This window comes from Ranitomeya variabilis, chromosome 7 (genome assembly GCF_051348905.1).
Source record: "Ranitomeya variabilis isolate aRanVar5 chromosome 7, aRanVar5.hap1, whole genome shotgun sequence".
NCBI lineage: Eukaryota > Metazoa > Chordata > Amphibia > Anura > Dendrobatidae > Ranitomeya > Ranitomeya variabilis.
This window is the reverse complement of record NC_135238.1, coordinates 56517526-57464587: the sequence shown is the minus strand read 5'-3', so window position 1 is coordinate 57464587 and position 947062 is coordinate 56517526. Positions and strand designations below refer to the sequence as shown.

Below are 947062 nucleotides of genomic sequence, written 5' to 3'. Positions count from 1 at the left end.
TAGGCACACAGGGGCTCTCCAAACGCGACATGGTGTCCGCTAATGATTGGAGCTAATTTTTCATTCAAAAGTCAAATGGCGCTCCTTCCCTTCCGAGCCTTCTCGTGTGAACAAACAGTGGTTTGTGACCACTTATGAGGTATCAGTGTACTCAGGAGAAATTGCCCAACACAGTTTAGGATCCATTTTATCCTGTTGCCCATGTGAAAATGAAAAAATTGAGGATAAAATAATTTTTTTGTGAAAAAAAGTACTTTTTCATTTTTACGGATCAATTTGTGAAGCACCTGGGGGTTCAAAGTGCTCACTATGCATCTAGATAAGTTCCTTGGGGGGTCTAGTTTCCAAAATGGGGTCACTTGTGGGGGAGCTCCAATGTTTAGGCACACAGGGGCTTTCCAAACGCGACATGGTGTCCGCTAAAGATTGGAACCAATTTCTCATTGAAAAAGTCAAATAGCGCTCCTTCCCTTCCGAGCCCTGTCGTGCGCCCAAACAGTGGTTCCCCCCGCTGAGGGTATCAGCGTACTCAGGACAAATTGTACAATAACTTTTGGGGTCGAGTTTCTCTTTTTACCTTTGAGAAAATAAAAAAATTGTTGCTAAAAAATCAATTTTGTGACTAAAAAGTTAAATGTTCATTTTTTCCTTCCATGTTGCTTCTGCTGCTGTGAAGCACCTGAAGGGTTAATAAACTTCTTGAATGTGGTTTTGAGTACCTTGAGGGGTGCAGTTTTTAGAATGGTGTCACTTTTGGGTATTTTCAGCCATATAGACCCCTCAAATTGACTTCAAATATGAGGTGGTCCCTAAAAAAAATGGTTTTGTAAATTTCGTTGGTCAAATTTTAACCCTTATAACTTCCTAGCAAAAAAAAATTTTGTTTCCAAAATTGTGCTGATGTAAAGTAGACATGTGGGTAATGTTATTTATTAACTATTTTGTGTCACATAACTCTCTCGTTTATCAGAATAAAAATTAAAAATTTGACAAATTGCAAACTTTTCAAAATTTTCGTCAAATTTCCTTTTTTTTCATGAATAAACACAAAAATTATCGACCTAAATTTACCACTAACATGAAGCCCAATATGTTACGGAAAAACAACCTCAGAACCGCTACGATCCGTTGATGCGTTCCTGAGTTATTACCTCATAAAGGGACACTGGTCAGAATTGCAGAAAAACGGCCAGGTCATTAAGGTCAAAATAGGCTGGGTCATAAAGGGGTTAATTGATTCACAGAGGTTTATAATGCACAGCCGTAAAATTAAAAAATCATATTTTTTCACAAAAATGATATTTTCGCCCCCTTTTTTTAATTTTTCCAAGGGTAAGAGAAGAAATTGGACCCTAAAAGTTGTTGAACAATTTGTCCTGAGTACGCTGATACCCCATATGTGGGGGAGAACCACTGTTTGGGCACACGTCGGGGCTCGGAAGGGAAGTAGTAACGTTTTGGAATGCAGACTTTGATGGAATGGTCTACGGGCTTCATGTTGTTTTTGCCATTTGACTTTTCAATGTAAAATTGACTGGAATTGAGATGGGACGCCATGTTGCGTTTGGAGAGCCACTGATGTGCCTAAACAGTAGAAACCCCCCACACGTGACCCCATAATGGAAACTAGACCCCCCAAGGAACTTATCTATATGTGTTGTGAGAACTTTGAACCCCCAAGTGTTTAACTACAGTTTATAACGCAGAGCCGTGAAAATAAAAACTTTTTTTTCCACAAAAATTATTTTTTAGCCCCCAGTTTTGTATTTTTCCAAAGGTAACAGTTGAAGTTGGACCCCAAAAGTTGTTGTCCAATTTGTCCTGAGTACGCTGATACCCCATATGTTGGGTAAACCCCTGTTTGGGCGCACGGGAGAACTCGGAAGGGAAGGAGCACAGTTTTACTTTTTCAATGCAGAATTGGCTGGAATTTAGATTGCCATGTCGCGTTTGGAGAGCCCCTGATGTGCCTAAACAGTGGAAGCCCCCCAATTATAACTGAAACCCTAATCCAAACACACCCCTAACCCTAATCCCAAGGGTAACCCTAACCACACCCCTAACCCTGACACACCCCTAACCCTAATCCCAACCCTATTCCCAACCGTAAATGTAATCCAAACCCTAACAGTAACTTTAGCCCTAACCCTAACTGTAGCCCTAACCCTAGCCCCAACCCTAACCTTAGCTCCAACCCTAATACTAATGTGAAAATGGAAATAAATACATTTTTTTAATTTTTTAATTTTTCCCTAAGGGGGTGATGAAGGGGGGTTTGATTTACTATTTATAGCGGGTTTTCTAGCGGATTTTTATGATGATTGGCAGCCGTCACACACTAAAAGACGCTTTTTATTGCAAAAAATATTTTTTGTGTTACCACATTATGAGAGCTATAATTTTTCCATATGTTGGTCCACAGAGTCATGTGAGGTCTTGTTATTTGCGGGACGAGTTGAAGTTTTTATTGGTAACATTTTCGGGCACGTGACATTTTTTGATCGCTTTTTATTCCGATTTTTGTGAGGCAGAATGACCAAAAACCAGCTATTCATGAATTTATTTGGGGGGGGGGGGGCGTTTATACCGTTCCGCGTTTGGTAAAATGGATAAAGCAGTCTTATTCTTCGGGTCAGTACGATTACAGCGATAACTCATTTATATCATTTTTTATGTTTTGGCGCTTTTATACGATAAAAACTATTTTATAGAAAAAATAATTATTTTTGCATCGCTTTATTCTGAGGACTATAACTATTTGTTTGCTGATGATGCTGTATGGCGGCTTGTTTTTTGCGGGACAAGATGACATTTTCAGCGGTACCATGGTTATTAATATCCGTCTTTTTGATCGCGTTTTATTCCACTTTTTGTTCGGCGGTATGATAATAAAGCGTTGTTTTTTGCCTTTTTTTATGGTGTTCACTGAAGGGGTTAACTAGTGGGATAGTTTTATAGGACGGTTGTTACAGACGCGGCGATACTAAATATGTGTGCTTTTATTTTTTTTTTATTCAGATAAAGAAATGTATTTATGGGAACAATATATATATATATATTTTTTTTAGGATTTTTTTTTTATTTTTTTACACATCTGATTTTTTTTTTTTTTTTTACACTATAACATTGGCCCGGGGGGGGCGCGTGGCATCATGTTATAGTGTAAGATCGCTGATCTGACACTTTGCCGTGCACTGTGTCAGATCAGCAATCTGACGTGCACTCCTCGAGGCTTCCCGGCGCCTGCTCTGAGCAAGGCGCTGTGAAGCCACCTCGCTGCAGGACCCGGATGCAGCCCCGCGGCCATTTATGATCCGGGCCTGCAGGGAGGAGGAGGTAAGAGACCCTCGGAGCAACGCGATCACATCGCGTTGCTCCGAGGGTCTCAGGGAAGCACGCAGGGAGCCCCCTCCCTGCGCGATGCTTCCCTATACCGCCGGAACACTGCGATCATGTTTGATCACAGTGTGACCGTGACCGCTCCTGGCACATAGTGCCGGATGTCAGCTGCGATAGTCAGCTGACACCCGGCCGCGATCGGCTGCGCTCCCCCCGCACGGCCGATCGCTATGATGTACTATCCCGTCGGTGGGCATACGGGCCCACCCCACCTCGACGGGATAGTACATCTAATGTCAGAAAGGGGTTAATAAATAAACGCGAGTTATATCAAAGAAATTTTACCACTAACATGAAGTGCAATATGTCACAAAAAAGTCTCAGAATCAGTGGGATACGTTGAAGCGTTCTAGAGCTATAACTTCTTAAAGTGACAGTGGTCAGAACTGTAAAAATTGGCCCGGTCATTAAGTACCAGATTGGCTCTGTCAGTAAGGGGTTACAAGGACTCCGTTGTGAAGTTTTTACTTTGTCATCTGAGAGCAGAGACCCCGATTTCAGCGATATATCGCTAATTGGGATGTTTGATACAATACAATACAAGATACAATAGTGATTTTATCTGTATAACCCTACCCATATCACTGATTGGCTGCTTCCTGTGTACACTGTACATAGGCAGAAAGCTGCCAATCAGTGGTGGTGTGGCTATACAGAGCTCATGAATATGGAGGACTACATGGCAGCAGGTTTACTAGTCCTCCAGTGATAAAATCACTGTTTTATCAGCAGGAGATTATCAAAAGTACAGCAAGCAGCCCAGTAAGTGACACATCACTGGGTAAGGATCTCAGATTAGGTGGTATAAACTTAGTGACAGATTCTTTTAAGTCACTAATGAGACAGAATGTTGATACGATTTAGTTTTAAAATGGAAAATAGGCTTCTACATGACAATTGTGAACGTAGTCAAAATCTTTAGATTTGTAGTGATTATCAGACCACTAGGAATTTGACTCTGCTGTCAAAGTAACTGTCAACGGCAGCTGACATTGCAAAGCAAAACTTTCCTTCAGAGCCTTTCACTAACTATAACAAAACAGTCCCAATGACAAAGAAATCCAGTACAGCAGAACACAATTAACTCCCTCAAATATTTTATGCTGCATGCAAAATTAAACATTTTATAAGAGAAGGAAAAGTGTCATGAATAATACATCATGGCAGCTACTTTATGTTGTAGATAAGATAAAATAAAGCATCTTTTATAGCACGAGATAAAACTAAAAAATGTCTGCTATCTGTATCTCTCTCTGGTGAATTTAGGTCTGTATTAAATATTCATGACCTTACCCAAATCTGGCTGTATTTTTGGCCGGTGTAGAGCGCATTTTTGATGATTATATTCTCAGAAATGTAAAGAGAAAAGATTGTTGCTTGTTATATTCATATATTCTCCGCCAGTGCAAAATGACCTAGATTGAAATGTGAGCTACATATTTTGAAGCAAACTAGTCTTGATGCATTAGTGACACTGACATTCTTGGAAGGATTTCTGCCACTGTCTTGTACCAGTCCTGAAGAAAATGAATATAATAGCTCATATCAGCCATAATATTAAAACCACTGACAGGTGAAACGAAAAAGGCCATCAGGCTCTACGCTAGGGACGGGCTGCACCTCAATGGGGAAGGTGCAGCTGTGCTGGGGGAGAAAATGGCTAGCAGGTTGGAGGAGTGTTTAAACTAGGGATTGGGGGGGAGGGTATTCATTTTATAGGAGGGGAAGATAGTGCAGATAGAGACCTGGGCACAAAGAAGGAAGTTGGGGGTGGCGGGCGGTGGCATGGGGGGTGGGGTTAGAACAGTTAGTAATTTAAGAAAGAAGAGAGGTACAGAGAGGAACATCAAGTGCATGTATACTAATGCCAGAAGCCTCGCCAACAAAATGGATGAATTAGAACTAATGTTGTTGGAGCATAATTATGACATGGTGGGGATATCTGAGACGTGGCTGGATGAGAGCCATGACTGGGCTGTTAACTTGCAGGGCTATAGCCTGTTCAGAAATGACCGTACAGATAAGCGAGGGGGTGGGGTGTGTCTGTATGTAAAATCGTCCTTAAAACCCATCCTGCGTGATAATATAGGTGAATTTAATGAAAATGTAGAGTCCCTGTGGGTGGAGATAAGGGGAGGGGGAAAAAATAATAAATTACTGATAGGGGTTTGTTATAAATCTCCAAAAATAATGGAAGCAATGGAGAATTTCCTCGTAAAGCAAATAGATGAAGCTGCGACTCAAGGAGAAGTCATTATTATGGGGGACTTCAACTACCCTGAAATAGATTGGGGAACAGAACCTGCAGTTCCAGTAAAGGTAATCGGTTTTTGACAACTATGAGAGACAATTACCTTTCACAACTGGTTCAGGACCCAACAAGAAGGGGGGCACTGCTAGACCTAATATTAACCAACAGGCCAGACCGCATATCAAATATAAGGGTTGGGGGTCACTTGGGGAATAGTGATCACTAGTGTTGAGCGATACCTTCCGATATCGGAAAGTATCGGTATCGGAAAGTATCGGCCGATACCGTCAAAGTATCGGATCTAATCCGATACCGATACCCGATCCCAATGCAAGTCAATGGGACGAAAATATCGGAATTAAAATAAACCCTTTCTTTCCTTGTAGGTTAATTCTACATGAAGGAAAACAACTAAGAATAATGTAGGATGTATTGGGGGAGGTGGCGGAGACATTAAAGGCACAGAGGTTTAGCCCAAACAAATAGAATAGCAGGTTTTTTTGTTTTTTTTTATGACGTTCGGCGTTAGAAAGATTTTGACTATTTTTTTTTTTTATTTTGTCAGATATTGATGTTTCACTACTTCCACGTCCTTCACCTTCTTTTTTACTTCTCCCACACTTTCTTTTTCATTATCCTCATCATCAGCTTCTTTGACATCAACTATCTTCACCTTATTCATCTTATTCTACCTCTAATTTTTTTTTTTACATTGTTCATATTCTTTTTATTTAACTATTATCTTTTTCATATTCAACTTCTTCATCATATTCTTATTTGTGACAGGCATTCCCGTAGTTGTTATCTATAAAAGTTTGAAGATTACACCTTCCGTTCTGCCTGTCACAAAAGAGTTACATTTGTCCGCGTTCAGTTTGGCCTGCAGCATCAGGCTTTATCCAGGGGCAAAAGAAAAAATCCAGCTCACCATAGTTGTAGTCCCTGGAGGCTCGGAGCACGGAAACACTGTGTCAAGGCGTGAGGAATGCAGGAAATAGAAAAAAATCCAGCTCAACGAGGTGGTGAAAAAGCAAAGTCTTGGTACTTTATTCACTTCATATCAAAAAATAGAGGATAAAACAACAGCACAATATAATTAAAAACACTATCTACGCGTTTCTGGTGACATAGCACCCTTAGTCATGATTAAGGGTGCTTTGTCACCAGAAACGCGTTGATCTTGGTTTTTAATGTGCTGATGTTTTATCCTTACACGCTATTTTGAAGTGAAATAAAGTTATGGATTTTTCACTGCATCGTTGAGCTGGATTTTCTCCTTTCCTATCGGTCAACTATACAACGCACTTTGCACAAGGAGAAGCTGTATGGGAGAGTGATGCGAAAGAAGCCGTTTCTGCAAGCATGACTAAGGGTGCTATGTCACCAGAAACGCGTAGATAGTGTTTTTAATTATATTGTGCTGTTGTTTTATCCTCTATTTTTTGATATGAAGTGAATAAAGTACCAAGACTTTGCTTTTTCACCACCTCGTTGAGCTGGATTTTTTTCTATTTCCTTTATCCAGGGGCACCACGAGGATGAACGGACTCACCCCCATACACTGCTTAGTCTTCTTCTGCTTATAATTTAGATAATATCTTTTGCTCTGATATTTAGTCTTATGCTTAATGTTCTTCTGCTCTTTGTTCTGCAGCCTCTTGTTCTTCTGCTTCTCGGTCTCCCATGTCGTCGTCGTCTCCAGGGTCGTCGTCTCCGGGGTCGTCGTCATCGGGGTCGTCATCATCGGGGTCGTCTTCAGGGTCATCGTCTCCAGGGTCGTCGTCATCTCGGTGGTTGTCGTCTCTGGTGTCGTCATCATCTTAGGGGTGGTCTTCCGGGTCATCGTCTTTAGGGTCTTGAACTTGGAAATGTAGCAGAAGGTACAAGAAGGCTGAGAAAATGCCGAGAAACAGCTGATGGAACTGGAACTCAGATGGCTACCCGAAGGTCCAAGAGCCAATGGAACTACCGTGGACCAGCTGATGTTACTGGAACCCGGTTACTAATCAGGAGGTACCCGTGCCTGAAAGCACTACCAAGGACCACCTGACGTTGGTGGAACTCGGATACCCAGAGGGAGGCACCTAAGCCAAAGGCTCTGCCCGGAACCAGCTGACGGTACTGGAACCAGGATGGGGAGCAGAAGGTACAAGAGAAAAAGACACTGCCGAGAACCAGCTGACGGTACTGGAACCCGGATGGGTAGCCGAAGGTCCAAGAGCCAATGGAACTACCGAGGACCAGCTGACGTTACTGGAACCCGGTTACTAAGCAGGAGGTACCCGTGCCTGAAGGCACTACCAAGGACCACCTGACGTTGGTGGAACTCGGATACCCAGAGGGAGGCACCTAAGCCAAAGGCTCTGCCCGGAACCAGCTGACGGTACTGGAACCAGGATGGGGAGCAGAAGGTACAAGAGAAAAAGACACTGCCGAGAACCAGCTGACGGTACTGGAACCTGGATGGGTAGCCGAAGGTCCAAGAGCCAATGGAACTACCGAGGACCAGCTGACGTTACTGGAACCCGGTTACTAAGCAGGAGGTACCCGTGCCTGAAAGCACTACCAAGGACCACCTGACGTTGGTGGAACTCGGATACCCAGAGGGAGGCACCTAAGCCAAAGGCTCTGCCCGGAACCAGCTGACGGTACTGGAACCAGGATGGGGAGCAGAAGGTACAAGAGAAAAAGACACTGCCGAGAACCAGCTGACGGTACTGGAACCCGGATGGGTAGCCGAAGGTCCAAGAGCCAATGGAACTACCGAGGACCAGCTGACGTTACTGGAACCCGGTTACTAAGCAGGAGGTACCCGTGCCTGAAAGCACTACCAAGGACCACCTGACGTTAGTGGAACTCGGATACCCAGAGGGAGGCACCTAAGCCAAAGGCTCTGCCCGGAACCAGCTGACGGTACTGGAACCAGGATGGGGACCTATTCAAGCTTGTCTTCCTAGAGCCCCAACTGGCGGTGTTAGAGCCCAGGGTCAGCAGAAGGAGGAGCAGGGGGAGGGGAGTGTAGGCCGAAGCCTGCACTGGCGGCAGCTTTGGGTCTGTTGTGCCTGCGTGGCGGTCGCAGGACACGTTGCCGGCTACACAGCAGGGGAACAGCTGGCGGTGCTGAACCCCACTGACACATTGGCGAGGTGTTTGGCTCTGTGCAGCCAGCACTTCCGGACAGCAACTAGCGGTGTTGGAGCCCGGGCTCTGCTGGTGGAGCAGAGTGTAGGCCGAAGCCTAATTGAACCGATTTCAAAGGTAACCTTTAACCCCCCCTCAGGGGTTACAAACTAGAAGAGCCACAGCTTATGCAGCAGTAGTGCCGCACAAGTCAAAGGTTGCTCTTTTAATTTTTCTCCTTGCACACGCCAAATGAAACACGTATAACATTTAGCCCTTTATACAGTCAAACTGTGTTGGAGGCGTGAGTTCCCTTCGTAATGAGACGCAGCACAGCTGACAAAAATGCCACCTTGGTGCTTTGCGCGGCCTCCTGAGCTTCGTTATTTGTTGCACAGGAGTCTGCGCTGTCGTGTTATCCCTTGGCCTTGCGCTGTTAGCGCTGCCCATCTTCTGACATCATTTCATGTCGGCTGTTGCGGTTTGCGATGACCATGAATCCGACCCACGCAGTGTCTTTACATTGTTAAAACACTGCGGGGCTGGGATTCATGGCCTGGCGCAGTACATATGTTCGCCTCTCGCACTCGGGTCCTTACACCCGCTTCAGACTGTGCGGCGTCAGCTGATCCCTTATCGCATGCCACGGCCATGAAGCCGCACAGTCCGAAGAAGGCGGAAGGAGATGAGGGATAGGCGAAGAAATGCAGCGTTCATGCCCGTCAATCACACCCTCGCAGTCAAAATAAATAAGACACCGAGGGGCGTTGTGTGGGGCAAGGCGGCGGCATAGGCGCAGCCAGCCAAACAATGAGGCCAGAAGACGGGCAGCGCTACCAAGGAGCTTGTTGCGTGTCAATACAAAGGAAAATCACACCTGAGGGACGTTTTAATGGTCTCAGAGGACTCATTTTAGACGTGTTCAGTTCCCCATGGGCAAGGAGAATAAGTTTCTGAGCCACCTTGCACACATGCAGCATTACTGCTGTACAAGGTGGCTGTAAAACATAGAAACACCTGGGGGAGGGGGGACAGGTTCCCTTCAATTTCAGTTCTTGTGTCTGCGTGGCTGTTGCAGGACACGTTGCCGGCTACACAGCAGGGGAACAGCTGGCGGTGCTGGACCCCACTGACACATTGGCTGGTGTTTTTCTCTGTGCAGCTAGCAGTACCGGGCCCCAACTGGCAGTGTTAGAGCCCAGGGTCAGCAGGAGGAGGAGCAGGAGGAGGAGCAGGGGGAGGGGAGTGTAGGCCGAAGCCTGCACTGGCGGCAGCTTTGGGTCTGTTGTGCCTGCGTGGCGGTCGCAGGACACGTTGCCGGCTACACAGCAGGGGAACAGCTGGCGGTGCTGAACCCCACTGACACATTGGCGAGGTGTTTGGCTCTGTGCAGCCAGCACTTCCGGACAGCAACTAGCGGTGTTGGAGCCCAGGCTCTGCCGGTGGAGCAGAATGTAGGCCGAAGCCTAATTGAACCGATTTCAAAGGTAACCTTTAACCCCCCCTCAGGGGTTACAAACTAGAAGAGCCACAGCTTATGCAGCAGTAGTGCCGCACAAGTCAAAGGTTGCTCTTTTAATTTTTCTCCTTGCACACGCCGAATGAAACACGTATAACATTTAGCCCTTTATACAGTTAAACTGTGTTGGAGGCGTGAGTTCCCTTCGTAATGAGACGCAGCACAGCTGACAAAAATGCCACCTTGGTGCTTGGCGCGGCCTCCTGAGCATCGTTATTTGCTGCACAGGAGTCTGCGCTGTCGTGTTATCCCTTGGCCTTGCGCTGTTAGCGCTGCCCGTCCTCTGACAACATTTGATGTCGGCCGGTGCGGTTCGCGATGACCATGAATCCCAGCCCCGCAGTGTCTTAACATTGTTAAAACACTGCGGGGCTGGGATTCATGGCCTGGCGCAGTACATATGTTCGCCTCTCGCTTGGGTTCTTACACCTGCTTCAGACTATGCGGCGTCAGCTGATCCCTTATCGCATGCCACGGCCATGAAGCCGCACAGTCCGAAGAAGGCGGAAGGAGATGAGGGATAGGCGAAGAAATGCACCGTTCATGCCCGTCAATCACACCCTCGCAGTCCAAATAAATAAGACACCGAGGGGCGTTGTGTGGGTCAGGGCGGCCGCAGAGGCGCAGGCAGCCAAACAATGATGCCAGAAGACGGGCAGCGCTACCAAGGGGGTTGCAGCGTGTCATTACAAAGGAAAGTCACACCACCGGGACGGTTAAATGGTCACACAGAGGACACATTTCAGACGTGTTTTCAGTTCCACATGTGCGAGGAGAATACGTTTATGAGCCACCTTGCACACATGCAGCATTACCGCTGTATGAGGTGGCTGTAAAACGTACAAACGCCTGGAGGAGGGGGGACAGGTTCCCTTCAATTTCAGTTCTTGTGTCTGCGTGGCTTTTGCAGGACACGATGCCGGCTACACAGCAGGGGAACAGCTGGCGGTGCTGGACCCCACTGACACATTGGCTGGTGTTTTTCTCTGTGCAGCTAGCAGTACCGGGCCCCAACTGGCGGTGTTAGAGCCCAGGGTCAGCAGGAGGAGGAGATGGAGCAGAGTGTAGGCCGAAGCCTGCACTGGCGGCAGCTTTGGGTCTGTTGTGCCTGCGTGGCTGTTGCAGGACACGTTGCCGGCTGCACAGCAGGGGAACAGCTGGCGGTGCTGAACCCCACTGACACATTGGCTGGTGTTTTTCTCTGTGCAGCTAGCAGTACCGGACCCCAACTGGCGGTGTTGGAGCCCGGGCTCTGCAGGGGGAGCAGAGTGTAGGCCGAAGCCTAATTGAACCAATTTCAAAGGTAACCTTTAACCCCCCCTCAGGTGTTACAAAGTAGAAGAGCCACAGCTTATGCAGCAGTAATGCTGCACAAGTCAAAGGTTGCTCTTTTAATTTTGCTCCTTGCACACGCTGAGAGGAACACGTATAACATTTAGGCCCTTACACAGTCAAACTGATTTTGAGGCGTGAGTTCCCTTCGTAAAGAGACGCAGTACAGCTGGCAAAAATGCCACCTTGGTGCTTGGCGCGGCCTCCTGAGCATCGTTATTTGTTGCACAGGAGTCTGCGCTGTCGTGTTATCCCTTGGCCTTGCGCTGTTAGCGCTGCCCATCCTCTGACATCATGTAATGTCGGCCGTTGCGGTTTGCGATGACCATGAATCCCAGCCCCGCAGTGTCTTAACATTGTTAAAACACTGCGGGGCTGGGATTCATGGCCTGGTGCAGTACATATGTTCGCCTCTCGCTTGGGTTCTTACACCCGCTTCAGACTATGCGGCGTCAGCTGATCCCTTATCGCATGCCACGGCCATGAAGCCGCACAGTCCGAAGAAGGTGGAAGGAGATGAGGGACAGGCGAAGAAATGCACCGTTCATGCCCATCAATCACACCCTCGCAGTCCAAATAAATAAGACACCGAGGGGCGTTGTGTGGGGCAAGGCGGCCGCAGAGGCGCAGGCAGCCAAACAATGATGCCAGAAGACGGGCAGCGCTACCAAGGAGCTTGTTGCGTGTCAATACAAAGGAAAATCACACCTGAGGGACGTTTTAATGGTCGCAGAGGACTCATTTTAGACGTGTTCAGTTCAACATGGGCAAGGAGAATAAGTTTCTGAGCCACCTTGCACACATGCAGCATTACTGTCGTACAAGGTGGCTGTAAAACGTAGAAACACCTGGGGGAGGGGGGACAGGTTTCCTTCAATTCCAGTTCTTGTGTCTGCGTGGCTGTTGCAGGACACGTTGCTGGCTGCACAGCAGGGGAACAGCTGGCGGTGCTGAACCCCACTGACACATTGGCTGGTGTTTTTCTCTGTGCAGCTAGCACATCTGGGCCCCAACTGGCAGTGTTAGAGCCCAGGGTCAGCAGGAGGAGGAGAGGGAGCAGAGTGTAGGCCGAAGCCTGCACTGGAGCAAGTTGAAAGGGAAACTTTAACCCCCCCCCCCAGGCGTTTGTAGCTGAAAGAGCCATCGTGTACAGCACTAATGCTGGAAAAGGTAAACTTAGCTCTTTTAATTATGGTCCTTGCACATGCTGAACCTAACACTTATGAAAAGTGTCCCCTCCTACCGTGATACCGTCCGGTAGGTGGAACTTTCCTTTGTGATGTGACGCAGCACAGCCGTCATTCTTACCCCCTTGGCGCCGTGCGCCGCCTCCTCAGCGTTGTTTGAATCAGTCCCGGAGCCTGCGCTGTTAGGTTAGCCCTTGGCCATGCACACATTTTGCGCTGCCCGTCTTCTGACATCATTTGGTGTCAGGCTGGCTGCGCCTGTGCGGCCGCGCTGGCCGAGATCCCGCCTCGTACTGTCTTCTGATTTAATCCCACTGGGGGCCTGAGATCCGTGGCCATGCGCAGTGCATATCCTCGCCTCTCACTCCCCTCCCTACGGCTTCTTCAGACTGTGCGGTGTCACGGCCGTGGCATGCTATTAGGGACCAGCTGACACCGCACAGTTTGAAGAAGCCGTAGGGAGATGAGTGAGAGGTGGAGGTTCAGATATGCACTGCGCATGTCCATGGATCTCAGGCCCCCAGTGGGATGAAATCAGAAGACAGTACGAGGCGGGATCTCTGCCAGCGCGGCCGCACAGGCGCAGCCAGCCTGACACCAAATGATGTCAGAAGACGGGCAGCGCAAAATGTGTGCATGGCCAAGGGCTAACCTAACAGCGCAGGCTCCGGGACTGATTCAAACAACGCTGAGGAGGCGGCGCACGGCGCCAAGGGGGTAAGAATGATGGATGTGCTGCGTCACATCACAAAGGAAAGTTCCACCTACCGGACGGTATCACGGTAGGAGGGGACACTTTTCATAAGTGTTAGGTTCAGCATGTGCAAGGAGCACCACGAAAAGAGGCACTTTTTCCCTTTGCATCATTACTGCTGCACAAGGTGCCTCCTTCAGTAACAAACGCCTGGGGGGGGGGACAGGTTCCCTTAAATTTAACTTGTTGTGCCTGCGTGGCGGTCGCAGTACACGTTGCCGTATACACAGCAGGGGAACAGCTGACGTTACTGAACCCCACTAACACATTGGCGAGGTGTTTGGCTCTGTGCGGACAGCACTTCTGGACGGCAACTAGCGGTGTTGGAGCCCAGGGACAGGTGGAGGAGGAGGAGGTGGAGGAGGTAGGAGGGATTGCCACACACAGCAGGGGAACAGCTGACGTTACTGAACCCCAATAACAGAGGAGGGACTGTTGACTGTGCGTACAGCACTACCAGGCAACAACTAGCGGTGTTGGAGCCCAGGGACAGGTGGAGGTGGAGGAGGTAGGAGGGATTGCCACACACACAGCAGGGGAACAGCTGACGTTACTGAACCCCAATAACAGAGGAGGGACTGTTGACTGTGCGTACAGCACTACCAGGCAACAACTAGCGGTGTTGGAGCCCAGGGACAGGTGGAGGTGGAGGAGGTAGGAGGGATTGCCACACACACAGCAGGGGAACAGCTGACGTTACTGAACCCCAATAACAGAGGAGGGACTGTTGACTGTGCGTACAGCACTACCAGGCAACAACTAGCGGTGTTGGAGCCCAGGGACAGGTGGAGGAGGTGGAGGAGGTAGGAGGGATTGCCACACACACAGCAGGGGAACAGCTGACGTTACTGAACCCCAGTAACAGAGGAGGGACTGTTGACTGTGCGTACAGCACTACCAGGCAACAACTAGCGGTGTTGGAGCCCAGGGACAGGTGGAGGAGGTGGAGGAGGTAGGAGGAGGTAGGAGGGATTGCCACACACACAGCAGGGGAACAGCTGACGTTACTGAACCCCAATAACAGAGGAGGGACTGTTGACTGTGCGTACAGCACTACCAGGCAACAACTAGCGGTGTTGGAGCCCAGGGACAGGAGGAGAAGCAGAGGAACACAATGTAGGCCGAATCCTGATTGGAGAAAGTCGAAAGGGAACCTTTAACCCCCCCCCAAGGCATTTGTAGCTGAAAGAGCCAGCTTGTGCAGCAAAAAAGATGCAAAAGGAAAAGGTGGCTCTTTTCATGATGCTCCTTGCAAACACAGAACTAAACACTTATAAAATGTGTCCCCTGATACCGTGTGACCGTCCCGGAGGTGGGACTTTCCTTCGTAATATGACGCAGCACAGCCGTCATTCCTACCTCCTAGGAATCAAATGCGGGACGGAATCAAACAACGCTGAGGAGCCGGGGAACGGCGCCAAGGAGGTAGGAATGACGGCTGTGCTGCGTCATATTACGAAGGAAAGTCCCACCTCCGGGACGGTTTTACGGTATCAGTGGACACATTTTATAAGTGTTAAGTTCTGCGTGTGCAAGGAGCTAAACAAAAATAGCTACCTTTTCCTTGTGCAGCATTACTGCTGCACAAGGTGGCTCTTTCAGTAACAAACGCCTTGGGGGGGGGGACAGGTTCCCTTACATTTCAGTTGTTGTGTCAGCGTGGCGATCGCAGGACACATTGCCGGCTACACAGCTGGGGATCAGCTGACGTTACTGAAACCCAATAACACTGGGTCGTATGTTTTGACTGTGCAGACGGCACTTCTGAGCCTCAACTGGCGGTGTTGGAGCCCAGGAATTTAAGTTCGGGTGGTAGAAAGATGAACACAACAGGAGACCTGGATACTGTAGACAGTCACCTAATTATTTAATCAGGAAGAGGAGTGGCAAATTCCTGCGAGATCCAGGCCTTGTTCATTTTCAGGAAAGTAAGCCGGTCAACGTTATCGGAGGATAGTCGCATGCGACGGTCAGTTAGTACACCACCTGCAGCACTAAAGACACGTTCCGATAATACACTGGCCGCAGGGCAAGATAGCACCTCCAATGCATACTGGCTTAGCTCTGGCCATGTATCCAGCTTTGAGACCCAAAACTTGAAAGGGGAAGAGCCGTCTGGGAGTACAGCAAGAGGGCAAGACATGTAGTCTGTCACCATCTGACGGAACCGTTGCCTCCTGCTGACTGGAGCCGTCTGTGATGGTGTAGACTTTTGTGGCGGGCACAGAAAACTGTGCCACAGTTGGGCCATACTGGTCTTGCCTTGGGCAGAGGCACTGCTTCTGCTCCCTCTTTGTGCAGAGCCTCCACCACTGCCTGGACGCACTGAGCTGCTTTGGAATGCACTAGCAGCACTTCTCTCACTTGGAATGGAGAAGATGATGGAATTCACCAGTGTGTCTTGGTACTCCCGCATTTTTCGCTCCCGGTTCAACGGTGTGATGAGGCTTTCTACGTTGTCCCGGTAGCGAGGATCGAGGAGGGTGAACACCCAATAATCAGACATGTTGAGAATGTGGGCGATGCGGCGGTCGTTTCTCAGGCACTGCAGCATGTAATCCACCATGTGCTGCAGACTGCCAACTGCCCAAGAAACGCTGTCCCCTGCTGGAGGCGTGATCTCTGCCCGCTCGTCATCACCCCACCCTCGCTGTACACACTGACTACTGGACAATTGTGTAACTCCCTCCTCTGGACGGATGTCTTCCTCCTCCATTGACTCCTCCTCATCCTCCTCACAAACTGTCCCCTGCCTACGCGTTTGTGAGGAACCACGTGGCGCTGACTGTCCAGAAGATGATGGAAATGCTGAATCCTCATCCTCCACCTCTTCCACAACATCATCCCTTAGCGCTTGCAGTGATTTTTCAAGCAGGCAGATAAGGGGGACAGTCATGCTGACTAGTGCATCATCTGCACTCGCCATCCGTGTGGAATAATCAAAGGGACGCAAAACCTGGCAAACGTCATTCATAGTGGCCCACTCTGTGGTTGTGAAGTCTGTACGGCGCTGAGTGCGACTTCTTTGCGCCTGAAGCAGCTGGTACTCCATTACAGCTTGCTGCTGCTCACACAACCGCTCCAACATATGTAACGTGGAATTCAACCTGGTAGGTAGGTCACATATGATGCAATGTTCCGGCAGGCGGTGTCGGCGCTGCAGAGCCGCAATGCGCGCTTTTGCCGTGCTGGAACGCCGCAAGTGAGCACACTCTAGGCGGACCTTGTGCAGCAGTGCATCAAGATCCGGATAGTCCCTCAGAAAACTCTGCACGACCAAATTGAGCACATGTGCCAGACATGGGATGTGAGTGAGGTTGCCGAGGCCCAGAGCTGCCACCAGATTTCGGCCATTATCACACACTACCATGCCTGGCTGGAGATTCGCTGGCACAAACCACACATCGCTCTCCTGCTTGATGGCATTCCAGAGCTCCTGCGCTGTGTGGCTTCGATTCCCCAAAGAAATTAATTTCAAGACGGCCTGTTGACGTTTGGCCACGGCTGTGCTCATGTCGGTCGTAACAGGTACACGTTCATCACGGGTCCATGTGGAGGTGGACTGTGACGGCTCCTGCAGCGATGATTCTGAGGAACTGGTGTAGGAGGAGGAGTCAATGCGTACAGAATGGATTCCTGCAATCCTTGGAGTGGGCAGGACACGTCCTGCGCCACTTGCACGGTCTGTACCCGGCTCAACGACATTAACCCAATGGGCAGTGAGGGAAAGGTATCGCCCCTGTCCATGGTGACTGGTCCACGCATCGGTGGTGAGGTGGACCTTGCTACTGACGGCGTTCAGTAGCGCGTGTTTTATGTGTCCCTCCACATGCTTGTGCAGGGCAGGGACGGCTTGCCTGCTGAAGTAAAAGCGGCTGGGCACATTGTACTGTGGGACTGCCAATGACATCAAGTCACGGAAGCTGTCAGTCTCCACCAGCCTGAATGACAGCATTTCCAGTGACAGAAGTTTGGCAATGCCTGCAGTCAGAGCCTGTGCTCGTGGGTGGTTTGACGAGAAAGGCCGCCTTTTCTCCCATGCCTGTACTACCGATGGCTGTAGACTGGGCTGGGAGTGTGTGGATGACTGGGAAAGTGGTGCTGCGGGTGGAATTACAGCGGGTCTCTGGACAACAGGGCCAGAGGTTCTTCCACGGCGATCCTGGGAGGAAGCCGAACCAGCTGCGTGTGAGCTGGAGGAAGAGGCAACACGAGCTGAAGAGGTGGTAGCTGCCGCTGTTGGTTGGCCTAGCTCTTCAGTGTGTCTTTCTAACAACGCCACGTGCCTGGTCCGCACATGTTTCCACATGTTGGAGGTATTGAGGCTGCTGACATTTCGACCTCTTTTGACTTTGTGATGACACACCTTGCATTTGACATAGCAAATGTCATCTGCAACTGTGTCAAAAAAGGCCCAGGCACTGCAAGTCTTGGGAGCGCCCTTTTTGGCTTTTGGAAGAGACATGCTCCTAACGGGTGCCAAAGCGGAGGCTGCAGGATCCGCAGTCTTCCCCCTCCCTCTCCCTCTTTGGGCCGTACGGGGAATCTCTTCCTCAGAGCTGCTCCCACCACCTTCCTGTCCCTCACGCCAAGATGGGTCAAGGACCTCATCATCTACACTACCCTCTGCCCCCAACTGCTCCTCCTGGGTAGTCTCAGCAGCAGAGCACGCACCAGTAAGTGGCACCTGAGTGTCATCATCAGCGGATGCGGCCTGCGATGTGGTGACCGGAGGCACTGCCCCACCCGCCTCTTCAGACTCAGAGAGAAAAAGCTGTTGGGCATCACTGCACCCTGCCTCTTCTTCCATTTCTCCAATGCTGCTTGGCTGGCCCCGTTTCCAAGCCAAGAGATTCAGAGAACAGAAGTAGAGACGGCTCCTGTCCTGGGCTCTCTGTCTGCCTGGGCAATTTGGCAGGTGGTGAAGAGACAGATGGCTGCTCTCCAGTGCTCTGTGTCTGAGAGGATGTGGCACTAATTGAAGTTGATGCATTAGCTGCCATCCATCCGACAACGGCTTCAATTTGGTCTTCACGCAGCAGCGGTGTACGGCGCTCTGCGACAAAGCTGCACATGAATGACTGTTCCCTTGTGAAAGTGGGTGCTGATGAGTCACCGGTGCCCGCAGCGGGCACAGAATCCCCACGTCCCCTCCCTGCTCCGCGCCCACGCCCACGTGCCTTACTCACTGCCTTCTTCATCTTGGGTGACTGATAAAGATAAGCAGAAAAGTACTAACGGCTTTGTGTGCTTATTCCTGAACAACTCCTCCTAACAGGTATAAGAAACACTAATTTTCTAAAGTGTGGACTAGACTTTAATATGAGCTAATGTGGCCTACAGAAATGTAAAGTGGTGTCACTGGTGTGTTTGGTGAACTTTATTATTTATTTATTTTTTTGGGGCTGAACTGACAACAGAGAGAGCTGCAGTCACACGGAGACCGTGCAGACAGCCGTAAACGGCGCTGCAAGGCCCAAAAACCCTCCTCTATGTTATCCTATGTAGTGTTTTTCCACAAATTAGCTGGAGACGGGTGGAAAGACACTAATAGGAATTTTTTGAAAAAATGTGCAGCAGCCTGCACTACTTAAAACAAAATGAAAATTGATTTTGCGGTATGACGCAGTGAACAACCCTGAGCTGGAGACAACCAGGCTATGGCTGCTCACAGACTACAGGGCGAGCTGCAGTCACACGGAGACCGTGCAGACAGCCGTAAACGGCGCTGCAAGGCCCAAAAACCCTCCTCTACGTTATCCTATGTAGTGTTTTTCCACAAATTAGCTGGAGACGGGTGGAAAGACACTAATAGGAATTTTTTGAAAAAATGTGCAGCAGCCTGCACTACTTAAAACAAAATGAAAATTGATTTTGCGGTATGACGCAGTGAACAACCCTGAGCTGGAGACAACCAGGCTATGGCTGCTCACAGACTACAGGGCGAGCTGCAGTCACACGGAGACCGTGCAGACAGCCGTAAACGGCGCTGCAAGGCCCAAAAACCCTCCTCTACGTTATCCTATGTAGTGTTTTTCCACAAATTAGCTGGAGACGGGTGGAAAGACACTAATAGGATTTTTTGTTAAAAATTAGCAGCAGACTACACTACTTGGAAAAAAAAAAAAAAAAAGAACAGTATGAGGCAATGAACCACCCTCCCTGAACTGAATACAACCAGCTATGGATGGCCTATGTGGCTGCACTCAGACTAGAGAGTGGGCTGCACTCACACACACACACACAGACCTTGCAGATCGCTGTGAAAACAGCGCTACAAGGCAAAAGCAAGGTGAATAGTAGGTGAACACAGCGGTTGCTAAATTAGCCTTTGGAAAGCACAAAGAAGCAAATCGCTATCTCTAAACTGGCCCTCAGTCAGCAAACAGCGTCCTGTCACTAACTGAATTCACAGCAGAGTGATCGCAAAATGGCGCCAGCGACTTTTAAACTGCATCATGACATCATTTCAGCAGCCAATCACAGCCATGCCAGTAGTTTCATGCCCTCCATGCTGAACAGGATGTGCCCACACTTGAAATCATTCTCATTGGCTGAATTTGTGCATTTTGAATCTGGGAACTTCCGATTCCGGTATCCGATACGCGGCAAGTATCGGAATCCCGGTATCGGAATTCCGATACCGCAAGTATCGGAATGCTCAACACTAGTGATCACAAAATAATAAGTTTTCATGTCTCCTTTAATAAGGTGTGTAGTAGAGGGGTTACACGGACACTAAACTTCAGGAGGGCAAATTTCCAACGGACGAGAGAGGATCTTGGTGCAATTAACTGGGACGATATCCTGAGACATAAAAGTACACAAAGAAAATGGGAGACGTTTATTAGCATCCTGGATAGGACTTGTGCACAGTATATACCGTATGGGAATAAACATACTAGAAATAGGAGGAAACCAATATGGCTAAATAGAGCTGTAAGGGGCACAATAAGGGACAAAAAGAAAGCATTTAGAGAATTAAAGGAAGTAGGTAGTGAGGAGGCATTAAATAAATACAGAAAATTAAATAAATTCTGTAAAAAGCAAATCAAGGCAGCAAAGATTGAGACAGAGAGACTCATTGCCAGAGAGAGCAAAAATAATCCCAAAATATTCTTTAACTACATAAATAGTAAGAAACTAAAAAATGATAGTGTTGGCCCCCTTAAAAATAGTCTGGGTGAAATGGTGGATGAGGATGAGGAAAAAGCCAATATGCTAAATGACTTTTTTTCATCAGTATTTACAAAAGAAAATCCCATGGCAGCCAATATGACTAGTGATAATAATTCCCAATTTAATGTTACCTGCTTAACCCAGCAGGAAGTACGGCGGTGTCTAAAAATCACAAAAATTGACAAATCTCCAGGCCCGGATGGGATACACCCCCGAGTACTGCAGGATTTAAGTACATTCATTGATAGACCATTATTTTTAATCTTTAAAGAGTCCATAATAACAGGGTCTGTACCACAGGACTGGCGTATAGCAAATGTGGTGCCAATATTCAAAAAGGGCACAAAAACTGAACTCGGAAATTATAGGCCAGTAAGCTTAACCTCTACTGTGGGTAAAATCCTGGAGGGCATTATAAGGGATGCTATACTGGAGTATCTGAAGAGGAATAACCTCATGACCCAGTATCAGCACGGGTTTACTAGGGACCGTTCATGTCAGACTAATTTGATCAGCTTCTATGAAGAGGTAAGTTCCGGACTGGACCAAGGGAGCCCAGTGGATGTAGTGTATATGGACTTTTCAAAAGCTTTTGATACGGTGCCACACAAAAGGTTGTTACATAAAATGAGAATAATGGGGATAGGGTAAAATATGTGTAAGTGGATTGAGAGCTGGCTCAGGGATAGGAAACAAAGGGTGGTTATTAATGGAGCACACTCGGACTGGGTCGCAGTTAGCAGTGGGGTACCACAGGGGTCAGTATTGGGCCCTTTTCTTTTTAACATATTTATTAATGACCTTGTAGGGGGCATTCAGAGTAGAATTTCAATATTTGCAGATGACACTAAACTCTGCAGGGTAATCAATACAGGGGAGGACAATTTTATATTACAGGATGATTTATGTAAACTAGAAGTTTGGGCTGATAAATGGCAAATGAGCTTTAATGGGGATAAATGTAAGGTCATGCACTTGAGTAGAAGTAATAAAATGTATAACTATGTGCTTAATTCTAAAACTCTGGGCAAAACCGTCAATGAAAAATATCTGGGTGTATGGGTGGATGACAAACTCATATTCAGTGGCCAGTGTCAGGCAGCTGCTACAAAGGCAAATAAAATAATGGGATGCATTAAAAGAGGCATAGATGCTCATGAGGAGAACATAATTTTACCTCTATACAAGTCACTAGTTCGACTACACTTAGAATACTGTGCACAGTTCTGGTCTCCGGTGTATAAGAAAGACATAGCTGAACTAGAGCGGGTGCAGAGAAGAGCGACCAAGGTTATTAGAGGACTGGGGGGTCTGCAATACCAAGATAGGTTATTACACTTGGGGCTATTTAGTTTGGAAAAACGAAGGCTAAGGGGTGATCTTATGTTAATGTATAAATATATGAGGGGACAGTACAAAGACCTTTCTGATGATCTTTTTAATCATAGACCGGTGACAGGGACAAGGGGGCATCCTCTACGTCTGGAGGAAGGAAGGTTTAAGCATAATAACAGACGCGGATTCTTTACTGTAAGAGCAGTGAGACTATGGAACTCTCTGCCATATGAGGTTGTAATGAGTGATTAATTACTTAAATTTAAGAGGGGACTGGATACCTTTCTGGAAAAGTATAATGTTACAGGTTATATATATATTAGATTCCTTGATAGGGCGTTGATCCAGGGAACTAGTCTGATTGCCGTATGTGGGGTCGGGAAGGAATTTTTTTCCCCATGGTGGAGCTTACTCTTACCACATGGGTTTTTTTGCCTTCCCCTGGATCAACATGTTAGGGAATGTTAGGTTAGGCTATGGGTTGAACTAGATGGACTTAAAGTCTTCCTTCAACCTTATTAACTATGTAACTATCTTGTGACAATGGCACCTGTCAAGGGGGAGGGGTGACCATTCAGTTTTTAAAGTTGTAAGCTGTACAAATTGGGAAAAAGGAAGTATCTGATGAACTGACAATAGCCATATTGTAATGGTTAGACAACCGGGTCAGAGCAACTCCAAAATGGCAGGTTTGGCTTAGCAGCGCCACAGCCCTGGATCTGATCTAGCTAAAAAGCTTAATGGGACTCATTATGACAGGAATTAGTTTTTAGGCCCATAGTGAAAAAAAAAAAAAAACAGGCAGGAAGTTGCTGACTACCTGCCTGTTGTACGCGGCAACAGCTTAGAGCAGTCATTGACCACTCCTGCCATCGATTTTGCTGCTTCATGCCCACAGAGCAGCTCTTTTCCTGTTTTCCGTTGACAGGCATGACTACCAGCATCCTGCTGATTTACAGCCGACTCCCTGCAGTTAGGCAGCTAGGAGCCAGCTGTCAATCAGCTTGACATCTGCAGTCACAGCCTGTCAGCAGAGCAGAAGGAAAGAGAAACCACTGCTCTGTCGATATGACATCAACGGAAGCCACAGAGTCACCAGCAGCAGTGGTTTGGACTGCTTTGTGCCAGCAGAGTCAGGCGCCGGGCACAACAGGCAGGTGGTTAGATCTTACGCACATAGGAAAAAAAAAATGAAATAAGGCCAGATAACCTCTTTAACTTGAGCGATAGACAAATGAAAACTGGAACATAATTGAATGTTCTCCTCATTCACTTGCTGCGATCTCAAACAGGTTCAGCATAGCAGAATCTTTGACATCTACAAAACTTGACAATGGTAACAACTGAATTAGGCTACGTTCACATTTGCGGTCAGCGCCGCAGCGTCGGGCGCCGCAGCGGCGCCGCATGCGTCATGCGCCCCTATATTTAACATGGGGGCGCATGGACATGCGGCGCACTTGCGTTTTGCGCCGCATGCGTCGCTGCGGCGCCCGCGTCGGGGCGCAGAGGACGCAGCAAGTTGCATTTTTGCTGCGTCCAAATTCAATGAAAAAAACGACGCATGCGGCGCAAAACGCAGCATTGTGCATGCGTTTTGCTGCGTTTTTGTTTGCGTTGTGCGCTGCGGCGCCGACGCTGCGGCGCACAACGCAAATGTGAACGTAGCCTTAATGATCATTTTCAGATATCATTGTATTTGTGTCATAATAGTTTAGTTTTGCTCATTGTACATTTCAGTTTTTGTTTTGGAAATTCGTCCAAAAGGCGTTTTGAGGATTAAATGTTAAGATAGCTAGTGGTACAGTCCTAAAACATTAATATTATTATAGCGCCATTTGTTCCATGGCTCTTCACGTGTGAAGAGGGGTATACATAAAAAAAAAAAAAAAGAGTAAAGTAATCTTAAACAATACAAGTCACGACTGGTACAGGAGGAGAGAGGACCCTGCCCGCGGGGGCTCACAATCTACAAGAGTTGGGTGAGGATATAGTAGGTGAGTGTAGAGCTGGTCATGCAGCGGCTTGGTTGATCGGTGGCTACTGCAGGTTGTAGGTTTGTCGGAAGAGGTGGGTCTTCAGGTTCTTTTTGAAAGTTTCCAAGGTAAGCGACAGTCTGATATGTTGTGGTAGAGTTCCAGAGTAGGGATGATGTGCGGGAAAAATCTAAAAATCTTGTATGCGATTGTGGGAAGAGGAGGTAAGAGGGGAGTAGAGAACGAGATCTTCCAGTGCAGGGATTTACAGAGGAGAGGTCAGGGAATAGCGGGGGACAGTTGGAATAGTAGAGCAGTAGAGTTTACAATAGATTGGAGGGGTGCGAGAGTGTTAGAGGGGAGGCCACAGAGCAGGAGGTTGCAGTAGTCAAGGCAGGAGATGATGAGAGCATGGACTAGGGTTTTTGCAGATTCTTGGTTGAGGAATGTATGGAAATATTTTTGAGTTGAAGTCGGCAGGAAGTGGAAAGGGCTTGGATACGTGGTTTGAAAGAGAGATCAATGTCAAGGATTACCCCGAGGCAGCGAGCTTGCAGGACTGGGGAGAGTGGGCAGCCATTTACTTTAATGAATAGGTCCGCTGGGGGCGGTCGAGTGGGATGGGGGAAGATGATGAATTCTGTTTTGTCCATATTAAGTTTTAGAAATCTAGCGAAGAAGGATGAAATAGCAGACAGACATTGTGGGATTCTGGTTAGCAGGGAGGTGATATCTGGTCCAGAGATGCATGTCATCAGCATAGAGGTGATACTGAAAGCCGTGAGATTCTATGAGCTGTCCGAGGCCGATGGCTTAAATGGAGCAGAGCAAGGGCCCTAAGACTGAACCTTGCGGGACTCCGGCAGATAAGGGGCGAGGAGAGGATGTGGTGTGCGAGTGAGAGACGCTGAATGTCTAGTCTGTTAGGTATGACGAGATCCAAGATAGAGCCAAGTCTGTGATGCCAAGAGATGAGTCAGTAGTAAAAGGGAATGGTCCACTGTGTCATAGGCAGAGGACAGGTCGAGGAGGACAGAATAGTGTCGCTTGGCCTTGGCTGTTAATAAGTCATTGGTGACCTTAGCTAAGGCAGTTTCAGTGGAGTGGGGCGGCCGGAAGCCAGACTGTAGGCGGTCGAAGGAGCAAGAAGAGAGGTTGGCAGACTGTTCAAGTTGGACGTGTTGTTCTAGTAGTTTTGAGGCAAAGCGGAGAAGTGATATAGGGCAATAGCTAGATACAGAGTATGGGTCAAGAGAGGGATTTTTGAGGATAGGTGTGATTGAGGTATGTTTAAAGCTTGAGGGGAAAACACCAGTTGTTAGTGACAGGTTGACGAGATTGGTCAGGGTTGGGAAAACTGCGGTGAGGTTTGAGATGAAGTGGGAATGGATCGGGTCAAGTGCACAGGTGGTGAGATGTGATCTTGAGAGTAGAGTGGAGAGTCAATCTTCTGTAATGGTGGAGAAGTTGGTTTTTGAGGAGGAGGGCTGGGAAGTTAGGAGGAAGGGCTCTGGGGGTTGCTGACCAAAACAGTCTTTGATGTTATCAATGTTCTCCTTGAAAAATGAGGCAAAGTCTTCAGTTGAGATGAGTGGAGAGGGAGGAGGTGCTGGGGGACAGAGGAGAGAGTTGAAAGTGTTGAATAGCGGTTTAGGGTTGTGAGACAGGGAGGATATACATAGGGACTGTTTGAATACGATGAAGTGCTCCTTGGAGTGGGATCTTTTCAATCATCCGCACTACTAAATGGGGATGAGCAGTGATATTAGACACAGCCTATCACATCAAGACTGATGCTGCTGATTTAAAAAAAAAAAAAAAGAGAAAAAGCATAACAATTTTTTTTCTAATTCCATACAAACTGTTTGATAAAATGGGAACCCGCCGAGAGCTTTAGGATTACCAACATAATTACATTGCTGGGTAGGGTAGTGAAAGACAAGTTCCAACACAACTTCCTAAATGCAAATAGATATATAATCGCTGAGAAAATCAACTTTGAATCCTTATGTAAATGAAGCTGCAAGTGCATCAAGGGTGGAGTGATTACAACTACTGCATCAATCTTCCACATTATTCCGTACATAGCACCACCCTAAGAATTGGGGCTCTAAAAAGCCCCATGTAAATAGAGCGGTGTTCAGTGTCGCTCCATGCTACTTGATTCATTCTTAATAGGACTGCCAGAGAGACTCCTTTTAAATGATATATTTAAGACCAGAATTTTAGGTTTGAAATATTTCTAGGATCAAAGTCGTAAGTTCAATATGTGTGGTGACACACTCATTAGAAGTCAAGCAACAGCACAAAGTTTTACTTTCAGGTACTGTTTAGGATATGCTACCACACCTGAGAGCAGCATAATGTGGGAGAAACGAGTGAGAATATTGCATATATAATCACCTCTTGCATATTTTTAAGACACTTGTCAACTCAGATGTTTACAGGCATCTGGATGGTGGAGATTTTTGGATTCTATGATTTTATTGCTTATATTTAATTGCATACACACATTTACACAAACGTATGCCCGTATTACGATTGAAAGTCCTGGCCCAAATATTTCTAATGATGAAAAGCCGTAACCATCTTTTTTGGAGTAGATATGTCTAAAGGTCTCACCCAAGTGGAGAAGACGACACACAAAGATTCATCTTTATGCATGTCTTATAAAATATTACAAATTAGTAAAATATTGTAATTGTACCAATGGTTGTAAAGTGTAATGTAGCTGTGGCACTTCTACACTCATAAAGGTTCTGCACATAGTGCAAAGCCAGAAAAAAATTATAAGGAAGGTCATCCATACACCCTTTACTGCTGCCATTGTAATGGTACCAATGGTTATAAAGTTTTTCAACATAGTGCCTACTAAATAAAACACACATTTGAGAAATTATATATATATATATATATATATATATATATATATATATATATATACACATCTGGCAAAACTTAAGAGACATCTGCAAAATTTTCAGTTTGTCTGATTTTTTCTCTTTATAGGTATATTTTTGAGTAAAATGTAAATTGTTCTTTTAGTCTATAAACTTCTGACAACATGTCTCCGAAGTTCCAAGCAATAAATGTTATAATTTTTTTTTCTGAAAAGGACAAATGGTCAAAATTAAAAAAAAACAAAAAAAACAGTGCTTTCAGACCTCAAATAATGCAAAGAAAACAAGTTCATAATAACTCAGGAAGAGTTCAGAAATCAGTATTTTGTGGAATAACCATGATTGTTAATCACAGCTTTCATGCGTCCTGGCATGCTTTCCACCAGCCTTTCACACTGCATCTGGCGCTAAAATTTAAGCAGTTCTTCTTTATTTGATGGCTTGTGACTATCCATCATCCTCTTGATTACATTCCAGAGGTTTTCAATGGGGTACAGGTCTGGAGATTGGGCTTCCCATGACAGGGTTTCGATGTGGTGGTCTTTTAATTTTTGCCAGAGCTGTATATATGAAATTATAAAACATTTACATACTTGTTTACATTGGATTTTTTTTTACACAATGTCGTTCCACAATGCCATACATTTTAGTGCATTTTTAAAAACATTTTACGGTAATTTTTATGGATCCTGAGTTTAATTCCACATCTAAAGGAAAAAATAACAATTAAACAAGCAGCACAGTTAGGAACTGGGAGGGGGGTGTAAAATGTGGATTTCTTTTGTTATGTGCGTTCTTTGGAGAGCTGAGTGACACCCCTGTTTCTACTGTAAATGAGAAGAATAAAAAAAAGTTGAGGCGACAACGAAAGGACGAGTTATTTTTACATTTCAAAAGACAATTCTTCCCAGTTACTAATGTGGTAGCCAACTACAAGACAATGGTGTGTATTTAAGAGTGCAGAAATGCTTGTTTATTACAATAGGTTTCCGATAATAGATGCCACGTTAATCTTTCTATAAAACGCATTAAATCCCGCTGCCATTAAAGAGAATGCGGCATCTGTTTCATCATGTCAGTGATTTACCCAGATTAGAACACGATATTCACATGTAAATGAGACCATTTCTGTTTATGCTGTAAATCCGTATATCCCACTGAAGTTTTGTGTCTGTTTTCACGGGCGAACTGTGGAAATTGACTCATTATTATAACATCATAGAACTGTGAATAATATTAAGTGAAAGAATTAACTATATACTGATATTGAATATGTAACACTATGAAGAAATGCTCATTTCACCTGCTTTTTTGGCATTTTGCCTCTGGATTCCAGCATTGTTACTTTCTTTAGGTAAAACACACAATAGTGTTAATGAAAATTTGTAATAACTTTTATTTCAATCTCAGATTTTTATTAAAATGTGAGGGAATACAACAATATACCGTATATATTAGATGACTAGATAGATAATTTCTTAAAGGGAACCTGTCACGTGAAAAAGCGCTATTTTGAACCCACCCGATGCCCACACCTAGAGCCCCAATGCTGGAAGGAGATGAAATATAGTCCTCCTGTCAGTATTCGGCGTTCAGTCATAGAATGTTGCCAGGGTGGGTTCAGTCACTGCTCTGTGTGTAGAGAGCGGTGGCTATAATCACCTCCCTGGCATTAACTGACAGCCAGGTCTAATGGTGAGCTGCTGTCAGTCAGTGCTGGGGCCGTGGTTATAGTTGCTGCTCTTTATACACAGAGCGGTGACTGAACCCATGCCGGCGCCGACCAACGACAAAAACCTAAACGTTACGTGATACGTTTCCACTAACTGGGAAAATGAAGAATTCTGGCATGAAAAGCAAGCTGACAAATATTTGTTTGCAAAAAAAAAATGCCCTCTTTTCAGAAGACCATTCTCCTTCTAAAACATATTCTCACCCCTGAATGCATGTCTACATTCTAGAAACAATGACAGATCACTGCCATAAAGTAGGAAGGGATGATGTCCAAGAGATCTGCTAACTCTTTCATCAGGTTTACCCTTTTTCCGCGAGGCCTCCCAAACATTCTGGGGCAGTTGGCAAGTATGCCAAACATGGTATGAGCACTGATCGCTTTATGAGCCTCTAACGTAGTGTGGTCAACCCTTCTGTCTCTTCCCTTGTATGCCCAGAACAACAGTGATTGCGGCACAAATGGGGTAAAAAGTATGAGATTAAAGGTTCTTCAGTGCTCAATCATTGTTCCACTCATGATAAGCACAATTACAGGTATGGCTACCGCTTACCACTGAACACTCATACAGAAGATCTATAGCCAACATCAATTCCCATAATGGTGCCAGGTTTCTCCAGTGCCTGGTGCTTGTTTTCTCCTACATACTCTTTACATAAAACTTGTTGTGCAATAATACATTTCCTTTAGAGGACTGGGGATCCTGCAAAGGTTCTTACCACTCAGTGGTTGAGAGGATGGGACCAATGATGGTTGGGTCTCTCTTTCCTAAGCAGTTATATACCCTTCTTCTGATATGTACACTTAAACTTGAAACTCTCAGGAAGATTTTATGCCTAAAACTATTGGCATGTATGTACAGGCGCTTTCATGTTGATTAAATCATACCTTGATTGTAGTTTCATCCTAGCCACAAGTGGTTGGGGCACTGCACTTGCAGCTCTCCTGCCCTGTTTCCTTATTTCAAGCCTGACCCCTACCTCCTGTGTCTCACTGATGGGTCAATGAAACAAGAGTGACCTGTCAGTCATAGGAAGCAGCGGGCAGGTGGGGAATAGGGAAGGAGGGCAGGAGAGCTGTAAGTGCAATACCTAAACCAGAAGCAGTTGCACTTCATGAGCAAGCAATTTCAACTCTGGATTTTTCAAACTACAAAACAGATTTTTACAATGAAGGAATGAATTTCTCACAACAGGTTCCCATTAACACGGTAATAAAGAAGACAATAGCTGGGTCTTCATACTGAAAATCCAATATGTTGACCTGCTGTTACGGTAGTGTTACAAAATGGCAGTCCAATATGACTAACAAGATTAATGACTGTTTTTCGCATACATTATATTACCACATGTCAAACAATTTACCTGTTGGTGCAGTAAATTCTAAGAAAACAACCAGACTCCGCATTCATGATCTGCAGGTTTTTGAATCTGTGCATTAGAATAATTAATTGGAAGGGGGTGGTCAAAATAATAACAACATAGAGTTCAATTACTGAGGTTGGTCAATCATTCTGTGAAGAAACAGGTGTGAATCAGCTGGCCCTTGTTTAAGGGTGAAGCCAGGACATGTTGTACATGCATTTCTCCTTGAAAGCCTGAGAAATATGGGTCGTTCGAGATAATGTTCTGAAGAACAGCATACATTGATTATAAGTTTTACCCTCTCCAGTCAACTTTTTAAAGAAGTGCAGACAGTGATAGGCTGTTCAGTTGAAAATGATCTATAATGCTTTAAAATGGAAAGCCAAAACAGAGAAGTGGAAGAAAACGGAAGACTACCATTCAAATGGATGGAAGAATAGCCAGAATGGCAAAGGCTCAGCCAATTATCAGCTCCAGGATGATCAAAGAGACTCTCAAGTTACCTGTGAGGACTGTGACAGTTAGGCTCTGTGCACACAATGCAGATTTTGCTGCGGGTCCGCAGCAGTTTCCCATGAGTTTACAGTACAATGTAAACTTATGGGAAACCGAAAACGCTGTGCCCATGCTGCGGAAAAAAACACGCGGAAACGCACGGTTTACATTCCGCAGCATGTCAATTCTTTGTGCGGAATCCGCAGCGGTTTTACACCTGCTCCATAATAGAAAACCGCAGGTGTAAAACCGCAGTGGAATCCGCACAAAAACAGCGGTAAATCTGCAGTAAATCCGCGATAAATTCACAGGAAAAATGCAGTGTTTTTGCCCTGCGGATTTATCAAATCCGCAGTGGACCATTCTACGTGTGCACATACCCTTATAAGACGCCTGTGTGAAGCTAAACTCTTAGCAAGAAGTTCCTGATAAGTCCCACTGTTATAAAAAAGACATGTACTGAAGCGGATACAATTTGCCAAAGAACATATCAACTGGCCTCAAAAGAAATGGAAAAACGTTTTGTGGACTGATGAAAGTAAAATTGTACTTTTTGTGTTCAAGAGCTGCAGCCAGACGACCCCCAGACTCTGCATTCAAGCCACAGTACACTCTGTAGACAGTGAAGCATGGTGGTGAAAGCATCATGATATGAGTATGTTTCTCGTACTATGGTACTAACCTATTTACCGCATACCAGGGATCATGGACCAGTTTTCATATATTAAAATACTTGAAGAGGTCATGTTGCCTTACACTGAAGAGGATATGCCCTAGAAATGGGTGTTTCAACAAGACAGCGACCCTAAACACACCAGTAAGGACATGTTCACACTTTGCGGTTTTTACCGCGGAACCGCCGCGATTTTGATGCTGCGGGTCCGCAGCAGTTTCCTTAGCATTTCCATTTACATGTAAACCCTATGGAAACCGCAAACCGCTGTGCACATGCTGCGGGAAAAACCGCGCAGAAACGCAGCGGTTTAAAACCGGCAGCATGTCACTTCTTTGTGCAGAATCGCTGCGATTCTGCACCCATAGGAATGCATTGAACCGCTTACTTCCCGCATGGGGCTGTGCCCACGTTGCGGGAAGTAAGCGGATAATGTGCGGGTGGTACCCGGGGTGGAGGAGAGGAGACTCTCCTCCAGGCCCTGGGAACCATATTTGGGTTAAAAAAAAGAATAAAAATAAAAAATCATGTTATACTCACCTCTCAGCGCTGCACGCGGCCGGCTGGTCAGAATCGCTGTGCGAACAGGACCTGCGGTGAAGTCGCGGTCACATGACCGTGACGTCACGAAGGGTCCTTCTCGCACATCATCTTTGGAACCGGACCGCCGGGTGCAGCGCCGAGGAGATCCGGACATCAGAGGGTGAGTATAACCAATTTTTAACATTACTATTGATGCTGCATATTGCTGCATATGCAGCATCAATAGTATAGGCGGAAACCGCGGAACAAACCGCGATAAATCTGCAGGGATAACCGCAGCGGTTTTGCCCTGAAGATTTATCAAATCCGCTGCGGGAGAACCCGCAGAGGTCACCCACAAAGTGTGAACATGGCCTAAGGCTCGTTTCACATTTGCAGATGGAGGTGCTGTGGAGGGTGGTGTATGTCCTCCGTGAAGCTCCGCCCACCGCTACACCTTCTCCAGTCAGCTCTGCCTACGTTGGCATGCGGCATTCATACCCTATCTTTACCATTAGGTACACAGGCTATGCCGATGTGTGCAGATGCCTCCACATGCGTTGTTTTGACGGTGCGGCGACCTTCGCCGAACGCAAGGATTTGCAATTTGGTGCGGTCGCCGCACCGTCAAAACGACGCATGCGGAGGCATCCGCACACATCGGCATGGCCTGCATACCTAATGGTAAAGATAGGGTACGCATGCCGATGTAGGCGGAGCTGACCGGAGGAGGTGCGGCAGTGGGCAGAGCTTCACGGAGGAAGCATGCAGCCCTCCGCAGCACCTCTATCCGCAAATGTGAAGCCAGCCTAAACAAGCAAATCTGATAGAACACTTGTGGGGTGACATAAAAAATGCCGTTTCTGAGGCAAAGCCAACAAATGCCAAAAAATTGTAGAATGTAGTCCGAGCATCCTGGGCTGGAATAACAGGTGACAGGGACCAGAAAGTGGTTGACTCTATGCAACATAGATGTGAAGCAGTTCTAAAAATCTGTGGGTGTACAACTAAATATTAGGTTAGTGATTCACAGGAATGGTAAATCCACAACAAAAAGTACATATCGTGAGTTTGTAAAGACAAATGCAGACACTGCTATTTTTTTTAGAACAGCCCAATGTTCATTTTTTGTTATTTTCTGTAAAGTAGTTAAATTATCTACATTTTTCTTCATGTTTTCAATTAGAAAACAGTGTGTGATGTTCCCAATACTGGAAATAAAATAAAAAGTGTCAAGATTCTGTGATTAACTCATGTTTTTGAACACAATGCTATTATGATGAACACGACTGTACCAGATCAGGACTGAATGAATGTGACAGACAACTGCATCGCTTTCTCCTCCACTACTAACCACCACTGTTTAGCTCATCAGACAATGGGGTTATACAGTTAGGTCCATATATATTTGGACAGAGACAACATTTTTCAAATTTTGATTATAGACATTACCACAATGAATTTTAAACAAAACAATTCAGATGCAGTTGAAATTCAGACTTTCAGCTTTCATTTGAGGGTATCCACATTAAAATTGGATGAAGATTTTAGGAGTTTCAGCTCCTTAACATGTGCCACCCTGTTTTTAAGGGGACCAAAAGTAATTGGACAGATTCAATAATTAAAAATAAAATGTTCATTTTTAGTACTTGGTTGAAAACCCTTTGTTGGCAATGACTGCCGGAAGTCTTGAACTCATGGACATCACCAGTTGCTGTGTTTCCTCCTTTTTGATGTTCTGCCAGACCTTCACTGTGGTGGTTTTCAGTTGCTGTTTGTTTGTGGGCCTTTCTGTCTGAAGTTTAGTCTTTAACAAGTGAAATACATGCTCAATTGGGTTGAGATCAGGTGACTGACTTTTCCCATTCAAGAATATTCCACTTCTTTGCTTTAATAAACTCCTGGGTTGCTTTGGCTTTATGTTTTGGGTCATTGTCCATCTGTAGTATGAAACGACGACCAATCAGTTTGACTGAATTTGGCTGGATCTGAGCACACAGTATGTCTCTGAATACCTCAGAATTCATTCGGCTGCTTCTGTGCTTTGTCACATCATCAATAAACACTAGTGACCCAGTGCCACTGGCAGCCATGCATGCCCAAGCCATCACACTGCCTCCGCCGTGTTTTACAGATGATGTGGTATGCTTTGGATCATGAGCTGTACCACGCCTTCATCATACTTTTCTCTTTCCATCATTCTGGTAGAGGTTGATCTTGGTTTCATCTGTCCAAAGAATGTTTTTCCACAACTGTGCTGGCTTTTTTAGATGTTTTTTAGCAAAGTCCAGTCTAGCCTTTTTATTCCTGATGCTTATGAGTGGCTTGCACCGTGCAGTGAACCCTCTGTATTTACTTTCATGCAGTCTTCTCTTTATGGTAGATTTGGATATTGATACGCCGACCTCCTGGAGAGTGTTGTTCACTTGGTTGGCTGTTGTGAAGGGGTTTCTCTTCACCATGAAGATTATTCTGCGATCATCCACCAGTGTTGTCTTCCATGGGCGCCCAGGTCTTTTTGCATTGATGAGATCACCAGTGCTTTCTTTCTTTCTCAGGATGTACCAAACTGTAGATTTTGCCACTCCTAATATGGTAGCAATTTCTCAGATGGGTTTTTTCTGTTTTCGCAGCTTAAGGATGGCTTGTTTCACCTGCACGGAGAGCTCCTTTGACCACATGTTTACTTCACAGCAAAACCTTCCAAATGCAAGCACCACACCTCAAATCAACTCCAGGCCTTTTATCTGCTTAATTGAGAATTACATAACAAAGGGATTGCCTACACCTATCCATGAAATAGCCTTGGAGTCAATTGTCCAATTACTTTTGGTCCCTTTAAAAACAGGGTGGCACATGTTAAAGAGCTGAAACTCCTAAACCCTTCATCCAATTTTAATGTGGATACCCTCAAATGAAAGCTAAAAGTCTGAGCTTCAACTGCATCTGAACTGTTTTGCTTAACCCCTTCACCCCGAAGCCTGTTTTCACCTAACTGACACGGCCAATTTTTACAATTCTGACCACTGTCACTTTATGAGGTCATAACTCTGAAACGCTTCAACGGATCCTGGTGATTCTGAGATTGTTTTCTCGTGACATATTGTACTTTATGATAGTGGTAAAACTTCTTCAATATGACTTGCATTTATTTGTGAAAAAAACAGAAATTTGTCGAAAATTATGAAAATTTAGCAATTTTCAAATTTTTCGTTTTTATGCCCTTAAATTAGAGAGTTATATCACATAATATAGTTAATAAACAACATTTCCCACATGTCTGCTTTACATCAGCACAATTTTGGAAACATAATTTTTTTTTGTTAGGGAGTTATAAGGGTTAAAAGTTGAAAAGCGATTTCTCATTTTTGCAACAAAACTTGCAAAACCATTTTTTTTACGGACCACCTCACACTTGAAGTGACTTTGAGGGGTCTATATGACAGAAAATGCCCAAAAGTGACACCATTCTAAAAACTGCACCACTCAAGGTACTCAAAACCACATTCAAAAAGTTTATTAACCCTTCAGGTGCTTCACAGAAATTTTTGGAATGTTTAAAAAAAATTGAACATTTAACTTTTTTTTCACAAAATTTTTACTTCAGATCCAATTTGTTTTATTTTACCAAGGGTAACAGGAGAAATTGGACCACAAAAGTCGTTGTACAATTTGTCCTGAGTACGCCGATACCCCACATGTTGGGGTAAACCATTGATTGGGCACATGGCAGAGCTCGGAAGGGAAGGAGCGCCATTTGACTTTTCAATGCAAAATTGGCTGGAATTGAGATCGGAACCCATGTCGTGTTTGGAGAGCCCCTGACGTGCCTAAACAGTGGAAACCCCCACAAGTGACACCATTTTGGAAAGTAGACCCTCTAAGGAACTAATCTAGATGTGTGGTGAGCACTTTGAACCTCCAAGTGCTTCACAGAAGTTTATAATGTAGAGCCGTAAAAAAAAAAATAATATTAATTTTCACAAAAAATGATCTTTTTGCCCCAAATTTTTTATTTTCCCAAGGGTAGCAGGATAAATTGGACCCCAAAAGTTGTTGTGCAATTTGTCCTGAGTACGCTGATACTTCATATATGGGGATAAACCACTGTTTGGGCGCATGGCAGAGCTCGGAAGGGAAGGAGCGCCATTTGACTTTTCAATGCAAAATTGGCTGGAATTGAGATCGGAACCCATGTCGTGTTTGGAGAGCCCCTGACGTGCCTAAACAGTGGAAACCCCCACAAGTGACACCATTTTGGAAAGTAGACCCTCTAAGGAACTAATCTAGATGTGTGGTGAGCACTTTGAACCTCCAAGTGCTTCACAGAAGTTTATAATGTAGGGCCGTAAAAAAAAATTAATATTAATTTTCACAAAAAATGATCTTTTTGCCCCAAATTTTTTATTTTCCCAAGGGTAGCAGGATAAATTGGACCCCAAAAGTTGTTGTGCAATTTGTCCTGAGTACGCTGATACTTCATATATGGGGATAAACCACTGTTTGGGCGCATGGCAGAGCTCGGAAGGGAAGGAGCGCCATTTGACTTTTCAATGCAAAATTGGCTGGAATTGAGATCGGAACCCATGTCGTGTTTGGAGAGCCCCTGAGGTGCCTAAACAGTGGAAACCCCCACAAGTGACACCATTTTGGAAAGAAGACCCCCTAAGGAACTTATCTAGATGTGTGGTGAGCACTTTTAACCCCCAATTGTTTCACTAAAGTTTAGAATGTAGCGCTATGAAAATTAAAAAATAATTTTTTCTTTCCACTAAATGATGTTTTAGCCCGCAATTTTTTTTCCCCAAGGGTAACAGGAGAAATTGGACCACAAAAGTTATTGTTCAATTTGTCCTGAGTACGCTGATACCCCATACATTGGGGGGAACCATTGTTTGGGCGCACGGCAGAGCTCGGAAGGGAAGAAGCGCCGTTTGAAATGCAGACTTAGATGGATTGGTCTGCAGGTGTTATGTTGCATTTGCAGAGCCCCTGATGTACCTAAACAGTAGAAACCCCCCACAAGTGACCCCATATTGGAAACTAGACCCCCCACGGAACTTATCTAGATGTGTTGTGAGAACTTTGAACCAACAAGTGTTTCACTACAGTTTATCACGCAGAGCCGTGAAAATAAAAAAAATTTTTTTCCACGAAAATTATATTTTAGCCCCCACATTTTTATTTTCCCAAGGGTAAGGCTGGTTTCACACTTGCGTTTTTATCTGCATGCGTTTTTTAAAAAAACGCATGTGTTAAAAAACGCATGTAAACGCGGTAAAACGCATGCGTTTTTTAGACGCATTCTTTTTTATAGAAAAACACAGGAAAACGAGAAAAAAAACAAAAAACCCTAACCCTACCCCTAACCTGAAATACGTGGCACTGAAATACGTGGCACTGAAATATCGTGGCACTGAAATACGTGGCACTGAAATATCGTGGCACTGAAATACGTGGCACTGAAATATCGTGGCACTGAAAGACGTGGCACTGAAATATCGTGGCACTGAAATATCGTGGCACTGAAATATCGTGGCACTGAAATATCGTGGCACTGAAATACGTGGCACTGAAATACGTGGCACTATGACTGTCAGAAAATGTTCATTAAACGGTTAGGGGTGAGTTTAGGGGTAGGGTTAGGGTTTGGATCCCTTTATCACCTTGATGGTGGTGGGTGACTTTTCAGTGTGTGTTCTGGTTTTTTTCTATAAAAACGCATGCGTTTTTAACGCAAACAAACGCGTTGAGATCGGACGCCATGTCGCGTTTGGAGAGCCCCTGATGTGCCTAAACAGTGAAAACTCCCCAATTCTAACTGAAACCCTAACCCCAACCCTAACCCCAGCCCTAACCCTAGCCCTAACCCCAACCCTAACCCTAGCCCTAGTCCTAACCCTAGCGCTACTTTCACACTAGCGTTTTTTTGCATATGTCGCAATGCGTCGTTTTGGCGAAAAAACGCATCCTGCAAAGTCATCTGCAGGATGTGTTTTTTCCCCATAGACTAACATTAGTGACATATTGACACACGTCGCAAGCGTCGTGCGACGGTTGCGTCGTGTTGTGGCGGACCGCCGGCAGCAAAAAACGTTACATGTAACTTTTTTTGTGCCGACGGTCCACCATTTCCGACCGCGCATGCGCGGCTGGAACTCCGCCCCCACCTCCCCGCACCTCACAATGGGGCAGCGGATGCGTGGAAAAACAGCATCCGCTGCCCCCGTTGTGCGGAGCTTGCACTGTATGCGTCGGTATGTCGGGCCGACGCAGCGCGACGGCCCCGTACCGACGCTAGTGTGAAAGTAGCCTAACGGGAAAATGGAAATAAATATATTTTTTTAAATTGTATTATTTTTCCCTAACTAAGGGGGTGATGAAGGGGGATTTGATTTACTTTTATAGCGTTTTTTTTAGCGGATTTTTATGATTGGCAGCCATCACACACTAAAAGACGCTTTTTATTGCAAAAAATAGTTTTTGCATCACCACATTTTGAGAGCTAGAATTTTTCCATATTTTGGCCCACAGAGTCATGTGAGATCTTGTTTTTTGCGGGACGAGTTGACGTTTTTATTGGTACCATTTTCGGGCACATGACATTTTTTGATCGCTTTTTATTCCGATTTTTGGGAGGCGGAATGAACAAAAATCAGCAATTCCTGAAATTCTTTTCGGGGGGGCGTTTATACCGTTCCACGTTTGGTAAAAAGGATAAAGCAGTTTTATTCTTCGGGTCAGTACGATTACAGCGATACCTCATTTATGTAATTTTTTTATGTTTTGGCGCTTTTACACAATAAAAACTATTTTATATAAAAAAATAATTGTTTTTGCATCGCTTTATTCTGAGAGCTATAACTTTTTTATTTTTCTGCTGATGATGCTGTATGGCGGCTTTTTTTTGCGGGACAAGATGACGTTTTCAGCGGTACCATGCTTATTTATATCCGTCTTTTTGATCGCTTGTTATTCCACTTTTTGTTTGGCGGTATGAGAATAAAGCGTTGTTTTTTGCCTCGTTTTTTTTTTTTTTTTTACGGTGTTCACTGAAGGGGTTAACTAGTGATATACACTCACTGGCCACTTTATTAGGTACACCTGTCCAACTTCTTGTTAACACTTAATTTCTAATCAGCCAATCACATGGCGGCAACTCAGTGCATTTAGGCATGTAGACATGGTCAAGACAATCTCCTGCAGTTCAAACCGAGCATCAGTATGGGGAAGAAAGGTGATTTGAGTGCCTTTGAACGTGGCATGGTTGTTGGTGCCAGAAGGGCTGGTCTGAGTATTTCAGAAACTGCTGATCTACTGGGATTTTCACGCACGACCATCTCTAGGGTTTACAGAGAATGGTCCGAAAAAGAAAAAAAATCCAGTGAGCGGCAGTTCTGTGGGCGGAAATGCCTTGTTGATGCCAGAGGTCAGAGGAGAATGGGCAGACTGGTTCGAGCTGATAGAAAGGCAACAGTGACTCAAATCGCCACCCATTACAACCAAGGTAGGCCTAAGAGCATCTCTGAATGCACAGTGCGTTGAACTTTGAGGCAGATGGGCTACAGCAGCAGAAGACCACACCGGGTACCACTCCTTTCAGCTAAGAACAGGAAACTGAGGCTACAATTTGTACAAGCTCATCGAAATTGGACAGTAGAAGATTGGAAAAACGTTGCTTGGTCTGATGAGTCTCGATTTCTGCTGCGACATTCGGATAGTAGGGTCAGAATTTGGCGTAAACAACATGAAAGCATGGATCCATCCTGCCTTGTATGGAGCATCTTTGGGATGTGCAGCCGACAAATCTGCGGCAACTGTGTGATGCCATCATGTCAATATGGACCAAAATCTCTGAGGAATGCTTCCAGCACCTTGTTGAATCTATGCCACGAAGAATTGAGGCAGTTCTGAAGGCAAAAGGGGTCCAACCCGTTACTAGCATGGTGTACCTAATAAAGTGGCCGGTGAGTGTAGTTTTATAGGTGGGGTCGTTACGGACGCGGCGATACTAAATATGTGTACTTTTATTGTGTGATTTTTTTTTTATTTAGATAAAGAAATGTATTTATGGGAATTTTTTTTTTTTTTTTTTACACATGTGGAAAAATTTTTTTTTTACTTTTTTACTTTGTCCCAGGGGGGGACATCACAGATCGGTGATCTGACAGTGTGCACAGCACTCTGTCAGATCATCGATCTGACAGGCACATTGCAGAGGCTTGCCGGCGCCTGCTATGAGGACTTCTCAGCAGACGCCGGCAAGCAGGGTCATCTCATGACCCGGAAGGAGTCCCGCGGCCATCTTGGATCCGGGGACTCCTTCCAGGTCACCGGAGCAGCGCGATCTCATCGCGTTGCTCCGGTGGGAGAGCGCAGGGAGCCCCCGTCCCTGCGCGATCCCCCTCTATGCCGCTGTCACTATTGACAGCGGCATCAGAGGGGTTAAATGCCCGTGATCGGCGATAGCGCCGATCATGGGCATTGCTGCGGGGTGTCAGCTGTCATATACAGCTGACACCCGCACCCGATCACCGCGGCGATCAGCGCGAGACCGCGGTGATCAAGCCGCCGTACTAGTACTGCGGCTGTCAGTAATGCAGTGCCGGCAGCGCAGTACTAGTACGTTCATTGTGGTAATGTCTATAGCCAAAATTAGAAAAATGTTGTCTCTGTCCAAATATATATGGTAGTCTTCTTTATTGCGACATACAATTATGCATCTTCACGGCACGGGGGAGTGTGAATAGAAAAGGACGTGTGAGGCGGGACGACGGCCGTTTCGCGCTAGGTAGTTGCGCTTCTACGGGTCTGAATCCGAGTGGAAACCACGCCAGAGAAAAGGGGAAGGAAACTCCTCCTCTCCAGCGTCATCTCCGATCGGACTGAAAAAAAGTGCAGCGTGCAAAGGTGAGTTTAAAATTAATTAAAAACAACATCGGAATAACTTTAAATTCATAGGTTTACATTAGTGCTCAGGCACCAAAGAGGACAGGAGGAAATATAACAAAATACTCATGATTATCAGCATTTTTTCTTTTCCTAGAATAAATACATTTTCTATATAACTATCGCGCTATTTGGCTGTTTAAATGAGACATTATTCTATATGCATACAGACCTGTCTTATAATCGGAGACCGAGTTGAAGAAGAGCAGAGGATACAGATACAAATTCCTCAACTTAACGCATAATACGCAGTGCGGTAATACCCGCATCGCTTATCTCAGTGCTTTTCATCTATAATTTCTTCCATATGGATGTATCGAAGGGGGGCGCGCGGAGTGCTGGGAGCTACACATGAATGACATTACAAAAAAATGGACATATCTGTCCTATCATTAAAGCCAGCGGGCCCGGTCGCTTTAGTTCTCATAATCCACCTGGCTTCTCGCTGCAATAAGATTTTTCCTAAATCACCTCCCTGTACGGATGAAAACACTCTTTCCACCCCTGCAAAGGTAAGAACTGTGGGGTCGCCTTGATGGCAATCTTTTATATGGCTAATTAGCCTTGGTACCCCTTTGCCTGTGGAGATAGATTTGAAATGCTCTCTGAACCGAATATACAATTTCCTGATGGTTTTCCCTACGTAAAAGCGTTTGCAAGGACAGTAAAGTACATAAACGACGTATTCAGTTTTACATGAAATAAAATGGGAAACATGGTGTGAAATCGGTCCAATAACCAAATTCTGACCTGTTTCATGATATTGACAAAACGAACAATGTCCGCACCGAAAATTGCCCTTTAAGGTGGTTTTATCTAGCCAAGTCCCTTTTTTTGTTTTTGTTATTCGATTGCGTACTAAAACATCCCTAATTCGAGTGCTTCTTCTGGTGGATATCAGGGGTCCTGACATGATTTTATTGGCAAGATCTTTATCTCTCTCCAGTATGTGCCAATGTTTACGGATGGTGGAACGTATCTCACCATCCATAGGGCCATACTGGAAACAGAAAGTGAATCTCTGTTGGGAATTATGAGGGGCACTCGCGTTCTTACAGGGTGTGGTATTGATTCGTTCAACTGCAGATTTTAACACCTTTTCGGGGTACCCTCGTTCTTGAAATCTCTGGAGAATCTCTTTAGATTGAACTTGGAAACTATCTGTTGTATTATTCACTCTCTTAGCTCTCAACAGTTGGCTGTAAGGAAGGGATTGTTTTACATGGTTGGGATGGTAGCTGTTAAAATGTAATAACGAATTGGCAGATGTGGGTTTGCGGTAAATAGTAGTGTTAATCTCCCCCTCTATTACCTTTACTGTTACATCTAGGAAATCTATATTCTGATCTCCAAAATTATATGTAAAGGACATGCCCATCATGTTCTCATTGTTGAGATAGCTAACAAATGCTTCAAATTCAGTTTTTGTCCCGTCCCAAACCAATATCACGTCATCTATGTATCTCATATATAATTTGATGTGTTCCAAAAAAATGTTCCTGTGAGAGTATATATAATCTTCTTCAAATACAGCCATAAAAAGATTGGCAAAAGTGCATGCGACCGGGGTCCCCATGGCGGTCCCAGTGGTCTGTCTGTACCAGTTGTCGAGAAACATGAACGCATTGTGCGTGAGTATGAAGTTTAACCCTTCACAAACAAAGTCTATGTATTTAGGACTCTTGTCGGTGGTGCTAAGCACCCTTCTGATAATATCCACACCCAGAGTTTGGGGAATGTTGGTGTACAGACTGACCACGTCGATGGACGCCAGGGAGAACCCCGGTTGCCAAGAAAAATTGTGTATTTGTCTCAAGAACGAATTGGTATCTTTGAGATAAGCTGGAACACTGGTAAGCAAAGGACGTAAAAGCCAATCAATGTACTGGGATAGGGGCTCAGTGAGAGACCCTATCCCAGACACGATTGGCCTGCCAGGAGGGCAAATGGTGGACTTATGAATTTTTGGTAGGTAGTACCAGTGAGGTTTGGTGGGGTGATTATTAAATTAAATTATTAAATCACCCCACCAAACCTCACTGGTACTACCTACCAAAAATTCATAAGTCCACCATTTGCCCTCCTGGCAGGCCAATCGTGTCTGGGATAGGGTCTCTCACTGAGCCCCTATCCCAGTACATTGATTGGCTTTTACGTCCTTTGCTTACCAGTGTTCCAGCTTATCTCAAAGATACCAATTCGTTCTTGAGACAAATACACAATTTTTCTTGGCAACCGGGGTTCTCCCTGGCGTCCATCGACGTGGTCAGTCTGTACACCAACATTCCCCAAACTCTGGGTGTGGATATTATCAGAAGGGTGCTTAGCACCACCGACAAGAGTCCTAAATACATAGACTTTGTTTGTGAAGGGTTAAACTTCATACTCACGCACAATGCGTTCATGTTTCTCGACAACTGGTACAGACAGACCACTGGGACCGCCATGGGGACCCCGGTCGCATGCACTTTTGCCAATCTTTTTATGGCTGTATTTGAAGAAGATTATATATACTCTCACAGGAACATTTTTTTGGAACACATCAAATTATATATGAGATACATAGATGACGTGATATTGGTTTGGGACGGGACAAAAACTGAATTTGAAGCATTTGTTAGCTATCTCAACAATGAGAACATGATGGGCATGTCCTTTACATATAATTTTGGAGATCAGAATATAGATTTCCTAGATGTAACAGTAAAGGTAATAGAGGGGGAGATTAACACTACTATTTACCGCAAACCCACATCTGCCAATTCGTTATTACATTTTAACAGCTACCATCCCAACCATGTAAAACAATCCCTTCCTTACAGCCAACTGTTGAGAGCTAAGAGAGTGAATAATACAACAGATAGTTTCCAAGTTCAATCTAAAGAGATTCTCCAGAGATTTCAAGAACGAGGGTACCCCGAAAAGGTGTTAAAATCTGCAGTTGAACGAATCAATACCACACCCTGTAAGAACGCGAGTGCCCCTCATAATTCCCAACAGAGATTCACTTTCTGTTTCCAGTATGGCCCTATGGATGGTGAGATACGTTCCACCATCCGTAAACATTGGCACATACTGGAGAGAGATAAAGATCTTGCCAATAAAATCATGTCAGGACCCCTGATATCCACCAGAAGAAGCACTCGAATTAGGGATGTTTTAGTACGCAATCGAATAACAAAAACAAAAAAAGGGACTTGGCTAGATAAAACCACCTTAAAGGGCAATTTTCGGTGCGGACATTGTTCGTTTTGTCAATATCATGAAACAGGTCAGAATTTGGTTATTGGACCGATTTCACACCATGTTTCCCATTTTATTTCATGTAAAACTGAATACGTCGTTTATGTACTTTACTGTCCTTGCAAACGCTTTTACGTAGGGAAAACCATCAGGAAATTGTATATTCGGTTCAGAGAGCATTTCAAATCTATCTCCACAGGCAAAGGGGTACCAAGGCTAATTAGCCATATAAAAGATTGCCATCAAGGCGACCCCACAGTTCTTACCTTTGCAGGGGTGGAAAGAGTGTTTTCATCCGCACAGGGAGGTGATTTAGGAAAAATCTTATTGCAGCGAGAAGCCAGGTGGATTATGAGAACTAAAGCGACCGGGCCCGCTGGCTTTAATGATAGGACAGATATGTCCATTTTTTTGTAATGTCATTCATGTGTAGCTCCCAGCACTCCGCGCGCCCCCCTTCGATACATCCATATGGAAGAAATTATAGATGAAAAGCACTGAGATAAGCGATGCGGGTATTACCGCACTGCGTATTATGCGTTAAGTTGAGGAATTTGTATCTGTATCCTCTGCTCTTCTTCAACTCGGTCTCCGATTATAAGACAGGTCTGTATGCATATAGAATAATGTCTCATTTAAACAGCCAAATAGCGCGATAGTTATATAGAAAATGTATTTATTCTAGGAAAAGAAAAAATGCTGATAATCATGAGTATTTTGTTATATTTCCTCCTGTCCTCTTTGGTGCCTGAGCACTAATGTAAACCTATGAATTTAAAGTTATTCCGATGTTGTTTTTAATTAATTTTAAACTCACCTTTGCACGCTGCACTTTTTTTCAGTCCGATCGGAGATGACGCTGGAGAGGAGGAGTTTCCTTCCCCTTTTCTCTGGCGTGGTTTCCACTCGGATTCAGACCCGTAGAAGCGCAACTACCTAGCGCGAAACAGCCGTCGTCCCGCCTCACACGTCCTTTTCTATTCACACTCCCCCGTGCCGTGAAGATGCATAATTGTATGTCGCAATAAAGAAGACTACCGACTAACAGTGAGTGCAGCGTTTTTTCTTATTTTGTACTCAGGACTTGCCACTGTTTTTCTACGCTAGCACCACTGTTTGTAAACGTCTATGGGTATGTAACCTGCAAAGAAACTCCAAAGCTGAGTTGTGCCACTTCACTTTTGTCTATTTATTGTACTGCACCAAATATATATGGACCTAACTGTATAAGACCATGATGAACATTTATAGTAAAGTGTACTGTGTCCAATTCTGTAATATATTCACACCCTTAGGGCTCGTGCAGGCAAACCTATAACTTGGACAAGTGCTATCTGTTGTTTTGATGGATCGCACTCGTCCCCATGTTATTCAATAAGGCAGTGTACATTTTTCCTCCAATAATTGGATTCATGTCTATGGGTGTGTGGAACACATCGGATTGCGCTTGGATAACATCCAAGTGCGGTCCAATTCTCACGGACAGACTGAATGGAGAAGATGGAGACATTTTTTTTTTCTCCATCTTCGGAGAAAATCGAATCACACTCTGATCAGTGTGTGATTAGCATAATGAGACCGATTGTCACGATGGAGAACATATGGTTTTACAATCCTACCTATATTCTTGGGCATTTGCAACAGATTCTGTTTGTATTAAATTATTATTATTATTTTTTTTTTAATAAACACAGAGTCGGTAAAGATTTATTTCAAATTCCATGTATTTCTGCCATTAGTAAATGATAGGCACATTAAACGTTACAATACATCAGTGTTATTTGTACGAGCACCTACATCCTTGAAAGATGTACTTTTGTTAATGTATATGATTCTATTTTTCACTACATGATTTATATACACAAATTCCCAACTCCATAAAACGTCATCTCTGCAGCCTCAACAGAATCCCTGTTACGGGAACACTAAATGGATTTTCCATAGTCATCAGTATCTTAGAACATTACACAGGATGACTTTTGGGACAACTAAAAGTGCAGTAATACTGAAGGATATATAAAAAAAGAATGATAAGGTGGGAAATTATTGCTAATTCTGGAAACATTTAAAGAAACACCCTGTATATAAACTATATGCCATATGAGGTAACATGAGCACAGAAAAAGATGAAGGCTTGATGCTTTAGCAAAGGTGAGGAATGATATTTATTAGTATCCGGCATTAGTGAAAACCGATAAATTCCAAAGTTTCGACCAGTACAACGATCATTTTCAAGGACATCATACAGTATGGCTGGTTTCACACTTGCGTTTTGATCTGCAGCGTTTTAGCGCTAAAAAACGCATGCGTTTTTTCTATATTTAACATTAAAAACGCATGCGTTTTTTAGCATGCGTTTTGACGCGTTTTCGGCAACGCATGCGTTTTTTGACGTGTGCGTTTAGTTGCAGAAATGCAACCTGTAGTAATTTCTAGCGGCGTTTTTTTGCCGCAAAAAAACGCATGTGTTTATTCGCGGCAAAAAATGTATTGCTGTCTATGTAAACGCATGCGTTTTTAAGCACATGCGTTTGCTTGCGTTAAAAACGCATGCATTTCTATAGAAAAACACAAGAAAACCCTAACCCTAAACACAAGAAAAAACAAGAAAACCCTAACCCTAACCACAAGAAAAAACAAGAAAACCCTAACCCTAAACACAAGAAAAAACAAGAAAACCCTAACCCTAGGGTTACTAGGGATCCTAACCCTAACCCTAGGGATCCTAACCCTAGCCCTAGCTATTTCTGTTTATAGTGGGTTTTCTAGTTGATTTTGATGATTGGCAGCTGTCACACACTTCTCAGCATGTGTTTAAAAAACGCAAACGCAGGAAAAACCGTATGTAAACGCGGCAAAATGCGTTTTTTTTCTGAATGCAAAAACGCATGCGTCTAAAAAACGCAGCGTTTGCACGCGTTTACAAGCGTTTTTTCGCCACATGCGTTTTTTTAAAAAACGCTGCAGATCAAAACGCAAGTGTGAAACCAGCCTATGTCTGCCTAAATACAACAAATCATCATGTACCCAGCTCCTTCCTCAAGCAGATATCCATGAAACAGACCACTGCACTAGTCGAAACGTTGTAATGTATCTGTTTTCATTAAAGCCGGATTCTAAGGCCAGGGTCCCACTTGTGAGTTCAATGCGAGAAAGTTGCATCTAGTCCCAGCACCGCTGCCGGCACTTGGAACTGGAGCGTGCGGCTGCATGTATTTCTATGCAGCCACAAACTCTGTTCTCGAGAGTTGGCGGCAGTGCTGGGACTTGATGCGCGAGTTTCTCGCATTGAACTTACAAGTGTGACCCCCGCCTAATAAATATACCGGTACTCACCTTTGCAAAAGCATCAAGTCTTCATCTTTTTCTGTGCTGAGATTACCTCCTATGGTTCAAAGGACCACCGTAAATTCCTACTAAGCACAAAACCTTCAATGCAGTGTTGTGATCCCTTTACCATTTGTGTAACAACTCATGTGTTTCACAAATCCCATTTGTTCGACCATGAAGCTGCCAACACTTCTCTCTCTGGAGAATCTCTGTGTCATACACCACCCCTGTGGTACAGTAGCGGTTTAGCCAAAAGTGATACTTTACTTGACCCATGAGGCTCATTATGCCATGTTCTAGGTCTGTGAGAGGTGAGGCTTTGTGCTATGCAATTAAATTCCATGTAATTTATTTATACAGCTTTTATTTTATATAAAGGCCCCATAAACATTAGATCATTCTGTCAACACCAGTCTCTCCTGACTCCTCATATATAGGAAAACTCAACTCAAGCGCTCCTGTGCTCTCTATGAGACAGTCGCTTCCAGACTCCACATACAATGGCTTATCTCCAAGGAAAACAAAAGAAATAACCATTTGAAATACAAAGTCTCCCCCGATATCATCTGTTGAGCGAGAATCAAGAGGCCCCCACACATTTAAGACTAGTGGTCGATCTTGCCAATATTGGTGGATCAAACTAATTTTAGTCTAATGTGTATGGGGGCCATAAGAATGTATTACGGAGGGTAGTGATGTTCAATATTGTGGTTATAATGTAGTTTCCAGGTAAAGCCTAATGAGTTAAAATAAAACAAAAACACACCAAAACCAATTACAAGTTTAGCTCCGAGACATAGGTATATCAAAAGTATAAAAAAAATAATGAAAGCCATAGATTTATTAGATTTGTGTGATGGAAAAGTAGAGAGGTTGCACGTAGCAGACAACTCTTATTTTTCAGAAACTAATTGAAGGGAATTAATTGAACTGGGCAACTCCTCCACTATCGTTGGTGCGAGTATATATGACCTTTAAGGCATTCATAAGATTGGCCAGCATAAGTTATTTTTTTAAAGAATTTCCAAGAAAAATAACTGAAGAACTCAGAATACAGAGTTCTAAGAAAAGATGCTCCAACATTGTTATTTCAAGAAGAACATAATTATTTTCTAAAACGGATGTTCGTAGAGATGTCACGTCCCCTTTAGGCTGGGGCTACAAGGCAACATGGGCACAACAACAATTCTCAGACAACTAGCAAGACCAAAAATTTTTTTTTGCAAGTTGCTGTTGAACAAATATTCTTCAGCTGCAATTTTTCTGTGGAAAAAAACCCTAAACAGCCAAATAGCGGATAAGCCGCATGCAAGTTGAACTGATCTCGTAAAGCGTGTGCGACTTCTGGGGTATCACAGCTGTGAAAAATCACAATGGAAAACCATACAAAGTAATTAGATGCAATGTTGAAAGATCTCAAAGTCATGTGAAACATGGCACTGTGTAGCCTTAGCCTTAAATAGGAGCTGTTGCAAGGTCAAAAGTGGCCAATACGCCACTGAATATACAGGGTTTTTTTGTTTTTTTTTTAAATCTGTCATACTGTTCCAAAGATATTGGTCTTTCCAGGACATCCCTCATGACAGCACACCAGGAAGTAGTCCTTCTTATCCTCTAGGAACAGGAAACACACTAGAGGTTAAAAGCCCCACCCTCTCCACGTCACCCTCAGTGTTTTTCCTGTCCCTTACAGATGACCTGAAACAAGCTCAGGGGGATCGGAGGGGATCCATTCTTTCCCTTCCTCCCGTGGAGAGGCTCGTTTCTGATACTTCGCTATGTAGGGGTCCCTCAGCCTGGGTCAGAGCGGGTAGTGGCTATTGGCTTTCACTGCTTCCCTCTGCAGCTTCCCCAGGCGCATATCTGCTAATGTGTGCAGTGTGCGTTCCTGGGTGGAACACACTTCTCGATTACAGAGGAAGCAGGATGATTTGGCAGAACGGTGTACATTCCAGGGTGGAACGCACTTGTAGCTTTCAGGGGAAAGGTGCAGAATGATCTTCCAGTGCAGAGAGCGTTCCAAGGTGAAACGCAGGAAATTATGGATGCTGGGGCGTATACCAGAAGACAAGGTAGGACACTATAAAAGCCTACTGTTAACGGGATTACAAAATCTGACCATGGATGTTAATCCTACACGTTCAGAGACACTGTCCGAACAATCTCTGGGCATTGTAAATCCTAATGATGGTCATTGGCCCCATTGTTTTCTTGAGTAAGCTCATTATTCTTTAGCCTTATTTTTCCTATTTTGCTTAACTTTAGGGTAGAGGAGCCCCTATATCAGTGATGGTGAACCGTCTTAGAGAACGAGTGCCCAAACTGCAATCCAAAACCCACTTATTTATCGCAAAGTGCCAACACGGCAATTTAACCTGAATATTGAGGTTTTAGATTAGACAAACAACTTGTACATTAGCGGGCTATACAGTCTATTGCAAAGAGCTTCTAAGTACTGCACTCAAAGCCTAAGATACTAGAAACCGATTGCAGTGGAGGTCTGTTCTTGAGAATGGAGAGGATTTTGAATCAAAAGTAAAATTGCAAAGTTGTTTATTTTTACAACCTCTTTGCAATTGTAGCCCTTTACCATGACGACAATAACCCTTTAAGCTACGGATGTCAAACTCAAATATACAGAGGGCCAAAGTTAAAAGCTAGCACAAAGTCACTGGCCAACTGATATTTGTTAAAAAAAAATGTCTACAATTGAGGAAGTTTTTCCTTATCAAATAAAACTATTAACTTTTGGAATTATAGTGGAATAATACAGTTTAATATGTTATAGAAAAGCATATAGCCCAACCCCAAATTTAAATATATAAAGGATACTGTATAATGGCCCCACATAGTGCTCCAAACTGTATAATGTGCCCACATAGTGCTCCATACTGTATAGTGGCCCCACATGATGCTCCAAACTGTATAGTGGCCCACATGATGCTCCACACTGTATAATGGCCCCACATAGTTCTCCACACTGTATAATGGCCCCACATGATGCTCCATATTGTATAATGGCCACACATGATGCTCCATACTGTACAATGGCCTCACGAAAATAAAAAAGATACTACTCACCTTTGCCCATTCCAACGCTGATCTGGTCTCATCACAATCCTACCTGTGGGCACATGCGCCATCTCCTCAGCAATAGTGCTACCACTCTCCTCAGCCCATGCGTCGCCCCCTACTCAGCACGTGTGTAGACTGATGGGATGGCACGCCCTGATGTGACGGCGTGCGGCCTGATGTGATGGCGTGCAGCATGATGGGACGGCACACGTGCAGAGGAGAGTGGCCGCGGCGCTAGTGATGAGGGAGATGGCGAGCGGGCTGAGGAGAGTGATGGCGATGCTAGTTTTGAGGTGATGGCATGCGTGCCCACCGGGAGGGCTCTGTGTGCCCCCTCTGGCACGCGTGCCATAGGTTCATCACACTACCCTATAGGGTCTGATTCTTCCTTCAGGAAGAAAATCAGATGTGCGACATTTCATGCTAAGTTATCAGAAACACATTAAAAACAGTTGTGTGCTGAGTGTATCATGAAACTATTGAATCATGAATACTATTTCTCATCTGAGGACATTGATGAGCTATTACATATAGTACGGAGCAATAACAGGAGAAGTAGGTGGCTCACTCAGTACAGGATAAGATGTATGGAAAGCTGAAGATTCAAAGGAACAGTCTTTCCAGTTAACAAACATATTAATGTTATGATAATGGAAGAGTAGCAAGATGCTAAAAAAAGGCTAGTCATCCCCAGAGATTTCAAAGCCCGTTTCTCCCCTTTGAACCAGATTGAACCATAACCAAAAATGGCGAAGGGGTTAATGGTAGATGCATCGGTCGAATCAGTAAGATTTGCTGCCAGGAACAATGTCCCTTCTAATTCGGCTCCACGGGCCATCTAGTTAAAAACTTGGTCAGGAGATATCCATTCAAAAAGCAAGCTATGCGCAATTCCCTTTTCGGGGTTACAGGTGTTTGGCCCCATGTTAGACTAGATACTAGAGAGGGCTTCTGACAGCAAAAAGGGGTTTCCAGAAGAAAGGTCAGGGAGATACCCTTCATTTTGAATTTCTCGTCCGTCCCAGAGACAAGAATTTAAAGGGAAAGGTAAATCAGGAAGATGGGAGTTACCCAAAGGGAGGTAAAGGTAGAGATGCACAGGTCCTAGTACAGGGAGCTCTTGATGCAAGGGGAGTTGGTGGGAGGCTTTGATTCTTTCTGGAAGGTTGTCAGGTCATCAAACAAAACCAGATAGAATTTATTCATCTCCCTCCAGAAAAATTTCATTTAACTATCCCTCAATCTCCAACCTCCCTACAAAGGCTTGTAGGGAATATCAGGGATTTGATATCATGTGAAGCGGTTATTCTAGTACCTCATTCAGAGGTTTACCCAGGCCACTACTCACTTCTCTAATGGGAGGTATTGTCCCATTATAAACCTAAAGCCCCTAAACCAGTGGGTCAGGTACAAGAAGTTAAGAATAGAGACCATAAGATCAACTAACCCGTTAAGAGGAAGGGATTTGGTAATGTGCACCTTGGATCTGAAAGATGCATATTACTACGTGGCCATTCATCCTTCTGGTTAGCGGTTCCTGAGGTTTGCGATAGAAAATCAGGGGCATAATTCAGCATTTTCAATTTCAGTGCCTTCCGTTCGGCCTATCCTCAGCTCTTTGGATATTTACAAAGCTAATGACAGAGGTTATAGCCTTTGACGATCTCCTTTTGGTGGCATATACTCCTTGAGAAAGTCACCTGGCAAAACATACGTTAGAGTCTATGGGCACTAGTAATTGGTAACTGAACGTCTTTGTATTAGATTATTTTGCTTTTCTATTATGTCTGTATATGATTATTTCTATCTATATCCACTGGGAGTTACTATGTAATGCTTTAAGGACTGTATCACTATTTTTACTTTGGTCACATGGCCTTATTGTGGAAGTTTAATGTCATCTATTGATTATATCCACTCTCTGTATGTTTTGGTGCGATTTCCCTGTATAAGACTTTTTCATCCCCTAATGTTTTCATTGTGTTTTTTTTTTATATAATATATGGATTTTACTCTTCTGCATTTAATAAAGTTATATATTTTTAATTGAATATTTTGTGTCCATTCACCTTTTTTGAGTAGGAATGATTTGTGTGATAATTTTATTGAATTCTAAGTTGCATCCATCCTGGTGTGGTGATTGGTAAAACACTGAGTGTGAGGTGGAGGAGGCTTTTAACCTCTCGTGTGTTTCCTGTCCCTAGAGGATAAGAAGGACTACGTCCTTTAGTTCTGTCATGATGGACTCCTGGAAATACAGTTACCAGTAGGACTAATTCCTACTTTTTTATTTAGTGCTCTTTTTGTGGACTTTACCAAGGGGTAGTGCTTAGAGGGTAATAATTCAGAGTAGTCTTAAAGACACTCCCCAGAGGATCCTTTGAACCACACCCCCTTAGTTAACGCCATAAACATTAGCACTAAACTAAAACGCCCATATCTTTGGAACTGTATGGCGTCTTGTAACAAAAAGCAGAACCCATAGCTCAAAAGGGCAGCGGGAATAAAGTAAGAGCAAACACTAGACAATTTTCATTTGGCATGTGAAGGAGGACAGTCCCTTCTTTCTGAATAGTAAGGGGCCTAAGGGTAGGACCACAACCGACCATACAATCATGGCTTATTTTAAGCATAAAGTGAAAATCCCAGACAATCCTTTAATCTATAAAGTGATATTAACTATGTTAACAGACGGAATTTGGCCGATGTGAGAAAAAAAATCTGTTACAAATCCAATTACAATAAATGAAATTTGTATGTAAAAAGCTGAGTGTTTTTTTACGACTTGATTTCCCATTAAAAAACACTTTATGGTCCTGTAATTAAAGTGATACTGATTACGGTAATCAGATAATAACAGGTAGGATCACAGCTTAATGTGCCCTGATTTAAGTGTAAGAATACAGGAGAGGAAATTGAGTTCATAACTACCGTATTTTTTTAAAATAAATGGAAAACCACACAAAGTTTACTTTGAAAATGTTGTAAAATTCTCAAACTACTTTTAAAGGAATTACCTTCTGCGTTATAATATACTATGACATCCCCCAAGTTCTATCATGTATACTTTATATGACACATCTTCCAACCAGTGGCTCTCCAGTTACTGCATGCCCAAATCTTTAAATGCTGCCAGGGCATGCTGGGAGTTGTAGTTTTTGCAATAAGTGTCGAGCCACAGGTTGGAGACCATTTTATTTTCTAGTACATAATTACTATAAAGTGTAGGTGGTGATACTGGAAGAATAAGTAAGCTTTGTCTAAGCCACTAAAAGGCACATTTTTCATAGCAGCTATGGTCTACACCATCTTTATAACAGCATGATCTACAGCCATGGCACAACCAAAGTCTGGGCAGACAGAAGATAACTTGTAAAGGTTGGGTATTTCCTGTGACTCACAGTCGGTGAATCCAAGCAGTCTACGTCCTGATAGACTAAGAGTAGTAACGGACTGTATGGCCACAAAGAGAACCTGGCACAGAACTTCTTGTCTTCTAAGTGGTTGTCTGATATAGAACATCCATTGTTGGGGCAAAGGGGGCCTTGCCTTTGCAGCTTTCATAAGTCTGGAAAGAGCAGCCACAAAGAAAGTATTTTACCTTGGAGGACTTGAGTAGGTCCATGTTACCTTTGACGCTATGTAATGATAAAGGGTTGTCTAGCGTCACTCACTTCTCTATCAAGCGGATGATTCATGGTGGTGATGTTTCAACGGCAGAATACGTACCATGCACTTGTCCAATTGCGGGCATTCTGATAGCTTTGTCCTGACCAGTAACACTCATCTCCCAATGCAGATGTAAATGGCACCAAAGAAACCTCTTCAATTTTTACCTGGGGTGGCGCTAGAGAACAGTGGACACTACTTTATATTTAAAGGGGAAAAAAGGAGTGTCGTAATCAGACTTTTTAAAAAAAAGTCTTGCCTCCTGTGATCATGTCCGTGCGTTGTTGTTAACGGCATTGACATTACATGATATCAGTGCTCTAGCTTGTTAATTTTTCATACTTGGTGAGCAATATTCCTATTGTTTTTTTTACAAAACTGTCTTTCCCCATATTGGGAACCATTTTTTTTTTTTACAAACATACTCTCCCATGATAGATTTTCATCATTCGATTACAGTACACCTTGTCCATTTTTATGAGAACTGTATGCCTAAATTTCTTCGTAATTGTGCACTTTTCCATAAGATAGGTCATAAATTTACAATTAATGGGGATCTGACCTCTTGGGGTCCCAATTGGCCATGAAAATGGGGGTCCCAAATGTCCTCTGTTTGAACAGAGTGGTAATGAGCATGTGTGACAACTATCAATGGGAGCGGGGTTCACACATGCTCACAAACCTTTATTCACACAGTGGAGTTTGCACCACCAATTTTCGGGGTCATGGACATGTCAGCAGTGACAGCCCCACAAATTTACATTTATCATCTGTCTTGGGGATAGGTGATAAAGAAAGGGGTCTTATAAACATTGAAGCAAACTCATGCTTCGGAAATGTGGTTGTTCTTGGCAGAAAAGGTTTACATGTGCTCATAGTAATGTGATATGAAGAAAAACACCATTTTGCGCAGAAAATACCAAAATGTTTGGGCACTGAAAGGGTTCTCAGAGTCATCATTCTGAATTATACTAACCAGCAGAGGATGTATATGTCAGACCTTCATTGTTCAACCAAGGATGGCTTATAAACTAAGGATAGGCTATAAAACAAGTCTCGGTGAATCCCTTTAAATAATTTTAATTCAGTTAAGACTCTAATATTAAAGTGATGATGTGGCTTGTTATATATCAATGTACTACATTCTATTTTGTTACACAATGCTACATTTTTATGTTTTTTGGACCCAAGATGGGTCACCCAATACTGGTGTATGGAGATTAATCATACAGCTGATCTTACTGTAGTTGTGATATACTGTATGAACCATAAACCACAATTTTTACATGTTTATTTGCTCAGAGACCCAAGAAATTGATCAATAACACCTATAATTTATTTTTCTTCCATCTTTTATAATTCACTTAGCCACTGGATAGGTGATAACTTACAGATCGGTGGAGGTCCGACTACTGGGACCTCCGCCAATAGACAGAACGCCAAACTGTTGCTCTTTTCTTTCCCTGTGGGACTACTAAGCCCTCTTCATTTTTCGGCAGCTCCATAAAGAATGAGTTATAAAAAAACAACATTATCTTTATATAATAACAATCGTATCACTGATTGGACCCAAGTGGGCAGAATCATGAGACATGGCAGTTATCAAAAAAATTGTGTTAGTGACCCAGGGTTGTGTATATCTATACAAAGTCATCACCAAATAACTTACTATTATCTACTAGGCCAAAATAATAATTCGATACAAACAGCGCTTCGTTGGTGTGCTCCACCATGATGTGTAGACCTAAAAATAAGAAAGTGATTATACTTAGCATGCTACGAGTGACCCTATGACATTAGTCATTATAATGTGCAAGAAGAAAAAGAAACGCCTAGAAGTAATGGTCATCACAGGAGAAAGAATGCGATGACTTCATAAGAAAAGTGCATCTTCTAGGAGCAAAGTCTATACGTTGCGACATGACCTATTGCTGGACACAAGCCGTTTTGCCGAGTTCAGTTTTTTTATTTTCCATCTAGTGTTAGGACTTAGCATGGAATAAAGTGGTCAGAGGTCCCCGCTCTGAGGTTCAGGGTTTCGCGACTCTCTCTGGTGACTGCGAGATAATTTTGTAAATCGAGAAGCCACTTTGGATCGACTGCCTTTGCCGCCTTGTTCTCCATTGCCTTGAATGTCGCTGAAAAACAGAATAAAGCAGATAAATAGATAATAGGTACGAATTACTCACAAAATGACTGCAGTAAATGGAAGAACATATTCCACTATGAACATTAGTGACCTTGGAACACGCTATTCACAGCAATTACCTTAACAGTGTGACTGTCAGCAAAGTATGGAGGTAAATGCAAAATACGTGTAATATTACAAGGCTCCACATTTACTCTGCACACTGATGCAATACATATACTTCTGAATAGCAAATTATGCTCATCTGTAAGTACACACTATTTTGCCAGCTACTCGCAAAAAGCTGAAAAAAACCCCACCTAATTTATCCCAAAATTTCACAATTCCAAGTACTATCCAGACATTATCGGAACTGTCCCCATTGGTGCTCACAATCTAGATTCAATATCAGTATGTCTTTGGAGTGTGGGAGGAAACCGGAGTAACCAGAGGAAACCCACGCAAACACGGGGAGAACATACAAACTCTTGTATTTGCTGGCTTTGGTTAGATTTGAACCCAGGACTCAAGCGCTGAAAAACCGCAGTGCTAAGCACTGAGCCACCGTGCTGCCCTGCATACAATGTACACAGAATAGAGGAGCTCCTGCTCTCCTGTCTCTATGTAGTACACAGGTACAAACATGGAAGACAATAAACAGTTGTACTGAGCGGTGAAGCTCTGAATCCAGCTCTGGTGTGAGGTAAACACCAGGGTCTATGATTTTAGATTGTCCTTGAGCTGCTGTAAAGTCTCAGATACAATGCACACAGAATAGATATGATCCTGCTCTCCTGTCTCTATGTAGCGCACAGTTACAAAGAGTAACATGAGCATGGAGGACAATAAACAGAAGTACTGAGCTGTGAAGCTCTGAATCCAGCTCTGGTGTGAGGAAAACACTTTCTAGAAAACTGCAGCACAGGTTTGTGTGTTTCTCTGCCTCTCTCTTACTGCAGCTTTTCCCTTTCACTATTTGTAGTCTTATGTGGGCAGCGAGTGAACTAATCCCTCATCGAACTGAAATAGTCTCTTTCTCTCAAGATGGATTTTAGCTGATTTCACAGTGAATGATGAGTTTAGGAGGAGGATAAAAATATACTTTTTCTATAATAAGCTATATTACAAGTTTTCTTAATAAAACAACACTGACCATATAAGTTGTAGAAGATGATTCTAAGAAGAATCACATTGGCAAAATGAAATGTCAACAAATACCCCAGAAATCTGTCCTTCTGCTTCTCCCGGCAAATACAGAAAGACCCTAGAACTGGTACAGCACTGTCACTCATCAGATTTTCAAAAAAATCAAAGATGTAGCATCTGGCCACAAGGTACGGACTGGTTCTGAAATTCAGTCCTGGCATTTGAAATCACATAGGCCCATGTTGTCCCCGTCCCCAAGAGCAGATGGGGATATAGTACTAATATTACTCTGGATGGAGGAAAGGAAGATTTACTACAAGACCAATATTTCTAATGATACCTGTGGCCTGCTGGGGTAAGTGACGGAGTCAGCAACTTTGTGCTCCATGACAATTCTTAATAGTATGGGTATCTTGAGAACACCGATTCTGTTAACAACATAGCAGGCAAGGCAGCCCAAGACCACACAGGCACTTCTGGCATCTGCCAGCATTGCCAAATGGCCAGTCCGGCCCTGCTGGCCACCAATGACAATCCACAATGGCCATTTTGTAAATGTTTCAAGGATGGACATTTAGACTGAACTAGATGACATTTAGTAGGGTTGTCATATCTGCCTCGGCAATCAATGGAGTGTGGTGGTTCCGACTTCCCCAACTTCCAGCAATAATTTCTTATCCTTACGGGAAGCTCCTGGCATGACTCATTTTCCCAACAGTAACATGGTGCCCATTTAAATGAATGGTAAATAGTGATGAGCGAGTTTACTCGTTGCTCAGGTTTTCCCGAGCACGCTCGGGTGGTCACCGAGTATTTGTAAGTGCTGGGAGATTTAGTTTTTGTTCACGCAGCTGAATGATTTACAGCTGCTAGCCAGGCTGAGTAAATGTGGGGGTTGCCTGGTTGCTAGGGAATTCCCACATGTATTCAAGCTGTCAAGCAGCCGAAAATCATTCAGCTGAGGCAAGGAAAACTAAATCTCCGAGAACTTACAAATACTCGGAGGACCCCCAAGCGTGCTCGGGAAAACCCGAGGAACTAGTATACTCACTCATCACTAATGGTAAACCATGTAATATATGATGACATGATTATAGGGGATTCAGAAAGGTACTGTCAGACTGAACACTTTTTTTCAATTGAATGCACTATTTAGCAATAAAGAAGCCCAACCAAGAGCCACTCTAGATGTACTTGGTTTATGCATGGAACGAGTTCTACTATTTGAGCTGCTCAAGCATCATGGATAGAATGGCTTGACCAAGCTTAAAGGAAACCGGTCAGCAGAATTTTTTTTTTTACCCCAAACAAATAACGTGTATGTAAAGGTGCTTTAATTCTTATAAAATCGTGACCTTTCTTGTAAAAATTAATTTTGGTGTTTTAGAGAAATCCATAATTTAAATTGTATGCTAAAGAGATGCAAGTGCAGTGAGGTTGATGGCAGGGAAAAGGGAGACAAGCAGGAGAGCTGTAAGTGCAGTGCTACCCCACAGAACTTGCAACTCATTAGCATACAATTTAAAGTATGGATTTCTGAAAAACAGCTAAATGGATTTCTACAAGCAGGGTAAGGATTTACTCAGCACTGAAGCACCTTTACATACATACCCTTAGCTGGGGTTTAAAATCCTTATAACAGGCTCCCTTTAAGTCAAGCCGCCCACTGCACACAGTTAGGAACAACAGTGTAAGAGCCGACCGCAGCTAGAAAAAGCTTTTAGATACATACGTCAGACTGAATAAATATATATTTGGTATCCCGCACTTTACATTTAGTATTTTTTATATTAGTCTAAAGGATATACAACTTTTCTGTGTAAAAGTAGGGGTAAATTACATTGTCTGATGTAGCTTGGAGCAATAGCCTACAAAATGAAGTGAAATCCATGCTGGGGATTTGTGCGAGTAGTACGCAGAGAGTGAACGGCAATAGTGCTTAAGTTAGCGGTCTCCTAATTAAGGAGGCTTCATTAGATGATGAAGTACATTAGCAATACATCCCTGCTGGGCACTTTTAGCTTGTTCTGACTCTGATCCTACATGAATGATTTTGTATATATCTGCTAGAAAACAAGAACATCATTCATTGTGGCAAAAAAATATTCACTTTTAAGTAGAAATATACAAGGGAATATACATATCACCTATAATAATAGATAATACCTTGTATTGTATATACAGTACTTGTGTATTGGCTCATGGAACATAGTGCAAGTAAATGAATGTATATGTATGAGACCGCTAGGGTGCTGTAGTGCATAGGTATAAAAGTAGAAAAACTCCCAATCCTTCAATCAGTGTATTTTAATCTTTGTGGTATTTATTATTCCTAAGTACATGCACTTTCTTTGTGCCATTGTCTGCCAATAATATAATAAAGGCATATTTTATTGTATTTATCACGCATATATTGTCTTATTATATATTTATATATTATTTAAACTCTTATATTGTGGTTTTTTGTTTTAAGTTATAGCAATAGTCTATACAAGTCTTATCAAAGTGGCATAGTGCTTAGATAAATATCAGGGCAAAGGAAGGAATGGGAGTAGTAGTCTGTATGCACCTAATGTTGTGTAACAACATAGAGTTACCCAATAAAGGGGAATAGCACACTCAAAAATCAATCATGACAGTTGGTGTATGGTAACTTTGTACATAGCTACAGGACCAGGAGGATATGCCCACCCCGACGCGCGTTTTTGCTTCTGCCATCCCCTGACAAAGGCCGATCTATTCGTGCAATTTTGATACTCAAGAAGTGTATATTTTTCTTGTATACGTATTTATTGTGTTTTCCAACCTCTTAGTGCAGAAACGCAGCAGATCTGCAAAAAGAATTGACATGGTCCTTTTTTGAATCTCCTGCATTTTCCATGCAGATTTTTCTGCACCATTAACACAGATTTTTTTTTTGCCATTGATTTACATTGTACTGTAAATCACTTGCTGATCTGCAGCGTTTCTGGGGGAAAAAAACGCTGCAGATCTGCAGGAAATCTGCAGCTTGTGCACATACCTTTATATGTACCAGTTCGACTAAACACCCACTTTTTCTTCTGGTTTTTCATCTCCCCCCGTGCACCTAAGTTTTCACTTAAATATATTGGCCTCCTTCTTGGTTCTCTTTTCTCTTGTTTCCATCATTCACCGAAAGGTTATCTCATAGTCTACTATACACATGCACTCATATGATGATATACCTTTCACATGGTTTAATCTTGTTTACCATGTATTCACAATACTAACATATGCATGTGTATTGCTATTTACTTTTGATTTTTTTTTGCTAACATCAGTCCACAGTCTAGTGTAAAAGCTGTTGTCGGTCATTCCACAGTATAGCGTAAGTGTTGCCTCCAGTCACTCCACAGTCTAGTATAACTTCTGTCCCTTTTTTGACCCCTTTTATGATTTGGAATATAAGAGGTAGCCAATACCATTCTTTGTCCATTAACTGATCAATTTATTTTCTTAACCTAAACCACATTTCGAAGGGTTTCAGCTTTCAAATGAATAATTTATACAACCAATGGATGAATTTAACGTCAGGTTATAAACTTTTATTTACATAACATGGATAAGCGACATAACTTCTGTCAGGGAGTGTAGTGTAGTGTTCCCCAACTCCAGTCCTCAAGAGCAACCAGGAGAACATGTTTTCAGGATTTCCTTAGTATTACACAGGTGATTGAATTATCTTCTGTGTAATACTATGGAGATCCTGACGACATGACTTGTTAGTGACTTCTGAGGACTGGTGTTGGGGAATATTGGTCTAGTATAAAGGCCCCGTCTCACATAGCGATTTACCAACGATCACGACCAGCGATACGACCTGGCCGTGATCGTTGGTAAGTCGCTGTGTGGTCGCTGGGGAGCTGTCACACAGACCGCTCTCCAGCGACCAACGATCAGGGGAACGACTTCGGCATCGTTGAAACTGTCTTCAACGATGCCGAAGTCCCCCTGCAGCACCCGGGTAACCAGGGTAAACATCGGGTTACTAAGCGCAGGGCCGCGCTTAGTAACCCGATGTTTACCCTGGTTACCAAAAAAAACAAACAGTACATACTCACCATCTGATGTCCGTCAGGTCCCTTGCCGTCTGCTTCCTGCTCTGACTGAGCCGCCGTACAGCGAGAGCGCAGCGGTGACGTCACTGCTCTGCTCTCACTGTACGGCCGGATCTCAGTCAGAGCAGGAAGCAGACGGCGAGGGACCTGACGGACATCAGATGGCAAGTATGTACTGTTTGTTTTTTTTTACATTTACACTGGTAACCAGGGTAAACATCGGGTTACTAAGCGCGGCCCTGCGCTTAGTAACCCGATGTTTACCCTGGTTACCAGTGAAGACATCGCTGGATCGGTGTCACACACACCGATTCAGCGATGTCAGCGGGACCTCAACGACCAAAAAAAGGTCCAGGCCATTCCGACACGACCAGCGATCTCGCAGCAGGGGCCTGATCGCTGGTACGTGTCACACATAGCGAGATCGCTACTGAGGTCGCTGTTGCGTCACAAAACTTGTGACTCAGCAGCGATCTCGCTAGCGATCTCGCTATGTGAGACGGGGGCTTAAGTGTTGCCACCAATCACTCCACAGTCTAGCTTATCACTCCCCAGTCTTACGTAAGTTCCGCCACCAGTCACTCCACAGTTCAGTGTAAGTGCTGACAACAGTCACTCCACAGTCTTATGTAAGTCTAAACACTTTATTAATAAACAATACTGGTGCAAGTACAAAAAATTAAAATATGGAGATACTAGTGCACAATAAAACTGCCCTGCTGGGTAATACACCCCTAATAAATCCTAAATGTCCCCATTTGTTAACGCCCACTTGGCTAAATACCATATATTTTATTAAAGAGGCCGTTAATAATTCATGAAATTATCCATATACAAGGTGGCTTATACAAGCCTACATATCATTAAGGAAGCAAAAGAATCACCCTCAGTACTGTATATGAAAAACAGAATTAAAAAAGACAGACGATTGCTATTAATACTTCATTATAAAGTGCTCAGTGCAAATACTTAATCAATCATAATTTATATATAAGCAGACATAAATCAGTCCATGCTTGCATCAATATAAACACAATGTAAAAAGTAAAAAGCACATCTGCAAAAGGCATAGCCTCACTTATTAAAGCCGGCAGTGGGAGATCAGCTAAAATAGACATAAGGAAAGGGGTATACGCCTAGGTAAATCCCCCAGGAAGAAGCAGGAACGCGAAACGCGCGTCGGGGACCCATACTGCTCCACTAGGTCGTATACCCCTTTCCTTATGTCTATTTTAGCTGATCTCCCACTGCCGGCTTTAATAAGTGAGGCTATGCCTTTTGCAGATGTGCTTTTTACATTGTGTTTATATTGATGCAAGCATGGACTGATTTATGTCTGCTTATATATACGGTAAATTATGATTGATTAAGTATTTGCACTGAGCACTTTATAATGAAGTATTAATAGCAATCTTCTGTCTTTTTTAATTCTGTTTTTCATATACAGTACTGAGGGTGATTCTTTTGCTTCCTTAATGATATGTAGGCTTGTATAAGCCACCTTGTATATGGATAATTTCATGAATTATTAACGGCCTCTTTAATAAAATATATGGTATTTAGCCAAGTGGGCGTTAACAAATGGGGACATTTAGGATTTATTAGGGGTGTATTACCCAGCAGGGCAGTTTTATTGTGCACTAGTATCTCCATATTTTAATTTTTTGTACTTGCACCAGTATTGTTTATTAATAAAGTGTTTAGATTTTATTTGGCGTTTGCTTCCATTTTCTTCTGATTGGTTCAAATATTGTTGTGGGAAGTGCCACAGATTAAGCCTTGCTATATATAGGTAGTCTTATGTAAGTGCCGCCAACAGTCACTCCACAGTCTAGTGTAAGTGCCGCCAACAGTCACTCCAGTCTTATGTAAGTGCTGCCAACAATCACTCCACAGTCTAGTGTAAGCGCTGCCAACAGTCACTCCACAGTCTAGTGTAAGTGCCGCCAACAGTCACTCCAGTCTTATGTAAGTGCTGCCAACAGTCACTCCACAGTCTAGTGTAAGTGCTGCCAACAGTCACTCCACAGTCTAGTGTAAGTGCTGCCAACAGTCACTCCACAGTCTAGTGTAAGTGCCGCCAACAGTCACTCCACAGTCTAGTGTAAGTGCCGCCAACAGTCACTCCACAGTCTAGTGTAAGTGCTGCCAACAGTCACTCCACAGTCTTGTGTAAGTGCCGCCAACAGTCACTCCACAGTCTAGTGTAAGTGCCGCCAACAGTCACTCCACAGTCTTATGCAAGTGCTGCCAACAGTCACTCCACAGTCTAGTGTAAGTGCTGCCAACAGTCACTCCACAGTCTAGTGTAAGTGCCACCAACAGTCTTTCCACAGTCTAGTGTAAGTGCTGCCAACAGTCACTCCATAATCTAGTGTAAGTGCCACCAACAGTCTTTCCACAGTCTAGTGTAAGTGCTGCCAACAGTCACTCCATAATCTAGTGTAAGTGCCACCAACAGTCTTTCCACAGTCTAGTGTAAGTGCTGCCAACAGTCACTCCACAGTCTTGTGTAAGTGCCGCCAACAGTCACTCCACAGTCTAGTGTAAGTGCTGCCAACAGTCACTCCACAGTCTAGTGTAAGTGCCACCAACAGTCACTCCACAGTCTAGTGTAAGTGCCGCCAACAGTCACTCCACAGTCTAGTGTAAGTGCCGCCACCAGTCTTTCCACAGTCTAGTGTAAGTGCTGCCAACAGTCACTCCATAATCTAGTGTAAGTGCCACCAACAGTCTCTGCATAATCTAGTGTAAGTGCCGCCAACAGTCACTCCATAATCTAGTGTAAGTGCTGCCACGAGTCACTCCAAAGTCTAGCATATCACTCCACATTATAATGCAAGTACAAGAGGTCAGTCTACATTCTAATGTACAATTTGCCACAGGTCAGCCCATGGCTTTCTGATTTTCACTGCAGCTTGTGGATGAGATTTAGTAAATTCTCATCCATAATTCTGCCACTGTAATATACAGCTGATTTTTTATCAGGTATGGCCTCTGTATATATGACCTGTGTGAACATACTGTACACTAATGCACCTCAATGATAAGATAGAAAAACACTGCTACAGGTGAGAGCAGCCATGCTGGAGAGCTGTAATGAACCCCTTTAAATTTTTCACACTTTGTTTCATTCTGTTGTAACCTTAGCCAGATCTGTGTCTTGCCACAATTCTGTCTCTGAGCTCCGTGGCCGGTTCCTTTGACCTCATGATTCTCATTTGGTCTGACATGCACTGTGAGCTGTGAGGTCTTATATAGACAGGTGTATGCCTTTCCATTAATTAAACACAGCTGGACTCCAATGAAGGAGTAGAACCATCTCAAGGAGGATCACAAGGAAATGGACAGAATGTGACAAATATGAGTGTCTGAGCAAAGGGTCTGAATACTTATGACCATGTGATATTTCAGTTTTTCTTTTTAAATAAATTTGCAAAAATTTCTACATTTCTGTTTTTTCTCAGTCAAGATGGGGTGCAGAGTGTACATTAATGAGAAAAAAAAATAACTTTTTTGAATTTACCAAATGGCTGAAATGAAACACAGTGAAAAATTTAAAGGGGTATGAATACTTTCTGTACCCACTGTAGCTTCTTGGATCCTATTGCAAAAAATGATTAATAAAAATATTGCACATAGGATTGGCACAAACTACTCCAATGTAGAGGTAAATTACATAGTAAACATACACAGACAAACAACATGAGAGCAGTATGCTGATATTCTGCATACAGTGTTTTAATACAGTACATGCTCTGCACTTGACATCGGGCATATATGTGGTCAGATGCTTGAATACTGATTATAATAAAGATATCCATTTTCTACAACAAGCTTGACAGAAATTAAAACCTGTCAGTGCAGATATTACCTATGTAAAAATGTCTTGCTCCGCCAGCTGCGTATACATAAATAATGCTGCATCCACTTGAACCGAGATGATTAACCTCTGTCGTCTTCTTCTCGACATGAAAGAGGAGCATTAACCAGTACCACTGGGCTGTTCGCACTCGCCAGGAAAATGCGGAGTCCATGCTGTGAGATGGCCTATTCTTACAGTAATTGTTATTTTGATTTCCAAGAATTTCTGTCCGGATGTACAACTCTGAATACAAATTCTTGTAAATTGATTTTCCTATAATGTGTGTTTTTGTAGTTAATCTTTAGAATACAATTTCCCTCCCTTTCACTGTTGACTTCCCAAGTGGCGTTTCATGTACTTTTTAAGGCTGTGCCTGTATAATTACTTCTATAATTGCAGATATTAGATTTTTTTTCTATCGTGTCTCCGCAGACAGTGCTCATTTTATACAATCTCATGGATGTTAGAAATACTTTGTTGGAAAAATTAAGACTCCGCAACTGAAAAAGTGAGGGACGTGCATGGAAAGATAGAAGGGGACAGGGGAGCAAAACCAGATTTTTACAGTTGATTTTCACAATGTAAGAACAAAGATCTGCCATAGGAGGTCACTGTGGGGGTCTACAAGTGAACACACAGATGTAAGCACAAAACATACCCTAATTTCATAATAATTTAATCTAAGAGGCTAAGTCAATGGAAGAGGGGCAATTTGACACAATTTTACAAATTTTGTCTTGTTTCACATATACTTGTAACTTTCTACTTTGTTGGTTACTTATACCACTACAGGAAAACATCATGTTGTTTATTTAGCACATTACGTGATGTCCATACAGTACTGGTCAAAAGTTTGGACACACCTGTTCATGCAATGTTTTTTCTTTTGTTCTTATTGTAATGTACAACTTGAAGATTTCAACTGAGGGCAATAAAATCACAAAGGAACACAAATGGAAACAAATAGTAAAGAAACACGCATTAAACAAACCAGAATATTAGTTAAATCTTAGATTCCTCAAAGTTATCGCCCTTTTACTCTGATGAAAGTTTTACACACCCATTGTCAACCTCTCAAGCATCTTCATTAGATATCACTGGAGAGGACTTCCAATTATGATATAAGAAGAAGCATTCACAGAAGAAAACACAGAATTGTTTTGCTCCCAACATTCTTTTCTACAATAGCTCGTCAATTTAGAGGACCTAATCTCTTAATCCGACCTCACTGGTGATCCGGCAATCTGAGTTTGTGTCAGAACAAAAACAGCTACAACACAGCTCTGTCTCATCACGAGTTCATTTGTGGAATGACAGGCCTTCAGAAAGTGTTTGTGACAATTCAGTTTGTTTTGTAGACCCAGTGTTGTAACACAGCTCCATAAAGTGCTGGGCCCTATTCCAGAACTGTTCTAAGGGCACAGTCAGATGGCTGTATAACACGGCCGATGACCACATCACAGTGCTCGGACTGGCCGATGGTTCTCCTGACCCGAGCGTGACAGCTGCATAGAAATACATGCTGTTATGCTCTGGTAAGGAGAGGAGATGACCAGTCTGAGCATCGCAATGCGATCATCGTCTGTATCAGGCAGCCGTCTGTCTGTGTCCTAAGACAGAGTATTTCATCATTAACCCCTTAGTGACGAAGCCAAATTTTTGAAATCTGACCAGTGTCACTTTATGTAGTAATAACTCTGGAACGCTTCAACAAATCCCAGTGATTTTGAGACTGTTTTTTCGGGACACATTATACTTTATGATAATGGTAAATTTAGGTCGATATATTTTGTGTTTATTTATAAAAAATATCAGAAATTTGAGAAAAATGTTAAAAAAAAGCAATTTTTAAACTTTGAATGATTATCCCTTTAATCCAGATAGTCATACCACAGCAAAGTATTAATAAATAACATTTCCCTCATGTCTTCTTTACATCAGCACCATTTGTAAAATGTTATTTTATTTTGTTAGCATTTTAGGAGGTTTAAAAATGTAGCAGTGATTATTCATTTTTTTCAAGGAAATTTACAAAAAAATTTTTTTTAGGACTTATCCATATTTGAAGTGCCTTTAGGGGTCTCATATATTGGGAAACCCCCACAAGTTATACAATTTTAAAAACAGCACCCCCTGACATATTGAAAATGGCTGTCAGGTAGTTTAGTAACCTTTCAGGTGCTTTTCAGGAATTAATGCAAAGTGGCATGACAGAAATGATAATGTGTATTTTTACCACCTAAATGCCTCTAACTTCTGAACAGATTACTACAGCCGTCAGACTCTAAGGCTATGTGCACACGTTGCGGTTTTTACCGCGGAAGCGCGTTTCTGCAGCTGCGGGTCCGCAGCAGTTTCCATTGCGTTTACAGTTACATGTAAACCTATGGAAACCGCAATCCGCTGTGCACATGCTGCGGGAAAAACTGCGCAGAAACGCAGCGGTTTACATTCCGCAGCATGTCACTACTTTTGTGCAGAATTGCGGCGATTCTGCACACATAGAAATGCATTGATCCGCTAACTTCCCGCATGGGGCTGTGCCCACGATGCGGGAAGTAAGCGGATCATGTGTGGATGGTACCCGGGGTGGAGGAGAGGAGACTCTCCCTCCAGGCCCTGGGAACCATATTTGTGTAAAAAAAAAGAATTAAAATAAAAAATAATGATATACTCACCTCTCAGCGCTGCACGCGGCCGTCTGGTCTCAGGGTTGCTGTGCGAGCAGGGCCTGCGATGACGTCGCGGTCACATGACCGTGACGTCGCGGTCACATGACCGTGACGTCACGAAGGTCCTTCTCGCACAGCATCTTTGGAACCAGACCGCCGCGTGCAGCGCCGAGGAGATTGAGACGTCAGAGGGTGAGTATAACCATTTTTTTAAATTATTTTTAACATTACTATTGATGCTGCATATTGCTGCATATGCAGCATCAATAGTAGGAGTAAACCTGCAGCGGAAACCGCAAGACAAACTGCGATAAATCTGCAGGGATAACCGCAGCGGTTTTGCCCTACAAATTTATCAAATCCGCTGCGGGAGAACCCGCAGAGGACCCTTCCTACGTGTGCACATAGCCTAAGGGTATGTGCACACGATGCAGATTTAGTGCAGAATTGGTGCAGATCTGCAGCAGATTTTTCTGCAGCAGAAACGCTGCAGAACTGCACTGTGATTTACAGTACAATGTAAATCAATGTGAAAAAAAAAAAAAGCTGTGCAGAAAAATCTGCGCAGAAACGCTGCAGATTTCAAAGAAGTGCATGTTACTTCTTTTGTGCAGTTCTGCAGCGTTTCTGCACCCATCAATTATAGAAATAAAATCTGCACAAAAAACGCACTAAAAATGCACAAAAAACGCATAAAAAACGCAGCTGCGGATTCTGCCAGGAGATGCAGATTTTGTGCAGAAAATTCTGCACCTCTTTTCTTACGTGTGCACATAGCCTAAGGCCGCTATTTGGTCATGAATTGCCATCGCAAACACAAGGACCACACAATCATGATCTGAGAGCACCAATTGGGATAAATAGGAAGCCCCCACACTCTGTTAACCATTTATAATGATGTAGTCACTATTGACAGCAGCATCTAAGGGGTTAAACAGATTTGGACAGCGCAAACACTGACTGTGGCTGATGCAGCCAGTTGTCAGCTATAGTGTACAGCGGACAGATGCTGGATTGTCACCTGTATGGGGAGGCTAGTCTCTTATATCTCAGGTCAGTTAAAAGACGTATTGGCTGTCATTAAGGGGTTAAATCCAAAAAAGCAGGAAAAAATATGACTCTTAAAACTTAGCTTTTATAATATATCAGTAAAAAATAACACTTAACAATATATTAAAATACTCTCCACTAAGAGATCGTTATATTACATACAGTACATATATAAGTAAAAGGAGGGGACTAAGGTAAGGTATAGCTCATATTCTGATTAGTTTCACACATGTCTCTCTACTTCTTATTTTCACATTTGTGGTTTTGCTGTCTTCAGTCTGAATCCACAATATGCACATTCCGATAAGAACGTCTAGTTTTTGCTACCTGTCAATTAGCAAAGGCAGAGAAGAGAGGTGAGTTTTGGCCTCGCTTAGGAGCACCCACTTTTGTATAAGGATTAAAGATTTTTTTTGCCAAATAAGAGTAAAGAAAATAAACAGGCATGATTTTTATAGGGTCTTAGGCACCTATGTAGCCATATGATTGATTTGTTAGTTTAATAGGAACTGGTCATGTCCCCAGATCCTGTCAACATGCAGATATAGGGTTAATCTTCATAGTTCTTCCAATGCTGAAAGTACGGCTACTGGTTGAAAATAAATGTTATTCCTCCCAGGAGCCGCTGTCTTTCAGTCATAGAGGTGTACCCAGAGCACAGTACACCGTGAGCGGTGGCTGAAAGCAGCCACTGTGATTGACAGCCTGCTCTGCAGTGCTTCTGTGCAGAGCAAACTGTTCATGTGCTTGGGTGTACTTACAGCCACCGCTCACAGTATAGTGAACGATGACTGTAGCCGCTCTGTGCTTGGCTCAATGATTGAAAGCCAGCAGCTTCCAGGAGGAAATTAGTTCATTTTCTTCCTGCAGCTGCACTTTCAGTGGGCGGATCACACTGTAACGCTATCAACCTACAGACTGACCCTATATCTGCAGGTTAACATTCGTTCAAAATCAGCCGAACATGTCGATGATGTACAACGATTTCCCAACTCATCCCCAACAGATAACAAGGATCAGGTGTATTGAATATCAACTATGTTATGGACCGGCACCAAAAGTAAAATGAGTAACTTAGGTAAGAGATTGTTTATTACTAAAAAGGCTAGTAAAAAAATAGCTTTCTGAACTGCATTCTCCTCTGAGCTTGTAGATATGACAGCTGCGAAACACAATTCTACAAATGCATCGAGCGACCAATGATCCATGTCACACTCGCTGGGAATCACTCCTGTCCATAGACTGGTATGAGAATATGTTCTCACATCAGCAGCTGTCAGCAAAGAAATACCTAAGGGGGTAGTAACTCTAAGGCTGCTGCAATGATGATTCGGAAGAGATGTTACCAAGAAGGATTACATTACAGATATAGCAGCCGTCTACATAATGCCTTCTCTTAGCCTCTTAAGGCTGAACTTTGGTGAATCTGCAAAAATGTCATAAAAGTGATCCTCTAATATAGTGTTATGTGACAGTGGAAATGATGCGGCTACTATAATGACAGCACAGGTTTAATCTACCCTGTCACTATGTCAAAGAACAGGGATTAAATCAGCACAGTGATACTAATCACAGTGATATAAAATAAATAATGATGTCATAAGACAAAAATAATAACCTTAGATACCTCTGCACAGAGCAACTACAGAGAATGAGGTCACAGTACAAAGGACCATCAAAATGCAGGGACTGCACAGGGAGGATTGACATAATGAAGCCACAATGCACACGCATGTTGCTCGTGCTACTGTGAGCTGACTGCAAGGCCTAAGTGTGGCATCATGGCCTGCAACGTCTCTAGACTTGTCTCACTTTGAACACAATTGTAAAGGTAACTGCCAGCAGGGGTTCTTGATGATTTCCCCAAGTGCATTCAGCGTGGCAGAAGTTTGCTCAGATAACCATTAATAACCTCACTAATAACATGCCAAGGCTGTAAGTGCGGAGATTTCTGCACAAGGCACTCATACTCAATACTGAATAAATTGAGATGGTTTGAACATTTTCTTTCCATCTTTCCATCATTTGCATATCATTAACATGTCTACCGATCCTGTGATTTCTATAGTTCCATGACATTTCCTTTTTGGTGTTACAGTTTCAATGTTGAGGAGTCTACAAGTTCAAAGCACACAGTGATGTCACAGAACAATTAATAAATCAATTTTGTTTAGATATGTCACAAAATAAATTGTAAAGACGCCAATATCTTGGCACAATGATAATAAACACCGTATAATGACACAATGACAGTGCACACAGTGATGTCAGAGCACAGTGATAATAAACACAGTAACATGACATAATGACCACAATGACAGTGCACACAGTGATGTCACAGCTCAGTGACAGTAAACAAGGTAACATGACATAATGACAGTGTACACAGTGATGTCAGCGCATAGTGATAATTAACACCGTATCATCATATAATGACCATTCACACAGTGATGTCACAGCACAGTGATAATAAACACAGTACCATGATACAATGACAGTGCACAGTGATGTTACAGCAGTGATAATAAACACAGTAACATGACATGACAGTGCACATAGTGATGTCAGCGCATAGTGATAATTAACACAGTATCATCATATAATGACCATTCACACAGTGATGTCACAGCACAGTGATAATTAACACAGTACCATGACACAATGGCAGTGCACAGTGATGTCACAGCACAGTGATAATAAACACAGTAACATGACATAATGACAGTGCACACAATGTCAGCGCATAGTGATAATTAACACAGTTACATGACAGAATGACCATTCACACAGTGATAATTAACACAGTATCATCATATAGTGACCATTCACACAGTGACGTAACAGTACAGTGATAATAAGCACAGTGCCATGACACAATTACAGTGCATACAGTGTTGTCACAGCAAAGTGATAATAAGCACAGTACCATAATGACCACAATGACAGTGCACACAGTGATGTCACAGCTCAGGGATAATAATCACATTAACATGACATGACAGTGCACACAGTGATGTCAGCGCATAGAGATAATTAACACAGTATCATCATATAATGACCATTCACACAGTGATGTCACAGCACAGTGATAATAAACACAGTACCATGACACAATTACAGTGCACACAGTGATGTCACAGCATAGTGACAGTATGAAGCAGCTGAAAAGCCACAATTTGCGGAATAGTGTAGTACAGTATGATGCACTGATATTTTTCCTTACAATAAACCGTATGAATCTTCTGGAAGACACTGGTAAACAAGTGATAGAAAAGACAATATCCATCATGATATCCACAATGCTATTTTCCGAATATTAAAGATTAGTTAGAGATCATGGCACAAAAACATTCGTCTAAGACAAAACCTTTAGAAACTGCAAGTGACAATAATTGCACCGAGCAAAATTACAGCCTGGAACACAGAGGATCGAAAGCTAATTGCCAAACACAGGCTGTAATCACATTTAATAAATTGGTCTGGGCAGAAAGAAAAGAAAGTGATTTGGCAAAGAGCTAAAGATAAAGTCTGTGAATCAGAGAGTCATGGCGATAAAATGATGGGGTTGAAAGTCAGTACTGAGAGCACCTGACATAATATAGCGGTGAGGACTGTGAAACACCTGCAAATATGTAAGAACTTCAGTCCATGCTGCGTCTGTATTGAATTAACAAGAAAAGTGTTCTGCCATAGTGAGATCTTGGGATGGATACTTATTTACCGTATATGCCTTCTGTCCCGCCTGTGCTAAAGATGCAGAATGTAGACAGTGTCAGAAGTCAGTCTACTTAATCATATTTTAATAATGTCATCCTGGGAACACTTCAGCAACGAGGATGCATCAAAGATGCGCCCAGAAGGATAATTTTTCTTAAGCCACTGATCTTATGAGCGTAGGTTACACCATTGTGTGTGGCCTTTAATACAATTATTTTGCATATTTTCTTTTCACAAAAGTGCATTTCTTTCTTCAATCCTCCAGAAAAAAGAATTTTCCATTTCCCCTAAAGTACATAGAGTCCCAGATCTCAAAGTAGGTTTACCAGGTGCACATCTCCTGTTAGGCTAGATCCATCTCACCTTCAGGCCCGTTTCACGCATCTGTTAAACACGGAGCATTCTCACATTGCAAGACCCGGCCAAATCACTGGGTTTCCCAACCTGAGCTAACTACATCATATTTGTCCATGAAGCAGGAGACCTGGAGGTCAAGACAGGTCCTCTTATGCGAGAATGGTCCATAGTTCAAAGATGTATGTTATTCTGACCTCTTCGTTCACTGATTCTAGAGGAGGTGGGAAACAGCACCCAGCCTCAAGATCAGAAAAGACTCCTCTGCCTCCTGGTTGCTGGGGTCAGTTCACTCCGCCCTAAAGATTATCTTCACACGGTGGAGCCAGTGGTCTGACCTGTGCTCTCTTCCTGGCTTCTAGCAGGGGCAGCTTCATCTCTGCAGAATGGTAGAAACGCAGGGGCACTATGGCTGGTCAGATCCAACTTCAGATCGGCACAAGTCTCCAAAGCACATGCTACCTGCCGGGTTCCCTGGCACCTTTTTGCTTTGTAGACCTGGCGGAACATCATCATCATTGCAGCAAGACATAAACATGATGTCAGGCCGAATTCTAAGGTTATGCTCACAATGGCGTATATGCTCTCATGTGAGAGAATCAGGCCGATTATGCTAATGACACTGGGCTTGATCCGAGTGGATCACGCCCATCTGGGTGTGATCAGATTCTCTCACATGAGAGAACCACTGCACAGGTGTGGAGAAGATGGAGAACTTAATGTCTCCATCTTCTCCATTGTCTCTGTGAGCATACATCGGACAGCATTTGGTTGACATCTGAGTGCAGTTCGATGTTTCACACACCCCCATAGACATTTATGGGCGTATGTGATCCAAATATTGGGACAACTTGCAGCATGCTGCAATTGTTTTCTTATGCCAAATCGGCATGAGAAAATAATTGCAAATCTGCATCGCCCCATAGTATAACATTGGGCAGAGTGCTATCCGATAAAACATTGCATAAAACTTGGCCGGTGTGATCGAGACCTTATAATCAAAATAGGTGTCATTGATGCCAGTAGGAAGTCAGCTTGCGGGGCCCCAATCTGGCAGGAACAGAATACGGATGTTGCCGCTGGACCAGGCTTCTGAGAATCAATTTGCTCATCTATCTTTTGTTTTTGATACTTTGTTTTATATGCACTTTACGTGTATCAGTTTGAGTTTACTTTTAAACTATTGCCTTTTCTTTTACTATTGAATGGGTTACATAGTTCTCTATGCAGTAAAGGCCCCAATACGCATCATATTCAAATTCTCCTAAAAAAGAGGATCATCTATTGGGGTCTCTCGACACTTTCAGACACATGACGTCGGGTGGAAACCAGAAGTTTGAGTTTGTACTTTTAATTTTTTTTTATATTTCTAGCAGCGGCTTAATCCCTTCTCCCTGTACATAACACATGCATGTTCAATCGAGCATGCTTGTGTATAGGGAGAGATAGCGGTCTATGAGCGTATGGCCGACAGCGATCTCATGTGTATGGCCATATTAACAAGAGATGGCCATACTCACCAGTCTACTCTCTGCCATAGGCTCGGATTACACCACTTACTGTGATGCTTGATATGCGTTATGCTTGTGGCTTAGAAGTGGTGGGATCAGCCTATAAAAAGCTATTCTCCTACCGTATTATGGACTAAATATGGACCATTAATTACCGGCTGAGTATATTTGAATGCTGCAAGCAATGTAAAACCCGTATCCATGTCACATTAGATATATGGTAAGCACAGTTTACGTAGTAGGTCTATTCTGACATGACATACGAGACGCAATGAATATTCTGCTACTTGCCCTAGAGCAGCATTGCTTACAAAGGCCACTACAGGACATAGATCTCCAAAATCAGCATTTCACCAACAGTTTCCTTGCCCCTGTGATGCCTTACTTCTAGATTTGTGAAAATCCTTCAATGATTAAAGATGTGTCATCAAAAACTTCTGCGTTCGATGTTGTCCTACCACCATTGATTCATATTATCTATAAATTCAGCAAATATCAAATGTAGCATCCTTGTAATTAATCTTCATTGCCTACATTGCTGTTATTTTTTACTATTTTTACTGTACAATGCAGCAAAAAAGTCCTGTTGCTAAATGAAAATCATCAGCAAGCTGCTGTTTAATGATATTGCTATAGGTACTGTCTGTCTCCACTTACAGGCATAATTTATATCTCAAATGGGTATTCAGGTGGTGACACTAGATACTGAGCGTGACAGCTGTTAAACTAGTGAGGGTCTAACTGCTCGGTCCCTGATATCTCCAAAATGATTGTCAGGTGTCCCTTGTTTCACCCATCCTAAAAAAAAAACAGTCAAGCAATGTGAAACAGACGATATAAAACCCCCAATCTGGTAAGAAATTGGGGTCCAAGAGGTTGGACAACCACTGATTTAACAGTTATGCCCTATCCAGGGAATAGGTGACTATTTGTTTCAGATGAAATACCCCTTAATCACCTTAATGTTGACAGCCACCAGGTTTATTTGTACATGGACACCCAATAACAGATATTTAAGCATTCAACTGGTTGCTAAACATATTTTAAAAGTTGCCCACAGCCATTTTCCTAACTATATGCTGCCTACAGTGAGACATGGTGGAAGCCGTGTCCTTATGTGGGCCTACATGAGAGCTGCTGGTATAGGGAGCTAAATTTCATTGATGTTATCATTAATTCACAGATGTACTGCTCTTTATTGAAAAAGATGCTACCATCTTTGGTAGATATGCACTTTCCCAACATGACAGTAATACAAATCACACATCTGTTGCATTTCTAAAGAAGAACAGGGTGAAAATGATTCAGAGGCCAAGTGTCTCCAGATCTGAAGCCAACCAAACACGTATTGGGGGGGGGTGTTCTGAAGAGACAAGTCATTATCACTCTCCATTCTGTAATTCTGTATCCAGGCTCTACCAGAGGTTGTCCTTGAAGAATGGAAAAATATAGATGTTTCAATATGTCAGCAACTTGTTCATTTCTTGCATACAAGACTTGGTGAGGTCCTTAAAAATCATTTAGGTTATACAAAATACTAGATGCAGTTGTTTTTGGCAAGGGGTGTACTCATTTTAACATCAATTACTTTTAGTAAAACTGAGGGTTTTGCAATGAAAGTAATATTATTAACCATGCTTTTATGTTATGGGTTAAAAAAAATGTTCAATGCAACTCAGTCTTATCAAAATTTTGGAAATTATTCTTGTGTGCAGTGAGATATTGGTTAAATCTCAATTTTCAGAATGGGTGCGTTCATTTATCCTGTGCACTGTAGCTATATTAACAATGTCTACTCTTCGCTGTTCCAAAAACGTATCTCCAATCTCCCCCTTTGGTCTTCTGTTTACGCTGGCAGCAGTAGTGTCATCCCATAAACCCCATGTAACTGCTTTAGCCAATCACTGATTTCTCTGTCTAAAGCCATATCCAACTGAGTAGAGTGATTGACTGCAGTGGTCAGGTAGGGTATATAGGACATAGCTACCGCAGCCAAGAACAGAGGGGAGGATCGAGGATGCGTTGGGGGAGTATACATCATTTTGGTATAATGTATAGGGCGTCGCTTAGAAGTTGAGCCAATGCATTTGAATCCACAAGAAGGATGGTAAGTAGTGATCAGCCAACGTGCTAGGATAAGGTGTTGTCTGAGCATGCTCGCGTGCTAACCGAGTGTTTTCAACGTGATTGAATAATATGTTCGAGTCCCGCGGTTGCATGTCTCGTTGCTGGTCGACAGAGACACCACATGCAGGCATTGCCTGTTTTTTGGACAATCGCTGCATGTATTGAGCTGTAGAACAGCCGCGAGACCTGCAGCTGCGGGGACTCTAACATATTATTCAATCACGCTGAAGACACTCTGTTAGCACACGACCATGCTCAGACAACACCTTATCCCAGCACATTGGCTCATCACTAATGGTAAGATATGCTGATATTCTTGGGGGTTCCTATGGAATATCTCATTAAATGCAATCTTATGAAACGCAAATAAAATACCTTAGTTGTATTCATTAAAGCTCAGTAAAGCCTCTACTAGAACAGCGGCACAGAAATTAGGTGTAATCGCACAAATACATTACGCATATCTGCGCCACGCAAAACTAAAAGATCAGGCTCTGATGCTTTTTCTTACAAATTTGGTGAAACTAACATTCACAGGTTTCAGTCAAATACAATTATATTAACAAGACCATTGGGTTTCCGCGTGCTGCAGCGTGGTGATTGTAATTGGCCGCCTGCAGGTAAATGCCTCTAGTTTTGTTAAGGAAATCTGACTGCTGCCAAGAAGAATTTTGTGAAGCCTTTGTACAGGGAAGCGAAGCAGATGTCCTTTTTACCAAACAGTTAAGAAATGTGAAAGATGAGAAAAAAATTAAAAAAAAGAGAAACCGCCCGGGTTGTGAACCGTATCCAACGTACATCCATTGGCTAAGAGCGATATCACATAGAAGACATCTTCACACAAATCGTCGTCTTCAGAATTAATATCTAACTAAACAGGAAAATCCAAATCCTGGTAATGTTCAGATGGAGCCAGAGAGTCATTTTACTTGCTATCTTCCAAGGCTTATGGCCCATAATGGAGACCCCATGTCTACATGATAAGATTAAACCTAAGGTATTTTAATCCCCTAAAATGTTGAAAAATCTTATTTCTAATTACTTCACTAATTGTTGGGGCTCATGCACACGATCGTATAAAATTGGACAAGTGCTATTCCGTGGTTTTGACGGACAGAACTCGCACCCATGTCATTCTACGGGGCCATGCAGATGTCCGAATTTTCCTTGGTCCAAGTGGTCAGAGGAAAAAAATTGCAGCATGCATGATTTGCCTGCGAGAATTGGATGGCATTCATGTCTTCGAGTCGGTGAAAAAAATCGGATCTCACTCGGATGACATAATGGAGAAGGTGGAGAAACATTTTTTTTTCTTTCTACCTCGGATCACACTCCGATCAGAGTGTACTTAGCATTATCGGACTGATTTTCTTGGATAGAGAGAAAATGGACATGTGAGCCTAGCCTTAGATTTAGGCATTTTATATCTTGATCAGCCTCTCAAGTAACCAAAAATGACCCTAGTAGTCTCCATGCGACCCCAATCACTTGTATTATGCTGCGATGCCGCACCTACCTTTGGTTGTGCGATCTGTGTTGTGGCCAAAGTCAACGCATAGCCCCAGTCTTGATATGATTTTGTGTAAAGGAAGGCCTTTCACACGAGATGACCACTGGCCACATGCTAATTTCAGTGGGACTAGCAATCGAACGTGCATATGGGTGTCCCCAAACAGCAAAATAATTTTTTTTTCTTAACGAATATAAGCCACTGCCAGCAGCTTTCTCCCCCATTTTTTTTTTGAGAGCACAATCACACTCAACTGCAGGGCTGTATTTTAAGCATCTGCAGCCCTAGACAGTTACCCGTTGGGGCACCCCTACCACCCCTGGCTTTCTGGCATGATATCAGCAAAATTGTATTACTATCCAGGCCTGGCTCATTCTTAATTAGATCATTGAGACCTAAAATGTGTCCTTCTGGTGCAGTTATCATGCATTTTTGCTACAATTTTTGAAAATTCCATAAAAATGGTGCACTTTCGATTGCATGGTTGTCTACTACTTAGATACTGATGACTTAGGATTAGTGACTAATATCAAATTTGGGGGGGGGGGGACACTGATCAGCTGTTTTCACATCGGACAGTAGATGTAAACAGCATGAAAAAAATCTTAGTCATTTTTTGCCTGTTACTTGGCATATCAGCCCTAGTTACAGGGACCAACTGGCCCTCAGCGTTACCGACCACGAAAGAAAGACCCTTCAGTCCTACACACATTTACTCGTGCAGCAACGCACATTGCGGCACCATTTTAAATGGGCCTTTAAAGGTCACTTTCTAAATATTTTTTACAATGTGCTAGAGTGGTACCGATCTCATTTTTAATGTGCCTCCCACTCACAGTACAGTGTTCGGGTCTGGAAAATGGGTGTTTATAAAAGGGCAAGTCAGTAAACTCAATTTATACGATTGTGTGCACAAGAATCAAATTTGGGCAGCATGGGATCACTATAAATTTGCCTGATCTTACATCCCTCCTATACAAGAATAAACTATTCATATGGAGGTGACATCATATATCATAGCTGCATTCAGTCGTCATTAGCTGGAGAGCTTCTATATGGTAGCCTGCATGATTTCTTGTGACTCTTCATCAATTGATCATGTACCCGAGAGACCATGCTATTGGCATAACAAGGCAGTGAAAATAGTACTGATTGCCCTGATTGCCTTTTTGACTAATATATTAGTTCACTAGGAGAGGAGCCTTTATAGCTCAGCTTAATTAAGATGATTGGCTTTGAGTTCCAACACCACCAAGCTTTGGACAGAAGAGACAGTATTTTTGAAAGAGAACAACACCTTCTGTTTTTTTTTTACTAATTCTATATATCCCCTTCAATTCTGCAGGTAGTTTTTCAATTTAAGATAAAAGGGTGCAGACCGAGAGTAGACAAGCGAGTCATTATTACGACGTGTCTTCTAGAACTAATCGAACTCCAGGCATGGCAAGACTGGAACTAGAACAACATCATTAAAATGTACTAAAATGTTAATTCTTGGTAAATGAGCAGTAATAATGACTTCAGAAGAGGAAAAATAAGATTGCCTTGTTTAGAATAATGGAACAGGTGTACGATGACTTTTAGGCTCAGGGTTGGAACGTAATGAGAGATCTTAGCCTTCAATAACTCAAAGGTGCCGCAGCTCTAATTGTAATGGGAAGTGGAGTGCATTATTAGCCAGTCACGTAGTGAACCAAGATCCTCATTCAATGTGAACATCCCTGAGAAGTTTAATATACACTTGGGTCAAAGTCTTACAGAGATAGAAACTTAATGACTGGTTATAATGGAAAAAGATACACCATGTATGAGCAGACGCGAGATAAAACATGTACTTTTCTATACATTTCACTTACTAAGAGACTCACTAATTTAGATGTCTCTGCTCCTAAGAGGATGTATATTACACTTTATGTCTACCCATTTACTGCTTCATTTGCCAGAATTGTTAGTTTCTCTAAGGTCACCATCTCAAAGTCACAATGAAAACTGCATTTGGTTTTCTGCTCTAAGAGGCCAAAAGTATGTGGACACCCAAACATACATGAAGATGTTCAGCTGCAACTATTCAATCTTCATTTTCCTCAGTCACTGCCATCTTAGTCCTCCAGTGAAGCTCCACTAAAAGCTGAGCTTCATAGAAGAACCACAATTTCACTGCATCCTGCAGAATTGCAATATATAGTAAGAGGGATCAAACAATCACAGGTATATTTCTCCTAGAGGGATAAAAAAGTAAAATAATAAAACATAATGTTTTTAAAAATATAGAATAAAAAAATATACAGGGTGGGCCATTTATATGGCTACACCTAAATAAAATGGGAATGGTTGGTGATATCAACTTCCTGTTTGTGGCACATTAGTATATGGGAGGGGGAAACTTTTTAAGATGGGTGGTGACCATGGCGGTCATTTTGAAGTTGGCCATTTTGAATCCATCTTTATTTTTTCCAATGGGAAGAGGGTCATGTGACATATCAAACGTATTGAGAATTTCACAAGAAAAACAATGGTGTGCTTGGTTTTAACATAACTTTATTCTTTCATGAGTTATTTACAAGTTTATGACAACTTATAAAATGTGTTCAAAGTGCTGCCCATTGTGTTGGATTGTCAATGCAACCCTCTTCTTTCGATCTTGACACACTGATAGCAACACCGCAGAAGGAATGCTAGCACAGGCTTCCAGTATCCGTGGTTGCAGATGCTGCACATCGCGTATCTTCACAGCATAGACAATTGCCTTCAGATGACCCCAAAGATAAAAGTCTAAGGGGGTCATATCGGGAGACCTTGGTGGCCACTCAACTGGCCCACGACGACCATCATGATGATGTGTTGCCCTCTTTATGCACTGAAGATGGCACGCTCCCTGAGTTTTTCCAGCAAGATGGTGCACCACCACATAATGAGTGTCAGGTCCGAGCATTCCTACATGAACAGTTTCCTGGAAAGGGGATTGGTCTTCATGGGTCAATGGGCAGCACTTTGAACACATTTTATAAGTGGTCATAAACTTGTAAATAACTCATGAAAGAATAAAGTTACGTTAGAAACCAAGAACAACATTGTTTTTCTTGTGAAATTCTGAATAAGTTTGATGTGTCACATGACCCTCTTCCCATTGGAAAAAATAAAGTTGGATCCAAAATGGCTGACTTCAAAATGGCTGCCATGGTCACTACCCATCTTGAAAAGTTTTCCCCCTCCCATATACTAATGTGCCACAAACAGGAAGTTGATATCACCAACCATTCCCATTTTATTTAGGTGTATCCATATAAATGGCCTTCCCTGTATAACAGTTTGAAAAAAAAACACTTCTCCCATCTTCAAAATAAAGAATGAAATTAATAAAAAAATAAACATATTTGGTATCATTGTGTCCAAAAAAGTCCAAGCAAAACATAAACAAATTTAAACAATACGTTAAATGCCAAAAAAGAAAACAAAATAATTAAAACATCAGAATTACAAATAACCACAATTTCTTCCAAAAATACTATTAAAAAAGTGATCAAAATGCCAAATGTACCTAAAATGTCTGCTCAGAACGCAGAAGAACAAGTCCTAGCACAGCTCTATGGATGGAAAAATTTAAAAAAAATGTACAGGTCTCAGAAAATGACAGCACAGTTTTTTTTTTTTTTTAAAGGATCTAAATTTTTTGTCGACAACTAAAATATTATAAAAACCTTTTAAGTCTGGTATGGATGTAATAGTACTGAACTGGAAAATCATATTGTGAGGTTATTTTTACCAAAATTGAATGCTATAAATACAGAACCTCAAAAACATTGCAGGTTTTTTTTCATACAGGAAAGATATACAGTTTATCTTGGTACCGTGTTAGCCAGTGGATAGAAAGATATTTAGAATTGAGAGTCCTCAGTGGTTGATACCTTTTAATGGCTAACTGAAAAGATGGTAACCAATTGCAAGCTTTCGAGACTACTCAGGTCTCTTCATCAGGCATAGGGTTTTTTTCATAATTTTATACAGCTTTATATTATTTTCCCCATTTTTCAGCTCAATATGTGGTGAAATGAATGGTATCATTCATAACTATAAATGACCCAACAAAACACAAGCCCCCACATAATTAAGTCAAAAGATTTGTCTGCATGAAAACCTACCTGGAAAGGTGTCCCTTAGCTGGACTTACACAGCGGATTTTAAAGTAGATGGGCGAAATGTGCAGCAAACTCTGCATGGAATACAAGGAGTTTGTTTCAGATTTGCTAAGTTGATGCACAAGTGGATATGTTGAATTTTTTAATTTTGTTTTGGTGCACATGGACCTGGCCTTTTGGGAAACACTGTATCTATCCAAGATACATAGCTTTAACAAGGTTGTCCGGGCTTATGATATTGATGACTTACCTCTTAGGCCATGGTCACACAACTGTGTATTCTCTCATCAGAAATAATCGGGTTGATTATCAAATCACACTCTAATCAAACTCTGATCAGAGTGTGATCATGGTGTGATGCAATTCTCTCGAATGAGGAGAAGATGGAGAAAAAAAATTCTCCATCTTCTCCATTGTGTCAGTCTGTGGAAATTTGACTTACGCAGATTTCATCCGGATGCAGTCTTAGGTTTTCCACACACCCATTGACTTACATGGCCAAGTGCGAATATGTGATCAAACTCAGGCATGTGGCCTGAGGAAAAAAAATCAGACACGCGATTGTGCACGGCCCCATAGAATAACATGGAGATGAGTGCTATCCTTAAAAAAGACACATAGCACTCGTTAGATTTTTATGCTCGACTGCCCCTATGATAAGTCATCAATATCAGATCAGTGGGGGTCCAATACCCAGCACTGTCACTGATCAGCTGTACTTAGACAGGATATCACGGTGGCTCAGTGGTTAGCACTGCTGCCTTGAAGTGCTGGGGCCCTGGGTTTAAATCCCACCAAGGACAACATTTGCAAGGAGTTTTTATGTTCTCTCCGTGTTTGCGTGGGTTTCCTATGAGTTTTCTGGATTCTGCCCACACTGCAATGACATACCGATAGAACATATTATTCCAACACTCCGAAGACACTCGGTTAGCACCCAAGCATGCCCGGATATGACCTTTTCCGAGCGTGTTCGCTCATCACTAGTACCTACTCCTGGAACCATGGACTACCATTTTACAAATGTAATATATCAGTAATTTAATATTGCATATAATACTGCCAAGTAAGCATGCCAAATATACAGTGGGGCAAAAAAGTATTTAGCATTCAGCAATAGTGCAAGTTCCACCACTTAAAAAGATGAGAGGCGTCTGTAATTTACATCATAGGTAGACCTCAACTATGGGAGACAAACTGAGAAAAAAAAATCCAGAAAATCACATTGTCTGTTTTTTTAACATTTTATTTGCATATTATGGTGGAAAATAAGTATTTGGTCAGAAACAAACAATCAAGATTTCTGGCTCTCACAGACCTGTAACTTCTTCTTTAAGAGTCTCCTCTTTCCTCCACTCATTACCTGTAGTAATGGCACCTGTTTAAACTTGTTATCAGTATAAAAAGACACCTGTGCACACCCTCAAACAGTCTGACTCCAAACTCCACTATGGTGAAGACCAAAGAGCTGTCAAAGGACACCAGAAACAAAATTGTAGCCCTGCACCAGGCTGGGAAGACTGAATCTGCAATAGCCAACCAACTTGGAGTGAAGAAATCAACAGTGGGAGCAATAATTAGAAAATGGAAGACATTCAAGACCACTGATAATCTCCCTCGATCTGGGGCTCCACGCAAAATCCCACCCTGTGGGGTCAGAATGATCACAAGAACGGTGAGCAAAAATCCCAGAACCACGCGGGGGGACCTAGTGAATGAACTGCAGAGAGCTGGGACCAATGTAACAAGGCCTACCATAAGTAACACACTACGCCACAATGGACTCAGATCCTGCAGTGCCAGACGTGTCCCACTGCTTAAGCCAGTACATGTCCGGGCCCGTCTGAAGTTTGCTAGAGAGCATTTGGATGATCCAGAGGAGTTTTGGGAGAATGTCCTATGGTCTGATGAAACCAAACTGGAACTGTTTGGTAGAAACACAACTTGTCGTGTTTGGAGGAAAAAGAATACTGAGTTGCATCCATCAAACACCATACCTACTGTAAAGCATGGTGGTGGAAACATCATGCTTTGGGGCTGTTTCTCTGCAAAGGGGCCAGGACGACTGATCCGGGTACATGAAAGAATGAATGGGGCCATGTATCATGAGATTTTGAGTGCAAACCTCCTTCCATCAGCAAGGGCATTGAAGATGAAACGTGGCTGGGTCTTTCAACATGACAATGATCCAAAGCACACCGCCAGGGCAACGAAGGAGTGGCTTCGTAAGAAGCATTTCAAGGTCCTGGAGTGGCCTAGCCAGTCTCCAGATCTCAACCCTATAGAAAACCTTTGGAGGGAGTTGAAAGTCCGTGTTGCCAAGCGAAAAGCCAAAAACATCACTGCTCTAGAGGAAATCTGCATGGAGGAATGGGCCAACATACCAACAACAGTGTGTGGCAACCTTGTGAAGACTTACAGAAAACGTTTGACCTCTGTCATTGCCAACAAAGGATATATTACAAAGTATTGAGATGAAATTTTGTTTCTGACCAAATACTTATTTTCCACCATAATATGCAAATAAAATGATAAAAAAAACAGACAATGTGATTTTCTGGATTTTTTTTTCTCAGTTTGTCTCCCATAGTTGAGGTCTACCTATGATGTAAATTACTGACGCCTCTCATCTTTTTAAGTGGTGGAACTTGCACTATTGCTGAATGACTAAATACTTTTTTGCCCCACTGTATTCCAAAAGAAGGAATAAAACAAAACAGTCTTCCCATGTCTTCCAAGAAAAAAAATCACTAATTTTATGTAGTGTACAAAGGCACAAGAGTCAACAAAAAGAAAAATAATATTCTGCTCGCCCCATAATACCCTGTGACCCTCCCAAGACCTTGCTCCAGATACATATAAGCCCGAGGGGAGACACTGCCAATTACGGTTGTAGCCATAGAACATCATGGTTTGTACGGCCGCTTTGCTGTTGTCTGATTATTGAAAAATAAAGGCTGCTCTTTACTTCTCAGCTTCATATCAGACCTTTTCTTTAAGGCAATAATAATAAAAAAAAAAGAATAAGATCGCGGCTGCAAAGGTAATTCAAGTGATCAGACTCCTGCTGAAGGTAACAATGAATGACTGGCCAAGGTTTCTATACAAGACTGGAGATTGCATGTCAGCGTTCCATCCCAAGGATGTAATGACCTAAACCTTGGAACGATTAGAGCGGGGACTGTTTTGGAGAACACATTTCAACTTTGGGTCATATTACTACTTTTCTCAAAGAAAAGAAGAAAAAAAACCCCATACTTCTATATCTATCAGCCAGAAGAGATTTTTCATTACGCTAAATGATGGTGATTGAAATAAAAAAAAAAATAGATGAATCGGAGATAAGAAGGAAGACGAATGAATATATGAATATCAATGTAAAAGCAGCAAAGAGAGTACGGTAGCTTTTATTGAGACTCGTATAATAAAATAATGCCGTGCGTCAGACAAAACTAATCAATGTGGGATGTTATATTGTTTTATGCTCTCAATTTATCCACATTTATGGCACTTTGTGTAAAGCGGAGCTGTCGGCGATGACAATCTAGCGATAATTTGGAATTATAAAGGGCACTGTAAACGTATGAATGTATTTCTATCAAATCTGGCTTCGGCGTCATTGCTCTTATGCTCCTAGAGATATTAGTTTGAATAATAAGATTCGTATAATATATTGGATGCCTTGTTGCCATTCAAAAATGGAAAGATGGGGCAGAGGTTGCACAGGAAATGGTAATATATCTGCATAGAGACTATTTATATGGATATTTATTGGTGCGCTCAGGATTGGGATAGGAAAGCGGCTGGGTATGTCCAGGCTGATTTGCTACTTACGTACAGTTATATAGCAGAACATACGGTATATGACAAGTAGTATATAATTAATGCATGCTCCAGCCACTGGATACACAATTGGTGGAGTATGGTAAATCTTATTAATGAGGTACAAATTGTGCCCTTCAGGTTTCATTAAAAAAAAAAACACATGGAAAAGGCTGTACTGCGACACACAGAATGTCTATGTTGTGTAGAGTCGTGGCCGAAAGTGTTGCACCTTTGAACTTGTTCAAGAAAATGTGCACCATGGACAAAGGAACATCATGATCTCTGGAGATGGACTTTTAACCTTGAGATTATTGAGATTGTTCACCAAGTTTAGTTCTCAAGTCCTCAGACAGTTCTCTTCTCCTTTTTCTGTTCTCCATGCTTAGTGTGGCTCACTCAGACGCACAATGCAAACATTGAGTCAACTACTTCCATTTTTATCTGGTTTCAGGTGCAATTTTCATACTACCCATACCTGTTAGTTGCCACAGGTAAGTTTGAACGAGCATCACATTGTAGAAAAGTTGTTTACCCACAATTTTGTCTGGCACATTTTTGGGGTTTTGTGTGAAATTATGTCTAATTTGCCTTTTTTGTCTCTTGTTTCTTTGTATTGTAAGTGAACATGTGTATAACAAAACATGTGTAACTGCAATAATTTTCTGTGAGAAATACTTCATTTTCTGGAACAATTTCAAGGGTGACTGTATGCGCTGCTATATAGTGTACCATGCAGGGCTGTATTACAGGTATATAAACTCTATTTAGGGCGTAAAACTTCCATTATAAGACAACTGATGGCGCATGCAGCAATCTGATAAAGATTTTGATAAAAGGGGAGCACAAAAGGTGATGATAGTGGGTACAAATTGAAGAGGTTCAGTAGCAGGAGTGAGAGTAGTACCTGTGGAGGAAGTAGATGCTTTAATAATACTGGTCAAAATGAGAAATTAGTAATAGCAGAGGTGGCTCAGGATCGGCACAATCCTGCTGACAGTCGAGAATGGGTGGGAATTTGATTTCTTTGTAACTTGGTGCTGCTGGGAAGGTTTTTAGTGCTGCACTGGGGTATGTGTTTGGCGATGCTGGGGAGATAAGTGCTGTACTATTGTGTTAGGCCCTTTTGGGCACTTCTAGGAGTGCTGCTCAGGGAGATCTATGTCCGGCCCATAGATCTTAACAGCTCATTAAAATGTTAAGAAAAATATGGATTGATCTGGAGTAAGACACTGTATCTCAGATATCAATGTAGCATTTTATGCATCTTCCTATGGCCTACATGCCCTTATAGACGGTTTAGAAGGGCTGATCCTACTGACAGATTCTCTTTAATTGTAGCTTATTATATGGCTTGGAAGTCCATCATCCATGTGAGAGTCACATTAGTGTTTAGCTCCCATTCAGGAGTGCCAGTTATGGCAGTCCCAAAGAATATCCCAGAACAAATTATTGGCATACCGTAGCCCAACCACCTGTTATCCTGGCCAAATTTATGAAACAATTTTCAAGACAATCCTATGTTCTGCATGAAATCCCCAGAGGTAGCCAAGCAACTGATACCCGGACAAATTCCCAACAGTAATGTGTGTAGCAATCTGTTCCTGTATGAGAGCTAGATTGTACCTAGTAAGTGCTGCCACCTTCAAGTCCTACTCCTATGAAAAAGTTGTAGTAGAGACATGACACATATCCAGAAATTCTACAGCAGTGCGCAGACAAAATAATGTTCCTCTAAGTGTCACCTTCACAAAAAACATGTCTTTGCCTCTAATATACCAAATTAAGAAATATTCACCGTCTCCACTTCTCCATCTCCCAATTAAGGAATTGTGCTGCGCGTTTCCATCATTTCCTTTTTATCATTACCGTACTTTATTATCCAATGAAGCCCAAGCAGAGAAATCCTGGCGTCATTTATAATGCAAATTACAAGCTTGGACAATGATGCTATCTCATTATCCATCGCCCCAGGATCTTGGAAGTGTTTTTGGACTGAAACGCACAGTGGGAAAGGAAGCAGCCTTCCTTGGACATGAGCACGCAGACTGCAGGGAGCTATGAGAGTCTCACAGAACCAGACTGCGGCATGGGCTGGAATGGGTAAATTTGGCACCGACTTAATGATGAAATTCACTTCCACCTCTTGCAAACTTACTGCCCACAGATGACTATAAATACAATCTGAAAGCTTCTCGCAGCCCTAATCAGTCTCCACAATGACCACTTTATAGTGTCATTAGCAGCCTGGGATTCAAGTCGTCTTATGAGAAAGAAATGTATTAATGACCCAATAACACCCAAGAAGAAGCCACTTAATATGTACTTAAAGAGAAAGTCTCAAGTAGTTAAGTTTCATTCATTAAATGTAAGTCAGAGGAAAAGAAGCAATGTGTTAGTTCTTTTTAACATTTATAAAAAAAAAACACTTTTCTATAAAAGTGTTCATATTTGGAGACGAACACACAGATTAAGGCACGTCGTGTCTGAGTCCCCCCATTCATGACTTTGGGGCTCAGAATGAGCCCTCGATTTTAATGCGACACATATGAAACTTTGGGCTTCATTTGACCTTCCTCCAAACAGTCATGAAAGGAAATATGAGGGGAATCCATCTTAAAGTGGTTGTCCACTACTCTGACAATTTCTTCTCAATCCCTGTGTTTCTCCCTTGTAAAATTAAAACATTTATAATCACGTACGGCACCTTTCTAGCGGTGTCAGTATTGGCTCTCATGGGGATCGCATAACATTATGTCACGTGATTCCTGCAGTCAATCAGCGTTGGCTTCACTCAACCCGCTTTTGGCCGAATCACATCCATCTAAAGGACGTAAGAAAGCAGCAGCACTGGAGGCAAGTATAAGTATTATGATTTTACAAGGGGGAAACTTTAGGCATTGTAATGTAGCTGTTAGACACATAGTGGATGGAAGATAAACCTGTAAACCCGGAGTAATGATTTAGTACATATAGGACTAAAAGGGGTTAATCGGCCATGGCCAGGATGAATATGAGCAACTGAATGGCTGCTCACCATATCTTTTTTTTTTTACTCAAATAAATTTTTATTAAGAATAACATTACAATTGACATGTTACATTCTTGTTTTCAATACAAAGTTTTCCCCCAAAACGAACCCCCGCAATCCCAACTTATCCCCCCCACCAATAAGACAGCCCACCTTGTTTAAGAGCTCCACACTCAAATCTATAGGATGACTATCCCCTCAGTTAGGACTATAGGTCACGTGTTATGTTTTTACCAATTCAGGGTCTTGATTCGCCCGTTCTCTATAACAAACCTATCCCATGGCAAGCCACGGAGACCACAATTTATCGAACATTTCAATTTTCCCTCTTTTCTGATAAAACCCCTTTTCCAGTGTCAGGCCCTGCTTCACATATTGGAGGAATTCTCTTCTTGAAGGCGGCTCGTCCTTAATCCAATTCCGCGCTATTACCTTCCGGGCCATATACAGCAATCTGGCAATAGCTGTCTTCAGGTTGTTATCCACTCCAATCTCATCCACGCACCCCAACAAGCACACCATCGGGTCCCTAGGCACCGTGCATCTGTATGCTCCTTCCACACGACTCAAAACTACCACCCAAAAAGCAGCCAGTCTCGGACACGTCCACATCATATGAAATATATCAGCATCTCTAGATTTACACCTCGGGCACTCAGAATCATCACGCAAGCCTGCCTTATATAACACCTACGGAGATTTGTAAACTCTGTGTATTACATAAAGCTGTGACAGGCTATACGGTTCGCTCAGAGACAGCCGTGGAACCCACTCCAGCATCGACTCCCAAGTTTCATTCTCCATTAGGCCCAGATCCCTCTCCCACTTAGCTCTCGCCATTATTGGAAACCTTAATAGGAAAGTATGCAGCAAGTCTTTATAAAGAGTGGAAATAACCCCCCCCAGTAGTCCCTTCACCACACACATACTCTAACACTATATCCCTTTGAATTCTGATACCTCTGTCCCTATATCTCCACCCCTGGGTGTGGTTCACTTGGTAAAATGAGAGCTGTTTGTCTCCCACATGGCTGTGTGTATGGAGGTGTACAGATCTTCTGGATTGAGTGCCTTTGCTAAAGGGCTAAGACCCTGGACTCTAAGCCAATCGGTCTAACCAGCACTATTGTATGGACTTGTTGTTTTAGGTTTTATTTTATTCTGGACAAAGGCTGTATCTGAATATCCTGTGTTTTGAGGACAAAAATAAACCAGCCAGACTTTAAATAGAAATGGTTCCTGTGATACCTCAGAATGCTCCCAAATGAGTATCATTGTTAGAGAACTCAGAAGGGGTTGTCCTTGTAGTGGACAACCCATTTAATACATCATCGAATGAAAAACAGCTACTCTTGATGCCAGCACCGACTTACCAACAATAATACTTGACTCCTGATACAGAAATGTCATGCTGTGTAGAATTTATCTACAGAAGAGTCAGACCTGATTTGTCATTCACCAGTGTATAATGGTAAAATGTGCTATCCATAGTTTCCACAAGCCTGAGGATACACCTTAAAAGTTTGTCAAGAACTTTCAAAAAGCTGCCCATATAAAAAAACCTAACTATAATCGCCTATTAAATTTCCTGTATCGCTGATACCCTAATGTGTATCATTTATGTGATTGCTGCAGCCAAATCACTGTCTTTAGTAGTTATGTGTTATACAATAGGCACCACTGCTATGGCTATTGACTGACTGCAACGGTCATGTGAATAATGGAAACTGCAGGGCCAACATGGATCCCCAGTGGTGGATTTATTATTATTATACATTTTTATAGCGCCATTTATTCCATGGTGCTTTACACGTGAAAGGGGCAATTATAGAGAAGTACAATAGGCATGAGCAAAACAAGGCACACACAAGTGCAGAAGGAGAGAGGACCCTGCCCGCCCAGGCTCACAGGATGGATTTCATAAATGAGATGCTATTTATGCATTATCCCCTTTCCATCTCCTAATGCAGTTTTACCTGGTTGTTGCCATGAACCCCAACCCATCAATGCCAGTTGCAACATAACCAAGCAGCAGCACCATAATTTGGTAGTAAAGGAACACAAAACCATAACATACCAATTTATCATTCAATCGATCCATTGTCTTAAAGGGAACCTGTCACCCCCAAAATTGAAGGCGAGCTAAGCCCACCGGCATCAGAGGCTTATCTACAGCATTCTGTAATGCTGTAGATAAGCCCCCTATGTATCCTGAAAGATGAGAAAAAGAGGTTAGATTATACTTACCCAGGGGAGTTCCCGCTGCAGTCCGGGGCCTCCCATCTTCTTATGATGACTTCCTCTTCTTGTCTTCACGCTGCGGCTCCGGCACAGGCGTACTTTGTCTGCCCTGTTGAGGGCAGAGCAAAGTAATATAGTGCGCAGGCGCCGGGAAAGGTCAGAGAGGCCCGTCGCCTGTGTACTGCAGTACTTTGCTCTGCCCTCAACAGGGCAGACAAAGTACGCCTGCGCTGGAGCCGCAGCATGAAGACAAGAAGAGGACATCATAGTAAGAAGATGGGAGGCCCCGGACCGGACAGCGACGCCCATCGGACCGAACCGCCCGCCCAGGTGAGTATAATCTAACCTCTTTTTCTCATCTTTCAGGATACATCGGGGGCTTATCTACAGCATTACAGAATGCTGTAGATAAGCCCCTGATGCCGGTGGGCTTAGCTCACCCTCGATTTTGGGGGTGACAGGTTCCCTTTAAGACAATGGATCAGTTGAATGATAAATTGGTATGTTATGGTTTTGTGTTCCTTTACTACCAAATCATGGTGCTGCTGCTTGGTTATGTTGCAACTGGCATTGATGGGTTGGGGTTCATGGCAACAACCAGGTAAAACTGCATTAGGAGATGGAAAGGGGATAATGCATAAATAGCATCTCATTTATGAAGTCCTCGGATGACCTCCATCCTTAGTGGAGAGTTCCAAAGATAAACATGCAAGAATGGTGGAAAATTAACAGAATATTCTTTGCAGAAAGATATGGCATAGACTTTGAAAGACCTTTCCAATTATTAAATTATATTGCAAAATTCAAATGTTTGCAATACCCAAATCTCTCTGTCTAGATTCACCAAACAGTAAACTACCCCTTAAATTTAACTCCCAAGAATTTGGCTTTTATCTCACTCCTTGTATTAAACGCATTGATTGTCTAATTATCCACAAAAGTGTAATTTTAGATTCTCTATAAATCCATTTAAAGCTGACGGCACAGAGGTGAGGATGTCAGAGCAGTTACTGAAAATTCCGCCTGCTACGAGGCGGGAATGAGAGTCCAAGACAATCTAATGAGCGGCGGATGGGTCCTTGGAGAACAATTGCAAGAAGAGTAATGGAGATGATTGAATGATCGTTGCCTCCAATGCTATAAGTAGAAAGTAAATGGAAACGTTTATGATGCACAGGCACATGATAAAGATTCTTACTTTTATAACATTTTGAATCCCTTTATATGAAAAAAGACTCTCTCAGGGAATAAATATAGTCCAATGCCTGTCCTCAATAAGTCCCCATCGAAGCTTCAAAAAATAGTCTTCTAATTTATATTGAACTGGAGAGCAGGAGATCAAAAGTTTCAACTAAGATGGAAGTGTTAAGTATTAGGAAATTGCACAATTATTGATTTTGCATATCAAGCAGACAGATTAGTCTGCAATTGAATGAAGATGTCCAACTAATATGCAATAAAATTAAATGTCCCAGTGTACATTAGAGAGCGGCTAGGATTGTTCATCCAACAGTCATCTCCCCTGTACACAAGAATTCTCAGCTAATGGCCCCTCTGTGTGAGAGCCGCAGCCATCTCCAGGGAGAACAAAACAATTGGAATTTCAAGTGGCCGATCCATTCTTTCTGCTGACATTATCTGTTACTGGAGAGTCAGGAGGCTTCTATACACTTTAGACTGTTGTCCAATCCCGTCTTTATAGGTGGGTTCACATGACTTTTGCCTAATATGTATACAGGGTGGGGGTCATAAAATACACAACCGATTTAACACATTTGTATGCTATGGGAACGTGATGTCACAGAATAACTTCAATCTATATACAGCTCTGGAAAAAATTAAGAGACCACTGCAAAATTTTCAGTTTGTCTGATTTTTCTTTTTATAGGTATATTTTTGAAAAAACTGTAAATGGTTATTTTATTCTATAAACTGCTGAAAACACGTCTCTGAAGTTCCAAGCAATAAAATTTGTATTTATTTTCTAAAAAAATGAGAAATGGTCAAAATAACAACAAAAAAAAGCATTGCTTGCAGACGAGCGTGTGTGTGAGGGGCAGGTAGTGGAGCATGTGCGTGAGGGGCCAGTAGGGGAGCGTGTGCGCGAGGGGCCGGTAGGGGAGTGTGTGCGCGAGGGCCAAGTAGGGGAGTGTGTGCGCGAGGGGCAAGTAGTGGAGCGTGTGCGCGAGGGGCAAATAGTGGTGCGTGTGCGCGAGGAGCAAATGAGAGAATTGAGGTGCTGCTGCATTATGAGAATGTGTATAAGGCCACATTCACAAGTCTTGCTGGCTATGTGAAAGGGTTATTCTAGCTCCGAAAAATGATTGTGTCAACAAGATCAATATTCAAATTTTAAGTCTCCTTCCAGGTATGTGCACGACCTACAAGTCAGTGGATACATATGTGAGGCAGTGACCCCTGTTACAGCTAGGGGGCGCTGTTTGTGCTCCTCCGAATGCGCATGGAGGCGTATGAAGGCCATAGGTGTGCATGGCAATCGCAGGTGTAGCTGCGATTGCAATGTGAGGCAGTGACTCATGTCATAGGTAGGGGTCGCTGTGTATTCTCCCCAAGTTGTGCATGTGGATGGAGGAAGTCTACAGGTGTGCATGGGAGTCACGGATTTGCGGTACGGGTTTTTCATGTGGCTGAAGGCCACAGGTTTGTGTGTGTTAAAATACCTGCAGTAAGGGGTATGGGTGTGTCAGGTGTGTGAAGAGCACGTCAGTGTCAGTCTGGTGTGTGCTGGTGTGCAGAGAAGAGGCCTGCAGAGCGCTGGCTGAGTGCATGGAGGCACAGGCCAGTGGAGCCAGCACCCAGGGCAGCTGAATAGCCTGGCACCCGCAGCGTGTACAGTTATGCAAGTCATTCATGGTACTGGTCTCAGATGTGGACAGTCCTGTGCCCGGAGGTGGATGTCCTGTGCCCGGAGGTGGATATCCTGTGCCCGAAAGAGATAGATGTGGGCAGTCTTGTGCCCAGAGGTGGATGTCCTGTGCCCGAAGGAGACGGATGTGGACAGTTCTGTGCCCAAGGGTGGATGTCCTGTGCCCGAAAGATTGACTGATGTGGACAGTCCTGTGCCCGGAAGTGGATGTCCTGGGCTGTGTACGGCTGTGTGAGTAAAGAGACTGTGATACAGCGATGCAGGACACCCACGAGAACTAGTCAGAGGAGGGCTGGCATGTGTAGTGTCTGCAACATGTAAAGCTGTGTGTTTGGAGACTTTTATATGGCGTGCGGTCACTCAGGGAAACTGGACAAGGGAAGTCAGGCCTGTTTAGGGACTGCAAGTTTAAAGCCATATGATATGCATTGCTATGAACTGGTGTGAACTGTACACTGATAATATGCACTTAAGTTATATGCATTTGTGTGAATTGGAAACACATTAAAGAGACTTTTGTGTTGGAGCTTTATGGGTCACTGTTACTACAATCTTACAAGTAACAGACCCTGATCAAGCATTATTATATCCAATAGAGTTCCTCAACTCCTTGGAACCACAAGGACTTCCTCTGCATAAACGCTTTAAGGCCTTTTTCACACGTCCGTGTCTCCGGTACGCTGTGACTAGTGATGAGCGAGTGTACTCGTTGCTCGGGTGATCTCTGAGTATTTATGACTGCTCGGACATTTAGTTTTCATCACGGCAGCTGAATGATTTACAGCTACTAGCCAGGCTGAGTACATGTGGGGGGTTGCCTGGTTGCTAGAGAATCCACACATGTATTCAAGCAGTCTAGTAGATGTAAATCATTCAGCTGCCGCGATGAAAACTAAATCTCTGAGCAGTCATAAATACTCGGAAGTCACCCGAGCGTGCTTGGGAAAACCCAAGCAACGAGTACACTTGCTCTTCAGTAGTGGGGACAGTTTTCACACATACCGGAGACACGTACACATGTAGACCCATTCAAATGAATGGGTCTATGCACATGTAAGTGTGATTCCACGAACCGTGTGTCCGTGGGCAAAACACGCTGACGTCCATTTTTTACCGTCAGCACGGACGGCAAAACATCCCGCACATGGAGAACACACATTGATGTTCTCCGTGTGACATGCATCAGCACCGGGGAAGAAGAGCTACAGTAAGCGCTGGTCCCCGGCGGCTGGTGCTGAAGACAGCTCTCAACATTCTCCCCTGCTCTGCAGGAGAGCAGAGGAGAAGGATGAGCATTATATTTAAGTCCGTATGAAAGCAGGTGGGGGCTTTTGGGACTCTTACCCCCATGATCCAGGTGTGTGAGGTGCATGTCAGTGTCAGTCTGGTGTGTGCTGGTGTGCAGAGAAGAGGCCTGCAGAGCGCTGGCTGAGTGCATGGAGGCACAGGCCAGTGGAGCCAGTACCCAGGGCAGCTGAATAGCCTGGCACCCGCAGCGTATACAGTGATGCAAGTCACTGTCGCTAATAACAGTGACAGTAGGTGCGGATGATCGGGGTATTCCACATCCGCCAGCTGCGATCTAAGGAAATAAATGAATGAAAAACCTGATGTAGGTTCCCCCCCTATTTTCTTGAACCAACCAGACAAAACTCACAGCTGGGGGCTGCAACCTCCAACTGTCAGCTTCTGCAAGGTTGGTTATCTAGAGGGGTTCCCCCGCTGTTTTTTAAAATTATTTAATTAAATAATTAAAAAAAAAAAAACAGCGTGGGGTCCCCCCCATTTTTGACAATCAGCTTTGCTAAAGCTCACAGCTGGGGCTGCTATTTTCAGGTTCGTAAGGGGCCATTGATATAGGCCCCCCAGCCTAAAAACAGCAGCCTGCAGCTGCCCAGAAAAGGTGCATCTATTAGATGTGCCTTTTCTGGCGCTTTGCCCAGCTCTTCCCGCTTGCCCTGTAGCAGTGGCAAGTGGGGTAATATTTGTGGGGTTAATGTCACCTTTCAAGTGACATCAAGCCCATGGATTAGTAATGGAGAGGTGTCAATAAGACTCTGTATTACTAATCCTATAGTAATGTATTGTTTGTAAATAAAGACACAGCCAGAATAAAATCCTTTATTTAAAAAAAAATTACAGACTCCTTTAATATTCTAAATTAAACCATACTTACTGCAACACCTAATTCCCCGACACCCTCGACCTTCTGTAATAAAAGTAAAATAAACTGATGTGACATCAGTTTTTCTTTTTTTAATATATTTACAAAAATGACCACATTTCTGGTTTTTTTTCAGTCAAGATGGGGTGCAGAGTGTATATTAATGAGAAAAAAATGAACTTTTTTGAACTTATCAAATGGCTGCAATGAAACAAAGAGTGAAAAATTTAAAGCGGTCTGAATACTTTCCGTACCCACTGTATATAGGGATTCTGCGTGTCTCACTCTTTCACCTGGGTTGATATAATTAGGAACTTGTTCTATAAAAACATATAATGTCTATCCATTAAATCAAGAATTTAATTGAATTATGATGTCACAGAATAACTACCATGCACACAGATAGTCCACTCGCCAATGAGCAGGGAATGATGAAATGAGGTCACAAAATAGCTGCTATGCATGCACACATGGAAGAAGGGTGTTCATAAAGGGTTGCCAACCCATTACACTTAAGCTTATGGATCCTTAATCTTTTTTTCTCACTATGTTTATAATTGTACAGTAAGAGTTACGTTTTAACATTTTTTCATTAGTGCTGGAGCCCAGTTCCTCATGGACCCTTCTTCAATTTTTGACCTGAGTACCACCATGCCCTAGTGTGTTCCTACACTCCCTGCACAACACCATAACCAAACAAGGGTTCATAAGTGAATATGTCGTTTTCACACTGAATTGTCCCTCCTGAAAGATGATCGGACTATCAAATCAGTGTGGTTAGATGATGGCATCATTGAAAAACTATGTTGCACAAAGAATATTTATCAGGTGTTCTATAATTAGATGATGAAGTCATAGAAGGCAGCCATACTTCTTGGATCTCCGTAAACAGGTGGTGGACCACATCACATGTGAACTACTGTTGGACAGTCATGAAAGAGACAAAAAAATGGAGTGTAAAATATCAGCAAACTGGTTGATAAGTGTTCTTATGTTCTCTTTGCTCTACAAGGGTTATGTGGTATCAGTAGACTAATTAAGACTTTGGAATGAGTGTAATCAGGACTTCATAATATTGAAATGTCAGGAAATATTGCGAATTATTAAGTGTCTGCAGAAGTCGATAGCAGAACATGTAGATCAATAAAGACTTCATTAATTGCGAACATTTCATTAATGGGCAAAGTAGTAGGAAAAAATGTCTTGCTGTAAAGCAAAGTACATTCTACGACTAAAGATTAAAAGTGCAAAAATAAAGCATAAAGAATGATGTGAAAATGTCCGTGTGACGTTTTCTTGTCCAGGATGGCGAGATGAGATTCTTGATGTATGGGGCCTGCTCATGCATCATATGGTCAGCCATTCATTTGCATACCTGTCATCTAATGCTAGATTGTCCCTGACTGTTTCTTTATACTGCAGGCACGATCAGAAAGTACAAAAACATCAGAATTTTTTCCAAAGATGTGAAGATATATAATGAGATACATTTTAGTAAAGTATATTAAATACCCCCTATAAGAAATATAAATGTAACCAAGATTTTTCAAGTAGCCAAGGTTATACTGTGCTACGGTGGGCTGCATACCAATGCCATTTACCTGCACATATCTGGCCAGCACATTGACAGATGTCCTTGACAAATACCTCTCGCAGGTCGAAACGTTAGACGCCATCTGTTCATCATCTTTGGTGCCGGATCTGTTAATACTTTTATTTTTTGCAAGCAAGAATGTCCTTATTAATTTGTGTCGGTGCTGAGGTCCTTTATATTTACGCTACTGGATTTCTATCCTTTTCTCAAAGCACGGCCACATTTACAGCTGTGTGTCGGCTTTCGGTTATCTATATTCTAAAATGTTTAATAACATTCATTATAACCCTTACTTAAAGGTCATGCCCTAGATCAGTGCTCCCCAACTCCGGTCCTCAAGAGCCACCAACAGGTCATGTTTTCAGGATTTCCTTAGTATTGCACAGGTACTAATTGCATCACCTGCACAGGCAATAATTCCATCACCTATGCAATACTAAGGAAATCCTGAAAACATGACCTGTTGATGGCTCTTGAGGACCGGAGTTGGGGAACACCGCCCTAGATCATCCCTCAAAATGGACCAAAAATGTAAAAACGTTGTCTAAGTTAATCTGATAGGTAATTTACATATAAAAAATAAATAATAAGGTACTTGTTATTTGTGCTGGTGAATAAGCTCAGTGACCAGCGGAGACGTCATCGAGGTTACTGACGGTCACTGAGGCTGCATTCTCAGATGGGCTAAACTGCGGTGACCTCGGTGAGATCCTCGCTAGCACCGTAAGAAAGTCTCACGATGCAGACTCGAGTTCGCCACAGTTCACCGCCTCTCCATTAGAAATCTGTGGGCTTGATGTCACCTTACAATGCAAAGAAGACATCAACTCCACAAATATGAACCCCACTTGCCACAGGGCAAGTGGGAAGATGCGGGCAAAATGCCCGACTGCGAGCTGCTATTTTTAGGCTATTTTTTTTAGCCCCTCATCAACCTGAGAATACCAGCCCCTAGCCGTCTGCTTTAGCAAGGATGGCTGTCAAAAATGGAGGGGGATCCCATGCTGTTTTTTAAATTAATTATTTAAATAATTCAAAAATATATCATGGGGACCCCTCTATTCTTGAAAGCCAGCCTTGCTGAAGATGACCGCTAAGGGTTGAAACCCCCAGCTGTGAGTTTTACCTGGCTGGTTATCAAAAATACAGGGGAACCCACACAGTTTTTTTTTTCTAATTATTAGTCTTGAACAACTCCTTTAAATCATGTTGAGGAAAAACAAAAATAGAAAACTGAAAAAAAGGGGGAAAAAGGAATTTCTGGGAAAAACATTACACGTTCTGAATAGGTATAATCTTAATCATATGACATATTAAGATGTTTTACACTAGTATTCTGGTGTAGCTAACTTAAAAGCCCAATGATTTTTGTTCTGCTATAAACAATCCAATCACCTGATGAATGAGCATCCATCATTTTGCTAGTTTGTTGGGTGATTGCAGTCATGTTTACACTTACAAACTCTCATATTTATATAAATGAGGATGATACACACTCAGACACACACTCAGAATCTGACACATGAACACACTGTGTGTTAAACACACATATATACATCATTTACACAGAGCACATACGCATATATACAGACAGCATAGAAGTTTATACATAGGGCATACACACATATACACACAGCACATACGTACACATGTACAGTGCCTACAAGTAGTATTGAACCCCCTGCAGATTTAGCAGGTTTAATAAGATGCAAATAAGTTAGAGCCTTCAAACTTCAAACAAGAGCAGGATTTATTAACAGATGCATAAATCTTACAAACCAAAAAGTTTTGTTGCTCAGTTAAATTTTTATAAATTTTAAACATAAAAGTGTGGGTCAATTATTCTTCAACCCCTAGGTTTAATATTTTGTGGAATAACCTTTGTTTGCAATTACAGCTAATAATCGTCTTTTATAAGACCTGATCAGGCCGGCACAGGTCTCTGGAGTTATCTTGGCCCACTCCTCCATGCAGATCTTCTCCAAGTTATCTAGGTTCTTTGGGTGTCTCATGTGGACTTTAATCTTGAGCTCCTTCCACAAGTTTTCAATTGGGTTAAGGTCAGGAGACTGACTAGGCCACTGCAACACCTTGATTTTCTGCCTCTTGAACCAGGCCTTGGTTTTCTTGGCTGTGTGCTTTGGGTCGTTGGCTTGTTGGAAGATGAAATGACGACCCATCTTAAGATCCTTGATGGAGGAGCGGAGGTTCTTGGCCAAAATCTCAAGGTAGGCCGTGCTATCCATCTTTCCATGGATGCTTACCAGATGGCCAGGCCCCTTGGCTGAGAAACAGCCCCACAGCATGATGCTGCCACCACCATGCTTGACTGTAGGGATGGTATTCTTGGGGTCGTATGCAGTGCCATCCAGTCTCCAAACGTCACGTGTGTGGTTGGCACCAAAGATCTCGATCTTGGTCTCATCAGACCAGAGAACCTTGAACCAGTCAGTCTCAGAGTCCTCCAAGTGATCATGAGCAAACTGTAGACGAGCCTTGACATGACGCTTTGAAAGTAAAGGTACCTTACGGGCTCGTCTGGAACGGAGACCATTGCGGTGGAGTACGTTACTTATGGTATTGACTGAAACCAATGTCCCCACTGCCATGAGATCTTCCCGGAGATCCTTCCTTGTTGTCCTTGGGTTAGCCTTGACTCTTCGGACAAGCCTGGCCTCAGCACGGGAGGAAACTTTCAAAGGCTGTCCAGGCCGTGGAAGGCCAACAGTAGTTCCATAAGCCTTCCACTTCCGGATGATGCTCCCAACAGTGGAGACAGGTAGGCCCAACTCCTTGGAAAGGGTTTTGTACCCCTTGCCAGCCTTGTGACCCTCCACGATCTTGTCTCTGATGGCCTTGGAATGCTCCTTTGTCTTTCCCATGTTGACCATGTATGAGTGCTGTTCACAAGTTTGTGGAGGGTCTTAAATAGTCAGAAAAGGCTGGAAAAAAAGATAATTAATCCAAACATGTGAAGCTCATTGTTCTTTGTGCCTGAACTACTTCTTAATACTTTAGGGGAACCAAACAGAATTCTGGTGGGTTGAGGGGTTGAATAATAAATGACCCTCTGAAAAAACTTTTCACAATTTAAAAAAAAAAATAAACAAAGAAATAACATTCTTTTTTGCTGCAGTGCATTTCACACTTCCAGGCTGATCTACAGTCCAAATGTCACAATGCCAAGTTAATTCCAAATGTGTAAACCTGCTAAATCTGCAGGGGGTTGAATACTACTTGTAGGCACTGTATATATACGTACACATGTATATACACAGAGCACATACTAAAGGTGGGTGGGGGGCTCTGGGCAATTGCCCAGTTTTCTGCCCCCAATTTTGACCCTGATCAGCACCAACTGTCATCTCTTATCTCAGTAATGTAAAACGGTCTCTACTGCATAAAGATTTTATCTATGAATTGAGAATTTTGGCAGTGAAAGATGAGTGCAGGAGGAGAAAGAAGGTTTCCCTTATAACATAAATTACAAAATATTGTATTTTTATTAATCAAAAAAACAAACTACAGTTACTTTTTAATGGTGACATGAAACATCTGCAATCTTTGCCTCATGATACATCATGCAGCCATTCATAGTGTAGCCCCAGCCCAATAGCTTTTGCTCTATGACCAAATTGAATCTAAGCAAACATATAGCGTGCTATTTTCTGAGCTGCTGAGCCTGAATATCCTCGTTCTTCTCTCCTGCTTCCTATGTATTGTACACCTTGCACAAACCCTCTTAATCATGTGTCTATTAGTAAAGCACTAGCCATTCTCCCAGGTACAAACACAGCAAGCTCTAACGATGAAGCATTACTGTAGAGGGGAATCGAGGGACTGGCACACAATGTGGCTTCAATCAATAAGACCATACCTGACAACCAACTGCTAGTGGAACATTTTAAGAACTATCCGTTTTTTCTCACATGAAGACGAATGTCATTTCCAGTCTAAGTCATCATGAATTCTCATTTTCAGGTTGAAAGAAAACCAGGACAGTAATGTTATTGAACTTTAACCAATTTTTGTGTTGGGTGAAGTAGGACGATAGATTATTACTCATCTAAAGCCTCGAATTGTTTTTTTCCTCTAATGTGATGACAAACAAAACACAATTTCTTTGAAGCTGCAGTAATGACATGCAGAGAAGACCCTCCGAACATCAGCGGAATACATCTACCACTCGCTGAGCAACATATTCCTTTTAGACACAAACAGCTATTTTTTCTTAAATGTGGATTTTATCACTATGAAACCCCATAAAATTCATGGCTCTTTGTGCCCACCTATGTGGACGTCACCATTAGAGCCGCCTTGTGCCATCTCCATGGGTGGCATTCTGCAATGATGTTTTTTTGCTTGAAATGTTTGATGTTAGACATAACAAAATGAAGATACTGCCTATAATAATCTCCTAGTGATCTGGCTGTTTATTATATTCTATGATACATCAATTTAGGGAACTCAAAATGCAAAAATCAGTATAAAATTATTTATTTTCCAGAAGGAAAAAACACATGGCAGAATCAAGTGCTTGCGCAATGTGTAATTGCGTGCATACTGAAGCAGTTTGTAATTCCCGGCTTCATTGACTGTGTGTGCATGCGCTGGAGCCGCTGCGTGTCACGGCCTATAAATGTTTGTGATTAGTGCACACAATTGTGAGTGCAATGCACATGCGGTGCTTTCCAATTACACACTGCACAAGCGTGGCTCTCCCAATACACACTGCGCAAGCATGGCAACGCAATAAACACTGCGCAAGCGCTGGATTTCCAGTGACGTTGGTGGTTGGTGAAAACCAGGGAACATAATTCAAATTCCGTGGGCGGGGACAACCCTGACTGAACGCAATGAAGCACACCCCTATGACTAAACCAACAGGTAAGATAGAACTATATAAAGTGCTTTTTGATAAGGATTACAGCGGCGATTTTAATGGAAAAAACAAGTTAGTGATCACATTGCATCACTAACAACGCACTGGGGACACTTTGTATGATACAAATTACATGACAGGTTCCCTTTAAAATCCGCAGATTTTCACGAAGGGTTTAATTTATTGCAATATGTGAAATCCGTATCAAATTTGAAATAAAAATTTAAATTCCAAGAATATGTTTTTTTTAATATGAGCCTAAGAACTAACAAGCTGTTAACTACTTGTTTCCTGTGCAGAACATTCCTGCCAGCGATTCAGCGGCTTCCACTGTCGTCATGTCGACAGAGCAGTGGCTTCTCTTCCACTCTGTTCTGTTGATGGGCGTGAGCCGTCATCATGTCGATTGCTTAACTGTGAAAAGTTAGCAACTACCTGCCTGTTAGTTTTTTCAATTTCGCAACAAAAACCTTCAAGCCTCTGTTAAAAAAGTTGACGATGAAGCAGAATTTCACCTTTGAATAGGGCAACGCCCTAAGCATGCCTCCAAATCAACAAAAGGATTGCTTCACCAGAAGGCGATCAAAGTTTTGGAATGGCCCAGACTTGAAACTAACTGAAAATCTGTGGGTTGACCTGAAGAGGTCGCTGTGCTCTGGAGATGCCCTCGCAATCCGACAGATTTCGAGCTACTGCAAGGATGAATTGGCAGAGATTGCCAATTCTAGAGGTGCCATGCTGATAGACTCCTACCCAAAAAGACTGAATGCCATCATAAAGGGTAGTTGAACAAATTATTACTTTAATGGTGTACATATTTATGCAACCACATTTTTGTTCTCAGTTTTTATTTTTCTACCTAAAAGGATTTCAGTTTGTTTTATTGTATGAATTGTACAGATTATAGTTGACATTAAAGGTGGAACATTTTATGAAATTATTCTTCTTGATATGATTTATTTTACATGACATTTTATCAGAGGTGTGCAGACTTTTTTATCCACTCTGTACCATAACAACTACTTCCATGGCTAATGCTGATTCCGCTGGAGGACCTCTTCAGGAGCAGGTTGCCCATTAGTTGAGTGTGCCCCCCGCAACTTGTATCAATGATAACACTTTATCTTTCTGGAAGCAATCTGTTAGGCAGTTACATTTTACTGCATGCAGCGTTGTATCCAAGGGCAATGGCAATAACACAGATGTGCGGTGCAGGCAGCGCTGGATACATCTGCGCACACTAAGCAGTTTTGGGATATCCCCTGGAGCAGTACGAAGAAATCGCTCCATGGGATACATGAATCAATGTATACGTACAGGAGAATGAAGGAGATCTGTAACAACATGCTCAGTAACAACTGCAGGGCGGTGTGTGCGACCTTCTAATTTAAGGGGTTTCAGCCCAAAAAATACATAAATGATCTTCAGAGTGTAAGTTCTAGAATCTTATTGATAGCCGAAAAAGTGTGCAAGTGTGTGCATTTCTGTGCATGGTGCTCATGCATGATACTGAATAAATAGAGATAACAATTTATTCCCATTTTTCCATAATTTGCATATCGTTAAAGACGATCTGTCACTTGCTCAAACAAATTGAGATAAATGCCTTGTAACAACCCGAGCTCCCTCTGACTGTGCTGTTTTTTTCCTTGTCACTGAATTGCAGAGATACTCGCATTTATTTGCCTGTAGAGCAACATGTGAAATCTTTTCTGGTTATGCAGCTGGACGATGCTACAAAGTCTTCTCTGGGTGCATGCACTTTTGCCCCCCTTCCCCGTTGCTCTAATATGCTGTCAATAGCTCAATAGCTGACCTAGCCGTCGCAGATCCTGCAGAGATGTAATTGACAGCAATTGGGAGGGGTGAAAGGGTATGCCCCTAGAGAAGACTATGAAGAAATATCTATTTGTACTACGAGCAGAGATTTCGCATACTGTGCTCCAAAAGCAGCAAATGTGAATATCTCTGTAATGCACATGATGCAGCCCAAAACGGAAAAAAGTGGCAAAATCAGGGGAGCACAGTGATTTTTGCAAGGTATTTAACAATATTATTTTAAGTACCGTATATACTCGAGTATAAGCCGAGACCCCTAATTTTGCCACAAAAAAACTGGGAAAACTTAATGACTCGAGTATAAGCCTAGGGTGGAAAATGCAGCAGCTACCGGTAAATGTCAAAAATAAAAATAGATACCAATGAAAGTAAAATTAATTGAGACATCAGTAGGTTATGTGTTTTTGAATATCCATATTGAATCAGGAGCCCCATATAATGCTTCATAAAGTTTATGATGGGCCCCATAAGATGCTCCATATTAAAATATGCCCCATATAATCCTGCACAAATGCTGATTATAGCCCCATAAGATGCTCCATAGACTATTATGCCCCATATAATGCTCCACAAATGCTGATTATGGCCCCATAAGATGCTCCATAGACTATTATGCCCCATATAATGCTCCACAAATGCTGATTATGGCCCCATAAGATGCTCCATAGAGATATTTGCCCCATAAAATGCTGCACAAATGCTGATTATGGCCCCATAAGATGCTCTATAGACTATTATGCCCCACATAATGCTGCACAAATGCTGATTATGGCCCCATAAGATGCTACATAGAGATATTTGCCCCATATAATGCTGCACAAATGCGGATTATGGCCCCATAAGATGCTCCATAGAGATATTTGCCCCATATAATGCTGCACAAATGCTGATTATGGCCCCATAAGATGCTCCATAGACTATTATGTCCCATATGCTGTTGCTGCGATAAAAAAAAAAAAAAAAACACTGACCTCTCGTTGCTCAAGCCCCCAGCACTTGCGATAGTCACATTTCCCCGTTCCACCGCCGGGCACCACTGTGTCTTCCCCGTTGTCCGCACTAACCACATCATCGCGTCCTCTGACCTGAGCGTCACAGGCAGATGACGTGGAAAACGGCGCCCGGCGGTGGAACGAGGAGAGGTGAATATCTCCGTGCTCCCCTCCCCATTATTTTCACCTGCTCCCGGAGCGGTTCCTGGCAGCTTCTCTGATGGACTCTCCGGGCACAGCAGCTCTTCCAGCTTTGAGCGGTCACTGGTACCGCTCATTACAGTAATGAAAGATTCTTATGTGGTATTTCCTGATGAAGGAGTTCTTTGAAACTCAGAAACGCGTTGAATAAAGACTTTTTAACAATACCTTTGGACTACATGATTCAGCAGCGCAGAATTTGACCACGTTCTCCTACATTGTATTCTAAATATAGATGTAGAAATCCTTAAAATTGCAAAGTTATTATGATGCAGAAAGATATCCGGGCACAGAAGATTGAACCTTGAGGTGACACCCAACAAATTCAAGTTAAGAGTCAACTTTCCGCACCGTGATATCTTTCTTGTGTGATAGTTTCAAATGGCTACATCTGTAAGTTATGCTTTAAAGGCTATTTTTTATTTTTTGGGCCTGACAAGTATTTGGTAGAGGCTTTTCTATTCCCTATTGGTAACCGTTCCTCTGCCAACTTATTTGTGATGCTGTACAGATTTACTGTTCCCCTTTGATGTTCGGCAGTCATCGTACATTAAACATACTGTATCATTTCTCCTGAAGTTCAATACTTCCTCTTTGAATATTATTCATACACAATAAATATTACAAACTTTAAATAATCCGGCCTAAAATGTAACCTAGAGCACAGCAGTGAGACTCAGCAACTATACATATGCAGTGCTAATTTGCACAAGGTAGCACATTTTTGGGGCTGCTATCATCAAAATAGCCTCAAACACTGGTAACTTAGATTCTTCTTCACACATTGGCTGTGACGTTCGCTTATAACAAAAGTCACAACACTTAGCTGGAATAATTGCAAGATAGACAGAAGTGGTGCTCAACAAAGTCAGTTGTCTAAAATTCTTGCTATACAGTCTTGCCATAAACTATTAGCCAGGACACAGCAAAGTGTGCCGCCACCACCAGGTAAACATACTATACAGATAACACATATGCAAAATAAACTAAAATCATCACAAACGCACCAGGGATGACTAACAGTAAAAGAGGACAGAAAATACATGATATTACTAGGGTGAGCGCACCAAATCACAGCACTACAACAGATTTACATTTGGTCATCGTGGTGACTAGTAAAGAAATGGCTCACGGGATGTCAAATAGGAATAGATATATCGGATTTAGGAAATGGGTGGACTGCAGATCCAAGACAGGTTATCAAACTTGGGGTTATTACATTTTACAGCCTCTATGCCATCAGAATGGACATCAAAGATTCTCTTTAATGATCTTTTTACACCTAGGCCAAGGTGGCATGGTCTACATAGCCATCATCATGGATAAGGATTCTTTACTGTAAGATCAGTAAGATAATGGGAATCTGTGCCATACAATGTTGTGATGATTGACTCATGGAACAAATTCAAGGAGTGCCAGGATGCCTTTTTTAAAAAATGGGATCTTGATTGAGGGATTTACATTGATTGCCTTAGTCGGAGTCTGGAAGAATTCCCAAGTGTGCATGTTAAAGTACCACTCCCATTAAAGTTTTTATCCTCTTAGTATATTGCTATTGTCATATTACACAGCACTATGTACTTACAATTGCTCATTTTGCCTTTTTACCCAAATAATTATTTTCTCTTCTCTGCTCTATGGAGAAACAGAAGTCTCTTGTCCCTGCATTTAACATTTCCCTCTTCAACTCCTGACCCAGCTGTTCCCTCCTACCCCTGCCAGGGACTTGTGCAGTGACTTATGTCTCATACAGGTAAAATTGACCTCCTGTTTCTAAAAATGATTCAGCTAGTCAGTATTTAATCATGTGAACTAATGGAAAAGAGAAAAATTAGCTGGGTAGAAGGGCAAAATGATCAATTGCAAGTACACAGTGATGTATAATATGACGAGTCCAATATATTAAGAGGGTAAAAATTTTGATGGGAGCACTTCTTTAATAGATGGTGTGCAGGATGGCTATCTAAGGTATATAAGTGAAATTAACTGCTCTCCAGTGCTCAAGGCCTAATCACTCGATCCTTTATCCCCCACAAGATAGATGCGTGTCCCACCGCTGGGACCCCAATCTATTAAATATTTATGGCATATTATATCGATATGCCATAAATGTATAATATGGGACACCTGATTTAAGTCATCTAAACCCTCAGATTTTGGCATAACCTGCAATCCATCTAATATGGATGAGGGCATACAAACTTTTACGTAACAGATGATATCAGGGGGCAGTAAACCAGCTGCCATATGAATCTGGCAGCAGCTTATTCTGCTCTCCTACTTAAAACACACAAGTGCTTGACCAAGGCTTCACAAGTATAGGCTAATCACCAAATGTCCAAATATAATGACTGGCACTTCTCAATACATATTAATCCAAACTCGGTCTGGCCTAACCAAACAGCCGAAACAAAGCGATCCAGAGTAGAAAAGTTAAATTAAAGCTTTATTGTGTACAACTTATATCACATGCATAAATGCCCAAGCACCCTAACAAAGTGGGAAGCTGAATAATACATATCAAGCTCAGTATCCGTAATGCAGGGTAGTTCGTATGCATGCCTTAAACCTGTCCTGTACATTCTCCGCTGCCGCAGCATACATATAGTACAAATATAAATAACAGATAAAGGTGATATCTACCTGCGACACAGCATCCCACCTCACCCCTAGGGATGTATACGAACTACCCTGCATTACGGACTACTGAGCTTGATATGTATTATTCAGCTTCCCACTTTGTTAGGGTGCTTGGTCATTTATGCATGTGATATACGTTGTACACAATAAAGCTTTAATTTAACTTTTCTACTCTGGATCGCTTTGTTTCGGCTGTTTGGTTAGGTCAGACCGAGTTTGGATTAACAAGTATAGGCTAGTTGGGAGAGATAGCTGCTCATTCAGCCAACCAGGCTGAATTCATACATCCAAGAAACGTTTGACTAGGGACCATTATTTCCAAACTGACCTCAAGTCTCCTGATTCCAAACTCCACAGTGTCATAGACAGGGCCGTACTAGCCATCTGGCAAATGTCAGAAGGGCCTGTCTGGTCATGGGCCACCTAGCCTACTACGTTGTTGACAGAATCGGTGTTCTCAAGACACCCATACTGTTTAAGAGTTTTGACGGAGGTATCATTAGAAATATTGTAGTAAATCTTGCTTTCTTCCATCCAGGGTAATATTAGTAATATATCCCATCTGATGCTTGGGGACAGCATGGGCCTGTGTGATTTCAAATGCCAGGTACCTGGTCATAGACGTATATGAGGCTGTTGAATTCAAATCAGGAGACCCATGGTCAGTCAATTCTCAGGCAGTTATATAGGTACATCTAAATTTGGCTTCAGGTGTATGGGCACCATAAAGGGTTTAGCTGGGAACATTAAAAAAAAAAATAAATAACTAAGGGAAAAGTCATTATGAATACATTTCCAAATACTTATGATTTGCAAATAAAAATAGTTTGTCTAGGTTGGTGTGAAGATCTGAGGTTGTGGGTTTTAATAACCACTTATGCAAATTAACGATGCAATTTTATTCCTTATGCCTATGGTCTTACAACAATTCCAAATATATATATATATAGCCAGAATACATTGCCCCCAGTCCACAAGATCCCCAACCCGGGACTGGTAATTCCACCCCATAGCTTTTGTATCTCCAGCCAGTATAGTCTGTAGTCACAGTCCATGCTCCTCCAGACGACGGATACTACCGTAGCACATGTATGTAGCTCCAGCCAGCAGCATCAGTAGTTAGAATAGTTCCTGAAATCCAGACGACATATAACATGGCACAGAACATGTATCCAACTTTAGCAAGCAACAGATCTCCAATCTCCATAGGCCATCAATACATGGGCACCAGGACAGCAGCCACTCGATGTCACCACATGAACTCACTCACTAAACATGTGATTATTGTTCTCCCTCTCCTGGGATCAGGCCCCCTGGGTGTGCAAAAAGTGTTCACTCTTAACTCCTTAGGCCATGTTCACACTTTGCGGGTTTTACCGCGGCCCCGCAGCGTTTCTGCAGCTGCGGGTCCGCTGCAGTTTCCATTGCGTTTACATTAACATGTAAACCCTAAGGAAACCGCAAGCCGCTGTGCACATGCCGCGGGAAAAACCGCGCAGAAACGCAGCGGTTTACAACCCGCAGCATGTCACTTCTTTGTGCAGAATCGCAGCGATTCTGCACACATAGGAATGCATTGATCCGCTTACTTCCCGCATGTGGCTGTGCCCACGATGCGGGAAGTAAGCGGATAATGTGCAGTTGCTACCCGGGGTGGAGGAGAGGAGACTCTCCTCCAGGCCCTGGGAACCATATTTGTGGTAAAAAAAAAGAATTAAAATAAAAAATAATGCTATACTCACTTCTCAGCGCTGCACGCGGCCGTCCGGTCTCAGTTGCTGTGCGAGCAGGACCTGCGGTGACGTCGCGGTCACATGACCGTGACATCACGAAGGTCCTTCTCGCACAGCATCTTTGGAACCGGACCGCCGCGTGCAGCGCCGAGGAGATCGGGACGTCATAGGGTGAGTATATAACCAGTTTTTATTATTTTTAACATTACTATTGATGCTGCATATTGCTGCATATGCAGCATCAATAGTAGGAGTAAACCCGCAGCGGAAACCGCAAGACAAACCGCGATAAATCTGCAGGGATAACTGCAGCGGTTTTGCCCTGCAGATTTATCAAATCCGCTGCGGGAGAACCCGCAGGGACCCGAACCTACGTGTGCACATGGTTAAACATTTGGTGAAGAACATTCCAGAAGCCCAGTCTCCAGCCTGTCTGCAGGGTTGTACATTAGGGACTCCCCCTGCTGAGAGGAACAAAGACACACATGCCCCCCACCAGATGCAAGACAAAAATGCTAATGTAGGCCTTACGCATATATGAGATCCTGCCCACAAGTCTTCCTCTGCTTACTGTCACTGAATTGATTTGTGAGGCTGAACACTTTCCAGGAGAAATGTGTGCACTTTAAACTGACAACCAAGCAAATCTCTAATAAACACAACAATAAGACCGACTTACCGTTGCTCTGTGCTGTAAAAAGTCAGTGGCTAGCTCCTCACAGTTCATAATCACTATAAAATTAAAATAGCCACCGCCACAATGTTAGAACAGGTGCCTATGAGCATGTGGGAGTAGAAGGTCCTCTGCTGTGACTTGAAGACACCTATACCATCCATTGACATTAAAAAAAGAGGATGGACAGGAGTGTGAGCGGCCTCTTCTTACCTCAGCACTCCTTGTATCTACATAATTATATCACATAGACAGAATTAGATCAGAGACATATTGGACAGTAGTGTGAGCAGCCTCTTCTTACCTCAACACCCCTGGTATATCGAGTATTAGATCAGGTTTACAGGGTAGACCGCAGTGTGAGCAGCCTCTTCTTACCACAGCACCCCTACTATCTCCAGTAATATATTAAAAAGACAGGGTGGACCGCAGTGTGAGCAGCCTCTTCTTACCACACCACCCCTACTATCTCCAGAATTAGATTAAAAAGATAGGGTTGTCAGCAGTGTGAGTGATCTCTCCCTACCTCAGCACTCATCCTACATCTTTCTACAAATAATGGGATGGGGCGCAGAGCTTCCTACTGCACATGCTCACATGCACCTGTCCTATTAAATTTTTAGGACATGACCATTTTAATTCTACAGTGATTACCTTCCTAGACAAAATTACTATGAATGTATAAATATTTAGGAATTTATTTATACTTACAATTCCTTTAAATATATATTTTTTTACCTTTTCTGCGAACCCCTTTAAATTTTGACTTTCCCATAACTACTAGTTTCTGCAAGTTTGAGTTCCACCAAAACCAAATTAGACGTTTACACATTTTTTTTTTGTGGCTTTAAAAAGGCCAGCAATTCCAATTATTTTTTGGCCTATTAGGTATTCACGCTTGAATTACATATCTCTGTGTTAGAAGAGGTTTCAATGAGATAATAGATAAAGTGCCAGGTAGAGCTAATGCTAATGTAATTGCATTAATCATGTCAAGACAGAAGTACATTTGGACACATCCCTGTGGTGAGCCACATTTTGGAGACAGCAGATGACCCAGTTACGGTACTTTGTTGAGGTGAGAATATAAAATATCCTTAAGCAGATAAGTGTTCAGGATGTTCTGGTGAGTGATAACGGCTGGGATATTTAAAGTGAGGCTCCGTCTTTTCATTAAAATTCTGAAGTCATTAAAGATACAATGAGAAGCACTTATGTACTATACACGACATATCCTCAAATGCCAGACAGATCATTATAACAAAATGTGCTAGCTGAACATCTCACTTCAACTACTGTGGGCATGCATACGGAGCTAGCTTCTTTGGAAAGGGTCTGGACTAGATTTTGTTGCGGGAACTATAGGTGTGTTTAAATGTGCAATGTAGAAAAAAAAGATACATATATACATATACAATATATATACACTGTGTGCGGAATTATTAGGCAAGTTGTAATTTAGAGGATTATTTTTATTATTGATCAACAACTATGTTCTCAATCAACCCAAAAGACTCCTAAATATCAAAGCTTAATATTTTTGGAAGATGGAGTGTTTTTTTTTTTTAGGTTTGGCTATCTTAGGAGGATATCTGTTTGTGCAGGTAACTATTACTGTGCAGAATTATTAGTCAACTTAATAAAAACCAAATATATTCCCATCTCACTTGTTTATTTTCACCAGGTAAACCAATATCACTGCACAAAATTTAGAAATAAACATTTCTGACATGCAAAAACAAAACCCCAAAATTAGTGACCATTATAGCCACCTTTCTTTATGATGCCACTAGGCAGCCTTCCATCCATAGATTCCATCAGTTACTTGATCTGTTTACGACCAACATTGCGTGAAGCAGCCACCACAGCCTCCCAGACACTGTTCCGAGAGGTGGACTGTTTTCCCTCCCTGTCGATCTCACATTTTATGAGAGACCACAGATTCTCTATGGGGTTCAGATCAGGTGAACAAGGGGGCCATGTCATTATTTTTTCTTCTTTGAGACCTTTACTGGCCAGCCACGCTGTGGAGTAGTTGGAGGCATGTGATGGAGCATTGTCCTGCATGAAAATCATGTTTTTCTTGAACGATACCAACTTCTTCCTATACCACTGCTTGAAGAAATTGTCTTCCAGAAACTGTCAGTAGGTCTGGGAGTTGAGCTTCACTCCATCCTCAACCCGAAAAGGTCCCACAAGTTTATCTTTGATGATACCAGCCCATACCAGTACCCCACCTCCACCTTGCTGGCGTCTGAGTCAGAGTAGAGCTCTCTGCTCTTTACTGATCCTGCCTCTGGCCCATCCATCTGGCCCATCAAGAGTCACTCTCATTTCATCAGTCCATAAAACCTTTGAAAAGTCAGTCTTAAGATATTTCTTGGCCCAGTCTTCACGTTTTATCTTATGTTTTTTTGTTCAAAGGTGGTCGTTTTTCAGCCTTCCTTACCTTGGCCATGTCCCTTTGTATCGCACACCTTGTGCTTTTTGTTACTCCAGTAACGTTGCATCTCTGAAATATGACAAAACTGGTGGCAAATGGCATCTTGGCAGCTTCACGCTTGATTTTCCTCAATTCATGGGCAGTTATTTTGCACCTTTTTTGCCCAACACGCTTCTTGCGACCCTGTTGGCTATTTGCCATGAAACGCTTGATTCTTCGGTGATAACGCTTCAAAAGTTTGGCAATTTCAAGACTGCTGCATCCCTCTGCAAGACATCTCACAATTTTGGACTTTTCAGAGCCCGTCAAATCTCTCTTCTGATCCATTTTCCCAAAGGAAAGGAAGTTGCCTAATAATTAAGCACACCTTATATAGGGTTTTGATGTCATTAGACAACACTCCTCCTCACTACAGAGATGCACATCACCTGATTTACTTAATTGGTAGTTGTCTCTCAAGCCTGAACAGCTTGGAGTAGGACAACATGTATAAAAAGTATCAGGTGATCAAAATACAACGTGCCTAATAATTCTGCACACGGTGTATATATACACACACACAAATATATGCATTATATACATAAACACACATATATATATATATATATATATATATATATAAATATATACACACACAGTATATGTATATACATATATGTATATACAGTACAGACCAAAAGTTTGGACACCCCTTCTCATTTAAAGATTTTTCTGTACTTTCATGACTATGAAAATTGTACATTCACACCGAAGGCATCAAAACTATGAATTAACACATGTGGAATTATATACTTAACAAAAAAGTGTGAAACACCTGAAATTATGCATTATATTCTAGGTTCTTCAAAGTAGCCACCTTTTGCTTTGATGACTGCTTTGCACACTCTTGGCATTCTCTTGATGAGCTGCAAGAGGTAGTTACCGGGAATGGTTTTCCAACAGTCTTGAAGGAGTTCCCAGAGATGCTTAGCACTTGCTGGCCCTTTTGCCTTCACTCTGCGGTCCAGCTCACCCCAAACCATCTCGATTGGGTTCAGGTCTGGTGACTGTGGAGGTCAGGTCATCCGGTGTAGCACCCCATCACTCTCCTTCTTGGTCAAATAACCCTTACACAGCCTGGAGGTGTGTTTGGGGTCATTGTCCTGTTGAAAAATAAATGATGGTCCAACTAAACGCAAACCGGATGGAATAGCATGCCGCTGCAAGATGCTGTGGTAGCCATGCTGGTTCAGTATGCCTTCAATTTTAAATAAATCCCCAACAGTGTCACCAGCAAAGCACCCCCACACCATCACACCTCCTCCTCCATGCTTCACGGTGGGAACCAGGCATGTAGAGTCCATCCGTTCACCTTTTCTGCGTCGCACAAAGACACGGTGGTTCAGAGCACCACTTTGCATTTACACAGTGAGAGCCCCTTATATACTATATGTACAATTTTCATAGTCATGAAAATACAGAAAAATCTTTAAATGAGAAGGTGTGTCCAAACTTTTGGTCTGTACTGTATATATATATATATATATATATATATGTATATATATAAAAACATACACACATATACATATATACAGTATAAACATATACGGTATATAAAAAGTGGAGTGTATTCACAAAGAAAATTGTGACATTTCAGCTTCTTATTTGAAGCCTCTCACACACATTATGTTGAAACTGTCAGCAACCTGATGACCGATCTGTTGTTGCCATATCTTTACATTGTGCATAATGTTGCACTCATGTACACTAAGTATTATTATGTCCATATACTACACTGTGTGTAGAATTATTAGGCAATTTGTAGTTTCGATGGTTCATTTTATTATTGACCAAACTCCACTGCTGTCATTGAATCCAAAAGTTTAATAAACCCCAAACCTGAACAATTAAGAAAGTAAAGACGAACAAATTCACTCATCTGTAATAATAAGCAATAACTAATCATTCTGGAACATTGTTCCATTGAACTCTGCTCCTGCATAAACCAACTGACAAATGGGTGTTTCCATTCTCCCGGTGAATAAGGCATGTTCCTACACTGCCCAGTGTGAAATACATAAAGGTTCCACCACTGGGAGTCACATTTTTCTTCAGAAAAGAGGTCCACACCTGGTAAAGCAGTCTTTCGGTACTGCATACCGGAGGAGGATAAATGGTTGCATATGTGGGCAGCTCTCTCCATATAGGTTCAGTTGAGCAACGGTGCTTGGCCTGTGATTTCCATAGTAGTGAATGGATAGAGCATCACATACGAACAATTCTCTCCTCGTTTATTTTCTACATGGATGAAGCATCCACAATCCACCTCACTAGGCAAAATAGGGAGAAAACTAGTTGTCGATCCAGGCTTAAGACCCAAATCTATCAGACATTTATGCTACATTCTCTGGGAATGTCAAGATGGGGCCAACTGATAGAAGAGACAATAAATGATCTTATATTGAAATATAGAGGGAATTTATGTCTAGTTTTAGATTTCATATACCAGGCATATTGGTATGCCACAAGATTATGCTATATACTGGCCCATTACCCTGGTGTAAGTCAGCAGCAGGTAAAGTATTGGAGGGGTGTATGTTTCACCAATTGTTCATAGGAACCTGTCAGTCGCCCAAACTCACAAGCCGTATGAATCAGTTCCTGGAAGCACGATAGCAGCCATATATGTTGTTCTCTGAAATCCTGCGCTCCAGACCCAATTCATTGTACACACCTGTCTTAATAATAGGGAGTGCATGAGTAAGATGCATGTGCCTCTTAATGAATTAGGGCCATTTTATAAGTTCCATGTGCTTCTGCCAAGTGTTGATCGTGTCTCCCAATGAGTGGAATGAATTTCTGGCAAAATTACGCCACTGACGTGGCATCAATGTTCATGAATTAGACGTGGTGCCTTAGCCATGCTTTATCCCACCCATGCTCCAATGCTGTGGTATTAAAATGCCACAAGTTGCAAAATTTGGTCAATTTTTAAGGTGTTTTGCAGCAAAATTCTGGTGTAAATATCTTAATGAATTGGGTCCATAGTTTAACGATCTGGCCAGGTACCTCAGAATAGTTGAGAAAAGTCCAGCACCACCTCCAGTGGGCTTCTCCCTGCACCACTCTACTTGATTGACTCCCAATGTGCGTAAATAAGGAGGCACCTCTTAATCAACTAGAACGGTGCAGGCCAGGTGAGGTTAACGCCAAACCAGTCTCTTCTCTGCCTAAGAATCCTGGCTGGCTCTCCAAATGATACCTTCTGGAAAATGCCCCAGTGTTTAAGAGAAAAATTTAGTTACCTGGCGGTAATTGTGCATCCAGGCTCCGATTCATGCTCTCCCTAGTTTGGGCAGCATAAAACTTCCAACGGGTTTCCTTTCAGTTTGCTAAACTCCATAAAAGAAGTATAAATTCTGGACTTGCATTTTTAAGAAGCAGGTAGGTTGACAGTTGGTAGTCCTTTTGACAATGCTGTGCATTATGTTCATTTTAAGAAGTACTTCTTGAGGTTTGTGCTCACAAAATCTTTTTCACCAGTTTTTAAAAGAGAATCTCCAGGTTTTTTGAGATTTGGAGAGTTTTTGCTCCAAAAACTCTATAAAAGCTCTGTGTGCACATAGCCTTAAAAAGTTATTCTTGGGTCTCTCTAGAGATATATCCTTTTTTCAATTCATATTTTCTATGTTTTGTGAAAATTAATAAAGTAAATAACTGTCACGGCGGTACATCAAATGCCTCCTCAACAACGCCCTACTCACCATGGTCACCATGCGGCTTCTCCACGAGTCAGGTTGGCTTGCTGAATTTTGCCTCTTGCAGCACTCTTCTGCGCTGCTGCAACAGCATGTTGCTTCCATTTGGCCTTAGGGGGGCATGGCCGGTCTCTGCAGGAATTTAACCCTGCTGTGTCCTGCAGAGATTAGGCTCCCCGGTGTACCACATGCCAGCATGCTCTATATTAGGCAGCTCCTCTCAAACGTTGGTTCTTGGCACCTAATTTATGCATTCCACCATATTCTTCCCATTAAGGACCTGGCTTGCTAACCCGCCTGAATGACCTCTCTGCTCCTGACCTCGACTACATGTATCGAACCTGTGCTGCCTGCTCTGACCTTTGATTATTAGACCACATATTTGTCCTCCTGTAGCATATCTGGCGTACCCATGCCTCTGACCTTCCGAACAGCTGCTATAGTCCCGGGGACTGCCCTGGAGTAATACCTTCTGTCTACTGGCAGTCCATCATATCCTCACCATCAGAGGCCCTAGTGAAGACCCAGTAAACACCTAGTCATGCTTCTCCAGGGTAATTCTGGACCGTGGCACAGTGGGTCCACATCCACCAGCTTTACAATGACAATCTATCATATGGTGAAGAGATATTCGCATATTTCAGTCAATTACAAAGGCAAATTTATTTACTGTATTATTTTTGCATTATAGCCATTAATTACATTAGTCTGATGAGGAAATGAAGTACTCGGCAATTGTGTGCAGCCGACACAAATCGTATAGTACATATATCTGAAGAAAGTTACATTACGTAGAGGCTCCAATGTATACATGCTATCCTTCCAGTAACTCAGTACTTTTTATGGGCAAGAGAAACAAGCTACCTTAACTACTTGCAATAGTATGTTCAATTAAGTAATACATAACCTTCACTATGCTGCAGCAGCTATTGATTTCTGGACGGTGCACTTAACTCACCTATATTTCATCATGTCGATTGTGGGATCTCTAGGTCTTCTGCTAGTTAAACTACATTACTATAAACTGAATGAACGATCGGTGGCAAAGTAATTCATTTAGTAAGTAGACAAAGATTTGACTCTATAACTAAAATTGGTACAAAGAAAGGTCAGGAGAGCACATCAATGCTAGATACACTGGGCCTCACGTATCAATGTGTCTTCATTACTATGTGATCGAAGTGTGCAAGACATACCGGTATGTATAGCCCTTATAGTCATATTCCATATCTATATGGCTGCACATTGGTTTTTTTCCCTCTTTACTAAGGTCCAAGTTGTGGGCTGCTTATTTTTCACACCCCAAACTGGTAAAGCATAAGAAAAGGATAAGGAAACTCAAAGCGTAAGCATCTTTTTGTTGCACTGATACGTCCCCTGATAAAGTCGGACCTTTAGCCGGATTTTTCTGACTGCTAGACCTTTCTATGCTTCCATGCATAGTAATTGATGTGACATTTTTCCATGTTAAGTATTGTTCACATAGTTATTTTCTGCCAGTTTTCTGTAGCTTTTGATGGTCTCAATAGCGTACTGTGCTGCGCTATTCAATTCTGCAAAAAAAGAAAACAATGGATGGTCAAAATTTTCCCTCTCTGTCCTTTTTCTGTAAACTCAGAATCTATGATGCTAGTCTGAACAGAGCTGAAACTTCGCCCAGCTCCTGCTATAAATCCCAGTGAGTGACTGCAGCTGTCTTCCGCAGAACAGTCAGTGGCAATGGGTTGATGAAGCAACTGGCCCCAATGATGACCTCGGGCCTGGTTGCCTACTTATATCGGTCTGTTGCCTTCCCTGCAAATTGTGTTATTTCCCCTTTGACCCAGCTCCTGTTCCTGTGCATTGTGATTCTTCCTAACTCCTGTTTGTTTTTGGCCTCGCTTTTAGAAATTCCTCCCACTTACCTGGTTAACTCTTCGCCAGCTCCAGGCTTTGACCATTTACTCTATTAATTACTATACTCCAGTCTACTCTCCTGGGAAGTTATTTATCGACTGCTCGCCTAGTAATCATGCTAATGCTTCAACAGTGCTTCTATCGCCAACTACTGACTATTCTGGGACTGAGACCAGTCGACCAGTAGTCTCCAGAACTCCTTGAATGGGTTCAGGGTGAAGAGTAGAGCTATTCCTTAGACTCTCTACCCTGCTCTCAATTCTGAAAGTCAAATTTGTACTTTGGGAATGCAATAGCTCTCAAACTTTCAAAATTGAGCGACTTTGTGGGGGGTTCGGTGTGACAGGATGACCTGCGTGATTTGTGTCGAGGAGCATGGAGGCACCACTTTTGTGACACACATCTTAATGAATCAGACACCTCTGACTCCAGCACACCGACTACTCAAGACTTTATGTCTGAACATCTTGCTGGCAAAAACACAAATATAGTCCCAGTCTTCTGAGTTATTAGGCAAGAAATCGTAAACAAGGTTGTCTGGATTAGAAAATCCATTTAACACTAGAAGTCCCAGAAAGGGGTCATTTAACATCTCTACCTTTGGAACCCAGAGACAGGTTGAAGGACCTGAAGGATTTTAGCTGACATCCTCTAATCACCGTCTTTTGTTCTGTAATTAAGGCCATTACTGCCGCACCACAGGAGGTTGTTGTTTTCCATTGAGTTTAGCCATTTAGTTTCTAGTTAGTTCTATTCAGTTTATTGTATTTGATAATATAAAGACTATACATATTGTGTTTAGTTTAGTTTTATTTGAGCAAAAAAGCACTGAAACAATGAATCATTTTTTAAATATTTTAAATAGAGAATTAGAAATTTTAGAGCAAGGTACAGCTGTGAGTAATGACCAGAAGCATTTGTGTCTAAGGCCTCAAGCACACTAGCGAAAATAAATCGTGCGAAAATCGCACAAGAGGACTGACATTTCAGTGTGAAAAATATACAAAAGAACAACTGTTATTTGTTTCCATGCCTTTTATTTTTGTTATAAAAATAATTAAAAAAGTACAAGGAATAAAACAATTCCACACATATTTACAATAGGCTGCAGTGGGGGGCTGCATGTTTGTGTGTGAGTGGCATGTCCTTCTTGTGTGACTAGCATTTCAGCACTCACTCAGCAGTCTGTCTGCACTGTCGGAACATACCTGGCACTGCCTGTTTATGTCCCTGGTACGTTTGCCACACGTGTATTTGTAGCAGTCAACACATCTCTCAGTTGCACAATTGTTCGTGCATCGATGGTTAACCTGACACTTCGCCCTTTTGTCAGGGCTGGGTGTGGAAGGTTGTTGCCGAAGGAGTTTCTCCTTGCGTGCCTTCTTTTCAGTAACATGAGAGCCACTTAACTCTTTTGAAAGCTCAACCAGGAAGTCCACCTGTCTCTCCTGCACCCCAGTGCATGCCTGATAAAGAACATGAGCATTCCGTGCTGCCATGTCAATCATGTTGTAGAACACGGCGACTGACCATCTCCATGTTCCTGCATGCACGCTGTACTCCTGCACCATTTGGTCCATTACATCCACACCGCACTTTATGTGGTTGTATTGTGTGACCGTGTTTGGCTTCCTTTTGTTGGTATCCTTAGTCTCAACCACGCTGTGCATGCTGCTGAGAATGTAGACGGCCTTCTTTCGTTTGGGTGCATACACTGTCAGTGTGGCACCAGTGGTTGAAAACACCTGAGTGGTGAATTCAGTGCAGTCCATCTGTCTAGCGGATTGAGGAATTTCCCGGCGACTCTTGTTGACTGTGCCGAGGAGAGTGGTTTTCCAGCTAAGCAGTCGTTTTGCAAGTGACAATGATGTAAAGAAATTGTCCGTGGTTACAGTTCTGCCCTTGTCCATGAATGGTTCCATCAGCCTCATCACTACATCTCTCCCCGCTGGGACGACTGGGGTCCTTGCCAAGATATGGGAGGACATTACAGATGTACTTTGATTTCAAGTCGCAAGCCACCCAAAACTTGATGCCAAACTTGCGTGGTTTTGTTGCACTGTATTGCAGAAACCAGCAGCGAGTCTTTGACGGGAAAAGCTGTTCATCAATAGTGATGTGTCAACCAGGGTTGTAGGATGCGATGCAGTTGGTGACAAACGATCTCCACACATCGGAGATTGCAGCAAACTTATCGGTCTCCACTCGCTCACTGCGTGTGAACATGTCATCAAAGCGTAGGTGTTGCATGATGTCTTGGAAGTGGTTTCGGGTCATAGTTGCAATGATCCTTGGGTTTGCCAGGCTTACTGACCAGCTGTCACGTAGTGATGGAACCTTGGTCACCCCAGCAAAATAATGACTGAAATAAATGCCATTAGTTCCGGGAGACCCATGAACCAATCCACCTGCTCCGTGTGACGTGCATGTTGAGTAGTCCATTCTTCAATGCTACGAAGCATGTCAAGAGTGATAAAACAGAGGAAGCTCTGAAGGCGATTACTGGCACTTCGTCTGGCCTTAGCACATGGCTCTCCATCTGTAGGGTACGGTTCTATTGGGGTGAAATGGAGACATTTCCCCACTTGTACTTCACTCCACACTGTGCCATCTTTTGCGGTCTCTGTCGGCTCACTCGCCAACCGAGCTCTCTTTTTTGGTAGAGGAGCAGTCTCCTCATTTGCAAGATAAATAATTTCAAATTAACATTTTGTTTTGGTTCTAAAGGCTAGGCTTACATTTGAGACAATTTCAGATCCCTGCGAATCCAGCAGGGAACTTAGAAATTTTCTCAGCCTTCGCATGTTCCCCGCATGCGGGAGAGCAGGGAACGCGGTCCCTAGCAACCCGCTGTATTTACTGGATACCAGCTACACAGCGGGCTGCGGGGAGTGCGATTCGCACCCCCGCATCCCCCCCACACGGAGAACTCCTCAAGATGCGTTCCCTGGGGAGGGGGGTGCGGGGGTGCAAATCGCACTCCCCGCAGCCCGCTGTGTAGCTGGTAACCAGTAAACACAGCGGGTTGCTAAGGACCGCGTTCCCTGCTCTCCCACATGCAGGGAACATGCGGAGGCTGAGAAAATTTCTAAGTTCCCTGCTGGATTCGCAGGGAACTGAAATTCTCTCAAATGTGAACCTAGCCTAAAAAAAGATAGTCAGGAAATAAAAATAGGTAATTTGAAAAATCTAACCTGAAGAAAGCTCAGAGTCCAAATCCGGTTGAAGGACTATGTCTTCTCCATCTGAGTCAGAAGGATTGCTGTTGCTCAGGATCAGTTCCAATACCTGTTGAATGGTGTGCCTTCTCTGCATTTTGTTTCTTGTGAACAAAATAGGTGAAGCAGTCACCTATTTATCCCTCACAGCACAAAAGGCTGCATGCAAATTTGCTAACAATGCAGCTGGGGGGTGGGCAGACACAATCAGGAGCAGCTTATATTCTTTTGTTTACACTCTCTTACAAGACCTTTGTTGAGGTGGATCAACACAATTGCCCCCTGCAGATTCCTCAGGCCACATTTACAAATGAAAGGATGCTAATTGGAGCCATCAGAGTTGTCAGTTTGGACTAAGGGTACCGTTACACTAAACGATTTACCAACGATCACGACCAGCGATACGACCTGGCCGTGATCGTTGGTAAGTCATTGTGTGGTCGCTGGGGAACTGTCACACAGACAGCTCTCTCCAGCGACCAACGATGCCGAAGTCCCCGGGTAACCAGGGTAAACATCGGGTTACTAAGCGCAGGGCCGCGCTTAGTAACCCGATGTTTACCCTGGTTACCATTGTAAATGTAAAAAAAACAAAAACACTACATACTCACATTCCGGTGACTGTCACGTCCCTCGCCGTCAGCTTCCCGCACTGACTGTGTCAGTGCCGGCCGTAAAGCACAGCACAGCGGTGACGTCACCGCTGTGCTCTGCTTTTACTTTACGGCCGGTGCGGGAAGCTGACTGCGAGGGACGTGACAGACATCAGAAGGTGAGTATGTAGTGTTTTTTTTTTTTACATTTACAATGGTAACCAGGGTAAACATTGGGTTACTAAGCTCAGCCCTGTGCTTAGTAACCCGATGTTTACCCTGGTTACAAGCGAACACATCGCTGGATCGGTGTCACACACACCGATCCAGCGATGACAGCGGGTGATCCAGCGACGAAATAAAGTTTCAAACTACCTGCTACGACGTACGATTCTCAGCGGGGTTCCTGATCGCAGTAGCGTGTCAGACACAGCGAGATCGTATGTATATCGCTGGAACGTCATGGATCGTGCCGTCGTAGCGACCAAAGTGCCACTGTGAGACGGTACCCTAAGGGTCATTTGACCCTCTTTCAGGACTTCAGGGGGAGCTCGAAATTTCTGGGACTTCTAGTGTTAAAAAATAAAGTTATGGCGTGAATAAAAGATAAGCATCATTAAAGTAGTTGGAAACTACTGGACAACCCTTCCTTCAAGGGACCCAACAAAAATAAAAACAATGCTCACCTCTTCCCATAGTGCTACCATTGCAGTAATGCTGTTCCTGGAGGGTGACATGACACTGTTGTATCACACAACTGCTGCTGGCAACTACTGGCTGCTGATCCTTGCATTATGTAAACGTAGGCAGTGTAATGGCTCACACCATGAACCTCAGTGCCAACATCATTGGAGCGGGGCATCAATAAGAGGCAAATATAGAGTTTTTTCAGTGGTGGACAACCCTTTCAGTACTAATAGGTGTCTATTAGTCAATAATGGCTACAAAAAATAGCTTCTATGTATCAAGAGGACTCAACATGTCTGTGAGCTACAGATAGAGCTCAAATACTTCATTTCTCCTGCAGTGCAGCTCCATATGTGCTGTCCAGCTCTTCTTCTGAGTTTATAACTATACAAGGACTTATGCATAATCTCTTAATTCAATTATTATGATGTTGTGTAGTGTATGTTGTCCTTTGCTGCTATCTACTGCCTATTGCTATGATATGTTCTCAAGTAATGCTGATGTAATCTCTCATCATGCCCCTCTCTCTCTGTACTTCCTCCTATCTAATTTCCTCACATCCATTCATTCTCGTCAGTGCCATCTTGGCAGAAGCATGCATCAGAGCTGGAGAGAGGATTCTCCTATTACATCTATCCTTCACCTTCCATCTTCTACCTCGTCTCTTCTTCTTCCCTTGATATCTGAAAATCTTCATTTGTCAAGTCAAGGTGAATAAACTATCTAAAAGTTTGTCCACTGTACCTTCCATCCGTGCAGCTGGTCAGACCGAGCAGGAGATAGCGAGTATCCTATCTTCCATTGCTTGTACAGAGATCTTTACTCACATCCCTAAGACACATCTCATCTACGGACTTCAGTGATGGAATACCACAGCTCCAGAGAAACTTAACACATCGTACCCAATTCTGCAACAGGTCATAGCTGGAGATTTTGATAACGTAACCCCACGTGATCAGTTAACCATAAAGAGATCATTCTAGCTATAAAAAGTCGATCAAAGTCGACTATCCCTTTATAGTGAACACTAAAGCAATTTTACATTTCTGGTTCAAAACAATGAAGATAAAAAGATGAAAATATAGAACACTTTGAAATAGACATTTCTAAAAATTTACTTATTCAAAACTCTTAATGGAATCTCCTCCTGCAGGGACAAGATGACAGATGCCCTATCAGATGATAATGATATGTCGGTCTAGGTCTCACATTGACCATCAGTGATGTAAAGATTCATTTTCAGTGAATGATGTATCATTAAACGCTATCATTTTGCACATGAACGTCTACTGACATGTCATGGAGAAATTACTAAACCTGTTTCGGACCATTTGGCTTGTTGATGAAGCAAATATATATTTATATATTGTGTTATTATGGCCATTAACAGAATGTACCTCTGTAGTAAATTGCTGAAAAATTCACCCATCTATTCTCAGTCCATGCCTTTTATTTATATGTTAGGTATTTATGAACATCTAATAAATTTATTATACCTGTTGCTGGTATCAAAGTTTGATCTACGTTTATTTCAGCAATGATACTGATATAGTCATAGGGGAATACAAGGTTGGGAAAGAGGGAGGGCAACTGGGGCAGCTGCCCTGAAGTCTCGATCAGCTGGGGGGCTATTTCCACTCTCCCTCCAATTTAAACCCCTAAACAGTATCAATGACTATGAACATTAATGGCACTATATAAGCTATTAAATAAGTATATAAATAAATGACTGTCTGGTATAACCAGCCTTTTCTCTCCAGGATCCCACTAACTTCCGTTAGCAGCTACCATGATCCCTCGAATAGTGGGTTAAAAAAGCAAATGACCACTTCCCCACTAGTGGCAGAATGGAGAGGGCAGGAGAATAAGAGTTTAAGCTGCTGCTTATGCTTTAAAATGAAACAGCCTATGTGACTATAACATGTAGGCAAAGCTGGTGACATCACTCACCAGTATTATACTGCCCATTCCATCATAAAGCCAGAGCCAAACATTTTCCACGGTTCCGCCCAGCACCACTGCCTCCAGTTTGAATGGCCCCTCCATTTCCTGAAGTCACATAGCATAGAGGCCAATAGTGAAGCAGGAGACGTTGACACTGGGTAGGGAATAGAGCTGGAGTGACCGAGGCTCCAGATCAACAATAGCTCTTCAGTTAATTTACATATAAATTCAAACTCTGATTTCTCGGTAGAGTCAGTCAGTTCAAATGTGGGTTCCTTTTCTTGTACATCCTCCAACGTGGTGTACATGATACAATGTACGAAGTGCCCTGGAAGTATCTATATTGGGGAAACTATGCAAAGACTACAAACTAGGATGAATTTACACAGGCACACAATCAGGAATGAAATGGACACACCTGTGGGAAAACATTTCTGTGAACCTGGACACAGTATGACAGACTTAAAAGTCTTAATACTAAAAGGTAATTTTAAGGACCACAGGGAAAGAAAAATTTGGGAATACAAACTAATGAATATGTTTAATTCGTTGACACTAGGACTCAATTTAACACCTGGATTTATGAGTCACAACATGGATAGAATTCACACCTCCACCAGAAGGACTCCAGATAAGGAAGAACATTTTTCCCACTGCCTCTCCATTTGTAAGAAAATGCCTAATTGGATTACCTTGGCTTATCTATGGACTCATCACACTTCCCACCCCCTAACAAATGTCCTCCTGTAATATTCTTTACATGTTGTGCTTTTTTCTTATTAATCTATTTGTAATCTTGCCTGAGGAAGGAGCCTCTGTGCTCTGAAAGCTTGCAAACATATTATTTTCTGGTTAGCCAATAAAGGTATCACTCCTAGAATACTTCTGTCATCATTGGGCAGAAAAGTATTCACATCGATTTTTCTGGCTAACACGGTACCACAATAAAATTTGTTATTGTACACCGTGATCCCTAAAAAAAATGGTTTTGTACATTTTTTTGGAAAAATGAGAATTTGCTGATCAATTTTAACCCTTCTAGCTTCCTAACTAAAAAAACTATGCTTAAAAAATTGTGCTGGTGTAAAGTAGACATGTGGGAAATGTTATTTATGAAGTATTTTGCGTGACACAGCTCTCTGGTTTAAGGGCATAAGAATTAAAAGTTAGAAAATTGTGAAACTTTCAAAATTTTCATCAAATTTCCAATATTTTCACAAATAAATGCAAGTTCTATCAAATAAAATTTACCACTATCATGAAGTACAATATATCATGAAAAAACATTCTCAGAATCAACGGGATCTGTTGAAGCGTTCCTGAGTTATCACATAAAGTGACACTGGCCAGATTTAAAAAATGAGGCCCGGTCACTGCAATGAGTCTGACTGATGAAGGTCATTGTAGGACCAAAACGTCGTCTTTATTTTTTGATTGCCTGCACACAATAAAATTATCTGATTACAACATTTACTTGAGTGCCAAGTTTTCTACAAGATTTACATGGGATCGGATCCTACTTGGGCATCATCCACAGGAATGCCATAATTACAAATTTAGATCATATTAACCTATAAATTGTCTCGGTTCTTAACCCCTTAACGACCAGAGGTATTTTTGCTTTTGCATTTTCATTTTTTGTTCCCTTTCATCCCAGAGCCATAACTTTTTTATTTTTTGAACGCGGCGCTACCAAACATGTGGACATTTGATTTTTTTTAATTGTTTTATTTTGAATGGGGCAAAAGAGGGGTGATTTGAACTTTCATATATATTTTTATTTTTTAAAAAACTTTTTTTTTTTTACTTTTTGCATGGTTCAATAATCATCCCAACTCATCGGTGACCCGCGATCACGTGACGGGGTCACCGATGGGCGGGATTTCCAGCGCACTTGCCAGAAGCTCGAGTTAAATGCCGCTGTCAGAGATTGACAGCGGCATTTAACGGGTTAACAGCTGCGGGTGGATCGCGATTCCACTCGCGGCTATTGCGGGCACATGTCAGCTGTATATATCAGCTGACATCTGCCCGGAAAAGTGAAGGCTCAGCGCTGGAGCCCGCATCAAAGAGGGGGAGTCCAACATCAGCGTACTGTTAAGCCCGATGTCGGAAAGGAGTTAAACAACAACCATAAGACGGACTTCATCAACCAAGGTATCATTTTCATCAGTATAAGGCCATGTTCACACTTTGCGGTTTTTACCGCGGAACCGCCGCGATTTTGATACTGTGGGTCCGCAGCAGTTTCCATTGCGTTTACATTTACATGTAAACCCTATGGAAACCGCAAACCGCTGTGCACATGCTGCGGGAAAAACCGTGCAGAAACGCAGCGGTTTACAACCCGCAGCATGTCACTTCTTTGTGCAGAATCGCTGCGATTCTGCACCCATAGGAATGCATTGAACCGCTTACTTCCCCCATGGGGTTGTGCCCACGTTGCGGGAAGTAAGCGGATAATGTGCGGGTGGTACCCGGGGTGTAGGAGAGGAGACTCTCCTCCAGGCCCTGGGAACCATATTTGTGAGTAAAAAAAAGAATTAAAATAAAAAATCATGTTATACTCACCTCTCAGCGCTGCACGCGGCCGGCCGGTCAGAGTTGCTGTGCGAACAGGACCTGCGGTGACGTCGCGGTCACATGACCGTGACGTCGCGGTCACATGACCGTGACGTCACGAAGGGTCCTTCTCGCACATCATCTTTGGAACCGGACCGCCGGGTGCAGAGCTGAGATCGGGACGTCAGAGGGTGAGTATATAAACTTTTTTTTTATTTTAACATTACTATTGATGCTGCATATTGCTGCATATGCAGCATCAATAGTATAGGAGTAAACCCGCAGCGGAACAAACCGCAATAAATCTGCAGGGATAACCGCAGCGGTTTTGCCCTGCAGATTTATCAAATCCGCTGCGGGAGAACCCGCAGAGGTCACCAGCAAAGTGTGAACATGGCCTAACGGCGCCGACCTGACACTGTGTGAAAGATACTGTGCACAATCCTGCTGACAGGATCCCTTTAAGCGCTTAAGGAGCAACATTTGATAAATAAGGAGTTGTGGTGTTGGTGGCTACACTAAAGATTTGGCAGAAATTATAATAATCTTTATTTTTATATATTACGCTAACATATTCCGCAGCGCTTTACAGTTTTTTTTTACCATTTTTAATACATTTGGTACAGTGTTTCCCAATGGTTCTAAAAAAGTATTCTTTACTCGAACAAATGGCATCAAAGTACCCTGAGGCTATGATCATATACTGTGCTGCACCTGTTAAAAATGCAGGATGAGAACAGTGTAAAAATCCCGTACACGTACCTTGGGTTGCGAACCTAAGCTTTAATGTATAACAAGTATTGAGCTTTGGTTGGAAATGTACAGCTAAATATCCAGACGATCGTTTCCACTCCAGTGTATCGCTATAAAAATAGGAACTAATGCGGCATAGCCTTTACTTTATACATTCTGGAAAACTTTAAAGAGAGAAAAAGATAAATGGGCGCCCTTCTATCTCCTTTCAAATGGAAATTTCAAAAGTAATAAGGACATTGCCTCTTTCTCATCCTTCAGACTCTCGGTTTGTCAACCAAAGGGACTGTTAACTTCCAAGAGAATTTAGAGAAGGTAACAAATGGATTTACTCTCGAATCAATCTCTTCGGCGGGAAAAAAAATTAGAATAATTCTGGCTGACCCTGATGAAAGCAACAGATGGGCTGTTAAACAGAGGCCATTGAAGCTATTTTTAACTAGTCCAACCTTACCAGAAGATAATGATTTATGTTTCAATAAAATCTTTTGCTTGAACTTTTTAAACAGTTTAATTAAAGTTACGAGTAATCCCAGTAGGCGCGCACCCCCCATGATAAGCCCTCTAATGTATTTTCCTACAGACAAAACCTGGCATCTTTGATTCATGCTTACACATCTGACACCAGATAGCAAAGTTACATTAATATTCATTACTAATTATCCGGCTTCCTCTTTGTAAAGAGCAAGGCTTTGCCTCTGCCCTTTGCGGCTTTGTTGCTATCTAAAGAGGTTTTCTTTTTTTAAACTTTTAGAAAAGTTTGTCTAACTTGTACAGTATATAGAAGGACAGGGAATGCATACTGGAAGAATATGAACTATTTCACAAGTCCATGTCCAACCCAGCCGGGTTTCAGTCACAGCAGTGGTACTGGCGCGGATTCAGTCAACTCTCTGTGTATAGAGTGTCGGATGAAGGTGTGCCCCTGGCACTGACTGACAGCCAGCTCTAATGCTGAGCTGCTGTCAGTCAGTGCTGAAGATGAGGTTACAGCTGCCGTTCTCTATACAATGAGCAGTGACTGAACCCATGCCGGCGCCGCCTGTGGCTCTAACCAGGAACGCTCCCGCAAGGAATAAAGTTAATTTCCTCCCGGCAGTGGGGTTCTAAGTGCCGGTTCAGAATACTATTAACCTATAGATTAACCCCATATCTGCAGGTTGATAGCGTTTTTTTCACGTGAAAGGTTCCCTTTAATCGACATAAGAAAGAACAACTTATTTATGGTGGGTTGTCTTATCTCTATATGCCTTTTTAGAGTATATATATGTAACAAAGAATATATACAGAATTATAATTCTTATTCATAGCAAATTTTTTAGCAAGCCCACTCCCTTGGATAAGACACAACCCCACACATGAATGATCTCAGGATGCTTTACTGCCATGAGTTCTATCATGCCAACAGTACTCACCTTTGCTTCTCCGAACAAGAATTCTTTCAGATGTCCCAAACAGTCAAAAGAGCGCTTTGTCAGAGAAAATAACATTGCAGGAGCACAGGGATTGGACTGCAGGGGACTGGAGTAAAGGTAAGAATCTTGAGACCATTCATGTGTTGGTTGCTTTCCATCCATGGAGCACGCTCACTCACATTACCGAACAGCATTGTGTAAAGAATGGGATCTAAACATCCTCTAAGGGCAACTTCTCCCAACCATCCATGAGCAATTTGATGAACAACTATGATTTTTCCAGCATGATGGAGACATGTCACAAAGCAAAAGTGATAACTAAGTGGCTTGGTGAATAAAACATTGACATTTTGGGTCCATGGCCAGGAAAGGCCCCAAATCTCAATCTCAATCAGAACATGTGGTTAATCTTCAAAAATTGGGGACAAACCCCCCCACAGAAACTGTGATAATCTCCAAGCACTGATTAGGCAAGAATGGCTTGTCATGATTTGGCCCAGAAGTTGATATCCAGCATGTGCCAGGGTGAGGAGCAGAAATCTTACAAAAATAAGGGTCAACACTATATTGAGTTTTTGCATAAACTTTATGTATGTCAATAAAAGTGTAAAAACATGTGAAATACTTATAATTGTACTTCAGTAACCATAGAAACATCCGACTAAAGGATGTCAGAATATTGAAACAGCAAACTTTGCAAAACCTCAAATTTGTCAGTCTCAAAACTTTTGACCAAGACTGTATGCAGCACCTGTTTTTTCTTCTACTACTACTTCCATTCATACATTTCGAGCCCATATTTAATTATCATTCTTTCAACTTCAGTCCCTGACTTCACCAACACAAAATATCAAAACATGTTACACTGTAAATGGAATAATAATAATAATAATAATAATAATAATTTTTATTTATATAGCGCCAACATATTCCGCAGCGCTTTACAACTTATAGAGGGGACTTGTACAGACAATAGACATTACAGCATAACAGAAATCACAGTTCAAAACAGATACCAGGAGGAATGAGGGCCCTGCTCGCAAGCTTACAAACTATGAGGAAAAGGGGAGACACGAGAGGTGGATGGTAACAATTGCTTTAGTTATTTGGACCAGCCATAGTGTAAGGCTCGGGTGTTCATGTAAAGCTGCATGAACCAGTTAACAGCCTAAGTATGTAGCAGTACAGACACAGAGGGCTATTAACTGCATAAAGTGTATGAGAACACGATGCAAGGAACCTGATTATGTGTTTTTTTTTTTTCTATCTTTAATAGGCCACACAGGGATAGTTAGGTTAATGCGTTGAGGCGGTAGGCCAGTCTGAACAAATGCGTTTTTAGGGCACGCTTAAAACTGTGGGGATTGGGGATTAATCGTATTAACCTAGGTAGTGCATTCCAAAGAATCGGCGCAGCACGTGTAAAGTCTTGGAGACGGGAGTGGGAGGTTCTGATTATTGAGGATGCTAACCTGAGGTCATTAGCGAAGCGGAGGGCACGGGTAGGGTGGTAGACTGAGACCAGAGAGGAGATGTAGGGTGGTGCTGAGCCATGGAGTGCTTTGTGGATGAGGGTAGTAGTTTTGTACTGGATTCTGGAGCGGATGGGTAGCCAGTGTCAGGGCCGTATTTAGAGTTTATGCTGCCCTAGGCACTTTTCGTGGTGCCTCCCCCATTGGTGAGTATGACTAATGCAGACCCTCTCGGCAGTGACTAAGGCTACTTTCACACTAGCGCCGTGCACTGCACGTCGCTATGCGTCGTTTTGCAGAAAAAATGCATCCTGCAAAAGTGCTTGCAGGATGCGTTTTTTCTCCATTGACTTGCATTAGCGACGGTTGCGTCGCCACCAAAAAACGTTGCATGTAACGTTTTTTGGTGCGTCGAGAACGTCTTTTCCGACCGGCCATGCGTGGCCGGAACTCCGCCCCCGCCTCCCCGCACCTCACAATTGGCCAGCGGATGCGATGAAAAACAGCATCCGCTTCCCCCGTTGTGCGGCGCTTTCAATGCTAGCGTCGGTGCGCTGCAATGACTTATAGCGACGTGCAGTGCACGACGCTAGTGTGAAAGTAGCCTTAGGCTACTTTCACATCAGCGATTTTTGCCATTTGCGGAAGATCTGGCAGTTTTTCTGCATCTGCCACATAGCAGATCACTTACGGCAACACTGTGTTCGGCCTCATTCATTCCCTATGGGACTTGCAGACATGTGCAGCACTTGCGGTTTTGCCGTGATCCAGAAAATGCGGTACTTGCAGCAATGGAAAGAAAAGTTGCTAGCAGTGTTTTTTGTATCACCACAAGTGCCGCATATGTCCGCAAGTAGACATCACTACCTGTCCCTGCACCTTGCTAGCTCATCCCTAGCATCCCTCTCTGACCTAAAACTACACTATAAAGCTTAGAAAAACAATTTATTTACTGACATTCCTACGATAATGAGGGCTCCAGGCTACGGCGTAAGTGCATTGTTTTCCCTGTGGAGGGATTCAGGAAGACGGCAGCCACAGGCGGCGCATGTGCAGACTGAGATCGCATCTGGACCAAGATCCGAATCTCCACCTTCGGTGGCCCACAGCTTCAGAAATATGGCCGGCAGGAAAGCAATGCGCTTCACTTAGCTCTTACCGCCAACATTGGGCCCGGAGCATTGCACGGATGTGACACCCCCTCCTCCCATTCAGGGCCCGCTGCATTGTCCCACTTCTGCCACTGCAGACTTCCAGAGGAGGGGACTCTGCCTCCTGTGATCCTGTTTACAAACCGCTATTACCGGATCGGGGACGCTATTACAGGGCAGGGACATGTGTATGTATGTACACACAGACACACACACACAGCACAGGGGGACACAGTATGCACACACAGACTGCACAGGGGGACACAGAATGCACACACAGACTGCACAGGGGGACACAGAATGCACACAGACTGCACAGGGGGCACACACAGACTGCACAGGGGGCACAGTAGGCACACATACATAGACTGCACAGGGGGGCACAGTAGGCACACACAGACTGCACAGGGGGGCACAGTAGGCACACATACATAGACTGCACAGGGGGGCACAGTAGGCACACAGACTGCACAGGGGGGCACAGTAGGCGCACACACACAGACTGCACAGGGGGGCACAGTAGGCACACACACAGACTGCACAGGGGGACACAGAATGCACACGCAGACTGCACAGGGGGACACAGTATGCACACACAGACTGCACAGGGGGCACACATACAGACTGCACAGGGGGGGCACAGTAGGCACACATACATAGACTGCACAGGGGGGCACAGTAGGCACACAGACTGCACAGGGGGCACAGTAGGCACACATACACAGACTGCACAGGGGGGCACAGTAGGCACACACAGACTGCACAGGGGGGCACAGTAGGCACACATACACAGACTGCACAGGGGGGGCACAGTAGGCACACATACACAGACTGCACAGGGGGGCACAGTAGGCACACACACACACAGACTGCACAGGGGGGCACAGTAGGCACACACACAGCCTGCACAGGGGGGCACAGTAGGCACACACACACAGACTGCACACACCCATCACAAGCCAGTGCCACCAGAGCCCAGCAGTCTCCAGTGAGCAGTAGAGCAGAGCCTCAGCAGGATAACCCCGCAGCAGTGTGCCGGCATGAGTGCCTCACTTCAAGCCGAGGTCTCGCTCTGGCCCAGTGTTCTCCACTACCTGTCAGATCCCAGGACCGTCCTAACCAGCTGCGATCTGGACTGGGGACGCTGTGCCACTCTGGATCTCCTCCTTCCAGTCAGGTGAGTTCGGCAGACACTGACTGCACACAGAGTGGGCGTGTCTGTAGTGCAGGGATGCAGCTGCCGACACCCAGCCTTTAACCCAGCAAGCAGCCAGAAGCTGGGGGACCGTCCCAGGGGCATCTGAACCCTGCGCCCCAGCCCAGCCTGCCCCTGGTGGGATCCGATACTCCCACAGCAGCCGGAAGGCGGTGGGCGGCCCGACACAGGACTATGAGGCAGAAACTGAACTTGGCGCCTCAGCGAGGAGGGGGTAGGGCTTGCACTGTGACTTGTTTCCGGATCCCTGTGCAGTACACATGAGGGCGGCGCGCTGTATCTGACACCCCCGCAGCAGCCATAAGACTTAGGAGGGCGGGCGAAAGGAGGGCGGGCGAAAGGAGGGCGGGAGAAGGGAGGGAAGGAGGGCGGGAGAAGGGAGGGAAGGAGGGCGGGCGGACCCGGACCATTTAAAAAAAAAAACAAAAAAAAAACCACCTTGCCTTGCTCAGGTGCCGCCCCCCCGCATCTTACCGCCCTAGGCACGTGCCCTCAAGTGCCTAGTGGCAAATACGGCCCTGGCCAGTGTAATGACTGGCACAAGGTAGAGGCATCGGTGTAACGGTTGGTGAGGAATATGATCCTGGCAGCAGCATTCAGGACAGATTGGAGCGGGGAGAGTTTGGTAAGAGGGAGGCCGATTAGTAGAGAGTTACAATAGTCCAGACAGGAATGAATAAGAGAAACAGTAAGAGTTTTTGCAGAGTCGAAAGTAAGAAAAGGGCGAATTCTAGAAATGTTTTTGAGATGCAGATAAGAAGAGCGAGCCAGTGATCGGATGTGGGGGGTGAATGAAAGCTCGGAATCAAGGATGACCCCAAGGCAGCGGGCATGTTGCTTTGGAGTAATGATTGAACCGCACACGGAGATGGCAATATTACGTTCCTGCAAATGCCTTGATCAGAACTCTAAATAATATGCATATTCCCACTGGTCCATATACAATGTAACCAAACATTCAACAATACTACCCCTACCAATAGATCAGTGATCGAGCTGAGCGAGCACGTGTATAGGGAAGTCGGAAGAAATAGCGGAGAGTGGTGCAGCAAAGCCAGGTAGGACGGGTGAAATCCTAGCACTAATTAGATGCACCGGGCTAGCTTTGACTAAAAACCATGAACTGGGTTCACCCTGAGTCACTCTGCTGGAGGTTCAGCAGAGTGGAGTGTGTTGAAGCTGGTGAGTGAACATCCAAAATGTGAGCTGTAGCTGGGAGAGAGGGTCTCTCTCTGAATGGAGATTGAACAGGTCAGCTAGGAAAGCTGAGCAGTCTGTGTGTTGGAGCTGCAGAAAAACATGTGGAAGCTGCAGCTTGTTCAGTGTGAACTGTGCATGGAGTTGAACACTTCTGTTTGGCGCTGGAGGCTGCTAGAGCTGAGGCTGAAGGGAATACTAAGACTAGTGGTATCGGGCCTCTTCTATGCATGAAGTTTGCTCTAAGAAAACAGGACTGTAATCTGTTCAGGGTGAGTCAGCACTGACATACTGAATATGTTCCTGCTGAATGAACTGTTTATTTGCTGTGATACCTTTGCGCCCAAAAGAAGCAATTTTGGTTATGAATCCCTTGGAACTATATGAAAGCAATCACATTTTTGGACCAAATCTCATTGCCGGTGTGAATGCTACCTACTGCTGAGCGTGAATCCCTACAGGAGTCATTCTGACAAGGTGCTGAGAGCAATAATAAAGAAAGGATTTATGTGGAATAGCTCCGCACAGCTGAAGATGTGAAGACGTCAAACCAGGACAGATCTGATGTAAGAATTGTGGTTTATTCAACGCGTTTTGAAGTTAAAAAATTACTTCTTCATCAGGAAGTAAACACATGTATCGGTGTGAATGCTACCTACTGCTGAGCGAGAATCCCTACAGGAGTCATTCTGACAAGGTGCCGAGAGGAGATGGAATATAAAGTCTAATTTTTTTTTCATCCATTTCTTATTTTAGATTTTACTATGACATAAAATAGGAAAATAAATAGTTTCATCTTCCTGTAAACTACATATACTGTATATTTGTGTATCATAAAAGATTAACATAACATGTAACATTCTGCACAAGATGAAACAGGCAACATTGTATATTTAGGATTATTTCCTACGATACTTCTATAGATCACCATGACCCAGGTATAGTGGGAGGATAACTGGAGGCTGATGGGATAGGATTGTCCGTATTTCACCATCAAAGCTGAAAGTAATTAGAACTTCTGATTGTCATCGGTGTCCAATAACCGCACTGGTAATGAGAAAGGAGACATCTGAAGACACTACTTAGTGTGCTGATCACCTGCCAAACGTAGACCATCCTGTCAATGGACATCTGTCAGGAGACATCTTACCTGGTCAACCTTCATTTTGTCAGAGGCAACCTCTCAACAAAAGATGGCAATCAATTAGCTCATCTCATTAACTATGGACTCTGATTAGGGAGGTAATCATTGTTACATGGATACATATATAATACACTTTGTATAATAGTATCATCGTGCATACATGACCAACGCACAAAGCTGTGGAGAGACCAGACATGCTCCGCACTATGATCCAAATGATAATATTTGCAAATTTAGAGACAATTTCCTTCTGCGTCTGGATACAGCAACATGACAGCATTTTACATTTTGCTGTGAAATTGCAAAAAAAAGTGCAATTCCACAATTTTTCGACTTTTTTTTTTCTAATTACCATGTTCACTATATGATAAAACTGACCTGACAGGTCAGTACGAGTTCGCAGATACCAAAGATGTATAGTTTTGCTTGTTTTTTTTAAGTGGTGAAAAAAAATTCGGAAATTTGTAGTAACAAAAATAAAATGTACCTTTTGTTGTCATTTTCCAAGATCTGGGGCAGGGTAAGTGCTTATTTTTTGCAGCCTGAGCTAACGTTTTTACTGATACCATTTGATGGTTTTGATCGCCTCTTGCATTTTATGACAATGTTGCGGCAGCCCCCCAATTTCTTTTCTTCTTGTTACGCCGTATACCTATCAGAATAATTTATTTTATATTTGGAAAGCTAGGACTTTTATGAATGCCGTGATACCAAATATGATGGGGTAGGGGATTTGGTGATTTGAACCTGTGTTTTGGGTTTTTTTTTTCCGATTTTTAAAAACTTTTTTTGTTTTCCCTTTTTAATAGGGGACTTGAAGTTTCAGCACTGCTATGTAGAGTGAAATTCACGATCTCTTACGAACGCCGGCCACAGGCCGGGATCACTTCACGGGAATGTCGAGTGCAGTGTGGAATGAAGCGCACCCCTGTCGGAACGTGTTGAATGCCGCTGTCAGAGATTGTTTACAGAGAACACAAATAAACAACATTCACAAGGAACCAAACAGGAAGAAAAAAGTGGAGCATAAGCCATGCAATCCCTGCTTGCAAAGCACTAGTGCAAATTTGTCCTTGACCAAAAACACAGGTATATACAGCTACAAAACACCAGTGACCGCATGGTGTATGCTATTATACTATGTATATAATTTAGCGGGTCACATAGCAAAAATCAGAATGGAGGACAGGCTAATTTCCACATATAATGTGTAATAAAAGTTATGTCCATTGGTTCACATCAAGTTCCACATGTTTAAATAATCTCATTAATCCATATCAGGGGCCTGTTTTCACTAAATTATATACCATATTTTTCGGACTATAAGACGCACTGGCCCATAAGACGCACCCGACCATAAGACTCACCCCAAATTTTCAGAAGAAAATAGGGAAAAAAATAAAAGAGGTCAAATGAGGGTCCGTTTTACAGTCTGAATTATTCAGCTTACCTGGGGGGTAGGGTGTGATAGGGAGTGCTGGTGGAGCGGGTTCACAGGAGGTGTTCGGTGGTCTGGCTCATCCCAGGCTGGTGCAGCCGGTTTGGTAGTGCGGGAGCTCCGCCATTTTGTGAAAGCCCCCACACATCCATGCCAGGCTGATGCTCGTCTCCCGAGATCTCATTCTGCACGTGCGCCGCCTCCGATGGCCATTGTCATGGAACCCAACTCATTACAGCAATGGAAGTGTGGGGGCTCCGGCCTTTCACAAAATGTCGGCGGAGTCCCGGCACCAACGAGTATCTACAAAAGTGCGCGCACCACCTGGGATGTGTCTCCTGGGAAGTGCATCCGGCCTACAAGACGCACCCCTATTTCCCCCAAAATTTTTTGGGAAAAAGTGCGTCTTAAAGTCTGAAAAATACGGTATATCTGGCACCCCGCAGCCTGGACCTATATGCAGTGAAAATAGCCTATACGTGTGATGAAGGGTCTTCACCCGAAATGTTTTGTGATGCTGTACTTGGTGTAACCAATGGATATGAAATACTGATAAGACATCTATTTATAAGACCTATTTGTAGCATCTCCAAGTGCCTTTAGGTGTGCAGTTCCTTCACTCTGCTGTTAATAGGAATCTATCAGCAAGTTTTACTGTGTAATCCGAGAGCAGCATGATGTAGGGGCTGAGACCTTGATTTCAGTAATATGTCACTTACTAGGCTGTGTGTTGCTCTTACAATAAAATCGGTGTTTTATTAGCAGGCTATTACCACTATAGGACTAGTTGTCTCGTGCCTCCTAGTCCTCCCTCTCTGTGTAACCACGCCCCAACACAGATTAGCAGCCTTCTATCAAAGTACAGTGTACACAGAAAGCAGCCAATCAATGGTGTGGACGGGGTTATACAGGGCTCAGCATTCTGAGCATTGCTAGATCTGCAGCAGAAAAAAACAGGGATTGTACTGATGTGACCTCTTAGTACATGAGCGTGAGGACACCTTACAAGTCATCTACATTCACTTCCCATATGACCGGTGCAAGAATAAATTAAAATATAGAAGCAACTTACGTAAAAAAGGGCATTAACTGTATTAAGCTTTCTTTATTAGGCTTGGCAGCAAACTCTGGCACCGTCTGTATGACTTTGTTCATGACATTTCTTAAGTAAATCTGGAGCTGCTTCCGCCGTTCTTCTACAAACTTTGCATCCTGGAAAAAGACAAAAAAAATATATGGATTGTTAAAATTGCTACAAAGGCAAAGGAGATCTATAACAGATGAGCTCTGCCCGAATTCAATTACCATACAGAGTCTACAATACTGGGTTCACAAAGTGTGTATCACACATCCAGAAATTAAAGGGAATCTGTCGCCAGGTTTTCGCTACGCCATCTGAGAGCAGGGACAAAGACCCTGATTCCAGTGATGTGACACTTACTGGGCTGCTTGCTGTAATTTTGATAAAATCAATGTTTTATCTGCTGCAGATCTAGCAGTTCTCTGAATGCTGAGCTCATCAGTATGTCTACTCCCACGCTCCAGAGACATATTGTTGAGGAATTTCGATTGTGAGCCCCAATGGGGACAGTGAGTAGGTCTGTAAAGTGCTGTGGAAACTAATGGGGGCCATATAAATAAATAAATGCTAGCGTATAAATGACAAAAGTAAGAGAAACAGTGTATGTTTGCATTTTTAATATGATTACTGTTAAGTAAATTGCTAAGCTCTGGTCAGACAGGTGGAAATTTACAGTAGAGTCTTTGGTGCATTCGGCTACGTCACAGACAGCGACTTTACAAGACAGATTGTGTGGCCGATGAGATTTATACATCCAACACTCTGTATATTTGGAAAGATCAATACCAGACAGGTCCTAATGATGGAGTGTCGTTAAATTTACTACTTGCCGATGCCCGGTAAAAACGATATTGAATAAGCCATAAAAGCAAAACAACAATACAATAAACAGATCATTGAGTCAGTGGTCAGAGGAAAATACACAGCTCAGTGCGACAATGGAGGAAAATGTATGTTATGTGGGTGTCTGGAGAAAAGGGAAAATAACTCCTGCTTTGTAGGGGATTTGGCTGATTGTTATGTGTAGTTATTATGTTGTCATCAATTAATTAGTGACATTAGATCAATCCAACGACAGCTGGTAGGACAAACAGTAGCCTCGCAATCCAGCCCAAACAATGTACGGAGCAATAAATCGGTGGCCTTGGCCACCCACAGGAACGGATCTCTCCGAGCATCAAGCTAGGATGAAAAAAATAATTACACCCTTTCTAGGAGTGCATTATATCTGCTTCCGTCACATCCTGCAAGTCACAGAACTTGGCCAAAATGTGTTCAAGTCCATCAGAATGTGCTACATTAAGGAAAGGTTCAGGCCTGAGATGCTTCTCAGCAGCTGTGGTCTGCTGAATTTCTGTTTTTGCCGACATTGGAAAAACTCCCAATACTTTCAATAAATGGAAGCGGTCGTGTAAAATAATGCTATCACCTGCAGATATGGGGTTAATCTGCAGGTCAAAAGTGTTTGGACACCGTGTGGCGCCGGCACTGAGAGCCCCGCTGCTGGGAGGAAATTAACTTTATTCCCCCAGCAGCTGCGCTCTTTCAGTCATAGGGGTGACAGTTTCAGTTACCGCTCAGTGTATAGAGAACGGCAGCTGTAACTGCGGCCCCGGCACTGACTAACAATCAGCTCACCATACCAGACTTAGATACAGAAACACCTACTTCCTGGAAGGTGTTCTTTACTTGAGTGGATGTTGTTAAGGATTTTCTTCACCATGGAAAGGATTCTGCGATCATCCACCACTGTTTTCATCCGTGGATGTCCAGATCTTTTTGAGTTTCTAAGCTCACCAGTGCGTTTTCTCTTCCATTGAGAGCTCCTTTGACTGCATGTTGTGGGTTCACAGCAATAGCCAAAACTTGTGCCACAGTCCAAATAATTCTGGACATAACTGTACATACAGTATATGACCATACCCTGGGATTCTTAACTTGCACCAACACTTTTCTGCTTGTTCTTTACACTGTGTGGATTCCAGGTACTGTTTTTCTCTTTAGATGTTTTTATTGTTATTTTCTCATAGTACATAATTCTTTTATACTATTGTTTGTTCGAGTTCATGCTTTTCTCGAAAGGCAACTCAACCTCATATAGGGGCGAAAAATCCACGGTTGAAAAGGAAATTTGCATATTGGGTGCCCTTAATTTCAAGAGCCCATACCTTTGTAATGCAGTGGAGCTTGCACATGTTCACATTTGACTCATTTTGTCAAGAAGTGCCGGTCTGTTTTTTTTTTTCTTTGTTATGGGTGAGATAGATAGAAGATAATATAAAATAGGTAAATAGATGATAGATAGATATGATAGAGAGCTAATAGATAGCTAATAAATAGATACATAATAAATAGATAGATAAATAGATGATAGATAGGTGATTATAATAAACTAGATGGTGGCCCGATTCTAACGCATCGGGTATTCAAGAATATGTATGTATGTATGTATATAGCAGCCACATAGTATATAGCACAGGCCACGGAGTATATAGGAGCCACATAGTATATAGTACAGGCCAGGTAGTATAAAGGAGCCATGTAGTATATAGCAGCCACGCAGTATATAACACAGCCAAGTAGTTTATAACACAGCCCACATAATGTATAACACAGGCCACGCAGTATATAACACAGCCCACGCAGTATATAACACAGCCCACGAAGTATATAACACAGCCCACACAGTATATAACACAGGCCACGTAGTATATTGCAGCCACGCAGTATATAACACTGCCCACGTAGAATATAACACAGGCCACGCAGTATATAAGACTGTCCACTTAGTACATAGCAGCCATGCAGTATATAACACAGCCCACGTAATATATAGCAGTGTGGGCACCATATCCCTGTTAAAAAAAATAATAAAAAAATAGTTATATACTCACCCTCCGTCGTCCAGCGAAGCTGTCCCGATGAGTGAGCGGCTGCTGCCAGCTTCCATTTCAAGAGATGCATTGTAAAATTACCCAGATGACTTAGCGGTCTTGCGAGACCGCTAAGTCTTCTGGGTAATTTCACAATGCATCTCTGGGAACGGATGTTGGCGGCAGCTGCACGCATCGGCAGACAACGGAAGGTGAGAATAGCAGGTTTTTTGTTTTTTAATTATTTTTAACATTAGATTTTTTTTACTATTGATGCTGCATAGGCAGCATATAGTAGAAAGTTGGTCACACAGGGTTAATAGCAGCGTTAACGGAGTGCGTTACCCGCGGCATAATGTGGTCCGTTAACGCTGCCATTAACCCTGTGTGAGCGCTGACTGGAGGGGAGTATGGAGCGGGTGCCAGGCATTGACTGGACGGAAGTAGGGAGGGACTAATTCTCGGCCGGACTGTACCTGTCAACAACGCGGGATTTCTGGGACAGACAGACGGAAGTACCCCTTAGACAATTATATATATAGATACATACAGCTTTTCTGTTTGTCCGATTATATACATATATATGCATGCTTCGTGAGCCTTTTTATACAATATTTGAGTCTGAGAGATTAGTTGTGGGTTGTCATCGCCTATATTTGAAGGAAAACATAGCGTTCTATGTCTTGTTTTTAAATGTTTCTATTTGTTGCTGTGCTTTGTGTGCAATCACTGTTTGATATTTAATAAACATGTTTTATTGAGCTTGGGTGTTCCCAATCTATCGGCATACTTTCTTCTTTGTTGTTTCAATTGTTCATTCATATGCCTGTGGTGAACCCCTCTTAGCATTACATAGCGGTGCCCTCCACACTCTCCTCTTTTTTCTCAACATGCTCCTACACGTTACATGTATGCCAGCTTATTTGGTTTTGCTTTAGGATATACAGCGCGACCCAGAGATGCTGTAGGGTCACCACGTCCCAATGCACATTCAGACTGAACTTTGAAACATGGTTTCTTGAAAAAGAGTAACCTGGATCAGTTATTAGTTTTCTAATCTATTTGCCCTGCATGAATCAATAAAATACAGTCTTCCTATGAACATTCAGACATGACAGCATGATATTGCTCTGCGGAAGATTGGAAGACATCCGGAAAGGCTGTTGCTAGGTGGCAAGCTTCACAAGTCCATGAAAGATTAGCAATAGACTTAAGAAAAAGCAATGCATGGAAAATGCATGATATCTGCCTATCTAACCAGGCTCCTGGAGAACGGCGTACGTCTGATTAGTCATTGTTGTTTCCCACAGACGAGTATGTGCATGATGTGAGGCTGCGTGACTGTCACTCCTGTCGAGAAAATTAGGTTTCTACAGAGGAGAATGTTTTGGCACACGACACCCTTTTTTCAGATACAACAATTTCCACAACTTCCCACAGAAAAGGAAAAGTAATCTCTTTTTCTCTCTCTCTTTTTTTTTTTTATAATGGATGAGGTCCTCCGGTTTTACAGCTTTAGTAAAATAGACTAGCTGTTTCCAGCCAGCTAACGCTCGGCATGCTCATTGCTATCTAATTAACGCTGCTAGTGATTAAACTAAAGTAAATAATGACAACATTCAATAGCGCTTATGCAGGTGGGGGGGACAGAGCCTCGTGTGGTAATGTGTGGGGACGGCGCCTCGTGTGGTAATGTGTGAGGACGGAGCCTCGTGTGGTACTGTGTGAGGATGGAGCCTCGTGTGGTAATGTGTGAGGACGGAGCCTCGTGTGGTAATGTGTGAGGACGGAGCCTCGTGTGGTAATGTGTGGGGACGGAGCCTCGTGTGGTAATGTGTGAGGACGGAGCCTCGTGTGGTACTGTGTGAGGATGGAGCCTCGTGTGGTAATGTGTGAGGACGGAGCCTCGTGTGGTAATGTGTGAGGATGGAGCCTCGTGTGGTAATGTGTGGGGACGGAGCCTCGTGTGGTGATGTGTGAGGACAGAGCCTCGTGTGGTAATGTGTGAGGACGGAGCCTCGTGTGGTAATGTGTGAGGACGGAGCCTCGTGTGGTAATGTGTGAGGATGGAGCCTCGTGTGGTAATGTGTGGGGACGGAGCCTCGTGTGGTGATGTGTGAGGACAGAGCCTCGTGTGGTAATGTGTGAGGACAGAGCCTCGTGTGGTAATGTGTGAGGACGGAGCCTCGTGTGGTACTGTGTGAGGATGGAGCCTCGTGTGGTAATGTGTGGGGACGGAGCCTCGTGTGGTGATGTGTGAGGACAGAGCCTCGTGTGGTAATGTGTGAGGACGGAGCCTCGTGTGGTAATGTGTGGGGACGGAGCCTCGTGTGGTGATGTGTGAGGACGGAGCCTTGTGTGGTAATGTGGGGGGGCGGGATTATGTGTGGTAATGTGGGGGGGCGGGATTGTGTGTGGTAATGTGGTGGGAGCGGGATTGTGTGTGGTAATGTGGTGGGGGGCGGCATTGTGTGTGGTAATGTGGTGGGGGCGGGATTGTGTGTGGTAATGTGGTGGGAGCGGGATTGTGTGTGGTAATGTGGTGGGAGCGGGATTGTGGGTGGTAATGGGGTGGGGGCGGGATTGTGTGTGGTAATGGGGTGGGGGGCGGGATTGTGTGTGGTAATGGGGTGGGGGGCGGGATTGTGTGTGGTAATGGGGTGGGGGGCGGGATTGTGTGTGGTAATGGGGTGGGGGGCGGGATTGTGTTTAGTAAGGTGGTGCGGGGCAGGATTGTGTGTGGTAATGTGGTGGGGGGCTGGATTATGTGTGGTAATGTGGTGGGGGCGGGATTGTGTGTGGTAATGTGGTGGGGGCGGGATTGTGTGTGGTAATGTGGTGGGAGCGGGATTGTGTGTGGTAATGTGGTGGGAGCGGGATTGTGTGTGGTAATGGGGTGGGGGGCGGGATTGTGTGTGGTAATGGGGTGGGGGGCGGGATTGTATGTGGTAATGGGGTGGGGGGCGGGATTGTGTAGTGATGTGGGGGGGCGGAGCTACTGTGCAGGGGGCGGGATTAGCGAGTAATCACGATGTCTCTTATGTATATAGATTTGCCTTTCAATAAGCGACTTTTAGCTGACGACAAGGCAATTTCCAAACCTACACTCTGAAGTTCGCTGGGGAAAAACTCATGTGTAGGGAGAACAAGAAAAGATGGAGGTTTAGAGAGTTATTCTCATCATCTTCGATGGGTAAAATTGCAAAGGGCTTTTAAGAATAAGAAACTTTACAATGTAATTGTTATTAATCATCCTCTCCATTACCAAGAATGAAGGCATTTTAATTGTATTGTTCACTGCTCAATGCTGTAACCAGCCACCTCTGCAGTCTAGCAGCAGTGGCTGAAAATACACAGTGTTTTAAAAGTTTTCCAATAAAGTTTGTATTTGCTGTTCGGAAGCTGACCAGTATCGCTGGAGCACACGGTTATCCACAGTGCTTCTCCAATGCCGCAGAGGCTTTGAGGCTGCAAGCGTCTTCTGCTTGCAGCCTCAGAGTGTTCACAGGTTGGGCAGGGGCACAACAATGCAAGTGTAAGAAAGTGGACAAGAGCGAAGAATACAGTTGATGTTGATGCGTAACTGAGTAATTGCAAACGAACACCGCCATCTGCTGGTCAATGGTGAAAGTAAACAAAAAGAAAGAATTGCAGAAGTAGGAACCTATTAGTGGGAGCCTATGTTCCCACAAGAAGAGTTTTAATGACGACACCAGGTCAGGTGACACCTGTGTCACAGGTACTAATTATGAAAGGCCGAGAAGAGGCAGTTGGCACCAGAGCCTGTACCAAGACAGGTCATGTGGCTGGTAGGTGGGCTTACAACCACCATAGCCAAAGGGCAAGAGAGCGGTCAGATGCTGTAGAAGACCTGAGCTGTGAGGAAGTCCATGCCCAGCACCAGTTGAAGTCCGTGACCAGCGCTAGTGGAAGTCCATGACCAGCGCCAGTGGAAGCCCGTGACCAGTGCCAGTAGAAGCCCGTGACCAGTGCCAGTAGAAGTCAATGACCAGCACCAGTAGAAGTCCGTGACCAGAAACAGTAGACATCCGTGACTGACTAGCGCCAGTAGAAGTCCGTGTCCAGGATTAGTAGAAGTCCATAAGCAGCACCAGTAGAAGTCTGTGACCAGCGCCAGTAGAAGTCCATAAGCAGCGCCAGTTGAAATCCATAAAGAGAACCAGTAGAAATCTGTAAACAGCACCAGTAGAAGTCCGTGACCAGCTCCAGAAGTCCGTAAGCAGCGCAACTAGAAATCCGTAAGCAGCGCCACTAGAAGTAAACAACACCAGTAGAAGATCCATAATAACGCCAGTTTAAGTCTGTGACCAGTGTCAGTAGAGGTCCGTAAGTAGGGCCAGTAGAAGATCCATAAACAACCACCAGAAGAAGTACGATCAGATTCGAACCAAGCTCGGGAGACTGGAGAGGACCGTTCCTTTGGTCCGTTACTTCCAGTGTAGACTTACGGTACAGGGTGTGGGATGGTCCATGCTTCAGGGAACGGAGTCAGCCAGTGTGACGAGCATGCTGCATATCCAGTGACTCTCATATCAAAGACTTGTGGTCTAGCGGGAAGAAACGGTGACCCCCACTAGGGCCATTGTAAAAATCAGAGGTGTATACAGAGACAATGACGTGGATGAGCCTAGTACTGAGAGTGACATCCGTGAAGTTGAGTCATAAAGGCATTAACAGTAGTTTACCCATACGTACCCATACGTCATAGGTTGTGAAGGGGTTAAAATATATATCAAATACAAGTCACAGAAATACACTACTGAGGTGAATTAGAATCTCTATTTAGCAGGCGATGTCTGGCACTGTCAAAATCACCAAATAATTCCAAAATGTAGTAATTTGCAATCAAATATGTTTGCTAGAAAACAATAAATTCATGCTGCAATATGCCACAACTGTGACATGCAGCTCTAGCAGGAAGGTGGTAAATGAGCACAATGCTGAGGGCAGTATGTAATGGATTTCCAACACATTCCCTGGTGATTTGATGGATTGTTCAAAAAAGTGGACATCAAAAATATATAACGAAATTATTTGGGTCTCTCTGTCATCTTCCACTGTGTCACCATGACTTAAGAAGCGTCTGGCTAATGCAATGCTTGTTAATGTTCTTGGGTATGTTTCCACGTAATGTAAAATGGCTGGAATAATATTGTAAACTTTTTCGTTTCAATCCCGCAATCAACTCTTGACACAACATAAAGCTGATATTCTGCTTATTACTCACTTCTCTACATATATATAACTTGAGACATAATACACCTTAAATGGTCGCTGTCGTTGCAAAACACATTGCAGAAATCAGTAGTACAAGCAAATAGAATGGATAGTGATGATGATGAGCGAATATACTCGTTACTCGAGATCTCCCGAAGACGCTCGGGTGTTATCCGAGTATTTTTTAGTGCTCGGAAATTTAGTTTTTCTTGCCGCAGCTGAATGATTTACATCTGTTAGCCAGCACAAGTACATGTGGGGATTCCCTAGCAACCAGGCAACCCCCACATGTATTTATGCTGGCTAACAGATGTAAATCATTCAGCTGCGGCAAGAAAAACTAAATCTCCGAGCACTAATAAATACTCGGAGGTCACCCGAGCGTGCTCGGGAAATCTTGAGTAACGAGTATATTCGCTCATCACTAATAATGGACTTTGTAATATATCTTATTAGAAAAATATACTTTTTTCTCCACTTATGAGCCACTTCTCCTATACTCATTATTCCCACTGAAAAGCAGCTAAAATCTATCTACTGCAAGATAAACCAATCTGCCAGCTCATATTACTGCTGCCTATTATAGTCCTTCAAAAGGGGAGAAAAAAAGGAAGAGCAGAGTAAGAAAGTCAACGATAGTGCTGCTGCTTTCTAGTAAAAGTACCTTCACACGAAACGACGCTGCAGCGATAGCGACAACGATGCCGATCGCTGCAGCGTCGCTGTTTGGTCGCTGGAGAGCTGTCACACAGACCGCTCTCCAGCGACCAACGATGCCGAGGTCCCCGGGAAACCAGGGTAAACATCGGGTTGCTAAGTAACCCGATGTTTACCCTGGTTACCAGCGTACAATGTAAAAAAAACAAACAGTACATACTTACATTCGCGTCCCCCGGCGTCCGCTTCCTGCACTGACTGACTTGACTGAGCGCCGGCAGTAGCAGGGCACAGCGGTGACGTCACCGCTGTGCTGTGCTTTCACTTTCACTTTGCGGCGCTCAGTCAGTGTGGGAAGCGGACGCCGGGGGATGCGAATGTAAGTATGTACTGTTTGTTTTATTTACATTTTACACTGGTAACCAGGGTAAACATCGGGTTACTAAGCGCGGCCCTGCGCTTAGTAACACGATGTTTACCCTGGTTACCAGTGTAAAATATCGCTGGTATCGTTGCTTTTGCTGTCAAACACAACGATACACGGCGATCGGACGACCAAATAAAGTTCTGAACTTTATTCAGCGACCAGCGACATCACAGCAGGATCCTGATCGCTGCTGCGTGTCAAACTAAACGATATCGCTAGCCAGGACGCTGCAACGTCACGGATCGCTAGCGATATCGTTACAAAGTCGTTTCGTGTGAAGGTACCTTAAGTGTTTTATCTCATCCAGTGCCTTATTCACAGCTGAAAGTTAGTGACCACTACAAAGTCACATATAAATATTAGCCGTGAAGGCCGTGATTCATCGCTGTCTTGGCGCCTTTTTTCTAAAGCAGAAGTGGTTATAATAGTGAGTTTCAAGCTTCCGCCTTATTCATTGTTTTATTTGTGCCTTTATTTAAGTTAATTTTACTTGGATTCATTCATTTGTTTGCAAATATAGACATGTTTTTCCTTATCCAGATGTTTTAGGTTAATTTATCATTTACAACTTTTCGAACTGTTGCTAGATTATTACCAAATTGTGCTCCATTATCCTGCTGAAGTACAAAATCTGTGATTACGGTATATTTTTGCGAAGTTGAAGACTAAGTGGTGACATTTTAGAGGTTTACGAAAATTTTTGCTCAGAATTGTTGTGAAAAAAAAAGAAAAAAGTATTTTTTATTTTGTGCAAAATTCATCAACCTGCATATGAAATTCTTAAGAATTTGGCTTAAAAAATGATGTTCCATTGTTTGCCACCAGACTAAAAGAAAAGTCACTTAAAAATACGCAAATAAGTTAGAATGTAAAACATAGGTCATATAATGGCCTGAAATTTTCACGGGTTTATCTTGACAGAGAGGAGCCAGAAGACCGTAGCATCTGATTTCACGTACTCCTGCACTGATCAGAAGCACGTCTCCTTCATATTAAACGGTGAAGGTTTCTGTTAGCAGTGCAGGGGTTAAACTGTTCGGCTTTTAGAGTCTCTGAATCTTTCCTGCTTGGATGATCTCAGCTGTGCAGTATTGTCCACTCCGCTTTGCTTTATATACACTATATACTTGCCTACTGCAATCTGGATTGCCAGTGATAGTCTTCTACTGCCTGGTGTGGAGTGGAGGAGTCAGTTCTTGGTAGAGGCATTTGGAGTATTGTTCTGTGACTGTTGCTTGGACTTTTTGGCTGTTTGCAAATCCTCTTCCTCTCCTATTTATTTTACTTTCCTTTTCTCCCCAGTGTCTCCCTATGTTGTCTGTAAATGCATATTTGTATAATTGCTATTTTTTGTTTATCTCTGTACATCCTTCCTTGTTGGTCTGGTTTGTGTATATTCATCCACTATTACTCCCCGTCCCCACTTCACTGTGTGGGGGAGGGTAGGGTTACAGATAAAGGGCTGATTCAGGAACTCAGCAAGGTATGTAGCCTTAGTGTCTTCACCATCAGAAGTAATCCGGTGAGCAGGGATAGCTAGAGTGCCCTTAGCTTTAGTAACAGGGAAGGAGCACCTGGCCTTGGGTAATCTGACAACAGATACTTTTAACAATAACCTGAAGTTATAGGAACGCTTTAGAATTGTGTATTGGTATTATTTGTCAAGAGGTCCAAGAGGAGCGTCTTTTAAAGGATCAAAAGTTGAACTATAACTTGTGCTTCAGTAATAGTCTCTATTTTTGGAGGCTTATTAAATTTGTATATATCTATATTCCATATCTTCCATGATTCATCTTCAGCGAACCAGCCAATGCTCAGATATTTTGATTTGAAACAATTCAGCATGGGAGCCATTAATCTGAGAAGCCTCGTGGAACGGACACAGTCACTACCCAAACAGATAAGTCTTCTTCAAAGCGAGCAGTCACCCATCCGTTACCTTTCAGTAAATTGTTTACAGAAGCCATGAAGATGAGACATTCACAAACAGTACTGAAAATGAACATAACCAAACTCAATTTTATGCGACTTCATGGTTGAGTTTTCACTAAATTGAGTTGGACTGTCTTCCTTATATCTTTTTACAAATGTAGTCACCCAAATAAGAATGGTGCTTCACTGCGCGAGTAACACAATGCTAAGCAAGCGTAACTTATTTGGAAGTCTTTAGCTTCGCTCTTAGGGCCCAAATCAAACGCAGAATGAGAAGTTACAAGTCTGGATCACAGCCCGGTCTGAAGAAGCTGCCAAAACTGTTTTGCTCCTCGCTTAATGAGATCCAACAGCTTGTGATACCACTGTTTCTCAGCTACAGCATCCCACTACACCACAGTTGCCATAAACGTATGAAACAAAGAATACACTATGAGTTATTTCACTGCTAAAAAGAACATTCAGGTTTATCAGAGCGATCGGCATAGTGTTAAATGTGCAAAATGATGTTCAGATGAGAAATGTGTCCATCTTCTTCGTGCCATGTGTTTGCACAACGGTTGGGGCTGTGAGCTCAGATGCATCTATTTTACACCATGTTCTGATTAAACTGAATGTATCGCAGGTCGATGTCAGCAAACGATGGTTACACACATGATAATGTGCTCAATACTATATTGTCTGTGGACAAATGGACTTACCAATACATGATGCTCCACTCCACTCGGTTAAAGGGGGTTGTCCAGGATAAACATATTGATGACCTACCTGGGCATACCTCCCAACCGTCCCGATTTCAGCGGGACAGTCCCGCTTTGGCACCGGGGTCCCGCTGTCCCGCTTCGGGCATTTAAAATCCCGAATTTGCGGCCGCCGGTGAAGCCCCGCCCACTTCCGGGACGTAGAGAGAGCCTGTTTTTTTTTTTTTTTATATAAAAGCTGCCTCCTGACCGCCCGCGCAACACCCCCCCCCCCTCCCGCCCCCTGTGCGGCGCTGCCACGCTGAAGGAGAGAGCCTGCAGCAATCAAGAAGAAAGGTCAGCGATTCACTACCTCTGGCTGTGTGTGCACGGAGCTCCGGCTTCTGCTCTTAGCTGCTATCCCGGCAGAGAAGGAGAGACGGGGGAGGTGCCGGGATAGTGCAGAGCTGTGAGCAGGAGACTGAAGACTTCAGCAGAGAGCTGCACATGGACATCAGCCGCCCCTGCATCACAGAGGAGATTGTGTGTGTGTGATGTGTGTGATGGCTGCGTGTGTGTGTGTGTGATGGCTGGGTGTGTGTGTGTGATGGCTGTGTGTGTGTGATGGCTGCGTGTGTGTGTGTGTGATGGCTGCGTGTGTGTGATGGCTGCGTGTGTGTGTGTGATGGCTGTGTGTGTGTGATGGCTGCGTGTGTGTGTGTGTGATGGCTGCGTGTGTGTGTGTGTGATGGCTGCGTGTGTGTGTGTGATGGCTGCGTGTGTGTGTGATGGCTGCGTGTGTGTGTGTGATGGCTGCGTGTGTGTGTGTGATGGCTGCGTGTGTGTGTGATGGCTGCATGTGTGATGGCTGCGCGTGTGTGTGTGTGTGTGATGGCTGCGTGTGTGTGTGTGATGGCTGTGTGTGTGATGGCTGCGTGTGTGTGTGATGGCTGCGTGTGTGTGTGTGATGGCTGCGTGTGTGTGATGGCTGCGTGTGTGTGATGGCTGCGTGTGTGTGATGGCTGCGTGTGTGTGATGGCTGCGTGTGTGTGTGATGGCTGTGTGTGTGTGATGGCTGCGTGTGTGTGATGGCTGTGTGTGTGTGATGGCTGTGTGTGTGTGATGGCTGTGTGTGTGTGATGGCTGTGTGTGTGTGATGGCTGTGTGTGTGTGATGGCTGCGTGTGTGTGATGGCTGCGTGTGTGTGTGATGGCTGCGTGTGTGTGTGTGTGTGATGGCTGCGTGTGTGATGTCTGCGTGTGTGTGTGATGGCTGCATGTGTGTGTGATGGCTGCGTGTGTGTGTGTGTGTGATGGCTGCGTGTGTGTGTGTGATGGCTGCGTGTGTGTGTGTGTGATGGCTGCGTGTGTGTGTGTGTGATGGCTGCGTGTGTGTGTGATGGCTGCGTGTGTGATGCATTTGTGTCAAAGCTGCATGTGTTTGTGAGCTGCGTGCGTGTGAGCTGCGTGCCTGTGTGTGAGCTGCGTGCCTGTATGTCATTATACAGTATGGAGCATCATGTGTGGTCATTATACAATATGGAGCATCATGTGCGGTCATTATACAGTATGGAGCATCATGTGCGGTCATTATACAGTATGGAGCATTATGTGTGGCCATTATACAGTATGGAGCATCATGTGCGGTCATTATACAGTATGGAGCATCATGTGCGGTCATTATACAATATGGAGCATCATGTGCGGTCATTGTACAGTATGGAGCATCATGTGCGGTCATTATACAGTCTGGAGCATCATGTGCGGTCATTATACAGTCTGGAGCATCATGTGCGGTCATTATACAGTCTGGAGCATCATGTGCGGTCATTATACAGTCTGGAGCATCATGTGCGGTCATTATACAGTATGGAGCATCATTTGCGGTCATACAGTATGGAGCATCATGTGCGGTCATTATACAGTATGGAGCATCATGTGCGGTCATTATACAGTATGGAGCATCATGTGGGGTCATTATACAGTATGGAGCATCATGTGCGGTCATTATACAGTCTGGAGCATCATGTGCGGTCATTATACAGTATGGAGCATCATTTGCGGTCATACAGTATGGAGCATCATGTGTGTTCATTATACAGTATGGAGCATCATGTGCGGCCATTATACAGTATGGAGCATCATGTGGGGTCATTATACAGTATGGAGCATCATGTGCGGTCATTATACAGTATGGAGCATCATGTGCGGTCATACAGTATGGAGCATCATGTGTGTTCATTATACAGTATGGAGCATCATGTGTGGCCATTATACAGTATGGAGCGTCATGTGTGTTCATTATACAGTATGGAGCATCATGTGTGGCCATTATACAGTATGGGGCACTGTGTGGCCATATTTTTTTGTTTATAATTATTGTATATGAAACAGTGTGATCGGCAGTGCTAAATGGGTGTGGTTGGGATGTGGATATGGGTGTGACTAATTATGAATGGGTGTGGTCAGAGGCGTGGCCTAAAATTTGCCGCGGCGCGCAAAGCGCGCCGCAAACTTTGTCCCTCTTTCCCATCTTCAAAAGTTGGGAGGTATGCCTGGGGGACAGATAGGTCATCAATACCAGATCGGTGGGTCCAACACCTGGCACATCCACGAATCGGTGGTCATCTGCTACATGGGCGGATGGATTTAGACAGTGTATGGAGAACAATAGCACAGCTCCATACACTAATCTGCAGCACCTGGAGAAGCCACTAAACAGTGTATGAACCCATGCTATGTCGGCTTCATACAATGTTCACATCCAGCTGGAACAGATAACTAATCGGTGCTGGGACGCAGACTACCACAGGTCTTATAGGTCATCAATATGGCTACGCAATATACATAGACACATATATAGGATAGATAGAAAATCGATAAATAGATAGATAGATGCACATGCAGTACTCATCAGCCCAGAACATCTGTAGCCATTTTTCTGCACCCCTACTTTGTATATTTTCATGCACAGTTACATCGCTTTTCCTTGCTTTCATATCAAACATATGGCTTTTTGGCCACTATTACTCAATGAAAGCTTGCTAAACTTCTCCAAACAGTAAATCCCGCTGGATACTGTCAATTTTGAGCTGATGGAACTGCTGAACTTCTTCTGTCAATAGGAAGTAAACATGATGTGTATCAGCGGCATTGTTGAGGATCGTAGACACAGTGGTTGTCTAAGTAAGCTTATTACTTACCACTGTGTCTACGATCCTCAACAATGCCCATTTCTTGTTGCTTCTTCAAAAGAGCTTAAACAACAAATACTGAATCCCATCCGGCTTTACCTTTCTTGCCTGGGAGACACCTTGCTGATACAGTATAACAACCGTGTGTTTTGTTGCTCTGCTCAGATTGCATTGGTATGGGACCTGTAACATGAAACTGTCATACACAACCTCAACTTTGTAGCAGAGTTTGGCTGTTCCTCACCCAGTTTAAGCCTCTTACACAACTGTTTCTGTAGGTTAGAAACTGTGTTTTAACCTACATATCAAAATGACGATCATTAGCACCTGTTTAGTGTAATTGGTTATTCATACAACTGACTATAATCTTATAAAATCACACTTGGTACAAGCGTACCTAGAAAAATGAATGCTGTTATTGATTTGATTTACCGTAGATTTCTCCTTTGTTCATTCACTTTACATTTAGTTAGTTGATAAAAATAAATCTGTAATACTTCTATTTTTAAAAGTATTCTTACTTTGCAGCATTTTTCACATTTTTCTTCCTGAAACTTTGGCGCTGTACTGTGTGTGTATATATACACTCACTGGCCACTTTATTAGGTACACCTGTCCAACTTCTTGTTAACACTTAATTTCTAATCAGCCAATCACATGGCGGCAACTCAGTGCATTTAGGCATGTAGACATGGTCAAGACAATCTCCTGCAGTTCAAACCGAGCATCAGTATGGGGAAGAAAGGTGATTTGAGTGCCTTTGAACGTGGCATGGTTGTTGGTGCCAGAAGGGCTGGTCTGAGTATTTCAGAAACTGCTGATCTACTGGGATTTTCACGCACAACCATCTCTAGGGTTTACAGAGAATGGTCCGAAAAAGAAAAAAAATCCAGTGAGCGGCAGTTCTGTGGGCGGAAATGCCTTGTTGATGCCAGAGGTCAGAGGAGAATGGGCAGACTGGTTCGAGCTGATAGAAAGGCAACAGTGACTCAAATCGCCACCCGTTACAACCAAGGTAGGCCTAAGAGCATCTCTGAACGCACAGTGCGTCGAACTTTGAGGCAGATGGGCTACAGCAGCAGAAGACCACACCGGGTACCACTCCTTTCAGCTAAGAACAGGAAACTGAGGCTACAATTTGTACAAGCTCATCGAAATTGGACAGTAGAAGATTGGAAAAACGTTGCTTGGTCTGATGAGTCTCGATTTCTGCTGCGACATTCGGATGGTAGGGTCAGAATTTGGCGTAAACAACATGAAAGCATGGATCCATCCTGCCTTGTATGGAGCATCTTTGGGATGTGCAGCCGACAAATCTGCGGCAACTGTGTGATGCCATCATGTCAATATGGACCAAAATCTCTGAGGAATGCTTCCAGCACCTTGTTGAATCTATGCCACGAAGAATTGAGGCAGTTCTGAAGGCAAAAGGGGGTCCAACCCGTTACTAGCATGGTGTACCTAATAAAGTGGCCGGTGAGTGTATATATATATATATATATATATATATATATATATATATATATATATATATATATATATACAGTACAGACCAAAAGTTTGGACACACCTTCTCATTTAAAGATTTTTCTATATTTTCATGACTATAAAAATTGTATATTCACACTGAAGGCATCAAAACTATGAATTAACACATGTGGAATTATATACTTAACAAAAAAGTATGAAACAACTGAAATTATGTCTTATATTCTAGGTTCTTCAAAGTAGCCACCTTTTGCTTTGATGACTGCTTTGCACACTCTTGGCATTCTCCAGATGAGCTTCAAGAAGTAGTCCCCGGGAATGGTCTTCCAACAATCTTGAAGGAGTTCCCAGAGATGCTTAGCACTTGTTGACCCTTTTGCCTTCACACTGCGGTCCACCTTACCCCAAACCATCTCGATTGGGTTCAGGTCTGGTGACTGTAGAGGCCAGGTCATCTGGCGTAGCCCCCCATCACTCTCCTTGGTCAAATAGCCCTTACACAGCCTGGAGGTTTGTTTGGGGTCATTGTCCTGTTGAAAAATAAATGATGGTCCAACTAAACGCAAACCGGATGGAATAGCACGCCGCTGCAAGATGCTGTGGTAGCCATGCTGGTTCAGTATGCCTTCAATTTTGAATAAATCCCCAACAGTGTCACCAGCAAAGCACCCCCACACCATCACACCTCCTCCATGCTTCACGGTGGGAACGAGGCTTGTAGAGTCCATCCGTTCACCTTTTCTGCATCGCACAAAGACACGGTGGTTGGAACCAAAGATCTCAAATTTGGACTTATCAGACCAAAGCACAGATTTCCACTGGTCTAATGTCCATTCCTTGTGTTCTTTAGCCCAAACAAGTGTCTTCTGCTTGTTGTCTGTCCATAGCAGTGGTTTCCTAGCAGCTATTTTACCATGAAGGCCTGCTGCACAAAGTCTCCTCTTAACAGTTGTTGTAGAGATGTGTCTGCTGCTAGAACTATGTGTGGCATTGCCCTGGTCTCTAATCTGAGTTGCTGTTAACCTGGGATTTCTGAGGCTGGTGACTCGGATAAACTTATCCTCAGAAGCAGAGGTGACTCTTGGTCTTCCTTTCCTGGGGCGGTCCTCATGTGAGCCAGTTTCTTTGTAGCGCTTGATGGTTTTTGCCACTGCACTTGGGGACACTTTCAAAGTTTTCCCCTTTTTCGGACTGACTGACTTTAATTTCTTAAAGTAATGATGGCCACTCGTTTTTCTTTACTTAGCTGCTCTTTTCTTGCCATAACACAAATTCTAACAGTCTATTCAGTAGGACTATCAGCTGTGTATCCACCAGACTTCTGCACAACACAACTGATGGTCCCAACCCCATTTATAAGGCAAGAAATCCCACTTATTGAACCTGACAGGGCACACGTGTGAAGTGAAAACCATTCCCGGTGACTACCTCTTGAAGCTCATCAAGAGAATGCCAAGAGTGTGGAAAGCAGTCATCAAAGCAAAAGGTGGCTACTTTGAAGAACCTAGAATATAATACATAATTTCAGTCGTTTCACACTTTTTTTTGTTAAGTATATAATTCCACATGTGTTAATTCAAAGTTTTGATGCCTTCAGTGTGAATGAACAATTTTCATAGTCATGAAAATGCAGAAAAATCTTTAAATGAGAAGGTGTGTCCCAACTTTTGGTCTGTACTGTATATATATATATATATATATATATATATATATATATATATATATATATATACACACTCACTGGCCACTTTATTAGGTACACCTGTCCAACTTCTTGTTAACACTTAATTTCTAATCAGCCAATCACATGGCGGCAACTCAGTGCATTTAGGCATGTAGACATGGTCAAGACAATCTCCTGCAGTTCAAACCGAGCATCAGTATGGGGAAGAAAGGTGATTTGAGTGCCTTTGAACGTGGCATGGTTGTTGGTGCCAGAAGGGCTGGTCTGAGTATTTCAGAAACTGCTGATCTACTGGGATTTTCACGCACAACCATCTCTAGGGTTTACAGAGAATGGCCCGAAAAAGAAAAAAAATCCAGTGAGCGGCAGTTCTGTGGGCGGAAATGCCTTGTTCATGCCAGAGGTCAGAGGAGAATGGGCAGACTGGTTCGAGCTGATAGAAAGGCAACAGTGACTCAAATCGCCACCCATTACAACCAAGGTAGGCCTAAGAGCATCTCTGAACGCACAGTGCGTCGAACTTTGAGGCAGATGGGCTACAGCAGCAGAAGACCACACCGGGTACCACTCCTTTCAGCTAAGAACAGGAAACTGAGGCTACAATTTGCACAAGCTCATCGAAATTGGACAGTAGAAGATTGGAAAAACGTTGCTTGGTCTGATGAGTCTCGATTTCTGCTGCAACATTCGGATGGTAGGGTCAGAATTTGGCGTAAACAACATGAAAGCATGGATCCATCCTGCCTTGTATGGAGCATCTTTGGGATGTGCAGCCGACAAATCTGCGGCAACTGTGTGATGCCATCATGTCAATATGGACCAAAATCTCTGAGGAATGCTTCCAGCACCTTGTTGAATCTATGCCACGAAGAATTGAGGCAGTTCTGAAGGCAAAAGGGGTCCAACCCGTTACTAGCATGGTGTACCTAATAAAGTGGCCGGTGAGTGTATATATATATATATATATATATATATATATATATATATATATATATATATATATATATATATATATATATATATATATATATATACTGTATATATATATATATATATATATATATATATATATACACTGTGTGTATATATATATATATATATATATATATACACACACTGTGTGTATATATATATATATATATATATTTATATATATATATATATATACATATATACACACATATATATATGCTCTGCTCAATAAAGGGAACACCTAAACAACACAGTGTAACTCCAAGTCATTCACACTTCTGTGAAATCAACCTGTCCAGTTATGAAGCAACACCGATTGTGAATCAATTTCTCCTGCTGTTGTGCAAATGGAACAGACCACGGGTAGCAATGAATGGCAACAAGCAAGACAACCCCTATAAAGGAGTGTTTCTGCAGGGGGTGACCACAGACCATTTCTCTGTTCTCTTCCTTTTTGGCTGTTTTTTTGTTCACTTTTGCATTTTGTCATTGCTCTCACCTCTAAAGGTACAGTAGCATGAGGCGGTGTCTACTGAACAACCCGCAGAAGTTGCTCAGGTAGTGCAGCTCATCCAGGATGGCACATCAATGCGATCAATTGCTGTGGCAAGAAGGATAGATGTCTGTCAGCACAGTGTCCACAGCATGGTGCACATACCAAGAGACAGGCCAGTACATGGACATGGAGGGGACCATAGGAGGGCAACAACCCAGCAGCAGGAATGCAACCTCTTCCTTTGTTCAAGGCGGAACAGAAGGAGCAGTGCCAAAGTCCTACAAAATGACCTCAATCAGGCCACTGAAGTTGGATCAGCCTGTAATTTGATTTTCCACTATGATTTTGAGTATCATTCCAAATTCAGACATCCATGGGATATTTAATTTTAATTTACATGAATCATTTTTATGTTTTATTGCTCTCACCGCATTACACTGTGTAATGAATAAAGATCTGCAACTGAAGTATTTCATTCAGTGAGATCTAGGATGTGGTATTAGGATGTGGTATTTTAGTGTTCCCTTTATCTTTTTGAGCAGTATATAATGAGGTCACTAGAGCAGGCTGACAGAAAACACAGAACGTGTAGAAACTTGAACCACAAATAGACTTTTGGATTGTAAGGATATTGAGACGTTGAAAAGCTGGGATCTGCAGCCAGCAATTTAGAAGATATGAGTGGAACTGGGAGTTTAGAGTGGCCTTCCGATCTTCTAATGTTATAACATACGTCAATATAGCATATAGGTCACAATAGAATACATTATTATTGCAGCATCTATCAGAGGTGCCTGAATCATTTCTCTTGCACAGTAAAATCATGGACATCTGCTGTACAAGGCAGAGAAATACAGCTTTATTAAATGAATGAATGAGTATGGATGGGTTACAGGTACACGTACAGCAGGTGGTCTTCTATGTCCCTCTCTGGCTGCCTCTCTAATCTAAGGATCAATAGGAATCTATGCAGTATGACGGAAGCTGATCGGGAAGTGATGGCATATCAATGCAAAACTTTGTCATACTTAAAGGGAATCTGTTAGCAGGTTTTTGCCACCTAATCTGCATAAGCAGCATAATGTAGAGACAAAGATCCTGATTCCAGTGATATGTCATTTATTGAGCTGCTTGCTGTAGTTTTGATAAAATCGCTATTTTATCAGCAGGAGATTATTACTGGAGGACTAGTAAACTTGTTGCCATGTAGTCCTCCATATTCATGAATTCTGTATAATCCTGCCCCCATCACTGATTGGCAGTTTTCTGCCTAGGCACAGTGTACCCAAAAAAGCTGCCAATCAGTGCTGTGGGCGGGGTTATACAGAGCTAAGCATTAGCCAACTGGTAAATTACCAGCCAGTAGAACAGTATACCAAAAAATACAGCACGCAGCTCAGTAAGTGACACATCTGTGGAATCAAGGTCTCTGCCCCTACATTATGCTGCTATCAGAAGGGGTAACAAAAACCTGATTACAAATTTACAGGGAATCTGTCAAGTGATTTTTAGCAGGATACAAATAACATCCTGAAATAGGGTTTGGGCAGCCCTATCATTTATTGCTGTACCTTCCGCCATTTTCTTGCAGTAAGCTCCGGACAATTCAGTCTCGCATCAGTTATAGTAAAAATCTTGGGCGTGTGAGCTGCTTCCCTACGTCTGTGCATGTGAGGTTTAATTTATTCCTACACTATCATATTCTATCACTGACGTCGGCGCAGAGGGGCTGGTGGGATTATGGGCAGGGGTTGGGGGTCATATTTAATTTTGATTTACAAACGCTTGAGTAGCCAGTGTGTGACTGTGAATTGTCCAGAGCTTCCAGCAAGAAAATGGCAGAACGTATACAATAAACATTACATATTCGGAAAGGGCTGCACAAGTCCTATTCCAGAATACTATTCATATCCTACTAAAATATCACCGGACAGATTCCCTTTAAGTGTTTATTTATATGGCCACAATTTATTGCCTGTGCATTACTTAATTATTTTTACAATTATTGATTATTATTTCGTTATAATTATTATGGTATTAGTTTTATTATTTTTTATCAACTTTTATCTATTGATAAATACCTGATAGGATGCAGCCCTGTGGAATAGTACAGGGGTACCTACAATTTGCTGGCCTTCCACAGATTTTGCATGCAATTAGTGTGCCTCGTGGCTTTGCCACCCATGTCATAGAGAAGGGCCGGCTATTTACATAATGAAAGGTGGCCAGTTGGCGCCAAGGTGTAACGTATCGATTCAAAGGTCTAATGAATTGTCTAATCAATGTCTGTCTGGCTCTGACATCAACAAATCAATACAATTCAAGAAAATGTGTTAGAGGACCACTAAACAGATGTTTGGCACCTCCGCATTTCAGAATAATGAAGGACAATTAGAGATAATCTATCCCAGAGACCGGCGCTATTTGCTACAGAACTGTAAAGTGGTTTCCCGAAAGCCCCCTACGGAGAGAAAAGGGATGCAACTGTGGACTTCCATATTCAAGTGGTATTCTGGTTTCTGAAAATAACGCATGTATCTAGGGTAATGCAAAGTTGAATAATTTTTTCATATATTTTCACCAGTATTCTGGCGTAAAACTGTTCGAAATCTCACCACGTTGTTGCAAAAAAAAAAAAGGTGCATTTTTTGTCAAATTGATGCCAGTTGCCGCCACAGCTTATTAGAGAAGAACATGAAAGGGGACAATAGACTTATTCATCATAATTAATGCCACAAACGAGACAGTTTAAAGAAATGCATGCCTCTTAAAGGGGTTGTCCAGTCACTATGTGACTACAGACTTGATAATCCTCAAATCGTGCACACTGCAAGGATTCTCCGATGCCGAGAGCGTGACCACAGGTATGTGATTTGTATAGATGCGGTCACATGCCGACTAAATGAGCGAAGCCGGACACAGTCTAGTCTGAATGTGGCCGGAGGTATGCAAATTGCATGTTTGTAATCACATGACCGCCCACTCATGGTGGCAGCACAGAAACTCCTGATTGCGCACAGTGCAAGCAATGTGAGGATTCACAAGTCTGCAGTCATACAGAGTGACTGCAGATTTGTAGCTTAAGTCCGGACAACCTCTACGTTTTTCTTCGGAAAGACTGAACATTTCCTATTAAAGGTGGTGTACACTACCGGATAACCCCAGCTTCATCAATTACGCACCCCAATAAACATAAAAATAAAGCATACTCACCTCGTGTAACAGAACCATTCCTGCGATGTAGGCACTACTGTTCCAGGGACGTGACATTGTTGGGTCATGTGTCCGCTGCAGCCAACTAGCAGTCGCTGTTTGGCTGCAGCTTTCACTATTCTGTAGAAGTGGACGTCTGCCCTCACAGGGCAGAATATCTATGAAGAACTTGGCACCCAATTGATGTAGAAAAAAAATGATTTAATTGCAATCCACAGCAAACACATATGATGTTTTGTCTCAGTTTAGATCTTCCTCAGATATACGGATTGCCCAAGGAGAATATAGGACTCAATGCTGAAACTGTACAGGATACAGAACATCTGGGACGTGGGAATACCACTGAAGGTATGGCACTTACAGAAGTCAGCACGCTGATCAAAGGAACGGTGCCACTGCAGAAGCGGAGTATTCATTGTATTTATTTTAATTTGGGTCCTGAATTGATTAAAATAGGGTTGTCCAATAGTGGATAACCCATTTAATGATAAACGTTAGCTGCTTGCTGCTGCCACTAGAGGGAGCTTACTGCATACTGTCCATTACCGAGTTCAGTACACAGTATAAGCAGAATGCTCCCTCTAGTGGCGGCTATAGGCATGCAGATTTTTCTCTTTTGACTCTAAGTCTATGCAGCTGATTTGAAGCACAATATCAAGGAAAATAAACTATATAAAAGAATATTCAGAAATATATGTGAATTGGGTCTTTAAAAGTTGATTAAATGTTAATATTAATAATAACATTTCTATTATTTGTGATTTGCGTCTTCTTACTGAAAAAAAGGTCATAAAAATTATTAAAAAAACACAGCTGATCAATGTCAGTTGTACATCACAATAAAACAGCAACATGTGATTTTTCCATTTGTCGCTTGTGTGTAATTGCTAATTGCAAAATGAAAATGAGCTCTTTTTATTGTCAATGTAATGCTCTCCAAGGAAGTAACAATGTGAAATGAAAAGCCAGTCATTTCTGTGCAATGCAAAGGCTTGAAAACGTCACTAAAAAGTGAAATTCATGCATTACTATAACCAAAGGGTGTGTAGAGGCGACGTTCGGATTGTTTCTCCAAGTGTACGTGATTCAATCACACTAAAGGAGATACGCATTGCTCTTCATGAGGAAGCAGGAGGTACAGAGGTGTCAAACTGCTCTCACACGTCACAACTTCTCAGCAATCTCCGCTGGGACCATGAATCTGACACATTTGTAACATCTTTTGTATGGTGTGTATGAAGGAATACACTACTGGATAAATCAGCCAAACTGAACACTCAATACCTTGCATAGATATAAAACCTAAAACGTAGGTGCGTTACTGGAAGTACCAGGATATCAGAGTGGGCTACATTGCAGGAGGGCCCAGTGGTGATGAGAGAAGGGGCTGTCAGAGCAGGTGGCACTGTATAGGACCCAATGGTGATGAGAGTAGGGGGTGTCAGAGAGGGTGGCACTGTAGTAGGACCCAATGGTGATGAAAGAAGGGGGTGTCAGAGCAGGTGGCACTGTATAGGACCCAATGGTGATGAGAGTAGGGGGTGTCAGAGAGGGTGGCACTGTAGTAGGACCCAATGGTGATGAAAGAAGGGGGTGTCAGAGCAGGTGGCACTGTATAGGACCCAATGGTGATGAGAGAAGGGGGTGTCAGAGCAGGTGGCACTGTATAGGACCCAATGGTGATGAGAGAAGGGGGTGTCAGAGAGGGTGGCACTGTAGTAGGACCCAATGGTGATGAAAGAAGGGGGTGTCAGAGCGGGTGGCACGGCAGTAGGACCCAATGGTGATGAGAGTAGGGGGTGTCAGAGAGGGTGGCACTGTAGTAGGACCCAATGGTGATGAAAGAAGGGGGTGTCAGAGCAGGTGGCACTGTATAGGACCCAATGGTGATGAGAGAAGGGGGTGTCAGAGCAGGTGGCACTGTAGTAGGACCCAATGGTGATGAGAGAAGGGGGTGTCAGAGCAGGTGGCACTGTAGTAGGACCCAATGGTTATGAGAGAAGGGGGTGTCAGAGCAGGTGGCACTGTAGTAGGACCCAATGGTGATGAGAGAAGGGGGTGTCAAAGCAGGTGGCACGGCAGTAGGACCCAATGGAGATGAGAGAAGGGGGTGTCAGAGCGGGTGGCACTGCCATAGGACCCAATGGTGATGAGAGAAGGGGGTGTCAGAGCGGGTGGCACTGCCGTAGGACCCAATGGTGATGAGAGAAGGGGGTGTCAGAGCAGGTGGCACTGCCGTAGGACCCAATGGTGATGAGAGAAGGGGGTGTCAGAGCAGGTGGCACTGCCGTAGGACCCAATGGTGATGAGAGAAGGGGGTGTCAGAGCAGGTGGCACTGTAGTAGGACCCAATGGTGATGAGACAAGGGACTGTCAGAGCAGGTGGCACTGCAGTAGGACCCAATGGTAATGAGACAAGGGGGTGTCAGAGCTGGTGTCACTGCAGTAAGACCCAATGGTGATGAGACAAGGGGATGTCAGAGCAGGTGGAACAGCAGTAGGACCCAATGGTTATGAGAGAAGGGGGTGTCAGAGCGGTTGGCACTGTAGTAGGACCCAATCGTGATGAGAGAAGGGGGTGTCAGAGCAGGTGGCACAGCAGTAGGACCCAATGGTTATGAGAGAAGGGGGTGTCAGAGCAGGTGGCACTGTAGTAGGACCCAATGGTGATGAGAGAAGGGGCTGTCAGAGCAGGTGGCACTGCAGAAGGATCCAATGGTGATGAGAGAAGGGGCTGTCAGAGCAGGTGGTACTGCAGTAGGTGATGAGAGAAGGGGCTGTCAGAGCGGGTGGCACAGCAGTAGGTGATGAGAGAAGGGGGTATCAAAGTGGGTGGCACTGCAGTAGGTGATGAGAGAAGGGGCTGTCAGAGCGGGTGGCACTGCAGTAGGTGATGAGAGAAGGGGATGTCAGAGCGGGTGGCACTGCAGTAGGACCCAATAGTGATGAGACAAGGGGATGTCAGAGCAGGTGGCACTGCAGTAGATGATTAGAGAAGGGGGTGTCAGAGAGGGTGGCACTGTAGTATGACAATTTGGTGATGAGAGAAGGGGGTGTTAGAGCAGGTGGCACTGCAGTAGGACCCAATGGTGATGAGAGAAGGGGGTGTCAGAGCGGGTGGCACTGTAGTTGGACCCAATGGTGATGAGAGAAGGGGCTGTCAGCGGTCTTCCCTGTAACACTTTGGGAAAGCCCATCCCCATATTTGCAATGGATGGATTGTGCACCTCTCAGTCAGGGAAATTTTACGCAAGTAGCGCACAATGTGAACCTGCACATAGCGGTCTCCCTACTCCTATTGTGTTAGGAGTTCTCTGGCTAACTGTGCATAATCCAGTTATTGACTGGTAGTCAGGAGAAATATGGAGTCAAATGGAGTGATTTATGCATAAATACTTGACTGGGTACCATCATGTCTACTGTTTCCACTAAAACTATATCCTCTTTTCTGTCTGATTTTGTGGATGTGTTCTCAGAAAAGGCGGTGCCAGGAACTGCCTGCCCACCATGTGTATGACTGCCCCATAGCCCCATAAATGTTCTACCTGGAGCGAAATTATCTAAGACCATATTATACAATCTGTCTGGCCCAGAAAGGCAGACCATGAAGGATTACATTTCTGAGAGCCTTGATAAGGGTTCTCTGTTAAAAAAAAAGATGGGGGACTGCGGGCCTGTTTAGATTTTTGCGAGTTAAATCAGACTACTATCCAAGACCCGTATCCCCTCCCATTCTTTCCCGACTTATTTAATCAGATTGTTGGGGCAAAATGGTTCTATAAGTTGGCCCTTAGGGGAGCCTATAATCTTGTTAGTATCAAGGAGGGGGATGAGTCGAAGACTGCCTTTAACATTCCTGAAGGGCATTATGAAAACCTTTTCATGCCCTTTGGTTTGACTAATGCCCCCACCGTCTTCCAACATTTTGCTAATTACATTTTTTGTCACCTTGTGGGTAGATTTGTAGTGGTGTATCTTAACAATATTTTAATATACTCACCTGAGCTCAAGTCACATCAGGTATTCGTCTGGCAGGTGTTAAAGGTTTTACAGGATAATAAACTGTATACCAAATTTGAAAAATGTGTATTCGCCGTTCAAGAAGTTCAGTTCCTTGGTTTCATAGTGTCTGCTGCAGGTTTCCGGATGGACCCTGATAAGGTTTGTACAGTTCTGGAATGGGATCTGCCAGAAAATCTGAAAGCATTGCAACTTTTTTGGGGTTTGCTAACTACTATCGAAAGGTTATCAAAAACTTCTCGTCCACTGTCAAACCCCTCACTGACATGACAATGGAAGTTATGGACTTCTCTAGGTGATCAAACTGCGTCAGTCTGGCATTTTCTTCTTTGAAGAAATTATTTTTCCACTGCTCCTCGTATTCATTCAACCCAATGTTTCGCAACCATTTATTGTTGAGGTTGATGAATCTGAGGTGGGGGTCGGGACTGTGTTATCTTCAACGGTCGTCCCCTGGTAAGTGGCATACATGTGCCTTCTTCTCTAAAAATTGTCAGCCGAAATGAACTATGATGTAGGCAATAAAGGACTGTTGGCCACCAAGTTGGCTTTTGAGGAGTGGCATCAATTTTTGGAGGGGCAGACTACCCTGTCACTGTCATTACTGATCATAAAAATCTATCATACTTAGAACCAGCTAAATGTCTTAATCCTAGACAAGCTGGAGGGAGCGGTATTGAAAGCTCAAGAGGATGCCCCTGCTTGTCCTTCAGGGAAATTATTTGTACCATTGCATCTGCGTCTCAAAGTTTTAGGGGCATATCATATCTCGGCTCTCGCTTGTCATTCAGGTAGTAAAGCAACCTTGGACCTCCTTTCTCATCATTTTTGGTGGCCAAGGTTGCATTGGGATGTAGTCGACTTTGTGAATTCTAAGACCCATACATACTAATCCATCTGGGGCTCTTCTACCATTAACTATACCCGACCGGCCATGGACACACTTACCCATGGATTTTATTACAGATCTCCCTTCCTCTGCTGGTAAGACTGTTGTCTTAGTTGTGGTGGATAGATTCAGTAAAATGGCGCACTTCATTGATTTACCTGCTCTCGCTTACGCTAAGATCCTGTCTCAGGTGTTTACCAATTAAATCGTGAAACTTCACGGGGATCCCTCTGATGTGTTGTCAGATCAGGAGACCCAATTTGCATCTAAATTCTGGAGGGAATTTTGTTTTCGTCTGAGGATGTTATCCTTTTCTTTGACGTTCCATCCTCAAACTAATGGTCAGATTGAACATCTAAACCAAAGTTTGGAGACATACCTCAGGTGTATTGTGTCAGATAACCAGGGGGATTGGTCATCTTTTCTACCATTAGCTGAGTTTGCCTTAAACAATCGTCTCAGCGAGTCCACTGGTAAGTCACGAAGATGTATTAATTAAAATGAACTTTTGTTCGTGGGAAAAACGCTTTAAGGGCCAGTTGTGCCTGAAATGTGCAAGCGATATTCATACAGTATCTTTTGATTGTAGAATCTCAATGGATAGATGTTTTTAGCATAAAGAAATAAACTCCATGTTTCAATAAATTTTGAATGCTAGCTTTGGTTGTTTCCTTCTCCCCTGGTTCATCCATTTCTCAATGCAAAATGGCAGCATGCATGATGTCCCGTAGATGGCCACAATCTAGGGGAAGGCCTAGAACAGTGGACAGGATGCTGCTTAAATGTCACTTTTAGAAATTGACAGTGGCATTTAAAAAGTTAGCAGCGATCCGAGCTAACTCCAATCGCTGCTGATTGAGCCAGATGCCAGCTATGTACGTCTTATGCGCCTAAAGGTATTGATATTTATTTTTTTTCTTCTGTAACCTTACCATTTTTGTTAGCACTGGAGAAAGATACAACAATTTTCAACTGCAAGTGGAATAGCTGTCAACTGAACTTTTGGCTGACAGCACTTTCTCTTGACTTTTTTATACAGTCGAACGCTCATCCCAGAGTTCCTATACAAAACAATCAAGTGACTGAATCACAACCACCAGATCCTTATGTCCCCATAAACATTAAATGACTGGCCAATCTGCCAAGATTGACGGCTTCCGCAGATTTATCTACTGTGTATGTGAGCTTTAAGAGTAGACCAGTGCCAGGGGTGGACATATTGGTGCAACCTGTACAGTTGTGCTGGGTATAAGAGTTAAAGAGACCCATTTCCACCTCCAAAGAAGATGGAATTGGGCATTACGATGTGCTATTGGGCTGCAAAGGGCCCTTATAATGTTTTAGCACAGGGGCCCTTTTACGTCTGTCTCCGCCAATGACCAATTCTATAAACCGCATTCAAGGTTGGAGCAGGGAACACAACTTAGGATTTTCCAGCAGGGCCCAGGAGCTCTTTTGGAGAAGGACAATATACCGTTAACAACGTGTAATTTTTCCATACAACAGATAGACGTGGGGATGAATTTGCCACAAGAATAAATCACAGAAAATGAAATGAAAAAAATGCTACAGAAGCTTAAAAAGCTGCATGGAAAACAATTTGAACTTTTACAGATACCTGCAGCTTTTTTGCACTGGTCCTCTAATGAATAAAATCATAGGGGGATATAATAGTCTATAGGTGTTTTGAAAGGCTTTTGCTATGTTTTATAACCAAGCTATTAAAAGTATGGCCCTTCTGTGACCCAGCCGCATTTCTAAGAGGCCATTTTCATCTCCCTGCCTTCCTCAGAAATAAATTGCTTCATCTAAAACAGAAAAGCACATTGGATAACCTTGCCTTGTTGTAAGAAAAAAAAATGTATGTACTGCACAATCTGTTCTGGTGACTTTCCTTAGAAGGAGACTGTTCAATTAAGGGGTTGTTTGCTTTGGACAAGCCATATTTTTATTAAAAGGGTCATCCAATGATTAGTCACTGCTGGGACACACAGGGATCAGCTGTATCTGCAAGAGGACTAGAAAGTAGTACTCATTTTCGTTACAGCTCCCCCGCAGGGAAAATGAAGCATTACACTGTGTCAGAGACACACAATGTAGGTGTTCTCTGCAGATTAATTGGTGGCGTTCCCAAATGTCAGGCAACCATCTATTAAATCAGAATTACCTCATAAGGAATTTGATATTTTGCTTTCTAAAACAGAAAGTCCCTTTACATTTTTGTTATCAACAGAATGAAATATTGTGTGGTGTGGTAACCTTCTTATTAGTGGAGTCTCTGAGGGAGTCGAATAATATTCTAAGCCGGTTAAAAATAAATAAATTAAAAAAAATGGGTGTGAAATACATGAGAGAGCATTTTATTGATTTGGTGGTGGGATTTCATTAAACTTGTTTTCAGCACAAAAAAAGTATGTCTAGACAGCGGGAAAGATTTAGAGTTATCTTCCTGCTCACAGGCAGAATGCTGAGAAGTGCCACTTCCAAATTATTCTGCAGATTCTTAAGAGCTGCTATTGTGGACTAACCGCAGTGTGCGTAGAGTTCGAGATCAAGAGAAAGCCATGAATAAATAATAACAAAAATAATAATTTAATACATAAATGTCTGAACAACATCCTTATTTATTGTACCTTAATGTATTATGTCTAGTGATGAGCGAATATACTCATTACTCGAGATTTCCCGAGCACGCTCGGGTGTCCTCCGAGTATTTTTTAGCGCTCGGAGATTTAGCTTTCCTCACCTCAGCTGAATGATTTACATCTGATAGCCAGCTTGATTACATGTGGGGATTCCCTAGCAACCAGGCAACCCCCACATGTACTTATGCTGGCTAACAGATGTAAATCATTCAGCTGCGGCGATGAAAACTAAATCTCCGAGAACTAAAAAATACTCGGAGGTCACCCGAGCGTGCTCGGGAAATCTCGAGTAACGAGTATATTCGCTCATCACTAGTTATGTTCATTACTGGAAAACCCGTTACTAAATTTAAAATTAAAAAAAAAATGCACATTTAATTCACGGACCGATGTTGAGGGATCTCCTCCCAGACCGGGACTAAAGCATCCGCCAACTCCTGGACAGTCTGTGGTGCAACGTGACGTTGGTGGATGGAGCGAAACATGATGTTCCAGATGTGTTCAATCAGATTCAGGTCTGGGGAAGGGGTGGGCCAGTCCATAGCTTCAATGCCTTCATCTTGCAGGAACTACTGACACACTCCAGCCACATGAGGTCTAGCATTGTCCTGCATTAGGAGAAACTCCGGGCCAACCACACCAGCATATGGTCTCACAAGGGGTCTGAGGATCTCTTCTCGGTACCTAATGGCAGTCAGGCTACCTCTGGCGAGCACATGGAGGTATGTGCGGCCCTCCAAAGAAATGCCACCCCACACCATTACTGACCCACTGCCAAACCGGTCATGTTGAAGGATGTTGCAGGCAGCAGATCGCTCTGCATGGCGTCTCCAGACTCTGTCACGTCTGTCACATGTGCTCAGTGTGAACCTGCTTTCATCTGTGAAGAGCACAGGGTGCCAGGGGCAAATTTGCCAATCCTGGTATTCTGTGGCAAATGCCAAGCGTCCTGCACGGTGTTGGGCTGTGAGCACAACCCCCATCTGTGGATGTGGGGCACTCAGACCATCCTCATGGAGTCGTTTTTTTAACCGTTTGTGCACATTTGTGGCCTGTTGGAGGTCATTTTGCAGGGCTCTGGATGTGCTCCTCCTGTTCCTCCTTGCACAAAGGCTGAGGTAGCGGTCCTGCTGCTGGGTTGTTGCCCTCCTCTGGCCCCCTCCATGTCTCCTGATGTACTGGCCTGTCTCCTGGTAGCGCCTCCAGCCTCTGGACACTACGCTGACAGACACATCAAACCTTCTTTCCACAGCTCGCATTGATGTGCCATCCTGGATGAGCTGCACTACCTGAGCCACTTGTGTGGGTTGTAGAGTCTGTCTCATGCTACCACCAGTGTGAAAGCACAACCAACATTCAAAAGTGACCAAAACATCAGCGAGAAAGCATCGGTACTGAGATGTGGTCTGTGGTCCCCACCTGCAGAACCACTCCTTTATTGAGTGTGTCTTGATAATTGCCAATAATTTCCATCTGTTGTCTATTCCATTTGCACAACAGCATGTGCAATTGATTGTCAAACAGTGTTGCTTCCTAAGCGTATATATATATATATATATATATGTGTGTGTATATATTTTAATTTATGTGGCATCCTCATGCCAACAAGGGGTTGCGAAGCTGTGGGTTTTTGCTATTTAATCTGATAGGAGCATAATACTGGGCACAAAAGCCTGATTACAGCGTGTGTCTCTTATTAGGCTGTGTATTGTAGTTTCAATACAATCAGTATTTTTTCAGCAGGAGATTATCACTACAGGACTACAGCTTATGTGCACAGCGTTAAGGCTAATCCGTGTAACCCTGTCCTCCACTGATTGGCATCTTGTTGAAATTCATAGTGTACACAGGAAGTTGTCAAACAGGGTGTGGGTGAGGTTATACACCAGCCCAGAAGTCTTCGCTCTGCTACATTTACACCCAACAAAACTACACCAAGCAGTCCAGTAAGTAACACATCACTGGCATCAGGCTTTCTGACCCTACATTACACTGCTCTCAGATTACATAGCAAATACCCGATGACAGATTCCCTTTAAATTAGAAGGAGAAAGATTGGCACACTATCCTATTAAAATAATTGCGTGCTTGAGGAAGGGACTCATTGTCCAGATTTGGTGAGGCAGGATCCTCAGCACCACAAAAGCAAATTATACTGTAGGCCTTTCTGCAGATATGGTTCAACGTTTCGACCAGGAGCGGTCTTTGTCAAGAACATCTGTTGCGGGAGCATGCAGGCAAAATCTAGTAGAGCAATTACGTAAATCTTAACATCTTTTTCATGTCAATAAGGACCTGAGCAAGAATGAGAAAATGTGGCAAGCAGGGTGTAAGGAATGGGCCACAGATTTCCTTTAAAGGGGTTGTCTGGTCAAAACCGATAAGTCTGCAGTCACTCTGTGTGACTGCAGACTTATGAAACCCTCCAGCATACGCACTGTGCGTTGCAGGGATTAGTCGGGGTTATACATGCTTCCAGCCAGTGGGCGAGCCCTCTCTCTCCATACACTTGTATTGAGCCATATGGAGAGTGAAGCTGCGCCCACTGGCCAGGAGTATGCATATCTCCGTTGCCTGTTCTGAGACTGGCGAATAACTGCAGCGCACAGTGCGTGGATTGGGGGGATTCATAAGTCTGCAGTCACGCAGAGTATTCTTTAAACTTAAATGAAATCTTTCAGGAGATCCATGCGACCCTTGCCACAAGTAGCGTGCAACAGATACATACTTTTCTGCTCTCAATGCAGCAGCATTTTAGAAGAAACATAGTTCAAAGTCGGTCTGAAATAGGGAAAAGAGTCAAAGGGGCGTCTCCCAACTGGCTTCTCCTACCTACTAATTTGTTTGTAGAGAAAGAGGAAGAGAATGGCAGGGAGAACAGCCCCGTTCATAGATTCAGGTGTTTTTGTAACCCCTTCTCCCCCGGCCATTTTCAGTTTTTTTCATTTTCGCTTCTTCCCTCCCCTTCTTCCGAAAGCCATAACTTTTTAAAAAAATTTTTCCAGCAATATAGCCATATGAGGGCTTATGTTTTGATTAACCATTGATGTTACCATAAAGTGTACTGGAAAATGAAAAAAAAAAAGAATTCCAAGTGTACACAGGAAGTCATATGCCGATACCAAACATGTATAGTTTTTGTTGTTTTTTTTATTTAAGTGGTAAAAACAAATTTGGAAATTCGTATGAAAATTTTTTTTTACTTTTGTCAACATTTTCTGAGACCCGTAGAGTTTTCATTTGTCGGGATCTAGGGCTGGGTGAAGGCTTATATTTTGCGTGCCGAGCCGACATTTTTACTTATACAATTTTGGTGGTGATACAGTGTTTTGACTGCCTCTTATTGCAATGTTGTGGCAGCCAAAAATAAGTAATTCTGGGGTTTCGATTTTTTTCTCATTACGCCGTTTACCAATCGGATTAATTTACTTTATATTTTGATAGACTGGACATTTCTGAAAGCAGTGATACCAAATATATGTATTATAAAAAAATTTTGTTTTATTTTCAATGGGGGAAATTAGGGGGAGATTTAAATTTTTTAATTGTTTTCATATTTTTAAAAACATGTCTTCCCTTTTTTTAATGTGCACCCCTGTCAGTGTGTGTTAAATGCCGCTGTAAGACATTGACAGCAGGATTTAACAGGCTAACAGCCATGAGCGGAGCATTACTCCACCCGTGGCTGTTAAAGGCCATTATGGCTGATTGAAAAAGATAAGGACATGACATATGACTTAAATATACGTCATATGTTGTGAAGGGGTTAGACTATGTTTCCTCTGAAAACCCATTGGCCCCGTTTCATTACTGTCTTTGCTGCTGTTTTTTGTCTGTTTTGCGCCTTTTTTACGCACCCAATTTATTATTCTATTTGTGACTTTTTTTAAGTCTATTTTTACATATGCTCGCCTGTTTTTTTTTGTTTTTCACCGCTTTGGGGGCGGAGTTTAGCGATTCCAGATGCTTTCGTCTCATTCATCAATTGTGACTTTTAAAAAGTTGCAAAATTTGGAGCAACTCCAGTCCAGTCCCCTCCCCCCAGTGTATTTCTGAGTGGACAGTATTCTTACGCAATTTTGAAAAATGAGCAACTTTTTGTGCTAAAGAGCTAAACAATTCAAAACAGAAATAAAAGACCAATTTTGACACTGCGCCTATGAATTTCAAAGAATTTGGAGCCAAAAATGGCAACTAATACCACAAAACAAAAAAAGAAATGCAATGACTAAGGATTGCAATCTGAAATGAATTTGCTCATTTACCGTATGTCCATGGTTGCGACTTTTATGGATTTTTATATTACCAAATAAAGTTTTCTATTTTTACGGAAGATCTGCACACTGGATATTTCACCAGTTTCCTTCCTAAAAGATGAAAGTCACTTAAAAAAAAAAAAGCAAATGAAAAATCAGGGCTAGAGAGTGTAATTATGGAGTCTTTCCCTGTTTTATGCTGCCAATGTGTCCGGCATCCTGACTTCTGACAGGTTACCTTTCTAAAAAAAAAAAAAACTTTCATACCAGCCCATTTTTTAAAATTCTGATCCGATATCTTTACAAGGGACAAAGCAACTTTTTTCTAGTAAGGAGCGCCAAATGATTTTTTAAAATATTAAAAAATGTCAGTTTTCTAATTACGTTAACTATAAGAATTTGTAATTTGGAGCTCTGCACTGGAAAAACAAAAGACCAGTCCCTGTATAAAATACATTGCAAATACAACCCACTATATTGGACATATGAAAATAAAAAATACATTTCTAAGGTTTGGAGTAGATTAAAACTTTAGTATATAAGGAATGATGACATATGACAGTGGTATGACATAATCTCATTATCTCGTTATTTGAACTTTTCGACAGATTGTAAAATTAAATAGCAAAATTCATCAGTGTGAGATCTATCTTCTCTGTTAGTTGACATTTTCTTCAGTTCAAGCACATCTACACTCCAGAACAAAATCCTTGAAGAATACATTAAATTTCAGATCTGTCATTGAGGGAAACACATTGCACTTATTTTACATTTTCAAAAAAGCTGTAATAACCATTAAAACATTGCTATGTGATGCACAATAGTTATCAACATATCTTACATATAAATCCACTACAAAAAAGTAATTGTATTAGATATACATTAAAAACTGTACCCCACATAAAAGAATAAACAGAACACAAAAAAAGTCCTATAAAAAGGCGTAGAAAAGGGCACTAAGATAATAAAGCCCTATCTCTTACCAGACAAAATAGGGGCACTAACATTACCCAGAAAAATACCCTAAAATTGGTACCCATGTTTAACCTGGTAATGGATATGGCTTTATTATTTTAGTGCCCTTTTCAATGTTTTTTAGGTTTTTTTTATTGTGTTTTGTTTGTTCTTTTGTGGGGTGTGGGTATATATTTAATGCATATCTAATAAAATGTTTTTTTGTTTTTTTTTAAGGGATTTATATATAAGATATATTTTGATAAACCTCATACTACCAATTTAAATGTTATATAACCGATCAACATCCAGATGGGGGGGTTGGGGGTCCCACACCAGGTATCCTGATTTTTTTTGCTGTTCTTCACATTAATTCTTTTGCTGTTGTACCATACCCAGCAGCGGCCAAAACACATTATTCAAAGTGATTACATCTGGTGGCCGCCAGAGCATACAAAAAGTGATTGGTGGAAGTCCTGGGTGTGAGACCCTCACCGATCTCATTTGATGACCTGTCCTAAGGATAGGTCATCGATATATTGTGCCAAGACAACCCCTTTATATAAGGAGGGAGAGTATTGGGGAAAAACCACGTCACCCCATCCACTCACCAGTGTAACGGAAAGCGGCTCTTGCTACCTTCAGTCAGCACCCACATGGAGGAGATGTAGAGGATTGTATAGAGTAATATTGGAGCTAGAAAGCACAAAGGTGTCTATGGTTAGTGGCTCCTGTGCCAAGTGGTTACTGCTGCCCAAGTATGGGAGGGGTGTGAGAGGAGTATGATCACCTCTTGGATCAGTAGCTCCTGTGCCCAGCGGATCTTGATGCCTTCAGCTCATACGTTGAAGCGGGAAGGGAGGAAAACAAAACAGTGTCATCCAACAGCACTGCACTCAGTAGTGTAGCAGAGAGCGGCTCCTGCTACACTGAACTGTGCTTTGACTGAGCAAGCCAGGGAGGCAACAAGCAAAGGGACCTCCACATTGGTTGTCTTTAGTATTCTGTGAATTTGAAATAGCTGATGGGTTGTCATTACAACTACTCCTAATTCCACTACGTAATTGTACCATCAGGTCGGGAAACGCTTTTTGCAGGGACTTTCTGATATGGCTAAAAAGAAGAGGGTGTCTTGAGAAAAGGGCTTTTGATGATGATGCAGTAGTTACAGTGCAGAGGAAGGTCTCAGTCATATATGTATCTATATATGTATATATGTATATATATTAGTCCTAAAATCCTTTGAGGGTGTCTAGAGAAGAGGACCTTAGACGATGATGCAGTAGTGCAGAGGGTCCACAGCTTTGTTCATATATACACTCACTGGCCACTTTATTAGGTACACCTGTCCAACTTCTTGTTAACACTTAATTTCTAATCAGCCAATCACATGGCGGCAACTCAGTGCATTTAGGCATGTAGACATGGTCAAGACAATCTCCTGCAGTTCAAACCGAGCATCAGTATGGGGAAGAAAGGTGATTTGAGTGCCTTTGAACGTGGCATGGTTGCTGGTGCCAGAAGGGCTGGTCTGAGTATTTCAGAAACTGCTGATCTACTGGGATTTTCACGCACAACCATCTCTAGGGTTTACAGAGAATGGCCCGAAAAAGAAAAAAAATCCAGTGAGCGGCAGTTCTGTGGGCGGAAATGCCTTGTTGATGCCAGAGGTCAGAGGAGAATGGGCAGACTGGTTCGAGCTGATAGAAAGGCAACAGTGACTCAAATCGCCACCCGTTACAACCAAGGTAGGCCTAAGAGCATCTCTGAACGCACAGTGCGTCGAACTTTGAGGCAGATGGGCTACAGCAGCAGAAGACCACACCGGGTACCACTCCTTTCAGCTAAGAACAGGAAACTGAGGCTACAATTTGTACAAGCTCATCGAAATTGGACAGTAGAAGATTGGAAAAACGTTGCTTGGTCTGATGAGTCTCGATTTCTGCTGCAACATTCGGATGGTAGGGTCAGAATTTGGCGTAAACAACATGAAAGCATGGATCCATCCTGCCTTGTATGGAGCATCTTTGGGATGTGCAGCCGACAAATCTGCGGCAACTGTGTGATGCCATCATGTCAATATGGACCAAAATCTCTGAGGAATGCTTCCAGCACCTTGTTGAATCTATGCCACGAAGAATTGAGGCAGTTCTGAAGGCAAAAGGGGGTCCAACCCGTTACTAGCATGGTGTACCTAATAAAGTGGCCGGTGAGTGTATATATATATATATATATATATATATATATATATATATATATATATATATATATATATATATATATATAGCTCTGGCAAAAATTAAGAGACCACTGAAAAATGTTCAGTTTGTCTGATTTTTCTCTTTATAGGTATATTTTTGAGTAAAATGTAAATTGTTCTTTTATTCTATAAACTTCTGACAACATGTCTCCGAAGTTCCAAGCAATAAATTTAGTATTTTTTTTCTGACAAAGAAAAATGGTCAAAATTGAAAAAAAACCCCAGTGCTTTCAGACCTCAAATAATGAAAAGAAAACAAGTTCACCATCATTTAGAAACAACAATACTAATGTTTTAACTCAGGAAGAGTTCAGAAATCAATATTTTGTGGAATAACCATGATTTTTAATCACAGCTTTCATGCGTCTTGGCATGCTTTCCACCAGTCTTTCCCACTGCTTCTGGCGCAAAAATGTAAGCAGTTCTTCTTTGTTTGATGGTTTGTGACTATCCATCATCCTCTTGATTACATTCCAGAGGTTTTCAATGGGGTTCAGGTCTGGAGATTGGGCTGCCCATGACAGGGTTTTGATGTGGTGGTCTCTTAATTTTTGCCAGAGTTGTATATATAGTCCTAAAATCCTTTGTGGGTGTCTAGAGAAGAGGACCTTTGATAATGATGCAGTAGTGCAGACGAGGGTTCACAGCTTCGTATATGGGGTATATATATATATATATATATCTATATATATGTGTGTGTGTGTGTGTGTCATAAGCCGTGGACCCTTCTTTGCACTACTGAATCATCATCAAAGGTCCTCTTCTCAAGACACCCTCAAAGGATTTTAGGACTCTCCCACTTGTCTCTCTCAGGATTGATGCGGTTCCTGGCAGACAGACCCCCAGCAATCATACATTTATCACCTATCCTGTGAATAGATTATAAACATATTAAGCAGGAAAAACACTAAGTAGAAACCAAGTGTCATTCCAGTTACTATCCACATTCACAGGCTCCTGAGAGCGTGAACAAGCATACTGTCCAGTAAGTCAGGCAACGGCGTCCCTCTTAATTACATGGGAATAAAAGTTATTGTAATGGCAGGTCTTTCTCACACCGTGGGTGACTGCAAAATGATTTATCGCACAAGAAAAACATTGATTTCTTTAATAATGTAAAAGTCACGAACTGGAAGTACAAGTAACACATCCACACGGCTGGGCTGCTGCTTGAGAGACAGATCAGTAATATGATTTTCTCATGATGGCAAACGCATACATTTGCTATACACGACTACTGTCTATTCAGCAATTACAGAAAGGAATATGCTCCCTGTGCGTAAGTATGGATATTTTACATATTCAGCTGTGAATTTTAATGTTTTCCAAAGTGGCAATTAAAGTGTAGAAATATGAGCGCCGATACAGTCATCTGATGCTTGTACATAGCCCAGTTTCTATAATAGCCATTTATCTAATATTTGGCTGGAAAATAGCCATCAAGGAAAAAGCTACAATTTCACTTGAAGGGGGGAGTCCCAATGGGCTGTATAGAAAGAAAAAAGTAGCCTTGGGAGGTTTTGCAGTTACTCATAACGATGCCACAACAAACATGGTGTTAAGCTGCGCTACTGCGCATGCGCAAATGAAAAAATGCCACACAAACCATACTATTGGCTGGAAATACCTTCCATTGCAATGATGTGTTGGTGACATGCGCAGTAAGTCCACAGGAACGCCGCTTATCGTACATGGCGTCCTCCACGAGCGTGAATACGATGAATATTATTATTGTAATTATGCTACTGGTATAGCGATTATAATGAAGAATGATGTGTAAGATCTGAGGGGCAGTGAGATGTTATTTTTAATAAGTATAAGCACTAAGCACTTTATATACGAGCACCTTGAGTTGTTATAACTAAGTACTGTACAATGCACTATTCTGTAAATGCACTTTAATGTAGATAGTAATTGGGATTAATTGATGAATGTTGAGACACATATAAATAAGCACCAAGTAGAGGTACCCACTGCTTGAGAAAGGCTCACATGGAGCCGAAACGTCGCCCAGAACAGTGGGTTGATTAAACCTTCCACATTTTCACTGAAGAAATGGAGTGCTGCCTCTTTTTTTGAATACGCATCAAGGAAAAAACTACAATTTCACTTGAAGGGGGGAGTCCCAATGGGCTGTATAGAAAGAAAAAAGTAGCCTTGAGAGGTTTTGCAGGCCCTACCTAGACTGGAGGAAGAGACAAGTATCACAGGAGCAGCGACAAGGAACGTGACAAGTAAGTATGATGTGTATGAGGGGGCATCATACTGTGTGAGGGGGGACAGCGCTGAGCATCATTCTGGGTAGTGGTAGCTGAGGGGCATCAGATTTCGTGTAAAACTTCTACTGTATGAGTTACTTTGGGGGCATCATACTGTATATGGGGAATGTACTCTGAAGGGATCATACTATATTGGGGAATCAAACAGTGTGTGGCTGGTGTGGGGGCATCATACTGTGTTGGAGGACCTTGAGGACATCATAATTTATGGGGAAATTTAGTTTGGAATATCATACTGTGTGGGGGACTGTGTGTATGGGGGCGCTGTGTGAGTATCATACTGTGTTTCAGTAAAAGTACTCTGTGTGGAGAAATGTATCGTGGAGGCACCACACTGTGAGAAGAAATGTACGGTGTATGGGACTGTAGGGGTAACACACTGCATGTGAGGGGGATGTGTTCTGCATCATTCTGTCAGTGGTGGAATCTTACTCAGTGTCAGTGGGGCTATGGGTGCATCATAACGTGTGTGGTGGGGAATGTGGTGGGCATCCATTATGTGTAGGGAATTTCTTTGGACATCATACTGTGTGTTGTGGATTGTACTGTTGGAGTGCCATAATACGTGTGGGGAATGTGTGACTACACTGCCAACGAGCATGATGCTTAGGAATGTACTGTGGGGGCATTATACTGTGTATGGGGCAATGTTCTGTGAGGGCAACATAAAGTGTTTGTGGGAATGTACTGTGGAGATATCATACTGTATATGGGGCATCATACTCTCTGTGAGTGTATGGTCCTAAAAGGGGCATTATGCGGTGTGACAGGGGCACTGAAGAGACCATGAAAACACTGCTGTACTGTGTGAAAACACTAATGGGTTCTATTAGTAGCAGTATTTGTGTGTGTGCACATATAAAGACCTAGGCAGGGTTAGGAAAGTGGCGCAGAGTCAAATAGAAATTGCCATGGCGTGATCCGCAGTTTATGTCCATCTTTCCAGTGTTTACAAGTTGGCATGTATGCATGGCCAGTGATCTTTGGCAAGTTTATAGTGACTGGGGATGTGCACACGGAGAGAAAGAAGCAGCTGGAGAGGCTGTATACACGATCCTCACCGAACAAGTAATCTTATCTTGTGACTCTGGCTAGAGGTGATGGTGCTGGGCAATCCAGAGTGCTAGATTACATTATAATATATGAATATATTACATCACATATTGCTCCTCTACAGTACACAGCCTGTGTGGTGACAATATCAGCACATTGATTACTATTGCCTGTAACACTACTGACTGCAGGAAAGTCTTAGGGCACAGTACATACTAGGGGAACTGGGAGGAATATTAGCAAGGCGAAACTGTATCTGAATTGATTTATCCATCTTGAGACTAAAGGAGATGGTGCTTTGTAGGTGGAGTGAGCAGGCACTGAAGATGTGAGTGTGCAAGTTAGGTGACAGATACAGTTCTGCCTCTGTAGACTAGATGAACAGGGGTAAAGCTGGCAGGAAGTTCAGGAGGAAAACAATAAAAGAAAACAAGGATGGCTGCACAGGGTTAATGAGGATCTAAAAACAAAAATAAAAAGGAACATGGTGGTGTTGGGGACTCATTACAAATAAAGCTAAATCAGTTTTTATTGTGTCTTAATAAGTTCTCTAGTGTATTAACTATGGTAGTAGACTAAATTATATTAATTATTGAAGTAATAGTATAAAAATACCTTGTTCCCGATAGCTTTCTTTGGTGGAAAATGGAAGGTTCTCACATGTGGAAATTTGCTTTGTAATTTGTGATGCAAACTCCGGAACTCCGCATATCTCCTGTATATGTTCCATTCATCATCCTTAATCCTGACATAAACCTTCAAGAAACAAAAACAAGATTGACTATTACGTTCTATAGGCAATAGGTCACAAGAAAACAGAGAAAATATGCAAAGGAAATGAAAAGGGCTAGAGTAAAGAAGGGTAAATTTGATATCTAAAAATAAAAATTCTTGTAATCTACACTGGTAAGAAAATACATAAAGACATTGATTTTCAAGACAGCAAATATAAAAAATAATGGCACTGTTGACAGGTTTAGTTTAGTTAAATATCATACTTTTACCTCGCCAAATAAGCTAATTAAAGGGATTTTTAATTCTTTAATTCTGATGACTTATTATTAGGTTAGGTCATCAATATGAGACTAGTGGAGAACTAGCTGACGGAAGGGGCTGTTGTGCAGAGCTCTTCTGTTTGGGGCAAAATGCAGTTCCATTCTTGGCTACTACAAAGTATAAAAGGCGCTGTGCTACTTTTTCATTGCTGCCCCTCAAAACAGCTGATCAGTGGAGTTACCAGGAGGTCACCTATGATAAAGTTAGGTTATCAATATTAAAGTTCCAGAAAACAACTTTAATAATTCTTTATACACTAAGACAACCTATACAAAAATGTGCAGGGCTCAACATATTAAAGTGTATATATTTATTACGCAGTATTTAAAAGACAAGATAATAAACATACAAAGTTAAACATTAAAAACACTATAAGTCAGTGGGCAATGACAATTAGTATATATGGTAGATCAAGTAGAAAAAAAATCTGGATATCATATGTACAGTCTCAGCATTGAGGATGGATACTCAAATCAACATATGAGCCCACAATGGTTAATAACAAGCAGACAGTTCTAAATATTGAAAGAAAAAATAAATAAGAATGAAACAGTGGTGTCACATAATAATACAAATGCACAGTGGCGTTAAAGAGACCTCAAAGAAAACGCAATTGATGCGTGTTTCGCATTAAGCTTCATCAGGTCACTTATCATAAGGACATTTATCAATATTAAAGTCCCCAAAAACCCTTTTAATAACTACTCTGTCCAAACAGAATTAATGTCAAAAGGGTACCCTTGTGCAAGTGATGGAAACGGAAGTTTGAAGTATTTTGGCGTCTATCTATGTTCAGTGGCTAATTAAACACTCCACTATCTTGGAGGGGCTAATGGGTCTGTATTAGGAATCCTATGCATACACATCCTCTTGATAAAACTTTTTATTTTGATCTAAAACAGACACATAACCAAACCCAGATGAACCCCATAATAAATAATGGGGCCCCTTTAATACATTTTTCCTATATTAATTTTTTGTTCCTTTAAATGGTATAGACAAACAAAATGTCAAAACACAAGTGTGAATGCAGGCTTAATGAATGTGGAGTGAACCTGAAGAGCAAATAATGTGTATAGAGGGCCTGATGGAGGCTTATTCCCCTTCCCCTATGGAGAACATATGGACAAGTGAAGAGAGTGGTGGGGTTGAAAGGAATAGCTGAAAGTAGCGTAAGCTTTCACCCACCAGCTATCCAAGATGTATTAGTACCTTAATGAAGCCAACATTATACAAAAGAGCGGCTAATGGCCGATAGCTCCACTAGAAGGGTAATTTGAAGGATAATGAAGATTCACAGCAGTTGAGACCTTGAGAGACATTCCACATGGGAGGTTATTTTCCGCGCTCTTTTGTTTTAATTAGCCAAAGTGTGAAAATTATACATAGAATTTGATAGAGAGGCAAAAATGACTACATGTTTTTTTATGGTAAATAGTGCATCGTTAAAAATGGAAGGCTCAGTAAGATAAATAATCTAAATTAGGCTGTCAAGCCGCCGGTTAGATACTAAACATGGGAACTGAATGCTCTATTGTTACCCAAAGGACTAAGAATATTTAAATACAACATGTCAAGCAAAAAAAATAAATGATCACCAGTGGTATAGATATAGTGTCCACCTAGGGATAGTAGGACTGCTCTCACAGGCATAAAGCAGCCCATAAACCTTAGGTAGAAGTCAGCCCCATGCTCGTTCGGCCCACCAGCTTTCTCCTCCAAGCATGCATGTGTTTTCAATAGGGAGAGTGAAGTAAGACACTGTCAGACATCTATAGCACAGCGAATCTCCCAGGGAAACAAAAGGTTGCAATTTACAGAGACTGTTTAGCACCAAAAATCTCAATAGGCCCAGAAAAATGTAAAAAACAAACACCCAAAAACCTGTACTCCTCTAATGGACTGGCGCCACTTCATGAAGAAACTGCTCAGATGAAATATGAAGGCTGCAATGGCCTCCTGGCGACCCTTGCCAGATGGTGATGCCTGGAAACTGGATTAGCAGCTTGGTATGGAACATCAACGCTAGTCCAAGAGGTAATATAAGATTTCTAACAAGGCCCTAACCACATTAAGATGGACTTCTCTAGCAGTGGAAAACCCCTTCAACAAGGCTCATCCTTTTCTGCCTGGGGAGAGTCAAGAGGCCTCCATACACTGAAAGTATTTCTCTTTGTTGCTCTAATTTGTTTAGGGACTTTTAGATTGTTGTCCACAATTACTGACATGAAAGAACTATAAATTTTGTAAGAAATAAAGCAAACTAAAATTTAACTATTTCCCAGTGGTAATACACCATTCCAAACCCCAAGTTAGACCTATCTAGACCAAACGGCACAGGAGAACCTTGGAGGTCTCCATGCTGACTGCTCCTTCTGCATGCCTACCCACGCAGTTCCTAAATAGTGGTTATCTAGGAAGAATGCTGTATTTTCAGGTTTTTTTCTAGATGTTAAGTTATCCACACAATGCTATTAATGAGGAGACCCTGAGCAAATCTTTTTCCTACACCCATGGTGCCACCCTGGACATGGGTAATTACCATACTGACCTTCCATTTCAGATCACAATGCAGCCCAGGTCCCATAGCATTCCTGAGTACTTTTATAACAATTACATAGATTCACCAAGGAGTGTTTTTCGATCGATATCCAACGTATGAGATATGCCTAGCTTATGTCAAAGTCTGTAAAAAATGTCTGACAAGGTTAAATGAGAAAACTCACGGCCAATCCAAATACAATTTCAGGAGAACTCATTATTGAAATACCATATCGACCCTTGTGATAACCAGAGCACTTAGTCAGTAAAGTCGATGGAAACTGATCAATACAGTCAATATAAGTTATCTGCTAATTGATATTAGACATTCCCTGCCAACCAATGCTTACTAGCTACAGGGGTCCGCATCAAGCTAAGAGTCCATGTCATGTTTCCGCTACTACGGGGTACATAATGTGCCCTTTAAACTCTATTATTTTCCTTCTAATAACAGCGCTGTGGCTGGAGGCTTTTAGCTTCAGCGCTCATTCTTCACAATGACAAAGAAATGCTGAAATCAATATTTTCCAAAAACAACCGTCATAAAAGGGAGCTTTCAAGGAAGAATAGGAGATATTCGGTAGAATGAATATATAAAACCCCTTCATGTAGAGATTTGTGACTGAATAAAAAAAGCAGAATTCAGCAGCAGAAGCCTGGTTTATAAAATCCCGATTATGCAAAACCTGCGCGCTGGAGAAAAGTTTAAGTATTTTGTTTTGTCAGTTGTCACAAGTGTCAGTGTGGAGAATATATTAGGAACGGTTAAAAAGTACAAATTAAAAGCTACAATATCGCTGTGTCTCGTATACATCTCTTGTTATGATAAAACAGCTATTTATTTATTACAGATGATATGGACGAGCTGTAACACACGGGGATCTGCGCAAGTGTTGCATATGAGGCAAGCTCCATTAAAAGGGTTGTCCAAGCTTTGAGCTCAAGTCTGTAGTCACTCGATAGGACTGCAGACTTGTGAATTCTCACAGCTCAACGTTGCCACACTGTGAGGATTCTCTGGTGTCGGCGCTGGGAGCGAGTAGGTGGGTTGCGTAACCGCAAATATGCAAATTGTATACATGCAGCCGCATGACGACTAGACGTGCATGGCCTGGCTTAATACTAGGGAACTGAGTGAGGCTGGACATGTCTTGTCGGAATGTGGTAGAAGTAAGCAAATCGCATACTTATGGTAACAAGATCGCCAGCTCCTGTCAACTACCCCGGAGAATCCTGACAGCACGCAGTGCGCGCATTGTGAGGATTCATGAGTTTGCAGTCACCTTGAGTAACTGCAGATTTGAACCGCAAGCTCAGACAATTCCTTTAATGAATAACCAGTAGGCATTGATTTGAGCCCTAAGGTGGTATACAATCAATATTGACTTTATGCTGGTGTAAACCATCCAATCATCCAGTGAACGAGTGTTTTGAGCATTCACCAGGAGACTGTCGGCATGTTTATATAGGTCGACAATCAGGATGAGTTTGTTAGACTGTTGATAAATCTAAATGCAACTTCAAATGTTCAATAATCAATTAACTCAATTACAAAAATTAAATTCCCATTCAAATGAATAGACTATGAGTGTAATACAGGACAGGAGAGGTCAAGATTGAGATGTAACTGTTCTCCAACCTGGCAAAAAGGTGAGGATCCTGTACCAGGAACCCTCCTCTACTAATGAAGTACCGTAATCCTTAGTAGGGTGAATGGTACTTAATACAGATTACATAGTAATTCTCCCCACTTCGTGTATCTATCATGTTCTAGATACATTTTTTTATTCATCCATATATAGATTCATCATATTCCACAGCACTTTACATTTATTATCATCACTCTCCCCACAATCTAAATTCACAATTCCCTATCAGTATGTCTTTGGAGTGTGGAAGGAAACTGGAGAACCCTGAGGAAACCCACGCAAACACGGGGAGAACATACAAACTCCTTGCAGATGTTGTCCTTGGTGGCATACAAATTCAGGACCCCCAAGCTTAAAAAAAAACAGTGCTCACCACTGAGCCACTATGTTCACCAGAAATGAGTTTTCCTACATGTTGATGTCCAATTCTTAGGCTAGTAGGGCGGAAGTGTATAGGCACCAATATTCCAACGCTTTATTGTGTAGTCACAGACCGTGTCAACTTCAAAGTATTACTTGCGGTGGTGAGACTGAAATGTGTGCTTTACAAAGAGAATGAAAAGCAGCAATCACCGAATCCTTGAGGCTAAAATTCCTTTATTCCAAAATGTATGGACATTTAGCACTGTGCAGCTAAACGAAGAGGAGATGCGTAGGGGGAGGCAAATGTCCACCCTTTTTACTCCCCCGCACCTCCCCTTCGTTTACCTGCACACCGCTGAACCATGTCCATACATTTTGTAAAACCGCACTATTCTTAGGATAGGCCATCAATATCTCATTGGAGACAGCCTATCTCAGTGACCCCTGTCGATCAGTCAACTTAAAGGGGTCGTCCACTACTAGGACAACCCCTGGTAAACCAAATGTTATGCTCCGATAAAATAATAAAGCCTAAACTACCCCCTACTCTGTAACTCTCTACCACAATATATCAGACTCTCGCCTACCATGGGAACCTTCAAAAGGAACCTGAAGATCTACCTCTTCCGACAAGCCTACAACCTGCAGTAACCACCGAACCACTAAACCACTGCATGACCAGCTCTACCCTCACCTACTGTATCCTCACCCATCCCTTGTAGATTGTGAACCCTCGCAGGCAGGGTCCTCTCCCCTTCTGTACCAGTCATGACTTGTATTAAGATTATCGTACTTGCTTTTTATTATGTATACCCCTTTTCACATTGAAATCTCCATGGAATAAATGGAGCTATAATAAATAATACTCTCCTCCCGTGCCAGCGCCATAACCATGGTGTCTCGCTCTCCCCGGGGCTGTGATCTGGTGGAATGACACATGATGCCTGATGCTCAATCAGCGTTGGTGTCACAGTCTCCACCTTTGGATAAACTGAACATGGAGAGGAAGTCCAGGCTACAGCTGATCTCGGACTTCTTCTTCATGTTCAGTTTGTCCGAAGGCGGAGACAATGACGCCTGCGCTGATTGGGTGCCGGCATCACGTGTAATAACAGTGCATCACAGCCCCGGGGAGAGCGAGTGCCGACACAGCGGCAACGGTACGGCACTGGTGGCAAGTTTAGGCTTTGTAATTTTATCGTGGCTGAACATTTAATTTAAGAAGGGGTTGTCCTAGTAGTGGACAACCCCTTTAAGGAGCTACTCCTCACCAGACAGCGACACATCCCACTTTATTGTGTATCAGAGACAACTCTCTATACATTTGGTAACTCCAGTGCCTTGAGTAGGACACAGCAGCAGTGAGCTACAAAATCAGGCACAACTTCTACAAAACCCTAAGGGTTGTTGTGGGTCAGGAGCCTATAATAAATATATGACATCAATGTATTAGAGGGGGAAAAAAAGTGAAACTGTTTGCTGATTTTGTCAGTTATTTTGGATATGGAATGGCAGAAATAATGAGAGTGAGTTTGAGTGCTCGTCCACGCAGAGCCATGTTGGGAAACTGTTGTAGCACCTCTTGCTATATTTGTTTTCGTAAGAACGAGTCTGCCCTTTGTGTGACTGGGAAAAGGAGATATTACATATTAGGTTTCTTTTAGAAAATGCCACTGCTGGTATGAGGACACTGCTGCTATGCTTTTGACATTTTATATTCAGAATCTTGAGTGCTGTGAAACAAAAGCAACTCATCCTTGGGTGCAGTGTAGATGCCACTGGTGACCACTACAGAAAAGAAATAGAATAGCCACTCCAACAGCTGACTGCTGCCTGGAGTTCATAGAAGGCTGATTCTATTACAGTTGAAAAATGTGCAGATTGTACAGAATATTGAATTTTTCTGTACATTTTTATTGCATCTTTTCCTCCACTGACTAACTATATTGTGCTCTTAAATACTTGGCAAAACAATCAACAACTCTTGGCGAAAATATAGCTTGGGACTCGCCAAGAATCCTAAAATGCTCTACGATCCCCACGATCAAGCTTCTTTCAGGCAGAAATGACAATAAACTGGTGTTAAGCAGCAAAACCACATGGTCGCTAACCATTAATCTGCTTTTAGCTGCCTCGAAGGATTCCATTTATTGGGTATTGGTTAGCCACCCACCCAAAAAAAATAATAATAGTACAATGTATAAGCCATTTGACATGTAGATGACTGTGCTACTTTTTGGGCAGTCAAGTAGCTGCACAACTTTTCACAATTCTAGCTTTGGTGTCTATATTGGCTAGAAGCAGTTTATCTTTCTTAGCTGTCAATGAGCAAAAAAAAATTGCCGAATTTGTAAATCTTTTGAGAAGATGACATCCAGGTGAAAAGACCATAAGACTAGAATGGATTTACTCCAAACTAGTGCAATTTTGTAGCACCTTTTACAATGAGTCACTCCGCATTATGCCAGGCATGTCACATTTCTAAACCTGTTAATTAATCATTGTTTAATACCTAAAAACCAAAGTCACTGACTTCGGCTCTACTCTGGAGAAAGGTTAGCGGGATTTTTTTTTTATTTATTCCAAAGAGCTACACTTCCCGAGTACAACTAATTGGCCAAATTACCGTACTTCCACCCACTCTGTACACAGAAGTCACACCTGCAAAGTCACAAAGACAAATTCATGGACAAAAGGACAAAACTGACGAATGGACTCTATTCACATTTTTTTTTGGCATTGGATAAGTACATCCTCGGCCAAAAAAATGAGAAAACATGCTCGATATAAGAATACACACTGTGATCTACAACTGACAGTCTAATCCTTTAGAGAAGAGATATTTCAGGTATTACAGGTACAATCAAAAATTACAATCCACTTCACCCACCCCCAATGCAAATTTTTTTTTTTTTTTTCAGTAAAACATCCAAGCTTTCTGCTGTTTGTAATACACCAATGAAACATTAACAATTTAAATGGCTCAACACAATTAAGATAAGTGGCTTCTACAAATTCAACACAAAATACCACTTTTACTGATTACAAAAGTCTCAGAATTATTCAACCCCCAGAATGTAATCCCTCATATGGTGACAGTTAGAAGATGTGGCCACCAGCATGCAGACAAAACTTCACCCACCGCTATGGTCAGTTGCCACCCACTTATGCTGCACAATTGTTCTCCATAGGCCCAACATGGGTGGCTAGAGCTCGTACCCCAAGCACACACGTTACATGTTCCCGGGCCTGGCTCCCTCAACATATGGCCACTTCTGAAGAAGTCCATGCCACTTTCTCAGGCAACGCTGAACTCCTCGACATCATCACGCTAGGTCTTTGGTAGAAGTCAAATGATTGGGCATTAAGCAGCATTGTCCACATTTGTCTCAAGTGGACAGCAGATTTCCTCTACTTCCTTTGGCCGAGTTCCAGCCAGGTGTTTATTGTCTTCTCTACTACTCCTGACTTCCACTTGGTCAGCACACAAGCATGCTCAGATAACGCCTTATCCGAACACATTCGCTCATCACTAACAGGAATCTATTCCAGCGGTCAGATCAGCATTCCATGGTTGAGTTACAGGAGCCCATTGAACCCACTCCTACCTGGCGTCAAGCGCAGCTCCTCTTTTGATTAGCCGATCCAATCAAAAGAGGAGCCACAGTTCACGGAAAGTAGGGAAGGGTTAGTAAGCTTCCATCTAATGCCCACAGCAAACTTACCTGACCTGTGGATTATGGTTCTGCAAATGTATAAGCTCATCGCTACTCGTAAAGGTTGAGATAGCTTACAGCCTCCATCTCATGACATGATCTGTAAGAGTTTATTTCCTGATGATACAGCTTCAGTTTTATACTCAATGAGGTCATGAGCCAGTTTGTCCAGGTCAAACAGACCGTGCCATGTAATAAATCCAGATTACTGCTATATATTAGGATGGTTGAAAAAAAAAAGTTACAAAGGATAGCACCTTCAAATTTTAAGTTTTATCTCCTTTACCGCCACGTGAGAAGCGGTAAGAGATTTAACCCTTGTCAGGCTGCATAATTTTACAACCTTAACAGGCTGCATAGGTACAATTGTACCTTCACATATACCTCCACTGTGGGAAGACTTTACTTGGTTTCAGAAACTAAAGTTCATTCAGCTACAAATGTTATGCTGATATCTATTGTTCAGTGTTGTTACTGGTCACTTATGTTGCTGTCAATTAAGTTAATTCAAACTGGGAGTGGCTTCTACTTGTCTTCCTGCCTCCCTCCTCTCATTAGCCATTTTGCTGTTCATCTCATTGCTGTGAGCACACATTTCTAGGCTTGTGAAGTCTTCAATTTCTTGGAAACGAAGGTAGGAAAGTCTCACAGCATCTAACAGCCAGTTATACCTTTATTCTCATTATGTGGGGACAGAACAGTCAAATTGTCTTTCAGCCTGGACTTGGCTTACATATATTTTGTATGAAACTTATCACTATAGGTATAATTTTTATACGAAAAATGGATAATAATTAGTATCTACATATTGTTTTACGATGTTTTATTTATATTCAGCACAAAATACGAAGCCAAAATTCATCTAGCAAGTCATCATGAGTGATAGTAATGCTGGATCTAGTTTCCGCCATAATCCAAGAAAACGTGTTTGCAGGTTAGTATAATTTTGTGAAAAGCCAATAATGTAGTATTTCGGAAAATTATTTATTTTACATTTTTTCATATTTACAGATTTACGTCTGACGAAATAATGCGAATGCTAGAAGAATCTGATTCTGAGCATGAAGATGAACCATATGTTGCATCTGATGATGAAAACTATGTACCACAAGTGGATGTTACTGAAGAAGATTCAGACATTGAACAAGAAATGGTCATAGAGCATGAAAATGAATACGAATCAGACGAAAGTGTTGAGGATGATTCTGTGCCTCAAAGTGCAGGCGACATTTGGACTGCTAAGGATGAAACTCAATGGTGCAGTAATCCACTGCCAAATGCACAAACAAAATCTCGTAATGTCCTACGACAAAGAGGTGGCCCTGCAGCAATCAGCAACCTATATACAGCAAAAGAGCTATTCAAGTCCATCATGACTCCCGAGATGTGTGACATCATATTACGGGAAACGAATCGAAAGGCCAAGAGAGTTTGTGATGCTTACAACAACGAACTGGTACAACGTTTTCCTGATTCTTCCAAACGGCCACCACAAAAAACATTCAAGCAATTTACTGAAACTGAACTTCATGCATTTTTGGGCATACTGATTGCTGCTGGTGTGCACAGAGCCAACAAAGAGAATCTGGAGGAAATGTGGAATGTTGCTGCTCTGCCTCTTATACGTGCAGCCATGTCTCGTGACCGCTTCAAGATGATACTCAGATTTATCAGGTTTGACAACGAAAATACACGTGCAGAACGTGTGCAAACAGATAAAGCTGCACCAATACGGGACATCTGGACAATGCTGAACAGTAATCTGGAGAGAGCCTACAAGCCATATCATTGTATCACCGTCGACGAGCAATTATTTCCATTTAGAGGTCATACTAAATTTACCCAGTATATACCTTCAAAACCAGCTAAATATGGCATAAAGATTTTCTGGGCTTGTGACTCATCAAATGCCTACCCTTTACAAGGTCAGCTCTACACTGGGAAACCAACTGATGGTCCTCGACAAGTAAACATTGGAGAACGAACAGTATTGGACCTAGTGAGCTCGTATAAAGGCTCTGGAAGAAATGTCACCACCGATAACTTCTTTACAACCATGGAACTAGCTAAGGTATTGAACTCCTGGAACATGACACTAGTTGGTACAGTGAGAAAAAACAAAAGGTTCCTACCTAACAACATGCAGCCTGCCAAAGAAAGGCCTGTAAACTCGACAAATTTTGCCTACAATCATGATGCAACAGTCTGTTCATATGTACCAAAGAAGAACAAATCAGTCGTGCTTCTATCATCTATGCACATGACGGGAGAAGTTGAAGAGACACTAGCAGCCAAGCCAGAGATAATAAAATACTACAACATAACAAAAGGTGGCGTTGATGTTATGGATAAAATGTTGGGAGAGTACACTGTGAAACGACGAACATCACGTTGGACTTTGGCATTTTTCTACAATATGATTGATGTCAGTGGGTTAGCATCCTACATCATCTACAGAGAACACAATCCAAGCTTCAGGGCAAAGGATCAACGAAGAAAGTTCCTGAAAGATCTCGCAAATCAGCTGTGTATGATTGCAATTGAAGATCGTAGTACAAACAAAATGATAATGAGAAACCATTTTCTTCGAGGTGCAGTAGAAATGGTGCTTGGACGATGCATTGTGGTAGCATCGCAGCCAGCAGCTGGCCCCAACATACCTCATGGTAGTCGTGGACCCTCCCCTGTTGTTGGTAGTTGCTATGTCTGCAGAGACCTGAGGCGAAAACAACGCAAGACTAGAAAGTCTTGTGTGGTTTGTGTGAAACCCATTTGCGATGAACACTCTGTAGCAAAGCCAACATGCATTACTTGCAAAGAAAATCAATAAAAAAAAGTTTCTTACATTTTCTTTTATAATGTAAATGAACAGTTTTTTACTTGTTTATAATAGTTAAATAGCATTATCATTAAAAAAAAATTTATGCTTTTTCCCTTGCATTATCTTCATTCAAAATATATGAGGTACATTTGTACCTATGCAGCTTGTTATGGATGCAAAAAGATCTCGACCCCTTATCTCGGAAGCGGGTGGAGATATTTTATTGAAATTTGGCCAATATATTCTGGACCAAAAATGTAGAGATGTCACGAAATTTCAGCCCTCTACGTCTTTTCAAAAAAAAGTTATTGCAATTTTAAAACGGAATAGTTACAATTGTACCTATTCAGCCGGATAAGGGTTAATGATCATTGGAAATTACCATGAATTCTGATGCTAATAGTTTAGTAAAACTTGATTAAAGCTCCGCTTTCCTGCAAGATAAGAATTTTCAGCTCGGAAGGAAAAAACTTATAACTGCATTGTATAAATTAACCACCTTATTAATGGCAGCCATCACACCGTGGTATTATTTTTGGATGCCTACTAAGGCTGTCAGTCACAGAGAGTTGTCTCTAATCTCTTTACAGCCCTGGGCTTTCCATGCAATGCACCGTCAGTCCCTGCGGCAGGATGGGAGATAACTTATTTCAGCGAGCACCCAATTTGACTTTCTATCAACTGATGAGACACAATTCACTGCTCTAAAGGAGGCTTTGCATAAACATGTGCAGCTCCTCTGTCATTAATACAGAGTCCGGTGTCGATGTACTGATCTAGTACACGGATGTGCTCGAAGACCCTGCAGAGCAGAACTGTGGGCATTACGAGCAGGGAACGACCACTACTAGTAGCTTTTTTTTTACACATAATAGTATATGTCCTCTTTTGCGAAGAAAAGAAATAGGCGTTATTTATTAAACTTTATTTAATAGTAATCCATGTACCATTATTACATTTTCAAATTGTAATTGAAGTCCTCTGTCAAAATGCCCTAATAAGAAACAAGGATGTTAAAGTAGGGGGCTTAGTCTGGGATCCCTATAGAATCCAGGGAAAAACCACTTTTGGAGGACTCAAAACTACCATGTTTTACATGGTTGCCCATATATGACTCGGATGCCATGTAATACCAAATTGAAAGCCACTTTTATTATTTAAGCTAGGCCTACACGGCGACTTTAGCAGCGACACCTGTCATGTGATCAAGTTTCGCTCGGAGTCACTGCTATATTGCAGCGCAATGCAAATATTTGGGGTCATTTTGCGACCTCGAGGGAACAGCGACGAGAAAGTCGCAAAATATCCTGAGGGTGAACTCCTTGCGATTTGCTGGTCGCATTACGACCACACTTCTATTGCGCTGTGATGTAGTATTGACACTGAGCAAAACTTGGTTGAGCAACAGATGTCGTGGCCAAATCACCCATGGAGCCCTAGCCAAACTCTTGGGGCAATCTGCTGATCATCACCTCATTTAACGAAAGAAGCCTCACATGTTACAAATGGCTTAAACATAATTAGTAGTCAAATGCATTGGATAATATGTAATCATTCTAATCTCTATGATAGCAAACAATTGGATATCAGCAATTTTAAATCTTTGCTTTATTAGAAAATTAAGTTACGGTATATTCTACCTATAGGGTACTATAGATCCCATCTGAATAATAGAACTGAAGTTGAGCATGCACAACATGCTATATTTACACACGCGGTCAAAATTGTTGGTACCCCTCGATTAATGACAGAAAAACCCACGATGGTCACAGAAATAACTTGAATCTGACAAAAGTAAAAATAAATAAAAGATCTATGAAAATGAACAAATGAAAGTCAGACATTGCTTTTCAACCATGCTTCCACAGAATTTAAAAAAATAAATAAAACTCATGAAATAGGCCTGGACAGAAATGATGGTACCCCTGAAAAAAATGTGACAAAAGAATCATGTTAAATCTCGGTGTGTTCACTAACTAGCATCACAGGTGTCTACAATCTTGGAATCAGTGAGTGGCCTGTATATAGGGCTACAGGTACTCACTGTGCTGTTTGGTGACATGGTGTGTATCACACTAAACATGGACCAGAGGAAGCAAAGGAAAGAGTTGTCTCAGGAGATTAGAAAGACAATTATGGACAAACATGTTAAAGGTAAAAGTTATAAGACCATCTCCAAGCAGCTTGATGTTCCTGTGACTACAGTTGCACATATTATTCAGAAATGTATGATCCATGGGACTGTAGCCAACCTCCCTGGACGTGGCCGCAGGAGGAAAGTTGATGACAAATCAAAGAAACGGATAATACGAATGGTAACAAAAGAGCCCAGAAAAACTTCTAAACAGATTAACCCCTTCACCCCCAAGGGTGGTTTGCACGTTAATGACCAGGCCAATTTTTACAATTCTGACCACTGTCCCTTTATGAGGTTATAACTCTGGAACGCTTCAACGGATCCCGGTAATTGTTTTCTCGTGACATTGTACTTCATAATAGTAGTAACATTTCTTTGATATTACCTGCGTTTATTTGTGAAAAAAACAGAAATTTGGCAAAAATTTTGAAAATTGAGCAATTTTCCAACTGCGAATTTTTATACAATTAAATCACAGAGATATGTCACACAAAATACTTAATAAGTAACATTTCCCACATGTCTACTTTACATCAGCACAATTTTGGAACCAAAATTTTTTTTTGTTAGGGAGTTATAAGGGTTAGAAGTTGACCAGCAATTTCTCATTTTTACAACACCATTTTTTTTTAGGGACCACATCTCATTTGAAGTCATTTTGAGGGGTCTATATGATAGACAATACCCAAGTGTGACACCATTCTAAAAACTGCACCCCTCAAGGTACTCAAAACCACATTCAAGAAGTTTATTAACCCTTCAGGTGTTTCACAGGAATTTTTTGGAATGTTTAAATAAAAATGAACATTTAACTTTTTTTCACAAAAAATTTACTTCAGCTCCAATTTGTTTTATTTTACCAAGGGTAACAGGAGAAAATGGACCCAAAAAGATGTTGTACAATTTGTCCTGAGTAGGCCACTACCCCATATGTGGGGGTAAACCACTGTTTGGGCGCATGACAGAGCTCGGAAGCGAAGGAGCGCCATTTGACTTTTTAATGCAAAATTGACTGGAATTGAGATGGGACGACATGTTGCGTTTGGAGAGCCACTGATGTGCCTAAACATTGAAACCCCCCACAAATGACACCATTTTGGAAAGTAGACCCCCTAAGGAACTTATCTAGAGGTGTGGTGACCACTTTGACCCACCAAGTGCTTCACAGAAGTTTATAATACAGAACCATAAAAATAAAAAAATCATATTTTTTAACAAAAAATGATCTTTTCGCCACCAATTTTTTATTTTCCCAAGGGTAAGAGAAGAAATTGGACCCCAAAAGTTGTTGTACAATTTGTCCTGAGTACGCCAATACCCCATATGTGGGGGTAAACCACTGTTTGGGCGCAAGGGAGAGCTCGGAAGGGAAGGAGCGCCGTTTGACTTTTCACTGCAAAATTGACAGGAATTGAGATGGGACGCCATGTTGCGTTTGGAGAGCCCCTAATGTGCCTAAACATTGAAACCCCCCACAAATGACACCATTTTGGAAAGTAGACCCCCTAAGGAACTTATCTAGAGGTGTTGTGAGCACTTTGACCCACCAAGTGCTTCACAGAAGTTTATAATGCAGAGCCGTAAAAATAAAACAAAAATTTTTTCCCACAAAAATTATTTTTAGCCCCCGGTTTTGTATTTTCCCAAGTGTAACAGGAGAAATTGGACCCCAAAAGTTGTTCTCCAATGTGTTCCGAGTACGCTGATACCCCATATGTTGGGGTAAACCCCTGTTTGGGCGCACAGGAGAGCTCGGAAGGGAAGGAGCAGTTTTACTTTTTCAACGCAGAATTGGCTGGAATTGAGATTGGACGCCATGTCGCGTTTGGAGAGCCCCTGATGTGCCTAAACAGTGGAAACCCCCCAATTATAACTGAAACCCTAATCCAATCACACCCCTAACCCTAATCCCAATGGTAACCCTAACCACACCCCTAACCCTAATCCCAACTCTATTCCCAACCATAAATGTAATCCAAACCCTAACCCTAACTTTAGCCCCAACCCTAACAGTAGCCTTAACCCTAGCCCTAACCCTAAAGGGAAAATGGAAATAAATACATTTTTTAAAATTTTTTAATTTTTCCCTAAGTAAGCGGGTGATGAAGGGGGGGTTGATTTACTTTTATAGCGGGTTTTTTAGCGGATTTTTATGATTGGCAGCCGTCACACACTGAAAGATGCTTTTTATTGCAAAAAATATTTTTTGCGTTACCACGTTTTGAGAGCTATAAATTTTCCATATTTGAGTCCACAGAGTCATGTGAGTTTTTGTTTTTTGCGGGACGAGTTGACGTTTTTATTGGTAACATGTCCGGGCACGGGAGATTTTTTGATCGCTTTTTATTCCGATTTTTGTGAGGCAGAATGACCAAAAACCAGCTATTCATGAATTTCTTTTGGGGGAGGCGTTTATACTGTTCTGCGTTTGGTAAAATTGATAAAGAAGTTTTATTCTTCGGGTCAGTACGATTAGAGCGATACCTCACTTATATCATATATTTATGTTTTGGCGCTTTTATACGATAAAAACTATTTTATAGAAAAAATTATTATTTTGGCATCGCTTTATTCTGAGGACTATAACTTTTTTATTTTTTCGCTGATAATGATGTATGGCGGCTCGTTTTTTGCGGGACAAGATGACGTTTTCAGCGGTACCATGGTTATTTATATCCGTCTTTTTGATCGCGTGTTATTCCACTTTTTGTTTGGCGGTATGAGAATAAAGCGTTGTTTTTTGCCTCGTTATTTATTTTTTTTACGGTGTTCACTGAAGGGGTTAACTAGTGATATAGTTTTATGGGTGGGGTCGTTACGGACGCGGCGATACTAAATATGTGTACTTTTATTGTTTGATTTTTTTTATTTAGATAAAGAAATGTATTTATGGGAATAATATATATATTTTTTTCTTTATTTAGGATTTTTTTTTTCTTTTTTACACATGTGGAAATTTTTTTTTTTTTTTACTTTGTCCCAGGGGGGGACATCACAGATCGCTGATCTGACAGTTTGCAAAGTACTCTGTCAGATCGGCGATCTGACTCACAGTGCTGCAGGCTTACCAAGCGCCTGCTCTGAGCAGGCACTCGGTAAGCCACCTCCCACCCTGCAGGACCCGGATGCCATGGCCATTTTGGATCCGGGCCTGCTGCAGGGATGAGAGGTAAGAGACCCTCGCAGCAACGCAATCACATCGCGTTGCTCCGGGGGTCTCAGGGAAGCCCGCAGGGAGCCCCCTCCCTGCGCGATGCTTCCCTGTACCGCCGGCACACCGCGATCATGTTTGATCACAGTGTGCCGGGGGTTAATGTGCCGGGGGCGGTCCGTGACCGCTCCTGGCACATAGTGCCGAATGTCAGCTGCGATAGGCAGCTGACACCCGGCCGCGATCGGCCGCGCTCCCCCCGTGAGTGCGGCCGATCGTGCTGGATGTACTATTCCATCCTTGGGAATTAGGGCCCACCCCACATGGACGGAATAGTACGTCCAATGGCAGAAAGGGGTTAAAGGCGAACTTCAAGCTCAAGGAACATCAGTGTCAGATCGCACATCTGTCATTGTATGAGCCAAAGTGCACTTCATGGGAGGGGACCAAGGAGGACACCATTGTTGAAAAAAATCATAAAAAAGCCAGGCTGAAATTTGCCTAACTACATATTGACAAGCCACAAAGTTTCTGGGATAATGTCCTATGGACAGATGAGACAAAAATTGAACTTTTTGGCAAGGCACATCAGCTCTATGTTCACAGATGGTAAAATGAAGCATATTAAGAAAATAACACTGTCCCTACTGTGAAACATGGAGGAGGCTCTGTTATGTTCTGGGGCTGCTTTGCTGCATCTAGCACAGGGTGTCTAGAATCTGTGTTGGGTACAATGAAATCTCAAGACTATCAAGGCATTCTAGAGAGAAATGTGCTGTCCAGTGTCAGAAAGCTTGGTCTCAGTCGCAGGTTATGGGTCTTGCAACAGGATAATGACCCAAAACACACAGCTAAAAACACCCAAGAATGGCTAAGAGGAAAACATTGGACTATTCTGAAGTGGCCTTCTATGAGCCTTGACCTAAATCCTATTGAGCATCTTGGGAAAAAGCAGAAACATGCCGTCTGGAAAAGGCAACCTTCAAACACGAGACAACTGGAGCAGTTTGCTCTGGAGGAGTGGGCCAAAATACCTGTCGAGAGGAGCAGAAGTCTCACTGACAGTTACAGGAATCATTTGATTGCAGTGATTGCCTCAAAAGGTTGTGCAACAAAATATTAAGTTAAGGGTACCATCATTCATCTTTTTAAAAATTCTATGGAAGCATGGTTGAAAAGCAATGTCTGACTTTCATTTGTTCATTTTCATAGCTTTTTTTTATTATTACTTTTGTCAGATTCAGGTTATTTCTGTGACCATTTGTGGGTTTTTCTGTCATTAAATGAGCAGTACCAACAATTTTGACCTCATGTGAATTAGCAATGGGACTGCCAGCCAGGGATGAGCAGACCTGTGAAAGTTTGGGTTTGCCCAACTTTAGTCCAAAGTTCGGTTCCAGAAGTGTACCCAAACTTGAACCCCACAGAAAACGCTCTCTCTAATGACTTATAATTATAATCGGCACATGATTTTGATGGCAAGTCAATGTAATAATTCAGTTAATGGAAAGCTAAACTTTCAACTGATCTGTACCATCAATTTTATGTTTGAGTCCAAACTGAGAAGGAAATTCCTTGAACTTAAAGTGGCACTGAGAAAAGTTCTCTCTTTTACCTCCTCTTTAGAGAGAGGGGTATGATATTACAGTGCTTGTCTTCTTGACTAAGGTCATCACGAACAAGAAAATCAATTTGCCCCTGAAAGACTCATTGCATTAGAGACATACTGTACCTATAGGGAATGCAGGGACCAAAGGCCGATCTTCCATGTTAATGAATAGCAGTGTTTATTATCCTCATACGCTGACATGACAAGAGCACTATGTTTGTATTATGATGCTGTGCTTATTATCCATTATTATTAGCTTATTATTATTTTCAGACACGCGTTTCAGGGTGTTACCCCTCCTCAGTGCAAAGCATGAGATCAGATGCAGCTGTATGAAACATCTCTTAGACCCCAGTCAAGAGGCCTCTCAGACAGGCAAATCACATCTCTTGTTTTGCACTGAGGAAAGGTAACACCCTGAAACACATGTCTGCAAATACATATTCTGGCTTGGCTTTTATCGCAAGTCAGGAGGCAAGGCTTGTTAAATAGTCGATATTGACGTTTAGACTTTTTACCAAAGTTTCAAGTCCTTTTCCTTTCTGAAGAGGCAATTTGCTTTTTTTTCACATGGAAATTTTCCAATGCAATGGGGAATTCATATTCAAAAGTGTCTAACAATTCAGGACAGTTAGCTGATATGAAAGACATAATTTGGAAGTTACCCCCCCACACACATTTTTCTCATTCTCAAAATATTGAAAATGTCCAAAAATGCCCGCCTTGCCAACCATTGGCTGAGGCAGGTCACCGCTGAAGCCAGTGATTGGGTATTTCCAGTCAATTCTAGTGTGTCGAGGACAGGTCCCGTAAGCACAAACCGGTGAGGCCCAGATGAGAACAGAAACAGGTATTAATTCCATTATTAGTATTTTTAAGCAGTTTGAATTCTTTGAGCAATAACTTTTATTCCGAATATGCCCTTAAATTCACCCCCCAATTTTTTTTATCAAATCAAAGAAAAACGTTCATCACATTAGTTTATATTCCTCATAATATAAACCTTACTTTTTAGTCCGGAATAAACTTTTTCACCTTTTTAACATTTAAAAAATAAATAAATAAACCAAGATGGTAATAAATTTCTGAACTCTTGACAGTTGTACAATCCACTGAACAAAACAGGGCAAAGTGTATAAGCCTTTATATAGAAAATTAATGGTAATGTTCTGTAATATGCCACAGATCATTAAATGCAAAATTGCTGTCATAGGTAGCTGTTCCCAATATAGCTCATGTTACTTAGTAATACTTCAATTTGCAATGCCAGCGCCCGTGACAGCAGAGCTCTGCGCACATAAATGCCATGTGCTTTATACCCCTCTATCAGAACGTCAGCTACTAAGGAGTGGGAAGCTAAAGCTGTTTCTGATCTTAAACAGTTTAAAAATATAACATTTGTGAACCTTAATAAAATGCTTAGATGCCGTGTTATACTCCACCGGTTACGAAGGCCACTGTTACACCAAAATCTACGCTGTATAGTAGCCCACGTGACATCTCTGCTGTGTCAGAACATGGACTGATCAAAATAGATCAGTCATCACCAAGTGAAGCATGGTGGAGAACACACAGCGTAAGGGCTCATTTACACGTCAGTAATTGTTGTGGGTGTTCTGTCTGGTCTTTTTATGGATGAAACACTGACACATTCATTTAAATAAAACAAAAGTATACAGAATTTGTATGCCAATCGTACGTCATCTGAGTGCTGTCAGTTTTTCATTAAGTAGTTGATCGCAGCTTTGATATTTTTTTTTATACGAGAAAAATGGATAATTTGCAGACTGCAAAAAAACATGACACTCAGACTAAGGGCTCATTCACACATCCGATTTTCTAGCACAAGTGTTATCTGTGTTTTTCCTTTTTTAATTTCATTTTATGAAAAAAACAGATGTCCCTTGGACCGCTCTCTGATCAAACTGTGATGAAAAGAACTGGTCAATTTTTCTTATACATGGAAAAAGCAGACATGCGAACAATCCCTAAAAATGAATCCACCACACTGAAAAACAAAATAGGTTTGTTTCGGAAAAAAAGCCTAATGGTATGTTCAGAGTTTTTGGGGAGGATTTTTCTGTATGAAAAATCCACATCTAAGAAGAACTGTTCAAAAATATGCATGGTTTTGTAAAAACAGGTAGATTTTGGCCCTGTTTTGATGTAGTTTTTTTTTTTTTTTTTTTACACATTTTCAGTCTGGTCTTTTTTGTCTCCTTTCCTTTTGCCAAAACCTCACAAAAACCTTATTACTGTGTGAAAAGTGAATGTTTTGTCTCAATTTAAGCAAAGAAAACAAGTCAAAGAATTGACATGTCGCTTTATTTTAACACATGTTAAAACGGTGTGTGTTGTGAATTTGGATTCTGGGCTCCCCCGGTGGCTACTGGTGGAATTGAACTTGTGACATCATCTTCCCTGTTCACCTGTTCTGATTAGATCTGGGTGTCGCTATATAACCTGGCTTCTCTGTTAGATGCTTGCCGGTCAACAATGTTATCAGAAGCCTCTCTGTGCTTGTTCCTGCTCCCAGACATCTACTAGATAAGTTGGACATTCGTCCATGTTTTGTTTTTGTATTTTGGTTCCAGTTCACAGCTGCAGTTTCGTTACTGTGTCTGGAAAGCTCTTGTTGATCAGGAATTGCCACTCTGGTATTATGAGTTAATGCCAGAGTCCTAAAGTAATTTCTGGATGTGTTTTGTTAGGGTTTTCTACTGACCATGAAAGTATGCTTTCTGTCTTCTGCTATCTAGAAAGCGGACCTCAAATTTGCTAAAACTATTTTCCTGCTGCGTTTGTTGTTTCATCTCATATCACCGCCAATATATGTGGGGGGCTTCTGTCTCCTTTTTGGGCATTTCTCTAGAGGTGAGTCAGGTCTTATATTTCCCTCTGCTAGCATTATTTAGTTCTCCGGCCGGCGCTGGGCATATAGGGATAAAAAGTAGGACATGCTACCTGGCTACTTCTAGATGATGCGGTAGGTTTAGTTCATGGTCAGTACAGTTACATCTTCCAAGAGCTTGTTCCTATTGAGGCTTATGCTAGTTCTCTGGCCATGGAGATCATGACCGTTTGACCGGCCCACTAAAGGGTTAAAATCCTTGGCTGAGAAAGGAGAGAAATAAGAAGTCTGCTGAAAATTTTTTTTTTTTTTTTTTCTCTAGTAGTTAGTGTGCTCTTAATTGGATCACTTGCCAGTCTGTCTATGCTGCAGTCTTTTTTTTTTTTCTCTCTCCTTCTAATCTTTGAATGGCTCTATGTTCACCTGTTTATAATGGATCTACAGAGTGTAACTGCAGGTTTGAATAATCTCGCCACGAAAGTACAAAGTTTGCAAGATTTTGTTGTTCATGCTCCGGTATCAGAGCCGAGAATTCCTTTGCCGGAATTCTTCTCAGGGAATAGATCTAGCTTTCAGAATTTTAGAAATAATTGTAAGTTATTTTTGTCCCTGAAATCTCGTTCTGCTGGAGACCCTGCACAGCAGGTTGGGATTGTGATTTCCTTGCTCCGCGGCGACCCTCAAGATTGGGCTTTTGCATTGGCACCAGGGGATCCTGCGTTGCGCAATGTGGATGCGTTTTTTCTGGCCTTGGGCTTGCTGTATGAGGAACCTCATTTGGAACTTCAGGCAGAAAAAACTTTGATGTCCCTATCGCAGGGGCAAGATGAAGCTGAAATCTACTGCCAAAAATTCCGTAAATGGTCTGTGCTTACTCAGTGGAATGAGTGTGCCTTGGCGGCTACTTTCAGAGAGGGTCTTTCTGATGCCATTAAGGATGTTATGGTGGGGTTCCCTGTGCCTGCAAGTCTGAATGAGTCCATGACAATGGCCATTCAGATCGATAGGCGTCTGCGGGAGCGCAAACCAGTGCACCATCTGGCGGTGTCCACTGAGAAGACGCCAGAAAACATGCAGTGTGATAGAATTCTGTCCAGAAGCGAGCGGCAGAATTTTAGACGGAAAAATGGGTTGTGTTTCTATTGTGGGGATTCTACTCATGTTATATCAGCATGCTTTAAGCGTACTAAAAAGCTTGATAAATCCGTTCCCATTGGCACTTTACAGTCTAAATTTATTTTGTCTGTGACCCTGATTTGCTCTTTGTCATCTATTACTACGGACGCCTATATCGACTCTGGCGCCGCTTTGAGTCTTATGGATTGGTCCTTTGCCAATCGTTGTGGGTATGATTTAGAGCCTTTGGAGACTCTTATTCCTCTGAAGGGGATTGACTCCACCCCATTGGCTAATAATAAACCACAATACTGGACACAAGTGACTATGTGTATTAATCCGGATCACCAGGAGACTATTCGTTTTCTGGTGCTGTATAATCTACATGATGATTTGGTGCTGGGATTGCCATGGCTGCAGTCTCACAACCCAGTCCTTGACTGGAGAGCTATGTCTGTGTTGAGCTGGGGATGTAAGGGGACTCATGGGGACGTACCTTTGGTGTCCATTTCATCATCTATTCCCTCTGAAATCCCTGAGTTCCTGTCTGATTATCGTGACGTCTTTGAAGAACCCAAGCTGGGTTCACTACCTCCGCACCGTGAGTGCGATTGTGCTATAGATTTAATTCCGGGTAGTAAATACCCAAAGGGTCGTTTATTTAATCTGTCTGTGCCTGAACATACTGCTATGCGAGAATATATAAAGGAGTCCTTGGAAAAGGGACATATTCGTCCATCGTCATCTCCCTTAGGAGCCGGTTTTTTCTTTGTGTCAAAAAAAGACGGCTCTTTGAGACCATGTATTGATTATCGGCTTTTGAATAAAATCACGGTTAAATATCAATACCCATTGCCGTTGCTGACTGATTTGTTTGCTCGCATAAAGGGGGCCAAGTGGTTCTCTAAGATTGATCTCCGTGGGGCGTATAATTTGGTGCGGATCAGGCAGGGGGATGAGTGGAAAACCGCATTTAATACGCCCGAGGGCCACTTTGAGTATTTGGTGATGCCTTTTGGTCTTTCTAATGCCCCTTCAGTCTTCCAGTCCTTTATGCATGATATTTTCCGCGATTTTTTGGATAAATTTATGATAGTGTATCTGGATGATATTCTGATTTTTTCGGATGATTGGGACTCTCATGTCCGGCAAGTTAAGAGGGTTTTTCAGGTTTTGCGGTCTAATTCTCTGTGTGTCAAGGGTTCTAAGTGCGTTTTTGGGGTTCAGAGAATTTCCTTTTTGGGATATATTTTTTCTCCCTCTTCCATTGAGATGGATCCTGTCAAGGTTCAAGCTATTTGTGATTGGACGCAGCCCTCTTCTCTTAAAAGTCTTCAGAAATTTTTGGGCTTTGCCAACTTTTATCGTCGATTTATTTCTGGTTTTTCGGATGTCGTTAAGCCATTGACCGATTTGACTAGACAGGGTGCTGATGTTGCTAATTGGTCCCCTGATGCTGTGGAGGCCTTTCAGGAGCTTAAGCGCCGTTTTTCTTCTGCCCCTGTGTTGCGTCAGCCTGATGTGACTCTTCCTTTTCAGGTTGAGGTCGACGCTTCTGAGATCGGGGCTGGGGCAGTGTTGTCGCAGAAAAGTTCTGACTGCGCCGTGATGAGGCCTTGTGCCTTCTTTTCCCGTAAATTTTCGCCCGCTGAGCGGAATTATGATGTTGGGAATCGGGAGCTTTTGGCCATGAAGTGGGCGTTTGAGGAGTGGCGCCATTGGCTCGAGGGGGCCAGACATCAGGTGGTGGTATTGACTGACCACAAAAATTTGATCTATCTTGAGACCGCCAGGCGCCTGAATCCTAGACAGGCGCGCTGGTCATTATTTTTCTCTCGGTTTAATTTTGTGGTATCGTACCTACCGGGTTCTAAGAATGTTAAGGCGGATGCCCTTTCTAGGAGTTTTGAGCCTGATTCACCCGGCAACTCTGACCCCACAGGTATTCTTAAGGAGGGAGTTATCTTGTCAGCCGTTTCTCCAGACCTGCGGCGGGCCTTGCAGGAGTTTCAGGCGGATAGACCGGATCGTTGTCCGCCTGATAGGTTGTTTGTTCCTGATGATTGGACCAGTAGAGTCATCTCTGAGGTACATTCTTCTGCATTGGCAGGTCATCCTGGAATTTTTGGTACCAGGGATTTGGTGGCAAGATCCTTCTGGTGGCCTTCCCTGTCACGAGATGTGCGAGGCTTTGTGCAGTCTTGTGACGTTTGTGCTCGGGCCAAGCCTTGTTGTTCTCGGGCTAGTGGATTATTGTTGCCCTTGCCTATTCCTAAGAGGCCTTGGACACACATCTCGATGGATTTTATTTCAGATCTGCCTGTTTCTCAGAAGATGTCTGTCATCTGGGTGGTGTGTGACCGTTTTTCTAAGATGGTCCATTTGGTTCCCCTGCCCAAATTGCCTTCTTCTTCCGAGTTGGTGCCCCTGTTTTTTCAAAATGTTGTTCGTTTGCATGGTATTCCTGAGAATATCGTTTCTGACAGAGGAACCCAATTTGTGTCTAGATTTTGGTGGGCATTCTGTGCTAGGATGGGCATAGATTTGTCTTTTTCGTCTGCTTTTCACCCTCAGACTAATGGCCAGACCGAGCGGACTAATCAGACCCTGGAGACATATCTGAGGTGTTTTGTGTCTGCTGACCAGGATGATTGGGTTGCTTTTTTGCCATTGGCGGAGTTCGCCCTCAATAATCGGGCCAGCTCTGCCACTTTGGTGTCCCCGTTTTTCTGTAATTCGGGGTTCCACCCTCGATTTTCCTCCGGTCAGATGGAATCCTCGGATTGTCCTGGAGTGGATGCGGTGGTGGAGAGATTGCATCATATCTGGGGGCAGGTGATGGACAATTTAAAGTTGTCCCAGGAGAAGACTCAGCTTTTTGCCAACCGTCACCGTCGTGTTGGTCCTCGGCTTTGTGTTGGAGATTTGGTGTGGTTGTCTTCTCGTTTTGTCCCTATGAGGGTCTCATCTCCTAAGTTTAAGCCTCGGTTCATCGGTCCGTATAAAATATTGGAGATTCTTAACCCTGTTTCCTTCCGTTTGGACCTCCCTGCATCCTTTTCTATTCATAACGTTTTTCATCGGTCGTTATTGCGCAGGTATGAGGCACCGGTTGTGCCTTCCGTTGAGCCTCCTGCTCCGGTGTTGGTTGAGGGTGAGTTGGAGTACGTTGTGGAAAAAATCCTAGACTCCCGTGTTTCCAGACGGAGACTCCAGTATCTGGTCAAGTGGAAGGGATACGGCCAGGAGGATAATTCTTGGGTCACTGCATCTGATGTTCATGCCTCTGATCTGGTTCGTGCCTTTCATAGGGCCCATCCTGATCGCCCTGGTGGTTCTGGTGAGGGTTCGGTGCCCCCTCCTTGAGGGGGGGGTACTGTTGTGAATTTGGATTCTGGGCTCCCCCGGTGGCTACTGGTGGAATTGAACTTGTGACATCATCTTCCCTGTTCACCTGTTCTGATTAGATCTGGGTGTCGCTATATAACCTGGCTTCTCTGTTAGATGCTTGCCGGTCAACAATGTTATCAGAAGCCTCTCTGTGCTTGTTCCTGCTCCCAGACATCTACTAGATAAGTTGGACATTCGTCCATGTTTTGTTTTTGTATTTTGGTTCCAGTTCACAGCTGCAGTTTCGTTACTGTGTCTGGAAAGCTCTTGTTGATCAGGAATTGCCACTCTGGTATTATGAGTTAATGCCAGAGTCCTAAAGTAATTTCTGGATGTGTTTTGTTAGGGTTTTCTACTGACCATGAAAGTATGCTTTCTGTCTTCTGCTATCTAGAAAGCGGACCTCAAATTTGCTAAAACTATTTTCCTGCTGCGTTTGTTGTTTCATCTCATATCACCGCCAATATATGTGGGGGGCTTCTGTCTCCTTTTTGGGCATTTCTCTAGAGGTGAGTCAGGTCTTATATTTCCCTCTGCTAGCATTATTTAGTTCTCCGGCCGGCGCTGGGCATATAGGGATAAAAAGTAGGACATGCTACCTGGCTACTTCTAGATGATGCGGTAGGTTTAGTTCATGGTCAGTACAGTTACATCTTCCAAGAGCTTGTTCCTATTGAGGCTTATGCTAGTTCTCTGGCCATGGAGATCATGACAGGTGTGCAGAAAAATGTGCCATGTACACTATAGGTTTTTTTTTCTCATTTAAAGAGAACCTGTCAGCAGGATTTTGCTCAGTAAACTACAGACAGTGTCAGGGGGTGAAGAAATCCGTCTTGTGGTTGTTGTGTAATTTTTATTTGAAGATTTCAGTTAATGATATGCTCTAGCTCTGGGGAAGGACAGTGGGTGGGCCTTTTCTTGGCATTCCAGGCTAGAGAGCCAAAAAAAAACCCTGCCCACAGGCCAGTTCCAAAGCATGTTCATCATCATAGAGAGACAGAGAGAGAAAGAGAGAGGCAGACAGAGATCACAAAGATTCCAGCTGACAGAGTCCCTGTACTCCCAGCAGGGGAATTCCACACTTCAGTGATAGAGCCTTGAGCACCAAGAAAAGAGCTGCCCATAGGCCGCCCAGGGGCACGGATATATTATTAACTGAAAACTTCTAACACTGATTACACAAGAACCACAAGACTGATTTCTTCACCCCATGTATCATTTTAATCAGAGTAACAGAGCCAACCTGACAATACCTGTAGTTTACTTAGCAAAATCCTGCCGTCAGGTTCTCTTTAATCAAATAGGAAGCTTGATGTAAACAGATTTGAAGCATTTTTAATTTTATGTGGAATTTTGGATAGAATCTGCACCAAAAGCAATAGTGACAAACTTTGTCTGAACATACCATAAGTGTATGACCACATAGGACAGCCAAACAAATCAGATGTGAATTCTGATGCAGGTTTGCCCATGGATCTGGGACAAAATCTGCATGTATTACATTAGATTTTGTTGTGGATTTGTGGGACATTTCTCCCTACGAATTCCAAAGGGTGAAAACCAGAGAAAGAAAATATGTGCTGCGGAAACAAAAATCTTCAGCATGGAAATTATCTGCAGTGTGTGGAGTTCTGAGATCTCCCCCTCACTAATGTAATCAACTACAAATCCTCTGTCCACAAATCCAGATGAAAAATTCATCTTCAAAACCTCAGACTGTGAACAAGCCAAGAGAGGAATCTACACATGTAAAAGAAATGCTGTAAATTTTTCATGCACACACAAAAATGTCATGTCAGTACAGTATAAGACAGGTGGATATGGTTTTAACAAATTTCATCCAAAGGCTGCAAACATGTAAAATGTAGCCCACGTGAAACGTGCGTCGGGGCTACTGGGTTTTCATTCTGATATGGAGATATGGGTAAGCACAATTAATATATATTGCTTAATACTTACCTTTCTGTGACTCCTCACTGTTGCATTCAATACCCTGGGACCTCTCATAAACCATATATATGCATTTGTGCATGGGCACCAATATGCGTACATACTAATATTTTGACCACATTTGCCTTCAGTCCTTGATGATTGCATTTTATGTTACGAGACTCCTCATAAATATTATAATTTATGATCATATATATGTAGGTATCTATATATGTGTATATTTATATTTGGATGCATATAAATATATTGTGAATTGTGCCTTAACAACATGGCTGCTGCCCCTCTATACTAAGAGCATTTAAGCTCCTACTTCTAACCATAACTATTTTTAATTTTTGTATGATTGATGACTCATGAAGGAAAAATTGACCTCCTATTTCTACCTAGGGCTTAGAAGCATTTAGCTAATCAGTCTTTAATCCCATAGACCTAATGCAAAAGAGAATACCACCTTTTTCAGACTATAAGACGTGCCGGACCATAAGATGCACCCCAAATTTTGGGGTGGAAAATAGCAGAAAAAATATTTTTATAAGATAGGGGTCCGTCTTATTGTCAGAATTTAAGGTATCTTACCTGAGAGCCGGAGGTGGTACAGCGGGGTCACAGAAAGCAGGGTCCCGGTGGCAGGAAGCCGGCGGTGACAGAAGTGGGGCACTGCTGCAGTCCAGGGGTGCGATGCTGCGGGTCCGGTGTCGGCAGTGAGTCAGAGCTGGAGCAGGGTCCTATCCTCAGGATGCCTGCACCAGCAGAGGTGTGGCGATACTGCGGCAGCGAGCGGTGCGGAGTGCACTTGAGCAGGGTCCTTTCTTCAGGATGCCGGTGGCAGAAATGTGGCAGCGCCGCGGCCCGGTGTCCACAGTGAGAAGAGTTTCCCTGCGGCCATCTTCCTGAAGCAGTGGGCCACCGGAGGCATCAGGAAAATGGATGCCGGAGGCTGTGCTTGCGCAGATTGAGATCTCGGTGGCCATTTTCCTGAAGCCAAGTGTCGCCGAGATTTCAATCTGCGCATGCGCGGCCCCCGGCCATTTTCCTGAAGCCTCCAGCAGCCCACGGCTTCAGGAAGATGGCCGCAGGGAAACCGGTGATGCACTCTGCTTACCGTAGACACCGGACTACAGCGCTGCCAAATTTCTGCTGCCAGCATCCTGAAGAAGGGACCCTGCTCAGGTGCACTCCACAACGCCCACCGCCACACCTCTGCCACAACCCCCCGGTAAGTCTGCGTTTGCACTATAAGACGCACCACCATTTTCCTCCCAAATTTTTTTAGGGGGGGTCTTATAGTCCAAAAAATACGGTAATTAGCTGGGTAGAAAGGCAAAAATTTGCAATTGTAAGTAAAAAGGGCTATATAATCTGATAATTGCAGAAAATTTAGAGGATAAAAACTTGGATGTGAGTGCTTCTTTAAAGAGATCAAACCCTAAAATATATTTGTTCAAGTAAACACTTTAGATGTTACATCTAATTACGGTCATAATTTTAATTGTCACAAATGAATGTCTCCATAGAAGATGTATGACAGCCTGGTGCTGTTCTACGGTTTACTTTTGCGAAATAGCTCTTTGCAACATGCAAATTAAGTGTAAATGACGAGGTGTTACATTTCTTTTGTTTACAAAATAACCGAAATAAGACAATAAAATATGCAGCAAGGAACGGGAAAATGTCCTGAGATGTTCAGAGCGATTCTGTGACTATACGACGGTCCCTTCGGAGCTGCATTAGGCCATGTTCTTCTGGAAGACTGCCCACAAGCACTTTCTGAATTAGAGTTCAGATGGTTGTAATGATACAGTTACAGCCGGATTCTTCAGAGTAACTGCACATTTCACTGTCACTCAACTTCCCAACTAGCTGGAAATGAACCATGAATGGGAAGATGCTCTCAAAATAAACTGTAATGATGGACGCTAATCGGTAATGGTAATTGGCCACCAGTCCTTATTCATTTGGCTCCGTTGTGTCAGTGCTTCATGTGCCTGGATCTAAAAATGAGCTTTTCTAAGCGAGTGACTTAACCATGAAGCAACAAAGATCACTGAGTCGAATAGATTATATCGCAGCAGAAATAAATATGAATAAAATGAACAAATCTGAGCTCAGATACAAGTATTAATCTAAAAATATATATATATATATTTTGGTTATTTAAGAATTCAGCTTTTGTGGTTGTCCACCTTTGGGGACAAGATTTTTTTTTTTTTTTTTAAATAAAAACTAAAACTACGGTAATTTTTGCAATGTGGTCATAAATTTGCCTGAGAAGAGCACAGATGAAGCGAATTCAGAGAGGCACATCATCCTAGCGTGATCACTGACATATTCTCAGTTTACTTATTTTGCAGTCAGCAATAGACACGGTAACATGGAGGCTATAGTAGACAAATAGTAGAACAATTTTAATGACATACAGTTTTTTCAGCCAAAATTACATGCAATTGAGTAGGAAAAAAAAAAAAATCCGAAATATGCCAAAGCGAAAATGTGCCAACAACTTATCACATATGGTAATAAAGCGTTTAGAATAGCAGACACCATATTTTATTGCTCAAATAACAATCAAACGCATTACTTTTCCCATTCCCTACAGTGGAAGAAGCATCATGGAACGATGGGTTGTTTTCAGATTTCAGGCTCCCTACCACTCTGGCGTCATCTCTCCACTGCCTCATGGCTTTGTTGACAAGGCTGCATTAGCGACGTAACAAACATATGTGACCGCTGCAGCCAATCACTTAGCCCAACAGTCATGCGAATGCAGACAAAACAAGACATTTGAGGCAAGTGATTGGCTGCAGTGGTCAAGTACTGTAATCAGAAAACCTTTGTAATGTACTAGTAGCATCTGTATTGGAAAAGGAAATACTCTACTTACTGATGGTTTACTCTAGTTGGCAATTGAGCATTTATGCGGTCAGTCGTGATGATGTTGAGGAGAGCCATAAGATCAAATAATTAACCTCAAGACATAAGAGGTTGAGAGAAGTGACCCATAACGTGTATTGTTTAACCTTACTTAAGCTTTCTCAGATCAAAGTGAGACCCTAAAGATGGCTGTCATTTCCTGTATCAGCATACCATGTGCTGATATCCAAGATGCCGCCCACCTTGATGACCTCATGGACCAACCCACCCTGATGACCTCATGGATCCGCCCATGGACTTGCTCATTGCCCAACCCACTAACCAATGGAATACATCCGATCACTCCCATTTTAGAGCTAACCGAGCCTGTTATGACCCCAGTGGACAGGGTCTCAGAGGATCGTGTAAGTCTGCAAGATACAAAAATCCAGCTCATAGGGCTGTGGTAACTGGGTTGACCAAATAGCTACTCCTAACGCCAACACTAGAAGTAGCCGGGGATCATGCCTACGGTGATCGCTAGATGACTCGCGCCAGCCGGAGAATCTAACTACCCCTAGGAGAAGAAAACAAAGACCTCTCTTGCCTCCAGAGAAAGGGACCCCAAAGCAAGATACAAGCCCCCCACAAATAATAACGGTGAGGTAAGAGGAAATGACAAACACAGAAATGAACCAGGTTCAGCAAAGAGAGGCCAGCTTACTAATAGCAGAATAAAGCAAGATAACTTATCTGGTCAACAAAAACCCTATAAAAATCCACGCTGGAGATTCAAGAACCCCCGAACCGTCTAACGGTCCGGGGGGAGAACACCAGCCCCCTAGAGCTTCCAGCAAAGGTCAGGATACAGATAGGAACAAACTGGACAAAAATACCAAACAAAACAAAAGCAAAAAGCAAAGAAGCAGACTTAGCTTGAAAAACAGGAACCAGGATCAGAGGACAAGAGCACAAAAGATTAGCTCTGATTTCAACGATGCCAGGCATTGAACTGAAGGTCCAGGGAGCTTATATAGCAACGCCCCTGAACTAACGGCCCAGGTGAGGATATAGGAAAAGACAGACGCTCCAGAGTCAAATCACTAATGACCACTAGAGGGAGCAAAAAGCAAAATCACAACAGTACCCCCCCCTTAGTGAGGGGTCACCGAACCCTCACCACGACCACTAGGGCGATCAGGATGAGCGGCGTGAAAGGCACGAACTAAATCGGCCGCATGAACATCAGAGGCGACCACCCAGGAATTATCTTCCTGACCATAGCCCTTCCACTTGACCAGGTACTGAAGCCTCCGCCTGGAGAGACGAGAATCCAAGATCTTCTCCACCACGTACTCCAACTCGCCCTCTACCAACACCGGAGCAGGAGGCTCAGCAGAAGGAACCACAGGCACAACGTACCGCCGCAACAAGGACCTATGAAACACGTTGTGGATAGCAAACGACACAGGAAGATCCAGGCGAAAGGATACAGGATTAAGAATTTCCAATATCTTGTAAGGACCAATAAAACGAGGTTTAAATTTGGGAGAGGAAACCTTCATAGGAACAAAGCGGGAAGAAAGCCACACCAAATCCCCAACACGTAGTCGGGGACCCACACCGCGGCGGCGGTTGGCAAAGCGCTGAGCCCTCTCCTGTGACAACTTCAAGTTGTCCACCACAAGATTCCAGATCCGCTGCAACCTATCCACCACAGAATCCACCCCAGGGCAGTCAGAAGGTTCCACATGACCCGAAGAAAAACGAGGGTGGAAACCAGAGTTGCAGAAAAACGGCGAAACCAAGGTGGCGGAACTAGCCCGATTATTAAGGGCAAACTCAGCTAACGGCAAGAAGGTCACCCAATCGTCCTGATCAGCAGAGACAAAACACCTCAAATAAGCCTCCAAAGTCTGATTAGTTCGCTCCGTCTGTCCATTAGTCTGAGGATGGAAAGCAGACGAAAACGACAAGTCAATGCCCATCCTGCTACAAAAGGATCGCCAGAATCTGGAAACGAACTGGGATCCTCTGTCTGACACAATATTCTCAGGGATGCCGTGCAAACGAACCACGTTCTGGAAAAACACAGGAACCAGATCGGAAGAGGAAGGCAGTTTAGGCAAAGGAACCAAATGGACCATCTTGGAGAAGCGATCACATATCACCCAGATAACAGACATGCCCTGAGACACCGGAAGATCAGAAATGAAATCCATGGAGATATGTGTCCAAGGTCTCTTAGGGACAGGCAAGGGCAAGAGCAACCCGCTGGCACGAGAACAGCAAGGCTTAGCTCGAGCACAAGTCCCACAGGACTGTACAAATGACCGCACATCCCTAGACAAGGAAGGCCACCAAAAGGATCTGGCCACCAGATCTCTGGTGCCAAAAATTCCTGGGTGACCTGCCAACACCGAGGAATGAACCTCGGAAATGACTCTGCTGGTCCACTTATCAGGCACAAACAGTCTGTCAGGTGGACAAGAATCAGGCCTATCAGCCTGAAATCTCTGCAACACACGTCGCAGATCTGGAGAAATAGCTGACAAGATAATTCCATCCTTAAGAATACCAACAGGTTCAGCGACTCCAGGAGCATCAGGCACAAAGCTCCTGGAAAGAGCATCGGCCTTCACATTCTTTGAACCTGGTAAATACGAGACAACAAAGTCAAAACGGGAGAAAAACAATGACCAGCGGGCCTGTCTAGGATTCAGGCGTTTAGCAGACTCGAGATACATCAGATTTTTGTGATCAGTCAAGACCACCACACGATGCTTAGCACCCTCGAGCCAATGACGCCACTCCTCAAATGCCCATTTCATGGCCAACAACACCCGATTGCCCACATCATAATTTCGCTCCGCAGGCGAAAACTTCCTAGAGAAAAAGGCGCAAGGTCTCATAACAGAGCAACCAGGGCCTCTCTGCGACAAAACGGCCCCTGCTCCAATCTCTGAAGCATCCACCTCAACTTGAAAGGGAAGCGAGACAACAGGCTGGCACAAAACAGGCGCCGAAGTAAACCGACGTTTCAACTCCTGGAAAGCCTCCACGGCAGCAGGAGCCCAATTAACCACATCGGAGCCCTTCTTGGTCATATCCGTCAAAGGTTTCACAATGCTAGAAAAGTTAGCGATAAAACGACGGTAGAAGTTAGCGAAACCCAAGAACTTCTGAAGACTCTTAACTGACGAGGGCTGAGTCCAATCAAGAATAGCTCGGACCTTGACTGGGTCCATCTCCACAGCAGAAGGGGAAAAAATGAACCCCAAAAAGGGAACCTTCTGTACACCAAAAAGACACTTTGAGCCCTTGACAAACAAAGAATTTTCACGCAAAATTTTAAAGACCATCCTGACCTGCTCCACATGCGAGTCCCAATTATCAGAAAAAAACAGAATATCATCCAGATAAACGATCAGAAATTTATCCAGATAGTTCCGGAAAATGTCATGCATAAAGGACTGAAAAACTGAAGGGGCATTAGAGAGCCCAAAAGGCATCACCAAGTACTCAAAATGACCTTCGGGCGTATTGAATGTGGTTTTCCATTCATCCCCTTGCTTAATGCGCACAAGGTTGTACGCACCACGAAGGTCTATCTTGGTAAACCACTTGGCACCTTTAATCCGGGCAAACAAGTCAGACAACAGCGGCAAAGGATACTGAAATTTGACAGTGATCTTATTTAAAAGCCGATAGTCAATACAAGGCCTCAAAGATCCGTCCTTTTTAGCCACAAAAAAGAATCCCGCACCAAGAGGGGAAGAAGACGGACGGATGTGTCCTTTCTCCAGAGACTCCTTGATATATGAACGCATAGCGGTATGTTCAGGTATCGACAGATTAAACAGTCTTCCCTTAGGAAACTTACTGCCTGGAATCAAATCTATTGCACAGTCACATTCCCTATGAGGAGGCAATGCACTGGACCTGGACTCGCTAAAGACATCCTGATAATCAGACAAGTACTCCGGAACTTCCGAAGGCGTAGAAGAAGCAATAGACACAGGCAGGGAATCCTCATGAATACCACGACAGCCCCAACTAGACACTGACATAGCCTTCCAGTCAAGGACTGGATTATGGGTCTGTAACCATGGCAGCCCCAAAACAACCAAATCATGCATTTTATGTAGAACGAGAAAACGTATCACCTCGCGGTGTTCAGGAGTCATGCACATGGTAACCTGTGTCCAATACTGCGGCTTATTTTCTGCCAATGGCGTAGCATCAATACCCCTAAGAGGGATAGGATTTTCTAATGGTTCAAGAATAAAACCACAGCGCTTAGCAAATGAGAGATCCATAAGACTCAGGGCAGCACCTGAATCTACAAACGCCATGACAGGATAAGATGACAGTGAGCAAATCAAAGTTACAGACAGAATAAACTTAGGATGCAAATTACCAACGGTGACAGGACTAACAACCTTAGATATACGTTTAGAGCATGCTGAGATAACATGTGTAGAATCACCACAGTAGTAGCACAAGCCATTCCGGCGTCTATGAATTTTCCTCTCATTTCTAGTCAGGATTCTATCACATTGCATCAAATCAGGTGTCCGTTCAGACAACACCATGAGGGAATTTGCGGTTTTTCTATCACATTGCATCACATCAGGTGTCTGTTCAGACAACAACATGAGGGAATTTGCGGTTTTGCGCTCCCGCAACCGCCGGTCAATTTGAATAGCCAGGGACATGGTATCATTCAGACCTGTGGGAATGGGAAAACCCACCATAACATTCTTAATGGCCTCAGAAAGGCCATTTCTAAAATTAGCGGCCAGTGCACACTCGTTCCAATGTGTCAGCACGGACCATTTCCGAAATTTTTGGCAATACACCTCTGCCTCGTCCTGGCCCTGAGACATAGCCAGCAAGGCTTTCTCTGCCTGAATCTCAAGATTGGGTTCCTCATAAAGTAAACCGAGCGCCAGAAAAAACGCATCAATATCAGCCAATGCCGGATCTCCTGGCGCCAACGAAAAAGCCCAATCCTGAGGGTCACCCCGTAAGAATGAAATAACAATTTTTACTTGTTGAGCAGAGTCTCCAGACGAACAAGGTTTCAGGGACAAAAATAATTTACAATTATTCCTGAAATTCCTAAACTTAAATCGGTCTCCTGAAAACAGTTCAGGAATCGGAATCTTGGGTTCAGACCTAGGATTTCTGGTAACATAATCTTGTATACCCTGCACACGAGCGGCAAGCTGGTCCACACTTGTAATCAAGGTCTGGACATTCATGTCTGCAGCAAGCTTAAGCCACTCTGAGGTAAAGGGGAAAAGAAGAAAAAAAAAAAAAATGAGAGAGGGAAGAAAAAAAAACCCTCAAAATTTTCTTTCTTATAATCCCACTTCTGCAATGCATTAAACATTTAATACTGGCCTGGCATACTGTTATGACCCCAGTGGACAGGGTCTCAGAGGATCGTGTAAGTCTGCAAGATACAAAAATCCAGCTCATAGGGCTGTGGTAACTGGGTTGACCAAATAGCTACTCCTAACGCCAACACTAGAAGTAGCCGGGGATCATGCCTACGGTGATCGCTAGATGACTCGCGCCAGCCGGAGAATCTAACTACCCCTAGGAGAAGAAAACAAAGACCTCTCTTGCCTCCAGAGAAAGGGACCCCAAAGCAAGATACAAGCCCCCCACAAATAATAACGGTGAGGTAAGAGGAAATGACAAACACAGAAATGAACCAGGTTCAGCAAAGAGAGGCCAGCTTACTAATAGCAGAATAAAGCAAGATAGCTTATCTGGTCAACAAAAACCCTATAAAAATCCACGCTGGAGATTCAAGAACCCCCGAACCGTCTAACGGTCCGGGGGGAGAACACCAGCCCCCTAGAGCTTCCAGCAAAGGTCAGGATACAGATAGGAACAAACTGAACAAAAATACCAAACAAAACAAAAGCAAAAAGCAAAGAAGCAGACTTAGCTTGAAAAACAGGAACCAGGATCAGAGGACAAGAGCACAAAAGATTAGCTCTGATTTCAACGATGCCAGGCATTGAACTGAAGGTCCAGGGAGCTTATATAGCAATGCCCCTGAACTAACGGCCCAGGTGAGGATATAGGAAAAGACAGACGCTCCAGAGTCAAATCACTAATGACCACTAGAGGGAGCAAAAAGCAAAATCACAACACGAGCCCCCCTTACAGGGGTTATAGAAACCTGTGTTCTGGCTAAATAAAGCCCCTTGGAGCTGAGCCATAGATTGATAAAGGACAGTTTACATCTGACTGTGTGTTGTCATATGTTATTTCTTTGGTGCGCACCTGATCAATATCCATTAGGCCAGGAGTAGGCAACTAGAGAGTGAACATTTATTAATTGTTCAACCTAACAATGAGTGAACGTGCACGGATAAGGTGTTATCGGACCATGCTCGGGTGCTAACCGAGTGTCTTTGGCATGCTCGAAAAATATGTTTGCGTTCTCATGACTTGTATCGCGGCTGTTCAAAAGCCGTAACACATGCAGGGATTGTCCAACAAACAGGAAATCCATGTACCATATTTTTCGGACTGTAAGATGCACCAGACCATAAGACACACCCCAAATTTTCAGAAGGAAAATAGGGAGAAAAAAAAATGTGTCAACTGGGGGTCCGTCTTACAGTCCGAATTCAGCTTACCGAGGATGGGGGGGTTTGGCACAGGCGGAGGACTGGTCACAGGGGTTGTTCGGTGGTCCAGGCTGGTGCGGTGGCCTCCGGGAAATCCCATCCCAGGCTGGTGCGGTGGTGCAACGGGGCTCCGCCGGCATTTTGCTACAGGTGCTCTGTGGGGCGACGGTGCTCTGTGGGGCTGCGGTGCTCTGTGGGGCGGCGGTGGCCTGTGGGATGGGGGGCGCGTGGTGGCCTGTGGGGTGGTGGTGTCCTGATCGACGGTGGTGGCGGTGCTCTGTAGGGCGGCGGGGCTCCACCGGCATTTCGTGAAAGCCCAAAGGCACGCGCAGGTCCACTCCTGCAATGCAGTGGCCTCTGGGAAAATGGTCGCCGGGGGCGCTGTAGGCTCAGATTCAGATCTCGGCAACGAGATTGCAATATATTAAGAGGATAAAAAATTTGATGGGAGGAGACTGCTTCTTTAAGGAAGAAAGACACACAAACAAGCAACAACTGAAGTCAGCTGCAGTAAAGGCGGAAAAGCATCACAAAGGAGAAAACCCTGAGTTTTGCAACGTCAATGGCTTCCAGACTTCAGGCTGTCATTGCCTGCAAAGGATTCTCTACAAAGTATTAACAATGAACATTTTATTTATGGTAAAGTTAATTTGTCTAATTACTTTTAAGCCCCTGAAATAAGGAGGCACTCTAGAAAAACGGTTGCAATTACTAAATGTTTCACAGAATATTTTGTTTTAACCCCTTTGATTAAACCTAAAAGTCTACACTTCATTTGCATCTCAGTTGTTTCATTTTCAATAAAAATTAGTGGCATGCAGAGGGCAATTCATGAAGATTCGACCACTGTCCAAATATTTCTGGACGTAACTGTAGGACAAGGGAGCCTGATTACAGCGATACATAACTTACTGTGCTGCTTGGTACATTCCCTGCTTTCTCTGCTGTAGATGTAACAGTGTTCTGTATAACCCTGCCCACACCCCTGATTGGCTGCTTCTTGTGCTGTGTACACTGTATATTATCAGCAAGCTGCCAATCAGTGGTGGAGGCGTGGTTACACAGATTAGCCTGACTGTCTTGCACGTGAGACCTAGGGTACCGTCACACATTGAAATTTTCATCGCTGCGACGGCACGATCCGTGACGTCGCAGCGATCGTATGATCATCGTTCCAGCGTCGTAGACTGCGGTCACACGTTGCAATCACGGCGCTGGAGCGATGCCGAAGTCCCCGGGTAACCAGGGTAAACATCGGGTAACTAAGCGCAGGGCCGCGCTTAGTAACCCGATGTTTACCCTGGTTACCAGCGTAAACGTAAAAAAACAAACAGTACATACTCACCCGTCGGTGTCCTTCAGGTCCCTTGCAGTCTGCTTCCTGCTCTGAGTGCAGCCGTACAGTGAGAGCAGAGCGCAGCACCGCTGTGATCTGCTCTCACTTTCCGGCCGGCACTCAGAGCAGGAAGCAGACTGCAAGGGACCTGAAGGACACCGACGGGTGAGTATGTACTGTTTGTTTTTTTACGTTTACGCTGGTAACCAGGGTAAACATCGGGTTACTAAGCGCGGCCCTGCGCTTAGTTACCCGATGTTTACTCTGGTTACAAGCGAAGACATCGCTGGATCGCTGTCACACACAACGATCCAGCGATGTCAGCGGGTGATCAAGCGACGAAAGAAAGTTCCATACGATCTGCTACGACGTACGATTCTCAGCAGGATCCCTGATCGCTGCTGCGTGTCAGACACTGCGATATCGTAACGATATCGCTAGAACGTCACGAATCGTAACGTCGTAGCGATGGAAATTTCAATGTGTGACGGTACCCCTAGTCCTGTAGTGATAATCTCTTGCTGATAAAACACTGATTGTGTTGAAACTGCAACACACAGCCTAGTAAGTGATATCCCTGGAGTCAGACTTGTCCTATATTATGGTGCTCTCAGATTAAAGAGCAAAATCTGCTTTGAAATTCCCTTTAATGAGTATGTACCTACTTGGAACTTAGATTCTTTTTATTTATGGGGAAATAATCCCAGTAAACCAAAGCAACTAAAACCTTAAAGCAGTGTCTGACTTTGTATTCCCAAGTAATATAATATTTGTTTCCTGATCACAAGCCACAGAATACATAATATGATCAGATTGAGGTTTGGATTTTGATTTCATAAGAACAGTGAAGAAATAAGCGAGTCACTATGTGAGATGAGCGCTGGCTTTGCTGGGCACCTAATTAGCTGACTGACAGTGTATGAGGATATCCTCGGCAATGACCCATATGTTAATGGCCTTGCTGCATCAGTCACAGTTCTTTAGTTTGCTGCTGAAAATTGCCAAATCTTACTTTTTTTTCTAGTAATAATCCCATGGCAATGAAAGCGAAAAACGAGTATAAAAATATGCAACTATAATATAATTAGGTTTCACAGTCTCTTTTCAGCAGAGGTGTCGTAACAATTATAGGGGACATTACGCTTACAGAGAACAAAGCTCATATTAACTTTCGCTGAGCCCATAAATATGAAAATGATCGCCTTGTATTTACGATAGGAAATTACAAAGGATTGTATGAGCTATTAAACATCCAAGATGAGTCTGCATAGTGTATACAAGACATTTATGGGTATCTGTAAATGGGGTTGTGTTATGTAATCTGAAAGCAGCATGATTTAGGGGCTGAGGCGGATTTCTGCGGTGTCATTAACTAGACTATGTGCTGTTTCAATAAAATCAGTGTTTTATCAGCAGGAGATTATTACTGCAGGACTAGGTGTCTCGTGCCTCCTAGTCAACTGCTCTGTGTAACCCCGCCCCCACCACGGATTATCAGCTGTTGATGAAAGTGTATACAGAAAGATGCAAATCAGTGGTGTGGGCGGGGTTATACAGGGCTCAGCATTCACAGCACTGCTAGACCTGCAGCAGAAAAAACTGTGATTGTATGAAAATGACAGCATGTAGACTAGAAACTAATACATTATAGGAATAAGGGTCTCAGCCCCTACATCATGCTGGTTTCAGATTACATAGTAAAAGACCTGATTCCATTTAAGCAAAAACATATTGTCACCATCATCTTTTTAAAATGACCATCTGGGGACTGTAGAATCCAGAGATACGCTAATCATTATGCCTCAGACTGATTTTTAAACCATATATCATATACAGGCTTATTTGTAGGAGTTTTGCATCTAGAAAGGCTCTTCTTCAAGTTATATTATTGCATGTCGGTAAAATAAGTCATGAATGTGATCTGTCCACCGAATCCAGCAGCTGATACCAAAACATGTATTGAGAGACACCCCTGATCTCACTGCAGAGATGTTTGTGATTATAAAGTGTCGGGAGTAGACCAGTGATTACAAACACTTCTTTAATCTCATGGCAGCCAATGTGGGGAAGGGGGGGGAATGGTCAGTACAGCAAAGATGGCAGCACTATGAGAGATTGGTTGCTAGAAGTGTTTGTAATTAGACAAAGATCAGCTCAGTTGTACACCACTTATTACACAACACGGAGTGATGAAAGCTGTCTGTAATTATGTAATTACAATTATGTCTTCTCTGCTCCAGCACTAATAATTCCTCTGCAATGAGGCCAGACTGTCTGTCATTACATGTCTCACCTACCATGTCATTTCATAATGGGAATAAAAATTCCCCAATCTGCAGATCTTAGTCTTTAAATTAATCAAAGTAAAAGTACCATTGAAAAACTGTATATAACTTACAAGAAACGGCACTGTGAAACTCATACTGGGGAAAGTCATGTAATGCTTCCCTTTTAATTGACAATAAAGGATTATACCGGAGACACCATTAACTGTGTTGGTGTCGTCGGGCCTCTTGAGGGCACAGGTCTCCGCGTGACCGTGGGAGGTTTAATACCGTAGCTCTTGTCTTGCACGAAGGTAAGATTTTCTTCTGCCTAATGACCGAGGTAGGAGAAGCAATCAATACTGCTCTGCCTCCATTTTGCTGCCTGTCTGTGGCTGAGAAAAGGCAAACTAATTCTTTATACTTTCATAGAATCGGCACTGAAGTGGGAAATTGATTTATTGATGTGCTCATCTGCAGTGAGTGCACAGGTATACAGCCTCTTCTCTGCCGGCGAGAGGCATCTCGTGGTAAACACAAGCATTAACGACACATTCTGCTGCAGTTAATGCTATCACATGTGATTTAGTTTAATAGGATGTGACTCTGGAATTAAGAAAAATCTGCCAAAACATTGGGGTCACGGGGTTTGGGGGATTGCCTGAGATTTAAAGATTAAAAGGACATTATTTTCATACACAGTCTGATGATGCGGAGAACTTGCTAATCCGTGAAGAAGCTTGAAGACCACTTTCATAATAATTTGACTCACGATTTATCTATTGCAACTTGGACAAATAATTGGGTCCGTGCAGAAATATTTCATGGAGGTGAAATCTACTCCTGTAGTCAATCGTTTAGAGTACCTCTCCATTTTTGGCTTAAAAATTTACATTTTTATGTACTAATTATGTACTCATTTTGTGCCTCTAAATTTTCTGATTTGGTCACAGTAGACATTACCCGACATAAATTTTTACAATTGTGTTTTGTGAGGCAGTGAGGGGGATCATATGCGAGGGTCGCTATGTGTCCCCCAGGATGCGCATAGAAGCGTATTGAGGCCGCAGGAGCGCATTGATGTCACAGGCATAGCTGTGATTGCAGTGCAAAATAAAAAATAAGTTTGGTCTTGGACAAGCTATTTGCCCAATGCAGATTTAAGAAAACCCGGCATGGGCTTTAATTTTTGGAGCGAACTACGGGATGGTAGTGGGGCATTTCGCTCCCTCCAGACCGGGTCTTACAAATGGCCCATGCTCACAGATTCCATTTAAAAAACCCTGCAGCAAGGGTTGGGTGTGTCAGTTTTGGTTTGCCAACTGCAGAGCAGGTGGCTCTGCAACATCCGGCTTACAGAATGTGTGAAGTAACATGGAGCCAAGTGAAGCCAAAATGCCGGGCACCCCACAGCATGACACAGTGGTGCAGTCGCCCACGTTAACAGGTCTCATTTATGGACTGTTTTGATGCCCCGGCTGCGATCCGAAGGATGCTATTTGCTTTCCATTTGTGAGTTTCTTTGGACATTAAAGACTTTTGCTTTGAACTTTTCTGTGGTCTCTGCCTATCTGTCGCACTGCAACAACCGCGCTGCACTACAATATATACTATTATCCAGGTATACCCACCAATTGTTTTTCCTGTGGTTTCTCACTTTTTATGCATCCATAGATGTTTTTAACACTCTGTAAGCTAAATAAAAATTATTAGTGCATATAGTCTTTGTTCAAAGCTCTTCCTTCTTGGTGTATTCAAAGAGGGACGTTTAGAACGAGTGAAACAGTTTATTGACCAAACCTCTATTCATGAAACTATGTTTTTAAGTGAGAAGGTCAATACAAAATTTTTACACTAGGGCTCATTGCACTCAGTATCCACCCCTGAACAGGCCAAACACAATGAATAATTATCAGCTGCTGTAAATTCTCATTAACCCTAAGGTTATTTCTCTGGACTCCCGCAAACATGCCTGCTAGGACAAGGACAAGAGGGTAGGTGTAAGGAAAATTATAACATCAGTCAAATAACATTAGTCAAATAACATTAAGTCTGCCTTTCACATGATTGACACTAAAAGTGCTTGCCAACAAGGGTTTTGCTACCACGTATTCAGTCCTGTTTGCAAGAGGGATCAAATACTTAATTCTCACTGCAAAATGCAAATAAATGTATATAATTTATACAATGTGATTTTCTGGATTTTATTTTTGATATTCTATCTCTCAATGTTAAAATTAACCTACTCTTAACATTATATAGACTGTTCATGTCTTTGTCAGTAGGCTAAGTTACAAAATCAGCAAGGGATCAAATACTTATTTCCCCCACTGTATCTCCCCTTCCAGTACTTTACCAGTGACTGTCACACAGCCTATAACAGAGGTTGAGTGCAAGATTGAATGAGAAAATATAAACTAGTCGCACCCCACGTCACGTGCTTCTGAGTAGTGTAGGGAAAAGGCTTTCTACCACCAAAACGAGTTGGTTTGGCCAAATTTTGCCTAATCTGTATAGGTGCCTTTATAGTATTTACTTCTGTACTAAAATGCAAAGATAATTGTGAATTTGAATTGCAAAATGTGTAATAGCTCTGTTCGTTTTGATAGAGGGCCGTCTGTGAATGATCATTTAGTGTGAGGACCTTTGGAAGGGGCAGAAAAGTGAATCACTAATCTCTCCTTCATTTACAGTACAATTACTTTACAGGAATCCGGAGCTGGATAGTTTATGGTATATGCGAGCAGATATGAAATACAAAAGAGGAAAGCGTATACACAACAGGCTACACAATGTCTCCTGTGCACCACTGTACAGAAGGAGGCTCGGAAAGGTTACTCCTGGCAGATCTGCAACAATATCAGTTAGAAATAGTGGATTCTGATAGCCGATAAGAATACAGAAAAGGAAATCTAACCAGTTATAAGCCTTATTTACAGTAAGCAGGTCTGTGCAGGTTGTGAGCTATATCCCATGCAATTTACCAACCTGAAACTGAGCATGAGTGCCAAATACAAGAGTACATTTTCTCGATTGTCCCTAGGTAATTAGGAGGTGGTAGGATTCACAGGGTCTTGATGTCTCAAAAGAAAAGCCTCTAGTCACTCTATGTGACTGCAGACTGTCGAATCGTGAGACTGTGCGATGTGCACACTGTTCTGATTCCCGTGTAGGGCTGGGTGCTCAAGTGCCTGCATGTATGCAATGTGACTAATCTCATCTGACAACTCACAATTCGCATGATAGAAGCAGCCTCTTTAATCCCTTACTGCAGCAGGATGTTTTGTAAATATTTACAAACTATACACCCTTGTGCAATCGCCAAATTTTGCGCTCTTCGAGTGGAGAAACTTACCCTCTTAAAATCCCTGTCAGAGGTCTTTCACCCAAACAAATCAGCTCTCCTGCTTTATACTGATGAGGGGCAATAATACTGAAACATATGTGTGCAAATGGAGATTCTGGCTTGGTTTCTTATCCTAGGTCATGTGGCAATGCCCTTTAAAAGATTGCCTTTTACGATAAGTGGCACTAGCATTCCAGCCCCCAATCCCTCTGAACAGAGAACACAATACCTTACTAGCATAGCAGTGTAAGGGGTTACTGTGGATTCACTATATTTTTTCACTCATCTGACATTCACGTTGCAATATGAGCATATATTACATTCAACACAGTCCACACTCCTCAAATACACAGGACGCTACGACCACCTACACTTGGCCGACAGATACCCCAACCTGAATACACTGATCTCCTGAAGGTAAGGGTACCGTCTCACTATACGATTTACCAACGATCACGACCTGCGATACGACCTGGCCGTGATCGTTGCTAAGTCGTTGTGTGGTCGCTGGGGAGCTGTCACACAGACCGCTCTCCAGCGACCAACGATGCCGAGGTTCGCTGGTAACCAGGGTAAACATCGGGTTACTAAGCGCAGGGCCGCGCTTAGTAACCCGATGTTTACCGTGGTTACCAGCGTAAAAGTAAAAAACAAACAAACCGTACATACTCACCATCTGATGTCCGTCAGGTCCCTTGCCGTCTGCTTCCCGCTGACTGAGTGCCGCCGTAAAGTGAAAGCAGATCACAGCGGCGACGTCACCGCTGTGATCTGCTCTCACTTTCCGGCCGGCAGTCAGTCAGAGCGGGAAGCAGACGGCAAGGGACCTGACGGACATCAGATGGTGAGTATGTACGTTTTTTTTTTTTTTTTTTTACTTTTACGCTGGTAACCACGGTAAACATCGGGTTACTAAGCGCGGGCCTGCGCTTAGTAACCCGATGTTTACCCTGGTTACAAGCGAACGCATCGCTGGATCACTGTCACACACAACGATCCAGCGATGACAGCGGGAGATCCAGCGACGAAAGAAAGTTTCAAACGATCTGCTACGACGTACGATTCTCAGCAGGGTCCCTAATCGCAGTAGCGTGTCAGACACTGCGAGATCGTAACTATATCGCTAGAACGTCACGAATCGTGCCGTCGTAGCGATAAAAATGCCACTGTGTGACGGTACCCTAAGGCAAACTGACCATGAATACTTAAATAGTTGTTTGTCCTTTCATGGTACTTTATTCCTTATCTCAAGATGCAGGATATTCAGTTACTTGTCTGGGTACCGTCACACAGTGGCATTTTCATCGCTACGACGGCACGATTCGTGATGTTCTAGCGATATAGTTACGATCTCGCAGTGTCTGACACGCAGCAGCGATCAGGGACCCTGCTGAGAATCGTACGTCGTAGCAGATCGTTTGAAACTTTCTTTCGTCGCTGGATCTCCCGCTGTCATCGCTGGATCGTTGTGTGTGACAGCGATCCAGCGATGCGTTCGCTTGTAACCAGGGTAAACATCGGGTTACTAAGCGCAGGGCCGCGCTTAGTAACCCGATGTTTACCGTGGTTACCAGCGTAAAAGGAAAAAACAAACAAACCGTACATACTCACCATCTGATGTCCGTCAGGTCCCTTGCCGTCTGCTTTCTGCTCTGACTGAGATCCGGCCGTACAGTGAGAGCAGAGCGCAGCGGTGACGTCACCGCTGTGATCTGCTCTCACTTTCCGGCCGACAGACAGTCAGAGCGGGAAGCAGACGGCAAGGGACCTGACGGACATCAGATGGTGAGTATGTACGTTTTTTTTTTTTTAACTTTTACGCTGGTAACCAGGGTAAACATCGGGTTACTAAGCGCGGCCCTGCGCTTAGTAACCCGATGTTTACCCTGGTTACCAGCGAACCTCGGCATCGTTGGTCGCTGGAGAGCGGTCTGTGTGACAGCTCCCCAGCGACCACACAACCACTTACCAACGATCACGGCCAGGTCGTATCGCTGGTCGTGATCGTTGGTAAATCGTTATGTGAGACGGTACCCTAAAAGGGCATCTGTCTGTAAGATCAACCCTCCTAAGCCATCTATATGTGAATGTTGGTCATAGAAAGTTCAGTCAAATGATACCATGATATTTACAATCCGATGAATGGTTCCCAAGAAATCCATGTTTTTCTTGTAGGCAAATGAGCAGAAAAGTTCTGTATGCCAGTGAAGGACCTTCATTAGAGTCCGCCTCTAGAAAAGATTTTAATTTGCAGCCATGCCCCTGTATGTAAATTGCTCCTCTCTCCTTACGTGGCTAGAAAGTATGGGGACCTTGTAGGATAGATGCTAGAATATATGGGCACTTGGTAGGATAGATGCTAGAATGTATGGGCACTTGGTAGGGTAGATGATGCTAGAATGTATGGGCACTTGGTAGGGTAGATGGTGCTAGAATGTATGGGCCCTTGGTAGGAAAGATGGTGCTAGAATGTATGGGCATTTGGTAGGGTAGATGATGCTAGAATTTATGGGCACCTGGTAGGGTAGATAATGCTAGAATGTATGGGCGCTTGGTAGGGTAGATGATGCTAGAATTTATGGGCACCTGGTAGGGTAGATAATGCTAGAATGTATGGGCACTTGGTAGGGTAGATGGTGCTAGAATGTATGGGCACATGGTAGGGTAGATGATGCTAGAATGTATGGGCACTTGGTAGGGTAGATGGTGCTAGAATGTATGGGCACTTGGTAGGGTAGATGATGCTAGAATGTATGGGCACTTGGTAGGGTAGATGATGCTAGAATGTATGGGCACTTGGTAGGGTATATGATGCTAGAATGTATGGGCACTTGGTAGGGTAGATAATGCTAGAATTTATGGGCACATGGTAGGGTAGATAATGCTAGAATTTATGGGCACATGGTAGGGTAGATGGTGCTAGAATGTATGGGTACCTGGTAGGGTAGATGATGCTAGAATGTATGGGCACCTGGTAGGGTAGATGATGCTAGAATGTATGGGCACATGGTAGGGTAGATGATGCTAGAATGTATGGACACTTGGTAGGGTAGGTGATGCTAGAATGTATGGGCACTTGGTAGGGTAGATGATGCTAGAATGTATGGGCACTTGGTAGGGTAGATGAGGCTAGAATGTATGGGCATTTGGTAGGGTAGATGATGCTAGAATGTATGGGCACATGGTAGGGTAGATGATGCTAGAATGTACTGGCACATGGTAGGGTAGATGATGCTAGAATGTATGGGCACTTTGTAGGGTAGATAATGCTAGAATGTATGGGCACTTGGTAGGGTAGATGATGCTAGAATGGATGGACACTTGGTAGGGTAAATGATGCTAGAATGTATAGGCACTTGGTAGGGTAGATGGTGCTAGAATGTATGGGCACCTGGTAGGGTAGATGATGCTAGAATGTATGGGCACCTGGTAGGGTAGATGATGCTAGAATTTATGGGCACTTGGTAGGGTAGATAATGCTAGAATTTATGGGCACATGGTAGGATAGATAATGCTAGAATTTATGGGCACATGGTAGGGTAGATAATGCTAGAATGTATGGGCACTTGGTAGGGTAGATGATGCTAGAATGTATGGGCATTTGGTAGGGTAGATGATGCTAGAATGTATGGGCACTTGGTAGGGTAGATGATGCTAGAATGTATGGGCACTTGGTAGGGTAGATGATGCTAGAATGTATGGGCACTTGGTAGGGTAGATGATGCTAGAATGTATGGGCACTTGGTAGGGTAGATGATGCTAGAATGTATGGGCACTTGGTAGGGTAGATGATGCTAGAATGTATGGGCACTTGGTAGGGTAGATGATGCTACTTGGTAGGGTAGATGATGCTAGAATGTATGGGCACTTGGTAGGGTAGATGATGCTAGAATGAATGGGCACTTGGTAGGGTAGATGATGCTAGAATGTATGGGCACTTGGTAGGGTAGATGAGGCTAGAATGTATGGGCACTTGGTAGGGTAGATGATGCTAGAATTTATGGGCACATGGTAGGGTAGATAATGCTAGAATTTATGGGCACATGGTAGGGTAGATAATGCTAGAATGTATGGGCACTTGGTAGGGTAGATGATGCTAGAATGTATGGGCACTTGGTAGGGTAGATGATGCTAGAATGTATGGGCACTTGGTATGGTAGATGATGCTAGAATGTATGGGCACTTGGTAGGGTAGATGATGCTAGAATGTATGGGCATTTGGTAGGGTAGATGATGCTAGAATGTATGGGCACTTGGTAGGGTAGATGATGCTAGAATGTATGGGCACTTGGTAGGGTAGATGATGCTAGAATGTATGGGCACTTGGTAGGGTAGATGATGCTAGAATGTATGGGCACTTGGTAGGGTAGATTATGCTAGAATGTATGGGCACTTGGTGGGGTAGATGATGCTAGAATGTATGGGCACATGGTAGGGTAGATGATGCTAGAATGTATGGGCACTTGGTAGGGTAGATGATGCTAGAATGTATGGGCACTTGGTAGGGTAGATGAGGCTAGAATGTATGGGCACTTGGTAGGGTAGATGATGCTACTTGGTAGGGTAGATGATGCTAGAATGTATGGGCACTTGGTAGGGTAGATGATGCTAGAATGTATGGGCACTTGGTAGGGTAGATGATGCTAGAATGTATGGGCACTTGGTAGGGTAGATGAGGCTAGAATGTATGGGCACTTGGTAGGGTAGATGATGCTACTTGGTAGGGTAGATGATGCTAGAATGTATGGGCACTTGGTAGGGTAGATGATGCTAGAATGTATGGGCATTTGGTAGGGTAGATGATGCTAGAATGTATTGGCACTTGGTAGGGTAGATGATGCTAGAATGTATGGGCACTTGGTAGGGTAGATGATGCTACTTGGTAGGGTAGATGATGCTAGAATGTATGGGCACTTGGTAGGGTAGATGATGCTAGAATGTATGGGCACTTGGTAGGGTAAATGATGCTAGAATGTATGGGCACTTGGTAGGGTAGATGATGCTAGAATGTATGGGCACTTGGTAGGGTAGATGATGCTAGAATGTATGGGCACTTGGTAGGGTAGATGATGCTAGAATGTATGGGCACTTGGTAGGGTAGATAATGCTAGAATGTATGGGCACTTGGTAGGGTAGATGATGCTAGAATGCATGGGCACTTGGTAGGGTAGATGGTGCTAGAATGTATGGGCACATGGTAGGGTAGATAATGCTAGAATTTATGGGCACATGGTAGGGTAGATAATGCTAGAATGTATGGGCACTTGGTAGGGTAGATGATGCTAGAATGTATGGGCACTTGGTAGGGTAGATGATGCTAGAATGTATGGGCACTTGGTAGGGTAGATGATGCTAGAATGTATGGGCACTTGGTAGGGTAGATGATGCTAGAATGTATGGGCACTTGGTAGGGTAGATGATGCTAGAATGTATGGGCACTTGGTAGGGTAGATGATGCTAGAATGTATGGGCACTTGGTAGGGTAGATGATGCTACTTGGTAGGGTAGATGATGCTAGAATGTATGGGCACTTGGTAGGGTAGATGATGCTAGAATGAATGGGCACTTGGTAGGGTAGATGATGCTAGAATGTATGGGCACTTGGTAGGGTAGATGAGGCTAGAATGTATGGGCACTTGGTAGGGTAGATGATGCTAGAATTTATGGGCACATGGTAGGGTAGATAATGCTAGAATTTATGGGCACATGGTAGGGTAGATAATGCTAGAATGTATGGGCACTTGGTAGGGTAGATGATGCTAGAATGTATGGGCACTTGGTAGGGTAGATGATGCTAGAATGTATGGGCACTTGGTATGGTAGATGATGCTAGAATGTATGGGCACTTGGTAGGGTAGATGATGCTAGAATGTATGGGCATTTGGTAGGGTAGATGATGCTAGAATGTATGGGCACTTGGTAGGGTAGATGATGCTAGAATGTATGGGCACTTGGTAGGGTAGATGATGCTAGAATGTATGGGCACTTGGTAGGGTAGATGATGCTAGAATGTATGGGCACTTGGTAGGGTAGATTATGCTAGAATGTATGGGCACTTGGTGGGGTAGATGATGCTAGAATGTATGGGCACATGGTAGGGTAGATGATGCTAGAATGTATGGGCACTTGGTAGGGTAGATGATGCTAGAATGTATGGGCACTTGGTAGGGTAGATGAGGCTAGAATGTATGGGCACTTGGTAGGGTAGATGATGCTACTTGGTAGGGTAGATGATGCTAGAATGTATGGGCACTTGGTAGGGTAGATGATGCTAGAATGTATGGGCACTTTGTAGGGTAGATGATGCTAGAATGTATGGGCACTTGGTAGGGTAGATGAGGCTAGAATGTATGGGCACTTGGTAGGGTAGATGATGCTACTTGGTAGGGTAGATGATGCTAGAATGTATGGGCACTTGGTAGGGTAGATGATGCTAGAATGTATGGGCATTTGGTAGGGTAGATGATGCTAGAATGTATTGGCACTTGGTAGGGTAGATGATGCTAGAATGTATGGGCACTTGGTAGGGTAGATGATGCTACTTGGTAGGGTAGATGATGCTAGAATGTATGGGCACTTGGTAGGGTAGATGATGCTAGAATGTATGGGCACTTGGTAGGGTAAATGATGCTAGAATGTATGGGCACTTGGTAGGGTAGATGATGCTAGAATGTATGGGCACTTGGTAGGGTAGATGATGCTAGAATGTATGGGCACCTGGTAGGGTAGATGATGCTAGAATGTATGGGCACTTGGTAGGGTAGATAATGCTAGAATGTATGGGCACTTGGTAGGGTAGATGATGCTAGAATGCATGGGCACTTGGTAGGGTAGATGGTGCTAGAATGTATGGGCTCCTGATAAGTATAATGTGACATGCCTCAGTGGTCAAAGGGGAATAACTACCGGGAACACCTACCCTGCCATGCACCATTATCTGGTAAACATTACATGGCACTTTGTTTCACTACCTGTCCATGCATCTATCTACATCACATCGATGCACAAGTAGAGCTGCATATTCCTTTTTTCCATTAGGCATAAAATGGCCCTATAAGAAATAGCCCCATAGTCCACTAGGTCAGGTTTGCCGTTCCTGAAATAGGATTTTGTGTCTAAATTTAACACTGTATCCCATGTACTTGTGATGTACCGCTATGCTGTAAACCCTCAGACTATACGGTAATACATAGAGGGGGTCTGTCCATTTCAGACAAAAGTTGGCCACAATTTGACACAAAATTGTATTTAGGGGAAGGATAATCTTTTAATGAATTGTTAGTAATCTTTACTTCCACAACGTAGGTATACTGAATGGGAACATGGAAAGTAAATCCATTTCAATAAACAGGTTTTGTTTTTTTTTAACTTATTTTTCTACATACAGTCAGTTCCGTAAAAGCCTGACATGGGAGAAGGATGCCTTCATTTAATAATTTATGAAAGTTAAAAATGCATGCTTGGAGGTCTGGCGTCCACTCAGTATTCTGACTTCACACTCTTCCTAGGGTAGAACCCAGTGGTGCCATTACAGAAAGCAATTAGGAATTCCCATTGCCATTTGCAGCCATAATATATCTGTAATTAATAAGTTTCTACAAATGCAAGCAAAAAGTCAAAACCTTTCAATTTCTTAAGGCAAAAAGCTTTTGTAATAAATCACTTATTTTTAGAATGTACATAGGATGACAGATTTAAAGAGCTAATCCCATCATTTTATGGTATAGATATTGCTTGGACCTCTGGAATCACCACAAATTCAATGTAAAAAAAAAAGAACAGAGATCTATTTGATTTTTAACGTGAACAGTGGTGCTAGTGGCAACGCACAATGAAGAAAATTGAAAAAGAGACTTTTTCAAGTGGAGTAGGCGTACCCCATTGGTGAAGACCAGGTGGTCATGCCACAATCAAACTGTAAATGATGGCATATTCCTTAGCTATAAAATATCATTTATTTTTGGTGGAAACCTCACCATTTAAACCCTTTACTCCCAAAGCCTGTTTTCACCTTCATGACCAGGCCAAATGTTACAATTCTGACCAGTGTCACTATAAGGCCGGGGTCACACTTGTGAGTGTGATATGAGAAACTCACGCATCAATAGCCGGCAATGCCGCCGGCACTCGGGATCGGAGTGTGCGACTGCATGTATTTCACCTGTATTTCACATAAACCAGGTGTTAGAATTTATAGATTCGTTTAGATACAGTCTTGGTGAGAGAATATCTCTAATTGTCGGAGCTTTTCTGCCTACTAACCGCACTGGTTTGGATAAAATGGACTTGAGTTTTCTATCTTGAAAAAGTATAGGGATGTGTTCTCTAATAAGTGAGCAAACTGGAGGCTATGTGTTGATATTAATGTCACTGGATTATTTTCAGATTTTTTTTATACGCTGTTGGCAATTCTTCAGTGCGCACGACCAGGGACTTGATAGTCAGAGCGAGCAGGATTTACCCGGCAATTGATGTGACATTGGGGTACTCCAGGCAATCAATCAGGCTGTGATTGGCGTGAATAATTTCAAGAGGACAGTGACTGGAAGGATAGAAAGAGCCACCCCTATACCTGTAAGAGAAGGTATGTTATGCAGTCACCTAAGGATAAAAAGTATTTTTTTTTTAGATAAATAGTGGATAAGTTTTGCTTGAGAAGACCATGTTAGAGATGAACATTGTATTGAAAGTGCAGACACCTCTACTAAAATGGCTATTCAGCTCAGAGTTGAGGCTGGAATGAGATCAGGCAAGGCGCGTGCATACAGCGGAGTCAGGGTGCATTTGCTGAGAAACATTTCCTAAGATTGGGGCTGCAATGCATCATATTTTGCACAAAGGCAATTCTCAGAATAGTTGCATCAGTAACACCAGTCCAACTTGTCTGTGACTTCCTGTTGCACGACTATTTAAGAGCTCTGTTGCGCTTTGAAAAAAAATGGCTTCACTGCAAACAAGTTGCGACAAGTCGCAGTGGCATGTAACTTCCATTCAAGTCTGTGGGAAGTAAGTCACGTGTAACTTGCGACCGAAAATTCAACACATTTAGAAACATTTGTGACTGTCACAGGAGGTGAAAATACAACACCATAGGAAATCATTAGATATGATGATGCAACACTGTAATGTTAGTGTCGACATGTGTAGCCCTAGCCTACCTGTCACAGCAGCTTTCCCACTACGGAAAGAACTAAATTCCTAATGGTCACATGTTTTCTGCAAAACAGCAAGCATTATTAATAGGCATGCCTTAAAGGGGTTAACAGGTACAATTTTATTATTCTCTTATGGGCCTATGAACTCACACGCAGGTTGTTTCCAACTTCCTGCCTGTTGTGTCTGGCGCCGATCTCTGCCAGCTCAGAGAACTCAGGGACCAATTCTACGGCTTCCCGTGAGGTCACATTGACAGAGCATAGTCTTGTTTTCCGCTCTGCTCTGTAGAAGGAATGTGACATCCCATGTCATGCTGATTGACAGCTGGCTCCCCATTGCATAACTGCAGGGAGACAGCGGTCAATCAGCATGACATCAGTAGTAGTGATTAGCGAACGTGCTCGGATAATGTGTTATCCGAGCATGCTCAGGTGTTATCTGAGTATCTTCAGCATGCTCAAATAATATGTTCCTGTCTCCGCAGATGCATAATTCGTGGCCGTTAGCCGCAACACATGTGGGGATTGCCTGTTTATTAGACATGAAGCCACAGGGACGCAACATACTATTCGAGCATGCCCAAAATACTCAGAAAACACCTGAGCATGTTCAGACAACACATTATCCGAGGACGTTCGCTCATCACTATTCAGCAGTCACATCACGCTGATAGAGCAGCTTAGAATAGGAAGAGCAGCTCTGTTTAGGTGAAGAAGGATCCCCTGCTGCAACAGTCTGTGACCATGCAAGACAAAAAGGGCAGGTAGTTAGCAACTTCCTGCCTCTCAGTTGTTAGCCCCACGGGAAAAAAATAAAATAGTACCGAATAACCCAATTAAACAATCTCTAATGATGCAGAACAAAGCTGATGTGACATGATGGAAGCGGCTTCTCAGAATACGCACTGTAGATGCATGTACATGTGCACCAAGAATACGCACATCATTAAGAAATAATTAACGTTATCTGGTTCGTCAAATTTAAGATACTTTTGAGCACTTTCCTGTAAAGTACATGATGGGAATTGGTGGAATCCATGTGCAGGTGCCATATATAAGCTAAACAACAATGAACTATGTAGAATAGGCACTTAACGATTTCAAGTGTGAAGAAGTAAGATCCCAAAGTATCTAACAATCAATTATTCCCGGCAGTGTAATGCTTTCCATCCCCAGTGCCTGCAATCCTCTCTTTATATGCAGTGCCGGGCCTGCCTAGGTATCCAGCATAGATTTTGTCTGCTTAGAATGGCTGGGCTTTCTTTGCTCCTCTATTATTGATGTACAGTATGTACTGTTTGCGGAGTAGATATGGATTATCTAATGCATGCTACAGCAGATTTCATGATAAGAATCTTAAATTCACTTAGCCTAATGTTCGCTAGGAAGGATCACATTATTAAAAAGGGGGTACCGCTCTTCAGGTTTTGCAAATTGGAAGGAAATTATTGGCGCAAATATTTGTTTCCTTGCAGAAGCTTGAGAATAGAATCACATTTATGTTGTGCGGTTCGAAGTTCAATTTTAATCACACGATGAAAAGTGAATAAATGTATTTGTGAAAATGACTTCACGTTAGTACATCAGCATGACCCTTATCACAAGCAATGGGGCCGCAGCATGAGTAGAGGTCGTCTGCAACTCCCGTGAGCGCCACCATTGATCCCTGATTGCGACATTGTTTAGAGCCTATACACATGAGAATCTAACATTTACGTTTTGTTTAAAGTTCCCATGTATTGTACATACTACAGCTAGACTGTGGCTTTCATAGACAACTGTAGGCCAATAAAGTTCTTCTAACTTTTCACAGAGGAAAATCAATGTTGTCACATCTCACTGCTATTACCATATATTACAAAGGAAACATTTTATGTAAAACCCCATAAAAATGACAGCAGTAGAAAAATACTCAGAGTACCTAGAATTCACGTTGTTGAACCATAGAGACATGGGCCTCGATTCATCAAGACCAGCAATGTTCATGCTCATCTTGATGAGGGGCCATTAAAATTGAGTCAGGTGCATCTGACAAGTGGCATGCGCCTCGCCAGAAATCACTATTGTCAGATCTTTAGGAACTCCTAAAGTGAACCCGCAGAACCACGACAACGAACTCCTAGGGGTGAGCTGGCCTGGTGGACCACCCCCAATACAGGGAGAGATAGGGGCAGGCCCGAGGGAGGCAGAAGCTGATACCCGGGGACAGGAAGTAGGAGCGGAAAAGACGCAGAACTGGCTATGACGGAGACACAGGGCAGACTGGCAATGACAGACTAAGAGTAGGCAGGATATGGCGGACGCCCAGGACAGACTGGATATGGCAGAAACATAGGACAGGCAGGGTATGGCGGATACACAGGACAGGCAGGGAATGGCGGAAACACAGGACAGGCAGGGTATGGCGGAAACACAGGACAGGCAGGGTATGGCGGAAACACAGGACAGGCGGGGTATGGTGGAAACACAAGACAGGCAGGGTATGAAGGGACCTGGGTCAAATGAGGACAAATGACAATCAGGCGAGGAGTCAGAGGAAGAGTTACCTTAAATAGATGAGACGCAGAAGGACTTCTGGGTCAGGGTCCTCCAGGGTCAAAGAGAAAAGAAGCGTGCCAATATATCAAAAGGGGAAGTACGCATGCGCAGAGGGAGCTGGAGTGCGAGGTGCGCACGCGCAGCCGGCAAAATCCCAGAAGCTGCGGTGAGTCATGAAGAGAAGGAAGAACGCGTGCCTGCAGGGGGAGCGCGCCGAAGCAGGTAAGTATGCCGGCGAGCGGAGAAGGGAGCGAGGGGCAGAGCGGCAGGCAGGGCAGCAGGAGCGGCGGAGCAGAGTGGCGCCGTGACAACTATATTAAAGAAGCACTCCCAGCAAAGTTTTTATCCTCTTAATATAACGCAATCATCATATTATATAGCATCGAGTTTTTATAATTGCTCATTTTGCCTTTCTACCCAGTTAATTCTTCTCTTTTCTCTGCTCCATATAGAAACAGGAAGTCTCTTGTCCCTGCATTTGTCATTCCCCTCTTCAACCCCTGACCTAGCTGCTCCACCCCTCTCTTCCGACATAGATTTTTGCAGTGACAAATAACTTGTGCAGAGAAAATTGACCTTCTGTTTCTACACAGAGCTAAGAAGGATTCAAGCGAGTCTTTTATTAAGCCTTTCACGACCATTGACGTACCCATACATCATGGTCAGGTAGGGTAAGTAAAGGGTAGATCATGTTGATCGAATTCCAGTGAATTCTGCACTTTGCCTCAAAAGTAGTTTTTGACCGCATATGGGGTATTGGTGTACTCACAACAAATTGCTGTCCATTGTCTCCTATTATCCTTTTGACAATTGAAAACATAGCGCCAAAGCAACATCTTAGTGGAAAAAAAACGGTAATTTTCCATTGACTCAGCCCAATGGTATACAATTTGGCGAACTGCCTTACGTTTAAAAATGCTCACTACATCCCTAGATAAATTCCTCAAGAAGTGTAGTTTCCAAAATGAGGTCACTTGTTGGGGATTTCTGCTGCTTTGGCATGTCAGGTGCTCTGCCAATGTGACATGGCATCCACAATCTGTTCCAGCCAAAATTGCGCTCCTACCCTTCTGAGCCCTGCCGTGGTCCCAAACAGCAGTTTCACACCACACAAGGGTTAATAATGTACTCAGAAGAAATCGAACAACAGATTTTGGGGTCCATTTTCTCCTGTTACCCTTGTGAAAAAGAAAAATTTGGGGCTAAAGCAACATTTTTGTGGGAAAAATTAATTTTTATATTTTAGCAGCTCAACGTTATAAAATTCTGTGAAGCACAAGTGGGTTCCTGGTGCTCACCACACCTGTAGATATGTTCCCTGAGGAGTGTAGTTTCAAACTAGAGTCACTTGTGGGGCGTTTCCACTGTTTAGGCATATCAGGGGCTTTGCAAACATAACGTGGCGCCCGCTATCAATTCCAGCCAATTTTGGACTCCAAAAGTCAAACGGTGCCCCTTCCCTTCCGAACCCTGCCTGAAAGCCCGAGAAATTGCACAACAAACTCTACTGTCCATTTTTTCCTATTACCCTTGTGAAAATGCAATATTTGGGGACAAAGCAACATTTTGTTGGGAAAAAGTAAAATTTGTACTTTTTTCTTCCACATTACTTTAATTCCTGTAAAGCACCAGAAGTGTTAATCAACTTCCTGAATGTTGTTTTGGGCACATTGAAGGGTACAATTTTTAAAATGGTGTAACTTTGGAGCATTTTCTGTCATACAGGCCCCTAAAAGTCACCTAAAATGTAACGTGGTCTCTACAAAAATTGGTTTTGTAAAATTTTGCTAGAAAAATTAGAAATTGCGGATAAACTTTAAATCTTTCTACCAAAAAAAATTATACTTCAAAAATGACACTGATGTAAAAGACATACGGTAAATGTTATTCATGAACTAATTTCAGTGATATAACTATCTGGTTAAAGGGCATCAAAATTAAAAGTTTGATAATTGAAAAATGTTCAACATTTTCACCAAAATTCCAATATTTTTACAAATAAAGGCAAAAAATGAAAACCAAATTTACCACCAACATAAAGTACAATGTGTATCAGAATTAGTGGAATCCATTGAAGCGTTCCAAGGTCATTACCTCAAAGTGACAGAATTGGAAAATTTGGTGTGGTCAGGAAGGCCAAAATTGGCTTTGGAGTAAGGGGGTCAATGCATAGTCAGTACTGAAGTTACGTTCGTTCTTCACCTGTAGTAGTGTTTTTTAATAGCATGTTCAAGGCTAAAATCGCACTATTCTATGTTGCTATACAGAGCATTCTCCTCTGACCTCTTTTAATAGTGCATCTAAGCCCACAGATAAGGCGATTCCTGGATGCTTTCTGTTTTATGCACCATGCTATGATCAATCTACCTGGTATAAGAGATGAGCAAATCGATCTACTGTGAGCCAACGTCAATTTGAGGTTTCTGAAATTTGCAGGTCTTGTCCAATGCAAACAATTTGGGATTATTTATTTGTAAAGGATTGGGAAAAAAATGCCTGATGCCATATAACTCATTGCTAAAGATGGCATCAGTCAGAAAGCGGACTAATTTCTTCAAGTGCTGCCTTCCGTATAACGCCATGAAGGCATCAGATCACATGACTTAACTGAATCAATCAGGGGGGACCATCACAGGAATTATAAAAGAGGACGATGGACCAAGCAATGACCATTTTATGACTTTACAGCCTGAGAACATTAGGTCATGGCATACAGCGCATTACACACAGGGATAGAAAAATAAATAAATATTATTGTAGTGTACTACTGTCATGCTGAAAAACATTGAAAATGAGAGTGGTAGTCTCAGTCTGTGAATAATAATACGAAGATTGAAATAATAAGGAAGTGCAGGACCTGCATAGTCAGTGTGGCTGGGAACTGACTGTTCTGTGGTATACTGCACTAAAGCACTTTAATCACACATTATTTTTTTTGTTCTTAGTGCTCTGTAACTAAGGAGGTCACTTTAACACTCCCCTGTCCTAATTTTGTGTTTGTAATAAAAAGCTCAATATGCAAATTGTCTCTTCAGAGAGGACGAGGATTCGAACTCTAGCGCCACCTATTGGAAGCAGCGATCTCAAAAGTCAATGTCGTACCTAGAATGAGCCTTGCTATATGACTTAGGATAAAAGCCAAGCCAGAATCTCAATTTGCAGAGGAGGGGAAAAAGGGAAGATGCCCCTCATCAGAGCAAGCAAAGTATGAGATCTGACTTGGCTAGATGAGGGGCTCTCGACTGGGGTTTATAAGGTAACATTTCTCCTTGTGGAGAGTGATAAGCCAAGCCTGACATGTCAGAGTGAGGAGACTTATAACACATGCATGCTCCTCTGGTAAATTAAATATGCAAATTGTCTCTTCAGAAAGAAAGAGGAATAGAACTCTAGAGCCACCTATTGGAAGGATCAACACTGGAGTGGAGTGAATATGTTCGGAAACGGTCGCCAAATCCGATTTTGTCATATTCGGGCCAAATTTATGTTTGACGATGGTTTCTGAACACATTCGTTAATTTCTACTCTCATTGACTCTAATGACGTTCGGCTGTGTTCGTAATACCTTTAGCAATCGTAAACCAAATATTGAAAAATTCGCTCAACTCTAATCAACACCCCGAAACACCGTGTCTGAAAATTGAGATTCTGGTTTGGCTTTTATCCTAAGTCATATTGTAAGACTTGTTAAAGAGTCGATATTGACTTAAAATTTAGGATCCAAAAGGTGTCGTTCTAGTCCTCTCTCTGAAGAGACAATTGCATATTTAATTTCCCAGAGGAGCATTCATGGCTTATAAGTCTACTCACTCTTGACATGCCAGGCTTGGCTTGTCACTCTCCACAAGGAAAAACGATACCTCCTAGCTCAAAATGTGTTCAATGCAGAATTATGGGACCTCGGAGATATGCATCATTTCAGGGCAATTTGAAGCAAGGATGGGGCATGTAGGATTTTAATATGCCCAATCTGTTGTTTTTCAGAGAGATCTGACTGTGTATCCTCCTCTTTTCTATATAAAAACAAGCCTCCTGAGATGGAAGAATAAAAAGACATTCAACACTTCAATTTGGTAAAAGTTAATATGTCAATCTTTAGTTTAATCGGAAGTGAGGGTGGATTAAAAGACTGGCGCAGTCGGCACCCTTAATCATAGTATCCCTGATACATTTACTTTACATTCTAGTCTAGGCTATTATCTTTTTGTGCCGTGGTAGCCTCCTTTGAGACATTTAAACCCATATTTGCCGCACTTAAATATCAGTTCACCTCCTAACTTAAAGATTGCATAAGTTTATAGAGAATAGTCATCAGCATGTAATGAAAGATGACAGAAGAACTTTCACTAAAGAGAGGGAATGGGACAAGGTGCCAAAGTCTCAGTATACACTTCAGCAAGCACAAAACATATCTCACATCCAGAAATGGCAGGCGGAAGACTCGCTCCTAGCTGTCAACGTTGCTTACCATTTCAGGGGATCATCTCAAGGAAAAAAATAGCATTGCGTTTATGTAATTTTCTAACCATTCCCAGGAATAAAATAATCTCATAGTATATCAAATTGGTCTCCTAAGTGTTTTTTTTCTAAAAGTAAATCACTTATGTAATGCTCTGCTCGCCAAAATTACTGATGCAGATTTTTAATGTGCATGTAAATGGAGTACAGTCATACGGCAGAAATCTTGGATATTTCCACAGGTGTCCGTCCTGGGGTTCCTCTATAGTCCAAATATACATATATAATGCTATTAATTTCATGGAAATAATCAGCCAAATAGGGACAATATTTTTTTTCTTGCTTCAATGCACGTATTTTGCACTAAAATAATTTCTACAATTGTGTTTCATTAAAAATTTTGCACCATTTTCTTTTCAGGCTCCCTGATTTTTTTTTTTGCAAATTTAATTTTGATGTGGTCAGAAAAAAAAAAAAAAAAAAAAATTTCTAACTCCCCTACAGACCCTCAGAATAAGCTTTCTGATGGACTCCCAGTTAACTCATTCTGCACCCATCAATAGACAAGACAGAAGCTATAGAACGCAGACAGTGCAACATTTTTTATTAAGCCAAGCTGAATATTAAATATATTTATAGAGATAAAATTAAGCAAAACACAATTGTCCCTACGGGTGGACAACCCTACGATTCCAACCAAAATATGCAAGGCAGATTTTACTATATAAACTACATACCATACATTAATACAAAGATGAGAACTTCTGTTGAAAATCTAGGGTAAAATGGCTGCATAATCCTGATAATTAACATTGATGGTGTGTGTCTAGCTGAAAAGAGAATTTATCATTTAAATCTATTCAGATTTGGAGCGAAAGGGCTCAATTCACACTTCTAATGTATGAAAAAATGGACTGGTTATTCTCATCAGAGTGTGCTCCGGGGTTCATCCATAGGTAGCACTAGAGTTCCAGTCCGTTTCGTCTGTGAAGAGACAATTTGCACATTTAAGTTCTCAGACAAACATGCATGGCCTGTAAGTCTCCTCACGTTCCACAGGGAGAAAATTACCCGATGTATCGCTCATACATGGAGAAATAAAAGTGTCTCCATCTTCTCCTTTCAATCAGAAAACACATGTCATCCAATATCCTTTCCATCAGTCTGTGAAAATCGAATGTGATACTATATTTTCAAGGACTCAATTTACATTGCCGATTTTGACCCTTGGATCAAAACTGTACAGGTCTGCGATTCCGCGGACCACTTGGTCCGATGAAAAATTTGGACATGTTAAAAAATATCCCTTTTTGATGGAAATGCCCCTTTATTTGATTGAGTTGTTGGTCTTATCATCCAAGGTTCAGTCTCTCATCAGAACATGTGTCTTTAGGAGTAACTTATGCTCCTAACTAGTGATGAGCGAACGTGCTGGGATAAGGTGTGATCCGCCATGCTCGGGTGCTAAGAGTGAGTCCCCGCGGCTGCATTTCTCCCGGCTGTTAGGCAGCCGTAACAAATGCTGGGATTTCCTGCTTGTTAGCCACGAGACATGCAGCCGCGGGGACTTGAATATATTATTTGAGCACGCGGAAGTCACTGTTAGTACCCGAGCATGCTCAGATAACACCTTATCCCAGCATGTGCGCTCATCACTACTCCTAACCTATAGCCCGCCTGCTTTTTACAGACATCACCTAGTCAGAGAGAACGCCCCGAGACTGAGGCGCCCATCACTTCTTTATTACATTCGTGTTGTTAAAGTGAAATTTTGCCAGTGAATGTGGGCTAAACATGACTGGAGATTTGCAAAGACAAACGATGCAGGAAAGACAATATTATCTTATAGACATTTCACTGATCATAAGCCAAGTTTCCCCACTTCATATTTAGCATACGTCATGCTACATTATTTACTTTATGTTGTAACAAAAGCATAGATTTAATTTTAATGAATCTTCAAGGGAGGTCGAATGGTTCATTACCATAACTATTTGATTCTTTGCAAAGTCAGTGGAATGTGAAATATAAATTCTCTTGTACTTGGGTTCAGGTCTTGAATGAAAATGATGTCTCTAATTTCCAATGGAATAGTATTAACACGTAAAATACAATACATATATACGGTGTATATATATAATTATAACAAATTACAGCAACATGGGAATTAAACATTATGTAGATGTTATGTTCATGTGCTCCATTCGCCAACGGATGTAGATTTGTATCTGACTATATGTCAGGGGAATGAAAATGAAGTAAAGCAGCCGACATGACATTACAAATATGGCTAAAATTTATGTACGATGATGATTATGGTTATGTAACGGCATAAAAACTGATAAAAAGGCAATACATAGGGAGAATATGGAAACAACTATCTTACATAGGAGAAAAAACAAAAATATATACTGGTACTTTACTGATGATAACTCAAAAGTAGACAAACCAACAATTAAATCCCAATCAAAAATACACAAAAGCTGGCACCCTATGAATACTTTTTAGCATCTAAAAAGCAACTAAATACAGCATCTAAACACAGGATTAGGCGTATTGTGTATTAGGGGTGGTAGTGGTAAACAGGGAAAAGAAAAATACAATATCCCAACTGTGTACTGACTAGTGATGAGCGCAAGTGCTCGCTACTTGAGTATCGCGGGTGCTCGAGTGACATGTTCCAGTCCCCTCCCCACATATTTTACGTTAGACAGTCAACAAAAACACGTGAGGATTGCCTGCCATCCACAGGCAATCCTCACGTTATGTGACTGTCTAACAGCCGTGAAACATGCGGGACGGCCACTTGGGTATGTCACTCGAGAACCCGCAATACTTGAGTAGTGAGCACTTGCGCTCAACATTAGGGCTGAACACTCACCCTCCCTATAGTTTACCCTGCCTGACCACGGAGGTTGGCACAGTAATGGAAAAAAATAACACTAAATGGCAGCCCTGCTCACCGTCATCTCACTCTGGGATTCCCTAAGGCACCCTAAGGCTTATTTTACACTTGCAGTGGTTTTTGTGGCCCCAATAAAGTTCTATGGGGTCGCAAAAATGGGCAGTAAAAATTCGTCGGAGCCCATACGCCGTATGGCCCTGAGGGCCGCCGTATTTACGGCCGTGAAAAAATATGGAGCTTGCTCTGTATTTTTCACGGCTTACGGACACGCCCCCTATTGAAATCAATGGGGCCGCAAAAACAACTTGCCCAGTGTGTTGATTTTGCGGTACACCGTGAAGACTGTATTTGCGGAACGCTGCATTTTTACTAGGAAACTCCCATGTACATCCTGATTATCACTTAGAAGGTCTGCAGAGACACGAGATGGACCCATTCCAAACCAGAAAAAAGGTGATCCGACAAGATTTTTGCAGATTTTAGCAGCCCGTGTTTGCAGCAGACCGTGAAAATTACGGTAATACGGCCCGCTAAAAAGGCCAGCAAAACGGGCAGCAAAAACCACGGCAAGTGTAAAAGAAGCCTAATACATATAAACAACAGTACAACCTCAATGTGTTTCCTCATAGAACTGACATCTAGGCGTCACCACTTCATCTCTTTGTGATTTCCAACCTCTGAAAATCTCCTGATGAAGCGCTAACCATGATGGGGAAACGTGTCAATGTTGCGGTGGATTGGTAGCTATATGTGATGAATGTTTATTTCTAGTGACACCATTTGTACCAAAGACATTATCAAGTGCATCAAGATAGAATTTAATTGGTTTCTTGCTATACGGACACATGAAAAGGACAGTAAAACAACACTAATGAAAATTTGTACTTAAAGGGGTTTTGCTATCACATCTGAAAGCAACATGATGTAGAGACAAATACACTGATTTCAGCAAGGTGTTAATTACTGGGCTGCTTGCTGCAGTTTTGATTAAAATGACAGTTTTCTCTGCTGCAGATCTCTGAATGCTGAGCTCTGAAAAACTCCGCCCACACTAATGATTTCAATGTACACTGTGCATAGGCAGAAATCAGCCAATCTCTGGGGTTAGACGGAGCTTATCAAAATAGTGAAATATTTGGCAGCAGGTTAAGTTGCCCTCTAGGGATAATTTCCTGTTGAATAAACAATCAAAACTACAGCAAGCAGCCCTTTAAGTGACACATTGCTGGAATAAGGGTCTCTTTTCTGTAAACTATGCTGCTCTCAGATTAGGTGGCAAAAACCTGCAGACAGATTCCCTTTAAGCCCAATAATCATACTATAAATTAGTTACGCGAAACATCTTTATCCTAACCTTCTCCTAGGAAATACTCAGTGGAAAACAGACAGCACATAAGTGGCACGAGTGCTATTTTTTTTCACTGACTCATTTACTTTATTGGCTGCATTCTTCTACATGTCTTTATTTTTCTGTGGAGCGTTAGCCAGCAAAAATGTGACATGTGAATAGTAATATAAAATATAATTTATCAGTGTGCAGTCAGTAAAAAAAAAAAAGAATAATAGCACATGTACAACAAAAACTGGCGTGTAAGTAACGGCTACGACTGAATTCACATGTCCTTGTTTCATGCAGACAGTGCAAGGATGGCACATGGTGTGCAGTCTGCCTATATCACGGAAATTCCAAAAAATACACTGCTCAAAAAAATAAAGGGAACACTTAAACAACAGAATATAAGTCCAGGTAAATCAAACTTCTGCGAAATCAAATTGTCCACTTAGGAAGCAACACTGTTTGACAATCAATTTCACATGCTGTTGTGCAAATGGAATAGACAACAGATGGAAATTATTGGCAATTATCAAGACGCACTCAATAAGAGAGTGGTTCTGCAGGTGGGGACCACAGACCACATTCTCAGTACCAATGCTTTCTGGCTGATGTTTTGGTCATTTTTGAATGTTGGTTGTGCTTTCACACTCGTGGTAGCATGACACGGACTCTACAACCCATACAAGTGGCTCAGGTAGTGCAGCTCATCCAGGATGGCACATCAATGCGAGCTGTGGCAAGAAATTTGCTGTGTCTGTCAGCATAGTGTCCAGAGTCTGGAGGCAGTACCAGGAGACAGGGCAGTACACCAAGAGACATGGAGGGGGCCAGAGGAGGGCAACAACCCAGCAGCAGGACCACTACCTCAGCCTTTGTGCAAGGAGGAACAGGAGGAGCACTGCCAGAGCCCTGCAAAATGACCTCCAGGAGGCCACAAATGTGCATGTGTCTGCACAAACGGTTAGAAACCGACTCCATGAGGATGGTCTGAGTACCCGATGTCCACAGATGGGGATTGTGCTCACAGCCCAACACCGTGCAGGACGCTTGGCATTTGCCACAGAACACCAGGATTGGCAAATTCGTCACTGGCGCCCTGTGCTCTTCACAGATAAAAGCAGGTTCACACTGAGCACATGTGACAGACGTGACAGAGACTGGAGACACTGTGGAGGGTGATCTGCTGCCTGCAACATCCTTCAGCATGACCGGTTTGGCAGTGGGTCAGTAATGGTGTGGGGTGGCTTTTCTTTGGAGGGCCGCACAGCCCTCCATGTGCTCGCCAGAGGTAGCCTGACTGCCATTAGGCACCGACATGAGATCCTCGGACCCCTTGTGAGACCATATGCTGGTGCGGTTGGCCCTGGGTTCCTCCTAATGCAGAACAATGCCAGATCTCGTGTGGCTGGAGTGTCAGCAGTTCCTGTAAGATGAAGGCATTGAAGCTATGGACTGGCCCGCCCATTCCCCAGACCTGAATCCGATTGAACACATCTGGGACATCATGTCTCGCTCCATCCACCAACATCACGTGGCACCACAGACTGTCCAGGAGTTGGCAGATGCTTTAGTCCAGGTCTGGGAGCAGATCTCTTAGGAGACCATCTGCCGCCTCATCAGGAGCATCCCCAGGTGTTGTAGGGAGGTCATACAGGCACGTGGAGGCCACACACTACTGAACAACATTTCCTTGTCTTGAGGCATTTCCACTGAGGTTGGATCAGCCTGTAACTGTATTTTCCACTTTGATTTTGAGCATCATTACAAGTACAGACCTCCGTGGTATATTAGTTGTGATTTACGTTGATCATTTTTAGGTTTTATTGTTCTCAACACATTCCACTATGTAATGAATAAAGCTTTACAACTGGAATATTTCATTCAGTGATATCTAGAATGTGGGATTTTAGTGTTCCCTTTATTTTTTTGAGCAGTGTATATTCCCCAGAGCCAAAAGAGAAGTCTTTTTTTTCCAAATATATAAACAAAAGATAAAATCTAAATATTTTATTGAATAAGGTCGGAATAAAAAAAAAACACAGAAAAAACACAGACCATTAAAACATACAGAGATGTGTGTTGGGGGGGGGGAGATAATTAAAGCCAACCCATGTACATAATGTGACTCATAGTGAGAAAGTCTGCACAATTATATATAGGTGCCCAAAACAAATGTATAAGAAAACATTGATGGGAAACACGAAAAATCCTGATCATATGATTGGAAAGCAGTTAATGAATAGTTTCAGGGGTAACTGATCATAATTCATACACTTATAGCAAAAAGTGAAAAATGATAACTTGGAATTCCAATTGACTAGATAAGGTACAGACTAGATGACTTGATGGAAGGTGTAACTATTCCTCCACCAACCGCTCCAACGCACGTTTCCCATCCTGCTTCTTCAGGAAGTGTGGTGGAGAAATAGAAACACCTCTTTTCATGTCATTTGGTCTGTACCTTATCTATGTTCAATTTGATCTATAATTTGTCATTTTTCACCTTATATTGCAAGTGTTTATATTCTGATCAACGGCCGCTGAAACTATTCATTTCACAATCGTATGATCAGGATTTTTAGTGTTGTCATATATATATATATTTTGGGCACCTGTATAGAATTATAAAGACTTTCTCACTATGACTTACATTATGAATATGGGTTGGCTTTACGTATTCTCCCCACATCTCTGTATATTTTAATGGTCTATGTATTTTTCTATGTTTTTTATTCTGTCCTTATTCAATAAAATACATTATTTAGATTTTATCTTTTGTTTATATATTTGCAAAAACACCTCTTTTTTGCCCTGGGGAATATATTTTTAGGATATGCATTTCTTAATCCCTACTTGGTACTTCCTTCTAAACTGGGTGTATTGTTTGCATCACAGACCTATTCCTTGTAAACAGTTAGTTTGGTCTGCAAATTAGTGGTGTGATCAATGCCATATACTATTATGTGTCCATAAAAAGTGTGAATGAAAATTTAGGCAAAGTGGTTGGTCAACACTTACTAGCCCTGTGGCCCTCAGCCCCTAGGTACAATCCCGGCAATAGAAGGAACCCAATACATATCTGACATCCTTATTGGGTCTATTCCAGTTTTTGAAATAAAAAATATGGATAGAACAAAGATCTGAGATACGATCATGCAAAGAAAAATTATAATTATTCAAGATGAGTGAACATTTGGACATACTAAGGGTCCTTTTAGATTTTCCAATATTGTAACTAGATAAGGTGTATCAAGCTTGTTCAAAATTATACATACATTTTTTAGAATTTGGTGCAAATACGACAAGTATAAATATTTACTTCCTACATAATACATTTATCACAATGAGTAGACCCTTAAAAAATAATTAAAAAAATTTTCCTATTATGCCAAAATTAATCTAAGAAGAAAAAATAAGTGCTGTCCTGATACTACATAAATGTGACATTATTTTCTACTTGTGTCTTGTTTGCACTTGGCCATTTTCAAAGACCTAATCCCTCTGTAAATCAGCTTTCCTTCACAAGTGTCTGGATAGTATGATGAAGATTCATCAGAAATTGAAAGGAGAATTAGCGTATGTATATGAGTCACTCCGCAGGTTTCCCACCCAAAATAACTCCACAAACCATCTCCCACTCCGTAATCATGTGTGTTTTTAGAACGTGGAGCTTCTTAGTGATATTTTTAGGCGTAACAGTTGCTGCTGGCACCAAACACATTATGATAAGATAAATCATACTGAGCTTAAAAGCAACAAGCACTTTGTTACCTGGAATGATGGATGATTTTTAAGGACAAATGCGTTAAATCAATGGCGCTTGCCTGTAAGGCTAAAGAAGATGAATATTGAATGGTTCTGTGCATTTACTGCAGTCACTACCTATAGTAAGGATTCAACAAAGAGTGATGGGGGAGACAACGTAGTAACTACTGATGAGCGTACATACTCATACATAGTCTTATCCGAGCATGCTCGGGTGCTAACAGTGACTTCGGTACTCAAATAATATGCTAAAGTTCTCATACCTGCTGTTTGACAGCCGTAACACATGCAGGGATGGCCTAACAAACAAGCATAACCTTTTCCAGACTGATAATCTCAATTACTTTGTTTCTCATTTGTTCCAAAATTTCTTTGGATTGCAGCATGATGTGTAGCTTTTAAGGATCTTTTGGTCTACTTCACATTGTTAGGCAGGTCCTATTTAATTGATTTCTTGAGAACAGGTGGGGCAGAAATCAGGCTTGGATGTGGCAAAGGAATTTGAACTCTGCTTACCAAAGATGTGATAAACCACAGTTCATTTATATTTACAGGAAGGGGGGGTGGGAATCACTTTTTTTTTTTTTTTTTACACAGGACCCTGTAGGTTTGGACTTCTTTTTCCCTTAATTATATATATATATATATATATATATATATATATATATATATATATATATATATATATATATATATATATATATATACACTCACTGGCCACTTTATTAGGTACACCTGTCCAACTTCTTGTTAACACTTAATTTCTAATCAGCCAATCACATGGCGGCAACTCAGTGCATTTAGGCATGTAGACATGGTCAAGACAATCTCCTGCAGTTCAAACCGAGCATCAGTATGGGGAAGAAAGGTGATTTGAGTGCCTTTGAACGTGGCATGGTTGTTGGTGCCAGAAGGGCTGGTCTGAGTATTTCAGAAACTGCTGATCTACTGGGATTTTCACGCACAACCATCTCTAGGGTTTACAGAGAATGGTTCGAAAAAGAAAAAAAATCCAGTGAGCGGCAGTTCTGTGGGCGGAAATGCCTTGTTGATGCCAGAGGTCAGAGGAGAATGGGCAGACTGGTTCGAGCTGATAGAAAGGCAACAGTGACTCAAATCGCCACCCGTTACAACCAAGGTAGGCCTAAGAGCATCTCTGAACGCACAGTGCTTCGAACTTTGAGGCAGATGGGCTACAGCAGCAGAAGACCACACCGGGTACCACTCCTTTCAGCTAAGAACAGGAAACTGAGGCTACAATTTGTACAAGCTCACCGAAATTGGACAGTAGAAGATTGGAAAAATGTTGCTTGGTCTGATGAGTCTCGATTTCTGCTGCGACCTTCGGATGGTAGGGTCAGAATTTGGCGTAAACAACATGAAAGCATGGATCCATCCTGCCTTGTATGGAGCATCTTTGGGATGTGCAGCCGACAAATCTGCGGCAACTGTGTGATGCCATCATGTCAATATGGACCAAAATCTCTGAGGAATGCTTCCAGCACCTTGTTGAATCTATGCCACGAAGAATTGAGGCAGTTCTGAAGGCAAAAGGGGGTCCAACCCGTTACTAGCATGGTGTACCTAATAAAGTGGCCGGTGAGTGTATATACCTTCAGTACAGACCAGTAATAATAAATAAAAGATATACAATACAGACCAAAAGTTTGGACACACCTTCTCATTTAAAGATTTTTCTGTATTTTCATGACTATGAAAATTGTACATTCACACTGAAGGCATCAAAACTATGAATTAACACATGTGGAATTATATACTTAACAACAAAGTGTGAAACAACTGAAATTATGTCTTATATTCTAGGTTCTTCAAAGTAGCCACCTTTTGCTTTGATGACTGCTTTGCACACTCTTGGCATTCTCTTGATGAGCTTCAAGAGGTAGTCACTGGGAATGGTTTTCACTTCACAGGTGTGCCCTGTCAGGTTTAATAAGTGGGATTTCTTGCCTTAAAAATGGGGTTGGGACCATCAGTTGTGTTGTGCAGAAGTCTGGTGGATACACAGCTGATAGTCCTACTGAATAGACTGTTAGAATTTGTATTATGACAAGAAAAAAGCAGCCAAGTAAAGAAAAACGAGTGGCCATCATTACTTTAAGACATGAAGGTCAGTCAGTCCGAAAAATTGGGAAAACTTTAAAAGTGTCCCGAAGTGCAGTGGCAAAAACCATCAAGCGATACAAAGAAACTGGCTCACATGAGGACCGCCCCAGGAAAGGAAGACCAAGAGTCACCTCTGCTTCTGAGGATAAGTTTATCCGAGTCACCAGCCTCAGAAATCGCAGGTTAACAGCAGCTCAGATTAGAGACCAGGTCAATGCCACACAGAGTTCTAGCAGCAGACACATCTCTACAACAACTGTTAAGAGGAGACTTTGTGCACCAGGCCTTCATGGTAAAATAGCTGCTAGGAAACCACTGCTAAGGACAGGCAACAAGCAGAAGAGACTTGCTTGGGCTAAAGTACACAAGGAATGGACATTAGATCAGTGGAAATCTGCGCTTTGGTCTGACGAGTCCAAATTTGAGATCTTTGGTTCCAACCACCGTGTCCTTGTGCGACACAGAAAAGGTGAACGGATGGACTCTACATGCCTGGTTCCCACCGTGAAGCATGGAGGAGGAGGTGTGATGGTGTGGGGGTGCTTTGCTGGTGACACTGTTGGGGATTTTTTCAAAATTGAAGGCATACCGAACTAGCATGGCTACCACAGCATCTTGCAGCAGCATGCTATTCCATCCGGTTTGCGTTTAGTTGGACCATCATTTATTTTTCAACAGGACAATGACCCCAAACACACCTCCAGGCTGTGTAAGGGCTATTTGACCAAGGAGAGTGATGGGGTGCTACACCAGATGACCTGGCCTCTACAGTCACCAGACCTGAAGGCAATCGATATGGTTTGGGGTGAGCTGGACCGCAGAGTGAAGGCAAAAGGGCCAAAAAGTGCTAAGCATCTCTGGGAACTCCTTCAAGATTGTTGGAAGACTATTCCCGGTGACTACCTCTTGAAGCTCATCAAGAGAATGCCAAGAGTGTGCAAAGTAGTCATCAAAGCAAAAGGTGGGTACTTTGAAGTACCTAGAATATAAGACATATTTTCAATTGTTTCACACTTTTTTGTTTAGTATATAATTCTTCACGTGTTAATTCATAGTTCTGATGCCTTCAGTGTGAATGTACAATTTTCATAGTCATGAAAAAATGAGAAGGTGTGTCCAAACTTTTGGCCTGTACTATAACTATATATATATATATATATATATATATATATATATATATATATATATATATATATATATATATATATATATATATATACACACACAAATATGCACAGACAGTCTCCTTATCATTACAGACTAGATTACAATCAAAGATAATAAGGTAAAGACAAGGTAGATATAGTAAAAGTATCAACCATTCACAATAAGTAATTTTAGAGTCCCCTGTCCTTGCCCCAAACCTTTACCTAGATTATAACATGCTCAGATAACTCTTTTATGCAAACAAATAGGGTCTGTCAGTCTTTTGCTGTTAATGACAATATGAAGAACAGGAAGTAAAAGTCTAATATTACACCTAATGGCTAGTGTGAAAAATTGCAAGCTTTCTTTTCATTTTAAGATTAGAAAGTGAAATAAAAACAAACGATTAAAAATACATTTAACATAAAAATCCAATTTGAACAATAAGTCATTTTCTGATCACACATTCTCTTAAAACTCTGGATTAAAGGGGTTGAGTTACTACTTGAAACACCTCTTCTCAAATGCTATGATCCCCCATGGCAAATAATAACAGCCTGTACTCACCTGCGAATCAATGCTGGAGCAGTCTTAGCGATGTGTCTCGCAAAACGTTATGTCACGCGAGCCCTGCAGCCAATCAGGGACCACTGAGGAGTCGCTTCACATCCTTCTGACAAAACTGACATCCAGCAGAATTGAGAGAGCAGCAGCATTTCTGGCTTTCTCCAGATATCAGTTTCTGAGAGTGAAGCGGTCCATTAGCAGCCACTTATTAGCTGCATGGCTCACATGACACAACGTCATGCGTGCTCTGTGGAAATCAAGCACAGACCTCGTGGAATGGCACCAGAATCAGAGGGGAGTACAGGCTGTTATCATCTTCCATAAGGAATTATAGTAATTGAGAAGGGGTTGTCCGATTAGTGGACAATCCCTTTTCAATACCTAAATAGCATTTTATAACGGGTTCTGTTGTGAATTCTGTTCTTGGGCTCCCTCCGGTGGTTACAAGTGGTAGTGCTGCTGTCTGTCCTTCACAGCAGTTATCAGGTGTGTCCACTCTGGGCTGGGCTATTTAGTCTGGCCTCACTCTTTAGTCAGTGCCAGTTGTCCATTGTATTCTGGAGGGTTCACATCCCTTCATGGTTTTTCCTGCTTCCTGGTCTTTTCATCAAGATAAGTTCTGCTTGTTTGCAGCCCACATGTTGTGGGCCTCATTGTTCAGTGCATTTCATGTTTTTTCTTGTCCAGCTTAATCTGTGTAAGGATTTATGCAGTCAAGCTGGAATCTCTGGAGAGGCAGATATACCCTCCATATCTTTAGTTAGATGTGGAGTTTTTTGTATTTTTTGTGGTGGATATTTCCTAGTATTTTAATACTGACCGCATAGTTCTCTGTCCTGTTGTGAATTCCGTTCTCGGACTCCCTCCTGTGGTCATGAATGGTACTTTGGTTAGTTCTGCTCTTGGACTCCCTCTGGTGGCTTTGAGCGGAACTGCTGGTCACTGAGGTTGGCTTTGTCAGCTGCTCTCGTTTATTGCTATGCTGGCTTCCCTATTTAACTCCACTCAGATCGTTACTTCATGCCAGCTGTCAATGGTTCAGTATTGGTTCAGATCTCTCTTGGACTTCTCGGAGGACCTGTCTACTCCAGCAGAAGCTAAGTCTTTGCTAGTTCATTTTTTGTTACTGCTTCCTGAATATATTTCTTAGTATTGCTATTTCTAGTCCAGCTTGCTATCATGATATTCCCTTGCTAGCTGGAAGCTCTGGGGTGCAGAGTGGCACCTCCACACCGTGAGTCGGTGTGGGGAGTCTTTTTGCTTACTCTGCGTGGTTTTTTGTAGTCTTTTGTGCTGACCGCATAGCTCCCTTTTCTATCCTCTGACTGATTAGTGAAGTCTGGCCTCCTTTGCTAAAACCTGTTTCATTCCTGTGTTTGTGACTTTCCTCTTAACTTACAGTCAATATATGTGGGGGGCTGCCTTTACCTTTGGGGAATTTCTCTGAGGCAAGGTTAGGCTTCTATTTCTATCTTTAGGGGTAGTTAGCTCTTAGGCTGTGAAGAGGCGTCTAGGGAGAGTAAGGTACGCTCCACGGCTATTTCTAGTGTGTGTGATAGGAGTAGTGTTTGCGGTCAGCAGAGTTCCCACTTTCCCAGAGCTTGTTCCGATTTCTAGTTTACTCATCAGGTCATTCCGGGTGCTCCTAACCACCAGGTCCATAACAGTACAGCTGGCCTTCAAAGTGTTAATGCATCTCAAAAGAGGGATAAGAGAAGTTCTGAACCCATTTTTTTTTCTTTGCAGTGTGTTTTGTCTCTCTTTTCCCCTTAATCTCTGGGTGGTTCAGGACTCAGGTGTAGATATGGATATTCAAGGTCTGTCTGTTGTGAAATTGGATTCTGGGCTCCCCCGGTGGCCACTTGTGGAATTGTACTTGTGTGCATCATCCCCTCTGTTCACCTGCTCCTATCAGGATGTGGGAGTCGCTATATAACCTTGCTCCTCTGTCAGTTTCATGCCGGTCAACAATGTAATCAGAAGCCTTCTGTGCATGTTCCTGCTACTAGACAACTCCTAGCTAAGTTGGACTTTTGTCCTTGTGTGTTTTTGCATTTTGTTCCTGTTCACAGCTGCTGTTTCGTTACTGTGTCTGGAAAGCTCTTGTGAGCGGAAATTGCCACTCTGGTGTTATGAGTTAATGCTAGAGTCTTAAAGTAATTTCTGGATGGTGTTTTGATAGGGTTTTCTGCTGACCATGAAAGTGCCCTTTCTGTCTTCATGCTATCTAGTAAGCGGACCTCGATTTTGCTAAACCTATTTTCATACTACGTTTGTCATTTCATCTAAAATCACCGCCAATATATGTGGGGGCCTCTGTCTGCCTTTTGGGAAAATTTCTCTAGAGGTGAGCCAGGACTGTCTTTTCCTCTGCTAGGATTAGGTAGTTCTCCGGCTGGCGCTGGGCATCTAGGGATAAAAAACGTAGGCATGCTACCCGGCCACTTCTAGTTGTGCGGCAGGTTTAGTTCATGGTCAGTATAGTTTCCATCTTCCAAGAGCTAGTTCTCATATATGCTGGGCTATGTTCTCTCGCCATTGAGAATCATGACAGTTTGACCGGCCCAAAAAAGGGTTAGATTACTGGCTGAGAAAGGAGAGAAAAAAGAAGTCTGCTACAATTTTTTTTTTTTTTTTTCCTCTAGTTCTGAGTGTGCTCTTAATTGAATCACTTGCTAGTTTGCCTATGCTGCAGCCTTCCTCTCTTTCTCTCCTTCTAATCCTTGAATGGCTCTGTGTTCACCTGTTTCAAATGGATCTTCAGAGTGTAGCTACAGGTTTGAATAATCTCGCCACAAAGGTACAAAATTTGCAAGATTTTGTTGTTCATGCACCTATGTCTGAGCCTAGAATTCCTTTGCCTGAATTCTTCTCGGGGAATAGATCTCACTTTCAAAATTTTAAAAATAATTGCAAATTGTTTTTGTCCCTGAAGTCTCGCTCTGCCGGAGACCCTGCACAGCAGGTCAGGATTGTAATTTCCTTGCTCCGGGGCGACCCTCAGGACTGGGCTTTTGCATTGGCACCAGGGGATCCTGCGTTGCTCAATGTGGATGCGTTTTTTCTGGCCTTGGGGTTGCTTTATGAGGAACCTCATTTAGAGCTTCAGGCGGAAAAGGCCTTGATGTCCTTGTCTCAGGGGCAAGATGAAGCTGAAATATACTGCCAAAAATTCCGCAAATGGTCTGTGCTTACTCAGTGGAATGAGTGCGCCCTGGCGGCGATTTTCAGAGAAGGTCTCTCTGATGCCATTAAGGATGTTATTGTGGGGTTCCCTGTGCCTGCGAGTCTGAATGAGTCCATGACGATGGCTATTCAGATCGATAGGCGTCTGCGGGAGCGCAAACCTGTGCACCATTTGGCGGTGTCTACTGAGAAGACGCCAGAAAATATGCAATGTGATAGAATTCTGTCCAGAAGCGAGCGGCAGAATTTTAGACGAAAAAATGGGTTGTGCTTCTATTGTGGTGATTCAACTCATGTTATATCAGCATGCTTTAAGCGTACTAAGAAGCCTGACAAGTCTGTTTCAATTAGCACTTTACAGTCTAAGTTTATTCTATCTGTGACCCTGATTTGTTCTTTGTCATCTATTACCGCGGACGCCTATGTCGACTCTGGCGCTGCTTTGAGTCTTATGGATTGGTCCTTTGCCAAACGCTGTGGGTATGATTTGGAGCCATTGGAGGCTCCGATACCTCTGAAAGGGATTGACTCCACCCCATTGGCTAGTAATAAACCACAATACTGGACACAAGTGACTATGCGTGTTAATCCGGATCACCAGGAGGTTATTCGCTTTCTGGTGCTGTATAATCTACATGATGTTTTGGTGCTGGGATTGCCATGGCTGCAATCTCATAACCCAGTCCTCGACTAGAGAGCTATGTCTGTGTTAAGCTGGGGATGTAAAGGAACTCATGGGGACGTACCTTTGGTTTCCATTTCATCATCTATTCCCTCTGAGATTCCTGAATTTTTGTCTGACTTTCGTGACGTTTTTGAAGAACCCAAGGTTGGTTCACTACCTCCGCACCGGGAGTGCGATTGTGCCATAGACTTGATCCCGGGTAGTAAATACCCTAAGGGTCGTTTATTTAATCTATCTGTGCCTGAACACGCGGCTATGCGAGAATATATAAAGGAGTCCTTGGAAAAGGGACATATTCGTCCTTCGTCATCTCCCTTAGGAGCCGGTTTTTTCTTTGTGTCTAAGAAAGACGGCTCTTTGAGGCCGTGTATTGATTATCGACTTTTGAATAAAATCACGGTTAAATATCAATATCCGTTACCACTGCTTACTGATTTGTTTGCTCGTATAAAGGGGGCCAAGTGGTTCTCTAAGATTGATCTCCGTGGGGCGTATAATTTGGTGCGAATCAAGCAGGGGGATGAGTGGAAAACCGCATTTAATACGCCCGAGGGCCATTTTGAGTATTTGGTGATGCCTTTTGGTCTTTCAAATGCCCCTTCAGTCTTCCAGTCCTTTATGCATGACATTTTCCGCGATTATTTGGATAAATTTATGATTGTGTATCTGGATGATATTCTGATTTTTTCGGATGACTGGGACTCTCATGTCCAGCAGGTCAGGAGGGTTTTTCAGGTTTTGCGGTCTAATTCCTTGTGTGTGAAGGGTTCTAAGTGTGTTTTTGGGGTTCAAAGGATTTCCTTCTTGGGATACATTTTTTCCCCCTCTTCCATCGAGATGGATCCTGTCAAGGTTCAGGCTATTGGTGATTGGACGCAACCCTCTTCTCTTAAGAGTCTTCAGAAATTTTTGGGCTTTGCTAACTTTTATCGTCGATTTATTGCTGGTTTTTCTGATGTTGTAAAACCATTGACTGATTTGACTAAGAAGGGTGCTGATGTTGCTGATTGGTCCCCTGATGCTGTGGAGGCCTTTCGGGAGCTCAAGCGCCGCTTTTCTTCCGCCCCAGTGTTGCGTCAGCCTGATGTTGCTCTTCCTTTTCAGGTTGAGGTCGACGCTTCTGAAATCGGAGCTGGGGCGGTGTTGTCGCAGAGAAGTTCCGACTGCTCCGTGATGAGACCTTGTGCCTTTTTTTCCCGTAAATTTTCGCCCGCCGAGCGGAATTATGATATTGGGAATCGGGAGCTTTTGGCCATGAAGTGGGCTTTTGAGGAGTGGCGTCACTGGCTTGAGGGGGCCAGACATCAGGTGGTGGTATTGACTGACCACAAAAATTTAATTTACCTTGAGTCTGCCAGGCGCCTGAATCCTAGACAGGCGCGCTGGTCGTTGTTTTTCTCTCGGTTTAATTTTGTGGTGTCTTACCTACCGGGTTCTAAGAATGTTAAGGCGGATGCCCTTTCTAGGAGTTTTGAGCCTGACTCCCCTGGTAATTCTGAGCCCACAGGTATCCTTAAAGATGGAGTGATATTGTCTGCCGTTTCTCCAGACCTGCGGCGGGCCTTGCAGGAGTTTCAGGCGGATAGACCTGATCGTTGCCCACCTGGTAGACTGTTTGTTCCTGATGATTGGACCAGTAGAGTCATCTCTGAGGTTCATTCTTCTGCGTTGGCAGGTCATCCTGGAATCTTTGGTACCAGGGATTTGGTGGCAAGGTCCTTCTGGTGGCCTTCCCTGTCACGAGATGTGCGAGGCTTTGTGCAGTCTTGTGACGTTTGTGCTCGGGCCAAGCCTTGTTGTTCTCGGGCTAGTGGATTGTTGTTACCCTTGCCTATCCCGAAGAGGCCTTGGACGCACATCTCGATGGATTTTATTTCGGATCTGCCTGTTTCTCAGAAGATGTCTGTCATCTGGGTGGTGTGTGACCGTTTCTCTAAAATGGTCCATCTGGTTCCCTTGCCTAAGTTGCCTTCTTCTTCCGAGTTGGTTCCTCTGTTTTTTCAAAATGTTGTTCGTTTGCATGGTATTCCGGAGAATATCGTTTCTGACAGAGGGACCCAATTCGTGTCTAGATTTTGGCGGGCATTCTGTGCTAGGATGGGCATAGATTTGTCTTTTTCGTCTGCTTTCCATCCTCAGACTAATGGCCAGACCGAGCGGACTAATCAGACCTTGGAGACATATTTGAGGTGTTTTGTGTCTGCGGATCAGGATGATTGGGTTGCTTTTTTGCCTTTGGCGGAGTTCGCCCTCAATAATCGGGCCAGCTCTGCCACCTTGGTGTCCCCGTTTTTCTGTAATTCGGGGTTTCATCCTCGATTTTCCTCCGGTCAAGTGGAATCTTCGGATTGTCCTGGAGTGGATGCTGTGGTGGAGAGGTTGCATCAGATTTGGGGGCAGGTGGTGGACAATTTGAAGTTGTCCCAGGAGAAGACTCAGCTTTTTGCCAACCGCCGTCGTCGTGTTGGTCCTCGGCTTTGTGTTGGGGACTTGGTGTGGTTGTCTTCTCGTTTTGTCCCTATGAGGGTTTCTTCTCCTAAGTTTAAGCCTCGGTTCATCGGCCCGTACAAGATATTGGAGATTCTTAACCCTGTGTCCTTCCGTTTGGACCTCCCTGCATCCTTTTCGATTCATAATGTTTTTCATCGGTCATTGTTGCGCAGGTATGAGGTACCGGCTGTGCCTTCCGTTGAGCCTCCTGCTCCGGTGTTGGTTGAGGGTGAGTTGGAGTACGTTGTGGAAAAGATCTTAGACTCTCGTGTTTCCAGACGGAAACTCCAGTATCTGGTCAAATGGAAGGGATACGGTCAGGAGGATAATTCTTGGGTCACTGCCTCTGATGTTCATGCCTCCGATCTTGTCCGTGCCTTTCATAGGGCTCATCCTGATCGCCCTGGTGGTTCTGGTGAGGGTTCGGTGCCCCCTCCTTGAGGGGGGGGTACTGTTGTGAAATTGGATTCTGGGCTCCCCCGGTGGCCACTTGTGGAATTGTACTTGTGTGCATCATCCCCTCTGTTCACCTGCTCCTATCAGGATGTGGGAGTCGCTATATAACCTTGCTCCTCTGTCAGTTTCATGCCGGTCAACAATGTAATCAGAAGCCTTCTGTGCATGTTCCTGCTACTAGACAACTCCTAGCTAAGTTGGACTTTTGTCCTTGTGTGTTTTTGCATTTTGTTCCTGTTCACAGCTGCTGTTTCGTTACTGTGTCTGGAAAGCTCTTGTGAGCGGAAATTGCCACTCTGGTGTTATGAGTTAATGCTAGAGTCTTAAAGGAATTTCTGGATGGTGTTTTGATAGGGTTTTCTGCTGACCATGAAAGTGCCCTTTCTGTCTTCATGCTATCTAGTAAGCGGACCTCGATTTTGCTAAACCTATTTTCATACTACGTTTGTCATTTCATCTAAAATCACCGCCAATATATGTGGGGGCCTCTGTCTGCCTTTTGGGAAAATTTCTCTAGAGGTGAGCCAGGACTGTCTTTTCCTCTGCTAGGATTAGGTAGTTCTCCGGCTGGCGCTGGGCATCTAGGGATAAAAAACGTAGGCATGCTACCCGGCCACTTCTAGTTGTGCGGCAGGTTTAGTTCATGGTCAGTATAGTTTCCATCTTCCAAGAGCTAGTTCTCATATATGCTGGGCTATGTTCTCTCGCCATTGAGAATCATGACATCTGTCCTCTTGTGTGGATCATCTCACTGCAAGAGTACAAAGCATTCAAGATTATGTAGTTCAGAATCCGATGTTAGAGCCTAGAATTCCAATTCCTGATTTGTTTTCTGGGGATAGATCTAAGTTTCTGAATTTCAAAAATAATTGTAAACTATTTCTTGCTTTGAATCCCCGCTCCTCTGGTGACCCCATTCAGCAAGTAAAAATTATTATTTCTTTGTTGCGTGGCGACCCTCAAGACTGGGCATTCTCCCTTGCGCCGGGAGATCCTGCATCGCTTAATGTAGATGCGTTTTTTCTGGCGCTTGGATTGCTTTATGACGAACCGAATTCAGTGGATAAGGCAGAGAAAATCTTGCTAGCTTTGTGTCAGGGTCAGGATGAAGCAGAGATATATTGTCAGAAGTTTAGAAAATGGTCTGTGCTTACTCAATGGAATGAGTGTGCCCTGGCAGCAATTTTTAGAAAGGGTCTTTCTGAAGCCCTTAAGGATGTTATGGTGGGATTCCCCACGCCTGCTGGTCTGAATGAATCAATGTCCTTGGCCATCCAAATTGATCGGCGTTTGCGTGAGCGCAAAATTGTGCACCATTTTGCGGTGTCCTCTGAGCAGAGGCCTGAGCTTATGCAATGTGATAGAACTTTGACCAGAACTGAACGACAAGAACACAGACGTCAGAATAGGCTGTGTTTTTACTGTGGTGACCCCACTCATGCTATCTCTGATAGTGCGCTTAGGACAAAGCGGTTCGCTAGGTCTATCACCATTGGTACTGTACAGCCTAAATTTCTTTTGTCTGTTACTCTGATTTGCTCTTTGTCATCCTACTCGGTTATGGCATTTGTGGATTCAGGCGCTGCCCTGAATTTGATGGACTTGGAGTTTGCCAGGTGCTGTCGTTTTTTCTTGGAGCCTTTGCAGTATCCTATTCCATTAAGGGGAATTGATGCCACGCCGTTGGCCAAGAATAAACCTCAGTACTGGACTCAGTTGACCATGTGCATGGCTCCTGCACATCAGGAAGATATTCGCTTTTTGGTGGTGCATAATTTGCATGATGTGGTCGTGTTGGGTTTGCCTTGGCTACAGGTTCATAATCCAGTATTGGATTGGAAATCAATGTCTGTGTCTAGTTGGGGTTGTCAAGGGCTACATGGCGATGTTCCGTTGGTGTCAATTTCTGCTTCCACTCCTTCTGAAGTCCCTGAGTTTCTGTCGGATTACCAGGATGTATTTGATGAGCCCAAATCTAGTGTCCTACCCCCTTCATAGGGATTGTGATTGTGCTATAAATTTGATTCCTGGTAGTAAGTTTCCTAAGGGACGACTTTTTAATAAAAGTATATAAAGGAGTCCTTGGAGAAAGGGCATATTCGCCCGTCTTCAACACCGTTGGGAGCAGGGTTCTTTTTTGTGGCCAAGAAGGATGGTTCTCTGAGACCCTGTATAGATTACCGCCTTCTCAATAAGATCACGGTCAAATTTCAGTACCCTTTGCCTCTGCTGTCTGATTTGTTTGCTCGGATTAAGGGGGCTAGTTGGTTCACCAAGATAGATCTTCGAGGGGCGTATAACCTCGTGCGTGTTAAACAGGGCGATGAATGGAAAACAGCATTTAATACGGCCGAGGGCCATTTTGAGTACCTGGTAATGCCATTCGGGCTTTCAAATGCTCCATCTGTGTTTCAGTCCTTTATGCATGACATCTTCCGAAAGTATCTGGATAGATTCATGATTGTATATTTGGATGATATTTTGGTCTTTTCGGATGATTGGGAGTCTCATGTGAAACAGGTCAGAATGGTATTCCAGGTCCTTCGTGCTAATTCCTTGTTTGTGAAGGGGTCTAAATGTCTCTTCGGAGTTCAGAAGGTTTCCTTTTTGGGCTTCATTTTTTCCCCTTCTACTATCGAGATGGACCCTGTTAAAGTTCAGGCCATTTATGATTGGACTCAACCTACATCTGTGAAAAGCCTCCAGAAATTCCTGGGCTTTGCTAATTTTTACCGTCGCTTCATCGCTAATTTTTCTAGTGTGGTTAAACCTTTGACTGATTTGACAAAGAAAGGTGCTGATGTGGTGAATTGGTCCTCTGCGGCCGTTGAGGCTTTTCAGGAGCTGAAACGTCGTTTTTCTTCGGCCCCTGTGTTGCGTCAGCCAGATGTTTCGCTCCCTTTTCAGGTCGAGGTTGATGCTTCTGAGATTGGAGCAGGGGCTGTTTTGTCTCAAAGAAGTTCTGATGGCTCTGTGATGAAGCCATGTGCCTTCTTTTCTAGAAAGTTTTCGCCTGCTGAGCGTAATTATGATGTTGGCAATCGGGAGCTGCTGGCTATGAAGTGGGCATTCGAGGAGTGGCGACATTGGCTTGAGGGAGCCAAGCACCGCGTGGTGGTCTTGACGGATCACAAAAATCTGACTTATCTCGAGTCTGCCAAGCGGTTGAATCCTAGACAGGCTCGATGGTCGCTGTTTTTCTCCCGTTTCGATTTTGTGGTCTCATACCTTCCAGGTTCTAAGAATGTGAAGGCGGATGCCCTTTCTAGGAGATTTGTGCCTGATTCTCCGGGAGTTCCTGAGCCGGCTGGTATTCTCAAAGAGGGGGTAATTCTGTCTGCCATCTCCCCTGAATTGTGGCGGGTGCTGCAGGAGTTTCAGGCTGATAGACCTGCCCGTTGTCCAGCGGAGAAACTATTTGTCCCTGATAGATGGACTAGCAGAGTTATTTCTGAGGTTCATTGCTTAGTGTTGGCTGGTCATCCTGGGATTTTTGGGACCAGAGATTTGGTGGCTAGGTCCTTTTGGTGGCCTTCCTTGTCTCGGGATGTGCGTTCTTTTGTGCAGTCCTCTGGGACTTGTGCTCGGGCTAAGCCCTGCTGTTTTCGTGCCAGTGGGTTGCTTTTTCCCTTGCCAGTCCCGAAAGGCCTTGGACGCATGTTTCCATGGATTTTATTTCAGATCTTCCTGTCTCTCAGAGGATGTCTGTCATCTGGGTGGCTTGGGATCGCTTTTCTAAGATGGTTTATTTGGTACCCTTGCCTAAATTACCTTCCTCCTCTGATTTGGTGCCATTATTTTTTCAACATGTGGTTCGTTTGCATGGCATTCCGGAGAACATTGTGTCGGACAGAGGTTCCCAGTTTGTCTCTAGGTTTTGGCGGTCCTTTTGTGCTAAGATGGGCATTGATTTGTCTTTTTCTTCGGCTTTCCATCCTCAAACAAATGGCCAAACCGAACGAACCAACCAGACTTTGGAAACCTATCTGAGATGCTTTGTTTCTGCTGATCAGGATGATTGGGTGACCTTCTTGCCATTGGCTGAGTTCGCCCTTAATAATCGGGCTAGTTCGGCTACTTTGGTTTCGCCTTTTTTTTTGCAATTCTGGTTTTCATCCTCGTTTTTCTTCAGGGCAGGTTGAGCCTTCTGACTGTCCTGGTGTGGATTCTGTGGTGGACAGGTTGCAGCAAATTTGGACTCACGTAGTGGACAATCTGACGTTGTCCCAGGAGAAGGCTCAACGTTTCGCTAACCGCCGTCGTTTTGTTGGTCCCCGACTTCGTGTTGAGGATTTGGTTTGGTTGTCTTCTCGTTATGTTCCTATGAAGGTTTCTTCTCCTAAGTTTAAGCCTCGTTTCATTGGTCCTTATAAGATTTCTGAAATTCTCAACCCTGTGTCATTTCGTTTGGTCCTTCCAGCTTCTTTTGCCATCCATAATGTGTTCCATAGGTCGTTGTTGCGGAGGTACGTGGTGCCTATGGTTCCCTCCGTTGATCCTCCTGCCCCGGTGTTGGTTGAGGGGGAGTTGGAGTATGTGGTGGAAAAAATTTTGGATTCTCGTATTTCGAGACGGAAGCTTCAGTACTTGGTTAAGTGGAAGGGCTATGGTCAGGAGGATAATTCCTGGGTTGTTGCCTCCGATGTCCATGCTGCCGATTTAGTTCGTACCTTTCATTTGGCTCGTCCTGATCGGCCTGGGGGCCTTGGTGAGGGTTCGGTGACCCCTCCTTAAGGGGGGGTACTGTTGTGAATTCCGTTCTCGGACTCCCTCCTGTGGTCATGAATGGTACTTTGGTTAGTTCTGCTCTTGGACTCCCTCTGGTGGCTTTGAGCGGAACTGCTGGTCACTGAGGCTGGCTTTGTCAGCTGCTCTCGTTTATTGCTATGCTGGCTTCCCTATTTAACTCCACTCAGATCGTTACTTCATGCCAGCTGTCAATGGTTCAGTATTGGTTCAGATCTCTCTTGGACTTCTCTGAGGACCTGTCTACTCCAGCAGAAGCTAAGTCTTTGCTAGTTCATTTTTTGTTACTGCTTCCTGAATATATTTCTTAGTACTGCTATTTCTAGTCCAGCTTGCTATCATGATATTCCCTTGCTAGCTGGAAGCTCTGGGGTGCAGAGTGGCACCTCCACACCGTGAGTCGGTGTGGGGAGTCTTTTTGCTTACTCTGCGTGGTTTTTTGTAGTCTTTTGTGCTGACCGCATAGCTCCCTTTTCTATCCTCTGACTATTTAGTGAAGTCTGGCCTCCTTTGCTAAAACCTGTTTCATTCCTGTGTTTGTGACTTTCCTCTTAACTCACAGTCAATATATGTGGGGGGATGCCTTTACCTTTGGGGAATTTCTCTGAGGCAAGGTTAGGCTTCTATTTCTATCTTTAGGGGTAGTTAGCTCTTAGGCTGTGAAGAGGCGTCTAGGGAGAGTTAGGTACGCTCCACGGCTATTTATAGTGTGTGTGATAGGAGTAGTGTTTGCGGTCAGCAGAGTTCCCACTTTCCCAGAGCTTGTTCCGATTTCTAGTTTACTCATCAGGTCATTCCGGGTGCTCCTAACCACCAGCTCCATAACACTGTCCTATCTTTCCTATTTAGCTAGATTGGCCTCCTTTGCTAAATCCTGTTTTCAGCCTGTGTATGTTTTTTCCTCTCCTCTCACAGTCAATATTTGTGGGGGGCTGCCTATCCTTTGGGAATTTTCTCTGAGGCGAGATAGTTTTCCCTTTTCTATCTCTAGGGGTAATTAGTCCTCCGGCTGTATCGAGATGTCTAGGGAGTGAAAGGTACATTCCACGGCTACTTCTAGTTGCGGTGTTAAGTTCAGGGTCTGCGGTCAGTACAGGTACCACCTTCTCCAGAGTACGTCTCATGCTGCTCTTAGGCCACCAGATCATAACAGTACAACTGGCCAACAATGAGTTAACCGCATCTCAGAAGAAGGGAAAGAAAGTGCTGAGACATTTTTTCTTCTGTACTCTGTTGTGTTTTTTTTTCCCTCTTTACATCTGGGTGGTTCAGGAGTTTGGCGCTGACATGGATGTTCAGGGACTTGCTTCTTGTGTGGATCAACTTGCAGCTAGAGTACAGGGTATTTCTGATTATATCGTTCAGACTCCAGCTTTAGAGCCTAGAATTCCAACTCCTGATCTGTTTTTTGGGCACAGGTCTAAATTTCTGAGCTTTAAAAATAACTGTAAACTGTTTTTTGCTCTGAAGCCCCGTTCCTCTGGTGATCCCATCCAGCAGGTTAAAATTGTCATATCTCTGTTGCGTGGCGACCCCCAGGATTGGGCATTTGCCCTGGAACCTGGGAATCCGGCGTTGCTTAATGTAGACACTTTTTTTCAGGCGCTTGGGTTATTGTATGATGAACCTAACTCTGTAGAGCATGCTGAGAAAACCTTGTTGGCCCTGTGTCAGGGTCAAGAAGAGGCAGAATCATATTGCCAGAAATTTAGAAAATGGTCTGTGTTGACTAAATGGAATGAGGATGCTTTGGCGGCAATTTTCAGAAAGGGTCTTTCTGAATCCGTTAAAGATGTTATGGTGGGGTTCCGCACGCCTGCTGGTTTGAGTGATTCTATGTCTCTGGCCATTCAAATTGATCGGCGCTTGCGTGAGCGCAGAGTTGTGCACACTATGGCGTTGTCTTCCGAGCGGAGTCCTGAGCCTATGCAATGTGATAGGATTGTGCCTAGAGCTGAACGACAAGGATTCAGACGTCAGAATGGGTTGTGTTTTTACTGCGGCGATTCTTCTCATGTTATTTCTGATTGCCCTAAGCGTGTCAAGAGAATCGCTAATTCCGTTACCATCAGTACTGTACAACCTAAATTTCTGTTATCTGTGACCCTGATCTGCTCATTATCGTCATTTTCTGTCATGGCATTTGTGGATTCAGGCGCCGGTTTAAATTTAATGGACTTAGAATTTGCCAGACGTTGTGGGTTTCCCTTACAGCCTTTGCAGAGTCCTATCCCTTTGAGGGGCATTGATGCTACACCATTGGCTAAAAATAAACCCCAGTTTTGGACACAGTTAACCATGTGCATGGCGCCAGCCCATCAGGAAGATTGTCGTTTTCTGTTAAATAATCTGCATGATGTTATTGTGCTGGGGTTTACATGGTTACAGGTGCATAATCCGGTGTTGGATTGGAAATCTATGTCTGTGACTAGTTGGGGTTGTCAGGGGGTTCATGGTGACGTTCCTTTGATGTCAATTTCCTCCTCCCCCTCTTCTGAAGTTCCTGAGTTTTGGTCAGATTTCTAGGATGTTTTTGATCAGCCCAAGTCCAGTTCCCTTCCACCGCATAGGGACTGTAATTGTGCTATTGACTTGATTCCAGGCTGAAAGTTCCCTAAGGGCCGACTTTTCAACCTGTCTGTGCCAGAACATACCGTCATGCGGAGCTATGTTAAGGAGTCTTTGGAGAAGGGGCATATTCGGCCATCTTCTTCTCCATTGGGAGCAGGTTTTTTTTTTGTTGCCAAGAAGGATGGCTCCTTGAGACCCTGTATTGATTATCGCCTCTTGAATAAGATCACGGTCAAATTCCAATACCCTTTGCCTTTGCTCTCCGATTTGTTTGCCAGGATTAAGGGTGCTAGTTGGTTTACTAAGATTGACCTTCGAGGGGCATATATGTTGTGATTCGGTTATTTGGCTCCCCCAGTGGTCACTGGTGGTACTGGTGTCTTGTGTGCTTCCACCTGTTTCTATCAGGATATGGGAGTTTCCTATTTAGCCTTGCTCCTCAGTCTTTCCAGTGCCGGCCATCAATGTAACCAGAGTCATTCTGTTGCATGTACCTGCTCCCAGTCTGCTGACCAGCTAAGTTGGACACTTTTGTCCTTAGTCTATTTTTGTATGTTTTGTCCAGTTTGCAGTTATGTGATTCTCTGCAGCTGGAAGCTCTTGTGGGCTGAAGTTACCACTCCGGTGTCATGAGTTGGCACATGAGTTTAAGGTCACTTCAGGATGGTATTTGATAGGGTTTTGTAGCTGACCGCGAAGTCCACTATTGTATCCTTCTGCTATCTAGTTAGTGGGCCTCGCTGTGCTAAATCTGCTTTCATATTACGTGTGTCTTTTCATCTGAACTCACCGTTATTATATGTGGGGGGCTACTTTCTCCTGTGGGGATTGGGCATTTTCATTGGCGCCAGGGGACCCTGCGTTGCTCAATGTGGATGCGTTTTTTCTGGCTTTAGGGTTGCTTTATGAGGAACCTAATTTAGAGATACAGGCTGAAAAAGCCTTGATAGCCCTCTCTCAGGGGCAAGATGAAGCCGAAATATATTGCCAAAAATTTCGAAAATGGTCTGTGCTTACTCAGTGGAATGAATGCGCTCTGGCGGCAAATTTCAGAGAAGGTCTCTCTGATGCCGTAAAGGACGTCATGGTGGGGTTTCCTGCGCCTACGGGTCTGAATGAGTCCATGACAATGGCTATTCAGATTGATCGGCGTTTACGGGAACGCAAACCTGTGCACCATTTGGCGGTGTCTTCTGAGAAGGCACCAGAGAGTATGCAATGTGATAGTTTTCTGTCCAGAAGCGAACGACAGAATTATAGGCGCAAAAATGGGTTGTGCTTCTATTGTGGGGATTCTACTCATGTTATATCAGCATGCTCTAAACGAACAAAGAAGGTTGATAAATCCTCTGCTATTGGCACTTTGCAGTCCAAGTTTATTTTGTCTGTGACTTTAATTTGTTCGTTATCTTCTATTGTCGCGGATGCTTATGTGGATTCCGGCGCCGCTTTGAGTCTTATGGATTGGTCCTTTGCCAGGCGCTGTGGGTTTGATCTAGAGCCTCTGGAAGTCCCTATACCTTTAAAGGGTATTGATTCTACGCCATTGGCTAGTAATAAACCACAATACTGGACACAAGTGACTATGCGTATGACTCCAGACCATCAGGAGGTGATTCGCTTCCTTGTGTTGTCTAATCTACATGATGTATTAGTGCTGGGATTGCCATGGTTGCAAACTCATAACCCAGTCCTTGACTGGAAAACAATGTCTGTACTAAGCTGGGGATGTCAGGGAAATCATGGGGACGTACCTTTGGTTTCCATTGCTTCATCTATTCCCTCTGAGATCCCGGCTTTTTTGTCTGATTATTGTGATGTTTTTGAGGAGTCTACTCTTAATTCTCTTCCCCCTCACAGAGATTGTGATTGCGCCATAGATTTGATTCCTGGCAGTAAATTTCCTAAGGGTCGTTTATTCAATCTGTCTGTACCTGAACATGCTGCTATGCGAGAGTATATTAGGGAGTCCTTGGAAAAAGGACATATTCGTCCTTCTTCATCTCCTTTAGGAGCAGGGTTCTTTTTCGTAGCCAAAAGAGATGGTTCTTTGAGACCTTGTATTGATTATAGACTCTTAAATAAGATCACAGTCAAATATCAGTATCCTTTGCCATTGCTGACAGATTTATTTGCTCGCATTAAGGGAGCTAAGTGGTTCTCTAAGATTGATCTTCGCGGTGCGTATAATTTGGTGCGAATTAAGCAGGGGGATGAGTGGAAAACCGCATTTAATACGCCCGAGGGCCATTTTGAGTATTTGGTAATGCCTTTTGGTCTGTCAAATGCCCCTTCGGTCTTTCAGTCCTTTATGCACAATGTTTTCCGTGAATATCTGGATAAATTCATGATTGTGTATCTGGATGATGTTTTGATTTTTTCGGATGACTGGGAGTCTCATATTCAACAGGTTAGGAAGGTTTTTCAGGTTTTACGGACCAATTCTCTGTTTGTAAAGGGTTCAAAGTGTGTTTTTGGGGTTCAGAAGATTTCTTTTCTGGGGTACATTTTTTTCCCCTTCTTCTATTGAGATGGATCCTGTTAAGGTTCGGGCAATTTGTGACTGGACGCAGCCGACTTCTCTTAAGAGCCTTCAGAAATTTTGGGGCTTTGCTAATTTTTATCGTCGATTCATAACTGGGTTTTCTAGCGTTGTCAAGCCTTTGACTGATTTGACTAAAAAAGGTGCTGATGTTGCCGATTGGTCTCCTGCTGCTGTGGAGGCCTTTCGGGAGCTTAAGCGCCGCTTTTCTTCTGCCCCTGTGTTGCGCCAGCCTGATGTTTCACTTCCTTTTCAGGTGGAAGTTGATGCTTCCGAGATCGGAGCGGGGGCGGTTTTGTCACAGAAAAGTTCAGATTGTTCAGTGATGAGACCTTGTGCGTTCTTTTCTCGAAAATTTTCGCCCGCCGAGCTAAACTATGATGTTGGTAATCGGGAGCTTTTGGCGATGAAGTGGGCATTCGAGGAGTGGCGTCATTGCCTTGAGGGTGCTAGACATCAGGTGGTGGTCTTGACTGATCACAAGAATTTGATTTATCTTGAGTCGGCCAGACGTCTGAATCCTAGACAGGCGCGTTGGTCGTTGTTTTTCTCTCGGTTTAATTTTGTGGTCTCGTATCTGCCAGGTTCTAAAAATGTGAAGGCAGATGCCCTTTCTAGGAGTTTTGAACCTGATTTCCCTGGTGATTCTAAACCTACGGGTATCCTTAAGGATGGGGTGATTTTGTCTGCTGTCTCCCCTGACCTGCGACGTGCTTTACAAGAGTTTCAGGCGGATCGGCCTGATCGTTGTCCGCCTGGTAGATTGTTTGTGCCGGATGAGTGGACCAGTAGAGTCATCTCGGAGGTTCATTCTTCTGCGTTGGCAGGTCATCCGGGAATTTTTGGTACCAGGGATTTGGTGGCTAGGTCCTTCTGGTGGCCTTCCCTGTCTCGGGACGTGCGTACTTTTGTGCAGTCTTGTGATGTTTGTGCTCGGGCCAAGCCTTGTTGTTCTCGGGCTAGTGGATTGTTGTTGCCCTTGCCTATTCCGAAGAGGCCTTAGACACACATCTCTATGGATTTTATTTCTGATCTCCCTGTTTCTCAGAAAATGTCTGTCATCTGGGTGGTGTGTGACCGTTTTTCTAAGATGGTTCATTTGGTGCCTTTGCCCAAGTTGCCTTCCTCATCTGAGTTGGTGCCTCTGTTTTTTCAGAATGTGGTTCGTGTTGTGAAATTGGATTCTGGGCTCCCCCGGTGGCCACTGGTGGAATTGAACTTGTGTGCATCATCCTCTCTGTTCACCTGTTCCCATCAGGATGTGGGAGTCTCTATATAACCTTGCTCCTCTGTCAGTTTCATGCCGGTCAACAATGTAATCAGAAGCCTTTCTTTGCATGTTCCTGCTACTAGACAACTCCCAGCTAAGTTGGACTTTCGTCCTTGTTTGTTTTTGCATTTTGTTCCAGTTCACAGCTGCTGTTTCGTTACTGTGTCTGGAAAGCTCTTGTGATCTGAAATTGCCACTCTGGTGTTATGAGTTAATACTAGAGTCTTAAAGTAATTTCTGGATGGTGTTTTGATAGGGTTTTCAGCTGACCATGAAAGTGCCCTTTCTGTCTTCCTGCTATCTAGTAAGCGGACCTCGATTTTGCTAAACCTATTTTCATACTACGTTTGTCATTTCATCTAAAATCACCGCCAATATATGTGGGGGCCTCTGTCTGCCTTTTGGGGAAATTTCTCTAGAGGTGAGCCAGGACTGTATTTTCCTCTGCTAGGATTAGTTAGTCCTCCGGCTGGCGCTGGGCGTCTAGGGATAAAACGTAGGCACGCTACCCGACCACTGTTAATTGTGCGGCAGGTTTAGTTCATGGTCAGTTTAGATTCCATCTTCCAAGAGCTAGTTCTTATATATGCTGGGCTATGTTCTCTCGCCATTGAGAATCATGACAGTTTGACCGGCCAAAAAGGGTTAAATTATTGGCTGAGAAAGGAGAGAAAAAAGAAGTCTGCTGAAAAATTTTTTTTTTTTTCTCTAGTTCTGAGTGTGCTCATAATTGAATCACTTGCTAGTCTGCCTATACTGCAGCCTTCCTCTCTTTCTCTCCTTCTAATCCTTGAATGGCTCTGTGTTCACCTGTTTGAAATGGATCTTCAGAGTGTAGCTACAGGTTTGAATAATCTCGCCACGAAGGTACAAAATTTGCAAGATTTTGTTGTTCATGCACCTATGTCTGAACCTAGAATTCCTTTGCCTGAATTTTTTTCAGGGAATAGATCTTGCTTTCAAAATTTTAAAAATAATTGCAAATTGTTTTTGTCCCTGAAGTCTCGCTCTGCCGGAGATCCTGCACAGCAGGTCAGGATTGTAATTTCCTTGCTCCGGGGCGACCCTCAAGATTGGGCTTTTGCATTGACACCAGGGGATCCTGCGTTGCTCAATGTGGATGCGTTTTTTCTGGCCTTGGGGTTGCTTTATGAGGAACCTCATTTAGAGCTTCAGGCGGAAAAAGCTTTGATGTCCCTATCTCAGGGGCAAGATGAAGCTGAAATATACTGCCAAAAATTCCGTAAATGGTCTGTGCTTACTCAGTGGAATGAGTGCGCCCTGGCGGCGATTTTCAGAGAAGGTCTCTCTGATGCCATTAAGGATGTTATGGTGGGGTTCCCTGTGCCTGCGAGTCTGAATGAGTCCATGACGATGGCTATTCAGATCGATAGGCGTCTGCGGGAGCGCAAACCTGTGCACCATTTGGCGGTGTCTACTGAGAAGACGCCAGAAAATATGCAATGTGATAGAATTCTGTCCAGAAGCGAGCGGCAGAATTTTAGACGAAAAAATGGGTTGTGCTTCTATTGTGGTGATTAAACTCATGTTATATCAGCATGCTCTAAGCGTACTAAGAAGCTTGACAAGTCTGTTTCAATTAGCACTTTACAGTCTAAGTTTATTCTATCTGTGACCCTGATTTGTTCTTTATCATCTATTACCGCGGACGCCTATGTCGACTCTGGCGCCGCTTTGAGTCTTATGGATTGGTCCTTTGCCAAACGCTGTGGGTATGATTTGGAGCCTTTGGAAGCTCCTATACCTCTGAAGGGGATTGACTCCACCCCATTGGCTAGTAATAAACCACAATACTGGACACAAGTAACTATGCGTATTAATCCGGATCACCAGGAGATTATTCGCTTTCTGGTGCTGTATAATCTACATGATGTTTTGGTGCTAGGATTGCCATGGCTGCAATCTCATAACCCAGTCCTCGACTGGAAAGCTATGTCTGTGTTAAGCTGGGGATGTAAAGGGACTCATGGGGACGTACCTTTGGTTTCCATTTCATCATCTATTCCCTCTGAGATTCCTGAATTCTTGTCTGACTATCGTGACGTTTTTGAAGAACCCAAGCTTGGTTCACTACCTCCGCACCGGGAGTGCGATTGTGCCATAGATTTGATCCCGGGTAGTAAATACCCTAAGGGTCGTTTATTTAATCTGTCTGTGCCCGAACACGCTGCTATGCGAGAATATATAAAGGAGTCCTTGGAAAAGGGACATATTCGTCCTTCGTCATCTCCCTTAGGAGCCGGTTTTTTCTTTGTGTCTAAGAAAGATGGCTCTTTGAGGCCGTGTATTGATTATCGGCTTTTGAATAAAATCACGGTTAAATATCAATATCCGTTACCACTGCTGACTGATTTGTTTGCTCGTATAAAGGGGGCCAAGTGGTTCTCTAAGATTGATCTCCGTGGGGCGTATAATTTGGTGCGAATCAAGCAGGGGGATGAGTGGAAAACCGCATTTAATACGCCCGAGGGCCACTTTGAGTATTTGGTGATGCCTTTTGGTCTTTCAAATGCCCCTTCAGTCTTCCAGTCCTTTATGCATGACATTTTCCGCGATTATTTGGATAAATTTATGATTGTGTATCTGGATGATATTCTGATTTTTTCGGATGACTGGGACTCTCATGTCCAGCAGGTCAGGAGGGTTTTTCAGGTTTTGCGGTCTAATTCCTTGTGTGTGAAGGGTTCTAAGTGCGTTTTTGGGGTTCAAAAGATTTCCTTCTTGGGATACATTTTTTCCCCCTCTTCCATCGAGATGGATCCTGTCAAGGTTCAGGCTATTTGTGATTGGACGCAACCCTCTTCTCTTAAGAGTCTTCAGAAATTTTTGGGCTTTGCTAACTTTTATCGTCGATCTATTGCTGGTTTTTCTGATGTTGTTAAACCATTGAGTGATTTGACTAAGAAGGGTGCTGATGTTGCTGATTGGTCCCCTGATGCTGTGGAGGCCTTTCGGGAGCTTAAGCGCCGCTTTTCTTCCGCCCCTGTGTTGCGTCAGCCTGATGTTGCTCTTCCTTTTCAGGTTGAGGTCGACGCTTCTGAAATCGGAGCTGGGGCGGTGTTGTCGCAGAGAAGTTCCGACTGCCCCGTGATGAGACCTTGTGCTTTTTTTTCCCGTAAATTTTCGCCCGCCGAGCGGAATTATGATATTGGGAATCGGGAGCTTTTGGCCATGAAGTGGGCTTTTGAGGAGTGGCGTCACTGGCTTGAGGGGGCCAGACATCAGGTGGTGGTATTGACTGACCACAAAAATTTAATTTACCTTGAGTCTGCTAGGCGCCTGAATCCTAGACAGGCGCGCTGGTCGTTGTTTTTCTCTCGGTTTAATTTTGTGGTGTCATACCTACCGGGTTCTAAGAATGTTAAGGCGGATGCCCTTTCTAGGAGTTTTGAGCCTGACTCCCCTGGTAATTCTGAGCCCACAGGTATCCTTAAGGATGGAGTGATATTGTCTGCCGTTTCTCCAGACCTGCGGCGGGCCTTGCAGGAGTTTCAGGCGGATAGACCGGATCGTTGCCCACCTGGTAGACTGTTTGTTCCTGATGATTGGACCAGTAGAGTCATCTCTGAGGTTCATTCTTCTGCGTTGGCAGGTCATCCTGGAATCTTTGGTACCAGGGATTTGGTGGCAAGGTCCTTCTGGTGGCCTTCCCTGTCACGAGATGTGCGAGGCTTTGTGCAGTCTTGTGACGTTTGTGCTCGGGCCAAGCCTTGTTGTTCTCGGGCTAGTGGATTGTTGTTGCCCTTGCCTATTCCGAAGAGGCCTTGGACGCACATCTCGATGGATTTTATTTCGGATCTGCCTGTTTCTCAGAAGATGTCTGTCATCTGGGTGGTGTGTGACCGTTTCTCTAAGATGGTCCATTTGGTTCCCTTGCCTAAGTTGCCTTCTTCTTCCGAGTTGGTTCCTCTGTTTTTTCAAAATGTTGTTCGTTTGCATGGTATTCCGGAGAATATCGTTTCTGACAGAGGGACCCAATTCGTGTCTAGATTTTGGCGGGCATTCTGTGCTAGGATGGGCATAGATTTGTCTTTTTCGTCTGCTTTCCATCCTCAGACTAATGGCCAGACCGAGCGGACTAATCAGACCTTGGAGACATATTTGAGGTGTTTTGTGTCTGCGGATCAGGATGATTGGGTTGCTTTTTTGCCATTGGCGGAGTTCGCCCTCAATAATCGGGCCAGCTCTGCCACCTTGGTGTCCCCGTTTTTCTGTAATTCGGGGTTTCATCCTCGATTTTCCTCCGGTCAGGTGGAATCTTCGGATTGTCCTGGAGTGGATGCTGTGGTGGAGAGGTTGCATCAGATTTGGGGGCAGGTAGTGGACAATTTGAAGTTGTCCCAGGAGAAGACTCAGCTTTTTGCCAACCGCCGTCGTCGTGTTGGTCCTCGGCTTTGTGTTGGGGACTTGGTGTGGTTGTCTTCTCGTTTTGTCCCTATGAGGGTTTCTTCTCCTAAGTTTAAGCCTCGGTTCATCGGCCCGTACAAGATATTGGAGATTCTTAACCCTGTGTCCTTCCGTTTGGACCTCCCTGCATCTTTTTCTATTCATAATGTTTTTCATCGGTCATTATTGCGCAGGTATGAGGTACCGGTTGTGCCTTCCGTTGAGCCTCCTGCTCCGGTGTTGGTTGAGGGTGAGTTGGAGTACGTTGTGGAAAAGATCTTAGACTCCCGTGTTTCCAGACGGAAACTCCAGTATCTGGTCAAATGGAAGGGATACGGTCAGGAGGATAATTCTTGGGTGACTGCCTCTGATGTTCATGCCTCCGATCTTGTCCGTGCCTTTCATAGGGCTCATCCTGATCGCCCTGGTGGTTCTGGTGAGGGTTCGGTGCCCCCTCCTTGAGGGGGGGGGGGTACTGTTGTGAAATTGGATTCTGGGCTCCCCCGGTGGCCACTGGTGGAATTGAACTTGTGTGCATCATCCTCTCTGTTCACCTGTTCCCATCAGGATGTGGGAGTCTCTATATAACCTTGCTCCTCTGTCAGTTTCATGCCGGTCAACAATGTAATCAGAAGCCTTTCTTTGCATGTTCCTGCTACTAGACAACTCCCAGCTAAGTTGGACTTTCGTCCTTGTTTGTTTTTGCATTTTGTTCCAGTTCACAGCTGCTGTTTCGTTACTGTGTCTGGAAAGCTCTTGTGATCTGAAATTGCCACTCTGGTGTTATGAGTTAATACTAGAGTCTTAAAGTAACTTCTGGATGGTGTTTTGATAGGGTTTTCAGCTGACCATGAAAGTGCCCTTTCTGTCTTCCTGCTATCTAGTAAGCGGACCTCGATTTTGCTAAACCTATTTTCATACTACGTTTGTCATTTCATCTAAAATCACCGCCAATATATGTGGGGGCCTCTGTCTGCCTTTTGGGGAAATTTCTCTAGAGGTGAGCCAGGACTGTATTTTCCTCTGCTAGGATTAGTTAGTCCTCCGGCTGGCGCTGGGCGTCTAGGGATAAAACGTAGGCACGCTACCCGGCCACTGTTAATTGTGCGGCAGGTTTAGTTCATGGTCAGTTTAGATTCCATCTTCCAAGAGCTAGTTCTTATATATGCTGGGCTATGTTCTCTCGCCATTGAGAATCATGACAGGTTCGGTTGCATGGTATCCCGGAGAATATAGTTTCTGACAGGGGATCCCAGTTTGTGTCCAGATTTTGGCGGGCGTTTTGTGCCAGGATGGGCATTGATTTGTCTTTTTCATCTGCATTTCATCCCCAGACGAATGGCCAGACGGAGCGTACTAATCAAACCTTGGAGACTTATTTGAGGTGTTTTGTGTCTGCTGATCAGGATGACTGGGTCACCTTTTTGCCGTTGGCAGAGTTTGCCCTTAATAATTGGGCCAGTTCTGCCACTTTGGTTTCCCCTTTCTTTTGCAATTCGGGGTTCCATCCTCGTTTTTCATCAGGTCAGGTGGAATCTTCGGATTGTCCTGGAGTGGATACTATGGTGGACAGGTTGCATCGTATTTGGGGTCAGGTGGTGGACAATTTAAAGTTGTCCCAGGGGAGGACTCAGCATTTTGCTAATCGCCATCGTCGTGTTGGTCCTCGTCTTCGTGTTGGGGACTTGGTATGGTTGTCTTCCCGTTTTGTCCCTATGAGGGTTTCTTCTCCTAAGTTTAAGCCTCGGTTCATCGGTCCTTATAAGATTTTGGAAATTCTTAACCCTGTGTCTTTCCGTTTGGACCTCCCAGCGTCCTTTGCTATCCATAATGTTTTCCATCGGTCGTTATTGCGGAGGTATGAGGTGCCAGTTGTGCCTTCTGTTGAGCCTCCTGCTCCTGTGCTGGTTGAAGGTGAATTGGAGTACGTGGTGGAGAAGATCTTGGACTCCCGTGTTTCCAGACGGAGACTTCAATATCTGGTTAAGTGGAAGGGCTACGGTCAAGAGGATAATTCTTGGGTTACAGCTTCTGATGTTCATGCCTCTGATTTGGTCCGTGCCTTTCATAGGGCTCATCCAGATCGCCCTGGTGGTTCTTGTGAGGGTTCGGTGCCCCCTCCTTAAGGGGGGGGTACTGTTGTGATTCGGTTATTTGGCTCCCCCAGTGGTCACTGGTGGTACTGGTGTCTTGTGTGCTTCCACCTGTTTCTATCAGGATATGGGAGTTTCCTATTTAGCCTTGCTCCTCAGTCTTTCCAGTGCCGGCCATCAATGTAACCAGAGTCATTCTGTTGCATGTACCTGCTCCCAGTCTGCTGACCAGCTAAGTTGGACACTTTTGTCCTTAGTCTATTTTTGTATGTTTTGTCCAGTTTGCAGTTATGTGATTCTCTGCAGCTGGAAGCTCTTGTGGGCTGAAGTTACCACTCCGGTGTCATGAGTTGACACATGAGTTTAAGGTAACTTCAGGATGGTATTTGATAGGGTTTTGTAGCTGACCGCGAAGTCCACTATTGTATCCTTCTGCTATCTAGTTAGTGGGCCTCGCTGTGCTAAATCTGCTTTCATACTACGTGTGTCTTTTCATCTGAACTCACCATTATTATATGTGGGGGGCTACTATCTCCTGTGGGGATTTTCTCTGGAGGCAAGCCAGGACTATATTTCATCTACCAGGGGTAGTTAGTTCTCCGGCTGGTGCGAGACGTCTAGCAAAAACGCAGATACGTTCCCTGGCTACTATTAGTTGTGTGATAGGTTTAGCATCGTGGTCAGCTCTAGTTTCCATCACCCGAGAGCTTGTCCGTTTTTCTATGCTCCTGATGTTCCCCTGCCATTGGGAACCATGACACATATAATCTTGTTCGTATTAAGCAGGGCGACGAATGGAAAACTGCGTTCAATACGCCCGAGGGCCATTTTGAATATCTTGTGATGCCATTCGGACTCTCTAATGCTCCATCTGTGTTTCAGTCCTTTATGCATGATATATTTCGGAATTATCTTGATAAATTCATGATTGTATATTTGGATGATATTTTGATTTTTTCGGATGATTGGGAGTCTCATGTGAAACAAGTCAGGATGGTATTTCAGATCCTTCGTGATAATGCCTTGTTTGTGAAGTGGTCTAAGTGCCTCTTTGGAGTACAGAAGGTTTCTTTTTTGGGCTTCATTATTTCTTTCTCATCTATAGAAATGGATCCGGTTAAGGTTCAGGCCATTCATGATTGGATCCAGCCCACATCCGTGAAGAGCCTTCAGAAATTTTTGGGCTTTGCTAATTTTTATCGCCGTTTCATTGCCAACTTCTCCACTGTGGTTAAACCCCTGACCGATTTGACGAAGAAAGGCGCTGATGTGACGAATTGGTCCTCTGCGGCCGTTTCTGCCTTTCAGGAGCTTAAACGCCGATTTACTTCTGCCCCTGTGTTGCGTCAGCCGGATGTTTCTCTTCCTTTTCAGGTTGAGGTTGACGCTTCTGAGATTGGGGCAGGGGCCGTTTTGTCTCAGAGGAATTCTGATGGTTCCTTGATGAAACCGTGTGCATTCTTCTCTCGAAAATTTTCGCCTGCGGAACGCAATTATGATGTCGGTAATCGTGAGTTGTTGGCTATGAAGTGGGCATTTGAGGAGTGGCGACATTGGCTTTAGGGGGCTAAACATCGTATTGTAGTCTTGACCGATCATAAGAATCTGATTTACCTCGAGTCTGCCAAACGGCTGAATCCTAGACAGGCCCGATGGTCCCTGTTTTTCTCCCGTTTTGATTTTGTTGTCTCGTATCTTCCGGGTTCTAAGAATGTTAAGGCTGATGCCCTCTCTAGGAGTTTTTTGCCTAATTCCCCTGGGGTCCTTGAGCCGGTCGGCATTCTGAAGGAGGGGGTGATTCTTTCTGCCATCTCCCCTGATTTACGACGGGTTCTTCAGGAATTTCAGGCTGATAAACCTGACCGCTGTCCAGTGGGGAAACTGTTTGTTCCTGATAGATGGACTAGCAAAGTGATTTCTGAGGTTCACTGTTCTGTGTTGGCTGGCCATCCTGGGATTTTTGGTACCAGAGATTTGGTTAGTAGGTCATTTTGGTGGCCTTCTTTGTCACGGGATGTTCACTCCTTTGTGCAGTCCTGTGGGACTTGTGCGCGGGCCAAACCTTGCTGCTCACACGCCAGTGGGTTGCTTTTGCCTTTGCCGGTCCCTGAGAGGCCTTGCACGCATATTTCTATGGATTTTATTTCAGATCTTCCGGTTTCCCAGAGGATGTCGGTTATCTGGGTGGTTTGTGACCGGTTTTCTAAGATGGTTCATTTGGTACCTTTGCCTAAATTACCTTCCTCTCCTGAGTTGGTTCCGTTGTTTTTTCAGCATGTGGTTCGTTTGCATGGCATTCCGGAGAATATTGTATCCGATAGAGGTTCCCAGTTTGTTTCCAGGTTTTGGTGGGCCTTTGTGCTAGGCTGGGCATTGATTTGTCTTTTTCTTCCGCATTTCATCCTCAGACAAATGGCCAAACCGAGCGAACTAACCAGACTTTGGAAACTTATTTGAGATGCTTTGTGTCTGCCGATCAGGATGATTGGGTGGCTTTCTTGCCATTGGCCGAGTTTGCCCTTAATAATCGGGCTAGTTCTGCTACCTTGGTTTCACCTTTTTTTTGTAATTCTGGGCTTCATCCTCGTTTTTCTTCGGGGCAGGTTGAGCCTTCTGATTGTCCTGGGGTGGACTCCGTGGTTGACAGGTTGCACCAAATTTGGGCTCATGTTGTGGACAATTTGGTCTTGTCTCAGGAGGAGGCTCAGCGTTTTGCTAACCGTCGGCGGTGTGTGGGTTCCCGGCTTCGGGTTGGGGATTTGGTCTGGTTGTCTTCCCGTCATGTTCCTATGAAGGTTTCTTCCCCTAAGTTCAAGCCTCGGTTTACTGGTCCTTATAGGATTTCTGAGATTATCAATCCAGTGTCTTTTCGTTTGGCCCTTCCAGCCTCTTTTTCCATCCACAATGTTTTTCATAGATCTTTGTTGCGGAAATATGTGGTACCCGTCGTTCCCTCTGTTGATCCTCCTGCCCCGGTGTTGATTGATGGGGAGTTGGAGTATGTTGCTGAGAAGATCTTGGATTCTTCTTTTTCAAGGCGGAGGCTTCAGTATCTTGTCAAGTGGAAGGGTTATGGCCAGGAGGATAATTCTTGGGTTGTTGCCTCTGATGTTCATGCTGACAATTTGGTTCGTGCCTTCCATTTGGCTCGTCCTGATCGGCCTGGGGGCTCTGGTGAGGGTTTGGTGACCCCTCCTCAAGGGGAGGGTACTGTTGTGAATTCTGTTCTTGGGCTCCCTTCGGTGGTTACAAGTGGTAGTGCTGCTGTCTGTCCTTCACAGCAGTTATCAGGTGTGTCCACTCTGGACTGGGCTATTTAGTCTGGCCTCACTCTTTAGTCAGTGCCAGTTGTCCATTGTATTCTGGAGGGTTCACATCCCTTCATGGTTTCTCCTGCTTCCTGGTCTTTTCACCAAGATAAGTTCTGCTTCTTTGCAGCCCACATGTTGTGGGCCTCATTGTTCAGTGCATTTCATGTTTTTTCTTGTCCAGCTTAATCTGTGTAAGGATTTATGCAGTCAAGCTGGAATCTCTGGAGAGGCAGATATACCCTCCATATCTTTAGTTAGATGTGGAGTTTTTTGTATTTTCTGTGGTGGATATTTCCTAGTATTTTAATACTGACCGCATAGTTCTCTGTCCTATCTTTCCTATTTAGCTAGATTGGCCTCCTTTGCTAAATCCTGTTTTCAGCCTGTGTATGTTTTTTCCTCTCCTCTCACAGTCAATATTTGTGGGGGGCTGCCTATCCTTTGGGAATTTTCTCTGAGGCGAGATAGTTTTCCCTTTTCTATTTATAGGGTTAATTAGTCCTCCGGCTGTGTCGAGGTGTCTAGGATCAGTAGGTACATCCCACGGCTACTTCTAGTTGCGGTGTTAAGTTCAGGATCCGCGGTCAGTATAGATACCACCTTCTCCAGAGTACGTCCAATGCTACTCCTGGGCCACCAGATCATAACAGGGTTCTCAAAGTAGTACAAAAACCATTTAAACCAGAGTTTTAATGGAATTCTCAATGGGGGGAGAATAGTGATTGAAAAAGGGTGGTCTAAGAATTGGCCAACACTTTAACGGCATTTTCATGATTAAAATAATTAAAAAAAGTAACAGCAGAGTTTCATCCAAGGGAAGTGTGAGCGCTGCAGTCCATTAACTGTCTGGTGATGGGCTGCAGCGTTCACATACACGAACGACAGCAGACCCAATACAGACATTGCTGGAATGGAGGTGAATATCTTTTTTTTTTTTTTTTTGTCCTTTTAAATTTTCTATTTTAAATGAGGGAATACACTATTTAAGAAGCAGTTGTCCAAATATTGGACAACCTCCTGATTAGAAAAGTAGCTACAATAACATGTTAGCAGACACGCAAGCTGAAATCAATGTTATCCAGATATGAAAAGTGTCCCGCATTTTGGCAGCAAACCACACAACAGTGTAAAATATTAGTAAAATATATATACAACATTCACCATGTTCTCCTTACTACTGCGACACGGCAGTCATTATACATCATCTGCTTCTAAACAGCTGCCGTGGCTTTAAAAAGAAAACTTGTGCGGAGTTTCTGACCGTTTGGGGATTGGTCCCCTTTGGGCACCCTCGCTCTAAGTTATGTGACTTAGGTGTTAATGTTGAACAACAATGTGTAATCTAAAGCTGCATAGACTGGGATTTGTAAAACCAAAGACCCATCTTGCCATATGCATAAGGAGGTCCGTTATTCGCTAATCCTTATTTCTGCAAACCAGAGATAAGAAAGGTAACTTTACTATAATCGTTTCTGGCAGTAACTAAACTCTTGACTCTATGGAAAGAGATAAAACAATGTATTCATAATGAGCCATTGTTTTAGAATTCCACTAGATACTAAAATCTATATATTCAGGGAAAATAAAGTCAAAACACACAGAAGTCCGAAAACAAAAAATATCTATGACTGCAGGCATATAAGTATATAAGAATAGAACAATTAGGCCAACACACCGGGAAATATGACTCAGTACATTATATATAATAGTATATCACAAAATAATCATTGAAAACAGGAAAAAAAACTAAGACAAAAATTGGGAAATGAGGTTGTGGGCAGAGGAAAAAAATTGTAGCATAAGTAGAAAAAAGAAGACGAAAAAATAGTAAAAAGGCAAAGAGTTTTTCAGAACTTTAGAAAAAAAAATGAATATTGATAAGGGGTTAAGGGGTTTATCACAGAGTGTGATAAAAAATAATATAAGAAGCTCTACTGACCTGCTATATCTCACACTGCCCGACTTTATGGACTTGACTTTAACGATGACCAACACATGTGATCGTTGTCATCAAAGTCTGGCCAAAAACGTTTCTGGTAATATACTGCTTAGGTCAGTGACGGCAGTGGTAGTATGTGGTATATGGCACGTAAAGATGCAGATAATTACTCAAAGCATGTCAGGGAGCACCAAACTGGCAGAGCTGGAAAAGCGGGAGATTTGACATGTACAGTGGTGCTTGAATGATTGTGAACTCTCCAGAATTTTTGATATTTCTGCATAAATTTGACCTAGAACTACATCAGATTTTCAAACTAGTCCTAAAAGTAGATGAAAGAGAATCAAATCAAACAAACAAGTACAAAATAATTGACCTTTTCACTTATGAAATGAGGAAATGGATCCAATATGACATCTTTGAGTGAACCTTAGACTTAGCAGATAATTTGAAAGTGAAAGATAGATGTTTTCAATCAATGGGATGACAATCAGGTGTGTGAGTGGGCAACCTGTTTTATTTAGTGAAAAGGCATGTATCAAAGTCTGATCTTCAGAACTGTTAAATATTAATTATTAATTTTTGACTTATTCTTATTCTCAATTCTGTACTGAGCACATTGTCTCTCGCTGACATTACAAAAGCTATTTCTGTATATTTAGCTCAGAGTAAGTTAACACCATATAGAGAGAACACGTGTTCTATGGGACATACTGTATATAAATCACGTCTCTTAGGAGGTGGGGGCGGTCACGTGGGGGCTGTCACCTCCTGCCTTCTCCTTCACTCTCCACGGACTTCAGAGTACTCAGAAGGAATGAACAGCTGGTAGTCATGATAATTTCTACTCCATGACAAAGACAGACGCTATTTACCATTCAGAATCTCAAATGGACAATCTCTTTGTAACTACTTCACCTATTTTATGTTTTGCTGCAATATGGTTTTTATGTGGACAATCCAATAAACCACTACATTTTTTATGAAAATATAATGACATTTTTCTTTAAGAGTATCGCATCTGGTAAAGAGCCCTGATTAAACAATGTGCGAAGAAAGCATATTTAACAAGAACATGTTTGGGTAAATGTATCATGGCACGAATAAAGGAGATTTCTGAAGACATCAGAAGAATAGCTATTGATATTCATGAGACTACAAAAGGTTACGTAACCATCTCTAAAGAGATTGGACTTCAACCGTCCACATTCAGATAGACTTTGAACAATTGGAGGAAAATCAAGTCCATTATTACCCTCTCAAGGAGTAGTCATAAAGGAACCTAAGTTAACTCTTAAGCAACAAAAGGACTCTTTCCCATGAGCTAATGTTAATCTTCATGAGTCTACCATCAGAACATTGAACAACAATGACACTCATGGCAGGATTGCAATGAGAGTTCCACTGCTGTCCAAAATTAACATTGCTGCCAGTCAGCAGTTTGTAAAAAATAATTTGGACAAACTAGAAGGCTATTGGAACAATTTATTGTGAATGGATGAAAGCAAAGCAGAGCTTTTTGGTTTACACGAGAAGTTTTCCACTGGTGAAAAACGGGTAACAATATTTTGAACTTCTGACTTTCAAGCTCCATATCTCACCATCCACTACTGCTTAAAATGTGAAACTACCATCATGAATTCCCATGCCATGAAGATTTCCCAAGAAAAGAGACACAGCATCATCCAGCTCATTGATAGCGGTCTCTTGGCAAAGAAAACTGCCAAACTGCATCACATGAGTGCCATGATAGTTGGAAGAATACAAAATGAAGTTTGTTCATCCACTCAAAAGCAAAGAGGTGGATGTCCAGACAAAATATAGAAGTCAACAAGTTGGCTCATCACAAGGTCCATCAGTTTTGGCGTGACACACGGCAATGGAAGCGGCTTGTATGCTTCACAATAGTGAGATCATAGATGTCCATGAAAACATAGTGCAATGGTCTGGAATGGCAGCCTGAAAAAAGTTGAAGTAGTTTAGACTTCAATATCATCTTAAGCAGAGGTGTCAAACTGCATTCTTCGAGGGCCGCCAACAGGTCATGTTTTCAGGATTTCCCTAGCATTCCACAAGGTGCTGGAATCATTCTGTGCAGGTGATTAAATTATCACCTGTGCAATACAAGGAAATCCTGAAAACATGACCTGTTGGCGGCCCTCGAGGAATGCAGTTTGACACCTCTGATCTTAACCCTAATGTTCTGTTCGGGTCATAGTGAACAGACTTTTGCGGCCCTGTAGATTTTTTTCTGTAAGTCTATAAAACTTGAGACTCCTTGACTTTTCCTCATTTGGGGGGACCTACCTATGAGTATTTTTTTTTTTTTCTTTTTTCGTTTACTTTTTGCTACACGCAAAAAGTTACACTTGTTGTGTTCGGGTCATAGTGACCCGACATCGGTTTTTACAGCTGTGAGGCCATATTTTCAGTGAAATAAAGGAGTTATAACCTCAGTTGGGTCTATTTATTGCATCTACTATTGTATATCAATTGATTTATTTCCTAAATTATTTCAATGGGGTCGTACACGCGCTCTACCGGGGGGTATGCATTGAGATCTGCGCACCATAAAAATGGCTTTATATTGATTATTTTTGGTGCGCAGTCTATTCTAAAATGTAGAGTGCATCCGGAGAGATCACTAGGTGTGCACTACACATGTATATTATGCGCAGAGCGGACTGCTCAAAACGCGCTGTCTAAGACGTTTTTTTTTTTTTAAAGCTGAGCTGTAAAGTCTTGCAAATATTTTTTTTTTGCTAAGTAAGTCTGTCTTCCTGGCTTATCTGCTTGTTTTCAGAAGGGTTCTTATCTTCTCTGCTCTTATCAGTACACGTTTTGTTTTTTTACAAAATATGTGTAGTTTTCTATTTTCGTTTTGCTCATTGATCTGTTTTTTCAGAATAAAAACAAAAAAAAAAAGATTTCTAGTTCATTTTTCTTTTTTTTTTACTACCAAACATGTTCACAAACAGTCTAGTAAGCAAAAAGTATAAAAAAAAATGGAGTTAGAGTGTCTAAAATCAAGGTTTAATAAGCCGGGTCATAGTGACCCGGAACACTACAAGTGTATAGTAAATGCGAACAAAACAGCAGGGTTAAGAATTGTCGGCTCCAGTTTGCAAAGTAGTACGAAAACTGGACAACAGAATATTAGAAACGTTTGATTTGGAGCGATGAGACAAAAAAGTTCATAGACTAGACTCTTGATGGTTGCAAATGGGTCTGGAAGAAACACAAGGTAAAAAGGGGCTAACAGATCGAGAAATTGAAAGAACTGTCAAGTTTGGTGGAGAAAGGATCCTGATATAGGGTTGTTTCACAGCCAAAGGGGTTGGATACTTGACCAGGATCAATAGTGGTCTGAATGGTGAGCTATATGCAAGTATCCTACAAGATGAGTTACTTCGTACACTCGAGTACTATGGGTATGAAAAGGATGACATGGAGTTCCATCAGAACAACGACTTAAATCATACGTCGAGATTGGTGAATAAATGGCTTAATGATAATTAAGTAGAGATCCTTGATTGGCCCCTTCAGTCCCCAGACTTCAACTCAATCGAACATTTGTGGGTAGAGTTGAAGCAAAAGCTGCATATACAGTTGTGGCCAAAAGTATTGACACCCCTGCAATTCTGTCAGATAATACTCAGTTTGTTCCTGAAAATGATTGCAAACACAAATTCTTTGTTAATATTATCTTCATTTAATTTGTCTTAAATAAAAAAACACAACACAAAAAGAGAATGAAGCAAAAAGCAAAACATTGATAATTTCACACAAAACTCCAAAAATGGGCCAGACAAAAGTATTGGCACCCTCAGCCTAACACTTGGTTGCACAACCTTTAGCCAAAATAACTGCGACCAACCGCTTCCGCTAACCATCAATGAGTTTCTTACAATGCTCTGCTGGAATTTTAGACCTTTCTTCTTTGGCAAACTGCTCCAGGTCCCTGATATTTGAAGGGTGCCTTCTCCAAACTGCCATTTTTAGATGTCTCCACAGGTGTTCTATGGGATTCAGGTCTGGACTCATTGCTGGCCACCTTAGAAGTCTCCAGTGCTTTTTCTCAAACCATTTTCTAGTGCTTTTTTAAGTGTGTTTTGGGTCATTGTCCTGCTGGAAGACCCATGACCTCTGAGGGAGACCCAGCTTTCTCACACTGGGCCCTACATTATGCTGCAAAATTTGTTGGTAGTCTTCAGACTTCATAATGCCATGCACACGGTCAAGCAGTCCAGTGCCAGAGGCAGCAAAGCAACCCCAAAACATCAGGGAACCTCCGCCATGTTTGACTGTAGGGACCGCGTTCTTCTTTGAATGCCTCTTTTTCTCCTGTAAACTATGTTGATGCCTTTGCCCAAAAAGCTCTACTTTTGTCTCATCCGACCAGACAACATTCTTCCAAAACGTTTTAGACTTTTTCAGGTAAGTTTTGGCAAACTCCAGCCTGGCTTTTTTATGTCTCGGGGTAAGAAGTGGGGTCTTCCTGGGTCTCCTACCATACAGTCCCTTTTCATTCAGACGCCGACGGATAGTACGGGTTGACGCTGTTGTACCCTCGGACTGCAGGGCAGCTTGAACTTGTTTGGATGTTAGTCGAGGTTCTTTATCCAACATCTGCACAATATTGCGTTGAAATCTCTTGTCAATTTTTATTTTCCGTCCACATCTAGGGAGGTTAGCCACAGTGCCATGGGCTGTAAACTTCTTGATGACACTGCGCTCGGTAGACACAGGAACATTCAGGTCTTTGGAAATGGACTTGTAGCCTTGAGGTTGCTCATGCTTCCTCACAATTTGGTTTCTCAAGTCCTCAGACAGTTCTTTGGTCTTCTGTCTTTTCTCCATGATCAATGTGGTACACACAAGGACACAGGACAGAGGTTGAGTCAACTTTAATCCATGTCAACTGGCTGCAAGTGTGTAGTTATTGCCAACACCTGTTAGGTGCCACAGGTAAGTTACAGGTGCTGTTAATTACACAAATTAGAGAAGCATCACACGATTTTTCTAACAGTGCCAATACTTTTGTCCACCCCCTTTTTTATGTTTGGTGTGGAATTATATCCGATTTGGCTTTAGGACAATTCTTTTTGTGTTTTTTCATTTAAGACAAATTAAATGAAGATAATAATCACAAAGAATTTGTGTTTGCAATCATTTTCAGGAAGAAACTGAGTATTATCTGACAGAATTGCAGAGGTCTCAATACTTTTGGCCACAACTGTATACTGGAGTGAATCGACCAGTATGCACCAACTTTGAGAACGTATAGAAGAAACCTGGGATCAGATTTTGGTTGAGACATGCTTGAATGTGAGAGCACGCCCAGAAGGAATCAGGCAGTGGTAAAAGCCAAAGGTGGATTTTCAAAATGCTAACAAAATAATACAAATTAAAATTTAGGTTTTTAGCAGCAAAACAGTAACTGTGCAGTGACAAGAATCTGCATAACTAATCATATGCAAAATAGTTGCATGTCAAATTTAAGTATAAGATAGCCAAAATGATTGTAAAATGATGATAGGCTCACGTTATAAGCAGTAGTGGATGGAGCCTGAAAGTCAAAACTTGAAAACACTGTTACCCTTTTGCTCGTCAGGGTATGAGTCACGTAGTGATTAGGGGTTGTGGGCACCTACCCGATCCCTCGCACTAGGGAGACCCTAGGCTATCCCTGTCCCCAGAATGGTAGAGTCGCCGGGGTCACGTACCTTGCTATGCTCCTATCTTAACACTTATCTGTTCCCACCCCACCAAGGTAGGTGTCAGACCGAAGTATATAAGTTTACTTGTGATGAGCGAGTATACTCGTTGCTCGGGTTTTCCCGAGCATGCTCGGGTGTCCTCCGAGTATTTGTTAGTGTTCAGAGATTTCGTTTTCATTGCTGCAGCTGGATAATTTACAGCTACTACTCAGCCTGAGTAAATGTGAGGGTTGCATGGTTGCTAGGGAATCACCACATGTAATCAAGCTGTCTAGTATTCGCAAATCATTCAACTACTGCAAGGAAAACTAAATCTCCGAACACTAACAAATACTCGGAGACCACCCGAGTGTGCTCAGGAAAACCAGAGCAACAAGTACACTCGCTCATCACTAAAGTTTACACTAACCAGACTGACATGGATAAACAGAGAGGGATAAAAGAAAACTACAATCATGCAAATACACACACAAAACAACATAATGGGAAACAGGAGAAACAGGAAGGAGAATCCAAATGGGAGAGGATGAGGAGAAACTAGCAAATCGACACCATGCAGAAATCTCCTGAACAACACTCTAACCGCCAACTCCAAACACTGAACTTCTCCTTCAACAACCAACCAGGAAGTGTGAACTATCACTGGCAATTCCCAAGTGCCATTCGTGAGCATATATACCAAAGAGGAGTGGCCAACACAGAACAGCTGAGACAATTCAGGATGGAGAGCTCCAGGAGATCAACTGAACTGATTAACCCTTGCAATGACAGAGCAAGGAAAAGCCTGCACTGTTTAATAGGATGCAGAAGCAGTTCTAATCAGTGCAAGCATTCGTGTAACCAGACACCATGATCTTTTTGCCCCTCTCTGCGGTGGTATCCCTGTGACAGTATGTTTGGAGGGAAAAAAAAACTTCGGATTATGGCATAAAACCTGGTATCATCTTGTATAATCATTTTTTGGGCCTTTTTATTGATTGATTAATTTTATTGATGGAGCAATAAATGATACCAGCAAATTCTAGAAGAAAAAGTCAGGAAATCTGTCCATGAGCTGAATCTCAAGAGAACGTGGGACATGCAGAAAAAAAGACCCATCCAAAACACACAAGTTGCTCTACAAAAGAATGGTTACAGATGAACAGTTTTTAAATGGCCAAGTCAAAATGGAGGTCATACAAGGAAGTAACAGAAATCCTGCTATGTGATTACTATAAAAGCTATATAGCTGTCAAGAGTAAAAATTTCAGCTTGTTTTTCGAAGATTGATGATTATTTTGTAATTCTGCTTCTGTTATTATTTTCAAAGACATCCTGCAAAGAAAGTTAATTAAATTATTAATTTTCTAAAAGGAATTGAGAACCCGTTTGATATTTCATATTGTTTAATATTCTCATATTGAAGACTAATCTCCTTTGATTTTAAATAAATGATTTTACTTTTATGAGCCCATTTAGATCAAACACATGCTTTTTTGTTTCTTGGAAAAAAAAAAGAAAAAAAGAAAAAACAAATAAATAAAATAAAAAGCGCCAGCTTGATGTGCCAATAAATAGAAACCATTCCCATAGGTCTCCTGGAAGTTTGTGAGCCAAATCAGTTTCACAGAATGTGTTATTATAGCAACTGCCATGAGTTAGCACGCCAGATAGAGAGCACATTTTGAAAAATGTCAAATGTATATTTAAATTTCTTACAAAGAAAATCAAGAGCAGAAGGCAGAGGAACTGATCGCTAAAGTTTTATACCAACTATCGTTAAATCCTGTACACGTGCATTACAGACTGTAAGTTATCAATTTTATATTAGGAAAAATAATAACGTATGGGGAAGGAAGACCGTCCAGAAGCTGCAATAGTGGATCCAAGCACTATGCATTATGCACCCAACTGAAACAGTTATTCTTACACCATGGATGACATCAAGAAATATATACAATACATGGACAAGGGTATTGGCACACACTACTTAATCACGGAATTCAGGTGTTTCATTCAGTCCCATAGTCACAGGTGTATAAAATCCAGACTCTCCCCATGCCGTCTGCCTTTACTAATATTTGTGAAAGAATGGCTCGTTGTAAAGGGCTCACTAATACCGGTCCTGTAATAAGGGCCACCAGTATAATAAGTAAGTCCCTCTTAAATATTCCACCATAACGTGAGAGGGGTATTATAGAAAAGCAGAAGTGTTAATAAAGCACGCCAACTAAACCATGAATGAAGTGGTTGACCATGCAAGTCACCAACGCACTGCTCACTGCAGAGTTCCAAATGTCCTATGGCATTACATGGCAATTATAGGTGGCTATCATTATTTAAGAAAACATTGGTCAGCCTCAGGCTGGTCATTTTACAAAAAAATATGAATTAAAAAAATGCTCAGAAGTGTCCCTAATGCCATACTGAAAAAACTCGGTTTTCTAACAAACTTATTACTTAACTATCCTGGGCTCTGCTTCCATCCCCTGGATGAGCCGCCATCTGCTGTGCTCCACATCGCATTTTGAAAGCTGCCTGGCGTGGCTTGATGGCATCATCTCCCTAGGCCTAGTTACAGGCCCACTAGCACACACTTGCGTCTTAGGATTGAGATTGCTAGTCTTGTGCTTAGTTTGTTTGGTGTGCTCCACCTTCAGCTCCTAGTCTCCATAAACCCTTGAATGCCATCTGCCTTGCTGGTTATCCTTCTGCAGTCATCCTAGTCCTAGTTTAACCCCTAAGTTGCAGTAAGCCATACTCTTTTGTTGGACTCTGTTCATATTGAACATTTGTTGCTGCACTGCTCCTGTAGTTCCTATGCTTTCCTTGTGTGCTACTTTTGACTTCCAATATCTCCCTTCAACTGCTATCTTGTTCCTGTGGTCTCCGGTGTATCAAGCCCTCGCTTTCCATGTACCTTCCTGTCTGCTGCACCAATGTCCAGGGTTTGTGTGCCCATCTGAACCTGGGGCTTCGTGGATCCACCTCACCAGGTGAGTCTACCAAAACCACCCATACATCCATGTAATGCCAGGTAAGCTAATGTACCCTATCTCAATTATTGCCCTGAGAAATTTGGGGGGGAAATATAAAAAAAAACAAAAAAAACAAACATATAAAGCAAATCAACATATACTTATTTACCCACAGAGATATTTTAAAGGGAATCTGACAGCATAAAATGACTGTTCAAACCAAGTAGAGGTGCTCAGTGCACCCTTGGTGTGGCCAAGTGCACCTGCTCACTTACTTGTTTCCCATCTTGGCCTCCTTTTTCTTGATTGACAGTTCTGGCATTACCAGAGCAAGAGGATGTTGGGGATAGATGGAAAACAAGTAGGTGGGAATTAGCCTTGAGTTGTTTGATCTCATAAAGGGTGGGTGCACTGAGTGCTTGTGCTTGGTTTCAACACACATTTTAAACTGTACCATTTCCTTAAATGAACCTACCGTCTTATTATTCTCTGCCTCAGGAAAGGTCTTTTCACCATCCTAGTGTTTTAATACAACATCTTGCCATTTAAACATTATAGCAATAAAAAAAACACTTGCTTTAAAGGGAATCTGCCAGCAGGTTTCTGCCCCCTCGTCTGAGAGCAGCATGATGTAGGCAAAGAGAAGCGGAATCTAACAATGTGTCACTTTTTTATTGGGTGCAGCTGTTCTGACACAATCAGAGCTTTTAGATTTAGCAATGAAGCAGAGGTGAGAAAGCTAACTCCGCCCACACCTGGCTCTCTGGTGCACAAAGTCTATAGACAGTGAGCTGCTTATCACAAGGGGAGGGGTCGCTGCCGGATTAGTCTAGTCCAGCAATGTTAATCTCTTTGTGATAAATCCTTCACAGTTAGTAAACAACTGCAAGCGCGTTGTCAAGTGACACATCCCTGAATTCTGTGTTTCAACCTCTATCTCCTGCTGTCTTCAGATTACATAGCAAAAACCTGCTGACAGATTCCCTTTAAGCTTCCACAAACTTTCAAAATATTATATAAAGATTTTTTTCTGAATAAACAGAAGTAATGCTTTCACCTATAAAGTCAATAAAACGTAAAAGTTGGGGAAATTTAGAATATTCTTTGTGCTTAAAATCCTATTTTCAATATCTGCTTGTTGTCATTGAATAACCCCATGCTGCTCACAGGCTGAGTGCTGAAAAGACCTACTACTGCACTTGCCCAATGAGTTTAAAGGGAATCTGTCACTGGGCTTTTGCTACCTCATCTTACAGCAGCATAATATAGGGGCAGATACCCTGATGACAGTGGTGTATCACTTCCTGAACTAAATGTTGAATTTTTGATGAAATCATCATTTTACCTGTTGCAGATCCAGCAGTTCTCTGAATGCTGAGCTCTGTATAACACCGCTCACATCACTGATTGGCAGCTTGTGAACACTGCATAGACAGAAAGCTGCCAATCAATGGTGGGGGCAGGGTTATACAGAGTTCATGAATATGAAAAACTGGACATCATGATAGCAGATGTACTAGTCCTAGTGAATCTCCTACTGATGGAACGATGGTCTAAAGTACAGCTCAGTTTGGTGACATCACTGGAATCAGAGTCTCTGACCCTGTATTATGTTGCTCTCAGACGATGTATGATATCAGCTATGGTGTGAGATTCTCACCACCATTCAAAGTACCCTCTGGGGTTAACTAACAAATATAGCTTGGAGGGGTCCCCAAATATTAAAACATAACCTTTAATCAGTTATTAAAAGGACAAATATCACAAACAAACCAAATAAAGTGCTCGTGCAAACCAGTGCTCATTAAAAAATGGTTTGGTCTCACCACTGTTGACAAACAAAAGATCCCGGCCTCCTTCCGGAACTACATACCGCTTATGTCTCTCTCCCCATATATAGTCCCCTTTTTCTTTGTGTGTGTGGATCCATTTCTCGGCAAGGTACTTTCGGAAGGAGGCCGGGATCTTTTGTCCTTCAACAGTGGTGAGACCAAACCATTTTTTAATGAGCACTGGTTTGCACGAGCACTTTATTTGGTTTGTTTGTGATATTTGTCCTTTTAATAATTGATTAAAGGTTATGTTTTAATGTTTGGGGACCCCTCCAAGCTATATTTCTCAGATGGTGTAGCATACATCTGGTGACAGATTCACTTTAAGTTTAGACAGAATGATACATTTTACGAAAAATTACAAACAGATTCACCAAAATGTGGTGCAATTTTGGCTCACACCCCCTTGTGAAGCATGTCTACAATGTGTATAATCGTAGAGGAGAACAATGTCCCATTGTACGGGCTGCACTGCAGGAAATGAGAAGCCTTTTGTGTTCCAACGCGTTTCGGGTCTTTATTAAAGAAAAAAAAAAATTTATGCAGATTGTGTATAAAACACGTAACATGCTCCAATTGTGATTGATAATGGTTTGTTTAAAGATGCTGTGGAATTCCGTGGTCTGGCACATGAATTATGTGACGAAGGGTATGTGGAGGTAGAAGAGGAAGTGAGTTCTGATTGTCTCTGTTATTGCTATGTGGAAAAAGGAAAGCTGTCTACTCCTATGATAAAGTCTGGATGTTTTGTGGTGCAGGAAGGTATTGAGAAAGCGTTTGAGAATAATGTGTCAGAAAGACAAACAATTAAAAATGATGATCTGGAACAGGGGGTCTACCTGTTTGATGATAAGGTCCCTCCCCAGGAAATCAAGCCTCTTCTCCCGACTGTAAGCTCTGTGCCCCTCAATCCCAAAGCACCAATATATACTGGGTTGCCAAAACTTAGTGCGCTTCCACCCTATGATCCTGACGGGTGGATTTGTGATGTATGCGGAGTTACTGATTCTCAGTGTAGAGAGGTCTGTTACAATTGTGGAGTGAGGAGATCCAGGGTTGTAGCCCCCACCTTTCCTTTGCTAAACGCTGACGGCACTTATCAGCCACCGCCAGCACCAGTTCTGCCATGCTGGAGGACTGGCTGCAGTGATTTCACAGAAAGGTGGACCCATGATACAGGAAGAATCTAATTCATATATACAAACTTATGGCCAGGTAGAAACAGGACAGTTTCCGTGTCAATATGTAATATATGCAGTGTGGCCACGGTACAATCCTACTAACATTTCCAGGTCCCAACAGTTGCTTACTGAGGCTGTCCAGAACGCAATCCTGTATGCCTCCTCCGTTCCTCCCGGTACGATGCCTCAACGTACAATGGCCATACCATTAATCTCTGCCGGTATCTCTAACTGTAACAGAGCCTTCTGCCCCGCTTCTGCAGCAGATGCCTCTTGTACCGCCACCTCCTCCCCCCGCCCCCGAGTCAGTAATATCAGAGTTTTAAATCAAGGGTTAAAACTGTAGCTGCAGTAATCTCTGCTCCAATTCCAGCCCCCACCCCAGGTACAAGCAAGCAGCTGGCTCCTTATCAGTGGCCTGCCCAGCAGCAAACTCTAACTCCAGTCCTCCCACCTTATACGAATTCAGTCCCCTACTCAAATATTTCTTTTAACCCTATGTCTGGAGGTATCGCTCCCCAGCCCCGCAGCACCAGTTCTCACTTGCAGTGTTGGCGCTGTGGCCGGCTCAGTCACTTTCAGAGAGATTGTCACACCCCTGCTGACAGATGCTACCCTCAAGTTCCCCCTTCCAGTCGTAACCTGAATACAGGGAACCCCAGAGGATACCCCAATTACAGACAGCCTCAAAATCCTGATAATCGCCCATACTGAAGGGGTGGCCAACCAGAGTCTGCTATCACAATGTCCTTCACCAAACCTGGGGCATGCTCATCTGTCACGCTTCCTGTTGGGGACACCCTTGTTAAGTTCATGGTAAACACTGGGGCGGCCAACTCTATAATCAGGTCATCAGATGTACCTACGGATATCCCTATTTAATTCTCAGACCAAGAGCTTGTTTTAATTAGAGTAGATGACAGACCCAATAAATATACTCTTATAAAACCTATCCCTGTGGGACCTTTCCCTGAAGTTACTGCTCAGTTCGTAATCTCTTCTATATGTTCGGTAAATTTACTGGGGGCAGATTTATTATTACAGTTCTGCTCCAGGATATAATTCCAAGATGATGGTCAGATGGTCCTTGCGTTATATAACTCCTATGCAGATGAATATAAAGAGATGTGTATCCTACATGCCCTTCCTACGGTTATGATGGTCCTGATAGACCCAGATTCTCTCCCAATAATGCCTGTAGAACCAGTAAAAGTGTTTCTCAAACCTGGTGCCCCTTTTTCTAAAGTCCATCAATACCCTTTGAAATATGATCAGGAGCAGTGTCTCAAGGGGCAAATACAAATGTTATTCGATAATGGTGCCCTGATACCCTGTGTTTCCCCATGTAACACACCCTTGTTTCCCGTTAAGAAAAAGACCCCACCCGGCCAACCCCCTGTGTACCGGCTGGTACAAGATCTACAGGCATTTAATGCAGTTACTGTTCCAGAAACTCCGGTGGTGCCTAAGCCACATACTCTTTTGTCCCAGATATTTCAGGATGCTGCTTGGTTCATAGTTATCGATCTTGCCAATGTCTTCTTCAGCATTCCATTACACCCAGATTGCCAGTTCTGTTTGCATTCATTTATCAGGGATGACAATTGACGTGGACAGTTATGCCAAAGGGGGGCCAGTCATAGCCCAAGAGTGTCAGGCCTACCTTGCCACTTATGGCCCCTTGCAACCAGGAGAGGCTATGGCCACCCTACACGATGTATATAGTATCCTTAACCAAGTACAACCTGGCCACATGTCCATGGCTAGACAGCTGCGATTTCAGTGTGCTATTCTCATGCCTACTAATGTGATTTTGAAAAGGTGCACTGTCCTGAACCCCGCTACTCCTCCTAGTTCCTATGGATGCAAAGGGGGGAGGAGTAGGTGACATGAAAAAGGACACTTTTTCTTTCTAGAATGGATCCAGAGGAACAAGATTAGGTTTCCAAATCACATGATTGTCTAGAATTGATGTTTCAGGAAACGGCTGGTCTCTAGTGTGCCCATTCTAATGCTGATTTTGAGCTTTTTGTAGATGGATCCAGTCACCAAGATGACCAAGGACGCTACTGTACCAGATATGCTGTGGTCTCAGAACATGAGGTAATCAAGGCAGAGTCAATGTCAGCTCATATGTCTGCACAAGAAGCAGAGCTCATAGAAACGTGCAAACTAGCAGAAGGTAAGACTGTAAATATCTACACTGATTCCAGGTATGCTTTTGGCATTGCACACGATTATGGGCCTATCTGGAGAGCCAGGGCTCTCCTGACAGCAAATGGCCACCCCTTTAAACGTGCTGAGGCAGTCCAGCAACTTATGAATGCACTACAGCTTCCCACCCAAGCAGGCATCATAAAGGTAAAGGCACATACCAAAGGCACTGATGGACGGACAAAGGGTAACGCACTGGCAGACCAGGCTGCCAAGAAAGCAGCAAGCACTCCTGTAGCCTCTCAAGTACATCACCTAGACACCCCACCATCTCCACTTGTGTTGAAAGACACCTTCTCCTTTCTTAATCCAGCAAATTGGTTTAAGGGATTTGGGGGCTGGATAGCTGGAATCTTGCAAAGTTTGTTACACATTGCTGCCTTTATCCTTGTTATGTATGTAATACTAAAACTTGTTTTTTGGTGTATTTCTGTGTGTATTAGGAAATTCTGCACTAAGATAACTAATGAGGAAACCAAAAGCGTTGCCACCCCTGCTCTTCTCTACACCGATTTCACAAAGTTACCTGATGAAGATGTTGAAGCCAAGCGCATGGCCATCTTCAAAAGATCCCCACTACTGTTATTAATAGTTGTTATTCGTAAATTCTAGTATACAGGGGGGACGGGTACGCCGCAACAGCCATGGCTGGTAACATGGCACCAGTTATGTGAAGACCAGTACCCCTCGAGCTTAGAGCTTGGGATAGTACCTCTGATGCTGGACATTAATTAACAAAATTTATCTAGGGGGGAATGTGAAGGAACAAATTATGAAAGGTTCTCCATTTTGTGCTTGATTCTCCATTTTGTGTTTTTGACTCCATTTTCTTGTTGCTTAAAGATAAATTCTGTTATTTAATTAGGTAAAAGGTTACAGCTGCCATGAAGTAATTTTATCTTGTTGTTCACAAGCCTGGTATGCAACTAGGCTATGTTTCATAATTGGTATAAAGACCTTGAGTCTTCTGTCTCGAGCCAGATAATAGATTCGGGGGTGTATCACTATACAAGACTGAGGCATCTGTTAGAAAAACACATACTATGCCAAAAAAGACATGACCATATCTGTAGTTTCCATTTTTACTGTATTCTTATGGGTTAAGTTTTTCCTGCATTCTTATAGGTTAAAGAACTGTGAGCGTGTTCTTATGCTGATTGGTTGAAGTATAATTTCTATGACAATGAAAACTCATATACAAAATAAACGGGGGCCAGAGATCTGCTCGATCCCCCATACAGAGACACACGTCTCCGTCTGGTCATTTTCAGTTGCCGGCAACACCTTGTATATTAATTTGGAAATCACTGGGTTAACCGTGAAGGATCAATTTAAATCCTCCCTCAACACAATCATGAATAGTCGTCTGCCACAATTTAAGTCAGATTTCCAGCACTTCTAATTTAGTGACTCGGCCTCATTGTAGCAGACTATTAGGTCAAGGATTGATCTGTTTCAGCATTGAACAGTGCATTGCTGTGGTTCTATAGGTAAAATGTGCTAATTTCTGTCATTTACTTGATTTATTTGATTGCACGAGTTCAATTCGGGTAAATGCAACAGCAAACTATGTCAAACAGCTTTCTGCATCTTCATTTTTGTGTCTTGTCCCCAGATTTCAAACACTGCATGAAAATCACATCTCTTATATAAGCTTGGTAATGAGAAATGCTAAAAAGACCTAGTTAAGATCTAGTACTCATCACAATATTAAAATTCTTTTGCAAGATGCCACTATATGAATAAGATCAAACGCCCAAATTACACAATATACAACAACAGAAACACATAAAACATCAAATGCTTCTACAGCCGGGAACGGCATTAATAATACATGGGATCCCTCCAGCTATATAGGAGCTTCAGATATAAAAGCTGATCAGCTGTCTATTCACACAACCAAAACCCACACATATAACAAATACTTCACTGGCAGCAACCAAAGTGTCTCTCACTTGTAGAAAAGATCTGTTACATTTTTGTAAAACTTTTCTAACGTAAACTGAGATATTCTCAAACAAACTACAAAGAGGGAGAGACACCAAGCGCAATAGGGTCTTATCTGGTGGACAGACTGGTCTATGTGAGAGGTAATGGGATAGTTTAACCCACGACTGAGGGATCAAGGTGTGACAGCAGTTACAGTACCCTCGGGTCAGGAAATCCCGCCATGTAGAACAATTAATGGAGGATAGGAGTAGTAAGGGTTCTCCTGAAGAAGTTGGTTCAACATCGAAACGCGTCGACAAACTGCATGATCTAATCTCTCATCATGTCTTCCAAATTTCTAAAGTTTAGCACAGCAGCACAGATTACTACTCCTATCCTAGACCAATTACTCAAACAAACTAATTGTCTTAAAAGGGATTGTCCAGCCCCATGTAGAGCCTTTCTACTCATCCATCTTACTTGCTCTTTTAAAGAGGTTTTTAACTTTTAGAACAGTGGGTTCCAAATGTTTGTGGTCATGTAAAATAGCAGAATCAGTGGTGATGTAACAAAAACAGCTGCAGCCAATCACTTACTTCAGTGGCTCGGCTGGTGTAGATGTTATATGCCACTGAGCTCAAAGATTGTTGCAGTAATTATGGGGGCTGTCAACGTGATGTTAATGCTGCAGCCAAAATACTGAGACAGGAGCAGCGCTGGAATCGAGGAGGGTAAAGTACTGTATGATTTTGTTATTTTACCAGACAAGATATATTTGGGGTCCATTTTTAAAAAAGTGGAAAAACCCTTTAATTGATAAGTATACGTTGATTGCTCGCAGGGTCTGCTTTGTATAACTCAACCACTGGTCATTTGATTGAACAATTTAACGAGTGTGTCTATAGTCATGATTCGCTAGTCTGCAGAGATAGGCAGGCCAGCCTCCAGGTCATTGGTACCTGGCAGTTAGACAGGAGGCCTGCGAATCTGCTATCTTTCAGCGCCCCTGCTGTGGCCATTAGCGAAGGTTGGCACAACATCACCTGTGCATCAAATACTGCTCCAGTGATGCCAGAAAGTCAAGAGATTCATGGGCCTCCTGTCTAGTTTCCAGGGACCAACGACCTGGACTGGAGCCCCGCAAATTATCTGCTCATCCCTACCAGTCTGAAGAAGAGGTACACATCCCAAAATGTGTTACTGTATGATAAAAAGAAAGGGTATTCTTATATTCCACCTGTGATTCTTCTTGATGCAGGAGCTACGGCCTTGATGATGGTTCTTCTTGTACCATGTCTGAGTTTATTTGTATACTCAACACTTCTGCAGACATCACATTCGGGTGGCCCATGAGCCTTTTCAATTAAGTCTGCTGTCTGGTCAGCGCTCTCCTTCTCAATGAATGAGCATGCACCGTACAGCTTTATCAACCCACGCTGAGCATTTTACATTGAAGAGAAAACAAACTTTGATCCACTATGCATAGGATTCTGCAACGAGGAAAGTCCAAGTCCCGAAAACGGCTCTGAACCTCCACAGTAAACCAAGCCAAATGACGCTTGGCCCAGCTTCAGTTGGGTTCAGTCCACCTTTCTTTCACGTCAATATATTCGGTGCTGAAGTTTTCAGTGGGGTCATCGATCATTCCAAGGGTTGGCACTTGCAAGGGTTGGGACCATTGGCAGAGCACTTACGAGCTGAATTGATCAGTTTTTCAGTAAATATGTGGCCACAAAGGAATGTTTGCACTAGTGCTGCACTCCCCCATCCGGCACTGGTACTGCTTTAAAGGGGGTAAGTTTGAGAACATAAGAGGGTATTGGCCGTTTCCGAATATATTTCTGTCAATTCTCGAAAGGTAGGAGGTAGAAATATGACCACAGTATATCAGCAGTAACCAGCAAATACCCAGCAATTTACGAAATGGATAAGAACAGCATAAATAGGATCATAAAAAAAAATAAGAAAACAGCGGACCGTCGACAGAGGGTTTAAAAGAAGAGGTCCTTTCAATGTAATGTTTAACCTGCCATAGAGCTTCAACTAAGGAAACGCCTGAATTCTGCCTTAACTTGCAGTGTTCCCAGATGAGAACATGAGCCCTTGTTCTATACTTACAATTTAACATTGCTCGCCAAGAGAAAAGTTCACATAACAGATTTTACGAAAAGCGTAGTAAAGGGATTGTATTATTTCTATAGCTCCAGGATCTGTTCAACAGAATACAGTATAGTCCATAATAAGCTAAAAGAGCGGCAACTCCATTATACAGATAGAATGAGAAACCATAACAGATCTCACAAGTCTGGGAAAATGTGATTACAGAGGAAATATAGTTTAAGCAAATCTTTGTATCAAAAACGTCATTTAACCCCTTTACCCCCAAGGGTGGTTTGCACGTTATGGACCGGGCCAATTTTTACAATTCTGACCACTGTCCCTTTATGAGGCTATAACTCTGGAACGCTTCAACGGATCCCAGTGATTCTGACATTGTTTTCTCGTGACATATTGTACTTCATGATAGTGGAAAAATTTCTTTGATATTACCTGCGTTTATTTGTGAAAAAAACTGAAATTTGGCGAAAATTTTGAAAATTTCGCAATTTTCCAACTTTGAATTTTTATGCAATTAAATCACAGAGATATGTCACACAAAATACTTAATAAGTAACATTTCCCACATGTCTACTTTACATGAGCACAATTTTGGAACCAAAATTTTATTTTGTTAGGGAGTTATAAGGGTTAAAAGTTGACCAGCAATTTCTCACTTTACAATACCATTTTTTTTAGGGACCACATCTCATTTGAAGTCATTTTGAGGGGTCGATATGATAGAAAATACCCAAGTATGACACCATTCTAAAAACTGCACCCCTCAAGGTGCTCAAAACCACATTCAAGAAGTTTATTAACCCTTCAGGTGTTTCACAGGAATTTTTGGAATGTTTAAATAAAAATGAACATTTAACTTTTTTTCACAAAAAATTTACTTCAGCTCCAATTTGTTTTTATTTTACCAAGGGTAACAGGAGAAAATGGACCCCAAACGTTGTTGTACAATTTGTCCTGAGTACGCCGATACCCCATATGTGGGGGTAAACCACTGTTTGGGCGCATGGCAGAGCACGGAAGGAAAGGAGCGCCGTTTGACTTTTCAATGCAAAATTGACAGGAATTGAGATGGGACACCATGTTGATTTGGAGAGCCACTGATGTGCCTAAACATTGAAACCCCCCACAAGTGACACCATTTTGGAAAGTAGACCCCCTAAGGAACTTATCTAGAGGTGTGGTGAGCACTTTGACCCACCAAGTGCTTCACAGAAGTTTATAATGCAGAACCGTAAAAATAAAAAATCATTTTTTTTTTCACAAAAATTATCTTTTCGCCCCCAATTTTTTATTTTCCCAAGGGTAAGAGAAGAAATTGGACCCCAAAAGTTGTTGTACACTTTGTCCTGAGTACGCTGATACCCCAAATGGGGGGGTAAACCACTGTTTGGGCGCATGGGAGAGCTCGGAAGGGAAGGAGCACCGTTTGACTTTTCAATGCAAAATTGACAGGAATTGAGATGGGACGCCATGTTGCGTTTGGAGAGCCACTGATGTGCCTAAACATTGAAACCCCCCACAAGTGAAACCATTTTGGAAAGTAGACCCCCTAAGGAACTTATCTAGATGTGTGGTGAGCACTTTGACCCACCAAGGGCTTCACAGAAGTTTATAATGCAGAGCCGTAAATATAAAACAAAAATTTTTTCCCACAAAAATTATTTTTTAGCCTCCAGTTTTGTATTTTTCCGAGGGTAACAGGAGAAATTTGACCCCCAAAGTTGTTGTCCAATTTGTCCTGAGTGCGCTGATACCCCATATGTGGGGGGGAACCACCGTTTGGGCGCATGGGAGGGCTCGGAAGGGAAGGAGCGCCATTTGGAATGCAGACTTAGATGGAATGGTCTGCAGGCGTCACATTGCATTTGCAGAGCCCCTAATGTACCTAAACAGTAGAAACCCCCCACAAGTGACACCATTTTGGAAAGTAGACCCCCTAAGGAACTCATCTAGATGTGTAGTGAGAGCTTTGAACCCCCAAGTGTTTCACTACAGTTTATAACGCAGAGCTGTGCAAATAAAAAAAAAATGTTTTCCACAAAAATTATTTTTTAGCCCCCAGTTTTGTATTTTTCCAAGGGTAAGAGGAGAAATTGGACCCTAAATATGGTTGTCCAATTTGTCCTGAGTACGCTGATACCTGATATGTGGGGGGAACCACCGTTTGAGCGCATGGCAGAGCTCGGAAGGGAAGGAGCATCATTTGGAATGCAGACTTAGATGGATTGGTCTGCAGGCGTCACATTGCGTTTGCAGAGCCCCTAATGTACCTAAACAGTAGAAACCCCCCACAAGTGACCCCATATTGGAAACTAGACCCCCCAAGGAACTTATCTAGATGTGTTGTGAGAAGTTTGAGCCCCCAAGTGTTTCACTACAGTTTATAAAGCAGAGCCGTGAAAATAAAAAATCTTTTTTTTTCCCACAAAAATAATTTTTTAGTCCCCAGTTTTGTATTTTCCCAAGGGTAACAGGACAACTTGGACCCCAAAAGTTGTTATCCAATTTGTCCTGAGTACGCTGATACCCCATATGTTGGTGTAAACCCCTGTGTGGGCACACGGGAGAGCTCGGAAGGGAAGGAGCACTGTTTTACTTTTTCAACGCAGAATTGGCTGGAATTGAGATCGGACGCCATGTCGCGTTTGGAGAGCCCCTGATGTGCCTAAACACTAAACAGTGGAAACCCCCAATTATAACTGAAACTCTAATGCAAACACACCCCTAACCCTAATCCCAACGGTAACCCTAACCACACCTCTAACCCAGACACACCCCTAACCCTAATCCCAACCCTATTCCCAACCGTAAATGTAATCCAAACCCTAACCCTAACTTTAGCCCCAACCCTAACTTTAGCCCCAACCCTAACTGTAGCCTTAACCCTAGCCCCAACCCTAACCCAAACCCTAGCCTTAACCCTAACCCTAGCCCTAACCCTAATCCTAACCCTAGCCCTAACCCTAGCCCTAACCCTAATCCTAACCCTAGCCCCAACCCTAACCCTAGCCCTAACCCTAATCCTAACCCTAGCCCCAACCCTAACCCTAACCCTATCCCTAACCCTAGCCCTAACCCTAATGGGAAAATGGAAATAAATACTTTTTTTAATTTTTCCCTAACTAAGGGGGTGATGAAGGGGGGTTTGATTTACTTTTATAGCGGGTTTTTTAGCGGATTTTTATGATTGGCAGCCGTCACACACTGAAAGACGCTTTTTATTGCAAAAAAATATTTTTTGCGTTACCACATTTTGAGAGCTATAATTTTTCCATATTTGAGACCACAGAGTCATATGAGGTCTTGTTTTTTGCGGGACGAGTTGACGTTTTTATTGGTAACATTTTCGGGCACGTGACATTTTTTGATCGCTTTTTATTCCGATTTTTGTGAGGCAGAATGACCAAAAAGCAGCTATTCATGAAATTCTTTTAGGGGGGGCGTTTATACCGTTCCGCGTTTGGTAAAATTGATAAAGCAGTTTTATTCTTCGAGTCAGTACGATTACAGCGATATCTCATTTATATCATTTTTTAATGTTTTGGCGCTTTTATACGATAAAAACTATTTTATAGAAAAAATAATTATTTTGGCATCGCTTTATTCTGAGGACTATAACTTTTTTATTTTTTTGCTGATGATGCTGTATGGCGGCTCTTTTTTTGCGGGACAAAATGACGCTTTCAGCGGTACCATGGTTATTTATATCTGTCTTTTTGGTCACATTTTATTCCACTTTTTATTCGGCGGTATGATAATAAAGCGTTGTTTTTTGCCTCGTTTTTTTTTTTTCTTACGGTGTTTACTGAAGGGGTTAACTAGTGGGACAGTTTTATACGTTGGGTCGTTACGGACGCGGCGATACTAAATATGTGTACTTTTATTGTTTGTTTTTTTATTTAAAGAAATGTATTTATGGGAATAATAATTTTTTTTTTTTTTTTTTTTTTACACATGTGGAAATTTTTTTTTAAACTTTTTTACTTTGTCCCAGGGGGGACATCACAGATCGGTGATCTGACAGTTTGCACAGCACTCTGTCAGATCACCGATCTGACTTAGAGCACTGCAGGCTTACCAAGCACCTGCTCTGAGCAGGCACTCGGTAAGCCACCTCCCTCCCTGCAGGACCCGGATGCCGCGGCCATCTTGGATCCGGGACCTGCAGTGAGGAAGGAGGTAGGAGACCCTCGGAGCAACACGATCACATCGCATTGCTCCGGGGGTCTCAGGGAAGCCCGCAGGGAGCCCCCTCCCTGCGCGATGCTTCCCTATACCACCGGCACACCGCGATCATGTTTGATCGTGGTGTGCCGGGGGTTAATGTGCCGGGGGCGGTCCGTGACCGCTCATGGCACATAGCGCCGGATGTTAGCTGCGATAGGCAGCTGACACCCGGCCGCGATCGGCCGCGCTCCCCCCGTGAGCGTGGCCGATCGCGCTGGACGTACTATTCCGTCCTTGGGAAGTAGGGCCCACCCCACATGGACGGAATAGTACGTCCAATGACAGAAAGGGGTTAAAGCGTAACCGTTGTTTTCATTTTTATTTAATAAATGAATAGTATGCATAAAAATAAGAAACTTTGTAATATATCTTATCAGTGAAATCTGATTTTTTCTCCTCCTGGACTGATCATTCATTCTCAATTCAATGGAAAAATCTGTATTCAGTGAAGACAGATTGTTACATCACTGATACAGGAGATGGCAGTTGATACAGGAAGTGGAGGAGCTCTGCCTTTAGCTCCTCCCTTCTCCTCTACATAGAATCTTATCAGCACCAACTGCCATCTCCTATCTCAGTGATGTAACAACCTGTCTACACTGAATACCCATGAATTGATAATTTGGAAAATGAATGATCAGTCCAGGAGAAAAAAAGCAGCAGATAGCTCTGATAAGATATATCACAAAGTTGCTAATTTGCACTTGTATTATTGATTTATTAAATCAAAATTAAAATGATGGGTACTCTTTAATGATTTACTTGCTTATGTATCACTTATTAAGATTAAGGCTCTTAGCTGAAACATGTTGGTTGTTCATCCCAGGTTGTTGTGACCAGGATACATGTCTCTTTTAATGTACTACTGCACCGAATAAAAGTTTTTTTTATATTTTACAAAAAATCTAACTTTCCTTCTTGATTCATCGCTGGACGTTTCTTCCTCCACCTTTTTCTATTTCTTCTCTTTAGGGTACATTTCTAATTTTCACTAGAACAATTTTTTCTTAACGGCCTTTGACTCGATTTCGAGCCATGGCGACTTTATGGATGAACGATCAATGTTCGATGGTGTGCAAGTCTAGATAGGTCCACCAGGGTCTACGCCACTGTTATTTTGATTGTATCAAGCCATCGAGTTCCTGGTCTTCTTATTAGACAATATTTCCATTTGCTTATGCTCCACAGAGCTAGACCGCCATTGATAGTCTATCCATCGGAAAACCAACTGCAAAGTTAACATTTTAAGTGTGGAAACTTTAGCCTAAATTAAACAAGTTTCAAGTAACCCAACCAAATAGCAGAGCGATTTCCAACAATTGCTGGGGCTCTGAAGAATAAGATGGCTTTTATTTCCTCCTGGAGAAACAGGTATACACATGAGAAGGGACTTGTTAAGCTTCTTGATGCAACGCCGGTGTGTGCCGAGATAAACTGCATAAATAAGTATTTTTTCTTTAAGTGTTTTATCATGGCAGGACACAAGTCTCAGCTGGACACCATTCAGCAGCTTGATCTCTGGGTCCAGCGGTTGAACAAATATGCAGCTGGCATCAAACAACTGCAGAGTTAAGAGCAGCGGAGCGAACCTTCGATGGCATGTAAAGGGGGCACAGCTTCCTCCAAGATGGTTTTATCAGGATTTTATTCCTAATTCTTTCACACAGTCAGCTTTTACTTGGGTTTATCAACAGAATATATTTAGAGTTACTTTTGCTAGAACCTCAGAACACATCTTTCTCCTCATTTCTGGAAGCCAGTGATTTCAAGGAATATTAACCATTTACTGTTACAGTCAGTTTTGACCCCCCCCAGTTTTTCAAACGTGACCTGTGTCGCTTTAGGTGGTAATAAATCTGGATTACCTCAATATATCCCAGCGATTCTGAGAATTTATATTTTTTTGTGACGCATCGTACTTTAGATCAGTGGTAAACATTTGGTTGACATATTTGACATTTATTTATGAAAAGATCGGAGATTTTGAAAAAAAATTAAACGAAAATAATATTGGAGTTTTCAAACTTTTAATTTTTATGTTCTTAAAGGGGTTGTTCTCTACTAGGACAACCCATTCTTGTTCAAAATAAAGACAAAACTCCCCTCCTGTGCTGGCACTGTTCCCGCAGTGTCGGCACTTGCTCTCCTGGGAATCCTGTGCGGCTGTTGAGACATCAGCGCTGGTGACAACGTCCCCATCTTTGGACAAATCGAACATGAAGAGGAAATCCAGGCTGCAGCTGATCCCGGACTTATTCTTCATGCTCAATTAAACAGGAGGTGGGGACAGTGATGGCGGGGTTGACTGGGCACTGGCATCACATGCCACAAAAACTGCACTGGAGCCCCGGAAGAGTGAGTGCCGACACTGCTGGAATGACACTGGCACGGAAAGGAGTATAAGCTTTATTTTTTTATGCAGGCCAAGCGAGGGGTATGAGAAGTTGTACTAGTAGTGGATAACTTCCACACCACAGAATTAAATGATACTCACCATATCTCTACTGTACATCAGCATGATTTTTCAAGCATACTTTTCATTTCCCAGGATGTGTGAAGGGTTAAAATTTGAGAAAGATTTTTTTTTAGTTACAGCTCGACTTTTGAAGTGACTGGGACCGGGGACTTAGTCAGAAAAACAAACAAGGCCACATTTTAAAAACGGCACCCCACAAAGTATTCCAATCTACACTCGTAAAGTTTATTAACTTTTTATTGCTTTTTAGGAATTAAAGCAAAGTGGAATTAAAAATTTATTTTTTTCCACTAAGATGTTGACCTAACTTCATATTTTAATATGTGGTCATAAACTACTGTCAGGGCTGGGAAAGGAAGGGCCGCTACTTCATTTTTGGAGAACAAATTAAACAGGAATAGATTCTGGATGCCATATCACATGTGAAGAGTCCCTGGGTTGCCAAAACAACAAGCAGATCCCACATGTGAGCACATTTTGGTAACTACACCCGTCAACTAATTCAGGGGATTAGTGAGCATTTTGGACCCACAGGTGCTTCACAGAAGTTTTGCAAGTTTGGGCAGTAAAAATGAAAAATTAATTTTCCTATCTACTAAAATGATGATTTAGCGCCAAAGTCTTCAGTTTCACAGAGGAAAGCAGGAAAAAATGGACCTCGCTATTCGCTACACAATTTCTCATGAATGCGACGATACCTTATATGTGTTAGCAAACTATTGTTTGGGCACAAGACAAGGCTCAGAAGGAACGGAGCAATATGTGACTTTTGTTGCACAGCTTTGACTTGAGGAGCCAGATCAGCATGAAACCCGCCGCTCCCTCCAACAAGTGACCCCATTTTGGAAATGACACCTATCTGGAAAACTATGTATGGGAGTACTAAGCATTTTCATCCCACAGGTGCTTCAGATAAGTTTATAACACTGGGATGTGAAATTTAAAAAAAAAAGTTATATTTCTTTTCCACTAAAATGTTTCTTTAGCCAAAAATATTTCATTTTTCACAAGGGGAAAACAAAAGACAATTGGCCCCAAAATTTGTAAACCAGTTTTCACTTGGTAGCTCAACCTTTTCCACTTTTCACATAGTTAATATAAGAAAAAAAAGGTACCATGTAATTTTTTTGGTGAAAGTGGGGAGACGGTAGCGCATGATCCCTCCGACATAATAGTGATATCAGGCGGGACTGCACATGTGGTGGCAGCAGTGGGATCTGATACCGAGACCCGTTGAAGTGTCTGATTGTCGCGAAACGGACGCCATCCTTCGCTGCACCTGCTCCTCTGCATCCATGTACTATTTTCATTGAATTAAGAAAGGATTGTTTTACTGCATCACGTAGTGCCACCTATGTTTTCCTCTTTGGCCTGGACTTTGTATGACGCTGATAGTTTCCGATGTTGCACCTGGCATATTGCAAGCCGTACACTGCTGGTCCGCTGAGTAAACTTGAAAAGGTATGTTTTACGTTGTTTGGTGATTTTTCTCACTTTCCACAAGCTGTACACTGACTACTTCATATTGTATCAAAGTGTCAGATTCTCAGTGTTGTCCCATGAAAAGGTGTAATAAAATACTGACAAAAATGTGGCGGGTGTACTTACATTTGTGATATACTCTGTGTGTTTGTTTTTCTACATTTGTCTTTGGAAAACAGTCAGTTTAACTATTCAACTTTTCCTAAACTGTCATCAGCTGCAGAAGGAGGAGACCAGGAATAATAATAAACTTGAACTTATTATTAATTTTCCATACAATACTGTTTCTACTGTGAGGCTGTGGCCTCTGATACAGCTAGGGGGCGCTGTTTGTTCTCCCCAGAATGTGCATGCAGACGGATGAAGTCCATAGGTGTGCATGAGAGTCACGGATTTCCGGTCCGGGTTTTCCAGGTGGCTGAAGGCCACAGGTTTGTGTGTGTTTAAAAACCCTGCAGTAAGGGGTATGGGTGTGTCAGGTGTCTGGCCAGGTCAGGTCAGGTGTGTGAGGTGCACGTCAGTGTCAGTCTGGTGTGTGCTGGTCTGCAGAGTGCATGGAGGCAGAGGCCACCAGAGCCAGCACCCAGGGCAGCCGAACAGCCTGGCACCCGCAGCGTACACAGAGATGCAAGTCGTCCATGGTACTGGTCTCGGTTGTGGACAGTCCTGTGCCTGGAGGTGGATGTCCTGTGCCCGAAAGAGGACTAGCATGTGCAACAATTGCAAACAGGTTGATATGGTGCCCGGCTGCTATCCGGAGGATATCCTGAACTGTGTACGACTGTGTGAGTAAAGAGTCTGTAAGAGACTGTGATACAGCGATGCAGGACACCCACGAGAACTAGTCAGAGGAGGGCTGGCGTGTGTAGTGTCTGCAACATATGAGGCTCTGTGTATGGAGACGTATAGAGACTGTGAGATGGCGTGCGGTCGCCCAGGGAAACAGGACAAGTGAAGTCTGGCCTGTTTAGGGACCGCAAATCTAAAGCCATGTGATATGTATTGCTTTGAACTGGTGTAAACTGGTCACTGATAATATCCACTGAAGTTATATGCATTTATGTGAATTAGACTTTAATGCTGTGAAGAAACACATTAAAAGAGACTTTTGTGATTGAATTTGTGGGTCACTGCTTCTTCACTGCGTACGATGCTACTGCAGCCTTACACTACCAAGACTTTGATTTCAGTCTTTAATTTTATCAATTTCTAGATGTGGACAAGGATATCCCATTAAAGGATATCAAGCCTCCAGTCACCAATAATGTAGAGACGGAGACCCAGATTCCAGTGAAGTGTCACTTATTGGGCTGCTTGCTGTAGTCTTTATTAAATAACTGTTTTATCAGCAGGAAATTATCACTACAGAATTAGTAAACCACACCCCCACCGCCGACTGGCAGTATTCTGCCTATGCACAGCGTGCACAAAAAGCTGCCAATCAGTGGTGTGGGCGGAGTTATAAAAAGCTACACATTCAGAGAACTCGTAGATCTGCAGCAGATAAAACGGTAGTTTTATCAAAACTGTAGCAAGTAGCCCAGTAAGTGATACATCTTTTGAATCACAGTTCCTGCCCCTATATCATGCTGTTCACAGATGGGGTAGCAAAAATCTAGTGCTAGATGCCCTTTAATAAGAACATAATTTACCTGTATGACTATGTAGCAACCATTACTTTAAAAGTAAACAAGCAAAGGGTTATCAGAAACACATAGTTCAACCACCAGTTTTCAGAGCTGAAAAGTGTATAAACTCAAATCAACTGGCAAGCCCCTAAAAATAAAGCGGTTCATAAGTGGCCACATCTAATCAGTAATGTGAATTGGACCATAGAGAGGGTGGTAATAGGCACTTCTGACAGAAGCTCTTGTTCTTGAACACAGACATTTTCTAACACCGGTTCTGAAAAATGAACATGATAATTAACTTTTCACTTTTCTCTCAGGAAAAAGAAGAGTGGTGCTCAATACTAATGTGTAACCAGCGATGAAACCTCTCCTCCACTCTTTAGATAGCCAAAGTGTTTGTCAGTGGTACGGGAAGACAGAAGACATCTGCATGCCAATGCCAATCCTTAAATATCATCTTATCAACATTAATCGGAACATCATCAGCCTCGTTGGGGAATGCAGTTGGACGACTATTCTTACTCTGCAGATGAAATATCTGTCAACCACACGAGTTACCAATAAGGCCGAACTATCAAATCCAAGCTTTTGGCAGACATCAATAACCACATCAATGAACAGTCAGCTTTAGTATAAAGTGCCAGTAATCCTAAAGTCATTTGTAGTCAAGTGAGAATGTAGAGGCATTTTATGAGGTCAACAATTTGCACATATATTTGGTGTAGACCAAGGTTCACACAACTGGATCTCCACATTCTCCACCTCAAGAACCCAGAGTTCATTGTTACAGATTTGTTGATGGGAGGCCACCCTTACAAATTTGCCATCACGGCCAAGTTGGAAAACCAACTCAAACTCCCAGAAGGGTTAAGACTGACTGTAGCAAACCACAATTTAATGAAGGTTAAGTAGGAAAGATTTGAGATTTTTCCAAAAAGATTATTCACAAGAAGTAATGAAAAGCTGAGCTTAAAACCTATTACACTGAATCAGGAATGGTCAAGAGTAGAGATGGGAGAATCAATTTGTAGGACTCCGATCCATCGGCTTGGTCAGTCATCTATGACCGGGAGGCTAAAACCTACTAAGCTGAATCTATATAGTCAGTAAGGGACAAAAGTTGAGATGGGAGAATCGATTTGTAGGACTCCGATCCATCGGCTCGGTCAGTGATCTATGACCGGGAGGCTAAAACCTACTAAGCTGAATCTACATAGTCAGTAAAGGTCAAGAGTTGAGATGGGAGTATTGATTTGTTGGACTCCGATCCATCGGCTCGGTCAGTGATCTGTGCCCAGGAGGCTAAAACTTATTAAGCTGAATCTACATAGTCAGGAATGGTCAAGAGTAGAGATGGGAGAAGCGAGTTGCAGGACTCCAATCCATCAGCCCGGTAAGTGATCTGCGACCGGGAGGCATGCGAATCTCCTTATTGTTGTGCATGTTCACTATGCTGCAAGTATGATGTCACGCCAGCCCAGCTAATCAAGAGGATCCGGGAATGCCGGGAGGTATGAAGATTTGACCAGTGGTCACCATCCTGCAAATTGATTCTTCCCCATCTGTAGTCAAGAAAAACCGGAAACGAAGAGCAAATGTAGCTAGGAAAACTAGTAGATAAAGTGAGAACATCAGAGGAGGATTGAAGGGTCTTGTGAGAAGCTAAACCTTGAATACAGAGTAGACAAAGTCAGAAACAAACCCAAATTCATTATCTAAATTGGGCATCCAGAAATCTGGAAATACTTGGGTGGAGAATGAGAAAAAAAATATAGTAAAGTGGAAAATGTAGTGTTCATTTCTCAAAGAATCCACATAAGAAATCAAAGATTGATACTAGATTTCTGCGTGGGAAGTTCCAGTGGATCCAAGGGAGGATTATCTTCATTGTCATTCTCTGTCCCTAATCCGCAGCTTTTCTCTATGTAATGCCTGGAAATAACGAGCCTCCTGCAGATTTTACAATCCACGATGAAATCATAATTCAGTTTGGATATTTTCCGCTTCATGTGAATAGGATATGAAACACCTCATTTACTTGCATTGGATGAAAGAACGTTAGGGGATTTGATGAAGATTTAGGAGCAGATTCCATACCTCAAGCCGTATCAAATCCTGAATGTGCTAACATAGCCTTAACATCCAAGTCATAAAAACATTGAGAAAGAATAAGTAACCACGAAGCAAAGCAAAACATGAATTTTAGTGGGAAACATAATAGTTGAAACAATTCAGTAAAATATTTAAGTATTATAGCAACTGTTCTCCGGCATCCTTCGCCCTCCCTTACAGATAACCTGTCATATTCTATCCCGGCACATCATCTTACCTGATAGACATGAAAAGCGTGGGTAGATTTACCTCGCAGGAAAACAGAGGGTATCCAAACATTTACAAGGGCACGGTGTGATCTGTAACAGAGACAGCGAGGAAAAGCTTACTGACATTTACAGGAATGAAGAGGAACAGAGCTGATATTTCGTCTACTGGAACAAAGAAAAATGTCACGAAAATAAACTAGAATTATTAGGCGGATAGGAGGCAACTGAGAGTCACGTGTAGGGTACGAGGTCTCGACAGGCAGAACATTCTCAACACTTTCTGTATCCGGGATGATGAGTGGCCTCGTCTATCCTGAAGTCCTCTGTTCTCAGCTAAATTCAGATTTTACACCAGAAGATAAGTTTGTTACATAATCAAGAGATAAATGCTCGAAACACAATTTGATGGTAGAGGCCAGTCTAGCCTAACCGATTCCTGCACCGGAAAATAACGCTCAAGTATGTGCAAGAGGAAGAAAATGAAATTCTCAGCAGACCATTACAGCACAGCACATTACCCAAGACACTCCGCTCGTAAATGCTGTCCATACTCATTGTCAATATATAATTTAACATCACTTGGAAGGACACACTGCATGATGAGTGTTTACATGTGTTTGTACATTTCTTCTTTATTCTTTCGGCCTATTTTTTGTGGGGGTTTTTTTTGTAAACTTTTTGTTACATAAGTTGCTATTTCGGGTACATGCTTCTTTAAAAGCAATTTGGTCAAACATTAATTTTGAAAATAGATCTTTACATTAATGTTCCAATAATATCTAAAAACATATTTAAATGGGTTGTCCGGTCTTAAACTACAAGTCTGCAGTCACTTTTTTCCTAAATGCCGTTTCAATTTTTTCCCGATTTACACTGGTTCCCAATACTAGCCATGAGGTCCTTATTATATTATTAAAGAACAACATGGATGCCTGGTACCCATAGTACAGTGCCTTGCGAAGGTATTCGTCTCCCTGGAACTTTTCAACCTTTTTCCCACATATTATGCTTCAAACATAAAGATACCAAATCTAAATTTTTGGTGAAGAATCAACAACAAGTGGAACACAATTGTGAAGTTGAACAAATTTATTGGTTATTTTACATTTTTGTAGAAATTCAAAAACTGAAAAGTGGGGCGTGCAATATTATTCGGCCCCTTTACTTTCAGTGCAGTAAACTCCCTCCAGAAGTTCATGGTGGATCTCTGAATGATCCAATGTTGTCCTAAATGCCTAATGATGATAAATATAATCCACCTGTGTGTAATCAAGTCTCCGTATAAATGCACCTGCTCTGTGATAGTCTCAGATTTCTGTTTGAAGCACAGAGAGCATCATGAAGACCAAGGAACACAACAGGCAGGTCCGTGATACTGTTGTGGGAAAGTTTAAAGCCGGATTTGGATACAAAATGATTTCCAAAACTTTAAACATCCCAAGGAGCACTGTGCAAACGCCCATATTGAAATGGAAGGAGTATAATACCACTGCAAATTTACCAAGACCCGGCCGTCTCTCTAAACTTTCATCTCAAACAAGGAGAAGACTGATCAGAGATGCAGCCAAGAGGCCCATGATCACTCTGGATGAACTGCAGAGATCTACAGCTGAGGTGGGACAGTCTGTCCATAGGACAACAATCAGTCGCACACTGCATAAATCTGGCTTTTATGGAAGAGTGGCAAGGAAAAAGCCATTTCTCAAAGATATCCATAAGAAGTGTCCTTTAGTTTGCAACAAGCCACCTGGGAGAAACAACAAACATGTGGAAGAAGGTGCTCTGGTCAGATGAAACCAAAATCGAACTTTTTGGCAACAATGCCAAACGATATATTTGGCGAAAAGGCAACACAGCTCATCACCCTGAACACACCATCCCCACTGTCAAACATGGTGGTGGCAGCATCATGCTTTTCTTCAGCAGGGACATGGAAGATGGTTAAAATTCATGGGAAGATGAATGGAGCCAAATACGGGACCATTCTTAAATAAAACCTGGAGTCTGCAAAAGACCTGAGACTGGGACGAAGATTTCTCTTCCAACAAGACAATGATCCCAAACATAAAGCCACCTTGTCAGAATGCAGCATTAGTGCTGCACAAGATGGCTCTTTTAGTTACAAACGCCTGGGGGGGTGTGACAGGTTCCCTTTAAAATAACCAATAAATTTCGTTCAACTTCACAATCATGTTCCACTTGTTGTTGATTCTTCACCAAAAATTTACATTTGGTATCTTTATGTTTGAAGCAAGATATGTGGGAAAAGGTTGAAAAGTTCCAGGGAGCGAATACTTTTGCAAGGCACTGTAGATGGTAAATGGTGGCACGGTTGCTCTTCAGTAAAGTGAGTGCAAGAAAGATAATCCAATAAACTTGCCTGGCTGATACCACATTTAGAATGGAGAAACCCAATAATTTACTGATCTCTATAAATTGAGGAACTTATTGGGCCATAAACAAATTGAAGAGGGTCTAGATAAATATCTGATTATATATTAGAGGAGGGACCTGTATTAATCTCCAAAATGAGGGTGTGGAGCTGCAAAGCAAACTTATTTGGATTAACTCCCAAATAAATTGAAATATCCATGCACATGCCAGTGGCTGCCTTATCAAGGGGTAGTGAAGATGGACAGATATGTCTGAGATGGTTTAGTGACTCCTGCATTGAGCAGGGGGTTGGACAGAATGACCCAGGAGGTCCTGCCCAACTCTAACAAGCTAGGATTCTATGAGATAGGTGCCTACGACTGATACTTATCATACATTTATGGTATAGCGTATGGACATGTCATACATTTCTAATATCAGAAAACCCCTTTAATTTCAAAATATTTTTTTTTATAAGAAAAAGAGTCCTGCTAAACTGATTTTCTTGTCAGTGTCAAAAATGTATTGGAAAGCTTTTCTTCAGAAGAATATTTGAAGTTAATAGGAAAGTCCAGGCTTGGAGTTCAAGTTTGTAGTCACTGTACGTGACTGCAGACTTGTGAATCCTCACAGCGTGCACAGTGCGCAATGTCAGGATACTCTGTAACTGGTGCCGAACGGGTGAATGACTGCAAGCATGCGATTTGCATACAAGCAGTCACATCTTTCAATAAGTGAAATTGTCACGTCTAGTCAGAATGTGGCCAGAAGTTTTCAAATTGCATAACTGCGGTCACATGACTGCCCAATGTTGACACAGGAACATTCTGAGAGCATGCACTGTACAAGCTGTAAGGATTACCAAGTAAATAGTCACATAGAGGGACTGCAAACTTGAACCCCAATCCTGGACAACCCCTTAAGGTTGAAATTTAAGACATCTTCTGACGAAAAAAAATAAATTAAAACGCATAAATTTTACAGTCCCTTTAAATTCAGTGGGGAAATGCGGGTAACAGACGACTGACGTATCAGAAAACAAGGATATTCTAGCAATGAGGGTCCGAACGAACAAAGTCCCTGACATCTACTGACATGTATCAATGATGTGTCTACGGCATGTTGAAAGATAATTCAGAGTTCTCTGGTAGAGAGGAATGAAGCGGGAGCAGGGAGGTGTCACTGTGAAGAATGTTGTTGTTATGTAGTAGATCCTTAGCAACTGGAATGTCAGATATGACAGCTGTCAAATCTAGAGTGGCGCTGTGCTAACAAAAGAGAAAGCAGAGCAGTAAAGCCAAGGAATGTGTCATTTTATTATAGGACTTTAATATTTTAATTTGCATGCAAGATATAGCATTTCTTTAGATGTCCACTTTCTGTTGTAGATCAACACAACTTTCATTTGATTCTGTCATAAATTATGTATTTAAATGTTGTATAGATGATTTATGAAGCTCATTCTCTGGAAAACTTAGAAACTCAAAGGATTTTTGGTGGCTTCACAGGAGCAAGTTCTAAAACTTACATTTCAAAGTCTGACAAACTCTGGTCTTCAGAGGTTTGACTCAAATCTCCAGGGACCTAGAATGACAAAAGCAGAACACATTACAATGTGTAGCCGAAAATATTTACCGGTAATTAAAGACAACTGTCTAGAGCACACCGAAGACACTCGGGTAGCCCACGGACATGCTCGGATACACCTTATCCAAGCACGTTCACTCATCATTAGTCATTATAAAAAAAATCCTAAGTACATTTACGGTAATTAGGAAATCACATTTCATTTGTCTAGGGGGTGGGAGGTATTGATAACAGCACAATAATTAATTGCCTACAAAGCCAATTTTTGGTTTTATTTTTCTTTGGAATTAGCTAGATGGAGGCGTCATTTTTTTACAGAATGAGTTGTAGTTTTGAACGACATCCTCCATTTTACCATATAATGTGCTGAAAATGGTGAAACAAAAATCCAACTGGGATAAAATGGAGAAAAGAATGCAATTTCTCAATAGTTTCAGGTTTGTTTATGCGTTGCTGATTGAATGGTAAAAATTACCTTTAAAGATGACTCTCGAAGGTCAATACAATTATGGCTATACCAAACTTGCACAGATTTGTTTGTTTACTTTTATGCATGTACAGTAAAGGCCCCGTCTCACATAGCGATTTACCAACGATCACGACCAGCGATACGACCTGGCCGTGATCGTTGGTAAGTCGTTGTGTGGTCGCTGGGGAGCTGTCACACAGACAGCTCTCTCCAGCGACCAACGATCAGGGGAACGACTTCGGCATCGTTGAAACTGTCTTCAACGATGCCGAAGTCCCCCTGCAGCACCCGGGTAACCAGGGTAAACATCGGGTTACTAAGCGCAGGGCCGCGCTTAGTAACCCGATGTTTACCCTGGTTACCAAAAAAAACAAACAGTACATACTCACCATCTGATGTCCGTCAGGTCCCTTGCCGTCTACTTCCTGCTCTGACTGAGTGCCGCCGTACAGTGAGAGCAGAGCGCAGCGGTGACGTCACTGCTGTGCTGTGCTCTCACTGTACGGCGGCACTCAGTCAGAGCAGGAAGTAGATGGCAAGGGACCTGACGGACACCGAAAGGCGAGTATGTACTGTTTGTTTTTTTTGGTAACCAGGGTAAACATCGGGTTACTAAGCGCGGCCCTGCGCTTAGTAACCCGATGTTTACCCTGGTTACCAGTGAAGACATCGCTGGATCGGTGTCACACACCGATTCAGCGATGTCAGCGGGACCTCAACGACCAAAAAACGGTCCAGGCCATTCCGACACGACCAGCGATCTCGCAGCAGGGGCCTGGTTGCTGGTACGTGTCACACATAGCGAGATCGCTACTGAGGTCGCTGTTGCGTCACAAAACTTGTGACTCAGCAGCGATCTCGCTAGCGATCTCGCTATGTGTGACGGGGCCTTAAGAATCTGCAGTGATCTATTAGAAATGGTGGTTCAAAGCTTGTGAACCCTTCGTGATTTTACATTTTTTTCACATAAAATTGACCTAAAACTATGTCAAATTTTCATGCAAGATCTAAAAGTAGGTCAAATAAGTTAATTATTAAATATTGTTATTTATTAAATGAGAAATATCATTCAAAACTACATGTTTGATTCACAAAAGTATTTGAACCTTTAAGATAAGCAGATAACTTGAAGGTGAAATTAGAGTCTGGTATTTTCAATCAATGGGATGACAATCAGGTGTGAGTTGATAACCTATTTTGTTGGAGGAACAGGGACCTAAATAAGTCTGAACTTCACAACACATCTGTGGAAGGGTATCATCGTATGAACAAGGTAGATTTCAGAAGACCTCAGATGAAGAGTTGCTCATCAGTCTGAAGAAGGTTATAAAACCATCCCTAAAGAGTTTGAACTCCACCAGTCCCCAGTCATATAAATTGTGGGCAAACGGAGGAAATATAAGACCATTATTAACCTTCCCAGGAACGGTCAACCAACACAGATCACTCGAAGAGCAAGGTGTATTAACAGTCCACAGCATCACAAAAGAACCAAAGATAACCTCTAAGAAACTAAAGGCCTCTCTCACATAGAAAGCTCCGCAATTGCAGAAACTCTAGCCAGGACAGCGGTGTCGTAAGATCAGAACCTCATAACCCCCGCACGCCGGAGAGCCCCGCAAGCTTATCCTTCACCTGACCCAGTCCCACCCCGTCAAGTCGTGACCAACACAGATACGTAGATCTATTCATTGCTGGGGAAAAGCCGGATTGTCAAAAAGGGGACTCAGTCTGCTCAATCGGGAGGTCAGGCGTAATTTCACATAGGATCTATTCCAAAACCTCAAAACAATCTATGTGAGTGGAGCAAAACTCGATACAGGTGGGCGTCTGGTCCCCCCCAGCCAAGGCAGCCAGTACAAAGAAGAGGGCGATAAAAGTTTCTCCAGAAGCACCCACTGTTTATGAGCATCACTGAACCTCCAGTCGACAATCCTAGAGAGCAAGACTGCCTGGTAATAACATTTAAAATCAGGAAGGCCTACCCTACCCTTAGTCTTGGGTCTCACTAACACTGAGAATCGAGTCCGCGGCTTCTTAGTTCCCCAAATAAAGCTATTGATGGCCGACTGCAGGCACCTGAAAAAGCAATCCGGAACCTGCACTGTAGCAGTCTGAAAGAGATAGAGGAATCGGGGTAAAATATCCATTTTGACCACTCCCACCCGTTCGAACCAAGATAGCTGAGGTCTGCCATACCGTTTAAGGTCCAAGATAGTTTTCTGCAAGAGCGGGACGTAGTTCAGAGCATATGTTGCGCTAATGTCAGCAGGTATTAAGACTCCTAAATATTTTAAGGCGTCGGTCTTCCACTTAAAAGAGAAGGACGCCTGGAGCTGAGAGACTAGATTATCAGGCAGGGAGACATTGAGCGCCTCCGTCTTGGAGTAGTTGACTTTAAAGTTTGAAACCTCCCCGAACCTACGGAACTCTCGGAGAAGTACAGGAAAAGCCACGGTCGGGTTGGTAATGTACAGCAATAAATCATCCGCATACAGGGATATCTTAAACTCATGTTGGCCAATCCGCAGACCCTCAATATCAGGTGTCTTCCGTAATGCCACTGCCAGATGCTCCACTGCAAGGATATAAAGTAAGGGGGAAAGGGGGCAACCCTGACGGGTCCCGTTTCTTATGTCAATGGGCGGGGAAAGGGTGCCGTTCACTCTAAGATGGGCCGTAGGCCTATTATACAGAGCAAAAATCCTCTCCAACATGTTAGGTCCCACTCCCAGTTGTTTCAGGGAGGCACGTAGAAAGGTCCAGCCTAGGCGATCAAACGCCTTCTCAGCGTCAATAGATAATAAGCATGCTGGTACCTTTCCTGTGCGCATGTACGAGGTCAGAAGCAACGTCTTCACCGTGTTATCCCTGGCCTCCCTGTGCGGCACAAAGCCCACCTGATCACTATGGATGGACCCAGGGAGAATAGGGTTCAGTCTACCAGCTAACACTTTCGCGAACACCTTCACATCCACATTAATGAGAAATATGGGCCTATAGCTAGCACATAATAGGGGATCTTTTCCCAGTTTAGGAATCACGGTGATTGTGGTCATCAGCGTTTGGGGGGCAAAGGGGCAGCTGGCTGAGATGGAGTTAAACAGTTTGGTCATGAAGGGGACCAGGGAATTCACATATAACTTATAGAAGGCGGCGGAGAATCCGTCAGGACCAGGGCTTTTACCATTAGCCAAAGATTTTGTCGTGTCTAAAACCTCCTGTTCTGAGAGAGAACTCTCCAGGGCCTCAGACTCCTCCACCAACATAGGCGGGAGCTCAGTGTCCCGGATGTAGTCGTCCACCCGTGCTTGAAACTCGGAAGGGGACATATCAGACAACGGGCCGCTTAAATTGTAGAGAGAGTCATAATATGCTCTGAATGAGTCCACAATCTCCTCAGGAAAATGGACCAGTTCACCCGTAGCAGACCTCATGGTATGGATCTGATGTTGTAATTTGACGGGAAACAGTTTAGCTTTGAACCTGTTTTAAGGAGTCTATAAAGTAAATCCTTTTAAATTCTAAAGGAATAATTTCTTAAACTTCTATTCCCCTACTTGAGCAGGCATCACTGCTGTTTTCTCTCATTTTCTTCACCATCACACGATTGCACACTGAAAAATGTAAAATTGCTATATGTTTGTCTCAGAGATGCACTAAACACTGCGGTCTACCCATGAGGATGACGGATAGGGCACTTACTGAAGGAGTAAGCAAGCAATAACAGCGCTCTGCTAGGAAATCGATGACACAAATTTCCAAATAACTATCACATGCTACCAATCTATTCGGATTTATTTGTAATCTTCAGAGGACATATTCAACTTTTATGACTCAAATTGCTGAATATTTAAATGTTGCATTATACATTAGGCAAGGAAAGTGGGCTTGGAACATAAAAGGCTTGAGGTAGAATATGCAAAGCATGGCTCAGACACCACATTTAGCTGGATACACTTTACACATTAAGGTTCATATGAGGACATCTTACCTAGAAGTTATAAAGTTGCGGATTTGTTATGTAACAAGTATCGGGTGGGTTGTGTTATTTCATTATTTATAGATCAGCAGACTAAACTATTATTATTATTGATAGTAATATTAATGTCATCCTTAAATTCAATCTATCAGCAGGATTTCATGTCCCAATCTATTTATATGGGCATGTAGCTCTTTCAAAGACAAGTCCAGTCCTACCTTTACATGACCAGTCCATATCTCCATTACTGAGAAATCAGCCTTTGAATTGACATGCAAACGAGGCTGAAAAGCTATTTGTAGATCTAAAAGCCTCTGTCACTCCAGCTCTATTACCTGCCCTGCACTGCCTCCTTCTGCTCCTTTACCTGATGTCACACAGCATAGGGTAGTTAATCAAGCAGGAGGAGGCAGGGCGGAGTTGGGCGGGTGATAGAGCTGGAGTGGCCGAGGCTTCAGATCGAATCATTTTAATGTCATTTCAAATCCTGATTTCTCATCAACAGAAAAACTAACTAGCCATGTAAAGGTATCACTGGACTTGTTTTTGGAAAACCTACATGAACATATAAATAGCTTGGGGTGTGAAATCTTCCTGGCAGATTCACTTTAAAGGGAATCTGTCAGCAAAATCAACCCCCCAGACATCACACATGGGCATTCAGGTCTTTGAAAGCTAAATTCATCAACGCCTCTATATCTTCTTACTGTATTACATTTCAATCTCAAGAAATTAGTATTTTTAGTCGCATGCAAATGAGTGGTTAAGTTCTCTGTCTCACCCAGAGCACTTAACTAGTCACTGCCTACTTAGGTCGTTTCCCCACCAGCTTCTTTAGATTAACAGATAGGTCACAGTTTGATTTCCTTGCCTGGAGTCTCACAGTGAGCTAGTAATCAATCTAAAGAGGAAGGAGCTGGGTAGGGAAATAGCCTAGGGAGATGAAGGCTTGTTAAGTGCACTGCCACGCCTACAGCACCTAACACATCATTTGCAAATGAATGAAAGCTCTAATTTCTTGAGAATTCAGCAGCAGATTGAAATGTAAAGTGCTTCAAGCCCATAAACTCAGGGACGGTTTCTAGGGAGGGAGGAGGAGACGGTTAGATCTTACTGACAGAATTCCTTTACAAGGTAACAAAAATAAGAAAAACAAGCATCGCACTTACAAATGACCTTTAACAGATTACAACGGGGATAAATTGCACACACATCCTATTAAAAATGGTTTGATGCTCAATCTTATATTATTTATCTTACTTCCAAAACTAGAAGTCTATTCAGACTGTGTTTCCTCCCTCTACAAACCTACCTACGACCGATACTGCCTTTTCCGTAGGTGGTTCTACCGTAAACCCCAAGAAGTATACTCTTTGTCCTGGGGATATGTCGCACCCCCGAATCAGATATTGATGACGTACCCCAAGGATAGGCCATCAATTTAAAAGTCCCAGTTAACCCGATAAAGTGTTTGCTGTGCTTTTTCACGCTGCGTTTTTTTTTTTTTTTTAAAAACCATTTATCACTTATATCATCCAAAATATAACATTTTGCAAAAACATATACTGTCTTCATTGCTACTCATCCAATTAATCTTCAACCGCAAGTGGAAAATCGGTACACAATAAAGAACGCTTACCGGCCCTCTGAGATCAATAAGTTCTTGCCTCATTTGTGACACAAGCGCTTCTTTTGCAATGAGAGTACGGTGAAGCCTTTCATTGAATTCAATTAACTCTCCGTGCATTTCAGCAACCTGAAAAAAGGGGACCGCGTTAGACCCATAAATCTGCACACACAGATCTGTACATTTATCATTATAACGACTCTAGAAATGTAAGTATATGATATACATGAAAGAGTTACTATCCTGCTTGGTGTTGAAGACAACCCATCATAATAATCGCGGCAAGTCAGACCAATTTCTGCCGGCGTATTGACTATCCCGGGATTGTGAGAAATATGTTTGCTTGCTTTCAATGAGCTTTTAAGTGACAACCGTTTCTTGAAATGAACATCAGTTTCGAAAGTGAAGATCAATTACAGGAAGCAATACTGCAGTCTTTGAAACATTAGTGTGTTTAGATCAAAGATCGCGGCGTCGACAGGATTCAGCATAAATCACTTTTAATGAATTTGTCTTTCTTCTGGCTTGGTAGGAAATCTAGTTCTATAATTTACTTAAGATACTTTTCAAGCATTAAATCTCAAGAGTGCAAGTAACCATAATAGGAATAAAAAATCTTATAATCTAGTGTCCATATACTTATGCGGTGGGCACAAGGGACACGTCCGCTGCAGAACTTACAAAATCTAAAGCAGTTACATCTTGAATGACTCTTCCAAGGCTGGTTCTCAGGAGGATATCCTCTTCCCATTCCTCTAGACTGACATGTCTCCATGTGTGTAAGTATTGGAAAAGACTCATCAAGTCTATGGGAGAGGGTGTGGAGAGATTACCGGGGACTGGCATCCTTCATTAGTCATCCAAGACACAGACCACGAGTCATCAAGACCAGCAATCTTCACACCAATGTTAATGAATCAGGTGTCTAACAAGTGGTGTGCACTTCGCCAAAAATTGTACTCTACTCAGTGACTGGAGTAAGATTTATAGAACAAGGAATCTCACTGTTCGTCATTAAATAGACGTGTTTTGGTGGCACGCCCCTATCGTGTCCCTGTCCTGCCTTAGCTCTGGCCATTTTCTCAAAGCAGGGTGAAAATGCCAAAAGTTTCAAAGTATGTTTTCTCTGAAATACGTTTTAGAAATGGCTACAATTAATCAACTAGTGTCTAATTCATGCCGTGTTCGGGCAGCATGAAACTATGGTCAGGTTCCCTTTAAATCTGGTTATAGCAACAGATCGAACAACATGGTATAAAATGAACATGCGGAATAAACACTTGTATATGATGGGAGTCCAACATTTTTAAACAGTTGAAAACCCTCCAAATGCATCTAAAGAAAAAACAAGAAGCAAATACAATAAAATACTCAATATCTAATTCCCTTTGACTTTTTTTCTCCTCCTGTAAATGTCTTACAATACAGAATAGCAGAAGAGAAGAGTTTTCTTTTTTATTTTGGAACAATCAAAGAACCACTTCTGTTTACCTAAAAAATAAAAATTGTGAAAAAAAAAATCAAACTAATTAACTTTATAGAGTGGGAAGATACTTTGTCAGCATATTCACCGACTAATGATTATCTCAGCGATTTAAAAGATATAGAAAAAAGGAAAAATGGGTAAAAAAAAAAAAAAAAATCACACTTTTTCTGCATTCTCAGTTTTGACAATAGGAACTGACAGCAATTGTAATAACATGCTTTTGTGTGGTACGGTAATTACAGATGATTGTGAATTTACCTACGTGCACAATAAATGGTCACTGTCGTTTCAACAAACTTTGCATAAATCATAGCACAGGCGAATAAGAAACTTTGGAATTTATTTGATCAGAAAAATCCTCCTGCCCCACTTCCTCAAGTCATCATCCACTCTGAAAAAAGCTCTAATTGGTTTTAATCAAAGTACAGTAAGTCAGAATGCCAGCAGAGTGAGTGCTAGGCTGCACATTATATGGACTTCTATGGGAAGGTGTTGGGAAAAGAACAGCACTTAGCACAGCGTGACAGGAAAACACAAGAAGACGGAGATACGGATTGTAGAAAATGTATTTTGCTTTAGTACTGGATTCACAGCCGCACAGCTCAGTACTGCTATATATTTTCTTCCATGCTAATGCTGCTTTTATCAGTGCACTACAGAAAAAGAAAAGCAAGAGTCCATCTCCCTGTGTGTGAGTGTATAGGAGACATCATTGCAGCTGGTTTCCACCCATCAGCTCAGAGAAAACTGAAAATTAGAGATGGAGCCTGTAGAGGAGAAAACTGGTGTAAAGTACAGGATTCAAGTCATATAATGGCCAAAAGTGCTGTTTTTTTAACTCATGTACAAATACAATGTCCAATTTTGAAAAGTTCTCTTAAATGACTGGTATGCTTTAAAATGAATGAAATCATTTTAATGTGAACATACAGTACTTGTGCAGGAACAGAAAAACTAACAGGGTAGAAACAAAAGAGCATAAAAGTAATGAGCGGATAATGCTCTATAGGAAAATGATGACCTTTCTTTTAAATTAATTATAGAGACGAGCGTAAATTTGGACCAAACCTGGGAATTTTATTGGCTGCTACAGCTTCTAGGCAAGAAGCCCAACATCTCTAATGAGATATAAATGTTGATCAACAATAGGAACAAAATGTGTTTATGTTACAGAGGAATGTATAAAGCTGAGGTCACCATTGTTCCTAGTGCCCCGTGTTGTCGTCAAACAAGAATAATGAATAGAAAACTGTACAAAACAAAATCAATATATTAGCGGCCTTAATCCTTCTTAACAATGAAAGTAGAGCGCTAAGTGTAATGGTTAAAAGTCCATCATTTCTATATAAATACCATGTTTGTGGAATATTATAATATGTAAATAGCATCAAGCTGAATGTTGCTTGACGTTCTTGGGTTCCACTCCAAATTCTGTAATCGCTCCCCACCATGACTGTTCTGTAATTGCTCCCCACCATGACTGTTCTGTAATGGCTGCCCACCATGACTGTTCTGTAATCGCTCCCCACCTTGACTGTTCTGTAATCGCTCCCCACCTGCTTGACTGTTCTGTAATCGCTCCCCACCATGACTGTTCTGTAATCTCTCCCCACCATGACTGTTCTGTAATCGCTCCCCACCATGACTGTTCTGTAATCGCTCCCCACCATGACTGTTCTGTAATCGCTCCCCACCCTGACTGTTCTGTAATTGCTCCTCACCATGACTGTTCTGTAATCGCTCCCCCACCATGACTGTTCTGTAATTGCTCCCCACCATGACTGTTCTGTAATTGCTCCCCACCATGACTGTTCTGTAATCGCTCCCCACCATGACTGTTCTGTAATTGCTCCTCACCTTGACTGTTCTGTAATTGCTCCCAACCATGACTGTTCTGTAATCGCTCCCCACCATGACTGTTCTGTAATCGCTCCCCACCATGACTGTTCTGTAATCGCTCCCCACCATGACTGTTCTGTAATCGCTCCCCACCATGACTGTTCTGTAATCGCTCCCCACCATGACTGTTCTGTAATCGCTCCCCACCATGACTGTTCTGTAATCGCTCCCCACCATGACTGTTCTGTAATCGCTCCCCACCCTGACTATTCTGTAATCGCTCACCACCATGACTGTTCTGTAATCGCTCCCCACCATGACTGTTCTGTAATTGCTCCCCACCATGACTGTTCTGTAATTGCTCCCCACCATGACTGTTCTGTAATCGCTCCCCACCATGACTGTTCTGTAATCGCTCCCCACCTTGACCACCCCACTATGAATGTCTACTACCATTGCTCCACTTCTGGAAATGTCTCAGAGACAGATTCCCTATAACCCGTTCTTGACATATGTCGTACAATTACGTCATATGAAAGTCTCTGAATTTGATGAGGGCAAGCAAGCTGAGGCCGCATCTTTCCCAGCAGATGATGGATGAGCAGCGTGCCCACATGAGGGGTGCATCCATGACATGACCCCGATGGGTTGCCATGACAGCCAATGACCTGTAGCTGGCTTTCATATAAGACTGTGATTTTTGCTATACATAGTAGCACTGCTGTGTATCGTACTAACGATCTGATAATCACAGCGTCAAAAAATCCAGTAAAAAGTGAAAAAAAAGTTTTACGTAATTTAAAAAATAAAAAATTATATAAAAAGCTCAAATCACTCATCGCCCTTTTAAAAATAAAGCAAATAAATACACATATTTGGTATTGCTGCATTCGTAAAAGTTTGATATTCGTAAAAAAATAAGCCCTCACAAAGCCCTATATCCCAAAAATTAAAAACATGGACACAAGCAAAAAAAAAAAAAGAAAAAAAAAGAATTTCACAAATTTCCAAAGAAAATTTCACCACTTAAATAAAAAAACAAAAAAACAAACTATACATGTTTGGTATCTGTGTACTCGTACTAGCCTGGAGAATCATATTGCCATGTCAGTTTTACAGTATAGTGAATATGGTAAATAAAAAAATTAAAAAAACAACAATGGAATTGGACTTTTTTTGCAATTTCAATGCACTTGGAATTTTTTTTTCACACTTTTCAGTGCGTCACATGATAAAATGAATGGTGTCATTAAACAATACAATTTGGCCCTCAAAAAAACAAGCCCTCATCCGGCTATGTGCATGGAAAAATAAAAAAGTTATGGCTCTTGGAAGGAGGGGAGGAAAAAACTAAAATTGAGTGACCTCAATATTTATTTACTCACTTTTATTGGAATTTTTGAAGACCCTTCAAAGTTTTTTTTTCTAAATGCACAAGGATGGTAGAAGGGAAAACATGCACAAGAGACTAGTTTTCTCCATCATACAAGATACCATGTGCTGTGACTAAGGACACTTGCAGAGCTAAAAACAAGTCATCAAGCCGTGATATATTTTGTGTTGTAAAGCATCCGAAGCTGGACTTTCTTTTTCTACTATTGGACATTATGACAACATCCCATAAAGCTGTGTTTTAGTATCTGGCACCAAGATGTTACGAACAGATTCTTTGAGTGGGGCAAGTCGTGAAGAAGTGGACTCAATGGTTCAGACTGTTACATCTTTACCAGGAACTGCGCCAATGAAGTCTGCCTCTATCGCTATGTCCCGCTGTATTTATCATGTGGAAGGTGCTGGTGATACAGCAGATTTTATGGCCAATATCGCTGGGTGGTACCGTCTCTATGCAGCCAAGGATGGGATGGCTGGGACCTGTCCAGTCAAGAATGGGTGAGTGTGCTGTCCAACAATTCAGCAAGAGTAATCGGCTCCTTGCTGTGGACAATGGGGCAGTACTACACCTTTCTTAAATGCTAGTTATTGCTTAGTCTACTCCTTGTGCTCTGCTGTTTCTCCTGTTGTTCTGATCCTGATCCAGTTTGTGACTCAAACCTGTTTGTTCTTCAATCCCTGCCGACTTTGACGACGGCTAGTCTGACTTTGCTATTTGATCGCCCAGTATCTGACCCCAGTTGCAAATCTGGCTTAATTTTGTCTATTAATTCTGTCTTGTCCCTCCTGATACTGACCCAGCTTTGTTTAACCTTGAGCTTGAGGCTTAATCCTCCGGCCAGTAGATACTCAGTTAACACAACCCAGAGGACCCTGTTGCAAGTCCAGATCAGTGGTTGAAGGGTGAGGGCTGACGTTCCTCTAGGATGTGCCAAATGGAGTGGATTGAGTCAAATTTGTCCAAGGTAGCATTTTTGGGCCAACGACTACTGAAACACAACACAGACTTGTTTTCCCAGCATATCCTATAGAAAATCGATCAGATTAAAAACGGAGACATTTTAAGGCAAAGTCAACACCTTGAATTCTTTGTCACATTCCTCAAACAATACCAGAACAATGTATTCAGTTCAGTTTGGCAGGGCTAACTAACCTGATTAAGAAGGCCACTGCCATTACAAAATACTATTGCCATGAAGTATTGTGCTTAAAGGGACTCTGTGACCTGAATTTGGAGGGAACAATTTTCAGCCATAGGGGCGGGGTTTTCAGGTGTTTGATTCACCCTTTCCTTACCCGCTGGCTGCATGCTGGCTGCAATATTGGATTCAAGTTCATTCTCTGTCCTCCATAGTACACGCCTGCGTAAGGCAAGATTGCCTTGTGCAGGCATGTACTACGGAGGACAGAGAATGAACTTCAATCCAATATTGCAGCCAGCATGCAGCCAGCGGGTAAGGAAAGGGTGAATCAAACACCCGAAAACCCCGCCCATATGACTGAAAATTGTTCCCTCCAAATTCAGGTGACAGAGTCCCTTTAAGCTCACATGCCCATTGAAGGCTCTTTCAACATTGGATAGACAAATTAGTGTCCATGCAGCTCTTCTGTGGGAACAGATCAGACGGGCTTCCTATATCTTTCAATCCGCATCAATGAGCACTGGGCGTTTAAGATCCTACCATTGGTTCATCAGATGTCCTTCTATAGAGGCCAACAAGGTACATACATAATGGGGTACACACTAAAAAAACCTGCCATTTTAGAGAAGATCAGAGCAAGTCATCTAGCCATCACAATTTGTCCCCAGACAAAAGTAGCTCAGATCTGTAGGCTTGCCAAATTTTCCTGTTTCTACTACATCAACTTCAATTTACTACCCGATATGCCACCTTTTGACACCTGCTATTGTAATGAGATTCTTCTTGTTATTGAACTCACCTGTCGGCAGGGTGAGGCAAAGTGGCGGCTGGCTGCATGTTACTGAAAGGCCACCAACCTCGATGGTCAATTTTCACACTATTTTGCTCCACAATCATGCAGCCATTGACCAACTGCAGATAGTCAAGCTTCAGATACGTAGCAAACCGTAATGTGTGGCCGCACCCTCAAGGTGAGGCCACTCAGATTTAATTCAGATTTGAGACACAGGTGTTGTGGATAAAATAGGAATGGATTAAAAAAAAGAGCAGTAATATTTTCTTTCCATTAAGGGTATGATCACATAATTTGCAGTTATTTTGACTTTGAAGTGGACCAGTTTTAAAATTCATGTACAAAAAGAATTTAGTGTGAACATATCCCATTGATCCCTACTTGGTTGTGGGTAACAATGGGTTTTGCTGCCATACATTTTGTGTGGTTTTGAAATGTCAATATCAGGCTTCTATACTTTTATCTGTAAAGTCAGCTACCCAACTGTAACTACAGTCAATGAAGAATGATGTCAGCTGTGAATGTGAAGACCCTGTTGTTCCCTGATTATGTTATCATTTCAGCAGCACAAGATAGCATGAATAGCCTGGGATACAAGGGCCACAGTTCTAAGAATATAACACTTTAGCACAGTCAAATTGCTCTGCTGCAATTAAGTGACATTAAATTCATTTGAGACAATGGGGGGGCAAGGTACTGAAATTTCCTGCTGACGGCACACAAAGCTTATGTGCAAAGATGACCTGGTGTCTGATGTCAAATCACTTGGAAATGGATTTTGAATGGCAAGAGACTTCAATTGGAAAGACATTTATTATGAAATAATAAGATACAGAAAAACTGGTTATGAGGTATCTTAAGTCATTATAACCATGGCATTCATGATGGCTTTTGAAAAGCTACTGAACATTATAGACAGAAAAATACACAATTGTCAAAAATATTTTAAAAATATATATCAAAACCCACCATTTAATTTAAACTTCTGTTTTACAAAACATATGTGAAATATAGAATTATCTATTTTTACCACATTAATAACTGGGAGATGAATGCACAATAATTATATATTTAAAAATACATTTTGAACAAATTGCAGCCCTGTGAAAAGAGGGGACAGAAGACGAGGAAGATGGTTGACCGGAGTACATAGCAAAGACTAAGTCAGAACAAGAAGAGACCATCTACTTAGCACAGTCATAAAGAAAACATGCATTCAAATAAACTATGCCAGAGTAAAAGAAATAAACTGAAATAGCCAGGGTTTATACAAAGTTTCTGATGTCCCAACAGGATATTTTTGCAACTAGCACTGAAAGGTGATTTTTTCATCTGCAACTCTTTGTACAGTGATTGGAGCTTAGTGGCAGAGGCCTAGTAAGGCCTGACAGATCCTCTATAACTTTTGCCACATCTCTTGATGAACTGCGGTGAACTCAGAGAGATCACCGTGAGAAAAAGTCTCATTCTGCATGATAAATTTCTTATGGTGAAATGTGGTGAACTCACTGAGCTAAGCGCTTCACCGTGACACTTTTTCTCATGGTGCTAGCGGTGATCTCAAGGAGATCACCACAGTTCATTGGCCCGGCTCACAGTGAAGTGAGCTGCGGTAACCTCGATGACGTCACTAGTCATTGAGGCTGCGCTAGCAGCACCTCATTCTCCCATAGTTTTCAGCCTGGACGGTCGCATCTTGGCACAGTCCAGGTTGAAAACCACTTATCGCAGATAGGGATTACAGCGTGGGACAGTATGTCTGATAGTTGAGGGATATGGTTGTTTTTTATGTTTGTTTTTTACAGGAGACAAGGGATTCAACAGAATGGGCATTAGGGGAGTATAACTTTGTTTTTTTTATTTTTAAACAAAAAAGTAAAGCTGTCAGGACTCTGAACATTTTTTATTACCTTTTTGTGCATTACTGCCCTTTTCCAAGATGGCGTCTTTGGTCTCATGTGCACTGTGTCTTCCTGCTATAAAACTCCACCCCAGCCTTCAGTCTGTGCTAGAGTATTCTGCCTTGCATCCAGCTCCTGACCTCTGGTGACTCCCTGGCTATATACCTGCTCCTGGTAACCTGTGGGGTTATCCTGCTACTCTGCTCTGAGTTCCTGCTGAATACACCAGTTCCAGTAATCCTCCTTCATCTGCTGCTCGTGTTTGCTTCCATCTGCATTTGCTGGACATGTAAGCTGTTTCTGCTCTGCAAGAACCTGAGACTATTACCCAGACCTTCCTGGTTGAGCTAAGATATTATTTGAACTGCCTTATAAGCATATCTATCCGTGTTTTGGACTAAGCAAGGACTTATTCGTGTCAAGTATCCTCAAGAATAATTGTGCTTCATAGACTTTCTGCGTGATTGCATTTTCCTCTGAAGTTTCCTATAGACTGCTGAGCTGCATTTGATATTTGCACCAAGTGTTGTGGACTTGAGTTTCTCTCTGCACCTGTTTGAATCACCGTGTGATAATATAGACTTTACCACTTATAAAACTGTGTCCTGTAGTTGTCTTGTTCCATGCAAAGAGTCTCCTGAGTTATCCCCTATAATTATTACAAAAGCAGTGTGTATTGTATTTCAAATTAAGGACTTTATTCTGGCTGTGTGTTTAGTTACCATATGACTATGGGGATAGTAATGGATATGTGCCTCTCTATTAATAACTTGTGGGATTGATGTCACCGGACAATACAAAGGTGACATCAACCCCACAAATATTAACCCCACTTGCCACCACCACAGGCCAAGTGGGAAAAGCTGGGCAAAGCAACAAAATTTACATTTCTAATAGGTGCACCTTTTCTGGGGTGGCCGTGGGCTATTTATTTTTTTATATATTTATTTATAGCGCAGGCACTGGCTGATGAATACTCCCATCAGCCGGCGCCTGCTCTCACTGTTATCAGCAACAGCAGGTGTAGGCTGATGGGAGTAGTATTCTCATCAGCAGACACTTTTGCCGAGGTAAACTTTTTACCGCTGTTCACAGCTGCTCACTCGCGCTGTCATCTGACAGCATGAGAGCCTAAACACTCTGACAGTGGTAATAATCTTACCGCCAATCAGTGCCATTGGTATTTCTCGTGCTGTCATGCTGATGACAGAGAGGGAAACACCCGATGTTTGGGGTGCCAAACCCGAACAGTGACAAGGACTTCCTGGAACAGTCGGTGCCCGAACAGTAGGTGTTAGTATGGACCCCGAACTTTATTGTTCGGGTTCGCCCATCTCTAAGCATACCCCTTAATAAATCTGGAACATCTTACCCCCAGCAGACTCTGGATCTGTTCCCCCCATAGATCTTGATCAGCTGTCAATGAATTTTCCTTAAAGAGTTATTCAATAAACGTTTGCAACAACCAATAAATGGTAGGTTAAAAGCTTATGCTACATCTTTTCTAAATTAAAAAAAAGCTGGCCTTAGCACAAAATACCTATCAGTTAATATCAGATTTGTTGGGGGTCTCACACCTGGCACCCCACCAATGAGCTGTTACTCGTGATAGGGGTTGCTGTATGAAAAAACTTTTAATAGCTCTGCTGAGCGCAGGTCCATTCATTGTGTAGCTATTGATAGGAGCTGTTCTGCAGTACCCAGTAGCAGCTACTACACACTGAATGGAGCTATGTTTTGCAGCTCAATTCAAAGTGTTTACATTCGGCAAAGGTCGAAACTAATACCACATGTTTAGTGAGGGTGCCAGGTGTCCAACACCTAAGGATCTGATATTAATAACCTAACCAACAGAAGGGGTCATCAATATTTTCCTCCTGGACAACCCCTCTAACTCACTGAAAAGCTCCTAAGATTAACTTATCGTAGTCTGCGTTCAGCTACAATTTTATTATTTAACTATGTTTATACAAAGCATTTGGAGCTTAGCATCAGGAATATGTAATATCAAGTGCTATTATAAAAATCAAGACATCATTTGGAATTAAACAATTAGACTAACAATAAAAATAATAATATGAGACTACGTGACAGCAAAGGGGGCAAAAATTATCCAGGAGTCTGCTTTTTGACAGCTTTTGTTCTCCCTCTTTTTTTTTTTTTTTTTAACAGAGCCCACAGATACAAAGATGACATATTGATGAAACAATGTGATTGTCAATTCTCCTAACAGCATACCACTTCTGGTATATTTTAAACCCTGAATCAGAAAACTTTGCTACAATAAATTGTACTTTGATTAAAAGTTTTCTCTGAGGTCCTCAAGTCATTCTTCTTTATTTGGAAAGGCAAACGACCAATCTTGACCAGTGAAGCCTGGTCTTTCTGAGATGACAGACGTAAATGTTCTATATCTAGTATTCAATCATGGCTGACAAGGCGACGTTTTATTTAGAACGTAGTGTACCCCAGACAGTTTGCACAATGTAAAAAAAGAACATCAGGCACACGGACTTTATTAATGTTCTGAGATACAAATCTTTAGGTTTAGAATAGAAGCGCTGCGTGCTGAAGAATATTACTTGACAAAACTTGTTATTGTCCCCACAAGTTTTGTCTCAGGATATATACAACGCATAAATACCATTCATTCCAACAGCAGAAGAATGAAAAACAGTTATCTGATTCAGCCAAGTATTGAAAACTCCCGCTTTACATAATAATAAAAAACAAACAAAAAACTATATAGTATTCCATATCTTGTTAAAGTTTTTTTGAGAAACTTCCAAAGGCGGTGCAACCTGAATAATCACTTGTTACAAAAGTTCCTGCTTAAAGGGAACCTGTCACCCCCAAAATCGAAGATGAGCTAAGCCCCCCAGCATCAGGGGCTTATCTACAGCATTCTGTAATGCTGTAGATAAGCCCCCGATGTATCCTGAAAGATGAGAAAAAAAGGTTAGATTATACTCACCTGGGGGTGGCGGTCCGGTCCGATGGGCGTCGCGGTCCGGTCCCTCCCATCTTCATAGGATGACGTCCTCTTCTTGTCTTCACGCTGCGGCTCTGGCGCAACAGGGCAGAGCAAAGTACTGCAGTGCGCAGGTGCTGGGCCTCTCTGACCTTTCCCGGTGCCTGCGCACTGCAGTATTTTGCTCTGCCCTCAACAGGGAAGACAAAGTATGCCTGCACAGGAGCCGTAGCAGGAAGACAAGAGGAGGACGTCCTCATAAGAAGATGGACCAGACCGCGACGCCCATCGGATCGGACCACCCGCATGAGTATAATCTAACCTCTATTTCTCATCTTTCAGGTTACATCTTGGGCTTATCTACAGCATTACAGAATGCTGTAGATAAGCCCCTGATGCCGGTGGGCTTAGCTCACCTTCGATTTTGGGGGAGACAGGTTCCCTTTAAAGCGAATCTGCGAGCAAGTTTTTGCTATGAAATCTGAGATCAGTATAATGTAGGGACAGAGATACTGATTCCAGGGATGTGTCACTTGCTCAGCAGCTTGCTGTAGTTTCAGTACAATCAGTTTTAATCAGCAGAAGATGATCACAGCAGGACAAGGTATCCTGAGTAGAACAGTCCAGCTACTATGTGTAATCCCATCCCCACAACTGATTGACAGATTGCTCACAATGTACACAGAAAGCTGCCAATCAGTGATTTGGGAGGGGTTAAACACAGCTGAACATTCTGAGCACTGCTACATCCACAGCAGAGGAAACAGAGATTCTATCAAAATTTCACCAAGCAGCTCTCTTGCTCAATATTTTTGTGTTCTCAGATTCTATAGCAAAATACTGCTGATAGATTCCCTTTAGCTGCAGCCTAATAAATCCAGGCCTTTTTCTAGGCCACTAAAAATAAAGCTACATCAAAGCATCAACCATCTGATTAAGAAGCAATTTCTTTTGACCTATGAACACTAATGAATGATGCTTCTTTTCAAGTATGCAAATAGCCTCTTCAGAGAAGAAGAGAACTGGAACTCTAGTGTCACTTATTGGAAGAAGCAATCCTAAAAGTCACAAGGTGTCCTGATTTGCCAGGCCAGCAACTACCCAGTGATTGTAGCTTGACCCCCTCAGACCAATAAGTTGGTACATTGGCACAAGAAGTATCACACACTCATGAGTTCACTGATGCCTATCACCACAAATGCACCAAAGCTTGGAATGCAGAAGACTACAATAGTAACACGTGAACATATGGTATCAAAGAAGGTCCTCAATTTACAAAGGCACCCAGGACCACAATACACAAATATACATTACTTCATGGTTTCAATAATTATTCTGTTCAGCTAATGAACAAATACTAACTTCCTTCCCTGGGGCAGAATGAAGAGTAGCATCACAGGGCAGTGCCATTTTGTGAATGACTGCCCTGTGATCTGCTATCACTAGCAGTTACTGTCTCTCACCCATCAGTCTCTCTCACCCAGATTACATGATTCTCTCACCCCCTCCACAATGCCTGGCCATTCACTGCAGACCAGCAGCTCCTTATCTTATCTTACCAAGAGATGAATCACAGCTCCTGCCAAGTGGCTGACAGCTCCTGTTACAATAATGCTAATGGTACACTGTTCCTTTTTAATGTCTGTGCTATTCTGCCGTGCTTTTCTCCTGCATTTTACTCCCATCAGCCGTCAATCTAGGATCTGTTCTGCTGGAAGCAGTGCTGCTTATGTTAGCAGATCCGAGGGCTCCATGAATATGGCAGCAGAACACTCCCACTACTGTGAATTGTGCAGCCCACAGAGGTGTGCCCAATTTACCGCAGTGACAGCTCTATTACAATAGATAAGGTCAGCATCAGTCTGTTATCTCCTATGACCATGGGGTGCCGTATTATGACACTAATAGTGTCGTGTTGCTACTGTGAAAGCAAGATGTCAGCCCCCACTGCCTTCTTTAAACTCCTATAACACACAAAATATATTTCAAATGCAATCAAAACTTGGTTATAACAGCATGTTATGCTAAATTACATTGATATATTAATGATCTACAAACACGGTACCTTCCCTTTAATATCAGAAACTCCCACTTCAGTCTCCAATACTTCTCACGAGCTGCGCCACTTCTATGGAATGCACAAAAATTTGATTGATTTCCAATATCCATAAGTTTAAACGCGTCTTAAAAACGCATTTTTCTTTTTTAACACTGGCCTATCACCTCACCTCACTTATGTAACTATTTCAGTTTTGTCCTTTCAAAATTTTCTTTCACACGTCACATTTCAGATGCGCCAAAATCTTTAAAAGGTGTGTGCCTCTTAATGAATCAAGAGCGTCTGACCCTAGTTATTACACTTACCCAAATATAAAACACCAGGTCTGTTTTCCTTACATTTTACACAGCGTCCTAACTTGGGGCTGTATATGTATAGCCAAATTCTCATTTTAGGCTCCACAGTCAAATATCTCTTTTCAGCTACATACTGGGATATGACATGGAAACCACCACACTAAGCTTACATATCTCCACATCGGGAAATGCTTACGGAAGATTCAGTAAACCACACCTATCCAAACCACACCTATATGCAGACCTTTTCCACCGTCTTAGGCCGGTTTCACATGTCAGTGGCTCCGATACGTGAGGTGACAGTTTCCTCACGTACCGGAGACACTGACACACGTAGACACATTAAAATCAATGCATCTGTGCAGATGTCATTGATTTTTTGCGGACCGTGTCTCCGTGTGCCAAACACGGAGACATATCAGTGTTCGTGGGAGCGCACGTATTACACGGACCCATTAAAGTCAATGGGTCCGTGTAAAACACGGACCACACACGGACCTTCTCCGTGTGCAGTCCGTGTGGCGTGCAGGAGACAGCGCTACAGTAGGCGCTGTCCCCCCCACATGGTGCTGAAGCCACGATTCATATCTTCTGTGCAGCAGCATTTGCTGCATAGAAGATATGAATAATAGTGTTTAAAATAAAGATCTATCTGTCCGCCGCCCTCCCACCCCCTGTGCGCCCCCCCTCTGTTCTGAAAATACTCACCCGCTTCCCTCGTTGGCTGTCGCTGCTTCCTGTCCTGGCGGCACCTTCTACTGTATGCGGTCACGTGGGGCCGCCGATTAGAGTCATGAATATGTGGCTCCACCTCCCATAGGGGTGGAGCCGCCTATTCATGACTGTAAATGAGCGGCCCCACGTGACCGCATACAATAGAAGGGGCGGCCAGGACAGGAAGCAGCGACAGCCAACGAGGGAAGCGGGTGAGTATTTTCAGAACAGCGGGGGGGCGCACAGGGGGTGGGAAGGCGGCGGACAGATAGATCTTTCTTTTAAACACTATTATTCATATCTTCTATGCAGCAAACGCTGCTGCACAGAAGATATGAATCGCGGCTTCAGCACGATGCAGTGTACCACACGCGTGGGTACCACACGCTCCGTGTGGTACCCACTCGGCACACGGGCGGCACACGTGTGCCGCACGTATGGCCTACGTGAGCTCACGGGCACACGGACACGGATAACTCCGGTACCGATTTTTTCCGGTACCGGAATTATCTGGACGTGTGGGACAGCCCTTAGAGTACTTTCTTTTTGGATATAAATAAAGACATTTGTTTCAGACTCTCTATTACCCTTCTCCCCAGACAACATCGTTGGGAATTGATTAGCATTAGTGATGAGCGAATATACTTGTTACTCAAGATTTCCCGAGCACGCTCGGGGGTCCTCCAAGTATTGTTTAGAGCTCAGAGTTTTAGTTTTTCTTGCCGCAGCTGAATGATTTATATCTGTTAGCCAGCATAAGTACATGTGGGGGTTGCCTGGTTGCTAGGGAATCCCCACATGTACTTAGCCTGGCTAACAGATGTAACTCATTCAGCTGCGGCGCTAAAAACTAAATCTCCGAGCAGTAAAAAATACTCAGAGGTCACTCGAGCGTGTCCGAGAAATCTCGAGTAACGAGTATATTCGCTCCTCACTAATTAGCCTACTACTGTCAGATATGTCAACACAATGTAGATATCACAAAAAAAACTGCAGAAAGATCAATCATTCAATGCTGGATAGTCTTCCATTAGTCCATCTTTCTGGATAAACTTTTTTTTTGTTTAAATGGACTGGTATGAGACAATTTTGGGAAGGGAAGAGAATTACACAACTTTGCAAATGCTGTGAAACATTTATTATGCCAACACATATTAAAGAGAAATCCAAAACTTGTTTCAGCCTCACTACTGGGTACGTGAAGCATCAAATGATTGGCACAGCCCCAATCCCAGATATTGACTTTTAGGATCCCTGCTTCCAATAGGTGGTGCTAGAGATCTAGTCCTCTTCCTCTCTGAAGAGACAATTTGCATATGTAATTTCCCTGAGGAGCATGCATGGCTTGTAAGTCTCCCCACTCTGAAATGCCAGGCTTTGCTTGTCACACACCACAAGGAGAATCGTTGCCCCTTAGACACCAGTCCAGAGCCTCTCACTTAGCCAAATCAGATATCATACTTTGCACTAATGAGGAGCAACACCCCAATGTCCGAAAATTGATATTCTGGTTAGGCTAAGTCATATTCTAAAACTCATTAAAGAGTCGATATTGACTTTTAGGATCGCGGCTTCCAATAGCTGGCAGTAGAGTTCAACTCTTCCTTCTTTCTGAAGAGACAATTTGCATATGTGTCACAAGTGTGTCACATCCTCCAGGGAGATCTGGGATTAGGAAACCATTACGCATTGTTGAATCGAAGGTCGTCAATTTTGCCAGTGTGTTTGGCTTCCCATACTAAATGGATTTTGTTTCCTTTGGTGCTCAAGAGGTTAATGACCCTTTCTATGCTAGTTAGAAACATGCAGCTCCAGCTCACTGCTGCTCCTAACCTGCTTATTTTCTCTCCCTATAAAAACTTGCAAGACCTTCTCTTCCTCCCAGTGAAAGTTTTTCCTGGTTCCTTGGTGTTGTATGTTTTTGTATGTTAGTTGTTCTTTGTTATCACTGTTTGTCTTACATGTTTAAACACTAGCATTTTTGTCCCCGACCTCCTGGGGAGAGGACAGCTTAGGGTATAACAGGAGAACAGTAAGGCTGGTGGCCCGAGCTTCCTCACCTTCAGAGGTACCTTTGGGAGCATGGATAGTTAGGGCCCCAGCTCTAGGGACAGTGCATGGTCCCTTTCCTAATCAAGTACAGTCAAAGTGTGACAATATTATGCAAACAAAAAAAAATCTTGAAAGTAAACTTTTTTTTCTCCCCGTCTGGTCTACAGGGCAATATTAATCATAGTCAATAGACTGTGCGGACTAACTATAAGGTGGCACTTATTTTTACACAAGATTATCTTGGATACAGTGCTATTCTTGAGAGAAAAAAATGTTGGTACTGCCAGTGAAAAGCTAACATGAAATTTTTAGTCTAAGAGGGTCTGCAAAAAATGTAATGGGTCTAATAGGGTTTGTTATGTTTGCACACCAGAAATAGGTTTTTATTTATTGTACAAATTGACGTAGAGATTCCAAAAAATGTATTATTTTACAAGTTGTGTTCAGAAGTTTTTAACAATTTTGAGTGAAGAGAGTAAACATTCATTATCACAATTTTCAAATAAAAATGAGTGCTAGTATGGGGTAAATATTTCTCATATAACAGCATAAAATGCTTGGCTGAATAGCAGCATTTTCTATACATGAGGTATAGTAGGTCTCTGCCGATCGGTATGTAACTTCAGATGAAATCTCAGAGCCAGTAAGGATCTTACCACACGTCGTCTTACACTTCTCACTTCTAAGTTTACTTTCCGAAAGTTTTATATAAAAGACTTCGGAGCTTCTATTTTATTTTGGCCATTTAGACAAATTACTGAAATCTGCCTGGCTATTGTTTTTTTTTTCTGATTCATGGTGGTAACTTTCTGAGCACCCAAACAAGACTAAAACAGGCAAATAAGGCACAGTACTGTTGGTGAATAGAATATTTTTCAACATTTTCACAAAGTCTGAAATATGGGTAGAAAATACCAGATCCAAGAAACTATCAGCAGTCAGACAGAAAGAGGCATATCATTACTGCACTCTCCTGGTTACATAGTGAGTATCAATAAAATAGTCAAAGATCCCGGTTGGATCGGCGCCGGCACTTGAGTGTTATTATTTTACTGGGGAAAAAATTAGGGATTTGAAAGGGGTTGTCCAAATAGTGACCAACCCCTTTAAAACAAGACTTCCATTAGTTAGGTCTGCCAATAGTAGACATGCTTAGCCACCCGCTTTTTCCATTCATATGTGATACGTATAGCTTGTGGACAAATGCTCAGGACAGCCAGCTTGTGTGTAGTGAAAGAATCATTTGGAATAGGAAATCCCTGAATAAATGGGAAACTGCACCTTAAAGATAGGAAACCAGGGAAAGGAGCAGTCTGTTGGAAGATCTGGAGAAGGAGAACCCTGGCAGATAGTAGATCAGGGGAAGCAGAAGTCTCGCAGATAGCAGTCAGGCAAATTTTATTGTCTTGACATCAGCAAGAGGTTCTTGCTTTCTAAAAACACAAGACAGAAGGTGGAAAGGAAAAGTGGCCATTATTACATGAAGCGTATTTTAAATTATCTAGGTGATATTTTTACACTAGTAAAATTACACAAAGTCTTTCCAAACACAATCAAAATCTCCTGCAGGGAATGTGGTCATCACGGACATTAGTCCATATTTTTTAGGAATGCAATATAACACGTTTGTGGACTAAAATACTTTATCAAAAATTATTAAGTCTGATATTTAACTTACACCTCACCTGGCACTGCTGTCTCTTGGTATTCAAGACATCAGACTCAAAAACATTTCCACGATCCGTGCATTCCTTGACCATGAAACCACAAAAACACTAGTACATGCCCTTATCATCTCCCACCTCGACTACTGCAACCTCCTACTCTCTGGCCTCCCCTCTAGCACTCTGGCACCCCTCCAATCCATCCTAAACTGCTGCCCGACTAATCCACCCGTCTCCCCATTACTCCCCAGCCTCTCCTCTCTGCCAGGCCCTTCACTGGCTTCCTATTGCCCAAAGGCTACAGTTCAAAACACTAACAATGACATACAAAGCCATTCACAACCTGACTCCTCCATACATCTGTGACATGGTCTCCCGGTACCTACCTACACGCAACCTTCGATCGTCTCATGATCTCCTTCTCTACTGCTCTCTCATCTCTTCCTCCCACAACCACATCCAAGACTTTTCCCGTGCTTCCCCTATACTCTGGAATATACTCTGGAACTCTCTACCCCAACACATCAGGCTCTCGCCTACCACGGACCCCTTCAAAAGGAACCTGAAGACCCACCTCTTCCGATAAGCCTACAACCTACAGTGATCCCCAGTCTACTGAACCGCCGCATGACCAGCTCTACCCTCTCCTAGTGTATCCTCACCCATCCCCTGTAGACTGTGAGCCCTCGTGTGCAGGGTTCTCTCTCCTCCTGTACTTGTGTGTGCCTTGTTTTACTCATGTTTATTGTATTTGTCTATATTTGCCCCGTTCACATGTAAAGCACCATGGAATAAATGGTGCTATAAAAATATATAATAATAATAATAATAATAATAATAATAATCTCTCCTTAATTTAGGCTTATTATTGTTCATATTTTGTTAGTCACTAAATTATTTATTTTGTCAACCATCAAACCAGAAAGATATACCCTAAATAACAGACATCAAAGAACAAATCTCGACACACAGAGTTTTGGAACACATGTTAGCCTTAAGAAAGAATACATTTATAAAGTATACGAAAAGATGGTATGTCTGGAATAATGTCTTTCCTCCTTAGTCAAGACTATCGTAAAAATATTGGTTAATCCAGAAGAAGACAAGTTAAGAATTCAGAAATTCATCATCCTCGAATGACTCAATTATTAAAGGAATCTAAATCTAAAATTTAAAATCGATATATTACATAACGGTTACGTCGTCAACATTTTTTGTTGGATTTTGTTAAATGTCATTGTTAGGGTGAAATGTTCCACAGCAGGACCTTAGTAGTTAGATTTCCCCTCCCTCCTTCTTCCTCAGACTACTTGTGGTTTCTTATCTCCAATAGTGTTAATGTTATTGTGTATTGAAAATGATTAAAAAAAATACGTGATCAGGAAAAATGGCCATACACTTTAAAGCGAACCTGTCACCGAGTTACAGCCATCACCTTTCAGGGTTTAGCTACAGCATTCTATAATGCTGTAGATAAGCCCCTGACTCAATCTGCAAAAGAAGAAAAATAACCTATTATACTCACCAGGGGGGCGTTCCGGTCCGATGGGTGTCGCAGCTCCTGGTCCAGCGCCTCCCATCTTATTGCGATGCTGCCCTCCTGCTTGCTTCACAGGCTCCAGGGCATCGCGCTCCTGCGCAGGTGTACTTATCTGCCCTCTTGAGGGCAGAGCAAATTCTTGCATTGCTGAGGCGCTGGGTCTATCTGACCTTTCCCGACGCCTGTGCACTACTGTACTTTGTTCTTCCCTCAACAGGGCAGATAAGTACCCCTGTGCAGGAACGCGATGCCGGGGAGCCTGTGTAATGACGCATGGATGCATCATCCACATGAAGTAAGCAGGAGGACGTCATCGCAAGAAGATGGGAGGCGCCGGACCAGGACCTGCGACATCCCTTCAGACCATACCACCCCCAGGTGAGTATAATAAAAGTCATTTTTCTTATCTTGCAGGTCGGATCACTGGCTTATATACGGCATTATAGAATGCTGTAAATAAGCCTGGAAAGGTGGTGACCGTAACTCGTATCGGCCAAACCTGATGACAGGTTCCTTTTAATGAGTCATAATATTCTCCCTATGGCAGGTGTCAGGGAAATGGAATTTTGGACATGTTGACATTGCTATAATCTTTTGTTCTTAAAGAAGAAAAGTAAAGAGGAGGAGGAATACATCCATCTCCATATTGAAAACACTTGCATTCTTAGCCAAAGAAAAACAGTATCTGATGGACAGCCATCTATAGTGTATGGCCATCTATAGTCTGCTTGCACCTTCTACATTACACCCTATGGCAGGTGTCAGGAAAAGGGAATTTTGGGCATAAAGGAGATAAGTAAGAACGAGGACTACACCCATCTCCATATTGAGAACACTTGCATTCTTAGCAGAAGTGGGGTCGAGAATAACAGCATCTGATAGGCAGCTGTCTGTAGTGTATGGCCATCTTTAGTCTGCTTGCACCTTCTATATTACTGTACAGATACACGTACACACTTAAAAAAAAGTCCTCAACTTCACCACTCTAATTTCTCAAAATGAGAAACCGTGCGAGTATTTACTAAAGTAAGATACTCGGCAGAAGTCAACAAATTAAAAAAAAAAAAATTCGCTATGGGAAACCTAGCAAACTAGGTCACTGTAGAAATTACATTAGATTACTAGTAAAGGACTTTTCCTATTCTCTTGGGCGAAATAAAGCAGAATTCGGCACAGATTACTGTTGGGATGTCTGCCAAATTTACATGGGATATAGAGTACGCAGTGTAGAAGAAAGAAGAGCAAATCTCCGCACACTGACAGTACATTTATAGGGCTACTAATGTAAAGATTATTGTATGCAGAGGAAAATTCATGCTCAACAGTGAATGGTTTGTACATATTCGTTACTGCTTTAAGTGATCGTGGTTGTTTATTATTACTAAAATGCATTCTTAGGGTATGTTCACACGTTCCTGATTTCCCTCCTTTTTTTCAGGACTAAAAACCGCAGCTCTTGGCAGAAAACGCAGGTGCGGTTTTTGGTGCGGTTTGGTGCGTTTTTGATGCGGTTTTTGATGCGGTTTTTAGTGCGGTTTTTTATGCAGTTTTCTCTGCAGATTGTCTGTGTTTGACACAAATAAAGCTTTAACTGCAGTGGGGGAAAAAAAAAAAAGAAATGATGTCATTTCCTTGTCCAACCCTTTTCTTCTTCCATCCTCCATTTTGGGACTAAACACCAAAATGAGTGGACGTGTTTTGAATGACAGCGCTCCGCAGAGTGCTGAGCGTAGGCCAGATCACAGCCCGCGGATCCAGCTCTATCCAGCTATTTAAGTCTACGTTCACATTTGCGGTCGGCGCCGCAGCGTCGGGCGCCACAGCGTCGCCGCATGCGTCATGTGCCCCTATATTTAACATGGGGGCGCATGGACATGCGTCGCACTTGCGTTTTGCGCCGCATGCGTCACTGCAGCGCACGCATCCGGGCGCAGAGGACGCAGCAAGTTGCATTTTTGCTGCGTCCAAAATCAATCAAAAAAAGGACGCATGCGGCGCAAAACGCAGCGTTGTGCATGCGTTTTGCTGCGTTTTTGTTTGCGTTGTGTGTTGTGGCGCCGACGCTGCGGCGCACAACGCAAATGTGAACATAGCCTAAGTGCCACGTATTTCAGTGCCACGTATTTCAGTGCCACGTATTTCAGTGCCACATATTTCAGTGCCACGTATTTCAGTGCCACGTATTTCAGTGCCACGTATTTAACTGCCATGTATTTAAGTGCCACATATCACGTATTTAAGTGCCACGTATTTAAGTGCCACGTATCACGTATTTAACTGCCACGTATTTCAGTGCCACGTATTTAAGTGCCACGTATCACGTATTTAACTGCCACGTATTTCAGTGCCACGTATCACGTATTTCAGTGCCACGTATCACGTATTTAAGTGCCACGTATTTAAGTGCCACGTATCACGTATTTAAGTGCCACGTATTTAAGTGCCACGTATCACGTATTTAAGTGCCACGTATCACGTATTTAAGTGCCACGTATTTAAGTGCCACGTATCACGTATTTAAGTGCCACGTATCACGTATTTCAGTGCCACGTATCACGTATTTCAGTGCCACGTATTTAAGTGCCACGTATTTAAGTGCCACGTATCACGTATTTCAGTGCCACGTATCACACATATATATAACGTATAACGTATAACACACTGACAGGAGCCATAGTTCCTGTCGGTGTGTCACTGCGCATGCGCGAGCGAGTTTACCGGCGGTCATTGACCCCGGCACTCTCGCTTAACGGCAGTGCTGCGTGGGAACGTTCAACACAGCTGTACTGCCGTTAACCGAGACGCCGGAGCCATTGAACTCCGGAACAGTACGCGATACACTGCTAGGAGCTTCGCTCCTGGCAGTGTATCGCCGGAGAGCAGGGGATCGGCGTGGGACACTCGTTTTATGGATTCTGCGGACAGGGAGTATGGATTTGATTTTTTATTTTGGGATTTTTCCCTGGAGGATCGAGGGCTTCGCCTACAAGTGTGCTGTTGGTGAGTATATACTCTATGTTATGTGTTGTATGTACTGTACTGTGTGTCATGTATGTGTATTGTGTGTAGGTGTTTTGTGTAACTTTACAATTGTGCTAAGTCGCCGGACACAGGGACAACTCTCCCATCCTAATACCGGATGGGAGTAGTAGTCCCATACGGCGACTTAGCACAATGGTGGCACTAGCGTCGCATGGGGACACACACACACACACACACACACACACACATACCAAATCAATCAAACGGCCGACACGATCCCCATGCGACGGTATGCCTCCATGTCTCTCCGCCCAAGCACTTCCGCCCACGCACTTCCGGCCGCTTCCCCGCACTTCCTGCTGCAGCGGTTCTGCACCACAAACCGCAATAAAACCCGCAGATATATTTTTGATCTGCGGGTTTTACTGCGGGTTTGACCTCACAATGGAGGTCTATGGGTGCAGAACTGCTGCTGTTTCGGACAAAGAAGTGACATGCTCCTTCTTTTTTCCCGCAGCTATTCAGCGCGGCTTTTTTTTTTAAATTCAGGACCGTGTGCACAGCGGTTCCTGTTTTCCATAGGGTACATTGTACTGTACCCTGCATGGAAAAAAGCTGCGGAACCGCAGCAGCAAAACCGCTGCCGTTCCGCGGTAAAAAACGCACTGTGTGAACATGGCCTTAATGGATTGTATCAATTGCATTCTGGACCAAATTACAACCTCAATGATTGTATATGGTATGTATACTAAGACTATGGAGGGAAACATGATGATAATGCCCTAGGTAAAAATATACAGACTCCCAGCCCAACATCGAAGCCAGCATGAAAGCATATTAAATGAATGAAATGACTGCCCAATTGAATAATTATTCCATTTTTCGTGTGGCTTCAAGCTCAGCAATGACTGGGTTTACAGGCACTTTTTGCCATTTTTCTCCAAAATACCTTTGATACACGAGGCCTCAATTTTTCACAATAAAACACTGTTTGTTGTCTCTGGCACAGATGGCAACACAAACTCATTGTTCTCTACATCAATGGGTGGCAAATGTGAAAAAGGAACCTACAAAATTAATAAAATTGTAATCCGTCACTCAGTAGGAAAGTGAATTAACTTACAAGGAAAAGGTGAAAACTGAAAACTCGAACTTCATAATATCGTAAAGCATCGTCTTCTATTGTGACTATATGTCCATCCATTCTATAAGGGAATGCTCTCATATTGAGTAATTGCAGCACTTTTGCTGCAATTTTATGACGCGAATTTCATGAGGACATTAAGCAGAGTTTTACTTTAGCAGCAAAACTAATGAGATTTCTGAAATTTCGTGCACACACTGCATTTTTGTCTGTGTATTTGGAGCCCTGATGCATTCTTTTTGCCAAAACACAGCATGTCAATTCTTTCAGCATTTTTACAGTTTTTTTCCCCCATTCAAACAAATGGGGAAAAAAAACAAGTAAAATGTTGCACAATCGCACATAAAAATGTGCTAAAAATGTGGGTATTGTAAAAAGAGTTTTTACTGCCAATACTGGTATTTGTTGCAGGAAAGCCTTATGCAGTTGTGCCATGTGTGAACATACCCTAAAGTGTCTGACATTAGTTTGCTACCTGCGAATTACGATCACATCGTTCATCGTTTAATAATCTGCTCCTGCAAATGAACCCTTATCTGCTTTATGTTTAACTGTGTCCCATCATTTTTAAAAGATACAGTGGGGAAAACAAGTATTCAGTTAGCCACCAATTGTGCAAGTTCTTCCCCCTAAAAAAGATGAGAGAGGCCTGTAACTGACCTCATAGGTAGACCACAACTATGAGAGTCAAATTGAGAAAACAAATCCAGAAAATCACCTTGACTGATCTGGCAAGATTTATTTTGCAAATTATGGTGGAAAATAAATATTTGGCCACCTAAAAACATACAAGATGTCTGGCTCTCACAGACCTGTAACTTCTTCTTTAACAGGCTCCTCTGTCCTCCACTGATTACCTGTAGTAATGGAACCTGTTTGAACTTGTTATCAGTATAAAAGACACCTGTCCAAAACCTCAAACAGTCACACTCCAAACTCCACTATTGTGAAGACCAAAGAGCTGTCGAAGGACACCAGAAACAAAATTGTAGCCCTGCACCACGCTGAGAACACTGAATCTGCATTAGGCAAACAGCTTGGTGTGATGAAATCAACCGTGGGAGTAAAAATAAGAAAATGGAAGGCATACAAGACCACTGATAATCTCCCTCGATCTGGGGCTCCACGCAAGATCTCACCCCGTTTAGTTAAAATCATAACAAGAATGGTGAGCAAAAATCCTAGAACCACACGGGGGACCTAGTGAATGACCTGCATAGAGCTGGTACCACCGTAACAAAGGACTACCATCAGTACCACTACGCTGCCAGGGACTCAGATCCTGCAGTGCTAAACGTGTCCCGCTGCTTACAGCCAGTACATGTCCGGGCCCGTCTGAAGTTTGCTAGATAGCATTTGGATTATCCAGAAGAGTACTGGGAGAATGTCATATGGTCTGATGAAATCAAAGTAGAACTGTTTCGTAGAAACAAAACTCATCGTGTTTGGAGGAGACAGAATGCGGAGTTGCATCCAAAGAACCCCATACCTTCTGTGAAGCATGGGGGTGGCAACATCATGCTTTGGAGCTGTTTCTCTGCAAATGGACCAGGACAACTGATCCGTGTACATGAAAGAATGAATGGGGCTTTGTATCCTGAGATTTTGAGTGCAAACTCCTTCCATCAGCAAGGGCATTGAAGACGAAAAGTTCATGGGTCTTTCAGCATGATAATGATCCCAAACACACCGCCAGGGCAACAAAGAAGTGGCTTCGTAAGAAGCATATGAAGGTCCTGGAGTGGCCTCACCAGTCTCCAGATCTCAATCCTATAGAAAACCTTTGGAGGGAGTTGAAAGTCCATGTTGCCAAGCGACAGGCCCAAAACATCACTGCTCTAGAGAAGATCTGCATGGAGGAATGGGCCAACATACCAACAACAGTATGTGCCAACCCTGTGAAGACTTACAGAAAATGTTTGACCTCTATCTTTGCCAACAAAGGATATATAACAAAATATTGAGATGAAGTTTTGTTAATGACCAAATACTTACTTTCCACCATAATTTGAAAAATAAACCTTGCCAAATCTGACAGGGTAATCTTCGGGATTTGTTATCTCATTTTGACACTCAAAGTTGTGGTCCACCTATGATGTCAATTACAGGCCTCTCTCATCTTTGTAAGTGAGAGAACTGGCACAATTGGTGGCTGACTAAATACTTTTTCCCCACTGTAATAGAGACACATGTGTCACAAATTGTGTATTTAATTGGCTGTCACATCAGCCCTTTGATCCTTACAAGACTTGCTCCATTTGATCTACACCGCGTTCCACATATTTTATGTAAATTAAATTTAAGTGTCGTAAGGATGTAATTTTTTGTTTTCCCAATAAATTCATCGATGGCATTGTGTCTCAAGGCTCTTTGAATAAGTTTGCCAGGTGAGCCCAATTAAAGAAAAACTACTTAAGAAGGATGTTCCAAATTATTAAGAAGGCCACAGGTTTCAAGCAATATGGGAAAGAAAAAGCATCTCTGTGCTGCCGAAAAGCATCAAATAGTGCAATGCAATGCATAAAGTGTGATCATTGTCTTGTGAAGAGATTTATGGTTGATAGAAAGTACAGACGTGTTTGTGCAGATAAAGGCATAATGAGGAAGGTTTTGTCAAATTCATTGAATTAAGAGAGCAGCTGCTAAAATACTATTACAAAGCAGCAAACAGGTATTTGAAGTAGCTGGTGCCCCTGGAGTCCTGCCAACCTCAAGGTGTAGGATTCTCCATAGGCTTCTAGTTATGCATAAACCTAAAATCTGGCCACCCTTAAACAGTGCTCACAAGCAGAAATCGTTACAGCAGGCCCAGACATAAATGAAGACTAATTCTACAACAATTTTGTTTACTGGTAAGTGCTGTACAACCCTAGATGGTCCAGATTGGTAGGAGTAGTGGATGGTTGGTGGATGCAACAAAACTGAAACATCTGCCAAAGAGTTCGCGGAGTCATGTTTTGGACCAGAATGATGGGGAAAGAGCCGTTAGGTCTTTTTAGGGTCCCGGGAGGTGTGTAAATGACCTCAGTAAAGTATATAGAAATCCTGACTGATTACTTTCTTACATGGTACAAAGGAAGCTAAGTAGCAAAATAATCTTCATGCATGACAATGTATCATCTCTTGCTGCATAGAATACCTGTGAGTCATTGGCTTGGCTGCTATGGGCATAAAAGGAGAGAACCTTATGATTGGCCACCATCCTCCCCTGTCCCTTAGGACCTTCCTCAAGCAAAAGATATGAGTGTGTGAGGCGTTTCACATCAAAACAGCAGCTTTCCATGGCTTATCTGACACCCAGCAAATAAATTAAAGCAGAAACTATCCAAAAACTCACAAGTTCAATGGATGCAAGAATTTTGAAAGTGATATCAAAGAAGGGGAGCTTGAAAAAGCTGTAGATGTCAGTAAAATAGGGCCTCTCAATGCTACAAATTTAACAAATGACCGTTTTTAGTTATTTACACACTATAAAATGTTTGGACACTGTGGTGTGCATAATAATTGGCAACAGTGCATTTTGAGTTTTGAAGAAAAAAAAATATGTTCATTGGGAGGTTTGTCCATTAACGTGATTTATCCTCTAATGGTTGAGCATTTGAACATTATACTGACTCATTTGTATCAACCATTTAGGAAAATCAGAGAAAAATAGAATTTGTATAATAATTTAGAATGCGGTGTAGCTTTGATTTGGGCAGTTCAATCCCTTAGATACTGCAAGTCAATAGCAATTGTGGCATCTGTCCATAGAATGGTAGAGTTGGAAAGGACCTCAAGGGTCATCTGGTCCGAGCCTCTCCTCAATGCAGGATTCACTAAACCATCTTAGACAGATGTCTGTCCATAGAATATTAGAAAATCTAAGTGGAGTGATCCCTGTCATCGCATCCCCATCACCCATACAATATCATTGTTGTGGTGCAAATTTAGATTTTTTTTTAAGCAGAAAGCAGTGAATTATAAAAATTAAAATAAATAAATTTCGTATGGCAGCTGTTGTGACCTGCAGAATAAGGTTACTAGGTCCTTCACACCCAAAAAATAAAACAAGACCAGCATACCTATTGTATTAAATCAATATGCAGATGCACAAATATGCTTTTGTCACCATACAAATATATGTAGACATTATATGTCAGCCTACTGCGATTAATGAATACATGAATTACACAAGTAAAAACATGACAATAATTATATATAAAAAATATCTATCCTGTGACAAGGCGTCCTAATGTTGATGGATCCTAATTAGTGATGCGTGAACGTGCTGGGATAAAGTGTTATCAGACCATGCTCGGGTGCTAACTGAGTGTCTTCGGCGTGCTCAAAAAATATGTTCAATTCCCAGCGGCTGCATGTCTCGTGGCTGTTCGACAGGCACAACACATGCATGCATGCCTAACAAATGGAATCCCTGCATGTGTTGCGGCTGTCGAACAGTGGCGAGACATGCAGGTACGGGAACTCTAACACAATTTTCGAGCACGCCGAAGACACTTGGTTAGCACCCAAGAATGTCCAGATAACACCTGATCCGAGCACGTCTGGATCATCACTAATCCTAACCCTGAAATGAACTGGTGAAGAAATAAGATTGGGGAAGATGGGTGGATATTAGCTAAGTCCTTTATACAGCAATGTTCAGCCTGCAAGAACAATATCCAAGGAACAAAAGTGCAATTGTGTTTTTCAGCCATTCCACATGATATATTTTTAATTTTTCTAAATTAATAGAGGGAAATAATAATAATAATAATAATCTTTATTTATATAGCGCCAACATATTCCGCAGCGCTTTACAGTTTAACAGTTTCAAACACAACAGTCATAGGTAACAATGTTAACAATACAGCAATAAAGCAAAATAAGACGACCCTGCTCGTGAGAGCTTACAATCTACAATGAGGTGGGGAGATACAAAGTACAGGTGTGTATTTACAATGATGGTCCAGCCAGGGAAAGCTTAACAGTTAGAGTAGACGGCAGCTACAAATACCGACTAGCTATGGAGCGCCAAAACTACCATGTGTTTTATCAATGTTGGCCATGCTTTGTATGATTTCATTGAAAATGTGTAATACTTCTTCTTCCCGGTGATGACGCACCAGGGAAATTGAACACTTCATCAAAGTTCTTCAGCATATAAGAAGTGATTGCTGGGAATTTCAGTAGTCAAAGTGGTTGATTACATTACTACAGATAGAGGCAACAAAATAGGGTTATTGAACATAGAAATCGCATTAAATATGTGCCCGTTTAAAGTTGTATTTTTAGAAAATGTTTATGTTCATGACACCTTAGGTCAATGACGAGGGCCATTTCAGATCCTAAGGCTTTGAATAACTCGGATCCTCTATTGCTTTCCTTAGTTTAATCGGCACACTTGTTGACTATTCCGAAAGATGATAATAAAATAAAAAGGCTACTTAAAAGCGTTCTCCAGGCGAACCATACTTATGACTTATCCTTTAGCCATCTGAAATCAGCTCATCAGTGGGGGGTGCTGAGTGCTTGAGTCCTGAGGATAAGTCATCAATATCCTAAGCCTGGAAACTCAACCAGATGGCTTTCTGATATTTGAGCCTTGTTAGAGGTTGCCTCAGTTTTTGGTATTATGTACATACTGATTTATCTGAATGGTAAAAAGATCTAAAATAAACTTTTTTGTGTTAAAGACTGTTAAATAAATGTTTCACTTGGCTGTCCTTAAAATACACTCCCATCAGTTCAAAGTAGGTGCAAGAAAGTGTTATTCTGAATCATTTGAGCTAAAAAAAGCATCCTCCACAAATAAGAACTGGCAGCATTAAATCATAATTAGGCAATTTCCTGCAAATTAAGAAGCCAAATTGATTCTCAAATTATCACCAGAGCAGTGTGCCCCAGATGTTATTTTCTATCTTTCTTTTATATAAAAAAAAAAAAAATCCCAAAGTAATCAAACATTTTAAAACATAAGAGTGACAAGCAACATACATCTCTTTGGGATGTTCTACTACATCAAATTACTAATAAAGTTGCCGTATTAAAGAGGTTGTCGGACAGTAAAATTTGTATCTTTTCAGGCATGGATTGATTAAAAATAATAAGATCAGATATTCTCACGTTCCAGCATAAACGTAAATCCGGTGCAGCCTGCTCCGGAGGTCTGCGCTGGCTCCGGAGGTAGTGTCTGCCCAATTCAGAAGTCTCGGTGGTCAGGTGGATTGAAGAGTGCCTTATCTGAAGTTTCTTTAATAACACAATCTACTAGTCACCTGACTTTAATTAGCTGCAGAGGTGCAGTGATTTCCTATCGGGACAGTCATCACTTTTGCAGCCAGGGCAGACCTCTTTAGAACGCTTTGCTGGGTCCGTGAAGGTGCTGGAAGGTGTGAATGCCTCCATTTATTAATTTTCATCAATTCATACCTAAAGTTTTTTTTGTTTTTTTTTTAAGACCCCTTGAAATAGTTTTTGAATAATATACCGTATTTTCTGGCGTATAAGACGACTTTTTAACCCCTGAAAATCTTCTCAAAAGTCGGGGGTCGGCTTGTACGCAGGGTACGGCGTGTGCGGAGCTCTGAGGTCGCCGCATATGGTGCAGGGAGCAGTCCCGGATGGTTCCCAGGGCCTTGGGGAGAATATGTAAAAAAAAAAAAAAAAGAATAAAAATAAAAAATAGGGATATACTACCGTACTTACCTTCCGACGGCACCTGGAGTTCTCCCGCCTCTCAGCGGTGCACACGGTGGCTTCCGTTCCCAGGGATGCATTGCGCGGAGGACCTGAGATGACGTCGCAGCCAGAAATGCTTGAAAAGCCTATCCTTTTTGTCAATCTGCAAAGTGCATCAAAGAGAGTTTACAAAATGTTCCAGAATTACGTTTTAAAGCTTTGAAGTCCATTTTTGATCCCCAAGGGATATTTTTTTTCCTGTATGCATCTTCTTGCTCTGAAGTGCTAATGATTTGCAAATCGACTTCAGATTTATTTAGGGTGATCGAACCTTGACCGATCAGAATTATTTATTGGTAAGAAGAAAACACAAACTGCGGCTTTTGAAAGATCATTCCATTTCTTCATGATAAAAATGTATTCAAAACCTATCTCAGCATGTAAAAAAATAATTTACTCCTAAATCTATTAATCCTTGACTGACTTGCCTACTTTGGACTCATCACACAAAGAGAGCAATCAGAGATTAAGGACATCATGGTTGGAAGAATAGAAGGAACAAGGTGATGAGGAAGACCAGCAACCTGATGGCTTGATACTATCAAAGTAACAGTGGAGAAGACTTTGGTGGACTTATCAAGACTAGCACAAGGTCGATCTTCCTACAGAGTGTTCCTCCATCAAGTCTCCATGACTCAAGATTGAGCCGAAGGCAGTGTAAGACAGCTACAGGACACATAGTTGATGGGAGGTACACATCATAGAGATGGGTGTCATCTGTGATGTAATCCTGGAGCACTGCTTTAGTGCACATAACACTAAGAGGATTGTTTGGTGCATCTGGATCAGGTTTTACAGGCAGATTGGTGGGTCTGGTTGCCCACATACCCCACCACTGGGTGTGGTTAACCTGTTAATATGGAGTCTGTTGTTTGACACATGGTCTGTGTGCGGAGGAAGAAGGCTTACTGTCAGTTATACCCAGATTGAGCCAGTATACTGAATGCTATCCAGCCTCTTTGACCATGACTGGATCTCACGAGACTTTGTCAAACAACGGTTTACTTTCTTTTGCGTGCACTGGAGGCTGTTTATTTTTTACTTTGCTTAAGGCTGGTTATCAATCAGAAATAAACCAGCCTGGACTTTTAAATGAAAACTCTTCCTGTTTTGCCTCTGGGCACACTCAAGTGAGTAGCATTCCCATAGAAGTTTAAAAAATAAACAAAAAACCTAATAAATGGCTGTGGCACCCTTGGCAGTTACAACTGCAAAAAACGTTTGTGATAAGTTTTGATACGTCTTTTTCATCATTGTTAAGAAATTTTGACCCATTCTCTCTTCAGAATTGTTTTAAAGAGAACTTGTCAGGTCCCCTGACTGTTCCCAAACCTACTACAGAAGTATGCATGCTTGTTCATTTATAGTAGGGGTGCACAACCTTTTTGGGTTTGAGGGCCACAATGTCAGATTGAACCAATCCCATGGACCACAATATTACCAAATAATTAACTTCTGAGACATTTAATGTATGTGCCATAAATATCTAATAAGTGCTGGATCAATTATTAAGGTTCCCACCCATGAGGAAGGTATAGGTACCCTTTCCATGCGGGGACTGCGCAGTCCACAAAGGAAGAGACCTTGCATTTAGCTCTTTCTATTGTAGTATATGCCAGACACTGAAACAGCCAAGTGTTTTCATTTTCCAACAAACTACAATGAATATTGCCACAGTCATGCATGGCCACTCCATCTTCACCTCATCTATTCCTTTGTGTGCTACATGAGTCAGGACGCACCCATTCTGCCAAAAATATGGCTGGCTTAAAAATGATAGCGCAGAACATCATTCATAATTATCCGTCTATGCAGCACTGGTCTTCTCCATGATGTGGAAAATACATGTGACCAGACACTATGCAGATGGTTGAGAGCTGCACAGGAATGAATGGTGTGCATAATGTGCCTCCATGCTGCAGGTTGTTCACCACTGCTTTATACTAATAGGGTGTTTTGTGTGACTACTTAGGTTGCAGACTTTTGAAAATGAACTTTTATCACTCCACATCGAAGCATATTTTGAAGAGGCAGGATTAGTTCGCCTCGGAGTCTCTTATCCCTGACTAGTCCTAATCCGAAACCTATAATCACGCCTTTCTGTGCCTGAATGACAGTCTACATAATGAGTATGGTCTGCAGGCTATTAATCACACCGGGGAAGCGTGATTAAACGTGATAAAAAAAAATCCAAGGCAGGACTAGTCTAGAGGAAGAAATGCCCAGTGGGACTAGTGCTGCTTCATTAGCATTTACAATGCTGCAAAATAAAATATTATTTGTTAAAGTCTGCAATCTATATAAGCAAAGAAAACATCTTATTGCAGCATATTTCTAGCAGTTTCCCTTTAATTCCCCTCCATTGGAGAGTATTTGAGCATGAACTGCCTGTTTAAGCTCCTGAAGCGTCATCTCAACGGGATTCAAGTCGAGACTTGCACTTTGCCATTCCAAATACTAAATTTGGTTTCTTTGGTTCCATTCAGAAATTAATTTGCTTGTGTGATTCAGAGCTTTATCCTGCTGCATCGCACAACAGTGCTTCAGCTTTAGGTCACAAATGGCCAGGCGGACATTCTTCTTCAGGATTCGCAGATAAAGAAGATAATTCATGGCTCCATCAATAACGGCAAGTCATTCATGAGTTGTGGAAGCAAAGCCCCACACCATGATAGTACCACCATGTATGACTTTTGGTGTGATGTTCTTATGGTGGAATGAGCATTAGTTTTACACCAGTTATAACAGGACCTATTAAAACATTTTACCTTTAACTCATCAGTCCACAGAATATTCTACCAATAGTCTCGGGTGATGTCTAAATGGGCTTTTTTGGTAAACGCAAGATGAGCTTTTGTGTTCTTTTTTGGGTCAGCAGTGATTTATGCATTGATAGTCTTTCAAGGATGTTATTTTTGCCTGGCATAATTTATACTGTGGAATCCTGCACATTGACATTTGCTGAAGCAAGTAAAGTCTGAGGTTCTTGACATGTTCCTCATCGATTCTTTTGTGATATCTTGGATGAATTGTTGACATAGAAAAATCTTGGTCATTTGACCACTGGTGGGAGGCTCACAACTATTTGAAGTTTTCTCTATTATACTTTGTTTAGCATCTGCAGTTGGATCTCCTTAGAACATGGAATAATGTGCAGAGTTTTTGGACCTTCCAGTCTATTTCATAGTGCCAAAGACAAGGTCTATTTCATGGTTTTTTTTTTCATCTATACTTTTTTTTACCAAATCAGATTGCTGTATTTAAAAATAAAATTGGCTGCACCCAATATTTATTTACAATATTATTTCTTGAACGATAGAGAGGTAGTGAGGAAGAAAAAAAGTGAGGAAGAGAAAGAGGGGAAGAGAGGGCATGAGGAAGAGTGAAAGTGAGGAATAGAGGGACTGTGAGGGAGAGCAACAGGGATTGAGGAAGAGAGACGGAGTGAGGGAGAGAGAGGGAGCGAGAGAGAGGGCGTGAGACAAGAAGAGACAAAAAGAGAAAGACAAGGAGTGGGAGTGACAGGGAGTGAGGGAGACAGGAAGGGAGGGAGTAAGGGAGAGAGGGAGTGAGGAAAAGAGGGAGTGAGGAAAAGAGGGAGTGAGGAAGAGAGGGAGTGAGGAAGAGAGGGAGTGAGGAAGAGAGGGAGTGAGGAAGAGAGGGAGTGAGGAAGAGAGGGAGTGAGGAAGAGAGGGAGTGAGGAAGAGAGGGAGTGAGGAAGAGAGGGAGGGAGGAAGAGAGGGAGGGAGGAAGAGAGGGAGGGAGGAAGAGAGGGAGAGAGGAAGAGAGGGGGTGAGGAAGAGAGGGAGAGAGGAAGAGAGGGGGTGAGGAACAGAGGGAGAGAGGAAAAGAGGGAGAAAAAAGAGTTAAAGAGGGAATCAGGAAGAGAGGGAACAGGGAGAGAGAGAAAACTGCTGTATATAGTGAAAAGAAAGAAAAACATATCAGACTTCTTTCTTTACTGAGCTTGCAATGACCCAAGCAGCCCTTTGACTGTTTATCTGTAACACTGTCACTATGGAAATGCAAAAACAGATAACAATGTATTTGTATTTTCTTTCACCATTGTGCGTCCTTTGCTGTCAAATTAGAAGACAAAAAAACCTGTCAGATAGATGAAATCAAAATTAGTAGCTCAATCCCTGTTGGCCAGAATGCTTCACTTGCCATTATGTCATTATCAGCAGAAGAATATCAAAGAGTCCACAGCATTAGACTGCAAAAAAATATCTTTAATTTTAACCTCAGGGCATTTATGCATACAAGAAAGTGATCTGAATTCGACGACTTTCTACTTTAGCAGTGACTCAGGTCATAAAGATTTCTAAGACGGTATTTAGAATTCATCATTTTCCCCTCGCATACTGAATTATTTAGGACTGCATATTTTAACTGCTCTTTCTTATTATGCTAGAGAAAATAAACCTTTAAAGCAGATTTATTTTTCTTTGCAGACTAGTGTGAAAGTTATAAATCCAAAGTTTGCAAATAATTCTTCATATGGCTTTATTACAATTGTTCTGTAACTACAGTATATCCAGCAAGTTGCAGATTGTGGCTAAGTGGAGCCACAGCACTTGGAGCTGTATGGCGGCACCAAACTGCGCTTGTAATCAATAATTAATTCCACATATGTAATACACAGGCGTATGTCTACAAGGCCATAAAATGATACACAGGGCAGAAATTAATCACAATTTTTAAGTAAAGACAGGCAAATGGCTGAGTTACATTCTCTTAATAAGAGCGGAGTTGCAGCATCAGTGACGTGGCGGGATAAACGCAGAAGGGGCCATGGCGCTCTCTGCATTTCTAGTAGTAGGAAGGAATTCCAGCACCAGGATGTAACAAAAAAAAATCTATAGTTATACTCAAGCAAAACTGAAACCCCTATGCAGCTTGTCTCACGAATTGGACATAGTCCTTATAGCTACGGTACATCTTTGCACCGTATTTTTTCTTCATTCTTCATTGGCTATCTAAACACAAAGTTAAAGGAGTTGTCCGATCTAAAGTGACAAGTCTGTAGACTTGTGGATCCACACATAGCACACACTGTGTGAAGTGAGCATTCTCGAGTGACAGCGCTGAGAACGGCGGCGGTCAGGTGATCGCAAGTATGCAATATGCATGCTCCCCGCCAGAATCCGACTAGACTGTTTCCAGCCTCGTGCAACATACTTGCATTGAGCATGCTGGAAACCATCTAGTCGGGTTCTGCCCGGGTGTATGAATACTGCATACTTGCAGTCACCTGACCGCCGTTCCCAGCATGGACACTGTGCGCTGTGAGGATTCACAAGTGTGCAGGCACATAGTGTGACTGCAGATTTGTCACTTTAGACTAGACAGCCCCTTAAAAAGGGTTATCCACTACTCAAACGACACCACAATCCCCATGTCGCCTCTTAGGTTAATAACAACACTTAAACTCACCTCTGATGTCGATGCTGGCTCTTTTTCAGCCATGTAGACACCGGCTCTCCCAGGGATTGCATAACATTGTTATGTCACACAACTTCTGCAGCCAATCACCGCTGGCTTCAGTCTTCCTGCCTTCAGACGTATCACATACATCCGAAGGGAATGAGAGAACAGCAGCTCTCACTACCTCCCGATGTATGTGATTTTTCTGAAGAGTGGGGCCATTGCTGATTTTCCACAGGGATTAACTGACACAACAATGTTATGAGAGCCCTGGGAGAGCCAGTGCCAACACCGCTGAAACAGCACTGGCAATGGAGGCAAGTATAAGTGTTATTATTTTACTGGGAGAAACACGGGGATTGAAAAGTGGTTGTCTATGTGTAAGGGTTAATCACAGTTTACTGTGTTGCTGGAGATTTGTGAGCCCGTATAAGGGCTTATTTTTTTTGCGAGATGAGTTGTAGTTTGGAATGGGTTCATTCTTTTCACCATACAGAGTACTGAAAAACGGCAAAAAAAGGATTTAAAAAATTCTTCAATTTCGTTTGTTTCTACGGCTCTCGCTAGAAACATGATTGTCCACATAAGTCTGATTAAGGCGATTCCAAGCTTGCATTTTCTGTTTACCATAAGTGATGGGGAAAAAAAAATCAGAATATTGCAAAAAAAATAAATAAATGTTTTGCTTTGTTTCACCAATTTCCGGGACCCGTTACAATTTTTTTTATTGATGGGCCTGAGTCATGGCTTGTCTGGTGCGTGATGAGTTCACATTTTATTTATACCAATTTTGCATAAAGAAGATGCTTTGATTGCTTATTACATTTTTTTTTTTTAGAAATGTGAGGTGATGAATAAAAATAGAATTCTAACGTAATAGTTTTTTTTTCATTACAACATTTACCGATCAGGTTAATTAATTTCATATTCTAATAGATCGGACTTTTACAAACGCGGTGATACCAAATATTTTTCATCATTTTCAATGGTAGAAAAGAGGGATGACTTGAATTATATATTTTTTTTATTTTCACATATTTTTAAAAAAATGCTTTTTCTTTATTTTCTATATCATTTGCCAGTCCTTTTAGAGGACTTGAACCTGCGATCAATTGATCATTTGTATTACATAAAGCAATACCACAGCATTGAGATATATAGCAAAAATCTCAGTCTCCTATGAAGCTGAGCCTATAGCTGAACTTCACAGGAGGGGTGGAATGACAACAACCACCAGCTTCACTGACAGTCTCTATGCTGTGTTACTTCAGGCAAAGGAGCCGTCAGTCAATTTTCTATAAAGACTTCTTACATTGTTATCAGCGCGTCCTTTGCTTTTCATCACGCACCTAGAAGATGCTGAGAAAAAGTCGACTGTTTATGTCGAGCTCTACCTAGAACGAGCCGGTGTGAGCAGGAAAGTGGGTCAGCGTCACAACACTTCTACAGGGACAGCACCAGCATTTAGAAGAATCTCTATAAATCAGGCCAACAAAAACATTAGAGCGGAAAAACTACAGCAGAAATCCAATTAGTAAAATCTACTTTATTCATTTGCAAGTTCAATTATGTTTAATTTTCTACGACGCATTAAAATGGAATCTTGATAAATCTTTCACTTTCTAACTCAAACATTAGAAGCGGGACAATGTATCAGAATGGAAGAATGGAGACTTCATCCAAGGAGAAGCTTTTTTATTTTTCATCTAAGCATATTATTTGATCAAGGGTAAGTATTCAGGAGCTGAAGAGAAGATAGTTATAAGAGCATACGCCGAAAATGGGTAAAGGTTTATCTTACCTCTTTGATGAGATATTTCTAAACTTCTAAAGAAACCCTGCTGTGATATTCCCTGCACTGATTTATGAACTGTTAGACACGTCACATGGATTTATAATAATTAGTGACGACTGAAATGCTGGAATAAGGTGTTATCTAAGCATGCTCGGGTGATAACTGAGTGACTTCGGCGCGCTCGAAAAATATGTTCGAGTCCACGCGGCTCCATGTTTTGCAGCTATTAAGACAGCCACAACAAATATAGGCATTGTCTAACAAATAAGCAATCCCTACATGTGTTGCGTCTGTTGAACAGCCATGAGACATGCAGCTGCGGGGACTCGAACCTATTTTTCGAGCGCGCCGAAGTCACTCGGTTATCACCCGAGCATGTTCAGATAACACCTTATCCATGGACATTCGCCCATCATTAAAAATAATCAAATGTTTTAACAACTCCCATTATGTCTCATTTAGAAGTCCATTTTTCGCGAATAGCACTCATGCCCAAGATAGTCAATGGGGCTGTGCACATGTCCATTTTTTTTAGTAAACGGATTGGTCAGTGCAAAATCGCGGAGACATGTCCGATACTGATCTGAGTGCTGAATTGCAATCCAAGCTTTACGAGTCCATGGAAAAAAAAAAAACTACGCTCATAAACGACAAATAGCATGGACTAACAAAAGTTAACCCCTTCCCAACATGGGCAATTTCCAATTTTTGTGTTTTTGTTTTTTTCCTTCCCCTTCTTCCAAAAGCCATAACTTTTTTTGCTTTTGCTGCCCACACAAACATATGACAGCTTGATTCTTTGAGGGACAAGTTGTACTTTTTAATGGAAACATTAATTTAACCACACACTGCACTGGAAAAATGGAGGAAAGAAAATCCAAGTGTGGTGAAATTTCTAAAAAAAAAAATGCAATTCTGACGTTTTTAGTGGTGAAAATTTTTTCAAAATTTGTATATTAAAAAAAATAAATACATTTTTTGACTACAGTATAACACCATTTTCCAAGATCCATAATGTTTGAATTTTTCAGTTGATAAAGCTGTGTGATGGCTTATTTTTTGCAAGGCAAGACAACATTTTTATTGATATTTTTGGATAGATATGACATTTTGTTTGCTTCTTACGGCATTTTTTTTTTTTGCACAGACCCAAAAAACCCACAATTTTGATGTTTCAAATTTTTTGCGGATTATGGTGTTTACCGATTTGATTGATGTTATATTTTGATAGAACAGACTTTTATGGACAGTGACATCAAATATGTGGATTAAAACAAAAATAAACTAATATTTATTTGGAAATTTGGAAAAAAGGGTTGATTAGAACTTATGTTTTATTTAATTTTTTAAACCTTTCTTTTCTTTTTTACTGTATTTGTTACTTCACTTAAGGGACATGAACCTACAATCGTCCGATCGCTTGTACCATAATAAGGCCTGGTCACAGGCTAGGTTTCAACCAAGCTCCATTATGACAGACCATCGGCTATCAAAGCAAGCCATCAGTGCCCTGCGATCAAATGTTAATGCCAATGTCAGAAAGTGATACCAGTGATTATTAGAGGAAGATTCTGGCTGTGTGTAGCAGCCATTATTTGCCAGATATTGCGCTGGCGCACTTTGTCAATGAGCAGTTAAAGGGAATGTGTCAGCAGGTTCTAGCTATGTAATCTGAGACCAGCGTGTTGAAGGTGCAGAGACACTGATTCCAGATTCCACTTACTGGGCTGATAATTGTAGTTTCAATACAATCAGTGTTTTATCAGAAGGATATTATTACTAGAGGACTAGTTGTGCCATGTGGTCCTCTTGTTTTGTGTATTCACGCCCCAACCACTGATTGGTAGCTTTCTGTGAACACTTGTGTACAAAAGGAAAGCTTCCAATCAGTGGTGTGGTGTGGGTGGAGTTGTACAGAGCTCAGCATTTAGAGAACTGCTAGATCTGCCGCAGATAAAACATGGATTTTATCTAAACTGCCACAAGCAGCCAGGTAAGTGACACATCGCTGGAATAAGGGTATTTGCCCTTACATCATGCTGAACTCAGATTACATAGCAAAAACCTGCTGACAAATTCCCTTCAAGTAGGAGAGTAGTAAACTAATTCCTCAGCAGTGAACTAAGAAAACAAAAGAGGATATTATTTTAAGTGGTTTGGTTAACCTTACTTATTACACATAAGTCAGATAGTTAAAAAGCTTAACAGAATTACGCATGAAGGGGTTTTCAAGGATTGGGGTGAAAGACTTCACTCTATGTGACAGTAGACTGCGGGATCATGACAGTATGTGGCGGGCATGCTGTCATGTGTCCCTGGTATTCTTGATGGGAGCCGGCAGTCACGTTAACGTATACATTCAATTTTCATACTTCTGGTCACATGCCAACTAGAAGTGATCAGGTTCTCTATAGAAGTGAATTGACAGAGGCTAGATGAGTCTAGCTGATGTGTGACCACAAGTATGCAAATTGCATTAATGTGGTATTGTGACTACCGGGAATACCAGAGAAGCATGACAGCGTGCGCACCACATGTTGTCACAATTTGGTAGTGTGTAATCATATACATAGGTCTAGTCTTGAACAACCCCTTTAATTAGAAACAATATCAGAATACAATAAAAAAAATGTTCAGCTCTGGGCACCATTTACAATTCTACCCCAGGATGTGGCCCATGGACTTCATCAGCTCTTTATGGGGAATGCAGACCATTACAGCACAGAACCATCTGCGTTCAGAGCAGAAAAGTTGATTTACTTTGCTGTCCGTTATTACTTGTCACCACAACTGAGAACAAATAGGCTTCAAATGTTTCAGCGAAATTAAATGCTAAGAAGCAAAGTAGAAACAACAGAAGAAAAACTTCTTTATGAGTATTTCTTCACTGCAAAACACCTGTACAAGCAGTAGCCTGAAGGAATTAAAGTAATGGCGTGTAAAAGAAATAAAAGATAATGGGCAACAAAAAAGAAAAATGATGAAAAAAAAATCACTTATTGTTACAGATCTCATTCCAACACAACAGAAACCCTCAGCAACCTAATAAAGTTCTGTAAAGTGAAAGGGAAAATGTAACAGTGATTTGATTTACAGTGGGGAAAAAAGTATTTACCGTATATTCTCGTGTATAAGAAGAGATTTTCAGCACATTTTTTGGTGCTGAAAACGCCTCCCTCGGCTTATACACGTGTCATTGTCCAGAAAGCCAGAGTGGGAGCGGCGGCAGCAGCCGGCGGCGGCTGTGACATCATACTCACCCTCCTCGCGCGGTCGCTGCACATCCCGGCATCTCTGTTGTCTTCCTGTGCTCAGTGGTCACGTGGTACCGCTCATTAAGGTAATGAATATGCACGTGTCTCCACTCCCATAGGCGTGGAACGCATATTCATTACCTTAGGCCGGGTTCACACTTGCGTGTGGCTGGTCTGTGGATGGCTGCGTATGTCCTACCTTAAGCTCCGCCTACTTCCGCATGCGTCCTGCGTACCTATCTTTAACATTGGGTACACAGGGACATGCATTGTATGTGGATGCGGCGATTTGACGTGCCCGCTGACCGCAGCCATCCACAGACCAGCCACACGCAAGTGTGAACTTAGCCTAAATGAGCAGTACCACGTGACCGCTTAGCACAAGAGAGCTGCCATGCTGGGACAACAGAGATGCAGGGACGTGCAGCGACCGTGCGAGGAGGGTGAGCATGACGGGGGAGGACGTCGAGCCATGCATACAAGTGGGAGCACGTCGAGCCATGCATACAAGGGGGAGGACGCCGAGCCATACATACAAGGGGGAGGACAGGGTAGGACGCTGTGCCATGCATACAAGGGGGAGGACGCCGAGCCATGCATACAAGGGGGAGGACGCCGAGCCATTCATACAAGGGGTAGGACGCCGAGCCATGCATACAAGGGGGGAGGACGCTGAGCCATACATACAAGGGGGAGAACAGGGTAGGACTCTGAGCCATACATACAAGGGGGAGGACGCCGAGCCATACATACAAGGGGGAGAACAGGGTAGGACTCTGAGCCATGCATACAAGGGGGAGGACGCCGAGCCATGCATACAAGTGGGAGCACGTCGAGCCATGCATACAAGGGGGGAGGACGCCGAGCCATGCATACAAGGGGGAGGACGCCGAGCCATGCATACAAGGGGGAGGACGGGGTAGGAAGCCGAGCCATGCATACAAGGGGGGAGGAATGCCGAGCCATGCATACAAGGGGGGAGGAATGCCGAGCCATGCATACAAGGGGAGGACACCGAACCATGCATACAAGGGGGAGGACGGGGGAGGACGCCGAGCCATGCATACAAGGGGGGCGGACGCCGAGCCATGCATACAAGGGAGGACGCCGAGCCATACATACAAGGGGGAGGACGCCGAGCCATACATACAAGGGGGAGGACGCATACAAGGGGGAGGACGCCGAGCCATGCATACAAGGGGAGGACGTCGAGCCATACAACAAGGGGGGAGGACGCCGAGCCATGCATACAAGGGGAGGACGTCGAGCCATGCATACAAGGGGGAGGATGCCGAGCCATGCATACAAGGGGGAGGATGGGGTAGGACGCAGAGCCATGCATACAAGGGGGAGGACGCCGAGCCATACATACAAGGGGGAGGACGGGGTAGGACGCCGAGCCATGCATACAAGGGGAGGACGTCGAGCCATGCATACAAGGGGGAGGATGCCGAGCCATACATACAAGGGGGAGGACGGGGTAGGACGCAGAGCCATGCATACAAGGGGGAGGACGCCGAGCCATACATACAAGGGGGAGGACGGGGTAGGACGCCGAGCCATGCATACAAGGGGGAGGACGCCGAGCCATACATACAAGGGGAGCACGCCGAGCCATACATACAAGGGGGAGGACGGGGTAGGACGCCGAGCCATGCATACAAGGGGGGAGGACGCCGAGCCATGCATACAAGGGGGAGGACGGGGTAGGAAGCCGAGCCATGCATACAAGGGGGGAGGACGCCGAGCAATGCATACAAGGGGGAGGACGGGGTAGGAAGCCGAGCCATGCATACAAGGGGGGAGGACGCCGAGCCATGCATACAAGGGAAGGACGCCGAGCCATGCATACAAGGGGGAGGACGGGGGAGGACGCCGAGCCATGCATACAAGGGGGAGGACGCCGAGCCATGCATACAAGGGGAGGACGCCGAGCCATACATACAAGGGGAGGACGCCGAGCCATACATACAAGGGGGAGGACGCCGAGCCATACATTCAAGGGGGAGGACGCCGAGCCATACATAAAAGGGGGGAGGACGCCGAGCCATGCATACAAGGGGGAGGACGCCGAGCCATGCATACAAGGGGGAGGACGCCGAGCCATGCATACAAGGGGGAGGACGTCGAGTCATACATACAAGGGAGGAGGACGCCGAGCCATGCATACAAGGGGGAGGACGTCGAGCCATACAACAAGGGGGGAGGACGCCGAGCCATGCATACAAGGGGGAGGATGGGGTAGGAAGCCGAGCCATGCATACAAGGGGGAGGACGCCGAGCCATGCATACCAGGGGAGGACGCCGAGCCATGCATACAAGGGGGAGGAGGGGGGAGGAAGCCGAGCCATGCATACAAGGGGGGAGGACGCCGAGCCATACATATAAGGAGAGGACGCCGAGCCATACATACAAGGGGGAGGACGCCGAGCCATACATACAAGGGGGAGGACGCCGAGCCATATATAAAAGGGGGGAGGACGCTGAGCCATGCATACAAGGGGGAGGACGCCGAGCCATGCATACAAGGGGGAGGAAGCATACAAGGGGGAGGACGCCGAGCCATGCATACAAGGGGGAGGACATTGAGTCATACATACAAGGGGGAGGACACTGAGCCATGCATACAAGAGGGAGGACGTCGGGCCATACAACAAGGGGGGAGGACGCCGAGCCATGCATACAAGGGGGAGGACGTCGAGCCATGCATAAAAGGGGGAGGATGCCGAGCCATGCAAACAAGGGGGAGGATGGGGGAGGACGCCGAGCCATACATACAAGGGGGAGGACGGGGTAGGACGCCGAGCCATGCATACAAGGGGGAGGACGGGGTAGGAAGCCGAGCCATGCATACAAGGGGGAGGACGCCAAGCCATGCATACAAGGGGAGGACGCCGAGCCATGCATACAAGGGGGAGGAGGGGGGAGGAAGCCGAGCCATGCATACAAGGGGGGAGGACGCCGAGCCATACATATAAGGGGAGGACGCCGAGCCATACATACAAGGGGGAGGACGCCGAGCCATACATACAAGGGGGAGGACGCCGAGCCATACATAAAAGGGGGGAGGACGCTGAGCCATGCATACAAGGGGGAGGACGCCGAGCCATGCATACAAGGGGGAGGAAGCATACAAGGGGGAGGACGCCGAGCCATGCATACAAGGGGGAGGACATTGAGTCATACATACAAGGGGGAGGACACCGAGCCATGCATACAAGAGGGAGGACGTCGGGCCATACAACAAGGGGGGAGGATGCCGAGCCATGCATACAAGGGGGAGGACGTCGAGCCATGCATAAAAGGGGGAGGATGCCGAGCCATGCATACAAGGGGGAGGATGGGGTAGGACGCCGAGCCATACATACAAGGGGGAGGACGGGGTAGGACGCCGAGCCATGCATACAAGGGGGAGGACGTCGAGCCATGCATACAAGGGGGGAGGACGCCGAGCTATGCATACAAGGGGGAGGACGGGGTAGGACGCCGAGCCATGCATACAAGTGGGAGCACGTCGAGCCATGCATACAAGGGGGGAGGACGCCGAGCCATGCATACAAGGGGGAGGACGGGGTAGGAAGCCGAGCCATGCATACAAGGGGGGAGGACGCCGAGCCATGCATACAAGGGGGAGGACGGGGTAGGAAGCCGAGCCATGCATACAAGGGGGGAGGACGCCGAGAGATGCATACAAGGGGAGGACGCCAAGCCATGCATACAAGGGGGAGGACGGGGAGGACGCCGAGCCATTCATACAAGGGGGGAGGACGCCGAGCCATTCATACAAGGGGAGGACGCCGAGCCATACATACAAGGGGGAGGACGCCGAGCCATACATACAAGGGGGAGGACGCCGAGTCATGCATAAAAGGGGGAGGACGCATACAAGGGGGAGGACGCCGAGCAATGCTTACAAGGGGGAGGACGCCGAGCCATGCATACAAGGGGGAGGACGTCGAGCCATACAACAAGGGGGGAGGACGTCGAGCCATGCATACAAGGGGGAGGACACCGAGCCATGCATACAAGAGGGAGGACACCGAGCCATACATACAAGGGGAGGACACCGAGCCATACATACAAGGGGGAGGACGTCGAGCCATGCATACAAGGGGGAGGATGTCGAGCCATGCATACAAGGGGAAGGACGCCGAGCCATACATACAAGGGGGAGGACGGGGTAGGACGCCGAGCCATACATACAAGGGGAGGATGCTGAGCCATACATAAAAAGGGGAGGACGCCGAGCCATACATACAAGAGGGAGGACGCCGAGCCATACATACAAGGGGGAGGACGCCGAGCCATACATACAAGGGGGAGGACGCTGAGCCATACATACAAGGGGAGGATGCTGAGCCATACATAAAAGGGGGGAGGACGCCGAGCCATACATACAAAGGGGAGGACGCCGAGCCATACATACAAAGGGGAGGACGCCGAGCCATACATACAAGGGGGAGGACGCCGAGTCATGCTTACAACTAGGAGACCGGGGGAGCCACACATAGCAGGACAGGGATGAGGGGACAATGCATATTCTTAAACTCAAGTCAATAAGCTTACCCAGATTTACGTGGCAAAATTAGGTGCCTTGGCTTATACTCGGGTCGGCATATACTCGAGTATATACAGTAGTCAGCGACCAATTTTGCAAGTTCTTCCACTTAAAAAGATGAGAGCAGCCTGTAATTGACATCATAGGTAGACCACAACTATGAGAGTCAAAATGAGAAAACAAATCCAGAAAATCACCTTGACAGATCTGGAAAGATTTATTTTGCAAATCATGGTGGAAAATAAGTATTTGGTCACCTAAAAAAAAAAAGATGTCTGGCTCTCACAGACCTGTAATTTCTTCTTTAAGAGGCTTCTCTGTCCTGCACTCATTACCTGCAGTAATGGCACCTGTTTGAACTTGTTATCAGTGTAAAAGACACCTGTCCACAACCTCAAACAGTCACACTCCAAACTCCACTATGGTGGAAACCAAAGAGCTGTCGAAGGACACCAGAAACAAAATTGTAGCCCTGCACCAGGCTGGGAAGACTGAATCTGCAATAGGCAAGCAGCTTGGTGTGATGAAATCAACTGTGGGAGCAATAATAAGAAAATGGAACACATACAAGATAATCTCCCTCGATCTCGGGCTTCACGCAAGATCTCACCCCGTGGGGTCAAAATGATCACAAGAACGGTGAGCAAAAATCCCAGAACCACATGGGGGTACCTAGTGAGTGATCTGCATAGAGCGGGGACCACCGTAATAAAGGCTACTAACTATAACACACTATGTTGCCAGGGACTCAGATCCTGCAGTGTCAGACGTGTCCCCTGGCTTAAGCCAATACATGTCCAGGCCCGTCTGAAGTTTGCTAGAGAGCATTTGGAGTATTGGGAGAATGTCATATGGTCTGATGAAACCAAAGTAGAACTGTTTGGTAGAAACAAAACTCATCGTGTTTAGAGGAGACAGAATGCCGAGTTCCAGCCAAAGAACACCATACCTACTGTGAAGAATGGGGGTGGCAATATCATGCTTTGGGACTGTTTCTCTGCAAAGGGACCAAGACGACTGATCCGTGTACATGAAAGAATGAATGGGGCCATGTACCGTGAGATTTTGAGTGCAAACCTTCTTCCATCAGCAAGGGCATTGAAGATGAAATGTGGATGGATCTTTCAGCATGATAATGATCCCAAGCACACTGCCAGGGCAACGAAGGAGTGGCTTTGTAAGAAGCATATGAAGCATAGAAAACCTTTGGAGGGAGGTTGTCACATATATAGTCAGCCACATAAATCGTTTACTACATATGGGGATCCTCTGTTGAATTCATTTTTTAATCTGCATATCAGTTACATAAGTGTTTTGTGATTTCCATTGCAGGCTTTTTCTGTTCAGACTTGTATTGTCAAGAACACCCCTGTTACCTTTTCAATTGCACCAGCACTTTATTTTGTGGCATATTCCTTTTTATGATTAGGCTATTCATGTCAAGTTCATCTGCCATGTGGTAAACTATATGTGTGGTTGACTATATATGAGGATCCTCTGTTGAAACCATTTTTTTGAACTACATATCAGTTACACAAGTGCTTTGAGATTATCATTTCAGGCTGTCCCTTCATTCAATGTGACCTCTTTGGGACGCCTATCTTTAAAACCTATTTTCCTTTATAGAGGCCATAGAAATGTACTCTGTTTATTGGTGTGCTTATAGCACCTGTATTTATTTATACATTCATTTGCATTTCGGCGATATATTTGTTGTTGTACTGCTGTTTTTGGTGTCTTCATTCAATCATGGGTATGCATTCTACCTGTTTTTCTTAATTGTTTTTTTTTTAAGTGTTTTTGCACTGCTTGCTTTTTCTCTCAATACATATTGTTATATATGTATTTGGTGGTCCCTGACTTTATGCATGTCTTCCTATTCTTTGTTTTTGATACTAGTAGCTATTAACATGCTTCAGGTAGACCCCGCTTAATTGTTGATGGTGTCCAACTATCCCCTTTTCTGCAGACTTTTGGCAATTACACGCCCATGTACATCATTGGCGGGAAGGGGCGTGGTTACGTCAGTCCATCAAATGAATGAAAAGCTATGCCACTTTGGCGGTGTAATTTACTCTAGAAATGTATACCAGTCCCTGGCTGAAGGACATTTGTGGTAGAGACACATGGCAGGTTTTGGACGGCATCCATCAACTCACAGGTTCCCTTTAAAGAATCTCTGTCAGCACAAAATTACTGCTCAAACCAAGTACAGGCCCTCGGTGTATCATAGCGCAGCCATTCATTTCTATACACCTTCCCACCTGCTTGTTTTCCCTCAATCTCCACCCCTCCTCTTCTTTGATTAACAGCTCTGGCTATATAGCCCAGAAAAGGGCGGAGATAGATGGAAAATAAGCAGGTGGGAAGGTGTATTTAACTGGTTGACTACGGCATGAAGCACCGAGCGCCTGTACTTGATTTGAACAGTCATTCTGTGTTGACAGAGTCCATTTAAAGGGCTATTCCCATGTCCTAAAATACAGTATATATTGGCAGTTTGTGCAAAAATAAGCAAGTTTGCAATTAACTTCCTTTATTTATCTTGCTAGGTGTTTTATTTGTTTTATTGTTTGCAGCTCATTGCTTAGGTAACAACCACTGCTGCTGTCTTGAGTGGTGGCAGAACACAGGCTGTTGCTACATTATTTACATAATAATGGAACCCCACTTAGGCTTGCTTTGGGCAAAAAAAATCTCTCATTTTCATTAAAGGCATCCTGTCACCTGAAAAAAAGCTATTAACCTGCAGATATAGGGTTAATCTGCAGGTTAATAGAGTTATTAACCTGCCCAGCACCCGGCTTAGCTGAACGCTGCGGGGAGAAAATTAACTTTATTCCCTCCCGGCAGCGTTCAGCTTTCAGTCACAGCAGCGGCGCAGGCGTGGGTTCAGGCACAGAGATATGTATTCTCAGACCAGTGACTGAACCAGCGCCGGCGCCTTACCTATGACTGAAAGCTGAACGCTGCAGGGGGTATAACGTTAATTTTCTCCCTGCAGCGTTCGGATAAGTGCGAGCATCGAGCAGGTTAAGAACAATATTAATCTGCAGATTAACCCCATATCTGCAGTTTAATAGTGTTTTTTTCTGGTAACAGGTTCCCTTAAAGGTATTCATTTAATTTCAATTGTTATTACAAATGTAAGACAAAAGTCCTCACTGAACCGCAATGAGCTCAACGTGACAAAAAAAGAAAAATTACAAAAATATTGAGGCTAGAGCCCACAGGAGTTGAAAGAAGGCAGTAGGGAGTACGCTCAAAAAATGCAAACGCAATGAATATATCCCAATCCTAAACCCTCCATCATAAAGTTAATGATCACTAAGAATTACATAAAGGAATAACTGAAAGGGAATATAGTTGTCATGAAACCTTACTATTATTACATTGGTAATTTATGCATCTCAGTTACGGGGATTCTAAAAAAGAACTTACCGTATGTTCTAAAATAATAGTTCTCAGATGTTCATAGCATTAATAAAACACACAGGACTCGTTACACAGGCTTGATTTACCTCTATGAGCTTGCGTTCGTATGAATTCGCTAATTCATCGTGGTCCACCACTGGCTTCACTTCAAGAAGAATTTCTCCATCAATATTTCGAAGGTTTGGGAAAGCTGCAAAGAAATGATCAGAGAAATCAGCCTTATTCTCCACGTGTGAGCCACTTTTCCTCACCCTGCCTCCTAAACTTGTGAAAAACAGTGAAACTGCACCTTGGTCAAAACAAGACAGACTGCCAGCTCACTGAAGAATTAGTTTCAGAAGCCTATTGAAGTATTTGGAGAGATGATCAGAATGATAGAAAGGCACAGACACATATAGGCCAGCTTTGCTTCTTCATAGTAAGTGTTTTATCTCATTTTAGTGGTGGATTCACAGTTACACTGATCAGTACATCTGTATTCTGTCCTTCATATTTCTGTTGCTTCTGAACATGTGCTACCTAAAAAAAAAAAGGAACAAGAACCCCTAATTTGTTCTTTTGACCTTAAAAAAGGTGCTGAAACTCATTGGTTTGATCTATGAATCTGATGAGTGCCTTCAGTTTTTCTCACATATAAAAAAAGGAAAAAAAAATATATTCTTTTCATATGTAACAGTCTGTGAAAATCGGACTGTACTCAACTTATGATGCAGGCCAATTTTTTAATTGACCCATAGACTTTCATTGCAGTTTCAGATCTATAACTTAGATGAAAATCAGATGTGTCCCTGCGATTTTGTCCGGAAAATAAGACATGTGAATAACCCCACATTCACGGATAGCACCCACATAATGGCATGTAAAAGTCTGGGAACCACTGGTCAAAATTATTGTAATTGTGAACTATTAAGTTGAAGATTAAATAATCTCCAAAAAAGCTACAGTTAGTAAAGATGACAATTAATTTGTATTTTAGGCAGAAAAAAAATATATATTGTCATTTTTTAACATTTTTATAAAATTACAAAAAGGGGCTGATGCAAAAGTTTGGGCAACCTTAACAATAGCGGTGCCCGCTGTCCCACTTTGGTAAGCGCTGCTGATAAATGTCTAACTTTATGGCTGTGGGATATTACTTACCCACGAGCCTGATTACTGATTGATTTTCTTGGCAGCCTTGCATTCTATTTATGTATCTACTTCATTTGGGCAGCTCGCACCGGTGGTTATCCACATGTTCCATCCTTATGCACTTTATGGTATAGTTATCTTATGTTACTGTATGCACTTTTTATGGTGTGTAATTTTCATATAATAAAGTATTATCTTTTATAGTTCCTATTGACTCCTATTGTACGCCTTGTTTCAATACAATCCCAAAGCATGATTGATCCACCTCCATGCTTAATGGTTGGTGAGATGTTCTTTTCCTGAAATTCTCTGCTTTTTTTCTCCCACATATCTTTAATCATTACAGCCAAAGAGTTCTATTTTACCCTCATCGGTTCACAGGACTTGTTTCTAAAATGCATCAGGCTTGTTTAGATGTTCTTTTGCATACTTCCAAGACTGAATTTTATAATGAGGACGCAGGAGAGATTTTCTTCTGATGACTCTTCCATGAAGGCCATATTTGTGCAGGTGTCAATGAACAGTAGAACAATATACCACAACTCCAGAGTCTGCTTTATCTTTCTGAAGGTCTTTTGCAGTCAAGCCGGAGTTGTGATTTCCTTCTCTTGCAATCCTACAAGCAGCTCTCACTGAAATTTAGCTTGGCTTTCCAGACCATGTCTTGACCTCCACTGTTCCTGCTAACTACCTTCTAACAGCCTTCTCCTGCTTTGTGGGCCTCCATCATTTTCAGAGTGCTATGCAGCTGTGTAGAAGAACCCATGGATTCTGTTTTTTTTTTTTTGGTACAAGGTTAGAGGAGGCTGGATTTTTATAAAGCTGGGAAATTTGCATCACCTGCCTTTCCTAACAATGATAGTGAATAAGCCATAACCCTAACAGACTAATTAAGTTCTGAAACCTTGGTCAAAGTTATCTAAGCAAACAAATCTCCACAGACATACTGATAGGGAATTTAGATTGTGAGCCCCATCCGGAACAGCGATGATAATGTGTGCAAACTGTAAAGCGCTGTGGAATATGTTAGCGCTATATAAAAATAAAGATGATTGACAAGCGCACACGCCGCTGGTACCACTGCGATTGGCTTAGTGTTGACACGTGATTAATCACGTGCACACTTGCCAATCCTATTTTAAGGTCCTGGTCACGTTAAAGAGTACTATCCCTTGAAAAAGCACGACCACCGGAAGAAGCGAAACGCGCGTCAAAGGGGGCTCTGTATTTTGTATCCAATCTGGTGCCCGCTGTCCCACTTTGGTAAGCGCTGCTGATAAATGTCTAACTTTATGCTGTGGGATATTACTTACCCACGAGCCTGATTACTGACTGATTTTCTTGGCAGCCTTGCATTCTATTTATGTATCTACTTCATTTGGGCAGCTCGCACCGGTGGTTATCCACATGTTCCAGCCTTATGCACTTTATGGTATAGTTATCTTATGTTACTGTATGCACTTTTTATGGTGTGTAATTTTCATATAATAAAGTATTATCTTTTATAGTTCCTATTGACTCCTATTGTACTCCTTGTTTCAATGCTATTGCATGGAGTTGGTTCGTTTGGTTTGGGGTGTTTCATGCACTACCTAGTGTTTTGATTTTTCCCCTCTCTTGTGTCTAATATGTTTCCTGGTTTTGTTGCCATGCTTTGGGATTGTGTTGCAACCAATGGCACGGGGAACATTTAAATAATGGAATAATGTTTTCAATTAAATTTCAACAAATTTTTGATGCAAACATAACACCATCTGTAAAAAAAAGCTCAAATTGAAAAGAGGATGGTTTCTACAAATGGACAATGATCCTAAACATGTCAAATTCCACAATAGGCTACCTCAAAAGCCACAAGTTGAAGGCTTTACAATGGCCCTCAGAGTCACCTGATCTTATCATCATTGAAAATCTGTGGCTAGACCTCAAAATAGCAGTGCATGCAAGATGACCGAGGAGTTTCACAGAACTGGAAAGAATTTTCCAAGGAAGAATAGATAAAAATCCCCAAAAGGAGAATTGAAAAACTCTTGGCTGTCTACAAAAAGCATTTACAAGCTAGGTTACTTGCAAAAGGGGGTGCTACTAGGTACTAACCATGCATGGCGCTCAAACTTTTGAATCAGCCCATTTTCCTTTCTGTAACTTTTAAAATGTAATATATACATATATATGTATTTACATATAGATATATTTATACTTATATATATATATATATATATATATATATATATATATATATACCCTGCTCAAAAAACTAAGGGAACGCTTAAACAGCACAATGTAAATCCAAGTCAATAACACTTCTGTGAAATTAACCTGTCCAGTTATGAAGCAAAACCGATTGTGATTTCTGATTTCTCCTGCTGTTGTGCAAATGGAACAGACAACAGGTAGAAATGATAGGCGATTAGCAAGACGACCTCTATAAAGGAGTGGTTCTGCAGGTGGTGACCATAAACCATTTATCTGTTCTCATCCTTTTTGAATGTTGTTTTGGTCACTTTTGCATTTCGTCATTGCTCTCATCCCTAGAGGTACAGTAGCATGAGGCAGTGTCTATAACCCACAGAAGTTGCTCAGGTAGTGGAGCTCATCCAGAATGGCACATCAATGCGAGCTGTGGCAAGAAGGGTAGTTGTGTCTGTCAGAACAGTATCCAGAGCATGGAGCACATACTGTACCAGAAGACAGGGCAGTACACCAGGAGACATGGAGGGGGTTGGATGAGGGCAACTACCCAGCAGGAGGACTGCTACCTCCTCCTTAGTGCAAGGAGGAACAGGAGGAGCAGTGCCAGAGCCCTAGAAAATGACCTCCAGAAGGCCATTAACATCCATGTGTCTGCTAAATCTCTCAGAAACAAACTCCATGAGGCTGGTATTAGGGCCCGACATCCACAAGTGGGTGATATGCTTACAGCCCAACACCGAACAGGACGAATGGCATTTCCCAAAGAACACCAAGTTTGGCAGATTCAGCATTGGCGCCCTGTGCTCTTCACGGTTGAGAGCAGGTTCACACTGAGCCCATGTGACAGACGTGGCAGAGTCTGGAGACACCATGGAGAACATTCTGCTGCCTGAAACATCCTCCAGCACGACCGGTTTGGCAGTGGGTCAGAAAAGGTTTGGGGACGCATTTCTTTGGAGAAATTTAGCACAGCCCTCTTTGTGCTAGACAGAGGTACCCTGATTGCCATTAGGTACCAAGATGAGATCCTCAGACCCATTGTAAGACCATATGCAGATGCACTGGCCCTGGGTTCCTTATGATGCCTGACAATGCTAGGCCTCATGTGGCTGAAGTGTGTCAGCAGTTCCTGCATGATGAAGGCATTGATGCTATGGACTGGCCCGCCCGTTCCCCAGACCTGAATCTGATTGAGCACATCTGGGACTTCATGTCTCGCTCCATCCATCAATGCCATGTTGCACTGCAGACTATTCAGGAGTTAACTACTGCTTTAATCCAGGTCTGGGAGGAGATCCCTCAGGAGAACATCTGCCGCCAGATCAGGAGCATGCCCAGGCATTGTAGGGAGGTCATACAGGCATGTGGAGGCCACACACAATACTAAACATCACTTCCTTGTCTTGAGGCATTTACACTAAAGTTGGATCAGCCTGTAATTTGATTTCCACTTTGATTTTGAGTATAATTCCAAATCTAGACCTCCATGGGATATTTTGATTTACATTGATCATTTTTATGCTGTATTGTTCTCAACACATTCTGCTATATAATAAAGAAAGATTTTCAACAGGAATATTTCATTCAATGATATCTAGGATGTGGTATTTTAGTGTTCCCTATTTTTTGAAGCAGTGTATTTTTTTCATAAAATACAAAGGAAATGTGTCATCATTAACTTTAGACCTTTTAGAGATCATTTCAACTTCAACTTGCTTAACTGTTCACAATAAAAGTAATTTTGACCTAAACTTTTAAAAACTTTTTTAAACTGTTAAAAATTGAATAAAGTGTTCCATAAATTAAATTCTGCTAAGTTCCTCTATTACTGCAGATTACTCAGTATACTATACATTTTTTCTTCTCATTTAGATCATCCTTACCTACAGATATCAGTCGACCACAGTAAAAAAAAAAAATTCTAGGGAAATGATCCAGGAAAATGTTCTTTAACAAACAGGGCAACTCATCGGGCAGCTGAACAACAGTCTTTCATATGGCTTGAGGGTACATTATATTTTTGCTCTGCAGTAGTTTCAATTAATGTGCTGCTTAAGGGTACGAAACTTCTGGAATTTTCTGTGTCATCAATTAAACTACCCATCGTAAGACACATTTAAGACATGTGGCTGAAAATATGATAATACTATAATGTTTCATTGGGATTTGACACCTTGTTGAAGACAATGGAGCACCGGAAAAGAAAAAGTGAATATTTATATGTTCATCTGTCTTACAAACTGACAGTTTTCTTGATGTTTAATGGCACACATCATTTACGGTAGGTTCCTTCCGAGTGATCCTCTATGCGGGAAGGATTCCGTTATGGAAGGCTCTCTATAGGTTTCTGTAATCCAAAGTCAACTGGCAAATGTGGATTGCCATTCACGGTTGTCATATCTTATACTGTGCTTCTAGGCTCTGTCAGGAGGAATAACCCCCACCACAGTATACACGGGAGTGTAAGGAAATCTAGTGTTAATTCAGTACCGGTTGTTTTCCATGCCTGTCAACAAATAATCTCCAATACAGCCGTCAAGTTTTTAATTTTGTTGCTTGCTTCCTACATTTGGTAACAAAATGTACAGTGGGGCAAAAAAGTATTTAGTCATTCAGCAATAGTGCATGTTCCACCCCTTAAAAAGATGAGAGGCGTCTGTAATTTACATCATAGGTAGACCTCAACTATGGGAGACAAACTGAGAAAAAAAAATCCAGAAAATCACATTGTCTGTTTTTTTAACATTTAATTTGCATATTATGGTGGAAAATAAGTATTTGGTCAGAATCAAACAATCAAGATTTCTGGCTCTCACAGACCTGTAACTTCTTCTTTAAGAGTCTCCTCTTTCCTCCACTCATTACCTGTAGTAATGGCACCTGTTTAAACTTGTTATCAGTATAAAAAGACACCTGTGCACACCCTCAAACAGTCTGACTCCAAACTCCACTATGGTGAAGACCAAAGAGCTGTCAAAGGACACCACAAACAAAATTGTAGCCCTGCACCAGGCTGGGAAGACTGAATCTGCAATAGCCAACCAGCTTGGAGTGAAGAAATCAACAGTGAGCGCAATAATTAGAAAATGGAAGACATACAAGACCACTGATAATCTCCCTCGATCTGGGGCTCCACGCAAAATCCCACCCCGTGGGGTCAGAATGATCACAAGAACGGTGAGCAAAAATCCCAGAACCACGCGGGGGGACCTAGTGAATGAACTGCAGAGAGCTGGGACCAATGTAACAAGGCTTACCATAAGTAACACACTACGCCACCATGGACTCAGATCCTGCAGTGCCAGACGTGTCCCACTGCTTAAGCCAGTACATGTCCGGGCCCGTCTGAAGTTTGCTAGAGAGCATTTGGATGATCCAGAGGAGTTTTGGGAGAATGTCCTATGGTCTGATGAAACCAAACTGGAACTGTTTGGTAGAAACACAACTTGTCGTGTTTGGAGGAAAAAGAATACTGAGTTGCATCCATCAAACACCATACCTACTGTAAAGCATGGTGGTGGAAACATCATGCTTTGGGGCTGTTTCTCTGCAAAGGGGCCAGGACGACTGATCCGGGTACATGAAAGAATGAATGGGGCCATGTGTCGTGAGATTTTGAGTGCAAACCTCCTTCCATCAGCAAGGGCATTGAAGATGAAACGTGGCTGGGTCTTTCAACATGACAATGATCCAAAGCACACCGCCAGGGCAACGAACGAGTGGCTTCGTAAGAAGCATTTCAAGGTCCTGGAGTGGCCTAGCCAGTCTCCAGATCTCAACCCTATAGAAAACCTTTGGAGGGAGTTGAAAGTCCGTGTTGCCAAGCGAAAAGCCAAAAACATCACTGCTCTAGAGGAGATCTGCATGGAGGAATGGGCCAACATACCAACAACAGTGTGTGGCAACCTTGTGAAGACTTACAGAAAACGTTTGACCTCTGTCATTGCCAACAAAGGATATTTTACAAAGTATTGAGATTAAATTTTGTTTCTGACCAAATACTTATTTTCCACCATAATATGCAAATAAAATGTTAAAAAAACAGACAATGATTTTCTGGATTTTTTTTTCTCAGTTTGTCTCCCATAGTTGAGGTCTACCTATGATGTAAATTACAGACGCCTCTCATCTTTTTAAGTGGTGGAACTTGCACTATTGCTGACTGACTAAATACTTTTTTGCCCCACTGTATACTGATAGCTTGTAGGAATGCCTGTATGAAAGCTTGTGGGTTTTGTGCAAATTTTTATTAAAAGGGTTATCCAGGACTATTTTATTTGTTTTTACTATAGGCCCAAAAACTAAGAGGCAGGTAGTTGCTAACTATGTGCCATTTCTACCTGGCACCAGCTCAACGAAGCTACTGACCGCTCCTGCCGGCGATTCTGCTGCTTCACATCAACAGGGAAGCTCTTCCTCTTCCAACAGTTCTGTTGTTGATGGAGCATGACTGCCAACGTCATACTGATTGACAGCCAGCTAACTGAAGTTAGGCAGTGAGGAGCTAGCTGTCAATCAGCATGATATCAGCAGTCACGCACCATCAACAGAGCAGAGCAGAAGAGAAGCCACTGCCCTGACAATGTAAAGTTGGCAAAAGCGGAAAACTCGCCTGGCAGGAGTCATCTGTGACCACTCTTTGCCGCCTCAGATCGGCGCCTTGCATAACAGGTAGGTAGGTAACTGCCTGCATGTTAGTTCTTGAGACAACAGTAAGAAAACAAAACAGTCCCGAATAATCCCTTTAACACTAGTCACAAACACTATAAAATAAAGTGGCTACTTTGTAATTTAAAAATTGTCTAAATAAGCCAATGACTGAATCTTCCCTGACCAAAGCTCAAAAAGAACTTACAGGGAATCTGCCAGAAGGATGCGAGCCCCCCAAACTGTTTATATGATCATGTTGCTCTCTGAAAGATAATGGCATCCTAACCTGATACAATCTTTTGATCTTTGAATAATTAATAGTTGTGTTACTTCATATACAAACAAATGAGGCTTAAATGCTCTGGGACTGTCAAAGAACTTCCCAAGCATCTGTGTCACATCCTCCTCGCGGATCTGGGGTTAGAAGATCAGCACGTATTGTGAATCACAGATCTTCCATTTAGCCTGTGCATTTGTGACCCATATTAATTGATTTGGTTTCCTTTGGTGCTGAAGAAGTTAACAACCCTTTCTATGCTGGTCAGAAAACTGCAGCTCCATTTCGCCTGATTATCTCTCACTATAAAACCAGGCCAGACCTTCTCTTCCTTGCCAGTGAAAGCTTTGCTTCCTAGCTCTTTGGAGACGCTGTGCTGAATTGGAGATCGTTGTTACTACTAAAGACTGTTGCATGCTGTTTTGGGGTGTATGCTTTCCTCATTGTCCTATTTTCACTTGGTTGGTACATTCCTATCCTTCCCTAAATACCTCTCTACCTTTGGTGTATGTATGTTTGTTGCTTTCTTTTATCCCTGTCTATTTTACTAGTATTTCTGTCTGGGGATCCTGTGGGAGGGGGAGGGAACAGATTAGAGAATAACAGGAGAACAGTAAGGCTGGTGACCCAAACCTCCTCACCTTTAGAGGTACCTTTGGGAGCAGGGACAGTTAGGACCCCAGTCCTAGGGACGGTTCAGGGCTCCTTTCCCTAAACACCAACAGTCACAGAGTGACACTTTGCCTTGCTGGCTATATTCCCATACTACCATTTACTGGACTACTGTGTAGTCAAGCCAAACCTGGTAGTCAAGCAAAAAAAGGTGAGGGTGGGCAGGAGATAGAGCCAGAAAAGCATAAGCTTGGGAGGCGCCTTGACACACCCAGAGCATTAAAGCTTTATTTGCATATAAATTAAAGCAATAATTTTGCAGTAAGGAAGTAAGAGACTGCATATGTAAAAGACATGGATGACATTATCTTTCAGTGAGCAACCTGACCAACTGTTTAGTGGTGGGAAGGTGAGTAAATAAATCAATTTGACAGATTCCCTTTTATACATAGTCATACCAGTGCTTGCAGCTGCACTGACCTCTCAGCCAACACCGAGAACATTTTGCCCCTTAGGTTGATTAAGTAAATACTGTAAGTCCAGTGTAAGTAAAGAAATGACGGAACATTATTGAATATTGTATTATCACGTGTGATGAGGGTTGAGATTAGTCATATGAAAACTATTCATGGACTGTAATTCCCAGTCCCCATCCACACAGGTGTATCATGGTAAAATGCAAGGTCTGAATTGTATGGGCCCAAGATATGGCAGAAATAGACTTCTATTGGGCTCTTCTGTACCGATTTAATCTGGAGACCTGCAGAGGTTATTATTCATGAATTCCATATGAATCAGAAAGTAAAAAAGATGCTGCGGTTCCCTGAGATGCTTTATTTCTAAGCATTTCTCTGTAATAAAGTACCATACAGAACCCCACACGGTGACACCGCTCCCGGGCAAATTATCCTGTTGTGCTTGAGGCCTTATACCGTGGCGCAGTTTTTTGAAATGTGATTTATCTAAAAACGGACATTCACATTCAATATTTGTTTGCGAGAACTTGTTAGTGGAGCGCCCCCACCGTCGCAGGGCCGTGGGGTACCCGGTACCGGGCCTCTCTGTCTCGGTTCTGGGATTGTCACGGTGACTAGACCCGGTCCGTGACCCTGCTAAGGGGCGTCCAGTAAAAGTTGAGAGTGATGATGTGTGGTGCAGGTCGCGATGAATAACGAGGACACAGGGTTGCAGTCTCTTTACCTCTTTACTGAAGGCTTCAGGATCCTCAATCCAGAGTACGGTTAACAGGGCTGTCTGAGACCGGCCGGTCCGATGGCACCTCCAGAGCTCCCTTTGTTGGTGGAAATCTGTGCCTTCCTTCTAGCGCTTGTGTGTTGTAGTCCTTCCCTGCTGAGCACCACGGGATAGTCCTCACAACTGTTGTGTCTGTTTCTGATGTTCCCTCACAACTGATTCTGATGTTCTTCTCCGTCCCCCAGATGATATGGCTAGGACGCACCCGTATGACGGGTAGGCCTGGAGTTCTTCCGGGACCCTAGAGTCGCCCCTCTCCCACTGTTGCCCCCTATGTCTGCTTAGGTGATTTGGGTGAGACAGCCCGCCTATAACTGACTGTCCTGCCGTTGGTTTGAAGTAAGGCTTGGAGTCCAATACTTCCTCGGCGTTCTGGCCACCGGCTACGCGCCTCAGTAGGATGTTGCCTCGATCTTACAGCACGACTCCTACTGGTGTTTTCTCCTTGTTGCTTTGATCTCGTTTCTCACTCTTCACAATAAACCTCACTTCTTGTCCTTTCTTAGGGTACCGCCGCAATGAAGTGCAGGCGCGGTCCGGTAACGTTCTTTCTGTTCGCTAGGCCTCTGTCAGGATCCCACCCCTGACAGGGACCCCCCTGAATCTTCCCCTGCAACACCCTCTGCCACAGAATGTTGCCTGGTTCCAACCCAGTCAGCTTCTCCCTAACTTCCTATCTAACCCCCAGTTTTACCAGACTGTGAGGAGTGGCCCAATACATAGTGCCCTTTGCTCCCCCTGGAGGCCAGACTATGAAGTGTATTGGTGTCTGTGATACCTGGTCAGGTGAACTCCTTCAGTGCCATCAGACGTACCATCACTTCCCTTAGCGGCGGAGCGATGTTACTGCAACGACCAGGTCTCTGGGGCGCTGCATTAGTCTCATAGCTATTTTTATTGAACCCCCCATAAATATGTACTTTGGGTCGACCAAGCAAGTGTTACGATAGGAGTGAGGGGAATAAACCAATGCCAGACACCTGTAATGGGGTCAATCTCCTTTAAGAACAAAAATGGGGCATGTTGAAATTCAACATGCCCAATCTTTCCCTGACATGAGTCAAACATCTAATACACATTTGATTATCTTCCCCAAAAATCAGCGGGTTCAGTTGACCATTGTCCAATATGTATGATCACCTACACACTAGCTGATGGAAGTATATCCCAAATCATCTTAGAAAGCAGGTGTCAAAAATATGGTTGAATGAAGGTGTAAGTTAATCAATTTAGTGAAAAGACTTAAAGGGATTTTTAATATGTGATCTGAGGACAACATGACGTAAAGGTTAAAACACAGAATTCAGGGATGTGTCATTTATTAGGCTGTGTGCTGTTTACTTACAATGAAGGCTTTATCACTTGGAGATTATCCCTACCTAGACTAGCCTAGACCAAGTCGTATAACCACGCCCACTCCTTTGATTAAGAGCTTACTGTCTATAGACAATGTACACAGAAAGTTGTGCTGGGTCAGATTTTTGAGCTCTGCTACATGATACATCTAAAAACTCTGGGTCACAACTGCTGCACCCAGTAAATCTCTGGAATCAGGATCTCTTTTTTACATTATGCTGCTCTCATGAAGGAGAAAAACCATTTAATGAAACAGATGCCTTAAATGTTAAGGTGTTTTACAAATTTTGATTTTAAAGTATCGTTCTATACACTGTTGCCCGTCACCACAGTATGGCAGCATAGTATCAGAGAGATGACAGCGCCACTATTCTCAACAAGTTAATTGTTGTACACTTCACACTCGCCTTCTATAAGAAGGTGATCACTCAGGTCTGTAAAAATGACTGTAGAAAAAATGTAAAGGTCACAAAGAAAGTAATGAAACTGTTCCATGTAATCATTCATTCTAAAGGCACCTCTCACATTTATCTCGAGGTAGAAATCTGAATCTGAGAACAGCATCACTGGATAAAGTGAAGAAATGTAACATTTCACATATTGGATAATATACTAATTATTACCAATGTTTATACCAAAAGGGATTGATTCCTATTATGCGCCGTTGTTTTACTATTACGGTTTTGTTATTTGGGAATGATTTTTTTTTCCTGATCCGTAAAATTTACAATTGGAAAAGGAGGTAAGAATATTGAATATTTTAAAGAATTGGGGTTGGTGGCAAAACTGGCACAAAGACCATGCCCCCGTTCTGCAACGCAACGTCCCCGAAGGGTATGGGGAGTGCCGAGAAGCAGAACCAGCCTCACACTAATTAGCAGAAATTATGTTGATCGGAAGCAGCAGTATGGACTTCACATTTATAGTTTAATCAACATATTTGCATGCGAATACTTTTTTATAACACGTCTCACTGGAGGAGAAATTGATTACAGGTTCTCTAAATAGGCTTACTCCTTCTTTAAAAGGATTGTCTGGATTTAGGGTACAAGTCTGCAGTCATTCTATGTGACTTCAGACTTGTGAACTTGCACGCCGTGAGAATTCTGCGGTGCCAAGAGCGGAAGTTCATGTGACCGCAAGTCATACTTCCAGCCACATTCCAACTAGACATGCCCGGCCTCGCTCGATATACGTCTAGTCGGCACGTGACCGCATGTATGCAAATCACATACTCGTGATCACGCTCTTGCCACAGTGCACAATGTGAGGATCCACAAGTGTGCAGTCGCATAGTATGACTGTAGACTTGTATCCTAAGGCCGGACAACTCCTTCAACACTTTTTTTTGTTATTTTTAATGTAAAAACACATCATGTTCACACAATATCAAGGAATTAATATGCCAAATAAAAGCAGTATTATATAATCATAGAGAACATAGTATGTCCAACTAGTCGGAATGGTACTTCACATAAACCAAGGAAGAAAATACGTTACAAGAACGTGCAAATCTCCCCCTACACTTTTCCATATTTTTGCAAAAGTCAGATAGTTTAAATGTTTTTTTTATTCTCAAGATAAGAAAAAGAAGTTCATTTTACTTAAGATTCGATTACATGTTTCATCTCTCAGGAGAAGATTACAACTGGGATCTACCCAAAGTTTTGGATATACATGCCGACAAATACAAATAAATATAGGGAAAAGACAACATAAGCTCTGTAAAAATGTAATTAAAGCATTATCATTTTAGAGAAATTCTTGGTTAGAGTTGATTTTCACCAAAAGGCAAAGCTTAGCTGCTAATAGAATATGGATTAACTGACACACTTTTAAATATTACTCTTTAACCCCTTCACCCCCACAAGCCTGTTTTCACCTTCATGACCAGGCCAAATTTTACAATTCTGTACAGTGTCAATTTATAAGATAATAACACTGGAATGCTTCAACAGATCCCACCGATTCTGTGACACATTGTACTTCATTTCTTAGATATGACTTGCGGTTATTTGCTGAATATTGGAAACTTTGCGAACATTTCGCAATTTTAAAACTTATTATTTTTATGCCCTTAAACCAGAGAGTAATTCACACAAAATAATTAATAAACAACATTTCCTACATGTCTACTTTACATTAGCACAATTTTTGAAACCTTTTTTTTTTTTGCTCGAAAAAGAGGAGTTAAAAGTTGATCAGTAATTTATTATTTTTCCAACAACATTTACAAAACCATTTTTTTTTATTTGACAGAAAATACCCAAAATTGACACCATTTTAAAAACTGCACACCTCAAGGTGCTCAAAACCACATTCAAGAAGTTTATTAATCCTTCCTATGCTTCATAAAAACTGAAGCATTGTGGAAGGGAAAAAAAATCAACATTTCACAAAAATGTTACTTTAGACCCAAGTTTTTTTTTATTTTCACAAGGGTAACAGGAGAAAATGGACCCCAAAATGCGTTGTGCAATTTCTCACAACGCATACCCCATATACGGGAGAAAACTACTGTTTTGCACACAGCACGGCTCAGAAGGAAAGGAGCACCGTTTGACTTTTTGACTGCAAAATTGACTAAAATCGATAATAAACCCCAAGGCGTTGCACAAAAATGTATAACGTTGAGCCATGAAAATAAAAAAAAATCTAATTTTTCCCACAAAAATGTTTTTAGCCTCCATTTTTTATTGTCACAAGGGAAACGAGAGAGAAAGGACCCTAAAATTTGTTGTGCAATTTCTCCTGAGTACGCTGATACCCTATATCTGGTGCTAAACTACTGTTTGGGCACACAACAGGGCTCAGAAAGGAAGGAGTGACATTTGAAAAGCAGACTTTCATGGAATGGTCTGTGGGCATCATGTCGCGTTTGGAGAACCCCTGATGTGCTGAAACATTGGAAACCCCCCACAAATAACCCTATATTAGAACTGATCTAGTGTTTTCCTAGTATGTGATTTTTTAATGTGGTGGCATACGTGAGTAGTGTAGAGTGTATTAGGTTGGCATATGAGTTGTGTATAGAGCATGAGGTTGGCATATGTGAGCTGTGTAAGTCATAACTAAATTTACTAGTCCATGGATGAGTGGAAGACTCTTAAATAGTCATTCATACATAGACCAGGTTTGTCGGGGCAGGTGTAGCATTTTATAAGTAGTGTCCTTACATATCCCCCTTCTGTAGCACACTTTGCACCTTTTTTTGCAACCTTCCTCTGTTTGAAGTTTGAGAGACCTCACTTGGGGAAATGTTGCCCTAATATACTATAGGCACCTTCAGTTTTGGAAGTACTGGGGCCTGTTTCTTCTTGAGTGCAAAATATTAAGGTCTTGATGACTATCTCCTGGAACTGACGGAAAGGTCTCGATTTGGCCTGTACATCGTCATAGCACAAAAGAGTTATATATTGCCATTTGTACAATGTGCACGTCCAGTTTCTGGTACCACACATTGGCTTTTCTCATGGCACTGAATAGCTGGAGGACTTGATCAGAGAGCACCTCCCCCCACGTTCTTGTTGTACCCCAGTACACAGATTGGCTTATGGACCTGTGTAGAGGTATCTCGTACAATGGTTTGTGTGCTGCAATCACCATCTTTGGTAGTCAAGAAAAGGAAACCCTTCTCCTTGACCACCAGCATGTTGTCACTGAATTGTGCTCTGCTCTCACCCTTCCTGAGCAGCTTCCCAATTAGCATCCTCAGAAGGTCTCTCTGAATTTTGAGGACAGTACCACATGCTGTGGTCACTCACGCAGAGAGGGACTTGAAGAGTGGGATGCTGGCATAAAAGTCATCTACATATTGGTGATAACCTTGATCCAGCAGGGGGTGAACTAATTCCCACACCATTTTCTCACTCCCAGGATACCGGGGCATTCAGGGGGCTGAATACGGGAGCCCTTCCCTTCATAAACCCTAAACCTGTGAGTGTACCCTGAGGTACTCTCACACAGTTCTCAGTAGAGCTTAATTCTGTACCTGTTCCTCTTAATGGGCAGGTACTGCAGGAATTTGAGCCTCCCCTTGAAATGTATTAGGAACTCATCCATGTAGATGTCCCTTTGGGGAACATACACCTCAGCAAACCTGTTGCTAATGTGCTCAGTGACCAGCCAAACTTTGAAAAGCCGATCAAAGTTTGGGTCATCTTGGGGAAGACATTGTGTATTATCACTATAATGCAAAAATTTGTGTTTGGCATCAAGGCTTGTCTGGGACATAGCAATGCAGAACAGTAGAGTGTTATACTAAACATCAACACTACAATAATGCTGAATTTCTGGCTTCTTCACTATCCCTATGTGAAGAACAAGGCCCCAAAACGTTGTCATTTCTATAACATCTACAGGGGTCCTGTCCTGTTGTCGGGTGTCCCAGGACCAGGGGCTCCTTCACTGTTCCTAACAGCCCTGTTGCCTGGATTACTTCTGATTGTGAAGATGACAGGGCCAAGTACCTTGGCTTAGCTCCTGAATCCGCCCTCCATCTGTACCCTTCCCCACTCAAGGAAGAGCTGAGTAGTAGTGTACCGTAATACACCAACCAGGCTAACAAGGTAATACAAGCAGGGATAAAGGAAAATACCAATCATACAAATATACACACATAAACAACAGAGGTAAACACCGGGAAGTGAAGGATGGGGTTAAACCAAAGTAAGAGAAGAAAGGGAATTATTACATACTCAAAACCTGGCAACAGTGACAGATAAATCCAAATGTGTTCTACAATAACAACGACCAACAACCTCCAGCCATGCAGCAAAAGCAAGCTCTGACAATGAGTGCTCACTAGTACCCAGTTTATATAGGAGATGGGAGTGGCCAACAGTGCACAGCTGAGAGCCTTAACACAGGAAAGCTTCCAGGAGCTCTCAACTGAGCAGATTAACCCCTGCACTGCTAAAACAAATTTGCACAATTTAATATGAAGGTGAAGTGCTTCTAATCAGTGCAAGAGTAGGATAAATCAGTCGCTATGGTCTTCTGGCTCCTCTCTGTTGCGGTAAACCCGTGAGAGGTCCAGATGGTAAATGATGAAGTGGGATTTTGGGATAAAAATTGTTGTACATACAAATTTGTCTGGAACACCATGAGAGTTCCAAAACCCTCAGAGAAAAAGACATTTGAAAAATTCAATTTATTTGAGGCTGGTAGTGTAGAATTTAATTCCTGATTGAGCCACAAAATCAGGAATGCGAGGCTCATAATTTTCAAGAGGTGAGGTCCATGGGGGGGGGGTGTCAGGTTTTCTGTGCTGGGGCTTCTGTGTGGCATTTCAGTATCACTTGAGGAAGAGGAGGAGGTGGAAAAATAAAAGGAAGGTGGAATCCTCTTCCTCTCTATCAGTGTTGGAGGCAAGGAAGGCATATGCCTTCTCGGCTGAATACTGGGTTTGGGATGAATGGGACATTTTTTCACGTATGCGATGTTTGTATGTGTACCAAATTTTATTCAGGTGTGTGCCAGTCAGTGTTTGGTGTAAACTTTTTTTATTTAGAAGAAAAAAAAATAAGGAAGAAAATAATCTAGAAAGTAAAAGATAAAAATAAAATAAAAATATAAAAATTTGGTCAAATAAAAAACAAACTTACACAGGAAAAAAAAAATTACTGAGTGACTGCAACCATCTGACACTAACCATGATTACATTCAGTAAGAAATACTGTAGTAGTCGCTGATTACTACAGTATATTTATACTGTCCCTAATCTAGTCCTATTAACTAATCAACATTTTTTAAATTCTTGTTTCACACAAAAAAACAGCGCTCCAGGGCCGTAAGACGCACGCACGCACAGATGTGATTCTTTATTTCTGCGCTGCTATCTGACACTAACCTTGACTAAATTCAATAAAAAATGTTGTAGTAGATGCCAATTACTACAATATATTTTTACTATCCCTAATCTTTCATAAAAAAAATGTTATGCTTTACTATCTGACACTAACCCTCACTAAATTCAGTAAAAAAATACTGTAGTGGACACAGATTACTATGTTATATTTTTACTGTTTCTAATCTACTCCTATCAACTAATCTAAATAATTTTTTTTTATTCTTCTGTACCTCGGCGGCTGTAGCAAACACGTATGGAGGTGGTGCAAAGGAAAGGTGGGGGGAATAGATAGGGACAAAAAAAGTCCTGGAAAACAACAGCAAGCACGAGTGCCGATCAGTGATTTGTGTCACTGATCAGCACTCGGTGGCTGCAGGACGCATGACCATAAAAAAATTGAAAAAAATCAAGCGATCAAGTACTGATCAGTGCTCGGGAGCAGCATGGGGGGTTGGGAGGGGCTAGAGAGTGGGACAGAGTGGGAAGAAGAGGGGGATTTGGGTGGACTAGGAATGATGAGGGTTCAGGAATGAACCAGAGGAGGATCAGGAACGTCTACATTATTCAACAGCAGCAACACCAGCAGTGATGCCACAGGTGTCAAAAAGTCAGTGTCACCACAAGGCCCAGCACAGCGTGACAGAAGAGCAGTATTACCACTCTGTACAAGACGTAAGCTAGAATGAGGAAGTGCAGGGCGGTCATACTGAGGTCAGATCGCCTATGTGCACTCTGATTGGTGCGATCAACATTATCATCCGATTGTACCAATCAGAGCTGGGCCTGGCGACGGTGTTGCTGCTATGCTCCAGTCTATGATCGGTGTTGACAGTCCCGGGTGCTCTGCTGTCAGAAACAGCAGGCACCTTCATAAGATCTCCATGCGTTTAGTCACGGTGATCGCATGAATGACATGACGCATATATACTTCATTGTGCGGGAAGTCCTTCCTTTCCATGATGTATATATACTCAAATGTCGGGAAGAGGTTAAAAATCAGTCAAAATAGTTTACTCGCAATATTAGAAAAGAAAAACAAACTACCGTAACAGAAAAGTACACAGCATACAATAAGTAATACAGTAACATTTTTTCAGATTTTTTTCTGTACAAACTTTGCTAGTAAAGTGGATCTCAGCAGATTTCACAATGCAAGCATCATCAGTTTTAAAAGAGATCTCAGTTTACTTAATTTGTAGTTATTGGTGTACTTACTTTGAAAATATCAGAATGGCTGAATAATCCTCGTTGAATGTTTTGCTGATTAACATTATAATTAGCATTTTAGGAGTCCGTATTAATGCTCATATTAACATCTAATATCAAGCTCCACAGTTTTCAAAGAGGATTATAAAGCCATGCTGAAACAAATTTGCAATGTAAATACACCAGCTTTATCAGGCCTTAGAGATCAATTTAATCATGTGTGCTGTTTGTATTATTACATTTGGCGATCTTTCTTAAAGGGATATTCTCAAGTTGTCTATTGAGCAGCTCAGCGCTATGCAGTCTCCTTAATTCCTGGTTTCAGGCAAGGTGGGCTCTTCTCCATGAGTGACAGTTCAGGTGATTAACACTGCTGTAGTATTTGTAGAACTATAAATCTCAGCACAGGTTCTGCTGTAACACATTCAGCTATCAATGGTTTGTTCTGAAAGGTACACTGAAATAACTAGATTTATACAGAGACAACAAGGCATTTGACAAGTACATGGCTCCGTAAGTGCCATAGTGAGGAGACCTTCTCTGGGAGAAGCCGATGGTAGGGGCTAGTGATTTTGAAAGATTTATAACAGCAGCTTTTCAGGAGCTGAGTGGGAGGAAGGTGAGCAGATTACTATTATATAGAAATCAATGGGAAGAAGAGAAGAGGCTGGTATGTTAGGAGTTAACCCCTCTCTTGGAATGTAATTACTGTGCATACTGAGCCAGGGTCTGGGCAGGCAATGGTGGCTGAGCTTCATGGAAACCAGTTATACACTATGAAAGATAAAAGTTCTCACTGCAGCAGAATGACAGCAAAAAGAAAAAGCAAGTCAATTGCAAACTTTCTCTTTTTCATGCTGACTAATGAAAGCAAATTATGAACTAGAGAATACCCCTTTATATTGCTTCCATATATTCTGCAGCAGTTACACAGGACGATGCATCTTCATTGGAGGACGAGTTATAGACATACCACAATAGGACAAGAAAAAGATAAAACAAAAGCATCATGGGATGAAAAGTATAGAGATTGCTTTTATTTTACTTTGAAAAGTGTTTGCAGAAATTGTGGAATTTGCTGCAGACCCATGGGAAATCTGCAGCAAAATTAAGGGAAAAATATGCAGCAAAGCTGCACCATAAATTGACAATTGGGTCCACATTGCAGGTCAGTTTCTGCACAGATTTATTTCCACAGGTTGTGGAAGAGATTTGGTAAAATTAACTTCATTCACTTTGCAGATAGTGCAATATGCTGCAGATTTTCCACTCAGAAAAGCTGCACCATATTCACAACAGTGAACTTATCCCATTGGGAACAACTTACTGTATTACATTAAAATCTTTAAAAAGCCAAGTGGTTTATTATCGTATGCACTAGGCTCTTCTATGAGAAATATTGTGTCAAGAATAGAGTTGCGCGTATGTTTGGAATCGTTTGCCGAATCTGATTATGCCATATTCGTGCCATATTGGTCTCCTATTCGTGCTGAATTTATGTTCGACGATCGATTCCAAACATATTCGGTCATTTCTACTCCCATTGACTCCAATGCCGTTCGGCTGTGTTCGGCGATGCAATATTCGTAATCGGAACTGAATTGTGAAAAATTCGCTCAACTCTAGTCAAGAACTTCAACTCACATAAGCCTAAAGGGATGTGTCGTAGATTTCCATAATTTAAGAATAACATGTCTCAATGCCTCATCAAAGTATCTTAGAAGGCCCTTTTTAACTTTAATTCATATGAACATGTATTAGAGGACTAACGCGGAAGTACTATGGTTATCTGTATGACCGAGGTCACTGCAGACAGCAAATAGGTTGCACCACAATGGTAACACATGCTGGCAACCCCACCAAACTGTCTAGAGCTGATGAGCATATCCAAAACAAATGAAGTGGAAGTATATAGTTTGTGTGACTTATCTGGGGTCCTGTACCAATGTGAAATATAGTTGAGTTCTTAGAGGCTAAAAGAACTGAGAGTTTATATGTCATTTTAAGAGGCTTGCTCCACACATAGGAAAAAGCCTGACCCGACTCTTCTTCCACCATCTGAAAAAAAATAAAGGCATCTGCACCACTTAAGCAATCAGCAGACCATTAACTAATAAGATTGTGTAAGTTGAAGGAAAACCAGATATTCTCGAAAGGTGTCAAGGAGGCAGTAAAGTCAGACTTCAGAATCATGGACTTTAGACATCTATGTTAAGTAGTTGTACGTAGTGCATCCATGACCCAGCTGAAGACCAGGAAACTAATATATCGTAAGAACGATTGCGAACTATTTCCGACATGATGTCTCTCACCACTGCTATGGGATCTGATGACTGAGAAAGCATAAGTGACAACCCGAATATAGCTTGAAGTTCAGGGTTTCCTAGCAAGGGTGTCATGGAGCCTAGTGAAGAGATCAAGCCCAACTGCATTGCAAACTTGTCCCAGATTATGGATAAGATTAACGTAAATGGTGAATGGGTCGGTTCTTTATTGTTTTATCTGTGAGGCAACAAAAAAAACATGTTATGTTTGGGCTGGACCTCTTAATCCAATTCCGCCAAAAGCTGCGGCGTACGATGGTGAAACATGACTAGTATACAATTAGAAATAGCGGCTTTCTAATAGAGAGAGAAATCTGGTACGCCCTCTCTCTACTTACTTTGGTTCCTTTGATTGTAGAAAATGTGAAAACATGGCTTATTATCTATCCAGACAAAAGAAGCAGCAACTCTTTACTTTGGCTGAGTAGAACTTGGCGAGAACAGGACATTAATCCTACTAAACCATCATAGGGTAGGGCAGATGGCTCTATTTGTAATGGTGGTTTTGTAAGATCAACTTCAGGTAATTCAGATTGCACATCTTCTTGGAATCTGCCGCAGGGTAAGGAGCCATCAAGTATTTGATAGAGGATCCTTTCTAATGAAAAGGAAATGCAGGTTTAAGCTAACAAACCTCAGGTTCCGGTAATGTGATATTAGGAATTTCAGATTTTAGGACACCAACTTTAAAAGTACTATGCTTACTAACAGGTGATCCTACTCTGGGAGAGAATAAATAGATATAGCCGGATGTTCTAGTCCACTTAGAAACAAACTAATGCAAATTGAAATTTTTTGAGACTCATAAGAGTAAGAGGATCTACTAAGAAAATTGAAAGATCATAATCAAAACCTGGCCTTACACAGGACCCTCCATGTGAAACAGACAGAGTCTAATTTGCAATGATCTTACTTAGCCAATTGACTGGCAAGAGATATCCCAAGAGTACAATCCAGAAATACCAGCAGCTGTTCAATACTAGCTGTTGACTGTCTAATAAAAAGAAGTCTTGGAATGGAGAGAAAATTTGTAGAAAATTAATTCTAGAAAAGGCAGTGAAGCTGTCAAACAGACTAAATTTAAGATGGAATCCCCAATCTCGTATTAAACTAATTACCAGCTCTTCGCCCGCTGCTCACAACTCTGTTCACCATTCTACAGAACTCAAATGTATCATTTGCATAAGGCCTCATTTAGATATCCTTTTTTGCGTATGAGTGCTATTTGTGTTTTTCCACAGATAGCCCTCGCACCGTTAATGGGGTCATTCGTACGTCCATGATTTCAGCTTTGTGTGCTCCACAGCAGAACTTCCCTGTTACTGGGGACAGGAGGTTGGTGCATTGGGCACCATTTTGAAGGCTATGGAGAATCTGTCGCCCACTAGTAAAAACGTCTGTCAAGCTAAAGTCACTAAATGAATCCTCTCCACTGTGATCTTTGTCTTACAGAGTCTCTACCCTAAAGGAATTGTCATGTTCTCAATTACCCAAGGAACCCATTTTTGGGATATGCGTCATGTAATGTTTGGTGTATCCAGTGGAGGAGCTGCTAGGAAATTAATCAATTACTACCAGCTTTCCAGATAATATCTGATTACAATGGGTCCAAAATATCAGGATTATCAGAGATCAACCTATTAATAAGAGATCACTTTAGAGATGACGTGCTACCAGTTCAAAACTCTTATTTTATTCCTGCTACTCTCCTGACTACTGTTTGATTTTTCTTTTGTAAATCCACTATACCAGGGATATGTCATTAATTTTCCCTAGTGGCTACATGAGAGACCATGACGGTTGTGGAGGCCTAACCAATTGGCTGAAATTAATTCTGCTCAATATTAATGTTGAAATATTTTTATTTTATTTTTCATTTTATTACTTAAGATTGAGAATAATTCAGTATGCTGACATGTCCCTATACACGGTATAAGCCTGCAAACAGCCCCTCTATATACCGTATGAGCCCACACACAGCCTTATATACGGTATGAGCCCCCACAATAGCCTCCTATATACAGTACGAGCCCTCACATAGCCTCTCTAAATATAGTATGAGACCAACACATAGCTTCTCTATGTACAGTATGGGCTCCACATAGAGAGAATGAAACTTCACATAGCCTCTCTATATACAATATGAGTTTTCACATAGCCTCCGATATACATAAAGAACCCCCACATAGCCACCTGTATACAGTATGAAAAAGTCGCTGCCACCCTACTCCACCAATGGTGGTGGCGGATGGTAAGCAAGGGCATGGTGCAGCTCGTGTCCACTGTTTGAGCCCTTCGGTTGTCTCGGTCCAGAATGGAACAGTCAGAGGGCCGCTTGTGGCCCACAGGCCGTCGTTTGCCCAGCTCTGCCCTACATGGTTCCAGAAATATGGATCTTTATTTGGTGCTAACTTTTATGTTTCTTTGGTGGTCGATGCTCACAGGGTAATAATAAAGCAGTGTAAGAGTACGCCTGCATGATGGCTACCAGCCAATAGCTGTGAGGCATCTTGTATAAAAGCCACCTTCCCAAATAGGGAGGTGCCAAGCAACCAAAGTATCATTAGGTAGTGAGTAATAAACTAGTGAGTTGTGAGGTCAACTGGTCCTAGTGTGGCCAGTGTCCCCTGGTGCTTGTGTGACCAGTCCTGAATTCGAAGCCCCTGATCCTTGAGCAGCCAGGGCTGAACGCTGAAGTCGCTCCGGTGGTACCTGAATGAATGTCCGAGTCAGTAACCGCTCTGCAGAGAATCCAGAACCTAGTAGTCTGAACAGAGCCCGAGTCCATGCCAGTAACCTTCCTGGGAAGGATCAGTAGTCTGCACGGAGTCCAAGTCCGTATCTCTGTAGCAGACCCCTGAGGTCAGCAGAAGCAGTACCAGGGACTGCTTAGAAGTGGTAACTGTTGGATACTTGCAGCTCAAGCCTGTATCCCCCATCAGGAGCTCCAATGAACACCAGGTAGCTGCTTAGCTGCACCCCTCCTAAGCAAGCCTGGTCCCGTGGCACAGTGGGTCCACGAACCACATGCGGCACTTGGGTACGCAACAAAGCTGTGCTGAGAAAGCTAACTCCACCCACACCAGGCTCTTTGTGTACAAAGTCTATATGCATTGAGCTGCTTAGTACAGGGGGAGGGGGCATTGCTGAACTAATGCAGTCCAGCAATGTTAATTTCTTAGTGATAAACCCTTCACAGTTCATAAAAAATGGTATGCACTTTGACAAGTGACACATCCCTGAATTCTGTGTCTCAGCCACTATCTCCAGCTGTCTTCAGATTACATAGCAAAACCTACTCACGGATTCTCTTTAATGCCATAATCTAAACGGTTTTCTAGTATACTTGAATTAAAAAAATCCCTATCCTACTCCAACTACACTATCTAACTGCTAGTTCAATTTTTTTCACTTCCTTTCTTCGATTGAGAATGCCAGTGCATGCTGGGATACTCAAAAATGTAATCAGGGAGCATAGGATGTGGTCACCGAAGCAGCCTCTGCCAACTACCTGAAACAAAGAGTCATAAGTCATGCTTTGTTTCAGGTGCTGGGCTAGTCCCTGGGCGATGTGCACATTGAGATGTGCACAATTACAGTGCGCTCTCTGTTGATGGCTCAGATCAAATGTAATGAGTCGGCAACAGAGTGCATTGTCAGAATACCCAGCGTGAGGAGATCAGTGACACCACTCTTAGGGGGCGGCACTGGTTTCTGCATGCCAGGTATTCTGACTCTCTGTCGCCAGCTCGTTACTGCTGATCTGAGCCGGCAACAGAGTGCACACTTTGTACACATCCAGCCCTCGAATCGAGCATGACTGATGATGCTTCATTTCATGGATGGGGCAGAGGCTGCGCCAGTGAGCCCCCCAATGAAGCTTTGTGTGAATATCACAGCATGCATTTAGGATTCTTATATGAATCGTCATCATCAATGAAGTAGAAAAAATAGAAAGGCAGTTAGAAAGTGTAGTTGTGGAGGGATGGGAAATTCTGAATGAAAGCACATTTTAAAATAGTTTAAATTATGGCATTTAATAGATAGAGGTTAAGTAGAAAAATTTATTTGGATTTCGAACCACCCCTTTAACAATTAAAGGTTCATCCAAAATGAAGAACCCCTTTATAATGACCACTATCAGTCATTTTAAGGAAATGACACAGCATAAGTTTTAAACAAAGTAATTGAAGTTTTAATAAATATTTCACAGTATGTACCTAAAGAAAGGCCAATGTCAAGAAAAAAAAACTCGATACCTGAAAAATGCACAGTGCCAAGAAAAAACTTGATACCTGCCTGAACACTAAAGGTTAAACCCTTCTTGTAATCTTAAAATAACAACATATTTTTGGACATATTTATTTGCCTTAATCAAATGATTGCACTTGTTTAAATGTTTAACAAAAAGTGACAGTGAATGAACGCAACGATCTTAGGACGCGAGCTAATTAGCAGTCGGGACTACGTGCTTTCCATCTACAACTCACAGTGGCACAGTCTTAGTACCCGGCTTTAGTCTTCAATCTGTGATCTTGCTGGAAAAGCAAACCCAGGAGCGGTGTTTGTGGACTGAACGGTTTATGTGTAAAGCTGCGCAGTGTGATAGCGTTCTCTAGAGAAAAAGGCTTCTCTGTAGGAAAACATTCCTGGCAGTGCTCAAATCTTTCAGTATAACTCTTTTCTTCGGTAATTTCTTGTAAACAACCGCTTAACCGTGCATCCGAAGAAGTACCAAACAGGACGAGGGTCAGAGCTTTATACAGAGGAAACATTATACAAAGGATGCTGCTTAGAGGGGTACACTCTTCCAAAACATTTCTGGAACACCCTGTTGAGAATCCCCTTTAATGCAGCTTTAAAGAGAATCGCACAGACACACAAAAGGGAAACCATTAAGAGACCAAGGAAGCCCCCTGAACAAGTGGTCTAATCACAATATTTGTAGACAGTTCTAAATTAAAGAAGCGCTCCTACTCCTCCTCCCAACAAAGTCGTTATCCTCTTAATATATTGCAATTATCATATTATATAGAGCTGTGTACTTACAATTGCTCATTTTGCCTTTCTTCAGTTAATTCTTCTCTTTTCCATTAGATCTATGACATCACATGATCAACAACAGACTAGCTGAATCCTTCAAAGCTCTATGCAGAAACAGGAAGTGTTTTTCCCTGCACGAGTCATCACTAGAACTACAATTCTACCTCACTGCAAAGTCCTGAGCAGTTGGGTCAGGAGCTGAAAAGGTGGTTGACCCTCTTCTCTTTTCCATAAGGTCTATGACATCACATGATCAAAAACACACTAGTTTAATCCTTCAAAGCTCTATGTAGAAACAGGAAGTATCTTTTTCCTGCATGAGTCATCAGTAGAACTACAATTCACAATTTTCCTTTGCTGCAGATCTAGCAGTTCTCTGAAGGCTGATCTGCGTATAACCCCGCCCACACCAATGATTGTCAGCTTTCTGTTTATAATGTATATTGACAGAAAGCTGTCAATCAGTGATCAGATATGATTGGACCAAGAGGCACAAGACACCTAGTCCTCTAGGGATAATCTTCGGCTGATAAAACACCGATTTTATTGAAACAGCAAAACACAGCCTAGAAAGTGACACATCGCTGGAATTAGTGCTTCGGGCCCCAACTTCATGCTACACTCAGATTACAAAGCAAAAATCTGCTTTCTTCCCTTTAAAACTCAATATAGTAGGCTCTATAAAAGCATTGTTACTGACTTGGATTATGTATCTAGCTGTGCCAAGTCTCTAAAATACTCTAGCCACTTAAAAACTATATTATTATAGTGCTTTGGAACAAAGCACTATATTGTAATCCGAACGTGGATAACTTATTATAGTGCTTTGGAACAAAGCACTATACTGTTATTCCACCGTGGTAAACTTCTTCTTATTCTTATTATTCAGTCCGCACGTAATGCGGCCCGAACCGCTAAACTCACAGACTCCAGTGAGGTGTCATTTCGAAGCCAGCGTTCCTGAGAGGTGTGCTAAGTATTTTTCGTGCCGATCGGATTTGTAGTTTTTGCGCAATTTGTGTTTGAAAAAAGTCTTTCAATGCGTTTCAATAGGGAAATTGTCCCATACGTTTATAATGGGCTGGTTTCTGAGGCAATTTCTAAAAATAACTGCCACCTGGCTGATTAGCTCATTGATATGCGCAGTCAGACACAGTTACTATGCCAACGCCTATGAAGTCTACATCAGCTCACCAGGTCACAAGTTTTGTCAGATAATATCAGCTCTTAAAGTGACAGTACAGCACAATTCCAAACCACTATCTGTAGTCTTATGATTATTAGACTGTGGCCCGATTCTAACTCATCGGGTATTCTAGAATATGTATGTCCACGAAGTATATTGCACAGCCACGCAGTATACAGTGCAGAGCCGCGCAGTACACAGCGCAGAGCCGCGCAGTACACAGCGCAGAGCCGCGCAGAGCCGCGCAGTACACAGCGCAGAGCCGCGCAGTACACAGCGCAGAGCCGCGCAGTATACAGCGCAGAGCCGCGCAGTACACAGCGCAGAGCCGCGCAGTACAGAGCGCAGAGCCGCGCAGTATACCGCGCAGAGCCGTGCAGTGCACAGCGCAGAGCCGCGCAGTACACAGCGCAGAGCCGCGCAGTATAAAGCGCAGAGCCGCGCAGTGTAAAGCGCAGAGCCGCGCAGTACACAGCGCAGAGCCGCGCAGTACACAGCGCAGAGCCGCGCAGTACACAGCGCAGAGCCGCGCAGTACACAGCGCAGAGCCGTGCAGTATACAGCGCAGAGCCGCGCAGTATACAGCGCAGAGCCGCGCAGTACACAGCGCAGAGCCGCCCAGTACACAGCGCAGAGCCGCGCAGTATACAGCGCAGAGCCGCGCAGTACACAGCGTAGAGCCACGCAGTACACAGCGCAGAGCCGCGCAGTACACAGCGCAGAGCCGCGTAGTATACAGCGAAGAGCCACGCAGTATATAGCGCAGAGCCGCGCAGTACAAAGCGCAGAGCTGCGCAGTATACAGCGCAGAGCCGCGTAGTATACAGCGCAGAGCCGCGTAGTATACAGCGCAGAGCCACGCAGTATACAGCGCAGAGCCACGCAGTATACAGCGCAGAGCCACGTAGTTATACTGCCCAGTCACGTAGTATATTGTCCAGTCACATAGTATACTGCATATCCCTGTTAAAAAAAAAAAAAAGAATTAAAATAAAAAAGTTACATACTCACCTCCTGGAGCGGCCGGTATCTGATGGTTGTTGCACCTCCTAGAGCGGCCGGTACACGATGCTTGTTGCACCTGGAGTTGCCGGTACCCGATGCTTGTTGCGCGCTCCGGTCCCAAGAGTGCATTGCGGTCTCATGAGATGATGACGTAGCGGTGTTGTGAGACAGAAAGACGGAAGTGCCCTTAGACAATTATATAGTAGATTACCCCGCTCACCAAATCGGACCCCGAGGGGCCCGGCTCACCAAATCGGACCCAGAGTGACCCCGCCCACCAAATCGGACCCAGAGTGACCCCGCCCACCAAATCGGACCCAGAGTGGCTCCGCCCACCAAATCGAACCCAGAGTGACCCCTTCCACCAAATCAGACCCAGAGTGACCCCTTCCACCAAATCGGACCCAGAGTGACCCCACCCACCAAATCGGACCCTGAGGTGCCCAGCCCACCAAATGAGACCCTGAGGTGCCCAGCCCACCAAATCGGACCGAGTGACCCCACCCACCAAATTGGTCCCTAAGGTGCCCCGCCCACCAAATCGGACCCAGAGTGGCTCCGCCCACCGAATCGGACCCAGAGTGGCCGCGCCCACAGAATCGGACCAAAAGTGACCCCGCCCACCGAATCGGACCTAGATTTATCCCGCCCACAAAATCAGACCCAGATTGACCCAACCCACCAAATCGGACCGCCTGAGGGGCACCCAAGTGTGAAAGTCTTGCAGGGGCAGCCCGGGCACCATTCCAAAGCACTATCTGTAGTTCCTTCAGGAAATACCCATCTAGTTATTATTATTATTATTATTAGGCTTTTTTCCGCAATTAATGCGGCCCGAACCGCTAAACGCACAGACTCCAGTGAGGTGTCATTTCGAAGCCAGCGTCCACGAGAGGTGTGCTAAGTATTTTTCGTGTCGATCAGATTTGTAGTTTTGGCGCAATTTGCGTTTGAAAATTGTTTTCCCCCCATTGGAAAGCATTGCTCAATGCATTTCAATAGGGAAATTTCCTCATATGGTATAATGGCCTGATTTCTGAGGCAATTTCAAAACTGCCACCTGGCTGATTAGCTCATTGATATGCGCAGTCAGACGCAGTTACTATGCCAACGCCTACGAGCCCACTAGGAAACAGGTTTTGTCAGTCAGATAATATCAGCTCCTCTCTGTTATCAGCCATTCCCCTGTCCTGCTGTCAGTCTATTTATTCTTATTAGGCTTTTTTCCCGCAATTATTCTCTCTGTTATCAGCCATTCCCCGTACTGCTGTCAGTCTATTTCTCTCTGTTATCAGCCATTCCCCTGTCCTGCTGTCAGTCTATTCTCTCTGTTATCAGCCATTCCCGTCCTGCTGTCAGTCTAATCTCTCTGTTATCAGCCATTCCCCCATCCTGCTGTCAGTCTATTTCTCTGTTATCAGCCATTCCCCTGTCCTGCTGTCAGTCTATTTCTCTCTGTTATCAGCCAATCCCCGTCCTGCTGTCAGTCTATTTCTCTCTGTTATCAGCCATTCCCTTGTCCTGCTGTCAGTCAGAGTGACCCGGGCCACCAAATCGGACCCAGAGTGACCCGGGCCACCAAATCGGACCCAGAGTGACCCGGGCCACCAAATCGGACCCAGAGTGACCCGGCCCACCAAATCGGACCCAGAGTGACCCGGCCCACCAAATCGGACCCAGAGTGACCCGGCCCACCAAATCGGACCCAGAGTGACCCGGGCCACCAAATCGGACCCAGAGTGACCCGGCCCACCAAATTGGACCCAGAGTGACCCGGCCCACCAAATCGGACCCAGAGTGGCCTCAACCCTGAGGGGCTATAACTACCAAACCAGCGCCTGAGGGGCACCCAAGTGTGAAAGTCTTGCAGGGGCAGCCCGGGCACCATTCCAAAGCACTATCTGTAGTTCCTCCAGGAAATACCCATCTAGTTATTATTATAACTCTCCCGTAAACATATTCATCCTTTAAATTACTTATGGTTTGGATCCATTACAATAACATAAAGCGAACCTATCAGCAGGTTTTTGCTAAGTAAACTACAGGCATTGTCAGGTTGCTGCTGTTATACTGATTAAAATGATACTTGGCGTTAAGAAAACCGTCTTGTGGTTCTTGTGTAATCAGTGTTAGAAGTTTTCAGTCAATGAGATTTCCGTGCTCCGTGACGGGACTGTAGGCAGAGTCTTATCTTCCTGCTCTAAGCCAGAGAAACCAAGGAAATACCTGCCCACAGACCGCCCCGAAGCATAAACAGTCTGTCTCAATGATGAGGAACATGTTTGTACTTCGGGGCGGCCTGTGGTCAGGTCTTTCCTTGGTTTCTCTGGCTTAGAGCAGGAAGATGAGACTCTGCCTACAGTCCCGCCCCAGAGCACGAGCATCTCATTAACTGAAAACTTCTAACACTGATTTCACAAGAACCACAAGACTGATTTCTTCACCCCAGATATTTTAATCAGTGAAACAAAGGCGACATGACAATGCCTGTAGTTCAGCTAGCAAAATCCTGCTGACACGCTCGCTTTAACTGTTCCTATCTGAATGCAACAATAACTTTGAATGATAAAGGCGATAGCGGCTCAGTATTGCCATTTGAATGTATCTTTGTGCAGAATTTAATAAGAAACCAGTAGTAAGTGTGGAATCTGTGTGATTCAGAGGAGTGATAGAGTTGGCGTGAATCGAATTGCAAGACTTGGTCAATAGGTTAGGTCAGTAATATGTGGCTGCCGGAAGGGAGCCTTCAGGCCATTCGTGGCTCCTTTTTTGATAACCTAACCTGGTACTACATCACATGTGCATCATGTCGCAACGATGATGTTGCGCCAGACCAGATAACCAAAAGAGGAGTCCATCACGCTCCCATGCAGTGGCCATAGATTACAGATGGGGCCAATGATCTCGCGGATTGATTTGCACCATCTCTAGCAAGACATGCTTTATGGACACAAAAATCAAACTTGCTGATTAAAGGTTGATATTAATTGTACCTGATTTAGGTCTCTAAAACAGTGTTTCTCAACTCCAATCCTCAAGACCCACCAACAGGTCATGTTCTCAGGATTTCCTTAGTATTGCCCAGGTGATGGAATTAATGCTTGAGCAGGTAAAGAAATTATCACCTGTGCAATACTAAGAAATCCTAAAAACAAGACCTGTTGGTGGGTCTTGAGGACCGGAGTTGAGAACACTGCTCTAAAAGAAGGTGGATCAATTTTCACTAGGCTCCCCCAAATGGTGGCTACAAGCAGTTAGAGTGTTACAGATGCGTTAGGAGAACCCAGTGATTTTGATCAAAACAATATTTTTGGGTTAGATTAAAAAAAAAAAAAAGTTTAGTACTAAAGTTGTATTAGCACAATTTGAGCCGCTCTTTCACTCTTCTGCTATTAACAAATGACCGCTAATAAGAACCTGGTAAAAGCTGAAGTTCGTTTGTGGCATCCATACTTCCTGTCAAATCTGATGTGCCTGTAGATGACATGATGCCCACACTAATCTCATCATGTGAGAATTTTACTACGAAAATGGATCTTGGGTGGTGAAGGTGTTAAGTGGAAGCAGTATCCAAGCAGACCAGACAGTCCTTGCAAACTGCACAGAGCCGGGAGCTCTTCCAAAGTTGCCAACGCAACTGCCTGTGCTGCCAAGGTACCAGATGCTCTTCTAAGAAAAATCTTGTTTCACAGTTCCCGAGCTGAAAACGCAAGGCCAGTTTCTATCTATTCTGCAGTGACTGCATTACAAAAGCCCGAGCGGGGCAGGTATATATACGTCCATACCCAAGCAAAATACAGATTCATACAGAATGTTTTGCTAAAACATTTTTACACTTACTAAGTTTCCCTGTAACACAATAATGTTCACCTATCTTTATCTATGGGATTCTAAATTTCCAAAGCCCCCAATGTGAATGGAGTGGCAGGAAGCATTGTGATCACTTCTATAGGTACTGAATGATCCAGTGGTCAAACATGCTCCCTACAGCTCTGTTCACACAGGGAACTTGGGACCTTTGTCCTTGTGATCTTCTGTCCCAGTGAGAGGATCACACATATGTTACCTGTCCACCATCCATAATGGGACAACCCCTTTAAGTAATGGCAATCTATAAGTCATTATTCCAAGGGGATTTCAAGTAGGCACGGGAGAAGTAAATAGAAAAACATGACTTTTTCCAGAAATAATGGTACATAGGTTGCGCCCTGTCTTGCCCATGGGTTGTGTCTGTTATTGCAGCTCATTGAACTGGGCAGAACTGTAATCACACACAATTGGTGGACTGATGTGGCACAACTTGGGAACATTCACATAGAGCAATTGCTTCTGAAAAAAAATCTGCAAAAATTCTGCAAAAATCTACAGGCAATTAAGCTGCCAAATTCCCTCCAGTAAATGGCAGGGTTTCGCTACAGTGGTTATTGAGATGAAACATCATTGCAGATCAGATTGTACAGAGAAAGTCAGGGGAATGAAGAGACAAAAGTGCCAGGGAGGTGATTATTTTATTCTTTTTTTATTATAAGAGGTGGAGGTTTTTTGCTTTATTTTAGGACTTGCGGATATGAAGTTAATCAATTGCTGTGGATCCTTAGGTAATTAAGTTTGTGTTGTGGGTTCAGATTTTGACTTCCCAATAGGAAACACTCTACAAGCAGCCACCAAAGTAATTGGCAGTCGCTTATTAGGTTCAATAGAGCCAAGCATGCATATTCATTGGGGCAGGCACAAAAGTAATAGCTGTCAGCCATGGCTATCCATCATGGATAGAAGACGGCCGTATCCATCATGGATAGAAGATGTACAGTGAAAATCCTGGGGACAGAAAAGAAACATGGACATGGAGACAAGACAGGAAAAGGATGGTTTGTCCCTCAAAGCCAAAGCCAACTAACGTAATATTATTTACCAAATATATTTAATATGAAATTATAGAATGAAAATCAGAGTATGTCATCAATAGTGATGGGCGAATGTGGTGGGATAAGGTGTTCTCTGACCATGCATGGGTGCTAAGAGTGTCTTCAGTGTACTCAAATCAAATGTTCGAGACAGCCGCAACACATGCAGGGATGGCCTAACAAACAGGTAATCCCTGCACATGCTGCGGCTGTCGAACAGCCACGAGACATGCAGCCGCGGGGACTCAACTATATTATTCGAGCACGCCGAACATGGTCAGATGACTCCTTATCCAAGCATGTTTGTTCAGCACTAGTGATCAACAACCTTGCCCCCACTGCATGGATTTGTATGGATATTTCAAGTACTGTGCAATAATTTAGTATAAACTTCCTTATTCCGAAATATATATACAGCTGAAGTTAATGAATCCTTGTAATTAGAGGGTAAGACTTTTCTAAATGCAATTCTCAAAATTGTAAAATAGCAGTTGTGCATGTAAGGCAGTATTTTCTGCTTAGAATTGTTTTGCGTTTTGCTTTTTTTTTGTTCTATTCGTGGCAACATGTCAGCACTCTGGAGAGCAAACTGTTTAAAGATTCAATCTTGTTTTGTAAGACTTAATTGTGACTCTACAGAATTACTCCCCAGTCCCACAAGTTCATGGCAAACCTAACGGAAGAAACTCAGTATTCAGCCCTTGATCTTCTACCCACACAATGCACAATTCTTTTTAACAACGATGGCAATTGTCTGAGCCGGTTGGAAACCATGAGTTACTGTGTGCCGTGTGGATTGAGGTTTGCTTAAGAAGCACAGGTGCAATGGGTATTGTCTAATTCTAAGCCAATAAAACTCCGTCCATCTGTCAAGAATATATCGACTTCTATCCTGTTATCTTCTTTGTGCATTATTTAATCTACCTGAAGGAGCAGCTACGGAGTGTGCATTAGGAAACAAATCATTTTCAGAGAGTCGAGACAATGGAGAATGACAGATCATTTATAATTAAATTTTACTAAGCAGATGCTGCTGTAGTTTAGAGCACTTTACAATGAAACTGGACTTTTTAATTCGGTTGTGTGATACTTAAGTCATATTATAGATCTACAAAACCTTTGAGGAATACAGGTATAGGCTTTTCTAAATAATATGTCAATATCACCTACATGGCGACACAAGGAGCTCCTATGAAGTTGTATGAATTCTGTGTGCAGCTACAAAGCTTGCTCAATCCTCGATTGCCCAATATTCTCCCTGAGCACACAATTTCCAAAATTTTGACAAGTGTGAGTTTCATAGCACAATTGTTTTTAACCCATAACATGAAAGTAAGGTTACTAATGTAACTTTCATTACAAAATTTTCAATTTTACTCAAATTAGTAGATGCAAAAATGAATACACCCCACATTAAAATCTACTACATATAGTATTTTGTATGACCTGCATGATTTTTAAGGACAGCAGCAAATCTTCTAGCCATAGAATGAACAAGTTGGTAACATATTGCAATAGCCATCTTTTTCCATTCTTCAAGAAGACCTCTTTTAGAGCCTGGATGCTGGATGGAGAGTGATGTTCAACTTGTCTCTTCAGAATTCTTCATGGTGCCTACAGTGAAACATGGTGGAGGCAGTGTACTCTTGTAGGGCTGCATGAGTGCTGGTGTAGGGGAGGTACGTTTCATTGATGATACGTATCATGAATTCACAGATGTACTGCTGCACATTGAAAAAGATCCTACCATCACCCCGTGCCTTTAGTAGAAGTGCACTTTTGCAACATGACAGTGATCGAAAACACACAACGGAGGCCAACATTGCTTTTCTGCAGAACTGGGTGAAAGTGATTGAGTGGCCAAGTGGCTTCTGATCGGATCCCAACCAAACACCTATGGGAATTCTGAAGAAACAAGTTGAGTATCACTCTCAATCCCGCATCCAGGCTCTAAAAGAGGTATTCTTGAAGAATGGAAAAAGATAGATGTTGCAATATGTCACCAACTTGTTCACTCCATGCATAGACGACTTGGTGCTGTCCTTAAAAATCATGGATGTCATACAAAATATTAGATGTAGCAGTTTTTATGTGGGGTGTATTCAGTTCTACATCAAGTAATTTGAGTAAAGCTGATTATGTTGTATTGAAAGTTATATAAATTACCTTACTTTCATGTTATGGATTAAAAAATGTTTTATTAAACTGTCTTGTCAATTTTGGAAATTGTTCTTGTGTTCAGTGAGACTGAATAAAATCTTACTTTTCAAAGGCGGTGTACTCATTTATGCAGAACACCATGTTCACATATGCACACGTATAAATACGTTTCTCCACTAAATGCCTCAAAATGACAATAAATTGCAGGAAAGGTGAATGTTTCATTCTTTTTCCAATGGATAGCTTTTGTTTTGCAGAACTGGCTACACATATGGCAAGTGCAAATTACTTGCAATATGTTATGGTGAGATCAAGCATGACGAGAATAGACACATGTAATAACCAAGTCAAGAACAAAGCCCTAGATCCAAGGAAAATGTCATAGAGCAATAAAGCCATATTATAAAGCTACAACAAATATAGATGAAGGATCTCAGCACCAGAAAAGCTTAATGCAACGTTCAATAACTAACAATATTTCATCCCCTATCCCAGAGTGCTGAAAATCAACATCCTATTGCTTTGTCAGATGAAGTTCACAGCCAATACTATAGATAAGGCCACAAGGGCTGGTATTTATATGCAGTATTCTCTTGTAGGCTGTGATTACCGTGAATTTGGTTAGATGGAAAGATACTGCATCTATGTCTCTCTTGTGAGGAATACTGGAATACAGTGCAGTCATAACTGATAGTAGTTGCTTAGTGTCCATGATGTGGCTAGATGTGGATTATACCATCTGTTATAACATTGTCCAGCCATGAAAACAAATGCCCAGTGAGGGATTGGATGCTGGCAAAAATCGGTCGTAGTGGGGTAGGAAATTCTGATTTATAAGTCTTAGGCAGGGCGTGAAAAATAGGACAAACAGAAGTCTCAGGTAAAAAATGTTCCTTCTCCTTAGTAGATAAGAAATTCTGGGAACCTTCTTGAAGTAATGTAGACAGACACTGAACAACTTGTGAAGTAGGATCATGGGTGACCTTGCAATAGGTAGATGTAACGGACAACAAATTCATGTCCTTGTCAGGACTCTGAACATTTTTTATTACCTTTTTGTACATTACTGCCCTTTTCCAAGATGGCGTTTTTGGTCTCATGTGCACCGTGTCTTCCTGCTATAAAACTCCACCCCAGCCTTCAGTCTGTGCTAGTGTATTCTGCCTTGCATCCAGCTCCTGACCTCTGGTGACTCCCTGGCTATATACCTGCTCCTGTGAACCTGTGGGGTTATCCTGCTACTCTGCTCTGAGTTCCTGCTGCATACACCAGTTCCAGTAATCCTCCTTCATCTGCTGCTCGTGTTTACTTCCATCTGCATTTGCTGGACATGTAAGCTGTTGCTGCTCTGCAAGAACCTGAGACTATTACCCAGACCTCCCTGGTTGAGCTAAGATATGATTTGAACTGCCTTATAAGCATATCTATCTGTGTTTTGGACTAAGCAAGGACTTATTCGTGTCAAGTATCCTCAAGAATAATTGTGCTTCATAGACTTTCTGTGTGATTGCATTTTTCCTCTGAAGTTTCCTATAGACTGCTGAGCTGCATTTGATATTTGCACCGTGTTGTGGACTTGAGTTTCTCTCTGCACCTGTTTGAATCACCGTGTGATAATATAGACTTTACCACTTATAAAACTGTGTCCTGTAGTTGTCTTGTTCCACGCAAAGAGTCTCCTGAGTTATCCCCTATAATTATTACAGTCCTGTTTATGATAAAGCTTTTTGTCCAGTATGACAATCGATCTGCCGTTATCTGAATAATGATGTTTGGGCTGTCGTGATAGCTTGTTTTTCTAGGAAGGTCAAGTTAGATTCCCTTGATGGAGAAAGCAGATGCGTCAAGTCTTTCTGCATGTTATGCTGGAAGTCATCCATGGCCGGCTGTCTTGATTGAATGGGATGGGATAAAAAGAATTGGTCACTTTAGTGAGGGGTAATCTATCGCATTCGTCTGAACAATCATCTACATGTAGATCTGGTAAGATCGAAAAAGCACAATGTTCCTGAGAATTGAGTACAGGATTGTAATTGTTTTCAGTGTTGTTACCGTAGAGGGAACTAGTGTAAATTTCAAAGTGTCCACCTCAAAAAAAGTCTCTTAACATCTTAACAGTTAATAGCCTCATAAATTTGTTGAGGTCCAATAATGTGGTGAATTGATCCGCTTTCCTAGTAGGAACAAAATTGACTCCTTTGGAGAGAACTCGTAACTGTTCAGATGAGAGGATCGTGGCAGATAGCTTTAAGACAGTAAACTTAGGGTACTGTCACACAGTGCCATTTTCATCGCTACGACGGCACGATTCGTGACGGTTCTAGTGATATCGTTACGATATCGTTGTGTCTGACACGCTACTGCGATCCGGATCCCCGCTGAGAATCGTACGTCGTCGTAGATCGTTTGAAACTTTCTTTCGTCGTCTAGTGTCCCGCTGTGGCGGCATGATTGCATCGTGTGACACAGGTTGTATACGATGTGCGCACAGTAACCAACGGCTTCTACATCGCAAATACGTCATGAAATTATCGCTCCAGCGCCGTGTATTGCAACGTGTGACCGCAGTCTACGACGCTGGAGCGATAATCATACGACGCTGCAACGTCACGAATCGTGCCGTCGTAGCGATGAAAATGGCACTGTGTGACGGTACCCTTAGTGTCGGAACTGTCATGAGATTGCAAAAGAATTATCTTTTCCTCCAAGTGGAATACATGTGGTTTCTTTTTGTATTTCTTGCCTGCTCTATGACCTGAGAACCATGGCAAAGAGCAGAATGTTTTTTTTCTGTTTGATTGTACAGTAGTACGGTCCAGTTCGGACCCACTGGTGTCCGTTTTGTCAGAGGGCATCAGCAGAGTTCAATTCAGAGGAGTTGAAATTCACATGTGATTGAGAATGGTTTTGTCACGTAGAGGAGTTTTTAAGCATTGATCTAGGGTTGTAGGATTTTCGTTCAGTGTGCCATGTGTATACAGAATTGTTCTTATAATCGTTAAGATATCTGTTAAATTTTTTTTTTTGGTAGACGTAATGGAATCTTCACTTTCCGTGAGTGTTTCTTTTCGATTATGGACACAAATGTGGTCTGGCTTAAAAGCGGTTATGCTCGAAACGCGTAGACCCATGTCCTTATTATTTTGTATGTCTTTTTTTTATTTTCTTCCATATTTTTAATAATTTCTCCAATAAAAATGTTTTAACATACTTACCTCATTTCCTGCGGATCCATGAAGAACCCATGGCTTTTGTGTGTATGGGACAACACGGATAAAACTCATCACTGGAGCCAAAAAAGTTGGCCAGCGAGAACATCTTTGCAACCAGGACTCAAGAACATACTTAGGGAAAGTTTAGTTGATCCCACTAAGGTTCTCCTGCCACCACTCCACATTATTAACCCCTTCCCGACATGTGACGGAATAGTACGTCACATGTCGGGACCCCCGCTTTGATGTGCGCTCCGGCGGTGAGCGCACATCAAAGTCGCGACATGTCAGCTGTTTTTTACAGCTGACATGTGCGCGCAATAGCGGCGGGTGAAATCGCGATCACCCGCCGCTATTAACTAGTTAAATGCCGCTGTCAAACGCAGACAGCGGCATTTAACTACCGCATCCGGCCGTGCGGCCGGATATGAGCGCATCGCCGACCCCTGTCACATGATCGGGGGTCGGCGATGCTCCTCCATTGTAACCATAGAGGTCCTTGAGACCTCTATGGTTACTGATTGCCGGTGGCTGTGAGCGCCACCCTGTGGTCGGCGCTCACAGCACACCTGCATTTTAGCTACATAACAGCGATCTCATGATCGCTGTTATGTAGCAGAGCCGATCGGGCTGTGCCTGCTTCTAGCCTCCCATGGAGGCTATAGAAGCATGGCAAAAGTAAAAAAAAAAAGTTTTTAAAAATGTGAAAAAAATAAAAAAAACATAAAAGTTTAAATCACCCCCCTTTCGCCCCAATCAAAATAAATCAATAAAAAAAAAAAAAACCTACACATATTTGGTATCGCCGCGTTCAGAATCGCCCGATCTATCAATTAAAAAAAAGCATTAACCTGATCGCTAAATGGCGTAATGAGAAAAAAATTCGAAACGCCAGATTTACGTTTTTTTGGTCGCCACGACATTGCATTAAAATGCAATAACGGGCGATCAAAAGAACGTATCTACACCAAAATGCTATCATTAAAAACGCCAGCTCGGCACGCAAAAAATAAGCCCTCACCTGACCCCAGATCACGAAAAATGGAGACGCTACGAGTATCGGAAAATGGCGCAATTTTGTTTTGTTTTGTTTTTTGCAAAGTTTGGAATTTTTTTTCACCACTTAGGTGAAAAATAACCTAGTCATGTTAGGTGTCTATGAACTCGTAGTGACCTGGAGAATCATAATGGCAGGTCAGTTTTAGCATTTAGTGAACCTAGCAAAATAGGCAAGCAAAAAACAAGTGTGGGATTGCACTTTTTTTGCAATTTCACTGCACTTGGAATTTTTTTCCCGTTTTCTAGTACACGACATGCTAAAACCAATGATGTCGTTCAAAAGTACAACTCGTCCCGCAAAAAATAAGCCCTCACATGGCCAAATTGACGGAAAAATAAAAAAGTTATGGCTCTGGGAAGGAGGGGAGCGAAAAACGAAAACAGAAAAACGGAAAAAGCTCCGGGGGTGAAGGGGTTAAACTTGGACTGATGAAGCAGTTTGTGAAAGCTCTAGCGAAATAAGAAGAAACTTAAGTACTGGTGTGCCAAGTTTCAGGGACTGTCAGAAGCAAAACTGCAGAACGGAATTTTTGTGGGTCTGGATATCCGGAAAAATCATTATGGACAAGATGTTCAAAACAAAAACGAAAGCGGTTTATAAAAGGGTTTGAGATTCTTTTAAAGAAGTCGTAAATATATTCTTAGGTAACAACAAAGATTCAAAATTAAAGTCCATCATGGAGAACATGCTAAACGTTTCAAAGCCTTGGGTTGTGTGATCAACTTGAAGTTACATTTTGTACAATCCCATTTGGACTACTTTCCTGAAAACCTTGGTGCTGTTAGCGAAGAGCATGGAGAAATATTTAATCAGGATATCAAGGAGATAAAATGGGAACATGATGGGTGACAACTGCTGGATGCTTCACAGAGAAGATCCGCTGGCCTGGGTGGGCACTCCGAAGGTATCCACCGGCTCCGAAAGTGGTGTCTACCTCACTGATAAATTACAGCATTAATGCAACCCGTTATTGGCTACAGCTTTCAGGTGACTACAAGAGATTGTTACCTCTAAGAGATATCCAATTACGCAGTCAGTCACAGGCTGTAGTAGTGCTGTGGCTTATGAACATTGCAGATACAACCTCCGGAGCAAAGTTAATACCTACTTATAATGACCCAAAGGATGAATGGACACCTATGGATACATCGGAATTCTGTGAGCTTACGCCAACTGATATTGTAGTGTGAACGTACTCTAAAGCAAAGCTAAAGACGCCAGTTTTTTCTTCTATAACTGAAGGCAAGTTCTCAGCCATTTCCTTAAAATAATGTGACATAACCCACTGGAGGAACTGTTGGTGAATTAGCATGTAACATTTCAAGATCTACCTTCAGCCACTCATCTCTCCGAATGTGCATTATTCACTGATTTAACATTAATCATCTTGAAGCCTTAGTCAAGCCGCAGAACAAGTTATAGTCGAAGGAACAATCCTCATTACAAGCACAAGGGCCCATCTTAAGGCTGTGGGCAGATAGACTGCTAAGGTTTTAGACAGTTTTTATTAACTTGGAGTGACATTTTTCTGTGCTTGACATTTTTTCCCTTTAAATTTGAGGGAGACTTCTGAACCTGACAAGTTTCATCCTACATTTCCCCAAGTTATAAGCTACAGATCACTGACTCAGAGAAAGCTGGAGATGGATTAGGAACAATGTATGAGATTATGAAAATATGAATGGTATTCTGGAAGGCTCAAACAAGTCGACATTGTAACATCTTTTTCTCGGAAAATACATGCGGTGAGCTGGCACCCGGCAAACGTGCTGAATTACTTTATTCTAATAACTAGGGACACAATTTCTATGCAGCAGAAAAAAACATGTGCGGAAATAATTTCACACTTTTATATCAAGAATAATTGGAAGTTTTAGTATTTGACATGATCCAACTGCAAAGTTATTTAGCACCTTTTCTAAGACTGTAAACCAGGATACTTTATGGAGAGTTTACGAATTCTCATCTAGATGTTAAACAGCAGAAGAAGAATATACATTTCCTAAAACCCATTTACACGTTTAAGTTGAAAACTCATGGAGCTATTGTGTTCATCTTTTATTATCCCCAATGCGAATTACACCCAACACCACAGTGTTATGATATTTTTCTTAGAAGCAGTCATGTGAATATATTCTTAGAATTTCCCTAAAAGAGGATCTTTCATCATTTTAGTATGTTAAACTGGCCACAATATGGAATAGCTGTCAACTCTGCTCTACTCCCTCCACACTGACAGTGCTGTGAAATGAGAGCTGCAGATGAAAAAGTGTTTGTAATGACATACAGCTCTGTTCCAGTCACCTCACTTGTAATTCCAGTAGGTGCTAGCAATAAGATCAATGAAGAAAGCAGAGATGTGTGTCATCATATGTCTCATATTATACAGAGAAAACCAGATCTGACATTCTATGGGGGAGTTTTATATATTTTTTCTCCTCTAGAACATCTCTTGCTTATGATTGGTCAATGTCATGCAAGGGAAAAACTTACCATCCTGGAAAAGAATCTTCACAAATAAACGCCTTGGTTTAGGGGAAATTAGCATATACATATTACTAGCTAATATCTCTGCAATGAAGATTAAAAATAAAAATATAAAAACATAATTCTGTGATTTGAAAAGTTTAAAGTACAAAAACTGATGAATGTATGCGTTATGTAGTATGATGCATACCAGGGCTGTAATTTGCAAGAGGCAACAGCACATAGACTATTTGTGTGTTCATGCAACATTTTGGCTTGAGCTCTAAAGGCCCCGTCTCACATAGCGAGATCGCTAGCGAGATCGCTGCTGAGTCACAAGTTTTGTGACGCAACAGCGACCTCCATAGCGATCTCGCTATGTGTGACACGTACCAGCGATCAGGCCCCTGCTGCGAGATCGCTGGTCGTGTCGGAATGGCCTGGACCTTTTTTTGGTCGTTGAGGCCCCGCTGACATTGCTGAATCGGTGTGTGTGACACCGATCCAGCGATGTCTTCACTGGTAACCAGGGTAAACATCGGGTTACTAAGCGCAGGGCCGCGCTTAGTAACCCGATGTTTACCCTGGTTACCAGCGTAAATGTAAAAAAAAACAAACAATACATACTCGCCTTCTGATGTCCGTCAGGTCCCTTGCCGTCTGCTTCCTGCTCTCACTGACTGCCGGCCGTACAGTGAGAAGTGAGAGCACAGCAGTGACGTCACCGCTGCGCTCTGCTCTCAGTGTACGGCGGCTCAGTCAGTCAGAGCAGGAAGCAGACGGCAAGGGACCTGGACACCGAAAGGCGAGTATGTACTGTTTGTTTTTTTTGGTAACCAGGGTAAACATCGGGTTACTAAGCGCGGCCCTGCGCTTAGTAACCCGATGTTTACCCTGGTTACCCGGGTGCTGCAGGGGGACTTCGGCATCGTTGAAGACAGTTTCAACGATGCCGAAGTCGTTCCCCTGATCGTTGGTCGCTGGGGAGAGCGGTCTGTGTGACAGCTCCCCAGCGACCACACAGCGACTTACCAACGATCACGGCCAGGTCATATCGCTGGTCGTGATCGTTGGTAAATCGCTAAGTGAGACGGGGCCTTAACTTGAGAAAAGATAAGAATCTTTAGAAAAGCCTTCAGTACACAGAATTAAGGCTGCATCCAAACCATGGCTTATGAGGAGTGTGCAGAACTATATGTATGCATTGCTTCAAACAGGCCTACCCAGAAACTGTAAAAACACAACTAAAGAGAAGCAATTTTAAAAGTTATGTCTGTCTTCTTATTCCATGAATGGATATATACGGTAATAAATAAAAACATAAAAAATGCATTATCTTCATTGAAAAATCTATTATATTGTGTTTACAGCTCCAATGCAGACCTATACGTTTCCATGTTGAGAAACTTCCAACTAAACCAAGTGTACATCTGCCAAGGGACAAAATTATTTTTTTGTTTTGGGTGCTTCTAAACAAAGGAAAAAAGTGAGAAAAGAAAGTTTATGAATGTAGATATAGACATAAAAAGATAAATAAATGAAAAAAGTAGATATTTTAAAAAAAATACAGCTAAAACGATTCCATGGGTTCAACTTTACATGCAAAAATATATTTCACAATTTCTTTTATTTCCAGCGTGCGATGTCTGCGCTCAGATCCGTACGCTGTATGAATGAATGTAATATGTTTGCACTTCCGTTCTCTGTCAATCATTCTCTCCCAAAGGACAATGCTAAATACAAGATAATAGAGCTATAGTAAACATATCTTTTTACATACAGACCATATCCTCCATAAAAATAGCAAAATGACAAAAAAAGGTGGAAATAAAGGTTCCCAGCCACATTGTTTTTCTCTCCTATATGAGTAATAAGACTAAACCTGACCAAGATGCTGAGCCAGTAATACAACCCACAAGATTTCGGAGGAGAATATCTCCATAATATGTTATTTAGTGCAACAAGCCACATTTTAATCTAACAGAAAAATACTCTGTATACTAAGTAGCATACCAAAGAACCAAGGAGTCCTAATATGACCTTGTGCAATATCTCCGAGTCCTCAGAGCAATTTCTTAAAGGGAACCTATCAGCCGGATTTCACCCCCAAACTATTTATATGCGCATTTAGCTCTTTCAAAGACAAGTCCAGCAATACCTTTTACATGTCCAGTCCGTTCTGCCGTTGCTGAGAAATCAGCATTTGAATTGACATGGGTGCAGACTATGGTCACTCCAGCTCTATTCCTCGCCCAGCGCCGTCTCCTCCTACTTAGCCGACAGCTCATTTGCCTTAAGTCACACAGCTTAGAGGCCATGTTTAAATCTAAAACCTCTCATAGTCACACTGGTTTCTTATTCCTAAAGTTTAATTTTACCACCAAGAGGTATTATGATACAACATTTTGTTATACTGCTCTTGGTTAGCCATGGATTTCTGGAATATGGCCTTCATATTTTACATAGAAAACAGTGCATTTTCCTATAACTAGCATATAGGCGGTCAGTGAAGCAGGAGTATACTGTGCGAGGAGGGAATAGAGCTGGAGTGACAGAGGCTTCAGATCTACACATAGCTCTTCAGCCTCATTTACATATCAATTCAATCACTTATGTCTTTACACCTTTAGCAAATATAAAATATATTCTAAACACATGGAACAGCAAAATAATCAAATGCTATTGTCATTATAAGAAATGTTTATTTTCCCAAATGCCTTAAAGGGATTTTTCCTTTTACAAAAAACCCTCGTTTCCTAACTGCAGCTTGATTCAATAAAAATAATCTGTTTATTACGGTCTTTCCCCGGTCCAGCACTCACGCTGAGGGCTTTGCGGCCAATAACTGAGCTCAGTGGCTCTGCCCACGTTGACTTTGAGCTCACCGATTGTCTGCAGTGTTGTTGACAAGATGTCATCCCTACAGACAATATAAGGCACTGGGAGCAGTGACAGACGCTCATAGCTGGACCCAGAGAGGGTGAGTAAAGAACAGTTGTTTTTTTAATAAACCGAGTCGAGGAACAGGAGTTTCCTAAAGCCAAAAAAACCCAAATTAAAATAGGACACATAAATGTCAGAATGGAGGAAGTCTCTATAGGAGTAAGAAAATAATGTTTAAGTTTAGTATGGCACAATGCCAACTTTCTCTGGTTGTCTGAGCACTTTGATAGGAGTCCGGACAGACAAAAAAAAGCAGTTATCAATTAAAGTGAATCTGTCACCAGGTTTTGCTACCCCATCTGAGAGCTGCATGATATAGGGAAAGAGACCCTGATCCCAGCAATGTATCACTTACTGGACTGCTTGCTGTTGATTTGCTAAAATCAATGTTTTATCTGTTGCAGTGCATTGAATGCTGAGCTCTGTGTAACCCCGCCCACACCACTGATTGGCAGATTTTGTGTACACTGTGCATAGCCAGAAAACTGCCAATCACTGGTCGGGGTGGGGTTATACAGTGCTCATGAACATGGATTACTACCTGGCACTAGGTTACTAGTCCTCTGGTGATAATCTCCTGCTGATAAAACAGTAATTTTATAAAATCTACAACAAACAGTAAGTTATACATCGCTGGAATCAGGGTCTCTGTCTCCACATTACTTCCCTCAGATTAGGTGGTAAAAATCTGGTGACAGGTTTCCTTAAATTTTTGCTTTGACCTTCCTGTGAAAAGTTTTTTTCTTTATTTTTAGAACACAATCACTTTTTAAAAGTTTTTATACCCGAAGAAATAAAATAAAAAAAAAGTGTGTAAAAAAAAAAAAAGAAAAGATTAAATTGCAGGGAATGAAAAAATACACTTCGCTATTTTACATTTTCACGGTTTCCAAGAATATGCATATATTGTAAACAAGACAAATATTGCCAGTTTCCTAGTTGCTTTCTTTTATCCTCACTCCCACCACTCGCATAAATCTGACCCTCCTACTCATTTCTATTTTTCTCCATGCTTAATTTGTGTGGTTTAACTGCTGCTGAATATAGCTAACCCAGGAATATTTGCTTTATATATAATTATACTCATCACCAGACAACTGTCAGCAGATAATGAAAAATAATTTCTGCTATTATAAGATGTGTAAAGGATCATTCTCATGAATAATTCTTAAATAAAAATTGAAAAAGAAGAAAACAATTTAAACTAAAATGAAAAAAAATGAAACCAATAACATGTATTTATACGTGTTCTTTTCCGAAATTGTGAAGACAGAACTTTCTTTTAGAGGGAAACGATATCATGCTCCGCAAATTGATGAATAAATTATTGAGTAAATATTTCACAGTAAAATAGAAAGTAAAACTCTAAAGTGAAGACAAATGAATGATAGTACAAAGAATAAAAAAATAGATATTTTTTCCAGTCAATAGGTAAAAGAGAATATTGATAATACATATTATTTAAAATATCACAAAAATTATTTTAAAAAATTGTATTTATGACAGATCAAGAATGGAATGGGTCATGAGGAACTGACCCACTGTTTAAATCAGTTTTTTTATGTTACTTTTTTTTTCTGTAGAAATTTTATCCCACATTACAATCTGTATTAGAAATTTTTTTTTTTACATCTTGCAATTTTCAGACTGGGTAGTGGGTTTATTCTACACTCTTACTTTTTGTTTGTTTGTTTTCAGGAAATGTACATGTACATTAGCAGCAACAGACTGACTATCCTTAGTATTGAATGATATTGAATGATATGATTGAATGATGAGCATGTGCAGAAGTCTTCGTGAAGGAAAGGGGAGATGTGACATCACTTATTGTGAATGATGGATCCTATATTATCAACTTTGTATAGAAGTGTTACCTGTTATGGTAATCCTGCCTGTTAGGATAATGAGTCTGCAGAAAATTATTATTGAAAAATAAAATACAGGAAGTATGGGTCTAAAATAACCCCAGTGGCCTGTGTGAAAAAGGCATTTTTATTTTCATCATACAAATTGAGGAATGAAAAAAAAAAATAGACACAAGTAAAAAAAATAATACGTTTCACACAAAAAAAAAGATTTAAGCAATAGGTGATTTTTTGACTATACATTCCCTTTAAATATCATTTACGCCCTTACAAACAAAATGATTCATGGAATATTTTTAACAACTAACACTTAGGCCTTAAAAAACACAAAAAACAAAAAAAAGCTTAGTTACATCCAGGAAAATAAAATGTCTATGGAAAAGAACCACGGGTGAGATTTTTCAATTTTTAACAAACTCGTTATATTTCCTAATTTGTCAGTATTGTACCCGTGGAGAAAGATTTTAGTCGTAACTGAAAAATTTAGCAAATCCTAAATGTATCCTCAAGGATCAGTCCTAGGCCCCCTCCTCTTCTCTTTGTATACTGCCCCTATTGGACAATCAGTAGATTTGGTTTCCAGTACCATCTCTATGCTGACGACACCCAATTAATACACCTCTTCTCCTGTTATCACGCCGACCTTCTTAGAAAACACCAGTGATTGTCTTACCGCTGTTTCTAACATCATGTCCTCTATCTGAAACTGAACCTGTCAAAAACTGAACTCCTCGTGTTCTCTCCCTCTACTAACCTACCTTTGCCTGACATTGCCATCTCCGTGTGTGGTTCCACCATTACTCCAAAGCAACATGCCTGCTGCCTTGGGGTCATCCTTGATTCTGAGCTTTCATTCACCCCCCACATCCGATCACTGGCTCGCTCTTCTTATCTGCATCTCAATAACATTTCTAGAATTCAAACTTTTCTTACTTTTGACTCTGCAAAAACTCTTACTGTTTCACTTATTCATTCTCGTCTGGACTATTGTAACTCTCTACTAATCGTCCTCCCTCTTACCAAACTCTCCCCGCTCCAATCTGTCCTGAATGCTGCTGCCAGGATCATATTCCTCACCAACCGTTACACCGATGCCTCTACCTTGTGCCAGTCATTACACTGGCTACCCATCCACTCCAGAATCCAGTACAAAACTACTACCCTCATCCACAAAGCACTCCATGGCTCAGCACCACCCTACATCTCCTCTCTGGTCTCAGTCTACCACCCTACCCGTGCCCTCCGCTCCGCTAATGACCTCAGGTTAGCATCCTCAATAATCAGAACCTCCCACTCCCGTCTCCAAGACTTTACACGTGCTGCGCCGATTCTTTGGAATGCACTACCTAGGTTAATATGATTAATCCCCACAGTTTTAAGCGTGCCCTAAAAACGCATTTGTTCAGACTGGCCTACCGCCTCAACGCATTAACCTAACTATCCCTGTGTGGCCTATTTAAAAAAAAAAAAAACATAATCAGGTTCCTCGCATCATGTTCTCATACACTTCATGCAGTTAATAGCCCTCTGTGTCTGTACTGCTACATACTTAGGCAGTTAACTGGTTCATGCAGCTTTACATGAACACCCGAGCCTTACACTATGGCTGGTCCAAATAACTAAAGCAATTGTTACCATCCACCTCTCGTGTCTCCCCTCTTCCTCATAGTCTGTAAGCTTGCGAGCAGGGCCCTCATTCCTCCTGGTATCTGTTTTGAACTGTGATTTCTGTTATGCTGTAATGTCTATTGTCTGTACAAGTTCCCTCTATAAGTTGTAAAGCGCTGCGGAATATGTTGGCGCTATATAAATAAAAATTATTATTATTATTATTATAAATGTAGACTATGTAATCTAATATTAGCTGCAAAGACTTTTTCCTCTATAGTATTAACCCCTTCACCCCGAGCCTGTTTTCACCTTCCTGACCAGGCCAATTTTTTTCTATTCTGACCACTGTCACTTTATGTGGTAACAACTGTAGAACTCTTCAACGGATCCCACTGATTCTGAGAAAGTTTTTTCATGACATATTGTACTTCATGATAGTGGTAACATTTCTTCAATATGACTTGCATTTATTTGTGAAAATATCAGAAATTTGGCAAAAATTTTGCAATTTTCAAACTTTTAATTTGTATGCCCTTAAATCAGAGTTATGTCACATAAAATACTGTATATACTCGAGTATAAGCCGACCCGAGTATAAGCCAACCCCCTAATTTTGCCACAAAAAAATGGGAAACTTAATGACTCGAGTATAAGCCTAGGGTGGGAAATGCAGCAGCTACCGGTAAATGTCAAAAGTAAAAAGAGATACCAATAAAAGTAAAATTAATTGAGACATCAGTAGGTTAAGTGTTTTTGAGTATCCATATTGAATCAGGAGCCCCATATAATGCTCCATACAGTTTATGACGGGCCCCATAAGATGCTCCATATTAAAATATGCCCCATATAATCCTGCATAAAGGTAAATAATGGCCCCATAAGATGCTCCATGGACACATTTGCCCAATATAATGCTGCACAAATGTTGATTATGGCCCCATAAGATGCTCCATAAAGATATTTGAACCGTATAGTGCTGCACAAACCTTATGGCCCCATAAGATGCTCCATATAGACACTTGCCCCATACAGTATACCGTGATGCTCCACAAACGTTGATTATGACCCCATATGATGTTCCATAAAGATATTTGCCCCATATAGTGCTGCACAAACGTTGATTATGGCCCCATACAAACACTTGCCCCATATAGTGCTGCACAAACGTTGATTATGGCTCCATAAGATGCTCCATACAGACATTTGCCCCATATAGTGCTGCACAAACGTTGATTATGGCCCCATAAGATGCTCCATACAGACACTTGCCCCATATAGTGCTGCACAAACGTTATGGCCCCATAGACGCTCCATACAGACATTTGCCCCATTTGCTGTTGCTGCGATTAAAAAAAAAAATCACATACTCACCTCTCGTCGCTCAGGCCCCCGGCACTTGCAATATTCACCTTTCCTCGTTCCGGTGCCGCTCCATCTTCCCCGTCCTCTGCACTGACGTTCAGGCAGAGGGCGCACACTAACCACGTAACCGCGCCCTCTGACCTGAGCGTCACTGCAGAAGAAGCTGAAGATGGAGCGGCGCCCAGACCGGGATGCAGGTGAATATCGCGCAGCGCTCCCCCACCCCATTATACTCACCTGCTCCTGGCGCGGTCCCTGCAGGTCCCTGCTTCCCCAGCGCCGCAGCTTCTTCCTGTACTGAGAGGTCACCGTTACCGCTCATTACAGTAATGAATATGCGGCTCCACACCTATGGAAGTGGAGTGAGGTCCATATTTATTACAGTAATGAGCGGTACCATGTGACCGCTCAGTACCGAAAGAAGCTGGGGCACCAGGGAGCCAGGGACCTGCAGGGACCGCGCCGGGAGCAGGTGAGTATAATTAGACAGCCCCCGCTCCCCCTCCCCTGCCGACCCCTGGGTATGACTCGAGTATAAGCCGAGAGGGGGACTTTCAGCCCCAAAAAATGGGCTTAAAATCTCGGCTTATACTCGAGTATATACGGTAGTTAATAAATAACATTTCCCACATGTTTACTTTACATCAGCACAATTTCTCAAACATAATTTTTTTGTCAGGAAGTTACAAGGGTTAAAAGTTGATCAGCAATTTCTCATTTTACAATTTTGTACAAAACCATTATTTTTACTGACCACATCACATTTGAAGTGACTTTGAGGAGTCTATTTCACAGAAAATACCCAAAGTGACACCATTCTAAAAAACTGCACCCCTCAATGTGCTCAAAAACTCATTCAAGAAACTCATTAACCTTTCAGGTGCTTCACAGCAATTAATGGACAGTGGAGGGAAAAAATGAACATTTAACTTTTTTCTCAAAAATTAAGCTTTAGACCCAATTTATTTTTTATTTTCACAAGGGTAACAACATTTGTTGTGTAGTTTTTCCTGAGCAGGGCTTGGACGTGAAGGAGAGCCATTTGACTTTTTGAATGTAAAATTTGCTGGAATCATTACTGTTACACCCGGTCCGGTTCCTGTACCTTCGCGGGGTCCCCGTCGGGACTCCCACTCTGTGCCGGTTCCATGCTGTCCGGAAGGGACCTCTGCTTCTCCTCCCTCATCTGCTCCCTGGCGTGCAGCCAGCTGGTCCTCGCGCTGTGTGCTAAGGCCGCGCTTGCTTGCTCCCGGTCTCTTAAAGAGACAGCGCGCATTTTCCAAAAGGTGCTTCTGACCAATGGCGTGTGAATGATTGCTATTTCTTGTCCCTCCACTATAGGGAGGGTGCCGGAGCAACAAGTATCCTCGGTTGTCAACTTCCTGTTCCTGCTAGCATGTACTTCTGTTCTGAAGTCTCTGTCAGTGCTTCGCTTACACTGTTTGTCTCCACAGACTATCTGCTACCCGTTACCTGGCTTTTCTGGACGATCTCCAACCTGCTTACTCCAGTTTCGTCTGGTCCCACCATTCAGTCACCTGAACCTTAGGGCAACGTCGGTACCACTGGAACCAGCTTCTACCTGTACCCCTGGTATCCACAGATTAGTTCTACGTCACCTGCTAACCCTGTTTGTCCATCTGTCCTGCTGAGTCAGCTACCACGAGTCCGGGGTCTAACTGGAGGTAGCACCCGTGTCCCCCAGGTATCCCATCCAGACCCTGTTCGAGGGGTTTTACTACGGGTGTCTGGGGGGGCTCACGTAGCCACACCCCCTTCGGAACCCCCCGGACCGCGGTCCAGAGGTTCCACGTTCTATTACAATAAAATTGAATGTGAACTTTACCACCTGTGCCTCTGTTTCCATTTGTTACAATTACCGGAGACCATGTCGCGTTTGGAGAGCCCCTGATGTCACTAAACAGTGGAAACCTCCACAAACTACCTCATTTTGGAAACTAGACCCCTAAAAGAATCTATCTAGATGTGTGGTGAGCACCTTGAACCCCCCAGGTGCTTCACAGAAGTTAATAATATTGAGACATGAAAATAACAAATTACATTTTTCCCACAAATATGTTCTTTTAGCCCAAATTTTTATTTTTACAAGGGCAGCAGGAGAAAATGAACATACAAGTTGTTTTTCAATTTCTCCTGAGTACGCAGATACCCCATATGTGGTGGAAAAGTACTTTTTGGGCGCACGGCAGAGCTCAGAAAGGATGGAGTGACGTTTTGCAACGCAAATTTTGATGACATGTTCTATGGGGTCATGTCGCGTTTGGAGAGCCCCTGATGTGCCTAACAGTGGAAACCCCCTTCAAGTGACCCCAATTTGAAAATAATAACCCTTTGGGAATTTATCTACAGGTGCAGTGACGATTTTGACTCCATGGGTGTTTTCCAGAAACAATCAGCAGTGGATACTGCAGAGTAAAAATTGCAAACTGCCATTGTGGTGCCCGTACATTGTAGTGACCAGTACATTGTAGTGACCAGTACATTGTGGTGCTCAGCTGGACACATGCATCTGTAAATTAGACGGGCTGTCATCGCTCCAGCAATGCAAAAAATGTGGACACTAAATGTGGTTTAGACACACTGTGTTTATTTTTGCGGGACGCTTTCAATTCTAATTTTTAGGAGGCAGAATGAACAAAAAACAGCAATTCAGGACTTGGATTTTTGTTTTTTATGCTGCTCCACGTGTGGTAAAAGTGATATAACAGCTTTATTTTTCGGGTCAGTACGATTACAGCAACACCACATTTATATTGTATTTTTATGTTTTGACGCCTTTACACAAAAACTATTTTATAGAGAAAATTATTTTTTCACCACTTTATTCTGATAGCTATAACATTTTGACTTTTTCTGCTGATGGAGCTGTATGGCTGCTTGTTTTTTTTTGCGGGACAGGATGATGTTTTAAAAAATACCATTTTTATTTACAGGTTGGGATATTCCAGACATGGCAATACCAAATATGTGTACTTTTTTTGCTTATTTTTGTTTTTACATAAATATATTTACTGGACTAATATTTTGTCTTTTTTTGTTTTTTTTATTTTTAGAATTTTTAATATGTATATATTTTTTTAAACTTTCTATTTTTACATTGTCCCAGGAAGGGACATCAACTTTACACTTCATGATCGCTGATCTAATACTCTGAAAAGCTTTTTAATCACGCCGTATATATACTGCAGTTTACGGGAACGCAGCTATATATACGGCACATGTCGTGAAGGGATTAATAGTTACAAGTAATATAGTTTTATAAAATTATAAACTATTTTAACAAGCTAGACCAGGGAACTTTAGTTTTTGGGCTTTTGCTTTTTTTTCTCCTACTCTTATTCCAATAACTATAACTTTAATCACTTTTCCATTGACCTAGGGCTTGCTTTTCCCGGGACTAGTTTTAGTCTTGGCTGACAATTCCTTTTACCACACAATGTATTGGCAACGGGAAAAATAAAGACTCCAAGCGCGATGAAATTGCAAAAAACAAAAACGTTGTAATGAAACGTGAAAGATCCACACCTCGCCTGACGTCAGTATTACGTCAGCAGGATCACATGGTAAGGTCTCCCCATTTGTACGAACGTGATGTTCCGCACCCCCTGGGGACACGTAAGGTTAGCTTGGCACAGTTGTGCCAAGTGTTGCGGCTGTCGAACAGCCACGAGACATGAAACTGCGGGGACGGGAACATATTTTTCGAGCACGCCGAAGACACTTGGCTAGCACCCGAGCATGGTCAGATAACACCTTATCCCAGCACGTTCACTCATCACTAGTCTATAACTGTAATGACAGGTGCCATGTTTTACCTTTTTGGCCGTGATTGAAGATCACCACTGCTCTTGATTGCTGAATTATCATCATACCAGACCACATTTACTGATACCTTCCAATTGATTTTCTCATATACAGGATGGATACTTTTGATAACAGTCATTACAGTTAATAATAATAAATAATAGTCATTAATTAGTTACACAATTGCATCACGACCCACACCTCATTTCACTGACACAAGCTGAAAGGATGAACAATACTCTACATAATCACCATTTTGCCATTATATGAGCATTAGTTTTTGATCTATCATCTTCAATGCAACCTGTTATCTCGCACAAGTGGGAAATCAATATATCCTTACACTTAGAAAGCAATTGATGGGAAATAGAAACAGAAGCTTATGCAGTAGTAAGGAGAAGATGCTGGCAGGACTGAAGATAATGAACCAAGGCTCCGACCCACTTGTCCAGCTGAACAGTGCACAGACCTTATCAAGCGGTTATGAGCCAGTGATTAATTGGGGTGCTCACCGAAAGTGTAGAGACAAAGCACTTCATTTCTAGAAGATAAAGACAGAATTAAGTGGTAAATACAACTGGATGTGCAATTTACCACAAAGAGAGAAATTCATGGAGTTCATTGTATATCATCATGGCTTCATTTCACGAGCAGAGATTTGTGAAGGGAAAGTCCAATTTGGGCGTGGGGCTGCAGTATTGCCTTCGTTCTTGCACGGTTTTCTTTCCTTCTTGAGGCTCACCAGGCATGTATCCAGTAAGATGGTAAGTTTCCAACTTAACCACTAGAGTAGAAAACTGACAATGGTCAATATGGCAGATATCAAGAGATTTCTATAGGATGTCCTGTATCTCTTCTTCAGTTCCTCTTTGTCACGGTAGCCCGTGGCAAGTTTCTGATTCAGTACAATATTGGTAGATGATGGTCTTTTGTTCCGGAGAATGAGTCCAGACCGACACAACTGCTTCTACAGAAGCATGGCATCGATGCTGGGAAATTTTGTCTGTTGTTGAACTGCAATGTTCGTGATGAAATCATTCCAGTCACTATACAAGCACATAAGGAGTCATAGGTGGCGGCGGTACGGTGTCAATGTCTCAGACAAACATAGGAGGATGGATAATACGACAATATTGTACGTACTAACCTTTGTACTTTTCTTCAGATGTTCATTTTTCTAGACTACAGTCTACCAAATGCACTGTATGTACAGGTCTGGCAAAAATTAAGAGACCACCACCTCAAATCCCTGTCATGGGCAGCCCAATCTCCAGACCTGAACCCCACTGAAAACCTCTGGAATGTAATCAAGAGGATGATGGATAGTCACAAGCCATCAAACTAAGAAGAACTGCTTCCATTTTTGCACCAGAAGCAGTGTGAAAGACTGGTGGAAAGCATGCCAAGACACATGAAAGCTGTGATTAAAAATCATAGTTATTCCACAAAATATTGATTTCTGAACTCTTCCTGAAGTAAAACATTAGTATTGTTGTTTCTAAATGATTATGAGCTTGTTTTCTTTGCACTATTTGAGGTCTGATAGTACTGGATTTTTTATTTTTTTTTTCAATTTTGACCATTTCTCCTTTTCAGAAAAAAATTCAAACTTTATTGCTTGGATATTCGGAGATATGTCAGAAGTTTATAGACTAAAAGATCAATTTACATTTTACTCAAAAATATACCTATAAAGAGAAAAATCAGACAAACTGAACATTTTGCAGTGGTCTCATAATTTTTGCCAGAGCTGTATATTATGGAAGGTCGGCTCACTTAGCTGCTCCCCGAGGTAGACACAGGAACATGTTTGATTATATTGTCTGGGTGGTTTACTGCGTTATAAACCAATAAGCCCAAATTATTAACAGAAAAACAGCCTTTTTGGATCAAATGAAAGAAAAAAGTTAATGTAAAGTCCTTCCCAGTACTTCTGGGACAACACATATGGAAGCTCTCGCAGGAGCTTCAGTCTAGAGGCTTCCTTCCTCCACACAACACAGAGGAAAAAAACTGGTTGGACAGTTAACTCCTTCCAGCCACACCCTGGAGGTGGAGATATGGCGATGATCGTTTCCCTTTAAGTAAATGTGTTCCCCAATATTTCATTTGATTTACAGCTGTAGCTTGACTATACTAAAAAAAAAAAAAGTTTCCGGGTATCTCTAATTTCAGTTTTCCAATACACGATCATGCTAACTATAGTTATTGTGGATTTATGATTACTACATTTTGCAGCTTGTTGCTTCATTACCATTTTTTTTTTAATTCTCTATGGGGAGAATAAGAAAACTCAAAGGTCTTGGCAATGGTAAGAGTAAACAAAGTATGGTATAAGAAGAAGACAACACACATGAAGGTACTGTGATCGCAGCCTTCTCATTCATGAAGGTCACAAATGAGTCAGATCTATACCATCAGTATTCATAGTCTCACTTTCGCACCACTCCACAGGGTTAGTCATCCTCCAACAGCTATGCCAGCTTCCGTGTGCAAGGAAATCTTTGGAGTTCTCTCCTCCGACCACTGTTCTATAAAACATTATCAACCGAAAAACTGCAAAGTATAGAGAGCTTTAGATTCGGTACTATAATTCTTTCTCGAGGCACATTCTGTTTTTGCCATATCAAAAAATGGATCCTTTAACAACAGCTGGCTTACTTGTGCCATCAGTTTCTTAGCTGAGCCTCAAACTGAATGGCCAAGTCTGATCCTCAAAAAAAACATCAGAAGAAAATATGACATGCACTGAGTTTTAACAAAAGGGACAGAGAATAAAAAAAAAAAAAAAAAGGCGAAAGGTTCCATTAAATTTCATGGTCCATTCTGTCAGATTACGTCCTTGAATTTTACCTCTCATTTCACTTTTTTATTCTTGCTTACATTTCTTTCCCTTCCCTATTTTTTTGCACTTTTCTTGGCATGCTCAACTCTTTGGCTATGTTCACAAGATGCATTTTGACTTTTTTTTAATGCAAACTAAAAGCTGTGTTTTATAGTAGCAGCAAAGCCGATGAAATTTTAGAAATCTCATGCACACACATTGGGGTTTTTTCCTGCTGCGTTTTTAAAAACTGCATCATGCCGCTTCTTTCAGCATTTTTGACGCATTTTTTGAAAGCAGTAAGGCTGCCGTCACACTAGCAGTATTTGGTCAGTATTTTACATCCGTATGTGTAAGCCAAAACCAGGAGTGGAACAATTAGAGGAAAAGTATAACAGAAACATATGCACCACTTCTGCATTTGGCTTACAAATACGGATGTAAAATACTGACTAAATACTGCTAGTGTGACGGCAGCCTAAGAGCAAAATGGCAGCAAAATCACAGGTGTCAGGTTTTGCTGCCTTTTTGCTGTAGAAAACTCAGGAACAGCAGTCACCAAACTGTACCGGCATGAAAAATGCAGCAAAAAAGAGCAGCAAAACCAACTTTTTTAAGCAGCTTCTTTACTGCCAAGAGAGCAGGTTTTGCCTGCAGAAAAAAAAATGCGGTAAAAACACAACGTGTGAACATAGCCTTTCACAAGTTCTCAGTTTTTACTACCTGTTTTTTACTATATACAGTCATGGCCAAAAGAATTGACACCCCTGCAATTCTGTCAGATAATACTCAGTTTCTTCCTGAAAATGATTGCAAACACAAATTCTTTGGTATTATTATCTTCATTTAATTTGTCTTAAATGAAAAAACACAAAAAGAATTGTCCTAAAGCCAAATTGGATATAATTCCACACCAAACATAAAAAAGGGGGTGGACAAAAGTATTGGCACTGTTCGAAAAATCATGTGATGCTTCTCTAATTTGTGTAATTAACAGCACCTGTAACTTACCTGTGGCACCTAACAGGTGTTGGCAATAACTAAATCACACTTGCAGCCAGTTGACATGGATTACAGTTGACTCAACCTCTGTCCTGTGTCCTTGTATGTACCACATTGAGCATGGAGAAAACAAAGAAGACCAAAGAATTGTCTGAGGACTTGAGAAACCAAATTGTGAGGAAGCATGAGCAATCTCAATGCTACAAGTCCATCTCCAAAGACCTGAATGTTCCTGTGTCTACCGTGCGCAGTGTCATCAAGAAGTTTAAAGCCCATGGCACTGTGGCTAATCTCCCTAGATGTGGACGGAAAAGAAAAATTGACAAGAGATTTCAACGCAAGATTGTGCGGATGTTGGATAAAGAACCTCGACTAACATCCAAACAAGTTCAAGCTGCCCTGCAGTCCGAGGGTGCAACAGTGTCAACCCGTACTATCGTCGGCGTATGAATGAAAAGGGACTGTATGGTAGGAGACCCAGGAAGACCCCACTTCTTACCCCGAGACATAAAAAAGCCAGGCTGGAGTTTGCCAAAACTTAACTGAAAATGCCTAAAACGTTTTGGAAGAATGTTCTCTGGTCAGATGAGACAAAAGTAGAGCTTTTTGGGCAAAGGCATCAACATAGAGTTTACAGGAGAAAAAAAGAGGTATTCAAAGAAAAGAACACGGTCCCTACAGTCAAACATGGCGGGAGGTTCCCTGATGTTTTGGGGTTGCTTTGCTGCCTCTGGCACTGGACTGCTTGACCGTGTGCATGGCATTATGAAGTCTGAAGACTATCAACAAATTTTGCAGCATAATGTAGGGCCCAGTAGGAGAAAGTTGGGTCTCCCTCAGAGGTCATGGGTCTTCCAGCAGGACAATGACCCAAAACACACTTCAAAAAGCACTAGAAAATGGTTTGAGAGAAAGCACTGGAGACTTCTAAGGTGGCCAGCAATGAGTCCAGACCTGAATCCCATAGAACACCTATGGAGAGATCTAAAAATGGCAGTTTGGAGAAGGCACCCTTCAAATATCAGGGACCTGGAGCAGTTTGCCAAAGAAGAATGGTCTAAAATTCCAGCAGAGCATTGTAAGAAACTCATTGATGGTTACCGGAAGCGGTTGGTCGCAGTTATTTTGGCTAAAGGTTGGGCAACCAAGTATTAGGCTGAGGGTGCCAATACTTTTGTCTGGCCCATTTTTGGAGTTTTGTGTGAAATGATCAATGTTTTGCTTTTTGCTTCATTCTCTTTTGTGTTTTTTCATTTAAGACAAATTAAATGAAGATAATAATACCAAAGAATTTGTGATTGCAATAATTTTCAGGAAGAAACTGAGTATTATCTGACAGAATTGCAGGGGTGTCAATACTTTTGGCCATGACTGTATCTTCCCACAAACCTTTCCTCTGCCCGCCCTTGACAATCCCTTTCATCTCACTTTCTCCTTTTCCTCCTTCCCTTTATGGGCGTTTCTTCAATTATTTCAACCTGTTAAAGGGAACCTGTCACCCCCCCGGGTGTTTTTAAGTAAAAGAGCCACCTTCTACAGCACTAAGGCTGCATTCTGTGAAGGTGGCTCCTCTTCCTTTGCTCCCTACTAACGCTGCAATATTTAGTTTTAGAATTTTCGTGCCATACCTTTTTTCTGTCCGGGGGTACGTCTTTGCCCCCAAACTCAACCGCGTCCCAGCCATTAGTCAGCCCCTCAGAGTGCCAGGCGCCGCCTGTTTGTATGCACGTACCCGGCACCTGCGCTGTGCTCGCTTATTTTCCTGTAATGCGCTGTGCGTGGCCCTGCAAGTCCCATCAGCTGATCTAGTGATCTCGCCCCGCAGTGTGTTATGATGTATTCACACTGCGAGGTTGGGAATCTCGCGCATGTGCAGTTAGTATCTGCGGCTGTCCCCATCTCCCCTATCTGCAGCGTCAGAGAGATCACAAGCTGCAGACGAGTCGTATCACGCTGGACGAAAAGATACTAACTGCGCATGCGCCAGATTCCCAGCCTTGCAGCGCGAGATCACTAGATCAGCTGATGGGACTAGCAGGGCAGCGCGCACTGTAATCTTTCCTACTGCAAATCATTTTGAGTGTAAATGGATCTTTATTCATCCGAATATGGAAAAAAAAGCCCACTTTCCTTTTGTAAACATACAGATGATCTCCTGCTTAGCACTGAAGAGGGGCAAACACCCCCAAACATGTGTCTGCAAATGGAGTTTCTGGTTTGGCTTCTTATCCTAAATCATGTGGCACGGCTTATTAAAGTGTCTATACTGACTTTTAGCTTCAAAAAGAGAGGCGATCACTAGCCTCTTGTCACTTAGCCAAATTAGATCACCTCTTAGCACTGAGGAGGGGAAAACAACCCAAAACATGTGTTGGCAAATTGAATTTCTAGTTTGGCTTCTTATCCTAAATCTTGTGGCAAAGCTCATTATATTTTCGAGATTGACTTTTAAGATTGTTGCATCCAATAGGTGACGCTTGAGATCGAGTCCTCTTTCTCATTAAAGAGGCTAGTTAAAGAATCACTAAAGGAAACAATTATAAACAGGACTTTCCATAATCTCTACAGAGGCATAGGTTTTGGAAGAACCAGATACAGTATTATGTAGGGATAAAATGCATTATGACGTACTTAACTGCTGCTCTAAAAAACCTAAACTATATATTTAGAAGCAGGGCATCCAGAGCCAAAAACCTGAAATGATGGAAAGTTGCTAAAAGGACAAACATCCTAAAAACTGCACAGTCTGCATTTTCACCTTTTGCCTTTCGTCTTAAATCAATGCATAAAGATAGCCGAGAGATCTTCCCAAGGCACTGCTGTGGTGGAAAATAAATCTAGCAGTGTCCTGCTGATTCTAAAGCTTTGTGTGAATGGTTTCATCTGCGCAGATGATGTCACTAGAGCCAAGGTCAAAAATGTGTTATATTGCAAAACTACACTTATCGCATTAAACTCAGCACTTAGAAAAAAAAAAATAGAAAAAGAAATTCGAGAGACAACTTGGCGTGTCATACGGGCACTGACATCTCTGGGAAAATTTAGAAGTGTTATTCATTTCCTTAAGGTCTACAGGGAATAAGAATAGGTTTGAGGGAGAATAGAAGTCCTATTTTTACTTTAAAGAAGCGTCGACATGGAAGACTAGTAAAGATCTGGTCGAAAAGACTAAATCAAGGCTTGATGTCATATTTTTAGTAGATGCCTATCAGCAGATTTTAAAGCATTACATGAGTGATTTTTTTAACGATTCCCTTTGTTAGGTATAATGTATGTTAGTGACATGAAGGTAGTTACATACTGACCGGTCTTCGTCTTCTCCCGGTTTCAGCGGTGCGCCACGGGACTGCATTTGCGACCTGTCGAATGTCACGGCTGGGTGGAACAGGTCACTTTTCGAATATTCTTGATACAAATTTATGAGACTCAGAACGAGACGTACATTGAGAGAGTAACTGCAGCTTGTCACGGTGATCCGGCAGGTTACAGATGCAGTCAGGTTGTGCCACAAGGCACCAGAGTGCCGCTGAAACCAGGAAGAGGCAAGATCCGGTGAGGATGCTACTACTTCCATAATGCATACACTCATGAAAATAAAGAAAATAACTAGGGAAGTGCTCTAAGCTAGAAAAGAAGTAGAAACTTGAGTGATGGCATGTTCCTGAAAAAGAAGAGCAATGGCAAAGACGAAGAATAACTTCGTTATCCTGATTGCAAAGACATCAAGCAATTCTACCCATAGGGCTTAATTGCTCAAGTTTTAAAAATAATTATAATAATCCAACATTTGTGGAGCATTATATGGGGCAAGCGTCTGTATGGAGTATCTTATGGGGCCATAATCAAGGTTTGTGCAGCATTATATGGGGCAAATATCTTTATGGAGCAACTTATGGGGCCATAATCAACATCTGTGCAGCATTATATTGGACAAATGTGTCTATGGAGCATCTTATGGGGCCATTATTAACCTTTATGCCGGATTATATGGGGCATATTTTAATATGGAGCATCTTATGGGGCCATCATAATCTTTATGGAACATTATATGGGGCTCCTGATTCAATATGGATATTCAAAAACCCTTAACCTACTGATGTCTCAATTAATTTTACTTTTATTGGTATCTATTATTACTTTTGACATTTACCGGTAGCTGCTGAATTTCCCACCCTAGGCTTATACTCGAGTCATTAAGTTTTCCCAGTTATTTTGTGGCAAAATTAGGGGGGGTCGGCTTATACTTGGGTTGGCTTATACTCTAGTATATACGGTAATTACTTTATAACAAGCAAAAACAAAACATGCGGAAGATTTCTATAATTCTAAGTAAAAATATAAATCGTAAACTTAGCCCCCAGTGTTAAACACTTCCAGATTTCTTGCTCTACAATATGAAGACGGATGCTCCTTGCTCACAATACAATTTTATTAAAGGCATCAAAAAATATGTATTCACCAAAAAAACAGGATCACTCAGTCCAAGCATATGATCATGAATCACACACATTAAATATTAAAATGGTTATCAAAATGTTTGATATTTGGAGCAGATGTTCAAGTAAAAAAACAGACTGTGCTGAAGAATATATGACATTTTTGTGAGTAATCAAACACTAAAATAAAATACATTTATGGAATTTGCTCCTACAAATTGTCTCGTCCATATCTAAAGGGCAAAAGCAAAACACAACATAAATTATACACAACAAGATGTGCGACAAAGTTACAGAACTGTGTCTGTTTACCCAAAACATATCTGGCTATACTCCAAAGGGGGGTGGTAAGAGTGCACCTACTGCTTGTGCTGGGAAGTAGGGGCATTTTACAGCACCTAGACTATTAAAGGGGATGTCCGGGACTTTAACATTGCTGGCCTATCCTTAGGATAGGTCATCAATTCCCGATCAGTGGGGGGGTGCGACACCCGACACACCGCCAATCAGCTGTTTCCGATGCTGGTGGTGACCAGAATGGCTCAGTTGCGGAGCTGTCACCTGTATAGTGGTCGCGGTCGGGTACTGCACATCTGCCACAATTCTAATTAATAGGAATGGATCTGAAGAACTGTGCTGCAGCCACTATACAGTTGGTGGAGCTCCGATGTTCCACTGATCACATCCAGCTGAGAACGGCTGATCAGCAGGGGTGCCAAGTCTCCCACCTCCATCAACTTGATAAATGTCGTATTCTAAGGATAGGCCATCAATATACGTACGGGACAACCCTTTTAATTCTTAAGTTTACTAAAAGAGATATCAAAAGGCACAAGAAAAAACAAACAAACAACAAATACATACTCTACTTTGTCTTATGTGCTGAACCCTTTCCTTTTTGTGAAGATAAAAGTGAATTTATATAACAGATAACAATTCGTGATTAGCAAACATACTCCGATAAGGAGTGTTTTCCGCGTGCTCGAATATTATGTTTAGGTCCCCGCACCTGCATGTCTCGTGGGGAGTCAAACACATAAACCAAGAGGAAGGTCCAGCTCTAGGTAAAACCAATGCGTTTATTTGAAACAATAGATTTTTAAAAATACATCCTTAACCTATCTAAAAATAGAAAGGTGGGGGACGAAGAACTTCTCTAACAAAGAACGCCGGAGTCGCGTTGCATTGCCCTCCCCCCCACCTTTCTATTTTTCACATCAAGGATGTATTTTTAAAAATCTATTTTTTCAAATAAACTCATTGGTTTTACCTGGAGCTGGACCTTCCTCTTGGTTTCTGCAGTCTCTACACCTGGTCAATGTATTCATTGCAGTAGGCACCTGTTCATACTATATAGAGGTGCAGGTCAGGTTTTTTTTGTTCTGTTCAGAATTTAGTGACATTTAGGTGATAAAATACACTTTTTCATTCCTGCCATGCCTCTTTGCATTAATTTCTGAAAATCACCTGAAGGGTTAATAAACTACCTGACAGCAGTTTTCAATATGTCGAAGGGTTCCGTTTTTAAAATGGTATAACTTTTGGAGTTTTTCTAGTAGATAGGACCCCTAAAGTCACTTCAACTGGGATATGTCTCTCAAAAATTTAATTTTGTACATTTCCTTGAAAAAATGAAAAATTATTGCTACCTCCTAAAATGCTAACTAAATAAGATAACATTTTACAAAAAAGGAGAGGTTCCTTAAGTTACTGCTTGAAATACTCATTTTTTTTAACTCCTCCTATGAAAATAGCCGAAAGTACCTAGTAGATATTCTAAGACTGCTCCATCTAATTGTTGGTAGCCAGAGATAAATAAAGACGAGACCGCATTGCTGTCTACCACTACATAGTAAGAGAAATAAGATATTCACTTTATCTCCACCACGTGACAAATGTTTGCCCACAGAGGTTTGTATAAGAAGGAGATGAGCGTCCTGGCACCCCAAAATCTAATCTAAAATGGATGTCTTGAGTTGGTCTTAGGTTCTGCGTAGCAGGGCAGGTCTCTTAGACTAATACCCGAAATCCAAAAGGAAAAGGTCGTCCAACATGGTGGGCCATCTAATATGTTAGTAGTCCTCCTGACCTTCACATAATCTGTCTTGTGAGAAAGTAATTCGGCATGCGGAATTACATCCCCCAATCTTTTTGTTTCCATGAAAGATCGGCTTCCACCATAGATGTTTGCCATTGGCTTATTCAACACTCCCCAACGAAAATATCTGCACGCTCAACCAAGCCAAGTATTCAGGTTTATGATGGAGTCGGTAACGATGACTTTCAACCAAATGAGTATTCTGATAACTAATGTTAGCTGTATGGGCACCTTAAAGGGGTTGCTTCAGCATTTAATATGTTGACTTATACTTGGAATATGTCATCAGTATGAGATCAGTGAGAGTCTGACATCTGGCACCCAAACAATAAGTTATTAGCTCAGTTCTCTTCAGCTTCCGCTACACATTCACCATAGCCATGCTGTAAAGCGCTGTTCAATGTCAGCATCTGGCCTCATAAACAGCTGATCGGTGGGGGTACCGGGTGTCGGACCCCCACCGATCTCATATTGATGACCTGCCCGAAGGATAGGTCATCAATAGTAAATGCCATGGCAACCCCTTTAAGTGCTTCTTGCCTTTTCCAGAATTGTGATTCTTAATCTACGATAATAGATCCAGGCAAAGATTCCGAGAAAGTGGAGTCTCTCTATCAGCTGAGAAATCTTAAAGTTAAGCTTTTGTATGACACTTTTAATTAACCCCTTCACCCTCACATCAAACATCGAAAGCTAAAATACATAAGAAGATTTTAACTTTAACGGACTTTATAGTACTAGTATTAATGCGCAGCGTCTCGGACCGTTACATGGCGGCCGAGGAAAATCCCAAGACATCTTCTGCCCTCTAATTCCCTGTTCTTGAGTTTGCTACTTGAGGACAATAAGAATTTGAATTTTAATAAGGGTTAAACTTGAATTATGGTTTATTAGCTCATTCAGTTTCCTTTTTCAAGGCAACTTTAACTCAGCAGAGGCTCAATGGAGTCTTATCAGGCTGCCAAATATAGAAAAGTCTAGCTATACATAGGTACCACTCATCATAAATGATGGGCAGAACACAAACACACGTTTGGGCTAATAAGCCTTCGCTCCACATAATGTCTTTGCCGCTGTGTTAACCATGTAATGCTCTCACAGCTGGACTATTTGTAGATGTGATTATCTGTACTGTAAGATAAAAAGGTTGTTTTGCATTTTTGTATTTCAATGAACAGAAGTCAGCTTGTAAGGCCACCAGTGATGAGCGAAGGTGCTCGGATAAGGTGTTATCTGACTATGCTCGGGTGCTAACCGAGTAACTTTGTCATGCTCAAAAAATATGTTTGAGTCCTTGCACCTGCATGTCTTGTGGCTGCTCGACAGCCGCAACACATGCAGGGATTGCCTGTTTTTTTAGAGAATCCCTGCATGTGTTTTGGCACTTCTGCTTTTCGGCTTTGGCCACAGTTGGGCAAAGCGTAGTGCTCAAGCACTCATTAGGCATCATCCATGTCAAAAATGGCAAGCAGCAGCCGGTGGGATGGGTGGAGAGGACCAAAGCCATTCCTATCGGACCTGAAGGATCTGATTAGCATACAATGTGGGAGAAATCAAAAAGGTTTTTCGGTGCTATACAGAGAAGGAGTCAGGTGGTTAAATAAGGAGTTAGGGAATGCAGGGCAGACGCTGAGCAAGATGATATTTTAGCTGCTATGTGACCAAACTGGTGACAGGTTTCCTTTAGGTGCCACGTAGAATCACAAAAATGTGATCTTGCCCATATGAGGGGGTATCAGTTTAAGTTACGGTATAGATCCTGCCTAAGTTGCCTTTATTTGCAAGTTTGGTACAATGTAAGTTAAAGGGTTATTCTCATGTTCAATCTTCCGGAGCGCAACGGTCCTCCGCCTCCTGATTTCCTGCTTCCCAAAGGAGGTGTGCTCCTGAATGAATGACAAATTAGGCAGCATCAGAGGAATACAGAAGAACTGAAGCGGACAGGATTCAGCAAAGTGGCCATATTTAGTATTTAGAGCAGCACCTACAAGCTCTTGTGGAAAGAGTGTAAGCGCTGCACTCCTTGCCTAGGATGCCGTCAATAGATGATAGACTGCAGAGGTGGCCAGTAATCCATAAAATAAGAAATGAGCACACACAGCATTTTTAATAGATTGTAAAGTTGTTTGTTTTTACAAGTACTTAGCAATTTTACATATTTATGATGATGAGAAACCCCCTTTTAAAGAGAACAGGTCACTTGATTTCCTTAACTAAGGTTATGTGCATAAAACGTCTATTTCCCGCGGAATCCGCAGGAAAAAAAAATTAGTAAAAGTGCACAGTACTGTTAATTCTATTACTACTTCTTTTAACCACTTCATGCTGCAAAAAAACGTGAAGCAGTAAAAAGAAAAAACAGGTTTATTGTTTAGGTGGCTTAGTTTGGAAACCGCCCTCTCTCTTTGACAGAAGCTGCCAGAAAAAAAATGCCAAAAAGATTACAAAATTGCTGCTGGAGACGATTCAGCAAAAAAGCCGTCGACTTGTTCCTGAAACAGCTTTCTGAAAGAAAACCCAGGCGATGGCACTGCTGTCACATCATACACATCATTTGCACAAACCATTGACCAACTACCATAGCATTATATTACTTTGCAATAGTTTTCTTAACATGCGGCATGTTGGCTCTTAAGCTGAGCACCTCTTCACCCTAACCGCACCCACCAAGCACCTCTTCACCCTAACCGCACCCACCAGAAGACCCGGGGGACAATTGTTATATATCACATGCACCATTATAACTTCAAAATGTGATAACTATCAAAGTTGTAAAACTATAGTTGTGCTTTAGGGCCTAAAAAGAAAGTGACAGGTTCACTGAAAAAAAAAAAAAAGTATTAATAATTACAATGTGTCACTTGCCCTATTCTGCAACAAAGCAAGATATAACCCAAATTCCCCGGCATTAAATATATTTTTTTTATTATTTTGATCTTTATTATTTCTTATGACCACGTTTTAGCCAAATATTAGTGTGGACAACAATTGTATTCTAAGCATTTAAAGTGACATAAGATGCATTTTGTTATTTTTTTTTTTAAAGATGGTCTATAGATTAGGCTTCGGACAGCTGTCTGAGTTTCTATTTTCTGTGACATGCACAAACCAAAAAAACGTGCCAAGACATAGTATTGAATAGCGCTCTGATTGTGCAATGCAAAGCTCGCCACCTGCTATCCTAGTATAACTGAACATCTGACTGCAATGTACACAAGAATTCCAACTAAAAATAAGTCTTCATCTACGATTTATTAATGAGCTCGGATCAACTAGGAGAAAAAATATAGAAACACGTCTAAGCAGCAGCGCCACTGAGCGCCCATGTTATGTAGCACAGGGAATCCACAGTACCAGTGTTGTCCCTTTGAACACAGGTAAAATCTTGGATGTAACATACAGGGTGAGTTTAGGTCTTCAATGACTCTTCATTTGCTTGAAAAGTGCAGTGGGTGAAAAAGCTGGTTTGTGTGGTCATTACATGACTGCAAGTTATGAGAATGCCATACCTGTGATCATGTGCCCAGCAGCTTCTTATCCGCAGAAGAACATAGAGAGAACAAGGAGAGAGGAGGGTGAGACCAGTCCAGCAAGCATGAAAGGTACATGGGAAGGAAGGACTTGGCACATTCAGGAATCTCAGGAGTGGCAGGGCAGATAGTGGAGCCCAGCAGTGATGGAAGAAAGAAAAGCATAGAATGCACAGAGGGTGGAGCACACCAAGCAGAAGTCTAGAGTCTCAATCCCAAGACACAGGTGAGTGTGTCAATTGGCCATAAATAGGTCTATGGAGATGACTTCATTGATCCACGATGGGCAACCTGCAAATCCTGATGTGGAGCACAACAGAGCGCAGAAGACCCAGGAGCAGGGAGTGGAGCCCAAGATACCCAGAACAGGCGTGTAACACACTGCATGTACACAAATAGTATACTTATGGTCACAAAACAAACACTTGACCCAACTAGAAGAGTTAAATCCCAACAGTGTGTGTGTGGTACACATTAGGATTTGGCAAGCTGTAGCTTTTGGGGGAAAAAAAATTGCTGGATAACGCCTCTAAGATAAGGAAAATAATTAAAAATAAAACGAGCTGGAGTAACACAGCACTGCTCAAGAATAGAAAGAACCCAGAGTATAAGCATTCATTCATGACAAATTATGCCAACACGTTTTAGCCCTGAACCACTAAAAAGCCATCACTTGTAAGGGAAAGGCACTTTACAATTGATAAGTCCACCGGGTTATATGGATGGCACTGTCATATGAGACTACGCAGTGTTGTACATTGTCCGCTGACTAACTGCACAAAAACATATACCGTGTGCTACACTTTATTGTGGCAGCAATTGTAATTGAGTGCAGTCTGCAGCGATATCCTATAGAGATAGAAAAATAGGTATACTGATGTATACTCTCATGGCAAAGACCGAACACGCATTTTTCCGGGCTTCGGGCAGGTGAGTAAAGTCCTATTTGAAGCGTGAGGAGCTTTTCCCAGGGCACACACTAAGAGTAGGGATCAGCCGCAATGTGCATGAAGCCTGAGCCACTATTCACACAGCTCTAAAATTACTTGTGTTTCAGATCTCACATTACGGCTGGGAATGTGATCGGCTGGAAAGGTCATTTTAAGCTGCTAAAGCTGCAAAATAAATTATGATTACTTACAGTAATGTTCTTGTTCTCTCCTTCTTATGCAGAAATGAGACTAAATGAAAAGTTTGGACAATGAAGGTAATGTGTTTGAATTACCTAGAAGAGGAGGATGAAGAGCGCCGGCTTTCTGTTTGTTTAACAAATCAGGTCTTCAATCCTTCCATTTAATGGGCAGATTACGGAACAATGAGTAACAAGGTGAAAATGAAAAATTAAAGCCAAATTGCTGACTTTAGTGCTACAAGGTCTTATTTATAAAGGTTTCCAATTACTAACAGGAAAAAGCAGCTCCTGGACTTGTAGCCATTAATAATTGAGACCACTATCTCGCCATTACCATTTTTCAAGATAAGACGAGGCTGCACCACAATGTAATTAATTGAACAGCAGCTAGGAAACACAATTTATTTACAAGCGAAGATTCTTTAACCGTGTGTTAACACTCCTGACAGAGCCAACCTTGGCTGACACACACTTCTCACCATTCATTAAGTGTTAGCAACGGGAGATGGGACTGAGGGCATCGCTGCGAGGAGGACCTGACAGACCTTTCTGTACCGAGAACCCCCCTCCACGGGTGCAAATGTGCACTGTAAGCTCATCTCACACCATTGCTGTCAGTTGTTCGTCCATCACGATTTGCTTTGGTGCATACATATATATATATATATATATATATATATATATATATATATATATATATATATATGTTACATACATACGCACACAGTATATCACAGTGAGTACAGCCCCTCACATTTTTTAAATATTTTATGACATTTTCATGGGACAACACCAAAGGTCTGACACTTTGAGTCATTGCACATCTTGTATAAAAAATGTAAACATGGTGTGCCCTCTAAATAACTCAACCCACAACAATTAATATGGAAACCGCTGGCAACAAAAGTGAGTACACACCCTAAGTGTAAATGGCCAAATTGTGCCCAAAGTGTCAAAATTTTGTGTGGTCAACTTTATTTTTAAGCACTGCCTTATCTCTCTTGGGCATGGAGGTCACTAGAGCTTTACCAGTGGCCACTGGAATCCTCTTCAAATAAGTTTATGTTGGTCTCATCAGAGCATAGGATATCACCTTAGTCTGCTTGTCTTCAGCAAGCTGTTTACGGGTTTTCTTGTACATCATCTTTAGAAGAGGCTTCCTTCTGGGATGACAGTCATGCAGACCATTTTGATGCAGTGTGTGGCGTATGGTTTTAGCACAGACAGGTTGATTGCCACCCCATTAACCTCAGCAGAAGTGCTGGCAGCACTCATACGTCTATTTTCAAAAGACAACCTTTGGGTATGACGCTAAACTCTTTGGTCAACCATGGCGAGGCCTGTTCTGAATGGAACCTGTCTTTTTAAACTGCTGTATGGTCTTGCCCACCGTGATGCTGCTCAGTTTCAGGGTGTTGGCAATCTCCTTATATCCTTGGCAATCTTTATGTAGAGAAACAATTGTTTTTTTCAAATCCTCAGAGTTCTTTGCCATGAGGAGCCATGTTCAAAGTATGAGAGAGTGTGAGAGCGATGACACCAACATTTTACACCTCTGCTCTCCATTCACTCCTAAGACCTGGTAACACTAATGAGTCACATGACACCAGGGAGGGAAAATGGCCAATTGGGCACAATTTGGCTATTTTCACTAAGGGGTGTACGCACTTTTGCTGCCAGCGGTTTTGACATTAATGGCTGTTTGTTGACTTATTTAGAGGGCACCAAATTTACACTGTTATACAAGCTGTACACTTTACAGTATATACTTTTATACTTAAAATTGTATAAAAGTATATATATATATATACACGGTATATCACAAAAATAAGTACACCCCTTATTTTTGTATATATACACATATATATATGTATAATTAGAAGATCCAGTATAGCAGTAAGTTTGTCAATGTTACCTTGTCTGCATTTTCCTAGCAGATTACACAAATTTAATTTTTTACAATGCCCTAATAATTAAAGTTGAGCAAAAAGATTTGACAGACGGTAGTCCATTGCTGTCAGACCAGAGCCTTTGTGAATCACCACCTTCCCACCGCCATTCTCAGCACCTTTTCAGATGTAAAAGCCAGGCAAGATAGTCATCATTTTGGCATGATGCATGCATGATGTCTTGCCAGGTCTACTATACAGAAGATGCACCGGGACGCTGGCAGGTAGAAGGTTCGCAACGCTCTGCTCCGGCAACTATAAACAACTGATATGGCCACTGGACCAGGGTCCCAAGAATATTTTTGCTCAACTCCTCTAGCAGATTTTTGAGTGTTCCCTTTTGAGGAGCGCACTGCTACTCTGCCTCTCAACTTCGTATCTGAAGACTGAGAGATCAGACCAGCAGCATGATGGCGACGCCAGTCCGAACTCTGCTCTCTTCCAGGCTCCAAGCAGGGGTATCTTCTTCTCTGCAGCATGGGAGAAGTGCTGGGGCACCGATGATGGCCACCCCAACGATCTGCTCACCTTCAGAGCGCCGCAAGATAGCATCGCCAATATCAATCATGTCAAATTTTTCTTTGCCGAACACAGATTTAACCTCAGAACTGAGAATTTTGAGAATGACTGATCAATTTTGGCAGAGAAAGAACCAGGTCTCCCTGAAAGAATATATTACAGACGTCACTATTTTTACGTATACTATTGATTTATACAATAAAAATTAACCCCTAGGTTACTCTTGAATTAGGAAGTAATGTTTAATGCGGTCCCTTATAGCCGATAGCCAAAAAACCCCTGTAAAAGCTCAAACGTTGGGCGTTGCCTCAGATTTCTTGTGATCTCCTATGGAAAATCTTTGTGGCCCTGTACGTTCATTAGTTTCTTTATTTCTAGCTATAACTTTTGTTTTTCCTGTAACCTCACTTCTATATAAACTTTGTAAACTGTCTTGAACCGTAAGACGGAGACTTCTATTGGCTTCCTTACAAAGGTTATCATTAGGAGGGCTCTCTTACACGAGTGCGGTCCCATTATTTATCAGATTGCACACTGACCCATGTTATTCAAAACACTCATCCACTCAACTTACCGTATTAACAATTATTAAAATTAATATTACACCATCATGTACTCAGTACTTTGAGTGTATATCGGATCACTGCTGAATGCTGATCAATTGTTTTTATTTGCTATACAACTGTGATCCACTGAAGTCCCAGTCTGCAGGTAACAGGGCATTATATGGCTTAGACAAACTCTAGCCAAAGTCCTTTATATCATAATTGGCCAAAGGTAGGGGATCTTATTATTGATTGTCAGCTATAATAGAAAACGAGGCAATCACCGCAGAGAAACAATAACAATAGAATTATTACCTCCCTATTCTACCCTTGGACATGAAATACGTGATAATGACTAGTGATGAGCGATCGTGCTCAGGTAAGGTGTTATCTGAGCATGCTCAAGTGCTAACCGAGGTCTTCGGCATGCTCGAAAAATGTGTTTGAATTCCCGCGACTGCATGTCTCGCAGCTGTTCGACAGCCACAACATGTGCAGGGATTTTCTGTTTGTTACACAATCCCTACATGTGTTACTGCTATCGAACAGCCGCGAGACATGCAGCTGTGCGGTCTCAAGCATATTATTTGAGCCCGCCGGAGACACTGGGTTAGCACCAGAGCATGCTCAGATAACACCTTATCCGAGCACGTTCGCTCATCACTAATACGGACCCCTCTACTTTACACCATTTTAATTTATAGGATTTTTTTTCCTATTTTCTACAGTCTAAACCTGCGGAGCACCTTATTGAACGGTGCGTCTTATTTTGCTTCATTAACTAACTAGAGACCCTTACTAAGACTTCTTTTTGCAGTGAATTGTAGCACTGAGCAGTTTTCTCCCCCAGCAGCATTATTGTACAATTCATTACAGTGACATAATACTCCAGCGTTTTCCTTACCGTCATTTTGCCCCTCTTTCTTCAGCATCTGCACCGCGCCGACATACTTCTTCAGCTGCACCTTCAATACCTCGTTTTCCCTGTCCAAACAGAACGGGAACACAATGCATCATGCTGTCATTGTACAGGATTTATAGCGTGGCGCCGGTAATGCAAACATTTCTGAAATAACAGGCAGATGATTGTAATATTTAAAGTGCGCCAATTATCTCCACATAAGGGGGCAGCCACTAGCACACCGGCCACCGCTCACACCAACAAAGCCCATAAATCAGCAAGTGTCATGGATTACACTCCGGCTCACAGGGAATTTCAGGAGTAAGATATAGGAAAGGAAGGCTCCTGTTACAAAGACGAGCTGACAGGTGCATTTACATATTAAAGAAAGTTAGACATGTGTAGGATACATACATAACGGGCAGCGATGATTAATGTAATGGCTCTGATATTAGCAATGTGTGCAGGCGGCGGCTGTATCTGGGAGCAGCGAGAGGAACACACTCCATTGTAGGAATAGATGGCAATATATGTAACCTAAGGCTATGTTCACACGTTGCGTTTTTGATTCTCTCCTTTTTTTTTCTACAGGCTCTGTAGGCAATACCTTGGCCATGAAAGTCAATGAGTCAGTGAAAAAAAACAAAAACGGACTGCACTATCCAAGTGCAGTAAGATTTTCATGGACTGACAGAATGGAAAAGCTTCTTCTCCACCTTCTCATCCAAGAAAATCGGAGCACACTATGATCACACTCCGATTAGCATAACTGGCCTGATTCTCCCGGATGAGAAGCGATACGGAGGTGTGACCCTAGACGTAAGGGAACCATCAGCAAGCGTTAGGCTGCAAACCTGTTATCCAGGATGGTGATGGCATCGCGAAGATGATCTTCTAACTTTAGGAACATTCAGCATAACAGAGAAAAATAACTTTGAATGTTGTATGCAATTGGGTGGAGAAGCTGCTCTTCCAGCCAAGCTTTCCGGTCACCCTCCCGGCTAGACTGACATCTTAAAGTTCGGATACGACCTCATAAGCCACCTCCTTCAGCAATGGCAGATGTGTAAATGTAGATGAAGCGGCAAATCTACCTTCAATGCTCACGCACCGTTTCTCAGGGCGCCTTTTGATGGACCATCCGGTGTGGGATGTCAATCAAGCCATTAGGACCGGCGGAGTCTGACAGTTCTGGAAAACGGCCAAACTTTTTGACTTCTCACCACTGGTTGAATGCAGCGTTCAGAGCTGTTTTTCACTGTTTTGCTGAATTTGTTAGAATATAGATCCTCATTGTGAACCGGTCACCATCATTGATAACAGGTCTGTGGCCGTATAGGGGCCTACATTCTGCTGACAGATTCCTTGTCAACATGTAGCAAATGAACCCTAGGGGGTCCATGGTACAGGGCTAAGCGATAAGTATGGGGTGATAATTCTGTCAAAGATGACTCTTCCTTATTTCCCTTTTGCAGTGCCTAGGTTTTGAGAAACTATTGCTGGACGGCTTGTAAACAAATAATTATGTCCTACTTCTCCATCTTGAAAAGTTAGAGACATGCCCTTTCTCATCAATTCTCGGCATCTCTTATTTTGTTCACGTGCATGGCTGATCTTTCCTTTACTAGGGAGAACTTGGCTTAACATTGCCTAGAAATATTGCTGTGGACAGCCGAAACCTTCGAGTCAAGCTGATAACGTAAACTAACACTCCCTATAAAGTCACATTATCACATAACAATTTGTTTTAACTTTTATTGAACCCAGAGCATAAGTATGCAATACAACAAAATAATACAAAAACATACTGTGCATGTGTAGTTTTTGATGTTCATAGAACACGTAATAAGTCACAACTTTAGTCTTATATTAGAATGAATAGCAGTAATTGTACACTTCCAGGTTGGGACCAATTGGCATGGTTGGCAAGTACGCAGATAGGGTATATTACCCTTTGTATCCTTCCGATAAGTCTAGAGGTCAAGCAGAGCCCAAGAGTTTCAACAGTTAAGAGGGAGGCACACCAAGCTTCCTATACTTTAGAAAACTTTTCCATGCAACCCTTATTTTTCAGCATATTTTTTTTTCATTTTGCACAACTGCGTTTATAATTTTTTTTCCATTGGCTAAGAGATGAGCGTCTGTCCTCCATCCACAGTGGCCTATCGCTTATGTGCAAGAAATAGAGTTTGTCGCAAGAAGATGTTGGTATGATGTAGCTCTATTGGTTCATCCAGAAGGCCCAAGAAGCAGACCTCTAGTGTATGTAGAAAAAGGGCCATGGTGATATCCAACACTCCCAAAAATGACGCGACACTTCCAAAAATGACTAAATAGAAGACACTATGTGTCAAAAATCGTCATTAGTCAACATACATCGGTAGCATCTGTTATGTAATAAGCTTCACATTTTCTGCAATCGTTGGGGAGATAGGCAATGCTGATGAAGGAAGAAGAGTACACTGCAGGAGAAAGATGTAAGGAGGACTCTAGAACCTCGTCCAATTACTTGGGAAATAATTGTGGAATTTGGAAGCTTGACTACACAGCTTGTTTGTATAAAAGCGATTTGTGCTCCCAACAGGTATATACTGTGGTTAACAACATTTTATACCTATGGGATCCTGAAAGGAGATTATGCCTGTTACGGGAAAATGTAAGATTGGCCTGTCGGTGTTGGGGACGCGGCCATGGAGGTTATGCTTTTGTTGGGCCTATTGTACATTGTAGCATAACTTCGAAAAGGATAATGATTTTATATATGAAACTTTAAGGCTAATCTACATTTTAGCAGAGATAATAAAATGTAGAAATCCCCTTCTCTCTACATGCCCCAGGACATACAGACATTGCAGAAGAGCTCCTTTTTCTGAGGAGACCTCTGTATGAGCTGGGATGGAGAGCAGATCTATAACGGCTCATACTCACTTGCGTGAAATACGGCCGGGTCTCGCTTGTTAAAACCCGGCTGTACCGCCGGCACTCCAGAGCGGAGCGTGTGGCCGCATAGCAATATATGGAGCTGCACGCTCCGCTCCCAAGTGCCGGCGGCAGAGCCGGGTGTTACCATGCGAGACTCGGCCGTATTTCACCAAGTGAGTTTGAGCCCTAAGAGGCAATTATATTTTGGGAGATCTAAGCTGTCCTTGTTTTACATGAACATTCTTTTACATGATTCTCCAGCAGCAACCGGTGGGGTACTGGGAGCAGGGTAATCGGCTGATAAACTTTTTTGTGTAGGGTTTGGGACTTTTTATTTTTTCCCAGATGTTTTTCTTGGGTATTTTCCTTTCTTTGGTTGGAAATCAGTCGTCATTGTAGAAATAAGACTTTCTATACTTTTTTGATCTACCTTAAAGAGCTCATACCAGACAAAACCTAAAATCTTAGTTTTGCCAGAACTTCTGATGCTCGCCTGACCTAATGCTCCATTTTCTCCCTTCGCCAACCTATTTTAGAAATTACCTAATTCCTTATACCTAGCTGCACAACAAATAATATAAGGGACTGCTGCAGAACTCCATACTTGTTGTGAAATACCAATGACAAAAAAAAAAACTTATTGAAAAGTCTACTCCTCTTAAAGTGGTTGTCCATTACTTTAATACTGACAATCTCTCCGTAACATAGGACTTCAATATCAGTTCCCCCGGAAAAAGCTAACGCGAAACGCGCGTTGGGGCTCAGGACTGCACGTGCAGGTTATATATTACCTACATTTCTCTTTTTTTTTAGTTCTATGTACTACATGTGGGGTAAGGCTTTCTGGGTAGCATTCAATGCACTGGCATATCCTGATCATGATTGATCGCTTTATGGCTGCTACTCTGATATATTTTTCCTATGTGGTTCTCTGAATACCTCTGGCTTTGAGACTTGTCTTGTGGTGGATATAAATTACTATGCAATTATATAGTATTTAGCACCTTTTATGCTTCCACCCTCAGACTAGTCCAATACACCAGGTACTAGACTTGAAACCCCCCGCTGGGAATAACACTGATTGAATAAACCATACTAAAAAATCTTTTTGACCTAAATAATTAGCCTACCCATGTATATATGAATACTTGTGGACATATAAATGGTATGTGATACTCAATTTGTACTCTGTAGTCTATTTGCATGTGTATCTCCATTGTGGATATATAAAAAGAAAATCTGTTGGTTTTTTTAGAGGGATTTAATAAAAGCTTTTTGTATTTTGTACTATGACATTGGCTTCCGTTCTATTTTCTTTGGAATTTCTTCTATGGTTTTTTGGAAGTGTCATTTATATATAGGCCAGGTTCTTGCTATATGATTATCTTCAATATCAGATTGGTTGGGATCTTACACTTTGCACACCCAACGATTAGCTTATCAGCTCTGGCAGTGGCCAGATATAAAATGCACGGAGCAAAAATAGTACAGCACTATTCAGTATGTACTGGCCATAGCCAAGTACTAAAGAAGGATAGGTCGTCGATAGAGTTGGTTGGACCAATTTGCAGGACCATGGTCCGTCAGCAAAGTCAGTAGACTCCGGCCACTAGATGGGAGGCTATGCATTGTGCCTATCGGAGTCCACGACGAAACGTCATCATTGTGGTGTGAGGCACAGATGATGTCGCACCAGCCTGGCAACTCAGAAGCTGCGCTGGTGATCCCATCTCGAAAGCCAAGATTTGCGAACCTCCACTCCAGAGACTACTAGTAGACATAGTGAAGGAACTCAACACATAAAGGCACTTGGAGACGCTTTAAATAGGATTTATTGTCAGTATTTCATATCCATTAGTAACATTACGGTAAGTACAGTATTAACGTTTCAGGTGAAAATCCTTCATCAGACGTATAGGCTATATTCACAGCATGTAGGTCAAGGGGATCCAGTTTGGGGGGCTGGGATTTCCCCAAACAGGAACAACCAAGATCCTGCTGTATCAAGGCCTGTGGTGTGTTTCAGAGACTACTGACCTGGCCAATGGACTAGAGTCGAGTAAATCGATCAGTCCAACATTAGTCGTCAATAAAGTGGAGAACGCCTTTACATATTGACTCTGGCTCTGCTACAAATAAATAAAGGTTCTCCTAGAATAACTAGCACATTTTCCACAGGTGACTGAGCGGTTGAAGCCTATGGCAAAAGATAGCTAAAATGTTGCTTTTTAGGTTAAGCATTTTTTTTTCTATTTTTTACAGTTGAATTTATTTAGTTTTTTTCTTTTTTGGTTTAATATGGGTTATCCAGATACTAATAACAAAAGGGAAAAAAATAAGCTTTTATCTATAAAATTCATTTTGATGACACATACTTTCTTTAAAGGCAAACCAAGCGTATCTCTCGTTCTAATTAAGGCTCTCCCAAGGGCGTTTTGCTCTGTTGTCTTTGTGTTGACATAGATTTTTCTAGTCAGTTACCTGTGTGGGATAGACATACTCCACTACTCTCCATTCTTCTTCAGGCAGAATATTTTTGCCTGCACTGCCTGCACAGCTGAGGGGTTTATTTATACAGTTTTCTATTTCTTTTCTTCTTTTTTTTTTTTTTAAACTAGGCCAATTTTGATTTTTCTTGTTCCTGTTTGTCTTTCCCTGGAGCGCTGGACTTTGTCTTTACATAAGAAACACTGGGATAGCCACAGCGTAATAAGACAGCAACCTGCCTACAATGCCGATGCACATTGATCAGATTCAGTCTGTATGGAATCATCAATCATTTCTTTATTTTTATTCCGTGCAACCACAAAAGCTGATAAAAATCATGAATGGCAAAAGGTCACTTTCAGTTACTCTTTTACACACAATATATGGGACCCAACGTGCAGTCTAAGCTCGTCACTTAGCAATCAATTCTCCTCTGGTAAAACGGAGAAAGTTGTTTTACTGAAAATTTATTGAAATAATGTTCTTTTTCCTCTTCCAATGCACCTGGATATCTTAAAGTCACTCTGACACTAGCAAAAGGATTTCCATTATAAAAGCTTTCAGTTACTAAAAGCATTTTGCCAGCTGATCTCTGAGTAGTCTCTATTCCGGAGGACCCTTTCAGTATCATCACAAATGATCAAAGCTGTGACCTGTTCCATACACATCTATAAAAAAAAATCTGGTAAATTGGTAAAATATTCATGTAGCTTCTTTTTGCTTCCAATAAAATAAAAAAAGACAAATATTGTACAGTGGCATGCAAAAGGATTCACCCCCTTGGCATTTTTCATGTTTTGATACTTCACAAACTGGAATTTCACTGTGTTTTTTTTTTTTTTCCGCGTGTTTGCATCATTTCATGCAAATAACGTGCCTACAACTGTGAACATTTGGTTTCAAATTAATTGTGAAGCAAACAACAGATAGAGAAAACTAACAGAAAACGTCAGTGTATATAGCTATTCACCCCCTAAAGTCAGTACTTTGCAGAGCCTCCTTTTGTGGCAATTATAGCTGCAAGTCACTTTACATAATTCTCTACAATTTCCACATCTTGCCACTGGTATTTTTTCACGGTTCTTCAAGGTAAAACTGCTCCAGCTCTTTCAAGTTAGATGGTTTCCTCTGGTGAACAGCAATCTTTAAGTCTGACCACAGATTGTCAATTGGATTAAGATCTGGGCTTTGACTAGGCCACTCCAAAAACATTTACATGTTTCCCCTTAAACCACTTGAGTGTTGCTTTAGCAGCATTCTCTGGGTCATTGTCTTCCTGGAAGGTGAACCTCCGTCTCCATCTCAAATCACTGACCGACCGAAACAGGTTTTGCTCAAGAATATCCCTGTATTTCAAACCATCCATCTTCTTCTCTACTCAGACCAAATTTTTATGTCCCTGCTGCCAAATAACATCCCAACAGCAAGATCCGGCCACCACCATGTTTCACTGTGGGGATGGTGTTCTTGGGAGTGATGAGCTGTGTTGGTTTGAGCCAGACATAGCGTTTACCTTGGTGGCCAAAAAGTTCAACTTTGGTCTCATCTGACCACTGCATCTTCCTCCATACATTTGGACAGTCTCCCAACATGTCTTTTGACAAATTCAAAACGAGCCTTACAATATCTGCAGGCAAAGACTTTTTTCTGCCCACTGTTTCATAAAGGCCATTTCTATGGAGTGTACGGTGCATTGTGGCCATATGGACACATACTCCAGTCTCTGCTTGGGAACTCTCCAGCCCCTTCAGAGTTACCTTTGGTCTCTGAGCTTCCCCTCTGATTAATGCCCTCCTTGCCCGGGCTGAGAGTTTAGGTGGGCGGCCCTCTCTTGGCAGGTTTCTGGTGGTACAATGTTCTTTCCATTTGACGATAATGGATTTGATGGTGCTCTGGGGGATCTTCAGAAATTGGTATATGTTTTTATAACCTAACCCAGACTTGCATTTCTCAAAAACTTTGTCCCTGACTTGTTTGGAGATCTCCTTGGTCTTCATGGTGTTGTTTGGTTAGTGGTGCCTCTTACTTAATGGTGTTTCAGCCTCTGTGGTCTTCCAGAAAAGGTAATGTGTATATACTGAGAGACACTTAAATTGCACACAGGGGGACTTACTTTCACCAAGCATGTGACTTATGAAGGTAAATTCTTGCACCAGAAAGTGTTAGAGGCTTCATAGCAAACGGGTTCAATACATATGCACATGCCAATTTCTACTTATTTGATCCCATAAATGTAATTCATGCCTGTATTTTTCTCACTTTGCCAACTAAGACTATTTAGTGCTGATGCATCACACACAAATCGGATTACAGAAATATTTAAGCACAGGTTGTAACGTAAAAAGATTGTTAAAAAGCCAAGGAGATGAATACTTTTACAAGTCACTGTACATACCGAAAAATAGATAGATTGTCCAATTAATAGAGAAAGGTAAGAATACATAGACTTACAAAATCGATATAAAAGGTAACAATCCGTGAATCTGTGGACTGAATCACTATTTCAGCCATGTGCTTTTAAGCCCTAGGAGATGTCTTTTGCTATAAATTGTACCCAGTGACATCAATACTGTCAATCTCGTAGACATGAACACCTGTTATATTGCTTCTAAAAAACAAAAGCTTGGAAAATTGGTGTCTTGCAATAAATGTCATCTCAGAAGGCATCATTTAGCGGTTCTAACCAGATAGATTTCTCCCATAAAAAACTTCACAGTCTTGTCATGTCTTTAGACTTTCGTCACTGAAAGAGGACAGGATTGGCGACAGCAGAAAAGCATGTTTTAGGAAGGATTCCCCAAGGAACCTGTGGCTTGTTTTTAAATGCAGTGTCGAATACCAACATGGATGTTATAGAATAGGGAAAACTGCAATAAAATGTCCCTGATCACGGCAATCCTGTGACCAGATGGGGACATCAAATACAAGTACTCGTTAAAAACTTTAATCTGCAGGAATAACAAGTCAAGGACACACCAGAATCTTCATGGGTTTACGAGATCAGAAAAATCTATCAGTACTAGTGATGAGCGAGCGTACTTGGATAAGGTGTTATCTGAGCATGCTCGTGCACTAAGAGTGTTTTCGGCGTGCTCGAATACTATGCTAGAGCCCAGCGGCTGCATGTCTCGGAGCTGTCCGACAGCCGCTATACATCCAGGGATTTGTCTAACAAACAGGCAATCCCTGAATGTATTGTGACTGTCGTACAGCATACTGCAACTCAAGCATATTTTTCGAGCACGCCAAAAAGACTCAATTAATACATGGGCATGCTCAGATAACACCTTTTCCGTGAACATTTGCTCATAACTAATCAATACAGATCTTTAAGGAGCGAGTTAGAAAGTGACATTATTCTCTAGACCTTGAGAGAAGCTAATCAATAAATGACCCATGGATTCTAAATACGAAACGTCGCTGGGGCGATCAAAGGTTTAACTAGAGGAGAATTTGACTATAGACCCCCTGCTTTGTAGAAACATGACATTTTTCTAGCTCTGATTATTTGGTTTTCCTACTTGTGCACCACTAGAATTCCAGAAGTGCCGTTTTCCTAAATACTGAAATTGTCATGGACAGAGAGCAGTGCACAACAATGTCAAAATGGCTAATCAAATCATTTTTTTGTTTTTATTTTTGAGAACTTGTCACTTGCCATAAATTTGTAATATTTCTACTTGATGTAAATGCCGCTGAGCTCCTGGATCTGTCATTGTTTTTCTTGTGTTCCTGCGCTTCTCCATTTCCAGTTATGGCTTTTCAGCCAAGTGGGCGTCAGCCTCAACCAAATTCCAATTTCAAAAATAAAATAAAAAATTATGACCACGCCCACTTTGCTAAAAAGACTAGGGCTCCAAACCATCAAGAACGGTGATTTTCTTGACGAGGAGAAGTCAGAGGGTCCCGATTCATTAAGAGGTGGTGAACGCCTCTTATTAAATCAGCAGCAACTTATGAGTGGTGTGCCTCCCCAGAAATCTTACTCCAGTCTCAGACTAGAATGCCACAGTTAGTCATTAATTGGATGAGGTGTGGCGTCACACCCCCTTCCCACCCATTTTGGCAAAGCTGGAAGAAACGGACGTGAAAATGGAAAAAGTCATTAAATCTATAGGCAATTTCGAAAAAATGTTGAGGTGAGATTGCTTTGATGAATTGGTGTCTAGATTTATATAGAAGGAAGACAGGGCCATATCTCTAGAACAGAGAGGGACAAGAACAAAATAAAAGTAATACCAAAATCATAACAAAAGCAGCACTTATACCAGGTAAAGTTATATACTTATGTTAAGGGACAGGTCCTCTAACTTCTTACTAATTTTGAACATTTTACACGAGGTTTAAGGAAATCGGGAAAAAAAGTCATGTATGTTGTGAAGGATGACAGCGGAGAGATCACGCAGAATCCTACCGGTGCCACCACATGAGAAGAAGCAGCACCTCGCCACCCCGCCTGACGTCACTATTACCACTGAGGGATCACATTTTTTTTTTTTTTTTTTTTTAACAGCCTGGGCCCACAAGATCCTATGGACAGCAGTCCAACTCATGTTGGTGGACACTGAATATGCGGTCCCGCAGCCTTGCAGGAATACATCTCAGCCCACCAATGTAATCGGTCATTCTCTGCATGTTGTCACTTGTCACAGAATTGGTTCACTTCCACAAAATGTTTGATAAATATGGCGGAACAAAAAGAATACATGATTTTAAACTTTGACATGAAATCTGTGTTACATGGGACTTTAAAGGGGCTGATTTTACAGAAGAAATTGGCCGCTGAAGGGGAAATAAAGTATCACATGGTGGCCATCATGAAATACAAAGACTCCAGTCTGCTAAAACTTGAGCCATTCTCTGACCTGTCTAATATTGATGGGGGCCGAGGACATATGGACGGCGATTGTCTTCATTAAACATTGACTTTCAAGACTGATTTTAGACACACCGGCTGCCGGTGGAAGGGAGGTAACACATGTCTGGCCCATCTATGGCCATCATAATGTCTAAGTATTAGCTTGGACTATTTGACCTTTGTGTCTATTGGTAGGTGCCTTGTGTTGAACACTAATCCTTTTTAGTTCCCGTTTAAAGACAAATGATCAACCAATTTCAGGCTGGCCCCCTACGGTATAAAAACTGCACTTACGTGATAAGATAAATCAGTGTATTAATGCATGCGATGATAGTAATTGGATGAGAAGTCAGAACTAGTGATGGACGGAAGTGCTTGTTACTCGAGTTTGCCTAGGGTGCTTGGGTATGCACCGAGTATCGTGGGTGCTCGAGTGACATGTTTGAGTCCCCGCGGCTACAAAACATGCAGGGATTGCCTGACAAACATGGGCAATCCTCACATTTTATGGCCGACTATCAGCTGCGAAACATGCGGCCATGGGGACTCGAACATGGCACTCGCAATCCTCTGTGCGTACCCGAGCACCCGCGGTTCTCGTGCATTCCTGAGCACCCTAGGCAGTAACGAGCACTTGTGCCCATGACTAGTCAGAACTTTGCAGTATTTGGGGTCTACAACCTAGGGGTGTAAATATTACACCTACAGAAAGGTTTTACATTCGGCATGGCTTAGGAAAGCAATGTACAGGTTGTACACACATCAAAGACGAGACAGAAACTCTACACAAAAGCAGCAGATTGAATTTTCAGCTTTTACAGAAACAGATGTTGGCCAACAGCAGGCGCCCCCAGAAATTGTGACAACTAACTTTCCTTGAAATTACACTGAAAATTGAGCTGGTACACACTTGCCATATGGGCAAGAGAAACTACAGCAGAGAAGGAAACTAAAGTTGCCAAATTTTAGAAACCCTGATGAGCAGATTCAATTAAGGAGGAAGAGATTCTCCGCATACGGTATCGGGGAAAAAAAATAGGGACAGTGTCATTTCTGGTGGTAACGGAGAAAAAAAAATCTAGAGTGTAAAGTTTCACGAAAGCAAGAGTTTAATGAAACTGTTCACACTAAAGTAGTTAAAGGATCAGCGTGTCAGTTTGCGGATCCAAATTTCCAACAGTATTTAGTCCGTTTTTGCCATCAGTTTTTCTATTATGAAAAAAAAATAGCACATGGAAAAAACATGGATTGCATTAGTCTTTTGTTTTGTTTTTCACTGACCCATCGAGTTGCATTGGTGACTGATCCATAAAAACAAATAAAAAAAAAGGATATGTCGCTATGGTTTTTTTTTTTTCAGAGACTTGGTTTGCAAAAAAAACAGAAATGTGAACAGCCTCATGATACATGTTCTATCCATGAAAAACAAAAATAGAAGAAATATGGGAAAAACGGATGTCTGAATGAAGCCTTACGGCTTGTGCTAACACTGCGTTTTGTCACATTTTTCAAACGGTAAAAAAACACAGCATTTTACAATGCCAGCAGAGAATGAGATCTCAGAAATCTCATACATATGTTGCTTATTTTTCCTGCAGTTTCAAATCTGCAGAACGTCAGTTCTTTCAGCGCTTTATTCACACGAATAGGAAAAAAAACATCAAAAACTCACGATAAAAAAAGCCAAAAAAACACGAGTATATTACACAGCATTTTGCCTGCCAAAACTCCGGAATGTTTTAATGTTTTTGCTGTGTTCTCCACTTATCCAAATGAATGTGGAAAAAACACACAAAAATGCATAAAAAACACGCGTATTTTACTGCCAACACTCTGGGTTTTGCTGTAGAAAATCCTGCTGCAAATACTTAATGTGACCACATACTCTCAGAACGTGCAAATGTTTAGTAGCTGGAGCAGGTTTTTTGACAGGTGTGTTTTTATAAGTTTTTGAGGCGTTTATATGTGAATGAGTGAAAACGCTGAAAAAAATTATGAAAAACTTGACACGCTGCAAATTTGAACAAAACGCTTGGATGGTTCAAATATGCAAGGGAAAAATAAGCAGCATTTGCATGAGCGTTCAGAAATCTCATTCACTTTGCTGATACTGTAAAGTGCAGCTTTTTTTAACTCTTGAAAAATACATTGCAAAAACACAGCGTGCGAACAAGACCTTAACATGGAAATGCGGGAAAGAAATACTGCGGATTTCCCGTGCAGTTTTGTGCATAAAAAAGCTGCAGAACACAATAGCAGGAAAATTGGATGAAGTTGTAACAAATTGCATCAACACTCTAGATCAGAGGTCTCATGTGGCCTGCAGGCACCGGAGCTCCCGTGGCGATCGAGGCCTGGTCCAGGGGCTGCTGATGCCATCACTTCGCTTCAGATGAATGTTCACCCTTGGACCATTGCTATGAGAAGCAGGCCAGGATGGGGACATTGCTACAAGAAGGTGACCAGGATGGGGACATTACTACGAGAAGGTGACCAAGATGGGGACATTACTACGAGAAGTAGACCAGGATAGGGACATTGCTTCAAGAAGCAGACCAGGATGGGGACATTGCTACAAGAAGGTGACCAGGATCAGGACATTACTACGAGAAGGTGACCAGTATGCGCATATTAGTACAAGAAGGTGACCAGGGTGGGGACATTACTACAAGAATGTGGCCAGGATAGGGACATTGCTTCAAGAAGGTGGCCAGGATGGGGACATTGCTACAAGGTGACCAGGAAGGGGACATTACTATGAGAAGGTGACCAGTATGCGCATATTAGAACAAGAAGGTGACCAGGGTGGGGACATTACTACGAGAAGCAGACCAGGATAGGGACATTACTTCAAGAAGGTGGCCAGGATGGGGACATTGCTACAAGAAGGTGGCCAGGATGCGGACACTGCTACAAGAAGGTGACAAGGATGGGGAAATTGTTACAAAGCGGTGACTAGGATGGAGACATTGCTTCAAGAAGGTGGCCAGGAAGGGGACATTGCTAAACAAAGGTGACCAACTATAAAATGATACCACAACCCATACAAGGAATGGCATAAAAAACCCTCCAAAATAATCCAAAAGTTGTATGGAAAAAAACCCACTGTAACTGAAAATGTCTTATCATCACGCATAGAATGCGGCCTGTCAAATTCAAATTTTTTTCTATGTATGGCCCATATACGCAGCCGGGTATGAGACCCCTGTTCTAGATCTATTGGGGGTTTTACTGTTGGGTGGGAAGAGCAGATGGGAATTAACTAAACATTTTTTACCTTCGTGATTTGAGTTTTACACTTGTAAGACTTGTTGAACTTTATCATCAGAATTTGCGCAGCTCTATTGGGGGGCAGACAAGTGTATCCGAGTTTCTCTGTGCTTTGCTCCTTTTCACAGTGCACAAGATTCAGACTTATTTTTAACATTGAAGTCAGGGGACTAGTAGGTTCTGCTGATTTTTTTTTGTCCCAGCACAAGATTGATTTACTATAGATTTACAACTGTGGATTTCACTCAATTTTCCTTGAAGACAATTTATCCGTTTCTTGGTTTATGCAGCTTACACTAGGTGGGGATTAGGCAAACAGCCACATTAAGTGCTGCATCCTCCAAACTGTAAGGGTATGTTTCCCTGTAGCATATACGCAGTATATATCTCCCCATTCCAGATTTGTGAGATGAAAATAAGCACCAAATCTAAATATATGCGCTAAAGAGAAAATCCGCAACCCAAATTAGTTCAGAACGGCCATTTATACTACGGATTTGTAAAACATTTTTGCAATACCGCTATTAATTTTGCTGCAGATTTTCAGTTACAGAAATTCCACAAAGGAAATATATCCTAAGTATCCATGGCAGTAAAATGATTCATAACATGCTGAGGACCCAGGGCTATGGAGTCAGAGTCGGAGTCTGAAGTCTGAAGCGTTTTTGATAAATCCGCAGTGCAAAACCACTGCGGTTTTTACTGCGGATTTATCGCGGTTTTTATTGCGGTTTCCGCTGCGGTTTTTATTGCGGTTTCCGCTGCGGTTTTTCACCTGCAGTTTCCTATTGGAGCAGGTGAAAAACCGCTGCGGATTCCGCACAAAGAATTGACATGCTGCGGAAAATAAACCGCTGCGTTTCCGCGCATTTTTTTCCGCAGCATGTGCACTGCGGATTTCACTTCCCATAGCATTACATGGTACTGTAAATGCATGGGAAACCGCTGCGGATCCACAGGTGCGGAAACGCTGCTGATCCACAACAAAATCCGCAGCGTGTGCACATACCCTAAAAGACACCACAGTCCTGCAAGGACCCAAGCAATAAAATTCTGCTGGTTCCTGTAAGTTTATCATTTGGACTGTTTCTCATGCCCACTGCTTCTTCATGGGCCTCAATGATCTCCACCAGACTGTCTCTACGTGTTTCCTGATGATGTAGAAGAGAAGTCATGACTGACAATTCTGCAATACTGTTATCGCAAACATGAAAAAATGTGTTTTTTTTCAATCACTGACTCCAGACAGGAGTTGGAGACAGCAGTAACTTTCTATTTGCAGATGCATCATCCTCCGAGAGAAAATAGCATCCGGATTCATTAAGTGAAGATCCGTTGCGGTAACTGCAGGTTTTGTGTTCGCTAGGCAAGCAATGTTTTTCAATGAGCAGTGTATCTCCATGGCGGGGTCCGGTTGAAGGAAGACAATTACAGAGCTGAGAAGATTAGCAATGAACCGTGTTTACCTTTTTTTGGTGTAAAATATTCTGCTTAAATTACTTTATTGACTTGCCAGCAAAGTCTTTTACATAGAAAAAGTGCTGGAAAACTGACAATAACTGTAAGGATCATTTCCGAACACAACTACTGTGCTGTACTGGAAACAGACAGACAATCACACGGAAGAATGGCCATACTGCATATAGTCGAGAATAGAAATTGCTCCTTACATTTTTCTTACATACTGTACTCACATTTAGTGTCTTGTATAAAATTTTTTTTTTTACAATACTTTCCCCTTTATTTTGCTGTGTATATGACAAAATAAGAAGCTTTTTTTATATTTTGTCCCTCTTTTTAAAAAATAATTGATCCAAAAAGCAGTTTAGAGCAACTTTCTAAACCCTTTTCAACCCCTTTACTCCCCCAGGGCTGTTTGTACCTTCACAAGCCAAATTTGACACTTCTTGAATAGATCCCACTGATTCTGAGAATGTTTTTTCGTGACATATTGTACTTCATGATAGTGGTAAAATTTCTTCAATATGACTTGCATTTATATATGAATACTGTGAGATAACGCTACGTGAGTGTGTTGGGGGACCCTCGCTTGGCGCGGGATAAAAGCAGACAGGCACGGTTTTCCTCACAAGTTCAACTGGGTTTTATTACTCTATAAACCCCAGTGGCACCAAACACAAAGTAACAGTGTTCATAGCATGGCTCTGCTCCATCAAGACTGTGACTATATACTCTTGGTAGAGTCCAATATTCAGGCTCGCTCTGGAGCCAAACACACACAATCTGGATTACCTGCTAGTCAGCGTTGCAGGTTTTCACTGGCTGGCATCACAGGGTTTTGTCCTCCAGACAAGCTGCCTACGGGGATCACCAACTTGCCTGGTAGGCACACATAAGTCAATTCCAGACCCACCGAAGGATGGTAGCTTCCCCCACACAGTAGCCGTGACCAACTCTGCAGATCCCGGGCCTGTCCTCGTGCTCTTCAGGGATCCGGTCCACACACAGGACCTCCCAACACAGAGGCCACTCAGGATCACGGCCTCACCAGGTGCTGTTCAGGGATCCAGTCCATACTCTGGAACTCCCAACACCCAGGCCTTTCCTCTCACAGGACCTTCCAGCCAAGAACCATCCAGGTCCATACACAGGATCCCTGTGACCCACACCCCGGTCACATTACATACTTGTAACCAATCCCATAGGCGGGAGGTGTGTGTGGCTAGTCCGACCCACCCAGCGCTCAGAACTAGCTCTGCAAGCCTCCCTTTCAAACTACACCAATACTTGTGGGACTACAGGTCCCAGAACAACCTTACTTCAGGCTTGCAGCGCACAGTATCTTTCTCTGCAACACATAACGGACATTCACAATAATGCCAGACTTTGACTCATCACCACAGTTATGCCTGAGATTGCCATGTATTCCTATAGCCTCAATACGCCTCCATGCGTATTCTGGGGAGACCACGCAGCGCCCCCTTCCTGTAACAGGGGTCACTGCATCACATATCCCCCCCTTGTTCAATCCTTTGGGGTTGAAGATTTGTCACACACAAGGGGTCTTGAGAACGGGTACCCAAGTCACCTTGCGCTACCAGTCGAGTAGGTCCTCTTAGTTGGGTTTGAGTGTCACGGTCAACCCGGTGTCGCAATTCCCTTGCACCCATACCACCTGTCTGGTCTGCCTCTATGTCAACACGTCCGCAGCAGGGTCTCCCACTTAAGTCACTCAGCCCTGAGCTAACTGAGGCAACACGACTTCTATCTCTTTCATCAGGCCCCTTTCTGTAATCTCTCTGCTGGCCATTTCTCGTATGGTCTTTATTTCTCAGAGAGCAGTTCTTCCATTCTTCCATATGTCTCTATGTCCTTTGTTAGCTGCATCTTGAGGAACACTTCAGCCCTTAGCGAACCTCTTCGCCTCTCTAGCCCAAGAGATGAGTCTCGGGTGCCCAGTGCACACTACACACTTCGACCGCCTTTTTAAAGGCCTCATGCACATTCTCACTGGTACATTCTTCTCGCACCTCTTCGGGTACCTCTATCACGCACTTGAAGAGTGAAGTCTCATTCTTTCCGTGAACGGACAACTCCCGCTTTGCCACTGACCTTTACAGCAAAACTTCTGCCACGTCCTAGTGATTGTCTTGTTCCGCTCTTAGCGCACACTCTTCCTCAGTTTTACATTCTTCAAGTCCCCTCGCTAAGATGGGCATTTGCAGCTCCGCCTTGTTATCACTAGGGCACAGCTGCTGTAAGTCTCCGACCAGCCACTTCTCCTCTTGCAGAAGACCTCTTACTGCATCTCTGAGCACCTCCACATCTTCCTTCAGGGCCTTATTCACACTGTGCCATGCAGACAGGTGACCTCTGAGCTCAAAGACTATCTTCTCCAACTCATCAAGTCTGTGCTTCGCCGTTTGTCTCACGGCCTTTTCTTGTTCGACATGCTCTTTTATTGTTTTTAATTAGGCCTGTAAATCTGCCACAGTTTTTCTTCTCACGAGACAACGCTTTAGCATGGTCCTGGAACCCCTGTGCTTCCTTCGCTCCAAGCCAGGCCTCGACTTCCAAGAGCTCGGACTCCAGGTGACGCACCTGATCCAACTGCACGGAGTTGGCGACTTCCATACACGCCACCTTCAAACTTCCCTTCGCCAGCTGTTAACAGACCTCTTTGCGCTCTCTTTCTCCAAGCTTTGCACGTGAGCTTCTACCTGGCGAAAACAGTTGGCACACTCTTTCCATGTGCACATTTCCTTGGTCAGTTTGTCAACTTGAACCTCTAGTTGTCGGGTGATAGCGGTCGAAGTGGACAGCTTCTCCTGCAGGCTCTCTATTTTCTCTTTGAGTTGTTCTCCAACTGTGATTACAGCTGTTAGAGCCCTACCACCACCCTGGGACAGTTTCATGTTTCTTACGTCCTCAACTACCTCAGTGCTGGGTTATCTCTTTATCGAGGACGTCAACCTTGTTGGCACCTGTCCCTGTCTCCTCTTTATCACTGTTCTCAGAGGGTGCAATTTGTTCAGCCCCTTTGTTCTTTTATGTCTCCGGCGACTAGAGGACTTGCTCTTCTTGTGGGGCTCTTATTTACTGTACTGTCTTACTTCCTCAGAGTTACAGTCACCCCTGGAGTCTGTGTCACACCCTACAGTTTAGTGAACCCCCAAGTCACACTCTATCTGGGTGTCAGCTCCACTGTGTTAACAACCACATCCTCATTGGTCACATTGTGGTACCCCTCAGGTGACATCAGGTTAGGAAGTTGGACAGGCGCATCCTTAACTCAGGTCACCCTTATGTCAATTTTGGGAGGTATTACCGCCTTAAGGTAAGCATCGGACTTGGACCGCCACTGGGTGAGCATAATCTAAATTGTTTTTCTTATCTTTCAGGTTACATCGGGGGCTTATCTACAGATAGGTAAGCCCCTGATGGAGGTGGCCGCAGCTTATATATGAAAAAGTAGGTGACAGATTTCCTTTAATTACACAGCAATTTACAGATATTATCGGCACTGTCCCCATTGGGGCTCAACCTGTACTTTTCCTATCAGTATGTGTTTTTGGTGTGGGAGAAAACCAGAAAACCCTGAGGGAACCCACACAAACACAGGGAGAACATACAAACTCCTTGAAGTTTCTATGTTTACAGCCATTGACATGTCGCAGAGGTTAACACGTGAGGAGTGGATAGAAATTGTGTTGATGTCTGGTGAACGCAGTACCCGGGTCATTGCAGCAGATTTCAATGCAAGACACCCTACACAAGAAAACTGTCACCATTCCCATTTTATTTAGGTTGTATCCATATAAATGGCCCACCCTGTACATTCCCTATCAGTACGTGTTTGTAGTGTGGGAGGAAACCAGAGAACCCTTAGGAAACCCATACAAACAAAGGGAGAACATACAAACTCCTTGCAGATGTTGTCCTCAATGGGATTTGAACCCAGGAGCCCAGCGCTGCAATGCTAACCACTGGCGCTACTATGCTGCACACATAATAAAGAGCCTCTTTTATTGGTGTCATGTTTCATGGTTTTTTAGTTTTTTTAATAAGGTGAATTAGCATAAAAGTGTCTCTCTATGATGAAACTATGGGGTGGAGGAGTTTAAAAAATTGCGCTTCATTTTGCTGTGACAGTCAAATCACTGGCCAATCAGATGCCAGAATATGGTGGAACATACCATATTTTATATTTTATGGGGAGGGCAGTGTCTTGTAGATGTTCAATTATGTATTACTTTGATGAAGGAACATGTGAAACGTAATATATTCCTCATCACATGATGTAATATATCATTACTATATGTCACTGCATCTAAAAACTGTATTTTGAAGACGGGGGCACTTTAAATAAGAGGTGAATACGTCCCTGCAGTAAGTAGTTCTGACCAGTGAGTGACATCATCACATACTGTGCATGATGTAATGATTCAAACATTTTATCTCTATGGCAACCGAACATTCCGCCACTAACAGTTTTACTGACGCAGTGAAAACGCGACATTTTATATTCACTTTCTGTGAAGTGAGAGCCAAAAATCGAGATTGCTATCAGCAATAATGACTGAACGAAGATCTACCAGAGCAAATAAAGGGGCCAGATACAAGGAGTATGTATCTGATGGCATGCTCAACTTTTTCTGGGAAAAGGAAAAACCATGTAAGTGTAAAATGGATACATAAAATAGTTGTACAAAAAAATTCCTGTAAAGGGAACCCGGTCATTAGATAAAGAGTTCCTGAACTACGGGCAGCAGGAGTCAGAGCGACACGAGCTCCGACAGCTTTTCCCCGCACCACTCTAGATGATTGACAGATCGCTCCCTAAGTTCACATTTGAGAGATCTGTCAATCACCTGGAGCGGACAGGGAGAAGCCGGGATGTCAAAGGTCTGTGGGGCGGAGACGGAATATGTCATCTCTGAAACACCAGAGCATTAATAGAGAAAAACATACCTGGCGGCAATCGGATTCATGCTGTACGTGGTTTGGGCAGAATGAATTGAGGTATGGCTTCCCTTTATAAGAGCAGCCTGACAAGTGCTGATTAACAGATATTTGCTAATATTTATTATCACCAATATTCCAAGTAAAATAGATAGAAATTAATGTTAAGGGGAAAAAATCTGGAAGAAAGTCCAAGGCAAAGTGTAAACCCAAATTTGGCTGCTATCGTTTCCTAAGCAGATAATTCTCCTAAGGGAACACTCATATCGGTGTAAAAAATACAGCTGAAATTCTCGGCCAGAAATGTTAGAGAATATCATGCGAGTTTCAGGAGTTTTACTTCTCAGCTAGTCTCACCTAGCATCTGTATGCCATGCCAGTGCTATGCACGTGTGCACTTCTCCCTCACCTAGCATCCGGATGACATGTGTATGAAATACGTATTCAATGCGTTTTAACATCAGCTTTTACATACAGTAATTTTCTATAGCATTTGAAGCTAGTTTTTGAACTAAGAAAACAAAACATATACAGAGATAGAAAGAGGTCAGTGTGATATATATTTAGTATAGAGCATGTTTAATTTACTGTACACGTACTTAGGTAATTATTAAAGAATTAGAAGTAAAAAATGGAGTGGGATCCACCATGATTCTTAACCAGCTGAGGTAAGGCCGACAGCTAGGGGCTGATGTTTATGCTCTGGGAAGGGAGTAATAAACATGGAGCTTTCCAGGCTATTAATATCAGCCTACAGTTGTTTATTTAGCCTTTACTGGTTATTAGCACGGGACAACCACCTAAAAAACAATATTGGGTCCCCCTACTTTTAATAACCAGCAATTCTGTCAGATGACGTTACAAAGCTGACATCAACCCGAATACTATTATCCACTTGCCACCACACTTGTACACGGGTGCGGTGGCAAGTGGGTAACGATATTGGGGTTGATGTCAGCTTTGTAATGTAATCTGACAGAACTTTCTCACGCAGCGAGAAGTGATGTCAGTGAGATGACCAGAGTTCATTGGTTATGAATTCCAGTCACCTTCCTGACATCGGCGCTCAGCACTGATGCTGCGTTCTCATGCTCAGCTCAATGTCTCCTGGATGCTTGGCAGAGTGGTGGTATTTTATGTCACCGTTCAGCAAAGCATCCAGATGTATCCAAGTTGGGCTATTGATTATCAGCGGACAATTGAGGACAGCTTTTTTTTTTAATTTATCTGTGGATAATAATAAATGGGTAAAGAGGGTCGCGGGGAGTGTTTTTTTTTTTTTTTCAATTAAAGTAATTTTTCGTGTGTGTGTGTGTGTGTGTGTGTGTGTGTGTGTGTGTGTGTGTGTGTGTGTGTGTGTGTGTGTGTGTGTGTGTGTGTGTGTGTGTGTGTGTGTTTTACCCTAAACTGACAAGGGTTAGTAATGGAGGTGGCTATAGAAGCCTCTCAATTACTAACCCCCGGGCTTGATGTCAGCTGACATTACAAAGCTGACATCAACACCAATACTATTATACAACTTGTCACTGCACCAAGGCAAGTAGGAAGAGCCGAGACTAAGCTTCAGAATTGGCGCATCTAATGGAGGCTCAATTTCCGGGGCTTCTGAGGGCTGATTTTCTTAGACTGGTAGGGTGCAAATATCCATGGCCCCTTCCTAGGCTATTAATATCATCTTACAGCTCTCTGCCTAGTCTTTACTGATTATTAAAAATAGTGGGATCCCATGTAATTTTTTGTGGGGAACTCTCCTACGTTAAATTACCAGTAAAGGCCAAGTATACCATTGTGAACTGATTTTAATAGCTTGGGAAGCTCCATGTTTAAAACCCCCTTCCCAACTATAACATCAGCCCCCAGCAGTCGCCTTTCCCTCAGCTGGTTAAGAATAATATGGGGAACTCCATGATATTTTTATCTTTTATTCTATCTATATCCATTCTATTTCATTCTGATGGTTCACAATGTGAATTAATTGTACCCTGATAATGAAATGTCGGGTTTCTCTTGAGATGGGGCACAAAAATCAAACGGCACACACATCATCCGCGTGCTGCGCAATTTTGTTCTCGCACCCATTGACTTACATTGGTGATTCTCAGCCGTTATACGCCGCCATATGCATCTTCCTGCACATTTTTCCTCATCTCCATTCCAGGTGAGAAATAAACTAGCTGATGAGCACCGCCTTATTGACTAATATTGTAGAGAGTGCAATTAGAGATTATTTCACATTGCACTCGTCAAGTTTAATTGCAAATGTGAGCACACCCTAACAGTTCCCATTTTCACCAATAGTAGCTGTTCGTCGTCTTCAAACTACATATCCAAGAAAAACAAGAACATTAAAATACTTCTTGGACCAGTCGTCCTCCCCGAGATCGGAGATCCAGATACAGAAATAAACTGCAGGCTGTACACAACGTAAGTCACCATTAGTACTGTACCTTCTGTGTAAGAGGGTTCATATACTTTTACATCTATGTATTAGGGGATAGAAAGGGTATATAGTCTGTTTATATCTTAAGTGTAAAATCTCACAGATCTTAATGCATTAATTGTCTACTTTAAATAGAGATGAGATTGAAGCAAGCGGCGGATACCGCGTCTGAAGGAAGCACCCCTCTCCCTCTCATCGGCACTACCTCCGCCTACAGGTGCTACATTCCACCCGTGATATTGTCATCCATGACCTTAAATACCACAACTAAGCGGTTACCATTCTCCCTATTCGTGCCGCATAGGGTTCCTCTGCTATATCTTGGCATATTGCCTCCATCTCCTTATTTTTTGCCTAGCCCCACAGGCCCACATTGGCACGTGACTGATGAAAGTCCATGTTAGGACTGAAACGTTTCGAGTGCTACAAAATAAAACGTCATTTACGTTTACTGAAGTTGAGTGCTAGACTTCTTTTTTGGTTGATACTAACGGTTTGGGAACCTAGTCTATGCACCACAGTGTGACTGTGCACACGGTGTTTTCTGATACACTGATTCCACAATATCACTCAGGAGATGACTGATATGTACATGAACAAAATACATACAAACACCCGACGTCTCTTAAGCCCCATAAGTTGTATACATGAAAGCAAAAACTCTCCCTAAAAGGTCTCTGGGGCGCATGCTTTGTGCCAGACAAGGGTCAGGTTTCTTACGGTTTACTTGGATCTTTGTTTTGATTACTAGTGAATAAACTACATTTTTAACGTTGGATGGATGTGCTGGGTTCCTTCCTCCCTCCTCCGCTAAAACCTCTCTAGTCTCTACGCGTTTCATCATCCCACTATTAGACAGACCATCAGGAGACAAACACTTATCAGAATACTTAAGACCATCATGTAACTCCTACAGTATTAGAGACTAACACAAAAAAAAAACTAAAAAATCCTAACGCGAATGTTTGTGTAGGATCTAGTATTAAAGCACCTAAAGTACAATAATCCTACAGGCGAGTATGTGGATGTCCACCGATAACTACCAGACTCACAAATAGATCCACAAGGCAGTTACGGACATACTAGAATATATCAATTATATCATTTGTATACTGAAATTCCTTACTCCTGCATAATATACCAGAGCTAAAGTAATAAAGTACAATTGATTCACTATTTTTGGACTAGTCTATTGTCGTTTCTACCTTGTCTATGATTCATGATGATAGGTCCGGTATAGTCTATTACAAACACACATGGGGTATATATATTTTTAGACGTGAATCTATTTATATGATGATCACTGCCATGTGTTTTTGCTGTTTTTTATACCAGCGCTAAAGTCAAGATCACATTTAATCATTGCCCCTTATGCTGACAATTTATTGTCCCTGTGATCATTGCCTCCATAGTATATCGGACATCTTTGGACTGATAGTGTAACTATCCATATTATCCATCAAACTCTTTTTTCGTGGAGCATCCATATACATCCTAAGACGATCACCTTATTTACGATGAGGTCCACTTTGCCCCATCGGTCGGAGCGTTCAATAATTATCCCTCACAGTAAGAGTCATTGCATATGTCTCAGCTCTTATATAATTTGGGATATGGTATTATCTGCCTTATCGGTCCAATCACTCAATGACAGCGCACAGTGAGGGTCCAGCTATCATCTATATTGTTAATGTCCCTCATTGTAAATTATTATCATTCACATTCAGAGTCCGGCATATATCGCAATAAACCGCGATCAGACTTCTCTGTAACAAGCATATTGTTATTAGCACATTTGCCGACTACCAGATGTTTTAATTGGCACACAACACTCAAGAGAGTAGGACGCTGAAGATGCTCCATGCATGCACTACGTATAATGAATAGTGCCGCCAACATGACGGTTATTTAAAGATCATGCCCATTCGCTGACGTCAGACTCATGTCTGAATGTGATTGGCTACGTCTGGGCCAAATGTACGCCTAACCCTAATGTATTCATTGTCTAATCTAAACAGAGATGAGACTGATGCCGCGCTCACAATCATGGAGATACCAAGACAATCCGAGGAGGACAGAACAACGGAGCAGTGAGTTACAATCAGTGATGGCGCCAGCCTCACACTATAACTATAACCTCATCTCAAGATCTTATCTCATGTCCATTACACATGTAGAAGGTCAGGATTATTTATTCATTCTTCAGGGCAGAAAAACCAAAAAAGAAGAATGACTCAAGGAAGAGAGCCAATAAGAACAGCAAGCCGCCCCCTCAAAAAAGAGCAAAAAAGAACTAATAGTGATGAGGTAACACAGAGCGCCGATGCCTTAATTTCCGTGTGGGAGAAGGGAGAGAATATGACTCTATTACAGCCCTTATAGACTGAAAATTTGGGAAAGTAGCCGTATGGAAATATTCATAGTATGAACATCAATATGAACAGAATGGGCCTTTTACAGGAGACCAAGTGATTGGGAAACACATATGAAAACGACATTACATATTCTAACAAAGGCCGACACTTCACAGTGGTCAGGAATGGTACAAAGAACATGAATATATGTCTGCAGGGAATGAAGATTTCACTAAACTTTGCTTTTCTTTTATGTTTTCTTGTTATAGGTGTTGGCTAACCCATAACATCACCAGCATTCAGCTATGACCACCAGCCAAGATTACCTAATTTAAAGGACTAGTTTTTTATTCTTATACATCCGTTATTTGTAGAAATAGTTAATGTTTGAGCATATAGTTTTATAGTTATAATTATTTTTATATTTTTAAATCTATTTATATTTTTGTAAGTTTATCATTTAATTTAAATAAGAGATAAATATTTTATACAAAAATTACTAATATACACCTGCCAGCATCATCTGTGCATAACATCCACCAGCCACTACCACCTAAGCCTAACATCAACCTGCCTTTACCATCGGTGCCTAACATCAGCCAGCCAACAACATCTGTGCCTAACATCTGCCAGCCAACAACATCTGTGCCTAACATCTGCCAGCCAACAACATCTGTGCCTAACATCTGCCAGCCAACAACATCTGTGCCTAACATCTGCCAGCCAACAACATCTGTGCCTAACATCCCCAGCCAATAACATCTGTGCCTAACATCTGCCAGCCAACAACATCTGTGCCTAACATCCCCAGCCAATAACATCTGTGCCTAACATCTGCCAGCCAATAACATCTGTGCCTAACATCTGCCAGCCAATAACATCTGTGCCTAACATCAGCCAGCCAACAACATCTGTGCCTAACATCAGCCAGCCAATAACATCTGTGCCTAACATGCGCCAGCCAACAACATCTGTGCCTAACATCAAAGAGCCAATAACATCTGTGCCTAACATCCGCCAGCATATAACATCTCTGCCTAACATCAGCCAGCCAATAACATCTGTGCCTAACATCAGCCAGCCAATAACATCTGTGCCTAACATCCGCCAGCCAATTACATCTGTGCCTAACATCCGCCAGCCAACAACATATGTGCCTAACATCAAAGAGACAATAACATCTGTGCCTAACATCAGCCAGCCAATAACATCTGTGCCTAACATCAGCCAGCCAATAACATCTGTGCCTAACATGCGCCAGCCAATAACATCTGTGCCTAACATGCGCCAGCCAATAACATCAGTGCCTAACATCCGCCAGCCAATTACATCTGTGCCTAACATCCGCCAGTCATCATCTGTGCCTAACATCAAAGAGCTAATAACATCTGTGCCTAACATCCGCCAGCCAATAACATCTGTGCCTAACATCAGACAGCCAATAACATATGTGCCTAACATCAGAAAGCCAATAACATCTGTGCCTAACATCAGCCAGCCAATAACATCTGTGCCTAACATGCGCCAGCCAATAACATCAGTGCCTAACATCCGCCAGCCAATTACATCTGTGCCTAACATCCGCCAGCCAATAACATCTGTGCCTAACATCAAAGAGCCAATAACGTATGTGCCTAACATCCGCCAGCCAATAACATCAGTGCCTAACATCCGCCAGCCAATTACATTTGTGCCTAACATCCGCCAGCCAACAACATCTGTGCCTAACATCAAAGAGACAATAACATCTGTGCCTAACATCCGCCAGCATATAACATCTCTGCCTAACATCAGCCAGCCAATAACATCTGTGCCTAACATCAGCCAGCCAATAACATCTGTGCCTAACATCCGCCAGCCAATTACATCTGTGCCTAACATCCGCCAGCCAACAACATATGTGCCTAACATCAAAGAGACAATAACATCTGTGCCTAACATCAGCCAGCCAATAACATCTGTGCCTAACATCAGCCAGCCAATAACATCTGTGCCTAACATGCGCCAGCCAATAACATCTGTGCCTAACATGCGCCAGCCAATAACATCAGTGCCTAACATCCGCCAGCCAATTACATCTGTGCCTAACATCCGCCAGCCAACATCTGTGCCTAACATCAAAGAGCCAATAACATCTGTGCCTAACATCCGCCAGCCAATAACATCTGTGCCTAACATCAGACAGCCAATAACATATGTGCCTAACATCAGAAAGCCAATAACATCTGTGCCTAACATCAGCCAGCCAATAACATCTGTGCCTAACATGCGCCAGCCAATAACATCAGTGCCTAACATCCGCCAGCCAATTACATCTGTGCCTAACATCCGCCAGCCAATAACATCTGTGCCTAACATCAAAGAGCCAATAACGTATGTGCCTAACATCCGCCAGCCAATAACATCAGTGCCTAACATCCGCCAGCCAATTACATTTGTGCCTAACATCCGCCAGCCAACAACATCTGTGCCTAACATCAAAGAGACAATAACATCTGTGCCTAACATCCGCCAGCCAATAACATCTGTGCCTAACATCAGCCAATAACATCTATGGCTAACAGAAACCTGACAACCTTGTAAATAAGATATATTTTTTATACACTGTAAATATTGTAAATAAAATATAAATATTTTTATACCAAAGCACTGGTTGTGGTTTGTTTTCTTTATTCTTCTTCAAAATGTAATCGACTTAAGAGATAATGATCCTTTACCTCCTTAAAAGTTGTTCCAATTATCTACATGACGACTGATGTGTTACGCTGTCCATGTAGTGTGACGTAATGCTGTGTGACTTGTGACGTGCGGCCCCATACACCAGAAACACAGTGGTTTTCCACAAGGGTCTTATTTAAGAATATTCCTGCCCATCCCTACTGACGCTAATCTCTATTGTTGCTTCCCTGTGAGCTGCTCTCAGCACATCATTACCAATGCTCTTGCTCTCTGCTCCTGCCAGAGTTAAAGGGTATTTGCCATAAACAAAAATTGTTTTAAAAAATTGAATAAAATGTAAAGTATGAATAGTTTAATTTGAAAAAATATATATATTTAATGGTATAAAATATGAAAAATATTCTAAAAAGGTTGGATATATTCCAATTTTAAACATAAGTGTCACCAACAAGATGGAGGAATTAGAATTAAAATTGTTGAAAGAAAATTATGATATGGTGGGGATAATGGGGACATGGATGGACAAGAGCTATGACGGGGCTGATAATTTACAGGACTAATAGACTACAGACCGTACAAATAAGTGAGGGGAGGGGAGTGTTTGTAATCAAGGTCAGAGAATGTAAAGGCGCAGTAAAGGCGACTCAGTGATGACTTACAGCGGACCACAATGAGGACAATGAGGCCAAAGCACCATATAAAGCCCCCACAGGCCGCCCCAGAGCACGAGAATCTCATTAACCCCTTCATGACCCAGCCTATTTTGGCCTTCATGACCTTGCCGTTTTTTGCAATTCTGACCAGTGTCCATTTATGAGGTAATAACTCAGGAACGCTTCAAAGGATCCTAGCGATTCTGAGACTTTTTTTTCGTGACATATTGGGTTTCATGTTAGTGGTAAATTTAGGTCGATAATTTCTGAGTTTAGTTGTGAAAAAAATGGAAATTTGGCAAAAATTTTGAAAATTTCGCAATTTTCACATTTTGAATTTTTATTCTGTTAAACCAGAGAGTTATGTGACACAAAATAGTTAATAAATAACATTTCCCACAAGTCTACTTTACATCAGCACAATTTTGGAAACACATTTTTTTTTTTGCTAGGAAGTTATAAGGGTTAAAATTTGACCAGTGATTTCTCATTTTTACAACAAAATTTACAAAACCATTTTTTTTAGGGACCACCTCACATTTGAAGTCAGTTTGAGGGTTCTATATGGCTGAAAATACCCAAAAGTGACACCATTCTAAAAACTGCACCCCTCAAGGTGCTCAAAACCACATTCAAGAAGTTTATTAACCCTTCAGGTGTTTCACAGCAGCAGAAGCAACACGGAAGTAAAAAATGAATATTTAACTTTTTAGTCACAAAAATGATCTTTTAGCGAAAAATTTTTTATTTTGCCAAGGTTAAAAGGAGAAACTGGACCACGAACGTTGTTGTCCAATTTGTCCTGAGTACGCTGATACCTCATATGTGGGGGTAAACCACTGTTTGGGCGCACGGCAGGGCTCGGAAGGGGAGGCGTGCCATTTGACTTTTTGAATGGAAAATTGGCTCCAATCTTTAGCGGACACCATGTCCCGTTTGGAGAGCCCCCATGTGCCTAAACATTGGAGCTCCCCCACAAGTGACCCCATTTTGGAAACTAGACCTCCCAAGGAACTAATCTAGTTGTGTGGTGAGCACTTTGAACCCCCAAGTGCTTCACAGAAGTTTATAACGCAGAGCCATGAAAATAAAAAATAATTTTTCTTTCCTCAAAAATGATTTTTAGCCCAGAATTTTTTATTTTCGAGGGTAATAGGAGAAATTGGACCTCAAATGTTGTTGTCCAGTTTGTCCTGAGTACGATGATACCCCATATGTGGGGGTAAACCACTGTTTGGGAGCACGGCAGGGCTCGGAAGGGAAGGCATGCCATTTGGCTTTTTGAATGGAAAATTAGCTCCAAACATTAGCGGACACCATGTCGCGTTTGGAGAGCCCCTGTGTGCCTAAACATTGGAGCTCCCGCACAAGTGACCCCATTTTGGAAACTAGACCTCCCAAGGAACTAATCTAGATGTGTGGTGAGCACTTTGAACCCCCAAGTGCTTCACAGAAGTTTATAACGCAGAGCCATGAAAATAAAAAATAATTTTTCTTTTCTCAAAAATGATTTTTAGCCCACAATTTTTTATTTTCCCAAGAGTAACAGGAGAAATTGGACCCCAAAAGTTGTTGTCCAGTTTCTTCTGAGTACGCTGATACCCCATATGTGGGGGTAAACCACTGTTTTGGCACACGTCGGGGTTCGGAAGGGAAGTAGTGACGTTTTGAAATGCAGACATTGATGGAATGCTCTGCGGGCGTCAGGTTGCGTTTGCAGAGCCCCTGATGTGCCTAAACAGTAGGAACTCCCCACAAGTGACTCCATTTTGGAAACTAGACCCCCAAGGGAACTTATCTAGACGTGTGGTGAGCACTTTGAACCCCCAAGTGCTTCACAGAAGTTTATAACGCAGAGCCGTGAAAATAATAAATGTGTTTCCTTTCCTCAAAAATATTTTTTTAGCCCAGAATTTTTTATTTTTACAAGGGTAACAGGAGAAATTTGACTGCAAAAGTTGTTGTCCAGTTTCTCCTGAGTACGCTGATCAGGGTGGATAAAAATCAATGTTTTTTTTAAAAAATCAAAAAAATCGGATTTTTTTGATTTAAATCGGATTTTTTTGATTTAAATCGGATTTTTTTCAATAAACTGCTTTTTGAGGAAAATATTTTACCATCCAAAGGTTCTTCCATCATGAGATAAAGCTGAGTTGTTTAACTCAGTAGAATAAAGGCTGTATATGTGTAACATTCACAATGCCATGCTCTTCCAGAGGTTTCTGTAGGATGCTGACTATCCAACAAGTTTGGGCATGTCAACTGAATGGAAAAAGAAACTAAACCAAAAGTGAAACCAAGCTAGAAGTGTGGAATTAAAGGGGCAGTATGAACAAAATGTGGAGGCTATTAATAGTTTATACAATTAAGACATGCTGCTTTTAAACACCTACCTATTGCCATATAGTAAAACAAAAAAGATTTTTACTTACTTTGGGGTCCCCCCCTCACCCTGGCGTTAGATCGTTGCCCCTAGTTTCGTCCGTGTAACTATGGGCGCACATGCGCACTGCTCTCACTTCTCATTTTAATCGTGATTTATATTAAAAAAAACCTTTTGATTTAAATCAGTGATTTAAATCATGATTAAAATCATGATTTAAATCGATCCGATTTAAATAGAAAAAAATCTTTTGATTTAAATCGTGATTTAAATCATGATTTAAATCGGCGTGATTTAAATCAATCCACCCTGACGCTGATACCCCATATGTGGGGGTAAACCACTGTTTGGGCACATGCCGGGGCTTGGAAGGGAAGTAGTGACGTTTTGGAATGCAGACTTTGATAGAATGGTCTGCGGGCATCATGTTACGTTTGCAGAGCCCCTGATATGCCTAAACAGTAGAAACCCCCCACAAGTGACCCCATTTTGGAAACTAGACCCCCCAAGGAACTTATCTAGATGGGTGGTGAGCACATTCAACCCCCAAGTGCTTCACAGAAGTTTATAACGCAGAGCCGTGAAAATAAAAAATCATTTTTCTTTCCTCAAAAAAGATGTTTTAGCAAGCAATTTTTTATTTTCACAAGGGTAACAGGAGAAATTGGACCCCAATATTTGTTGCACAGTTTGTTGTGAGTACGCTGATACCCCATATGTGGGGGTAAACCACTGTTTGGGCGCACGTCAGGGCTCGGAAGGGAAGTAGTGACATTTGAAATGCAGACTTTGATGGAATGATCTGCGGGCGTCACATTGCATTTGCAGAGCCCCTGATGAGCCTAAACAGTAGAAACACCCCACAAGTGACCCCATTTTGGAAACTAGACCCCCCAAGGAACTTATCTAGATGTGTGGTGAGCACTTTCAACACCCAAGTGCTTCACAGAAGTTTATAACGCAGAACCGTGAAAATAAAAAATAATTGTTCTTTCCTCAAAAATTATGTTTTAGCAATTAATTTTTCATTTTTGCAAGGGTAACAGGAGAAATTGGACCCCAACAGTTGTTGCCCAGTTTGTCCTGAGTACGCTGGTACCCCAAATGTGGGGGTAAACCACTGTTTGGGCGCACGTCGAGGCTTGGAAGGGAGGGAGCACCATTTGACTTTTTGAACGCAAGATTGGCTGGAATCAATGGTGGCGCCATGTTGCATTTGGAGACCCCTGATGTGCCTAAACAGTGGAAACCCCTCAATTCTAACTTCAACACTAACCCCAACACACCCCTAATCCTAATCCCAACTGTAGCCATAACCCTAATCACAACCCTAACCCCAACACACCCCTAACCACAACCCTAACCCCAACACAACCGTAACCCTAATTCCAACCCTAACCCTAATCCCAACCCTAACCACAACTGTAACCCCAATACACCCCTAACCCTATCCGTAACCCTAACCACAAGCCTAATCTTAACCCTATTTCCAACCCTAGCCCTAATTCCAACCCTAACTCTAATTCCAACCCTAACCCTAAGGCTATGTGCCCACGTTACGGATTCGTGTGAGATCTTTCCGCACGATTTTTGAAAAATCTGCAGGTAAAAAAAAAAATAAAAAATAAACATATACTGACCTTCCGCAGGCGCGTTGTAGTTCTGTCGCCTGTGTGGGGTGCAGGCGGCAGCTTCCGGTCCCAGGGTGTGATGACATCGCGGTCACGTGACTCTGACATCATGGCAGGTCCTTCTCGCGCAGGTCCTGTAATGACGTCGCGGTCACATGACCGTGTCGCGATCACATGACCGTGACGTCATGGCAGGTCCTTCTCCCAGACCAACCTTGACACTGGAAAGTACCGCTTGCATGGACCGGCCGGAGCATCGCGAGGAGCGGGAAAGGCTGCGGAAGGTGAGTATATAATGATTTTTTTTTTTTTATTACTTTTAACATTAGATGTTTTTACTATTGACGCTGCATAGGCTGCGTCAATAGTAAAAACTTGGTCACACAGGGTTAATAGCAGCGGTAAGGGAGTGCGTTACCCGCGGCATAACGCCGTCCGTTACCGCCGGCATTAACCCTCTGTGAGCGGTGACCGGAAGGGAGTATGGATCGGGCGCCGGGCATTGAGTGCGGGGAGTAAGGAGCGGGCATTTTCTTCCGGACTGTGCGCGTCGCTGATTGGTCGTGGGTGTTTTGCCACGACCAATCACGGACTTGGATTTCCATGACAGACAGAGGCCGCGACCAATGAATATCCGCGACAGACAGACAGACAAAAGGACAGACGGAAGTGACCCTTAGACAATTATATAGTAGATAACACCAAAACCTTTTCTCCACTCATGGTTAGTGGTTGGGTGAAGCCATTTATTGTTAAACAACTGTGTTTTCTCTTTTTAAATCATAATGAGAACCGAAAATATCCAAATGACCCTGACCAAAAGTTTACATAACCTATTTCCTAAAGGGAGCCTGTAACCCCCCACCCCCCCCAGGGTGTTTTTAAGTGAAATAGCTACCTTTAGCAGCACTAAGGCTGCTGCATTCTGTGAAGGTGGCTCTTATGCTTCGTATCCTTAGAAATGCTGAAATAATCACTTTGAGGCTGGAGTCACACTACAGCGAGATACGGCCGAGTCTCGCAGGTTAAAACACAGCTCTGGCACCGGCACTCCGGTGTGTTGCTATGCGGCCGCACACTCCGCTCTGGAGTGCCGGTGCCAGAGCTTCATTTTAACCTGCGAGACTCGGACGTATCTCGCTGTGTGTGATCCCGGCCTTATAAATTGCCTGCCATACCTCTATTGTGTCCAGTACGTATGTCTTCTCGCACGATGTCAACCGCCTCCGAGACGTCAATCAGCTCCCTCTTGCGTCTGTGCGCCGCCTCCTGTGTTTTTGTTTCATGCCCGGCGCCTGCTGAAGGTGGCTCTTTCACTTAAAAACGCCCTGGGAGGGGTGACAGGTTCCCTCTAATACTGTGTATTGCCCTCTCTAACATCAAGAAGAGCTTGAAGTATTTTGTGGTAGTTGTAGATGAGGCTCTTTATTTTCTCAGAAGGTAAAGCTGCCCACTATTCTTGGCAAAAAGCCTCCAGTTCCTGTAAATTCCTGGGCTGTCTAGCAAGAACTGAGCACTTGAGATCTCCCCAGAGTGGCTCAATGATATTGAGGTCAGGAGACTGAGATGGCTACTCCAGAACCTTCACTTTGTTCTGCTGTGGCCAATGACAGGTCGACCTGGCCTTGTGTTTTGGAACGTTGCCATGTTGGAACGTCCAATTAGCACCTTCAGGGCTGATGAATGCAGATTTGCCTCCAGTATTTGCCAGTAACGTGCTGCTTTCATCTTTCCTTCAAATTTGACCAAGTTTCCTGTGCCTTTGTAGCTCACACATCCCCAAAACATCAGCGATCCACCTCCGTGCTTTACAGTAGGAACAGTGTTCCTTTCATCATAGGCATGTTGACCTCTCTCCAAATGTAACAGGTATGGCTGTGGCCATAAAGTTCAATTTTGGTCTCATCACTCCAAATTACCTTGTTCCAGAAGTTTTGAGGCTTGTCTCTGTGCTGTTTTGCGTATTGTAGGTGAGATACTTTGTGGTATTTGCGCAGTATTGACTTTCTCCTGGCGACTCAACCATGCAGCCCATTTCTCTTCAAGTGCCTCCTTATTGTGCATCTTGAGACAGCCACACCGCTAGTTTTCAGAGAGTCCAGTATTTCAACTGATGTTATTTTCCTGGAAGTTGTGGATGAAATTTTTGTTGGTCTACCTGACCGTGGTTTTGTTTTGACAGAGCCCCTGATTTTCCATTTGTTAATCACAGATTGAATGCTGCTGACTGGCATTATCAATTCTTTGGATATCTATTTGTATCCCGTTGCTGTTCTATACAGGTCAACTACCTTTTCCCGTAGATCCATTGACAATTCTTTTCCTTTCCCCATGACTCACAATCCAGAAACGTCAGTGGCTGGATGACAGATGCAAGAGTCTGTTTGGATCCCAGAAGCTTAATCAGCTTTTATGCACACACACTGATTACAAGCAAACAGGTCACAGGTAAGGATGTTTAGTAGCCATTCCAACCCATTTGCATCAACTTCTGTGCAGGATACCAAGCCTAAATCAGCAGGTTATGTAAACTTTTGATCAGGGTCATTTGAATGTTTTGGTTTGTCATTATTAATTAAAAATAGAAAACACAGGAGTTTGACAATAAATTACTTCATCCAACCACTAACCATGAGTGGAGGAAACATTTTATTGTTGTTCATATTCTCTGGAAAAAAGGTCAAGAAAGCAAAAATTTTGCCGGGGTATGTAAACTCTTAAGCACAACTGTATATAGGATATTTATCCCCAACAAAAATCAGTATATATTTCATTGCTTTAATTACTTTTAAAACAAGTCTTATTATATCTGCAAATGAGGAGGCTTAAATAGATCCTTGGCATGGCCAAGAGCTTGGTTCACTTTTGCGTTACCCTCAATTTGCACTTTTAGCATTTTCTCTGACTCTGATTGACAACAATCATTTTGCCAGGGGGCTGAATCCCCACCGTAGCATTGATTGTGCACACTGACTACGCAGGAATCTGCGGCACTCACAACACTGTTGCACCCAGAAGTGTTGCGAGTGGCTTAAGGGAGGAGGAGAGGGTCAGTTATGTGCTCCTCAGTGGTGATATTGACCTATTCTGTGATGCACTAAAGACAGGATCCTCTCCTCCGCTCTAAGGCTGCTCATTACTTTTCTAGGTGCATCAGTGTAACGAGCAGAGGCCGCTATCAGGAGCCAATAATGAAATTGAGGACCTGAACCGATACTGTATGCGCACCGCTGACTCATTCATAGGAGCCCCTTTAACTGTTTCTTTTGTATAAAATTATAAATTAGTTAATATTACTCTGCAGCCCTATGTAAAAATACCAAGTTATACATTCCTGATCCATATAATCAAGAAAAAAATCCCTAATTGTAACCACTATGGCACTTCAACAATGCATAACCACAAAATAGACTTACTAATAGAGTAGTCAAAAGAAGCGAACCATAATATTAAAACCATAGATTTTTATTAGACATCTTAAAATAAGTACGACACAAAATATGAACAAACAAAAAAGTCCAATAGGAGGGGCTCTGAACAGTATCAATGGCTAACCTTATCCAAGCTGGTAAATATGCAGCTCTAATATATCAATAGAGTAATTCCCAATAATATAGTGGATAGTAATCCATTCTAAAAACGGGTGGTATGGTGTCAAATATACCGATAAGCTATTATATAAGAACCTAGAGCTGAAAAAGCACACACTAGCACCGACCGCTGCGATATGAAGTAATGCACTCTCAGTACATATAGCATAACCACAAAATTATATCTTATGGGAGGTGCAATAGAAGTGGCATATACTGCGGACCTAAAAAAAAATCACCCACAGTGTGTGTAATAATGCATAGTCTCCAATGGAGTACATGAAGTAACAGTTATATTACCTACCAAAATGCTACACAGCGAACAGTGCCAATGTAGAAGCCAGAACCGTCACGGAGACCCTCCTCACCCCAACGTACGTTTTGCCCTGGCTTCTTCCTGGGTTATTCATATTTTTGTCGTATGTATTTTAAGATGTCTAATAAAAATCTATGGTTTTAATATTATGGTTCGCTTCTTTACATTCTAGATCCAGTTGGATGAACACGTAGGTGGGCTGCACTGCTGGATTAAATACATTCTTCAGAAATGATATGGAACATTTGTTTTTTCACTTGAAAATGACTCCGGTACGGCGTTAAAAAAAAGATGTAAATAAAAAGCCTTTACCTCATGATTTCTGAAGAATTGATTTACTCCAGCAGTGCAGCCCACCTTACGTGTTCATCCAACTGGATCCATTATCTTCTTTGAGGATTTGTCCACCAGCCACGGAGCAGCAGTTATTTTTCTTCATGACTACATAGGAGTTGTGCCAGTGACAACTCCATTAGGTGAGCGAAACCAGCACTCTCCTGCTCTCCCTCCATCCGGTATCACCCTATTGTGCTCTCTGCATCCTACTTCTATATTTACACAAGTTACACATTCGGATACTTTCACAGATCAGCTTGTTTTGTGGCACAATTAATGGTGAGCCATTTGCATCAGACTTTTTGATTTATTTTTAACTCGCATAAAGCGCCATTAATTCCACAGCGCTTTACAGATATTATCATCACTGTCCCCATTGGGGCTCACAATCTACATTCCATATCAGTATGTGTTTGTAGTATGGGAGGAAACCAGAGAACCCTGAGGAAACCCACACAAACACAGGGAGAACATACAAACTCCTTGCAGATGTTGTCCTCAATGGGATTTGAACCCAGGAGCCCAGCGCTGCAATGCTAACCACTGGCGTTACTATGCTGCCCACATAATAAAGAGCCTCTTTTATTGGTGTCATGTTTCATGGTTTTTTAGTTTTTTTATAAGGTGAATTAGCATAAAAGTGTCTCTATGATGAAACTATGGGGTGGAGGAGTTTAAAAAATTGCGCTTCATTTTGCTGTGACAGTCAAATCACCGGCCAATCAGCTGCCAGAAAATGTTGGAACATACCATATTTTATATTTTATGGGGAGGGCAGTGTCTTGTAGATGTTCAATTATGTATTACTTTGATGAAGGAACATGTGAAACGTAATATATTCCTCATCACATGATGTAATATATCATTATTATATGTCACTGCATCTAAAAACTGTATTTTGAAGACGGGGGCACTTTAAATAAGAGGTGAATACGTCCCTGCAGTAAGTAGTTCTGACCAGTGAGTGATGTCATCACATACTGTGCATGATGTAATGATTCAAACATTTTATCTCTATGGCAACCGAACATTCCGCCACTAACAGTTTTACTGACGCAGTGAAAACGCGACATTTTATATTCACTTTCTGTGAAGTGAGAGCCAAAAATCGAGATTGCTATCAGCAATAATGACTGAACGAAGATCTACCAGAGCAAATAAAGGGGCCAGATACAAGGAATATGTATCTGATGGCATGCTCAACTTTTTCTGGGAAAAGGAAAAACCATGTAAGTGTAAAATGGAGACATAACATAGTTGTATAACTAAATTCCTGTAAAGGGAACCCGGCCATTAGATAAACAGTTCCTGAACTACGGTAGCAGGAGTCAGAGCGACACGAGCTCCGGCAGCTTTTCCCAGCACCACTCTAGATGATTGACAGATCTCTCAAACGTGCAAATTATATAGAAATTAATGATAAGGGGAGAAAATCTGGAAGAAAGTCCAAGGTAAAATGTAAACCCAAATTTGGCTGCTTCCGTTTCCTAAGCAGATAATTCTCCTAAGGGAACACTCATATCGGTGTATAAAAAGCAGCTGAAATTCTCGGCCAGAAAAGTTAGAGAACGTCATGCGAGTGTCCTGAGTTTTACTTCTCAGCTAGTCTCACCTAGCATCTGTATGCCATGCCAGTGCTATGCACGTGTGCACTTCTCCCTCACCTAGCATCCGGATGACATGTGTATGAAATACGTATTCAATGCAGTTTTAACATCAGCTTTTACATACAGTAATTTTTTATAGCATTTAAAAGTAATTTTTGAACAAAGAAAACAAAACATATACAGAGATAGATAGAGGTCAGTGTGATATATATTTAGTGCAGTGCATTTTCAGTTTACTGTACACGTATCTAGGTAATAATTAAAGAATTAGAAGTAAAAAATGGAGTGGGATCCACCATGATTCTTAACCAGCTGAGGTACGGCCGACAGCTAGGGGCTGATGTTTATGCTCTGGGAAGGGAGTAATAAACAAGAAGCTTTCCAGGCTATTAATATCAGCTCACAGCTGTTTATTTAGCCTTTACTGGTTATTAACACGGGGTAACCACCTAAAAAAAAGGGGGGTCCCCCTACTTTTAATAAACAGCAGTTCTGTTAGAGGTAACAATATTAGGGTTGATGTCAGCTTTGTAATGTGATCTGACAGAACTTTCTCACGCAGCGAGAAGTGATGTCAGTGAGATGACCAGAGTTCATTGTCAATGAATTCCAGCCACCTTCCTGACATCGGCGCTCAGCACTGACGCTGCGTTCTCATGATCAGCTCAGTGTTTCCTGGTTGATGGGCAGAGTGGTGGTATTTTATGTCACCGCTCAGCAAAGCATCCAGATGTAGCCGAGTTGGGCTATTGATTATCAGCAGACAGTTGAGGATACCTTTGATTTACTTTTCTTTTGATAATAATAAATGGTTAAACAGGGTCGGGGAGTGTTTTTTTTCAATGAAAGTAATTTTCAATGTGTGTGTGTGTGTGTGTGTGTGTGTGTGTGTGTGTGTGTGTGTGTGTGTGTGTGTGTGTGTGTGTGTGTGTGTGTGCGCGCGCGCGCGGCCGCGCGCGCATGTGTTTTTTAACCTAAACTGACAAGGGTTAGTAATGGAGGTGGCTATAGAAGCCTCTTAATTACTAAACTCTGGGATTGATGTCAGCTGACATTACAAAGCTTACATCAACGCCAACACTATTACCCCACCCAACTTATTTCCGCACCAAGGCAAGTAGGAAGAGCTGAGGCTAAGCACCAGAATTGGCGCATCTAACGGATGAGGGCTGATATAATTAGTCTGAAAGGGTGCCAATATCCATGGCCCCTTCCTAAGCTATTAATATCAGCTTACAATAGTCTGCCTAGCCTTTAAGGATTATTCACATTAGGGAGATACCACGTAATTTTTATGCGGAACTCTCCCTTGTTAATAATCAGTAAAGGCTAAGTATACCGTTGTGAGCTTTATAATGTGATTTTAATAGCTTGGGAAGCTCCATGTTTACTACTTCCTTCCCAAACTATAACATCAGCCCCCAGCAGTCGCCTTTCCCTCAGCTGGTTAAGAATAATATAGGGAACCCCACGCTATATTTTCTTTTATTCTATCTATATCCATTCTGCATTCTGTTCTATTCTGATGGCTCACACTGTGAATTTACTGTACACTGCTAATGAAAGGTCGGGTTTCCCATGAGATGGGGGCATACAACTCAAACGGAACACGCATCATCCGAGTGCTGTGCAATTATTTTCTCACACCCATTGACTTTCATTGGTGAGTTTCGTCCATTTTACGCCGCCGTATGCAGATTGCTGCACATTTTTCCTCACCCCAATTCCAGGTGAGAAAAAAACCCGACGATGAGCACTGCCTCATTGACTAACATTGTAGGGAGAGCAATGCGAGGTTATCTTACATTGCACCCACTGAGTTTAAACCCTGATGTGAGCGAACCCTAACCCTCCCCATTTTCTCCAATAGTGGTTGCTCGTCGTACTGAACCAGCATATCCAAGAAAAAGAAGAACACAAAAATACTTCTTGGACCAGGCAGCCGTCCTCCCCGAGATTGGAGATCCGGATACAGAAATAAACTGCAGGCTGTACACAACGTAAGTCACCATTTGTACTGTACCTTCTGTGTAAGAGGGTTCATATACTTTTACATCTATGTATTAGGGGATAGAAAGGGTATATAGTCTGTTTATATCTTAAGTGTAAAATCTCACAGATCTTAATGCATTAATTGTCTACTCTAAATAGAGATGAGATTGAAGCATCACTCGGACTTATGGAACTAGCAAGACAATTTGAGGGAAAAAGAAAACCAGACCAGTGAGTTACACACAATGATGGCACCGGCCTCACTCTATAACTTCATCTTAACGTCTCATTTCTTGTCTGTTACATAGACTACCTGAGTAAGGCAGAAAACTTCACTTTTAATCATAAAAACATTAAATAATTCCAATAAATAACTACAATTAACGCACTGAAGTACAAGTTCTGATTCCACAATATCACTCAGGAGATGACTGATATGTACATGAACAAAATACATACAAACACCCGACGTCTCTTAAGCCCCATAAGTTGTATACATGAAAGCAAAAACTCTCCCTAAAAGGTCTCTGGGGCGCATGCTTTGTGCCAGACAAGGGTCAGGTTTTTTACGGTTTACTTGGATCTTTGTTTTTAATTACGGTACTTGTGAATAAACTAAATGTTAACGTTGGATGGATGTGCTGGGTTCCTTCCTCCCTCCTCCGCTAAAACCTCTCTAGTCTCCACGAGTTTCATCATCCCACTATTAGACAGACCATCAGGAGACAAACACTTATCAGAATACTTAAGAAGACCATCATGTAACTCCTACAATATTAGAAACCACCACAAAAAAAACTAAAAAATCCTAATGCGAATGTTTGTGTAGGAACTAGTATTAAAGCACCTAAAGTACAATAATCCTACAGGCGAGTATGTGGATGTCCACCGATAACTACCAGACTCACAAATAGATCCACAAGGCAGTTACGGACATACTAGAATATATCAATTATATCATTTGTATACTGAAATTCCTTACTCCTGCATAATATACCAGAGCTAAAGTAATAAAGTACAATTGATTCACTATTTTTGGACTAGTCTATTGTCGTTTCTACCTTGTCTATGATTCATGATGACAGGTCCGGTATAGTCTATTACAAACACACATGGGGTATATATATTTTTAGACGTGAATCTATTTATATGATGATCACTACAATGTGTTTTTGTTGTTTTTTATACCAGCGCTAAAGTCAAGATCACATTTAATCATTGCCCCTTATGCTGACAATTTATTGTCCCTGTGATCATTGCCTCCATAGTATATCGGACATCTCTGGACTGATAGTGTAACTATCCATATTATCTATCAGTCTCTCTATTTTCGTGGAGCATCCATATGCATCCTAAGACCATCACCTCATTTACGATGAGGTCCACTTTGCCCCATTGGTCGGAGCGTTCAATAATTATCCCTCACAGTAAGAATCATTGCACATGTCTCAGCTCTTATATAAATTTGGGATATGGTATTATCTGCCTTATCGGTCCGATCATTCAACGACAGCGCACAGTGAGGGTCCAGCTATCATCTATATTGTTAATGTCCCTCATTGTAAATTATTATCATTCACATTCAGAGTCCGGCATATATCGCACTAAATCGCGATCAGACTTCTCTGTAACAAGCATATTGTTATTAGCACATTTGCCGACTACCAGTTGTTTTAAGTTGGCACACAACAAGCAAGAGTGTAGGACGCTGAAGATGCTCCATGCATGCACTACGTATAATGAATAGTGCCGCCAACATGACGGTTATTTAAAGATCATGCCCATTCACTAACGTCAGACTCATGTCTGAATGTGATTGGCTGCCCCTGAGCCAAATGTACGCCTAACCCTAATGTATTCATTGTCTAATCTAAACAGAGATGAGACTGATGCCGCGCTCACAATCATGGAGATACCAAGACAATCCGAGGAGGACAGAACAACGGAGCAGTGAGTTACAATCAGTGATGGCGCCAGCCTCACACTATAACTATAACCTCATCTCAAGATCTTATCTCGTATCCATTACACATGTAGAAGGTCAGGATTATTTATTCATTCTTCAGGGCAGAAAAACCAAAAAAGAAGAAGGACTCAAGGAAGAGAGCCATTAAGAACAGCAAACCGCCCCCTCAAAAAAGAGCAAAAAAGAACTAATAGTGATAAGGTAACACAGAGCGCCGATGCCTTAATTTCCGTGTGGGAGAAGGGAGAGAATATGACTCTATAACAGCCCTTATAGACTGAAAATTTGGGAAAGTAGCCGTATGGAAATATTCATAGTATGAACATCAATATGAACAGAATGGGAATTTACAGGAGACCAAGTGATTGGGAAACACATATGAAAACAACATTACATATTCTAACAAAGGCCGACACTTCACAGTGGTCAGGAATGGTACAAAGAACATGAATATACGTCTGCAGGGAATGAGGATTTCACTAAACTTTGCTTTTCTTTTATGTTTTCTTGTTATAGGCGTTGGCTGACCCATAACATCACCAGCATTCAGCTATGACCACCAGCCAAGATTACCTAATTTAAAGGACTAGTTTTTTATTCTTATACATCCGTTATTTGTAGAAATAGTTAATGTTTGAGCATATAGTTTTATAGTTATAATTATTTTTATATTTTTAAATCTATTTATATTTTTGTAAGTTTATCATTTAATTTAAATAAGAGATAAATATTTTATACAAAAATTACTAATATACACCTGCCAGCATCATCTGTGCATAACATCCACCAGCCACTACCACCTAAGCCTAACATCAACCTGCCTTTACCATCGGTGCCTAACATCAGCCAGCCAACAACATCTGTGCCTAACATCCGCCAGCCAATAACATCTGTGCCTAACATCAAAGAGCCAATAACATCTGTGCCTAACATCCGCCAGCCAACATCTGTGCCTAACATCCGCCAGCCAATAACATCTGTGTCTAACATCTGCCAGCCAACAACATCTGTGCCTAACATCCGCCAGCCAATAACATCTGTGCCTAACATCCGCCAGCCAACAACATCTGTGCCTAACATCCGCCAGCCAACAACATCTGTGCCTAACATCCGCCAGCCAACAACATCTGTGCCTAACATCCGTCAGCCAACATCTGTGCCTAACATCCGCCAGCCAACAACATCTGTGCCTAACATCCGCCAGCCAATAACATCTGTGCTGCCTAACATCCACCAGCCAATAACATCTGTGCTGCCTAACATAACATCCGCCAGCCAACATCTGTGCCTAACATCCGCCAGCCAACAACATCTGCGCCTAACATCCGCCAGCCAATAACATCTGTGCTGCCTAAAATCCGCCAGCCAATAACATCTGTGCCTAACATCCGCCAGCCAACAACATCTGCGCCTAACATCCGCCAGCCAATAACATCTGTGCTGCCTAACATCCGCCAGCCAATAACATCTGTGCCTAACATCCGCCAGCCAATAACATCTGTGCCTAACATCCGCCAGCCAACAACATCTGCGCCTAACATCCGCCAGCCAACAACATCTGTGCTGCCTAACATCCGCCAGCCAATAACATCTGTGCCTAACATCCATCAGCCAATAACATCTGTGCCTAACATCAGCCAATAACATCTATGGCTAACAGAAACCTGCCAACCTTGTAAATAACATATATATTTGTATACACTGTAAATATTGTAAATAGGATATATATTTTTATATACTGTAAATATTGTAAATAAAATATATATATTTTTATACCAAAGCACTGGTTGTGGATTGTGTTCTTTATTCTTCTTCAAATTGTCTTATTTAAGAATATTCCTGCCGATCCCTACTGACGCTAATCTCTATTGTTGCTTCCCTGTGAGCTGCTCTCTGCACATCATTACCAATGCTCTTGCTCTCTGCTCCTGCCAGAGTTAAAGGGTATTTGCCATAAACAAAAATTGTTTTCAACAATCGAATAAAAAGTAAAGTATGAATAGTTTAATTTGAAATATATATATATATTTAATGGTATAAAATATGAAAAATAAGCTAAAAAGGTTGGATATATTCCACTTTTAAACAGAAGTGTCACCAACAAGATGGAGGAAATAGAATTACCATTGTTGAAAGAAAATGATGATATGGTGGGGATAATGGGGACATGGCTGGACGAGAGCTATGACGGGGCTGATTATTTACAGGAATATAGACTATAGACCGTACAAATAAGTGAGGGGGAGGGGAGTGTTTGTAATCAAGGTCAGAGAATGTAAAGACGCAGTAAAGGCGACTCAGTGATGACTCCCAGCGGTCCACAATGAGGACAATGAGGACAAAGCACCATATAAAGCCCCCACAGGCCGCCCCAGAGCATGAGAATCTCATTAATTGAAAACTGTAAACACAGATTAAACAATCACAAGATGGATTTTAGCCACCGAGGTATAATTTTAATCAGTATAACAGCGCTGACCTGACAGTGTCTGTAGTTTACTGAGCACAATCCTGAAGACTCTTTAAGCAATAGACCATTATCTGATAACAGCTTCTCCTTAAAAAGCAAATATTTGGTTTCTGGAGTTATACAGTAAATTCTCTAAAACAAATCCATTCATCGGGTCAAAAAGTTAGACATTTCAGAAGTAAAAAGGGTCTGAGAAATTTACATAAAAGTAGCGACTCTCCCTCCACAAGAGGGAAACTTTTGGTTCTTGTCATTACTTTATTTGTAAAGTGCATTTCATAATGAAATAGAAACAAGTATTAGACCACAGATGATCACAGGCGATATTTTTCTTAAATAAAGTGGGACTAGCAATCAACAAAGTAGAGATTTCCCTGTAACATGATGCAACCTTTGTAGGTTAACGGCAGATTTGCTATTTGAGATCTGAGCCAGGTAGAAAACCGCAGGTAGAAGATGTGCGCAGGCGCCGGGCCTCTCTGACCTTTCCGGCGCCTGCGCACTACAGTACTTTGCTCTGCCCTCAACAGGGCAGACAAAGTACGCCTGCGCCGGAGCCGCGGCGTAAATACCCGAAGAGGACGTCATGGAACGAAGATGGGAGGCGCCGGAGCGGACCGGAGACACCCATCCGACCGGACCGCAGCGGGACCGCCCCTGGGTGAGTATAATCTAACGTCTTTTTCTCCTCTTTCAGGTAACATCGGCGGCTTATCTACAGCATTACAGAATGCTGTAGATAAGCCCCTGATGCCGGTGAGCTTAGCTCATCAGTGATTTTGGGGGTGACAGGTTCCCTTTAACCTTTCCTTTTCAGCAGTTAAATGGCCGGTTTAATCCTAACGCTGAAAATATCCTTTTTTGGCCCTTTGCTCAGTTCTCTAACATTTACACTTAAAGATCATGACTTTTACCCTGAGCTCTCGTTTGCCAACAAAATTTTAAAAATATGTATTATATATACATCGTACGTCGCATCACTGGCAAGTGAAAATGGTGACTAAACTAAACCTCAACCTTTAAACGTATTCAGTTCCTTCAAGGAGTAGCATCAAATTTTGCTTAAATTTTCATCTCAAAATTTAGTATTTCATCAATTTATGATCTTGAGAATAAAGGGGCAGCAATGCTGATTTGGTGCTGTAACCATTTTATAGAATTTCCCAGCATTAAGGTGTCGCACCAAAACCTTGTGCAGAAGAACTTCAATAGAGCTGAACGGAATCGGTCCGACTGCATTTTTTTATATGCACAACAGGTGAAAATTGTTGGTACCCCTCGTTTAATGACAGAAAAACCCACAATGGTCACAGAAATAACTTGAATCTGAGAACTAATAATTAATAAACGACCTATGAAAATGAACAAATGAAAGTCAGACATTGCTTTTCAATGATGGTACCTTAACTTAATATTTTGTTGCACAACCTTTTGAGGCAATCACTGCAATCAAACGATTCCTGTAACTGTCAATGAGACTTCTGCTCCTCTCGACAGGTATTTTGGCCCACTCCTCAAGAGCAAACTGCTCCAGTTGTCTCATGTTTGAAGGCTGCTTTTTCCAGACAGCTTGTTTCAGCTCTTTCCAAAGATGCTCAATAGGATTTAGGTCAGGGCTCATAAAAGGCCATTTCAGAATAGTCCAATGTTTTCCTATTAGCCATTCTTGGGTGTTTTTAGCTGTGTGTTTTGGGTCATTATCCTGTTGCAAGACCTATGACTGAAACCAAGCTTTCTGACACTGGGCGGTACATTTCTCTCTAGAATCCCTTAATAGTCTAGAGATTTCATTGTACCCTACACAGATTCTAGACACCCTGTGCCAGATGCAGCAAAGCAGCCCCAGAACATAACAGAGCCTCCTCCATGTTTCACAGTAGGGACAGTGTTCTTTTCTTAATATGCCTCATTTTTCTGTCTGTGAACATAGAGCTGATGTGCCTTGCCAAAAAGTACAATTTTTGTCTCATCTGTCCATATGACATTCTACCGGAAGCTTTGTGACTTGTCAACATGTAGTTTGGCATATTCCAGTCTGGCTTTTTTATGATTTTTTTCAACAATGGTGTCTTCCTTGGTCGTCTCCTATGAAGTCCACTTTGGCTCATACAACGACGGATGGTGCGATCTGACACTGATGTTCCTTGAGCTTGAAGTTCACCTTTAATCTGTTTAGAAGTTTTTCTAGGCTCTTTTGTTACTATTCATATTATCCAACTCTTTGATTTCTTATCAATTTTCCTCCTGCGGCCACATCCAGGGAGGTTGGCTACAGTCCCATGGATCTTACATTTCTGAATAATATGTGCAACTGTAGTCACAGGAACACCATGCTGTATGGAGATGGTCTTATAACTTTTACCTTTAACATGTTTGTCTAAAATTTTCTTTCTAATCTCCTGAGACAACTCTTTCCTTCGCTTCCTCTGGTCCATGTTGAGTGTGACACACACCATGTCACCAAACAGCACAGTGAGTATCTGTAGCCCTATATACAGGCCACTCACTGATTCCAAGATTGTAGACACCTGTGTTGCTAGTTACTGGACACACCGAGATTTAACATGTCCCTTTTGTCACATTATTTTCAGGGATACCATCATTTCTGTCCAGGCCTATTTCATGAGTTTTACTATTTTTATTTTTTTTTTAATTCTGTGGAAGCATGGTTGAAAAGCAATGTCTGACTTTCATTTGATCGTTTTCATAGATCTTTTATTTATTATTACTTTTGTCAGATTCAAGTTATTTCAGTGACCATTGTGGGCTTTTCTGTCATTAAACGAGGGGTATCAACAATTTTGACCATGTGTGTACCTGCGAGCTGGGTGCCAGTGAGGGTTCCCGTTGCTGGAATAACGTTGCAGCCCCTTCATCCTCAGGATTGGTGGGGGACCAAGAAGTCTGATCACCCTGCTCAGAGGTGGTATGTTCTAGCCATAGGTCATCACTTTATGATGAATAAATACAAATAGTGCCCATGCTCGCCCATCTGCTCCATTCACATGGGGCTTTTCACTGCAGGAGTGACAGTGACCATCTGACTAATGGGCTGGCAAAATTTTAATAAAGGGGTTGTCATTAGTGATAATCGAATGTGGTTGGATAAGATGTTATCTGATCATGCTCGGGTGCTAACCGAGTGTCTTCGGCATGCTCGAAAAATATGCTCGAGTCCCCGCAGCTGCAAGTATAGCGGCTGTTTGACAGCCACAACATATGCAGGGATTCCTGTTTGTTAGGTAGCCGTGAGACATGCAGCAACAGGGACTGAAACATATTTTTCGAGCATGCCGAGAACACTCTGATAGTACCAGAGCACGTTCACTCATCACTAGTTCTCTCCCTTAGAGAACCCATGTAATATCATCATAGCACCTGGGGTTGTTCTCAGAGTTGGGCGATTTGACTGATCAAAGGTTACAATGGTGTGGGCTTCAAGCTACAATCAGCCTGAGAATCAGCATCAAAGAGAAGAGAAATATGTAAGAAAATTTAATGAGGCATGATAACGATTGTTCCCCATGATGAGAGAGAGTTAAAGGTAAGGTACCGCGTTTGTAGATCATTCATTAATGAATGTAATGTAGCATAACATGCTGTTATAACCAAGATTTGAATGCATGTAAAACAGATTTCGTGTGTTATACCAGTAGAAAGAAGGAACTGGCGGCTGACATCTTGGTTTCACAGCAGTAGCACGTCACTATCAGTGTCAGAATACGGCACCCCATGGACATAGGAGATAATAGACCGGCGCGGACCCTATCTTTAACATTGGAGAGGCGTTAGCAGTGAGCTGGGCACGCCTCTGTGGGCTGCACAACTCACTGCTGTAGGTGTGACTAGCAGCCATTTTACTATAGCCCAGTGCTATCTGCCCAGATACACTTGCTCTCTATCGCTGCAGGACAGAAACGCTGACTGGAGCCGGAGAGTGCGAGTGATTTATCTCCCTGCTCCTCTGTCTGTACTCCAAGCACTGCACGTTCTGAGCAGACATCCTCTGCTCCTCACACGCTGCCCTCCCTGGTGCTTTTGCTTCTATGTCTCCGCCTCCTCACACACAGTCCCGGTAAGCTGCATTCTCTCCCTCCTCTCCTCCCTGCATTCTCTCCCCGTGTCCTTCTCCCTCCTCTCACCCTGCATTCTCTGCCCCCCCCCGTGTCACTCTCCCCGCCCCCCCCCCCCTGTCGTTCTCTCCCCGTGTCGCTCTCCTTCCTCTCCTCCCTGCATTCTCTCCCCGTCTCTATGCGTGTGTGCAAGCATCGTCCGATGGGACTACAAGTCCCATCGGGCTATGCCTGCTACACTGACAGTGATTGACACATTAGCCAATGATGGGACAGTAGTAGTCCCTAATGTGTTGAATGAAAAAAAAAATACTCCATACATACTCACACACCACCTCCTCACCTCGCCCCCTATCTGTCGGAGTCCCACAAGGTTCAGTCCTTGGGCCCCTGCTCTTCTCCATTTACACCTTTGGCCTGGAACAGCTCATAGAATCTCATGGCTTTCAGTATCACCTCTATGCTGATGACACACAGATCTACATCTCTGGACCAGATATCACCTCCCTACTAACCAGAATCCCTCAATGTCTGTCCACTATTTCATCCTTCTTCTCCGCTAGATTTCTGAAACTTAACATGGACAAAACAGAATTCATCATCTTTCCCCCATCTCACGTGACCCCCCCAACGAACCTATCCATTACAGTAAATGGCTGCCCACTCTCCCCAGTCCCACAAGCTCGCTGCCTCGGGGTAATCCTTGACGCTGATCTCTCCTTCAAACCACATATCCAAGCCCTTTCCACTTCCTGCCGACTTCAACTCAAAAATATTGCACGAATCCGTTCATTCCTCAACCAAGAATCTGCAAAAACCCTAGTCCATGCCCTCATCATCTCTCGCCTTGACTACTGCAACCTTCTGCTCTGTGGCCTCCCCTCAAACACTCTCGCACCCCTCCAATCTATTCTAAACTCTGCTGCCCGACTAATCCACCTGTCCCCCCGCTATTCTCCGGCCTCTCCCCTCTGTCAATCCCTTCACTGGCTCCCCATTGCCCAGAGACTCCAGTACAAAACCCTAACCATGACGTACAAAGCCATCCACAACCTGTCTCCTCCTTACATCTGCGACCTCATCTCCCGGTACTTTCCTACACGCAACCTCCGATCCTCACAAGATCTCCTTCTCTACTCCCCTCTTATCTCCTCTTCCCACAATCGCATACAAGATTTCTCTCGCGTATCACCCCTACTCTGGAACCCTCTACCACAACACATCAGACTCTCGCCCACCATCGAAACCTTCAAAAAGAATCTGAAGACCCACCTCTTCCGACAAGCCTACAACCTGCAGTAACCACCGATCGACCAAACCGCTGCATGACCAGCTCTACCCTCACCTACTGTATTCTCACCCATCCCTTGTAGATTGTGAGCCCTCGCGGGCAGGGTCCTCTCTCCTACTGTACCAGTTATGACTTGTATTGTTCAAGATTATTGTACTTGTTATTATGTATACCCCTCCTCACTTGTAAAGCGCCATGGAATAAATGGCGCTATAACAATAAATAATAATAATAATAATAATAATACTCCATACATACTCCATACATACTCCATACATACTCCATACATCCATACATGCTACATACATCCATACATTCTACATACATACTGCATACATACATCCATACATGCTACATACATGCTACACACATGCTACATAGATACATACATCCATACATCCATACATGCTACATACATACATGCTACATACATACATCCATACATGCTACACACATGCTACACACATGCTACACACATACATGCTACATACATACTGCATACATGCTACACACATGCTACATCTATACATCCATACATGCTACATACATGCTACATCCATACATGCTACATACATGCTACATCCATACATCCATACATGCTACATACATGCTACATCCATACATGCTACATACATACATCCATACATTCTACATACATGCTGCATACATACATACAATACATACATATAGACATACAGTACATTAAACATAGATTACATACTCACCATTACTTGTCATTTTGATCCCCGAAGCCAGTGTCATCTGTAAAAAATGTGAAAAAAACAAACAACCAATATACTCCCTGTCCGCAGAAATCCACGAGTGTCCCACGACGATCTCCTGTGGAGAGCAGCAGCAACAGATAATGCAACTGCTCTCCAGGGGCTCAAGGAACACAATGAGGGCAGGAAGGTATCCTACCACCACTGTATTCCTCCGCCGCTGTAAAAAAAAAAGTCCCTAGTCTCACTTTATGGCATTGCTGGGTGAGACATTTTCCCAGGCAGCTTTTTGCCATAAAGTAAGACTTTGAACTTTAGTAACCTCAGTGATGCACTGCAGGAGCCATTGTCTCCTGTCAGTGTGTCACTGAGGGTCCTATAGAGCAGTGACATCACCCGATGTCACTGTTCTATAGGGGAGATCGTCGTGGGACCCTCGTTATTAATTGGACTACGGCAGACAGGTAGTATACGGTTTATTATTGCGCCATTTCTGGGGCGGCTGTGGACTGGTATTTGTAGCCGGGGGGGGGGGGGGGCAATATCCATGGCCCCTCTCTAGGCTATGAATATCAGCCCGCAGCTGTCTGCGTAGCCTTTCTGGCTATAAAATATAGGGGGACCCCACGTAATTTTTTTGTGGGGGGTCCCCCTAGTTTACTAGCCAGTAAAGGCTATGCAGACAGCTGCGGGCTGATATTCATAGCAGGCTACAGATATTGGCCCCCGGCCGTCGGCTTTCCCCCTCTGGCGCAGAAAATTGCACGGGAGCCCACTCCGTTTTTTTTCTTTTTTTTTTTAATTCAACGCTCATAAAGGCCTCTTTCACACTTGCGTCGGTATGGGTCCGTCGCTATGCATCGGGCCGACGTACCGACGCACGTTGTGAAATTTGTGCCCGACGTGGGCAGCGGACGCAGTTTTTCAACACATCCGCTGCCCATTCTGAAGTCTGGAAGGAGGGGGCGGAGTTTTGGCCGCGCATGCGCGGTAGAAAATGGCGGACGCGATTGACAAAAAAGTTCACTTGAACATTTTTTCGTGCCGACGGTCCGCCAAAACACGACGGATCCCTTGCACGACGGACGCGACGTGTGGCCATCCGTCACTAATACAAGTCTATGGGTAAAAAACACATCCTGCGAGCACATTTGCAGGATCCGTTTTTCCGCCGGATACGTTTTTTTCCGCCGGATCCGTTTTTTTTCCGCCGGATCCGTTTTTCGGCCAGATCCGTTTTTTTCCGCCGGATCCTTTTTTTCAACCGGATCCGGTTTTTTTCAACCGGATCCGTTTTTCCCGCCGGATCCTTTTTTTCATCCGGATCCGTTTTTCCCCGCCGGATCCGTTTTTTCCCCACCGGATCCTTTTTTTCAACCGGATCCGTTTTTCCCGCCGGATCCGTTTTTTTATCTGATGCTGCTGCTTTCCACGGGAGATCGTCGTGGGACACTCGTGGATTTCTGCGGACAGGTAGTATATTGGTTGTTTGTTTTTTTCATATTTTTTTACAGATGACACTGGCTTCGGGGAACAAAGTGACAAGTAACGGTGAGTATGTAATCTATGTTTAATGTACTGTATATCTATATGTATGTCATGTATGTAATGTATGAATGTACTGTATGTAGCATGTATGTAGTATGTATGTATGTATGGAGTATGAATGTAGTATGTATGGAGTATGAATGTAGTATGTATGTATGTAGCATGTATGGAGTATGTATGGAGTATTTTTTTTTATATTCAACACATTAGCCGGATGATGGGACTACTACTGTCCCATCATTGGCTAATGTGTCAATCACTGTCAGTCTAGCAGGCATCGTCCGATGGGCCTTGTAATCCCATCGGACGATGCCTGCACAGACACAAAGACCCCCGGCAGGCCGTACAGACCCCGGAGACGCCGTACAGACCCCCCGGAGAGGCTGTACAGATCCTCCGGCAGGCAGTACAGAACCCCCCGGCAGGCACGCTCACACAGGGTTAATGCTGGCGGTAACGGACCGCGTAATGCCGTGTTTGACGCACTCCATAACCGCTGCTATTAACCCTGTGTGTCCCCAACTTTTTACTATTGATGCTGCCTATGCGACATCAATAGTAAAAAAAAAAAATTAAAAATAATTTAAAAAAAAACATGCTATGTTCACCCTCCGTCGTCGCGTCCTCTCCTCGGCAGTGCAAGCGGCAGGCTCTAGTGCCAAGGATGGTATGCGAGAAGGACCTTCCATGACGTCACGGTCATGTGACCGCTCAGTCATGACAGGTCCTGCGCGCATCCAACCCTGGGACAGGAAGCTGCCGCGTGCACCGCACACAGGCGACAGGACTACAAGGGCTCCCTAGGAAGGTGAGTATATGTTTAGTTTTTATTTTAACTCTTTTTTAACCTGTTACATACGTGTCTGGGCAATATACTACGTGTCTGGGCAATATACTACGTGTCTGGGCAATATACTACGTGACTGGGCAATATACTACGTGTCTGGGCAATATACTACGTGACTGGGCAATATACTACGTGGCTGGGCAATATACTACGTGGCTGGGCAATATACTACGTGACTGGGCAATATACTACATGGCTGGGCAATATACTACGTGGCTGGGCAATATACTACGTGGCTGGGCAATATACTACGTGGCTGGGCAATATACTACGTGGCTGGGCAATATACTACGTGGCTGGGCAATATACTACAAGGACATGCATATTCTAGAATACCCGATGCATTAGAATCGGGCCACCATCTAGTACCATATATGTATATATGCCATGGATGAGGCCACAGTAAAGTGTATCTTTTTTTGGGACAGAAGGTAACTCACAGGTCATTGCAGTTGATGACGATGATCATACAATTTGTCATTCCTCCTACACAGTCACATACCAGGGAGGAAGCCACTCAAGCCAGTGTAATATTGCACCTTTATTTGGGTCACATGGTAACACATGTATTTATCTACAGTCCACAGACTCCACTCTCCCTCTCTGCCGTCTGCTCCTCCCACAGGAGTCACAGTCCCACTTCACTGGCTGAATCTGAGAAGCTGCCAGGCCCAGACAAGAAAGAAAAAAAAATAACACTGGGCTCACTCAGGCTGCAGAGCCGACTCCTTTCATTCACAGCAGGGAGCCGGCTCTTTGTGTTGGCTCGTTCACGAACGACACATCACTAAAGGTACCTTCACACTAAGCGACGCTGCAGCGATAGCGACAACGATGCCGATCGCTGCAGCGTCGCTGTTTGGACGCTGGAGAGCTGTCACACAGACCGCTCTCCAGCGACCAACGATGCCGAGGTCCCCGGGTAACCAGGGTAAACATCGGGTTGCTAAGCGCAGGGCCGCGCTTAGTAACCCGATGTTTACCCTGGTTACCAGCGTAAAAGTAAAAATAACAAACAGTACATACTCACCTGCGCGTCCCCTGGCGTCCCCTTCCTGTACTGTGTGAGCGCCGGCCCTAACAGCAGAGCGGTGACGTCACCGCTGTGCTTTTACTTTCACTTTAGGGCCGGTGCTCAGTCAGAGCAGGAAGCGGACGGCAGGGGACGCGCAGGTGAGTATGTAGTGTTTGTTTTTTTTACTTTTACGCTGGTAACCAGGGTAAACATCGGGTTACTAAGCGCGGCCCTGCGCTTAGTAACCCGATATTTACCCTGGTTACCAGCGTAAAACATCGCTGGTATCGTTGCTTTTGGTGTCAAACCTGACGATACACGCCGATCTGACGACCAAATAAAGTTCTGAACTTTCTTCAACGACCAGCGATATCACAGCAGGATCCTGATCGCTGCTGCGTGTCAAACTAAACGATATCGCTAGCCAGGACGCTGCAACGTCACGGATCGTTGTCGTTCTCGTTGTAAAGTCGTTTCGTGTGAAGGTACCTTAATACACACACCACTTGTGTGATAGCAGATCACAGGTCAGTCACACACAAAATGGCTCTGCCCTGTGATGCTGCTCTTCATTCTGCCCCAGGGATATTACACCACCCAAAAGGGGAGGGAAATGCTTATGTCAGCAGGTACTGCCCCAATTTTCCAGCTAACAGTAAAGCTGGTAAGTCTTACTATAGCTGCTTGAGGTCTAAAACGGAAAATGCTCCCCCTAGTGGTAAATATATATATTTGTAAGAAAATATATAATATTTTTCATATAGAAATATTTGCAAACAGTGCAAACATTGCATTAGTACATTTTATTTACTATTTTAAGCTTAATTTCATAAAAAAAAAAAAATTCAAGAAAACTGGTGGCGCCTTCCCTTTAAAGGCCACTACGGAAAAATACAATGATTTCTCAAATAATGAATGCACGTCCCTGACCACAAGTCTGATTTATTCCGTGGATGTCCTGAGGTGCAATCCAGGAATACCAATATCACTAAAGATCTACAGTTCGGCGATATATGGTCAATTCTCTGCTAGTATCAGGAGTACGGGTAGAGTCAATCATATTAATCTGTGCAGAAGAACAAAATCTCAGCTGCCACCAAGAGGATGTCAATGGTAATGTATTTGCTGAAAGTAGAAGTTTTGCAGTGCAAACTAATGTACAAATATTGCTATAAGCCAAGTATTAGAAATGCTGAGACTTCTGCCCAGTACAGCCATGTGTTAATCTCGGAGCAATTAAGTGGTAGACACTGTCCTGAACAGATCAGTCATTATCTCCGTGGCCTGAAACCCTTTTGAAATGTGCTGGATCCGTTCCCTGGCTGAAGTCTCCTACCTTGCCAAAGCTTGGATTTTCGCTGCATGTCGCTCCTCCTGTTCTGCCACTTTCCTCCTCAGGTTGTCAATTTCCAGCCTGAGTGCTGAAGAATGTTCCATCTCCGAGTCAAGCAGGTTTCTCAGTGATCTGGAAAAAGAGAAAACCATCTGCCACATCTTGCAAAAAAAGCTGCTTTTCCTCCAAAATAAACGAGAGAGGAAAGAAAAAAAAAAGTAGTTGTAACTTGCCCAATCCCCCAAAAACTTACTTTTTCTTGGTATCAGAAAATATTTCTTAATTTCTGAACTAAACCAAACATTTGTAACCAGTTGTAAAATGCAAAAAAAGCAAACTTTGCAAAACTATCTTATCGATTTGTGCATACAACTCCTAGACAGAATTATATTTCCAGTTAGAGACTACCATTAAAGGCAATCTGTCAGTAGGATCAACCCTCCTAATTACTTTATATATGGGCATGTGGGTCATAGAAAATTGAATAAAATGATACCTTCATATCTGTGATGCGATGACTTATTCCAGAGAAAACCACATTATTCTTAATATTTAAATTAGATGTTAGGATCTATGGGCCGGACATAGATCTGTATGAGAACCTGCCTCCAGAGCTTATTATAAATGACAGGGAGCATTACCAGTGTGAGACATGTAATGACTAACAGTCTGCTCTGTATGTCTCACTCTGGTAATGCCTCCTTTCATTTATAACAATCTCTGGAAGCAAATTCTCTGGGAGATCTATGTCTGGCACATAGATCCTAACAGCTCATTTGCATATTAAGCCTCTTTGCTGAAGTCACACAGAACAGAGTCTGTCAGTCAAGGAGACACTAGGCAGGGGATAGAGCTGGAGTGACAGAGGCTTCAGATGTACCATAGTAATTATATCAATATAAACATTGAATTCTTAGTAATGGAGGAATGAACCGGCCATACAAATGTATTGTTGTACTTGTCATTAAAAGAGCTACAAGCGCATAGAAATAGTTTTAGGATTGAAATCCTGACAGATTCCCTTTAAAACCATAAACTTTAATATTAAGAAAGATTTTGACATTTTCCACACGAAAAAAAAAAGAAAACGACAATGAATAGAACATCGCTAAACTGACACAAACTGATCATTTCAGCTACCCAATAGGTTCTTAAACTGGTTAGTGACATTCTGGTTTCTACTCCTTCTGTAATTGAGGTAAAAAAAAAAGGAATGTCAAATGCAAGTGTGAACCAAGCCCAAGAGATACGACAAAAAGATGGGCCTGCTGGATGGAGGATCCTCTAGAACAGTGTTCCCCAACTCCGGTCCTCAAGAGCCACCAACAGGTCATGTTTTGAGGATTTCCTTAGTATTGCACAGGTGATTGATTGCTTGCCTGTCCAGGTGATGCAATTATCACGTGTGTAATACTAAAGAAATCCTGAAAACATGACCTGTTGGTGGCTCTTGAGGACCAGAGTTGGGGAACACTGCTCTAGAACTCTACATCCCTTATTTCTTATACATGTTCTATCCTTCTTTTTCTCTAAACTGTTGATCATAGAACAACACAGATCTTTGATATTATTAATAGTGATGAGCGAACGTGCTTGGATAAGGTGTTATATCTGAGCATGCGTGGTCGAAAAATATGTTCAGAGTCCCAGCGGCAGCATGTCTCTCGGCTGTTCGACAGCCACAACACATGTAGAGATGGCCCGTTTGTTAGGTAATCCGTGTGTTGTGGCTGTTGAACAGCCGTAAGACATGCAGCCGTGGGATCCGAACATATTTTTCGAGCACGCTGTAGACACTCCGTTAGCACACGAGCAAGGATAACACCTTATCCCAGCACCTTCACTCATCGCTAAAGATTAATTCTGAATCTTTTTTGGTCTGGTTAAATTTATAATTTAAAAAAAAACAAAAAAAACAAGTTTGGGTGCTGAGAACCAGAAGCGTCTTGCACCCAACTCAGCCATTATAATAGGAAGGAACTACAGCAAAACCTCCAGACATAATTCAGCAATTCCCTAGGAGCTCAATCACAGAGAACTGCTGCTCTCCTCAAAAAAAAGTCCATAAATTCCCGCTCTCACCCCTCTAACCTTTGGCCAATGTGTTATCTTATATTTAAACCCTGAGACCAGATGACTCCCACCCCAACGCTCTGCCCGAAACCAGCCTGACTCTCTAGGGGTGAGCAGGTACAAAAGGTGAAAGCAGTGACTTTTCATCAAGACCGCACCGAACATTAACAATGCTAATCAGGACCTACGCATTTTGCTCTTCAAGTTCATCCTTCCTGTTCATCATGAGAACAACAGCTTGGCGGAGTTCACCTAAAGGAATACAACAAACGGCATTTGTAGAAAGATGTTTACTCCAGTATATGATGGACATTTCATTAGTGGGGAGAAAAACAAAGTTTACAGCAGACAACGCATTTCGGGCCTGAGTGCAGCTAATGAATTCATTGTGTGTTCATATGTAAATCGAGCGTTCGCGTCACTGAATAATCCGATTTCCAATTATAGGCTTCATTTCTAATATCCTATGTCATATCATGAAAATCCTATTCCTGGCTTCGATTTTACTGAAAAGTTAAAAATAATCAGTTCTCATGGCACTCGATTCCTGACTCTGTGCCAGCCTGTGCTATGTGAAGCTATGCTAAAACAAACCTGTTTCTTCTTTTCCTCGCCTGTCATCGAGCTCTCAGAATAAAACACGGTGCTCATCTGTATAATAAAGGAACAGGAAGCCGCCTTCCTAAATAGAGCCATTTACAGACACACAACTTTATTTATCGCAACACCTCCGATAGGTTTAATACGAGGTATCAGACTAGTGGCAGGCAAATCCAATTACTTTCTAAGGATCGGGGGATTTGTACAAGGCTGGCAATTCTCCTTTAATATGTGCAGCAGTCAAACATCTGTGGCTTTGTGACATATGAATTCTCATTATAGAGTATGGGACCAGGTAACGGATGTCTTTTTGCTGGAATCCATAATACGCATCCATAGAAATCTTTGGGTCAATGTTCATGTACTTCCAAATGTCTAAAAATACATAGGGAGTAAGGAACCATCAGCTCAAGAGGCTTCCACGGTCAATCTTTGCATTGATGATTCTGAAATCCTCTGATAAAAACTCTATAGAGGGCTCCCAAACTACAGAAAGCTGCTGGCTGGTGGGAAAATATAAGCGCCCCTGGCCAAGGATGGGGGGACATTATTCCGTGAAAGGGCCCAAGATGGGAGACATTATAACAGGAAAGGGCACAGGATCAGGGACATTAAATAAAAGAGCCCAGGAAGGGGACCAACACTGGATGAGGCCCAGAATAAGGCACAGAATTAAATAAAAGGACCAGGATAGGAGACAATACTACAGGAAGTGGCCCAGGATGAGAGACATTATTAAAGGGCAACAGGATGGGGACATTAATAGTGGAAGGGGCCCAAGATGGGGGACATTATTAAATATATGACCCAGGATGCAGGGACATTATCACAGGAAAAGGCCAAAGAAGGGGGATATTATAACCGGAAGGGGCCCAGGATGGGGGACTTTATTACACGTGTGGAGAATACTTATGTCTTTAATAGGATCCAGGGGTCTATACAATGAACCAACATGCAGTTGGGAGCCCTGGTCCAAATTCTGCACTGGGTCCCATTAGACTCTCGTTAAGCCAGACTGTAGAAGTGAGTGTTTCAGCTGCTAATGTGTTTTGGGGAGCTAGACCAGGTAGCACACAATGTTACCCTATCTGCATATGCATAGGAACCTTGTGATGTCCTTTAATTAAGGAATCAACTTGTATTCAAATACAGCTTTAGGTTATCAGCTCGTCCAATTACTTCTTTTAAAAATGCAATAATCTGCGCTCACCTAGCAATATTCATTAAACATGAGCAAGCTACCGTATGTGAAATCACATTCTGAAAGCTCAATCGCTGTGTGATGTCAATTTCATGATCACAGAGCTTCAGATCCAGGACAACGCACAGTACAGAAATGGATGTGCAAACTCATCAGTTCTACCTGTGACTTCTCAGTTATTTTAACTTTTCATTTGCGAATGCCAAGATGTTGGCATGGGACTGCGGGCAAACAACAGCAGCTCTGCTTAGGGCAGAAATCATTCTCTGACTTTACTCACCAGTAATGTGTTTTTTCTTAATCTTATTAATAATGCATACGGGATTTAATGTTATGCTGAGCTGAACTTTCTAAGCTGGCGCCTGCTCTTATTCACATTTATATCTATTATTTACTTATTTCTAGTAGAGCTGCATGTCTGATGCCCATGGGCTCCGTTCAGCCTCACCAATCTGTGCTGATCATACAGACTCCCGGAAAGCCCCACAGGCTTTTTTTTTATAGACAAACTGCAAGTGTCATATAGGAAGATGATGCATATAAGTAAATGTGCAGGAAGTTCATCAATTATAACAGGCAGCAGACTGACAATATATTAATGGTGCTGAATAATGTCAGATTTGAGGGCACTACTTCATACTGTTCATACATATCCATGTCCACAGGAGCACCACTTTGCCACATAGCAAATGGTACCTTCATGACGTCACTGTTTTAAGTACCCAGTTGCTATTGTAAGCTAATGCTAATCAACTCTGTCGGCCTATCTAAAGAGAATATATTAGCAGGTTTTTGCTACATAATCTGAGAGCAGCATAAAATAGAGCAAGTGAGCCTGATTCCAGGGATGTGTCCCTTATAAGGCTGTGTGCTGTAGTTTCAATACAATCAGTGTTTTATCAGCAGGGGATCATCACTGCCGAACTAGGTCTCACAAACACAGCGGTCAGGCCAATCGGTGTAATCCCACCCCCATCACTGAGTGGCAGCTTGCTGACACTGTACACAGGAAGCTACCAATCAGGGGTGTGGGCGGGGTTATACAAAGCTCAGCATGCTACATCTACAACAGATAAAACAGGGATTCTATTAAAAGTAACTAATCCAAGCAGCCCAGTAAGTGACACATCCTTGGAATCAGGCTTCATTGCCCTACATTATGCTGCAATCAGATTAAATAGCAAACACCTACTGATAGATTCCTCCTAAGCAGGTGAGGGTCTTGCACAGATTACTTCAACATTCTTAAAGGGAACCTGTCCCCACCCCCCACCTGGCGTTTTTAACTTAAAGAGCCACCTTGTGCAGCACTAATGCTGCATTCTGTCAAGGTGGCTCTTTTATTTGGGGTCCCTTCCACCGCTGAAATATTTGTTTTTATAATTTGCCCGCCATACCTGTAGTGTGCCCGGGGGGCATGTATTCCCCCCCCCCCCCCCCAACACAACCGCCTCCCAGCCATCAATCATTTCCTCCATGCGCCTGGCGCCGCCTCCTCTGCATTCATTTATGTCCCCGACGCCTGCGCTGTAAGTTCCCATCATGTGATGTGAGTCGAAGGGCAGTGCAAACTGCGCATACCCGAAAAAGAATCTTACAGCGCAGGCGTCGGGGACGTTAATGAAGGCACAGGAGGCGGCGCCTGGTGCAAGGAGCAAATGACTGATGGCTGGGAGGCGCTTGTGTCCAGGGAGCAAGACATGCCTCCCGGGCACACTACAGGTATGGCGGGCAAATTATAAAAACGAATATTTCAGCGGTGGATGGGACCCCAAATAAAAGAGCCACCTTCACAGAATGCAGCATTAGTGCAGCACAAGGTGGCTCTTTTAGTTAAAAACGCCAGGGGGGGTGACAGGTTCCCTTTAAAACTTTGCACTGCCCTTGGCCTGTATACTCCTATTACTGCCTGGCTGTTTTCCCAAAATAGACCTAGTTTTTCAACTAGTCCATGGAATTTGCCATCATCTGCCCCCCCCCCCCTCTGGTTTGACTTCTAGCCTTGACACTTTACTTTGCCCCACTATGCCATTTGTATTGGTCATCCCTAGTACATCTTCGGGTACTGATCTGTGTTCCATCTGACTACTGTTTTTCTACATTGTTGCCCAGCTGCCAATCCAAGACTACTGAGAATCACATGGGTTTAGCCCAAACTTCCTAGCAGGCGTCTTCCTGGTGAAGGATCACTTAGACTGCACACCTCACATTCTGAATATTCATTTCTCTTTAATATCGGCACATGTGACCACCGGCAGCAGCAGGAAGCAGGAGGCTGACAGTGCGCGCCTAATGAAGAGGAATGGATACTCACCGCTCTCTGCGATGAACGGTCCTGGTGAGTATTCCGGCAGCTGTGCGCTGCTTGTGAGCAGCGCATGATGTCCCTGCCATGACCTGCAGCTGCTGGCACCGGAGGAGGACGCTACGACTGCGAGAGAGCGGAGGAAGGTAAGAGTAAAGGTTTGGTTTTTTAAAAATCTTTTCTGATGGGGCCATGGATACCAGGACTGGGATGGGGCCAATCATACCAGCAAGGAGATGGGGCCAATCAATCGTACCAGGAACTGGATGGGGCCAATCAATCATACCAGGAACTGCATGGGGCCAATCAATCATACCAGGAATAGGATGGGGCCAATCAATCATACCAAAATAAAAATGGGACCATGCATACCAGGATGGGGATGAGGGCCATGCATACCAGGATGGGGATGAGGGCCATGCATACCAGGATGGGGATGAGTGACTCCACCTGCACATCAGGTTGCCGTTGCAACCAGAAGCGCTCCTGCGAAGTCACATTCTAGGTCATTTAGCACAATTCAGGCAACCAGAGAATTCAGGTAACTGGCGCCGCCATTACTGTAAACTATTGTCACTCTGCTTATTTTGCATTAGGACTCTTTGACAAGCTCAGTCCTGCCACTGAGTCAACTATGCTATTCGACTCTACAAGTTCTGTATTAAGACTCCATGACACACTCAGCTTTTCTGCCGATTCAGCTCTGCTACATTGCAGTGCCAGTTTTACATTGCACCCTCTATCAAACTCAGCTCTTCTGCAGAGTCAACTCCATTGGAGCTCCACATTGGATTCTGCTTCAAACTTAGCTCAACTACATTGCTGAGTATATCCTACTTCCTATTTGATTACAATCTGCTAAAATATCTTGTCATTACTTCAACTCTGCTTCATCAGTTCCTGTGGTTCCAGTTGTGTTTATCTTGTTGGAACACCAGCCACTACAATCTCAGTGGTTCCACTTGCATCACCCTGAAACATCAACGCAATCTGTGAGTGCTGTGCAACAGTGAAATCCGCAGCTAGGGGCTTCAAGGATCCATTTCACCAGGTGAGAAATAACATTGTTGTGGAAGAGGAATGATGCCAGACATAATAGGCAGTGGGTACAAGTACAATAATATCAAATTAAATCGGGAAGGAAGACAAGTGAAACATTTACAAGAAACAAAATGAGCAAAAATCCTGCTATAACTAAATACGGTAAGTAAAAGGCAAACGAGCATTTAAATAACTCAGGGTTCTTAGTAATTCTGTTTTTAATCAAAAATAGCATAAAAGCCATCCAGCCATCGTCAAGGAGCCACTGATTGGGACGGAACCTACACTGTCTAATATTAAAAACCTTACCATGTGTCAGAGCTGACCTCAGTGTGTGAATAAGGGCAGATAAAAGGACCGGGTCCCAATCTATGGACACCAGCATTTCCTTTATGGCCAATGTGAACATGTGTTTATGTGCTGCATGTATACCAACTTAATCCAAGCTCAATTTTTGTGTTTTTTCCTTGTATTTTTGCATTTTGTGCAAGTCGGGGCATAGCCTCCCTTTCCTGAGCTGGTAATTACATTTAAAAGCTTCCCCAGACTGATGTCCATAGATTGGGACCTGGTTCGTTAGTCTGCCCTTATTCACACACTGAGGTCAAGGTTTTTAATCCATCCCAATCAGGGGCACCTTGTCAACAGGAAAAACATTTCTTTTATGAAATTACATGTTATTAATTATCAATTCAACATCAAAACGCAGCTCTTAGAGGTATTTAATATCATCAAACAAATATTTATACAATTCCTATGAAATCTAACCAGCGTATTCAACACTAATGTAAATATGACAAATAATTGACATATTAATATGAACAATTCAGTACTTGTTTATGAAAAGCAAAAAAAAGGTTAGGCTATGGGTTGAACTAGATGGACTTACAGTCTTCCTTCAACCTTAATAACTATGTAACTATGTAACTATGTAACAGTGGGATGGCTTTTATGCTATTTTTGATCAAAACAGTATTACTAAGAACCCTGTGTTGTATAAATGCACTTGTGCTTTTTATTTATTTGGTTACAGCAGGGTTTTTGCTCATTTTGTTTCTTGTAGGTTTTGTATGCTTTATGGTCAAAGTGAACATGCGTTTATGTGCTGCATGTATACCAACTTAATCCAAGCTCAATTTGTGTTTTTTACAAGTGAAAAATTGTCAGATTTAAGGGGGATAAGCATGTGTGAATATTGTCACGGAAAACGGAGTATATAGCACCAACGAAAGGAAAGCAGTGATTTGCTGTGTGCGGAGACTAGACCATGAAGTTTATTTATACATAAATAAATTTGAAATTTTCACAATGGCTACTTGAGCTATTTTACAATCATACTTCATGGGGTTGTTTTTAGAGAACAATTTTCAGAAGTTTCATCATCATCACAGACTGGTTTTTACTTTGAAAGGTATTGCCTCTACATACAGCTAACAACACAGGTTCTGCCCATCACAATATGTAATTTCACAGGTCGGAGTCAGTCTATTGCTGCTAATTAGTGATGAGTGAGTATGCTCGTTACTCGAGTTTCTCCAAGCATGCTCGGGTGGTTTCCGAGTATTTCGCATGCTCAGAGATTAAGTTTATGTTGACGCAGCTGCATGATTTGCGGCTACTAGACAGCTTGAATACATGTGGGGATTGCCTGTTTGCTAGGGAATCCCCACATGTATTCAGGCTGTCTAGCAGCTGCAAATCATGCCGCTACAGAGACAGAAATTAAATCTCCGAGCACGCCCAAATACTCGGAGAACACCCGTGCATGCTCGGAGAAACTCGGGTAACGAGCATACTCGCTTATCACTACTACTAATGCACGTGTATTTTGTGAATAATCAGGAAATAGGAGTATAGAATAGCCCCACTGGTCAGTGTAAAAATTACTAATTTTTTTTTTACACAAATTGTGAGAAAAATAAAATGAATATATCAAAAATTAAAAACAAAATACATCTAACATTAAAACCTTATTTATTTTGTATTGAAACTACAGTAAGCTGAGCAAGTGACACACACAATCAGGTTCTCTTGCCACATTATACTGATTTTAGATTAAATAGTAAAAACCTCCTGAAAGATAGATAGATAGACAGATAGATAGATAGATAGATAGATAGATAGATAGATAGATAGATAGATAGATAAGGTCACCTTGCCGTGGTTGATGGGCATACATGAATTGGCCAATTTATGCGCGAAGAACCTTCATTTTCATTCATTCTTTGGGTCATTGTCCTGTTGTAGGATGAAATTGGCTCCAATCAAGCGCTGTCCACAGGGTATGGCATGGCATTGCAAAATGGAGTGATAGCCTTCCTTATTGAAAATCCCTTTTACTTTGTACAAATCTTCCACTTTACCAGCACCAAATCAACCCCAGAACATCACATTACCTCCACCATGCTTGACAGATGGCGTCAGGCACTCTTCCAGCATCTTTTCAGTTGTTCTACGTCTCACTAATGTTCTTCTGTGTGATCCAAACACCTCAAACTTGGATTCGTCTGTCCATAACACTTTTTTCCAATCTTCCTCTGTCCAATGTCTGTGTTCTTTTGCCCATATTAATCTTTTCCTTTTATTAGCCAGTCTCAGATATGGCTTTTTCTTTGCCATTCTGCCCTGAAGGCCAGTATCCCGGAGTCGCCTCTTCACTATAGACGACGACACTGGCGTTTTGCGTGTACTACTTAATGAAGCTGCCAGTTGAGGACCTGTGTGGCGTCGATTTCTAAAACTACAGACTCTAATGTACTTGTCTTGTTGCTCAGTTGTGCAGCAGGGCCTCACACTTCTCTTTCTACTCTGGTTAGAGCCCGTTTATGATCTCCTCTGAAGGCAGTAGTACACACCGTAGTAGGAAATCTTCAGTTTCTTGGCAATTTCTCGCATGAAATAGCCTTCATTTCTAAGAACAAGAATAGACTGGACTGTCGAGTTTCACATGAAAGCTCTTTTTTTCTGGCCATTTTGAGAGTTTAATTGAACCAACAAATGTAATGCTCCAGATTCTCAACTAGCTCAAAGGAAGGTCAGGTTTATAGGTTCTCTAATCAGCCAAACTGTTTTCAGCTGTGCTAACATACTCGCACAAGGGTTTTCAAACCATCCATTATCCTTCTTACACAGTTAGCAAACACCAAGTACCATAAGAACACTGGAGTGATGGTTGCTGGAAATGGGCCTCTATACACCTATGAAGATATTGCATAACAAACCAGACGTTTGCAGCTACAATACTCATTTACCACAGTAACAATGTATAGAGCGTACTTCTGAATAATTTAATGTTCGCTTCATTGGAAAAAAACTGTGCTTTTCTTTCAAAAATAAGGAAATTTCTGAGTGACCATAAAACTTTTGAACGAATATATATATATATATATATATATATATATATATATATATATATATACTTATATATATTTAAATAATAAAAAAATCTAAATGGATTTACAGTAGTTAGTAAAGTTATGCGAAGTACAGCAGCACAAGATAGGGAGCAGAAGATGGCTGTGTAGATGGGTTAATTACCTCCAAAAGGAACTTCTAACAAACAGAAACAAACAGAAGAACCATATGCTGCAAATGAAAATCTCCCGACATGTTGGAAAACCTTAGTGCGTTTACCGTAGTAAAGGGAAGGAGTGTCAGTGGTAATGAGACATATACCGGGGCTGCCCATAGACACATCACAAGTAGAATTAATAGCTATTTATGTTCTCCACCATCTGTCTTAATGTTTAATGACACTTTGGGAAGGTTCCTAACCTGCGGCTAGTAAAGATCACCGTTCATGACGAGAACAATGTTTGTGATGTCTAGCTGCTGAGGGACTACAAGTCACAGTGTCCCCTGCTTATCTTGTAGAAATGGGATGATGGATGCAGTATTCCATCTGAGCCTGCTGCAAAATTCCGAGCAGTGCATCACTGAAGATTAGCAAGCGCAAACACATTGCAACTTGTAAGAGCTGCGCAGATCCAATGCATCATTTCTACAGGACGCTGGGGAAAAGAAAAGCCGGCGCTGCTCGCTTCCAGTTACAGAACATTTTATTTAATACGGTCCATAATCACGGCTTACAGCCGAACGTCACATGGCTTTATAACACCGCCGGGATTTCATTTATTCACTATTTATAAACAACTGTTTATCATAACGAGCCGTTAACAAGACAGACACCGGAATAAAAGACAACGCAGTGGCACGTTCCGAAATTTAACCTTATTTTATGACTGCTGATAAAACAGAAAAAAATAAAGAAGAAAAAAAAAAAAACACCGGCTGGTGCACACGTCGATTCTCCGATGCTTTTGTTGTTGTGCAATCCTATTCCATGTTTTATACCTGCCATCCATTTACAATCTGGTTGCTAAGCAACAAGCGAGAAGCCGCTCGGTTATTTAGAATCCGCACTAATGGCCGAGGGATAGCCATTTTCACACGCAAGATTTCCCAGGAAAATAGCAAAAAAAAAAAAAAGAGAATATAAGTCGTAGGCAAACAGGTCATTGGCGTTACTTTGCATTCTCCTAATTAGTCACACTTAATAGCGAGTGCTAGCAATCATCTATTTCCTGGGGATTTGTTCATTTTATGTCATTTTTATTTTTATTCCATATATTTACAGCTACCACGGACAGCATTGCACTTCCAGATATTGGTTCCTTTATATATTTTTTTTAACCTCATGGGAATTTAGAAATGACACACGTAAGTAGATGCAGGGATATACCTGCTAGGAAAAGAAATGGAGCTGGAAAAATAGTAGAAAAGATCAATTTCTCCCCCTGGTGGTGGCAATAGTAAATTGCAGGTGTAGCAGAATTAAATACATTAATTTCTTTGCATCTAGATTGAGCTACAATAAGTCTAAACAACAGAAACCTGTGCTCCATTGAGTGTGCATAAGATAGAACTAACATTTTAAAAAATTTAACTTTCTATCAAGTTGCAGAATCTTACACAAGTGTTAATCTACATAAGAACAGGATGGACTGGAGGATGCATAAAAGGAACGAGAGGTAGAAAAGTTTCGCCTGCATATAATACAATGCTGCACTACGACTACTAGGACAGTCGCAGAGCACTGGCCAACTGCTACCAGGTGAGCACACATGGCCTCCCTCCCGTCACCTCCTCTTGGAATAGACCCCTCTTCGTCCTCAATTACCCCATCCTTCTTCACTGCCCCACAGTCTCAGCACTAAACAGCTGCTTTGTCTTATGCCATAGCTTAAAGGGGTTGACCACTACGGTTAACCCACTTAATTATTGAACCTAGGGTGGTGGAAAAAACAAAACAAAAACGTATTGTGCTGGACCTTTTTGCTGCCAGCATCCCTCAATAGACTCCTGGCTCCCTGTTCCGGCAGGGAACATGACACGACCGCTGCTGCCAATCAGCAGTATATGCTTTCTTCATGTCAGGAATGTTCGATATTAATGGAGTTTTCCAGCTTTATTACATTTGACAGTGGGGAGCCTTAATGACTAAAGAAGACCAGAAGCTATAGTCACCCCAGGTCTTCGCTGGACAGTAAGTGATGACGTCTACTGCGGCCACCGTTGGCTGCAGAGTTAGGAGACAAGCGGTGGGGACTTTATTGCCTATCCGTCCGGTGGAGACGGTTGGAGCACCAGCGCTTGAGCAGTGAGCAAAGCTTCTGGAGTGTGTATAGCTACTTTTCTTCTTTAAATAAGCAAGTTTCCTCATTTTCACTTTAAACTATTTAAAGGCAATTTCCCAATTCACGCAACCCCCCCAAAACCCATTACTAGACTCTAGAAAAGTCATAAAATCCCCTTTAGAAGTGAAATGCAAATGAGGCTGCAAGTGCTTGGGGCAGGACAAAAGCATTTACCATGCCCTAGCTCCATTCTCGGCATAACTCTGCCCTCCACTAGGTGACTGATACCCGGCAGCAGTGCTAAATAAATGTCAATCCCCTAGTGGAGTGACGCCGACAATGGAGCTAGGACCTGCTGCAGTAAAATGCTTTTGTCCTGCCCAAAGCACTTGCAGCCTCATTTGCATACAACTTCAAAAGTGGATTTCTTGGCAATACAGCCTTGATTTTTGTTTAATAAAGGTATTGAGTAACTTATGATCTCATAACCTACACAGTAGAGATGAGCAGATTGCTTCATGCAACCTTGGTCGATGGTCCCAGTCAGTGCTCTTTGGCCATTGTGAGGCAGTGAGGGGGATCATACACGAGGGTCGTTATGTGTCCCCCAGGATGCACATAGAAGCATACTACACCTGCTGGAGTGCATTGTGATTTCAACCGCGCCTGTGACTACAATGCCAAAAAAAAGACTCTGGACTTGGTTAAGCTATTGACAAAGTCACATTTAGGATAACCGGACATGGGGTTTTATTTTTGTAGAGATCTCCAAGATGGTAGTGGGATGGATCTCTCCCCTCACTCCGGGTTTTTGATAGTGGCCCATGTCCATGTAGCCCATTTAAACTTTCAGTTGATGTCTGGCTGTGTCAGCACTGGCGTAGCTAGAGCTTTTGCCGCCCGGGGCTGATTCCGAGGTTGGTGCCCCCCCCCCCTCCATTGCCGTCACTCAACGCCGGGCACCGCCCCTCAGCACTGTTTACCCATGAAATCCGGTGCCTGCGCTGTGTATCGCTGTTTGGTGCAGGCGCAGAGAGCTCTGGCCGTCTGACGTCACAGCCAGGCTTGCAGACTGCGCCTGTGCGGCCACCCACCTTGGTAATCCCAGCCCCGCAGTGTGTTATGCATTATGCAGAGTGCGGGGCTGGGATTCACAAGCAGGGCGGCCGCACAGGCGCAGTGTCCAGCATTGCCCCAGTGTGTCCAGCATTGCCCCAGTGTGTCCAGCATTGCCTTAGTGTGTCCAGCAATCTGCCCCTAGTGTCCAGCATTGCCCCTAGTGTCCAGCATTGCCCCGTGTGTCCAGCAATCTGCCCCAGTGTCCAGCATTGCCCCCAGTGTCCAGCATTGCCCCCAGTGTCCAGCATTGCCCCCAGTGTGTCCAGCATTGCCCCCAGTGTGTCCAGCATTGCCCCCAGTGTGTCCAGCATTGCCCCCAGTCTGTCCAGCATATTGCCCCCAGTCTGTCCAGCATATTGCCCCCAGTCTGTGTCCAGCATATTGCCCCCAGTCTGTGTCCAGCATATTGCCCCCAGTCTGTGTCCAGCATATTGCCCCCAGTCTGTGTCCAGCATATTGCCCCCCGTCTGTGTCCAGCATATTGCCCCCCAGTGTGTGTCCAGCATATTGCCCCCCAGTGTGTGTCCAGCATATTGCCCCCCAGTGTGTGTCCAGCATATTGCCCCCCAGTGTGTCTCCAGCATATTGCCCCCCAGTGTGTCTCCAGCATATTGCCCCCCAGTGTGTCTCCAGCATATTGCCCCCCAGTGTGTCTCCAGCATATTGCCCCCCAGTGTGTCTCCAGCATATTGCCCCCCAGTGTGTCTCCAGCATATTGCCCCCAGTCTGTCTGAGTCAGACATAAAGAAAAAAAAAAAAAGTAAAATCCTCACCTCTCCCGTTCCCAGCGCAGGTCCCGTGCACTCAGCGTCTCTCCGGCTCTGCAACGCTCAGGACAGAGAGGCTGAGCGCGCAGTGATGACGTCATCGCACCCTCTGCCCTGAGACGTCGCAGAGTCAGAGGGCGCTGAAGACGCTGCAGCTGCCGCAGGAACCAGGAGAGGTGAGTATTAAAGGGGGGCCCAATGCCAGCGCTGGCACCGGGAGGGGGGGGGGGCCTGGTCGTGGCGGCGGTCGGCGCCGCCCGAAGATTTATAGGGCCCGCGTCTCTCTTTTTTTTTTTTTCTTCCTCCTCCTCTCTGGGTCGGAGCCGCCCCGGCATTGTGCCGCCCGGGGCGGCCCGCCCCCCCCGCACCCCCCTTCCTACGCCACTGTGTGTCAGTGTTGGTTTTTTCAAGCAGCAGAGCAGGAGACTCTGTACAGTTAAGGTCTAGGTGAGACTGAACACAGGCCAGTCAAGGCAAAGCCATTGAAGCACTCACGAGTGATACGGCGGTGCAGTCGCCCACGGCAAAGGATTTGATACAGACTGTTATGGACATTCTGGCTATGTACTGGAGGATAAAATTTGAGTTATTTTTGTAAGTTGGCAAAATAAAAACATTTAAGTTGGACTATCCTGGATCACTGCCTCTTTACCACACTGCCGTGAAAACCGCTGCATTACACCATGGACAGAGGCAGAGTGTGACGTCATCTGTGTGGCTCATGGGTGACGACTCACCATCCCGACTAATCAAAAGCTGAACCTGGGATCTAGGAGGGTAAGAAAATGCGCACAGCTCCTGTCCATGGCCAAAGGGCACTGACCACTGGACCATGGATCGAGGTTGAGCAAAGCGATCCACTCATCTCCACAACACAGTCATGTAATCGGTTTGGAGGTGTTGAATGAATGGACTGATGCCCTTTAAAAAAAAAAAAAAAGCCATAAAAACCCCTTCAATGACTGGGCACTGAAGTAAAACACGCCAAGGTCACACAGAATTTCAAAAAGTAAAAAAATTCTGTGTATGGGTTTCGAGATGTGTGCACCTACTTACTTAGTTTTGTTTGCTTTCCTTTACTTGTTTTCCTTCTGTTTTTCACATTTTACTATCTGTACTTGCAAGTTAGCCCGGGGTCACACTTGCGAGTGTGATGTGAGAAATTCGCGCGAGTCTCTCACATCAATACCCGACACTGCCGCCGGCACTCGGGACCAGAGTGTGCGGCTGCATAGAAATACATGTAGCCGAACGCTCCAAGTGCCGGCTGCAGTGCCAAGTTTCTCGCTTCACACTCACAATTGTGACCCCGGACTTAGTGTCTTTCTATCTGTGAGCGCTTATTTGCATACTTTTCTACCATGAGTCATTGGCTATAAGACTCCATATTCAGATGGTCTCTGGAAAAGGTTAGTCACAAAAAATGATCATCCTATCTTTAAGGGCTCTGTAACCCTGAAAATGGGACTCTGCAGTCTAGTCCTGAATGGAGCAGAGGTGTACATTGCTCGTTTTTTTTCTGGGAATCCTACAGACAATGAATGGAGTGGAGGCTGAGCATGCTCCATTCAGTATGAGGCAGTAGACCCACCATCTCAGGATTGTGGGGGATCCCAACGGTCAGAGTCCATAGAGATCAGAAAATTATCCCCAACACATAGATCGGGAATAACTTGATTTTCTTTGGGAATAACCCTTAAAGGAGAACCAGTACTACCCTCATAATGCCTGAACTCCAAAACAGTCTGTCCGTGGAGAGGTTTCTGGCTTGGCTTTCATCGCTGATCATGTTGCAAGGCTCCTTAAAAGTTTACAGTGAATTGTAGCATAGCTAACCCTCCTAGATGGTAGGTGAAAGATAGCTCTGTCACAGAACAAATGCTAAATTTGCATACTTTTCTCCCATGAAGCACTGCCAATTAGAATCCATACCCAGCTGGTCTCTATATGGAGAACCGGTACTTCCCTTTTAAATGTAGTACTACATGTGACCATCAAAATTAATGGCCAAGCAACAAAGTGGGTCCGAGGGCAGAGAGTGGGTCCGAGGGCAGAGTGTGGACCCGAGGGCAAAGAGGGGACCCGAGGGCCGCCTCCATTCGTCAGATTGCTTGAGATGCCACTTGAGTGATGCAGATTTCATTCATATGATTTGGCAGTGCCCTGTTATTCTTCATTATTGGAAGGAGGTGACGACATTATTAACATCCTTATTATTGATTCCTGTCCCACTTGAACCATTGATTTGCTTGTTTGGGGTGTGGGATGCGGAAACTTGGGATCACTATACCGGGATATTTCAACGAGAGGCACTTTTCATGGCGCGGAAGGTGTTAGCATTACGATGGATGGGTGGTTCCTGCCCGTCTCTCAGAGCCTGGGTCGATCTGGTGAACTCGATCATCCCATATGAACGTACGCTATACCAAAATAGAGGGTGTCCGGGTAAATCCGAGAAGATCTGGGGTAGATGGAACTCCTCTTATAATACTCTCTAGTTCCCTTTAACTTGACATTTATGTAAGAGTTGGGCCTGTGGTTTGGGGGGCATCGCTTAAAAAAAAAGGTGAAATCCGTATGGAATTTTCTTTTCGGCGGCATACTATTAATAGTTAATGTAGTTAATGTTATATAATAAATGATTTATAAGACACCAATGATTCAACATGCACGGTTTGTTATTCTTGTAACATTTTAGATATGATGAAGCATCGCAACTATCTGTATGTTACACTGTAACTGATAATAACGAATGCAAACATGTGTATTGTATAGTTTATTCTTGAATTAATAAATGAATTAAAAAAAAAAAAAAAAAGAGTGGACCCAAGGGCAGAGTGGGCTCGATGGCAGAGAGTGGGCCCGAGAGCTGAGAGTGGGCCCGAGAGCTGAGAGTGGGCCCGAGAGCTGAGAGTGGGCCCGAGAGCGGGCCCGAGAGCTGAGAGTGGGCTTGAGAGCTGAGAGTGGGCCCGAGAGCTGAGAGTGGGCCCGAGAGCTGAGAGTGGGCCCGAGAGCTGAGAGTGGGCCCGAGAGCTGAGAGTGGGCCCGAGAGCTGAGAGTGGGCCCGAGAGCTGAGAGTGGGCCCGAGAGCTGAGAGTGGGCCCGAGAGCTGAGAGTGGGCCCGAGAGCTGAGAGTGGGCCCGAGAGCTGAGAGTGGGCCCGAGAGCTGAAAGGGGGTCCGAGAGCTGATGGGTCAAAAAGTGGGTCTGACAGCTGATCAGCAAATAGGAAAGGGAGGAGACATCCCCTTTAATGAGAGTACCAGAACAGAATTATAATCCCACAAAGAGATAAAGGATTTAGAGTCTATAACCCTGTTGGGTAGCATGCATCCTTTTAGGCACTCCGCATGCTGTTGTAAGACATTTGTAGGGCAAGCATATTGGGCATGATGAATTTCTTTCAGAAGTATGGGCTTACAGAAGGCCATAGATGCCACATTTCGCATCCTTTGCTGATCTAGCAGTGTTTGCCTTAGTTATATATACTGTACATATATAGAAAAAAAAAAAAGAAAGAAACTGTAGAAGTCGGCTCCTAGCTCTTCTTACATAAAAGTAAGTCGGCTTAGAAATGCTCTCACGGTAAATCCCTTCTTCGTGGGTGTGCATAGAACATTGTGCAAATATCAAGCAGACAGCAATGTTTAATATATTGATTTCAGCTGTGTGTACACTTCCTGACTTTTAAATATCCCCTTATCGTTTAAATATTCCGTGTGATTAAGAAAAATTACAATTATTCACAAGTTCTATCTGGGTTAATTAGGGTTAGGACTTTTTTTTTAATTTTATTTGAGATTCATATGCAGGCCTCGTGGAATAATTACATAGAGAAAACCAGGAGCGCATCCAAAATAAGCATGCACTTACTTGTTATATTAGAATAGTTCTGCCACAGCAATTAAAATATTAATTGGCTTAGCCTTTCATTTTGCGCAGCATTTTTTTCTTTTTGGCTATGACAAGAATCAGGTCATCTTCTCACTTGGATACATGAAAGGCACCGATGAAACTAAACTGCTTGGAAGAGATCTAGTTAAATGGTTTAGATGGCATTATCTTTTACCTATACATAATTTATTAAAAACTGAGACTGGGACAAATTTATTCTTATAGGAGTATGCAGCCAATGAAAAATTAGAAAACAAACTTTCAGAATGCTTTAAAATAAAAAAGTAATACCTTACCGATCTGATGTTTCCTGGGTTGCCCACCAGTCTCTATACTACTTAATCCACCCAGAACCTACACATAAAGGACACCTCCAGAAGAAGCAAACGCGAAACGCGCGTCGGGGCAGAGGGACGCCGAGGTCTTTGCATCAGGCTGATAACAAGGTAATATACCCTTATTATTACATCTTGTGTCAAGAAACTTGTGTACTTACTCTTCCTTCTTATATTAGAGATACATCTGACTTACTGTTGAAACTGGAGGGTATCCAGCTCGGTAGCGGTTCCTTCTTAGCCTCAATTGACGTTGAGGCCTTGTATAGTAATATCCCACACCATCTGGGCCTTGAAGCTGTTGGTAATTTCCTGAGATCTAGAGCAGTTCACCATACGGCCCACAATCATTTTGTCCTGGACCTTTTGAGATTTACACTCACAAAAAATTTTTTTACGTTTGACAGGAAGTACTTCCACCAGCTCAGGGGCACTGCGATGGGGAGTCCTTGTGCCCCATCGTATGCCAACTTGTTCCTGGGCTGGTGGGAGGAAAACATAGTCTTTACCGATATCTGCAGATGGTGGCATCGTCTAGTGTTAATCTGGTACAGATTTATAGACGATGTCTTTGTCATTTGGCAGGGCACCAAACAAGAATTCATGGATTTCGTCCAGGAATTAAATACAAATGATATAGGTATGAAGTTCACCTTTGAAATTAATGATAAAACATTGCCGTTTTTGGACTTGCTGATTCAGAAGAATGGTGATGGGAGCTTAAAGACACAGATATACCGTAAACCCACCAGTACAAACAGTTTACTCAGGTGGGATAGTCATCATCCACGAGCATTAAAACGTGGTATACCCAAGGGTCAGTTTATGAGGCTGAGAAGGAACTGCTCCGATGTGGCTACATATGTTGAGCAGTCAGATGACATGAAGAGATTTGTAGAGAAGGGATATCCGAGAGGGGTCATTGAAGCATCTTACAAGCATGCTTTTTCACAGGACAGAAGCACTCTTTTACAACCAAGATCGAGACTGTCCACAAACAACTCCGATTTGACGAGAATCATCGGTACCTTTGACAGCCAAAATGAGAGAGTGAGAAAAGTCCTGTCTAAATATAGGGATATTCTTACCTCGGATCCCGACTTGGCAAACTGTATAGGCCCCAGGCCTCTGATCACCTACAGAAAGGGGAGGTCGTTGAGAGACAATTTAGTGCACAGCCACTTTAAGAGATCAGTTGGTGGTGGCACATGGCTTGACCGGAGGACATGTGGCTTCTTTAGGTGCGGGGGTTGTGTAAACTGCAAGTATATGAAGCCAGGGAAATTTGTCATGAGCTCCTCCACGGGCGTAAAATACTACATTCGGGATTTTACAAATTGTAAGACTAGTGGGGTAATCTACATAGCCACGTGCCACTGTCCCAAAGATTATGTTGGGAAGACAAAGAGGGAATTCAGGAGACGTGTAGGAGAACATATTGGGGACATCAAGCACAAGCGTGATACACCAATAGCTAGGCATATGAATGATGTGCACTGCGGTAATACAAATGAAATATCTTTCAGTATTATCGAGGTGTATACACCGAATTTGAGAGGGGGGGACTTTGATAGACTCCTCCTTCAGAAGGAATGTGCATGGATTTACCGTATTGGGTGTTCAGCCCCACGGGGCCTAAATGAATACATTTCATATGCATCCTTTTTGTAACGGGCTACATCCTTTTCTTTTCAGGGTGTCTGTTTTTAGATTTAACTAAGTGGGTACCGACATTGGAGATTTGTTGCTAGTCATGCCACCATTAAAATTCCTGTTATGGAATTATGCAGTATTCATCTGCAGATATATAAGATATCTTATTATTATTCATCTGATGTTGTTCTAAATGTACACTAATTTTTATATACATGTGGGCTTGTTATTTCTGTAATGCACCAGTATTACATATGTACAAGGGGGGCTATAGGTGTGTTATGGCTCATTACATATGAGATTCCAAGGACGTATAAAATATTCTACACTATTTTGTTGGGTAGCTCAGTAATTCATTTTTATCTGTGCCCTTACTATTTCGGTGTGTCTCTATTTACCTATCATCAAACAACAGAAGCTCTGCATAACATTTGAATGTCTCGGTTTAGTGAAATGGAGGTTGCCTTTATAATAAGCAGCAATTAGCAGGCAAATGTACCTCGTGCTGACATAATAAATGTGCAGCAGTTCTCCATTTATGCTATGATATGATAATAGGATCTGGATTACTGAGCCTGATATCCTTAATGAAAAAGTCTCTGTGCGCGGTGTACATGCATTAAGCGGCATTGGCTACGGCACTATGGCTGTTAGCCATCGCGCTCTACTTCACAGGAGATTTGTGACATGTGCTGTTCAGCAATACATGCATATTGATGATCGGACTATAGTGTGACTGCCTGGACTTCCGGAGATGCGCAGATTTGCATGCACGCCAGTGTCAGCCATCGTGCTCTAGGGCACGGTAGATTTCTGACATGCGCAGTACCACAGTTTATCTATATTGACTATCGGACATGCGCAGTTGCATACGATTCGGCTGGCGCGCACGCCGGCGTCCGGTATTCTCCAGCGGCATGAGGGAGATGACAAGGAGCGGTCGCTTTATTTTACCGGTCACTCTCTACAACACATGCAAACAGTAAGTGTGTCTTTAACCATGTAGTGATATTGCCGTAGTGAGAGGTTGCTCACAGAGTCTGGCACACTGATGGGGGTCTGGGACGGCTTCACTAACATGGCGACTTTTTAGTCTAGCTCTAGTGCCTAGCCACATAAGCCCCGCCCTGCAGTACATAGCAATCTACACGTGTATATAAGCAGATCGGTTCTGATTCCATGCAGCATCTGCATATCTGGGCCTCCTGATGAGCCTTTTGGCGAAATGTGTTGAGGTGTTCAGCTCATCAATATGATAAGTATAGGCTCTTAACCTCTGTTATGAGATATGATGTTCTTTATCGGTTATGTCTCAATTTTGTGTCCATTGACCTGTGGAGTTATGGTCCTGCCTGTCTGCCCTGCTTTATGGGATAAACTATATTTCTAATTATATCCCACATTTTGTTTATCCAGGTTGGATAGCGTTCTAGCATATCCATAGGGTCATCTCAGGGTCAGTCATCGTTGAGTGGGAGCGCCAAATCCGCTGTACAGTAGGGTGCCAACCTCCACAGCCAGGCAGGGCATCTCTGGACAGGGTACAGAGGTAGCGAGTGGTTGTTTTTTGCACGAGCACATTTTTGTTTTTTGCACCTGTGTTTTCAGTCCGTGTCTCTCACCCTGCCACATGCAGCCCTGTTAAGGGTAGAATATTAATTCTACATTTACATATATCTACCATCTATCTACGCTGTCTGAATAACAACTTTCCTGTCAGGTGCCTATGACAGTGTGTATGGTACACTTTTTGCATAGGGCGCATGTTAGGAGTTATAGGGTCAGCCGCCGATGAGTGGGGGCGCCAATCTCACATTTGTGTTTAGGGTGCCAACCTCCGCTGGCAGGAAGTGGTCATGCAGTACCCCATATTAGGTTCTTGCTAGAGAGCACGGTTGTGTGTTTTATGTGTATATCTGTTGTAGTTGTCTCATGGTTTTAGCTATTGTTTCAATAAAGGTACATGTTTGTACCTACTTTATAAACTAAGGGTATAGGTTATTTGTTGTATATATATATTACATCTTGTGTGCCAAATGTATTGGGAGTCTGGTCTAAGGGCATTAAATGACTTAAGGCCCCGTCACACATAGCGAGATCGCTAGTGAGATCGCTGCTGAGTCACAAGTTTTGTGACGCAACAGCGACCTCAGTAGCGATCTCGCTATGTGTGACACGTACCAGCGACCAGGCCCCTGCTGCGAGATCGCTGGTCGTGTCGGAATGGCCTGGACCTTTTTTTGGTCGTTGAGGTCCCGCTGACATCGCTGAATCGGTGTGTGTGACACCGATCCAGCGATGTCTTCACTGGTAACCAGGGTAAACATCGGGTTACTAAGCGCAGGGCCGCGCTTAGTAACCTGATGTTTACCCTGGTTACCAGCGTAAATGTAAAAAAAACCAAACAGTACATACTCACCATCTGATGTCCGTCAGGTCCCTTGCCGTCTGCTTCCTGCTCTGAGTGCCGCCGTACAGTGAGAGCAGAGCGCAGCGGTGACGTCACTGCTGTGCTCTGCTCTCACTGTACGGCGGCACTCAGTCAGAGCAGGAAGCAGACGGCAAGGGACCTGACGGACATCAGATGGTGAGTATGTACTGTTTGTTTTTTTTTACATTTACGCTGGTAACCAGGGTAAACATCGGGTTACTAAGCGCGGCCCTGCGCTTAGTAACCCGATGTTTACCCTGGTTACCCGAGTGCTGCTGGGGGACTTCGGCATCGTTGAAGACAGTTTCAACGATGCCGAAGTCGTTCCCCTGATCGTTGGTCGCTGGAGAGAGCTGTCTGTGTGACAGCTCCCCAGCGACCACACAACGACTTACCAACGATCACGGCCAGGTCGTATCGCTGGTCGTGATCGTTGGTAAATCGCTATGTGTGACGGGGCCTTAAGTGTTGTTTCCCTATTAGGGATATTTTCTACTTTGAGGCTCCTTACATTATGGTAGAGACACTCAATGTTTACAAGTGATAAGCCTGGATTTTTTTGCAATTACCTGAGGCAGTATAGTCCCTTTAGTGGATTTGTACCTTTCTTACATGTAGTAATTCAATTTTTTATGTTTTAATTACTATGTCTAATAAAATTTATTGTTTTATATTAGTACCATAGTGGAGGTCGATTTATTCTTAAGATCACACTTTATGTGTAGGTTCTAGTTGGATGGTACATATACCCTTTGTTTGGGAGGGATTTGTTATTGTGGTAAATTGAGCAACTGTGTGTGAATACATTAATCCACCCAGACAGATTTACGACCACTGCTGACATCATCATTGAACTGTTATAGCCAGTGATTGGCTACAGTGGTCCCATGAACATCTGGATGGAGCAGGAAGCATAAAGCCGGTGACCGCCGTCGCAGCACTTACATATGTGTGTGCCTACAGGAGCAGGGACTAGAGACCGGTGGGACACCCAGGAAGCATTGTAACAAAGGTGGCGGGACATTGGTAAGAAACTATCCTAATGCTGTAAAATGGTTAAATAAGTAATACTCATTACTTATTTCACAATTTTACAGCATTAGGATAGTTTCTTAATTGTCTTTTTTAAACTCAGTGGCGGGACAAACTCCTTAGTGCCATCTTCATAATTAATCATAATCATTAACTTTTAAAAATTGTTTATTAAAGCAATCACAATTCTGCCGCATTCCTTCCCGAATCAATGTCAGCAGAGAACCTTATTTTATGATATGTATTCTGGGAAAAAGAAAGGTGTCAGCCATGGAAAACTTGCTGATTGGTGGGTGTCCAACCACTGGAACCTGCGCCAATAGTCAGAATTAGGAATTTGTATCCCCGATGGGGATCTTTTATCCTGGTTGCGATGGTCATTAAGCGCATCCAATTGTAATGAGACTGTAATTTAGGGTCTGTAACATATTATATGCAAATGGGCCCAGATTCATTAAGACCAGAATTGTGCATGCCAGTCTTAATGAAGGGGTATGGCATAGTAAAAGGTGCCCGATTCATTAAGAGGAGCCCGACACTTAATGAATCGGATGTATCTGAAAAGTGGTGAGCGCGTAAGACAAAAGCCGTAAAATGTTGAGAAAAAATTTAGCAGCTTTAGAAGGTGTTTATGACCGCTTTCTGGTGGTAACACTCTGATGCATCAGCAATTAGTAGTGTACTGGAATAGTTCAGGCGTTCCTAGGTTTTAGATTATGGCTAAAATAGTATGCTACCTATATTACCGGCAAGAGGTCTTGTATTACACAGATCTAATTGACTGTCGATATGCCAATGTAGCATCCCTGTAAAAGGCCAAGAACAATGAAGATTAAGGAGAAAAGAAAATATATAAGAGTAAAGCAATTAATTAAAAGACCCAAGAAAATGAGAAAGTTTTTTTCCATTCACAACGCGTTTCAATGCCTTTTTCAAATGAAAAAGACAAACGCTCATTTTCTTTTATTCACTTGACAAACACTCCGATACAGCGTTGAAACGCGTTGTGAATTAAAAAAGCAAAAAAAAAAAATGTTTTCTCATCATTTCGGAAGATTGATTTACTCCAGCAGAGCAGCCCATGGATGTGTTCATCAAACTTGGTCCAATATCTCCTGGAGGATTAATCCACCAGCCATGGGGCAGAAGCTGCCTACATAGAAGCCATGCCTGTCACAATTTCACCAGGTGAACACAACCAGCACTCTCATACTCTCCCTCTGTAGGGTGTCACCCTGTGCGCTCAGTTTCCCACTTCTAATTTTGCACATGACTATACATTGACAGACAATACAATTAATGTGCGATTGGTGGCCGGGGGCCCTCAATGCCCTTGAATGGAGCACAGCTGTATATATGGACTTGCCACTGATAAACAGTAATAGGAATCCTTGGAGGTCACTAGTGAACTAGGACCCCTTTAGTCTGCTGATCATGGGATAAACCAGGAGTATGACCAACACACATAATGGTCTACGCTACGAATTGGCCATTAATTGTCTATACTCAGACAACTCCTTTAATATGAAGAAATAAGTGCAGTTATTAATCCACTATACTGAGCCTCTGCGCACGATTTCTCAGCAGGAATGCTCCAGCTGAGGCCCAGAGGATGTCAATCATTTAGTAGCAGTGCCGGGACAGGCTCCAGCTCATCAATAAGTCAGGCGCAGAGTGGCCCTCTGGACTTGCCAGGAGGCAATTTACATATAAAGCACACAATGTTCAGTGCCAGATTCAGGGCACTAAGAATGAAATAATCTTCCACAGTTTCTTCCTAACTATTGTGTCATGTGCAAAGTTTCTAAGTTATTTTCATATTGCAGATCAAGCTACAGGATTTTTACCTACCGTACCAGTCAAAAAGTTTGGACTCATCTGTTCATGCAATGGTTTTCCTTCTCTTATCGGTATGTGCACATTGTAGTTTCAGACTTAAGGCAGCAACAATAGGAAAGAATACATAATGGGATATAAATGTTTGGCCACCCCTGGTAAAAATGACTGTTATTGTGAACAGTTAAGCAAGCTGAAGATGAAATGATCTCTAAAAAAAGGCCTAAAGTTAAAGATGACGCATTTCCTTTGTATTTTAGGCAAAAATATATATATTCATCTTTTATATTTTAAAAATTTGAAAAAGGAAAATGGGCAGATGCAAAGTTTCGGTACCCTGCATGGTTAGTACCTAGTAGCACTCCCTTTTGAAAGTATCACAGCTTGTAAACTCTTTTCGTAGCCAGACAAGAGTCTTTCAATTCCTTTTTGAGGGATTTTCATCTATTCTTCCTTGGAAAATTCTTCCAGCTCTGTGAGATTCCTGGGTCGTCTTGCATGCACTGCTATTTTGAGGTCTAGCCACAGATTTGCATTGATGTTCAGATCAGGAGACTGTGAGGGCCCTTGTAAAACCTTCAGCTTGTGCTTTTGAGGTCATCTATTGTGGATTTTGACGTGTATTTAGGATCATTATCCATTTGTAGAAGCCATCCTCTTTTCAATTTCATCTTTTTTTTACAGATGGTGTTATGTTTACAGCAAGAACTTGTTGAAATTTAATTTAATCCATCTGACACAGCTCTCCATCCTGCTCCTTCTTGGTCACATTGCCCTTGCAAGTTTGTTCTTGAAAGGTGTGATTTGGGCCATTGATGATCTTAGTGATGATCTCACTAAAAGCAAACCAGATGAGTTGGCGCAAGTTGTTACAGAATGCTGTGGTAGACATGCTGGGTAAGTGAGCCTTGAATATGGAATAAATCAGCAGGAGTTTCATCAGTAAAGCACACCAACACCATCATAACTCTCCCTCAATGCTTCACGGTAGACAACAAATGTAGAAAGCGTTTGCTAACTTTTTCTTCGCCTTACAAAGACATGGAGATTGGTAGCAAAACTTGACTTAGACCACAATACAGATTTCCACTGTTCTAATGTCAAGTCCTTGTGTTCCTTGGTCCAAACCAATCACCTCTTCTTGTGTGAGGTCCTCAATAGTGGCTTTTTTTTGCAGCAATTGGACCATAAAGGCCTGCTTCTTACAATCTTCTCTAGCTGATGATATTGAGATGTGTCTGTTACTTGATGTCTGTGAATCATTTATGAGGTCTTTTATCTGAGGTGCTGTCAATTTTTGTTTCTTTGAGGATGGCATCTCTGATGAACTTATCCTCTACAGCAGAGATAATTCTTGGGCTTTCTTTCCTGATGCAGTCCTCATGAGAGCCAGTTTCCCCACAGTGATTGTTAGTTTCCTTTACTGCACTTGAGAATACCTTCAAGACTCTAGCAAAGCAATTATGTGGATTGACTGACCTTCAAGTCTTAAAATCAGCAGTCCATCATTACTTATTTACTCAGTTGACTGGTTCTTATCATATTTATCATATTCTGGCTTAGAACAGTTGTGGAATAGGACTCTTAAAGGGCCACTGTCACCCCCTCCAGCCATTATAAACTATAAGAGCCACCTTGTGCAGCAGTAATGCTGCAGTCTAACAAGGTGGCTCTTTTAGTTTTTGATTCCGTTATTCCCTCAATAAAGCGTTTTAAAATTTGCCCTAACTACCTGTCCTTAGACCTGGAGGCAGTCCGAAGCCTCCTCTGTGAATCTCCCAACGGCCGTCACTCTTCTCTTCTGGGGATGTGGTCGCCGCCCCCCTTCGCGCTGTTTCTTCTTAAATCCGGCGCCTGCGCTGTGCGTGCCTGCCTGGGACAGGCGCAGTCTTCATTGTCCGTCATAGGTCAGATGCAGGGTGCCTGACTGCGCCTGTGCGGGCAGTGCGGCCAACCTGTTGCTGAATCCCCGCCCCGTGTTATTCATTATGCACAGTGCGGGGCTGGGGTTCCTGGGCATGCGCACTGCGCTGTTCAGACGCTCCCCCGGTCCCCCGCCTTCCAGCGTTGCCGTAATATACAGGTTTCCTTGCCAGCGTTTGGAATGAAGCAGCCGCAAATAACAACGCTGGAAGGCGGGGGAGCTGGGGGAGCATCTGAGCTGGGGAGCGTCTGAACAGCGCAGTGCGCATGCCCAGGAACCCCAGCCCCGCACTGTGCATAATGAATAACAGTGCGGGGCGGGGCTTCAGCAACAGGGTGGCCGCACTGCCCGCACAGGCGCAGTCAGGCACCCTGCATCTGACCTATGACGGACAATGAAGACTGCGCCTGTCCCAGGCAGGCACACACAGCGCAGGCGCCGGATTTAAGAAGAAACAGCGCGAAGGGGGCGGCGACCACATCCCCAGAAGAGAAGAGTGAAGGCCGTTGGGAGATTCACAGAGGAGGCTTCGGACCGCCTCCAGGTCTGCAGACAGGTAGTTAGGGCAAATTTTAAAACGCTTTATTGAGGGAATAACGGGATCAAAAACTAAAAGAGCCACCTTGTTAGACTGCAGCATTACTGCTGCACAAGGTGACTCTTTTAGTTTATAACGGCTGGAGGGGGTGACAGTGGCCCTTTAACTGTATAGCACTGTGTACCAACACTGGCTCTGCAAAACACACCCGATGATAGCAAACATTTCCTGGACCAGTCATAACTGCTCATTGGAAGTAATTCCAGGTGATTAGCTGATGAAGTTGATTGAGAGAATGCCAAGTGGGTGTAAAATGGTTATCTGAGTAAAAGGGAGATTTACTTAGAAATGTAAAAGCTTAACACATATACCGGCTTGTTTCACATGTGTACAGTGGTTTGCATCAGTTCATGTAAAGAACATGCCTACAACTGTGAACATTCGTTTTTCTTTTTATTGTGAAGCAAACAATAAATATGACAAAATAACTGAAAACTTTAGTGTGCATAACTATTCACCCCTTAAAGTCAGTATTTTGTAGAGCCTCATTTTGCGGCAACTCCAGGTGCAAGTCGCTTTGAAAAAGTCTCTATGAGCTTTCCACATCCAAATTGCTGCAGCTCCTTCAAGTTTGATGGTTTCATCAGGTGAACAGCAATCTTCAAGTCTGACAATAGGTTTTCAATTGGATTAAGGTATGGGCTTTCACTAAGACACTCAAAAACATTTTCCCGTTTCCCCTTGAGCGTTGCTTTACCAGTATGCTTTGGGTCATTGTCTTGTTGGAAGGCAAACCTCTATTCCAGTCTCAAATCACTGACAGACAAACAGGTTTTGCTGAAAAATATCTCTGTATTTCGCACCATCGATCTTCCCCTCAGCTTGGACCATTTTCCCTGCTCCTGCTGCCGAAAAACATCCCCAAAGCATGTTGCTGCCACCACCATGTTTCACTGTGGGGATGGTGATCTTGGGGTGATGAGCTGTGTTAGACATAGCGTTTACCTTGATGGCCAAAACGTTAAATTTTGGTTTCATCTGACCACTGCACCTTCCTCCATGTATTTAGGGAGTCTCCTACATGTCTTTTAGTAATCTCAAAGAGGGCGTTACAATTTTTGTGTGTAAGTAAAGGCTTTTTTTCTGGCCACTCTTCCATAAAGGCCACCTCTATAGAGTGTATGGCTAATTATGGTCATATGGACAGATAATCCAGTCTCTGCTTCAGAACTTTGCAGCTCCTTCAGAGTTATCAGATAAATTTGACTTATGCCTATATTTTTCTTACTTTACCAACTCAGACTATTTAGTGTTGCTGCACCACACACAAATTGGATTACAAACATATTTAAACACAGGTTGTAATGTGACAAAATAGGTAAAAAGTCAATAAATACTTTCGCAAGCCCCAGTTCTCTACTCTGTTTCCATATGTGCTCCTTCGTGGCTTTGCTGCCTTCAAACTTTGTGCACATTCTTATAGGCACAAAAAAAAAAAACATTCTTTGTACAAGTGTGTGCAAGTTTTTGACAAAGTTTCTAACCAACTTTAGCACTGTAAACCATTTTTTTAGCTGATGGTTTATTCATAAAATATTTCGAGGTACATGTACGGACGATTTCCCAAGGTATATAGTGACATGTCACCCATGGACTCAGATGTTAAAAACAAATGATTTTTTGAAGAATACCTGTATATGGAATAGCACCGCAGTCTCACAGAGATATTGGGCTCACCAGTTTTTTTTCCAAAAGTGACAATGCGAAGGGAGTCATGTTTGATAAGCGACAGCTGTTAAAAGTGACCATCAGATCCTGACAACCATCTGTTATTTTGTTAGCTTGTTCTATCAACAATTTGACAGTATTACCAGTAATGGACAAGATGAATGAAGTGCACCGATAAAGAGACGTATAAGATAGTGTGTGGATCTTCACTTTTTGGAGTCAAACCAAATAACTAGTCTGTTTGGAGACCATACTGCCAGTATTACCAGCAACAAAATCACAACCATATAGTCTGCAATTCTTTTGACTTGCAAAAATGGCTGTCACAACAAACCAGAAGCACACTTATACCTCGGTAAGCAAATAATTTAATGGCATCTGCAATAGATCTTCTGATTTCCTTGCGAAACAAATACTTAAATAGTAAAAGAAGTAGAAATGGCACTCACTATTGACATAATATGTTCAATGTTTCATTATTCTAGAATGATACCAGAGCAACAGCTGTGTTACATTCAATTAGGCTTTATCCAGCCTTAACTCTATTTGGCGCCAGATGGGAGTGTATTCGACGGTGAAACACCGGTTGGTCAGGGCCAGATGAAGCATAATGATCCTGACCCCTGTTAGTGATGGAAGGAGCATATTTGAATGCGAAATAGTCAATTGTCAGGACCAGATGAAGCCAACCTTGATAAGGACCAGAGGAAGCATATTCTGAATGCGAAACAGCTGTTGCCCCAATTGTATGTCTCTAATATGAGCCCCCCCAACAATCTAGTATAATAAAACATTGAACGGTATGTCAGTAGTGAGTGCCACATCTTTTTTTCCACTTTTATTTGCTAAAATTATAACACCCTTAGGTGTAACTGTACCTTCAAGTACCCTTTCAGAATAAGCGGTTATGTGTGCACATGAAGAATAACCCTATTTCTGGCCACTATATGACTTCTATCCTGCATTTTCTCCAGTAGTTTCCTCGGTTGGCTCGATCTCTTAATATATACACAGTAGTGTGCAAAAGTGAAAAAAAAAAATGCTGAAAAGACTGGTTTCAAAAATAGAAGCATTAATAGTTTGTTTTTATCAATTAACAAAATGTAAAGAAAATGAACAAAAAAAAAGAGAACTAACTCAAAATAATAGTTGGTATGCCCGCCCTTAGCTATCAAAGCAGCATCACTTCTTCAACGTACTGTACCGTAATACAAAGTCAAATATTTTGCATATTCAAGTGTATGAGAAACTAATAACACCAAACAGGTGATAATAATCATAATTTTCATAAGTTGGCCTAAAACTGGGAACAGGCAAAATCTGTTACAAAGGTGAAGTTGCAGAAGACTGATTCAATTCACAAGTCATACAATATTACAATATGGCAAAACTGAGCACAGCAACAAGACATAAGGTAGTTATACTGCATCAACATAGTTTCTTCCAGGCAGAAGTTTAAAAACCGACTGGGGGCTGCAAGATGTGCTATTCAAGGTCTTTTGAAGTAGCACCAATAAATGGGCAACATTAATGACTGGGGACACAGTGGTCAGCCAAGGAAACTTAGTGCAGCAGATGAAAGACACACTATGCTCACTTCACTTCAAATAGGAAGATGTCAAGCAGTGCCATCAATTGGCAGCAACTAGTGGAACCCAGCTGCAATCATCTACTGTTCAGAGAAGTCTGGCCAGAAGCAGTCTTCATGCAAGTATTGTGGCCAAAAAAACATACTTTTGACATGGAAATAAGGCCACGTGACTCAATTATGCATGGAAGCAGACCTGGGTGCAAAAAAAGCAACAGGTGCTCAGGACTAAAGAGTCAAAATGTGAAATATCTGTCTATAACAGAAGCAGTTTGTCACTGGAGAACGGTAAAATAACGTGTGTCTGCAAGCAAAAGTAAAACAAAGGGGAGGCTCCTTGCAAGCTTGGGACCACATTTGAACAAATGGAAATGGGAATTTGGTCATAAATACAGGCAAATACTTATCCTTTAATCAATACCATCAGGTGGGCATCAGATCGTCTTCAAATTTATTCTGCAGCAGGACAACAAACGCAAACATATAGACAATATCATTAAGAATTATCTTCAGTGTAAAGAAGAACAAGGAGTTCTGGAAGTGATGATATGCTTCCCACAGAGCGCTGATCTCATTGTCATCGAGTCGGTCTGGGATTACATGGAAAGATTTGTACAAGAGAAATCTACAGAAGATCTGTGGTTAGTTCTGCAAGATGTTTGGAACAACCTCCAAGCCAAGCTCCTTCAAAAACCATGTGAAGTCTAAATAGAAGAAGTGATGCGGTTTCGAAGGCAAAAGTTGGTCACACCAAATATTGACTTGATATAGATTCCGCTTTAGTACATTCTCTTTCCATTTTGTTAAATGCTAAAAATTAGCTATTTAAGTTTTTGCATTCTTACTGTCAAGTATTCTTTTCCATATGTGTATATGTATGTATATATATATATATATATATATATATATATATATATATATATATATATATATATATATACACACACACACACACACACACTTTTTTATGTTACTAATTTTTAAATGTTTTTATTGTACAGATGCACAGCAACATGCACTTTAGGGAATAAATAGTTATGCACACTGACGTTGTCAGGTATTTTGACATATTTGCTATTTGATTCACAATAAAAAGAAAACTAAATGTTGACAGTTGTAGGCATGTTCTTTACATAAACTAATGCAAACCATGACATACAAAGCCACCCACAACCTGTCTCCTCCATACATTTGTGACCTAGCCTCCTGGTACTAAGGCTAGCTTCACATTGCGTTAGTGCAGTCTGTTCAACGCATGCGTTAAACGGACTGCACCACACAAGTGCCTTTTAAAGATCACGTTATGTGATCGCGCTAGCGCAGATGCTCCATCTGTGCTAGCGGTGACGGACACCGAAACGCTGCAGACCGCGTCCGAGGGTCCGTCACAGAATGACGGCACATCACTAACGCATGCCGATTATGACATGCGTTAGGGATGCGCTACATAATGGCAGTCAATGGGTGTGCTAACGCATCCGTTACATAGCGTTAGTGCCGCTATGTAACGGATGCCGTCAGCGGATTGCCATTAACGCAATGTGAACCTAGCCTTACCTGCAAGTAACCTCCGATCCTCACAAAATCTCCTTATCTCCTCTTCCCACAATCGCATACAAGATTTTTCCCATGCATCCACCTACTCTGGAACTCTCTACCCCAACATATCAGACTCTCACCTACCTTGGAAACCTTCAAAAGGAACCCGAAGACTCACCTCTTCCGACAAACCTACAACTTGAAGTGACCCTCGTTCCACCCAACCCCTGCAAGACCAGCCCTACCCTCACCTACTGTATCCTCAACCATCCCTTGTAGACTGAGACCTTGCGGGGAAGATCCTCTCTCTTCTTGTACCAGTCGGTGACTCTTTGTTCAAGATTATCGTATTTGTTTTTAATTATATATACCCATTCTCACATGTAAAGTGCCATGGAATAAATGGTGCTATAATAATAAATAATAATGCAAACCCTAAAAAAAACAATGAAATTCCAGGATATAAGCTAGCAAAAACAAAAAATGCCAAGAGGTTGGTGGGGTGAACACTTTCACAAGCCACTATATGAACGTTTTAATGGGAAACAATTTAAAGGGGTTGTCCTGCTTTAAGCTACAAGTTTGCAGTCACTCTATGCGACTGCAGATTTGTGAATCCTCACATTAGGCACACTGCATGCTGTGAGTTATCTCCGATGCCAGGAATGAAGCATTTAATATATAGAAACTTCTTGACACATTCCGACTAGACTATTGAGCAAGGCCAGAAACACACTTGTGTTGCATACTTGTGGTCACGTCAGCCTTTCCTATGACTTGAACTGAAGACTCCTCACAGCACGCAGTGTCAGGATTAACAAGTCTACAGTCACATAGAGTGAATGCAGGCTTGCAGCTTAAGACCGAACAATCCCTTTAAGTAACTTAGTGATTAAATGGAATCTGTCACCCCAAAATTTGCCTATAAGCTAAGGGTACCGTCACACAGTACCATTTTGATCGCTACGACGGTACAATTCGTGACGTTCTAGCGATATCGTTACGATATCGCAGTGTCTGACAAGCAGCAGCGATCAGGGATCCTGCTGAGAATCGTACGTCGTAGCAGATCGTATGGAACTTTCTTTCGTCGCTTGATCACCCGCTGACATCGCTGGATCGTTGTGTGTGACAGCGATCCAGCGATGTGTTCGCTTGTAACCAGGGTAAACATCGGGTAACTAAGCGCAGGGCCGCGCTTAGTAACCTGATGTTTACCCTGGTTACCAGCGTAAACGTAAAAAAAACAAACAGTACATACTCACATTCCGGTGTCTGTCCTCCGGCGTCTCAGCTTCTCTGCAGTGTGAGCGCCGGCCGGAAAGCGAGCACAGCGGTGACGTCTGACGTCACCGCTCTGCTTTCCGGCTATGGCGCTTACACAGTGGAGAGAAGCAGAACGCCGGGGACAGACACCGGAATGTAAGTATGTACTGTTTGTTTTTTTTACGTTTACGCTGGTAACCAGGGTAAACATCGGGTTACTAAGCGCGGCCCTGCGCTTAGTTACCCGATGTTTACCCTGGTTACCGGGGACTTCGGCATCGCTCCAGCGCCGTGACTGCACCGTGTGACCGCAGTCTACGACGCTGGAGCGATATTCATACGATCGCTGCGACGTCACGGATCGTGCCGTCGTAGCGATTAAAATGGTACTGTGTGACGGTACCCTAAGGCCACCGGCATCAGGGGCTTATCTACAGCATTCTGGAATGCTGTAGATAAGCCCCCGATGTAACCTACAAGATAAGAAAAACAGGTTATATTATACTCACCCAGGGGCGGTCCTGGTTCAGTTCGGGTTCGATGGGTGTCGCGGTGTGGGTGGCTGTTGAGGGCAGAGCAAAGTACTGCAGTGCGCAGGCGCCGGGCCTCTCTGACCTTTCCCGATGCCTGCGCACTACAGTACTTTGCTCTGCCCTCAACAGGGCAGACAACGTACGCCTGCGCAGGAGCGGGGGCAGGAAGAAAAGAAGAGGACGTCATCGTACGAAGATGGGAGGCGCCGGACCCACACCGTGATACCCATCGGACCCGAACAGAACTGGGACCGCCCTGTGTGAGCATAATCTAACTTGTTTTTCTTATCTTTCAGGATACATTGGGGGCTTATCTACAACATTACATAATGCTATAGATAAGCCCCTGATGCAGGTGGCCGCAACTTAGACGAATTTTGGGGTGACAGATTCCCTTTAAATTGATTACAGATTAATAACCAGGTAGCTGTGATGATTACTCACTCATGGTCATTGCATCTGGCCCCTGCTCTGCAGGCAACACGTTGTTTACTGTCGTCACTGGTGCTGATGGACTGGCTTCCATGCTGTACGGAAGAAAAACATGGACAATAAAGAATGAATCAAATGAATGAAGGCATCCTTTATTCACATCGATCCAGTGATGAAATAAACTCTTTGCTCAAAGTATTCAAAAGTGACACCTTTCATAAAATGCTAGTTCTTAATACGGAGAACTTAAAAAAAAAAAATTATACTCATAGCCCAAATTTTGCAAACTTCATATATAATGTGAACTGACACTCTGTTCTGAAATAACATTAGGTTGATTAGGTTGTCTGCATGTAAATTAGGGATTTGCAAATCTGTGCTTGGTCATCATGGCCGTATCTTTTGTCATTTTGGCTCCAATGGAAAAGTGGTATTGCAAATGAAAAGTATGAAGTGTTAGCAGTAAGATTTTAGATTGTCATTTAAACAATTTATATCTATGTCTAGTTTTGAAATCTTTGCGTTTTGCTTCACAAAACAGGTTATTGGTTTTCTGACCAGGTGCTAAAGACTGTAAAGGTAAAACGCAGTGTGTTATCCCTGCGGAATTTTCAAAAACTGAGCAGAAAAATCCGCACAGAAATCCGCAACGTGTGCACATAGCCTAAAGGTACCTTCACACTAAGCGACGCTGCAGCGATACAGACAACGATGCCGATCGCTGCAGCGTCGCTGTTTAGTCGCTGTGTGGTCGCTGGAGAGCTGTCACACAGACGGCTCTCCAGCGACCAACAATGCCGAGGTCCCCGGGTAACCAGGGTAAACATCGGGTTACTAAGCGCAGGGCCGCGCTTAGTAACCCGATGTTTACCCTGGTTACCAGCGTAAATGTAAAAAAAAAAACACATACTCACATTCCGGTGCCCGGCGTCCGCTTCCCTGCACTCCTCCTGCATCCTGTGTCAGCGCCGAACATCTCCGGCATCTCCCACAGCGCAGAGCGGTGACGTCACCGCTCTGCTTTACGGCCGGCACTTACACAGGATGCAGGAGGAGTGCAGGGAAGCGGACGCCGGGCACCGGAATGTGAGTATGTGTTTTTTTTTTTTACTTTTACAATGGTAACCAGGGTAAACATCGGGTTACTAAGCGCGGCCCTGCACTTAGTAACCCGATGTTTACCCTGGTTACCAGTGAAGACATCGCTGGATCGGTGTCACACACACCGATCCAGCGATGTCAGCGGGAGATCCAGCGACGAAATAAAGTTCTGGACTTTCAGCAACGACCAGCGATCTCACAGCGGGATCCTGATCGCTGCTGCCTGTCAAACACAACGATATCGCTAGCCAGGACGCTGCAACGTCACGGCTCGCTAGTGATATTGTTTAGTGTGAAGGTACCTTAAGTTTGCACACAGACAGACCCCTGTGTATGCTTTGTCTCCTATCAGACACCTTCCTGATATGATCAACACTGGCAGACATGCGAGAACCCTTGGGTCTCCCCAAAAGCTCTCCCTAAATAGGCGTTTCCACAATAGAAGAAGAATAAAAATATAAATTACAGATATAGCAGAGCCGAGTTTACCATTAGGCATAACCCAACATGATATTATATTCTGAAAGTAAATATTCATAAGCCCAACTTAAAGCTGCCAATTGTAAGTCTCCTGTAACCTTGTAGAACTGAGGGTTTCTTTTAGATAAAATATAGAGAAAAGCGGGTGAGTGGAGCCTGAACCTTAAAAGTATTGTCCAGAGTATTGTATAGATGATAAAGCTTTAAAATACAAGAATCTGTAATATTAACCCATAAAAGCCTCTGCCCTCTAGCACTGCCTCTCTAATGCTCCCTGATGATACTTTTCCAAAACTGCGTTGGTGACATCACATTCACTACATGTGATCGCTGCAACCAATCACAGACTTCGCCATCACCACTAAGGCCAGTGACTGCACTAAATACAAGTTATAGACGGAGACATCATTGCTGCAGTTTTGCAAGACTGCTGGAGGAGATCAGCAGCGTGGTGACGCAGGGGTTTTCACATGTAAACTGTCATTTTTTTTTTTACTTGCCTATTGCCCAATTTTGTCTGATCATGGATAACCTGTTTATTACAAGGAATCTGTCGGCTATTTTATGCTATGTAATCTGAAGACAACAGAAGATAAGGGCTGAAACACAGATTTCAGTGATGTGTCATTTATTAGGCTGTGTGCAGTTGACTACTTACACTGTATTATCACCAAGAGATTATCACTGCCAGGACTGGTGTTCACGTGAGCATTTGTCCGACTACGCCCCCTCCACCGATAAGCAGCTCACTGTCAATATTTAATGTACACAGAAAGCGGTGGTGTGCGCACCCAGTAAACTAAGTGACATATCGCTGGAATCAGGGTCTCTTTTCCTACATTATGCTGTTCTCAGATTAGGTAGCAAAAACCTGCTGACAGATTCCCTTTAAAACTGATCCAATTCTCGTGTGATCAAGTAGACACTTTTCATCACTTAATTTATTGCTTGTTACCTGAACTGCATGTTCGATCCTCTCTGAGCCAACTCTACAGCAAGGGCAGCACTGACATTTTCATCACCGTATGGTAAATTATTCAAAGCAGAATCTGTCACAAAAAAAAAATATTTATTACTGCTAAATACCAAAAACGCAACCATGTGTAATGATTTACAATTTCATACTAATATGACCTTTAGGCTAGAGCAGCATCTATAGCACAAGGCAAAGTGTCACAAGTTTTAGGACAGAACATTGCACTAACATTTATTCCTTTCCATATCCAGGAGGCACTGGTCCCTAAAACTGAAAAAAATTGGGAGTCAAATAACATTTTTCAGGCACCAAATTTAAATATGTACTGATGTTATAATAAAAGAGGCTTAATGAGTGTAGCGCCCGGCATCTCTCCTGCTTTTCATCCCTTTTCTGTTTTTTACAGTTAAACATTACTATAATACTTATCCAAGAAAGTCAGCGACCCGCACCACTGATCCTGCACTTTACGAGCCTGTAGGTGATTAAGCTGCCGCTGTCCTGCTGGGTGTCGGGTGCCAAAGCCAGAAGAAAACAAATGGATGTGTACGAAAATGAAGAGAACGGCTGCACTCACCAACCTTCTTTTGCAGGTCACTTTATTCAGTCCATTTCAACACGGCACGGGGGTGTATACATGGGGTAATGCGGCGGCTGAACGACGTCCGTTTCGCACCTGTTCAAGGAACCCGTTGAAGCACCGGACAGGTGCGAAACGGCCGTCGTTCAGCCGCCGCATTACCCCATGTATACACCCCCGTGCCGTATTGAAATGGACTGAATAAAGTGACCTGCAAAAGAAGGTTGGTGAGTGCAGCCGTTCTCTTCATTTTCGTACACATTACTATAATACTGCTCCCATGTACAAGGCTATAAAGGCTATAATACTGCCCCCTACGTACGTGAATATAAGGTTACTATAATACTGCCCCAATGTACAAGAATATAACTACTATAATACTGCCTCATTGTACAAGAATATAACTACTATAATACTGCCCCCTATGTACAAGAATATAACTACTATAATACTGCTCCTATGTACAAGAATATAATTACTATAATACGGCCTCTATGTGAAAGAATATAATTAATATAATACGGCGTCTATATGCAAGAATATAACTACTATAATACTGCCCCTATGTACAAGAATATAACTACTATAATACTGCCTCTATGTACAAGAATATAACTACTATAATACTGCCTCATTGTACAAGAATATAATTACTATACTACTGCTCCTATGTACAAGAATATAGCTACCATAATACTGCCCCTATGTACAAGAGTATAACTACCATAATACTGCTCCTATGTACAAGAATATAGCTACCATAATACTGCCCCTATGTACAAGAATATAACTACCATAATACTGCCCCTATGTACAAGAATATAATTACTATAATACGGCCTCTATGTATAAGAATATAACTACTATATTTCTGCCCCTATGTACAAGAATATAATTATTATAATACTGCTCCTATGTACAAGAATATAATTACTATAATACTGCCTCTGAGTATAAGAATATAATTACTATAATACGGTCTCTATATACAAGAATATAACTATAATACTGCTCCTATGTACAAGAATATAACTACTATAATACTGCTCCTATGTACAAGAATATAACTACTATAATACTGCTCCTATGTACAAGAGTATAACTACTATAATACTGCCCCTATGTACAAGAATATAACTACTATAATACTGCTCCTATGTACAAGAATATAACTACTATAATACTGCCCCATGTAAAAGAACATAACTACTATAATACTGCCCCATGTAAAAGAACATAACTACTATAATACTGCCCCATGTAAAAGAATATAACTACTATAATACTGCCCCTATGTACAAGAATATAGCTACCATAATACTGCTCCTATGTACAAGAATATAACTACTATAAGGCCGGGGTCACACTAGACCGTAATACGGACGAGTGCTATGCGATAAAAAATCGCATAGCACTCGGCCCAATGTTAATCTATGGTTCAGCTCCCATCATCCGATATTTTCTCCACCGTATTTCGGATCCGAGGGAACTCGCAGCAGGCTGCGATTGTCAGCGTATCTCGGCCGAGACTCGCCAATGAAAGTCTATGGGTGCGAGAAAAAATCGGATTACACACGGACCATGCGTGTGCATTGTGAGAAATACGCAGCGGTGTTCTATAGAAAAGCCGGTAATTCAATTGCCGGCTTTGCATTTCTCCTGCACAAACCCGACAGGATATGAGACATGATTACATACAGTAAACCATCTCATATCCCCATTTTTTTTGCATATTCCACACTACTAATGTTAATAGTGTGTATGTGCAAAATTTCAGCACTGTAGCTGCTAAAATAAAGGGTTAAATGGCGGAAAAAATTGGCGTGGGCTCCCGCGCAATTTTCTCCGCCAGAATGGTAAAGCCAGTGACTGAGGGCAGATATTAATAGCCAGGAGAGGGTCCATGGTTATTGGCCCCCCCCGTGGCTAAAAACATCTGCCCCCAGCCACCCCAGAAAAGGCACATCTGGAAGATGCGCCTATTCTGGCACTTGGCCACTCTCTTCCCACTCCCTGTAGCGGTGGGCTATGGGGTAATGAAGGGTTAATGCCACCTTGCTATTGTAAGGTGACATTAAGCCAGATTAATAATGGAGAGGCGTCAATTATGTCACCTATCCATTATTAATCCAATTGTTTGAAAGGGTTAAAAAACACACACACACATGATTAAAAAGTATTTTAATGAAATAAACACAGCGGTTGTTTTAATAATTTATTGCTCTCTCAATCCATTTCCAGGCCCTCGCTTGGCAAAACAATAAACACACAAGATACATACCCTCTCTGATGAACTGTCACGTCCCACGAAGTAATCCATCTGAAGGGGTTAACTAATATTACAGGCAGAGCTGCGATAAACCACTCGCTCGTGCCTGTAATCCCCGGGTGCTGAAAGGAAAGCAGTGATCTATACTTACATTCAGTCGCGGTGATGCGCCCCCTGGTGGATGTCCTCATATGACCTGGAGCGTGGGAAAAAGTTCCCAGGCTGCAGTTCATGAGAACATCCAGCAGGGGCGCATCACCGCGACTGAATGTAAGTATAGATCACTGCTTTCCTTTCAGCACCCGGGGATTACAGGCACGAGCGAGTGGTTTATCGCAGCTCTGCCTGTAATATTAGTTAACCCCTTCAGATGGATTACTTCGTGGGACGTGACAGTTCATCAGAGAGGGTATGTATCTTGTGTGTTTATTGTTTTGCCAAGCGAGGGCCTGGAAATGGATTGAGAGAGCAATAAATTATTAAAACAACCGCTGTGTTTATTTCATTAAAATACTTTTTAATCATGTGTGTGTGTGTTTTTTAACCATTTCAAACAATTGGATTAATAATGGATAGGTGACATAATTGACGCCTCTCCATTATTAATCTGGCTTAATGTCACCTTACAATAGCAAGGTGGCATTAACCCTTCATTACCCCATAGCCCACCGCTACAGGGAGTGGGAAGAGAGTGGCCAAGTGCCAGAATAGGTGCATCTTCCAGATGTGCCTTTTCTGGGGTGGCTGGGGGCAGATGTTTTTAGCCACGGGGGGGCCAATAACCATGGACCCTCTCCTGGCTATTAATATCTGCCCTCAGTCACTGGCTTTACCGCTCTGGCGGAGAAAATTGCGCGGGAGCCCACGCCAATTTTTTCCGCCATTTAACCCTTTATTTTAGCAGCTACAGCGCTGAAATTTTGCACACACACACTACTAACATTAGTAGTGTGGAATATTAAAAAAAAAGGGGATATGAGATGGTTTACTGTATGTAATCATGTCTCATATCCTGTCGGGTTTGTGCAGGAGAAATGCAAAGCCGGCAATTGAATTACCGGCTTTTCACAGATATCGCGCTGAATGAAATATAAATACAGAATATATATATATGTGTCTCAATGACATATATATATATATATATATATATATATATATACTGTATATATGTTTTCCCGAACATTTGAGCACATAAATCCATTAGATGTCGGTTTTGCAAGCTTGCGAGAAAATCTCGGCATACGGATGCCATACGGATGTCACACGGATGTCACACGAATCATTTGATGCGAGGAAATCGCATCCTCGCACTGCACACGGATCACTGTTTTTGAAACATTTGTGCGATTCTCGGCCGTGAAAAACGGACCGTTTTTTTATACGTTAAGTGTGTCCCCGGCCTAATACAGCCTCTATGTACAAGAATATAATTACTGTAATACTGCCTCTTACCTGTGAGGACGTATCTCAGCAGTTCTCCTCATGTCTGGAGCAAGCCTGGGGAGGGGCCACCCTGGGCGGGGAAGCTCCCCAAGCAAGCCCCAGGCTTCTTGGCCTACATTAGGAGAAAGCTCCCAGGCTTCTTCTAATGGGAATACACATCCCAGAGTCACCATTAAGCAATGTAAAACAACAAACCAAAGCTCCACTGCTTCAATGAAGGAAGAAAGCAGAGTGAATGTGAGTAAAGTTATGGAAGATACACCAGCTCCAGTAACAACAAGAAAACCTGAGGTAAAAGTGTCAGTAAGTAAAGAAATGCAGCAAAGCCCAAGATCCAGTAATTCCCCAAAGGAATTTTCTGTCAGTAAACAGCCCCAGCCTGGTGCACAGAAGGTGAAGCAGACGCCATTACTGGCCTCAGGTGTGCAGCTCACTCCTCCACACAGGCAGACATGGCAGGAAAACCTGCAGCAGCGAGACATGGTGACCGGAATGGCGCGCTCAGGACGCACAAGGTTGCACGTGGGTGGCAGCAGTAAACGTGCTGTGGAGCCCGGAGCCAGCGGTGACACCATAAAGTCATCTGTGGTAAAACCAAAGGAGACTTCTGCATTCAAACACCCAGAGCCATTATCCAAGTCTGAGAGGGACATGGCGCGTGCACCAGAGCTGCAGCTGGCGGAGGAGATACCTGCCCTGGTGAAGAAGATAGGGGAGTAACAGCAGCACAAACCAATGCTGCAAATGGAGACTGAGGTGATCTATAAACTAAAGGCTGCTCATCCTGACAGGAAAGCTGTGTGTGAGCAGACACTTTACCCACTGGGTGTGGAGCTGGCCAATGTGGTCAGGGACATAGACTGTATCCTGGGGAGGATGGGGCCTCTGACTGGCAGAGACCTACAGGAACCAGGAACGGTTCACGCCTCACAAGCCGGATTTTGGTGTAGAGTCCACGGCCTCTGATGCGGAGATACGGTCACTGACTGTACAGGATGAACTTCAGAAGCAGCAGACACGGCCCGTGTTACTATCTGCACATTTCCGTTTCCAGGGGGGACAAATACTGCAGCAGCAACAGACTGTAGCAGAGCCTGAGCAGCAACAAACACCTCAGATTCATGCAGCAGAGGCACCACAAGTCCCAGAATGCCCAACACAAGAGCAGGACATTGCTTGTGCGACTATGTATTGATGGAGCACAGCAGAGCCCTAATGCTGACTCACACAGTGTACTCATGGGGTTGGAGGCTGGAGGGGGCTCACAGTCTGTAGGGAAAGTCACATTGCCTGATGATGGTGATATTATTGTTGATACCAATGTGCAGGATAATGTGTGCGATTTCCCCCCTTTAATATCTAATGCACAAGAGGTGACATGTCCCCCTGCAGCAGACCCTCACCCCGTCAGTCATCCCAGTATGACCTGGCAGGTTCTACCCAGTAATGCATGTAGCCGTGGCGCTCTGTCCTTCACCTCCGAGGCCAACTATACCGGCCTGGCGTTCAAAAGAAGAAACGTGGGGCGATTTAAGCACAGAGATGCCAAGAAAGATTTGCAAGACGGGAGGTTTGTGGTCAGGGAGCTCCTGTGCCACCAGATGGGGTTTCCGCCAGTCAGCATCATGGCAGTGATTGATCTTCCAGACAGACAGGGCTATGACGTCAGCTTTAAGCTCATACCTGATCTGGACAGATTCTGGGCCAATTTCCCCACGTTCAAGGACACGAACAGTCGGAACAAAAGTATATTTGTTCCCATTTCCAGGCCAGATACAGTTAAGGTACCTTCACACTAAACGACTTTGCAACGATAACAACAGCGATCCGTGACGTTGCAGCGTCCTGGATAGCGATATCGTTGTGTTTGACACGCAGCAGCGATCTGGATCCTGCTGTGATATCGCTGGTCGTTGCTGAAAGTCCAGAACTTTATTTGGTCGTCAGATCGGCGTGTATCGTCGTGTTTGACAGCAAAAGCAACGATGCCAGCAATGTTTTACAATGGTAACCAGGGTAAATATCGGGTTACTAAGCGCAGGGCCGTGCTTAGTAACCCGATGTTTACCCTGGTTACCATTGTAAATGTAAAAAAAAACCTGACTGTGAGCGCCGGCCGGCCGTAAAGCACAGCACAGCGGTGACGTCACCGCTGTGCTCTGCTTTTACTTTACGGCCGGCGCTCACAGTGCGGGAAGCAGACGGCCAGGGACCTGACGGACATCAGAAGGTGAGTATGTACTGTTTTTTTTTTTACATTTACAATGGTAACCAGGGTAAACATCGGGTTACTAAGCACGGCCCTGCGCTTAGCAACCCGATGTTTACCCTGGTTACCCAGGGACCTCGGCATCGTTGGTCTCTGGAAAGCGGTCTGTGTGACAGCTCTCCAGCGACCACACAGCGACGCTGCAGCGATCGGCATCGTTGTCGATATCGCTGCAGCGTCGCTTAATGTGACGGTACCTTTACAGTGTGGCTCCGGCGACATTATGACCTTGCCTCTGATCTCACCAAGAATCAAGACAATGATGTTATCTGGATGGGAGGGTGTAAAGTACTGGTCAAGCTGCGGCAGAATAACAACATCACTGAACACTTACCCAACTCCTTCAATGGGAGGGACATGGGCATTTGTTTCTATCCTGGGCAGAATCGCAAGTGATTTAAATGTGGCAAAGCAGGTCATCTGGCAAATGCCTGTACTGTGGTCAAGTGCAGCCTGTGCGGTAAAGTGAGCCATGTAGCTGCAGACTGGCAAGATATAAGGTGCAAACCTGTGTGCGAAGATTGGCCACCCTCACAAGAACTGTCCAGATGCCTGGCATAACATCTGCAGGGACTTTCCTGATGAGGATTTGGTGGTAGAGGCGGAGGCTCAGGAAGAGAAGCCCTTAATGTCAGGGGAGATACTTACTAAATCAGAAATTCAGCAGGAGTCAGACCATGTAACACCAGAGCAGCTGGGGGCACAGGAGGCACAGGGCAGTATGGAGGTCATCCCCCAAGGCCAGCAGCCACAGGAAGCCTGTGCATCTGTTTCTTAATTACTAATTGATAATGGTAACATCAAGCAGACCAAAAAGAGGAAAAAAACCACGTCTTCCCGTAATCCCGTAAACCCGAGGAATGATATGACTCTGACCAAAATGCCAGTAAAAAACTCAGCAGCGGTGTTGGTGTGATGGTCGTGTCTAACAGATATGAAGTTCTGTCTGAGTCAGATGGAAATTTTGAACAAGAATTGCAAATTGTCTCTTCAGAGAGGAAGAGGACTAAAACTCTAGTGCCACCTATTGGAAGTAGCAATCCTAAAAGTCAATAAAGGCCGTTTAAGGAGCCTTGTCACATGACTTAAGGCCCCGTCTCACACAGCGACGCTGCAGCGATACAGACAACGATGCTGATCGCTGCAGCGTCGCTGTTTTGTCGCTGTGTGGTCGCTGGGGAGCTGTCACACAGACAGCTCTCTCCAGCGACCAACGATCAGGGGAACGACTTCGGCATCGTTGAAACTGTCATCAACGATGCCGAAGTCCCCCTGCAGCACCCGGTAACCAGGGTAAACATCGGGTTACTAAGCGCAGGGCCGCGCTTAGTAACCCGATGTTTACCCTGGTTACCAAAAAAACAAACAGTACATACTCGCCTTTCGGTGTCCAGGTCCCTTGCCGTCTGCTTCCTGCTCTGACAGTGCCGCTGTACACTGAGAGCAGAGCGCAGCGGTGACGTCACTGCTGTGATCTGCTCTCACTTTCCGGCCGGCAGTCAGAGCAGGAAGCGGACGGCAAGGGACCTGGACACCGAAAGGCGAGTATGTACTGTTTGTTTTTTTTGGTAACCAGGGTAAACATCGGGTTACTAAGCGCGGCCCTGCGCTTAGTAACCCGATGTTTACCCTGGTTACCAGTGAAGACATCGCTGGATCGGTGTCACACACACCGATTCAGCGATGTCAGCGGGACCTCAACGACCAAAAAAAGGTCCAGGCCATTCCGACACGACCAGCGATCTCGCAGCAGGGGCCTGATCGCTGGTACGTGTCACACATAGCGAGATCGCTACTGAGATCGCTGTTGCGTCACAAAACTTGTGACTCAGCAGCGATCTCGCTAGCGATCTCGCTATGTGAGACGGGGCCTTTAGGATACAAGACAAACCAGAATCTCAATTTGCAGACATTGTGTTTCGGGGTACTGCCCCTCAAAGTGTGAGATCTGGTTTGGCTGCATGAGAGGCATCTGACCAGGATCCAAGAAGTATCATTTCTCCTTGCGGTGGCAATAGAGTTCTAGTCCTCTCCCTCTCTGAAGACAAAATTTGTATATTTCTCAGAGGAGCATTGCGGCTTTAAGTCTCCTCAGTACGGCAGGCCTAACATGTCACGCTCCGCAAGGAGAAATTATACTTCTTGGAACAAGAACTGTAAGCAGAATATGACAGGGATATAGAGAACCATCCAACTACAAAGCGGAAGCCCTTACCCATAGACACTAATGTAGTATCAGATACGGAGACCTGTAGTGGACAGAACCATTCTGAAGTACGATGATGGATTCTACTTCTCTGCTCCTCTTATGTATTGTTATGGCGGGGCTTTCTTTTAAAATTACATAACCTCATGTGAACAGCATTAAGAGCAATGGACTTGAGGTAATTGTATTGTAACATTTTATTTTATTGAACTTGTATTCCCTTTGTTAAATGATTACTGTTTTGACATTTATGGTCAGAATGTACAGTAATATGTAACTGATTGTTTTCAATAAAAAAAAATTGCCTCCTATGTACAAGAATATAATTACTATAATATGGCATTTATGTACACCGGTAACTACTATAATACTGCCCCCTATGTACAAGAATATAACTACTATAATACTGCCCCTATATACAAGAATATAACTACTATAATACTGCCTCCTATGCACAAGAACTACTATAATATTGCCTCTGATGTACAAGATTATAACTACTATAATACTGCCTCCTACGTACAAGAATATAACTACTATAATACTGCCTCCTACGTACAAGAATATAACTACTATAATACTGCCACTATGTACAAGAATCTAACTACTACAACACTGCCTCTGATGTGCAAGAATATAACTACTATAATACTGCCACTATGTACAAGAATATAGCTACTATAACACTGCCCCTATGTACAAGAATATAACTACTATAATACTGCATCTGATGTACACGATTATAACTACTATAATACTGCCCCGTTGTACAAGAATATACTGTAAGTACTATAATACTACCTCTGATGTACAAGAATAAAACTACTATAATACTGCCCTGCTGTACAAGAATATAACTACTATAACACTGTCTCCTATGTACAAGAATATAACTACTATAATAATGCCCCGTTGCACAAGAATATAACTAGTATAATACTGACTCCTATGTACAAGAACTACTATAATACTGCCTCTGATGTACAAGACAACTACTATAATACTGCTCCTATGTACAGGAATATAACTACTATAATAATGCCCCGCTGTACAAGAATGTAACTTCTTGTTTATAGGAGCAGGACCCCTATAAACAAGAATATAACTACTATAATACTGCCCCTATATACAAGAATATAACTACTATAATACTGCCTCCTATGCACAAGAACTACTATAATATTGCCTCTTATGTACAAGATTATAACTACTATAATACTGCCTCCTATGTAAAAGAATATAACTACTATAATACAGCCCCTATGTACAAGAATCTTACTACTATAACACTGCCTCTGATGTACAAGATTATTACTATAATACTGCCTCCTATGCACAAGAACTACTATAAAACTGCCACTGATGTACAAGATTATAACTACTATAATACTGCCTCCTATGTACAAGAATATAACTACTGTAACACTGCCCCTATGTACAAGAATATAACTACTATAATACTGCCTCTGATGTACAAGATTATAACTACTATAATACTGCTCCTATGGACAAGACTATAACTACTATAATAATGCCCCGCTGTACAAAAATATAACTACTATAATACTGCCCCCTATAAACAAGAATATAACTACTATAATATTGTTCCCTATAAACAAGACTATAACTACTATAATACTTCCCCTGGTATACAAGAATATAATTACTATAATACTGCCCCTACAGTGATGGCCAAAAGAATTGACACCCCTGCAATTCTGTCAGATAATACTCAGTTTCTTCCTGAAAATGATTGCAAACACAAATTCTTTGTTATTATTATCTTCATTTAATTTGTCTTAAATGAAAAACCACAAAAGAGAATGAAGCAAAAAGCAAAACACTGATCATTTCACACAAAACTCCAAAAATGGGCCAGACAAAAGTATTGGCACCCTCAGCCTAATACTTGGTTGCACAACCTTTAGCCAAAATAACTGCGACCAACCGCTTCCGCTAACCATCAATGAGTTTCTTACAATGCTCTGCTGGAATTTTAGACCATTCTTCTTTGGCAAACTGCTCCAGGTCCCTGATATTTGAAGGGTGCCTTCTCCAAACTGCCATTTTTAGATCTCTCCACAGGTGTTCTATGGGATTCAGGTCTGGACTCATTGCTGGCCACCTTAGAAGTCTCCAGTGCTTTCTCTCCAACCATTTTCTAGTGCTTTTTGAAGTGTGTTTTGGGTCATTGTCCTGCTGGAAGACCCATGACCTCTGAGGGAGACCCAGCTTTCTCACACTGGGCCCTACATTATGCTGCAAAATTTGTTGGTAGTCTTCAGACTTCATAAAGCCATGCACACGGTCAAGCAGTCCAGTGCCAGAGGCAGCAAAGCAACCCCAAAACATTAGGGAACCTCCGCCATGTTTGACTGCAGGGACCGTGTTCTTTTCTATGAATGCCTCTTTTTTTCTCCTGTAAACTCTATGCCTTTGCCCAAAAAGCTCTACTTTTGTCTCATCTGACCAGAGAACATTCTTCCAAAACGTTTTAGGCATTTTCAGGTAAGTTTTGGCAAACTCCAGCCTGGCTTTTTATGTCTCGGGGTAAGAAGTGGGGTCTTCCTGGGTCTCCTACCATACAGTCCCTTTTTCATTCAGACACCGACGGATAGTACGGGTTGACACTGTTGTACCCTTGGACTCCAGGGCAGCTTGAACTTGTTTGGATGTTAGTCGAGGTTCTTTATCCAACATCCGCACAATCTTGAGTTGAAATCTCTTGTCAATTTTTCTTTTCCGTCCATATCTAGGGAGGTTAGCCACAGTGCCATGGGCTTTAAACTTCTTGATGACACTGTGCACGGTAGACACAGGAACATTCAGGTCTTTGGAGATGGACTTGTAGCCTTGAGATTGCTCATGCTTCCTCACAATTTGGTTTCTCAAGTCCTCAGACAGTTCTTTGGTCGTCTTTCTTTTCTCCATGCTCAATGTGGTACACACAAGGACACAGGACAGAGGTTGAGTCAACTTTAATCCATGTCAACTGGCTGCAAGTGTGATTTAGTTATTGCCAACACCTGTTAGGTGCCACAGGTAAGTTACAGGTGCTGTTAATTACACAAATTAGAGAAGCATTACATGATTTTTCGAACGGTGCCAATACTTTTGTCCACCCCCTTTTTTATGTTTGGTGTGGAATTATATCCAATTTGGCTTTAGAACAATTCTTTTTGTGTTTTTTTCATTTAAGACAAATTAAATGAAGATAATAATAGCAAAGAATTTGTGTTTGCAGTCATTTTCAGGAAGAAACTGAGTATTATCTGACAGAATTGAGGGGTGTCAATACTTTTGGCCATGACTGTATGTACAAGAATATACCGTATTTTTCGGACTATAAGACGCACCGGACTATAAGGCGCACCCAGGATTTAGAGGTGGAAAATAGGGAAAAAAATATTTGAAGCAAAAAAAATGTGGTAAAATATTTAATAACATAAATAACATACTATTATATGTGGTGTTATTATATATAATAGTATGTTATTATGTTGGAAGCTGCGGGACCCGTGTGGTGTCTATGAAGTACGATATGAAGACGCTGGAGGGTGAGTATAAGGGCTCATTTCCGCATGTGAGGCACACGTCCGTATCTCGCATGTGGAAACCAAGCTCTGGGGCCGGCACTTTGGAGCGGAGCTGTGCAGCTCCATGTGTTCCTATGCGGCCGCACGCTCCGCTCTGGAGTGCCGGCTCCACAGCTTGGTTTCCACATGCGAGATACGGACGTGTGCCTCGCATGTGGAAGTGAGCCCTAAGAATGGGTGCACAGGGCTTATAGTGAAACACTGGAGTGCTGCTTTAAAATCCCATGGGAGAACTATAACTCCCAGCATGTCCTGCAGATCCTATGACATGCTGGGAGTTATAGTTCACCAAAGGAGTGGCAGAGTGCTTTATTGTGTTTTGTAAAGACTGACCTCTTAATTGTGGCAGCCTGCCAGCCTGTGATGAGGTAAAAGCTGGAGCATCCCATGGCTGCACACACACAGAGCCCTCCCGGTTGTTGTTGCCTTTCCACAGCGCAGGACATAAGAGGAAGCTGCAGATTCTAGTGGGGAGCCTGAAGGACCTGTGATGATGTCAGAAGAGGGAGGGCTCTGAGCTGCCATGTGATGCTCCAGCCCGCCCACTTCTGACATCACACAGGTCCTCCCTGTGCACCAGACAGCTCAGCGTCCAGCACAGGCAGGTATGCAGCGATCTCCTGGCCCCTGCTGCTGCCTCCTCCTCCCCGGGACACACAGATTCTCCCACAGATTCTCCCCGGAATCAGTGCTGGGGAAACTGTGTGTCGCTGCTTAAGTGCAGTATTCATTTGCTGCTCCCGGCTCACCGCTCAGCTGATCGGTGGGCGGGGAGCAGCTAATAAATATTCACTGCACTTAATCAGCGGGGCCATGTGCTTTCCCCAGCAGCTGATTCCGGGCAGCGGGGACATCCTGAAGTGGGATAACAGTGCGATCCCACTCGCTGCTGCCCCCCTCCCCACATGCTATATCCGTACTATAAGACGCACCCACACTTTCCTCCCAAATTTGGAGGAAAAAAAGTGCGTCTTATAGTCCGAAAAATACGGTAACTACTATAATACTGCCACAGTTGTACAAGAACATAATTACTATAATACTGCTCCTATGTACAAGAATATAACTACTATAACAAAGCTAAACTATATAGAGACAGGCAGTGCCCTGGGAGACAGAGCTAACTGCTGGATAATTGACTCCCACTCCGATATAGTCCTTAATGAATATTGAAGATCTTCCCGGAGCACTACTCTCTTAAAGTATAAATGCAGCGTTCTACCTCACCATTCCAGCAGTCTCCTCTGTTACATATACACCAATGAAGATAATGATGGGCTACGGTGGTCACATGGGCATCCATACTTTAGGACAAACCGACAGGGGGCACAAGATAGGAGGCGCTAGGAGATTGGGTGATTTATTAGGAAAGTAGCACGTCTCATTATTTTATCCTAAAACTCAGAAAACCCCGTTAACTAAAATCCTCGATTTATATGTAGCAGACAGTAGCACGGTGGCACGCTGAACTCAATGTAATCTATTCTTGACAACGTTTAGTTTTTCTAGCAGTTTTATATTTAGCATATGGTGATTATGTGCCGGGAAGCAGCGGAGATGTAATATGTCATTATTAGGATGTGTGATTGCCCTTTTAAACAGCAATTAATTATACAGTAAAGGTTACCTCATCAATCTGAATTAAAAAACAGTATGCAGGTAATGGCTTATACTAAAAATAAGCAGCCTGGTGCACGCATTGCACACCAATCATCCGGAAACACCCCAGTCCAGGACTCTATTAGCGACCTGCAGCAATCATCAATGGTTGGTGGGAACCTGCTGGACAGCCTCGGATCAATATATAGTTTTCCCTAGTTTCCAGTAGTCAATCACATTTAGGAGACTCCCATTTTTAGGCAGTGAAAACGGATCCGTCATAAAAACGGATGAAACGGATGGTAAAAACGGACACAAAGGATGCAACAGATCCAGTTTTTCGACGGAACAGTCTAGCGGATCAACGACGGATCCGTCGAAATACTGGATGCGTTGCATCCGTTTTTCACTATTTTTTACGCACCCGTCGATACGTCGTAACGACGCATTTTGACGTCCGCCGAACAACGCTGTAGATAAGCTCCTGATGCCGGTGGGCTTAGCTCACCTTCGATTTTGGGGGTGACAGGTTCCCATTAAGGGGCGGGCAGCAAGACTTAGTGGACTGCATCTTGGAGCCCGCCTCAAAAAGACAATGCTGGACAGATCAGCCTTAATTTATCATATAACAAGAAACATTCAATTTGCCAAGTTTAGATTTCCTCTGGTCGAAGTCTGTGAGCTAGACGATAAGTCCAGGGAAAATGTATAAAGTTTGCAAGCAAGCAGCAAAATAAACTGTCAAAAAATTCAGGCAGCGAGAAACTTAACCCCTTTACCCCCAAGGGTGGTTTGCACGTTAATGACCGGGCCAAATTTTACAATTCTGACCACTGTCCCTTTATGAGGTTATAACTCTGGAACGCTTCAACGGATCTTGGCGATTCTGACATTGTTTTCTCGTGACATATTGTACTTCACGATAGTGGTAAAATTTCTTCGATATAACTTGCGTTTATTTGTGAAAAAAAAACGGAAATTTGGCGAAAATTTTGAAAATTTCGCAATTTTCCAACTTTGAATTTTTATGCCCTTAAATCACAGAGATATGTCACACAAAATACTTAATAAGTAACATTTCCCACATGTCTACTTTACATCAGCACAATTTAGGAACCAAAATTGTTTTTTGTAAGGGAGTTATAAGGGTTAAAAGTTGACCAGCAATTTCTCATTTTTACAACACCATTTTTTTTAGGGACCAAATCTCATTTGAAGGCATTTTGAGGGGTCTATATGATAGAAAATACCCAAGTGTGACACCATTCTAAAAACTGCACCCCTCAAGGTGCTCAAAACCATATTAAAGAAATTTATTAACCCTTCAGGTGTTTCACAGGAATTTTTGGAATGTTTAAATAAAAATTAACATTTAAATTTTTTTTACACAAAATTTATTTCAGCTCCAGTTTGTTTTATTTTACCAAGGGCAACAGGAGAAAATGGACCCCAAAAGTTGTTGTACAATTTGTGCTGAGTACGCTGATTCCCCTATATGTGGGGGTAAACCACTATTTGGGCGCACCGTAGAGCTCGGAAGGGAAGGAGCGCCGTTTGACTTTTCAATGCAAAATTGACTGGAATTGAGATGGAACGCCATGTTGCGTTTGGAGAGCCCCTGATGTGCCTAAACATTGAAACCCCCCACAAGTGACACCATTTTGGAAAGTAGACCCCCTAAGGAACTTATCTAGATGTGTGGTGAGCACTTTGACCCACCAAGTGACTCACAGAAGTTTATAATGCAGAGCCGTAAAAATAAAAAATCATATTTTTTCACATAAATTATCTTTTCGCCCCCAATTTTTTACTTTTCCAAGGGTAAGAGAAGAAATTAGACCACAAAAGTTGTTGTGCAATTTGTCCTGAGTACGCCGATACCCCATATGTGGGGGTAAACCACTGTTTGGGCGCATGGCAGAGCTCGGAAGGGAAGGAGCGCCATTTGACTTTTCAATGCAAAATTGACTGGAATTAAGATGGGACGCCATGTTGCGTTTGGAGAGCCCCTGATGTGCCTAAACATTAAACCCCAACACAAGTGACACCATTTTGGAAAGTAGACCCCCTAAGGAACTTATCTAGATGTGTTTTGAGAGCTTTGATCCCCCAAGTGTTTCACTACAGTTTATAACGCAGAGCCGTGAAAATAATTTTTTTTTTTTTTTTTTTCACAAAAATGATATTTTAGCCCCCAGTTTTGTATTTTCACAAGGGTAACAGGATAAATTGGACCCCAAAAGTTGTTGTCCAATTTGTCCTGAGTACGCTGATACCCCATATGTGGGGGGGAACCACTGTTTGGGTGCATGGCAGTGCTCGGGAGGGAAGGAGCGCCATTTGGAATGCAGACTTAGATGGATTGGTTTGCAGGTGTCACGTTGCATTTGCAGAGCCCCTGATGTACCCAAACAGTAGAAACCCCCCACAAGTGACCCCATATTGGAAGCTAGACCTCCCAAGGAACCTACCTCGATGTGTTGTGAGAACTTTGAACCCCCAAGTGTTTCACTACAGTTTATAACGCAGAGCCGTGAAAATAAAAAATATTTTTTTCCACAAAAATGATTTTTTTAGCCCCCAGTTTTGTATTTTCTCAAGGGTAACAGGACAAATTGGACCCCAAAAGTTGTTGTCCAATTTGTCCTGAGTATGCTGATACCCCATATGTTGGAGGGAACCACTATTTGGGCGCATGGCAGAGCTCGGAAGGGAAGGAGCGCCATTTGGAATGCAGACTTAGATGGATTGGTCTGCAGGCGTCACGTTGCATTTGCAGAGCCCCTGATGTACCCAAACAGTAGAAACCCCCAAAAGTGACCCCATATTGGAAACTAGACCTCCCAAGGAACTTATCTAGATGTGTTGTGAGAACTTTGAACCCCCAAGTGTTTCACTACAGTTTACAATGCAGAGCCGTGAAAATAAAAAATCTTTTTTTTTCCCACAAAAATGATTTTTTAGCCCCCCAAATTTATATTTTCCCAAGGGTAACAAGAGAACTTGGACCCCAAAAGTTGTTGTCCAATTTGTCCCGAGTACGCTGATGCCCCATATGTTGGGGTAAACCCCTGTTTGGGCGTACGGTAAAGCTCGGAAGGGAAGGAGCACTGTTTTACTTTTTCAATGCAGAATTGGCTGGAATTGAGATCGGACGCCATGTCGCGTTTGGAGAGCCCCTGATGTGCCTAAACAGTGGAAACCCCCCAATTATAACTGAAACCCTAATCCAAACACACCCCTAACCCTAATCCCAACGGTAACCCTAACCACTCCCCTACCCTTGACACACCCCTAACTCTAATCCCATCCCTAATCCCAACCGTAAATGTAATCCAAACCCTAACTTTAGCCCCAACCCTAACCCTAACTTTAGCCCCAACCCTAACCCTAACTTTAGCCCCAACCCTAACCCTAACTTTAGCTCCAACCCTAACCCTAACTTTAGCTCCAACCCTAACCCTAACCCTAGCCCTAACCCTAGTCCTAACCCTAACCCTAATGGGAAAATGGAAATAAATACATTTTTTTAATTTTATTATTTTTCCCTAACTAAGGGGGTGATGAAGGGGGGTTTGATTTACTTTTAAAGCATTTTTTATAGCGGATCTTTATGATTGGCAGCCGTCACACACTAAAAGACGCTTTTTATAGCAAAAAAGTTTTTGCGTCTCCACATTTTGAGACCTATAATTTTTCCATATTTTGGTCCACAGAGTCATGTGAGGTCTTGTTTTTTGCGGGACGAGTTGACGTTTTTATTGGTAACATATTCGGACTCATGACAGTTTTGGATCGCTTTTTATTCTGATTTTTGTGAGGCAGAATGACAAAAAAACAGCTATTCATTAATTTCTTTTGGGGGAGGCGTTTATACCGTTCCACGTTTGGTAAAATGGATAAAGCAGTTTTATTCTTCGGGTCAGTACGATTACAGCGATATCTCATTTATATCATTTTTTATGTTTTGTCACTTTTATACGATAAAAACTATTTTATAGAATAAACAACTATTTTGGCATCGCTTCATTCTGAGGACTATAACTTTTTTATTTTCTCTTTGATGATGCTGTATGGCAGCTCGTTTTTTGCGGGACAAGATGACGTTTTCAGCGGTACCATGGCTATTTATATCCGTCATTTTGATCGCGTGTTATTCCACTTTTTGTTCGGCGGTATGATAATAAAGCGTTGTTTTTTGCTTCGTTGCCTCGTTTTGTTTTTTTCCTACGGTGCTCACTGAAGGGGTTAACTAGTGATATAGTTTTATAGGTGGGGCCGTTACGGACGCGGCGATACTAAATATGTGTACTTTTATTGTTTTTTTTTTATTTAGATAAAGAAATGTATTTATGGGAATAATATATTTTTTTCTTTATTTAGGAATTATTTTTTTTTTACACATGTGAAATTTTTCTTTTTTTTTACTTTTTTACTTTGTCCCAGGGGGGGACATCACAGATCGCTGATCTGACAGTTTGCACAGCACTCTGTCAGATCACCGATCTGACTTACAGCACTGCAGGCTTACCAAGCGCTTGCTCTGAGCAGGCACTTGGTAAGCCACCTCCCTCCCTGCAGGACCCAGATGCCGCGGCCATCTTGGATCCGGGCACCTGCAGCGAGGAGGAGGTAAGAGACCCTCACAGCAACGCGATCACATCGCGTTGCACCGGGGGTCTCAGGGAAACCCGCAGGGAGCCCCCTCCCTGCGCGATGCTTCCCTGTACCGCCGGCACACCGTGATCATGTTTGATCGCGGTGTGCCGGGGGTTAATGTGCCGGGGGCAGTCCGTGACCGCTCCTGGCACATAGTGCCAGATGTCAGCTGCGATAGTCAGCTGACACCCGGCCGCGATCGGCCGCGCTCCCCCCGTGAGCGCCGCCGATCGCGCTGGACGTACTATCCCGTCGGTGGTCATACGGGCCCACCCCACCTCGACGGGATAGTACGTCCAATGTCAGAAAGGGGTTAATAATAGTTTTGTCCAGTTACTACCATTATAAGAAACACCAAAGGAAAAAACACCTTTGCGCGTTTCACAAGGTTCCCATTGCGCCCTGGTCAAAGCATTTCCTGCGAAACGCGCTTCTGTTGTTAAAGAGTTATTAAAGAGATATTATCAACAGTAAAATGTATCACCTGCTCAGTCCAGAGAACGTCAGCTATAAAATGCTCTGTCCATAACGGAGATAGCCAAGTACAGCGCTTGGCTTATCCTGGCGGTCACATTAACAATGGATGATGTGGTGGCTAGAGATGGGCGACCCTGAACATTAACCCCTTCATGACCTTGGGATTTTCCATTTTTCCGTGTTCGTTTTTTGCTCTCCTCCTTCCCAGAGCCATAACTTTTTTATTTTTCCATCAATATGGTCATGTGAGAGCTTATTTTTTGCGGGACGAGTTGTACTTTTGAACGACATCATTGGTTTTACCATGTCGAGTACTAGAAAATGGGAAAAAAATTCCAAGTGCGGTGAAATTGCAAAAAAAAGTGCAGTCCCATACTTGTTTTTTGTTTGGCTTTTTTGCTAGGTTCGCTAAATGCTAAAACTGACCTGCCATTATGATTCTCCAGGTCAGTACGAGTTCATAGACACCTAACATGACTAGGTTATTTTTTATCTAAGTGGTGAACAAAAATTCCAAACTTTCCTTAAAAAAAAAAAAAAAAAAAAAAAAAAATTGTGCCATTTTCTGATACTCGTAGCGTCTCCACTTTTCATGATCTGGGGTCGGTTGAGGGCTTATTTTTTGCGTGCCGAGCTGGCGTTTTTATTGATACCATTTTGGTGCAGATACGTTCTTTTGATCGACCGTTATTGCATTTTAATGCAATGTTGCGGCGACCAAAAAAACGTAATTCTGGCGTTTCAAATTTTTTTCTCGCTACGCCGTTTAGCGATCAGGTTAATGCTTTTTTTGTATTGATAGATCGGGCGATTCTGAACGCGGCGATACCAAATATGTGTAGGTTTGATTTTTTTTTATTGATTTACTTTGATTGGGACGAAAGGGGGGTGATTTAAACTTTTTTATTTTTTTTATTTTTTTCACATTTTTTTTTACTTTTTTTTTTTTTTTTTTTACTTTTGCCATGCTTCAATAGCCTCCATGGGAGGCTAGAAGCAGGCACAACGCGATCGGCTCTGCTACATAGCAGCGATCATAAGATCGTTGCTATGCAGCAGAAATGCAGGTGTGCTATGAGCGCCGACCACAGGGGGGCGCTAACAGCTACCGGTGATCAGTAACCATAGAGGTCTCAAGGACCTCTATGGTTACAATGCAGAAGCATTGACAATCATGTGACGGGGGTCGGCGATGCGCTCATTTCCGGCCGCCCGGCCGGAAGCGCCGGTTAAATGCCGCTGTCTGCGTTTGACAGCGGCATTTAACTAGTTAATAGCGGCGGGTGAATCGCGATTTCACCTGCCGCTATTGCGGGCACATGTCAGCTGTTCAAAATGTCCGCCGGAGCCCTGCATCAAAGAGGGGGATCTGACCTCGGACGTACTATCCCGTCTGAGGTCAGAAAGGGGTTAAAGTTCGGCGTCCGTACTGAGCACTTACTGTTCGGACACAGACACCGAGCACGGATTTCACCAGGAAGTCCTTGTTACTGTTTGGGTTCGCAGCTCTCTGACCGACGGGGATGATTTCACCGCCAATCAGAAGCGGTGTTTGCCGCGCTGTCATTCACATGACAGCATGGCAAACACTGGATGTTCGGGCACCCCATTCAAGTGAATAGGGTCCGGGTTCAGGGACTGTTCTGGTACCCGAACCAGAACTTTTTGTAACAGTTAAGCCGAACCCGTCGGACCCGAACATCCAGGTGTCCGCCCATCGCTAGTGGTGGCGCTCCAAGTCGGGACATGGCTCTATTTCGATGGGGCATTTCAAAGGCCATTCCCAATATCGGAGCACCCTTGCCAATCACAAAGTTTAGTACCTATCCTGTGGATAGTTCATGGAATGAGAACAATACAACTTTTAGAGAAGGCATTGTACACTACCTGAGTGGGTGTAGGAACTTGCAGCATTTACAGGGAATAAGACCTCAGAGTTGTTATCTAAGACTTGTAAAGGTGTCCAGCAGCAAACTTGGGGATTTTCTGAACTTCCTACAGGTGTCCTGAAATAAAGAGAAACCGCAATTCACATCTCATACCAAACAATCCAATCGACAGTCGTATGAAACAAAAGCTTCTGTACATTGTGCAAGATGACGTACTACAACTCACAGAAGGAAGCCACACACTAATCATTATGTGATCTTGTGAGGACATCCTTTAGAGGGGTTTCCTCATCATCATAAATCACTAAAGTTGCAAAGAGCTTGTAAAAACAAGAAACCTGGCCATTTACCCGATATTTAAAATCCTCTCCATTCTCAAGAACAGGAGGATTTGTAGTTTAAGGCCATCGTTTACTGCTCACTGCCTGGGTTGCTGGCCGGTCTGCTGTCTATGGCCATTTCCTAAGCAAGGAGCGCTTACAAGCTCTTTCCTATGCAGCTTGAATGCGCTGCTCTGAAAGTGGCAGGATTTCTGCGTGCATCCCATGCTACAAAGGCAAAGCTGCTGATCAGAACTGTCAATCGCTCTGGAGTCCACACTTCCCCCTCCACCAAACAGGAAGGCTGGGGAGGGGTATGCTCCTGCTGTAAAGCGACGTGCTTCTGCTGTAAATCATACTTTAGAAAAACCCTTTAAATATCATCTACAAACGTGTTAAACAGATTGTCTAAGATATAAAGGTTTTGTTTTTTTTGGGGGGGGGGAGAATAATAGCAATGTTCCCTGCAGCTGAGACCATTCATAGATGTGATGGTGGGTGGACACCATGTGATAAACAGCATGGACCACTACAGCGTTAGTGCTGAAATGGTAGGTACCGGAATACCTACGTAAGGTTTATTTTTTGTTATTTTAAAGCCTATCCCAAAAAATATTTCCTATGCAAGACAACTCTTTTAGAGGATCTATTTCACGGTACAATCTGCACACATTACTAAACAGAACTCTTAGACCTGATGAGGCCAATGTATCTATTTGTACACCTAAGTCAAAACATTATTTTTTTACTTTTACTACCCAATATCTAGATGAACATTTCCATATCAGACATTAAAGCTTTCAGAAAATAGGGTTTTTTGTGTACTCACCGTAAAATCCTTTTCTCCGAGCCACTCATTGGGGGACACAGGACCATGGATGTTATGCTGCTGTCACTAGGAGGCTGACACTAAGTTGAGACAAAAAAAGTTTAGCTCCTCCCCTGCAGTATACACCCTCATGCTGGCTTCCAGAGACCCAGTTCAGTGCAAAAGCAGTAGGAGATTAATAACAATATAATACATAACAGAGTATAACATGACAGAAAAGGTCAAGAACTAAAAAGGTAACGAGCCGTAAGGCTAACAGGGTGGGTGCTGTGTCCCCCAATGAGTGGCTCGGAGAAAAGGATTTTACGGTGAGTACACAAAAATCCCTATTTCTCCTTCGTCACATTGGGGGACACAGGACCATGGGACATCCCAAAGCAGTCCCTGGGCGGGTAACAATACAACCAAATAACTCTGTGTACCATCCGACTTATAAATGCACAACGGCCGCTTGCAGAATACGTCTGCCAAGGGCCGCATCCGCGGAAGAATGAGTGTGGACATTGTAGTGCTTTGCAAAGGTATGCAGGCTAGACCATGTTGCGGCCTTGCAAACCTGCTCCGCCGACGCCTGGTGCCGAATGGCCCAGGAGGCACCAACCGACCGAGTAGAGTGAGCCCTAACCCCCGCCGGGATGGGCCTGCCCCTGACCCGATAAGCTTCTTGGATAGCCAATCGGATCCATCTGGCTATCGTAGCCAATCGGATCCATCTGGCTATCGTAGCCTTGGATGCTGCTGAACCCTTCCTGTGACCCTCATGGAGGATAAAGAGGGAATCCGATTTACGGAAAGAGGCAGTCCTAGAGACGTACCTCCTGAGAGCCCGTACCACGTCCAAAGTGTGAAGGGCCTTCTCGACCCTATGTTTTGGCTGTGGGCAGAAGGAGGGAAGAATAATGTCTTCGTTGAGGTGAAACGATGACACCACCTTAGGGAGAAAAGCGGGAGATGGGCGTAAGACTACTTTGTCCTGGTGGAAGGAAAGGAAGGGTGCCCGGCAGGAAAGAGCGGCCAACGCCTGATAGACGTTATTGCCACAAGGAAGGCCACCTTCCAAGAGAGAATAGATAGTGGGACGTCTTGTAGAGGTTCAAACGGAGGTTCCTGAAGGACGCTCAGGACCAAGTTGAGATCCCAGGTCTCTAGTGGCATTCTGTAGGGGGGAACTGTTGTGAATTCCGTTCTCGGGCTCCCTCCTGTGGTCATGAATGGTACTTTGTTGAGTTCTGTTCGTGGGCTCCCTCTGGTGGCTTTGAGTGATACTGCTGGTCCTTAGCTGGCTCCCAGCTGCCTCGTTTTCTGCTGTGCTGGCTTCCTATTTAACTCCACCTAGATCTTTACTTGTTGCCAGCTGTCGTTGTATTCAGTATTGGTTCAGATCTCTCTGGGACTTCTCTGGTGACCTGTCTCCTCCAGGAGAAGCTAAGTTCATGCTAGTTCATTTTGCTCATTGTTTTTGGAAAATGTTTCTCAGTACATGATAAGTTCAGTCCAGCTTGCTTATATGCTATTTTCTTGCTTGCTGGAAGCTCTGGGGTGCAGAGTGTGCGCCCTCACATCGTGAGTCGGTGTGAGAGTCTTTTTGTATTCTCTGCGTGGATATTTTTGTAGCATTTTATACTGACCGCACAGTTCCCTTGCTATCCTCTTACTATTTAGTATTAGTGGGCCTCTTTTGCTAAAACCTGTTTTCATGCCTATGTTTGTATTTTCCTCTTAACTCACCGTCATTATTTGTGGGGGGCTGACTTTACTTTGGGGAAATTTCTCTGAGGCAAGTGAGGCTTTGTTTCTCTCTAGGGGTAGCTAGCTCTCAGGCTGTGAAGAGGCGTCTAGGGAGAGTTAGGTACGCTCCACGGCTGCCTATACACTATGTTCCAAATTATTATGCAAATGACATTTTTCTCGGATTTTCCTAAATGGTCAGTGCAAATGACAGTCAGTCTAATAAAAGTCATCACCCTTTAGAGTATACATCGAATTTTATTGAAGAAACCTCCCAATGATAACAGTATAATCTCCAAAATGAATAAAAACTCAAAATGCACTGTTCCAAATTATTAGGCACAGTAAAATTTCTAAACATTTGATATGTTTTAAAGAACTGAAAATGCTCATTTGTGGAATTTGCAGCATTAGGAGGTCACATTCACTGAACAAAAAAGCTATTTAACTCCAAAACCTCCTAACAGGCCAAGTTACATGTTAACATAGGAACCCTTCTTTGATATCACCTTCACAATTCTTGCATCTATTGAACTTGTGAGTTTATGGAGAGTTTCTGCTTGTATTTCTTTGCATGAAGTCAGAATAGCCTCCCAGAGCTGCTGTTTTGATGTGAACTGCCTCCCACCCTCATAGATCTTTTGCTTGATGATCCTCCAAAGGTTCTCTATAGGGTTGTGGTCAGGGGAAGATGGTGGCCACACCATGAGTTTATCTCCTTTTATGCCCATAGCAGCCAATTACTCAGAGGTATTCATTGTCATGCATGAAGATGATTTTGTTCCTGAAGGCACGTTTCTGCTTTTTAGACCATGGAAGAAAGTTGTCAGTCAGAAACTCTATTTACTTTGCTGATGTCATTTTCACACCTTCAGGAACCTTAAAGGGCCCTACCAGCTGGTTCCCCATGATTCCAGCCCAAAACATGACTCCTCCACCTCCTTGCTGATGTCGCAGCCTTGTTGGGACATGGTGGCCATCCACCAACCATCCACTACTCCATCCATCTGGACCGTCCAGAGTTGATCGAGACTCATCAGTAAACAAGACTGTTTGAAAATTAGTCTTCATGTATGTCTGGGCCCACTGCAACCGTTTCTGCTTGTGAACACTGTTTAGGAGTGGCCGAATAGTAGGTTTATGCACCACAGCAAGCCTTTGAAGGATCCTACACCTTGAGGTTCGAGGGACTCCAGACGCACCAGCAGCTTCAAATAACTGTTTGCTGCTTTGTAATGGTATTTTGGCAGCTGCTCTCTTAATCCAATGAATTTGTCTGCCAGAAAACTTCCTCATTATGCCTTTATTTGCATGAACTCTGTCTGTGCTCTGTTTCAGTCACAAATCTCATCAGAGTATGATGATCACTCTTAAGTTTTCGTGAAACATCTAATTTTTTCATACCTTGTCCAAGGCATTGCACTATTTAACGCTTTTCAGCAGCAGAGAGATCCTTTTTATTTCCCATATTGCTTGAAACCTATGACCTGCATAATAATGTGGAACATCATTTTTGAGTAGTTTTCCTTTAATTAGAATCACCTGGAAAACTAATTATCACATGTGTTTAAGATTGATTTCAGTGATTCATTGAGCCCTGAGACACAATACCATCCACGAGTTTATTTGAAAAACAAAACAATTAAATCTTTAAGACACTTAAATCCAATTTGCATAATAATTTGGAACACAGTGTAGTGTGTGTTATAGGATCAGGGTTGCGGTCAGTAAAGTTCCCATATCCCCAGAGCTTGTCCTATATTTCTGGTTTACCTATCAGGTCATTTCAAATGTTCCTAACCACCAGGTCTATAACAGGGAACCACGTGGGAGACCCCTTGAATGAAGGTCCTGACTTGCGAGTAAGTAGCGATCTTACGCTGGAAAAATACCGATAGCGCTGAAATCTGGCCCTTGAGGGAACTGAGGGCTAGGCCGGAATCCAAGCCGGACTGGAGAAATTCCAGAATGAAGGGAATGGAGAAAACGAGAGGGGGACGACCGCGGAGTCTGCACCAAGAGAAGAAGGCTCTCCAGGTGCGGTGGTAGATGCGAGCGGAAGATATCTTGCGAGCTCTGATCATGGTGGAAATGACCTGCTGGGAGAAACCAGCTTGAGTTAGGATCCAGGTATCAACAGCCACGCCGTTAAACGTAGGGCCCCTGAGCTCTGATGGTAAATTGGTCCTTGACGCAGTAGATCTGGGCAGTCTGGTAACCGCCAGGGAACGTCGGAGACGAGATGCACTAGTTCCGCGTACCATGCGCGATGCGGCCAATCTGGGGCGATAAGGATCACCGGAATCCCCTCTATCTTGATTTTTCGGATCACCTTCGGTAACAGAGTAAGTGGAGGGAATACGTACGGGAATCGGAACTGGTGCCATGGGAATATCAGAGCATCCAGCCCAACGGCCCGGGGATCCCGAGAACGCGCTATGAAGTTGGGGAGTTTGGCGTTGAGCCTGGATGCCATCAGATCCACGTCCGGAGTCCCCCAGCGAAGGCAGATTTGATGAAAAATCTCTGGATGGAGCTCCCACTCTCCCGAGGCAAGACCCTGACGGCTGAGAAAGTCTGCCGCCCAGTTCTCAACACCCGGAATGTATACTGCGGAAATGGTGGAGTGGTTGTCCTCGGCCCAACGGAGGATGTATGTGACCTCCTGCATTGCTGCCCTGCTGCGAGTGCCCCCTTGGTGGTTTATGTACGCCACAGCTGTGACGTTGTCCGACTGTATTCAGACTGGGTGACCCGCTAGCAGAGGGTGAAAACGTCTCAGGGCAAACCTGATAGCGCGGATCTCCAGAATGTTTATGGGAAGTTTCGACTCCCGCATTGACCAACGCCCCTGGGCAGTGTGGTGGAGAAACACCACACCCCAGCCGAGGAGACTGGCGTCGGTGGTCACCACCAGCCAATGGATCGGAAGAAGAGACCTTCCCTGGTGGAGAGTTGAGTCCAAAGTCCACCACGCCAGCGCCTGCCTGGTCCGCGGGGACAGAGGGCATGGGCGGTCGAGGGTAAAGGGACTCCTGTCCCAGTTGTCCAGAAGAGTCTGTTGTAAAGGACGGAGATGCAGTTGGGCGAAGGGAATCGCCTCCATTGAAGCCACCATCATCCCCAGGATCTTCATGGCAAACCGAATGGACTGCGGGCGAGACAGCGTCCTGGCCCCCTGTTGAAGCGCTTGGGCCTTGGGCCGAGGAAGAAAGATGAGTCCCTTGGACGTGTCTAGGTCTAGGATCATGCCTAGGAAAGAGATCCTCCGAGCTGGAACAGGGGAGGATTTTTCCAGGTTGATTAACCAGCCAAGGCGCGAAAGGGAATCCAACGTAATGCGGACACTTGCTTCGCAGGCATGGAAAGATGGACCTTTGACCAGAAGATCGTCTAAGTATGGCAACACGACCACTCCTCGGGAGTGCAGGATGGCCATGACCGCCGCCATGACCTTCGTGAATACCCTGGGTGCTGTGGCAAGACCGAAGGGCAAGGCCGTGAACTGAAAATGGTCTTCTCGGATGGCGAAGCGGAGGAATCTTTGGTGTGGCGGAAAGATTGGGATGTGAAGATAAGCATCTCTGATGTCTATTGATGCTAGGAACTCGTCTCGCTCCAATGAGGAAATGACCGACCGAAGAGACTCCATCCGGAAGTGTCGTACCTTTACATGCTTGTTTAGGAGTTTCAAGTCCAAGATGGGGCGCACGGACCCGTCCTTCTTCGGTACGACGAAGAGGTTTGAATAGAAACCTTTGAATCTCTCGTGTTCCGGAACCGGGACGATGACTCCATTTTGGCGGAGGGAATCGATGGCGCAATGGAGAGCGCGTGACTGAGCTCTTGAACTCGGGAGACGAGAGGGAAAGAAGCGAGCTGGAGGAGAGACGGAAAATTCTATTTTGTAACCAGACGACACCAGGTCTCTGACCCATTTGTCGGGGATGACGGAAAGCCAGGCGTGACAAAAAAGAAGCAGGCGTCCGCCTACCTTGGTGGTGTCGACTGGAATACTCCCCGAGTCATTGTGAAGGGAATCTGGCAGGTCTAGAACCTCTGGTTCTGGGTTGTCTAGGTCTTCCTCTCCATGACGGATTTGGTTTGTAAGAAGGCCGAGAGTCCCTGTCTGTGCGTGTAGATCGTTCTGATCTAGACGATGCAGCGGAGTTGGACCAGAAAGGGCCACCTCGAAAGGGGCGAAAACGAAAGTACTGTTGGCGCTGAAAAGCAGCTTTTGGTCTGTGTTGTGGGAGGAACTTGCGTTTTCCCCCTGTAGCATCGGAAATAAGTTGGTCCAATTTTTCTCCAAATAGGCGTCCGCCCTGAAAAGGGAGAGAAATCAGCGTCCGCCCTGAAAAGGGAGAGAAATCAGAGACTTTTTTGAGGAGGAATCCGCCCGCCACTCTCTAAGCCATATACACTCACTGGCCACTTTATTAGGTACACCTGTCCAACTTCTTGTTAACACTTAATTTCTAATCAGCCAATCACATGGCGGCAACTCAGTGCATTTAGGCATGTAGACATGGTCAAGACAATCTCCTGCAGTTCAAACCGAGCATCAGTATGGGGAAGAAAGGTGATTTGAGTGCCTTTGAACGTGGCATGGTTGTTGGTGCCAGAAGGGCTGGTCTGAGTATTTCAGAAACTGCTGATCTACTGGGATTTTCACACACAACCATCTCTAGGGTTTACAGAGAATGGTCCGAAAAAGAAAAAAAATCCAGTGAGCGGCAGTTCTGTGGGCGGAAATGCCTTGTTGATGCCAGAGGTCAGAGGAGAATGGGCAGACTGGTTCGAGCTGATAGAAAGGCAACAGTGACTCAAATCGCCACCCGTTACAACCAAGGTAGGCCTAAGAGCATCTCTGAACGCACAGTGCGTCGAACTTTGAGGCAGATGGGCTACAGCAGCAGAAGACCACACCGGGTACCACTCCTTTCAGCTAAGAACAGGAAACTGAGGCTACAATTTGTACAAGCTCATCGAAATTGGACAGTAGAAGATTGGAAAAACGTTGCTTGGTCTGATGAGTCTCGATTTCTGCTGCGACATTCGGATGGTAGGGTCAGAATTTGGCGTAAACAACATGAAATCTTTGGGATGTGGTGGAACGGGAGATTCGCATCAGGGATGTGCAGCCGACAAATCTGCGGCAACTGTGTGATGCCATCATGTCAATATGGACCAAAATCTCTGAGGAATGCTTCCAGCACCTTGTTGAATCTATGCCACGAAGAATTGAGGCAGTTCTGAAGGCAAAAGGGGTCCAACCCGTTACTAGCATGGTGTACCTAATAAAGTGGCCAGTGAGTGTAGCTCTCCTGATGGTGACGGCGTTTGAAGCCGCTGTGGCCGCACAGTCTGCTGCGTCTAAAGATGAATACATCACATAAACTGCTGCCATAGAAATTTGTTTGGCGAGGTCTGCCGCTTCAGCCGGAAGAGCGTGGTCCTGAAAGGAATGTGCTAGAGTATCTGCCCAGGAAACCATAGCTTTGGCGACCCAGGCCGCGGCGAAGGAAGGGGATAGGGAGGAACCTGAGGCTTCATACACTGATCGCGCCAGGGAATCCAACTGGCGCTCTGTGGGAGTTTTAATTGATGTACCGTCAGGTACTGATAACAGCGTTTAGGTAGCCAAACGCGACACCGGAGGATCCACCAGCGGTGGCTCTGTCCAATCCTTTACCAGCTCTGAGGAAAAAGGATATTTAGATTCCAGAGCCTTCTTGCCCGTAAAGCGTTTATCCGGTCGCTCCCTGTGCCTCTTAACTATCTCCAGAAAATCCGGATGGGAGGCGAACACCTTATGGGATCGCTTGTTTCTAGTGAAGGAAACTGCGTGATCCGGAGCTGAATTAGGGTCCTCATTAACCTTTAGCGCATGATTGACAGCCTCAATGAGGGAGTCAACAGCTGAACGGAACTCCGGAGAATCCGGGTCCATGGACGCCTCAGACTCGTACTCAGAGTCGTGATCGCTTCTGGCCTCTGGAGAGGGTGAGCGAGAAGTGGAGCTATTGGAGGCTGAATGGCGCGGTGAATGATCAGGAGAGGTAGTGCGGATCCGTTTAGTGGATGTCCGAACCTCCTGTGGGTGAGAGCGGCCCCTGCTGGCCGACGATTCCCCTGAAATAGAGGGGACTCTTAATCCAGGTAAATGAACGCCCCGCTCCCCAGAGGGGTCATGAAGGGATTCAATAGCTTTAGCTAGTGAGGCCACGGACTGGGACAGGGATGTGGCCCACTCAGGGGGGCCAGGAGCACTGGGGTCGGTAGCGGCGGAGGGCTCCTGGGCACATTGGGCATCACAGGATGGGCAGAACGGGGAGCTCTGAGGCTTGGGAAGAGGAGCCTGGCAGGTGGTACAAGCAGAGAAAAAGGTGGTATGAACCTTATTGACCTTTTTACCCCTTGACTGGGACATGTTGTACCCCAATGTAATGCACAGAGCTGCTATGAGGAGACAGGGAAGCTGAGGGATATCGCTGCAGGGAAGCAGATAAAGCCGTCTCCTTACCCTGTCCTGTGCCCCAGCAATAGAGTGGAAAAGGAAGATCCTCCGTGGGAGTGAGTGGGAAGGCCGGCCAGCGCTGCGTGCTGCAGGAAGATGGCTGCCGAGACCCTGAAGTGAAGTCTCGCAGGGAGCGAGAAGCGCCAGAAGCGTGGGCGGGGCCGTAAAAGTGATGTGTGGAGTGGGCAGAGCCTACCAGAGTGCGGCCTAGTAAGGGGCCGAAGCCGGGGACTAAATTTCTGGCCTCGGCCGGCGCGCACCCGCGGACCGCGGGGAAGAGAATCGCGGCGCTCCGTAATGGTTCTGCCACTAAGGAGCACCCCAGAAAAGGTGACCGCCATAGAAAACAACCGACCCCTATGGCCATACACAGTGGTAGGGGTGCACGCCGTCTGCACTTACCCCATAAATGTCAGGGAAACAAGGGACGGTGCAGGGTTAGGGGAGCCTCCATCCACCATCCCCATGAAAGGGGGGTGGAGAGGAACCGTCCGCCTCCTTCCATCATCCGCTCTTTTTCAGTGGTGATGCAGTGGGGGCTGCACGGACGCCACGGTGGTATAGTGCCTCTGTACAGCCGAGGGTGAAACCTGGTGGGCAGGGCAGATGTCCGGCAATAAAAGGCCTGGCTGCAGAAGAGGATACTGGAGGTAAAAACACCAGTGCTCGTCTGTTAGTCGGGGGGGAGATCGGTGCCCGTGAAAAGGGTCCCGTCGCCCAAAAAGGTCAGCTCAGGCAGTGGCTTCCCACGTCGCAGGAGAGGATACGGAGAGGTGAAACTCCCGTGCTCGCCTGTTGTTGGTTCGGAGATCGGAACATGAAAGAATCCGTCGCCCCCTTCGTCCGGAATAGCAAGGTTTAAATCCAGTGTGCCTCCTACAGACACTAAGCAAGAACTGGTTAGCTGAGAGCCAGCAGGAGGGTGTATACTGCAGGGGAGGAGAGAACTTTCTGTGTATCACTTAGTGTCAGCCTCCTAGTGGCAGCAGCATAACACCCATGGTCCTGTGTCCCCCAATGTGGTGAAGGAGAAAAAAGATTCTACAGCAGATTCTGACATGAATTTTTAAAATAAGTACACCTGTATCATCAGGTCTAAGAGCTCTATTAACTATTGTATGCAGTTTGAATCGAGAAATCTGGAGACGAGTCCACAGGAATCTATGGATAAACCTCAGTTTTAGTGCTCATGGAAAGCATTTACAGACAGAACATTAAAAAGTTAGATCCTAGTGTTCTATTAACTTCCATCCAAAATAAAACTGATATTTACTTGGTCGTTAACTTACCTCGTGTGCACTAAAAACCTCATGCAGAGACTACTGCTGATTGGATGATGTGAGTATCCCCGGTACCTGCTATCGTGCAGATGCTTTATTGAGTGTATAATTGAAAGTTGGCTCAGAATCGGGTTATTTTACCGCATACATTCAGAATATATGGAGATCACGCTATGCACCGAGCGCCATAACTGCGTATACCAACCTGGGGGCTGATTACATCAAACTGTGCTCATTACATTACTACATTTCTTGCACCACTTAGGAAATGCAGAAAAAGTACTATAAAACATACTGTACATTTATATGGACGCGCTTTATTTTAAGTGTTGACATTATATTTGTTTTTTTTATTTTACGCCGTCACTCTTGCCCATATAAAGTTATCTTTACTTTATGAAATTGGATCCTTTGGCTTATGGCCCTACTAGGGGTCCCACAGATCCGAGCACAACTTTACAATTTTAACAAGTCTGACTGATGGGATCTGATCTGACAGGCGTGTTTGTTCTTCAGGAGTGTGATGTTCTCCTTCTTTCCAACTTCCATCTTGCCGGTGACCAGTGTACTCCTGAAGATTGACAGTTCGGGCTGGATGAGCAGATGGCCCGAACTATGTCCTCTCCACTGCTCGAAGCCAGTGGCATAAGTTGAAGCTCATGGGCCCCCAATTATTGCAAGTATTTAATAGAATTGGTCTTTTTAGGGACTTTTTTGGCCCCTTAGGCTCCAGGGCCTGGGTGGAATTGCAACCCCTGCATCTATTGTAATTTCGCCCCCGCTGGTAATGGACGCAGGTTCGAGATGTGAAGGGCAGCTGAAGCTTGCCAGAGCTACCCTTGCAAACTGTGCAGCAAGAGCATCTTGCCTAAGAAACCATCCACTGCAAACAATGAGCTGTGAACTGAAAACTAAAAAATTCCTCAGTAGAACAAAAAGGACTGTAAAGGACTTTAACAAAAAGTAAATTACAAAGTCGCATGATTTTACCAGTACATTCCAACTTTAAACAATTACGAACATGAGACAACCCCTTTAAGTGAGGATGGATCCTTAATGTTGAGCATTCATGGGCAAAAAAGACTGTATAGTGGGGACAGTCCACTCTGCCCTGATATATTAGATTACTCAAGATGGCTTAGTTATGTAGTGTAACACACCTAGGCCATCCTAAGCTGCATAACTTCAAGCCCTGTGTTTGTGTCAACGTTTGCTTCCTTTTTAAGTGTGCTACACAGGACTTTCTGGTCTGGTTAGAGTCATAAAAGGGGTATTCTCATGTTTTAAAATTGCTTTAGAAAGTTAGAACAGCATGAAAATAGGAAAGATTGCAATTGATTTGTTTTTTTCTATCAGGTATTATTCTTCTGCTGTGAGAGCTTTTATCTTACATAGTGTCCAGCTTGTTTAAAAGAAGATGGGCACCAGAGCCTGACCAAATGTGTGCAGCTCCTAATAGGGCTCTTATCAGTCCTGCATAATCACAATCCCTGGCATCCAGCTCCAGCAGGTTACCGAATAGGTCTCCTAATCACAGCTCTCACTGCCCTGTGAGTTTTCAATGCCCCTTTATAGCTATATGGAAATATAGCAATAACAGTGTAGACTCAGAACAAACACTAATAGACTGTTAACGTGTTCCATCCAGACAAAGTGCCCAATCAGAACGGTCACTGAAGGAGCAAAGCAGCAAACAGGAAGCAAGGAGACTGCAGACCTATGAGCTGCTCAAGAGACAACTTGAGAATACCCCTTTTAAGGCTGTAAACATTTTACATATATTAATTGTTCTGCCACCCACGATAAATAAAATAAGAACCAAAGTAATTTTGAAAGGTCAGCACTAAACTAAATTCATGCATTTTGTTTGGGAACCTGACACACCATCGATTATAAGCTTTTTCATTTTAGTGGGGGCAAACATTGGGCATGAGAAGGGGATGTCCTAGTAGTGACTACCCCCTTTAAAGAATTAGACAGATTTTAAAAATTTAGAGAGAAAAAAAAGTTCAAATCTTCAATTGTGGAGAATACATCAGGCTGCACTAAAAAATGTAATTCCTACTAATCTTAAAAAAAAAAGATGAAAAAAAGTTGCCACAAAACGTAACTTTTTTTTCTTACATAAAGTGCTTGATTTCGCCCCATAAAAATCCAAAATGGATTCCCATAGAAGTTGGGAAATAATTTGGGCTGCTTTTGTTACAAATCGTGTCCTCAATGGCAGATTCTCACTCTTGCTACAGCATACGGTGCGAGAAACAGTAGACAAAAAAGTCTCGCTGTCACGGCTTCTGTATCATGTTCCTGTGACGGATCAGAAGTATTTTGTCGGATTTCAGTAGAGGCACGTCACTGTTAAAGGGACGTGATTTACCATAAAGCAAACCACCACGGGCATTATACAAAAAAGCATCGTACGAAATGACAGAGCTACAGAGAGATCGTATCTAGAAAAACACTTACAAAGCGGCACTGTGATTAGGAGGAACTTACTGTGCGGCAGAAACGCTCTCCGTTCTAACGTCGGACTTTCTGACAGCTTGTGCTTCATATGTGTCGTAGTCATCCAAGTCTTCATCATCTATGCTCTTCACGTCCAGTTTTCTATAACCGAAATCCCCATTAACACACTGAGACTGGTTTCTCCAGGAGCCGTCTGCATTTTCTTTGTCATTCAAGTTCATTTCAAACTGCGTTTCAAAGTTGGACATGGCGGCGGAGGACCTGTCAGAGTGCTCTTCTGAACTCTCCATGCCACTCACTGCCGCCTTTGAAGCCACCGCCAGATGAGAGTCCTCCGTATCCCAGTCATCGTCAAACGAGATGATAGTCGTCACTTTCTTCTTCTTTTTTCGATCCTTTTTAACTTTAACATCTACAGAAAACAAAAACACAGATTTTTTTTTTCTTCCCCTCTCCTGCCATATTTTAAACGGAATCTGTCACCTAATTTTGGCCCTATAAGCTGCGGCCACTGCCATCGGGGGCTTATCTACAGCATTCTGTAATGCTGTAGATAAGCCCCCAATGTAACCTGAAAGGTAGGAAAAGCAAGTTAGATTATACTCACCCAGGGGCGGTCTGGTCCGTTGGGCGTCGCGGTCCGGCACCTCCCATCTTTATGCGATGACGTCCTCTTCCTGTCGCGGCTCCTGCGCAGGCGTACATTATCTGTCCTGTTGAGGGCAGAGCAAAGTACTGCAGTGCGCAGGCGCCGGGAAAGGTCGGAGAGGCCCGGCGCCTGCACACTGCAGTACTTTGCGCTGCCCTCAACAGGGCAGACAAAGTACGCCTGCGCAGGAGCCGCGACAGGAAGCAAGGAAGAGGATGTCATCGCATGAAGATGGGAGGCGCTGGACCGGACCGCGACGCCCATCGGACCGCGACGCCCATCGGACCGGGACCGCCGCTGGGTGAGTATAATATAACTTGCTTTTCTTATCTTTCAGGTTACATCGGGGGCTTATCTACAGCATTACAGAATGCTGTAGATAAGCCCCTAATGGCGGTGGCCGCAGCTTATAGGGCCAAAATTAGGTGACAGATTCCCTTTAAGAAAGTACTACTAACAAGGAAGAGAAGGTTCATTCAAGGGAATTTCTACAAAATGAAAACTTCTACCGTGCAATCTAACACATCGGTCTTATTTCATGTTCACGTCTCTCTAAAAAAAAAAAAAAAAAACTCTTTAAAAAGAGCAGAAAATATACAACACTATGTAACACAATTTTTGTTCCTTGCTTCCAAGTGTAATATTTCAGCTGCTTATGTTTAAAGACTATGGAAAAACGACTTCATTCAGCACAAACTTTGATTTTATGACCACAGGCCAGAATAATTTTGTGTATATAGTGTCCAAAAAAAAGGAAATTACACTATAACAAATTTTTATTTATGTTTTGTTCCTGGGTCCAAAGTGTGTTTTCCTAACCCGTTATGCCTAAAACAAATAGAACATAGTTGTTGTTCCACAAAAACTTTGCTTCTGTGATCAGGGCAATGACATTTTGAAATGTGTCTGTTTTCAGGAAAATTCTCCATTCGTATTCAATACCGAGTAGTCTTCATTGGCCTGATCACAAAGCAACGTTTTTGTGGAGAACGTTCGCTCATCACTAGCAGTAACCAATAACTGTATGATAGTTTTTTTACCAACTGCTTCCTATGTTATATATTAGGATCTGTACACATAAGTAACTGTTCTACATTATTTTGCTCTGCTGTTTTTTTGCAAAAACTGTAGAGAAGCATCAATGGGGTAGTCCAGGCTTCTGATACTGATGACCTACCCTTTAGTGATTGATGGCTATGTCTGTTTGTACTTTCATAAGGGTAACGCTGGTGTCAATCAATGAGTCACTCCACCCACGGGACTCCGAAGCCCACAGTGAGCAGAGATTTCATTCATTCATTCAATAAACTAAAAGTTATAGAGACTCTTTTCCAGATCCAACACCCATCATCCACACCGATAAGCGGATTATCAGTTCTCGCAGCAGCTGGATGTGAACGGTGAATGACGCTGAACAGAACGGCCTTGTACATGGTAAAGCGCACGGACTCAGGTACTGCAGCTCAGCTCCTACTAAAGTGAATAGGAGTTAAGTCGCACTTTTTGGCAGCAATCACTATATAGCGTAGAGTGCTGTTCCAACTCTGCTCAATGTTTAAAATCGGTCATTACTGAAAACAGCTGATCAGTGAAGGTGCCTGGTGTTGGACCCCAGGTGATCGGGTATTGATGACTTTTCGCCTGGATAGATCATCAATATCATACAACCAAACAACCCCTTTAACTTTTAGGAGTTTGCTAGTGTCCAGAAGAAAGTGATAATATCACTTCAAGCCTCTGCTAGTCCAGTGCTACCACCCAAGTGGTCTCTACACCGGGACTAGAAGGGATGACATCCTGTTCATCAATCTCCCAACCACTAAGGCCACTGAATGGAGGACCAAGAGACCAAAAGACCACCGGAAGTCATGAAATGGTTCAGGGGTCTTACAAAATTCTGGATTAGACACTTCTGTTCTACATGTAGTGAAAAAGGCATAGAAATCAATCTTACCATCTTGCTGGATGTGTGTGATACAGAAGTATGTATCGTGCCATAAAATACATGTTTAGGAGATGCCCTCATAAATTTCGAGAAAGTCTGTTCTTCTTGGAGACAGAAATTCAAAATCGTCCCCAAGACGAAGCTTTCAATAGCGAAACGCACGTCGGGTCTGGTGGGTCCCTGGCTTGCTGCTTCTATCAGGTAAACACTATTTATGCATATTGTTAGTAGGCTTTGTTCATAACACTTTCTGTTTATTGATCTGCTCTAGCCATGGTTTTTCCTGAAACCATAATACTGTATACTCACTATGTCTATATGAGTTATTTACTGTATGTGTATTATACTCTGTATATTTGTGTGTTCTGTTTATTTTCATGGACTAAGAAGATTTATGGTACTTTGGTAGCATTTGTATGCAGTTATTTTGATAGTATGTATTGATATGGACATTTTATAATATTTATATTGTACCCTCTTTATTATGCATTATATATTATGCCATACCCACTAATTTTCCTGTACTGTGTTACTCCCCATTGGTCTTTTATTCCTTTATAAACCTTTGTAGGTTTTTTATTTATTGTTAATAATAAACATTATTCGTTTAATGATCACTTTTGTAAAGCATTATTTTTGGTGTTGCTTGTGCTCCTACAATGAAGCTGCACTCCTACAATGCTGCCGCGCTCCTACAATTCAGCCGCCGCTCCCACAATGCAGCCGCCGCTCCTACAATGCTGCTGCGCTCCTACAATGCTGCTGCGCTCCTACAATGCTGCTGCGCTCCTACAATGCTGCTGCGCTCCTACAATGCTGCTGCGCTCCTACAATGCTGCTGCGCTCCTATAATGCAGCCGCGCTCCTACAATTCAGCTGCTCTCCCACAATTCAGCTGCTCACAATTCTGCCACAATTCTGCCACTACAATGCAGCCGAGCTCCAACAATGTAGCCGCGCTCCTACAATGCAGCTGCGCTCCTACAATGCTGCTGCGCTCCCAAAATTCAGCTGCGCTCCTACAATTCAGCTGCGCTCCTACAATTCAGCTGCGCTCCTACAATTCAGCTGCGCTCCTACAATTCAGCTGCGCTCCTACAATGCAGCCGCGCTCCAACAACGTAGCTGCGCTCCTACAATGCTGCTGCGCTCCTACAATGCAGCCGCGCTCCTACAATGCAGCCGCGCTCCAACAATGTAGCTGCACTCCTACAATGCAGCCACCGCTCCTACAATGCAGCAGCACTCCTACAATTCAGCTGCGCTCCTACAATTCAGCTGCTCTCCTACAATTCAGCTGCTCTCCTACAATGCAGCCGCGCTCCAACAATGTAGCTGCGCTCCTACAATGCAGCCACCGCTCCTACAATGCAGCCGCGCTCCTACAATGCAGCCGCGCTCCTACAATTCAGCTGCTCTCCCACAATTCAGCTGCTCACAATTCTGCCACAATTCTGCCACTACAATGCAGCCGAGCTCCAACAATGTAGCTGCGCTCCTACAATGCAGCCACTGCTCCTACAATGCAGCCGCGCTCCTACAATGCAGCTGCGCTCCTACAATGCTGCTGCTCTCCTACAATGCTGCTGCTCTCCTACAATGCAGCCGTGTTCCTACAATTCAGCTGCTCTCCCACAATGCAGCCGCGCTCCTACAATTCAGCTGCGCTCCTACAATTCAGCTGCGCTCCTACAATTCAGCTGCGCTCCTACAATTCAGCTGCGCTCCTACAATTCAGCTGCGCTCCTACAATGCAGCCGCGCTCCAACAACGCAGCTGCGCTCCTACAATGCAGCCGCGCTCCTACAATTCAGCTGCTCTCCCACAATTCAGCTGCTCACAATTCTGCCACAATTCTGCCACTACAATGCAGCCAAGCTCCAACAATGTAGCTGCGCTCCTACAATGCAGCCACCGCTCCTACAATGCAGCAGCACTCCTACAATTCAGCTGCTCTCCTACAATGCAGCCGAGCTCCAACAATGCAGCTGCGCTCCTACAATGCAGCCACTGCTCCTACAATGCAGCCGCGCTCCTACAATGCAGCCGCGCTCCTACAATGCAGCCGCGCTCCTACAATGCTGCTGCGCTCCTACAATTCAGCTGCGCTCCTACAATGCAGCCGCGCTCCAAAAACGTAGCTGCGCTCCTACAATGCTGCTGCGCTCCTACAATGCTGCTGCGCTCCTAAAATTCAGCTGCTCTCCCACAATTCAGCTGCTCACAATTCTGCCACAATTCTGCCACTACAATGCAGCCAAGCTCCAACAATGCAGCCGCGCTCCTACAATGCAGCCGCGCTCCTACAATGCTGCTGCGCTCCTACATGCAGCCGCGCTCCTACAATTCAGCTGCTCTCCCACAATGCAGCCGCACTCCTACAATTCAGCTACGCTCCTACAATTCAGCTGCGCTCCTACAATGCAGCCACCGCTCCTACAATGCAGCCGCGCTCCAACAACGTAGCTGCGCTCCTACAATGCTGCTGCGCTCCTACAATGCTGCTGCGCTCCTACAATGCTGCTGCGCTCCTACAATGCAGCCGCACTCCTACAATGCAGCCGCGCTCCTACAATGCAGCCACGCTCCTACAATTCAGCTGCTCTCCCACAATTCAGCTGCTCACAATTCTGCCACAATTCTGCCACTACAATGCAGCCAAGCTCCAACAATGTAGCTGCACTCCTACAATGCAGCCACCGCTCCTACAATGCAGCAGCACTCCTACAATTCAGCTGCGCTCCTACAATTCAGCTGCGCTCCTACAATGCAGCCACCGCTCCTACAATGCAGCCGCGCTCCAACAACGTAGCTGCGCTCCTACAATGCTGCTGCGCTCCTACAATGCTGCTGCGCTCCTACAATGCTGCTGCGCTCCTACAATGCTGCTGCGCTCCTACAATGCAGCCGCGCTCCTACAATGCAGCCACGCTCCTACAATGCAGCTGTTCTCCCACAATTCAGCTGCTCACAATTCTGCCACAATTCTGCCACTACAATGCAGCCAAGCTCCAACAATGTAGCTGCACTCCTACAATGCAGCCACCGCTCCTACAATGCAGCAGCACTCCTACAATTCAGCTGCGCTCCTACAATTCAGCTGCTCTCCTACAATTCAGCTGCTCTCCTACAATGCAGCCGCGCTCCAACAATGTAGCTGCGCTCCTACAATGCAGCCGCGCTCCTACAATGCAGCCGCGCTCCTACAATGCTGCTGCGCTCCTACAATGCAGCCGCGCTCCTACAATTCAGCTGCTCTCCCACAATGCAGCCGCACTCCTACAATTCAGCTGCGCTCCTACAATTCAGCTGCGCTCCTACAATTCAGCTGCTCTCCTACAATGCAGCCGAGCTCCAACAATGTAGCTGCGCTCCTACAATGCAGCCACCGCTCCTACAATGCAGCCGCGCTCCTACAATTCAGCTGCGCTCCTACAATTCAGCTGCGCTCCTACAATGCAGCCACCGCTCCTACAATGCAGCCGCGCTCCAACAACGTAGCTGCGCTCCTACAATGCTGCTGCGCTCCTACAATGCTGCTGCGCTCCTACAATGCAGCCGTGCTCCTACAATTCAGCTGCTCTCCCACAATTCAGCTGCTCACAATTCTGCCACAATTCTGCCACTACAATGCAGCCGAGCTCCAACAATGTAGCTGCGCTCCTACAATGCAGCCACCGCTCCTACAATGCAGCAGCACTCCTACAATTCAGATGCGCTCCTACAATTCAGCTGCTCTCCTACAATGCAGCCGCGCTCCAACAATGTAGCTGCGCTCCTACAATGCAGCCACCGCTCCTACAATGCAGCCGCGCTCCTACAATGCAGCCGCGCTCCTACAATGCTGCTGCGCTCCTACAATGCAGCCGCGCTCCTACAATTCAGCTGCTCTCCCACAATGCAGCCGCACTCCTACAATTCAGCTGCGCTCATACAATTCAGCTGCGCTCCTACAATTCAGCTGCGCTCCTACAATTCAGCTGCGCTCCTACAATGCAGCCGAGCTCCAACAATGTAGCTGCGCTCCTACAATGCAGCCGCGCTCCTACAATGCAGCCGCGCTCCTACAATGCAGCTGCCGTTCCTACAATGCAGCTGCGCTCCTACAATGCAGCCGCGCTCCTACAATGCAGCCGCGCTCCTAAATTGCTGCAGCAGTAATGTGACTGTGACTGCGGCATGGCTCTAGCAACTGGAGCTAGTCATACTGTAGTTGTCAATCAGGCGCTGCACCCTCCTGCAAGCAAGAAGCTGAGAGAGGCAGGGGAGGGGTGCGATCCTGAAGACAAGTTGAGAAAACTGCTTAAGATCTTCTTTTATTATCATAAAACCCACCTGATGTCAGACTTCGGGAAAGCACTGGCAGAGGGTCCGAGTCCTGCTCTGGTTTGATTAAAATAGAAACAGCAGAAGATGATGTGATCTCTCGTAGGAGAGTGCTGACGCCTTGCGTGGATTCCTTCAGCTTAGAGGTGACATTTTGAGTGGACTCTTTCAGAAGGTGAGAAACTGTGGGAGCCGTTTTTGCTTGTCCATTGAGATCCTTGTTATCGATGTTGATTGCAAACAAGATTGAGTTCAAACCTTAAAATATGAGATAAGAGAAATCAACTCTCTCTAGACGTCAGCCATAAGTTGGCCATTACATGACAGTTATGATGGTGGATCAGATTGATTTTGGTGGTGTTAGCCGATGGTGACCTTGGGTCTATGGGACATCCCAATACCTCCAGTGCCTAGTTTTAGAGGAAATCGAAATTTCACAGGTTTGTTTTTCCACCTGTCCATTTAGATAAGCGACATAAAAGAGAACGCTGGCAGCCACTTCTCATCCTGCATCCATGGGAAGGAAGGAGTCGGGGAAGATGGATGGGAACCAACAATTGGTTGTCCGTATTTTAAAGGGGTTTCCTGGGATCACCATAATGATGACCTCTCCTTAAGCCCCCCATACACATTAGGTGTGTATCAATGGGTTCAACTGACAATCTAATGCATATGGAGACTGCGAACAGATGATTAAGGGTCTGGCATGTCTGAATTCAGAAAACCAAGCCTATCACATCAGTAGGGGTCCGACTTTTGATATTCTCGCCAATCAGCAGATTTAAAGGGGCTGTAGCACTTGTACAATGCGTACATTTCTCTGTCCGCCATCTAGTTAGTAAAGACTGTGCTGGATATTGCACTATGGAAATGAACGGAACGACGCTGCAATATCCAGCACAGTCGCTAATAAGTTGATGGAGCAGGTAGGCTAAGCGGTGTAGACACGCAGCGCTAGTACAAGTGTCGCAGCCTCTTCCTAACAGCTTATTGAGGGTGTCAAGAGTCGGACCCCCACCAACCTTATATTGATGGCCTTTTCCTGAGGCTAACCCACCCTGGAGCCCAAGACATGTGGCAATCTAAACCCAGCAATAATCACATAGGCAAAAAATTGTAAAAACTGTCTGTTTTTCCAAACAAATTAAGTTGGTCACAACTGTTGTGTCATGTCCTACAAGAAAACATCTTCATTTTCCACTGTACATGGATAGTAAAGGGGACGTTTTACTACCTAAAATTAGGTCTGCCCTGGCCCAAGATACATTTATATGGCATTCTGCTTCTGAAAACCACCAGTAAATTGCTGGAATCTTATGGTCGATACAGAGATTTCTGCCACTAGAAATCATGGACACCAGGTTCAAGGCAGCATGAACTCGGTAGGACACTTTCCAGTGATGGAAATCACAGAGCAGAGATTTTGGATGCCTTACATCCCTTAAAAAAAATGAAATGACATTGCTGTAATATTGATCCGCGCTACTGTAGTAATCAGAGTAAGCCAGACTTACCAGCTGCCATGGTAGGGAGCATGCTGGAACGCTCCTCATCTAACACAAATGACCAGTCTTCATAGAAGAAACTGCAAATCAATAAAAAGAGAAATGGAAGAAAAATAGATTGTAGCATAATAAAAGCTTAGAATCCAATTCAACATCAAAGACATATATTATCCGAAGCCAGAAAATAATATACTAGAAGATATTCCGTGTATAGGTTCCTGCCTTCTATCTGATGGCAGACATGGTTCTAATATCCAAACATCCATTTTGTCCAAGTTTATGAAAAAAACTGGTGACAATCAACATTTTAACTATTTAGAGAACCACTCCGACGTTTTTTTTTCTTGTTTTTTTTCTTATTTCAGCCCTGCTGAGGTATCAATTATGTCTGTTCCTTGTCCATAGTAATATACTTATGAGCCACTGTCTTCAGATCTCCAGTGGGTCTCCAGACATTTGTGACCCACCGGATTGCTCCAGTGTTTGCTGGGCAGAGCAGAAGTCACAACTTAATGTAAGTCTATGAGATCCAGAACGAGGCGCTCACAGACTTACAACGAGAACTTGTGACACTTCCGGTAAGTCAGGGATTGCGGTTACAAGGTGGCGGAGCAGGACCAGAGCAACCCAGGGGAGAGCAGAACACGGCCGCTGTTAAGTGTATTACTGGGATCAGGGAACAAACAACAGTGATGACATCCGGCAGGGCTTTAAATGGAACAATCATGTGATTAATGGTGCACGAACCTCCAGGAGCATTAATCAGGTACTGGTTGCATTATGGCAGCCACGTAACTCTGAAATGCTGCAGTGTTTCAGAGAAAACAGACTTTGAAAACTCGGCTGGAAACTATGCATCACAGATGACTAGTCCAAGCCTGGACGCCGGTGACTGGCTCTGCACCCCTAGACTGACAAGGTTCTTCGTATGAAAATATAGTAAGACCCATCAGTCCAGGGAAGTGAAGTGGGGAGATGCCACCAGGGTCTGGCGTTGGACTAAACATCTGTGACAAAGTACCCAGTAGACTTTTCAATGTATGTTGTCTCTGAAACTCTGCAGAATTTCAGAGTAAAACCTACGTGGCTGCAAACAGTATAAGGTTCATACTACTCATGGTTCAAGCAGCAAAAAAACTTTCCTGTGCTGAAATAATCTTGTAAATGTGCCCCTGCTATGTACGGAGTCATCTGCTGTGACAGACCATCCAGAGCTGCTCCAGCTCATAGTCGGCACATAACAGAACTACTGGCCAGGCATGGGGGAGCATAAGTTTAATATGATAAGCGAGTACACAGACACAACACAGCTGCTACTTTCTCAACTAACTAACTTCCCTGCCTGTTCTATCACAGGAGCGAGTGCTTCTGCTGTGTCACTAGTCCTGTGAGTTCATCATAAATTAACTCAGTGATATATAAGCTTGATGGCCGCCAGAGGTTCTACATCATGGAATTGATTTATGATGAACTCAGAGAGCTGGAAAAACAGCAGAAAAACTCACTCCTGTGTCAAAACAGGTAGGGAAATACATTACCTCAGGAAGTATACTGTTTTGTTTGTACGCTCACTCGCTAAGCGATTTACACACACACACCGAAGCCCCCCTCCCCCGGTTAGGAGCGGACAATGAACTACAGCAGCTGTGCATGGTCGAACACAGCTACTACACAGTACAATGCAGGCATACACTTATAAGATTATCTCAGCACAAGAACATTTTTTTTTAACACATCCAATTGTGAACTTATTATTATTCGATGATCTATTAATTAAAATGTGCACATATGGAACAAATATTGATACTAAATTAAAGGGAATCTGTCATGCGATTACTGCTCCCCAAACCATGAATCAGAGACCATCTCTTACATTACAAACATGTACTTTTATTTTTCTCTAAAAAGTTGAAACCCAAAACAAATTTACAAGTTTTCAAGAAGAAAGTCAGTCTCTAATTCATGGCTCGGGCAGCAGGAATCATGTTACAGGTTCCCTTTAATAATATTGTCAGCAATAAATTCCCTCTGATCCTTTCATCAGAGCAGACTGACCTAAATTCCTTTGCTTGACACGAGTTGTTTGATTAACATTGTCTGCAACAATAAAACTTTTCTTTTTAGAAGAGGTCGGCAGATCTGAGCGTTACCTAAGTCTGTTTGGATCTGCGAGCAGCATATGTACGTAACGCTCCAGGGAATGTTCATTCAAGGCACATCGCAGCCAGGCGCGTCCCCTCCCGATATCAGTGCTTATGTTCTTCAAGGCGTAGAATCTCTGAAGTTCGTGCTTGTTTAGTATTTCCTTCACGTACACCCAAAATACCGGTTCTAGAAAACAAAAAGAAATAAACATTACTGCTTCTACTGGTCCTCTAAGGGCAAAAGGACACACTGTTTTATATCAAAAGGGCACAACACATTGTTTATAGAGGATTTAGAACAGAAACTATCATATGGCTGCATATCGGAATGAAACCGTGCGCTAGTGTCAGATAAAACTGGAACACTTCTCCATAAAGCCATATCCAAGCAATCATAGGACGTGCCGTGAGGGACTCATGGATCTTTTCTAATTTATAGGACCCATGCATATTATTTGCCTGGAATTGCACAGTTGCCTTATCAAATCCGCCACCTGATCGCTGGGATTCAGACCACCGTGAGCTCCACCGGTCCCCAGAACTGGGGCTCTGAAGAGTGCTGGCTGCATGGTACGGTGGTAGAACATGCCCACTACCGCTCCATTCATTCTTAAAGAGGTTATTCACCAACACTGATGGTCTATCTCTAGGATAGGTCATCCATGTCTGGTTGGTGGGGTGAGACAACCGGCATCCAGCCCCCTATTGAGATGAATTAATACCGTATTTGTGCAGTTCCGGACGGGTCAATACTGAGAACAGCTGATCGGCGGGGGTACCGTGTATCGTAACCCCAACAATAAGACATTAATGACCTATCCTGAAGATAGGCCATCAATGTTAAAGTAATGGACAACCTGAGACCTTGGGAGATTGCCGAGAGCAGCACTCAAAAATCTTTGGCGCTCCTATTAGAATAAATGGAGAAGAAGTGCACATGATTGACCTCTGCTCCATACAGTCAGGGGTCTTCACAAACCTGGTTCTCATGATCTTTGGGAGTCGCGGCGGTCAGAACCCCAGTGATTGGAAAGTTATCCCCTATTCTTTGGAGAAGAGATAAGTTTCAAACTTGAGAACCCCCCTTTACGGTTAAAGCAGACTTCTCGTTAGATCTTTAGCATGGAAGGTAGATTTCACCCCAGAGGAAAATTTTTCTCATTGAACAGTAGGCCACTTCAGTTTTCTGAACCAAATCTCCCCAATATCAATCATTTGCCCCACATAGTCTTGTAATACAGTCTTGTGGTGGAGCTCCAACCACTGGAGATACCCATCATTTTCTTCATTTCAAAGGACTCCTAGTGGGTAATGGGGCTCTAACAACTGGCGATAACCATTATTTTCTCCATTTCTAAGGACTCCTAATGGGTGGTGGGGCTCCAACCACTGGGGAAACTCATCATTTTCTCCATTTTGAAGGACTCCTAATTTGTGGTGGGGCTCCAACCATTGGCGATTACCATTATTTTCTCCATTTCTAAGGACTCCTAATGGGTGGAAAAGAACGGTTGTGTGGTTGGGTATCCATGCTGATGCTCCATTGAACTGAATAGGATATTTGGTGCCTCCAACTATTGATACAGGGGGCAGCAAACCACACAACTCGCCTCTAATGTCAGCGTTTTAGTGATTAACATCCCAGAGGTTGAACGAGTCCCAATTTTCACAATATCTGGATTAGGCAGCTAACTCCCGACTACTGGATAGGTACAAAATTAAACAGAAATCAGTCTGGTGTGTATTTTGTCCATAAGAAAAATCTAAATTGAGGATTATGAATACAGATTCCATGTGCATATGGTGAACACGTGCCGCTCAATAGTTAATAGGAGCCTTGCGATAATGAGCGTTGGAAGGACTGGTGGAGATTACTAGGCGGTTAAGCCTAATTCGCTCTGGATTGGTACATTAGCCAAACGACTGAATAAAACGCTGCTGCAACAAGCCATGTAAAGTGCACACCGAGGAACTGTCAAAACATAATTAGGCAGACTGGCGATAATGGAGGGTTACCTGTCTCTGTTTTACTGGAGAATCCTGCTGCCTGTTTGATTGCTGCTGCTGTTAATGCTAATCCGCGGCTTCTTTTCAAGCCATGCTGAAGAACGGCCTCAAACTGAGCGCACAGACAAATAACCCTGCAACAAAACAAATGCATAATTAGAGAGGCGCACGGAGGGAACCGAAAACATGTCTGCTCCTCAAGAAGAAGAGGTGGAGGGGGCAGCGATATGTCAGTGTGCCAGCACGCCACCGCTTACAGATCAGGATCATTAGATCTCGACTCTGCGCTGACAGCAGCCTTACAAATACAATGTGACCCATAGAATAATCACATTACGATAGCGCTGCCCCTCCACCTACGAGAGGTGAGGCCGCGGCGCTGCTTTCCATGCGGAGAAGCGGCATAGCGGGAAACGTAAACTGCACCAACTCTTTGCAATGTCTACTCACTATTGGTACGGCTGTATAAAGAGCGATTACAAGATGTGACCCTAAATGTAGCAGGGGTTTTTTTGTTTTCTGCAGCCAAAAAGAAAATACGCTGCGTCAAAAATCCCAGGTTGTGGGTTTTCACTGCTTTTTTTGCACCTTTTTTGGGGTGTGTGCTTTAAGTACATGTTTCATAAAGTTGGTTTTATGCACCAAAAAATGCTTTAAAAAGGCCTCAAAAAAAACCTTTGTTGCATTTTGATACCTAAGCTACTACAATGCCCAGCCAACGATGGGGAAGGTTGAGTTTGGTTCCAATGATTTTTGAGTTATTCAGCCTTTCGCCTGTTTTGTGATGGACGATTCATGCAAACAACATGCGGCTGTGAAATCATCTTTCCTTTTGGAAAAACTAAAGCAGCAGAAACAGTTAATGCGAAGCACAAATAAAAGCGCATCAACGGTTCGACAGCGATCTTCCAGAGTAGGAGGACGACTTTTCGGCACATTTCCAGCAGTTTGGGTGATTGAAGGATGTCAACAACAAAGTTGATCACCAAGTGACATTTCACCTTGTTTAAAATGAGAAATCCATCCACATGGAGGCTTCATTGTAGGCCGTTTGTAGCATAACAAAGGTTTCCGATGATTATTTTTCCCAAAAAGGACACAAAACGTCATAGCCGCTTATTGCTCATGTCAATCAGTCAACATAAAACAGGTGAAACATTGAAAAAAAAAAAAAATCACTGGAGCCAAATGCAACTTTCCCCAACTGTGTCGGCTGAAATACGGACACAGAAAGAATCCTAAAATATACACCCAGAGGCGGAAGGCTATACTACAAGCCCTTCGCCCTCCAGAAGATCATTTCTGCTTCTTGGGAGTATCCCTCGTATTTCCCAAACCCAATTTTTATCATCAGGAAATTATCACTGCATGGACTACAGCTCATGTGAGCCCTGGTCTGGCCACACCTCCTGCTCTGATAAGCAGCTCACTGTCCATAGACAATGTACACAGAAAGCTGTGGTGCAGGTGCGGCTTTTCAGTTCTGCTATATGAGGCATCTGAAAACTCTGTCACAGCTGCTGCACCCAGTAAACTAAGTGACACATCGCTGGAATCAGGGTTTCTCTTCCTATATTATGCTACCAAAAACCCGAAGACATATTCCCTTTAAGTTCAATAGGAAGTGAAAATCTACATTTCAGCCACATTATTGTGTATTTTTCTGCAGATCACTGGTAAATCTTCAGTTTAATCTGCAGCTACTGAATTCACGTAAGGTTTTCGCAGATTAGCAGAACTTTTCAGCAATGTGTGAACACACCTATAGGGTCAACAATCCACTGTGGGTTTAGACTTCATGTTCTCTCATGGAGAGGTATGCTACTAAAATTAAACCTGAAGGATAGTCTCCGCATTTCCATAGCATCACCCTGTCTCGCTCAGGCTTTGTAAAAGTTCATGCACGAATGCAGATGCTACTATTGACTTCCGAAGCACAGGAGGCAAACACTGAAGAAGAAGTCATGGAAGTGTTTCCCCAAGTATCTGCGCTAGTTATCAGGGGCAGCGATGCGTGCCATACACTGCAGGCACAACACTGTCATCAGCGGAACATCAACACCTTATTGCTGCGGAAAAACCAACAGATGGCTGAAATAAGCCTGCAGGATATTCCTCTAGGAAAATGTGCTGTTACAGTGCAAAATTAATAAAAAATTTGTTACTGAAGTTTTCCTAAGTATTTATTGTACTGCTTAAAATATTGATTTATATTCATTTAGTGGACAATTAAGACTAAATGGTTAATAAATAAAAATAGGAAATAGCTAAAAACAGGATTTAATCACATTTTTTATTGCAATCAGAACCTCTGACAGGTGTCAAAATAATGGACAGCTCATTGAATCCCACTGGACCCGATAACAAGACCAGTATATCCAGCAAAGCTTTGTGGCTTCCATTATTAACAGAAGCCACAATACAGATGTGATCAGAACTTAGCAAAAACCTGCTGACAGTTTCTGTTTATGTAATCTGACAGCATCATAGCGTAGGAGTAGAGACCATGATTCCTGCGACGTGTCACTTCCTAGGCTGTGTGTTGCTGTTTTAATAAAATCAGTGTTTTATCTTCAAAAGATTAGGACTAACTGTCTCGTCCCTCCTAGTCCTTCTGCTCTAGGTAACCTTGCCCCCACTGCACTGATTGGCAGCTTTTAGTCAAAGTACAGTGTACACAGAAAGCAGCCAATCAGTGGTGTGGGGGCAGGGTTATACAGAGCTCAGCATTCTGAGCACCGCTAGATCTGCTGCAGAGAAAACAATGATTGCAACAAAATGAACATGCAGACCAGCAAGTGACATATCACTGAAATCAGGGTCTCTGACTCTAAATCATGCTGCCATTAGATTACACAGCAAAAACCTGCTGACAGATTACTTTTAAAAGGTTTGTCCCAGGTTTGCAAGTAACCTATCCACCTATGGGTAATAACCCGCTAATCGCTAGCGGTCCCACTGCTGGGAACCTCACCGATCCCAAGACAGTTTGAATGAAGTGATTGGTACAATTGCCTCCCACAGCTCCTTCCATTCTCTATGGGACTACCAGATATGGCCGATTGCTATACAATGTGCCATAGACAATGAAAGGAGCCGTGGCACGCATGTGTGGTTTTTAATCCACTTCAGAACCCAATTCTCAAAATTGGTGTTAAACCCAGTGGTGGAAACCCAAGCAATCAGCAAGTTATTCCCCTTTCCTGTGGATAGATGAGATCCTGCTAAATTGGGCAATCCCTATAAAGGGAACCGGACGTTGGATTCATCCTGCGGGATCCACGGGCAGCATGGATCAGAGATCGGTTCTGGTTTTGCAGCAAGGTATCAATCACTCTGAAACAGCTAGGGGTCCCAGATTTTGAACCCCCACTTCACTACCTTTTATAGACTATCCAACTGACAGGTTATAGAAGATTAAAAAAAAAGTTGTCATGGATGATCCTGCAAATTGATATTAAGCAATGTTCTAATATAAGTTTATTACTGCCAGATACCGGGAGCTTGGTAAGAACGCTAGAAATGTCGAACATACAGTCAATTATGCGGTGCAGTTAGCAATGCAAAATAATGAAGCATTTATTCCACTTTTATACTGAGCATTAAAGAGCTAATAAGACATAACGAGTATTCTGTAAGATGTTCTGGAGAAGAGTCGTGCTTCACCATTAGTGCCATCCTCTGTAAACCACATTATAAACTCCGCACACAAGAAATTCTGAAGGCAGGCAGCTCTCCTCTCCCATCCAAAAGAAAGATCGTGCACCCCTGTTCATTTGTATCTTAACTCAAAGGAGAGAGAGTCTTAAAGGAGGGAACTAATAAGAAAACATGGAAGTCTACGCCCACCACTGCCGAGACATCTGTTTTAGTTAAAGGTGTTATCCGGCATGAAGCTACAAGTCTGCAGTCATGTAGTGACTGTCCTCACATCACGTGTACTGCACACTGTTAGGATTGTTCGGTACCGGCGCAGTGAACATGCGGTCACGTGCCCACTAGACGTGCATGGCCTCGTTCAATGCAAGTGTATTGAAAGAGGCTAGAAACGTCTAGTTGGAATGTGGCCGAAAGTATGCAAATCACATACTTGTGGTCACATGACCACCCGCTCTGGGCGCCAGAGAATCCTCACAGTGCGCCGTGCAGGCGATGTGACGACTCACAAGTCTGCAGTCACCCTAAGACCAGACAACCCATTTAATACTTGTACTAACAACAAATATGAAACATCCTTTGTTAGAATTCAAAATTCTGTTATTCTTCTTGGAAATGTAACAATACATTGACAAATGGGTGTCACCATTCCCCTTGCCGATCAGGTGCGTTCTTACACATTATCTCCTGACAAGGAGAATAGTAACACCCAGTGGTCAGGCATCCATTCCATAATCAATACCAGAGCCTCATGTCTAATTATTACCAGTCAGTGAATGCAGATTTCCCATGAACAAAGTACATTTTAATCAATAGATCTTGGAATAATAATAAGTTCCACAATTGGATGTGTTTACAAAAAATGTTCCTGTTCTGAGAAAATCTTAAAACTGTGCCCCTGCTGTGTACTGCGTAATAGCCGTGTCTTACCATGCAGAGCTGCTCTAGTACTGCATGCTACACTGTAGGTGTGAGGCTGTGAGGGGGAATATTTAGCAGGCGCAATTTCATAAGTCTTGTAGATGCCCTATAAATACACACACCCTCAAAAGAATCAAGATTAAAAAAATAGACCAGACACGTACCGGCTATCAGAATCTGAAGCAATCTCCTTACGGCCACCAAATCGAATTTGGCACTGTAAAAAAAAGAAAAAGACAGGAAAACAATTCATCAAATTAATAGTGGCATTCTGACAAATAAATGATGCATGTCACAAGCTTTTCCTATGAAAGTCTGATCTGTGGTGGATTCAGCCACCGGGATCTCTAGAAGAAAGGGGATGTAGACAGTACCAGCTGAAATGTAAGACTACGACCATGATCACACTTGGTTTCACACCTTTTTCAGATTCTCCTCACATTGGAAAGCTAATGCACTTGTCTTGGATTGTGAACAACATTAAATAAAGATTTTAAAAAAATCAGATTTACTTTCAACATAAAAATATGCTAAATTTACAAGTAATTAAAGTGACTGTCTGGACAGGAGATAAAAAACCATACACAAGACAATACCTATAAGGGATGATGACCTGATGGTTGTTTTCCCAAAGCTTCCTGCTAAGCAGCTTATTAGCTTGGGGACAATAAGACAGAGGTCTGTTCTGTGACTACAGTCTACCTACAGTGCCTACCGGGAGCATGACGTAGTCTCAGACACGCCCACTGTATCATCATTGGTCCAATCCTCGGCAATTCTGTCTCCCCTGATTGGCTGCTGTTTAGAATTACAAGCCCCCGAGGGGTTTACCTATAGTTCAGTACTTGGACGGCTCGGTTACTAAACCATCATTGAGAAGAAGATGGACATCAGGCAACAGACTGGAGCAAATGAGCCCAAGTTAAGGAGATCCCGAAGGATCAGTTTGTAGACAGGTTGTGCACTATGTTATTAGTAAGATTACTGTATATATTAAAAGTAATTCACCAAGAGAACAGCTGACCGCACCACCAGGACGTCCACTTGCCGAACACACCGACTTACAGCTGGAGCTGGCCACTCGATCTCGGGTGCTTAGCCAAAGAAGCATACAGGCACATCTCACGAACAAAAAGAAAGTGGCAGCATTCACCGATCTTCTTAAAACAGGTAAATCTTTATTCCATTAAGATCTTCACGGCTCAGGGGTGTACATACAACAGAGTGTTAGGTCGAAACGACGGCTGTTTCGCGCTGATCTGGCACTTCTACCCATAGAAGCACCAGATCGGCGCGAAACGGCCGTCGTTTGGACCTAACACTCTGTTGTATGTACACCCCCGAGCCGTGAAGATCTTAATGGAATAAAGATTTACCTGTTTTAAGATGATCAGTGAGTGCTGCCACTTTCTTTTTGTTCGTGGTATATATTAAAAGAATGCATGTTATATTGTACCTGTTTTACTGCGTCCAGCAGTCGCTCCATCAGAAACTGTCTTTTCAAGTCATTGTTCTGTATCCCTACAAGGAAGGAAACATTAATATTACTCATGGAAAAGTACTATGTACAGAGATGTACTAGGTAGAACATACTGTACTTCCTTTAAGGGTATGTTCACATAGCATTTGGGCCAAGCATCGGGACTTTCGTCTGAAGCCCTGAAAAATGGGATTAGGGCAAGACCCTTCAATGGCGCCATTTGCTTTAATGAGGCAGGTGGAGTTACTTTGTACTCTGTTTGGCCTCCGTTTCGACCTTTTTGAGGTGGGCACAAAAGTGGAGTTGACTGCAGTATTACTGTATATATCTGAGATGAAACACTTACTAAACCTAGGAACATGGTCTGTTTGTGTCTCTTTTTCACTTTTCTCCTCCATCCTCCTCCCATCTCTGTAGACCTCAATAGGTAGTAGTTATCTGATCACTGATGGATTTCAGATACTTTTCAGAATAGATGAGTTTAGGAGACAAGTTAAAAGGAGAAGAAGTGGCTCATAAGTGGAGAAAGAAGATTTCTCTTGTTAGGTATATGACAAAGTTTCTTATATTTCCTTTCACGATTGATTGATGCAAGGTTTATTGAAACAATGACTTCCGCTCCTCTTTACTGCCTTAATTTGTAACTGTATTCAAAGAAGAATCTGTTTTGGTTTTTTTTACAGATTTATTTTTTTAGGAATTATAAATAGTTGCTCACAAAATTGTAAGCTCAGGGACCTCATTCCTGTTAGATGAATTGCTGAATTATGTGTTACTCTGTTATGTCTGATCTGATTTGTAAATGAATCCACTGAATTGTAAAGTTCTGCTAAGTACAGTTATATGAAAAAGTTTGGGCACCCCTATTAATCTTAAGCTTAATGTTTTACAAAAATTGTTTTTTTTTGCAACAGCTATTTCAGTTTCATATATCTAATAACTAGGGTTGAGCGACCTTTAGTTTTTTAGGGTCGAGTCGGGTTTTGTGAAACCCGACTGTCTTAAAAGTCGAGTCGAGTGAAATCGGCCGACCACCGTGAAAAGTCGGGTTTCGGCCCACGAAACCCAATGAAGGATATTATTATTATTTTTTTTTCCTTTTTCTCTCTCTCTCTCTCTCGCTCTCTCTCTCGCTCTCTCTCTCGCTCTCTCTCTCCCGACCCCGCACAGGGGTCGGGTCGGGTGTCATGAGACGCCGACTTTGCCAAAAGTCGGCGACTTATGAAAATGCACGACCAGTTTCGCTCAACCCTACTAATAACTGTTGGACACAGTAATGTTTCTGCCTTGAAATGAGGTTTATTGTACTAACAGAAAATGTGCAATCTGCATTCAAACAAAATTTGACAGGTGTATAAGTATGGGCACCCTTATCATTTTCTTGTTTTAAATACTCCTACCTACTTTTTACTGACTTACTAAAGCACTTTTTTTGGTTTTGTAACCTCATTGAGCTTTGAACTTCATAGCTAGGTGTATGCAATCATGAGAAAAGCTACTTAAAGTGGCCACTTGCAAGTTGTTCTCCTCAAAACAACTGTAAAATGATCTGAAAACAAAGATTATTCAACATAGTTGTTCAGGGGAAGGATACAAAAACCTGCCTAAGAGATTTAACCTGTCAATTTCCACTGTGAGGAACATAGTAAGGAAATGGAAGAACACAGGTACAGTTCTTGTTAAGGCCAGAAGTGGCAGGCCAAGAAAAACATCAGAAAGGCAGAGAAGAAGAATGGTGAGATCAGTCAAGGACAATCCTCAGACCACGTCCAGAGAGCTGCAGCATCAACTTGCTGCAGATGGTGTCACTGTGCATCGGTCAACTATACAACGCACTTTGCACAAGGAGAAGCTGTATGGGAGAGTGATGCAAAAGAAGCCGTTTCTGCAAGCACGCCACAAACAGAGTCGGCTGAGGTATGCAAAAGCACATTTGGAGAAGCCAATTTACTTTTGGAAGAAGGTTCTGTGGACTGATGAAACCAAGATTGAGTTGTTTGGTCATACAAAAAGGCGTTATGCATGGCGGCCAAAAAACACAGCATTCTAAGAAAAACACTTGCTACCCACAGTAAAATTTGGTGGAGGTTCCATCATGCTTTGGGGCTGTGCGGCCCCGGGAATCTTGTTAAAGTTGAGGGACGCATGGATTCCTCTCAGTATCAGCAGATTCTTAACAATAATGTTCATGAATCAGTGACAAAGTTGAAGTTACGCAGGGGATGGATCTTTCAGCATGACAATGATCCAAAACACCGCTCCAAATCTACTCAGGCATTCATGCAGAATAACAATTACACTGTTCTGGAATGGCCATCCCAGTCCCCAGACCTGAATATCATTGAACATCTGTGGGATCATTTGAACAGGGCTGTCCATGCTCAGCGACCATCAAACTTAACTGAACTGGAATTGTTTTGTAAAGAGGAATGGTCAAAAATACCTTCATCCAGGATCCAGGAACTCATTAAAAGCTACAGGAAGCGACTAGAGGCTGTTATTTTTGCAAAAGGAGGATCTACTAAATATTAATGTCACTTTTCTGGTGAGGTGCCCATACTTATGCACCTGTCAAATTTTGTTTGAATGCAGATTGCACATTTTCTGTTAGTACAATAAACCTAATTTCAAGGCAGAAACATTACTGTGTCCAACAGTTATTAGATATATGAAACTGAAATAGCTGTTGCAAAAAAAACTATTTTTATAAAACATTAAGCTTAAGATTAATAGGGGTGCCCAAACTTTTTCATATAACTGTATATATAAAAAATACTATAATTATTATATACAAAAATGTTATGGTTAAAAGGGATTGTCCGGAAAAAATAAAACCTTGCCCAGGAAACCAGAAGCGTAAAAGATAAATTCAGCAATTCCAGCACCCACCTGGATCCAGTGCAGGCCTTTCCGTGCTGTGCACAGGGACAGGAAGCTTAGACATCACTGGACAACCAGTCACAGCACCGCTGCAGCTAGTGATTGGCTGCAGCAGTCAGGAGACATTGATGACCATGGGAGCCAACAACTGAGAATTAGTTATTTTTTATACATCCTGTCTCCCTGAGAAAGCTTCGATTTTGCCCAGTTAACCCCTTTAATCCTTTTTTCCCCTGGGATAAATAATGACTATCTATAATAAATTGTCCAAGATAGGAGAATTACCTAAGAAGTATTTTACCAGCCATATTGTGCAGCTTGATGAAAGGCCGTTTATGTAAAGAGCTTAACACCTAATAATCATTTCTTATCCTCCTATGCGATTACTGAAGCGGAATAAACCTTGGAACCTTTCTCCGGGTATTTTTAAGATGTCAATCCTCAATAGCCATCGGTAAACCTATGTGTTGTGACCCCAATGGCAGAGGGTCTCAGGAATAATGCTAAGTCTGTAAATACAGAAAACCAGCTCATAGGGCAGTGGTAACTGGGCTGACCATATATAACTAATCCTAGCACCACAAATACCAGCAGCCAGGGAACGTTCCTACGTTGATCCTAGACGTCTCGCGCCAGCCGGAGAGCTAACTACCCCTAGAAGGGAAAAGAAAGACCTTTCTTGCCTCCAGAGGAAATACCCCAAAGAGTTGGATAGAAGCCCCCCACAAATAATAACAGTGAGGTAAGAGGAAAAGACAAACATAAGAATGAGCTAGGTATTTAGCAAAGAGAGGCCCACTAGCTAATAGCCACACTGGAAATTCAAGAACCCCCGAACCGTCTAACGGCCCGGGGGGAGAACACCAGCCCCCTAGAGCTTCCAGCAAGGTCAGGAATCACATTTTGTACAAGCTGGACAAAAATGATAGCAAACAAATAATCCAAAAAAAACAAAGAATCAAGACTTAGCTTAATTTAGCACGAACCAGGACCAGCAAACAGGAGCAAACAGAATGTGTCTGATAACACCGATGCCAGGCACTGGACTAAGGTTCCAGGAGGTTTATTTAGCAACACCCCTGAAGTAACGACCCAGCTGGGTGCAAACAGAGGGAAGGAAATCCCAGAGTCATATCACTAGTAACCACTAGAGGGAGCCAAAAAAGTCTAATTCACAACAGTACCCCCCCCCTTAAGGAGGGGTCACCGAACCCTCACCAAGACCACCAGGGCGATCAGGATGAGCAGCGTGAAAGGCACGAACTAAATCGGCCGCATGCACATCAGAGGCAACCACCCAGGAATTATCCTCCTGACCATAACCCTTCCACTTGACCAAATACTGAAGCCTCCGCCTGGAGAGACGAGAATCCAAGATCCTCTCCACCACGTACTCCAACTCGCCCTCAACCAACACCGGAGCAGGAGGCTCAACAGAAGGAACCACAGGCACAACGTAGCGTCGCAACAAAGACCTATGGAACACGTTGTGAATGGCAAACGAAACCGGAAGATCCAAGCGAAAGGACACTGGATTAAGGATTTCCAATATCTTGTAAGGACCGATGAAGCGAGGCTTAAATTTAGGAGAGGAGACCTTCATAGGAACAAATCGAGAAGACAGCCACACCAAATCCCCAACACGAAGTCGGGGACCCACACCGCGGCGGCGGTTGGCAAAACGCTGAGCCTTCTCCTGTGACAATTTTAAGTTGTCCACCACATGATTCCAGATCTGCTGCAACCTATCCACCACAGAATCTACTCCAGGACAGTCAGAAGGCTCCACATGTCCCGAGGAAAAACGAGGATGGAAACCAGAGTTGCAGAAAAATGGCGAAACCAAAGTAGCGGAAGTAGCCCGATTATTTAGGGCAAACTCAGCCAACGGCAAGAAGGTCACCCAATCATCCTGATCTGCCGAAACAAAACACCTCAAGTAAGCTTCCAGAGTCTGATTAGTTCGCTCAGTTTGTCCATTAGTCTGAGGATGAAAGGCAGACGAGAACGATAAATCAATGCCCATCCTAGCACAAAAGGATCGCCAGAACCTGGAAACAAACTGGGATCCTCTGTCAGACACAACACTCTCAGGAATGCCGTGTAAACGAACCACATTCTGAAGGAACACAGGAACCAGATCGGAAGAGGAAGGCAGCTTAGGCAAAGGCACCAAATGGACCATTTTTGAAAAGCGATCACATACCACCCAGATGACAGACATACCCCGAGACACCGGGAGATCAGAAATGAAATCCATGGAAATATGTGTCCAAGGCCTCTTCGGGACAGGCAAGGGCAAGAGCAACCCGCTGGCACGGGAACAGCAAGGCTTAGCTCGAGCACAAGTCCCACAGGACTGCACAAATGACCGTACATCCCGTGACAAGGAAGGCCACCAAAATGACCTAGCCACCAGATCTCTGGTGCCAAAAATTCCCAGATGACCTGCCAACACCGAGGAATGAACCTCGGAAATGACTCTGCTGGTCCACTTATCAGGAACAAACAGTCTGTCAGGTGGACAAGAGTCAGGTCTACCAGCTTGAAATCTCTGCAACACACGTCGCAAATCAGGAGAAATGGCTGACAAAATAACTCCTTCTTTAAGAATACCAACAGGTTCTGTGACTCCAGGAGAGTCAGGCACAAAGCTCCTTGAAAGAGCATCAGCTTTCACATTCTTTGAACCTGGTAAATACGAGACCACAAAGTCAAAACGGGAGAAAAACAATGACCAGCGGGCCTGTCTAGGATTCAAGCGTTTAGCAGACTCGAGATACATCAAATTTGTGTGATCAGTCAAGACCACCACACGATGCTTAGCACCCTCGAGCCAATGACGCCACTCCTCAAATGCCCACTTCATGGCCAGTAATTCCCGATTGCCAACATCATAATTCCGCTCAGCAGGCGAAAACTTCCTAGAGAAGAAAGCACATGGTCTCATTACCGAGCAACCAGGGCCTCTCTGTGACAAAACGGCCCCTGCCCCAATCTCAGAAGCATCCACCTCGACCTGAAAGGGAAGTGAGACATCAGGCTGGCACAAAACAGGCGCCGAAGTAAACCGGCGCTTCAACTCCTGGAACGCCTCCACGGCTGCAGGAGCCCAGTTAGCAACATCAGAACCTTTCTTGGTCATATCCGTCAAAGGTTTAACAACGCTAGAAAAATTAGCGATAAAACAACGGTAGAAGTTAGCAAAACCCAAGAACTTATGAAGACTCTTAACTGACGTGGGTTGAGTCCACTCATGAATAGCTCGGACCTTGACTGGGTCCATCTCCACAGCAGAAGGGGGAAAAATAAACCCCAAAAAGGGAACTTTCTGTACTCCAAAGAGACACTTTGAGCCTTTAACAAACAAGGCATTCTCACGCAAAACCTGAAACACCATCCTGACCTGCTCCACATGTGAGTCCCAATCTTCAGAGAAAACCAGAATATCGTCCAGATAAACAATCATAAATTTATCCAGATACTTCCGGAAAATATCATGCATAAAGGACTGAAATACTGAGGGAGCATTAGAAAGCCCAAAAGGCATCACCAAGTACTCAAAATGACCTTCGGGCGTATTAAATGCAGTCTTCCATTCATCACCTTGCTTAATGCGCACAAGGTTGTATGCACCACGAAGATCTATCTTGGTGAACCACTTGGCACCCTTAATCCGGGCAAACAAGTCCGACAAAAGAGGCAAAGGATACTGAAATTTTACAGTGATTTTATTCAGTAGCCGATAGTCAATACAAGGTCTCAAAGATCCGTCCTTCTTGGCCACAAAAAAGAATCCCGCACCAAGAGGGGAAGAGGATGGACGGATATGCCCCTTCTCCAGAGACTCCTTGATATATGAACGCATTGCGGCATGCTCAGGTACTGACAGATTAAATAATCTTCCCTTAGGAAATTTACTACCTGGAATCAAATCTATGGCGCAGTCACAGTCCCTATGAGGAGGCAGAGCACTGGATCTGGACTCACTGAATACATCCTGATAATCAGACAAATACTCAGGAACTTCCGAAGGAGTAGAGGAAGCAATAGACACCGGCGGGGAATCAGTATGAATTCCCTGACAGCCCCAACTTGACACAGACATTGCCTTCCAATCCAGGACTGGATTGTGGGTCTGTAACCATGGCAGACCCAAAACGACCAAATCATGCATTTTATGCAGAACAAGAAAACGAATCACCTCCCGATGTTCAGGAGTCATGCACATGGTCACCAGCGTCCAAAACTGCGGTTTATTTTCCGCCAATGGCGTAGCATCAATACCTCTAAGAGGAATAGGATTTACTAACGGTTCAAGAACAAAACCACAGCGCTTAGCAAATGACAGATCCATAAGACTCAGGGCGGCACCTGAATCCACAAACGCCATAACAGGGTAAGAAGACAAAGAGCAAATTAAAGTCACAGACAAAATAAATTTAGGTTGCAAATTACCAATGGTGACAGGACTAACAACCCTTGTTAGGCGTTTAGAGCATGCTGATATAACATGTGTAGAATCACCACAGTAAAAATACAACCCATTCTGACGTCTATGATTTTTCCGTTCATTTCTAGTCTGAATTCTATCACATTGCATTAAATCAGGTGTTTGTTCAGACAACACCACCAGAGGATTAGCGGTTTTGCGCTCCCGCAAACGCCGGTCAATTTGAATAGCAAGCGCCATAGAATCATTCAGACTTGTAGGAATGGGGAAACCCACCATCACATTCTTAATGGCTTCAGAAAGGCCATTTCTGAAATTTGCGGCCAGAGCACACTCATTCCACTGAGTAAGCACGGACCATTTCCGAAATTTTTGGCAATACACTTCAGCTTCATCCTGACCCTGAGAAATAGCCAGCAAGGCTTTTTCTGCCTGAATTTCAAGATTGGGTTCCTCGTAAAGCAATCCGAGCGCCAGAAAAAACGCATCAATATTCGCCAATGCCGGATCTCCTGGCGCTAGCGAGAAAGCCCAATCCTGAGGGTCGCCCCGCAAAAAAGAAATAACAATTTTAACTTGCTGAGCTGAATCTCCAGATGAACGGGGTCTCAGAGAAAGAAACAATTTACAATTATTCTTGAAATTCCTAAACCTAAATCGATCTCCAGAAAACAATTCCGGAATAGGAATTTTAGGTTCAGACATAGGACTACTGGTAACAAAATCTTGTATACCCTGCACACGAGCAGCAAGCTGGTCTACACTTGTAATCAAGGTCTGCACATTCATGTCTGCAGCAAGCACACGCCACTCAAAGGTAAAGGGGAGGAAGAGAAGGAAAGAAAAAAAAAAAACTCAGAATTTCCATTCTTATTATCCCACTTCTGCAATGCTTTAAACATTCAATGTTGGCCTGGCATACTGTTGTGACCCCAATGGCAGAGGGTCTCAGGAATAATGCTAAGTCTGTAAATACAGAAAACCAGCTCATAGGGCAGTGGTAACTGGGCTGACCATATAACTAATCCTAGCACCACAAATACCAGCAGCCGGGGAACGTTCCTACGTTGATCCTAGACGTCTCGCGCCAGCCGGAGAGCTAACTACCCCTAGAAGGGAAAAGAAAGACCTTTCTTGCCTCCAGAGGAAATACCCCAAAAAGTTGGATAGAAGCCCCCCACAAATAATAACGGTGAGGTAAGAGGAAAAGACAAACATAAGAATGAGCTAGGTATTTAGCAAAGAGAGGCCCACTAGCTAATAGCAGAATATAGAAAGATAACTTATATGGTCAGCAAAAAATCCTATCAAAAATATCCACACTGGAAATTCAAGAACCCCCGAACCGTCTAACGGCCCGGGGGAGAACACCAGCCCCCTAGAGCTTCCAGCAAGGTCAGGAATCACATTTTGTACAAGCTGGACAAAAATGATAGCAAACAAATAATCCAAAAAAAACAAAGAAGCAAGACTTAGCTTAATTTAGCACGAACCAGGACCAGCAAACAGGAGCAAACAGAATGTGTCTGATAACACCGATGCCAGGCACTGGACTAAGGTTCCAGGAGGTTTATATAGCAACACCCCTGAAGTAACGACCCAGCTGGGTGCAAACAGAGGGAAGGAAATCCCCGAGTCATATCACTAGTAACCACTAGAGGGAGCCAAAAAAGTCTAATTCACAACACCCATGTTTGCTTATTCTCAAGCCACATAACCCTCCACCTCTACATTTAGTGCAGTCTCAGTGTCGTAAGTTCTCATATACACGTGAGAAAACAGTTTACATGAATGGCGACCAACACAACAATAAGGAACCATGATGTCTCCAATCCGTCTCAGAATCTGGCTTCCCTTTTCAGATCTATTGGTCAATATTTAAAGGGGATCTAATAATAATGACCTATCCTCAAAACGGGTCGTCAATAATAGATCAGTCAGGGTCTTACACCCTGCATCCCCATCGGTCAACTCCGGAGGTGGCCAGATGTAAACACGAACAGCACACCTCCATCTAATGGGTCTTCAACAGGGCTGTGGAGTCAGTCAGAGTCGTGGAGTCTGAGTCAGAGGCCATTTTTGTGGAGTCGGAGTCGGTGTCATGGAAATTGAGGAGTCGGAGTCAGAGGTTTGGTTTACCGACATCACAGTCCTTGCAGGGCTGTGCAGTTGGAGTCGTGGAGTTGGAGTCGGAGCCCATTTTGGTGGAGTTGGAGTTGGTGTCATGGAAATTGAGGAGTCGGAGGTTTGGCTTACCGACTTCACAGCCTTGGCAGGGCTGTGGAGTTGGATTCGTGGAGTCGGAGCCCATTTTGGTGGAGTCGGAGTCTGTGTCATGGAAATTGAGGAGTCGGAGTCAGAGGTTTGGTTTATCGACATCTCAGTCCTTGCAGGGCTGTGCAGTTGGAGTCGGAGCCCATTTTGGTGGAGTTGGAGTCGGTGTCATGGAAATTGAGGAGTCGGAGGTTTGGCTTACCGACTTCACAGCCTTGGCAGGGCTGTGGAGTTGGAGTCGTGGAGTCGGAGCCCATTTTGGTGGAGTCGGAGTCTGTGTCATGGAAATTGAGGAGTCGGAGTCAGAGGTTTGGTTTACCAACATCACAGTCCTTGCAGGGCTATGCAGTTGGAGTCGTGGAGTTGGAGTCGGAGCCCATTTTGGTGGAGTTGGAGTTGGTGTCATGGAAATTGAGGAGTCGGAGGTTTGGCTTACCGACTTCACAGCCTTGGCAGGGCTGTGGAGTTGGAGTCGTGGAGTCGGAGCCCATTTTGGTGGAGTCGGAGTCTGTGTCATGGAAATTGAGGAGTCGGAGTCAGAGGTTTGGTTTACCGACATCACAGTCCGTGCAGGGCTGTGCAGTTGGAGTCATGGAGTTGGAGTCGGAGCCCATTTTGGTGGAGTCGGAGTCTGTGTCATGGAAATTGAGGAGTCGGAGTCAGAGGTTTGATTTACCGAAGTCACAGTCCTGGCAGGGCTGTGAAGTTGGAGTCGGAGCCCATTTTGGTGGAGTTGGTGGAGTTGGTGTCATGGAAATTGACGAGTCGGAGGTTTGGCTTACCAACTCCACAGCCCTGGTCTTCAAGGGGATCATGTCCTGCAAAAATGATATTTAGCTGCAAATATAGTGCTTTCTCTGCAGGTAAGTAGCATTTAAATTATATCTGGAAGAGCAGCTACAGGGAGAAAGGAAAAGTTAGATTCTCCCTGCAGCTCTCTTCCGGTCATCGTGGCGGTGCAGATAGCTGTGACCACTAACTACACAACGTACGTTCTTCTGGAATGGCCAGTGATCAGCGGTGATCTGTGCAGAACACAAGCAATAAGTTTCCAAAATCTGCCAGAGGACAAAAAGAAATACATGGTGCCCGAGTAACTGTGCTTGGTTTGAATAGTCATTTTGTGTGATCACTGGAATTAAGGTGCTGGTGAATTAAATTGGATAATCCTCCTCAGTCAATGAAGCCAACAAACCCAAAGGATAAAGACGAGCAAAGGTTAAGGAGAAGGAATCAGGAGTTCTGCTGAATCATTAGCAATTTATCACGAAAAACAACAAAGTCAAAAGGCCGAGCCAATGAGTCACAAATGTTTTCCCTATTCTAGCTGGTGTTAGACTTAGGCTATGTGCACACGTTGCGGATTTCTATGCGGATTTTTCTGCTTAGTTTTTGAAAATTCCGCAGGGATAACACACTGCGTTTTACCTACGGATTACCCGAGGATTTACCGCTGATTTCCAGCGTTTTTTGTGTGGATTTCACCTGCGTTTTACCACCTGCGGATTCCTATACAGGAACAGGTGTAAAATGCTGCGGAATCCGCACAAAGAATTGACATGCTGCAGAAAATACAACGCAGCGTTTCCGCGCTCATTTTTCCGCACCATGGGCACTGTGGATTTGGTTTACATGGTACTGTAAACCTGATGGAAAACTGCTGCAAATCCGCAGGCAAATTCGCAACGTGTGCACATACCCTAAAGCTACACCAAGAAGATGACATTTTCACTGAAAGTGTAAGGCTACAATCGAGGCCATAAGTGCGCCTGGCTGTAGGGCTGTAAGTCATTCACCTGCAGATGCCAATTAATTATTAATTCAATTATGAAACAAAAGTGTGGACAGAGTTTCAGCCACCATTCATCTGGTTTCATCCTAAAGCCATTTTCATACTATACATTTCTGATTTGTCTTTTTGCAGAGGTTTTCCCAAAAAAAAAATGTCAAAAATTCCTGTATTTTCACAGAGAGTTTGGAACATTGCGGCAAAAAATAAAACCGCATTGTATGACTAATGCAAGCGGCTATATGTTTTGTAACTCGATTGATTGATTTTAACCACAGTGTGACACCTGCGGCCATAACTTTACAATTTCTGTTAGAAATTATAGCAAATTCTTCCGGGTGTTCATTATCACAACCCTACTGCTCAGCTGCACCCTATTTTTAGGAAAGTAACGTGAGCAGAAAAATGAGGAGGTTTGTGGGACCCTGATCTCCAAGCAGGGAACCGACAAATTGGAATTTTGGAAGACAGGACGAGGTATTATACTTAGTAAAATCATCAAACGTGGGCTACCCATCATTTTATTAAATAAGAAGGGCAGCCCCAGATTACCAATAGGTCCTCTTTAAAGGAAATTTGTCAGCAGTTTTTTGCTATGTAATATGAGAGCAGCATAATGTAGAGGAAGAGGGCCTGATTCCAGGGATGTATCACTTGTTCAGCAGTGTGCTGTAGTTTCAAAGTAATCAGTGTTTTAGTGGAGATTATCACTGTAGGACTAGGCGTCGCATGTCAGGTAGTCCAACTCATCTGTGTAACCCCGCCCCCACCACTGATTGTTTTCTGACTATGAACATAGTACACAGGAAGCTGCCAATCAGGGGTGTGTGGGCGGGGTTATACAAAGCTCAGCAGTCATAGCACTATCCCATCTACAGCAGAGAAAACAGGGATTTTATCAAAACTGCACCAAACAGTCCAGTAAGTGATACATCACTGGAGTCAGGTTCTCCGTCCCAATAACATACATTTCTCAGATTTAATAGCAAAAACTTGCAGACAAATTCCCTTTAAATGATGGAAGAGCTCTCAGATCATACGTCAAATGTATCCAAATTCCCACTTTCACCAAACAGATGCCAAAAGAGCGTACTTCTGACCTCCGTTGTGCTGGTATACTTCAGTACACATTTTTTTAAAGTAGGTGAAAAACAGCAGTCTGTGCTATACTGACAAAACAAGCCTAAAGGCAGGAGACCGAGGGATGTCTAGTTAGAACAGTGTTCCCCAACTCCGGTCCTCAAGAGCCACCAACAGGTCATGTTTTCGGGATTTCCTTAGTATTGCCCAGGTGATAATTGCATCACCTGCACAGGCAATAATACTATCACCTGGGCAATACTAAGGAAATCCCGAAAACATGACCTGTTGGTGGCTCTTGAGGACTGGAGTCGGGGAACACTGAATTAGAAGACCTCACAAACATTGAACGCTATGCTGCATAACGCACGCCGATGCATTACAGACAAGCTGCTTGCTCTAGCAATACATTCCCGATCAATCCTTTTAAACTAAAAAACAAAGCTGAACTTTTGCATTTGTCCATGAACTTCTGAACCTCAGCCCGACTCGGCGTCCCATGTCATTTACAGATTTCACCCAAGCTTTTGTTATAGTTGTGCTCAACCTAGCAGAGCTAAGAATAGGGAGCACCGTCAGTTTTATGTCAGCAACACACCACTGCAAGGAGATAATTATTAAGCTGGGGAAAAAAAAAAACTTTCTAGGAATTGGGTGGGCTTTTATAATGCAGAAAGAAAAGGGTCCCATTAGGAACCTGCCATCAGATTCATTCCTCTGCTCTACAAACAGCATGAATCAGAGCCAGTAGATTGACAGGTCTCTTTCACATAGGGACAGCCCTGACTACTCTGATGTGGTCCTTGGCCCTCTCTTCCCTGCTCCGCTCCAGTAGATTGACAGGTCTCTTTCACATAGGGACAGCCCTGACTACTCCGATATGGTCCTTGGCCCTCTCTTCCCTGCTCCGCTCCAGTAGATTGACAGGTCTCTTTCACATAGGGAGAGCCCTGACTACTCTGATATGGTCCTTGGCCGTCTCTTCCCTGCTCCGCTCCAGTAGATTGACAGGTCTCTTTCACGTAGGGAGAGCCCTGACTACTCTGATATGGTCCTTGGCCGTCTCTTCCCTGCTCCGCTCCAGTTGATTGACAGGTCTCTCTCACATAGGGACAGCCCTGACTACTCTGATGTGGTCCTTGGCAGCCTCTTCCCTGCTCCGCTCCAGTTGATTGACAGGTCTCTCTCACATAGGGACAGCCCTGACTACTCTGATATGGTCCTTGGCCGTCTCTTCCCTGCTCCGCTCCAGTAGATTGACAGGTCTCTTTCACATAGGGAGAGCCCTGACTACTCTGATGTGGTCCTTGTCCCTCTCTTCCCTGCTCCGCTCCAGTTGATTGACAGGTCTCTCTCACATAGGGACAGCCCTGACTACTCTGATGTGGTCCTTGGCCCTCTCTTCCCTGCTCCGCTCCAGTTGATTGACAGTTCTTTCCTACACAAGAAGAGACTAGTAAAACAACTAGAGCAGAGCGGGGAGAAGATGGCCAAAAGTCAGGTCTCCCATATACTTAATGTATGCAAATCGGCAGCCAGGTTCCAGCCGAGGCCCAGGCAGCATTCATGGTTCCTTTGAGGTGTTTGAATACCCTTGTGTGAGCCCTTAAAAAAATAAAGTTATTAATATAATTTTACAATTACAATGAAGAATTGTTCCCAGACCTCCAGTCACCATAATCTCCCCTTTACTACTTGTACTTATGAGATTATTACCCAGCACCACAATAGGTCAAGAAGCATTAGGGGACCCATTTGCATTGTGTACGTGAATGGTGCCATATTTATGTGGTCATTGTCAATTTAATAAACTTTGCATTAACCAACAATACAGGAGAATATAAGAAACTTTGCAATATATCTTATCAGATAAATCTTATTAATGCAATTATGATCCACTTTTTATGAATACATCCTCCACCCAAATTTCATTAGCTCCCAATCCCCTCATTAAAAATAGCTCAAACTGTCTTGGTCAAAATAAGATGGATCACCAGCATAGTGAGACATCAGTTTACACCTCCTATTATACCAGAGTGAGGTGTCAAGTCGCACCTCCTATTATACCAGAACAGTGAGGTGTCAGGTCACACCTCCTATTATACCAGCATAGTGAGATGTCAGGTCACACCTCCTATTATACCAGCAAAGTGAGGTGTCAGGTCACACCTCCTATTATACCAGTATAGTGAGATATCAGGTCACACCTCCTATTATACCAGCAAAGTGAGGTGTCAGGTCACACCTCCTATTATACCAGTATAGTGAGATATCAGGTCACACCTCTTATTATACCAGCATAGTGAGATGTCAGGTCACACCTCCAATTATACCAGTATAGTGAGATGTCAGGTCACACCTCCAATTATACCAGTATAGTGAGATATCAGGTCACACCTCCTATTATACCAGTATAGTGAGATATCAGGTCATACCTCCTATTATACCAGCACTGTGAAGTGTCAGGTCACACCTCCTATTATACCAGCATAGTGAGATGTCAGGTCACACCTCCTATTATACCAGCATAGTGAGATGTCAGGTCACACCTCCTATTATACCAGCATAGTGAGATATCAGGTCACACCTCCTATTATACCAGTATAGTGAGATATCAGGTCATACCTCCTATTATACCAGCACTGTGAAGTGTCAGGTCACACCTCCTATTATACCAGCATAGTGAGATGTCAGGTCACACCTCCTATTATACCAGCATAGTGAGATGTCAGGTCACACCTCCTATTATACCAGCAAAGTGAGGTGTCAGGTCACACCTCCTATTATACCAGTATAGTGAGATATCAGGTCACACCTCCTATTATACCAGCAAAGTGAGGTGTCAGGTCACACCTCCTATTATACCAGTATAGTGAGATATCAGGTCACACCTCTTATTATACCAGCATAGTGAGATGTCAGGTCACACCTCCAATTATACCAGTATAGTGAGATATCAGGTCACACCTCCTATTATACCAGTATAGTGAGATATCAGGTCACACCTCCTGTTACACCAGCACAGTGAGGCATTAGGTCACATCTCCTCTGAAAAAAACACAGCTAGGTATCAGGTCACATTTCCCATTATACCAGCACAATCAGACATCAGGTTACATCTCCTATGATACCTCCTTGCTCTTATACACTATAGAGCAAAGAGGGGAGAGGAAGAATGAGTAGAAATATGAGAGACACGTTCCAGCTGAGGCTTCAAGCCACAGTTTTAAGCCACTCTGATGCTGAATTCACAGCTACATAGCTCAAAACTGCTGTATCACGTCCTTCATGATGCTGTGATATGCAGAAAGAGGAGCAGGAAACCCTTATAACCGTGTGTGCTGTATATAGAAGACATCATAGCAGCTTATCTCTATCCACTAGATCACGGGGAACTGAAAATTAGAGAGCGGAAAACTGGTTAGAGAATACAAGTCTTATAATAACCAGAATTACAGTAGTGTTATCCCTCATGTACATGTGCAGGATAGCCGATTCTAAAAAGTTACCTGAAACAACCGGTACGCAGGTAACATGTAATAAAGCATCTAAGGCTCAGCTTACAGAGTACATAACAATGGTTCTGTTCATTGTGTGTACCCCGTGAAGAGTAAAGCATTACTGCGACACATCAGACACAGCACAGCCAGAAAATATATCCTGCTAGTAAATGCCAGATATTACGGCACATGTTAGAGGGGGGTTTATTACTGACATTTTAGCTGTGGGGTAAATTACCACAGGCTGGCTAGTAAATCAGATATCTATTATGTACAGCAGACTATAAAGATTTTACCATGTTACTGCTCTAGGAGAACAGTCCAGCAATTTGTACTGTGACAACCGCTGAGAGCCCTTACGGATACGCTGCACACCGACACCGCTAACCGGAGGAATGGTAATCCATGATTCATGGCTGATACAGTGTGCAGGCGCTAATATCATGTCAAGCTTCTGCCGCATACGCTCCTCATTCACACAAATGCATTCAAAAGGGTTCTCCGGGACATATATATATTAACTACCTATCTGTAGGATACACCCTCAATATCAGACTGGTGGGGGTCCGACAACCACCACAACCAATAATCACACGGCGTGGGATCGGCCCATGAACGTTTTTCACCTTTACACAAGATAGGTGATAAATGTGTGATTGCTGGGGGTACCCCAACGATTATGAGAACGGGGGGTCCCATGTCCACGAGCAGTGGTCATTCAGTACTGCGCTATTCATTCTCTATGGGACTAATAGCACAGCCGCTGGCTACACAATGAATCCCGCGGGTAAGCGATAAATGTCTGCTAGACAATCCCTTTAAGGAGGACCGGTCATCTCTCCTGACATGTCTGTCTTAGAAAATACTTCTCCAGGAATTAACAATTTTGGGGCCAACTAGTTTGAGAGTCTGTATTGTGCCACTTTGTAAACGTATGATTAAAATTGACAAATGGGCGTTACCATTTCCACTATTCCCTACACAGTTTGGCATGGTCAGCTCTGATAGGACAGTTTCATCCAGGCCTGGGGTTCAAGTCTGCAGTCACTCCCAGTGCGCGCTGGAGGGATTCTCCAATTCTGGGCCCAAGAGCGGGTGGTCATGTGACTGCAAATACGCGGTCTGCCGTGCCCGGCCTTGTACTTAGCTAGGCCGGACATGTCTAGTCAGCACATTTCTCTGCCCGCTCACGGCGCCGGAGAATCCTGACAGTGCGCACACTGCGTGATATGAGAACTTACAACTCTGCGGCCCCATAGACAGACTGCAGACTTGAACCCCAAGGCCAGAGAACCTCTTCAAAGAGAACCTTTTATCAGGATCAACCTGCGCATGCGCCACCACTGGTGCCATTTTATTGAAGACCGCTAGGAGATCAATGTGCGCATGCGCTGGCGCCATTTTATTGAAGCCTGCCACGAGGCGATTGTGTGCAAACACCAATCACGGTTACAACCACGGTGGCACAAAATATGTAACAGTAACAAGATACGGACACAAGACGCACCTGGGGGGCCGGAGCGGAGCAGAAGACCCTACCACAGGCCTGCGGAAAAAAAACGCATCAAGGTAAAAAATGCAGCATGTTCATTAATTTTGCGGATTTCCCGCATTGGGAAGCTCCGGTAAAAAAAAAGCGAAAAATCCACACAAAAAAATGGGCGAAAAACGCATGTGGATTTCCTGCAGAAAAAAATCCGGTTTTGTTCAGGAAATTTCTGCAAAGAATCCTGACGTGTGCACTTAGCCTAAATCTGAAGCAAAAGCATGATAGGCTCCATGTGAATACTAATGATGGCGGAGTACCTTATCATCAAGACCACTATTTGACTGCCCTGTCCCCTGATGATTCCCCTTTGGGATGAAACGCGTAGGGAGGTGGTCCTGAACAGGAACGGTCTATGCAGTCGTGTATTGATCCATTGGGTTTCTGACTGTCAGAATAGGAGGGGGCATCTTCTGTGTGGTATCTTCATCAGCTGGTGAGATTGGTCCATATTACTTTATTATGTACCCCCATTCATTTTTACAAGTATACCATGGGTGATCATCAGTGGTGCTGATTGTAACGGAGTTAGGCTTATAAGTTGGAGATTTGCCTTGGAAGTATAAGAAACCAATCTGTTATATAAATTATTGCTTGATCTCTTTATTGATAATCAGTTTATTGTCTGATTAACGATTGGTTAATACACATGTTTGGTTTTTATATGTTGTGTCTCTGTCCCTACATCATGGTGCTTTTAGATTCCATAGCAAAAACCTGACGACCAATTCACATGTAGCAGTTTCCACATGAAACGCACATCAAGAAAAGAAGGTCACAGTTTTTTTTAATCGAAATTCTCATTTTAAAGCTGCGCAGACTACCTGTTGTTAAAGGCAAAATCCATAAAAAATAAAAGATTATATTAAACCTACACTAACAATATTCTTTGGAAAAAAAAATCTATATTCAGTGATTTTCTATTGTGATGATCTCCTCCAAAAGTAAGTGTGAAACCAGTGCGGCAAGGAACGTGAAGCTAGGCAGCCATAGACCTGCAGGGGGCAGCGTAGGCGCTTACTGCATATTCAATAAGATTCAATATACATTTTTAGAGACGTCTGTATCTTTGATATTCCTAAGACACTTTACTGGGGATAAATAACAGCACGGAGAGCGCCCGTATATGTATCTGATCACAGCAGACCTGCGCAGACTATATTCCCCTGTTGTAATCTTCCTTCCGATCAGATGGCAAATGTCAAAAATCCAAACTGTTAGAGGGTCACAACTTCCTTACTATAGGTAACAGACTTCTTATGTCTGGACTATGTGAAAAAAAGGAAGACGGGGGTTCGATATGAGCTATATGGTGATAAAAAAGAATCAATGGCTGTTACCAAAAATAAATCTGAATTTAGGACTTACTGACTGATGAAAGCACAGAGAAAGTAGAAAAAGTTGGCAGAACATAGCCAAACAGTGACCGCAACCATTGGGAAGGGCGACTGTGATCTGCAGGGACTTTCCACCGGTGTCCACCCACTGTCACTAGTGATAAATGCTGAGATACTCCCAGTGGTTTCTATGATATAACAAACAATTAACAACAAACCTTAATGAAATATTCCTTCCGTAGCATTTGCCATCGCTCTGGGGTCTGAACATTGAGATTCCCACCAGCTCCTTGAATGAAGAAGCTAGAATAGCCATTTAAAAGATATCCCCAGAAATTAAACATAACCCCTTATCCACATTAGCTGGACCCCGGGCAGCAGACAGAATGGGTCTCTTCTGCAGATCCCGATCTTGAACGGAGCAGAGGTGCTGACGCCTGACCTGAGCGTCATTCATGTGTGACTGTCGGAAATGGCCGAGGCCTCCTCCTGTTGTCCCAGAGACAATGAATGGAGCGGAGGTGGGGTGCGTGCTCCCCTCAAGTCAGAGCCCTGCAAGGATCGCTGGGGGTCCCAGTAGGCAGACCCTCAGTGATCACTAACTTACCCCTTTCCTATGAATATACAGTTTCTCACAAAACGGAGTACACCCCTCGTATTTTTGTAAATATTTATTATATCTTTTCATGGGACAACACTGAAGATCTGACACTTTGATATGATGTAAGGTAGTCAGTGTACAACTTGTATAAGTGTAAATTTGGTGTGCCCCCTAAATAACTCAATACACAGCCATTAATGTCTAAAACGCTGGCAGCAAAAGTGAGTACACCTCTAAGTTAAAGTGGAAAATTTGTGGCCAAAGTGTCAATATTTTGTGCGCCCACCATTATTTTCAAGCACTGCCTTAAAGGGAATCTGTCACCTCATATTTCACATATAAACTGCGGCCACCGCCATCAGGGGCTTATCTACAGCAATCTGTAATGCATTCTGTAATGCTGTAGATAAGCCCCCGATGTGACCTGAAAGATAAGAAAAATGAGTTAGATTATACTCACCCAGAGGCGGTTCCGCTGCGGTCCGGTCCGATGGGCGTCGCGGTCCGGGGCCTCCCATCTTCTTACAATGACGTCCTCTTCTTCTCTTCACGCTGCGGCTCCGGCGCAGGCGTACTTTGCTCTGTCCTCAACAGGGAAGACAAAGTACTGCAGTGTGCAGGCACCGGGCCTCTCTGACCTTTCCTGGTGCATGCGCACTGCAGTACTTTGCTCTGCCCTCAACAGGATAGACAAAGTACGCCTGCGCCGGAGCCGCAGCAAGAAGCAAAGAAGAGGATGTCATCGAATGAAGATGGGAGGCCCCGGACCGAGACGCCCATCGGACCGGATGGCAGCGGAACCGCCCCTGGGTGAGTATAATATAACTCGTTTTTCTTATCTTTCAGGATACATCGGGGGCTTATCTACAGCATTACAGAATGCTGTAGATAAGCCCCTGATGCTGGTGGCCGCAGCTTATATACGAAATATGAGGTGACAGATTCCCTTTAACTCTCTTGGGAATGGAGGTCACTAGAGCTTCACCAGTGGCCATTGGACTCCTCTTCACTCCTCCATGATGACATCACGGAGCTGGTGGACGTTGGAGACCTTGCACTTCTCCATCTTCCTTAGGAAGATACCCCATTGATGCCCTATAGGTTTTAGGTCTGGAGACATGCTTGGCCAGTCCAGTACCTTTACCCTCAGTTTCTAAGCAAGGCAGTGATCATCTTGGAGGTGTGTTTGGGGTCACTATCATTTTGGAATACTGCCTTGTGGCCCAGTTTCTGAAGGGAGGGGACCATGCTCTGCTTCAGTATGTTCTCTCATGGAACTGTAGCTCATCACAGCCGGCAGCATTCATGCAACCCCAAACCATAACACTACTACCACCATGCTTGACTGTAGGCAAGACAATTGTCTTTGTACTCCTCACCTCGTTACAGTCACACACGCTTCACATCATCTGAACCAAATAAGTTTATGTTGGTCTCATCAGACCACAGGACATTGTTCCAGCAATCCATGTCCTTGTTTGCTTCCTTGTCTTCAGCAAACTGTTTGCGGGCTTTCTTGTGCATTATCTTTAGAAGAAGCTTCCTTCTGGGATGACAACCATGCAGACCAATTTGATGCAGTGTGCGGCGTATGGTCTGAGAATTGAGAGACAGACCCCCCCACCCCTGTAAAACCTGCAGCAAGTATATGGAGAGGGAAGCCACCGCCACTGGATGGGAGAATGTATACTTTATACATACCCGCCGGTACCAGCTCAGAAGCCAGCGAATCCCCACAGTGCATCCGCTGGGGGGATTCATAAGTCTGCAGTCACACAGAGGGACTGCAGACTTATCCTTTTGGACCAGACAACCCCTCTAAGGGGACTAGGGCAGCTATCAGGTTCCCTTTATTACTATAGCAGTTATATGGCAGGCTTAGGGGCTTACAGGTTACCTTTAAGCAATAGAATATATTCTCTGATCAGATGAGCTTTGTGACTGCTTTTGTCTACTCAGCCTTATCAAATGTAAGACTATCCTGTGTTAATAAGCGGCAGACTATTTCTGCACCTTAGAGTGCAGGGAAATCTTGATTTTACTGGTAAATAAATGCTCCAATTACACACAGGTACTTTCCAAAAATGTAGAGCAAGGAGGGGAATTTCAAATTCCTTCTGACTTCCTTCTGCTGGTTCCTTGGTATTCTACAAATCTAGGAGTGGCACAGCCAGCAGGGGGCGCTCATGGCGATACACATGGATCCCCTTCTTCCCTACAGGACAACACGTTAACATTCACATAAGACACAATAAGTCACGGAGGAACAGAATCAGAACGATCACAGTACAAAAAATACTAAGTTACAACTAATAAAGACAAAAGGGTCCATAGTACAAAGAGCAAGGATGTCATCATATCCAGAGAATAATTTACTATCGGTAAAATGTAACTGGTGAGCTACAAGCAACCATGTAGAGATCTAAGGAGCAGCCTTGGAAGTTCTGCCCCCGATGACTTCAATGGCAAAAAAAGGAGGCAGAAGATTTTCGTTTTTACATATGCATTTTTCCCTCCCCTTCTCTCAAGGGTCCATACATTTTTCCATCGACATTGTCGTACTTGGTTTTGCAGGACGAGTTGTAGTTTTGAACGACTCCATTCATTTTACCAAACAATGTAGTGAAAAAATGGTAATTTGGATTAAACGGTGAAAAAAAAAAAAAAAATCACCATTTTTTTTTTTATTTTTTTTTTTTTTTTTGGGGGGGGGGTTGGTTTTTCAACATTTATGTTGTGGTAAAAACGACCTGGCATCATTATTCTCCAGATCAGTATGATACCAGACATACCAAACTTGCATAGATTTTTTTTTTATTATTATTATTATTATTATTATTTAACTGGTGAAAAAATAAATAAATAATAATTTTTGGTTTGTGTCACCATTTTTTAAAATCCACAATCTATCTAGTTTTTCATCGACTGAGCTGAGCGAAGGTTTTGTTGTTCTTTTTTATTTTGTGTTTTTAGCTGTCGGTATTATCGCTACCAATTTCAAGTACATACAACATTTCGATCACTTTTTATTGCATTTCTTTACGGAGGAGTAGTGCATGAAAAATGCAGTTATTTTTCCCTTAACAGCTTTTACCAAATTAGTTACTGTAGTTTTTGATAGATCGGACTACTATTGAAGCAGCAATAACAAACATTTTTATTTTTTGTAATTTCTTTATTTTTAATGGGGAAAATGGTGATTAAAATGTTTGTTTTGCAAGTTATTATATTTTCAAATCTTTCTTCTTCTTTTTTTTTTAATTCTTTTTTTTAGTTCTCTTCGGAACTTGAACCTAGCTAAATTCAGGATTCATACGAAGCCCAGCCTGTGCCCAGGCTTCATGGGAGTACCAAGATGGCAGTAACAGTGGCCTACAGCCTTGCATGCAAGGATTAAGAGCCGCAAGGCTAGAAAGGCGTCTGCCCATATAACTCTCCCTGCCTTGGTGGTTGTGACATTTACGCTGTAAGCAAGATTTTAAAGAAGTTTTTCAATAAAGTGGACCAATTTTTATGGGATCATTTGAGGTGGATTTTTCCTAATTTAGTGTGTTTCCATGGACTGTGTATCCATGGGCAAAACACGCTGACATGTCCGTTTTTTTACCATCAGCAGGGGCCGCAAAACGTCCCACACACGGAGAACACACTTGGATGTCAACCGTGTGACACACACCGGCGCCAGGGAAGAAGCGCTACAGTAAGCGCTGTTCCCCAGCGCCGGGTGCTGAACACATTCTCATCATTCTCCTCTGCTCTGTCGGCGATTGGCGCGAGCAGGGGAGAATGATCAAAGTTACATTTAAGTGATAAAAGAGACAGCAGGAGCGGCTGATGGGAGTATTCATCAGCCGCCGCCTGCGCTACAAATGAATAACTTTAAAAAAAAAATCAGGCGTGGATTCAAATCTATTTTCTATAACCAGCCAGGCACAACTCACAGCTGGGGGCGGCAACCCTCAGCTGTCAGCTTCAGCAAGGCTAGATATCAACTATAGAGGGGTCCCCACACTGTTTTTTTTTAATTATTTAAATAAATAAGTATAAAAATGGCGTGAGGTCCCCTCTATTTTTGACAACCAGCCTAGGTAAAGGAGACAGCTGAGGGCTGTATTCTCAGACTGGTAAGGGGCCACTGATTTAGACCTGGGCTGAACTGTGGTGACCTCAACAAAGTGAGAAAAAGTCAGTCATAAGGTCATCGCAGATCATGGCGAGAAATTCTCACGGTGATCTGCTGTGAAGACACTGAGCTTGAACTGCGGTGACCTCATCACTGACTTCTTCCCACGGTGCTGAGGTCACCACAGTTCAGCCCTGCTGGGAACACAGCCTCACTGACCGGCGGTAACCTCGATGACGTCACAGCTGGTCAGTGACGCTGCGTTCGCAGCAGCTCAGTCATCAGTTTTTCTCAGCCTGGACTTGGCACTGTCCAGGTTGAAAACTATTTATCCCCAAACATGGATTACGGCGTGGGACAGAACGACAGAGAGGTGAGGGATATGGTTGTTTTTTATTTTAGTTTTATTACAGAAGACGAGGGCTCCAGTGAAATTAGGTGTTAGGTGAGTATAACTGTTTGCTATTTTTAAATAAAAATGGAAGTGTTTTGTTTCATTTCTAACAGAGGACTTTATTCTGGCCGTGTTTTTATTTACCATACAACTGAAGGATTAGTAATTGATAGGTGTCTTACAGACGCCTCTCCATTACTAAGCCGTGGGCTTGATATCACCTGACAATACAAAGGTGACATCAACCCCACAAATATTAACCCCCCTTGCCACCGCTACAGGGCAAGTGGGAAGAGCCGGCAAAGCACCAGAATTGTCGCATCTAATAGATGTGACTTTCCTGTGCAGCTGCGGGCTGCTATTATACATGGCCCCTTACCGGCCTGTGAGTTTTGCCTGGGTGGCTATAGAAAATAGAGGGGAACCCAAGCCGGCTTGTTTCATTTATTTATTTATTGTGCAGGCGGCGGGTGAGGAATACTCCTACCAGCAGCTCCTGCTGTCACTATTATTAGCGGCAGCAGGTGTAGGCTGATGGGAGTAATAGTCCCATCACTTGAAGCCTGCTGTCATTGTTATCTCTTAAATACAACTCTCAACATTCTTCCCTGCTCGCGCTGATTGCCGGCAGAGCAGGGGAGAATGATGAGTGCCATCTTCAGCACCAGGTAACAGCACTTACTGTAGCGCCCCTTCCCTGGCGCCCAGTACAGATGCGGCACATGGGCGGTGCATGGTTGCCACAACTGTGCCGCAAGTATTACGCACACAAACACACGAATACATGGAAATATCAGGATGTGTGAAACTGGCCTAAGACTGACAGCAGCAACTACATTTTTTTACCTAATTGCATGCATTTGGGGCTAAAAATAATGTTGGACCACGTGACTTCTATAGTCTCTGTGCCGCACGGTCTATTGCTGGCTGCAGAATCTACTAAAGGCTCATGGAGACGTCCATGATACTAGGTCGGAGCATAGACCGCAATGTACAGACTGGTCACAGGTCTCATACAGGCTGTCCAATCCTGGTAGGGAGACCGGCACACGGTCCATAAATTGCAGTCTGTGCTCCGAACAAGTTTCACTATATGTTTGCATGAGCTCTGAGAATCTGTCAGTGAGCTCATTCAGATTAAATGACGGGAAGTTTATAACTTTTATCTGTCCTTTTCTAAGCTCCTCTCAGCTGATTTATGACCACAGACCACATCAAAGTTGAAAATGGAGAGCCTGTAAAAGAAAACCAGTTTAAAATATTTACTGAAACCAAATAATAAAAATAAAATGTCCCAAAAGGTGGACAACCCCTTTAACAAAACCATATTCAATACTGCCGTGTCCGCAAAAGTCCAAGCTATCAAATACAAAATTATTTTGCACCCTGCAATGGTACTCGTATAAACTACAACTCACCAGGAAAGAAAACCTCATATAGTAATGTGAAAGGAAAAATAAAACACATTATCGCTCTCAGAAGAAGGTTGGGAAAATACGATCACACAAAAACAGAAAGCGGCCAGGTCATGAACAGGATAAACAAAATCTGCGCCTTGGATTTCCGTGAGTCCTGCCAGGCGGCATTTCTCTGCAGATCTGATTCTCTTCCTCAAGGAGGTCAGTGACATCATTAAAGATCACCTCTTACTCAAGAGTATGGAACATCCAAACTGACCACTACTGTTCTCCCCCGGAAGGCAGTAACATCCTACTAATCCCTTCCCCAGGAGAGCAGGAACATCCCCACTGATCCGTTCCCCAGGGGGCAGTAACATCCCCACTGATCCCTTCCCCAGGAGAGCAGTGACATCCTACTGATCCCTTCCCCAGGAGGGCAGTAACATCCCCACTGATCCCTTCCCCAGGAGAGCAGTGACATCCTACTGATCCCTTCCCCAGGGGGCAGTAACATCCCCACTGATCCCTTCCCCAGGAGGGCAGTAACATCCCCACTGATCCCTTCCCCAGGAGAGCAGTGACATCCTACTGATCCCTTCCCCAGGGGGCAGTAACATCCCCACTGATCCCTTCCCCAGGAGGGCAGTAACATCCCCACTGATCCCTTCCCCAGGAGGGCAGTAACATCCCCACTGATCCCTTCCCCAGGAGGGCAGTAACATCCCCACTGATCCCTTCCCCAGGAGGGCAGAAACATCCCCACTGATCCCTTCCCCAGGAAGGCAGTAACATCCCCACTGATCCCTTCCCCAGGAGGGCAGTAACATCCCCACTGATCCCTTCCCCAGGAGGGCAGAAACATCCCCACTGATCCCTTCCCCAGGAAGGCAGTAACATCCCCACTGATCCCTTCCCCAGGAGGGCAGTAACATCCCCACTGATCCCTTCCCCAGGAGGGCAGTAACATGCCCACTGATCTCTTCCCCAGGAGGGCAGTAACATCCTACTGATCCCTTCCCCAGGAAGGCAGTAACATCCCCACTGATCCCTTCCCCAGGAGGGCAGTAACATCCCCACTGATCCCTTCCCCAGGAGGGCAGTAACATCCTACTGATCCCTTTCCCCAGGAGGGCAGTGACATCCCCACTGATCCCTTCCCCAGGAGGGCAGTAACATCCCCACTGATCCCTTCCCCAGGAGGGCAGTAACATCCCCACTGATCCCTTCCCCAGGAGGGCAGTAACATCTTACTGATCCCTTCCCCAGGAGGGCAGTAACATCCCCACTGATCCCTTCCCCAGGAGGGCAGTAACATCCCCACTGATCCCTTCCCCAGGAGGGCAGTAACATCCCCACTGATCCCTTCCCCAGGAGGGAAGTAACATCCCCACTGATCCCTTCCCCAGGAGGGCAGTAACATCCCCACTGATCCCTTCCCCAGGAGGGCAGTAACATCCCCACTGATCCCTTCCCCAGGAGGGCAGTAACATCCCCACTGATCCCTTCCCCAGGAAGGCAGTAACATCCCCACTGATCCCTTCCCCAGGAGGGCAGAAACATCCCCACTGATCCCTTCCCCAGGAGGGCAGTAACATCCCTACTGATCCCTTTCCCAGGAGGGCAGTAACATCCCCACTGATCCCTTCCCTAGGAGGGTAGTGACATCCCCACTGATCCCTTCCCTAGGAGGGCAGTGACATCCCCACTGATCCCTTCCCCAGGAGGGCAGTAACATCCCCACTGATCCCTTCCCCAGGAGGGCAGTAACATCCCCACTGATCCCTTCCCCAGGAGGGCAGTGACATCCCCACTGATCCCTTCCTCAGAAGGGCAGTAACATCCCCACTGATCCCTTCCCCAGGAGGGCAGTAACATCCCCACTGATCCCTTCCCCAGGAGGGCAGTAACATCTTACTGATCCCTTCCCCAGGAGGGCAGTAACATCCCCACTGATCCCTTCCCCAGGAGGGCAGTAACATCCCCACTGATCCCTTCCCCAGGAGGGCAGTAACATCCCCACTGATCCCTTCCCCAGGAGGGCAGTAACATCCCCACTGATCCCTTCCCCAGGAAGGCAGTAACATCCCCACTGATCCCTTCCCCAGGAGGGCAGAAACATCCCCACTGATCCCTTCCCCAGGAGGGCAGTAACATCCCTACTGATCCCTTCCCCAGGAGGGCAGTAACATCCCCACTGATCCCTTCCCTAGGAGGGCAGTGACATCCCCACTGATCCCTTCCCTAGGAGGGCAGTGGCATCCCCACTGATCCCTTCCCTAGGAGGGCAGTAACATCCCCACTGATCCCTTCCCTAGGAGGGCAGTAACATCCCCACTGATCCCTTCCCTAGGAGGGCAGTGACATCCCCACTGATCCCTTCCCTAGGAGGGCAGTGACATCCCCACTGATCCCTTCCCCAGGAGGGCAGTAACATCCCCACTGATCCCTTCCCCAGGAGGGCAGTAACATCCCCACTGATCCCTTCCCCAGGAGGGCAGTAACATCCCCACTGATCCCTTCCCCAGGAGGGCAGTAACATCCCCACTGATCCCTTCCCCAGGAGGGCAGTAACATCCCCACTGATCCCTTCCCCAGGAAGGCAGTAACATCCCCACTGATCCCTTCCCCAGGAGGGCAGAAACATCCCCACTGATCCCTTCCCCAGGAGGGCAGTAACATCCCTACTGATCCCTTCCCCAGGAGGGCAGTAACATCCCCACTGATCCCTTCCCCAGGAGGGCAGTAACATCCCCACTGATCCCTTCCCCAGGAGGGCAGTAACATCCCCACTGATCCCTTCCCCAGGAGGGCAGTAACATCCCCACTGATCCCTTCCCCAGGAGGGCAGTAACATCCTACTGATCCCTTCCCCAGGAGGGCAGTAACATCCCACCTGATCCCTTCCCCAGGAGGGCAGTAACATCCCCACTGATCCCTTCACCAGGAGGGCAGTAACATCCCCACTGATCCCTTCCCCAGGAGGGCAGTAACATCCTACTGATCCCTTCCCCAGGAGGGAGGTAACATCCCCACTGATCCCTTCTCCAGGAGGGCAGTAACATCCTACTGATCCCTTCCCCAGGAAGGCAGTAACATCCCCACTGATCCCTTCCCCAGGAGGGCAGTAACATACCCACTGATCCCTTCCCCAGGAGGGCAGTAACATCCCCACTGATCCCTTCCCCAGGAGAGCAGTGACATCCTACTGATCCCTTCCCCAGGGGGCAGTAACATCCTACTGATCCTTTCCCCAGGAGGGCAGTAACATCCTACTGATCCCTTCCCCAGGAGGGCAGTAACATCCTACTGATCCCTTCCCCAGGAGGGCAGTAACATCCTACTGATCCCTTCCCCAGGAGGGCAGTAACATCCCCACTGATCTCTTCCCCAGGAGGGCAGTGACATCCCCACTGATCCCTTCCCCAGGAGGGCAGTAACATCTCCACTGATCCCTTCCCCAGGAGGGCAGTGACATCCCCACTGATCCCTTCCCCAGGAGGGCAGTAACATCCCCACTGATCCCTCCCCAGGAGGGCAGTAACATCCCCACTGATCCATTCCCCAGGAGGGCAGTAACATCCCCACTGATCCCTTCCCCAGGAGGGCAGTGACATCCCCACTGATCCCTTCCCTAGGAGGGCAGTGACATCCCCACTGATCCCTTCCCCAGGAGGGCCGTAACATCCCCACTGATCCCTTCCCTAGGAGGGCAGTAACATCCCCACTGATCCCTTCCCTAGGAGGGCAGTGGCATCCCCACTGATCCCTTCCCTAGGAGGGCAGTAACATCCCCACTGATCGCTTCTCTAGGAGGGTAGTGACATCCCCACTGATCCCTTCCCTAGGAGGGCAGTGACATCCCCACTGATCCCTTCCCTAGGAGGGCAGTAACATCCCCACTGATCCCTTCCCTAGGAGGGCAGTAACATCCCCACTGATCCCTTCCCTAGGAGGGCAGTAACATCCCCACTGATCCCTTCCCTAGGAGGGTAGTGACATCCCCACTGATCCCTTCCCTAGGAGGGCAGTGACATCCCCACTGATCCCTTCCCTAGGAGGGCAGTGACATCCCCACTGATCCCTTCCCTAGGAGGGCAGTGACATCCCCACTGATCCCTTCCCTAGGAGGGCAGTGACATCCCCACTGATCCCTTCCCTAGGAGGGCAGTAACATCCCCACTGATCCCTTCCCTAGGAGGGCAGTAACATCCCCCCTGATCCCTTCCCTAGGAGGGCAGTAACATCCCCACTGATCCCTTCCCTAGGAGGGTAGTGACATCCCCACTGATCCCTTCCCTAGGAGGGCAGTGACATCCCCACTGATCCCTTCCCTAGGAGGGCAGTGACATCCCCACTGATCCCTTCCCTAGGAGGGCAGTGACATCCCCACTGATCCCTTCCCTAGGAGGGCAGTGACATCCCCACTGATCCCTTCCCTAGGAGGGCAGGGACATCCCCACTGATCCCTTCCCTAGGAGGGCAGGGACATCCCCACTGATCCCCATGTGTTGATATCTCTCAGGGCTCCTGCCCAGCTTATTACTACTCTCCACACACCCAGAGACCCCTGCGCAATGTAATGGGGTCTCCCGTGTGGAGAAAGTAGTGCCAGCAGCAGCAGGTGAGGCTCCTGTGAGCAGGGCTGTACTGAGGCACCACGGCCAGGACCACTACTCAGAGGCCACGGCCCCTCCACCCCGCCACTCACCGCTCATTGTCCCAGGCTGCAGGCACTGCGAGGTAAATAAACACCAGTGACAGCACCGGAGAGCGCGGCTCCGCCCCGGAGAGGAAGCCTGGAAAAGCTGAGCGCTAGCAGTGCTGGAGGACCTGATGTGACGTCACGGCCATGTGACCAGGGCGGGTGGGAGGAGCCAGAGGGAGCCGGAAGAATTGGTGGTTTCCCTGGGAGAAGAAGACGCCAAAATGTCAGTGAAGGAGCAGGAGAAGGAGAGCGCTGTACTGTGATGGGTAATGAGCGGGGTGTGATAGAGGGGACATGGGGGTGCGGACTGTGTAATAGAGGGGTGCATGGGGGGCGGAGACTAGAGGGGACATGGGGGTGCGGACTGTGTAATAGAGGGGACATGGGCGCAGACTGTGTAATAGAGGGGACATGGGCGCAGACTGTGTAATAGAGGGGTGCATGGGGGGTGCAGACTGTAATAGAGGGGTGCATGGTGAGCGCAGGCTGTGTAATAGAGGGGTCTATGGGGAGTCCAGACTAATAGAGGGGTGCATGGGGGGCGCTGACTGTGTAAAAGAGATTGGCACATGGGGGCACATTGTAATTTTGGGGTGCGTGGGGGCGCAGACTGTAATAGAGGGGTAAGGAGACTGTGTAATACGGGTGCGTGGGGGCGCAGACTGTCTAATAGAGGGGTGCATGTGGGCAGACTGTGTAATAGAGGTGTGCATGGGGAGCGCAGACTGTGTAATAGAGGGGTGCATGGGGCGGAGACTGTATAATACAGGGGTGCATGGGGGCGCAGACTGTAATAGAGGGGTGCAGACTGTGTAATACAGGGGTGTATGGGGGCGCAGACTGTAATAGAGGGGTGCATGGGGGACAGACTGTGTAATAGAGGGGTGCATGGGGTGCTCAGACTGTAATAGAGGATGATATGGGGGGGTGCAGACTGTGTAATAGAAGGGGACATGGGGACACAGACTGTAATAGAGGGATGCATGGGGGCCGACTAATAGAGGGGTGCGTAGTGAGCGCAGACTGTGTAGAGGGGTGCATGGGGGTCAGACTGTAATAGAAGGGGACATGGGGACACAGACTGTAATAGAGGAGTGCATGGGCGCATGCTGTGTAATAGAATGGTGTGTAGTGGGCGCAGACTGCATAGAGGGGTGTATGGGGCAGACTGATTGATAGAGGGGTGCATGGGGGCACAGACTGTGTATAGAGGGGTGCATAGGGGAAGACTAATAGAGGGGCACATGGGGGCACAGACTGTAATAGAGAGGTGAAATTGGGCGCAGACTGTATAGAGGGGTGCATAGAGGAAGACTGTGTAATAGAGGGGTGCATGGGGGTGCAGACTGTGTAATAGAGGAGTGGAAGGGGGCGTAGACTGTATAGAGGGGTGCATAGGGGAAGACTGTGTAATAGAGGGGTACATGGAGGCACATACTCTGTTTTAGAGGAGTGCATGGTAGGGGCAAACTGTGTAGAGGGCGGCAAACTGTGTGATAGAGGGGTGCATGGTGAGTGCAGACTGTGTGATAGAGGGGTGCATGGTGAGTGCAGACTGTGTGATAGAGGGGTGCATGGTGAGTGCAGACTGTGTGATAGAGGGGTGCATGGTGAGTGCAGACTGTGTGATAGAGGGGTGCATGGTGAGTGCAGACTGTGTGATAGAGGGGTGCATGGTGAGTGCAGACTGTGTGATAGAGGGGTGCATGGTGAGTGCAGACTGTGTGATAGAGGGGTGCATGGTGAGTGCAGACTGTGTGATAGAGGGGTGCATGGTGAGTGCAGACTGTGTGATAGAGGGGTGCATGGTGAGTGCAGACTGTGTGATAGAGGGGTGCATGGTGAGTGCAGACTGTGTGATAGAGGGGTGCATGGTGCGCGCAGACTGTGTGATAGAGGGGTGCATGGTGAGTGCAGACTGTGTGATAGAGGGGTGCATGGTGAGTGCAGACTGTGTGATAGAGGGGTGCATGGTGAGTGCAGACTGTGTGATAGAGGGGTGCATGGTGAGTGCAGACTGTGTGAGAGAGGGGTGCATGGTGAGTGCAGACTGTGTGATAGGCGGGTGCATGGGGCAGACTGTAATGAAAGCTGTAGCTGATCTATGGCTGCTGATTGACTGCAGCGGTCATGTGACAACTTTTCATTCTCAAGTTTTCTTTATGTTACAGTCTGATAAAAGTAGGATTCTCTTCTATGGTGTAATGCGGTGTTCCTAGGATGGAGCCAAGCTCTGCAGAGCCTCCTCTGGAATAGGGCAGCGATGCTTACACTCAACGTCTGCTCCATTTTCAATGGGACTGCCAGAGATGGTCTCAAGAACGATGCAGTTTGGCCGGCCTATTGACAATGAAGTTTGTAAAGGTCAGAACCGTTCAGTGTGTGCACCTCTTCTACAGTCAAGACGGGGCTCTGCAGAGCCTGATTGGTTCTCTGGAACAGAGTGTTTAATGGATGGGGAATCATTTTCAATTTTGGGAATATTCCCTTCTAGGTGCTGTCCACCTTTGGGGACATTTTTTAATTTGAGAATGCATGGTTTAGGGGCTAAAATCATTTTTACTTTTGGGATGACAGCGTGAAAACAATCAAGTTTGCAATTGACTTGCTTTTTCTGTCTGCTGTTATTCTCCTGCCTTGATAACTTCTATCTTACATAGTGCACAGCTGTTTGCCATGGAGTGCGGCCACTTTGCATCTTTGTTCCACACTATCCATGTCTGTCATTTTCATTATACTTGTGTGTGTATATACTGTTATTTTAAATTATGTGTTTAATAAAATTGGTTACTTTTTATTCTGGACTTTCCCTCTCCTTTCTCTTTTTTGGGCTTTTGTAAATTAGTATTATAGCTTTTTAGTTTTTGTTCTCCACTTACCCTTCAGTCCTTAGATTTCTTAATTATGATATACAATATAAGGGAAAAATAAATTTGCACCTCTACATTACAGTTACAGGAGCCTTCATGACCTCCCAGTCTAAATCCATAGACTTTATTATGGAGTTGGTTTCCCCCTGTACAACTATAATTTATACTCTTCTGGGAAGAATTTCTACAACATTTTGGAATGTACTGTATCTGTGGAATTTTTTGCCCATTCATCCACAAGAACATTAATGAGGTCAGAATGAGAGGACGTGGCTGGCAATCTCTGTGCTACGTGATCTGAAAGGTGGGGTTGAGGTCAGAGGTCTGGGCTTTGTGCAGGTTGGTCATGTTCTACCACACCAAATTCACCCAACCGTGCCTTTATGGACCTTGTTTTGTATACGGGGACAGTCGTTTAAGGGGCCTTCCCAAAACTGCTCCAACATTTCTTTGGTATGCTGAATCATAAAGATTTTTCTTAATCAGAACTAAGAAACGTGATAAGTACACTGCTATGGCAATATATTACAGTATCTACATGCACAATTTACCATCTCCTGGAGTACCCTAAGTCCACTTCACTTGTAGTTAAGTTTTGAGAAAGGGTTCGGTACAAACCCGAAACGCATTAATATAAGCTACTTGAAGTATCACCACACGTGGAACTACTCCTTTTCACAGCAGTGTTGTGTCACTCTGTTGTTGGGTGTCCTGGGACCAGGGCCTCCTTCCCTGTCTGTCCTTAACGCTAGGGGTGCCCTAACTCGCCCTGCTCCCCAGATTACTTCTGATGGTGAAGGCTCCGGGGCCACGTACCTTGCCTTAGCTCCCGATTCTGCCCTCAGTCTGTACTCTTCTCCCACCCAGGTAGTAATTGTGTACATACCATAGTACACCAACCAGACAAAAAAGGTAATACAAACGGGTAACGAAAAATCCGAAACATACAAATATACACACTAAAAGTGGAGAAGGGGTTAAATGAAAGTAGGAGAAAAAGAGTAATTATCACAAACTCAAAATCTAGCAACAGTCACAGATAAATCCACCAAATGCCTTTATCCAATAACAACCTCCAGCCATACAGGATAAGGTAGCTCTGACAATGAGTGCTAGCCCGGGATATATAGGAGATTGGAGTGGCTAACAGTGCACAGCTGAGAGGCTTAGCACTAGGAGCTATTAACAGAGCAGATTAACCCCTGCACTGCCCAAAGAAATGTACACTAATAAGAAGGTGAAGTGCTTCTAACCAATGCAGGAGTAGGATAAATCAGACACTGCGGTCTTCTGACTCCTTTGTTGCAGTAAACCGGTGACAAGTGGTCTACCAGAACGTCTGTCTCCTACTTATCATTTTTTCCTGTTGTGCGCCTCTATTTATTTTCCTATAAAGAGCAGTATGCAGTGTTTCCTGAAGTTGCCACATGTGGTTCATTCTTCCCATGGCCTAAACATTGGAAATTTTATTATTAATGTTATTTTTTTCCTTTTTTTAGCAGAAAAGTGAAGAATTGGGGCAAGTAGCAATGGTTGTGGTGGAACATGTCACCATACATGGCAAGCGTTGGCTGGCACACCTCGCTCTTTTTCTGTAATGCATAATAGTGTCTACAGCCCTTTTATAAAAGGGTGAAGATGGACTCTTACCATTTGGTTTGTTACTATTACGTTGTGCATGTCTCCCCTATGACTTTGCGTTGTTGGGTTGCACTGTATGTTTTTATCTGCTATTATTTCATTTTATTACCACAGAATGATGATGACCTGTGAGATTTATGTGTTTTCAGCTCTCATGAACTTGTTTATATTTTAATTATCTGTTAATTTTCCAGCAATGCATTCAATGAGCCTGCGAGGAATACCAGGTCATGCTAATGCTACAGCAACTTAAGAATTAAAGAGGTTGTCCCCGACTTGGACAACCCTTTCTCAATTACTATATTCCCACATGTAAAATAAAAACAGCCTGTACTCTCCTCCGATGTCAGCGCCGGGGGTTCTTGTGCCCTTATGTCACATGAGCCCTGCAGTCAATCAGTGACCATGTTACTCTCACTTCTTTTGGATCAAACTGACATCCAAATTCAGAACTGCTGCTGCTCCGGATGTCAGTTTTGTCTGAAGAAAGTGAGAGTGAAGTGGCTGCTAACTGGCTGCAGGGCTCACATAACATAACAGTGTCACGGGAGCCCCAGTGCCCGCATCGCTAGAACGAAATCAGCACTGGAGGTGAGAAAAGGCATTTTACATGGCGGAATATAGTAATTGAGAAGGGGTTGTCTGACTAGTGGACAACCTCTTACAGGTGTGTGTTTTCCAGGTAACAAAGAGAAGATAGGCTTGGCAGGCATAGTGTGTGACCGACAAGAGATTATTTAGGGGCTGTGTTTACCCCTGGACATTGTCAGTTGCAGAGGACCTGTGTGAGATACAGGACTCCAGTGTAGGGAGCAGAGAGCCATGTTAGCCATGTTAGAGAGTAGTGGCTAGCAGGTAAGCAGTGGGAACATCTTGAACTATGTGCTGCCCCAGGTTACAGAGGGTATATCTTCTTTGTGACTGACCCTGGAAAAGGAGAGCTGGAAGAGGCCGCTCTTTCGACTTGCTCACACGAGTGCTTTGTGATGTTTTATCGGATAGCACTCTGCCCAATATTATGCTATGGAGCAGCTCAGAGCTGTGACTTTTTTTTCACATGCTAATTCGGCATGAGAAAATAATCGCAGTATGCCGCGAGTGATCTGATGATCGTATCACGTATTTCACCGAAACAAAGACACTATTTGAAAATGAAGACAATAACTAATAAAACTTAACATTTAATTAATATGAATAAAACACTTTATAGCATTCACGATCTAAAACTCATATGGTTGCTGAAAAAGTTACAGGGTGCACTATCTCCCTACCAAACCTCTATCTGTGCCCTACCTGGCAGCAGAGGTTGGCACCCTATTAAACCTGCGCAATGGCGCCCCTGCTCCACGTAGTCTGATCCTAACTGACCCTATTGGGCCCTGTAGTGTAGAAGATAGATACTTAACCATCCAGCAGACCATACATAACAGACAAACATTAATCTGTCACTAAAAAAGTGCTTAGCACCAGATATTGCACTTAAATAGATAGAAAAAAAGGGGAAAATGATAATAATATACAGGCTAGTGCGCTAGTGTGTTAGTAAATCAGACACACACTAAAAAAATGCAATGCACTATTATTCATGACCTCTAATAGGTAAGCCTGTACCCCTATTTTTAACCTACCTTCACCCTACCTGCCTGCGGAGGTAGGCACCCTAGGTTCCTGCGCAAATGGCGCCCCCGCTCTAGTCGACTGTCCCAAACTCTCCCTAATATTATATAATGAGGCAGGTAGTGGTGAAAGAAAAACAGCAATAAAGTGCAAAAATAGTGCAAAAAAATCCACCAAAATAAAGTGACATAATTAAACTGATACCATTTCGTTCATATATACAAGTATGTTATTTTCTCGACGCGTTTCCCCTGTATAGGTTCATCAGGAGACATACTTCCAATACAGAGAAGCTCGTTTGTAAGAACAAAATACACTTATCTGGCTGTAACAAGGGGGAATAATTCGGGTCTCGCCCTCTATTGCAGTGGAGAAACAATGTCAATCCTGTCCCTGCCGGACTAAATCAGTCTCCTGACCTGTGTGAGATACAGGACTCCAGTGTAGGGAGCAGAGAGCCATGTTAGCCATGTTAGAGAGTAGTGGCTAGCAGGTAAGCAGTGGGAACATCTTGAACTATGTGCTGCCCCAGGTTACAGAGGGTATATCTTCTTTGTGACTGACCCTGGAAAAGGAGAGCTGGAAGAGGCCGCTCTTTCGACTTGCTCACACGAGTGCTTTGTGATGTTTTATCGGATAGCACTCTGCCCAATATTATGCTATGGAGCAGCTCAGAGCTGTGACTTTTTTTTCACATGCTAATTCGGCATGAGAAAATAATCGCAGTATGCCGCGAGTGATCTGATGATCGTATCACGTGCACCCATCTTTGGATGTGTGTGAAAAATCAGATAGCACTCTGTTGTCATCCGAGTGTAGTCCTATTACCGTGAACACAGAGAAATTGAAAATTACGGTCTCCATCTTCGCCGCACCTGTGATACAATTCTTTCATGCAAGAGAATCTGGATCAACGTAAGGTGACACTCGGCTCACTTTAGGTGGTTTTGTCCTGATGAAGAGGTTTGTAATCCTTTAAACGCATTGACGAAATAAACCATAATCATACCATACTTTTGTCTTTGATCGGACACTTGGCAGCGCGGATTTGAATCTCGAAATCCCTCATGGTATTGGGCTCGCTTTCTGACAAAGTTTGATCCGAATGACATTAGCATAATCAGTCCGATTATTTCGCATGTCTGTGTGACCCCAGCCTTAAGGAAATGTCTCCCCAACAGGAGATAGGAGCAAGGGTGTGGGGAAGTGAAGGACGAATGCATGAAGGATCTGTAAGAGCCAACTGTCTGGGAGCGCAGAGTTGAGATGGAACGCAAACTTATCTGAACTGGCCCATCCAATTGTGCAAGTGGGCATCATGAGAGTATGCAGTGTACAGACAAAAAAGCATCTTATGGAGAGAGCAGCTACACGTATCAACGTGTGTATGTAGGTCTCACTGGAACTGGAGACAAGTGAGTCTGTGTAATGCCTCGTATCGACACGTGCTCAAGTGCACCAAGAAAGGTGGAGAGACCAAAGACTGTATGTTTTTGGAAAAGTTCTACAGTTGTGCAATTTTTAAGCTAAAACTGCCTCCCTATTGGACTTCGTTGAAGTATTTCTTTCCTTTCTTGCTCTTACTCTCCTCTTTAAACAATGTCTGGGGAACATGGCAATCTAAAATCATTTAACAATCTGAAAATGGTAGATTAGTAGTGATGACCGAGTATACTTGTTGCTCGGGTTTTCCCGAGCACGCTCGGGTGATCTCCAAGTATTTGTTATTGCTCGGAGATATAGTTTTCATCGCCTCAGCTGCATGATTTACGACTGCTGGACAGGCTGAATACATGTGGGAATTCCCTAACAAACAGGCATTCCTCATATGTATTCAGCATATCTGGAAGCCGTAAATCATGCTGCTGAGGCGATGAAAACTATATCTCCGAGCACTAACAAATACTCGGAGATCACCCGAGCATGCTCAGGAAAACCCAAGCAACGAGTATACTCGCTCATCACTAAGATTAGTCCAAATAATGAGATGGCGCCCTCTAAAGTGGCTAAAGCATAATGCAGTTAACCTCTTCTTGGCATTAGCAGCATGTATATGTCATGTCAATCATGTGACCACAGGGACTAGACGTGCGTTGATCGCATAATTGTCCCTGCTGTTTCTCACAGCAAGGAATATGGTGTCTTCGTCCCAAGGGGAAGCGATCCCCCCTACGATTACTGTGGTTGGCTGTTCAATCTTGAACAGCCAACCGCAGCGCTTCTCAGTGTTTGAGGCAATCAGATTGCCTGAAACACTGATGTCCAACCTAGGATTGGTGCTATAAGAGCGCTCATCATAGGCTGGAACCTAGCAATCATGGCGTCTCGAAGGCCAGCTCTGATTGGTGCAATCAACGATCACCAATCAGATCTCACATGTGCACTGATGACGTACAGGGCGGTCACATTTTAGCTGCGGATTTGTGCAGGGCAGTCACTGTGTCGCTCTGTGCGCCATGCTGGGCCTTCTGTTGCCACATAAGTCTGTGCCATCACTGTGATTGCTGGTGCTGCTGCTGATTCTGCTGAAGAAGAAAGAAGAGTTCCTGATCCTTGCCTGATCTTTCCTAATTCTCCCACCTCTCCCCACATTTTGCTGCCAAGCGCTGATCAGTACTTGATTGCTCAAGTTTGCTGAGGTGTACAACCCCCAAAGGGACATCTGCTTGGATGAGTCCGTAATCCATTTCAAGGAGAGGCTCAAATTCCAGCAATCCCTGCCCAGAAAGAAGGCTAGGTATGGAATTAAGCTGCACTTCAGGGTACGCCCACAAATTTAGGGCTTATGAGGGGAAGGACACCCTGATTCAACCCCCTGTCCTGGGACTGAATGGGAAAATTGTGTGGGATTTGGCGCAACCACTGCTGGATCAAGGTTATCACCGCTATGTAGATAACTTTTATATCAGCACAGTAGCGTAGCTACTGGGGGGGCAGAGGGGGCCATCGCCCGGGCCCTGTCACATGAAGGGGCCCACCGGGAGCCAGGGCCACTTCTGTGAGGAGGCAGAACGCAGCATAGGAGGAGAGCAGTATAATGTCTGCTCCTGTCAGACGGAGACTCTGCACGCTGGCTATTAGCACAGTGGCCGGCTGCAGAGTCTCCCCCCTGCAGTGAATGGTTTCGCCCGTCTGACCTGATCATGAAGCTTTTCCCTGGCTGCAGTTTTCTTCCCTCTGTGCACGCTGGGATTGGCTCAGGCACACTGGGTCCTAGTGCCCACCTTGCATTTCACCTAGACACTTCCTGGTCCTGCCTGCCAACTTTTATCAGTAAGTGGGGATGGAACTTATTAGGTTTATTAAATTCAGGTATGTCACTGTGAGACCGTAGGGGTATTGGGGGGCTGAAAGTGAGGGGGAACAGGGTACTCTGAATGTGAGACCATGGGGGTATTGTGGGGGAGGGGAGACAGGACACTGGGGGGTAAATGCACTGAGACCATTTGGGTGTTGTTTGAAGGTGGGTGAGGTGGGACAGGGCACTGAGGAGGTGGATGTGAGATGATGGGGGTATTGGGGCTGAAGTGGGGGGGGGCAAGTCACTGGGGGCTGAATATTATAATGTTTTGTTATGATATTATATGTACTCCATCATGTAATATTTGCTGTCTGGGGAGGCTGGAGATGGGGGGGTCGGGGGCTTTTGATACGGACCACCTGGGTCTTTTATGAGTATTAGTATTAGGAGCCGCATACAGTAACCAAGAGCTGCATCACATTTACAGCACCACTCCGGCATTATTTTTTATTTCATTGCTGGAGCGGTGCTGAAAATCCGCGTCCCCTGCCCCGTCTGATACTCACCTTCCGGCGTTTTCATCTGTTTTTGTCTCCGCTCGGCTCCGTCTCCTGCAGTTTGTGACCTGTCCGAGGCTCCAGTGTTTCATGGAGCAGCGCAGAGGTCACTAATCAGTGTGAGTCTGTGGGAGCCTCGTTCTGGCCTCTTTCTCACTCTCAGGCTATGTGCACACGGTGCGGATTGGCCGCTGCGGATTCACAGCAGTTTTCCATCTGGTTTACAGTACCACGTATTCCAAAAAGATAACACGTCACTCCTTAGATATAATTGGTGCACAGATGAGGGTTGCCAGTCCCAATTCAGACATATGTACAAAAAATCCGGCACTCAAAGAGAAATTTTCTTAATGCAAATGTTTATTTCATGTCCCAGTATATTTCAATGTAACGTTTCGGTCATTAAGACCTTCATCAGACAAATAATCATGGGAATTGGGAATAACGTTGTGGCTGGAGTAAGCCCCTTATTTAGCCACAGAACTCCATACAAATACGCTACAAGATCCGTTATTGAATGGCCCAGCTGTGATAGAAACCCACCTACATAGAGAGTGACTCCTAATAGGAGTACGGTAATGAGTCCGGTGCTAAAGAAACAGCTGACCGCATGTGGAGCACTGAGAAATCTCCTACAGTACCACGTAAACCTATGGAAAACCAAATCCACAGTGCACATAATACCGCGCGGAAACGCTGCATTGTATTTTCTGCAGCATGTCAATTCTTTTTGCGGATTCCGCAGCGTTTTACACCTGCTCCTGTATAGGATTCCTCAGGTGGTAAAACGCAGGTGAAATCTGCACAAAAGGCACAGGAAATCCGCGGTAATTCCGCACACGAATCCGCAACAAGTGCACATAGCCTCATAGTCTTACATTGAGCGCCTGTGACATAGCTTCTAACTTCTGGCCAGTCAGAAGCTGCGCTCACAAGTTTGAGCAGCAGCACTGCAGCAGTGCCACAAAATAGTGAATACGCTGGAGGATGAGTAAATGACCAGGATATCCAAATCATGACAGGGAGCTGCGAGACCATCATACTGTGTATAAGGGAGCTGCGGGCCCATCATACTGTGTATAAGAGAGCTGCGGGCTCATCATACTGTGTATACGGGAGCTGCGGGCCCATCATACTGTGTATAAGGGAGCTGCGGGCCCATCATACTGTGTATACGGGAGCTGCGGGCCAATCATACTGTGTATAAGGAAGCTGCGGGCCAATCATACTGTGTATAAGGGAGCTGCGGGCCCATCATACTGTGTATATGGGAGCTGCGGGCCCATCATACCGTGTATAAGGGAGCTGCGGGCCCATCATACTGTGTATACGGGAGCTGCGGGCCAATCATACTGTGTATAAGGGAGCTGCGGGCCAATCATACTGTGTATAAGGAAGCTGCGGGCCAATCATACTGTGTATAAGGGAGCTGCGGGCTATCATACTGTGTATAAGGGAGCTGCGGGCTCATCATACTGTGATAAGGGAGCTACGAGCCCATCATACTGTGTATAAGGGAGCTGCGGGCCCATCATACTGTGTATAAGGGAGCTGTGGGCCCATCATACTGTGTATACGGGAGCTACGGGCCCATCATACTGTGTATACGGGAGCTGCGGGCCCATCATACTGTGTATAAGGGAGCTGCGGGTCCATCACTGTGTATAAGGGAGCTGTGGGCCCATCATACTGTGTATAAGGGAGCTGCGGGTCCATCATACTGTGTATAAGGGAGCTGCGGGCCCATCATACTGTGTATAAGGGAGCTGCGGGTCCATCATACTGTGTATAAGGGAGCTGCGGGTCCATCATACTGTGTATAAGGGAGCTGCGGGCCCATCATACTGTGTATAAGGGAGCTGCGGGTCCATCATACTGTGTATAAGGGAGCTGCGGGCCCATCATACTGTGTATACGGGAGCTGCGGGCCCATCATACTGTGTATAAGGGAGCTGCGGGTCCATCATACTGTGTATAAGGGAGCTGCGGGCCCATCATACTGTGTATAAGGGAGCTGCGGGTCCATCATACTGTGTATAAGGGAGCTGCGGGTCCATCATACTGTGTATAAGGGAGCTGCGGGCCCATCATACTGTGTATAAGGAAGCTGCGGGCCAATCATACTGTGTATAAGGGAGCTACGAGCCCATCATACTGTGTATAAGGGAGCTGCGGGCCCATCATACTGTGTATAAGGGAGCTGCGGGCCCATCATACTGTGTATAAGGGAGCTGCGGGTCCATCATACTGTGTATAAGGGAGCTACGAGCCCATCATACTGTGTATAAGGGAGCTGCGGGCCCATCATACTGTGTATAAGGGAGCTGCGGGCCCATCATACTGTGTATAAGGGAGCTGCGGGCCCATCATACTGTGTATAAGGGAGCTGCGGGCCCATCATACTGTGTATAAGGGAGCTGCGGGTCCATCATACTGTGTATAAGGGAGCTGCGGGCCCATCATACTGTGTATAAGGGAGCTGCGGGCCCATCATACTGTGTATAAGGGAGCTGCGGGCCCATCATACTGTGTATAAGGGAGCTGCGGGCTCATCATACTGTGTATAAGGGAGCTGCGGGCCCATCATACTGTGTATAAGGGAGCTGCAGGTCCATCATACTGTGTATAAGGGAGCTGCGGGCCCATCATACTGTGTATAAGGGAGCTGCGGGCTCATCATACTGTGTATAAGGGAGCTGCGGGCTCATCATACTGTGTATAAGGGAGCTGCGGGCCCATCATACTGTGTATAAGGGAGCTGCGGGCTCATCATACTGTGTATAAGGGAGCTGCGGGCAGGGCGGATAAAAATCAATGTTTTTTTAAAAAAATCAAAAAAATCGGATTTTTTTGATTTAAATCGGATTTTTTTGATTTAAATCGGATTTTTTTCAATAAACTGCTTTTTGAGGAAAATATTTTACCATCCAAAGGTTCTTCCATCATGAGATAAAGCTGAGTTGTTTAACTCAGTAGAATAAAGGCTGTATATGTGTAACATTCACAATGCCATGCTCTTCCAGAGGTTTCTGTAGGATGCTGACTATCCAACAAGTTTGGGCATGTCAACTGAATGGAAAAAGAAACTAAACCAAAAGAAAGTGAAACCAAGCTAGAAGTGTGGAATTAAAGGGGCAGTATGAACAAAATGTGGAGGCTATTAATAGTTTATACAATTAAGACATGCTGCTTTTAAACACCTACCTATTGCCATATAGTAAAACAAAAAAGATTTTTACTTACTTTGGGGTCCCCCCCTCACCCTGGCGTTAGATCGTTGCCCCTAGTTTCGTCCGTGTAACTATGGGCGCACATGCGCACTGCTCTCACTTCTCATTTTAATCGTGATTTATATTAAAAAAAACCTTTTGATTTAAATCAGTGATTTAAATCATGATTAACATCATGATTTAAATCGATCCGATTTAAATAGAAAAAAATCTTTTGATTTAAATCGTGATTTAAATCATGATTTAAATCGGCGTGATTTAAATCAATCCACCCTGGCTGCGGGTCCATCATACTGTGTATAAGGGAGCTGCGGGCCCATCATACTGTGTATAAGGGAGCTGTGGGCCCATCATACTGTGTATAAGGGAGCTGCGGGTCCATCATACTGTGTATAAGGGAGCTGTGGGCCCATCATACTGTGTATACGGGAGCTGCGGGCTCATCATACTGTGTATAAGGGAGCTGCGGGTCCATCATACTGTGTATAAGGGAGCTGCGGGCCCATCATACTGTGTATAAGGGAGCTGCGGGCCCATCATACTGTGTATAGGGGAGCTGTGGGGGCCTTAGACTGTGTATAGGGAAGCTTTAATCTCACCATACTGTGTATAATGGAGCAGTACATGGGGGAACTTAGGGGACATTATTAAATGTTAAGTGGGCACTTAAAAGCATCATTGTTATAGGGGCACTCAGAGTATTGTGGCCATCAAATTGCATATGGTCACAATATGGCGGTAAAGTCAATGTTCGTTTTTGTATATAGATTTATTTTCAATAAAAGTGCGGTCATATTCTGAGGTTCCCCTATATTCACAATTAGAGTGCGCAACCGTAGCTGTAATCAGAGTTAGCTGGTTAGGGGCCCACTCAGATGTTTCGCCCCCCCTAAGTTGAAACCCTAGCTACGCCTCTGTATCAGCATCCTACTAATCAGGTCCAGGGCGGATTTAAGTGGTGGGTGGCCCGGGGCCCATTTTGGAGGGAGGCCCATTTTTCAAGGTGCTGCAATATGTAATGCAAAATCACAAAATGAAACGAACGCAAGATTATTTAGAAAAATAATTTACGCTAAATAATTTAAGTAAAATCATTCATTTTTTACAATCCTGGCACTTTCCTTGATTTGTGTGCTGCAAAATCACTAATGATGTCACTAAAGTCCAATACACGCAGTATATCTGACCTTGTCAACCCTTGAAGTCCTGAAAGGGCGTTAAAGATTAAAATATGTACATACGTATGTATGTATAGTGTAGAAATTTGGGCTGTCTATATCAAAGACTGCTGCTGGGCTCTATATGTCAGAGGCTTCTGCTGGGCTATATATATATATATATATATATGAGAGGCTTCTGCTGGGCTGTATATATATGAGGGGCTTTTGCTGGGCTGTATATATATGAGGGGCTTCTGCTGGGCTGTATATATATGAGGGGCTTCTGCTGGGCTGTATATATATATGAGGGGCTTCTGCTGGGCTGTATATATATATATATATATGAGGGGCTTCTGCTGGGCTGTATATGTATGAGAGGCTTCTGCTGGGCTGTATATGTATGAGAGGCTTCTGCTGGGCTGTATATGTATGAGGGGCTTCTGCTGGGCTGTGTATGTATGAGAGGCTTCTGCTGGGCTGTATATATATGAGGGGCTTCTGCTGGGCTGTATATATATGAGGGACTTCTGCTGGGCTGTATATGTATGAGGGGCGTCTGCTGGGCTGTATATGTATGAGAGGCTTCTGCTGGGCTGTATATATATGAGGGGCTTCTGCTGGGCTGTATATATATGAGGGGCTTCTGCTGGGCTGTATATATATGAGGGACTTCTGCTGGGCTGTATATGTATGAGGGGCGTCTGCTGGGCTGTATATGTATGAGAGGCTTCTGCTGGGCTGTATATGTATGAGAGGCTTCTGCTGGGCTGTATATGTATGAGAGGCTTCTGCTGGGCTGTATATGTATGAGGGGCTTCTGCTGGGCTGTGTATGTATGAGAGGCTTCTGCTGGGCTGTATATATATGAGGGGCTTCTGCTGGGCTGTATATGTATGAGGGGCTTCTGCTGGGCTGTGTATGTATGAGAGGCTTCTGCTGGGCTGTATATATATGAGGGGCTTCTGCTGGGCTGTATATATATGAGGGACTTCTGCTGGGCTGTATATGTATGAGGGGCGTCTGCTGGGCTGTATATGTATGAGAGGCTTCTGCTGGGCTGTATATGTATGAGAGGCTTCTGCTGGGCTGTATATGTATGAGAGGCTTCTGCTGGGCTGTATATGTATGAGGGGCTTCTGCTGGGCTGTGTATGTATGAGAGGCTTCTGCTGGGCTGTATATATATGAGGGGCTTCTGCTGGGCTGTATATGTATGAGGGGCTTCTGCTGGGCTGTATATGTATGAGGCTTCTGCTGGGCTGTATATGTATGAGGGGCTTCTGCTGGGCTGTGTATGTATGAGAGGCTTCTGCTGGGCTGTATATATATGAGGGGCTTCTGCTGGGCTGTATATGTATGAGGGGCTTCTGCTGGGCTGTGTATGTATGAGAGGCTTCTGCTGGGCTGTATATATATGAGGGGCTTCTGCTGGGCTGTATATATATGAGGGGCTTCTGCTGGGCTGTATATATATATATATGAGGGACTTCTGCTGGGCTGTATATGTATGAGAGGCTTCTGCTGGGCTGTATATGTATGAGAGGCTTCTGCTGGGCTGTGAATATATGAGGGGCTTCTGCTGGGCTGTATATATATGAGGGGCTTCTGCTGGGCTGTATATAAATGAGGGACTTCTGCTGGGCTGTATATATATGAGGGGCTTCTGCTGGGCTGTATATAAATGAGGGACTTCTGCTGGGCTGTATATATATGAGGGGCTTCTGCTGGGCTGTATATATATATATATATATATATATATATATATATATATATATATATATATGAGGGACTTCTGCTGGGCTGTATATGTATGAGAGGCTTCTGCTGGGCTGTGAATATATGAGGGGCTTCTGCTGGGCTGTGAATATATGAGGGGCTGAGGGGCTTCTGCTGGGCTGTACATATATGAGGGGCTTCTGCTGGGCTGTATATAAATGAGGGACTTCTGCTGGGCTGTATATGTATGAGAGGCGTCTGCTGGGCTGTATATGTATGAGAGGCTTCTGCTGGGCTGTATATGTATGAGAGGCTTCTGCTGGGCTGTATATGTATGAGAGGCTTCTGCTGGGCTGTATATAAATGAGGGACTTCTGCTGGGCTGTATATGTATGAGAGGCGTCTGCTGGGCTGTATATGTATGAGAGGCTTCTGCTGGGCTGTATATGTATGAGAGGCTTCTTCTGGGCTGTATATGTATGAGAGGCTTCTGCTGGGCTGTATATATATGAGGGGCTTCTGCTGGGCTGTATATATATATATATATATATGAGGGACTTCTGCTGGGCTGTATATGTATGAGAGGCTTCTGCTGGGCTGTATATATATGAGGGGCTTCTGCTGGGCTGTATATATATGAGGGGCTTCTGCTGGGCTGTATATATATATATATGAGGGACTTCTGCTGGGCTGTATATGTATGAGAGGCTTCTGCTTCGCTGTATATATATGAGGGGCTTCTGCTGGGCTGTATATGTATGAGAGGCTTCTGCTTCGCTGTATATATATGAGGGGCTTCTGCTGGGCTGTATATATATGAGGGGCTTCTGCTGGGCTGTATATATATGAGGGGCTTCTGCTGGGCTGTATATGTATGAGAGGCTTCTGCTGGGCTGTATATGTATGAGAGGCTTCTGCTGGGCTGTATATATATGAGGGGCTTCTGCTGGGCTGTATATATATGAGGGGCTTCTGCTGGGCTGTATATATATGAGAGGCTTCTGCTGGGCTGTATATGTATGAGAGGCTTCTGCTGTGCTGTATATATATGAGGGGCTTCTGGGCTTCTGCTGGGCTGTATAGATATGAGGGGCTTCTGCCGAGCTGTATATATATATATATATATATATGAGGGGCTGCTGCTAGGCTGTGTATATTAGAAGCTGCTGTTGGGCTGTATATATATGAGGGGCTGCTGCCGGGCTGTATATATCAGAGGCTGAAGAAAAGAAGTACCAGCGGAGCAAAGAGATAGTGCAAAATATAAATATTTATTGATTCACAAGCATAAAGTGCATAGATACACAAGGTACAATTAGAAAAAGGGATGGTTAAAAATAGAGTGAGTCTCTGCCAAGAACCCACACCGCAACCTCCCACACATAGAATACTACTAGGGAAGCACACAAGTGTATTTGCCAGATAACCCCTGTGGGAGACAAATGCACACACCACAGTAAAAAATAAGGGTAACAGGGCACTGCTTACCACTAGGATGCAGGGGGGCGGTGTAGGCCAGGCAGGAACCGATCCGTGAAGAACCCCAACGCGCGTTTCGCAACACGAATGTTTGGCTTTCCCCTTGAGAAAGCCAAACATTCGCGTTGCGAAACGCGCGTTGGGGTTCTTCACAGATCGGTTCCTGCCTGGCCTACACCGCCCCCCTGCATCCTAGTGGTAAGCAGTGCCCTGTTACCCTTATTTTTTACTGTGGTGTGTGCATTTGTCTCCCCCAGCGGTTATCTGGCAAATACACTTGTGTGCTTCCCTAGTAGTATTCTATGTGTGGGAGGTTGCGGTGTGGGTTCTTGGCAGAGACTCACTCTATTTTTAACCATCCCTTTTTCTAATTGTACCTTATGTATCTATGCACTTTATGCTTGTGAATCAATAAATATTTATATTTTGCACTATCTCTTTGCTCCGCTGGTACTCCTTTTCTTCAATGATTAATATGGAGCGAGTTTGCCTTCTTGGTTGTGGGTCTTCTGAGCACTATTTAGTACTCTGATTGCCCCGCTTCAATTATGCCTTGTTTTGTTATTATATATCAGAGGCTGTTGCTGTGCTGGCTATATATAGAATAGAGGCTGAGGGGCTGTATAAAGTGTATACACAGCACTATACTGTAAACAGGTCCACACTATATACATACACTATACACAGACACACTGTAATGCAGGATATAGTGTGGACTTGTATATACAGTATGGTACTGTGTAGGACAGGAGCTGCAAGAAAGATACACAGGCAGACACATACAGACACACACACGGACAGACACAGATCATACTCACCCACCGCGACACTGTGAAGACTGACCCACTTCACCTCTGGATCTTCAGTGACTGAAGATCCAGAGTGAAGTCCTGCCGCGCTCCGCGGTGGAGAATCCTCTTCTCGCTCCGACATCGTGGCTCCTCCTCCTTCCTCGAAGGTAGCTGAACAAACTCTCATCTGATGTAATCCGAGGGAGTGATCATATAGCTGAATAGGTAGCGCCTAGAAGCTTCTGTTGGGATCGGAGAAGGCTGCCGCATGCCATAAGCTAAGCATTAGGTACAGGGAGGGTACTAAGGAAGTCTGGCTAGGCTAGCCAGGTCAGTGGATGCTGACGCAGGACAGGTGCCATGACTCTGCCGCTCTGTGCCAGCCACTGAGATGTAGGACCGTAGCCAGGTCTCTACACTTTCAATAGTTTCTCTTTTGTTAAATGTAACTTATCGTTAGGAACGGTTCACAGCAAAGAGGTGTGTATTTTACATGTTTTGAGATATTTATCCCTATATTGGTGGGAGGCCCCTGCTTGGTGGGTGGCCCAGGGCCCGGGCCCCTTGGGCCCACCCCTTCATCCGGGCCTGATCAGGTCCCTCTCTGTGTGAGCGACCACAGCATGTGGTACTGTCCGCAAAAATCAGGACTCCATAGGACGCTATTTGGGCAGCTGCTCAGAAAGGGTGAGAGCAGAGCACAATGTAGCGACAACATGCTTTTCTTGACCACTATACATGTTGATGGCAGCACCAAGAGCACTGTACCAGGTACCTCTACACAGGTCCACAAACCACACAATGTGTACTGGGGTACAACAAGAACATGGGGGTAGTTGATCTCTCTGATCAAGTCCTCGAGCCATACATTGCCATGAGAAAAGCAAAGGTGTGGTACAAGAAGCTGGCCGTGCACATCGTACAGATGGCAATGTACAACGCTTTTGTGCTATCACGTTTGTGCAGGCCAAACCAAGACCTTCCTTCTTTTCCAGGAAACAGTGATCAAGGCTCTAATATTTGGCAGTCAGGAAGGAGCAGGCCCCAATACTTCAGGAACTGAAAGTGCTCGTGTTGTACCAGGGGAGCATTTACCCTGCGAGGTCCCTCAAACTGCAAACAGAGGAAGGGCGCAAAAAAGGTGCAAAGTGTGTTACAGAGGGGGGATGCGAAAGGACACCATTTATCAACGTGTCACATGCCCTGACAAACTTGGTCTGTATATGAAAGACTGTTTCAGAGTCTACCACTCATCCATGGACTAATACATTTATTTCTGAGTTACATAACTCACATAAGCCAACCTGATGTACAGCACACAACTCATATGCCAACTTGATGCACTCTATACTCAAGTATGCCAACCTGACATACACTACATGACTCACGTATGCCACCACAGTAAAAAAAATTCACATAGGAAAATAATAACTCCAATATAGGGTACGTAGTGGGGGTTTCCACTGTGTAGGCACATCAGGGGCTCACCAAATGCGACATGAAGACCATTCCATCAAAGTCCGCACTCCAAAACATCATTCCTTCCCTTCCGAGCCCTGCAGTGCACCCAAACAGTGGTTGTCCTGGACATATGGGATATCAGCATACTCTAGACAATTGTACAACAACTTTTCGGGTCCAATTTCTTCTGTTAACATTGTGAAAAAAAATTGGGGCGTTTTTGTGGAAAAAATGATTTTTTTATTTTCATGACTCTACGTTATAAACATCTGTGAAGCACCTGGAGGTTCAAGGTGCTCACCACACATCTAGATACGTTCCGAGAGGGGGTCTAGTTTCCAAAATGGGGTCACTTGTGGGGGATTTCACTGTTTAGGCACATCAGGGGCTCTCCAAACGCGACATGGCATCTGCTAATTATTTCAGCAAATTTTGAATTAAAAAAGTCAAATGGCATTCCTTCCTTTCCGAGCTCTGCCGTGTTCCCAAACAGTGATTTCCCCCCCCACATGTGCAATTTCTCCTGAGCATGCCAATATTCCATAACAAATTTTGTGGGTTTTTCCTCTTACCCTTGTGAAAATAAAAAAAAAATGGGGTCTAAAGTCAAATTTAATTTAAGTGAAAAAAACGTGAAATGTATTTTTTTTCCTTCCACATTCCATTAATTCCTGTGAAGCACCTGAAGGGTTAATAAACTTCTTAAATGTGGTTTTGAGTACCTTGAGGGGTGCAGTTTTTAGAATGGTGTCACTTTTGGGTATTTTCTGTCATATAAACCCCTCAAAGTCACTTCAAATGTGATGTGGTCTCTAAAAAATGGTTCTCTAAATTTTGTTGGAAAATGAGATATCGTTGGTCAACTTTTAACCCTGATAACATTTTAACAAGAAAAATGTTTAAAAAATTGTGCTGAAGTAAAGTAGACATGTGGGAAATGTTTTTGATTAACTATTTTGTGTGACATATCTTTCTGATTTAAAAGCTTAAGAATTCAAAATTTGAAAATGACTAAATTTTCCAAATTTTCTGCAAATTTTCGGTATTTTCACAAATTAACGCAGGTCATATTGAAGAAATTTTACCACTATCATGAAGTACAATATGTCACGAAAAAACAGTCCCAGAATCAGTGGGATCCGTTGCAGCATTTTATAGAATTATTACCTCATAAAGTGACAGTGGTCGGAATTGTAAAATTTGGCCTGGTCATGAAGGTAAAAACGGGCTCAGGAGTGAAGGGGTTAATATACAACTCCGTAGTGTCCACATTGCTGTCCAGAGTAACGATCAAACATGTATGGACACTAGGGAACAATCACTTTAAAAATGGAATCAAAGTAATTTAATCTCTGCAAATATTGTTAGGCTTGCAAAAAAAAAATCTAAAAATGTCATGACGCTATTAAGAATAATTGGCCTTACCACAAAAACATCTTAAACTATAATGTAATACAAGATGTATGAATTATAAATCACTCACATTAAACAACAAGCACAAAGTGAGATAAGCAGATGTGCTTTATTAATCTGCACGGGTGAGTCATGAATTTGCTGTAGTTGTTTTGTTAAAAGGAAAATAGGAAAGAAAACTGAGCAAAACTAAGAACTTGCTCAAGCGAAGAGATATGCAAAACACAGTGTGAAATTTGGTAAAGGCTGCACATGTACATCATCTTAGGAGCAGCAAGTATGTCACCATTGGAAATTCTCGATTTCTGCACGATACACATTTCCATGTGCCACACATGATACAGTCATGGCTGAAAGTCTTGGTACCCTTGACATTTTTCCAGAAAATGAAGTATTTATTGCAATTACACATGTTTTGTTATACACATGTTTATTTTCTTTGTGTGTGCTGGAACAGCGAAAAAAAAAGGAAAATTGGACATAACGTTCATTTCACACAAAACTCTAGAAATAGTCGAGACAAAATTATTGGCACCTTTCCCAAATTGTGGGTAAACAGTTTGTTTCAATCATATGATGCTCATTTAAACTCACCTGTGGCAAGTAACAGGTGTGGGCAATATGAAAATCACACCTTAACCAAGATAAGAAGGGGAGAAGTTGACTCAATCTTTGTACTGTGTGCCACACTAAGCATGGAGAACAGAAAGAGGTGATGAGAACTGTTTGAGAACATGAGAATCAAACTTGTTGAACAATATCAACAATCTCAAGGTCACAAGTCCATCTTCAGAGATCTTGATGTTCCTTTACCCATGGTGCGCAACATAATCAAGAAGTTTACAACCCATGACACTGCAGCTAATCTCTGTGGATGGCAGAGAAAATTTATGAAAGGTTGCAACGCAGGATAGTCTGGATGGTGAATAAGCTGCCCCAATCAAGTGCAAAAGAAATGCAAGCTTTCCTGGGTGCATCAATGTCAGCGCAAAATATCCACCGACATTTGAATGAAATGAAATGCTATGGCAGGAGACCCAAGAGGACCCCCTCTGACACAAAGACATAAAAAAAGCTAGACTGCAGTTTGCCAAAATGTATGTAAGGCAAAATCCTTCTGGGAAGTGTCTTGTGGACAGATGAGACCAAGATACAGCTTTTTGGTAAAGCACATCATTCTACTGTTTACCAAAAACGTAATAAGGCCTACAAAGAAAAGAACACAGTACATACAGTCAAATATGGTGGAGGTTAAAATATGTTTTGAGGTTGTTTTGCTGCCTCTGGCACTGGGTGCCTTGACTATGTGCAAGGAATCATGAAATCTGAAAATTAACAAATGATTTTGAGTTGCAATGTAGTGCCCAGTGTAACAAAGCTGGGTTTGCGTCCAAGGTCATTGGTCCTCCAGCAGGACAATCACCCCAAACATACTTTAAGAAGCAGCCAGAAATAGGCGAAAACATAGTATATGAGAGTTCTAACGTGGTCAGCAATGAGTTCGGATCTAAATCTCATTGAACACATGTGGAGAGATCTTAAAATTGCTGTTGTGAGAAGGCGCCCTCCACATATGAAAGACCTGAAGCAGTTTGCAAAAGAAGAGTGGTCCAAAATTCCAGTTGCAAGTTGTAAGAAGGGTGTTGATGGTTATAGGAAGCGATTACAGTTATTTATTCCAAAGGGTGTGCAACCAAATATATAGTTGATTTTTGTCCGGCCCATTTGTGGTTTTTGTGTGAAATTATATCCAATTTGCCTTTTCGTCTGTTTTTTTTGTGTTGTACCAATACACAAAAAGGAAATAAACGTGTATAACAAAACGTGTAATTGAAATATACACTCACCGGCCACTTTATTAGGTACACCATGCTAGTAACGGGTTGGACTCCTTTTGCCTTCAGAACTGCCTCAATTCTTCGTGGCATAGATTCAACAAGGTGCTGGAAGCATTCCTCAGAGATTTTGGTCCATATTGACATGATGGCATCACACAGTTGCCGCAGATTTGTCGGCTGCACATCCCAAAGATGCTCCATACAAGGCAGGATGGATCCATGCTTTCATGTTGTTTACGCCAAATTCTGACCCTACCATCCGAATGTCGCAGCAGAAATCGAGACTCATCAGACCAAGCAACGTTTTTCCAATCTTCTACTGTCCAATTTCGATGAGCTTGTACAAATTGTAGCCTCAGTTTCCTGTTCTTAGCTGAAAGGAGTGGTACCCGGTGTGGTCTTCTGCTGCTGTAGCCCATCTGCCTCAAAGTTCAACGCACTGTGCGTTCAGAGATGCTCTTAGGCCTACCTTGGTTGTAACGGGTGGCGATTTGAGTCACTGTTGCCTTTCTATCAGCTCAAACCAGTCTGCCCATTCTCCTCTGACCTCTGGCATCAACAAGGCATTTCCGCCCACAGAACTGCCGCTCACTGGATTTTTTTTCTTTTTCGGACCATTCTCTGTAAACTATAGAGATGGTTGTGCGTGAAAATCCCAGTAGATCAGCAGTTTCTGAAATACTCAGACCAGCCCTTCTGGCACCAACAACCATGCCACGTTCAAAGGCACTCAAATCACCTTTCTTCCCCATACTGATGCTCGGTTTGAACTGCAGGAGATTGTCTTGACCATGTCTACATGCCTAAATGCACTGAGTTGCCGCCATGTGATTGGCTGATTAGAAATTAAGTGTTAACAAGAAGTTGGACAGGTGTACCTAATAAAGTGGCCAGTGAGTGTATATAAATACCTCCAATGTACTGTAATTCCTAGGATTCCTTTACTTACAAAATTGTAGCTTATTAATTTCTTAACATGAAGCTAAAAAAGTATTGGTCAGGTCATACGCCATACTTACTGTATATGTAAACTAGAAGTAAAAAAAACAATTAAGGTCATGATGGACTATGCAGAGTAGAAGTACCAGAGGGCCAGACACCTGCCTGAAACACTGAATCCATATATTTGCCCCGAGTAAAATAATATCACTTATACTTACCTCTGGTGGTGGCGTCATTCCAGGGGTCTCTGCACCGGCTCTCCCGGGGATTGCATGACATTATGTGTGGCCAATCATATACATCCAGAGGAAGTGAGAGAGCAGCAGCTCTCACTTCCTCCATGTGTATGTGATTTCTCCAAAAACAGAGTGAAGTGGCCCCTGATTGGCTGCAGGGATTGCATAACAATGTCACGTGATCCCCGTGAGAGCCAGTGCCAACACTGCTGGAACGTAAAGAAGAGAAAAGACGTGCACTCTTGCTTTATGGTGGTGCTGACTGGACGTGGAAATGTTCCACCAAAATGTAGTCCCAAGGATAAACAGTCGCACTCAAAGTTCTTTCAAAGTTTAGCCAAGCAAGTGGTTTTTTATTTTCAAAACACCAAAATAAACAATTCACCGCAGTGGCGTGATGTAACGTTTCGACCCGCTGGTCTTTATTCATTCATAATAAAGAGACAGGTGGAGGACAAGTTCCAAGAGAAGTACTGGAGTCCCGTTAGGGGCTGCATCTGGCATCTGCGGCAGACGCAGACACCAGATGCAGCCCACAAGCAGCCCCTAATGGGACTCCAGTACTTCTCTTGGAACTTGTCCTCCACCTGTCTCTTTATTATGAGTAAGGTTTGATAAAGACCCAGCGGGTCGAAATGTTACATCACGCCACTGCGGTGAATTGTTTATTTTGGTGTTTTGAAAATAAAAAACCACTTGCTTGGCTAAACTTTGAAAGAACTTTGAGTGCAACTGTTTATCCTTGGGACAACACTGCTGGAACAACGCCGACCCTGGATTGGCCTATAAGTGTAATTATTTTACTGGGAGCTAACATACAGATTAAGATGAGGTTGTCCAAGTAGTGGACAACCCCTTTAACACACTCTTTAAGACATAGTAACAGTGACGAATTAAGTATGTTCGACAGAAAACAACACCTTTATGTTTTGCAGCTCCTGACACGAGTTTTAGTGCGTATGCAAATTAGCTCTTGCCTAGAAATAATTCTTGGAAAAAGTCTGCAAATTAGGTCTATCTTCCCTTGGAACACTGGCAAAAGTCTGTAAACAGTTGGTCTCCTTTGACAATCTAGCCCCCTACCCGTAAAATACGTAAAGTGCATCTTGGCCTATCAACCAAACCTTGTCCTACACTGATGAGTGACATGTGCCCTGAAAACGTTGTCAGAAGTTTGCTCTTTGGTATCTCTAGTCTGGTTACAAGACTCTTTAAAGAGTGGAACCTTCTCTTATAGGGTAGATACCTCCAGTAGGCGGCACAATCAATTTTGTTTTCTTTATTTCTCGGTCATAGTAAATTTGCATATCTTTTTCCCATGAAACATTCCCATACACAACTGCTAACCCCCTCAAAGAAAAAAAATGATGCCGACAGTAAATTGTCATCTAGTTTTAGATAGCATAAAGTAATAAATGAAAAAAAAATGGAAATTTTTCAAAGGAGGTAATAACAATGTATCATCAAATGTGATGTGCCCTAACATACTAATTACAGGTACAAGAGGTGCAAAGCATTTGGTGTCTTCTGGTGTCTTCATCCATGGCAGAATATTGAGATGTTATATTTCCACAAAAGCTTCGCCCCTCACACCTGGTCCAGGATTAATACAAGCAGATGTTTTTGTGGTGACGAGAATAGCAGCTCCTTCCTCTACAGCCGGCAAAGGAAACAAATAATCAGACAGAGCGTTGCCGTAGATGTTGTTACCCCTTGGAATGACTATGTCTTCATTCTCTGCCACTGGTTTCTTTATTTCTTCACATGAAGCTTGTTCTAAATCTGCACCTTTCAAACTGCTCTTAGTAGTGATCTTTCCACAGACCTCGCCAAAAGAACCTGAGAACATAAAAGTACACGGTAAATGTAAACTAAAGAACCTAAGGTCACATAATAAGAGGTAATATTCCATATGGTGAGGATGCAAATAAAAAAATATTAGATTGGGACAATCAATGGTTGCCTCATCCTAAAGATAATTTCCCATAATAATGTCAAATCATGTTGATATAAGTAAATCAGAGGAGTTACGTTTAATAAATACGTATTTTGCTTACAATGATATTTGCATTTTTTTCTCTTTGCTAAGGGACGCATTTTTTGCAAAGGTGACAACAAAAACTGCGTAAGTAACAAATCCGTTAATTCATAGTGGGCCTCCATGGCCAAACTTGGCATTTGCCGCTACTCTTGTCAGAGCACGGGAGTTTCCTCGTTTTTACTCTTTAACTTCTATACAGGTATGTGGTCTTTACTGCAGGGGCCTTGGGTTGGGTCTACGGAGTAGCTGCTAACTAATGGAGTAAACTGAAGGAATTAACCAAGCTAGCTAAATTGGTACCAGCGAGACAGAGACATTTACAGATTGAAATCCAAATATGTAGTCAGGTGGAAGCAAAGTTAAAGTCCAGAAAGTCTATCAGAAACAATAGGCAAAGAGGTGTCCGGCAACCCAAGGGTCAAACCAGGGGGATTTAAGAACAGTATTAAGAGCATGAATTAGCATCCATTCCTGTCTGCTGAGTGTTGACCATTCATGACTGGTCAGTCAGACACCTAATTAGCCTAAACTACTTTCTGTTGATGCCTGACACACAGTACATATGTAACAGAAGTTATTGGTTGTCACTTTTTAATTAGCTTTTCAAAAGGTGACACCCTATATTCCAGCACTTCTTGTTGTTACTTTTGCAAACAGATGCTGTCACAAAAAAAAACAAAAAATGCCTTTAAGTAAAAGAAATTATAAACTTTTGCTTCAGCACAACTTTTTTATATTAAAAGCTATAAACATGTAAACCGCGAGTAGGAATCTAATGGATTATTTGTCAACGTTTCCTCACTGTAGAACAGAAGTAATGTTATGCAAATACCGACAGATTTATCATCTGAGAATTCCCACAGCTTTCGATCTGAGTTACCTCAAAACACTGAAAACTGCGCTGCGTGCTTTCAGAAGAGTGTGCCTAATTCAGTGAATCTCCTCTCACAAGTGCAAAACAACCTGGATAAGACATCTGAATGAGCAACCACTTGGCAAATGAGATTTAATGTAGATAAATGTAAAGTAATTCCCCCAGGACGGAGTAATCCGATTGCTGCATATACATTAAATGGGACCTAACTTGGGACTACAGAACAGAAGGACTTGGGCATTCTGGTTACAAGTAAGCTGAGCAGCAGTACCCAATGTCAAGCAGCAGCCGCAAAAGCAAGCAAGCTTTTAGGGTGCATAAAAAGAGATAAAATCCCGCGATTCCAAAGTATTGTCACCCTTTTATAAATCACTTGTGAGGCCACATCTAGAATATGGGATCCAATTTTGGGCCCCACATTTATAAAAGGATATTCAGAAATTAGAGTCAGTTCAAAGGTGGGCAACTAGATTATTACAAAGGTTGGAAGGCCTCTCATATGAGGATAGGTTGGAAAAGATGGGCTTGCTTAGCTTAGAAAAAAGACGCCTCAGAGGGGATCTCATTTACCGTATATACTCGAGTATAAGTCGACCCGAGTATAAGCCGACCCCCCTAATTTTGACACAAAAAACTGGGAAAACTTAATGACTCGAGTATAAGCCTAGGGTGGGAAATGCAGCAGCTACCGGTAAATGTCAAAAGTAAAAATAGATATCAATAAAAGTAAAATTAATTGAGACATCAGTAGGTTAAGTGTTTTTGAGTATCCATATTGAATCAGGAGCCCCATATAATGCTCCATACAGTTTATGATGGCCCCATAAGATGCTCCATATTAAAATATGCCCCATATAATCCTGCATAAAGGTAAATAATGGCCCCATAAGATGCTCCATAGACATATTTGCCCAATATAATGCTGCACAAATGTTGATTATGCTTTGTACAACAAGAAAAAAAGGAGCATGAACCGCACCTCCAAAAATCATACGTTGATCTAAAGCCGCTAGGCAAAAATGTATATTACTGAACATGAGGTTTTCAGTTTAACATTCTGATCAGACTGTATGAAGCCCACTGCCACTTCACGGCAAACCTCGTAGTGGGTCCTACCGCCCTAATGGAGCGGAGCCATGCGCCAACCACCGCCACAGCGGCAATGCACCAGCAGGGCGGACGGCCTTTTGCCCCACAGCACCCATGCTGCAAGACTGAGCCCCCATGACTCCAGACCGCGCCGCCCCACCAGTACAAAGCCACGGCAAAAATGGCCGCCACACAGCACCAGCTGCTGGTGCATTGCCGCTGTGGCGGTGGTTGGCGCATGGCTCCGCTCCGTTAGGGCGATAGGACCCACTACAAGGTTTGCCGTGAAGTGGCATTGGGCTTCATACAGTCTGATCAAAGGTGCGGTTCATGCTCCTTTTTTTTCTTGTTGTACAAAGCATGTTCTTGTCTCTTTCATGGACCAGCACTCCTCCCATTTGGCACAGGTGATTTTAATTAGCAGGAGACTGCAAAGTAAGGGGTCTAGCCCATTTTGGCTCTCACTGAAGAGCTGGAGGAAGGTGAGTTTAAGTGCTCCTTTCATTTTGGTGCTGGTGCTGTGTGGCGGCCATTGTTGCCGTGGCTTTGTACTGGTGGGGCGGCGCGGTCTGGAGTCATGGGGGCTCAGTCTTGCAGCATGGGTGCTGTGGGGCAACAGGCCATCCGCCCTGCTGGTGCATTGCCGCTGTGGCGGTGGTTGGCGCATGGCTCCGCTCCGTTAGGTCGGTAGGACCCACTACGAGGTTTGCCGTGAAGTGGCAGTGGGCTTCATACAGTCTGATCAGAATGTTAAACTGAAAACCTCATGTTCAGTAATATACATTTTTGCCTAGCGGCTTTAGATCAACGTATGATTTTTGGAGGTGCGGTTCATGCTCCTTTTTTTCTTTTTTTTCTTGTTGTACAAATGTTGATTATGGCCCCATAAGATGCTCCATAAAGATATTTGCCCCATATAATGCTGCACAAACGTTATGGCCCCATAAGATACTCCATACAGACACTTGCCCCATATAGTGCTGCACAAATGTTATGGCCCCATAAGATGCTCCATACAGACACTTGCCCCATATAGTGCTGCACAACGTTGATTATGGCCCCATAAGATGCTCCATTCAGACACTTGCCCCATATAGTGCTTTGCAAACATTATGGCCCCATACAGACACTTGCCCCATATAGTGCTGCACAAACGTTATGGCCCCATATAGACACTTGTGCTATATAGTGCTGCACAAACGTTATGGCCCCATACAGACACTTGCGCCATATAGTGCGGCATAAACGTTATGGCCCCATACAGACACTTGCGCCATATAGTGCTGCACAAACGTTATGGCCCCATAAGATACTCCATACAGACATTTGCCCCATATAGTGCTGCCCAAACGTTGATTATGGCCCATAAGATGCTTCATACAGACACTTGCCCCATATAGTGCTGCACAAACGTTGATTATGGCCCCATACAGACACTTGCCCCATATAGTGCTGCACAAACGTTATGGCCCCTTAAGATGCTCTATACAGACACTTGCCCCATATAGTACTGCGCAAACGTTATGGCCCCATATGATGCTCCATACAGAAACTTGCCCCATTTGCTGTTGCTGCAATAAAAAAAAAATCACATACTCACCTCTCTGTCGCTCAGGCCCCCGACACTTTCAATATTCACCTGCTCCTCCTTCCGGCGCCGCTCCATCTTCAGCGTCTTCTGCACTAACGTTCAGGCGCGCACTAACACGTCATCCCTATGGGAGGTGGAGCAGCATATTCATTACTGTAATGAGCGGTACCACATGACCGCTCAGTACAGGAAGAAGCTGGGGCGCCGGGCAGCCAGGGACCTGCAGGGACCGCGCCAGGAGTAGGTGAGTATAATTAGACAGCCCCCGCTCCCCCTCCCCTGCTGACCCCTGGGTATGACTCGAGTATAAGCAGAGAGGGGGACTTTCAGCCCCAAAAAATGGGCTGAAAATCTCGGCTTATACTCGAGTATATACGGTATATGTATAAATATATGTGTGGTCAGTACGAGGACTTGAGCATGACTTATTCCTTCCAAGGACCATATTAAGGACCAGGAGGCACTCATTATGGGTGGAAGAAAGGCGAGTCCGACAGTTAAATAGGGAAGGGTTCTTTACAGTTAGAGCAGTCAGACAGTGGAATGCCAACCACAAGAGGTACAAATGGCAGACAATATAACAGCTTTTAAAAAATGGTTGGATGCTTTCCTCAATGTACATAACATTGCGGGTTAAAGCTAAATTAGTGACAAAAAAAACAATTAGTGAAGAAAGGTTGAACTTGATGGACCCAGGTCTTTTTTCAATCTATGTAACTATGCAATGAAGCCTGCTGTATGAGTCAATGCTCTTCATTTTGTGCACTTTTAATGCAGCCCTGAATGGCAAGTACTTTGCACACCTAAAAACCATAGCGTTGGTGTATTTTAATTTTAATAACTCTACTTTTTAGCATTTCAACAGCTCTAAGTACAGCTGAGAGATGAATACCCACTTGCAGCCTTCCAGACAACGTGGAACAAGTTGCCTTGAATATTTCTCAGGTTGCCGGGGAAGGTGGTCTCTCCCATTTTCACAGTTGGTCTAGATACCTGATCTGTCCTGGATCCTCTCACCTGTGGCATCCCTCCGCAACTCATTAAGTCTGCCTGTTTAGGTTAGACCAATCTCTTTTTCTCCATGGCCTGTCTCTGTGGTGGGCAGACAGCTTCTACCTGAGATACAGGCTAACCCTAGTTGGGCCTGCTTAGCCCACTCTTGCTGGGCTTTGGCTTGAGAATCTCTTCCAGTCTTAGTCCTTCACTCCACAAGTTGCTAGGTATTATGCCGTCAACAGCTCTAAGTACAGCTGAGAGATGAATACCCACTTTGCGGACTTCCAGACAGTGTGGAACAAGTTGCCTTGAATTTCTCTCAGGTTGCCAGGGAAGGTGGTCTCTCCCATTTTCACAGTTGGTCCAGATACCTGATCTGTCCTAGATCCTCTCACCTGTGGCATCACTCCGCAACTCACTAGGTCTGTCTGTTTAATTTAGACCAGTGTCTTTTTCTCCATGACCTGTCTCTGTGGTGGGCAGACAGCTTCTACCTGAGATACAGGCGAACCCTAATTGGGCCTGCTTAGCCCACTCTTGCTGGGCTTTGGCTTGAACACTCTTCCTCCCAGTCTTATCCCTTCGCTCCACAAGTTGCTAGGTATTAAGCCGCCATTTTCTTTTTCACAGGAGCGCTTTGCTGCTGATTCTTCCTCTGTTCACTGTTGCAGACTAACACAAGCTCCAACTTCTACGTGGTCCTTTTCGGCCAACCCCGGAAGAGACATCCGCTGCATCATGCGTCACTCTCTGGCGATTCCGCCTTCAGCCAAGCCTCCTGCTCTTGCCTTTCTTCATTTTGCACCGCACCCTCCTCCAGTGTTCACCTCCCATATTGGGTCTGGTCCAGGCTGCAGGGCATACCCTCTTCTGGGCCTACATTCCAGTCGGCTAGGCACATTTTCATGCTCCCAGGCGCCATCCACTCCCATAGAAAGCGGATCTTCTCAGCTCACTAGCCATCACCGTCTTTGGACACATTCTTCTGGCCGACTTCTCGGACCATCTATCTTCAGGTGCCCTCTCCTCTTTGCCACCGATCTTCTTTACCCCAAATTCTTCTTGCCGGGAAACCTCATCCTGCCAACTACGTCACTTTTGGTTTAAGGAATTTCCCTCGCAGAGGTTTACTTCAGAAGCCCTAAACGCCAAATAGATGGACCTCAGGTGTGTGCACTAATGTTCTTTACAATAAACATCACTCTCAAGATGGACTCTGCCAGGTCATGGTGCAGCTGGGGACCCTTCACATTCTTTTAGAATAACTAAGCCAGACAGTTTTAGAAAAGTAAACTCTTTACTAGGTGTTGGAACTATGTACAGATAGTAGCAGGTACAGTTCTTGAATACATTTTCTTCTGTCTCGCAGGACAGAGGAACGTTACAGAAAAATTGGGTATCTCCATCTTCTTGTGCAGGGCCAGACGTGACTATGTATTTCGCTGTAACCACTGCACAATAGCTGCACTCTTGTGAGACAATGTAAGGTAGCTCTCACCAGCTACCTCCGTACTAATGTTCCCCAGGGATGGCTCTGTATTCCTTCACGGCTGATCTCCAGATTTTGCTAACACCACTGCTTCCTTTAGCCTTTCCAGTTCTTTAGTGCCCCAACTTGTCTGGTGTGAGGAACTGACGCCCCTGAAGATCTCCTTCTGAAACCTGCTCCCTTTTTCTTGTCTTGGCTGCCACGCACACATACACACAGGGCTGATAACCTTTCTCTAAGGGTGTCTTTTCTTCTCCCTTGCTCACTAACAATTCCCAAACTTACTTTCAACCAGGAACTAAAACACACAGGCCCTATTATTGCTCCCCAACTATGGGCCGGCCCTACACTTAACCCTGTCCTTTATGTCTGACAGGACACTGCAGCCCACAAGTGGGTAAAATACATAAAGTAAAGTACATTCCATATAAAATACAATAACAGTATCTTCAGAGAGGGTGCACAAGCTCTTCTCCACCTTTACAATAGTAGCCCTTTATCTATCATGAATTGTAACTATGATTTAGTCACCCCTACATTACTGAAGTGTCTATGGATGAGGCTGGGGCTTGACAGTACAGGTCGCGTAGGGAAAGATCACAATGTGCCACTGCTACATCACAAAGGAATGCCAGTGATTGGGATTGGGATGTGACCTCCTAGAGCATAATAACCCTGACAAACAAGTTGCAAAAAGTTGGTCCCAGTTTGATTTTTTTAGGACTTGTCACATCACTCAAGGGGTCACAGTGCAACTAAATTCACTTGCATTACACACGATGTATCCTTGGCTCTGCGACCTGTGTGGCGGCCTGTCCCTGTATAGCCCTAGCCTAATTGTATGCATGTATACCTTTTTTTTTGCTGTATAGAATAGTGTAGTGGACCACATTATTCTACACAGATGAATCATGTGCACATTATTTAGCATGGGAGCTGATCAGCAACATATGTGACTGTATGTCTATAAGCCACAGAGATCTGTCAGAGGAGTATATTGGGAAATACTCTTGATGTATACTGTTGCATTCACAGCAAGCATACTGCCAATGTATTCTTACATATGGGCAATGTGAAAGAAAAGGTTGAGATTGCCCTGGACAAACGGTGTTACGGAACCCCGGGTCATACTAATGCTTAGGGTTCTTTTTCTGCTTTCATGGCTGCAAGCAAGTCAACTCAAGTTTTACAGGGAGTCACCCTGTTGCTCCTGGTTACTTGCAAGATACAGCTAGCACCCTCTTTCTGAAGTCCAACAGTTACAACTAATAATAATAACAAAAAAGTGAGAAAAAAGTTAAAAAGTCAGAGTATGGTGTTTATGCAAAAAAGGAACCTTTATAGCCACAGAGCTTTGCAACTTGCTAATCAGGAGGGCAGATAGTGACAGACCCCTCACTACACATGGAGGGCATACCAAACATTATAGAAGGCAGATAGTGACAGACCCCTCACTACACATGGAGGGCATGCCAAAAGTTATAGAAGGTAGATAATGACAGACCCCTCACTACACATGGAGGGCATGCCAAAAGTTATAGAAGGTAGATAATGACAGACCCCTCACTACACATCGAGGACATACCAAAAGTTACAGAAGGCAGATAGTGATAGACCCCTCACTACACATGAAGGACATACCAAAAGTTACAGAAGGCAGATAATGACAGACCCCTCACTACACATGGAGGACATACCAAAAGTTACAGAAGGCAGATCGTGACAGACCCCTCACTACACATCGAGGGCATACCAAAAGTTACAGAAGGCAGATAATGACAGACCCCTCACTACACATGGAGGGCATACAAAAAGTTATAGAGGGCAGATAGTGACAGACCCAACTACACATGGAGGGCATACCAAAAGTTATAGAGGGCAGATAGTGACAGACCCAACTACACATGGAGGGCATACCAAAAGTTACAGAAGGCAGATAGTGACAGACCCAACTACACATGGAGGGCATACCAAAAGTTACAGAAGGCAGATCGTGACAGACCCCTCACTACACATGGAGGACATACCAAAAGTTATAGAAGGCAGATAGTGACAGACCCCTCACTACACATCGAGGGCATACCAAAAGTTATAGAAGGCAGATAGTGACAGACCCCTCACTACACATCGAGGGCATACCAAAAGTTATAGAAGGCAGATAGTGACAGACCCCTCACTACACATCGAGGGCATACCAAAAGTTATAGAAGGCAGATAGTGACAGACCCAACTACACATGGAGGGCATACCAAAAGTTATAGAGGGCAGATAGTGACAGACCCAACTACACATGGAGGACATACCAAAAGTTATAGAGGGCAGATAGTGACAGACCCAACTACACATGGAGGACATACCAAAAGTTATAGAAGGCAGATAGTGACAGACCCAACTACACATGGAGGGCATACCAAAAGTTATAGAGGGCAGATAGTGACAGACCCAACTACACATGGAGGACATACCAAAAGTTATAGAAGGCAGATAGTGACAGACCCAACTACACATGGAGGACATGCCAAAAGTTATAGAAGGTAGATAATGACAGACCCCTCACTACACATGGAGGACATACCAAAAGTTATAGAAGGCAGATAGTGACAGACCCCTCACTACACATCGAGGGCATACCAAAAGTTATAGAAGGCAGATAGTGACAGACCCCTCACTACACATCGAGGGCATACCAAAAGTTATAGAAGGCAGATAGTGACAGACCCAACTACACATCGAGGGCATACCAAAAGTTATAGAGGGCAGACAGTGACAGACCCAACTACACATGGAGGACATACCAAAAGTTATAGAAGACAGATAGTGACAGACCCAACTACACATGGAGGGCATACCAAAAGTTATAGAAGGCAGATAGTGACAGACCCAACTACACATGGAGGGCATACCAAAAGTTATAGAAGGCAGATAGTGACAGACCCAACTACACATGGAGGGCATACCAAAAGTTATAGAGGGCAGATAGTGACAGACCCAACTACACATGGAGGACATACCAAAAGTTATAGAAGGCAGATAGTGACAGACCCAACTACACATGGAGGACATGCCAAAAGTTATAGAAGGTAGATAATGACAGACCCCTCACTACACATGGAGGACATACCAAAAGTTATAGAAGGCAGATAGTGACAGACCCCTCACTACACATCGAGGGCATACCAAAAGTTATAGAAGGCAGATAGTGACAGACCCCTCACTACACATCGAGGGCATACCAAAAGTTATAGAAGGCAGATAGTGACAGACCCAACTACACATGGAGGGCATACCAAAAGTTATAGAGGGCAGACAGTGACAGACCCAACTACACATGGAGGACATACCAAAAGTTATAGAAGACAGATAGTGACAGACCCAACTACACATGGAGGGCATACCAAAAGTTATAGAGGGCAGATAGTGACAGACCCAACTACACATGGAGGACATACCAAAAGTTATAGAAGGCAGATAGTGACAGACCCAACTACACATGGAGGACATGCCAAAAGTTATAGAAGGTAGATAATGACAGACCCCTCACTACACATGGAGGACATACCAAAAGTTATAGAAGGCAGATAGTGACAGACCCCTCACTACACATCGAGGGCATACCAAAAGTTATAGAAGGCAGATAGTGACAGACCCCTCACTACACATCGAGGGCATACCAAAAGTTATAGAAGGCAGATAGTGACAGACCCAACTACACATGGAGGGCATACCAAAAGTTATAGAGGGCAGACAGTGACAGACCCAACTACACATGGAGGACATACCAAAAGTTATAGAGGGCAGATAGTGACAGACCCAACTACACATGGAGGGCATACCAAAAGTTATAGAGGGCAGATAGTGACAGACCCAACTACACATGGAGGACATACCAAAAGTTATAGAGGGCAGATAGTGACAGACCCAACTACACATGGAGGACATACCAAAAGTTATAGAAGGCAGATAGTGACAGACCCAACTACACATGGAGGACATACCAAAAGTTACAGAAGGCAGATAGTGACAGACCCCTCACTACATATGACAGACATGTCAAAAGTTACAGAGGGCAGAGAGTGACAGGCCCCCATTACACATGGAGGGCATGTTACAAATTTCAGAGTGCAGGTAGAGAGTGACAGACCACCACTACACATGGAGGCCAAGTCAAAAGTTATAGAGGGCAGATGGAGTGTGACAGACCACCACTACACATGGAGGCCAAGTCAAAAGTTATAGAGGGCATGTTGAGAGTGACAGACCCCCACTACACACGCATCGAAGACATATCAAAAGTGATAGAGAGCATGTTGATAGTGACAGTCAGCTTAGATATTTGTCGTGCTTGGATGCAGAATATCTTGTGCATACTGTGTATCTATAAGAACATTGCCAGATCCACACTAGAACACAATTCACACGGTATGATCTGAAGCACAAATTGATTGAGGTTTTCATGTCTTAAAGGGAAACCTCATTTCTTAGCATTACTAGTGAGTGACGCTTGCATAGCTGCTAAGGAGCTTCTATGGAGATCTGGTAGAATCGCTAAAGAATCTGTCAGCAGGTTTTTGCTACCTCATCTGAGAGCAGTGCAATGTAGGTAAACAGAAGCTGAATCCAACAATGTATCACTTTGTTTGCTTGGTGCAGCAGTACTGACTCAACCAGAGCTTTTAGATTTGGAATAAAGCAGGGCTGAGAAAGCTGACCCAGCCCACACCACAGCTAACCCCACCAACACCAGGCTGTCTGTGTACAAAGTCCATAGACAGTGATCTGCTTATCACAGGAGGGGGCATTGCTGGACAAGTCCAGCAATGTTAATCTCTTAGTAATGAATCCTTCACAGTTAGTAAACAACAGGACGCAGTTTGACAAGTGACACATCCCTGAATTCTGTCTTTCAGCCTCTATTTCCTGCTTTCTTCAGACTACATAGCAAAAACCTGCTGACAAATTTCCATTAACTATTCTGGATATAAATGTATTTTGGTGGTTTGAAAATATAATTTCTTATGACTTACTCTTACAGTGTAGTTATGAAAGCTGCACCGTTCTCATAATATCAGTGCTAAGTTCCAGGGTCCCATAACTTTCACTTCCAATTTATTTTGGACATTGAAGAGAGATTTCTCCATCCTCCTTGTATTAGGCCGTGACCAATGATGTGTATGAAAACAGATGTTTGGATTATCTTAACAGTGAAGACAGTCCCCTTCCCTGTAATGACTGGTGTAGGAACTGAGCAGGGAGCTGGCTTTGTTCTTCAACTGAACCAAATACCTAGCCCTCTTCATTGACAGTGCTGGTCGGTGCCCACCCAAGTAAGCAAAAGTAAACTCTTTCCTTTGTAGAAAAAAGCAGAACTGGTGTGTAATGCGTCTGGGTTGAATCCTTGAACCTGTGCTTTGTGGTCAACTCCTCTGTCTGCCGCAACAACAGAAACACCTATTCTCTAGGTGTTTAGTTTCCATTATCCTTGCTTTAGCTTTTTTAGGGAAACAGGTGTTTTAATTTACTCATTTTTCTGCCCTAACACTTTTCGGGTGCAGCTTTATATTGTTTCCCCTGATCGTATTTCCTGTTGGTGATAGTCTCATTTGTATGTTGCCATACTGCTTTAGTTTAAGCCAGTCAGTAAAAGACCAGCTTGAGTTTATCTCTTTGCTCTTTATGTTCTTTATCATGCACCTATTTCTGTTTCTCTAACAATATGTACTTAATCCTTTAATTTGTATTTCATGGTTTGTTTTGCTCACTCTGGGATCTCTTTCTATTCCAGCACACTTTCCCTTCTGTAGGTAATTTAAGTTCTGCTCTGCCTCCCAATTCTTTAGGAGGAACAAGAAGGCTATGCTGAAAAAAGCAGCAGAGAAGGACAGCCGAGACTGGAACTGTCTGCTTCCCTATCTGTTATTTTCCATCAGTAAGCTCCCCAAGCTTCCACAGGCCCCTCCCCATTTAAACTACTCTATGGCCGACACCCTGGGGAACTCCTGTATGTGACAAAAGAATCCTGCTAAGCCTGATGCAAGAGAGGATTGCCAACATGATGCGCATTGTGAAGGATTACCTCCTCAAGGCACAGGAAGCACAGTCCAGGGTGTATAACAGGTCATCCAGGGTGAGACAGTTCAACCCAGGGGATCGAGTACTTGTATTTGTGCCCATGGTGGAGAGCAAATTCCTGGCCAAGTGGCAGGGCCCTATGAGGTAGTAGAGAAAGTTGGTGAAGTCAACCACAAAATTCACCAACTGGTGAAGAGGAAGCCCTACCAGCTTTAACATGCCAACCTGATTAAACTGTGACAGGACAGAGAATACGTGGAAGCTCCTTGTCTTGTGGCCAAGTCCGAAGTCAGAGTGGAAGATGTTAAGATACCAGACATCTTGTCTCGCTCACAGAAACAGCAATATCGGGAGCTGTTGCAGTGGAATAAAGACCTGTTTTCTGAGTTGCCAGGTCTTGCTCAGGTCATAGAGCATAAGGTACAGAGCCTCATGTAACTGAACCTGAAACCATATCGGATTCCAGAGTCTCGCAACAGGTGATCTCGAAACAAATGAAGTGGATGCTGAATATAGGAGTAATTGAAGAGTCCAAGAGTGGCTGGTCCAGTCCCATAGTCTTGGAGCTAAAACCAGATGGGGAGTGTCAGTTCTGTAATGACTACAGGAAGTTCAACAAGGTCACAAAGCTCAACACCTACCCAATGCCCAGGGTAGATGAACTGACTGAAATGCTAGGGCCGGCCAGGTACATTACCACCCTTCACCTCAAGAAAGGGTTTTGGCAAATTCCCTTGTCCCAAGATGCCTAAGAGAAGATGGCTTTCTCAATGCCATACGGTTGTTTCCAGTACATTTGGTTTGCAAGGAGCTGCGGCTACGTTCCAGAGAGCCATGGACCGGATCCTAACTCCCCACAAGAGGTACTCAGCGGTCTACCTGGATGAGATTGTGATCTTCAGCCAGAATTGAGGAAGCAATCTGAGCAATGTCTAGGCGATACTTAGTGCTCTACAGAAGATGTGGTTTTCCATATACTCGAAGAAATCTGCCATGGGAATGGAGGAAGCAAAATATTTGGGTTATATCCTTCGAAGGGGCAAAATAAAGCCCCAAATAAATAAAGTGGATGTGATTCAGAGTCGGCCACAACCACTCTCAAAGAAGCAGGGCAGAGCATTCCTGAACATCATCCCTAACTTCGCCATGATAGCCGCCCCTTTGATGGACAACCCCCAGGGATAAAGATGACTATGTGCAAGTGGTCTTTGGAAGCTTGAGACTTCCAGGAACTTAAACTAGCCCTGTGTAACCAGCCAGTGTTGGTGGAACCGGATTTCTTTAAGGTGTTTGTGGTCCAGACGGACGAGTCAGATGTCAGGCTGTTCTATCACAAGAGGTGAAGGATGAAGAGCACCCCATGTATTTAAATCGGAAGCTATCATCGTGCAAAAAAAATTATTCCATAGTGGAGAAGGAATGTTTGACCATCAAGTGGGCATTAGACACTCTAAGGTACTACCTTTTAGGCAGGAAATTTATGCTAGTGTCAGACTATGCGCCACTGAGGCGGACGAGGGAGAAGAAGGGGAACAATGCCCAAGTGACCAGGTGGTTCCTAGTACTTCAGGACTGTAGCTTTCATGTAGAGCATAGACCCGGAACACTGCATGGGAGATATGTAAAATGGCCACCAAACATGTTCTTAAGGGGAGATATGCATCATAGAGGTTGGTAGCTTTGGTGATGTAAGCCCAGGAAAGCAGGCTCCAGCACATATAGTGCTGAGAGAGTTAATATGGCGTATCAGGGCCAGGATTTACAATCAGTCAAAGAGATGGGTGAGACTGACTGCTTACATATCCCACCCCGGGGGCGTGGTATGGCAGATAAAAATGGAGACCAGTTTTCTCATTCACTGTCTAGGTCTGGAGATGTGTAGATCTCTAGTGTGTTGGTCTGTGCTAAGGGCCTTAAGAACCGGATACTAACCTGAGCAAGCAAACCCGCCATACTGTAGGTACCAGGGACTATTTACTTTGTGTTTTCACTTTTGTGCCAGAAAAGGCTGTCTTTTTGTTTGCTTATGCTTAGTGGTTTATGAAGTCCTAAATAAACGTGCCTGAACATTTTAATGAAACCGCTTCCTGTGCCTACCTCAACTTTGATGATGGTGGGACGGCTTTTACGCTTTTTTTTTAATCAAAACACAGTGTGTTAGGTGTTGAGTTCCTGCCGCTGCACAGGGGAATCTCGAGCCATCTCCGCTGCGGTCTCCCATTCTTCTCCAGCAGCAGTGGAGCTTGCTCAGCAGAGACATCGGTCCCAGCATCTGGCTCAGGCTGATACTGTGCGGCTGGTTACTGCTGTCCTTCCAGGCTCAGCCATTGTAACCAGTACTGATTAGCGGCGATCAGGCGTCCCTGGGACTAAGTCCTGCTTTTCTTCTTCTGAGCATGCCCAAGGGATGACCTCTCATTGGAGGTCGGGGGTCACATGCTCAGGTCCTGTAGCAGCTCCTATTGGACAACTATAAAAGGTTTGCATGTCCATGCGCTAGTATAAACTTATTAACGTGTGTGTCTGGATGTATGCCTGTCGATGGATGAAAGCTCCGAATCATTCCCATCCCTAGTGTTCACTGTTCGCGAATGGTGGAAGCTACCTAACGCCTGACAGTGCTATCCCGCACAGCTAGCACATGATACAGCGTCTGATAGCAGTGACCGCCAGTTCGGCGCCATGCACTAATAGAGCGCTTTCCAGGCCCAAGTCTGGGTGGTTAGTGGCGTCCGCCAGAGCGGCACTGCACGCACTCTTGTACTGTAAATTATTATTTCTGTTAATCTCTGACACCCCAGTAGCGGTGTCGAGCGCAAGAGGTCTAGAGGAACTCTTTCCCCGTGTCTTGGGACAGAGTTCTGTGACTCTTTGCTTGCGCTCTTTGTGCGGTACCACGACCCTGTGACGCAACAGGGTTTGCTTCCTTCATACCGGGTGAAGCTAACCCGTGTGTGTATCCACATTATACCGCCATATAGTCCGTCATTACTCAGCAGCAGGTTCCATCTCTGTACGGTGGACCCCGGGCTGCAAACGCACCTTATACCATCCTTCTACAGTAATTATTTGGTGCATTCCGCTATCCCTAACACAGTGTTTTCTTAGTACCCTATGTTATTTAATATGCACTATTACATTTTAGTTAATTACAGCAGGGTATATGCTATTAATTATTTAGTTTTTTAGGTTTTGTTTTATTGATTCGGGGCTGCAGCCTTCACGGTTCTATCATCTAATCATCTGCAGCAATCACATCACATACACAATGTCAGTAAATAGGCAAGGACGCAGCGCCATCATTAAAGTGGTGGCACTAGTCGGGGAGGTATGTACAGTGGGGGTAAGGCTAGGTTCACATTGCGTTAGTGCAGTCCGTTCAAAGCATGCGTTAAACGGACTGCGTTAACGCAAGTGCCGAAAAAGATCACATTATGCGATCGAGCTAGTGCAGATGCTTCATCTGTGCTAGCGGTGATGGACCTGAAAACGCTGCAGACCGCGTCCGAGGGTCCGTCACAGAATGACGGCACATCGCTTACGCATGCCGATTATGACATGCGTTAGCGATGCGCTACATAATGGAAGCTAATGGGTGCGCTAACGCATCCGTTACATAGCGTTAGTGCCGCTATGTAACGGATGTCGTCAGCGCATTGCCATTAACGCAATGTGAACCCGGCCTAATAAGTATTTGACCCCTTTCTGATTTTATAAGTTTGCCCACTGACAAAGACTTGAACAGTCTATGATTTTAAGGGTAGGTTAAAATTCTGGATTTTATCTTTGATATTCTATCTCTCAATGTTAAAATTAACCTACCCTTAAAATTATAGACTGTTCATGTCTTTGTCAGTGGGCAAATTTACAAAATCAGCAGAGAATCAAATACTTATTTCCCCCACTGTATGCTTTTTTTCTTTATTTTATGCAGCATACCAGGGGTACTGAAATGGGGTTGCCCAATTGTGGTAAAAAAAACTTTAATTTTGATCTAGAATAATTTATCAGACCATTCGGCAAGAAGTTACATTTCATGTGCTACAATTTGTACTTCGCCTGATAAATGTAAATCAGTTTACCTGCATGCAGCTTCCGTTTTCTGTGCAACATAATCGTCACAATTAATACTACTGACACCACAACAACCAGAACCAACACCAGCCAAATTATGTAGTTTGTGTTGCTTGCAACCAAAGGATTATCGGGACCTAAAAAATATGAAATAAAAAATCTTAATACACAGGAATCCATCATAATTACATGATATCAGGTTGCATACACGTGCCATGTTTTCCGTGATAAATCCAGCGTTGCAATACTCGGATTGGTGTCGGAACACGTTGCCACCACGTAAACAAACAAATGATGTTTGTTGCTTTACAGCTAATAATATGAACATGTAATTGGCTGCTAAAATGTTGTCATGTTTTGGCCAACGTATCAGGGTTCTGGAAGTCTTATGATCAAGAGAATATATTATGAAATCAGTCTGTATTTTTCAATACCAATCCTTAGGCGGCATATAATATATATATTTTTTATAATCAGATATGCCTCTTTCTGAATAGGACCATGTGTGCACGTCAGACTGAAATCTTCCATCAAAGACATTTTGGAAATATCCCAAAATGTTTTCGTCTTCCTAATTACCTTTTGTATTATATGTGATTGTGGGCCCGACACTTGTTGGCGGGACCTCTTTGTGCGTCACTGGGGAATTTGTAGTCCCTATGCAAAATAATGAAAATGACAAAGGAAAATTAGAAGAAGAACTAACATACAGCTGATGCAATGATTTTTATGGAGTGTGGAAATATAAAAGAGACTGAAGTTCAGTTATGGAACAACAAAACCTCAAACCCAGGATAAGGATGGAGTAGAGAAGAGGTCCATGATAAAAAATTATTATCTTTATTAGATCATCAAGCGTTAAAAAAAAAATAATAAAGTAAGCACAATGTCATATAGGATACGGTCAGGGTGAAAGACTAATAAATATAAATATATACAGTGGGGGAAATAAGGATTTGATCCCTTGCTGATTTTGTAAGTTTGCCCACTGACAAAGACATGAACATTCTAGAATTTTAAGGGTAGGTTAATTTTAACATTGACAGCGTGGGAATCATGATACCCAGCGGATGTGACCAGCTGTGACTTCACTAAGGTTACCGCTGGTCAGAGCTGGTGTTTCTCATGCTGTCAAACAGAGGACAGCATGGGAACCGTCGGATGTTCGGGCCTCCCATTGACTTGAATAAAGTTTGGGTTCAGGATCAAATTTGGATACCGTTCTGGTACCCGAATTGAATTTGTTTTTAACGTTTGTCCGAACACAAACATCCACAACTCCACTCATCCCTAGTCCAGAACCCACTGAATACTGACCTGGCCACTAGAACAGGGTCCTGCAAATCAATTTGCTAATCTCTAGGATTATTAATATCGGCCAACTCCTAATTGGGAGAGGAGAGCTTTGGACAAATATTGCCAGTATTGCCATCAAAAAGTTTGAACAGTCCCAGTAAATTTGAGATTGTTGGCTGATATTTCAGGCAGTCAAAGTTCCGTTAACATTGCTTCTGCTATTTTCAAATAAATAATGACTGCATTATGATTGGGATGCTGTGGATCAGAAGGGCAATTTTAATAAATGAGAACCATACTCATTACTAATTGTAGTGTTTGTCATATGAGAAAAGTACTGTGACAAAGTCACTGGCAAAGTGCTGGTGGGATGCGTTTCACCGAGGCTATTAGCCTTAGTGTTGAGAGGGGTTAATCGGCTATTTTAAGGGATGGATTTTGGTTTTTTTGTGGACAACCATAGAGCGGGTGGGAGGTTGTCCACCTTATCTCCACCCCAGTGTGTGGCCTGGGGCTTAAATCGTCAGCCTCCAGAGGCATTCAGTGTTCAGTAGGGCTGGAGAGAGGAACTCTAGCGTTTTGTGTTCTGACCAGGAAAAACTGAACCAGTGAGTGGTTATTATTCTGAGCGGGCAGACCCCATAGAGGCAGAGACTGTATATCATTTTGTTCTGTTTTCCTGTTTTTGCCCAAAAGGCTGTGTTTATATTCACTTCACGTTGGTTTATGCCACATGTCTAATAAACCAACCGAAGATTTAAAGGGACAGTGTCCCTTCACCTACCTCCGTGTGAAGCCAAGTGAGTAGATCTATCACAGTACATATACAATGTCTAGACACATTATATTCCATAACATGAAATTATTTGTCATGATGAAAATTGCATTATGGGAAATATATATTTGTGTCTGTATAATTTCATAGGGGTTGAATATGACAGAATTTTTTTTTAAAGATATAAAGCTCTATTGTTTCTTCTTTTTAATTCGCTATAATTTCTAAAAGGTGTTACGTATATAGTTTATAGACAGTATGGCACTAATACATCAACACTGCTATTCTTGATGAAAATTGTGCTGGAGAAAAAATGCATCAAATTTATTACGGCACACAAATGCCTATCACTCATCTTTCAACTGCCGTGCACCATCACAACAAGTGTACTCCAGTCAAATGTACACTTGTGGCATATATTGTGATGAATATGTTGGCCAAGATCACAAAGTTGGCAGGGACTGTTGGTATATCATGCAAGACGCACACAAAATTGTGACTTTTTAAGGAGTTTTATGCCTGAAATGTGTTTTTGAGAAAAATAGATAATAGCCCATTTAGCCTTAGAGGGATTCTGTCACCAGAAATAACGCTGATAACCTGCAGATATGGGGTTAATCTGCAGGCTAACAGCGTTATGATGCTGCCTGGACCCTGCACGCAGCCAAATGCAGAAGGGAGAAAATTAGCTTTATTCTTCCCACCAGCATTTGGTTCCAGTCACCGGTGAGGGGCAGCGCCGGTTCAGTCTCCGCTTTCAGTATATAGAGCGGCCACTATAAATGCGCCCCCGGCTATGACTGACAGCCGGCCGCAATGTAGAGGGAGTATCAGTTGACCAGGGGCGCGGTTTCAGTGTGCAGGAACCGGGCAGCATAGTAACGCTGTTAACTTGCAGTTTAACCCCCCATATGTAGGTTAACAGCGTTATTTCTGGTGACAGGTTCCCTTTAATGCATTTTCGATGAGGATTGTCAGCCAACCTGACCAGAATGGCACATGTGCCTCATTATGAAACAATGTATGGTGTGATACTGTATGTTTCACTATGCAAATTTACAGTTTTGAGAACAGACATGTGAAAAAGAACTTCCTTCAGTCTAGATGCTCCATGTTATAACATTTGCCACATGGAACAGTTACAAGTCTTTAAACACAACAAGGTTGATTGCAACTTCATTGAGTCTGTCTGGGATTACATGAAGTGGCAGAAGGATTTGCACAAGAGACATCCACAGAAGATCAGTGGTTAGTTCTCCAAGATGTTGTTTGGAACAAACATGTCTATCTTTGAAACCTAACTTTGCAGTATGTATGCATGTATGTACATATATATGTATACGGTATGTACTAGGGAAATGATGAGGAATCCAGCTCCACGAGGTAGTGAAAAAAACCCTTCCTTTATTCACTTCAAATCATATTCGGTGGAGGATAAAACATCAGCAACAACATGGATTAAAATGCGATATCAACGCGTTTCTAGTCAACAAGCACCCTTAATCATGATTTTAATCCATGTTGTTGCTGATGTTTTATCCTCCACTGAATATGATTTGAAGTGAATAAAGGAAGGTTTTTTTTCACTACCTTGTGGAGCTGGATTCCTCATCATTTCCTTAATTCTTCTACGCCCTGACACAGCGGTTACGTGCTCTGAGTTCCACAGGATGCCGACTATGGTGAGCTGGACTTTGTTTCATTTTGTATACACACACACACACACACACACACAGGAAGGTGAGGATTTTTTCAAAAATAGATATGTTAATAGTTTATCAATTAAGAAAATGTAAAGTGAATGAACAAATGTTTTTGAAGGAACACGGCAGGAAGGTTTTTCCAAACATCTTGAAGAACTAACCACAGATCTTCTACAGATGTTGCTGGGGCAAATCCCATATCTATATTAAGGCCACTTAAGAAACAGGTGGTATCTTCATCTCCTCAAGGTTGTTTCAGGATACAACAGTGGGGCTTATGTGGCATGCGTTCTTCATTTTATGCCATAGGATGCCTTCAGAAGTGTTCTGGGTAGATGAAAGATATTTTGGGAGGAGGTGGAGGACAAACACAATGTAAAGCAGGTGGATTTAATGCTCTGGCAGTATGAAAAAGTCTGTTTTTCATATTAGTGCTGCACAGAATCATCACTGAATGTCAGAGCAGAAGTGAGATTCAATTTGCCTATGGCCCAAAGGGCTTCCCTTCACACGGGGAAATTCCTCTGACATCACATCTGTGACATCATATCAGTTACTGCAAAAAAAAATGCTTATTGTCACATACGGTAAACCTCACTGCATTTAGTGAGTACTAATATCTAATATACATGTACGGTATAATTAAAAAAAATCTGCAGCAAAGTGGAAGAGAGAGTTTACTAAGTCTCATTCTTATGCTGCCAAAATCTGCATGAAAATTGACCTATGGTGCACATTTTAAATCCACAGCATCTTCAATTTATGTTGTAGATCTGTTGCAGATTTTCTACAGATTTTTTTCAGTTAAATGGGGATGTTAAAATTTGCAACAAACCCAATTTGCTGCACATCACCTAAGAATCAGGGGAAGATCCTGCAACTCCTAAGCAAAGTAATTTTCAATGATTAAAGGCAAAGTGACAGCTGATACATGATGCCCCATCCACAGGCCGATTTTGTGGGACTTACTGATGTATAGATATTACAGGTTCTCCTGTTCTCAAAATGTTATTTGATTTTATTGGATGGGCATGTGACCAGACCTGTCCATCAGCCTCCCCATTTGAAAAATGGCACCCCTATGTAAACGGTGAACTCCATGAGCAGCCATCTTGAGAACAGGACAGCTGTGCAGTCTGTGTACTAAGAAGCGGGTGGAGAAGAGCCTGTAAAACACTCGTACGTATGGTATTCTGTGGGGCTGTGCACATGTCTGAGTTTTTCCACAGACTGAGTGGTCCAAAACCAAAAATTGCAACATGCAAATTTCCATCCGTAAATCGGATCGCAGGCTGCAATGCAAGTAAATTGGTCCGTCAAATAATATTGGATCACACTTGGATGAGATCCGAATGCTGATTTTCACAGATTTACAGATTGGAGAAGATGGACAAATTAATTTTTCCATCTTCTCCACTTCCAAGAAAATGACGAAAGCCAGAGGATGAAACGCGCGTCGAGGTGCCACAGGTCCCCAGTTGTGTTTGTTCCTGTCGCAGATACAGCCAATAACATGACTTCAGGTATTAATTATTCATATTAGATAATGCTTCAATTTCTCACACCACAATTGATGTGTTGCACTGTCCTTATTATATCCTATTAAGGTTTAGTATCAGGCTTATACCATCATAGGTGACTGTGAATACAATATGCTGCTGTTACATCTATGCAATGATATGGACTTTTTTGACTACATTGATACTCAGTGCGGTTAATACAGTGCAGTTAAATGGCTGCGATTATGATTGTAAAGTCAGCTAACATCAAATCTATCTAATATATAGTCCAGATATTGGACAGTAGTCAAAATTTACTTTGATGGTCAACCAAATTTGATGGTTTAATAAAGGTTTGATGCTATGTATCCTCAACTCTAGGCTTCCTAAAACATTGAATTTTTAAGTTATTATGCTGTCATTATGACGATGTTGTGTGCAGGCTGTTGGCAGTTGTAATATGTTAGGTCGGCAAAACACTACTAGTTATAATTTAAAACTACTTTTTCAGGTGTTTTCTGTCCATTTTGTCTTAAAGAGATGTACCACTACACTCTACTTCATTTTTCATGTAAACATACAGGTTGTATTGTGACAGGGATAAGGTCACCGAGACACATCGGCGTGACTTGTAGTCTCAATGTTCTGTCTAAAATGTTTGTTCACTTGATATACTTGTTTAATTATGATGTTTAAATAAAGCTTAATTTTTTTTATATCATACAATAATCTCCCTTCCTCATTCGTCCTGTTGTCTCTTCTAAGATGTTTTTATTGTGGAGATTTCTCCACATAATACCGGTATTTGTAAGACAGATCTCTCTTTTATTTGGTTCACTATCTCATTTCATAGGATCAAAGGGAGTCATTATATTCCTTAGAAGGATTTTTTATGTTGTGATTTCACAGATTGACAGAGTTGAGAAGATAGAAATATACATTTTTCCATCTTCTCCACTTCCAAGATAATCGAATCACACTCTGATCACATCCTGATAAACTCTGATTACAATCTGTTCACACGCTGATCAATTTTGATCACACGTTGATCAACTATGATCAACTCTGATCACACTCTGATCACACTTTGTTCACACGCTGATCAACTCTGATCACACGCTGATCAACTCTGATCACACGCTGATCAACTATGATCACACGCTGATCAACTATGATCACACCCTGACCAACTAGGATCACACTCGGATCACACTCTGATCAACTCTGGTCAAACTCTGATTAGCATAATCAGCCCGATTTTCTCAGATGAGAGAAAATATGGTCGCGTGACCCTAGCCTAATACTTTAATATATTAGTAAGTGCCACAAAATCATGCCCCCCATACATTCATTAAAACAAAGATACAGTAGAAAACCCCTTTGAGCTCAGTGATAAAGCAAACAATAAAATACACTGAAAGAGGGTGATCCAAAAACTAAAAAAAAAATCCAAAGCTTTAACAATGCTGCAAAAAATTAGAAAATAATTATTGGTAAAATCTAGAACTCAAGCGATGTCTTCAAGTTGATACAGAGTCCTCCAAACATTTCTTCAAAACTTTAAAGAACAAAAATGCAACTTACGTGAGCAAGGATTAAACTTGACACAAACTGGAGGAGGTTTCGGGCATCGAAGTCTACAGGAGTGACAATTTCGGAGTAGCCCATCATAGTACTGACTTGTTGGACAATGTTCACCCATTTGTGATCTCGTTCACGACCGTAAACTAAATTGTGCTGGAGTATCGTGAGGAGACGCTCAAATACTCTACATGCAAATGGTTTAGATAATTAAAGCTGCCTTCTAGTCTCTGTGAAGTTATGTCACGTTTCAGTGCAGGTGCCTGAGATTTACAGATACATTTGACTAAGTTCTGCTGATGATGAATCCTACAGAATACACAAGGGACCGAAGACATCATCATCATCATATTCATCAATACCTCGTCTATTTTAAATTAGGGAAAAATGTAGTCAAGCCAGTAAAAAACAACTGAAGTATGTTTCAAGCCAGTTTTATAGCCGGATTTTAGCATCCATATAATGCCCATAACACCCAGCCAGACCACGACTTACCTACTGAACGAAACTTAGATTACTACATGTGATATAAAGGGCATGTTTAGGCTGTGTGCATAAAGAGTTTTTATTAGTAGATTTTGAAGCAGAGACTGAGGTAAATCCTTCTCAAAATTGCAAAACTCCTCAAAAATCTACAAATTCTGCTGAGTTTTCTCTCAAAACGCTCAGCAAAATGTCTTTGTGAGCACATACAGAAATAACTCAACATTTTTGAGGAGTTTTGGGATTTGAAGGATGAGTTTCGGCTCAGTTTCTGCTCCAAAAACTCCTAGAAAAATTCCATGTGCGCATCTTCAAATTCTCCCTCAAAAACTGTTTCAAACACGGGGCGCATGCGCGGACTCTAATGGAGCAGGAAGTGCTCGGCTGAGCTCCGCAACCCGAGGCTTGATTTCCCCCTTTATAGACGCCGGAATCGGGATCTTTTCATAGCGGTCTGCTCCCCCTCACCTCCGAGAGCACCGAGGTCCACAATGCCCAGGAAAGGTGGCGCAGGACAGCCGGCAAGTCGCCCGATATCTGAGCTCTTGGCGGGCGGCGGTGCAGGTAAAATGGCCGCCGCGCCTGTCCTCACTCTCTCTCACACCCCGGCGCTGCAGCTCAGTGAAGGAGCAGGCGATGAGGATTTGAATAATGGAGGGGACGCTGTTATATCAACTGCAGCACTCACCAAATCCCTTCAGGAGACCTTCCGCACAGAACTCTCTGCAGCTATGAATGCAGTCTCCACACAGCTGCAAGATATCTCCCAGCGCACCGTATGTTTAGAGGAGAAAATGGAGGCCACTGCAGAGGCTCTTAGTGAAGATCAAGAGACCCTCACACTTCATGCTGACCGCATTATGGATCTAGAGCTGCGAAGTGAGGATCTAGAGAACAGGTCTAGAAGAGGTAATATTAGAGTGCGTGGCTTACCAGAATCCTATGTGACATTAAAAGAGACAGTCACTACCTTATTTATTGCGCTCCTGCCGCATGCAGATCCGTCCTCATTACATGTCACAAGAATTCACAGGGCGCTAGGCAGAACACGGTCCGCGGACATTCCCAGAGACGTGATCCTCAAAATGCAATACGAAGAATCTAGAGATTTAATTCTCAATGCTGCGAGATCTTTATCTACACTTCCTGGACTTCCAGACTCTGTAAAATTGTTTGCGGACATAGCGCCAGCCACGTTGTTTCGCAGGAGAGCCCTTAAACCAATCACCATGGCACTACAGTCAGTGCAAGTAAAATACCGCTGGGGCTTCCCATTCTCTTTATCTTTTACACATAAGAATGAGCAGCATATTTGTCGTACACTGGATGAAGGCAAAAAGGTGTTAGAGCAAGCTGGAATTTCGCTTCCTGATATTCTGCCTCCACTTCCGCAAAGAAGACCCAGACCAGCTAAAGAATGGCAGCAGGTTCCTGCGACCAGAAGCCAACGTTCACGAATCACTTGACTGTTTCCCGGATTCTTTGGGTTTAATTCCTAAGACGTGGCTTTACATTGACTCCGCCGGTTGACTACATTGAGTTATTTTGAGTTGTCTGTTAACGATCATTAGACTGATCTATATTTTCCCGATTTCGAATTTTTCTGAATATGCCCGCACCAGTTTATTCTTCCTATTTTATTTATTTATTATTTTTCTACTAGATTTCCCATCCCCCCCCTCCTTCCCCCCCCTCCTTCCTCCCCCCCTTCTTTCCCCCCCTTCCTTCCTCCCCCCCCTTCTTCCCCCCCCTCCTTCCCCCCCCTCCCTTCCCCCCTCCTTTTCCTTTTCCCCCCCCTCCCTTCCCCCCTCCTTTTCCTTTTCCCCCCCCTCCTTCCCCCCCCTCCCTTCCCCCCTCCTTTTCCTTTCCCCCCCCCTCCTTCTCCCCCCCCTCCTTCTCCCCCCCTTCCCTCCCTCCCTCCTTTTCCCTCCCCCCCCCCTTTTTTTTTTTTTTTTTTTTTTTTTTTCCTTCTCCATCCCCCTCCCCTCCTTGGCTGGGCTTGTAATCATAACGGGTGCGACCTCGGGTTTACCACATGTTGCCCTATTTTGGTGATTCCCGGTTTACTTTTAATATGGTATTCCGGATCTCCATCTTTTGTGAGTCTAGAACTCACACTTTTGTTCTATTAATGTTATATGTGTTTGTTTTCCCTTGTTTTGTCTCTCTCCCTTTGTTTTCTTGTAGACTTACCCAACGCTCTCCGCTTCGCAGCTTTCAACGGTGGAGATCTGGCAGGACTGGTCGTGTGTCTGAGTCTGTAAGCATTACTTGTCTCTCTAACAATGTGTAGGGTAATTTCTCACAACGTAAAGGGTCTTAACTCACCCATTAAACGGAGGAGAGCATTCATAGATTACCATAAACACAAGCCAGATGTCTTGTGTTTACAAGAAACCCATTTCTCCTCTTCTTCCTCACCTAAATTTTTTGACTCGAGCTATTCCCGCTACTTCCTTGCCTCTTGGGACAGAAAAACCAGAGGTGTTGCTATATTACTAAAAAACTCCTTCCCCTTCCACTTGACTGATTCATATTCAGATCCAGAAGGAAGGTTCCTAATATTACAGGGAACCCTACAGGGTAAACAAATCTGTATTATTAATAGTTATCTCCCCGCTACTTCCCAGCTCCAGGTTTTCAAATTAATTCTAACAAAGCTCTCTCAAATCTCATACCACCACCTGATTTGGTGTGGTGATTTCAACATGGTCCTTGATCCAACCCAGGACAGTAGTGCAGCTCGGAGGTCTGATGTTTCCAAGAGGGATAGGAAACAAATTTTGCATTTGATGAGGGAGAACAGATTGGTGGATGTCTGGCGGCAGATTAACGGGCAGGCAAGGGGCTTCACGTTCTACTCACCGGTACACAAATCGTATTCTCGCATTGACTTACAGTTAACGACTGCAAACACACTAACATCAGCCCTATACTCGCGACATGTCCCATCAGCTTGGTCAGATCATGATTCCGTTCTGTCGGTCTTTAAATTTGATATTACCACGTCCGGCCTTTTTAAGTGGCGCTTAAATGAATCCCTGCTTACAGACCCCACTATATTTTCTCAACTCAAAGAAGATCTTAAACTTTTCTTCCAAACTAATGTAACTAATGACTCCTCCCCTGGTAGCATCTGGATGGCCCATAAAAAGTTCATAACTGGCTCCATAATCAAGATAGCTTCCACCCGAAAAAAAAACAGATCAGCCCTCCAAAATAGACTGGAAACCAAACTGTTCAAGCTAGAACAGGCTAATCAGCTAACAACATCTCGCTATCTAATAAAACAAATCTCAGATGTCAAAAAACAGCTGAGCTCATTACTCACTGTTAAAACAGAGAAAGCCCTCGCCTGGACTAGAGCCTCCTTTTATAAGCAGGCAAACAAACCTTCCAGAATGTTAGCGCGCCAGCTACGCGCAAGAGAGTTTTTAAACTCTATCCCCTCCATCAGGGATAACTCTGGACGCATATCAGCTCATCCAGAAGTTATTTATAAAGTCTTTTATGAATACTATCAAAAACTGTACTCCTCCCCTCAAAACACCCCCTTGAACTCCCTGAACTCTTTCTTACAAGGTATTTCTCTTCCTAAAATTTCCGAACCTGCTATTCAGCAACTTCAGTCAGAAATCCTTCCTGAGGAAATTATTACAATAATCAAAAAATTAAAGTCGGGCAAGGCTCCGGGTCCGGACGGCCTGTCAGCCCTTTATTACAAAAAATTTGGAGATCTCCTAGTACCCCACATTAAAAATTTCTGCAACGCCCTTCTTTCAGGTTCCCAAATGCCCCCCGAGTTCTATATCGCTCACGTTACTGTCATTCCCAAACCAAAACGAGATCACTTATTAGTTAAAAACTACCGTCCCATTTCTTTATTAAACGTCGACTTAAAAATATTCACTTCCCTTATCACCGATAGACTGAACAAAATACTTCCCTCACTTATACATCGGGATCAGGTGGGTTTTATCCCGATGAGACAAGGACCCGACAACATACGTAGAAATCTCAACATCATCCACTCAGCGAATCGTACGCAGAGACCTTTGATGGTACTGGCTCTAGATATCGAAAAAGCTTTTGATACAGTTCTTTGGCCTTATCTTTTTTCAGTGTTAGACAAATTTAACTTCCCTCAAAAGCTGATTTCCTGCCTTCAACTAATATATGACAATCCATCAGCATACCTCAAACTCCCATCCACTAAACCGTTATCTATAAATATACAAAGAGGTACTCGTCAGGGATGTCCGTTGTCCCCAGCATTATTTGCTTTAGCCATGGAGCCGTTGGCCGCAGCCATAAGAGAAAATCCAAACATATTAGGACCCACAGGCCTTGGTGAAAAATACAAACTGAGCCTTTTTGCAGATGACCTTTTACTCACATTGTCTAACCCCTACTCTACTTTACCCAACCTATTTTCGCTTCTCCGTACATTTGAAAAAATATCAGGTCTCAGGATAAATGTTGATAAGTCAGAGGCCCTATTCGTCAACACCTCCAAGACTGACCAAGACAATTTGATCTCACAGTTTGGCTTTACAAGAAAGGAACATTCCCTATCCTACTTGGGAATTAACCTTACGACTCATAAATCTTCCCTTTTCAAATGGAACTATTCCCCTTTAATTGCAAAATTTAAGACTGACATAGCAAAATGGTCTCGCTTAAAAATCTCATGGCTTGGCCGGTTACACACTATAAAGATGGTTACTTTGCCGAGATTCCTATACCTATTTAGATCACTCCCTGTTGCGGTCCCTTTGAAATGTCTCCGAAAGATCCAGTCAATTATTTCCAAATTTATATGGAATGGAAAGAGACCCCGTATCAAACAAAACATAATGTGTTTACACAGAAAGTATGGAGGCATGTCACTACCTACTCTCTTGACATATTTCAAAGCAGCCCAAATAGCTCAATTGTTCAAACTTTCTCCTAATAGTAATACTCCCAGGTGGGTGCAATTGGAATCTTACTTTTTGCAACCATATTCTCTTTGTGGCCTCTTGTGGTCTACGGTGAGACTCCCGCCGGACATTCAGGTCACAGCTCCCTTTTCCGCCCTCTCTCTGATCATATGGAGAAAGGAGAGATTTAAGCATAATCTTCAATCCAAGTCTTCACCCCTTACATCATTGTTTCGAAATCCTATGTTTCAGCCGGGGTTGGAGCCTGCACTGTTCTCCTGGTGGATCGGGAAGGGGATCACCATGCTAAAACACCTCTGCTCCCCTTTCAATATTTTACTCACTAAGCAAGAATTTATACAATGTCATGACCCTCCGACTGGAGAGGCTATGCGCATCAACCAAGTTTTTCACTTTGCCAGACAGTTTCTGTCACGTGGAGCCCCCTTTCGGCTCACTGGTTTTGAGCAAAGGTATTCTGGAAACCCTATGGGTAATGGGATAATCTCGCTAATATATTCCACGATGAATGTCGCTCATACATCAGGGAAACTAAACTATATGCTACAATGGGAGAATGATTTGGAGCTCGTCTTGCCTCTGGAGACGTGGCATAAATGCAGTGAAACCCTGTCTAGAGGCAGCCATCAAACATCTCTGACAGAAACATCACTTAAGGTGTTACATAGGGCATACTATGTTCCAACCAAATTGCATGCCATTTATCCGCACATCTCTAAGGATTGCTTTAGGGGCTGTAATATCCCTGGGGATATGCTCCACATTTGGTGGAAATGTCCGATCGTTGAGAAATTATGGCAAGAAGTTAATTCAATTATTAACCAATTATTTGGTAAACCAATTCCCATGGACCCCACAGTATTCCTATTGGGTAAGATGCAACATGGATTCTCGAAGCACCTTCAGAGATTAGCGAATACATTGTGCATGGCAGCTAAAATTCATATAGCTTCTAAATGGAGAACTCAGACGCTGTCCATTTCGATGGTGAGAGACAGAATGAATGAAATTTTAATGTGCGAGAGAATCCAAGCAATTAGGTGTGATGACCTGAGTGCCTTTTTTCGGATCTGGAACCCTTGGCTCGATCTTGACTTCAGCTCCCCCCTGACTCGGACCCTCCTACTGTCCCCATGAACTTCTTACATCTCATGTCTGTAAAGCTCATTAACATAACTAGTATGTTGCGACGAATCAGCACTCGCTTAATTATCAGCGCTCGATGCCGTGACATGTTGGAGTACCCCCCATATCTGGTAAAACGAAGTGGTGTTATTCCCCTTGTTGTTCCTATCCCTAGTCTGTCCTGTCTTGTCTTTCTTGTTTGGTTTATATGATTGACCTTTATGGATATGGTTACTTTTATATTTCTGTCAAGATACTCTGCAAATAACTATGTCCTCTTTACATGGAAGGTCGTTTTTGTTATATACTGTTACGAAAACTTTAAATAAACATATTGAAACTAAAAACTGTTTCAAAAACTCATGGAAAACTCTTCCAAGTAATTTCTGAGAAATCCACTTTGCTATTCATGGCTATCTGCATGCTGCGATTATTAGATGCCATCGTAGCCACCAGAGTTTTCAGGACCAAATCAACTTCAGAAAAAGCTGGTGGCTTTTTTCTGAAGTGGATCCACTGGCCGTTTGCCTTAGATTTTTGGGGGCTTTTTACTATATGTACCTTAAAAAAGTGGGGGGTTTCTGTGAAGACGTCGCCCAAATTAACTTGTTACCTCTTTTAACTGCTCCAGAGTTTCCAAACCCTACATTGCTTAAAAGATGGAGAAAAAGACTGAACATTGAGCCACTGACAGTGGTTCGGGTGATTTATTAGAGAGCTGTAACCCTCAGCTGTCAGCTTCAGCAAGGCTGGTTATCAAGAACTAGATGGCAGCCCGATTCTAAAGAATCGGGAGTCTAGAATCCATACATACTTTATTTATTCAAATGTAAGAATAATACAATTAATAAATAATAGTAAGAAAGAACAAAAAATGGCTGCACTCACCAGCTCTTGACAATTCTTGACAGTACGGCACATTTCTGATTGGTCGCTCGCGGCAGGCGGCAACCAATCAGAAAAGTGCCGCGCACCACGAAGGCATATATCTTTGTCCACCCTGAGCGGGTGTAGGACGCTGGTGACGTCACTTATCTCCGGACATTATCTCCGGACAAAGCCACGGAAGTTGGCACAAATTGCCGGAAGTAGTATTCTAGGCAATTATATATTAGATTTTAATGTTATCAGTGTTTACCTTTGAACGTTTATATTGTATTGTCCTGTCACCAGCCATGTGTACGATTATCGGCCGAAAGCCTCTCTGGAACCAATAATCACCCCATGTAAAGGTATCTTTATAAGTTAAAGATTCAGAATACTATGACTTTTATCATATCCTGAACAGTCAAGTTTTTTATGAACCGTTAAGGTTTTCTGGTTGAAGTAAAAAAAACTCTGAGTGTTTACAGTTTGAAACCATAAAATGTTGAAAAATTATGTCATTCTTGAGTATATCACTCAATGGTGCTCATAAACGTGTCAAATTTGATCTATAATATACTTTAATATACGTTACTTTAATCTTTAATATACTTAAGAACAGGGCCCCAGACATCACACAGGGGGTCTGAAACACTGCACAGTGGTCCAAAATATCGCTGTGCTCTGCCTGGGGCCACTGTGCTCTGCCTGGGGCCCCATATGCTGCCTGGGGCCCCTGTGCTCTGCCTGGGGCCACTGTGCTCTGCCTGGGGCCCCATATGCTGCCTGGGGCCCCTGTGCTCTGCCTGGGGCCCCATGTTCTGCCTGGGGCCCCTGTGCTCTGCCTGGGGCCCCTGTGCTCTGCCTGGGGCCCCATATGCTGCCTGGGGCCCCTGTGCTCTGCCTGGGGCCCCATATGCTGCCTGGGGCCCCTGTGCTCTGCCTGGGGCCCCATAGGCTGCCTGGGGCCCCTGTGCTCTACCTGGGACCACTGTGCTCTGCCTGGGGCCCCATATGCTGCCTGGGGCCCCTGTGCTCTGCCTGGGGCCCCATGTTCTGCCTGGGGCCACTGTGCTCTGCCTGGGGCCCCATAGGCTGCCTGGGGCCCCTGTGCTCTGCCTGGGACCACTGTGCTCTGCCTGGGGCCCCATATGCTGCCTGGGGCCCCTGTGCTCTGCCTGGGGCCACTGTGCTCTGCCTGGGGCCCCATATGCTGCCTGGGGCCCCTGTGCTCTGCCTGGGGCCCCTGTGCTCTGCCTGGGGCCCCTGTGCTCTGCCTGGGGCCCCATGTTCTGCCTGGGCCCCTGTGCTCTGCCTGGGGCCACTGTGCTCTGCCTGGGGCCCCATGTTCTGCCTGGGGCCACTGTGCTCTGCCTGGGGCCCCATAAGCTGCCTGGGGCCCCTGTGCTCTGCCTGGGACCACTGTGCTCTGCCTGGGGCCCCATATGCTGCCTGGGACCCCTGTGCTCTGCCTGGGGCCCCTGTGCTCTGCCTGGGGCCCCATATGCTGCCTGGGGCCCCTGTGCTCTGCCTGGGGCCCCTGTGCTCTGCCTGGGGCCCCATGTTCTGCCTGGGGCCCCTGTGCTCTGCCTGGGGCCACTGTGCTCTGCCTGGGGCCCCATATGCTGCCTGGGGCCCCTGTGCTCTGCCTGGGGCCCCATATGCTGCCTGGGGCCCCTGTGCTCTGCCTGGGGCCCCTGTGCTCTGCCTGGGGCCCCATGTTCTGCCTGGGGCCCCTGTGCTCTGCCTGGGGCCACTGTGCTCTGCCTGGGGCCCCATATGCTGCCTGGGGCCCCTGTGCTCTGCCTGGGGCCCCATATGCTGCCTGGGGCCCCTGTGCTCTGCCTGGGGCCCCTGTGCTCTGCCTGGGGCCCCATATGCTGCCTGGGGCCCCTGTGCTCTGCCTGGGGCCCCTGTGCTCTGCCTGGGGCCCCATGTTCTGCCTGGGGCCCCTGTGCTCTGCCTGGGGCCACTGTGCTCTGCCTGGGGCCCCATATGCTGCCTGGGGCCCCTGTGCTCTGCCTGGGGCCCCATATGCTGCCTGGGTCCCCTGTGCTCTGCCTGGGGCCCCTGTGCTCTGCCAGGGGCCCCATAGGCTGCCTGGGGCCCCTGTGCTCTGCCTGGGACCACTGTGCTCTGCCTGGGGCCCCATATGCTGCCTGGGGACCCTGTGCTCTGCCTGGGGCCACTGTGCTCTGCCTGGGGCCCCATATGCTGCCTGGGGCCCCTGTGCTCTGCCTGGGTGTAGGACACTGGTGACGTCACTTATCTCCGGACATTAGCTCCGGACATTAGCTCCGGACATTATCTCCGGACATTAGCTCCGGACAAAGCCACGGAAGTTGGCACAAATTGCAGGAAGTAGTATTCTAGGCAATTATATATTAGATAGAGGGGTCCACACGCTGTTTTTTTTTTATTATTATTTAAATAAAGAATTTAAAAAAATTGTGTGGGGTCCCCCCTATTTCTGACAACCAGCCTTGCTAAAGCAGACAGCTGTGGGCTGGTATTCTCAGGCTGGTAAGAGGCCATGGATATTGACCCCCCAGCCTAAAAATAGCAGCCTGCAGCCGCCCAGAAAAAGCAAAACACTGGACAAATAATAAGCACTTAAGTCTGGAGAGAATAGATATTACCTAAAATACATTATAAAATAATATATATATGTGCCTTTAAAACGAGTATACAGGGATTATTGCCAAAATAGCACCAATTAGTAAATAAAGAGCAATGTGCAAAAATAATTGTGCTATGCAAAGTGATTTAAGACACAAAAAATAAAGTAATAATGTTAGAGAGCTCGAGACACTGTTGGAATTTGTTCCTGATTAACTCCTTGTAAGCATAATAGAACACAAGTGTGGTTAGAGACGATAAGTAACAAATCACAGAGGAAACCAGGAACAAATAGTGCACACCATAGCTTTAAGACCACATAGTCTGTCTATATAATGTAAACGGGTGAAAGCTAGGGGCAGTCATACCTGAAATTCAGAAATAGTCCAGCATACCCCTTGACGCGTGTTTCGATAATGATCTTCCTCAGAAGGGGTGCATACCCCTGGAGTAAGAACATGTTGCATGCTTGTGATTACCTGTTAAAGGGATCCTTCCTCGCTTCCAAGCATGACATCACTCTCCCCGTAAGGAAAACAATGCCACTGTAACAACCAGGAACCTGGGGTGTTATAGATGTGCAAATTCTGGCTCATTGCCCGGTTCTTCCCACTTGCCCTGTGGCGGTGTCAAGTGGGGTTCTTATTTGTGGAGTTGATGTCACCTTTGTATTGTCTGGTGACATCAAGCCCAGAGGACAGTAATGTAAAATAAGTCAATAAGATACCTATCCATTACTAATCCTATAGTTACAGTATATGGTAAATCAAGACACGGCTAGAATAAAGTCCTTTATTTCAAATAAAACAAAACACACTTTTCCATTTTTTTATTTAATAATAACAAACACAGTTATACTCACCAAACGCAGAATCCATTGAAGCCAACGTCTCTTGTAATAAAACAAAAATAAAAAACAACAATATCCCTCACCTCTCCGTTATTCTGTCCAACGCCGTAATCCATGTCTAGGGACTAAGGTTGCCGTCACACTAGCAGTATTTGGTCAGTATTTTACATCAGTATTTGTAAGCCAAAACCAGGAGTGGACCAAATAGAGGAAAAGTATAATAGAAACATATGCACCACTTCTACATTTATCACCCACTCCTGGTTTTGGCTTACAAATACTGATGTAAAATACTGACCAAATACTGCTAGTGTGACGGCAGCCTAATAGTTTTCAACCTGGATTGTGCCAAGATGCGACCATCCAGGTTGAAAACCACTGGTGAATGAGCTGTTGCGAGCACAGCATCATTGACCAGCGGTGATATCATCAAGGTTACCGCCAGTCAGTGAGGCTGCATTCCCAGTCGGGCTGAACTGTGGTGACCTCAGCACTGTGAGAAAAAGTCATATCTTTGATCTCTGATTTGCAGTGAACTCACTTAGCTGAACTGCCGTTTTTTTAATTAATTATATTTATAGCACAGGCGGCTGAAGAATACTCCCATCAGCCGCCGCCTGCTTTCACTGTTATTAGCGGCAGCAGGTGTAGGCTGATGAGGGTAGTAGTCCCATCAGCTGCCGCCTGCTCTCGCTGTTATCAGTTGAATATAAGTCTAAACATTCTCCCCTGCTTGTGCTGATAGCTGGCAGAGCAGGGGAGAATAATGAGAGCTGTCTTCATCACTCGGCTCCGGGGAACAGTGCTAACTGTACCGCTGCTTCCCAGGCACTGGTACATGTGGTACTGATGCAGCACATGGGCAGCACACAGTTGCCACTCGTATGCCACAAATATGACACACACGAATACATGGACACTGATGTCTCTGGTACTGTTTTATCCTATTCAAGAAATATCAGGATGTGTGAAACCATCCTTAGACTGTGTTTTGCTGTTTCAATCCGATCAGTGTTTTATCAGCAAGAGATTATCACTACAGGACAACGGGCCTCATGCTTCCTGGTCCAACCCCACCACCAGCACTGACTAGCAGCTCTCTGTCACTTTACAATATACAGAAAGCTGTGGTGTGGGTTATACACAGCTCAACAACTGAGCTCTGCTAGTTCAGCAGCGAAAATTGTGATTTTATCACAACTGCAGCACCCAGTATTCTAAGTGACACAATACTGTGTCTCTGTCCCTACATCATGCTTCTGTCAGATTGCACAGCAAAAACCTGCTGACAAATTTACATTAAAAGCAAACATTTTGCAGCAAAGTTTTGACACAACTACGACTTCCTCCAAAATGTTGACACTTTTTAAAAGCAATTTACACCAGAAATAAATGTGAGCCTTTTTTTCTATGTTTACACCACATTTCTTACCTACATTGTGGCACCATTTGCTGCCTTTTTTTCTGTTTTAAGAAAACCCCTTTTTTCTAAGTCACATTCCTCGGCTTTTGGGTACCAGTACTAAATTTAGACAATACATGTATATCTGTACAGAAAATAAAATAAAAAGATGGCAATAGACCCCTGAATCCATGCACCTCTCTCCCTCTGTTCTACCTGGGACGTTTGAACTGTCTCCTAACCTGGAATACCCACTGCACCACTGAATCCATGCACCTCTCTCCCCCTGTTCTACCTGGTGCGTTGCTACTTTTTCCCTGACTTTAATTCCATGTATAATACTTCAAATTCACTGCATGCTGATTGATATATCCATGCTCTTCACAACTAACACTATCCTCCCATCTTATTCTATCCTTCTTCAGCTTCAATGGTAGTCAAATGTTTCTTTTAACTGCAGTCTGTGTTATGATCCTGGTGGTTAGAACACATGAACTGACCTGATAAGTAAACCCAAAAATACAGACAAGCTCTGGGAATGTGGGAACTTTACTGACCGCAATTCTGATCCTATCAAACCACACTATAGGCAGCCGTGGAGCGTTCCTAACTCGGCCTAGACGCCTCGTTCACAGCCTGAGAAACTAGCTACCCCTAGAGAGAAACAAAGCCTCACTTGCCTCAGAGAAATTTTCCCCAAAGTGTAAGCAGCCCCCCACAAATAATAACGGTGAGTTTAAGGGGAAAACACAAACATAGAAATGAAAATAGGTTTTAGCAAATGAGGCCCGCTAATAACTAAAAAGTCAGAAGATAGCAAGGAATCTGTGCGGTCAGTATAAAATACTACAAAAGTATCCACGCAGAGAATACAAAAAGACCCCCACACCGACTCACGATGTGAGGGGCGCAACTCCGCACCCCAGAGCTTCCAGCTGGCAATCAAATAGCATATAAGCAAGCTGGACTGAACTCATAACATACTGAGAAACATTTTCAAATAGAAATGAGCAAAAAAGGACTAGCATGAACTTAGCTTCTCACGAGGAGACAGGTCACAAGGGAAGTCCCAGAGAGATCTGAACCAGTACTGAATACAACGACAGCAGGCAACAAGTAAAGGTCCAGTTGGACTTAAATAGGCAGCAGGCCTAGCAGGAAACGAGGCAGCTGGAGTCCAGCTACAGACCAGCCGTAACACTAAAAGCCACCAGAGGGAGCCCATGAACAGAACTCACAAAATACCACTCATGACCACAGGAGGGAGCCCGAGAACGGAATTCACAACAGTACCCCCCCCCCTTGAGGAGGGGTCACCGAACCCTCACCAGAGCCCCCAGGCCGATCAGGACGAGCCAAATGAAAGGCACGAACCAAATCGGCAGCATGGATATCAGAGGCAACAACCCAGGAATTATCCTCCTGACCATAGCCCTTCCATTTAACCAAGTACTGAAGCTTCCGTCTCGAAATACGAGAATCCAAGATCTTCTCCACCACATACTCCAATTCTCCCTCGACCAACACCGGAGCAGGAGGGTCAACAGACGGAACCACAGGCACCACATACCTCCGCAACAATGACCTATGGAACACATTATGAATGGCAAAAGATGCTGGGAGGTCCAAACGAAATGACACCGGATTGAGGATTTCCAAAATCTTATAAGGACCGATGAAACGAGGTTTGAACTTAGGAGAGGAAACCTTCATAGGAACATAATGAGATGACAACCATACCAAATCCCCCACACGAAGTCGGGGACCCACACAGCGACGGCGATTAGCAAAGCGCTGAGCCTTCTCCAGTGACAACGTCAAATTGTCCACTACGTGGTTCCAAATCTGCTGCAACCTATCCACCACAGAATCCACCCCAGGACAGTCAGAAGGCTCAACCTGACCTGAGGAAAAACGAGGATGAAAACCAGAATTACAAAAAAAAGGCGAAACCAAAGTAGCGGAACTAGCCCGATTATTGAGGGCGAACTCAGCCAATGGCAAAAAAGTCACCCAATCATCCTGATCAGCAGAAACAAAACATCTCAGATAAGTTTCCAAGGTCTGATTCGTACATTCGGTTTGGCCATTCGTCTGAGGATGGAAGGCCGAAGAAAAAGACAAATCAATGCCCATCTTAGCACAAAAGGACCGCCAAAATCTGGACACAAACTGGGACCCTCTGTCAGACACAATGTTCTCCGGAATACCATGCAAACGGACCACATTCTGAAAAAACAGCGGAACCAAGTCAGAGGAGGAGGGTAACTTAGGCAAAGGCAACAAATGGACCATTTTAGAAAAACGATCACAAACCACCCAGATGAGACATCCTCTGAGAGACTGGAAGATCCGAAATAAAATCCATGGAAATATGCGTCCAAGGCCTCTTCGGGACAGGCAAAGGCAAAAGCAATCCACTGGCACGAGAACAGCAAGGCTTGGCCCGAGCACAAATCCCACAGGACTGCACAAAGGAACGACAAAGAAGGCCACCAAAAGGACCTAGCCACCAAATCCCTGGTACCAAAGATCCCAGGATGACCCGCTAACACTGAAGAATGAACCTCGGAAATAACTCTACTGGTCCATCTATCTGGGACAAACAGTCTCTCCGGTGGACAACGGTCAGGTCTATCGGCCTGAAACTCCTCCAGCACCCGCCGCAAATCAGGGGAGATGGCAGACAAGATCACCCCCTCTCTGAGGATACTAGCCGGCTCAGAAACTCCCGGAGAGTCAGGCACAAAAACTCCTAGAAAGGGCATCAGCCTTCACATTCTTTGAGCCCGGAAGGTATGAAACCACGAAATCAAAATGGGAGAAAAACAGCGACCATCGAGCTTGTCTAGGATTTAACCGCTTGGCAGACTCGAGATAAATAAAATTCTTGTGATCCGTCAAGACCACCACGCGATGCTTGGCTCCCTCAAGCCAATGTCGCTCCTCGAATGCCCACTTCATTGCCAACAACTCCCGATTACCAACATCATAATTCCGCTCGGCAGGCGAAAACTTTCTAGAAAAGAAAGCACATGGCTTCATCACAGAGCCATCAGAGCTTCTCTGTGACAAGACAGCCCCTGCTCCAATCTCAGAAGCATCAACCTTGACCTGAAAGGGAAGAGAGACATCAGGCTGACGCAAGACAGGAGCCGAAGAAAACCGACGTTTCAGCTCCTGAAAGGCCTCAACGGCCGCAGAAGACCAATTAGTCACATCAGCACCCTTTCTAGTCAAATCCGTCAAAGGCTTAACCACACTAGAAAAATTAGTGATGAAGCGCCGGTAAAAATTAGCAAAGCCCAAGAACTTCTGAAGGCTCTTCACCGATGTAGGTTGAGTCCAGTCATAGATGGCCTGGACTTTAACTGGATCCATCTCGATAGTAGAAGGGGAAAAAATAAAGCCCAAAAAGGAAACCTTCTGGACTCCAAAGAGACATTTAGAGCCCTTCACAAACAAGGCATTGGCACGCAGGACCTGAAACACCATCCTGACCTGCTTCACATGAGACTCCCAATCATCAGAAAAGACCAAAATATCATCCAGGTACACAATCATGAATCTATCCAGATACTCTCGGAAGATGTCGTGCATGAAGGACTGAAACACGGAAGGGGCATTAGAAAGCCCAAAAGGCATCACCAAGTACTCAAAATGACCTTCGGGCGTATTAAATGCTGTCTTCCATTCATCGCCCTGCTTTATACGCACAAGATTATAAGCTCCTCGAAGATCTATCTTGGTGAACCAACTAGCCCCCCTAATCCGAGCAAACAGGTCGGACAGCAGAGGCAAAGGGTACTGAAATTTGACCGTGATTTTATTTAGAAGGCGATAATCTATACAGGGTCTCAGAGAACCATCCTTCTTGGCCACAAAAAAGAACCCTGCACCCAAAGGTGACGAGGACGGACAAATATGCCCTTTCTCCAAAGACTCCTTTATATAGCTCCGCATAGCGGTATGTTCTGGTACAGATAAATTAAAAAGTCGACCCTTAGGGAACTTAATACCAGGAATCAAATTTATGGCACAATCACAATCCCTATGAGGAGGTAGGGCACTGGATTTGGGCTCATCAAATACATCCTGGTAATCCGACAAAAATTCAGGGACTTCAGAAGGAGTAGAAGAAGCAATTGACACCAAAGGAACATCGCCATGTACCCCTTGACAACCCCAACTTGACACAGACATTGCTTTCCAATCCAGGACTGGATTATGAACCTGCAGCCATGGCAGACCCAACACGACAACATCATGCAAAGTATGTAACACCAGAAAGCGAATAACCTCCTGATGTGCAGGAGTCATGCACATAGTCACTTGAGTCCAGTATTGAGGCTTATTCTTGGCCAATGGCGTAGCATCAATTTCCTTTAGTGGAATAGGGAATTGCACTGGCTCCAAGATAAAACCACAGCGCCTGGCAAATGACAAATCCATCAAATTCAGGGCAGCGCCTGAATCCACAAAAGCCATAACAGAGTAGGATGACAGAGAGCAAATCAAAGTAACAGACAAAATGAATTTAGGCTGTACAGTACCAATGGTGACAGACTTAGCGAACCTCTTTGTGCGCTTAGAACAATCAGAGATAACATGAGTGGAGTCACCACAGTAAGCACAACCCATTCTGACGTCTGTGATTTTGCCGTTCAATTCTGGTCAGAATCCTGTCACATTGCATAGACTCAGGCTTCTGTTCAGAAAACACCGCCAGATGGTGCACAGGTTTGCGCTCCCGCAAACGCCGATCAATTTGAATGGCCAAAGACATTGACTCATTCAGACCCGCAGGCGTGGGGAACCCCACCATAACATCCTTAAGGGCTTCAGAAAGACCCTTTCTGAAAATCGCTGCCAGGGCACACTCATTCCATTGAGTGAGCACAGACCACTTCCTAAACTTCTGACAGTAAACCTCTGCTTCATCCTGACCCTGAGAGAGAGCCAGCAAAATCTTTTCTGCCTGGTATACTAGATTAGGTTCCTCATAAAGCAATCCAAGCGCCAGAAAAAACGCATCCACATTTAGCAATGCAGGATCTCCTGGCGCCAGGGAGAATGCCCAATCTTGAGGGTCACCACGTAACAAAGAAATAATAATTTTAACTTGCTGAGCAGGGTCACCAGAGGAATGAGGTCTCAGAGAAAGAAACAATTTGCAATTATTTTTGAAATTCAAAAACCTAGATCTATCTCCAGAGAACAGCTCAGGAATTGGTATTTTAGGTTCTGACATAGGACTGCGAACTACATAATCCTGAATTCTTTGTATCCTTGTAGCAAGCTGATCCACACAAGAGGACAGACCTTGAATGTCCATATCTGCAGCTGAGTCCTGAACCACCCAGAGATTAAGGGGAGGAGAGAGGCTAAACACACTGCAGAGGAAAAAAAAAAAACCTCAGAGCTTCTCTTATCCCTCTTTTGCGATGCATTAACACTTTACGGGCCTGCTGTACTGTTATGATCCTGGTGGTTAGAACACATGAACTGACCTGATAAGTAAACCCAAAAATACGGACAAGCTCTGGGAATGTGGGAACTTTACTGACCGCAATTCTGATCCTATCAAACCACACTATAGGCAGCCGTGGAGCGTTCCTAACTCGGCCTAGACGCCTCGTTCACAGCCTGAGAAACTAGCTACCCCTAGAGAGAAACAAAGCCTCACTTGCCTCAGAGAAATTTTCCCCAAAGTGTAAGTAGCCCCCCACAAATAATAACGGTGAGTTTAAGGGGAAAACACAAACATAGAAATGAAAATAGGTTTTAGCAAATGAGGCCCGCTAATAACTAAAAAGTCAGAAGATAGCAAGGAACCTGTGCGGTCAGTATAAAATACTACAAAAGTATCCACGCAGAGAATACAAAAAGACCCCCACACCGACTCACGATGTGAGGGGCGCAACTCCACACCCCAGAGCTTCCAGCTGGCAATCAAGTTCTGAATTGTTGTTGAGAGGTGTTGGACCTCTGCTTGGTTCCTCCTGCCTTTCTGCCAAATCAGCAAAGATAAGTGTCTGTTTTTTTTTCCTGTGGCACACATGCTATGTGCTTCACAATTCAGTGCTATTCTTTGTGTTTTCTTGTCCAGCTTAGATTGTGTCAGTATTTTCTCAGTCTTGTTGGATTCTCTGGAGTGGCAGATATACATTCCATGTCTTTAGTTAGATTGTGGAACTTTTTGTATTATCTGCTGTGGATATTTTTGGAAGGGTTGTAATACTGACCGCCTAGTAATCTGTCCTATCCTTTCCTATTTAGCTAGAGTGGCCTCTTTTGCTAAATCCTGTTTTCTACCTGCGTGTGTCTATTCTTCTCCTACTCACAGTCATTATTCGTGGGGGGCTGCCTATCCTTTGGGGGTCTGCTCTGAGGCATGGTAGCATTCCTATTTCCATTTATAGGGGTATTTAGTCCTCCGGCTGTGTCGAGGTGTCTAGGGTATTTTAGGCTCACCCCACGGCTACTTCTAGTTGCGGTGTTAGTTCAGGATTTGCGGTCAGTACAGGTTCCACCAACTCCAGAGAAAGTTTCATGTGGCTCCAAGGTCACCAGATCATAACACTCTCCCCCCTATCTGACCACCATCTACTGACCTCCTCATCCTTGTCCTCCTCACCCGCCCCCCCATGTCCAGCCACTACCACATCCTCGCATAAACCTTGCACACCTAGACATTCACAGACTCTCTCCAACCCCTGTCCTACATATCTTCACTCTACATCACGGACAGTGCCAACACTTTCTATAACACCACCCTCACAGCAGCCATAGACTCAGTCGCCCCTCTCATGCATGGCAAAGTGCGACAAACCAATAGGCAACCCTGGCATAACAACCTCACCAAAAACCTCTGACAAGCGGAGCGACGTTGGGAAAAAAAACACACCTGCCAGATGACTTCACTGCTTTCAAACAAGCTACACTTGCCTTCAAACTAGCCCTCACCTCTGCTACACAGACCTATTTCACTAACCTTGTATCTTCACTATCCTACAACCCAAAACAACTGTTCAGCACATTTAACTCTCTCCTGCGCCCATCACTGCCACCTCCAACTCCCCTCATCTCTTCGGAGGACTTTGCCACCTACTTCAAAAACAAAATCGACCAAACAAGGCAAACCTTTACTGTTCCACCACTCCATATACCAGACCTCTGCCCTTCCCCAATAACTTCCCTCTCCAACATCACTGAAGGAGAACTCACTCGCCTCCTTTCAAAATCACACCTCACCACCTGTGCACTTGACCCTATCCCTTCCCACCTGCTCCCCAACCTCACTAACATGCTCATTCCAGCCCTAGCCCATCTCTTCAACCTATCGCTATCTTCCGGTACCTTCCCAACTGCCTTCAAACATGCCACCATCACACCCATCCTCAAAAAAGCTAACCTTGACCCAGCTGCTATGCCCAGCTATCGCCCCATATCACTGCTCCTCTTTGCTTCCAAACTCTTTTTTTTTTTTTTGCACTTTATCTTGCAGGGCGCAGTCAGACCAAGATGGCTCTGTAAACTGTAGGCCTCTATTCACACGGCATGCATTTTGTAGCACTGGGCGGCCCGCCTGTATGTGCGTTAGTAATAGGGTGTAAACCAGATGCTCTGCATTGCTTGTGTGAACAATGCCACATACAGACTATTATCTCTTATCTTTTTGTGCACTAATGTCAAACAGCCAATACTGGATTGAAAGTGGTTGTTTCATCGGTATTTTTTGCACCTGTGTTTTTGCCATCATTAATCGGGTCCAATGCGCCCTGCTAGTGCATTTGTTTGGAGGCTTCAGCAGGTAATCATCTCTGCTTTTTTCTCTGTTTTTTTTTTCAATTTTTGGGAGGATTTTTATGTCCTCTTTTTGTGTCTGTGAGCCAAACTCCTTGTGCAGCATGTCCATGGTCAACATTCCTCCCACCTCTCATCTAACTCTCTCCTTGACAACCTGCAATCTGGCTTCCGCCCCCACCACTCCACCGAAACTGCTCTGACCAAAATTACTAACGACTTACTCACAGCCAAAGCTAACAGACAGTTCTCCATCCTCCTCCTTCTCGATCTGTCCTCTGCTTTCGACACAGTCGACCACTGCCTACTGCTACAGACTCTTTCTTCCCTTGGCATTAAAGGCCTTGCCATGTCCTGGATTGCCTAATACCTTTCCGACATTAGTGTTTCCCACTCCCACACTACCTCCTCATCCTGCCCTCTCTCTGTTGGAGTCCCTCAAGGCTCTGTCCTAGGGCCCCTACTTTTTTCCATCTATACCCTTGGCCTTGGACAACTCATAAAGTCCCATGGCTTCCAGTACCACCTATATGCGGACGACACTCAGATCTACCTCTCTGGCTCAGATGTCGCCTCTCTGCTGTCCAGAATCCCCAAGTGTCTGTCAACCATATCCTCCTTCTTCAACTCTTGCTTCCTAAAACTCAATGTAGACAAAACCGAACTCATCATCTTTCACCCATCTCGCGTATCCCCCCTACCTGATCTATCTATTATGGTAAACGGCATCACACTCTCTCCCGCACCTGAAATCCGCTGCCTCGGGGTAACTCTCGACTCTGCCCTGTCCTTCAAACCGCACGTCCAAACTCTTGCCACCTCCTGTCGCCTCCAACTCAAAAATATTGCCAGAATCCGTCCCTTCCTCAGCCTACAATCTACTAAAACTCTTGTGTATGCCCTCATCATCTCCCGCCTCGATTACTGCAACACCCTCCTCTGTGGCCTCCCCGATAACTCCCTTGCACCACTCCAGTCTGTCCTCAACTCTGCTGCTCGACTAATCCACCTCTCTCCTAGCTACTCCCCTGCTTCTCCCCTCTGCAAATCCCTCCATTGGCTCCCAATTCCCCAACGAATCCAGTTCAAATTACTAACATTGATCTACAAAGCCATCCACAACCTGTCCCCTCCCTATATCTCTGAACTAATCTCTCACTATCTTCCCTCATAGAATCTTCGATCCTCCCAAGACCTCCTACTCTCCTCCACACTTATTCGTTCCTCACACAACCGCCTCCAAGATTTCTCCCGAATATCCCCCATCCTCTGGAATTCCACGCTTCAACACGTCCGATTATCCACCACCCTCGGATCCTTCAGACGGAACCTGAAAACCCATCTCTTCAGGAAAGCCTACAATAACCATTCTGCCGCCTCACCAACCACCCGAGCTGCCGCCTCACCAACCACCCGAGATGCCGCCACGTCACCAACCACTGGAGCTGCCGCGTTGCCACCGCCAGAGCTGCAGCCGTACCATCGCCAGAGCTGCCGCCTCACCACCGCCAGTGCTGCAGCACCCCGACCTCCTGTCTCTTCCCCATTATCCCGAAGAATGTAAGTCCGCAAGGACAGGGTCCTCTCCCCTCTGTACCAGTCTGTCACTGTAAATTTGCTTACTGTTAACAATAGCTATAACTCTGTATGTAACCCCTTTTCTCATGTACAGCGCCATGGAATTAATGGTGCTATATAAATAAATAATAATAATAATAATAATGCTTGTTATTGCCTGGGGGCCTATCTGATTAATGATGGTCTGCCCTTGTCATACAAAACACTATGTCAGTGTCTGACATTGTAATAAGTTGAAAAGTCTTCCAAGCCATCAGCCATACTTATAGAAGTTATTTTAAGATGAAACTTTGTAGACTGTGCAAGCAGAGCTGAAATATGACATCTCATAATGCGAGATGTATGGAAGGAGCAGAAATAATATCCAGAATGGGTGATGGCCTCAGTCATTTCTGCAGAATTTAATAAACTCATTTTCTTTTTTTCTGCAAATAATGAATGCCTGCAATACTTTTTTGAAGCTACCGGCGCAGTGATGACTGTTAGCTATGAAGGAAGGGATAGGTCAGTCTTAGAGGAACCAACCACTTATTCACATATGTAATAATATCCATGTGGCTAAATGATTTGATTTCTTCCAAAAGAAAATATTTACAGTGCTCAAATAACACTGATGTATAGTGAGAAAATAACAGCTCTATACATATAATGTAATACCTGTGCTAGTATAAGAAGATTGATATGCTGCACACATTCCCCCTTGAAGAAACAAGTATATTGTTGTAATGTGAATTGTGATGTGCGTTAAAGGTATTATTAATATTAATAATGTGTGTAGTTTGACAGTTGAGATAGTCAGAGTTAGGCTATGTGCACACGCTGCGGATTTTGCAGCGGATCCGCAGCAGATTTGACGCTGCGGATCCGCAGCAGTTTTCCATGCGGTGTACAGTACAATGTTAACCTATGGAAAACAAAATCAGCAGTGCACATGCTGTGGAAAATTCCGCGCGGATTCGCTGCGGAAAAAAAGAAGTAGCATGTCACTTCTTTCTGCGGATTCCGCAGCGGTTTTCAACCTGCACCAATAGGAAAGTGCAGTTGAAAACCCGCAGAGGAATCCGCAGAAGAAACCGCGTGAAAATCCGCAGTGAAAACCGCAGTGGTTTTGCACTGCGGATTTTCCAAATCCCCTGCGGAAAAATCCGCAGCAAAATCCGCAACGTGTGCACATACCCTTAATGTTTGGGACTAGCCCAGAGTGGGATAGAGTTGGCCAGAGTGGGAGGGGCTAAATTCAAGGAAATTTGACAGTTTCCTGGTAGTGAGGTGGATAGGGCCTGGAGTGCATAGAAAGAGGACCTAAGGTCCATTGTGATCAGTCCCGCACTCTGGGGTATCCTTAAAGTGAGAGGAGACCAAATGAAAGAGTCAGCGAGATCTGGAGTAGAAGTGACTGAGAGACAGAGTGATTTTCCAGAGACAGGTCCTGTGAGAGTACGCCTAGCCGAAAGGCGCAGAGTTCATAACTCTTGAAAGTAATGGGCCTAGACAGGACTGAGCAAGCAGGCCCCAGGAGGGAGTTTCAGAGCATCAGAGGAGACAAGTACTGGCCATACTGGCACCCTAAGGGGAAAGAAGACGAGGAACCATGGGTGGAGCAAAGGACTCTTGCTGTGCAGGTCTGCGGTAAAGTAGTGAGAAACAGTGGAGACAGAGGACAAGCAGAGAAAGTAAAGAGGAAAGGTGAAGATAGAGAAAAGAAGGAAGGCAACTGTGTGAAAAATGCTTTGAGTTGTAAAGGAATATCTGGGCTTGTTCTTGTACATATTCCCTACCAAGTTCTCGTTCAGTAAAAAGTTTATTTTTGACTGGTGAACTCCCTTATGAACTGTAAGGGCTTGCTCACACTTGCAATGAAATCGGACCAGTGGAATCCAATAAAAATCGGATTGCACTCAGCCCAATGTTAAACTGTGGGGCAGCTCACATCTGGAATTATTGTATCGTGCCAATTCAGATGTGCAGTGCGATCCCTGCGGACGCCAGCAATGGATGAGATGGAGAATTTAATTTCTCCGTCTCCTCCGCACCTGTGCTCCTATTTTCGAATACCGGAGTTTCTATTTTTTTTTTTCTCTTTATGGCATGTACCGCTCCGGTTTATTAATTCTATATTTTGATAGGTTGAAACTTTACAAACGCAGCATTACCAAATATGTTTTTTTTATATTCCTTTAGTTTTAAATTTTATATATATTTTTTTAAATACTTTTTATTATCTTTTAGTCTTTTATAGACTTGAACCTGTGGTATATAGTATATACAAGCATATAGTATATATTCAAAATTATATATTCCTACAAGTTTGTGGCTGGAAGCAGGCCAGACAGCCTGCTTGGCACCCTGCTTTTGCATTGCGGGTGTAAAAATGGTAGCCATTATATGCATGCTGTCACGCTCAAACAACACATCACATCACAGCATATAAATTCGATGGGAAGGAAAAGGGAGAGGAAGGCCCTAAAGCAGTGGTGGGGAATCTTTTTTCTGCCAAGGGCTATTTGAATATTTATACCATCCTTCGGGGGCCGTACAAACTCCGCCCACAAAGTGCATCATGACTCTGGCACTGGTTTCAGGATGTAATCTTTCATTGCATGCCCTTCAATGTTCAGTAGTGAACACAGCGTGTGTGCTAACAGAGCAAGAAGAAATTAATGAGCTTGTGGCAATCAAAATACAGCTCCTTTCCAAGACTGCGGTCCCTGAGAATTGCTCGGAGGCCTGATAAAAGGTTATTGAGGGCTGTACATGGCCCTGGGGCCTGAGGTTCCCCACCCCTGCCCTAAAGGTAGGGAGCGAGGAATGGGACACCTACTGACACCAACCTCTGCCTGTTCCTATGCTCCTCTAACGCCCTACACGAGTCCTTCCCTCCCCCGCCACCGTCACGTGCCTAGTCCCTGACCGTTTTCTCAATGTACCCTTGCTAGTGTACTGGCCGGCAAGGACACTAGCCTCACAACTGCAGATGGTAATACACAGGGAAGAGACAAACACGAGACAGACAAAAAAGGATAAAATACTTAGCTCAGGCTCTGCTGCTAACCTCCACAGCAGCAGAGAAAACAGCACCAGGAATCAGAACTCAAACAGTAGCAACACCACCATCACAGGAGAGCATCACCCCCCGCTGGTCTGCATAGAAGAACTCTATGACCAACGATCAGCTGATGATTCATGAGACAACATAAAGGGAGGTGGGAGTGGTTACCAACTAACATCAGCTGACCAGACTAAAAGAACTGCCAGCAAAAGACTGACATTAACTCTTGCTGAACAAAAGGAAAAAACAACATTTAAATTTCAGTAGACCCAGAGCTGCCACGAATCCCTAAATGATTCATGACACATGCACTGGCAATCTGTTACTGATTGACAGCAGCATTCAAATACTTAAACAGCAGTGAAAACAGGAGTGTGGAAACCACAGAAAAATGACCAAACAGTCTAAAATAATACACAAAAAGTTTATTATTCCATAAAAAGACATAATATAATAAAATAGTACAAGACAAGTGGGAAAAAGTGGGAGGCATGTGCATGCAGCGAACAAAAGTGCAACTGTGCAAAGCCTTGGCATGCAGACCACAGTAAAGATCACATTTAGATCTATTTACATATTGTTAGTACAAAAAACATCATAACAAGGGAAAAAAATAAATCAGATAATCATAATACCGCTGCTGTCAGCTTAATGTACATAGGGGTACTACCCGTGGAGCAAAAAATAAATAAGGGGACAACCTATTTATCGTGGTGCAGCCATTATGAACTAAGTGTCTGTAGAGACACTATTTATATTACCTTTTTGAATGGCACTGGCACACAAGTGAATCCACAGTCTGCACGTCTGCCCGACACGCGTTTCGGAGACTAGCTCCCTGACGAAGGAGCTAGTCTCCGAAACGCGTGTCGGGCAGACGTGCAGACCGTGGATTCACTTGTGTGCCAGTGCCATCAAAAAGGTAATATGATTAGTGGTAGTTACCACCTCTGGCCTGGTACATATGAGGGATGCCTGTAATTCCTTTCTGGAGATATCTATTGGGGATTATATATATGTCATAGCCATATGGGCATTTTTATTAAGTTGGTGGCGCTATTGAACATTGGATGTAGAAAAGCCGCGGAGACACCATCACGTGTTTCTCAACGCAAGCAATGAATAGCCAGGTCTTTCACCGGGAAGGAACAACCACGGGAAGGGCAGCATCCAATAAAGGAAAACCACCTATGCCAAAACATGGTATCCATCCACAGACAGCTGTTTCGGGGTATTTGCCCCTCATCAGTGTGGAGTAGGAAACTGGCTATTAGGCAGTGACAGTGAAAAGGCTATAAACGTAAGGATGAATGACCTCGTGGAGATCAAAACATCCAACACCACGGAGACACCATCACGTGTTTCTCAACGCAGTGATCCAAAAGCCGCGGAGACACATCACGTGTTTCTCAATGCAAGCAATGAATAGCCAGGTCTTTCACCGGGAAGGAACAACCACGGGAAGGGCAGCATCCAATAAAGTAAAACTACCTATGCCAAAACATGGTATCCATCCACAGACAGCTGTTTCGCGGTATTTGCCCCTCATCAGTGTGGAGTAGGAAACTGGCTATTAGGAGCAGTGCCTAGTGAAAAGGCTATAAACGTAAAGATGAATGACCTCGTGGAGATCAAAACATCCAACACCGCAGAGACACCATCACGTGTTTCTGAACGCAGTGATCCAGAACACTGCCCCCATCCCTTATGGGAAATATGCAAATGCATGTAGAAAACTACACTTAGCTGCTGTTACTGTTAGATGCCAAGTATGTTACACAACCAGCATATACCACTGCAGAGACACAGGGTTTGTGAGTGCTCTTGTTTGCTGGCCCGGCTGTTTTTAGAAAGACTGCATGGACCAGGACTCATACCACTGAACACCTGTTCTCTCTTCTAATGGGCAGAATACTACTCAGACAACACAGGGTGAGGGTAAAACAGGTTGGCAATAATTTATTGAACCACCAACACACAATAGCAAATAGAACAGTTCCAGAAAATACTCAAGATGGTGCAAATTGCAGAGTCTCACAGGATTAGAGCTGCTTCCAGGGCTGACTACCCCCACCAGTGGCATGCCGCTTTTGGAGGGCGCCCGCAGAGAGGAGGTAACGACAAGCTTAGGAAGTTAACTGAGAGCAGTGAGGTATGTGGCCAGGTGACCCGATTGTCCCAATGTGGATTCTTTAAGACATTTCTGGGGTTTCAGTGATGCTCAATGAAGCAGTACTGTGTTCTTACAGCTGGGGCCATGGTCCCCTAAGCTGACATCCTGTAGAGTGATAAATCTAAGTCCCTCGTGATGGAGTCATGATGTCTTGGCTGCTGTTCTGTCTCTGGTCCTTTGGATGTTTGGATGTCTTGGCTGAATCTTTGTCTCTCTCATGTTACAGAGGCATATAACCTCTTTTTATAGTTATCTGTCCTTTATCCAGTATTCACAGATAAAGGGGAAGAATGCTGATTAGACCAACTCGCATTGTTTGCTTATGTAATCTATTTGCATGGTTTTTCCTCCTCTATTTTCCAAGTCTACAAACTGGCTGGCCTGGACAATCTGTAATCAGCATATCAGCAAACATCACTAGTCATCCAGGATAAGAGCACAATGTGTCACAACAAATTCTCATCTTACAAGTCAATATAACAGGCTTACACAAGCAAAAGTCTTTTTTCTTGACCAACCAGAAAGAAACATAAATTCAAAAGTCAACATATAGATAGTAGTCTATTCTTCTTGGCTTGCTGAAAGTACATATCTGGTTATTTAAGATATAATGCAGTGTCCTCACAACCACATATGATACATGCTCAACTCCTGGGCCCACTCCATACATGTGGCTCTAAATAGGATTTACTTGTCTTATGTTGGGATGAAGTTAACATGCTTTCTTTACATTAGTTTCATTGACATTTTTTCTCATTTTTTCATTCTTTTTTTAATTATTGTGTTTTACTACCTGTGTTTTTGGTTGTTTTATTTAACATTTTTTGCTTTTAACATTTTATATCATGTACTTCAATGATCATGTGATATAAAGATTTCTCATAGAATCACGAGTTGTAGGGACAAAAACACAACAAAAAGCACCAGCAAAAAGATAATACATATTTTTACATGCATTTTTTAATTAGAAAAACAATTTACATCTTTTAGAGAGCTCACGCTCAACATAGCTAAAGATGCCATGACTGAAGCATGCTGCAATTTAGGAAAAAAGGCACAATCATAAAAAAGCATGTAAAGGGAAAGTACCTCCCACCACAAAAAAAACCCTCTGTGTATGTATTGCATTTCAAATCTCCTTGATGCCCAGCAGACATTTTGAGGCAGTGTTTTTATGCTCCAAAAAGGCAGGAGAAATGACCGAAAATGGTTAGGTTCCCACAATAAGTTTTTGGTAGATTTTTAACATGATTATTTTCGTTACGCAAAAAAAAGCAGTGTCTTACAGTTCCAGCAAAGTCAATGGGATTTATAGAACTCTGAGTTTTATTAGTTTTATGTGCAGATTTTCCCCATAGACTTGCTTTAGAGGCGGATAATCAGCAGGTAAAAGCTCCTATCCATTTTTAGTGAGTTTCTGCTGGGGAAATGCATCAAAAACGCACGTAATCAGCACAGGACTGTATTAAAAAAAAGTATCACAAGAAAGAAGACTTATTTAAAACGTGACATACCAAAAACAGTGAAAAAAAAAACGCACTAAAAACCCCGAATGTAACCTAATTTAGCTAACAGGTGAAGAAATACTGCAGAAAATTAGCAAAATAAAAAATTCACCCACCTCCTTAGGCTATGTTCACTCTGCCATTTTTGCAGCGTTTTTTTTTTACTGCAACCAAAACCTTTATTCTTGGCATGAAAACACTATCTATAAAATGCAGAAAGTAGCTGCATTATTGCTGTGGTTTTCAGGTGGATTTTTCTACAGTATATGTTCAGAAACATTGTTTTATTCACTAACAATGCTGCAAAAAAACACTGTAAACCTGCAGTACAAATGTTGTTTTTGTACTTTCTCATTACTTTTCATTGGTGAAAATAAATTCTTCAGTGGTCAAATTCAGTCAGGAAAAAAAAGAAATCTCAGCTTTTGCTGGTACAGTAAGGGTATGTGTCCACGGTCAGGTTTGCTTCAGGCTTTGGTCAGGATTTTATGCAAGTAAAATCCTGACCAAAAATGCACCTGAGGTCACTGGCAGGTCACCTGCGGAGTTCCTGCGTGTTTTGCTCATTGTAGCAACATGCTGCGTTCCGAAAAAATGCAACGCATGTGCATTTTTGCGGGAAAAACGCATGCGTTTTTTAATGCACAGTGGAGATGGGATTTCATTAAATCCCCTCCACTATGCTGTAACATCTGGACGCTGCGTTTTTGACGCTGCGGCTCAGCGCTGCATCAAAAACGCAGCGTTTCCTGAACGTGGACACATACCCTAATATGCAGCTTCTTTTCTGCAGAAAAAAATACAACAAAAAATGCCACGTGTGAACTTGAGTTCAGTTGTGACTTTTAAGGGAAACCTACTGTATATTGACATTTTTGACAAAAATCTACGTCATAAAAACTAAGGCTATGTTCTCACAATGAGCTTTTCATGTTGCAGATTTTCTGCATCATTTCTTCAGCGATGAAGCAAAATAGGTTACTTGTATTTTATCAATATATGCAGCTTAAGAAAATTTACCAAAAACTCATTGTGCCTAAGGCCCCCTTCACACGTCCACTTAACAGAATAGAATGCAGAATAGGAATTACAGATTTTTATGTGTTAAACATGTACAAAGATAGATAGATAGATAGATAGATAGATAGATAGATAGATAGATAGATAATAGTTAGATAAAGAAATAGATATATAACAGATGGATAGATAAATAAGATATATGGTAGATACAGTGCCTACAAGTAGTATTCAACCCCCTGCAGATTTAGCAGGTTTACACATTTGGAATTAACTTGGCATTGTGACATTTGGACTGTAGATCAGCCTGGAAGTGAGAAATGCACTGCAGCAAAAAAGAATGTTATTTCTTTGTTTATTTTTATTTTTTTAAATTGTGAAAAGTTTTTTCAGAGGGTCATTTATTATTCAACCCCTCAACCCACCAGAATTCTGTTTGGTTCCCCTAAAGTATTAAGAAGTAGTTCAGGCACAAAGAACAATGAGCTTCACATGTTTGGATTAATTATCTCTTTTTCCAGCCTTTTCTGACTATTTAAGACCCTCCCCAAACTTGTGAACAGCACTCATACATGGTCAACATGGGAAAGACAAAGGAGCATTCCAAGGCCATCAGAGACAAGATCGTGGAGGGTCACAAGGCTGGCAAGGGGTACAAAACCCTTTCCAAGGAGTTGGGCCTACCTGTCTCCACTGTTGGGAGCATCATCCGGAAGTGGAAAGCTTATGGAACTACTGTTATCCTTCCACGGCCTGGACAGCCTTTGAAAGCTTCCTCCCGTGCCGAGGCCAGGCTTGTCCAAAGAGTCAAGGCTAACCCAAGGACAACAAGGAAGGAGCTCCGGGAAGATCTCATGGCAGTGGGGACATTGGTTTCAGTCAATACCATAAGTAACGTACTCCACCGCAATGGTCTCCGTTCCAGACGAGCCCGTAAGGTACCTTTACTTTCAAAGCGTCATGTCAAGGCTCGTCTACAGTTTGCTCATGATCACTTGGAGGACTCTGAGACTGACTGGTTCAAGGTTCTCTGGTCTGATGAGACCAAGATCGAGATCTTTGGTGCCAACCACACACGTGACATTTGGAGACTGGATGGCACTGCATACGACCCCAAGAATACCATCCCTACAGTCAAGCATGGTGGTGGCAGCATCATGCTGTGGGGCTGTTTCTCAGCCAAGGGGCCTGGCCATCTGGTCCGCATCCATGGGAAGATGGATAGCACGGCCTACCTGGAGATTTTGGCCAAGAACCTCCGCTCCTCCATCAAGGATCTTAAGATGGGTCGTCATTTCATCTTCCAACAAGACAACGACCCAAAGCACACAGCCAAGAAAACCAAGGCCTGGTTCAAGAGGCAAAAAATCAAGGTGTTGCAGTGGCCTAGTCAGTCTCCTGACCTTAACCCAATTGAAAACTTGTGGAGCTCAAGATTAAAGTCCACATGAGACACCCAAAGAACCTAGATAACTTGGAGAAGATCTGCATGGAGGAGTGGGCCAAGATAACTCCAGAGACCTGTGCCGGCCTGATCAGGTCTTATAAAAGATGATTATTAGCTGTAATTGCAAACAAAGGTTATTCCACAAAATATTAAACCTAGGGGTTGAATAATAATTGACCCACACTTTTATGTTTAAAATTTATAAAAATTTAACTGAGCAACAACATTTTTTGGTTTGTAAGATTTATGCATCTGTTAATAAATCCTGCTCTTGTTTGAAGTTTGAAGGCTCTAACTTATTTGCATCTTATTAAACCTGCTAAATCTGCAGGGGGTTGAATACTACTTGTAGGCACTGTAGATATCCATTAGATACATAATTTGTGCCTTGCATGTGTAGCTTACTGTACATCTATTAATCTAATAAATAAATATATAAGTGAAAAAAAGGAAGAAGTGTCCTCCCTATTTTTGGTAACTAACAAAGGTAAAGCAGACAGCTGTGGGCTTATATTATCAGGCTGGGAATGTCCCTGGTGATTGATCCATTCCCAGCCTAAAAATACAAGCCCACAACTGTACCACAATTGGCGCATCAAATGAGATTTGTAATTTTGTTCTTTTGCCTTCACTCTTCCTGATGCCCTGGTGTGGTTGCAGTTGGAGTAATGGGGCTGGGGTTGATGTCAGCTGTGATATGTCCAAAAACACAGCTGACATCAAGCCCTGGTGCTAGTAATGGATAGGTGTCACCCCTATTACTAACCCAGTAATAAAAAAGGAAACACACACAAAAAAATATTTTAGTGAAATAAATACTCCCTGATGCTTTCCCTGACTCCCTTACACTTTATTAAAAAATAAATAAATCCCACGCAAGTCTAGAGTAGTCCAGCAAAAATAACCCACTAATTATATATTTGACGGATATCTATATATCTATCTATTATCTTTGCACATCTTTAACACAAAAAACAAGAATTTCTTGAATGCATTTTACTCCTGTACGTGTCACGCGGACTCATAGACTTTTATTGACCCTTGTCATCAGTGCCGGAGGTAAAAAACAGACATGTCTACGTGTGGGTCACACGGACACACAGTCCGTGTGAAGTTACGGACATGTGTGCAGCTGTCACGCACAATATAGGACAGACTAAGTGTAACACAAAGGGATGAGGAGATAAGAAACAGATCTAATGTCACCCTGTCTGTCCTGTCATCCCTATATACAGGGCCGTATTTAGAGTTTCTGCTGCCCTACGCACTTTTAGCTTGCCTCCCCCTTTGGTGAGTATGACACTATCGGTAGTGACTTTGGCAAGAATCACTGATGTGAAAGTCGCCTTTTGCAGCAGATCAGTCAGTTTTTCTGCATGTGCCACGTAACGGATCACTTACAGCAACACTGCGTTCGGCCTCATTCATTCCCTATGGGATTTGCTGCACTTTGCCATGATCTGGCAAATGCGGTACCATACCTCCCAACTTTTGAAGGGAAGGAGGTCTAAAGCTTGCGGCGCACGTAGTGCGCCGCAGCAAATTTTAGGCCACGCCTCTGACCACACCCATTTCACAACTAGTCACACCCATATCCACATGCCAACCACAGCCATTTAGCACTGCTGATCACACTGTTTTATATACAATAATTATAACCGAAAAAATATGGCCACACAGTGCCCCATACTGTATAATGGCCACACATGATGCTCCATACTGTATAACGGCCACACATGATGCTCCATACTGTATAACGGCCACACATGATGCTCCATACTGTATAATGGCCACACATGATGCTCCATCCTGTATAACGGCCACACATGATGCTCAATACTGTATAACGGCCACACATGATGCTCCATCCTGTATAACGGCTACACATGATGCTCAATACTGTATTATGGCCACACACAGTTCTCCATACTGTATAATGACCCCCCCTCCTGTATGCATGGCTCATATTCCCCCCCCCGTATGCATGGCTCATATTCACCCCCCTACTGTATGCATGGCTCATATTAACCCCCCTTCTGTATGCATGGCTCATATTCCCCCCCCCCGTATGCATGGCTCATATTCACCCCCCTACTGTATGCATGGCTCATATTAACCCCCCTTCTGTATGCATGGCTCATATTCCCCCCCCCCCTGTATGCATGGCTCATATTCACCCCCCTACTGTATGCATGGCTCATATTAACCCCCTTCTGTATGCATGGCTCCTATCCCCCCCCCCCCCTGTATGCATGGCTCATATTCACCCCCCTACTGTATGCATGGCTCATATTAACCCCCCTTCTGTATGCATGGCTCATATTAACCCCCCTTGTATGCATGGCTCATATTCACCCCCCTACTGTATGCATGGCTCATATTAACCCCCCACTGTATGCATGGCTCATATTAACCCCCCCCTGTATGCATGGCTCATATTCCCCCCCCCTTGTATGCATGGCTCATACTCACCCCCCTACTGTATGCATGGCTCATATTAACCCCCCCTTCTGTATGCATGGCTCATATTAACCCCCCCCCCTTCTGTATGCATGGCTCATATTAACCCCCCTACTGTATGCAAGGCTCATATTAACCCCCCTACTGTATGCATGGCTCATATTAAACCCCCTTCTGTATGCATGGCTCATATTAACCCCCCTACTGTATGCATGGCTCATATTAACCCCCCTACTGTATGCATGGCTCATATTAACCCCCCCTTCTGTATGCATGGCTCATATTAACCCCCCCCCCGGTATGCATGGCTCATATTCCACCCCCCATCTTGAATGGCGCGGCTTACCGTCCTCCTTCTTCCCCCCTCCCCTGTCCCCCCATCCCTCAGTCATACTCACCTGTTCCTCACCGAACGGCCGCGACGTCCCTCTGGCTGTCCCGACTCCCGGCGCGCTGCACCTTCTTCCTGCGTGAGCGGTCAGGTGATACCGCTCTGCTAATTAAGGTCATGAATATGCGCATATTCATGACCTTAATTAGCAGAGCGGTATCACCTGACCGCTCATTCAGGACGAGCTCCAGACGCCGAGACCAGGCATCGCTGGAGCTGGTGAGTATCGTCTTCAAGGGGGGAGGCGGGGAGGCGGGGGGTGGGTCGGGAGGTGACCCAGCTTTAAAAAAAATAAATAAATTTAAAAAAAACACCAAACCTTGCTCAGGTGCCGCCCCCTGCAGTGTCCCCGCCCTAGGCACATGCCCTCACGTGCCTAGTGGCAAATACGGCCCTGCCTATATAGGTTCCGCACTTATCGGCAAGCAGGATACCTAATCCTTTCCTGACCCTGGAGATAAGCCCTGCACAGGGAAGGACAGGAAGAGCGCTAGTCAATCCTCACTACCGCTAAAGACGACTGGGATAGACAAATAAAACAAGGGAACACTTAGCTTGAGAAGACTCAGAGAGAAGCACCAAGGTCCTCCAAACTTCAAAAAGAATGATAGCCGACTGCTACAGCTCCAAGCCTCAACAGGGAAATGTAAATGGAAATGTCCTCCACGCTTGCCAGCAGTGAGAAGGAAGTATATCAACACTCAGGTCCAGAGGTGGCCATTAGCACCAGGGGAGGTGGCCACTGGGTCCTAACGTCAGAAGGATCAGGAAGACGTCTGCAAAGCAAACTGCTGAGACCTGCTGAGACCTTCTGCAGACACATGCAGTGCAACAATCTGCAGCCTCTGACACATCCGTGACAGCATCCCCACAGAATATAATGGGGACATGTAGATACGTGTCTCCAGTACATGTGAAAACAGATGCCACACGTTCCGGAGAGATGTCCATGTGATGGAGGCCTAAAAGTTTTGATATCGTTTATTCTCCTAAACCTTCCCAAACTTCTCCATACAAAATAATATTCTAGAACTTCAACAAAGTCTTAACCACTTACGGAATTTACACTGAACAAGAGTCAAGAGCCTGGACACACGTCAAAAGGAAGATTAAACTGTTTTTGAGTTTAGTTCCGTTTATAGATGAGTCATTTTAACAATGTCAGATTATAGAGAACCCAACAGCTTAACGTTCCTCAAAGATATCGGCTGAACACCTTCTTCTTTAGGTGTTTATGGCCGTCATCCCGGGAGCTGTGCACATCATTGACTCCTGCGAGAAACACAGTATTAAAAAAAATGAATCAATGGCAGACCATAAGTACCCTGCAGATGACTTACAGACAGTGAGATTACTCCACTGCTGAGCTAAATTGTTTTTGCAGCAGTTGTACATTTAAGTTCTGATAAAATGTTATTTCCAGATAAGTACAAGTTGGAACAAAGTCATAGCGAGAGTTAAGTTTAACATTATACAATTTTGATCTCCCTTGTGACTTAAAGGTATATTATTTTTTTCCATAATTACAAATGGTATTTTTTTAATTTAATTTAACTTTTTTTTATGGACCAGTAGAAAAATATTTAAATATTTTGATTTTGTGGATTGATTGCATTTTTTTTCTATATTTATATAATAATATATTTGTTTCTTGCAGCTCTTTAAAATAAATATAAAAACATTTTCTGGGCGCAGCAAAGGTGACTCATTGACTAGAATTCAAATCCGACCAAAGACAATATCTGTTTGGAGACTGTATGTTCTCCTCGTGTTTGCATGGGATTTTACCTAGTACTGCAGCTTCCTCCCTCACTTTAAAAATGTAGTAATAGTAAGAGCCCATTTACGTTTGCCAATAATTGGGAAACGTGCTTTTTTAGTAACTCTTGTTCATTATTATTGGCCTGTTGTGGCATTTCAGAGAAAACATAGTTTTAGAAGTTGACTGGGGACTATAGGGAGAGACAAAACTAGTCCAGCACCACTATGTGTACATAGGGAGAGACTTGTTCATCTAATAGAGTTATGAAAGTGGCTAGGGCCGGTGACACACCAATCATTTTTTGGAATTTGCCAAGTTCAACAAATTTTCCAAAAACAATTCTATTTGCAGATAATCAATTTGCCACAAATTGCAATATTGCCCTGAAAAGATCTGTGTAAATATCACGCAGTGACTAGGGACTGTGGGCACTTACCTGTTTCCTTGAACTAGGGGGTGCCCTAGTCTATCCCTGTCCCCTAGATTACCCTGGATGGTGAAGACCCCGGGGGTCACGTACCTTGCCATGCTTTTATCTTAGCCACCACAACATTGCAATAAAATGCAATAAGAGGTGATAAAAGCATTGTATATACCCCAAAATGGTATAAAAAAAAAGTCAGTTCAGGGTGCAAAAAATAAGCCCTCAAATTTTTTTCACCATGTAAATAAAAAAAACTATATGTTTCATATCTGCATACTCATACCGACATGGAAAATCATATTGCCAGGTCAGTTTTACCATATAGTGATGATGATAAATAAAAAACAACAACAAGCTATTGTAGACTCGTACTTTTTTTGCAATTTCAATGCATTTGGAATTTTTTTCCTGCTTTCCAGTGCATCACATGATAAAATGAATGGTGTTATTCAAAGTCCAACTAATCACGCAAAAAACAAGCCCTCATGCGGCTATGGGGTTGGAGAGATAAAGTTATGGCTTTTGGAATAAGGGGAAGAAAAAACAAAATTGCAAAAAAGTGGAAAATCGCAAGATCTTGAAGGGCGTAAATGGCAAATACTATCATTTCTTTTTGGCGTTAATATATTTGTAAAAATATCTTTAGATTTATTTTAATGTCGTTGTCGATTTGTTTTTTTGCAGCTAACTTTGCTGTTTTGATTTCATTTTTACATTTCCTGTTAAGATCTTTATACTCCCAGAATGATATTTCTGACCACTCAGCCTTCAAAATTTTTTTGGCTTCTTCGACAGGCGATCGACAGCCTGATTACACTGCACAATTTTTAGGTAAAAATCTTTGCTTGGAATTCTTTTTCCCGATCATTCTACAGTGTAAATACACCATTGGAAAATTGATTAACTTTTCAAAAGTTCTAGGTTTTCATAGTTCCCATTTGTAACGTTCCCCTTGTTGAATATTACTTTGAAACCATATTATGGTCACTGCTCCATGAGTGTTTATGGACCTGCAGTTTTGAAATGATATTTGGTCTGTTTGACAGGACCAGATCCAGGAGATTAAGTGCAGGTATATTCACCCTCAAACAGCCATTCGAGGCCTGCATACCTCTCATAGGATAGACACTTGGTAGCAATGCCCATGGACCAATGTTTCTTCCACCCTGGCAAATTGTGAACTCTGCTGACGATCAGCGTCCACTGATTGGCTGCAGCTCTAATGTGACGCTCCTGCTGGATGTTGATGTGAGGAAACCAGCTGGTGATCCAGTGAGGACTATAGAGCAGTTCAGAAAGCGAGTATAGTTTATTTTCACCTTCTTTGGCAGGTTACAGAGAACCATCAACCAAATTTAACACGTTGAATTAGACACACAACGTAATAGTGGTTGCAGGGTGTAAGATATATGTATATATATATATATATATATATATATATATATACTGTATATACAGTATATATATATAGTAAGATGCACGCTGGACAAGTCCTTGAGGGGAGATATGTGTCATTGCGGCTATTAGCTGTGGTGATGTGAGCTCGGACGCATGCTCCAGCACATACAGTGCTGAGAGAGTTATCAGGCCATTCCAGGGCCGGGTTTATGAGCAGTCATAAGAGACGGGTAGGAATGACTGCTCACATATCCCCAAGGGCGTACTTTGGCAGATAAAATAGAGGCCAAGTCTCTCTGTCTCTGTGGCGGGAGGTGTGGAGACCTCCAGCACTATATGGACTGCTTATTTTCAGTTTGTTTTCAGTTTGTGCCAGAAAAAAAAAAAAAAAAAAATTATGATGAGTTAACTTTAGTTAAGCCCAAGTGCGTGTTATCAGATAATTTTCATTGGAGGTGAGTACATCTTCTGCCTGTATGGGTATGTGCACACGTCCGGATTTCTTGCAGAAATTTCCCGAAGAAAACCGGAAATTTTCTGCAAGAAATCCGCATTTTTTTTTGCGTTTTTTTTCTCGTTTTTTTTAGCATTCTGCAAGCGTAATTAGCGATCTGTAGCATCGCTTAGAAAACTGACTGACAGGTTTGTCACACTTGTCAAACATAGCGTTTGACAAGTGTGACCATCTTTTTACCATAGATGCAGCCTATGCAGCATCAATAGTAAAAAATAGAATGTTTAAAAATAATAAAAAAAATAAAAAAAATGCTTATACTCACCCAGACGATCTCAGCGACGTCCGTTCCTCTTCCTATAGCTGGTGTGTGCGCGCAGGACCTTCCATGACGTCGCGGTCACGTGAGCGGTCACATGACCGCTCACGACCAATCACAAGACAGTGACGTCATCACAGGTCCTTCACCGCACACCAGCTACAGAAACCGAAGCGGCAGCATGTAGCGGAGAGGCGGGAAGACATCGAGGGTGAGTATAGGACTATTTTTTATTTTAATTCTTATTTTTTGACCAATTATACGGTGCCCAGTCCGTGGAGGAGAGTCTCCTCTCCTCCACCCTGGGTACCAACCGCACATAATCTGCTTACTTCCCGCATGGTGTGCACAGCCCCGTGCGGGAAGTAAGCAGATCAATGGACCCCTAGGTGTGCGGAATCCCCTGCAATTCCGCATTTTAATGAACATGTTGCTTTTTTTTCCGCGATGCGATTTTTTCGCGGAAAAAAAGGCTACACTTGCACAAAAAATGCAGAATACACTGAAAATAATGGGAGGCATATGTTATCGTTTTTTTCGCGTTTTTATCACGTTTTTATAGCGAAAAAACGCGAAAAAAACGCGAAAAATACTGAACGTGTGCACATGGCCTTTGAGTCGCTATCTGATAACTAGCAAATCTACTTTGATTGATAATATCTCTGTAATGGAAAGGCAGAATGAAAATAAGTATATATATATATATATATATATATATATATTTATATTTATTCTGCTCTGCAGAATGCATAGGTTATCCAGTTAAAAATTTGGTGAAAGGTCCTCTGTAATTAAAGGTTCTTCCCTCAGAATTTTACATATAGGACAAAAATATGGACCCCACAATTTGTTACCTTTCTTCTGAGCGTGATGATACCCCACATGTGGACAGAAACTTTGGTTTGGACAAACGACAGGGCTCAGAAGGGAAGGAGCACCATTTGAATTTTCGAGCACAAATGTGGCTGATTTGGCTGAAATAGAATGCGGGCACCATGTCGCATTCGTACAGCTCCTAAGATGCCTAAACAGCAGAAAACCCCCACAAGTGACCCTATTTTGGAGAATACACCTTTCAAGGATTTTATCTAGGGTAATAGTTAACATTTTGAACTCACATGTAACAACACAGAATTTGACAACATTAGATCGCGATATTGAAAATTATCATTTGTTTTCACGAAAATGTTGCTTTAGCCCCACATTTTTCACTTTTGCGAAAGGTAACATAAAAAAGTGGACCACAAAGTTTGTTTCCCACTTTCTTTTGAGCATGGAGATAGCCCATATGTTGTCAAAAAGTTCTGTTTGGACACATGGCAGGGCTCAGAAGGGAAGAAGCAACATTTGGTATTGGAATGTAAATTTGGCTAGAATAGCTTGCAGACACAATGTCTTATTTGCAGAGCTCCTGAGATACCAAAATAGCAGAAACCCCCACAAGTGAATCCATTTTGGAAACTAGACCCATCAAGGAATTCATCTTGGCTGAGCTAGTTAAATCCACAAGGAGTTCAAAGAACATTTTAACATGTGGAGGTGAAAACGAAAATTATTTTTTTTCTGCAAAAATGTTGTTTTAACCCAAATTTGTAATTTTCACAACTGATAATGAGAAAAACAAACCCCATAATTTATTATGCAATTTCTTCTGAACGCGAAGATATCCCACACATAGTAAACAACTGGCACATGGCAGGGCTCACAAAAGAAAGAGTGCAATTTAATTTTTGGAGCATAAATTTGTCTGGAATAAATTATCAATACCATGTTCCATTTGCAGAACCCCTGACATGCCAAAACAGCAGAAACCCCACACAAGTGACCCCATTTTGGAAACGAGACCCTTCAAGGAATTTATCTAGGAGTGTAATGAACATGTTTAACCTACAGGTGATTCACAAAACATTATAAGATTTAGATGTGAAAACAAAAAATTCAATTTTTTCCACTAAAGTACTGTTAAAGCACCAAATGCATAAGATCCACAAGGGGTAGTAGGAGAGAATGGACCCCATAATTTGTTATGCATTTTTTATCGAATGTGGAAGTATTCCATACGTGGTTGTATACTACTGTTTGAGCACACGTCAGGGATCGGATGGGAAGGAGCGCTACTTGGCTTTTAGAAATCAGACTTAGAAAATATGAGGGTTCATTAGCCGAGCCCCTGAGGTGCAAGTTAAGTAGAAACCCTCCAAAGTGACCCATGTTGGAAATCTCACTGCTTAAGGATTTCATCTGGGGGTGTAGTGAGTATTTTGAACAGACAGGTTCATCACAGAATTTTATAACATTTGGACATTTTGTGGTAAAAATTAATTTTTTGCTTTTCTGATCAAAACAATGTTTACATGTACTACTACTCACTTACTATGAAGTATATGCTTACTTGATTTTTATCTTAGGTTTTGGAGTTTAGTAGCATTGACCTATACCACCCTATTTATGAAGTGAGGTCGTTAAAAATAAAATCGAATTACGAAGTTTCCGCATCCAAGATTTTCCTACCGCTAATAATTATCTTATCATAATAAAGTTGTTTTCATCCACATAAATATCATCTGTGTCCTCATGCTTGTAAAGAATGTGACTATGTCATTGACAGATTATCTAAATGAATAGTTATATTAATGCGGCGTGACAGGCTTCATATTCTGGCAGCGTCTGTACCGATAGTAAAATAGATTAGTCTAAATGTTTCATCTGATCCAATTACAAGATTCGCAGCGTGATACAAATGATAAACACATTAATGGACACTTTTTACTTGATCTACTTACGCCTTTTTATGCAGGTGTAGTGTAGATCATTTATCCAAACGGCTGGCATCCTCAGGGGAGATTGGGCTTGTAGTAAAGAAAGTAAGGCCGTGTTCACATCACGCTTTTGTTTACATTTATGGTATATGTCGGAATAAGATATCGATGTGATGAAAGCACTAAAAGGAGACGGTGATGGAAACCAACATCTCACGATATACGCAGACTGCACAGGGTGGAATAATGTCACCTACTACCAGTCTATCTACAAGTGTGGAATGGTAATGAATATAATAAATATAGAAAAAGAGCATAAGTAAATAGCAGATCAAATATGTTATAGTCCATTAATTTGTCTCCCTACTCATACTTAAAGAGTGACCGCCGTTTTAGTTTTCATTTAATAAATCAGTAGTACATATGAAAAAAGTCACTTTATAACGTATCTTATCAGAGTAATCTGCTTGTTTCTCCTCTTGGAGTTGATCTTACATTCTTAATTCATGGGTACAATTTGTATTTAGTGAAAACAGATTTGCCCATTACTGAGATAGAAGATGACAGTCGGTGCATTTAAAATTATATATAGAGGGAGGGGAGATGAGGAGGAGGGAGGCGCTAGACAACGACATTCTCTATAGAACTTTATAAGCACCAACTGTCATCTCATATCAAGAATGTATTAACTGAAGACATATTTTGTACATTAATTGAGAATTTTGAGAATGAATGATCAGTCCATGTGTGAGACTCACCTGGTGAGATGGATCCTCTAATCCTCAGGTCCGGTTGGGCACACAGATCCCTTGCCGTTCATGCAGCAAGCAGGAAGGTATGTGGGCAGCAAGGACTTGGTACATTCGGGAATCTCAGGAGCAGCAGAACATATGAAGTGCAACCCAGTTGGTATGGAAGAAAGTTAATAAAATGTGTGTGTATATAAATGTTTATGCGTATGTATTTATATGTTTGGTATTTTTCTTTATACCTGTTGGTATTACCTTGTTAGTCTGGTTGGTGTACTATGGTGCACTATTACTCCCCTCTCCCATGGGTGGAGGAAGGGTACAGACTGAGGGAAGATTGAGGAGCTAAGGCATGGTATGTGGCCCTGGCATCTTCACCTTCAGAAGTAATCCAGGGAGCTGGGCGAGCTAGGGTGCCACTAGCGTAAGGGACAGGGAAGGAGTACCTGGTTCTGTGAGACCCGACAACAGAGTCGTGACACCGACGAGGAACACAACAGACGGTAGCAGACCCAGAGGAAGGAAACAGAGTCCAGGATACATGGGACAGGTATGTAACACCAGGAGGCCATGTGTCTTTTACATATGGGGACAAAAGGCTGCTCTAGTATGAAACTACTCTACTCTAGGGGCACGTGGCCGGCACTAAGTATGGTGCGCTTTCACATGCTATTTGTATCGTGATGTGTGTGGCTTGGCACTTTATTATATATTCCAATAGCTTTTGCTGCTTGAAGTTCTGTTCTTGTCACTGTTTTTACTCTCAAGATTATGATAATGCCTTAGATACAGGAGATGGCTGATACTGTACTTGGAGACTTGTTCAGCAGTCAGCAACTAGCCAAGAAAGTAGTATTACATGGAGATCAATCAGAAGAATGGTCATCCGTGCATGTAATACATAGAGAGCTTGAGTCTACCAGATAGATGGTTTCTGGAAGTTAAAAGTAAATTAAGCACAGAAAGAGAATTGTAAGGAACACAGTAACCAAGAATGTAGATGTGGATAGAGTAGATAAGTGATTAGACTAAGAATGCCCATTTACCTCAGATGTGTGCTAAGTAGTGTTGAGCATTCCGATACCGCAAGTATCGGGTATCGGCCGATACTTGCGGTATCGGAATTCCGATACCGGTATTCCGATACTTGCCGCGTATCGGATACCGGAATCGGAAGTTCCAAGATTCAAAATTCAGAAATTCAGCCAATGAGAATGATTCCAAGTGTGGGCACATCCTGTTTAGCATAGAGGGCATGAAACTACTGGCAAGGCTGTGATTGGCTGCTGAAATGATGTCATGATGCAGTTTAAAAGTCGCTGGCGCCATTTTCCGATCACTCTGCTGTGAATTCAGTTAGTGACAGGACGCTGTTTGCTGACTGAGGGACAGTTTAGAGATAGCGATTTGCTTCTTTGTGCTTTCCAAAGGCTAATTTAGCAACCGCTGTGTTCACCTACTATTCACCTTGCTTTTGCCTTGTAGCGCTGTTTTCACAGCGATCTGCAAGGTCTGTGTGTGTGTGTGTGTGTGAGTGCAGCCCACTCTCTAGTCTGAGTGCAGCCACATAGGCCATCCATAGCTGGTTGTATTCAGTTCAGGGAGGGTGGTTCATTGCCTCATACTGTTCTTTTTTTTTTTTTTTTTTCAAGTAGTGTAGTCTGCTGCTAATTTATTCAAAAAAATCCTATTAGTGTCTTTCCACCCGTCTCCAGCTAATTTGTGGAAAAACACTACATAGGATAAAGTAGAGGAGGGTTTTTGGGCCTTGCAGCGCCGTTTACGGCTGTCTGCACGGTCTCCGTGTGACTGCAGCTCGCCCTGTAGTCTGTGAGCAGCCGTAGCCTGGTTGTCTGCAGCTCAGGGTTGTTCACTGCGTCATACCGCCAAATCAATTTTAATTTTTTTTCAAGTAGTGTAGTCTGCTGCTAATTAATTTAAAAAAATCCTATTAGTGTCTTTCCACCCGTCTCCAGCTAATTTGTGGAAAAACACTACATAGGATAAAGTAGAGGAGGGTTTTTGGGCCTTGCAGCGCCGTTTACGGCTGTCTGCACGGTCTCCGTGTGACTGCAGCTCGCCCTGTAGTCTGTGAGCAGCCGTAGCCTGGTTGTCTGCAGCTCAGGGTTGTTCACTGCGTCATACCGCCAAATCAATTTTAATTTTTTTTCAAGTAGTGTAGTCTGCTGCTAATTAATTTAAAAAAATCCTATTAGTGTCTTTCCACCCGTCTCCAGCTAATTTGTGGAAAAACACTACATAGGATAAAGTAGAGGAGGGTTTTTGGGCCTTGCAGCGCCGTTTACGGCTGTCTGCACGGTCTCCGTGTGACTGCAGCTCGCCCTGTAGTCTGTGAGCAGCCGTAGCCTGGTTGTCTGCAGCTCAGGGTTGTTCACTGCGTCATACCGCCAAATCAATTTTAATTTTTTTTCAAGTAGTGTAGTCTGCTGCTAATTAATTTAAAAAAATCCTATTAGTGTCTTTCCACCCGTCTCCAGCTAATTTGTGGAAAAACACTACATAGGATAAAGTAGAGGAGGGTTTTTGGGCCTTGCAGCGCCGTTTACGGCTGTCTGCACGGTCTCTGTGTGACTGCAGCTCTATCTGTTGTCAGTTCAGCCCCCAAAAAAGAAATAAATAATAAAGTTCACCAAACACACCAGTTACACCACTTTACATTTGTGTAGGCCACATTAGCTCATATTAAAGTCTAGTCCACACTTTAGAAAATTAGTGTTTCTTATACCTGTTAGGAGGAGTTGCTCAGGAATAAGCACACAAATCCGTTAGTACTTTTCTGCTTATCTTTATCAGTCAACCAAGATGAAGAAGGCAGTGAGTAAGGCACGTGGGCGTGGGCGCGGAGCAGGGAGGGGACGTGGGGATTCTGTGCCTGCTGCGGGCACCGGTGACTCATCAGCACCCACTTTCACCAGGCAACAGTCGTTCATGCGCAGCTTTGTGTCAGAGCGCCGTACACCGCTGCTGCGTGAAGACCAAATTGAAGCCGTTGTCGGATGGATGGCAGCTAATGCATCAACTTCCATTAGTGCCACATCCTCTCAGACACAGAGCACTGGAGAGCAGCCATCTGTCTCTTCACCACCTGCCAAATTGCCCAGGCAGACAGAGAGCCCAGGACAGGAGCCGTCTCTACTTCTGTTCTCTGAATCTCTTGGCTTGGAAACAGGGGGCCAGCCAAGCAGCATTGGAGAAATGGAAGAAGAGGCAGGGTGCAGTGATGCCCAACAGCTTTTTCTGTCTTCCTCTGAAGAGGCGGGTGGGCCAGTGGCTCCGGTCACCACATCGCAGGCCGCATCAGCTGATGATGACACTCAGGTGCCACTTACTGGTGCGTGCTCTGCTGCTGAGACTACCCAGGAGGAGCAGTTGGGGGCAGAGGGTAGTGTAGATGATGAGGTCCTCGACCCATCTTGGCGTGAGGGACAGGAAGGTGGTGGGAGCAGCTCTGAGGAAGAGATTCCCCGTACGGCCCAAAGAGGGAGAGGGAGGGGGAAGACTGCGGATCCTGCAGCCTCCGCTTTGGCACCCGTTAGGAGCATGTCTCTTCCAAAAGCCAAAAAGGGCGCTCCCAAGACTTGCAGTGCCTGGTCCTTTTTTGACACAGTTGCAGATGACATTTGCTATGTCAGATGCAACGTGTGTCATCACAAAGTCAAAAGAGGTCGAAATGTCAGCAGCCTCAATACCTCCAACATGTGGAAACATGTGCGCACCAGGCACCCGGCGTTGTTAGAAAAACACACTGAAGAGGTAGGCCAACCAACAGCGGCAGCTACCACCTCTTCAGCTCGTGTTGCCTCTTCCTCTAGCTCACACGCAGCTGGTTCGGCTTCCTCCCAGGATCGCCGTGGAAGAACCTCTGGCCCTGTTGTCCAGAGACCCGCTGTAATTCCACCCGCAGCACCACTTTCCCAGTCATCCACACACTCCCAGCCCAGTCTACAGCCATCGGTAGTACAGGCATGGGAGAAAAGGCGGCCTTTCTCGTCAAACCACCCACGAGCACAGGCTCTGACTGCAGGCATTGCCAAACTTCTGTCACTGGAATTGCTGTCATTCAGGCTGGTGGAGACTGACAGCTTCCGTGACTTGATGTCATTGGCAGTCCCACAGTACAATGTGCCCAGCCGCTTTTACTTCAGCAGGCAAGCCGTCCCTGCCCTGCACAAGCATGTGGAGGGACACATAAAACACGCGCTACTGAACGCCGTCAGTAGCAAGGTCCACCTCACCACCGATGCGTGGACCAGTCAACATGGACAGGGGCGATACCTTTCCCTCACTGCCCATTGGGTTAATGTCATTGAGCCGGGTACAGACCGTGCGAGTGGCGCAGGACGTGTCCTGCCCACTCCAAGGATTGCAGGAATCCATTCTGTACGCATTGACTCCTCCTCTTACACCAGTTCCTCAGAATCATCGCTGCAGGAGCCGTCACAGTCCACCTCCACATGGACCCGTGATGAACGTGTACCTGTTACGACCGACATGAGCACAGCCGTGGCCAAACGTCAACAGGCCGTGTTGAAATTAATTTTTTTGGGGAATCGTAGCCACACAGCGCAGGAGCTCTGGAATGCCATCAAGCAGGAGAGCGATGTGTGGTTTGTGCCAGCGAATCTCCAGCCAGGCATGGTAGTGTGTGATAATGGCCGAAATCTGGTGGCAGCTCTGGGCCTCGGCAACCTCACTCACATCCCATGTCTGGCACATGTGCTCAATTTGGTCGTGCAGAGCTTTTTGAGGGACTATCCGGATCTTGATGCACTGCTGCACAAGGTCCGCCTAGAGTGTGCTCACTTGCGGCGTTCCAGCACGGCAAAAGCGCGCATTGCGGCTCTGCAGCGCCGACACCGCCTGCCGGAACATCGCATCATATGTGACCTACCTACCAGGTGGAATTCCACGTTACATATGTTGGAGCGGTTGTGTGAGCAGCAGCAAGCTGTAATGGAGTACCAGCTGCTTCAGGCGCAAAGAAGTTGCACTCAGCGCCGTACAGACTTCACAACCACAGAGTGGGCCACTATGAATGACGTCTGCCAGGTTTTGCGTCCCTTTGATTATTCCACGCGGATGGCGAGTGCAGATGATGCACTAGTCAGCATGACTGTCCCCCTTATCTGCCTGCTTGAAAAATCACTGCAAGCGCTAAGGGATGATGTTGTGGAAGAGGTGGAGGATGAGGATTCACCATTTCCATCATCTTCTGGACAGTCAGCGCCACGTGGTTCCTCACAAACGCTTAGGCAGGGGACAGTTTGTGAGGAGGATGAGGAGGAGTCAATGGAGGAGGAAGACGTCCGTCCAGAGGAGGGAGTTACCGAATTGTCCAGTACTCAGTGTGTACAGCGAGGGTGGGGTGATGACGAGCGAGCAGAGATCACGCCTCCAGCAGGGGACAGCGTTTCTTGGGCAGTTGGCAGTCTGCAGCACATGGTGGATTACATGCTGCAGTGCCTGAGAAACGACCGCCGCATCGCCCACATTCTCAACATGTCTGATTATTGGGTGTTCACCCTCCTCGATCCTCGCTACCGGGACAACGTAGAAAGCCTCATCACACCGTTGAACCGTGAGCGAAAAATGCGGGAGTACCAAGACACACTGGTCAATTCCATCATCTTCTCCATTCCAACTGAGAGAAGTGCTGCTAGTGCATTCCAAAGCAGCTCAGTGCGTCCAGGCAGTGGTGGAGGCTCTGCACAAAGAGGGAGCAGAAGCAGTGCCTCTGCCCAAGGCAAGACCAGTATGGCCCAACTGTGGCACAGTTTTCTGTGCCCCCCACAAAAGTCTACACCATCACAGACGGCTCCAGTCAGCAGGAGGCAACGGTTCCGTCAGATGGTGACAGACTACATGTCTTGCCCTCTTGCTGTACTCCCAGACGGCTCTTCCCCTTTCAAGTTTTGGGTCTCAAAGCTGGATACATGGCCAGAGCTAAGCCAGTATGCATTGGAGGTGCTGTCTTGCCCTGCGGCCAGTGTATTATCGGAACGTGTCTTTAGTGCTGCAGGTGGTGTACTAACTGACCGTCGCATGCGACTATCCTCCGATAACGTTGACCGGCTTACTTTCCTGAAAATGAACAAGGCCTGGATCTCGCAGGAATTTGCCACTCCTCCTCCTGATTAAATAATTAGGTCACTGTATACGTTATCCAGGTCTCCTGTTGTGTTCATCTTTCTACCACCTGAACTTAAATTCCTGTGCTCCAACACCGCCAGTTGAGGCTCAGAAGTGCCGTCTGCACAGTCAAAACATACGACCCAGTGTTATTGGGTTTCAGTAACGTCAGCTGATCCCCAGCTGTGTAGCCGGCAATGTGTCATGCGACCGCCACGCTGACACAACAACTGAAATGTAAGGGAATCTGTCCCCCCCCCCCCAAGGCGTTTGTTACTGAAAGAGCCACCTTGTGCAGCAGTAATGCTGCACAAGGAAAAGGTAGCTATTTTTGTTTAGCTCCTTGCACACGCAGAACTTAACACTTATAAAATGTGTCCCCTGCAACCGTAAAACCGTCCCGGAGGTGGGACTTTCCTTCGTAATGTGACGCAGCACAGCCGTCATTCCTACCCCCCCGGCGCCGCGCACCGGCTCCTCAGCGTTGTTTTATTCCGTCCCGGAGCCTGCGCTGTTATGTTATCCCGTGGCCAGGCACACTTAGCGCTGCCCGTCTTCTGGCATCATTTGGTGTCAGGATGGCTGCGCCTGTGCGGCCGCGCTGGCAGAGAGCCCGCCTCGCAGTGTCTTCTGATTTAATCCCACTGGGGGCCTGGGATCCATGGACATGCGCAGTGCATATCTGAACCTCCACCTCTCACTCATTTCCCTATGGCTTCTTCAGACTGTTCGGTGTCAGCTGGTCCCTAATAGCATGCCACGGCCGTGACACCGCACAGTCTTAAGAAGCCGTAGGGAGGGGAGTGAGAGGCGAGGATATGCACTGCGCATGGCCATGGATCCCAGGCCCCCAGTGGGATTAAATCAGAAGACACTGCGAGGCGGGCTCTCTGCCAGCGCGGCCGCACAGGCGCAGCCAGCCTGACACCAAATGATGTCAGAAGATGGGCAGCGCTAAGTGTGCCTGGCCACGGGATAACATAACAGCGCAGGCTCCGGGACGGAATAAAACAACGCTGAGGAGCCGGTGCGCGGCGCCGGGGGGGTAGGAATGACGGCTGTGCTGCGTCACATTACGAAGGAAAGTCCCACCTCCGGGACGGTTTTACGGTTGCAGGGGACACATTTTATAAGTGTTTAGTTCTGCGTGTGCAAGGAGCATGATGAAAAGAGCCACCTTTTCCTTTTGCATCTTTTGTGCTGCACAAGCTGGCTCTTTCAGCTACAAACGCCTTGGGGGGGGGTTAAAGGTTCCCTTTCGACTTTCTCAGGCTTCGGCCTACATTGTGTTCCTCTGCTTTTCCACCTGTCCCTGGGCTCCAACACCGCCAGTTGCCGTCCAGAAGTGCTGTACGCACAGTCAACAGTCCCTCCTCTGTTATTGGGGTTCAGTAACGTCAGCTGTTCCCCTGCTGTGTGTGTGGCAATCCCTCCTACCTCCTCCAACCTCCTCCAACCTCCTCCTCCTCCTCCACCTGTCCCTGGGCTCCAACACCGCCAGTTGCCGTCCAGAAGTGCTGTACGCACAGTCAACAGTCCCTCCTCTGTTATTGGGGTTCAGTAACGTCAGCTGTTCCCCTGCTGTGTGTGTGGCAATCCCTCCTACCTCCTCCAACCTCCTCCAACCTCCTCCTCCTCCTCCACCTGTCCCTGGGCTCCAACACCGCCAGTTGCCGTCCAGAAGTGCTGTACGCACAGTCAACAGTCCCTCCTCTGTTATTGGGGTTCAGTAACGTCAGCTGTTCCCCTGCTGTGTGTGTGGCAATCCCTCCTACCTCCTCCAACCTCCTCCAACCTCCTCCTCCTCCTCCACCTGTCCCTGGGCTCCAACACCGCCAGTTGCCGTCCAGAAGTGCTGTACGCACAGTCAACAGTCCCTCCTCTGTTATTGGGGTTCAGTAACGTCAGCTGTTCCCCTGCTGTGTGTGTGGCAATCCCTCCTACCTCCTCCAACCTCCTCCTCCTCCTCCACCTGTCCCTGGGCTCCAACACCGCCAGTTGCCGTCCAGAAGTGCTGTACGCACAGTCAACAGTCCCTCCTCTGTTATTGGGGTTCAGTAACGTCAGCTGTTCCCCTGCTGTGTGTGTGGCAATCCCTCCTACCTCCTCCAACCTCCTCCAACCTCCTCCTCCTCCTCCACCTGTCCCTGGGCTCCAACACCGCCAGTTGCCGTCCAGAAGTGCTGTACGCACAGTCAACAGTCCCTCCTCTGTTATTGGGGTTCAGTAACGTCAGCTGTTCCCCTGCTGTGTGTGTGGCAATCCCTCCTACCTCCTCCAACCTCCTCCAACCTCCTCCTCCTCCTCCACCTGTCCCTGGGCTCCAACACCGCCAGTTGCCGTCCAGAAGTGCTGTACGCACAGTCAACAGTCCCTCCTCTGTTATTGGGGTTCAGTAACGTCAGCTGTTCCCCTGCTGTGTGTGTGGCAATCCCTCCTACCTCCTCCAACCTCCTCCTCCTCCTACACCTGTCCCTGGGCTCCAACACCGCCAGTTGCCGTCCAGAAGTGCTGTACGCACAGTCAACAGTCCCTCCTCTGTTATTGGGGTTCAGTAACGTCAGCTGTTCCCCTGCTGTGTGTGTGGCAATCCCTCCTACCTCCTCCAACCTCCTCCAACCTCCTCCTCCTCCTCCACCTGTCCCTGGGCTCCAACACCGCCAGTTGCCGTCCAGAAGTGCTGTACGCACAGTCAACAGTCCCTCCTCTGTTATTGGGGTTCAGTAACGTCAGCTGTTCCCCTGCTGTGTGTGTGGCAATCCCTCCTACCTCCTCCAACCTCCTCCTCCTCCTCCACCTGTCCCTGGGCTCCAACACCGCCAGTTGCCGTCCAGAAGTGCTATACGCACAGTCAACAGTCCCTCCTCTGTTATTGGGGTTCAGTAACGTCAGCTGTTCCCCTGCTGTGTGTGTGGCAATCCCTCCTACCTCCTCCAACCTCCTCCTCCTCCTCCACCTGTCCCTGGGCTCCAACACCGCCAGTTGCCGTCCAGAAGTGCTGTACGCACAGTCAACAGTCCCTCCTCTGTTATTGGGGTTCAGTAACGTCAGCTGTTCCCCTGCTGTGTGTGTGGCAATCCCTCCTACCTCCTCCAACCTCCTCCAACCTCCTCCTCCTCCTCCACCTGTCCCTAGGCTCCAACACCGCCAGTTGCCGTCCAGAAGTGCTGTACGCACAGTCAACAGTCCCTCCTCTGTTATTGGGGTTCAGTAACGTCAGCTGTTCCCCTGCTGTGTGTGTGGCAATCCCTCCTACCTCCTCCAACCTCCTCCTCCTCCTACACCTGTCCCTGGGCTCCAACACCGCCAGTTGCCGTCCAGAAGTGCTGTACGCACAGTCAACAGTCCCTCCTCTGTTATTGGGGTTCAGTAACGTCAGCTGTTCCCCTGCTGTGTGTGTGGCAATCCCTCCTACCTCCTCCAACCTCCTCCAACCTCCTCCTCCTCCTCCACCTGTCCCTGGGCTCCAACACCGCCAGTTGCCGTCCAGAAGTGCTGTACGCACAGTCAACAGTCCCTCCTCTGTTATTGGGGTTCAGTAACGTCAGCTGTTCCCCTGCTGTGTGTGTGGCAATCCCTCCTACCTCCTCCAACCTCCTCCTCCTCCTCCACCTGTCCCTGGGCTCCAACACCGCCAGTTGCCGTCCAGAAGTGCTGTACGCACAGAGCCAAACACCTCGCCAATGTGTTAGTGGGGTTCAGCACCGCCAGCTGTTCCCCTGCTGTGTATACGGCAACGTGTACTGCGACCGCCACGCAGTCACAACAAGTTTACTTTAAGGGAACCTGTCCCCCCCCCCCCCCCCAGGCGTTTGTTACTGAAGGAGCCACCTTGTGCAGCAGTAATGATGCAAAGGGAAAAAGTGCCTCTTTTCGTGGTGCTCCTTGCACATGCGGAACCTAACAGTTATGAAATGTGTCCCCTCACAGCGTAAAACCGTCCGGTAGGTGGAACTTTCCTTTGTCGTGTGACGCAGCACAGCCATCATTTTTACCCCCTTGGCGCCGTGCGCCGCCTCCTCAGCGTTGTTTGAATCTGTCCCGGAGCCTGCGCTGTTAGGTTAGCCCTTGGCCATGCACACATGTTGCGGTGCCCGTCTTCTGACATCATTTGGTGTCAGGCTGGCTGCGCCTGTGCGGGTGCGCTGGCCGAGATCCCGCCTCGCAGTGTCGTCTAATGTAATCCCACCGCGGGCCTGTGATCCGTGCCCGTGCGCAGTGCATATCCTCGCCTCTCACTCCCCTCCCTACGGCTTCTTCAGACTGTGCGATGTCAGCTGGTCCCTAATAGCATGCCACGGCCGTGACACCGCACAGTCTGAAAAAGCCGTAGGGAGGGGAGTGAGAGGCGAGGATATGCACTGCGCACGGGCACGGATCACAGGCCCGCGGTGGGATTACATTAGACGACACTGCGAGGCGGGATCTCGGCCAGCGCACCCGCACAGGCGCAGCCAGCCTGACACCAAATGATGTCAGAAGACGGGCACCGCAACATGTGTGCATGGCCAAGGGCTAACCTAACAGCGCAGGCTCCGGGACAGATTCAAACAACGCTGAGGAGGCGGCGCACGGCGCCAAGGGGGTAAAAATGATGGCTGTGCTGCGTCACACGACAAAGGAAAGTTCCACCTACCGGACGGTTTTACGCTGTGAGGGGACACATTTCATAACTGTTAGGTTCCGCATGTGCAAGGACCATAATTAAAAGAGCTAAGTTTACCTTTTCCAGCATTAGTGCTGTACACAATGGCTCTTTCAGCTACAAACGCCTGGGGGGGGGGGGGGTTAAAGGTTTCCTTTCAACTTGCTCGAGTGCAGGCTTCGGCCTACACTCCGCTCCCCCTGCTCCTCCTGCTGACCCTGGGCTCTAACACCGCCAGTTGGGGCCCGGTACTGCTAGCTGCACAGAGAAAAACACCAGCCAATGTGTCAGTGGGGTTCAGCACCGCCAGCTGTTCCCCTGCTGTGCAGCCGGCATCGTGTCCTGCAACTGCCACGCAGACACAAGAACTGAAATTGAAGGGAACCTGTCCCCCCTCCCCCAGGCGTTTGTACGTTTTAAAGGCCACCTTGTACAGCGGTAATGCTGCATGTGTGCAAGGTGGCTCATAAACGTATTCTCCTCGCACATGTGGAACTGAAAACACGTCTAAAATGTGTCCTCTGTGTGACCATTTAACCGTCCCGGTGGTGTGACTTTCCTTTGTAATGACACGCTGCAACCCCCTTGGTAGCGCTGCCCGTCTTCTGGCATCATTGTTTGGCTGCCTGCGCCTCTGCGGCCGCCCTGACCCACACAACGCCCCTCGGTGTCTTATTTCTTGGGACTGCGAGGGTGTGTTGGATGGGCATGAGCAGTGCATCAGTTCGCCTGTCCCTCATCTCCTTCCGCCTTCTTCAGACTGTGCGGCTTCATGGCCGTGGCATGCGATAAGGGATCAGCTGACGCCACATAGTCTGAAGCAGGTGTAAGAACCCAAGCGAGAGGCGAACATATGTACTGCGCCAGGCCATGAATCCCAGCCCCGCAGTGTTTTAACTATGTCAATACACTGCGGGGCTGTGATTCATGGGCATCGCGAACCGCACCAGCCAACATTAAATGAGGTCAGAAGATGGGCAGCGCTAACAGCGCTAGGCCAGGGGATAACACGACAGCGCAGACTCCTGTACAGCAAATAACAACGCTCAGGAGGCTGCACCCAGCACCAAGGTGGGATTCTTGACATCTGTGCTGCGTCTCATTACAAAGGGAACTCGCGCCTCCAACACAGTTTGACTGTATAAAGGGCTAAATGTTATACGTGTTCCATTCAGCGTGTGCAAGGAGCCAAATTAAAAGAGCAACCTTTGACTTGTGCAGCACTACTGCTGCATAAGCTGTGGCTCTTCTACTTTCTAACCCCTGAGGGGGGGTTAAAGGTTACCTTTGAAATTGGTTCAAGTAGGCTTCGGCCTACACTCTGCTCCCCCTGCAGAGCCCGGGCTCCAACACCGCTAGTTGCTGTCCGGAAGTGCTGGCTGCACAGAGCCAAACACCTCGCCAATGTGTCAGTGGGGTCCAGCACCGCCAGCTGTTCCCCTGCTGTGTAGCCGGCAACGTGTCCTGCGACCGCCACGCAGACACAACAGACCCAAAGCTGCCGCCAGTGCAGGCTTCGGCCTACACTCCCCTCCCCCTGCTCCTGCTCCTCCTCCTCCTGCTGACCCTGGGCTCTAACAAACCGCCAGTTGGGGCCCAGATGTGCTAGCTGCACAGAGAAAAACACCAGCCAATGTGTCAGTGGGGTCCAGCACCGCCAGCTGTTCCCCTGCTGTGCAGCCGGCAACGTGTCCTGCAAAAGCCACGCAGACACAAGAACTGAAATTGAAGGGAACCTGTCCCCCCTCCCCCAGGCGTTTTTACGTTATCCAGCCACCTTGTACAGCGGTAATGCTGCATGTGTGCAAGGTGGCTCAGAAACGTATTCTCCTCGCACATGTGGAACTGAAAACACGTCTGCAATGTGTCCTCTGTGTGACCATTTAACCGTCCCGGTGGTGTGACTTTCCTTTGTAATGACACGCTGCAACCCCCTTGGTAGCGCTGCCCGTCTTCTGGCATCATTGTTTGGCTGGCTGCGCCTCTGCGGCCGCCCTGACCCACACAACGCCCCTCGGTGTCTTATTTATTGGGACTGCGAGGGTGTGATTGATGGGCAGGATCAGTGCATCAGTTCGCCTGTCCCTCCTCTCCTTCCGCCTTCTTCGGACTGTGCGGCTTCATGGCCGTGGCATGCGATAAGGGATCAGATGACGCCGCACAGTCTGAAGCGGGTGTAAGGACCCGAGTGTGAGAGGCCAACATATGTGCTGCGCCAGGCCCTGAATCCCAGCCCCGCAGTGTTTTTACAATGTTAAGACACTGCGGGGCTGGGATTCATGGTCATCGCGAACCGCACCGGCCGACATTAAATGATGTCAGAAGATGGGCAGCGCTAACAGCGCTAGGCCAGGGGATAACACGACAGCGCAGACTCCTGTACAGCAAATAACAACGCTCAGGAGGCTGCACCCAGCACCAAGGTGGGATTCTTGACATCTGTGCTGCGTCTCATTACAAAGGGAACTCGCGCCTCCAACACAGTTTGACTGTATAAAGGGCTAAATGTTATACGTGTTCCATTCAGCGTGTGCAAGGAGCCAAATTAAAAGAGCAACCTTTGACTTGTGCAGCACTACTGCTGCATAAGCTGTGGCTCTTCTACTTTCTAACCCCTGAGGGGGGGTTAAAGGTTACCTTTGAAATTGGTTCAAGTAGGCTTCGGCCTACACTCTGCTCCCCCTGCAGAGCCCGGGCTCCAACACTGCTAGTTGCTGTCCGGAAGTGCTGGCTGCACAGAGCCAAACACCTCGCCAATGTGTCAGTGGGGTCCAGCACCGCCAGCTGTTCCCCTGCTGTGTAGCCGGCAACGTGTCCTGCGACCGCCACGCAGACACAACAGACCCAAAGCTGCCGCCAGTGCAGGCTTCGGCCTACACTCCCCTCCCCCTGCTCCTGCTCCTCCTCCTCCTGCTGACCCTGGGCTCTAACAAACCGCCAGTTGGGGCCCAGATGTGCTAGCTGCACAGAGAAAAACACCAGCCAATGTGTCAGTGGGGTCCAGCACCGCCAGCTGTTCCCCTGCTGTGCAGCCGGCAACGTGTCCTGCAAAAGCCACGCAGACACAAGAACTGAAATTGAAGGGAACCTGTCCCCCCTCCCCCAGGCGTTTTTACGTTATCCAGCCACCTTGTACAGCGGTAATGCTGCATGTGTGCAAGGTGGCTCAGAAACGTATTCTCCTCGCACATGTGGAACTGAAAACACGTCTGCAATGTGTCCTCTGTGTGACCATTTAACCGTCCCGGTGGTGTGACTTTCCTTTGTAATGACACGCTGCAACCCCCTTGGTAGCGCTGCCCGTCTTCTGGCATCATTGTTTGGCTGGCTGCGCCTCTGCGGCCGCCCTGACCCACACAACGCCCCTCGGTGTCTTATTTATTGGGACTGCGAGGGTGTGATTGATGGGCAGGATCAGTGCATCAGTTCGCCTGTCCCTCCTCTCCTTCCGCCTTCTTCGGACTGTGCGGCTTCATGGCCGTGGCATGCGATAAGGGATCAGATGACGCCGCACAGTCTGAAGCGGGTGTAAGGACCCGAGTGTGAGAGGCCAACATATGTGCTGCGCCAGGCCCTGAATCCCAGCCCCGCAGTGTTTTTACAATGTTAAGACACTGCGGGGCTGGGATTCATGGTCATCGCGAACCGCACCGGCCGACATTAAATGATGTCAGAAGATGGGCAGCGCTAACAGCGCTAGGCCAGGGGATAACACGACAGCGCAGACTCCTGTACAGCAAATAACAACGCTCAGGAGGCTGCACCCAGCACCAAGGTGGGATTCTTGACATCTGTGCTGCGTCTCATTACAAAGGGAACTCGCGCCTCCAACACAGTTTGACTGTATAAAGGGCTAAATGTTATACGTGTTCCATTCAGCGTGTGCAAGGAGCCAAATTAAAAGAGCAACCTTTGACTTGTGCAGCACTACTGCTGCATAAGCTGTGGCTCTTCTACTTTCTAACCCCTGAGGGGGGGTTAAAGGTTACCTTTGAAATTGGTTCAAGTAGGCTTCGGCCTACACTCTGCTCCCCCTGCAGAGCCCGGGCTCCAACACCGCTAGTTGCTGTCCGGAAGTGCTGGCTGCACAGAGCCAAACACCTCGCCAATGTGTCAGTGGGGTCCAGCACCGCCAGCTGTTCCCCTGCTGTGTAGCCGGCAACGTGTCCTGCGACCGCCACGCAGACACAACAGACCCAAAGCTGCCGCCAGTGCAGGCTTCGGCCTACACTCCCCTCCCCCTGCTCCTGCTCCTCCTCCTCCTGCTGACCCTGGGCTCTAACAAACCGCCAGTTGGGGCCCAGATGTGCTAGCTGCACAGAGAAAAACACCAGCCAATGTGTCAGTGGGGTCCAGCACCGCCAGCTGTTCCCCTGCTGTGCAGCCGGCAACGTGTCCTGCAAAAGCCACGCAGACACAAGAACTGAAATTGAAGGGAACCTGTCCCCCCTCCCCCAGGCGTTTTTACGTTATCCAGCCACCTTGTACAGCGGTAATGCTGCATGTGTGCAAGGTGGCTCAGAAACGTATTCTCCTCGCACATGTGGAACTGAAAACACGTCTGCAATGTGTCCTCTGTGTGACCATTTAACCGTCCCGGTGGTGTGACTTTCCTTTGTAATGACACGCTGCAACCCCCTTGGTAGCGCTGCCCGTCTTCTGGCATCATTGTTTGGCTGGCTGCGCCTCTGCGGCCGCCCTGACCCACACAACGCCCCTCGGTGTCTTATTTATTGGGACTGCGAGGGTGTGATTGATGGGCAGGATCAGTGCATCAGTTCGCCTGTCCCTCCTCTCCTTCCGCCTTCTTCGGACTGTGCGGCTTCATGGCCGTGGCATGCGATAAGGGATCAGATGACGCCGCACAGTCTGAAGCGGGTGTAAGGACCCGAGTGTGAGAGGCCAACATATGTGCTGCGCCAGGCCCTGAATCCCAGCCCCGCAGTGTTTTTACAATGTTAAGACACTGCGGGGCTGGGATTCATGGTCATCGCGAACCGCACCGGCCGACATTAAATGATGTCAGAAGATGGGCAGCGCTAACAGCGCTAGGCCAGGGGATAACACGACAGCGCAGACTCCTGTACAGCAAATAACAACGCTCAGGAGGCTGCACCCAGCACCAAGGTGGGATTCTTGACATCTGTGCTGCGTCTCATTACAAAGGGAACTCGCGCCTCCAACACAGTTTGACTGTATAAAGGGCTAAATGTTATACGTGTTCCATTCAGCATGTGCAAGGAGCCAAATTAAAAGAGCAACCTTTGACTTGTGCAGCACTACTGCTGCATAAGCTGTGGCTCTTCTACTTTCTAACCCCTGAGGGGGGGTTAAAGGTTACCTTTGAAATTGGTTCAAGTAGGCTTCGGCCTACACTCTGCTCCCCCTGCAGAGCCCGGGCTCCAACACCGCTAGTTGCTGTCCGGAAGTGCTGGCTGCACAGAGCCAAACACCTCGCCAATGTGTCAGTGGGGTCCAGCACCGCCAGCTGTTCCCCTGCTGTGTAGCCGGCAACGTGTCCTGCGACCGCCACGCAGACACAACAGACCCAAAGCTGCCGCCAGTGCAGGCTTCGGCCTACACTCCCCTCCCCCTGCTCCTGCTCCTCCTCCTCCTGCTGACCCTGGGCTCTAACAAACCGCCAGTTGGGGCCCAGATGTGCTAGCTGCACAGAGAAAAACACCAGCCAATGTGTCAGTGGGGTCCAGCACCGCCAGCTGTTCCCCTGCTGTGCAGCCGGCAACGTGTCCTGCAAAAGCCACGCAGACACAAGAACTGAAATTGAAGGGAACCTGTCCCCCCTCCCCCAGGCGTTTTTACGTTATCCAGCCACCTTGTACAGCGGTAATGCTGCATGTGTGCAAGGTGGCTCAGAAACGTATTCTCCTCGCACATGTGGAACTGAAAACACGTCTGCAATGTGTCCTCTGTGTGACCATTTAACCGTCCCGGTGGTGTGACTTTCCTTTGTAATGACACGCTGCAACCCCCTTGGTAGCGCTGCCCGTCTTCTGGCATCATTGTTTGGCTGGCTGCGCCTCTGCGGCCGCCCTGACCCACACAACGCCCCTCGGTGTCTTATTTATTGGGACTGCGAGGGTGTGATTGATGGGCAGGATCAGTGCATCAGTTCGCCTGTCCCTCCTCTCCTTCCGCCTTGTTCGGACTGTGCGGCTTCATGGCCGTGGCATGCGATAAGGGATCAGATGACGCCGCACAGTCTGAAGCGGGTGTAAGGACCCGAGTGTGAGAGGCCAACATATGTGCTGCGCCAGGCCCTGAATCCCAGCCCCGCAGTGTTTTTACAATGTTAAGACACTGCGGGGCTGGGATTCATGGTCATCGCGAACCGCACCGGCCGACATTAAATGATGTCAGAAGATGGGCAGCGCTAACAGCGCTAGGCCAGGGGATAACACGACAGCGCAGACTCCTGTACAGCAAATAACAACGCTCAGGAGGCTGCACCCAGCACCAAGGTGGGATTCTTGACATCTGTGCTGCGTCTCATTACAAAGGGAACTCGCGCCTCCAACACAGTTTGACTGTATAAAGGGCTAAATGTTATACGTGTTCCATTCAGCGTGTGCAAGGAGCCAAATTAAAAGAGCAACCTTTGACTTGTGCAGCACTACTGCTGCATAAGCTGTGGCTCTTCTACTTTCTAACCCCTGAGGGGGGGTTAAAGGTTACCTTTGAAATTGGTTCAAGTAGGCTTCGGCCTACACTCTGCTCCCCCTGCAGAGCCCGGGCTCCAACACCGCTAGTTGCTGTCCGGAAGTGCTGGCTGCACAGAGCCAAACACCTCGCCAATGTGTCAGTGGGGTCCAGCACCGCCAGCTGTTCCCCTGCTGTGTAGCCGGCAACGTGTCCTGCGACCGCCACGCAGACACAACAGACCCAAAGCTGCCGCCAGTGCAGGCTTCGGCCTACACTCCCCTCCCCCTGCTCCTGCTCCTCCTCCTCCTGCTGACCCTGGGCTCTAACAAACCGCCAGTTGGGGCCCAGATGTGCTAGCTGCACAGAGAAAAACACCAGCCAATGTGTCAGTGGGGTCCAGCACCGCCAGCTGTTCCCCTGCTGTGCAGCCGGCAACGTGTCCTGCAAAAGCCACGCAGACACAAGAACTGAAATTGAAGGGAACCTGTCCCCCCTCCCCCAGGCGTTTTTACGTTATCCAGCCACCTTGTACAGCGGTAATGCTGCATGTGTGCAAGGTGGCTCAGAAACGTATTCTCCTCGCACATGTGGAACTGAAAACACGTCTGCAATGTGTCCTCTGTGTGACCATTTAACCGTCCCGGTGGTGTGACTTTCCTTTGTAATGACACGCTGCAACCCCCTTGGTAGCGCTGCCCGTCTTCTGGCATCATTGTTTGGCTGGCTGCGCCTCTGCGGCCGCCCTGACCCACACAACGCCCCTCGGTGTCTTATTTATTGGGACTGCGAGGGTGTGATTGATGGGCAGGATCAGTGCATCAGTTCGCCTGTCCCTCCTCTCCTTCCGCCTTCTTCGGACTGTGCGGCTTCATGGCCGTGGCATGCGATAAGGGATCAGATGACGCCGCACAGTCTGAAGCGGGTGTAAGGACCCGAGTGTGAGAGGCCAACATATGTGCTGCGCCAGGCCCTGAATCCCAGCCCCGCAGTGTTTTTACAATGTTAAGACACTGCGGGGCTGGGATTCATGGTCATCGTGAACCGCACCGGCCGACATTAAATGATGTCAGAAGATGGGCAGCGCTAACAGCGCTAGGCCAGGGGATAACACGACAGCGCAGACTCCTGTACAGCAAATAACAACGCTCAGGAGGCTGCACCCAGCACCAAGGTGGGATTCTTGACATCTGTGCTGCGTCTCATTACAAAGGGAACTCGCGCCTCCAACACAGTTTGACTGTATAAAGGGCTAAATGTTATACGTGTTCCATTCAGCGTGTGCAAGGAGCCAAATTAAAAGAGCAACCTTTGACTTGTGCAGCACTACTGCTGCATAAGCTGTGGCTCTTCTACTTTCTAACCCCTGAGGGGGGGTTAAAGGTTACCTTTGAAATTGGTTCAAGTAGGCTTCGGCCTACACTCTGCTCCCCCTGCAGAGCCCGGGCTCCAACACCGCTAGTTGCTGTCCGGAAGTGCTGGCTGCACAGAGCCAAACACCTCGCCAATGTGTCAGTGGGGTCCAGCACCGCCAGCTGTTCCCCTGCTGTGTAGCCGGCAACGTGTCCTGCGACCGCCACGCAGACACAACAGACCCAAAGCTGCCGCCAGTGCAGGCTTCGGCCTACACTCCCCTCCCCCTGCTCCTGCTCCTCCTCCTCCTGCTGACCCTGGGCTCTAACAAACCGCCAGTTGGGGCCCAGATGTGCTAGCTGCACAGAGAAAAACACCAGCCAATGTGTCAGTGGGGTCCAGCACCGCCAGCTGTTCCCCTGCTGTGCAGCCGGCAACGTGTCCTGCAAAAGCCACGCAGACACTTGCTCTTGGACCTTCTGCTCCCCATCCTGGTTCCAGTACCGTCAGCTGGTTCCGGGCAGAGCCTTTGGCTTAGGTGCCTCCCTTTGGTATCCGAGTTCCACCAACGTCAGGTGGTCCTTGGTAGTGCTTTCAGGCACGGGTACCTCCTGCTTAGTAACCGGGTTCCAGTAACGTCAGCTGGTCCTCGGTAGTTCCATTGGCTCTTGGACCTTCGGCTACCCATCCGGGTTCCAGCACCGTCAGCTGGTTCTCGGCAGTGTCTTTTGCTCTTGTACCTTCTGCTCCCCATCCTGGTTCCAGTACCGTCAGCTGGTTCCGGGCAGAGCCTTTGGCTTAGGTGCCTCCCTCTGGGTATCTGAGTTCCACCAACGTCAGGTGGTCCTTGGTAGTGCTTTCAGCACAGGTACCTCCTGCTTAGTAACCGGGTTCCAGTAACGTCAGCTGGTCCTCGGTCGTTCCATTGGCTTTTGGACCTTCGGGTAGCCATCCGAGTTCCAGTTCCATCAGCTGGTTCTCGGCATTTTCTCAGCCTTCTTGTACCTTCTGCTACATTTCCAAGTTCAAGAGACTAAACACGATGACCCGGAAGACCACCCCTAAGATGACGACGACACCAGAGACGACAACCACCGTGATGACGACGACCCTGGAGACGATGACCCTGAAGACCACCCCGATGACGACGACCCCGGAGACCACCCCGATGACGACGACCCCGGAGACGACGACCCTGGAGACGACGACGACCTGGAAGACCGAGAAGCAGAAGAACAAGAGGCTGCAGAACAAAGAGCAGAAGGACATTAAGCATAACACAAAATATCAGAGCAAAAAATATTATGTAAATTATAAGCAGAAGAAGACTAAGCAGTGTATGGGGGTGAGTCCGTTCCTCCTCGTGGTGCCCCTGGATAAAGCCTGATGCTGCAGGCCAAACTGAACGCGGACAAATGTAACTGTTTTGTGACAGGCAGAACGGAAGGTGTAATCTTCAAACTTTTATAGATAACAACTACGGGAATGCCTGTCACAAATAAGAATATGATGAAGAAGTAGAATATGATGAAGATAATAGTAAACTAAAAACAATATGAACAATGTAACCCAAAAAATAATAGGTAGAAGATGAAGAAGAAGATGAATAAGGTGAAGAAGTTGATGTCAAAGAAGCTGATGATGAGGATAATTAAGAAGAAAGCGTGGGAGAAGTAAAAAAAAAGGTGAAGGGCGTGGAAGCAGTGAAACATCAATATCTGACATTAAAAAAAAAATTAACATAGTCAAATTCTTTCTAACGCCGAACGTCATAAAAAAAAACGCAAAATCCTGCTATTCTATTACATTGGGCTAAACCTCTGTGCCTTTAATATCTCCGCCACGTCCCCCAATACATCCTACATTATTCTTAGTTGTTTTCCTTCATGTAGAATGAACCTACAAGTGTATAAAGGGTTTATTTTAATTCCGATATTTTCGTCCCATTGACTTGCATTGGGATCGGGTATCGGTATCGGATTAGATCCGATACTTTGACGGTATCGGCCGATACTTTCCGATACCGATACTTTCCGATATCGGAAGGTATCGCTCAACACTAGTGCTAAGCCGAATGTACATGTGTATGAACAGGGGCGTAACTACCGCGGTCGCAGCGGTCGCAGCTGCGACGGGGCCCAGACTACTTAGGGGCCCCATGGACAGGAGTGAAGGAGAATGAAATGACCCATGATTGATGATGATCCACCATTTGTGAGTGACCCGCAGCAGGGAGCCGTCACCGCTCTCTAATTATACTTACCTACTCCCGGCACGGTCCCTGGACGTCCCTGCTTCTTCCAGCGCTGCAGATTCTTCCTGCACTGAGCGGTCACATGGTCCCGCTCATTACAGAAATGAATATGCAGCTCCACCTCCCATAGGGGTGGAGCCGCATATTCATTTCTGTATTGAACGGTAACTGTGACCGCTCAATACAGGAAGAATCTGCAGCGCTGGAAGAAGCAGGGACGTCCAGGGACCGTGCCGGGAGTAGGTGAGTATACAGCGCTGCGCAGCGCTGCGCGATATTTACCGCTCCTCATTCCGGTGCGGCTCTGTCATCAGCGTCCTCTGGCAGTGACGCTCAGGTCAGAGGGCGCGGTGACGTAGTCAGTGCGCGCCCTCTGCTGAACATCAGTGCCGAAGACGGAGCCGCACGAGGAGCAGCCAGGTAAATATTGAAAGTGCCGGGGGTCCTGAGCGAAGAGAGAGGTGAGGTGAGTATGTGATTTATTTTTTTTATGGCAGCAAAAGCATAAGGGGCAAGTGACTGTACGGACCATTTTATGGGGCCATAACGCTTGTGCAGCGCCAGCACTATAAGGGGCAGTGACTGTGCGAAGCATCTTATGGGGCCATAACAATTGTGCAGCACTATAAGGGGCAGTGACTGTACGGAGCATCTTATGGGGCCATAACAATTGTGCAGCACTATAAGGGGCAGTGACTGTGCGGAGCATCTTACGGGGCCATAACAATTGTGCAGCATTATAAGGGGCAGTGGCTATACGGAGCATTTTATGGGGCCATAACACTTGTGCAGCGCCAGCACTATAAAGGGCAGTGGCTGTGCGGAGCATCTTATGGGGCCATAACAATTGTGCAGCACTATATGGGGCAAGTGGCTGTGCGGAGCATCTTATGGGCCCATAACACTTGTGCAGCACTATAAGGGGCAGTGGCTGTGCGGAGCATCTTATGGGGCCATAACAATTGTGCAGCACTATATGGGGCAAGTGGCTGTGCGGAGCATCTTATGGGGCCATAACACTTGTGCAGCACTATAAGGGGCAGTGACTGTGCGGAGCATCTTACGGGGCCATAACACTTGTGCAGCACTATAAGGGGCAGTGGCTGTGCGGAGCATCTTACGGGGCCATAACACTTGTGCAGCACTATATGGGGCAGTGGCTGTGCGGAGCATCTTACGGGGCCATAACACTTGTGCAGCACTATAAGGGGCAGTGACTGTGCGGAGCATCTTATGGGGCCATAACACTTGTGCAGCACTATAAGGGGCAAGTGGCTGTGCGGAGCATCTTATGGGGCCATAACACTTGTGCAGCACTATAAGGGGCAGTGGCTGTGCGGAGCATCTTATGGGGCCATAACACTTGTGCAGCACTATAAGGGGCAGTGACTGTGCGGAGCATCTTATGGGGCCATAACACTTGTGCAGCACTATAAGGGGCAAGTGGCTGTGCGGAGCATCTTATGGGGCCATAACACTTGTGCAGCACTATAAGGGGCAGTGGCTGTGCGGAGCATCTTATGGGGCCATAACACTTGTGCAGCACTATAAGAGGCAGTGGCTGTGCGGAGCATCTTATGGGGCCATAACACTTGTGCAGCACTATATGGGGCAGTGGCTGTGCGGAGCATCTTATGGGACCATAACACTTGTGCAGCACTATAAGGGGCAGTGACTGTGCGGAGCATCTTATGGGACCATAACACTTGTGCAGCACTATATGGGGCAGTGGCTGTGCGGAGCATCTTATGGGACCATAACACTTGTGCAGCACTATAAGGGGCAGTGACTGTGCGGAGCATCTTATGGGGCCATAATGAACGGTGCAGAGCATTATATATGGCACAGCTTTCTATGGAGCATCTATGGGGCAATAATGAACGGTGCAGAGCATTATATATGGCACAGCTTTCTATGGAGTATCTATGGGGCCATAATGAACAGTGCAGAGCATTATATATGGCACAGCTTTCTATGGAGCATCTATGGGGCCATAATGAACGGTGCAGAGCATTATATATGGGGCAGCTTTATATGGAGCATCTATGGGGCAATAATCAACGGTATGGAGCACTATGAGGGGGGCTGCGTTGTATTCTATGGGGGTTACCTTGAGTTGTATGGCAGGGCTGCGGGGGGGGGGGGGGACCCATTTGGAAGTTCGCACCGGGGCCCATAACTTTGTAGTTACGCCACTGTGTATGAAGGAGTCTGGAGGCATAGAGCAAGAGGAGAAAGAACAACTGTAGAAATAAAGCTGAATTTGTAAGTCTAAAAGTCACGGTTAAAGTGCAGACCCCAATTTCCTATGGCTGTTAACTTTAGGTCAGGAACCCTGTGTCTGGTCCAGAAATCATGGTCCATATTGGAATTGTGATACTTCTCTCTCTAAATTGAGCCTATGGCTACATTCACAAGTCTTAGTGCTGTCTGTTTTTTTGTCGGACAGTGCCTGGTCCATAAGACTCAGAGTATGTCCTATTCTCATCCGTTAAGGCAGCAGTGGGGAACCACAGGCTCAAAGTCCATTTACGACCCTCAGTGATCTTTTATCCAGCCCCCGAACAGATTCCTGGTGACCACAGTTCTTGGGCCGGCAGCTGTATTTTGCTGGCCGCTTTCCTGTTAATCTCTTCTTGCTCTGTGAGCACGTGCACGTACTACTCAATGCTGAGGTGTGTACAATGAAAGATTACGTCCTGACACCAGTGTCAGCGTCAGGAGGTAGTTTGTGGGCCTCCGAAGAGTGGTATGAATATGCAAAGGCTCGTGGCAGAAAAAAGGTTCTCCCTCTGTGTTAAACTCTATGGGGATCCATGAGAAACAGATGAAACTAGTTAGACAGATTTTGTACTTCAGAATTCCACCCAAGTTACATCTGTTTTTAATTAATACATTATTAATAATTAACGGTTAAGAAAAGTTGTCTGCCTGCTTCAGTAAAAAAAAAAAACAGATGAAAAAAAAATTAGATACAACTGGACATCTAAAAAAAAAAGGTCCATTTCTTTTGAGTGGTAATACTCAAATGGAATGTGTGACTATAGACTAAAGAGCAGAACAATCAAATAAAGAGCAGAGTGGTAAGGAAAAGTGCAGCTAATATTTTGTTAATCTTCTTGTACTGATACATTTTAGGCTTTTCTTTCTTTATATGTGATTTCTGGTTCCAAAAACTGTATGTGGGCATAATGCAACAATCATGTTCGTGACAACAATTAACTGAATTTTAGAAAGTTGTGCAACTTTTCTTTAACTGACCAGACATTTTTCAAGTTGTAGCAGAACTCCGATACTGAAAAAAAGAGGAACTGCAACTATATCTTGTTTCCCAATATAGATTCAGATGTCCCATTTCTTAAGTCTCACCTCAAGATACCAAATACTCAAACTGTATAAATCATACATTTGTATACATTGTAATGCAGTATAAGTTGTTTACATGATTTCAGTAAGGGCTTCATTTGTAGGAACCACACTATTAATCTATACTTATTTGATTAAAGTGCTGCTCTCTATTCAGTGGCCTTATGTAGTCAATGTCCATCGCCAAAAATTCTTTAAAGTGTATCTTGAAATTCAAAACGTAAAAGATTATATTTTCCCACCAGATTGCCTCCAAGGCTGGACATAAAAATGTTATTCTCTACTTGTCTTTTGAACAGCTGACAGTTTTTCTTTTCCCTTTCGTTTCCTAGTTTCTGGCAGGGCGAGCACTCCTTGAGTGACACTGACAGCTATGTGGGAAGCAGAGCGATAGTATTAGTAGTAAAGCTCAGCACAAGTTCTTCTGTAATACATTCAGATATCCATGATTTGTTCTGAGTCTACACTGCTATTACTTTATTTAGATATGGTGACAACAGGGCATTTGAACAAGTGCCCACAACTCTGGACAGTAAAAGCCATGATTAGGAGATCTGCTCTGAGAGCTGTGGATGGTGGGGGCTGGTGATTTAGCAAGACTTATAACAGCAGCTTGTCAAGAGCTAAGAGAGAGGGCAGGTGAAGCGGTTAACTGTTGAATATAAATCAATGGTCTGGAGAAAGGTGGCTGGTATGTTGGGAGTTAACCCATCTCTTGGAATATAACTACTGCACACACTCAGCCTGGGTGTGGGCATGTGGAGCGCCCCCACACCGCCGCAGGGCCAAGGGGTACCCGGAGCCGGGCCTCTAGGTCTCAGTCCTGGGGTTGTCACGGTGGCTAGACCCGGTCCGTGGCCCTGTCTGTCAGTGGGGAACGTCCGGTGCAATAAGTCGTGTTGTAACGGTGCAGTTGTGGGGTGCAGGTCGCGGTAAATAACGAGGACACCAGGTTGCAGTCTCTTTACCTCTTTACTGGAGATCTCTGAGTCCTCAGTCCAGAATACGGTTCACCAGGCTGCGCAAGTCCAGCCGGTCCAATGGCACCTCCAGAGTTCACTTCACAGGTGGAAATCGGTGCCTTCCTTCTTAGCGCTATGTGTTGTAGTCCTTCCCTGCTGTGCTTACGGAAAGTACCCCACAACCGTTGTGTCTGTTTCTTAAGTTCCCTCACAACTCGATTAAATGATGTTCTTCTAATCTTCCGTCCCTTCCTGATGTTACAGTTGGAACGGCACCCGTTTGTCGGATAGGCCTGGAGTTCTTCCGGGACCCTAGAGACGCCCCTCTCCCGCAATTGCCTCCCAAGACTTCATAGGTGATGTGTGTTAGACAGCCCGCCTTAAACTGACTGTCCTGCCGCTGTTTAGAGTATTGCTTGAAGCTGAATGTTATAATACTCCCTCGGCGTTCCGGCCACCGGTAGTGCGCCTCAGTAGGGTGTTGCTCCGGTCTTACAGCACGACCCCTACTGGAATTCTCTTATTGCTTGATCTCGTTTCTCACTCAGCACAATCTATCTCGCTTCTAGTCCTTTCTTAGGGCACCGCCGCTATTCTGAGCAGGCACGGTCCCGTTACGTTCTTTCCAATGCCAAGCCTCTGCCAGGATCCCACCCCTGGCAGAGACCCTACTGTCTCTTCCTCCACAACACCCTCTGCCACAAGGTGTTGCTTCGTTCAATCCAGTCAGCCTTCTCCTCTAACTTCCTGCCTGACCCCCAGTTTACCCACTATGGTGGGGAGTGGCCTAATGAATAGAACCCTTAGCTCCCCCCGGAGGCCCTGCTGTGAAACATATTGGTGTCTGTGATACCTGATCAGATGAACTCCTTCAGTGCCATCGGACGCACCATGGCTCCCCATAGTGGCGGAGCCACAGTACTGCAACGACCAGGACTCTGGGGCGCTGCACTCCCCCCTGGTTAAACACAGTACTCCGGGACTGGGAAGAAAACAACAATACAGGTTAGCAAAAAGACATACAATTTTGTTGAGTGCAAAACAATAAGTATACTTGAACAGGCTTCCCTTTATGGGAGGTGAGGACACTTTAACGTTACAAACATAATTAAATATCATAGCAACAGGCTACAATTAACTCTCATTACCCAACCGGGTATTCTACTAAGTGCAATTAAATGAACAATAATTTAACATTGCCTTCAAGGAACATACACTCCTAGCTCGCTAAAGGCCTTCCCATAATCACATTACAGGGCAAGTTAACTTTTCATTCTCCTACTTTGAACCTGCAGGACCGCCTGTCCCTATGGCACCAGACCTACTGCCTCTCCTTTCTTTTACAGGACCGCCCCGTTCAGCCAGGGCCTACTGCCTTTCTCTACTATACATGGTATAGACATAACATTCCTTTCAATTAGAGAACATGGAGCCGGCTCTACTTGGCTCCTATTAGGACTCACTCACTAACCCCTACGGGTTCACTTTCTGTCCTTAGTAACACATTATTAACTTTCTATGGGGACTCAGGGTTTACCTTCTATCCTCACCTTCATTATTATTTTCTTACTTTCACTTAAGCAGAACTCTAAATCTGCCCCTACGGGCTTTCTGCATCTTTCTTTTTCAAAGAACATTATCTAGGTTTCACATTTTAAACAAATTGAACACACATAACTTTCCTATATGCAAAACAGTTACATTTCTTCCAGAGCATCATCATCAGTATTTCTTTACATTTAACTAGTTAAAACACATACAACTTTTTTCATTCCAACATTACCATGGCATTACTGTTCTTAAAACAGTATCTCTCGTAAGTACGCTGTTGGACATCCCCTTTAAAAGAGGATCAAGTCTTTCTGAGGTAGCTCGTCTTCTCAGCCTACCAGTCTTTGTTCAGCAAAGGTTCCAGAACGGTATCTTCGCAAAGAGTCTTTAAATAAAACCAGTAGGAAGCGCCTTTAATAAGGTGCAAACTATTTACAAGAAAGTTTGGATCATGCACTGTTCATGATTTCTCAGTTTGTAAAACTCGTGCAAAACTGTAGAAAAACAAACAATAAGGATCCCGGGTCAACTAAGGGATCCATAAATTGTTAACCCTGGACGGGTTTAGCAGCAAACAGTTCACAAACAGTTAACGGGAAAACTATTTACATTTTCATAAAAGAGCAGTGATACTTTACTGTTGTGAAGCGGGAGGTGGTCTCCTGTCCGGTCTCACCAGGCCAACAGATCGCACTGGTGAGCCAGGACGCCGTTCCGGTCCCAACAGTGATAAAATCCCTCGCCGGGAGATCCTTCTTGTCGGCAGGTGTACACGTCCCTCCGGGGCACGGTGAGGTTGGGCTTCTTGCGGTTCCGCAGGGCCGGGCTCCGCTGTCTTCCCCTTGGGGTCACCTCTTTCCGGTGCTTCAGCAGCAGCCTGGAAGGCAGTGCACCGCTGCACGCCTCGTGCCATCCAGCCAGCTTCCCCCGTAGCCCTCCTCCATCGGGTATACGTCACCGCATCGCCTGGTTCTAGGTCGCGATCGAACCTCCCGCGGCAAGGTTCTACCTCCTCCCGGTCCACGCGGACTTGCACCGGTTCCCCGATCTCTTGGATCACTCCTCTTCCACACTGAGGGTTAAAGGCCACTACTACACCCCAGTGTGAGGGCGGGATTTCCGGAGCGCTAATCGAACCAATCTGTTCCGCAGGCTGGGGTCGGCTCCTCCATGCGGCCATCAACCGCCGCAGATGTTCAGCATCGGGTAGAATCTTTAAGTCCGGCGTCTGTGACGTACCTCCAGCCACGGTCGGGTGGGTAGCGACAGGGGACACTGGGGCCAGATGGATCTCCGTGGGCTGGCCTAGCCGTGAAAGTACGCGGGCATCGGCCCTCAGCCGGCGGGCTAGCTGTCGAGCCTCGGCTGCAGCCGCACATTCCGCAGACAGCGGCAAAGGGGCCCGACCCATCGGTGGCCCTGCGAGGGTCAGACCCTGCAGCGTTGGCGTTTCTGAGGCTGTCCCGGGTTGTGCAGCCTCAGGCCGGGCCGGGTCAGCTCCGCATGGTACTTCTGGTGTCGCCATCTTTATTTGTCCTCCAATGTCCTCTTTTCGCGGTCTCTTTCGTGGGCGTCCCCGTCCCCATGATCTCCACCCTCCAACCAAGATCAGGAGGCGGACCTCGGCTGTTGACGGGCACGTCCTCAGGACACAGAAATACTTAGACTGGGCGGCCATTGCTGTTCGCGCTCTCCAGCTTGCCTATGCCCCCTTCACGCCCCTCTTCTCTTCCTGCGCTCTCCTCAGCGCTACAATGGCGGCGGATTTTGGCGGCAAATGGCACAACACACAGTCCTCTTAATAAAGTACAGTCCAAGCACAACAAATCACAGTCTCTAGGCACACATGACCTGATTCTTCAGGCTTAAGTAGATCCTGTTCGTGACGCCAAGTTTGGAGCGCCCCCACACCGCCGCAGGGCCAAGGGGTACCCGGAGCCGGGCCTCTAGGTCTCAGTCCTGGGGTTGTCACGGTGGCTAGACCCGGTCCGTGGCCCTGTCTGTCAGTGGGGAACGTCCGGTGCAATAAGTCGTGTTGTAACGGTGCAGTTGTGGGGTGCAGGTCGCGGTAAATAACGAGGACACCAGGTTGCAGTCTCTTTACCTCTTTACTGGAGATCTCTGAGTCCTCAGTCCAGAATACGGTTCACCAGGCTGCGCAAGTCCAGCCGGTCCAATGGCACCTCCAGAGTTCACTTCACAGGTGGAAATCGGTGCCTTCCTTCTTAGCGCTATGTGTTGTAGTCCTTCCCTGCTGTGCTTACGGAAAGTACCCCACAACCGTTGTGTCTGTTTCTTAAGTTCCCTCACAACTCGATTAAATGATGTTCTTCTAATCTTCCGTCCCTTCCTGATGTTACAGTTGGAACGGCACCCGTTTGTCGGATAGGCCTGGAGTTCTTCCGGGACCCTAGAGACGCCCCTCTCCCGCAATTGCCTCCCAAGACTTCATAGGTGATGTGTGTTAGACAGCCCGCCTTAAACTGACTGTCCTGCCGCTGTTTAGAGTATTGCTTGAAGCTGAATGTTATAATACTCCCTCGGCGTTCCGGCCACTGGTAATGCGCCTCAGTAGGGTGTTTGTTGTAAATTGGATTCTGGGCTCCCCCGGTGGCCACTTGTGGAATTGAACTTGTGTGCATCATCCCCTCTGTTCACCTGCTCCTATCAGGATGTGGGAGTCGCTATATAACCTTGCTCCTCTGTCAGTTTCTTGCCGGTCAACAATGTAATCAGAAGCCTTTCTGTGCATGTTCCTGCTACCAGACAACTCCCAGCTAAGTTGGACTTTTGTCCTTGTGTGTTTTTGCATTTTGTTCCTGTTCACAGCTGCTGTTTCGTTACTGTTTCTGGAAAGCTCTTGTGATCGGAAATTGCCATTCTGGTGTTATGAGTTAATGCTAGAGTCTTAAAGTAATTTCTGGATGGTTTTTTGATAGGGTTTTCATCTGACCATGAAAGTGCTCTTTCTGTCTTCCTGCTATCTAGTAAGCGGACCTCGATTTTGCTAAACCTATTTTCATACTACGTTTGTCATTTCATCTAAAATCACCGCCAATATATGTGGGGGCCTCTGTCTGCCTTTGGGGAAATTTCTCTAGAGGTGAGCCAGGACTGTGTTTTTCCTCTGCCAGGATTAGTTAGTTCTCCGGCTGGCGCTGGGCATCTAGGGATAAAAAACGTAGGCATGCTACCCGGCCACTTCTAGTTGTGCGGCAGGTTTAGTTCATGGTCAGTATAGTTTCCATCTTCCAAGAGCTAGTTCTCATATATGCTGGGCTATGTTCTCTCGCCATTGAGAATCATGACAGTTTGACCGGCCAAAAAAGGGTTAAATTACTGCTGAGAAAGGAGAGAAAAAAAGAAGTCTGCTACAATTTTTTTTTTTTTTTTTTCCCTCTAGTTCTGAGTGTGCTCTTAATTGAATCACTTGCTAGTCTGCCTATACTGCAGCCTTCCTCTCTTTCTCTCCTTCTAATCCTTGAATGGCTCTGTGTTCACCTGTTTGAAATGGATCTTCAGAGTGTGGCTGCAGGTTTGAATAATCTCGCCACAAAGGTACAAAATTTGCAAGATTTTGTTGTTCATGCACCTATGTCTGAGCCTAGAATTCCTTTGCCTGAATTCTTCTCGGGGAATAGATCTCACTTTCAAAATTTTAAAAATAATTGCAAATTGTTTTTGTCCCTGAAGTCTCGCTCTGCCGGAGACCCTGCACAGCAGGTCAGGATTGTAATTTCCTTGCTCCGGGGCGACCCTCAAGACTGGGCTTTTGCATTGGCACCAGGGGATCCTGCGTTGCTCAATGTGGATGCGTTTTTTCTGGCCTTGGGGTTGCTTTATGAGGAACCTCATTTAGAGCTTCAGGCGGAAAAGGCCTTGATGTCCTTGTCTCAGGGGCAAGAGGAAGCTGAAATATACTGCCAAAAATTCCGCAAATGGTCTGTGCTTACTCAGTGGAATGAGTGCGCCCTGGCGGCGATTTTCAGAGAAGGTCTCTCTGATGCCATTAAGGATGTTATGGTGGGGTTCCCTGTGCCTGCGGGTCTGAATGAGTCCATGACGATGGCTATTCAGATCGATAGGCGTCTGCGGGAGCGCAAACCTGTGCACCATTTGGCGGTGTCTACTGAGAAAACGCCAGAAAATATGCAATGTGATAGAATTCTGTCCAGAAGCGAGCGGCAGAATTTTAGACGAAAAAATGGGTTGTGCTTCTATTGTGGTGATTCAACTCATGTTATATCAGCATGCTTTAAGCGTACTAAGAAGCCTGACAAGTCTGTTTCAATTAGCACTTTACAGTCTAAGTTTATTCTATCTGTGACCCTGATTTGTTCTTTGTCATCTATTACCGCGGACGCCTATGTCGACTGTGGCGCTGCTTTGAGTCTTATGGATTGGTCCTTTGCCAAACGCTGTGGGTATGATTTGGAGCCATTGGAGGCTCCGATACCTCTGAAAGGGATTGACTCCACCCCATTGGCTAGTAATAAACCACAATACTGGACACAAGTGACTATGCGTGTTAATCCGGATCACCAGGAGGTTATTCGCTTTCTGGTGCTGTATAATCTACATGATGTTTTGGTGCTGGGATTGCCATGGCTGCAATCTCATAACCCAGTCCTCGACTGGAGAGCTATGTCTGTGTTAAGCTGGGGATGCAAAGGAACTCATGGGGACGTACCTTTGGTTTCCATTTCATCATCTATTCCCTCTGAGATTCCTGAATTCTTGTCTGACTTTCGTGACGTTTTTGAAGAACCCAAGGTTGGTTCACTACCTCCGCACCGGGAGTGCGATTGTGCCATAGACTTGATCCCGGGTAGTAAATACCCTAAGGGTCGTTTATTTAATCTGTCTGTGCCTGAACACGCTGCTATGCGAGAATATATAAAGGAGTCCTTGGAAAAGGGACATATTCGTCCTTCGTCATCTCCCTTAGGAGCCGTTTTTTTCTTTGTGTCTAAGAAAGACGGCTCTTTGAGGCCGTGTATTGATTATCGACTTTTGAATAAAATCACGGTTAAATATCAATATCCGTTACCACTGCTTACTGATTTGTTTGCTCGTATAAAGGGGGCCAAGTGGTTCTCTAAGATTGATCTCCGTGGGGCGTATAATTTGGTGCGAATCAAGCAGGGGGATGAGTGGAAAACCGCATTTAATACGCCCGAGGGCCATTTTGAGTATTTGGTGATGCCTTTTGGTCTTTCAAATGCCCCTTCAGTCTTCCAGTCCTTTATGCATGACATTTTCCGCGATTATTTGGATAAATTTATGATTGTGTATCTGGATGATATTCTGATTTTTTCGGATGACTGGGACTCTCATGTCCAGCAGGTCAGGAGGGTTTTTCAGGTTTTGCGGTCTAATTCCTTGTGTGTGAAGGGTTCTAAGTGTGTTTTTGGGGTTCAAAAGATTTCCTTCTTGGGATACATTTTTTCCCCCTCTTCCATCGAGATGGATCCTGTCAAGGTTCAGGCTATTTGTGATTGGACGCAACCCTCTTCTCTTAAGAGTCTTCAGAAATTTTTGGGCTTTGCTAACTTTTATCGTCGGTTTATTGCTGGTTTTTCTGATGTTGTTAAACCGTTGACTGATTTGACTAAGAAGGGTGCTGATGTTGCTGATTGGTCCCCTGATGCTGTGGAGGCCTTTCGGGAGCTCAAGCGCCGCTTTTCTTCCGCCCCAGTGTTGCGTCAGCCTGATGTTACTCTTCCTTTTCAGGTTGAGGTCGACGCTTCTGAAATCGGAGCTGGGGCGGTGTTGTCGCAGAGAAGTTCCGACTGCTCCGTGATGAGACCTTGTGCTTTTTTTTCCCGTAAATTTTCGCCCGCCGAGCGGAATTACAATATTGGGAATCGGGAGCTTTTGGCCATGAAGTGGGCTTTTGAGGAGTGGCGTCACTGGCTTGAGGGGGCCAGACATCAGGTGGTGGTATTGACTGACCACAAAAATTTAATTTACCTTGAGTCTGCCAGGCGCCTGAATCCTAGACAGGCGCGCTGGTCGTTGTTTTTCTCTCGGTTTAATTTTGTGGTGTCGTACCTACCGGGTTCTAAGAATGTTAAGGCGGATGCCCTTTCTAGGAGTTTTGAGCCTGACTCCCCTGGTAATTCTGAGCCCACAGGTATCCTTAAAGATGGAGTGATATTGTCTGCCGTTTCTCCAGACCTGCGGCGGGCCTTGCAGGAGTTTCAGGCGGATAGACCTGATCGTTGCCCACCTGGTAGACTGTTTGTTCCTGATGATTGGACCAGTAGAGTCATCTCTGAGGTTCATTCTTCTGCGTTGGCAGGTCATCCTGGAATCTTTGGTACCAGGGATTTGGTGGCAAGGTCCTTCTGGTGGCCTTCCCTGTCACGAGATGTGCGAGGCTTTGTGCAGTCTTGTGACGTTTGTGCTCGGGCCAAGCCTTGTTGTTCTCGGGCTAGTGGATTGTTGTTACCCTTACCTATCCCGAAGAGGCCTTGGACGCACATTTCGATGGATTTTATTTCGGATCTGCCTGTTTCTCAGAAGATGTCTGTCATCTGGGTGGTGTGTGACCGTTTCTCTAAGATGGTCCATCTGGTTCCCTTGCCTAAGTTGCCTTCTTCTTCCGAGTTGGTTCCTCTGTTTTTTCAAAATGTTGTTCGTTTGCATGGTATTCCGGAGAATATCGTTTCTGACAGAGGGACCCAATTCGTGTCTAGATTTTGGCGGGCCTTCTGTGCTAGGATGGGCATAGATTTGTCTTTTTCATCTGCTTTCCATCCTCAGACTAATGGCCAGACCGAGCGGACTAATCAGACCTTGGAGACATATTTGAGGTGTTTTGTGTCTGCGGATCAGGATGATTGGGTTGCTTTTTTGCCTTTGGCGGAGTTCGCCCTCAATAATCGGGCCAGCTCTGCCACCTTGGTGTCCCCGTTTTTCTGTAATTCGGGGTTTCATCCTCGATTTTCCTCCGGTCAAGTGGAATCTTCGGATTGTCCTGGAGTGGATGCTGTGGTGGAGAGGTTGCATCAGATTTGGGGGCAGGTGGTGGACAATTTGAAGTTGTCCCAGGAGAAGACTCAGCTTTTTGCCAACCGCAGTCGTCGTGTTGGTCCTCGGCTTTGTGTTGGGGACTTGGTGTGGTTGTCTTCTCGTTTTGTCCCTATGAGGGTTTCTTCTCCTAAGTTTAAGCCTCGGTTCATCGGCCCGTACAAGATATTGGAGATTCTTAACCCTGTGTCCTTCCGTTTGGACCTCCCTGCATCCTTTTCGATTCATAATGTTTTTCATCGGTCATTGTTGCGCAGGTATGAGGTACCGGTTGTGCCTTCCGTTGAGCCTCCTGCTCCGGTGTTGGTTGAGGGTGAGTTGGAGTACGTTGTGGAAAAGATCTTAGACTCTCGTGTTTCCAGACGGAAACTCCAGTATCTGGTCAAATGGAAGGGATACGGTCAGGAGGATAATTCTTGGGTCACTGCCTCTGATGTTCATGCCTCCGATCTTGTCCGTGCCTTTCATAGGGCTCATCCTGATCGCCCTGGTGGTTCTGGTGAGGGTTCGGTGCCCCCTCCTTGAGGGGGGGGTACTGTTGTAAATTGGATTCTGGGCTCCCCCGGTGGCCACTTGTGGAATTGAACTTGTGTGCATCATCCCCTCTGTTCACCTGCTCCTATCAGGATGTGGGAGTCGCTATATAACCTTGCTCCTCTGTCAGTTTCTTGCCGGTCAACAATGTAATCAGAAGCCTTTCTGTGCATGTTCCTGCTACCAGACAACTCCCAGCTAAGTTGGACTTTTGTCCTTGTGTGTTTTTGCATTTTGTTCCTGTTCACAGCTGCTGTTTCGTTACTGTTTCTGGAAAGCTCTTGTGATCGGAAATTGCCACTCTGGTGTTATGAGTTAATGCTAGAGTCTTAAAGTAATTTCTGGATGGTTTTTTGATAGGGTTTTCATCTGACCATGAAAGTGCTCTTTCTGTCTTCCTGCTATCTAGTAAGCGGACCTCGATTTTGCTAAACCTATTTTCATACTACGTTTGTCATTTCATCTAAAATCACCGCCAATATATGTGGGGGCCTCTGTCTGCCTTTGGGGAAATTTCTCTAGAGGTGAGCCAGGACTGTGTTTTTCCTCTGCCAGGATTAGTTAGTTCTCCGGCTGGCGCTGGGCATCTAGGGATAAAAAACGTAGGCATGCTACCCGGCCACTTCTAGTTGTGCGGCAGGTTTAGTTCATGGTCAGTATAGTTTCCATCTTCCAAGAGCTAGTTCTCATATATGCTGGGCTATGTTCTCTCGCCATTGAGAATCATGACAGGTGTTGCTCCGGTCTTACAGCACGACCCCTACTGGAATTCTCTTATTGCTTGATCTCGTTTCTCACTCAGCACAATCTATCTCGCTTCTAGTCCTTTCTTAGGGCACCGCCGCTATTCTGAGCAGGCACGGTCCCGTTACGTTCTTTCCAATGCCAAGCCTCTGCCAGGATCCCACCCCTGGCAGAGACCCTACTGTCTCTTCCTCCACAACACCCTCTGCCACAAGGTGTTGCTTCGTTCAATCCAGTCAGCCTTCTCCTCTAACTTCCTGCCTGACCCCCAGTTTACCCACTATGGTGGGGAGTGGCCTAATGAATAGAACCCTTAGCTCCCCCCGGAGGCCCTGCTGTGAAACATATTGGTGTCTGTGATACCTGATCAGATGAACTCCTTCAGTGCCATCGGACGCACCATGGCTCCCCATAGTGGCGGAGCCACAGTACTGCAACGACCAGGACTCTGGGGCGCTGCACTTGTACCTATGTCATGGCTCGGTTTTGGATTTGATTCGGTGACCTTGTTACTGCATAATGGGTTTCCCTCTCTGCTTGGCTATAGCCCTTTTTGTCCAAATTTTGATGGTTTCTTTTGTCTTGATTTTCATTTCTTCGTTGGCTTCTCTCCATGTGTTTTCCATTTTCCCTTTTGGCTCTGTCCTATCACATTTTGGGATGGGCTTTATATGTTCTCCTTTCACTTACCTTACTTGCTGGCTATACTGCTATATAGATTGGTGTTTGGAGTTCCAGCTCCTCAGTTAGGTGTTTACCTTATCAGGTAAGCCCCAGTTGTTTTTCCTGCTGCAAATCTGTGAGTTTTGCTCCCCAGTACCTTTCCGTTCTTCTCCATGTTTCGGAGGTTTCACTCATTCTGTCTGTTTTTTTGGTTCTACCTTATTTATGCCTTTCTATACTTTGTGAACAAGACGTAGTTTCTTACCCTGGGTTCTGTGTCTACCTGCACACTTTCCTCTACCTTTGTTGGACACGTGTTGCGGCTTCTCCTCTGGTTCCTTAAGAGGTACGAGGAACCCCTCGACGGCTTTTTAGGGAGCCAGGTCCGAGGAGGTGTATTTAGTTGTGTGCCTAGGGCCTTTACTAGTCTGCACAGGAACCAGTTGGGTATAGGTGCAGATTTTCTCTTTGTTAGTTCTTTCCTTCCTCTATTACCAGTGTGAGTACAATCATAACCTTATTGCCAGCCCATAAAGTGTGTGCTGGGGCATCTGCATAGAGTCAGTTAGCGCCTTGGCTGCACAACTACATGCCTTGTCCTTTAAGATTGTGGATATCAAGTATCAACAAGAGCACGCAACTTCTGCCACCACAAGTGACTCAAGCCATCAGAGTGTCAAGTTAGAGCCCAAGATAAAATTGCCGGATTGCTCCGACGGGCACAGAAGTAGGTTTTCTATCTTTTCTGCCTCGTGTAAGTTATGCTTCCGCCTATCTCTGGTATCTTCTGGGTCCATGAGTCAGCAAATAGGCATTGTTTTGTCTTTACTTCGTGGAGATCCAGAGGCTTGAGCATTTTCTTTCAAAACTCAAGACAGAAACATAGTAAGCAAATACCCTGTAGTAAATGAATAAGCAACAATAATGCATGAAAATAATATAGGGTACTTAACATAATGGGCATTTTCTTTGCCTGAGGTTCCCTAGAGTTGTCCATTTTTGAGGCATTTTTCTTGACTCTTGGTCTCATTTATGATGAACCTGACAAAGTCACTGTGGCTGAAACCAAGATCCATCTATGGGTTTAAGGAGGCTGTAGAGCTGAGGACTACTGCTCTGAGTTTAGACACTGGGCAGCAGAGACCTCCTGGAACGACTACGCTCTTTGCAGTCAGTTCTGTCTAGGACTTTTGGAAAAGATTAAAGACATGATGACTTACAGTTCCTGTCCACAGTCCCTGGAAGAAGTTATGAGACTCGCTGTTCATTTAGATATACGCCTGAGAGATAGAGACACATTTAAAGGTGTTTCAAGGGTATCTTCCCCGTTTGTTGAAACTGTTGAACTTATGCAAGTTGGTGCTTGCAGAGATCTCAGAGGGGGTACAGAAATCGGAGCATCAGCCTTTTTTTGCTTATTTTTTGGTTGTTCTGGTCATGTAATAATTCAATATTTAAATATAATAATGAATTTCTAAAGAAAAAACAAGAGATGACTCTAAAGTGTAAAGATGCAAGTTCCAAGAGTTTGAGACTGTTTCTTATACAGGCATATGTTTTTGTTCATAGAGGTATACCTGGAAACTAAGTCTGGTTTTATTTTTCCACCTGCATTTGTGGATTCGGGTTCTTTGTTGAATCTAATTGATCATGATTTTACTGGAAATTGTTGTTATGATATATCTACTCTTGGCCTTCCCATTCCAGTTTCTGCTATTGACAATTCTCTTTTTTCACAAAATCACATTACTTTGAAGGTTGAGAATGTATATGAGTCCATTTCATTATGTTTTTTTGTTCTCTACTTGCAAACTTAGTATTGAGCCTGCCATGGTTAATTAAGCACAACCCTGTTATCAATTGGGAGATTCAAGAAGTTAGGTCTTGGGGAGACTCTTATTTTTCTGAATGTCTTTTGAGATCCTTGGCTTCCGCAAGGTCTCACCTTCCAGAATTCATTCAGAACTTCAGTGATGTTTTTTCTGAGGTTGAGTGTGATGTTCAGGACCACCATCGGAGCATTGCTACTAGTACTGGTGTATAAGGGCCGGTAAGCAGAAGAAAAGAAGGGGGGCCCGGACTGTGTAAGACATGCTAGTAGAGTTTCTCACTCAGTCCGGGCCCCCTCTTTTGTTTCTGCTCACCGGGTCCCAGAGGCAGGGGTGGATTGGGCCTGTTCAGTATTCAATTAAACATGCATCCTTTGACCCATGTTCAGTTTAAATATATTGCCAATGGCTAACAGCCCCCAGCCAATCAGAGGCCGACAGCTGATGTCGGCGCGCATGTGGCCAGAGTATGATGTCACTGCTGGCCCATCTGCGCCACATATGAAGAAGGAAGTGGATGAGGTATGAAGAAACTTTTTTTTTTTTAGTGAACAGCCGCACTATGGGGGACATGGAGACATGATGGATGTGAGGCCAGGAGGATAGGGACATAATGATTGTGGGCTCAGGAGAATGTTGACAAGATGGATGTGGGGTCAGGAGGATGGAGACATGATGGATGTGGGGCCAGGAGGATGGAGATATGATGGATGTGGGGTCAGGAGGATGGAGACATGATGGATGTGGGGCCAGGAGGATGGAGACATGATGGATGTGGGGTCAGGAGGATGGGAACATGATGAATGTGGGGTCAGGAGGATGTCGACATGATGGATTTGGAGTCAGGAGGATGTCGACATGATGGATGTGGGGCCAGGAGAATGGAGACATGATGGATGTGGGGCCAGAAGGATGGAGACATGATGGATGTGGGGCCAGGAATGACAGACATTGGGGCCAGGAATGACACACATGGGGGCCAGGATGTGGGACTTTTTTTTACCAAAAGGGGTCAAGATGTGGGACATTATTACAGGAAGGGGCCAAGATGTGGGAGATTATTACTGTAGGGGCTATTTAAGAGATATTATTGCTGATGTGATGTATTTTATTTTTGAGTATACTGTTTTCAACAAGTGGGTCCTATTACTGTGCGGTGCAGCACTATGTCCCTTTTTTATTCATCCAACATAGTGTAAAAGTTGGGGAAAAAGTGGGGACTGTGTTCTGGAAGCGGTACTCTAGATAACTGTGTGTTATTTTCTGCAGAGACGAGTACTGGCTGGAAGAAGTGATGGCAGTCAGCGATCTGGATGAAGTAGGAAAGCGATTCAGTGTGTTACCTATACACTGACAATATAGCTATATACTGGGTACAGAGCTTCTTTGTATAATGTCACTGTGATCCCTGTATTACGTGTACACTGACATTATGTGCAGAGCTCCCGTGTATAATGACACTTTTGGCAATATTGGTATTGTGGTTTTTTTTATTAATGATCAGTATTCTGTGACTATGTGGTGGTAATATGTGGTCTGGCCATGGTGTGGCGGCATTTTTTCCTCGTATGTGGTATTATTTGGTCTCTATGTGATGGCAATATGTGATCTGGTCATGGTGTGGCAATATTTGTCTCTTGTATGTGGTATTATTGGTTATCTTAATAAATGTATGACACATTCCCTTAAAAAAAAAAAAATATATATATACCTAAAAAGAGCATTGGGCATATTCTAAGAAATGTTTAATAGGTCAGAGTAGAGTAGGGCCCGGCCAAAAGTCTACCTTGTCATGGTGGGAGCTTAAAAAATCTTTTGGACAAAATAAAAGCTGCTGGCTATGAATGTGATCTGGTGTTTGATATAAACTGTTGATGTGTGATTGGTGAGGATGTGGTGAAAGAGTGAATTTTTCCATGAGTGGGAGGTGGGACTGTGGAAGGTTCGAGGGGTTTAGGCGGAGCTGGAGTGAACCCTGGGTGGATTCTCAAGGGGGTCGAAAAATGATGTCAGTATGGGGCCCTGAAATTCCTGGTGGCAGCCCTGGTGATGTTCTACCACTGCACAGGTCATATGATGTGCTATCAAGTTCATACCAGGAGCTAAAATGCCTAAATCTCATTTGTTTGACTTTTCTCCTCCAGATAGGGAGTTGTTGAACGAATATTGTTGTGAATTTGGATTCTGGGCTCCCCCGGTGGCCGCTTGTGGAATTGGACTTGTCATCCTCTTTCCTGTTTCACCTGATTCCATCAGTAGTGGGTGTCGCTATTTAAGCTCATTTCTCTGGTGGTTTCTTGCCGGTCAACAATGTTATCTGATGCCTCTCAGTGCTTGTTCCTGCTTCTAGACAACTACTAGATAAGTTGGACTTTTGTCCATGTTTTGTTTTGCCTATTTGTTCCAGTTCACAGCTGAAGTTTTGTTACTGTGTCTGGAAAGCTCTCGTTGATCAGGGATTGCTACTCTGGCGTTATGAGTTAATGCCAGAGTTTAAGGTAATCTCTGGATGGTGTTTTGTTAGTGTTTTTCTGCTGACCATGAAAGTATACTATCTGTCTTCTGCTATCTAGTAAGCGGACCTCAAATTTGCTAAGACTATTTTCCTGCTGCGTTTGTTGTTTCATCTGAACTCACCGTCATTATATGTGGGGGGCTACTGTCTTCTTTGGAATATTTCTCTAGAGGTGAGCCAGGTCTTATATTTCCCTCTGCTAGCTATTTAGGTCTTAGGCCAGAGCTGGGCATCTAGCGATAAATAGGAAATGCTACCTGGCTATTTCTAGTTGCGCGGCAGGCTTAGTTCATGGTCAGTATAGTTCCATCTTCCGAGAGCTTGTCCCTCTATAGGCTTGCTATGATCTCTGCCTGCAGAGATCATGACAGTTTGACCGGCCAATAAAGTGTTAAAGACCCAGGTTGAGAAAGGAGAGTTATAAGAAGTCTGCTGGAATTTTTTTTTTTTTTTTCCCTCCAGTCTGCCTTGCTGCAGTCTTTTTTCTCTCTCTCCTCCTAATCTCTGTATGCTCTGTGTGCACCTGACAATAATGGATCTCCCTTGGGAGCTGGGTTTTTCTTTGTCTCAAAAAAAGACGGCTCTTTGAGACCATGTATTGATTATCGGCTTCTGAATAAGATCACTGTTAAGTATCAATACCCATTGCCATTGCTTACTGATTTGTTTGCTCGTATAGAGGGTGCTAAGTGGTTCTCTAAAATTGATCTTCGTGGGGCGTATAATTTGGTGCGGATCAGGCAGGGGGATGAGTGGAAGACCGCATTTAATACGCCCGAGGGCCACTTTGAGTATTTGGTCATGCCTTTTGGTCTTTCTAATGCCCCTTCAGTTTTCCAGTCTTTTATGCATGATATTTTCCGCGATTTTCTGGATAAATTTATGATAATATATCTGGATGATATTCTGATTTTTTCTGATGACTGGGACTCTCATGTCCAGCAGGTCAGGAGAGTTTTTCAGGTTCTGCGGTCTAATTCTTTATGTGTGAAGGGGTCTAAGTGCGTTTTTGGGGTCCAGAAAATTTCCTTTTTGGGGTATATTTTTTCTCCCTCTTCCATTGAGATGGATCCCGTCAAGGTGCAAGCTATTTGTGACTGGACTCAGCCCTCCTCTCTTAAGGGTCTTCAGAGATTTTTGGGCTTTGCCAACTTTTACCGCCGATTTATTGCTGGTTTTTCGGATGTCGTTAAACCACTGACTGATTTGACCAGACAAGGCGCTGATGTTGCTAATTGGTCCCCTCATGCTGTAGAGGCCTTTCAGGAGCTTAAGCGCCGTTTTGCCTCTGCCCCTGTGTTGCGTCAGCCTGATGTGAATCTGCCTTTTCAGGTTGAGGTTGACGCTTCGGAGATCGGAGCTGGGGCGGTGTTGTCGCAGAAAGGTTCCGACTGCTCCGTCATTAGGCCTTGTGCCTTCTTTTCTCGCAAATTTTCGCCCGCAGAGCGGAATTATGATGTTGGGAATCGGGAGCTTTTGGCCATGAAGTGGGCGTTTGAGGAGTGGCGCCATTGGCTCGAGGGGGCTAGGCATCAGGTGGTGGTATTGACTGACCACAAAAATTTGATTTATCTTGAGACTGCCAGACGCCTGAATCCTAGACAGGCGCGCTGGTCTTTATTTTTTTCTCGCTTTAATTTTGTGGTGTCATACCTACCGGGTTCTAAGAATGTTAAGGCAGATGCCCTTTCTAGGAGTTTTGACCCGGACTCTCCTGGTAATTCTGAACCCACAGGTATCCTTAGGGAGGGAGTAATTTTGTCGGCCGTTTCTCCTGATCTGCGGCGGTCCTTGCAAGAGTTTCAGGCGGATAGACCGGATCGTTGTCCGCCTGATAGACTGTTTGTTCCGGATGATTGGACCAGCAGAGTCATCTCTGAGGTACATTCTTCTGCATTGGCAGGTCATCCCGGAATTTTTGGTACCAGGGATTTGGTGGCAAGATCCTTCTGGTGGCCTTCTCTGTCACGAGATGTGCGAGTCTTTGTGCAGTCATGTGACGTTTGTGCTCGGGCCAAGTCTTGTAGTTCTCGGGCTAGCGGACTGCTGTTGCCCTTGCCTATTCCTAAGAGGCCTTGGACACACATCTCGATGGATTTTATTTCAGATCTGCCTGTTTCCCAGAAGATGTCTGTCATCTGGGTGGTCTGTGACCGTTTCTCTAAAATGGTCCATTTGGTTCCTCTGCCCAAGTTGCCTTCTTCTTCTGAGTTGGTTCCTCTGTTTTTTCAGAATGTTGTCCGATTGCACGGTATTCCTGAGAATATTGTTTCTGACAGAGGTACCCAATTTGTGTCTAGATTTTGGCGGGCATTCTGTGCTAGGATGGGCATAGATTTGTCTTTTTCATCTGCTTTTCACCCTCAGACTAATGGCCAGACCGAGCGGACTAATCAGACCCTTGAGACATATCTGAGGTGTTTTGTCTCTGCTGACCAGGATGATTGGGTTGCTTTTTTGCCATTGGCAGAGTTCGCCCTCAATAATCGGGCCAGTTCTTCCACCTTGGTGTCCCCGTTTTTCTGTAATTCGGGGTTTCACCCTCGATTTTCCTCCGGTCAGGTGGAATCCTCGGATTGTCCTGGAGTGGATGCGGTGGTGGAGAGATTGCATCACATCTGGGGGCAGGTTATGGACAATTTGAAGTTGTCCCAGGAGAAGACTCAGCGTTTTGCCAACCGTCATCGTCGTGTTGGTTCTCGGCTTTGTGTTGGAGATTTAGTGTGGTTGTCTTCTCGTTTTGTCCCTATGAGGGTCTCTTCTCCTAAGTTTAAACCTCGGTTCATCGGCCCTTATAGAATATTGGAGATTCTTAATCCTGTTTCTTTCCGTTTGGACCTCCCTGCGTCCTTTTCCATTCATAACGTTTTTCATCGGTCGTTATTGCGCAGGTATGAGGTACCTGTTGTACCTTCAGTTGAGCCTCCTGCTCCGGTGTTGGTTGAGGGTGAGTTGGAGTACGTTGTGGAGAAAATTTTGGACTCTCGTGTTTCCAGACGGAAACTCCAGTATCTGGTCAACTGGAAGGGTTACGGCCAGGAGGATAATTCTTGGGTCAATGCATCTGATGTTCATGCTTCTGATCTTGTTCGTGCCTTCCATAGGGCTCATCCTGGTCGCCCTGGTGGTTCTGGTGAGGGTTCGGTGCCCCCTCCTTGAGGGGGGGGTACTGTTGTGAATTTGGATTCTGGGCTCCCCCGGTGGCCGCTTGTGGAATTGGACTTGTCATCCTCTTTCCTGTTTCACCTGATTCCATCAGTAGTGGGTGTCGCTATTTAAGCTCATTTCTCTGGTGGTTTCTTGCCGGTCAACAATGTTATCTGATGCCTCTCAGTGCTTGTTCCTGCTTCTAGACAACTACTAGATAAGTTGGACTTTTGTCCATGTTTTGTTTTGCCTATTTGTTCCAGTTCACAGCTGAAGTTTTGTTACTGTGTCTGGAAAGCTCTCGTTGATCAGGGATTGCTACTCTGGCGTTATGAGTTAATGCCAGAGTTTAAGGTAATCTCTGGATGGTGTTTTGTTAGTGTTTTTCTGCTGACCATGAAAGTATACTATCTGTCTTCTGCTATCTAGTAAGCGGACCTCAAATTTGCTAAGACTATTTTCCTGCTGCGTTTGTTGTTTCATCTGAACTCACCGTCATTATATGTGGGGGGCTACTGTCTTCTTTGGAATATTTCTCTAGAGGTGAGCCAGGTCTTATATTTCCCTCTGCTAGCTATTTAGGTCTTAGGCCAGAGCTGGGCATCTAGCGATAAATAGGAAATGCTACCTGGCTATTTCTAGTTGCGCGGCAGGCTTAGTTCATGGTCAGTATAGTTCCATCTTCCGAGAGCTTGTCCCTCTATAGGCTTGCTATGATCTCTGCCTGCAGAGATCATGACAGAATATATTCAAAAGAGTCTGGCTGAGGGTCACATACAGCCATCTACCTCTCCAGTTAACGTGTATTTCTTTTTTGTTAAATAAAAAAAGATGTAAGGTTGAATCCATGCTTGGATTTTATGGAGAGTAATAAAATCAAGGTTCACAATCCCTATCCTTTACCCCATATACCTGACCAACTATCTGGAGCTAAATAACTTTACAAATTTGACTTGAGAGGGGCATATAACCTCATATGCATTTGGCAGGGTGACACATGGAAGACTGCTTTCAATACTAACAAGTGACACATCGCTGGAATTAGGGTCTTTGTCCATACAGCATGCTGCACTGAGATAACATAGCAAAAACCTGGTGACTGATTCCTTTAAAGGGAATCTGTCAGTAGGATCAACCTTGGACATGTATGTCATAGGAAGCTGAATAAAATTACTTTGATATCTGCGATCTGATGTCTCATGCCAGAGAAATCCATCTTTTTTCTTAATATGTTAATGAGCTCTTAAGATCTATGGGCTGGACATAGATCTCCCTGAGAATCTGCCTCCAGAGCTCATTTTAAAGAAAAAGGGGCGTTATCAGTGTGAGACAAGTAGATGAGGAGAGCAGACTGTCAGTTATTACCTGTCTCACTCTGGTAACTCTTCATTTCATTTACAATAATCTCTGGACACAGATTCTCAGGGGGATCTATGTCCGGCCACAGATCTTAACAGTTCATTTACATGTAAGAACAACATATATTTCTCCTGAATAAGACATCGGATTGCAGATATCAAAATATCATTTCCTATGACCTACATGCCCATATAGACTGTTTAGGATGGATCCTACTAACAGATTCCCTTTAAAAAAATAAAACCATTTTTTTTTTATTTTCTCCTCAGTGCTAAATATCAGACTATCAAGTTGTGAGTACAAAAGGTCCCGGGATCATCATAATGTACATCAGGGTTTTTTCACATAACTTTCAATTTTCTGGAAGTGGCTCTAAGATTGAGTGCGACGGAATAGTTTTGGTGCACAGCAATTTCTAGAAGGGTAATTCACTACCATTCCAAGCATGAATAGATTGCAGAAGGCAGAGCGGAACATTTTTGAGTTACCATACTGTGATTTCTGCTTTGCACAAATTTAACCTTTTCTTGATAGTTCCTTTATAAAGTAGGATCAGATTTAGAAAGAAAGGCTGACATCTAGTGGGGGAAGTGAAATTAAGGTTTGACAAATAAGGGTCTCTAAGTAAACTCAGATGATGTTACAGTACATGGGAATGTAATAGGCTCTGACTTCTTAGCACTGATTCCAAGATCAATTGCAAAGAAATCCACTCTATGGGCAAAAGTACAAGTTCATGCTACACCCACATGAGTTTTTAGACCATCCCTTCCTAGAGTCATAGGCATTAAAGGAGTTTTAGAAATGGGTAACATTGCAAAGTACTTGTGAAAGCAATCAACTTTGCAATTTATTCAAGAACATAGGTATTTTTTATTTTATAGTGTACATCTTGATGTATAGGTCACCGACCACCCTGCAATCCTACCGTATCCGGTTAACTGGGCAAGAAGCAAGATCTACGCTTTAGGCTGGTTTCTAACGTCCTGATATTTCCAGTACCGGAAAAAAAAGATACCGGAGATTTCAGTGTCCGTGTGTGTAATACTTGCGGCACTCATGTGGCAACCATGTGCTGCATCAGTACCACACTCATGGGCACCAGGGAAGAAGCGGTACCTTAAGCACTGTTCCCCAGCGCTGAAGATGGCTCTCATCATTCTCCCCTGTTCTGACGGTGATCGGCGCGAGCAGTGGAGAATGATGAGAGTTGTCTTCAAGTGAGAACAATGAGAGCAGGTGGCAGCTGATGGGACTATTACTTCCATCAGCCTACAGCTGCTGCCGCTAATAACAGTGAGAGCAGGAGCGGCTGATGGGAGTATTCCTCACCCGCCACCTGCGCTATAAAAGAAATAAAAACCTCGGCATAGGTTCTCTTATATTTTTTATAACCATTTCAATCATTTTAAAAATGGCATAGGGTCCCTCCCATTTTTGACAACCAACCTTGCTAAAGCTGACAGCTGGGGGCTGGTATTCTCAGGCTCGTGAGGGGCCATTGATATGTTTAGGTTGGAGGGGTCAATATCAGCCCGCAGCTGCCCAGAAAAGGTGCATCTATTGGATGTGCCAATTCTGGCCCTTTGCCTGGCTCTTACCACTTGCCCTGTAGTGGTGGCAAGTGGGGTTCATATTTGTGGGGTTGATGTCACCTTTGTATTATCAGGTGACATCATATCCATGACTTAATAATGGAGAGGCGTCTATAAGGCACCTATCCACTACTAATCCTATAGTTATATGGTAAATAAACACACAGCCAGAATAAAGTCTTATTATTAGAAATAAAACAAAAAACAGTTTTTTTATTTAAAAATAACAAATACAGTTAGGTATGTGCACACGGTGCAGATTTAGTGCAGAATTGGTTCAAAACTGCAGCAGATTTTTCTGCTGCAGAAACGCTGCAGAACTGCACTGTGATTTACAGTACAATTTAAATCAATGTGAAAAAAAAAAGCTGTGCACATGGTGCAGAAAAATCTGCGCGTAAACGCTGCAGATTTCAAAGAAGTGCATGTCGCTTCTTTTGTGCAGTTCTGCAGCATTTCTGCACCCCTCCTTGATAAAAATCTGCACTGGTAAAATCTGCACAGAAACTGCGCAGAAACTGCACAGAAACTGCATCAAATCTGCACCTGCGTTTTCTGCCAGGAGATGCAGATTTAGTGCAGAAAATTCTGCACCACATTTTCTACGTGTGCACATAGCCTTATACTCACCAAACGCTTAATTCCACTAAATCCCTCATCTCCTGATATAAAACTGAAATAAAAAAGCAACAATATCCATCACCTATCCATCGTTCTGTCTCACGCCATAATCCATGTCTGGGGGATAAATATTTTTCAACTTGGACGGTGCCAAGATGCGACCGTCCAGGGTGAGAACTACTAGCAAATGAGCTGCTGCGAGTGCAGCATCCTTGACAGGCGGTGATATCATCGAGGTTACCTCTGGTCACTGAGGCTGCGTTTTCAGCTGGGTTGAACTGCGGTGACCTGAGCAATGTGGGAAAGTCAGTGATGAGGTCACTGAAGTTCAGCTCAGTGAGTTCACAGCAGATCACCGTGAGAATTTCTTGAAGCTGACTGAATTAGGGCTGTCCCACACGTCCAGATAATTCCGGTACCGGAATAAATCGGTACCGGAGTTATCCGTGTCCGTGTGCCTGGGAACTCACGTAGGCCATACGTGCGGCACACGTGTGCTGCCCGTATGGCGAGTGGGTACCACACGGAGCGTGTGGTACCCACGCGTGTGGTACCCTGCATCGCGCTGAAGCTGCGATTCATATGTTCCCTGCAGCAGCGTTTGCGGCAGAGAAAATATGAATAATAGTGTTTAAAATAAAGATCTATGTGTCCGCCGCCCCCCCACCCCCTGTGCGCCCCCCCGCTCTTCAGAAAATACTTACCCGCTCCCTCGCTGCTTCCTGGTCTGGCTGCGGCTTCTAGTGTATGCGGTCACGTGGGGCCGATCATTTACAGTCATGAATATGTGGCTCCACCTCCCATAGGGGCGGAGCCGACTATTCATGATTGTAAATGAGCGGCCCCACGTGACCGCATACAGTAGGAGGCGCGGGGCAGAGAGGAAGGAGTGACAGCCAACGTGGGAGCGGGTGAGTATTTTCAGGACAGCGGGGGGGGGCGCACAGGGGTGGGGGGGCGGGGGACACATAGATCTTTATTTTAAACACTATTATTCATATTTTCTCTGCAGCAAACGCTGTTGCAGGGAACATATGAATGGCGGCTTCAGCACCATGTGGGGGGGACAGCGCTTACTGTAGCGCTGTCTCCTGCACGCACACGGACCCCAGACGGAGAATGTCCGTGTGAGGTGCGTGTTTTACACGGACCCATTGACTCTTTTGGGTCCGTGTAATACGTGCGCTCCCACGAACACTGACATGTCTCCGTGTTTGGCACACGGAGACACGGTCCGCAAAAAATCAATGACATCTGAACAGATGCATTGATTTTTATGGGTCTACGTGTGTCAGTGTCTCCGGTACGTGAGGAAACTGTCACCTCACGTACCGGAGCCACTGACGTGTGAAACCGGCCTTACTGGATTTGACCAGCCTCAATCCCCTGGGCTTCTCTCATTCTACCGAAGCAAAGCTGTCTCTTTTAGCAACCTGGGAGAGAGCACAGTCCGGACCAGCGATGTGACCCTGACACTGTTCTGAACTGTCAATCTTCAGAAGCTCAATGGAAGAAGCTGGGTTGCAGGAGCGGTGCATTCCTGACAGTCACAACACATGCATGGAGAGCCTGTTTGTTGTGACTGATACACAGCCATGAGACATGCAGCTGCAGTGCCGGACACCTGATTATCGGAGCGCTCCAGGTATCTGGGTTCCCGCTGCAGCTTCTTTGGTAAGCGCTATAGCTTGCCGAATAAGGAGGGAGCAGAAGATATCCGCTCATGTCTAGTTATAAGGGTTAAAAGTTGACCAGCATTTTGTAATTTTTCCAACAAAATTTACAATAACTTTTTTTTTAGGGACCACCTCACATTTGAATTCACTTTCATGTGTCTATATAACAGAAAATACCCAAAAGTTCTAAAAACTGCACCCCTCAAGGTGCTCAAAACCACATTCAAGAAGTTTATTAACCTTTCAGGTGCTTCACAGGAGCTGCAGCAACATGGAAGAAAAAAATGAACATTTAACTTTTTAGTCACAAAAATGATCTTTTACCCCAATTTTGTAATTTTCACATGGGTAACAGGAGAAAATGGACCACAAAAGTTGTGCAATTTCTCCTGAGAATGACGATACTCCATATGTGGGGGAAAACCACTGTTTTCATGGAAGGGAAGGAGCACCTTTTGACTTTTTGATTGCAAAATTGGCTGGAATTGAGAGCGGACGCCATGTCACGTGCCTAAACAGTGGGAAACCTCCACAAGTGACCCTTTTTGGAAACTAGACCCATCAAGGAACTTATCTAGCTGTGTGGTGAGCACTTTGAACCCCCTGGTGCTTCACAGACGTTTATAACGCACATCTGTGAAAATAAAAATTCACATTTTGTCCACAAAAATGATCTTTTAGTCCCAATTTTTTTATTTTCACAAGGGTAACAAAACAAAATGGACAGCTAAAGTTGTTGTGCAATTTTTCCTGAGTACGCTGATACCCCATATGTGGGGGAAAACCACTGTTTGAGCGCACAGCAGGACTCAGAAGGGAAGGAGCACGTTATGACTTTTTGAACACAAAATTGTGTGGAATTGAGAGTGGACGTCATGTCGCATTTGAAGAGCCCCAGATGTGCCTAAACAGTGGAAAACTCCCACAAGTGACCCCATTTTGGAAACTAGACCCTTCAAGGAACTTATCTAGCTGTATGGTGAGCACTTTGAACCCTCAGGTGCTTCACAGAAGCTTATAATGTAGAGCCATGAAAATAAAACATCACATTTTTTCCACAAAAATGATCTTTTAGCCCCGATTTATTTATTTTCACAAGGGTAACCGGAGAAAATGGACCACTAAAGTTGTTTTGCATTTTCTCCCGAGTACGCAGATACCCTATATGTGGAAGAATACCATTGTTTAGGCGTACGTCAGGGCTCATAAGGGAAGGAGTGATGTTTTGAAATGCAGACTTTGATAGAATGGTCTGCGGGCGTCATGTCGCATTTGCAGAGCCCCTGATGTGCCTAAACAGTAGAAACCCCCCACAAGTGACCCCATTTTGGAAACTAGACCACTGAAGGAATTTATCTATAGGCATAGTTTTATAGTCACTATAATAATGCTTTTGGTTTTACTGATGTATGAATTTATAATGTGGTGTTATGTGTAAGATGTGCGGGGTACATCAGATTATAAAAGTGTATTGTGTCAACAGGGTAAAAACAAATTTTATTAGTTTGTGGATGAGTGGTATGCTTTGAAGCAATCCTTAATGCAAAGGCCAGGTTTCTCAATGGTAAGTTTTGTCCTTTCGGATTCCCCTTTTGGACCATACTCTACACCATCTTTGTGATCGTCCTTTCCTTGCTGTTTGGGGAACCTGTCCAGGGAAATTTTGACCTGGGACAATACGGGAATTATAGGTTCAGAAGTACTGGGACTCTCATCTACCTGAGTGCCAAATATTAGGGCCTTGATGACTACCTCCTGAAACTGAAGGAAAGTTTTGTACAGTGCCATCTTTACAATGTGCACGGCCTATTTTTTGTACCATACTTTAGCTTTTTGAATGACACTGTATGGTTTGAGGACCTGATCTGAAAGATCTACACTTCCATGTACCGATTGCAATGCAAGATACATTCTGGCTTTGGGACTTGTGTTGTGGTACCACGAACAGTAACACGGTGCATAGTGTTTAAAATAATGACATCCCTTTTGTTCTTATACTTGACCACCAGCATGTTGTTGCTACATTAGGCGCTTCTTTCGCCTTTTCTCAGAATTTGCCCATTAGCAGCTTAGAGAGGCCTCGCTGGTTTTTTCGCACTGTGCCACATGCAACTGTACCTCTTGCAGAGAGGGCCTTGAAGAGTGGGATGCTGGTGTAAAAGTTATCAATGTAGAGGTGATAACCCTTATCCAGCAGTGGGTGCAGCAATTCCCACACAGTTTTCACACTCACCTTCAGGACGGGGGGGCATTCAGGGGGTTAATCTGGGTGTCCTTACCCTCATAGACCCTAAATCTGTGGGTGTACCTAGGTACTCTCGCACAATTTGTACAGTTTAATTCCGTACCTGGCCCTCTTACTGGGCAGCTATTGTTGGAATTTTAGCCTCCCTTTGAAATGCACCAGAGATTCATCTATAGTGATGTCCCTTTGGGGTGTGTACGCCTCAGCAAATTTTCTGCTGAAGTGTTCAATCACTGGCCGAAATTTATATAGACCATCAAAGTTTGGATCATAAATGGGAGGACACTGCGCATTATCACTATAATGCAAACATTTTTGAATCCCTTCAAATCGTGTCCTTGTCATGGCCATATGGAATACCGATGTACTATAGAGAATATCAGTACTCCATTATTGCAGAAGCTCTGGTTTTAAATTCCTCAAAATGTCATCATCTCTGCTGCATTTACAGGGGTCCATCTGGCGTATGACAACGTGAGATTTTGGGTGAAAAATTGATGGGCATACAAGTTTGTCTGGGCCACCATAACATTTATTATTTTCTCTTTGAAAAAGAATTTGAAGAAGTCAATTTCAGTGAGGACAGTGGTGTCAAACTGGATTCATGAGCTGCCAATGAGATCCGGAATGACGAGCTGATAATTTTCGGGGGTGCAATCCATATGGGATCAATTGCTGCAGGAGTTGCCTGGGTCCTAGGGTCCCGTGCTGGGGGTCCTTCCTCAGTAGATGAGGAGGAATAGACGAATGTGGGATCTTCCTCACTGGCTGAATCCATGTTGGAGGCAAGGAAGGCATACGCCTCCTCTGGTGAATAGCGTTATTGACGATGACGAATGGGCCATTTTTATTTTATTTTTCCAGACCCCGGGATCTGTGTGTAAGAGGTGCTTTTACACGTGTAATGTGTGGGGCTTGTGTATAGGGTATTATTTATTGTAAAAAAAAACAGAGAGAAAAAAGTGGAGAGAAAAAATGTAGAAGAAACACTTAGAAGAAAAAAATGAAAAGAAAAATCAATGTAAAAAAATAAGTTTGTATAAAAAAATTACAGACATTCACTACACTAATGCCCTCCCCCTATAAATTTACAAGACGCAAATAACTATTTTTTTACAAAAAAAAAACAGACGTCACCAACAATGCAACTGACGGTCCCCCAATGCACTAGAAATAACCCAGTGATAGCAGGTTTTTTTATGTAAAAAAAAAGACACTATCTCCCCACGTATAAAACTACTCTATACGATTTTTTTTCCTCTAAAACAGGATCAGTTGTCACCAAACACTGTGAAACCGGCTACACTAACACGCTACCTCTAAAACTACGCTGTGCTAACAACTATTAGCTGCACGGATCACAGCATGCTACGTTTTTTTTCTTGTTAACTTTATTGACACATTGCTGTGATTGGCTGGTCAGAATCCCACATACAGGACAGTTTAATCCTGTACATATGTAAGAAAATTCTTATTTAATTAACTAAACCTTATTAAAAGTTTAAAAATAAACGAAATGCTGATTATACTTCAGTAACAATAGAAACATCTGACTAAAACATGTAAAAAAAAAAAAAACCTCAAGCAACAAATTATGTGAAAACCAAAATTTGTGTCATTCTCAAAACTGTATGACTGAATACAACATTACATTCAAGGACTGGGAAAGGGTTTGAGGGATTTTTATGGGGAGGATCTAAAAAAATATAAAACAGGCGTGGCAGGAAATTCATATTTGAAATTGCACACTTAACATTCCGACTGAAAACATAAGTCAACCAGCGTGACAAGACAAGAAGGATCTTCTGCAGAAGATGTGCGCAGTTGTGCTTATACAAGCTTGAAAGAATTAGGGTAGGACAGTTAGATATTTTAAGCAAGTGATGGATCATTTAAAAGGGAAGGCCTGCACTTCTTGCCTCTTAAAAGCCTTGGATTTTGCAGCATTAATTTTAAAATTTGAGAAGGGAGAATCGCCAAAATTCCTATGGTATGGAGACAGCCAGGTTGCTAATAAAAAATAGGATGTCATCGCATAGGCAGCTATCTTAGGAACTAACCCACCAATTCTCTCTCAGCTGTGCACTGTTAGCCACTCCCATCCCCTATAAAATCTGGGTCCTGGCTAGCACTCATTGTCAGAGCTAGCTTATGCTGCATGGCTGGAGGTTGTTGTTGGTTATTATTGTAGAAGGGGTTTGGTGGATTTATGTGTGACTGTTGCTAGGTTTTGAGTGTGTGATAATTCCCTTTCTTCTCCTACTTTCCTTTAACCCCATTCTCCACTCCCGCGTGCATTCCTCTGTTATATGTATGAGTATATTTGTATGTTTGGTATTTTTCATTACCCCTGTTCATATTACCTTGTTAGTTTGGATGGTGTACTATGGTACACTACTACTCCCTGGGTGGTGAAAGAGTATAGACTGAGGGAAGATTCAGGAGCTAAGGCAAAGTACGTGGCCCTGTCATCTTCACCATCAGAAGTAATCCGGGGAGCAGGGTGATCTAGGGCGCCCCTAGCATTAGGGACAGGGAAGGAGCCTCTGATCCCAGGACACCCAACAACAGAGCCGTGACAGCTCCAGTGTCAGGACAAATACAAGAGGTGAGACAGGGCAGCCCTAACACGTTCCATTTGAGATTTGAAAGGTAAAAGAGAGACAGCAATTGATCTTAACAGCTACAGAGGATCTCAAGTGGTATGCATTGATCCAGGCCAGCATGGTGGGGCCAACAAGCACAAGAATTTTATGGATACACATCAGACCAACTGGAGCAACTGTTTTTTCTGCATCGAGGGATAAAAGTATAACTGAGAGCTTAGACAAACATACCTGGTGGATTGGCTTAATTGCACTTGTTTGGTCACGAACTTTGTGATTTGGAATTAATGCAAACTGGTCCTCATGGATAACTTGTTCTAGTTGGGGTGAAAGTCAATACTTTGGCAAATAATTTAGAGTCAATATTAAGGAGAAATATTGGGCAGTAGATCCCACAGAGAGAAGGATCTTTACCTTTTGGGGGTTTTACTGAAATACCCTTCAGGCAGTGGCGTAACTTGAAACTCATGGGCCTTGATGCGAAAGTGCCAACAGTGCCCCCAAATATTTTAAATCTTTAATAGCAATAGTCTTTTTCTATAGGCCAAAAGGACTTTTGGGCTCCCTAGCCTCCAGGGCCCGGGTGTAATTGTAACCCCTGCACATGTTGTAGTTACGCCCCTGCCTTCAGGTAGTTCCCAGAAAAGAATGGCCATTGGGAAATGAGTTCATGAAGGTAAAATGTGGGATTGGGGCAACTGCACAGTTAGAAGGGGCCCAGAGGTTTGTCCAACTGAGTCATCTTGATAGTCTGTTTTAACCCCAGGTAATTGAGGACCTCCATGGGCATTGATAAGTCAGAACAAGTAATGATGTATTGCTGGAGTACATCATGGTGTATAGAGCTGGAATTGTCCTCAGTGGACTGTTGTAATTACAGAAATGGAAGTAGTTTTTTAAAAACTCATCCTCCTTTAACCATGTGCCAAAAAACAGCAGCCATGGGTTCTTCTAAGCACCTGCCAAGCACTCTGAAAATGGTGGAGGCCCACAAAGCAGGAGAAGGCTATAAGAAGATAGTAAAACATTTTCAAGTTGCCCTTTCCTCAGTTCAAAATGTAATTAAGAAATGGCAGTTAGCAGGAACAGTGGAAGACAAGATAAGGTCTGGAACACCAAGCAAAATTTCAGTGAGAGCAGCTCATAGGATTGCTAGAGAGGCAAATCAGAACCCCCGCTTGACTGCAAAAGACCTTCAGAATGATTTAGCAGACTCTGGAGTTGTGGTACATTGTTCTACTGTTCAGAGACACCTGCACAAATATGGCCTTCATGGAAGAGTCATCAGAAGAAAACCTCTCCTGCGTACTCACCAAAAAATTGAGCATCATGGGTATGTAAAAGAACATCTAAACAAACCTGATGCATGTTGGAAACAAGTCCTGTGGACCAAGGAGGTTAAAATAGAATTCTTTGGCCACAATGATAAAAGGTATGTGTGGAGAAAAAAGGGAATGGAATTTCAGGAAATGAACATCTCGACAACCATTAAGCATTGGAGTGGATCAATCATGCTTTGGGGTTGTGTTGCAGCCAATGGCACGGGAACATATCACGGGTAAGGAGAAGAATGGACTCAATGAAATTTCAACAGATTCTTGACACAAAAATAACACCATCTGGTTTCTACAAATGGATATGATCCTGTAATAGTTATAGGGGATAACTCAGGAGACTCTTTGCATGGAACAAGACAACTAGAGAACAAAGTTTTATAAGTGGTTAAGTCTATATTATCACACGGTGATTCAAACAGGTGCAGAGAGAAACTCAAGTCCACAACACTTGGAGTAAATATTAAACGCAGCTTAGCAGTCTATAGGAAACTTCAGAGGAAAATGCAACCATGCAGAAAGTCTATGAAGCACAATTATTCTTGAAAATGCTTGACACGAGTAAGTCCTAGTTGTAGTCCAAACACAGATAGATATGCTTATAAGGCAGTTCAAATAATATCTTAGCTAAACAAGGGAGGCCTTTGTAATAGTCTCAGGTTTTTGCAGAGCAGCAACAGCTTACATGTCCAGCAAATGTAGATGGAAGTAAACACGAGCAGCAGATGAAGGAGGATTACTGGAAACTGGTTTATGCAGCAGAAACTCAGCAGAGTAGTGTCAGGACTCTGAACATTTTTTACTTTTGTGCATTACTGCCCTTTTTCAAGATGGCGTCTTTGGTCTCATGTGCTCTGTGTCTTCCTGCTATAAAGCTCCACCCCAGCCTTCAGTCTGTGCTAGATTATTCTGCCTTGCATCCAGCTCCTGACCTCTGATTACTCCCTGGCTATACACCTGCTCCTGTGAACCTGTGTGGTGATCCTGCTACACTGCTCTGCATTTGCTGGACATGTAAGCTGTTGCTGCTTTGCAATAACCTGAGACTATTAACCAGGACTCCCTGGTTGAGCTAAGATATGATTTGAACTGCCTTATAAGCATATCTATCTGTGTCTGGACTAGACAAGGATTTATTCGTGTCAAGTATCCTCAAGAATAACTGTGCTTCATAGACTTTCTGCTTAATTGCATTCTCCTCTGAAGTTTCCTATAGACTGCTAGCTGCGTTTATTATTTGCACCAAGTGTTGTGGACTTGAGTTTCTCTCTGCACCTGTTGAATCACTGTGTGATAATATAGACTTTACCACGTATAAAACTGTGTCCTGTAGTTGTCTTGTTCCACGCAAAGAGTCTCCTGAGTTATCCCCTATAATTATTACAGGATAATCTAGCCTAAAAATAAAAAAAAGGAGACTGCTGGAACAATGACTGCAGAAAGCAGATTAGAGCAGGTGTTTTCCATAATTAGATCACTGCAGAAAGATGTGGAAGGTCTGCAAAAGAAGTTTGGAAGCTTTCAACTCAATCAACAAGTGTTTGGACAAACTTTGCAGGACTTGAGCAACCGCATGGCAGCCCAGGAAAACAAACTTGCTGGCATAGAGTCCCAGTATGGACGGGCTTTTCAGGACATAAGCACGCAAATAGCTGCACAAGTGACTTTACCCTCTGGGCAACCGCCACCAGCTAGCCCACCTAAGTTGCCCCCATTCAGATTTAATGGTGATCGCGACAAATTTCGTGGCTTTGTGAATCAATGTATACAATATTTTGATGTGCATGCTGACCGTTTTCCTACTGATAGATCCAAAGTATTGTGTGTAATAATGCTACTGACCTCACGAGCGCTCGCCTGGGCGAATCCGATGATTGAGTCTTGTGACCCACGGTTAAATGACTTGGATGATTTCTTGGCCGCTATGGCATTAATGTTTGATGACCCTAATCGCTGTGCAACCGCTGAATCTGCTTTGTTGTCTTTATGCCAGGCTAAACGTTCTATTATTGAGTATGCCACTGAATTCAGGAGATTAGCGGTAGATACCAATTGGGACAGTTATGCACAATTACCTATTTTTAAAAGGGGTCTGTCTAGCATTGTGAAAGATGAACTAGCTTGCTCTGAGTCACCACAAGAGCTAGAGACATTTATACAGCATTGTGTGTGCATAGACATTCGCCTTACTGAGCGTAGGCGGAGAAATTTGCTGCATATAACCGTTTTTCTAACTTTTCCCTTCCTTCCAAAGAGTCTGCAGGTAAAACCTCTCGGGAGGTGGAGGAGGTGCCCATGCAAATTGATTCCGTTCAGAGGCGCGAGATCAATGAGCGCCGGGAGCATCACCTTTGTGAAAGTCTATGTTTCTACTGCGGCCAGTCTGACCACTTCTTGATCAATTGTCCTAAGTGTCCTAGACGGCCTAACAAGGTGCTAGCAGCAATAGGGGAATATGACAACTGTGATGATGAATCTGACATCTCTGAATGTAGCCTGCCTTTAAACGCTGTATTCCATTCACTTTCTATGACTTCACCCCCCAAGGAGCTGAAGGAAAAGAACTCACTGTTCTCTCCCTATGAAAGGAAGTGTTGGATCTGGGTGTATCAACAGCGGTGCTGATGTGAAACAGATCTTAAGCCGATCAAAAGCTTCTTGAGCCTGTGATGACCACTTAAAAGGCTTTTCCTTCTTTGTCAAGGAAGTACTGGCACGGACAATATCAGAAAAATTTTGAATGAAGCGTCTGTAGAAATTTGCAAAACCAATAAAACGTTGGACCTCCTTAACGTTCTTGGGTACCGGCCAGTCAAAGATAGCCTGAATCTTACCAGATTCCATGTTCAGCCCCTGGGAAGAGATGATATAACCTAAGAACTGTATCTCAGAACGATGGAACTCGCATTTCTCCGGCTTAATATACAGATGGTTCTCTTTCAGAAGTCTTAAAACAGTTTTGACATGTTCTTCATGTTCCTGTAAAGAGTCAGACAAGATTAGTATATCGTCCAAATAGATCACCACAAACTGGTCCAACAAATCTCTGAAAATGTCATTAACAAGGTGTTGAAACGTTGCAGGGGTGTTACAAAGCCCGAAGGGCATCACAAGAGATTCAAAGTGTCCATACCGGCATCTGAATGCTGTCTTCCACTCATCCCCTGGACGAATAAGCACCAAATTATAAGCCCCACGAAGATCCAGTTTAGAGAACACCTTAGCATGGCGGACTATTTCCAGTAATTCGGGAATCAGAGGCAAAAGGTAACGGTTTCGTACGGTTACCTTATTGAGTTCCCTATAGTCAACACAGGGTCTCAGGGTCCCATCCTTCTTTTTTACAAAAATATAGGTGCCCCTGCTGGTGAGGAAGAAGGACGTAGAAGCCTTTGGCCAGATTTTCATCAATATACTCCTTTAAGGCTTGAAGCTCAGGTGCCGCTAAAGGGTATACGTTACCAAAAGGAATAGCTGCCCCAGGAAGCAGCTCAATGGGACAGTAATAATGCCTGTGTGGAGGAAGCTGATCTGCATTCTTCTTGTCACAGATGTCAGAGAACTCTTTATATGCTGGAGGTAAAGAAAATACCTGTACATGTGGTTCCGTAGCCGTGGACTCAGGGACAGCTTCTGTTAACGCTGAGTTGCTCCTTGTTGGAAAGATAATCTCCTTGGTCTCCTAGTTGATAATTGGGTTCTGAGAACGCAACCAAGGAATGCCTAAAATCACAGGAAAACGAGGAGAAGAAATTAGTAAGAAAGAAAGTTGCTCCTGATGATTAGGCTCCAACACAATGTCAAGGGGTACGGTCTCCTGATTTACAGGCCCAGAGATTAAAGGTGACCCATCCACTGTTTCCATGGTAATTGGAGAGGCTCTTTGCTGAATTTCAATACCATGTTCCTTGGCAAATGCGATATCCATGAAATTGCCACCTGCACCAGAGTCAATCATAGCTGCACTGGAAATCCACTGTCCTGAACACAGGATCTTAATAGGGAGAGAACAGTGAGAGTTCTTTTCCTTAAGCTCCTTGGGGGTGAAATCATAGAAAGTGAATGGAATACAGCGTTTAAAGGCAGGCTACATTCAGAGATGTCAGATTCATCATCACAGTTGTCATACTCCCCTACTGCTGCTAGCACCTTGTTAGGCCGTCTAGGACACTTAGGACAATTAATCAAGAAGTGGTCAGACTGGCCGCAGTAGAAACATAGACTTTCACGAAGGCGATGCTCCCGGCGCTCATTGATCTCGCGCCTCTGAACGGAATCAATTTGCATGGGCACCTCCTCCACCTCCCGAGATGTTTTACCTGCAGGCTCTTTGGAAGGAAGGGAAAAGTTAGAAATACGGTTATATGCAGCAAACTTCTCCTGCCTACGCTCAGTAAGGAGAATGTCTATGCGCACACAATGCTGTATAAATGTCTCTAGCTCTTGTGGTGACTCAGAGCGAGCTAGTTCATCTTTTACAATACTAGACAGACCCCTTTTAAAAATAGGCAATTGTGCATAACTGTCCCAATTGGTATCTACCGCTAATCTCCTGAATTCAGTAGCATACTCAATAACAGAACGTTTAGCCTGGCGTAAAGACAATAAAGCAGATTCAGCTGTTGCACGGCGATTAGGGTCATCAAACATTAATGCCATAGCGGCCAAGAAATCATCCAAGTTATTTAACCGTGGGTCACGAGACTCAATCTTCGGATTCGCCCAGGCAAGCGCTCGTGCAGTCTATAGGAAACTTCAGAGGAAAATGCAATCACGCAGAAAGTCTATGAAGCACAATTATTCTTGAGGATACTTGACATGAATAAGTCCTAGTTGTAGTCCAAACACAGATAGATATGCTTATAAGGCAGTTCAAATAATATCTTAGCTCAACCAGGAAGGCCTGGGTAATAGTCTCAGGTTTTTGCAGAGCAGCAACAGCTTACATGTCCAGCAAATGCAGATGGAAGTAAACAGGAGCAGCAGATGAAGGAGGATTACTGGAAACTGGTGTATGCAGCAGGAACTCAGAGCAGAGTAGCAGGATCACCACACAGGTTCACAGGAGCAGGTGTATAGCCAGGGAGTCATCAGAGTCAGGAGCTGGATGCAAGGCAGAATACTCTAGCACAGACTGAAGGCTGGGGTGGAGTTTTATAGCAGGAAGACACAGTGCACATGAGACCAAAGATGCCATCTTGGAAAAGGGCAGTAATGCACAAAAGGTAATAAAAAATGTTCAGAGTCCTGACAGATCCTAAACACATGTCAAAATTCACAATAGACTACATCAAAAGGAGGGAGCTGAAAGTTTTACAATGGCCTTCACAGTCTGCTTACTAGGAAAAAACTCTTATTTAAAATGAAACTTTCATTAAGTATATATAAAAAACAAACACGAGTCTAGATACCCACCAGGTGAAAGTGCAAAAGTGCTTAAAACCAACAATATAACTAATATATAGAAGGGCTGAATAAAGCCTTAGGGTTAAGAAGATAATTTAGAAAGGAATATACACCAGCTCACCCGTGATGCATAAACCAATCTTCGGGAGCACGGACCCGCTGTGTCCAGGTGTATAGAATCCAAAAAATACTTTTTCAAGAAGATAATACCATTTATCCCACTGGACTACCAGCTTTGTCAGAATGGCATTATTCTTTGCTTACAGAGTTGTACCCTACGCAAAGATCAGCCCACACAGCACAATGCCTCAGAAAGAACTAATCCTATAGAGACCAAGGCAGGTGATGAGTAGCTAATTGCCTCAAATATAATACGTCACTATAGTGATACTTAATCGTGCTCCAAGTGGAAAGAATGTCATCGTTTCCCACTCAGCCGATGTGCAGAAATGAGTGATCTGGCTCTAGGTACATCCCTGTTTGAACATCTACCTAGATGCGGGGGTTGGCACCCTAAGATCATGAGAATTGGTGCCCCCGCTCGTACGTCGACTCTCCCTCCGCTCCTATTTCACCCTATAAGATGCATAGTCAGAAAACCAGAAGGCCTGTATCCACTGTTTCTTGATAAATTTGTGACAAGCCTACAACCTGCAGCGATCCTCTGCTGAACCGCCGCATGACCAACTCTACCCTCTCCTAGTGTATCCTCGCCCATCCCTTGTAGACTCCTGACAAAGCCACTCTTTGGTGGCGATACGTCTTGGGCTCCAGTGCCCCTGGACTTTTGACCCACACACCCACTGGTCATGCCTTTTAGGCATACATCTTCCATCTTTGGGGGTAAGCATGCCTTCCAGCCCTAAGGCTCTAGGCAATTTCTATGGCGTTGCAAAGCCTCTAAATTTCTATCTTCCTGTGTCATACACAGACAAGCGAGCAGGCTTTGGCCATACTTGCCATCATTTCATATATTGCACGTGGCACCTGATATTCTTTGTAGCCGATCATTCATATCTAGTATTTATTCCTATTGCAAGTTCTGGAACAGGATTCTGCGTTTTTTTTAATGGTTGGGAAGTGTAGTACCTTCTTATTTTCTTCCATGCAGAGGCCAGCTCTGCTATTTGATTGTTGAGGTTATATTGTTTATGCAGTGTATTGGTGTGTACTTGGGTTCCTGTCCGGCGGTTTGACCCTATTATGAGGATGTACAGTATTTCTGTTTTTAAATGTTTTTAAATTTTGAGTGTTTGTGGCTTTCAATAAACTTTATATTTTTCCTGTACATTTTGGTGGTCCCGGTTCATAGCATGTCCTCCTCTTCTCGTTTCTCGCATTACTGTTTTTGACATGCTCCAGGTAGATCATTATAGCTTATTATAGTTGATGGTGCCCTCCGCATTGTGTTTTTCTACCTGTAGACTGTGAGCCCTTGCGGGCAGGGTCTTCTCTCCTCCTGTACTTGTGTGTGCCTTGTTTTACTCATGTTTATTGTACTTGTCTATATTTGCCCCGTTCACATGTAAAGCGCCATGGAATAAATGGCGCTATAAAAATGTATATTAGTAATAATATAGGAGAAATCACATATGTTCGATACAAAAAATATATGTGTGAGAAAAGGAGATAGTTCAGACAGCTACATTCATAAGTCAAACATATCAGGGAGTGAGCATCAATATGTATAAGTAGCCACTGGTTAAGAATAGGAATAAATCATTAGTCTGCTGATGTCACAGTCCTATACACCCACCCCATATTCCTCCAAGTGTACAATGATAGGCATGGGACCTGCCAAAAAAGTGGTGCTAACAGGAACAACTGTCTCTAAAAATTGATGTTATCAAAAATATTCCCTAATGGGAATGGTAAAACAACGCATAGGGGTGCCACAATATATAAATTCAAAGTGAAATGTCCCAAAGATACATAATACTTGTCTAATTGTGGTACTTCACACCGGTGATTAGATAACATGATAGTCTGAAGTCTCAGATGAGGTTGTCAGGCTCTCAACGCGTTTCCCCCATAGACGGGTTCATCAGGAGAGATCGATATTAAACAACATGGCAGTGGAGAGTTGTCTATAAGATGAGGCTGGCCCTCACAGTCCCCTGATCTGAACATCATTGAAAATCTGTGGCTAGATCTCAAAATAGCAGTGCATGCAAGACAACTCAGGAATCTCACAGAACTGGAAGAATTTTCCAAGGAAGAATGGATGAAAATCCCTCAAACAAGAATTGTTTGCTGTAAGTTTCTTCAGCTTCCAAAAAAATCATGGACGCATTAAATTTTTTTTTTTTACGAATAGAGCAAAAAAGTTTCTTTTTTTTAAATGGATTGTCCTGGAATTTCTGGACAGCTGACAACCCTGCCTTAGTTCTTCCTAATCATTTGTATTGAAAAAAGACTTGCTGTTCAGTCTTGAGCGGGTTTTTATTGGCGACTGGTATCCGAAGTCGACATATGGCTGTGTGCACAAGAAGTCTTTTAACCTTAGGCCAACCTACTGAGCTTTTCAAACAGAAGACTTTTCAGAAAATTCATGAGTTTGTTTTCCTGAAGTGTCTTTTGTTTAGTTTCCAGAGCATTTTTCCAATTGTTTTGGCCAACAGCATTTATTGAGGGTTTTTATTGTCTTTATTTTTTTAATGTAGTTTTTTTTTCTTCACTCTATTGAATAACGTAGAAGTCGGTAGTTTTTTTAAGCAAAAAACTATGTTGAAATGTCTGGTCGTCTTTCGGGTGTCTTTTGATATTTTCCATTGACTTGTAGTGTTAAGTACAGAACGTTTTCTGAAGAATTAACGTCACTTTTTTTAAAACCGGTTGGCGGTTTTAGAAACATGAAGTGTTTAACAGACCCTTAGAAGCCTGAACATATACACAGCAAGTAATTTTTACATAGAATTTTTTTATTTTCATTCTTTCAAACTTATAAATAAAACATTAAAAAAAATTATTCCAGCAGTTTTCACATCAAAATCCGCCTGAAAAAGACATCACATTCATATGCTCTAATATTCAAAAGTAGAGACCAGACCAATCTTTGGGTGTTTTCATTCTTTATTATAGAAATCCATGGGAAGGCTACAAAGCTGTCACAAAGACACCTGAACGTATTTTTTTGAGACTTTTGTTTTTATCCTTTTTCTCGCCAACTTTAGTGTTTTATTCACTGCTCAAAGGACTTAAAAGTGAGGAAATAGCCTACTTAAAAAAGAAAAGTAAAACGCTCCAGGAAAAATATCAACAACATAACTCAGGAAACGTTAAGCGTATGTGCACATTCAGTTTTTTTTTAGCAGAAATTCTCCAAATCCTTTTCACAGACTTACAATTTCTGCACCAAAAACTCAGCTAAAAGACTAAGTGTGAACATACCAGACATGGCAAAACACTAAGGCTATGTGCACATGCTGCGGATTTTGCTGCGGATTGGCCGCTGCAGATTCACAGCAGCTTTCCATGCATTTACAGTACAATGTGAACCTATGGAAAACAGAATCCGCAGTGCCCATGCTGCGGAAAAAAACATGCAGAAATGCTGCGTTGTTTATTCCGCAGCATGTCATTTCTTTGTGAGGATTCTGCTGCGGTTTACACCTGCTCCATAATAGGAATCCGCAGGTGTAAAACCGCAGGTGGAATCCGCACAAAATCCGCAAAGAAAACGCGGTAAATCCGCGGTAATTCCGCCGGTAATCCGCAGTGCGGTTTACCTGTGGATTTACCCAAACAGGTGTGGAAAAATCTGCAGAGATTCAATCTACGTGTGCACATACCCTTAGAATGGTTCAGACAAAAAACTGCCTAAAAAACACCAGAGAGCTTCTTGAAAAGGTTTCCGAGTGAAACACTAGGTTTTGTCCGCCTCTAAAAAATTGTATACACATACCCATGGAAGTGTTTTTTTTCCTTTTGATGTGGGTATACGAGCAGATCTGCTTGAAAATCTGCCTTAGGCTGGCGTCACACTCAGCGTAGGGAAATACGGTCCGCATTTTACATGCGTAATACGCAGAAATGATCCCAAAACAGTGATCCTTATGTCAGCCGTAGGCAGGGTGTGTCTGCATATTTTACGCTCGTTAACCCCCGTATGTAATCCGTATGGCATTCGTAATGCGTTTTTTTCTCGCAACCAGACAAAATGGGCATTTAACGGTTTTGAGGGCTGAAATTAATTTAAATCATCACCATAATCCTATTTAAAGGCCTCTACAACAGGTGGAACCCTCCCATATGCCCATTTTGTTGCTGTGCTTGTGTAGGTGTTTTGGTGGTACTTGGGCAACATGTGTGACCTCCTGCAATTCACACCTACTCAGCGGCTGTTATTTAATTGGGTCTTGTCACGCCGCTTTGGCCACCCATACCTTGTGATAGTTGATCCACAAAGGAGGAGAAGAAGAATGTGGGTGCGTCCACTTTTGCGGCAACGCCTCACTAAAGGCCATTTTCATAGGCTATATTCATCTCTGCGGCACATCCGGGAAAATTCTTCCAGTACTGTCGCATGACAATACCCACATTTGATATCTTGTTGGAGACAGTACGTCCTGGAATCACATATCAGGATACAAGGATGCGGAAATGCATATCTGCAGAGGAGGGTCTTCTCCTTACCTTACGGTATGTATTCACCATACTCACATACTGTATGTAGATGATGTTTTAGTTACTAGTTTTCTTTTCAAACCATCTGATTTAAATTATATCATTACATTTTTTGGAAAGCATATCTAAATATGAAGTAAATGTTAAATGTTAGCATCCATTGTAAATTTAGGAAGGTACACTGGTCTCCTGCCTTTTGTTTTCCTCATAATACTTTTGTCTACTAGGGTTTTAGAAAAGCATTGTTACTTAGCTAATTTTTTTTGTGTGTGCTTTCAGATTCCTGTCAACTGGATTATCTTATGCGGGACTACATCTTGAATTCCTCATCGGACGATCCACTATTTCAGGCATAGTGCGGAATACATGTGTGCAAATATGGGACAAACTACATGAACTTGTGATGCCTGAGCCCAAAATGGAGGATTGGCTGAAAATAGCCCGTGGTTTTTCTGATGGTTGTCAATTTCCGCACTGTATTGGAGCCCTGGATGGGAAACATATCAGGGTGAATAAGCCACCGAACTCAGGCACCCAATTCTATAATTATAAGCAGTTTTTCTCTGTAGTTCTGTTAGCTGTAGTTGACAGTAACTACAGGTTTATAATTGTAGATATTGGGGCCTATGGGCGAACTGGAGACTCTAGAGTCTTCAATGCGTCCATTATGGGTCGGCGGCTACGTGAAAACCTGTTGGACCTCCCACCACCACGACAACTCCCAGGCTCCAATGCTGAAGCAGTCCCATATGTTCTTGTGGGAGATGAGGCCTTCCAATTGAGCAGGAATGTCATGAGGCCTTATCTCTGGCGCAACCTGGACCACCGGCGGCGTGTATTTAATGTCAGACTTTCCTGGGCACGGCGACTGGTGGAGTGCGCCTTTGGCATTCTGGCATCCAAATGGCGTGTTCTGCAGTCTGCCATTCAGCTGAGTGAGCAAAATGTAAATGAAGTAATTAAAGGTTGTGTTGTTCTGCACAACTTCACAAGAATTCATGAGTGTTCCTCAGTTGACTGTGTTGAAGGCATTTTGGATAATGTGGGTAGGCCTACAGCACAAGTCCTTCCTACGCGGCATCCCCTTTCTGGCTTAAAAGTTAGGGATATTTATACAAATTATTTTGTTTCTCCTCATGGAGCTACTCCCTGGCAAGATAATGCTGTTATTTTGTTGTAATGTATATATATATATATATATATATATATATATATATCATTTTGTTTTTTTCTCATACTGCATAAATTACTTAAATTAGTTAACTATGTGTGTTTCTGTGATTTATGTGCCTGATTGTTATCAACCGAGTAATTGAGTATGATATTGTAATGATTGGTCCAACAACATAAAATTGACTTTTGGATAGATATTTTTACTTATGTCAAAAGTCTTTTTTTTGGTCAAAACCCATATTGATATCATATGGTTTTATATATAAATGTAAGCATCAAAAAAAGTTTTGCAAACAAAAACATACCGAAGTGCTATCACAGCAGAATAAAATAAAAAATTTTCTTACAGAAAAATATAAAACCAAGGCTTAAAAAAACAAAATACATTACAGATTTCTGTAAGTTGGTGGAGGTGATGGCGGAGGCTCAGGGTCTTGGTCAGGTGGCCTTTGTTGGGCCAATTGTACATCATCCTGGGAGTATGTCTGACCCTGCTCTAAATGATGGCCTTGCTCATATTGGCCAGTTGTGTGTTGGCTCAAATAATAAGGGTTTTGACTATGACCCTCATGATGTTGTAAATACAAGGCCTTTATAACCCCCACCAATATGGCCATGTCGTCTAAACCCAGGTTGGGACCAGCCTCCAGCACTGGGTGTGGACAAGTGGCCATATTGGGAATGTTGATGGCATATGGTAATGTGCTGGCCTTGGTGGGTTTTGGGTGGGAAGGGGTAGAGTTGTAGGCACACGTGGAAGGGGTGCTTCAAATACTTGTTGAGCAGGCACCTGTTGAGAGATGGCAGCTGTCAGCACGTAACGTCCTGCGCCTTCCATCATCTCAATGAACTCAAACAAATCATAAGGTTCATTTGGTGGGGTACATGCATCAATAAGTATTTGAAAACACCCTCTCACACGTAGCCTCACCTCATGGGGTATGGTACGGAGGTACCGGGCCAGGCTCCTCGCATAAACCTCCTCACCATCATCCTGTGCAGCCCTGGCCAAATAATTAAGGACCCCAATGTCCGCATTCCTGCGATAGTCTTGTGTTATGACCCCAATGGCGAGGGTCTCAGAGGAACGTGGAAGTCTGCAGAATACAAAAATCCAGCTCATAGGGCAGTGGTAACTGGGTTGACCATATATCTACTCCTAACGCCAACACTAGAAGTAGCCGGGGATCATTCCTACGTTGATTCTAGATGACACGCGCCAGCCGGAGAATCTAGCTACCCCTAGTAGAGGAAAACAAAAGACCTTTCTTGCCTCCAGAGAAGGGGACCCCAAAGCTGGATAGAAGCCCCCCACAAATAATGACGGTGAGGTAAGAGGAAATGACAAACACAGAAATGAACCAGGTTTAGCACAGAGAGGCCCGCTTACTGATAGCAGAATAAAGAAAGGTAACTTATATGGTCAACAAAAACCCTATCAAAATCCACACTGGAAATTCAAGAACCCCCGAACCGTCTAACGGTCCGGGGGGAGAACACCAGCCCCCTAGAGCTTCAGCAAAGGTCAGGATATAGATTTGGAACAAGCTGGACAAAAATACAAAACCAAAACAAATAGCAAAAAGCAAAAGGCAGACTTAGCTGATATAACTGGAAACAGGATCAGTAGACAAGAGCACAGCAGACTAGCTCTGATAACTACGTTGCCAGGCATTGAACTGAAGGTCCAGGGAGCTTATATAGCAACACCCCTAACTAACGACCCAGGTGCGGATAAAAGGAATGACAGAAAAACCAGAGTCAAAAAACTAGTAACCACTAGAGGGAGCAAAAAGCAAATTCACAACAGTACCCCCCCCTTAGTGAGGGGTCACCGAACCCTCACCACGACCACCAGGGCGATCAGGATGAGCGGCATGAAAGGCACGAACTAAATCGGCCGCATGAACATCAGAGGCGACCACCCAGGAATTATCCTCCTGACCATAGCCCTTCCACTTGACCAGGTACTGAAGTCTCCGCCTGGAGAGGCGAGAATCCAAGATCTTCTCCACCACGTACTCCAACTCGCCCTCAACCAACACCGGAGCAGGAGGCTCAGCAGAAGGAACTACAGGCACAATGTACCGCCGCAACAAGGACCTATGAAATACATTGTGAATAGCAAACGACACAGGAAGATCCAGACGAAAAGATACAGGATTAAGGATTTCCAATATCTTGTAAGGCCCAATAAAACGAGGTTTAAATTTGGGAGAGGAAACCTTCATAGGAACAAAGCGGGAAGAAAGCCATACCAAATCCCCAACGCGTAGTCGGGGACCCACACCGCGGCGGCGGTTGGCAAAGCGCTGAGCCTTCTCCTGTGACAACTTCAAGTTGTCCACCACATGATTCCAGATCTGCTGCAACCTATCCACCACAGAATCCACCCCAGGACAGTCAGAAGGCTCCACATGACCCGAAGAAAAGCGAGGATGGAAACCAGAGTTGCAGAAAAAAAGGCGAAACCAAGGTGGCGGAACTAGCCCGATTATTAAGGGCAAACTCAGCCAACGGCAAGAATGTCTCCCAATCGTCCTGATCAGCAGAGACAAAACACCTCAAATAAGCCTCCAAAGTCTGATTGGTTCGCTCCGTCTGTCCATTAGTCTGAGGATGGAAAGCAGACGAAAACGACAAATCAATGCCCATCCTACTACAAAAGGATCGCCAGAACCTGGAAACGAACTGGGATCCTCTGTCTGACACAATATTCTCAGGGATGCCGTGCAAACGAACCACGTTCTGGAAAAATACAGGAACCAGATCGGAAGAGGAAGGCAGCTTAGGCAAAGGAACCAAATGGACCATCTTGGAGAAGCGATCACAAATCACCCAGATAACGGACATGCCCTGAGATAGCGGAAGATCAGAAATGAAATCCATGGAGATATGTGTCCAAGGTCTCTTCGGGACAGGCAAGGGCAAGAGCAAACCGCTGGCACGAGAACAGCAAGGCTTAGCTCGAGCACAAGTCCCACAGGACTGCACAAATGACCGCACATCCCTTGACAAGGAAGGCCACCAAAAGGACCTGGCCACCAGATCTCTGGTGCCAAAAATTCCCGGGTGACCTGCCAACACCGAGGAATGAACCTCGGAAATGACTCTGCTGGTCCACTTATCCGGGACAAACAGTCTGTCAGGTGGACAAGACTCAGGCCTATCAGCCTGAAATCTCTGCAACACACGTCGCAGATCCGGAGAAATAGCTGACAAGATAACTCCATCTTTAAGAATACCAACAGGATCAGCGACTCCAGGAGCATCAGGCACAAAGCTCCTAGAAAGAGCATCGGCCTTCACATTCTTTGAACCTGGTAAATACGAGACAACAAAATCAAAGCGGGAGAAAAACAATGACCAGCGGGCCTGTCTCGGATTAAGGCGTTTAGCAGACTCGAGATACATCAGATTTTTGTGATCAGTCAAGACCACCACACGATGCTTAGCACCCTCGAGCCAATGACGCCACTCCTCAAATGCCCATTTCATGGCCAACAACTCCCGATTGCCCACATCATAATTTCGCTCGGCAGGCGAAAACTTCCTAGAGAAAAAGGCACAAGGTTTCATAACAGAGCAACCAGGGCCTCTCTGCGACAAAACGGCCCCTGCCCCAATCTCTGAAGCATCCACCTCAACCTGAAAGGGAAGTGAGACGTCAGGCTGGCACAAAACAGGCGCCGAAGTAAACCGGCGTTTCAACTCCTGGAAAGCCTCCACGGCAGCAGGAGCCCAGTTAGCTACATCGGAGCCCTTCTTGGTCATATCCGTCAAAGGTTTCACAATGCCAGAAAAATTAGCGATAAAACGACGGTAGAAGTTAGCGAAGCCCAAGAACTTCTGAAGACTCTTAACTGACGAGGGCTGAGTCCAATCAAGAATAGCTCGGACCTTGACTGGGTCCATCTCCACAGCAGAAGGGGAAAAAATGAACCCCAAAAAGGGAACCTTCTGTACACCAAAGAGACACTTTGAGCCCTTGACAAACAAAGAATTTTCACGCAAAATTTTAAAGACCAACCTGACCTGCTCCACATGCGAATCCCAATTATCAGAAAAAACCAAAATATCATCCAGATAAACAATCAAAAATTTATCCAGATACTTCCGGAAAATGTCATGCATAAAGGACTGAAAAACTGAAGGCGCATTGGAGAGCCCAAAAGGCATCACCAAGTACTCAAAATGACCTTCGGGCGTATTGAATGCGGTTTTCCATTCATCACCTTGCTTAATGCGCACAAGGTTGTACGCACCACGAAGGTCTATCTTGGTGAACCACTTGGCACCCTTAATCCGGGCAAACAAGTCAGACAACAGCGGTAAAGGATACTGAAATTTGACAGTGATCTTATTTAAAAGCCGATAATCAATACAAGGTCTCAAAGATCCGTCCTTTTTTGCCACAAAAAAGAATCCCGCACCAAGAGGGGAAGAAGACGGACGAATATGTCCTTTCTCCAGAGACTCCTTGATATATGAACGCATAGCGGTATGTTCAGGTACCGACAGATTAAACAGTCTTCCCTTAGGAAATTTACTGCCTGGGATCAAATCTATAGCACAGTCACAGTCCCTATGAGGAGGCAGAGCACTGGACTCAGACTCATTGAAGACATCCTGATAATCAGACAAATACTCCGGAACTTCCGAAGGCGTAGAAGAAGCAATAGACACAGGCAGGGAATCCCCATGAATACCACGACAGCCCCAACTTGAGACTGACATAGCCTTCCAGTCCAGGACTGGATTATGGGTCTGTAACCATGGCAGCCCTAAAACAACCAAATCATGCATTTTATGTAAAACCAGGAAACGTATCACCTCGCGGTGTTCAGGAGTCATGCACATGGTAACCTGTGTCCAATACTGCGGTTTATTTGCTGCCAATGGTGTAGCATCAATACCCCTAAGAGGAATAGGATTTTCTAATGGTTCAAGAGTAAAACCACAGCGCTTAGCAAATGAGAGATCCATGAGACTCAGGGCAGCACCTGAATCTACAAACGCCATGACAGGATAAGATGACAGTGAGCAAATCAAAGTTACAGACAGAATAAATTTAGGTTGCAAATTACCAACGGTGACAGGACTAACAACCTTAGCTATACGTTTAGAGCATGCTGAGATAACATGTGTAGAATCACCACAGTAGTAGCACAAGCCATTCCGGCGTCTATGAATTTTCCGCTCATTTCTAGTCAGGATTCTATCACATTGCATTAAATCAGGTGTCTGTTCAGACAACACCATGAGGGAATTTGCGGTTTTTCTATCACATTGCACCGAATTAGGTGTCTGTTCAGACAACACCATGAGGGAATTTGCGGTTTTGCGCTCCCGCAACCGCCGGTCAATTTGAATAGCCAGTGCCATAGTATCATTCAGACCTGTGGGAATGGGAAAACCCACCATAACATTCTTAATGGCTTCAGAAAGGCCATTTCTAAAATTAGCGGCCAGTGCACACTCGTTCCAATGTGTCAGCACGGACCATTTCCGAAATTTTTGGCAATACACTTCAGCCTCGTCCTGCCCCTGAGACATAGCCAGCAAGGCCTTTTCTGCCTGAATCTCAAGATTGGGTTCCTCATAAAGTAAACCGAGCGCCAGAAAAAACGCATCAAGATCAGCCAATGCCGGATCTCCTGGCGCCAGCGAAAAAGCCCAATCCTGAGGGTCGCCCCGTAAGAACGAAATAACAATTTTTACTTGCTGAGCAGAATCTCCAGATGAACAGGGTCTCAGGGACAGAAACAATTTACAATTATTCACGAAATTCCTAAACTTAAACCTGTCTCCGGAAAACAGTTCAGGAATCGGTATTTTAGGTTCTGACCTAGGATTTCTGATAACATAGTCTTGTATGCCCTGCACACGAGTAGCCAGCTGGTCCACACTTGTAATCAAGGTCTGGACATTCATGTCTGCAGCAAGCATAGCCACTCTGAGGTAAAGGGGAAGAAGAAAAAAAAAAAAAACTCAGAATCTTCTTTCTTATAATCCCTCTTCTGCAATGCATTAAACATTTAATACTGTCCTGGCAAACTGTTATGACCCCAATGGCGAGGGTCTCAGAGGAACGTGGAAGTCTGCAGAATACAAAAATCCAGCTCATAGGGCAGTGGTAACTGGGTTGACCATATATCTACTCCTAACGCCAACACTAGAAGTAGCCGGGGATCATTCCTACGTTGATTCTAGATGACACGCGCCAGCCGGAGAATCTAGCTACCCCTAGTAGAGGAAAACAAAAGACCTTTCTTGCCTCCAGAGAAGGGGACCCCAAAGCTGGATAGAAGCCCCCCACAAATAATGACGGTGAGGTAAGAGGAAATGACAAACACAGAAATGAACCAGGTTTAGCACAGAGAGGCCCGCTTACTGATAGCAGAATAAAGAAAGGTAACTTATATGGTCAACAAAAACCCTATCAAAATCCACACTGGAAATTCAAGAACCCCCGAACCGTCTAACGGTCCGGGGGGAGAACACCAGCCCCCTAGAGCTTCAGCAAAGGTCAGGATATAGATTTGGAACAAGCTGGACAAAAATACAAAACCAAAACAAATAGCAAAAAGCAAAAGGCAGACTTAGCTGATATAACTGGAAACAGGATCAGTAGACAAGAGCACAGCAGACTAGCTCTGATAACTACGTTGCCAGGCATTGAACTGAAGGTCCAGGGAGCTTATATAGCAACACCCCTAACTAACGACCCAGGTGCGGATAAAAGGAATGACAGAAAAACCAGAGTCAAAAAACTAGTAACCACTAGAGGGAGCAAAAAGCAAATTCACAACAGTCTTGCAGCTCTCTCATTCTGCGGCCACGGCGGGAAATGACAGCAGGCTGTGGGGATGTCTCCAGTGGAACAGTAGGGCTGCTGCTCTTTCCAGGATCATCCTGGCTTACTGGAACTGGTGCTGCTGTGGGTGGTGGTGCAGCATCTTGGCCAGTTGTTGCCGGATCTTGTGGTGCAAATGAAGAAGTTCCACGAGGGATGTCCCTGGGAGGATCCGAAGATGGGCCAGACACCTCTTCTCCTTCCCCAACCGGATCTATCAGGGCCATCGAGTCTGAGCCGGTCTCCCTCTCAGTGAGGTTGGACTGTGTTCTGTTTGTAAAGTTTAGGAATAATTTTTTTAAATTTACAATTTTCCCTTTATTAAAGATATGTGTTATGTTTTCTGATTTTTTTACTTACGGTCTCAGATCTGTTGTGAATTTGCTTTTTGGCTCCCTCTAGTGGTTACTAGTGATTTGACTCTGGGTATGTCAGTCATCCCTTGTATGCTCACCTGGGCCGTTAGTTCAGGGGTGTTGCTATTTAAGCTCCCTGGACCTTCAGTTCAATGCCTGGCAACGTTGTAATCAGAGCTAATCTGCTGTGTTCTTGTCTACTGATCCTGGTTCCTGCTAGATTAAGCTAAGTCTGCTTTCTTGCTTTTTGCTATTTGTTTTTGTTTGCATTTTTGTCCAGCTTGTACATAATCTGTATCCTAACCTTGCTGGAAGTTCTAGGGAGGCTGGAGTTCTCCCCCCGGGCCGTTAGACGGTTCGGGGGTTCTTGAATTTCCAGTGTGGAATTTTGATAGGGTTTTTGTTGACCATATAAGTTATCTTACTACATTCTGCTATTAGTAAGTGGGCCTCTCTTTGCTAAACCTAGTTCATCTCTGTGTTTGTCATTTCCTCTTACCTCACCGTTATTATTTGTGGGGGGCTTGTATCCAACTTTTGGGGTCTATTATCTGGAGGCAAGAGAGGTCTTTGTTTTCCTCTTCTAGGGGTAGTTAGTCCTCCGGCTGGCGCGAGACATCTAGCGACCAACGTAGGCATGTTCCCCGGCTACTTCTAGTGTTGGCGTTAGGAGTAGATATATGGTCAACCCAGTTACCACTGCCCTATGAGCTGGATTTTTGTACTTCGCAGACTTACTTGTTCCTCTGAGCCCCTCGCCATTGGGGTCATAACAGTTTGCCAGGCCAGTATTAAATGTTAAATGCATTGCAGAAGCGGGATTATAAGAAAGAAAATTCTGAGTTTTTCTTTTTCTTTTTCTCATTTTTTTTTTTTTCTTTTCCCCTTTACCTCTGAATGGCTTGTGTTTGCTGCAGACATGAATGTCCAGACCTTGATTACGGGTGTGGATCAGCTTACTGCTCGTGTGCAGGGCATACAAGATTATGTTATCAGAAATCCTATGTCAGAACCTAAGATACCGATTCCTGAACTGTTTTCCGGAGACCGATTTAAATTTAGAAATTTCAGGAATAATTGTAAATTGTTTTTGTCCCTGAGACCCTGTTCATCTGGAGACTCCGCTCAGCAAGTGAAAATTGTTATTTCTTTTTTACGGGGCGACCCTCAGGATTGGGCCTTCTCGCTGGCGCCAGGAGATCCGGCATTGGCTGATATTGATGCGTTTTTTCTGGCGCTCGGTTTGCTTTATGAGGAACCCAATCTTGAGATTCAGGCAGAAAAAGCCTTGCTGGCTATGTCTCAGGGCCAGGACGAGGCTGAAGTGTATTGCCAAAAATTTCGGAAATGGTCCGTGCTGACCCAGTGGAACGAGTGTGCATTGGCTGCAAATTTCAGAAATGGCCTTTCTGAAGCCATTAAGAATGTGATGGTGGGTTTTCCCATTCCCACAGGTCTGAATGATTCCATGGCCCTGGCAATTCAAATCGACCGGCGGTTGCGGGAGCGCAAAACCGCAAATTCCCTCATGGTGTTGTCTGAACAGGCACCTGATTTAATGCAATGTGATAGAATCCTGACTAGAAATGAGCGGAAAATTCATAGACGCCAGAATGGCTTGTGTTACTACTGTGGTGATTCTACACATGTTATCTCAGCATGCTCTAAACGTCTTACTAGGGTTGTTAGTCCTGTCGCCATTGGTAATTTGCAACCTAAATTTATTCTATCTGTAACTTTGATTTGCTCACTGTCATCGTATCCTGTCATGGCGTTTGTAGACTCAGGTGCTGCCCTGAGTCTGATGGATCTGTCATTTGCCAAGCGCTGCGGTTTTGTTCTGGAGCCATTAGAAAATCCTATCCCTCTTAGGGGTATTGATGCTACGCCTTTGGCAAAAAATAAACCGCAGTTTTGGACACAGGTTACCATGTGCATGACTCCCGAACATCTGGAGGTGATACGTTTTCTTGTTCTGCATAAGATGCATGATTTGGTTGTTTTGGGTTTGCCATGGTTACAGACCCATAATCCAGTCTTGGACTGGAAGGCAATGTCGGTGTCAAGTTGGGGCTGCCATGGAATTCATGGAGATTCCCTGCCCTTGTCTATTGCTTCTTCTACGCCTTCGGAAGTTCCGGCGTATTTGTCTGATTATCAGGATGTCTTCAGCGAGTCTAAGTCTAGTGTACGGCCTCCTCATAGGGAATATGACTGTGCAATAGATTTGATTCCTGGCAGTAAGTTTCCTAAGGGGAGACTGTTTAATTTGTCGGTACCTGAACATACCGCGATGCGTTCATATATCAAGGAGTCTCTTGAGAAGGGGCATATCCGTCCTTCTTCTTCCCCTCTTGGTGCGGGATTCTTTTTTGTGGCCAAAAAGGACGGATCTTTGAGGCCTTGTATTGACTATCGGCTTTTAAACAAGATCACTGTCAAATTTCAGTATCCTTTGCCGCTGTTGTCTGACTTGTTTGCCCGGATTAAAGGTGCCAAGTGGTTCACCAAGATAGACCTTCGTGGTGCGTACAACCTTGTGCGCATTAAGCAAGGCGATGAATGGAAAACCGCATTCAATACGCCCGAAGGTCATTTTGAGTACTTGGTGATGCCATTTGGGCTCTCTAATGCACCTTCAGTTTTTCAGTCCTTCATGCATGACATTTTCCGGAAGTATCTGGATAAATTTTTGATTGTTTATCTGGATGATATTCTGGTTTTTTCTGATGATTGGGACTCGCATGTGGAGCAGGTCAGGATGGTTTTTAAGATTTTGCGTGAAAATTCTTTGTTTGTTAAAGGCTCAAAGTGTCTCTTTGGTGTACAGAGGGTTCCCTTTTTGGGGTTCATTTTTTCCCCTTCTGCTGTGGAGATGGACCCAGTCAAGGTCCGAGCTATTCATGATTGGACTCAACCCTCGTCAGTTAAGAGTCTTCAGAAGTTCTTGGGTTTTGCTAACTTCTACCGTCGTTTTATCGCAAATTTTTCTAGCGTTGTTAAACCATTGACGGATATGACCAAGAAAGGCTCTGATGTAGCTAACTGGGCTCCTGCTGCCGTGGAGGCTTTCCAGGAGTTGAAACGCCGGTTTACTTCGGCGCCTGTTTTGTGCCAACCTGACACCTCACTTCCCTTTCAGGTGGAGGTGGATGCTTCGGAGATTGGGGCAGGGGCCGTTTTGTCGCAGAGAGGCCCTGGTTGCTCTACTATGAGACCTTGTGCTTTTTTCTCCAGGAAGTTTTCGCCGGCAGAGCGAAATTATGATGTGGGCAAGCGGGAGTTGTTGGCCATGAAGTGGGCATTTGAGGAGTGGCGTCATTGGCTCGAGGGTGCTAAGCATCGTGTGGTGGTCTTGACTGATCACAAAAATCTGATGTATCTCGAGTCTGCTAAACGCCTGAATCCTAGACAGGCCCGCTGGTCATTGTTTTTCTCCCGTTTTGACTTTGTGGTCTCGTATTTACCAGGTTCTAAGAATGTGAAGGCCGATGCTCTGTCTAGGAGCTTTGTGCCTGATGCTCCTGGAGTCGCTGAACCTGTGGGTATTCTTAAGGAAGGAGTTATCTTGTCAGCTATTTCTCCTGATCTGCGGCGTGTGTTGCAGAGATTTCAGGCTGGTAGGCCTGACTCTTGTCCATCTGACAGATTGTTTGTGCCTGCTAAATGGACCAGCAGAGTCATTTCCGAGGTTCATTCCTCAGTGTTGGCAGGGCACCCGGGAATTTTTGGCACCAGAGATCTGGTGGCCAGGTCCTTTTGGTGGCCTTCCTTGTCAAGGGATGTGCGGTCATTTGTGCAGTCCTGTGGAACTTGTGCTCGAGCTAAGCCTTGCTGTTCTCGTGCCAGCGGGTTGCTCTTGCCCTTGCCTGTCCCGAAGAGACCTTGGACACACATCTCTATGGATTTCATTTCTGATCTTCCGGTGTCTCAGGGCATGTCTGTCATCTGGGTGATATGTGTTGTGGATTCTGTTTGTGGGCTCCCTCTGGTGGTTACTGCTGGTACTGGGTGACTTTGGTGGGTTGCGGCCTTTGGTTTCCACCTGTCCATCAGTGGCTGGGTGTTTCCTATTTTACCTGGCCTTTCTGTCATTTCCCTTGCCGGCTATCAATGTATTCAGATGTGCTCTGTTTGGTTCCTGCCTACCTGCTCCCAGATCTTTCAGGATAAGCTAAGTGCTGATTTTCAGTTGTTTGGTTTTTTTGTCCAGCTTGCTTATTATGTCTCTATGCTAGCTGGTAGCTCTAGTGGACTGAGGTTCTCCCCATGTGCCATGAGTTGGCACATGGGTTCTTGTAATCTCAGGATGGTTTTTTTGATTAGGGTTTTTTGCTGACCGCTCAGTCCCCTTTTGTATCGTTCTGCTTTCTAGTTTACAGCGGGCCTCTATTTGCTAAAACTATATATATCATCTCTATGTGTGTGCCTTCCTCTCATTTCACCGTCAATACATGTGGGGGGCAACTATATCTTTTGGGGTTCATTCCGCTGGAGGCAAGTGAGGTCTTTATTTTCTCTGCAGTGCTAGTTAGCTCTTAGGCTGGTGCGTGGCGTCTAGAACCAACGTAGGCACGCTCCCTGGCTATCTCTAGTTGCGTTTGTCAGGCGTAGGGCAGCGGTCAGCCCAGGTTCCATCACCCTAGAGCTCGTCCGTAATATATTTGTACTTTGCTTGTCCTGTGCTATCCCTAGCCATTGGGATTCATGACAGTATAGCCGGCCAACAAAGTGTTAATTGTTTGGGCTGAAGCAGGAGAAAGAGAAGTGTTTAAGGGAAATTTTTTTTTTTTTTTTTTTTTTTTTCCCCCTTCAGAGTTTTGCTGCCTAGCCCTTAATTGCTGTCTAGCTGCTTCTTACCTCCTCTTAACCCTTGAATGGCTCTGATCTTAGCTGTTTAACATGGATGTCCAGAGTTTGGCTTCCAGCCTGAGTAATCTCGCGGCAAAAGTTCAAAACATACAGGATTTTGTTGTTCACACTCCCATGTCTGAACCTAGAATTCCTATTCCAGAGTTCTTTTCTGGAGATAGATCTACCTTCCTGAATTTCAGGAACAATTGTAAATTGTTTCTTTCTTTAAAATCTCGCTCCTCTGGAGACCCTGCTCAACAGGTCAAGATTGTAATATCTTTCCTGCGGGGCGACCCTCAGAATTGGGCATTTGCATTGGCACCAGGGGATCCTGCATTGCTCAGTGTGGATGCGTTTTTTCTGGCATTGGGATTGCTCTATGAGGAACCTAACCTGGAGATTCAGGCTGAAAAGGCTTTATTAGCCCTCTCTCAGGGGCATGATGAAGCGGAGATATATTGTCAGAAGTTTCGGAAATGGTCGGTGCTTACTCAGTGGAATGAGTGCGCCCTGGCTGCAAACTTCAGAAATGGTCTTTCTGAGGCCATTAAGGATATTATGGTGGGGTTCCCTACGCCTACAGGTCTGAATGAGTCTATGGCTATGGCCATTCAGATTGATCGGCGTTTACGGGAGCGCAAACCCGTGCACCAGTTGGCGGTGTCTTCTGAACAGGCACCTGAGACTATGCAATGTGATAGAATTCAGTCCAGAAGTGAACGGCAAAATTATAGGCGGAAAAATGGATTGTGTTTCTATTGTGGTGATTCAGCTCATGTTATATCAGCATGCTCTAAACGCACAAAAAGGGTTGATAAATCTTTTGCCATTGGTACTCTGCAGCCTAAGTTCATTTTGTCTGTGACTCTGATTTTTTCACTGTCTTCCATTTCCGTCGATGCCTATGTGGATTCGGGCGCTGCCCTGAGTCTTATGGATTGGTCATTTGCTAAACGCTGCGGTTTTAGTCTGGAACCTCTGGAAGTTCCTATTCCTCTGAAGGGAATTGACTCTACACCATTGGCTATGAATAAACCGCAGTATTGGACACAAGTGACCATGCGCATGACTCCCGTTCATCAGGAGGTGATTCGCTTCCTTGTACTTTATAATTTACATGATGTACTAGTGCTTGGTCTACCATGGTTACAAACTCATAATCCTGTCCTGGACTGGAAAACAATGTCTGTGTTAAGCTGGGGATGTCAGGGGGTTCATGATTATGCACCTCCGATTTCTATCGCTTCATCTACTCCTTCTGAGATCCCTGCGTTTTTGTCTGACTATAGGGATGTTTTTGAAGAGCCTAAGCTCAATTCGCTCCCTCCGCATAGAGATTGTGACTGTGCTATAGAATTGATTCCTGGCAGTAAGTTCCCTAAGGGTCGTTTATTTAATCTGTCACTGCCAGAGCATACTGCTATGCGGAATTATATTAAGGAGTCCTTGGAAAAGGGACATATTCGTCCATCTTCGTCCCCTCTGGGAGCAGTTTTTTTTTTTGTGGCAAAAAAAGATGGTTCCCTGAGGCCTTGTATAGATTATCGCCTTCTGAATAAGATTACAGTCAAGTATCAGTATCCATTGCCATTATTGACTGATTTGTTTGCTCGCATTAAGGGGGCTAGGTGGTTCACTAAGATAGATCTTCGCGGTGCGTATAATCTGGTGCGGATAAAACAGGGTGATGAGTGGAAAACCGCATTTAATACGCCTGAGGGCCATTTTGAGTATTTGGTAATGCCTTTTGGACTCTCCAATGCTCCGTCAGTCTTTCAGTCCTTTATGCACAATATTTTCCGTGAATATCTGGATAAGTTTATGATTGTGTATTTGGATGATATTTTGGTGTTTTCTGATGACTGGGAGTCTCATGTTCTACAGGTCAGGAAGGTGTTTCAGGTTCTGCGGGCCAATTCTCTGTTTGTGAAGGGCTCAAAGTGTCTCTTCGGAGTCCAGAAGATTTCTTTTTTGGGGTACATTTTTTCTCCTTCTACTATTGAGATGGATCCCGTCAAGGTTCAGGCGATTTGTGACTGGACACAACCTACATCTGTTAAGAGCCTTCAGAAGTTCTTGGGGTTTGCTAATTTTTATCGTCGGTTCATTGCTAATTTTTCCAGTATTGTTAAACCTTTGACTGATTTGACTAAAAAGGGTGCTGATGTTGCTGATTGGTCTCCTGCGGCCGTGGAGGCCTTTCAGGAACTTAAGCGCCGGTTTTCTTCTGCTCCTGTGTTGTGTCAACCAGATGTTTCACTTCCTTTTCAGGTTGAGGTTGATGCTTCCGAGATTGGAGCGGGGGCGGTTTTGTCACAGAGAAGTTCTAATGGCTCGGTGATGAAGCCATGTGCATTCTTCTCTAGAAAATTCTCGCCCGCCGAGCGCAATTATGATGTGGGTAATCGGGAGCTTTTGGCCATGAAGTGGGCATTTGAGGAGTGGCGTCATTGGCTTGAGGGTGCTAAACATCGTGTGGTGGTCTTGACTGATCACAAGAATCTCATTTACCTTGAGTCTGCCAGGCGTTTGAATCCTAGACAGGCTCGTTGGTCGTTGTTTTTTTCTCGTTTCAATTTCGTGGTTTCATACCTGCCAGGTTCAAAGAATGTGAAGGCAGATGCTCTTTCCAGGAGTTTTGTGCCTGACTCTCCTGGAGACTCTGGGCCTACTGGTATCCTTAGGGATGGGGTAATATTGTCCGCCGTATCCCCAGACTTGCGACGTGCATTGCAGGAGTTTCAGGTGGATAAACCGGATCGTTGTCCACCAGAAAGACTGTTTGTTCCGGATGATTGGACCAGTAGAGTCATCTCCGAGGTCCATTCTTCTGTGTTGGCTGGTCATCCTGGAATATTTGGTACTAGAGACTTGGTGGCCAGGTCTTTTTGGTGGCCTTCCTTGTCTAGGGATGTGCGTACCTTTGTGCAGTCTTGTGAAGTGTGTGCTCGAGCTAAGCCTTGCTGTTCTCGGGCCAGTGGGTTGTTGTTATCCTTGCCCATCCCGAAGAGGCCTCGGACGCACATTTCCATGGATTTTATTTCTGATCTCCCGGTTTCACAGAAAATGTCCGTTATCTGGGTTGTGTGTGACCGCTTTTCTAAGATGGTTCATTTGGTGCCCTTGCCTAAGTTGCCTTCCTCCTCTGAGTTGGTCCCTTTATTTTTTCAGAACGTGGTTCGTTTGCATGGGATTCCGGAGAATATCGTTTCTGACAGGGGATCCCAGTTTGTGTCTAGATTTTGGCGGACGTTTTGTGCCAAGATGGGCATTGATTTGTCTTTCTCGTCTGCATTCCATCCTCAGACGAATAGCCAGACGGAGCGAACTAATCAGACCTTGGAAACTTATTTGAGGTGTTTTGTTTCTGCTGATCAAGATGACTGGGTTGCTTTTTTGCCACTGGCCGAATTTGCTCTTAATAATCGGGCTAGTTCGGCCACGTTGGTCTCTCCTTTTTTTTGTAATTCGGGGTTTCATCCTCGTTTTTCCTCTGGTCAGGTGGAGCCTTCGGATTGTCCTGGAGTGGACGTGGTGGTGGACAGGCTACATCAGATTTGGAATCAGGTGGTGGACAATTTGAAGTTATCTCAGGAGAAGACTCAGCAGTTTGCTAATCGCCGTCGCCGCGTGGGTCCCCGACTTCTTGTTGGGGATTTGGTGTGGTTGTCTTCTCGTTTTGTCCCTATGAAGGTCTCTTCTCCTAAGTTCAAGCCTCGGTTCATCGGTCCTTATAGGATCTCGGAGATTCTTAACCCTGTATCTTTTCGTTTGGATCTCCCAGCATCGTTTGCTATTCATAATGTGTTCCATCGGTCGTTGTTGCGGAGGTATGAGGTGCCCGTTGTTCCTTCGGTTGAGCCTCCTGCTCCGGTGCTGGTGGAGGGAGAATTGGAGTATGTTGTTGAGAAGATCTTGGATTCTCGTGTTTCCAGACGCAAACTCCAGTATTTGGTTAAGTGGAAGGGTTATGGTCAGGAGGATAATTCCTGGGTGGTCGCCTCCGATGTTCATGCGACTGATTTGGTCCGCGCCTTCCATAGAGCTCACCCTGATCGCCCTGGGGGTTCTCGTGAGGGTTCGGTGACCCCTCCTCAAGGGGGGGGTACTGTTGTGGATTCTGTTTGTGGGCTCCCTCTGGTGGTTACTGCTGGTACTGGGTGACTTTGGTGGGTTGCGGCCTTTGGTTTCCACCTGTCCATCAGTGGCTGGGTGTTTCCTATTTTACCTGGCCTTTCTGTCATTTCCCTTGCCGGCTATCAATGTATTCAGATGTGCTCTGTTTGGTTCCTGCCTACCTGCTCCCAGATCTTTCAGGATAAGCTAAGTGCTGATTTTCAGTTGTTTGGTTTTTTGTCCAGCTTGCTTATTATGTCTCTATGCTAGCTGGTAGCTCTAGTGGACTGAGGTTCTCCCCATGTGCCATGAGTTGGCACATGGGTTCTTGTAATCTCAGGATGGTTTTTTTGATTAGGGTTTTTTGCTGACCGCTCAGTCCCCTTTTGTATCGTTCTGCTTTCTAGTTTACAGCGGGCCTCTATTTGCTAAAACTATATATATCATCTCTATGTGTGTGCCTTCCTCTCATTTCACCGTCAATACATGTGGGGGGCAACTATATCTTTTGGGGTTCATTCCGCTGGAGGCAAGTGAGGTCTTTATTTTCTCTGCAGTGCTAGTTAGCTCTTAGGCTGGTGCGTGGCGTCTAGAACCAACGTAGGCACGCTCCCTGGCTATCTCTAGTTGCGTTTGTCAGGCGTAGGGCAGCGGTCAGCCCAGGTTCCATCACCCTAGAGCTCGTCCGTAATATATTTGTACTTTGCTTGTCCTGTGCTATCCCTAGCCATTGGGATTCATGACAGTATAGCCGGCCAACAAAGTGTTAATTGTTTGGGCTGAAGCAGGAGAAAGAGAAGTGTTTAAGGGAAATATTTTTTTTTTTTTTTTCTTTTTTCCCCTTCAGAGTTTTGCTGCCTAGCCCTTAATTGCTGTCTAGCTGCTTCTTACCTCCTCTTAACCCTTGAATGGCTCTGATCTTAGCTGTTTAACATGGATGTCCAGAGTTTGGCTTCCAGCCTGAGTAATCTCGCGGCAAAAGTTCAAAACATACAGGATTTTGTTGTTCACACTCCCATGTCTGAACCTAGAATTCCTATTCCAGAGTTCTTTTCTGGAGATAGATCTACCTTCCTGAATTTCAGGAACAATTGTAAATTGTTTCTTTCTTTAAAATCTCGCTCCTCTGGAGACCCTGCTCAACAGGTCAAGATTGTAATATCTTTCCTGCGGGGCGACCCTCAGAATTGGGCATTTGCATTGGCACCAGGGGATCCTGCATTGCTCAGTGTGGATGCGTTTTTTCTGGCATTGGGATTGCTCTATGAGGAACCTAACCTGGAGATTCAGGCTGAAAAGGCTTTATTAGCCCTCTCTCAGGGGCATGATGAAGCGGAGATATATTGTCAGAAGTTTCGGAAATGGTCGGTGCTTACTCAGTGGAATGAGTGCGCCCTGGCTGCAAACTTCAGAAATGGTCTTTCTGAGGCCATTAAGGATATTATGGTGGGGTTCCCTACGCCTACAGGTCTGAATGAGTCTATGGCTATGGCCATTCAGATTGATCGGCGTTTACGGGAGCGCAAACCCGTGCACCAGTTGGCGGTGTCTTCTGAACAGGCACCTGAGACTATGCAATGTGATAGAATTCAGTCCAGAAGTGAACGGCAAAATTATAGGCGGAAAAATGGATTGTGTTTCTATTGTGGTGATTCAGCTCATGTTATATCAGCATGCTCTAAACGCACAAAAAGGGTTGATAAATCTTTTGCCATTGGTACTCTGCAGCCTAAGTTCATTTTGTCTGTGACTCTGATTTTTTCACTGTCTTCCATTTCCGTCGATGCCTATGTGGATTCGGGCGCTGCCCTGAGTCTTATGGATTGGTCATTTGCTAAACGCTGCGGTTTTAGTCTGGAACCTCTGGAAGTTCCTATTCCTCTGAAGGGAATTGACTCTACACCATTGGCTATGAATAAACCGCAGTATTGGACACAAGTGACCATGCGCATGACTCCCGTTCATCAGGAGGTGATTCGCTTCCTTGTACTTTATAATTTACATGATGTACTAGTGCTTGGTCTACCATGGTTACAAACTCATAATCCTGTCCTGGACTGGAAAACAATGTCTGTGTTAAGCTGGGGATGTCAGGGGGTTCATGATTATGCACCTCCGATTTCTATCGCTTCATCTACTCCTTCTGAGATCCCTGCGTTTTTGTCTGACTATAGGGATGTTTTTGAAGAGCCTAAGCTCAATTCGCTCCCTCCGCATAGAGATTGTGACTGTGCTATAGAATTGATTCCTGGCAGTAAGTTCCCTAAGGGTCGTTTATTTAATCTGTCACTGCCAGAGCATACTGCTATGCGGAATTATATTAAGGAGTCCTTGGAAAAGGGACATATTCGTCCATCTTCGTCCCCTCTGGGAGCAGTTTTTTTTTTTGTGGCAAAAAAAGATGGTTCCCTGAGGCCTTGTATAGATTATCGCCTTCTGAATAAGATTACAGTCAAGTATCAGTATCCATTGCCATTATTGACTGATTTGTTTGCTCGCATTAAGGGGGCTAGGTGGTTCACTAAGATAGATCTTCGCGGTGCGTATAATCTGGTGCGGATAAAACAGGGTGATGAGTGGAAAACCGCATTTAATACGCCTGAGGGCCATTTTGAGTATTTGGTAATGCCTTTTGGACTCTCCAATGCTCCGTCAGTCTTTCAGTCCTTTATGCACAATATTTTCCGTGAATATCTGGATAAGTTTATGATTGTGTATTTGGATGATATTTTGGTGTTTTCTGATGACTGGGAGTCTCATGTTCTACAGGTCAGGAAGGTGTTTCAGGTTCTGCGGGCCAATTCTCTGTTTGTGAAGGGCTCAAAGTGTCTCTTCGGAGTCCAGAAGATTTCTTTTTTGGGGTACATTTTTTCTCCTTCTACTATTGAGATGGATCCCGTCAAGGTTCAGGCGATTTGTGACTGGACACAACCTACATCTGTTAAGAGCCTTCAGAAGTTCTTGGGGTTTGCTAATTTTTATCGTCGGTTCATTGCTAATTTTTCCAGTATTGTTAAACCTTTGACTGATTTGACTAAAAAGGGTGCTGATGTTGCTGATTGGTCTCCTGCGGCCGTGGAGGCCTTTCAGGAACTTAAGCGCCGGTTTTCTTCTGCTCCTGTGTTGTGTCAACCAGATGTTTCACTTCCTTTTCAGGTTGAGGTTGATGCTTCCGAGATTGGAGCGGGGGCGGTTTTGTCACAGAGAAGTTCTAATGGCTCGGTGATGAAGCCATGTGCATTCTTCTCTAGAAAATTCTCGCCCGCCGAGCGCAATTATGATGTGGGTAATCGGGAGCTTTTGGCCATGAAGTGGGCATTTGAGGAGTGGCGTCATTGGCTTGAGGGTGCTAAACATCGTGTGGTGGTCTTGACTGATCACAAGAATCTCATTTACCTTGAGTCTGCCAGGCGTTTGAATCCTAGACAGGCTCGTTGGTCGTTGTTTTTTTCTCGTTTCAATTTCGTGGTTTCATACCTGCCAGGTTCAAAGAATGTGAAGGCAGATGCTCTTTCCAGGAGTTTTGTGCCTGACTCTCCTGGAGACTCTGGGCCTACTGGTATCCTTAGGGATGGGGTAATATTGTCCGCCGTATCCCCAGACTTGCGACGTGCATTGCAGGAGTTTCAGGTGGATAAACCGGATCGTTGTCCACCAGAAAGACTGTTTGTTCCGGATGATTGGACCAGTAGAGTCATCTCCGAGGTCCATTCTTCTGTGTTGGCTGGTCATCCTGGAATATTTGGTACTAGAGACTTGGTGGCCAGGTCTTTTTGGTGGCCTTCCTTGTCTAGGGATGTGCGTACCTTTGTGCAGTCTTGTGAAGTGTGTGCTCGAGCTAAGCCTTGCTGTTCTCGGGCCAGTGGGTTGTTGTTATCCTTGCCCATCCCGAAGAGGCCTCGGACGCACATTTCCATGGATTTTATTTCTGATCTCCCGGTTTCACAGAAAATGTCCGTTATCTGGGTTGTGTGTGACCGCTTTTCTAAGATGGTTCATTTGGTGCCCTTGCCTAAGTTGCCTTCCTCCTCTGAGTTGGTCCCTTTATTTTTTCAGAACGTGGTTCGTTTGCATGGGATTCCGGAGAATATCGTTTCTGACAGGGGATCCCAGTTTGTGTCTAGATTTTGGCGGACGTTTTGTGCCAAGATGGGCATTGATTTGTCTTTCTCGTCTGCATTCCATCCTCAGACGAATAGCCAGACGGAGCGAACTAATCAGACCTTGGAAACTTATTTGAGGTGTTTTGTTTCTGCTGATCAAGATGACTGGGTTGCTTTTTTGCCACTGGCCGAATTTGCTCTTAATAATCGGGCTAGTTCGGCCACGTTGGTCTCTCCTTTTTTTTGTAATTCGGGGTTTCATCCTCGTTTTTCCTCTGGTCAGGTGGAGCCTTCGGATTGTCCTGGAGTGGACGTGGTGGTGGACAGGCTACATCAGATTTGGAATCAGGTGGTGGACAATTTGAAGTTATCTCAGGAGAAGACTCAGCAGTTTGCTAATCGCCGTCGCCGCGTGGGTCCCCGACTTCTTGTTGGGGATTTGGTGTGGTTGTCTTCTCGTTTTGTCCCTATGAAGGTCTCTTCTCCTAAGTTCAAGCCTCGGTTCATCGGTCCTTATAGGATCTCGGAGATTCTTAACCCTGTATCTTTTCGTTTGGATCTCCCAGCATCGTTTGCTATTCATAATGTGTTCCATCGGTCGTTGTTGCGGAGGTATGAGGTGCCCGTTGTTCCTTCGGTTGAGCCTCCTGCTCCGGTGCTGGTGGAGGGAGAATTGGAGTATGTTGTTGAGAAGATCTTGGATTCTCGTGTTTCCAGACGCAAACTCCAGTATTTGGTTAAGTGGAAGGGTTATGGTCAGGAGGATAATTCCTGGGTGGTCGCCTCCGATGTTCATGCGACTGATTTGGTCCGCGCCTTCCATAGAGCTCACCCTGATCGCCCTGGGGGTTCTCGTGAGGGTTCGGTGACCCCTCCTCAAGGGGGGGGTACTGTTGTGGATTCTGTTTGTGGGCTCCCTCTGGTGGTTACTGCTGGTACTGGGTGACTTTGGTGGGTTGCGGCCTTTGGTTTCCACCTGTCCATCAGTGGCTGGGTGTTTCCTATTTTACCTGGCCTTTCTGTCATTTCCCTTGCCGGCTATCAATGTATTCAGATGTGCTCTGTTTGGTTCCTGCCTACCTGCTCCCAGATCTTTCAGGATAAGCTAAGTGCTGATTTTCAGTTGTTTGGTTTTTTTGTCCAGCTTGCTTATTATGTCTCTATGCTAGCTGGTAGCTCTAGTGGACTGAGGTTCTCCCCATGTGCCATGAGTTGGCACATGGGTTCTTGTAATCTCAGGATGGTTTTTTTGATTAGGGTTTTTTGCTGACCGCTCAGTCCCCTTTTGTATCGTTCTGCTTTCTAGTTTACAGCGGGCCTCTATTTGCTAAAACTATATATATCATCTCTATGTGTGTGCCTTCCTCTCATTTCACCGTCAATACATGTGGGGGGCAACTATATCTTTTGGGGTTCATTCCGCTGGAGGCAAGTGAGGTCTTTATTTTCTCTGCAGTGCTAGTTAGCTCTTAGGCTGGTGCGTGGCGTCTAGAACCAACGTAGGCACGCTCCCTGGCTATCTCTAGTTGCGTTTGTCAGGCGTAGGGCAGCGGTCAGCCCAGGTTCCATCACCCTAGAGCTCGTCCGTAATATATTTGTACTTTGCTTGTCCTGTGCTATCCCTAGCCATTGGGATTCATGACAGTATAGCCGGCCAACAAAGTGTTAATTGTTTGGGCTGAAGCAGGAGAAAGAGAAGTGTTTAAGGGAAATATTTTTTTTTTTTTTTTCTTTTTTCCCCTTCAGAGTTTTGCTGCCTAGCCCTTAATTGCTGTCTAGCTGCTTCTTACCTCCTCTTAACCCTTGAATGGCTCTGATCTTAGCTGTTTAACATGGATGTCCAGAGTTTGGCTTCCAGCCTGAGTAATCTCGCGGCAAAAGTTCAAAACATACAGGATTTTGTTGTTCACACTCCCATGTCTGAACCTAGAATTCCTATTCCAGAGTTCTTTTCTGGAGATAGATCTACCTTCCTGAATTTCAGGAACAATTGTAAATTGTTTCTTTCTTTAAAATCTCGCTCCTCTGGAGACCCTGCTCAACAGGTCAAGATTGTAATATCTTTCCTGCGGGGCGACCCTCAGAATTGGGCATTTGCATTGGCACCAGGGGATCCTGCATTGCTCAGTGTGGATGCGTTTTTTCTGGCATTGGGATTGCTCTATGAGGAACCTAACCTGGAGATTCAGGCTGAAAAGGCTTTATTAGCCCTCTCTCAGGGGCATGATGAAGCGGAGATATATTGTCAGAAGTTTCGGAAATGGTCGGTGCTTACTCAGTGGAATGAGTGCGCCCTGGCTGCAAACTTCAGAAATGGTCTTTCTGAGGCCATTAAGGATATTATGGTGGGGTTCCCTACGCCTACAGGTCTGAATGAGTCTATGGCTATGGCCATTCAGATTGATCGGCGTTTACGGGAGCGCAAACCCGTGCACCAGTTGGCGGTGTCTTCTGAACAGGCACCTGAGACTATGCAATGTGATAGAATTCAGTCCAGAAGTGAACGGCAAAATTATAGGCGGAAAAATGGATTGTGTTTCTATTGTGGTGATTCAGCTCATGTTATATCAGCATGCTCTAAACGCACAAAAAGGGTTGATAAATCTTTTGCCATTGGTACTCTGCAGCCTAAGTTCATTTTGTCTGTGACTCTGATTTTTTCACTGTCTTCCATTTCCGTCGATGCCTATGTGGATTCGGGCGCTGCCCTGAGTCTTATGGATTGGTCATTTGCTAAACGCTGCGGTTTTAGTCTGGAACCTCTGGAAGTTCCTATTCCTCTGAAGGGAATTGACTCTACACCATTGGCTATGAATAAACCGCAGTATTGGACACAAGTGACCATGCGCATGACTCCCGTTCATCAGGAGGTGATTCGCTTCCTTGTACTTTATAATTTACATGATGTACTAGTGCTTGGTCTACCATGGTTACAAACTCATAATCCTGTCCTGGACTGGAAAACAATGTCTGTGTTAAGCTGGGGATGTCAGGGGGTTCATGATTATGCACCTCCGATTTCTATCGCTTCATCTACTCCTTCTGAGATCCCTGCGTTTTTGTCTGACTATAGGGATGTTTTTGAAGAGCCTAAGCTCAATTCGCTCCCTCCGCATAGAGATTGTGACTGTGCTATAGAATTGATTCCTGGCAGTAAGTTCCCTAAGGGTCGTTTATTTAATCTGTCACTGCCAGAGCATACTGCTATGCGGAATTATATTAAGGAGTCCTTGGAAAAGGGACATATTCGTCCATCTTCGTCCCCTCTGGGAGCAGTTTTTTTTTTTGTGGCAAAAAAAGATGGTTCCCTGAGGCCTTGTATAGATTATCGCCTTCTGAATAAGATTACAGTCAAGTATCAGTATCCATTGCCATTATTGACTGATTTGTTTGCTCGCATTAAGGGGGCTAGGTGGTTCACTAAGATAGATCTTCGCGGTGCGTATAATCTGGTGCGGATAAAACAGGGTGATGAGTGGAAAACCGCATTTAATACGCCTGAGGGCCATTTTGAGTATTTGGTAATGCCTTTTGGACTCTCCAATGCTCCGTCAGTCTTTCAGTCCTTTATGCACAATATTTTCCGTGAATATCTGGATAAGTTTATGATTGTGTATTTGGATGATATTTTGGTGTTTTCTGATGACTGGGAGTCTCATGTTCTACAGGTCAGGAAGGTGTTTCAGGTTCTGCGGGCCAATTCTCTGTTTGTGAAGGGCTCAAAGTGTCTCTTCGGAGTCCAGAAGATTTCTTTTTTGGGGTACATTTTTTCTCCTTCTACTATTGAGATGGATCCCGTCAAGGTTCAGGCGATTTGTGACTGGACACAACCTACATCTGTTAAGAGCCTTCAGAAGTTCTTGGGGTTTGCTAATTTTTATCGTCGGTTCATTGCTAATTTTTCCAGTATTGTTAAACCTTTGACTGATTTGACTAAAAAGGGTGCTGATGTTGCTGATTGGTCTCCTGCGGCCGTGGAGGCCTTTCAGGAACTTAAGCGCCGGTTTTCTTCTGCTCCTGTGTTGTGTCAACCAGATGTTTCACTTCCTTTTCAGGTTGAGGTTGATGCTTCCGAGATTGGAGCGGGGGCGGTTTTGTCACAGAGAAGTTCTAATGGCTCGGTGATGAAGCCATGTGCATTCTTCTCTAGAAAATTCTCGCCCGCCGAGCGCAATTATGATGTGGGTAATCGGGAGCTTTTGGCCATGAAGTGGGCATTTGAGGAGTGGCGTCATTGGCTTGAGGGTGCTAAACATCGTGTGGTGGTCTTGACTGATCACAAGAATCTCATTTACCTTGAGTCTGCCAGGCGTTTGAATCCTAGACAGGCTCGTTGGTCGTTGTTTTTTTCTCGTTTCAATTTCGTGGTTTCATACCTGCCAGGTTCAAAGAATGTGAAGGCAGATGCTCTTTCCAGGAGTTTTGTGCCTGACTCTCCTGGAGACTCTGGGCCTACTGGTATCCTTAGGGATGGGGTAATATTGTCCGCCGTATCCCCAGACTTGCGACGTGCATTGCAGGAGTTTCAGGTGGATAAACCGGATCGTTGTCCACCAGAAAGACTGTTTGTTCCGGATGATTGGACCAGTAGAGTCATCTCCGAGGTCCATTCTTCTGTGTTGGCTGGTCATCCTGGAATATTTGGTACTAGAGACTTGGTGGCCAGGTCTTTTTGGTGGCCTTCCTTGTCTAGGGATGTGCGTACCTTTGTGCAGTCTTGTGAAGTGTGTGCTCGAGCTAAGCCTTGCTGTTCTCGGGCCAGTGGGTTGTTGTTATCCTTGCCCATCCCGAAGAGGCCTCGGACGCACATTTCCATGGATTTTATTTCTGATCTCCCGGTTTCACAGAAAATGTCCGTTATCTGGGTTGTGTGTGACCGCTTTTCTAAGATGGTTCATTTGGTGCCCTTGCCTAAGTTGCCTTCCTCCTCTGAGTTGGTCCCTTTATTTTTTCAGAACGTGGTTCGTTTGCATGGGATTCCGGAGAATATCGTTTCTGACAGGGGATCCCAGTTTGTGTCTAGATTTTGGCGAACGTTTTGTGCCAAGATGGGCATTGATTTGTCTTTCTCGTCTGCATTCCATCCTCAGACGAATAGCCAGACGGAGCGAACTAATCAGACCTTGGAAACTTATTTGAGGTGTTTTGTTTCTGCTGATCAAGATGACTGGGTTGCTTTTTTGCCACTGGCCGAATTTGCTCTTAATAATCGGGCTAGTTCGGCCACGTTGGTCTCTCCTTTTTTTTGTAATTCGGGGTTTCATCCTCGTTTTTCCTCTGGTCAGGTGGAGCCTTCGGATTGTCCTGGAGTGGACGTGGTGGTGGACAGGCTACATCAGATTTGGAATCAGGTGGTGGACAATTTGAAGTTATCTCAGGAGAAGACTCAGCAGTTTGCTAATCGCCGTCGCCGCGTGGGTCCCCGACTTCTTGTTGGGGATTTGGTGTGGTTGTCTTCTCGTTTTGTCCCTATGAAGGTCTCTTCTCCTAAGTTCAAGCCTCGGTTCATCGGTCCTTATAGGATCTCGGAGATTCTTAACCCTGTATCTTTTCGTTTGGATCTCCCAGCATCGTTTGCTATTCATAATGTGTTCCATCGGTCGTTGTTGCGGAGGTATGAGGTGCCCGTTGTTCCTTCGGTTGAGCCTCCTGCTCCGGTGCTGGTGGAGGGAGAATTGGAGTATGTTGTTGAGAAGATCTTGGATTCTCGTGTTTCCAGACGCAAACTCCAGTATTTGGTTAAGTGGAAGGGTTATGGTCAGGAGGATAATTCCTGGGTGGTCGCCTCCGATGTTCATGCGACTGATTTGGTCCGCGCCTTCCATAGAGCTCACCCTGATCGCCCTGGGGGTTCTCGTGAGGGTTCGGTGACCCCTCCTCAAGGGGGGGGTACTGTTGTGGATTCTGTTTGTGGGCTCCCTCTGGTGGTTACTGCTGGTACTGGGTGACTTTGGTGGGTTGCGGCCTTTGGTTTCCACCTGTCCATCAGTGGCTGGGTGTTTCCTATTTTACCTGGCCTTTCTGTCATTTCCCTTGCCGGCTATCAATGTATTCAGATGTGCTCTGTTTGGTTCCTGCCTACCTGCTCCCAGATCTTTCAGGATAAGCTAAGTGCTGATTTTCAGTTGTTTGGTTTTTTTGTCCAGCTTGCTTATTATGTCTCTATGCTAGCTGGTAGCTCTAGTGGACTGAGGTTCTCCCCATGTGCCATGAGTTGGCACATGGGTTCTTGTAATCTCAGGATGGTTTTTTTGATTAGGGTTTTTTGCTGACCGCTCAGTCCCCTTTTGTATCGTTCTGCTTTCTAGTTTACAGCGGGCCTCTATTTGCTAAAACTATATATATCATCTCTATGTGTGTGCCTTCCTCTCATTTCACCGTCAATACATGTGGGGGGCAACTATATCTTTTGGGGTTCATTCCGCTGGAGGCAAGTGAGGTCTTTATTTTCTCTGCAGTGCTAGTTAGCTCTTAGGCTGGTGCGTGGCGTCTAGAACCAACGTAGGCACGCTCCCTGGCTATCTCTAGTTGCGTTTGTCAGGCGTAGGGCAGCGGTCAGCCCAGGTTCCATCACCCTAGAGCTCGTCCGTAATATATTTGTACTTTGCTTGTCCTGTGCTATCCCTAGCCATTGGGATTCATGACAGTATAGCCGGCCAACAAAGTGTTAATTGTTTGGGCTGAAGCAGGAGAAAGAGAAGTGTTTAAGGGAAATATTTTTTTTTTTTTTTTCTTTTTTCCCCTTCAGAGTTTTGCTGCCTAGCCCTTAATTGCTGTCTAGCTGCTTCTTACCTCCTCTTAACCCTTGAATGGCTCTGATCTTAGCTGTTTAACATGGATGTCCAGAGTTTGGCTTCCAGCCTGAGTAATCTCGCGGCAAAAGTTCAAAACATACAGGATTTTGTTGTTCACACTCCCATGTCTGAACCTAGAATTCCTATTCCAGAGTTCTTTTCTGGAGATAGATCTACCTTCCTGAATTTCAGGAACAATTGTAAATTGTTTCTTTCTTTAAAATCTCGCTCCTCTGGAGACCCTGCTCAACAGGTCAAGATTGTAATATCTTTCCTGCGGGGCGACCCTCAGAATTGGGCATTTGCATTGGCACCAGGGGATCCTGCATTGCTCAGTGTGGATGCGTTTTTTCTGGCATTGGGATTGCTCTATGAGGAACCTAACCTGGAGATTCAGGCTGAAAAGGCTTTATTAGCCCTCTCTCAGGGGCATGATGAAGCGGAGATATATTGTCAGAAGTTTCGGAAATGGTCGGTGCTTACTCAGTGGAATGAGTGCGCCCTGGCTGCAAACTTCAGAAATGGTCTTTCTGAGGCCATTAAGGATATTATGGTGGGGTTCCCTACGCCTACAGGTCTGAATGAGTCTATGGCTATGGCCATTCAGATTGATCGGCGTTTACGGGAGCGCAAACCCGTGCACCAGTTGGCGGTGTCTTCTGAACAGGCACCTGAGACTATGCAATGTGATAGAATTCAGTCCAGAAGTGAACGGCAAAATTATAGGCGGAAAAATGGATTGTGTTTCTATTGTGGTGATTCAGCTCATGTTATATCAGCATGCTCTAAACGCACAAAAAGGGTTGATAAATCTTTTGCCATTGGTACTCTGCAGCCTAAGTTCATTTTGTCTGTGACTCTGATTTTTTCACTGTCTTCCATTTCCGTCGATGCCTATGTGGATTCGGGCGCTGCCCTGAGTCTTATGGATTGGTCATTTGCTAAACGCTGCGGTTTTAGTCTGGAACCTCTGGAAGTTCCTATTCCTCTGAAGGGAATTGACTCTACACCATTGGCTATGAATAAACCGCAGTATTGGACACAAGTGACCATGCGCATGACTCCCGTTCATCAGGAGGTGATTCGCTTCCTTGTACTTTATAATTTACATGATGTACTAGTGCTTGGTCTACCATGGTTACAAACTCATAATCCTGTCCTGGACTGGAAAACAATGTCTGTGTTAAGCTGGGGATGTCAGGGGGTTCATGATTATGCACCTCCGATTTCTATCGCTTCATCTACTCCTTCTGAGATCCCTGCGTTTTTGTCTGACTATAGGGATGTTTTTGAAGAGCCTAAGCTCAATTCGCTCCCTCCGCATAGAGATTGTGACTGTGCTATAGAATTGATTCCTGGCAGTAAGTTCCCTAAGGGTCGTTTATTTAATCTGTCACTGCCAGAGCATACTGCTATGCGGAATTATATTAAGGAGTCCTTGGAAAAGGGACATATTCGTCCATCTTCGTCCCCTCTGGGAGCAGTTTTTTTTTTTGTGGCAAAAAAAGATGGTTCCCTGAGGCCTTGTATAGATTATCGCCTTCTGAATAAGATTACAGTCAAGTATCAGTATCCATTGCCATTATTGACTGATTTGTTTGCTCGCATTAAGGGGGCTAGGTGGTTCACTAAGATAGATCTTCGCGGTGCGTATAATCTGGTGCGGATAAAACAGGGTGATGAGTGGAAAACCGCATTTAATACGCCTGAGGGCCATTTTGAGTATTTGGTAATGCCTTTTGGACTCTCCAATGCTCCGTCAGTCTTTCAGTCCTTTATGCACAATATTTTCCGTGAATATCTGGATAAGTTTATGATTGTGTATTTGGATGATATTTTGGTGTTTTCTGATGACTGGGAGTCTCATGTTCTACAGGTCAGGAAGGTGTTTCAGGTTCTGCGGGCCAATTCTCTGTTTGTGAAGGGCTCAAAGTGTCTCTTCGGAGTCCAGAAGATTTCTTTTTTGGGGTACATTTTTTCTCCTTCTACTATTGAGATGGATCCCGTCAAGGTTCAGGCGATTTGTGACTGGACACAACCTACATCTGTTAAGAGCCTTCAGAAGTTCTTGGGGTTTGCTAATTTTTATCGTCGGTTCATTGCTAATTTTTCCAGTATTGTTAAACCTTTGACTGATTTGACTAAAAAGGGTGCTGATGTTGCTGATTGGTCTCCTGCGGCCGTGGAGGCCTTTCAGGAACTTAAGCGCCGGTTTTCTTCTGCTCCTGTGTTGTGTCAACCAGATGTTTCACTTCCTTTTCAGGTTGAGGTTGATGCTTCCGAGATTGGAGCGGGGGCGGTTTTGTCACAGAGAAGTTCTAATGGCTCGGTGATGAAGCCATGTGCATTCTTCTCTAGAAAATTCTCGCCCGCCGAGCGCAATTATGATGTGGGTAATCGGGAGCTTTTGGCCATGAAGTGGGCATTTGAGGAGTGGCGTCATTGGCTTGAGGGTGCTAAACATCGTGTGGTGGTCTTGACTGATCACAAGAATCTCATTTACCTTGAGTCTGCCAGGCGTTTGAATCCTAGACAGGCTCGTTGGTCGTTGTTTTTTTCTCGTTTCAATTTCGTGGTTTCATACCTGCCAGGTTCAAAGAATGTGAAGGCAGATGCTCTTTCCAGGAGTTTTGTGCCTGACTCTCCTGGAGACTCTGGGCCTACTGGTATCCTTAGGGATGGGGTAATATTGTCCGCCGTATCCCCAGACTTGCGACGTGCATTGCAGGAGTTTCAGGTGGATAAACCGGATCGTTGTCCACCAGAAAGACTGTTTGTTCCGGATGATTGGACCAGTAGAGTCATCTCCGAGGTCCATTCTTCTGTGTTGGCTGGTCATCCTGGAATATTTGGTACTAGAGACTTGGTGGCCAGGTCTTTTTGGTGGCCTTCCTTGTCTAGGGATGTGCGTACCTTTGTGCAGTCTTGTGAAGTGTGTGCTCGAGCTAAGCCTTGCTGTTCTCGGGCCAGTGGGTTGTTGTTATCCTTGCCCATCCCGAAGAGGCCTCGGACGCACATTTCCATGGATTTTATTTCTGATCTCCCGGTTTCACAGAAAATGTCCGTTATCTGGGTTGTGTGTGACCGCTTTTCTAAGATGGTTCATTTGGTGCCCTTGCCTAAGTTGCCTTCCTCCTCTGAGTTGGTCCCTTTATTTTTTCAGAACGTGGTTCGTTTGCATGGGATTCCGGAGAATATCGTTTCTGACAGGGGATCCCAGTTTGTGTCTAGATTTTGGCGGACGTTTTGTGCCAAGATGGGCATTGATTTGTCTTTCTCGTCTGCATTCCATCCTCAGACGAATAGCCAGACGGAGCGAACTAATCAGACCTTGGAAACTTATTTGAGGTGTTTTGTTTCTGCTGATCAAGATGACTGGGTTGCTTTTTTGCCACTGGCCGAATTTGCTCTTAATAATCGGGCTAGTTCGGCCACGTTGGTCTCTCCTTTTTTTTGTAATTCGGGGTTTCATCCTCGTTTTTCCTCTGGTCAGGTGGAGCCTTCGGATTGTCCTGGAGTGGACGTGGTGGTGGACAGGCTACATCAGATTTGGAATCAGGTGGTGGACAATTTGAAGTTATCTCAGGAGAAGACTCAGCAGTTTGCTAATCGCCGTCGCCGCGTGGGTCCCCGACTTCTTGTTGGGGATTTGGTGTGGTTGTCTTCTCGTTTTGTCCCTATGAAGGTCTCTTCTCCTAAGTTCAAGCCTCGGTTCATCGGTCCTTATAGGATCTCGGAGATTCTTAACCCTGTATCTTTTCGTTTGGATCTCCCAGCATCGTTTGCTATTCATAATGTGTTCCATCGGTCGTTGTTGCGGAGGTATGAGGTGCCCGTTGTTCCTTCGGTTGAGCCTCCTGCTCCGGTGCTGGTGGAGGGAGAATTGGAGTATGTTGTTGAGAAGATCTTGGATTCTCGTGTTTCCAGACGCAAACTCCAGTATTTGGTTAAGTGGAAGGGTTATGGTCAGGAGGATAATTCCTGGGTGGTCGCCTCCGATGTTCATGCGACTGATTTGGTCCGCGCCTTCCATAGAGCTCACCCTGATCGCCCTGGGGGTTCTCGTGAGGGTTCGGTGACCCCTCCTCAAGGGGGGGGGTACTGTTGTGGATTCTGTTTGTGGGCTCCCTCTGGTGGTTACTGCTGGTACTGGGTGACTTTGGTGGGTTGCGGCCTTTGGTTTCCACCTGTCCATCAGTGGCTGGGTGTTTCCTATTTTACCTGGCCTTTCTGTCATTTCCCTTGCCGGCTATCAATGTATTCAGATGTGCTCTGTTTGGTTCCTGCCTACCTGCTCCCAGATCTTTCAGGATAAGCTAAGTGCTGATTTTCAGTTGTTTGGTTTTTTTGTCCAGCTTGCTTATTATGTCTCTATGCTAGCTGGTAGCTCTAGTGGACTGAGGTTCTCCCCATGTGCCATGAGTTGGCACATGGGTTCTTGTAATCTCAGGATGGTTTTTTTGATTAGGGTTTTTTGCTGACCGCTCAGTCCCCTTTTGTATCGTTCTGCTTTCTAGTTTACAGCGGGCCTCTATTTGCTAAAACTATATATATCATCTCTATGTGTGTGCCTTCCTCTCATTTCACCGTCAATACATGTGGGGGGCAACTATATCTTTTGGGGTTCATTCCGCTGGAGGCAAGTGAGGTCTTTATTTTCTCTGCAGTGCTAGTTAGCTCTTAGGCTGGTGCGTGGCGTCTAGAACCAACGTAGGCACGCTCCCTGGCTATCTCTAGTTGCGTTTGTCAGGCGTAGGGCAGCGGTCAGCCCAGGTTCCATCACCCTAGAGCTCGTCCGTAATATATTTGTACTTTGCTTGTCCTGTGCTATCCCTAGCCATTGGGATTCATGACAGTATAGCCGGCCAACAAAGTGTTAATTGTTTGGGCTGAAGCAGGAGAAAGAGGTGTTTAAGGGAAATATTTTTTTTTTTTTTTCTTTTTTCCCCTTCAGAGTTTTGCTGCCTAGCCCTTAATTGCTGTCTAGCTGCTTCTTACCTCCTCTTAACCCTTGAATGGCTCTGATCTTAGCTGTTTAACATGGATGTCCAGAGTTTGGCTTCCAGCCTGAGTAATCTCGCGGCAAAAGTTCAAAACATACAGGATTTTGTTGTTCACACTCCCATGTCTGAACCTAGAATTCCTATTCCAGAGTTCTTTTCTGGAGATAGATCTACCTTCCTGAATTTCAGGAACAATTGTAAATTGTTTCTTTCTTTAAAATCTCGCTCCTCTGGAGACCCTGCTCAACAGGTCAAGATTGTAATATCTTTCCTGCGGGGCGACCCTCAGAATTGGGCATTTGCATTGGCACCAGGGGATCCTGCATTGCTCAGTGTGGATGCGTTTTTTCTGGCATTGGGATTGCTCTATGAGGAACCTAACCTGGAGATTCAGGCTGAAAAGGCTTTATTAGCCCTCTCTCAGGGGCATGATGAAGCGGAGATATATTGTCAGAAGTTTCGGAAATGGTCGGTGCTTACTCAGTGGAATGAGTGCGCCCTGGCTGCAAACTTCAGAAATGGTCTTTCTGAGGCCATTAAGGATATTATGGTGGGGTTCCCTACGCCTACAGGTCTGAATGAGTCTATGGCTATGGCCATTCAGATTGATCGGCGTTTACGGGAGCGCAAACCCGTGCACCAGTTGGCGGTGTCTTCTGAACAGGCACCTGAGACTATGCAATGTGATAGAATTCAGTCCAGAAGTGAACGGCAAAATTATAGGCGGAAAAATGGATTGTGTTTCTATTGTGGTGATTCAGCTCATGTTATATCAGCATGCTCTAAACGCACAAAAAGGGTTGATAAATCTTTTGCCATTGGTACTCTGCAGCCTAAGTTCATTTTGTCTGTGACTCTGATTTTTTCACTGTCTTCCATTTCCGTCGATGCCTATGTGGATTCGGGCGCTGCCCTGAGTCTTATGGATTGGTCATTTGCTAAACGCTGCGGTTTTAGTCTGGAACCTCTGGAAGTTCCTATTCCTCTGAAGGGAATTGACTCTACACCATTGGCTATGAATAAACCGCAGTATTGGACACAAGTGACCATGCGCATGACTCCCGTTCATCAGGAGGTGATTCGCTTCCTTGTACTTTATAATTTACATGATGTACTAGTGCTTGGTCTACCATGGTTACAAACTCATAATCCTGTCCTGGACTGGAAAACAATGTCTGTGTTAAGCTGGGGATGTCAGGGGGTTCATGATTATGCACCTCCGATTTCTATCGCTTCATCTACTCCTTCTGAGATCCCTGCGTTTTTGTCTGACTATAGGGATGTTTTTGAAGAGCCTAAGCTCAATTCGCTCCCTCCGCATAGAGATTGTGACTGTGCTATAGAATTGATTCCTGGCAGTAAGTTCCCTAAGGGTCGTTTATTTAATCTGTCACTGCCAGAGCATACTGCTATGCGGAATTATATTAAGGAGTCCTTGGAAAAGGGACATATTCGTCCATCTTCGTCCCCTCTGGGAGCAGTTTTTTTTTTTGTGGCAAAAAAAGATGGTTCCCTGAGGCCTTGTATAGATTATCGCCTTCTGAATAAGATTACAGTCAAGTATCAGTATCCATTGCCATTATTGACTGATTTGTTTGCTCGCATTAAGGGGGCTAGGTGGTTCACTAAGATAGATCTTCGCGGTGCGTATAATCTGGTGCGGATAAAACAGGGTGATGAGTGGAAAACCGCATTTAATACGCCTGAGGGCCATTTTGAGTATTTGGTAATGCCTTTTGGACTCTCCAATGCTCCGTCAGTCTTTCAGTCCTTTATGCACAATATTTTCCGTGAATATCTGGATAAGTTTATGATTGTGTATTTGGATGATATTTTGGTGTTTTCTGATGACTGGGAGTCTCATGTTCTACAGGTCAGGAAGGTGTTTCAGGTTCTGCGGGCCAATTCTCTGTTTGTGAAGGGCTCAAAGTGTCTCTTCGGAGTCCAGAAGATTTCTTTTTTGGGGTACATTTTTTCTCCTTCTACTATTGAGATGGATCCCGTCAAGGTTCAGGCGATTTGTGACTGGACACAACCTACATCTGTTAAGAGCCTTCAGAAGTTCTTGGGGTTTGCTAATTTTTATCGTCGGTTCATTGCTAATTTTTCCAGTATTGTTAAACCTTTGACTGATTTGACTAAAAAGGGTGCTGATGTTGCTGATTGGTCTCCTGCGGCCGTGGAGGCCTTTCAGGAACTTAAGCGCCGGTTTTCTTCTGCTCCTGTGTTGTGTCAACCAGATGTTTCACTTCCTTTTCAGGTTGAGGTTGATGCTTCCGAGATTGGAGCGGGGGCGGTTTTGTCACAGAGAAGTTCTAATGGCTCGGTGATGAAGCCATGTGCATTCTTCTCTAGAAAATTCTCGCCCGCCGAGCGCAATTATGATGTGGGTAATCGGGAGCTTTTGGCCATGAAGTGGGCATTTGAGGAGTGGCGTCATTGGCTTGAGGGTGCTAAACATCGTGTGGTGGTCTTGACTGATCACAAGAATCTCATTTACCTTGAGTCTGCCAGGCGTTTGAATCCTAGACAGGCTCGTTGGTCGTTGTTTTTTTCTCGTTTCAATTTCGTGGTTTCATACCTGCCAGGTTCAAAGAATGTGAAGGCAGATGCTCTTTCCAGGAGTTTTGTGCCTGACTCTCCTGGAGACTCTGGGCCTACTGGTATCCTTAGGGATGGGGTAATATTGTCCGCCGTATCCCCAGACTTGCGACGTGCATTGCAGGAGTTTCAGGTGGATAAACCGGATCGTTGTCCACCAGAAAGACTGTTTGTTCCGGATGATTGGACCAGTAGAGTCATCTCCGAGGTCCATTCTTCTGTGTTGGCTGGTCATCCTGGAATATTTGGTACTAGAGACTTGGTGGCCAGGTCTTTTTGGTGGCCTTCCTTGTCTAGGGATGTGCGTACCTTTGTGCAGTCTTGTGAAGTGTGTGCTCGAGCTAAGCCTTGCTGTTCTCGGGCCAGTGGGTTGTTGTTATCCTTGCCCATCCCGAAGAGGCCTCGGACGCACATTTCCATGGATTTTATTTCTGATCTCCCGGTTTCACAGAAAATGTCCGTTATCTGGGTTGTGTGTGACCGCTTTTCTAAGATGGTTCATTTGGTGCCCTTGCCTAAGTTGCCTTCCTCCTCTGAGTTGGTCCCTTTATTTTTTCAGAACGTGGTTCGTTTGCATGGGATTCCGGAGAATATCGTTTCTGACAGGGGATCCCAGTTTGTGTCTAGATTTTGGCGGACGTTTTGTGCCAAGATGGGCATTGATTTGTCTTTCTCGTCTGCATTCCATCCTCAGACGAATAGCCAGACGGAGCGAACTAATCAGACCTTGGAAACTTATTTGAGGTGTTTTGTTTCTGCTGATCAAGATGACTGGGTTGCTTTTTTGCCACTGGCCGAATTTGCTCTTAATAATCGGGCTAGTTCGGCCACGTTGGTCTCTCCTTTTTTTTGTAATTCGGGGTTTCATCCTCGTTTTTCCTCTGGTCAGGTGGAGCCTTCGGATTGTCCTGGAGTGGACGTGGTGGTGGACAGGCTACATCAGATTTGGAATCAGGTGGTGGACAATTTGAAGTTATCTCAGGAGAAGACTCAGCAGTTTGCTAATCGCCGTCGCCGCGTGGGTCCCCGACTTCTTGTTGGGGATTTGGTGTGGTTGTCTTCTCGTTTTGTCCCTATGAAGGTCTCTTCTCCTAAGTTCAAGCCTCGGTTCATCGGTCCTTATAGGATCTCGGAGATTCTTAACCCTGTATCTTTTCGTTTGGATCTCCCAGCATCGTTTGCTATTCATAATGTGTTCCATCGGTCGTTGTTGCGGAGGTATGAGGTGCCCGTTGTTCCTTCGGTTGAGCCTCCTGCTCCGGTGCTGGTGGAGGGAGAATTGGAGTATGTTGTTGAGAAGATCTTGGATTCTCGTGTTTCCAGACGCAAACTCCAGTATTTGGTTAAGTGGAAGGGTTATGGTCAGGAGGATAATTCCTGGGTGGTCGCCTCCGATGTTCATGCGACTGATTTGGTCCGCGCCTTCCATAGAGCTCACCCTGATCGCCCTGGGGGTTCTCGTGAGGGTTCGGTGACCCCTCCTCAAGGGGGGGGTACTGTTGTGGATTCTGTTTGTGGGCTCCCTCTGGTGGTTACTGCTGGTACTGGGTGACTTTGGTGGGTTGCGGCCTTTGGTTTCCACCTGTCCATCAGTGGCTGGGTGTTTCCTATTTTACCTGGCCTTTCTGTCATTTCCCTTGCCGGCTATCAATGTATTCAGATGTGCTCTGTTTGGTTCCTGCCTACCTGCTCCCAGATCTTTCAGGATAAGCTAAGTGCTGATTTTCAGTTGTTTGGTTTTTTTGTCCAGCTTGCTTATTATGTCTCTATGCTAGCTGGTAGCTCTAGTGGACTGAGGTTCTCCCCATGTGCCATGAGTTGGCACATGGGTTCTTGTAATCTCAGGATGGTTTTTTTGATTAGGGTTTTTTGCTGACCGCTCAGTCCCCTTTTGTATCGTTCTGCTTTCTAGTTTACAGCGGGCCTCTATTTGCTAAAACTATATATATCATCTCTATGTGTGTGCCTTCCTCTCATTTCACCGTCAATACATGTGGGGGGCAACTATATATTTTGGGGTTCATTCCGCTGGAGGCAAGTGAGGTCTTTATTTTCTCTGCAGTGCTAGTTAGCTCTTAGGCTGGTGCGTGGCGTCTAGAACCAACGTAGGCACGCTCCCTGGCTATCTCTAGTTGCATTTGTCAGGCGTAGGGCAGCGGTCAGCCCAGGTTCCATCACCCTAGAGCTCGTCCGTAATATATTTGTACTTTGCTTGTCCTGTGCTATCCCTAGCCATTGGGATTCATGACAGATATGTGATCGTTTCTCCAAGATGGTCCATTTGGTTCCTTTACCTAAGCTGCCCTCCTCTTCTGATCTGGTTCCTGTGTTCTTCCAGAACGTGGTTCGTTTGCACGGCATTCCTGAGAATATTGTGTCGGACAGAGGATCCCAGTTTGTTTCCAGGTTCTGGCGATCCTTTTGTGGTAGGATGGGCATTGATTTGTCGTTTTCATCCGCTTTTCATCCCCAGACTAACGGACAAACGGAGCGAACTAATCATACTCTGGAGGCTTATTTGAGGTGTTTTGTCTCTTCTGATCAGGATGATTGGGTGACCTTCTTGCCGTTGGCTGAATTTGCCCTTAATAATCGGGCTAGTTCCGCCACCTTGGTTTCGCCATTTTTCTGCAACTCTGGTTTCCATCCTCGTTTTTCCTCGGGACATGTGGAGCCTTCTGACTGTCCTGGGGTGGATTCTGTGGTGGATAGGTTGCAGCGAATCTGGAGTCATGTGGTGGACAACTTGAAGTTGTCACAGGAGAAGGCTCAGCGTTTTGCCAACCGCCGCCGCGGTGTGGGTCCCCGACTTCGCGTTGGGGATTTGGTATGGCTGTCTTCTCGATTTGTTCCTATGAAGGTCTCCTCTCCCAAATTTAAGCCTCGCTTCATTGGTCCTTACAAGATATTGGAAATCCTTAATCCTGTATCCTTTCGCCTGGATCTTCCGGTGTCGTTTGCCATTCACAACGTATTTCATAGGTCCTTGTTGCGGCGGTACGTTGTGCCTGTGGTCCCTTCTGCGGAGCCTCCTGCTCCGGTGTTGGTTGAGGGCGAGTTGGAGTACGTGGTGGAGAAGATCTTAGATTCTCGTCTCTCCAGGCGGAGGCTTCAGTACCTGGTCAAGTGGAAGGGCTATGGTCAGGAGGATAATTCCTGGGTGGTCGCCTCTGATGTGCATGCGGCCGATTTGGTTCGTGCCTTTCACGCCGCTCATCCTGATCGCCCTGGTGGTCTTGGTGAGGGTTCGGTGACCCCTCACTAAGGGGGGGGGGTACTGTTGTGAATTTGCTTTTTGGCTCCCTCTAGTGGTTACTAGTGATTTGACTCTGGGTATGTCAGTCATCCCTTGTATGCTCACCTGGGCCGTTAGTTCAGGGGTGTTGCTATATAAGCTCCCTGGACCTTCAGTTCAATGCCTGGCAACGTTGTAATCAGAGCTAATCTGCTGTGCTCTTGTCTACTGATCCTGGTTCCTGCTAGATTAAGCTAAGTCTGCTTTCTTGCTTTTTGCTATTTGTTTTTGTTTGCATTTTTGTCCAGCTTGTACATAATCTGTATCCTAACCTTGCTGGAAGTTCTAGGGAGGCTGGAGTTCTCCCCCCGGGCCGTTAGACGGTTCGGGGGTTCTTGAATTTCCAGTGTGGAATTTTGATAGGGTTTTTGTTGACCATATAAGTTATCTTACTACATTCTGCTATTAGTAAGTGGGCCTCTCTTTGCTAAACCTAGTTCATCTCTGTGTTTGTCATTTCCTCTTACCTCACCGTTATTATTTGTGGGGGGCTTGTATCCAACTTTTGGGGTCTATTATCTGGAGGCAAGAGAGGTCTTTGTTTTCCTCTTCTAGGGGTAGTTAGTCCTCCGGCTGGCGCGAGACATCTAGCGACCAACGTAGGCATGTTCCCCGGCTACTTCTAGTGTTGGTGTTAGGAGTAGATATATGGTCAACCCAGTTACCACTGCCCTATGAGCTGGATTTTTGTACTTCGCAGACTTACTTGTTCCTCTGAGACCCTCGCCATTGGGGTCATAACACAGATCCATACTGGGGTCCAAAAAGGAAAATTAGTCATAATAGATATATTTTCGCTTTTTGGAAGGCGCTGCTGACCCACTCTTGGCCCTCTGCTGTCTTTCCCACCTATATTGGTTGCGTATGCTGTGCCATCGTCTCATAACATCTTCCACTGCAATGAAAGGACCAAAAAAAATGTATAAGGCCATTGTGCACAGTGGTATCACAATGTGTCATTGATTTTACAGATTTTAATGTGGCCTAGTAACCTGCATTTTTCAAAAAAGATCATCAACATAAATATTGTAACCTCCAACAGCACAATATGATATAATGTAAAAGACATAGATTTTCCTGCCATAAGGACAGGGTCCTCTCCCCTCTGTAGCAGTATGAGATTTAAACTTGTAAAATGTAAACGGCATGTCAACAAATCTGAGCGGAACCCCTTTCTCATGTCCAGAACCATGTAATTAATGTTGCTATATAAATAAATGAGATTAATCTTCATTTAAAAAACATTATGACCACATTCCTGTTGGTAATGCAGTTTGCAATATTATTCAGAGTGTGAGAAACATGAGTGTACTTACTTATCTGCCTCTGGACCTCATGTGGCCGCTGCTCATATTCTGGGAAAAGCATCCCACATATGCTCCTCCATGCTGCCTCTTTTCTGGCCCGGTTGGAGTAATGGGCATCTCTCTGATCCCAAATTTCGGGCCTCTCCTGCACCAGGACCAGCAGCATTTCTACATTGATAATATTGGCCATGATATCATATAAACAATGTAATCAAAGCTAATGTGTATCCACCAATCACTATAAACCTAAACATATGATAAACACTTCATTTCTTGAAGAATATATATTTTCTATTATTACATAAAATCATCACATAATATTCTTAGACATAAGGAAAAGGCCACCACGTGGCAAAAAATGCTGAAGTCAACACGAGGGGAGGAATACACATAATAAATAGCATAGAATTAATCAAAAACATCAAAGAATAGCAAGTAGGACTTCCGGGAGGCGGAGCTAGTGAATGGCCGCTTTTTAACAGAGCTCCTGGGTCAAGGGCGCTAATTTTATTTAAAGCATAGCTTTCTATCACCCAGAAACCAGGATAAGCACCGGACAAGGGACACTGACGGTAGTCCCAGCTCTCCGGATCTCCCTGGGAGTCAAAAGGCGCATTCAGCGCCACACACAGTGCAGTGCTCTGCACCGTTCCAGGTCAGCAGGGTCGGCGGCGGTGGAGGAGGCTAGGAGACCGAAGGAAGAAAGAGAGCGGCACACAGAGGCACTGACCTGGGCTGGTGAGGGGGACGGGAGCCGCTGAGAAGGACCGGAGGCGTGCAGGAGCGGTGAGAAGCTCCGGAGAGGCGCAGAAGATCAGCGCGGGAAAAGGAGGTGAGCCGACGCCATCTTGCTTGAAAGCACGCCAGCCCTCACAACCCGCTGCGCACAGCTAGAGGGGAGAGGTGAGCAGAACCGCAGCTATAACAGCTGCCAAAAGGACAAGGTGAGCAGCGCAGGAGACATAATTATTATCTCGGCACAAGGCAGCGCGACCTGACGTCCCCAGGAGGAAGGTGCACTAGACCCCCCCTCATATTGTGGGCTCTGACCGGTGGAGACTGGTAGCAAGTAGCAGCGCCGCTGTAGAGGAGTGGATGCAGCGCCCCTGATCTGAGTCAGGCACAAGGAGAGAAACATTTCTGCAGCACATTTGTTATAGGGTGATTTACAATCTGCATAGCAAAAGTCCAGTATTGGCTTTCTTCATAACTCTACAGTAACCACAGTGTCATTGCAACATATCTGGAGGTCACAGAGTTTTAGGTGAAAACTCACCTGAAGTGATAATGTAAAGGACATTTAGATTCATCCTCGAATGTAGCTATCAAGCACAAAGATATCACTAACAACTTAACAAATATCTCAGGCTCTCATCTCACCATGGACAAATATATGGGCAAGGGTACCAAGGCCGGCAGAAGCTCTACACGTAACCAGGCTGGTACATCTCCGGTATCATTTATTGCGGACACCAACACAGACAACCCTCAGTCAATAGCAACCGCTATCATAGAACGGCTAATGCCTGAGATAGACAATCGTTTGGCAGCTTTTCAAACTTCATTGGACACAATAGTCTCACAAGTTAATACCCAGGGAGCACGCATAACGGATGCAGAACAAAGAATATCAGATTTGGAGGACTCTGCCATAACTCTCACAAATAAACTAGATGATAAAGAAAAGATTATTTCGGATTTGATAGACAAAGTAGATGACCTCGAAAATAGGTCCCGTCGTAACAATCTACGACTTATAGGCCTCCCAGAGTCAATCCCTTCCTCAGAACTAATAAAAATCACATCTGAATGGCTGCCTAGAGCTCTTGGAGTGTTGCCAACATCAGGCGTCGTGGCCATTGAAAGAGCACATAGACTAGGACCCCCAAGAGGAGGAGAAGGAGTAAGACCGCGTCCGGTCATTTTCAAAATCCTGGATTTCCAGGATAAAATTCGTATCTTGGCAGCATTCAGGAAACAACGTACTCTGTTGTATGAAAACCACAAACTATTACTATTCCAGGATTACTCGGCCGCCATGGCAGCTAAACGCAAAGCCTTTAATCCTGCCTGTAAAATTTTGGTGGATAAAAATATTCGCTTCAATCTGCAGTACCCTTCGATTCTGCGCTTTGTTATGGAGGGGAAAAACTGGTCCTTCAGTGATCCAGGAAAGGCTCTGGAATTCCTTCATAAAACATCCCCGGGTTCACTCTAATTCTGTTAAATCCTGATAAGAAAGCTACTTTAATATGTCATTATTAAGTGATATCTTGCTAGTGCTAACATTTTTGTGCCCTTAAGTGGCATGTTTACTTTTTATGTTATGTTCACTTTAAGGTTGAATGTATCTGTTATCGTTATAGAGTTAAATTGGGAAGAGAAATTGGGAGGGGGGGATGGGCTCTGCTTGTGTACACTTAAATCTTGGGTCCAGGGAGATCTTACGCTCACTCGCTGGGATGGGTGGGGATCTCATTTACATCTTATACTGGTGGGTCTGATGGTCGCCCGAAAAGGGATAGGTTAATGACTGATCAGACAGGCACCAAAGATACCACTATCCGCTCTCTGCAGTGGTGCTCATGGAATGTCAACGGACTTAACTCCCCGGTCAAAAGGAAGAAAGTTTTACATTTCCTGCAAAAACAGAATTTCCACATTATTTTTCTCCAAGAGACACATTGGGTTAGGGGCAAACTCCCTTCTATGTTTAACAGAAAATATACACTTTGTGCTGAGGCCTCATTTACAAAAAAACAACGAGGAGTAGCCATATTGATATATAATGGCCTCAACTATGAGATACTAGACACTTTAGAAGATCCTCAAGGCAGATTTCTGCTAGTTAAAATCATTATTGAGGGATCGTGTTTTAGTCTAGTCAATATTTACGCCCCAAATGCACCTGAAGTCCAATTTCAAGTTAAACTACGAGAGAGACTGGCGGGCTGGGATACATCACGGGTGGTCATGGGAGGTGACTTTAATGAAGTGGCAGACATATCTATGGATAGATCTAACCCTAGGGATACTCATCGTTCAATGCAGGGTAGTGGCATTCAATCACTAATAGACCACTTTGATTTGATTGACATATGGAGGCTACAACATCCTTTGGAGAGGGACTACTCTCATTACTCCCATGTACACGACACACATGCCAGGATTGACTGTTGGTTATTACACGAATCTTTGTTACCCTTAGTAACACGCTCAAACATACAAAATATCCATATTTCGGATCATGCCCCGGTAACGTTTCAATCCAAATTAGTATCCCCAATCCACCAGGAACGGAGGTGGCGCTTTCCGTCATACCTATACCAATCAGACGATTTTAGAAAATACCTACAAATGTCATGGGAAGTATATAAAAATGATAACCAGGTCCACTGTGATAGCCCTCATCTGTTCTGGATGGCCTCTAAGGCCGTGATGAGAGGTCAAATCATTTCTTATGTCAGTCATAAAAAAAAAGACATTATGAATAAAGCCAGAGATACACAAAGATCACTAACTCAAGCATACAAAGATTTCAAACTAAATAACACTCCATTAACAAAGGAAAAATATTTGAGGGCAAAAGAAGAGGCAGACACTTTGGCCCATGAGTTAGCTTTATTTAACTTAGACTATCAAAAACAAAAATATTTTAAATGGGGTAACAAGCCGGGGAAAGTGTTGGCTTCTCTCACAAGACCATATAGGAAACAGACGAGAATACACAAAATACAACAACGCAGCGGTCACACCCTGATTAAAAATGAAGAGATAGTGGATGAGTTTCGTTCTTTTTTCAGTGAGTTGTATAGCTCAGAACCAGGGGGAGGGAGTGGGGAATTCCTCACAGACAGCCTTGCCCCAGCGCTTACAGAGGAAGAGAGAGAGACCATTAATTCCCCAATAACACCTTCAGAAATTGTACAGACCATAACTAAACTTAAAATATCTAAAGCACCCGGCCCAGATGGGTTCAGTAACGAACACTATAAGATCTTGGGTTCATGTATAGCTCCCTATTTGAGTGAATTATTTAATAAGATAGTTGAACTTGGTCAAATACCGGACTATTTTAATGAGGCGGTGGTTATTGTTCTCCCTAAACCGGGTAAAGACCATGCTCAGGTCGAAGGTTATAGACCTATTTCATTATTAAATTCAGATTTTAAAATCTTTACAAAAATTCTGGCAGACAGATTACAGAAAATAATGCCAAAATTGATATCACCACAACAAACTGGTTTTATTCACGGGAAATCCATTACATTCAACATTAGGACAGCGGTGGGTGCAATATCTTATAGTAGAGCAAATAAACATATGAAAACCATTGTGGTAAGCCTAGACGCGGACAAGGCGTTTGATAGAGTAGCCTGGAACTATTTGTATGATTTGTTATCATTCCGAGAGTTTGGTCCGTGGTTTAGTGAAGCGGTCAAAACAATTTATAGGAAACCACTGTCCAGGATGTCCGTGAACAATGTTCTATCCAGACCCTTTGAGATTCAGAGGGGAACCCGACAGGGCTGCCCCTTGTCTCCACTATTATTCAACATTGCATTAGACCCATTTCTAAGAAGGTTACAAAACGAGACGGCATTTGAAGGGGTGAGGGTGGGAACTGAGTCGGTAAAGATCTCGGCCTTTGCTGATGATGTTCTTTTATTTATCGCCAACCCAGTTAAGGCAATCCCGGCCATTATGCTTATTTTGGAGAGTTTTGGTAAATGCTCTGGTTTCAAAGTCAATTACAGTAAATCTGAAGCCCTAGCAGTTTTCAGATCCGGGAGATTGAGTGACCCCACATTCCCATTCCATTGGTGTCAGGAATCTATTAAATACCTGGGGATAAAGTTGCCTGCAGACCCTTCTATTTTGTATAGAGCGAATTATAGGCCACTGGTCTCCTCCATAATTGATCTTCTCCACTCCTGGAAACACTTTTCACTGTCTTTCTCTGGTAGATGCTATTTAATCAAAATGATAGTTTTTCCCAAACTGCTTTATGCCTTCCAGACTCTTCCACTACTGCTGACTCAATCGGATCAAGATTTGTTGAATTTAAACTTCCGAAGATTCATTTGGGGGATTGGAGGTAGATCACGCATTAGTCTTGCAAAACTACAGGCATCTAAACTGGAGGGTGGTGTTAACTTTCCTGATTTGGGAAGATATAATTTAGCAGCTAACCTTAGATATGCAATCGATTGGATTAGGGGTCTTTCTCATTTTGCAAACGTTAGATTGGAGCAGCAGTTTTATCCACACATTTCACTACCATCTTTATTACATCTAGGTGGGGAGGAACTTCCAGTGGGAATACATGACCACCCATCACTTTGGCAAACGATACAGACTTGGAGACGTTGTAGGAAGATTGGTGGTTTAAGATATAATTTATCTCCATTCCAGACCTTTTTGGGAAACCCGAAATTCATGGAGGGCTCCACACCGTCTTTTTATAAGATTTTGGCTTCTCAGGGTTGCAGGCAGGTGGTAGATCTCTTAGATCTTAATTTCTCAATAATATCTTTTGAAAAGGCATCACAACAATACCCATTATTTAATAATAAACCGTTTCTATTTCTTCAAGCACGTAGCCTGGTTCGAAAATGTCAGACACTGGGGGAGACAACAGAGGGAAAGGCCAACTTAGATAGGTTTATTCGGAATGCAAAATCTAACCCGGCTTCTATAAGTAACATTTACTCAATATTGCGTAGAAAATGGGTGGGGGAAGGGAAAACCACTGGTGTGGCGAGATGGCTGAAGGATATGCCTGACTTGGAGGTGAATGACCTTTTTGAGGCTACCATGACACAAAGGAAAATTTTACCATATAGCAGTTATACTGACATGGCACTTCTAATATTACATAGAGCCTATATCACACCATGTATGCAATCTAAAATGTCCCCTTCCATCGTCTACTCATGCTCCAAATGCAAAGCCCGTAATACTGACATATACCATCACTTATGGAGTTGCTCGCAAATTCGGGAACTTTGGGGAGAGGTACACAAAGAACTGCAAAAAATTTGTGGCACGGGTTTTGCACTTACCCCACAATGGGCTATTTTCAATATCCTAGATGAAACATCTCGAAAATTACCCAAACATATCAAGGCAACACTCACGATATGGGCTTCAGCAACTAGAAAGAGTATTTTGCATCAGTGGTTGAATCCTTTAGTTCCTTCACTCTCTTTCATTCGCACAAAAATACAGTATATATTTAAAATGGAGTGGTTGGAGGCACTGACTAACAAAGAAAAACAAGTATGCAAATTCTTTTCTACATGGGTTACTTTTATTCCATCGCTCCCTATGGAGACTAGGGAGAAACTGAGAGCACAGTTTGAAAACACCCAGTGGTATTTACTGCAGCGGATAGGTGGTGACTCACCAATTCCTTGAGGTACCTTTATGGTTGGAGGTATGCAGAGTCCAGAGGTTTATGTTTTTGGTTTAGGTAGGGGTGGGAGGGTTTGGGGATCCATTATTGTTAAAATTGTCACATTTCTGTATCATCATCATTGGCAATGTATGTTGTGTATTATATTGTACTTTAAACTCCAATAAAAAGATTTTCAAAAAAAAAAAAAAGAATAGCAAGTAAAATTGGAACAGCGACAATTAAATATTAATATGAGAAGATATTTAAGAAATTACGTATGTCACTGTCCAATAATAATTATCTGATAACAATCAATTATTCCATGATCACTTGTAGCGCAAGCAAGTTATTATACTAAATTATTAAGGATATAAAAATTCCCTTTAAAATTACAATTCTTCCCAGTGCATAGTAAGCCATAATAGGGTAAAAATAAATAGATAACAGTGATAGTGATCAAGTACTGGGAACAAAAGTAATCAAATATTATCCAGTATGGAAGAAAGTAGAAATAATAAGTAAACCATTTAAATATACAAAGTGCCAATGTGCAGTAAACAGTCCTTGCGCAAACAAGGTGCCATATAATCACTTGCAAAAAGAACACATACCCAGGTGTTGAACCAGCGCAGCCCGACACGCGTTTCGCCGTGGCTTTGACGAGTTTCCCTGTGTTTTGCTCAGTGAAAGCACACAGTATCTAAGGGTATGTTTCCACATTCAGGAAACGTGTTTGACGCTGCGTAGAGCCGCAGCGTCAAACACGCAGCGTCCAGATTTCATGAAATCCCGTCTCCACTATGCATTAAAAAACGCATGCGGCAGACCCGCGTAAACGGACATGCGGCGCGTCTTTTCGGAACGCATGTCCTTACAATGCTCAAACAACGCATGAAAAACGCAGGTGACCTGCCAGTGACCTCAGGTGCAGATTTGGTGCAGATTTTACCTGCGTAAAATCCTGATGCAATCCTGAACGTGGACAGAAACCCATAAACCCATAATGGGAACTTGGCATAAGGCCATGTTCACACGTTGAGTATTTGGTCAGTTTTTTGCATCAATATTTGTAAGCCAAAACCACGAGTGGAACAATCAGGAAAAGTATAATAGAAACATGTCAGGAAAAAAGACTGCTGGAGTGTCAAATACGTTGTGTGCTCAAAACCTTAGGGCTACTTCACACATCCTGATATTTCCATACTGGAAAAATCAGTACTGGTGCTATCCGTGTGTGTCATCCGTGTGACAGGTACTGGAATAGAATGCAGAATAGAAATGACAGATGTTTAGGTGTTAGATGTGCAAAGATAGATAGATATCCATGAGATATATAATTAGTGCTGTATATGTGTACTTTACTGTACTTGTATTAATCTAAAAAATAAATGAAAAAAAATGGCATGGGGTCCCCCCATAATTTTTCACACCCAGCCAAGGTAAAGCAGACAGCTGCGGGCATGGATATTGGGCCCTTCCCAGCCTAAAAATACAAGCCCACAGCCGCCCCAGAATTGGTGCATCATATTTGCACTTCTCTTCCCAATTGGCCTGTATCATGTATACACTTCCCAGCATGTTTGACCCTTGTATACTCTAAAAGAACCCATAGCCTTTCAGAGAGTGTGTGCCATTTTGATTGTCTGACAGTAACATATTTTGGGGACTCATCACCCTGTGTGTTTGATGAGTGGTGTCAGCGTGTTAATTAATCAGGGTGTGCTGAATGTGTGACTTAATAGCCTAAGGCCAGTTTCACACATCCTGATTTTTCCGGTACGTGAAGAAACGGTCCCGGAGCTATCCGTGTCCGTGTGTCAGGGTGTGCACGTAGGCCATCCATGTGCTGTCCGTGTTTCTCATCCGTGTCCGTGTTTTGAAACAATTTGTTTCAATTTTAACCCTATGACTTTAAAAAAGCACACGGACGGCATCCATGTGTGGTACGTGTTTACATGCACCCATTGACTTGTATGGGTCCGTGTGATCCGTGCGCTCCCACAAACACTGACATGTCTCTGTGTTTTGCACACGGACCCAAGGTCCGTGAAAACACGCTGACATGTGCAGAGACACATTCATTTTAATGTGTCTACGTGTCAGTGTCTCCGGTACGTGAGGAAACTGTCACCACACGTACTGGAGCAACTGACTTGTGAAACCGGCCTAAAACAGAGGTTGAGAGTTGGATTGAGTGAGAGGAGGTAAATTAACCCTTGCAGGCGCGTTTTTTCCGTGTGTGTGCTTTTATTTTACTGGGTTAGTAATGGGGGTGTCTGATAGACACCTCTCCATTACTAACCCCAGGGGTTGATGTCAGCTGTATTTTTTGACAAATCACAGCTGTCAACAATCCCAACTACCACTACTCCAATTGCCACCGCACCAGGGCAATCGGGAATTCGGGTGAAGGGTCAGAATTGGCATATCTAATATGATACGCCAATTCTGGGGCGGCTGTGGTCTGGTATTTTTAGGCTGGGGAGGGCCCAATAACCAGGGTTCTTCCCAGCCTGATAATAGAAGCCCACAGCTGTCTGCTTTACCTTGGCTGGTTATGAAAAGTAGATGGGACCATACCGGATAGTCCCATCTACCGGATAGCTCTGGGCTGCTGATGCACAACGCATTCACTGCCTTACACATGCGCAGTAGCCCTTTGACAAAACTTTATTACACAAAAATTTGGATCGAGACAATAACAAGATGGCCACGGCCGCGGTGTGCCTTACATGTGCGTTTCCCGGAGTCTCTTCACACAGGTGAACATCCTTGCTACTATTAAGGGACATGTATATATTATTGTGCAGAATGCTTCACACAACATGCCATTTTCTCCCTGAGGAAGCCGCTATATAGGCGGCAATACGCGTGGGAGCCTATTCCCACATCTTGCTTCCCCTATTCACATGACTTCTTGCCATGATTCTGGTTTGTGGGTATGATGGGGCTTATCTGGGTTGGAGGTTTTGGGTCCTTGCATTTTTTAGGCTCCCCCTCTCCCTGCCCCTCTTCGTAGTCTTGATGTGCATTATCACCAAGTGATACCTGCATTTTTGTCATGTGCTTCTAGTCTGGACCCAATTAATATTTCTGTACGAAAGTCATGCACCTTATTATAGGGCTATTACTATTATAGGTCTGTATGGTACTGCAATATCTATGTCAGTGTGCTTATTGTACCTAGTGGGTATTATCCCTTTTCTTTGCATCACTTTTTGCATTACTTGCTTTTTTGCAGTTGCATTATTGTGACATCTTTATTGTTGGTGAATCATGTGTTGTGGGCTGTCATTTCCCTTATACCGGGGTATGACATGTTAATAGGCATCTTTTTGCATGTTTGTATTTTTTAAGTGTTAATCACATTGTGTGTTGTTGTTCTTTGCATTTACATGTCTTTTGAGGTTTTTTCAATTTAATAAAATACAACTTTGACATTGTTATATGTGGAAGTGTTCCCTTTTATGTGGGCATGATCTTTTTCTAAGTAGAAACAGAAGGTGCTCCAGCTCCAATAAAATAGATTCTTTATTAATGGTTAAAATCCAGTGACATAATAGATCCTTGCTGTAGTACAAATGTGGGGGTACAGAGCCCATGCAACGCGTTTCGATCGCTGCCGATCTTAATCAATGCATGCTTCAACAAAGAAACAGTGATTATTTTATAAAATAATGAACCAATACAATGCTGAGTTCAGATCACATGACTTATACCACAGATTTGGCAAATGAAATAGTCCTGCTCAAGCAATGCAACAATGGAACATTCATAAAACATTAAATACATGAAACATTGTACGATTTAAAAGAAGAAAGAAGAAAAAAAAAACTATCAAAAAAAAAAAAAAACTATCAAAAAAAAAAAAAAAAAAACACACAGAAAAAAGAAAAGAAAAGAAAAAAGGGAAATGGAAAGTTAGCAATAATGGTACATAATTTCGTTTTTTCTGTTTAAACCACCAGGGTGTCTCGTTTGTAAATTATACACCCAAAACGCTTCCCTAGTTAGCAGACGTCTTTTAATGTCTCCACCTCGTTGTGGTAAACTAACTTTCTCAATTCCCTGAATAGTCATGTTGGACACATTACCAGAGTGATATACATTAAAATGTTTGGCAACAGCTGAAGTATTTCTATTTATGGCGTTACTACTGGTGAGATCCCTTAAATGCTCCGTTATTCTGGTTTTTAATTTTCTTGTAGTGCATCCAATATAGGATACATTACATACAGTGCAGTCTACTTTATAGACAACATTGCTGGTATGGCAGTTAATGAAATCTTTAATTTGATAAGTTTTTGTTTTTTCTTTATTTTGAAAATTATTTTTAGTTAGCGCATGACGGCATGTGCTACATGCGGTAACGCCACATTTGTAGAAGCCTCTACATTCTAACCAGGTTTTCGAAAGCGATTTTGATGGAAGAGAGCTGGGAGATAGGGAGCTGCCAATAGTTGGCGCTCTTCTGGCTACCACATTAAGGCCATCTTTTAAAATTTCAGAAAGTGCATCATCTTCTCGCAAAATAGGCAACCTGTTGTGTATTATCTTTTTAATTTCATTAAATTCGGTACTGAATTGAAAACAAATATATGGCTTTTGTTTAGTTCTCTCTTTTTTGTTTTTATTTTCCGGATTAAATGTTAGCAAACTGTCTCTTGGTTTATTATTTACTATTTTATGTGCTCTCTTTAATGTCCAGTTTGGATATTTTCTTTCTTTTAATCTAGCTTCTAATCTTTCGAATTCGAGATCCCTGAATTCAGTCTCACTACAATTTCTTTTAAGCCTTGTATATTCGCCTACTGGAATCGATTTGATGGTGTGCCTAGGATGGCTACTTTTTGCATGTAATACTGTGTTCCCACTGAGGGGTTTTACATGCGTTTTGCTTCTTATGATTTCATTTTCCAGGCCCAAAAGAACTAGATCCAAAAAGGATATCTCATTATGATTCCATTTATAGGTGAATTTAATTCCATAAGTATTGGCATTAATGTATTCAATAAAATCCGGTACGGCAGATACATCACCCCCCCCAAATTATCAGGGTGTCATCTATGTATCTGCCGTACCAGATCAAGGATTCGCAAAATGGATTGTCTGTGGAATAAATATATTTATGTTCCCAAAAGGCCATCGTAAGGTTTGCCAAAGGAATTGTTCCCTTAATCTGATGAGATTACTGATAAAAAATGAAGAAACAAAATTGAAAGAGACTGAAAATAGTATCAAGGAAATTATGAGCGCCATTGAACAACATAAAGATCTACCTCAATTTGAGCTCAGAATGAAAACCATTAAGGACAATGTTGGTTTATTGGAAACAGAAATCATGGAGCGAAAGAAACGCAAGTTTGAGAGGGATCTTAAAGACTATGCCTCAGATAAGGTTTATGAATGGGGCCAGTGGGACAAAATCTACAAATCCCCGAGATCTATTTTAAAAAATGGTTCAGCTCATAAAAAACCGATCAAAAAACCGCAGGTTGGATTTTTTTCATCAGATGCAGAGTCCTCAGATGCAAATGCAAGTACATCAGATATTTCTGTGGAGAGTAACACGTGGGAGAACAGGAGAAAAACATACAGACTGCCAAAAAACGGAAAAGAAGGAGTGGGAGAAAACATAAAAAACACTCCGAAAATGGTAACCAGATACAGGGGCAAGCAAAAGAAATAACTAAATGCACTGTGGTCAATCTTTCATCTACAAAATTAACGAGTGACCAGTTGGATGTTTTGTCTTTAGGATTGAACTTTGTGCCAGATGTAGAATTTGATTTGTTCATGACTATCTTAGATGTCAATAAATTTATTCGTAACATTACTATAAAAAAAATTTTCTTAAAAATGAGGATGAATTTAGTGAAAACATTACAAAACAACAAATGAATGAATTCACTAATATGGATTTTAAGGAACAATTAGCACTCCTGTGTTTACAAGATCTGTCTACACAGGGTGCAATGAGTAATGCATGTGAAAATCAATCAACAACTCTGAAAACGAAAAATCCTTACTTCTATCCGATACAATCTAGGGTAGATTGTATGGATAAATTCCAAGAGTTAATAGAGAAGGATTTAAAAACATTAAAAGATAAAAAAAATGAATAATAAAGAGAAAGGAAATCAAAATCTTACATCAAAGCAGAGAAAAGCCCTTAAAGAGTTAAAAAATATGAAAGAAATTGTTTTCAAAAAAAAGTGATAAAGGGGGCATGATAGTGGTCATGGGCAAAAAAGATTACATAGAAAAAATGCTGGAACTTTTGAACGACAATGAAACTTATGAAAAATTGAAGGGAAATCCCTTTAAAGATTATAATAAAATAATTCAAAGTATCATTGATGAAGGTCTCAGTCTGGGTGTTTTGAATAAAAAACAGGCTGAATATCTGTATGTTCCGTGTCCAAAAATGCCCATACTTTATGGATTACCAAAAGTACACAAAGGAGAAGGTTTGCCTGCTATGAGGCCCATTGTGGCCGGAATTGGCTCTATGAACGAACATCTGTGCGAGTGGTTGGATTCTATTCTCCAACCACTAGTAATTAGATTGCCTGGTTATATAAAGGATTCCAGAGAAGTACTAAGAATTTTTTCTAACAAATTATGGCAAAAAAACTTTTCATGGCTATGCTGTGATGTGGTGTCACTTTACACCTGCATACCACACACGCTAGCCATGGAAGCTTTACAATTTCATTTAGAACATCATAGCGCATGTACTCAGGATCTCATAAATTTTGTTTTACAGGTTGCATTTTTTTTATTGGAACATAATATTTTTTCATTTGAAAACGAAATATGCCAACAAAAAACCGGTGTTCCAATGGGGGCGAAATATTCCCCCTCAATGGCAAACCTTACGATGGCCTTTTGGGAACATAAATATATTTATTCCACAGACAATCCATTTTGCGAATCCTTGATCTGGTACGGCAGATACATAGATGACACCCTGATAATTTGGGGGGGTGATGTATCTGCCGTACCGGATTTTATTGAATACATTAATGCCAATACTTATGGAATTAAATTCACCTATAAATGGAATCATAATGAGATATCCTTTTTGGATCTAGTTCTTTTGGGCCTGGAAAATGAAATCATAAGAAGCAAAACGCATGTAAAACCCCTCAGTGGGAACACAGTATTACATGCAAAAAGTAGCCATCCTAGGCACACCATCAAATCGATTCCAGTAGGCGAATATACAAGGCTTAAAAGAAATTGTAGTGAGACTGAATTCAGGGATCTCGAATTCGAAAGATTAGAAGCTAGATTAAAAGAAAGAAAATATCCAAACTGGACATTAAAGAGAGCACATAAAATAGTAAATAATAAACCAAGAGACAGTTTGCTAACATTTAATCCGGAAAATAAAAACAAAAAAGAGAGAACTAAACAAAAGCCATATATTTGTTTTCAATTCAGTACCGAATTTAATGAAATTAAAAAGATAATACACAACAGGTTGCCTATTTTGCGAGAAGATGATGCACTTTCTGAAATTTTAAAAGATGGCCTTAATGTGGTAGCCAGAAGAGCGCCAACTATTGGCAGCTCCCTATCTCCCAGCTCTCTTCCATCAAAATCGCTTTCGAAAACCTGGTTAGAATGTAGAGGCTTCTACAAATGTGGCGTTACCGCATGTAGCACATGTCGTCATGCGCTAACTAAAAATAATTTTCAAAATAAAGAAAAAACAAAAACTTATCAAATTAAAGATTTCATTAACTGCCATACCAGCAATGTTGTCTATAAAGTAGACTGCACTGTATGTAATGTATCCTATATTGGATGCACTACAAGAAAATTAAAAACCAGAATAACGGAGCATTTAAGGGATCTCACCAGTAGTAACGCCATAAATAGAAATACTTCAGCTGTTGCCAAACATTTTAATGTATATCACTCTGGTAATGTGTCCAACATGACTATTCAGGGAATTGAGAAAGTTAGTTTACCACAACGAGGTGGAGACATTAAAAGACGTCTGCTAACTAGGGAAGCGTTTTGGGTGTATAATTTACAAACGAGACACCCTGGTGGTTTAAACAGAAAAAACGAAATTATGTACCATTATTGCTAACTTTCCATTTCCCTTTTTTCTTTTCTTTTTTTCTGTGTTTTTTTTTTTTTTTTGATTGTTTTTTTTTTTTTTTTTTTCTTCTTTCTTCTTTTAAATCGTACAATGTTTCATGTATTTAATGTTTTATGAATGTTCCATTGTTGCATTGCTTGAGCAGGACTATTTCATTTGCCAAATCTGTGGTATAAGTCATGTGATCTGAACTCAGCATTGTATTGGTTCATTATTTTATAAAATAATCACTGTTTCTTTGTTGAAGCATGCATTGATTAAGATCGGCAGCGATCGAAACGCGTTGCATGGGCTCTGTACCCCCACATTTGTACTACAGCAAGGATCTATTATGTCACTGGATTTTAACCATTAATAAAGAATCTATTTTATTGGAGCTGGAGAACCTTCTGTTTCTACTTTGTAATTATCCCTCGTCTGGATCCGAGACGAAGCTCCGTGCGCCTGCAAGGATCGGTGAGCTGGCCATGGCTTTTTAGCCATCATCTTATTTTGTTTTTGTATGATCTTTTTCTCTTGGTTTCCTTCATGTCTAAATTTACAAGCCCACGGTGAACCTTTTCCCCCTTGTTTGACAATTTGTTTGCGGTGCCCTCCATTTTTCTATTCTTCCTTGAAAAGTAGATGGGACTTCACGTGTTTTTTTTCCGTGTATTATCTAAATACATGTAAAGTATACACGTCACTAATTATATCTCACGGATTTCTTTCTATCTCTGCACATCTAACACCTAACATGTCATTTGTGTTCTGTACGTGTCACACCGATGTCACACTTTGTCGCCCGTGTGCGGGACGTATTGATGCCCGTTCTGCTGTAAAAACGGACGTGTCCACACGTGGGTCACAGGCTTCTGTGTGCATACACGGACATGTGCGCAGCCCCATAGATTAGAATGAGGCCTTGTCTCCAGGCCTTAGGCCGGCGTCACACTGGCGAGTTTTACGGACGTAAGAGCGCAGAAACTACGTCCGTAAAACTTGCATAACATACGGCACAATTATTCTCAATGGGGCTGCTCCTATTAGCCGTATATTACGGTTCAGTATTATACGGCTTTCTACGGCCGTACAAAATCGTAGCATGCTGCGTTTGTCAGCGTACTGCGCAAAAAAATCGCCAATGAAAGTCTATGGGGGCGAGAAAAATACGGATTCCACACGGACCTGCAGTGTGACTTGCGAGAAATACGCAGCGGTGTTAGTGAAAAGTCGGTAATTCAATTGCCGGCTTTTCATTTCTCCTGCACAAACCCGACAGGATATGAGACGTGGTTTACATACAGTAAACCATCTCATTTCCCCTTTTTTTTTGCATATTCCACACTACTAATGTTAGTAGTGTGTATGTGCAAAATTTCAGCGCTGTAGCTGCTAAAATAAAGGGTTAAATGGCGGAAAAAATTGGCGTGGGCTCCCGCGCAATTTTCTCCGCCAGAGCGGTAAAGCCAGTGACTGAGGGCAGATATTAATAGCCAGGAGAGGGTCCATGGTTATTGGCCCCCCCGTGGCTACAAACATCTGCCCCCAGCCACCCCAGAAAAGGCACATCTGGAAGATGCGCCTATTCTGGCACTTGGCCACTCTCTTCCCACTCCTGTGTAGCGGTGGGATATGGGGTAATGAAGGGTTAATGCCACCTTGCTATTGGAAGGTGACATTAAGCCAGATTAATGATGGAGAGGCGTCAATTATGACACCTATCCATTATTAATCCAATTGTAGGAAAGGGTTAAAACACACACACACATGATTAAAAAGGATTTTAATGAAATAAACACAGCGGTTGTTGTAATAATTTATTGTTCTCTCAAATCCATTTGCAGTCCCTCGCTTGGCAACATAATAAACGCACAAGATACATACCTTCTGATGTACTGTCAGGTCCAACGATGTAATCCATCTGAAGGGGTTAACTAATATTACAGGCAGGAGCCCTGCTATAATGCAGCTGTGCTCCGTGCCTGTAATTCCCCTGCGAATGAATGAAATGTAGGTCATTGACCTACATTTCCTTCAGTCGCGGTGATGCGCCCCCTGCTGGATGTCCTCATATGACCTGGAGCGTGGGAAAAAGTTCCCAGGCTGCAGTTCATGAGAACATCCACCAGAGGGCGCCTCACCGCGAATGAATGAAATGTAGGTCAATGACCTACATTTCATTCATTCGCAGGGGAATTACAGGCACGGAGCACAGCTGCATTATAGCAGGGCTCCTGCCTGTAATATTAGTTAACCCCTTCAGATGGATTACATCGTTGGACCTGACAGTACATCAGAAGGTATGTATCTTGTGCGTTTATTATGTTGCCAAGCGAGGGCCTGCAAATGGATTTGAGAGAACAATAAATTATTACAACAACCGCTGTGTTTATTTCATTAAAATCCTTTTTAATCATGTGTGTGTGTGTTTTTTAACCCTTTCCAACAATTGGATTAATAATGGATAGGTGTCATAATTGACGCCTCTCCATTATTAATCTGGCTTAATGTCACCTTCCAATAGCAAGGTGGCATTAACCCTTCATTACCCCATATCCCACCGCTACAGGGAGTGGGAAGAGAGTGGCCAAGTGCCAGAATAGGCGCATCTTCCAGATGTGCCTTTTCTGGGGTGGCTGGGGGCAGATGTTTGTAGCCACGGGGGGGCCAATAACCATGGACCCTCTCCTGGCTATTAATATCTGCCCTCAGTCACTGGCTTTACCGCTCTGGCGGAGAAAATTGCGCGGGAGCCCACGCCAATTTTTTCCGCCATTTAACCCTTTATTTCAGCAGCTACAGCGCTGAAATTTTGCACATACACACTACTAACATTAGTAGTGTGGAATATGCAAAAAAAAAGGGGATATGAGATGGTTTACTGTATGTAAACCATGTCTCATATCCTATGTAAACCATGTCTCATATCCTGTCGGGTTTGTGCAGGAGAAATAAAAAGCCGGCAATTGAATTACCGGCTGTTCACAGATATCGCGCTGAATGAAATCTAAATACAGAATATATATATATGTGTCTCAATGACATATATATATATATACTGTATATATGTATATATATATATATATATATATATATATATATATATATATATATATATATATATATACTGTATATATGTTTTAATGAACATTTGAGCACATAAATCCATTAGATGTCGGTTTTGCAAGCCTGCGCGAAAATCTCGCAGTACGGATGCCATACGGATTACATACGGAGGATGCCATGCGCAAAATACGCTGACACACCCTGACTACGGATCACTATTTTGGGAACATTTCACCGTATTTCGGCCGTATTACGGCCGTAAAATACGGACCGTATTGTCTTACGCCGAGTGTGACGCCGGCCTTACACGTACTGGGTGTGTTCACACTGAGCTTCTTTGCCGAGTTTTTGAGGCAGAAACTTTCCAATCAAAACTCTGGATTTTTTGAGAGTTTCTGCTCCAAAAATGTACGTTTTTGAGGAAGATTTGAGTTTCCTTTCAGTTAACACTCAAAAACAAAAAAAACCCTCAATGTGAACATACTCTGAGGGGGGAAAAAACGCTCCAACTAAAATGACCAGCAAAGTAGATTTTCCATTGAAATAGATGGGAAAAGAAATGGAAGCATTTTCCTGAGAATTTCGCAGCTGTTCACCTTCTCCACAGTGCACCCAGCCCAGCCTTCCTCTGTGTGCCACTGACACGCAGGTCACACTGAAAACTACATTTCCCATCATCCCCTTGCGCCTGCGTGTCCAAAAGCACTCCGCAGGTAGGTGGTGTTCCGCTTCCATGGGCGCTAGGCATTGTGGGATTCGTAGTTTGTGAGCGGTATGTAGGGGATAGCGCTAGGCTGCAGCCTGAACTACAGCGGTGGCGCCTACTGCGTCGCGTTCCGTGCGCCGGCTTACGTCAGTGACGTCGCGGCAACACACGAGGAGCCGTTGAGTGAGTGCTGAGTCGGGTTCTCACCGCCGCCGCCACCAGCGGGTTCAGCCGGGTCTCCTCCTGCCTCATAGCCGCCGCCTGTGCACCCCCAGCGGGACGTTGGTAGAGCGCATCCCCCGGCCCGCTGTCATTATACCGCCCCCTCGTCAGCACACACACCCGGAAATCATGGACCCCAGCGACTCGGCGCCGGATTCCTGGGAACAGGCGGACATTGACGGCCCAGAGGCCCAGCTCAACTCATCCCTGGCCCGGCTCAACGTCAACGCCAAGCCGTTCGTCCCCAATGTCCACGCCGCCGAGTTCGTGCCTTCCTTCCTGCTGAAGAGCGACAGCGCGACCGCAGACGGAGCGGAGGAGGGTAAGGACCGGCAGGAGGCCTGTGGGGCAGGAGGCCTGTGGGGCAGGAGGCCTGTGGGGCAGGAGGCCTGTGGGGCAGGAGGCCTGTGGGGCCCGGAGCTGCCGCCCCGCTGTAATCATCAGCCTGCACATGGGCCGTACCACTCACCCGCAGGGGGGACCTGCCGCTGACATAGGGCAGTGTGGTGTGGCCAGACCAGGGATCCCCCCTCCTGACTGTCATCATCTGATCCTTCATGTAACATTGGATCATTTATATATGTGGAGATGTCATTGCTGGGGTCTGGTGGGCACATGGGGGCCTTGGTGATGGGGGGATTTGGATGTTATGGGGCTGCACCCGGACCGCGTTAGTGAGAATGTCTTTCCGTAATCTGGTTCAGACGTCTATACGGAGCGCGGTGCCCGGACTGCCAGCCTTGTGTGTACCTAGGAGTTTGGGTCAAGAGGTCCGTACAGATGTCTGCGTTCGATCCGAGGCTGGTGGCCATTCCCACCACATACCAGCTAGGTGGCTGCCACTCTCCACCCCAGTCACAGCACTCTCTATTTGGCTGAGCATGCACGTGCCTTTTATAGACATTTCTGGCCACAGCTTATCACCACCTACATAAGATGCCAGGAGTCAGGCTGCCCCCTTACACATTGGCGAAATCGATTGGCTTCAGTCGACCTTTGTTTTTAAAAAAGAGACAAAATTGCAATCAGGATGTTTTATTCCACTCTTCGTCGTTCTTACTCCTGTGGGATCGGTTCAGTTCTCCCCTCCCCTGACTGTTTAGGCCTCAGGTGACTGGGATGGCTGTTTGTGATGATCCACGGTGCTGAGAATGACTGTATGCTTCAGTTTTGTTGTAAAGACATCCCTGCAGTTTGCTAACTTTTTTTTTTTCATACTATGACGGAGAATCCCTTTGAAGGGACTGTCAGCACAGAATGACTGTTCAAACCAAGCCCAGGTGTTCGGTGCTTCACCGCGGGACAATCCTCTTATATTCACCTTCCTGCTTGGTTTCCATCTATAGCCAATCGCCATCCTTCTCTGGCTCTATGATGACAGATCTGTCAAGCAAAGAAAGGGGTGGTGGAGATAGAGGGAAGCAGGCAGGTGTATATAAATGATTGGCCGCGCCATGGAGCACCGGGACTTGTGGTTAAACAGTCATTCTGTGCTGACAGGTTCATTTTAAAGGGGCTGTTCAAGAAAACTAGCACTGCTCGGTGCGTCATGGTGGGGCCAATCATTTATATACACCTTTTCTCTCAATCTCCACCCTCTTCTTTGACCGCTCTGGCTTCATACAATCAGAGAAGGGGGCAGATAGGAGACAAAGCAGGATATGTATACATACATATACATATATGTATGTATAGAAATCTTTGGTCGCGTCATGGAGCACTAAGTCATTGTGGGCTGGCAGACTCCCTTTTATTCCATCTAGGGGCCTTTATTGCACTCTGAGATCACAAGTGTGCGCTGATAATATTGCACTAGGTGGCACAATAATTGTTGGAATGGCTAGCCTGATTTTAAAGGAACAGCAAAAAAATAATAATTAGAGGGGGGGAAAAGAACAACTCACCTCCTGTATTACAGGATGATTCTTCCCTAGAAGCATTGCTGCTATAGGTGGGTACAGCAATGTATGGCAGCAGTGTTAAACAACCAAATTTGTAATGCGTTACCAGGCCTGTGGATATATTTTTCCTATAGAAAATAACTAGCAAAAATCACTGATTCCCACCATATGGAGAATCAATACACAAATGAGCGGCATTACACATCAAATCACATAGGCCACTCCTGCCAAATCTGTTGGGACCAGATGACTACGGTGGGGCAGGAGGCGGCAGGTATAGTGTCCACATGCCCAAACTGTTTTCTTTTTGTCCTGGATGGCAGTTATGGCATCACCAAGTGGCCACTTATCTCCCCGTCCTTCTTAGGCCAAGCCTTTGGCTACATTTACATTGGCCGACCATTGCGCTCGAGTGTTGTTGGGAGTGGTTATTAACACTCGTTGGTAAGGTGAGATGATTTTTAACCTTGTTCTTTTTGGCAGCTCGTCTTTCTATGTATACAGGACCTGTGCTGCCAAGAACAGTCTGTGACTGATTGTTCGAACACACTCCAATGCACACAAGTCCGTAGATGCGATGGTAATAATATACAGTTGTGTATAGGCAAGCCAGTGAGGCTGAGAGCCCAGGAGGCAGAGATCTGGTAGGTGCATGCCATTCCCAGAGCACTTACTCCTCATGTGCATATGTGTTGGAACAGTGTTTTTCAGGTAGGTAGCAACAGACTGCGTAAGTATCGGCTTCTTCAGCTGTTCATGTGTATGTCTGAGCACGGATTAGCCACAAGCGTCGCAGCCTCTTACAGATATGAGGCTGTGACGGTCGGGAGATACCGTGGCCAGTCTGTGCTCGGACTGATGTGCACAGACGTCTGGAGCAGGCTGTAGCCTGTAACTGCACACATCCTGTGCTGCTCCTGTTTTCCCAAGGTTTCCTTGCACAATTTTAGAGTTCTGATTTTGCTGTAAAATGTCACAATCGACATGTGACTGACATTGAAGGCTATGGAAAATAAGTCACCAGCAACCGAAAATCCAACGCATGTGGAAACAGTTTTTACTGTTGCAGGACGCAGTGCAGGGGAAATCATTAGATGCGATGGCACAATGTAAAATTTCAGTGTATCGTGACAAATGAGGCCATGTCTGATCTTAAAGGTGTGGCTGGCATTATCTTCCAACACAAATCTTTAAATGAGAAGGCGTGTCCAAACTTTTGGTGTGTACTGTGTATGTAATATATAATTGTCTACGGGTCACTTCCGTCTTGCTGTCTGTCCTTCTGTCTGTCATGGATGTTCATTGGTCGCGGCCTCTGTCTGTCATGGAATCCAAGTCGCTGATTGGTCTCGCCAACGACTGCCACAGTCCGATTAGTCCCTCCCTACTCCCCTGCAGTCAGTGCCCGCTCCATACTCCCCACAGTCATGGCTCACACAGGGTTAATGCCAGCGGTACGGACCGCTTTATGCCGCGGGTAACTCACTCCGTTACCGCCGCTATTATCCCTGTGTGACCAAGTTTTTACTATTGATGCTCCCTTTGCAGCCTCAATAGTAAAAACATCTAATGTTAAAAACAATAAAAAAAAAAAAAATCATTATATACTTGCCATCCGCTGCCTTTCCCGCTCCTCGCGACGCTCCGGTGACCGGTCCATGCAAGCGGCAGGTTCCGGTGCTAAGGATGGTATGTGACAAGGACCTGCCATGACGTCACGGTCATGTGACCGTGACATTATTACACCCTGGGACCGGAAGCTGCCGCCTGCACCGCACACAGGCGACAGAACTACAAGGGTACCCTCGGAAGGTGAGTGTTTATTTTTTATTTTTAAACCTGTGACATACGTGACTGGGCAATATACTACGTGGCTCTGTGCTGTATACTACGTGGCTGGGCAATATACTACGTGGCTGGGCAATATACTACGTGGACATGCATATTCTAGAATACCTGATGCGTTAGAATCGGGCCACCATCTAGTCTCCCTCTCCCTCCATCTCTCTTTCCCCCTCCCCCTCCGGTGGAAAAATGGCCGCTCCTTCCTCCCCGCAGTCAGTGCCCGCTCCGTACTCCCCTTCAGTCTGCGCTCACACAGGGTTAATGGCAGCGTTGACCGCGGTGTAACGCACTCGGTTAACGCTGCTATTAACCCTGTGTGACCAGCTTTTTACTATTCATGCTGCCCATGCAGCTTGAATAGTAAAACGATCTAATGTTAATAATAATACAAAATAAACAAATCGTTATATACTCACCGTCCATCGGCCCCCGGATCGACAACAGGCCTTTCCCGCTCGCGACGCTCCGGTAACCGGACCATGCTGCGATCTCGCGAGATGATGACGTATCGGTGTATATGTATGTGTGTATATGTATGTGTGTGTGTGTGTGTGTGTGTGTATGTATGTGTGTGTATGTATATATATATATATATTTTTTTTTTTTTTTATTTTCCGTGCTTATGTCTTTTCCAGTGTGTCAACAATGAGTGTTTCTTAATTTACCCCCCCCCCCCCAATCACCACCCCAAAATCATCGGTGGGGTGCTAAAATCTGGGTAAGGTTAGAAGGGGATATGTTGTGTGAACAGTGCACCCCCGGCCGTCTAATGCAGTAGGGAGGCTAAAGGGAACCTGTCACCCCGCCATGGCGTTTATAACTAAAAGAGCCTGCTTGAGCCGCACTAATGCTGCATTCTGACATGGCTCTTTTAGTTCGGGTCCCTGCCACTGCTGCAATAATCGCTTTTGAAATTTGTTCCTCATACCGTGAAACTGTCCCCGGGGCAGGTTTTTCACTCCAAAACTAGACGCCTCACAACCATCAATCATGGCCTCTGCGCCCCGGGCTCCGCCTCCTCTTCCTTCAGTAGCGTCCCCAGCGCCTGCGCTGTTTTTTGGGGTTTTTTTCGGGCATGCGCAGTTGCGCTGCTTTTCGAACTCCCAGCGCAGGCGGCAGGGATGCTACTGAAGGAAGAGTGCGCAGAGGCCATGATTGATGGTTGTGAGGTGTCTAGATTCGGGGGGGAAAGACCTGCCCCCCGGACAATTTCACGTTATGAGGAACAAATTTCAAAAGCGATTATTGCAGCAGTGCCAGGGACCTGAACTAAAAGAGCCATCTTGTCAGAATGCAGCATTAGTGCGGCTCAAGCAGGCTCTTTTAGTTACGCCTGGGGGGGTGACAGGTTCCCTTTAAGGGAAACCTTTCTCCAGAAAAGGTGCCATTAACCTGCAGATATGGGGTTACTCTGCATGTCGATAGCGTTATTATGCTGCTTGGCGCCTGTACTTAGCTTAACGCTGCACAGAGAAAATTAACATTACTTTCCCCAGGCAGCGTTCCTGTTTGTCACTTAGGCGGTGCTTGCCCTGACTGGCAGCCGGCCCTAGTTCCGGGGGCACAGTTACAGCCGCGCCTCTCTATACTTGCAGCGGTGACTGAACCGGCGGCGCCAGCCCTGACTGACACCGGCTCTGCATTGGGGACGGCTGTCAGTCAGTGCTAGGGGTGCAGTTACAGCCACCACACGGTATACTCAGCAGTGACTTAAATGAGAGTTCTGCAGGGAGAATAAATGTAACTTTCTCCCTGCAACTTTAGGCTAAGCGCCGGCCAACATAGCACTATTAACATGCAGGTTAATAGTGTGTTTCTGGCGACAGGTTCCTTTTATAATCATAGAATGATAGAGTTGGAAAGGACCTCCTGGGTCATCTGGTCCCACCCTCTGCTCAGTGCAGGAGTCACTAAATCATCTCAGACAGATGTCTGCCCAGCCTCTGTTTGACAACTTCCATGGAAGTAGAACTCGCCACTAGTGATGAGCGAGTGTACTCGTTGCTCGAGTTTTCCTGAGCATGCTCGGGTGGTCTCCTAGTATTTGACTTCTCAGAGATTTGGTTTTCATTGCCACAGCTGGATGATTTACGGCTGTTAGCCAGCCTGAGTACATGTGGGTTGCCTGGTTGCTAGGGAATCCCCACATGTAATCAAGCTGTCTAGTAGCTGCAAATCATCCAGCTGGGGCAAGGAAAACTAAATCTCTGAGCAGTCATAAATACTCGGAGACCACCCACTACTCACCACCTCTCGTGGCATCCTGTTCCACTCATTGATCACCCTCACTGTCAAAAAGTTTTTTCTAATATCTAATGTCTTCTCCCATTCAGTTTCATCCCATTGCTTCTAGTCTTTCCTTGTGCAAATGAGAATAAAGATGATCCTTCTACACTGTAACAGCCCTTCAGATATTTGTAGACAGCTATTAAGTCTCCTCTGTCTTTTGTGCAAGCTAAACAAGAACACTGATTCATTAGGACTGGTGCTCTGCCTGCCAGTCTTAAAGGGAGCCTGTCACCCCCAAAATAGAAGATGAGCTAAGCCCACTGGCTTTCTTTAATGCTGTAGATAAGCCCCCCGATGTATACTGAAAGATGAGAAAAAGAGGTTAGATTATACTCACCCAGGGGCGGTCCTGCTGCGATGGGCGTCACGGTCCGGTCCGGGGCCTCCTTTCTTCGTAGGATGACGTCCTCTTCTTGTCTTCACGCTCCGGCGCAGGCGTACTTTGTCTGTCCTGTTGAGGGCAGCGCAAAGTACTGCAGTGCGCAGGCGCGGAAATGGACAGAGAGGCCCAGCGCCTGCTTACTGCAGTACTTTGCTCTGCCCTCAACAGGGCAGACAAAAGTACGCCTGCGCCGGAGCGTGAAGACAAGAAGAGGATGTCATCCCACGAAGAAAGGAGGCCCCGGACCGGACCGCGACGCCCATCAGGACAGCCCCTGAGTGAGTATAATCTAACCTCTTTTTCTCATCTTTCAGGATACATTGGGGGGCTTATCTACAGCATTAAAGAATGCTGTAGATAAGCCCCTGATGCCGGTGGGCTTAGCTCATCTTCCATTTTGGGGGTGACAGGTTCCCTTTAATGAAGTCACCACTGGAGTAAGTTGTGCCTGATTCCGTAAAGGTGTTATCCGCTTTCGGGAAAGGGAGGGAGCAGTACCTTGTAAGTTTAAAGGGACACTGTCACCTGAATTTGGAGGGAAGAATCTTTAGCCATAGGGGCTGGGTTTTCGGGTGTTTGATTCACCCTTTCCTTACCCACTGGCTGCATGCTGGCTGCAATATGGGATTGAAGTTCATTCTCTGTCCTCCATAGTACACGACTGCGCAAGGCAAGATTGCCTTGTGCAGGCATGTACTGCGGAGGATAGAGAATGAACTTCAATCCCATATTGCAGCCAGCATGCAGCCAGCGGGTAAGGAAAGGGTGAATCAAACACCCGAAAACCCCGCCCCTATGGCTAAAGATTCTTCCCTCCAAATTCAGGTGACAGTGTCCCTTTAAGTATTTTCTTTCCAATATTTTTATTAACGTTTTGCAACATACAAATTTTGGGAGAATGAAGGGACGGGAGGAGGAGGGAAGGGTAATAAGGGAAGTTGGGGGATGACAAAAACAAAAAAAGGGCTATAAAGTCCCAACAGGTTCTTTATCAGTAAGTACAGAATGATGATTCAATTTAGGACATAAAAGAATTGAAATTATTGCACACCCTTGACTGGTCAATCAGGGTAAATTTCTAGCCATTTAGTCCATTTTTGAGCGTATTTGTTAAAATAATAATTATCAATTGAAACTTAATATTCAAATGGCTTATGAAGATTGATTTCATTTATGTCAGAAAATATGGGTGGGGGTGAATTTTTCCAATAAGCTACAGAATTTTTTTTATAACTAAAAAAATGTGAATTAAGATCTGGTCTAATTTTTGGGTTAATATTTTCTATCTCTAGTGATGAGAGCCATTTGTGGGGTAATTGTAATATTACTACCATTTATTTTATTAATTAAATTAAGGTTTGGGCCCATAAAGTTTTAATTTTGGGACATTTCCAGAATATATGCAAATTGTTTCCATAATGTTCACAATGTCTCCAGCACATGGAGGAGTTGTTTGGATTTATGTGATAGACTGGCAGGGGTGTAATACCATCTGGTTAGAATTTTAAAGTATGAATTCTGTAGCGCCATAGAGATATTTGATTTATATGTGTAAAATATAGCATTTTCGCATTGTTCAGGTTGGTGGGATAAATTTAATTCTAGTTGTAAGTTTAAGTATTTTGTACCATTTTGTTCCCACTTCCCTGAAAGTGGACAACGTTTTCAAGAGGCAGAGACTCAAGGTCAGTTTTGCACAAGGCTGTGGAGTCTGTATAAAATGGCCCGACTCCTAAAATCTATAATAAATTGGGCACAGTAGTACAATGCAGCATGTAATGGAAATGTTTCATAATAATTTGGGAAAGTTATGAAATGTTCAATAAATGTCTGTTCCTGGTCTAAGGATCTCTGCTTTTAGTTGAGATAAATCTGTGCTGCACTTCATGCACATGCTCAGTAGTGATCAGGGCTTCGGAGTCATGGAGATGAATCTGTACTGCACTTTATGTACATGCTTAGTAGTGATCAGTGCTGTGGAGTCTGTGAAACTGAGTCTGAGGTTTGCCTTACCTACTCCAGTGGCATAACTTTTGATGAACTTGTCAGGTAGCCTTCAACTCGTTCTTTCCCAGCTCCACCCAGATTAGCAAAGCTAGCCGTGAATGATGTGAGAAAAAAACACAAAGTTAAGGTGCAAAGTTTGTGCCCAAGTTCAAGTTGCGCAAGCATTTGGTGAGGAAACACCTCCCAATTTCCACCCCTAAGACCGCTGCCTGAAACCCTGGGCCACAACGCCATTTGTATGTGTTGGAGATGAAGCGTTCCAACTCTCGGAACACCTGCTGAAGCCATACTCAAGTAGTGGATTGACGCCAACTAAAAGGTTTTCGATTACCGCCTAACAAGAGCACGAAGAATGATGGAGTTCACTTTTGGGATTCTAACAGCCAAATGGCAAGTTCTGTTGACCTCTATAAACCTGAAGACTGACACAGTGGACGAGGTTGTGAAAGCTTGTAGGGCCCTGCACAGTTTCGTAATATGCAAGGAACAGATTGCCATGAAGACCACTTTGAAGAAATCACCTTGAATGATTACCATAACATTACTTTTAGAAGTTCTGTGTCAGTTTCCAGAATGAGGGACAAATTTGCAGAATACTTTTTCACCTCAAGGAAGAGTACACTGGCTGGATGATATCGTTTGAAAGCTTTGTCTTTGACCTTGGACCTTTTTTTTTTTTTTTTTTACCCAAAGTATTGGACCTTGTTTTACCCAAAGTATTTAACCTTCTAATTAAATGAAAGACAAAAATTTTGAAACCAAAAAAATTATTTTATTTACAACTTTTATACAACTTTTATAAATTTAGGTAGTGTGGGGTGGAGATAATACTGGAGGGTCTGTCAGATTGGACCTCTTGGACAGTAGGAGTGTGGAGAGAGGATTGTGGTGGTGATGCTTCAGAAGGTAAAACAGAAGCTGAAGGGGTGGAGAAAGAGAATGGGTGGGCATAAAACTGGGACTAGTGATGGGAATTTGGAGGAGTGGAGGGATTGGGAGGCAGAAGAGGTGGTGGGTGGAGAAGAGGGTTGTGTTTGGGGCAAGATGGGTGTGGAAGGAGACTGGTGGTAGTGGGCTGGGAGTACAGGTTGGGCATGGAGTGGAGGCACAGATGATGTGGTTGGGAACTGGTATGGGGCAGTAAGCTGGTACAGGGCAGCAAGTTGGTACGGAGCAGGAAGATGGTATTGTATAGGAGGGGGAGGGGGGACAGTGGCTGGAGGGGGGCAGGTGCTGGAGGAAGTACCGTGGAGGGACTTAAGAGCTAGGGCAAACTGTCAGGCTTGCATTGCTTGCATCTGCTGGTCAGGAGATAGCTTGTCTATGCGCTCGACTACTGCCTGGAAAAAGGAGTGGTTTGGTGATTTACTTGCATCTGAATGCATCCTATCCAGACACGTGTGCAACTCAAGAATACTGTATTTGAGCAGGTTAATCCGGCAGTCATTGGCTCAGACAAGTTTCAGACAGTTCTGGAAGGCTGCATTCAGGTGCAAGAACTCGGGTGCATAACTCTTTTCCTGACCCCTCTGGCACTGCCGCCCAGAACCCGCAGGTGTTCTATAGGTGGCAGTAGTGTCAGAGGGGTGGGGTAAAGGAAAAGCTACATCCTCACCAGCAGCTTCATGTAACGCAGTCGGCCACAATGCTCCAGCGCTGGTGGATGGGACCGAGGGATCAGATGTGAGGGAAGGTGCAGATGGGTCGGGACTGTCAACTTGTCCCTCGGTGGCAGACTCCTGTGGCATCTCTCCAGAAGGGTTCAACGCTGCAGGCTCCCGAGTTCTGCAGATGGTGCTGTGGAACAAAGGAAAAAAATGTAATATATTGTTATTGCTTGCCCCTGGCTGAAATAAACCCAAAAAAAAGTTATACATGTAAACATTTTTACTTTGTAAATGGGGTGGGGAATATTTATCTTCTGCTCATCTAATTCGACCGAAGGAACGACAAGGCTCTTGCCAACTTGTACTTGCTCCTGCGTCCTCCCGATCCACTTGGGGCCTGCATCTCCTTGTTGAACTCTTTCTTGAAGCGATCCCTGAGTGACCGCCACCGCTTGGTGGTTAGTATACAACACATTACATCCAGCAACATAACTGAACTGTGAATACTTGCGTGCTTAATTCTGGGCAGAAACCTGGGCTTACCTGGCAGGCTTTATATCTGTTTCCTAATTGGGGGCTGGCCAATTGTATCAGAGCATGCTCAGTTAAAAAAAAAAACGGAATCCGGCGCTGGAATCCGTTTGACGAATGCGGTGCCCATAGGCTTCCATTCTAGCAAACGCCGGACAGCGCAGACAAAAAAGTTACTTTGTCCATTCTTTCCGGCCACCGGATAAACAATTTTCGCCGGTGAAAAACAGATGAAACGTGAAGCCATCTGGGGCAATCCAGCGCTAATACAAGTCTATGAAAAAAAACCTGAATCCGGCATCATGATTCACCAGATCTGTTCTTTTACAAATTCGCCGGATTTAGCGTGACTGCAAAAAACTGATGTGTGAAAGTAGCCTAAACAGCTTCTTTACTGTCAAAAGAGCAGATATTTCTGGCAGAAAAAAGCAGCAAAATTGCCATGTGTATCTGGAGAAGCAAAGTGTAAGGGTATGTGCACACGTTGTGGATTCGTGTGCGGATTTTTCCGTACAGAATCTGAAAAATTTGCAGGTAAAACACCCTGCGTTTTTGTGCGTAATTCACCTGCAATTATACACCTGCGGATTCTTATTAAGAAATAGGTGTAAAACGCTGCGGAATCCGCGCAAATTGACATGCTGCAAAAAATAAACCGCAGCAAATGTGCGCGGTATTTTCCGCAGCATGTGCACAGCGGATTTGGTTTTCCATAGCTTTACATGCTACTATAAAATGCATGCAAAACTGCTGCAGATCCGCAGCCAAATTCGCAACGTGTGCAATGCATATACCCTTAGTGTTGAGGTCGCCTGTACTTTTCTGGTGACAGATTCCCCATCTCCTACTAGTATATGTGCAGTGATTATGCGCCGCTTGTGTGCAGAGAAGACGATGAGGGTGGCAGTGGGCGCTGTCCTTGCTGCAGAGGAGGTGGGAAGGTTGGCAGTCGGCACTGTCCTTGCTGCAGAGGAGACGGGGAGGGTGGCAGTCGGCGCTATCCTTGTTGTTGAGGAGACGGGGAGGGTGGCAGTCGGCACTGTTCTTGCTGCAGAGGAGACGGGAAGGGTGGCAGTCGGCACTGTCCTTGCTGCAGAGGAGACGGGGAGGGTGGCAGTCGGCACTGTCCTTGTTGTTGAGGAGACGGGGAGGGTGGCAGTCGGCACTGTTCTTGCTGCAGAGGACACGGGGAGGGTGGCAGTCGGCGCTGTCCTTGCTGCAGAGGAGACGGGGAGGGTGGCAGTCGGCACTGTCCTTGCTGCAGAGGAGACGGGGAGGGTGGCAGTCGGCGCTGTCCTTGCTGCAGAGGACACGGGGAGGGTGGCAGTCGGCGCTGTCCTTGCTGCAGCTAATCTACTGGCTTTCTGCTGACAGGACATCTTCTGTGGGAGTGATTAGAATAAAGCAGGGTGGCGCTGGTAAAGCTGGGCCCAGATAAGTAAACTTTACCTGATCGTAATCTGCCCCACTCTTTGGCTGGAGCATTCTACATGGTGAAGTCCAGAATGTGACTGATCTTTCTCTATAACCTCCTGGCATTCATAAAACATCCAGAAAATGTGTTTTGTCAATTGCAGAAAATAAATCAGTATAACCCCTTCAGGACCAGCCTGTTTTTATTTTTCTTTGCTTTATCACCACTGTATTCCAAGAGTCATGCTGCTATAAGTCTTCAGTCTGGAGCCAAATGAGGGACTGTATTTTTTTTGGTACTAGAAACTCCGTTTTTCTATTTTGATAGCCATATTTTTTTTCTTTTTTTTTTTAATTGAGCTTCTTGAGGACCTGCTTTTATTTTTTTAAATCATTTCTTTAATGCTTTTTTTTGTCTATTGCAAAATCACATTTCACAGCACTTTAAAGACATGTTCATTGTTGTTGCCATTGGGGCTCACAATCTACATTCCCTATCTGGGTATGTGCACATGTTGCAGATTTCCTGCGGATCCGCAGCGTTTTTTTCTGTGCAGATTCACTGCAGATCCGCAAGTGATTCACAGAACAATGTAAATCAATGGGGAAAAAAATGCTGTGCTAATGGTGCGGAAAAGTCCGCTCGGAAAACGCAGCAGATTTTAAAAAGGACCATGTCAATTCTTTTTGCGGATCTGCAGCGTTTCTGCACCCATTTCAGAATAGAAATCCGCAGGGGTAAAAGAGTATAATCTGCAAAAAAAAGCTCAGATTTTGACCTGCGTTTTCTGCCAATAAATGCAAAATCTGCACAGAAAATTACACAGTCTAATCCGCAACGTGTGCGTAATGCCTTAGTATGTTTTTGGAGTGGGGAGGAAACCCATGCAAACACAAACTACAGCAAGCAACCCAGTAAGTGATACATTGCTGGGATTAGGTGCTCTGCCCCCTACATCGTGTTGCCCTCAGATGGGGTAGTATAATCTGCTGACAGATTCCCTTTAACAGAGATTCATCTGTGGGGCCATTTACTTTTTACCCTGTCTGATGTTGTCAAATCATAAGGCAACCTCATTTAGGGCTTGTGCACACGCTGCGGATTCCATTGCGGAATTTTCCGCAGCGGATTTCATAAATCCGCAGAGCAAAACCGCTGCGGTTTTTACTGCGGATTTATCGCAGTTTCCTTTGCGGGTTTTCACCTGCAGATTTCTATTGGAGCAGGTGTAAACCCGCAGCGGAATCCGCACAAAGAATTGACATGCTGCGGAATATAAACCACTGCGTTTCCGCGTGTTTTTTCCCGCAGCATGTGCACTGCGGATTTAGTTTCCCATAGGTTTACATTGTACTGTAAACTCATGGAAAACCGCTGCGGACCCGCAGTTGCGGAAACGCTGCGGTTCCGCAGCAAAATCCGCAGCGTGTGCACATACCCTTAAGGCCATGTTCACACTTTGCGGTTTTTACCGCGGAACCGCAGCGATTTTGATGCTGCGGGTCCGCAGCAGTTTCCATAGCGTTTCCATTTACATGGAAACCCTATGGAAACCGCAAACCGCTGTGCACATGCTGCGGGAAAAACCGTGCAGAAACGCAGCGGTTTAAAACCCGCAGCATGTCACTTCTTTGTGCAGAATCGCAGCGATTCTGCACCCATAGAAATGCATTGAACCGCTTACTTCCCGCATGGGGCTGTGCCCACGTTGCGGGAAGTAAGCGGTTAATGTGCGGGTGGTACCCGGGGTGGAGGAGAGGAGACTCTCCTCCAGGCCCTGGGAACCATATTTGGGGTAAAAAAAAAAAAAAGAATAAAAATAAAAAATCATGTTATACTCACCTCTCAGTGCTGCACGTGGCCGGTCAGAGTTGCTGTGCGAACAGGACCTGGGGTGACGTCGCGGTCACATGACCGTGATGACGCCCGGGTCACATGACCGTGACGTCACGAAGGTCCTTCTCGGCACAGCATCTTTGGAACCGGAGCGCCACGTGCAGCGCCGAGGAGATCCGGACATCGGAGGGTGAGTATAACCAATTTTTATTATTTTTAACATTACTATTGATGCTGCATATGCAGCATCAATAGTATAGGAGTAATCCCGCAGCGGAAACCGCGGAACAAACCGCGATAAATCTGCAGTGATAACCGCAGCGGTTTTGCCCTGCAGATTTATCAATTCCGCTGCGGGAGAACCCGCAGAGGGACGCCGCAAAGTGTGAACGTGGCCTAAAGCGGAAAAACAAGCAAACTCCCCCAGAGAAGGCCCGAACCAACTTTATCAATGTCGCATGGTGAGAGTTGTTTAACCTTATCACAGTGATCTTCTCACGCCTAGAGTTTCTTGTCATTACATGACTCCAGAGAAGAGGGTTTTTTTGCTAACGCCCCATGGCTGAAAAGGAAATTGGCATATTAAGCACCCCTTATCATTAGCAGCCAATATCTCAGCACTGAGAGGATAGTTACAAAAAAACCCATTTTTAGCTCTTTAGCCTCTTAATCCTTAGGTAGTCAATTTAACATGCAAAAAAGTGGTGAATGGTCTTTCTTTAAAGCGGTTGTCCCACAAATAAAGTACAGTTTAATAGATCTTGGATTAAAATTAAGTTCCACAATTGGATGTGTAAAATTTTTTTCCTGTGTTGAGATAATCTTATAAGGGTATGTTCATACTCGGCGTTTTTGTTGATTTTTTTTTATGCTAATTTTCATCTGCTTTTTACAGTACCAGCAAAGCCTGAGACTTCAGAAATCTCATGCGCACACACATTGTATTTTTTTTTCATCAGGATTTTGTGCTTTGCTGTGTTTTTTGGACATGGAGCAATGTCACTTCTTTCAGCGTTTTTCACCTATTGGCTTGAATGACACTCCTTTCCTGTTCCGAAAGCGAAACTACTTCCTAATGTGTTTGGCGGACTTCCCAGGGTGGACCACACTTCTGGTTCTGGGGGACAGATGTCAAAATCCACTGCCGGCATGTGTTCCAGAGTGGACTGCAATGGAAGCTGGGGCACTCTTGGGTGGAGGCAGCTCTATTCACCTGGAAATGGATTGCAGATGGATCAATCTGGTTCTGAGGAATCAGATGATGGGGGAAGCCAGGTGAGATCTAGCTATTTATTTTGGATTCTGTGGCTGACCTTATAGCCATGGAGGGACAAAATTCTGGCCGTTCTGCCATTCCTGTAGAAACCATCTCTTGGTCAAGTGAGTGAAGTCAAGGGACAGAGATCACCCTTTCTTCCCTCAGATGGCTGTATTGTATTTCACTGTTTTTCAAAGGACAAAGATCCTAAAACTACTTCAGCTACTAAGAGGGTTAAGAGATGTACCACATATTACATTAAATTGCCAGATACAAACAGTAAACCGCTATGTTCTGAGTGTATTTCCAAGATGGTTAAGGAAGAGCGATACTCCTTCATGGCCGACTTGAGGACTATAATAAAGGAAGAAGTCTAAAACACTGTTTCTGGCCTTGTCTCTCCTCAATTTCCCCAGTCTAATCCTTGTCATAAGAGACTGATATGGGACATGGAATCAAGCTAAGAGGAAGTAGAGTGATACTACGCTGACCGTGAGTTAGTTGGAGAAAATATTTCCCCATTAATACCTGAGGAAAATAAACATTATTCATCAGAAAATAAAGATAGACTTCTGCAAGCGATAAGAAGCACTATGAAAATTGAAGAGACCCATGAATCTCCGTTGATTCAAGATGAGAGGTTTGGGGGCTTGAGAACCCGAGAAATAGGGTTTTTTTTGTTTTTTACAGCTAATAAGCACATCAAAGCAATGATTCTGGAGAAATGGGAAGATGTAGAAAAAAAGTCTGGTTATTCCAAGGGATTTTAAAGCTCGCCTTCACTTTGAACCCGAGTAGGTCCTGAAAATTGATATTCCTCTGACCAGAGTAGCAAAGAGAACCTTGATCCCGTTTGAAGATTCCTCAAGCTTCAAAGATCCTATTATTAGGAAATCAGACGGCCTATTTAACAGAGTAGAAAAAAATTGGAGTCCAGCTCAGCAGGACTGGATTTTCCTTTTCTTTTTCAAAAGAAAATATAGTGCATACAAAAGAAAAATTTACATGGTCGACATGACCCAGTCGATGCGTTTTGACTGCACTAGGCAGTCTTGCTCATGGGTCACGTCAACCATGTAAGTTTTTATTTTGTATGCACTATATTTTCTTTTGAAAAAGAAAAGGAAAATCCAGTCCTGTTGAGCCGGACTCCAAATTTTTTTCTATTTTCCTTGATGTGAGGCCAGGGCGAAGCTGGTGTCTGCCCCAGGTGGATGAGCATAGAACAACTGCGTGAGCTGGAATTAACTTTTTATAACTATTTTAGAGAGCCTGGGAAACCTCTTCCGCGGTCATCAGAGACAACATAGCTGCCGCCTCAGTTGATAGATCAATGCACTTATGGATAGATGAATTAGTCACTTAAGGATGAATACTCTGAAGATATCAAAATGGCAACTGGCTTTATTGTAGACGCTTTGGAAGAGTGCGTTCACTTCGCTGCAAGGAATGACGCCCTTTGTAATGCAGTAAGGCGAACTCTATGGCTCAAAACATGTCTGGCTTTGAATGGCTATGTTCTTTTCCCATTTCGGGTCTCCAGGTGTTCGGTCCTGTTCTAGATGATATCCTGGAGAAGTCCTGACACGAGGATTTCCAGAACAGAAGCTAATAAGGTTATCTTCCTTTCTAAGAATCTGTTCTCATCAGAGACATGAGTATGAACTGAAAGGGAAGACTGGCAGATGGCCCTACCCAAAGGGTGGTGGAGTATTAGGTAAGGAACCTCTTCCCCTAACAAGAAAAAGTTCCACTCTGTAGTGCAATAGCATGTAAACATGAAATATATGAAAATTGAATTGCACTACTGCTCTAGAAAAATGAATGAATGTCCAGCAGCCATGGCAAGGCGACATTCATTGCTGGGGACCTATCCTAAAGTCGATCCTCTCCTGGTCTGAAAGCCTACATTTATATGGGTAGGTAGCATCCTGGTGTAACTAAAACCACCATGGGCTGATGGGTGGAGAGTAGTGATGAGCGAGTATACTCGTTGCTCGGGTTTACCCGAGCATGCTCTGGTGTCCTCTGAGTATTTTGACATGCTCAAAGATTTAGTTTTTGTCGACGCAGCTGCATGATTTGCGGCTACTAGACAGCCTGAATACATGTGAGGATTCCGACTCAAACAGGCAACCCCCACATGTATTGGGCTGTCCAGCAGCCGCAAATCATGCAGCTTTGTCACCAAAAACTAAATCTCTGAGCATGTCAAAATACTCGGAGGACACCCGAGCATGCTTGGGAAAACCCGAGCAACGAGTATACTCGCTCATCACTAGTGGAGAGCTCAGAGCCAAAATTGTGCGAAGAATCTGTTTTTCCCTATTTTCTAGAGCGGTAATGCAATTCAAATTTCATTTTTACAATTTACATGCTATCGCACTACAGAGTACAACTTAATTTGTTACGTATGGAGAGGACAACTCTTAGAAAACCGGTGTGTACAGGTGCATACTATTTGGGAGTGAGGGTCAGTCTTTTAATATCTCTGTACTACCTCATCCAGGCTCTGGAACAGGAAGGCAATAACCCCATTATTGTAGGGTGGAGACTCCTTTTTGTTTTGTTTTTTCTCCCCGAAGGTTGGCAGGACGTCTCGATTTTTCAGGATTACAGAATAGTTTCCTCCAGAAAGAATCAATTAACGTCTCCAGTAGTATATCAAGGACTTCTAGAAGATCTAAAAGATCTATTGAGTTCATCAGTGGTGCCTGTTCCGCACTCAAACTGTATCAGGACCACTATTCAAGTCTGTTCAAGTCTGTTCTTAATAAAGAAGACCCCAAGGAGACTTTTGGACCTTTGTAAATTGAAAAATCCTTATATCATTGGCTATTGTACAAAATATTCTAGATGAAATCCATAAAGTCAATCCCTTAATAGGGAAAGTTACAGTGACAAGTACCCTGGAACTGAAAGTGAACCACCATTTAGCCATTCATCCTTCATGCCAGAGAAACCCAACATTTGAAGTGAATGAAAGAACGGGCTGAGATCCAACACTTCAGTTCCAGTGTCTTCCATTTGGCCTGTCTTCTGCCCCTCGCATCTTTACATATCTGTTGGCATGGCCTTCCTAAGAAAGAAAGGTGGTTGATTATCCTGTATCTGGGTGACTTTTCCCATGCCCACGACAGTACCATATGAGCGAGAGGATCCACCTTGAAGGACAGAAAACTTAGATGTGAAAGACAGAGTCTCTTCCCGCTTCAGTGGTTTCCTGTCCTTAGAGAGAGAGACTAAAAGTCCCTGCTAATGCCTGGTTTCTGGACACTCCTCCCATTACACCCCGGTTGGGGGGGATAGATCAGGTGAATCCCCGGTGCGGCAGGTCTGTAGCGCACCAGAATTTCCCTCTGTTCTACCGCAGGATGCTGAAGCTGTCACCGTAGTTCTCAGTGGATCGTCTGGTGGTGAGGGAGCACTGAGTGGCTTAGGAGGTGGAAATATCCCCTTTCTTCCATCCTGAGGGCAACAGTATGTCATGTATATATGCACGCAGGGAAAAATGGTCGGCATCGGACATCGCTTCCGGAGTGTGGCCTTGGTGGTGCAGCCGCCCCATAGGTGGGAATTTCTAAAGACTGCACCTCATGTTATAAAAAATAATCTTCCCCTACCATTCTTGGCTGCACCAGTGGATTGGCAGAATGGAGGAAGCAGATCAAAGAGTCTTCCAACCAGGAAAGGAGCCAAATGTAGTTTATCCACATATACAGGTGCTTCTCACAAAATTAGAATATCAAAAAAGTTAACTTATTTCAGTACTTCTATACAAAAAGTGAAACTCATATAGAGTCATTACAAACAGTGATCTATTTCAAGTGTTTATTTCTGTTAATGTTGATTGTCTTACAGCCAATGAAAACCCAAAAGTCATTATCTCAGTAAATTAGAATAATTAAGAACAAACACCTGCAATGGCTACCTAAGTTTTAAAAAAGGTCCCTTAGTTTCAGTAGGCTCCATATAGGGGGACTCCATATGCTTTAGACAGTTGGCTGAACCCAGTGATATCGACGATTCAGCTGATGTTGGTTTAATTGAGTTGTCAACTGCTAAGACAACCCCTTGATCTAAATGTTTGGCCCCTATAAAATAAAAGCTTTTACTCTCCGACCGTGCCCGCTATCCAGGATCTAAACACTACTTGCAGTTCACTATTATATCTGCAGATAAATATCATTTTTGGAGGTGACAGATTCCCTATATTTTTTTGTGCCTTTTTTTTTTTTTTTTTTCCTGTGCATAAAAACTGCCGGCTGTACTTAAACCACTGCCTCCGGGCCTTCTAGATGTGGCAGCAGCCAGTCACTAGGATCAGCGGTCATGGGGGTGTGCTCTAGTGGTTAGTATGAAAGCCACAACCTCTGATTAGTTCCCATTAATATTTTCTAAAGGCCCAGTCTCACATAGCGATTTACTAACGATCATGACCAGTGATACGACCTGGCCGTGATCGTTGGTAAGTCGTTGTGTGGTCGCTGGGGAGCTGTCACACAGACCGCTCTCCAGCGACCAACGATCAGGGGAACGACTTCGGCATCGTTGAAACTGTCTTCAACGATGCCGAAGTCCCCCTGCAGCACCCGGGTAACCAGGGTAAACATCGGGTTACTAAGCGCAGGGCCGCGCTTAGTAACCCGATGTTTACCCTGGTTACCAAAAAAAACAAACAGTACATACTCGCCTTTTGGTGTCCGTCAGGTCCCTTGCCGTCTGCTTCCCGCTCTGACTGAATGCCGCCGTACAGTGAGAGCAGAGCGCAGCGGTGACGTCACTGCTGTGCTGTGCTCTCACTGTACGGCGGCACTCAGTCAGAGCAGGAAGCAGACGGCAAGGGACCTGACGGACACCAAAAGGCGATTATGTACTGTTTTTTTTTTTTTTTTTACATTTACGCTGGTAACCAGGGTAAACATCGGGTTACTAAGCGCGGCCCTGCGCTTAGGAACCCGATGTTTACCCTGGTTACCAGTGAAGACATCGCTGGATCGGTGTCACACACACCGATTCAGCGATGTCAGCGGGACCTCAACGACCAAAAAAAGGTCCAGGCCATTCCGACACGACCAGCGATCTCACAGCAGGGGCCTGGTCGCTGGTACGTGTCACACATAGCGAGATCGCTACTGAGGTCGCTGTTGCGTCACAAAACTTGTGACTCAGCAGCGATCTCGCTAGCGATCTCGCTATGTTAGACGGGGCCTTTAGGATAAATCTCTCCTCTATTGAATTCTATTGACACATTTTGTGTGTTGTCCCTTATGCACTATATACGTGACTTGTAACATTTTGATCGGAGCCCTATATCGTCAGCATTAAATCAGCTTTTTTTTTTGTTTGAGTCTTGGCACAGTGACGCGCACATGAGACTGCATTACATGTGGTGGCAAAGAAAGTAATTGTCGAGGTTTTTATCTCTGTATTGGGCCGCGGCCATGTGAGGTCCAGGTATTGAACTTTTCAAACATGTCCGTCCTCTTAGAAATTTTTCAGGCATGTTGTATGAAGATGCCCCTGTAATTTTTCATCTGATTTTTAATTGATTATTGATTTTAAGATGTGGATGTATCTTTATGCTATAATAGATGAATTGTAATACTGCTAACCAGACTATTATAGGTTCTTGGCTCAAATTTTTATTAAACGGTGTGTGCCCATCTGCCACTTGTCCAGCTTCTTGTAGTGACCCATGCTAAAGATCTTTCTCGGGTCTTCTAGATTATGGATTATCTCCTCCAAAGAAAACTCTTTGTAGGGCTATGAATGGGGCATGTTGGCAGCTTAGTTTAAAGGCCGATGCATCTGCTATAGGCAGGGGCAACACATCGACTTTGGCCACGATACGGGTCTCATGGGCAAATAATGCTATAACACTGCTATATCTCCCTGTAATGTAAGTGAATGGGGACCCATTGCGACCAATATGGTACCGTGACAAGCAAGTTCTCATACTCAGTTTGATTGTGCTACAATGTAGGAGCGATACATGGCGATCTTTGGCCCCTCGACCTGTATCGCCACAAAAGGTTTGTGTAGCCTCAGCCCTTATATTGACTAAATGCGGTCACCTAACTTTTATTTTTTTTATACTTTTCTCCAACTAGATACCACAGATAATTCTGCGCAAGAAGAAAAGTCCCAGTCTTCAGAAGGTATTTGTCATAGTGAAAAATGTGGCGCCTCAGATTTCCTTTTTTGTACTCGTGTAATGCTACTATGTTCCTTTTGTAGTCCAATCGTACGTACATATAAATTTGCCAACTTTTCATTTGATGCACTGATTTGTTCAAAATAATCTTTGGGCTACATTCAGAAAACATCCAAAGACTAAATGCCAACTAGAATAGACATCCCCCCTCTCTCTCATTTTTGGTGTGTACATTCAGTGGCCTAGATTGTGAATAAACAGGTGGCTGCAACTTCTTTTTTTTTTTTTTTGCCCACTTTTTGAGGGTTAAAAAAAAAAAAAAGCATGCTGGCTCAGCTTTTCATAACTCCATATAAAGTCATGGCTGAAAGAACTCTCCGGGGCTTTTCCATCCATATATGGGTGCTTCTTGACTAGCTGGCAGACCGATGACCTAGGACATGCACCTGTTGTGAATTCCGTTCTTGGGCTCCCTCCGGTGGTTGTAAATGGCACTTTTGTGAATTCTGCCCTTGGGCTCCCTCCGGTGGTTTTAAGTGGAACTGCTACTCCTTGGATTCAGCTTAGCAGCTGCTTCCACTGATCGTCTCTTTTGCTCTGCTATTTAGCCTGGCTCTGATCTTCAGCCAGTGCCAGCTGTCAATGTTTCTTGGTTGGATTCAGATCTCTCCTTGGATTTCCTTGATAGTCGGTCCTGTTCAGCAAAGATAAGTCCTTGCATGTTCATTTGTTGTCCTCTTGCTGTGGACTTAATCATTCAGCTCATTTTATGTTTGCTCTAGTCCAGCTTGTCAGTATTCAATATTCAGTTAAGCTGGAAGCTCTGGGGAAGCAGATTTGCCCTCCACACCGTTAGTCAGGTGTGGAGTTTTTTTTTGTAAACTCTGTGATGGTTTTTTCTAGCTTTTTAATACTGACCGCACAGTATCCTTTCCTATTCTGTCTATCTAGTTAGAAGTGGCCTCCTTTGCTAAATCCTGGTTTCATTCTGTGTATGTCATTTCCCTCTCCACTCACAGTCCATATTTGTGGGGGGCTGTCTGTCCTTTGGGAATTTTCTCTGAGGCAAGATAGCTTTCCTGTTTCCATCTTTTAGGGGTAGTTAGTTCTCCGGCTGTGACGAGATGTCTAGGGAGTGATAGGAACATTCCACGGCTACTTCTAGTGTTGTGTTAGGTTCAGGAACTGCGGTCAGTAAAGATACCATCTCCTCAGAGCTTGTCCCATGTTGCTCCTTAACCACCAGGTCATAACACGCACCCAGCTTTCTGACACTGGACACTACATTGGAACCAAAAATTCTTTGGTAATCTTCAGATTTCATTATGCCTTGCACACAGTCAAGGCACCCAGTGCAAGAGGCAGCAAAACAACCCCAAAACCTCTATGAACTTCCACCATATTTGATTGTAGGTACTGTGTTCTTTTCTTTGTAGGCCTCATTCCGTTTTCGGTAAACAGTAGAATGATGTGCTTTACCAGTAGCTCTATCTTGGTCTCTGTCCATACTTGAGATCAGCATCCATTGACATTTGTGCTCTATTCTGTGGATATACCATAAATTTGAGCAAATTTCCCTTAGGGATTGCAAGGCTATGTGCACCCTTTGTGGTGTTTGTGTTTACATACCCTAATTGTTTACAACCTTGTAGCATTCTTGTAATAAATATTGTGCAGACTCACTTTTTTTTTTTTTTTTTTTTTTTAAATCAGGTTCCAATGCTGTTGTGGGCATGGAGATTTCTGAACCAGTTGGTAAGTACCACTTATTAAATGGTAGGCGGCAGCACTTGGTCATTGTATCGTGGACTTCCCGTCCAAACAGACTGAGTACATCTGGGCCATATTGGAGCAGAGCTAAAGGGCAGCTGTGCCTTATCATATTGCAGCTATGCTGGCAGTCATCATCCTTTACTTTAATCCACTTCACTTTTCTATTTAACACTGGTGTCTTTATAGTAGAAAATGGAGAGACTGAGATGTCTCCTGAAGAGTCCTGGGACCACAAAGATGAGCCGAGCGAAGCAGAGCCAGGAGGCGGCTTCTCGGGAGATGGGGGCTCCTCTGAAGAAGTTACCCAAGAAATGATGGAGGAAGAAGAGGAAATTCCAAAACCTAAAACTGCTGTCGCACTACCTGATGCACCCAAAAAAGAGCATGTTAATGTAGTGTTCATCGGACACGTAGGTATGTAGATTAAGTTATCAAAATTGTCTCCCAAGTTTAATGAAACCTCATAATAAAACTCTACAGCATATGATCACATCTATAGTCTTATATATGTTTTTTTTTTTTTTTTTTAACCAGATGCTGGGAAATCAACGATTGGTGGGCAGATTATGTAAGTAAACTACTGAATCATTAAGTTCCAATCTATCAATATTCTCGCTCTGCAAGGCATGGGTCTCCAGCTCAGACCGCAACGTTCCACAAGCCTTGACAGATATTCAACAGTTGTTGGAAGTTGTAGTTCACCATCTTGCGACCTTGAGGTTACTGCTGCAGAGAGGACTGGTTTATCAGGTTTTACAGTCAATCATTGTTACTTTTATTTTTTAGGTATTTAACCGGTATGGTGGACAAAAGAACACTTGAGAAATACGAAAGGGAAGCAAAAGAAAAGAACAGAGAAACCTGGTGAGTGGTGTCCGGATTGCCGGTACAGTATACCAGCGTCTGTCTGGCACCCATTTGCTTATTTTGAGCTGTATTAATATCTACACTTTACCATCAGGTACCTCTCATGGGCTTTAGACACTAACCAAGAGGAACGAGACAAGGGTAAAACTGTAGAAGTTGGTCGTGCCTACTTTGAAACTGAGAAGAAACACTTCACTATCCTTGATGCCCCTGGCCACAAGAGCTTTGTGCCCAACATGATTGGGGGAGCCTCACAAGCGGATTTGGCTGTGCTGGTATGCTATATATTCTACTCTTTAGACACAGGCACGTCGCCCAAAAGATCCTAGTGCTGTGTGGACTGAGGTCTGGTAAACATGCTTATCTTTAGTCCCCTGTGTAGTTTAAACATAGTCAAGGTTCTTTTAATTCCCAAAACCTTTTAAATGTAATTGGGACTATGTCCGGTCAGATCTCGTGTTAATTAAAATATTAAATTTTCTGTTTTGTTACAACCTGATGTAATTATGTACTAAATAAATAGGACCTGATTTTTTTTTTTTTTTTTTTTTTTTTAATACTAACTTTTTTTTTTTTTCTTGACCACAGGTAATATCTGCTCGTAAAGGAGAATTTGAAACCGGATTCGAAAAAGGTGGACAGACAAGAGAGCATGCCATGTTGGCAAAAACAGCTGGCGTAAAGCATCTGATAGTTCTTATTAATAAAATGGATGATCCAACAGTAAACTGGAGCAATGACAGGTACATAAAACTATACCCAATAATGTAAATATTTTTTAATGAGACCTTTTTTGAGATTTGTTTGTTATGTATAGACTAAAGGTGGGCTGACTGCTATTGAAACAAGCAAATTAGCCAGCCCCCATTAAACAGAACACTGGTTGTGTGCCGACATATCATTTTTTTTTATTATTTTTTTTTTTTATTTCAAACATTCATTCTCACGCGTTCTCAAAGTTCTGAAGGTAAAACAATCCCCTTTAAATGCCCAACTTTACAGGGTAGACATGGAGTGCTGTATGTATGTACACACTGTACAGTTAAAATCACAGTTAAGAAGTCTACACAATATTGGGCAGGTGGCTGTGGTTTCATAATTGATTATTGCCCTTGTATGTAATGGGTATATTATTATATAGTTTAGAAAGATTCTTTAAATTAACGTTTAATAAGATAAAATGCACAAATCACCCTGGTCAAAGGAAGAGCCCTAGACCATGATAAGGCTGGCTCAGCCCTATCTAGGATTCAGCAGGGCCACAAAACAAATGCAAAGGGCACAAATCAACCTGGTCAAATAGGGAAAGATCCTTGGCCCACAATGGGGCTAACTGAACCCTGTATGGCAACTAATAGGACCAAATATAGATATGAGGTGTCAGTGCAAAAATTGTCGACCTCGCCCATTTGAGCATTACGGGGCATCACATCCAGGTGAGTTCCTCGATAATCTTGAGCACTTGGTTCAGACTGTGTGCCCTCTGCATGTGCTCCCGCCGTAACAAGGGCAGTACCCAAGTGTAGGTCTCATGATGTATACCCCAGAAAAAAAATCCCAATGTGTTTCTTTTCGCAATAATATGTAATCGGGTGAATGTACTTGTTAAGGGGGGAAAAAAAAATTAAACACATTGAGGTTCATATTGCTAAATGGTCCATAGAGCAAGAGGTGCCTCAGTGCTTATAAAGTGCCTAGTATCTAGAAAAACTAACGGGAATCCTATGGGGGGTATTCATTCAGGAGATGTAGATTGCTGCCACACCCTTGTAGGAAAAATGGGGTGAACACGAGCCCAAGTCAGATTTTTACATTCGTGACACAGACTGTTTTAGGAGGAGAAATGAAAAAAACTCCCGTATCACTTCGTACATTCATAGTGGTATTTGCTTGTGCAATACAGGTATAACAAGCTGCACATTGTAGGGCAACATTCATGTAGAATAGAATCTGACTCTATAGACTTGTATTAATGTTCTCATTGTTTCCTTTTAAACTGCAGTTTTAAAACTTGTTTCTTTATTTTACAGATATGAAGAATGTAAAGAGAAACTTGTACCCTTCTTGAAGAAAGTTGGTTTCAACCCTAAAAAAGATATTCACTTTATGCCATGTTCTGGTCTGACTGGTGCCAATTTGAAGGAACCAGTGGACTCCTGCCCATGGTACATGTAAGTGTTAAAACACACAGACTGGTCATAACCTCTTATGTGTACAGGGCTGTTGCACAGGTAGCCACATCACTCTGTGGGGCCCTATTGACTTCCATCTACCATTTCCATAAGGAGGGTTTATTGTTGTTGTTCCCCCCTTTTACCTAAGGGCGTACCACATAGAAGTGCTATGAAATTGGCACAGTGAGTGCATATGGCTCATTACTCCAAGCTGTAGGGGCTCCTGTGATGAAATTAGTATACTTAGTATGTAATCAGCAAGTTTGCAGTTGACTTCTTATATCTACATGCAAAAGATGAAACGGACAGCACCACAGCAATTGTGACAGAACAGCTTACGTGTTTATTCTGCCATCTGCAACGTTTCGGTCCTGAGACCTTTATCAAGCAAGGTCTCAGGACTGAAACGTTGCAGATGGCAGAATAAACACGTAAGCTGTTCTGTCACAATTGCTGTGGTGCTGTCCGTTTCTTCTTTTGCATTTGGACTTTATACTGGGATGGATCCCCTGGTGTGGACGGGCACCCTGTTGTCCATAGAGACGTTATTAATTTAGGGTGCGGCCTGACTTCCAATTTTTTTTTTTTTGGTGTTCTTATATCTACAGTCGTCCTCCTGCAATGAAAGGTTTTTGTATCATAGTTTATAGCTCAATGGCAAGGAGATTGACCACTAGAGCATGGTCCTATTTACACAGCTACTGAGTTAACTCCTGAGATACCAGTCAGCTCTCTACAGCCAATTCTATACAGCATTTAACAGCTCACCTCCTCCTCCCAGTTAGCTTCTAGCCTGGAACTAATGCTGTCGGTCCCAAAAAATCATAAGCCCTCAACTCCCAGCTGTAACTGCTTCCGCAGCCTTGCTCCTAATCTCGGCTCTCGCTTTCCCGAAGCGGCTCTCGCTTTCGCTCTCGCTTTCCCGAAGCGGCTCTCGCTTTCCCGAAGCGGCTCTCGCTTTCCCGAAGCGGCTCTCGCTTTCCCGAAGCGGCTCTCGCTTTCCCGAAGCGGCTCTCGCTTTCCCGAAGCGGCTCTCGCTTTCCCGAAGCGGCTCTCGCTTTCCCGAAGCGGCTCTCGCTTTCCCGAAGCGGCTCTCGCTTTCCCGAAGCGGCTCTCGCTTTCCCGAAGCGGCTCTCGCTTTCCCGAAGCGGCTCTCGCTTTCCCGAAGCGTGTGCTTTTCTTTCTCGCTTCATTGGGGGACACAGGTAACCATGGGTGTATGCTGTTGTCACTAGGAGGCTGACACTATGCAAATAAAAGAAGTAACTCCTCCCCGGCAGTATACACCCTCCGACAGGCACCAGGCAACTCAGTTTTTGCTTAGTGTCTGTAGGAGGCGGACCTGGATCTAACCCCAGATCCGCATTTCTTTTACAGGGATTTGTTGTTTGTTTTTAATCATTTCCCCTTTCTTTTTCAGATGCTTTCTTCAGGGTAACAGGGTGCAGTTTTCTCACCCTGTTTTCCCCACTTTGAGCGACCGAGAGAGCAGTGTGGTATCACCCACATCGCACCCTCTCGGACCCGCTGGGCAGGACTCTGTCCCCTGTCACCCATTCGGGTGTTCAGGGTGACTCTTTCCTCGGTGGCCAGTCCTGCCCGTTTCCACTCCTCATCCCTCTCCTCGGAGCGGGCTGAGAGGAAGACGGCGGTCACATCCAGTGACCCTCTCCCCCTGTTCAGGGGTCGACGCCGTCTTCTGCGCCGGAGAGTCGTGGCGCGGGAAGGAGGACTACTTCCAGGACCTTATATCTACCAGGGATCCTGATGCTTCCTCATCTGCAGGTAGGGAATCTTCAATCAACAAAATTCCCCACCAATACCCTGCGCAGCGGTGATCCCCTCTTACCATAGGGGTGCATCTGACAGGGAAGTGGGCTGCATAGAATGGGAGCAGGAAGGCTGGCATCTTTTCCCCCTCCTTATTCAAACTTGCAGGCCCGTTCGCCCACCATTTCTCTCTGCCTCACAGTTTATTTTTCCCTTTCTTAGCGCTTGAGCGCCCTCTGGTGGTGGCCGGAATTACTGCGGCCGGGATGTGCAGCGTCTCCCGGCTTTTCCCTTTCTTGCCGCTTGAGCGCCCTCTTGTGGCGGTCGACGGTATAGCAGCCGGATTACTTTCAGTTTTACAGGGGGCGTTCCTTTCTTTCCCCCCTTCGATCCTGTGCACGCCCACAGCGTCGCACTTTCTCCGCGCTCTTTTCTCCTGCTTCCTGTCAGCGAGTCAGCGTCTGCACATCGCGTAGGACACAGGATTTCTCGGGGGAACACAGGCACCTGCGGTTACCGCTGTCTTTCACCAGGCTCAGCGCTACCTTCTACTCTACCTGGCAGTATTCTCTGGGGACAAGGTAATATTCACCTATGTCCGACCCCACCCCGGCCTTTGCCCCTACGGCCATCCATTACGCCTGCGCTCACTGTAAGAAAAAGTGGGTTTCAGGTCAGCCTTCTCCTTTCTGCCCGTCCTGCGTTCCTCCCACCATGTCAGCTCCCCTGGAAGCTTCAGGGTCCCGGGATGAGTGCACCCCCCCTCCCCCGGAGTGGGCTGTTGCTATGTCTCAATCTGTGTCCGACCTGACTAAGGTTTCTCAGTCCCTGGTCCAGGCACTTGAACGCATCCCGCTTCTCTCTAATGCCACCAGTGCCACGAACGCCTCACGGCGATTCGCCCGCACCTGTCCTAGACTCTCACAGAGGCAGACCGGACAAAAGAGACAGAAAACGGACTTTATCTAGATCCTTCTCCAGTTCACCGGACCACATCGGGATTCCCCTATCTGCCCGTTCCCCTTCCTCACAGGCGGACCTCGGGTCTGATGTCACCTCTCAGTCGGAATCTGACTCGGATGCAGATCAGACTTCCGGAACACAAGACATGGTTGATAGCCTTATCTCAGCTATCATTCAGACGCTTGATCTTAAGGAGGATGAGGCAAGCTCTCAGGACGTCTCCGTTGCTTTTAAACGGATTAAACGTCCCTCTAGGGTTTTCCCTAATCACAAGGAGTTTGACAACACTACCGCCACTCACTGGGAAAACCCTGGCAAGCGTTTCCCAGGCAGGAAACTGCTTGATGTGTTATACCCTTTTCACTCCGACCTGGTCTCCAAGTGGTCCGAGTCTCCTAAGGTCGACCGGCCTGTGTCCAGGCTATCCTCACAGACAGTTCTGTCTATTCCGGACGCGGCTTCCCTTAAGGACCCCTCGGACAGACAAATCGAGGCGCTAGCAAAATCAGCATTTGAGGCCTCCGGAGCCTCCCTTTGCCCTAGTTTCGCCTCGTCATGGGTAGCCAAGGCTGTTTCAGCCTGGGCCAAGACCCTGCGCAGGGGCATTTCGGCCTCTGCTCCTGCTGAAGAACTGTCTGAATTAGCGGATCAGATTTCACTGGCAGGAAAATACCTGATGAATGCCTCCCTTGATGCAGCGGCCTGTTCTACCAGGGCTAATGGCAACATTGTCGCCATTCGCCGGATTCTTTGGTTAAAGGCGTGGAACGCTGACCCCGCATCTAAGAAATCGCTCACGGGTCTGCCCTTCCAGGGCTCCAGACTCTTCGGCTCGCAGCTAGATCAAATGATCTCGGACGCTACTGGCGGTAAGAGTACCTCCTTACCCCAGTCCAAGCCGAAACGTCCCTTCAACAGGAGGGGTCCCCAGTCCTTTCGTCCCTTTCGGTCTTTTGCCTCTTCAGGAAACCCCGTCCAGGACCGTTCCTCCTCACAAGGGGACCGAAGAAAACCTTCTTTCCGGCCTCCGCCACGCTGGAGAGCCAAGAGCCACCCCGCAAAACCATCGGGATCTCGGGGCCGCAGGTTTTCTAATAAATGACGGGTCGCCCCCACCTGGAACTCCTTCCAGGGTGGGAGGCCGCCTTCTTCTATTCTCAGAGGTTTGGCTTTCAGTAGTCGACGACGCCTGGGTCAGGGAGATCGTCACGTCAGGCTACAAAATAGAGTTTTCTTCGCCCCCAGGAAGACGTTTCATGCTCTCTCGTCCTCCCAAAAAGCCCTTTCATCTCCCAGGGCTTCTCCAAGCCGTCGATTCGCTCCTCGCCTCGGGAGTCGTAGTGCCGGTGCCTTTTCGTCAGCGGTTTTCCGGGTTTTATTCAAACCTGTTCGTGGTTCCAAAAAAGGACTGCTCTCTCCGTCCGATTCTGGATCTCAAACGATTGAACCGCCACCTTCGGATTCAACACTTCAAAATGGAATCTCTGCGCTCGGTGATCGCGTCCATGGAGCCGGGAGAGTTTCTGTGCTCAGTGGACATTCGGGATGCGTACCTTCACATTCCTATTTGCGTGCAGCATCAGAGGTTCCTCCGATTCGCGATCAGGGAGCATCATTACCAGTTCACTGCCCTCCCCTTCGGGCTGGCATCTGCTCCCAGGGTCTTTACGAAGGTCATGGCAGCTGTCATGGCCATCCTGCGTTCAAAAGGGATTCTGGTAATCCCATACCTCGACGACCTATTGATCAAGGGCTCATCCCAGGGGGATTGCAGCCAGAGCCTCCATCTTACTCTGGACACCTTAGTTCGCCTAGGCTGGTTGATCAACTACCAGAAATCTTCCTTGATTCCAACCCAACGGCTGGAGTTCCTAGGCATGGAATTCGATACCTTTCGGGCTCAGGTCTTCCTTCCCAAGGAGAAGTTTCTTTCTCTTCGTCGGGGTGTCAGATCGCTAAAGGGTCCGAGTCCTCTGTCCCTTCGTCTAGCCATGAGAGTTCTGGGGAGAATGGTCGCTTCTATGGAAGCGGTCCCCTATGCTCAGTTCCACTCTCGTCCCCTCCAGCTGGCTCTTCTGTCTGCCTGGGACAGGAACCCGCTTTCCCTGGACCGTCCGTTTCGCCTCTCCCCCAGGGCGAGACAGTCTCTCTCTTGGTGGACGCTGTCCACCTCCATTCTGCGCGGGAGGTCATTTTTAACCCCCCACTGGCAGGTGATTACCACCGACGCCCGTCTCCAAGGTTGGGGAGCGGTCTTTCTCCACCTCACAGCCCAGGGCCGCTGGACTGCTCAAGAGGCGTGCCTCTCGATCAACCTCTTGGAAATCAGAGCCATCTTCCTAGCCCTCATCCGCTGGGAGTCTTTCCTTTCGGGAACGCCGGTCCGCATTCAGTCGGACAACGCCACGGCCGTGGCATACATAAATCACCAAGGGGGGACTCGCAGCAGTCAAGTCATGGCGGAAGTAGCAAAAATTTTCCGCTGGGCGGAGGGTCATGTTCCCTCTCTGTCAGCCGTCCACATCCCAGGAGTGGACAATTGGGAGGCCGACTTTCTAAGTCGCCAGGGCATCGTGGCGGGCGAGTGGTCTCTTCTTCCAGCAATCTTCAGCCAGATTTGCCAGCGGTGGGGCGTTCCGGACGTCGACCTGATGGCCTCCCGGGCAAACCACAAAGTTCCCCAGTACGTCGCCAGGTCTCGGGACCCGATGGCCGTCGGATGCGACGCTCTCGTGATCTCTTGGGCCCAGTTCCGGATGCCCTATCTGTTCCCGCCTCTCCCTCTGATCCCAAGGGTCGTAAAGAAGATCAAGTCGGAAGGGGTCCCTGTACTCTTGGTAGCTCCAGATTGGCCTCGCAGAGCCTGGTACGCAGAGCTGATAAACATGTTATCGGATGTTCCGTGGAGACTTCCGGATCTTCCGGACCTTCTTTCACAGAGGCCTCTCTCCCACCCGAATTCTCGGTCGCTGAATTTAACGGTATGGCCGTTGAGGCCGCGGTCCTGAAGAACGCGGGTTTTTCTCTAGTCACCTTCCACGACAGCAGTATCGGAGGATGTCTCCCCGCCCTAATAGGGGACAGGAACAGAAAGAGGTTAAATACCCCTCCCCTTCCTGCAACCACCAGTGTTTTTCCTGTCCCCTATGGGGCATGAAGAGGTTTCCGATAGTGCTGCCGTGGCCGGCGAACGAGAGCACTAGTTACCTGTCAGCCGGGCAGTCGCGGTCGAGAGCTCCGTCTCCTCCTCCGCCTCCAGACTGCTCCCATCTCCGCGGTCCCCGCGTGACTTGGGACCCCCACCCGCTCTTCCTGCGCCACCTTCGGGTGGTAATGCAGAGCGGTGTAGTGCTCCGGGGTCCTCCTGTAGCTCCCCGGCTTCCTCCTCTCACCACGCTGCTGCGGGGTTGTTTGAACTGGAGCTTGGCGCGCGCCGGCCGGCGTCCTGAACATGGGGAACAGCAGCGGCGGCCAAGGCGGGCGTCTCAGACCCCCCCCCCCAGGGACATTTTTCGAGGGAGGAGCACCAAACTCGCTGGAATCTCGGTAAGACTATTTATTCTTGACTGGGGAGCCCTCCTAGTGAGACGTCGGTCGGTGACTGCACCTCTAGCGTTATGGACGGTGACAAACCCCCTCACTCTGCTACTGCAGAGCCCAGCGTGCACCCCTCTACTGTAAGTAGTGGGATGATGTCCCTTGCTGTCCATTCTGTAAAAAGTGTAGCGGCTCAGTCCACCTTTCTCTCTCGTTTCAGGGAGACAAGGTCACTGGCACTAGGAAGCCCAGCCGCAAGTGTGGTACTTGTTCAGTCAAGCTCCCCTCAGCATACACTAAGAAGCTCTGCCAACCATGCACAGACGAAGTGCTGCGTAGCGAACAGCCTTCTTTAATGGATAGTATCAGAACCCTCATTAGGGAGGAGGTTCAGTCCTCTATGGCGACCTTCTCTCGAGCCCCGACTCCGCAGCCTCCCCCTCCGACTCCGCAGCCTCCCCCTCCCAAGAAAAGGAAAGTGGGCCGGGTAGCCTCAGACTCTGACTCAGGCGAGATACATACCTCGGATTCAGAGTACAGCTGGGAGAAAGAGGGTTCTACGTCTACTCCTGCTCCCAGATCGGATAGTAGGAAGTACCTCTTCTCATCTGAAGATTTGGAGGAGTTAATTTCCATGGTGAGGGGCACCATGGGGGTAGAAGAGGAGGTAGAGGACCATTCTGTGCAGGACGATATGTTCGGGGGTCTGAAACCTAAATCGGTAAAAGGATTCCCCATACATGAAAACATAGAGAACATTATCCTCCAGGAGTGGAGCCTGCCAGAAAAGGGACTGAACGTTCCATCCGAGTTCAAAAATCGCTTTCCTCTGGAGGGAGATTGTTCTTTATTTGATATGCCCAAGGTGGATGTTCAGGTGTCAAGGGTCACTAAGAAAACGGCCCTACCCTTCGAAGACTCCTCCCAACTTAAAGATCCTATGGATCGTAAGACTGAGAGCTTACTGAGGAGATCTTGGGACACCTCAACTAACTTATTAAAATCCAACGTGGCCTCAACATGTGTGGCCAGATCATTGGTTATCTGGCTTCGTACCTTAGAGAACCACCTCATACAAGGTACATCCAGGGAGGACATCCTTAATTCTCTCCCCTTGCTCCAAAAAGCATCCGGATTCCTCGCGGACGCTTCAGCGGAATCAGTACGGGTAGCCGCTAGATCCGCTGTCCTTACAAACTCCGCAAGGAGGGCCCTGTGGCTTAAATCTTGGGGGGGAGATGTTACCTCAAAGTCCAAACTTTGTGGTATCCCTTTCCAGGGCCATCATGTCTTTGGACCAGCCTTGGACGACATCCTGGACAAGGCTTCAGACAAAAAGAAGGTTCTCCCAGAACAACGGAACCCGAGGAAGCGGTTTTTTCGTCCCCCCCGGGAACAACCACCCCAACAGAACTATAGGGGAAAAGGCAAAACGGGGCGATGGAGCTACCCTAAAGGTGGGAAAACCAGAAACATCATGGTTCCCCAGCCCCAGCAGCCCTCTGAAAAACAATGACTGCTTTCAGGTCGGGGGTCGACTCTCGAATTTTCTCCCCAGGTGGCAGGAGATCACCAGGGATCAGTGGGTCCTGCGTACCATACAGGATGGCCTAAAATTGGAATTCGAGAGTCCTCCTCCTCACCATCTAACAATCACTTCTCCACAATCTCCAAAACTTCAGGAGGCTCTGAGGTCGGATATTCTAAGTCTGCTCCGAGAGAAAGTGATTTCCCACGTACCACATCGGGAAAAAGGAGAAGGCCATTATTCCCATCTCTTTCTGGTGAAGAAACCCTCAGGGAAACACCGTATTATCGTAAACCTCAAACCTCTGAATCAGGTGATAAGATATCGAAGATTCAAAATGGAATCTATCAGATCAGCAATCCCGCTGATTGGACAGAACTGGGTAATGGCCACATTGGACCTGAGGGACGCATACTACCATGTGCCAATCCACCCAGACCACAGGAGGTTCCTCAGGTTCGCCATTTCCCAAAACAAACGGATCAGCCATTACCAGTTCAACGTCCTTCCCTTCGGAGTATCATCAGCTCCACGGGTCTTCACCAAGATCATGCTGGAAGTGATAATCTTTATACGACAACAGGGGATCTGCGTCATTCCATACTTAGACGACTTCCTCCTTATTGCTCCATCAGCTTCTCGCCTCAATCAAGACGTGGCGAGGGTTCTCAGCATCTTAACGTCTCTCGGGTGGATTCCAAATCTGGCGAAATCAGATCTCCGGCCATCTCCCCAGAAGAAATTTCTAGGAATTCTGCTGGACTCAGAAAAGAGAATGTCCTTCTTACCCAGGGACCGTCGGATAGATCTGGTCCACAAAATCTCCAAATTCAGAGACCAGAAATTCCCAACTCTGAGAGACTCTATGTCAATCCTGGGTTCTCTAACATCATGCATCCAGGCAGTCTCCTGGGCCCAGGCCCATACAAGGACTCTCCAATCTCACATCCTGTCGTATTCAAGAGGACACCAGATGGCTTTATCCAGAAGAATTCCTCTTCCTACTCATGTAAGATCCTCCCTCTCATGGTGGCGGAACCCCCGAAACTTACAGCGGGGAGTCAGCTGGGATCAGACCCCTCTCCGAGTACTTACAACAGATGCAAGTCAGAGAGGTTGGGGTGCGGTGATCGAGAAATCACACTTTCAGGGTCTATGGTCCCTAGAGATGAGACGCAGCTCCTCAAATCTGAGAGAGTTAAAAGCAGTGGAGGAGGCGCTAAAAGCCTCATCGGCCCTCATCCAGGGTCACCATGTTCGGGTGATGTCCGACAACATGACCACTGTCGCCTACCTCCGACACCAAGGGGGCACGAAATACTCAAGCCTAAAGCTAACTGCTGGAAGGATTTTTTCCTGGGCAGAGAAACACCTCCTGTCTATTTCGGCAGTACATATAAAAGGGCTGGACAATTCCCAGGCGGATTACCTCAGCAGGAGGGACTTTCATCCTGGGGAATGGTCCCTAAATCAGGAGGTATTCCTATCCTTGGTCCAGAGGTGGGGAACCCCCGAGGTGGACCTGTTCGCCAGCAGACAGAACAAAAAGTCAGACAACTTTTTCTCCCTGAACATCTCAAACGAGACCCAAGGACTGGACGCATTTTCACATCCTTGGGAATTTACCCTAGCGTATGCCTTCCCGCCAATCCCACTGCTATCCAGAACATTGCAGAAAGTCCGGATAGAACAAGTCCCAACGATTCTGATAGCCCCACTGTGGCCAGGAAGAGGCTGGTTCAACGCGTTAACAGACATGTGCTTAGAAGGTCCAATCCTACTTCCCCAGAGACACGACCTGCTTCAGCAGGGTCCTCTATTTCATCCAGATCTGCACAAGCTAAAGTTAGCAGCCTGGCTTCTGAAGCCGAGATCCTGAAGGCCAGAGGGCTCTCTCAAGACGTGATCGAAACCCTACAAAAAAGTAGGAAGCCGATCACTAATGCCATTTATGGGAAAATATGGAAGAAATTTTCTTCATGGTGTCTTCCGAACAAACCAGATCCATTTAACCCGGAAATTGCTCAAATCCTTCAATTCCTCCAGAAGGGCTTGGAGATGGGACTCTCACCAAGTACCCTGAAGGTCCAAGTGTCGGCCCTCGGATCTTTCTTTGACCAAGATCTGGCAAGTCACCGATGGATCAAACGGTTTATAGCTTCAGCAACAAGAATCCGTCCAAGACGTCTCGTCCACACCCCTCCGTGGGACTTGAATCTTGTCCTGAACAGTCTGACCAGTGATCCCTTTGAACCCCTCTCAGCCGCCAACTTAAAAATCCTGACCCTAAAAACGGTCTTTTTGGTGGCCATCACTACCGCCAGGCGTATAGGGGAGATACAGGCTTTATCAATCCAGGAACCATTCCTGACCGTAACTATGGACAGCATAATCCTGAAATTGGATCCTTCCTTTATGCCTAAAGTGGTCTCTGATTTCCACAGAAATCAAGAAATCATCTTACCATCTTTCTGTCCGAATCCATCTAACCCAAAAGAAGAGATCTTTCATACCCTGGACGTCCGCAGAGTGGTCCTATTCTACCTTCAACAGACAGAAGGTTGGAGGGTGGATCAAAATCTATTCATCCAGTGGTCAGGACGGAATAAAGGCAAGAAGGCAGCCAAAAGTACAATAGCAAATTGGATCAAACAGGCCATTAGCCTTGCCTATTCATCCCAGAATCTGACTCCTCCAGCTTCTCTAAAAGCACACTCCACCCGTGCAGTCTCAACTTCCTGGGCAGAGAGGGGTAGCGCATCTTCAGAGCAGATTTGCAGAGCCGCCACCTGGTCATCAGTCCACACATTCACCAGGCACTACAGGCTCAACTTCAATAGGGACCTTTCGTTTGGCAGACGAGTTCTCCAGGCTGTTGTCCCTCCCTAAAGAAATTAGCGGTTGGTATTACTCCGATACTGCTGTCGTGGAAGGTGACTAGAGAAAATAGAATTAGAACTTACCGGTAATTCTCTTTCTAGGAACCTTCCACGACAGCACTAATTTCCCTCCCTATCTGATTTATATACTGATTGTTTCCTGCACTTAAGTGGTAACTAAATATGCTACTGTGTCCAGAAAAAACACTGGTGGTTGCAGGAAGGGGAGGGGTATTTAACCTCTTTCTGTTCCTGTCCCCTATTAGGGCGGGGAGACATCCTCCGATACTGCTGTCGTGGAAGGTTCCTAGAAAGAGAATTACCGGTAAGTTCTAATTCTATTTTCTCATAGCGTCATCCAGACTATGATAAGAGCGAGGAAACCGGCCTCATCGCGTGTCTACCACAGATGTTGGAAGGCCTTTTTCCGGTGGTGTCAGGGTAACAATCTGTTTCCTATGACCTTTTCCCTTCCTTCCCTTCTCAGCTTTCTTCAAACGGGCCTAGATTCGGGTCTTTCCCTTAGCACCTTGAAGGGTCAGATCTCCGCTCTATCAATTCTTTTTCAAAGAGACCTGGCTTCCCTGCCTCAGGTGAGGACCTTCATCCAGGGGGTCGCTCATATAGCTCCCCCTTACCGGTCTCCTGTTGAGCCTTGGGATCTCAACCTCGTCTTAGATGCCCTGCAGCGGCCGCCCTTTGAGCCGCTTCAGAATATTTCCTTCTCGCTTCTATCCTGGAAGGTAGCCTTTTTGATCGCCATCACCTCCATTAGAAGGGTTTCAGAGCTGGCGGCTTTATCCTGCCGTTCTCCTTTTCTGGTTCTGCATCAAGACAAGGCGGTTCTTCGTCCGGTTCCTTCCTTCTTACCGAAAGTTGTCTCATCTTTTCATATCAACGAGGACATTGTCCTCCCGTCCTTTTGCCCTTCCCCGGTTCATCCATTGGAGAAATCCCTTCACAAGCTGGATGTGGTCAGGGCTATCCGGATTTACATCGCCAGAACTGCCTCTTTTCGTCAGGCCGATCCTCTGTTCGTCGTCTCGGATGGGCGTCGAAAGGGTCTTCCTGCCTCCAAGTCCATGATTGCTCGTTGGATCCGTTCGGCGGTTTTGGAGGCATACCGCGTCCAAGACAAACAGCCTCCTTCGGGGGTGAAGGCTCACTCTACCCGGGCAGTGGGAGCTTCCTGGGCAGTTCGTCACCAAGCTTCGGCCTCGCAGGTTTGCAAGGCCGCTACGTGGTCTTCCATGCACACCTTTGTCAAATTCTACGGGGTGCATACTCAGGCTTCCGCGGACGCGAGCCTGGGTAGGAGGATACTGCAGGCGGCGGTTTCTCACCGGCCAACCTGACTCCTCTTTTTCTGCAGAATACCCGCCCTAGGGACTGCTTTGGGACGTCCCATGGTTACCTGTGTCCCCCAATGAAGCGAGAAAGAGGGATTTTTGGTTCTTACCGTAAAATCTCTTTCTTGGAGCCTTCATTGGGGGACACAGCACCCTCCCTTGAAGTTGTACCGTGTTGGCTAACGTGCCGTTGTTGTGGGTTGGTACATAGGTTGAGTTTTATATTACCTGTTCCTACTACTGCTTTTGCACCAACTGAGTTGCCTGGTGCCTGTCGGAGGGTGTATACTGCCGGGGAGGAGTTACTTCTTTTATTTGCATAGTGTCAGCCTCCTAGTGACAGCAGCATACACCCATGGTTACCTGTGTCCCCCAATGAAGGCTCCAAGAAAGAGATTTTACGGTAAGAACCAAAAATCCCTCTTTTCAAAGAGTCTATTTTTATATGTAAATATACTGATAGTGTAAACTTAAGAACAAGCACTGACAGACCTAAATGTTTCAAAATAGTACACTAAAGCTCAGCAGGAGGATGAAACTATTGAACCAGAACTGTTCGTGAAGGAGGAGTAACCAGCCGCCAGCAACAAGAAAGTGAAGAGGCCGGAGAGCTGTGTGCTGGTGAAGACACATGTTGAGAATAACATTTTAATGTTTTTCATCCAGACTGACTCCCTATTATCTGTCTGAGCCGGTGTCGCCCACAAATCTTCACTTAAACTGTGGCTACAAACTTGGTGCAGATTTAGCTTTTTAGTAAATGTGTATGCCATGCAGAAAGCAGATAATAGGAACACGGTAGAAGGCCAAATAATGGAAGAGGCGTTCAGATAAATTGTTTAATGTCTCATTCTGCCTTCTGACTAGCGAAAATCTGAATCTAGTCCAGAGCAGTAACCCCAACAAAGCCCCTATCGGCAGGAGACGGGTGACGTAAAGTGTAAAGTTAGGATGTGTTCACTCTCCAGTGCGCTGAGACGTTAATTGGGATGGGTTACTTCTTTATATCAGGTTATGCATTTAGACATGTCCCATGTTGGATCGTTTTTATTTGTGATGCATGTGGTGATACTATATATGTAATTTTTTTTTTTTTTTTCTTTTTTTTCAGAGGGTTACCGTTTATTCCATATCTTGATCACTTGCCAAACTTCCACAGATCATATGATGGACCTGTCCGACTTCCGATTGTGGACAAATACAAGGTTACTTCAATCTTTACTTTTCACTATAATGACCATTAGTAATTGGTTTTATGGTTTCCAGCTGGTCAAACAGAACTTTTAGCAAATTTTATTTTTAATAAAAATAAAGAAATAAAGAAAATTTTTTGCCATAGTCTTGCTGACCGAGAAAATCCTATGTCTAAGTCAACCTAACCGCAAAATGAACACCGTACAGAAAATCCAAAAAAAGTCTGGATTTACTTTTTGTTTTTATTATTTATTACTATTTTGCCCTCTAGAAATGTTTCTTTTTTTTTTCCAGTCGATTTTTTTTTTTTTTTGCTAAAATGTAAGGACAGTCATTAAATGGTGTTAACTGCTGGCTGATCACAAAGACCAACAAGAACTTACACCTATTGGGGGCTTATTTGCCAGACCAGGAATAGTCTCTCGTCCTGTCATAGTTCAGAGTATTCACACTTTTTTTTTTTTTTTTTTTTTTTTCTAGGACATGGGGACAGTGGTTCTAGGAAAACTAGAATCCGGCTCAATATGCAAAGGACAACAGCTTGTCATGATGCCAAACAAGGTAACTTCATGTCTGGATGTATTCTGTGCTTATAGAAACAAGGTGTAGAAAGGCTATAAATTTACAGCTTTTTGCACGTGAATAAATCTTGTATATTTTAGCATAAGTGATGATGAAGAGAATGGAAATAAAAAAAAAAAAAAATCCTTTTGCCAACTATTTCTGAACAGCCCTCCTTTGCACAATTGCTTGACTTTTATATAGCTGTTTAAGAATAGTATGGAAGATCTTCAGATCTGCTTCCCCCCCCCCCCCCCCCCCCTGGCCACTTCTTTCTAGTAGTTGCGCAAAAATGTTGCGACTTTTGGCATTTTTATCCCAGGTTCTCCCAGCTCTGCCAAAATGGGCAGGATAAGGGTGCGATTCCACAGCTCATCTAATTAAGCTGTGGTGTTCCTTACTCCAGAAGTCATACTCTAGTCATGGACTGGAGTAGGACTTGTGGTGTGTAGTGATGAGGGAGTGTGCTCGTTACTCGAGTTTTCCGAGCATGCTCAGGTGTTCTCCGCGTATTTTGGGCACGCTCGTAGGTTGTTTGTGTCCAAGCAGCTGCATGATTTGCGACTGCTAGACAGCCTGAATACATGTGAATCCCTACAAACAGGCAATCCCTGCATGTGTTCAGGTTGTCTAACAGCCACAAATCATGCAGCTGCGGGGACTCAAACATAATCTAAGAGCACGCCCAAAATACTCAGAGAACACCTGAGCATGCTCGGAAAACCCGAGTAACGAGCACCACTCGCTCATCACTAGTGATGAGCTGCACACCACTCGTCAGATGCTTCTGATTCATTAAGAGTCAGGAATAAAAAGCGTCTGACTCCAGCATGCCCCATCATCAAGACAACCGGAAAAATAGCTGATCTTGATGATTCCGGGGCCTAAGTTCTCAGAAATGGGTGGGGAAACAGAGTGGTTACCCCCCCCCCCAATCCTCCCTGTTTTCACTACATTTAGTTGCACAGCATCTCTAAATTTCTTATTTATATTTCTTCTTCTTAGACTGGATGTCTGTGCTTAACACTGCTGTGTTGCTCTTTTGTACTCTGTAGAAGCACAATGTTGAAGTTCTAAGCTTGCTCTCCGATGAAGTAGAAACTGAGCTGGTAGCACCTGGAGAAAATCTGAAGCTCCGACTGAAAGGAATAGAAGAGGAGGAAATTCTACCCGGATTTATTCTCTGCGACCCAAACAACCTTTGTCATTCTGGACGCACCTTTGATGCCCAGGTACGGCAGCGCGGCTCCCCTGTGTTTGCAGTGCACTTTATTCTTTCTAACACTCCTATAATAAATCTGCATCTTGTCTAAATTCTTTCAGATTGTGATTATCGAGCACAAATCAATCATCTGTCCTGGTTACAATGCAGTACTGCATATTCATACATGTATTGAAGAAGTTGAAATTATCGTAAGTAATTCTTTTCTCCTCAACATCCAAAAACTGTGCCCAATCCCCAGCCTCTTGGACATGAATTAACAAGGGTGTATTTTCTTGGTCTTCCCTCCAAAGGCCTTAATCTGCTTGGTAGACAAAAAATCAGGGGAAAAAAGCAAGACGCGACCCCGCTTTGTTAAACAAGATCAAGTATGCATTGCCCGCCTAAGGACAGCTGGAACTATCTGCCTTGAAACATTCAAAGATTTCCCTCAAATGGGCCGATTTACCTTGCGAGACGAAGGTGAGATTCCCTGTGCTTGACCATACGTTTGGACATGAAGATGGCCAGAAGAGAACGCGAGCCATGTTTGAGCAATTTCTGGATGTGTAGTTATGGTGGTCACTATATCTCGGAAGCAGCTGTCGGCTGCTGTTTTGCGTAGATGTGACCGTCACATCTGTTCCTTTACTACGGAATAGAGGCTAAGGAGCTGTTAAAGGGGTTGTCCGGTCTAAACTAACAAATCTGTAGTCACTCTGTGACTGCAGACTGGTGAATACCCCCCAGTGCATGCACTGTGAGGATTCGCTGGTTTCTGATCCGGGAACGGCAGTGATGTATGTGTGTTATACTTACTCCCGGGCAGAACCAGACTAGTGGCTGTGGCCTCGCTCCATAAACTTGTACAGTATGAGGCCCCATCCGTGGGGCGGCATCGCGCTGTATAAATGTATGGCACGAGGCCACGCCCAATAGACTGGTTCTGGCTGGCAGTATGTGTAAGGCATACATCACCACTGTTCCCAGCTCAGAAACCACCGAATCCTTGCAGCGCGTGTTCTGGCGGGATTCATAAGTCTGCAGCCACATAGATAGTGGAGACATACCCGTTTAGATCGGATAACCCCTTTTAATGTTTGCACCACATGACAGACCCCAAAGGCAACTGTTGGACCTCATTCGACTCCTAATGTGGTCTGTTGGGTTTCACCTCTGTCCTGCTCTTAATGGAAATGGCGTAGCCAAGATTAACTGCAGTGATCGAAGCAAACCCTGATCACAACAGTTTACCCCCTTAGTATCGAGCCTAATATGCGACATTTATCATTTTAAATGCCTTCGAAATGGCATCTGCCACTTCAGAGTTCATCAACCGCCCCTCCAAGTTCAGTCTTTTGTCAGGTTTCATAGAAGGCTGCAAATTATACCATAGACTGCAGTATTGTAGTATTGGTGTATTGTACAGGCGATCAAGAGATTGCAGGTTCAAAACATTAACAAATATTTAACCATTTAATGACTAAGCCAATTTTGACCTTATGACCAAGACACATTATACAATTCTGACCACTGTCACTTAATGAGGTAATAACTCTGGAACACTAAAACGGATCCCGCTGATTCTGAGACTGTGTTTTTGTTCGTGACATATTGTACTTCATGACAGTGGTAAAATTCCTTCAATATGGCTTGCGTTTATGAAAAAAAAAAAAAAAAAAAAGGAAATTTGGCCAAAATTTTGCAATGTTCAAACTTTCATTCTTTGTGCCCTTAAATCAGTTATGTCACACAAAATGGTTAATACCGTATATACTCGTGTATGTCGACCCGAAAATAAGCAGAGGCACTTATTTTTGCCTCGAAAAACTGGGAAAACTTATTGACTCGAGTATAAACCGGGTATGAATTCTCCCCTAATCCCTATTTTGGTATGCATGGCTCCTTATTCCCATCCTTGTCTGCATGGCTCCTTATTCCCATCCTTGTCTGCATGGCTCCTTATTCCCATCCTTGTCTGCATGGCTCCTCATTCCCATCCTTGTCTGCATGGCTCCTCATTCCCATCCTTGTCTGCATGGCTCCTCATTCCCATCCTTGTCTGCATGGCTCCTCATTCCCATCCTTGTCTGCATGGCTCCTCATTCCCATCCTTGTCTGCATGGCTCCTCATTCCCATCCTTGTCTGCATGGCTCCTCATTCCCATCCTTGTCTGCATGGCTCTTCATTCCCATCCTTGTCTGCATGGCTCCTCATTCCCATCCTTGTCTGCATGGCTCTTCATTCCCATCCTTGTCTGCATGGCTCCTCATTCCCATCCTTGTCTGCATGGCTCCTCATTCCCATCCTTGTCTGCATGGCTCCTCATTCCCATCCTTGTCTGCATGGCTCCTCATTCCCATCCTTGTCTGCATGGCTCCTCATTCCCATCCTTGTCTGCATGGCTCCTCATTCCCATCCTTGTCTGCATGGCTCCTCATTCCCATCCTTGTCTGCATGGCTCCTCATTCCCATCCTTGTCTGCATGGCTCCTCATTCCCATCCTTGTCTGCATGGCTCCTCATTCCCATCCTTGTCTGCATGGCTCCTCATTCCCATCCTTGTCTGCATGGCTCCTCATTCCCATCCTTGTCTGCATGGCTCCTCATTCCCATCCTTGTCTGCATGGCTCCTCATTCCCATCCTTGTCTGCATGGCTCCTCATTCCCATCCTGGTCTGCATGGCTCCTCATTCCCATCCTTGTCTGCATGGCTCCTCATTCCCATCCTGGTCTGCATGGCTCCTCATTCCCATCCTGGTCTGCATGGCTCCTCATTCCCATCCTTGTCTGCATGGCTCCTCATTCCCATCCTTGTCTGCATCGCCCCCATGAGAAAAGCATAAAAAAACAAAAACATCCTACTTACCTTCCCTGCGCGCCCTTGCAGCATCTCGTACTGGTGCCAGCAGCTCCTGTGGCCGGGTGATCACCTGTCACAGCTCATTAAGGTAATGAATATTCACCTCTCTCCTCGTCTATGGGAGTGGAGAGGTGAATATTAATTACCTTAATTAGCGGGCACCTGTGATGGCCCGGCAGCTGCTGGAAGCCAAAGGCTGTAACTGTGCGCGCTATAAAAGAAATGAATATTCATTGCTAGTGCAGTGAATATTCATTTCTCTTTAGCAGCGGGCAAAGGCTTTAGCCGCAGCCACCAGCTCCTGCCTCCTGTGACCCTGACCCCACTACTCCGCCGCTTTTCCTCCCCCGCCGTAAACTGGGACAATGACTCGTGTATAAGCCGAGGGGGGCATTATCGGCACAAAAAATGTGCTGAAAAACTCTGCTTATACACGGTAAATAACATTTCTCACGTCTAGTTTAGGAAGTTAGAAGGGTTAAAAGTTGACAAGCAATTTCTCGCTTTTTTTCCAAGAAAATTTGCAAAACCATTTTTTTTTTTTTTCCATTTGAAGTGACTTTGAGGGGTCTATATCACAGAAAATACCCGAAAGTGACACCATTCTAAAAACTGCACCCCTCAAGGTGCTCAAAACCACATTCAAGAAGTTTAACACTTCAGTTGCTTCACAAGAACTGAAGCAATCTGGAAGAAAAAAAATTAACATTTAAGTAATTTTTTTGTGAAAAACGTTTAAACCCAAACTTTTATTTTCACAAGGGGCTCAAGAGAAAATGGACCCCAAAATGTGTTGTGCAATTTCTCCTGAGTATGCCGATACCGCATTTGTGAGGGAAATCTACTGTTCTGGGCGCATGGCGCGTTTGGAAAGCCCCTGATGTGCCTAAACAGTTGAAACCCCCAAGTGACCCCATTTTGGGAACCACGTCCCTCAAAGATTTTATCCAATGGTATAGTGAGCATTTTGAACCCACAGGCACAACACAGGATTTGATATCAGGTTGTCATATTGAATATGTCATTAGTGTTGACCACAAGTGCTTGCTACTACAGTTTGCCTCAGGTGCTTGGGTATGCACCGAATATATATCGGTGCATGAGTACATGCCCCCCATGTTTTGCTGCTGTTAGACACAGGGCTGTGGAGCCGGTAATCCAAACCTCCGACTCCTCAATTTCCATGACACTGACTCAGACTCCACCAAAATAGGCTCTGACTCCACAGCCCTGGTTAGACACCCCCCAAAAAAATATGCGGGGATCTCTGATACTCCATACATACCAAAGCAACGGATGAAGACTCGAGTAGCGAGCACTTGTGCTCCACACTAGCCGTCATATCGTCGTCCTTTTTTTTTTTTTTTTTTTCTTAAATCTCCAACCCTAACATGACCATAACCCTAAGTACTACAAAGAATTTTCACAATGGAAAACACATGATGTCAGATCACTTCTATTAACCACTTGACGTCTGTAAAACCCTGAAGCGCTTGAAAGACTGCGCTTACGAACAGCGAGTCATTTTCACATAGTAGAAAAGCGTATGCTCATTCTGTTGCTCATTTAGCGCTTTTTCTGGCGGATTCCGGAGCGAAATCTGTTGGGTAGAATATTGAGATTTGCACTGATCTTTGTTGGTAACTTCTTTCTCTTGCTGTGACTTCTAGGTAAGACCATTGCAATTGGAAAGGTCTTGAAACTGGTTCCAGAAAAGGATTAAGCTCTCCTCTTGACCCTGCACAATACTGTGAGGATATTGACTCTACGGAAGCCTACTTCACATCGCCTTCTTATTTTCATCCCATTGACGAACTCTATTCCCTTTTAATCAAAAAATAAAGCAGAAAATGACAAGTCCACATAGACAGCTTTCTCATATTGAGAGCTCTGCTATGCCACTGTTGAATTCCCTTCCTCAACATATATTTTTATTTTATTCCCTTTTCAAATTCTGCGACCTTTTGGGAAAGATTTGGCAATAGCTTCATAAGTGATGTGGACAAAATTGCCTATGGTAACGAAAACCTAAGAATTTTTTTTTTTTCCTTTTTTTTTTTTTTATTTGTTATTAAACATGCAATGCTACCCTGTCATGTCCAGTACATAAACACGTAATTCTAAGCAGACCGCTCGGAGTGTGTAAGCACATGTTACATAGAAAACTACCGTGTTAATAAAATATCAGTTTAAAACCTTTTTTTTTTTTTTCCAGTATTGAATTACTTTCGAATGCTTTCATATTTTTCTTTTTTACCTGAATGTAACACTTGCTGCGTTAACTTCTTCTTTTTTTTAAATTCCAAGTATTTTATTAGCCCGTTGGCTTTTATTTTATTTTTTTTTTCTTCTTACCGAACGTCAGAGGTCCATGAAACGACTTCTAATACCACCCAGTTTCAAAGAAACGAAACTGCCCGTCGTTATGTGACAGAGGCAAAGAATTTAAGCAAACTTGATGCAATTAAAGCGGTAATAGTCTTGATGGCGGACGATCTGACTGTAATTGTGGTCTACATTTATTAAAGCAAAAATAGAAAAAAAAATGTTTCGGGCCATCGATTAATAGTAATTCCAAAATTATAAGTTAGTGTGAATGGTTGTTTAATATTTAGATTTCCAATTTACGACAAAGATCTAGGTAGATCCATCCCCCCCACCCCAAAGAGCTACATTCTAATGACTACCTGGGAAGGGTTAATTTCTCAGTCATAGTTCAGTCTTTGTGTAAAGGCTTGAATGCTTCTCCTTGCTGCTTAAAGTGTCTGAGATGAGCTGAGGACTATCACTGCTGAGCTCATACAAGTTTGCACATATTGTACCTTTTTTTTTTTGGATTTGGAAGATAGGTAGAGTCTTGCCACCTGTTAACTTTGCATATCAAGAGTTCAGCCTGTCTAGAACTGAAAGTTAGAGACTTCTCTGGTAAATTACGAAGCGACACATTAGAAATAATTTCTTTTATTCCAACAATCCTCAGGATATGAAGAACAATAGCGTAGTTATTTCCAGCTCCGAAAGTCGTACGAGGGGCCAAAAATAAAATCAAGAAAATGGTAATATATGCTTTTTTGCTTCATTTGGCATTTTGTTTTCCTTCCTAAGAATATAGTTTTTTGACTTCAGATTGTTTTGACGTAACGGTGAAATGTGTTCAGATTTAACAATTCCGATCGCTAAGAATCCTCTGCAGTCGACGCATGGCTGCAAATTTGGAAATTAAAAGGAAAAAAACTGTTTAACTCCCATTTGTTTCTTTGTATCTGTGGATTATTTTTTTCATTCATTTCACAAATGAGGCTACATTGTACGACCAGAGAAAGCTCTTGTCCTTCAGTTTCAAATGATTACTCTTGTAGCTGCCGTAATGCATGAAAATGGAAATAAATTTTATTATGTCAGCAAAGATGTGGAGTCGCTTTTTCCTTCAGATGAATTGTAATGTGAGACATGCATAGATGGCGACATTTCCATAGATCCATCCCCATTGAGCTTTATCAATTTGGTGATCTTTGTGATATTCGCAGGATAGAAAGGGAAACAAAGCTAGTCATCACCAGTACTAGGATCTGATACCATTCACCTATTAGCTAGTCATCCTCAGTACTGATACCATTCACCTATTTGGGTATATGGCTTTTTTAAAACCAGATGCAAAAATAATTTTTTTAAAAATTCTAAAGAGTTCCATTTCTAGTGAATACCAGCACCAAAGTACAGCTCAGCATGTAAGATAAAGAAATCCTCTAACTCCATGAATGGGGGAATTACAAGTCTCAGAAAATGCTAACCACATATATATATTTTTTTTTTACATCTGTATTTTTGGTCACAAAAAAAGTTGAATAATGCTAGGTTATTTTTACGTGCAATTGATGCAAGTACAAACCGTAAAAAAATAAAACAGATTTCCCCCCCCCCCCCCCCTCTTCACAATTTCACCCCACTTGGAATTTATTCCTCTGCCCTGTACATTATAAGACCAAATCAAAAAGGTCTGAACTAGTCCCTCAAAATGTTATACAGCTGTGTTATGGCTCTTGAAAGGAGGAAAAATCAAAAGTGCCAAAAAAAAAAAAGTCTAGGGTCTTTAATGGGTAAAGCATATTGGGGACTAATAATGCCCTCAGTGTGAATTACAAGATAATCTTGTAGTCATGATACCTTTTAATGGCTAACAAAATAAATGTTGCAAAGCAAGCTTTTGGGACTTAATCTTTATTTTTATATAGCGCTAACATATTACGCAGCGCTTTACAGTTTGTACACATCATCGCTGTCCCCGATGGGGCTCACAATCTAAATTCCCTATCAGTATGTCTTTGGTCCCTGCCTAAGGCATGGTATAAGTTTCGGAAGAAACACAAACGTATAAACAAACAACAAAAAGATAGGCATGGTATAATTAATGAACATTTAAATAAACAATCTGAGCTCAGAGACTGAATCCTTAATTGGATTAGATTAGGGATGTGAAAGTTTTATAATCCCAATTTCCAAGTAAGATCAGAGGCCTGATGCCCTCATCTTCATTGGAGCAGAGATTCCTCAGATTCTTCAGTAAGAGAAACTGATGAAAAACTTCACATCTTACACAAGGACCGGCTAAAGACAATAGTCAAAGACCCCCCCTTGTTGTGCTACAGGCAACCTCCAGATTTTATGAAACCTCATGATCTGAAGTTCAGTGCCCTCAGATGTACCGAGAGGAACTTATCCTTCCAATGTGAAGACCTCCAAAACCTGCACTCATGTGGAGACCAAAGACAGGATATAGATTCCCAATACACAGCAGGACTATAAGATTCCTGGGACATTCACATGTTCTTCTTCCAATGTGGCGTACTTAATTCTGTGCTATATGTGTCTATATGTCAAATTAGGGGCCTCTGTGGGAGAAGCAGGACAGAAACTGAGAGCAAGCATGAGGTCTTATAGCCAGACAATTACAGATACAATAAAAAAAAAAAACATTTACTGGAGGCCAAACATTTCTGTGGTCCAGGACACAACCTAAACAATATGCAAGTTGTCACATTAAAAGGCAATTTTAAATCACAAAACCATCACTGGGTTTGGGAATACAAACTTTGAGTCCATCCACACAGGATTAAATTTGTCAGAAGGATTAATGACTCACTACAGAATCTGAGGAATTTGTGCCAAAGAAGTTGAGGGCAGCAGGTCTCTGATCTGACTTGGATATTGGGACTATAAAACATATCTAATCCAATTAAGGATTCCTTCTCTGAGCTCAGTTTGCTTATTTAAAGATTATTTTATTATACCACGCCTCTTTTCTTTGCTGTTTGTTTATATATTTGTGTTTAGAAACTTTTTATACCATGCCTGAGGAAGGGACCCAAGAAGTCCTGAAAGCTTGCTTTGTAACATTGTTTTTTTTTTTGTTAGCCATTAAAGGGTATCATAACTGCAAGATTACCTTATTTTTCACACTGAGAGCATTGTTTTTTCAAATGTTTAACATGGTACCACCCCCCCCCTTTTCTTTTTGTCATTTAACAAAAGGGGGACTGTAATAGTCAACCATGACATCATCACTATCATCAGCTGCTATAGGACTAGTGGTCCTGTGCATTGTAGGACTCCTCAATGTATACGAGGAGTAGCCTTCACCTCTCGTGCAGCTCTGATGTTGAGCTCTGTTTCCCAGCTATGAAAGCAGATGAACGTGACCAAATTCATATTCTACAGAATGCAGGTTGTTTGCAATTTTCTCCGTGTGAATTGTCAAGATGGCAGATGCGGCCTGTCTGAACCAAACAGGGTTGGCACAATAATAAAAAAAATCAAATCTTCACATGCACCGCATGCTCTTCTACTTGCAGCCTTTTTTTTTTTTTACACACCACCACTGTGTGCTTTCTGAAACCCAGGGACTCGTTACACTAGGCCAGGACTTCTGGGTCCTTGTGCATGCACCACGTCCTTCTGTCTGCACTCTAGGCCAGGACTTCTGGGTCCTTGGTGCATGTGCCATGTCCTTCAGATGGGCACTTTAGGCCAGGACTTCTCTGTCCCTGTGCATGTGCCACGTCCTTCAGATGGGCACTTTAGGCCAGGACTTCTGGGTCTCTGTGCATGCGCCATGTCCTACAGATGGGCACTCTGGGACAGGACTTCTGGGTCCTTGTGCATTTGCCATGTCCTTCAGATGGGCACTCTAGGCCGGGGACTGCTGGTTTTCTGTGCATGGACCCTCTAGGTTGGGACTTATGGCTCTTGGCGCATGCGCCACATCCTTAAGATGGGCACTCTAGGCCGGGATGTGTGAAGATGCCCAAGGTTTCAGAGTGCATCGGCAAGAAGAAGCACAGGGACAGCAGTGGTGGTATATTTGCCTCCATCTTTCTGTACTGTGTGGAGGCTCCAGACCACAGATAATAAGCCGCATGCAATTTGTGAAGACTAAAGTTGTTGTGCATCGAATTTCCAAGTAAAATATGGCGGATTGTGGATTCCAATCTGCTCGCCCCTATAGACGGGTTCTCCTCCTGGTCTGGGTGGATGGAGCCGCACGGTCAGCGCCGATCCCCCTGGGTCTTGCAGGGTAATAACTACACTGGCCATACAGAGAGTACAAGGGCCCTCTTATGGCCGCCGTCAGACTTTAGTGTGGATTATGGGCTCTTACTGTGGTAACGAAGAAATGGCTGACAAGATAAATGATCAGAAGGTGAGCTAATGGCGGCCTCTACAGCATTAGGGTAGGGGCGGAGAATCTGAGGGTGACATGCTGCTGAGCAGACGAGCCAAGAGTAGAGACTTTGACCCGGCAATTTCTGACAATTTCACGTCCTTCTCGCTCACTTCCGCACTAGTCAGCTGTAAAGACAGCCACGTGATCGTGCCTTTGCGTCATTTCCGCTCTATACGAGTCAGTCACGTGATCGTCCCTCCTTTCAGGTGACACGCTCAATGTAGCGCCACTTCCGCCCTGGTTTTGGCTCCGTCACGTGACATTCTCCTCCGCGTCACTAAGTCCGCGACTCTTTAAGGGTGTAACTAATAAAGTTTGGTGAACGCACGGGCGCGCATGCGCACTGCTTTGTACAGTAACACGTGTGGAGTCAAAGATGGCTGAAAAAGTGCAGCATGGAGTGGACGGCGAGCAGGTGAGAGTGCTGTTATATCACCGTTATGTGCCGCCAGTCCTCGGCCGTTCATGTGTCACAGCTCCGGGCTATGGGGGTGGGGGCAGAGTTACCCGAGTCCTGCAGTTCCCTGTGGACATAACGTTACTGGGGTCCTCCATCCTCTCTTATCTCAGCTAGCGCAGGCAGTGGTGGGGTATCAGGGCAGACTGCAGAGGTGGCCTGTAATCTAGACAACGAGCTAAACAACAAGGAGGAGGAAGAAAGGAGGCCATTGCTGCCTCTGATAGGTGACACTACTTTCATCTGGAGAGGAGCTGATTTGACCATTTAAGCTGTTGTTCTTTAAAGCAATAATCACTAATCTAAGTTCCCTGCCGCTACTCTCATACTTACCAGCTGCTGCCTTCATCTTTTACCTACCTTGCTCCAGTCGGTCTCCAGCAGGTTGTGACCTGCCGGATCGCTGCAGTGTTTGCTGGGCAATCTGAAAGTCACAACTCAATGTAGGTCTCAGATCCAGAGTGAGCCCCTCATGGACTTGCATGGAGAGCTTGTGACCGGTACCTCTGTCTTCCGGTTAGTCAGGAGCTGCGGTTACAAGATGACGGCGTGGCAGCAGGGTGGTGATGGGCGGCTGGTGAGCATAATACTAGGGTCAGGGACCTTACTTTAGTGGCCCTAATTCAGCTTTTCAATCAGAAATAACGCTTGAGTGGTGCGTTAAGATACAGTGGTGCCTGATCAGTACTATTCTGTACTGCAGATCACGCTTAGTTAATAGTAATAATGGTGACTCCCTTGTCGCTGTTTTTGCTGAATGTTACTGCTTGACGTAGAATTCTGCCAATGGCAATTTTTAAAACCTATGGACACTTTTGACATGAGATTGGTTACTGTAAAAATTACACTTTCAGTTTGTAATCTCCATTCATTTTCAGACACCCTCCTTGATAATCAGTCTGCAGTGCAATCCTCAATTCAGAGCCCTCTCTTGAGGGACTAATAAGAGCTGAGCGTGAGGTCTGTGTGTATCCCAGGGTACTTCTGCCTCTCATATCTGACTTCTTTTGCACCCATTCCCTCTTCATGTGCTTTCTTCCTTGTCTATAGCGTGTTTTCTCTGCTGTCTATAAGGCTTTAGATCCTTTCTCCCCTCTATACTGCAGATTAGTGAACAATCCCTCTTGCTAGTTCTTAATACTGAAAAGGAAGGGGAGATCTAATGGATTTGTAACATTTTTGCACAGCAATCAGCTAGGTAAAAGATTTATAGGCAATCTTTTACCTAGCCGATTGCTAGGTAACATTTTAATCAAGACTATCTGTAAAGTGGCTTTATTTTGCATTTAGGTAACACATGAACAATAAAAAAAAAAAGTTGTGTGGAGGTGTACATAGTCTAACTTTTTTTTTTTCTTTGCTACTTTCAGGTTAAGAAGGCAGCCAAAGCCCTACTCGCTTACCATAAAACCAAGGAGAGCGGCAATTTATTACTGTTAAATGAACATGACTGGATATCACTGATGCTTACTGTATGGAAGATCCCGAATCAGGCCCAAGCAATAAGAATGTAAGCTCACATGGCTCGCTCACAGGCCGAGCGGTTTTCTGTTCTGTATTTGGATATCTCCATTTTGTTTTAAATAAATGAGTCTCTGGGACAAATCTTGGGGTCTGACATAAAGCAAAGGCTACATTTGGCACAGTTGACTTTCTATCCAGAAGTGGCTTAGCCACCCGGTCAGCCACTCTATGCGCTACTATGTACAGAGGCAGACATCCGTTTTTTATTGGCTGTCTATATTGTTCGGACCAGTTTTTCATAGTGGCCACTGGCCAGGAAGTTAGCATAAATACTTTGATGAATCAGCCCCTATGTATGTTGAGTATCGGCGTGGTCGGACTGACCCGGAGAATCCTGTTTCCAGGTCATTTTTACTGCACAATTACGAAACCCCAAAAAAACAATGTTGAAATAGTTTTTTTGTTTTTTTTTTGTCACTACTTCACCTCAGTTGGATTTTTTTTTCCTGTTTCCATTCTATGATAAAACTGAAGGCAGTCAATGACAACTACAACAAAAAAAAAAAAAGTGTTATGACTTTGTCGACGTAAAAATAAGTTATGGCTCTTTGAAGAAAGGGAGGGAAAAGGCAAAAGCGCAAAAATAAAAATTGGCTCTGTCCTTAAAGAGGTAAAGAAAAACTCATGACAACAGTAGTAGAAATAAGAAGAGTGGTCTTGCTTGTGGTGGTCCACAGTTTTTGGGATGTCCCGGCATCAGGTGTGACTGTGTAATCCCCTCTGATAGCTATTGTTTTTGTTGCCATCCTTTTCCTCTAAATGCAGTTAAATGTAGGTCTGTTTCTTTTCATCTTTCAGTCCTCTCCCTCATGGGATCCGACCGTCTATGTGTGAAGTTTGTCTCTTCACTAAAGATGAGCCTAACATGTCTGTGGAACAGACGGAAAATTTTTACAAAAAACTGCTCAGTCAGCATGGAGTCAAACAGATCACAGAGGTAAATGGAAGTAAATTAGGAAAGTGTACAAAAATGAGAATTATGGTGTTTATTGCGACTATTGCCAGTAGTGGGTGCCATTGAAATTACTATAGGCTGCAAGGCATATTAATGAAGTTGTTCACTACTTAGACAACTTCTTGTCATACCCCTCACTTGACCTCGCTTGACCCCCATAAAATAATAAAGCTTATACTCCCCTCCCGTGCTGGCGTTGTTCCCGCGGTGTCAGCACTTTCTCTCCCGGGGCTCCCGTACTGTTGTGATGCCGGCGCCCAATCAGTCGGCGTCACTGTCCCCACATCCTGTTGAATTGAGCAGGAAGAGGAAGTCAGAGATCAGCTGCAGCCCGGACGTCCTCTTCGTGTTCGATTTGTCTGAAGGTGGCGACAGTGACGCCAGCACTGATTGGGCACCGGTGTCACAACAACAGTATGGGAACCCCGGGAGATCGAGTGCAGACACCATGGGAACATTTGCCGGCACGGGAGGGGAGTATAGGCTTTATTATTTTATGGGGGTCAAACATTTTGATCAAGAAGAGGTTGTCCTAGTAGTGCCCAATCCAAGGACAGGCATGGAGAGACGTTGCCAAATACTGAACTGGACAGTTGCTGTGATGACTGACAACACCCAGGAGGAATCATGACGTTTGCACCGTACCTGCTGGTCATCAGGCAGTTTTCTCGGCAGCTGTCCTGTCGGGCACTTGGCAGCTTCTCTCCACACCTGATGTCAGATGGGACAGAGACCTATGCACAACCTTTAATCTTTCCGTGTATTACATTTCCCTCTTCATTTCTAATGTATTTGTTCACAGGTCATCCCTTTAAAAAAAATGAAAAAAGAATACAAACCATATGAAGCAAAGCGCCGATTGCTGGGCGGTTATGATCTGTTCCTTGCCGATTCTAGAATCCGACGACTCCTGCCGTCCCACATTGGAAAACATTTCTATAAAGAGAAGAGGTGAGTAGTGGTGATGAGCGAGCGTGCTCTGAAAAGGTTTTATTCGACCATGCTCGTGTGCTAATAGTGTCTTCAGCATGCTCAAATACTATGGTCGACATCTGCAACACTTGCAGGGATTGCCTAACAGGTAATCTCTCCATTTGTTGCCACGAGACATGCAGCTGCGGGGACTCAAACATATTATTGGAGCACGCCCAAGACACTCTATTAACACACGAGTGCTCAGATAACACCTTATCCCAGCACGCTCGCTCATAACTAGTGAGTAGTTATTGCATCTTCAGCTTCTTCAGGGAAAGTGATCACCTGCTGGATCGCTTCGCCAAACTGCCTGCCCAATGACAACAGGGCAGCCTCTAATATTCGGCTGGGATTTTCTCACAGTACAAAGTTGATTCTCAACAGATTATTTCGTTAAACATGTCTGGAAGCGATTTACTTAACTTGCCTGAAACTCTTACCAATCTTCAGCGCATCTTAACCCCTGCCCTCTGCAGCCAATTTTTGCTTTCTTTTTTCCTCTTTTTTTTTTTTTTTTTTTTTTTTTAAATAGCCTAGCTTTTTTTAAATTTTTGCTCTGACATAGATGTATGAGGGTTTGATGTTTTGCCAGACAGGTTTAGTTTTGAATGACACAATTCATTTTACCACATAGAGTAAGGAAAAATGGTACACAATTTTCAAGTGCGGTGAAAAAAAAACACAATTCCACCATTGCTTTTTGTGTTTTATCTTTACAGCTCTCATTGTACTGTAAAAAATGACTTGGAAACATGATTCCCTAGGTCATATTGATTTTGGAGATGGCAGACATGTATATAGTGGTTGTTTTTGTTTTTTTACTATTTTGTTAGCTTAAAAACTGCTGAATTTTGTTTTTAAAAAATAATTGTCTTGTCCTCATTTTCCGAGCATCGTGGCTTTTTATATTGCCATTAATGGAGCTGTCGGGGTTTATTTTTTGCATGACCAGCTGGTCTTTTTATATCATTTTAGGGCACATACTATGGTTTGATCTCTTATTGCATTTTTTAGTGTTATTGTGGCAACCGGAAAAAAAAATGTGCAATTCTGTTTTATTATTTTCTCGCTACAGCGATCACCAATCAGCTTAATTAATTTTATATTTTGAAAGATTGAACTTTTCTTGTCACAGTGATACCAAATAGGTGTATTTTGTTTTTTAATAAGTTTCGTTATTATTAAGTTGGAAAAAGTGACCTGATTTCACATTTTTACATATTTAAATTTTTCTTTTGTCACTTTCAGTCCCATTAGGGGACCTGAACCTGCGACCGTCTGATCTCTTGTATTGTATACAGCAATACCATATTATTTTTATTTTCATCACTGATCTAGCGCCATTATTTTCACAGCGCTCTACAGACATTATCATTACTGCTGTATAGAGTAAAAATGACTGTCTCCGTCACACGACAGATCACTTGACGAGTGCGGTGCCGGCCGACCCCTGGCTGTGATAGCAAGAGGGTCCCAGAACTAACATCTAGGGTGCAGTCCTGCATTTAAGTGCCGCCGTCCATGATTGACAGTGTCATTTAGAGGTTTACAGCTGATTGCTGCTGTTGGAGGCAGACATTAACTATATAATATAGCCGGCATCTACCTCTGAGCCTGCTCCAAAGTCCCCGACAATCTCCATGATGTATTAGTGCATCATAGAGCATAAAGGCATGAAAGCCATAATATAAAATAATAGGTAATGTATACAAAATGTAATGTGAAATTTTATTCTGTGTCTTTTTTATGCAGAGAACCGCAGTCTGTTAATCTAAAGCACAAGTATCTCGCTGCCGAACTGAACCGCTTTATCCAGGGAACACAGCTTCATATCACCAACAGAGGCTGCTGCTAGTAAGTGGGGACAGTCAGTCTTCATCACCAGTTAAGATGAGGATTAATAACAAGTGATGAGCGTGCTCGTAAAATGTGTTTGAGTCCCCGAAGCTGTTAGATAGCCGCAACACATGCAGGGATTATCGAACAGTCACGAGACATGCAGCCGCGGGGATTTGAGCATATTATTCGAGAACGCCGAAGATACTCGGTTAGCACAGCATGCTCAGATAGCACCTTATTAGAGCACGTTCGCTCACCACTTCTAATAAAGCAATTAATATTTTTTTTTTGTTATCTTGCAGTTCAATACGTGTGGGTCACACAGGTATGAAGGTGGAAGACATTGCTGAAAACATACTTGCAGTTTCTCAAGTTCTAGCTGAGAAGTTGCCAATGGTAGGTGTCCTGCACACAACCGTTCCTCTCCGAAGCGTCGTATTATATAGGACTATCCCCAATGATCAGGCCAGTTAGAGGCGTCGGTGCCCTTGTTACTTGTGCCAGTAAGGTATATCCAAATTGCTTGTCACTTTGCTTTTGACTGCATGTCATAGTGAACAAGCTCATGGTAACTTAGAGGTCAATAAATATTTAAAAAAAAAAAAGAAAATGTATAGTTTCCATATTCAGACATCTCTAGGGGCGGTAAGAACTGACAGATATTAACCTTTTGTCTTTCTTTTCAGAAATGGAAAAATGTCAAAGTTCTTCACCTGAAAAGCCAGTCATCGGTGGCTCTCCCGATCTATACCTCCTCTTTAGACAATCTGAATAGCTTGGGCTTGGTGAAGGTAGGAATGCATATTCTGATTGGTTTTCTATCATGTGCTCTTTGTTCTGCCAATATCCCAAGATTTCCTATTCTAGTGCATAAGTAGTCAATGTCCTGATAAAGCAAAGCAAAATGTATCTTTGATCCTTGCTTTATATAGCCTGTTTTCCCGGTGTTTCATCAGCATTGAACCTTTCGTGGTTTAATGGCCGAATGCCAATATTGCTCACTGCACAGTAGACGCACTGTATGTACAGCATAGTGTATATATAATGAACATGCCTGCCACAATTTGGAGACTTCCCCCTTCTCCCCTCCTTTTTTTTTTTTCATACTCTCCGTGTGGCTTTATTTTGTATTTAGTATGTGAAAATCAATTTAGCAGGACCAAGTCCCATGGTCAGGTTTGTGGTTGCTGGACAGGAGCCCCGAAAGCAATCTTTTAAGTGATGGTATCCCCAATTCTTTTTTTTCTTTGATTAGCCGGTCATGTTTGCGTCACGCCACCACGATGGCATTGCGGCATGCCGGCTAACCAAAAGGGGAGCCTGTGATGTTCCAGGTAAGATATGGTTCTCCGGGCTCCCATCCACCGACCTGGCCACCGGGTCGAGTCTTGCGAATCAATTCACATCAACTCTACCTGTAGTATATAAAGTGTAAAGCAATTGTTTTTTTTATTATATAAAAAGACAACACCAACTAAGAAGAAGCAGCAGCAGCCTGCCAAAAAGACAACACCAGCTAAGAAGAACAAGCAGCAGCCTGCCAAAAAGAACAAATCAACTAAGAAATCGGCAGATAAGAAGACGAGGGCCACTACTAGTAAAGAGCAGAATGAAGCATATGGTGGGGAGGAGGAAATCCCTTTGCTGGTTCCTATACAGGAGCCCATCAGTACAAAGAAGAGCAAGAAAAGGGTAAGTGTCCTGTGCTCTTAGACGCACAATTTCTCAGTTACTCCAGTGGCTTGTCCGCGCTTCACTTATAGCATACCTACACTGTTGATTATCCCACGTGACCTGACCATCCGTAATGGTGAGATTCTTCTCGACAGTATCGTGCATTGGTCCAATTCTTGTGATTTGGACTGGTGCACATCTACTAAGTCGGGAATGGCTGGATACAGGCGTTACTCCCCATTATGGATGGGTGCCTGTGACACTTTGGGAGCAGTGTTTCTAGAAAAAAAAATATCAGAACAGTTTTAATTCTTTTAGCAGTAAGTATAATCTTTTACAATATAATTTTCTTACCAGTGTGGTCCCCTGTTCTTGGGATAATTTTTGACAATTTTTACTGGCTGCTGGACATCCTCCAAAGATCTGTTTGTTTAAAAAAAAAAAAAAGTTGCTTTTTCTGCTTCTTTACATTGCGGAAGATCTTGCCACTTAATTTCAGTTGCAAATAATTTCAACAGATCTCTGATAAATTCAGCTTCTTAAAGAAGCTGAATTTCAACAGATCTCTGATAAATTCAGCTTCTTAAAGAAGCTTGCCTGCGGGTGATGGCGTGCATTTATCTGAAACATGCCTATATTCTTTTATAGAAATCGGATATTCAGAAAGTGTCCATAGTGAAAAAAGAAAGCAAAGGCTCTGCGGAAAATATCCAAGTGTCATCTACTAAAAAGCCTACACCTAAAAAACGCAAGATGAATGACGATGTCGAAGTGAACAAGACCCCAAGTAAGCAAAAAAATAAGCTGGCATCTGAAGAAAAGAACCAAAAACCTGAAGAGCTGGAGACTCCACCAATGCGCAGCATCCTTAAAAAGACTCCTAAAAAAACACCAGCCAAATCTGCACTAAAACTTACTAAATCTGCAGTAAAACTCACTAAATCTGCCAGAAAAGCCCCTCAGACCCCAAAACTGAAGCAGAAAAGGAAAATGAAGACCCCGCAGTCTGTTTAATTTTGGACGTATTAAATGTTCAGGCTCATTCTAATTAAACATTTCCAGACCTTTCTTAATGACCTTTGCTTTTACAAGTTTATTCATTTTCTGTCTCGGTAGTTTGCTTTGTTTTTTGTTTTTTTTTACACTGTATATCTAAATTGATTATTTAATGGGAAGTGGCTAACCCTTACTTCTTAGTCCAGCGCCACAACGTTTCTCATCAGTATGTAGAACCGGCTTCCTGTCCAAATCATAATCAAATTGGTATATTCAGTGAGTTCTCTCTTGTCTACTTTTTCGTATCCTTTATGTAATGGTCATTTTTTACAATTTGGTTCTATAAATAGGAACGTAAATGTTCTCTGGGTTCGTTAATTTTTTGTAGGAATGGTGCGAACCAGCACTGTGCTCTCGACGTCTGTTGAGTCATGGGGGGGGGGGGCATGGTTACAAGACCTGTTGGCCTCGCTGTGATAGTGACATTACATGAATGGGTAGGGGCAGACAAGACTGAGGGCACATTTTACATGTGTATTGGGCATTGATTTATGGAAATCAGATCTCTGAGAGTGTGTGGGGGGCACCGCATACAGGAACTTAGAGGGGCGGTAAGAACATTCCCTGTGTGGCAAGAAATACTGCATGTTAACAAACCAAGCACGTGGCGATGACTTAGTGGGACCAAACCTGTAAAGCATATATGGATGGCTTTGGAGGCACATTACTAACCAAGCCCTATTATCTTTGACTTTGAAAATTATCTCGGAAAACCCCCTTTAATTAAGACCCCAGACTAAACATCTAAGATTGAGACTCAACCTTTAATTTAATTGAGACCCCAGTACAGAACTATAATTAAAGTTTAACCCTGGATAGAACCCAATAACTCAGGAATAGAGATTCTACACCAAACCCTAGAAACAAATGCATACCCCAGAGCCCCTAACCATTATACTGCCCAGTCTAGACCCTCTAAAAAGACACTCCTGATAAAAACCCTAAATAAATTCAGACTGCCCTACAATAATTCAGACCCTTTATTTCGACCCCATAACAAAACCAATAACGCTCCTACATTAGGGGGTGGTCCCAGCTTTACATGATATCCCTAATCTACAGAACTATGCTGAAAAGCAAAACTGCCCATGATTTGGCTTACTACTTGGCCGTGTGTCCCCCTACTTCCCCATAAGCGCCCCTTGAAATCTCAACCTTCAACTACTTATGTTTACTACGTGTTGTGCAAACATGTTTGGCATAGACACTGGGAAAACTTCAGGTGCACACACTGATCATGTACACAGTGTATGCCAAGAGTAACTACATATATAAATGTATGCAAAGGCTTAGAATTTAGCTCAAAGGATTTTTTTTTAAGCGGGTCCAGGTATTCCCTTTATTGGATCAAGTTTCTGTTTAGCTCTTGTGCGGGAGCAGCATAAGCCCTGTTTACCCCCTCATCCTCTGGAAAACCGAGGGCAAACTGATAACCCCCAAGATCAAAGCTTTTTTTTTTTTTTCCTCCAGTCTCTTTATTCTACTTACAAGAGGTTTTATAAAAGTCATTAAAACATGTCTATCATGTCAAATCCGACTCAACGTTTCACCATCAGTAGCTTCTTCAGGAGCATGGCTATTGAATCCGAAAACGTCTTATATTGATTCTTTCATAAATAAACCAATAAAATAAGGTGTAGATACAGTTTATACTGTATGAAATTACATTTAAGTATTCATACTCCAACTGAACAAAATACTCAAAAAAAAAAAAAAAAAAACTTACCCTTTCTTATGAATAAAAACAAAACAATACTTAAAATGACCCTCCACCCTGGGACTGAAAAGTGACTATACCTTTCACATATACAGTCGCCCTACCTTCACTTCTAGGATCAGCATGCCATTTGTCCTATTAGGACTGCTATACTTCCGCAATAAACATTCACCTTAGTGTACACCACTGATAAGTAACGAAGGAGTAAGGCGGGAAAAGGATGTGCTTGTGCAAAAAGTTACAATGCAACTTTTATTGTATTAATATTGTGCCTATGCTAAAATTGGATAGCAGTAGTGTAGGGAGAGAACTCCCTAAACTGGGGTCCCCATAATAAATTAAACCCAGTTTCAGTAGGAAGTTCTTGTTAGGATATCTATTCAGTTAGGGCCAATGGTGTGTGTGGCTCAGCAGCAGGTTTGGAGGAGTGTGCAGCTATCACAAATCACATAGTCCAATTGAAGACCAGTGAGACTGCTTCATTATAATATGAAAACACTCGATCCTGTCACTGCAGGCTGTTCTGATACGTGTAACCCAACAATTGTGTTCTTACTCTGCAATAAACCATTCTTCAGACTGGAAGATAATTGACTGCAATTAAATCATCACTCCAGCGAAATGTTACCTACCGGCAGCTCCAGTGTTTCAGGGAGCGGCGCCGGAGGTCACTTATCAATAAATATCCTAGAGCCTCGTTCTTGCATTGAGCTCTTCTGACGTAACCTCTGACTTCCGGCCAATTCAGAAGTTACAGGCACAAGATGGCGCCACGGGACCGGCACCGTTGGTAAAAGGTGAAGTTGCGGGAGGGTGAGTATAAGAATGGGGCAGAGGGCTTGCATTTAAAGCACCACTCCAGCACTGGTTTTTTTTAAAAAAAAAAAAGCGCTGGAGTGGTGCTTTAATACTCTGTTACATGTGTGATTGGTATCTTCCAGCAGGGAAATGGTTAGACCGCCTTCCTGTGATATTTGCAACCCTGCTGGAAGAAGCTAGTGTTCTACACAGTCTCAGTTCCCGTATGTATCCACACATTTTGCTCTGCCTCTTTTGTGTCACCTGTTTTGTTGTTTGTCTGCCATCCTACTTAGCTACCTTCTGCTTGCTGATCCAGGTGTCGTCTATCAGGACCCACTCCACTGAGCCATCGCCTCTGAGCCGTGCTGCTCACAGACATAAGGCTTAAAGCCTCCACCAGTTGAGCCCATAACCAGATCATTGTCCTGTTGGAAGGTTCAGTTGCGCCTAAGCTTCAGCTTCCTCACACAAGAGATGATACTTGATTGAATCCATAAAACCAATTACTAAATGTATCTATGAATATGACCAGAATAAATATGAAATATTCTGAAAATAGGAGTCAGTTAGGTGATACCAAAAAACAAAGGCACAGAGATGAAACAGTAGAACAACATGGATTCCTCAAAGTCTATGACATATAGTCCAAATTTAACAAAATATGAATAATACCAAGTACAAAAAACATACACACTTATTTTGAGGTTCGAAAATGCAAAACAATACAGGAGCTCAAATGCTTAAAGTATAAATCATGATCCAAACAAGTGAAAACAATCGTGTGTGCAGTAACCATATAACTAGAATCTGCCTACAGTAAGTATACATGTAAATGCTTTACAAATGGCAAGACCAGGGTAATGATAAACCATTATTAGAGACAAAATGCCAAACATGAATGTCTAGTAATATACCTTGTAGGAAAGAAAAAGTGCAGATAGTGTCTTATCTCACGATGTAAAGTAAGATTCGCCAGTAATGTAACTGCTCACCTGATGTAGAAGATTCATAGGCAGATAGTGCCGGCTGCCGCAGATCCACCGGTCGACATGCAACCGTAGCTAAATCGCTGAATAGGAGGATTTGTGGTTTATGATCCGCGCTGCCAGCTCATCCAAATCAGACAAAATGTACAATTGAACAGTGGTTTATTCTACGTGGTTCGGAGTACATATGACTCCTTCTTCAGGACAAACTACAAGTGATATTGTGGTATTGTCCTGAAGAAGGAGTCATATGTACTCCGAAACGCGTAGAATAAACCACTGTTCAATTGTACATTTTGTCTGTTTCTACATGAGCTGGCAGCGCCGATCACAACCCACAAATCCTCCTATTCAGTGTTTAAACATGAATGTCTGCGAGTCCAGATGTCCAATGTGCGTTTCACACAATGTGCTTTGTCAGGGGGTGGACATGGACTGGGAGGAAAACCTTATATACTACGCTTGTGCAATGGATAAATGAATACTAACCACTGAATGTACAGAGATGGTGCCGTCATGTGATCATACATAATTTCTTGCAGGCAATTCTCTAGACCTACGGTGTTTTGCGGCGTCATTAAGAGGCTATAGGACTACTTGCTTTGTGATACATTATAGTTATGCTTATAATATTGTCTCACCATTATTTTTGCATACAGTAGTCATTACCATTTGCAAGCTTAGTGTCTTAGTATAAATGTGAAATTATATATTTTATAATTTGTTATTCATATCATTGTTCAGTTTTGAATATATATATAATATATACACTCAGGGATCCATGATATTCCACCATTCCATGTGTGTGGATTTATTTTTTAGCTTGTTTTAATAGTGTTTGATTTGTAATTTGCATCACTTAGTGAACCTGTTTTTTTTTTTTTTCTCAATATATTTCGGTCCTTTTCATTCCATTCACTTATACTTAGTTTGTATTGGTTTTTCATTTATGTCTGAACATATTTAAGGTGGTGAAGGATTGATTGAATTCATCATGCCTTCCACACGCTACAGGTTTTCAGTGCCGGATGAAGCTAGGCAGCCCCAGAGCATTGCCGAGCCACCGCCATGCTTCACTGTGGGCAGGGTGTTCTTTTCAATATAATTCTTCATACTTTCTATTCCAGACCTGCTGCTGATCCATAGATCTGAAAAATGCCAGTTTTGTTTCATCCCTCCACAGAACAGAATGCCAAAACTGCTGTGGCTTATTTATATAGTTTTGAGCATATTATATTTTTGGATCAGTAGGGGAGTGTGTGCATGAAGATCTTCAGTGTCTAGCATGCACTTTACTTTGCAAACTGAATCCTCAATGCCTGCTGGCACCAAGTCTTGCTGCAGGTCTTTTGCAGTCATTCAAAGGCTTTTCACCACCGGCCTCCCTCTCAATAAGGAGACTGCCGGTGACGTCTTCCTTTTTCTGCCACATCCAGGTAGCATAGCCCATGTTCCTTTTAACTTTGTGGATTCTGTATCGCTAGGAACATTCTATGCCTCTGCACCTTTTTGTATCGTTTTCCTTGTTAACAGAGGTTAAAGAAACAATATTTATACTCCCAATGCATTCAGTATACACGTAATAATATCTTAAAGTATTAAATTAAAAACATGTCAGTAACAATTAAAACAATGTTTACAATATTTTATTCAGTTTGCAAACAAGGAAGCGACTGCACAGCGTGTAAGAGCAAAAGGCTTTATTGTAATAAAATGCTGGAAATACGAAGGAACGAACATCATACAGCAACAAACAGTGAATGAGCACGCAGGAGTATGGGTAGGGTGGAAAATGGGACCAAGTAGGTCCAGGCACCCGATCACCTGAACATTTCACTACAAATTGGTTTTGAGACACAGCAGAATAATTATTATCATTGGCCAAGGCACATGTATCCCTGGAAAAAGAAAAAATGATAGTGAGAAGAGGAGCAGCGCCCTTAAGCATTATTTCTAGTGATGAACGAGCATGCTTGGGTAGTAACAGAGTGTCTTCGGCATGGTCAAAAAATATGCTTGAGTCCCCGCGGCTGCATGTCTTGCCGAAAATACTCAATTAAAACATGAGCATTCTCGGATAACAACTAAAATACTGACCAAATACTGAGCGTGTGCATGTGGCCTTATGATGTGGTCAGGGAGCAGGGGGTAGAAGAAGAAGTGGTTCATAATTCTTGAAAAAACTAAATTCCACTTATGAAATATTGACAAGTTCTTCCATTTTTACTTTTGGTTTATTCAAAGTATATAGAAACAACAGCGAACGTTTAAAGTGGCAATTACTGATGGTGCAAATTGTTTTGCAGGACCTGGTCCTTCTGTATGGTCAGTAATTTGTGGCCTCTGGACGGAAGCCCTGAGAACCAGCTCCAATCTTTCGGCATCCATGGCTGTTCTTTTGATTGGCCGACCTGGTGTGATGTCAGTGTGAAACATGTGACATCATGCCAGGCTGGCTAATCAAAGTAAGAGTAGGATAGGAGGCGGTCCTCTGGGCACCTATCCCAGACAGTCATTGCCGACTAGGCAATGGGACCTGGTCCTGCAAATCGATCTGCACCATGCTCTACTGACAATCTTAAGTTTAGTGTTCTTTTAAAAAGAAAATAGTGGAGACTCTTTTAGAGAGTCAGGATTAGCCCCAGCACCACTGATCCAGGATTACATACTGTATATTTTAAATGTTCAACCGGTATTTTCTTATTTCTATATCTCTAGGATTAATACAGGCATGTATCTCACTGATATGTTGATGGGGGGATTTTTTTTTATGTTATTGTATAATAAAATGCAAAATCATTTTAATAAAAAATATGATAAAAAAAAAAAAAAGTGAAGTCTAATTAGAACGTACCAGCAACGTCCGAGGTTGGTTCGTCATCTGAAAATTAAATGAAAAAGAAACTAATTATAATTCTGATATAACATGAAATGGATTATAAGCACAGAAATAGAAATAATATCATTTTAGGGCACATTCCCACAGCCATATTACGGCTCTGTACAATTTTTACTCTAGGCTTCCAAATTTAAAAAAATGACGCATATTCCAATGCTCTAAACCAGTGTTCCCCAACTCCGGTCCTCAAGAGCCACCAACAGGTCATGTTTTCAGGATTTCCTTAGTATTGCACAGGTGATGGAAGTATTGCCTTTGCAGGTGATGCCATTATCACCTGTGTAATACTAAGGAAATCCTGAAAACATGACCTGTTGATGGCTGTTGAGAACCGGAGTTGGGGAACACTGCCCTAGAACATAGCTTCACCTCTAGAATCATCATATACCGTGTAATACTGATATTCTGTCATGGTTCCACACCTCAGTGTGTCTGGGATGCAGCTACTGACAGCACGGCCGTTCAATCTGGTTTAAGGGAGTGCAGAAGCTGTCAGTACTTTGATTGACAGCTTGGCCATCCAATCTGGTACAGGGGTGTGTTGAGCTTGTCAGTGTGTTGATTGACCGCTCAATATCCAGTCTGAGACTGTGAGGGGTCGGCTGTCTCCATGTGTTCACTATTCCAGGTAATTGCCGTGCTTCTTAACTGAGCTGTGTCTCTCAGAACTCTGCTAGACGTACTTTCAGCTTGTGCTTTCCTGTGCCTTGAGTTCTGTTTGCTTGATCTGTTGCCTGACCTTGGACTTCGTTTTGACCATCCGCCTGTCTAACCCCTTCAGCTCTGATCCGTTATCCTCCCGGTACTCTCACTTTGGAACGTTAGCTGACTACGCTTTTGTCTCTTCTTTCTGTTTACGACGTACCCTCCTGGCTTCTGACCTTGGACTCCTTGACCACTCTGAGTCGCTGCTTTGCCGTGAGAAGTGACTAGTCACAGGTTCCATACAAAGTATGGATCCATAGAGGCCGAGTGCCTCTGTATAGGCTCCATGCACGTGGCACTACCATAGGGTCCATTCACACATTTGAGATTTCCGAAATCTTAGCAAAACCACGAATATTCCACATCCAATGTGAGTGAAGGAGATATTTTATACCATATTCCCATGCACCAATGCAAAATCTGCAAATTAGTAGCTCCATGTGGATTGGGCCATTTTGTACCTCCACGGCAGAAGTACTCTTGTAGATACATGATGAATTAGGTACAGGCAATTTCATGGTGTGAACATACCCTTAAAGGGTATTACAGCTGAGCCGCAGTACCCAAGAACGGCCACTACACGGTGTATAGAGCTGTAAGGATCCAACTCCATACACTGTACTTCCAGCCACGGGACCTTCTTACAGCTAATTCTGGGAGCACTGACTGTCAGCAGATTCCCACCAATTTTATATTGATGACCTGTCCTAGGTTATCAATACTGTAGTCCTGGATTACCTCATTGATCTAAATGACAGTCCTACACTTTTTAGTATGAAAACATTGTGCGTCATTTCTTGTTCATTCAACAACTTTTGCTCAGACTATTCCTTTGTAGATGTATTGTCACAGCATAGACTGGTTACTCCAACTCTCCTAGACAACATGGCAGTAATGAAAGTCTAATGCACCAAAACAAATAGCAGAACTTCCAATCCAACATCATAGCACAGAACAATAAACAATTTATATTTCCATCTCTATGGCCATAGAAAGGTCTTCCCATGATCAATGTACACTTTAATCGATAGATCTTGGAATAATAATAAACTCCACAATTGGATGTGTTTTAAAAAAAATGTTCCTGTGCCGAGATAATCTTATAAATGTGCCCCTGCTGTGTAATGGCTGTGTTTGACCGTACAGGAACATGTTCTGATCATACCACAGCTCCTGGGAAGCATGGGATCACAGATGATTCTTTCTGTGAGGTAGACTATGTATTTAAACAGGTAGGGAAATATATTACCTCACAGAAAGCAGCAGCTGTAATTCTGTGTTGTCCTGTCTGTATACTCTTTTGCGTCCTCCCCTGCCCAGGAGCTGTGGTATGATCAGACCATGTTCCTGATCAGACACAGCCATTACACAGTACAGAGCAGGGGCACATTTATAAGATTATCTCAGCGCAGGAACATTTTATTTAATCACATCCAATTGTGGAACATTTTTATGTAAAAATCTATCGATTAAAATGTACTTTGTTCATGGGGCAAAATATTACATATGTAATATTCAGTATGTGTGTATTTTGACCCAGAGCTTGAATTTTACATAAACAATGGTAACTTTTTTTTTTTTTTTTTTTAAAGCTTTCACTGTTTATTTTACTTTTTTTTTTTTTTAGAATTATACATTTTTTTTGAGCCTTTTTGTATGGACTTTGCACACTTTCCAGATCCTCATAAATGTGACTGATCATTTTGTTCTTTCAGCGGCATTTATTTTATTGTACAAATTAGGAATTTAATATTAAATAAATACAATTTTCAAATTTTTTTTTTTTTTTTTTATAAACCTGCTCTTGTTATAATTGTGCGGAAATATTTATTTTCAAGTACCCGACATTGGTCTCCTTACCTTGTCCATATGCTTTACTCTACCTGACTAAGTGCTCTTACATGAAAACGTTCTTCATTGTCCTGTGGGGAAGAGTGGGGCTGGAGAAGGAGTTTCGGAAGATACAAAGGGAAGCGAAAAAAGTAACAAATTAAGAAACAAAATTGTATTTTAAATGTGTTACCTATATAATTATTTTTTTTGGTGGGAAATATAATACATATAATATAAGTTCATTTGCTGAATTATTTTTAGTAGAAAGTTAAAACATTATGTGCTGAATAAGGGAAGAGGCCAGTTTAGTGAAGTAATACACTAATTAATAATTATATTAAAAACATGTTTTATTTGCTAAATCTATGACTTCCACATAGACTTCACTAATCTATATCATGTAGAAAGTGATACATGGAAATAGATGAATTAATAAACCTACATTATATAATTCTAGATTATCATATATTATTATTGACAGTTTATTAAAGATATTAATTTGTTTCACAATAATGCTAATTCTCTTGTTTTTTTTAGACCAAAATCAATTGTTATAATTACTATTAGTAATGAATGATGAATTATAGTTATGTACATCTTTCACACTCAGTTTAGTGACTTTTATGACATTTTAATACATAAAATATTTATTTTTTTATATACTTTTGGATTTCATTAAAAAACACAACATATTTTCTTTTAGATTTTGTGGCGAGACGCCATTTTCTGATAAATTTTGTTTTGTACTCACCTGATGCAAATATGGGTCCATAGGCTAAAACAAACCCATTATCATTACTCTGAGCAAAAGCTGAGCGGTGACCAGAACATGACTACAAAGAGAAAAGGATAATGCATGTCATTTACCGGTTAACTCAGTTATGTAAATGAACAGATAGCATAGTAAGCGCTGTAAAATGTTTGTTTTAGTGATATTATTTTTGTATTCCGCCAGTTCAAGACTCAGCCAATTTCTATAGGTGCATAAGCATTTAGCTGGAGGGAGATATATTGTAATATTTTTATCACGACTAGGGGGAGCTCACTTTTCCAGTGAATTGTTGATGAAATCCATCAGCCTGATCCTTGTCTCCCCTGATCTCTGCCATTAGCAGACAGTTGAATAGCCCCATACACATTAGATGATCGCAGGGTCTCGCTGAAATGGTCAGGATCGGGCCAATTTCTAACTACCGTTAATGGCCAGCTTAGGACTGCACAAAGGGCACACGTCCTAAATCAGCAGGATGGCTTATGACGTTTACTGAAGCGGTTACTCACAGGTTTGCATCTGTCCCTGGTGGTATCGCAGATTTTTGCTTCGCAGTGCAGAAACACCGACTCGTAATCGCCAACAAATTTAAACATCTGAACAGAGAAGCGTCCTTCTGTGGAGACTCCGTTTTCCCTGACGTTGACGGTTCCATCTTTTCGGTTGGGGCATCTGTTTAAAAGATGCTAATCAGATGGACGACGAGCAATCCAAGCACTCTGTCAGCGCAGTCATAGCCAACATACTGAGATCAGATCCTCATAAAATTGTCAGCCAACAGAGCTGACTACAGTGCAGCCAGGGCCCTCAAACCGCCATCGGCCACCATGTCCATTTTGTCGTACAAACCATAGTGCCCTTCTAATGTAGTCACTGATAATGGCAGCTTTGTGGCTGGTACTATTAGTGCAGGGTAACCTCGCTACACAAATTGTTTTAGAAGCCATATCATTCCCATAATTCCCGCCCAGTGCCAGTCGCAAAGAACCTTTTTGGCGAAAGCCACTGAGCTTCGATAGTGTGTCAACCGTACAGCCATCCAGAATGCCCAATATATTACCAGCCACATTATAACCATATATATATATATATATGCCAGCTAGAAAACCCACAGAGTGCCAGTCACAGAGCCTTGATACAATATTGACCATAGAACCCTATATTTAGAGTTGAGCACATTTTTCGAAATTCGGTTCCGATTCCGATCGGTGACGAATATTGTTTTTGCAAAATTCACCGAACACAGCCAAGTATCATTGGAGTCAATGGGAGTAAAAATGACCAAATATGTTCCGAACCGATGATAGAACATACATTTGCCACAAATTCAGATTCGGTGACCGATTAATGAACATATTCGCTCAACTCTACCTATACTGTGCCAGCTACAATACCGCAGATGGTGCCAGTCTGAGGGCATCTATTCAATGGCAGGCACAGAGCCTCAACATAGTACCAGCTAACCAGCCAGTGCATAGTGCCAGTGGTAGACAGGACATAAAGTACCAAGCAAACAGTCAGGAAACCAATTCAATGAGCCATAGAAGCTCCGATAGTGCCAAACGCAAAGTCCCAATAAATTGGCACCCAACAAGGATCCCATATGGTGTACCATTCCAGGGGTGGGCACACTAATGGTGCCACCTGTCCAGTCGCACAGAGGCCCTAGAGGTAAGGGGGCCACTACCACCTCCAGAGCAGCAAGGAGCTCCTGTCATAGCCACATAAAGGGCCTCATTTTGAGGAGCCACTGGGCTGCTAAGGGCCCATAGACTGTTCTTTGTGCAGGAGCCTCTTCTGTTTGTGTTTCTGTACCACATCTAAATAGATAAACCTGCAATCATGCTGGTGATGGATAAAGAACATACCATGGATAATTTCATAGTCTTTTCCTACATAATATTTGGGCTGTAATTACAGTTTCTTAGACATACCCATTTTTTATTATATAATATTTCACCGGATCATAGAAATTCCTTGTCGGAGTCGCAAAGCAGTTCTTCATCACCACCACAAACCGATCTGTGTTTTCACCTTCAAGAGTGACGGCAACATACAGCTTGGCTTTGGTGGACAGCGTAACCTCGTGATCTTTATAAGGGGATATGTAATTCTCATTTTTATACAGGGTCATTTGTGCCTTGAATTTTCCAGTTCCTTCAATGTTCAGAGTCAGTGAACTGTAAAAAAAAAAAAAAAAAGTTTGACCCTGAAAATCACAAATGAGTGATACAAAGACGTTTGCAAATCTTGGAGCCCAACCTAAGCAATCAATTCAGCACCGAGGACTGTTATAGGCGCTATATGAAATAAAGATGATAATTAAAACTATGTGATCATTAAAGCATAGCCTTTCCTAAATCAATAGTACACATGAAAATAAGAAACTTTGCAATATATCTTATCAGAGAAATCGGCTTTGTTTTCTCTGCAAACATTGATCAAAATTTTCAATTCTGAGATAAAATATGTATTCGGTGAAGGATTATCCCATTACTGAGACAGCTGATGACTGTTACACTTTAAGGCTAATTCAGAAAATCATGCACTAAAAAAAAAACAAGTTCTGGGTGCTTCCACTAACCAATAAGGATTCCACTAGAGTGAGATGATTTCCAAGAAATAACAACAGTTTTTAACTAAAAAAAAATACATGTTGTCTATTTTATAAAAAGTACTTAAACACAACACGTTTCGGCTATCTCGTCTTCATCAGGTGTGAAACACCTGATGAAGCCTGGATAGCCGAAACACTGTGTTTTCGACTACTTTTTATCAAATTAACCACATGTATTTTCGGAGTTAAATACTCTGGGGGGTTTTTTCCTGGAAATCCTCTTACTCTACTGGAATCTGCCCAGAACTTGGTTTTCTTTTGTTCATCTACTCCATGTTGGAACCCTTATGAGTATTATTCCATGGCTCACCATGTTGGCAGCAATCCACTACCTAAGGAGTTCAATGAGATCTAGGTTATTTCGGAGTTGTGCCTGTTTGCACAACTCTTATCGGGTGAGTAGTATTCCTTTCTCATCTCAATTGCCTCCAAATCTTTTCTAACTCTACTCTTAGATAGCGCTCCCTTATTTTCCCTCTCCATTGTAGGAAACACTCCACAATTCAGAAAATCAGTGTAACCTAAAAAAAACAATGACTGTGGCTATAATCCGTAAGAAGCTGCTGGAAAATCTCAATGGGCACAATAATAATCATTAAAATACAGATCCACAGTCCACCTCTGATCAAAAATGGAGAATATTGGTGCAATATATTTTATTCTTGTTATTATTGTTATTGTTGAAATGTTAAATATTAAAATGTAATCAAATAAAATTAGTACTACTAAATAATTTTCTAAGGGGTACTTCCGTCTGTCTGTCTGTCCCGGATATTCATTGGTCGCGGCCTCTGTCTGTCATGGAAATCCAAGTCGCTGATTGGTCATGGCAAAACACCCACGACCATTGCCATGACCAATCAGCGACGGGCGCAGTCCGACAGCAACATGGCCGCTCCTTCCTCCCCGCAGTCAGTGCCCGCTCCATACTCCCCTCCAATCAGCGCTCACACAGGGTTAATGACAGCGCTAGTGGACCGCATTATGCCGCGGTGTAACGCACTCCATTAACGCTGCTATTAACCCTGTGTGACCAACTTTTTTACTACTGAGGCTGCCTATGCAGCTTCAATAGTAAAAAAAAATCTAATGTTAAAAATAAAAAAATAAAAAATTATCATATACTCACCTTCCGGCACCTTTCCCGCTTCTCGTAACGCTCCGGTAACTGGTCCATGCTGTGATCTCGCGAGATGATGACGTCATCATCTCGCAAGACCGCAATGCACTCTTCAGACCGGAGCGCGCGAGGAGCATCGGTAACCGCTTCGATCCGGGGGCCAACGGAGGGTGAGTATGTAATTATTTTTTATTTTAATTCTTTTTTTTAACAGGGATATGGTGCATACTACGTGACTGGGCAATATACTACGTGACTGGGCAGTATACTACGTGGCTCTGTGCTGTATACTATGTGGCTGGGCAATATACTACATGGCTGGGCAATATACTATGTGGCTGGAGAATATACTACGTAACTGTGCAATATACTACGTGGCTGGGCAGTATACTACGTGGCTGGGCAGTATACTACGTGGCTGGGCAATATACTACGTGGCTGGGCAATATACTATGTGGCTGGACAATATACTACGTCGCTGTGCAATATACTACGTGACTGGGCAGTATACTACATGGCTGGGCAGTATACTACATGGCTGTGCTGTATATTATGTGTCTGGGCAATATACTACGTGGCTGTGCTGTATACTACGTGTCTGTGCTGTATACTACATGACGGCAATATACTATGTGGCTGGGCAATATACTACGTGACTGGGCAGTATACTACATGACTGGGCAATATACTACGTGGCTGGGCAATATACTATGTGGCTGGGCAATATACTACATCGCTGGGCAATATACTACGTGGCTGGGCAATATACTACGTGGCTGGGAAATATACTACGTGGCTGGGCAATATACTACGTGGCTGGGAAATATACTGCGTGGCTGGGGAATATACTGCGTGGCTGGGCAATATACTACGTGGCTGGGCAATATACTGCGTGGCTGGGCAATATACTATGTGGCTGGGCAATATACTGTGTGACTGGGCAATATACTGCGTGACTGGGCAATATACTGCGTGGCTGGGCAATATACTGCGTGGCTGGGCAATATACTGCGTGGCTGGGCAATATACTACGTGGCTGGGCAATATACTACGTGGCTGGGCAATATACTACGTGGCTGGGCAATATACTACGTGGCTGGGCAATATACTACGTGGCTGGGCAATATACTACGTGGCTGGGCAATATACTACGTGGCTGGGCAATATACTACGTGTCTGGGCAATATACTGTGTGACTGGGCAATATAGTACGTGGCTGGGCAATATACTGTGTGGCTGGGCAATATACTACGTGGCTGGGCAATATACTACATGGCTGGGCAATATACTACGTGGACATGCATATTCTAGAATACCCGATGCGTTAGAATCGGGCCACCATCTAGTAAAATAATAAGTGCTGCAGAATGCCATTACCTCACAACTGGTTTCAGTGTGTTCTGCAGAGTCAGCTGTAAATCCAGTGGATAAGTGCACGAAAACCCCAGCTGAACTTCATAATTTCTTACAATGATCTGGTCTGTCTTCATTTGCACAAACATTGTATTTTTGTATGTTGCATGTGTTCCATTAGTCTAAAAAAAAAAAGCAAAGTTAAATGGGAATTGTACCAAGCAACTTTGCCTAAATCAACTGCACAGGTGAATACAAGAAACTTAAAGGGGCATTAACAGGTTAATAATAAAAGCATTAGACTATTCTGCTTCTTTTTCCACTTATGAGTCACTTATTTCCCTGTCTTTTGACTCCTGAATTCACTATACACTCTGAAAAATAATAGCTCATCTCCAACATGTACTGCCAGCAAAGTGAGGTGTCGGGTTACACCTATTATACTCTCTAGAGAGGGATGGGTTGAGATGTAGAGTGGAAAAACAAGAAAAGTTAGACAAAGAATAATAGTGTTGAACTTTCTTATGTTTTTTTTTGTTTTTAAATCTCACACCAGATATGGATTCACATCTACACTGCTCAAATACTGCTGTATAATTTCCTCCGCTCCATTGTTGATTTAATCTGTGCTAACTAAGGAAAGAAGAGGGAATACCCTTTGTGTATTCTGTATGGGAGACGTTATAGCAGCTAATTTCCTCCCATAAGCTCCGAGCCAATTGCAAATATAGATAGAACCTGAGAGGGGAAACCTGGTGAAAATGTTGGATATAAGTCATCAACAATCGGAAAAGTCTACTATATAACTGTCTAAGGGTCACTTCCATTTGTCTGTCCTTCTGTCTGTCACGGTTATTCATTCGCTGATTGGACTCGCCAGCTGCCTGTCATGGCTGCCGCGACCAATCAGCGACGGGCACAGTCTGGAAGAAAATGGCCGCTCCTTCCTCCCTGCAGTCAGTGCCTGCTCCGTACTCCCCTCCTGTCAGCCCTCAAACAGGGTTAATGGCAGCGTTAACCGACCGCGCTATGCCGCGGTCGGTTAACGCTGCTATTTACCCTGTGTGACCAATGTTTTACTATTGATGCTGCCTATGCGGCGTCAATAGTAAAAATATCTAATGTTAAAAATAATACTAAAAAAAAAATATTTATATACTCACCGTCCGTCGGCCCCTCGGATCCACAACAGGCCTTCCCTGCTCGCGACGCTCTGGTAACCGGTCCATGCTGCGATCTCGCGAGATGATGACGTGTGGTCTCGCGAGACCGCTACGTCATCATCTCGCGAGACCGCAATGCAATCTTCAGACCGGAGCGCGTGATGAGCATCGGTAACCTGCTGCTTCGATCCTGAGGCTCCGGAAGGTGAGCATATAACTATTTTTTATTTTAATTCTTTTTTTTAACAGGGATATGATGCATACTACGTGGCTGGGCAGTATACTATGTGACTGGGCAGTATACTATGTGGCTGGCCAATATACTATGTGGCTGGGCAATATACTACGTGACTGGGCAGTATACTATGTGGCTGGCCAATATACTACGTGGCTGGGTAGTATACTACGTGACTGGGCAGTATACTATGTGGCTGGGCAATATACTACATCACTGGGCAGTATACTATGTGGCTGGCCAATATACTATGTGGCTGGGCAGTATACTATGTGGCTGGGCAGTATACAATGTGGCTGGGCAGTATACTATGTGACTGGGCAATATACTATGTGGCTGGCCAATATACTACGTGACTGGGCAGTATACTATGTGGCTGGGCACTATACTATGTGGCTGGGCACTATACTATGTGGCTGGGCACTATACTATGTGGCTGGGCACTATACTATGTGGCTGGGCACTATACTACGTGGCTGGGCACTATACTACGTGGCTGGGCAATATACTATGTGGCTGGCCAATATCCTATGTGGCTGGGCAATATCCTATGTGGCTGGGCAATATCCTATGTGGCTGGGCAATATCCTATGTGGCTGGGCAGTATACTATGTGGCTGGGCAATATACTACATGGCTGGGCAATATACTACGTGGCTGGGCAATATACTACGTGGCTGGGCAATATACTACGTGGCTCTGTGCTATATACTACGTGGCTGGGCAATATACTATGTGGCTGGGCAATATACTACGTGGCTGGGCAATATACTACGTGGCTGGGCAATAGCATATTCTAGAATACCCGATGCGTTAGAATCGGGCCCACCATCTAGTTACTTGTATAAATACCCTTTAAAATGTATCTCAATTACAATCAGAAGCATCTATCACTTCTCCATTGGATAGATAATAAATGCTAAATCGGTGGGGTCCTGCCTGTTTAGCATTCTCCCAAAATAAGAGGAGAATCAAATACGTCCAGGTAGGAGAAAGCCAGTTTTCTGACAAACTTCCCTGTACAATGGCAATTTGCTTGCATGTGAAAGGAGGCAGTAGAGAGTATTTCCAATAGGGGCCGAACTTGGTTACAACCCCTGAAGAATCCAGTCCAAATGGTTTTCATATTATTTCTATATGTGAAGCAACTATGGAGCGCCCCCACTGCCGCAGGGCCGAGGGGTACCCGGTACTGGGCCTCTACGTCTCGGTTCAGGGGTTGTCACGGTGGCTGGGCCCGGTCCGTGACCCTGCTGAGGGGCGTCCAGTGAAAGTTGAGGATGTGATGAGGTTGTGGTGCGGTGCAGGTCGCAGTAAATAACGAGGACACCAGGTTGCAGTCTCTTTACCTCTTTACTGAAGGATTCAGGATCCTCAGTCCGGAATACGGTTAACCAGGCTGCGTGAGTCCGGCCGGTCCGATGGCACCTCCAGAGTTCCCTTTGCAGGTGGAAATCTGTGCCTACCTTCTAGCGCTTGTGTGTTGTGGTCCTCCCCTGCTGTGCTTACGGGATAGTCCCCACAACTGTTGTGTCTGTTTCTGAAGTTCCCTCACAACTCGATTTTGATGTTCTTCTTCGTCCCCCCAGATGATATGGCTAGGACGCACCCGTATGACGGGTAGGCTCGGAGCTCTTCCGGGACTCTAGTGTCGCCCCTCTCCAACTGTTGCCCCCTATGTCTTCTTAGGTGATTTTGGGTGAGACAGCCCGCCTATAACTGACTGTCCTGCCGTAGCTTTGAAGTAAGGCCTGGAGCTCAATACTTCCTCGGCGTTTCCGGCCACCGGCTACGCGCCTCAGTAGGATGTTGCCTCGTCTTACAGCACGACTCCTACTGGTGTTTCTCCTTGTTGCGTTGATCTCGTTTCTCACTCAGCACAATAAACCTCGCTTCTTGTCCTTTCTTGGGGTACCGCTGCGATGAAGTGCAGGCGCGGTCCTGTAACGTTCTTTCCTGTTCGCTAGGCCTCTGTCAGGATCCCACCCCTGACAGGGACCCCCCTGAATCTTCCCCTGCAACACCCTCTGCCACAGGATGTTGCCTGGTTCCAACCCAGCACATCACAAAATCCCCCTATTGTATTACGGCACATATAACTGACCACGATATAGTAACCACAAAAGAACAACCAGTATACTGTGCTATGTTAAAAGATAATCTTTATTGAACAACACTACAAAAAACCTGTAGCCACAATTACAATTCTTGTAAGTCTCCAATACCAAAAGGCATGATGGTGTATGTCACTACTTGGTAAGTATAGGAAAATACATCAATGCTGCTTAGATCTACCATTGATATGAAGAAAGTGCCTAGTGCTATATCATACTGAGAACCCCAGGTGGCGCCCTAGCATCATGGACACCTGTGTAACCATGGGATACCATAACCATAATAAAATAAGACACTTACATAGCAGGGTGACCTTAGCAGCGTGGTTTTCCTAAGCGCTTAGGAAAACCACGCTGCTAAGGTCACCCTGCTATGTAAGTGTCTTATTTTATTATGGTTATGGTATCCCATGGTTACACAGGTGTCCATGATGCTAGGGCGCCACCTGGGGTTCTCAGTATGATATAGCACTAGGCACTTTCTTCATATCAATGGTAGATCTAAGCAGCATTGATGTATTTTCCTATACTTACCAAGTAGTGACATACACCATCATGCCTTTTGGTATTGGAGACTTACAAGAATTGTAATTGTGGCTACAGTTTTTTTGTAGTGTTGTTCAATAAAGATTATCTTTTAACATAGCACAGTATACTGGTTGTTCTTTTGTGGTTACTGGTTCCAACCCAGTCAGCTTCTAACTAACTTCCTACCTAACCCCCAGTTTTACCAGATTGTGAGGAGTGGCCTAATACATAGCACCCTTAGCTCCCCCTGGAGGCCAGACTGTGAAGTGTATTGGTGTCTGTGATACCTGGTCAGGTGAACTCCTTCAGTGCCATCAGACGTACCATAGCCCCCCTTAGCGGCGGAGCATCAGAACTGCAACGACCAGGACTCTGGGGCGCTGCAACTACTTTTGTGAAGTTTTTTTTTTTTTAAGAAGGGCCAGCTACTTGATCAAAAAAATTAAATGCATTGTAAAAATCCATGAGATCCCCTGATTCTGCTGCTCTTTTTCATTTTCTGCTGCATTGCTCCATTACATAGCTAATGAGTTTTTTGTTTTTTTATTGGAGTGCCGTGTGTGAAATCTCTGCTTGCAGTCTAACTTTCCGTCTCTTCGGCGTCATTTCTGGGGCCATGTGTTTTCACCTCTCCCTCCCTTATGCTGCCAATCACAGATCATCATCATCTGAGCCTTACTGACTGCTAAATCAGCTGCAGAGTTGTGATTGACAGTGTCTGGGAGAGAGGGCTGAAAGCGCATGTTGTGAGAAGAAACGTCCTGTTGAACTACAAGCAGAGATTTCACATACTGCATTCTAGAAGAAACAAATGTGGATATCTCTGCAATGGAGTGACGCAGCACAAAATGGAAAAGAACATCAGAATCAGGGGACCCCAGGGATTTTTAGAAGGTATTTAACTCAACTTTTCTGAGCAACCCTCATGGCACTGCTTAGAGATAAATGTTAGTGACTGTCTGACACAACATTTTCAGCAAAGTGTCATTCATATTCGTGGATGTGAGCTCTTAAACTTGTGTCAGGTTCTCAGTAATAGCAATGCCAATGGGATTAAATAGTTTAGTGAAACCAAGGATTCATTCCTTATATGACTGGTGGTTGTCAGAAGCCTTATACATATGATATTCTTTCATACACAGACAAGTCAAGCTAACATGGTGCCCCCCAAAGAACATATACCACAATGATCTCTCCCACCATATTGTTGGTCACAGTGCCCCAATGACAATGTTAGGTACCAGCTACAATTTCCGCAGCGTAATTACCTACAAAGTGCCATTTTCACCAAATATTTGTTATCTGCTTTTGAGTAATTTATCAGAAGGATATGGTTGTCTTTTGGCTGAAATTTTTTTTTTTATGATTGGCAAAGACATTGTGTGAGCGTACTTACTATCACACGGTTCCCACATTCTCCATCTTGCAGAGATGTAGTAGCAAGAATTATCCCAGTGTTGTTCCCCTCTGTAAAACCAATACAGTTGCCATCCAGGAGGTGGATATGGGTGACATTAAGGTGAAGACTTCTCAGCTGACACGTGTGAAAAGAAGCCCTGATTTCCTGTGTACCACACACTAGATCAATGCCCAAGTCATCAATATCTATATAAAGAAAAATGGAAAAATTTACCTTTATAAAAAATAGTTACTATGATATTTACTTACCATAATAGACCAACAGATTCTGCAATGATCTCTCACAATCACTTGTAACATAAGGTTATAATGGTTACAGCTTTCACTGAGATCAAAATCACCACCACCACTGCGTTGAGATGAGGAGCAACGTGCCTTCCTTGGTGACTGCGCAAAGTTCCTGTTCTCAAAATTGAAGCTGGTAGAGGAGCATGTGCCCTGACCATCAGCTTCCTTCCATTGGGAGTCTAAGTGGGAAAATGTCTCCTTGCGGAGAGTGCCAGTCAGACACCTGTCACCTAGCCAGATAAGATCTCCTGCTTTGCACTGAAGAGGGGCAAAACCTCGAAACACGACGTGTCTGCAAATGGAGTTCCTGGTTTGGTGTCTTATCCTAAGGCATGTGGCAAGGCTCGTTAAAGGGTCAGTATTGACTTTTAGGATTCCTAGGTGATGCCAGAGATCAAGCCCTCTTCCTTCTGAATAAACTATTTGATCATTAGAGGACAGGAGGCAGTGCAGTCCGGGAGGAAGGCTGTACTATCAAGTACAGGAGGCAAAACTCTACGGACTTGTTCAGTTGTCATTTGTCAATGATTTTATTATATGAGAAAATCGGTCTGAGTGTCATCGGTGATCAGAGTTTCTGATCAGTGTCAGTTTTTACCATCAGAGTTTCATCGCTAGGGTGGAAAAACAAAAACCAGTTTCTATATGTTTTCCTATCAGTCCATGAAAGACGGACAGCTCATGTATGACATCCGAGTGCAGTCTGATTTTTTTTTTTTTTCATGGACCTATAGACGTGCGCTGCTGATTTTGTTCCAACACTCAAATCAAAATCGTACATGTCTCTACGATTTTGCGAAGAACGTTTGTTCCCCAATATGAAAAATCACGGCCCCATTTGCTATTATAGGTTTGCGTGCTATCAGAGAACAACATGGAAAGCACTTGTATGCAAAAAACGGATGTGTGAATGAGCCTTAATACTTATTTAATAGTAAGCGCCACAAAATCATGTCCCTACACATTTGTAAGAATAAAGAGAACGTTGCTGGCCCCTTTAATGTATATAAATGTAAGTTATGATATACGCTCAATCAAACCGTATAAATCAGTTTTACGTACCGTCGACTTCACGTCCATTTTTACAGGCACATGTGTACTTCCCATCAATAATTCTGCATTCTTCATCTTTTGTACAGGGGCAAGCACCTTTCACAGTAGAAGGGTCTAAAATATAGTAGCATGAAATCAATCAAAGATACAACAAAATAAAAAAATAAAAATCAGTGTATATCACTATGAAGATACTGTACCTGTGCAATATGCCATAGTGCAGAATGGGACTTCAGGTATGTTATACACGTGGTATCCTCCTGGGCATGCCTTGATTTGGAGCGTAGTTGACGAGTAACAACAGTCACCTCCCCAGTGACTACAGGCGGTACGGTTTACAATGCCTTCTTCCTCTAAGGGATGGGATCCATTTATCCACATCGTGGCTTCCGTATGGCATTGGTATTCAGGAACGCAAGTTTCTGGCATCCGAATGCCTCCAGTGCCTATAAACCTGTGCCATCCGGATAAGCCGGTATCACAGTTATAACCATAACCATCACTGTTGATGCTTCTCCAAGGTTCGTCAAGTGTGGTATAATTAGTACAAGGGTCAAAACATTTAAAATATCCTTTAGACTTCGCACAGTCCATTCCTTGACTACAAACGCCGGTCATACATTCATTCAGTTCACAATCTTTGCCATTTCCGTAGTAGCCGTATGGACACGAACACGTGTAGCCGCCAACATAGTTTGTACAGTTTGCAAGCGGGTGACAAGAACTGAGATTTCGGTCAGAACACTCATCAATGTCCACACAGACACCTAAAGAGTTCCTGGTTAACCCTCTTAGACATTCACATCTGTAGGACCCATATGTGTTTATACAGAGACTAGAGCAGTTGTTGGACCAAGAATAGGCGCATTCATCAATGTCAGAGCACTCAAATCCATCGCCGATTAACCCTTTATTGCAGTGGCACTCTTTCCTTTCTGAGAACACTTCACATGTGGCATTAGGGTGACATTCCGAGCAGTCAGTGGTAGCTAAGAAAAAAGAAAAGTAATACATGCAACTTAATATTCTCCTGGGGTAGTTCTAAAAACTGTAATGCATATTTTAGGATGATAGCTGCTAATCTTTAGGAAAGTGGACTTTCAGATAAAGAATAGATCATCCATATATGAAAATCTTTGGTTCTGTAAATCTAATAATATTTAGAGTATTGGTGATGTGCGTTATTAGTAATTAGAGATGTGTTCTGCCCAGGCACAGGTAGTTACTAGGGACAGTTAGGGTTAATGGTTGGAACTAGCCTATAGTGGGAGGGGCTAAAGTGAAGGGACAGAGACAGTTTCCTGTCAGGAAGGCGGATAGGGCCTAGCTTGCATCTAGAGCAGACCTTTGGTCTGAGAACTCAGCAGAGTTGCATGAATTGGGAGTCTCCAACATGGAGTCCGAGGCAACGGATAGCGAGATCCAGAGGGGAGAGAAGGAAAAGTGTTAGGAGTGATTTATTCTCTGGATACGAGATCTGGGGCAGGAAGCCTAGTGGGACGATATGGAGCTATCTGACAGTCAAGTGATGGAGCAGCGCTGAGAAGGAAAGCAGGATGAAAATAGAGAGCGTGCCCTGGGTGGTAATTTTAAGGTGTCCACAAGTAGTGATGCCAAGTGGCGGCCATAGTGGCATAAGCAGCTACCCTAAGGTGAAAAGGACATGGAACGGTGGGTTGAACAATAGGACTCTCACCTACTGGTTAGTGGTGCTGTTGTAGAAGGCTAGGGAAGTTCAGGGAGAGGGAGATGAAGACTAACCAACAGAGAGAAGGAAGCTCAGGAAGGAACGGAATGTGGCTGAAGATGTCATATGTTCTTTATTACACAAATGTGCTGGCTTTATTACAAAAGTCCAAAAATGTGTATTCTGAATGTGTCACTTTTACCTGTAGATTTTGTTTTCAAAATGAAGATATCATAGCAAATATCACATTAAAGAATGGTAAAACTATGTGGGCGCCATCATGGTGAAGCTTATTATATCTAATTTATGCTGAGAACATGATAGTTACTCACCTGAAATGTTTGTTGCTGAAAGGAAGAGAAATAAAAAAAAAAAATTATCCATATATATTATAATTACTTTGACATTAAATATATGAGTATATACTTAACTTTAAAAAAAAAAAGGTGCTTTAATACAATAAAAAAGAAAGTGTGATGGACTTCTACAGCTGACATTAGGACTCTTCACACTAGTGTCACTTCTCATGTTTAGAATGGACTTGTGACTGCTGTGATGGATCTTTTTTTCTAGTGAATCCAAAGTGGATCTTAAATGATCCATTGACCCTTAGGGCTTGTGCACATGACTGGATTTTCGGTCCGAGTACGATCTGACAACCATCAGATTGAACTTGGATAAATGTTATTCTATGGGGCCGTGCACATGTCAGATCCGAGGGAAGAATGATGGGACTGTACTCAGATGACATTGATGAGGTGCACACCTCTTCATGAATCAGAAGCATCTGACTCCAGCACACCTCCTCATCAAGAGTGGTCTTGATATATCGGAGCTTTTGTCATTTTACTGAGTTTTTGGTGCAGAATCAGAGTAGAAAACCCTCCAAATCCTCTTCACAAACTCAAGACTCCTATAAAATTGAAGCTTTCCTTCAGTGGTTTTATGCACACGGAATCTTTTTGCTGAGCTTTCGGAAACTGAGTGGAAACTCAAGGTGTTTAAGGGTTTTTGAGATTTTGAGGATTTTATGCTCAGTTTCTGCTGAGTTTTTGCTCCAAAAATGCCACAAAAATTTCTGTAAGCACATGGCCACTTTCCAAAAAAATCAGCAAAAAGATGCAAGAGCCCAATTTATTCAATTGTTCATGCCGGCCTTTATGATGGGGCTTCCTGGAGTCAGATGCTCCAGATTCATGAAGAAGTACACATTTGATGAGTGGCGTGCACCTCCGTACGCTATGTCAGAAATCTCACTCCAGTCAAGTATTGGAGTGAGGTTTTTGGTATACAGTACAGAATGCCACAGCTCGTCATGAATTAGAACAGGGCCCTTCATTCTTTATGGCGCTGCCAGTAAGAGCTGAGTTCAGCATTCAGCAGCCCCATAAGGAATGAAATGTATGGAGGTCAAGTATATGCACTGGTGCTCTAGACTAACGGGGATAAGTGCTGCATTCTACCAATTAGTGTGGATCCCAAGGGTCAGACCACCACCAATCAATAAGTGACCACCTACCCTGTAGATTGGTGTTAACTTATTTTCACCAGACAACCTCTTTAAGTACTTGTTTTGCATTAATTTATTGCAAATCAGCTATTTGCCAGGGGCTCTAGAGCAGCGTTTCCCAAAATCCAGTCTTCACGGCCCCCAACACATGTTTTCAGTATTTCATCAGAATTGCACAGCTAATGGGATTGTTATCAAGGTCAGAAATGGCCACAGGTTCTCTCCCCTGTGCAATCCTAAAGCGATCCTGAAAACTTATTAAATCCTGAAAACATGATGTGTGGAGGTCCCTGAGGACTGAAATTTGCGAAACACTTCTCTAAAGTGATTGTCATAGGAAGGAGAGTTTTCTATAATGAGACAACACTTTTACGCATCGGCCAGATATTATAAATGTTGTAATGAAGGTATGAGATCAGCAGTGGTCCAGTTCATACCTTTTACTCCTTCCACAGTCACAGAGTACGGTCCATTTCCATCTAAATTCATTGTCCATGTTCCTTTCCCAGGGTTGTTTACAACGTACACTGATCCCCACGTTTCAGACACAATTGTTTCCATTGAAACAAAACTATCTGGAAATGCCAAATAATTCTATTAAACAACAATAAACTGTAGGTTTTTGGAAATGAGGGAAAATTAGGAAAATTGTGGCGTCCACAGTTCAGTGGGAGAACTGTAGAATAGAGCAGGTGCATTAAAACATATAATATCAAAGTAATGTTCCAAAAGTCAGTAAACTATTGTAGTTGCAAAGATATGGCTTGTGTATCTCATGTGTCTTCAGTTCCATGTTTCTCTGGAACTCGTGATCAGTGGAATAAATCAGCAGTGGTGTGTAATAAATGAATTAACGGGCACTGCAGCTTCTTTGTTCTGCTGATCCCTCCAGAGCCAGACCCAGCTACTTCACTATTGATGGTCTGTTCTAAGAAAAAAATCCTTAAAGCGGTTGATCACTACTTGGACAACAGCTTCTTAAATATTATATTCCCCAATATAAAAGAAGAAAAATAACAGATACTCACCTTCTGTCCCAGCAAGGCCCATGCCGGTAATCCCGAGAGTCGTGTGACATTGTTATGCCTTCAAATGAATCTTGGACGTCTGAGAGATGCGAGAAGCAGCCCATTAGCAACTGCCCATGGTATAACAATGTCACATCGGCGTTGATATCACTGGAATGGCACTGGTGCGGGAGGTGAGCATCTGTTATTTTACATTGGAGAATGCAGCATTTAAAAAAAATTGTCTGAATACTGGACAGTCCCTTAAATGGAGTATTGCCATCCACAGGATATGCCATAAATGTCTAATAAATGGAGGTCCTGGTGGTGGATCCATATCTATCTCAACAATGGGCCGAGTATTTTGGCACAGCTCTCTCCTTTCACGTCTATGAAAGTTAGAAAAATAGCAAAGCACGAAGCTGCATCAAAAGAGACGGAAATACGCTTTTAAGTGATGGAAAACCTGGCCAAGATGGACATGAGGTCACACATAAGCGTTTTATAGTCTATAGTCTTGGCTCTGGGAAGTTTTATGGCACGTTTACAGTACTTATCATTCTGAATTTTATACCTTTTTTTAATTTGGAAAATCTATATGTGGCCACAAGTATGCAAAATGCAAACTCCCAGCCAGAATCCAACTAAACTGTTTGTGGCACATTCAATGCGAGTGTATTACGCGAGGCTGGAAATAGTTTGGTCTGATTTTGGCCGAGAGTATGCATATCGCATATTTGTAGTCACATGACGACCATTCCCAGCGCTGAAACTGGAGAATCCTCAAGCATGCAGTGTGCATTGTGAGGATTCACAAATCTGCAGTCACATAGAGTAACTGCAGACTTGTCATTTTAGACCGGACAGCCCCTTTAAAGGGCTTTAAAGGGAATCTGTCAATCTTCCTAAGCCGTCTATATGGGCATGTAAGTTATAGGAAGCTAAATAAAATGATATCTTGATATCAATGTCTTATTCATCCATTTTTCTCATTTGTAAATGAGCGGTTAAGGCCTATGGGACAGACATAGATCTCCCTGAGGATCTGCCTCCAGAGATTATTTTAAATAAAAGGTGGTGGAGTTACTAGTGTTTAGGCCGCTCTCTGCTCTCCTGATCTCACTGAGGAGCTGTGTGTGACTATACCTGACACGTCTGCAGGTTCCTCTTCCAGCTTCAGCTCCCATCTCACAGACAATCAGTGTTGCAATACAGCAGAGCTGTGAGAGCTGCAGCAAATGGGTTTGCAAGAAAACAAATTTAATTTCTCCTGTTATCTGTTAGTTACTTGTGTCACACTGGTAATTCTCCCTTTTATTAAAAATAATCTCTGGAGGCAGATTCTCAGGGAGATCTATGTCCGGCCCATAGATACTAACAGCTCATTTACATATAAGAAAAACATGGATATCTCTGGAATAAGACACAGAATCACAGATATCAAGGTATCATTTTATTCAGCTTCCTATATCTTGTATGCCCATATAGACGTCTTAGGCGGGTTCATCCTACTGACAGATCCCCTTTTATTTTAATAAGGCTGAGCTGTTCTTCCAGACACAACCCATTTCAACGAGCGGCGCCTTTCTTGAAGAAAAAAAAATCAGACCTTGGTCTCCTATTATTCAAAAATAGACTTTAAATGTATAGCTACTGAAATGTTGGTGTTGTGGATATGTTCTTCTGTATGTATCATCTGTAAATAGTACTCACGATCTTGATCAATTATGGATATCGTGGTGAGTATTCCATCAGTCGTTACTATGACCTTACTGAATACCAAAGCAATAACGAATTGGTCAGAATTATTGCCACCTTTGTACTCTACAGAGAGGAGTCGTGTTGATGTATTTACTGGTTTTGAAAGGGTAAAATCCAAATAATAAAAAACCTGGGAACAACAGGAAAATCAAAGTGAATTCTTATCGGTATTACATTTCAACAGTCTACTATCTCAGATATTGAATAATACATACAGTAGGTGGGGTAAGTTCTTTGGTGCCCACGGCACGGTTGTATGAGTGCCCCAACTCTCCATCCTTGGACAGATCAGCATGATAGCTTCAAGCTGGTCTGAATAGTCAATCAAGCAGGAGCGCATGGCTCCCTCGGCAAGCAGGAAGCCATGAGGCTGGGGAGTAGTGTGCTCCTGCAGGCTTTGAAAGTCACGAAGAGTCAAAAAGAAGTGGCAGATCTGTAGCGCCCCCACTGCCGCAGGGCCGAGGGGTACCCGGTACCGGGCCTCTGAGTCTCTGTTCTGGGGTTGTCACGGTGGCTAGACCCGGTCCGTGACCCTGCTGAGGGGCGTACAATAAAGGTGGAGGGAATGGTGTGCGTGATGGTGATGATGTTGTGGTGGTGCGGTGCAGGTTGCAGTAAATAACGAGGACACCAGGTTGCAGTCTCTTTACCTCTTTACTGAAGGCTTCAGGATTCCTCAATCCGGAATACGGTTAACCAGGCTGCGCAAGCCTGGCCGGTCCGATGGCACCTCCAGAGTTCCCTTTGCAGGTGGAAATCTGTGCCTACCTTCTAGCGCTTGTTTGTTGTAGTCCTTCCCTGCTAAGCACCATGGGATAGTCCTCACAACTGTTGTGTCTGTTTCTCGTGTTCCCTCACAACTCGATTCTGATGTTCTTCCACGTCCCCCAGATCTTATGGTTAGGACGCACCCATATGACGGGGAGGTTCGGAGCTCTTCCGGGACTCTAGCGTCGCCCCACTCCTGTTGTTACCCCCCTGTGTCTTCCTAGGTCAATTGGGTGAGACAGCCCGCCTATAACTGACTGTCCTGCCGTAGGTTTGAAGTTTGGCCTGGAGCTCTATACTTCCTCGGCGTTCCGGCCACCGGTTTTGCGCCACAATAGGATGTTGCCTCGTCTTACAGCACGACTCCTACTGGTATTCTCCTTGTTGCGTTGATCTTGTTTCTCACTCAGCACAATGAACCTCGCTTCCTATCCTTTCTTGGGGTACCGCCGCTATATCGTGCAGGCGCGGTCCCGTAACGTTCTTCTCTGTTTGCTAGGCCTCTGCCAGGATCCCACCCCTGACAGGGACCCCTCTGAATCTTCCCCCTACAACACCCTCTGCCACAAGGTGTTGCCTGGTTCCAACCCAGTCAGCTTCTCTTAACTTTCTGCCTAACCCCCAGTTTTACCAGATTGTGAGGAGTGGCCTAATACATAGAACCCTTAGCTCCCCCTGGAGGCCAGACTGTGAAGTGTATTGGTGACTGTGATACCTGGTCAGGAGAACTCCTTCAGTGCCATCAGACGTACCATAGCCCCCCTTAGCGGCGGAGCTCCAGTACTGCAATGACCAGGACTCTGGGGCGCTGCAGATCCATTATTTCAGGCATAATCTGTTTGGAAGCTACTCACTAGTTTATAGATACAGTAAAAAAAAGGATGACAGCGGACAAACCACAGCGAAACTATCAGATATTCGCCGAAGAAGACGTTTTAGAAAAACATCGCAGACATGTTCCTTAACCGTCTTTTACTTCAAAAACGAGTAATTAGTGTTTTTAAAGCTGGTAACTCCTCATGGGAGCCAATTTCATCATAACTGTTTTCAGGACCACACTTGAGGATACCTTTAAGGTTCTTGCAATTTTCCAGACTGACTGAACTTCAGGTCTTAAAAGTAATGATGGACTGTGGTTTCTCTTTTTTTAATCAGGAAACTCTTATTTAAACCATTCATCGGGGTTAACAGCATTTTGTTTGTAAAAACTAAGAACGGTCATATTACAGTACATCATATAAATTGAACAAAAATAGAAACGCAACTTTTTTGCTTTTGCTCCCATTTTTCAAAAGCTGAACTCAAAGATCTAAGACTTTTTCTCTCTCATAAAAAACACCGGACCATTTGGTATCCACTGTTAGTACCACTGTCTCTAGGACAGAACTCAAACAATTATAGGACAAAACATTGATCCGAAACCCTAAAATGTCTAGTCACCTAGAGGGGTGAGAGTTACAACCCGGTTAGCACCTTATGATCTGAGGTCAAGTTCCGTCTCCATGACCCATGTTTGATTCAGGCCCTCTCATCTTGCTGGATCTGACATTTATGGGTGTCCAGTCATCTCAAGGCGTCTTTGGAAGACTCAAGTAATGAGGTTGGACTAAGCTCTACCACTCTCAGTTTAGAGCGATAAATCATAGAGTATTGTATACCCAAATCCCTCATTCTCCATCTAATGTCCAGGAACATAGAACGTTTGTGCTGGACTTCCACAGAAAAATTCAGAAAGATTGAAATCTTTTGACCACCAAGCTGGATATCTTGCTTTTCCCTTGCCTTCCTCAGGATTATGTCCCAAACTTTATAGTAAAGAATTGTAATTAGGATAGGTTGATGGTGTCGATCCAGCTTGTTTAAAACCACCTGAACTTGGCCAATATCAGAGGGAATATTTTTGAGTGAAATGGGTGGCAACCAAATATTTAAATTAACTAAATTGTCACATAGTGGGACATTATTATTAAGGTATAGTGACACACAGAGGAACATTATTCCTGAATGGTTGCACATAGGGGCCATTATTGCTGTATAGAGCCACATAGGGGGACAAAAAGGTAGACATTATTAATGCATGGCGGACACATACGGGGAGGACATTACTATTGTATGGGGGGCACTATAATTTATGGAGGCAACATAATGTATGGGTCCCATATAGGTGGACATTGTTAGTGTATGGGGGCCGCTTAGGAGGACATTATTCATTAATTATGTCCTTCTTTGTTGTCTCCATAAATGTATGGGGGTCACATAGAGGGACATTGTTAATATATTGGGGATACAAAAGGGAATAATACGACCATGTAGGGGGTCACAAAGAAGGATGTTACACCTGTATGGGGGCATACTAGGTGGACAATATAATTTTATGGGTGCCATGGTAGGGGCAATTCTACTGTCTTTGTGCACAATGGGGACATTAGCATGACTACAATATGGGGGGCATAGGGGAGCATCACTACAGTATTGTATATTGTTTTAGGGGATATGTTTACTGTGGGGAACAAGGGAGGGACTATTATTGTAGAATTAGTAGAAAAGTGAAAAGGGTGATGTAGAAGACATTAGCCATAGATATATGGGTGTTTCGTTTTGGAGATATAAGTTCTGGCAGGAGTTTTATTCCGAATGAAGAAGAAAAGAGAAAATGTATGACTTCAAGTGGAGAAGTCTATGGTGACTCTCTGGAGTCACTTGTACTGTATATATTGATATCTTCATCTATACGGTATTGTATAGGGATAACATTAGTTTTAGTAGAGTGATTTTTATTAATCAGTATGATGGTATTTTTGTGACAGTATTCAGTGGTAATCTATGGTCACTATGTGGTTGTATTATCGGTATGTTGGCCTTGGTCTAGTGGACTTTGCTTAGTAATAGTATGGGAATAATATTTGCTATTTGGTAACTAAATCACTGCATTATTTAGACATACTTTTTAGAAAATTATCATATTGCTGTGTTTTTCTGTAAGATTAAAATTTTTTTAAATTTTTTTTATGGGAGTTAATGCACAGGCTATCAACGCTACTGGTGGTTCATGAAATGAACCATAAACCCTCAATAAAGGCCTTTTGCTGTATATATTTCCAGTGCGCTCTAACGAGTGTGTATTGTGTGTGACCTCATGATAATAGTGAGCGTGTTCCTTGTGAAACCAGGAATTTATTATAGTAAATTATAGCATTATATGACAAAGGAGAATTGGCTGCCAATGAGTCATTACTATGGCTGTTTTACTATATTAGTAACTATTATTTCCTTTGTTCTGGATGCTCTAATTCACTATGATGTAATGAGCTTAATGAATAAACACCAGGGATTATCTTTTTTTCACTACATACGGTATAAAGCTCTAATTGAGCAATTATAAATGAATGTGATGTGTCAAAATACTTTATATTAAAATCAATCAGTCTGTGATATTTATGTATTTTTTAATTTCTGGTTATAAATAGTCAACGCACTGTGAAGGGTAGAAGGAAGAATCACCATTCGTATCAATTTTGTAGAGTACATGTTATTATCCATTGGTTGGTTTGGTTTAGAAAAAGTCTATCTACGGCAAATCACTCTGATGAAGGCGTGATCATAGTGTGATCAGATTTTCTCGGATGAGGAGAAGATGTGGGGAAAAAAAAACTCCATCTCCATTCTGTCAGTCGTTGGAAATCGGACTGCACTTAGATGTCATCCGAGTGTAATTCGATGTTTTCCATGGACTCATTGATTTGCATAGCCAAGTGCAATCTGATCAGATCAAACTTGGGCATGCTGTAAATTTTTCCTTGGACGGAGGAAAAAAATGGGATATTTGAGAAGCTCCATAGAATAACATTGGTTTGAGTCAGATCCGATATTTTGTTGGATCGCACTCGGACTGAAAATACGGCCATGTGCACGAGACCCTAGTGTGTGTAATCAGAGATTATCAACTGCCAGACACAACTGCATGTACAATAAGGCTATGTCTCCACGTTCAGGATTCCCTGCGCTGTGGACGCAGCGAATACCCCGCCTGGTTGTCCGTGCAGTGATTCCGCATGTGTTAATTGAACACATGCGGAATCACTGCATCGTATTCATAGACTGGGTTATTTATCTTGCGGAGACGGAGCGTCTCCGCAAGATAAATAGTCATGCTGCGGTCTGGAAAGACGTGCCGCATGTCCGGTTATGCAGGGCAGCCGGATGCAGCCCTGCACGCATAGTGGAGATGGGATTTCATAAAATCCCCTCCACTATGCTGTAACATATGGACGCTGCGGATGTCCTGAAGGTTTCCGGACCGTGGAAACATAGCCTAATACTTTTGTTTAAAATAGTTTGAACAGATAAAACAGAGAATCAATAGGTATATATAACTATAGAGACTGTCAAGAATCACTCTTTCTGCATTAAAACAGCAAGCTAATTAATTATACTAATTTATCTACTGTAGAGATATTAATGAAGGTTGTGTACTGAATTACCTGGCTTAGTTGTGAAAGGTTGATTTGAAACACGTGTCCAAAGCTCTTATAGGCAATGTCTCTGTAGATCAAAAATTGTGGGTCGTCTAAGCCGCTGCACAGACCAGTGATCAAAAAGAAAACCTACAAATGAGAGAGTGGTTGTTAAAAAAGTAGGAAAAGCACTATGTACCTCACAATGTAACACAGATATACGCACATCTGTGATAACTGAAAAGAGATGTTGTCTGCATGTGGGAACCTTTAGGCTACGTTCCCACAATGAGTTTTTGGTGCGTTTTTGACGTTGTGTATTTTTACTGCTCCAAAATTGCAGCATCTTACAATTCCCGCAAAGTGGATGGGATTTATAGAAATTTCACGCCCACTGTTTACACTCAGTGTAAACTGACCTGCGGTCACGTTTCAAATCCGCAATATGTCCATTTCTCTGGCAGGTACACTGAGTTTTATGCAAAGATTTTCCCCATAGACTAGCAGTAGAAGTAGAAAATTTCCAGGTAAAAAAAAAACCCCACACATTTGTTTTTTGCGCGTTTCAGTGGCGGAAACGCATAAAAAAAATGCATGTATTCTGCACTTCAATATATCAATAAAGTTTTGTCAAAGTCAAATACCAGGAAGTATCAAAAACAAAGCAGCTTTATTTAAAGCACGACACAAAAAAAGAGACAAAAAACGCAGCATCAAAAATGGGATAAAAACACGTGTTAAAAAAATGCACACAAAAAAAAGCTATCAAAAACCTCACTTTTATGCTGGGGAGAACTTGAAATCTGCATCTTGTGAATTTACGCTGCATTTTCTGTATGATATACAAGCCGGTATTTACCGTGATGGATTTCGCTTCTGGAAGTTGGCAGCATTTATCACCAACGGGAAAGAACTAAGGCTAGGTTCACATTGCGTTAATGGGTTAACGCTAACGGACTGCGTTACATGGCGAAATTGTCGCAATTAACGTCATGCAACGGGTCCGTTAGCGCACCCATTGACGGCAATGTGAATCTGCTCTCTAGCGCATGCCATTTTCGGCATGCGCTAGCGATGTGCCGTCATTTTCTGACGGACCTCGGACGCTGCTTGCAGCATCCGAGGTGCGCCCGAGGTCCGTTCCTCGCTAGCGCAGATCGGGGATCTGCGCTAGCGGGATCGGCAAACGCGATCCCTATAGATACATTGCGTTAGCGCAATCCGCCAGTGCTATGCGCTTAACGGATTGCCCTAACGCAATGTGAACCTAGCCTAAGTCTTACTAGGTGAAAAAAAAAATCCCCTCATCATTAACCTTCTGTATTTTCTTGGTATAAACCCCAGAAAGTTTCATGCACATGGTGTAAACACTATATATTTTTTGTGTCTATAGGTCGTCAATACCAGATCGGTTGGGGTCCGGGTGTCGGGCTCCCACTGATATGATATTGATGCCCATGGATAGCTGTTTTTTGTGGCCACTGGATACATTGGACTGTCCTGCCTGGTACTGGAGGACATCTCCTATTCTTTGAATCTAAGCTGTCCTGCAGTACCCAGCAGCGGCTGCTACATGTTGAGCGTGTACATCTGGTGACTGCCGAGGCAAATGACGTGTCACGTGTCGAACCCCAACTTATCTCATGTTGATGACCCATGGATGGATGATCAATTTGTGGTGACTGGATAACCCTTTTAAATAAATCAGATTTTCTACACAACAAATTATCACATTTTTGCCATGTAGAAACATGGCGCGATGGTTTTAGTTATCAGTGTGCGCACCAACATTTTAGATGGTGCCACAAGGTATTTTTTTGGCTGATATTTCAGATTTGCTTGAGCCATTTCACTCCAATGGAAAAATGACAACATCTAGTCATTGCTCCTGTTAACATAAAAACTGCCCAGAGGAAATGCCATAAAACAACCGATACTGGCATCACAAGCAACTTTATGGCTGGTTTCTTTATGAAATCCAGGAATAGATTCAAAAGCAATGGGAAGTATAAAGGTCAGACGTGTACTTCTCCTTCTTCCTTGTTCCATTTGATTCCAGCCTTAGGCCATGGCATCATTTAAATTAACTAGTGAATGAAACCATCCCTTTAGGTATGAAAATTCTTATTACCTTATTACCCAGAAGGTAAATAAACCCCAATCAAGGGATGTATTAAAACATGACTTTTATTACCATATATTTATTTAAAAAGTGGTAAAGACTGGTTAAAATTACAATAGTGAGCCTGTGCTGTTTCTATATAAAATCCCTAGATCCTGCACTCTTAGCTGATCAATCTAACTACATTGCTGAATCTGTTACCCTGTCTATTCCATGGCTGCAGTCAATGGTTTGATACAGCATAATCAAAGTATCTGTAGTCTATGATATACACAGGTTTCACTAGAGCTACCTAAAATAAATACAGAGATACCCCAACAAGTTTCACCTCAACAGGCTTCCTCAGGGGGGCTTAGTGCTATAATAAGAAAGATACTGTAGACAAGTTTCACCTCTACAAGCTTCCTCAGGGGGCTAGGGCTATAAAAAGATAGATAGATAGATAGATAGATAGATAGATAGATAGATAGATAGATAGATAGATAGATAGATAGATAGATAAATCTGATTACCTGGGAGTTCTTTGACGATATAAGTGAATATATGTTATTTATTAAAGTTTGATTGTTGTAATCTTTGGCAGATGCATCAGTTAGGACCATGATTACTGAGTTGTCAGGTGAACGTTCCAGGCCCATTTGAAGGCCTCCCATAGCCAATTCAGGACAATCACCACCTCCAGTTGCATACAGGCTATTAAAGAAATATCCAAACACCTTTCTTGAATCGGTAATTCTGCTTGGCCCAATCACTAAAAAAGAAATGCAATTTGTAACAGTTCTGCAAGGAGTTAGACCCTATTCACGCGTCAAAATTTGTGAACAGTATTTCATTAGTATGTGTAAATCAAAACCAGGATTGCTCCAAAACACAGATTATTTGTAAATCTTTCAATTCTGGTTTCCCTAAATGTTTCTCTCCTGATTTTGTATTATAAATACTGATGCCAAATATTAACAAAATACTGGTGTGTGAACTAGGCCACAACCGCACTCACCTATAAGAGGGATCGGCGAGATACTTGTATCACCTGTGCTGTGACCTCTGGTGCTGTCATTCTGTGCTACACTTGGGAGTTGCACGCTTTGTCTCTGCCTGAACTTTATACAGATCTGCACCTCAAAACCCTTTGGGCTTAATTTTGAAGGGAAGGGGCCAGTAAGGATACAAACCAGAGAATTTGTATCTGCATTTTGGACCCTGACTCTCATTATCTTCCCTGGTCCCTTGGGGGTGACTCAAAGAAGGCAAGCGTGCTCCTGAGGAATCTACTGGAAATACAGAAACAGTCATAAAGAACCTTTCATGTGATTTTTTTTTTTCTAATTGAAACTGAGTACCTCATCCCATTGCTGCTGCTCCCCTGATTCTGGAACAGTTTTCCTTTTTCTTCTGTGCCCTTCAGTTCCAAAGTTATGGCTGTGAAAATAAAGGTGCAAATTTTCCCTTCAACTACACATCTTTTTTTGTGGGCGTTTGCTTCTTCTCCTTTGACACTGACCAATCAAAACATGGCCACCCCCACAGAGAAGTTCTGTGGGATACGCCCCATTCCTTGAATGAAAAATTTGCATCATAATGTTGGAACAAAGGTGCACAGAAGAAAAATAAAAACTGTTTCAGAATCAGTGGAACAATGACAAATGGAGGAGGTACTCAGTTTAAGTTTAAACAATCCAGTCAAAATGCCCCTTTAAGCTTTTAATATGAATATCACTGCTTATTGCAAGTAAATAGAAACTATTTTGTTCCTAAAGCTATTACATATTGAAGCCTTAAATGGCATTTTTTTATCTCAATAGATTAATCCCTAACCTCAAATTAGGGGTCCAATCCATTGTATCAAATTATGTAATACAAAAAATAATAGGTGGTCTATAGTAGACACAACCTGTAAGTATTTTAGCCCATACCTCATTGTAAAGAAGTCAGGGATTATTTTATGGATAAAACATCTTGACTCTTCATCTGTAAATACTACTATACAGCTCTGGCAAAAATTAAGAGACCACCACATCAAAACCCTGTCATGGGCAGCACAATCTCCAGACCTGAACCCCATTGAAAACCTCTGGAATGTAATCAAGAGGATGATGGATAGTCACAAGCCATCAAACAAAGAAGAACTGCTTAAAGTTTTGTGCCAGGAGTGGCATAAGGTCACCCAAAAGCAGTGTGAAAGACTGGTGGAAAGCATGCCAAGACGCATGAAAGCTGTGATTAAAAATCATGGTTAGTCCACAAAATATTGATTTCTGAACTCTTCCTGAGATAAAACATTAGCATTGTTGTTTTGTAAATGATTATGGACTTGTTTTCTTTGCATTAATTGAGGTCTGAAAGCACCGTTTTGTTTTGTTTTTTTATTTTGACCATTTCTCCTTTTCAGAAAAAAGTAGTAATATATAGGACAAAAAATAACAGTTAAAATATATTACTTGGATCATTGAACTCCACCATTGTATACTGGCGAACACCACATGGAAATCGTGCTGAAACTCTGTCAAGAAGCCAACCATTCACCAGTTTTAGCTGACTGAGATCATCGCTCATAGAACCGCTTACATCCACCACATATGTCAGAGAAGAGGACTCGGTGTCTGTGATAAAATAAAAAAGAGAAGTATAAATTCCATATTTGTTCTAACCTACCGGACATAAGTTATGAAGAAAAATAAGACAGAACATTGCTCTTACGCTACGTGCCCATGATCAGGGATAGTAGCGTTTTGGACGCAGCGTATTTTCACGGCTTCCAAAACGCTGTGTTTTACATTACAAGCACAGTGGATGGGATGTATAGAGAGCCCATGCCCACTGTACTTCTTTTTAACTCGGCCTAAACTGACCTGCGGTGCAGGTTTCCGAACTTCAACATGTTAATTTCTGTTGCGCTGCGTACTTTCCCTGAACAGACTACATGCGGTAAATCTGCATATTTCTAAAAGACAAGTGCATAAGTAATGTGGAACGCAGCATTTTGGACGTAGCGAAAATACTCTGCGTCTAAAACGCTACTAATCCTGATCGTCGGCACGTACACTGAGTCTGCTAAATTCTGTAGAAAGACATGAAAAAGTTTCACAACAATAAACTCTAAGCCTAATGCGGTGATTGACTCAAAACTCCAAAATATAATAGAGGTTTGTGGAATAGAAGAAATAGGTCCAGAATCCATGGTTTTAAAGTGAAAGTTCAGTATTAGGTGTAGTTTTTGTATCACACACAATATCCTTCTTTCCGGATTAGACTCTGTTTTGTTTTTTTATTATTGCAGCAGATTATAACAATTGTATGAGGGTTTGTTTTTTGCTGTATATGAATTGAAGTTTTTATTGTAACAATTTCAAGTGTATATAACTTTCTGAACTCTTTATTCAATTTTTTGGGGAAGGCAAAGTAACAAAAAAACAGCAATTCTGCCATTTCAATTTTTTTTTTCATTTTGGTGTTCAGTATGTTGGATAAATATTAGAAAATGTTATCAGCGATACACCTCCAGCAATTATTTGTGCCATGCACAACAATATTATAATATTGCCATATTGCAAAATTAATGTTCACCTTCAATAGACCCCTGACTGCCATGATAACGATTCTGGCATATCATGTCCAACACCTTAAATGCTGCTGTCACAGTGGCATCAAGGGGGTAAACTGTTAAGATTGGAGCTAACTTTGAGTGCAGCATTTATACTTGGGAGCTGGCTGTAAAACACAGCTGGCATCCCCACTGTATCGAGTAGACTATTCTCCTGAGCCTGCTCCAAAAATATCTCCAGGTGCAGTAGGCCCCAACAATTGCCCTGGTTCAGCAGGAGCTGGCGCTGACCTTGTGTCTGACACCACCACTGATCAGCTGTTTGCATAAAACCCCCCTCAAATTAAGCAATAACCAAAACTTGAACAGAATAAAACAACATCCTAATGTACACAACATTCATAGCTGCCAGAAGATTGTCCAGGTATGTATTCCATATCCTTCTAGTTATGTATTCCTACCTGTTTGGGATATGCATTTCTCATTAAAAGTGGTTGGACCTGCAGAAACAAAACATGATATAGGTCAATGCTTATGTCACAATGTACATTTTACAACTTTACATATGACTTACGGTAGTTTTGATAAAGACTAAATGCACAGTCTGGAAGTCTCAATTATGAATGATTTAAGATTTGTAAGTACAGTGGCTTGTGAAACTATTCACCCCTCTTGGCTTTTTACCTATTTTGCTACATTACAATCTGTTGAAATATTTTTGTAATCCAATTTGTGTGTGATGCATCAGCACTAAATAGTCTAAGTTGGTGACGTGAAGTGAGAAAATATAAATTTTTGTCTTCAAATAACTAAAAATTGGCATGTGCATATGTATTCACCCCTTTTGAGAGGAGTCCCCTAAAAATTCCTATTTAGCATCTGTGTTCTCTAAGAAAGCAATTGTAACATCAATTGATCCCTCATGGTGCTATCGAAGGAATAAAATAATCCACACTATCTTTAAACAGAGAGATGGTAAGGGAAAATTTAGATTTAGCTAATGTAAATGAATTTAAATCTTCTGGTCCCGATTACCATATTTTTTAGACTATAAGACGCACCGGACCATTAGACGCACCCCAAATTTTCAGAAGGAAAATAGGAGGAAAAAAATGTGTCAAATGGGGGTCCATCTTACAGTCCGAATTCAGTTTACCAGGGAAGGGATCGGCACAGTTGGAGGAGTGATCAAAGGGGTTGTTCGGTGGTCCAAGCTGGGGTGGTGGCCTTCGGGAAATCCCATCTTGGGCTGGTGCGGTGGTGGTGCTCTGTGGGGTGGCTGGGCTCTGTGGGATGGCTGGGCTCTGTGGGGTGCCTGGGCTCTGTGGGGCGGCAGTGCTCTGTGGGGTGGTGGTGGTGGCGGGGCTCTGCCGGCACTTCATCAAAGCCCGGAAGCCCTGCAGCTCCGTTGCTGTGATGTGGTGGCTCCGGGAAAATGGCCGCAGGGGGCGGTGAATGCTCAGATTCAGTTCTCGGCAACTAGATCTCGTCCTGAGATCTCGGGAGATGAGATCTCGTTGTCGAGATCTGAATCTGAGCATGCGCCACCCCCAGCGGCCATTTTGACAGAGGCCATCGCACCGCATCGCAGCAACAGATGTGTGGGGGCCTCCGGGCTTTGACTAAATGCCACCGGAGCCCTGCCACCACCACAGAGCCCCGCCGCACCACAGCCACACCAGCCTGGGAAGGGAGGCTGCATCAGGACCGCCGCCACAGGATTTGTAAGTATATTCCTACCATAAGACGCACCCCCATTTCCTCAAAACATTTTTGGGGAAAAAGTGCTTCTTATGGTCCAGAAAATACGGTAATTACATCCTAGGGTACTGAAAGAGTTAACAGAGGAAATTGCAGAACCACTTTCCTGAATCTTTGAAAAATCCTGGAGAACAAGAGACATCCCAGAAGATTGGAGAAACGGACAACATTTTCCAATAATCGAAAAAGGAAAGAAGACAGAACCAGGAACATACAGGCCACTGAGCCCTACTTCTATACCAGGAAATATATTTGAACAAATTATTAAACAGCATGTATGTAAGTACATGGATAAGAATACAGTAATTAACCAGAGCCAGAATGGGTTTGTAACAAATAAATTATGCCATACTCATCTAATTTCCTTCTATGATGGAATCACTGACTGGGTGGACCAGGGAAATGTGTTAGATATATCTCGACTTCAGCAAAGCATACTATCCTTACTGAAAAAATGACCAAGTATGGTAGTGACAAAGCTATGGTTAGGTGGATTCAATGGAATGAAACTGAAAGGAGGAAGATATAGATTACATATTAGAAAAAACTTTTTGACAGTGAGGATGATCAATGAGTGGAACAGGCTGCCACGAGAGGTGGTGTGGTGAGTTCTCCATAAATGGAAGTCTTCAAACAGAAGCTGGACAGATATCTGTCTGACATGGTATAGTGTTGTGATTTTGCTTTTTGCTCCCTCTAGTGGTCATTAGTGATTTGACTCTGGAGCTTCTGTCTTTTCCTATATCCTCACCTGGGCCGTTAGTTCAGGGGCGTTGCTATATAAGCTCCCTGGACCTTCAGTTCTATGCCTGGCATCGTTGAAATCAGAGCTAATCTGTTGTGCTCTTGTCCTATGATCCTGGTTCCAGTATTTCAAGCTAAGTCTGCTTCCTTGCTTTTTGCTTTTGTTTAGTTTTGTATTTTTGTCCAGCTTGTTCCTATCTGTATCCTGACCTTTGCTGGAAGCTCTAGGGGGCTGGTGTTCTCCCCCCGGACCGTTAGACGGTTCGGGGGTTCTTGAATCTCCAGCGTGGATTTTTATAGGGTTTTTGTTGACCAGATAAGTTATCTTGCTATATTCTGCTATTAGTAAGCTGGCCTCTCTTTGCTGAACCTGGTTCATTTCTGTGTTTGTCATTTCCTCTTACCTCACCGTTATTATTTGTGGGGGGCTTGTATCTTGCTTTGGGGTCCCTTTCTCTGGAGGCAAGAGAGGTCTTTGTTTTCTTCTCCTAGGGGTAGTTAGATTCTCCGGCTGGCGCGAGTCATCTAGCGATCACCGTAGGCATGATCCCCGGCTACTTCTAGTGTTGGCGTTAGGAGTAGCTATTTGGTCAACCCAGATACCACAGCCCTATGAGCTGGATTTTTGAATCTCGCAGACTTACACGTTCCTCTGAGACCCTGTCCACTGGGGTCATAACAGTATGCCAGGCCAGTATTAAATGTTTAATGCATTGCAGAAGTGGGATTATAAGAAAGAAAATTTTGAGTTTTTTTTTTCCCTCTCTCATTTTTTTTTTTCTTTTCCCCTTTACCTCAGAGTGGCTTAAGCTTGCTGCAGACATGAATGTCCAGACCTTGATTACAAGTGTGGACCAGCTTGCCGCTCGTGTGCAGGGTATACAAGATTATGTTACCAGAAATCCTAGGTCTGAACCCAAGATTCCGATTCCTGAACTGTTTTCAGGAGACCGATTTAAGTTTAGGAATTTCAGGAATAATTGTAAATTGTTTTTTTCCCTGAAACCTTGTTCGTCTGGAGACTCTGCTCAACAAGTAAAAATTGTTATTTCATTCTTACGGGGTGACCCTCAAGATTGGGCTTTTTCGTTGGCGCCAGGAGATCCGGCATTGGCTGATATTGATGCGTTTTTTCTGGCGCTCGGTTTACTTTATGAGGAACCCAATCTTGAGATTCAGGCAGAGAAAGCCTTGTTGGCTATGTCTCAGGGCCAGGACGAGGCTGAGGTGTATTGCCAAAAATTTTGGAAATGGTCCGTGCTGACACATTGGAACGAGTGTGCACTGGCCGCTAATTTTAGAAATGGCCTTTCTGAGGCCATTAAGAATGTTATGGTGGGTTTTCCCATTCCCACAGGTCTGAATGATACCATGTCCCTGGCTATTCAAATTGACCGGCGGTTGCGGGAGCGCAAAACCGCAAATTCCCTCATGTTGTTGTCTGAACAGACACCTGATGTGATGCAATGTGATAGAAAAACCGCAAATTCCCTCATGTTGTTGTCTGAACAGACACCTGATTTGATGCAATGTGATAGAATCCTGACTAGAAATGAGAGGAAAATTCATAGACGCCGGAATGGCTTGTGCTACTACTGTGGTGATTCTACACATGTTATCTCAGCATGCTCTAAACGTATATCTAAGGTTGTTAGTCCTGTCACCGTTGGTAATTTGCATCCTAAGTTTATTCTGTCTGTAACTTTGATTTGCTCACTGTCATCTTATCCTGTCATGGCGTTTGTAGATTCAGGTGCTGCTCTGAGTCTTATGGATCTCTCATTTGCTAAGCGCTGTGGTTTTATTTTTGAACCATTAGAAAATCCTATCCCTCTTAGGGGTATTGATGCTACGCCATTAGCAGAAAATAAACCGCAGTATTGGACACAGGTTACCATGTGCATGACTCCTGAACACCGCGAGGTGATACGTTTTCTCGTTCTACATAAAATGCATGATTTGGTTGTTTTGGGGCTGCCATGGTTACAGACCCATAATCCAGTCCTTGACTGGAAGGCTATGTCAGTGTCTAGTTGGGGCTGTCGTGGTATTCATGAGGATTCCCTGCCTGTGTCTATTGCTTCTTCTACGCCTTCGGAAGTTCCGGAGTATTTGTCTGATTATCAGGATGTCTTTAGCGAGTCCAGGTCCAGTGCATTGCCTCCTCATAGGGAATGTGACTGTGCAATAGATTTGATTCCAGGCAGTAAATTTCCTAAGGGAAGACTGTTTAATCTGTCGATACCTGAACATACCGCTATGCGTTCATATATCAAGGAGTCTCTGGAGAAAGGACACATCCGTCCGTCTTCTTCCCCTCTTGGTGCGGGATTCTTTTTTGTGGCTAAAAAGGACGGATCTTTGAGGCCTTGTATTGACTATCGGCTTTTAAATAAGATCACTGTCAAATTTCAGTATCCTTTGCCGCTGTTGTCTGACTTGTTTGCCCGGATTAAAGGTGCCAAGTGGTTTACCAAGATAGACCTTCGTGGTGCGTACAACCTTGTGCGCATTAAGCAAGGGGATGAATGGAAAACCGCATTCAATACGCCCGAAGGTCATTTTGAGTACTTGGTGATGCCTTTTGGGCTCTCTAATGCCCCTTCAGTTTTTCAGTCCTTTATGCATGACATTTTCCGGAACTATCTGGATAAATTTTTGATCGTTTATCTGGATGATATTCTGGTTTTTTCTGATAATTGGGACTCGCATGTGGAGCAGGTCAGGATGGTCTTTAAAATTTTGCGTGAAAATTCTTTGTTTGTCAAGGGCTCAAAGTGTCTTTTTGGTGTACAGAAGGTTCCCTTTTTGGGGTTCATTTTTTCCCCTTCTGCTGTGGAGATGGACCCAGTCAAGGTCCGAGCTATTCTTGATTGGACTCAGCCCTCGTCAGTTAAGAGTCTTCAGAAGTTCTTGGGTTTCGCTAACTTCTACCGTCGTTTTATCGCTAACTTTTCTAGCATTGTGAAACCTTTGACGGATATGACCAAGAAGGGCTCCGATGTGGTTAATTGGGCTCCTGCTGCCGTGGAGGCTTTCCAGGAGTTGAATCGTCGGTTTACTTCGGCGCCTGTTTTGTGCCAGCCTGATGTCTCGCTTCCCTTTCAGGTTGAGGTGGATGCTTCAGAGATTGGAGCAGGGGCCGTTTTGTCGCAGAGAGGCCCTGGTTGCTCTGTTATGAGACCTTGCGCCTTTTTCTCTAGGAAGTTTTCGCCTGCGGAGCGAAATTATGATGTGGGCAATCGGGAGTTGTTGGCCTTGAAATGGGCATTTGAGGAGTGGCGTCATTGGCTCGAGGGTGCTAAGCATCGTGTGGTGGTCTTGACTGATCACAAAAATCTGATGTATCTCGAGTCTGCTAAACGCCTGAATCCTAGACAGGCCCGCTGGTCATTGTTTTTCTCCCGTTTTGACTTTGTTGTCTCGTATTTACCAGGTTCAAAAAATGTGAAGGCCGATGCTCTTTCCAGGAGCTTTGTGCCTGATGCTCCTGGAGTCGCTGAACCTGTTGGTATTCTTAAGGATGGTATTATCTTGTCAGCTATTTCTCCAGATCTGCGACGTGTGTTGCAGAGATTTCAGGCTGATAGGCCTGATTCTTGTCCACCTGACAGACTGTTTGTGCCTGATAAGTGGACCAGCAGAGTCATTTCCGAGGTTCATTCCTCGGTGTTGGCAGGTCACCCAGGAATTTTTGGCACCAGAGATCTGGTGGCCAGATCCTTTTGGTGGCCTTCCTTGTCTAGGGATGTGCGGTCATTTGTACAGTCCTGTGGGACTTGTGCTCGAGCTAAGCCTTGCTGTTCTCGTGCCAGCGGGTTGCTCTTGCCCTTGCCTGTCCCTAAGAGACCTTGGACACATATCTCCATGGATTTCATTTCTGATCTTCCGGTGTCTCAAGGCATGTCTGTTATCTGGGTGATATGTGATCGCTTCTCCAAGATGGTCCATTTGGTTCCTTTGCCTAAGCTGCCTTCCTCTTCCGATCTGGTTCCTGTGTTTTTCCAGAACGTGGTTCGTTTGCACGGCATCCCTGAGAATATTGTGTCAGACAGAGGATCCCAGTTCGTTTCCAGATTCTGGCGATCCTTTTGTAGTAGGATGGGCATTGACTTGTCGTTTTCGTCTGCTTTCCATCCTCAGACTAATGGACAGACGGAGCGAACTAATCAGACTTTGGAGGCTTATTTGAGGTGTTTTGTCTCTGCTGACCAGGACGATTGGGTGACCTTCTTGCCATTGGCTGAGTTTGCCCTTAATAATCGGGCTAGTTCCGCCACCTTGGTTTCGCTGTTTTTCTGCAACTCTGGTTTCCACCCTCGTTTTTCTTCGGGTCATGTGGAACCTTCTGACTGCCCTGGGGTGGATTCTGTGGTGGATAGGTTGCAGCGGATCTGGAATCTTGTGGTGGACAACTTGAAGTTGTCACAGGAGAGGGCTCAGCGCTTTGCCAACCGCCGCCGCGGTGTGGGTCCCCGACTACGTGTTGGGGATTTGGTGTGGCTTTCTTCCCGCTTTGTTCCTATGAAGGTTTCCTCTCCCAAATTTAAACCTCGTTTTATTGGTCCTTACAAGATATTGGAAATCCTTAATCCTGTATCCTTTCGCCTGGATCTTCCTGTGTCGTTTGCTATCCACAACGTGTTTCATAGGTCCTTGTTGCGGCGGTACGTTGTGCCTGTGGTTCCTTCTGCTGAGCCTCCTGCTCCGGTGTTGGTTGAGGGCGAGTTGGAGTACGTGGTGGAGAAGATCTTGGATTCTCGTCTCTCCAGGCGGAGGCTTCAGTACCTGGTCAAGTGGAAGGGCTATGGTCAGGAAGATAATTCCTGGGTGGTCGCCTCTGATGTTCATGCGGCCGATTTAGTTCGTGCCTTTCACGCCGCTCGTCCTGATCGCCCTGGTGGTCGTGGTGAGGGTTCGGTGACCCCTCACTAAGGGGGGGGTACTGTTGTGATTTTGCTTTTTGCTCCCTCTAGTGGTCATTAGTGATTTGACTCTGGAGCTTCTGTCTTTTCCTATATCCTCACCTGGGCCGTTAGTTCAGGGGCGTTGCTATATAAGCTCCCTGGACCTTCAGTTCTATGCCTGGCATCGTTGAAATCAGAGCTAATCTGTTGTGCTCTTGTCCTATGATCCTGGTTCCAGTATTTCAAGCTAAGTCTGCTTCCTTGCTTTTTGCTTTTGTTTAGTTTTGTATTTTTGTCCAGCTTGTTCCTATCTGTATCCTGACCTTTGCTGGAAGCTCTAGGGGGCTGGTGTTCTCCCCCCGGACCGTTAGACGGTTCGGGGGTTCTTGAATCTCCAGCGTGGATTTTTATAGGGTTTTTGTTGACCAGATAAGTTATCTTGCTATATTCTGCTATTAGTAAGCTGGCCTCTCTTTGCTGAACCTGGTTCATTTCTGTGTTTGTCATTTCCTCTTACCTCACCGTTATTATTTGTGGGGGGCTTGTATCTTGCTTTGGGGTCCCTTTCTCTGGAGGCAAGAGAGGTCTTTGTTTTCTTCTCCTAGGGGTAGTTAGATTCTCCGGCTGGCGCGAGTCATCTAGCGATCACCGTAGGCATGATCCCCGGCTACTTCTAGTGTTGGCGTTAGGAGTAGCTATTTGGTCAACCCAGATACCACAGCCCTATGAGCTGGATTTTTGAATCTCGCAGACTTACACGTTCCTCTGAGACCCTGTCCACTGGGGTCATAACAGTATAGTGAATCCTGCATAGAGCAGGGGGGTTGGACATTATGACCCTGGAGGTCCCTTCCAACTCTAACATTCTATGATTCTAAAATTTCTGGTGCAAGCAATTACCTTCATAAGTCACATGGTGAAAGAAAGTCCACCTATGTGCAAACTAAGTGTCACATGGTCTGTCAGTATATACACTCTACCTTTTCTGAAAGGCCACAGAGGCTGCAATACCATTAAGCAAAAGACACCACTAGCCAAACAACACCATGAAGACCAAGGAGATTAATCAACCAAACAAGTCAGAGACAAAGTTGCTCAGAAGTACAAGTCAGGGTTGGGTTATAAAAAAAATAACCCCATCTCTGATGATTCCCTTTAGTGCCACCAAATCCATTATCATCAAGTGGAAAGAACATGGTACCACAACAAACCAGCCTGAGAGGATTGCCCATCAAAACTCTTAGCTCTGGCAAGGAGGGCATTAATCAGAGATGTAGCACAGAGACCCAGAGTAACCCTGAAGGAGCTGCAGAGTTCCCAAGCAGAGACTGGAGTATCTGTCCATATAACCACATTAAGCTGTACATTCCATAGAGGTGGCCTTTATGGAAGAGTGGGCAGAAAAAAGCCTTTACTTACACACACAAATTATAATGGCTCATACTCATACTCACTTGCGTGAAATACGGCCGAGTCTCGCATGGTAACACCCAGCTCTGCCGCCGGCACTTGGGAGCGGAGCTTGCAGCTCCATGTATTGCTGTGTGGCCGCACGCTCTGCTCTGGAGTGCCGGCAGCAGAGCCGGGTTTTAACCTGCGAGACTCGGCCGTATTTCACGCAAGTGAGTATGAGCCCTTAAGCTCATTTTGAGTTTTCCAAAAGACATGTGGGAGACTGCCTAAATGTATGGAGGAAAGTGCTGTGGTGATATGAGGCCAAAATTTAACTTTTTTGACCACCAAGGTAGACAATATGTCTGGTGCCAAACCTACACAGCTCATCACCACAAAAACACCATCCCCACAGTGAAACATGATGGTAATGGCAACATAATGCTGTGGGGATGTTTTTCAGCATCAGGGACAAGGAAAATGGTTTGAGTCAAGGAGAAGATGGATGGTGCGAAATACAGGGATATACTTAAACAAAACCTGTTTCAGTCTGTCAGAAATTTGAGACTGGAATGGAGGTTCAGGTTCCAACAAGGCAATGACCACAAAGCATTCTGCTAAAGCAACATTTGTGTGGTTTAAGGGGAAACATGCAAGTGTTTTGGAGTGACCTAGTCAAAGCTCAGACCTTAATCCAATTGACAATCTGAGGTCAGACTTGAAGATTGCTGTTCACAAGAGGAAACCATCTAACTTGAAGGAGCTGGAGGAGTTTTGCCTTGAGGTATAGTCAAAAATCCCAGTGGAAAGCTCAAAGAGACTTATCCAAAGTGACTTGCAGCTGTAATTGCCTCAAATGAAGGCTTTACAAAGTACTGACTTTAGAGAGGCGAATAGTTATGCACACTGAAGTTTTCAGTTATTTTGTCCTATTTGTTGTTTGCTTCACAAAAAAGGAAACTAAATGTTTACAGATGTAGGCATGGTCTTTACTTGAACTGATACAAACCCTAAAAATTCCCTGAAATTCCAGGTTATGAGGTAGCAAAACACCAAAAATGCCAAGAGGGTGAATACTTTCTCAAGCCACTGTATTTTGCAAGCTATTTTCAAGGTACTTATTAACTGATCAGTTAATCACTGTTTAGATCCACACACTGATACAATTAAAACCTGAAATTACACGAACCCTGAATCTGTTGATTACTTTATTCTAAGCCACAAAGTTACAGACACATGAAAAATGGCAAATCAGTTTGAAACATGTAAGTTTGGACATGTTTGTGCTGTTGGATAAGTGTCTGTATTTTCTGGATTTTTCAGTAAAGAGTATTTTAAGCCACGGTAGGTTATGTAGTGGGTTGAATTGGAACTTTACAAAATGTGTGCACTGGGGAAAAAGACTTGGAACTTCATCAAAGCCCCAAATATCTGGGGAGCTGGACAGTTCCCTTTTCTTTAGCAATCTATAGTCACAAAAGTGCTATAGATGAAGCCAGAGTAGCTGCTAAGGGGCACATATAGACGTGGGACCCCTTCCTATGTGGAGTTTACATGCACCACAAAGTCATCAAATAATTGAAAATTGAACCTATGTGGACATACGCATGCTCTACATAGGCGCAAAGTGAACCTCATCTGATGCCTGCTGTTAGATCAGGAGAAGTCCATTTTTTTCAATTTCAATGAGAAAGGGTATTACTTTCTAAAAGTAATAATATTCTGATGACATGAAACTACATGTGCCTCGTCCAGGTTTTAGCCTAATCATAGCATTAAGTCTGAATCCCCCATATTAGGCTACTCAAGAGATGCATTACAAAGGGCAACAAAGATAGGTTTTTTTATGTTAAACAATATCATAGATCTGCCCAAATATTAGTCAGTGGAGTATGAGTTGACACAGCATTGGTCAAATGAAGGCATCTATGGATTTTACTTACTCGTAGTCATTGTTGAAAAGTTCCGATCGCACAAGAGCAAAATGATCAAACACTGAAGAATCATGGTGAAAAGTCTTGATTGCGTCTCCACGATGATTTTCAGAAAGTTAATGCATGAAAGTATCTGTCTTCTGCTCCTGCAAGAAATAGGTCGCACTCTAGAACCCTCCTTATATAGAGGGAGCAAATAGGAAATATGGACGCTGAAAATGTTACCAATTGGAGCATACAATTTGGCTCACCTCTGAACACACACTTCCTTGTCCCATTGTTTCTAAGCACATAATTTGCCAAACAATTATTGGTAAAATACAATACACCTTATTTATGGCCCCTTTATTCATCATGTAACAGCTCAGAGGAGTGTCCTATAAGGTAACGTTTATTACCCCTTACATACTAAAGTATCTTCAAATTGATGAGTAAATTAAGAAGTAAAATTACCTCCAAGCTTCAAACAACTTATACGCCGTCATTAAAACATTTTTTACCTCTGAAACAGATACACCGAATCTGGATTAGGTGCAAGAAAAGTTTCTCTTGTCAAATAAAACCTAGGGTCAGTTTGCAAAAGCAAAGAATCTGTATGGATCCAACGAGAAATAATATTTAAAGATTTATTAGGAGAGAAAAGTGAAGCCAAATAATATTCAAACAGGGTTATTCTTAACATTATAAATAGTTAAAAGTGAAAAGAGCTTGTGAAATTGTGAAAATAAGCAACTTCGCAATTTACTTGTTAAAAAATAATCATCTTCATTATAAAGAATTTTACATTTTATAGTTTACTGCTTGTTTCCTAGGTTATCTGCCACAGATGTAGTCTAAGAGCCGTGGCCAGTGTCCTAGTTCAGGAGAGAGTGCTTACAAGCTGTTTTCTGCCCAGCTTGCAAGCTCTGCTCTGAACTTCACCAGATCCAAATATCTGAAGTACTTTTGTGCTCCTCTGATGCTTCAGTGGCAAAACTGCCCCTGCTTGCAATATTGGAGGACGTACAGGTGGACACAGACAGAGAGGGACCCCTGTCCAAGAATGAAGGAGTACAGTGCTTACAAGATGTTTGCTAGACAGCTTGTAAGCGCTGCTCTGAAGTTGACCTAAATGTGACCATCTTGAATGCGATAAAAGATCTCCAGATGTCCAAATAATATAACGTGAATCCAGTATCACTGCATATATGAAGTCTCCTGTGCCTACCTGTGATGGCTCTCTCACATCAGTGCAACCGGCTGGGGCACCAGAGACACAAGAACATCACGGACCAAAGTTCTGAAGAACTTACCCCTCAGCCAGTGATTCCTCAGTTAGTGAATCTCTTCATGCCCGTTTGTGGAGACACGAGGGTCAGCCGGTGGTCTAGTCCGCTGGCTCGAGATCGCATTGACCAGGGATCATCCCACTGAACGCCCGCTCTCCTTTTACTGTGGGCATAATACTACTCAGACAACACAGGGTGAGTGTAAATCAGTGTGGCAATACTTTATTGAACCACAAAACAGGTAAATAACAGTTTCTTATCCTTGCATGCTGTGAAAAATCTGTTGATTGATGGCACTTTTGACATCATCAAATGCTTCCGAATGACTGATGGCCAGTAATGTCTAAGCTTTTATAAACTGAGGGCTGTCAATTTCTGGTGAAGAATTAAGAGAAGTAGGTGGCATGCCAAGTTCATGTATTCAGGAGGCTCATTTCTAATTCTATGTAAACTGTTGCTTAATTTATGTACGGCATTTAAACAATCCTTTCTCTAGGTTTCCAAATCTTTTTGATAGGGATGGCCCAACACTTGATGCCATCTTTCTCCTTGTCTTCTTCACTTTCCATAATTTATTACCATTATTGTGCAATTGTTTTCTGTACACTGCATATTCAACAGCCGTACAATCATATCCACTAGTTACCACCACTCATGGTTTACAACCATCTAGATAAATATTTCATACAATCAATAAATAAGCAATAAACTGAAAAAATAAGTGCATGGCTAAAGGATATTAAATATATTGCATATGAAGCCCAATCTGTATCAATAACTTAATATGCCTTAACTGTTAATACAAATATAAAGTAATATGATAGGGAGGAAAAAAAAAGAATTGCAAAATGAGATGACTAAAACAAGTACTAAAGGGATAAAGACTCATGTTAGTTGATAATAACCATGTTTCTCTGTCTCACACCCCAACATGTGTTTCGCATTTGCTTCTTCAGGGAGTAATTTGTGTGTTTTTTGCAGGTAGAGGGGCTATTTGTTTGTGTTTAGTCATATCTAGGGTGGTCAACTATCTACTACTACATTGCCTTATACCCCAGGTATTTCCATCTATTGGTTTGGTCTTGTGATCACAAGTGCCTAGTGTCACAGGAGCTAAGGGGTGCACGTTAAAACATTTTTTTACTATTATTTTCTTTTGATTTGTTTTTTTTTGTGATCGTCTGTTTTATGTATGAACGAAACAGCTTGGGCTTTTTCTGTCAGGTGCAGCATTTGTTTTAACAGGATTCCATCTCAATTAAAAGTGTAGTCATCCAAGGTTTTCAGAGTAGTAGAAAAAAGGTACATCAAATTAAATCAGCCAAATGTATGCAAATTGCATATAAATACTTTATTAGGTATAAATATTGCTGTATATAATGAGATGTGTGCCTGACATATATGCCAAACACACATTACAAAAGTGATGCAAACAAAGTCTTATACTACACCTAAACAGGTGACTAGAAGTCCTTTATAAGTTGTTTGTGACTTTTATTATTCCTGTTGGTGAATAATTTACCAGAAATAGCATATTACTTGCTACTGTTGCAGAAGTTTTCAACATGGCTGGCAATTCTTGGGACAGTTGCAAATCACACGTTAATTTTTACTCATAGAACTGAACTAGGTTCTGGTACTGTATCTATGTAGTAAGCTTGGTTTTATTACCATACCTATGTGGTAAGTTTGGTTCAATTACTATATCTATGTAATAAGCTTGGTTCTGTTATTGTGTCTATGGAATATGCTTAGTTATTACTACCATACCCACATAGTCAATTTGATTCAGGTACTGTATCTTTGTAGTACGATTGATCTGTTAATTTATCTATGAAGTAAGTTTTGTTTTATCATCTTACCTATTCAGTAAATTCGGTTGCGTAACCATATATGCAGCAAACTTGATTCTGTTCTTGTACTTATGTAGTTAGCTTGGTTCTGTCACTTTATCTATGTTGTAATCTTGGTTCTAGATCTGTGTCTATGAAGTAAACTTGGTTCTGGTGTTGTATCTATACAGTAGGCTTGGTTTTATTAAGAGACCTACGTTATAACACTGACTATTACCATTTTAAGTATGAAGCCTGTTGTATTACAGTATATACAGTATATAGTCAGCTTAGTTTGTTACTGTATCTATGCCATATATTAGATTTTATTACCGTACCAACAAAATCTGAAAATTGCTCCTATTACAATTATCTACTTATTGTCATATGGCTGTTTTATTTTAAGGATCACAATCTGCAATGACTAATTCAGAAACTCCTTTGTTAGGAATTTCTCTGCAGAATTGGATTGTAACACAAATATTTTTAATGAGGTATGATAGACAAACTAGAGTGCTCAAAAAAATAAAGGGAACATTAAAATACCACATCCTAGATATCACTGAA

General features: G+C 43.7%; 5 protein-coding genes and 1 long non-coding RNA gene across 11 annotated transcripts; 3 read left to right on the top strand and 3 right to left on the bottom strand.

Moving 5' to 3' along the window:
• Nucleotides 1-55081: 55081 nt before the first annotated feature.
• On the bottom strand, nucleotides 55082-620593 carry SNX29 (sorting nexin 29). Of its 2 annotated transcripts, none has more exons than XM_077275156.1 (21): nucleotides 620451-620593; nucleotides 590342-590406; nucleotides 589050-589102; nucleotides 584317-584441; nucleotides 582307-582487; nucleotides 580166-580236; nucleotides 578661-578909; nucleotides 571762-572143; nucleotides 558587-558705; nucleotides 537581-537674; nucleotides 535057-535139; nucleotides 501836-501899; nucleotides 499578-499706; nucleotides 444372-444451; nucleotides 372026-372129; nucleotides 322785-322901; nucleotides 316636-316691; nucleotides 312743-312824; nucleotides 180770-180910; nucleotides 138937-139076; nucleotides 55082-56142 (listed from the first exon to the last, which is right to left on the bottom strand). In XM_077275156.1, exons 1-21 carry the CDS (start codon nucleotides 620455-620457, stop codon nucleotides 56013-56015), a joined length of 2472 nt encoding a protein of 823 aa, XP_077131271.1. In that variant the 5' UTR covers nucleotides 620458-620593; the 3' UTR covers nucleotides 55082-56012. The 2 variants fall into 2 exon arrangements, with proteins under 2 accessions (XP_077131271.1, XP_077131272.1); XM_077275157.1 differs by lacking the exon at nucleotides 55082-56142 and adding an exon at nucleotides 117822-118731 and having other exon boundaries at nucleotides 620451-620583.
• Nucleotides 468787-469746, top strand: LOC143784939 (uncharacterized). Its single transcript, XR_013217923.1, has 3 exons — nucleotides 468787-468858; nucleotides 468975-469075; nucleotides 469392-469746. It is a non-coding gene; the product is annotated as an uncharacterized LOC143784939 (long non-coding RNA).
• A 24897-nt stretch (nucleotides 620594-645490) lies between the features above and the next one.
• TNFRSF17 (TNF receptor superfamily member 17) lies at nucleotides 645491-669836 on the bottom strand. Its single transcript, XM_077273558.1, has 4 exons — nucleotides 669719-669836; nucleotides 663441-663518; nucleotides 662870-662998; nucleotides 645491-646477 (listed from the first exon to the last, which is right to left on the bottom strand). The coding sequence occupies exons 1-4, from the start codon at nucleotides 669834-669836 to the stop codon at nucleotides 646200-646202; spliced, it is 603 nt and encodes a 200-aa protein (XP_077129673.1). The 3' UTR covers nucleotides 645491-646199.
• A 165081-nt stretch (nucleotides 669837-834917) lies between these two features.
• On the top strand, nucleotides 834918-882410 carry GSPT1 (G1 to S phase transition 1). Its single transcript, XM_077275147.1, has 15 exons — nucleotides 834918-835440; nucleotides 856302-856349; nucleotides 858059-858100; nucleotides 858305-858532; nucleotides 858653-858686; nucleotides 858905-858982; nucleotides 859080-859260; nucleotides 859574-859728; nucleotides 861016-861156; nucleotides 874297-874390; nucleotides 874860-874940; nucleotides 875996-876172; nucleotides 876264-876353; nucleotides 876456-876624; nucleotides 880675-882410. The coding sequence occupies exons 1-15, from the start codon at nucleotides 835248-835250 to the stop codon at nucleotides 880725-880727; spliced, it is 1764 nt and encodes a 587-aa protein (XP_077131262.1). The 5' UTR covers nucleotides 834918-835247; the 3' UTR covers nucleotides 880728-882410.
• A 3517-nt stretch (nucleotides 882411-885927) lies between these two features.
• On the top strand, nucleotides 885928-894225 carry RSL1D1 (ribosomal L1 domain containing 1). Of its 3 annotated transcripts, none has more exons than XM_077275144.1 (9): nucleotides 885928-886140; nucleotides 887553-887692; nucleotides 888505-888643; nucleotides 889464-889612; nucleotides 891389-891490; nucleotides 891778-891871; nucleotides 892162-892266; nucleotides 892940-893167; nucleotides 893798-894225. In XM_077275144.1, exons 1-9 carry the CDS (start codon nucleotides 886102-886104, stop codon nucleotides 894161-894163), a joined length of 1362 nt encoding a protein of 453 aa, XP_077131259.1. In that variant the 5' UTR covers nucleotides 885928-886101; the 3' UTR covers nucleotides 894164-894225. The 3 variants fall into 3 exon arrangements, with proteins under 3 accessions (XP_077131259.1, XP_077131261.1, XP_077131260.1); XM_077275146.1 differs by having other exon boundaries at nucleotides 886135-886409; XM_077275145.1 differs by lacking the exon at nucleotides 885928-886140 and adding an exon at nucleotides 887066-887142.
• A 5114-nt stretch (nucleotides 894226-899339) lies between these two features.
• Nucleotides 899340-943546, bottom strand: LOC143784937 (uromodulin-like). 3 transcript variants are annotated; one of them, XM_077273554.1, is made up of 17 exons: nucleotides 943405-943525; nucleotides 933119-933157; nucleotides 931555-931716; nucleotides 929629-929867; nucleotides 927022-927144; nucleotides 921725-921902; nucleotides 919442-919579; nucleotides 917827-917841; nucleotides 916008-916796; nucleotides 915817-915921; nucleotides 914444-914652; nucleotides 909033-909190; nucleotides 905853-906098; nucleotides 904428-904590; nucleotides 903898-903979; nucleotides 900564-900590; nucleotides 899396-899607 (listed from the first exon to the last, which is right to left on the bottom strand). In XM_077273554.1, the coding sequence occupies exons 1-17, from the start codon at nucleotides 943466-943468 to the stop codon at nucleotides 899546-899548; spliced, it is 2799 nt and encodes a 932-aa protein (XP_077129669.1). In that variant the 5' UTR covers nucleotides 943469-943525; the 3' UTR covers nucleotides 899396-899545. The 3 variants fall into 3 exon arrangements, with proteins under 3 accessions (XP_077129670.1, XP_077129669.1, XP_077129671.1); XM_077273555.1 differs by lacking the exon at nucleotides 917827-917841 and having other exon boundaries at nucleotides 899340-899607; nucleotides 943405-943546; XM_077273556.1 differs by lacking the exons at nucleotides 899396-899607; nucleotides 900564-900590; nucleotides 917827-917841 and adding an exon at nucleotides 903106-903253 and having other exon boundaries at nucleotides 943405-943546.
• Nucleotides 943547-947062: the final 3516 nt, after the last annotated feature.

Excerpts from the sequence above, each read along its gene's own strand:
- SNX29 (XM_077275156.1), bottom strand. Across the intron at positions 372,130-444,371 it reads GAAAGAGGGGCAAAATGACG|CTTTCCCAAACCTTCGAAAT; the intron begins GTAAGGAAAACG and ends ATTTCTTTGCAG. Across the intron at positions 316,692-322,784 it reads TTATTGATCTCAGAGGGCCG|GTCCCTGGAGATTTGAGTCA; the intron begins GTAAGCGTTCTT and ends TTGTCATTCTAG.
- TNFRSF17 (XM_077273558.1), bottom strand. The coding sequence starts at position 669,836 with ATGGGTGAACATTGTCCAACAAGTCAGTACTATGATGGGCTACTCCGA. Across the intron at positions 663,519-669,718 it reads CAAGTTTAATCCTTGCTCAC|GGACTACAAATTCCCCAGTG; the intron begins GTAAGTTGCATT and ends TATTTTGCATAG. Across the intron at positions 646,478-662,869 it reads AAAACGGAAGCTGCATGCAG|GTTCTTTTGGCGAGGTCTGT; the intron begins GTAAACTGATTT and ends TTATGTTCTCAG.
- GSPT1 (XM_077275147.1), top strand. The coding sequence starts at position 835,248 with ATGGACCCCAGCGACTCGGCGCCGGATTCCTGGGAACAGGCGGACATT. Across the intron at positions 859,729-861,015 it reads GTAAACTGGAGCAATGACAG|ATATGAAGAATGTAAAGAGA; the intron begins GTACATAAAACT and ends TTTATTTTACAG. Across the intron at positions 876,625-880,674 it reads ATTTACCTTGCGAGACGAAG|GTAAGACCATTGCAATTGGA; the intron begins GTGAGATTCCCT and ends TGTGACTTCTAG.
- RSL1D1 (XM_077275144.1), top strand. The coding sequence starts at position 886,102 with ATGGCTGAAAAAGTGCAGCATGGAGTGGACGGCGAGCAG. Across the intron at positions 887,693-888,504 it reads CAGGCCCAAGCAATAAGAAT|TCCTCTCCCTCATGGGATCC; the intron begins GTAAGCTCACAT and ends TTCATCTTTCAG. Across the intron at positions 893,168-893,797 it reads CAAAGAAGAGCAAGAAAAGG|AAATCGGATATTCAGAAAGT; the intron begins GTAAGTGTCCTG and ends ATTCTTTTATAG.
- LOC143784937 (XM_077273554.1), bottom strand. The coding sequence starts at position 943,468 with ATGATTCTTCAGTGTTTGATCATTTTGCTCTTGTGCGATCGGAACTTT. Across the intron at positions 931,717-933,118 it reads GAAATGCATATCCCAAACAG|ACACCGAGTCCTCTTCTCTG; the intron begins GTAGGAATACAT and ends ATTTTATCACAG. Across the intron at positions 915,922-916,007 it reads CACTATGGCATATTGCACAG|ACCCTTCTACTGTGAAAGGT; the intron begins GTACAGTATCTT and ends ACTATATTTTAG.